Below are 1,036,229 nucleotides of genomic sequence, written 5' to 3' on the forward strand. Positions count from 1 at the left end.
AGGAAGCTTTTTCCAGAAATTGCTGCTGTGTGCTGATAAGTGGCACCATTGGATTCAGCGACATCGCCAGAAGTGACTGCATGGAGCTATATATAGGTGTCAACCCTGCATGTTGGAGTTAATTCATTTATTTGGTGCCGTTCTACATGTTACAGTGGAAGATATGGTCCCCACATAGGCAACCCCTGGATTCATCTCACAAGAACCCTGCCAGTCCATATCAGGTAACTCCCATTTAAGAGTAATCTGATAGTTTGACGTATCAAGGCCGCCGGAGACCCTTTCAAGTAGCAAGATAGGTTCGCCTGTATAGGACTTGGCCCTTTTTGGCTAAAGTTCCCTAAACCTTTGGCTTTCCCCCCTAGACCTTTTTTCTGACATGGTGTTACCAACTTAGATGCTTTGGGCCCTTTGCCACTGCTGATCAGTGTCAAAGTGCAAGTGCTCCCTGTATAAAGTATAATGGTAATTGGTTGTCCATGATTGGTATGGTTGCCTTACTAGTAAAGTCCCTAGTAAAGTGCACTATGTGTGCCAGGGCTGGTAATGCAAATGCTATTAGTGGGCCTGCAGCACTAATTGTGCCACCCACACCAGTAGCCTTAAAAAGGGAACTCACGCCTGCCATTGCAGTGCCTGCGCGCAGTTTGTTAAACTGCCATGTTGTTCTGACAAGTGCACCCACTTGCCAGACCTTACCCTTCCCTTTCTATCCACATCAGACACCACTATGGTAGGTCCAGGGTACCCCCTGGGCAGGGTGCATTGCATGTGAAAGGTAGGACATGTACTAAGGTGTGTACCATGTCCTGACAATGAAATAATCTCCATTTCGTTTTTCACTGTTAAAAAGGCCATCTTGCCCATAGGATAGAATGGGAAGGCTGTGTAATATGTTTGCCAACCTATCTTCCCAAAGGCTTAAGATGAAGAGGTGAAGTTTAGTGTGCCTGAACTCACCATGTAATAACACATCTTTTTATGAAGGTGGTTTTTGCATTGTGTGTTTAGAAGCCACTCTTTTAAAAGTGGCTGGATCTTTGTGCTCTAACATTTCTGTCCCTCTCTGCCAGGTTGTGGATTGACTGTCTGAATTTGAAAGCGATAGGATCTGGGGAATGTCTTGACCCAGGGGAGGAGGTGAGAAAGCAACAGGCTGACCTGCATCTGGAGTGTAGGGGGAGGAGTAGCCCTTAGAGATGAAGAGGCCTGGGTTGCTGCCATAAAACAATTGTCCCATCTCCTGCTGAGTGATTGGCAGGGAGGCACCCAGAACTGGTTTGAACAGGGGTCAGTGCCCTCTGAACACAAAGACTTCAAAAACATTTAGGGGTATAACTATGAGAGCTGAAGCCCCTGGACTTTGGAATGATTGCTTGATCAAGAGTGAACAAGACTGAAGCTACTAAGTGGTCAAGAGGAACCTTTGCCAAGGAAGAAACATCTGAAGAGACTGAAGGAAAGGACTGACCCTTGCTGTGTGTTCTGGGGCTAGCCTGCAGTTTGCTGTTTTGACCAAGGAAAGGCTGAAGGGACTTTGCGGTGTGCTGTGCCCCCCTGCTTGAAAGGACTTTGCTGTGCTTTGTCCTGAAGTAACTTATCCCCAAGGGCCCAAGGTGAGCTGGCTCCCTGTTGCGGAAACTCAGGAACACAAAAGTTTCCAGGAGAGTCTCAGCGATGCTGTGTGCTTATGCTTTTTGCAGCCTGAGACCCTGGTAAGAAGTGCCCTGAGAATCGTGGGCACCTGGCGTCCAAGCAAGGATCAGTGACGCTGTGTGATTGTGCTTTTAGCAGCCTGAACCCTTTGTAAGGATTGTCCTGTCATCATGTGCACCGGAATCCAAGTGAGTCTCAGCGACGCTGTGTGCATGTGCTTTGTGCAGCATGAGACCTTCGTGAGGATTGCCTTGTTATCATGCACCGGAATCCAGGTGAGTCTCAACGACGCTGTGTGCGTGTGCTTTGTGCAGAGTGAGACCTTCGTGAGGATTGCCTTATTATCGTGCACCGGAATCCAAGTAGGTCTCAGCGACGCTGTGTACATGTGCAGCCTGAGACTTTCGTGAGGATTGCCTTGTTATCGTGCACCTGGAGTTAACGTGAGTCTCAGCGATGCTGTGTGCGTGTGCTTTGTGCAGCCTGAGACCATCGTGAGGAGTGCCATGTGATCGTGCACCCGAAGTTAAGGAGAGTCTCAGCGACGCTGTGTGTGTGTGCCCTGTGGCCGCCTGAAATCTTCGTAGTGTCAGTGGCCCGGACCGGCAGCCCCGGAGGAGCTGAGTCGCCAGCCCGAGCCCGCCGTTGCCAAAGAGGGACCGCAAGCCAACCTTGTTGGGGGAGGGCCCAAGACCCACTGCCCAGAGTTCACGAAGATTTCATCTGAGGCTCAAGTCGCGGGAAGAGGAGAGGAGAGCGAGGTCGCACCCCCCAGGTAATGTGTGGACACCTGGGGCGGGTTGCAGGCTCGGAGGGAGACGCTCTCGGCCTCTCTCCTTCCTGAAGTGTGAGCCCCTGCTTCGGCTCGTATCGCGGCCCATTCTTGCCAGAGGTGTGGCAGTACCGGGGCCGGAGTGCAGAGCTGTACTCTTTGTTCACATCATACCCGTGTGGGGGGCAACTGTTGACAGAGGCTGACAGAGAGTAGTACGAGTAGCGGAGAGACCGCCTGAGGCACCGTGATCGGTGCTGGAGCGTATTATGAATTGCATTGTTTCGGCATAACGAACTACCTGATTAGCGTATTACGCATTGCATTGTTTCGGCATAACAAACTACCTGTTTAGCGTATTACGCATTCATTGTTTCTGCATAACGAACTACCTGATTAGCGTATTACTCATTGCATGGGTTCTGCATAACAAACTGCCTGATTAGCATATCCTGCATTGCATTATTTTTTCATTGCAAAGTGCCTGATTCTAGCGTTACGTATTGCATTATCTTTACATTGCAAAAACAACAGTTGATGGACGGAATGCAGAACAATGTCATACATTCACCTCAGTACAGCGATCTGGGCCTAAATCCATCGTTTTTTTGCTCACCATGCCGTTCCAGTTTGAACCCAGCCATATGCAAATCAGTCTTGACCCTGTGCCTCATGGGAACAGTCCAGCCCGAACTGCCAAGCCAGGTCCTCCCTGGAGTCGAAACAAGCATCCTAGGACTGGTTTTGGGGTTTCACCCCTCTTCAGCCAGGATAGCTTGATTCCAGTGGCATGGAGAGCACGGGACCCATTTCTGGGCATACCCTTCCCACTCGGGGTGACACATGCAAAAACAACAGTTGATGGACAGAATGCAGAACAATGTCATACACTCACCCCAGTACAGCGATCTGTGCCTAAATCCATCGTTTTTTTACTCACCATGCCGTTCCAGTTTGAACCCAGCCATATGCAAACCAGTCTTGATGCTGTGCCTCATGGGAACAGTCCAGCTGGACTGTTCCCATGAGGCACAGGGTCAGACTGATTTGCATATGGCCATGTCTGAACTGGGGTGGTGGAGTGAGCTAAAGAATGATTATGGATTAAACTCAGATCAGTTGACTGGGTGTGAGTGTTTGATTTGCTCAAGCGCTCCGTCCATCATCCCCTTTGGTATCGCTTTGTTCGCCCTAAGTTGGCAGGGTATGCCCAGACGTGGGTCCCTTGCTCACTTTGCCACTGGATTCAAGATAGCCTGGCTGATGAGGGTTATGAACCCGAAACTGGTCCCAGGATGCTTGTTTCCGGTCCAGGGAAGACATGGCTTGGCAGTTTGGTGCTGGACTGTTCCCATGAGGCACAGGGTCAGACTGATTTGAATATGGCCATGTCTGAACTGGGGTGGTGGAGTGAGCTAAAGAATGATGATGGATTAAACCCAGATCAGTTGACTGGGGGTGAGTGTTTGATTTGCTCAAGCACTGTGGGTCCCATGCTCACTTTGCCACTGGATTCAAGATAGCCTGGCTGATGAGGGTTATGAACCCGAAACCGGTCCCAGGATGCTTGTTTCCGGTCCAGATCAGTTGACTGGGGGTGAGTGTTTGATTTGCTCAAGCGCTCCGTCCATCATCCCCTTTGGTATCGCTTTATTATCTTTACATTGTAAAGTGCCTGATTCTAGCATTACGAGTTGCATTATTGTTACCTTGCAAAGTGCCTGATTCTAACATTATGAACTGCATAGTATTAGGACTGCGGTGGAACGTTTAGAAGTGCTCAGTAATATCGCCAGAACTGACAAGGGCTGGCTGGCCTAATAACTGGCCAGGAAGAATATTACAAATACGCATATGTTGGATTTATATTGTGTGGTCTTATCATATATCTTTTATATAAATTTATACTCGTTTTTATGAAACTCGTGTGGAGCCTATTTGTGGTGCCATGATTGGGTTGCTGTGAGCATGGTTGCAAATACTTTACACATTTGCCTTGAAAATAAGCCTGCCTGCTCGTGCCAATCTACCAAGGGGGTGAGCGGGGGCTATCTAAGAAGGTGTCCTTCCTTTCCCTGACGTGAAATCGCTGGTCCCTATTTGGCCTAAGGTACCTACCTCAGCCAACCAGGGATACCGGGTCTAACAGCCACCAACGCATTACTTGCCCCACGCAACAAAACATCCTGACATACTAGGGACCCACTTAAGTATTCTTGCAGTCTGAGCCACTGAGAATGACTTTAGTATCCTTATTCCGGCACCGGAATATGAAAGGAAGCACCCATTTTTCATGTCTGAACCCAACCCGTCACCTAACATTTCATATCTGCCCCCTTGATGGTGTTGTAGACCGTACTGAAAGTGGAAACTCGATATTGGTAGTGTAATGTACCTATGGATAGTATCTAGGCAATGTTAAAAGGTAATTTTTCAAGACTTTCGATGTGTAACATTGTGTATGTCGCTTCTATCCGTGCCATAGCTATCTGCTGTTCCGAAAGGTGGTATGGTGAAAACCGATTAGTGATGTTGATGTTGCCACAGCACATGACCAGAATATAATGTCTGTAATGTCCAGCTTAACAATAGAATTGACCTAAATTCAGACTGCCCATGTTGTAATTGAGATAAGTCCTGCTGAAGCACGTATATATAAATCCTAGATGGCAAGATAGTCATACCGTTGTCCACTACTGCACCGAGACAGTGTCGAAGTTTTGAGGCAATCAAGTCACAACTGTTTGCTGTAAATTCCTCGATGTTACCTAGGAATCTATCCTGACATTTGTTAGTGTCTAGTGTCCACATTAGCCATCCCCTCTAATTGAATTCTGAAGAGTTATGCCTACTCTTACGCTTCATAGTATCAATAATGTTTTAATCGTATGGTGTTAACCGCTGCCAGTTGTGAAATAGTGTAAGACTGGGAACTCTTGGTGTGTTCAAGTCTTTTATCTAGGCTAAGCCCAGACATGTTGTCTGTTGCACAGTTTTGTTCAGGAAAATCATCTTTTGTGGTATTAAGCAGGCTCTGAATGAAATCTGCCAATATTTAGTCCCCCAGATAGATTTTACATCTACTGTATTCCTCCAAAAGTCGAACCTTGTACAGAGAGTTGAGAAAGGAAAGACGCAGAGTAAATCAGCTTAGTATCACGTAACATATTTTTCTTTGCAGGTGACAGTGCAAGCCTATAATAAAATGAGGCCGGGTCTGATGTGTCATAACCAGAAAAATAGTCAAACTTCTGTGCACCTGCTCTTGAACTACCCCTTGGTGCTGTAGGGCAATGTTCTCAATGTGTAAAGTTAAATACGTCACGAGGTGTACTAGCCTTGTGTAGAAAATGAAGACCGTAATGTGAAAAACAGAACATCTCATCAAAACTAGCTGTACTATCATAAAACTTCTAGGAAGAAAATACAGTTCCATGTTCTAGATCTTCTAACATTTCATATACCATATCAATGTCCCAATCATCAGAAATAGTACTGAAGTTGAGAATTTCATTCAATGAAATTTTAAATTAATATGGAATTTGCAAGCGTTTAGTGGGACAATACACATCAAATGATACCCTGTCCCATACAGTCCCATCTGGAACTGGAACAGCTGAAATGTTCGCCAGGGACAAGTCTCTCTGCTCACCGTGTGATGATGCGTATGGTTTTAGAACCAAATTCATGGTGTGTACAGCAGAGTGTTCTGGAAAAAAGTGTCCATTTAGGGGAAGGAAGAACACAGTCACAAAACCAATCCAAAGTACAAGGAACAGTAATGCAATTGTAATCCAAAGATGTAAACATGGAGAAACAAAGTATGTTTTTTTCAGCCAACAATATAATACATGCACCTTTAGTTTGAAAGGCAGGGGCGGTGGGGCTGTGGAACCTTTGATGCATCGGAGGAGAAGTCATCAAAGTGGATGAAGTATCCAGATGCTGGGCAGCTCAGCCGGCTGGTTTGAATTGGATGAAGACTCCATCTGTGGTTCATTGACATAGACTTTTTTCTTCTAAAGATTCCGAATTGAAATCTGTGTTTCTGTACTTGTACACTGCACAGTTGTTGTTTTGAAACATGTAGAAGGCATACTTCATTGTTGTTCATCGTTGTCTTTTCTTGAAGAGAGCAGACTACATTTGTAATTAAAGCTTCTATCTGAACCTCCTGTATGGCAGCAAGAGGAGATTGGTATATACCCAGGAGTCCACTTGGCTTACTGTTGCGATTCGCACACATAGTGTGGTTTGGTCAGATCAATAGAGACAAACCTTTTGTCTCAGCGTCCAGCAAGGAGCGGGAGAAGTACCGTTTGTGTAACCACAACAGCCAGGAAAGGCACAGGCGCGATGTAAGATGGCCCAAACTCATTTTTGCCCACTATCTTTTCTCAGACCAGATCTTCTCCAGTGGTGGTGCGTTTTACTTGGACGTTGGTTTGTTCATCCCAGGAATTGTTCAATTCCTGTAAAACAGCCAAATATTCATTGGTGTCAAACAGTGTTTCTGCCGCCACTGTGCTGGTATTATCGAGGTCTGGAACCTACATCTTAACCTCAAACAGGATTTCATAAGGAGTCTGCCCACCCAGGGATTTACTTGGCATATTGTTCAAAGCCCTCTGGACCCCTTATAGGCAATGGACTCAACTGCGACCAGAGCCTAATACCCTTGCTGTTAAAGACTGCTTTACGTTCCATTTTTTCCTCTCCATGACCGTGTTTCCCTCTTGATGATATTGAGACGGGAATTGCAGGGTCACACCCAAATTTCCAATTGCCTCTTTGTAAGCCTGAGATCTAAACGCTAGATCATGATCAGAATATAGTGTGCGAACTGCGTTTGTCCCAATAAAGACTCGCAGGTCCTTTATAACAGTTTGGGCGTCAGCCGATCGCTGTGGCCATACCCACAAGAATCGAGAGCAGGAATCCACTGCCACCAAGATGTACTTGTAAGCCCCGTCAGATGATAAGGGACTGCAGTGGTCCAAATGCACACAAGCCAGAGGCTTGTTTGAAATCAAAAGAGGTGTCTGAAGTGGACGCGTCACAGTGGAACCCTTTATCTGCTAACAGATGTCACATTTCAGGACCAAGTACTTAGTCTGGTTGAAAGGACCTGGCTACTAATAGCGTTGCAGACCCTTGTGCAACCAGAATGAATCCTAGTTTGCGATCAATGTTTGGTATTGATCTGACCCCCACTCTTGGAATCTGAGCATATGGTGTGTTTTGTGCATCTAGCTTGTAGGAGAAGTGTGGGGAAACCAGCATCCGTACTCTGTAATGCCAGTATTAGAGCCTTCAGTTCTGCCAGCTGTGCCGTGCAATCACCTAGAGCCTGCGTGTAGGTTTTTTTAGGATGGAAGCTTACATTGTGCATAAGGCCTTTCACGACTGCATATGCGACTGAATATTGGTGTTGGTTCCTACAGCAAGCTGAGCAGAACCATCAGTGTATATGATATAGTAATAGTATTCTAGAGGCATTATTTCAATAGGAGGAGAATATTCTTGCTAGCAGAGAAATGCCTGTGTCTGTAATGTAGCGTCAAATCTATAGTCTACATCTGTTGCAGTGAAGGAGTTTCCCATTGTAGCCATCTTGGATGTAAAGTTTTACCGTCTGGAACACTTGCTCTGGTAACCACCTTTAAGGTCGGTACCTGGGTCACAACAAAGATGCATTTCCCTTGAGCCACGGCACTCTCTTTCACTACGACAGTCTGTACTGCTGTCAGTATTTTTTCAGTAGGTGCAAAACGCATTTCCACATTTGTATTAAGATGTGATTTATATGCAATCTGTACTGTTACCTTAATTGAACGCAACATGTGTACCCTGATGTACCCGCAATTACACAGATCACCCGGTTTGTAGTGTTTACATTTGTGTGTAAGTGTTTGGAAGCGATCATGACTGCTTGAATGGAACGTAAAATTTCTGTATGTTCTTATGTCCAATATGTACCTGAAAAATATGGACGAATAGGTCGTAGAATGGTTTTACCCATTCTGCGTAATCAGGAATGAATGTTCTGCCAAAATTTAGAAATCCTACAATGGATTCCCAAAAAATGCATTGCCAGGGTCTTGTCCTCACTTGATATCCCGTATCCTAGAAACAGAACACTGAAGTGGGCAATTTTGGATTTAAAATAAAAAAAAAAAAATCTTTTGCCTACATGAGCAAACCCCAAAATGATGCGGTCCACTCTGGTCAAGTATTCGATCAGGTCATCGTTCGTTAAGTATGTGTCATCGACATATGACAATTCCTGGTCATCAAAGTTTTCAAGTAATTCTGTGACTCTGGCTGAAAACAGCCCGGGGCTATGCTTATACCCCTGTGGCAAATGGCAACTTTTTGGGGGAGAACCTAGCTACGTTAAGGCTGTCAAATATCTGCTTCCAGGTGCTACATTTTTTTTAATCCATGTCTAGTGTTGTTTTGTACTCATTCTGCATGATGCTATTCATTAGTGCGGCGCTGTATGCATTTTGTACTGTAAATGTGACAGTAGCTGTGTTCAAATGTCTGTAATCTAGTACTAGGCAGTATGAGTGATCCAGTTTCATTACTGGAACAGAGGGTTATTCATTGAAGAGGTGCAAATTTCATTCGCACCGTGATATTTAAGCTGTTTTACGATTTCCCTAACTTGTTGTTTTGCTTAATTTTTGATTGGGTATTGTCTTTGAAGTTGTGGGGTTGTCCTGAATGGTATATCATGATAAGTTGAACCGTCATCCCACACCACATGGTTGTGGTATAACGTAGGAGCTAGCGCTAAAGCCTACTCACTGTTGTACTAGTGTTTAATTGATTCTGGAACAAGGTCGGAGAAGGCTGGTAAAATCACTGTGTCCCCATTTGAGCAATCCATTCTCAATTCAGGGGGCCAATTTTTTTTCGGCCAGCAAAATGTCTTAACCTGGAGTGAGTTCCTCCCAAAAGAGGACATTTATAAATTGTGGTACGTCCCTTTCAGTCATAGATGGACTTCGTATAAACAATGTGGAATGCTCACCCTGGTATCCGATGTTTCCACCGTGATATACTCACACCGCGCTACTCCCACCAGACAATCCATCAGATTCAGTCGAACTTTTGCTACTTCTGCCGCACCATCCAGCATCGTCAATGCCCATTTCCTGTTCAGAAGTAGAGTGCTCAAAATCCATGGCATGCCTGACCTTTAGTCCAGCTACCTTCTTCTTTTTGAATTGAGGTTTCGATATTTTAGGCTGGTCTTCCTGTTTTGCTATGTATTTAGAGCATCGAGTCTTTTCTTGATTTCACGTGCTCTCCTGATTTGTGCTCTGATCGGCCTCCTTTCTCTGAATGATTGAATCCTGAAAGGAACTAAAGGAACGTATATCAGTATCCTGATACCTAACAGGTGGTTTAACATTATCACGGTTACATAATTTGTAACGTTTTTCGGTAGATTCCTGTGTAGGAGACCCACCCCATGATTTTTTATTTTTTTAATTTTCTTATTGACCCACTTCTTCGTTGAAGAGTCGTGTGCTTGCTTAGAGTTATCCTTTTCAAAATTACTCCTCAATTGTGGTTTTCCTGGGCTGGATCCCAAATTATCTCTTCTCAGCATAGCATAGGTTTCTTTGATAATTTTAGGTAATTCACGCTCCTGCTGGGTAGGAGTCAAATCCCTTAGGCATTAGTGTATAGCTAACGCTGCTGCTCTCCCTTTGATGTTACTTAACATCATGGCGGATACTGCGGCAACGTTGCCCATTAGTTCTATCCCTAAGTCCAGGGCAGGTGCTGCCCCAATGCTCATTCTGTACCTGTTTTGATACCTCTGGTAGAACCGCCAACAAAGGGGTACCATGTATTCTGGTATATACTGCAGCAAAGGCTATGCCCCAAGTGGCACAATCCTCTATCGGGAAAGCCATCCCAATTGGCAAACAAATTGTCAGTATCCTGTGCTTCTCCTGTGGGCTCATATTGGGAAACACTGCTTCAAGGTGGTGTGTTTTTTGTGCAATCAAATCCGGACTTTCTTCCGTTTTGGTGGGAATTTTTCCCATTATTGCATTCACGGTTTGAGGACTAATGCCTGGTGTAGGTAATTGTGGTGCTACTGCTTGAACAGTCCATGCAGGAGCAAGTGTTAATTTTCACATCATGAATTGTGTAAGACTTCTGCATATTGTTACTAGACTATTGTATAGTCTCTGCAGCTGGCCTCCGGTTAAACGATCAACACCAGGATGCAATGTGTAACTGGCTAGGACTGGCCATGCCGCCCCTTCATTGCTGAGTGGCCCAGTCTTGCATCTTGCATATTATGAAGGAGGGCGCTTTTACTAGAGGCTATATTGCAAGGTGTATAGGAGGAGCGATAATTCAGACAGTATGTCATCAGGTACCAGTGGGCATGGCTATACTAGGAAAGCTGTCCAGTTGGAGGTTTTACGTAAGTGTTGATTGCTGACTGTAATGTGCTTGCATGATCTCAAATGTTAATAAACATATTTTACAACAAAAAAAAATGAAGGAGGGCGCTTTTAAACCAGTTAGTATGTCCTTGGTAGGTTGGAGGGATTTCTATCTCCTCATAAGGAGTGTATTTCTCCTGTATTTCGCCTACTTCAGCATTGTGAAAAACCTGTGTACCATCCGTGTAGCATCATCTGCAGCAGGGAACTTAACCCAACAGTAAAACGCCTCTGTTCTAAATGCCTTGTGTGCCTCCACTATGAAGGTAACCTCCCCACCATCTAGTGAGAGGCCATGTTGTAGTAGTTTTTGAGTGACTGCATGTCTGCTGTTCTCTGAAATATTCTGTGCTATGTTGTGTAAGAAATGAATTACAGAGTTCGGCTAACACAGCGGTAATATCCTTTAAAGCTTGAATTTACCAACAGCCAATTCATTGGGTATACCTCCTCAGCCAAGGAGGATATTCCCTACCATCACGAACGGCTCTGGTTTGAAAGGCGTGTAGGGAACTCTGCGGAACCACAATTGAACTACTCAGTTGATCCATACAAAATAAGATACCAGCCAACTTTGGCGGTGCCATGTCGTGTAGTTTCCAAAAATCAGTAGTGTAGGAAGCTGGCTCTGTATATACTATTCCAACATGAGGTGTAGTGTGCCTTGTTCTCCCTAGCAAGTGAGGGGGTGGTGGAAGTTATCCTCATCCCCTCCATCCTCTTCCCCATCTGAGAGGTCTTCACCTTTTTCAGAGGGATGATCCTTAGCACACCCTGCCAACAGCTTCTGGAGCTTTTGTTTGGAGGGATGGGACCCCATAGCAATGTATTTGAGTTTACATAGAGATCTTAACTCCATAAATTCTAAATGGAGGTAAGGGGTGAGGTTGACCTCCCCAACCATGCTCTCTGTCATTTGTTATGTTTTCACTAACAGTTGTGTTCTTGTTAAGAGACATTGTACAACAAGATTCTAACCCTCTTACCCCTAACTATGGTGAGTTTTAATTTTTCTAAGATTTTAAAGGGACTTAACCATGGCCCTAACAAGACTTTTAGTAATTTGGAAACATTTATCAATTCAAAAATTCAGAATTCTAAAGACAATTTAAGAGTTCTGCCGTGTGATCAGGTGTTGACCAAGTCAGTCCAACAAATGCAAAGTTGTGGACCCCACCGCTGTCCCACCAATGTAGGATGCTGGCTCTGTATATACTATACCAAACTGAGGCATAGTGTGCACAGAATCCAGTGGAACCCCAAAAGTAGGCAGAGGTAAAAGTAGGTAGCACCTTACTCTCTATTTGTGATTGTGTGGGCGAGCAATAAGGCTTTATCAGGGTAGTGTTAAGCATTTATTGTACACATTCAGGCAAGAAATGATGTCACACACACAAAGACTGAACTCAGACTAATTTTGTTTGTATAAAAATATTATTTAGTTATATTTATCTTCTAGAACCAAGCAAGCCTAGCACAGGTAAGTGTAAATGGTACTAATCAAGGCAGGTTGAACAATACAAGCAAGCGGAATGAAAATGACGTTGTTACAGGTTTGTAAATAGATCCATACAGTTTAAATTACTGTTAGATATGTCTAGATATCCCACTGGGATACATCCTAGAGAAAACGTAAGTAAATCAGTTTTTGTTTATTTGCAGTTTCTTGAGCATTCCATACAAACCAACTCCACACTTGAAACAATTTTCAAGGAAAAGCAATCAATGCAATCTTATGGGAGGAAACAGAGTTATTGGTTTACAGGTGAGTACTTGGTTGTGGGAGTTGGGTTTCTAGGGTTAGAACCAGGGTTCCCCCAGGGTCGAGGATACACTCTCAAAGTACCCTCAGAGGTACTAGGGTGGCTGAGGCCCGATTTTATCCAATGGGGGATAGGGGGCCTCCGGTTGGTGGCTGCTCATGAGTTGTGGGAGCAAAGCTCCTAGGGTTTAGCTCAGAGCTAAGGGGGATCCAAGTTAGCACACAAGGTGCACCCACAGCGGCACAGGGCAGCTGGGTGCAGAGTACTGATTTGGCGTCGGATGCCCTGTTATTTTCAATGGGAGTTGCCGGTTTGGGATTTTGGCAGCAGGTTCGGTCCAAGAAAACTTCTGGGAGGAACCAACAGCTGGGCAGGTAAGTTGGAGGGCTCGGGTTCTTTTCTCCACTACGTAGGGCAGCTGGATGCAATGGTATCTTTGAGGTCAGATTTCACCTTACCAGGCCACTCACAGTTGGGGGGGTGGTCTCTGTGCAGAGGCTGCAGGCGACGTCGAGGAGTCCTGAAGGTGTCAACCTGCAGTGGAGTCGGACTCTGGAGCGCTGGGGGACCTAGCTGGGACTGGTGGGCCACTCTGAGTGGCCGTAGGCATCGGGTGCAGTGGTGGTTCCAGGCGTCAGGTATCTTTGTCCTCAGCAGGCTGAAAGAGTCTCTCTTGGCTATTTCTTTCTAATAGAGCTGCTGTTCACAGGAGATCCAGTCTTTGTTGAAGACAGTCAGTCCTCCCAGGGTTTCTGGAGGTCGCTGGCTGCATGACAAGGTGACTTTTGGTGCAGGATCTCTGGAAACTGCAGATGGGCCGGTAGGGCTGTGGCCAAGTCAGTTCTTCTCTGCAGTCTCCTCTGCTGGGCGTCTTCATTCGTCCTCCTTTGTAGGTTGCGGGAATCTGTCTTCGTGGTTCAGGGCTGCCCCCTAAATACTGTATTTAGAGGGCGTTTTAGGAGTCTCAAGGTCAGTAGCCAATGGGCTACTAACCTGAGGGTGACTATACCCTTGGTGTGCTCACCCCAGATGGGGGAGTGGGCACAATCCCTAATCCTGATTGGGGAGTGCCTACCATCTGCAAGATGGCGGGCACTGAAGAGTGGGCTTCACCTCGCCTTCCCCACCTAAGGGGTGTGGTTGGCAGAGGTGGGCACACCTTTTGGGCTGGCTAGTTTTTCCCGACTGTCTTCCAGCTGAAAAGGAGGGGCCACAGGAAGAGGGCATGCTCCTGATAGCAGGAGAGGCTGGGGGTTCGCATTACAAAGGTGGGAAGGCTTTTGAAGCTCCCCTGCCACAGATGGCTCTTTCTGGCCTGGGGACGGCCAGGAAGAGCCTGAAAGTCTTTGTTTCTGGGCTCCGCATCTCCCACTACCCGTATACATGAAGAAGTAGAACAGGAAAGAGTAACAAACACTGCGAGGAACAAGTACCGAGTGGAATCAAAGAAAGATGCTTTGGAAAGAAAGCCCATTAAAGTTTCGGTGCATTAATGAAGAGATCAAGATGTCTGCATGAGGTTTCTACACAGGAGAGGGTGTCCATTTTAGTATTGAAGCTTTGTCCTGTACAGAAAAGATTGATCAATACATCTCAATGATAAAGACAGTTCTCAGATCTACAAAGGATACCAGTAAAAAACAGGGTGAGCACATCAAGGCTCAAGATGAAATTTTAAAAATCACCCATGATCTAGTGTCTGTTTGGCGTCATAAACAGCCAGAATCAAGGGTCGTGCATGCAGCCAAAAAAAGGACACTCTCAGGTGGCAGAGAAGGTTCATGCTGGGATGGAGCTGATGAGGGTGGTTGTGGGAGTAGCCATCACCGGGGAGTGCTCAGTTCCATGCCTCGCGTCGGAAGCGTGGAGGAGATGGATAATATACTCCAATATATTCCACAGTTACATGCAGGACACAAGAAATAATGCAAGAGTGCAAGACAATTTCTAATATGGGAATTTGATGACCCTTGGATAGTGCAGTCAGATCAACGCTGCGCTACTGATGAGACGTCACGTGTGGATGCTACTTTCTGGATTCAGCAGCATCGCCTTTTAAGGTGGATCATCTTTTTGATGAAATGCACAATGGACACTCATACAGCAAATCTATACAGTAAAAGCACCCGTACTATAGAAAATGACAGGCACACAAACGAGTGGTCAAGAACAAGCTTAGCAGTCATCCTATATTTTCCAGCACTCAATGTTCCATACATTTGTGTGCTGAAATGATTCCCCGTCGTCAGGATGGAATTCCTCTGAAGCCAATGTTAACGTAGTCTACGCATACACTCAGTAATATTGAAAACAGCCATAGACCGTATGTACTTTATCCTCCTCCTTATATGACTTTAACTCTGGCCAGTGAGATTCCCAGACACACCGGTGCACTTCTCCTCTCCATAAGTGCCTTTCGCTTCAGGCAATATATTGAAATATTAAATAAAATAACTGAATTGTTATTTTTGTAATCCATTATGTGCATAAATGAATACAATATATATAGTAAACATACATCATTGCCATTCAACTTTATAAATGAATTAAATAATAATAATGTTGTGCAATCCAAGTAGTCTTGTTGATTATTACACTCTTGATTGAATGATAGACACCTCCTTAATAATGGTAGGTACACTGACAAGGTAAAAATAAAACACATTTTACAACCTGGATAACAAGCAAGCCTTAAAACTAGGTTTCATCCTAAAGTGGTTTTTCATGAGAACCAGCAGCTCCTAGCATCTTTTTTTTCCAACTCACCAGCCCTCTTTGGCATTACAGGGACATTGCAACATGTGAAAATTAAGAGAAAATGCTTCATTTCATTAATTCATGATTCTGCATATACATATGAAAATTATTATACCTTAAATGGTTCTTTTCTAGATTTAATTTTCAAGAGCATATGTGAAATCACTGCTTCAGGGAGGGTTTCTTCTCTTTTTACCGAATCACAGCAGGAAATATAAAAAGGCATTTTTTTTTACAACCTAAATACCCAAAAAGTATTTCAAACTCGTGATATAAAATGCATATGTCCTTTAAAACACGACATCTTGAGAAATATTAAAAATCAACTGACTCTGAGCAAGAGCTTCATGAAGCCTAACTAATACCAATAAGTAAGTGACCCGGTTGGCATTGGGGTTTACAAGTATAGTTGAGTTGCAAAAGATACAAGAATAAAACATTACCAACTATTAAAGGGGTAACATTTCATATTGGGGAAGAATAGCGCCAAGAAGCCGACTGGTGTACGTGCGTTCTACAAATGCTAGTAACATAACATAGCAGTATCCCAAGAAGATCTGATTATCATGTTAGATAACTTGCTTCCCTCCCTCTTCGGTAAAAAGTCAACTCTTGGAGCACTCTTTTCTTGCTAATGTCACATAGCTCGTGTTTCTACATTTCTCTACCACTACTCCAGTTTTGGCTGGGACGAGAGAAGTAGCCGTTAAACTGAGCCGCTCTAAGATTAGTCAGAACCAATCCTTTTGCCATGAACTCCATAGTCCAGGCAGAAATATATCTAGATATGACAATTACAATTATTTCAAGGGGAGAGGCTTTCCAGTCAACTATCTGCACAGCTCAACCCTGGAAATGTTGATGGAATTCAGGTGTACTCACTGAATTGTACAACAACCTTCTCCGCAGTCGCAGGCCTCACTCACATTCTGGAAGTCCACGTTTCATCCAATTTTCCAATACACCTCGTGGGTCAGTGTGTCACCTCGTCAGTATGATGGTGGGAAGCAACTATGGCATGAAGGAGGCATTATCTGCAGTACTGGGCTGGCTGCTAACAATATCCTTTGTGGCGCTTCTCCAGTCCCGTCATCCTGATTTTGACTAATATGTTGTGTGGTGGTACGGTTTGGCACTTCCCAGCATGTCAAGTTTGTCAGTTAACTCTGCAGGGATTTAGAGCTGACACTTTGCAGCTTTCCTCAGATACTACAGTCACTCAGGAAGAAACAACAGCCTCATTCATCTGATGTAATGAATCACAAGTGGTCTCAGGGGCAGGTTGCATCAGGTCTTCCAGGGACTAATTCGAGCGGATGAAGGCTTTGGCCAACACCTTCTCAGCTTCGTTTTCATGTTGATGTTGAAGTATTTGAGTGACTGTAGTTTACTCTTTGGGTGCTTTGGAATAAACCAACTGCCTGCTCTTGGCCCATTCTCCAGCGGTGCCAGGACCAGTCTTCATGTTCTCCTTGCTTTTGCTGATGCAGAATCGGCCTAGCGGGCAGGGGAGCCGCTCTAAATATCATCTCCCTTTAGAGAATCTGCCATTCTTCCTCAGTCAGATTCATATTGTCTGAATTGGTTATCTCTTCTGATCCTGCTATGAACTCATACTTTAGTACAATTCTTCCAAAGTCGCTGTATCGTAACGGGGAATGGAGTGGGACGCGCATTCACCCGTGGTCATTTCAAGAGATATGTACAGTTTCTTTTTCAGCTTATACATGGTATACATTTGCTTATAAGACTTGAGCTCAGTATGACAAACCATAACATTTGTTTAGTGGTCCAATGTACAGATCACCTACGTTGCATATTTCTGTCAGACTGGCTAAATCATGATGCTGGAGACAACAAAGTCCACCAGGCACCCAGAAGAAGCCTTCATGGAGACGCGAAGGGGGTCCTCTGTCAACTCCCGCCTAGTCACCTACTGCCCTTGTCTGCTCTCACCCTTAGCCAGACGCAATTGCTTCAACCAGCACAGCAAACCCTATACTCCCTATGGGAGTTTCTTTACTTCTAGACTTTAAACACTTTCTTGAAGCTACATATATCAGCAAAATAATTTTTATTTTTGGGCCACTTTCAGTCACCATTGGTATATGACATGAAATTTGCAGGCCAGCCCTGTTTAAAGCCGATGGCCCCATGACTGTTAACCGCTAGGATCCAACAATATGGTATGGACCTGTTGAAGGGTTCATAGCGACAAAGGGCCATCTCTCTTCTTTTCATCTCCTCTTTTGTCTATGCTAATATGGTATGAATGGGCAGACCAGTTGCTCACCTACCTGTCCCTCGGTTGATTTTTGTGTCTGCTAGATCACCCACCCATTGTTTATGAAGCATCCCAAGACCCTGTCTGGTACAAACAGTGGGATGGAGTCAGTGTTGTGACTATGAATAAGTGTACCCCTCTAGAATTGTACTGTAGCCAAGACACACCTTTGTTTTTAATTTCTTGTTTCTCTATTTTGTTCTATTCCTTCTTATTCCATCTGTAGTGGCATGGAAGATTGTGGGCTTGTTCTACTCTTCCAGTCACACTGCTGAATTGTATTGCTTTTGTGATTGCCGATGATCAATAAAAAGAATTGCTGAGAAAGCTACGCATGTTCATAGAGGTTGCCCTAAAAAATGGGAGCAGGTGTGGGGTAAATGGAATACATATAGAGGAGGTATCTGTACTCCACCGACTATAGTTCCAGTTTCCGAAGATGATGATTAACAAAGAAACACTGTCTATTTATTAACAAGCCACAAGATGTACATACGACATATTGTTTAATTATGTTTTCAATATTGTATAAAGGAGAAATACTGTTGAATGGATCCCTCATATCGCAAGGTTACCACTGCAAGTCTCGTCTTTAATACAAATGTTTTTGAAAATAAAAAGAATTGCAACAAAATAAAATATTTGCAGAACACTGGAGACACTACACCCTCAAGATAGAAATACAAGTGACCAAAGCAGCCACAGCATTAAAACGTAGAAGAGAATACTGATTGATTTCTGTAATGAATGTCATTAACATCTGGGTGTTAAAAGCTGCACTGCATCGTGGGATATGGTGATGGAATACAATAAGTAGCCATCTTAGATCACCGTGCTTGGACCTTAAAAGGAAAGTGTAGAGTATTCATGCTTGGAATGTTTCCTGGCCTGTATGCCATTGGGATGCTCTCATGTTTGTTTGTTAATGTACCAAACTCCCGCAGCTGCTTTCCAAGAGAGGTGCTGATGGTGGCGTTTTCCACCGCGCCTAAAAACTCCACCTTTCTGTAGGTCCAGCTCTTGATGAGCTGTGAAAGAGATGCTTGTCAATGTCTAGAAGGGGGCACTGCTGCACAGGAGGGATCCTGCACAATGCAGGTTCAGGGACACCTTCAACTATAGGGATGAAAATAGGGTTGCCATATTTCCCAGATAATTATCCAGGCCATTTGTTGCTGTTTTAGGAGTCTGCGAAGATCAGGACTCAATTCTAAATCGCACTGCAAAGAAAATCGTATGTATTCATTTGTAACAAGACGTTTCTGTCTTTGTTTACCTTAATTATTATTCAGGGATGGAACACAGCTCCAGAACATGTTTAAATGTGTTTTCTGTTTATATTTGCTGTTTTGATTATTTATAGAGAAGGGCTAACAATAACAGCTTTAGGTGATTTGCTTATTTTTGTGACCGTCCAGGACATTAAACAAAACAGAACGGGACAGAAAACCAGCCAGGTGGCAACCCAAGATGTAAACAGCCTTCAATGAGGAATAAAACCCATTTTTTGCAGTTTTGAATCGAGCAAATGTGACCCTAAAGGTATTGGAGCGCTTTACATGAGATATAATGCAAAAGAAGAGGCCCCCTACTATTAAGATAAAGGTTCCTTAAGGTAGGGACAATTATCAGTCAATGTACAAATTTAAGGCGACCAACTTAGAATATGTGGGTGATAATAAGGTAGTAGTGGACAGAAAGAACATAGGCAACCAAAATATTTATCAAAAGTACAGAAAAATAATTTATTTACATTTTTTAACAAACAATGACTTAAAAAATCATACTCTCACATTTATATCCATCAATCTCACTCCCATTCAAGCATTAACGATGAAAAATGTGACAATTTATGTAATAATGGAATGACAAAATAATTTAAAAAAAGGTCAGATTAAAAACAATGTGGCATAAATTCGAATGACTGGTGATGTCTCTACGAGCGTTTCGGCACAGCAGAGTGCCTTCGTCAGGAAGAGAGCCACAGCAGGAACATATGTAGAATCTCCAATCGATTTATGTGGGATGACCAGAGATCTAGTTAAAACTTTGAAACAGTGAAATATCTGATATATAGTCCACGCTTAATTTTCTAGATTAGCGATAACAAATAAATCCGAATGCCGCAAAGAAAAGAATCGCTGTTTCAGATTTTGTATTCCTGTTCAAACGCTGGATTGTAGACTTTGTTGACGAAGTTAATATTTGTGTTCACTAGCTGTCGTGGCAATCTACGATATTGGTGGTCTTTTACGTGATGACTGAATTTTTCGTAGATACGAAAACCTCCGGATATGGGGTTCTGACTCACAGCTTTAGCGACCCAGGGAAAAAAACATTCAGTCATCACATAAAAGTCCAACAATATCGTCACAATCGTCACAAAATTGTCACATTTTTTCATCGTTCATGCTTGAATGAGAGTGAGATTGATGGATATAAAAGTGAGAGTATGATTTTTTAAGTGGTTGTTTGTTAAAAACATTTAAATAAATTATTTTTCTGTACTTTTGATAAATATTTTGGTTCCCTATGTTCTTTCTGTCCACTAGTGCTTTACATGAGAACCAGTTACATTACACAAGGACACATTCTTATTTCAGGCACAAGGAGATTAAGGGCCAGATGTACATAGCCTTCTTTTAAATTGCGAACATCCAGATTCTGTGAATAGGCAAAAAAGCATTCGCTTTATGTTCAAAAAGGCCTATTTTGCGATTCGGTAACCTATTCCCAAATTGCAAAACGGGTTTGCGATTCTGTATTAGGAAGGGCATTGTTAAGGGCATCCCTTAATATCGATTCTCTCGGTGGTATGTGTGGATGTTTTCTGCCTGAAATGCCTATGCAAAGCATTCACATTTTACTGCCTTCAAGTAGGTGGTAACCCATTCGCAAAAGGAAGGGTCCCTTTACCTTTTGTGAATGTTTCTAAAAACTTTTTTTAAGAGCAGGCAGCAGTCTCACAAACCACTGTCTGCTCTTAAAAAATGCAAAGAAATTGTTTCATTTTTAGGTCTCGCCTACGCAGCGCGTATGTTCTGCCCTAGGAGATGACCTTTAGAAATTGGTCAGCTCTTTTCAAGCACTTGTGCTTGTGCTGGCATCCACCTTGCGGGAGGGAGCAGCAGCGCGCGGGCTAATTGAAAACAGATGGTCCTCGCGCCGCTGCTCACTCCCGCAAGGTGGATGCCAGCACAAGCACGAGTGCTTGAAAAGAGCTGACGTGCAGCGGCGTGTTTTCAATTAGCTTCGGCGGTGCGTGCTTGCTCCTCCACTGCCTGTTTCACCCTCGCTCTCCCTTATTCTCTCTTGCATGTGTGATGCTTTTCCCCTCTGCTCCATTCCCATGTTGCCCCCCTCCCACCCGCTCCTTAGCAAACTACTTGCAGTCATGTAAAAAAAATGTATTATTAAAATTACTCTTTTTGTAGGGCCCTGCAGCCACTAATTGCAGCCGGGCTGTTACTCTGTGTGAATAGTGCTTTTGCTCCACTAACGTGATCTGTAGCAGCTCACCCCGTCTGCACTTTGCTTTAATCCCCCAAAATACTGATCTTTAATCGTCATTCCGCTCTAAAGTCTCTGCGTCATTGAAGTGTCAGACGGAGCGGAAAGCCTGCAGGAAAACACCCTTCAGCAGAACTACGGGCAGCAGAGCACGAGGTCCTCTGCAGCTCTGGTCCTCGGAAACATGCATGCCCCACCTCTCAATTTTGTGACAGTTCCCCAACAATACACTATCGCCGCTTAGCAGTGCCAGTACAGAAACCCCTAACAGCAGGGGAGAACCTCTCTGCAGCATGCCGACTGCCGTCCAGCTAGCAATAATATACATTGCTTTCTGTGCTTTTTAAACAACCGACCATGGGAAAGCTCAGGCTCCCACAACATGTTTCCTCCCCTCTCCCTGAGCTCCCCCTCCCCCAGCCCGCAAACTCGTGCTCTGAGGCCTCCAGACACCCCCCCCCCCCAAATCTCTCCTTCCCCCTCCACGCCTTGGGACCATTTTGCAGCAAGGTTGACATATTCGGCTACATCTCCCACAATTCACCAATATTTTTCCTAACTTAATTGTGCAAGTAAAATCAAGTTGAGCCGACAGCCAGATTTTGGGCTACAATCCACGCAGTGTACGTCCGATTCAGAGAATTGTGCCTCGCAGTCATATTGCAGCCTGGGGTTGCTTCGCCACGCCCCTCTTCCACTGTCTGCCTCTCCACAGTAACACCACAAACATACATTTTTTGCTACACGAGCAATTCCTTCCTATGAGGGTGTTGCTGTTCTTGCATTGACCTTTGGCCTGCCCCATAAACCTGAAGACCTGCCCCTTCGTTCCTTTGACCCAATTGTGATCAGATGCATACCTCACTGCTTGGGCATGCCAGCACTTGTAAAGCCCCGCACCAAACCTTTTTGCCCTTTATTGTTTCAGGCTCACCCCCCTACTTCCTTCTTTTTACCTGCCTGTAACTTCTGCAACCACCCTAATTAACAAAGGAGGCATCCTACCGCCTGGCGCCACATGTGTTGGAAATCAGATCTGCCCCCCAGTTGTCGGCAGTTTGTCGCTGACACAGCCCTATCTGATTCACAAACATTTGTTTGCCTCGGGCACTGGAGTTCGGCGGCGCCACCCCTAGCTACTTCAAAGGAAAGTAAGTTAAAGGGAGAGTGTCTTTCTGGTGTTTAACTTTCAGCACCACGGCAGCAGCGTGTGTAACAAAAGCTGCTCTTATGTGAGTTCAGTTAAAAGGTGCGAGAAAACTATTACTTCGCCTAGTAATGCTCAATAAGGTTTCTGCTAAGAAATATTTACAAAACCTATGTTACTTAGTAATACAATTCTGCTAATTACAATAAATACATGCAGTGCTCTGATGTGGTGTGAGGCCATCCCACCCATGTTTTACAAGTGGTGTACAAGAGGGCTACACCTCTGGCTCTGTTTCTGTAATTTTCTTGAATGTGTGAGTGTCATGTCCCACCTTAGAGGGCGCCAAAGAGCAAGACTATAGTGGTATAGGGCGTCTGCTGGCTGATACACTACATTGCCCATAAGGCAGTGGGCAGGAACACGGGGTATATAAGCCCCGCCTCTTGTTCTAAACGGGGCTTGTCACTCGAGTTTACTTCACGTTAAACCCCTTGATGCGAGCCTTCCTGGAATCGTCCATGCAGTGCAAACTTCTGCTAAACTACAGAGAGACTGCATCCGACGTGACCTTCATCTATTCTTCTGCTCGTTCCCGGCGTGTCTTCACTTCACGCACAGCGCGGGGATTGCCCTTGCGTCGCTTCCTTTGGAAGAGACTTCCCACGCCGAGGAAGACAGACATATCCTAGAGGTTACCGAGAGCGTCTCGTCATACGAGGCGGCTCGGGGGAATTCCACAGCACCAAGACCCTCCTTCCGGTGAGCTCAGTCCTACGATGTCAGAGGACCCAGCACACCAGCGGTGACGTCTTGTAACCCGGAATTAGGAGTCGAGACTCCAACGCGTTCTCTTCGAGCGAGCGGGAAGCTTGTTCGGAGCACTGATGCCTGAGAACAGTCCGTGAAGTAAGGGCTGAAAACGAAGGGCGCTTTTTCCGCGCTAGGCACGTTCCCTAGCACTTGGTCCGCCGTAACCTGCACTGCTCCTCATGATTCAGAGCCACTGAAGCCAGGAGTGAGTTTCCTGAACGTATTCTTTTGCACACCTCCAGAACCAGGGGAACACACAGAAGTTACAACAAAACGATAACTACATTTACTGCATATATTCAAGACTGCATAATCCTGCTGAATTCTCACACCTCATTTCACAGTGTACGGACTGCCTCTATTACTACATGCTTGAAATGCTCCTTTACATGTAAGTGTATCTAGACAGCCAGACTAGTGAGGGGGTTGAGAGGTACGTTCACTACTATATTGATGTATGTTTGTTGTCTCTCCTTTTACAGGGTCTGGGAGTGTTGAGAGTAGGAGAGGCGAGTCTTCACCACTCACGCCAGTCCTTTCCGTTGTCTGGAGGCAATCCTGTTTTTGTTTCCTTTGTCCCTTTTTACCCTTTCCCCGGTAGAGGTGCCTCCTGTGGCGTGTTATATCTCCACGCACAGGGGTTACCTCCTAGGTGGTAGGGCTAACCTAGCATCGTTCCCGCTGTACCCGGCTTCCAGGTTAGTGGCACTCTCTGTTACCTCCGAACCCGACAGAGTGACAAGCCCACGGTTATATACAGCCTGAACGATGGATACAAACACCGTCCTGACATCAGTGTTAGAAACCCTGACCCCCTAACGTATGGAAGTGGAAGCTGTCCGGGGAGATAATTTGGAGTTACGTAACGCCATGAGTAAGATGAGGCGTGAAGTAGCGGGGCTATCCCGTCCTAGTGCTAGTGAGCAAAGAGGAGCGCAATATATTAGGCACTGGACACTTCCTCCACCAAACACTAGTAGCACGAGTACAGGACAATCTACACCGGGGGAGGAGGCAGTATAGGTCCATCTACAATACAAGTCATCCAACCTGCTAACTTGCCTTTGGCCCCTCCTGAGAGATTCTTCGGGGATCCGAAGAAGTTTGGTATCTCCCTTGGGCAGTGTAAATTACACTTCATGTGCAAACCAGCTGTGTTTCCCGACGACCAAACGAAAACTGCCTTCGTAATGTCCTATCTGGGGGGTGATGCGGCAAGCTGGTCTTTTCCCCTCATTGAAAGAAATGACCCGGCATTGCGGGACTTCAACACCTTTTGCGAAGAAATGCGCAAATTATTCAACAGAAAAGCTCACTTACTATCCTTAGATCGTGAACTCATCACCCTAAAACAGGGAAATCAAGAGTTATTAACGTACATCACCACGTTCAATCGGTTGGTGTCAGAAACGGATTGGCCCGCAGAAAAACTTACTTCCTTGTACTACCAAGGTCTGAGAAGCGAGTTGAAGGATGTCCTTGCACAGGTGGTGCATCTTCCAACCTCCTGTGATGAACTCATCGACCTCACGGTCCAATTGGACCACCGCCTCCAAGAAAGAAGAGGAGACAAAACGAGGATAGAAAACCGATACACAACTCCACGTGTGCGCCCTGTGAGTACAGTACCACCGCCTGTAAGTGAAGGGGTTGAACCTATGCAAATCAGCGGAATTCGAGGCCCCTTAAATCAAGAAGAAAGGGAACGGAGAAGAAAACAACGATTGTGCATGTACTGCGGGAAGTCTGGGCATTTCATAAGAGAATGCAAGGCTAGAACCAAGGACCCGTATCGAGATCCTAAAGAAGCACAGAAGGTGAATGCCACGGAGTACCTGTCTGAGGCGTCGGAAAACTAGAGCGCCCAGACAAGGAACAGGCCCTTTGTTTGCGGCTTCAGGAGGAAGAGGTCTGTCCATCCATCATCAATACACTACAAAGTGCGGTAGCACATATTAACGTATGTGTCAGATTAGCGGTAGCTAACCTTGGAATTGTGTCAGTTCACGCGCTACTAGATTGCGGTGCGACCGGAAATTTCATGGATCATAAGTATGCCAAGGAAATCGGCATTCAGTGGGTCAAGAAGAACGTTCCAGAGATGGTGAAGGCGGTGGACGGCACTGAACTAACGTCGGTGGCATACCACACACAACTTGTACAGATGACTGTGGGGGACAACCATTGTGAATCCATCCAGTTTGATCTAATCGACGCCCCTCAATTCACCCTGATATTGGGAATGCCATGGTTGACACTACATGATCCGCACATACAGTGGGCAGCCAGAACAGTTACTTTAAATTCTCCGTATTGTTCAGAACACTGTACTCGTGACCGAGCGTCTGCACGAGCTAAGACGGATACTCCGTCAGGATTTCTGGCTAAAGGCGGTGGCCTCACGTCCGTTGGGTGTACTTCCACGTTGCCCCTAGAATATCAGCAATATTGTGATGTTTTCAATGAGCAGGAAGCAAATAAATTACCTCCGCATAGGGCATATGATTGTGTTATTGACTTAGAAACCCGGAGCGAGTATTCCCTGCAGTCGCATATATGCCCTCACCGAAGCAGAGACGACATACTTACAACAATACCTCAGCTCTCTCTTGGCAAACGGGTTTATACGGCATTCATCCTCTCCTGCGTCCTCTCCTCTATTTTTCATACCAAAACGTGAGGGAGGCTTGAGGGCTTGCATTGACTACAGAGCCCTGAACCGCATTACCAAAAAGAATCGGTATCCCCTCCCTCTTATTCCAGTTCTACTAGACCAATTGAAGGGAGCCAAAGTCTTCACGAAATTGGATCTCCGTGGTGCCTATCACCTGGTCAGAGTGCGGCGGGGGGATGAATGGAAGACGGCTGTTAGAACCAAGTTTGGCCTATATGAATACCAAGTCATGCCTTTTGGCCTTTGTAATGCCCCCGCCGCCTTCCAATACTTCATGGATGAGGTATTAAGGGGCCTGCTGGACGTCTCCTGCATCGTGTACATCGATGACATCCTGGTGTACTCTTCCTCCTTGAAAGAACACATTCACCATGTGACTGAAGTCTTGGAGCGGCTTCAGCGCTACGCCCTCTATGCCAAGCTGGAAAAATGCTTTTTTCACACGAGCGAGGTAGAATTCTTAGGATACGTCATTGGTCCAGAAGGGGTGTGTATGGACACCAAGAAAACACAGGCCATCCAAGAATGGAAAACGCCATCAAGCATTAAGGCTCTGCAGAGCTTCCTAGGCTTTGCCAACTTTTATAGAAGATTTATCAAAAACTTCTCTACCCTCATTCATCCATTAACCTACCTCTTGAAGAAAGGAGCTAAATTCCAATGGACAACAGACTCCGAGGAGGCCCTCTGCACCCTCAAGAAGTGCTTCACCACAGCTCCAATCCTCAGACACCCCGATGCATCTCTCCCATTTATGCTTGAGACAGATGCCTCCTACTACGCATTGGGAGGAATATTATCGCAGCGACACCCAGATACAGGACAACTCCACCCTGTTGCCTTCTCCTAGAAGAAACTAACCAACTGTGAAATAAACTATAGTACGACGGACAAAGAATTGTTGGCCATCAAGCGAGCCTGTGAAGAGTGGAGACATCATCTACTTGGGGCAAGACACACCATGGAGATATTTACAGACCATCGTAACCTTCTGTTCTTAAAGAGCGCTCGAGCTCTAACGCCTCGGCAGTTGCGATGGTCTCTGTTCTTCGCGGATTACGATTTCATTATTAAATACCGTCCAGGACCACAAAATGGAAAGGCAGACGCACTTTCTAGACCAGTACCATTGGGTCCTTCAGACTCCGAGAAGGAGGAGGAACCTCCTATCATTTTACAGAAGGCGACCTTTCCTACGAAAACGATGGCATTGGTATCGTCACAACTCTTTCTTGCTGAAGTGAAACAACAGACAGCTACCCTAGACACAAATACATGGATCCAGGAAGAACCCCAACAGAGAAAACTAGAAGACGGACTGTTATTCCATGCTAACAAACCCTATTTGCCTAATGAACTTTTGCAACAACAAGCCTTGCAGTGGACTCATGACACCCCCTTGGCAGGTCATTTAGGGAGTCGGAAAACCGAACTTGCCCTATCGCGATATTTCTGGTGGGAAACCCTCCGACAAGACGCCACAGTCTATGTGGCAGATTGCACCATCTGTACTCAGGCAAAGGCTACACATCAACGCCCTAGCGGGTTATTGAGGCCTATTCCTACACCTCCCGCTCCCTGGCACACCGTATCGCTGGACTTTATAGTGGAAATGCCGCCTAGTCGAGGGAACAACACTATTCTGGTCGTCATAGACCATCTATCCAAGATGGGCCATTTCATTGCGCTCCCTAAACTACCTACGTCCTCTGAAGTCGCACTGATCTTCTTGCAACAGGTGATTCGGCTACATGGAGTTCCGGCCGTTATTATCACAAATCGAGGGACCCAGTTCACCTCCAGATTCTGGACAGAACTTTGTGAGATCATGAGGGTAGATGCGAGGTTATCCTCCAGCTATCATCCACGGACAGACGGCAAGACAGAAAGACTTAATCAGACCTTAGAGCAATATCTCACATGTTTCACGCTCCTGCACACCAATGAATGGAGTACGCTATTGTGGACTGCAGAGTTTGCGTATAACAACGCTCACCATTCCTCCTTGGGGTCTTCTCCTTTTTTCTGTCTTAATGGGTTCCATCCGAACATGCTGCCATTTGAGCATCCAATTACTTCCAAACTCCCTTCCATTCAAGAACACCACACACACCTCAAATCTGTCTTAGACACGGCTAAAACACACCTAGGAGAGGCAAGAACAAGAGATAAGAAACAGGCAGACAAGAAGAGATCCCCCGAGCCAGGGTATTGTGTAGGAGACATGGTATGGTTGAGTACAAAACACCTAAAACTCAAGGTCAACAATAGACTACAGCCTAAATACATAGGGCCCTATCCAATAAACAAGATTATCAACCCTGTGGCCATGAAACTCTCGCTGCAAGCTAACTGGCATATCCACCCGGTATTTCATGTATCACTTCTCAATCTCTGTCGACCCAGCACACGCCTCCCTAACCGGCCCCCAGCAATAGACGTCGAAGGGGAGGAAGAATATGAGGTACATGCTATCCTAGATTCCAAAATAAGCAGAGGCAGAATTTACTATCTAGTAGATTGGAAAGGGTACGGGCCGGAAGATAGGTCATGGGAACCAAAAGGAAACCTGCATTGTCCAGACCTATTGAGACACTTCCATTCACTCCACCCTTCTAAACCCGGAGGTCCGCCGAGACGGCGACATTGAGAGGGGGTTCTGTCATGTCCCACCTTAGAGGGCGCCAAAGAGCAAGACTATACTGGTATAGGGCGTCTGCTGGCTGATACACTACATTGCCCATAAGGCAGTGGGCAGGAACACGAGGTATATAAGCCCCGCCTCTTGTTCTAAATGGGGCTTGTCACTCGAGTTTACTTCACGTTAAACCCCTTGATGCGAGCCTTCCTGGAATCGTCCATGCAGTGCAAACTTCTGCTAAACTACCGAGAGACTGCATCCGACGTGACCTTCATCTATTCTGCTGCTCGTTCCCGGCGTGTCTTCACTTCACGCACAGCGCGGGGATTGCCCTTGCGTCGCTACCTTTGGAAGAGACTTCCCACGCCGAGGAAGACAGACATATCCTAGAGGTTACCGAGCGCGTCTCATCATATGAGGCGGCTCGGGGGAATCCCACAGCACCAAGACCCTCCTTCCGGTGAGCTCAGTCCTACGATGTCAGAGGACCCGGCACACCAGCGGTGACGTCTTGTAACCCGGAATTGGGAGTCGAGACTCCAACGCGTTCTCTTCGAGCGAGCGGGAAGCTTGTTCGGAGCATTGATGCCTGAGAACAGTCCGTGAAGTACGGGCTGAAAACGAAGGGCGCTTTTTCCGCGCTAGGCACGTTCCCTAGCACTTGGTCCGCCGTAACCTGCACTGCTCCTCATGATTCAGAGCCTCTGAAGCCAGGAGCGAGTTTCCTGAACGTATTCTTTTGCATGCCTCCAGAACCAGGGGGAGTATATAATAAGAGGGGGGATTCAATGAGGTTTTCAGAGGCCAGAATCTGGGTAATATTTTTATAACAACAAATACCTCTGACACCATAGATCACAGTATTACTTTAGTCTCAGCAGATCTATTTATTGACTGCGAGTTGAATATAATTTCATGTATTTTGATAACTTAGTGAACACTTTCTCGGTGTGACAATCATAAATCTCCTAATTTCCACTTTTTCAACAATACAATGTGACAACAAAACACAAATATCACAAATATAAGTTTCTCAGTGTGGCAATGAACACATTTTCACTTTTCTAACATAACATATAACGACATACATAAATGTGAAAAATTAAAGCATGAATCAAAACAGTACTCAGATATCCTCTTTGTAAGATAGAGTGGCATATAAAGTCATTATTGCCTCCACGTTGTATGATTGATTTGGTCCTAAATGTGATTAGAGAAAAAATATATTTTTCCAAAGTGATGATAAAGAAGCTCTTTATCATCACTTTGGAAAAATATATTTTTTCTCTAATCACATTTAGGACCAAATCAATCATACAACGTGGAGGCAATAATGACTTTATATGCCACTCTATCTTACAAAGAGGATATCTGAGTACTGTTTTGATTCATGCTTTAATTTTTCACATTTATGTATGTCGTTATATGTTATGTTAGAAAAGTGAAAATTTGTTCATTGCCACACTGAGAAACTTATATTTGTGATATTTGTGTTTTGTTGTCACATTGTATTGTTGAAAAAGTGGAAATTAGGAGATTTATGATTGTCACACCGAGAAAGTGTTCACTAAGTTATCAAAATACATGAAATTATATTCAACTCGCAGTCAATAAATAGATCTGCTGAGACTAAAGTAATACTGTGATCCAGAACCAGGGGAACACACAGAAGTTACAACAAAACGATAACTACATTTACTGCATATATTCAAGACTGCATAATCCTGCTGAATTCTCACACCTCATTTCACAGTGTACGGACTGCCTCTATTACTACATGCTTGAAATGCTCCTTTACATGTAAGTGTATCTAGACAGCCAGACTAGTGAGGGGGTTGAGAGGTCCGTTCACTACTATATTGATGTATGTTTGTTGTCTCTCCTTTTACAGGGTCTGGGAGTGTTGAGAGTAGGAGAGGCGAGTCTTCACCACTCACGCCAGTCCTTTCCGTTGTCTGGAGGCAATCCTGTTTTTGTTTCCTTTGTCCCTTTTTACCCTTTCCCCGGTAGAGGTGCCTCCTGTGGCGTGTTATATCTCCACGCACAGGGGTTACCTCCTAGGAGGTAGGGCTAACCTAGCATTGTTCCCGCTGTACCCGGCTTCCAGGTTAGTGGCACTCTCTGTTACCTCCGAACCCGACAGTGAGAAGGAATTTGCCTGAGTGGTGGGGCACATTTAGTGGGGTCGCGGACGCTGTAAGTAAAACCATCACTGTGTCCTTGTGTAAATATGTAACTGCTGCTCATACATAGCGCTCCAATACCCTCTGGTTAACTTCCCGCTTTATACATATGTAAACATGCTTTCTCTCGTGCAGGCTGAACCAAGCACACAACCAAAACTTTCACCATAATACCAAATACAATGTCCTTGGAATCCCCAACATCTGTCCCCTATCTACCAAGCAACTCCACCACCTCTACAAACAGCATGCAGACAACAAAAATTCTCACCATCATCTATAAACTATAGGTATAGTCAGTACTCCTGAACAATTTTCTCGTTTATATCATATAGTATAACATTCTTCTTTTACAGTTGACAGCTTAACTCGATTAAACAAGTACCAATCATGTACGTTTGTTGATCTCCTTCCCTCAAACCCACCCTAATCTCCTATCTTTTACTCGCTTTCAACATTTCTTCCACCCTTCCTCCCTATATAATTTGTTCAGACCCACCCCTCCTTCCTTTATCTCTCTCTTCCTTATTCCCTTGTTCCTTTCTTCCTTATTGGCCTCCTTAATCCCTCTTACTTCTTTCCTTCCTTCCTTGTTTACCCTCCTTCGTTCCTAACTCTACTTCCTTTTCCCACTCTTTATTACTCCAACCATCTCTTGGCCCTTCCTCGATTCCTCCTTCCCCCAAACTCTTCCTTCCTATGTACTTCCACTGTCCCATCTGCCTATCTTCCTCTCTACCGCCCTATCTTTCTTCATTACCTCCTTTCCTCCTTCTTGCCCTTCTTAATCCCTCTCTTCACTTCTTAATACTATACCCTCACCTTATTTCCTAAACCCTAATTTCAACTTCACTTATTCCAGTCACTCATATCCTGCCTTTCCGCCTTTCACTAGGTCCTTCCGTTGTTCTTTTTGCTTTCTCTCCTATCCTTTTTTCCTCTTTCTCTCCCTCACTCCGTCCCTCTCTCCCTTCCTTAAATCCTCACCATTTTTCCTCCCTTCTCTTAATCCCTTCCCCCTTTCTTCCCATCCTTCCCTTATCTCTCTATCACATTGCTCCTTCACTCTTCACACTCACACAGTTCCATGCCACACAATTCAACTCCACACATTTCCATTCCACACCACATAATTCACCAACAAACCCCATAATTCAACTCAACACAATTACATAACACCACATACATCCAATCCAAACCACATAATTCCACATCATGCTACAAAATTCAACAGCACACCACATAATTAAACTCCACTACATACCACTCCACACCACTAAATACCATTGCACATAATTACACTCCATCACACCCAACCCCTCTCCACATAATTCCACATAATTCTTAACTAACAATTCCAATCCAACTCACAGAATTCCACTACACACAACATACATACACTCCATAACACATAGGTTAAAGACATCATCATTTACAACATCAATAGTTCTAACTCAAGCAAATGCGAAAGCTATTGCATTCTTTTTTGGATCATACAAGTAAACAAAAGGCGCATGCGTCATGCGTCTCTGGGGAGAGGATGTGGTCTCACGGCTAGACTGCTGACTTTGGAGACGATAAACCAAGGTTCGAGCCTCGGGGTCGACTCCACATCCTGTGATTCTAGGCAAATCACTTAATCTCCCCGTGCCTACCAAACAAAATGAATGTGTCCTTGTGTAACGTAACTGGTGCTCATGTAAAGCGCTCCAATACCTTCGGGTTGCGTTTGCACTATATAAATCTATAAAAAAATAAAAATACATTTCACATGGTAATGTATGCACGTGCCTGCACAATAATGTGGTCAGTCTTCTTTATTATAATTTTCAACATGATACACATCAGCCACACTTCTCTACGACATAGCTTAGAAACAATGGCAAAGCCAAAACCTCTGGCTAACCACTTATAAGGTCCCAAATACGAGACCTATTGGCTATGCCAATGCTTGTTTAATGCATCCTGTTTTCCTTTAGGAAAGCAGACTGCATTAAAAAAACAAGAGCATTGCTTCCTTTAAAAGCCATCACAGGCATGGTGGTCTGCTGACCCCCACAGGCCACCATCCCAGTAATTTTTGTGATTCCCAATGGGTAGCAAACCAAGACCTACCTCATGAATATTAATGAGGTAGGTCTGTTTGCGACCCACTGGGAATCGCTAAATGTGTGAAATACACATTTGTACATAGCTGTTTGCGATTACCTGTTAGCAAATTGCAAAAAATCAATATTAGGTAATCACAAACCCAAAGCTGTGTATATATCTAAATGATTTACCCAGAATCACAGGATCTTGAGCTGACGCCAAGACCTGAACCTGGTTCCCCAGTTACAAAGTTGGCATTTCTAGAAGTAATGCCACATCCTGGTTAGACAGAGGGTGGCAGGCAGAAGGAATATGAATGCTCAGTTCTTTATAGACTTGTGGTTCAAACTGGACCATGAGCTTAGCCAGAGCCAGAGAGTATGCCTTTAGTGGCCATTTCTCACATTACGCCTGTTTCAAAGTGCTGCCATATTGTCAGATAAGTGGACGAGGCACAGGGAGAGTGTTACTTGCCCAGGATCGTACAGTTTGTTAAATTAGTATACCCAGGATTGTAGTGCACTGCTAATTGCATAAAGGCTATATATTTACCATGGTCCTGCATTTAGGTGACTATTACATATGACTGGGAACTTCCCTTCTCTCAGGAAATATTCAGTAAATTTTTTTAAATCTCGGTGATTAGCAGTTTTTACATTGAATCAAAATACTTCCAAACAAGCCAAAAACAGGGAGCAGCACAGCAATAAGCAGAGCCACTGGAATTATGTGGCAGTGGAGGGTCAAATTATGCGGCAGGGATGAGTAAATTGTGTACCAAGATAAGGCATATTATGCAGCATACTTCGGCGCATTTCATGATAGTACTACTTCACTATATTGTCATTTTTACACTTATTAACACTGCCTGGGCATTTGTTGCACTTAATTAGTACCAGTTTAACATCCAAATTTACCAATAAGCAACAGAAAGGTAACCAGTCTAGCTGTGCAAAGGATCTTTCTTTGCGCAGTAACACATGTCATGATATTAGGAACGTTTGAACCATTTGAGATATAAACAAAATTTGTTAAAACCTGCAGATTATGCAGCAGATGATAAATTATGTGGCAAATTTGGCAAATCTATAATGATGCGAAAATATAGCAGCCGAGCAATCGCATAATTTTAGTGGCCATGGCAATAAATTCAGAAAAATCATTGCCCAAGAATACGCAATTTGGCTAAATGGGAGCCAGGTTTAAAATACACGTCTCCTGGTTCCATATCTCCAACTTGTCCACTAGAACGCAACTGGGGTGTCAGTGATTCTGATGGCAAGGTGAAGGGGCTGTCCCTCCCAGGGAATCGTCACTCTGTTATCGATCCTGCTCAGCTTTAGAACATGGTGATTCTTTCAATCATAAAACTGAGATTAGATGTCAAATATCCTGGTTCTATGGTTAAAACGTACCAGTTGGACCAGGTCCTGTGGCAGTGGCCACTTATTGGACAGTATGCATGGTAGATACTGATAACACTGATGTTGAACAGCTTAAGACTATTTCATTCTGTTTGAATACCAGAGTTAATTTTCTACACTTGTCACTTAAAAATTGCAATTTCGAGTAGTCAAGGCTTGCTCCAGGAAATGGTAAAGGGATTAGAACACACATATAGTATGAAGAGTAATCACACTTGATAAACTCAATCTCCAGCTAAGTTGTCTTTTAAAATGATCCATTTTAGGGGGGGGATTTAGAATGAAGCCCCAAAAATCTGCTATGTGACTCTTAGTTACCCAAAATGTGTCTCCACACATGCAGTGTTTCTCCAAAGGCATAAATTGTTTTGGGAAGCGATAATGGAAAATTTTCAACTCTACTTGGCGCTTGCAGAGATGACTAGGGCTCATGGATGTAAAGCCCAGGGAAGAGGACTCCCCTTCCCTGGGTCTTGGAGCACCGGACTATGAACGTGACGCCTAGAGCAGCAGGGCCACATTCAATGCACCTTGTAGCACTACCACATATGTGTGAGGCCAGAGGATGGGACAAAACTCCCATGGGCATCACAGCTGTGGATCATGGTGAGGTGGTCCCTGGAAGGGAACACCTTTCCCCTGAGCTTGCAGTGCTACATTATTGTTGTGAGGCCAATGCTTGGGGACTCCCCTATCCTGGGTCTCCTCTCCTGGGCCTCATAGCACTAAACTACGTTAGCGAGGCCAAGGCAAATGGAGGTCCCTACCGTATGCCTCATAGCCATAGTGGAGCATTGCCAGGCCATGGGGAGAGCCCCTCTCTCCTGAGCTTTGCAGCCGTACTTATGTGCTGGAAAGCCCATGGGTTAGTGGGTCCCTCCCCTAATCTTCCCAGTGCTACACCATGTTTAAGAAGCCCAGGATGTGGGGGCGAAGGCTCATGTGGACCCCTCCCCTGGGCCCAATTGACACTATCTCACAGGTCTGTACCATGGCACTGTGCATAGGTCAATGTCAAGGTATATGTCCTGTGATGTCATTTCCTATGATTTCACCTTGCATGCAAATGAAAGGGGCCTAATGCATTCCGTTTGTGCCTGAGCATAGTCATCAGTCAGGGGCATAGTCATCAGTAGTGCAGCAGGTGCAGTGGCACTAGGCCATGGGGTATTAAGGGCCCAATGTTCCCAAATTATGGATTTATTTTACTGTGCAGCTAGTAGACAAGAGTGAGGGGATGCTTTTACTTTGAACCAGTGCCCATTGCACTATTGCTGTGCTACTTGCCTCTCTTCCCTGGGCATTGCAGCCATGTTCCAAAGCTGTGAGGCCTAGGAGAGGCCATCCCTCCTCTGGGCATTGCAACCGGCCGTGGTTGAACACTGAAGGGAGGAGGTGCCAGTCCATGAGCTTAGCAGACCAGAGGTATGGCTGTGAGGCTCATTGGAGGCCTCCCTCAGTAGTTATATTATGTTAAATTATTTGTAGAGAGCATGGCTGCCTCAACAACGGGGTGTCCCAGCGATACAGTTGAACATAGAATGAGGAGTCATAAGGGAGTTAATAATTGCAGAAAAGCCAGGACTTCACCATCCTTCAATAGGTCCAGTGGTCAGGGGTGCTACAGTTAGGAAGGGGTAAGGAGTCCCACAGAGCGGGGGCCCGTGTGTGGAAAGAGCAGCCACCCGCTCTGGCCTTCCATATCCGAGGGACTCTGGCCAGTCGCAGCTCTGCAGAGCACGTGTGGGTACATAATGGGAGCATATTTCGCTCAAGATTCTAGGCCAATGTCCAAAGGGATCTTGTGAATGATACACAGGGCTTTGGAGTGTATTCTCTGTTCCAAAGGTAACCAGTGTAACCGATGGAGGAGGCTAGAGACATGGCAGTGCTTAGGGAGAGTAAACAGAGCGCAGGCAGCAGGGTCCTAGATGCGTTGAAGCCTATTAGTCACGGACTTGTTGGCTCCCAGGAGTAGCACATTGCTGTAATCCAGTCTAGCCATAATGGAAGATTAGATGATCAACTGCCAACTTTGAGAATCAAAGAGACCTAGTATTGATTCTAGGCCACGTAGTAGTCCAAAACATTTACCTGCCCCTGATTTGGCCTGGGCTTCAAAGGTGAGGTCCTTGTCCACCAGAAATTCCAAGTTCCTAACCACAGGATTGGCCTATGGGTACTCTAACAGCAAGAGGCCACCACTGTTTGCCCCACAGATGAGAGCCCTTCCCTACCAGAAGGATCTTGGATTTAGCCGAATTTAGCTGCAGGTAGTTGACTGCCATCCACTCTGAAATGGCCTTTAGATCAGCTTTAAATTTTGCAGAATCCTGGCTAGGATTGTTGGAAAAGGTAATCACAAACTGGGTGTCATCAGCGTATGACACCAGAGAGATGCCCCAGGTTTTAGCCATCAGAGCCAGTGGTCTGATGTAGATGTTAAATAACGTCGGGCTCAATGCTGACCCCTGGGGAACACCACAGCGTAATGGGAGAAAAAGGAGGGACAATTGCTTGGAAGGTCCGATCAGCAAGAAAGGACGAGAACCAAGAGAGGGCCTTGTCATCGAGATCGATCTCTGCCAGGCGATGTAGCAGAATCTCATGGGAGACCATGTCGATGGCCGCGCTCATATCTAGCAGAACTAATGCCGTAGTTCTGCCCGCATCCAGAGAGGACCGTAGCTATCCTATGACCGCCAGCAGAGCAGACTCGGTGCTAGGCCATGGCCTGAACCCATTTGAGATGTGTTCAGTATTTAAATCACTTCCAGATATTGAGTTAGAAGCGTGTTGACATATGAGTCCATGATTTTGGATAAGAACGGGAGGAGTGATATAGGTAGAACATTTTCAGGCTTGGACACATCTAGTGTTGGCTTTTTCAGCAAAGGGACCACCTTGGCATGTTTCCAAGACTTGGGGACCAACATCGAAGATAGGGACAGATTAATCAGCTCCGAGCACTCGGGCAGAAGACACTGTTGACATTTTTGAGGCAAGTCAGGTTTCAGGCATCATCTTGAGACCCTGTTTTACCTTAGCAAACAGTGTTTCCATAGCTTTAGGGGAGATGGGTGGGAACGAGGAGAGAGTGTGGGTCACAGAACTTAAGGACGTGTTCAAACCCATGCCGCAGGGGGTATCACCAGGGCAGAACCTGCTATAGATACGCTCAACCTTCTCGATGAAACTTTTAGCCAGTACTTCACATTACAGACTGGAAGATATGATACTATCGGGAGTGGAAGGGGACTTTAGTGTAGCTATCAGCAGTGCAGCAGGTGTAGTGGCACATGGGCTCATGGATGTTCTGGATCCAATGCGCCCAGATTAAAGCTGTGTTTTACTGTCTGGTATCATTGTCTTGCATCAGGGCCCATTGCTACATTACTTTGCCACTGATCCCTCTCTCATGCACCACACAACCATGATCCAGAGCTGCTAATGTCAGGAAAGGTCCATTCTACCCTAGGCCTACCAGCTATAGGCCAGTTCTAAGAAGGCCCAGGGGAGGAAGCCAGCTGTTCTGGGTCTTGCAGCACTGTCACACGGCTGCAAGACCCAGGGCAAAATGCCCTTTGAAGGGTATAGCTATCAATAGTGCTGAAAGTGCAGTGGGACCGTGGCCTGGGTCCAATGCACCCAAATTATGGCTGTATTTTACTGTCCACAAAAAAGTATACAGAAAGTGAACAGGTGTCTTCCTAGTTAGGGGTCATCAGCCAGGTATATGTTGGTTCCAGTGACAGTGTGCATGGGACTCACGTCTGGGCATTACCGTCCCACTTAGGGTGACTCACTAAAGTATACAAAAAATGAAGGATGGAATGCTTGAATTAATCTCAGCCACTGCTGAGGCTGATGCCCCCTATGATAAATTGAGGTCCACCAGGGGAGCCGTATCCCAATTTGAAGACCTCTGCTCACACCATTTATCTTTATATTTTGTGCACTTCCAATTTGAAAGATTTTACTTAGCTGATGAGGCACGAATATGTTGTTCTATATTGTTATATCCCTATCGGTTCTATTGAGATCTTCAGCTTTTTTGCTCTGTTTTAGACAAAAAATACTATCCATGTCAGTACAATACTGACCAGACACAACCCTAGAGTCCTGTCCCCTCTCCCATGGGCCTTGCAGGCATAGTCCAGCACTGTCAGGCCCAAGGAAATGGTCCAGTTAGTAGACCTGGCTCGTAGCATTATTTAAGAGCATTTAAACGTGTGCTTTCCAGGTTTTGTTCAAAATTTGGAGAAATCAAATGAGAGGAGATGTTAACTGAATCTGCATTATGCAAATTTAAAAAATTAAACCATGTACGTTTTTAATAATGATTAGTATCAGAACATTTAAAGGCTTCAGAGGACGTTTATACGGGAGTTTTAGCCATGGTTCATGGCACATGACATTGAATCCTATTAGGCTGCATATGATTGTATTCTGGTAGTTTCTGGTGTTTTTCAGTGACTAGGGTGATGCCTTCAATAGAAGTCAAGCTATTTTCAACTGTTTTATTTGCTTTCAGATCTTTATTGCAGATAAGCCTAAATTGCACTGGTTATCTGGGAAACCATCTCGGAATTTTAATCCACACTGCCTCCCCCCAAGAGTATTCCACGTGCTGCAGCTCAACTCACTAAGGCATGAAGAAATGTGACCACATCATAATACAGTGATGCGACTCCACAAGTCCTCCATACTGGCCCGCATCATCTTCAAGCTCAGCTGCATTATCTGCAAAGCTATCATAATGCAATAACAGTCCACAATCCAGCAACCTTTCCCACCACCCCTTGACTTTATGCTTGCCATTAACCTTGTACATTGCTCCGCTGCTTTTGGCTAGGTTTGCACTAAACGACTGACACCCCTGCCTTCTTGGATGACAAACTTGTCATCTCCAGTGGCTCTCCACACACCCGCAGCAAGGACACCAGAAGATGTTCTAAAAATAGATGAAAAAAACAAACAAGAAAAAGGCCTTTCCGATCTATGCACCAAGGATCTGGAATATTATTCCCATATCCATCCGGACAGCCCGAAGTCAGCTCCAATTTAGGGAATAGCGAATACTTAACTTAAAAACAAAAACTAAAGCATGATGCAATCACAATCCACAAACCATCTACTCCTCCTATCACATGCTGACTGTGTCTTTGAATCTGTACAGTTCTTAGCAGCCTTTCGGCTTTGTCTGTGCTACATAAATACTGCATGCACATATATGCACATATATGTATCTAATGCACTAATCTGGAAACAAATGGTTAACATTTGATTGAACTTGTACGTTTTGGAGAGACTTAGGCCAAACCTTTCTATCCTCTGTGACTAATATAATGTATTTCCAGTTAATTGAAATGTAACATATATGTGCTTAATTTATTAGTGTTATTATTTATGTTTTTGCTTTACTGATATCCGCACCAGGAAAGTTGCTTCTTGCAAAGTCGCTAAACAATATTTAATTAATGGCACTTCCTATGCGTGCAAATTAGGGGGGCCTCACACATTCCTTTTCTGCCCGGGACCCCAAAAGTTCTACGACCGGCCCTGATGTCACGTACCGTACCAGAGCAGAAAGTTGTAGTGACAAGGATAAATGCTCCATTTCAGGAGTGCCCTGCACTTACCCAGTGTTGCTGGAGTCCAGGATGGGCCATTGTAAGAGCCTCCCCAGAAGCTGGCTGCCAACACTTTAACCAGCGCTCCCCTCTGTGGGACTTAGATGGCCAGCGAGGTCGAGGAGCTGACAATCACTGTAGCCAAGCGGGGAAGTCCACAGCCGGCAGGAAAGGCTTGTCGACTGCTCTGTAGCTGAACTGGGATGTCATTGGCCGACAGGGGAGTTTGACGTCAACTCGGCCACCCTTCGGGGAAGCCTGTCACCGATCAGAGAATCACATAGGCAATTCCCAGCCACCAAGCATGGAAGTAGACACACCCACTCTAAGACGTAAGGCTGACACCAATGAAAGCCAAACGAGGATTGATTCATTAATGGGGATAACAATGAACCAGTCTTCGTGTTGAGGAACAATTATCAAGCAACGAGGATCTGAACTAGACAGCATTTATAACCCCATTAATCAACATGGCTGCAAGGGTACAGCTGAGGGACTTACCTGCTAGGTCAAAGAACTTTGGGATCTGGAGTTTCCTATCCCAGGTTAGTGCATAACCCAACACACATTCCTCATTTGTTCTCCTGTAACCTTGCTATAGCACATGGGCCTCACCAATGTGCCTCGGCTAGTGCACAGGATCATGACACTCGTACTGGCAGTAATTGAACTGGCCAGCAGAGGGGAATATCTGCTCATGCAGATATGTCCACACATGCAGTATAGTGCACCCTGCTCTAGGGCTGTAAGGATGAATTACATAAACTGCATGCAGTATATGCAGACATAGTATAGAGGGTTGTGTGCCATATTCGTGTTTTCACTTTTGTTTGCACCAAGACATGCAGCCTGCAGTGGCAGTCTGCATGAGTTAGGTGAGGGATCCCTTAGGGTGGCACAATACATGCAGCAGCCCTTAGGGACCCTCTTTGGTACCCATGCCCTGGGTACTTGAGGTACTGTTTTCTGGGGACTTACAGGAGTGCCAAAGGCATTGCCAATTGGGGGAATAATTGTACAGTTTTGAGAAAGAGATCTGGCACTGGGGACCTGGATAGCAGGAGCCCACCGCACTTCCAGTCAAAATAGCATAGACTAACAGGCAAAACGTGGGGGTGATCATGTCAAAGAGGGGCACTTTCCTACATTTTCCCAGTGAAGTGTTAAGTCCTACAGTCTTTACCATTTGCTTGATACTACATGCAACACAGGCATACTGAAGTGTGCATAAACAGGCAGCCATCATGCATACAGTTATAAAATTACAAATATGTACAGAATTACAGTTGGCATAGCAATACACAGCCTCTATAAATAGGGCCTAACAAGAACCTCCTCACAGTGAAAATCTACTTCCGTGGTTTGTCAGAGTGGGTGCCCAACACCAACACCCTTGCCTACTTTGGTCAATCTGTGAGGTTAGATGGAGCACAATATTGCAGCCTGTAACAGAGTGTGATAACAATTCACCGTTAGAGTCTTATTGGCTTTCACAACTGCTGTTCACACAAAAAAGGCCTACTGTCTTTGTCATCACGTTTCATAGTAAACAGACGAGACCTATGACTTTTTGCATATCTTTTCTCTGTCCAACAATCAGGCTTATAGCTGTTATAATTGACTTGTCACTATAACCAACTCAGGCCAACTGCAATGAGAGTGAGATTTCCCACAAGGCAACCATCAGGCATGACTCATTAAATTACAAATGTGTACACAATTACAGTTGGCAAAAAAACGCGATCTCTCCTAAGAGAGCCTAATAAGGATTATCATGGTGGATATCTTTTATCCCCATAGTTTGTGCAGATGGCTCACCATCACCAAAACCCTTGCCTACTATGGTGATCTATGAGATTCCATGTAACAAATTTCCATCATGCATAGTTATAAAATTACAAATGCACAGTAAGATACAGTTTTCAAAACAATGTACAGCCCCTCTCAATAGCGTTTACCAAAATCAGCATAGTGAAAACCCTGAGGGTTTGTCAGAGCGGGTGGCCAACGCCAAAACTCTTGCCTACTATGGTAACCTGTGACATTGCACGCAGCAATATGCCTGTCGAAAGTCTATAACAATGTGATGACAACCAACTGTTAAATGCCTACTAGCCTTCACAAATGCTTTTTACAATAAATAAACTAAGCCTACTACCTTTGTCGTAACTTTTCATAATGAGCAGATCACACTTATAGCATTAGACATAATGCTTCCCAATGCACCAATCGTGTCTAGAGCTTGTCACCATAACCAACTCAAGCCTACAGGTTTGAGTGTAAACATTTCCACAAGGCAACCATCAGCCACACAGTCGTACAATTCGAATGGCATACAAAATTACAGTTGGTTAAGCAAAACACAATTTATTCTAAAAATGCTTGACAATGATTCTGAAAGAGCAAATCCTTTATATCCACAGTGTCTTACAGGGGATAACCAACACAAAACCTCTTGCCTACAATGATACACTGCGAGATCTGATGCAACAAAATACCTATGTGTAGGCTTCAAGACAGAGAATGACAATCCACCCTTAAATGCCTATTGACTTTAACATTTGCTTTTCACCATAAATATGTCAGACCTACTGCCTTTTTTGTTGGAAAACTCTAGAGTCTGTAAAGGCAATATGTGAGGTTTGCCATTTCCACTGTAGTTTGTATGTCTATTCTGAGTGTCAAGTGCTGTCACAGTAAATTCACATGATGTACCTCTGTCCAGCGCTAGGTGAACACAATGTATTCTTGGTTTCCCAGATACTAGAAGGCCACCAAGTCAATAGTCAGCTGTGTCTGGTCAAAAAACAGTTATGTTGTACATATACTCATCCTCCTGAACTTCGGGCTATAAATATAATAACACAAAGTCGGCTGGTACACATGCTCCTTGCGGCCATTATCAATATCTCAGGCACGAAAAGAGCATAAAACAGAACAGACTCTAAGAATAAAATTGTGAAAACTTTTGCAGATTTGTTGCATTTCCATAAAGGGTTTCGCTGTCTCAACCACATATCCTGGAAATAGAGGCAAACTTACAAGGAGGTTGAGGAGAGCTAAAGGGTGTCCTTCACATGTATACAACATTTTTGTTTGTGCAAAATGGGAGAGAGCTTTAACATTTGCATTCTGTGGCAGTGAGGCTCTCAAGTCAAGTCAAGAATAGGTTTATTCGGTTAAAAATTTTAAAACCATCAAAGCATACGACGATATTTCATGTTGCAAATAATTACAATTACAGTAATCTGAAAAGTCCATTAATACAATACCAAATAAACACAATTAACAATGTCATAAATAGTAAATAATACAATATAATTGGCACATAATCACAATAAAAAGTATGTCATCCAAACGATTCTACAATTTTTACATATCCCATAAAACCAAAACTAATTCATTAATCCACGTTCTCCAACTATCAAACGAAACTAAAAATGAGGGAGGTTACCAGAGGACTGCACCCTATTTCTACACCTGATGGCCCCTGTGATGTAGCTGGCTACCCCGAAACATACCAGTGGTGACCCTAGCATTTGCAGATAAACCAATGCGGGCCTCACTTGCTCAAAATTACGGTTCTTAAAAATAGGAAAGATAAATTTCTTGCGCTGCAAAGTGTAAAATTTGCAAAAGAAAACCATATGCAGCGTGTTTTGTTCTGAGGTGTTTTCACAAGGACAGGGCCCCAGGGTTCCCTCTTTGAAAAAACCCTTAGGGCAAGCTAAAAGCCAGGGAAGCATGCCATGCTTGAACCTTATTAACAAAAACAGATGGAATGGTTTGCTTATATAGGTCAGGTATGGCTGAATCTCTCTGCCTATACTTAGCGTGACAAATCTCCTGACTGTCGGCTTACCCAGTTCCCCTCCTTCCCTCAGCAACATTGCTCTACTCAAGAACTGAGTCTTGAAGGCTTTTATTTCTGTTTTACTCAGCGCGCTTGGTTTATCAAATAGTTCGAGGTAGCCGAGTGACTCCAAGTTAGTTTTGATATATCGCAACCAAGGAATACACATGGCTTTATCAAGAGACAAACAGTCTTGAATAACAAGTTGATTTAGGTTCGGAGGATGCTGTGCCCAAACTCTCAACCAACCTAATAATGGAGCCACAGAAATTTGACCAGTAAGGTAACCTACCCCCAAGTCTTCATGAATATTAAAAATAGGAGCAGATGTGGGGAGTGACAGCAATTTCTGGAAAAAAGCATTTTCTACTGATTGGATCTCTGTCGAAGCCTTATAACCCCATACCTCGCTACCATATAGGGCCATAGGAACACACTTGGCGCTATACATCTTCATAAGAGCGGGCAGGGGTTTACAGCCCACACGTTTTGCAAAGCCCAACAGGGCTCCTGCTGCCCTAGCAAGAATATTCTTTTTCTGGGCGCATTGCATGACCCAAGTTCTCCTGTCATAAAAGACAATCCCCAAATATAGGAAGGTCTGCACTTTTGTGAGCTCCTGCCCATTGCAGTAGAATTTAGCCTTTTTCACCCCCCCACAACCAATTGACATGGAATGTGATTTTTTAAAATTTATTAGTAAATCTAAAGAGACCATAAAATCATTAAATCCATTTAAAAGGGCCTGTAGGCCTCTCGCGGTTCTTGCCAGCAGAACCATGTCGTCTGCATACAATAATTCGGGGATCAATTTTATGCCGGCTCTGGGGATATCCTTGCTGGTCGAAATTAAAGCATCACCCAGATTATTAATGTAAAGCGAGAAAAGCAGAGGAGCAAGAATGCACCCCTGTCTTACCCCTCGCTTCACCTGCCAAGCTTCTGACAGACTCCCGTCATCACTGTAGCGGACGACTGCGGTGGTGTCCTCGTGAATAAGCGCCAGGAAGGATATCAACACCGGGTCAAGCCCCAATACCACTAGGGAGGCCCATAGTTTTTGGCGATTTACAAGGTCGAAAGCAGTGGACAGATCCATGAAAGCTAGATGTAAGTCCCCCTGCTAAGCGACCGTGTACTTCCCAGTGATAAGATGTAAATTGAGGCATTGACCCACAGTGCCCTTTCCTTGTCTAAACCCATATTGTAGATCAGAAATTATAGATTTATCCTCCAGCCAATTTGTTAATCTAGCGAGAACTACTTTACCCATTATCTTCATGGCAGAATCCAAGAGAGTGATAGGCCGATAACATGCCGGATCCTCTCTTGAGCCTTTTTTGAATAATGGTACTATGACTGCTTTGCCCCATGAACTAGGAGCACCCGCCTTAGATACTGCATTAAAAACAGAAGTTAAAAGCTTCGCCCAATACCTTGAATCTGCCCTATAAAGGTCCGTGGGGACACCATACGGACCTGGTGCTTTGCCTTTTGCCATTGACTCAATGGCCTCCTGGACTTCGTCTTCCTTAAAATGAATTTTCGAAGCCTGGTTAATATCCCCATAGTTTACTGGGTTAAGTTGAAGAATTTCAGAATAGAGACCACTAAAGTGAGCCACCCATTTATCTGGTGGAATAAGACAGTCTTTATTTGTGTTCTCCAGCTCATTAAAAAGTGGGCTATTAATCACTTTCCAAAATTGGGTGCTATTTTTAAAACACTTGCTTCTGACAATTCCTCCCATGCCATATTCTTTAACTGAATTTTCCTTGCCTTTATTACTTTTTTGTAAGACCTTCTTGCCTCCACAATCTTACTTGCATCTTTCCCACCTTCTTTTAATGCTGACAAGAGTGCAGAATGCGCACTAGAGCATGCATGATCAAACCAGTTTTTAAATTTCTTAGGCCTTGGTCTCCCGTGGTGGGTTAGGTTGCCCACTACCTGTTTTGTTATTCTCTCGAAAGCACCAAGGATTTCCACTGGTTGTGACTCTGTTGACAAACATATACTTTAATCCACGATATTACTATTGTACAAATTCTCGAGGAAATCGGCCGGGGTGATGACGTCCCATCTCAAACGTCTTTCCTGATTTATAGAGACTAAGTTTAAGTTAGCAATCGTAGGCAGAGGGTTTATCCTAGACACAGCCTTAATATTAATTTCCATAGTGAGAGGATTGTGATCACTTAAGGCATTTTGAGTGACACAAAAAGAACCTATAAGGTCCTTCAAAAGACAAGAAACAAAAATATAATCAATAGTACTATAATGGCCCTGTCCAATGAGTGTAGGGACAGGAGATAAGGAATCTTGTACAGGAGCAAATAAATGAAGGGCAGATACAATACCCTCTAGGTACATCCCACCCTAAGAGTGTTCAAAGTGAGTTACCTCTTGAGGGCAATGATCATAATTAATATTTTCAAAACAATTGAGATGACATACATGAATATTAAAATCGCCAAAAAGTGAAAAAGAATAAGGTGTAACATTACTTGCATCAAACTCGTCCAAGAATGTAAACAGTGCTTTTAGGTGCTCCAGTTCATCAGACCTAGTAAATGAGTTATAAAAATTCACCACTAATAATGACGGGAGATTGGCACCTTCAAGTTTAACCGCCAGTATATTTGGAGAACTAGTCGCTAATAGTTCTATACTATACAGTAACTTGAGGCTAAATAATAACGAGAGACCCCCCCCGAGATCTCCCCATAGAGGAGGGCACAGCGTTTTTATTAAAGGACTGATACCCATCCAAATAATAGGGATCATTAGCCTCCCACGACTCATGAAGGGCAATTATATGGTGGGTAGAAAGGAAAGCCTTACAGTTTGTATCGCCTCTTTTAGTGCGCAGTCCGGCAATATTTCATGACAAAGTCATAACTTTATTTGTTGATGAGGTTACCCCCCCCCCCCCCACCCCCTCTCTCGTGGCACAAAATTCACCGGATTCAATGAACGGAGTTGAAAATCACCAACCTCACTATTTACAGGAACCGTGACAGTCACGTTACAAGTTATACCAGGAGGAACTATTTCACTCTCGTCTACTTGGACCACCTCGGAGGTTATCTGACTAGTTCCTTCACCATAAACTGCCTTTAGGGGTAACATTCTATCACCAGAGCCATTAAGGTCGATATTGTCTTCCGCGGTCAGCACCGAACCAGATTCTTCAGAAAAAACCAATCTAGGATCATTGTGGTGGGCCTGAATATTAACCGCACTGAGTCAATCATTGACATCTAAAGTGCTAAGGACCTCATATCTGTTACTAAGAGCCAATGTCCTACTCGCAGGGACGAAATGAGGGATATGTCCACTGTTTCCAGTGGACCCCAAAATATGAGGTGGATAAAAAAAAAAACAACGGGAGAACATTAACATAGTCCTGGTGTAATCTGATCGACCCTGCCTGTCTTAAGATGTTGACTACTAAATCGGGAGAGCTGAAGCTCACTACAACACAGTCACCCTTCAACGTCTTATTGGTCTTCCCCACCCAAGGAACCCTTCTAACCATCTTAAAACTTTCGAAAAGGTGGCTCCCAAGAACTGTCTTACCTGCCAAAAAGTGGAGGGCTTTATTTTTTAAGGAAGACCAATGCTCTTCCCTCCCATCGCTAGGTTTCGGAACATTTGCCAAAATTACAGTATACGGGCAGGCCTCCGGCGGCAAATGCAAAGGTCGTTCCCTTGATGGATGCGCAGGAAGAGGGCTTAATCTCCCTATCATGTCCCTAAGCCTCGAGCTAACACCACCATTGGTTCCTAAGGCAGCTGGAAGAGGATTAATGGGACCTCCAGCAGTGGTCGTCATAGACTCAACTAGATCAGAAACTCTGGTTGCTACTCCACTTACAGGGTGCATCTCGGGTGGATTTAGCCTTGGCATTGATACTTCCTGGCCCGTTATGTGACGTTCGAGGAGAGCGAGTCTGTCATCAATTTTATTAAGTCTGTCCATAACTGGCAGTATAATCGCTCTCAATCGCTCATCCATAAGCTGTAATAAATCGGCCGTCTTAACTCCCGTAGTAATTATTTCCCCCTGATCGGTATTCTCGTTACGCCCATGACTCTTGTCGACCGTGGCCTGGATGGCCACAGTACTTTCCTGAGAAACCAACCCATGAGCGGAATCTATGTTCCTGGGTTGTTTAGCTTGTTGACGACTTCCTTTAGGGGCTTTATTCGCTTTTCTTTTGCCCTTAACTATTTTAGTAGCAACAACAGGAAGGGCATGTGACTGCCTAGTACGTGTGGCTGGCGGTGAGAAAAGAGGACTAGAGGTATTCACAGAGACTGGAGGAATAACAGAGCTGGACTCTGACACAGACTCAACGAAAAAATGACATCCAGCCTGTATGACACCTGAACCTAAAATAGGATCACCAGATCGTTTCACAAAATTAGGCTGGGATAATGGCTCCAAAGATAGCTTCCTTTCCACCATTTCAATTTCCCTAGAAACAACAGTTTCAGCTTTTTTCAAAAAAGCGTCTAATGTCCCCGTACCCCCCATTGCAGAACACTTACTGTTACTTTTAGCCATGGAAAGAAATAAACAAAAACAATACTCAAAACTTACAGTTTTAACAACTGGCAAGAAGATGGGAACTCTCAAGGTACAAAACACCCCCAAATCGCACACAGCCTAAATAAGCTTAACGTTGAAATACCGGGACAAGGCCAACCTCTTCAGCCACGTGCAGATACGGGCGTGGCGATAAGCACCTCCCAGGCGCCTAACGTGCTACACCAACAAAAACTTAACTCAAAAAGTCCTGGGCAGCACAGTCCTCACTGGTCAGCAAAAAGTCAATGGCACCGATCAGAATGTCAAACCTCGGGCAATAAGGGGGGTGGCCCAGCCCAGCCTCTGTCTGCCCCTGACGGCCACAGATGGCCCGCCCTTTGCCCGGGCTTTGCCCGGCGCGACCCGCGCGCGATCCCGCGGTGTTTTATGTGCGCTCCGGGCGCGGGATTGGCGTCACGAGGAGCAGGGCAGGCTGGGGGATGTAGTCTCCCACCCTCCACTCGGCGGCCGCTGTGAGTCCAGTGGCGGCAGCGGGAGGGGAGACAGCAACGGCGACAGCACTCTGGGCAGGTCAGGTAAAGTTTCTGTGTCTATTGCCCCAAAAAACAAAGCGCCCGCTCCGCCGGGCTCTGCGGTGTTTTATGTGCGCTCCGGGCGCGGGATTGGCGTCACGAGGAGCAGGGCAGTCTGGGGGATGTAGTCTCCCATCCTCCACTCGGCGGCCGCTGTGAGTCCAGTTGCGGCAGCGGGAGGGGAGACAGCAACGGCGACACCACTCTGGGCAGGTCAGTTAAAGTTTCTGTGTCTATTGCCCCAAAAAACAAAGGCTCTCGTTAAACATGCTCTAGATACTTTGAGCCTCTGATCCCATAAAACAGTCACTCATTCAGTCAAGATGTATTATTTGTATCCTAATACTTACAATACTGAATTTTATACAATGGACTATGAGTACTAGATTTCAAATGTATACTCTGGACTGCACAAACTGCCAAGCCTGGCCCATCATCCTTTCATTTCTGTTGAAGCTGCAAAAGGTGATACTCCTGAAGAAAAAAACGTTGTTAGATGATAACTGATCTCTGAAAAGAGGCTGCGGGTAAAATGAAAAAAGTGGGCAGAGAGAGACGGCCCACTAGACTCACTGATCATACATTTAAGACACTAATACTAATAATGGATAACTTTGTTTTTCTGAAATTAAACTCAAACTCTTGCTAATATAGAAACTTTAGATCTCATACTCTACCTTGTTTCAGACTTTAATGCCAAGTGACCTGCATCACATGGATAAACTCGTATTTTAATCTTTCAATAGAATAATGCTTGAATGTTCTACTCACAGGCAAGACAACAACCTTCACTAGAATATTAAACTGTTGCTTTAGTACAACTGCTCCTGTTCAAGGTTGCACCTGTGTTTCTTAGCAAAGTTCCACACGATGTAACAATATTTTTTCTGATATAGGTGGTGTCCGTGAGATGCTCCATGTTGGAGAATGATGAAAGATTTTCCAAATGTAATTTCTTGCAAATGTTGCACCCTGTTTAACTGATTGGTCTAATGTGTGAGAACCATATAAAACTGTAGCGAACATATGAAATCTTTCGTTTAGAGCTTTATAAAAGTGTTGTGCTGTTTTTGGATGTGAGAGAGGCCGTTCCTTACTGACCCTTGTAAGAGAATCCATGCCGGATTTCTCTCCAATTGTACAGTTTGTATTTTGCAGACCCGAACTTTACGGAGTTCTTTGACTGACTCTGTATTTTAAGTAAGTTCTACACGTTTTAACTGAGCGCTACACTGATTCATTGATTCTGTATATTGATCAATTTCTATAAGACTTAGAATCAGAAAATAAACCTTTAAGGCTTAAATGTACTCTCTCATTTTTCTAGGTCAAAATGCATCCAAGCCAACTTTTTACAGCAGGCAAGTGAGAGATTTCAAAAAAAAGTTGGGAGAATGTATTTGCCCCATATACTTAGATTGAAGAAGAGGCAATCTGCCTAAATCGTGTCTATTGGCATGAATGGTGACAGACAATCAGCATTTCATTTTTGGCAGTTTAATAACATAGTGAAAACAAAAAACAGATTTCTAAACTCTGTTTATGTATGCGCTATGTCAACTACCATAAAAATAGAATGTTCAGGCCTGTCCCATGCACTACTCTCCCCCTCCAAGTATTAAATAGAAAGCATTAATCTTTGATGTCACAGGTAATTCTTGGAGGAGGGAAGGGATTGCATGTGACAGGCATCAGCATTTCACTTTTGCCTTGTTTCCAGCAGATCGTGATTCGGCAATCCGAATTGGATTTCTGCATGCAGGACTCGAAAGGCGGAAGACTAGCCTTGAAATCAGTAGTCTCCTGCCTGAATCGGGAGGATTGGCATGTATGCAAAATGGGTTCTACGTACTCAATTGAAATTGTCATTTAGAATGAAGTCGCCAGCGCAAGTCGGGTACATGGCACCCTCGGACAAGGTGTCAAAGGGACATTGGGGAGTCTCCATTAGTCCCCTCGGGGTCCAACCCTAAGTGCGCAATGGGTCTTTCTTGCAAAATATCCTGTTATACCCTGAAAATGCATCACAGGGCAATGAAGATACTCTAACAGGAGCAACCTAATAAAGTTATTTGCCGCTATCCCTAGCTTACAGACTACATCGCCTTCACAAAAGGGCTGAGTGATGAAAGTAATTTAAGAACAGAAGTCTGCTTCTTTGATAACAGCGAAGTTCGCCTGGTACACGCTTAAAAGAAGAGACTGGCTGAATCTGGCATAAGGATAGTCAAACAGGCTATAGCAAAATATCCCCCATTTTTGCCCTCAAGCAGCTTCAGCCTCACAGGAGCAATATTGCCTCAAATTCCTTTAATCTTACGCTCACATTCTTGAAAGGCACTCAAAATCGACAGCCCCCTCCTCCCTTAATAATGATGTAATCATGTATAAAAATCTAGAGTCAGGGAGTTGATTTTTGTCGCCTGTCGAACATGTTGAACTCCGTTGAAGCTAAGCTAATCAATGTGACCTCATATTTGCCATAAACACCTCCGGGTAAAGTGTCAACCTCCCTAACGATCATTCCTTGGAACATTAGGGGATATAACACCTTAACGTCTTCTCAAGCACATTTGGATTCTCTATGTACATTTAATCTAATCTGCTTGCAAGAAACATGGCAATTATCAGCAAACTCCTCGTGGGGTTATGCTGAATACCACTCTCCTGTACTCAGTTCCATCAAGTGGGGCCTAACATCTGGGGTGTCTCAATCCACGTATGCAATCAGTTGGGTTTTATCATCTCCATCCTGGCTAAACTAAATGGAGCGATAGTCATCATCAAATTCTTATCCTCTCCAGCATAGTGGAGCCAATCAAACTCATTAGTACTGGCAAATATCTATCTTAATCCGAATCATGAGGAAAAAAAGTACTACAATACAATATCTCATCGAAACACTGCAAGACTTACGACAGGATCACCTAAATTGTACCTGGCTATTAACTGGCGATTTCAATGTCGATCTGCTAAAACAGATGAATGCCCATGAGTGGCTAGATGTTGAGGACAAACTTTGGAACATTTCATCTCTAAATCCCTCCTCCTCCAAGAGAAGTTCAAAACTTGACATCGAGCTGTCCTCAAGTCTCCATACGATGGGCCTGCACTCCCTGAACGGCAAGAGTAGCACAGATTGTGATGCTGCTAACACGTACGCCTCTCGTGAAAGGCTGGAAACACTTGACTACCTATGGGTCACGATCCAAGACTTGCATCCGATCTCAGACTTTAAAATCTATCATAACCTAATAAGGGATCATGCAACACTGTCATGTTCTTTTCATTTGATGACTGCTACCTTACATAAGGAAACTCGGTTGGGAGAGCAAGCAGGGTTGGAACCAATCAAATGAATAAGGTTGCACGTACATCAAGAATCACCAACCATAAAATTCCTTGATTCATTTCTGTCACACACTTCAAATATGGCCTCCACTCTAATAGAAACCTGGCCAGAGTTCACCAACAGTTTACTAAATTCTTTGAAATAAGTGCAACCTCATCAAGGTCCGCTGCTCAAAACATGCCTCTGCCTGACGAATAGCTACCACCTAACATAACTGAAAAGAGACCTTAAAAGATGCATAATGGCTGCGTGCACGGATCCAATAAAGATGGCACAGAGAGAAAAGATCAAGTCAGTGTTCAAGAACTAGAGGCACTGCCCTTACATGAATAGACAGTGTGACTTGGATTCCCAGTGGTTAGCAGTCTTGCAGCAATAAATGCAAGAGATTGTAAAGAATTCTGGCTCATGGTCTATAAGGCGAGTGGGAAGCAAAAACAAGAGGAGTTGTTTAACATCCCCACGGCTAACTGGACATCATACATCTATGTTATTCATTGACCAATCTGCTGTCCAAGGGGCTATTTAACCGTTGCACTTGAATGGAATGTTTAGCCCTGCAGGCCGTCTTTCAACTCAAATCACGGACGAAAAGCCAGGGAAGCTTTAGCATCAATCCACACTGCAGGTGCTCCTGGTCCCAGCGGCCTTCCTACAAGCATTTCTAAGGTCACAATCAGTAAATGGACCACCTATTCGACTCCTTTGTTTAACTACTGCTTTCAGAATGCACTGGTGTAGTCCCAATATATTAGAAAGGTGCAAGGGACAAGCCTGAAAACGTTAGACTGATTGCTCCTTTGTTCGTGGAGGGGAAAATCCTACACAAGGAATTGGAGGCTTGGGCACAACATAATAAAATAATTCCCACCACACAGACTGGCATTCAAAAGGGTCAGGGTACGGAGATCAATCTACTATGTTTGTCTATCCTAATCAATAATGTGACTAAAAGGGAGGCTCAGCAGCTCGATAGTGTAATTATTGATTTTGCAACAGCATCCGACAAAGTAGATAGACAGCTGCTGTAGGCCAAACTGGATGCATGGGGGATTCCACCACGTTTATTGGACACAACAAGGAGTCTCCATACAAACACATGGGTCAAAGTACGAATATCCAGCAAATGGGCCTACTCACACAAGATTTATACCAACTTTTTATCTTGCATATCTGAATGACCATCTCAGCAGAGCGAACTACTTTCCACTGAAACTCCAAGGGAAGAGGGTGCTAGTGCAACAATACGCCGATGATACGAGGCTTCTTCACCAAACCACAATTGGTCTTCAAAGAGCCTTAACTTCTCTGGCTCACTACTGTGAGATAAACTCAGTATCAACACATCGAAAACTAAGATCTTAATCTTCGTTAACAAGCAAAAAAAAGGAGCTTGGTATAGAAATACCCAGAAGATTAAAAGAGCACCTGGCATCAAGAACCTAGAAGTTTGAAATAATAAAAATGGCTTTCCAACCCCTCATCTCGAGGTTTTGGCAACATCAGCCAAGGCCCTTATTTTTGCTTTCTGGGGCCGCCTTCAAAATCTCTCTGGCCCGGATCTCACAGCAATACGCTAAGTTATTGAAAGCAAATTGATGCCTACACTGGCATATGGAGCATTTGTTTATTTTTAATCGCATCACATGCTGGCTTGACTGGGCTCAATGCCAATGTTATAGGCTCTTTTTCAAATTACTGGCAGGTTCTACACAAGCACAGATCTGTTTGGAGTTAATCTAGTTCGTCATAACTATGCATGATATGCCAGCTTTTTATCTATGTGCTCCAAGCTTGCAATAGCTGAGCGGGGATCTCTAAAATAAATTTGTATGAGACATTACTCAGAATCCGAACTCTAACATCTATATGTTTAGCCAGGTTGTCACAGACCATCTGGTTGCTAGAGACCTCTTGAAGACTGCTCTGCCCCCAAAAAGTCTCTCAAAATTACTGATGAAGCTAGCAAGGCTCTTGTTAGCCCATGAGGACCTATGTTCCAACAATACCAAGAAGCACGCTGACCTAAATATTGTTATATATCACCCAGTGACCCGTCCTGTGTACTTATCACTTCCTATAAACTTTACAGTAAAGCCTTAACTAATGCACTTGAGATTTGGCTTAATATCACCCAAATCATATAAGTACAGTCGCTTGACTGCCACCCCAAACGTTTTGTGTAGAGGCTGTGTGTAGGAAAGTGCCCCTTTTTGCATGGTTACCCCCCACCTGTGGCCTGACATCTGATGCAACCTGACTTGATGTGCCCTGAGTCCTTGCCAATCAGGTTCCCAAGGCCTGTGTTCTTTCCTGAGACTGTACCTTTATACCCACAATTGTCACATCTCTGGCCACAGTTAAACCCCTTGTAAAAGGTACCATTGATACCAAGGGCACTGTGAACAGGCAAGGCCTCTATGGGCTGCAGCAACTATTGTGCTACCCTTAGCACCCATACCCTGCCATTGCAAGCTGCGTGCTCTGGTGCAGAGAAAAGTGAAGAGTTGACTCAGCACACATCCATGTGTGCCATGCCTGCAACCCATTACCTGTGGCCTTAGGTAAGTCACCCCTCTAGCAGGGTGCACTAGCCCTTAGGTGAGGGTACAGTGGCATGAGCCCTGTACCTATACAGTGTATAAGTCCATTCTTAGACAAGGAAAGTGTAGGAAAGCCATAAATAGTATATGGGCTGTGAGTTGGTCATTATGAATTCCCTGATCCATAATGGCTTTACTAAAATCTGGAAAGTTTGGTAGCAAACGTTAGCACATTAAATCCACACTGATACACTGATACTAGTGTGGAATTTAATATAAAATGTACTTGGAGGGCATCTTAGAGATGCCACTGAACAATGACCAGCCCTGGTGTGGTTCCTGAATGGCTACCTGCCATTTGCCACCACCAGACAGGTTTCTGGATCCCTGGGTAGAGAGCCTCTGCTCTCTGGGTCCAGAAACAAAGCCCATCCTGGGCAGAGGAGTCATGCCTCCTCTCCTACGATGGCCAGGGTCCACGAAGGGGAAGCTTTAAAGGCCTTCTGCCTTTGTAAGCTGTCCTTGTGTTTTGCTGCCCCCAGCAACTGGCCCCATCAGTTCTGCCCCCCACTTTGGGTGTGAGAATCAGTGGGAAAATCAAGCTAGGAGGAGAGGTGTCCCCACCTTTGCTAACCCCACCCCTCAGGTGGGGGAGGCGAGAGAAGCACACATCTCAGTCCCCTCCATCTTGAAGATGAGGGGACCCAGCCAACTAGGCAGAGGGTCATGCCCCACTCCCATTGGTGGGGGCTGGCGGTACTGCACTAGGCATCCTGCCCAAACCAGATCATACCTTTATTTGTATGTGTTAGGACACATCGGGTGGGCACAACAGGGAGTATTCCACTCCTCATCGGGCTGTTGCTCAGTTTCTCCACAGACTCGTACGAGTCTGTCTGCCTCGCTAATCCTGCCACTGCAGGCAGCGTGTGACAGCGCAGTTGGGGGCAGGCCTATGGCAGCAGCTGCGGTGTGGTGTTGGAAACAACCAGTCTCCTTTCTCGCCTTCTTTTGGTAGCGAAAGGGTTCACTCTCATCGTGGGGGTGAGGGGCTTACTTCCCCTGACAGGCTATGGTGCAGCATCTATGGAGCCATACACCCTCCTTCTTCAGGGCAGTTTAGGCGGCACAGAAGGTGGGGTCAGACCCCTCGTCGCCATTGTAAAGTTGTGGGCTCAAGACCCACATACTTAGTAAAGGAAGACACAGACACACGTTATTGAGGGTACTAAATTGTCCTCGAGCACGTGCACTCGTCTCTTTTATTTACAGGGTCACCTGACAGGTGACGGCTGTGTTGGATGGGTGTATGTTCAGCCTCGAGGGAGCGGCTGGTAACCTAGTGCCTGTTGAGACACTAGAAAGTGTCCAGCAGGATACTACAATTGCTGACATTCTGGACGAGAATATTATACGTTTACTTGGTGTGGTTAGAATGTATTTGCATGAAACACAATTTTTTTTTTGAAGATGGAAAAAAAAAAACTTTTAGTTGGCCCTCCACCCCGTTTACCGTTATTCAGGCCTTTGCAGTAGGGCACGTTTCTCCCTTTGATCAAAGTTGAAAGTTTGGCAGCAAATGTATAGCAACTTGTACGTTGTCAAGCCAGAAGTAATTACCAATATTTTATTTCAGTCAAAAAGTTGCAAGCATTTCTTGGCATTAAGCATTTTAAGTGTTGCAAATTAAATAATAGTTTTGATAATATTGAAAATAATTAGAGTTTTGTAAATTTCTGAAATAGGAGGTTAGTGTTTGAATATTTTATGAAATCACGCATTAAACCTCACATTCGAAAAGCGCCCCTTCAGTAATAGGCGTGTCAGCCCCACTCCCAAAGACACTCGAAGAGCAATCTAGATGACCTGGTCACAGGGCGTACCCCTTCCAAAAATTGTCGTAAACAGATTGGTCACAGAGGAACTGGAATTTGTTTTTCCAAAGCTGCAATGTCAAAGGGAAACAATACATTGTTGCAAAAAAGCTCTTACATTTCGTATTATTTTCTAATTACAAGCTATTCTCTTGGTAAGATTTTATTTTTTCAATTTGTGTAAAATATTTGCCCATTACTTTAAGCGTCTGTTTCGTTTCTGTCAAGGCTGTGGTACACATACACAGTAATGCAAGGTTTCACTGAAAACCGCGTTGCGTTTTCCTGCCGCCTAGTTCTCGTCTATGACTGCACTCGGAATCAGCTCCTCTTCAAGATGGCTGCAGCTCTGCCTCCAGGAGAGGTCCGGGATGGGGCTGCTGGCTCTTTGGAGGGCTCGGCAGCTCCTCCTTTCTGGCAGGCAAGCTTTGCACCGGGCGGCATGGGGCTTGGCTCTCCCCTGCAGCAGGGCCTGAAGGAGGCTTTGCTAGAAACCCTGAGTGGCATCCTGTCCGTTACCCACGAGGTGCGCGCCGCAGCGGAGGAGCAACTGAAGGTTCTGGAGGAGACCGAGGGTGAGTGCTGGGGTACCATAGGGCATGGGCGGCACATGTGATGAGTGCACAAGTCTGTCACACCTGTCATAGTTGCGTTAACCGTCTTTTATAACTGTATTGTAGGTCTGACTTGTATTACTTTCCCTAGAACTGCACTTTACTATCTTAATATGTGGGTAAAAAACGAGAGGTTACCCACTAAAGGAGGATTGCTTGAAAGCAATGGTATGTTTGAAGTAGGTTGACCACATGCAATGGGAGCAAATTCTGGACAGTGGGTGTTAAAATTCTGGACAGAGGGTCAAAATTCAGGACAAAGTTTAAGACAAATTGTCAATTTTATAGACATATGTCTAACACGAGTACAATTCAAAATAGGTTTATGGTATTGGTCTGTATAATACATTAACAGTATGCAACTGGACAAATTTGAAGATTCGAAACTAACACTCATGCACACTTGTTAAAATTTGACCACTGGTATAAGGAGCATTTTTTGGGGGATTCTCCTTCTTTAACATGAATGTTGGTACCAGACACAGCACTCTCTTTTGATTAACATAGACTCCTAGACAGTGCGTAAATATATGAAGTGGTCGTTAACCTTTTGACGTCTGTGGACCCCCCCCCACTTAATCATTACTGGAACTCGGGGACCCCCACTGAATCTTTATTGAATTTTGGGGACCCTCACTGAGTTATTACTGGTAGCTGGGCACCTCTGCCTAAGCATTTTTTTGATTACTTGACCTGGAAAATAATACACAGAAAATACAGAAACAAACGTTCATCAAATACACACCAACTATTATAATTAAAAGTAAATCCATTTTTATGCTATTGGGAAGGTTGGAGCTTTTCTAAATGCAAGTTGAGGCTGCTCATCATCCATACTATAGTCTGTTTGATGCACTTGCACTGCTCTCACAATTGAATCTGAGGCCACTAACTTAATTTATAGCCTCCAATTTCAAACTTCTTCACACATTTAAAGAATGTTTTAAAATGTTCAATTTTGTGTGTTAGAGATATATCTATCTATCTATATCTGTTTATTATATTTAATTTTCAAAGCAGTTGCGGACCCACGTCTCCCGACCACAGTTTAATAAACACTGCTCTAGGGTGGAAGTAAAATGTGAATAACAGACCAATGACTGACAGGTGCTGACTGAAAGGCTTGTTGAAGCATTATATACATCCTATATAGCGTTCTTCCCCTTTCCTCAGATCGATCTTGGCAGCAACAGTATAATAAGGAGCTTACGGTCTTGCCACACTGCATTGATGGACGTGTATTAAAAGTTATAGATTTTAAACATGAACTTAGAAACATTCCTGTTCCCATACCATAACAAAAAAGGCACTAATTAATTAGTCAGTTATGGATATCCTATGAGTAGACTAGCATCTCACAGGTGGAGCAACATGATAGTCTGTTATATCAAACACAATGTTTTTGGGCAGCAAATTTTCTGAATTTACATATTGTAATTGTTTTTAATCGCGCTTAATACCCATTTCGAGGTTTTGCAGTGATTTTTTTCTGGGAAGCACGCTGCTTCGGAACCCAAGGTTAGTGGTTAATTAGGTATTTTTGGGTTGGAGCAGTCTGACTTTCAGAGGAAAGAGAGGTTGTGTTTTTGAAAATGAGTTGTGGGCAATTTGCTGAAATACAATAGTAGAGATTAAGGCACACATCTATGTGACAGAAGCTTGTGCTCAGAGAGGAGAGGCATGCAGAGAATGAGAGGGTCATTTTAAAGAAAAATGGAGAGGGAAAATAGGGAAGTTTTAATTAAAAGTCAGTTTTTCATGTTGGATTTTGGGGATGCAGCTAGATGTTTGTGAGGTGGCATGCAGTTTGAGGATGCAAGACTGTAGCAAGAAACATTATCTGCAGGTGCAGATTGTGTAATGCTAGGTATTTCTATAAATATTAGTCAGGTAAACAGCCTTTCTGTTACTAGGCTAATGCTACTTCACCACTCCAGCCAGGTCAGGTGATCGGCTCAAGGTTTGGATGCGAAAAGAAATGTCTGGACACACATGGTACAAAATATCAAGAGCCTTAGGTTGCACTAAAAGGAAGCAATAACCTTGAGTTCATAGCACTGCAGACCTCGAAAAATCCACTCACCCTCTCGCTGTGGCAAGTCAGATTTTATCTGATAGAGCTATATTTAGGACTTACTCGCCCGTTCTGGCGAGTTGACAAAGAACTTGTTCTGTTCATTCAGAAAGTAAAGGAGTTATAAAGATGCCTTTAAATCTTGATTGTGTCACATTTGCTCTGTGTTCAGAGACAGAGGTCCGAAGTCAGTTTACAATTACTTTTTGTTCTTCGACTACAGAGTTCCAGGATTTTGTAAAGTGAACTGTCTGACCTACTGTACGAAATCTGAAAGGAAAGTATGTAGGGTATCAGGGTTTTCCTAAAACACATTTAAATAGCTAATAAATCAACTGTACAGTAGTTGTGAAAGCCCATTTTTGCACTTCTGTGCGATGATGAGAAATATATTTTAATAGGATGAAAATAAATCAGAGCACATTAATTGATGATGTGCAAATGATAAATGTTTTCTGAAAACCAATTTTCAAAGATTATTGTTAATACATTATATAGTTTATCAGTAAAGCTGCAAGGTGGTGGGAAGGTTTTTGACAATTTCTTCGTCATTTCCGGTCTGTAAATGACTGTGCGCTACCACATCATGCTTAGGTACTATATTTATTAAAAATGAGTGTTTAAACATGAACTAAGAAACATTCCTGCCTCTGCACTGATAGCAATGCTTTTAGTAAATTGAGAGGCAAGTCGGGGATCATGTGTACCCTATATGTGGGCTAGATTCTTATTGCACATGAAGCAAACATTTAGTCTACTTAACCCAAAAAAGAGTTTTGTTTTGTAAGGAAGGCTGAACTCTCATATTTAAAGGTGCACTCATATGAGAATGAAGAAAAAGGCAACTCTTTAAAATAAAATATTTGTCAATGATCACACAATTTGAGACCAGTTTACTGGTCAAGTTCATTACAGTTAGGTTGAGTAGTTTATTCAAGTTACTTGACCTGCAGGTCTAGTAACATTTTTTGATTTTTCGAGGCCTGCACTGTGAGAAAATACATGGGCAAGGAATGTACACATTGGAAAATAGGATTCTGCGAATGCTGGAGCCGATGTCTTCTGATGTTCATCCTCAAGTTTTTCTCACTGTATACATTACAAAGCAGAGCAGGATCTATTTGAATGCCTCTGGTTTGAATTATCACAGAATGGAGGACAATGGGGGATAAATATAGCCAATTTTTATGTGGTCATTGAAGGTCAGCAGTAAGAATTATATCCTTGGTTTTGCGATCAGTATATTTTGTGATACAGTGTCAGAAGTGTAACTGGCATTGTGTTTAAGAACAAAATGTATTCAAAGAAAGAAGGTACAATTCCAAGGAAGTAGTTACTTTCAATCTTAGCTGTCTTAAAATATACAACAAGTTAATTTATTTTCCTGTCACTATTTGAGCTACAACATTTAACTTTATCAGCCTGACTTAGTGAAAAAATATAGGCCTTTGCAAACTGTGAGGGCTAAGGTGCACAGGAGATCATCGGTCAACATTCAAGATGAGCTAGACCTATTCACCAAATGTATGATAATAAAAGGAAGGTGTAGGAAGCTGGGTTTCTGTTGCAGTAACCCCCCCCCCTTTTTGCCAGACGACTGATGCACTTTGACTTGATGTGCCCTGGGACCCTGCCAATCAGGTTTTCAGGGCCTGTGTTCTTTCCCAAAACTGTACGCGGTACCCCCAATTGACACCTCTCCGGCCACATGTCTGTCTCTTGTAGAAGATACCATGGGTAAAAAGGGCACTGTGGCCAGGGAAGGTCTCTAAGGGCTGCAGCACTTATTGTGTCACCCTTCGACACCCTGTACCTTTACACAAACACACACTGCCATTGCAGGCTGCGTGTTTTGGTGCAGAACAAAGTGTAGAGTCGACATGGCACACATACCTGTGTGCCGTGCTTTCAACACACTGCCCTGGCATAGGTCAGCCACCGCTCTAGCTGGGTGCACTATACCAGTGGTGAGGGTACAGGTGCATGAGCCTGTACCACTACAGTGTCTAAACCAATTCTTAGACATTGTAAGTGCAGTAATGCCATTAAGGGTATATGGTGCTGACTGTTTGTCATTACAAACTCCACAGCACCATAATGGCTTTAGTGAAAACTGAGAGGTTTCGTATCAAACTTCTCAGGACATTAAACCCACAATGATGCCAGTGTTGGATTTAATGAAGAGTGCACTCAGAGGGCATCTTAGAGATGCTCCCTGAAAAACGACCATCCTCCGGTGGGTTCCCTGACTGGTACACACCAGCCTGCCTCAACGAGATATGTTTCGGGACTTTCTTGGGCAGGGGTGGTCACACCTCCGCCAGGCCAGGAAGGGCCATCTGTGACAGGGGAGCTTCAAGGGCCTTGCCACCCTTGTAATGCGACCCCCCCCCCCAGCCTCTCCTGCTAGCAGGAGCTGGCCCCCTTCCTGTCTCCCCTCCTTTTCGGCGGGAAGGCAGGCGGGAAAAATCAGCACAAGCCAGGAGGTGTGCCCACCTCTGCAAACCCCTCCCCTCAGGTGGGGGAGGCTAGGTGAAGCTCTGCAGTATCCACAGATTCTGCGCCAAAAGTCGCCTTGTCTTTCAGCCAGTGACCTGACTGAGTGCCTTCAACAAAGACCGGATCTCCTGTGAACAGCAGCTCTGTTCGAAAGAAACTCCCAAGATGGACTCTGAGCCTGCTGAGGACAACAAAACCCGACGCCTGGAACCACCACTGTACGTGTTGCTTACAGCCCCAGTTCATGTGGCCCACCCGTCCCAGTGAGGTCCCCAGCACTCCAGAGTCCGAGTCCACTGTGAGTTGACTCTTCCAGGACTCCCCAACTTCACCTGCAGCCTCTGCACAGAGACCCCCCCCCAACTGCGAGTGGCCCTGTAAGGTGAAATCCGACCTCAAAAGACACCTAGCATTCAGCAACCCTGCTCCCTGGAGAAGAGAACCCGAAGTGCACCTACGTCCCCGAGCCCTCCAACTTACCTGCCCAGCCGTTGGTTTCTCCTGGAAGTCTTCCTGGACCGAGCCTGCAGCAAAAATCCAAAACCAGCAACTCCCATTGAAAACAGGGCACCCAGTGCCAAAAGAGCACCCTGTACCCAGCTGCCCCTGTGCTGCTGCGGGTGCACTTTGTGTGCTAACTCTGATTCCCCCCCTATGCCCTGAGCCTAACACCAGAACTTTGCTCCCACAACCTTGTGGCCTGCTCATGAGCTGCCACCAACCGGTGGCACCCTATCCTCCATTGGGCCTCAGCACTCTGCACCCGGCCTCCCTAGTGCTGCTGAGGTTGGTTTGAGAGTGCATCCTTGACCCTGGGGGAACCCTGGTCTAACCCCAGAAATCCAACTCCCACAACCAAGTACTTACCTGTTAACGATAACCACGTCTTCTCCATAGGAATACATTGACTGTTTTTCCTTGCAAATTGTTCTAAATGGTGTGTAGTTGGTTTTGTATGAGAACTTGAAAACTGCCAATAACCAAAAACGGCTTAACTTACCTTTTCTCTAGGAAATATCCCAGTTTGATATCTAGCCATTTCACACTGAGTATAAAAAGTAATTCATAAAGTAATCTGAAAAGTAATCCAATCATCAATTTCCACTGTATCGAAAAGATTTACAAACCTGTAACAGAGGCATTTTCATTCAGCTTGCTTGTATTGTTCAACCTACCTTAAAAAGTACCATTTACACTTACCTGTACCAGGCTTGCTTGGCTCTAAAAAAATAAATGAACTACATAATATTTTTGAAAGAAACAAATTGGTCTGAGTTCAGTCTTTGAGTTGTGACATCATTTGCTGCCTGAGTGTGTACAACAAATGCTTAACACTACCCTCTGATAAAGCCTTACTGCTTGCCCGCACTACCACAAATAGAGAGTGAGGTGCCATCTACTTTTACCTCTGCCTACCTTTGGGGTTCCACTGGACTCTGTGCACACTATACCTCATTTTGGTATAGTATATACAGAGCCAAATTCCTACAGAAGGCATCTTTGAAGTGGTTCTCGGGAGAGAATCCACCATAATAAGATGTTTGGTATAAATGTGCAATACACTTACTCTCTTAGGCTAAGCACTAGAGCTAGTAACAAATCAAATATTAATCCCCAAACCAAAAGAACACATTTAGCAGTTTCAGAAAGATAAGTTGCACCTCATTTGAGCAGCGTATGAGAGTGAACAACCTAATTGGCATCTTTCAGTCATCTAAACCCCCAAGCATTTCCTAATATTAAGGTAACTTTAATTCAATAACCCAATGCAAACCTCCGTTTAACTTTTTGTGACATACATGATGTGCTGATGAGACTCACAACAGTCAAGGGTGTCTAATATAAAAATGCAGTTTAAGTCTCCTAAGCACGTTTTTTTCCCCCCAGGAAATGCAACATTAGATTATAAATGTATCCCGGATGCACTGTGTAGAACAGTAGGACATCAATTTAGCAAACACAGAAATCCACATTGCCAGATAAAAATATGAACTCCATATGAACTCAGCCTTTGCTCTTTAATAGTGCATAAAACAAAAGCACTTTGGAAATCTTCTGTATTTTTTTTTTTTTTGCATGTTGTCTTGAAAAATGCAGTAAGAGTACTTTGAGGAATCCCGCCACTGTTCCCCACACACTAACAGCCTAAGTTAGGAAATAAACATTTAATGGACAGTTGTTAAAAGAAATGCTTGCACTAAGTACAGTTTACGTATTACTATAATCTGTACTTTGGAAGTACTATTTTATCTTGAACCTAATTCTTTGCATATTTTGTGGCAGCCTATGTTATATTGTTTCTAAATGCAAGTTTAAAATAATGAGTCTCACATTCAAAGTGATTTCTGTCTCCGGTAGGGTGACCGCCTCTCCTTTATTTACATGGACAATCCTTAATTTCGGACTGCTGTTCGTAATGGCTTCTTCAGCCGATGCAGTTTTTCCATAATTGTTGTGCAGGGTGACAGCCTATACTGTGACTGAGTTCAACATCCTGCATTGGACTTTTAATCTGCAGCATCTTAACAGTCAGAATTAACCTCTTTTTTTACCAGAATGTCTAAAATAAAGGGTAAATGCTGTCCATTAAAACATCAGTGATGGACATTGGAGTGAATTTACGGGCAGTCCTTTTAAATTGCAGACTGGTGGTCCCCTAGTTTGAATAACTATTATTATTTCTTATTTGAGCGCAGTACAGACCCCAAATTGGCATCTTGATGTTGAGACGAAACCCTCTTGACATTGGCTAGAAAGCATGTCCATAAAATAGACCACAATTCTTGCGGTCTTCTGACCATGAGGTCTTGGGAGATCAATATAACGGAGTAAGGAGCTTTCCAAACGTCTGCATACTTCAATCTGGTGCCAGAGGGGCTGCCGTTTATTGTGGCTGTGTGTTCTATTAGCTGCAACTGTTTGTCCTGATTGCAGAGCTGTTCCAGCCATTACCCGGTTCTCTAGTTATTGCATTTTGAAGTCACATTTGCATTGTAATCGTAAATACCAATTTCTACTGTTTGTGCTTTTCGTCATTGTACCACTATTGCTGTAACATAAAATATTTTGAAAAAACAAGAGGCATTTGGCAAAACAGGAACAGTTTGTTTAATTAAACAGAGTTGCCGGGAGAACAGTTGCAAGCACAGGGTCTGAGGGCTGTCTCAATTTATAATTGGTTTGTGTCCTCCTTTTATACAGTTCATTGTAGGTAATAAAGTATTTCCGGTGATCCGTGTATGGTGAGGAACGTATGTTGCTGCCTTTGGAGTCGTAAATTAGTTGTCTAATGGAACTTATAGGTGGGCCTCGACCTTGCATTGTCACAATGTGGCCAGTGAGTAATATGTCCAGATGTCCGGCAATGGGAGCGCGTGATCACTGCATATGCTGTGTCCTTATTGACTATATGTTTCTAACTCATGTGGCATCTAACTTTATGGTGTTTTGGGAGCGCGCATACCTCTCCGGCCATTTGTGCTTTGTTTGGACAACACTCCCTGACCATTGTAGTGTTGCTGCGCCTATCTGTGGGATTGATCTAAGGTTTTCTGTTCATGTGTTTGTCTGCTGGCTACCAGCCACCCCACCTGTGACCGATTGATCAGTGACTTTGGGCCTAGGTCTTAGTGTTATCCTGACTACTTATTTATGAATCGGGGTTGATGTGGAGTTCACAACGAACTAATTCGATAATAAAGACGCATATAACACAAGGGGGTATAGTGTAATGAAAGGGATACCGGTAACCTAATCCTTTTGTACTGAGCGACATTTTTTTTAGAGACAGGGAAATTTCACCCGCAATCCTGTGCTATGCTTCATTATAGGTGACCCTGTAGAAAATTTGCCGTTTCTGCAAGGTTTCCCATGATTTCTTTGCCCTTTGAACACCTAATATTTTTGCTGGCTGTAGGACTAGGTGGTGTTTACCCATGCTAACCATTAAGTGCATGTTCCCCCTTTCAATGTAACGAAAGCGGCATATTTAACTTACCTGTATATCCCTGGTATATGGTACAGAGGATATGCAGGGCCTGTAAGTTAAATATCAGTAGTGCACTGCAGCATCCATTGTGTCATCCACTGCAGTGACAGCGCAAACATGGCTGCAGGCCTGCCATTTCTATCCTGGCTGTTGCAGGTTTAAATTGTAAATTTGAATTGTCAAAAGAGCCCCTTTGACAGGTCAAAACCTTACTTTAAAATATCGATGTCACCCTAAGGCCTGTAAGGCAGGGTACATGGTAGGCCATGTAGGAATTTAATGTTAAAGTTGTTCTTGCAGTGAAAACTCCCGATAAGATATTTTCACTGTCAGTTGGGAAACACAATAAAACAACTATTTTTGATAGTTGCTAAAAATACAATTCAGTGGTGAAGTTGAATTTTCGATAAATATTAAGGAAACAGTACTTTAAAAAGTAACCTTTTCCCTGCCTAAAGCATCTAGAGGCCCATTTGCTCTTGCTCTCCCACTTCTGCCAGCCTATTAGCATTTGAAGAGGTCCAAGAGAAGAGAACCAAGGCCTGGGTGTGGAGGTGGTGGTGTTCTCGTGACAGGATGCACAGAAAAGTCAGTTTCCTTGATTCAAACATTCGGCATACTTTGTCCAACAGCATTAGAAAACATGAGTTGCATATTTTTCTTTTTCATTTTTTTATAAATCTTTTTATTAACTTTGCTCAGACCATCGAACAATACAGGACATTTAGCACGATACATGCAGTGAATTACCCATCCTCTGAACAATGACCGACCTTCAAGGACACAGATGAGACAAATAACAATAGCTGTTAGGGTCCCAGTCCTCCCCCCGGCTGCCTGTATTTCCGCCATGTCCCCCATATCTTATGCCATTTTTTGGTGCAACCTCTGCTTTTGTAGATAGTTTCTTCGGCCCTTTGGCACCAGTCCATATCCCGTACCCATTGGTCCCATTTGGGCGGGGTCCGCGAGCCCCAGTCCCTTGCGATATTCCTCTTCGCCAACCCCGCCGCTAGGGCCAGCCAAATCTCCTTGTGTCTAGTCCAGTCCGAGTCGCTCCTAATCATTAATAGCAGCCATCGGGGCTCCAGCGGGACCACTGAGCCCACCACTGCCGTCATTATGTCAACTACCTTGGTCCAAAACAGGATTATCTGGGGGCACTCCCATAGGATGTGATAGAAGGTGCCCTCCTCCCCACATCCCCGTACACAAAGGGCCGATCTGCTCCTCCCCCAAGCGTACAGATGGGTGCGGGGGTAATATACTCGGTGCAGGATCTTAAGCTGTACTAACCGGAACCCACACCGGATTGCAATCTCCCTTGGGCTCTGCAGGGCGTCCTGCCAGTCTTCGTTCTCCAGTTCCCCTATGTCCCCCACCCATCTCTCCCGCAATGTGACCAGGGGGTCCGTCATGTTATTGATGAGTTTGCGGTATATTGTGGAAGTGAGTTTTCCTGCTATTGGGTCCAGGAGTAGCCTATCCTCCAGAGGGGAGTACTCTGGGATGGACGTGCCGCACCTTATGTGCGTCCGCAGGGCGTGGGTGAGGCGTAGGTAGTGGTAGTGTTGGGATTCCTGTAGGTCATACTCTTTTTCAAGGTAAGAAAAAGACCGCGGAGCGTCTCCCTTCCAGACGTCCCCCAGGTATTCGATTCCTATGAGCTTCCAGCCCCGAAACCCTGTCAATCTAGTCACGTCCGACAGCAGGTCCCCGTGCCATAAAGGGGTTCGTCCCGTCAGGGAGTCCGACCACCCCAAGTATTCATTGGCCTCCCTCCAACATTGAATCACCACTCTGGTATGTGACGGCCAATCCCTACCCTGTTTACGGGCATACAACAGGGGCTCGCAATTACCGTGCGGCATTACCCATCGGTCCACTCTGTAGGCCGGTTCCGACCGATCCGCGTAGACCCAGCCATTTACCACCTGTAACTGGGAGGCCCAGTAATAGAGCCTGACGTCCGGAAGGGCCATCCCCCCATCAAAGACCCCCCTCGTCAGCTTGGGCAACAATATTCTGGGACTGCCACCATCCCAGAGCAGGACACGTAGTTCCTGCGCTATCTTCTTGAACACCCCCGCTGGTATCGGGTATGGCGTGTTCTGCAGGATGTAAGGCAGGCGCGCCAATGCGAGCATTTTAAACAGCGCCGCCCGACCCATCGGGGAGAGAGGCAGCGACCTCCAGTGGTGCACGTCAGTTTTAAGACGCGATAGTTGGGGTTCCAGGTTCCTGGCGAAGAACTCCGCCCTGTCCCGTGTAATGTAGAGTCCCAGATATTTGAATCTGTCCACAGCAATGGAAGCGGGACACCGAGTCGGGACTCTCGGTGGAGGGCCTGAGAGCAGGAAAATCACTGACTTTCCCCAATTGATTGTGTAGCCCGAATAGCTACCGAACAAATCAAAGAGGTGTAGCGCCTGTGCGATCGAGTGGTAGGGCCTGGCCATGTATAACACAATGTCATCTGCATATAGAGAAATACGCTCCTCCCACTCATCACTCAATGCCAGGCCCCAGAACGACCTATCCCTCCTAATCCAGTGTGCCAGCGGTTCCAGGGCTAATGCGAAAAGGAGGGGGGGGATAGAGGACACCCCTGCCTGGTGCCCCTTCGTAACGGAAAGGCTCTAGACACCGCCCCGTTCACTCTCACCCTCGGTTGTTCGTACAAGAGCCAAACCCAACTACAGAATACGGGACCGAATCCCAGTCTGCGGAGCACCATAAACAGATAGGGCCATTCGATACTATCAAAAGCCATTGAGGCGTCCAGCGCCATCAGTGCTGTCTGGGCGGCCCCCACCTCCTCTGTCATATAGAGCACTCCGAAGAGGCGGCGTAGATTGTGTCGGGTGCTCCTACAGGGCATGAACCCGGACTGTTCCACGTGCACCAAATCCGGCAGAACCGATAGCAGCCTATCTGCCAAGGCCTTAGCCAATACCTTGGGTTCGACATTTATGAGTGAGATCGGGCTGTAGGACGAGCAGAGATCGGCTGGTTTGCCCGCCTTGTGGATCACCACAATCGTGGCCTCTCTTTGGTCAGGCGGAAGCCTGCCCGCCTCCCACGCTTCTCGGTACATCCGGAGGAGCGGGTCCGTGATAATACTGGACTGTCGCTTGAAGAGCTCCACCGGGAGGCCATTGAGTCCCTGCGCCTTCCCAGACTGGAGGGAATTGAGGGCCTTTCCCATTTCTTCCACCGTGAAGTCTGCCTCCAGGCGGTCTGTTTATTCAGCCGACAAAGTGGGGAGCGCAAAGTCCTTCAAGAATTCTGTGCACTCCTGTTCAGTGCGGGTGCAAACCGAGGTATATACCCCTTCGTAATAGGATGCAAAGGCCTCTGCTATCTCTGCACTCTTGGTGACCAGTGAGCCCGCAGGGTTACGCACCTCGGCTACCCATGAGCGCTCCCTATCTCTTCGCTCGAGCCACGCCAGCAGCTTGAGAGCCTTATCCCCCACATCGTAAAGTCTGTGCTGGGTTGCGATAGAGTAGGCTCGCGCCTCACCCTCCGCTAGGGCACGAAGCTCCTTCTGTTTGAGAGCCAACTGGTGACTGGCATCCGGCGCCGGCGATACACCGGCCTCCCTCTCCATCTCCTCAATCTCCCCCTCCAGCCGGTTGGCCTGCAGGGACTCTTCTTTCTTTTTTGCCCCTATCAGGGCCTGGGCCTGTGCCCTTAGAACGGTTTTGAAGGCCTCCCAGAGCGTGATGCAAGACTCCACCGACCCCTTATTTTCCTCAAAATACCGCTGGGAGCCCTCGTGGAGCCGAGCACTAATAGTATCATCTCTGAGGCGCCACGGGTCCACCCTCGGGAAGGAGGCCCTGTTAATCAGTGGCCCTTTAATCATCACCCCCACCGGTGAATGGTCGGAAATTCCCCGGGCTAGGATGCGGGGCTCCTCAAAGTCGCCCAGCTGGGCAATATTCGTGAAAAAGTGGTCCAACCGGGAGAAGGACCCATGTCTAGCCGAAAAGAATGTGTATTGTCGCTGTGTGGGGTGATGCGTGCGCCATATGTCACTGAGCCCCAACGAAGAGATGAAGTCCCTCAACCCATACTCCCCCTCTACCCCCCCCCCCCCGGGACTCCGCCCCTCACTCGATAGGTCCATGTTAGCGTCCATTACAGCGTTGGTGTCCCCGCCCAGCAGGAGGGTACCCCATGGGAGGCCAGTCAGGAAAGAACCCAGTCGTGTGTATGTTGAGGAGTGAAGTCCAGGCGGGACATAGCAGGATCCCAGTACTATGGTTCGTCCCTCCCACCTGCCTGCCACTGCGACCAGACACCCCGTGTCGTCTACCTAGGTGCCCGATATTATTAGGGGCAGTGCGTTGCGGATTAAGATGCCCACACCTCTGGACCCCGACGTGAACCCCGAGTGGGCCACCATTTTATACCCAAACCTGTCGAGGGCCCTGCATCTGTTGCCTCGCAGGTGCGTCTCCTGAAGCAGGACGACATCCGGCGCGTGTCGTTTCAAATATTGGAGCACTAACGTCCACTTTATTTTGTTTCCCAGCCCATTGACGTTCCACGTTCAAACTGTAATGCGTGTCTGATTACCCATCGTCGACATCTGGTCTACCACTGGTTTGATCACCTATGTCCCCCAGTGACCCCTCTGGGCTAATTCGGCCTATGAAAGAACTGCATTGGTCTCGAGCATAACTCACCCCTGAAACAATAACTCCCCCCGCCCCCCCTCAGTAACTCCCCCCTCCCTGCCTCCCTGCGTGGTGGGTACCCAACCTCCCACCCTACAAACATGCAGAGTGTCTGTCGTCCCTTCTGCCCCATTTCAAACCTGAAAAGGAAACATGGGCTTGCAGCCAGCAAAGAAGGCTATACATAAGTGACAGACGTTACACCCTGCATGATAAACATTAACTAGCAGCTCCCGGTCAACCCCCCAGGTCCTCCCCCAGCCGGCCGGGGTAAGTGCATGTCCCAACCAGCTTGTCCAGTGCATGTCCCCGTTGGGCATCAACGCTCCCCTACCACCTCGAAGGCCCCAGGACCTTGATATAATGCCATGTCCCCATTATCTAGTCCCACTAGGGGCACTCTCGCTGTTCTCTATACCGTGGGTGTCCTTTGGCATCGCCTCCGGTCTCGGCGAGGTCTGTCCAGGTCCCCGCAGGCTCCCACTCCTGCCCACCGACCGCCATCCCTCCAGCCAGTCACTGGCCTCCTCAGGCGACTTGAAAAAATAGGACTTACTACCATCTAGGATCTTGAGACGAGCAGGATAGAGCATCATATACTTTACACCTTGCTCCCGGAGAGCTCTCTTCACACCTTCAAAGGACAGGCGGAGGCGCTGAACGTGGAGCGTAAAGTCAGGGAAGAAACGGATGGTGGCGTTGTCCAGCTGAAGATGCCCAGCCACCCTCGACGCCTGCAGAACAGCATCTCGGTCCTTATAGTTCAGGATCCGGGCGATGATCGTGCGCGGCGGGGCCCCTAGTTTAGGTTTACCTCCAAGTGCTCGATGGGCCCGTTCAACGGAGAAAAAGTTGGAGAGTTTCAGGTGATTAAGGATTAAGTCCTCAACGAACCAGTCCGTGGATTGCCCCTGCATTCCTTCCGGAACCCCAACTATGCGGATGTTGTTCCGCCGCGCTCAACCTTCCTGGTCCTCCAGCCGGGCCTGAATGGCAGACTGATTTCTCGTTAAAGCGGCCACTAGGTCTTCCAGTCTCTTCGTTTTAGATTGAAGACTGCCTATCCCGGTTTCCGCCGCCGTGACCTTTTCGGACATCTTGCGAAAGTCGGCCCGCAGGAGGTTGACCTCCTCCGTCACGGAGTCCAGTTTGGGTTCCAAGGTGCCCCGCAGGTCTCTGATCGCGCCCATGATGTCCCTGAGCGACGGGTCTGGGTCGCCGTCTTCTGGTTCCCTTTGAGGACTGCCACCGGGGGTTCCATGCGCCTTTCCCACGGCCACCGTGTATTTATCGATGTGCTTAGACTGGCCTTGCCCCGGCGGCCTTGTGCGACCCATACTGGAACGGTCCGCCGCTCCGGTGCGCGGTCGTGAGTGTCACACAAGCCCTTCTCAAACGCCCGAGAATGGGGCCCGAATCCTTCAGTGGCTGTGCGTTCCGGAAAATTCAATCACCGCAGGCCCACTCGGACCCACCCAAGGCCGTAGGGGGCCCCCGCCGCCTCGCACCTGTTGTCTTGTGTTCCTGTCCTGGGAAGTGCCCGGCTGGGGGGCTCCGCGGCCCTCTCACTGCTGTGTCCGACCCGTCTCGCCCGGGCCACTGCCCTCAGTCCATACCTCGGAGCCAGGGGACTCGGGGAAGCCGCCAGGTCCACCACTGCAGCCACCGCTCGCCGTCCGACCTGCTTTCACCGCCCTCGAGTGCAGATTCCCCAGGGATCTCGCCCCTAAGTAGCCTTCAGAGTTAGGCGCCCCCACTGCCACTGGGGGAGTCACTGGTGTCCGGTATGCAGGCTCCCTCTACCGCCGTCTTGCCTGGAAGATGCACATTAACCAGGGGGGGGGGGGGGCGGTCCCGCAACTCCGAGGCCGGCCGGGCGCCACCAAACAGCCCTCCGTCAGGACCACGTGTCCCCCGCTGTCCTCCGCCGCCGCTATGCGCCTCATTTTTTGTCGGTGAACTTGCTTTGTCTGAATGCTCTGAACTCGTCTTTAGGTTTCTGGCTAAATTCCACTTGCCGTTGTGGTTCCTGTTTGCTAGAGAAAGTATCTGAGCTGGATGCAGATGTCACCAGTTCTTGTTGTCCCTACCGTTGTTTTCTGATATGTTTTCCTGACATTGTTGAATTTTCTCGCCAAAGTTGGAGTCTGCCCCTCAGCAACTCCGAGGCCGGCCGGGCGCCACCAAACAGCCCTCCGCCAGGACCACGTGTCCCCCGCTGTCCTCCGCCGCGGCTATGCGCCCCGCGGGAAGCCCGGGGGACGCCTGCTGCACTGCCCGCTATTACCGGAGCCTTAACTGGCGGGCGCCATCTTGATGCGGCGCGCGGCCGACCGGGCCGCGACAGACAAGCGCCGAGGAGCCCCCAGGTGCCGCTTGGAAGCCGCAGCGGGTCCCGCCGCCTCCCGACGGCATCCGATGCCACTGGGACCCGCTTGCGGTCAGGATAATGTCGGATTGCAGGTGTTTACAGGCTGGCTGCTAGCGCAGCTCTGCTAGTGCGTGGCCATCTTCGGTGGTCGCAAGCCACGCCCCCCATGAGTTGCATATTTGATCGTTATATTTCATGGAGACTGCTGGAATTCCGGAGGGGGAAAACATGCTTCTCTAGGCATTAACTTCAGAGGCCTCCCGTCACAACAAATGTTGCTGACACATGGTCAGGGCCCTTCCTTTGTCCCCCCCCCCCAGCCAGGAAGGCTTCAATCACAGTGGGTCTCTTTTTGTAATTGGAGTGTTAAATCCTGCTTGACAGGTCTGCTGAGGTGTACATGCAACAGTGGGGGCGCACTTGAATGGAAGGGAAACGAGGATGGCAAAACATTTCTTGTGTATCCACTGAATGGTTGCTGGACAACCCTCCCTGAGTTTGTGGGTGCAGTGACAGATTGCAGTGTTACATGTGATAGACCACTAGGCTTCCCATAGTACACCAGGGCTCGAAAAATTATAACTTTTTTTACTAGGCCAGCAGGCGTAGTAACTTAAATAAACTATTCAACCTAACTGTAATGTACTTGACTCATGCACTGGTTTCATCTCCATTGTCACACAGTTCACTTTACAAAATCCTCTGACTCCAGTCACAGAAAAAAAGTAAATGTAGGAAGACAAGCTGACTTTTGACCTCTGTTTCTGAAAGGGGAGAAATGTGACAAGATAAGATTTAAAGGCTTCTTTATTGCTCATTCACTTTGTGAGCAAGCAGAACACCTATTGTTGGCTTGCCAGAATGGGCGAGTAGGAGCTAAAAATAGCCCGTCCTGAATAAATCTTGCTCACTATAGTGAGTAGATTTTTCGAGCCATGCAAGCCGTGCATAAAGTACCCAATTTGGCATTTTAACTTATTGTTTTCCATGTATGTCTATTACACCATGATTTCCTACTTTCTTGATAGGTTTCATGGAACCGGTCTACATCTTGATGCAAATTGCTGCTAATCGCTGTAGGGGATAATCATAAACGCATTCAAATGCATACAATGGAGCGGAGCGAATTATAGAAGTCCTTTCCACAAGCTCCGCCGCTTTCTAAAGATCATATGAGAGAACATTTTATTTTAGTTTTCATAAAGTTGGTGCAAGTTGGTAAAGGCACTTTGTCCTGCTGGCTCTGCTGCTAGTTATTTCACCTGGAAAGAAAAAAACAGAATATTCAAGTGCTCTGACTTTGAGCCTCATGACTTAAAGAAGCGTTAATTTTTTTGTAATTGTATCTCCAGAGCACTTACTACCCCTGACGAGGCGTTAACACGCTTTTCAGCAAGTAGCATGCTACCCAGGAACCCAAAAAGGATTAGTGGTGGATTAGTTTAGTGAAATTTGAGCGGAGGACATGTGAGTTTGTTAGTTTGATTGAAAAGGATAATTTGGGGGGGGGGGGGGGGGGGGGGGAGTTAGAAGAGGGATGTCTCTAGAAAGTGTTTATTGGGAGATCATAGTAGTAAGATGAGGTTTGGAATGAGTATAAGGAGAGATGGAGGAGGGAAGAATCTCTAGAAATGGATCAGGGAGATCCTAGTAGTAAAATTACTTTTCGTATGACTTTTTTAATAGAAAGGGTTTGGGATATGTCGGGAAGTTTGGCGCCCTGCTATGTTTGCGTGAAAGGTATTCGTACTGCCGTATGGCATGGTGCAGCCAGGATGGAGGAACACCCTAAACCCCTAATTGCGTGTGGGTGAGGACCCACACACTTAACAGAAAACCACGTAAGCTAGGTAAATTAGTTATTGTCACAAAAGGTCACATATATTTTCTCAATGTCTGATAATAAATGTCCACGCATTCGTTTCTTCAAGTATTTGATCTTTGATCTGTTTCGTCACATTTGGGAAGTATCCTGTGACTTCTTCAGGGCTGTATTAGGAGCGTCTGTACCAGTACAGAGGTGAACCAGTGCATGTCACCGTCTTGAAGCGCACCGCGGCAGGAATACACACTGCGAACTCACCGTACTCCGTTTGACTGGCGCTCTGATTGGGATCGCCAGCACCCTGGCGATCTGGCCCTAGAAGTGGATTTCTCAGGCAGGCTCCGCTTCAAAACACCTTAGGTCTCCGGCATTCCAGATTGGCCTTTCCTGACAACTCGCTACCCTGAGTATTCTTTTTCAATTATCTTCCGCTGACAGCTGAGCCGGGTTGGAATTATCACCGGCGAAGCGACACCACCCGATAACGAGGCTCCTAATATAGCGCTGAAGAATTCACGGGATACTTCCCAAATGTGACACAGGTGTTGGCTGGTTCGTTCATAAAGATCAAATACTTGAAGAAACTAATGCGTGGACATTTATTATCAGACATTGAGAAAATATGTGACATTTTGTGACATTTTGTGACAGTAAGTAATTTACCTAGCTTACGTGTGCCCGGGACTTTGGTTTTCTACTTTTTGGATGAGTCAAAAGATGGATAGGTGAAGGAAGACTTGAGAAGGGTTGTTTGGGAGATGATAGTATTAAAATAAGGTTTGAGGTGATTCAAGGAGGGATAGCGGAGGGGATACTCTAGAAAGGGTTATTTTGGAGATCATAGTAGTAGAATGACGTTTGGGTTGAGTCAGAGAGTGGGGGTAGAGTATATATTTAGAGGTATAGGGTGAAATATAGGGTAGCGCATTGTAGAGAGTCAATTTCTTTTATCAGGGTTAAAGTAATATCTAGATACATACCTACACATTATCATACATAGATATATTCAGAAATACACATATCTAGATACATATAATCAAATTAAATGTTTATATACACTGGGATATGCCTTCCATTTGTGTTTGAGCATGGTGGTTATATTGGAAAGAGCCAACTCTTGAGTAACCTTCTGAAGGAAAGATAGTTAACTGTGGATCTTATGTTTGGTGGTTAATGAATTCCATAGTTTCGCTGCTTGAACAGAAATATTTGTGCCACCCATGGTTTTTGTTTCTTGTATGGTGGGATCTTGAGGCGAGGGCCAATCTGGAGTCGAGGTTCCTATGTTGAATTTATTTGGTGATTTTATTCCTGATTAAAAAGCGGTTCTGTTTCATGTATAGGTTTGTGGGTGATGCAAAGCAGCTTGAATGTGGATCTTTTGGCAGCCCACAACCGATGTGGGGCCCTCAAGGCAGGGGAGACATGGGCTTGTGGCTTTACATGTAGGAGTCGTTTGGCAACAGAGTTCTGAATCCGTTGTAGTCTTTTCAAATTTGCTAAAGATGATCCATGGAAGAAGCCATTGGTGTAATCAAGTTTAGACAGTACAAGAGAGAGTGGCTTGGACTGTAACAAGGTGGCTGCAACATAAGATACTTGAGTCACAGGGTAGTTAAACGTGAAGTTTATTCCTTTTATACAAATAGTCCCATCCATCTTCAGTAACTGCTCTTCATTAACTCCTTTCCCCTCTCTCTCTCTCTCTCTCTCTCTCCTACTTTTATGTCTTCACCTGGTTCCATCACCATGGTTACCATCAAATGTTAGTTTGTACATACACCAGCATTTGAGATACCTTACACCTTCCTCCCTTAAATAACAACAAACAATGTATTACCTATATACAATGTTACATAAAATATTGGAAAGATTCAGAACTTGTAATACAAAAGGAAAATGGATCAGCCACATTATAAAATATTGGATAGATACAGAAATCCTAATAGACAAAGATGCACCAGGAACATACTTTATCCCACTCATTAGTCCTTCAAGTACAAAGGGACTTTACCTTCTGTGGTAGATTTTCTTAAGTGAAAGTTTGAAGTGGGTATCATCGCAGCACCTTCTCTAACAACATTCCCACTGACAACGACAATTCTATTGAGATTTCATATGCGGGAGTCTTCCGTCATAATAGCATTGGTCAAAACTTTGATAACTCTCAGGGACATATGGTACCCAGCCGAATCCACTCCAGCATGGTTTTCTAACCATGACCCAATCTCCAACCTTGACTTTTGTTGTTTTTACAGATTTCCTTGCATCAAAAATTTTCTCACGAGCCTCTTATTATCTTTATTTTCCTGGATTCCCAACTCCTATCACTTTTGATCAAATCTGACTTGATTCCATATAATTCACCCATAGGGTGCCACCAAAGTGTAGGGATGCCTTCCCTTGAACAATTCAAAAGGAGACTTCATGTGACTGCATGAGGAGAGAGACTGTATGGTTCAGCCTTTTTAGCAATCTCCTCTTTCCGATCCAATCTACTCTACTTATCCATAGCAATAGTCTTTTGTATTGCCCAGTTAAACCATTCCATCATGCCATTTGTTTCTGGGTGTTATAATAAACACTTCTTGTGTCTTATCCCATACTTTCCCCAAAATTCCTCCATTTCATGTGACACCAATTGTACGCCTGTTGTATCTATGTCTTTTGCTGCTTAGCCAGTCTGCTTGGGTATGTGTGTGGAATGATGGAATGCCTGATGACCATTGGAATGTTGGTGTGCCTGGCTGACTGGGAGGTATGACAGTTGGAGAGAGTGGGCTGAGCAGCAGAGATGCAGTTCCTGGTGGGACCATATATGGACTATACATCAACCATATATCAACCTGATCTAACTCATCTACCATGTAACTATCATCTTATAATCAACCAATAAACAACTACTTGGATCTACCACATTGATAACTTCTTTTGATTGCAACAACGCCATTATCTGTAAGCGTAACATTGGGTATACCTTCCCTTCCAAACAACTCTTTCAGGAAATGTATGATCTGTTTAGTTGCAGTTCCACTAGAGGCTTTCATCTCCGCCCCCCCCCCGGAGTACATGTCAATTAGTACTTTCACATATGATTCGCACCCACCCACATTGTTAAAATGTAAAAACCCCAACTTCTCGCATCGTGTTGACCTATGCGTCATCCATTTTCTCTGTCCTCTTTTCCAGCCCCTGCCCCACTCCCCCTGCACAATCGTGTGTAAAGAAACCAGATTGGGGTATTGTGAAATGTGTACACACAGAAGCGGCACAAAAGAACAGCTGGCGTCTGCTCGGAGTTTCCTATCTATAGTTAAACCATGAATAGAGTGTATATAGATGGTGTTTCTTGTTATGTAGCTCGAAGTTGCTTGAACACCAAGGCTGTTGGTGTTTGTATTACCTCATTGTGTGTGTATTTCTCAAGCTCTATATACACCATTGGGCGTCCCCTGTTTGTGACCTTTTCCTTTAAAAACCCATGTAATCATTGCTCGGTGTGCTTCCTCCTTGAGTGCCTCTTGGTGCTCGTCGGACAGAGCCCCCACTCATGAGTGTTAATAAATTGCCTGATTCTTACTTCACTCCAGTGTTGATTCTCCTTACTTGTTTGAACCCGTGGACGAAGGGTGATCCTGCACCAGTTTGTCTGGCAGAAGGCACACTTCCACAAGTTGGCACCCAAATGTGGGGCCCCATCAAAGGCCTGCAGTTGGACCAGGGAAGGAGATCGTGTCGGTGAGAAGAAACTTCACTCGGGAGCGCACCACCTGAGGAGACTAGTTCTCTTGTCCAAGGTAACTTTTTTGGCTTCCCGACTCTGGTCTTCCCGGGGGCTGCTGACCTTGACTTGGGCTTCCGAACGGCTATTTGGAATTGATCATTTGATCACGGAGGATCGACAGGTGGGAGTTGAAGAGTACGAATAGGTCGGATTGTATTGGACCAGTTTTTGTTTGTTTGGTATTTGTTTGATTAACATTTGCAAATGTTAAGATTATACAGGTAATGCGAGAATTTTCTCTGTTTGTAAGCTATTGTTTATACCTTATACAACATGCCTGTTTTTTAGTAAATTATGGAAGTTTTGTTATTGCTGCTGCGATAAGCAGCGCATTTTGGAAGAGTCAGCCAGCGCCCCAGAAGGTAGGCCGAATTTTGAAATGTATGCTAAAAATGGTATTTGTCCCATCATGTATAGTGCATTGTGGAACAAATATACAAAAGGGGAACCCTAATTTCAGTGGCCATTAGAGGGGACGATGGACCCTCATAAACTTGAGTACTTAGAAAAAGTATTGTTTGCTAGGAAAGTTGGACCAGCTATGTTTGACAGTTTGCGTATGTGGAGGAAGGAAGTGAAGAAGCGGCAGCTCAAGGAAGAGAAAGTGAGAAAGAAACAGGAAAGGAAGACAGTTTATCAAAAGTTTAAGGAATTAAAGGATAATGAAGGTCAGAAAAAAATAGAATGTTTAGGTCGAGAACATAGATTGACAACATCTAAAGAATGTCGTTAGGCCAACGGCGACGGCCCAGGCCCACCATGATGATGTTGACTCAGAAACTGACAGATTATTAATTGAACGACCCCCTCCCCCATACGCACCTTTGGCACACCCTCCTCCTGGACCACCAACCCCTTACTTTTCCACCTGTCCAGATTTGTCCCTTATCCCCCCCATCCCAAGTTGACGCACCTGGACCAGCAGCTGCTCCCATACCTATCCCAGCTCCCCGAATTCTCTGCTCTGCCATACCTCAACCACGCCAAGATGTAATAAAACAGATAGTATTGAGTTGGCTAAATGATCTGGAAATGGAGGCAGGAGAAATGATACACCAGATACAAGATTTCTCTGAAGGCGAGCTCCTTTGTCTCATAAACAAACTTTCTTACTAGTTTTTGGCCCAATGGGAGATGATTACAGGGGAAAACGGTCCAGACGATGTTGGAGGCATTAATCGGCAGTGACGGGTAGGGGCCTTCCCTGTAGGAAGGGTTAATACTGCCATAGCCACAATAATGCAGCATCGCAACAAACTTTTTGCCTCTCCCCGAATAAGACCTATGAGGTAAGCTGCACCCCAGGTTATGCCCGGGAGAAGAAACACAAACAATGATGATCCTAACAGCCCCGATGCTAGAGCCCATTTCTTGTATAATTGGATTTACATGCCCTGAAAACGGATGCATATTCTCACTCTTAAAGCCTCTTTACCGGATATTCGGAAGAACCCCAGAGGTTATTATGATGAAGTACAGGCAGCTATTGACTCTTGCGTTATGACGCTAGCTGATATTGATATGTTTTTCGGTGTGATCTTACCGCCGGATATGTGGTGACTCGCCCGGAAACAGGATCATGTTGCCGAGTTAGGAGGAGATTGGGCTGCAGTAATAGTGGCCGAAGCTGATAGGAAGGCTGGTAAAAAAACCAGCTCAGCTCATACTGGAACTCACTGGCAACATACTCCCTTAAATAAAGATGATAATTCCCCCACGGAAGATAGATTGGACGCTCCTTACTGCTTGTAAACAAAGAAAGGACGAGTCTGTCCCTGATTTCTTTACTCGCTTTGAGGACGTTTTTCACAATTTTAGTGGCCAAGACACATCTACACCCACGGGCTCCCATTTATTTGTAGACTGATTTGTTGGAAACTTACTTTCCGAAATATCTGTTCGTTTAAAGGGGTCTGAAAGTACATGGACCTCAGTCTCACCTAAGGCCATATTGGATATAGCTCAGTATTACCAGAATCAGGTGACAGATGAGCATGACAGGAAAGAAGGTAAAATAAAGGATTTAAAGACTAAGGTTATGATGGTTCAGGCTTATGGACCCCAGAGTCGAGGCCGTGGTCAAAATCATAGACAAATGCCCCCACCAGGCCCACCTTGTAGACAGACACCACTGGGACTGGATCAATGTGCCTATTGTAAAGAGGTAGGGCACTGGCGTTCTGAATGCCCCGTCTTAGCTTCTAGTGGGAAGGGCAGGGGACAAGCAAGTAATTATCTGGGAGATCAAGCCCCCAGACAGCCACAACAAAATTCAGGCAGAAATTTGTCAGATATTTATTTGATCAAAGGAATAATCAATATTCTTTGGATGTTTACAAACCGGATGATGCCAGGACCGGCTAGGACAGCGTAGGACAAGGAGGACCAGTTGAGATACCTGTAGATCAGTCAGGACCCTATTTAACAGCTCCCCTACTTGGGCAGGATCAGAAATTCCTAGTAGATACAGGGGCGACATGTAGCGCGATTTCTCAACAACTGGTCCCTGGGACACCCTTGTCTGGCCAGATAATAACATCAGTGGGGTTCGATGGAACCCTAACCCCAACCCTGTGTCCTGAAAAATACCCTTACAGGTTAACAATTTTAGTACTTCTGCACCCTTTTTGCTTCCCCCGCATGCTCCTCATAATTTGCTGGGACTTGACCTATTGAAACATTTTCATGCTACCATACATTGCTCCCCATCTGAGGTGAGTGTTATATTTGGAAGAAAGACCTCACCCAAACAATGTAATATTTCCCCATGCTCGGACCTCAATTCCGTTCCCCCATGTGTCTGGGCTACTACAGACACAAATGTTGGAAGAATGGACATTCCCCCAGTATATATACAGGTTTGGGAAGGTGCTCTTTTGCCACGTGTCCCGCAATACAAAATATCAAAATAAGGGGGAAGATGTGCCAACGCCGATGACGTGGCTATTATTTCATCTGACCCTGATCGTGCAATGTCTGCGGTTGAAAGTATTACTAAGAACTTTGAGACTCAATCAGATTTTTTATTGAATAAAGCTAAAACACAGATTGTGACAAATACATTTGTTACAGGTACGGATAACAGAATTGTAGAAAAAACGGTGGAAGATATAGTGGATTTAAATATCATCCCTATAATGGGGAAAATTAAGAACGATCTCCAGCGATGGGATAATCTTAAATTGTCAATAGTAGGGAGATGTATTCTCATTAAAATGATCCTGCCAAAACTTTTGTATATTTTCCGTGCAATTCCTTTGGAAATTCATAATTTTTGGTTTAAACAAATAGAGAAGGAGGTGGCTAGGTTTATCTGGTGCTACCAAAGTACCAGGAGAGCTAATGTATTCCTATCCCTTCCAAGGAATAGAGGAGGATGGGGTTCCCGCATTTTAAGCTATATTATTTAGCAGCTTCATTCCAATATTACCGGCCTCTCTTTGAAGTTAAGGAAAAGGATAGGGAGGGTCCCGGTCATGTGCCGACAGTATATGAGCTACTGATAGGCGCCCGGGCTAACGGTTGTTTCTTGAAATTCTATGAAGCAAGCTATTTCAAGAAAACTCAATTCAAGGTACTAATCGCTGCTTTTCGCAATTGGGCAGGCATAAGGAAGAAACTTGGGGTAGGTAGGTTCAACTGTTATTCTCCCATGATTGGGAATGACCAACTGCCAAGGGCATTACAAGATGCATGCCTGGCAGGGTGGGGAAAGGGTGGTTTATACAGGATAGGGGACCTGTTAGTTGGGGATCACATAACCTCATTCGTAGTGGTTAGGGAAATGTTTGGTGTGGGCCCCCGGGATTTTTTTAAATTTCTACAGCTGAGAGATTTCCTGCTTAAAAAGGCTGGTGGGGCGGCAGGTTTTGGACAAGTACCTTTGATGGAATTGTTAACCAGTAGTGCAGGATCCTCAATTACACAAATATATAGATGCCTGCTGGAAGGAGTACCAGATGATCTAGATCTAGATAAGCTGAGATGGTAGGATAGGCTGGGGGTTGAGGATTCTTGTTTTATGAGCTCATTAAGACCTTACTTGATCTATATATTACACCTGCGAAGATTGTTAAATGGGGTGGAACTGAGGGGACTTCTTGCTTTAGATGTGCAACCTTTGGTGTGGATTTAGTGCATATTTTTGCCACTTGTCCTTGTATAGAATCTTTAGGTCGTGAAATTTCAGGCTTTTTACAACAGGTCCTTAATGAAGATGTTCCTCTGACACCTCAGCAGATGTTATTAGGGGTAAATGATTTAGTCGGCAACAAAGGGGGTAGAACTCGCTTTCATAGCAATGGCAGTTCTCAGGCTCTGTCCCTTCTGCCTGGCTTGATTCACAACCTCCAACCTTCCAGCAGTGGAAGGGACGATTTTTACAAATATATAATTTTGAAAAGGCACTTTTATGAAAGGAGAGGCAGAAAAGGCAGGATCAAAGGAAATAGGATCTGGGGCTCCCTCTCCTCCTTGATTGCGTCTTTTTTTTTTATAAATTGAAATTTTTTATTTTAGTCCATTCTGAAAATTCTATTACATTATGTTAGTCTCTTGTTTATGATTTATTGATTATTATGCACATTGTATTACCTGATCTTTGCTTTTCAAATGAAATTACGGTTTTATGTTTGGATTATATGTACATGTAATTAACGCTGCAATTTCACAGTTTTTAGCAAAAAATAAAAATATAATAAAACCAAAAAAAACATAATTTACCCTGTCCTCCCTACACTTCCCACCCAGAAGAATCATGTCTTTCCCCATTCAATATTGCAAAACAACCACTGAAACAAAACATGTAAACATGGAGTTGCGCCTAGTTAGTCAACCATTATTGCCCTGATTCGTTGCTTGTTGGGATGCATCAATTCTCATCTGAGAGGATCCTCTGCTCTCTTCAGAGTCTCTTTAGAGTTGTGTTCTCTGGACTTGGTGTTATTGGTCCTGAGCAAGACCTATGGGCCCTGCCACAGGTGCCCTGGTGTCTGCGTGGGCTTGCACCCGCTAGGCGCCCATCCAGGTCTTTCCCCAGGGGACCATCGCTTATCAGGCATGGCTTGCCAGAGTTATTGCGAGGGGGTGCTCCTCCATCCAATCCGAAGCCCTGTCCAAGTGGTCAAAGAATATTGCTTTTCCCTGAAAACCGCTTTCAGTTTGGCTGGAAAAAGTAGCATATGCATCAGGCCCATGGCTCGCTTTTCTGCTTTACCTGATCGAACGATTTCTGTTGAGCCCTGACTGACCTTGTGTGATCCATAAAGATGAGGATTTTTGAGGACTCATAGGGGGTGTTGCCTTAAAAATGTTCCATTGCGCAGGGCCACGTCTCTGTCCTGGCAATTGTGGAGCTGGCTGATGATGGCCTGCAGCAGGCCCCCTGTGGTTGGCTGTCGGGAGAGCGCGTTTTGTAAGCGTGTTCAGTGATGAAGTAGGTGGAGATCTGGTCTGCCGGCAGGAAACTAAAGAGTGGTATTTCCAGGAATTTCTGCACGTTGGTGCTTTCAACACCCTCTAGGAAGTCAACAAATCTCTGTTTGTTTGGCAGGACGGGGGCCTCAGCATCTTCTATCTCTCCTGCCATTTCGGAGCATGTTACTTGTAGTTAGCTGACCATCTGTTGTAGTGTAATTTCTGGGTCTTCTAAGGCGGAGATATATCTCTCAGCATTTGTCACTTGGCCCCACGTGTTTTGTGGGTCCTGTTGGAGGAGTGAGACATCCTTGCTGACCTCACCAATTTTGGCCTCTAGGGTTAGTCTCTTGATTTTTTTAAAGATGTGTAAAGGGCTTTATTTATTTATTTATTTATTTTTTTTCTCTTTTTTTTGAAAACCTTTATTTCGAAATTCAGGACACAGCTATTCAGCCGACAGCCCGAAGGTTCGGCAGCATTGCAAGTTAGATACAGTAATGTGTCCCCGATACAGTACGATGAGTAATGCAAAGGTCCAATTTTAAATAAACACAGAAAAAACACACAACAAACCCCAGCAAGGCAGAACATTGAAATCCCATGGCGAAAGCCCCCTGGGGAGGCAGGACCCCACTCATCTATTAAGTATAAGACTGTGTGCGGAGGAAGAAGGGGGACAGCAGAGGCCCAGAACGGTTACCAAAACCAAACTGTGCTGGAAGGTAGGTCAGGGGGAAAGCTGTTCCTCGGGAGGTTCCAGGTCCGGGGCAAGACATATTCCCCCCCTGTATTGGTTCCACCGCCCCCAGATGGCATGCCACTTCCGGGGGCGACCTCTAGAGCAGTAGACCGTCTTCTCCCTAAACATGCTCCAATCCATGTTCTCCTTCCACGCGGTCAGTGTAGGGGGTCCCGAGGAGCCCCATAATCGCGCGATATCCCTTTTAGCTACCATGTTACCCAGAGTCACCCATTGGGTCTGCGCCTCATCGAGATCAGTGGGCCCCCAGACGTTCAGGAGGCAACACCGCGCCTCCGGCTGTACCACAATGCCCGTCACCTCCCCCATAACTGCATGGACTCTCCTCCAGAACTCCACAATGACACCACATTCCCAAATGATGTGCAGGAAAGTACCCACCATACCACATCCCCTTCTGCACAGGCCGTCCTCCGAGAATCCCATGTGGACCAGCCTTGGCCCCGTAACATACACCCGGTGCAGTATTTTAAGCTGCACCAGCCTCAGACGCGACGGGATCGCAACCTCCTTAGGCGAAGAAACCGCTGACTGCCAGTCCTCATTATCCAACTCGAGGCCATCCCTGGTCCACTGTTCTCTCAGCCCCAGTAGCAAGTCTGCCCGGACGTTTATCAACTTCTTATATATGAGCGAAATCGTGCTCTCGGGCATATGACCATCAAGGACTCGGTCCTCAAGGGGAGAGGACTCCGGCACCTTCTCACCCTCCACGAGGACTGATCGGAGGGCGTGACGCAGCTGGATATACCTAAAATACTCTGAAGGCCCTAGCTCAAACTCAGTCTGCAACTCCTCGAAGGACTTCACCCTCCCCTTATGCAGCACATCTCCCACCTTGGATATACCTATCAGGTCCCACTTATCAAAGCCCTTCGTGTGCCAGAGTCTTCCCAACATTTCCGATTCAAACAATGGGGTAGCGAGGGTTAGCCTATCCTTCCAGCCCAGCGAGTCGGTCACCATCTTCCATACGCGCACCGCCACACCTGTGGGCCCCGTGAGGGACGAGTCTAGGGACCGCGAATACAACGCCCTGTAGTAGTTGCCGCCGCGCAGCAGCCACCTATCCATGGCATACCCAGGGCTGAGGGCAGGGCCGTAAAACCCATGGTTGATCGCGCTCAGCTGCGTGGCCCAATAGTACCGTCGGATGTCTGGGAGCGCAATGCCCCCATCGTACCATGGGAGCGTCAACTTTGAAATAGCTATTCGCGGCCGCCCATCCCACAGCAACGTCCTTTGGAGGCCTTCGACCTCCCGAAAGTATTTGGCCGGTACCCAGTCCAAGGTGTTCTGGAGGGCGTAGAGGAAGCGGGGAAGAGACATCATTTTGAACAGGGCCGCACGCCCAACAAGGGAGAGCGGCAGCCTCCGCCAACCTTCAACATCTCGCCTCAAGCGTGCCAAGGGGGGGAGCAGGTTCCTCTCATAGCGCACAACAGGATCCATGGATATAAAAATCCCCAAATACACAAAACCTTGCTGGGCAACCTGTATCGAACATGTTCTAGGGATCGGTGGGACCTCGCCACTTAGAACGTACAAGTACGATTTGCCCCAATTAATCACAAGCCCCGAGTTCCTACCGAACGATGCGAGTACGTCACAGACCACTATAAGTGACTTCTTTGGTGAGGCAAGATACAGCAGGATATCATCGGCATAAAGCGAAATACGGTCCTCGTGATCAGGCGACCACCGAAGGCCCCGTATATCCGGGTGCCAACGTATCCACGCAGCCAACGGTTCAAGGGCGAGGGCGAACAACAGAGGCGACAGGGGGCAGCCCTGCCGAGTACCCCTACCAAGCTGAAACGGAGTAGATGCCCGACCATTCACCACAACATTCGCTAGTGGCCCCTCGTACAGCAACCGGACCCAACTCACAAACCCGCGACCGAAACCAAACTTGGCCAGCACGGCCCATAAATATGCCCACTCCACCGTGTCAAAGGCCATCGTGGCGTCAAGAGATGCCACAACAGCCGGTTCACGCAGCGTGCCCGCCCTGGCGATGACGCCATGAAGACGCCTAAGGTTCAATGCTGTGTTTCGGTGCGGGATAAAGCCAGATTGATCCGGGTGGACCAGATCGCCAAGTACCCTAAGCAGACGGGTAGCCAGGAGTTTGGCCAGAATTTTCGGCTCAGCGTTGAGGAGTGAAATGGGCCGATAGGAGGCGCATCTATCTCGGGGTTTACCCTCTTTGTGTATGACCACGATCGACGCCAGCCGCTGATCCAACGGAAGGATCCCATCTCCCCGCGCCTCCAAAAACATGGCGCGCAGGTGAGGGGCGACCCTATCCGGGAACAGTTTGTACAGATCGATCGGCAGTCCGTTCGGTCCAGAGGCCTTACCCGAATTCAACGCGCGAATCGCCCCCGCCACCTCGTCAACCGTGATGTCGCCATCCAAATCGTCCCTATCTATGTCAGAGAGGCAGGGCAACTCGATATCACGGAGGAGATCAGACGAGTCTTCGGGCGGCCTGTCCGACACAGAGGAATAAACCCTATGAAAATACTCCGCGAACTACTCCACAATCCCCTCAGGTTCCACAATCGCCTCTCCCCCCTCTCCAATCAACTCTGGCACCACTCTATTGACCCGTTCCTTCCTGTCCAGCCACGCCAGGAGTTTCCCTGCCTTATCTCCAACATCATACAGACGGCCCTGTTGTTCCCTGCTGAGGGTCTTGGCGGCGTCCGTCACCAGGTCCCTATACTCCGCCTGCTTCAAGCAAAGCTCATGCAATGAGGACTCTGTGACCTCCTCCTCCATATCCCCCTCAAGGGCCGCAATCTCCTCCTCCACTTGCCGCACTTCGCAATCCCTCCGATTCTTGGCAGTCACCACCAGGGAGAGGGCCTCCCCCCGAAGCACGGTCTTAAAAGCTTCCCACAGCGAGATCGCCGAGTCCACGGTTCCCAGATTGTCCTTAAAGTAATTATCTACCTTCTTTACCAGGGCGCTGCGCTGCTTGGGGTCTCGGAAATACCATGGGTTAATGGGGGCCATCCTCCCTCCCGACCGAGATCCAGCCGGATCCACACTGGCGAGTGATCAGAGATACCACGTGCCATGTGCCTCGCCTCGGATATCAACGAGGCATGTGCGGCCAGAGTGAGCAGGTAGTCAATCCTGGAGAGGCTACCATGCGCCCCGGAGTGAAACGTGTATTGACTCTGTGTGGGGTGCCGGAGCCTCCAGCAGTCTATCAGGCCAAACGTGTCCAGGAGGTCTGGAAGCCATTTCTGAGCCCCCCCTGTGTCCCTGGGCGGGTATCTATCCAGCAGTCCGGAACCCACAGCGTTGAAATCCCCTCCCACTACCAGCATGCCCCCCGGGAGAGTCAGCAAAGCCCTGCCCAATTCAGCAAATGTGGCGGCCTGCAGGGCCGGCGGGACATAAACCGAAACCAAAACCAAAGTCCTTCCTTCCCACCGCCCCGCCACCGCCACAAACCTCCCCCTATCGTCAACAATGGTGGAGTCCACCTCAAAAGGCAGCGATGCTCTAACGAGGATGCCCACACCCCTGGACCCAGAAGAGAATCCCGAGTGTGCAATGAATTTATACCCCTTCCTATTCAGGGCATAGCACGTACTGCCTATGAGATGCGTCTCCTGCAGCAGTACAACGTCTGGCATTGAGCGTTTCAGAAATTGCAAAACAATCCCCCTCTTAATGCGATCCCCCAAACCATTAACATTCCAGCTTATAACACTTAGGCCTCTACCCCCCATCCTCAAACGGAAAGAGGCCCACCCCACACCCGAGGCGCCACCATGGAACAGCCCTGAGGATAATCATCATGCCTTGCAGAAATAAACCCCCCAACAACAAACTCAAACTCCCCATAACTCCCCCCACCCTGCACCCCTGCTGCAGCTTAAAAAGCCCCCCCAACTTGCAGTGTGCCTGTCGCCCTACAAAAACAAAAATCTACAAAAAGTACCCTAAGGGAGGAAAAGAGCACCCCTCGTCCTCCCGCAACCCTCCACAGTTACTGCACTCTGTTCAAATCTCCAAATATGGTCAAATCAAGTCAGGCCGGCTTTGAGATATCAGCCCTGTCCATCCCGGCCACTATCTCCATGCTCAGCTGTGTCGTCCCCGGTCCGTCGCCGGGGCAAAGCGTCCAGCCATTCGTCGGCCATAACAGGAGAGTCAAAAAAGAATGTCTGATCTTCATGCACCACCCGTAGTCTGGCGGGGAAAAGCATGGCATATTTTAGGTCCCGTTCCCGAAGTCTTCGCTTCACCCCCAGGAAGCTCTGTCTCTGTCTCTGCACCTGCTGGGTGAAGTCCGGATAAAAATTCACCGACGCGTTCTGGAAGGGGACTGGGCCCGTCACCCTCGAAGCTTGCAGGATAGCGTCCCGATCCCGAAAATGAAAGAGCCGGGCGACAATCGGCCGCGGCGGGGCACCCGCCTTGGGCCGTCCGCCCGGCACCCTATGGGCCCTTTCCACCGCAAAAAACTTTCCAAGGCCCTTAGGCTTCAGATGATTGAGGACCAAATCTTCCACAAGCAGGTCCGCCGAAGCCTCATCCGAGGACTCCGGGACCCCGATGACGCGCACGTTGTTGCGCCTGGACCGGCTCTCGAAGTCCTCCAGCCGGCGGGCGGCGAGGTCACTCTCGGCCCTCAGCTTCCGGACCTCGTTCTGCAGATCCGCAACCTCATCAGTGAGGCCCGTGGTCTTGTGGTCCAGGTCCTTAACGCGTTCGTTTGTCTTGCCCAGGTCCGAGCGGATCAAGTTGACATCCACCAGGATGGCATCCACCTTATGCGCCAGGGCCTCGAATTGCCTCCCCATCGAGGTCTGCATCCCATCAAGCGCGCCCATGACATCCTGCAGGGAGAGCTCCGGTGTCCCAGGCGAGTCCTCCTTCTGGGCATCCGGCGCCTGGCTCGATCCACTCGGCGATGTCTTCAGGAGGGCGTAGCGGTCCATACTGTTGACTTGGGAATACGTTCCCCGCCTGGTGGACTTGGTCTTCAGCCGATCTCCTTCTGCCTTGCCCGACATAATGGACTCCAGGCAGTCCACTGCAGTGAAGACCGTCCCCTCTCAGAGAGAGGTATGAAGAGTGAGCAGGTCCGCCTTGTTCTGCCAAAGTAGCCCACCGAGCGTCCCTGGGGTTATAAAGCCACCCAGAGCACTACAGTGTCCGGGCAGACAAAGGGAACGAAACCGAAAGTGAAAGAGCGAGGGCCTCCGTCCGACAGTTCACACCTCACCAGGCCGTTGTTGATCAACTAGGAGTCGGGCATCCTGCCAACTCTAGCCCCTGGCATCTCCGGGAGTTAGGCCGCAATCTTTCTCCAGTCATAAGTCCGGTTCCCGATGGGCGATCCGACCGCGGGTAGCATCAATCGCCTCCCTGACAACTCAGCAACACGGTGCCATGCATACCATCAGGATTAGAGACAGGATAGTCGACGGAGGGCGCGAGGGTCTCGGGAGCTCTAAGCTCACACGGCCATCTTGGTCAAGCGCTAGGCTCCTCCCCGTAAAGGGCTTTATTAACGACTGATGCCGATTTTGTAGCCTCTATAGGTATCTATGGTCCTACGGGGTCTGTGTAGTCTACGATGTGCGGCAATGGCTTGATGTATTTATCCAGCTTGTTTTGCCTTGAAGATGGTTTATACTTTGCCATCTCCAGATATTTGTCTGCGCGGGCCCGCTAGAGACTCCCCACCACTGGTGTTAAATAACAATGCTTATACTGTGGCACTGGGCCCGCTAGGCCCTCTCAAGGAAGCGGCATGAGTTGCTCAGCACAGTTCCGGCTCCTCAAGGCAACTGGGGCTCCTGCAGGGGGTGGGGAGTGGCAGTATTTTGGCCTTCCAAAGCCACCTTATCATGAACGGATAGTCTATATTGCCCTCCTTGCGCTGATTGTGGCCTACTGGCCAGGGCCAGACTGGGAACCAAAACTGGCCCTGGCAAACTGCGAGGGGGTAGGGGGGGTGTGCCGCCGATCTGTTTGCTGGGGCCGGTTTCGGGCGATTTTGTTACAATGGGACAATTTTGCTGGCCCCCGGTAACAAAAATAGCCACCCAGGTGCCAAAACCAGCCCCCACCCTGGTGGCCCACTAGGGTGTGGAGCAGTGTTATGGTTTGCCACACAGTCCCTACCAATCCCCTGAGTTGGCTTTTTTGGTCAGTTTGATCTAAAGGTGGGTAGTAAAAGAAATTCCTTCAATAAGTGAACGAAATTCGAAATCCACTATTAAGTCCGCTGGTGGAATTTTGTGTCCTAAGCATAGTATGGTGGAGAACATTCTGCTGGTGTATGTAGCATTTCCTCCATCAATTGCAGGATTTTTCTTTTACCACCGAACACTATATAAGTTCTTCATTATAATTTAGTTGATATCCAGTATATTTTGTAGATAGCCATTTAAACATAAAAGAAACATTTGTAAGTAATTTATTTGGGACAATGCCCATAAAACATAAAAGGGTAATTAAAAACTACTGAATATAGCTATAAAACATGCTGAAAGGAGAGACCTTTAGGATATTTCAGATGTTTGACTTTTCCTAACTTTCCAGCATTTTAGTTAAATGTGGAATGGAAAATACCATAGTGCTCAAGGTGTCTCACGTTATCAGTTGTACAGTGGCTGCCATGTTACAAATACCCATATTCTTGAACTTGTGCTTTTAGCCATTTTGCTCTTTGGAATCGGTGTATTAGATGGAAGGCTAAAGAGTGGATTTCATGTGCAATGCACTCCCGATTTTTATAACAATGGGTTGTTTTACCATGACCATGCCTCTATTTAAATAAAATGGTTCAGGGTCAAGGTGCCAATTTTTAGCAAAATATACAAAGTTTTAGCCACTGATGGTTCAACTTTATCCAAGTATATCTCAAAACTAGGGGAGCACTTCCTATCAAGAGAGGCTTTAGTTTATGTGCCTATGATCCTGTCGGTTTATAGCATTACCATGCACTTATTTTTGTATGTAAGTCTGATCTTGCTTTCAACGTCCTGGGTATAGACTCTGGGTTGGTCCAAAGATCATGATTAGCAATCTGTCATTACACGGTTCGTTCATGTTTGAACCAGGCCAATGAGCCACTTCCAGTAAGGGACAATATTTCCTGCAGCACCTTCTTATATTGCTCTAGCTTGGGTGTGCCCCATTTCCCCGGCCCAGTAAAATACAGGTTGCAACTGGACTAACCTGAAAGTATCCAGCATCTCAATGTCTAGATGTAACAGGACTATTAAGGTGCTGGAGGGTAGATTTAATAGATGATAGAGATCAAAAAGCTTCATCAAAAGCTTGCTCTGAATAGCCCCAGAACTCTGCTCCTTACAGAACAGCATTCTGGGCAATAGCTTATACGCCTCAGCAGTGGGAGAAATCAAGTGCCTGTTCATCCCCCTTACAAAGCGCAAGATTTGTCCCGCAAGTTGTATTTGGAGAGTGCTACTTCTGTGTATGTCCTTTGTGCCATTTTGTTTTCTGTTATGTCAATTCCTGGGAAGGTACATTCTCTCACTAGCTCTGTGAGGGGTGTTTCAAGTGTAAAGTAGTTTTTGAAGCCCTTTGTGATGGCAAAACATCATTAGGTTTGTTTTTAATGCTTTGATAGCTTTCCCATTTTGTTTGTACAAACTCCAATACTAGGCATTCCTAGTCCTACTCTGTCTACTTCTAAGTGTGTTATGCCTACTGTTCTACTGCAGCCTTTGCCTTAGGGAATTTTTCTTAATTATTTTTATTTTATTAACTCTTTTCTTACTTCAGTCTCTTTTACTTCTTGAGTTTAACACCGTTATTCACTTGTCGTTGAAGATGCTTTCAGTCTTAAATTTGAATAATGTTAAAGTTCTCAATTGCATATTTATTTAAAATATTTTGTTTTAATCCACCCTGTTTGACAGTGTAGCATATCATGGAGGTTCAAACAACTCTGAGCTCAATTTATCTTGACTTTTAACCACTTCCCACATTTCTGGCATTGTAAGTCAATTTAGGTAATGAGTATCTTCAACAAGGTACTCTTGCTCTCTTGGATCTCCTTAGTGTGTGCAGATCCTCCTCTGTGTCACTTGTATCACTGGATACTGTTTTTTCGATTATTGTTGGCGGTATACGTTCGATAGACGCACTTGATCTTAATCGCCTCTTACCATTTGGCCATTCAAATCCTCATATTTATCTTTTTCTCACTCGTTCCTTCATTTGGGTTATTCAGTTGCTCTTGTGATACTCTAATTGTTTCTTCAGTGGGTATTTCCACACAACTTTGCGATATTTCACAAACTTGTACTGGTGAGTTCTTGCTGTTTTTCTCCCCTCTCTTGTTCTTCCCGATGTACTGTCAGAGGAGCTCTTTGACTTTGCTCAAAGAACACTGTATCTTCATGCGGTCGCTTTACTCTGAGTTTGTGGTGCATGCACCCAGTTAGGTATCCCAGCACATTTGACAGCAGTGTTTGTGATTTAAGATGACTTGGTAGGGGCCTTTCCACCTTGGTTCCAAACAGGACTTCCACAAATGCTTCTTCACCAAAGCCCAATCACCAGGACTAAGGTCATGGTACTGCTCCTGATGTGGATAGGCAGTGACCACTCCAACCTGGTGAGAAACAGAACGTACCACATCAGCCAGTCCTTTCCAGTAATTGAGTATCATGTCATCTGTGATCTTCACAAGTGCATTTGCAGGTACAGCAGGCAGTCTTATTGCACGTCCCATGAGGATTTTATTAGGTGATCATCCTGTTCTCCTGTCAGGAATACTTCAAAGACTCATCAGAACCAATGATAATGAGTAGTAGAAGTAGAGGCACAAAGTATGACCAATTATGACTTCAGGGCTCCATTTAATTGCTCCACTGTTTCTGAAGCCTTGGGATGATCACTACAGTGTTCCACTTGGAAAGGCACACACAGCATTCTAAGGAATTCAGTATTAAAATGAGTGCCTCTGTCTGTCTCCAAAGAAACCAGAAATCCATACCTTTGTATAAGTTCACGCAACAGCAGTTTAGCTGTCATTTTTCCGTGTTGGGTAGGCTTCCACCTATCGAGAGAAAATGCACACTATAACCAGGACATAGCTCAGCACGGTACATACAGGCATCTTGATAAAGTCCAACTGCATTCTATTTAAGGGTCCACATGACCTTCCTTTGTGACTCATAGCTACTGGTGTTCTTCCTGCATGCATCTGTTGACATTTTACACATGTGTGGCGCAACTCCTCTGCTAGGACTCTGAATCGGGGATTGAACCAATTTTGCGCAAACAACTTTACCAGTTGCATCCTTTCAGAGTCGCTTTTAAAATTCCATGTTTTAGCATGTTCTCAATCGCTGGTGTTATTACTGCTACTGTCTCTGGCATTATATTATAAGGTGGGGTTCTTGGGGAAAATTGCATTCGGCTTTACTGTAATTTTGACCGGTTCTGCACCTTTGATTAGTCCAATGTCTTTTCCTGAAAAGTCCCATACAGTAAATCCAGAGGTATCTTGCACATCGGGAGGTAAATCCTCCACTATCCTCACTGGATATAATCCTACAGCTGTTCTTTGTCGAGCCGTTTCAAATTCAACATTTTCATCACAGTCCGGTGTGCAGTAACTAATGCAATTTAACTTGTACAAAAGATCCCTCCCTAACAGATTTACACAATTTGAATGAGTGCAAATTGATGATTCTCCTCAAATGAACCTATTTTTAAATGCAAATTCTCTGAATCAGGATTGGTTATTTGTTTGTTCGTAACACCTACAACTTGGGTCTTTATTCCCGAGAGGGGTAGGTCTAGGACTTCCGCTGTTCAAACAGTGGATTGGATCGCTCCGGTGTCAATAAGAAATTACTCTTGGTGGCCATTATCGTTTCCTTCTACAGATGGGCCACTTTGATCTACCTCAAGAACAGCGCAAAGTTGGCAACCTCCCCCCCTCCCCCCCCCCCCCCCCCCCACCCTTTCAGGCACCTTAAATGTGAATTGTCAGTCAAAAATCTCGTTTTCCAACATGGGAACTTTTCCTTTCAAAAACGTAATCGCCTCATCATACTTATCACTGGTAAAAGTGCAGGAGTTTGCGCATATCTTGGAGGTTCAGAATATGGCCACTGTACAGCTATTTTGTACTTAGCCCACAAATCACTCTGTACTACAATGTCAAAATATTCAGATCTGTTCTCAGAACCTGCCAGCTTGTACAGGCCACTGTGCACGATTCTCTCTCAATTTCTGAAAATTGTTCTTAAGTGTTGCAATATCACCTGCAATCCGTGGTACATGCACATATTCTCCACCTGGCATCTCCCTACCAGGAAAAGTAAATGCTTTCTCTTCATCTGGGGCTGCTGGTGGTGGTTTAATATTTGCTTCTGCTGCATCTGATGGTTTCATTTCTTGTTTCTTTGTACACTTGCTTTCTAATCTGTCAAAATCATTCTATTTGCGTATGCATTTTACCAATTCCCCAATACATAACTTCATTCTTGAAGATCACATTGTCACATTAGCTTCATCTTTGTAATGGAACACTCCACTTCATATTTTCATGCTAATTCCGTTAATTTATCATGTGAAATAGCTGCATGTCTCATTATTTCTTTACTCAAATATATCAGTTCATTTTCCTAATAATTTTCAACATGGGGAATATCTAAACATCTCCTAATCCTTTCTTCTAATTCCACCTTTAATTTTGAAACACCTAATGGTCTTGCTCTTTTCTTTGCTAGTATAGGATCTCTCGGCACCTCAGTCTTTTTATTGTCTGTGGTTTCTTCAAACCCTGATGGAAAAATTCCACCCTCAAATGGTGAGGTCTCACTTTTGGCAACTGGTGTCGTAAAAACAATCCTTCCTTCCTTCTCTCAATGTTTGAACATTTTGCAGTGGTATCTATGCAACAGTATGTGAATTCTGCGATGTCTGCATGAACCCTGTCGCAGCTTCGCCTCCTACAGCACCTTGAGCTACGTTATTTGGGACAATATGGATCGGTGCAGTCGCAACTGCCACTACCAATGTCCATGTTGACACCACTTGTGACACTGGCGCAGGAACAGTCAAAATTGAGACAGTAAAACCTGGAATTATTACAGCATGAGCCACTTCAGCAGGTACATTTGCAATTTGAAGTGCTGGAAATGATCGCTTGTTCTGAATTACATTCGGGTCAACAGGGCCTGAAGCCCCTGTAGCACTAGAAGCTATATCACTATCAGTATTTGTTGTAGGTGCCACATGTGGTGGAACTGAAGCCAATAAAGCATCCAGAACATCATCCACGAATCGCTATCAGTGTCCATTTTCTTTGCAGCTTCTTCATCATTTGTTTCCAATTTCTTTTAGTCTTTTCTGTGGTCACGACAGGGTACATTCTAGCTTCCTCGATTATACATTTTCTCCACCTTTGCTATTCTTTGTCCTATTGAGCATCTGCATAATTTCGCTTACGTCTTTGTCCTGTTCTGATATTTTTCTTTATCACGTGCTGCTGTCTCCCAAGCATTACATGCTTCTTAATGTGAGGGTCTAGGAGGTGGTTTCATATTGTATAATTTCTCCTTTAAATGTTCAATAACCTCTAAATCAAATGTACCATTTTGTGGAAATATAAATGAACTCTAATTTTCAGTAATCTTGCACCATTGACAAAGCCACAAACCTGCATGAAACCGTACATTTGTCGTCATGTAACAAACTGGCCTACCTTCTGGTGACGAATATTCACTTTCTTGAACTATATCACCTCTAATCCAAAAGTTATGAAACATTTCATTTTTGCAATAATTCAACAAATGCTGTGCAATGATTAAGTTCAAATTTCGGGGTTTTGATTCTGGTTCTAATTCCGTATACTTCAATCTTTCTCCAATCATGTCACAGCTTAATATTTGAGTTCTCATCAACCAGTCTCAGCAAGGCACTTCACAACAGCTGTTTTATCCCAGCATGGCACTCTGTCGTCATTAACCAATAACAGCTCGACTCTAATGCCAGCTGACCAATCTCAGCATGGCACCCTATGACGTACTCCTGACTCCTTTCATCGGTTCACCTTCCTTTTCAACTTTCTCGTACACAAATTCTACAACTCTAAGCATAATAAACAACTAACTTTTGTCTGCTCCACTTAAGAAATTCCAAATCATTCATTTATACAAAAATTATCGGAAGTAAGGTTTTAACACCCTCCGACTTCCCTAATCTTACACATACGCACATGAAATCTTGACCAGCGGGAAATTACTCCAACTATGTAGTTTCTCCTTTTGGCAATAGGCTCCACTAACCCCAATCAATATTAGTACAATCACATCATTGTTATAGTCCCTATATCAATTGTGCAATTCGAAGATATCTTACAATTGTGCACCACAAATAACACCACAGTTTGAACTGCTTATCTATTCTGGGATCTTGTACTACTTCGAGTCCGATAACTACTTCAACTACTTAAACTGCTCAACAATTTACGCTTACACACTACTATTCCCAAGCACAACAAAACAACACGACCAAATCTCAACAAAGACCATAGCAACACATAAGCTTATTGATACTCCCACTACTGCAACCACCTTCGAAACCGCAACGCCGTCAATCTTAAAGCTTCGGCTTTGGTCTTAAGGACATGGGCATTTCTCAACTAGGACTAATTATTAAAGATCCTCTCTCGTGACATAAACTATACTCTGCTACCACTGTTGGACCACATGGTTTCACTGTCACTTACCAGTCATGAACCCTGCGTACAGGTTGATGGATCTTTGATGTCGACAGAAATGTGAGGAGGGGAAGTTAGTATAAAACAATATCAGTTATTTCTTTTAGTTCAGTCAAAAGAGTTACGTTGAGCTAAAGGGTTTCATTTTCAAATATTTTAGTTTCTCATTCTTTAAGATTTTATTTTCTAAATCTCATTATCAAAGATTAATATCAATCAATTATTTGGTAATAACGTAAATCAATATAGCAAATCAATAAGGAATTGATACAATAAAAATGCAACAAGTGTGTTCCATAAATAAACTTCCGTATTCTAAATAAATCGGTATTAATGCAAGAAGGATTAAAGGTGTCAGCTCAGATACCCATGAATGTTCCCGATAGAGAATCAAGCATAAAGCATTAGCATAATACGCTGGATAGTATCCTCAGCTCTAATAGCAAATCAGGAAGTGAGACTTCTCGTAAGGAGATGTCCAAGACAACCCAGTAAAGAGTATCCTCTTGAAGAGTCTGGGACAGGGGACTCTCTAGTCTAGGATCACACACTAATTAAATGCACATTTACTTTGTTGCAACAAATATATTCTTTCTTCTTCTTGTTGACTAATTGGATTTCAGCACACTCCTGGAAACAGGCTTACCTCATATTCTCACCAGAGTTTAATTGTCTTTTAAGCATGTGTATGTGAATCATCCTCCCTGTCGTCTACATCATTTGTAAAGAGAACTGTACTATCAGTCGTCTAATACAACAAATGTCTGATAATTAGTTTATAAACAGTAGCTTTCAAAATTACAACGTCTGCAGCAAAGAGAAGAAAAACATCTTGCACAACGGTTGTGAAGTCTGAAAAAACAAGCTTTTCGGTATTCATGTCTTATTTCATTCACAGGGTCTGTGGTTACGTCAAATTAATAAACTATACTTCATTTCTATGCAACATGCCAATAGTTTTGAAGTATTAATGACTACTACAATTTTTGCACTTAACACTTCATTTTTAAAGATAAAACTCTGCACATTATATTTTAATAAAGAATTTAACAAATAAGTAACTTCTCGTCAGCAACCGGGACCAACTTGGTTGATGTATCTGACCCACTTTCCATCACAGCCAGCCTGAAATTGTGCCTAGGTAACTGTCTACCGGCCCATAATATTATCGCTCTGTGCTTTTTGGTGTTAGTGTCCTTGAAATCTTTAAAAATTCATATCTCCGGTTCTCTTTATTGGGTTTTTGTCATTTTGGTGTCATTTTGTTTATTACACTTTACTCTATTTCTAATTCGGTTAGGGATTTTTATTCGGCATTTTGACTTTGTTACTATTTGCTGCTGCAGGAATACTTTTCACATTGCCCTAAGTTAGGCTGGTCTGCTCTGTGAAATAGCTACCGAGTGATTGAGCTCAGGTTAATTTAGTGATTATTCCTTGAGGTGGATAGTCAACTACCCCAAATACAATTTCTTACAGTACCTTTCCGCAATGTCGAGGTGTTGGGGAGATGGGCACGTGGACTAAATTCCTCTTCGACGTTGGCAGCCACCCAATCGTCACTTGAAGCCCTGGCCATGCATCCTGTCTGGCATCCCAAAGAGTTGAGTACTGATAAACTGGTCTTGCACTTATAATGTATTTTTTGTTGCATGTAAAAGGAGGTTCCCATGTTTGTCATTGCCTTTGCAAATAACGTCACACCCTTAAGTCGTGCACATAAGAATGAAGCTTTGTAGGGAGGGCTGCGGTTGCCTCAGGAAGAGAAAGAGTAACCCAACTAGTTGGAAAACAGATAAAGAACCCTTACCATGCTATGTTTCATCATTAATGCCTTTGGTTGCCGGATTTTAATATCGAGCCTTTAAGCATTCACATGCGTTTTCTTAGTGGTGCTTCTCTGTACATCCCTTTATACCACCCCCACCACCTGTGGGTCTGAGTGCGCTAACACATTTAATATGCTTTTTGGATTAATGTGCATCAAATTCACTCCTCTTAAAGCTGTACTGTAGGAAAGTAGGAGCTGCTTTTATGGATACCCCCATGTTTTGCCTGGTGCTAAGCTGTTTTGGCTAGTCTGACTGGGATCCTGCTAATCAGGACCCCAGTCTCTCTGCTTTCTCCCCTAAATTGTTCTGTTCAGTACTTGGGTACATCCCAGATTGGTTACTGAGGTACTCTTATTAGTCCCTAGTATATGGTACCAAGGTACCCATGGCATAGGTACCCCAGAGGTCCCCCATGGGCTGACGCATGTATTATGCCACCCATGGGAGACCATTCAAGCTGTAACTATAGGCCTGCCATTGCAGCCTGTGTAAGCTGATGCTAGCACCACTTACGAAAGATATAGGTTTCCTATATCTAGGGTCACTGCACTTAAAACCTATAAGTCACTCCTATAGCAGGCCTTTGCAATCCTAAAGGCAGGGTGCTTGGTTCGAAGTGTGAGGGTGCCCCTGCATGAGCAGGATACCCCTACAGCCTACGGAGTCCATTCTCCTGGGTTGTAAGTGAAACAGCCATATACCATACAAGGGGGCACCGCGTAATTACGCGACAACCCTCTTGAAACTGGCTGCAACGATTCCTATCATGTTTGGTATCAAACATGTTGGAATCATACCCCCACACCGTAAACGGTGTGAGGTATGATTCCAAGCACCAGAACACCTCTGTTAGGCTCTCAGTGCTCCCGGCACCAGTCTTCTAAACCCGGACAGCACAACATGGTTGCTTCCGACCAGAGACCCGATTCTGCCCTCCTGCTGCTGAGCCAGGCTCGAGCAGGCGAAAGGCAGAACAATAGGTATCCTGTCACAGGGAGTTGTGACCACTTCCCAGACAGGATTTAGTGTATTGGGGCCAGGTGGGTGTCCTTGCCAGCGCCACTCAGTCTGCATGACGGGCACATTTGGTGCCTCCTTGCATAGTCCAGTTAAAACCAGCTCTGGGAGCCGCTGGCTCCTGCTCTGGCGCGAAATCGGACAAAGGATATGGGAGTATCCTCCCCACTGTACACTTCCTCCCTTGGGAGGGAACCTTAAATCGTCCAAACCCTTTCCCTAGTGTACTTAAGGGCATAACTTTGGGTAGGTCACAAGATTCGTCATGGAACACGATTCAATTCAGACACCACTTCAACTTCTACCATCTGGGCACTCTGGACTTCGCTGGACTACGTTTGGGCTCGACTTTGTCCCCCTTTCAGTCTGCTGCATCGCCTGTGTACCATACAGGAACTTTCCAAGGCCTGTGGGCACCAAAGACACCTGAAGAAATCTCCCTTGGAGAGGAGGAGTCTCTTCCCTGCATCTGATTGTAACGCAACGAAGCTGACCAGTCTGCTGATCCTGAACTCCCAGGGACTCAGAAAGGCTCGGCAACACAGGTGGGGGTTCTCCACATCTCTCGAGGCCTGCTTGGCCCTCTCACCACCAAGTTTGAGGCCAGTATCCCCCAGAGGAGCTGCAGTAACCGAACCTCTGTGCACTGCGTCGACTTGCCGTTGCAAAGACTCGTTGGCTACCTTCCACCAAGATCTTCGGGCTCCAAGTAGCCCCAGCCTCGAGCATCTCCAGTGACGAGAATCTTCGTCTGCATTGTTTGTATCGTGGCCTGCATCTTTTGGTGGGACGCTTAAGGTCCTCTCTGGACACCAGTGCCTCCGTCCTGTGGGTCCATTTGAGGGTCATCTTTGTTTCTTTTGGGCTCATGATTGCTTGGGACCTGCCCTGACTCCCATGCTTGTGGTGAGTCCACTGAGCCTTGCTGATCCTGACATTGCACCTTCTTCGACATCCATGTTGTTTGCAGTTGCCAAGGCTTGTTGGTGCATCAGATGGACACCGACCCATCAGCTCTCGACATCCGACGTGGGACAGCTCGTGCACAGCTCCTAGTCTTCATCTGTGTCGCCTGGTCCTCACAGCTGCAGAGTCAAGGTCACTGTCGACTCTCCTGCAACACTCAACATTGGTGGGCATTCGTCTTCAGGTCTCCAGATCAATCTTGTGTGACATAGACACCGTCCCCTCTGCTTGCAGGTACCTAACAGCTAGAATTCACCTTCGGATTCCACTGGACACTTTCTCCTTCTCCAGCAGTGACACTTTCCTGAAGTCCTCCATTGGTTTCAACGGCGGTTTCTGACACTACTTAACACCTCTGCACCCAGCTTCCCTGGTGTAGGTAATGTGGGTGCTAGGGTATCCACAGGTGGGGTGTCGCTCCAACCTTCTGTCTTCCACTGGAAAGGTCCTTTTTCTTTAAAATTGCAACCACGACTTGCACGTTGATTTGTCCAGAGAATGCAGTCCTGTTCCCACACTGCACACTATCTCCGTGGGGTTCCTAGTCACTCACCTTTTGGTGGTTCCTTGAGGGCCTGGCACTTCTACATCCTCTAGACATTGTCTTGACACAAGTCGTGGTTCTTATACCACTTTCTTAATATATGGTTTGGTCTCTCCCTGGGGTTCACTGTGTATTTTGTGCTATTTATGTGATTTGTATGCAAAGTATTGTGTGCATTGTGCATATCTCTGGGTAGGAGATATCTAAACATGTTAGTGATTATTATATAATAAATATATATTTTTATAAATACCTTGTGTGGTTCTTTTTCATTTAATCGATACCTAGAAGATTGCATTCTGGTAAAACAAGCTGCTTTACACTTCTTCTGGACTATGCCTGAAGGCTGCTCTCCACAGCTACCACTTAGAGAGCTTTTTAAGGTTGTCTTAGACCTCCTAATTCACCATAAGGGTTTTCTGGACTTATGCAGTCTGTCAACTTACATAAGTGTATCATATACCAGGCTAGCCACTCACATGCACAGCTTACAATCTTCATTTCCATATATTTTCCAGTCTTTCAAGGGAGCAGGAGAGTTTTACTCTAAACCGTAACTCTTTCAGAACAGTTTGGTCAGTTGTTGTGGCAATGGTAAAATCAAAGGAGGCGAGGGAAGCCAGCATTTTGTGCATTTTAAGACTTTATCCCTGTACTCAATGTGTTGCTCTATATGACCATTGAGGTGCATCTTCGACACATGGCTCATGTAGCCAATACCAATTTATTGAAAGTTTCTTTTCAAGCTTCATGGAAACATTTGATAAGGGTAAATGGAATGTGCCAAATGTGTGGGTAGTGAAGGGCACCTACTTTTAGTGTGGGTATAGTCGATCTTGATGATACGCCAAAACCTCAGGTGATTGGACTGCATTCGCAGATGCACTGGAAGGCCGTCCAGAGGGATGTTTGAATTTAAAAGACCTGCTACCAGGTCAAAATTATTGCATTCTTTTCCGTCCTGTGATGCAGCAGTGTAGGGGTGGACGAGGCCTTGAATGTGTAGAGGGGTCCTTGTGAGTGGAGTAATGCTGTCCCCACTCTACTCTTTCACATGCAAAACTGTCATACAACTGATATATTCCCAGCCCACACAACCTTGCGATGTGATCCTGCCAAGTGACTGACTGCCAAGCCCTACAGTCTTTGTCATTCCTTTGACTTGTGACAGAATCTGAACGAGTCCTAGCCGCCTTTCAGAGGCATGTGACTGAGCCTTACCTAATACTACCGGTCTTTTACAGGCGATGCCAACATGTGACGAATGTTTCCTCAACCCTGCCTGCCACACCTGCTCCCACTGTACCTCTCTCTCTTAAGTGATACTTACCTGTGACTGCAGTGTTTGCCAATTGTCAGGAGACATTGTCAGTCTGGTATTTTTAGCTAGCAACGCCGTACCTTCTGCCGCTTGTATTTTTTTCAATTGAAAAAGTATACACCCAAGTCTCAAAATGCGAATTTGGCTAAAGGACTGGTTGCGGTTAGTACACTTCACATGGCACCACCTATCAAATTTGTCTGATAGGTGCTCTGCAGCCCCACCTTCAGATGCGGAATAGGAAGGGGCAGTCCTACATGCAATAACACAGATGGTAATACATGTCAGACAAACATTGCTGAAGTAATGAATGCATGGATTATTAGCATTACACACCAATGAGAACTTGAGCATTTCTGTCCACACTTTTATCCATTCACAGTACATAGGGTAGATCATTCGCTAGTACGCGAGAACGAGGTCAGGGATAGCTGGCTTTCAAAGCACTGATGCAGACCCCCCTCTCATGATTCGGCTCGCCACATTTGCATGACTTCCTTGGCCTCAGCTCTTCATTAGGTCTTGCAAAGGCCTTGTTCTTCTTAGGTGCAAGTTCCGACTAGCTGTTTTCCATCATGTTTCAAATCTTTGAGGCAAACAATAATGCATCGCCAATCGGCATGAACCCTGTACCTCAGAGCAAGCCACGTTGCCTCAGCTTTCTTTGTCAGTCGCCACTGTTCACATATAGTTTTCTCCAACTCACACGTCCAGACTTCAAAAAATATATATATTTCTCCCGTTCTGAACAGGATTCGGTAGACCCATTCACAGCCATTGTTTTAGTTTTATGAAACTTTGTCATGTTAAGCACAACAAAATGTTAATAGAGACACTTTGGTTTTGAAATCTTCACACTGTTGCTTTTCTTGGCTCCATCGTCTTTTTTTTTTTTTAAAGAATATTTAATTTTGTTTTCGGGTGGGTTTTAAAAAAAAGCAGTTACAATGGAAAATTACAGTATTGATGATGAATTCTCGGAAGGGAGCAGTACTTTAGTAATCTGACAATCCTAGAAAACTACATTGTGAACTTCATTTTGCACATAACCAGTAGCAGCTTTGAAGTCTGTGCGCGCTGCATACAGAAGGAATGTCTGATTCGCAAATCACTTTCACCATTTGTACAAAACTCTATTCACTTTGGCTTTTCTTTCTACTCCTGTTTGCAGAGTTCGGAGTTCATTTGGCGGAGTTGACTGTCGACCCACAGGGAGCACTTGCCATTCGACAAGTGAGTCCGAGTATTATTACATGTATATATTTACTTCACCTCCATCTGTGCGTGTTCATCACATCTCTAAATACAAATTACTCGTGGAGAGGTAATGTGCTCACGACCCAAGCTTTTACAGTACATCAGTGTAATGTCAATCAACAATTCAGGTGCATTAATGATGCGCTAATCTTACACCTTCCCGTACAAATTTGTTGCATAGCATCAACTACCCCCCCGCCCCCTTATCTAACATTTGCAAAACCCCCATCCAGCGATCATAGGGCAGCACATGATTATAGTATACAAATAGCATTACATTCCGTAGTATACGGGGTCATTAGGGTATACGATATGCAGACATCACAATTACTGCTTAAACTAGGAGGGTAGTTTAGCCTCCTACCACTATGGCAGGTACCCAAAAACTCACCCGTCCCACTATCCAGCATCACTTCTCATTTGCCACAATTTCACTGCAATTCGACAATGCCTCAGATTCTGCCTGTGAGGACCACGAGCGGGCTCTAGGACTGTTCTCCTTCCTGGTTCCCCACCCCCTCCCTGGCCCTCTCCCTGAACTGTCTCGTTCCCCAGGAGAAAGACAGTCAGGGGTCCCCAGATGTCTTTCGGCCGTGATTTTATGGGTAATATTTCGGCATAATAATACATGTGATCTTGCCACGTGAACATCGTATTTATCCATTCCTTGAACTTAGGAGCGCTCCCCCGTCCCCATTTGCATGCTACCTTACGTTTCGCTAGGAGCAAACCCATTGCCAAATATTTCCTATGCACTGTTTTTATGTCCTGAGTGAGCCCTAGAAGAGCCATGAGCGGGTTCGGGGATATTTGAGCACCTATCATTTTGGACATCCCGTCAAAAACCTGTGTCCAGTAGGCAGCCACCTGAGGGCAGCTCCACACTAAATGTATGAAATCTGCTCCTTCCCTTCCACATCTTGCACAGTTGTCATGTTCCCGCAGTAGCAGTTTGTGCAGTTTGACCGGAGTATGGTATAATCTATGCAGAAATTTTAAGTGTATGAGGCGTAGCCTACTATTGCCTGTGACCTCCTCCGTCTGCTTGCAACTAATTTCCCATAGCTCGTCTGTCAGTGGTATATCTAGGTCGTTGTCCCATTCCCGTCTGGTCCGTGGAGTTTGGGGAGGTGGCGCTTTCTGTATGTGTTTATACAAGAGTGATGTGACCTGTCGTGGGGCTTCCGCCTGTAATAAGTCATGTAGGGGTGCAAATATATCTGGCTCTTCGGGAAATGCAGGGGTTACTGCTTTTACGCTTTGCCTAAGTCGAATATACATAAAGGTGTCCATGGTTGTGGGCACGTGTGCCAAAGAATTGTGCCCTAGAGCGAAATTGTCCCCCGATATATAGATCCCCCCCCCAGGTGGTGTAATGCAGACCATCAAGCAGTTTGCGGCATATCCCCTCATTTGTGACTTGCAATAAGGGATTACGTAGCAGGAGCATCCTAGGGGAATACATCATGGGGGCTCCTAACCTGCGCGCAATCTGTCTCCACGCAGCGAGAGTACAGTCCACCGTGGAGGGGTCTCGCTCTCGCTCCTTCGCCCTAGTAAAGAGGTAGCCCTCTGAAGGCATCGGCGACATATAGCCGTCTTCCACCACCAGATGAGGCATGAAGGGAGGCGGGTGAACCCAGTAAACTGCAAAATGTGCCTGCGCACAATAGTAATAGTACTCAAAATTGGGAACATCGTATCCCCCCTGTTGGTACGGCAACATCAATGTGGTTAGGCTGAGCCGCGCCTGTTTCCCACCCCATATAAGTCTTATAAGTTGTGTCTTAAGTGTGTTAAAGAAGGACCTCCTGGGATGGTATGGGATGTTGATTAAGAGATACAGGCATTTAGGCATTTAGGTAGTAGAATAATCTTAATAAGGGATATCCTCCCTGCCATTGACAGTGGTAGTCGTATCCATTTGGTGATGTTGTCTTGTCAATATCTACGCCATAATTCGCACGCATCCCTGGTTTTATGTACCCCTAGGTATTTTAACTCCTCACTCTCCCAAACCAGGGGATAATTCAATTGTGTGGTAGGGTTTTGTGCGTGAGGGGGAATACTGCAGATTTAGTCCAATTTATTTGTATTCCAGAAATGGCGCTGAATTTGGTTATCTCCCTCAACACAGGATTAAGATTCTCTTGAGGCTATTTGATATACAGGGTCATATCGTCCGCATAGAGGGAGATAAGCAATTGTCTATCAGGATAAATCAGGGATCTCTCATTGTGATGCTGTCGTAGCTTTGCTGCCAAGGGCTCGATGGCCAAAGCAAATAAAATTGGGGATAGCGGACATCCCTGCTTCGTGCCTCTGGAAACGGTAAAGTGAGAAGAACGTGCACCATTCAGCAGGACTGTGGCTATCGGCCGCGTGTACAGCAGTTTAACCGAGTTCAAGAGGGTAAAGGGCATCCCCATGTAACTCAGATTTCCCATCAGGTAATCCCACTCCACTGAATGAAACGCCTTGGTGGCGTCAAAAACCGCCACCGCTGAGCAATTGGGATCTATGTCTTGCAGTACTGCTAAAAGTGTTCTAAGGTTGTGGGATGTGGCATGATTTGGGATGAATCCCGCCTGATCCGGCAACACCAATCTTTCCATCGAAAAACTGAGGCGGATCGCTAAAACCTTTGCTAGGATTTTAGTATCACAATTCAGTAAAGATAGGGGTCGGTATGATTCACAGTGTAGCGGGGATTTGCCGGGTTTTAGTAGCGTGGTTATTTGAGCCTCCCGCATGGTTCTCGGTAGGCTGTCCCCCTCTAACGCCGCATAGAACACTTCTTTCAAGATGGGTGCTAAAATTGGTGCGTAGGCTTTATAAAATTCTATTGGCAGGCCGTCTGAGCCCGGGGCTCGCCCTGATTTCATATGCATTATTGCCTCAGTAATCTCGTCCACCTCCAATTCCAAATTCAGAAATTTTTGTTGATTAGGTCCTAACCATGCCAATGCTCTGTCCTCTAAGTATTCTGGCAAATCGAGCGGGGTGCCAGTGTTTTATATTACTCCCTGAACGTATTGAGTTGATCAGAGAGGTTTCTATATATGGTCCCCTGTGCATCTTGTATCTCCGCGACAAAGTTTGAGAACTTGGGGGGGGGGGGGTGTCTAATCATGCGTGCTAAAACCTTCCCTGGACGATCACCTTCACCATAAACCCTGGCCAGGTATGGTTTCCCTCAGAAGTTACTTTCCCTGCTCGTCGTTTCCTCGTATTCTGTGAGTGTTTCCCGTATTTTAGCTCTATGTGCCCCATCATTCGGGTGTGCCTGAAGCTCTGTTTCTAGCGCTTTAAGTTCCCCTTCCAGGCTATGCAGGTCCCTGCGTAGAGTTTTGAGTATGCCCCCACCCTTTGAGATACACCATCCCCTGGCCGTGACCTTAAATGCCTCCCAGACAGCAGTGAGGCTGGAAACAGACAGCACATTCCGTTAAAAAAATTCCTTAATTTCCCGCTCAATTTCCGTCCTAAAAACTGTGTCTTGGCGATGCAGGGGATTGAGACGCTAACTGTTATACGGGGTGTGGCTTATCGGGGGCTGCAGCTCCATCACCACGGGGGAATGATCTGAATATGTGTGAGCCACATGGGTTAAGTGTACTAGCCAATGCGCCATCCCGACTGATAACATAAGTGGTACCTATCGTTTGGATTTTGCTCCATAGTAAAAGCAAAGTATGTGGATCGTCAGTATTAGGTCCTTAATAATTCGCGAATGTCACGTCATATGAGTTGAGCCTCCCCCATACCAGGCAGTACCTCCCGTTAGTATCAGCTTCTGACCCACTGGGCATGAACCTCACTCCTCGTTTGAAAATGGCCACTCCCCGAGAGTAACCGGAGTAAAATGCAAAATAACGATATGAGGCCCATTTCGCAGCGAATTGAGGTACGAGTTCCGCATTCAAGTGTGTTTCTTGCAGCAGTGCGACTGCGATGCCATGTCTTAGTAGCCTCGTACCTGCCTCTTTTTCCTAGGGTTATTCAGACCCCGTATATTCCATGATCATACATTTAGATTGTTAATATCCCGTGTGATGTCTGTCATGCCTTCGTCTATCGTGACTGCGACTGAATACTATATTGCCCCTGCTAACCAACTGGGTAGATAACAACATTGCATCAAACATAAAACACCCTCCCCCCACCCACTCCGGCATCCCCAACTCGCCGGGCATACGTACCCTCCCTACTGTTAAGAACCTTCAGTCCAACGAATACTGTCCCTCCTTGTAGGAGATTTGGGGGAACACCCTCGAGGGAGAGTCACTAGGGGCTCACGCCGTACCCACTCTCCTCCACTGTTGCACCTACCCGCTACACCGCTGCATCAGCGGGCAGCCATGGCAGGAGGGAGGTGAGAGTCCGGGCGGAACAGATAATAATGATATATAAACTTCAATACATCACCAATGTAGGCCAGTTCCTCGGATTCAGATCACCAATGCTGATCACGCGTGTTTCGGTAGCAGTTGCTAGTCTTAGTCTGGATTTGATAGGGGAGACTGGGATCTGGAGTGTTCTTGCCTGCCCGTTCCGGCAGATGCAGCTCGACGATTCCGTTTGAGGTAGTCCTCTGCTTGTTGTGGGTTTTGGAAGAAATGTTGCCTCCCCTGGAGTGTTACCTTTAGTTTGGCTGGGTACATCATAGCGTAGGGAATCAATTGCGCCTGTAGTTTATTCTTCACAGCAGTGAATTTGCGCCTTGCATCTTGCACGGTTTGCGTGAAGTCTGGAAAGAACGATAGTATGGTGTTTTCATAGTGGACTTGTTTCTTCTCTCGAGCAAGGCGAAACACCGTGTCTGTCACTGTAGTTTAAAAAACGTGCTATCACTGGGTGAGGTGGTACTCCAGGGGGTGGGCGGACAGCCAGGGATCTGTGCGCTCTCTCCACCGTGAGGTGGGCAGAGAAGGAGTCTGGACCGAACAGCTCCACGACCAATTTTACAATGAAGTCTTCCATGCAACCCGTATTGGTCGATTCCGCCAAGCCCAGGATGCGCACATTGTTTCCTCTGGATCGGGCTTCTAAATCCTCGTTCTTATCTGCAATTATTTTGAGCAATTTATCCATCTGCGAAACATGTTCTTTGTTTGCCGTGGCGCCATCCTCCAGGTCAGACACTCTATCTGCTTCTTTGAGACGTTGTTCATGGTGGTCTAGTTTATTAACAACTGAGTACATACGTGTATTCATGGTATCTATTTTCTCAGCGATGGTTGTGAGGCTTTGTTTCATGCCAAGTAGGAGCGCCTTCCCATCTTCCTCCTGAGTGTCCATGCTATCCTAGTCTGCGTGATCCGCCGAGCTGGACCTGGGTGTTTTGCGTGTTTCAAATGGCAATTTTGTCTGCTTGGTATTGGTACGCCCCATGCCGAGACTTAACGGGGCGCCCTCGGGCGTAGTGTCGGTATATACCGTCACTCCCTAGACGTCGAGATGTATCTGGAGGCTGCCCCAGTAAGTCCTTCCCAAGAGCGCCCAGGACGTAAGCCTGTCAGAGCGGCACAGGTGTTCGGCGTGTTGGGCCCACTGTTCCCTCCAACCCCCACAACTGTATTGCTGAGCTGTCCGTCCCCCTTACTATTCCGGGCATCGGCCCAACCTTCTCTTTGTGCCTGCTCCTCGCATGTGCTGGTGGTGCTATGAGGCGGTATGTCACAGTGTGAATCGTTGGCAATGCAGGAAGCCACCACTAGATGCGCCGGAGATAGTCGGGACTCGCAGCCTTAATCCGTGGCTGTCAGGAGTGCCGCACCGCCCCCCGCAGTCAGCCGGCAACGGTGCCAGAGGGACTCCGCACCTCACTCAAAATGGCCATCACGCAGCGTATTCTTTATGGGTATTTGCAGGATGCTGCACACGATCACAGAAGGGAGAGGCTCCGCTGGGTCCCCGCCGCACACAGTTATGCTTGGGTAGGTCACCCGCCAGCGTCTACTATTGCAATATCTTGTGCTGGTTCCCGTGGCGCCCGTCAGTCAAAATGGCGGCTGACTCCCCCCCCCCCCCTTCCCCCCGGGCTATGGCAGCTACACCTGATCAGGGGACGGTGAAGGTCTCCCGGGCCAGGCGCTATACTGCGCAGTGTCCTTAGGCAGGGGATCCGGCAGAGGCACCCGCCTGGGAGGAGCACAGTGCTATTACGGCATACAGTAGTATGACGGGCCGGCAAACCACACCCGCCCGCAGGGCCCACGCGACCCTGGGCTCGCCTAGCCGTCACAGCCGTCTTCCCACACAAGGCCGGAGGGGCAGCCGTCCGTAGGGACCGTCATCAGTCTGCCATTTCGTCGCGATCGGGCTCCTCGTCCAGAAACGGCACCGCCGTGATCAGTGGCGATTCCGGTCTTGTGTGATGTAGAAAACAGAGCTTAGTTTTAGCCAAGGATGGGGCTTAAGGATATTGTTCCGCTCGGCAGGAGCCTCACTGGTGTGCGGCCATCTTGGTCGCGCGCCACCTAGCGCCCCCCCCCCCCCCCCGATCCTATGAGAGTTAACCTGTCATTCTGAAGGCTGCGCAAGCCAACAAATACTCGGAGAGAGCCCACCAGAGCCGAGCAAAGGGTAACTTCTGGCTCTATGAGCCTGTGCATGAGATCAGCCTTAAAACTATTTGGCATGTAACAAAGCTTTCCAGAATATGATGAAGTGGGCATCCTGCGTCCTAAACCACCAGAGGCCTTGAAAGCCTGTTGATATCTTGGACAGTCGGGAAGGTTAAGGCTCTCTTTGGTCTTATTCATTTTCGAAGTATTCATGGAGATCCTCGCTTTCTTGTCATTGCGTAGGAATTCAGAGATGTGTTTGCCCACGGTTTTAAAAAAGGATGGGGGAAGGAACGTCTGGGAGCATACTGGAAAATAAATTAACCAGTGGAGCTGTTGTCATTTTGACAGTTTCGGCCCAACCCCACCAGGTAACAAGTTTGGGAGACCAAGCGTTCAACTTTATTTTTTTTATTTTGGTCAGTGTTTTATTGTCATTAATGGTGATTGAGTTTTTCACGTCTCTACCAAACCAGATACCTACATATTTAAGGGCTTCTGGCTGCCATTTCAAACTCAAATAGTCTATCACTGAGGAAGTACAGTGGATATTTAGTGGTAAGACCTCGGTTTTGTCCCTGTTAAGCGAGCAGCCTGACACGGAGTGCCTCTCTAGCTCCTGCATAATGCGGGGAATGACCCAATCAGCCTCCTCGGTAAATAACAGGAACGCCCTCAGCCTATGCACCTACCAATTGCCTGCAAGAGCTGAAGTTAATACTGTTAATATCGGGATTATACCCAAGTGTCGCTAGCAATGGCTCAGTAACCAGCAGAAAGAGAAGTGGGGAAAGTTGGCTTCCCTGGTGGGTACCTGCGACAGTTGGGAGAAAAAGTATTTCACATGGAAGCGTTTCACCCAAGTACATGAGGGTATACGACTGCATAGAGAAGTAATTATTAAAATGGAGTATTTTTTTATTACATTTTTTGAAAAATAACATTGGTACGTGATAAATCTCAGAGAGCGGTCAGATAAGCATTACATTAAATACACCATTGTGAATAGAAGAGTTGAATGATGAGCCCAGCGTCTGATAAGACACGGGTGGTGTAGAAGCTACAATTTTTTTTTAATGAAATTAGAAGCATTTGAATACACAAAATGTTGGACCCAATTGGCCTGTCAAAGACTAATATAGTGAAACACCTTTGGCTTGGTAAGTGAATTTACTTTTTGGTATAATATGGAATGTGGATCGGCGTACCTAGAGGGAGGCAATAATTCTTACTGGAAAGTGGCATATAAAGGGGATACACAGAGAATGGAAGTTAAGAGTTAAAGGGGGCTGTCTCTTCTAGATCTGGTTATTGTTTAAATAGTACCCCTCTTAAAAGTGACATGGGAGATCCTTGTGATATCTGTAAAATTCTTTAAGTGTTTGACATGGATCAATTTTGGCAGTTTATTTTTCTGTAGGTAGACATCAAGGGTGTAGTTTCCTAGAAGAATGCAGAGTGTGTTTTGTGGTAGGTTGTGTAATCTACACTTTGAATGATGCAAAGCCATGTCCACCAAGTATGGAATGTTAAATTTGTCAAGCATTTTTTATTTTTTTATTTTGTAACAATCTTTATTCATTTTGCATTTTTCACCCCACACATATCCCACCCACTCCGCCACCCCCTGCTAAGACAGGAGAAAAGTTTAATACGCCATATACATTCCAAAATTCATTACATTATTGCATGTAACGTGGTAAACTACTTCCATCTCCTATTTCTAATTACAATACTTCATTTATTACAAATAACAAAAATAACCCCAGAAAAGATATTGTCCTAAAGTGACTAGTGCAAATACGATAAAGTACATATTCTTACTTCATCTTCATTCCTTGCTTTGAGTTTGGACCCAGACACGTAGAGGGTTAAACATTTTCATACCTTTTCTACGCTGATTACTCCCTTTTCGCCTATATGGCTATTTCTAGACTATACATTGTTAGCAACCTGGCAAGCCATTTTTGAAAAGCTGGGGCATTGGAATCCAACCAGGCAGCCTCAAATAAACATTTGTAAAACCGCCATAGAAATAAAAATCAATTCATGCCCTGCCCTTAGCCGATTCGTCTCAAAAGTCCCTAGCAGGATTACATTCTCAGACAGTTATTTCCGTTTTTAAAACTTCCGATAGAAAATTCATAATGTCTTTAATACATTTTTGCAGAACATGACATGATGCAAAAATATGAACACTATCTGTATTATAAAATTCACAGTGAGGACAACATGTTCCCTTCCCTCCACCCCATTTTGCGATTTTTGTCAGGTGTATAACACAAAAAGCAAGTTTTATAAAACTGTGCCTGTAGCCTGGTAGACATTAAAACCCACTTCGATAACTCGTGGGCATACAAAAATGTCTCGTCTGACACTCCTACTTTCACCTGCCATTTTCTGGAGTACTTGTCCAGACATTTGGGAGGGCTGCGTTTATAAGTGTGTGTATCCCCCCAATAGATCTTACTTTATCTTGGTTTGATCTTTCAGTAATTTCAACTTTCTCAAATTTTGCCTGCCCCCTCCTTTCTGTACAAGAAAATATCTAATATGGATACATTTTAAAAAATGTCGCCAATCCAAAGTAAAATCTTCTTTCGGTTCTTTGAAGGATCAAAGACCAGTGGGGGGAAAAAGCACTACCAATCCGATTAATTTCCGCCCTCTTCCATTTTCCCACGCAAGCATCTCTAAAAACTTCAGCGAGTGCAAAATTATTATCTAAGGGTGTATAGAATGGTAATCTACCAATTCCACATACTCTCCGTATGGCACTCCATACTTTAAAAACACTAAAGAGGGTCTTGAACCAGACTTTTTTTTAGTAGCTGTCCTGCAGCTGGTGCCACAGACACCCACTGGTTTCTTTCCCTAATATACGTTCAAAGGCGGAGGGGATTTTATCTGTCCATTGTCCGATTGGGTCTGTAATAACTCTTGGCTATGTATTAGTGTAGTGGCCCAATAATATTTCTAATTCGGGAGAGCCAGCCCCCCTCTATCCCTAGGCAGAGTGAGAAACCTAAATGCCTGCCGTGGTCGTGCATATGCTCAGATAAATCGAGAGAATGTATGCTCTATTAACTTGAAGCACTGTGGTGTGAATTCCAAACATATTGCTCTAAAAAGATATAAGATTTATGGAAGGAAGGAAGAGCACTTTTATGACGTTGCATCTTCCTCCCATGGATAAATAAAGGTTGTTAAGCTTTTGGAGGTCCTTTTTCATACTGCGCACCACGGGTTCCAGATTTCTCCTTAACCATATTGTCTAACCTGGAGGTAACACTGATGCCTAGGTATATAGCCTTTTCTACCACCCGTTAGCCCGTCATCTTGATCTCATCATTGAGGACAAACTGGGTCTTTTCTCGATTCAATGCATACCCCAAGATTTGTCTGAAACATTCTGCCTCTTCAATTACCGTTAATGCAGAGTGCAAGTCTGCCATCACGAAAGCAATATAGTCTGCGTAGGCGAGGGTCTTGGTAGCCCAATTCTGAGACCATATTGCTGGTATTTGGCCATTGTTCTCTTATCTACGAATAAATGTATCAATATAGATCGCAAACAAAAGAGGGGAGCATAGGCAGCCCTGCCTGGTACCCCGAGAGATTGGAAACTCTTTCGAGAGTATACCGTTCACCATCACTGCGGCTGATGGTTCGACATATAGTTGTTTAATTGCTTGAATAAATCCCTCCCCTATCCCGATCCTAGACACGGCAATCCACAGATATTGCCAGGAGACCCTATGGAAGGCTTTTTCTGCATCTAATAAAACCAATGCCATAGGGTCTCCTGCAACAGTAGTGATATCAAACTGTGTGATAACTCTCAAGGTGTGGTTTATTGTGGACCTCCCAGGGACAAACCTTTGTCAGACGCTCTGAAATAACCTTGTATATTATGCGTTTTAATCTGCTCGCTAGTAATTTTGAGTACATTTTTGATTTGCAGTTTATTAATGTAATGGGGCGGTATGAACCCAATTGTGCCAGGGTTTTAAAAAAAAAATTATTTTAAGGACTCCACAATTTTTGCTCGTGACCATGATCCGGGGGTTGCCCTCCGTTAAATATATACGAACAGTTCATTAAGGATTTTTTTTTTTTAACTGGCTCGCGAAGATGACGTAAAACTCGGTTGGTATGCTTTCGGTCCCAGCCACTTCCCCTTTGCTAAGCTATTCAAGGTCACCCATAATTCTGATCAGCATGGTGGGCTATCTAAGCTTTCCTGTTCTTTTTCATATTTCTCATATGGTACGGCATTTAGGTACCCTTTAATATCCCCCTGATCCCTCTTGTCATCAGCCGTATAAAGAGAGCAATAAAACCTCCCAAATGCATCCCTTATGGAATCTGGAATGGTGGTCTGCCCTATCTCCGGATCGATAATTCCTCGAATTATATTGGGTTTCGTTTGCTGCCTGGTGCAAACTGCTAGTTGGTAGCCAACCTGTTCATTTAGTTCATAAACGATTTCCTTCAGTGCTACAACTTTGCTTACAGCTTTGTCCGTAAATACATTGATAATGGCTGCCTTTGCAATTGCTATCCGCCGTTGTGTTGACCCAAGATCCTGACCTTCCTTAACCGCCCTGAACAAATTCTCTTCTGCTACCACCAGGTTATCCTGTAATGTCTTTAGCGACTGCTTGTTAAGTTTCAGGGAATATCGCAATGTTTCCTCCCAAATTCCTGCTTTCATGGCATCCCATACCACCTCAGTTGTGGTACTCCCTATATTCTCTTCCAAAAATATTGGGATCCAGCTTTTTATATGGGTGCAATATTCAGTATCCGGGAGTTAAGCTCTGTCAAATGTCCAGGACCTAGAGTTAAAATTGGCTACCTCTATTTCCAGCTCTAGTACTAACGGATTATGGTCCAATAGTACTTGTGGTAGTTTCTCTATATGGCAAATTGAATTACATGAGTTAGAAATAAACATGTAATCTAATCTAGCATGGGGCATTTGTGGATTAGAAAAATAAGTGTTCCCTGGATTGTTTGATTTTAACAACTGCCAGCAGTCAACTAAGCCATGAGTCTGACACATATTCCTTAAGGCGTGAAATACTTTTCATCATCATCAAAGATCTTTATTCGGATATTAAAAACATCCATAAAAGTACATGTACATCACAACAATTCATCCAAATTAAAACAATCATTTAACAAAATGTTAAGAAAATATCACAGTTAATTTTATAAAGTAAACTTCCTGTCAAATACAGGTATCTTAACAATAACATTATTTTACAGTACTACGTGCATTATATTTCAGCCTGGCATATGCTACAGTTGAGACAATCCACAACTGATTAGCTATAACATGTGCAAAAGAGCTACCACTAATACAAATATACAATATGCAAACTGAGTAATCAGACCATGATCATTGATGCTCGAGAACGTATAGCAGATTGAAGAAAACAACTAACTCTGAAGATTACATCGTCCGAGCCTAGCATCAATAAATCTCTAAATGCCAGGTTAAAATCCATCAGTACATTCTCTCTAAAATACGGGATTAGGTAATGTGTAGTATATTTTACATAAAAACCACAGAAAAACATAAAATGTAAAAGGCTTTGTTTTCCACCTAAATTACAGGGACAGCTTACATTTTCCGAATTTTTGTGGAAGACTAATGGGAAGCAAAGTAGGTTTTTAATGCTCCCGTCCCTGAAACGAAACAGCAAACTCCTATTCCATCTGCCTAGTTTCTTTCGCAAGTAACCCTGGGGCAAATTATTAGACCTGTCACTTGTTTCCAAAACGGGAATGTACCTTTTAATAGCAGATTTTACAAGCTCGGTCCTTTCCCTCTCTTTTCGGTAAAGATCATACAAAGCCCTTTTTACTTGGTTCTTATGGGTGCAATCAATGGTTAGGGGTAATGAGAATAAATGCCCCTTCTCCACACTTACTAAGCTTTTTTCTACTTCCCTGAGCCAGGGTATGTAATTTGCCCGCTCACATTTTAGACAGTCCATGATAATTTCGCGGGTCAAAGAGGCAGCAGAGTTACGCCATATTTTCAGCCAAAACAGGGCGGGCCTAGATCTTATGAAGTCCTCTGTGTATGGGAGATTCAGTTCCCTGTGGCAAACATAAGTTGGAGCTGAGATGACCCCCCCCCAATACCTTCCTACAAAATCTATTCTCTTCGGTCTGTATGGCAGTACAATTCGAGTATCCCCGCACCTCTGCACCATATGTTCCTGTTGGTAAACATTGGGTTTTGTAGATTTGTAACAATGGTATTATTACCTCTGCGTGTTTGGGTTGGCGGAGGCTAGTTATGGAATTGATAGCTTTGCCCATTTTATTCCTCCCCCTGGCAACATGAGGCTGCCAAGATCCGGAATCGGAAAACAACAAGCCTAAGTAGGGGAAAGTACTAGTGCTTTTTAAAACATTATTGCCTGACATAATATGACAGATTTTATGCTTTTTAGGGCCACATGACATTATATAGGATTTATTAAAATTGGTGCATAGGCCAAGATCAGCCATATATAAAACAAAACCTGTTATTAGAATGCGTAATGCATTGGGTGTGCGGCCCATAAGGACCGCATCATCCGCGTAAAGAAGTGCGGGAAGTAATTTTCCATTAATATGCGGGACATCACTAGTCAATTTGCACAAAGAGTTACTTAATTCATTTATATACAAGATAAATAGCAGGGGGGCCAAGACACAGCCTTGTCTCACCCCTCTGCCAATTATAATGTCCCCTGAGACTTCACCATCATTATTTATTCGAACACGGGCTTTCAAGTCACTATGTAGGTGGGCCAAAAAATAAACAAGTGACTCATCTAACCCATAATTTAACAAAACTGACCATAAGCGGAAGCGGTTAACAAAACCAAAAGCGGAACTTAAGTCCATAAACCCCAAATACAATGGGGATTTTTTGGCAATGGTGTATTTGTTTTCGACAAAAGAGAGAGGGGCTCAATATTCCTCAAAAAGAAAATAGAGCACCAAATTACTGTAAAGTAAAAAGTTTTTTTTCTTTTTGAAACGGACTCTATTCAAGAGGCTCACTTGTTCAATTCAATCACAACACCCCCAAAGGGTTTTTATCCTGACTATTCACTCAGGCCGATGTAACACTTGCACGAAAAAAACATTTTTTATCACAACACCAATTTTTGTCAAACCAAGCTATTTATTAGCCTCATAAAATATATTCACAGCAACATTAAATTCAGGTTTAAACATTGCTCAATAGTCCCCACGTTGCTTCTAAAGCCTAGCTGGCACGGGTGTAAAATCATATTTTTCTCTGCCCAGGTCCTGATCTTATTGAAAATGACCCTTCCTAAGATCTTCAAGGTATTATGGGCCGATAGCAGCCAGGATCTAGTCTGTCGCCTTTCTTAAAAATTGGCACGATAATGCTATTTGACCAGGTTGCTGGGGCTGGGGTGTTAGATAAGTTATTAAAAATATTGCACAATAAAGGTGACCAAAAGTCAGGCTCTGATTTAATTTGGTCGATGGATAATCCATCGGGACCAGGTGCTTTATTGCTCGCGCTGTGAGAGATAGTATCTTCCACCTCCGTTATTGAGATATTAAGGGCCATAGAGGGGTAGGAGGATTCCGTTAATAGGTGCGGTGCAACATAAATGCTTGAAAAATGCTTCACCCACAAATCCCCTGATATATTGCAGTTTATGGGGGTAATGTTGGATCCAATTGATCTTAAATTCTTAACCTCGCCCCAGAAACCGGCAACATTTCTCAGTGCCGCCGTGCGTTCAAGGGATTCCCAATGATCCTTTAATATCACTTCTGTTCTTATTTTTACAGTGTGCTTATAGCTTGACCTCAGTCTCCTCACCAAGAACTGGTCCCGTGGTTCAGCTTTAAGGGCCGCCCGTAATTCACGGTTTGCTTTAGAGCACAAAGTGTCGAACCACCTGGGGTTTTTATTATTATTATTGGCCGAAGGTTTGGAAATCTCCTTTCTGATGGCCATACACAACCCTGTAAAAGCCTCGATAATGTCATGTCCAGAATTATCACTAGATAAACAGACAGACACTAACGAAGGGTGAATTTTAATTGTGCGGGCTAAGACCCCCTTGTTGTCTATCCCCTTCCAAACTACCCTAAGTTTGTCCGTTGACGCCACCAAATTTTTTGCCCCAATTTCTCTATGTTTCCCCGGTTTTTTGATGGATTTAAAACTGCACAGAATAGGGTTGTGGTCACCATATATAGTGCTAACAACCTCAGCCTCTAATAGACAATCCCCAAGCATGGAAGATATAAATACATAATCTATTGTAGTTGAACTCCCACGCCCAACATAAGTGGCCACAGGTCCTTTATTTGCGGTAATATTTACCTTCTCCATGATATTAACTAAGTCTTGTGTGGCTAAATGATTAAGCAATTCTTCCCCTCTTTTACAGGGAGGGGTTCGGGGATAAATGTGTGCGTTAAAATCACCTCCTACACAGATGCCATCAAGTTTATCATGCTTTTGTCCATCGACAATTCCATCAATAAAATCAAACAATCTTATAAAATTTGTGTTTGGATGTGTTGTGAAGTCATTATTATAAAAATTAATTAAGCATAATTTAAACCCGTTAGTGTAAATTAAGGCCTGAAAATTCATATCATTGGTCTTCAAGGGTTCAATTTTAGCTCCTGCAGTAATCTTAACCCAGATAGATAAACCCCCACTAGGTCGTCCCATAGCCAGAACGGGTACAATTTGATACCCCTCATGGAGCATAGAACTAGTACACCAAGTTCCTTGGAACATTAAAATATCAAAGTTAGTAACCCAATCTATGCAGTCCCTAAATTTCATTTTCGCATTTAAACCGGCAATGTTCCAACTCAAAATTGTTAATTTGTCAGACGATATAGGGGTGGCGGTGGCATGAGCAGTTATTTTAGGATCAAGTGACAGAATTACCTCAATTTCACCGTTAGACACCTCTATAGGGAGGCCAGTTATCAATTCTTCCACGGAGTCAGTTACATTCAAGTAATCACTGTCTGCTGTAGCTGGAGGGATAGCTGATGGTCAGTCCTGGGTCTCAAGCTCAGATAATACACTGTATCTATTATATAGTGGAAAAGATGGTAGAGCTGGGCTAAATAATCTCTGAGGGGGCCTATAGAAGTAACTCAACGGTAGTAGAGTTACAACAGTAGAGGGACTGGGGTAGATATTATTGCTATTGAGTATAAAATTTGCTGTTGAGGGGTGCCTGAAATTAATTACAATGCAGTCTCCATTAATATTCTTAAATAAGGGACCAACCCAACTCACTCGACGGACTGACAAGATTTCCCTCGAAATATTTGTCCCAACCCCTTTATGTTTAGTCAACCAGTCGATACACTTGTTGTTCAACTGGACCCAGGACTCACCTTGTCCCCCCTTAAGCAATGGTACACCTGCTAAGATCAAGACATAAGGGCAGGCATCAGGGGGCAAGTGAAGGGCTGGCCCTGGTTGTTTTGTAGACCTAGTATCAACGGATTTACCCTTGTCTGAACCCATATTAGTTTGTTTCCCCGACTTTATGGTGGCTGAACTAGGTCCCCCCTTTGATGTACCGGCAGCCGCACTAGCGGGGCACGGCGGTCCAGCTTCTACAGCTAGAGTATGCTGCGATGGTGTTGCAGGTCGGCTTTTTCCTGCTAAGGCATCCCTAGGTGCAGTGTTATTTACCAGTGTACTACTGTTAATGATTGGCCCGTCTCCCAAGATGACCTTACTAGCGGCCTCCATATCTTTCAGTAGTCGTTCTCCCCTCAGCAGATCTAGGCTAATCACCCCTTTCCTTTTTACATCTTCCTTTTTTACCAGGTTTTCCAATCTATCAAGTCTTTTAAACATTGTATTAAACTGTTGATCATTTGACTTTACATTTGTTTAAAAATTGTGTCGACTATAGTCTCAATAAAATTTCCGTTTAACTTTTTTTGAGTAACGCTTTCAATTATGGGCTCAGTCTGTGTACAGGCAGAGTTATGTCCTTCTTTATGGGGGATTATAACTGTATCCCCCTCAACCAGTTGCAAAGACTCATTACTATCCATTCCATCCATGCCACCCCTGATAATTGTTTCCCTCTGGTCCACATACTCTGAGGTGTGGGTTGATTCTTGTTGCGTAGGGGTTGTTTCCTTTTATTTATTGTTTGTTTCGAGGGACCCCTTTTCCTCTTATCTCCGACAGTCTTATTACTCGAGGTCGGGGGAGGGTTAACGGTTAGAATGACAGGATCTTGTTGTGAGTCAATGATAATAGTTGAACTGCTACCCCCAAATTGAGCTACCATGGGGTTAGCCGGTGGGTTAACCGACAAGGTAGATTTCGTGACTGTGACCGCAGGGTAAAGCGGCACAGCATTATTTGGGCAGTCTTGCTGGAGCTCTAAATGTGAAGTCATAAGACCCAATGACATCCTCCTCTAGGTATTGGCAATTTCAGTGCTAACCAAATTGAAAGCATTTTCCAGCATACTCTCAAAGGAGGGTGGGAGGACAGAAGGGCCCTCAGAGGCCTGTGTGATGGCACTGGTGTTTTGTTTCCCCAGAATGCTTTTTTGGGCTCACCTTAACAGCAGCTTAGAGGGGTGCCCGAGCTTAGCCCGGCTGGTCCCGCACGCGTCGCAGGAGAAACACCGGTGCCTTTCTGCGCCTCCGGTGATGTCGACGGTGGGCGGGACTTGCGGAGGATTGTGGGGGCTGTAGTCCCCCCGCACTGCGGCTGCGGCTCGAAACGCGGTGGCGGCAGGGACCTGGCAACCAAGCGACAGCACCCCCCAAAAGCAAGCTCCCGCCGGTCAATCCCCCAATGCGGCAAAGCAGAGCGAAGAGAGGCCTCTGACACAGGCCACAAAAGTAAGTAAATAAGTGGCAAAGTCCCCGCAGGGCAGACCTCTTTGTAGCAAGAAAAAGCTCCGTAGACCGCTCTGGGGAGCTCCGCTGGGTCAGGTGCCCCTCTCCTCCGGGCGCCCCTCTCCTCCGGACTCAGCTCGTCTCGTACTCAACGCCCCGCTCACCGCTCCGGTAGTGTCCACAACAATCCTTTGTTTGTTCCAATCTCCAGTCTCCCCACAGCTCTTAAACATCCGATTGACTCTATATTTTCCTTCCGACTACAACCAACTTAATTATGCGAATGCGAGGGGAGGTAGGCACTCAGAAGGTTTGGTTAAAAAAAAAAAACTTTTGGCTTCTGTCCCACATATCTCCTCCCTCAAGAGAACAATCGCTTGGTAGATTAATATTGTAGTCTCTACATACAATAAGTTTGAGTGGCTAGTGAGCAAGTTCGCTCGAGATAGTATTCAATACTGTAGGATCATCACCATTGCATCCAAATATTGTACTCGTTAGTTTCTTCCCCGCCCCATATTGGCATTCAGTGATTGCGCAATGACAACATTTATCTGAACATGATCGCTTAAACTGCAGCCCCCCTCCTTTGGCCAGGATCACCACACCCCGTACCTTGGCCCCCTGTGTCATCTCACTTACCACCCTAAATCTCAGTGTATTTAAAATCTGTAGTTGTGACCCATCTATATGTGTCTCCTGGATGCAAATGATATTAGCACCCAGCGACTGTAACCCAACCGCAACATTATGTCTTTTCTTCACATCATTTAGGCCACATATATTGATGGATGCCACTCTCAATACCCCCATACACTTTTATGGTGCTGGCCTATGACTGATACCCTATCCCCATTAAACCTTGCCACACTTCCAAAAATCTCTATCCTTTTACTACAAAGTACTGCACAAATGTCTGACATCTAAGAAACAATGCAAACTTAACTATGTTCCTCTCGTCCCCTAAGTATCGCCCCCTCTACCCCCCCCCCACACCAAAAATCAGGCAACCAGGCTTAAACATGAGCCCGTGTGAGCACGTCTGTGCCACCCATCCTCTCCCTTTACCTCCTCCCCCTTTGAATGTGGCTTGCCAGATACCCGTATCCCGAGGAACCACTGTTCATAAGCCTGAAATCCTTGCTTACAATAGATATTTTTACTATTTACCCCCAATATTCCCTGTTGCAATATCGTCCAAAAGTTTCTGTCATTGAACTTCAGAAGTGGAACTGAAATTCTGGCATTTGTATATCTCCTTCAACCTGGCTGGATTTTGTAAGAAAACCAAGGCCCCTGCAGATTGAAATGGGGTCATTAATTGCCTGAGCCGTAATCTCCTTTCGACCGTAGCATTTGCAAAGTCAGGCTTAGTAAAAAGGAAAAACCTTCAAACCTCCTTTTGACATTGGGTCCAGCTAGATCATACACGGCTTGACGAAGCAAAGTCGGCAAAATAAATCAATTTGGCACTTGGTAGAGATTTTCTCCGGAGGAATGCCCTGATGGTGAAATAGGGAATCTGTGAGCACATTAAACTTCCTTGTCCCTATCTCCTGTAGAAAGCTCTGGTAGGGGGCCTCTCAGCATATTTACTACGAACTTTCTTACATTGTTGCCCTCACAGTTCTCCGGGCCCCCTAACAGCCTTAGAGTATTGCGCCGCTGCTGGTTCTCATAGTCCTCGAGCTTCCACATCACATCCTTTTATAGTACTGTCCTGCAATGAGGCCTGCGCCTTCAACATTACCACTGTGCTTTCCAGCATTTCCAATGCGTGACTCCACCATATTCAGTCGCTCAGCAATGTCCGAGCAGATCTTTCAAACTTTCTGTACGGAGCCTTGGAGTTTTAGTGGCTAGCCGTGCCTGTCGATTGTCGGTTTTAACAGCATCCTGAAAGGCTCGCAGGGACTGCAAGATCAGAGCCAGTGAGGACTCGGCGGGGTTTACTCGCTTCATATGATCTGAGATCCCATTGGAATTCACCGCCATTTGCATCTCACCTTCATCTATCCCCTCGGGGGGGGAGCATTTGTGTTGCTAAATAGTCCCACCCTACTTCCTCCACCATCTTGTGCTCCCCTGGGATCTTCCGTTTTTTTTTCTTTTCTTTGTGGTTGTGGCTATCTCTGAAGGGCTGGTATTATCTGAGGAGAAGCCCCACACCATCCTCCTCACTACTGATAGATAGGCTAATGTCTGAAACCTCTGACTCTTCTGTCAGTGAGATTATTTTTTCCCCGGTACATCTGGGGTCAAACAGCCAACTTCCATATTTGGCCCTCACTTCCTCCAAGAGAGTGTAGCCCAGTCTTGCTAGCCACAGCTGTTACTCTGCTTTCCTGTTCGCTATTAGTTATGCCAGACATACCCGCATCCATCATCCGGGGTCGAGTGCCCTCCACTAAGACGTCTTCCCTCGGACTAATATGTACAGCATGTACATTTGCCTCTATGATGGTGTTCTCACAATTTTCCTGCCAGGGAGTCATGTTTCCCCCGTCCGGGACATCTGACCTTTTACTTTGTCCAGTGGGTGTTTGCACTGCAGATGTTATTGCTTGGTCAGTTTCTGATATATGGTCGCTTCAATCCCTGTCCATATCCTCATTGCCATTGTTAATGCTGGAATCCTTTTGCATCTCAATTTGGGTAACCCATTCCCCACCCAAAGCTTTGGGTGAGAAGATGTTTAAGATGGATGGTTGCGATTTCCCTACATCCGTAGGTGGTTTAGCTCGCCGTAGATTTGTTTTTCCTGGAAGTTCAATTTTGTGATGTTCGATTTTTCCCTGTTTGTCGCGTTTATTTAGCCGTAGCTCCCCCTTTTTGAGATCTATTTTCAAATCCGAGCCCTCACGCCGCAACTGTACGGCAGTAGTGGTCGTTCGCTGCTTTTACCCTTCCTTGAGCAGCCATTGCAACGGTCTTGGTGTTGGGCTCGTGCTCTGTTTCTAGCAGTGCTCCAGCCGATAGCGTGTTAGTTTCCTGGCAGCCACCGTAGGCGTGCCCGGAACCTGCTAACGCTGTTAGCAGAAGCCGCGTTAGGGCCTCCCAGTGCCCCCCGCAGAAGTTCCCTTGAGCCTCGCAGGCATGTCCTCGCTGTCAGACTTGATGGAATGTCGGAGAAATCCACCGAAGAACACCGTGACAGTCGTGGACTTCACTGCAGCTCCAGCGCATACTCGTAGCCACCAGCCGGGATATTTACACCGCCAAGGGGGAGAGAGGTAAGGTGGCTTCTACTCAGATGCCGTCTTGCTGCTGCTATTTTAAAGAGCACTCCACTTTTATTTGTCAAGCATTTTCATACTGATAGAATGAGTTTAGTTCACAGATCAGTAGAAGGCTGATCAAGAGAAGATCTGGTTTGTTTAAGGGGCGGAATAGTCTCCGCAGCAAAGATGCCTAGTATTACTGTAGTGACATCAATAGTGAAGTTTAATTCAAATATTTTTGTATAAAGTTTTGTATTTGAAGCCAAGCAAGAGTTTTTAAACATGGATTAACAAACATTCCTGATCCTTTTGGATGACGGTGCTTTTAGTGAACTAAGGTGCAAGTTAGAGGGGATGTGTACCCTATACGTGGGCTGAATTCTTTTTGTACATGGAGCAATATTCTAGTCTATTAAAGCAAGCAAAAGAAGTTTTTCTCCAGCATACGTTGTGAGTTCTTGTATTTGAAGGTTCTCTCATATGTGATAAGGAACAAAATGGAGGCTTAGTGAAATAAATTGTCTATGATCACGCAGTTTGGTCAAGCAGGGAAACTGGGATTCATTCCAAATTCTCCAGTTTCACACTGTGCAATTCTGTCTAGATAGACAATCTTTTTCTGGGATCAGAGGTTAATGCTTTTTCCTTAATTCTTGGAGGATTTGAGTAGAGTGTGCGTGATCTGCGGAATCCACATTTTATTTTTGATAGTTTTGCATAGGACCATCCTTGCCGAAGGATATGAGAGTGGGTATTGCCAGTTCCACATTTATAGCATGCACTGTTTTTGAGGTGGCATTCTGGCATGCGCTTTAAAGCAAGTCTTCCATTGCAAATTTTGGGGAACCCTAAGGTGGTTCATACTACTGAAATCAATAGGATCTGTGGAACTCCGTTAAGGGGGGGGGGGGCAGAGAGAAGGATGTGTGGGGGCAGGAGGGCTTATGTGCAAACTGCTTCTATAAATGTGTGTGATGTTAGTAACCATTCCTGTAACGTTGAGGTTTTTAGACTTTACACACATGGTTTATTTTCCTGTCTTTATTAAAACAATGCACTTTTCCCTCTGCCTGGTATCTGGTGTGGGTACTACATATCGTCATGAATGTAAACTGAACTTATCCGTTTGAGGGCCCATTGCTGGTTGGATTTCTCAGCTGCTTGTATCATTGCCTTCTCGTTAAGGACTGTGGTAAATTTTCAGGGCTCTATGTAACAAACTTTTACATTACCAAATTAAAGAAAAACGAAATACTGCATGTTTGAAGCTTAAATCTGATGATTGTCTTTCCAGCTTGCATCGGTTGTTCTGAAACAGTATGTGGAAACTCACTGGTGCTCCCAGTCGGAAAAATTTAGATCACCGGAGACCACTGAAAGGGTATGTATTTGGATTGCCATTAACCATTACACACTTCTTGGTGTACTAGGTTAGATCTTAAGGTTTCCCACTAGCTTAAATGTTAGGGTTTTCTGATAACGAGTATCTAACCTGTGTGCCTTGACTGACCTATGATAAAGGTAATTGTATATTTCTGGTTCTCCTATTTTCCTAACTCTGGGTGGACAAAATGGTATATTGTGAAACTGCTTGTGTGCCCTGCATCCTGCTTCTTGAACCAAACTCTCTGCCACCAACAAAGCATCCAAAAATAATTAGTTGCAGTGAGCATGCTGTTTTTAATTACTTGCATGCAGGGAATTACTGCCTTGTCTGAGAATGATCACAGCCCGGGGTTTGCAAGCATATTTGTAAGTTTGTGCTAGTAGAGTATGACCTTAAGTGTTGTAGTCGAAGAGTGTCTCAGGGGATGATCTAAATTTAAGTGACACAGTAACGAACTATGTAGGTCTTACTAAAGGTATGAGGTGTACAGATTCTCAGTTATGTTTACTGTTAAAAATTGGGTTTTAGTTTGGCAGAGGTATGCATCCTGTGCAAGCAGGTACCACAATCCTAAACAGGTTAAGTCAGATACACACCCTAAATTAACCTGTGCTCACCCTCTGGTAGCTTGGCACAGAGCTGTCAGGCTTCTCTTCAGAGACAGAGTGTAAAGTATTTGAGAAACCATTCAAACAGTGGAAACACATCACAAAAAGATACCACACATGGTTAGAAAACGATAGCTTAATTTAAAGAACAAAACAAGACCAAAAGGACAAAAGTGCAGCAAGTATAACCGCAGGTATGAATTTTCAAAGAATAAACTGAATTGCAGTGATTAAAAACATAAATCATGAAAAAGGGCTATCTGGTTGCGCTACACTGAGTCAAATCCAAAAGTTCAGGCCAACCACGATGGAGTGCTGGTCAGATACAGGGACCAGCCTTGGCCCGCTGTAATGTACCATGTTTGCGTCCACCATGAGGACCAGAGTACGCAGTGTGATACTTAGGATAAAGGCGGGTGATACGTCAGAACTAGGGTCGATGCACTGCGCAGTTGGGGCTGCGTTGCAGTGGGACCTCACAGTGGTGGTGATGCGTTGCGGTCAATCCTTGCAGTAGTGGGGATGCGTCATCGTCGAGGGAGATGCACCGGTTCTGAACCGCACACATCTTCGATGCATGCTTTTTTGCTGGAGCAGCAGTTTATACCTACTTCCAAGGGCCCAGGACTGGGTTGGCACCACTTGGGATCAATAATCACAATCTTTGGAAGGGTGATCCCTTAAAGTCCCTACATTTACCTGAGCTCAACCCCCAGGTAGCTATGATGCAGAGCAGTTTGAGAAAATGTGTATTTATTTAGTACTAAAGTAATAATTTGCAGTGGAAATGCAAATCAATGAAAATCCCAAATTGAATTGGAAAAACAGAGTAAAATGTCATCAACAGAATGGCACCAAATTGTCAAAAATCCTATTAGGGTAACCCAGATACCACACAGTAGTAGTAGTAATCAATGGTTGCAGTAGAACAGGACATGGGCGCAGTTTGACACTGACCGCGTTGAAGTGATTAGGTCATGCTGGTCAAACATTTTACCCTCTTACTCTAATCCTTTAAGTCCCAGTTCACCACAGAAGTACACTTCTAAAGGCCCACAGGACCTCAGGGGAGGCACTTAAAAATTCACAGAGTAGGCCAACAGGAGGGCCCAGTCCTGGTCGGCTTGCCACTGGTCAGGTCGGTGTTTGCAGGAAAAGGTCTCTTGTAGCTTTTTTAAATTGGTTTTTCCTGCAGCGATTACTTTATTCCATGTGCCCTAGTTCATCCTATTTTTTTAGGTATGCCTCAAACTGTACTGCTTTTGATCTTCCAGGCGAAAATGGTCATCAGGCAGCTGCTTCCCAACGGGCTGAGGGAGTCAATCAGCAAGGTGCGCTCCAGCGTGGCCTATGCGGTATCTGCGATAGCGCACTGGGACTGGCCTGAGGCCTGGCCTCAGCTTTTCAACTTGCTGATGGAGATGCTCGTCAGTGGAGACCTGAATGCAGTGCATGGAGCCATGAGGGTTTTGACTAGTGAGTCCCATGAGTGCCTAAGACCTAGCTGTACAGGCTTCTATAAAGCAATGGATGAAAGGGGGGGGGTGGCCTTATTGAGCCAGCCATATATTGTAGCCCTGGCACAGTAAATGGAAGCAAGCACTTACTGGCAAAAACTCTCTCTATCTCTATTAGAGATGTCTCTATCTCTATTAGAGATGTCTCTATCTCTATTAGAGATGTCTCTATCTCTTTTAGAGATGTCTCTATCTCTATTAGAGATGTCTCTATCTCCATTAGAGATATCTCTATCTCTATTAGAGATATCTCTATCTCTATTAGAGGTATCTCTATCTCTATTGGAGATATCTCTATTGGAGATATCTCTATCTCTATTGGAGATATCTCTATCTCTATTAGAGATATCTCTATCTCTATTAGAGATATCTCTATTAGAGATATCTCTATCTCTATCTCTATTAGGGATGTCTCTCTATCTCTATTAGAGATGTCTCTATCTCTATTAGAGATATCTCTATCTCTATTAGAGATATCTCTATCTCTATCTCTATTAGAGATGTCTATCTCTATTAGAGATATCTCTCTATTAGAGATGTCTCTATCTCTATTAGAGATATCTTTCTCTATCTCTATTAGAGATATCTCTATCTCTATCTCTATTAGGGATGTCTCTCTATCTCTATTAGAGATGTCTCTATCTCTATTAGAGATATCTCTATCTCTATTAGAGATATCTCTATCTCTATCTCTATTAGAGATGTCTATCTCTATTAGAGATATCTCTCTATTAGAGATGTCTCTATCTCTATTAGAGATATCTCTATCTCTATTAGAGATATCTCTATCTCTATCTCTATTAGAGATGTCTATCTCTATTAGAGATATCTCTCTATTAGAGGTGTCTCTATCTCTATTAGAGCTATCTCTATCTCTATCTCGATAAATATAGATAGATCTATCTCTATTAGAGATATCTCTATCTCTATTAGAGATATCTCTATCTCTACCTCGATAAATATAGATAGATCTATCTTTATCTCGATAAATATAGATAGATCTATCTCTATCTCTATCTCGATAAATATAGATAGATCTATCTCTCTATTAGAGATGTCTCTATCTCTATTAGAGATGTCTCTCTATCTCTATTAGAGATGTCTCTCTATCTCTATTAAAGATGTCTCTATCTCTATTAGAGATGTCTCTATCTCTATTAGAGATGTCTCTATCTCTATTAGAGATGTCTCTATCTCTATTAGAGATGTCTCTATCTCTATCTCTATTAGAGATGTCTATCTCTTACGGATGTCTCTATCTCTATCAGAGATGTCTCTATCTCTATCAGAGATGTCTCTATCTCTATCAGAGATGTCTCTATCTCTATCAGAGATGTCTCTATCTCTATCAGAGATGTCTCTATCTCTATTAGAGGTGTCTCTATCTCCATTAGAGGTCTCTCTATCTCCATTAGAGATATCTCTATCTCCATTAGAGATATCTCTATCTCCATTAGAGATATCTCTATCTCCATTAGAGATATCTCTATTAGAGATCTCTATCTCTATTAGAGATGTCTCTATCTCTATTAGAGATATCTCTCTATCTCTATTAGAGATATCTCTCTATCTCTATTGGAGATATCTCTATCGGAGATATCTCTATCTCTATTGGAGATGTCTCTATCTCTATCTCTATTGGAGATGTCTCTATCTCTATTAGAGATGTCTCTATCTCTATTAGAGATGTCTCTATGTCTATTAGAGATGTCTCTATGTCTATTAGGGATGTCTCTATCTCCATCTCTATTAGAGATATCTCTATCTCTATTAGAGATATCTCTATCTCTATTAGGGATATCTCTATCTCTATCTCGATAAATATAGATAGATCTATCTCGATAAATATAGATAGATCTATCTCTATCTCGATAAATATAGATAGATCTATCTCTATCTCTATCTCGATAAATATAGATAGATCTATCTCTATCTCTCTCTATTAGAGATGTCTCTATCTCTATTAGAGATGTCTCTATCTCTATTAGAGATGTCTCTATCTATCTCTATTAGAGATGTCTCTATCTCTATTAGAGATGTCTCTATCTCTTAGAGATGTCTCTATCTCTATTAGAGATGTCTCTATCTCTATTAGAGATATCTCTTAGAGATGTCTCTATCTCTATTAGAGATGTCTCTATCTCTATTAGAGATGTCTCTATCTCTATTAGAGATGTCTCTATCTCTATTAGAGATCTCTATCTCTATCTCTATTAGAGGATCTCTATCTCTATTAGAGATATCTCTTAGAGATATCTCTATCTCTATCTCTATTAGAGATGTCTCTATCTCTATTAGAGATGTCTCTATCTCTATTAGAGATGTCTCTATCTCTATTAGAGGTGTCTATCTCTATTAGAGATATCTCTATCTCTATCTCTATTAGAGGTGTCTCTATCTCTATTAGAGATGTCTCTCTATCTCTATTAGAGATGTCTCTATCTTTATTAGAGATATCTCTATCTCTATTAGAGATGTATCTATATTAGAGATATCTCCATGAGAGATGTCTATTTCTATCTCTATTAGAGATGTCTCTATCTCTATCTCTATTAGAGATGTCTCTATCTCCATTAGAGATATCTCTATCTCTATTAGAGATCTCTATTAGAGATATCTTTATCTCTATTAGAGATGTCTCTATCTCTATTAGAGATATCTCTATCTCTATTAGAGATATCTCTCTATCTTTATTAGAGATGTCTCTATCTCTATTAGAGATCTCTATTAGAGATATCTTTCTCTATCTCTATTAGAGATGTCTCTATCTCTATTAGAGACATTTCTATCTCTATTAGAGACATCTCTATCTCTATTAGAGATGTCTCTATCTCTATTAGAGATGTCTCTATCTCTATTAGAGATGTCTCTATCTCTATTAGAGATGTCTCTATCTCTATTAGAGATGTCTGTATCTCTATCTCTATTAAAGATGTCTATCTCTTAGAGATGTCTCTATCTCTATTAGAGATGTCTTTATCTCTATTAGAGATGTCTCTATCTCCATCTCTATTAGAGATATCTAGCTCTATCTCTATTAGAGATGTCTCTATCTCTATTAGAGATGTCTCTATCTCTATTAGAGATGTCTCTATCTCTATTAGAGATGTCTCTATCTCTATTAGAGATGTCTCTATCTCTATTAGAGATGTCTCTATCTCTATTAGAGATATCTCTATCTCTATTAGAGATATCTCTATTTCTATTAGAGATATCTCTATCTCTATTAGAGATGTCTTTATCTCTATTAGAGATGTCTCTATCTCTATCTCTATTAGAGATCTCTAGCTCTATCTCTATTAGAGATGTCTCTATCTCTATTAGAGATGTCTCTATCTCTATTAGAGATGTCTCTATCTCTATTAGAGATGTCTCTATCTCTATTAGAGATGTCTCTATCTCTATTAGAGATGTCTCTATTTCTATTAGAGATATCTCTATTTCTATTAGAGATATCTCTCTCTATTAGAGATGTATCTATCTCTATTAGAGATATCTATCTCTATTAGAGATATCTCTCTATCTCTATTAGAGATGTCTCTATCTCTATCTCTATTAGAGATATCTCTATTTCCATTAGAGATATCTCTATTAGAGATCTCTATTAGAGATATCTCTCTATCTCTATTGGAGATACCTCTATCTCTATTAGAGATATCTCTCTATCTCTATTAGAGATATCTCTCTATCTCTATTAGAGATATCTCTCTATCTCTATTAGAGATGTCTCTCTATCTCTATTAGAGATGTCTCTATCTCTATTAGAGATGTTTCTATCTCTATTAGTGATGTCTCTATCTCTATCTGTCTCTCTATTAGAGATATCTCTATCTCTATCTCTATTAGAGATGTCTCTATCTCTATCTCTATTAGAGATGTCTATCTCTATTAGAGATATCTCTTTCTCTATTGTAGATATCTATCTCTATTAGAGATATCTCTATCATCATCATGATCATCATAGGCTTTATTTCAATATAAAAAATATCTTAAAAAGCAGTACATTTAGCACAAAACAATGAGACAATAAAAATAGTCAGTACATTAACATACAATTCATTATACAAAAGACCCCAATAAATTAGATAAAATCATTTAAGAACGAATTAAACAAGATAAGAACGCCTAGATGATCTAATACGCCAGGCCCAACCCAGGAACTTGGCTATGCCGCAGGCATAAAGTGGGCGTGGATCATTTTTTAAGACACGCAAGGCCTCCTTAAAATGCCTTGTCCCAAGTTCTCTGCATAGTGGTTTTAACCATCAACTGCGGGGAAGGGCATAGGCCGAACATTCGAAAAACAGGTGCGGGATTGACTCAATCCTGTGTTCACAAAATGGGCACATAGAGGTGGTTTGGGTCGAGTGCTTCCACCTAGAGGTAAGTTCCCCAACGGGAAGAAGGCCTATCCTAAACTGAAAATACAATGCCCTATCACAGCGCTTAGTGACAATGTCCAAATACGGTTCACAAAGGGGCAAATCTTTTATTAATAGGAAGTCCAAGGAAGTTCTACACAATTTAGAATTACTGGATCTGCTATCAGCTACCCAATTCCAATATAATTTCTTTAGCACAGATATTGGGGGAGCAGTTCTATTAGCCCAGGCATTGCCAAGACCCATGTTGAGAAGAAGACGCTTGACTTCTCTCAACCAATGGATCTTGGACCAGCCCGGCGACTCCAGCACATCAGTTAAGCCGTCCGCGAAGCAAGACAACTCTGGAACTCTCCAGATTCTTGCCCATAGAAGTAGAGGGCGGGGCCTAACCTGGTCGCTAATTGATCTTAGCCCCATGTCTAATAACAGTGGGAGGGTTGGGGTGCTATAAGGAAGCCCCATTAAATCTTTCAAAAACTTGCTTTCCGAGCGAGACAACTGATCCACCTTGTGTGTCCCCCAAAGTTCGGCCCCATATAAAACTGCACTGACGCCCCTTGCCCTATAAATGTCAAGGATTGGTGCGATAGGTTTTAGGGTTGAGGCACGTTGTTCTTTAAGAAGGACAGCCAATACCCTTTTATGAGTCAGCAACATCTTGTGTAAGTGACATTCCCAACTCATCGAATCACAGAGGCGGATACCAAGATAGTCTAACTCAGTAACCCTCTCTAAAGAAACAGCATCTAAAATTGGCGGTTTAATTGTCTTTTTCGGAGGGTTAAGAACTAGATACTTCGTTTTCCCAGTGTTAATGACTAGCCCCTTTTCATCACAAAAAGATTTAAAACTAGATAGCAGGCTCTGCAGGCCTACCGGGGTTTTGGAGATCAGGAGGGTATCATCTGCAAATAGGAGAGTGGGTATTCTTCTGCCGGCCAGGGAAGGTGCATCTGATGGAACTTCCGATAGAAAGTCCACCACTCCATTCACATACAAAGAAAACAGAGTGGGGGCTACAACACACCCCTGGCGTACTCCTCTATTTACAGGTATTCGATTTGTTTTTTGGCCCTGGTTACCCCACCTGATCTGCGCAAAGTTGTCGGCATGCAACTTTACCAATAAGCTTAGAAGGTAGGGAGGAATACCCAGGTCATTCAGCACACCCCAAAGTTGGTTGCGCGGGACCAGGTCAAAGGCAGTCCGCAAATCAATAAAAGCGAGATACAGACTGCCCCTGCCCAGTACAACCACTTTCCAATAGAGCATCAAAAGCCGAAAGCATTGCTCTATCGTCCCCATACCTGATCTAAAACCGGCCTGAAAATCAGAAAGAATACTTTTTTCCTCAATCCATTGTAGTAGCCTGCCTAAAACCACTTTGCCTGCCACTTTCTGTGAGGAGTCTAAAAGGCTTATGGGGCGATAATTGGCGGGGTCGGACCGACTCCCTTTATTAAAGATGGGAACAACTTCAGCGCCCTTCCATGAGCCTGGGAGAGTTGCCCCACTGAAGCTAGCATTCAGTAGAGCAGCGATAAGTTTCGCCCACTCTCCTGGGTTGGTACGTAACAAATCCCCTGGCAAGCCATCCGGGCCTGCAGCTTTATTGGGGACAAGGCATGTGATAGCCCCCACCAGTTCCTTGACAGTGAACAAATGCTCCTCAGTGAATTCACAGGGTACTACAGAATAACTTTCAGTCGAACATGTCTCCGCACTCAGAGCCACATTATAGAGTTTGAAAATATGGTCAAACCACGCGTCCTCTGGTATATTGCATGTTATTAGTGAGTCCGCGGGCTTATCCCTTGCTCTTAGTAAATCCCAAAAACCCTTAGAGTCCTTCCTTGTGCTAGCGGCCTTTAAATCATGCCAAAACTGGTCCTCCCATGCTATTTTAGCCTCCTAATAATTCTCCTTTGGTTGCCTCTTGCAGCACTAATCAAGGCTCTGTTCTTAGATTTAACCACCTTAATTAGTTCCCTTTTAGCCTCTCGGCAGACAGGAGTGAACCACCCAACATTGCCCTTTGTGGCGCCTCTTGTATTAGATTTCTTCCCCACAGTGTGGACTAAAAATAGCTCACCTAGTGCATGCGTAGTTTGATCAAACAGTAATGAGATCTCCTGTGCACTAGGGAGGGGAGAATCTAGACGTTAAGGAACATTTGACATTATTAAGTTTGCCTCCTGTATCTTGCACTCCCTGGCAGCAAAGTTGTTCCATTTTAAACGCCTACCACAATTTGAAGGGCATACTTCATGTGTAACTCTCCACGTGTGAGGGAAGCTAAGTGGGGAGTGGCCCAACCAAGGGGGGCGCAGGGATAGAGACAATGGATTATGGTCGCTATCAGTAGACGGCAAGACCACCATATCCAACAAGTAGGGCCATAAACAGTAGTTCAGCAGAATGTAGTCAATCCGTGAGGAATGGCCCACTCTGTTGAACGTGTGGGCCCCCATTTGGTCTGAGTTGGATCTGCCATTGGTAGCTCTAAGATCATACTCCATACAGAGTGCATTGAAATCAATAACACCTTGATTCCATCTCCTGATTGGTGGGATTTGCAATGTTGGGATACCTCTCCTATTATCATCTTCTCTATTACCCAACACATCGTCCAGGGCAAGGGGTTCATACGTACAATTAAAATCCCCCGCTAACAAGATGAAGGCATCAGATTTGATATTTCTGAGTTCCTCATCAAGGCCAGTTGAGGATAACGTAGAAGAACCCCCCCCGTGCTCCTCTGACGTAAATGTTCAAAATTTCAAGTACTTTCCCACCACATGGGCCTCTGACTGTTAGCCTTTGTAGATCAGGAGACTTCGTAGTAATAAGTTTGATAGAGTAACGCAGGGAAATATTCACCCAGATTGTCAGCCCTCCCGAGGGACGGCCTTTCCCTCCCTTTGGGCGTATGGCGGGGACAGAATAGGTGGTATAGCCCATCTTATATTGAGGTTCCAGGGACCAAGTCTCCTGGAACAACCAGATCCCATATGATTCAATCATGGCATTCCAATCTGGCAAACCTAAATTCCGTCCGAGTCCTGCTATATTCCAACTAACAACCTTTAATGGGGCACTGGCCTCCTCCTCCCACCCCAACTCCAAATTACTGATGAGGGGGGCGCTAGCAGTAGTTGCAATTGCCTCAATTGTCGGTAACAACATGGTCACTTTAGGTGTAATTACCTCCTTCAAAGTAGCCTTAATTAGGGAGGACTGGGCAAGTGGTTTGGGACATGGCAAAATCGATTGCAATTGTTCCCTAGGGGGATTTATATTAGATGGAGTACAAAAGGGAGACCTCACCAAATCCACACTAATCGGTTGGCTAATGTTTGGCAACTCCTCTATTACCTCACAGTGTGTTTCCCATATTGGGCAGGTAGGATGTCAATACTGTTGTAAAAGCCAATCTCGTGGCTGGTATGGAGGCCTGTCAGAAAAACTAGGGTGGAGGAGGGGCCCACAGAACTGGCTGCCGTCACTCTCCTCCCACCCATAAAAACCAACTGTCTTCCCAGGCAAGTTAGGGGAATAGAAGTAGCTAAGGTCATGTATATCAATTTGACCCCCACAGGCAAGTGGGCTATACATCCTCTGGGGTCCACTGCATACATGCCTAGCCACCCTTGGGTCGTCAAAATTCACAATTATACAATCCCCATTTATCGTTTTTTGTTTAGAACCAATCCAACCAACTCTCCTAACATGTAAGATCCGTCCCTCCAAAGGTTTAGGCAATGGCCTATTTTCTTTGAACCAAAAAAGGGTCTTATTATACAAATCCTCAAAGGTCTCCCGCTTGCCCGGGCTAAGCACAGGCACCCCGGTCAGAACAGCTACGTAAGGCTGGCAGGCAGGGGGGAGATTGACGTTATTCACCCTTCCCTCTCCTAACCCCTCGCCTGTAGGATGAGAGCAGGCCTTTACAGGTTTGGATGCTTCAGGGTTTAGAATCATGGATAGGCTGGAAGCCGCAGGCTTAAGGGCAGGGGTAATGGGATTATCATTGGAAGCAATACCAGAAGCTGTGGGACAGGTCTTCTTACTGTTGGATAATTTAGTGGGCTTGGTTTTATTTGCGGTTTTAGTTACTAGCGGACCAGACTTCCTTCCCGACCCTACAGTTGTAGGGGTAGGCTGTGGGGCACAAACAGGGACCTCCGGTACTACTGTTGGGGTGCCTGTAGTAAGGGCTGGACTTTGAGGCACTATATATTACTCCCTATTGTCATCCCCTCTCCCTTGGCCAGCCTCCCTATTTCTCAACTGTAATTTGATAAATGATTTTAGCGAGAGAAAATTATCCAGGGTTTCCTGCTCCATTTTATCCACCCGCTGTAAGAGCCCCCCAATTTTGTCCAACACCGGGAGAAGTAAAGATTTCATCATTTTCTCTAAATGTGTTACAAGTAGGGAGTCCAGGTGTGGTTGTGTTAAAAGGCCTCCAAGCGGTACTCCACAACCAGTATTCGCTATCCCTCCTGGTAAACCCTCCTCTAAATCTCCCTGCGGCGGGCAAGAATCTCGCCCCACTTTCTTGTGAGGGCCACCCAACTTGGCACCTGCCTGCCTACGCCTCTTGTAATCTTTGGCCAGGTTACCTTTCTGCGGGGTAGGCAACCTTTTCCTTTTGTTAGGGACAGGGTGAGTTTCCACTTGAACCACTAAAGTTGGAACCGCAGTTGTTTTTACATGGTTAGGGGAACTTGCCAAGGGCGAAAGCATGGTGTCCGCCTCATTAATCACTAGATCCGTGGCCATATTATATTCCGCTTGAAGTACAGAATCTGTCAGTACTTCAAGGTCATCTATATTGCTCTCAGAGCTGCCACCCGGGGATGGTCCAGGGGAAAGGGGGCATGGGAAGGGGGCTCCTGGCTACGTTCAGGTGAAGGCACCAAAGCTAACGGTCCCAACGATGAGCGTCGAGTACCAAGGGGCCCTCGCGACAACCGGCGCTCAGCCATGCCAATTTCCTTGTCGATTACATTGGCCACGCGGGTAATAAAACGATCCATGGTGCCAATCATACTCCCCCCCCCCCCCCCCCCCCCCCCATCTCCCTCCCCACCCCCACCTCCCCCCCTCAAACTTTTGCCGGAGCGAGTTGACATTAAAAGCGGGAGCTCAGTCCAGATCTAACCCCAACACACTCAGCACAGTCCCCCAAAGGCAAGAGATTAATGGTAATGATAATATCTACTTATCTAGTGGGGCGTAGCTGGATGCAAGGAGTGTGGCCCAACCCGACCTTGTACGACCTCGGACGGCCTCAGATGGCCCGCCCTTTGCCCGGGCTTAGTCCGCGCGCGGTCCCGCGACGCGGGAGTCGCAGCGATCTATTATGCCCCTCCTGGCGGGAAAACAGCAACGCGGCTCCCCAGGCGCTTGGGATGATGGGGGATGTAGTCCCGTCCCCGCTCCGCGGCCGCTGATGGTGATAGCGGCGGCGGGGGACGGAGAGACAGCAGGGAAAGAGGGTCAGCGATGCAGGACAGCAAATCCTCCAGTTAGTCCACAAAAGTCACCAGCAGCCCGCTCTGCCTCAGTCGCAGCGATCTATTATGCCCCTCCTGGCGGGAAAACGGCAACGCGGCTCCCCAGGCGCTTGGGATGATGGGGGATGTAGTCCCGTCCCTGCTCCGGGGCCGCTGATGGTGATAGCGGTGGCGGGGTCGGAGAGACAGCAGGGAAAGAGGGTCAGCGATGCAGGACAGCAAATCCTCCAGTTAGTCCACAAAAGTCACCAGCAGCCCTCTATGTCTATCTCTATTAGAGATATCTCTATCTCTATCTCTATTAGATATATTTCTATCTCTATTAGAGATATCTCTATCTCTATTAGAGATGTCTCTATCTCTATTAGAGATATCTCTGTCTCTATCTCTATTAGAGATATCTCTATCTCTATTAGAGATAACTCTATCTCTATTAGAGATATCTCTATCTCTATTAGGGATGTCTCTATCTCTATTAGGGATATCTCTATCTCTATTAGAGATATCTCTATCTCTATTAGAGATATCTCTATCTCTATTCGAGATCTCTATCTCTATTCGAGATCTCTATCTCTATTAGAGATGTCTCTATCTCTATTAGAGATGCCTCTATCTCTATTAGAGATGCCTCTATCTCTATTAGAGATATCTCTATCGCTATTAGAGATATCTCTATCTCTATTAGAGATATCTCTATCTCTATTAGAGATATCTCTATTAGAGATATCTCTATCTCTATTAGAGATATCTCTATCTCTATTAGAGATATCTCTATCTCTATTAGAGATATCTCTATCTCTATATCTCTTTCTCTATCTCTATTAGAGATGTCTCTATCTCTATTAGAGATATCTCTATCTCTATTAGAGATATCTCTATCTCTATTAGAGATATCTCTATCTCTATTAGAGATAACTCTATCTCTATTAGAGATATCTCTATCTCTATTAGGGATGTCTCTATCTCTATTAGAGGTATCTCTATCTCTATTAGAGGTATCTCTATCTCTATTAGAGGTATCTCTATCTCTATTAGAGATATCTCTATCTCTATTAGGGATATCTCTATCTCTATTAGAGATATCTCTATCTCTATTAGGGATATCTCTATTAGAGATATCTCTATCTCTATTAGAGATATCTCTCTCTATTAGAGATATCTCTATCTCTATTAGAGATATCTCTATCTCTATTAGAGATATCTCTATCTCTATTAGAGACCTCTCTATCTCCATTAGAGCTGTCTCTATCTCTATCAGAGCTGTCTCTATCTCTATCGGAGATGTCTCTATCTCTATCGGAGATGTCTCTATCGGAGATGTCTCTATCTCTATCGGAGATGTCTCTATCTCTATCGGAGATGTCTCTATCTCTATTAGAGATATCTCTCTATCGGAGATGTCTCTATCTCTATTAGAGATGTCTATCTCTACTAGAGATCTCTATCTCTATTAGAGATGTCTCTATCTCCATCTCTATTAGAGATATCTCTATCTCTATTAGAGATGTCTCTATCTCTATTAGTGATATCTCTATTTCTATTAGAGATATCTATCTCTCTATTAGAGATATCTCTTTTTACAGACTCTCCTGTCCCCCCGCTCACTCTACTTAATTCTTCTTTGGCCTCTGGTTCTGTTCCTTTATCATTTAAATCCGCCGTCGTTCTCCCCATTCTAAAAAAACCTGGTCTGGATCCCTCCCTCCCTGCTCATTTCCGACCCATCTCCCTTCTCCCCTATTTAGCTAAGATCCTCGAGACCCATGTCACCTCTTGCCTCTCCTCGTATATCGAGGATAATGGCCTTCTCGCTTCCCATCAGGCGGGCTTTCGCTCAGGTCACTCAACGGAGGCAGTGGTTCTCGCGGTTCTGGATGAACTCAAGGGGAAGGCCGATTCCAACCTCCCCCAAGCCCTGGTCCTTCTCGATCTGTCCGCTGCGTTTGACACGGTTGACCATTCCATTCTTCTCGCCCGTGTCAACGCAGCGGGCATTCGGGGTGCGGCCCTCTCCTGGCTGGCATCCTTCCTTCGGGATAGGTACCAGGCGGTTCATCTCTCCGGTTTCTCTGCCCAGCCCCCCCCCCCCCCCCCCGTCCGGTCACCTGTGGTGTTCCCCAGGGTTCTTCTCTTTCCCCCCTTCTCTTTAATCTTTACATCTGTCCCCTTGTCACCTCTCTTCTTGAGCTGGGGGTCTCTGTGTATAACTACGCAGATGACCTCCAGCTCGTCTTTGATCTTTCCTCCTCTCCTGACTCTCTTCCTAAGTTCAGTTCCACCTTAATCTTCATTTCCGAGTGGATGAGCGCTAACCATCTTAAGCTCAACCCCGATAAGACGGAACTTGTTCTCACGGGTGGTTCATCTAACCCCTGGTCCCCAGCACACTGACCCCTTTCTTTTGGTCCCCCTCCTACGCCCTCTCCCTCTGTTCGCACCCTCGGCATCAAAGTTAGTTCTGACTTAACAATGCATAGTCAGATTAGCTCTGTTGTGTCTTCCTGCTTTCTTTCCCTCCGTCTCATCTGGAAAATCTCACGCTTTTTCACCACTGATGCACTCAAAACCATAGTCCTGGCTTTAGTCATCTCTCGCCTCGACTATGGGAATGGCCTGTACGTGGGCATTCCTGCCTACGAGTCTCGACGTTTACAGGCCATTCAAAATCAAGCTGCCCGCCTTATTTTCTCCCTTCCCAAATTCTCTCACATTACTCCTGTTCTTAAATCTCTTCACTGGCTCCCTATCCGTTTCAGATCTCTTTTCAAACTGCCCCTCCCTACATCACCTCCCTTATTTCATCCCACGTCACTAGTCGAACCCTCCGTTCTTCTTCTCTTTCTCTTCTGCACATCCTCCGTTTCCGCAAACTCAGAACTGGTGGCACTCGCCTCTCCGTTTTGGCCCCCCAGTTCTGGAACAGCCTTCCACTTCATATTCGCTCCATCCCCATTTACACCCACTTTCGAAAAGCCCTCAAAACTTTTCTTTTCATTCAGGCTTTTTCTTCATAGGTCCCTCGGATCCCTTCTGTGAGCTCTGACCAGGGCCCCTTGCGCCAGGAAGCCGCTTGGCCGCAGTGCGCTTTATTAAATATTTTTTCATTCATTCATTCATTCATTCAGATATCTCTATCTCTATTAGAGATGTCTATCTCTATCTCTATTAGAGATGTCTATCTCTATCTCTATTAGAGATGTCTATCTCTATTAGAGATGTCTCTATCTCTATTAGAGATGTCTATCTCTATTAGAGACATCTCTATCTCTATTAGAGACATCTCTATCTCTATTAGAGACATCTCTATCTCTATTAGAGACGTCTCTATCTCTATTAGAGATGTCTCTATCTCTATTAGAGATATCTCTATCTCTATTAGAGATATCTCTATCTCTATCAGAGATATCTCTATCTCTATTAGAGATATCTCTCTCTCTATTAGATATGTCTCTACCTTTATCTCTATCTCTATTAGAGATGTCTCTATCTCTATTAGAGATATCTCTATCTCTATTAGAGATATCTCTATCTCTATTAGAGATCTCTATCCCTATCTCTAGTAGAGATATATCTCTATCAGAGATGTCTCTATTTCTATTAAAGATGTCACTATCTCTATTAGAGATGTCTCGATCACTATCTCTATCTCGATAAATATAGATAGATCTATCTCTATCTCTATCTCGATAAATATAGATCGAGCTATCTCTATCTCTATCTCGATAAATATAGATAGATCTATCTCTATTAGAGTTCTCTATCTCGATAAATATAGATAGAGATATCTCTAATAGAGATAGAGATAGATCTATCTCTATTAGAGATATCTCTCTCTATTAGAGATATATCTATCTCTATTAGAGATATCTCTATTAGAGATGTCTCTATCTCTATCTCTATTAGAGATGTCTCTATCTCATCTCTATTAGAGATGTCTCTATCTCTATTAGAGATGTCTCTATCTCTATTAGAGATGTCTCTATCTCTATTAGAGATATCTCTATCTTTATTAGAGATATCTCTATCTCTATTAGATATCTCTATTTCTATTAGAGATATCTCTATTAGAGATGTATCTATCTCTATTAGAGATATCTATCTCTATCTCTATTAGAGATGTCTCTGTCTCTATCTCTATTTCCATTAGAGATATCTCTATCTCTATCAGAGATCTCTATTAGAGATATCTCTTTCTCTATCTGTATTAGAGATGTCTCTATCTCTATTAGATATCTCTCTATCTCTATTAGAGATGTCTCTATCTCTATTAGAGATGTCTCTATCTCTATTAGAGATATGTCTATCTCTATTAGAGATCTCTATTAGAGATGTCTCTATCTCTATTAGAGGTGTCTCTATCTCTATTAGAGGTGTCTCTATCTCTATTAGAGATGTCTCTCTATCTCTATTAGAGATGTCTCTCTATCTCTATTAGAGATGTCTCTCTATCTCTATTAGAGATATCTATCTCTATTAGAGATATCTCTATCTCTATTAGAGATGTCTCTATCTCTATCTCTGTTAGAGATGTCTCTATCTCTATTAGAGATGTCTCTATCTCTATTAGTGATGTCTCTATCTCTATCTGTCTCTCTATTAGAGATATCTCTATCTCTATCTCTATTAGAGATATCTCTATTAGAGATGTCTCTATCTCTATTAGAGATATCTCTATTAGAGATATCTCTATCTCTATTGTAGATATCTCTATCTCTATTAGAGATATCTCTATCATCTCCATGATCATCATAGGCTTTATTTCGATATGAAAAATATCTTAAAAAGCAGTACATTTAGCACAAAACAATGAGACAATAAAAATAGTCAGTACATTAACATACAATTCATTATACAAAAGACCCCAATAAATTATATAAAATCATTTAAGAACGAATTAAACAAGATAAGAACGCCTAGATGATCTAATACGCCAGGCCCAACCCAGGAACTTGGCTATGCCGCAGGCATAAAGTGGGCGTGGATCATTTTTTAAGACACGCAAGGCCTCCTTAAAATGCCTTGTCCCAAGTTCTCTGCATAGTGGTTTTAACCATCTACTGCGGGGAAGGGCATAGGCCGAACATTCGAAAAACAGGTGCGGGATTGACTCAATCCTGTGTTCACAAAATGGGCACATAGAGGTGGTTTGGGTCGAGTGCTTCCACCTAGAGGTAAGTTCCCCAACGGGAAGATGGCCTATCCTAAACTGAAAATACAATGCCCTATCACAGCGCTTAGTGACAATGTCCAAATACGGTTCACAAAGGGGCAAATCTTTTATTAATAGGAAGTCCAAGGAAGTTCTACACAATTTAGAATTACTGGATCTGCTATCAGCTACCCAATTCCAATATAATTTCTTTAGCACAGATATTGGGGGAGCAGTTCTATTAGCCCAGGCATTGCCAAGACCCATGTTGAGAAGAAGACGCTTGACTTCTCTCAACCAATGGATCTTGGACCAGCCCGGCGACTCCAGCACATCAGTTAAGCCGTCCGCGAAGCAAGACAACTCTGGAACTCTCCAGATTCTTGCCCATAGAAGTAGAGGGCGGGGCCTAACCTGGTCGCTAATTGATCTTAGCCCCATGTCTAATAACAGTGGGAGGGTTGGGGTGCTATAAGGAAGCCCCATTAAATCTTTCAAAAACTTGCTTTCCGAGCGAGATAACTGATCCACCTTGTGTGTCCCCCAAAGTTCGGCCCCATATAAAACTGCACTGACGCCCCTTGCCCTATAAATGTCAAGGATTGGTGCGATAGGTTTTAGGGTTGAGGCACGTTGTTCTTTAAGAAGGACAGCCAATACCCTTTTATGAGTCAGCAACATCTTGTGTAAGTGACATTCCCAACTCATCGAATCACAGAGGCGGATACCAAGATAGTCTAACTCAGTAACCCTCTCTAAAGAAACAGCATCTAAAATTGGCGGTTTAATTGTCTTTTTCGGAGGGTTAAGAACTAGATACTTCGTTTTCCCAGTGTTAATGACTAGCCCCTTTTCATCACAAAAAGATTTAAAACTAGATAGCAGGCTCTGCAGGCCTACCGGGGTTTTGGAGATCAGGAGGGCATCATCTGCAAATAGGAGAGTGGGTATTCTTCTGCCGGCCAGGGATGGTGCATCTGATGGAACTTCCGATAGAAAGTCCACCACTCCATTCACATACAAAGAAAACAGAGTGGGGGCTAGAACACACCCCTGGCGTACTCCTCTATTTACAGGTATTCGATTTGTTTTTTGGCCCTGGTTACCCCACCTGATCTGCGCAAAGTTGTCGGCATGCAACTTTACCAATAAGCTTAGAAGGTAGGGAGGAATACCCAGGTCATTCAGCACACCCCAAAGTTGGTTGCGCGGGACCAGGTCAAAGGCAGTCTGCAAATCAATAAAAGCGAGATACAGACTGCCCTTGCCCAGTACAACCACTTTCCAATAGAGCATCAAAAGCCGAAAGCATTGCTCTATCGTCCCCATACCTGATCTAAAACCGGCCTGAAAATCAGAAAGAATACTTTTTTCCTCAATCCATTGTAGTAGCCTGCCTAAAACCACTTTGCCTGCCACTTTCTGTGAGGAGTCTAAAAGGCTTATGGGGCGATAATTGGCGGGGTCGGACCGACTCCCTTTTTTAAAGATGGGAACAACTTCAGCGCCCTTCCATGAGCCTGGGAGAGTTGCCCCACTGAAGCTAGCATTCAGTAGAGCAGCGATAAGTTTCGCCCACTCTACTGGGTTGGTACGTAACAAATCCCCTGGCAAGCCATCCGGGCCTGCAGCTTTATTGGGGACAAGGCATGTGATAGCCCCCACCAGTTCCTTGACAGTGAACAAATGCTCCTCAGTGAATTCACAGGGTACTACAGAATAACTTTCAGTCGAACATGTCTCCGCACTCAGAGCCACATTATAGAGTTTGAAAAAATGGTCAAACCACGCGTCCTCTGGTATATTGCATGTTATTGGTGAGTCCGCGGGCTTATCCCTTGCTCTTAGTAAATCCCAAAAACCCTTAGAGTCCTTCCTTGTGCTAGCGGCCTTTAAATCATGCCAAAACTGGTCCTCCCATGCTATTTTAGCCTCCTAATAATTCTCCTTTGGTTGCCTCTTGCAGCACTAATCAAGGCTCTGTTCTTAGATTTAACCGCCTTAATTAGTTCCCTTTTAGCCTCTCGGCAGACAGGAGTGAACCACCCAACATTGCCCTTTGTGGCGCCTCTTGTATTAGATTTCTTCCCCACAGTGTGGACTAAAAATAGCTCACCTAGTGCATGCGTAGTTTGATCAAACAGTAATGAGATCTCCTGTGCACTAGGGAGGGGAGAATCTAGACGTTGAGGAACATTTGACATTATTAAGTTTGCCTCCTGTATCTTGCACTCCCTGGCAGCAAAGTTGTTCCATTTTAAACGCCTACCACAATTTGAAGGGCATACTTCATGTGTAACTCTCCACGTGTGAGGGAAGCGAAGTGGGGAGTGGCCCAACCAAGGGGGGCGCAGGGATAGAGACAATGGATTATGGTCGCTATCAGTAGACGGCAAGACCACCATATCCAACAAGTAGGGCCATAAACAGTAGTTCATCAGAATGTAGTCAATCCGTGAGGAATGGCCCACTCTGTTGAACGTGTGGGCCCCCATTTGGTCTGAGTTGGATCTGCCATTGGTAGCTCTAAGATCATACTCCATACAGAGTGCATTGAAATCAATAACACCTTGATTCCATCTCCTGATTGGTGGGATTTGCAATGTTGGGATACCTCTCCTATTATCATCTTCTCTATTACCCAACACATCGTCCAGGGCAAGGGGTTCATACGTACAATTAAAATCCCCCGCTTGTGGAAATATGGATTTTTATGGTCAGTTATGTCCCCTATCTTGGACCCCAACGGTTTCATGTATAAACCATAAGTACATGTATGTTTCCTCCAGTTCCAGTTATGAAGACGCAAACACTTGTGCGTCCACCGTCAACATGTCCTCTTTCAGATCCGCCATGAATGGGCCGGATATTCTATTCCTAAGTATGAAAGGCCACCGGCTTTATATGGTTCACTTATCCCATTTTACAGTTCAGACGAGTAGGCCCTGATTCTGCCATCAAGTCTTTTCTGCCTTCTGCCTCTGAAAGCTCCAGTCTGAGCCCGCATCTGTACCCATGAACTTTGTCCTACTCCCTGCGCGGCTAACGGTGCCTGACTCCAGCCTGTTGCCTGCCAAAAACCGTATTTCACCTTCAAGATTATCTGCTTTGCTCCGCTCCCTATCCAATACATTCCTGTCTAGTAGTTTAAGTAAACATTCTCCCAGCTACCGAGCAAAGGGCCCGGCTTCTCTGTCTTCATGCAAGTAATTAATAGCCCTATTACTATGGAAGATTTCTGCCCTCGCATCTAGTGTAGACACTTAGACGCTTGTACACGCACTAACGGACAGTATAGTCAGTATAGAATAAGATTCTATCCTAAGAGACCTTTCTTTCTGGATAACACAGTTCTTTAAACATAGGATATTAGATATGATTTGGGATTAGGTTGACATAACCCCAGACTTCTGTCTCCACATGTAGAGCTAAATGTCAAGTCCCCTTCATCCCCTAGTTACACGTCAATCACACGTCATGCTGCTGCGCGCGCATCTCTGCCAAGTATTTCTGCTGACATTGCGAAATTCTTTCATGGAACCACCCATTTAGGACATCATACCTGATGACGTTCTTTAGTTACACCCACTTTAATTACGCATGTATGTTCTTATCTTTATTATCAACTGTTACGCCTCCGGCATCCGTTTCACTGTAATGCCTATTGTATATAAATGATTACTTGTCAATAAAGTGGGGTTCCTTCACTTCCTGAACCTTCGTGGTGATGGAATATGGAGTCCTCAATTCGAATTGATTTTGGAATAAAGCCCGTTCCGAACCTCTAATACCACGGATTCTGCCTCTTATTTCACTGAGCTATTATTATAGATTTTCCGCATCAAATTAAGTCCCTGTAATTAAATTATTTACCACACGCTAACAAGAAGAAGGCATCAGATTTGATATTTCTGAGTTCCTCATCAAGGCTAGTTGAGGATAACGTAGAAGAACCCCCCCGTGCTCCTCTGACGTAAATGTTCAAAATTTCAAGTACTTTCCCACCACATGGGCCTCTGACTGTTAGCCTTTGTAGATCAGGAGACTTCGTAGTAATAAGTTTGATAGAGTAACGCAGGGAAATATTCACCCAGATTGTCAGCCCTCCCGAGGGACGGCCTTTCCCTCCCTTTGGGCGTATGGCGGGGACAGAATAGGTGGTATAGCCCATCTTATATTGAGGTTCCAGGGACCAAGTCTCCTGGAACAAACAGATCCCATATGATTCAATCATGGCATTCCAATCTGGCAAACCTAAATTCCGTCCGAGTCCTGCTATATTCCAACTAACAACCTTTAATGGGGCACTGGCCTCCTCCTCCCACCCCAACTCCAAATTACTGATGAGGGGGGCGCTAGCAGTAGTTGCAATTGCCTCAATTGTCGGTAACAACATGGTCACTTTAGGTGTAATTACCTCCTTCAAAGTAGCCTTAATTAGGGAGGACTGGGCAAGTGGTTTGGGACATGGCAAAATCGATTGCAATTGTTCCCTAGGGGGATTTATATTAGATGGAGTACAAAAGGGAGACCTCACCAAATCCACACTAATCGGTTGGCTAATGTTTGGCAACTCCTCTATTACCTCACAGTGTGTTTCCCATATTGGGCAGGTAGGATGTCAATACTGTTGTAAAAGCCAATCTCGTGGCTGGTATGGAGGCCTGTCAGAAAAACTAGGGTGGAGGAGGGGCCCACAGAACTGGCTGCCGTCCCTCTCCTCCCACCCATAAAAACCAACTGTCTTCCCAGGCAAGTTAGGGGAATAGAAGTAGCTAAGGTCATGTATATCAATTTGACCCCCACAGGCAAGTGGGCTATACATCCTCTGGGGTCCACTGCATACATGCCTAGCCACCCTTGGGTCGTCAAAATTCACAATTATACAATCCCCATTTATCGTTTTTTGTTTAGAACCAATCCAACCAACTCTCCTAACATTTAAGATCCGTCCCTCCAAAGGTTTAGGCAATGGCCTATTTTCTTTGAACCAAAAAAGGGTCTTATTATACAAATCCTCAAAGGTCTCCCGCTTGCCCGGGCTAAGCACAGGCACCCCGATCAGAACAGGTACGTAAGGCTGGCAGGCAGGGGGGAGATTGACGTTATTCACCCTTCCCTCTCCTAACCCCTCGCCTGTAGGATGAGAGCAGGCCTTTACAGGTTTGGATGCTTCAGGGTTTAGAATCATGGATAGGCTGGAAGCCGCAGGCTTAAGGGCAGGGGTAATGGGATTATCATTGGAAGCAATACCAGAAGCTGTGGGACAGGTCTTCTTACTGTTGGATAATTTAGTGGGCTTGGTTTTATTTGCGGTTTTAGTTACTAGCGGACCAGACTTCCTTCCCGACCCTACAGTTGTAGGGGTAGGCTGTGGGGCACAAACAGGGACCTCCGGTACTACTGTTGGGGTGCCTGTAGTAAGGGCTGGACTTTGAGACACTATATATGACTCCCTATTGTCATCCCCTCTCCCTTGGCCAGCCTCCCTATTTCTCAACTGTAATTTGATAAATGATTTTAGCGAGAAAAAATTATCCAGGGTTTCCTGCTCCATTTTATCCACCCGCTGTAAGAGCCTCCCAATTTTGTCCAACACCGGGAGAAGTAAAGATTTCATCATTTTCTCTAAATGTGTTACAAGTAGGGAGTCCAGGTGTGGTTGTGTTAAAAGGCCTCCAAGCGGTACTCCACAACCAGTATTCGCTATCCCTCCTGGTAAACCCTCCTCTAAATCTCCCTGCGGCGGGCAAGAATCTCGCCCCACTTTCTTGTGAGGGCCACCCAACTTGGCACCTGCCTGCCTACGCCTCTTGTAATCTTTGGCCAGGTTACCTTTCTGCGGGGTAGGCAACCTTTTCCTTTTGTTAGGGACAGGGTGAGTTTCCACTTGAACCACTAAAGTTGGAACCGCAGTTGTTTTTACATGGTTAGGGGAACTGGCCAAGGGCGAAAGCATGGTGTCCGCCTCATTAATCACTAGATCCGTGGCCATATTATATTCCGCTTGAAGTACAGAATCGGTCAGTACTTCAAGGTCATCTATATTGGCTCTCAGAGCTGCCACCCGGGGATGGTCCAGGGGAAAGGGGGCATGGGAAGGGGGCTCCTGGCTACGTTCAGGTGAAGGCACCAAAGCTAACGGTCCCAACGATGAGCGTCGAGTACCAAGGGGCCCTCGCGACAACCGGCGCTCAGCCATGCCAATTTCCTTGTCGATTACATTGGCCACGCGGGTAATAAAACGATCCATGGTGCCAATCATACTCCCCCATCTCCCTCCCCACCCCCACCTCCCCCCCTCAAACTTTTGCCGGAGCGAGTTGACATTAAAAGTGGGAGCTCAGTCCAGATCGAACCCCAACACACTCAGCACAGTCCCCCAAAGGCAAGAGATTAATGGTAATGATAATATCTACTTATCTAGTGGGGCGAAGCTGGATGCAAGGAGTGTGGCCCAACCCGACCTTGTACGACCTCGGACGGCCTCAGACGGCCCGCCCTTTGCCCAGGCTTAGCCCGCGCGCGGTCCCGCGACGCGGGAGTCGCAGCGATCTATTATGCCCCTCCTGGTGGGAAAACGGCAACGCGGCTCCCCAGGCGCTTGGGATGATGGGGGATGTAGTCCCGTCCCCGCTCCGCGGCCGCTGATGGTGATAGCGGCAGCGGGGGACGGAGAGACAGCAGGGAAAGAGGGTCAGCGATGCAGGACAGCAAATCCTCCAGTTAGTCCACAAAAGTCACCAGCAGCCCGCTCTCTCAGTCGCAGCGATCTATTATGCCCCTCCTGGCGGGAAAACGGCAACGCGGCTCCCCAGGCGCTTGGGATGATGGGGGATGTAGTCCCGTCCCCGCTCCGCGGCCGCTGATGGTGATAGCGGCGGCGGGGGACGGAGAGACAGCAGGGAAAGAGGGTCAGCGATGCAGGACAGCAAATCCTCCAGTTAGTCCACAAAAGTCACCAGCAGCACGCTCTGCCTCAGTCGCAGCGATCTATTATGCCCCTCCTGGCGGGAAAACGGCAACGCGGCTCCCCAGGCGCTTGGGATGATGGGGGATGTAGTCCCGTCCCCGCTCCGCGGCCGCTGATGGTGATAGCGGTGGCGGGGGACGGAGAGACAGCAGGGAAAGAGGGTCAGCGATGCAGGACAGCAAATCCTCCAGTTAGTCCACAAAAGTCACCAGCAGCCCTCTATCTCTATCTATCTCTATTAGAGATATCTCTATCTCTATTAGATATATTTCTATCTCTATCTCTATTAGAGATATCTCTATCCCTATTAGAGATATCTCTATCTCTATTAGAGATATCTCTATCTCTATTAGAGATATCTCTATCTCTATTCGAGATCTCTATCTCTATTCGAGATCTCTATCTCTATTAGAGATGTCTCTATCTCTATTAGAGATGCCGCTATCTCTATTAGAGCTATCTCTATCTCTATTAGAGCTATCTCTATCTCTATTAGAGCTATCTCTATCTCTATTAGAGATATCTCTATCTCTATTAGAGGTATCTCTATCTCTATTGTGGATATCTCTATCTCTATTAGAGATATCTCTATATCTCTTTCTCTATCTCTATTAGAGATGTCTCTATCTCTATTAGAGATGTCTCTATCTCTATTAGAGATGTCTCTATTAGAGATGTCTCTATCTCTATTAGAGATGTCTCTATTAGAGATGTCTCTATCTCTATTAGAGATGTCTCTATCTCTATTAGAGATGTCTCTATCTCTATTAGAGATGCCTCTATCTCTATTAGAGATGCCTCTATCTCTATTAGAGATGTCTCTATCTCTATTAGAGATGTCTCTATCTCTATTAGAGACGTCTCTATCTCTATTAGAGATGTCTCTATCTCCATTAGAGATATCTCTATTTCTATCTCTATCTCTATTAGATCTCTCTATCTCTATTAGAGATATCTCTCTATCTCCATTGGAGATATCTCTATTGGAGATGTCTCTATCTCCATCTCTATTAGAGATATCCCTATCTCTATTAGAGATATCTCTATCTCTTTCTCTATCTCGATAAATATAGCTAGATCTATCTCTATCTCGATAAATATAGATAGATCTATCTATATTAGAGATATCTCTATCTCTATTAGAGATATCTCTATCTCGATAAATATAGAGAGATCTATCTCTATCTCTATCTCGATAAATATAGATAGATCCATCTCTTTCTCTCTCTATTAGAGATGTCTCTATCTCTATTAGAGATGTCTCTATCTCTTTTAGAGATGTCTCTATCTCTATTGGAGATATCTCTGTTGGAGATATCTCTATCTCTATTAGAGATGTCTCTATCTCTATTGGAGATGTCTCTATCTCTATTAGAGATGTCTATCTCTACTAGAGATCTCTATCTCTATTAGAGATGTCTCTATCTCCATCTCTATTAGAGATATCTCTATCTCTATTAGAGATATCTCTATCTCTATTAGAGATGTCTCTATCTCTATTAGAGATGTCTCTATCTCTATTAGAGATGTCTCTATCTCTATTAGAGATGTCTCTATCTCTATTAGAGATGTCTCTATCTCTATCTCTATTAGAGACGTCTCTATCTCTATTAGAGATGTCTCTATCTCTATTAGAGATGTCTCTATCTCTATTAGAGATGTCTCTATCTCTATCTCTATTAGAGACGTCTCTATCTCTATTAGAGATGTCTCTATCTCCATTAGAGATATCTCTATTTCTATCTCTATCTCTATTAGAGACGTCTCTATCTCTATTAGAGATGTCTCTATCTCTATTAGGGATATCTCTATTTCTATCTCTATCTCTATTAGAGATGTCTCTATCTCTATTAGAGATGTCTCTATCTCTATTAGAGATATCTCTATTTCTATTAGAGATATCTATCTCTCTATTAGAGATATCTCTATCTCTATTAGAGATATCTCTATCTCTATTAGAGATATCTCTTTTTACTGACTCTCCTGTCCCCCCGCTCACTCTACTTAATTCTTCTTTGGCCTCTGGTTCTGTTCCTTTATCATTTAAATCCGCCGTCGTTCTCCCCATTCTAAAAAAACCTGGTCTGGATCCCTCCCTCCCTGCTCATTTCCGACCCATCTCCCTTCTCCCCTATTTAGCTAAGATCCTCGAGACCCATGTCACCTCTTGCCTCTCCTCGTATATCGAGGATAATGGCCTTCTCGCTTCCCATCAGGCGGGCTTTCGCTCAGGTCACTCAACGGAGGCAGTGGTTCTCGCGGTTCTGGATGAACTCAAGGGGAAGACCGATTCCAACCTCCTCCAAGCCCTGGTCCTTCTCGATCTGTCCGCTGCGTTTGACACGGTTGACCATTCCATTCTTCTCGCCCGTGTCAACGCAGCGGGCATTCGGGGTGCGGCCCTCTCCTGGCTGGCATCCTTCCTTCGGGATAGGTACCAGGCGGTTCATCTCTCCGGTTTCTCTGCCCCCCCCCCCCCCCCGTCCGGTCACCTGTGGTGTTCCCCAGGGTTCTTCTCTTTCCCCCCTTCTCTTTAATCTTTACATCTGTCCCCTTGTCACCTCTCTTCTTGAGCTGGGGGTCTCTGTGTATAACTACGCAGATGACCTCCAGCTCGTCTTTGATCTTTCCTCCTCTCCTGACTCTCTTCCTAAGTTCAGTTCCACCTTAATCTTCATTTCCGAGTGGATGAGCGCTAACCATCTTAAGCTCAACCCCGATAAGACGGAACTTGTTCTCACAGGTGGTTCATCTAACCCCTGGTCCCCAGCACACTGGCCCCTTTCTTTTGGTCCCCCTCCTACGCCCTCTCCTCGCACCCTCGGCATCAAAGTTAGTTCTGACTTAACAATGCATAGTCAGATTAGCTCTGTTGTGTCTTCCTGCTTTCTTTCCCTCCGTCTCATCTGGAAAATCTCACGCTTTTTCACCACTGATGCACTCAAAACCATAGTCCTGGCTTTAGTCATCTCTCGCCTCGACTATGGGAATGGCCTGTACGTGGGCATTCCTGCCTACGAGTCTCGACGTTTACAGGCCATTCAAAATCAAGCTGCCCGCCTTATTTTCTCCCTTCCCAAATTCTCTCACATTACTCCTGTTCTTAAATCTCTTCACTGGCTCCCTATCCGTTTCAGATCTCTTTTCAAACTAGCCTGCTTCGCTTTTCGAGCTCACTCCCGCTCTGCCCCTCCCTACATCACCTCCCTTATTTCATCCCACGTCACTAGTCGAACCCTCCGTTCTTCTTCTCTTTCTCTTCTGCACATCCCCCGTTTCCGCAAACTCAGAACTGGTGGCACTCGCCTCTCCGTTTTGGCCCCCCAGTTCTGGAACAGCCTTCCACTTCATATTCGCTCCATCCCCATTTACACCCACTTTCGAAAAGCCCTCAAAACTTTTCTTTTCATTCAGGCTTTTTCTTCATAGGTCCCCCGGATCCCTTCTGTGAGCTCTGACCAGGTCCCCAGCGCCAGGAAGCCGCTTGGCCGCAGTGCGCTTTATTAAATATTTTTTCATTCATTCATTCATTCAGATATCTCTATCTCTATTAGAGATGTCTATCTCTATCTCTATTAGAGATGTCTATCTCTATCTCTATTAGAGATGTCTATCTCTATCTCTATTAGAGATGTCTATCTCTATTAGAGATGTCTCTATCTCTATTAGAGACATCTCTCTCTATTAGAGACATCTCTATCTCTATTAGAGATATCTCTATCTCTATTAGAGATGTCTCTATTTCTATTAGAGATGTCACTATCTCTATTAGTGACATCTCTAATAGAGATAGTGACATCTCTAATAGTGATAGTGACATCTCTATTAGAGATGTCTCTATCTCTATTAGAGATGTCTCTTTCTCTATCTCTATTAGAGATATCTCGATCACTATCTCTATCTCGATAAATATAGATAGATCTATCTCTATCTCTATCTCGATAAATATAGATCGAGCTATCTCTATCTCTATCTCGATAAATATAGATAGATCTATCTCTATCTCTATTAGAGATATCTCTATCTCTATTAGAGATATCTCTATCTCTATTAGAGATATCTCTATCTCTATTAGAGATATCTCTATCTCTATTAGAGATATCTCTATCTCTATTAGAGATATCTCTATCTCTATTAGAGATGTCTCTATTAGAGATGTCTCTATCTCTATTAGAGATGTCTCTATCTCTATTAGAGATGTCTCTATCTCTATTAGAGATCTCTATCTTTATTAGAGATATCTCTATTAGATATCTCTATTTCTATTAGAGATGTATCTATCTCTATTAGAGATATCTATCTCTATCTCTATTAGAGATATCTCTATCTCTATTAGAGATCTCTATTAGAGATATCTCTCTATCTCTATTGGAGATATCTCTATTGGAGATATCTCTATCTCTATTAGAGACGTCTCTCTATCTCTATTAGAGATGTCTCTATCTCTATTAGAGATGTCTCTATCTCTATTAGAGATGTCTCTATCACTATTAGAGATATCTCTATCTTTATTAGAGATATCTCTATCTCTATTAGATATCTCTATTTCTATTAGAGATATCTCTATCTATATTAGAGATGTATCTATCTCTATTAGAGATATCTATCTCTATCTCTATTAGAGATGTCTCTGTCTCTATCTCTATTTCCATTAGAGATATATCTATCTCTATTAGAGATCTCTATTAGAGATGTCTCTATCTCTATTAGAGATATCTCTCTATCTCTATTGGAGATATCTCTATCTCTATTAGAGATATCTCTCTATCTCTATTAGAGATATCTCTCTATCTCTATTAGAGATATCTCTCTATCTCTATTAGAGATATCTCTCTATCTCTATTAGAGATATCTCTCTATCTCTATTAGAGATGTCTCTTTCTCTATCTCTATTAGAGATATCTCGATCACTATCTCTATCTCGATAAATATAGATAGATCTATCTCTATCTCTATCTCGATAAATATAGATCGAGCTATCTCTATCTCTATCTCGATAAATATAGATAGATCTATCTCTATCTCTATTAGAGATATCTCTATCTCTATTAGAGATATCTCTATCTCTATTAGAGATATCTCTATCTCTATTAGAGATATCTCTATCTCTATTAGAGATATATCTATCTCTATTAGAGATATCTCTATCTCTATTAGAGATATCTCTATTAGAGATGTCTCTCTATCTCTATTAGAGATGTCTCTCTATCTCTATTAGAGATGTCTCTCTATCTCTATTAGAGATGTCTCTCTATCTCTATTAGAGATGTCTCCCTATCTCTATTAGAGATGTCTCTCTATCTCTATTAGAGATGTCTCTCTATCTCTATTAGAGATGTCTCTATCTCTATTAGAGATGTCTCTATCTCTATTAGAGATGTCTCTATCTCTATTAGAGATGTCTCTATCTCTATTAGAGATGTCTCTATCTCTATTAGAGGTGTCTCTCTATCTCTATTAGAGATGTCTCTCTATCTCTATTAGAGATGTCTCTCTATCTCTATTAGAGATGTCTCTCTATCTCTATTAGAGATGTCTCTCTATCTCTATTAGAGATGTCTCTATCTCTATTAGAGATGTCTCTATCTCTATTAGAGATGTCTCTATCTCTATTAGAGATGTCTCTATCTCTATTAGAGATCTCTATCTTTATTAGAGATATCTCTATTAGATATCTCTATTTCTATTAGAGATGTATCTATCTCTATTAGAGATATCTATCTCTATCTCTATTAGAGATATCTCTATCTCTATTAGAGATCTCTATTAGAGATATCTCTCTATCTCTATTGGAGATATCTCTATTGGAGATATCTCTATCTCTATTAGAGACGTCTCTCTATCTCTATTAGAGATGTCTCTATCTCTATTAGAGATGTCTCTATCTCTATTAGAGATGTCTCTATCACTATTAGAGATATCTCTATCTTTATTAGAGATATCTCTATCTCTATTAGATATCTCTATTTCTATTAGAGATATCTCTATCTATATTAGAGATGTATCTATCTCTATTAGAGATATCTATCTCTATCTCTATTAGAGATGTCTCTGTCTCTATCTCTATTTCCATTAGAGATATATCTATCTCTATTAGAGATCTCTATTAGAGATGTCTCTATCTCTATTAGAGATATCTCTCTATCTCTATTGGAGATATCTCTATCTCTATTAGAGATATCTCTCTATCTCTATTAGAGATATCTCTCTATCTCTATTAGAGATATCTCTCTATCTCTATTAGAGATGTCTCTATCTCTATTAGAGATGTCTCTATCTCTATTAGAGATCTCTATTAGAGATGTCTCTATCTCTATTAGAGGTGTCTCTATCTCTATTAGAGATGTCTCTCTATCTCTATTAGAGATGTCTCTCTATCTCTATTAGAGATGTCTCTCTATCTCTATTAGAGATGTCTCTCTATCTCTATTAGAGATGTCTCTCTATCTCTATTAGAGATGTTTCTCTATCTCTATTAGAGATGTTTCTCTATCTCTATTAGAGATGTCTCTCTATCTCTATTAGAGATGTCTCTATCTCTATTAGAGATGTCTCTATCTCTATTAGAGATCTCTATTAGAGATGTCTCTATCTCTATTAGAGGTGTCTCTATCTCTATTAGAGATGTCTCTCTATCTCTATTAGAGATGTCTCTCTATCTCTATTAGAGATGTCTCTCTATCTCTATTAGAGATGTCTCTCTATCTCTATTAGAGATGTCTCTCTATCTCTATTAGAGATGTCTCTATCTCTATTAGAGATGTCTCTATCTCTATTAGAGATGTCTCTATCTCTATTAGAGATGTCTCTATCTCTATTAGAGATGTCTCTATCTCTATTAGAGGTGTCTCTCTATCTCTATTAGAGATGTCTCTCTATCTCTATTAGAGATGTCTCTCTATCTCTATTAGAGATGTCTCTCTATCTCTATTAGAGATGTCTCTCTATCTCTATTAGAGATGTCTCTATCTCTATTAGAGATGTCTCTCTATCTCTATTAGAGATGTCTCTCTATCTCTATTAGAGATGTCTGTATCACTATCTCTATTAGAGATAGATCTATCTATATTGATAGAGATAGAGATATCTCTATCTCTATCTCGATAAATATAGATAGATCTATCTCTATTAGAGATGTCTCTATCTCTATCTCTATTAGAGATGTCTCTATCTCTATTAGAGATGTCTCTATCTCTATTAGAGGTGTCTCTATCTCTATTAGAGGTGTCTCTATCTCTATTAGAGATGTCTCTCTATCTCTATTAGAGATGTCTCTCTATCTCTATTAGAGATGTCTCTCTATCTCTATTAGAGATGTCTCTCTATCTCTATTAGAGATGTCTCTCTATCTCTATTAGAGATGTTTCTCTATCTCTATTAGAGATGTTTCTCTATCTCTATTAGAGATATCTCTATCATCTCCATGATCATCATAGGCTTTATTTCGATATAAAAAATATCTTAAAAAGCAGTACATTTAGCACAAAACAATGAGACAATAAAAATAGTCAGTACATTAACATACAATTCATTATACAAAAGACCCCAATAAATTTATATAAAATCATTTAAGAACGAATTAAACAAGATAAGAACGCCTAGATGATCTAATACGCCAGGCCCAACCCAGGAACTTGGCTATGCCGCAGGCATAAAGTGGGCTTGGATCATTTTTTAAGACACGCAAGGCCTCCTTAAAATGCCTTGTCACAAGTTCTCTGCATAGTGGTTTTAACCATCTACTGCGGGGAAGGGCATAGGCCGAACATTCGAAAAACAGGTGCGGGATTGACTCAATCCTGTGTTCACAAAATGGGCACATAGAGGTGGTTTGGGTCGAGTGCTTCCACCTAGAGGTAAGTTCCCCAACGGGAAGATGGCCTATCCTAAACTGAAAATACAATGCCCTATCACAGCGCTTAGTGACAATGTCCAAATACGGTTCACAAAGGGGCAAATCTTTTATTAATAGGAAGTCCAAGGAAGTTCTACACAATTTAGAATTACTGGATCTGCTATCAGCTACCCAATTCCAATATAATTTCTTTAGCACAGATATTGGGGGAGCAGTTCTATTAGCCCAGGCATTGCCAAGACCCATGTTGAGAAGAAGACGCTTGACTTCTCTCAACCAATGGATCTTGGACCAGCCCGGCGACTCCAGCACATCAGTTAAGCCGTCCGCGAAGCAAGACAACTCTGGAACTCTCCAGATTCTTGCCCATAGAAGTAGAGGGCGGGGCCTAACCTGGTCGCTAATTGATCTTAGCCCCATGTCTAATAACAGTGGGAGGGTTGGGGTGCTATAAGGAAGCCCCATTAAATCTTTCAAAAACTTGCTTTCCGAGCGAGACAACTGATCCACCTTGTGTGTCCCCCAAAGTTCGGCCCCATATAAAACTGCACTGACGCCCCTTGCCCTATAAATGTCAAGGATTGGTGCGATAGGTTTTAGGGTTGAGGCACGTTGTTCTTTAAGAAGGACAGCCAATACCCTTTTATGAGTCAGCAACATCTTGTGTAAGTGACATTCCCAACTCATCGAATCACAGAGGCGGATACCAAGATAGTCTAACTCAGTAACCCTCTCTAAAGAAACAGCATCTAAAATTGGCGGTTTAATTGTCTTTTTCGGAGGGTTAAGAACTAGATACTTCGTTTTCCCAGTGTTAATGACTAGCCCCTTTTCATCACAAAAAGATTTAAAACTAGATAGCAGGCTCTGCAGGCCTACCGGGGTTTTGGAGATCAGGAGGGTATCATCTGCAAATAGGAGAGTGGGTATTCTTCTGCCGGCCAGGGATGGTGCATCTGATGGAACTTTCGATAGAAAGTCCACCACTCCATTCACATACAAAGAAAACAGAGTGGGGGCTAGAACACACCCCTGGCGTACTCCTCTATTTACAGGTATTCAATTTGTTTTTTGGCCCTGGTTACCCCACTTGATCTGCGCAAAGTTTTCGGCATGCAACTTTACCAATAAACTTAGAAGGTAGGGAGGAATACCCAGGTCATTCAGCACACCCCAAAGTTGGTTGCGCGGGACCAGGTCAAAGGCAGTCTGCAAATCAATAAAAGCGAGATACAGACTGCCCTTGCCCAGTACAACCACTTTCCAATAGAGCATCAAAAGCCGAAAGCATTGCTCTATCGTCCCCATACCTGATCTAAAACCGGCCTGAAAATCAGAAAGAATACTTTTTTCCTCAATCCATTGTAGTAGCCTGCCTAAAACCACTTTGCCTGCCACTTTCTGTGAGGAGTCTAAAAGGCTTATGGGGCGATAATTGGCGGGGTCGGACCGACTCCCTTTTTTAAAGATGGGAACAACTTCAGCGCCCTTCCATGAGCCTGGGAGAGTTGCCCCACTGAAGCTAGCATTCAGTAGAGCAGCGATAAGTTTCGCCCACTCTACTGGGTTGGTACGTAACAAATCCCCTGGCAAGCCATCCGGGCCTGCAGCTTTATTGGGGACAAGGCATGTGATAGCCCCCACCAGTTCCTTGACAGTGAACAAATGCTCCTCAGTGAATTCACAGGGTACTACAGAATAACTTTCAGTCGAACATGTCTCCGCACTGAGAGCCACATTATAGAGTTTGAAAAAATGGTCAAACCACGCGTCCTCTGGTATATTGCATGTTATTAGTGAGTCCGCGGGCTTATCCCTTGCTCTTAGTAAATCCCAAAAACCCTTAGAGTCCTTCCTTGTGCTAGCGGCCTTTAAATCATGCCAAAACTGGTCCTCCCATGCTATTTTAGCCTCCTAATAATTCTCCTTTGGTTGCCTCTTGCAGCACTAATCAAGGCTCTGTTCTTAGATTTAACCGCCTTAATTAGTTCCCTTTTAGCCTCTCGGCAGACAGGAGTGAACCACCCAACATTGCCCTTTGTGGCGCCTCTTGTATTAGATTTCTTCCCCACAGTGTGGACTAAAAATAGCTCACCTAGTGCATGCGTAGTTTGATCAAACAGTAATGAGATCTCCTGTGCACTAGGGAGGGGAGAATCTAGACGTTGAGGAACATTTGACATTATTAAGTTTGCCTCCTGTATCTTGCACTCCCTGGCAGCAAAGTTGTTCCATTTTAAACGCCTACCACAATTTGAAGGGCATACTTCATGTGTAACTCTCCACGTGTGAGGGAAGCGAAGTGGGGAGTGGCCCAACCAAGGGGGGCGCAGGGATAGAGACAATGGATTATGGTCGCTATCAGTAGACGGCAAGACCACCATATCCAACAAGTAGGGCCATAAACAGTAGTTCAGCAGAATGTAGTCAATCCGTGAGAAATGGCCCACTCTGTTGAACGTGTGGGCCCCCATTTGGTCTGAGTTGGATCTGCCATTGGTAGCTCTAAGATCATACTCCATACAGAGTGCATTGAAATCAATAACACCTTGATTCCATCTCCTGATTGGTGGGATTTGCAATGTTGGGATACCTCTCCTATTATCATCTTCTCTATTACCCAACACATTGTCCAGGGCAAGGGGTTCATACGTACAATTAAAATCCCCCGCTAACAAGATGAAGGCATCAGATTTGATATTTCTGAGTTCCTCATCAAGGCCAGTTGAGGATAACGTAGAAGAACCCCCCCGTGCTCCTCTGACGTAAATGTTCAAAATTTCAAGTACTTTCCCACCACATGGGCCTCTGACTGTTAGCCTTTGTAGATCAGGAGACTTCGTAGTAATAAGTTTGATAGAGTAACGCAGGGAAATATTCACCCAGATTGTCAGCCCTCCCGAGGGACGGCCTTTCCCTCCCTTTGGGCGTATGGCGGGGACAGAATAGGTGGTATAGCCCATCTTATATTGAGGTTCCAGGGACCAAGTCTCCTGGAACAAACAGATCCCATATGATTCAATCATGGCATTCCAATCTGGCAAACCTAAATTCCGTCCGAGTCCTGCTATATTCCAACTAACAACCTTTAATGGGGCACTGGCCTCCTCCTCCCACCCCAACTCCAAATTACTGATGAGGGGGGCGCTAGCAGTAGTTGCAATTGCCTCAATTGTCGGTAACAACATGGTCACTTTAGGTGTAATTACCTCCTTCAAAGTAGCCTTAATTAGGGAGGACTGGGCAAGTGGTTTGGGACATGGCAAAATCGATTGCAATTGTTCCCTAGGGGGATTTATATTAGATGGAGTACAAAAGGGAGACCTCACCAAATCCACACTAATCGGTTGGCTAATGTTTGGCAACTCCTCTATTACCTCACAGTGTGTTTCCCATATTGGGCAGGTAGGATGTCAATACTGTTGTAAAAGCCAATCTCGTGGCTGGTATGGAGGCCTGTCAGAAAAACTAGGGTGGAGGAGGGGCCCACAGAACTGGCTGCCGTCCCTCTCCTCCCACCCATAAAAACCAACTGTCTTCCCAGGCAAGTTAGGGGAATAGAAGTAGCTAAGGTCATGTATATCAATTTGACCCCCACAGGCAAGTGGGCTATACATCCTCTGGGGTCCACTGCATACATGCCTAGCCACCCTTGGGTCGTCAAAATTCACAATTATACAATCCCCATTTATCGTTTTTTGTTTAGAACCAATCCAACCAACTCTCCTAACATGTAAGATCCGTCCCTCCAAAGGTTTAGGCAATGGCCTATTTTCTTTGAACCAAAAAAGGGTCTTATTATACAAATCCTCAAAGGTCTCCCGCTTGCCCGGGCTAAGCACAGGCACCCCGGTCAGAACAGCTACGTAAGGCTGGCAGGCAGGGGGGAGATTGACGTTATTCACCCTTCCCTCTCCTAACCCCTCGCCTGTAGGATGAGAGCAGGCCTTTACAGGTTTGGATGCTTCAGGGTTTAGAATCATGGATAGGCTGGAAGCCGCAGGCTTAAGGGCAGGGGTAATGGGATTATCATTGGAAGCAATACCAGAAGCTGTGGGACAGGTCTTCTTACTGTTGGATAATTTAGTGGACTTGGTTTTATTTGCGGTTTTAGTTACTAGCGGACCAGACTTCCTTCCCGACCCTACAGTTGTAGGGGTAGGCTGTGGGGCACAAACAGGGACCTCCGGTACTACTGTTGGGGTGCCTGTAGTAAGGGCTGGACTTTGAGGCACTATATATGACTCCCTATTGTCATCCCCTCTCCCTTGGCCAGCCTCCCTATTTCTCAACTGTAATTTGATAAATGATTTTAGCGAGAAAAAATTATCCAGGGTTTCCTGCTCCATTTTATCCACCCGCTGTAAGAGCCCCCCAATTTTGTCCAACACCGGGAGAAGTAAAGATTTCATCATTTTCTCTAAATGTGTTACAGGTAGGGAGTCCAGGTGTGGTTGTGTTAAAAGGCCTCCAAGCGGTACTCCACAACCAGTATTCGCTATCCCTCCTGGTAAACCCTCCTCTAAATCTCCCTGCGGCGGGCAAGAATCTCGCCCCACTTTCTTGTGAGGGCCACCCAACTTGGCACCTGCCTGCCTACGCCTCTTGTAATCTTTGGCCAGGTTACCTTTCTGCGGGGTAGGCAACCTTTTCCTTTTGTTAGGGACAGGGTGAGTTTCCACTTGAACCACTAAAGTTGGAACCGCAGTTGTTTTTACATGGTTAGGGGAACTGGCCAAGGGCGAAAGCATGGTGTCCGCCTCATTAATCACTAGATCCGTGGCCATATTATATTCCGCTTGAAGTACAGAATCTGTCAGTACTTCAAGGTCATCTATATTGGCTCTCAGAGCTGCCACCCGGGGATGGTCCAGGGGAAAGGGGGCATGGGAAGGGGGCTCCTGGCTACGTTCAGGTGAAGGCACCAAAGCTATCGGTCCCAACGATGAGCGTCGAGTACCAAGGGGCCCTCGTGACAACCGGCGCTCAGCCATGCCTATTTCCTTGTCGATTACATTGGCCACGCGGGTAATAAAACGATCCATGGTGCCAATCATACTCCCCCCCCCCCCCCATCTCCCTCCCCACCCCCACCTCCCCCCCTCAAACTTTTGCCGGAGCGAGTTGACATTAAAAGCGGGAGCTCAGTCCAGATCGAACCCCAACACACTCAGCACAGTCCCCCAAAGGCAAGAGATTAATGGTAATGATAATATCTACTTATCTAGTGGGGCGTAGCTGGATGCAAGGAGTGTGGCCCAACCCGACCTTGTACGACCTCGGACGGCCTCAGGCGGCCCGCCCTTGCCCGGGCTTAGCCCGCGCGCGGTCCCGCGACGCGGGAGTCGCAGCGATCTATTATGCCCCTCCTGGCGGGAAAACGGCAACGCGGCTCCCCAGGCGCTTGGGATGATGGGGGATGTAGTCCCGTCCCCGCTCCGCGGCCGCTGATGGTGATAGCGGCGGCGGGGGACGGAGAGACAGCAGGGAAAGAGGGTCAGCGATGCAGGACAGCAAATCCTCCAGTTAGTCCACAAAAGTCACCAGCAGCCCTCTATCTCTATCTATATCTATTAGAGATATCTCTATCTCTATCTCTATTAGATATATTTCTATCTCTATCTCTATTAGAGATATCTCTATCTCTATTAGAGATATCTCTATTAGAGATATCTCTATCTCTATTAGAGATGTCTCTATCTCTATTAGAGATATCTGTCTCTATCTCTATTAGAGATATCTGTCTCTATCTCTATTAGAGATATCTCTATCTCTATTAAAGATAACTCTATCTCTATTAGAGATATCTCTATCTCTATTAGAGATATCTCTATCTCTATTAGAGATATCTCTATCTCTATTAGAGATATCTCTCTCTATTAGAGATATCTCTCTCTATTAGAGATATCTCTATCTCTATTAGAGATATCTCTATTAGGGATGTCTCTATCTCTATTAGAGGTATCTCTATCTCGATTAGAGGTATCTCTATCTCTATTAGAGGTATCTCTATTAGAGGTATCTCTATCTCTATTAGAGATGTCTCTATCTCTATTAGAGATGTCTCTATCTCTATTAGAGATGTCTCTCTCTCTATTAGAGATGTGTCTATCTCTATTAGAGATGTCTATCTCTATTAGAGATGTCTCTATCTCTATTAGAGATGTCTCTATCTCTATTAGAGACGTCTCTATCTCTATTAGAGATGTCTCTATCTCTATTAGAGATATCTCTATCTCTATTAGAGATATCTTTATCTCTATTAGAGATATCTCTCTCTATTAGAGATGCCTCTATCTCTATTAGAGATGCCTCTATCTCTATTAGAGATGCCTCTATCTCTATTAGAGATGCCTCTATCTCTATTAGAGATATCTCTATCTCTATTAGAGATATCTCTATCTCTATTAGAGATATCTCTATCTCTATATCTTTCTCTATCTCTATTAGAGATGTCTCTATCTCTATTAGAGATGTCTCTATCTCTATTAGAGATGTCTCTATCTCTATTAGAGATGTCTCTCTCTCTATTAGAGATGTGTCTATCTCTATTAGAGATGTGTCTATCTCTATTAGAGATGTCTCTATCTCTATTAGAGATGTCTCTATCTCTATTAGAGATGTCTCTATCTCTATTAGAGACGTCTCTATCTCTATTAGAGATGTCTCTATCTCCATTAGAGATGTCTCTATTTCTATCTCTATCTCTATTAGAGATGTCTCTATCTCCATTAGAGATGTCTCTATTTCTATCTCTATCTCTATTAGAGACGTCTCTATCTCTATTAGAGATGTCTCTATCTCTATCTCCATTAGAGATATCTCTATTTCTATCTCTATCTCTATTAGATGTCTCTATCTCTATTAGAGATATCTCTCTATCTCCATTGGAGATATCTCTATTGGAGATATCTCTATCTCTATTAGAGATATCCCTATCTCTATTAGAGATATCTCTATCTCTTTCTCTATCTCGATAAATATAGCTAGATCTATCTCTATCTCGATAAATATAGATAGATCTATCTATATTAGAGATATCTCTATCTCTATTAGAGATATCTCTATCTCGATAAATTTAGATAGATCTATCTCTATCTCGATAAATATAGAGAGATCTATCTCTATCTCTATCTCGATAAATATAGATAGATCTATCTCTCTCTATCTCGATATATTGGAGATATCTCTATCTCTAGTAGAGATATATCTCTATTAGAGAGATGTCTCTATCTCTATTAAAGAGGTCTATATCTCTATTAGAGAGGTCTCTATCTCTATTAGAGATGTCTCTATTAGAGATGTCTCTATTAGAGATGTCTATCTCTATTAGAGATGTCTCTATCTCTATTAGAGATGTCTCTATCTCTATTAGAGATGTCTCTATCTCTATTAGAGATATCTCTCTATCTCTATGGTTTATCTCTATATCTCTATTAAAGATGTCTCTATCTTTATTACAGATGTCTCTATCTCTATTAGAGATGTCTCTATCTCTATTAGAGATGTCTCTATCTCTATTAGAGATGTCTCTACCTCTATCTCTAATAGAGATCTCTCTGTCTCTATCTCTAAAGGAAAGGTGCCTGCATGCGCTATACTAGTCGCATTTAAGCGCGCTGCGCTTATTATTGATTTTAAAGCTCGTTTCTGACATTTTCACTATTTTTGTTTGGAGCCTCGTTTTAGTTGTATAACTGTTTCTGGCCTCATACCTGCATTTTAAATTGTGCCCCCACCGCGTTTTTTCGCGGAATTTCACCGGTTTTGTAGTTTCTTCGTGGCGCTTGGCCGCCATCTTGGGGTGGTCTCTGCCTCCTGTGCCACTTGCTGCAGCGCTCTAGCGCTTCATGTAGCCCAGGTGAGCTGGTACTTAAAGCTCACTCTGCTAACGCAGCGGTGACGCGCAGCGGTAGCGCCTGACTCGCGCCGGAGTCGAGCCAGAGTCTGCCCGTCTGCGCCCGTCCGCGCTAAGTACGCGCGGTACGCGGGGGATTTTATCGTTTATCTTTACTTTGTGTATATTTGTGTGCCCGTAGTTGTCGCCCTGTCAGGATGATTATGTATTCCGGTGCCTCGCTTCTTGCCATCAGAGATACTCTCCCACGCTGCTCTGCCACACCCCACCATCCGCTGTGTGGCCCGTTTCAGTGTGCTTGCAACAGATGGTCATTGGACCAGCCTGTAGGTATTCGCGAGCTCGCCACTTCTCCCGCCCCACGAGCTCCTCCTGGTCTCTCTCCGTTGCCTGGTAGCTTGGGATCTGGTCTACGATTTTTAAATCTGAACACCAGATCTCTAGTGAAACACCATCAGTCTGTGGCTGATCTCATTTTGGATAAGACACCAGATCTGTTGGCTGTAACTGAAACCTGGCTACAAGATACTGATGACGCCATAGTCAATCTTGCCTGTCCTCCAGGCTATTCATGCTTCAGATCTAACCGCCATTCTAGAGGTGGAGGGATCGCCTTATTTATCAGATCCGCTTTTACATGTACCTGGACGGTCTTGCAGATTGCTGGATGTGAGAGTGCGCTGTTTAAGGTTTCCATCAGCCCTCAGTTCTCGCTGTCAGGGATGGTTGTCTATCGCCCTCCAGACAGCGATGTAGCTTTTAGAGGTGCCTTTCCGGAGGCTGTGAGCCTATTGGCTAGCGGCTGTGCAAACTTTTCTATCTTGGGCGACCTAAATCTCCACTTTGATAGGTTAGAGTCTCTGGCCATCAGTGGTTTTTTGGCCGATTTAGAGGCTTTGCAGTTGACCCAGCTTATTTCTCAGCCTACACACGTGGCCGGCCACACCCTTGATCCGTTTTTTACCACTCTCTCTGATGTTCGGATTGTGGCGGTTGATCCTGTGATATGGTCTGACCACTATCTGGTGTCTGCTTGGCTTCCCCTCCCTGCCAATCCCACTATACCGCCTCCTTTGCGGATACCCCGGCGCCACTGGAACAAACTAAGGTTAGAGGACCTTCACCGCATCATGGGTGCTGAGCCATTATGTCCCCTGCTGAATGCCACCTCGGGCTATGACCGGTTCTGTAACTGGATTACCAGGGCGCTGGACGTCCTGGTACCTATCATTTCCAGCAAGTCCAGTCCCCGGCAGGCTAGCCCCTGGTATGACAGCGCGCTGCGTGCAATGAAGTCCTCTTGCAGACGGGCGGAAAGGGTGTGGCGTAAGTCGTACGATGCCGACAAGAAATCCATCTACCTGGCCTTAGTTAAGCTTTACCATCGAGCTATATGCAGGGCCCGGGCGGCGTTTTACGCAGCCGAATTTCGAAATAGCCTTAACCCGACTAAAACCATCTTTAAAACCATAAAAGACTTAATGGCAAAGAGAGTTCCCCCACAGTTGGACAGTTCCACCGCCCACTGTGAAGCCCTAGCCACCTTCTTTCTGGATAAAGTCAGGAAGATCTATCTGGCGTTTCCAAGCACACTGTCTCCTGTGATTCCCTGGAGCGGCTCTAGCAGCTGTCCATCGCTGCACTCCCTTCCTACCATCTCCAATGAGGAGTTCGCAAAGTGGGCCCTGCGAGTCAAGTCTGGATCGCCTGCAGACCCGGTAAGATCTGCTCTTTTCAGGGACGTTGCTTTTCAGGGACGCACAGCAGTGTGCTCCCTGATTAACCTCTCCCTAACCTCTGGCCTGGTCCCTGCCAAATGGAAGCAAGCGGTGGTTTCCCCGATCCTAAAAAAACCATCTTTGGATCCATCGAGGCCTGAAAACTACCGCCCTATATCTTTGCTCCCTTGGCCGGCCAAGGTTATGGAGGCCCATGTAAATCGGGCCCTCACGGAGCATATGACCCTTGTGAATGTCCTGGATCCCACGCAGAATGGGTTTCGTGCTGGCCACAGCACTGAGACGGCCCTTCTGGCAATGGTTGAGCATTTGCGAAGTGTGCTCGATGCAGGTCAAACGGCAGCGCTTATTTTACTAGACCTGAGCGCTGCCTTTGACACTGTCTCCCATCGCATCTTGCTACACCGCCTGCAGGACATTGGCATTTGTGGTTCAGCTCTGCAGTGGTTCCGCTCCTTCCTCAGTGATCGCTCCTTCTGCGTTGCCACCCCTCCTTTTCAGTCCAAGTACCATCCTTTGGACCTGGGGGTCCCTCAGGGCTCCTCGCTGAGTCCCACGCTTTTTAATCTGTACGTGCAGCCGCTGGCTGAGGCCGTCAGGCAATGGGGCCTTACCATGGTCTCCTATGCTGACGACACTCAGTTGGCGGTTACGATCAGCGGGGATGCCAAGCAGGATGCCTTCAGGTTCCGAAGTGGACTGAGAGAGGTGGCCAGCTGGATGAATAACAACTGTCTCCAGCTGAACGCGTCAAAAACAGAGGTGATGATCGTTGGAAGGGAAGCGGACCACTGGGGGGACGAATGGTGGCCTCCAGAGCTGGGATCAGTGCCGGCCCCTGTCCTGGAACTCAGGAATCTCGGAGTATGGCTTGACCACACGCTTAGCTTTGTGACTCATACAAAGAGAGTGGCGGCCTGCTGTTTTGGAGTACTACGCGGGCTAAGACCCCTGCTGCGATTCTTCGATGCTCCTACAAGACAGCTGGTCATTCAAGCAATGATCATCTCACGGTTGGATTACGCCAGTTCTCTCCTACTAGGAGCGAACCAAGCCGAGATTCTTCGCTTACAACGAGTCCAGAATGCGGCGGCTAGGGCGGTGGTTGGTCTGCCTCGAACCTGCCCTACCTCTAACACCCTGCGGTCCTTGCACTGGCTCCCGATATGCAAGCGTATCCAATTCAAGGCTCTCTGCCTGGTTTTTAAAATTCTGAGAGAGTTGGCACCCGGAATACTCAATACACTGATCTCTCCCTATGTCCCTACCCGCTCACTACGATCCCTTGGACAGTCCTTGGTGGTCGTCCCCCGTTTCAGACTTAGTCGGATGGGGGGTCGCTCCTTCCGCGTGAAAGCCGCAACCCTCTGGAATGCGCTCCCCTTGGAAATCCGCCTTTCGAATGACCTAATGTCTTTCCGCAGGGCCCTGAAAACCTTCCTGTTTTAATTGTTTCTAGCTTTTATTGTTTGCTTTTTGTTACTGGACCTAGTGTTGTGTTGTGTTTACCTTTCCCTGCGCCAGGACGCTCCTTCGCTGGAGCAGCTGTGCGCATTAAAATGCAACTAACATAACATAACATAACATAATAGAGATCTCTCTGTCTCTATCTCTAATAGAGATCTCTCTGTCTCTATCTCTAATAGAGATCTCTGTCTCTATCTCTAATAGAGATATCTATATCTATCTCTATTAGAGATCTTTCTCTATCTCTGTTCAAGATATCTCTATCTCTATTAGAGATATCTCTATCTCTATTAGAGATATCTCTATCTCTATTAGAGATATCTCTATCTCTATTAGAGATATCTCAATCTCTATTAGAGATATCTCTATCTCTATTAGAGATATCTCTATCTCTATTAGAGATATCTCTATCTCTATTAGATATATCTCTATTAGAGATATCTCTATCTCTATTAGAGATATCTCTATCTCTATTAGAGATATCTCTATCTCTATTAGAGATATCTCTATCTCTATTAGAGATATATCTATCTATTAGAGATGTCTCTCTATCTCTATTAGAGATATCTCTATCTCTATGAGATATCTCTATCTCTATTAGAGATCTCTATCTCTATTATAGATGTCTCTATCTCTATTAGAGATGTCTCTATCTCTATTAGAGATATCTCTATCTCTATTAGAGATATCTCTATCTCTATTAGAGATATCTCTATCTCTATTAGAGATATCTCTATCTCTATTAGAGATATCTCTATCTCTATTAGAGATATCTTGTATCTCTATTAGAGATATATCTCTCTCTGTTAGAGATATCTCTATCTCTTTTAGAGATATCTCTATCTCTTTTAGAGATCTCAATCTCTGTTAGAGATGTCTCTATCTCTATTAGAGGTGTCTCTATCTCTATTAGAGATATCTCTATCTCTATTAGAGATCTCTATCTCTATTAGAGATATCTCTATCTCTATTAGAGATATCTCAATCTCTATTAGAGATATCTCTATCTCTATTAGAGATATCTCTATCTCTATTAGATATATCTCTATTAGAGATATCTCTATCTCTATTAGAGATATCTCTATCTCTATTAGAGATATCTCTATCTCTATTAGAGATATATCTATCTATTAGAGATGTCTCTCTATCTCTATTAGAGATATCTCTATCTCTATGAGATATCTCTATCTCTATTAGAGATCTCTATCTCTATTATAGATGTCTCTATCTCTATTAGAGATGTCTCTATCTCTATTAGAGATATCTCTATTAGAGATATCTCTATCTCTATTAGAGATATCTCTATCTCTATTAGAGATATCTCTATCTCTATTAGAGATATCTCTATCTCTATTAGAGATGTCTCTATGTCTATTAGAGATATCTTGTATCTCTATTAGAGATATATCTCTCTCTGTTAGAGATATCTCTATCTCTTTTAGAGATATCTCTATCTCTTTTAGAGATCTCAATCTCTGTTAGAGATGTCTCTATCTCTATTAGAGGTGTCTCTATCTCTATTAGAGATATCTCTATCTCTATTAGAGATATCTCTATCTCTACCTCTATTAGAGATGTCTCTATCTCTAATAGAGATGTCTCTATCTCTAATAGAGATGTCTCTATCTCTAATAGAGATATCGATATCTCTAATAGAGATATCGATATCTCTAATAGAGATCTCTCTGTCTCTATCTCTAATAGAGATATCTATATCTATATCTCTATTAGAGATCTCTCTCTATCTCTGTTCAAGATATCTCTATCTCTATTAGAGATATCTCTATCTCTATTAGAGATCTCTATTAGAGATATCTCAATCTCTGTTAGAGATGTCTCTATCTCTATTAGAGGTGTATCTATCTCTATTAGAGATATCTCTATCTATCTCTATTAGAGATATCCCTATCTCTATTAGAGATCTATATCTCTATTAGAGATGTCTCTATCTCTATTAGAGATATCTATCTCTCTATTAGAGATATCTCTATCTCTATTAGAGATATCTATCTCTCTATTAGAGATATCTCTATCTCTATTAGAGATATCTCTATCTCTATTAGAGATGTCTCTATCTCTATTAGAGATGTCTCTATCTCTATTAGAGATGTCTCTATCTCTATTAGAGATGTCTCTATCTCTATTAGAGATGTCTCTATCTCTATTAGAGATGTCTCGATCTCTATTAGAGATATCTCGATCTCTATCAGATAGAGATATCTCTATCTCTATTAGAGATATCTCAATCTCTATCTCGATAAATATAGATAGATCTATCTCTATTAGAGATCTCTTTTTACTGACTCTCCTGTCCCCCCGCTCACTCTACTTAATTCTTCTTTGGCCTCTGGTTCTGTTCCTTTATCATTTAAATCCGCCGTCGTTCTCCCCATTCTAAAAAAAAACCTGGTCTGGATCCCTCCCTCCCTGCTCATTTCCGACCCATCTCCCTTCTCCCCTATTTAGCTAAGATCCTCGAGACCCATGTCACCTCTTGCCTCTCCTCGTATATCGAGGATAATGGCCTTCTCGCTTCCCATCAGGCGGGCTTTCGCTCAGGTCACTCAACGGAGGCAGTGGTTCTCGCGGTTCTGGATGAACTCAAGGGGAAGGCCGATTCCAACCTCCCCCAAGCCCTGGTCCTTCTCGATCTGTCCGCTGCGTTTGACACGGTTGACCATTCCATTCTTCTCGCCCGTGTCAACGCAGCGGGCATTCGGGGTGCGGCCCTCTCCTGGCTGGCATCCTTCCTTCGGGATAGGTACCAGGCGGTTCATCTCTCCGGTTTCTCTGACCCCCCCCCCCGTCCGGTCACCTGTGGTGTTCCCAAGGGTTCTTCTCTTTCCCCCCTTCTCTTTAATCTTTACATCTGTCCCCTTGTCACCTCTCTTCTTGAGCTGGGGGTCTCTGTGTATAACTACGCAGATGACCTCCAGCTCGTCTTTGATCTTTCCTCCTCTCCTGACTCTCTTCCTAAATTCAGTTCCACCTTAATCTTCATTTCCGAGTGGATGAGCGCTAACCATCTTAAGCTCAACCCCGATAAGACGGAACTTGTTCTCACGGGTGGTTCATCTAACCCCTGGTCCCCAGCACACTGACCCCTTTCTTTTGGTCCCCCTCCTACACCCTCTCCCTCTGTTCGCACCCTCGGCATCAAAGTTAGTTCTGACTTAACAATGCATAGTCAGATTAGCTCTGTTGTGTCTTCCTGCTTTCTTTCCCTCCGTCTCATCTGGAAAATCTCACGCTTTTTCACCACTGATGCACTCAAAACCATAGTCCTGGCTTTAGTCATCTCTCGCCTCGACTATGGGAATGGCCTGTACGTGGGCATTCCTGCCTACGAGTCTCGACGTTTACAGGCCATTCAAAATCAAGCTGCCCGCCTTATTTTCTCCCTTCCCAAATTCTCTCACATTACTCCTGTTCTTAAATCTCTTCACTGGCTCCCTATCCGTTTCAGATCTTTTTTCAAACTAGCCTGCTTCGCTTTTCGAGCTCACTCCCGCTCTGCCCCTCCCTACATCACCTCCCTTATTTCATCCCACGTCACTAGTCGAACCCTCCGTTCTTCTTCTCTTTCTCTTCTGCACATCCCCCGTTTCCGCAAACTCAGAACTGGTGGCACTCGCCTCTCCGTTTTGGCCCCCCAGTTCTGGAACAGCCTTCCACTTCATATTCGCTCCATCCCCATTTACACCCACTTTCGAAAAGCCCTCAAAACTTTTCTTTTCATTCAGGCTTTTTCTTCATAGGTCCCTCGGATCCCTTCTGTGAGCTCTGACCAGGTCCCCAGCGCCAGGAAGCCGCTTGGCCGCAGTGCGCTTTATTAAATATTTTTTCATTCATTCATTCATTCAGATATCTCTATCTCTATTAGAGATGTCTATCTCTATCTCTATTAGAGATGTCTATCTCTATCTCTATTAGAGATGTCTCTATCTCTATTAGAGACATTTCTATCTCTATTAGAGACATCTCTATCTCTATTAGAGATGTCTCTATCTCTATTAGAGATATCTCTATCTCTATTAGAGATGTCTCTATCTCTATTAGAGATGTCTCTATCTCTATCTCTATTAGAGATATCTATAGCTCTATCTCTATTAGAGATATCTCTATCTCTATTAGAGATATCTCTATTAGAGATATCTCTATTAGAGATATCTCTATCAGAGATATCTCTATCAGAGATATCTCTATTAGAGATATCTCTCTCTCTATTAGAGATATCTCTCTCTCTATTAGAGATGTCTCTACCTTTATCTCTATCTCTATTAGAGATGTCTCTATCTCTATTAGAGATATCTCTATCCCTCTCTATTAGAGATATCTCTATCTCTATTAGAGATCTCTATCCCTATCTCTATTAGAGATATCTCTATCAGAGATGTCTCTATCTCTATTAGAGATGTCTCTATCTCTATTAGAGATGTCTCTATTTCTATTAGAGATGTCACTATCTCTATTAGAGATGTCTCTATCTCTATTAGAGATGTCTCTTTCTCTATCTCTATTAGAGATATCTCGATCACTATCTCTATCTCGATAAATATAGATAGATCTATCTCTATCTCTATCTCGATAAATATAGATAGATCTATCTCTATTAGAGTTCTCTATCTCGATAAATATAGATAGATCTATCTCTATCTCTATCTCTCTTGATAAATATAGATAGATCTATCTCTATCTCTATTAGAGATATCTCTATCTCTATTAGAGATCTCTCTCTATCTCTATTAGAGATCTCTCTCTATCTCTATTAGAGATCTCTCTCTATCTCTATTAGAGATCTCTCTCTATCTCTATTAGAGATCTCTCTCTATCTCTATTAGAGATGTCTCTATCTCTATTAGAGATGTCTCTATCTCTATTAGAGATGTCTCTATCTCTATTAGAGATATCTCTATCTCTATTAGAGATCTCTCTCTATCTCTATTAGAGATCTCTCTCTATCTCTATTAGAGATCTCTCTCTATCTCTATTAGAGATCTCTCTCTATCTCTATTAGAGATCTCTCTCTATCTCTATTAGAGATGTCTCTATCTCTATTAGAGATGTCTCTATCTCTATTAGAGATGTCTCTATCTCTATTAGAGATGTCTCTATCTCTATTAGAGATGTCTCTATCTCTATTAGAGATATCTCTATTAGAGATCTCTATCAGAGATATCTCTATCTCTATTAGAGATGTCTCTACCTTTATCTCTATCTCTATTATAGATGTCTCTATCTCTATTAGAGATATCTCTATCTCTACTAGAGATCTCTATCCCTATCTCTATTAGAGATATATCTCTATCAGAGATGTCTCTATCTCTATTAGAGATGTCACTATATCTATTAGAGATGTCTCTATCTCTATTAGAGATGTCTCTTTCTCTATCTCTATTAGAGATATCTTGATCTCTATCTCTATCTCGATAAATATAGATAGATCTATCTCTATTAGAGTTCTCTATCTCGATAAATATAGATAGATCTATCTCTATCTCTATCTCTCTTGATAAATATAGATAGAGAGATATCTCTAATAGAGATAGAGACATCTCTAATAGATCTATCTCTATCTCTATTAGAGATATCTCTATCTCTATTAGAGATATCTCTATCTCTATTAGAGATATCTCTATCTCTATTAGAGATATCTCTATCTCTATTAGAGATATCTCTATCTCTATTAGAGATATCTCTATCTTTATTAGAGATATCTCGATCTCTATTAGAGATATCTCGATCTCTATTAGAGATATCTCTATCAGAGATATCTATATCTCTATCAGATAGAGATCTCTATCTCTATTAGAGATATCTCTATCTATCTCTATTAGAGATATCTCTATCTCTTAGAGATATCTCTATCTCTCTCTATTAGAGATATCCCTATCTCTATTAGAGATATCTCTATCTCTATTAGAGATATCTCTATCTCTATTAGAGATATCTCTATCTCTATTAGAGATATCTCGATCTCTATTAGAGATGTCTCTATCTCTATTAGAGATGTCTCTATCTCTATTAGAGATGTCTCTATCTCTATTAGTGATATCTCTAATAGAGAGATAGATATCTCTATCTCTATTAGAGATATCTCTATCTCTATTATAGATATCTCTTTTTACTGACTCTCCTGTCCCCCCGCTCACTCTACTTAATTCTTCTTTGGCCTCTGGTTCTGTTCCTTTATCATTTAAATCCGCCGTCGTTCTCCCCATTCTAAAAAAAAACCTGGTCTGGATCCCTCCCTCCCTGCTCATTTCCGACCCATCTCCCTTCTCCCCTATTTAGCTAAGATCCTCGAGACCCATGTCACCTCTTGCCTCTCCTCGTATATCGAGGATAATGGCCTTCTCGCTTCCCATCAGGCGGGCTTTCGCTCAGGTCACTCAACGGAGGCAGTGGTTCTCGCGGTTCTGGATGAACTCAAGGGGAAGGCCGATTCCAACCTCCCCCAAGCCCTGGTCCTTCTCGATCTGTCCGCTGCGTTTGACACGGTTGACCATTCCATTCTTCTCGCCCGTGTCAACGCAGCGGGCATTCGGGGTGCGGCCCTCTCCTGGCTGGCATCCTTCCTTCGGGATAGGTACCAGGCGGTTCATCTCTCCGGTTTCTCTGACCCCCCCCCCCCCCCCGTCCGGTCACCTGTGGTGTTCCCAAGGGTTCTTCTCTTTCCCCCCTTCTCTTTAATCTTTACATCTGTCCCCTTGTCACCTCTCTTCTTGAGCTGGGGGTCTCTGTGTATAACTACGCAGATGACCTCCAGCTCGTCTTTGATCTTTCCTCCTCTCCTGACTCTCTTCCTAAGTTCAGTTCCACCTTAATCTTCATTTCCGAGTGGATGAGCGCTAACCATCTTAAGCTCAACCCCGATAAGACGGAACTTGTTCTCACGGGTGGTTCATCTAACCCCTGGTCCCCAGCACACTGACCCCTTTCTTTTGGTCCCCCTCCTACACCCTCTCCCTCTGTTCGCACCCTCGGCATCAAAGTTAGTTCTGACTTAACAATGCATAGTCAGATTAGCTCTGTTGTGTCTTCCTGCTTTCTTTCCCTCCGTCTCATCTGGAAAATCTCACGCTTTTTCACCACTGATGCACTCAAAACCATAGTCCTGGCTTTAGTCATCTCTCGCCTCGACTATGGGAATGGCCTGTACGTGGGCATTCCTGCCTACGAGTCTCGACGTTTACAGGCCATTCAAAATCAAGCTGCCCGCCTTATTTTCTCCCTTCCCAAATTCTCTCACATTACTCCTGTTCTTAAATCTCTTCACTGGCTCCCTATCCGTTTCAGATCTCTTTTCAAACTAGCCTGCTTCGCTTTTAGAGCTCACTCCCGCTCTGCCCCTCCCTACATCACCTCCCTTATTTCATCCCACGTCACTAGTCGAACCCTCCGTTCTTCTTCTCTTTCTCTTCTGCACATCCCCCGTTTCCGCAAACTCAGAACTGGTGGCACTCGCCTCTCCGTTTTGGCCCCCCAGTTCTGGAACAGCCTTCCACTTCATATTCGCTCCATCCCCATTTACACCCACTTTCGAAAAGCCCTCAAAACTTTTCTTTTCATTCAGGCTTTTTCTTCATAGGTCCCTCGGATCCCTTCTGTGAGCTCTGACCAGGTCCCCAGCGCCAGGAAGCCGCTTGGCCGCAGTGCGCTTTATTAAATATTTTTTCATTCATTCATTCATTCAGATATCTCTATCTCTATTAGAGATGTCTATCTCTATCTCTATTAGAGATGTCTATCTCTATCTCTATTAGAGATGTCTCTATCTCTATTAGAGACATTTCTATCTCTATTAGAGACATCTCTATCTCTATTAGAGATGTCTCTATCTCTATTAGAGATATCTCTATCTCTATTAGAGATGTCTCTATCTCTATTAGAGATGTCTCTATCTCTATCTCTATTAGAGATATCTATAGCTCTATCTCTATTAGAGATATCTCTATCTCTATTAGAGATATCTCTATTAGAGATATCTCTATTAGAGATATCTCTATCAGAGATATCTCTATTAGAGATATCTCTATCTCTATTAGAGATATCTCTCTCTCTATTAGAGATGTCTCTACCTTTATCTCTATCTCTATTAGAGATGTCTCTATCTCTATTAGAGATATCTCTATCCCTCTCTATTAGAGATATCTCTATCTCTATTAGAGATCTCTATCCCTATCTCTATTAGAGATATCTCTATCAGAGATGTCTCTATCTCTATTAGAAATATCTCTATCTCTACCTCTATTAGAGATGTCTCTATCTCTAATAGAGATGTCTCTATCTCTAATAGAGATATCGATATCTCTAATAGAGATATCGATATCTCTAATAGAGATCTCTCTGTCTCTATCTCTAATAGAGATATCTATATCTATATCTCTATTAGAGATCTCTCTCTATCTCTGTTCAAGATATCTCTATCTCTATTAGAGATATCTCTATCTCTATTAGAGATCTCTATTAGAGATATCTCAATCTCTGTTAGAGATGTCTCTATCTCTATTAGAGGTGTATCTATCTCTATTAGAGATATCTCTATCTATCTCTATTAGAGATATCCCTATCTCTATTAGAGATCTATATCTCTATTAGAGATGTCTCTATCTCTATTAGAGATATCTATCTCTCTATTAGAGATATCTCTATCTCTATTAGAGATATCTCTATCTCTATTAGAGATGTCTCTATCTCTATTAGAGATGTCTCTATCTCTATTAGAGATGTCTCTATCTCTATTAGAGATGTCTCTATCTCTATTAGAGATGTCTCTATCTCTATTAGAGATGTCTCGATCTCTATTAGAGATATCTCGATCTCTATCAGATAGAGATATCTCTATCTCTATTAGAGATATCTCAATCTCTATCTCGATAAATATAGATAGATCTATCTCTATCTCGATAAATATAGATAGAGATATAGATCTATCTCCATCTCGATAAATATAGATAGATCTATCTCTATTAGAGATCTCTTTTTACTGACTCTCCTGTCCCCCCGCTCACTCTACTTAATTCTTCTTTGGCCTCTGGTTCTGTTCCTTTATCATTTAAATCCGCCGTCGTTCTCCCCATTCTAAAAAAAAACCTGGTCTGGATCCCTCCCTCCCTGCTCATTTCCGACCCATCTCCCTTCTCCCCTATTTAGCTAAGATCCTCGAGACCCATGTCACCTCTTGCCTCTCCTCGTATATCGAGGATAATGGCCTTCTCGCTTCCCATCAGGCGGGCTTTCGCTCAGGTCACTCAACGGAGGCAGTGGTTCTCGCGGTTCTGGATGAACTCAAGGGGAAGGCCGATTCCAACCTCCCCCAAGCCCTGGTCCTTCTCGATCTGTCCGCTGCGTTTGACACGGTTGACCATTCCATTCTTCTCGCCCGTGTCAACGCAGCGGGCATTCGGGGTGCGGCCCTCTCCTGGCTGGCATCCTTCCTTCGGGATAGGTACCAGGCGGTTCATCTCTCCGGTTTCTCTGACCCCCCCCCCCCGTCCGGTCACCTGTGGTGTTCCCAAGGGTTCTTCTCTTTCCCCCCTTCTCTTTAATCTTTACATCTGTCCCCTTGTCACCTCTCTTCTTGAGCTGGGGGTCTCTGTGTATAACTACGCAGATGACCTCCAGCTCGTCTTTGATCTTTCCTCCTCTCCTGACTCTCTTCCTAAATTCAGTTCCACCTTAATCTTCATTTCCGAGTGGATGAGCGCTAACCATCTTAAGCTCAACCCCGATAAGACGGAACTTGTTCTCACGGGTGGTTCATCTAACCCCTGGTCCCCAGCACACTGACCCCTTTCTTTTGGTCCCCCTCCTACACCCTCTCCCTCTGTTCGCACCCTCGGCATCAAAGTTAGTTCTGACTTAACAATGCATAGTCAGATTAGCTCTGTTGTGTCTTCCTGCTTTCTTTCCCTCCGTCTCATCTGGAAAATCTCACGCTTTTTCACCACTGATGCACTCAAAACCATAGTCCTGGCTTTAGTCATCTCTCGCCTCGACTATGGGAATGGCCTGTACGTGGGCATTCCTGCCTACGAGTCTCGACGTTTACAGGCCATTCAAAATCAAGCTGCCCGCCTTATTTTCTCCCTTCCCAAATTCTCTCACATTACTCCTGTTCTTAAATCTCTTCACTGGCTCCCTATCCGTTTCAGATCTTTTTTCAAACTAGCCTGCTTCGCTTTTCGAGCTCACTCCCGCTCTGCCCCTCCCTACATCACCTCCCTTATTTCATCCCACGTCACTAGTCGAACCCTCCGTTCTTCTTCTCTTTCTCTTCTGCACATCCCCCGTTTCCGCAAACTCAGAACTGGTGGCACTCGCCTCTCCGTTTTGGCCCCCCAGTTCTGGAACAGCCTTCCACTTCATATTCGCTCCATCCCCATTTACACCCACTTTCGAAAAGCCCTCAAAACTTTTCTTTTCATTCAGGCTTTTTCTTCATAGGTCCCTCGGATCCCTTCTGTGAGCTCTGACCAGGTCCCCAGCGCCAGGAAGCCGCTTGGCCGCAGTGCGCTTTATTAAATATTTTTTCATTCATTCATTCATTCAGATATCTCTATCTCTATTAGAGATGTCTATCTCTATCTCTATTAGAGATGTCTATCTCTATCTCTATTAGAGATGTCTCTATCTCTATTAGAGACATTTCTATCTCTATTAGAGACATCTCTATCTCTATTAGAGATGTCTCTATCTCTATTAGAGATATCTCTATCTCTATTAGAGATGTCTCTATCTCTATTAGAGATGTCTCTATCTCTATCTCTATTAGAGATATCTATAGCTCTATCTCTATTAGAGATATCTCTATCTCTATTAGAGATATCTCTATTAGAGATATCTCTATTAGAGATATCTCTATCAGAGATATCTCTATCAGAGATATCTCTATTAGAGATATCTCTCTCTCTATTAGAGATATCTCTCTCTCTATTAGAGATGTCTCTACCTTTATCTCTATCTCTATTAGAGATGTCTCTATCTCTATTAGAGATATCTCTATCCCTCTCTATTAGAGATATCTCTATCTCTATTAGAGATCTCTATCCCTATCTCTATTAGAGATATCTCTATCAGAGATGTCTCTATCTCTATTAGAGATGTCTCTATCTCTATTAGAGATGTCTCTATTTCTATTAGAGATGTCACTATCTCTATTAGAGATGTCTCTATCTCTATTAGAGATGTCTCTTTCTCTATCTCTATTAGAGATATCTCGATCACTATCTCTATCTCGATAAATATAGATAGATCTATCTCTATCTCTATCTCGATAAATATAGATAGATCTATCTCTATTAGAGTTCTCTATCTCGATAAATATAGATAGATCTATCTCTATCTCTATCTCTCTTGATAAATATAGATAGATCTATCTCTATCTCTATTAGAGATATCTCTATCTCTATTAGAGATCTCTCTCTATCTCTATTAGAGATCTCTCTCTATCTCTATTAGAGATCTCTCTCTATCTCTATTAGAGATCTCTCTCTATCTCTATTAGAGATCTCTCTCTATCTCTATTAGAGATGTCTCTATCTCTATTAGAGATGTCTCTATCTCTATTAGAGATGTCTCTATCTCTATTAGAGATATCTCTATCTCTATTAGAGATCTCTCTCTATCTCTATTAGAGATCTCTCTCTATCTCTATTAGAGATCTCTCTCTATCTCTATTAGAGATCTCTCTCTATCTCTATTAGAGATCTCTCTCTATCTCTATTAGAGATGTCTCTATCTCTATTAGAGATGTCTCTATCTCTATTAGAGATGTCTCTATCTCTATTAGAGATGTCTCTATCTCTATTAGAGATGTCTCTATCTCTATTAGAGATATCTCTATTAGAGATCTCTATCAGAGATATCTCTATCTCTATTAGAGATGTCTCTACCTTTATCTCTATCTCTATTATAGATGTCTCTATCTCTATTAGAGATATCTCTATCTCTACTAGAGATCTCTATCCCTATCTCTATTAGAGATATATCTCTATCAGAGATGTCTCTATCTCTATTAGAGATGTCACTATATCTATTAGAGATGTCTCTATCTCTATTAGAGATGTCTCTTTCTCTATCTCTATTAGAGATATCTTGATCTCTATCTCTATCTCGATAAATATAGATAGATCTATCTCTATTAGAGTTCTCTATCTCGATAAATATAGATAGATCTATCTCTATCTCTATCTCTCTTGATAAATATAGATAGAGAGATATCTCTAATAGAGATAGAGACATCTCTAATAGATCTATCTCTATCTCTATTAGAGATATCTCTATCTCTATTAGAGATATCTCTATCTCTATTAGAGATCTCTATCTCTATTAGAGATATCTCTATCTCTATTAGAGATATCTCTATCTCTATTAGAGATATCTCTATCTTTATTAGAGATATCTCGATCTCTATTAGAGATATCTCGATCTCTATTAGAGATATCTCTATCAGAGATATCTATATCTCTATCAGATAGAGATCTCTATCTCTATTAGAGATATCTCTATCTATCTCTATTAGAGATATCTCTATCTCTTAGAGATATCTCTATCTCTCTCTATTAGAGATATCCCTATCTCTATTAGAGATATCTCTATCTCTATTAGAGATATCTCTATCTCTATTAGAGATATCTCTATCTCTATTAGAGATATCTCTATCTCTATTAGAGATATCTCTATCTCTATTAGAGATATCTCGATCTCTATTAGAGATGTCTCTATCTCTATTAGAGATGTCTCTATCTCTATTAGTGATATCTCTATTTCTATTAGAGATATCTCTAATAGAGAGATAGATATCTCTATCTCTATTAGAGATATCTCTATCTCTATTATAGATATCTCTTTTTACTGACTCTCCTGTCCCCCCGCTCACTCTACTTAATTCTTCTTTGGCCTCTGGTTCTGTTCCTTTATCATTTAAATCCGCCGTCGTTCTCCCCATTCTAAAAAAAAACCTGGTCTGGATCCCTCCCTCCCTGCTCATTTCCGACCCATCTCCCTTCTCCCCTATTTAGCTAAGATCCTCGAGACCCATGTCACCTCTTGCCTCTCCTCGTATATCGAGGATAATGGCCTTCTCGCTTCCCATCAGGCGGGCTTTCGCTCAGGTCACTCAACGGAGGCAGTGGTTCTCGCGGTTCTGGATGAACTCAAGGGGAAGGCCGATTCCAACCTCCCCCAAGCCCTGGTCCTTCTCGATCTGTCCGCTGCGTTTGACACGGTTGACCATTCCATTCTTCTCGCCCGTGTCAACGCAGCGGGCATTCGGGGTGCGGCCCTCTCCTGGCTGGCATCCTTCCTTCGGGATAGGTACCAGGCGGTTCATCTCTCCGGTTTCTCTGACCCCCCCCCCCCCCCCCCCCGTCCGGTCACCTGTGGTGTTCCCAAGGGTTCTTCTCTTTCCCCCCTTCTCTTTAATCTTTACATCTGTCCCCTTGTCACCTCTCTTCTTGAGCTGGGGGTCTCTGTGTATAACTACGCAGATGACCTCCAGCTCGTCTTTGATCTTTCCTCCTCTCCTGACTCTCTTCCTAAGTTCAGTTCCACCTTAATCTTCATTTCCGAGTGGATGAGCGCTAACCATCTTAAGCTCAACCCCGATAAGACGGAACTTGTTCTCACGGGTGGTTCATCTAACCCCTGGTCCCCAGCACACTGACCCCTTTCTTTTGGTCCCCCTCCTACACCCTCTCCCTCTGTTCGCACCCTCGGCATCAAAGTTAGTTCTGACTTAACAATGCATAGTCAGATTAGCTCTGTTGTGTCTTCCTGCTTTCTTTCCCTCCGTCTCATCTGGAAAATCTCACGCTTTTTCACCACTGATGCACTCAAAACCATAGTCCTGGCTTTAGTCATCTCTCGCCTCGACTATGGGAATGGCCTGTACGTGGGCATTCCTGCCTACGAGTCTCGACGTTTACAGGCCATTCAAAATCAAGCTGCCCGCCTTATTTTCTCCCTTCCCAAATTCTCTCACATTACTCCTGTTCTTAAATCTCTTCACTGGCTCCCTATCCGTTTCAGATCTCTTTTCAAACTAGCCTGCTTCGCTTTTAGAGCTCACTCCCGCTCTGCCCCTCCCTACATCACCTCCCTTATTTCATCCCACGTCACTAGTCGAACCCTCCGTTCTTCTTCTCTTTCTCTTCTGCACATCCCCCGTTTCCGCAAACTCAGAACTGGTGGCACTCGCCTCTCCGTTTTGGCCCCCCAGTTCTGGAACAGCCTTCCACTTCATATTCGCTCCATCCCCATTTACACCCACTTTCGAAAAGCCCTCAAAACTTTTCTTTTCATTCAGGCTTTTTCTTCATAGGTCCCTCGGATCCCTTCTGTGAGCTCTGACCAGGTCCCCAGCGCCAGGAAGCCGCTTGGCCGCAGTGCGCTTTATTAAATATTTTTTCATTCATTCATTCATTCAGATATCTCTATCTCTATTAGAGATGTCTATCTCTATCTCTATTAGAGATGTCTATCTCTATCTCTATTAGAGATGTCTCTATCTCTATTAGAGACATTTCTATCTCTATTAGAGACATCTCTATCTCTATTAGAGATGTCTCTATCTCTATTAGAGATATCTCTATCTCTATTAGAGATGTCTCTATCTCTATTAGAGATGTCTCTATCTCTATCTCTATTAGAGATATCTATAGCTCTATCTCTATTAGAGATATCTCTATCTCTATTAGAGATATCTCTATTAGAGATATCTCTATTAGAGATATCTCTATCAGAGATATCTCTATTAGAGATATCTCTATCTCTATTAGAGATATCTCTCTCTCTATTAGAGATGTCTCTACCTTTATCTCTATCTCTATTAGAGATGTCTCTATCTCTATTAGAGATATCTCTATCCCTCTCTATTAGAGATATCTCTATCTCTATTAGAGATCTCTATCCCTATCTCTATTAGAGATATCTCTATCAGAGATGTCTCTATCTCTATTAGAGATGTCTCTATCTCTATTAGAGATATCTCTATTTCTATTAGAGATGTCACTATCTCTATTAGAGATGTCTCTATCTCTATTAGAGATGTCTCTTTCTCTATCTCTATTAGAGATATCTCGATCACTATCTCTATCTCGATAAATATAGATAGATCTATCTCTATCTCTATCTCGATAAATATAGATAGATCGATCTCTATTAGAGTTCTCTATCTCGATAAATATAGATAGATCTATCTCTATCTCTATCTCTCTTGATAAATATAGATAGATCTATCTCTATCTCTATTAGAGATATCTCTATCTCTATTAGAGATATCTCTATCTCTATTAGAGATCTCTCTCTATCTCTATTAGAGATCTCTCTCTATCTCTATTAGAGATCTCTCTCTATCTCTATTAGAGATCTCTCTCTATCTCTATTAGAGATGTCTCTATCTCTATTAGAGATGTCTCTATCTCTATTAGAGATGTCTCTATCTCTATTAGAGATGTCTCTATCTCTAATAGAGATATCTCTGTCTATCTCTATTAGAGATATCTCTATCTCTATCTCTATTAGAGATATATCTATCTCTATTAGAGATATCTCTATTAGAGATATCTCTATCTCTATTAGAGATATCTCTATTAGAGATATCTCTATTAGAGATCTCTATCTCGATAAATATAGATAGATCTATCTCTATCTCTATCTCGATATATTGGAGATATATCTATCTCTAGTAGAGATATATCTCTATTAGAGAGATGTCTCTATCTCTATTAGAGAGGTCTATATCTCTATTAGAGAGGTCTCCATCTCTATTAGAGATATGTCTCTATTAGAGATGTCTATCTCTATCTCTATTAGAGATGTCTATCTCTATCTCTATTAGAGATGTCTATCTCTATCTCTATTAGAGATGTCTCTATCTCTATTAGAGATGTCTCTATCTCTATTAGAGATGTCTCTATCTCTATTAGAGATGTCTCTATCTCTATTAGAGATGTCTCTATCTCTATTAGAGATGTATCTATCTCTATTAGAGATATCTCTATTAGAGATCTCTATCAGAGATATCTCTATCTCTATTAGAGATGTCTCTACCTTTATCTCTATCTCTATTATAGATGTCTCTATCTCTATTAGAGATATCTCTATCTCTACTAGAGATCTCTATCCCTATCTCTATTAGAGATATATCTCTATCAGAGATGTCTCTATCTCTATTAGAGATGTCACTATATCTATTAGAGATGTCTCTATCTCTATTAGAGATGTCTCTTTCTCTATCTCTATTAGAGATATCTTGATCTCTATCTCTATCTCGATAAATATAGATAGATCTATCTCTATTAGAGTTCTCTATCTCGATAAATATAGATAGATCTATCTCTATCTCTATCTCTCTTGATAAATATAGATAGAGAGATATCTCTAATAGAGATAGAGACATCTCTAATAGATCTATCTCTATCTCTATTAGAGATATCTCTATCTCTATTAGAGATATCTCTATCTCTATTAGAGATATCTCTATCTCTATTAGAGATATCTCTATCTCTATTAGAGATATCTCTATCTTTATTAGAGATATCTCGATCTCTATTAGAGATATCTCTATCAGAGATATCTATATCTCTATCAGATAGAGATCTCTATCTCTATTAGAGATATCTCTATCTATCTCTATTAGAGATATCTCTATCTCTTAGAGATATCTCTATCTCTCTCTATTAGAGATATCCCTATCTCTATTAGAGATATCTCTATCTCTATTAGAGATATCTCTATCTCTATTAGAGATATCTCTATCTCTATTAGAGATATCTCTATCTCTATTAGAGATATCTCTATCTCTATTAGAGATGTCTCTATCTCTATTAGAGATGTCTCTATCTCTATTAGAGATGTCTCTATCTCTATTAGTGATATCTCTATTTCTATTAGAGATATCTCTAATAGAGAGATAGATATCTCTATCTCTATTAGAGATATCTCTATCTCTATTATAGATATCTCTTTTTACTGACTCTCCTGTCCCCCCGCTCACTCTACTTAATTCTTCTTTGGCCTCTGGTTCTGTTCCTTTATCATTTAAATCCGCCGTCGTTCTCCCCATTCTAAAAAAAAACCTGGTCTGGATCCCTCCCTCCCTGCTCATTTCCGACCCATCTCCCTTCTCCCCTATTTAGCTAAGATCCTCGAGACCCATGTCACCTCTTGCCTCTCCTCGTATATCGAGGATAATGGCCTTCTCGCTTCCCATCAGGCGGGCTTTCGCTCAGGTCACTCAACGGAGGCAGTGGTTCTCGCGGTTCTGAATGAACTCAAGGGGAAGGCCGATTCCAACCTCCCCCAAGCCCTGGTCCTTCTCGATCTGTCCGCTGCGTTTGACACGGTTGACCATTCCATTCTTCTCGCCCGTGTCAACGCAGCGGGCATTCGGGGTGCGGCCCTCTCCTGGCTGGCATCCTTCCTTCGGGATAGGTACCAGGCGGTTCATCTCTCCGGTTTCTCTGACCCCCCCCCCCCCCCCGTCCGGTCACCTGTGGTGTTCCCAAGGGTTCTTCTCTTTCCCCCCTTCTCTTTAATCTTTACATCTGTCCCCTTGTCACCTCTCTTCTTGAGCTGGGGGTCTCTGTGTATAACTACGCAGATGACCTCCAGCTCGTCTTTGATCTTTCCTCCTCTCCTGACTCTCTTCCTAAATTCAGTTCCACCTTAATCTTCATTTCCGAGTGGATGAGCGCTAACCATCTTAAGCTCAACCCCGATAAGACGGAACTTGTTCTCACGGGTGGTTCATCTAACCCCTGGTCCCCAGCACACTGACCCCTTTCTTTTGGTCCCCCTCCTACACCCTCTCCCTCTGTTCGCACCCTCGGCATCAAAGTTAGTTCTGACTTAACAATGCATAGTCAGATTAGCTCTGTTGTGTCTTCCTGCTTTCTTTCCCTCCGTCTCATCTGGAAAATCTCACGCTTTTTCACCACTGATGCACTCAAAACCATAGTCCTGGCTTTAGTCATCTCTCGCCTCGACTATGGGAATGGCCTGTACGTGGGCATTCCTGCCTACGAGTCTCGACGTTTACAGGCCATTCAAAATCAAGCTGCCCGCCTTATTTTCTCCCTTCCCAAATTCTCTCACATTACTCCTGTTCTTAAATCTCTTCACTGGCTCCCTATCCGTTTCAGATCTCTTTTCAAACTAGCCTGCTTCGCTTTTCGAGCTCACTCCCGCTCTGCCCCTCCCTACATCACCTCCCTTATTTCATCCCACGTCACTAGTCGAACCCTCCGTTCTTCTTCTCTTTCTCTTCTGCACATCCCCCGTTTCCGCAAACTCAGAACTGGTGGCACTCGCCTCTCCGTTTTGGCCCCCCAGTTCTGGAACAGCCTTCCACTTCATATTCGCTCCATCCCCATTTACACCCACTTTCGAAAAGCCCTCAAAACTTTTCTTTTCATTCAGGCTTTTTCTTCATAGGTCCCTCGGATCCCATCTGTGAGCTCTGACCAGGTCCCCAGCGCCAGGAAGCCGCTTGGCCGCAGTGCGCTTTATTAAATATTTTTTCATTCATTCATTCATTCATTCAGATATCTCTATCTCTATTAGAGATGTCTATCTCTATCTCTATTAGAGATGTCTATCTCTATCTCTATTAGAGATGTCTATCTCTATCTCTATTAGAGATGTCTATCTCTATCTCTATTAGAGATGTCTCTATCTCTATTAGAGACATTTCTATCTCTATTAGAGACATCTCTATTAGAGATGTCTCTATCTCTATTAGAGATATCTCTATCTCTATTAGAGATGTCTCTATCTCTATTAGAGATGTCTCTATCTCTATCTCTATTAGAGATATCTATAGCTCTATCTCTATTAGAGATATCTCTCTCTCTATTAGAGATGTCTCTACCTTTATCTCTATCTCTATTAGAGATGTCTCTATCTCCATTAGAGATATCTCTATCCCTCTCTATTAGAGATATCTCTATCTCTATTAGAGATCTCTATCCCTATCTCTATTAGAGATATATCTCTATCAGAGATGTCTCTATCTCTATCAGAGATGTCTCTATCTCTATCAGAGATGTCTCTATCTCTATCAGAGATGTCTCTATCTCTATTAGAGATGTCTATCTCTATTAGAGATGTCACTATCTCTATTAGAGATGTCACTATCTCTATTAGAGATGTCACTATCTCTATTAGAGATGTCTCTTTCTCTATTAGAGATGTCTCTTTCTCTATCTCTATTAGAGATATCTCGATCACTATCTCTATCTCGATAAATATAGATAGATCTATCTCTATCTCTATCTCGATAAATATAGATAGATCTATCTCTATTAGAGTTCTCTATCTCGATAAATATAGATAGATCTATCTCTATCTCTATCTCTCTTGATAAATATAGATAGATCTATCTCTATCTCTATTAGAGATGTCTCTATCTCTATTAGAGATGTCTCTATCTCTATTAGAGATGTCTCTATCTCTATTAGAGATGTCTCTATCTCTATTAGAGATGTCTCTATCTCTAATAGATTTATCTCTGTCTATCTCTATTAGAGATATCTCTATCTCTATTAGAGATATCTCTATCTCTATTACAGATATCTCTATCTCTATTAGAGATATCTCTATCTCTATTAGAGATCTCTCTCTATCTCGATAAATATAGATAGATCTATCTCTATCTCTATCTCGATAAATATAGATAGATCTATCTCTATCTCTATCTCGATAAATATAGATAGATCTATCTCTATTAGAGTTCTCTATCTCGATAAATATAGATAGATCTATCTCTATCTCTAGTAGAGATATATCTCTATTAGAGATGTCTCTATCTCTATTAGAGAGGTCTATCTCTATTAGAGAGGTCTCTATCTCTAGTAGAGATATCTCTCTATCTCTATGGTTTATTTCTATATCTCTATGACAGATGTCTCTATCTCTATGACAGATGTCTCTATCTCTATTAGAGATGTCTCTATCTCTATTAGAGATGTCTCTACCTCTATTAGAGATGTCTCTATCTCTAATAGAGATATCTCTATCTTTCTCTATTAGAGATGTCTATCTTTATTAGAGATATCTCTCTATCTCTATGAGATATCTCTCTATATCTATTAGAGATGTCTCTACCTCTATTAGAGATGTCTCTATCTCTAATAGAGATATCGATGTCTCTATCTCTAATAGAGATCTCTCTGTCTCTATCTCTAATAGAGATCTCTCTGTCTCTATCTCTAATAGAGATATCTATATCTCTATCTCTATTAGAGATATCTCTATTAGAGATATCTCTATCTCTAACGCTATCTCTATTAGAGATATCTCTATCTCTATTAGAGATATCTCTGTCTATTAGAGATATCTTGTATCTCTATTAGAGATCTCTTCTATCTCTATTAGAGATGTCTCTATCTCTATTACAGATATCTCTCTTTGTTAGAGATATCTCTATCTCTTTTAGAGATATCTCAATCTCTGTTAGAGATGTCTCTATCTCTATTAGAGGGGTCTCTATCTCTATTAGAGATATCTCTATCTCTATTAGAGATGTCTCTATCTCTATCGGAGATATCTCTCTATCTCTGTTGGAGATATCTCTATCTCCATTAGAGATATATCTATCTATTAGAGATGTCTCTCTATCTCTATTAGAGATATCTCTATCTCTATTAGAGATATCTCTACTCTATTAGAGATATATCTATCTATTAGAGATGTCTCTCTATCTCTATTAGAGATATCTCTATCTCTATTAGAGATATCTCTATCTCTATTAGAGATATCTCTATCTCTATTAGAGATATCTCTATCTCCATTAGAGATATCTCTATCTCCATTAGAGATGTCTCTATCTCTATCGGAGATATCTCTCTATCTCTGTTGGAGATATCTCTATCTCTATTAGAGATATCTCTCTATCTCTATTAGAGATGTCTCTATCTCTATTGGAGATGTCTCTACCTCTATTAGAGATGTCTATCTCTATTGGAGATGTCTCTATCTCTATTAGAGATGTCTATCTCTACTAGAGATCTCTATCTCTATTAGAGATGTCTCTATCTCCATCTCTATTAGAGATATCTCTATCTCTATTAGAGATCTCTATCTCTATTAGAGATGTCTCTATCTCTAATAGAGATATCTCTATCTCTATTAGAGATATATCTATCTCTATTAGAGATATCTCTATCTCTATTAGAGATATCTATTAGAGATATATCTATCTCTATTAGAGATATCTCTATTAGAGATCTCTATCTCTATCTCTATCTCGATATATTGGAGATATCTCTATCTCTAGTAGAGATATATCTCTATTAGAGAGATGTCTCTATCTCTATTAGAGAGGTCTATATCTCTATTAGAGAGGTCTCTATCTCTATTAGAGATATGTCTCTATTAGAGATGTCTATCTCTATTCGAGATGTCTATCTCTATTAGAGATGTCTCTATCTCTATTAGAGATGTCTCTATCTCTATTAGAGATGTCTCTATCTCTATTAGAGATATCTCTTTCTCTATGGTTTATCTCTATATCTCTAATAAAGATGTCTCTATCTCTATTACAGATGTCTCTATCTCTATTAGAGATGTCTCTATCTCTATTAGAGATGTCTCTATCTCTAATAGAGATATCGATGTCTCTATCTCTATTAGAGATATCTCTATCTCTATTAGAGATATATCTATCTATTAGAGATATCTCTATCTCTATTAGAGATATCTCTATCTCTATTAGAGATATCTCTATTAGAGATCTCTATCTCTATCTCGATAAATATAGATATATCTATCTCTATCTCTATCTCGATATATTGGAGATATCTCTATCTCTAGTAGAGATATATCTCTATTAGAGAGATGTCTCTATCTCTATTAGAGAGGTCTATATCTCTATTAGAGAGGTCTCTATCTCTATTAGAGATATGTCTCTATTAGAGATGTCTATCTCTATTAGAGATGCCTATCTCTATTAGAGATGTCTCTATCTCTATTAGAGATGTCTCTATCTCTATTAGAGATATCTCTCTTTCTCTATGGTTTATCTCTATATCTCTATTAAAGATGTCTCTATCTCTATTAGAGATGTCTCTATCTCTATTAGAGATGTCTCTATCTCTATTAGAGATGTCTCTATCTCTATTAGAGATGTCTCTATCTCTAATAGAGATATCAATGTCTCTATCTCTAATAGAGATATCGATGTCTCTATCTCTAATAGAGATATCTATATCTCTATCTCTATTAGAGATATCTCCATCTCTATTAGAGATATCTCCATCTCTATTAGAGATATCTCTATCTCTCTCTTTCTCTATTAGAGATATCTCTATTAGAGATGTCTATCTTTATTAGAGATATCTCTCTATCTCTATGAGATATCTCTCTATATCTATTAGAGATGTCTCTATCTCTATTAGAGATGTCTCTACCTCTATTAGAGATGTCTCTATCTCTAATAGAGATCTCTCTGTCTCTATCTCTAATAGAGATCTCTCTGTCTCTATCTCTAATAGAGATATCTATATCTCTATCTCTATTAGAGATCTCTCTATCTCTGTTCAAGATATCTCTATCTCTATTAGAGATATCTCAATCTCTGTTAGAGATGTCTCTATCTCTATTAGAGGTGTCTCTATCTCTATTAGAGATATCTCTATCTCTATTAGAGGTGTCTCTATCTCTATTAGAGATATATCTATCTATTAGAGATGTCTCTCTATCTCTATTAGAGATATCTCTATCTCTATTAGAGATATCTCTATCTCTATTAGAGATATCTATCCTTCTATTAGAGATATCTCTATCTCTATGAGAGATATCTCTATCTCTATTAGAGATATCTCTATCTCTATTAGATATCTCTATCTCTATTAGAGATGTCTCTATCTCTATTAGAGATATCTCTATCTCTATTAGAGATATCTCTATCTCTATTAGAGATATCTCTATCTCTATTAGAGATGTCTCTATCTCTATTAGAGATATCTCTATCTTTATTAGAGATATCTCGATCTCTATCTCAATAAATATAGATAGATCTATCTCTATCTCGATAAATATAGATAGATCTATATCTCTATCTCCATCTCGATAAATATAGATAGATCTATCTCTATTAGAGATCTCTTTTTACTGACTCTCCTGTCCCCCGCTCACTCTACTTAATTCTTCTTTGGCCTCTGGTTCTGTTCCTTTATCATTTAAATCAGCCGTCGTTCTCCCCATTCTAAAAAAACCTGGTCTGGATCCCTCCCTCCCTGCTCATTTCCGACCCATCTCCCTTCTCCCCTATTTAGCTAAGATCCTCGAGACCCATGTCACCTCTTGCCTCTCCTCGTATATCGAGGATAATGGCCTTCTCGCTTCCCATCTGGCGGGCTTTCGCTCAGGTCACTCAACGGAGGCAGTGGTTCTCGCGGTTCTGGATGAACTCAAGGGGAAGGCCGATTCCAACCTCCCCCAAGCCCTGGTCCTTCTCGATCTGTCCGCTGCGTTTGACACGGTTGACCATTCCATTCTTCTCGCCCGTGTCAACGCAGCGGGCATTCGGGGTGCGGCCCTCTCCTGGCTGGCATCCTTCCTTCGGGATAGGTACCAGGCGGTTCATCTCTCCGGTTTCTCTGCCCCCCCCCCCCCCCGTCCGGTCACCTGTGGTGTTCCCCAGGGTTCTTCTCTTTCCCCCCTTCTCTTTAATCTTTACATCTGTCCCCTTGTCACCTCTCTTCTTGAGCTGGGGGTCTCTGTGTATAACTACGCAGATGACCTCCAGCTCGTCTTTGATCTTTCCTCCTCTCCTGACTCTCTTCCTAAATTCAGTTCCACCTTAATCTTCATTTCCGAGTGGATGCGCGCTAACCATTTTAAGCTCAACCCCGATAAGACGGAACTTGTTCTCACGGGTGGTTCATCTAACCCCTGGTCCCCAGCACACTGACCCCTTTCTTTTGGTCCCCCTCCTACACCCTCTCCCTCTGTTCGCACCCTCGGCATCAAAGTTAGTTCTGACTTAACAATGCATAGTCAGATTAGCTCTGTTGTGTCTTCCTGCTTTCTTTCCCTCCGTCTCATCTGGAAAATCTCACGCTTTTTCACCACTGATGCACTCAAAACCATAGTCCTGGCTTTAGTCATCTCTCGCCTCGACTATGGGAATGGCCTGTACGTGGGCATTCCTGCCTACGAGTCTCGACGTTTACAGGCCATTCAAAATCAAGCTGCCCGCCTTATTTTCTCCCTTCCCAAATTCTCTCACATTACTCCTGTTCTTAAATCTCTTCACTGGCTCCCTATCCGTTTCAGATCTCTTTTCAAACTAGCCTGCTTCGCTTTTCGAGCTCACTCCCGCTCTGCCCCTCCCTACATCACCTCCCTTATTTAATCCCACGTCACTAGTCGAACCCTCCGTTCTTCTTCTCTTTCTCTTCTGCACATCCCCCGTTTCCGCAAACTCAGAACTGGTGGCACTCGCCTCTCCGTTTTGGCCCCCCAGTTCTGGAACAGCCTTCCACTTCATATTCGCTCCATCCCCATTTACACCCACTTTCGAAAAGCCCTCAAAACTTTTCTTTTCATTCAGGCTTTTTCTTCATAGGTCCCTCGGATCCCTTCTGTGAGCTCTGACCAGGTCCCCAGCGCCAGGAAGCTGCTTGGCCGCAGTGCGCTTTATTAAATATTTTTTCATTCATTCATTCATTCAGATATCTCTATCTCTATTAGAGATGTCTATCTCTATCTCTATTAGAGATGTCTATCTCTATCTCTATTAGAGATGTCTATCTCTATCTCTATTAGAGATGTCTCTATCTCTATTAGAGACATTTCTATCTCTATTAGAGACATCTCTATCTCTATTAGAGATGTCTCTATCTCTATTAGAGATATCTCTATCTCTATTAGAGATGTCTCTATCTCTATTAGAGATGTCTCTATCTCTATCTCTATTAGAGATATCTATAGCTCTATCTCTATTAGAGATATCTCTATCTCTATTAGAGATATCTCTATTAGAGATATCTCTATTAGAGATATCTCTATCAGAGATATCTCTATTAGAGATATCTCTATCTCTATTAGAGATATCTCTCTCTCTATTAGAGATGTCTCTACCTTTATCTCTATCTCTATTAGAGATGTCTCTATCTCTATTAGAGATATCTCTATCCCTCTCTATTAGAGATATCTCTATCTCTATTAGAGATCTCTATCCCTATCTCTATTAGAGATATATCTCTATCAGAGATGTCTCTATCTCTATTAGAGATGTCTCTATCTCTATTAGAGATGTCTCTATCTCTATTAGAGATGTCTCTATCTCTATTAGAGATGTCTCTATTTCTATTAGAGATGTCACTATCTCTATTAGAGATGTCTCTATCTCTATTAGAGATGTCTCTTTCTCTATCTCTATTAGAGATATCTCGATCACTATCTCTATCTCGATAAATATAGATAGATCTATCTCTATCTCTATCTCGATAAATATAGATAGATCTATCTCTATTAGAGTTCTCTATCTCGATAAATATAGATAGATCTATCTCTATCTCTATCTCTCTTGATAAATATAGATAGATCTATCTCTATCTCTATTAGAGATATCTCTATCTCTATTAGAGATATCTCTATCTCTATTAGAGATCTCTCTCTATCTCTATTAGAGATCTCTCTCTATCTCTATTAGAGATATCTATTAGAGATGTCTCTATCTCTATTAGAGATGTCTCTATCTCTATTAGAGATGTCTCTATCTCTGATAGAGATATCTCTGTCTATCTCTATTAGAGATATCTCTATCTCTATTAGAGATATCTCTATCTCTATTAGAGATATCTCTATTAGAGATATCTCTATCTCTATTAGAGATATCTCTATTAGAGATATCTCTATTAGAGATATCTCTATTAGAGATATCTCTATTAGAGATCTCTATCTCGATAAATATAGATAAATCTATCTCTATCTCTATCTCGATATATTGGAGATATATCTATCTCTAGTAGAGATATATCTCTATTAGAGAGATGTCTCTATCTCTATTAGAGAGGTCTATATCTCTATTAGAGAGGTCTCCATCTCTATTAGAGATATGTCTCTATTAGAGATGTCTATCTCTATCTCTATTAGAGATGTCTATCTCTATCAGAGATGTCTATCTCTATCTCTATTAGAGATGTCTCTATCTCTATTAGAGATGTCTCTATCTCTATTAGAGATGTCTCTATCTCTATTAGAGATGTCTCTATCTCTATTAGAGATGTCTCTATCTCTATTAGAGATATCTCTATTAGAGATCTCTATCAGAGATATCTCTATCTCTATTAGAGATGTCTCTACCTTTATCTCTATCTCTATTATAGATGTCTCTATCTCTATTAGAGATGTCACTATATCTATTAGAGATGTCTCTATCTCTATTAGAGATGTCTCTTTCTCTATCTCTATTAGAGATATCTTGATCTCTATCTCTATCTCGATAAATATAGATAGATCTATCTCTATCTCTATCTCGATAAATATAGATCGAGCTATCTCTATCTCGATAAATATAGATAGATCTATCTCTATTAGAGTTCTCTATCTCGATAAATATAGATAGATCTATCTCTATCTCTATCTCTCTTGATAAATATAGATAGAGAGATATCTCTAATAGAGATAGAGACATCTCTAATAGATCTATCTGTATCTCTATTAGAGATGTCTCTATCTCTATTAGAGATCTCTCTATCTCTATTAGAGATCTATCTCTATTAGAGATGTCTCTATCTCTATTAGAGATGTCTCTATCTCTATTAGAGATCTCTATCTCTATTGGAGATATCTCTATCTCTATTAGAGAGATCTCTATCTCTATTAGAGATATCTCTATTAGAGATATATCTATCTCTATTAGAGATATATCTATCTCTATTAGAGATATCTCTATCTCTATTAGAGATATCTCTATCTCTATTAGAGATATCTCTATCTCTATTAGAGATATCTCTATTAGAGATCTCTATCTCTATCTCGATAAATATAGATAGATCTATCTCTAACTCGATATATTGGAGATATCTCTATCTCTAGTAGAGATATATCTCTATGAGAGAGATGTCTCTATCTCTATTAGAGAGGTCTATATCTCTATTAGAGAGGTCTCTATCTCTATTAGAGATATTTCTCTATTAGAGATGTCTATCTCTATTAGAGATGTCTCTATCTCTATTAGAGATGTCTCTATCTCTATTAGAGATGTCTCTATCTCTATTAGAGATATCTCTCTTTCTCTATGGTTTATCTCTATATCTCTATTAAAGATGTCTCTATCTCGATTACAGATGTCTCTATCTCTATTAGAGATGTCTCTATCTCTAATAGAGATATCGATGTCTCTATCTCTAATAGAGATATCTATATCTCTATCTCTATTAGAGATATCTCCATCTCTATTAGAGATATCTCCATCTCTATTAGAGATATCTCCATCTCTATTAGAGATATCTCCATCTCTATTAGAGATATCTCTATCTCTATTAGAGATATCTCTATCTCTCTCTTTCTCTATTAGAGATATCTCTATTAGAGATGTCTATCTTTATTAGAGATATCTCTCTATCTCTATGAGATATCTCTCTATATCTATTAGAGATGTCTCTACCTCTATTAGAGATGTCTCTACCTCTATTAGAGATCTCTCTGTCTCTATCTCTAATAGAGATCTCTCTGTCTCTATCTCTAATAGAGATATCTATATCTCTATTAGAGATCTCTCTATCTCTGTTCAAGATATCTCTATCTCTATTAGAGATCTCAATCTCTGTTAGAGATGTCTCTATCTCTATTAGAGGTGTCTCTATCTCTATTAGAGATATCTCTATCTCTATTAGAGGTGTCTCTATCTCTATTAGAGATATCTCTATCTCTATTAGAGATATATCTATCTATTAGAGATGTCTCTCTATCTCTATTAGAGATATCTCTATTAGAGATATCTCTATTAGAGATATCTCTATCTCTATTAGAGATATCTCTATCTCTATTAGAGATATCTATCCTTCTATTAGAGATATCTCTATCTCTATTAGAGATATCTCTATCTCTATTAGAGATATCTCTATCTCTATTAGAGATATCTCTATCTCTATTAGAGGTGTCTCTATCTCTATTAGAGATATCTCTATCTCTATTAGAGATATATCTATCTATTAGAGATATCTCTCTATCTCTATTAGAGATATCTCTATCTCTATTAGAGATATCTATCCTTCTATGAGAGATATCTCTATCTCTATTAGAGACATCTCTATCTCTATCTCTATTAGAGATATCTCTATCTCTATTAGAGATGTCTCTATCTCTATTAGAGATGTCTCTATCTCTATTAGAGATGTCTCTATCTCTATTAGAGATGTCTCTATCTCTATTAGAGATGTCTCTATCTCTATTAGAGATATCTCTATTAGAGATCTCTATCAGAGATATCTCTATCTCTATTAGAGATGTCTCTACCTTTATCTCTATCTCTATTATAGATGTCTCTATCTCTATTAGAGATATCTCTATCTCTACTAGAGATCTCTATCCCTATCTCTATTAGAGATATATCTCTATCAGAGATGTCTCTATCTCTATTAGAGATGTCACTATATCTATTAGAGATGTCTCTATCTCTATTAGAGATGTCTCTTTCTCTATCTCTATTAGAGATATCTTGATCTCTATCTCTATCTCGATAAATATAGATAGATCTATCTCTATCTCTATCTCGATAAATATAGATCGAGCTATCTCTATCTCGATAAATATAGATAGATCTATCTCTATTAGAGTTCTCTATCTCGATAAATATAGATAGATCTATCTCTATCTCTCTTGATAAATATAGATAGAGAGATATCTCTAATAGAGATAGAGACATCTCTAATAGATCTATCTGTATCTCTATTAGAGATGTCTCTATCTCTATTAGAGATCTCTCTATCTCTATTAGAGATCTATCTCTATTAGAGATGTCTCTATCTCTATTAGAGATCTCTCTATCTCTATTAGAGATCTATCTCTATTAGAGATGTCTCTATCTCTATTAGAGATGTCTCTATCTCTATTAGAGATCTCTATCTCTATTGGAGATATCTCTATCTCTATTAGAGATATCTCTATCTCTATTAGAGATATCTCTATCTCTATTAGAGATATCTCTATCTCTATTAGAGATATCTCTATCTCTATTAGAGATATCTCTATCTCTATTAGAGATATCTCTATTAGAGATCTCTATCTCTATCTCGATAAATATAGATAGATCTATCTCTAACTCGATATATTGGAGATATCTCTATCTCTAGTAGAGATATATCTCTATGAGAGAGATGTCTCTATCTCTATTAGAGAGGTCTATATCTCTATTAGAGAGGTCTCTATCTCTATTAGAGATATTTCTCTATTAGAGATGTCTATCTCTATTAGAGATGTCTCTATCTCTATTAGAGATGTCTCTATCTCTATTAGAGATGTCTCTATCTCTATTAGAGATATCTCTCTTTCTCTATGGTTTATCTCTATATCTCTATTAAAGATGTCTCTATCTCGATTACAGATGTCTCTATCTCTATTAGAGATGTCTCTATCTCTAATAGAGATATCGATGTCTCTATCTCTAATAGAGATATCGATGTCTCTATCTCTAATAGAGATATCTATATCTCTATCTCTATTAGAGATATCTCCATCTCTATTAGAGATATCTCCATCTCTATTAGAGATATCTCCATCTCTATTAGAGATATCTCTATCTCTATTAGAGATATCTCTATCTCTCTCTTTCTCTATTAGAGATATCTCTATTAGAGATGTCTATCTTTATTAGAGATATCTCTCTATCTCTATGAGATATCTCTCTATATCTATTAGAGATGTCTCTACCTCTATTAGAGATGTCTCTACCTCTATTAGAGATCTCTCTGTCTCTATCTCTAATAGAGATCTCTCTGTCTATCTCTAATAGAGATATCTATATCTCTATTAGAGATCTCTCGATCTCTGTTCAAGATATCTCTATCTCTATTAGAGATCTCAATCTCTGTTAGAGATGTCTCTATCTCTATTAGAGGTGTCTCTATCTCTATTAGAGATATCTCTATCTCTATTAGAGGTGTCTCTATCTCTATTAGAGATATCTCTATCTCTATTAGAGATATATCTATCTATTAGAGATGTCTCTATCTCTATTAGAGATCTCTCTATCTCTATTAGAGATCTATCTCTATTAGAGATGTCTCTATCTCTATTAGAGATGTCTCTATCTCTATTAGAGATCTCTATCTCTATTGGAGATATCTCTATCTCTATTAGAGAGATCTCTATCTCTATTAGAGATATCTCTATCTCTATTAGAGATATCTCTATCTCTATTAGAGATATCTCTATCTCTATTAGAGATATCTCTATTAGAGATATCTCTATCTCTATTAGAGATATCTCTATTAGAGGTATCTCTATTAGAGATATCTCTATCTCTATTAGAGATATCTCTATCTCTATTAGAGATATCTCTATCTCTATTAGAGATATCTCTATCTCTATTAGAGATATCTCTATCTCTATTAGAGATATCTCTATCTCTATTAGAGATATCTCTATCTCTATTAGAGATATCTCTATTAGAGATCTCTATCTCTATCTCGATAAATATAGATAGATCTATCTCTAACTCGATATATTGGAGATATCTCTATCTCTAGTAGAGATATATCTCTATGAGAGAGATGTCTCTATCTCTATTAGAGAGGTCTATATCTCTATTAGAGAGGTCTCTATCTCTATTAGAGATATTTCTCTATTAGAGATGTCTATCTCTATTAGAGATGTCTCTATCTCTATTAGAGATGTCTCTATCTCTATTAGAGATGTCTCTATCTCTATTAGAGATGTCTCTATCTCTATTAGAGATGTCTCTATCTCTATTAGAGATGTCTCTATCTCTATTAGAGATGTCTCTATCTCTATTAGAGATATCTCTCTTTCTCTATTAGAGATCTCTCTCTATCTCTATTAGAGATGTCTCTATCTCTATTAGAGATGTCTCTATCTCTATTAGAGATGTCTCTATCTCTATTAGAGATCTCTTTTTACTGACTCTCCTGTCCCCCCGCTCACTCTACTTAATTCTTCTTTGGCCTCTGGTTCTGTTCCTTTATCATTTAAATCAGCCGTCGTTCTCCCCATTCTAAAAAAACCTGGTCTGGATCCCTCCCTCCCTGCTCATTTCCGACCCATCTCCCTTCTCCCCTATTTAGCTAAGATCCTCGAGACCCATGTCACCTCTTGCCTCTCCTCGTATATCGAGGATAATGGCCTTCTCGCTTCCCATCAGGCGGGCTTTCGCTCAGGTCACTCAACGGAGGCAGTGGTTCTCGCGGTTCTGGATGAACTCAAGGGGAAGGCCGATTCCAACCTCCCCCAAGCCCTGGTCCTTCTCGATCTGTCCGCTGCGTTTGACACGGTTGACCATTCCATTCTTCTCGCCCGTGTCAACGCAGCGGGCATTCGGGGTGCGGCCCTCTCCTGGCTGGCATCCTTCCTTCGGGATAGGTACCAGGCGGTTCATCTCTCCGGTTTCTCTGCCCCCCCCCCCCGTCCGGTCACCTGTGGTGTTCCCCAGGGTTCTTCTCTTTCCCCCCTTCTCTTTAATCTTTACATCTGTCCCCTTGTCACCTCTCTTCTTGAGCTGGGGGTCTCTGTGTATAACTACGCAGATGACCTCCAGCTCGTCTTTGATCTTTCCTCCTCTCCTGACTCTCTTCCTAAGTTCAGTTCCACCTTAATCTTCATTTCCGAGTGGATGAGCGCTAACCATTTTAAGCTCAACCCCGATAAGACGGAACTTGTTCTCACGGGTGGTTCATCTAACCCCTGGTCCCCAGCACACTGACCCCTTTCTTTTGGTCCCCCTCCTACACCCTCTCCCTCTGTTCGCACCCTCGGCATCAAAGTTAGTTCTGACTTAACAATGCATAGTCAGATTAGCTCTGTTGTGTCTTCCTGCTTTCTTTCCCTCCGTCTCATCTGGAAAATCTCACGCTTTTTCACCACTGATGCACTCAAAACCATAGTCCTGGCTTTAGTCATCTCTCGCCTCGACTATGGGAATGGCCTGTACGTGGGCATTCCTGCCTACGAGTCTCGACGTTTACAGGCCATTCAAAATCAAGCTGCCCGCCTTATTTTCTCCCTTCCCAAATTCTCTCACATTACTCCTGTTCTTAAATCTCTTCACTGGCTCCCTATCCGTTTCAGATCTCTTTTCAAACTAGCCTGCTTCGCTTTTCGAGCTCACTCCCGCTCTGCCCCTCCCTACATCACCTCCCTTATTTCATCCCACGTCACTAGTCGAACCCTCCGTTCTTCTTCTCTTTCTCTTTTGCACATCCCCCGTTTCCGCAAACTCAGAACTGGTGGCACTCGCCTCTCCGTTTTGGCCCCCCAGTTCTGGAACAGCCTTCCACTTCATATTCGCTCCATCCCCATTTACACCCACTTTCGAAAAGCCCTCAAAACTTTTCTTTTCATTCAGGCTTTTTCTTCATAGGTCCCTCGGATCCCTTCTGTGAGCTCTGACCAGGTCCCCAGCGCCAGGAAGCCGCTTGGCCGCAGTGCGCTTTATTAAATATTTTTTCATTCATTCATTCATTCATTCATTCATTCATTCATTCATTCAGATATCTCTATTAGAGATGTCTATCTCTATCTCTATTAGAGATGTCTATCTCTATCTGTATTAGAGATGTCTATCTCTATCTCTATTAGAGATGTCTATCTCTATCTCTATTAGAGATGTCTCTATCTCTATTAGAGACATCTCTCTCTATTAGAGACATCTCTATCTCTATTAGAGATGTCTCTATCTCTATTAGAGATATCTCTATCTCTATTAGAGATATCTCTATCTCTATTAGAGATGTCTCTATCTCTATTAGAGATGTCTCTATCTCTATTAGAGATGTCTCTATCTCTATTAGAGATATCTCTATCTCTATTAGAGATCTCTATCCCTATCTCTATTAGAGATATATCTCTATTAGAGATGTCTCTATCTCTATTAGAGATGTCTCTATCTCTATTAGAGATATCTATAGCTCTATCTCTATTAGAGATATCTCTATCTCTATTAGAGATATCTCTATCAGAGATATCTGTATCTCTATTAGAGATATCTCTATCTCTATTAGAGATATCTCTCTCTCTATTAGAGATGTCTCTATCTTTATCTCTATCTCTATTAGAGATGTCTCTATCTCTATTAGAGATATCTCTATCCCTCTCTATTAGAGATATCTCTATTAGAGATCTCTATCCCTATCTCTATTAGAGATATATCTCTATCAGAGATGTCTCTATTAGAGATGTCTCTATCTCTATTAGAGATGTCTCTTTCTCTATCTCTATTAGAGATATCTCGATCACTATCTCTATCTCGATAAATATAGATAGATCTATCTCTATCTCTATCTCGATAAATATAGATAGATCTATCTCTATTAGAGTTCTCTATCTCGATAAATATAGATAGATCTATCTCTATCTCTATCTCTCTTGATAAATATAGATAGATCTATCTCTATCTCTATTAGAGATATTTCTATTAGAGATATCTCTATCTCTATTAGAGATATCTCTATCTCTATTAGAGATATCTCATCTCTATTAGAGATATCTCTATCTCTATTAGAGATATCTCTCTATCTCTATTAGAGATATCTCTCTATCTCTATTAGAGATATCTCTCTATCTCTATTAGAGATGTCTCTATCTCTATTAGAGATCTCTCTCTATCTCCATTAGAGATCTCTCTCTATCTCTATTAGAGATCTCTCTCTATCTCTATTAGAGATGTCTCTATCTCTATTAGAGATGTCTCTATCTCTATTAGAGATGTCTCTATCTCTATTAGAGATGTCTCTATCTCTATTAGAGATGTCTATCTCTAATAGAGATATCTCTGTCTATCTCTATTAGAGATGTCTCTATCTCTATTAGAGATGTCTCTATCCCTCTCTATTAGAGATATCTCTATCTCTATTAGAGATCTTTATCCCTATCTCTATTAGAGATATCTCTATCTCTATTAGAGATATCTCTATCTCTATTAGAGCTATCTCTATCTCTATTAGAGATATCTCTATTAGAGATCTCTCTCTATCTAGATAAATATAGATAGATCTATCTCTATCTCTATCTCGATAAATATAGATAGATCTATCTCTATCTCTATCTCGATAAATATAGATCTATCTCTATTAGAGTTCTCTATCTCGATAAATATAGATAGATCTATCTCTATCTCTAGTAGAGATATATCTCTATTAGAGAGATGTCTCTATCTCTATTAGAGAGGTCTATATCTCTATTAGAGAGGTCTCTATCTCTAGTAGAGATATCTCTCTATCTCTATCTCGATAAATATAGATATATTTATCTCTCTCTCTATCTCGATCTTGATAAATATCTCTATCTCTATCTCTATCTCGATAAATATAGATATATTTATCTCTATCTCTATCTCTATCTCGATAAATATAGATATCTCTATCTCTATCTCGATAAATATAGATAGATCTATCTCTATCTCGATAAATATAGATAGATCTATATCTATAAATATAGATAGATCTATCTCTATCTCGATAAATATAGATAGATCTATCTCTATCTCTATCTCGATAAATATAGATATCTCTATCTCTATCTCAATAAATATAGATAGATCTATCTCTATCTCTATCTCGATAAATATAGATCTCTATCTCGATAAATATAGATAGATCTATCTCTATCTCGATAAATTTAGATAGATCTATCTCTATCTCTATCTCGATAAATATAGATAGATCTATCTCTATCTCGATAAATATAGATAGATCTATCTCTATCTCTATTAGAGATAGATCTATCTCTATCTCTATCTCGATAAATATAGATCTATCTCTATCTCGATAAATATAGATTGATCTATCTCTATCTCTATCTTGATAAATATAGATATATTTATCTCTATCTCTATCTCGATAAATATAGATAGATCTATCTCTATCTCTATCTCGATAAATATAGATAGATCTATCTCTATCTCGATAAATATAGATAGATCTATCTCTATCTCGATAAATATAGATAGATCTATCTCTATCTCGATAAATATAGATAGATCTATCTATCTCTTAGAGATAGATCTATCTCTATCTGTATCTCGATAAATATAGATAGATCTATCTCTATCTCTATCTCGATAAATATAGATATATTTATCTCTATCTCTATCTCGATAAATATAGATATATTGTATCTCAATTTAGAGCGTTTTTAGGTCTCGCTGGCTATCGCTTAAGCGATCGCTCAGCGAGACTTTAGTAAGGGGCTCCCAAAAGTGCTCCCAAAAGCGGATTGCATGGCGAGCACGCGCACAATCACGTGCATCATGCCGCCATGCAATCCGTTTGGCAATCTAACTTCAAAGGGTCCGATCCCCCGCTTGGAATGCGCTCCCCCGCCAAGCGCGAGCGCCACGCTCCGCCGGGCTTGTCTTGTTTTTTTTGTTGCATATTTATATAGCGCCAACTCGACCCGAAGGTATTAGAGCGCTTTACATAGCACCGTATTTACATTACACATTCAGGAGGCGGCAACGCAGCCGACGGACCACATCCTCTCCCATTCTCTCCCTCCTGCCACGTATTCCATTACATGCATTGCCCTCTTCTTACTCTCGTTCCACTTTCTGTTTGTTTGTACCATTCGCTCTCCCCTGCCTCGTTCTCTGGCCTCTCTATCTCTCGCAGCTTTTTTTTCATATTTCCCTCCATTTCTTTCTCTCTCAATCTTTCTGTCTCCATCTCTGTTTCTCCCAACCACTGTCTATTAATTCAACTTCTTTTTTTTCTTTTACTCATTCTTTAAATTTCCTCCCCAGCTGTCTGTCTGCACATATTTCTTCTTCTGTGTATATTGTTCTTTCTTCTATGTGCTGTCTCTGTCTCGCTGTCCACCTCTCTCTCTCAGTCTTATTTAGCCCCCTCTTCTCCATTGTGTGTTTCCGCTTTATCCCGCACCCCCTGCTCTACCGGCCCCCCTCCCTCTATCTGTACAAGGGGGTATGGGATCAGATAAGCCCCTACAGACACTAAGGACGCGATAGGTCACCAGGGTCAAAGGGGAGCCAGCCTTTCCAGGGAAGAGAACAAGCGACTAAAATACAGATTCCAGGTTGCCTTCGAGATAGATAGCGCCTTGTTGCATGTTGCATCCTCACCAGGATATTTTCGATATCAGAAAGTATCGGAGCATCAGCAAGGCCCTGCAAGCCTCTTCGCCACTCAATATCACTTTCATATTTAGCCCCAAAGACAACATATAACTTAGTAACGAACAATGTTTAACTCTGCAAAACAACGTTGGTATAGGTGTAAACACAACAGCACAACATCTTGCAAACTCTTGAAAAGTTAACTTTTTAGTACTTTTATATAGCGCGAACTTGACCCGGTATCTGGTATCAGAGCGCTTTACATAGCACCAGTTGCGTTACATGAGGACACATTCATTTTTGTTTGGCACAGAGAGATTAAGTGATTTGCACAAAATCACAGGATGTTCAGCGTCATTGCCGAGACTCGAACTCGGTTCCCCGATTCGAGGTCGACCGCCCTAGCCGTTAGGCCAACTCCTCTCCCGTTTTAGAAAGATAAAGCAAGAGTGATACGCTACAATAAAAAACTACTTTGGAAAATGAGGACATATAGTTGGACTATTTCACCTAGAAGCAATATCTGCTTACAGACGAGCTGGTCCGGGTTTTAGACTCACCAGGATGTCTTCTGTTAGGGATAAGGGGGTAAATCCGTCAGCATCTTTTAGCCCTAAAACACTCCTAGATGTGGCTTGAGTTAGTTGTGAAATACGAAATCTACTTAAAACTCAGAGAAAGCTTAAAGAGTTTGCCTTCATCTTACCACACCTGTCACCCTGGGACCAAATTGTTGCTCTTTTAAAAATACAGACTATTTCTTATTTGATGGCTGTCTGAGAAAAAAGCAAAAACTGTATTTTGTTTCTCATAGAATGGCAAAACACACTGTGCAATGAAGTGAGTATTTTTTTTTCTAGAAATGGCATCAACGAAAGTACAATTGCAGGCTAAAAGAGAAAACAACTGTTCACTCTTATGATTGTTTTTTTATATCTGGCCTAAAGATAGCTTTAGCTGTCTTGCTGGTCTTTGCTTTTCCCAAAAAATAATGATGCTCCCTCCACACAGTACAAGATATTGTGTCGTCCAGACATTGGATACCTTCAATTTGAGAGACTGCATTTAGCTTTTCACAACACAGCCGCTGAAAAAGAAATCCCCCTTTGTTAAACAACTGCAGGGACTTGTATTCCCCAGTGGCTACTAGTATCTATGTATAGTAGGCTGTCATCACTCTAATAAAATATTTGTTTCTTAAATTGAAGCCTATGATATCGACTCACTATCTTAAACCAGCTGTGGCATATTTATATTGGATGGAAAACAAGTATAAATTAAGATTTAAAAAAACAAAAAACACGTATTGAGCCATGACATGCAGTCTTTTAATTTTGAGACATCATCAAACTTATCGCTGATCCTTTCTGCCGAACTTGAGTAAGTCTCTTCGCGCCCAACTTGCTCTTCTTTCTGTGGTTTTTATTTAAAAACATTTTTTTTTTGCATAGGCAAGGAGATGTGAACCGCTTGTTGAGCCTGGGGTTCTGCATTCTTTGTAGTTTTGCCGTGAACGGCATATGGGCATTCTCTTTGTGGCGAGGCGCATGCCTTTTGGTTTCAGCTTTACATAGTACCAGAGTGTTTGCGATTTTGTCTGTGTCGCTCTTCGGTAGTGTATACGTTTGTTTCCATCTGCGTTCATTTTTGAGTGGCACATCCATCCGCTTCAAATTACGGACTGCAGCAGAACCGCGCACGCTAAAATATATGGCTCTGATAAACCACACTGTATTCAGCTATGCTTGGGTTGGGTTGCATATCACACAAACCACATTTCTTTGTCTCTGCAGACAGCATACGTTATATCCCGGGCGTCCTGCAGCATCATTTGGTGGAGGCAGAATGTTTAAAATGTGTGCAGTAAACGTCACATTTTGTAACACGCATTTGCAATGCAATAGGTCTCGCAATTGCGAGATTTAGAGCTATTGGCATTGTAAATGACAAGGCCTTTTATTTATGTTTAAAAACCAAAACATAAATAAAAGTAATTGTCAATTACAATGCCAATAGCTCAAACTCGCGTGAATGCGAGACCTATTGCATTGCAAATGCTTGTTAATTAAAGGTGCGCATTGACTTGTTCATGTGTAGAGTAAAAGTGCACAATTTAGTATTGTGAGCAATAATCAATATCCATCTAAAAAATGTAGGTGCTTTCTACTGTGTTGCAGTTCTGCATGCTAAAAGAACAACGCTACAAAGTTGGCGGTATAACCCCAATCCCCCGTTACTGTTTGTAAATTTAAAGTATTTCAGAACCATTTAATGAAGGCATCCATCTAGTCAAAGCTGCCTGCAACAGCTCACAGGCCACTGAACTGAGTGAGTGTCATCAACCTGACAATTGTACAAGGAAACCACAGCAAGGAGAGTACTGCTCAAAATCACTACAGGTTATTCAAAACACGAATTATGTTTTCGGATGGTAGATCAAAGATTTTTTTTTTTTTTAAGTGAGCGGGTAACCAAATGCGATTAGTCATTGGTTTAACTTCTTAAAATTGGCAAGTGAAGAAAGCTGGTAACTTACTGAGTGTGTTTAAGAAAGGAATAACTTTGGTGAATTACAACACCTAACGTAACGCATCCAAGTATCCTGCTTTGAAACTCCTAATGCTTGAGTTGGGTCAGAGGCTAATGTGGAGCTCAGAACAAAGCTGCTGCCATGCCAGCAAAATAATTTCCCAGCAAAAGGTCTGAGAACACTGAAGGTTCATATCTAATGTTCCAAAAGGTCAAGATAAAAAGATAAAATAATGTATTAACTTCCACCAATGTATTACAGCATATGCCTTCCAGAACCCAAAGTCCAACTGACGTCAAAGGGATTTTTTGGTGGTGGCTGTAATTTTGTAGTTCTCTGGAGATTGACAGAACTATTTATCTCTCAAGCATACAGCAATGGAAGACCTTTTGCTGTAACTGATGTCAGCCGAGGTGGTGTGATGTTTGCTTGAATGAACCATGCCAGTTTTCCCAGCCTTTTAAGTTTCCGCCTATTATGCTACAGTGTTTCATTTTCTCAACCCCTTGCTTTAAAGAGTTTGAGAGACTGTTTTTAGGTACTTTTTTTTTCTTGTGACCATTACTATAGGGTACTTTTTTAGGTCTCACCTAGGCAGCGTTTGCGCTGTCTATTCGAGGACATGCTGTATTCAGGATATGTGCATAAAGCTCCGCCTACTTTCCGCCCATCTTTTTAATTGGCTCCTGTCCCTGTCCTTTGTAAATGGTGGCTTTTCATTGGTTATTAGGCTTTGTGGTCCCTCCTTAGTGCCTCCCTGTCTCTCTTTGTAACCTCCCATGAGGACATCCCCTATTACATGTGTTGTTACGCCCTAGGTTTTAATTACAACCTCAAGGCACTATATTCTTAGGGGCCTTCTGACAGGACACTGACTTGGTCCTTAACAAGGTTGGCAGTGGTTACTTTACTCGCTAGCACATCTTAGATTTATATTAGACCACCTATAAATTTCCCTTCATCAGCGCCACATTGAGTACAACCTAATCCCGAATTATTATAATTCTTCTGACACATTTCAAAGCTACTAATTGTATATATTGAATGTACTGTGGTGCTGTCTTGCATGCAATGCATTATGGGTAGGGTTAATTTACCTTATCTTCAAAGTTTATCATGCTCACTAGGGACATCTAGGCGCATCTTGCGGTACTGCAGCTACTCATCTATGTTAGACCTCCTATAAATTTCCCTTCATCACCTTAAGATAGAGTGCAATCTGAACCAGAATTACTATATTATTTTGTCACATTTCAAAGCTATTAATTGTATATATTGACATAGCTATTTGAATGTACTTGTGGTACTGTCTTGCTTGCAATGCATTAGGGGAGTACCATCTGTAACCAAAATTTTGATGCTCACTAGGAACCTCTAGGCGTCGCTTGCGGTACTGCACCTACACATCTATGTTAGACCTTCTATAATTTCCCTTCATCAGCTCCGCATAGAGTACAACCTAATCCGGAATTAATATAATTGTTTTGCCACATTTCAAAGCTATTAATTGTATATATTGACATAGCTATTTGAATGTACTCGTGGTACTGACTTGCATGCAATCCATTATGGGAGTACCATACCACTATGAGCAAAAGTTTGTGATGCTCACTAGGGACCTCTAGGAGCAGCTTGCCGTACTGGCAGTGCTGGTGCCTTGCTTACTAGGGACCTCTAGTAGCAGCTTGCGGTGCTGGCAGTCCTCACTAGGGACCTCTAGGAGCAGCTTGTCGTACTGGCAGTGCTGGTGCCTTGCTTACTAGGAGCAGCTTGCCGTACTGCACCTACCACATCTCACATTTATATTAGACCTTCTATAAATTTGCCTTCATCAGCTCCACATAGAGTACAACCTAACCTATTCCGGAATTAATATAATTCTTTTGTCACATTTCAAAGCTACTAATTGTATATATTGACATAGCTATTTTAATGTACTCGTGGTACTGTCTTGCATTCATTGCATTATGGGTAGGGTGGATTTACCATATCTTCAATGTTTATGATGCTCTCTAGGGACCTCTAGGATCAGCTTGCGGTGCTGCACTGAGACATACAATGCTGGTTTCTGGCTCACTGCAATCATTTGCAATGCACTAGGTCTCACATTACTGAAAGTATGAGCTATTGGCGTTGCATTATTTGCAACACCAATACCTCAAACTATCGGTAATGCGAGACCTATTGCAGTGCAAAAGCTTGTTTCTGCTCTTCTTGGCACTGCCTTGAACCGCCCTCTTGGGTTAGCGCTCTAGTGGCTAGGTTTGATGGAATCCTTGCTCTTCCTTTAAGGAAGGCCATTCCGTGGATGTGCTGACGGCGCGCCAAAGGCATGCCTGTCTGCACCTGTCCGTGTCTAGCAACAGCCATGCTGCTCATCTTGCCCTTGATCAGAGCAGCAGATATCCCAGAGAGGCTCTCCTTGCCTTGAATACGAACCCCTGCTTCTCTCTGAAGATGTTTTCTCCCCCTGGAATGGGAAAGCATGCTCACTCCTGTGAGGTATGTGGCTTAGTCTTAAATAACAGTTACTTCTGAACGAAGGCTTATTACTCGTGATCCGGGGTGTTTTCACTCCCACCTAACACAGTATCTGCTCTGTTGCAGATCGCAGTGGGTTATAAGGCCTGCCTTATTAACTGCAGGACCCTAGCCAAATATTAATCTGCTATTTTCCCCCTACTGGCTAACAACTCCTGGGACTTTTATTTTCCTTATGGAAACATGGCTGGAATGGCCGCTTTAACCCAGAACTACCCTTTGCAATTCCACTAGGCTATCGCATCTTGGCAAAAAACCGTGGCGGGAACAAGGTAGGAGGTGGGGTTGCTTTTATTTTCAAATACACTTTTGAAGCATTTACTACACCTATAAGCCAGTACGGAAACATTTAGGGTCTTGTTTTGCACATTACTCACTCCATCCTTCTCTGGCCTGTTGGTGTATAGACCTCCAGACTGCCTTAGCAGCTGCTTTCCTGCTGTATTCGACATCATTGAACAATACTCTCTACAATATGTCAATCTGACCATTTTTGACGAATTTAATGTCAATACTGGTGATCTCATCTCCACCATAGCCCCCAAGCTCATTCAAACATTGGCTGGTGTTAACCTTATCCAGCATGTCCAGGCACCTACCCGTACGGCTGATCATATGCTTGATCTGATCTTTACCATTAGCATGCAGTTCAGTGATCCGGAGCATCTGATCACTTCAGTATTCCACTTGTGTTTTAGGGCCCCTACCCACAGACTAGGATCGCCCCTCCCCCGGAAATGAAAAGGAGGTTGCAGAATCTGTGGGAAGAATCCCTGGCTCAGTACCTCAGTTACTCTCCTCTGATACTACAAGGAATAGTTGAATCTGACATTTTTCTGTTTGACAGTTGGATCTCTAATTTATTAGCCCACCTGTTCCTCTAAAAAGTATGTGGCAAAAAGATGGAGGCCTTCTGCACCTTAGTTTTCCTCAACCCAATGAACGGAGAAAAGCATGTGCAAATAATTATAGCACAATTAGCGGAAATTGTATGACTCCAATGCTAAGACTGTCTCTAAAACGGCACTTAGGAGCTTCTGCAAAACAAAACCTGCAATGCTATGAAAGAGTACTTTGCACATCATATCAAGATGGCAGCTAATTATTCCAACAAAGTGTTTAAAATAGTGAATTCCTTTGTCTCCCCTGGAGGGGCCAAAACTGCTATCCTCCCCTCAGCTGAACCCTGCAATGAGAAGATTCAAAATGCATACTCCACCTTTCCAGAGTCACCAAAGGAGGCTTTAGCTTTTGGTTCAGCTGCTGCGGGGAAGGCTGAAACTAGCCCCTGCGCTCCCTCCTGTCTCAAGGCATTTGTGTCTGATTTGCCCCTATTTCAGAAGAATGCTCTTTTTTTTTGGTGAATTTTTTTATTGATATTTGCAGTAAATCACAGCCGTTTACAATCAAATGTATCTTATGTCTTATCAGATCTAACGTTATCCACACCATTGCCACTCAGAACATCACATATGTACAGATTCATTCCTCCGCAATTCCCCACCCCATGAACAGTAAAGTACGTAAACAGAAGAATGCTCTTTGAAGGAGATACTAAAATGAAAGCCTGGCTCCCCGGATGATGTTTGCCCGCTGCATGTTTTCAGACTTAAGGCTGCAGACACAGATGTGTTTGGCAATTACAGGCCTCTATCTCTCCTCCCAGCTCCTGTAAATCTTTTTTAAGGTAAATTAGCTAATCAACAAATGAGCACTTTTGTGGACGCCAATTCCATCCTTCACGAATCTGTCAGACTTCCATGCAGGATATTGCCTGGAGACTGCTCTCCTGGAGGTGGAGGAGTTTGTCAGGGAAAATCTGGACAAGAAAACACCTGTTATTGTGCTGTTTCTTGATTTGTCTGTGGCCTTCATCACAGTATCACACTCCATCCTTTTGAACAGACTTGGCGACCTTGACATTCAGGGCAAGACTCTTTTATTGGTCAAAGCTTTTATGGAGGGCAGATCCCAAAGGGTGTATTAACACCCGCTTTTTTCATCACCTAAGCCACTGGTATGTAGTGTCCCGCATTTTAATCAGATTGGACCCCGACCGGCTTCCCTATGGTGGCCTGCTGAACCCAACGTTCCTCCAAATGCAACCTCTTCAACTGGAAATATTGGCATCATTTTCGATTCCACGCTCTCCTTTGCCTCTCAAATTAATCAAACCTCGTTGGTCTGCTTCATGAAGATTAAAATCTTAAAGATGTTTCTTCATCTGGTTCCTGAGGAAACTAGAAAAACTGTAGTTCATTCTTTAGTTGCCTCTCGCCTGGACTATTTTAACAATCTCTACCTTAGTCTCCCTGCGTATCTGATTCGTTAATCCAGAATGCAGCGGCCAGACTTGCTAGGAGAGTCCTTCACCGCTATCACATCTCTCCACATCTGAGACATCTGCACTGGCTCTTGGTGGAACAGAGCATTCAATTTAAAACTCTGACGCTGGATTTCAGAACTCTCCATTGATGCCCAATGCTACTTGTTGAACAGACTGGCCTCATATACTCCAGAGATGGTACTCTGATCCAACAATAGCTGCTTCCTACGGATCCCAAATTTCTTGAAGACACTCCATGGAGGTAGCTCCATTACTGTACTTGCGGCCAAATTATGGAACATCCATCCACCTAATCTGCTCTGGGCTGAGTCTCCAGTAACCTTTAAAAGGCAACTTAAAACCTGCCTATTTGACACTGTTTAGCTTTTATAATGCCACGGCTATCCTTGCATTGTCTGCTTGAGCGCTCGGATGCTTCTGTTTGAAGCAGCTGTGTGCTTTATCAAGTTATTGATTGAAATATATGGTTGAAAATTGACTAATGTAGCATTTCATTTAAAAATATTTTTCTTAGACTTTCTTTCTAAAAAAATGTATGCATTGTCATGCATTGTCCTGTTTCTCTCCTTCCATTCATGAGTAAAATGACGCAAGGATACATCAACACTAAGCTTATAGGATATCTTGAATCTCATGGCATCCTTGATCCGTCCCAGTCTGGATTCAGATTTAATCATTCTACTGAAACTACCCTTATAGGTGTTACAGACCACATTAAACTGACACTGGATAACAAGGCAGTGCTGCTAGTTTTGCTGGAATTAACAGCCACCTTTGATAATGTCTCTCACTAGAAGCTCATTCACAGACTAAGAGAGACTGGTATGCAGGGTCAGGCATTAAAGTGGCTTGCAAGCTTTCTGGCCCAGCGCACTCAAACGATCAACCTGGGTCCCTTTCGTTCACGCACCTTGAAGCTTACCAAGGGGTACCCCAGGGTTCTTGCCTCAGCCCCAACCTGTTTAATGTGTATGTGGCCCATCTTGCTAAAATCATTGGAGAACATGGATTCACTCCCTATTCGTATGCAGACCGTATCAACGTACTCCTATCTTTTGCTAATGACAAAGACTCAAATAAACATCTATTTGCCGAGGGCATGCAAGCAATATCTGGTTGGATGACAGAAAATTTCCTCCAGCTGAATGCTGCCAAAACTGAGATCTTGCTATTTGGCACTGCTCAAACGATTTGGTCCCCTGACTGGTGGCCTACTACGCTGGGTCCTGCCCCTGTCCCGCAGCTTATGGCTAAGAACCAGGGGGTCTGTCTGGACCACTCTCTATCTATGAGAGACCAAGTTATGGCCACCTCAGGCTCCTGCTATCACACTGTGAGCCTTCTCGGTAGGGTGTTCCAAATGTCTTCCCTTATTAGTTCGCAGGACCCTGATCCAGGCCCTGGTCATTAGCCGGCTAGAATATTGTAAAGCTCTCCTTACATCGGCCAATGAATCCCTTCTAAGTAGAATGCAGGTGATTCAGAACATTGCCGTGCATCTGGTTCTTAAAATGCCTCCTAGAACCTCTTCCCAACCATTGCTGAGGCAGCTTCACTGGCTTCTTATCCGCCAGAGAATTAAGTTTAAAATTTGCTGCCTAGCCCACAAGGCACTTCATGGTGGAAGTCCGAGCTACCTGGCGGAAAAACTTAAGTTCTACCTCCTGGGCAGATCGCATCGTTCACAGGGTAAAGGGCTCCTTGCCGTCCCCCGCTATAGAAAACTCCGAACAGAATTCATTGCCCGTGGAGCTACGCAAGTGCTCCAATCTCCTCCTCTTTAAGAAACTTGTTAAGACCTGTCGTACACCTTTTTTGCAGCGCAGAGATACTCCTTCAGGGGCGATTCCAGCGCTTTATAAATCCCATACAAATACAAAATGTATGACCTAACATGTAGATGACATATTACATAACCTGCTTCTGCGTTTTTTTTGTTGCAAAAACAATTTTTATTGCATAATTCAATTACAAGCTGCCAGATCTACCACTCACCTGTGAGTCACGCCATTGCCGACGCACTATCGCCGCCACCGCCTAGAGTCCAGAGGGCACCACACCAAGCACCATCTTCCGCGTCGCCGCCCCGGGACTGCAACTCCCGGCAGCCTCAGCGGCGGCGCGACCAGCTGACGCGGTGCAAGCGCCAGGAGGCGCCATAAATCGCAGAGAGACCGGCGGAGCGGGGGGAAGCTGCCAGATCTACCACTCACCTGTGAGTCACGCCATTGCCGACGCACTATCGCCGCCACCGCCTAGAGTCCAGAGGGCACCACACCAAGCACCATCTTCCACGTCGCCGCCCCGGGACTGCAACTCCCGGCAGCCTCAGCGGCGGCGCGACCAGCTGACGCGGTGCAAGCGCCAGGAGGCGCCATAAATCGCAGAGAGACCGGCGGAGCGGGGGGAAGCTGCCAGATCTACCACTCACCTGTGAGTCACGCCATTGCCGACGCACTATCGCCGCCACCGCCTAGAGTCCAGAGGGCACCACACCAAGCACCATCTTCCGCGTCGCCGCCCCGGGACTGCTACTCCCGGCAGCCTCAGCGGCGGCGCGACCAGCTGACGCGGTGCAAGCGCCAGGAGGCGCCATAAATCGCAGAGAGACCGGCGGAGCGGGGGGAAGCTGCCAGATCTACCACTCACCTGTGAGGCACGCCATTGCCGACGCACTATCGCCGCCACCGCCTAGAGTCCAGAGGGCACCACACCAAGCACCATCTTCCGCGTCGCCGCCCCGGGACTGCAACTCCCGGCAGCCTCAGCGGCGGCGCGACCAGCTGACGCGGTGCAAGCGCCAGGAGGCGCCATAAATCGCAGAGAGACCGGCGGAGCGGGGGGAAGCTGCCAGATCTACCACTCACCTGTGAGTCACGCCATTGCCGACGCACTATCGCCGCCACCGCCTAGAGTCCAGAGGGCACCACACCAAGCACCATCTTCCGCGTCGCCGCCCCGGGACTGCAACTCCCGGCAGCCTCAGCGGCGGCGCGACCAGCTGACGCGGTGCAAGCGCCAGGAGGCGCCATAAATCGCAGAGAGACCGGCGGAGCGGGGGGAAGCTGCCAGATCTACCACTCACCTGTGAGTCACGCCATTGCCGACGCACTATCGCCGCCACCGCCTAGAGTCCAGAGGGCACCACACCAAGCACCATCTTCCGCGTCGCCGCCCCGGGACTGCAACTCCCGGCAGCCTCAGCGGCGGCGCGACCAGCTGACGCGGTGCAAGCGCCAGGAGGCGCCATAAATCGCAGAGAGACCCGCTTCGCGGGACGCGCGCGGGACCTCGCCGGGCTAAGCCCGGGCAAAGGGCGGGCCGTCTGTGGCCGTCAGAGGCCAAAGGAGGCCGGGCAGGGCCACCTTCCTAACATTTGTCTTTTACTTATAGACATTCTTTGAGGAATCAATTCGGTTACTAGTCTATTCGAAGATGACCCTAAGATCTGGAAAAAAGAGGCAAGTCCAGGTCTCTACTTCTAATGGCACTTTTACGGGTACAATTGACCAGTTTTTTAAACGCTCTACTGCAATACTGGAGAAAGAAATTGCTATAGTAGAAAAACGCTTATCATTAGATATAATCACAGGTAAACGATCCTCTCTGGGGAAAATTAATGAGGCAGTTTCCCCTATATCGCTTTCCTTTGTTGATACTGTTAGCAATCCGAGACCCAAACTGTGGAGCTGCTGGGGGCGGGTCAAGTTAGCCCATTTATTACTGCTCAAGATAACATGCTAAACAGCGGAACTACCATCTTGTTAGATCAGTCTAGAGAGAAATCAGGTCTCTCGGACTCACCTAATTTAAATCTCAGTAAAGAGCAAGTGATTTCCCCCCCCATTTTACATCTTTCACCTTCACAGAACCCTGGGAAACGTAAAAGGCTAGATTTTCCCGACCTAGATGAATACAACGAGGGGGTGGGAAGCACTATTGACCCTTCTAATCGGTTGCCTATTACTGATACGGCGGGTCAATTTGAAGATCATAATACCTCCATTAGTATTGTAGAAGGCTTATTCCTGGCCAAGATAGAGTTATTAATGAAATCCTTGCTCTTACCACTATTAGAAAGGAGAAGACTTTTGAATGTAAAAATGGATTCCATGGATAGGTTGCTTAAAGAGAATATAGCATCTAAAAATAGAACGCTAGCTAGTTTAACCCCTAAAGGCGTGCCCCCCACTGCCCCACCACCATTGAAATCCAATCTGGTGAATAAAAAAGTAGGGGTGTCAAGCTTAAAAGCGGGACCCATTATGTCAAAAGCCCCGCAGCTAACATCTGTATCGGCCCCCAAGAAAACAGTTAGCTCTGGGGTCACACCTAGACAGAAGGCCGAAAAACAACTCCAGGCCAAGAAATCACCTAGCAGGTATGAACAAAATCCCCGACCATACTTTAAACCAATCCCGAGGAAACACTGTGTTAATCTTCCCCCGGAGTCACAGCCTTATACCATCATCTTAACTGGCGTGGCTCCTTTAGCTGAAGGTAAAAGAGAAACACATAAGGACCTCCATAATAAGGTAACATTCTGGCTTAACAAAAATCGCCCGCTCCCACCCAATACGTACTCTGAAATTCTTAATGTAAGAAGGGTGGACTGGATAGGTTATGGTAAAAAAGATCTTGAGGGAGACTGTGTGGTGATAAAATTTGCCACCCATGATTCTCTAAAGTTTATCAGTAGAGAACCTAGATTTGGAAGAGCTGGGGATGTGCAAACTTTATTGTTGAATTACTTCTATCCTGATTTATGTACAAGAGGTCCTCATACGCCATCCCTACACTCTAGAAGTGACAGGTCAAGAGGGAGATTCCTCATTGATACTCCAGCCTATCCTTTGTTTTATCCGCAACTCACAAACCGGTTTGCCCCGCTATCCGGCTTGGAAGGTGTGGATTGACTTGATAATTCAATGTCGACTCCAGGGCTGAGTGAAGTCGTACTGAGTTCTCCTAACCGTACTCCACCTCCCAGGGCTGAGTTTGTAACAGGGGTGAGTGATAATTTACAAGGGGAGGTAGATGGGGCAACACTTCCTAATCCCATATATAGTCCTCTGGTTCCAGTGGTGACTATGAATCCATCTAATAACTTGCAGAAAGATGCAAGTAATATTCTCACAGTCCTGTCATGGAATATAGCGGGATTAACAGGGAAAATGTCTGAAGATGACTGGGGCTCTTATGTGGATTCTTTTGACGTTATTATGTTTCAGGAAAGCTGGTCAACTGCTGCCACCTTTCGGGTTGGTTATCTTAACTATTACAAACCAGCCTGTAAAGGACCAAAAGGCCGTCCTTCAGGTGGTCTGGTTATTTGGATCAGGCAATCTCTAGCGTTTACAATTAAATATATTCCTACCCTAAGTAGTGATATTCTTGCTTTGAAACTGTCTGGTAAAAACAAAGAGGTTTTCTCACTGATTAATATATATGCAAGAGGGCAACCTGGTGGGAAGCCTATGAGAGCAGTCTGTGATTTAGACTGCTTATTAAATAATATCTCTAGCGATATCTGTACAATGGTGGCAGGTGACTTTAACTGTTCTTTTGAACCCTTTCCCAATCTTGACAATGAAGGATATGGGGAAACTGACCAAATCTGGAATATTCCACCATTATCCATCCCTCCTATTAAAAAGGTTACCGAGGCTGCAATGCAGTGGTTAGGCCTCTGTCTTGAATGGGATCTGCGTGCAGCTAACGGTAGAACCAAATCAGATCTGATGGGAAAGGTCACTTTTGACAATTCCAAGTACTCGAGTCGTATTGACTACTTCCTAATAAAGATAGAGTTTTGGAAACTCCTAAAGGATATGGAAGTAGTCCAAAGATCTGAAAGCGACCATAACCCTCTGGCAATTAAACTATTACTGAATGAGGGTTACAGAATGGACCTTGCATCCTCCACCATTACAGCCGAGGCCGTTCTATCGAATGACTGTAGAAGGGTACGCTGGACAAGGCTTATAGACAACCCTACTGTGTTAGAAAGGATTGCGGTGGAGGTCTCAGTAGCCACCAATTTGATGGTAACGATACTTAATGAAGACACCTCCCCGGAAGAAATAGGGTTGATCCACGAGTCCTTGTTCAACAAGATAAAAACTTTCTTTAATGAACCCACAAAAGGTAGGAATAATGGCCTAGAACCCACCAGGACTAAATGGTACGACAAATCTTGTCGTTTTGCCCATAGCACCTTAATAGCTGCTATTAAATCTAAGTCGGCCAATGATATTAGGTTAGCTAGGGTTAACTACAAGAAAGTACTTAAAGAGGCAAAATCCAACTGGGATGAACAGCGCTGGTTAGATTTATATCAAGCAAGCATTTCATCTAACCAACAAAAATTCTGGGAGGCTGTGAGATGGGGCGGGACTGGGGACTCGAAAGTACCTGTAAACCATGTGTCTGCAGAACAATGGGTCAAACATTACGCAACGCAGTTCAGTAACACGGTACGGATCTCCCACTTCTGGGAAGATGCCAGTGTTCAGACTGCGGTGCCATTACTTGACCGTATTGTTTTTACAGAATTAGAAACCCTAGCTGCTCTTAAACAAGTCCAGAACGGTAAGGCCCCCGGCATGGACTGTGTCCCTGCGGACCTTTTTAAGTATGATCAGGTGCATTGGGTTCCGTATATAACCACCCTAGCAAATGCGATAGCTAGAGGGATGCGGATCCCATACTCATGGAAAGGGGCAGAGATCCTGCCCGTGTTTAAAAAAGGGGACAAAACTAATGCAGGAAACTACCGTCCAATTAGTCTTATCGATGCCCTTCAAAAGGTAGTGGCTAGAATGCTCCTAGGAAAAATCGACACCTGGATGACCGATGTTGACATTATTTCCCCATTACAAGCTGGTTTTAGGGCTTACATTAGCACTGTAGACCAGATCCTAAGATTTGTCATGATCTATTGGAAAACTGTGTTCCTGAGAGGTGGAATGATATACGCTGCATTTGTGGACCTTAAATCAGCGTTTGATTTGGTCCCCAGAGGAAAGATGTGGGCAGCTTTGAGAAAGATGGGTGTTCCTTATGCGCTCCTAGAACTTACCATCAGGATGCATGAGGGAAACTTTGCTAGAGTTAGGTGGGGCCGTCAGGGCCAGGTCACAGAAACCTTCCCTGTGACTCGTGGGGTGAGACAGGGCTGCGTCCTGGCCCCTACCCTTTTTATACTTTTTATTAATCAAGTGGTTAAGTTTCTCTCAGAAATACCTACTGATGCCCCATCACTGGGTGGGAGAAAATTCCCCCTTTTAATATTTGCGGATGATACGCTCATATTGGCTAAAACACAGAAGGGTTTGCAGGTAGCTATGGATAAATTTGTGGATTTCTGCAAAGAGAACGATCTAGAAATTAACATTACCAAAACCAAGTTTATGGTCTTTACGAAGAAAAAGCCACAGAGGGGCAATGTCATGTTGAATGGGTCACGCGTGGAACAGGTTGAAGCTATGACCTACCTTGGTGTTACAATGGACTATAGATTCGTTGGCGCCACTTACCTCCTTCCGCCGCTCTCAGGTACCGGCCTCCGCTCGCTGCCTGCTTGTTTTTCTTCTTTTTCGCCGTTTCCGCCGCCACTGCCCCGGTCACTCTTTCCCCTCCTCCCGCTTCCCTGTTCCGGTCCCCGCAGTCCCGCCTCCCCTCACTGCCCATTGGCTACCCAGCCTCCCGCCTCCCTGCTGACCCTCCCTCCGGGCTCCTACTTATGACGCCCCTTCCGCGACCGCGCAGCGGACGCGCGCAGCGGGAGCGCCGATTGAGCGCCGAAGGTGCGCCAAAGGTAAGCCCGTCTGCGCCCGTCCGCGCCTGGACCGCGCCCAGCGCCAGACTCCCTGGTCCCCGCGCCCGCCAGCCCCCCCGCAGGATCTACGACTTCGCTACGCTCATCGCACTCAAAACCGCCCGAGCCCCCGGATGCTACCGAGCGTCCCCGCGACGCACCCATGGACCCTTCACCTGCCGATCCTGCAACTTCTCTTGCCTCCAAACAAGCACCACGCCCACCAAGACGGACAACAGCAACCACCTCAAGTGCATCCTGCTCAACACCCGCTCCGTCCACAGACACGCCGTGGAACTCTGGAACCTCCTCGACACCGCATCTCCGGACGTCGCCTTCCTCACGGAAACCTGGATGAACGACTCTTCAGCCCCCGACATCGCCATAGCCATCCCGGACGGCTACAAGATCATCAGGAAGGATCGCGTCAACCAGACCGGAGGAGGCATCGCCATCGTACACAAGAGCACCATTCGCATCTCGACTGACTCCATCGACGTATTCAACGCCGCCGAATACCTGCACTTCCAGATCCACACCGACCCCAAGACTACCCTCAGAGGCACCCTCATCTACAGACCCCCGGGACCACGCGCACAGTTCTGCGAAGACATCGCCGACTTCATCAGCCCTCACGCCCTCCCCTCCGCCGACTACATCCTCCTCGGGGACCTCAACTTCCACCTGGAGAACAACAATGACCACAACACCACCGCCCTGCTGGATAACCTCGCCAACCTCGGACTTCAGCAACTGGTCAACACCCCCACCCACTTCGCCGGCCACACGCTCGACCCACTCTTCTCGTCCAGCAAGCACGTCACCTTTAGCCACTCCACCGGACTTCACTGGACCGACCACAGCTGCGTCCATTTCAGCTTCAGAAAGAACACGGTCCACAATCACCCGAAGCAGGCTCCCCACAGAAACTGGAGCAAGATCACCGCCGACCAGCTCGCCACCTCCCTCAGCCAGAGCCCACCTGCCAGGACCACGGACCCTAACACAGCTGCCCTCGACCTCACGCAGTGGCTGACCTCCTGTGCCGACGACCTCGCCCCACTGAAGAACCCCCCCTCCAGACCCAGAAGCAAGAAGGCCCCCTGGTTCACCGACGAACTCAAGGACTCCAAGAAGGCCTGCCGCACCCTCGAGAAGGCCTGGCTCCTCAACAAGACCGCCGACAACAGAACAGCACTCAAACTCGCCACTCGCAGACATCACCAGCTCATCCGCACCACCAAGAAGAAATCTCTGCGGGAACGACTGGACAAGAACGCCCATGACAGCAAGGAGCTCTTCAACATCGTCAAGGAGTTCTCCAACCCCAGCACCGGCAACAACGACATCACTCCCTCACAGGACCTCTGCGACTCCCTCGCCTCGTACTTCCACCGCAAGATCGCCGACATCCACAACAGCTTCGACATTTCACCCCCGCACCCATCGGTTGTACCTTCGCGCCCCGCCGCCACCCTCCAGACATGGACCGAGGTGACCCCCGAAGACACGTCACGCATGATGAACACCATCCACTCCGGATCTCCGACCGACCCGTGCCCCCATCATGTCTTCAACAAGGCAGCCTCTACCATCGCACCCCACCTCCGAGACATCATCAACACCTCCTTCAACACAGCAACCTTCCCGGAGAGCTGGAAGCACGCCGAACTCAGCGCTCTGCTGAAGAAACCAACAGCGGACCCGACCGACCTCAAGAACTACCGCCCCATCTCGCTCCTTCCTTTCCCGGCCAAAGTCATCGAGAAGGTCGTCAACAAGCAACTGGCAGCCTTCCTCGAGACGAACGGATCCCTCGACCCATCACAGTCCGGATTCAGAGCCAACCACAGCACCGAGACAGCCCTCATCGCAGCCACCGACGACATCCGAGCCCTGCTCGACAACGGCGAAACAGCGGCACTCATCCTCCTAGACCTCTCCGCAGCATTTGACACTGTCTGCCACCGCACACTAGTCCAACGCCTCAACGACACCGGCATCCAAGGGAAGGCTCTGGAATGGATCATCTCATACCTCTCCGGCAGAACACAGAGAGTACGCCTCCCTCCGTTCCGCTCCGAGGCCACCGAAGTCATCTGCGGCGTCCCGCAAGGATCGTCGCTCAGCCCTACTCTCTTCAACATCTACATGAAACCCCTCGCTGCCATCGCACGCCAACACAACCTCAACATCATTTCCTACGCCGATGACACCCAGCTGATTCTCTCCCTCTCCAGAGACCCCGACACCGCCAAAGCCAGCCTGCACGAAGGGATGACAGACGTCGCTGAATGGATGAACATCAGCCGCCTGAAACTGAACACGGACAAGACAGAAGTCCTCATTCTGGGACCATCACCCTCCGCATGGGACGACTCCTGGTGGCCCCCGGCACTAGGCACCGCACCTGAACCGACGGACCACGCACGCAACTTGGGCGTCATACTGGATTCCTCCCTATCGATGACCAGACAAGTCAACGCCGTCTCCTCAGCTTGCTTCCACAACCTCCGCTTGCTCCGAAAGATCTTCCGATGGATCCCGACCGAGACCAGGAAGACGGTCACCCACGCTCTCGTCACCAGCAGACTAGACTACGGAAACACCCTCTACGCCGGTACTACAGCCAAGCTTCAGAAAAGACTTCAGCGTATCCAGAACGCCTCCGCCCGACTCATCCTGGACGTCCCCCGACGCAGCCACATCTCGTGCCACCTGAGAGACCTGCACTGGCTCCCTGTCAACAAGAGGATCACGTTCAGACTCCTCACCCACGCACACAAGTCCCTCCACGACCTAGGCCCAGGGTACCTCAACAGCCGCCTCACCTTCTACACGCCCACCCGCCGGCTACGTTCCGCTAACCTCGCCCTCGCCGTCGTCCCTCGCATCCAGAGAGCCACCGCTGGAGGAAGGTCATTCTCCTACCTGGCAGCTAAGACTTGGAACTCCCTACCCGTCCACCTGCGGATGACCCAGGACCACCTGGCCTTCAGGAAACAGCTCAAGACCTGGCTGTTCGAGCAGTAGCAGACCCCCTTCCCCAAGCGCCTTGAGACCCTTACGGGTGAGTAGTGCGCGATATAAGTTCCATGATTGATTGATTGATTGATTGGAGAGAGCAAATAGCAGCGCTTAGCTTGAAACTAACGCGCCTGTCCGGCTGTTTGGTGAAGGAGCAGCGGAGCTCTTTGACCAAAAGGGTTTTGCCCGCCCTTAAAATATACAGTGCAAAAATTAGTTCTGCTATATTATATGGGGCGGATATATGGGGTTGTGTGGACCTGGCTGTCCTTGATAGGATACAAAACAAATTCCTCCGAAATTTAGTTTGTCTTCCGCCTTCTACACCAGCTCTACCGCTTTTGATGGACATGGGGCTCCACTCATTTAAACACCAAGCCCAGTATAGGTTGGTGGCGTTATGGCGACGAATATGGTCTACGCCGGAACTTGCTATGTTCGCCCAAGAGCTTCAGGATGTTAGATCACAACAGGGGGCAGGCGAAATCCTTTGGTTTAAGTCAATTAGAAACACTCTTTTTGGAATGGGCCTCCCCCAGTTGTGGTCTGAGCCGAGCTCTCATATCTTTCCTTCTAAGAAAGATTATAAATCTCTCTTTTGGTCTATGGTCAAGGATGAACATGTTGCTCTCTCGGAGAAATCGAACCTGACTGGTTTGTTTCTGCAACATAAAATAGTCCCCCATACCGAGCGCTTTTGGGATATAATTGTGAAAACCATAGATAGGAAACTCTACTTTCAGTTCCGTCTAGGTACATTGCCATTACGGGCTTTTACCAGTGGCTGGCAGAAGCCGGTGACCCCATTTTGTCCATGTTGCAGCAATCATAAAGAAACAGTAGGTCATTTCTTGTTTGTTTGCAATGCTTATCACGAACCACGACATAAGTGGCTAAAACCCATATGCCATAGATTAAAGACCAGGTCCAGCAGGGAAGCCCTACTCATCTTAAGAACTAATACCTCTGAATGTCTTTCAATCGGATTGGCCAAATTCCTAGGATGGGCTTGGTTGTTAAGGTCTAAGATAGTTTATAACACACCGTCATGAACAACCTATTTGGTATATTATCTTTCTAGACTGTGTCTTTGACCAGTATTGTTACTGTGTCTTTGTATCTTTTTAAATGTATTTGTATAATAATAATCTTCCTCCATCGTCTTTATGAATACACTGAATTTAATTGAGGTTTTAATTGGTTTTAATTAATAATCAATTTTTTTAAATTGTATATAATGTTATTGACTATGTAATTTTGTTATTAATTGTATGTTTGTAAATATTTTGTCTTTTATGAAGAATATTCGAAATAAAGACGTTAAAAACTGAAACTGAATTACAATTGCCATCTGCAACGACCAGCATATCCTTGGTCTTCTCCCAGTAATAAACACCATTGCATAGTACAGTGTAGACCACTTCCAACTACCAATGCACTGCCCCCCAACACTCCCCAATGCAAATACTCCCTCCCCCCACCCACATGTCAGTGTGCCATAACCGCAGGTACCGGGATAAGTCTGTCTCGTAATTAGCCGTGTGAGCGGCCGCGGGCTACTCCCCACCCCCACGGTCAGGCGCCAAGCCGAAAGGAGAAGGGAAGCCCTCCCGCCCTCATGCGTGATCCGTCAGCTGCCTCTCCACCGCTACGCTGCTGCATGCTGCTCCAGTGCTCCAGTGCCCTCCTCCGCTTCTGTGCCCCACCCCCGGAGGTCAACCACTAGTGCTTCCCATGCATGTGCCATGGCTAACGCCTTTTCATCGTTTCCCCGCAGCGCTAGCTGCAACCTGAGCGTACTCCCGCTACCCGCCCATTTTGTGAAGGTAGCTCTCCACCTCGCAAAGCTGGGACCAGTTCTCGATTTCCAGTGTAGGGTAATCTCTCTTTTAGCCACCACCAGCCCTAAGTCGCAAAACTTGCTCGTGACTTTCGTGCGCGGATAACCTGCTTCTGCGTTAGTACCTTTTTTAAATCAGCTGTAAGAACTGGAAAATCCTTCGGGTGGTAATTATGCCTACTGTATGTTTTTGACTAACCATTGGCCTTGTTAATGTTTCGTTTTTTCAGAACAGTTTATATATTGGTTTACAAATGCTTATTAAAATTGTTATTTAGGCATATAGATACTTAACATATGACGTTTTAGACCATTTTTATTCCACTTCTAAAAGAGGTCCCCCTACACTAGGCATGTTAGCTTAGCCTTCACTCTTTTACTTCAGTTGTCAGACCACGAAATAGGTATGCATGTCTGATCTTTCTTAAAAATCGCTGTGAGCGCCTGTAGCACTATGCTCTCTTAATTCTGCTGCTCATTCTATGCACGTTTGTGAGTTTTTTTTATTGGAATGTTGCTCTAGGTATCTTTCGGCAGAATTGTTTATAGGGAGTGGTTTTCTCTGTTTTATCTAACAACTGCTAATATTGTTCTACTGCCATGATGTTATTGAATGATATGTATCTCAGTTTTACTTATTTATCATATGTTATTTTTTAATTGTGACATTTGCTGTGTAACTTTTATGTATGTATGTCACATCTGAATAAAGTCTTTGAAGTTTGTAATATAGCATTTTATTTCAAAATATTTTTTCTTAGTTCATTTTTAATAAACATTTATATGCATTTATATGTATTTGGTACAGTAACTCCAGAATAAAAACAACAAGTGCACAGGAGGTGTTTGTGGTATCCCATCGCTACTGTAGGTGATAGTTGAGCCAATTCTGTTTTTTTTACAGAGAGAAAGGACCCTGGGATAAACTGAAGGCTGTTTTCCTTACCTTCTTCCAGGGAGGTGCGAGGGTTTATTATGACTATTATGAATATTACCTTGAAAAAGTACTAGAAGCACAGCTAAGTGATTGCCAAGTAGAAAATCAAGTCCATCCTCAACAAGGTGGAAATTAATGCAAAGGGCAAAATGTTTTGAGGAGCTAACCAAAAAGATTATGCGCAGAGGCTTAGTCCACTTGAAATTTAGATCTGGAATCGATGTCAAGACAGAAATGTCATCTGAAAGTATGTATGGACCTCCAGTGGCTTCCATTCATAGGTCTGTAATTGACAGTGTGTCTTAATAATGCTATAGTAGCAGCTCTACACTTTGTTGAATGTGTTCTTGGCCTACCAGACAAGGACTTTTTGGCATTACTGTAACATAATAAGACACAGAAAACAATCCATTTAGAAATGGACTGCTTTGCATTGGCTAATCCATTTCTTGTACAGCTAAAATTAACAAATTGATGGTCAGTTTATCTGATGTCTTTAGTTTTGTCTAGACAGAGTTTTAGAACCCTTTTATTTCCAGGGGAATGTAAATCCCTTTCATCTGACGTAGAATGATTTTGGAAGAAAGTTGAAAAGGAACTAGTTTGTTACATGAAAATCAAACACTGCTTTTGGAAAGAAACCAGGGCGAGTCCTGCTACTTTGTCTTTATGGAAGGTGTTCTATTGTTCCTTACTGGAACATGCTATCCCTATGGGCTTAGGTTATGGCCACTAGAAAGGCTGTCTTCCGTCTGTAATCCAAAACTTGTATTGATCATTGCTGTTTGTTTTTAGGGCACTGAACATGTTCTCATGCAAATCTCGACTCATCTATTCTTTTCAACTCACTGTTATACAGTGACGATACAGTGACCATTTGCTGAAAACCTTCCTTTCGTTCTAGAGTTTACCCGTGAGGTGACAGACACCCAGATGCCCCATGTTGCTCCAGTTATTCTTCCTGAGATGTACAAGATCTTTACAATGGCTGAGGTACGTGTAAATTACTTCATTTCATTTATCTGTTATCAAGAACTTTCACCAAAGCAGCAATCAAATTGTAAGCTAATGGTGCAATAGTTGGGTAGAATATTTGTAACTGGCTAAAGAGATGCTGAGGGGAAAAAATGCGGCGAAAGCTAACATGTTCTGTGAGACGTCACAGCAAAAGGGCACATAAGGAGAGTGTAGGAAGCTGGCTCTGTTTATGCTATGACAAAGTAAGGTATAGTGTGCACAGAGTCCAGGGGGTTCCCCAGAGGTATAGCGGAGGCTAAATTAGGTAAGTACTAACAGCTCTATTTGTGGTAGTGTGGTCGAGCAGTTAGGCGTATCAGGAGGGTGTGTTAAGGGTTTATTGTATTCACTTAGGTAAATATAAAAAAAGGTATACTTATAATATATTTCTAGAACCAGGACTTAGAACAGGCAAGTAGAACATGCATTCAGATGCAAAACTTTACAAGAAAATGCAATGGTGGTTGAAATTGGAATCTTCATAGGTTTGTATTTGCTTTTAAAACAGTCAAACATACATTGGAAATTTGGCGTACTTTTGGATTTCCATTTAGTTACATCAACTACTCAGCGTGATATGCCTAGATATCACGCCATGGGTCCTACAATACAAAGGTAAGTAAGACAATTTTGGGGTCGAAGCAAAGTTACTTTGGTTTCAATACAAAAGGCAGTTCAACACGGAACATTTGTGGGAAAAAAATCTTAACGTGGGTTCCTATGGAAGAAAATGTTATCGGTTTGCAGGTAAGTAAACGTCCTGCACGAATAGCTTTTTGGGGTTATAACCAAGGTTCCCCAAGGTTCAAGAAGGCACACAAATCGCACCACCAGCGGCACTAGGGCTGCCGCGTGCAGGGTGCATGGGCCCAATGTTAGCCAATTGGGCTAGGGGGCACCCCAGTTGTGGGGGAGCTGCTCTCAAGCAGACCACTCTGTCTTGGGAGTCAAGCTCCTAGGGTTGTCAGAGCAAAGGGGGTCACAGGTTGGCACCGTGTCCACACCACCAGCAGCGCATGGGCTTCTGGGTGCAGCGGGCTTAGGTGTCGGGAGCCCAATGCAATCCCATGGAGGTTGCCTGTTTTGGATTTAGCCTGTAGGCTTGGTCCAGGAAGTCTTCCGGGAGGAACCAACAGTGAGGCAGGTAAGTTGGGGGGGCTTCAGGGTGCATTGGTGCCTTTTGAGGTCGGTTTTCACCTTACTGGGCCATTCGCGGTTTATGGGGAGGGAGGGGGGTCTCCGTGCAGAGCCTGCAAGCAATGTCAGGGGGTCCTGGAGGGGTCGACACATGGTGGATCCGGACTCTGGAGCGCTGGAGGATCTCACTGGGACCCGTGGGCCACTCGTACTGGAGCCGTAGGCAACTGGAGAAGTGGCAGTTCGAGGTGTCTGGTTTCTTTGTCCTCAGCAGGATTAGTCTTTCTTTGGAGCAGAGCTGCTGTTTGTGGAGTTCTGGTCTTTGTTGAAGGCAGTCAGTCCTCCCAGTGGTTTTGAAGGTGGCTGGCTGCAGGACAAGTCAACTTTTGGCGCAGGATCTCTGGAAACTGCAGAAGGTCCATTAGCGCTGGTGCCAAGTCATTTCTTCTTTAGTCTCCTCTGTTTTGCGTTTTCTTCCATCCTTCTTCGTAGGTTGCAGGAATCTACAGAGGCAAGGTTCAGGGTGCCCCTAAATACAACATTTAAGGGCGTTACAGTGGTGTGCAGGTTGTGACCAATGGGTCCCTTCCTTTGGGTGAGTACACCCCCTATTATGCTAGCCTCCGGGTGGAGGCGGGCATGAGCCTCTCGCCAATTGGCTGTGTTCCCTCATCTTCAAGATGCAGGGGACTGGGATGTGTGCTTCACCTTGTCTCCCCCCACCTGAGGGGTGGGGTTGGCAAAAGGTGGGCACACCTCTTCCTAACTGGTTTTCCCTGCTGATTCTCAGGCCCAAAGTGGCGGGTCAGAGCCGGTGGGAGCCAGTTTCTGGGGGCAGCAAAAGGCAGGGCCAGGTAACAAAGGTGGCGGTCCTTTGAAACTTTGAGCTTTGTGGACCCAGCCCATTCTTGTGGAGAAGGCATGACACCTCTTCCCAGGATGGACTTTGTTTCTGGAACCAGAGAGCGGAGGTCCTCTGCCCAGGGGTCCTGAAACCTGTCTGGTGGTGACAAATGGTGGGTAGCCATTCAGGAAACACCAGGGCTGGCCGTTTTTCTGGGGGCATCTCTAAGATGCCCTCTGAGAGCATCTCTAACATGCCCTCTGAGAGCATCTTACATTGAATCCCACACTGGCATCAGTGTGGGTGTAATCTGCGAAGAAGTTTGCTACCAAACTTATCCGGTTTCAGTAAAGCCATTATGGAGATGGTGAGTTTGTAATGACCAACTCCCAGACCACATACTCTTAATGGCTTCACTGCACTTACAAGGTCTAAGAATGGACTTAGACATTATAGTGGTACAGTGCTCATGCAAGTGTATTCTCACCTGTGGTCTAGTGCACCCTGCCTTACATAAACTAGAATGGTGTGGTGTCCAAAACAAACAATGGATTTAAGACAGATCTGTGACTGGGGGTGAAAGTTTGATTAATTCATCATTCCGTCCTTCATCCGTTCTTTTTGGATTTGTTGCTCTAGGTGAGAAGGGTATGCCCAGATGTTGGTCCTGTGCTCTCTACGCCACCAGATTCAGGCTAGCCTGGCTGAAGAGGGGTGTTACCCCCAAAACTGGTCCCAGGATGCTTGTTTCTAGTCGGGCGAAGACCTGGCCTGCCAGTTTGGGCTGGACTGTTCCCATGGGGGACAGGGTCAAGACTGATTTGCATATGGCTGGGTCTAAACTATAATGGTGTGCTGTGAGAAAGTGGCTCTGTATATACTGTTCCCAAATAGGAACAGGGTGTACAGAGTCCACAGTCCCCAGAGGTTTGGCAGAGGCTAAAGTTAGATATAACCTTACTCTTTAAAGTGGTAGCTTGGTCGAGCAGTAAGGCAGTATCAGAGGACAGTGTTGTTGCACACACTCAGTCAGCAAATGGTCTCACACACTCAATAACTGAACTCTAGGCCAATGGTTTATATATAAAAAAATATATTCTTGTTTTATTTTAGAACCAACAATAGGTATTAAAATATACTTTCTCAGAATGAGATGCTTTATATAAATACTTTTTCAATATGCAATTGGCTTTTGTAGAAAGTTACAAGTGGTTGCAATAGGCAACACAATTTTAAACACAATAATGCATTGAGTTCAATGGAAGTTTCAAGTTATTTGCAATAGATTACTTTTAGGATTACTTTTGTGATTCCAGGACTGGATCCTAGATTCAGTCCTGGGACGGTACTTAGAAATAAGTGATAAAAGTCGACTTAGTTACTGTTATGATTGTTGGACAATATTTTGCTAATTCAAAAGTTGACACTTTAGAAAATATTTCATAGAAAACAGTCAATGATTCCCTATGGAAGAAAATTCAAGTTGCAGGTATAGTATGTTCTCGTTACATTTGTAATCCAGTACTGGGTGCCTAGACTCAGTACTGGGACCTTTATCCAAAACAAGTAAGTAATTACGTTTTCACAATTTATACGATTTTTAAAGAATATTTCAAGCTTGCAGAAATCGACACTTAGAAGAAATTTCACAGAAAAACAGTCAATGGTTTCCTATGGAAGAAAATTGGGTTACTGGTAAGTACGGTTGTGAATATTTTTCAGAGTCAGTGCTGGGTACCAAGGTCCAGCACTGGGAGCTCACCTAATGGCAGGTGAGTATTTTCGTTTTAGTTACTCGGCTGATTTTTGGTGAATATTTTAAGTTTTGAAAAGTCCACACTTAAAAGAAATTTCAGGAAAAAACAGTCAATGTTACCCTACGGAGAAAATTGAGTTATCGGCTTTAAGGTAAGTACTCGACTGGCAGAGCTAGGGTTCTGGGCATAGACTCGGGTGCCCCAGGGTCAGGTAGGTACAGTTGTTGCACCCTCAGCGGCACAGTGGCAGCCGGGTGCAGAGAGAGTTAGGCCCAATGTTATCCTATGGGAGGCAGGGGGACCTTGGTTGGTGGCTGCTGACTAGCAGGCCATGCGGCTGTGGGAGCTGGGCTCCTGGTCACTTGCTCAGGGTAAATGGGGAAGTAGATAGGTGCAGAGGTTACACTGCCAGGGCCACTCGAGGGCTGGGTGCAGGGTGCTTTTGAACCTAAGGGCGCTCAATTGATTTCAATGGGAAAGCTCCGGTTTAGAAAAAAACTGTAAGCTCGGGGACGAAGATTCTTCAGGTGCCACCACCACTTCGAGAGGTAAGTTGGGTAGTTGGAGGATAGGTAGGTACCCCGGAGTTGGGCACAGGGGGCGCCGGGTGCAGGGGTGCCTTTTGGTGTCGGGAAATCTTACCCCCTGTTGATCGCGGTTGGGGGGGCACCTGGTTCTGAGGCTGCAGGCGTCGTCAGGCGCGTCGAGGGAAGTCCTTGGGTGCCGGACTCGGGGTCACAGTCGCTGTGGGATCGTCCTTGTGGTCTTTGTTCACTCCGGCTCAGGCCAGTCTTGGCGGGTGCAGTGTGTGAAGGGTTCGCGGTTCCGGGCTGATGCCAGGGATTAGAAGCAGATTTTGAGTAGAGCCTGTACTCATGGGAGTCCCAGGAGCTTAGAGCCAAAAGGTAGCCAGGTCCTCCGGGGTTTGTGAGGTTGCTGGCCACAAGAGATGCCGGGTTGGAGCAGGTTCGAGGGTCGACAGGCCAGTAGGGCTGGGGCCAAAGCAGTTGGTGTCTTCCTCTTCTTACCAACTGCAGGGCAGGCCTTCTTTCTTCTTTGTATTTCGGAATCTGGAATCTGGGGAAGGAAGGTTCAGGGTGCCCCTAAATACTAAATTTAGGGGCGTTACAGGTAGGTGAAGGGCAGGGACCAATGGTTCCTTGTCCTGGGGTGGGTACTCCCCCTATCCTGCCTCTCTCCTGTGGGAGGGGGGGCAGTAGCCTAGTCCTGATTGGGCAGGGCTCCCCATCTTCAAGATGGCGAGAGCCTGGAGATGTGCTTCTCCTCGCCTCCCCCACCTGAGGGGTGGGGTTGGCAGACTGGCACATCCCCTGTCCTTATTTGGGGTTTCCGGCCAAGCTGGGGAAGCTCACAGAGGCGGCATGCCTTTGAAGCTTCCCCCTACCCATCCTGTGGGAGGAGATCTAGCACCTCGCCCAGGATGTGCATTGTTGCAGGCCCAGGAGAGCAGGGGCTCTCCTACCCAGGGGTCCAGCAACATGTCTGCTGTGTGGCAGCCTAGGCAGCCTCTCAGACCAGACGTGGATTGTAGGTTAGGTTTCAGGGGGCATCTCTAAGATGCCCTCTGGGGTGCTTGGTACATTAAATCCCACACTGGCATCAGTGCGGGTTTAATGTGCTGAGAAGTTTGATACCAAACTTCTCAGTCTTCAGTGTTGCCATTATGGTGCTGTGGAGTTCGTGTTTGACGAGCACTCAGCACCATGTACTCTTAAATGGCAGCACTGCACTTACAGTGCCCAGGAATGGACCTCGGTACTGTAGGGGCACAGGGCTCCTGCTCCTGTGCCCACACACTGGCATAGGGCACCCAGCTAGAGGGGTGGCTGATGTATGCCATGGCAGTGTAGGTGGTGGGCATGGCACACAGGGATGTGTGCCATGTCGACTCTTTGTTTTGTCCTGTACTCAGACACTCAGCCTGCAAGGGCAGTGTGTGTATGTTAGGGTACAGGGCCTCTAAGGGTGGCACAATGAGTCCTGCAGCCCTTAGAGGCCTTCCCTGGTCACAAGGCCCTGGGTACCATTTACCAGAGGCTGACATGTGGCCAGGGTTTGCCAATTTGAGTTTTAGGTTTTTAGGGAAGGAACATAGGCCCTGGGCACCTGATTGGCACACTCAAAGTACATTCAGAAATTCAGCAAAAAGTGGAGGCATACCATGCAAGAAAGATGGCACTTTCTCACATGTGCCGTGCAAAAAAAGATGGATTTAACCCAGATCTGTGACTGGGGGTGAATGTTAATTCAGCATTCCGCCATTCATTTTCTGTTTTTTAGCATTTACCTAGGCCACAGGCAGTGGGTTGCAGGCATGGCACACAGGGATGTGGGCCACGTCGAATCTTCACTTTTCTCTGCACCATAACACACAGCCTGCAATGGCAATGTGTGGGTGTTAAGGTGCAAGGGCTCTAAGGGTGACACAGTAGGTGCTGCAGTCCTTAAAGGCCTTTGATGGTCTCAGTGCACTTGGTACCCATGGTACCTTTTACAAGGGGCTTACTTGTCGCCAGAGATGTGCCAATTGTAGGTACAAAGGTACAATTGTGGGGAAAGAACACAGTGTCTGGGTACCTGATTGGCAGGGACTTAGGGCACATCAAGTCAATGTACATCAGAAATCTGGCAAAAAGTGGGTGAGTTACTGCAACAAAAACCCACTTTCCTACAGAGAGTTTTCCAAAGCTTGGGAACATGTAGAGATTTAACTCAAATAAGAATGGCACAAGGAGGGCAAAGGTCAGATAAGGTGCTGTGTGAGTAAATTAAACTTCCGCCTGGGGCTGTGACTGTTACTAAGATTAGAAAGGTCAAGACCATGAAATGATTTGTAGGCAATATAGAAAAAACTATTTAAAAAGACCGCTAACTATTGGGAACCAAGGTATGTCGAAATATTAGTAGAAGCAGTAGAGAGTTTGAAAAAATAAGGTTACCAACTGATTTATAGATTGGTTGAGGTGTTGAAGGGCATGTACTTGGTGAGCACCGGTGTAGGAGAGTAGTATCTGCTTCACATGGGTACCCCCACTTTTTGCTGGTGTTTCACTGTTTTTCGACCTTAGTCTGGCCGTGGCCCTGCTAATCAGGACCCCAGCCTAGCTGCTTCCTCTCTAAAATGGTTTGCATGTACATTGGGTACATTCCTAATTGGATTCTGGAGTGCCTTATAAGCCCCTAGTATATGGTATACTATGTACCTAGGGCATAGGTACCTCAGAGGCCTACCAGGGGCTGAAACATGTATTATGCCACCCCTGGGAAGCACTCCATAATGACTCCACAGGTCTGCTACTGCAGCCTGGGTAAGGTAGTGCATGCACCCCTTACTGTGGCATAGGCTACCTATATCACTACCATTGCACACACACACAAAACCTATAAGTCACTCCTATGGCAGGCCTTAACAATCCTGAAGGCAGAGTGCTTGGTTTTTATGTGAGCGGGTGCCCCTGCATGAGCAGAGCCCATCTGCAGCGTTCGGAGTACCTCCTCTGATGCTGTTTGTGGTGCAGCCTGACCATATACTCTTAAGTGCATTATAACCTCGCGGTAAATGTTAACTTTGGACTGGCTGCACGGAAACATGTCGTGTTTGGTGTCAAACACTTTGGTATACTACCCCCCCCCCCCACCAGTTCTGGCAGCGGGGGAGCATTCCACCCTTCTAGAGGGAGAGACATGTTCACACTGGTCTACCCGGTAAAGACTTTCTAAAGCCCTGTCATCACAAAATGGATGCCACTGCCACAGACACGGGTCTGGCCTCCTGCTGCTGACCGAAACTCCGGCAGGGGAGGCCTGGACAATAGGATTCCTGTCCCAGGGAGGTGTAACCACCTCCCCAGACAGGCAGATGTAACCACCTTCCCAGACAGGCAGATGTGTATTGGGGCTGGGCGGGAGCACACTCTGGTGCTTTGAAGTCCTGCACTGGGGGCACACTTGGTGTCCCTGTGCAGAGTCCAGTTCATACCGTTTGCAGGGGCTAACTGCCCCTGCTCTGGCGCGAAACTGGACAAAGGAAATGGGTGTAACCACCCCTCTTTCCAAACCCTCCCGTAGGTGGGTCCGTAGAGTATGTCCAACCCCCAAACTTAGTATAAGTATGGAAACCCAGTCCTTGAGACTTTAGATTACCCAGGTCGAAACTCTGCAACATATATCCTGGACCTTCGACTTTCTATTTTCGCTAGAAGTCTGAAGAAATCTCCCTTGGGGTCAAGAAGTGACTCCCTTGCTTGGCAGGCACCAAACAAGCAACTGGCCGGTCTGCAACTCTGAAGCTCCCGCCGGACGCCGAAGTCTTTGCATCACCAGAGGTGTATTTCCAGACTTTCCAGAGGCTACCAGCAAAGCGGAGGCCTGTGGCTATCGTGGGTGACGTGGAACTGTGACCCCTGGACACCGTGATCTTTTGCCGATCCATCATCTTCCTGCTTTCCTCGAAGATGTGCTTTGGGCTCCGAGTAGCCCCAGCCTTGAGCACCTCCTGCACCGAAGATCTCTGGCCTCCACTCCACGAGTGACCCGTGGGCCAGTTTTAAGTGCGACCGCTCGAGGCTCCTTCGCGATCGCTGGCCCGTTGACTAGTGGGTCCCTACCAACGGCGACTCCTGTTCTGATTGGGCTTTCCTGGTTGCTCCAGACGTGCCCCGACTTACCCTCGCTGGGTGAATCCCCCAGACCTTGCTGGTCTACACCGACGTCCTTCTTCTATTTCCACCTGACTTGCCGTTGCCAAGGCTTGCTGGGTCCATCCTGGTCGCCGACACTGCAGCACTCAACAGACTTCGTGGGACAGCTCGAATCCAGCTCCTGGTCGCCGTCGACGCCTCCTGGACCTCGTGGCTGAAGAGTCAAGACACCTGTCAACTCACCTGAAGCACCCGACATCTGTGGGCATTGGACTATCGTGCCCCTGGTCACTGGTAAGTGATCCAGACTCTGTCCCCTCTGCTTTCAGGTTCCTTCCATCCTCGATCCAGGCTTGGATCTCTTCAGACACTTCTCTTCACGGCAGCAGCACTTCTTTGCCAGCTTCCATTGAAAACAGCGACGCGACCCGACACCAAAAGACACCTATGTACCCGGCTTCCCTGGGTGAGGTAACTCGAGTACTCTTGTGCTCCCGTGGGTGTTTGCCCTAGACACCTCTAAGTCCAAAAGGGTTCGCTTGTAGTCATCCTCCAAGTGTCCTTAAACTCTCAATTTCCAACCGCGATGTTCCCCATAGAAGTTAATGGCGATTTGCGGCTGTGTTCTCACACTGCCCGTGTCCCCTGTGGGTCCCCTGTGTCACTACCTTGGGTGGTTCTTTGTGGTCCAAGCACTTCTACAGGCCCTAGGCTTTGTGTCTAGTTCAGTCGTGGTTCTCATACCACTTTATTGGTCTATGGTTTGGTGCGCCCCTAGGGCCCAAACGTGTATTTGTGCTTTTACTGTTGAACACTGACTTGTAACTTAAGTACTTCGAACTCCAGCCTCATAAAGAGACTAGAGGGGTGTGTTTTATCTTAAATACATGTATTTTAAATATATACCTGGTGTGGTTGTCCTTTCATTTGGTCATTCAAGAGATTATAGACTGGTAAAACAAGCTGCTTTACGTTCCTTCAAGACTTAGCCTGAAGGCTGCTCTCCATAGCTACCACTAGGATAGCTTTCAATAAAGGTTGTCTTTAACCTATCACCATAAGGGGTTGTTTGGACTGATACAGGGTGCCCACTATAACTAGTGGACAGCATATATCAGGCCAACTTCTCACAACCGGCAAGAAAACAACTATAATCTTTACAGCAACAATATAGGAGCATGAGAATGTGTGATCTGACAGTGAGAATAGAACCAATCCTGCAAATATTGCAAAGAAATGTGTGTGCATTGGCACACATGTTGGGAGTGGAAATTAAAATGGGATGGCGAGTTAAGGAGACAGGAAAAAGGAAACAGAATGGAGGTTGGCGATGAGATTAGCAAAATGGTTAGATTTAGGTCAAAAAGTGAGGGCTAAAGAAATTGGTAGATGAAGAGTATCCGCAGCAGATATAAACAAAAAGAAAGGAAACTCGGAGCATTACCGTAGTTTATGCAAAATGTTTTGAAATTACTGTACATACAATAATGGGACTACAAGATTAATTGCCTATGGTTACCATTACTTTTTCCCCCCTTCAAATAAATCACATGGAACCATTCTGACTGGTTGTGTTTGGTTAGTGTACAATGTGAGAACTGAAGGGTCTAGATCAGGGTCTCCAAAGTCTTTCGTGGAGGGCCGGATCCATGCCATATTTTTAACATATCCCCATTTAGATAAATGTAGTGTTTGAGGCATATGAGCTGCAGATCACACACTAGGATAGTAGATCGCCATCTGGTGTTGAGCTCGGATGCTTGCAGGTTGTTGTTGTCTTCGGAAGAAGTCTTTGTGGTCACGAGATAGGTGACTCCTCCCTTGGATGACCGTGCGCATGGGCATCAACTTCATCGTTGGATTGCTTTTTTCTGCCATTGGGTTCGGATGCAACTTTTCCGATCCGGTTGGAAATTTCAATTCCAAGCTTTTCGAAGCACCTTCATTCACGACATCGATTTCATCGGCTCGATTCCGGACGTCGACGCGGGCAGCTGGGCCTATCCTCGCCTTGAGGCCTACGGCTCATGGAAAGGACGCCTTTCATAAAATGCCAGTGTGGAGCAAAATTTCCGTACAGTGACCACCACAAAGTCTGCAACCTGTGCCTATCACCTGAACATGACGAGTCCAGCGGTCCAGCCTGCGCATCCTTTCGATCCAAAAAGACCATCCGAGATCGAAGGGCTCGAAGACGCATCATGGCACAGAGACAAGCTCCGGAACCAGAGGACATCTTTGATGAAGGCCCCGATGTCCCAGAAGAAGATTCCGAAGATCTACAAATAATCTCCGAAGCAGACGACTCAGACAACCCCATCACTCCTAGGCAACATGTGAGTACTACTGCCCCTGCCCCTGCCCCAACCCCTCCAAAACCAAAGGCATTGGTCAAGACTTCGCCTGCTGACCCCAGTCGAGACCGAAAACATCCTTCAGAAGCCCCACCTCCGGGCTCGGCTCCGAAGAAACATAAGCCTTCCGGTAGCTCGGGACCGAGCAAACCGCATGTCATTGTTCAACCGGCACCTTCGGCACCGAAGACAAAAGACCACTCGGCACCGAAATCGGCTCCGGTGCCGTCAGCCCCGAAAACACCAAGGCCAATAGATAAACCGGCACAGAAGGTTCCCAAGCCTACAGATACAACTTCGGCTCCGAAACCAACGGCTAAGGACTCTCACACACCTCCTAAAGCCAAAAACTCCACCGATCAACCAAAACCTCTATCGGAACCGAAAAAATCGGCACCAAAGACTGTTCCTGAGGAGCAATACGTTTTTCATCCAGATCCCATCGACCCAAGGTAGAAAAAGATTTATATTAACCCAAAGACTGGACATGTCACCACGGTGCCATGTAAAAAACGGAAACTGGACACACCACCTGCCCCAGTTCCTATAAACAGGAAGGACTCTGCAACACCGCCTATGCCCCCTTCCTCTCCTATACTGCCTTCTAACCCACCCCCTCTGCCTACACCACCCTTACCTATACCCTCTCCATCACATACACCAACCTCCACAGGATGATGATGATGATGACCTAGGGGGTGGGGGTGACCCTAATGATCCGTTCACGGATCCAGATACCTCACCACTGGATGATTGGGCCTTCCCTCTACCAGACATGCCTGACCCTCAGCCATATCCCTCCAAACCATTGCCTCCAGACAATCACCTGGGCTTTGGCCAGTTATTAAATAGAGCGGCACTTTACCACGGCGTCACAATGCACTCCGACGCACCAGAAGAAGACTTCCTATTCAATACTTTTGAACAATCTCAAATGTCTGTACAAATTCTGCCCATGATTAAGGGAGTCATAAAACACGCCCGAGGTATTTAAAGACCTTGTCCGTGCCAGGGTTCTTAATCCAAGGATAGAAAAGAAATATAGACCTGCCCCTGAAGATCCTAATTACATCAAAGGGCAGCTCCCTTTGGATTCTTTGGTCGTTTCCAATGCCAGGAAACGCGCCAACGCCCAAACCACAGGAGATACACCTCCTCCTGACAAAGAATCCAAACTGTTAGAAGCCTCTGGCAAAAGAGTAGCATCACAAGCCGCTAATCATTGGTGTACTGCCAACACCCAAGCCCTACTAGCACGCTATGACAGGGCCCACTACGACCAGTTAGAGAATCTATTACATCTTCCAGAGCAATATAAAACCCAAGCAAATGACCCTATCCAGGAGGGAAAACTTATTTCAAATGCGGCAATTAAATGTGCGCTTGACGCCGCAGACACCGCCTCTAGAGCAATTAACACAAGTGTGCTCCTTAGACGACATGCCTGGCTACGCATTTCAGGCTTTAAGCCAGAGGTACAAACTACCATACTTACCCATTCAACCAGGAACAGCTATTTGGGCCAGCAGTAGACACTGCCCTTGAAAAAATGAAGAAGGACACAGAGACGGCTAAGTCCATGGGAGCATTACAGTCTCCACAACCACGTGGATCCTTTCGGCGCGCCTTCTACAGAGGAGCCTCCAAAAATATGGGAACGGACACCTCCTCTACATTCAAAGCCGCTACACAAACATCCCCCAGTAGAGGATATTTTAGAGGCGGATTCAGTGGAAACAACAAGGGTCGAGGTAATAACAATACTCGTACCTCCCCTGCCACAAAACAGTGACTTTCCTCCACTCCCCCCAGACCATTCCACTCCAGTTGGGGGAAGACTCAAACAGTTCCTACCTGTCTGGAACTCCATTATAACAGACAAGTGGGTAAGACAAATGATCCAGTATGGTTACTGCCTGGAACTCACAACTACCCCCCCCCCACACATACCACCCAAACAGCGTTCGATGTCACCAGACCATCTTACGCTCCTCAGACAAGAGGTTCTCTCATTGCATCAAAAACACGCAATAGAACCAGTTCCCTTAGAACATCAGGGTACAGGGGTATACTCACTCTACTTCCTAATCCCCAAAAAGGACGGGACTCTAAGACCAATACTCGACCTCAGACCCCTAAATCAGTATATAAACTCAGATCATTTCCATATGATCACTCTTCAACCAGTGCTCCCACTACTGCAACAAGGCTATTTCCTTGCCACACTAGATCTCAAGGACGCCTACTTCCACATTCCCATACATCCTACCCACAGGAAGTATCTAAGGTTTGTGGTGGACGGACAACACTACCAGTTTACAGTCCTTCCATTCGGGGTAACAACTGCACCCAGGGTATTCACAAAATGTCTGGCAGTAGTAGCAGCACATCTCAGAAGACAACAAATTCATGTCTTCCCGTATCTAGACGACTGGCTAATAAAAGCCAAGTCATTCAACAAATGTGTTCTATACACTCGCCAAACCATCCAAATATTACACAACTTGGGATTCACAATAAACTATCCCAAATCTCATCTCCAACCCTCTCACATACATCAGTATCTAGGAGCCACCATAAACACCTCCACAGCCCTAGCATATCCCAGCCCAGCCAGAATAGCCAATATACAAGCTCTTATCACGAAATTTCAAATCCAACACTCTCTTCCAGCAAGAGTGTTCATGCAACTCATAGGCATGATGGCGTCATGCATCTTCATTGTGCCTTATGCAAGACTTCAAATGCGTCCCTTGCAAGAATGTCTAGCACGTCAGTGGAACCAGGCTCACGGACAACTCTCAGATCTGGTGTTGGTGGACAGCCGCACACATCGCTCTCTAAAATGGTGGAACATAACAAACCTGTCCAAAGGGCGGCTGTTCCTAGAGCCTCTTCCACAGATTGTGCTGACAACGGATGCATCACTCACAGGATGGGGAGCCCATCTCCTCAGACACACCACTCAGGGCAAATGGACCACTCAACAGAAAGTGCTCCATATCAATTACCTGGAACTGCTAGCAGTGTTCCTAGCACTAAAATCATCTCCAGAACAAAACTGTCCTCATCCGCACAGACAACATGACAACCATGTATTACATACAAAAACAAGGATGCACGCATTCTCTCCAGCTGTCCCAGCTCGCACAGAACATTTGGAGATGGGCCATTCCTCAGAACATATACCTGCTTGCAGAACACCTTCCAGGGGTTCACAATCAAATTGCCGATCTGTTAAGCCGACAAACACAACAGATCCACGAATGGGAACTACATCCCCAGGTCCTTCTGCCCTTTTTCCAACAATGGGGCCAACCAGACCTAGATCTGTTCGTCACACACGAAAACGCAAAATGCCCAACCTTCGCCGCCAGGTTTCCCCACCCGGAGTCAAAGGGCAATGCGATATGGATGAACTGGTCAGGCAGATTTGCGTACCCTTTTCCGCCTCTTCCACTCATTCCGTTAGTGGTACGCAAGCTCAGGCAACAGTCTCTCAAACTGATCCTAGTAGCTCCCACATGGGCACGCCAGCCGTGGTTCCCAACACTACTGGAACTCTCGCTAGTTCCACACCAAAAACTGCGTCTCTCCCCGTCCTTATTAACACAGAACCATGGAGAAATCAGACACCCAGATCCAAGTCAACTGAATCTGGCGATCTGGCTCCTGAAGTCCTAGAGTTCGGTCACCTCAACCTGCCACCAGACTTGATGAATATTATAAAAGAGGCCAGAAGACCTACCACTAGGGCTTGCTATGCTGCAAAATGGAAAAGATTTGCCATTTACTGCACTAACAATCATTTAAATCCACTGGATGCATCCATCCAGGACATCATTTGCTACTTACTACACTTGCAAAGATGTAATTTGGCATACTCATCCATACGTCTCCACCTAGCAGCATTAGCAGCCTACTTACAAAATCGACAACACTTGTCACTCTTTAGAGTACCTGCGATCAAAGCCTTCATGGAAGGACTAAAAAGGATTATTCCTCCCAGATTACCACCCTCTCCAGTGTGGAATCTAAACATTGTTCTTACCAGGCTCATGGGACCCCCATTTGAACCTCTGCATAAATGCGAACTACAGTTCCTCACATGGAAAGTGGCTTTCCTTATCGCTATCACATCCCTCAGACAGGTAAGTGAAATCCAGGCTTTAACCATACAAGAACCATTCTTACAATTACACCGTAACAAAGTGGTTCTTAGGACAAATCCGAAATTCCTTCCAAAACTCATATCTCCATTCTATCCTTAACCAATCAGTAGAGTTACCAGTGTTCTTCCCAAATCCAGACTCGGTAGCTGAAAGAGCTCTTCATACCTTAGACGTTAAAAGAGCCCTTCTTTACTACATTGACAGAACCAAATCATTCCGCCAAAAAAAAACAGTTGTTTGTTGCTTTCTCTCCACCACATAAAGGCAACCCCATTTCCAAATCTGGGATAGCTAGGTGGATAGTTAAGTGTATCCAAATATGCTACCACAAGGCTAAACGCACACTAACGGTTCCCCCTAGAGTGCATTCCACACGCAAAATAGGGGCTTCCATGGCATTCTTAGGAAACATTCCCTTAGAAGATATTTGTAGGGCAGCCACATGGTCTACAACACACACCTTCACTAAACACTATTGTGTTGACGTGCAAGCAAAACAACAAGCTTCTGTGGGACAGGCTGTCCTTGAAACTTTATTTCAAACTGCTGCAACCGATACAGGTGACCACTGCTAGGGGAGATACTGCTATATAGTCTATCCTAATGTGTGATCTGTAGCTCATATGCCTCAAACGGAATATGCTACTTACCAGTATGCATCTGTTCTTGGCATGTAGAGCTGCAGAGCCACACACGCCAACCCACCTCCCCGGGACCTGTATCTGTTCCAGAATTGTCTTACTTAGACATCACACATGGATAACTCTCTCTTTTCTACAAACTCCATTTCCCATCATGGCGAAAAACAATCTAACGATGGAGTTGATGCCCATGCGCACTGTCATCCAAGGGAGGAGTCCCCTATCTCATGACCACAAAGACTTCTTCCGAAGACAACAACAAGCTGCAAGCATCCGAGCCCAACACCAGATGGCGATCTACTATCCTAGTGTGTGGCTCTGCAGCTCTACATGCCAAGAACAGATGCATACTGGTAAGTAGCATATTCCTTTCTTAAAAATCTGCCATGGATCCGACCCGCCAGGACTGACTTTGGAGAATCCTGGTCTAGGTTTTGGAACAATAGTTGATGATTAAAACATTAGAAAAACTGTCCCTTTGACAGGTGACTGAAAAGACTTGTCATTGAGTTGTCCTATAAAATTGAGTGAAAGCATGTTCAGGAGAGTTGATGGCTGATGACAGTAGTCTCTCCCTCCATAATACTTTTAATGGATGCTCGAAAATGCTAACAGCCTCGTCTTAGGAGTCTTGGATTTTAAACAGTAAACTATGTGGTAAGGAAAAGACTTGGCATCATTGTAAGTCAGGGGACACGAGCAAGGGACGTTTCTGGGCTATTCATGTTAACTCAAACCATTTGATTCCAGAAGCTAAAAATGTTTTAGGGATCTGCTTTTTTTGTGTCTGGCCTGCATTGAGTAAGCAGAGGTTTCAAAATTAGGCTGGCATTAAAGGCCACATTGCAGACGCTCTAAATAGCTGATCACAAAAGTGGTACTTAGTTACACCTCGCAGAAAACATCTAATCTAAGGAACAGCTCATAACTACTCTTACGTTTAGCTAAACGTTATTTCTTTTGAAATGGAAGACTCCAAAATAAACCCTTGTTTCCATTTGACCTACATTCCCAACCATATTCTCACCTGCACGAACAGAAGGTCATTACCATCTCGACTGGATGCATGTTTGAATGATGTTTAGACACTGGATTGGTAACTAAAGGCAGCTGGCTCTTCCTATACAAACAAGTATGCAATATGCATTTCATGTTTATAATAAGGATTACCAAGATTTCTTCAAAAATGAAAAGAAAAGGCACCTTGTATATGATAAAATACGGCATAAAAATGATTTTTATTACCTATATCCTTTAATGTGTTCCCCATGTCCAGAGAATCTGGAAACAGGGAAAACTGGAACCTGTAATTATGCTTTTTAAATTAAAATTAGACGCTCCGATGGTACAATATTTGTTTTTGGATTCTTCTAAAATAATGCTTGCACTGCAAGTTTGCTTGAGCGGCACTCAAAAGCTCGGAAGAAAAACAGGCGTACTAAGAAAAATTTGCAAAGTATATGGGTCTCAATGGTTTTCCTGATGTCATAGAACATTGCTTATTTTATGTGCGGGTGTAACTGATTGCAGCGATTAGTAATACTTAATGGAACAGGAGGACTTGAAGGGCGCAAACAAGAGTTATATAGGTCGACCTAGATTTTCGAAAGCATATGTGAAGTTATAGTTTTTTATTTTTTTTGAAAATATTTTTGAGTATCACATATGATTCACAATTACATAGTACTAGTAGTAAGCTTGTTGAAAGCCTTACCAAAAGGCCTTTGGAAGACATCATGTTCATTTATTGTACCCCAACAATCGAAGAGTACCAGCAGCTCACAAAGAATACAACATGTCTTATAGTAGAAATGAGCAAACTGCTAACCCAGGCAGCTAGGAACGATTCCAATAAATGCAATCTATTGCAATACCCATTTCTCCCCCCACCCACAATAACCCTCCCCCACCCTATCCCAACAAAACCACTAACCTAAGTGCCGCTTTATGGCAAACTCACCCCGCCGATGTATCAGCGTCCGGTGTGCGCCATGCCGAAGAACCCCAACAAGGGGCCTGTATGGGGGGGGGAGGAGGTGGGAGGGGGGGGGGGAACAAGGAGTAGAGTAAGAGGAAGAAAAGACAAGAGGGTATGAGGGAGGGGGAGAATATGAAACCCAGCCAGGGAGAGGGGAGTATTAGGAAGGCACCCAGGCAGGATACGGGCCAACATGAGTTCATTAGCTCCTACCCGTCTGCCCCACTCTCTCGCTCGCCAGATTGCGATACTGCGGGATCCAATTCCTCCATGGCCTTGAATTGTTCTACTAGATGTGCCCAGTCCAGCGAAAGCGGTCGTTTCCTCTGACCCCTATATTCTTCTTGGTATAAGGCCTCCCGTTCCGCCACCGCCCACCTGCCCACCTCCTCACGCCAGGCGACTACTCGCGGCGCTTGGGTATACTTCCAGCGTTTTGTTATCATGCGTTTTGCCAATATCAGAGCCAACCCTACAAATATGCGTATCAACTTTGCTTTTTATTGGGAGGGGGAATAGCCCTAATAGACAGGCCTCGATGGTGTCCCATGGGGTACGCCCCGTCAACTCCGCCAGCTCTCGAACAACCGCCGACCGAAACCCCCGCAGCCGTGGACAGCGCCATATCATATGAATGAAATCAGCGTCAGGTGTCTGACATCGCGGACACGCCGCGGATGCCGTGGGGTACATCTTGCGTATTGTCGCTGATGCAATGTATGGAGGATAAACAACTGGATCGCTTTTAAGCGGCAATTCCGTGAGACTCTTCGGGGATGCTCTATCATTTGTGTCCATTCCCTAGCATCCAAATTCCGCCCCAAGGTCAATTCTCATTGCTGCCTGAGATGTAGCAATGAAACATACAGATGCCATCTCAAGCCACGATAATGCCATCGCACCAGGTATAGGCCGTGCCCCATAATGTGTAAGGACCTCAACAGTTGGAAAGTTGGGGGTTCTACCCGATCCGTGTACCAGTGGGTGCGGATGAAATGCACTATGGTCGCATGCGTGAAGAATAACGTGTCAGGCACCGAATTAGCACGTGTGAAATCGTCGTGCTGCATCAGCTGGCCCCCGAGAAAGAAATCCCCAATTGTCTCTACCCCCTCCCGAGTCCATCCCTGCAGTTGATGCAGTGCTAATACACCACTCCTAGTCGGCAAACCACACAAGGGAACATTCGGGGCGTACGGCGATGGTAATTTAGCCATCCGTTTTGCCTGTGTCCAGTTCTTCAACGCAACTTGCAACAAGTAAGGAGGATCACGCAACTTCTGTGTACCTGGACATAATTGTGATTGAAGAAGCCCTTGTTTAAACAATTCCGGGGTGTACCCAATTTCGAATAAGTTCTTACCCGCCAACCAATATGCCAGCCACTGTAATTGTCCCGCTACGCAGTAGGACTTAAAATCCGGCGCCCCCATGCCTCCTACAGTGGTGGGCAGTTGTAATTTAGCCAGCGCCAATCGATGCCTGCCCGTCCCCCATACCAAGGACAATAATAACGTATTTACCAATTTAAAAATCCAGGCTGGCAGGACCACTGGTAGATTCACAAAGTAATAAAGGAAGCGGGGCAACATGACCATTTTCGACACTGCCACTCGGCCCGCCACGTCAATGGCAATGAAGTCCAAAAGGCTATCTGGAAGCGCAACGAGTTAATGGCACGAACTACGTTACCATCGATGGTATCAGCATCTGATCTATAAATTTGAATCCCCAGGTATTTAAAGGTAATAGGCTCAACTCTAAAATGCAAGTCACCAAATTGGAGTGTAGAGGTTGCCACAGTATTATAAAAGGCGAAGGCTACCGATTTTGTAGCGTTAAGGCCCAGACCCGATATGTCCCCAAATTTAGAAAAGGTAGCAGCTATTAAGTGTTTATCCACCCCCAAGTCACGAAAATATAATAGCATGTCATCCGCGTATAAAGATACGGAATGAACCTCCCCACGGAGCGGAATGCCATATGGGACCATAGTCTGTCGCAGATGCTGCACCAACGGCTCAAGAGCCAACACAAATAACATGGGGGATAAGGGGCAGCCCTGACGTGTGCCCCGGGATATTGAATACGAGGAAGAGATGACCTGTCCCGTCTTAGCACGTGCCGTGGGTTCAGTATATAACAATTTAATCCATGTACAATAGGATTGGGGCAGGCCAAATTTAGATAACACTGCCCAGATATACGACCAACTAAGGGTATCAAAAGCTTGGCGCACGTCCAATGACAAGTAGCCAGCTATTGGGGAAGAGACCGACACCGCGTGCATCAAAGCATGCAGTCGGCGGATATTCAAAGAGGTACTGCGTGGGGTATGAATCCACATTGGTCCGTGTGGATTAAACGGGACAGGTGTGGAAGGAGCCCCGATGCCAGGACCTTACTGAGTATCTTATATTCTGTGTTCAGAATAGAGAGGGGTCTGTAGGACAGAAGATCAGTCGGTTCCTTGTCCGGTTTCAACAATGACATAACGATCGCCTCTTTGGTTGTAGGAGGCAGCGCCCCATTCTCCAGGGAGGTAGTATAGAGTTGCAACACCCTCGGAGCCAATTTATCTGCAAAGGTGGAGTAAAACTCCACTGGAAGGCCATCCGAATCTGGCGTCTTATTACGGGCCAGTGCTTTTACCACCATTTGGATTTCCGCTGCTGTAAGCGAGCAGCCAGCTCTTCGGCCACTATATCTGAGACCGTAGGAAGCTGAACCTCCGACAGAAAGGCAAGGGTGGGACCCAAAACATCTACACCCGGGGCCGCATATAAACAAACCTAGTATTCTTGAAACGCCGCATTAATCTCCCCCTGGGATGTAACCAAAACATTATGAACCGTGTTCACTTCCAGTACCGGAGTAGGGCGCACTGTCGGTTGGATCAATCGTGCCAGTAAGGTGCCCGCCCTATCTGCCTTAGAGTGCGTGCGCTGTGTATAATCAGCTAAGTCCAACAGGCATAGGCGCTCTAACAACTCCGCATATTTAATCCTAGCCGACTGTAATGGTTCCGCACTGTCCTCGCCACCCTGGGCCGCTACCTCCAGAGCCTGCAGCTTCCCCTCCAGGTCAGTGATATCCCTGATCGTTTCCCTCCGAGACCCCGCCAGAGTCCCCATGGCAACCCCGCGTATCGTCACCTTGTAGGCCTCCCATTCAATAGCCCTGTACGAGGCCGAACCTTCATTTTCAACAAAAAATGTGTCCACAGCTGTAGACCAAGCCACCCGATAGACTTGAACTTCGAGTTGTAGAGGCTGCATCCTCCATACTGGAATAGGAGCCGGGCAAGGGCCCCAGGCCAGTCGCATTTCAAGCGGATTGTGATCGGATATTGTCTTGCCCAGAAAATGCGTTATAGCGGAGGCGAGCTCAGGAGAACAAAGAAAATTATCCAACCGTGTGTGTAATTTATGGGGGTAAGAATAAAAAGAATATTCCCTCATATTCGCATGTAGTGCCCTCCAGATGTCTAATAAACCCCAACCCCGCACCCAGCGGGTCAAGGCTGCCGCCTGCGCTCTCGCTGCTGTGTTAAGTAAAGGAGGATGGGAACGATCCAAGCCAATATCAAATACTGCATTTAAATCACCACCCAGGAGCCACGGAACATGGGACCAGCCAGCAAGCGCCCAGGACACCCGCGCAAAGAATACTTCTTGGGTCTATATTGGGTGCATAGAGGGACCCCAGCACAACCTGTCTTCCAATTCAATTCAATTCAAATAGACTTTATTCGGATTTCAACAAACCATCCATAAAAGCACAAAGACAAACATTTTAAAATACACATTAAATACTACAATTTTGGGCCGTTGCTTGTTACATATAAGAATATAATTTATAAAAAACAGCAATGAAAACACAAATAACCTACTGGCTGGGCTGTGCAAAAGAGGCCATCGTACAACAGTATATAAGATTATACATAGAAAATTAGCTCATAGATTTATGATGGTAAAACTAATATAATATATTGAATTTCAGCAAAACATGCTTTAAAGTGCAAAGTGAATGTCTAAGCAGAGCTAATCAATTTTCAACGACCTGCGTGAGCATACAATGGCTTTAAGAAAGCTACTAACTCTAAAAATTAATTCATCAGATCCTAGCATTAAAAAGTGTCTATAGGCAAGGTTATGGTTAGACAAGTCATATTTCTTACAATATGGTATTAGATAATGTCTTGTAAATTTCATATAAAAACCACAGCCGAAAATAAAATGGGGCATACTCTGGGTTCCACCGCGGTCACAAGGACAATGTAGTTTTTCCGGGTTTTTAATATAACCCAGTGGAAAGCAGATGAGGTTTATAATGCTCCTATCCCTGAATCTAAATAATAAGATTCTGGTCCATCTACCCAGTTTTTTACATAAATAGGGCTGGGGGGACATCAGGGATTCAATGTGAGATTCCTGGATTGGTAAATAATCAATTGTGGATTGTTTCACAGAAACTGCTCTTTCCCTTTCATTGTGAAAATGCTGATAGAGTGCTCTTCTCACCAAGTTTTTATGGGAGCCGTCAATCCTATCCGGGTATATGAAGAGGTGACCGTAGTTGACACTCACAAGGCTCCTTTCTACCGCATTAATCCATGGGATTAGAGCTACATTATCACTTTTCAAACAATCTAAAATAATCTCACGAGTCAGAGAAGCTGCCGGGTTTTGCCATATCCTTAGCCAAAATAATGCAGGTCTCGCTCTGATAAAATCCTCAACATATTGTAATTTTAATTCATTGTGACATACAAAGGTCGGTGCACTAATAACTCCCCCCAGGATTTTTCGACAGAATCTGTTCTCTTCGCTCTGTATTGCTTTACAGTTCGAAAACCCCCAAACTTCTGCACCATATGTGCCAGTTGGGAGACATTGGGTTCGGTAAATTTGTAGTAAGCTAAGAACCACATCAGCCTGGCGTGGTTGGCGTAGGGAGGTGATGGAATTAATCGATTTTGAAAGTTTATTTCTCCCCATCGCCACGTGTGGTTGCCACGAACCGCTATTAGAGAATAACAGACCCAGATAGGGGAAAGTGCAGGTGCTTTTTAGGATGTTTGGACCTATCACAATCTTGGGGATTTTATAATTTTTAGGGCCGCAAGTCATTATAAAGGATTTGTTGAAATTAGTGCACAACCCTAGATCGGACATATAATTAACAAATCCCGATATTAGAATACGCAGAGCATTCGGGGTGCGGCCCATAAGGACCGCGTCATCCGCGTAAAGTAGTGCCGGGATAGGTTTCTTAATGATAATTGGAACGTCCTTTGTCAAATTGCATAGGGAATGAGTTAATTCATTGATGTATAAAATAAAAAGCAAGGGGGCCAAGACACAGCCCTGTCTCACCCCCTTGCCGATTAAGATCTCATTTGAAACCTCACCATCATTATTTAGTCGAACTCGAGCTTTCAGGTTGCGGTGAAGATTGGCCAGAAAGTGGACTAGAGGTTCGTCTAAGCCATAATTTAAAAGAATGGACCACAAGCGGGAGCGATTAACGAAATCAAACGCTGAACTAAGGTCCATAAAGCCAAAATACAGAGGAGATCGTTTAGCTCTCGTGTATTTGGCCATTATGAGGTTAAGGTTTAAACATTGTTCCACCGTGCCAAGCTTGCTCCGAAAGCCAAGCTGACAACGGTGGATAATAGAGTTTTCGTCTGCCCAGGTACTTATTTTGTCGAATAAGACCCTGCCAAGGACCTTCAGGGTGTTGTCGATCAAAGATATTGGACGATAACACCCCGGGTCCAACCTATTTCCCTTTTTAAAGATGGGAACAATGGTACTACAAGACCATGTGGGAGGGATGGATTCCTTACTTAAGTTATTAAAAAGATTACAAAGTAGGGGGGCCCAAAATTAAAAAGATTACAAAGTAGGGGGGCCTGTCTTCCATCTAACGCACCCAGCAGAAGGACAAACTGGCCTTGTTCATCCACTTTACATTCAGTAAGAGAGAAGGGAACCCCCGCCCTAATCCAGATGGCAGCCTGTTGTATTCTCACATGAAGTAGACGCTGTTAGCCATGTAAGATCTTTTAGTACCTTTATTCCAGTTGTACAGCAAGATGGTTCACAGGTACATCAAACAGGTAGAACAGGTAACAAGATAAGGTGAGTAGGGTAGCCCAGTGGTCAGTCCTTGGTACTATGTCACAGCAAACCCCCCATAGATGTATCAAACCCCACCAGGAGCAGCCTACCTGCTGCTCAGCCCATCTGTAACTCATCTGTCACCCAGTCAGACTCCCAACGTTCTATGCATCACAGCATTCTCAACATTCTACTCCAAACACACGCTGTGGCTGAACAGCAGGAGAACTGGGAAACTGCAAGATATGAAAATACTATGCAGGGCATAACATATCCCCCTTCTTTTAAAATGAAAAACAAAAGAGACATTTGTACTATGGAAATGCAACAATGCAATATGAGCAAGCCATACACAAAAGAAAATACACCTGTAATAAAATGAATGCAATAGATTGAGACAATAAGTAGTGTATAGCAAAAGGGGAACAAACCCGCATAAAGCACATATTGCCAAATCTCAAACATAGCAAAATTACCCAAGAAAAGAATGAATCAAAACCAGGGATGTGCAAATAAGAACATCACGAGAGATAATGAACCATTCATAGTAGAGAACGGATAATATACAACAATTGTAAAAATTGAGTACAACAACCCATCCTCTCCCAAAAACAAAAATGAGAAAGTGTCATCGCGTTAGACAAAAGGTAACCACCTTGCCACTGTATTTGAGTCTAACTCCCATGCATGCACATCCTGAGTAGGAATGACCTTGAAAAGCATGGGACCCATCCGACACATACCAACTCTATAGTACAATCCCTAACGAAAGGGAACAAATGAAAACCACAGTTCCTAGCATAAGGAAACTCACCTACGTTGTGAAGATGACTAAAAGCAAACCTTCACTCCTCTTGTGAGGTACAAAAACTCGGGATTATGACCCTAAAAACCACCCTAATGAAAGGGTCTAAGACTATAACAATGAATATGGGACCACATAACTAAAAGATACACCCTGTGTAGGGGGACCGTACCCATAAATCTAAACCATCCCAGAGAGGGTACAATGTTACGTTAACTGGTGGAAACCAAGAAAACATGACCCGTGTCCGGGTTACCATAAGAAACTAATCTGTAAACCTTGAATGGGAACAATACCCATAAACTCACCTTACTAAAGGCTGCGTGTAACGCACTATGGAAAGGGGCTCGTACCCAGACCATGACCATCCCTATAAAATGGGAACTGTGAGTAGAAATCTCACTCACCAACTCGCCTCAATAAAAAGGCTGCGTGAACCGCTTAATGTGTAACAAGACCACATACCCACCCCAGAGCAGGGGTTCCAATAACTCTAAATGGGAAGGAACTAGAACCAAACCCATACCCATCCCTAAAATAAGGGAACGTGTAAACACAGCCCATTAAAGACACTAAGAGGGCAACCTGTGGAATTTGAACCACTGAGGACTAGACACCTCAACTTTACACTCACTAACAAAATCAGGCATACATGTAGCCTCTGCCCAATAACACTAATAGGGCATCCCTTGCCTAAGGGCACTATAGTGTGTGATGAGCACACACCAAACTCGATCCCTGTAACTGGGGAAAAACCTGTGATAACCACCCCGACAACAAATGTCCAACCCATATGTAGGGCAACGAAAACTGTGGCTGATCACTATCCTAAAACACATTACATAAAACTAGCAAATACTTTAATTGCAAAACATCTTATAACTGTAAGTCCCACCGGTGAGCGATCTCTCACCCGAAAACATTTCCACCAATAAAACGATTCACCGTTCGTGTTGTACACACCAACGCTCCAAAGAGTCACACCATGTTGGACCCCAATGTCCTGAAACAGGAACATTCTCTGAATACAGTTTTCCAAATGTCCACGTGAAGCGGGATATTCGCCAAACAGTATATCCAAGAAAAATGTTGCCACCGGATACCGTTAAGACTGATGGAACCAATAATTTCCACATACCGCCGGTGTGCCAAACATTCACCTGGTACATCAGCAGCGCGCTCACAAACCTTCTCAATCATCTTCCTGCTTCCTGTAACTTTATTAAAACATAGCGCACAAAAAAAAAACTGGTTGGCATATCTACGTTGTTCAGATAAGGTTCGCGTCTACAGCTGAACATTACATGGTTGGCAGATCAAATTTGCATTTCATAATGGCAGCACGCTTTTACACGCCATGTCGAATGGCTCACGGCACGTACTATGTGCCAAGCGTATAATAAGCAGCAAAGAAGACTTCGTTACACGTCATAGAAGACCCAAAAAGTCGCGAGCGTCTTCGTGAAGGTAAGCTTTCATGGGCCAAGCAGAGCTCGCGGTACGTTTGTTTTTAAAAACTGAATAGGCGGTTGAGACTCACCGCGACCGTAAGGCCTCAGAGCAGCTCCAAAAATCATAACAAACAAACATGCCGCTCCATAAAAAAAAATCGTACTTGTCCATGAATTGAGAGTAACACAGCCTAACACATACTCTCCTTCATGTGAACACTCCATGACTGTAGATCCAAGAGGCATGTACAAAACGATTTTCAGACACCTCTAAACTGCCTCCCATGTAAGACTTGACTTGCGCTGTATCCAAAGCAAACTGTGTATTAAAAGTCAGTCTTTATGCACCTCCAAAGTAGCGCCAACACCAGGCATCATCAAAATATGGCGCTAAACAACAGTCCTTGTTTGTCTTAATCTTTGCTGCGCCTAAGTACTTGTAGACATATACTTCCAAGCCATTAACTTTCCATTTAGGCGCAGAACTTGTGGGTGTACGCACAACCACACAGTACAGCACTCTGTTACTTGGGCTGTCCGATGTACAGGACACTGGTGGGGTTGCGAAGAGTGCTGTGCGACTTTCTTCTGTTGCTGGTGACATCTTGAGTTACTTCTTTAGTTGCGCTGTTAGAAATGTCTTCTTCTTTCTTCTTCTTGTTACTGTACCATCTCCCAGGGCAGTGAGTACGTTTCCAACTCTCGCTCGTCGCCAAAAATATGTTGTACTCTCACATGAAGTAGACGCTGTTAGCCATGTAAGATCTTTTAGTACCTTTATTCCAGTTGTACAGCAAGATGGTTCACAGGTACATCAAACAGGTAGAACAGGTAACAAGATAAGGTGAGTAGGGTAGCCCAGTGGTCAGTCCTTGGTACTATGTCACAGCAAACCCCCCATAGATGTATCAAACCCCACCAGGAGCAGCCTACCTGCTGCTCAGCCCATCTGTAACTCATCTGTCACCCAGTCAGACTCCCAACGTTCTATGCATCACAGCATTCTCAACATTCTACTCCAAACACACGCTGTGGCTGAACAGCAGGAGAACTGGGAAACTGCAAGATATGAAAATACTATGCAGGGCATAACACAGCCCCCGGGAAAAGGCTGAGTATGCTGTTGCGTAAAATTGACCACGCCATCGCCGGTGTAGCTTCGCGGTTTCAGTGGGGAGTAAATGCGTCTCTTGAAAACAAATGATGTGGGCTTTACAGCGATGCAATTGGGCAGCTATTCTATGACGCTTAGCCATGGAACCCATGCCTCGCACATTCCACGAAACCAGAGTATAAGAATTAACAGCAGGCATCATCGGATAAAATAAAGGACCCCCCAGGATCCCAGCCCCACCCACCCAATTCCACCCACACCCCCCGGATCTTCAGACCATGCGGCATAACTACAACAAATTTAACAAAATCCCAATACTGGGTCCAATGGCCAAACATCGTTCGACCAAACCATGCAAACAACATAAGTGCACTACACAGACAACCAATGCTACCGCCTTTGGGGGGAGGTCGCTAACACCTTTACCAGTTGCGTAATAGCAGTAAGGCACACATATGAGAGCCCAGTACGGGGCCCGGGCCAGGGACTTACTCATCTGTTCCCTCTTGTCATAACGGTGGTCACGGTCTCTGATGCGTTGCCCTACAGGCAGGGCATATGTATCGCACAATGACTCTTGTGTCCAGACTGGGAGACAACAATGGACTAAACATAGTATACAAGGTCTAAGACATGTAATTAAGAATCTGCTGAGGCTAGAGGATCATTGCTGAGCCGCGAGGCAGCAGAAGGAAACAATGCAATGCTGCCATCAGAGTCAGTGTCTGTATGCAAACCCTCAGACTGGCTAGTGCTGATGACAGGACGAGAAGTACGCAAAGAGGAGGCAGCACAGAGGGACCCCGCCTGCCTTCCAGTATCTGTTGGTGATCGTAGGCATCAGAGATCGAACTTTGTGTGAGAAGACCCTTCTTACGCCTGTGAGGTGGGCCTCGTGATTTGGGCAATGAGGAGTCCATGCGCCTCATGGGGTGTACATCGGGAAATGTCTTGTCTAGCCACTCCCACGTGCTGTCAGGGGTATCGAAAAACAAGGATCGCTGTTCTTATAGGATTTTCAGTTTGGCAGGAAACAATAACGCAAAGGACAGGCCCGCCGCTCGAGCCCTTACCTTCACTTCCATGAAGGTAAATCTTTTACGTTGAACTGCCAGAGTGTAATCCGGAAAGATTGAAACCTTGGTATTATCCCTATAATTTAAAATCCTGGCCAGGATAGGACGTGGGTTAGCTCTAGGTATTGGGCGACGAGCTGGGGGAGGAAACCCACAGCCGAGATTAACTCCGCGCTTACTCACAGCGCCGTCCACGATCTTCCCACTGTAGTGAAGGGGGGTGAGAGTGCAGCAACACAGCAGTCCCCCTCTCGCCCTCGATCTGCCACGGCCAGAAAGCGGCCCGAGATCCGGCAATGGACCCCTTCAGTTCTGCTGTGCTGTCCAATCACCCGGGGCCCCTTCAGAGGAACTCCTCCCCGCGTCAGTCGCCGCAGCTCCTGGTCGTACCTGTAGCACCCCTCGCAGCAGGTCGCAGCCAGGGCCCTCCGCTCTCCAGCACCCCCGGGCAGAGCGCCACTCACAAGGAATCCGCGTTGATGGCCATATCCAGGCCCAAAGCTGGGGTCTCGCGTGGGCGCCGCCCGGCCAAAGCAGCCCCCGCAGCTCCGCCTGGCCTCAGGAAAGTCCGCCGCTTCCCGGCTCCCAGTAGGTCCCGGGAGGGCCAGAAGAAGTCACAGGCAGAGGGGCCGTCCTCCGGGGAACCGAACCGCCAGAAAACTCCGACCAGGCTGCTCCGCCGACTCAGCATGCCAGCCGCTCCCAGTTCACCGCTGGACAAGGTGGGGATCGCCGGATAAAGTAATGGATAGATTGCCCCGGCCCGGAGCTCGTCGCTTATGCGACCACCATCTTGGGCTGCAGACCACGCCCCATCATATGTGAAGTTATAGTTAACAAAGTATGACATGATGTCCTACTGATGGGTCTGAGTTACAACCCTATCTACCCTATAATATAGTATTGTTAAAACAACAGAGGCAATGTGTAAAGTATTTAAGCAGAGCAAGCACAGTAGAAAGTCACACTTAAAGATAAAGGTATGAGTAAAATAAGACCAAAACAGTAAAAATGCAATAAGGGAAATGGGAGATATGAATTTTATGAGTTTTTAAAGGGCTAAGTGAAAACAATGCTAAAGACCACAAGACACCAATGATAGTCCATGGAAACAGATAGATAGAGTCCTGGTCAGATACAAGTGGATTGGTCCTGGTGTAAGTCAGGAAGCCAAAACGTTTTTAAGACCCAATGCAGATAGGCACTCACCCAGGTGTGACAGGGTAATGAGCAGTCCTCTCATCTGGAAAGTGGGAGTGGAGACCAAGCTGATGTCGGGTGTCTAACCCACTGATTCGCACCAGATCCTCAAACCAGGTGTCCTCAGAATCATCCAGTGGGTGGCGATATTAATCAGGATCACCACACCCCTCCCATTCGTCCCCTTTTCTGGGCCTGTCAAAGACGAAAGGCCCTGGCTCCAACCCGAAAGTCATGGTTCTAGAACACGCCGGTCCTGCTCCCTGTCGGAGTCAAGGATGATTGGGATGGCGTCCTTGTTGGGCACCTGGGGCGTCTGTATGGAAGAGGGCGCTGAATGTCTTGGTTTTGTGTGAGACAGACTGTAAGGCTGCTGGGCCTCACGCCTCCTGCATCCTGCTAGTAATGCATGTCCGCTGCGATATGTGGGCTTTGCGGTGAGACTTGAAGTTCCAGTGGGTGCAGCATCTGGGCAATCTCTCCAATGTGGTCCAGATTTCGGAGGGCAAAAGACCTGCAGTGGTGGCTGACGAACCGTGATTGTGTCAGTGGCAGACCCCTCTCCCTTCCCCAGCCAGAATTGACTGTAGTGACAGATGTGTCACTTCTGGAATGGGGCAGCCATCTGGGCAAGTGGAGATGAGAGGACTCTGGTGTCGATAGAAGTACGGACTCCACATAAACTTGTTAGAGCTTTAGAGGATTCACTTGGCATTTAAGGCCTTTCTACCCTCCATCAAGGGAAGGTTTGTACAGGTGTTTTCAAACCCATCGCCATATCGTGCTGCAACAAGCAGGGAGGAGTGGGTTGTATTCTTTGTCACAGCCAAGTTTCTAAGTCTTCTCTCGCTCAAAGATTCTTTTTTATTGAACTCCTGCTCCTGTATGTCTTCCTTCCAGTACCCCTCCTGCTTAGAGTTCACAAGGTGATGAGGAACGACCAAGCTCAAGTTATTCTTGTGGCTCTGGATTGTGCACAGAGAGTCTGGTATCCTGAGCTGTTAGGCATGAGCATTGGTTATCCGGTCAAGCTGCCTCTTCGGGAGCATCTTCTGTCTCAGCAACAGGGAAGGATTCTGTACCTTAACCTGCACGCCCACTGCCTTCATGCATGGACATTGAGCAGTGATAGTTGACCACCTTTAACCTTCCTCCTGAAGTCTGTAATGTTATTCTGGTAGCCAGTGTCCCTCCACCAAAATGATATAGGTCTGCCATTGGGACAAATTTGAAGCATGATGTGTATCGAAAAGCATTAATCCCCAATTTGATCCTCTTTCTCAGGTGTTATTTGTTTTCTTTGACCCAGCAGGGCTCTGCTCTAAGCAAAGTTAAGGGCTATCTTTCAGCCATTTATGCATTTGTGCGGTTCCAGAACCAACCTTCTTTGTCACCCTTTGTGTCAAGATTTCGCAAAAATGTCCTCCAAGTCCATTCGTCATGCCCAAATGGGATTTGAACTTGGTCCCTACTTTTGTTATGTGCGCACCCTTTGAGCCGTTGCACAACTGCCCTCTTTGGTTATTCACCATCAAGACCTCTTTACCGGTGGCCATTACATCGCCAGGAGGGTCAACGAGTTACAGGCTCTCACGGTGCACCCTCAATATAGTACTTTCTAACTGGTTCTCCAGACATGTGCCTCCTTCCTTCGGAAAGTAGTCACTGCTTTTCGCATAAGCCAGACCATCACCCTACCTACCTTTTTACCCTGACTCATCCTTATAAGGAAGAGGAGAGATTCCACCATCTGGATCCAAAAAGAGCGTTGTTGTTCTACCTTGACCTCATAAAAGAATTCTGGATGGACAACTAACTCCTCGTAGTGTACATTGAGGCCAGCAAAGGGAAGGTTGTGCAGATAGTGCTCTGCATAAAGATCTTCTGTGCATTGGCCAATCGTTCACTCATTCTACCAGAGCCACAGCTGCGAACACTGCGTTAGCTTGTGGAGTTTCAGTCCTGGATATCAGTCAAGCTGCAACGTGGGCTTCAATGCACAGATTCACTAAGCACTACTGCCTGGACAGTTAGGTCTGTCGGGATGGACATTTTGCCTGTTCGGTCCTGCCGGACTTTCTGGTCTAAGTTGGGATGGCAGACCCACCTCCTTTGAGGCATTGGTAGGGTATCTACTCTAAAGTAAGGAAACTGCTGCTAGAAGCCTTTATTAGATGAAGAAGTTACTTATCTTCTGTAATGCCTTATCTGATAGACTTTGTCTAGCCACAGATTCCTTACCAACACTTGCATCCTCCACGCTCCGATTAAAGGATGATATTTCCCCTTACTATGGACGCTAGAAACTCCCACCAATGGTCACTCTTCATCGCCAGCTCCACGCTCGTAGTGTGGAAAGTTGCAAAAATGAACTGACATCAGTGCCCCAAGGTGGGGCTTACACAGGTATAGCGTATGTCTGTCACTCCTGGTGCGGACGGCGCAGAGCCGGAAGATGCCACCTATCCGTGCGCAAAGGTACTGCTCTAAAATGTCCGTATCTGGATGACGCCTGGGTATAATTCTAAGGTAAGAAATCTGATGCTAGATATTCTGTCAGATAAGGAGGTACCGAAGGTAAGTAACTTGTTCATCTGTACTTCAACTCCAAATCTTAGATTTTGTATCCATGTTTCTGAACAGAAGACTCTAGGAAATGCCCTGTTTTTAGGTACCGCCTGAGCCAGCGCATGCGCTGCTCTGCGAGACATTTAGTAAGCGGTGTTTTCAAAGTGCTACCCCATGCTTTTGGTGGCCTCAATCTTGTGTGCACGCTAGCGTGCATGTGCGCACCCGCCAGCTTTCACCGTCCGAGGCGCCATCTGGACCGCGATCAGTTTCACTTTCGAGTTCCACTTTCCCGCGCGCGCACACAACTCCCGTTCCCGGCCGCACGTCTGCATTCCCGTTTTTTTTATCTCAAGGAGTGAAGCGGCATCGTAACAGTAGTCAATTTCAACCAACCCACTCTACCTCGGAACATGCTTCGCTGCCCCGCAGTTTACTCTTTCTCGAAATTCACAGCCCTACTGCATCAACTACAAAATAATTATCAGAAAGTGCATTCATGTTCTGTACAAGCAGATATCCTAACCATCTACCTTGAAGATGGAGACAGGAAGATCTGGAACCATATTAATTCTAACCACAGGAATTCACTAAAAAGTAACTCTTGGACATGGATTACAAGCTCTTTAAATGCCAACAGGCAGGGAAGAGGATCTAAAATACATTTTTAGCAAAATTATAGACATAGTTTCCTGGAATATGGCAAGGTTCGAATTTTCTAAATTATCTAATCTTAGATACTTCCCCAGCAATTGCCTGCCTTCAAGAGACTTGGGCCTCTAATAAGTTTGATAAAAAATACTACTTTGTCTTTGAAATAACATTAGAAAGCTTGAGATGCGGTCATGCAAAGAGAGATTTAGCTCTTCTGATATCAGAGAAATTAAGTGGGACTTTGAAATAATCCACTTACCCAGCAAAAATTTCCAGTGCATTAAGTTAAAAATCCCTAAGGAAAGTTCGACCTCTGCAGATACGTGATTTCTGTTTAATGTTTATGCTCCTCCTGGCTTGCAATTTAGCGCATTATTGGTAAATATCTTTGAGCTAGTAGAATCATTCACACACTCTGGAATCAATCCGTCATTCCTTCTTTTTTGGGACTTTAATGCGAAAATTCCCAACACCATGATAACAGCATCCAGAAGGAAAGACTTTGATGAGCTCTGTTCCCTACCAAATCCTATTTTTCCAGGGTCCATAGAAGGCAATATGCAAGGGAAACTGACTTCAGAGTCAGTTAACGGAATAATCTTGAACTGCAGAACAGAAGGCAATATTTCAGCATCATAGAAGAATGGGAGTCCCCGGTTTGTCAATATTAGATTACGTATTAGTAGTCACAACTTATTTCAGAAATCACAGTACTCATTTTACACAAAGCCGTGATCCTGCAATAATGAAATAAAAAATCTAACTAAAGCTTCTATCTCCCTCCTCTTGGTCCTTATCACAAATGAATGGAGATTCTTTAATAGCCCACAAACTGGGCAGACTAGTATAGAACACTCGCAGCTTGAATAAACTGAATACTATGAGCATCGCTCCGCAGCTGTTCCAATCTAATATGAAAATCAATCCAGTCCTAAATTTTGAACAGATCCTTACGGCAGATGTTAAAGCAATCCAGAAACTGGTTGCCCCGATAATTAATAAATCAAAACCATCAAGAAATATGAATAACCCTATAGATGGTATGTCAAGACACATAACTTACCAGCCGGGTCTGGTGGCTCAGTGGACTAATGCATCCACTGCAGGGGCCTGTGTTCGACCTCATGGTCACAGGTTCAAATCCCGGCGGGTCCACTCAGCCTTTCTTCCGTCTGAGGTCGATAAAATGAGTACCATTAAGTTAGATAACAATAAACATCTGTTGTTCAGCGCCAAGAAACCAATGGGTGAATGTTATAAATAGATTAATTTGACTGCAATTCTTCGGTTTCCCAGCCCCTAGGAAAAAAGAAATCTCCATCTTACAGAAAGAAAGTTAAAAACTGACCAGAAAAAGAGAAATTATGGCTAAAAACTGGGCTGACTTGAAGATGGCAGTTTCTCAAAAAAATAACCAGCAGTTCTGGCGCCTAATAACGAAAGCAACCGGAGCCCAAAAATCCCAAACAGCATCTCTGGTCTCCCAAAATGAATGGGAACGGTATCTACTGGAGTGCTACAAAACAAATCTGGTCAACCTTTGTCAAAGTGACCTTTCTAATAGCAAGCATATTCACGAAACAGATTGTCTGATAAGTGCCCCGACTGATGAACAAATTAAATCGTATATCAGGAGGGCGAAAGCCTCTGTTGCGATGGGATCTGATAAGATTCCTGTTACAATCCTTAAAAATAATCCTGAAGGATGGTGCAAGTTCTTGGCACCACTGTTCAGTCACAGCTATGAAACTGGTCGAATTCCAAAATCATGGACATTTTTATTCCACTCTTAAAGAAGGGCTCATGCCTTTCTCCCAGTTACTACAGAGAAATTGCTCTACCGGACTCAACTGGGAAAATCTTCGCTGCAAGTATCCTGGACCACCTGAAAGACTGTGCCTTTTCCAAGGGTGTGATTCCGATAGTCCAGGCAGGCATTCATCCTAAGCACTCAGTTATTGATAACATCGGACTTTTACAAACATTAATTGAACAATGAAATCCCAGATAGTCTATAGCTAATTTGTAGATTTCTCAACAGCTTTTAATAGGTTCGACAAACCCACCCTATGGAGGAAATTGGAGAAAATGGGGATCCCTGACAGCTTATTAAGGCTAATCGAGGCATTGCAAACAGCAACGTGGTGTAGAGTCCAGATGGGGAGTGAAAATGGTCTAACTCGCAAGATACTCACTTTGATCGGCCATAAGCAGGGCTGTCTGCTAGCCCCTATACTGTTATCCATATTTGTGAATGATTTACCTGAGTATTTAGTAGGAATAAAGTACTCCTTCTGCCCCACTGCCCCCCCAATAGCTTTTCACAAAATCCAGACCTTAATGTAGGCAGACGATGTGGTCCTATTTGACCGAACACCGATTGGCCTGCAACACAACTTAGACGCCCTTTTTTAGCTATACTGAAGAATATTTACTGAAAGTAAATATCTCAAATACAAAAGTGTTTGCCATTTAGGGGAAGGAAACATCATACCCACTTTAACTGGAAATTGGGAGAGGAAAGCAAAAAGAGTTTTTAGGGAGAATGTTCACACAGACGCTTGAAAATAATTCTCATCTTCGGCACTTAGAATTGAAGGCTACAGCCCATTCAAGTGCACTAAAGAGTTTTTACTCTTTCTCAGGAAAGAGGCACTTCTACCCACTCTTGGAAATGTATCGAGCCAAAATTCGACATATGCATTTGAATACGTCCCAATAGATAAATGGCATTTCATGCATAAGTGCGAAGGGAAACTACTACGGAAAATAACGAATACTAGTCAGACTACCCTGGTCCAAGCACTTCCAACTAAAACTTTCCCTGATTAGTGCCTATACAATCGCCTTGCCCAACACAATCAGATGGGCATATAATATGATACACGCAGGTAAAGATACCTTGCAAACTATACTAAAGCTCGCAACCTTTGAGGTTGGATAGAGCAATTTTACTTTTAACAAAAATCTTATAGTAGCTTTATCTCACTTTGAATGTAAAATACCCCTCTTACAGTCTTGGACGCTGGACCATCTAAAACTATTATTAAAAATAAAATATGACACCATATCTTAGCTTTGTCCTAGATTCTGCTCACTGTTCTCAACTATCCCACTATAGATCCTATTTAGTGTCTCTTGAGTATAAGACCTACCAGCAGTATCTGAGATTTACACTGGATCACAGGGTTCAATGCTGTATTATCAGGCTATACTTTAGAATCTTGCCTTTAGACTCTCATACTAAGCACTGGGATAAAACACGTGCTTAAACAAGACTATGTAAGCTCTGTAGTGGAGGGGAACAAGACCTATCCCATGTTCTGTCCAAATACATTGATAGTAGAAGTCTGGCATCGTTTTTTAAACCTCATTAACTTTAGACACAAGGTATTTACTGTTAACAATGTGATCGTTATAATTAATTCTCCTCCTAATGAATTTGTTTGTTACAATCTGAATACCTTTTTTAAGTATTTATTATCAATGTTTTAGACAAACTGTATTTATTATTAAGTCTCATTTTTGTGTGTTCTCTGTATTCAACTTTAATTGTTGGCCTTGTTAAAGGTCTAAATCAATTAATACAAACATACTTACTATAAAATGTTATTCACAAACTGCACTTCTAAAGTACTGCTGTGTTTTTTGCAGTAGTACTTCAGAAGTATCACAAAATGCTGCTTGTGAATAGCCCTCAGACCCTTCAATTCGGTGGAGACACTTTTGGTATAAATAGGGAATAGCTAAAAAATATTAAACTTACTCAAAAGTGTAAACAATTTTATATTTGTGAATCAGGCCCATAAACTGATAAGTTTAACAAAATAAATTAGTAAATGTGCACCCATAGAAGTACTCCTTGAATGGGTACAAATGTACTATTTTTGGGAATTCACAAACATTGGTAGTATATGACTTGGAAAGCTGTGACAATCTCAGGTTTCCAGGCATACTACTGCCAATCAAACACCTAAAAGCTGATGGGATGAATGCTTGCAAGTAGTCTAACCAGTAGCAATCCCTTGGGGTAGCATTCGAACTCCCTGCTTGTTGCCCAATGTGCCACTGTGGACGGAGGCACACCTTATGCAAATCAGTACTGACCCTCTTCCTCTTGGTTCTCTCACCCCTCCACCTCCATTCTTTCTTAGTTATGAAATGTAAGATTTATACCCACTGAAGATCACTGACTAAGTAACGCCCATGCTCTTACATTGTGATCTGGGTGCAGTCTCTGTAGTAGTGCAATCCAGTAGTAGAAATCCAGTTGCCTCTGTTGTACAGAGTATAGCTCAGTAGAATAATAGAACAACAACCTAAGTAATAACCTGTTGTATCAGGGTTGTCTCACTACATCTATTATTTGCTTATTGGGCCAACCTCTTTGGTCTTGGTAGATAAGCCAGGGCAAGATTCAACCAGCTCCTACCAGCTAAGAGATTACATATGCATTTTAATTATGACAACTCACTTTATTTTGTGTAATGTGTTGCAGTGGTGTAACATAGACCCCCCGCGGTGTAGGGGGAGCCCAGTTCCAGGGGGCCCCATCAGCACATACCCTGGCCTGAGACCTCTTGGCTGAGTCCGAGGGGGGCCCCCCTCAGGTTTTGTTACGCCACTGGTGTGTTGCTCCTCATATTGCTCATGTTTCTCCTTATCACTTTAAGTTTTTAGAATTATCTGATCTGAGGGGGCCAATTTGGGTTTCTATGCTGGCTCACCTTCCTGTGAGTTTTGCTCTAATGCTGTGTGTTGCTGCTATTCATGAGCTGCTTAACACTGCCTTAAAAGCCACCAAGTTGTTGTGACTTCTGATGCGGTTCTCTTGTTGGCATTAAACTCTGTCAACTTCTTCCCCCAAAGGAAGGGTCCTCCAGTGCTCTGCGTTGCAATCTTTTTTTTTTTTTTTTTTCCTTTTCATTTTAACTCTTTATTTTAGATTTTTCATGCAACAAGAAAGGAACCAACAAGCATTACACTTATTCGCAGTAGGAGATACATCAATATCACATTTTCACAGATTACATCACATTGGAGACAGTCATTGGATAGTGGCAGTATCTTCCTCCAAAGAGATATATATGAGCCCTGAAGACCCCACAGGACGGAATCCCACACGAGGAGGGCATCCATCCACCCTCCACGCCTCAAGCCAACATCCGACACTATCCCTCAGCTACACTAGGATGAGTCCCCTGGTCCCCATGGGCAGAGAGGTAGCTCGTCAGAGGGGCCCAAATGTCAGGGGGCCGTGACGCAGGTGGCAGCAAATCAGCATACAGCAGAACATTCTCCTGACAGGTAAGCATATCCCGCAGCCACTCCTTAAACTTAGGGCTTCTCCCCCGCCCCCACCAACATGCCACACGCCTCTTGGCTAGCAACAGCGCACAGGTAACAAAGCGACGATCCACCTTGGGTATATCCCGAGTGTATCCCAGCAGGGCCTGAAGTGGGGATGGATGCAGCGGGCCCCCGAGCATTTCACCTAGGGCAGCGTAGACTCGGTTCCAATAGTCGTCTATACTCTGGCAGGTCCAGGCCAGGTGTAAAAAGTCAGACCCCGGGGAGTGACACCTATCGTACCGATCGTTGTCACGAAGCTGAAACCTATGCATCTGGACTGGGGTACAATAGAGACGGTGTAGGAATTTGTAGTGAATGATGCGGAACCTACTGCTCGAAGAGATCATTTCGGTTTGCAGACAACAGTACTCCCACTGTGCATCCGTGAGCACTGTGCCGATCTCAGTCTCCCAGCCGGCCCAAGACCTCAGAATATCCCCCCGTTCGTGGGTGTAAAGGCGCCGATAAAGCGAGGAGACCATGTGCGATGGGGAGGTGGAGTCGAGAAGGTAATGGAACGGTTCCAAAACTGCAGGCTCTGCAGGATATGCCAGCAGTATTTTTTGTAGGCCACTGCGAAGACGAATAAACGCAAAAACCTCCAGGGGGGTTGGGACCGCCTCTCCGAATAGGAGCGGGAGGTCGCAAAACCTACCCTCGTGGAACAAGCCCCCCCAGCGCGTTACCCCAGTTTTAAGTTTGATTCGCTGGAACAGACCCTCCTCCAGAAGGGGAAGAGCCGGGTGGTAGACCAAGGGCATCAGCGGGGAATAAAGGAGCGGCGCGCCCATGAGTCTCGCCAAAACACTCCAAGCATGCGCCGTAGCCTGAACAGGATTGCGATCGGCCCGAGACGAGGGGACCTCCGCGAGGGCCATGCCTTCCAGCGGGATCGGATCCGCCAACCAGTGCTCTACAGCTATCTGTGGCATGTAAGGGGTGGGGCGATACCAATAATACGCGTAGTGTGCTTGGGCGCAGTTGTAGTAGAGCTCAAAATCCGGGATATCGAGGCCCCCCTGTACGTACGGGCGCGTAAGCACAGACCATTTGAGCCGCGGCCTCCTTCCCCCCCACACCAACCGGATGAGTTCAGTCCTCAGAGCCCTGAAGAAATAGCCCCCCGGATGAAACGGTATATTGAGGAATAAATAGAGTAGTTTGGGGAGTATAACCATTTTGATAAGTGAGACACGGCCAGCCATGGTCAGCGGCAAGGTCAGCCATCTAACTATACTTGTGCGTATATACTCCAGAGTCTTGCCATAGTTCATACGCATCACTTCCTGTCGATCCCTGGAGATCCACACCCCCAGATACTTCACATCAGTGTCGCGCCACTCCAACGGGAAGTCGAGTGGGAATCTGTCGACACCCTCCGTTAGGGGAAAGATCGCAGATTTGCCCCAATTGATGTGTATTCCCGAGCGGGTCAATAAAGGTTTTGTAGTAGTCGATAGGGAAGCCGTCTAGGCCCGGCGCCTTCCCCGATGACGTCTGCATTATGGCTTCCTTGATTTCAGCCAGGCCGATAGGGGCCGCTAAGAGTTCCCGCTGGGCATTGGATAACCAGCCGAGAGTGAGCTCCGAGAGATAGTCGGACATTTCCAACGGCGTTTCCCGTCTGGAGGTGTACAGGTCCGAATAGTGTGAGACAAAGGAAGAGAGTATAGAGGGCGTATCTCGGCATATGGAACCATCCGGGGCCCTGACCTCTAGTATGTGATTAGAGCCCTGTGGGGGGCGAATTACCCCCGCAAGGAACCTGCCGGGTCGCTCCCCTTCCCCATATGCCCGCGCCAAGAAGTGCTTCCCCCTAAAGTGAACTTCTCTCTCCGCAGTGCGCTTGTACTCCGAGAGCTTCGTGCGATATTCTAGCTGCGCTCCGGGGTCCTCCAGGAAATCTGTGGCAGTCTCCAGCGCCCTCAGATCCCGCTCCAGAGAAGTCAGAGTAGCGCGAAGATAGCGCAGTACCCCTGATCCTTTCGAGATGCACACCCCTCGCATAGTGACCTTGAAGGCCTCCCAAACCGTCGCAACGCTATCCACCGACCCTCTGTTGCGGTCTATGAAGTCCATGATCTCCTGGGACATTTCATGCTGGAAAAGTTCATCCCGGAGGATGTTAGGCTGCATGCGCCACGGGAGTGGTGCGCCTACCAGCCCAGTCCTGGCCAGAGTGATCAGTACCGGTGCGTGGTCTGAAAAGGTACGAGGCAAATGTCGCGCTGTAAGCAGTGAGGACCCCAAGCCCCTAGAAAGCAGTATGTAGTCCAGCCGAGCCCATGTGGAATGTGGTGCCGACCAGTGCGTGCCCTCACGCGCAGCCGGGTGTAACCAGCGCCAAGCGTCTATCAGTAAGTGGTGGGTCAGCAGGTCAGAGATATATGCCTGAGAGCGGGGATGGTGTGGGGTATCTGCACTGTAGCGGTCAAGAGAAGGATTCAAAGGAACATTGAAATCTCCACCCCAGAGCAAGTGAGTGGATCCTACCCCCAATATAACTTCCCATAGGGAGATAAAGTGTGCGGGCTCATCCAGGTTAGGACCATAGGAGGACACGATAGTTATCGTGGCGTTGCCCATGCGACCCCACGCAACACAGAAACGGCCCTCAGCATCATTTTTTTCCCCCAGGGGCACAAAGGGGGTGTGCTTTTTGACCAGGATGGCAGTTCCCCTTGAATAGGTGGAGTACGAGGAGAATAGGCTATAAGACGCCCAACGGGACGCAAATGAAGGTGTGCTACGTGGGTCCGTATGTGTTTCCTGTAGCAGCGCTATATGTATTTGATGGCGATCGAGATACCCCAGGACTTGGCGGCGCTTACGCGGGTCACCCAACCCCCGTATATTCCAGGCCAGGACATTCACTCTACTATGCGGGTCGCGCAGCGCAATATCCTCATCCTGCACCATCACACAGACTGGCGCCTATTGCCCACTTGCGGATCACCTCTCAGCCATGTCCAACCTCCCAGGTGCCCTCCCGCCTCTAGCCCAACTAGGCGGCTTACTGCCGACTCCAGGCACCACCACACGCAGCGCCAAACCATCAACTCCAATGTATATATGTGATTGGTCCAATAGATCAGTGTAATGCTGTATTCACGGTCCCTCCCCTCACCCGTTCCATCCGACTCAACCAACTCGTCAGAGGAAAACTTACCAACCAACAATCCCCACAACAACCCGCCCCCCCCGCACCCCTCCCCCTCCCACCACGACAGCCCAATCCTGCCGGGAACCATACCCCCCACGACCCTCCCATCAAACAAAGCCAACCTCATGGGGTACTCCCTCTTTGGGTAACACCAGTGAGCTGGACCTACCCTCCCCTATCCCGATATTTCACCCACCATATCGCCGCAGCTGAGAGCAGGGAGCGAGAGTGGGGTGGGAGCAGCCACAACAACCATGCCAGCACCTCCGGAAGAACAGTTGGCGACATGAGTGAGACCCTCAATCTCCATGCTCCCCCCCAACCTCCCCAGAGTAAGACGGAAGTCAATGGGCTGGAAAAGCGCTCTTGTGTAGTCCAACAGTCCAGCGCGTGAAGTCCACCAGACCACTCCCACAACCAGAAAGAAGCATAAGCAAAGTGGAAAAGGGGAGAGGCACGGGGGAGCAGCAAAGAGGGAGAAAGGGAGGAGTGAGAGGGACGCAGAGGAGAGAAGACAAAAATGAACATTATGGCATCATGACGTAATACTCATCAGTCCGGAGCCGACGTCGGGGACCGGGACCCAGACCTCGCCCTGGGACTGTGCCGTGGAGACGCGGAGGGCCCTCGGTCCTTGAGGAAGTCCTCCACTTGTTGCGGGTTGCCGAAGAAGTGGACTTTGCCGCGGTGGTTGACCTTGAGCTTAGCGGGGTAAAGCATTGAATATGGGATGTCCTGTTGTTGCAGCTTTTTCTTTACTCCCACAAACTTGCGACGGGCCTCCTGCACCAGCTGGGTGAAGTCCGAGTAGAACGAGAGCGTAGTGTTTTCGTGCTGGATAGGTTGCTGCTCACGCGCCAGGCGCAGCAGAGTGTCCCGGTCTCTATAGTTAAGGAACTTGATGATCACCGGGCGCGGCGGAGCTCCCGGGACCGGTCGGGGACCCAAGGATCTGTGGGCCCGCTCCACCACCAGCTGAGGCGAAAAAGCGTTGCGTCCAAATTTATCCATCAGTAGGCGCTCTATGAATTCTTCCATACGGCCACCGCCACTGGATTCCGCCAGGCCTACCAGGCGGACGTTATTCCTCCGGGAGCGCGCCTCCAAATCTTCGTTTTTCTCCGCTATGACTTTGAGTAGGCGATCCATCTGCGAGAGTTTAGTTGCGTTAGACCCGTCCCCATCTTCCAGCGCCGAGATCCGACCCTCCGCCTCTTTGAGTCGTTCACCATGCTGGTCCAACCGCTGCACCACCGCGTCCAGCCTGGTATTCATAGTGTCAATCTTCGCATCAATGGAGGACAAACTCCGCTGCATACCCACAAGCAAGGATTTCCAGTCCAGTTCCTCCTCGTCGCCGGGACCCATCTCCGCCCCCTCAGCATTTTGGGCACGTGTTTTTTTTCCCCCCCTTCGCGGGGTTGAAGTTTAGCGTAGTTTGTTTCGCGTCCGTCTTGCCCATAGCGGCAGCAGTCAATGGGGCCAGTACCCCCAGGGAGTGAGGTGAGCGATGCACGTTATTAGCTCCGAGGCCCGGGCAAGTCTTCAGATCGCACACACTCCACTCCGCGTCACTCTCCCACGACAGCCCTCCGGGACCAGTCGCTGTAGCCCATCAGGGGATCGCCGCCGAGTGATCTGTTCTGACCCACAGCTGATAGGGGTCGCAGCTTCTCCCGCGCCTCCCCAGTCACTCACAGTCAGCCACACACCTGTCAGTTCAGCTGCAGGGGCAGGAAAGCGCCTCCTCCGGGCAGGGTCGTGGTGCCTCACCCCGGCAAGGAGACCGACCACGAGTGCGTCCAGCTCGGGGCACCTCTCCAGGATCCGGCGCAGACACGGCTCCGCACCAGCAGAGGCAGGGGGGGGGGGGATCGCCGTCCGCCGCCGCAGTCCAATCCGGATAGACAGGGGGCCACCCAGCGCAGGCCGCAGTCCTCCAGCCGCAACAGAGCCACGCGGAGCCAGCGCGACCGCGACACTCAATGGCCGCACCGACTCGAACCACGGACACGCTCCCAGCAGCCTGTGAAGGTTGATCTCGCTGTCCACGAGGCACCGCCCCGCTCAGCACAGCACCGGACTGTCCGGCAATGTCGTCCCGCTCACCAGTGCGCACAGGACCGCAGCAGACTTGGCATACTGCCCCCGGTCAACGGCCCAGCAGGCCCCGAGGATCCCCGGCCCGTAGTGACGCCAGCATCCGCCACGACGCTCCGCCCCTATCCACGGGTCTGTCGCCGCGGGTCTGCAGGAGCCGATTTCTCTGCCTCCCGGCCGCCGTTTCTCCCGAAACTAGCACAGGGTGGGCTCAGGGGGTTCCCACACACGCCGAAGTGGTCATCACTGCAGCTGCTGGCCTGTAGGATGGACTTGCCGGATCGATATTTGCCTGGCCGGCTGGAGCCTCACAGAAGTGCGGCCATGTCGGTCCAGCGCCACCTAGCGCCCCGCTCTGTGTTGCAATCTTCACATTCAGATCATGGATTGGGGATGTCCCCGAAAAAAAAAAGAAAAAAAAAGTGGACAATCCGTGGTTTATGGTCAGCATGTCCTAACCCAGTATTCTGTGCTAGCTAACTAGGGAAGCAGGTCCTATCTGCGATATATTTTATCAAGTTTAACATGGACGTCGTAAATGGAGGAGAAGAAGGAATACTCTTTAAGATTGGTATGTTCCTTTGCCCAGACATCCGTTGGTGACCAGTATTTTCGCAAAGTTGACAAACCTTGGCTATCCTTATTGATGCTGCCATGGCCAGTGGAGATTGAGATTTATCCCTGTAAAAGTCCTTCACCCCATTACAGCCTCCACCCAGAAGCATGTGGGACCAAGTACACTGGGTTATTACTACTGATCGGGTGTCATAAAATTCTTCCTGACTAGTGTTTGTGGCGTATACATTAGTTAAAAGTACCTCTTCATCATCAAGATGATCCAACAGAAAGACACATCTGTCCTCGGTGTCCGCCATGGCAAAGGCTGAGTATCCTGTGCAAAATAACTTGTGTAAGGAGGTGACTTTCATAGCAGGGGGTACCACTTTGGCATTTTTGTGAGCCCCTGTCTTATTGTAAGCCACAGCGTGGAAAGGCTGAATGTCCGGTGTGCAAACCAGCATATGCATAGAACAGGCAAGCTTCAAAAGTGTCTTTACCTTGTTCTTGGGATGATTGTTTTTCACATTCGATTAAATAATACACTTTTTGAAGTGCCATACTTATTTTTCATAGATTCAGTTCTACCGTTATTTTTTCCTTTCACCAATTAGCTCCCACCTTTAATTCTGAGTTTGTCATACGTATCAATATTCTAATGTTGTTTTTAGATTAGAGCCTGATTCTATTGTTAGTAGTCAGCTGAGTTGTCCGGTTCGTCAGAATGTGGCAGTGGGCCTAAAAGGAAGCCATAGTATTGGAAGCAGTCAGGTCAAATCCATTACTAGCCCACCTTGAAGTCAGAGTACTCTAACTGAACTTGTTTCAGGGTAAACTGAGAGACTTGCATCCACAAGTCCACAACAACAGCTATGCTATTCAAATACCCATTTACCGAGCAGGGCAGGTTGGGTATTTAATGTGCAGTCAGACAGGATAAATCAAAAGGATAGTCCTAAAGGCAAACCAAACTGCTTGGTGTCTTTATTCCTGCTAGAATGGGAACTGGTTGAAAATTTCACATTGAGTGATTTAGAACAAACTGTGAGAATTTTTACACACACAAACCACTTTGCTGGACAACTAGGAAATTGATTGAGGCAGGCGAGCTCAAAGCACTTGGTCAAATGCTCATTCGGTATCTGAATAAGAAAGTACAGCAGCGTTCCTTGTTGGAAAGTCTACAGCGCTGCCTGAATTGTCGTTAGATTTTTAAGGAATTTACTGTAGACTTTGAACTTGTGAAAGAGTCCAAACTTGCAGCACTGGGTCTGAATTCCTATGCAGAAGTGCCAGCACTTTTTGATGGGGGGCATGGCTTGCTGCCCATTAAGATGGCCGCATCCTAGAGGCGCTCCGGAGGCAGAGTAGATTCCCCTAAAAATCCGGCACATAATCCGTACAATTATCCTACCTTGAAGACGACCATAGAAGACCGGAATCAGCGGTGCACCGATCGATCTGCCCTCCGGGCGTGTGAAGCTGGAGGGATCGGGTGAGGCGGTGCGGCCTGCACACGAGGCTGAGGCCGGGGACTGGCCTTAGACTCGGACCCAGCGGGCGACGCTCAACTGCCGGCTTTGTGAGCACGTCCATCAGAGCCGGCGGCCTGTACTGGGGGCTGTGCGGCGCGGTCAGGGACACCTGTGGCGCTTGCTCCTGCTCGACCTACAGCTTGACCTGCCCTGAGGTGCTTGGGGAGGAGGACGGTCATGCTGCCTGCTGCTGCTGGGACCTGCGGTGAGTCGGAGCCCATCGGGGGATGAGTCGGGCCCCGGCTCCAGGCGAGGACTGCTGACGGGGGGGAACGAGGTGCGGGACGGAGGCGGGAGCACCCACTTGGTGAAGAGTAGGGCCTGGAGAACGCAGCAGAGACCCGGCCCTTCACTATTCCTGAGCCCCATCTGTAAATGCTCATCTCCAGGGGACACAGCCCAATCTAACAAGGACCTCGTGGTGGAGGCCATTATTGAAGCCATAATCTCTGGAAGCGACCCCTGGGGCGTGCAGGGCGACCCGGGGCAGCATTAAGCCGCAACTACTAAGAGGGACACCGACCCCGGGGAGAGCCGGCTGAATTAACGCCCGGAGCCCATTGCAGACCTGGCCTACTGAACAGGTTTCTCCGGGGCATGGTCACTGATGCCTGCACTCGGACGGTCTATACGCCCGGAGTGGCTGACAGAGGTCACTTGGCCAGGTGGAGTGCCCCCCCCCCCTCCCCCGGGACCGCGTGTTTCTTGGTGGTGCGACCAATAATAGCGCTCTGTCCCGACACCTTTCAGGTAATTGCGCGGCGGGAAAACCGACAGGCCGCGCGTGAAGCGACAATCCCGCGGCTGTCGGCGGCGATTACTGGCCGGCGCAAAGATCCCCAGACAAGAAGGGGGCGGGGCAGGGGCCCACCCACAACCGCCCAGGGCAAACTGGACAAGTATGCATACGCAAAAGACTTCCCGGCTCTGCCGGACCGCAAAGAAATGCCGGACAAAGCCCCGGAAGGAGATGGAGCAAATAAAGTGACACTGGATGACATTATGGCCGCTCTCACTAATGTGCAGTCAACGGTGGGCACCATTTCTACGGATGTATCCTTCCTACGGGCTGACTTCCAGAAAATGAACGCAAGGGTCACGGAGGTGGAACAAGTAACGAAAACCCTGGCCGGGGACACAGCCACATTGCTTAAAAAAGTTAGCCACCTGGAGCCTGAAAACAAAATAATGGCGGCGAAGCTGGGTGACCAGGAGGGGCGCTCTCGCCGCAATAACGTCCGACTCACAGGCATTCCCGAGAGTGAAGGGGGCCCGGCCATGGACCTTTATGTTTAGGAACTTATAAAGGCAAGACCCCAACCAAGGGGGCTCTCCACCTTTTTCTTAGTAGAAAGGGCGTACAGGGTGCCAGGCGGTAAGCTTAAGTCTAGAGCACCTCCCAGTCCCGTCCTGACCCGAATTTTTTAATTTCCGTGACCGGGATGCAATACTGCCAACAGCAAGAGTGGCCCCGCCGATTCGCATCCAAAACTCTGTGGTATCCTTTTTCCCGGACTACACAGCTGCGGTTACACAGCTGCGGTTACCAAAAGTCGCAGGAGCTTCTTCGAGATTAACCCCTTCAGTGCCACGCCCTTTCCCCGCCCTGTGCCGGGCGTTACATTAGCGGGCGGGGTTCATGACGAGATAGTCTCGTCATGGGCACAGCGCAACCGTGCTCCATGACGAGACCATCTCGTCATGGGCACTGAAGCGGTTAAAAAGGAGCTTCGGCGAAAAGAATTTACTTACTCCATACTATTTCCGGCAAAGTTACGAGTAGTGGCGGATGGCAAAACTTGTTTTTTTGACACTCCCGAAGAGGCCCACGAGGGGTGGCGACGAGTGGACGGATCCAGACGGTCAGAGAGACGCCAACAACAGCGAGGGGTGGAGGGGGACGCCAAGGATCACAGTCGAGAGCAGGAAGACGACAGCGCACAAAGGTCGGAGGCTGAAGAATGAAAAAAGGGGACGGGGCACAAATGGACATCGCCGACCTTCAAGGACTTATTCAAGGGCTGCCAATAAAGAAGTAATGAACACGCCGCCGGATGATATCCAGTTAGTGTGACCGTCTTCATCAGACGGAAGGGCAAGCCAGGGTCCGCGGCTGTAGGACTAGCCGTGCGGCTAAGGCGGGATTCGAATGAATAATGATCTTCAAAGAGGGGTTAGACTACAGCGTTCCCCGGACTTCTCACCCCAGAAACGCAAGTACTGTTACAGGTATTGGGTATGAAGCGCTCTGCAATGTTGGGGTGGCGGGTAGTTTTAAATCCGTCTAGCAGGGAGGCAGGGAGGGGGATGGAGGGAGTGGGTACGTTGTTATGGTTATGTTTTTTCTTGTTAGCGCGCAACACACAGGCACTCGTATATGACACCTTTCCAGACCTGGGTTGGCAGTGGCCCTGTTCATGTGACTCCGTTATACCAACTACACACTCTAACAGTAGTGACAACACCAAATAAAGAAGTGCCAGCACTTTAACCTTTTTAGGTGTTGTAAAAACAAAAGTTGCCAGGAGGGTGAACATAGTGAGTTGCAGAAAATGAACATTGTGGGGTTAGAAGTTTGGTAATACTGCATTATGAAGGATTGTAATGCTGTTGAAATAAAATGCAATGATATATGAATTTATTTTCTGTGTCTGTGCATTCGGAAGGTGCTGAACAATTACTTTATAGTTATTGGTCGCTTTTTTCTGACAGGTGTATGGGATACGCACAAGGTCGCGTGCAGTGGAAATCTTCACCACCTGTGCACACATGGTTTGCAACATGGAGGAGCTTGAAAAGGTAGGAAAGCTTGATTTCTTTGCATGTGTCCTGTCCAGAGCAAATAGCAATACGAGTTTAAATAGTTTTTTTATTTCATTTCCCGCTTTGTGTTTTCATGACCCGCATGTGGATAGTTGGTACAGCTTCCTGTAATGACCATCTAAGATCAGAAATGTTCCTTATACAAGCAAGACCTCTACAATCTACACTGCTCTGCTGTTTCTGTACCTTTTCCACACACATAACTACTTATCTGCTTCTAACCATACAATGAAATGGTTCTAGCTGGAAGAACTTCATTGACACTTTGACTTTGATGTTAGTAATTGGTATATGCAGGTCATTAGCTGGCTGCAGCATTAGTTGTTAAGAAGTGAGTTTTAGTTTTCATTCCGTTTCTGAACTACGTGTGGTTTAATTTGGTTTCCAAACTACATGTCCTCAGATCTGATCTGCATGCTCAAATGAAACTTTGGTGCACATTGGTCAGGGGTTTTGTAGCTTGCCCTCTCGATGCATTGTAAATAGACTTGCAGAGCTTCGCCTCTTGCACTGCCTGGATTCCCTCCTAGGTTCCATTGCTTTTAGACTGCTTTTTAATAATTCTCCAGTACTTAATTTCATCATGCTCCATGTTTGTTCCATTTATATTGCTTGTCATTCAAAACCTTTTCAATAAGTATCTGTTTTGAATCAACATTGTAAGCTCGTTCTGCCCCCTCCCCCAAAACCTCACACCCCGCTCTTTCATGTTGGATACGTTTCTGCCTTTTGTGTGGGCATAGCCCTTTGTCATGTAATATAAGTAGTTGAAGCGTTTAAATGATTTCCTAATGAAGGAAGGAAAAAAGTATCATTGCTCGATAGGAACTTCTAAAACATAATTGGCTGTAATCAACCAGTTTTTAAGGATACTCCTTAGTGCTGACTATAGTTCATTACTTCTAATAGGCTCTCATTGCTGAGCGTTTCACATCTCTTTTTAGTTGCTGAACTTTAGTAGTGTCAAAAATTGCTGCACCATAACTTAGTTTCTTTTCCCTTGAAGGTTGTTCTGGATGTTTTATTCATGTCTGTGGTAAGGTGGTATCTCCCCCATATTCTTCCTCAGCAGTCTTTTTCAGCCTCCTGTTATAGTTCACAATACATTTGCGTGACTCCATTCTAGTCTTTTGCTTCCACTTACTTCAATTTAAGTGTCTTTGTCCATGAGTGTCTTTGGTTCCGCATAATCCCATGTTGACTTAAGCTTATGAACAGTTCACCAAAATGACATGACATTTCATTTGTGTTTTAGCCTTGTGTGTCTTGATCATTGCAATTTCTTTTGTATCTCCTCATGTTGAGGGTATCTGATTGGTGTAAATAAAACAAGCTGAATCCTTCTTCAGAGGCACAGAAGCAGTTTATTAGGCAATAACCCATTGACACCTAAAGGTCTGGCACCACAGCTGAAACTGAGGAAACATTTCCGGCAGTACCTCAAAAAAAAAAAAAAAAAAACTTATGTACGAGTGTACATTTGTGGTGGTGCCTGCACACTTATACATCACTCTGGGGCTGCAGTAACGGCATGACGAATATACACTTGTGATGACGATTGCACTCAGATACAACATTGTGATGATGATGAACAGCGTTGGCAAAAAGCATTTGGCGAAGTCCGTAGGTCTGCAGTGGCCAAGCCAAAAGGCGAACCTGATTTATTTATTAATTTTGAACAGCCTTTGGTTGCATGAAAGACTTCTTCATCAAAACTGCAAATCTTTAATGTGCCACCATTGGTTATTGGTAGAGGAGAATATAATACATCATAACAGACACAAGTGCTTGATATTGTGCAGAATAGATGCAAAATCTAATTCCACTTTTCATCACCTAACATACTATCAAGGGTTTGGAGACAAATTGCACTGGACTAGCAAGTACAGAAAGTACACTCTTGCATAAAATAATATGTTAGAGTTCGCTCTAAAACATCAACAAAACTAAGGTGTCTTTTCCAGCTTTAAAGGGGAATGTTGTCAAATTCTGGAAACAAATGTGTTGAGAAAGTCGGAATCTACAACATGGAGCCTACATGTGTTCTGTATATGTACAAGGCACCTACTGTTTTATCTTTGTATGAAAACACCACAGAAAGTTTCTTTGACTGAGAATAGGGAAGAACAACTGCTATCAGCTCAAGCGTTCTGCAAAGGCATGGCCATGTTAGCAAATGTTGCATTGCCACAAAGGCTTATTAATTTTTTCTTACATAGGCGACTGGTTGCTTAATACTGACTCCAGTCACAAGGTGCTTTAGAATCTGCAGATAACCACCTCACTACTTCAAGTCTTGGGTCTGTACATTTCTGGTTCTCACTGGTATCCCACACCGAAAATCAAGGGATGATAAGTTATTTTCCCTGGATTGGGAGTTACCACGTGGACCCGGGAATACCGGGTCCAAGTCCTGCATGTAGAAATAACTGACCAAAAACTGCACACATTTGCTACCTGTTTCATTCAGGTGGTAAATAGGTGCAGGAGATGTTCTGGCATGTAGTAAGGTATGAGGTGTTGGGGGAGAGCAAAGCTAATGATCGGGGACTGTTTGCTGTTCCTCATGTTGTCTCCAAAGAACATGCAAGGGTGTGGGAGAATCTTCGCACAAAGACTTGGGTCAGCAAACCCCAGAGTTTCTGGACCTGTTGATTCCAGAGCAGGATGTACTGGGAAAGATAAACAGTCCAGCATCAAGATTGCTCTGTGTCCCTGCCCTTGGCCACTCGTAATGAAAGCCATAGGCTTTTTTTGGTTAATGCTAAAAATAAAGAATCTGGTTCCTTCATAAGACAGTGTCCTCCATAGAGAGCAAGTGTTAATGTCATGTAACAACTACCAAACATTTGGCTGATTGACCTTTTGCATTTTTTTAATCCTTTAATGCAAGATTTCATAAGCAGCCACTTAAAGATTGCCTGGAAGACCTATAATCTTAGAAAACGGGGAACTGATGCGAACAAATCTTGAACTACTCCTCCTCCTCCTCCTAGTCAGTCCCAATTTCTGTCATGTAAGAACAACCAGCTTCATGGCATCCCAATTTATAAATCTCCAGCTCAGATCATTGAAAGGGATGTTTTGGTGGAAGAATGGGGAACCCATCTGAGTGGCCTATCGAGGGTAAGCAGTTCCCTTCAGGGCAAAAGGATCACACAAATAGGCTTGCCATTTCTTTCTTTCCAGAATTATTTTGTATTTTCACCTAAATCTCAGTCTGGCTTCTCGGCTTCTCGCCTTCTTCCCGGTTGCCATATCTCGGGCTGAGTGCTTTCTCCATACCCTTGATGCAAAAAGCGCTTTAAGATACTTAGAAAACAGAATTGCGTAAATCTCAACTGCTATTAGCCAATTAATACGGTCATTTGCACTGACTTGGCTTCACTAAGCAGACTGTAGTCGGAAATATTTTGTAGCAAAATTTAATCTGAATCAAAAAGCAAACCGATTTCTGGGGTTCAGGCATAGTGTATTTCAGTAGACTGCAAAATGAACTAAGGGGGCTACCACTGTGCTGCATGCAAACAATTTATTTTTGTTTCTCTGTTTTAAAAGGACCATGAGTCAGTACAGCTGATCATTGAGGACCTAGAAAGCAAGATTGCTGTGTGTTTTAAACTCCTTTTTAATATTCAGTGTGTTTTAGGAATAAAGGGGCAGATGTATCAAGCATTTTTGCGTTTGCAAATCGGCAGATTCGCAGAATCTGCCCGTTTGCAAACTCAAAAATTGCTTTTCCGATGCAGCAAACTTAATTTTGCGATTCAGTAACCTGTACCGAATCGCAAAATTGGTTTGCGATTCGGTATTAGGAAGGGCCGTGTTTAGGGCGTCATTTCCTAATACCGAATTGCATCTGTATGTATGAATGTTTTGTGACTGCAATTGGCGGTAGCAAAACATTCACATTTTGCCATCTACTGCAAGTAGGTGGTAACCCATTCTCAAATGGAAAGGGGTCCCCAAGGGACCCCTTCTCCTTCGTGAATGTTTGTAAAACCATTTTTAAGAGCAGGCAGTGGTCCCACGGACACTGACTGCTCTTAAATAATGTAAAGAAAACTTTTCTATTTGTTTTATATAGCATCTCGTTTTCCTTTAAGGAAAACTGGCTGCTTTACGAAAAAAAAAAGATTGCTTTATTTAAAAACAATCACGGACCTGGTGGGCTGCTGATTTCAGCAGGCCACCATCCCCGTGTTTTTTGCGATTCCTAGGAGGTTGCAAAGTGCGATCTACCTCATTAATATTCATGAGTTAGGTCATTTGCGACCCCCTAGGAATCACAAAAGGTGTACTATATACCTTCATACTTTGCATTTTGCGATTTCCTAATTGCGAATCATTGTGATTTGCATTTAGGGAATCGCACAATGCTATCTAAGTACATCTGGCCCATAGTTTATACATTTGTATTAGAAGATCAATAAAAAGAGAACTTAAAAATGGGCTTTACACAGGTATTATGAGTTTGCTTTATTTATAGAAATGGGTGTTTCTATTTTATAAATGTCCCTCGATTCTACATGTGGGTGTTTTTTGTTGTTTTCCAGGGTCCAATGATAGAAAAGTAAAAAATAAAAATTGTAAGGAAATGCCTCATTACGTGTCCACTCCCACAGTTTTGGATTGATGGTGCTGGTTTTTCGAATTGTGAGTGCACTGAGGCCTGCTTAGCAGACCTTAATGCCAGTGTTCTGACCCTCTACGAATTGCATTTCGAATTGGATACTCACAATTGGCAAGGACTGACTTATTTATACCTCCCTAGTATATGTTACCCAGCGCATTTAAGGCATTGTCCCCACCCAGGGTTGCATTACTATCTGTGCCATCCCATGTGACAAAGTACAAAATGGCTTCCAGCCTGTCACTGCAGACTGGAAGGGCAGTGTTTTACAATGCTAGCTCGACTTTGCCATTTGCACAATGGCAAGAGACACACACACACACAAGCCCTCCCCCCTCTGTTTTGACTCTGCCTGTGGCTCCTGGCTTGATCCCCAGCCTACAGCAATGACTCCAAGGATCAGTTGGCTGATCCCTCTCGAACCAGCACAAGCGACACAAGCTGAAGTGGCCCAAACTGACAAGTTGGTAGCCACTGCCGAATTTTTGCAGCTACCAGTTCCCGGGCCCCCAAAGAGGACAGACCTGAGATAGCCAAAGGTTGCACCTGAGCCTTCCTGGCCCAGGATTTTTATCCAAGTTCAGATTCCTAACAACCAAGGGACACTAGCCCCCACCCAAGGATGTGGCTTCAACCGTGGTACAGACTGACCGGTAGCCTAGCATTGGCTGTCTTGCTACTGCAACGTAGAGGACTTAGATAGACCCCGACCTATGTGGTGAAGATCACTCCCCTTCACCTGTGGACCGAGGAACCACCACAAAGACACCCCAATCGACCACACCACAACCAGATCATCTTTTCGCCTGCATCCCTAAGCATCAGGACCACTCCATTGTATTCTATGAAGGTTGTTCTCTAATGTTTGGATCTTGCCCTAAAACCTCTTTGGTAGCCAGGTAACTGTCCAAAGTCTCATCTCTGGCCCCCTAGACCTCTGTCATGTCAGATTTGGTCACCTAACCCAAGCCGGAGTAGCCTGTTACAAACTTTTCAAAAGTTTAAAACGTTTAAAAAATGCTTATTTGCAGTTGTATTTCAAAGTTATTATATTGTTTGAAATCTTCTGGAACTCTCTGGTGGATTTTTCTAATCAAGGTCTCTAAAAAATTAATTAAAATATCTATTTTTATAAATTGGTGTCCCCATTTTTTCGTGTGTTGTGACTTTATTATTTCGTTGTTTGGTGCTGTTAAATGCATTAAACATTGTTCCTTTGCTGAGCCTTAGTGCTTGCAGCCACAGCTACCCAGGGTTGAGGTTAAGTAAACAAGCCTAACTGGACCCAAGAGAGTACTGCATGATAAAACCCCACAGCCCTATCGTATAGTACACCCAAATCTTCACAAAAATGTTCAGTATGTATTAGTTCTTTAGAGACTATATGTATATTTGCCTGTGCTTTTTCGCAATTTTCTTCTGAGTTTTGTTGGGCGAGTAGTTGTTTGAGAGCTTTATAATGGATCAGACATCTGTTGAGGGCTACTTAAAACACTGGCAAGCACAATCCTGCCCCAGTGTAGCTGTCCAAACCCGTGTCTGTGGTCTACTGGAGGCACCATGGTTTAACCAAAGCTAGCTGGAAGGAAAAGGGGATTGCTCTCTGTTATTGTTATTGGACATTTGCAAGTTAAAAGCTTCACAATCCTATACAACTCTGTTCTGCGGAATGGCTTGTAACTTCAATAATTTCTTTTTCAACTTCGAATATGTTGGGACCATGGATGCATAATCTCATTTCATTGAAATTTTAACTTTAGAACCCTCCAAACATCTAAAGGGGGGAAGGGGGTAAGTAGGGAGCGGCAACTTCCCCCTTGGCTCACCCATCAAACAAACTGCAGAGTGTCCCTTAGTCACGCTTCATTCCAGGATCCATGTGGATCTATTCCAGCACATAGTGGGTTATTGCTGGTGCCAAGACGATGCAGCAGGGGCCTGGGGTGTCGTGGGTGTACCCCGACGGCATGGGGGTGCAGATCGACAGATCAATCCAGAGATCACTGCTCTCTACAACGTGCTGGGGAAAATGAAGCGACAAAATGCAGAGTACAAAAGGTGATAAGAGTCCCGCACAAGGTACAAGAGCTCCAAGATTTGCGGAGTGTACTATCAATGCAATACTAATTTACTCTGTTATACTGAAGTGTAGCTACGACTGCCCACAAATAGTAAGATGTCACAAAAGTAGCAGACGTGCTTTATGCAAGTCCCAAAACAATATCATAAAACTGCTTGTTTCAGTACTTTAGCTATTCTGTGTGTACTCTGGAAGCTTTGACTACTGCTACGTGTGTTCTATAGTATGTTCCCAATGTGTCAATAAAGATTGCAATGCTGCTACCTTTCTGTGTGAGAGTAGCTTTCGCTCCCACTACCAGTCAAAGTGGGAATGCAACTTGTCCTGCTATTTTACCTGTGTTGTATTTATCCTGTGTGTGAAGGAAGTGCGCACTGCTTCTTATTTCTAAGCTTACACTGCTACTACTTGTGCGTTTTGTCCCTTTTGTGAAGGAAGCTTGCATTGCATGTCCATGAGGAAAGCTTGTACTGCTTCTACTTGTACTGTAGCTACTTGTACTTTGCTGCCATACTTGTTAAAAATGAAAATGCACTGCTACTACCTGCCAAATTGCAAAGCATTTTGTAATGCTGATACCTGTGCAGTATCTGCCTTATGTGGGAAGGAAGCATGCCCTGCTGTTGTGTGCAACGTGGCTATGTTGTACATGTTACGCATTCAAATAAAAATGCACTGCTGCTGTATGTACTCAGCCTGTCTGGTGTGCTCCAGTAGCCTACACAGCTGATGCTTTTGGTGTACATGTTTTGTGTACAAGGGACCGTTGCAGTGTTGCCTATGCTATCCCAAAGCAAACACAAGATGATGATGGACAGAGCGCTGAAACTTTTCAGACACTTACCCCCAGTCACTATTAGATCTGGGTTGAATCCATCATTGTTCTTAAGCTCACTTCGCCACCCCAGTTCAGACCCAGCCATATGCAAGTTAGTCTTAACCTGTTCCTCATGGGGACAGTCCAGCCCGAACTGCCAAGCCAGGTCTTCCCTGGATCGGAAACAAGCATCCTGGGACCGCCTTGTGAAAAAAGCTTGCATTGCTACTGTCCCAACTTTATCTCTACATGAGGAAAATGCAGTACTATTTCCTGTATTGTATCTCTTGTGTGTGCATGCGTACATAGCTTCCACTGCTGCGTGTGTTTAATCAATTCCATGTTTAAAGGAAACTTGCACTGCTGATATGATGTGCTGTTAAGTATGCAAGCAAAGCTTGCTCTTGTATCTTCTGACCTCCATGTTCGCCCTAGAGAAAACTGCAAAATAAAAACAAATGTGAGTGAAAATTGCACTGCCACAGTTTGCCCTGTACAACATGTTTGGTATCTGAATGAAACCTATAGTATTGCTTTGCTGTACCTGATCTGTATGAGAGATGCTTCCAGTGCTGCTGTCTGTGCTGTACATGCTCAGTGTTTAAGGAAGCATGTGCTGTTATATTTGTTCTGCTTGTGTGGGAGGTCAGTTGTATCCATTTTCAGGGAGAAGGAAGCTTGTTCCGAGTCCCATGGCGTGCATGGTATATTTGTGGGAAACGTGCACTTTTTACTCCTGCGCCTGTTCTTTGTAGGAGGGAGGCTTGCAGTGTCAAAGTTGTATCTCTGCTGCTTCAGAGGAAGGCCTGTGCCTCTGCTGTCTGTGCGCTATCAGTTGTATTTATGGTGGATGCTGGCATTGTCCTTGGACGCTAGGGAAGCTTGCGGTGCAGGCTGTGCTGTATCTGTTGTGTGGAAGAAAAGCTTGCTCTGCTCCATTTGATGTCTCTGTTCTGTGTGCAAGTGAATCTTTACCAGCTTTTATTTGTGCTGTATCAGAAATATATGTAGTTGAGGGAAGCTTGCTCCTATTACCTTTGCTGTACCTTTATGTGGCGTGAAGGAGTGCCCGACTGCTGACCATGCTGTATTTACTTTGTGCTTAAGGCAACAAATGGAATGTTAGGATTTGAAGTGGCTGACAGCTGTCAGTAGGTTTACTGCTCTGCCTGTGCTCTTTTCTCTTAGCTTAAAATGAATCCACATTTACAGACTTCAACTTTCCTTTTTTTTTTTTTTTTTTTTTTTTTAATTAAACAGGCTGACAAGAAAGACATATATTAATACATACATTAATGAACATGGAGAAAAGAATATATCATGAAAGAAATTTGTATCGTTCATTCATCAGAGTCATGATAAAAAAAAAAAAAAGAATATTACACATTACTGGGAATACAATAGAAGCGCTTCATTCCATAAAAGTTCCCCAGTTATTTTCATGTATTCTCAGAGAGCATATCCCTCTTAAATTTGCTAGTGCTAACTCCATTGAATAAATTTCAGTTACCAATGCCCACCAGTCCCAAACCGTGGGCGGGTCGGGGCTGATCCAGGCTCTGGCCAGAGTTAACTTAGCACAAGACATAAGAATTGAGGCCAGAGGAGCCTGTGGGAAAGAAGTAGGATAAATGTCTAGCAAAACCGAGGCAGCAGTAAATGAAGGTAGCTGAATAAGCTTAATTTTGAGAACCTTCTGGATATCCCCCCAGAAAACCTTAAGAATAGGGCAGGAAAACAACATATGTGTCAGATCCGCGGCCTCAGCAGAACATTTTGGGCATTTGGTTCGATCACCATATAAATTATTAGCAGACCACTTAGAGATTATTTCAGGCGTATAATACAACATACAAGTCGTTCTAAACTGTTGAAGCCTTAAGCTGGAAGATCGAACCCGTTTATTAATATTTGACAGAGAGCACTTTATCTCTCTTACTGTAATATTTTGGCCTAATAGCCTGCCCCATTTATCAGCTAGTTTAGAGCAATCGTTTGATTTGAGGCTAGTCAGAATGCTATAGATGTCACTAATTGTTGATTTTGTTTTCCCAGAGTATATGCTAGTCCATATATCGCTATCTGAGACCTCCAAGAGCTGTTTTTTGTTAATCAGGTAGTCGTGTAACTGAAGATATTTATACCTTGTTGTTTCGGGAAGATCATATAACAATTTGAGAGTGTTGAAGTCTAGAAACCCGTGCAAGCCATATAGATCCCCTAAAACGCTAATGCCCATCCTAGACCAGCTGTGAGCAATGCTATCATTGAAAATTACCGGAAGGCCCGGGTTACCCCATAGCGGCAATTTCGAATGAAAAAACGTAATATTACAATAAGTTAAAATGTTGCCCCAAATCTTTGTTAAATCTCTGGCGGTCTTAACTTTGACTCTTTTAAAATAATTAGGATCATTAACTCGAAACAAAAACATGTTAGAGTCATCTTTCAGCATAAGAATGTGGAAGAAAAGTGCTCCTCCATTTTTTAGCAAAGAACGAATACGCGAAACAAAAGCAGACCAGAAATATAACTTAAAATCAGGAAAATTAAGCCCTCCCGTATTAGTATTATTTTTAAGAAGATTCATAGACCTTCTTGCTTTTTTATAGCCCCAGATAAATCTACTGAATGCACCGTCCAATTGTTTGAAAAATACATTATTTAGAGCAAATGGAATGGATCGAAAAAGATACAGAAATTTGGGTAATATCGTCATCTTTATTAAATTAATTCTTCCGATTATGTTCAAAGGTAATCTGTGCCATTTTTTTAATAGCGAGATAGTAGATTTAATTAGTGCATTATAATTAAGGTTATTAATTTCCTGTATTTTAGCCGTTAGTTTGACGCCTAGATATGTGGCATTTTGACATATCTCGGGAACAACCGAAGCAGGGGTATAATTAGCAATAACCTGAGTCTTTTGTAGGTTGAGTTTATATCCCGAGATATCCCCGAATTTCCCAGCCTCGTAAGCAATGCCTTGAAGAGCCTCCACAATATCTTGTGAATAGACAGCGATGTCATCAGCATATGCTGTTATTTTTAACGTTTGAGGACCAGAGCTAAAAGGTACGATTTGAGTTTGGGACTGAAGGGCAGACAGAAAAGGTTCTAGTGAGAGAGCAAACAAAAGGGGTGATAAGGGGCATCCCTGTCGTGTACCACGGAGTATTGGGAAGTCTGAGGAGGTCAGGCCCCCATAACAGGTATGGGCTGTTGGGTTATCATATAGGGCCTGGATACCCTGAAAAAATTGCCCTTCGAACCCCATTTTGGACAAGACACACCAAAGATAGTCCCACCCCACTCGGTCAAAAGCCTTCTCAGCGTCTAATAGTATCATACCGAGTGGGGTGGACTCTATCTCTGCTACGTCAAATGCCGTGATAGCCATGTTTACGTGCATTGTAGTATCTCTCCCGGTTATAAACCCATGTTGCTGAGGGTTTATAATTTTAGGCAAGATAGGGGATAATCTTAAAGCCAGAATTTTAGCAAATATTTTTGCATCGGTATTTATCAGAGAGATGGGTCGGTATGACCCTCTCTCCGCCTTTGGTTTGTCTTTCTTTAGGAAAAAGATTATTTTTGCCCTATTCCATGAGTTGGGTGCTTTACCGTTGAGCCCAGCAGACTGCAGTACCTTCAGGAAAAGAGATTCCAATTCGGCTAGGCAAACTTTATATATCTCCAACGGAAGTGAGTCTTCCCCTGCCGCTCTCCCTGCAGGAAGTAGAGCGATAGCTTGGTATAATTCTGCCATTGATATATTATCGGACAATGAGTCCGTTGCCGATATGACCTGGCAGTTTGTTGTATGTTGGTCCAAATAGTCCCGAATTGTATTTGGGTTGGGAATATTTTCAGGAGTATATAGTTTTCTATAATAGTCAGCAAATAATTCGACTATATCTGATGGCTGGCTATATAATATATTATCATCCCCCCGGATATTAGTAATCAGGGTTCGGGCTCTATCCTCAGCGGCTTTATAGGCCAAAATTTTACCAATTTTATCCCCACCCTCATATTGAGCTATTTTGAATTTGTGAATTTTAGCACTGCTCTTCTGAATGAGCTTTGTTTTAACTTCGTTTTTTAAAAGTCCAAGTTTAAGACCTATTTCTGTAGCCATTGGCATATCTGAACGAAGTGCGGAAGCCAACAGTTCTTCTTGAGTAGTTATTTTGGATATAAGCAAAGCGTTGGATTTTCTGTACTCCGCATTTTGCCTAATTGTATAAGCCTGGGTAAAACCCCTAATACTTGCTTTGCAAGCGTCCCAAACGATGTCACATACAGCCGAGTCCATATTAATATTTATAAATTCTGTAAGGTGTAATTTAAGCTGCGTCACATACTGTGGGTCAGAAATCAAGTGTCTAGGGAAAGAGAAGGGTCTGGGCGGGGTCCTATTTTGTGAAATAGTAATTGTAAGAATTATTGCATTATGGTCCGAGGAGATTCGAGGACATAATACCATGTTGCTAATCTTTAATAAATTGTCACTTATTAGTGCCATATCCAATCTTGAACACAATTTATGAGGTGCCGAATAATATGTGTAGCCCGGTACTTTTGGGTATAAGTGTCTCCAGGCATCCTTTATATCATGGATACGGCATAAATCTAAAATAGATAATCTAGTTCTACGCATCCTTTGAAAGCTACTGGTTCTAGTTGTATCTATTTTGTAATCCATGATACAGTTGAAATCCCCCATGATGATAAGTTCTCCCTCCCAATCCAATAGTCTGACATTCAGTTGATCAAAAACCTTCGGTTCATCAATGTTGGAGCCGTAAACTACACAAAAGATGTATTTATGATTCTCAATACAGAGCTGGGCAATCGCCCATCTGCCATCTTTGTCACAGAGGGTTTGTAAAATTTCAGTCCTAAAGCGCTTGTCCTTAAGGATAGCCACTCCTCTAATAGAGAGCCCTAGGCTCGAACAAATCACAATATCATAGCCCAATTGGTTGAGAAGTTTCTTATCTTTCCCGGCGATATGTGTCTCAGATAAAAGAGCAATATTGGGATTATGTAGTTTTAATTCTTCCGTAATCAAAGATCTTTTGTTTCTACTATTTAACCCCGCAACATTCCAAGCTAAACATTTTATTTCATACATTGTAAAAGGTAAAAACCTTGGATCCAATTCCAAATGCTCTAATATAATTCCTATACATATGCAGAAAAGTAAAAAAAAAATGATACCAATATGATCTTACAAAGTTTTTCAATGTCAGACTGTAAGCATTTTTATTATAATTAACACACCCCCCAGCCACCCCCCCAAACCCACCCCACATCACCCCCCTGGTTCTAGCCCCGAGCGGGGCAGAACCACCCTTAACTAACAGCTGCCGCTGAAAGGGGCAGCACTCAAAGTAGATCACCTAGGGAAACCCCCTAGAATCCCTCCCTCTGGTAAGAGGAAGAACAGAGAAGAAAAAAAAAAGAAGAGAAAAAACCTCTTGATACGTATATTCTCATAGTCTAAATGGACAAAGCAAGAAGACCCAAAAAGTTAGGCCTTGATACTATAAAGGTTGACTGCTATGTATGCTATTAGTACAGATTGCAATCCCCACATAGCCTAGCCAGACCTAATACATATGGGTGATATTAGTATTTAAACCTATCGGAGCTTAAGACTGTTTCTCCGTCTGGCTCTTGCTCGTGTTTGTACCAGAAATAAATGCTTCAGCTGCCTTAACATCATTAAAAAAATGGGTATGCCCATTTCTTATGACCTTAAGACATGCAGGTTCCTGTAAAAATGCCTGGCCCCCACTGGATTTGATGGGATCTATTAATTTACGTAGCATCCATCGTCTATTCATTGTTTCCTTGCTTAAGTCAGAACGGGCAAAAATAGAAAATTCCCCTATAGCTATAGGTGTATTAGGCCGTGCTCTCTGCCATACTGCCTGACGGAGTAAGAAGTTCCCAAAAAAGATCAAAAAGGGACGTGGAAATTGGTTTTCCCTATTCCTCCTAACCAAAGGTAAGCGGTGAGCACGCTGAATTTGTGAATCCCAGTCCCAATCTGCCAAGTCAGGGAAGGCTTTCTGGAGCAGCCCCACAAGGTAAGCCCTAGGGTCTGATCCCTCAGACCCTTCTGGTATCCCAAACAGCCTTAGATTGGAGCGTCTTTGTCTATTTTCCAAGTCCTCAACTTTTAATTGAAGTGCAGATAGTTGTGTATCGTGTTTGTCCAGTACAGCGGTATTTTGCGAGTTTGTCTCCTCGATCTCTACCACTCGTTGTTGAAGATCGTTGATATCCTGAGCTATCTCACCTAGTTTAGAAGTGAGATCTTGTAATGATGCTTGCATTTTACTATTGTCCTCCCTCAATTGGAGATAGTGCTCCTGAGTGGTAGCCCGTTGGTCATTCAAGATCCGAAGTATTAGGTCTGTTGAAGAGGAACTCATCATATCTTGCCCTTGTCCCTTACCGGCTGAGCAAGTTTGCTGCAATTGGGAGGCTAAAGGGGGTATTGCTGTAGCAATGGTACTCTCCAAAGGTGGAGAGGAAGTGTGGCAAGTCAGCGGGGAAGCCGTAGATGTAATAGACTGTGGATTTTTGCCTGCTCGTGTTATAGGATCGCTCATACATTCTTGAGTCAATAACACCTCTCGATCGTTCAGCCCATCTGATGAAGAGTTGAGTGAGGCGGTTAGAGTGCAGTTTTCCTGATTGGGAGGACTACTGGAGGAATAAGGTGTTTCTCTAACAGATAAAGATTCTGCCTGTTCTGCATATTCAGAGGTATCGATAAAGCTAGCTCCTGATAGTCTCATCGTCATATTTTTAACAAGGCCTTTTGCCTCTATCCATTTTCTTAAAGGACTTTTGTCTAGGTGGGTTTTCTTTAAGTTTTGAAAGTTATCTGTAATAGGCCGGATTGATATGGTGGTGGCCTTGCCTCCTTTTTTAACCCTAGGCTTGCCTTTAAGTTTACGTCCTCTGCCTGATCGCGGTTTAGGCTTATTATCTGTATAAAGACCTTTCACTCGTCTCTCCTCCAGTTCATCCTCTGTTCCAGTACCTGCTAACAATTCCTGAGATGAATCTTGTTCCGCGGGGTCATTAAATTCCATAAACTCACTTGCCTCAGTAGGCTCAGTAATAGTAATAGTTGTGTGATCCATTGATAGTCCTTTTCTCCCCAAAGTGCGCTCATCCGCCTTACTTGCCCCAGTTTCTTGCAGCAATAGTTGTGAACTCCCACCTGGCCCCTCAATTAGTGGTAGGCCCAAGCCCCCAGCACGTTCCCCCCCAGCTGGGTTCTGCACAACAGTGCGTAGACCGGGGGATAGAGCCTCGTCTATTCTAGCCGTTAAAACCATAGTCTGTTCTTCAGCTTGCGCCCGCTCCTTTAAGGGACCAAAAGAAGTCCCATCAGAAATCTACGTTGTGTAGCCCATACTTGGGATTGATTAATTAGCTCCCTGTATGTTAGATATAGTAGCCTTGCCAATATAAGTCTCCTTTAAAATGGGGGGGATTTTCGAAGCAGTTTTAGTAACATAAGTAAGACCTGCTGTATCACCCCCCGCTGAAGATTTGACCATCGGCTTAATTACAGTTCTACCTGAACTGCTAGGAAGTAAGTCTGCAGTAAGAGGTGGTTTCAATACCTGTTTGATGTTATTCCCTTTTTCCTGCAGTAGTGGTTCGGTGGGTTCGATGGGTGAAAGGAGCGGTGAAAGAGGCAGTGGCGTTAGTAGAGAAAGTGCTTCATTATTCGTCTCCCCGGTCTCCGTAGCTCTACTGCGTCCGTCCTTTCTTAGTTCAGGGATTCCATCAGCTCCGGCTCCAATCAGGGGCAGCACAGCTGAGATCGACCCTGCTGCTGCTCCCGGTACAGCCGCTCGCGCCGTTGCAGCCGCGGGGGCCGTGCCAGTATTTTGTTTGCTGTGCCTCGTCGCGCGTTGTGAGTTTTTTTTTTGAGGCATTCTCCACAGCCACCGGATTGGATTGGGGAAAGCCCGAAGATTGAGGCTGAGCCAACCGAGTCCGGAGCTTCTGCGTACACCCTGGATTGTCTGCCGAAGAAGAAAAACAGAGGCCGGCAGTATCGGCATCGATGTGAGCGTTTATTCAAATTTGGCGCTTGGGAAGGATCAGGCCGTCTTTCCGAGTTTCCAAGTTTCTCTTAGCTTAGTTCAAGCCTCTCCATAACGGTTCATTCTCTCCGAGTGAAGGAGGGAGGGAGGGTAGGAGGACCTCAGGTGAGCTGCCTAGCCGGACCCCTACTCCGCCATCTTGGTCCCGCCGACCGCCATCTTGGTCCCGCCGCTGCAGACTTCAACTTTCCTACGTGTTGTTTACTAGTGAATGAGACTTTTGAAAAAAAATTGCAATGCTGCTTGCTCTTTGAGGAACTTAACCTGCTTCTACCGTTATGGTATATATTCTGTGTGAGAGGGACGTTTTTTATGTTGCTGCTCGCACTGTATCAGGTGTGTGAACTACGCTTGCACTGCTACTCTTTGTTGTGTTACCCTGCTGACTCGTCTGTCTTTGAGAGAAGTATGCACTCTCTGCCTGTGCACATATAGTGTATGTAACTGACTGACATCTGCCCATTTCCTCATGTGATTGCAGCCTACACTGTTGAACATGCTGCGCTTGTTTGATGGAAGCTCCAACTGCTACTTGCTTGCACTGTTGTAGATGTTGCGCGTAGCTGATGTTTGCATAGCTCCTGCCCGTTCTGTACCTGTGGGGTTGGAGGGGTGAATGTTTGAGTGCTGATGCCATGCTGCTACATGCACAGTGAGAGAATTGTGCCATGCCTTTCTTCGGGGTGACCCATTGTCTGTGTTTCTTTTAAATTTCCCTAACCCTCCCACCCCTGTATGTTGCTTCTAACCCTCCCACTCCTGTCATGTGTTGCTTCTAACTTCATCAGAAGTTGCTTCTAGTTGTCAGTTTTGCCCATTATCTCCTTGTCCATGTTGCCCACCAGCCATTAGAAAAACAAGCATTGGCACAGCCAATAGGTATCGCCTTAGGGACCTACTGGCTTTGCCAATGATTTTGAACAGTCCGCCACAGCATCAGTTGGAAAAATTTCACTCAAATGTGGTGAATATGATTAATGATAATAGAATGCTGGGTATTGAGGGTTCTCACAGTGCCATCAATAAGCTCCTCCGGAGCTGCACCTAGAATGGCAAAAGCACTGATGATACATGTATTTTTTTTAACGCCGGGAAAGATGACCATAAGCCTGAAAAGAAGCCAGATATGGTTGCTCTCTGTTGCAGAACATCCAAGCCTGGGCTCAGAGCCTGAGAAGCCTCTTCTCAGTGTGAATGTTTTTTTTGAAAAGTAGTTCGGTCATGCCTCTGTACTTTATTTCAATATTTTTCCTCAATATACCTCTAAATTAATAAATCCACTAGCAATGCACCTTATTAGAAATGATTTCCAAATCACCCTCTATGCTTGTCGCCTTTCCCATTATCAGGTGTTTCAATATGGTCGCCACTCAGGCAGCATGGAGTGTGCTGGTCTTGCAGGGCGTGAAGTTAACTTTACAGCCCTCACGCCTCCTTCACAGCATGCTCTAGGTATTGTGGGGGGAGTCCTCCCCACACTCACTCGGATACGTTATATCTTACACTGCTCCTGGCCCGGGCCACGGCACCGGGAAGAGCCAGTAAAGCTGTACAAAGGCTGTAGGGTCGGGTCATGATGATGCTGATGACCGCTTCCAAAAGAGGCTTCAATTACACGCCCCCCTGTACATTCTAATGTTCTTCCATCCCAGACCACCCTTCTGTGGCCTTAGGTGCTAACACCTCATTTTACAGCTGACGTGAAGCTTCTGGTCGGCAGCTGCAGACATGAACACTTTTTAGTTGAAACCGCTTCTACCATTATGCGAGAGGGAGTTGGTAAGACAAGAAAATGAAGCCATTTGCTTATTTATATAACAAGGAAGGAGGGGGCAAGCAGTTATGAGTGAGAGGGTGGGAAGATGGGGTCCCTCACCTTGAAGTCAGAGAAAGATCAAGTGCCCGCAAGGAAACGGCGTCTGATCTCTGAATTACAGCCCTGTTTACAGAAAAGCTTGGAGCGAGATTAAAACACTAGCGTTAGTGTGAAGTGCATTTAGACAAAGAAAAAAGAAGTTCCTAAAGCAGTTGCTAAAATGGGACAAATGTAAGGCTACAAGTAATGGGGCGGTGCTTCGTGGTAGGGAACAACCCACGAAAAGGAGGGACTAATAGGAAAGATTACCCACTTGGAAGCAAGGCTTTTTAAAGGACTTGAAGAAACAAATGAATAGCAATTTGCAGGCTGTAAGCCTACAAAGTATATACAACATGTCTTGAAGAGACAACGCAAGCGCTGTCTAGGTGAGACCTAAAAAGAGCTGTGATGCGGTCGCATCTTGCTGCGTCAGACCTTCTTAAAAAAAAAAAAAAAAAATTAACTTCTCTTTTTTTTTTTTACTTTTAACCATCCTGCTCAGCAAAGGCGTTATCTGTTGGCTTTGCCAATGCTTGTTTGGTTTGGCAAAGTGCAGTATTCGGTGGTGCTGCATTTACTGTTGGAGAAGTGTGGATAGGGAGATAAGGTGGAGAAAGCCGAATAGGTAGCTGGAAAACCCAAAGGAGAAGTTTATATGACAGAGTTTACTGATAGTAATGTGAGCAAGTGTCGAGAAATAAGAATGAAACGCTGAAACCGAGCTCTGCGATATTGGGTAGGGAAGGTTGGCCACGTAGGAGGTAAGAGAGGCCTTGTGTTTTTTTAGTAACTAGCCAAGTGGTGGTTGGGGCCAATAAAAACATAACTAATTATGGACCACCGTTTGCCCTCGGTTATATTGCTTAGTGTTTTGGTTGTGATATGACCTGTTTTTAAATATTTTGTCTGTGCTATTAGTATTGGGCAAATAGTTTTTGTTTGTATTCTGATCTGAAATATTATGCTTTTAATGTAACTTTTTTTATTTTTCCGAATAAAGCTGATTGACTGAATAGTGCTTTGGTTGAGAAACCTTGTCCTCTTTGTATTTTCATTATTTTTTCCCTTGTTCACATGTTTCACAGTTCTGTTTCCTGCAAACTTCAAGAGAGCTTATTTCGTGGTGAATATACAACAACTTGCTGTTCTCAATATGAGATGCATTTTGAATTTCTATAGTTTGAACCTCGCGGAAAGGCAGCAGAACACTGTACTGCAGTATTTCCCAAACTCTGGTCGCGACAAACCGATAGTTGGTGGGTTGAGAAAGTCCAAGCAATAGATAAAGATGCCTTTTAAATTTTGTATTTGTGTTGCATTTGGTCAAATGCCAAGTTATGTACTCTGCCTTCTTGCTGCTTGTTGTTTTTTAAAATGGAAATTTGTGTTTACAAACTCCTCCTTGCAGTCAAAGAAAGTAAAATGAATTATGTGACTATCTTTTTGGGGCACGGGTTGAAAAGAGACTGTAAGATGCCATTTTTTGTATAACACAAAACAAATGTAAATAAGGAAACAAAAAAAATTAATGGGATCAAAACAAATCAACACAGTTTACTTGGTGATGGATGAATGATAACTATTCAGAGAAACCAGATTGTGGTTCTGTAAAGTTTGAGAAGCACTGCTATACAAGGTTTAAAACCAAGACACTGTAGCTGCATTGTGATGCTGTCTTCTTCAAAGACGTTAGTCTTCAAGTTTTTCAAAAATTGAAGAAGGGTTGTTGTAGTTCTTATGGATAACGGGATGTGGTTCCAGATCCTCCATGCACATATGGAAAAGACCAGTTGCTTTCTTTCTTGCACTTATTATTTATGTCCAATCTAATGATGTCCTGACTGCGAATGTGCCAAGAGCCACCGGAGATGCTAAGCTTGCCTGCCGTATATGTAGAGATGGTAATGGTAATAGCTTTGTTGATGATGTAGTTGGTTTTGAGGATGGTGTGGGCTAGCAAGGGCAGCCAGTGGAGTTCCATCAGGGTGCTGGTGATGTATCCCTACCTCCAAGGCCCAAACACCATGGGACCCCCAATGAATCTACAACAGCCTCCTTTTTTAGGGAGAGGCCAAAACACCCGGAGAGGCAGAAGAAAAGGTATAACCTGGAACGACCAAGAGAGACAAGTGCACACCCGGAGCATGACAAAAGAACAGCCAGGAACCAGCTCAATGAATCATTGGTAATTAACCTCACGGACACCACCTTAACAGCAGATCAAGAAAAAGTCCTCAACAAAGGACTTGGTTTTGTCCCAACACCGACAACAGATATTTTCAAATTGAAATGTGAACTATCTGAATTTTGCCGGAAGATCAAACTAAAGGCGTTCTTTCAAGACAAAGAGAATCACAGACAAGAAAGCGATACCAATCTCAGACCTAAATCGACCTTCTGTCCATCTTCCCAAATGGTCCCTGTAGAAATCTTAACGTTTGAACAAGCTATCATGAAAGAAATAGATGACATTAAACCAACCAGGAAACCTTTTGTGAACATCACTCGGCAAGAAAAGAAAGCAATCAAAGAACTGAGTCAGAACACCAACTTAGTTATAAAACCGGCTGACAAAGGAGGTGCCATTGTCCTCCTAAACAAACAAGGATATAACGACCAATGCTTGACACTACTTGCAGATACCAAATTTTACCAACGACTCACTGAAGATCCAACCAAAAGATTACAGAAAACGATTGAACTCATGGTAGTAGAGGCTGAGACCAATCAATGGATTTCTAAACATGAGGCCGAATACCTCAGAACTAAATCACCCAGAACACCATACTTTTATTCACTGCCAAAAATCCATAAAAACAAATCACCACCACCAGGACGCCCTATAGTCTCAGGGATTGGATCGGTTCTTGAACCACTATCACAATTTGCAGATCAATTCCTGAGACCAATAGTACAGAAAACGCCCACCTATCTGAAAGATACTAGAGATCTTCTCAACATGCTATTAAATCTAACATATAATGAAGAAACAATGCTCTTAGTGGGTCTCGACGTGGAGAGCCTTTATACGAGCCTACCACAACAGAAAACCCTAGAAACCCTAGAGGACATTCTCTTCACCCAAGACTGGCAATATCGAACACCGAGACATTTTGTCTTGGAGTGTTGTAAGATGGCCCTGACTGAGAATTTTTTTGAATATGAAGGGACCCTCTAGCCCAACGACACGGTACTTCCATGGGAAGCACATTTGCTCCTAGTGTAGCAGGGCTGTACGTCAGTACTTTCGAACAACAATGGGTACAAAACCCTACCAATCCCTTCCTAGACCGGATGAGGTTCTGGCGAAGGTATATTGACGACATCCTACTAATCTGGGAAGACACACAAGAAACGCTAGAGGACTTCATGACCTGGATCAATACAAGAGATGAGTGCCTAAAGTTCACTTATTCTTCAAACAACAAGAAAATAGACTTCCTGGATGTCACTATTTTCTCTGAGAACAATACCCTACAAACAAGAACTTTTTACAAACCAACAGCTAAAAACAGCATTCTGTCATACAACAGTTATCATCCTAGACCGCTGAGGGAAAACTTACCCTACAGTCAATTTTTACGATTGAAACGAAACTGTAGTTAATTAACAGATTACAAAATCCAAGCAACAGCTTTGGAACACAAATTAAAACTCAGAGACTACCCCTTGAAGATCATCAAAAAATGCCAAAAGAGGGCAAGGAATCAGCCTAGAGAGAGCCTACTTGAATCAGTTCAACGGGAAGATCCAGTAGATTTACTGACATGTGTGACCACTTATTGCACACTCACAAATACTGTGAAGAAAATAATCAACAAAAACTGGAGAATTTTAACATCTAACAACCTAGACTGGCCCAAACCACGTTTTGCCAACAGACGAACGCAGAATATCAAAGATATTCTTGTACATACAAGACCTATAACCATCAAACAGGAAGCAACTGTAAGTACTCTCTGGAATTACAAACCAGTAGTAGGACACTATCCATGCGGATCATGTTCAGTCTGTAAACTCACAAGAATAACGAAGACACTCCAACTCCTACCCAACCTTACTTGGACATTACGTCACCATACGAACTGCAACACGACACATGTAATTTACATGATCGTATGTCCCTGTGGTCTCAAATACATAGGGATGACCTGCCGAAAAGTAAAGGTCCGTATCTGCGAGCACAGGAGTAATGTAACTTGTAAACGCATCACCACGAAAATGAGCAATCATTACATCGAACAAAATCATGACCCTGATGACCTAAAATGGGTAGTCCTAGAGACTTTGACAACCAAACCCTACAACGCAGAGAAGATTCTTTATGAAAAAGAACAACGCTGGGTTCATCGTCTCCATACAGACACAGAAGGGATGAACGATAATGTCCCATGGCATACTCTTTCTTAAAAAGTTAGAATTCCTAAGCATATAAACCCCTTTGGAAATCTGTCTCCATGACCACTGAAGTCTGTCTTCCATGGGTATTAAAAAGGAATTCACTTGTATCCCTAAGTCAGTCAATTCCAATGAGAGAAAATTGGGCTCTCACCCGACAAAACAGCATAAAATATCAGACGATAATGAATCCAAAAACAGACTTTTGTGAGAGAACATCAATAATAATTCTTACAAGAATTATTGTGGACTTTGAAACCATCATGCAGGTATACACACCAAACTAACATAATGTATAGTCTCAGCCTAATAATTAACACTAATTAACGATTTTACTAACCCAATTGGCAAAACTACAAAAATGAGCAAGATTTAAGAACCATTAACATCACGCCAACCATTGATGCCAACCACTTATACAACAGTCCCTTGTCACTTTTCATCTTGACCGGGATGATAAACGAGCCGAGACCGGCACCCGCGTAACACGGAGCACCGTAGCTAGAGGCAGCACAAGCAGATTACGAAGTAGTAACGGGTGAGAACCGCGTACAAGCGGACCTTTCTGAAGACTCCACATGTCTCCAAGTAAGACGCCTTAATTTTTATTCTCTCCCCTAGAATGAACTTACATTCTAGAGCCTGCCGGTGACTCCATGAGGCGTATAGACCAAACGCTTAAGGTAAAGAGCATCACCAAACCGCATGACTGAATGAGAACGCTAAACGGCTCCGAAGCCTCGCAGAAGTCTGTTTTTTGTTTTTTGTTTTGTTTTTTGGTTTGTTTATTGTTCTGTCACCGTGAATGCTAATAATATCCCGTAGCACTTTTGACAATATTTCTTCACGTAACTAGAGAACAACCTAAACATGAACCACTCGACAGTTTGGGTGTACAAGATAGAAATGCTCCTATCCTCCGAGAATATGAGACAGGATTTTTGAGTTTTCAGTTTAACATGGATATCGGCTAGTCACTAGACACTAAGAGGTATGTGTATGATTGAAGAACATGTACATAACGACATAATGAATCTGAGATAATGACACCTGTAACTCTGTATTTTTAAACCGCACTACCATGTTAGCTTTCTTCTTTTCTCACTATTAATCACGCGCACAATAACGCGCGTCACTATCCCAATTTGGAAGTTCAAAAAAACGCTGTTTCAGCTATTCTCGAACTAAAACATTACATGGGGAAAAACCCCATGCTATACTGTAATGTCTTTCTTTTCCTCCTAGGTACAGATACTATTGATCTGACCTCTCATAATTGAGAGTGGTGAATTCACCATTCTGTGCAGAACAAAAAAGATTCTACACTCACAAACCGGTCCTGACGAAAGCCCCAAGACTTTACAGAGGGCTGAAACATGTTGACCAATGACCATACAGAAGTGCGTACGATAAGTTACTCATTCTAAACGCACGACCTCACTTTTTAACCTCCCAATCACTGCCTCCGAATAAATCATTGAGGTTGAAAGTGACTTAGGGATTTTATCATTTTTTCACGTCATCACGAGCACATATTCACTCTTATCTCTGACCACTACTGTTAATACCAACCAGGTCTTCCTCCAGGTGGAGGTCAGCCTTTTACAAAAAAATGACCCAATGATGATGCTGAAACAGTACACTAAAGGCGGAAAATGAAAATATACCGCCCTCGACCTGTGTAAATGTATGAGGGTCTTTTTATGACGGAAACAACCGACAAGACCTTGGTAACACAGGACAAGTGGTCCATTCTATTTTGATTCATAATGCTGGTGATGTAGCCATATTTCTTCAGCTTCTTGATGCGGTGTGCTGCTGCAGAGGGGAGGTGTTTTTAGTATGAGAGGCCCTCTAACAGGGTTTTGCTACCATTCTGCTGCAAGTGTAAATGGGCTTGTACTGCATTTCCTAAGTCGCTTTCGTGAAGAGATGGTTTAAGTTTCTTCAGTAGAGAGCTGGTAAACTGCTGTCATAGTATTCTTGGCAATGTGTTCCTGGAAGGTGGAATCTGTGCCCAGTGATTAAGAGAGACTTGGCATTGGGTGAAATATTTGGTTTGAAACTGTCCAAGTTAATCTCGTTGAGCCAGGTTTGAACTAGTTCTTGTTGCTTATTCTTGGCAAACTGCAGGATTTATTTGTATTTGGAAAAAATAAGTTTAATACATATATTTAGGCTATGCTGCTGAGAAGTGGCCCTGTGCAGACTACCACCCACTAAATCAGTAACCCTTCTGTTTGTAAATTAACACATGACGGATAATGTTCGGGTCTTTTTCACATGAGATCAGTAGTGAGGAAGGAGGGGACTCAGAACTATAACCTAATGACATTCTGGGTATTGCCTTCAAGATTTGTTATTCATATTATTATGCCCTGAAGAAGCGCTTGTGAGAAAGTGGCTCTGTATATACTGTTCCCAAATAGGTACAGAGTCCACAGTCCCTAGAGGTTTGACAGAGGCTAAAGTTAGATATAACCTTACTCTCTAAAGTGGTAGCTTGGTCGAGCAGTAAGGCAGTATCAGAGGACAGTGTAAAGCATTTGTTGTACACGCTCAGTCAGCAAATGGTCTCACACACTCAAGAACTGAACTCTAGGCCAATGGTTTTTGTAAAAAAATATAGTTTTACTTTAGAACCAACAATAGGTATTAAAATATACTTTCTCAGAATGAGATGCTTTAGGTAAATACTTTTGCAATATGCAATTGGCTTTTGTAGATATTTACAAGTTGTTGCAATAGGCAACACAATTTTAAACATAATAATGCATTGAGTTCAATGGAAGTTTCAGATTATTCTCAGGATTACTTTTATAATTCCAGGACTGGATCCTAGATTCAGTCCTGGGACAGTTCTTAGAAACAAGTGATAAAAGTCGACTTAGTTACTACTAGGATTTTTAAGTAATATTTTGCTATTTTAAAAGTTGACACTTAGAAGAAATTTCATAGAAAACAGTCAATGATTCCCTATGGAAGAAAATTCAAGTTGCAGTTATAGTATGTTCTCGTTACTTTTGTAATCCAGTACTTGGTGCCTAGACTCAGTATTGGGACCTTTATCCAAAACAGGTAAGTAATTACGTTTTCACAATTTATACGATTTTTAAAGAATATTTAAAGTTTGCAGAAATCGACACTTAAAAAAAAAAATGTATTGTTTATGATTGAAATAGAAAACAATACAGAGATCTCAGCGGTGTGCATTATAGACTTCAGTGTAATAGATACATTACGACAATTCCGTTCCATAGACCACAAAGAACATATAAGCAAAGCTCCGGGCATCAAGGTCCTAACAACCATCATAGCATTTCCACCCCTCCAACCCAGACAGGAATACCCCGGAACATGGACCCTCCATCCGCCCAGCAATGCCCCCCAGAACTTCAATCTTCATATTTGCAAAAGTCAAGCCCTGTGCAGCCCACGACTCCGGGCCCGAAGCGGATAGGCCCATAGCACTGCAACCATCTCATGGCCCATCTGAATATGCATCCCCGCTGGTGTCTAACCTATCCAACCCCTGTGGGCACTATCCCCGAGCTGGCGTGTGATTGAGAGGCGCTTGGTAGGTTCGCGATGTATGTTTTATACGGACCCCAGATATCTTTGGGACGGGCCACGGTGGGGAGGAGACTAGCGTAAATCTCGCTGTTCGTGTTGCAAAAAGCCATGGCCGTAAGCCACGCCGTGGCCGTGGGAGCTGCCCCACCACCCCAGTGTCGAGCAATTTCCCGCTTGGCTAGTAGAAAGCCCAGAGACGCAAGCCTCCGAACTGTCTTGGGGAAATTTGCAGTGTAGCCCAGCAATGCAACCCCAGGAGTGGGAACCAACGTAAGCCCTAACATCTCATCAAGGAGTTTGTGCACTTGCGTCCAGAATGAATGTAATAGCGGACATGTCCAGGTCATGCGTGCAAAATCAGCATGAGGTGCAGCGCATTTCCAGCAGGTGTGAGGCCGCGTGGGATCAATGGAGTGGAGCCTGTCCGGGGTCATATAGCTGCGGCGAAAAAACCTATAGTGCAGAAGTTTATGACGACTATTGAGCGATATCGTGCTAGCGACCTTGCAACAAGCGGACCATTGTTCGTCCGTAATAGGTCTACCCAAGTCCGCCTCCCAGGCCGCCCGCAACTGGTCATCCGCACAAGGAACCAGCGCGGCGCATGCCCTGTACAATTTAGAAATAATGTGTGCCCCTGTATCCGTATCAATGAGGAGAGTGAGGGGTTCAAAGGAAGCCGGCTCGAGGGGGAATCTCTTAATTTCTGGATGAATTTGTCCATGAAAGTGGCTTCGCGGAATCGTGCCTCTTCCGATACCGAAAATATGTGCCCCCCGTGTATAGATCCCCAATCTTGGTGAGGTTAAACTTCGTTAAAGTGCGTTGCACAAGTTTCTCGCCAGTGCTCGGCAACCAACCTGCATTGGGAAGCGGGAGAGATGAGGAATATAGAATGGGCTGGTCCAAATAGCGAGACAGTCTATTCCAGGCCTAGCTGGTGGTGGACACCGTTTGAATATCTACTGGACTCCGGGGGATACCCCTGGGCAACACTGCCGACAAGCGGGAGAACAAAATCCGCCTCAGGACGAAGAAATGGAATCCGAGCGTCAGGGTGGTACCAGGCAAAGGAGTGTGCACACTGAGCGACCAGATAGTACAAATACAAATCCGGTACTCCGAAGCCGCCCCTGTCATGCGGGAGCGTGAGAATCTTCCAACGGATCCGGGGGTGTTTTCCGCCCCAGACCAGTCTAATCAAATGGGACCGTAGGGTGGCGAAAAAGGATTGGGTGAGGGGAATGGGGATGTTATTAAAAAGATACAACAATTTAGGAAGCACTATCATTTTGATAATGGCGATTCTGGCCGCCATGGAGAGCGGAAGTCGCAGCCACCCGTCCACCTGCGCCTCAAGCTTCGCTACCGCGCAGCCATAGTTGAGGCGGATAATTTCGTCCACGCTCAGGTGTATATGTATGCCCAGATATCGTACCGAGTCGGAGCACCATTCCAGCGGAAACTCACACTGCCAAGGGGAGGTGCCGATAGTCAGTGGGAATATTATAGACTTATGCCAGTTGATGCCCAACCCCGAATGGCGGCCGAAGCGAAGGATTTCCTGTATCAGGGGGGCAAGGTTATTCTGTGGCTCCCTGACATATAATATAGTATCGTCCGCATAGAGGGAGACCAACAGGGGACCCGTCCGAAACTGTAGGCCCCTGTGGAGATGTCGTTCCTGAAAATGACTGATTAAAGGGTCCATGGCGAGTATGAACAATAGTGGCGAGAGCGGACAGCCCTGGCGAGTGCCGCGGGTGAGAGCGAATGTGCGGGACACGGTGCCGTTAATCCGCAAGCGTGCCGTGGGACGACTATAGAGGAGCCGCGTGGTGGCAATGAAGCCAGCTGGCATGCCCATACGCTGCATCACGGAAAGAAAAAAAGGCCATTCTAAGGAGTCGAAGGCTTTTTCAGTGTCGAGAAGAATCACCGCCGCGGGCGTGTCAGGGTTTATTCTATGTAATACTGTGAATAGCGTCCGCAAATTTAATGACGTTGAACGATGGGGTATGAAGCCTGATTGAGCGGGCGCTATGATGAATTCCATCAGTTGGGAAAGTCTATTGGCCACTATTTTAGCAAGAATCTTATAATCGATGTTTAATAGGGAGAGGGGCCTATAAGATCCACACAGCGCCGGGTCCTTGTCTGGCTTTGGGAGCAGAACTATGACTGCCTCACTAAGGGTGGGCGGGAGAATCTCCCGTTTCAAGGCCTCCGCATATACCTCAATTAGCTTGGGAGTCAGAAGGTCGGAAAAGGCCTTGTAAAAATCCCATCAAGGCCCGGGGCCGAGGAGCTTCGAAGTACCTTAATCGCCCCACGAACCTCAGTCACCGTTATGGGTTCTGCCATGAACTCCTGCATTCCCTTGTCAAGGAATACCAGCGCGATCTCCGATAAGTAGGCCTCACGCGAAGTCGGGGTTTTGCTCTGCTTGGTCTTGTATAAAGTCGAGAAGTAGGCCAGGAATTCGTCCCGAATCTCGGTGGGTGTAGTGCGGAGTGTACCGTCCTCGTCCCTAACCTCCGTTATAAAGGACTTATTATATGACGGTCTCAGAGCCTGTGCCAACGTGCGCCCCGGTCTGTCCCCCTCACCGTATCTGCGTGCGGTATGGTATTTTCCGAGATAGAGGATCTGTCTGCGGCCTCCCGGTAGTCGGACAGGAGGCGCAGTCTCCTAGTAAACACGTCTTCCGACGGAGCCCGCCTCGCCTCAGCGTCAACCGAGGCTAGTTGGACCTCCAACTGAGCGATTGTCGTGCGCAACGCTTTCAGGACCCCAGCATGTTTAGCTATACAAACCCCCCTAATGTATGCCTTGAACCCCTCCCAGAGCACTGCCCAAGATTCTACCGAGCCGGTGTTTATCGTAAAGTAATCCTCAATGGCCTCGGAAACCTCGTGGACGAAGAGGTCGTCCAACAGGGCTCTCCCAGGGAATCGCCACTGCCGCTCAAAACCTTTGGGCCGGGGAATGTCCAAACACAGTAGGACTGGAGAATGATCCGAGTATGTTCTAGGGAAAGTCTGCAGTGTACGGAACCAGGGCGACAGGCCCGGGGAAAGGAGCCATTAGTCAATCCTGGTCCAAGTGTTGTGTTGCCCAGAGAAGTGAGTGTAGTCAGTGGTACCCGGGTTGCGCCTGCGCCAAATGTCAGTCAGGGAAAATTGGTGGCAGAGGTCTAAGAGAGCGCGCCGTGCCCGGGGCTTAGAGTCAGTGGCATTAGAGGTGCTGTCCAACCCCACATTGAGCAACAAATTGAAATCGCCGCCAATCAGGAGACTGGCCGGTTCAAGGGAAGCGAGCTGGGCGGCAAGCGCGTGGAAAAAGTCCGGGGAATCAGTGTTAGGAGCATACACACACACAAGAATGACCACGTGGCCCATCAACACCCCTCTCACTATGCAGTAGCGCCCCTCCTTGTCCCCCAGAAACTGTTGGCAATGAAACGGGACTCTCTTATGAATCAACACTGCAGCCCCTCTAGCATAGTTACTAAAATTGGAGAAGTACCTGTGTGGACCCCAGGACCCCGCGAAGCGGGCATTGGTAGATGAGTGTAAGTGTGTCTCCTGAATGAAGGCAACGTCCACCCGGTGCCGATTCAAATAATGTAATACCTGCTTACATTTACGCAGGTTGTTCAGGCCCCTGACATTCCAGGACATTTAACGATAGGGTGGAGGGGTTTACATTCAAGCCTATTTGAGCCATCGAAACCACAGAGCAAACAATCGGAAACGGAAACTAGTCGTGTCATCATTTATCAGCAAGTTCACCGCACACCAAGCAATGTCAAGAAAATCAAAATAACCAACCCCCTACCCCCCTCCCCCCACCCAGCCAGATCACGAAAACGTGAGGCGAACCCCGACCTGCAAACAAAAAGCAAAGCTCCAAACAGCATCGTGTGTAACAACCAAACAGTAACAAGTGGAGCATCGTAATCAAAAGGAGTCCCAGCGGTATCCACCAAGGGGGGTGACAACGACCCGGCGTCAACCCAGCACAGTAGAACAATTTGTACGAAAAGTGTCACATAGTCCCCATGTAACAAGAGTTTAGAGAAAACGCAGCTTGGACGTAGGCGCTGTCTCACCCATCCCCAGTGTTCGCAAACAGGTCTTGGCTGGCCGCTGATCCACTGTGTGGGGGAGACTGCCCACCACCATCTCACCTGGGAGGGCTTTTTTGTGGTTTGTACGTTCGGCAGAATTCTTGCACTTCAGTTGGATTGTCAAAAAGCCGAACCCGGCCGCCGATCTCCACCCTCAGGCGGGCAGGGTAGAGCATGCCGTACTTTAAGCCGAGATTGCGGAGTGCGGCCTTCGCCCCCACATATTTCCGCCGGGCCTCTTGGACCATTGCAGTAAAATCCGGGTAGAACGAGAGTCTAGAGCCCTGCCAAGTTATATCTCCTTTCTCCCTAGCCAGACGCAGGGCTGTGTCCCGGCCCCGGAAGTTCATCATGCGGGCTATCAGAGGGCAAGGCGGGAGCCGCACAAATCGACACTTAGAAGAAATTTCACAGAAAAGCAATAAGTGATTTCCTAAGGAATAAAATTGGGTTGTTGGTAAGTACGGTTGTGAATATTTTTCAGGGTCAGTGCTGGGCACCAAGATCCAGCACTGGGAGCTCACCTAATAGCAGGTGAGTATTTTCGTTTTCGTTACTCGGCTGATTTTTGGTGAATATTTTAAGTATTGAAAACTCCACACTTAGAAGAAATTTAAGAAAAAACCAGTCAATGTTACCCTATGGAGAAAATTGAGTTATCGGCTTTAAGGTAAGTACTCGACTGGCACAGTTAAGGTTCTGGGCTCAGACTCAGGGGTCTCCCAGGGTCAGGTAGGTACAGTTGTTACACCCTCAGCGGCACAGGGGCAGCTGGGTGCAGAGTGAGTTAGGCCCAATGTTATCCTATGGGAGGCAGGGGGGCCTTGGTTGGTGGCTGCTGACTAGCAGGCCACGCGGCTGTGGGAGCTGGGCTTCTGGTCACTTGCTCAGGGCAAGTGGGGAAGTAGATAGGTGTAGAGGTTACGCTGCCAGGGCCACTTGGGCGGCTGGGTGCAGGGTGCTTTTGAACCTTCGGGCGCTCAATTGATTTCAATGGGAAAGCTCCGGTTTGGAAAAAGACTGCAAGCTCGGGGACGAAGATTCTTCAGGTGCCACCACCACTTCGAGAGGTAAGTTGGATAGTTGGAGGATAGGTAGGTACCCCGGAGTTGGGCACAGGGGGCCACCGGGTGCAGTGGTGCCTTTTGGTGTCGGGAAATCTTACCCTCTGTTGATCGCGGTTGGGGGGGTTCCTGGTTCTGAGGCTGCAGGTGTCGTCAGGAGCGTCGAGGGAAGTCCTTGGGTGCCGGACTAGGGGTCACAGTCGCCGTGGTGCTGTCCTCGTGGTCTTTGTTCACTCCGGCACCGGCCAGGCTTGGTGGGTGCAGAGTGTGCAGAGTTCGTGGTTCCGGGCTGATGCCAGGGATTAGAAGCTGATTTTGAATAGAACCTCTACTCATGGGAGTCCCAGGTGCTTAGAGCCAAAAGGTAGCCAGGTCCTCCGGAGTTTGTGAGGTTGCTGGCCACAAGAGGTGCCGGGTTGGAGCAGGTTCAAGGGTCGACAGGTCGGTAGGGCTGGGGCCAAAGCAGTTGGTGTCTTCCTCTTCTTAGCAGCTGCAGGGAAGCTCTTCTTTCTTCTTTGTATCTTGGAATCTGGGGAAGGAAGGTTCTTGGTGCCCCTAAATACTAGATTTAGGGGCGTTACAGGTAGGTGAGGGGCAGGGACCAATCGGTCCCTGTCCTGGGGTGGGTGCACCCCCTATTCTGCTACCCTCCTGTGGGAGGGGGGCAGTAGCCTAGTCCTGATTGGGTAGGACCTACCATCTTCAAGATGGCACGCGCCCGGAGATGTGCTTCACCTCTCCTCCCCCACCTGAGGGGTGGGGTTGGCAGGCTGGCACATCCCCTGTCCTTATTTGGGGTTTCCGGCCAAGTTTCCCACCAGAGTGGGGGTTGCAAGTGGCCTGGGGAAGCTCACAGAGGCGCCATGCCGTTGAAGCTTCCCTCTGCCCATCCTGGGGGAGGAGATCTAGCACCTCGCCCAGGATGTGCATTGTTGCAGACCCAGGAGAGCAGGGGCTCTCTTACCCCAGGGGTCCAGCAACATGTCTGCTGTGTGGCAGCCTAGGCAGCCTCTCAGACCAGACGTGGATTGTAGGTCAGGTTTCAGGGCGCCTCTCTAAGATGCCCTCTGTGGTGCATGGCATCAGTGTGGGTTTAATGTGCTGAGCAGTTTGATACCAAACTTCTCAGTCTTCAGTGTTGCCATTATGGTGCTGTGGAGTTCGTGTTTGACAAGCTCCCAGCACCATGTACTCTTAAATGGCAGCACTGCACTTACAGGGCCCAGGAATGGACCTGGGTACTGAAGGGGCACAGGGCTCATGCTCCTGTGCCAACACCACTGGCATAGGGCACCCAGCTAGAGTGGTGACTGATGTATGCTAGGGCAGTGTAGTTGGTGGGCATGGCAAACAGGGATGTGTGCCATGTCGACTCTCTGTTTTGTCCTGTACTCAGCCTGCAAGGGCAGTGTGTGTGTGTTAGGGTACAGGGCCTCTAAGGGTGTCACAATGAGTGCTGCAGCCCTTAGAGGCCTTCCCTGGTCACAAGGCCCTGGGTACCTAGGGTACCGTTTACCAGGGGCAGACATGTGGCCGGGGTTTGCCAATTTGGGTTGGAGATTTTGGTTTAGGGAAGGAACATAGGCCCAGGGCACCTGATTGGCAGGAGTCCAGAGCACACTCAGTCAAGGTACATTCAGCAATTCAGCAAAAAGTGGGGGCATACCATGCAAGAAAGATGGCACTTTCTCACAGCGTTCACCACTGCGAAACACGTGGTGACTGTATGGGTTTGCTGTGATGCTTTCTTTATATACAGTAAAGGCCATATGAGTTTTGGTGATACTTTTTCTTCATAAAGACCATCTGTAGGAAAGTAGGATCTGCTTTCATTGTAACCCCCACGTTTTGCTGGTGTCATTCTGTTTTCTGACTGGGATTCTGCTAATCAGTACCCCAGTCACTGTGCTCTCTCCCTAATTTGGACTGTGGTAATTCCTTTGGTACCTTCCCAGGTGGCTACTGGTGTACCCATGTAAGTCCCTAGTATGTGGTACTAAAGTACCCAGGGCTTAGATACACCAGGGGTCTCCCATGGGCTGCAGCGTGTATTATGCCACCTATGAGACAACTCAAACTGTGACTACAGGCCTGCCATTGCAGCCTGTGTAAGTTGGTGCTAGCACCACTTACAACAGATATAAGTTTCCTTATATCGGAGGTCCATTCACTTAAATGCTACAAGTCACCCCTATGGCAGGCTCTTCAGTCCTGAGGGCAGGGTGCTTGGTTACAAGTGGGTGAGTGCCCCTGCATGAGCAGGGCCCCTCTACAAACCCCAGAGTCGATTTTCCAGGTTTTGTAAGTGCGGTCAGCCATTTAATACATATAGTGGATATCAAGTAATTTCAAGTATACAAGAGGATGGTAAAAATTATTCAGAGCCTCAAGACATCCTTAGAGTCTTCAAAAACTTTTATCAAAAACTGTATGACTGTGAGGATCTCCCTAACGATCAGCAAGATCATCAAAGATGTGAGTCTGATAATGGAGGAAGAGTTCTTGATGGATCACTTAGGGAAAAACTGGATAGAGACATTACTGAAAGTGAAATTAAGGATGCCCTGCATGAGCTTGCTGTCGGGAAGGCTGCAGGCCCCGATGGAATTTCCCTAGAAGTCTATAAGAATATTGAATCTGAGATTGTTCCTATCTTGTTGGATTTGTTTAACGGTATCCTGTGCACAGGCATTATTCCCGATTCGTGGAAAGAGACAAATGTAATTATTTTCCACAAAAAAGGCAAACCTAAAGAAAACCCAGGCTCGTATAGGCCTATATCACTTATTAATGCAGACACTAAACTGTATTCCAAAATTTGGGCCAAAAGGTTTGGGGGGGTTATTGGCGGTCTTGTATCCCCCTGGCAGCATGGGTTTGTGCCTGGGCGGGGCACTACAGATCATATACGGAGAGCAATCGCTCTGTTTGACACTCACGCTGCCAGGGGGGGCGAGATGGCCATGATCCTCCTCGACGCAGAGAAGGCTTTTGATCGCGTAACCTGGGACTATCTTTGGGGTATTCTTGAAGATAGAGGATTTGGTATAAAAGCAGTTAACGCTATCAGAGCCATGTATAAAGATCCGGTAGCCAGGGTATCAGTAATGGGTGAGAGTTCCGAGAAAATTATGATTAGGAGAGGCACTCGTCAGGGCTGTCCCTGCTCCCCGATACTCTTTGCGCTATATATAGATCCTCTGATCTATAGAATCTTGAATTGTCCATTGATTTGCCCAGTGATTGTTAATGGGTATAGTAATAAGCTGCTGGCTTATGCCGATGATCTGGCGATTCTTACGACCCATCCACAGCAGGCGATGACGGCACTAGTAGAGTTGGCAAGAGAATTTGGTAAAAGATCCGGGTACTTGTTAAATGAGGGGAAGACCCAGATTATCGGCACTAAAAATATCATTAAGTCAGATGATAGATACGTTGATTCTGCAGTTTATTTAGGGGTGAGGATTAATGCAGCAGTAGACAAGATCAATACAGAAAATTACTGTCCGCTTATAGGCTTAATAGAAGCGGAGCTAAAAAGACTAGACGTTCTACACCTATCCTTGGTGGGGAGGGTGAATGTTCTCAAAATGGCAATGTTCCCCAAGATTCTTTATTTGTTTCGTGCTATCCCCCTCCTGTTGGAGGAAAAATTATTGAAGAAGTTGGACTCAGTTTTCAATAGGTTCATATGGCAATATGGGAAAACTAGACGATCCATGATGCTCATGTCACTCCCTCACGATAGAGGTGGAATGGCCCTCCCAAACGTTCGACTGTATCATTACTCTTCCCAGTTAGCTCAAATGTCAATTCTATTTCAATTAAATGATAATTTACCAGGGATTCAGGGAGACAGTCAGGACCCCCCAACTATATTCGAGCTTTTATTGGGGAAGAAGGCTGTAGGGCTACTTTTGAGGGAAGTCGACCGTAGATACTATACAAAGGTTAGGCTCAAGATTGTAAGCGGGATATGGGAGATGTGGAAAGCTATTCAAAAGCTGTTAGAGATTCCCAAAATCAATACATATCTGTCCTTATGGAATTCTAAACTGTTTCCACATCTGGATACAGGTATGCACTGTCAATTTTGGAAAGAGCATGGAATCGGGACCATCGGGGATGTGTGGGAAAGTGGAGCGGTTATTGGGTTTGATGTAATTCAGGTCAAATTTGGGGTACCACCAACTCACTGGCTTCTCTATAGTCAGCTATTTTGGTCGTTAAGGGCAATTAGACCGAAAATTACGGCAACTACACGCTGCCCGTTATTGGATTACGTAGGGAATGGGGGAAATAAAATTAAACATATCTATAATCATCTTATGGTGGGTATACAGGATGATATGGAAAAAATCGAACATGCATTATCCATTAAGTTAGACGACCCGGATGTGGATCTTGATTTAGCGCTTATATTAAACAAAAAATTGCTACGTTCATCTAATTTAAGGGCACAGCATTTTAAAACACTGTTTAATCTGTACTTTACTCCAGCCAAATTGTTTTCGTGGGGATTGGTGGAGAATGACAAGTGCCCTAGGTATCAGACTGGCCCAGCAGATTTATTACATATGTTTTTTGAATGTGATAAGCTATCCTCGATACTTAGAGAAATTTCAGAATTTTTGGCTGGATTGTTAAAATGCAGAATTGTTCTATCCTCTACACAGGTGGTGGTAGGTGTAGATAGCAAAGCTGAATTGTCTAACTCTGCTGAAGCACTGGTATTTGTTTCGGCTGCCGTGCTGCGCATCCTTATTTCAGGATGGAAAGACCCTTCCCCACCCACCTTTCAAATGTGGATGGCCAGGTTCCTAGCGATACATAATATTGAGTCTTGCCTATATGATCAAAAAGGGGAAAGGATAAGGGATATGGGCAGAAATATGTGGGCTCCTCTTGATAGCTGGAGAAGATCAAACTGATGATTTATGTAGGGGTTGTTTTCTGATTTTGTATTATGTAATTTTCTTAATTAGATTGGTCGTAGAAGAATGTGTATATTTCCTACCATTGGTTATTTGTATTGACTGATTGGATTTCCATGTACACCAGGAAAACTTTCAATAAAAAAAAATAAAAAATAAAAAAAAGTGGATATCAAGTCAAATCCGAGATGTCTAACTTTATATTGGCTCCACTGAAACCAGTCATATCTGATATACATCTAGCCTCCGTTTCCCTAACTTAGAATAATCCCCAGGTGTCCGACTGGATCCGGCAAACTTTCTGCAGGAGCACCTCTGCGCGCCGGAGGGTGGCGCTGCACGGCTCCGCCCTGACGTATACGGACGTGACGTCAGCAGAGCCATATAAGCCTCTCCCAGCACGGTGACGTCAGTTTTCTTTTCCGCGTCCCAACGCGGATCCTGGAAAACCAGCGGTTCCTTGGCCTGTTTTTCAGGCATTCTCGACATCTTCGGTGTCACGGAACAGTGTGCGATACCTTCGGGCTTTAAGGCGTGTGAGACCTGTATGGGGCAAATGTCTGTCACGGATCCGCACACAATATGTATGTGGTGCCTGGGAGCTCACCACGACTCCGAAGAGTGCGACGCCTGTCGGCAGATGAAGCCAAAGTCCCTAAGGGAGCATTGTATGAAGCTGCTGGCTGCCCGGATATCCGGCCCTGCGCCTTCATGCTGCCGTTCTCCCTCTCTGGATCGGGCCCGCTCATGGGGTCGTTCTCGCGGACGTCGTTCGGAGACAGGTAAGCAGAAGCATAAGTCACGGAGGTCGTCCTCCCGTAAACGTGATGTTGGGGCTTGCTGCTCTCGGTCTTTGCCAAGCACAGGCGCCCAGGAGTCATCTCCTCCATACCCAGCCTTCCAGGGTGTCAGAGCGACAAGGACCCAAATGGAGGCCTATTCAAAGGCTCTCCAGTCTTTCTTTGGGTCACCCCCTCTCCCTGGTTCGCCTTCAGAGGAGGAAGGCACTCATATCGGCTCTTCGCCGGCGGATTCGTCCTCGGCACCGGATGCGTGCAATACGATGTCGGGACACGGCCCGGAGGGGTATCCCAGTCGTCTCTTCAGCCCACCCGTGCAGTCACCGCATAGTGTGGCTTCCTGCGCTGACGTCGGCTGTGGCACCGAGTTAGATGCCCTGTTGACCTCTTTCCTCCCCGCAGGTGGAGGTCGAGTCACTGTCAAGCTGCGCCCGGATTGAGTACCCTCTGGAGGTTCTAGACGTCGAGGCGACGCCGGTGCCGGCACCTACGGCTCCTTTGTTACAGAAGGATGAGATCCCTCTCGGCTCACCGTGCCCAGGGTCGTTTCGGTGCCCCTTGGTGCAGGTGCCTAGCATTCCATGGCCTTCGGATCAACCTCAGGCTGCTCTACCTTTACTGTCTAGTGGACGGGTTAGCCTCCAACCATAACTGACCAATGATTTGTTGTCGCCCCCCAGAATGGTGACAGAGGCTAGTGCAGCTTACGCAAGGGCTGTTTGCAGGGCTGCCGATATTCTTCGCTTGCAGCCCTCTGTGGTTTCCCTGCCCTCTGATCCTTTACTGGATCTCCTCCACATGGAGCCTGTGGACATGGAGCCACTGCTGCCCCTTGGTGGGTCTTTGTTTGTTATTCTGCTCGGTACCTGGGCACGATCCTCCTCTGTTGATCGGACTATTGCTCGCCGGCATCGCCCAGCCCCAGACGATCCTGTCTGCTTGTTCCTTCACGCTAGAGCTCAGGGTCTGGTTGTCCAAGCGGCTTTCACCTTCCGCTCTGCTGATGCTACCTCCCACAAGGGAGTCTCGGTGGCTGGAGACATGTGGGCATCACATTTTTGCCTCAGCCAGTGCGGGCATCCGTGCCTTGAACACGTCTTGCGTGTTCGCGCGTGCTACCTTTGGCCTTTGGGATTTGGTTGAGCTCCTTCTTCCTTCTCTCCCAGAAGGGCCCCGGGCTGACTTGCATCGCCGCCTTCTTGATGGCCAGGGAATGGCACAATTTTCCATTTGATCGGCCCTGGACTCTACTGACACTGTGGGTAGGGCAATGGCCCTGTCGGTTGCTTCACGCCGTCATGCATGGCTGCGCGATAGTCGTTTTCCCGACAATGTTCAGGACGCTCTTCGGGATCTGCCATTCAATGGCGTGGACCTTTTTGACTGTCACGCTGATTCAGCAGTCTCCCTCCTCATGTCTGGTCTCCCGTGATTTTCTAGCCCTTGCGGCCTGGCTTTCTCGTCCTTGTGGCCTATCTTTTTCACGCGTTGTGTGACTTTGTGTTGCTTTTTCTTCATAGGCCGCATTGCCTTGTTTGTTTTTGACCCTGGGTTTATGATGTAATACCCAGATGGTCTAGGCGGCTACTCCGCCATGTTTGCCTTTGTTCAGTACAGCTGGTTCTTCCTTTATTTCAGTCCTCTGTGAGCTTGGCTCCAGAGGAAGCCCCCTTGCCGGGGTTAAGACTTACCTTTGTGAGGTACTTGCTGGCTACTGTGTTAGCTGCCTTTCTACAAGAAAGGCTTGGTATGCTCCTGTGGAGGAGCGACTGCGTACTGGAGTGTCTTGTGTTTCTGGTAATGCCGTCACTTTCTGGCCATGGGTCTGCATCCTGCCAATGCTGCCCCACGTATCTTAGCTGGTGCAGGTTCATCAGTGCTTTTTCCACTGTTGTGCATACTCAACCGGTATGCGCTGACTGTCATACCGTAGTGTCCTCCCTCTGGGTCTTGCTTCCTGTCGACACATCGGATCCTGTGGTTCTATCGGACCCTAGGCTCAGTTCATCTTCTTTTACAAAGCCATGAACTCTCACTTCTGCACCGACATTTCTGGCTCTGTGCTTTTTCTCTCAACCCGGTATACATACGGAGGTTTTCGTGCTGTTCTTTGACGGCTTGTGGTACCTTTGCCTCCCATTGTTTTCCACTCTTTTCAGAGCTTCGTGGTCTGGTGTTGACTGCGCTGGCATTGCGGTCCCCATTGTGTTTCGTCACATTTTTGTCCGCTAAGTCCACTCGGGAACTTGGTGGGGTTCGGTCACAGACCCGCCTCCTCTATGGGTATGGTTTTGGTATCTATTCTAAGTTAAGGAATCTGTGGCTAGATGTCTCTATCAGATGGAAGAGTTACTTACCTTTGGTAACGATGTATCTGGTAGAGACACAGTCTAGCCACAGATTCCTTAACGCCCGCCCATCCTCCCTGTTCTACGAGGACCTTTTCAGGTTTGGTTTCCCCGCATTCGCCTCCCTCCGGGTGGCTTTGTCTTTCTCCTGGGTGACCTCTTTCACTTCACTCCTAGACGGGATGCTTCATTCTGTTTTGCTTGCTCTGCTCCACCCATTCTCGTGATTGGGCGGCATGCTCATGTGTCATGTCCTTTACATCCCTACGCTCTGGGGCGTCCAGTGTGGGGTCTACTCGTGTTCACCCCCCCCTTTCTCAATCGCCTTGGGGTCTCTTACCTCCCCTGCAGTCCATTGGTTTGAAGTCTATTTTCTCTGCCTCAGTCTATGGGTCTCTTACAGGAGATACAACGTCCCTTTCTGGTGCCCACATGTGGTGGATTGTCATTGCTCATGTGTTCCGGACTTGTTGCCCTTCACAGTTATATATTGTGGTTGCAGACTTTGTCATCTGCCATGATGTTTTTTCACATCATCTTCTGCCTCCGGGGCGGGTTTAGCGTTTGCTTTTGTGGGGTTGCTTCTCAGAGCGGTGCTCTGCTCTTTCCCTTCACTATTTTTCAGTATACAGTGCCTGGCACTGTCCTTTATGTTGCTCTTTTTCACCATTCAATTTCTTTTTCTTTTTCATCTTTTTCGCACACTGTTCTCATATTCTCAGTTTTTGGTGGTGGCTCCGCGGTGTGGCGCAGAAAAGTTTCTCAGACGAAAACTGACATCATCGCGCCAGGAGGGGCTCATATGGCTCCACTGACGTCGCGTCTGTGGACGACGTCCGGACAGAGCCATGCGGCGCCACCCCCATCACGCAGAGGTGCGGCTGCGGAAAGTTTTCCAGATCCAGTCTGACACCTGCGGATATTCTAAGTTAAGGAATCTGCGGCTGGACTGTGTCTCTACCAGATACATCGTTACCTAAGGTAAGTAACTCGTCCGTTTGGTATCAAACATGTTGGAATCCTACCCCAACACCAATTCCTGTTTTGGATGTACGACCCCATGTACTGGGGGCTCCCCTAGGGTGCAACCCTGTATTCCCAGTACTAGCCTTTCAGGGTCTAACAGCAAGCTGGTGCTGCTGCTGACCACAGGCACGTTTCTGCCCTCCTGCTGCTGAGCTGAACTCGAGCAGGGGAAGGCAGAACAATAGGTTTCCTGCCACAGGGAGGTGTGATCACATCCCAGACAGGACTTAGTGTATTGGGCTGGGGTGGGGGCGCTTGTCAGCGCCACCAGACTGCTTTGAAGGAGATATTTGGTGCCCTCCTTGCATACTCCAGTTTGAGAAAGTTCAGGGAGCCATCGGCTCCCGCCCTGCATGAAAACTGGACAAAGGACATGGGAGTATCTTCCCGTCTGTCCTGCCCCTCCTCTGGAGGGATCCTCGAATTGTCCCAACCCTCTCCCTAGGGTACTTAAGGGATTACCTGTGGGTGGCTCTTCAGATTTATCGTGGGACAAGATTCAAACCCGAAACCACTTCAACCGTCCGGACACCTTGGACTTAGTTGGACTTAGCCTGGAACTGACACTACATCAAGGAAGACTCCTACTGCTCCTGGTCTTGTCATCTTGCCAGTCTTCTGCTTAGTCTGTGCCTGTGCTTCATCCAGGTTCATCTCCAGGCCAGTGGGCATCAGATACCCAAAGGAATCTCCCTTGAAGTGCAGGAGTCACTCCCCTGCATCTGCAAGTACTGCAACCAAGCTGACCAGTCTGCTGCTCCTCACGTCCTATGGACTCCGAAAGGCTCAGCAACACAGGTGGTGGTTATGCAACTCCCTCGAAGCCTGCACTGTCTTCTCAGCATGTTTGAGGCTATTATCTCTCTTTAGAACCGCTGTAACAGAACCTCTGTGCTACGTGTCGACTTGCCGTTGCCAAGACTTGTTGACTCTGTCCTTAAGAGATCTTCGGGCTACAAGAAGCTCCAGCCTCCAGCATCTCTTCTTGCCAAGATTTTTGTCCTCACCGCATCCTCTGCACCACGGGCCTGCATCTTTGGTGAGCTGCTTGAGGTGCTCTTGCGACTCTTGTGCCTTCAGCCTGTGGGTCCTCTTCAAGGTTTTCTTTGGCTTCAGTGGGCTCCCCGGCTTGCTCGGGGCATGCTCTGACTCTTGCATTTGTTGAGTCTGTTGGAACTTGCTGGTCACAACGCTGCACCTGTTTAGTTTACCACATCTGTTGCTGCTGAAAAGGGATATTGGTTCTCCCGCTGGAAAACGACCCCCTGGTTCTTGACTTCTGACATGGGACAGCTCGTGTAAAGCGCCTGGCCTTCCACAGCGTTGCCTGGTCCTCACAGCTGCAGCGACAAGGTCATCGTCATCACTCCTACATCTTCCGTCATCGGTGGTCATTGGTCTTCTGTGCCTCCTGGTCACTTCCGAGTGGCATAGACTCTGTCCCCTCTGCTTTCAGGTACTCCTCTTCAAGAGTCCATCCTTTGATTCCACAGGACTCCTTCGCCAGCGGCATCTTTTCTGAAGTTGTCCATGTGGTCTACGGCGGTTTCGGAAGGTCCTGGGGTATCCACGGGTGGGGTGACACTCTGACCTTCCATCTTCCACAGGGTTTCTTCAGGGTGCACTGGGAAGGGTTCTTCTTAAAAACTGTACAGATCGCTTCCACTGTTTTTACTCTATTTATTTATAGTTACCTTCTGATGAGTAAGTGTACTTGAATGCTCCAGACTTATAGGTGGAGAAATATCTAGTACACTAAAGGGGACTTTTTTCGGAGAAGTAGCATAGGGATACTGTTTGTCCTGACGAATGCCGGTTAAAGAATTGGAACCCGACAAACATGTTGACCTCCATGCAGAACGGAGGGGTGGTGAGTACATAATCCACTCACACCACCACCACCCGAGGGTATTTCATATATCCTTTTTTTATACATGACTAGGGAATCTAGGGATAAAACTATTATGATGATATTTCATAGTCCGTTTTAAATCACTGTCTGCACCTTTGTAGGATCCTCTTATTTTCTTCTCTTTGTTTGTATGGTCTACCCCTCCCTATTGCTCTGCCTCTAGCGTTGGCTTGCGCAGAGGCGTTTAGTAGCAGCCCTATGATGAAGCATGCCACAACTTGTTGTGGGTGAGGGCAGTTTTAATAGTGTTTGTGCTCCCTTTGCAACCACATATTATACTTGTAAAAATGTTGCGACTGACATTCGCCTTACCTCCTTTTGTGTAAATATTTGTGCTACTTACCTGTCTTACATTTAAATTATTGGGTGTATTGTGTTGATATATCCAGGTAGGAGATATACTAACGTGTTAGTGAGTGTGTATAATAAATATACTTATTTTTATAACTACACTGAGTGATTCTTAATCGTTTAACCTACACTGAATAGTTTTGGTAAAACAAGCTGTTTAACACTACTTCTGGACTAAGCATGAAGGCTGCTCTCCACAGCTACCACTTGGAGAGTTTTCTATTGGCTGCTTCACTTAAATAAGTGTGCACCACCACCAGTCTCCTTTTTGTCTCAAATTTGAGGATATGAAAAGATCTGGTATGCCAATGTGAATCAGATGTATATTAAGGATAGTTTCCTACATAAGGGTTTTTGTATTAATTGTTTTTATTCTAAATGTATGTATATTTAATACATTATTGAAGCAAGATTACATTAAATGTGAATAATAGCAAAGACGGTTTTTGCATTCTACGAATGTAGCATAAAATTGAGACATAAATTGACTCCCTACAAACATTATTACTCATAATTTTAATTTAACTGAAGCAGAATTACAAAGGTCTTATGGTGGTGATACTTTTTAGGTCTCGCCTTGCTATCGCGTAAGCGATCACGAAGCAAGACTATTGTAAGCGGGTTTGAAAAGTGCTCCGAAAAAGCGGATTGCATGGCTAGCACACGCACAATCACGCGCATCGTGCCGCCATGCAATCTGCTTTTTGGGACCTCTTCAAAGGGTCCGCTCCCCCGCCTGTAATGCGCTCTCCCGCCCCCAAGCGCGCGCTCGCCACGCTCCGCCGGGCTTGTCTTGTTAATTGTTGTTTTCCTCCCGTCGCAGACCTCCATCGGCACTTCCTCCCTGTCTGCACTCGACCCCTTAGTGTGTACGGCAAAGCGAGCAAAGTTGCTAGTTTCTCTGGGAGACCTCTCATTGATTGTTTGAATTTCTCCCACCCCGTTTAGGATCCTGTCCACATTCATGATGCAACCATGTAAGCGATGGTCTTGTATTCTGTCTATCGTGTACATGTCTATTTATAAAATGTTAACGCTCTCGGAGTTGCTCTGACTTATTTTCAACAGAGCTCTCTCTCTAAATCCCTCACCCTCCCTCCGTCAGTGACGCTCTGGGTTGCTGTTGGTTTCAGCTCTCACATTTAGAAGTGCATTTTGGGTAATTACTGTAAAATCTGTGTTATTGTTTCGCACCCGTCTCACATCGGTAATGGATGTGAACTTAAGAGACGGCAGCATCTGTTCCAGGCCGGATCCACCAACCATGCTCATTCTCTCCTGTCACTAACTTTGCAGAATGCGCTCACCATTTTCTCAGCCCACCCTCGTGAACCACGCGTACCTACCGTTTGTCACCACTTCCACGGACCGCACAGACTCGTAGCTGTCACTGAATACTTAAACCTGCTCCACAGAACATGCTCACCCAAACATCTAGTCATCTCCACAAATTGTTTTAACACACTGCGTCACAGACTCTTTCATACACAGCTCCAAGCACTGCACCTACACTAACCGCTTTTATCCACATAAAGGTGTTACAAGGGTAACACTGTGTATCGCCAAGTGGGCTGTGCGCTTCCAGCATCTTCTGAAACTCTGCGCATTTTTTGGGGAAGTAGCTGGACACCACAGCCCACACCATTTTGTAGAGAAAGGAGTAGAAGTGGGTCTGACCTACACAGCATTCTAGTACCACTGCAATACCAGTGATATGGTATTTAGCATGAAGCAACCCCGCCATGATAGAAGCTGCTCAGAGCCTGATGGCCGCTTTGGCAGTGCACACTACTAAACAGCCCTTTAAGAGGTATGAGCTGCATGCCTGCCATGGGAGCGAGGTCAGAATGGGCCACAAACTAACTAGGCCAGGGCTAATGACGGGGTTCTGAACTGTCCTAGCTGATCGGTCTCATGGTAGTTACTCAAGAAGCCACTTGCCTACAGCGTGACAGGAAACGTGACAGCTACGGTTTCTAAAATCCTCACTTGTTCGCTATTTAGTAAATGAATGTTAGCAGTGACGATGCATCGTCTTTAATCAATATTGTCTTAGAGGGTAACATTGCGTTTTGTGGAATGCAGCAGCCAAACTATATTAGACTTGGGAGTCTAAAAATAAAATGACCAGTATGTGGTATTTTTTCCTCTGGATATGTAATCCTTACAAAATGTTGAATAGAATTTTTTGAAGCTACGTTTAGCACAAGTAATTGTGTATGAAACAAGATAGTCAGTAACCAATGACTAACAACTCCAACAAGCATTTGCAATGCAATAGGTCTCGCATTTACAAGAGTTTAAGCTATTGGCATTGTAAATGACAATGCCTTTTATTTATGTTTTAAAAACTAAAACAAAAATAAGTCATTGTAATTTACAATGTCAATAGCTCAAACTCGCGTATATGCGAGACCTATTGCATTGCAAATGCTTGTTCTTTTGTGGAGCAAGACAGTAGGGCATGTCCAGGCATATGACTGAGAAAATCTCAATTTGTGCCTGGACCTGGTAATCCCAACCCAAACTGTCCTAAAACAGCTGCCCATGTTGCTGGTTAAGGTTCTCCTAGTCAGAAAAGCTGAATAAATGATTGCATTGTATTACCATATCACTCATATTTGTGTGCAACTACCCATTTGCTTAGCACATCAGATATTTTTTTCTTTTCTGTTAATGTTTGTATGTTGCAGGTGGTTAAAAAGTTTATTCTGTTTTACCTGCACTGTTAGTTGTAAGATATTAGTTTTATATGGAATGTGCCTTTAATAGTCCGTTTCTGTCGCTCCTAATCAGGGTGCAGCCAAGGCTCTCATCTTCCCTGTGGTGCAGCAGTTCACTGAAGCCTTTGTCCAGTGTCTCCGGATGCCTGACGGGCCCACTGCAGATAGTGGACTTAAAATGGAGGTTCTAAAGGTAACAGAGCATAATCTTGGAAGGTTCAAGCATCTTTTCCATGCAGCATTTTTGTTTTTGTATGTTCTGTCGGGTGCCTCATGACGATCCTGCAACTTTCAGAACATTAACTCCAATTACATGTAGAAAAAACATCATAGCGCACAACATTGACTGCAAGCAAAACCTTGAAAAAATGTGCTCAAACAACCCTTCCCAGATTGAACACATGCTTTGTTTTTTGTTGTACCCTTTAATAACTAACAACTATACATAATATGCACCACAACAGTAACATAACACTACTCAAGAAATACTGCTTATCTGGCTTCTGTGCAGCAAAGACGGGAAGTGCTGTTTTTTGAGGATGGTATTACTACTGACTGACTTTATTGATTGGCCATGATACTTATGTCCTTTTCTCTAAGAACCCATGGATGATGTAGTTCTTTATTGTGTTACCATGGTGATGGGCTTCAGTTTTAATAAACGAAAAAAGGAAATACATAATCCTGACATAGACTCAATAGCTCAAGTAAGCAATTCAGTTAAAAAGAACAAAGCATATTATATCTAAGCTAACTCCATAAAAAAAAAGACGAAACAATTTTAACATAATCAATGGTAGCAACGTGTGACATGTTATCATTCGGAAACAGCATGAAAAATGATTGTTAATTAGGGATCTTTTTTGAGGGCTTTGTTCATTTTTTGATTTGCATGCTCATGCAGCTGAATAGGGCTTGGAATTTTGCTTTGATGACCAAAGCTACTTTGGTAATTTTTACGAAGTCACAATTTTAACTGTTGAGGTAGCCACTAGTTTTGGTCCTAAGAGGGCTGCAGAAAGTGAGTCACGCTAATTGCCCCGGGAGTCTTTCCATATGACTACGAGGTTCTCTGCAGGCATTAGAAATCCCATGAATGGAAACATCAGAGGCCACATGTGTTTGCAATGTTTTTATTGCATCTCTAGTTAATATTGCTTTTCCAAGAATCCACTTAAAGCTCTATCCCTCTTCCTTGTTACACTCCTTATGTTAATGAGGGTGAGTTATGTGTAGACGGCTGCACTAGCACCTTCAATTTAGCAGCCCTTGGGACTGAAACTCAATATCTGACCTCTCATCCAGACATCCAGTTTCTCTATTTCCTTTAAGGCAGAGTCAGCGCTGGATGCTGCTCTTAATCCTGCTGATTTTCTTTGCCTTACATTTTGCAATTGTTTTTGATGCTAAGAGATTCTGTTTCTACAGTCCTAGTCTGGCTATATATTTAAATTGCTATAGTGTCTGCTGGGTGCTCTGCTGATGATGCATAATACTATACCTCTGAGCCATAGATATGTCTTCTGATATGTCTTCTATTTATAACTATCCCTACAGAACCTGTTTTGTTCTGTACCCTCTGATCAAAGTAATTGATCTTTCTGGCTTTAGATTCAAAACGGATTAGAGCTTTGCTGAATAGTTGCTGTTAGAGTGGTGATTGTACATCAGGCTAATCTTCTCATGACACCTTGAGTAGGTTTTATCCTTTTTTTAAAATGTTTTGCCTTGAGGGGGGAATGCCGTCAATGTTTTGATTTCCCTTGGTGCCTGGGGTCAGTAGTGGTAGGTTTGGCTCATTTTTACCAGAGATAGTTGTTTTTCTTATGAGCTTTGTATTTTTTTCCTGTTAAATTGCTCCTTAAAAATTCAAAAGGTAGATCAGTTGCTTGAGCGAATTCAACTGGAGACCTGCTTGTTCACACTGGTGTCCTAGATGGGATGACTCCCATGCTTATGTTGTGGATTGTATTTGCCTCATTGAATTTAGAAAAACTTCAGAGCACCGCTGCTCACAATGCTTTTCATGCTGTGAGAATCTGTTTTTATAAGTGCTCATACATTTTGCATACAGCCTTTTCATATAACTTTAGTGTCTTATGTTTTATGATGACTAAGTCTGAATCCCTCAGTAAAGTATTAATGCGATAGTACAAGTATAAATGGGACATGTGGTTCATGACTGAATGTCTTGTGTGGTTGTTTTGCTCTAACTTTCAGGCACTACTATTGAGACTAGTGTTTTTTTAAAAAACAATCTGACCGCAATAATGCTTTGTTATATCAAAGCTTTCGCCCTTGAAACGTCATCTTCCTTTTTCTCAATTTACGAGAATCAGGCGTATCACTTCAGATTTAGAGCTAGGCTTGCAGACCATTCAAGACTTTAAAAAGAAGTTTTTGAGTCGAGGTTATCCTCAACAGGTAGTAGATCAGAGTATTTTGCTACGATGGGATTTGCTTCAATCAGAACCTGACTTTAAAGGAATCTTTTCCAATCCTCCTTTATTCGCATACAAGAGGTCACGTAATTTGAAAGAAATTTTAAGCAAACCCGTAGTCAGTGTTCAAGTCCCCCACAAAGGGATGTCTAAATGTATGAACTGTTTGCACTGTAACAATGTAATCACAGGTAGATGCTTGTCACACCCTTGTTCAGGTAAAAAGATTTTTCTAAATTTTAATGCCAACTGCAACAGTCATCATGTTATCTACGTGATAAAATGTCTGTGTGATTTACATTATGTGGGTAAGACGGAGAGGGTCCTCCGTACCCGCATTACAGAACATAAAAGCAGAATTAGGACCAAGACTATCAGTTCCCCATTAGCGCAACGTTGGCTAGCTGAAAACCACACGATTGCTCAGTTAAGATTTTGTGTTCTTGAATTGGTTGAGACTCGTCCTGACAGACATGTCCAGAGTTTTATCCCAATGTGAGTCTCACTGGATTTGGTTTATGGAAACGATTTTCCTGAAAGGATTGAATGACAAATTTGAACTGTCTTGTTTTTTATGATATTGCTCTTCTGTGCTTGTTGATTTCTGCTTTTGTCATGAAATTAATGTCGAATTCATTGTTGCAATTCTATTCAATATTTCGTTCTTTGGAATATTAGATAGGTGTTTTATGTATTAGATTAGGTCCACCATTATTGATTTCTTTGATACTTTTGTTTTTACTCACTGTGTATTTTGGCATCTATTTGGCTATTCATTTGACATTTTGTTACTTTCGTGTTAATTTGGTTTTATATGTAACTTGATTCCATATGTGATTGATTTGTGATGTATAACCATTTATTATGTTTCACTTACCATATCACAGTATATAATTGTACCCGTTATTATTGCGCATATTTATTATGTTGAATCGTTCATTTTTGTTCAGGCAAACTTCTGCTTTTCTTTTCTTTTTTGCTAAATTGGGATCCTCACCCTAATTTTCATTCTCACATTTTTTATTTTAATTTTCACATTTCACCTCCACCTTAATTTTAATTGTTATGTTGATCTCACCAAGTTGGTTTCATACTTAAATCAATCAAAACGAGCTTTATTCGATTTTAAACATTAAAATCATAAAAGCAGGCATATAAAAAAACATTTCATTTTATATCTAAAATTCGTTAAAACACAGAGTAAATACAAGTTTCTAAAAATTCTTAAAAATTCATTTAAACAATTGATAGTTTCTATTACGTCCAGAGAGCTAAGTTTATATTACTATGCATAGTGTATCTCATCTCACAACCGAGTCCTTCTGATATGTTTTACATCTGACAATTAAGTTTCATACTTATTTCAGTCCCATTTCTATTGCCATCTAAAACCGTTCCGTATTTAGACGTAGATGACACGCGGGCTTACTTGATGTAGCCGGCATCCTCCTTGTGGTTGCGGTTGTTCACGTCTCCACTGTTTTTAGAGAGTCACCATTTGTATTATATGCCTGCACTTTATTGTGCTTCAAGATTATTCGTGTATCCCCATTCATACGAATTCCGTATATTACAGGTGTTTGTCATGCCTTTATGAATGTGCTTTAAACAACACATTCGATTTCGTCATAGGTAAGCATCGTAGCATGGATACACTTCACTCTCTCTCTCATCAATTCACTGTTAAGCCCACTCGTTCTCAGTTTTCGTTTTTTCTGCAGCCAATTCAGGTTTCTCGTCGGTTTTGCTTTTCGCTTCGAGTTCATTAACTCGAGCGTTAGAGGTATGCTGTGTACACTTCTGATCTTGATTCACTTAAACTCACTTTTAAGATTCACGGTCACTTTTGACTCATGCTTTTCACGTATTTCACGATTTTCACATTTAGTCCCCGCATTTTGTTAAGTCTTTTTCTTTCTGTTTTCAATCGGTTTCCAGTTATAGCACTAGTAGGCAAGATGCTGGTTTTGTTTCTTGCCACTGCATGTGGTGGATACTCTTAGCTTGCTTTTTTGTTTCTCTTTTTCTGCCTTCTATTGAGCTCTGTTTTTAAAGATCATTACAGTGTTTCTTGCCACCTTAACCTTTCACTAAAATAAGATTATTGATATATTCCAGATCCCCTGACGAAGGGCTCATTTCATAGCCCGAAATGCATTGGGATATGTGAAGCATTTTGTTTGTCATGCTGACTATAAGCTGATTTGTTTGCCTTTTTTGAACTACATTTCCATCTGTGACTATCAAGCATAAAGCAGATCACAATCAACTTCATTTTTTGAAGATTTCATTTGAAAACTCTGACTCATTGACAATTGTTTTGTTTACCGCTTTTCACAACGATAATATTGTGCATAATAAATGGTTTTGACAACTTTGTGTACACTAGACAGTGGCTTGTTAGTAGTGCACTGGGCATTCCTGGATACTTATCTAGGTTTATTCCATTTCATTTTGAATCAGGTGGCCCGCAGAGCCCCTCACCTGGTGCACACATGATTTTCTTTCAAAGTTTGTGGATTAGTTTCATATGTTTAAACTAGAATCATTGAGTGCATTCTAGCTGCAATTCACTTATTGTTTGTGTGGTCCTTTGGCATCTGTTTACCTACCTCTGCACTGGGACTCTGTTGCTGAGCAGGCCATTTCAAAGCTGTGGTTCTTGATGTTGTTATACAGGTGTCTGTCCCCTTTGGAATCCATTGTATCCAGAAGGAGATACGTTTGGTGTACGAAATTGCTTTGGTATATGTGAGGTAATTACTTTGAAAGACATTTTAGTTCTTGGAATTTGGAAGGTCTCAGGTCCCATAGTTTTAAACTTCCATATGGGGTCCTTCAGGGCTCATCCCTGAGCCCAACTCTCTTTAATATATATGTGGTTCCCCTGGCTAGACTGGTCAAATATCATGGCTTTGCCATGGTGTCATATGCAGACGACACCTAGATCATAGTTTCCATCTCAAACAACACTGGGGACACTGCTCACAACTTTCGTGCTCGCATGTGACAGATGAGCAGCTGGATGTCTGAGGACTGCCCCAAGTTGAACTCTAATAAGACCAAGGTTCTCCTTTTTGGCAGTGATCCATCCATCTGTCCTCGTATTGGTGGCTCTTGGAGCTGCCCCCCCCCATCCCCCGCCACTAAGGCAAAGAATCTGCGAGTCATTTCTGACACCACCCTGTCCTTCTCCCATCATGTGAAACCGATCACTTCATCCACCTGCTATACATTGAAGATTCTGAGGAAGATATATCCATACCCACCGTCAGAACTACAGAAAACGGTGGTTTCTACATTAGTCTTGTCAAGGCTTGACTACTGTAACTGGCTTCTGATCGGTATAAATAAAGCACTTCTTGGGAAATTGCAGCTTTTGCACAACTCTGCTGCCTGTTTGCTCTTTGGTATCCCAAAATATTCCTCGGCCATGTTGGCCCTTAAAGCTCTACATTGGCTTCCAGTGAAAAAGCGGATTAATTTTACGGCCCTCTGCATCGCCTTTAAGGCACTGCATAATCAGGGGCCTGCTTATTTGATTGACCACTTCTGCTGGTATACCCCGATCAGAAATTTGTGATCCTCCTCACACTTGCTAGTGGAGCTTGGGTGGTAAAAGCTTCTTAAACATCTCAACCACATTTTGGAATCGTCTGCCTTACAAACTTTTTTATTTTTTATTCTTTTTATTGAGAGTAGGTACAAATGTCATCAGGTTTACAAATCGGTGGGACCAATGATCACTTCACATTACAATGTAGCATCTATACATCGGTACATGCTGCTTTATACAATGTGGCACAGGTTTCATGCAGTTGGAATCAACATACAGTTCATGATTAGTCACGGTTATCCATTGATAGATCGTCGGTCGGTACTGCACAGATATTACCTCCAAAGACATTCCACTTTCCCAACACCCTTTCCAACTTCTTGGGGCATCCTCTTAGTAGGTATACTGCTCTCTCTGCCACCATCGCCATGTCCATGTCTTTACTCCAATCTCCAAGCTCCCCATTGTTTTGCAATATATCTTTTAGCTATGGTTATACCTAGTGTCGCTCATATTTGCGCTGCATTAATATCTGTGGCTTCCCAGATATGCAGTAAACACCTCCTGGGTTCCGTAGGAACTGAGGCGCCACTGACATTCGATATAGTGGACATCACTGTCTCCCAGTAAAGTACAATTTCGGGACAGTCCCACAATGTGGGGTCGAATGTACCTGATGCCCCACACTGTCGTAAGCAGAGCAGATAATCTGACCTTCCCATTTTATATAACGTCACCCTGGTGTAGTAGATTCGGTGTAGCACTTTGAGTTGAACTAAGCGTAATTTCGACGAGATTGCCACCTCTCTCGGGGATGCTAGTGCCTTCTGCCAGTCTGCTTCATCCATGTCACCCACTTCTCCCTGCCATCTCTCCCTTAGGGATTGTGTGGGGTCAGGGTGATTATTGACAATCTTTCCATATGTGAGGGATGTGGCTTTTTCATGCATGTGCTCAGTCGGCAGTCTGTCCTCCAAGGGGGAAGCCTCCGGGAGGACCGTGTCCGGTGGAATATCTGCCTCTAATGTGTGTCGAATCTGGTCGTAGCGGAACAGTTCAGTAGGTGCCATTTCGTGTTGGTCTTGTGTGAATTGAATTACCTTCCCTTTGGCCCAAAGATCGCCTACGCGCTATATTCCTGTCATCCCACCGTGCAAATGTTTTACTATTTCGCAGTGTACCCAGCATGGCTCTATCCCGCAGGGGTGTGGCTTGTGTGGCTTGTGTGATCTTTTTGTTCCAACCGAGCTTTCTGTGTACCGTGTGCCAGAGATGAACTGTATGTTTAGTGGACCCTATCAAGGCCCTCCGTCGGTTGGTGTTATCTAATGCTCGGTTGATTCCCTCAATCCCTAGCGTGAATCGGTCTAGATGGTAGGCCGGATTGGTGTGCGGTACGTGTATCCACTGGTTTATTACGGTCAGCTGGGTCGCCCAGTAGTACATTTGTATGTTGGGTAATGTTATGCTCCCATCATACCACGAACTAAATAATTTTGACATTGCTATTCGGGCCGGTTTCCCATTCCACAAAAGCTTAGACACCTTCGATTCGATGTCCCGGAAATAATCTGCAGGAACCAAGTAGGGGGTGTTCTGTAGGGCATACAGGAAGCGGGCAGTGCCATTATTTTGAAGAGTGCTGCCCGTCCTAACAGTGCCAGCGGCAGGACCTGCCAGTGCTTGGTGTCTCTGCGCAGTCTTTTTAGGGGTTCTAGAAGATTTAACGTAATGAAATCCTCAGTCGGGTGTGATATGGATCCCCAAATATTTAAAGCTGCTCTTTGCTATTTCCACCGCACAGCCTGTGGGGAATCGGGCCGTGCAATCCATACAGTATGGATTTACTCCTATTAATGGTATAACCTGATCGCTCTCCATAGGCCTTGCTGATATTTATGATACCATGTAGGGAATGGTAGGGGGACGCCAGATATAGGAGGATATCATCAGCATATATGGATATGTGATCTTCTCAACTCTCCGTCTGCAAACAATCTGGTCTTGTCGGATCCACGCCGCGAGCGGCTCTAAAATCAGTGCGAGGAGGAGCAGCGGCGACAGCGGGCACCCATGTCTTGTACCTCGCCCTAACGGGAATTCCTTGGAGATGTGTCCATTCGCCACTACGTGCGCAAGAGGGTTCGTATAGAGTAGCTTTATCCACGAGCAGAGCACAGGTCCGAAACCAAACTGCAAATAGGAATGGCCAGTCTACGGTATCGAATGCCATACGGGCATCGAGGGACAATATCACAGCTTCTTCCTGTATCGTGTGTTTACGGCCTAGTACACTCTGGAGTCGCCTCAAATTCAGGGCTGTTCTCTTGCCAGGCATAAGTCCCGACTGGTCAGGGTGAATTAAAGTCGCGAGGTGGGGTGTGAGTCTATTTGCTAAAACTTTGGCCAAAATCTTGTCTTCTACGTTGATCAGGGAGATGAGCCTGTAGGAAGCACAGTCCTGGGCTGGTTTCCCGGGTTTGTGTATGGCCACAATCGTTGCAGTTCTCTGATCTTTATGCAGCGCACCCCTGTCCAAGCTAGTGTTGTACATATCCAATAAGTAGGGTGTGAGATTAGTGGTGCCCTTCTTAAATAGTTCAATTGGAAAGCCATCTGGCCCCCGGGCCTTTCCTGACTGCACACTCCCTATTCCTAAAGTTAATTCCTCAATAGTGAGCTCTGACTCCAATATTTTGGAGTCATTTTCCGCCAGCGTAGGGAGACAGATGTCTTTAAGGAACAGATCTGCCTCTTCCTGGTCCATCTAAACTGCTGGGGAGTAAACCTCAGAGTAGTGGCACACTAGTGTATCCACTATAACCTGGGGGTCCGTCACCACCACTCCCGACGCGGTTTGGAGTTCCGCTATCCAGCGGCTCGCGCGTTCTCATCTGTCTAGCCACGCCAGTAGCCGGCCGGCTTTATGCCCTACCTCCTATATGGTATGGCGCGTGGCTGTCAGTCGGGTTTTAGCGCCTTCCCACAAATACTCCTTGTATTCCTTTTTTTAAGCTGGAGCAGGTGTGAATGTCGGAGCAGTCGTGAGTGTTTGCAACTCGTGTTCGAGAGTGGAGACTATGTGTGCCTTCTCCTTCTTGTGGTCCGCAATTAAGGAAATAGCTTGCCCCCGTAGGACCGCTTTGTATGCCTCCCAGAGAGTAAGGGGCGATGGGACCGACGACACATTTTTGTCGAAATAGTGTTTCGTGGCTGTGAGCAAGCCTTTACAAATTTTAGGATTTTTTTTAGATAGCCCGGGTAAATCGGGAAAACACAGCAGTGTGTGGAAGTGTTCCTCGTGAATTGGGCTGAGATGGGGGAGTGATCTGAAATCCCTTGCGGTATGTGTGTTATATCCAAAAAACGTCCTACTTTATCAGCTTAGGACAAGACATGATCTATTCTAGAAGGCTATTATGGGTGCCGGAATGATATGGAAATTGGCGTGCGTGTGGGATGTGAGTCTGCCAGATGTCCACCAGGCCTATTGTCTCAAGGAAGTCAGTGAGATTGGAATGGGAACGGTGTTGTGGGCGTGGGGGCGCGCGGTGAAGATAATCATTAAGGGTCGCGTTAAAGTCTCCTCCCAGTATTAGCTCTCCCTCAGGGAGACGAAGCAGAATGGCGTCAAGTGCCAGGAGCGCCACTGAGTGGAGTGCGGGAGGGATATAGACTGTAACCCTGTATACCCATCTGTCGTGGGCCTTACAGGTGGTGCCTACAAGGTGGGTTTCCTGCAGAAGTACTGCCGCGGGCTCGCTACGTTTAAGGAATTGGAGCACTAAGCCTCTTTTTACCATATCTCCGAGGCAATTCACGGTCCAGGATATGAATGGCAGGCTCTGGACTCGTGTGGTTTGGGGAATAATCGGGTTAGGGTGCGTGGTTACATGTGACATTAGAACTGTTGCATTCAAAGCATTGTACCTGACATACAAAGTGCAACATCCCCCGAAGATTGAATTGCTGTACCATGAACTTTAACGTTAAACAAAGAAGAAAAAACAAACGAAAACTCAAAGCGAAAAACAGTTGCCCCACCCCCCTCCCTGCATGACAGTTTAAAAACTACCCGCCTCCCCAACCTTGCAGAGTGTATCGTTCCCATTGTTCAATACCTTTGTGGGGGAGGAATCCACCCCAGTAATCCCTTCAACCCCCGTTTCTTATCTGTTATGGTGAGTCTTCCAGCCGTGCACTGATCACCAGCGGTGGACTCAAGTCTTGCAAGGTTCCAACATACCATCCGAAGGCAGCACAGCAAACAAAGTTAAGGGCTACGGACAGTTGAGGGACTAGACACAGCATTTGGTCCGGCGTTCCCATAGTGTCAGGGACACACACGCTGAGCAAGTGGGTATTGCCGTCACATAAATTGCCTCCCAAGAAACTATGCAGTTCAGGAACACTGACTGGGGCTCAGTCTTTAAGAGAGGTTCTGTGGAGTTTGTTGGTCACTTAACTTTAGTGGAGCCGTCACGTGTGGTTTCATCCTCTTGTTGCTGAGATTGAGGCATACTTGCTCCCTGTCGATCGTGATCTCTACCGGATTGTCCGCGATTGGTGACCTGACGCCACCCATCCAGCCAGTCTTGGGCATCCTCCGGGGACGTGAAGACCAAACCTTGCCATCAGCCACCACTCTCAACCTCAAGGGGAAGATCATGGAGTATTTGAGGTCACGAGAACGGAGTTCCTTCTTGACCGCCAAGAAAGTACACCTCTGTTTAGCTACTGCAGCTGTGTAGTCAGGAAAGAATGAGATTGTACTGTACCGGAGGATCTACTCTGGCGGTCTGTAGAATGAGGTCACTATCTCTGAAGTTGAAGATACGGGCCAGGATAGGTCTGGGCGGCACACCTGGTCTGGGCTGACCCCCCTGGGACTTGGTGGGCCCTCTCGACCGAAAAGTACTGTGAAAGGCCCCGGGGCTTCAAATGGTTTTTGATTGGGTCTTCCACAAGAAGGTCCACTGCCGGACCCCCGCTTCCCTCCGGCACGCCCAAAATGCGCACATTGTTCTGCCGGGAGCGGCCCTCAAAGTCGTCCAGTTTCGCCGCCATGGTTTTGTTTTTGGTTTCCAGGTGCAGCACCTATCTTTTGAGAGCAGCAGTGTCCACAGCGAGACTAGCTGTGGTTGTCTCTACATCCGACACTCTGGTGCTCAGTTTGCGGAAGTCTGCTCTTATTAGCGTGAGTTCTGTAGCGACGGTGTCGATCATTGACTCGAGGGAGGAGGGCACCTTATGGAGTGTTTGTAGGAGAGTAGGGTCTGCTTTCTATGTTCACCCCCACTTTTTGCTTTTACTTTACTGGTTTTCGACTTAGATGTGGCTGTGGGCCTGCTAATCAGACCCACAGCCCTGCTGCTCTCTCTCTAAATTGATACTATGTACTTTAGGTGCATAACCCATTTGGATAGGATCACCTTATTGGCCCCTGTACAGTGTACCTTAGGTACCCAGGGCATAGGTGTACCCTAGGCCTACCAGGGGCTGCAGCATGTATTATGCCACCCCTGGCCTGGCCTTCCATTATGACACAACTGGCTGATCACTCAGCTGGGGCAAGGTCGTGTAATCACTCCTTGCTTAGGTGTAGTATTCCTATACCTAACTTACATATAGACACGTGTACCTATCAGCCACTCCTATGGCAGGCCTTAACAATGCTGGAGGCAGAGTGCTTGGTAACAAGTGAGATGGGGCTCTAGCATGAGCTGAGCCTGTCTGCAGCTTTCGGAACCATGTCCTTATAGCTGTTCTATGATATAGCCTACCATATACTCTTAAAGTGCCTTATAATCTTAAACGGTTATGGTAACTATGGTTTGGCTTTATCAAAACATGTCGTGTAAGGTGTCTTAACACTTTGGAATAATACCCCCATCCCATATCTGGGGATGAGGATATTATCCCTCCCTTCTAGAGGGAGAAGACATGTTGTAACCTACTTACCCGGTTAAAGTTAACCAGAGCCCCAGCATCACAAAATAGATGCTGCTGCCACAGACACGAGTCTGACCTCCTGCTGCTGGGAGTGATCCCGGCAAGGGAGGCTTGGACAATAGGTTTCCTGCCTTGGGAGGTGCGAGCACCACCCCAGACAGGCCTTAGTGTATTGGGGCAGGGAGGGATGAAAAGAATGAGACATGCCTGGGGCACACAAGGTGTCCCGTGCATAGTCCAGTTCAAACCGGTGCTGGGGCACTCCAGCCCCAGTCCTGGCTCGAAACTGGACAAAGGGAAGGGGGTGTAACCACCCCCCTCCCAGGTCCCACCCATAAGGCGTGACCTATCAGGTAACCCAGCCCCCCAGATTTGGATAAGAGTGGTAGCTGGGCCCCAGGAGATTAGATTATCCTGAACCTGCAACTTGAACAGAAACTCTGGACCTTCGACATTCGACGAAAGAAGAAGACTGAAGAATCTCCCTTGTGGCCAAGGAGTGGCTACCCTGTGCAAACAGGCACCATCAAGAGACTACCCTTTGCTTTGCTAAAGTTCTACGAGGGACCGACTGCAGAGCCCGACCACAGCCTTGACTTCCAGACTTCTCCGACCCTGATCCACATCCACAGCCGAGCTGAGATCCGTGGAGGCGACGAGAGACGTGGGACCGGCTACCTGGGAAAAGTGGCTAGTATCTTCCAGCGCAGCTTCTGAGGCACCCTCGAAGTTGTGCACCGGGGATTGAGAAGCCCCAACCCCAATCACCATCTGCACCGAAGATCAGCCCCCCACACTCCACGAGTCCTGCGTGGGGCCCTTCTGCATTTTCCTGCTTGCCGCGTCTGTCCGGTTGCTTGCCCGTTGGCTAGTGGCCTTTGTGACGACGCTCCCTGAAATCTTCACTGCTGGTTTGGCTCCTCCAGACTGGTTCCCGCTTCCTTGCAAAAGAGAAGCACCCCAGACCTTCCTGGTCTGCACCAGAAGCAAGTCCTCCGTTCTTCGTGGGTTCCGCATGCCAAGGCTTGGTGAGTCCTAGTTCGACTTCGATGCCGCCGACAGCAAGAGCCTTCGTGGGACAGCTCGCCTCCTGGTCCTGGTCGTCCTCGACGCCTCCTGGTACCCGTGGCTGCAGCGACAAGCTTCACCTTTCACCTGCAATCTTCACGACATCGCCTGGTTCCTTCCTGGTTCCACGTGGTCACTGGCTAGTGACCTTGACTCTGTCCCTTCTGCTTGCAGGTATCCTCTCTTCTTGATCCCAGCCTTGGGATCCACCGGACACTCTTCACTGACTGCCTGTCAGCAACTTTCCTTCAGGCATCCATAGAAGTCCACGACGAAACCCGACGCAAGTTCACACCTATGCACCCGCAGTCTGTGGGCTAGGTAACTTGGGTACTCCGGTGCTCACAAGGGTAGTGACTATCCTAGGGTCTAGTTTCCGAGTCTCGACTCTCTAGCTGCTTCAGAAGTGTCCTTAAACTGTTAATTTCTAACTGCTAGTAATTCTATCAACTTTTACGCGTGAGTGTTTCCACTCTGCACCTGAATCCCGTGGCCCTCCCACTTCCTAACTGTTGCTAGTGTAGTGTAGCCCCAGCGATTCCCTAGGCCTAGGCCTATCCTTTTTCCGTGACAGTGGTCCTTATACCACTTCTTTAGTATATGGTTTGCGTGGCCCCTAGGGCCTAACTGTATTACTTACCTGTGTGACTTAATGTATGCATAAATAAGACTGTGTTGTACTTACCTCTAATCTCATAAAGAGTGCTGAGGGTTTGACTAGAATAAATACACTTTATTTTATATATATATATCTGTTGTGGTGTCCTTTCATTTGGTATTCAAGGGATTATATATGGTATCACAGCTGGCTTCACATGCCATTCAGAGTTTAGCCTAAGACTGCTCTTGTCCATGCTACCACTAGGATAGCTGGTCTATAAGGTTGACTTTACAACCAATCACCATAAGGGTTGTTTGGACTGATATAAGGTGTACACTAGAAGTAGTGACATCATACATCAGGCCAACTTCTCACAGTTTTGACATAATATCCTGTAAAGTGACTTCTTTGTTCGGTTTTCCAGTGTGTTCCTCAGTGGCAGTTGCTGCACGTTCCAGCTGTTCCTGGCTCGTCTTAGCACATGCATATTTGTCCAGTTTGGTCTGGTGCACAACACGCTTGCCCCTGCCTCCCATGGTTCCACACACTGATGGAGCGGTTAGCTTTGCGACAAGGTAGGTGGTAGTACTCACCGCCGCCTGCCAGTGTTTATGGGGAGCACACATGCCTGTCGGGTTTCCTACCCCCTAAATAGCACTTTGTTGTTCACCTGCCACTGGAACGCGACGGGGAGGGAAGGGTGGCGTCGAAAATTATTAGTTGGAATATGGAGGAATCCAGGAGGCAGTATCAAGCTGTCTTTCAGTCCGCCCAGGGAAGGCAATGTGCACAAGGCTTCAGTGAATGTGGTGGGCCACCGTGAACCCGGGAGATACAATTGCGGTATGGGTGCTGTGGGTATTCCTGGTTGCGCACGTCGAGACCTCTACAACAACTGCAGGTGGCAGGATATGAGGGCCACCCGGAGCACTGAGATTCACCTTTAGGAGTCTGGCGAACCGGGCACTCTCATTCTTGAGGCGAGTAGGTTGTGCGCCCAACGGCAGCCCCCGTCCTCCCCCGCCGCGCCAGGAGCAGTCTCCGCCAAGGATGGTGCATTCAACAGTCCTGGAGCCACTCGCGGCTCCGCAATATGAAGGCTCCCGCCGGGTCCGCAATAACATACGTAACGCCGTGTAAGTTGATGGGTGGTCGTTCTCCCTAGAGGTGCTGGTGCTACCAACGCATGCGCACAGAGGATGTATCAATCACTGGGGCTGGTTGGTGCTAGCCACGCACAGTCTTCAGTGAGGCCCGGGCAGATCTCCTCTCACCTTCCGCCCCTCCTCACGGGGGCCTGGATACAGCGATCTGACTCCGCCGTACACCGAGCTACCAGAGACGCTGGCAGTGCAGATGTTCCACACCCGGGCTCAGCAATGCGGCCCCGGCTCCAGGCCACTGCAGGCGCTCCCCACACGGAGAGATGCAGGACGGGCCGCCGACCGCCCAGGCCAGCAGATAAACAGAGGTCCTGGCTTGCACTCGGCGCATAGACCACAAGTACTGCAGACGGTCCATCTTTGTTGAAGGCAGAGCTGCGAGTACCGAAACGGGTCAAAACGGTGCTCGCTGTTTTCCGATCCCGCTGGCTTGTTTGTCGCTCACTGCTACAAATGAGTGAACAGATTAGTGGGAAAGTCTGCGGAGGTCCGGAGCTTCACTAGGCGGCGGGCATTTCGATCGGCTGCCGGCCACAGTCCTCCCCCGCCTTACAAACTTAAACTCGTCGGACTTGATGCGTTTTAAGAAGGGCTTCATGATCTGCTTACTTATTGCATAATTTCTGAATTTTCAGGCTCTAGCCTTTAATTTAATCTCTGGGATGGCCTGATGTTTGTTGAAAAGCGCCGAAACGCCCCAGGGTATTAGCCATGCGATACAAATAAATAAATAAAGCACCAGTCCCTGCAGTTAAACAGGGGAAATGTCTTAGCTAGTGAAGTTCCTTTCAAGTTTTCTTTGTGTCCAGGAGCAACAGCTTTGCCTTCTATATTATGAAGTTACCTCTGTGGATATTGGATACCTTGCAGGGATGAGGAAGAGTGGCGACTCCATCATATCACTTTTGCTGTACGGTTGAGCCTTTCTTCATAACCATTTCCATGTTTACATTTACGTTACAGGAGTTGGTGAATTTGTTCCATTTTCTGTTAGGTGCATGAAGCTCCTTTCTGCATTTCCAAGCACTATGTGCAAATATTACTATAACAAATGGTAGTAGTTCCAGGTTATAAGAACTCGCCTCCTAACACTCTGCCCTTTCATGCTTACCAGTGTTTCCTCTTCTTCGGGCATGTGTGGATACATGACCTTGTATATCTGTGGTAAGAGCGTTTATTTTAAGCCGGCTCTTGGATGTTGCTTGCACTCCTCTGGCTCCTGAGCCTCTTGTGCACTGGCAGTGCTTAGAATTTGGTGCTGCTGTGGTTATGCCTTCCCTTTTTATGATCTCAGTGCTTGGAGTGTTGCTGACTCGCTTTAATTTTTTCATGGCTGATGTGACAGTTACATGTCCATCATGTTCTGATGGTTCTTGTTGTGGTTGATGTTTATTGACCATCCTTCCCTTCTTTTTGGTTGTCGTTTTGTGAAAGAGTAGGGCTGTATTCTAAGTTCCCCATGGAGAGTTCAGGTTCTTCAGAGAATGTGGCAATTGTAAAGCTGATTTCACCAGCGGCCTGGAGTTTGTACCCTCAAAATGACAGGTTTCTTTGGGCAACTCAGTTCCAAAAAATTTCCACCTACTAAATTGCATCATCCTTTGTGAGGCAGCATAACACACATTGTATCAATTCATAACACAGTGGATCAATTATCCTTACTAATATTCCTTTAGGTTTAGACTGTGGTACCACATAGTACTGGATGAGTATTATCACTACGTTTTATGATGGACCCTTGGGTCACCCGACCCCTAATGCAGCCAGCCTCCTGTCCTTGTCCTGTGACCCCATTACACTTGCCCTAACAAGTAAATTGGGTAGAAATTATTGATGGGGAAGAGGTGGTATTTGCCCCTGATGTTTTGTTTAAAACAGGACCCGAACTACTCCTTCACAGGTTCTTCATTGTGTGTAGGATCAGTGCATTTGGGGTTTTGGCCTCTATCCAAAATAGTGCAAGGGAAGGAGATGAGGAGGATTGGGTTTAAACTTGAGCTTGCCAGCCATCAAGTCTGGGGTTAATAAAGTGTAATGTACTGTGAGAGTGTTGGTAATTTTTAAAATAAAGCAGTGAAAATAAATGTGGAATGACAGGGGTGGCTTTCAGAGTCTTCAAAAGCCTCCACATAGATTTTCCTGCAACAGCGTTTTGCAGTGAGTACATTGTTCCTATGGCTACCTGACAGGTGGGGTTCATCCCTGAACATGCAAAGAGCATTAGCGTGGTAGAAGTAGAGAAAAACGGGTGCACAAATAACAGGCGATTTGAATGACAACATCTGGGCCTGGAAACCACATCCATCCAAATAACCTGGGTGTAAACAAATGCAAAGAATGACTTTATGTAGAGAAGGAGGGGCTAAAGACTAGCAAGGATGATAAACCACAGTGGGTGAAATGCAGCAGAAGTGCAGAGTGGAGAAGAGGAGGTTGATCTATGTAAGTATCAGATCAGAAACCTTGCACATTTTGTAAACCCTAACTGGATTAGGTCTGCAAAGCACACCTTTTGAATAGGCCATGTGAGGAAACCTCTTTAAATAGGTTGGTGTTGGTCATAGCAGCTTCGATCTTCTATGGTTTTTGCTTGAAGCCTTCCACACAGTGAGGGAGTGAGCCTAATAATGTGAAGTTCTTGTCATAGTATTTCTTGTACTCCTAGCGATATGCCTTTCTCACTACTCACCTTCTCACACATGTATAATTTCATCTTGGTGGAGAATAAAGAAATTGCAGTAGTGAGTTCTGACTGTTAGAAAAGTCAGTTTTATTCTCCGTTTTTGTAGTGCTGGGCATATGCTCTTGTTCTGTCTCCTTGTGAATTGGTAATTTTTTTTATTTTTTTTTTTAAAGAAGGGAGACTGAGGTGAGACTTGTACTGTGTGTGGCCAAGTGAACAAGCTCCTCAAACGTCTTCCTGAGAGAGAATTCAGTGATGGTGTGTTGGTATCTGAAGGAGCATTTGGTTGTGATAGTGTTATCCACGCTTTACTTGTCCTTCTGTCTTGCAGGCTGTGACTGCTCTGGTGAAGAACTTCCCGAAGCATATGGTGTCTTCCATGCAGCAGATATTGGCGATTGTACGGAATACCGTGACAGAAAGTGCTGCCTTATACTACCCTTTAACAAAAAACAAAAAAAAAACTTCTCGTCTTTCTCCCATTTGATACCTGATCTTTTTCTTTTCTCCCTTGAGTCCTGTTCTCTGTATGTTTAGTGCTTTGTCAAGCCCTGTCCTGGTCAGTTGAGACCTCTGCCAGAGGTATCACTGTACCACATTGTCTATTCTGATTCTGTCGGTGAGTTACATCTGTGTAGGCACCAGTGTTTCGAGTTCACCTTTAAGAAACAGGGTGGGTGGGGAGAACATAGGGACCTATTTAGTAAGAGGGTGACTTTGACGAACTAAATGATGAAAGCTTAACATATTGCTCAATTAGTCGCCATTTATTGATGACTGTGGTCTCTGAGTCTTCTTGGACGAGTTGGAGAAGATAACTAGTATGTAGTAATTAAATGGAGTTCTTGGTACTTAATTAATATTTAGAGGGATGTATTTTGAATGTAATGTGATTAAAGCAGACTGCTCTGACACAAGTGTCTCAAAGACCAGCAGGAGTGCTTGAAATGTTGATACTAACATTTCTTTATGCTGTTTTAAGTACCTCGTAGAAAGGTCGTCTCATTTAGGGCGATCCAAAGGCAATGGCTAACCTAGGCTCAGCATTGTAGGACGACGCAGCTGACCCCGTAAGATTCTGAAAAGATTCTAAAAGATTAATTTCATTATGGACACTTTTTGGCAGTTGTGACAGACCGAATATGGTATTTCATTAGAGAATACCTGCTTTAGAAACCTATCTACATTCTTACATGAAGTAATTTGAGATTTCGTTTTAAACAAAGCATTAATTGAGGTCCTTTTAGGAAGGTCTAAGTCTGAATAAATCAGAGAGAAGTCTGCAACCATCCTTAGAAATGTCCTGGTTGCCAAAGTTTGTAGACCGCCTATAGCCTCTCCCTCGCCAGTCCAGCATTTTACCCTGATCTCTGCCTGGGCCCATCCACTCTGTTACCCACCCCTTATATACACACTGGCCCCGTATATGTTCTCACATTTCCATCCCCTCTCAGACCTGCCTCCTTTATTGAACACCAGTAATTGAGCCTATTTTGCTAGAAGTTTGAGCTTTCTATGAGTCCCCTTCTATTATAAAATGACCCCTTCTCTGCAGCTTTAGATCCGTTCTTCATTTTGAGTCATGTGAATTTGCTTCTCGTATAAGATGGTGCTTCTTGGGATTTTCTTATTTGACCAATCTATACTTCCAGGTAATTCCCTTCTGGCATGTGATTGGGCTTCTCTAAATCTCTCTTATGGTGTAAAAGAATGCCTCTTGGCTGGTCTCGCCTAAAAGCCGGTGCTCCTTGGGAGGTATACTATTAAAGAAGGCCCTGCCCTTTAAGAATAAACCTTGTGTTCTATAAAGTACACAGTTTATGTTAAGTTCTCATTTACCAAACAGAGCCTTGGTTCTTAAGAGCTAATATAAAACCATGAGACTAAAACCATCATTAAAACTGAGCTTTCTAGTATAACTCATATGTGCAGAATCTACACAAAGTAGCACTACCAGGTTTATGCTGCAGACACATTGTTCAGCCCAACTACTGACCTCGCACAATTTCCACAATTGTACTGGATAATAATTAAATTAAGACTGTTTTCTTTAACGGCTCGCACTTATGTGAGAACGGAAGTAAACTACACGGAAGAGGTGGAAGATCCTGTTGATTCTGATGGTGAGTCTTACTTATATTTATCTTTGCAATGTCTTTGCTTATGCCCAGCCCTGCACTTGAAGGTCCTAGTATACTGTATAAGTTAGTGCTCGTTTTTATGATATGTTTGTGTTCTTGCTTCTTTTCCCTCTTGGTGGTGGTTCTCTCCACAGCTTGGTAGTGTTTTAGAAAATGTTTGTTTACATTTAAAACTGAGTGTATAGACTTATAAATAGACTGTTTCATGTATATTTTAATATTACTCTGGGTTCTCCTAAAGTGCGTTCTCATCCTAAGGTGCTCTCTCCGGGTGTAGTGTGGTCGAGCAGCCTTCGGCTTATCAGAGAGCAGTGTTAAACATCTGCAGTACACAACACAGTCAATAAATGGTACACACGACTTAAGGAGATCCATGCCAATTTATAAAAATAAAATAAATCTTTATATACATTTAGGCAACCGAATCAATACGATCAGGTAAGTATGTTTCGAGATAGATATATTTGCAGGTTTCAAAAGTTGACACGTTGTGCAATTTTCAGAGGCGGCAATGTTATCCCATTGAGGAAAAGCAAATACTGCATACAAGTTCTTCATAGTGACTTAAGAGACCAATCTCCTGGACTTAAAGTGAAATGGAGCACGGTTCAAGGCAGCACCAGCAGGCCACCTCCACTGGCACTAAGGTACAGAGGTGCAATACCAGTCAGGTGCCCCGTTGAAGTCAATAGGTATCAATCCGGTCACAAAGAGGCTGCAGGTTTAGGTTTAGATTGGGGGGGGGGGGGCAGTCCTGCTTAACTAAAGGGGGGCTCAGGTCTCACAATGCTCAGGGATGTGGGGACACCTTTGGTTCTCTGCTCTTTGGGCCTTATGCAGAGGTGTTATGAGACAATGGGGTTTCTGTCACTGGCGACAGTTGCAGTAGAGGAGGGATCCTGCTTTAAGAGGCTGCAGGTGGCATTGGGAAATCCGCAGCTGGTAAACCGAAGGTGTGCTTGGCATCTGGGAACCCCACTGGTACCATTGGCCCACTTCAGCTCGGGCTAAGGGGCACGAGTGCTGTGGTGCTTTCCAGTGATGGGTGTCTGCCGTTCTGGAATCCTTGCAGCTCTACTGGGGTGCCTGCAGGATGCAGGGGAGCAGCTCCGCTACTTCACGGGAGTTCCTAGGTCTCAGTGGAAGGCTGGAAGTCTTCCCAGGCTTTTGGAGGCACTGGCAGCTGCAGGATGAGTCCTCTTTGGTGCAATTGTCGAGGACAGCAGGCTGGCCGGCAGGGTTGGCACCAAGTCAGTTGCTGGTCTTCTGGTTTTGCTTTTGCAATTCTTCATCGTCCGTCTTCTTTCAGGTCAACAGGATCTAATTTCCTGGTGCCAGAGGCTCCCCTAAATACTAAATTTAGTGGCATTAGGGGAGTGTAGGGTAGTAGCCAATGGGCTACTTTCCCCTGGGGTCACTACGCCCCCTATATGACCACTTCTTGTGGGAAGTGGGCATAACACTGTCCCAGTGCTCCTAATTATGCCATCACAAAGATGGCAGACTCTGAAATTTCGTGTCCTAATCAGGCGGCCCACCTAAGGGATGGAACTAGCCTGAGGGTGAACACACCTCTCTGACTACTAATTTTCCTGCCTGTCCACGTGTCAAATAGGCCTTGGTCAGAGGGGGTGGCATCCTTCTGAGGGAAACCAGATTCACATACCAAAGGAGGCTGGGTCTTTTAAGCCCCCTGCCTCGGAACGCACATTTACAGGTCATCCTGCTGGAAGGGGGTGTTAAACACCCTCTGCCAGAGCATGTTTTGTTCCTGACATCCTGAAAGTGCTGGCCCTCACCCCCGGGGGTCAGAAACTCGTGTGTGGTGGCAGACTGGTCACCACCAGTCAGCCAGCACACTAGTAGTTTGTAGGTTTTCAGGGGTTGCTGCTTTACTGCCCTTTGGGTGCCTGTATTAATAAACCCGTTACAACAAACAATTGATGGACGGAATGCTGACAATGCAGACATTCTCCCCCAGTCAAGAGATCTGGGTTAAATCCATCGTTCTTTTGCCCACTACACCACCCCAGTTTAGACATGGCCATATGCAAATCAGTCTTGACCCTGTGCCTCATGGGAACAGTCCAGCCCGAACTGCCAAGCCATCTCTTCACTGGACCGGAATCAAGCATCCTAGGACCGGTTTCTGGCTATCAGCCGTCATCAGCCAGGATAGCTTGACTCCAGTGGCGTAGTGAGCACGGGTCCCACGTCTGGGAATACCCATCCCACTTAGGGCGAAAAGCGTTACAACAAACAATTGATGGACGGAATGCTGACAATGCAGACATTCTCCCCCAGTCAAGAGATCTGGGTTAAATCCATCGTTCTTTTGCCCACTACACCACCCCAGTTTAGACATGGCCATATGCAAATCAGTCTTGACCCTGTGCCTCATGGGAACAGTCCAGCCCGAACTGCCAAGCCATCTCTTCACTGGACCGGAATCAAGCATCCTAGGACCGGTTTCTGGCTATCAGCCGTCATCAGCCAGGATAGCTTGACTCCAGTGGCGTAGTGAGCACGGGTCCCACGTCTGGGAATACCCATCCCACTTAGGGCGAAAAGCGTTACAACAAACAATTGATGGACGGAATGCTGACAATGCAGACATTCTCCCCCAGTCAAGAGATCTGGGTTAAATCCATCGTTCTTTTGCCCACTACACCACCCCAGTTTAGACATGGCCATATGCAAATCAGTCTTGACCCTGTGCCTCATGGGAACAGTCCAGCCCGAACTGCCAAGCCATCTCTTCACTGGACCGGAATCAAGCATCCTAGGACCGGTTTCTGGCTATCAGCCGTCATCAGCCAGGATAGCTTGACTCCTGTGGCGTAGTGAGCACGGGTCCCACGTCTGGGAATACCCATCCCACTTAGGGCGAAAAGCGTTACAACAAACAATTGATGGACGGAATGCTGACAATGCAGACATTCTCCCCCAGTCAAGAGATCTGGGTTAAATCCATCGTTCTTTTGCCCACTACACCACCCCAGTTTAGACATGGCCATATGCAAATCAGTCTTGACCCTGTGCCTCATGGGAACAGTCCAGCCCGAACTGCCAAGCCATCTCTTCACTGGACCGGAATCAAGCATCCTAGGACCGGTTTCTGGCTATCAGCCGTCATCAGCCAGGATAGCTTGACTCCAGTGGCGTAGTGAGCACGGGTCCCACGTCTGGGAATACCCATCCCACTTAGGGCGAAAAGCGTTACAACAAACAATTGATGGACGGAATGCTGACAATGCAGACATTCTCCCCCAGTCAAGAGATCTGGGTTAAATCCATCGTTCTTTTGCCCACTACACCACCCCAGTTTAGACATGGCCATATGCAAATCAGTCTTGACCCTGTGCCTCATGGGAACAGTCCAGCCCGAACTGCCAAGCCATGTCTTCCCTGGACCGGAATCAAGCATCCTAGGACCGGTTTCTGGCTATCAGCCGTCATCAGCCAGGATAGCTTGACTCCAGTGGCGTAGTGAGCACGGGACCCACGTCTGGGCATACCCATCCCACTTAGGGCGAAAAGCGTTACAACAAACAAATGATGGACGGAATGCTGACAATGCAGACATTCTCCCCCAGTCAAGAGATCTGGGTTAAATCCATCGTTCTTTTGCCCTCTACGCCACCCCAGTTCAGACATGGCCATATGCAAATCAGTCTTGACCCTGTGCCTCATGGGAACAGTCCAGCCCGAACTGCCAAGCCATGTCTTCCCTGGACCGGAATCAAGCATCCTAGGACCGGTTTCTGGCTATCAGCCGTCATCAGCCAGGATAGCTTGACTCCAGTGGCGTAGTGAGCACGGGACCCACGTCTGGGCATACCCATCCCACTTAGGGCGAAAAGCGTTACAACAAACAAATGATGGACGGAATGCTGACAATGCAGACATTCTCCCCCAGTCAGCTATCCTGGCTGATGACGGCTGATAGCCAGAAACCGGTCCTAGGATGCTTGATTCCGGTCCAGGGAAGACATGGCTTGGCAGTTCGGGCTGGACTGTTCCCATGAGGCACAGGGTCAAGACTGATTTGCATATGGCCATGTCTGAACTGGGGTGGCGTAGAGGGCAAAAGAACGATGGATTTAACCCAGATCTCTTGACTGGGGGAGAATGTCTGCATTGTCAGCATTCCGTCCATCATTTGTTTGTTGTAACGCTTTTCGCCCTAAGTGGGATGGGTATGCCCAGACGTGGGTCCCGTGCTCACTACGCCACTGGAGTCAAGCTATCCTGGCTGATGACGGCTGATAGCCAGAAACCGGTCCTAGGATGCTTGATTCCGGTCCAGGGAAGACATGGCTTGGCAGTTCGGGCTGGACTGTTCCCATGAGGCACAGGGTCAAGACTGATTTGCATATGGCCATGTCTGAACTGGGGTGGCGTAGAGGGCAAAAGAACGATGGATTTAACCCAGATCTCTTGACTGGGGGAGAATGTCTGCATTGTCAGCATTCCGTCCATCATTTGTTTGTTGTAACGCTTTTCGCCCTAAGTGGGATGGGTATGCCCAGACGTGGGTCCCGTGCTCACTACGCCACTGGAGTCAAGCTATCCTGGCTGATGACGGCTGATAGCCAGAAACCGGTCCTAGGATGCTTGATTCCGGTCCAGGGAAGACATGGCTTGGCAGTTCGGGCTGGACTGTTCCCATGAGGCACAGGGTCAAGACTGATTTGCATATGGCCATGTCTGAACTGGGGTGGCGTAGAGGGCAAAAGAACGATGGATTTAACCCAGATCTCTTGACTGGGGGAGAATGTCTGCATTGTCAGCATTCCGTCCATCATTTGTTTGTTGTAACGCTTTTCGCCCTAAGTGGGATGGGTATGCCCAGACGTGGGTCCCGTGCTCACTACGCCACTGGAGTCAAGCTATCCTGGCTGATGACGGCTGATAGCCAGAAACCGGTCCTAGGATGCTTGATTCCGGTCCAGGGAAGACATGGCTTGGCAGTTCGGGCTGGACTGTTCCCATGAGGCACAGGGTCAAGACTGATTTGCATATGGCCATGTCTGAACTGGGGTGGCGTAGAGGGCAAAAGAACGATGGATTTAACCCAGATCTCTTGACTGGGGGAGAATGTCTGCATTGTCAGCATTCCGTCCATCATTTGTTTGTTGTAACGCTTTTCGCCCTAAGTGGGATGGGTATGCCCAGACGTGGGTCCCGTGCTCACTACGCCACTGGAGTCAAGCTATCCTGGCTGATGACGGCTGATAGCCAGAAACCGGTCCTAGGATGCTTGATTCCGGTCCAGGGAAGACATGGCTTGGCAGTTCGGGCTGGACTGTTCCCATGAGGCACAGGGTCAAGACTGATTTGCATATGGCCATGTCTGAACTGGGGTGGCGTAGAGGGCAAAAGAACGATGGATTTAACCCAGATCTCTTGACTGGGGGAGAATGTCTGCATTGTCAGCATTCCGTCCATCATTTGTTTGTTGTAACGCTTTTCGCCCTAAGTGGGATGGGTATGCCCAGACGTGGGTCCCGTGCTCACTACGCCACTGGAGTCAAGCTATCCTGGCTGATGACGGCTGATAGCCAGAAACCGGTCCTAGGATGCTTGATTCCGGTCCAGGGAAGACATGGCTTGGCAGTTCGGGCTGGACTGTTCCCATGAGGCACAGGGTCAAGACTGATTTGCATATGGCCATGTCTGAACTGGGGTGGCGTAGAGGGCAAAAGAACGATGGATTTAACCCAGATCTCTTGACTGGGGGAGAATGTCTGCATTGTCAGCATTCCGTCCATCATTTGTTTGTTGTAACGCTTTTCGCCCTAAGTGGGATGGGTATGCCCAGACGTGGGTCCCGTGCTCACTACGCCACTGGAGTCAAGCTATCCTGGCTGATGACGGCTGATAGCCAGAAACCGGTCCTAGGATGCTTGATTCCGGTCCAGGGAAGACATGGCTTGGCAGTTCGGGCTGGACTGTTCCCATGAGGCACAGGGTCAAGACTGATTTGCATATGGCCATGTCTGAACTGGGGTGGCGTAGAGGGCAAAAGAACGATGGATTTAACCCAGATCTCTTGACTGGGGGAGAATGTCTGCATTGTCAGCATTCCGTCCATCATTTGTTTGTTGTAATGTATTAATAAACCCATCACTGGAATCCGTGTGGGTTCATTAATACAAGATGTTTGATACTAAACATCTTTGGTTTCAGTGAAGCCATTATGTAGCTGGGGGAACTCTTTTTCTCCAGTGTCCAGCACATGTGCTTAAAATGGCTTACCTGGTCGCTTGTACTGGCAATAATTGAAATGGCCAGCACAGGGGCAAATCTGCTCATGCATATATGTCCTCACATGAAGTATAGTGCACCCTGCCTTATTGCTGTTAGGCCTTCTGTAGGGGTGACTTGCATATACTGTATGCAGTGTCTGTAGACATGGCACACAAGACTTTTGTCTTCAACAAGACACGCAGTCTGCAATGGCAGTCTGCATGAGTTAGGTAAGTGGTCCCTTAGGCTGGCACAATACATGCCCATGACCCCTAGGTACCTGGGGTACCATTTACTAGGGACTTATAGGGGTGACAAAGGTATTGCCAATTGGGGAACAAATGTACAGTTTTGTGAAAGTTCTGGCACTGGGGACCTGGATAGCAGGAACCCAGTGCATATCCTATCAAAATTGCTTCAAATACTAGGCAAGAAGTGGGGGTGACCATGTCAAAAAGGGGCACTTTACTACACCCATTTACTAATTCTTGCATTCATAGGCATATTCCTTTGACCCATCCAGCTCCCTGGTAATGAATGCCTCATCTGAATAAATTGTGAAACAACTAATCTAGGTTAAGGAGCCTAGACGTATTCGAAACCTTACTGACCATGCTCTAGGGCTGCATATTCTTTTTGTATTTCGCTGTGCATAAAGTAATGGGGATGTTAGAGTTAAGTTACAAGTGTCACTACTGTGCTTCATCTTTACCTGTTAGTACCTAAAAGCGTCTCAATTTACAGCATGGGCTTGTGAGGATTTCTGGTCTTCTCTATGATTACCATACTATGATGTACTGAAGGAGAGATGGTGGAGAAATGCTAGATCTTGTTTGCATTAGCTGGGTAGGCGATGTGTACAGAAATCGAATAAAGAAATAATCCTAAAGGAACGCAATGCTTCAAGTTGCATAACCCCATCTGTTTAATAAGCCCTGCACAGGCGTTCCAAGAACAGCCTAGTCTTTAAAGGGGAGTGCAAGGTTCCTTCACAGGTAGTTATCTGCAAGGTATCTAGACTAGTGTCTGTCCAGAAGGACTATGGAAATGCATTTTTTTAACCCTTTCTGAAATGGAGTCTGTCAGCGCTGACGGCAATGTTGAATGCTAAACTGAGTATAGTCACTTATGCTTGCTGCTCCTCTCACATCAGTCCACCACAGTTAAAATAGGAGCATTTGCTGCCTTTGGACACATGTCTTGTCTTTACATTTCTGACCTTGTTCATAAGGTTGCCTGTGGAACAGGACAAGTTATCCCTTGCTGAGAAGAGGTTGTTCTCTGGTGGTCACCATGTTAAGACTCTCGGACATATTGAGGTCCAGCAGCTGCATATGGAAAATCGAGCTGAGCATTTAAAAAAAAAAAAAAATCTTTCAGATTGTTGGTGAGCTATGCATTTATAAAAGAATTGCACTGACTACGTTTGGAAATTAAGATGGTAATAGCAGTACAAAATACAGTAACTCACACATGTAGAATGTGGAAAGCAGCATTAAAAGTTCCTCCTGCTCAGAATAAGTGGAACTAGGTCAACAGTAAGCTGGGCTAATCTGACCGGGATGCAAAGCACACTCTCAGGCAGTTTGTATTATGGGTAAGAGCATTGCACACACCCTTGCAAACAGCACACGTACAGCATTGAAAGCGGCACTACCTCCACTGCCAGCCCAAATTTTACTAGATGTTCTGTATGACGAGCAATTGTACATGTTTGTCTTATAGACCGAATAGGTACAATATAGCTAGCAGAATTACAAATACAACGGGCACATCATGGGCAGCAGTGATACAAACTTCCCTCATTTGCACAGCCGACTTGCTTCCAACCCACATACTGCAACCTTCCTCTGACAGCTGCCCTAAAACCTTTATTCCCCACTGAACCTCAAACACTTTGCCGCTGATAGCCTCTCCACCTTGCATACAAAAGGCTCTTCGCAACCCACACCACTTCCAAGGGGAAGATTCCTTGTGAAGAAAGTTGCAAAATCCAACCTGCAGTAGAAATGGAGAAGAAAGATAGCTTTAGGAAGTGTGTAAAAAACATGGAGATGGATGTTTTTTCCCTGCTGCCCTAGTGAGAGTGGGAAAGTGGGGCAGATATGAATTTGCATGCAGGATATGCACAGTGCTGGATCCTCCTTCTGGAGAAAGCAAGCAAGACCTACATTTCTGTCTGTGGATCTGCTACATGAGTGAACACGCAGTTCTGTTTTTACCTACCCTAGGCATAATTATGCTCATCTTCCATCTGACCATAATGCCCAAATGGTGTCTTAGCATTAAAGCATGGACCACTGAATATCTGAAGAAAAATAAATGTTGGGGGGGCGCTAGAGGGTGCCGGACTGCAATGGCCGCACATCCGTGAGGCTCCCGCCAGCCGGGCAAGATTTAGCTTCATCAGCCCATCCTGCACCCTGGAAATCAACGTCTGACCAATGCCGAGTGTTGGGCTGGAGCTGCGGCGCACCTGTGGCGAGTCCTGGGCCGTTCTGCCAAGTTCACCCGGAGAAATAGCCGCCGTAACTTCCAGCGGGAGCAGCTGTGGACCCTTCGACGCGAGGCGGCCGGCGGAGGCGTGCACGCGAGGCCGCGGCTCACACGTGGGCGGAGGGCCGCGAGACGCTGCGTCTGCAGGAGAGGGCGAGATGTGATCGGAGCTCGAGACGGGACCTCCGGAAGCTGCGGCTGCCCTCCCAGAGTGCCGGTAAGGCGGAGAGGAGCTGGAGGGTCGTTGGGGTGGAGCTGCTTACGGCCCCTACTTACTAGAACTTGGCCTCTGGGGACGGGGGGGGGCTGCGTCTCCGGCCCGAATATCGCCCTGGAGATACGAGAAGATTGGGCTCCTTGCTGCCGGGGGCCCCCCCCTTATTTCCCCCCCCTCCTCCTCCCGATCCACAACGGAGAGTCACTCGCTGCCTGGGTTAAGCCGCGCCTGACCCGGGGGGGACCCTACTGCGGGTGCGATCCTTCCGACACCAGCTGGGCTCCTGAGGTTCGGTGGGGCCCACGGAGAGCGGCGCTGCTGGCCCTCTCCATTGCCGAAGCAAGTTAACGATATGCCCGGTGGACTGGGACCCTGACCCGGGTTGCTCCCACTTGCTGAACCGGATTGTGCCGTCCCCCCTGGACTCTTGGGGACTCTGTGGAGTGGGGCTGGTGGACCCGTGGCGGTGCGCTGGGCCCCCTCTTCGAGACAGAGCACTGCAGTCGACGCCTTGGATGGGGTGGCCCCCCCCCCTCTTGCCAATCTAGTGCCCTTTCATCCACTGACACCAAGTGGGACCGGGTGCGAACGCTGCACGCTATCGAACTACACGGCGTGGTCGTAGCAGCTCCGAAGAAGGTTTCCCATACCGACGCACCTAAAGGGCACTTCAGACCTGTTATCTTACTATAATGGGGAAGACAGATACTAAGCAGTCTCGGCTCCCCTTTGAAACTCCAAAGAAAAAATCCCGTGCCCCGCCGCCGTGAGACGGCGATTCCGATGGTAGGGATACTGAGGAAGTGGACTGGAAGGCGCTTCTACTTAACATGCAAACAAGCCTAACCTCCATAGACTCGAAAATTGACGGTATGTCCCGCCGCCTCGACTCAGTGGTGCATAGACTTGATCAACAGGAGGAGCGAGTCAAGGAGTCTGAACAGCGGATCTCTGGCCTGGAGGATGGGGCAACGGCCACCGAAGCCAAAGTATCGCAGATGGAGAGACTGCTTAAGGTGATCGCCGACAAGAATGAGGACCTAGAAGCGCGATCGCGCCGCAATAACGTGCGCCTTCTTGGGCTGGCGGAGTCTACCGCGGTAGGCAAAATGGAACTTTTCATTGACAAACTGCTTGCTGACCTGTTTGGCGCAGATGCCTTCTCACCACAGCTGGTGGTGGAGCGGGCGCATCGTACCTTGGGCCCTCGCCCTGTGCCGGGAGCCCCCCCACGGCCTATCCTTATCAGATTTCTGAACTACAGAGGTCGCTATACCCTACTTCGCCTCGCCCGGGAGAAGCAGCCTGTCCAGTTCGAAAACACCACCCTCTCCTTCTTTCCGGATTTCACGCAATCGGTGCAGGAGGCGCGCCGTAAATTTGGACCGGTCAAAAAACGACTCATGCAAAGCGGAATCCAATACTCCATGTTGTACCCGGCTCGGCTTAGGGTGTTCCATCAGGGCAAGCCCCACATTTTTCAGGACCCTTCTCAGGTGGAACTCTTTATGAAAGACCACAGGCGGGCCCGCGGAGCTGCTGGGTCCCCGTCGGAGAGGGCTGGCTCCCGTTCGCCCACTTCTGCTCTTGACTGATCGTGATCTTCGCACCTACTGCTCTGGTTCCTCATGTTGTTTAAGTTATGTTCTGCTCCCGCCTGGGGTTTAGGCCCGGGCGCTCGCTATATTTGCTGCTCTATGCTCTAGCCTGGACTTGATGGGCTACAAACAGTTGAGCCTTAATTATCTCATGGTTTCCTGGATGCGTACTACATCTGTTTTTGCCCTGGCACCTACCTCCCCCTCCCGCGTTTTCCGCAGGCTACTACTGCTAGCGGACAGCGGGTGCAATACCGGGAGAGTTGGAGGCAGGTCCGGAGCCCTTGTGTCCCCCAATTGGGTATTCCCCAGTAGGATATGATTCGATGTTGTGGGATTAAATGGGGTGGGGGAGATGCCCGACGGGTTGGGGTTGTCAGAGTGGGTGGGCGGGGAGGATTTCAAGGGGTTGTTCTTGTTTGGTTTGAAGTAAATACTGATACTGTTACTCGGCATAGTGTTGTTACGCCGTCCGACACCTTAACGGCACAGTGGCACCAAAGAGGGGACGGCACAGTGCGTCCCCTGACTTGTTCTTCACCTATCTGCAGACATGAGTCACGCCGCGAACCTTGATATCAAAGGGGGGGGACTGCTCTCCGTTATCACCTGGAATGTAAGGGGGCTGGGAGACTCTAGAAAGCGGAGACAAATTCTGGGAGCCCTTGACAGGCTGGAGGCCCAGGTCGCTTTCTTACAGGAGACCCATATGGATCCCCGACGCAGGGGTTCCTTTGCCACCAGGTGGGCAGCGCACTCTGCCTTTGCTTCCTACTCGTCCTATGCGAGAGGCACTGCAATCCTGATAAAAAGAAATGTCCCGTACATTCCCATGGGTGACGCTGTAGACCGGGAGGGACGGTATTGCATGGCTTGGGGTAGGATGGGAGTTGAAACTGTCACCTTTGCCTGCTCATATGGCCCTAATTGTGATGACCCGAGCAGCTTTATTGCTCTCTGGAACAAGATCAGGGAGGTGGGATCAACACATCTTATTTGGGGGGGAGATTTTAATGCTGTGCTTAATCCCGCTCTGGATAGGTCCAACCCCTCTGCCCAACACTACACCAACACACACAGATACCTACGTGACATTTGCGACGCTCAGGACATCGTAGATGCCTGGCGCCACTTACATCCGACTCAGAAGGAGGGCACACACTGGAATACCGCTCATGCCACGTGGGCCAGACTGGATTACATTTTAGTGTCTAGAGGTTTGGCACCCTCACTAGTCGCGGTCCAACACGTGGGTCGCACGTTTTCGGACCACTCCCCGGTGTTGGTTAAGCTCCGCTTACCAGATATAATGGGAGGGCCACCCTCCTGGCGACTCCAACCCAAAATTTTACTCGACGAACTATTCCGCTCTGAACTAGGTCAGGAGATTGCCGACTTCCTTACTCATAACAAGGGTTCGGTGGAGCGAGTTGCTACTCTGTGGGAGGCGCTGAAGGTCACAGTGCGGGGTATCTGCATCTCAAAGAGCTCCGGAGTGCTGAGAACTTTACGTGCCACATTGCACACATTGGAAACTACATTACACACGCTAGAAACCCGACCTGACTATGCCACCGACTCGGATACACAGGCACAATACCGGAAGGCTCTATCAGACTACACCTCCACCGCCGAGAGAGAGGTCAAATTCCGGGGCAAATACTTCAGGGCGAGGGCTTATGGGGAGGGAGAGCGGCCCGGGAAATTTCTGGCTGGAATAGTTCGGCCCCCACGAGGCTCAAATTTCGTTTTGGAGCTGGAGGGAGACGACGGGGTGCCTCTGCGAGACACGGACTCGCTCCTGGCTGCCTTCACTGCCCATTATTCGGCCCTTTACTCAACTACTAGAGTGGGTGCACTGGATATGGACGAATACTTGAGGGAGCTGACGCTGGGTTGGCTTTCAGATCGTCACCGGGAGTTCTTGGCTGAACCCGTAGGCCTGGACGAAATTAGGGACGCTATCAGTCAGATGACACCCGGGAAGGCCCCTGGCCTGGACGGCTTGCCTATGGACTTCTACAAGGCATACGTGGATCTACTTGCGCCGGTGCTTCGTGAGGTTTATATGGAGGCTCATGAATCCGGCACACTTCCCCCCTCTATGCAGGAAGCTCTAATTACCTCGCTTCTAAAACCCGGGAAACCGCCTCAATACTGCGACTCCTACCGTCCCCTTTCACTAATCAATTGTGATGCAAAAATTTTGGCCAAAGTGCTGGCCAATCGCTTGCAGCTGATACTGGGGGGCCTGGTACTGGCAGACCAAGCGGGATTTGTCCCCGGCAGAGCCACCTCCCACAACCTCCGGACCCTTTTCTCTATAGTGGATAATGTGGACCCTAACTTGCCTCTGGCGGCTGTCCTACTGGACGCCACCAAGGCGTTTGACTCCCTAGAGTGGGACTATCTCCAATGTATCCTGCGGAACATGGGGATGCCGATAGGATTCACGCAATGGATCGGTATCCTTTACCGAAGGCCAGTGGCTCGGGTGGGGGTGAACGGTCGGATTTCTGAGGCCTTTGCTGTATCGAGGGGGACTTGTCAAGGGTGCCCCCTCTCTCCATTACTGTTCGCCATAGCGATGGAACCGCTTGCTGCCCGTCTCACCGGGACAAGGCTCTGCGATGTCTTCAGAGGGAAGTGCTTATATCATTGTATGCGGACGACATCACGCTGTACATCCGCGACCCTGCTGCTAACCTTAACCCTATCTTGAGGGAATTCATTCAGTTTGCTGGCATGTCAGGTATACACATTAATTGGGGCAAATCCACTATATTCCCGCTCACCGCGGCCGCCCAGCCGTTTCAACTAGATTACCCTCTGAGATGGTGTGAGGATGAGGTCCGGTACCTGGGCATACTACTCTCTCGAGATCGGGCAGAATTGATGCGGATGAATTATGGCCGCACGTTTGACCATATCCAAACTTGCGTGACCAGATGGATCACGCTGCCTCTCTCTTTCGCAGGGCGGGCATCTCTCATTAAGATGGTGATCCTTCCCAAGCTACTTTACCTCTTCTTAAATATCCCATATTACCTGGGCAGGTCCTTCTTCCGCCTTCTGCGCTCCGAGCTCATCCGACTGGTGTGGGGAGGGAAGCGGCCGCGCCTGAGCTGGGACATCTTGACTCGTCCATTCGCGCAGGGGGGCTTTGATTTACCAGAGCTCGAACTTTACTACTACAGCGCTCAGGCCCACTATGTTCACCATTGGATCCACCCCACTCCCTTTATGCCACATATAGCGGTGGAACATTGGTTAGCAGATCCTATCCCATTGGAGGGGGCCATCTTTAGTGCGCCGGAGGCTAGAAATGCACACCACACCACAGTCTCCAGCTCAGCCCTCGCGTGGCGAAAGATAGCAAAAGAAGCCAGTATAACACTGCTGTATTCTCCTCTGTTGCCCCTGGCATATCATCCCCTGTTACCCATTCTGCAGGAACAACTATTTAAGAAATTTATGGCCAAACTCAACATTAAGACGTGGGGAGACCTATATCATAACGGACTATTTCGGTCTCAGACGCACATGCTAGCAGACCTCACACCCACTCCCATGGATACATTTCTTTACATTCGTCTGCGCGGCAGGGTGCGATCGCTGACTGAGGGATTTCCGGAAGAACCACCCACTTTAGAACCTTTACATCAGCTGCTTAAAGCTGCCACTCCGGCACACGCGGTCTCCAATCTATATCATTCTATACGCACGGTGTCCGACCCGGGAATCTGCAGGGCCCGTACTAAATGGGAGGCTGACTTAGGAATACCCATAGACGACGAACTTTGGAGTTATTGTTGTCTACAGACCGCACAGATCTCCTCCAGTAGTCGATTCAGGGTTATCCACTATAAGTTCCTGCATCGGCTTTATTGTACTCCAGCTCACATGTGTAGGGTGGGCCTCCGAGGGGACGATCTCTGTTGGCGCTGCCGCACACCAGCGGCAGATTTTTTGCACATGGCTTGGGGCTGCTGGGAAATAGCCGACTATTGGCGACAAATATATTCAGGTATTTCGCAAATGATAGGAGTCTCACTTACGCCATCTCCGGTGCAGGCACTTTTGGGTTACACGAAAACCATCAAGAAACCGGTTCGTCGGTTTGCCACCGTTGCTTTCCTCATTGCGAAGAGGCCTGCAGGTGGGGAAGGGGCAGGGCTCCTAAATACAAAGACTGGATCGAAAACATGGTGCACTGCCAAGATACACTGCTCTGCTATGCTGAGCTACTGCCCACAGCGTCCAGACCGGTAGATATTTGGAGTCCCCTTACGACATATCTATTATCACACCCGCAGACATAGCAAACCTTCACTTACCCGATTGCTCGGATTCTACGCTGCTGCTTCCACTGGGTCGCACCACTTGAGCAGTGGGAGGTAGAGACTCTGTTGGGTAGGGGAGGTCCTGGATCTCACTCTTGACCGGCAGGCCAGAGCTCCCGTTGATAACTGGTGGTCCCTCCGAGAGCTGGCATGCCCCACCTCGTTGATGCAGAAAGGCGACGGGGTTGTGGCCATCCCTCATGTCTCCATAGACAACTAAGCAGGTACCACTGTGACCATGATCTACTATATTCCTCAGGTATGGCATAAGAGGCAACTACACTATATGGATTCAACCTATGCACAAATTGTACTGGTTTATAAGGTTTAATGACAAATACACACCACATGACGTAAAGTATGTTGCAGCCCCATTGAATATCATACTGTTGCATTAATGTTTACTGTAACGCTGCTGGCCCCTGGAGGGGTTGTAGGCGGACAGCTGTGTACTTCACCATCATCCAGTTCGTATATCACGCTGCCGGCCAGTTGCTGGTTGTAGGCACAGGGGCTGTGTACTGCTTATTTCAGACTGAATAAAGGTTTTTGAAAAATAAAAAAAAATAAAAATAAAAAATGTTGGGTAGGACCGCTGTTAGAAATGAGGTTTCTGGTTCTGAGTATACACCCTGTACAAGCAGGAACCACCACTCTAGTCAGGTTGAGCTAGATGCATCCTAAAAAATAATGTGTGCTCACACTCTGGTAGCTTGGCACAGAGCAGTCGGGCTTATTTAAAGAGGCAATGTGTAAAGTATTTGTGCTGTTGCGAGTTCCCTTTAGGGCTCACTCAGTTCTCCCTTATTTTAGCCGGTTGCAGGGCGCTTTGCACACGTTGCACTCAGCACGTTTGTTTTTGTGCCACTATTATTTTAGTTTAGCAAAGCATTGCACATGTTTGTTTGTGGTTCTTCTCTCTAGGACTCTGTCTGAACATCTCATACAAGGTCAACCAACACTGTGTCTCTCTTCTATGCTCGGTTAGCAACATAGCTTTGTATTTAGACGCACCATACATTCACATCTGCTGTTTTCAAAAAGACACCTTTTATCATATACACCGAGAAGTGCCATTTGAAAACCTAACGGGGATTTCTTGCAGAGGAGAGGTCCTGAGACTAAAGCGCCAGCCATACGCTTTCTGTGATTCAGATTACCTAACAATAATACAGGTATGGGGTTTGGTTCTAATCCTAGAGATCCATGATATATCACTGTGCCCCATAGTAAGGATAGGCAGATATATCTTTAAACATGGTAGGGCTTCTCATTGCATGTAGTTAACTTGTGATGCTACTCGCTTTGCTGGCAGGCATGTTTTCTACTTGCAGCGTTTTATAATAGAACACAATAGTTTCAATAAACATTATAAACTGTTCTTGTGTCTTTGTTTTGTTTATTATGGACATGCATGAGTGAGAAAACAAAATGTGTCGGTCTGTTTCCACGGTTCCCTGAGGGGTCCTGTTCACTGTGGAAAGGTTTGGAGGGCAGGGAAGGCACTATGAGCTAGTTTGGATTGGGTTTCATAGGTTATAATTTGTTATTGTGACCCAGTCTCTACATACTGATGTTTTGTGATCCCAGGCATAGTTCTGATTTTACAGAATCCCTGTAACATGGTGCCTAACACTTGGTACTGTACTTATTGCACAGGTCTCCTGAGTAGTCCTTGTGTGTGTGTCTATAATAGCCCCTACACCTACCACTGGAGAAGTCTGTGGTTTTGGGGATTGATCCTCCACGCTGTTAAAGAAGCACCAAATTCTGTAGTTTTGCAAGATCAAAAGTGTGAAAGGATAACCCATTTTTGTGTTGAACTTTGCTTCCATTTCTTTTAATAATGGCTGCACCCGCTGTTGTCATTCCTGTTAATTACAGACCCGCTGTCCCTGCACATGTAATGCATCATGGACTTACTAATGGAGGTGGTGGTTTTTATCTTTGTGGTCGAATCAAATGATGCTTCTCATTTTGAAGTGTCTTATTCTTGGGTTGATTTTCCAGCTGCGGTTGCTAATTCAAACACATTTCATACATGCACTACTCCTGCACCACCAGGTCATTACAGAGCTTATGTGCACATGGAAATACCACTGTCTTACTGGCAACACAATACTTTGTTCCTTGGCGCCCTCCTTCGTGCACCAACACCTGTACTCCTGGGTCCCCTTAGTAATGATGGTGAGACTTGGCCAGCACTAGCTGGATATACTCCGTCCATTAATGTAGCTAATCTCAATCTTGTACGAACATGTGCATTATTTCTTGCATTGGTTACACTATATAGACGCTTGAATTGGTATGTTTCATGCACTTTGTTGGATGTGCCACGACGGCCTGGCCTGCTAGGACAAGCACAGTTGTCTGCAGTGCCTATAATAAGTACTGTAATTGTTCATTCAGTTATGAGAAAAATTAGGAAATGGCAATTAAGATTGCCCAAAAAGACCAACTTGAAGCTCTGTTTCCCCTTACAGGGATCACAAGACAAACACAGAATATTAATTATGTGCTTACCACATGGAATGGTTCCTGGATTAGGTGACGGCAAATCACGGGGTTCAGTCTTTGCCACTGTATATTCCATCAGTCATGGCACTCGGTTCATGTTAGTCTTTCTGCATGTGTTGAAACAAATGCAGAATGAGCACGGGAAGGTGCTGCCCTAGATTTGGGGATGAAACTAACGGGAAACTTTCCTGTTGTGTCTGCAATAATCTTGTCAACATTAATGGTGAAGCGGCATCTCTGGCTGTATGCCAGAGGCTTGTAGCGGTCGCACAAGCAGACTGTGAACATGAGCAACCTATAATTATTGGTGAGGAGTACACATCCATAGGACGCAATACTTTTGGAATCAGACCTATTAAAGTACCTCTTGGCAAGGCAAAGAAGCTAAGCAAAACCATGACTTTGTTAAAAAATCATAAGATAAATCTAAACAAATACAGAAAGGGACACCTCACCGTGGTTCTCCACCCCAGGAGCCCTCTAAGAGATGCAACTATTTTTGTGATTGCACTAAAATCAAGGCTCCAGACAGGTATCAGAGTTCGGAAACATGTTCTCCTCGTTCCTTGCAGCACACATCTGAAAAACAATACAAAGGAGGATGGTGCTCTGAGTGCAGAGAAGAAGAGTATGTGACGCCGAAAAGACTCGTCTGACGTAAAGATAAGGAGCAAAAATCTCCTCCCTTTAAACCCCAATTTCCGAAAAACAAAATTGTGGTAATCACCACAGAATAAGCCACAGACACTGAGAACCCTCCTCCTGAACAGGAGTTGGGCAGTGACTCTCCTTGACAGCGCGGCAGAAGTCACCATAGTGCACCCGAATCTCCAAGAGTTTCTGGCAGCGAAAGCAACTGATAGCTTCTTTACAGTTGAAACCCCAGATAGGTGCGAAGCTCCTCCAGATAGGTTACATGACTTGGATATACAAATTGAGGGTGACCTACAATGCACCATTAAAGTAATCTTCCGGGAGAATTTAACTTTCTTATGACATCCCCACTCTTTTGTCCAAAGATCCCCACAGGGTGAGGATGTCATGCTTCCTTCATTTTCTGCTCTTGTCTCTGATGAGGTCAAAAAAGCTTATGCTGCAGAATGGGCTCTTGCACAAGCCCTTGCTTTATACCGTGATCATGTTGGCTGGGATAAAGAGACTCATCATATCATACCCATAAGGTCCAGCCACCACAATATCCCAATGAAACTAGATGCTAAGGCACCTGTTAAAGAAATACTCTCGCAGTTGGAGTACCAGGGTGTCATTGAACCCTGTATCTCTCAGATGAATAATCCTCTGCTGTTGGGAAACCAGTTCATTCATATCGAATAGTTTGAGGCATGTGGGCTGCTGAATTCATATCTGTGCATAGATCGGATCGCCGCCTAGTGTTGGGTCCGGATGTTTGCACGTTGTTGTCCTGGAAGAGTCTTCGAAGTATCCTGAGATAGGTGACTCCTCCCCTGGACCACAGTGCGCATGGGCATCCTCTCCATCCTCAGATAGTTTTTTCCGCCATTGGGTTCGGATGTGCTTATCTTGACTCAAGTTAGGGAAAACTTTTTTCAGGCCAAAAGGCCTTTAGTTCGCGTCGGTACTGTTCCCGATCGGTATCGACAGTTACTTGTTAGTTTACTGACTTCAAAAACAACTTTTTCGCATCATATCCGACCATCGACCCCACATCGACGATGGAATCGAGGACACCATTCAAGCGGTGTCCTGTTTGCAATGCGAAATATCCCCATGTCGACGTCCACCCGGTGTGCAACAAATGCCTTTCACCGGATCACGACGAATCCACATGTATGGCCTGTGCCCGATTCCGATCCAAAAAGACTCTCCGGAATCGACGAGCAGCGAGACTTGAAGCGCAGCAAGCGGCACCGGCCCCGACCAACATCTTCAGCGCCGAGGACGAAGATGTGGAAGGCGTGGAGAACCTACCCTCCAGTCCCGCTTCCGAACACGATTCCGGATCGGAAGACATCGAAGAACAACTCTTTCACAGGGATGAAGCCGACACCGAGGTAGGAGACTACGATGAGGCCTTAGGGGCCGAAGAAAGTAGCTCCGGTGATGAGCAAGGCCTACCCGTACAGACAGAGGATATCCCAGTTCGTCAGTCTATGGCTCCGGTCGAGGGATCGCCTTCGGGCCTTACCCAAGACCTATCCCGCAGTTCTTCGGCCCCGCCCTCGGGCCCGGCCTCGGACATTCAGCGACAGCCATTAGTACCCAAAACGACTGGTTTCCCTACCTCAAAACCGAAACCAAAAGTCGTATCGGTTCCACAGAAACCGAAACTGAAAGTGACACTGGTCGGATCGAAGCCCACTACACCTTCGACGCCAGCCAAACCCGTTGGCACCGACCGCACCAAACGGGACTTCGGTGCCGAACTCGCAGCAGCCGACGTCGGCGCCGACACATGGAAAAAGGCCATCGGTACCGCCAAACCGCCTCGGCACCCGGCACCGAAACAATCGGCTCCGGCCACGAAGGTCAAAATGGCCGCTGCGTCACACACCACTTCGAAAGCAGCACCTAAGGCCCAATCATCGACGCCGTCGACGGCTACTACCTCTCCTCGACTCGATGACCCCGTGGCCCCGAAGAAGTCCACGCCTGCCTCTACAGAACCGCTCGGCGCCAAAGAACCGTCGGCGTTCCAGGTGCGACAAGTTGCAGCGTCCTTGCAACGCATCAAAGAAAAGGCAGCCCTCCAGGACACGTCGAGCTCCGAGACAAGAAAAGCTCAAAAAGCTTCTCCTGCAACACCCAACATCACTTTTGGCCTCCCGCCATCCACGGCGCCCAAAATGTTTGAAATCAGAACACGTGTCACCCAAACTCGGATCACACCTGCCGAACGCTCTCCTACGGAGACGTCACCGTCCCACATCATCGATGCCGACACCGGCAGAATTATGCTCCACAAGCGGAGAATATCTTCCGAGCGAGCTTTGGACTCCTACCGGATCCCGCTAAAGAAAAAGCTGCCAGCAGATTCGGAACCAGTTCTTTACGAACGTCTCCATACCTCCTACCTAGATCCACAGCCCTTCTCTCCGACACCCTCCGAAACCGACGTTTTGGAGGACTACATGGGTGAGGACGTCCCCTACCCCAAAGACATGGACCCTGAAGGCCAACAGGACCCTGACCAGGCTTGGGATGACCCTGTAGACCCGGGTGCACCTATGGATACACAGGACACGCAGCTATATGGCGCGAAAACGTCTCCCACAGAGGACACTGCCGCATTCAACGCCCTCATTGAACGTGCTGCGGCCAATCATGGTGTGCAACTCCACTCTGACACAATCGAGGACGATTTTCTAATGGATACTTTCGCATCCTCAGAAAGGAATATCAAAACTCTACCCATGTTGAAAGGTGTCCTCAAACCAGCAAAGGACATTTTCAAAGAACCCACCAGGGCAAGAGTAATAAACCCCAGGATCGACAAGAAATATAGGTCGGCGCCTGGGGACCCTACGTACATTAGAGGCCAGTTGCCTCTGGATTCCATCGTAGTCGCTAATGCTCGCAAACGGGCGCACTCACAGACAACTGGGGATGCTCCTCCCCCGGACAAAGAGTCCAAGGTGCTAGAGACCTCCGGCAAACGGGTTGCAGCCCAGGCAGCTAACATATGGCGTATTGCCAATACCCAGGCGCTCCTAGCTCGCTACGATCGCGCACACTATGACACATTAGAAACCCTACTCCAACATCTCCCTGACCAATACAAAGAGGGAGCAGAGATCCTCATCAGGGAGGGACAACTCCTCACGAATGCATCCATTAAGTGTGCACTGGATGCCGCAGATACAGCTGCCAGAGCAATAAACACCAGCGTCATGCTACGACGACACGCCTGGTTACGAATCTCCGGATTCAAACCTGAGGTTCAAAATAACATCCTCAATCAGCCGGTCAACCCCGACTACTTATTCGGACCAGAAGTTGACACCACACTAGAAAAAATAAAAAAGGACACAGACACTGCAAAGTCCATGGGGGCTCTCCAAACGCAGACTTTTCGGAGCGGCTCCTTTCGTCGCCCCGGAAATAGAGGAGCAGGTAGAGGACAGGGGTTACAGCAAACCTACAACAAGGGCAACACACAAAGTACCTACGATTAAAACACCCGGGGTGGTTATCGTGGCTCCAGCACAAAGGGCAGAGGACGCGGATACAGCAATACCAGGTCCTCCCCCAAGAACAAACAGTGACGCCCTCTCCCTTCCTCCCGACCACATAACACCTGTCGGGGGAAGGCTACAAAGGTTTCTGTCCACGTGGAACACCATCACCACGGACAGGTGGGTCAAAGATATTATCAAACACGGTTACTGCCTAGAATTAACCTCCACTCCACCCACAATACCGCCAAAACACCGTCCTATGTCCTCAGAGCACTTAGCGCTATTACAGCAGGAAGTGCTAAGTATGCTGGAAAAAGGCGCAATAGAGGTCGTACCCGTCCACAAGCAAGGTACGGGGGTGTACTCCCTGTACTTCTTAATACCAAAAAAGGACGGGTCACTCAGACCTATACTAGACCTGAGACCCCTCAACCGCTACATTCTCTAAGAGCATTTCCACATGCTCACCCTACAACAAGTCCTCCCGCTGCTCAAACAGGGAGACTTCCTGGCCACGCTAGACCTCAAAGATGCGTATTTCCACATACCCATTCACCCCTCACACAGAAAATATCTCAGGTTCACTATTCAAGGGCAGCACTACCAATTCAAGGTTCTTCCCTTCGGCGTGACAACAGCACCCAGAGTTTTCACAAAGTGCCTAGCTACTGTGGCTGCACATCTACGGAGGCAACACATTCACGTCTACCCTTACCTGGACGACTGGCTTGTTCAGGCAAAGTCAGCCCAGCAATGTGCCAGCCACATGTCCCGCACAATTCACCTTCTTCACAGTCTGGGGTTCTCACTAAATTATCCGAAATCACATCTCCAACCCGCACACATACAACAGTACCTAGGTGCGACCATAGACACTCTGGCAGCCACAGCTCAGCCAAATTTAGTGAGGATCAACAGCATGCAACTGCTGATTTCCAAGTTCAAACCCCAACACTCCCTTCCTGCGCGAGTGTTCATGCAGTTGATAGGCATGATGGCCTCCTGCATTTTCATAGTCCCACACGCGAGACTACATATGCGCCCGCTTCAGGAGTGCTTAGCACGTCAATGGAATCAGGCTCACGGGCAACTAAAAGACCTAGTGTTGGTGAGCGGTCGGGCATACCACTCTCTGCATTGGTGGAATCCACAAAACCTTTGCAAGGGCCGACCGTTCCAAGAGCCTGTTCCACAAATAATACTGACAGCGGACGCGTCTCTCCAGGGATGGGGAGCTCATGTACTCAACTACACAGTGCAGGGACTATGGCCAATACAACAAAAGAAGATGCACATCAACCTTCTAGAACTGATGGCAAGCTTCCTGGCAATGAAAGCATTCAAAGTACACTTGTGCAGCAAAGTCGTGTTGATCCGGACGGACAACATGACTGCCATGTACTACATACAGAAGCAGGGAGGAACACACTCTCCACAGTTGTCTCATCTGGCTCAGAGCATGTGGAAGTGGGCCATTCAGAGGAACATGTTCCTCATGGCGGAACACCTCCCCGGCAAGGACAACCAGATGGCGGATCTGCTCAGCAGACACAGCCACCAAATGCACGAGTGGGAGTTACACCCATCAGTACTCCAACCGTACTTCCAGCAGTGGGGTCATCCAGAGATAGACCTATTCGCCACAAGCGAAAATGCAAAATGCCAAAGCTTTGCCGCCAGGTTCCCACATCCGCAGTCGCAGGGCAATGCGATATGGATGAACTGGTCCGGCAGATTTGCGTACGCTTTTCCCCCAGCACCATTGATACCGCTGGTGGCACGCAAACTCAGACAACACTCACTAACACTCGTCCTGGTTGCTCCAACATGGGCACGCCAACCATGGTACACCACCTTTCTCGAACTTTCCGTGGTGCCGCATCAAAGGCTGCGGATCAAACCCGCGCATTTGACGCAGAACCATGGAGAGATTCAGCACCCAGATCCGCAACAGGTGAACCTGGCAATCTGGCTCCTGAAGTCCTAGAGTTTGGCTACCTAAACCTGCCTCCTGACTGTATGGACATCATTAAGGAAGCTAGAAGACCCACTACCAGAGCTTGCTATGCAGCCAAATGGAAAAGGTTTGTAATTTATTGCAATAACAATGACATTAACCCGCTAGACGCATCCATCCAAAACATAATTTGTTACCTCTTACACCTATACCGATGCAATCTGGCATACACCTCAATACGTGTCCATTTGACCGCAATATCAGCCTATCTCCAGAACAGGCAGCACCTCTCTTTATTCAGAGTGCCTGCCATCAAAGCATTCTTGGAAGGACTCAAACGAGTAATTCCTCCAAGCCACCCACCAGCTCCAATGTGGAACCTCAACTTGGTCCTCACACGCCTGATGGGTCCACCCTTCGAACCTCTACACTCATGCGAAATTCAATTCCTCACCTGGAAAGTAGCTTTCCTAGTAGCGATCACTTCTTTGAGGAGAGTTAGTGAACTCCAGGCACTAACCGTTCAAGAGCCATTCATACAGGTTCACGCCAACAGGGTCGTACTACGTACCAACCCCAAATTCATGCCCAAGGTGATATCGCAGTTCCACATGAATCAAACTATCGAACTGCCTGTTTTCTTTCAAAACCCACAAACTGTCGCGGAAAGAGCACTCCATACACTAGATGTAAAGAGAGCCCTCATGTACTATATAGACAGGACTAAAGTCTTTAGGAAAACAAAACAACTTTTCGTTGCCTTTGCCCCACAACACAAAGGTAACGCCATCTCCAAAGCAGGTATAGCCAGATGGATCGTTAAATGTATTCAAATTTGCTATCAAAAAGCTAAACGCACATTAACGATTCCCCCACGAGCCCACTCAACACGTAAGTTAGGGGCCTCCATGGCTTTCCTGGGAAACATTCCTTTGCATGATATATGTAGAGCAGCCACCTGGTCCACTACACATACATTTACCAAACACTATTGTGTAGATGTGCAATCAAAACAGCAGGCAGCTGTAGGACAGGCTGTTCTCAAAACTCTTTTTCAGACCGCTGCAGCTGGCACTGGTAGCCGCCGCTAATAGAGGGTACTGCTATATATTCTATGCACAGATATGAATTCAGCAGCCCACATGCCTCGAACTGAATATGCTACTTACCAGTATGCATCTGTTCTTGGCATGTAGGGCTGCTGACATTCATATCGCCCACCCTCCTCCCCGGCGCCTGTAGCAGCTGCAGCTCTCAGAATTACTGTAAGTATGGTCATCACTTTCTGTATCTACTCCATCACTGCCACAATGGCGAAAAACAATCTGAGGATGGAGAGGATGCCCATGCGCACTGTGGTCCAGGGGAGGAGTCACCTATCTCAGGATACTTCGAAGACTCTTCCAGGACAACAACGTGCAAACATCCGGACCCAACACTAGGCGGCGATCCGATCTATGCACAGATATGAATGTCAGCAGCCCTACATGCCAAGAACAGATGCATACTGGTAAGTAGCATATTCAGTCTTAAGCGACAGGCATTTAACCAGCCATTCGCGCACATTTGCAATACAAAATACACACAGTACGGTAATAATTAACCATACAGTTCGTAAAAAATACAAAACGACCTTGGATATTTCCAGCGCTTTTTTTCATTCACAATATAGCCCCTGAAAGAAGAGATTGGACACCCTTCTCTACGCTTGGCTTTCAAAGCAGATATGCAAGTCTCCCTAGGGCTTAAAAGATTGGCCCGGGATTATTTGCTGCCAGCATTGTCAAGTCTACTTGATATTGACCCGGATGCATTGTCTTATGTAGATGATCTCTACCTCACAGACGATGAATTAAACCCACTCTTGGCCAGAGTGGATTGCATAATTTTAGGATTCACTGCATATGGCTAGAAGTTAAACTATCAGAAATTGCATATCTCATTTCGAAGTGTCCTTTTCTTAGGAAATGAACTTGCACTTGAGTATAAGAGTATTGCCCCTCAGGTTATGGAGAAGTGTGCGCAATTGCAATCTCCAAATGCATTAAAGAAACTGCAATACTTATTAGGATTCCTTAACTTTGGCAGAATATACATTCCTGATTTTGTCCAATGCATTAATTCACTATATGAATTGATTCGGCCTGATTTTTCCTTAACACTTTGGACATCAGAACACAGATACACTCAGATCTTCACATTCTGACTTGCTTGTCTCATGTCACTTACATACACAAGTTAATACTGCGAACATAGTTATCTGTGCTTTACCGGGTGCAGTTGGTTTCACCTATATCACTTTTAATGAAGATGAGCCTTTGCCGATAGCATATAAATCGCATAATTTATATTCCAGTGCAGAAATATGCTACAGTGCAGATGGCTATTCTTAAGGAGCAGCCACTTGCACAAGGGAAATGCATTATTGACGTTACTTATGTGCTGGCCCTAGAGGCTGTGACAAAGGCTAGCGTTCTCAACGCTAAATTCCTCTATCCTAGATTAATGCATTGGGCAACATTCTTAACAGCTGTTGATGTGCCTTGACCCGTCTTTACAGACACCAGAATTCTTGCAGTATGAGTATGTTTAGCCCATGCCCAATTTGGTCTTACCTCTTGAACAGTATAAACAGATGGTTTATACTGATGGTTCAGCTCAACCTGCTATAGGCACTAAACTGCAGGATTCCGCTGCGTGCCACCGTTGCTGGTGTGATCCTGGGTGGAAATTTCAAACCACAAATAACTCTCACCCAGTTCTTAGGGTACAGCACTGCACAGTTGGCTGAACTAAAAGCTATGCTCCCTGAACTTGACCATACGGATCCTGAATTCCAGACACTTACTCTTGAGTGATTCGTATTACTATGTACAGTTCTTTAATGGCGTCAGAATGGATAAAAAAATTCTAACGGCAGCACAATCTAGCTAAAATTTCTTTGGGTTAAAGTGGCAGACTTCGAAGATAGGTTGCCATAGGATAATGTTATACATACATAGAGTCATCACCGTATGGTTGCACACATTGTAGGAACTTCTTTGGCTGATGAAGAGGCCAAATCTGCAGTTGCGACTGCCAGTGTTGATGCAATTACTCGTTCTAAAACAAGAATAGATTTGGATATTTTAGCTGCGGTTAGAGCTAATAAAAACTGCACCCCCTTGCCTAAGGGATTTCCATCTAAATATATCTACCACTTGAGTGAACAAAACATTCCATTTTGTAACTATTCCAGGAGTTGATTCCCAACCAAGACAGCAGACTAGCTTTAGTGATAGGTGCGCAGAAAGTTAATGCTTCTACACATGCAGTTGTGACTGCCATAATTTCGCTGCTACAGCAACGTTATTGATGTCATGGCTTTTATCAACAGCCCAAAAATGTCCTTTTTTGTGAGAAATCAAAGCTTCCTCCATGGCTCGTCCACCGCAGACACACCTATTAATTTCTAACAAACTTTTTGGCTGCATTCATTCGGACCACTGTGGTCCTTTCATTTCAGATACGGTGTTTAAATGTATCCTAGTTGCAGTTGATTATTGCTCCTTGGTTCCTCTGGGTTTGGCCACAGCATTCAACTGACACTTGCACTGTTATTAAAGACATGCAAGTCTTTATCGGGACACATGCGTGCAGTACATTCCACTTGGACCAAGGCCCGGCTTTCGCTTCTAAAGCTTACCAGGACACTATGGCATCCCTGGGTGTACAGGTGCAGTATTCTTCTCCATATAGGCCTGAGGGCAATTCTGTTGTGGAGAGGATGAAGCACTACACAGCTAGAGTATTAGGCACAGGGCGTAGTTGGATCCACCACTCCTATCGGTTTAGCAGGCTCTCAACAATCTACCAAAAAGATCTCTTGGTGGCCGGACCGCTTATGAGGTCCTCTTTGGCATCAAAATATTGTTTCCAGGCCTTGACGGTCCAGACATTCTGGCCGCTGCACGCCCTTTGATGTAAATAAATGTTGTACTGTCTAATAGGACTTACAAACGATCTGTGACAGCCAATCCAATGAGCAGTTGAAGACACCTTCCTCTGCAAGAATCAAGGAGAAACCATAACCTTCCAGCTGGATTCCGCAAGTTGGGGGATCTTGTGCGAGGGAACGTGGCAGTAAAGGAGGAGTTTGGCCTGTTACTAAGCACCGGTGTTTGTACTTGGCATTCAAGGTACAGGAACTGTAATCTTTACACTGCTTCCTTGTTCTAAAGGCAATAGTTTTGTCTCCATTGATAACATCAAGTTACATCATGTGGCTGATTCTCAACAGTAGGCCACGAGGAGTCCTTGGTAGTTCAATAACTCCTCTCGCTACCATACAGGAAATTCCTCTACAGCTAGTGAGCCCCACCGAGGCGGGTTCTCTCCTGCTGACGGAAGCAGAGAATTCACATCTATCCATACCTGCAACCGCTAAAACTGCCAGCAACTCGACTGAAGTGAGTACGGAACTTTCTACCGTACCTACCTCATTTCATTTCATCTGCAGCTGATGTCGTTAATACATATCACTCTTGGATTTTACAGATTCTTTAAATGTACCGGTGGCACCAGTTTTTCTGCAAACTGCTTCTGGGTATTTTGTGGGTTGAGATGATTTTTCATCAAATTCTTTTGATGATTCTTCCGTTTTAGACACTCCTGCTGCACGGATCTGTTTTATTTTCATGGCTGAAACTCCCTTATCTGGCCCCAACTTGGGTATTTGGATAACTCTTTCCTTGGTTTTTCTATTCCTGTGGATTGGATTTTGTGTTTTTGTCTTGCTGATTAATGGCCACGATCTTCCAGAACGCTCTGCTGCAGAACTGGGCGACAGTGTGTTGGCCCCCCCACCCTTCTTCTCATGAGCTAAGAAAAGACTTGTCCCTCGTGAACATTTATCTGTTCCAGCAAATGGTGGAGTTGTTTGGCATAAAGCTCTTTTTGACCTATTCGGTCCTACAGAGATCCTGCAGATTCCATATGTGTTTAGGTTTTCTATGGGAATGTGATGGTACCTGGGTTATATTGTGATGATTGGGATGTTAAAACAGTAAACGCCATGCTCTCATTGTTGGAATATGATATGGTTTTCTAATCAGAGGATGTGTGCATTAATTCTGCAAACTATTGTGAGATTTTCTGTTACCATCATTTTGAACATCATTATTTACGTAGAGTTATGGTTCGACACACAGTTTTTAATTATATGCAATGGGAACATTGACCAACTGTCAAACAAGGGAGTTCGAAAACATACAAAGAAAAATGTACATATTTTTCAGGTTATGACAAGTCCGATCCAACTGTCCTGCATTAAAGCATTCTGAGTTTATTTGCCTCCATCAGATATTTTTCTTTTCCCCATAGCACCACATTCCCTCCTTTGTCCTAGTGGTGCTATGGGGAAAAGAAAAATATCTGATGGAGGCAAATAAACAATTAAGCAACAAAAGTAACTATGTTAAAACTCAGAATGCTTTAATGCAGGACAGTTTTGATACTTCTAATACCCAGTTACTTGGATGGCATAGACAAGGCTTGATCAGTAAGGAGGAATATGCTTACCTAAAAATATCCAACCCTACCACACCGGTATTTTATTTAATACCTAAGGTACACAAAGATCTAGAAAACCCCCCTGGTCGCCCTATTATATCAGCTATAAACAGTGCTTTTGAACATACGTCCAAATTTGTTGACTCTTTTCTAAATCCATTAGTCACTAAGCTCCCTTCATATATTCAAGACACAGGAGATTTTCTGCGTAAAATATATGATGTACCATGGGAACCAGATCTCCTGTTAATGACAATAGATGTGACGACTTTATACACAAGCATACGTCACAAAGATGGGTTGAATGCGGTTAGATACTTCCTAGGGGAAAGATCTGCTAAATTTTGGCACCATACAGAAATGCTAGTTTCCATGACTACCACATGCTTGCAGAACAATTTCTTTCTTTTTGGTGAAGATCTATATCACCAAAAATGCGGTACAGCGATGGGCACCTGCTTCGCCCCCAGCTATGCTAATTTGCTTATGGGCTGGTGGGAGGAGCAGGTGATCCAATCGCAGTTTGCCCAAGAATGGCAGAACAATGTCAGCCAGTGGAGTCGGTTTATCGACGACCTCTTCGTCATATGGAAGGGGGATATCACCAGTGCAGAAAATTTTGTGAGGAGTTTACAATCGAATCAATTGAACTTAAAATTTACCAGTGTTATCAGCAGTGTAGAGGTACATTTTTTAGATTTGACTGTGTATATACACAAAGGCAAATTGCACACAAAATTATTCCGCAAACCCACTGATGGTAACACGTTACTACACGCCACAAGCTTTCACCCAGTTAATTTGGTAAGAAGCATTCCCTATGGTGAATGTCTTCGAGCCATGAGGAACTGCAGCATTAAAGATGATCTGGAGGCGGAAATTGAATGTCTTAAAAAGAGATTTTCTGCTAGAGGATACTCAGAGGAATGCATCACCTCATCTGTATATAGAGCCACAAAGCAATCAAGGGAAGAACTACTCTTTAAACCCAGCAAGAAAGAGAGCAGGAAGACAGGGCATTCCCTTTGTAGGATGATAACTACATTCAACAACCAACACAAGGAGTTACGCCATATTTTACAAAAACATTGGCATATTATCTGGAATGATCCAATTTTAAAAAAATGTGTTCAGAGAAAACCCCTCATCACCTTTAGAAGGGCTCGTTCGTTAAGACAAGCACTAGTCAGCAATATGTTACCTTCTGCTACACAGACTAAGACCAAAGGCACATGGTTAACCAGAAAAAATGGATTCATTAAGTGCACGAAATGTAAGGCCTGCACTTTTGGGAAGAATACCACCAGTTATGTTTCCGGCTTCACGAAGAGGGAGCAGAAAATCAAGGGACAGTTCTCTTGTAAGACAGAGTTTGCTGTCTACGTGCTTCAATGCCCTTGTGGCTTGAGGTACGTAGGCAGCACTATTTTGCAGGTGCATAAGCGGGTACTACAACACCTGCGGGCTATAAAGAATGCGGACCAATCTTATTCGGTTGCCCGTCACTTCAGTCAAGTGCACAATAAAGATGTGAGTGGTCTGACATATTTTGTCATAGATGCTGTACCAATCAATATTAGAGGGGGTGATCGGCAGAAAACCCTTCGAAGACTAGAATCTAGTTATATTATTAAACTTAATACAAAAACTCCTATGGGGTTAAACGTGGAAGAAGATTTACACACGTACTTATGAACACTCTTCACGATCCTACATTTCCCTTTTTTAAATCTGCAAAACATTTTAATTGGTTTAGGTTTTCACTTTTTCACAAATATGAAATAATGTGAAGATATGTCAATATGAGGCAATACATACATTGTGGCACACACTCAGGAACTGCTAGGATGTTGACAGACCTTTGTGCGCACTGGCGCGTTGATATCTTTCAGAAAAATAGTGCGACAACCCACTGGGCTAGTATCATATGCAATAAATGTTGAATATTTGTGACGCACTAACTAATGTAGAAGGACCAAAAATGTTTATTCTGCGGAACGAGCCGATTGATTAGTCTCACTAGAGACATTAAATGTCAACAATAATTATTGGTCTGGTCATAATATGAGCCACTTAGAACAGCATTTGAAAGTTTACGATGTCATTCTAAACATATACGCCAATAATCAATTTCACCAAAGAAATGTGACACGGAACTGATTCACGAGTGTATATGGTGGGAAAAAACTTTATTGGAGTTGTTGGTGAGCAAGCCTGCTGCGCAGGCGAAACGCGTCTGACTCTTTTCAACTGACATAAAATTATTTTCCAAACGACACGGCGTCGACATTCCATTTTTCTTGGAGTTTATATTACATTACTGGACCGGGCTTCGGAGGTCCATCAACGTCGACGCGCCTTGCGTTCAGGAGGTGGCGGGTTGCAGAAGCAAGCTTGAACCGAATATATATATATGCTGTGAGCTGTTCCAATAAAGAATAATTGGATAACTGTTCCCGTGAGTGCTGGTGCTTGTGTACCCGGAGCGTTGACTGAGTGCGGTGTCCGTCGCCGCAGAGAAAGCACCCGACCGCGAGTGAAGGGGCGTGACGGAAAGTTGAGCCGGATATATATATATATATATATATATATATATATATATTGGACGTAGTATCATTGTATACGAATATTAGAAATGACATCGGGCTAAAAGCCTGCGAATATTTCCTGCAAGATAGGAACATTCAATACGGAGATCATAACAGGATGTTGCTTCAAATGATCACTTTGTGTCTTGAACAAAATGTGTTTTTATTTGGAGAAGAAATATACCGTCAAGTCAAAGGAACAGCGATGGGCTTTTCATTTAGTCCAAGTTTTGCCTGCCTCACCATGGGATGGTGGGAAAACATTATTGCTTGGTCTGCAGACAATGAACGATATGTAAACAAGACCGTACTATGGTTACGTTTTATAGATGATTTGCTGCTAATTTGGGATGGCACAAATGAAGAATTTCAAGAATACTTTGAAATACTGAACAATACAGAGACAGGCCTCAAATTTACATATAACATCAGTAAAAGCAGAGTTGTATTTTTGGACACTAAAATCTATATTGACAATGAAACAGTTCAAACTACACTTCATCGAAAAAGTACAGCAACTAATGCTGTTCTTCATGCCGAAAGCTTTCACCAAACAAGCCTGATTAACAACATCCCATATGGAGAATTTTTCAGGATCAGGAGAATCTGTTCACAGGAGGAGGAATGGAAAGTGAACTGTCAGAAAGCAGGAGAAAGATTCAAAAAGAGAAAATATAACCCCAAAATTGTAGCATCAGCATTCGAAAGAACAACAAAAATACCTAGAATCGAACTTTTGAAAGAAAAAACCCCACAAATGTCAGAAAAGGATAAAAAAGATCAGGAGATCCGCCTAATAACAACGCACTCCACTGAAAACAAACAAATAACAAGGATAATGAGGAAAAACTGGCATATTTTACATCTTGATACAACAGTGGCAAGCATAATAGGAGACCATCCGAATATTACATATAGAAGGACGAAAAATCTTAAAGACCAGCTGACTCACAGCCACTTCTTACCAATGAAGAAGCAAGACTCATGGCTTAAACCACAAGGGTTCTTCAAATGTACAAACTGTAAAGTGTGCACCATAGCTAAAAACATGAAAGAAATCACAACAGCCGACAACAAAAAGTGGAAAATACAACAACTTATCAACTGTAAGAGTCAATATGTGATATACATTATTGAATGCCCCTGCCCACTAAAATATGTTGGAAGCACTAAATGTGAATTAAAAAAACGCATTTTAGAGCATGTGCGTGCAACAGTCAACAACGATAGAAGCAATGCAGTAGCAAAGCACATGGAACAAAAACATGGGGGAGACTGGAAGAAGCTATCTTTTTATGCAGAGGAAGCAGTAGATAAACATATAAGAGGTGGCAACAGAGAAAAGATTCTTCGACAGAAGGAATCACGACACATCCTTAATTTTCGAACTCTGACCCCGAATGGACTGAACCAGGACGAAGAGATGTATTCGCACCTGTAAAATCAGTGACTTGCTAGAACTTTTTGTGCCTCTAATGTAAATTTGTACATATTTGTCGTATGATTTTAACATAAGTAGATATATAGGTTGTTAGCATATAAAAAAAAAAAAAAAAATAATGATAGCAGGTTATAAGTAGCACGTTTGCACAAACATGAAAACAGAAAATTAAGAAGTACTTCTAACGTAATTTGCAAAGCTATGAAAGAAAAGTTATTAATAAGGCATTATGAAAAATTAAATAATAGAATTAAGTTGAAGTTATATACCCACTGGAGGGTAGGAAAGCTTATAAACTTCAAGGGTCAGTTGGAAAAGGAAATTAATCCAGTAAAATAGAACTAGACCTCAATATGAAGTTAAGGAGATTAACAACAGGAAAAGCGGCCCATACTAATAAAATAAATGGCTTTAGTAAATGAAATTGACAGACATAATATGTTAGGAGGAAGAAAAATGATTTGTTGATAACACGCACTAGGGTGATTATATATATCAAGCAAAATACAATTACTATAAATGATGGAACTACACTAACCAGAATGCAATGCAAATAAGAAGCAGGAAGTGATGTAACAAAATATGAGGAAATGGGTTTAAATGGGAAAAAAAAACATTTCACAAGTGTAATGATTGACCCTCGTGAACAAGATCTTTGTTAAGATTGAAACGCGTAGAGGAAACTTTACTGGAACGCCTGATTAAAATTGCAACTTTGCTAAAGAGAAAAATGGATTTGGCTGGGTTCATTTCTGTGTGCGAGCGAACTGTTCTCTAACTGGAGACGCATTTGTGGAATTACAAGCGTCTTGGCTCCGTCGCATCGCATACGCACCATCTAGAGCGCCCAAGTGTCAAGAAATTGGGCCGTAGGAGAAAGGATATATATATATATATATATAACCTAAGCATTTTAAATAACTAATATTTGCACCTTATCACAGATCATGTATTTGTACACCTCTATCAGGCTACATAATGACAAGCAAATCACAAGTATCTCTTCTATATCGTTCAACACCAATCATCACGTGACTTTAAAATGCTGTATAAAAGGATATTCAATATGGTTGTTACTTTATGTGATCAAGGCCACCTGGTGGCCGAAACGCGTAATGACATGCCTCGCCATTACTAACCTTGAATAAATCTTTATGAAGCACGTCTGGTGTCCGTGTGCTTTTCCTCCTCGCCCGCTGGGAAGTGGAAGGATGCGCTTGATATTCATATATATATATATTCACTGAAAAAACCATAGGTTTCACACATGTTATAGTTAGCTGGACATTTTACTGATAAAAAACCAATGAAATTCTCCCGTTATAGTTACTGTAGGCAACTATAACTCACGTGACCGTAATCCTCTGCTGATGCTAATACTGTATTTAGACACTTATTTGCCCATGTCTTCTTCCATTAAATTTTAGCTATACATATATTACAAATATTTTTTTTTCATAAAGACACATATGTCATCAGCAGAGGATTACGGTCGCGTGAGTTATAGTTGCCTACAGTAACTATAACGGGGGAATTTCATTGGTTTTTTATCAGTAAAATGTCCAGCTAACTATAACATGTGTGAAACCTATGGTTTTTTCAGTGAATTTGCAAGGTTTTTCAAATGCTAATTCCTAACTATAACGTGTGTGAAACCTAGCCTCTGCTTCTTCCCCAAAAAATTCGCTCCCCCTTTCCATCTAATGCAACTGTGAAATCACCAGAGCAAGACGCAATAAATCTCTGCCTATAATTCTTCTAAGCACACAGAGTCATGTTTTCACATTAGTCCCAAAACGAAATTTCTTTGCCAATTTGAAAGCACACTTACTGCTCTTTTTTTTTTCGGGGCAAGTGTAAATCACTTTTACACACTGTCACATTATGAAACCACCATGTGTAACTACAACAAAAACAATTCCCATTTCTATTATTCATTTCTTAAGTTACCACATACATCCCCTCTCAAACTCTAAACTCACCTTTAAAATTAGTTAGTTGTGAAAGAAATGTGACACTCAAACAGCAGATTATCAGAGCCAGGATCTCTGTTGTGTTCACCTCTCTCCTCTCAGCAGAACCAGATAATGGCAAACTTTCCCTCTATTTTTCCACACATATACATGTAAGTTTCAAATCTCAGTGCTTCCCCCTTTTTTTCAAATGTAATCACACATTTCTATTGGTTGAAAACCAACCCTTTTCCAAAAGTACCCTGCCCCCAACTTGACTTCTGCCTAGTACCCTTCCCCCAACTTGACTTCTGCCTGCTACCATAGCAACAGCTCATGGAACACTGCTGTGTGCAGTTAGGTCAGAAGTTTGACACACAATGTTTCAATTCCACAGAGCAAGAGTGCTTGACTTTTCAAACCTTACAGCAAATCCATAGTACTGTTCTTTGGTTACACATTTTTTTGTACCAATACAAAACATGCTTCTATTAATTTTCACATACAGCCTAGTTTTTATTCTAGAATGGTATGAAACAGCCAATCAGTTCTTTTTGTTTTAAAAAAATATGTATGCCTCCATTTCCAAACTGTCTTTCTTTTCATATTGCCATTCTACTGAAAGACACCTCCTGAGTGCATCCAGTTCTCCTTTGAAGATGTTCACAGTGTGGATTGTAGGGCACAGCTATGTCTTCTGGAGTGAAAAGTTTGCAGAGAAAACAGATATGGTGAGAGACCTTGCTTTGCCAAATGTAGACATTAAATGGATTGGTCAGAGAGGGTTAAAGTGGCACCAATTGATGCCATTGGTGAAATCCTTCATTCAAATCCAACACCCTGACCTCATAATAGTGCACTGTGGTGGCAATGACCTAGGCACTTTGACTGGGGTAGGTCTGGAAATGCTTATGAAGGACACCTTTGCACAACTGTTTACACTTTTCCCTAAAACTGCCTTTGTGTTTTCCAACATATGCCAAAGGCAAAAATGGAACTGGTCCAATCATTTCTGTCCACAGATTGACAAAGCAAGAAAGCACGTCAACAAATCTGTTTCTGCTTTCCTCCGTGACTATGGTATGGGTGCCATTTACCACAACAACTTGCGTTATGACATGCAAGACATTTATAGAGGAGATGGTGTGCACTTCAATGATGAAGGGAACAGAGTCTTCCTCTTGAACCTTAGACTCTGCATCGGTACTTACTTGTAGGTACCACTAAAAAAATGACTTCATAAACACAACAGCTCTTTTTAGAGCTCCCTAATTTCTAAACTCTTAAATCTGCTTTTCATTTATCTTTTTTTTTTTTTTTTTACCGTACGCTTACCGTAAGCTTACCGTACGCGTACCCCGTGATTTTTTTTTAAATCAATAAATGTTTTTTTTGTACTTTTCTGTCCTTCTTTGACCCCCTTACAAATGTTAGGGGGTCTGTAACTCTCCTCATTGCCCCCTTTCCTTGTTTTCACTCTTTTTTTTCAGAGTGAAATACACAAAATGGCGGCCGCCGCTTCCTGGTTTCGACCGATTCGAATGTTTACTAAGATCTAACAGCCAATCAGAATCGCGCTCGCGCACGCCGCCGTACGCTTACCGTAAGCGTACGGTAAGCGTACCGTAAGCGGGCTCAGATATATATATTGATTTAAAGGCTATTTTCTCAGAATCTACTGAACAGATTTACACCAAACCTACAAAAGGCACTTCCTTGACCTGAGGACTACCTCTCTGCCAAATTTCAAGTAATTCTGTTCAGCCGTTCGGGCTGTAGCTCGTTCTAAAGGTCCTATGGAAAAATGCATGGGAAAAACGCGTTTTGGGACCCCCCTTTTATCTCAGCCCCCGCTTGACGAATCCCCCCGAGACTTTCAGGGTAGGAGCGGAGCGTAGCGCCCCACCTATTTTGAGAAATTCGCGAGGATTCGTCGACCGGCGCCAAAGTTATTCAAAATAGAATGTTGAGGTTTTCCTATGGAAACGTGGTCCTAACTATAACTACCTACTGGCGACCGCCAGTAGGTAATATATATATATATATATATATATATATATATATATATATATATATATATATTACACGCACACTCAAAGTAAAATGCTTATAAAGAAGCTGATTTATTGCTCGTTGCGCGTTTCGACAAGAAAATGTCTTGATCACACGCCTTTTCTTGTCGAAACGCGTAACGAGCAATAAATCAGCTTCTTTATAAGCATTTTACTTCGAGTGTGCGTGTAATTTGGGGTCGAGCAATATTACATTACCGGTGAGGGTATACCGGCAAACGCACCACCTGACATCGGGCTCAATCCCGGAATGACCCGTTTCTTGAAGGAATATATATATATATATATCACTAAACCAATCCAGCACCACCTGACTAACAGCCAACAGGCGGGAAGAACGCTGGCTGGGACCTCTACAATGTGCTCACGTTTGTTAAACAAAGGCCGGAATCCAGAATCGGTGCAAGACTTCATTTATTCAAGCAAAGGCAAGTGTGAGTCCATTACAATCTTTGGACATAGTGTCCACCATGACGCGTTTCGCTCGCATCCGCGAGCTTGATCACAATATATATATATATATTATTATAAAGGTACAGGGCCTCTAAGGGTGGCACAATAGGTGCTGCAGCCTATAGAGGCCTTCCCTGGCCAGAGTACCTTTGGTACCATTGACCAGGGGGCTGACCTGTGGTCAGAGAGTGCCAATTGGGTTTTGTTTTCAATGCAGTTTTAGGGAAAGAACATAGGCCCTGGGTACCTGATTGGCCGTAGCCCAGGGCACACTCAAAGTGCATCAGCAGTTCAGCAAAAAGTGGGGTAACCATGCACAAAAGAGGGCACTTTCCAAACGAAAGAACATGAGAATAACCTTTCCCTAGAGAGTCTTGTGAGAAAGTGGCTCTGTATATACTGTTCCCAAATAGGTACAGGGTGTACAGAGTCCACAGTCCCCAGAGGTTTGGCATAGGCTAAAGTTACATATAACCTTACTCTCTAAAGTGGTAGCTTGGTCGAGCAGTAAGGCAGTATCAGAGGACAGTGTAAAGCATTTGTTGCACACACTCAGCCAGCAAATGGTTTCACACACTCAAGAACTGAACTCTAGGCCAATGGTTTATATATAAAAAATATATGCTTGTTTTATTTTAGAACCAACAATAGGTATTAAAATATACTTTCTCAGAATGAGATGCTTTATATAAATACTTTTGCAATATGCAATTGTCTGTTGTAGAAAGTTACAAGTGGTTGCAATAGGCAACACAATTCTAAACACAATAATGCATTGAGTTCAATGGAAGTTTCAAGTTATTTTCCACAGATTACTTTTAGGATTACTTTTGGAATTCCAGGCCTGGATACTAGATTCAGTCCTGGGACAGTACTTGGAAACAAGTGATAAAAGTCGACTCAATTACTGTGATGATTTTTAGGCAATATTTTGCTATTTTAAAAGTTGACACTTAGAAAATATTTCATAGAAAACAGTCAATGATTCCCTATGGCAGAAAATTCAAGTTGCAGGTATAGTATGTTCTTGTTACTTTTGTAATCCAGTACTGGGTGCCTAGACTCAGTACTGGGACCTTTATCCAAAACAGGTAAGTAATTAAGTTTTCAGAAATTATACGATTTTTAAAGAATATTTAAAGTTTGCAGAAATTGACAAAAGAAATTTCACAGAAAAACAGTCAATGATTTCCTATGGGAGAAAATTGGGTTACTGGTAAGTACAGTTGTAAGTATTTTTCTGAGTCAGTGCTGGGCACCAGGATCCAGCACTGGGAGCTCACCTAATAGCAGGTGAGTATTTTCGTTTTCGTTACTCTGCTGATTTTTGGTGAATTTTTTAAGTTTTGAAAAGTCCACACTTAGAAGAAATTTCAGGAAAAGCCAGTCTATGTTACCCTATGGAGAAAATTGAGTTATCTGTTTAAAGGTAAGTACTCGACTGGCAGAGCTAAGTTTCTGGACATAGACTCCGGGGTCTCCCAGGGTCAGGTAGGTACAGTTTGTTCACCCTCAGCGGCACAAGGGCGGCCGGGTGCAGAGAGAGTTAGGCCCAATGTTATCCTATGAGAGGTAGGGGGGGCCTTGGTTGGTGGCTGCTGACTAGCAGGCCAGATTAGCATGCCACGCGGCTGTGGGAGCTGGGCTCCTGGCCACTTACTCAGGGCAGGTGGGGAAGTAGATAGGTGTAGAGGTTACACTGCCAGGGCCACTCAGGCGGCTGGGTGCAGGGTGCTTTTGAGCCTTCGGGCGCTCGATTGATTTCAATGGGAAATCTCCGGTTTAGAAAAAGACTGCAAGCTCGGGGACGAAGATTCTTCTGGTGTGTCGAGGGAGGTCCTTGGGTGCCGGACTCGGGGTCACAGTCGCCGTGGGGTCGTCCTCGTGGTCTTTGTTCACTCCGGCACAGGCCAGGCTTGGCAGGTGCAGTGTGTGCTGGGTTCGCGGTTCCGGGCTGCTGCCAGGGATTAGAAGTAGATTTTGAGTAGAGCCTCTACTCATGGGAGTCCCAGTGGGCTTAGAATCAAAAGGTAGCCACGTCCTCCGGGGTTTGTGAGGTTGCTGGCCACAAGAGATGCCGCGTTGGAGCAGGAGCAGGTTCGAGGGTCGACAGGCCAGTAGGGCTGGGGCCAAAGCAGTTGATGTCTTCCTCTTCTTGGCAGCTGCAGGGCAGGTCTTCTTTCTTCTAGCTCTTCTTTGGATTTTGGAATCTGGGGAAGGAAGGTTCAGGGTGCCCCTAAATACTAGATTTAGGTGCGTTACAGGTAGGTGAAGGGCAGGCACCAATGGGTCCCTGTCCTGGGATGGGTACACCCCTTATCCTGCCTCTCTCCTGTGGGAGGGGGGCAGTAGCCTAATCCTGATTGAGCAGGGCCTCCCATCTTCAAGATGGCGAGAGCCCAGAGATGTGCTTCACCTCGCCTCCCCCACCTGAGGGTGGGGTTGGCAGGCTGGCACATCCCCTGTCCTAATTTGGGGTTTCCGGCCAAACTTCCCGCCAGAGTGGGGGGTTGCAGTGGCCTGGGGAAGCTCACAGAGGTGGCATGCCTTTGAAGCTTCCCCCTGCCCATCCTGGGGGAGGAGATTTAGCACCTCGCCCAGGATGTGCATTGTTGCAGGCCCAGGAGAGCAGGGGCTCTCCTACCCAGGGGTCCAGCAACATGTCTGCTGTGTGGCAGCCTAGGCAGCCTCAGAACAGACGTGGATTGAAGGTTAGGTTTTAGGGGGCATCTCTAAGATGCCCTCTGGGGTGCATGGTACATTAAATCCCACACTGGCATCAGTGCGGGTTTAATGTGCTGAGAAGTTTGATACCAAACTTCTCAGTCTTCAGTGTTGCCATTATGGTGCTGTGGAGTTCGTGTTTGACAAGCTCTCAGCGCCATGTACTCTTAAATGGCAGCACTGCACTTACAGTGCCCAGGAATGGACCTGGGTACTTTAGGGGCACAGGGCTCCTGCGCCCACACCACTGGCATAGGGCACCCAGCTAGAGGGGTGGCTGATGTATGCCATGGCAGTGTAGGTGGTGGGCATGACACACAGGGATGTGTGCCATGTCGACTCTTTGTTTTGTCTTGAACCCAGACACCCAGCCTGCAAGGGGGGTGTGTGTGTGTAAGTGTGTGTGTGTAAGTGTGTGTGTGTAAGGGTACAGGGCCTCTAAGGGTGGCACAATGAGTGCTGCAGCCTTTAGAGGCCTTCCCTGGGTACCTAGGGTACCATTTACCAGGGGCTGACATGTGGCCAGGGTTTGCCAAGTTGTGTTTTAGGGAAGGAACATAGGCCCTGGGCACCTGATTGGCAGGAGTCCAGGGCACACTTAGTCAAAGTACATTCAGCAAAAAGTGGGGCCATACCATGCAAGAAAGATGGCACTTTCTCACAGCCCTTCATTCTTGCCTGAGTAAAGCTTAGTCCAGCAGAGCGGGCAAGACCTCTCCTTCCCTATCAGGCTTGTAGGCGCCAGAGTTATCCCACAATCGGCTTTAACAGAGTATCTCAATGAGAGTAAAATGTCTCTATCATATGTGATGGGCTTACCGTTTTTGGGACAGTCCGCAATGGTTCCTGGCCCTTGGCCATGTCCGGATGCAGGCGGGCTTTTCTTAGATGCGCCTTTGGCGCGCCAGCGACGCATCCGGTGCACGTTCGAGCTGCGTGCACCATAAGTAGATTTTTGCTTAATTACTAGAGCGCTGACCTATCCCTCGCTCCCCATGAGGTTGGTGCCTCTCAGCTGTGCTCACAGGTCCTGCCCCGCCCAGCTCCCGTTTCACTGTTCGGCGTGAGTCAAGATTCCCCACAGTGAGTAAGCATTCAATTCAACCTTCAATTTGAAAAATATTTGATTCTAAAAGCGGAATATTACAGTGCAAATAGTCTTAAAAGCGTTCCGAGTGATTTTAAAAAGTGATAAGTTCAATCTTCTAAAATACTCTGGCTTTAAAAAAGACTGTGCAAATAAGCAAACAAGCAAGTCAGTACTCTCTGGTACCGTGTGTCTGACCTGTGTCAGTTTCTCTTAGCGCGTTCGCACTGCGTGCGCCATAAGTAGATTTTTGCTTAATTACTAGAGCGCTGGCCTATCTTTTAATGAAAGATGCACACAGAGGGCATCTTCGAGATGCCCCCTGAAAAACGACCTAACACTAGTGTCCAGACTGAGTGGCTGCCCCCCAGCTGCCACCACCAGACATGTTTCTGGACCCCCTGGGTCGAGAGCCTGCTGCTCTCGGGAGAGGGGGGCGGGTCTGGGACGAGGTGCCAAGCCTCCTCCCCCAGGATCAGCAGGGTCCACGGAGGGGAAGCTTCAAAGTCTTGCTGCATTTGTAAGCTTCCCCAGGCCTTTTGCTGCTTCCAGCAGCTGGTCCTCACCGGTTCTGACCCCCCACTTTGGACGGGTGAACCGGTGGGAAAGCCAAGTGAGGAACAGAGGTGTGCCCACCTTTGCCAACCCCACCCCTCAGGTGGGGGAGGTGAGGTGAAGCCCAACTCTCAGTCCCCGCCAACTTGCAGATGGAGAGACCCAGCCAACCAGAGTGAGGCATATGCCCCCTCCCACTGGAGGGTGGCATAATAGGGGGTGTACTCACCCCAAGGCAGGGACCCATTGGTTCCAACCTTTACTTACCTATAACACCCCTAAATCTAGTATTTAGGGGCGCCCCTGAACCTTGCCTCCTCAGACAAGAAATGATCAAGAAGAAAAGAAGAACCGAACAGCTGTGCTGAAGCTAAGAGGACGACGCCAGCAGGCTTGGCCTCAGCCCTACCGGGCTGTCCCCGCCTCCAACCTGCAGAAGTGAAACTCCCAACTCGGGACGCTGAGCATTATGCCTTAAACTTTATTATACAAGACATTTGGGATATCTACGAGCAAGACTGTGTGTTTCGTTGTGAGCTACAGTTTTTTCAGTAGTATTGAGCCTCAGATCATTATACGCATGACGCGTTTAGGTATTAGTTTTGAGCAAACCGAATTATCGGCAGCTTCTCTCTCACCCCTGAAGAAGTGATTGTTTATCCCGAAATGCATTGGGAACATCTTTTGAGAGAAGATGCATTTTGTCCATATATTGTTAATTGAAAGCATGAAGTGTTAACGTTGTATACGCAGTTATTTCAGTAAATCTATGTACAATAAATCATGATTATGCATTAGTGGAGAGGTATCCGCTGAGAATAAAAACATTATAATGGTATTTGACTTGTGAATGTATTTGCAAAGAGCACATATACGTTTACAACATTGGCTAAAATTGTATAATTTTGTTGGAATGTCCAATTTAAGCAGTGCGAGCAGGGTCAAGTGCATCGTTACACTTGCAATTTAGTCATTAGTTCATATGAGGCAGGCAACCTCATTCCTGACCTGCACGCTACACTTATAGCAGTACTGACAAGCACTTGATTACTACAAAACATTGATTAAAAATATAGGCGTGCGCAACAATCAATATTATGGTGTTAAAGTCCTTGCCATTTGGGTTACAGTTAGACTTTAACTTGTTTTTGGGGGAATAAGCACTGATGTCTGGTTAGCAAGCCTCAGTGTGATGTCAGAGTTGAAAACCAGCATCTGACAGTCAAAAAGGGGGTAAAAAGTGGGAGGACAACTGCAACAAAATTCCAGTTTCCTACATGTATCATCTTAAGATATGTTACGAGGAATTGCCTTAGTAGCGGCTTAGCCAAGGAATCCTGCATTCAACTCCAGACTCCCCCCTCATTAAGTTGTATAATTGTATGTTGGTTTCCTTGCTGGAGAAAACAGGTATTCATTTAGCAGTTTCAGAAAGATTACAAGTCACACAATGCTATGAACCAGCGAGCCCTTTTTTAGTGGTCTCCCCTTCTCTCTCCTTCTCCCCCAGAACATTTTGTGGAAAAATGTTCCAAACATTTCTTTATCAACATTGCACATATTTAGAACATTAATATAGAGCTAACACATTTAATCAATACACCCTCTGGTAGAGCCTACACCTGGCTGTCCTTCTGTGAGCACTTAAGGCATGTCACCCATACACAATAACAGAGTGTTTTTACTTACTCATTTTCGGCTTTGTCTTCAATTTGTATCCATTTTTCATGATGGCTGAGTAATTAAATTCCCTCTACCGTTTGCAGACCCACGAGTTGAAGATAGAGTATTAGATATTCTAGATCCGTGGGCAATAGAGTCACCAAATGAACAGGTCTGCTGATCAGTGCTTAAAATTATGCTGTCTTTTTGTTTGTATTTGACGAGGAAATAAGGCCACTTTTTTGGCTTTCATTGGATATGTTTTGCCTCAAGACATATGCAATGTGGCAAGTTGGTCATCGCTGCACACATTCCCTAAACATCACTGCATTAATGTTTGGGCACGAGGCCTCAGGGGTGATAATATTGAAAACAAGAGCTACTGTTGGCTCCTCACAATAACTGCCTCAAGGTGAGCAACACTGCTTTGAATGTACTTCATGTAAATCCAAAATACTTTTACAGCTGGAGTACCTTCTATATTTGCACAACACCCTCCCAAGTGAAGAGAAGTGATAGTTTGTTTTTTAAATATGTATTCTTAACCCTGAAACCTCACACATTGTACGAGTAAGACAAAAATACTGGCTAAAAACGTCACCTACACTGGTCGGTTAAAATGTAGCATGAGTCGTATTGACTGCCTAATTTCTAGGCATGGGTAGTAAATTCCGTTCCGCTCGCGAAATTTGCGTAATTTGGGTAATTTCGCGTTCCGCGGAGAACGCGGAATTGCCCAAAATTCTGCGTTTCGAGGAATTTTTTGCTTGTTCGCGTTCTCAAAATGTATGTTGGCGAGATATTACCCCCCGAGCACGCAAACTGCGTTCGCGAACAGGAAAAAAGCATCACGAACAAGCAATTCCGCGTGTTCGCGGAGATTTTTTATTGTTTGGCGGAGCTTTGCGTAGCACGACTACGCAAATTCCCGTCACCTTTACTAATTTCACACCCATGGTGAGGTGTTGCACAGCATATGAATCTAGTTTTGTCATGCTTCAGAAACTAAACATTATCTGCTATAACACATCAAGGAAGAGTACAAATATCAAACAGTGGAACCCATATGCAAGACAAGGGTTGGATCTAGATCGGCATTTTATAAGAAACTGTACTTAGTTTCTTTCATTGACTCGTGTGAACGTTGTAACTGAGTATTGTTGTTTGCTTATTGGAGCTTGTGGCCTTCTATTTGTATTTATTGTAATTTCGGAAAACTGTAGTGAGGAATATATTTGACTATGGGATTTATATCTTCAGGTTAATAAAAATGTAATCCATGTGGGCTGTGCAGTACTCAACATAATTAAATGTAAAAAAAAAAGTCTAATTGCAGTTTTTTTGCGCATATGATATATTTTCAGATTGGAGCAAGATAGATTTTGTATGCAAACGAAAGTGGTTTTTGTAATAAAGGTTCACAAACAGTATGATGTTTTTAAGCGGTATGCATCTTATTTGTTACAGGTATCAGTATACTGTTGATGACCTCTACCCAATGATGAATTCACTAAAGCTGCGAGCAGAGTCTTACAATCAATGGGCTTCAGTGGTGAAAGAAGCTTTGGAAGTGAAATGCGCCAATAAAAAAAGTGAGTTACTAAACTACACTTTTTATCGTATGCATCTTTATATTAGTACAATACACAATGAGAAACTGCAGAACTGAGCAAGAAAACATACTCTGTTTCAGTTGCACAAATATACGCTTGGGAGCAAACTAGCAGTAGTTAGTAATACCTAAGTTAATAATACTAGTGTCATATAAATCACTCCTTCCTGGGCAAGTCTAGGAATTTGGGGTGGGCGTGGCTTGGGGTGGGCGTGGCTTGGGGTGGAGGAGTGAAGCAATTCAACAGGGCAAATGCAAGCCTAAGGCAGCCCACATGGCCTTCCTCTGCACAGGGAAATTAAATAACACTGTTGGTAAAGCTCTGTAATATAAATAATAGTTTTTCAGCATTGTATCTTTCATAGATTCACATACTTTACTCATTGTTAAACTGGGAGTCCCAGATCGATGACTGGAAGGAATGAATTATGTGAAATCTATGAAAGATACTATAGGTGGAGAATTAACACTAATATTAAATAGCTATTTTCTTTTCCAGCATTGTCTTTCAAGATTCACATGCTTGAAAATTACTAGTCAGGCAGGGTATCCTTGTTGGACATTATTAGCAGTACCTAATAAAGCACTTTATTAACATTGAAATCAGCAGTAGATCACAAATAGCCTATCTGCTTTCTTTTACGATGCAAAGACTTAACAATCAGGTGTATAGGCTGTGAGCTCTACTCCTTCACAGTCAGACTACTAGATTTTCTACCACACCTTAGTGTGAGAAATCCTCAGGGCTCTGCCCCATTTTGTCTCCGATTCAGCGATTTCAAATTTGAATATTCCTTACATAATTTGAGCCTCCCTTTAAGGTGCTGAAAGAACTTGGGTTATTAGTTGCGACAGAGTCCTTCACAAGTAATCGTATTGCAGTTATCTTATTACTGGAAAAGAAGTACTCCATTGTAGCACTTGACGTTTTCAGGGTAGTGAAGCAGAGCAGTCCAAGACCTACTCAATGGAGTTAGTGTGCTTTAGCAGTCCCACTTCGCTGGCATGCAACAGCACTCAATACATTATTGTCCAGTCAGTGCCTTTTTTAAAAAGGAAAAGTGCTAATAAATGCTATACATTAAATTAAAAAACTGCACATTAGACAGATGGAATTAACTTTGGTGGCATCCTACTAACTCATTACACACCTAGTGGGCCCCTGAACCTCATCATCACAATACTCCCCACCTATACCACATGTAACATCACAGTATAAAAGGGGTGATATTTTAAATAAGACCAGCCTACTGGCTTTGTCAGGGGGTTGCCACATTATTAAAATCATTTCTCACAAAAGACAAGAGCGACCCATATCTCCTTGCGAACTGGGTATTGCCCGTAAGCAGAGACCATGTTCACAAGGAACTCATTTTTCATGGAAAACAATTAGTTATTGCAGCAATTAATGTATCCTGCTTGACTCAAACAGAACAGACAGGTAAAGAAGGAAACCTTAGCTCAATAAGGTATACCAATTATTTCACAAGGTAATACGTTAAAACGTTAAAGCTCACAGAGTCCTCACGTCAGCCGAAGTGAGTGTTATTTATTTTGCAAAACAATATTTAACATACAAAAAGGCATAACATTTTTTACTGTCTGTGTATTTACATCATATACATTTTTCACATTTGAAAGTGATATGTGAACCCCAGTGATGTGACCATAACCAGACTAGTGAAATATCAATGGTGATATTGGAGCACTTGTGGCGGTGGTTATTAGTAGATAAAAGAGGAGCCAATGCAATCAATTCTTCAGGGACAACTATGATTTGTTGGGGGCTCTCCCTTTTGAATAGTCGACGAAGTTTCGACCCCCTCGCGGTACGGGGTCTCTTCAGGACAGAGATTCTGGGGGCTAAAGATGGGACAAGGTTTTAGTGTTGATGAAGGGGACGTGGGAACGGTGGGCCAATGCTTGAACGTAAAACAGGTTTACCGAGCAGCACAATCAATGTGCCTGAAAGGCAGAAATCCTTCTTAATATATTCCAGGGTGCTTCTCAAAGCTGGTAATGACACTTAGTTCCTATCAATGACAAGGTGGAAGGAAATTTAACCACCGGCATAAATGCTTAAAGAGGTGCTTATATGAATAGGTGTAATAGTGCGCTATGGAATGGCTTACCCTTGAAATGAAAGCAGAGGCATGGCTTCACTGTAGCTCACAGTAACCGGGTTAGCTGTAGGTCCTACAGATAGGAAACTGAATTAGCCCAGTATCTAATTGCTGGTTATAAATGAGTGAATTTAAATCTACTTTGTACTCACCAAAATTTAGTGTGAATAGTGACCCAAATGAGGGCAGCACTTCGTAACCCACTTGAGGCCCGCTGTCCTTTATTAAACGGAACCATCAGGAAAGGTCAATTGTGAGGAGAAAATTCCTGTAATTAGAAGTAAAGGTTTTTTTAGAGCATTAAAGAAAGTATCATTGGATCGATGGAGAACTCACCTTACTAATTAGTTATTGGCATAGTAGCTGTTGTCCCGCTTCAATAATGTGAGGCAAGGAACGCGGTGCCGGATAGAACCGATGTCTGTCAGGGAAATGAAAGTAGTTATGAGGGTCACGGTTTAGAGGGGCAATATGCTGAAAATGCATAATCCATCAAAGTAACAGGGTGTGATGATTTACCTAATATGCAAGACGAAGGGTTGCTGGCAATGGTTGTAGCCAGACGAGGTCGGACGGCAGTCAATTATATATGACGCCGATGCGCGTGCACGAAAAGCCAATGGCAAGCGACGCACGCGCTGTGTGCTCACTGGCAAGTGTAGTCTGGACTTCTGTAATGGCGGCGGCCATTTCAGAGTAAATAATACGGGTTAAGAAGCGGTGAGAATGAACGCATAAAGAGTAATTAATGCTTCATTCTGATCAATAAGAATCATCTCAGGGGCTAACCCTATGCAATAACACAGGGATGAGTGTCAGGACTAATCACATAAAGAATTATATTAAAATCCGCGTAGCAAAAATGAGGGGTAAGGTTACAGTAGAGAATAATGGCATATAACATTGTCCTTTAGTATTCTAGTGTTTTTTACATTCAGAATAAATGTTGCTCAACCATTGAGCAGACGAGGGTTCTTGTACATCTGAAACTCCATGTATCAGAACACTTGAGATCTGATTGGAATCCAAATACATAGGACAGCATACTTTTTAGTTAACATATTCTAGAGATATTAACTTCAATGCATTGTTATAGGTGTAAGAAATAATACATATGTATTGCATATTCAGAATGAATAATGCTCAAACACTAAGCAAAGTGATTTCTCTCACCCCAGGGAGCTCACATTGGAGGCAGACCTTTTGGTGGATTCCAGAGGGTCTGAAGAGGCATTGGGGAGTGATCCCAAGAAGAGTGGTTCAGGTATCTTCAAACCCAGTGTGTTGGAAGTGGCTCAGAGTAGCCCAGCTAGGTCCTGTAATAGTGAGAGGGGTTAGGGCCTCACGTCCTGTCTTTAAGGGGAAGGAGTGAGAATGGGTTATGTCCCGGTAGTGCCCAACCTCCGTCTCAGAGCCTGGATGGTTCTTTAAAGGAACACCAGGTGGGGAGCCTAGTCTGTCCTGAGGGGCTGCCCATTGTGCGGGATCCCCTAGTGTCTGGTGAACTGGGAGGGTCTGTAAGCAGGCCTCCATCAGTTCTGGTGTCTGGCAGTGCCACTCCAGTTGGGAGGGTGCAGAAGTCCAGAGTGAGGGGTGAGAGGGGAAAAGAGTCCCCAGTGGAAGAACCAGTGGGTCAGGGGCCAGCCAGAAGGGCTGCGTCACCAGTGAATGACCATGGTGACATCACTTCTGTCCTGGTGGATCTTCGTGCACTGTCAGATGGACAGGGATCGGGAGATCTGCGCCAGGCAGACTGTCACACGACACATGAGTTATGTGTCACCCTCAGGGGGGGCATGCGTGCTCCCCGGGAAGTCCTGGTGCGCCAGGCGGGTGTTCAACCGCATAGTGTCATCGGTTTTGAGGGAAGTGTTTGGTAGTGGGAGTTGAGGTTCTGGGGGTAGACTCGGGGTCCCCCAGGGTCAACAAAGCACTCTTGTTTCACCCTTAGTGGCACTAGGGCGACCGGTTGCAGAGTGCTGAGGCCCAATGTTATCCAGTTGGTGGCTGCTGCAAGCAGGCCACTGGGTTGTGGGAGCAAAGCTCCCAGACTTTAGCTCAGGGCAAATGGGGAAACAAATTAGCACCAAAGGTGCACCCTCAGCGACACTAGGGCGGCCAGGTGCTGTTTCTATGTCGTACGCCCTGTTGTTTTCAATTAAGAACCTCCGGTTTGTAAAGAGACAGCAGGCTTTTGGACGAAGGTCTTCTGGGTGCGACCACCACTTCGAGAGTTAAGTTGGGAAGTTAGGGGTTGTGAGAAAGTGCCATCTTTCTTGCATGGTATGCCCCTACTTTTTGCTGAATTGCTGAATGTACTTTGACTGAGTGTGCCCTGGACTCCTGCCAATCAGGTGCCCAGGGCCTATGTTCCTTCCCTAAAAACCTAAAACCCAAATTGGCAAGCCCTGGCCACAAGTCAGCCCCTGGGAAATGGTACCTAGGGCCTTGTGACCAGGGACGGCCTCTAAGGGCAGCAGCACTCATTGTGCCACCCTTAGAGGCCCTGTAACCTAACACACACATACTGCCCTTGCAGGCTGAGTGTCTGGGTACAGGACAAAACAAAGAGTCGACATGGCACACATCCCTGTGTGCCATGCCCACCACCTACACTGCCCTGGCATACATCAGCCACCCCTCTAGCTGGGTGCCCTATGCCAGTGGTGTGGGCACAGGAGCAGGAGCCCTGTGCCCCTACAGTACCCAGGTCCATTCCTGGGCACTGTAAGTGCAGTGCTGCCATTTAAGAGTACATGGTGCTGAGAGCTCGTTAAACACAAACTCCACAGCACCAGAATGGCAACACTGAAGACTGAGAAGTTTGGTATCAAACTTCTCAGCACATTAAACTCGCACTGATGCTAGTGTGGGATTTAATGTACCAAGCACCCCAGAGGGCATCTTAGAGATGCCCCCTGAAAACTAACCTACAATCCACGTCTGGTCTGAGAGGCTGCCTAGGCTGCCACACAGCAGACATGTTGCTGGACCCCTGGGTAGGAGAACCCTGCTCTCCAGGGCCTGCAACAATGCACATCCTGGGCGAGGTGCTAGATCTCCTCCCCCAGGATGGGCAGGGGGAAGCTTCAAAGGCATGCTGCCTCTGTGAGCTTCCCCAGGCCACTGCAACCCCCCACTCTGGCAGGAAGCTTGGCCGGAAACCCCAAATATTGACAGGGGATGTGCCAGCCTGCCAACCCCACCCCTCAGGTGGGGGAGGAGAGGTGAAGCACATCTCCGGGCTCTCGCCATCTTGAAGATGGGGAGCCCTGCCCAATCAGGACTAGGCTACTGCCCCCCCTCCCACAGGAGAGAGGCAGGATAGGGGGTGTACCTACCCCAGGACAGGGACCCATTGGTCCCTGCCCTTCACCTACCTGTAATGCCCCTAAATCCAGTATTTAGGGGCACCCTGAACCTTCCTTCCCCAGATTCCAGATTCCGAAATACAAAGAAGAGCAAGAAGAAAGAAGACCTGCCCTGCAGCTGCTAAGAAGAGGAAGACACCAACTGCAATGGCCCCAGCCCTACCGGCCTGTCGACCCTCGAACCTGCTCCTGCTCCATCCCGGCATCTCTTGTGGCCAGCAACCTCACAAACCCCGGAGGACCTGGCTACCTTTTGGCTCTAAGCCCCTGGGACTCCCATGAGTAGAGGCTCTACTCAAAATCTGCTTCTAATCCCTGGCATCAGCCCGGAACTGCGAACCCTTCACACTCTGCACCCGCCAAGCCAGACCTGTGCCGGAGTGAACAAAGATCACGAGGACGACCCCACGGCGACTGTGACCCCGAGTCCGGCACCCAAGGACTTCCCTCGACGCTCCTGACGACGCCTGCAGCCTCAGAACCAGGTGCCCCCCCAACCGCGATCAGCAGATGGTAAGATTTCCCGACAGCAAAAGGCACCCCGGCGCCCCGCGGCCCCCTGTGCCCAACTCTGGGGTACCTACCTATCCTCCAACTATCCAACTTACCTCTCAAAGTGGTGGTGGCACCTGAAGAATCTTCGTCCCTGAGCTTGCAGTCTTTTTCTAAACCGGAGCTTTCCCATTGAAATCAATTGAGCGCCCGAAGGCTCAAAAGCACCCTGCACCCAGCCGCCCAAGTGGCCCTGGCAGTGTAACCTCTACACCTATCTACTTCCCCATTTGCCCTGAGCAAGTGACCAGGAGCCCAGCTCCCACAGCTCTGTGGCCTGCTAGTCAGTAGCCACCAACCAAGGCCCCCCTGCCTCCCATAGGATAACATTGGGCCTAACTCTCTCTGCACCCGGCTGCCACTGTGCCGCTGAGGGTGTAACAACTGTACCTACCTGACCCTGGGGGACCTCTGAGTCTATGCCCAGAACTTTAACTCTGCCAGTCGAGTACTTACCTTAAAGCCGATAACTCAATTTTCTCCTTAGGGTAACATTGACTGGTTTTTCCTAAAATTTCTTCTAAGTGTGGACTTTCCAAAACTTAAAATATTCTCCAAAAATCAGCCGAGTAACGAAAACGAAAATACTCACCTGCTATTAGGTGAGCTCCCAGTGCTGGATCTTGGTACCCAGCACTGACTCTGAAAAATATTCACAACCGTACTTACCAGTAACCCAATTTTCTTCCATAGGAAACCATTGACTGATTTTCTGTGAAATTTCTTCTGTCAATTTCTGCAAACTTTAAATATTCTTTAAAAATCGTATAAATTGTGAAAACGTAATTACTTACCTGTTTTAGATAAAGGTCCCAGTACTGAGTCTAGGCACCCAGTACTGGATTACAAAAGTAACAAGAACATACTATACCTGCAACTTGAATTTTCTTACATAGGGAATCATTGACTGTTTTTCTATGAAATTAAGTGTCAACTTTTAAAATAGCAAAATATTGTCTAAAAATCATAACAGTAAGTCGACTTTTATCACTTGTTTCTAAGTACTGTCCCAGGACTGAATCTAGGATCCAGTCCTGGAATCACAAAAGTAATCCTAAAAGTAATCTATTGCAAATAACTTGAAACTTCCATTGAACTCAATGCATTATTGTGTTTAAAATTGTGTTGCCTATTGCAACCACTTTGAACTTTCTACAAAAGCCAAGTGCATATTGAAAAAGTATGTTCGAGGCATATGAGCTGCAGATTACACACTTTTGCATAGATCGGCATCTGGTGTTGGGTCCGGATGTTTGCAGTTTGTTTTTCCTCTTGGAAACTCTTTGGAAGTTACGAGGTCGGTGACTCCTCCTTTGGATCGTATTGCGCATGGGCTTCGGCTCCATCCTCAGACTGTTTTTTACCGCCATCGGGCTCGGGTGTAATCTTTGCGCTCAGGTTCCGAACATTTCCAGTTCAACGATCGAAGCGGAATCCTCACCTCACATCGCGGTATTGTTTCGATCGCGATCTCCTCAATCAACGCACCTTCTCATCGACTAATCTTCGGTTCCAGTCGTCGACGGCGGCCTTCGGGCCTACGCAAGCTCCGGTCCCGGCTAAAGAACTCCATTCAAGAAGTGCCCTCGATGTGGGTCCAAATTCCCCCACACCGATCTTCATGAGGTATGCAACCTCTGCCTCTCCCCTGAACACGAGGCTCGAGACTGTCCGGCCTGTAAGTCTTTCAGACCGAAAAAGACTATTCGGGACCGAAGAGCCAGACGAAACATGGCACACTCCTCAACCTCCGTTCCAGTCGATATCTTCGGAGACGACATCGAAGATCCGGGACAGCAGCGCACCGAAGAGGACCTCGTCAGTGCTTCCGAGACCGACGACTCAGATGTGGAGGACATCACTCCGGCGCAGAGGGTCGTGAGTAATATACCCCCCCCCCACCCAAAAAGGCTTCCGTCACGCCTTCGCCTCCGGGCCTAGGCAAGACCAGAGACACTGCTTCACACACCTCACCTTCGGGCCCGGTGAAGAAGCCAAATAAGCCTTCCGGCGGCTCGGGCTTGAGCCAGCCTGTCAGCGGTGCCGAGAAACATACTTCGGCACCGAAAAAGAAACCGGCCTCTACCTCGACACCGAGCTCAGCACCGAAGCCCTCGAGGTCGAAACCCAGCACTTCCGTACCGACGCCAACTTCGGTACCGACCAAACCCCATAAGGCCCTCGGCACCGACACTTCCATGCCGAAGCCCACCTCGGCGCCGACCAAGAAATCGGAGGTTCCCAAGCCCATTGCTAAGCAAACTGGCACGGACAAGCCTAAAAAGTCATCGGCCCCGAAAACTTCAGCGCCGACGGACCAAACACTGTCACAGGAACTATTTACACCGGATCCCTTACAAAAAACTCTCACCAGGGATCCAAAAACTGGACAGTTGGCACGCTCTTCCAAAAAGAGACATTTGGACAAACCGGCTCCGCCTCCACCTCCAAAGAGGAAGGACTCTGCTACCTCCCCTTTCAAAATACCTTCCCCACCTCCTCCACCCTCTCCACCTCTGCCTTCTCCACCCCCACCTCATCGCTCTCCGACCCCGTCTCCAGACGATGATGATCAGGGGGACCCATATCACGATACAGGGGATGTGCCCCAAGACCCCACCCCTACAGGATCCCCAGACTCATGGGACGACTACAATAACCCAGATATTCCCGACGTCCCACAAGATGACCTTTACCCTTCCAGGCCATCTCCACCGGAAGACTCCTTAGGTTTCCACCACCTACTTCAAAGGGCGGCACACTATCACGGGGTAGAGTTGCACACTGACCCAGTGGAGGAGGATTTCCTCCTTGACACACTTGATACCACACATAGGTCTACCTCCACACTACCTATGCTCAAGGGGGTGGTAAAACATGCGCCAGAGGTTTTTAAGGACCCAGTCAGGGCCAGGGTCATTAACCCACGCATAGAGAAAAAATACAAAGCTGCCCCCACAGATCCTGCCTATATCAAAGGGCTGCGCCACTAGATTCCCTAGTGGTTTCCACTGCACGAAAAAGATCAAATTCCCAGGCGTCAGGCGAAGCACCACCACCTGACAAAGAGTCAAAGCTACTGGATGCATCAGGAAAGCGCACTGCGTCACAGGCAGCCAATATATGGCGTATCGCCAACACCCAAGCGCTATTGGCCAGATACGATAGGGCATATTATGATGAATTAGAAACTATAATTCACCACCTCCCTGAAAGATATAAAACTAGGGCCAATGAATTAATTCAAGAGGGCAAGACAATAACTAACACCTCTATACGCTGTGCCTTAGACGCAGCAGACACAGCCTCCAGGGCCATTAATACTAGCGTCCTCCGTCGCCATGCTTGTCTAAGAATATCAGGTACAAGCCTCCATCCTGAATCATCCCTTTGACCAAGAACACCTATTCGGCCCAAAGGTAGGTGAGGCCCTCGAAAAAATTAATGGGAGCCCTGCAGTCACACCCTCCTAGGCGCTCTTTTCGCCTCTCTTCCTTTCGGAGTACATCTAGAGGCTACACCTCAGATAACGCGTCCACTTCCTACAAATCCCGCACTCAGTCCACCTTCACAAGGGGTTATCAAAGAGGCGGCTAAAGGGGCAATAATAATAAAGGCAGAGGCAAAACAAATACCGCCCGCTCTGCCACACCGCCTACCCAATGACTTCCACCCGCTCCCTCCAGACCATCCCACTCCGGTCGGGGGCAGACTTCAAAATTTCCTTCATGTCTGGGAGACCATCACCTCAGACAAGTGGGTGACCCAAATTATTCGGTCAGGATACTGCCTGGAATTAACATCTACCCCCCCAAACATTCCACCCAGGCAACGCCCAATGTCACAAGAACATTCCACATTACTAAAACAGGAGGTAATCTCCCTCCTACATAAACATGCAATAGAACAAGTTTCCGTCAATCAGCAAAATTTAGGGGTCTACTCCCTATATTTTCTGATACCAAAAAGGGACAAGACCTATTCTAGATCCCCGGCCCCTAAACACATTCATACATTCGGACCATTTTCACATTGTAACGCTTCAGCAGGTGCTTCCGCTCCTCTCCCAGAACGACTTCCTCACCACACTGGACTTGAAAGACGCATACTTCCATGCTCACAGAAAGTACCTCAGATTTGTAGTGGGCGGGCAACACTACCATTTCAAGGTGCTCCCATTCGGAGTCACAACAGCACCACGGGTATTCACCAAGTGCCTAGCGGTAGTGGCGGCACACCTCAGAAGACAGCACATTCACGTCTTCCCATACTTGGACGACTGGCTGATAAAAGCCACGTCCTACAACCAATGTATACACCACACCGCCACTTCAATCCAACTCCTTCACCAACTAGGCTTCACGGTGAACCACCAAAAGTCCCAGCTAACACCATCCCACATAAAACAATACCTCGGTGCCACCTTAGACACCTCAAAAGCAATAGCCTACCCCAATCCGGCCAGGATTGCAAGCATTCAGGCTTTGCGACAAAGATTCATACTTCAACTCTACCTTCCAGCAAGAGTGTTTATGCAACTGTTAGGGATGATGGCCTCTTGCATTTTCATAGTGCCCCACGCAAGACTCCAGATGCGTCCACTCCAAGAGTGCTTAGCGCGCCAATGGAACCAGGCCCAGGGGCAACTGACAGATCTGGTGTTGGTAGACGGTCGCACCCATCGCTCTCTGCAGTGGTGGAACACCACAAACCTTTCCAAAGGTCGACCGTTCCTGGACCCGGTTCCACAAATAATACTAACAACAGACGCATCGCTCTCCGGCTGGGGAGCTCATCTATTACACCTCACAGTGCAGGGCACATGGACGCTGCAACAAAAGTTACTCCATATCAACCATCTGGAGTTACTAGCAATGTTTCTAGCCCTAAAATCTTTTCAGACACAGATTTCAGGCAAAGCAGTCCTCATTCGCACAGACAACATGACGGCCATGTATTACATTAAAAAACAAGGCGGCACACACTCTCCACAGCTCTCTCAACTAGCACAGAGCATATGGAGATGGGCAATTCCACACAAAATCTTTCTCCTAGCCCAACATGTCCCAGGAGTCCAAAACACCATGGCAGATCTGCTCAGCAGACAGACGCAACAGTTCCACGAGTGGGAACTTCACCCGCAGGTTCTTTGCCCGTTCTTTCAAATGTGGGGGCATCCACAAATAGACCTATTCGCCACCCACGAAAGCAAAAAATGCCCAAGCTTCGCCGCCAGATACCTACACCCATTGTCCAAAGGAAATGCGATATGGATGAACTGGTCAGGCAAATTTGCGTACGCTTTTCCACCTCTCCCACTAATTCCATTAGTGGTGCGAAAGCGACAACAGCATTCCCTCACGCTGATCCTAGTAGCTCCAACATGGACCAGACAACCGTGGTACACCACGCTGCTGGAACTCTCGGTAGTACCACACCAAAAGCTACACCTCTCACCATGCCTCCTAACCCAGAATCATGGAGAGATCAGGAGAGATCAGGCACCCGGACCCAGCTCAGCTCAGCTCAGCTCAACCTTGCGATCTGGCTCCTGAAATCCTAGGGTCAAGACTGATTTGTATATGACTGGGTCCAAACTGGAATGGCATGGTGAGCAAAACAACGATGGATTTAGGCCCAGATCTCTGTACTGGGGTGAATGTATGACATTGTTCTGCATTCTGTCCATCAACAGTTCTTTTTGCAGCTAGCAGTTGATGGCAGCCCCTGGTTTACACCCCCACTTTGGGCGGGAAAACCGGCAGGAAAAATTCTAAAGAATAGGTGTGCCCACCTCTGCCAACCCAACCCTTAAGATTGGGGAAGCGAGGTGAAGCACAACTATCAGTCCCCGCCATCTTGAAGATTAAGGACCCCTCCATTCAGGGCTAGGTCTATGTCCCCCTCCCATAGGAGGGTGGCATAATAGAGGATTTAGTCACCCCAAGTAAGGTGCCCATTGGCCCTTCAGGCCCCTGTAAGTATAGAAAATGGTACCTGGTTACCTAGGGCATTTGGACTGAAGAGGGACCCCTCACCTAGGCCATGCAGACTGCCACTGCAACATGCATGGACTGGTGCAAACAAAAAGAACACAGTTGACATGGCACTGCTATACCAACTTGCACTGCCTAAGGTATAGGTAAGTCACCCCTCTAGCAGGCCTTCCAGCCCAAAGGCAGGGTGCACTGTACCACAGGCATGAGCAGATATGCCCCTACACTATTTAAGGTCATTCTTAGATATTGTAAGTGCCATGGAAGCCATAGAGAGTCCATGGGCTGGAAACTCGACAACTCTAGTTCCCCAGCACCACGATTGCTTCTCTGAACACAGGAGTATTTGGTACCAGCCTGAAGGGCCAGTTGTGAAATCGTTTGTAGGAAAGAAACACTGGCTTAAGGGGACCTGGTTGGCAGGGACCCTGTGCACTACAATCAAAACCACATCAAATTCCAGGCAAAAAGTGGGGGCTAACCATGTCTGATGAGGCACTGTATTGCAGTTAGCACAGCTAGGGGGTCAGCATGTAATAGTGTACTCGCAAATTGGGCGACCATATCTTTCCACAGTGAAAACAGTGGGTTTGTGTGTTGTACTGTCAGGACATGCAGAGTAAATGTCCTGCCTGTGTCATATGTTGCACCCTCTCTTTAGGACTTGGCAGGCCGGCCAGAGGGGTGACTTACACAGATGTACAGGGGAAGTTGTGACTTTGCCTTTGCTTTCAGTGGCAAAGTTGGGCTAACAGGTACACAATTGCTCTACCAGTCTGCAGTGTGGGACCTGTTTTACTTGGGGATCTGTTTTAGTTGGGAGGTGGCCAAGGTGGCCCAACCATTGTTGCAAGCCCTTAGGTAACCACCCTTGTAACCTACATGTCCTGGGTACCTAGGTAACATTTACTAGGGACTTACAGGTAAGTTAGCCATTTCCAATTTGATACAGTCTATTCGAAATACAGTTTAGGGTCCGGGCACCGGCATTGAGTTCAGTCGAAAAACTAGCAGCATCAGTTAACTCAGAGGAGACCCTTAAAAAAGAGGCATTTTTCACATGTGAATCCCAAAAATATTCTTGCTGCAAAACAAAAAGGCATCTTAACAGTAGGGGTAGTTTTTTATTTTTAAGAATTTTATGGATTCACATACCATTTACATGCCTCCCCAGAAGGAGGTGAATTTGCAAAGAAGAGGCATAAAAAAAAGAACACAACAAAAGGGAAACCAAAAACTCAAAGTAGTCGCTAGAAAAAAATCTGAGGATGGCAACCTTTGAAGGGTTTCCGGGGCATACGTCTGATGTCATAGAAGGATGGAAATGACACCAAAGGGTGGACGATGCCTATGCAAAAAAAAAAAAGAGAGAGAAACAAGACTAAAATACAATTTCAGACCTGACCACTAGATGAAATAATGCACAGCATGTGAATCTAGGGAATTCTTTAAACTTCAAAAGTACTCCGACATGGGAAGTATCCTTTTCATTTATTTATTTATTTATTTGGCCAAAGGGTCCTTCCTTGTAAACATTGACTGACATGGAACTGCAAATCTTCCTCTGAGAGTAAGAAGTAAAGGGATTATTAGCTGCCTTAACTCAGTGTACTAAACACACATTTAGAAATGACATAATTGTTTTTTTTCTCCAACTAGATCTTTCTGCTTTCAAGGACTTAATAGAAGAATCGGAAATAAAGCATTTTCCTGACAACGACCTTTTACGCCGCCTGCGTTTAGTTACCCAGGATGCAGACAAATGTGCATCAGTGGCGCAACTGCTTCTAAAAGGCAAAAGGCAGACCAGGTAACATTCTTTTTCAGTTTGTTTCCCAGCCTAATGGTGAAATTGTTGAATTGTCTGACTGTTACGCAGCAGCTAATTTCATAGTTTAAAAAAAAATGTGATTGTTTTTGCTTCTTCCCTTGATGGTTTAATAATCGTTTGACCAGTGCAGACTTTTACAAGCTCCCAGTTTGTGATTGGCCTGCCGATGTTCTTGCTAAGTTTTTCCTTGTTCTTTTTAGGTATCGATCAGGTGGTGGTAAATCTCAAAGCCTTTTAACTCTGAATGAGCTGCGGAGTTTCGTGAAACAGCTTTATGCCCTCCCATGTGTCATCAGTCAGACACCATTGCTTAAGGTACTGTCATTTTAATTTGGAAATTGGGGTTGACTATTGACTCATTGTTTTTACTTTTAAGAGGTTCTTTTCCTCAATGCTCTTAACTTTCAAGACCACAAGGCCTCACAATCTATCATGCAAATTAAAGTCCTCCAGTGGTGGTTATAAAATACAAAACCTGGTTACCATGACAACAAATTAATTTAAAACACCGTTAACATAAGCCTTGCCTGTTGTCCTTGGCTTTTTTTATGTGCACATAGGTGTTACCAGAATCGCCCCATATTGTTGTTGCAGTTTTATAGAGTAAACCCAAAATCACTTCAAGCTTAACTGTTCCGAATACCACATGTGCGGTTGACACCAATGGAAGGTAAACGCCACCTTGTTTGCTAAAAGACTTGTGCAGCATGGAACATTTTGTAGATCCGTATAATGAGACCTTATTGTGCCATGTATAGTTCGGAAAAACATCTACACAAATCATTTTCTGTCCACCCTATGAGGAGTCTGCACAACTCACTGTGATGCCAATGCTAAGCCCTCAATGCTCCCAGTGTGATTCATTTGAAAATTATATGTTCGAGGCATATGAGCTGCAGATTACACACTTGTGCATAGATCGCCATCTGGTGTTGGGCCCGGATGTTTGCAGTTTGTTTTTCCTCTTGGAAAGTCTTTGGAAGTCACGAGGTCGGTGACTCCTCCTTTGGATCGTATTGCGCATGGGCTTCGGCTCCATCCTCAGATTGTTTTTTTTCCGCCATCTGGCTCGGATGTGATCTTCGCGCTCCGGCTCAGAACAGCTTCCAGTTCGACGGTCGACGCGCAATCCTCACCTTAAACCGCGGTATTGTGTCGATCGCAATCTCCCCCACTCGACGCGCCTTCTCATCGGCACGGACCTTCAGTTCCAGTCGTCGACGGTGGCCTTCGGCCTCTCCAAACTTCGGTCCTGGCAAATGGAAAGGACTCCATTTACAAAGTGCCCTCGATGTGGGTCCAAATTCCCCCACACCGATCTCCACGAGGTGTGCAATCTCTGCCTCTCCCCTGAACACGAGGCTCGAGACTGTCCGGCGTGTAAGTCCTTCCGGTCCAAAAAGTCTATTCGGGACCGAAGAGCCAGAAGAACTATGGCGCACTCCTTGACGACGATTCCGGACGACATCTTCGGAGAAGGCATCGACGCTCCAGAGCAGTACACAGAAGAGGGCCTCGTCAGCGCTTCCGAGGCCGACGACTCAGATGTGGAGGACATCACCCCGGCGCAGAGGGTCGTGAGTACTGATTTCCCCCCCCCCACCCCCCCCCCCCTCCTGGCGGCACCGAAAAAGGCTCCGGTCACACCTTTGCCTCCGGGCCTAGGTAAGACCAAGGACACTGCTTCCAACACCCCACCTTCGGGCCCGGTGAAGAAGCCAAGCAAGCCTTCCGGCGGCTCGGGCTCGAGCCAGCCTACTCCTGGTACCGATAAACACGCTTCGGTGCCGAAAAAGAAGCCAAACTCCATATCGACACCGAGCTCCGCACCGAAGCACTCGGGGTCGAAACTTAGTTCTTTGGCACCGACAACACCCTCGGTGCCGACCAAAGCACACAAGGCCACCAGCACCGACACTTCGAGGCCGAAATCCATCTCGGCGCCGACCAAGCGTCCGGAGGTTCCAAAACCAGGTTCCAAACAACAAACCGGCACGGAAAAGCCTAAAAAGCCAGCGGCACCGATTCCTTCGGCACCGACGGACAGACCAGCCTCACCGGACTTATTTACACCGGATCCCTTGCAAAAAACACTCACCAGGGATCCAAAAACTGGACATTTGACTCTTTCTTCCAAGAAGAGACATTTGGAGAAGCCTGCTCCACCTCCGCCTCCAAAGAGGAAGGACTCTGCTACCTCCCCATTCAGAATACCTTCCCCACCTCCTCCACCTCCTCCACCTTCTCCACCTCCTCCACCTTCTACACCTCCACCCCCTCCGCCTTCTCCACCCGAACCTCATCGGTCTCCCACCCCTTCTCCACAAGATGATGATCACGGGGACCCATATGATGATAGGGGATGTCCCACAGGACCTACCCACAGGGGACCCCACTCCTTCAGGATCCCCAGACCCATGGGACGACTACAATATGCCTGATATCCCCAACGTCCCACAAGATGACCTTTACCCCTCCAGGCCATCTCCACCAGAAGACTCATTGGGGTTCCACCACCTACTGCAAAGGGCAGCACACTATCACGGGGTAGATTTACATACCGACCCCGTGGAGGAAGACTTCCTCCTTGAGACGTTCGACACCACACATAGGTCTACCTCCATATTACCTATGCTTAAAGGAGTGGTAGAGGTTTTTAAGGACCCAGTTAGAGCCAGGGTCATTAACCCGCGCATCGAGAAAAAAATACAAAGCTGTCCCCACAGATCCCTCCTACATCAGAGGGCCAGCGCCACTAGACTCTCTAGTGGTATCCACTGCACGTAAAAGGGCAAATTCCCAGGCATCAGGTGAAGCACCACCACCTGACAAAGAGTCGAAGCTACTGGATGCATCAGGGAAATGCACTGCGTCACAAGCAGCCAATATGTGGCGTATCGCCAATACTCAAGCGCTATTGGCCAGATATGACAGGGCACATTTTGACGAGTTAGAGAGCATAATGCACCACCTCCCTGAGAAATATAAAGCTAGGGCCAACGAACTAATTCAAGAGGGTAAAACCATTACAAACACCTCTATACGCTGTGCCTTAGATGCAGCAGACACAGCTTCCAGGGCCATCAATACAAGCGTCCTCCTGCGTCGCCATGCTTGGCTGAGAATATCAGGGTTTAAACCGGAGGTACAAGCCTCCATCCTTAACCATCCCTTTGACCAGGAACATCTATTTGGCCCAAAGGTAGATGAGGCCCTAGAAAAAATGAAGAAGGATACAGATACGGCGAAGTCCATGGGAGCCCTACAGTCACACCCTCCTAGACGCTCCTTTTCGCCGCTCTTTCTTTCGCAGTACATCTAGAGGCTACTCTTCAGATACCGCGTCCACTTCGTACAAATCCCCCACTCAGTCCACCTTCACGAGGGGTTATCAAAGAGGCGGCTATAGGGGTAACAATAATAAAGGCAGAGGCAAAGCAAACCACTCCCGCTCTGCCACAACGCCTACCCAATGACTTCCCCTCCAAACCCCTCCACTCCGGTCGGGGGCAGACTCCAACATTTCCTTCCCGTCTGGGCTACCATCACCTCAGACAAATGGGTGACACAAATAATTCAATCATGCTACTGCCTAGAACTCATATCTACCCCCCCAAACATTCCACCCAGACAGCACCCAATGTCACAAGAACATTTGATACTCCTAAAGCAGGAGGTAGTCTCCCTCCTACAAAAACAAGCATTAGAACCCGTTCCTACCAACCAACAAAACATGGGAGTCTACTCCCTATATTTTCTCATACCAAAAAGGGACGAGACTCTACGGCCCATCCTAGATCTCTGGCCCCTAAACACATACATACACTCCGACCATTTCCATATGGTAACGCTTCAGCAGGTACTTCCGCTCCTCTCCCAAAACGACTTCTTGACCACCCTAGATCTAAAAGACACGTATTTTCACATTCCAGTGCACAAAGCTCACCGCAAGTACCTCAGATTTGTAGTGGACGGACAACACTTCCAATTCAAGGTGCTCCCGTTCTGGGTCACAACAGCGCCAAGGGTATTCACCAAGTGCCTAGCAGTGGTAGCAGCACATTTACGAAGACAACACATCCACGTCTTCCCATACTTGGACGACTGGCTGATAAAAGCCGGGTCGTTCAATCAGTGTGTTCAACACACATCTATCACCATTCAATTACTCCACCAGCTGGGCTTCACAGTAAACCACCAGAAGTCCCATCTCCAACCATCCCACATAAAACAATACCTCGGTGCCACCATAGACACCTCAAGAGCACTAGCTTACCCCAATCTGGCCAGGATTGCAAGCAGTCAAGCTCTACGTGCAAAATTCGCACTACAACACTCCCTTCCAGCTCGAGTGTTTATGCAACTAATAGGGATGATGGCCTCTTGCATTTTCATAGTGCCTCATGCAAGACTCCAGATGCGTCCTCTCCATGAGTGCTTAGCACGCCAATGGAACCAGGCCCAGGGTCAATTAACAGATCTGGTGTTGGTAGACGGTCGCACCCATCGCTCTCTGCAGTGGTGGAACACCACAAACATTTCCAAAGGTCGACCGTTCCTGGACCCGGTTCCTCAAATAGTACTGACAACGGACGCATCGCTCTCCGGCTGGGGAGCTCATCTACTACATCTCACCACACAGGGCAAGTGGACACCTCAACAAAAGTTACTCCATTTCAACCATCTGGAGTTACTAGCAATCTTCTTAGCCCTAAAATCTTTTCAAACTCAAATTTCAGGCAAGGCAGTCCTGATCCGGACAGACAACATGACAGCCATGTATTATATCCAAAAACAAGGCGGCACACACTCTCCACAGCTCTCTCACCTAGCACAGAGCATATGGAGATGGGCGATACCCCAGAAAATCTTTCTCCTAGCTCAGCATGTCCCAGGAGTCCAAAACACAGTGGCAGATCTGCTCAGCAGACAGACACAACAGATCCACGAGTGGGAGCTTCACCCGCAAGTTCTTCACCCATACTTTCAAATGTGGGGGCATCCACAGATTGACCTCTTCGCCACCCACGAAAACGCCAAATGCCCAACCTTCGCCGCCAGATACCCACACCCATTGTCCAAAGGGAATGCGATATGGATGAACTGGTCAGGCAAATTTGCGTACGCTTTTCCGCCTCTGCCACTCATTCCACTAGTGGTGCGCAAACTACAACAACACTCCCTCACACTAATCCTAGTAGCTCCAACGTGGGCCAAGCAACTGTGGTGTACCACACTGCTGGAACTATCTGTAGTGCCGCACTAAAAACTACACCTCTCTCCACACCTCTTAACCCAGAACCATGGCGAGATCAGGCACACGGACCCAGCGCAGCTTAACCTTGCGATCTGGCTCCTGAAATCTTAGAATTCGGGTACCTAAATCTTCCCCCTGACTGTATGAACGTCATCAGAGAAGCTAGGAGACCTACCACTAGAGCGTGCTACGCCGCCAAGTGGAAACGTTTTGTTGTTTATTGCCACAACAACACCATAATTCCATTGGACGTGTCCATTCAACACATAATAGGCTACGTACTCCACCTACAAAGGTGCAATCTAGCCTATACGTCCATTCGACTACACCTCGGAGCTATTGCAGCTTACTTACAAAACAGGCAACATCTTTCACTCTTCAGAGTACCTGCCATTAAAGCCTTCATGGAAGGCCTTAAAAGAATAATTCCCCCCAGAGTGCCACCCTCACCTGTGTGGAACTTAAATATCGTTCTCACAAGGCTAATGGGGCCTCCCTTCGAACCTCTCCATCAATTCGAATTACAGTTCCTAACATGGAAAACCGCCTTTCTTGTAGCCATCACTTCCCTTAGACGGGTCAGTGAGATACAAGCACTTACCATTCAAGAACCTTTTCTCCAAATGCACCATAACAAAGTTGTTCTCCGTACCAACCCAATATTCCTCCCTAAAGTCATTTCTCCCTTTCACCTAAACCAAACAGTAGAACTACCAGTATTTTTCTCGCAACCACAGACCGTTGCAGAAAGGGCTCTTCACACACTGGATGTGAAACGAGCCTTACTCTACTACATTCAGAGAACACAGCCTTTTCGTAAGACCAAACAACTGTTTGTTTCTTTCTCTCCACCACACAAAGGTAACCCCATCTCAAAATCGGGGATAGCTAGGTGGATTGTAAAATGCATTCAAATCTGCTACCATAAAGCAAAGCGAACGCTATCCATTCCCCCGAAAGCCCATTCTACACGAAAAATAGGGGCTTCCATGGCATTCTTAGGGAACATCCCATTAGATGATATCTGCAAAGCAGCTACATGGTCAACACCGCACACTTTCACCAAACACTATTGTGCAGATGTGCAAACTAAGCAACAAGCTAGTGTGGGCTAGGCTGTACTCAAAACATTATTTCAAACCACTGCAACAGATACGGGTGGTTGCCGCTAACGGTGGGTACTGCTATATAATGTATGCACAAGTGTGTAATCTGCAGCTCATATGCCTCGAACGGAATATGCTACTTACCAGTATGCATCTGTTCTTGGCATGTAGAGCTGCAGATCTACACACGCCCACCCGCCTCCCTGGCTACCTGTATCTGTCCCAGTTTATCTTATTTAGATAGCACACACATGGGTATCTTCACTGTTACTACTACGCTCCATCTTTCCCTGCTGGCGAAAAACAATCTGAGGATGGAGCCGAAGCCCATGCGCAATACGATCCAAAAGAGGAGTCATCAACCTCGTGACTTCCAAAGTCTTTCCAAGAGGAAAAACAAACTGCAAACATCCGGGCCCAACACCAGATGGCGATATATGCACAAGTGTGTAGATCTGCAGCTCTACATGCCAAGAACAGATGCATACTGGTAAGTAGCATATTCCTTTCTGCATTCTGGTTGAAAGGAAACTAACACAGAATCTAGTGAGCACCAAACCTATGGCAGAAACTTCAGCAGCTTAACACAGGCCTTATCCATTTGCAAGTTCTAGTCTCATTTAATGACTCTGAATGGACAGGTTGTTTTCTTTCTGACTGATTGTCCTTTCTATTAATGAACTGAACACCTTTTAGTTTCGGTCAATAACCAATGCATACTTACACAGAGTATATCATTTGTGTCTCCTGCATGGTTGCAAGGATACTGTATTCAAGAACTATACTGTTTTTCTGCTGATAACGTGGAAAACCAGTATAAATCATTGCAATTCGGAGAGGCACACATTTGAGCATAGAGTCTCAGTGTTCGAGGCATGTGGGCTGCTGAATTCATATCTGTGCATAGATCGCCGCCTAGTGTTGGGTCCGGATGATTGCACATTGTTGTCCTGCAAGAGTCTTCGAAGTATCACGAGATAGGTGGCTCCTCCCCTGGACTACAGTGCGCATGGGCATCCTCTCCATCCTCAGATTGTTTTTTCCGCCATTGGGTTCGGATGTGCTTATCTTAGCTCAAGTTAGGAAAACTTTATTTAAGGCCAAAAGCCTTTAGATATCATCGGTATTGTTTGCGTTCGGTATCGATAGATTATTATACTTGTTCTTGGACTCATTCACCCTTCTCGGACCGAGTTTCGGTCCGACCATCGATCAACGTTTGAAGATGGAATCGAGGACTCCCTTCAAGAGATGTCCTCTATGTCACGCAAAATATCCACACGTCGATGTCCATCCGGTGTGTAACAAATGTTTATCACCGGATCATGATGAGTCCAGGTGTATGGCCTGCGCCCGGTTCCGGTCGAAGAAGACCCTTCGGAAAAGACGGGCGGCTAGATTGGAGGCCAAACAATCGGCGCCTAACCCGGTTAACATATTCAGCACCGAGGATGAAGAAGTCGAGAGCGTCGAAGAGATAGAATCGAGCCATGCTTCGGAGCATGACTCCCAATATGACGACGATGATGAGGAGATCTTCGAGGACGAAGACGTCGTCGACGAGGTAGGAGACGACGAAGAGGCCCTTGGGGCCGAGGAGGATAGCTCAGGCGAGGAGCTAGGCCAATCCGTCGATGCGGAGGCCGAGGGAGATAGTCTTGATAAGGCTCAGGTCGAGGGATCGCCTGCGGGCCTTACCCAAGATCGGTCAGATCGTTCTACAGCCCCGCCTGAAGGCCCGGCTTCGAACATTTCAAAAGAGCCGGAAATATCGAAAAGGACTGGAGTCGATTCCGTGAAATCGAAACCAAAACCAGCACCGGTCAAATCGCAACCGAAAGTGCAACTGGCTCAGGTCGGATCGAAGGCATCGAAACCTTCCAATCCGTCGACACAGAAGAAGGACGTCGGAACCGACCAAAGAAAGAAGGACTTCGGTACCGAGAAACCAAAAAAGGACTTCGGCACCGAGAAACAGAAGAAGGCCCTCGGTCCCAGGAAGACGCAGCGGCCTATGGCACCGAAGGTTGGGGCACCAACAACCAAGGTCAAGGTGGTCGATCCGACTACATCAACACCGAAGAGTGCTGAGACTGCCAAAATACCGGATCAACAAGGCGTCGATCCCAAACTTCGGATCGAAGACCCGAAGACTCGAAAGAAACCGGAGACCGCGTCGAGTCCTGTCTCCAAAGAGCCTGTCGGTTCAAAAGCACCGTCAGCATTCACGTTGCAACAGGTGTCGGAGTCCCTGAAGCGCATCAGGGAACGGGCCACTCTCGAACCGAAAACGGGTCCCGAACCGCACAAGGTCGCCAAGGCTCACTCGGCGCCGGCACCGATCAAGTTTGGATTGCCACCGCCGGGGACACCGAAGATGTTCGAACTTAGGAAGAGTATCGAACAACCACGTACAGTGCCCACGGAAAGAACCAATGTCGAGGACTCACAAGACCAGTTTATCGACGCCGACACTGGTAGGCTGTTGTTCCGCAAGCGGAGAATTGTTCCAGAAAAGGCTTTGGACTCATACAAAATTCCACTAAAAAGGAAAATGGCGTCAGGTTCGACACCAGTGCTTGTAGAAACTTACCACACATATGATCAGGTACCACCATCCTTTTTTCCCACACACTCGGAGGCGGATGCTGGAGAGGGCTATACTGAGGATGATACCACTTATCCTGTGGATAAAGACCCTGATGAACAACAGCAAGACCAGGATCAAGCATGGGGAGACCCTAATGACCCAGGAGACCCACAAAATTCTCCTGACACTCATCTTTATAATATAAAACCATCTCCCACTGAAGATACTGCTGCTTTTAACGCCCTCATTGAAAGAGCGGCTGCCAATCACGGAGTGGAACTTCATTCTGACTCTGTGGAGGAGGATTTCTTGGTGGACACTGTTGGACCTGCGATGGGCAAGCCCAGCACAAAGGGGGGTAGCTTGGCTCGAGTGACAAGGCGGTAGAAGGCTGTTGTGTTAAGCCGGCTATGACCAAATAATAACTCCCTGCACACCACATAAAAAGAAGGACACCACACCACTGTTATAGAAAAATACGTTTCGTTTATATAAAAGTTCTCTGGGTTGGAAGAAGTTCAATTAGTTAATCACATTCACCTTTCTTACATGGGTTTGATTAGCTGTGTACTGGTTGCGTAGGAATAAATGGTTGGACTCTAATAAATAAATATACTGGATAAATATCAGGATTCAATACATTTGGAATAAATATCAGCAATGACTGGAATAAATATCAGCAAAACATCACAGTTGCATAGCAAGTTAGATACCGATCGTTTCACATAAATATCTCAGGGTCATACTGGTATCGCTGCCACCAATTAATCACTTTCAGGGTAAACACATTTAGATTGCCATTTAATGCGGAATGCGCGCTCTTACAGTTTTTGAAGTGTTCACGGGTTGGGGCTCTCTGGGCACAAGATACTCGTGATAATCCTTTAGTTGCACTTAAAGCATATTGCGTGTGTATCTGGAAGATAAAGACATACAATGACTACGGCAATTACACTCCGCAGCCAGCCGGTTTAATACTACTGCGGCCGGAGGAGTCTGTGCGCCTCTGTCAACGCAGGCGGGGTCTCCGAAGCCGGCTTCAGTTCACGAGTCCTCAGACCGTCGAACGGGCTGCCGGAGGGGTCAAACTACCTGCGCGCACAGTTCAAAATTGGAGCCGCACCTCAGTCCCGGAACAATGCGGCAACTTCAGGGGAAGAGACGGTCCCACCTCACTTTAGCTGCGCCAGTAAGCGCTCCAGTCAGTATGGCCCTTCTCCCAAGGGCGAAGGGGGGTTCCAGGGGCTCCGCGATCCTCCCTCCGATCTCACTCACGGGGGGGCTCCCGCCCACAACAACAGTCCCCAAGTCACTCGGGCAGGGCAGAGACGGTACTCTCGCCCAAATGAAGGCCAGCCTTTCCCCGCCCCAGCGCAGCACCTCACCTTCTGTCCACGATCAGCGCTTCGACGGCGGTGGGTTTGGAGACGTCCGAACGCCCGCCAGGAGGCACTTAAGTTGAAGGGGCCCTGTCAAGGGTCGCAGTCGTGATCTCACCACTGGGGGAGGAGGGGAGGCTCTAACTATGGCCAAAGTCTCTGAGGGGCAATTGGGCACTCGCTGGCCAGGCGCTGAAGGCGAGAGGTCACTACTCGCGCTTCTGACTGGAACGCCAGTCAGGGTCCACGCCAACAACCTCGGCTGTACTTCGGCCTGCGCTATCAGCTGCCTCGGGGGGGGGGGGGGGGAACAGGGCAGGTGTCAATCTGGTGTCAAGTCCTCTTCTATGTTTCTTCTCTTCTCCACTTTTTCTCATCATGGCCGCCAGGGACTGGGCCTTTTATAGCCAGTGCCCTGGGGTGCCAGCACAAGCCAGAAGGTTCTAGAACCTTCCCTGGCTGTGTCAATGACATGGCCCTTCCAAGGTGTCTTTTTGGTCATTAGGAGCCACCATACTGGGCTTCCTAAGGCAGCCATTTTGTGTACTTGTAACTTCTGAGGGGATTCCTGTCAGGTTTGCAGGTTACACAGAGTGCGCCAAAACCTCCAAAGGGTCAGAGGTCAGAAGGACTCCAATGGGAGTCACTCTCATAGGGGACAATGGTGTCCACCATTTTAGGGTTGACAACCTCAGTGTGTAATGCCACCGGTTCCGTCAGGCGCCTTGTACATAGGTGCCAGGAACTTGGTGAGCAACTGAGCGTCAAGGAGCATCTAGCCCCATGGGACAACACACAAAAAGGTCCTGGTAGACAAATAAAAAGCGACAAATTTTAGGAGGCACGGGGGAACAAAATAAATCATGGTGTGAGGGGACTCTCAGAAGCAGACAGGTCTAACACGCGTCCCCCCCCAGCTGAAAGTGGGGAGAGCTACCCAACCCCTTGGGAGTCCTCAACACTAAGGCGGAAATACCTGGAGAGACCGTCTGCATTGGCGTGGTCAGCTCCGGGCCGATGTTCCACCCGAAAGTCCATTCCCTGTAGGGAGATAGACCACCTCAACAGTTTTGGGTTTTCCCCCTTCATCTGCATGAGCCAACGAAGGGGTCGGTGGTCTGTCTGAACCAGGAAGTGCGAACCAAACAGGTATGGTCGCAGCTACTTCAGTGCCCAGACCACCGCAAAGGCTTCCCGCTCAATGGTACTCCATCTCTGTTCCCGGGGAAGTAATCTCCGTGACAGGAAGATCACGGGCTGATCCAGACCCTCTTCATTGAGTTGCGATAGCACCGCCCCAATGCCAATGTCGGATGCATCTGTCTGGACAATGAATTCCTTCGAGAAGTCTGGAGCCTTCAAAACTGGAGCGTTGCACAATGCCTGTTTCAGAGTGTCGAAGGCTCGTTGGCAAGCCTCGGTCCATATGACTCTCCTGGGTTGCTTCTTGGCCGTGAGTTCAGTAAGGGGAGCCACGATAGTGCCATACCCCTTCACAAACCGTCTGTAGTAACCTGTGAGGCCCAGGAAGGCTCGGACCTCAGTCTGGGTCTTGGGGGGTTCCCAGGCCACGATTGCCTCAATCTTTGCCTGAAGGGGTTGCACCGTTCCCCGGCCCACCAAGTGACCCAAGTACACCACCGACCCCTGCCCAATCTGACACTTGCTGGCCTTGATCGTCAGACCAGCTTGTTCCAGGGCCTGGAGAACGTCTTGCAGGTGCTGCAAGTGATCCTCCCAACTGCTACTGAAGACAGCAATGTCGTCAAGGTAAGCAGCAGAGAAGGATTCCTTCCCAGTGAGGATCATGTTCACCAGCCGCTGGAAGGTTGCAGGAGCGTTCTTGAGCCCAAAGGGTATCACACAGAACTGGTAGTGTCCATCAGGTGTGGAGAAGGCTGACCTTTCCCTCGCTCCACCAGTCATAGGAATCTGCCAGTACCCTGCTGTGAGGTCAATGGTACTCAGATATTGGGCAGCTCCCAACCGGTCAATTAGTTCATCTGCCCGAGGGATCGGATGAGCATCGGTCTTCGTGACCGAATTAAGTCCTCGATAGTCCACGCAGAATCGCAATTCTGGCGTGGTGCCAGGTGGTGCAGCTTTAGGAACTAAAACCACCGGGCTAGACCAAGGGCTATTTGAAGGTTCAATAACTCCGAGCTCCAGCATCTTAGCTACTTCACTTCGGATGCTGGCCTTCACCTTGTCCGACAGCCTGTAAGACTTAGACTTCACAGGTGGGCTGTCGCCGGTGTCCACGTCATGAACACACAGATGGGTCTTACCCGGGACAAGGGAGAACAGAGGAGAGAATGACCCCAGGACCTGGCGGCATTCCTCCTGCTGCTCCGGAGTTAGGGATGGTGAGAGTTTCACTCCCTCCAATGACCCATCCTTTTCTTGAGACGCCAACAGGTCGGGGAGAGGCTCAGTGTCCTCTTCCTCCGATCCATCAGTCACCAGGATCAACATGACTTCGGGCCTCTCATAGTGGGGCTTGAGGCGATTGGCATGCAGCACCCGACGTGGATGCCGTGGGGTCTTGACGTCCACCAGGTAGGTAGACTTGCCCATCTTTTCCAATACCTCATATGGGCCTGTCCAACGGTCCTGAAGAGCGCTTAGCTCTCCCGGTTCCATCACCCACACCTTCTGTCCAGGCTCCAGCTCCACTGGGTGAGCGTTGTGGTCATACCACACTTTCATCACTGCCTGGCTGGCTTCCAAGTTGTCAGAAGCTTGCTTCCACAACTTAGCCATTTGGCTCCGGAAGGCCAGCATATAGCTCACCACGTCCTGGGGAACTTTCCGGGGAGACTTTTCCCATGAGTCCCTCACCAGGCTGAGAGGTCCACGTACAGGGTGCCCATACAGAAGCTCGAAGGGGCTAAAGCCCACTCCCTTCTGTGGCACTTCCCTGTAGGAAAAAAGTAAGCAGGGTAGGAGGACGTCCCATTTCCTCCGCAGGCTTTCGGGTAGACTTCTGATCATACCCTTCAACGTCTTGTTGAACCTTTCCACAAGGCCATTGGCCTGTGGGTGATAAGGAGTGGTGAACCGGTAGGTCACTCCACACTCCTTCCACATTGCCCGCATGTATGCTGACATGAAGTTGGTCCCCCTATTAGACACAACTTCCTTGGGGAAACCCACTCGGGTAAAGATCCCCATCAGGGCCTTTGCCACCACCGGTGCAGTGATGGTTCTCAGAGGAATTGCCTCTGGATACCTTGTGGCATGATCCACCAGTACCAGGATAAACCTGTGACCGGATGTTGTCGGTGGATCTAAGGGCCCAGCAATGTCGATGCCCACCCTTTCAAAGGGGGTGCCAACGACGGGAAGTGGTTCCAGGAGAGCCTTCAGCTTCGTCCCTGTTTTCCCACTGGCTTGGCATGACACACACGACCGACAATATGCGTCGGACGCCACCCTCATTCGAGGCCAATAAAAGTGGGAGACAAGCCTGGCAAAGGTCTTGTCCTGACCCAAGTGTTCTGCCAAGGGAATCTCATGAGCCAACTCTAACAGGAAGGCTCGGTAACACTGTGGGACTACCAGGGCCCGTGACAATCCATGCACTGGCGCCCTGGGTTCACTGTAGAGGAGGCCATCCTCCCAGTAAATACAATAGTTCCCAGACTCGTTACCCGCTGCTTGGGCTTCAGCCTGTTGCCTCAGACCCTTGAGGGTGGGACATTCCCTTTGTCCCCTGCTCAGTTCCTCCCTGGACGGACCTCCCTCCACTCGCCAATCAGCGGGGATAGGTAAGTTCTCCAACGGAACCATGTCCTCCTCCGTGGACTCAGGGTCCACCTCCGTAGGTGGCCTATCCGTCTCACGGGGCACGGACGTCGAGGCAGGCTCCTCCTGTCCTCGGCATGCTCCCTCATCAGCCGCTACGGGGTGGGCCATTGTTCCAGACTCTGACCCCTGCGACTTCTCCTCCCGAGCAGTTGCCGACCTGGTACTCACACAGGCCCAATCAGGTGTACCCAGCATCTCCGAATGGGTCCGGTATTCCACCTCCTTCCAAGCATTGTGCTCCATATCATTGCCCAGCAAACAATCGACTGGCACGGCGGGGCTTACGGCGACTCGAAGTGGACCTGCAACCCCTCCCCACTCAAAGGGAACCTCGGCCACAGGATAGTGGCCCATTCTGCCGTCAGCCAGTGCGGCTGGATGAAGTACGCCCGGAACCACCTGCTCCGAGGACACCAGTTGACTCCTTACCATAGTCATACTGGCTCCTGTATCTCTCAGAGCTTCCCCTCTATGGCCATTGATGGTGACCCACTGCCCATACTTGGTAGTATTCGAGGGCACCTGGATCTTTGGAACTATCTCCCGATCACCCAGGGTCACTAAGGTGACTCCCGCCCACTCCCTTCCCTCACTTAAGGGCATCTCCTCCCCGAGCGCTACACTAGCGACTCCCGGGGCCTTTCCTCCAGCGGGAGGGGGTGGTCTCTTTGGGCATTTCGGGTCTCCTTTGTAATGTCCAATACCACCGCACTCAAAGCAATGGACAACCCTTGGCTGCTGACTCTGGCCAGGGTTAGGGTTCTTCTGCGGGTTAGCCTTAGAGTTGGAAAAGGTGTTTTTCCCCTTAAAGTTATTTTGGGGGCCTTTGGAGAACTCCTGTTTCTTGTTATCTCCCCCCTCTTTCCTTAGGGGAGAGCCCTGTCCGGACTTCTGAGAATCTCCTCCAGTCCCCTTCGTGGACACTCGGGTACTTGCCCAAATGTCCGCCTCCTCAGCAAGCTTACGGGGGCAAGTAAGTTTGCTGTCTACCAGGTGTTGCCTCAGCTCGGGAAGGCATTTCTCGAGTAGATGCTCCTTGAGGATTAAGTCATACAACCCTTGATAGTCCTCCACCTCACTACCTTGGACCCACCCTTCCAGGGCTTTCTTGGCAAAATCCAGGAAGTCAACCCAATTTTGTGAGCTCAGCTTGTGGCTACCCCTAAACCTTTGCCGGTATTTCTCCGGGGTCAACCCAAACTTCCTAATGAGCGCCACCTTCATGGCGGGGTAGTCTACCTGTTCCTCCCGGTCTAGGGCCAATAGGGCATCCCTTCCTGTCGGAGGCATGTACCGGTATAATCCACCACCCCAGTGCTTCTCATGGATCCCATGGGCTCTTAAGGAGACCTCATAGGCTGCCAGCCACTTGGCTATGTCGTCCCCAGCGGAATAACTGGCGACTGCGTCCTTTGGTAAATGGGGCCTGGGCTCCCTGGCAATTTCCTTGGACTCGACACCCCCCGGAGTATTGTTAATGGTCTTGAGGTCGAGTTCTCGTAACTTGAACTCATGTTCCATCCTCCTCCCTTCCATCTCCAGCTTGGCCAACTCCCACCTTAACTGTCTTTCCTCTCTCCTGTCGGCTAACTCGGTTTCTGATAACCCTCTTGATGACACACTACTGCCCTCCCGTGGGGCTACCTTGGGGCTGATAGACATCGCACCCACCCCCAGGGGACATTCTGTAATCATCTCCCTGACAGTTTCCCTGTCTGATTCCTCCTCCTCTACCATTCCCTCCGTGTGTGCTTCCACCCAGGCTCGCAGACTAGTACGGAGCTCCTCTCTCTTGGCTCCTCGCCTAACGAACACTCCCCTTTCCTGACAGAACTCCCTGAGCTGTGCCACAGTATAGGTCTCCAGCTCTGACATTTTGAATTCCATTTTTGTCAGTTGAAAGGGTGGACCACCACCCCGAAGAAGGTTATGAAGATAGGAACTTTCTCTGAGGATCACCTCCACCGACCTCCAGGAAAGAATTTAAAAAAACAAAATCACAGAATTAGAAGGCCGCTGGGAGAATACTCCGGGTGTGTACCTGTGATGCACACTGAATTATTATGAGGTTCACAACAGCACGGCTCGTAATCCCAACCGCTGCCACCAATTTTATGTTGGACCTGCGATGGGCAAGCCCAGCACAAAGGGGTGTAGCTTGGCTCGAGTGACAAGGCGGTAGAAGGCTGTTGTGTTAAGCCGGCTATGACCAAATAATAACTCCCTGCACACCACATAAAAAGAAGGACACCACACCACTGTTATAGAAAAATACGTTTCGTTTATATAAAAGTTCTCTGGGTTGGAAGAAGTTCAATTAGTTAATCACATTCACCTTTCTTACATGGGTTTGATTAGCTGTGTACTGGTTGCGTAGGAATAAATGGTTGGACTCTAATAAATAAATATACTGGATAAATATCAGGATTCAATACATTTGGAATAAATATCAGCAATGACTGGAATAAATATCAGCAAAACATCACAGTTGCATAGCAAGTTAGATACCGATCGTTTCACATAAATATCTCAGGGTCATACTGGTATCGCTGCCACCAATTAATCACTTTCAGGGTAAACACATTTAGATTGCCATTTAATGCGGAATGCGCGCTCTTACAGTTTTTGAAGTGTTCACGGGTTGGGGCTCTCTGGGCACAAGATACTCGTGATAATCCTTTAGTTGCACTTAAAGCATATTGCGCGTGTATCTGGAAGATAAAGACATACAATGACTACGGCAATTACACTCCGCGGCCAGCCGGTTTAATACTACTGCGGCCGGAGGAGTCTGTGCGCCTCTGTCAACGCAGGCGGGGTCTCCGAAGGCGGCTTCAGTTCACGAGTCCTCAGACCGTCGAATGGGCTGCCGGAGGGGTCAAACTACCTGCGCGCACAGTTCAAAATTGGAGCCGCACCTCAGTCCCGGAACAATGCGGCAACTTCAGGGGAAGAGACGGTCCCACCTCACTTTAGCTGCGCCAGTAAGCGCTCCAGTCAGTATGGCCCTTCTCCCAAGGGCGAAGGGGGGTTCCAGGGGCTCCGCGATCCTCCCTCCGATCTCACTCACGGGGGGGCTCCCGCCCACAACAACAGTCCCCAAGTCACTCGGGCAGGGCAGAGACGGTACTCTCGCCCAAATGAAGGCCAGCCTTTCCCCGCCCCAGCGCAGCACCTCACCTTCTGTCCACGATCAGCGCTTCGACGGCGGTGGGTTCGGAGACGTCCGAACGCCCGCCAGGAGGCACTTAAGTTGAAGGGGCCCTGTCAAGGGTCGCAGTCGCGATCTCACCACTGGGGGAGGCGGGGAGGCTCTAACTATGGCCAAAGTCTCTGAGGGGCAATTGGGCACTCGCTGGCCAGGCGCTGAAGGCGAGAGGTCACTGCTCGCGCTTCTGACTGGAACGCCAGTCAGGGTCCACGCCAACAACCTCGGCTGTACTTCGGCCTGCGCTATCAGCTACCTCGGGGGGGGGGAACAGGGCAGGTGTCAATCTGGTGTCAAGTCCTCTTCTATGTTTCTTCTCTTCTCCACTTTTTCTCATCATGGCCGCCAGGGACTGGGCCTTTTATAGCCAGTGCCCTGGGGTGCCAGCACGAGCCAGAAGGTTCTAGAACCTTCCCTGGCTGTGTCAATGACATGGCCCTTCCAAGGTGTCTTTTTGGTCATTAGGAGCCACCATACGGGCTTCCTAAGGCAGCCATTTTGTGTACTTGTAACTTCTGAGGGGATTCCTGTCAGGTTTGCAGGTTACACAGAGTGCGCCAAAACCTCCAAAGGGTCAGAGGTCAGAAGGACTCCAATGGGAGTCACTCTCATAGGGGACAATGGTGTCCACCATTTTAGGGTTGACAACCTCAGTGTGTAATGCCACCGGTCCCGCAGGCGCCTTGTACATAGGTGCCAGGAACTTGGTGAGCAACTGAGCGTCAAGGAGCATCTAGCCCCATGGGACAACACACAAAAAGGTCCTGGTAGACAAATAAAAAGCGACAAATTTTAGGAGGCACGGGGGAACAGAATAAATCATGGTGTGAGGGGACTCTCAGAAGCAGACAGGTCTAACAGACACGTTCTCCACATCAGAAAGAACGGTCAAGACTCTACCAATGTTAAAAGGGGTTATTAAACATGCTAAGGACATCTTTAAGGAGACAACCAGAGCACGGGTATTGAACCCGAGAATAGAGAAAAAATACAAACCAGCCCCAGGAGACCCCATGTACATTAAGGGTCAATTGCCTTTGGACTCCATGGTAGTCTCTAATGCTCGCAAGAGAGCTAACTTGCAGACTACCGGTGATGCTCCTCCTCCGGACAAGGAGTCCAAAGTGCTAGAAACATCAGGAAAAAGGATAGCAGCACAAGCAGCAAACATCTGGCGCATTGCCAACACTCAGGCACTCCTGGCCCGATACGACAGGTCACACTATGACACCCTAGAAACACTGCTAGGACACCTACCAGATGACTACAAAGATGGAGCGGAGCTCCTCATCAGAGAGGGACAACTCATTACAAATGCGTCCATCAAATGCGCACTAGATGCAGCTGACACTGCAGCAAGGGCAATCAACACTACTGTGATGTTGAGGAGGCACGCATGGCTGAGAATATCAGGTTTCAAACCAGAGATTCAAAATAATATCTTGAATCAACCAGTCAACCCAGACTTTTTATTTGGCCCCGAGGTTGACGCTATACTGGAAAAGATTAAAAAGGACACTGAAACTGCGAAATCTATGGGGGCTCTACAGTCGCAGCAGTTTCGGAGTGGCTCCTTTCGTCGCCCCGGGAATAGAGGAGCAGCTAGAGGTCAGGGGTCCCAGCAGCAGTACAGTAAAGGAGGTACCCAGAGTACCTATAATAAGAACAATAGGGGTGGATATTGTGGATCCAGCACCAAAGGCAGAGGACGAGGACACAACAACACCAGGTCCTCCGCCAATAACAAACAGTGACGTCTTGTCACTGCCCCCCGACCACATAACACCGGTTGGGGAGAGACTCCAACAGTTCCTGCCAGTCTGGAGATCCATCACCACAGACAGGTGGGTCAGAGAAATTGTCCAGTACGGTTATTGTCTGGAATTAACATCCAATCCACCCAACATACCACCAAGACACCGTCCTATGTCCGCAGAGCACTTAACATTATTGCAGCAGGAAGTACTAAGTATGCTGCAGAAAGGAGCCATAGAGCTCGTTCCTGTAGAACAACAAGGGTCAGGGGTGTACTCTCTGTACTTCTTGATCCCAAAAAAGGACGGGTCTCTCAGACCTATACTGGACCTCAGACCTCTCAACCAATACATTCTGTCAGAGCATTTTCATATGCTCACCCTCCAGCAGGTTCTGCCGTTACTCAGTCAGGGAGACTTCCTAGCAACACTGGATTTGAAGGATGCGTATTTCCACATACCCATACACCCAGCACACAGAAAATATCTCAGGTTCACTCTTCAGGATCAGCATTATCAGTTCAAAGTCCTCCCTTTCGGAGTAACAACGGCGCCCAGAGTCTTTACCAAGTGCCTAGCGACAGTGGCTGCACACTTAAGGAGACAGCACATTCACGTCTTCCCTTACCTGGACGACTGGCTTGTTCAGGCAAAGTCAGCCCAGCAGTGTGCCAGCAACATATCCCACACCATTCACCTTCTTCACAGTCTGGGATTCTCACTAAATTATCCAAAGTCACATCTTCAACCCGCCCACGTACGGCAGTACCTGGGCGCGACCATGGACACTCTGGCAGCCACAGCTCAGCCAAATTTAATGAGGATCAACAGCATGCAACTGCTGATAAAAAAGTTCCGACCTCAACACTCCCTTCCAGCGCGAGTGTTCATGCAGTTGATAGGCATGATGACCTCCTGCATCTTCATAGTCCCGCACGCGAGACTACATATGCGCCCGTTTCAGGAGTGCTTGGCACGTCAATGGAATCAGACTCAAGGACAGTTGAAAGACCTAGTATTGGTGAGCGGTCGGGCATACAACTCTCTGCATTGGTGGAATCCACAAAACCTTTGCAAGGGCCGACCGGTCCAAGAGCCTGTTCCACAAATAATCCTGACGGCGGACGCGTCTCTCCAGGGATGGGGAGCTCATGTACTCAATTACACAGTGCAGGGACTATGGATGACACAGCAACAGAATATGCACATCAACCTTCTGGAACTGATGGCAATCTTCCTGGCAATGAAGGCATTCAAAGTACACTTGTGCAACAAAGTCGTGTTGATCCGGACGGACAACATGACTGCCATGTACTACATACAGAAGCAGGGAGGAACACACACTCCACAGTTGTCTCATCTGGCTCAGAGCATGTAGAAGTGGGCCATTCAAAGGAACTTGTTCCTCATGGCAGAACACCTCCCGGGCAAGGACAACCAAATGGCGGATCTGCTCAGCAGATACAGCCACCAAATGCACGAGTGGGAGCTACATCCATCAGTACTCCAACCATACTTCCAGCAGTGGGGTCATCCAGAGATAGACCTATTCGCCACAAGGGAAAACGCAAAATGCCAAAGCTTTGCCGCCAGGTTCCCGCATCCACAGTCGCAGGGCAATGCGATATGGATGAACTGGCCAGGCAGATTTGCGTACGCTTTTCCCCCAGCGCCATTAATACCGTTAGTGGCATGCAAACTAAGGCAACACTCAATGACACTTATCCTGGTTGCTCCAATGTGGGCACGCCAGCCATGGTACACCACGTTACTAGAACTTTCCGTGGTGCCCCCTCAAAGACTGCGGCTAACACCCAAACTTTTAACACACAACCATGGCGAAATATAGCACCCAGATCCGCAACAGCTGAACCTGGCGATCTGGCTCCTGAAGTCTTAGAGTTTGGCTACCTGAACCTTCCTCCAGAATGTATGGATATCATCAAGGAGGCCAGGAGACCCACGACCAGAGCTTGCTATGCGGCTAAATGGAAAAGATTTGTCATTTACTGTAAAGACAATGACATTAATCCGCTGGATGCATCCGTTCAGAACATCATCTGTTACCTGTTACACTTATACCGATGCAATCTGGCATACAGCTCCATCCGTATACATCTAACCGCACTAGCGGCCTATCTTCAGAACAGGCGGCACCTCTCTTTATTCAGAGTGCCTGCCATCAAAGCCTTCTTAGAGGGACTCAAAAGAGTGATTCCTCCAACACACCCACCGGCACCGGTGTGGAACCTGAATGTGGTCCTCACCAGATTGATGGGTCCACCTTTTGAACCTCTACATTCATGTGAGATTCAATTCCTCACCTGGAAAGTAGCTTTCTTAGTGGCAATCACTTCATTGAGAAGAGCTGGTGAACTCCAGGCACTAACCATTCAAGGCTATTCATACAGGTTCACGCAAACAGAGTTGTACTACGTACCAACCCCAAATTCATGCCTAAAGTGATATCGCAGTTCCTCATGAATCAGACTATTGAACTGCCTGTTTTCTTTCCAAATCCAGAAAATGTCGCAGAGAGAATGCTCCATACACTAGATGTAAAGAGGGCCCTCATGTACTATATAGACAGAACAAAGGATTTTAGGAAAACAAAACAACTGTTCGTTGCCTTTTCTCCACAACACAAGGGCAACGCCATTTCCAAAGCAGGGATAGCCAGATGGATCGTTAAATGTATTCAAATTTGCTATGAAAAAGCTAAACGCACATTAACTATTCCTCCAAGAGCCCACTCAACACGCAAGTTAGGGGCGTCCATGGCTTTCCTTGGGAACATTCCTTTAGAGGAAATATGTAGAGCAGCCACATGGTCCACTATACATACATTTACTAAACACTACTGTGTAGATGTACATTCAAAACAGCAGGCAGCTGTAGGACAGGCTGTTCTCAAGACCCTTTTTCAGACTGCTGCAGCTGACACGGGCAGCCGCCGCTAATGGAGGGACTGCTATATAATCTATGCACAGATATGAATTCAGCAGCCCACATGCCTCGAACCGAATATGCTACTTACCAGTATGCATCTGTTCTTGGCATGTAGGGCTGCTGACATTCATATCGCCCACCCTCCTCCCCGGCGCCTGTAGCGGCCGCAGCACTCAGAATTACTGTATAGAATGGTCATCACTTACTGTATCTACTCCATCACTGCCACAATGGCGAAAAACAATCTGAGGATGGAGAGGATGCCCATGCACTCTGTAGTCCAGGGGAGGAGCCACCTATCTCGTGATACTTCGAAGACTCTTCCAGGACAACAATGTGCAATCCTCCGGACCCAACACTAGGCGGCGATCTATGCACAGATATGAATGTCAGCAGCCCTACATGCCAAGAACAGATGCATACTGGTAAGTAGCATATTCGATTGTGTTCAGAGCACCGTCGGTGATGACTCCGAAAGTGGCATGGGGGAACTATAGTGTAGTTCCTATTTGCCGTATAGGCTCTGCGCATTGGAATAATATACACTATAGTTTTTGGATAGGGCTAAGGTCAGTATGCTCCTATCGAGTACATTAAACTTATTACTTGTGTGTGCTAGCTAACTCAGAGGTCACCAGAAACTTCTCGAATGAAGAAGAAGGGATTAGTTTCTGACAACCGCATAAACATGACAACTTTGTTTCCCTTAGAATCGGAACGCCTCTCAGAATCGTGGAAACAATAGACTCGTCTGATGCTTCTAAATAGTTCTACCCCAGTGTACCTAACCTAAGTGTAGTACGAGGTAAGAAGTAGGTGCTACTTTCTTATAGTATGGTATATTCTAAGTTTAGTATGCCAAGAGTCCCTCTAGGTTCTAGTTGGCTCCATACCTTTAGAATGAGAGAGGTGGGTATCTCCTTCCGGGTCTCAAACTCTAAAACCCCGCGAAGGGAGTCAGAACACTGGAAGCTGGATTCTCTGCGAGCAGGGATGACAGCGTCTGGTCAGTGCGCCAGGCCGGGATATGGTCTCTTCCGAACTTGCCCATGCAGTCAAGTCGTGCTGAGTCGTGCCGTCGTTTGCCATGGTAAGGGAAGGTATATTTATACCTGGAAGGTGTTTAGGAATGCTAGCATTGACGTAAAGTTGGGCAGAGGAGGGCGTCCTGGATGAACCCCTAAGGAATAGTAGTTCATGCATAATAGATGAGTTCTTTGAGAAATCAATAATCCTAGCTGGGGAAAGTCCCGTCGGCTTAAGGGTCTGGTTACTAAGAAGTCGTTGGGACGTGGGATGGACGGATGTAGGTGACCATGCCTGTATTTGCATAGCATGGCTAATGCCTAAATAAGGACTGGGATTCCTATGCCTAAATAAGGGCAATACGAATTGTGCCTATATAAGGACATGATTCAGGGAAACCTATATACGGGTATCTAAATCAAAACACAACGCCCACTCCATTGACGAATGATCGATATTACTACAGCGCCGAGACACCTATGGGTAATTGTAGCGCTTTAAAAATCGCATAAATAAATAAATAAATAAAGGCTAAACTTGCTAAACACATAAAATTGAGTATCACATGTTTCACTAAAAACATTTGTAAAAGCATACTAAAAGAAGTCTTTGTTAAAAGGTTTGCTATACATGAAATGCAAAGGCACTGTACATATTGAAGCAATGTTTCATATATTTACAGTGAATGCTCAAGTGAATGACCACAAAAAATATATACACATACGGAATGAAATGGTCCAGTTACACAGAAAGGAAAAAGTTCAGAGCCATTTCATGCCATGATTACATAAATGTGAAAAAAGGTGACAACTCGTCTCTGGAAGTGTCTCAAAGAAGTGGGTTCTCTAAGAATAGTTCTACTGTAAGCAGAGCTTTTAGCCATAAAAAAAATCAATATCCACAAAATTGCGATTTTTCTTTTTTTTAAATTTATTTATTTATTTATTCTTCGTCATTTTTGTTTGGATAAATGAAGGCCGAATTCATAGATTACAAGGTACACTGTGAGCCAAATCAAAAGTTATTTGAAGATGCTGGGGAAAACATGAACTCCTGTAGACAAAAATTTGTCTACCGTTGTCGGTGACAGGACGATTATTTAGTTTAGAAGACTAACTGCACATAGATGTGATGCATCATCAGTAGCAGTGTTCGATGCCGATGTTACCTGTGTGCCTGTTGATCCATCTCGTACCTCAGCAGTAGCATGTTCATTCTGTGAGATCTTAGTGAATGCCGTTGTGAGAAAGTAATAAAGGAAAAGGACAACCAACTGATGGTTGACACTGCGCACAGTACTGAGGGTAACTATGACCCTAAGTTAATAGTCACATAGATAGAAAATAATGCTCAAATGCAATAGACGGTATCAAAAAGACATATATTGATTCATATATGTGATCTGTCAATACAACGTTTTGTCAATACATTGAAAAAAATGACATTTATGGACAGTCATTGGTCTGATGATTTTCTAACAAAACAAAGATCTAGTACATAATACACTTATATAATCACATGATGACATGTTGGTGAGCCCAATGCATTTCGGGACTAAGATGTCCCTTCATCAGGGGAAATCTGTAAAAGAAAATACATCAAAATCATCAAAGGTAGTAAACCCTGAGATTACATTCTGCGATACTCAGTAGTGAAACAACACTGTTTGTATAGTCAGCAACTGTGAATTTATCCCAGATAAGTCGTAAAAAAGCACCCTGACATTGCCAATCACGCTGTGTATAAGCGGTATGAAATGAGGTGCAAAGGTAAAGGTAATATCACCCAGGGGTGTGAGTGTACCATTAACAGGACGCCTTTAGACACTACAGTTCACGGCACGCTATTCCAATTTCATCAGTAAGCACTTTGACCTTTTGCAGTCTTACGTCTGCACTGTTACAACTTTTCACCGTGCCCTTAGGACCCTTCGTCTTCTTTACATCATGTTTCTTTGTTCACAGCACTTGCCTCTGCGTTTGCCTACACCAACTTGTTGGTAAGTAGGTATCCATCTCGACTATCAGTCACTCTAGTCGTACTTTACGCGTTTTTATGTGTTACTTATTTTGGTTTCTTGTCTTCTATATAGCAGTGTCATTGTCCGGTTATCTTGTTCATTCCCTTTTTTCGAAGTTCCAACAAGCATAATACATGAGGTGAGGCTCCCCAGCCATCACGTCCTATTATTCCCTTCTCTGACCTGACACTTTTTAACCAGTTTGCACGTGGTTTACCTACACCAAAATGGTACACTCACACCCCTGGGTGATACCTTTACCTTTGCACCTCATTTCATACCGCTTATACACAGCGTGATTGGCAATGTTGATGAATACAAGCCCCAGCTAGGCCCGCAAGAGACAAGGGTTCGCTCTTCTGTAACGAAATCTATAAGGAAGTTGGCACGGAAACTGCAAAGTACAAAACAACGTTTATTAACCCTTAAGGGTGGTCCTACAATCCACACAACACTCTTCAGTATTGCAAGGAGTAGCACAAAGAACTTGCGTACATTGTCCCCTTTTATACACAACAGAGGGGCTCATGAGTGGGTGGATACCACAGAGTTGAAGAACATTACCATTTAGGGTCATTCTCGATACCAAATCAATACATGGGCGGAGCTAACACACTCCTTGGGCCCGAGAAAACACATGGTCAAGCAAGGCTAATTATAACAGATGTGGTCAAGTCTGGGCATGCGCCAGGCGGACAAGAGGGAGCTATTTATAACTGTTGCTAGGCAGATTACAAGAGCAACTAACACAGAGGTCGGACTCTCCTCGTGGTGAACACGTGGCAGCATGTCAATACAAAAATGGAATCCGGACTTCGGCCAACATAATAAGGAAAACACGATAAAAGGGAAACACTAATGTTTTCAGTAAATGCTTAATCACATTCTGCCTTAATTTACAACAGACGACCCTTTCAGCATTTACTGAAGACATCTGGCTTCCAAGAATAATCATCATATATGTCAATTATCATCATTCCTTTAACCTCTTTAGCTAGACCCTTCTGGCGGGCAACATCGACAATAGCTTTCTTATCTGGAATGCAGAGTGAAATGCATACGGAACAGCACAATGGTCCACATTGAATACACATACAGAAAAGAAACAGAATTGCTACAATAATACAGAGACCAGTTAGAACCTTCCAACCCCAGGCAGTAACCAACGCCCAAAACCATCCAGAAAAGGACCAAGTGCCGTTTTCCGTGTGGATTTCAGCTGCTATTTTATGCAGCTTATTAATGGCGTTATAAACGGATGGCGTATGATCAGGGATGAACACACAGCAGCTACTTCCAATAATTTTACAGGCTCCTCCTCGATCAGCTAGCATTACATCCAATACCATACGGTTCTGCAATGCAACAATTCTGGTAATCTGTAATTCTTCCGTAAGATTCCCAAGAGCAGCAGCAGTCTGATTAGTCACAGCTTCTACCACTCTTGTTAATCTTCGGATCTTCCTACTATTCAGAGCGGCTCCAACAAAGAAAAACAGTCCTAAATTAAAATCAATATACTGTTGCAAGCTGGTATCTGTTTGATCCACCTCATCAATAGATAGAGTACGTTTATATCTATTTACAGTCACATTATTCAACAGTTTCAAATCCTTATGATATGACGCAGGTGCTAAGAATACAGGAGGTAATAGGAATGATACATAGCATACCCCAGACCACCCAGCCGGCAAACGGTAATAACCTTTATTTCCACATACAAAATAGGTATTATGGGATGCTAGGAAGGTGCTGTTATTTAACCCGTCAATATTTAACACAGTTATACAATCACTGACACCGACAGGGATAAAACCCACACTCTGGACGCACAGGTCCGCTTGGGCTTGTGCTACTTGGATTACAAATTTATCCTTCCCCACAGTGTCTCTGGTGTTCGTGAAGATATAGGGGATGGATTCATTGTCCGGTCGGTACTCTTCCCATTCCCAAATTGTCCCATTCGCTTGCGGATATCCATTCTTGTCCTGATGGCATTCTTTATTAAGTCTGAAAAGCAATCGTCCCACTGTCGGTTTTCGAGTGGCAAACAACAGAGTGTACCATGCTCTACAAGAGCCATTGTGAGAGAAAGGAAGTGGTATGAATGGCGTGCCTCCTTTCTTCTGATGGGCTGGCATCATCCCACATATCCAACAGTTCGTAGCATTTGTAGCAACGTGGGTGTGATGCAGCATCTGAATGAAAGTGTTATTCAAATAGGATTGTCGATGCTTCAACTCTTGATATGGCAATGTATAAAAGTAGTGCTCCGCAGGCACTGGAGTCGTCAACACAAGTGTCTTTCGAGCAGGAGTTGCCTCCTCCACAAACCATGTGGTTATACCAACGATAGCTACTGTTAGCATGAACCCCAACGCACAAAAAATTTTCTTCTTCTCCATGTCAAAGGAAACAATACCCTGATATCTTCCTGAAACTAAAAAGTCTGTCAGAACTCTTCCCCTTGGGCAGCGGTTGATTTCTTCACCAGCGGGCCAAGACGGGTGTCGCTACACTAATGCAGGGCTGATCCCCCCCCCTTGCCTCATTGGCTCTCCGTCTCACTAACCCAAGGGCCGTTCTGACAGTATGTCCCGGTACTGGAAACCTCACTTCCTTGGTCGCAGATGATATCGCCTTCCTCCAGAAGTCGTATGGTCCGGAAAGAGCTCCTCAGTGTCGTTTGGCTCCGCAGCACGGCCTGTCTCTGCTGCTAGGATGTCTCGTTGATCGGTCAGCACGGCAGACTCCACCAATCCGGGCGGTACCTTTCGACAGTGCAAGGAATGGATCCAATTCTTCCTGTTCGAGACTCGCACTGCCGTCCTCGTTGCAAGAAGGACTTGCTCAGGTCCGACCCATCTCGGCTCCAAACTGTTCGATCTGTCGAAAACCTTTATCATTACATGATCTCCAGGCCGGAGACCATGTCCTTCGCCAGTAGACCGATCAGGGAGCGCCTCTCGGACCTGTTGATGAATAGAAACCAAGTTATCCGTTAACTGTGCCAGATAATCACTCATCATCACACAAGGTACATCATACACAGCCTTAGGCCTTGGTGGACCCCAAATGTTCATTGGGCGTCCAAATACAATCTCATAGGGTGTAAGGCCGGTTCGAGAGTGTGGCACCGACCTAATTGACAATAACGCCAGTGGCAAAGCGTCTGGCCAAGTCAAAGACGTTGAAGCTTGAATTTTGGCGATCTTAAGCTTCAGTGTACCATTATATTTCTCGACTAGTCCTGCAGACTGAGGGTGGAACACGGCGTGGAACTTCTGGGTGATGCCTAGGCCCTTCAAGACATACTTTATAACATCTGCTACAAAGTGAGGGCCATTATCACTCCACAGAAGTCTACAGACGCCGTATCGGGGGAAAAACTCTTTCAGCAATAGCTTCGCTGTAGTTATTGCAGTATTGTCTTTCGCAGGGTACGCCTCGACCCATTTACTGAAGGCGCAAACCACTACTAGAACATACTTCAAATTGTTACAGCGCTCAAGCTGGATGTAATCCATCTGCAGAACCTCAAAGGGTGCAGTGGGTGTCGCAAATCCTCCTGCTGGAGTTCGTGTGCCTTTCCCCGGGTTATACTTCAGACAGATCATACAAGTCTGCACCACCCTCTTTGCTGTGCTAGCAATCTCTGGATGCTCCCAGACTTGGGTAAGCAATTTCACAATTGCGGAAGCTCCAACATGTGCTAGCCCATGTGCCATCTGGACCATAGGTTGTACAAAAGCCGTGGGTAATTTCCATCTATCCATCTGCTTATTTCTCCAGCAACCCTCGTCATCCAGCTCTCCTTCGCTAGCCCATTGTTCCCGCTCTTTGTCAGAAGCGGTCTTTTGTATTTCTCGCACTTCCTCCTTCGCATCATGCCATCTCTCCACCTGTGACTTCACTACATACATGGCAGTAGTACCGGGCTGCATCGCAGTCTCCCGTGCTACTCGATCCGCTAACGCATTCCCTTCTCCAACCTTATCAACTACTTTCCTGTGGGCACTACACTTAACAATGGCAATTTTCTTTGGGTATGTCAATGCAGTTAAAAGATTGTGGACTAACTCCCCATGCATTATCTGTACCCCATGTGACGTTAGAAACCCTCTCTCCTTCCAGAGTAGGCCGAAATCGTGCGCTACTCCGAAGGCATAGCGGCTGTCTGTGTAAACATTCACGCACAATCCTGTACTGAGCTCACACGCTCGTGTTAACGCTATCAGTTCCGCTGCTTGGGCTGATTTCTGTGGTATGCGTGCTGTCTCCACTACCGTCTGTAACGTGGTAATTGCATATGCTGCTGAAGTCGTACCATCTGGTAGCTTCAGGCATGATCCATCCACCCACAACTCTCCATCTACATCTGAAAAGGGCGTATCCTGGAGATCAATACGACCCTTTGTTTGTTCCTCAGTCACAAGAATACAATCATGCGCTTTCTGTGCCTCAGGCTGGGTCTCGGGGTATGGCAACAATGTGGCCGGGTTTAATGTCACGCACCTTTTTAACGTAATGTGAGGAGCTAAAAGCGTCAACTCATATCCCGTTAAACGGGCACTGGTCAAATGCTGCGTCTTTGTTTGATTAAGCAGGGCATCAACAGCGTGGGGAACTAACACCAACAGTTTATGGGACAATACAATTCCTTCACTCTGCCGTATTGACACAGCTGTCGCCGCAACCGAGCGAAAACACCCCGGCAATGCTCGGGCGACAGGATCAAGTACAGCCGAAAAGTACGCACAAGGGCGCTGCTTATCGCCGTGCATCTGCACTAAGACTGATAATGCACATCCATCTTTCTCATGCACATACAACGAAAAGGGTTTTGCATAATCAGGGGTCCCTAACACTGGTGCTGAACAAAGGGCCTGTCTCAATTGCTGAAAAGCAGCGTCACACTCATCTGACCAGGGGATCGGGATGGGCGTGTCTTTTGTCAAGAGAGCTAGTAATGGCTTAGCTATGTGTGAAAACCCCAATATCCACTGTCTACAAAAAGAAACAAGACCCAAAAATGCACGCACATCCTTCTGCGTGGATGGCCTTGGTGTGTCCAAAATTACTTGGATACGATCTGGTGTGAGTGCACGCCCCTCCTTAGACAAAAGGTGACCCAAATAAGTCACCTTTGGTCTACAGAATTGCAATTTCTTCCTAGAGACCTTGTGATTGTGGGATGCTAAAAAGGAAAGTAAGGCTATCGTGCTTTTCTCGCACAACTCCAGGGTGTCAGCCGCCAACAGGATGTCATCGACATATTGAATGAGGGCGACCCCCTCGAGTAAAACAAAGGAATCCAACTGTCGCTTCAAAGCCTGACTATAAATACTAGGGCTTTCTGTATAGCCTTGGGGAATTCTACAAAAACGATAAGATCTATTGTTTAATGTAAACCCAAAAAGAAATCGGCTATCAGGGTGAATGGGGATAGAAAAGAAGGCATTTTTCAAATCAATCACTGAGAACATGGTCGCCGTAGGCGGGACCAAGGTAAGCAACGTCGTGATATCGGAAACCACCGGGTACTGAGGTATCACGATCTTGTTTACCTCCCTCAAATCAATTATAAACCGATAGACTTTTGCATCCGTGTCCTTTTTCAAAATGGGGAGAATCGGACTGTTACAGATATTATAGGGAACTTCTTCCACTACTCCCACTGCGATCAGGTCTTGCACAATCTGTATGAGAGCCTCCTCGCCCTCCTGGGAAATACGATACTGCGGGAGGCGTGGTAGTACCGCCCCCTCCTGGACACTAATGTGGACCGGAGGAATCACCATTTGTCCGACATCTGTGTCCGAAGTCGCCCATAAAGCTTGGGGGAGGGTAACCAACAACGCATCCTCTGAGATCGTACACCTCCGCCCAGATCGGGGGTAGTTGTCATTTAAAATCACCCTCACACCCTCAGGGGAACAACGAATTGTAGCCCTAAAGTACTTTAACATATCAAGGCCCATAATGTTATCCGGTGTGTACGGAGCAAGCAGAAACGGACAAGGCGCGGAAAAACAATCAACTTTAAATGCAAGGGGCTGTGAAAGAGGGCTTCGGGAGAGTGTACCGTCAAACCCTACCGATGTAACTATTAAGCCGGATGGGGGAGCCCCCGGAACCAAGTACCTAGACAATGCACTACGTGTCGCTCCGGTATCCACTAGGAACTGATCAGTAGAACCTAAAACCTCAGCCGATACATAAGGACCCGTCTGATCGACCGGCACCTCAACTGATTCGGACCCCCATCCTACGCATTCCTATGCATGCTGAGAATCATGATATCCCGATCGATCGATGTCCGATACATGATACTGGTGCTGGCGATCGAAAACGTTTGAGCTATCTCGGTGCTGTCCAGCAGTATCGAAACGGACATTATCGTTGGAATTCCCTCTAAAGTTCGAGAAGCCCCCTCTACCTCTCGGGCCACCCGGAGTGTGCCCCTGACGCGAAGCACGCAACGCTGGGCAATCCCTGGCCCAATGGCCCAACTGCTTGCAATACGCACACTGGTTCCTATTCAAATCCGATCGGCCCGAAGGGGGACCATAAGATCCGCCCCTTCCCCTATGAGTATTACCCCGGCGGGGCGGGCCATATACTTGTGCTAACATCACTTTAGTTTTGAGATCTTTCGATTTCTTCTCCTCCTGGCCCTTCGCCTCGTGCTCCTGACGCTCATAATACTGAGCAATGGTCAGAAGGGCCGTCGGTGTCGCGGAGGACCAAGAACTCTCACTCGCTTTTAACCGGGCCGCAACTGCCGGCAGCAGATTAGCCACATATTTGTCCGCAAAAAGGTGGCGGCCCGTGTCGTCAGTAAGCGACTGGCCACTAAAATCATGAAACGTCTCCTCAAAACGCGTAAAGAAGTCCGCGACTGACTCGTCAACTTTCTGTTTACACGCAGCTAACATATTCCAATCAATCTTTTTAGGGGGGATAATCGTCTTCAACTTAGCCACAATAGCCGCAGGGAGATCTAAAATATTCTGGGGTGGTTTCTGTGCGGGCTTCCGTTCCCTATCCTCATCCTCAAGGTCAGACCACCGGGCCTTGAAGGCAACCGCATCATCTACCTTCCGAACAGAGCGCCACGTATCCGGCGGTAGGATAAGGCCAAAGAATAGGTCTATATCCGCTAAGGTCATAATGCAAGAATTCAAGGCCCCCTCGACTTCTTCATAGAAGGCCGCTGGATTCTTGCGGGGGTCGGGCAGCGCATTTTTTAATGCCATGACATCGGCCCTATGCCATGGAGTATAAACCCAATTATACACAAAATATCCCCTAGCATCGACAGAATTAATATCCGAGCTAGTCCCTGCTCCCTTGGGAGGAACATACAAAGGCGCCGCCTCTCGCATTGGTTTAGCATGCACTATGTCATCCTTATCTGACTGGGAGGCGGATGGATGGCCCCCTGCTGCAGACGAATCCGACTGCTTCTCCTCCTCCGTTTGTTGTCGTGCTTTCTCTCTAAGGGCCAGCACCTCGTCCCGTAAAGCGAACAGCCGCCGAGCCGCCTCAGGAGCCTTAGGGGGAGAAAAAACACCATTACGTAATGCTCCGGCATCCGAAGACACGTCGGCAGGCTCAAGGACACTAGAATATTTTCGGAAAGCAGCAATTACTTCATCCGCGAAATGAGACAGAAAATACACCCTCTCTCTATCTTGCCACGACCCCCAAGTATGGAACAACTCATCCTTAGATATCTTGCCCTTAAGTGCACGGAGGGAAAGTTTCCGAAGATCAGCCATATGCTCGGTCGATAATATGGACCGTGTGTCGACCTTACCCGAAGCCGGGCCAGAATCTTGCGGCCGCGGAGCAGATGCGCCAACATAAGGGGGCGGAGAGCGATCTAGTAAATAAAAATCGTCATCAGGATTATTAAGGACAGGATAAAGTGGCTGACGAACAACATATTGACCCGAAACTTGTAGCCTACGCTCTTTCTCTTGTCTGTCCGTTTGCTCTTTGTCCTCTCGACGCTTCGCTTCCTGCGCTCGCATATGATCATTCTTTCGTTGCTCCTTATCAAACAGCGCTTTCTCACGTTTCTCTCGCTCACGCACTTCCTTCACCCATAATCGCACACATTCAAACATATCCTGACGAGCACGTCGCTTACACATACACTGCTCCACATACTCAATCTTACGTATATCAAACGATCCATACAAAGGCCATCGCAACTCAGGATCCTTCCTAGTATATTTCCTCCATAACGTGCTGTACATTATGGAAGAAAGACCATGCTTCACGTACATATCCCTATTAGGAGTCCCCTCTGGGGGAGCTGGAGCAGATTCCTCGAGGTTCAACCGGTTCCCAAGACAGCAGCACCACTTACGAAGTGCGCTAAAAGCAGGCATGCTAGGAATAATGCAAAATATGCAGTATTATCAAGAAAAATGGCACTTAATCGTTGCGCCGTTCAAAGTTTACACAGCTCCGGAGAAATTTCTCCACATTACCTGCCTATATGTGTTGCAACGCATATATTTTCACAAAGACAAATTCAAAATATGACTAGTCACCATCAATCAAACTCAAATAGCCAGACCAGGCTTCAAAACTCGGAGCAAGTACCGTACAACGGTTCTTACCAATCAAGAGTCCAGGTTCCAACTGCCAAGCTCCACAATCGCCCAAACGGCTCTCACGGCAGGACCGACAGAAGAGGTCTCAGTCGATGACCGGCGCCACCCAGATGGTCAGCTCGGAAGGGAAGGAAGAAAAACCTCGGGATGCCAAGGCTAAGACGCCGCTGGCAGTGATCACGTCCCCGGCCAAACTCCTCACCTTCGTCGCGACCAGTCCTTCGGGCATCCGAGTCGCCGATGAGCCCCACGTGACGGGCGCCAATTGATGAATACAAGCCCCAGCTAGGCCCGCAAGAGACAAGGGTTCGCTCTTCTGTAACGAAATCTATAAGGAAGTTGGCACGGAAACTGCAAAGTACAAAACAACGTTTATTAACCCTTAAGGGTGGTCCTACAATCCACACAACACTCTTCAGTATTGCAAGGAGTAGCACAAAGAACTTGCGTACATTGTCCCCTTTTATACACAACAGAGGGGCTCATGAGTGGGTGGATACCACAGAGTTGAAGAACATTACCATTTAGGGTCATTCTCGATACCAAATCAATACATGGGCGGAGCTAACACACTCCTTGGGCCCGCGAAAACACATGGTCAAGCAAGGCTAATTATAACAGATGTGGTCAAGTCTGAGCATGCGCCAGGCGGACAAGAGGGAGCTATTTATAACTGTTGCTAGGCAGATTACAAGAGCAACTAACACAGAGGTCGGACTCTCCTCGTGGTGAACACGTGGCAGCATGTCAATACAAAAATGGAATCCGGACTTCGGCCAACATAATAAGGAAAACACGATAAAAGGGAAACACTAATGTTTTCAGTAAATGCTTAATCACATTCTGCCTTAATTTACAACAATGTCAGGGTGCTTTTTTACGACTTATCTGGGATAAATTCACAGTTGCTGACTATACAAACAGTGCCCCCACTTTTTGCTGAATTGCTGCATGGACTTTGACTGAGTGTACCCTGGACTCCTGCCAATCAGGTGCCCAGGGCCTATGTTCCTTCCCTAAAAACAAACCAGACCCAAATTGGCAAACCCTGGCCACATGTCAGCCCCTGGTAAATGGTACCCTAGGTACCCAGGGCCTTGTGACCAGGGAAGGCCTCTAAGAGCTGCAGCACTCCTTGTGCCACCTTTAGAGGCCCTGTACCCTTAAACACACACACACTGCCTTTGCAGGCTGAGTGTTTGGGTGCAAGACAAAAACAAAGTCAACTTGGCACACATCCCATGCCCATCACCTACACTTCCATGGCATACATCAGTCACCCCTCTAGCTGGGTGCCTTATGCCAATGGTGTGGGCACAGGAGCAGGAGCCCTGTGCCCCTACAGTGCCCAGGTCCATTCCTGGGCACTGTAAGTGCAGTGCTGCCATTTAAGAGTACATGGTGCTGAGAGCTCGTCAAACACGAGCTCCACAGCACCATAATGGCAACACTAAAGACTGAGAAGTTTGGTATCAAACTTCTCAGCACATTAAACCCACACTGTTGCCAGTGTGGGATTTAAGGTACACAGCACCCCAGAGGGCATCTTCGAGGTGCCCCCTTTAACCTAACCTCCAATCCACATCTGCTCTGAGGCTGCCTAGGCTGCCACCCAGCAGACATGTTGCTGGACCCCTGGGTAGGGGAGCCCCTGCTCTCCTGGGCCTTCCACAATGCACATCCTGGGCGAGGTGCTAAATCTCCTCCCCCAGGATGGGCAGGGGGAAGCTTCAAAGGCATGCCGCTTCTGTGAGCTTCCCCAGGCCCCTGCAACCCCCCACTCTGGCGGGAAGCTTTGGCCGGAAACCCCAAATAAGGACAGGGGATGTGCCAGCCTGCCAACCCCACCCCTCAGGTGGGGGAGGCGAGGTGAAGCACATCTCCGGGCTCTCGCCATCTTGAAGATGGGGAGCCCTATCAGGACTAGGCTACCGCCCCCCTCCCACAGGAGAGAGTCAGGATAGGGGGTGTACCCACCCTAGGACAGGGTCCCATTGGTCCCTGCCCTTCACCTACCTATAACGCCCCGAAATCTAGTATTTAGGGGCACCCTGAACCTTCCTTCCCCAGATTCCAGATTCAAAACTACGACGAGCAAGAAGAAAGAAGACCTGCCCTGCAGCTGCTGAAAAGAGGAAGACAACAACTGCTTTGACCCCAGCCCTACCGGCCTGTCGACCCTCGAACCTGCTCCTGCTACAACCCGGCATCTCTTGTTGCTAGCAACCTCACCAACCCCGGAGGACCTGGCTACCTTTTGGCTCTAAGCCCCTGGGACTCCCATGAGTAGAGGCTCTACTCGAAACCTATCTCTAACCCCTGGCAGCAGCCCGGAACCGCGAACCCAGCACACTCTGCACCAGCCGAGCATGGCCAGTGCCGGAGTGAACAAAGACCCTGAGGACGACCCCACGGCGACTGTGACCCCGAGTCCGGCACCCAAGGACCTCCCTCGACACTCCTGAAGAAGCCTGCAGCCTCAGAACAAGGTGCCCCCACAACCGCGATCAACGGAGGGTAAGATTTCCCGACACCAAAAGGCACCCCTGCACGCGGCGCCCCACGGCCCCCTGTGCCCAATCCCGAGGTACCTACCTATCCTCCAACTACCCAACTTACCTCTCGAAGTGGTGGTGGCGGCACCTGAAGAGTCCTCGTTCCCGAGCTTGCAGTCTTTTTCTAAACCAGAGATTTCCCATTGAAATCCATTGAGCGCCCGAAGGCTCAAAAGCCCTCTGCACCCAGCCGCCCGAGTGGCCCTGGCAGTGAAAACTCTACACCTACCTACTTCCCCACTTGCCCTGAGTAAGTGACCAGGAGCCCAGCTCCCACAGCCGCGTGGCGTGCCAGTCAGCAGCCACCAAACATGGCCCCCCATCCCTCATAGGATAACGTTGGGCCTAACTCTCTGTGCACCCGGCCACCCTAGAGCCGCTGAGGGTGAACCAACTGTACCTACCTGACCCTGGGAGACCCCTGAGTCTGTGCCCAGAACCTCAACTCTGCCAGTCGAGTACTTGCCCTTAAACCGCAAACTCTATTTTCCTCATAGGGTAACTTTGACTGGCTTTTTCCTGAAATTTCTTCTAAGTGTGGACTTTTCAAATCTTCAAATATTCACCAAAAATCAGCCGAGTGACAAACACGAATTTACTCACCTGCTCTTAGGTGAGCTCCCAGTGCTGGATCTTGGTGCCCAGCACTGACTCTGAAAAATATCTACAACTGTACTTACCCTTAACTCAATTTTCTTCCGTAGGAAACCATTGACTGTTTTTCTGTGAAATTTCATGTAAGTGTCGATTTCTGCAATCTTTAAATATTCTTCAAAAATCGTATAATATCTGAAAACGTAATTACTTACCTGTTTTGGATAAAGGTCCCAGTACTGAGTCTAGGCACCCAGTACTGGATTACAAAAGTAACGAGAACATACTGTACCTGTAACCTGCATTTTCTTCCATAGGGAATCATTGACTGTTTTCTCTGAAATATTTTCTAAGTGTCAACTTTTAAAATAGCTAAATATTAGTTAAAAATCATTACAGTAATAAAGTCGACTTTCATCACTTGATTCTGAAAACTGACCCAGGACTGAATCTAGGATCCAGTCCGGGAATTCCAAAAGTAATCTAAAAAGTAATCTGTTGCAAATAACTTGAATTTACCATTGAGCTCAACGTATTGTTGTGTTTAAAAATAGAGTTGCCTACTGCAACCACTTGTAACTGTTTACTAAAGTCTATTGCATATTGCAAAAGTATTTATATGAAGCATCTCCTGTTGAGAAAGTATATTTTAATACCTATTGTTGGTTCTAAAATAAAACAAGCATATATTTTTTATGTATAAACCATTGGCCTAGAGTTCAGTTATTGAGTGTGTGACACCATTTGCTGACTGAGTGTGTACAACAAATGCTTTACACTGTCCTCTGATACTGCCTTACTGCTCGACCAAGCTACCACTTTAGAGAGTAAGGTTATATCTAACTTTAACCTCTGTCAAACCCTGGGGGACTGTGGACTCTGTACACCCTGTACCTATTAAGGAACAGTATATACAGAGCCACTTTCCTACAGCCGTCATCAGGATCGGTAGCCTCTGGGGACAACACAGAGCATGGGCCGCTATCGGGTCCGACTAATGGGAGTGTTAGACAGATGTCCAGCACACATTCTTTACCGCAAAGCAGGCAGCGTAGAACAGGTAAGATGCAATCTTGCCAGATTGGTCTGAATGACAGAAACCATGTGGTATTTAGTTCTCATAGACGAGGTAAACCCAATAGTTGCACTATGCGCTCACGACACCTCCTTTCCAGGAGAGCATTCTCCAAGGTGCTGGGAGTGAACAGTTGTCTCACTATTATAGTTGGCAGTACCATGAGTCACATGCTGTTCACCCACCATGCGAGTTTCCACAGTTCTCCTCTAAGTAATATTAATTCCCCAGTATTGGGTTATCTTTCATAGATTCACATGCTTGAATCATTCCCCCTCGTCGAAGTGGGAGTCCCACGGTACATAAAAAGCAATAAGTAATCACTCGAACATTAAAGTTAATAGAGAAAAACCAAATATCTTGTCCTAGTCATTAGATATGGTCCACACTCCAGCCAATCAGGCGACAGCACCCTCTAGAACCCTCTCCACAGAGGCTCCAGGCTCTCAGATTTTCTACTGCACGTTGTGTGAAGGGAGTCTCCCTGAGCTCTGCTCAGTATTTCTACTTTATCTTTTGATTTCTTCAGATATTACTTCTGAACATGTCTTCTTCTAAAAGATCTCTCTTCCGGCATTGTGAATCTTGTGGGAAACGAAGACTTCACTCAGATTATCCCCACAACAAATGTATCTACTGTCTTCACCCAGACCACCAGGTGAGAGATTGCAAAATCTGTAGAATATTTTCTCAAAAGACCTTGGCCTCAAGAAAGTTGTTGTTAGTTCAGACCTTCCTGTAGAGTGTTTACTGGGCAATGATCTTGAAACTTCAGTTTGGTCTGAAGTGGAGTATAGGACCCATGCAGAAATGCTGGGGATAGATGCACATGTCCTTGCTGTGACCAGGTCACAGGCCAAAAAGTGCACCACTGAACAAGTGCTGGATCCTGAAACTATGGACCAGTCACAACCCAAGAGAAAGAGCAGTAGGGTTAAGGCTGTGCCTTCCCCCCTGCCTCAGGTGGTGGATCAGCCCTCCCAGGAGGATGATTCTGAGAGCCCTGAAGGAACTGTCCTAGAAGAGCTTGAACCTGATCAGGTTGAGTTTCTTGGGACAGGGGGACCTTCAAGGGCAGATCTGAGGCAGGCTCAATTAGACTGCCCCTCTCTTGAACCCCTCAGACAGCTGGCTGCTGCTGAGGCTGCAGGGAATGCTCAAGGTACCCATAGAGTGTATTGGGATGAAGGGCTACTGTATTCAGAGGCTAGAGACCCCAAGCCTGGTGCATCCAGGAGGTTGGTCATACCACTGAAGTTCAGAGGCTTCCTTCTTACTTTGGCCCATGATATTCCCCTTGCAGGACACTTAGGCCAGAACAAGACTTGGGACAGGCTTGTCCCTCACTTTCACTGGCCCCACATGTCAGAAGATACCAAGGAGTTTTGTCGCTCCTGTGTCACCTGCCAAGCCAGTGGCAAATCAGATGGCACCACAAAGGCCCCCCTCATACCACTACCTGTGGTGGGGGTTCCCTTTGAAAGAGTGGGCATAGATATTGTAGGACCAATGGACACACAAACAGCATCTGGGCACAGATTCATACTGGTGATAGTGGACCATGCCACCAGGTATCCAGAAGCTATTCCCCTTAGGACCACAACAGCTCCTGTTGTGGCAAGGGCCCTGCTTGGAGTATTCTCCAGAGTGGGCTTTCCAAAGGAGGTCATTTCTGACAGAGGTGCCAACTTCATGTCAGGATACTTGACTGCAATGTGGAAGGAGTGTGGTGTGAACTACAAGTTCACCACACCCTATCACCCACAGTGCAATGGGCTTGTTGAGAGATTCAACAAGACCCTAAAGGGAATGATAAAAGGTTTACCAGACAAGCTTAGGCGAAGATGGGACATCCTTTTACCCTGCCTTCTGTTTGCTTACAGAGAGGTCCCACAAAAGGGGGTTGGCTACAGCCCTTTTGAGCTTTTGTTTGGGCATCCTGTAAGAGGACCCCTATGTTTAGTGAGGGAAGGATGGGAGAGACCTCTCAGACAACCCAAACTTGACATAGTGGATTATGTACTTGGTCTCCGCTCCAGGATGGCAGAGTATATGAAGAAGGCTTCTAAAAACCTTGAGGCAAGCCAAGAACTCCAAAAGCTTGGCATGACCAAAAGGCTGTGCTGACTGTTTACCAGCCAGGGCAGAAAGTGTGGGTGTTGGAGCCAGTGGCCCCAGCAGCACTCCAAGACAAATGGTCTGGACCCCACACTATTGTTGAGAAAAAGGGAGAAGTCACCTATTTGGTGGACCTTGGGACTCCCAGAAGCCCCCACAGGGTGCTTCATGTCAACAGATCGAAGGCATATGTTGACAGGGCAGACATGGGCTCACTCATGGCTACAGATGAGGGGCAGGAGGAAGAGAGTGACCCTCTCCCAGACCTGTTGACTCAGAACCCTGATGATGGCTCAGTTGATGGTGTGGTCTTTTCTGACAGCCTCACTGTCCATCAGCAACAGGACTGCAGACAGGTTCTGCAACCCTCAGACATATGTTCTCTCTGACCCCAAGTCAGACAAACTGGTGCACCCATGAGGTGGACACTGGTGACAGTCTGCCTGTGAAGAGTAAAATCTACAGGCAACCTGACCATGTCAGGGACTGCATAAAAGTTGAGGTACAAAAGATGTTGGAGCTGGGAGTCATTGAACCTTCAGAGAGCCCTTGGGCTAGTCCTGTAGTCCTTGTGCCAAAACCTCACACCCAAGATGGTAAGAGAGAGATGAGGTTTTGCGTGGATTACAGAGGTCTCAATGCTGTCACTAGGACAGATGCCCACCCAATACCTAGGGCAGATGAGCTCATTGACAGACTGGCAGCTGCTAAGTTTTTGAGCACATTTGACCTGACAGCAGGCTACTGGCATATCAGACTAGCTGAGAATGCAAAGGCCAAAACTGCTTTCTCGACCCCAGGAGGACATTATCAATTTGTGGTAATGCCCTTTGGTTTGAAGAATGCACCTGCCACTTTCCAAAGGTTGGTGAATCAAGTCCTTACTGGGATGGATGATTATTGTGCAGCTTATCTTGATGATATTGCTGTCTTTAGCTCCACCTGGGAGGATCACCTGGTCCACCTGAGGAATGTTTTAGAGGCCCTGCAAAAGGCAGGCCTCACTATCAAGGCCACTAAGTGCCAGATAGGGCAGAGCAAGGTTGTATACCTGGGCCACCTAGTTGGTGGGGGTCAGGTTCAACCACTGGAGAGCAAGATCTAGACCATAAAGGACTGGACTCCTCCAACTACCCAGACTCAGGTCAGAGCTTTCTTGGGCCTGACTGGGTACTACAGAAAGTTTGTTAAGAACTATGGGTCCATTGTGACACCACTTAATGACTTGACCTCCAAGAAGATGCCAAAGAAAGTTCAGTGGACAGTAAGCTGTCAAAAAGCATTTGATGACCTGAAGCAGGCCATGTGCAGTGCACCTATTCTGAAAAGTCCAGACTACTCCAAAGAGTTAATTGTCCAGACAGATGCTTCTGAGTTAGGTGTGGGAGCTGTTCTTTCACAACTGAATGTAGATGGTCAAGACCAGCCCATTGCTTTTATAAGTAGAAGGCTGACCCCTAGAGAGAAACGTTGGTCAGCTATTGAGAGGGAGGCCTTTGCTGTGGTTTGGGCCCTGAAGAAGCTGAGGCCATACTTGTTTGGCACTCACTTCAAGATTCAGACAGACCATAAGCCCCTCTTGTGGCTAAATCAGATGAAGGGTGAAAATCCCAAACTTCTTAGGTGGTCCATTTCCCTACAGGGGATGGACTTCACAGTGGAACATAGACCTGGGACTGACCATGCCAATGCAGATGGACTCTCCAGATATTTCCACTTAGAACATGAAGACTCAACTGGTCAAGGTTAGTTTAATGTCCCTAAGTTTGGGGGGGGGGGGTTGTGTAGGAGAGTAGGGTCTGCTTTCTATGTTCACCCACACTTTTTGCTTTTGCTTTACTGGTTTTCGACTTAGATGTGGCTGTGGGCCTGCTGATCAGACCCACAGCCCTGCTGCTCTCTCTCTAAATTGATACTATGTACTTTAGGTGCATAACCCATTTGGATAGGGTCACCTTATTGGCCCCTGTACAGTGTACCTTAGGTACCCAGGGCATAGGTGTACCCTAGGCCTACCAGGGGCTGCAGCATGTATTATGCCACCCCTGGCCTGGCCTTCCATTATGACACAACTGGCTGATCACTCAGCTGGGGCAAGGCTGTGTAATCACTCCTTGCTTAGGTGTAGTATTCCTATACCTAACTTACATATAGACACATGTGTACCTATCAGCCACTCCTATGGCAGGCCTTAACAATCCTGGAGGCAGAGTGCTTGGTAACATGTGAGATGGTGCTCTAGCATGAGCTGAGCCTGTCTGCAGCTTTCGGAACCATGTCCTTATAGCTGTTCTATGATATAGCCTACCATATACTCTTAAAGTGCCTTATAATCTTAAACGGTTATGGTAACTATGGTTTGGCTTTATCAAAACATGTTGTGTAAGGTGTCTAACACTTTGGAATAATACCCCCATCCCATATCTGGGGATGAGGATATTATCCCTCCTTTCTAGAGGGAGAAGACATGTTGTAACCTACTTACCCGGTTAAAGTTAACCAGAGCCCCAGCATCACAAAATGGATGCTGCTGCCACAGACACGAGTCTGACCTCCTGCTGCTGGGAGTGATCCCGGCAAGGGAGGCTTGGACAATAGGTTTCCTGCCTTGGGAGGTGCGAGCACCACCCCAGACAGGCCTTAGTGTATTGGGGCAGGGAGGGATGAAAAGAATGAGACATGCCTGGGGCACACAAGGTGTCCCGTGCATAGTCCAGTTCAAACCGGTGCTGGGGCACTCCAGCCCCAGTCCTGGCGCGAAACTGGACAAAGGGAAGGGGGTCCCACCCATAAGGCGTGACCTAGCAGGTAACCCAGCCCCCCAGATTTGGATAAGAGTGGTAGCTGGGCCCCAGGAGATTAGATTATCCTGAACCTGCAACTTGAACAGAAACTCTGGACCTTCGACATTCGACGTCCGTGGAGGCGACGAGAGACGTGGGACCGGCTACCTGGGAAAAGTGGCTAGTATCTTCCAGTGCAGCTTCTGAGGCACCCTCGAAGTTGTGCACCGGGGATTGAGAAGCCCCAACCCCAAGCACCATCTGCACCGAAGATCAGCCCCCCACACTCCACGAGTCCTGCGTGGGGCCCTTCTGCATTTTCCTGCTTGCCGCGTCTGTCCGGTTGCTTGCCCGTTGGCTAGTGGCCTTTGTGACGACGCTCCCTGAAATCTTCACTGCTGGTTTGGCTCCTCCAGACTGGTTCCCGCTTCCTTGCAAAAGAGAAGCACCCCAGACCTTCCTGGTCTGCACCAGAAGCAAGTCCTCCGTTCTTCGTGGGTTCCACTTGCCAAGGCTTGGTGAGTCCTAGTTCGACTTTGACGCCGCCGACAGCAAGAGCCTTCGTGGGACAGCTCGCCTCCTGGTCCTGGTCGTCCGCGACGCCTCCTGGTACCCGTGGCTGCAGCGACAAGCTTCACCTTTCGCCTGCAATCTTCACGACATCGCCTAGTTCCTTCCTGGTTCCACGTGGTCACTGGCTAGTGACCTTGAATCTGTCCCTTCTGCTTGCAGGTATCCTCTCTTCTTGATCCCAGCCTTGGGATCCACCGGACACTCTTCACTGACCCAGCAACCTTCCTTCAGGCATCCATAGAAGTCCACGACGAAACCCGACGCAAGTTCACACCTATGCACCCGCAGTCCGTGAGCTAGGTAACTTGGGTAATCCGGTGCTCACAAGGGTAGTGACTATCTTAGGATCTAGTTTCCGAGTCTCGACTCTCTAGCTGCTTCAGAAGTGTCCTTAAACTGTTAATTTCTAACTGCTAGTAATTCTATCGACTTTTACGCATTACGCGTGAGTGTTTCCACTCTGCACCTGAATCCCGTGGGCCTCCCACTTCCTAACTGTTGCTAGTGTAGTGTAGCCCCAGCGATTCCCTAGGCCTAGGCCTATCCTATTTCCGTGACAGTGGTCCTTATACCACTTCTTTAGTATATGGTTTGCGTGGCCCCTAGGGCCTAACTGTATTACTTACCTGTGTGACTTTATGCATAAATAAGACTGTGTTGTACTTACCTCTAATCTCATAAAAAGTGCTGAGGGTTTGACTAGAATAAATGCACTTTATTTTATATATATATATCTGTTGTGGTGTCCTTTCATTTGGTATTCAAGGGATTATATATGGTATCACAGCTGGCTTCACATGCCATTCAGAGTTTAGCCTAAGACTGCTCTTGTCCATGCTACCACTAGGATAGCTGGTCTATAAGGTTGACTTTACAACCAATCACCATAAGGGTTGTTTGGACTGATATAAGGTGTACACTAGAACTAGTGACATCATACATCAGGCCAACTTCTCACACCGGCGAACAGACCGAAGCCTGGAAGATCGCGCTCCGGACGGAGAGGGAGATCGCGGAGCCGTGGGCGTTCGTCCTCAACATCGAGATGGCGCCACAGGAGGCGCAGATCCAGATCGCGCACTCTATCATCGGCCAGGGACTTGTCACCGACGCTGTCGGACTCACCCGGGACGAGGGTGTCGCCGGTTGACGATCTGGTCTCCTTCCAGGAGGTACTGCTGAGAGGTGCAGCCAAGTTGGGAATCACGGTGACCTTTACCGACACCTACGACGTCCGTGATATTCGAGACGCTGCACAAGAAGCACCTGTCTCGCCCCCTGCTGCCTCTCGTGCCGGGACTGGTGGAGCCAGCTATGGAGTTGTTCCTCACTCCGGCAGTGACGAAATCCGCCCCCTCCCGGCTTATGAAGAAGTATCGGGCTCCGGACTCGCACCCGACCTTTTTGAGGACGGACCCTAAGCCGGATTCAGTCATTCTGACGGCGGCGAGGAAGCAGCATGCTACCACCCCCTCATCGACAGTTCCGCCCGACAAGGAAAGCCGCTGGCTGGATTCGGCGGGCAGGAAGGTCTGTGGTACGGCTGCCACCACCATGAAGGCGGCAACTGCCGGGGCCCTGTTGGGGCGTTACGACCGGGCCCTGTGGGAGTCTCTCCAGCAGTATGCGGAGCTGCTGCCTTGTGACAAGAGGGAAGACTTCTTGGAGACTCTGCGCGAGGGGATGCTAGTCTCCAACCAGGTGATCAGTGCGGCAGCGGATGTGTCCCTGCTGGCGGCGCATGGGTACTGTCATGGAGTCCACCAACGGCGGCACGCGTGGCTTCGCCTTACCTCGCTCAAGCCGGAGGCTCAGCAGAGAGTGGCCAATATGCCTTTCTCGGGGGAAACCCTGTTCGGCCAGCATGCGGACGACGAGATGGCCCGCATGAAGACTGAGGCGGAGACCCTGACGGCTTTCGGTCTGGAGAAGCCAGAAAAGAAGAAACGCCCCTTCCAGAGACGGTTCGGATCTGCGGGCAGAGGGCGTGGGCAGGCCTCGGGACAGCAGCAGCACCAGCAGCAGCAGTTCCGTAAACCCTTCCAGAAACGCCAGAAGGGTAGAGGGGGCCAGCAGTCCGCTCCTGCTACCAAGGGCCCGGCCGGGTCGCGGCCCTGAGCATTTACTTCCCCTGCAACCGTTACCCACTCCAGTGGGGGGAAGCATTCAATTTTTTCCGGCAGAGTGGAGAAAAATTACTCAGGACAAGTGGGTGCTGAATATTGTTTGCAATGGATACAGTCTTCGATTCATCAGGCCGCCTCCAGCGATTCCGCCGGTAAGCTCGCGGTATCAACTGCGAGAGCTCCAGGCGGAGGCAGACATCCTGTTAAGGAAAAAGGCGGTGGAAGACGTACCTCTGTCTCAAAGGGGAAGAGGTCTGTACTCTTGTTTCTTCCTGGTTCGCAAGAAGGACAAGAACGAGTTCAGGCCCATTCTGGATTTGCGGCAAGCAAACAAATGGATTCACAGAGAGAAGTTTTGCATGCTGTCGTTGCATCAGATTTACCCTCAGCTGCAACAGGGAGACTGGCTCTGTGCCATAGACCTACAAGATGCGTACTTCCATGTGCCCATTGCACGGAAACACAGGAAGTTCCTGCGGTTCCAAGTCGGCGCCAATCATTATCAATACACAGTACTGCCATTCGGGCTAAAGTCTGCCCCAAGGACCTTCTCGAAGTGCATGGCAGTGGTAACGGCGCACCTACGAAGGAACAAGGTGTTTGTCTACCCGTACCTGGACGACTGGTTCATCAAGGCCTCATCTTTTTCGGAAGCACCGGCGCACTTCCGGAGGACGTGCGTTCTCTTGAACAAGCTGGGGTTACACGTCAACATGTCTAAATCTGTCCCGACCCCGGTCCAGTGCATACAGTACTTGGGGGCCTCCATCGATACACGGTCAGCAAGCGTGTCTCCTTCGGAGGAGAGACGGTTATCGCTCCTTCGGAAGGCTCAGGACCTCATGCCAAAACTGCATCAGATCTCTGATAAATTAACAGCTTGGGGGCTCTTGTTTATTTGAATCACCGTTTTTAATGCTTAGAAACTACTTTTAAAACGGAAAGCTTTATTGAATGTTGTATACTCGATTTGCCAAACTTTAAATTATAGCATAACATTTTAGAAATGGAAAGAAAACCTTTTTACTATTGAACTGTATTGCTTTTAAATGAAACGCACTACTGCACCTTAAGCTTATGACTTTGGGAAACTTGAATTATTTACCTTAGGAACGGTCCGGCGTTTCTGTTAGCGGGCCGCCATCTTGGATTGGGGTTGGCACTCTAGTTTGCTGGGCTGCCTGTTTGACGCCACCATAAAAGACATGCTCTCGCGACCGCGCAGCGGACGCGCCTAAGGCGCGCCTAAGGCGCGCCAAAGGCAAGCCCGTCTGCGCCCGTCCGCGGCCGACCTGCACCATGTGCCACCCCCCCTGGCCAAAATGCTTGTATCACATATGACTCTGCAACGCTACTGGAAATGCGGTATAGCGCCATAAATGTGAAATGCTGTCCTATCTATCCTTTTAATGGACTCCAGATCGTTAGCTGTCCAGTATGCCATTTTACCCTGAAAAATGGACATCACATCACCCATCTGCAGAAAGAGGTGGATCACTCTCGGTCCGGCAAATATCTAGGTAATGAGCGTACCTTGATGGCTGTCCTTCTGAATGTTAGATCCCTGCCTAAACATAGTCACAAATTAGCAGATTTCCTAGATGTTCATAGGCCAGATATAATGTTTCTTACTGAGACCTGGACCCATAGCGCGTCGGAACCGGATTTAAATGTAGCAATACCCCAGGGATACAACATTTTTAGAATTGACAGAATAGGTAAAAGAGGGGGAGGGGTGGCTATTGTATATCGTTCTCATCTTAAAGCTACCTTCTCAGCTATACCTCAATTTGAAGAGGAGGCTATTCTTTTCTGTCTTAAGGCCTCCAATACGGATGTCTTCAATGGACTTTTAATTTACAGGCCACCAGGGCCAAGAAACACTTTCATTGGGGCCATTATGAGGATAATGGAATCATGTATGGGACAATCTAACTTTTCGGTGCTGGGCGATTTTAACTTCCACCTAGAGGCATCAGAAAACCTAGATACCAAGGAGCTATTGGATTGTTTCTCTAGTCTAGGCCTGAAGCAAATCGTCACCTGCTACACGCACATGGTGAAGCACACCCTAGACGGCTTTTTTACAAACCATAGCCAGATAAAACTGACTAAAACTCTTGCGCTACCCTGGACCAATCACAGTGCTGTCTTTTTTGAGGTCCCCATTAAAGGACCCCAAGACAGAACTGTAGGGTCAAAGAAAACAGGCTTTGAGTATGCCTGGAATCAAATAAATGGCCCAGTTTTTGAAGCCAGTTTGCTCTCACAGAAACCCAAAATGCTCTTTGGAACTGACACTAATATAGATAGAGAAGTAACTCTCTATCATACATGGATCAAACAAGCGATCCAAAACCTAGGCTTGGAAACTCGGACGCGGACCAACATTAAACAGATCTCAGCTCCCTGGTATAATCCCGAATTAAAAAATCTAAAGAGAATATGTCGAGCCAAAGAACGACTCTGGAGAAGGGAATACTTAGAAACAGATAAAACATATTATAGAGAAGCGCTGACAACATACACGGAGGCCATTTTCGAGGCTAAATCCAAATATTTTGCTGAGAAAATTATGGCTGCTAAAAATATCTCCGGTGAGCTGTTTAAGACAGTTACTAAATTGGCCACTTTTGGAAATGCTAAGGCAGTAAAGACAACAAAGCAATTTTGCGACAAACTTGCTAATTTCTTCCACGAAAAAGTGACCAAAGTCTATGATGAATTCTCTATAGGTGGAGAGGATATCAGGCAAGCCATGTCCATGATGGAGGAATCGGACAATAAAGTTTCTTTAAGAAACTTTTCCTCCTTTACACAGGATAGAGTTGAGAAAGCTATTCTTGAGATTAAATCAGGCTCTTCTCTGGATCCTTGTCCCGTAAAGATTCTTCACATGGTCCCAAACATAATAGCACAAATTTTAACGCCTCTTTTGAATAATATCCTCATATCTGGGTATTTTCCAGTAGAGTGGAAAAACTCTCTGATTAGGCCCATTATTAAAAAACCCACCCTTGACCCTCTTGAAGTGGCCAACTATCGTCCTATTGCCAGCCTACAATTTCCTTCAAAAGTATTTGAAAAAGTGCTAAATGAGGAACTTCGGTCCTTTGTAGAAGACAACAATAAACTAGATATTGCTCAACACGGTTTCAGGCCACACCACAGCACTGAGTCTGCATTAATTGCTGCGACCGAAAGCTTACGACTACACCTAGATAAAGGTGGAAAGGCTATATTGGTAATGCTTGATCTATCCGCCGCGTTTGATACGGTGGATCACCATATTCTCCTTCAGCGTCTGGCGGAGATAGGGATAAGGGACAAAGCAGCAGATGTTCTTTATTCCCATCTGAAAAATAGAAAGCAAGCTGTGGTATTGGATGAGCATTCATCCTCTCACTTTGTAATGCCATGTGGGGTACCTCAGGGATCGGCACTTTCACCCACCCTGTTCAACATATACGTTTCTCCTCTGGCTAAAGTAGTTCGTTCACATGGCTTTGAGGCCGTTTGCTATGCTGATGACACACAGATCATTATCTCTTTAGCCACAAATCCAGAGACGGTGGCTGAGCGTTTTAAGTCCTGTATGAGTCAGATCATTTGCTGGATGCAAAATAACTGCCTGAAATTGAATACCGGGAAGACGGAGGTAGTTATGTTTGGAGGAGACAAGTCTCTTTGGAATTCAAATTGGTGGCCGGAAGCAGCAGGACTCTGCCCCCAGCCAATAAAGAAGGTAAAAAACCTTGGAATTCTCATTGACGACCAACTCTCCCTTATTGACCAGGTAAATAGTATAACCTCCTCCTGCTTTTACACAATTAAAATCCTTAGAAAAGTTCTTCCATTTATCCCCATGACATTGAGGAAAATGGTTGTAACAGCACTGATCCTGTCAAAAATGGACTATTGCAACTCACTCTACATTGGAGCCAAGAAAAATGTAATCCAAAAGCTCCAGACTCTGCAGAATGTTGCTGCTAGACTGTTACTGGATCTACCTAAATTCAGCCCTATTAGTCAAATTACTCGCGAACAGCTACATTGGCTGCCCATAACCGCGAGGATTCAGTTTAAATCAATGTGCATGATACATAAGAGCCTGCACAGGCAAGGACCATCACAGATAGGTCAATACTGTAAACGGTATGTCCCTTTGAGACGTCTACGATCTGCGTCAGCCCACCTGCTTGTGGTGCCAAAAGTAAGGACTCTGAAGTGGGGGGGCAGAAGTTTTCGCCACCTGGCTCCTAAAGTTTGGAATACCATGCCGTTTCATCTTAGAATGCAAAACGATTTACTACAATTTAGAAAGGGACTAAAAACATGGCTTTTTACAGGCATCCCTACAAAATCGTAAGTTTATTTGAATCTAGATGTAATGGCAGTAAGCGCTAAGACGCCAAGGCAAACACGCGCTATATAAAAAACAATTTTCATTTCATTTCATTTCATGGCCGCTCCATCGGTGACAGTGAGGAAGGTGTCTTCGCTGCTGGGGTCGATGGCCTCCTGTATCTTCCTCACGCCGCACGCACGGCTGCACATGCGACCACTGCAGGAGTGCTTGGAGGATCAATGGGATCAGAGAACAGGTTCTTGGGACGACAAGATCCGGCTGTCTCTACATGCTCTTCAGTCTCTGAAATGGTGGTGTTCGGCGGAGAATCTCCTCAGGGGGGTTCCCTTCCACAAGGACATTCCCGAGACGACTATCGTGACGGATGTGTCTCTCCAAGGTTGGGGAGCGCACTCCGGAGACTTACAGATACAAGGAAAGTGGTCCCCGTTGGAGTCGACGTACCACATCAATTTCCTGGAACTCAGAGCCGTGTACCTGGCGTTGAAGGCCTTTCATCCGTCCTTCCAGACCACCTCGTTGCTGATACAGACGGACAATACAACCAGGATGTATTACCTCAACAAGCAAGGGGGGTCGCGATCGCGCACTCTGTCGCAGGAGGCGCAGGCGATCTGGCGCTGGCTTCTGGCCCACGGATTGATGATCACGGCCACGCATCTGCCAGGTGTGCAGAATGTTCAGGCGGACGCGCTGAGCAGGCTGCTTCAGGAGAACCACGAATGGGTCATAAACGACGAGGTACTAGGAGAAGTCTTCGCAAGGTGGGGGACTCCAGACGTAGATCTGTTCGCCACGGCTGAAAACAGCAAATGCCGAGACTTCGCATCCAGGTACTACCAGAAGGGGACGCTGGGGAATGCGCTATGGATCGACTGGTCGAACAGCTTTCTCTACGCTTTTCCACCCATTCCCCTGATTCCGGCAGTGCTCATCAAACTGTCCAAGACCAGGGCACGGATGATCCTGATTGCCCCGGAATGGCCCAGACAGTGGTGGTTCACGGATCTGCTTCACCGGTCTCTCCATCCTCATATGCGGCTGCCGTGCAGGCCGGACCTTCTCACGAAGTTCGGGGGGCGGATGGTGCATCCCAACCTCTCGTCTTTGAGTTTGGCGGCATGGCTCCTGAGATAGTGCAATATGGCCATTTGAATCTACCAGAAGATTGTATGGGCATACTGAAGGAGGCTAAACGTCCTTCCACTAGGACTTCCTATGCTTACAAGTGGAAGAGATTCTGCATTTGGTGCAAATCCAAGAACTTTGACCCGACAACATGTAAGGAAGATGTCATCCTTCCATATCTTTTACATTTGGCACAGTCTGGCCTTAATTTCCACTCCATTAAGGTTCATCTCGCTGCTTTGACTGCTTACAGGAAATGCCCTTCACAGACTTCCTTCTTTCAGATCCCTGTGGTCAAGGATTTTTTGGAAGGCTTGAAGAAGGTGTTCCCTCTGGTCAGACTTCCTTCGCCTTCCTGGGAATTGAATGTGGTGCTGTCCATATTGATGAAGGAGCCTTTTAAACTTATTCACAAGGCTTCGTTGCAGCACCTGTCCTGGAAGGCGGTATTCCTAGTGGCCATTACATCGGCCCTCAGGGTGAGTGAACTTCAGGCGTTGTGTTGCCGAGAACCTTATACTGTATTTCATGCTGCTAAGGTTGTTATGCGTACTCACCCTAAATTTCTTCCTAAGGTTATATCTGATTTTCATGTCAACCAGACCATAACTTTACCTACGTTTTTTCAGAATCCTTCTTCTCCAGCGGAAAGGTCTCTACATTCCCTGGACGTGAGGAGAGTGTTGAAGTTTTATCTTGATAAGACCAAAGATAGTCGTAGGTCAGACCAATTGTTTATCAATTATGGATCAGTCAGGACCGGTCTTGCTACCTCCAAACAGTCCATCTCTCGGTGGATTGTGTCCTGTATACAGTTGTGTTACCAAAAGGCTAATAAGACCTTAGGGGGTAAACCTAAGGCTCATTCCACCAGGGGCAAAGCTGCCACGACTGCTTTGCTGCGTAATGTTCCGATTGCAGAAATCTGCAAGGCGGCCACTTGGAAGTCGGTCCATACCTTTGCTGCGCATTACTGTCTGGACGCGGATGCCAGGGCAGATGCTCAGGTTGGGCAGGCTTCGCTGCGAAATTTGTTCGCACAGTAGTGGTATTATTTTGTAATCTTCTCCACCGCCGTTTTTGTGTGGGGATGGGCTTGCCATTCTATTCACTAGATTATGACTATACACCGAGATCCCCTACTACAGAAGGAGTAGTTTCTTTTCTGTAACTCCAGTTCTGTAGTAGGGGTATCTCTGTTATAGTCATAAGCGCCCGCCCTCCTCCCCAGTGGAGAGATGCATGTTAATATAAGGAATGCTACAGGTCTGGCGTGCTACGCCTTCAAAAAGATCTGAAAGTAAAAGGGACCTGCTGTGCATTCTGGGATACTGGAAAAGTTCTGGAAAGTTTTCTTAAAGGCACAGTATCCTGTTCTGAGCCACATAATGACAGCCTATGGGTTTATTTTTTCTTTCTTCCCGTTATTTCCTTTAGATATTCTCCGGCTTTAATTTCGGAAATAAACATCCGGGTTGATCCCTCAAAAATAACTTTCAGTTTTGCCGGGTTCATCAGAAAGGCTTGAGCACCTTGCGCTTGAAAAGGAGATATTAATTGACGCAAACGCCATCTTCGCTCCACTGTTATGTGCCCAAAATCTGGCTTGGCAAAAAATTTAACTCCATCAGCTTCTCTCTGGGAGTTTGGCCTAGCCTGATCATGAATTAATTGCCTTAAAAGGAAATTGCCAAAAAAAAACAAAAAGACTCTGGGTCTTTCTTTTTCATGATTATTGCTAACCCGGTTTGCATTTAGATTAAAGGGGAAGCGGTGAGCCCTTTGTATTTCCTGATCCCAGTTCCAACTAGTCTGTAGTGGAAAGGCGGACCGAAGAAGTTTTACAATGTATCCTCTGGGGTCGTCTCCCTCCACGCCTTCCGGTATCCCTAGTAGTCTTAAGTTGTTCTTCTGTAGTCTGTTTTCCTGCTCCTCGAGCTTGGTCATCTTATCGGTAAGACTAGCTTCATGGGATGTTCCTTGTTCCTTAAGTAGGGAGACCTCAGCTTCCAGGGACTCTGTACGAGTTTCAACCATAGAGACCCGGTCACCGATATCAGTACAGATTTTTGCAGCTCAGGACTTTTGGTTTTTTTGGTACAAATAATATCTAAAAACCCTAATCAGTGTGGGGTGTTAGTTTAAAAAAAAAAGTGGGGGGGGGGGGGTAGGGTAGGGAGAAGGGAAAAAAAAAAAAGCAAATCATTTCTTCAAACTTCTCTCTCTGGGTAACCGGTAGGCTATGCAGATTGGACTGTTTTTATGTCTCTTTTTCAGCAACTGGGGTCTCACATGTGCTCCCATCATTCAGGGAGATCCTGACTGTTCTTTTTTATTTTGGGGGGGGGGGTGGGACTGGGGGTGGGGGTGGGGGTCCAGGTTTTCATTGAATGCTTTGGGGCTAAAAGTCAATTTGTTAGTATTTTTTCTAAAAAACAGTTAATGTTATTCTTGGGGATTTACTTATACTGGCAATCCAAGAGAGCAGGAAATTGGTTTGGCTGGAGAGATCACATAGTCAGGGGTGTGGAGGGGGAGAATGGTAAGAAGTGGGTTGTGGGACATGGGTTTGTGGGAGATTCGAATAATATAAGACTACTTGTAGAGTATCAGCCTTGATATTATTAGCATTTAAAAAGATAAGAGAAAAATATGAACGCATTAAATAAACTTAGAATAGTCTCATTAAATATTTGCGGCTTGAACAACTTATTGAAAAGGCAGAAAGCTGCGCAGGTACTACGACAGATGGGCACAGACATGGTATGCCTCCAAGAGACTCATATTGAAGGCTCCCAGAGATCTTTGTTGAACACTCTCGGGTTTAAACTTATTGGGTCAACCTCGCAGGGGGCTCGGATAAAGGGAGTAGGGATCTTGATACGAAAATCATTACCAATAGTAGTGAATCAGGTTAAATCCGATGCATTAGGGAGATGGGTCATAGTACAATGCTCTTTATCTTTTAATCCTGTGTTTACGATCTGTTCGGTATATGCTAGCAATTTAGATGACCCTGGGGTTATAAATCATGTCAATCAAGAATTAGTACATTGGCCACTTCCGATAATTTTATGTGGAGACTTAAACCTAAATCTTCCTAGCACATGGGACTCCCATAAATCTTGGTATTATGAGGGAAGAAAACCTAAAGTCTTTCGGGCTCTGACAAACTTAATAAATACACATGGCTTAATAGATGCCTGGGCTCACCTCAAACCTGATCAGAATGGCTTTACTTTTTTTTCTGCCCCTCATCGGTCTTTAGCTAGATTGGACTACTTTTTCGTATCCTCTGCCTTCATCCATGGCTGTTCCATTGATATCTCCCCCCAATTTTTGTCGGATCATAATCCTCTTATTTTAAATTTAGAAGGCTGGGGTACTCAGAGACCTGGATCAACTTGGACGTTTGAAAAGGCTTTGTTATATGACCATAACTATCGAGAATACATGGTCGGCTGGTTACAGGAATTTCAGGATATGAATATTGGGACTGCATCTGTTATGGTGGTCTGGGGCACGCTTAAGGCAGGCATCAGGGGGGAAACACTACGCTTTTCAATCCGAAAGAACAAACAGGAAAAAATGCAAACTGAAAAATTACATCTACAGATGATAGAAGCGGAAAAAAGACTAACTCAGGCGGTTCTGACGGGCGTAGGACTAGATGAGGCACAGACTTTGGTAGCAGTCTCTAAATCAGAAATGGGGGCTGTTGTAGCGGAAAAAATAGCTATCAAATGGGCTGCATCTAGAGAAAAATGCTACGAGTGGAGTGAGCGTATTGGACATCAGCTCGCTATCTCTACAAGACAAAGGACAACAGCAAACACCATTATTTCTATTAATACTGAGACAGACGTGCTTATCACAGACCCGGAAAAAATAGAGGAAGCTTTCAGGCAGTTTTATGAAAAGCTATACTCAGAAGAAGCCAATGGTGCATCTGAAGACTTAGAAACGAAAATAGGAGAATATCTTGAGGGAAATTTGACTGATAAAATGAACGATGCTACACGTGACTCATTGTAAAATATTCCTATTTGGGATGAGGTAGCATTAGCACTGGCTAGCCTTCCGGATGGTAAAGCCTCAGGGATGGACAATATACCAGTCGAATTCTATAAAATCTTTTCGGATCAAATTAAAGACCTTTTTACTAGCGTAGTAAGGTCTATCTTTGAGGGGGCCGCTCCACCGAATTCCTGGTCCCTAGCCAAAATTGCGATATTTCTCCCCCCCAAAAAAATCACCCCTCGAGATGGCGTCCTATAGACCGATAACATTAATTTACACCGGCTCGAAAATCTTCTCAAAAATTATCGCCACAAGAATAGCTATAAATGTTGAGCCACTAGTATCTAAACGGCAACATGGATTTATTCCAAAAAAAGGTACTACTGAACATGTACGTCGGACTATCACTCTATTTGACGCCGCTGAGGTGACAGGAGACCCGATCTCGTTAATACTTCTTGATGCTGAAAAGGCATTTGATCGGGTCTCCTGGCAATTCCTCTGGGTCATCATGCGGCATCTTGGATTTGGACCAAAAATTATTCAGGCTATACAGGCATTATATAAGAATCCAACGGCCAAAATATCTATCAATGGCCAATTGACTAAAACAATACAAATAACCAGAGGAACGAGGCAGGGGTGTCCTTGTTCACGCCTACTTTTCGCCCTTTATATCGACCCTTTAATAAGAAGAATTGAAATCAATCCTTTAATTCCCCCGGTTTCGAGGTTCGGCATAGACACAAAGATTATGGCTTACGCCGACGACATCGCTATAATTACTCCGGCACCCGCGCTTGCTATTAGGACTCTGGAGCAAGAAGCTCAAAAATTTGGAATGATCTCTGGTTACGCCCTTAACAGAACAAAGACACAGATAGTTGTTAATAAAATGATAACCTGGGTAGATGAAAGAATCACAAGGAAAGCAAAATATCTTGGGGTTGATATTGTTGCAGACTTGGACTCTTTGGTAAATGAAAATTTGACTCCTTTGGCCACTAATATGAGAAAATCACTCAGGAAAATTGATAACTTACATCTAACTATATTGGGAAGATGCAACGTTTTAAAAATGACATACTTTCCAAAGCTGCTTTATTTTTTTCGTACAATTCAGCTTATTTTTAATAGACATATACTTGCAGTTTTTGAACACATTTTTTCTCAATTTATCTGGTCATACACGAGTCCGAGAAGGGCTTTTAACCTTCTCTCTTTACCTAGTGAGAGGGGAGGCTTGGCTCTTCCTAACTTAAAATTATATTACTGGGCTGCTTCCTTACAACACTGCTGCGAATTGATGCATGAGGAATTTCCTTTCTCTCCCTCAGGCCTGCCCTCTCCCTATGTTTTGTTGTTGGGGGAAAAAGTAAAGGGGTGTCTCTGGCGCCAGCTGGAATATAGCTACTACAAACGAGTGAAATTCAAGACAATGATCTGTGCCTATCAGGTCTTCCGTAATGTCCGTAAAATATATGGAATTAATAGGCTAAGCTACTACACTCCGATCAGAAATAATGATAACCTGCCACTAATATTTAAAAGCACATATTTGCGACAATGATATCACGCTGGGATTGGTAGGCTGGGAGATCTATGTAGGGCGGGTCGCTTTCTGTCATTTGAGGAATTGCAAATTGGCTCTAATCTAAGTAATGACCAGATATTTCAGTATCATGCGATTATGAACTATCTAGTAAAGAATATTGAGGGGTCTGCTGGGTTTGTAGCACTAGTTTTTATAGAGAAACTTCTTGGCCCTAAAACACCCGGGATTGGAGATATCTACTGCACTTTGAATGAACAAAGACCAGACGATCTAAGCAAAGTAGATTCTAAATGGCAGTTGAAACTGAATCTCTTCTAATGTTTTCTGCTCTGCATTAAGCCTAGCACGAACATACCTGCTATCTCCCAAATTACAAGTACAATTTCATAAGACCGGATTCTTTATGTACATAACTCCGAATAAGGTTTCAAAATGGACAATTGGGCCTGGAACCACTTGTCCTCGTTGTACTGAGTATGGTGCGGACTCTGTGCATATGTTCGCTACATGTCCAAAACTCGCGCCACTTCTGAAAGAAACTCAATTGTTCTTGAATAGAATTTTTTCATTAGATATTCAACTTATGCCAATTGCCATTATGCTGGGGGTTATATGAGTCACTTAATGCTAAAGAAGGTGGAGCTTTGCTGTTCGTTGCTATGACTATCTTGCGGATATGCATTGCTATGCAGTGGAAAAATCTGAATCCTCCTTCTTTTAGCCAATAGCAAGCTAGATTTCTTGCTACGTATAGGCTGGAGAATGCCGTCTATGCTAAAAAGGGAAGAAGAGCAAGGGAGAGGGGCCTAGTGGTTTGGGATCCTTTGACTAGATGGCTCGATACTCTGAATGCCCATGAGGAATAATGTAAATACAGAGCACTTTTTCTTTATATTTGCGATTTTATTTATCCCTCCCTTTTTCTCTCCATTGTCTCTTGCTCCTATTCGGACTTATTTTTCTTTGTTTTTTTTAATACTTTTTCTTCTCCTAAAGGTTGCTTTTTTCTTTTCTCTCTTATGTGGCGTACACAGCCATTTGGTGTTTTTGTATATATTTGCAATGACTGGGCTTAAGATTCGATAATCGTATATTGCCCCTTTTGTGTCTATTTTTCCACTTTTTTTTCTTTTTTTTTCTTGTATTTCGTATTCTTTATCCTTTGTTACTTCTTGGACCTGGGGTGGGAGGGTGGGAATGAGCGATGTTGTTAAAAATGATTTAATTTGTCTTGTAAATGTTGGTAAAGAACAATAAAAATAAAATAAAAAAATGACAGCCTATGGGGCTTGTCTGTCCATTCCTTCCTCTCTATCATTCCAGAGGCTTTTGCTGGAAGAGGCAGGTTTCTTTCTCTATGGAAAAAGCTGGACAGGCAGTGCTGTTAGTGGTTGCTGGTGGAATTCTTTCTAGTTGAAGTACTGGACAGTGTAGCCTGTGGATATAGGCTGCATTATCTGTCTTTGAAATTCTCTCTTAAGTGTGGATGCAGGTCTGCATGACTTGACAACTTAAGAGATTATTTTTATTGCTCCGGGGTCCGCGCACATGGGCGGGACTATTCATTAGATTATGACTATAACAGAGATACCCCTACTACAGAACTGGAGTTACAGAAAAGAAACTACTCCTTCACCCTCAGAGACTCTAGGGCGGCCGGGTGCAGAGAGAGTTAGGCCCAATGTTATCCTATGAGGGATAGGGGGGCCTTGTTTGGTGGCTGCTGTCTGGCAAGCCACGTGGCTGTGGGAGCTGGGCTCCTGGTCACTTACTCAGGGCAAGTGGGGAAGTAGGAAGGTGTAGAGTTTTCACTGCCAGGGCCACTCGGGCGGCTGGGTGCAGAGGGCTTTTGACCCTTCGGGCGCTCAATGGATTTCAATGGGAAATCTCCGGTTTCGAAAAAGACTGCAGGCTCGGGGACGAAAACTCTTCAGGTGCCACCACCACTTCGAGACGTAAGTTGGGTAGTTGGAGGATAGGTAGGTACCCCGGGATTGGACACAGAGGGCTGTGGGGCGCCGGGTGCAGGGGTGCCTTTTGGTGTCGGAAAATCTTACCCTCTGTTGATCGCGGTTGGGGTGGCACACTGTTCTGAGGCTGGAGGCTTCTTCAGGATCGTCGAGGGGGGTCCTTGGGTGCCGGACTCGGGGTCACAGTCGCCGTGGGGTTGTCCTCGTGGGTTTAGTTCACTCCGGCACCGGCCAGGCTTGGCTGGTGCAGAGTGGGCTGGGATCGCGGTTCCGGGCTGCTGCCAGGGGTGAAAGGTAGTTTCTGAGTAGAGCCTCTACTCATCGGAGTCCCAGGGGATCAGAGTTCAAAGGTAGCCAGGTCCTCCGGGGTTGGTGAGGTTGCTAGCCACAAGAGATGCCGGGCTGGAGCAGGAGCAGGTTCGAGGGTCGACAGGCCGGTAGGGCTGGGGCCAAAGCAGTTGGTGTCTTCTTCTTTTCAGCAGCTGCAGGGCAGGTCTCCTTTCTTCTTGCTCTTTGTAGTTTGGAATCTGGGGAAGGAAGGTTTAGGGTGCCCCTAAATACTAGATTTAGGGGCGTTACAGGTAGGTGAAGGGCAGGGACCAATGGGTCCCCGTCCTGGGGTGGGTACAACCCCTATCCTGCCTCTCTCCTGTGGGAGGGGGGCAGTAGCCTAGTCCTGTTAGGGTAGGGCTCCCCATCTTCAAGATGGCGAGAGCCCGGAGATGTGCTTCACCTCGCCTCCCCCACCTGAGGGGTGGGGTTGGCAGGCTGGCACATCCCCTGTCCTTATTTGGGGTTTCCGGCCAAAGCTTCCCGCCAGAGTGGGGGGTTGCAGGGGCCTGGGGAAGCTCACAGAGGCGGCATGCCTTTGAAGCTTCCCCCTGCCCATCCTGGGGGAGGAGATTTAGCACCTCGTCCAGGATGTGCATTGTTGCAGGACCAGGAGAGCAGGGGCTCTCCTACCCAGGGGTCCAGCAACATGCCTGCTGGGTGGCAGCCTAGGCAGCCTCAAAGCAGACATGGGTTTGTAGGTTAGGTTCGAGGGGGCACCTCTAAGATGCCCTCTGGGGCGCTGGGTACATTAAAACCCACACTGGCATCAGTGCGGGTTTAATGTGCTGAGAAGTTTGATACCAAACTTCTCAGTCTTTAGTGTTGCCATTATGGTGCTGTGGAGCTCGTGTTTGACGAGTTCTCAGCACCATGTACTCTTAAATGGCAGCACTGCACTTACAGGGCTCAGGAATGGACCTGGGCACTGTAGGGGCACAGGGCTCCTGCGCCCACACCATTGGCATAAGGCACCCAGCTAGAGGGGTGACTGATGTATGCCATGGCAGTGTATGTTATGGGCATGGCACACAGGGATGTGTGCCATGTCGACTTTGTTTTTGTCTTGCCCCCAAACACTCAGCCTGCAAAGGCAGTGTATGTGTGTAAGGGTACAGGGCCTCTAAGAGTGGCACAAGGAGTGCTGCAGCTCTTAGAGGCCTTCCTTGGTCACAAAGCCCTGGGTACTTAGGGTACCATTTACCAGGGGCTGACATGTGGCCAGGGTTTGCCAATTTGGGTTTGTTTTGTTTTAGGGAAGGAACATAGGCCCTGTGCACCTGATTGGCAGGAGTCCAGGGCACACTCAGTCAAAGTACATTCAGCAATTCAGCAAAAAGTGGGGGCATACCATGCAAGAAAGATGGCACTTTCTCACAATTACACTTTAGTTTCTTGTGACATAGAATAGCGACACATTTTTTTTATTGGTAGATGGAGAGAATAAAACCGTACCCACCCAGCCTCTCTTCAACTTAAGCGACTCAGCCTTCGTAAGGTGAGTTTCTTGTAAAAGGACTAAATCTGGGTTATAAGAAGCTAGGTGGGAAAGGACTCTGTCGTTTAATAGGGCTAATAAAACCTTACGTTCCAGGAAATAACTTTGAATTTAAAAACAACAAGAATGTAAAAGAAACAGAAATTACAATGACAAAAGGAAAGAGAAGAATACCAATAGGTAAAAGAGGGAAAAAGATGAGCAAAAAGACAAAGTTTAGAGAAAGAAATAGAGAAGAAAAGAGTAAAAAGAGCATACTTAGAGAAGGAAAGAACAAGTAGGGATAACAAAAAAAGAAAGAAAATGCAACCAAAAAGTAACAGAAAAAGAGAAGGGAAAAAGGGGAAGGAAAAGGAAAAAAGAGAAAGTGCAAGGAAAGACAGTACATATCCAAAAAGGATGACTGAGGGCAACATACCCGAGGGGGAGAAAAACGACGTAAACAACGGGGCAATGGCGACACTCAACAAGATGAGCCTCCCATGAATGGGAGTCCACACCGCACCAGGACGAAAGAACGCAGAAGGGGAGCCATAAGAATTGGAGAACAATAAACCAACCAATCTATATGGGTAAACAAAGGTAACAATTAACATCAGGAAAATATAAAGGAGAGAAATAACCAGCTAGCATGCAACAAGAAAGAAGATAGATCTTAAGAACAATAATATCTAAATAACAAACAAAAAAGGAAATAGACATGAAGAAAGAGCTTCACTAAAAACTGCCTAAAAAACATCAGTGATACAAAACCGCAGTACAACAAGAAACCATACGTGAGAGTATAGGAACACAAAACCTGTAAGGAAAAAAGAAGATTACATTTTCAACCGTTAGAGGAGACAGAAGTATCCATGCCCGTGGAAGTTTGAATATGGATAAAGTTTTTAAGTTCCGCAGGATTTTGGAAAGTCCATGTTTGGTTCTGATAAGTGACTTTGAAAATACATGGGTGAAACAAGCACCAAGAGTTCGCAGAGGAGCACGAAGGTTCCGGAATTCTTTTCTTCTAGTCGCAGTAGCATTCGAGACATCCTGTGAGAGATAGACTTTCTGACCCAACCAGGAAAGTTGACGTTTAGATCTAGCTGCAGAAAGAACGGACAGAAGGTCAGTACATTTCAGGAACAGAATGATGACACCTGCGTGGTTTGGTTGAAGTAGATGTGCGAGGACCAAGCCTGTGGGCTCTTTGAATACTGAGAGAAGTGGTAGATGGCATATCTAAGAGTTTCGGAAGAAAGGAGGTGAAAAAGAGACAGGGTCGTCCCCTTCCAGGGATTCCGGCAGACCATAAACGCGTAGATTATTCCTTCTGTTTCTATTTTCTAAATCCTCAGTATGTTGCTGTAGGGCAAGAACCGATTGTTCCAAGGAGGAGTTTAGTTTTGAATGGATTGGAATCTCTGATGCCTGCTGCTCCACCGACAATACTCTGCTATCCATAGTAGACCACTTCTCCTCAAGAAATTGCATCTTGCTGTTGGTTTCCTCTACAAACGGCCGCAAAGCGCGTATCTCCTCCAGAAGAAGTTCCATAGAGATGGGAGACGGAACCTTATCAGGGGAAGGAGGGTCCTGTTTCAGGCGCTTGGAGGACGCGGCAGGTGAGGATGATTTATTTACAGAGGGCTGCGTCGAAGAAGAACGAGTAGGTGCAACTTCAGCCATTTGGCCTATGTGAGAAGATGTCTCCAAAGGAACGGACTTAGAAGGAACGAAAACAAATTTTGGATTACGCAGCTTTCCCATATATAGCTAACATTCAGGGCGCACAGGGCCTAAAAATTCCAGTGAAATTAGTTGATGGAGATGTGCACTGATGGAAGAATGGCAGACGAGGGAATAAACCACTTACAGGGAATACCGGAGCTCCTATGAAGGGTATGTGAGCCAGGAAAGCAAATGTCCAGCAGGCAGTGTTCATATAGTTCTTTTCAATAAAATGTAAAAAAAAAAAAATAAATAAGGTCAACTGAGGTACAAAGAATAAAAGGCAGCAGACCTTTCTAAATGCTTAGACTCACATACAAAATGGCAGGCAGCGTGAGGAGACAGTTGCAGTAGTGAGGCAGCATAGCAACAAATGAAAAGTAGTCAATCCTCATGTAGAAATGTATATTAAACTGTTCATAGAGGTAAAATAAAAAGAAAAAATAGCAAATTGTTGGAAATATCAGTCATTGAACAGTAAAGAATCGGCAGCGTCGGTGGTCTCTGACAGAGCTATATGAAACAACAGAAACGCGCAATTCAAATCTACTTAGCCTCTTGCGCTTTGGAGCAGATAATCGTTCCAGCAAGACTTGCCTAATGTCCCTAGGGATTCTCCATCCTGTTGCCCCCCGCAGACGCGCAAGTACCTCCCTCCAGTAAGAGAGCAATTACGGGCAGGACCAGAACATGTCAAGGAAATCCGCTGCACTTGCATTACATCTTGGGCTTTCATCTTTGCGGGATGGGTATATTATATGTAAAGTGCGTGGGGTGAGGTATATCTGATGAACTAAGTTATATTGGAGGAGCTTGAACCGTGCGTTGGTGCTAACCTTCTGTACCCCTTCGTGAACTCTCCTCCATTCACCCTCGGTCAGGGGTGCATCTACAAGCGCATCACATTTTGGCTGGATCATCAGCATTTCGCCTGGTAGATCATCTCTTAATGCTCTATAGAGATGGGATACAACCCCCTGCCCTGCGCCATGCAACATTACTTTCAGTGTATTGGTGGTAGGGGGTTCCTCATGGGAACATAGATCAGATCTCTCGAACTACACTTGAGATCTTTTCATATTGTAGAAATTGGCCCGATTGAAGGCGACCCTTACTTCCTCGTAATACATTTTCCGTCTATGTAGAGATTCCCCAATGTCTGACGTATTCCCCCCCTTCTATCGGCGCACCAAGATAGTCCGCAATACTGGCGAAAGGAAGCAAGGGCGCAGCGCCAACAGGGGCATGTCTGGCGCATATGGGGCATGTTGCACCACCCGGCATACCACGTTTCCCCACTTTGTGACTAGGTGCCTCAAAATGTATGGGGTCTCCCGGGGGGCATCGCACCCAAGCATCAAGAGCTCAGTCAGTGGACGGTCTCCATACCTTCCCGTCAAGAGATGTCTCTCCTAAATACCTTCACTGTCCAGCCAGTGGACCGCATGTTGCAGCTGGGAGGCCAAGTAATACAATTCCAAATAGGGGACTTCTAGCCCTCCGCCAGCCCATGTTCTTTGTCAGACGCGCCCTTCTGCACTTTTTTCTCCATAGGGGGTCTGCCGTTAGACCATCTAATGTCTGGAAGTAATGTCGCGGAATCATATAAAGGGAGTGTTGCATTGCGTAGAGACAACGAGGTAGGATAATCGTTTTTGCAATTGCAAAGCGCCCCATTAGTGACAATGGCAGATCTCTCCAGAAACGTATGGACCACTGCAGTCCCTCAATCACCCTTACAATATTAAGATCCAAGTAGATAGAGGCTGTATTTGCCAGACGAATCCCCAGATATTGCGTCCCTTCGCCCACCCATAGCAACTCCACCCGTGGCAGTTCAGACGTTCGTACTTCGGCCAGCTTGCCAGTGGGAATCAACTTGGACTTCCCGGGTTTGATATGAAGACCCAAGATTTCACCAAAGTTCCTCAACTCCATAAGAAGAAGAGGCACCGAGCACGCCGGACGCGAGAGGTAGACCAGTGTGTCATACGCGTATAGGGAAACCGGTTAGTCGCCCCCAGCTTAATCCCCAGGGTCCCAACTCAACCCACAGGGTAGAGGCTCCATAGCCACCGCGAATAGCAGAGGAGAGGGTGGGCACCCCTGGCGGGTGCCCCAACAGAGTAAGCAGTTTAGACACCAATCTTTCCAATCCTGATTCTGGCTGCAGGGGCTGTGTAGAGCAGTTGCACCCATTTGAGGAACCTCTCTTGACATATAAGGCCAGTCTGCTGAATCGAAGGCCTGTTTGATATCCAGCATTGCTATAGCATAGTCATCCTTTATTAAACCTGGAGCATGCCAGACATATGCCAAGTGTCGCAGGTTATGGGTTGTACTCTGTCTTGGTATGAACTCTGCTTGGTCTGGGTGGCTAAGATGGGGCATCCTCGGGAGGAGAAGTTCCGCCAGAATCCCGCGTAGTATTTTCACATCAATATTTAATAGCGAGATGGGCCTATAGGAATTGGGTAAGAGTGGGTCCCTATCGTTTTTGAGTATCATGGCAACCAGCACCTCTCACATGGAGGGTGGTAGAGATTGTCTCCAGCGCATCATTACAGACTTCTAACAATCTATCTGCCAGTAAGGGGGTGAACTATCGATAAAACTCCGCTGGGAGCCCATCAGAGCCAGGACTCTTGGCCTGTTTAAGCCAGCATATAACAATAATAATTTCCCTCCTTTGTGATCGGGGCGTTCTGTGCCTCAGCCTCATCGGGCTCCAGTTGGGGAATTTTGATAGTGTTCAGAAAGGCAAGGATTGACTCCTTATGGGGGAGGGGAGGCCGATGTGCATACACAGCCCCTAAATGATTTGCCTGCGCCTCCGAAATTGCCCTTTGTGTATAGACCATTTTCCCGGTGCGATTGTGGAGCTGTAGTATAGGGGTGATAGGGGTTTCCTGTTTAACTAGTCATGCCAGCAAGACTCCAGTTCTATCTCCCTCCCTGTGTAATCTTTGTCAATAGGCTGTGTCTATGTGCTTTTGTAATCTGCGGAGGTCCGTCAGCAGGGCCTTCTTGGCCGCACACCATTCCGTCAATCTATGAGGAGCTTGGGGATCTCTGTTTCTAGTCTACCCAGATTTGCCTCCTATGTGGCTACAACCCTTCCAATTGTCGGCGAACCCCGTAGGATGTTTTAATACATACTACCCTAATGACCACCTTCATGGCCTCCCATTCAAGCACATGGCTTAAGTGCGACCTCCAGTTTTCCTCAAAGTAATGACGTAGCTCCTTCAAAAGCGTGGCCACAAATGGAGGGTCCGTCAAGGCCTCAGTACTTAGCCGCCAAAGGGGTATCTCGGATCGATCTCTGCGCACTCCAAGTTCTAGAACTTCCTTTTCATGGCCGGTGGCCGTCGACATACCTTTGGTCACCATCTTCAGATTCTTTTTTTCCGCTGTTGCGTCTGGATCGATACGGAAGGAGCTCCAAGGATTTGGTGAAAAAAATAGACAAAAATTGAGAAAAACAACAAGAAAACAACTTTATCAACGTACCGGACTTCGAGTCAGGGAACCAGGACACAGCGAAGAGGAAAAAGACCAAAACTTCGACATCCTACGGAGAATGCGTATACAGGGGGCTCCCTGTGCGCGGTGATGGACAAGACACCATTCAAGTTCTGCAACAATTGTCACCACAAGTACGCACAGAAGGATCAGCATCCGGTCAGTAACCTTTGGCTGCAGCTAGACCACCGAAGCGAAGATTGCAACGCGTGCTCGGCGTTCACCCCGAAAACTTTAATGGTGAGCGAGAGGCAAAGAGGAGCAAATTATAACAAGCAGGGTCAAGGACCACCTCCGTCGCTTCGAGACTTGGGCCTCTCCAGCGAAGAGGAGGACAACATTGCCGAAGGTCCTGAAGGCAAAGAAGACACGCACGTCCCAGTCGTCGAGGTCGAAAAGAAAACTCCGAAGGAGGTAAGAGAAGCATCGACCCCCCCCCAAACCGCCAGCCGACCCACATAAGAGTGACTGTAAGTCCTTGAAAGGAGCCTTGGCGTCGAAACATTCGACAACCCAAGTGCGTCCAAAGACAGTCCGTTGGTTCCTTTGACAAGGAGTAACAGAAGGTGAAAACCCTAGAAAACACAGTCGTCGAAGAGCACTCATGAAAAGGACTCTTCGAAGTCTAAAAAAGAAAGGGTTAAACAAGCTTTGACGTCTACAAGCTTCAAGAGAAAGGCAGAAAATCTCGATGCCGAAACACAAGCGCCGGATTTGAAAAAGAAGCGGCTCGAAGCCGAAATGGCGAGTATCTTGCAACGCAAGAAAGATTACGGCGAGAAAATGAAACAGTTCAAAATTCCGCTGAAAATTTCAACCAAAACTGAAAAGGATGTCGAAGAACTAGAGCTGCCGACAATGCCAGAACCGGTCGAGGAAGAGGAGGAAGAAGATTACTACTTCAAAGCCGAAGGAGAGGAGGAGGACCAAACCTACCACGGTTCGGCAACCTCGGAGCCGCAAGACATGCAGTGGCAAGATCTCGACGCCAAATCACCAGAAGAAGGGGTATACTCATACCCCTCGAGGCCCTCCCCACCAGATGACATTGGAATGTATAATCAGGTGATAAAGAAGGTTGCAGACACTTATAGAGTGAAGTTAGAGGAGGAAAAACCGCAATCCTGTTTTCTCCTAGAGACATTATTGCAGACACAAACAAGGAGTCAATTCCGTCCCATGCTACCCAGCTTGCTGGACCAGGGTAAGGAAGCCTTTGAAGAACCTGCTACATGCAAGGCTGTAACACCAAGGGGTGAGAAAAAATACAAACATTCCTCCAAGGATCCTAGGTATATCAGGGGTTCGGTGCCAGCTCATTCCATGATAACTTTCACTGCTAGGAAGAGAGCTAATGTACCCACTAATATGGGGCCACCACCAGACAAAGAAAGTAAGAGAATGGATCTCATTGGAAGAAAGGTGGAACGAAGTGCGGCAATTCAGTGGCTCATCGCAAATTCAAATGCATTAATCAATAGGCATGCATATCAACACTGGGAGGAAGTAGGTGAACGACTAAAACATCTGCCAGAACAATACCAAAGAAGGGCAAGCCACTTAGTGGAAGAAGGGAAGAACATGGCGAACACATGTTTAAAATCAGCCCTAGATGCAGCAGAAACATCTAGCAAACAGATGAGGATTGGATTCACTGAAAGAAGGCACGCCTCGCCAAGAAATTCAGGTTTCAAACTAGACGTACAAAATAACATATTAAACACCCCGTTCAATGGTGAACAACTATTCGGAACAGCTGTGGACGAGAAATTAAATCAATTAAAAAAGGAGAATGAGACTGCAAGGTCCATGTGGGCACTACAATTCAGAGGCATGCGTAGGGGGAACACCATCACGGAGACCAGCAGGCAGTGGTAACCACCAGCTGGTAACCTCACACCAAGCTTTTCAGCAAGGTTACCAAGGAGGAAGCCAGGGCCAGCAACAGGGCCAACAACAACAGAGTTGGCAATACCAACACGGAAGACAATTCTTTCGAGGGCGCCCTCGAGGAAGAGACCAAGCGCAAAGAGGGGGACAGCTGCCCACCTGCAAGTGACTTCAATGCAAGGCTTATGCACACTCAAACAAAATCGCAGAGGGTGCAACAACAGACAAGCATAACAAAAGAACATGTCCCAAAGAAAAAACAATTCCTCCAACATATAACACCAGTGGAAGGCAGGATAAGAAACTTCTTCCAGGAGTGGAAGAAGATTACATCCGACAAATGGATATTAAACATAATAAAATACGAATACTGCATAGAACTTGCCAAACAACTTCCGAGCAAAAGACCAAACAACAAGGTTCATTCAACAAAAGAACGATCTCATTTGCTCGAAGAAGCACAAGAGCTTCTGAACAAAAATGCCATAGAGAAAGGTACCTTACAAGGAAAGGAACAAGGGCGAGTATTCCACGTATTTCCTCATACCAAAGGTGGATGGAACACTACGACCGATACTAGACTTAAGGTTCCTAAAAAAATTCATAAAAGCACATAAATTCAAAATGACAACCTTACAAGAAGTAATACCTCAGATACAGGAAGGGGACTACATGGCAACTATAGACTTAAAGGACGCTTACTTGCACATCCCCATGAACAGCAGACACAAAGGCCTTCTGAGATTTGTGATCAACAAAACACACTACCAATTCACAGTGCTAGCTTTCGGACTAAAATCAGCACCAAGAGTCTTCACAAAATGCCTAGCAGCAGTAGCGGCCCACCTAAGAAGGCAAGGGATTCATGTTTATCCATACCTAGATGACTGGCTAGTAAGAGCAATCTCATACAGTCTTTGCAAAAAACACATATAGAAAGTCATAGACACATTGGTCCAACTCGGTTTCTCAATACACTGGGAAAAATCATCAATAGAACCAGAACAAGTGAAGATATTCTTTGGGGCAGAAATCAATACAATACTAGGAAAGGTATTTCCAAGAACAAAGAACATTAGCGATACTGAAGGAGACACAGCTATACCACAAGGGGCAAGCTCTGACAGTGAGGACAGTGGGCAAACTACTAGGGATGATGGCGACAGGCATTCATCTAGTCCCAAACATTCGGCTACCCATGAGACCATTCCAGGAATGGATTCAACAGCAATGGTCACAGGCAACAGGGAGTTAGGAGGATCTAGTGGTTGTCACGCAAACACTTCATCAAGAGATGGCGTGGTGGAACAGAAAGAACATAGCACAGGGGAGACTTATCACACAACCAACTCCAACAGTGACCATTACAACAGATGTCACAGTTATGCATATTATCATTCATATTACATGTCTGTGCAATCACAATGTCATAGCAGTACATTATACCTTACAATATCCGAAATATTACAGATTCACTTGATACACAGAAAAGGAGGGTCTACTTAAGAGAGCCGTTACCCAGTATACTGGGGTATAGAAGAGGATCTTGTGCTTTGCAATTTCATACCAATTTCCGGACCATAATCAAACCTCAGTGTGCATGGATTCTAGAAATTGTACAAGTGGTTCCCAGAAATTCCTTGGACGAGAAGTTTGTGGTAGCTCCTCTGCATATGTTTCCAAACTGTGTTTTACAGTATGTCAGATCTGCAATCCAGTGTTTGCATTTTGGCGTAGCCTTACTACCCCATTTCATTGCTAAACGCCGCTTTGCTAGTTGAAGTGCTTTTGGGAGTAATTTACGTCTACAAGCTAATTTGATCCTGTACATGCCTAGTAGACATGTTTGGGGTGTATTAGGTATCAGTTCTGCCAACATGGTAGTGAGTGTAGTGGTTACCACTGCCAAGTAGGAATGAAGTCGCGGGCACGACCAGGCCACATGCAAGAAATCCGCTGTTGAAGCTCCGCACCTGCGGCATTTGTCATCTTCCCTTAGACCATATTTATGGAGTTGTGCAGGTGTGTAATACACTTGATGGAGAAACTTAAAGTGTATTATTTTCAGATTGCAGTTGGAAGTCAGCATTTGCAGTTGTGGGCAGCTGTAGTCCCATTGCTCAGTAGTGATACTTACACCTAATGTGTCTTCCCACCTTGTTTTGGGTCTATCCTGAGCATTGAATTGTTCCCGTTGGGCTGTATTATACAGTTTCGTAACTAGGCCCTTCTGCGTCGGGGACATCAGCAGGATCTGTAGCGTATTGTGTGTCAGCGGTTCATCTGGAAATGTAGGATATAAAGCTGTTAAGTGCTGCGCGCAGTCTCATGTATGCAAAGGTTTTCAGTGGGGTATGATGTGTGCACAATTATATCATTTTGTGATACAAATGTCCCTTGTGGAAAAGCATCCCCCATTTTACGAAAACCCATCACATTTAGTAAGCGTAGCATTTTAGTTAGCATATGCCATGCTTTGGAGCTGCAACTCGCCGGGTATATCCCTGTGGGCGGAATGTGTCATCGTGGCGATGAGAAGTGTAATAAGCGGGGTAGGAAACATGCTTTCATGTTCCACCGCTATATGTGGTATATGTCCATGTGAGTAGCCAATAGTGGGCATAGTGCGCCTGTGCGCAGTACTAGTTGAGTTGAAGGTCCGGAGCCCCAAAACCTCCCCGCATGTATGGCTTAGTGAGTTTTTTCCAGCCTACACGTGCATGCTTTCCCGCCCATGTTAGTCTGAGCAAGGCTGTACGGAGTTTGGCAAAGAGCACCTGCGGAATCCATATAGGTATATTCATAAATAAATAAAGAAACCTCGGTAACGCCACCATTTTTAGGTCTCGTTACCTAAGCAGCGCATGCGCTGCTCTCGTCTTACGAGGCTTCTTGGAATCAATACGATTCCAAGAAGCCTCGTCCCAGCTCTGCCTTCAATTCTCATGTTGTGCGTGTCTTTTGGCATCACAAATTATGCGAAAGGCAGTGCAATGATTGCACCTAAGGCATGCCAATCGCTGCTTGTTGCCCCCCTGTCTCCTTTTAGTCATGCCCAGCGGGATTGGATCTTTTACCCACGGCGTGACACAGTAGGTTTATTATTTGCTTGCCGCACTTTATTACTTGTATTCGGAGCGCGGTGCCTGCTTCAGGGACACCGCGCTCCGTTTATTTATTTATTTTTAAATTGCTTTGTTTCGGAGCGTGGTGCCCGCTTGAGGGACACTGTGCTCCATTTATTTACTTTAAACAAAAGAAATGCCAAGACTTCACAGCGGCCCGCCAGAATAATGTTTACAGCTCCGTGCTCGGGCTCAAGTTGTTAAGGGACATAGGCAGCAGAGAACTGGGCGGCAGGGACCATGGCAGACACGCATGCGGTATCCCACATGGAATTCTTTCTTTTTCTTTACTGTGCTATGGTTGCATCTTTCTCACTTATGAGACCTTGAGTGAATTACTTTTGATGAGGAAAAGTATAGGATTTTGCAAGCGGCTGAGGAGTTTACCGGTTATTTCGGGATCAATCTCCCACGATCTGCTCGGATTAGTAATGTCGGGGTAGCCGAGATTTACGCCAGTCCTTTTCACTACTGCTTCGCACACCCCTTTCCGTATTACTTTTTCTGCTCTCCACCTGCGCCATACCTTCTGTCTCTCCTCTGCTCATTTCTTCTCCCTCTCTGAATGTCTTTGCCTCTCCCTGCTTATCCACTTCCCTCCTGCTCTCTCGCCCGCTATCTCTTTTTCTAATCCCGTCTCTCCCTCCTCATGCTGTTCTCCGCCCTCCCTTCTTCTGCTGGTGCAGGGGGGTAGGAGTGGAGTTGTGGGGGGGTGGGGGGTCGTGGATTCTTTGTTAAAAGGGGTGAAACATACTCAGAGTGGACTTGTCAGTCTTCAGGGAATCTTTCTTTTCAACCGTGGAACAGGCTTCAGAATAGATAAGATTTTCAACATTACACAGTGAAAAGGAAAGCAGATTTCCAGAGAAAAAAATCTATTTCCAGATGGGTACAATCGTATGAGACTCAGCTGGACAGCATCACAAACCGATCCGCCTCGGGCTGCTCCAGGGCTTCCAGGTTTTTAAAATATAAACTTCTTAATACTGTCAATCAGCCTGCTCTTAGAGATCAGAATTTTGTTAGCTCAGGAAAGTGAAAAATATAAAAATCGAAACGAATCTGTGCACGTACGCCTGTTGTGGCCGGCACTGTAGTAAAGGACCGACCGCATACTAATGAACCATCATGGCCTGCCTCCGAGAGGAGCAGCCTGGCCCGAACCTCTGTCTTCATAGGGGGAACAAGAACCCTGGGCGTGTTTTGACTTTCTTGGACCTCACCAGTGAAGAGAGCTTGAGTTCTCATAGCACAGCGAGCTACGGTGCCCACTTCCTGGCACATGGCCTAGGCTGGCTCTCTGAGAGGGAGAGAATGCTTGAATTATATTGAATCACTGGTAGCTTTCATCTGTGTGCCCATCCATATCAATATTCAACCATTTGAAAACGTATCCATCATCTATCCATCCATCCATCAATCCACTCATCCAGCCCTCCATCCACCCTTTCACTCACTTATCCATCCCGCCATTCATCCTTTCACCTTATCCATCTGTACACTCATTCATCTACTCTTCTCCTCATCATCCATTCACTCATCCATCCAGCCATCTACCCTTTCACCCATCCAGCCATCCTTCCACTTACTCCTTCATCTACCCGGTCACATATCCTTCAACCCATTCACCCTTTCAGTCATCAATCCATCTTCCCTTTCTCTCTCCATCCCCCTTTTATTTAGCCATCCATCCTTCCATCCACCTACTCATTCATTGAGCATATCACTCATCGTTCCTTTGACTCATCCATCTATCCTTTCTCACTCATCCATCCACCCTTTCACTCCTTCACTCATCTATCCACCCTTCTGTCCATCCACCCGTGAGGAGGAAGACCAGGGCACCTAGCACCAGAACCTGTCTCACACACGAAAGATCTGCGGCAGATGACCGTTCAAAGAATGATCCTATTCTGCTGTATTTTAGGTGCTTCGGTGACTATCGTACTGGGTACATTGTATGTGTGTTCTCTGCTTTTGTTCATCCATTTCCACCTCACGACGTTTGCTTTGTTTTCGGTTAGTCTTACAATTGCATTCTCTTCGGCCTTGCGGTTTAAATTGCTGACCATAAGAGTTTTAATCTTAACTTCTCCTCTGATAAAATGTTGAGATCCTGGGCAAATCCCTTCACCTCCAAATGCCAGTGGGCATTATTTCATGCAGCCACTGAAATATAAGGCACTTAGAAGCTGCAAGATCATTTCAGAGGAGATGTAAATTGGGCAAATCTGCAAATGCATCTTTCTGCTCCCCCGACCCCGGTGCAAGTTAGTGAGAAGCATAAAAGATACAAGGGCGGCACAATATGACCAAGGGCAAGCAGTGCGGCTGATTCCCAATGATCTGGGAGTTCTTGGCCAGTCCCTAAGCCACCACAAACATTGTAAATCGGAGGGAGCTCGGGGGCTACTGTTCCGGGTAAAGGGTCACACGTAAAATGGCCCAGTCTCCCCTCATGTGTTCTTACTGATGGGGACCTGCGTTGCTGGATGTCTCAAGGTGAGAGTATGTACACTTGAACAACTCACCCGTTTCCGGGTTAACTGCCTCTACGCACAAGCTGTGTGGTACAATGAAGACCTTTAGATTTGTTAGCTCCTACCAGTGCTCTTGTTCAGGTGATGAATCTAAAGAAGACACCCCAATACTTAGGGCTTAAATCACATATGCCTCTTTCGGAATATAAAAACAAGCATTGAAAATGCAATAGGTCTCGCCTTGGATTAAGTTAAAGCCATTTGCTTTGCTAATGCTTTTGTATAGCAAAACAAAGGGCTTTAACTTAATGAAAGGCGAGACCTATTGCATTTTTAATGCTTGTTTGTATAGCTATTCTATCAGCGAGTGATAGTGTGAGGTGAATCCATCTGTTAATCTGGTCCTCTAGTTTAGTTATCGCTTTCCCATAATTCTCTCTCAGAACCAAGTCTGGGTCTCGGTGTATCCAGACCCCCAAGTATTTCACTGGGTCCGTGTACCATTGTAACGGATAATCAATCGTTGGTTGGGTTGTCCCCGGGCTAAGCGGGATCACCATTGCTTTGTCCCAATTTATAATAAAGCCGGAGAAATATTCAAATCCGATATATTCTCGGATGAGTTTGTTGAGATTTACATCTGGGTTTTTGGTGTAGAGGACCATATCATCTGCATAAAAAGAGATTGTTATGGTCTGTAGATGAAACTGTAAAGCTGTATCGACATGCTTTTGATGAATCTTACACGCAAGGGGTTCTAGCGCGAGGGTAAATAAGAGCGGGAACAACCGCCACCCCTGTCGCATGCCCCGGCATATGTTAAAAGGAGCAGAGGTGTTACCGTTTATACGTATTCTGGCGCGAGGTTGTGTATATAGTAGAGCTACCCATTTCAAAAATGGTTCTGAGAATCCCATTCGTCTCAGGACTTGAAACATGTAAGGCCATTCCACAGAATCAAATGCCTTAGCGGCGTCTAATAGAGTCGCAGAGGCCGGTAGGTCCGGGTGTAAGTGATGGAACATTGCAAATATAGTCCGTATATTTTGTGTAGTGGAGCGTGGCGGAATGAATCCAGCCTGATCCGGGAGTATCAGGTTGTTCTTCAACGGTTGGAGCCAGAGGGCAATGATTTTTGCCAGTATTTTGGCATCTGTGTTGATTAACAATAGAGGGCGGTAGGAGTCGTATCGGGTCGGATCTTTGTCAGGTTTGAGAAGCGTGATCAAGGGTGCCTCATGTAGCGAGGGGGTAGTATGCCCTCTTCATAAGCTTCCTCGTACATAGCTGCTAGGTGAGGATATAACACATCTTTATATTCTTAATAGAACTCTCCCGGTAAGCCATCTCTACCTGGTGCTTTATTTGGTAGCAAATTTATAGCTTCCCTCATCTCATCTTCCGTTATGTGGTGACTAAAATATTCCTGATGCGCGTCAGATAGCCACGCCAGGGCAATATCATCCAAGTATTTATTTATCTCAGTTGGGGTTACCGCCGGCCAGGCAGTGTATAAATGAGTATAGTGGTCCTCGAAACAATGTATGATAGAGGGGGTGTCATATTGAAATGTATTATGGCTATCTACAATTTGAGTTATGTACGATGCAGTGTGTGTGGGCCGCAATCTACTGGAAAGTGTTCTACCTGGCCTACCACCTTTTCCATATGCTCTGGCTGTGTTTTACGGGAAAGGTATTTAATTTCGTCATCTGCAAACTCGTGATATTTATCCATTTGACTACGAATTTCAGCTAATAGTTTAGGATTCGTGTGGACATGTATGCGTTCTCCAGTTTCGTAATGTCTGCTTCAATTTTGGACAACTGTGTTTGAATGTCCTTGAGTGGGAGCAAGATGAAGTCACCGTGAGCGCTCGCGCTGCTCGGCTGCTCACGCTAGACGCGTGGATGATCGGCTAGCCGCCCTGCGTCCCGCGATGCGATGCCAGCTCTCAGAGCACAGAGAACGCTGAGGCTGCCACCGAGAGGTTGTGAATCACGGCATCTACAGCGCGGTCTTGGTATTACTAACGAGGGAAGAATCAAGGCCACTTTTTTCATATTTACCTGCATATCGGATTCCCTGCCTCTGCCTCTGCCTCTGCTAAATCGGTGCCTTAGTGCGGCCGTGATCTGGACCTTGCCGCTCACAGCACCTCTGGCTTCAGCTTTCAGCAAAATCTACAACTTCGACATGAGCGCCCGGGGGGCCAGGAAAGGCGGCAAAACCAAGACAGCAGAGGTTAGTGGCAACAAAAAACTGTTGGGCAGAGCGGGGGGGGGGGGGCGGGCCGCCTAAAGATGTAAAGGATGTAAAAGATACAAAAGATACAAAAGACTTAACATCTATGCAGCCCCCCCTAGCTAAATTGTTTTTGGGAACCAGAACTCAATCCACAGGCGCTATTGCTAATGTTAAGACCCTTGCGCCCCCCACCGAGAGTGTCACCACGGCCTCACCAACCATGCTGAATGCACTAGCACCTGTACCTGGTCCGCTACAAGAGGCTTGTTTAGCGGTTAACCTAGAGACAGTCCTGACAGAAACCAAATCTAGGGAAATGCCATGCAATGACGCCGGCACCGGCACTGGCACCTATGGCACCCTTGCGGAGCTCCCAGATCCGGCTATAAACTTAGGTATCTCTCTCTGTTTACCTCCTATCAATCCCCCGAAAGGGGCAACCATACAACAAACCCCACCAACTCCGGCCTTCATAGCCCAGGAGCTTAGCAGTGGTCTTAATGCTGTGAGTCCTGGTACCCATTCCACAGCGCCTGAAATTCAGACTTCTTTATTTCTTTCGTACCGTACCCCTGGAATTCAGTAAAGCCAATCTGCAGAAATTCCAGCAAATTTTCACGCAGTTTATCTGGGGCTACTCACAACCCAGGAGGGCTTTAAGGCTATTATCCCTTCCTAGAGAGCGGGGTGGGTGGGCCTTCCCTAACATTATGCTTTACTACTGGGCCGCAGTTATGCAATATAGCTCTGAGCTGGTGAGGGAACCCCCCCTCGCACCCACACTTGGCCCTTCCTCGCCATTTCAACTTCTACTCGGTGAAGACCACTGGGGCTGCCTCCTCCGAGAGACCTCTTTCGGATATTACAAACGTGTGAGATTCAAGACCCTAATGAACTCATATAAGGTCTTTCGTAATATCCGTAGAATATTCGGGTTGGGAAGATTCAACTATTACTCTCCCATCATGACAAATTGTAATCTTCCCGCTATTTTTGGTAGGTCCTACTTCTCAGATTGGCATAGGGCTGGCATCACGAAATTGGGGGATCTCATTACTAGCGAGGGTGTCCAATCATTTGCAAACCTACAACTTAAATACAGTCTGGAAAATCAAGACTTTTTTAAATATCTATCTATATCCAACTTTCTTTCCAGAAAGGTTGGGGGCAATGCTGGATTCACGGAAGTAGAACTTCTCAACAAACTACGTGACACCACGGCCCCTCGGATAGGTTTTTTGTACAACATATTAAATAGACAAACCCCAGACGACTTACAAAAGGTAGCCGAAAAATGGCACACCAAACTCGAATCTTCACCTAGTATATTTTTTAATTCAATAGCATTGTCTCAAAATATTTTGCTTTCAGCCAAACTACAGGCACACCATTTTAAAACTATTTTTTCTTTGTATATTACCCCCAATAAGATCGCCAAGTGGGGAGCTGGCAAAGGGACATTATGCCCCCGGTGTTCTGAGTTTGGGGCAGACCCAATCCACATCTTTGCAACCTGTCCTAAACTCGCCTCCACCCTCCTCAAGGTACAGGAATTTTTAGGGGAAGTCACCACCCAGACTATTGTGCTAACCCCCACAATCATCCTGTTGGGGACTCAATCTGAAACTATTAAGATCAAAAGTGGGGGACTAATATTCATCGCAATGGCAGTCTGGAGGATCTGCGTTGCTTCCGCATGGCTGGATGCTGATCCTCCACCATTCTCTCAGTGGCTGGCCAGACTAGTCGCTACATACCATCTAGAAAAAGCTGTTTATGCTAGGAAAGGGCTCAAAAGTCGGAAGAAGGGCCTGGATGTGTGGGGAAAGCTAACATCTTGGCTAGAGCATCCGGGTTAACCCGACCTATGCCTTCTACCTTGTCTGTTTTCTCTTTCCCTACGTTGGTATACTCTTTCTTCTGTTTTCTGTTTGTTTTTTTCACTCTTCTATTTCTGATGCCCGGACTATCTCTTAGTTTTTTCTTTTTCTTTATCATTTCTTCCTCTTTTTTCTCTTCTTCTCTTCTGACTCTTACAGCGTCATATAACTATGTTTACTCTTCTTTTAATGCCATTGATTCCGTTGTTCACAGAGTGGGGGGTGGGGTGAGGGCTGGGCGTCTTGAATGTCTTACCTCTGTACTATATCTTTCATAAACTAATAAACTAAAAAAAAAAAAAAAAAAAAAAAAAAAAGAATGTCCTTGAGTATACCGGCATGTTTACCTATAGAGAAGCCCCTAATGGTTACCTTAAAAGCCTCCCAAAATACTTAAGCACCACTCACTGAATCAACGTTGTGTGTAAAGTATTTTGTAATAGCCTGCCGTAGCTCTACTCTATATACTTGATCTTGTAGTGCGCTAGGATTTAGGCGCCATGTAAATTGACCTGGAGTGTGGGTGGGGATGGCCAATTCTAAGCTAACCAGAGCGTGATCAGAAAGAGTTTTGGGCAAGTGCGTGATGGCGGTCGTACAGGCGTTTATATCAGCCGTGGCTAACCAGAAATCAATTTGTGACCAGGTGTTGTGTGGTAGATGGGGTGGCGCAACCTCCATAAATCGTACATAGTGTGGTCGTCCATACCTTCCTTAAGTACCTTGGTGGAGTGTTTTCCATATCGATCATTACAAGTGGACTTGTCCATAACGGGGTCTATGCAAGTATTAAAATCTCCACCCCATAATATCGCAGAGGGTGGGAATGAGTGTAATTTGGCCCATATGTCAGTGAAAAAAGAGGGATCTTCTACGTTTGGTCCATATACATTTACTATGGTCTTGACAGTTCCTCCAAAATTATCTTGCACAATCACATATCTCCCTTGATCATCGTGTATTGAGTGGAGCAGATTAAAGGGGACATTTTTCTTACTGAGTAACGGACTCCTCTAGCATAAGTGGAGTAGGATGACGCAATCCTGTAAGCGGCACATCTAGCCCCCACCCGACCTTCTGTTACGTTAGTAAGATGTCTCTTGCAGACTAGCAATATCTACCATGTGACGATCTAAATAAGCAAAGATCTTATGTATTTTCTGTGGATTGTGTAGGCCCCTAACATTCCATATCATAAATGTGATCTTCCTCGTGGTTAATGGCCCGCTATCCACTGCTGCCTGCGATAATTATAGAAATAGGATAACTGCGTCTAGACCTGCATAACATAAAGACAATTCTCTCCGTGCTGACCAATTTTTCAGTTTTTTCTCCCTTCCCTCACCCACTTCGCCATCCCAATTACGGCAAAGACAAGGCCCCTAATCTGATAAGCATATCCGTTCCCCTCAAAAATTGCTTACTAAACAAGAAAACAAGGTTGTGGTGTACACAACGGTGGTGGGAGTGGCCAGCCTAATACCCCGAAGAATAATATCCACGGGGGGTCATGTTACGCTCAGCAAGTGGTATAGTGAACACACTCAATGACAACAACTTGGAAAAAACAGGCTAATACAGTCCATAGGAAATAATGGTATACATATCCCGGGTAGTTCCATGTTAAGTAGTATCAGCGTTATACAATATTTAAGCCAGCTAGTGCACCGATAATTAAATACAACTGTCACATGTCTGAGTCCATGGTGCACCAGTACGGAGCGCCATCTGTGGCCTCCACTTCAGAAGAGTCCCAGGTAAACTTAATTCTTGCAGACAGCATTACTCAACATCTGAAATAGTCCCCAGTTCATCTTGTGCGCCTCTAGGGGACGGTTTCGTTTTCAAGTATTTAAGTACTTCATTGGGTGTGTAGTAGACTCTATTACTTTCATCTGTGATCCTCAGACGTGCCGGGTATACCATTGCATAAGGAATGTTCATGTCTCGCAGTTTCTTCTTTACGTCCAGGAATTTTTTCCGGGCTTCTTGGACCTGGCCAGTGAAATCCAGGTAGATAGAGACAGCCATTTCGTCATGAGTGAGAGTACCCAGTTCCCGACCCTTACGGAGCGCCGCATCGCGGTCCGTGTAGTTGAGTAGTTTGACTATAATGGGGCGCGGTCTTGCCCCCGGCGGCGGAGGCGGTGCCAGCGATCTGTGTGCTCTCCCCACAATGAAGACTTCCGAGAAGGTTTCTCTGCCCATTAGTGTGGTCAGCAGAGTTTCAATATATCGTTCCATGTTTCCTGTGTTGGCTGTCTCCGCAATACCCATGACGCGCAGATTGTTGCGGCGTGACCTCGCCTCCAAACCTTCGGTCTTTGCCAGTACCACTGCTAGGGTTTTATCCATTGTTGTTTCGTTTCCAGTTGTCCTCCGCGTCTGATATGCGGCGCTCCACCATATCAATTTTTTCGATATGCCTATCCAACCGTTCAGACATTCTATCAACACGTTATGTTAAGGAGTCTATTTACCATCAATATTTGACAGTGTCGATTGGATCGTCAGGAACATAGCTTGAAAATCCACTGCTGTGCCCGCGGTTCCTGGCAGTGTCTGTGTCTGGCCCCCCGAGGCATCATCTGCTGAACTCTGTCGTTTTTTTGGACTGTTCAATGTGCAGTTTGGGTTGATTTTTGTCCGGTTTACCCATGTTCACTGCTCGCCTTATAACTCTCAGTGCGCAAGGAAGTAAATGGTGGGCTGTGTCTTCCTAGCCTGTAGGACTATAGTTCAGTCGTGCGATTCAGCCACACTCAGGGTTTCACACTAATCGACTTAGGCATAGCAAAGCGCCAGGTCTCAAGACTCCCAGTACATCTTGGGCCAGGAGACCAGTGCGTACAATTTAGGCTGTGAGAACGTAAGACAGCAGTTCCACGCCGTTATGAGCTGTGCCGTCACACACGTGGTGCATATGCACCAGGTGCAGTCTGCGCTCTGGCCTTGGTCGGTAGATACAGTAGGTCACTCACCGTGCGTGTCTAGCACAGTTTAATAAATAACTGTCCCGGTTGTTGAAATCCTGTTCACTAATTCGTAGGATTGGTAGCAGTATTCCTTAGATCAAACCAACACGTGGAGGCCTGCATGCACCAGTATCCCAGACAGTCGGGTGAATGGGGCAGCGGGGGGGCGGGGGTAGTAGTAAACTTGTGTCCAGTGTATATATATATACGCCCAGCTGTATGTCTCTTAGGGCCTGGCAGATTGTAGTAATGAGCGCCGGTGCTGCAATATCAGCAAGGACTGCAGCTGCGTCACACAGTTTCCCTTGACTGCCCGCACCATGAAGAGCAGAGTTACTTTGCCGTGTGGGGGGTATCCAGCCGTTACAGCCTTGTGGCAACATGCGGGGGTCCACAGTGCGGCGCTGGATCAGAGCGCGCACGTCATCGCCGTTGTTCCCAGCCTCTGCATCGCCCCTGCCCCTTCCCCACCTTCAGCGGTGGTCAGCGGTGTCTGCACGGGTGCCGGAGGTCCGAGGGCGAAGAACTGGAGGGTGAAGAACTAGAGGGCAGTCCCCCCGGTCTCACTGCAGTAGCTTGTCCTTGTCAGGGAGGGCCCGCCTCGCAGTAGTCGCGCGTCTCACTCACCGGACCTCACGCAATCGGCACGCCGCCCGTGCGCCTCACCTCAGTATAGGCCGCGCCCAGGCTCAGATTCTTCACGACCAGAGGAGCTCGCTCACATAGCGGCCATTTCCAGACGTGGCTAGCTCTGCCCCCAACACTATCAACCTTAGCCCAAGAACTATGGAGATGGGCAATCCCAAGTAAAATAGACTTACTAGCAATACATCTTCGAGGGAAGGACAATATAGAAGCAGACAGGCTGAGCAGGCAAGCATCAGCATCCCACAAATGGGAAATGAATCAATCAGAAATCCTAAAGATATTCAAGAAATGGGGAACTCCACAAATCGACCTTTTTGCAACACCCCAAAATGCAAAATGCCAAAACTTCGCATCCAGGCAACCGTGCAGACAATCCCTAGGGAATACGCTATGGAAAGACTGGTCAGGGACATTTGCTTAAGCTTTTCCCCCGATACCACTGCTACACAGGGTACTCAACAAGTACAGGATCAGCCACATGACATTAATACTCATAGCACCTCAGTGACCCAGACAAACCTGGTTCTCACATATAATGGAGATGACTCAAGGGGCAATGCACAAATTACCCAACAGAAAGGACCTCTTAACAATGCAAAACGGAAAGGTTCTACACCCAGAACCAGAGAGCCTAAGCCTGGCAGCATAGCTCCTGAGGGCATAGAATTTACTCACCTCAACCTCCCAAAGAGCACAATGGCAGTACTCAGAGAAGCAAGAAGACCTACGACTGTGAGAAAGTGCCATCTTTCTTGCATGGTATGCCCCCACTTTTTGCTGAATTGCTGAATGTACTTTGACTGAGTATGCCCTGGACTCCTGCCAATCAGGTGCCCAGGGCCTATGTTCCCTAAACAAACCAAACCCAAATTGGCAAACCCTGGCCACATGTCAGCTCCTGGTAAATGGTACCCTAGGTACCCAGGGCCTTGTGACCAGGGAAGGCCTCTAAGGGCTGCAGCACTCCTTGTGCCACCCTTAGAGGCCCTATACCCTTACACACACACACTGCCTTTGCAGGCTGAGTGTTTGGGTGCAAGACAAAAACAAAGTCGGCATGACACACATCCCTGTGTGCCATGCCCATCACCTACACTGCCATGGCATACATCAGTCACCCCTCTAGCTGGGTGCCTTATGCCAATGGTGTGGGCACAGGAGCAAGAGCCCTGTGCCCCTACAGTGCCCAGGTCCATTCCTGAGCACTGTAAGTGCAGTGCTGTCATTTAAGAGCACATGGTGCTGAGAGATCGTCAAACACGAGCTCCACAGCACCATAATGGCAACACTAAAGACTGAGAAGTTTGGTATCAAACTTCTCAGCACATTAAACCCACACTGATGCCATTGTGGGATTTAATGTACACAGCACCCCAGAGGGCATCTTAGAGGTGCCCCCTTAAGCCTAACCTACAATCCACGTCTGCTCTGAGGCTGCCTAGGCTGCCACCCAGCAGACATGTTGCTGGACCCCTGGGTAGGAGAGCCCCTGCTCTCCTGGGCCTGCAACAATGCACATCCTGGACGAGGTGCTAAATCTCCTCCCCCAGGATGGGCAGGTGGAAGCTTCAAAGGCATGCCGCCTCTGTGAGCTTCCCCAGGCCCCTGCAACCCCCCACTCTTGCGGGAAGCTTTGGTCGGAAACCCCAAATAAGGACAGGGGATGTGCCAGCCTGCCAACCCCACCCCTCAGGTGGGGGAGGCGAGGTGAAGCACATCTCCGGGCTCTCGCCATCTTGAAAATGGGGAGCCCTACCCTATTAGGACTAGGCTACTGCCCCCCTCCCACAGGAGAGGGGCAGGATAGGGGGTGTACCCACCCCAGGACAGGGACCCATTGGTCCCTGCCCTTCACCTACCTGTAACACCCCTAAATCTAGTATTTAGGGGCACCCTGAACCTTCCTTCCCCAGATTCAAAACTACAAAGAGCAAGAAGAAAGAAGACCTGCCCCGCAGCTGCTAAAAAGAGGAAGACACCAACTGCTTTGGCCCCAGCCCTACCGGCCTGTCGACCTCGAACCTGCTCCTGCTCCAACCCGGCATCTCTTGTGGTCAGCAACCTCACCAACCCCGGAGGACCTGGCTACCTTTTGGCTCTAAGATCCTGGGACTCCCATGAGTAGAGGCTCTACTCAAAACCTACCTCTAATCCCTGGCAGCAGCCCGGAACCGCGAACCCAGCGCACACTGCACCAGCCAAGTCTGGCCAGTGCCGGAGTGAACAAAGACCCCGAGGACGAGCCCACGGCGACTGTGACCCCGAGTCCGGCACCCAAGGACCTCCCTTGACACTCCTGAAGAAGCCTGCAGCCTCAGAACCAGGTGCCCCCCCTACCGCGATCAACAGAGGGTAAGATTTCCCGACACCAAAAGGCACCCCTGCACGCGGCGCCCCGCGGCCCCCTGTGCCCAATCCCGGGGTACCTACCTATCCTCCAACTACCCAACTTACCTCTCGAAGTGGTGGTGGCACCTGAAGAGTCCTCGTCCCCGAGCTTGCAGTCTTTTTCTAAACCGGAGATTTCCCATTGAAATCAATTGAGCGCCCAAAGGCTCAAAAGCACTCTGCACCCAGCCGCCCGAGTGGCCTTGGCAGTGAAAACTCTACACCTACCTACTTCCCCACTTGCCCTAAGTAAGTGACCAGGAGCCCAGCTCCCACAGCCGCGTGGCTTGCCAGTCAGCAGCCACCAACCAAGGCCCCCCTATCCCTCATAGGATAACATTGGGCCCAACTCTCTCTGCACCCGGCCGCCCTAGAGCCGCTGAGGGTGAACCAACTGTACCTACCTGACCCTGAGGGACCCCTGAGTCTATGCCCAGAACCTCAACTCTGCCAGTCGAGTACTTACCCTTAAACCGCTAACTCTATTTTCCTCATAGGGTAACATTGACTGGCTTTTTCCTGAAATTTCTTCCAAGTGTGGACTTTTCAAATCTTAAAATATTCACCAAAAATCAGCCGAGTAACGAAAACGAAATTACTCACCTGCTCTTAGGTGAGCTCCCAGTGCTGGATCTTGGTGCCCAGCACTGACTCTGAAAAATACTTACAACTGCACTTACCCGTAACCCAATTTTCTTCAGTAGGAAACCATTGACTGTTTTTCTGTGAAATTTCTTCTAAGTGTCGATTTCTGCAATCTTTAAATATTCTTCAAAAATCGTATAAATTGTGAAAACGTAATTACTTACCTGTTTTGGATAAAGGTCCCAGTACTGAGTCTAGGCACCCAGTACTGGATTACAAAAGTAACGAGAACATACTGTACCTGCAACTTGAATTTTCTTCTATAGGGAATCATTGACTGTTTTCTTTTAAATATTTTCTAAGTGTCAACTTTTAAAATAGCTAAATATTGTTTAAAAATCATTACAGTAATTAAGTCGACTTTCATCACTTGATTCTGAGTACTGACCCAGGACTGAATCTAGGATCCAGTCCTGGAATTCCAAAAGTAATCTAAAAAGTAATCTGTTGCAAATAACTTTAATTTACCATTGAGCTCAATGCATTGTTGTGTTTAAAAATAGAGTTGCCTACTGCAACCACTTGTAACTGTTTACAAAAGTCAATTGCATTTTGCAAAAGTATTTATATGAAACATATCATTCTGAGAAAGTGTATTTTAAATCCAAGTGTTGGTTCTAAAATAAAACAAGCATATATTTTTTATATATAAACCATTGGACTAGAGTTCAGTTATTGAGTGTGTGAGACCATTTACTGACTGAGTGTGTACAACAAATGCTTTACACTGTCCTCTGATACTGCCTTACTGCTCGACCAAGCTACCACTTTAGAGAGTAAGGTTATATCGAACTTTAACCTCTGTCAAACCCTGGGGGACTGTGGACTCTGTACACCCGGTACCTATTAAGGAACAGTATATACAGAGCCACTTTCTCACAACGACAAGTAAGTGTTACACAGCAAAATGGAAAAGATTCTCTAATTGGTGCCTTATAGAAAAACTGTCAAGAATTACCACAAGAGCATCAACAGTACTAAAATACTTAAAATATTTGCTACAAAATAAATTGAGCTTCACATCTATAAGGGTACACTTAGCAGCAATGGTAACGTTCACAAGGGGAGAAACAGGGGAAAGTTTCTTCATATCCCAAGTGGTAAAAAGATTCCTAGAAGGAGTAAAGAGATTAGCACCTCCAAGAAAGGTGCCACCACCGACATGGAATCTCAATGTAGTACTAGCTCAAATGATGAAGGCACCATTCGAACCACTCCACAAAGCAACACTACAAATGCTCACGCTAAAAACTGCGTTTTTAGTTGCTATTACATCACTACATAGAATAAGTGAATTGCAAGCTCTAAAACTGCAAGAGCCCTACTTCCAAATACATAATGACAGATTCATCATGAGAACTGATCCACAATTTATGCCAAAGGTGGTATCGAATTTCCACGTAAACCAAACTATACAAATACCACGGTTTTTTCCAAAAACCAAAGACACAAGCAGAAAGGGCATTACACACCCTGGACGCCAGAAGGGCAGTCATGTACTACATAGAAAGAACCAAAGAATATAGGAAAACAAAACCATTCTTTATATCATTTACCAACCGTTTTCTTAGACGACCAGTCACAAAGAATACCATTGCAAGATGGATTGGACAAGCCATACAGTTCTGCCACAAACGGGCAGGTCAGACATTACAAGGAGCACCGCACACTCACTCAACAAGGAAGAAAGGACCAACAGTAGCTTTTCTAGCAAGTACGCCTATTCAAGCGGACTGCCAAGCAGCAACATGGTCTTCAGTGCACACGTTCACAAAGCACTATTGCATGGATATTCAAATGAATGAAGAAGCACAAGTAGGACAAAAGGTCTTGCAGCATATTTTCACAAACCAACGCTCATCTTCCACCCAACCACCACAAGACTAGCAAACCGCTCCAAAGTCTATGCACAGCATAGTGAATCCAGAAAAGATTCACACTGCAAAACGTATAGTTTCTTACCTGTCGGTGTAGTATTGCAGCTTGAAGAATTTTCTGGATTCACTAGTGAACCCACCCTCCTCCGCCAGAAAGATGAGACAAGAGGAAGAAATAAATGAAACCAGAAAAAAAAAAAGAATCCAAATATGGCGACCAAAGGTGGGAGCTTCCGGAGAAAGCACTTCATCTTCACAGAAAGATTCCAAATGGTGGTATGTCGACGCTCTCCGGCCATGGGAAAGAAAAAAAAAAGAAATACTACAATTCCAGATCCAACCACTAGATGGCGAAATAATGCACAGCATAGTGAATCCAGTAAATTCTTCAAACTGCAAAACTACACCGACAGGTAAACTATGCGATATCCCTCTTACGCTCCACCCAAGGTCGTGGATATAAACCAGTAATCCAGTCTGCTAAAGGTTCTAGTGGCAGGAGTGTGGCAGGAAAACTGTCGAGTGGTTGGGTGGCGTTCTCGCCATATATCGATCAAGTGAATGCCCTCTAGAATGTCTCGTAGTGTGCCAGTCATACGAGGCTTAGTGTGGGGTCGTGGGGGCTCACGGTCGACTGAACCGTCAAGGATGCAATTAACGTCTCCGGCTAACAATATTGATGCCCCCAGATACGGTGATGCTGCATCCGTTAGGGCGGGGGGAAAAAGAGGAGCAGCTGTCGTCGGGGGCATTTACGTTAATAATGCACAATTCCCTACCATCAGACTTCCCATACAGGATAACATATCTCCCTTCTGGGTCAGTAACATGATGCAGATGCTGAAAGGGAACCCCTGGAGCCACCCAAATGAGAGCCCCTCTAGCAAATCCAGAATATGAGGTAGCATATAATTGCCCTCTCCAGCATTTTCATAAAAACGATATAGTATCCCCCCAGATATTTGTCTCTTAACAGACATGCCACAGCTATTTTTTACCTTTTCAGGTAGGCAAATACTCTAGAACGTTTTTCTAAGGCAACTATGCCTCAGACATTTCATGTAATCAACTTAGTTATGGTGGCTGCCATGAAGCATACAGGTCATGCATGCTACCGCCTCACGGCCATTCCGCCTCAAGCCATTCATGCAACCTTAAACATGTAACCATCTGTGAAAAGCTGGGTTTCTGTTGCAGTTACCCCCCACTCTTGCCAGAACTACTGATGAACTTTGACTTGATGTGCCCTGGGTCCCTTCCAATCAGGTTCCCAGGGCTCTTTCCCAAACCTGTACCAAATCCAATTGGCACCCTATCCACAGGTCAGCCCCTGGTAAATCTTACCCCAAGTACCCAGGGCACTGTGACCAGGGAAGGCCTCTAATGGCTGCAGCACTTATTGTGCCACCCTTATGGGCCCTTTACCTTTACACTCACACTCTGCCTTTGCAGGCTGCGTGTTTTGGTGCAGAACAAAGTGAAGAGTCAACATGGCACACATCCCTGTGTGCCATGCCTACAACCCACTGCCCTGGCATAGATCAGCCACCCCTCTAGCTGGGTGCACTATACCAGAAGTGAGGGTACAGGTGCATGAGCCCTGTACCTCCACAGGGTCGAAGTCCATTCTTAGACATTGTAAGTGCAGTGCTGCCATTAAGAGTATATGGTGCTGGGAGGTTGTTGTGAGAAAGTGGCTCTGTATATACTGTTCCCAAATAGGTACAGTGTGTACAGAGTCCACAGTCCCCAGAGGTTTGGCAGAGGTTAAAGTTAGATATAACCTTACTCTCTAAAGTGGTAGCTTGGTCGAGCAGTAAGGCAGTATCAGAGGACAGTGTAAAGCATTTGTTGTACACACTCAGTCAGCAAATGGTCTCACACACTCAAGAACTGAACTCTAGGCCAATGGTTTATATAAAAAATATATGGTTGTTTTATTTTAGAACCAACAATAGGTATCAAAATATACTTTCTCAGAATGAGATGCTTTAGTTAAATACTTTGCAATAGGCAATTGACTTTTGCAGATAATAGTTAGATTTGTTGCAATAGGCAACACAATTTCAAACGCAATAATACATTGAGCTCAATGTGATTTTTAAGTTATTTCCAAGTGATTACTTTCAGGATTACTTTTCTAACTCCAGGACTGTATCCTAGATTCAGTCCTGGGACAGTTCTTGGAAACAAGTGAGTAAATTCGTTTTAGTTACTGTTGTTATTTTTAAGCAATATTTTGCTATTTTAAAAGTTGACACTTAGAAACTTTTGCTAATCAAATTACCAATGTTATCTTATGGAAGGAAATTCACTTAGCAGGTAAGTGGGGTTATGGTTACTTTTTCTAGGTCAGTGTTGGATCCTAGATCCAGCACTAGTGTAACACCTGTAAGCATTTGAGAAACTACGTTTAAGTTACACAGGCGATTTTTAAGGAATATTTATAAGTTTGCAAAATCGACACTTAAAAGAAATTTCATAGAAAAACAGTCAATGGTTCCCTATGGAAGAAAATTCAAGTTACGGGTAAAGTATATTCTCGTTACTTTTGTAATCCAGGGCTGGGCTCCTAGGCTCAGTACTGGGACCTCTATATAAAACAGGTAAGTAATTACGTTTTCACATTTGGTACGATTTTTAAAGAATATTTGTAGTTTGCAAAAATCGACACTTAGAAGAAATTTCACAGAAAAACAGTCAATGGTTTCCTATGGGAGAAAATTGAGTTAGTGGTAAGTACGGTCGTGAGTACTTTTCAGGGTCAGTGCTGGGCACCAGGATCCAGCACTGTAATCTCTCCTAATAGCAGGTGAGTATTTCCGTTTCCGGTTGATTTTAGGTGAATATTTTAAGTTTTAGAAACACCACACTTAAAAGAAATTTCAGAAGAAACCAGTCAATGTTACCCTATGGAAGAAAAGTGAGTTATCGGCTTTTGGGTAAGTACTCGACTGGCAGAGTTAAGGTTCTGGGTACAGACTCAGGGGTCTCCAAGGGTCAGGTTGGTACAGTTGTTAGACCCTCAGCGGCACTGGGGCGGCCGGGTGCAGAGTGAGTTAGGCCCAATGGTATCCTATGGGAGGCAGGGGGGCCTTGGTTGGTGGCTGCTGACTAGCAGGCCAGGCGGCTGTGGGAGCTGGGCTCCTGGTCACTTGCTCAGGGCAAAAGGGGAAGTAGGTAGGAGTAGAAGTTGCACTGCCAGGGCCACTCGGGCGGCTGGGTGCAGGGTGCTTTTGAGCCTTCGGGCGCTCAATGGATTTCAATGGGAAAGCTCAAGGACGAACAGAGACTGCAAGCTTGGGGACGAAGATTCTTCGGGTGCCAACACCACTTCGAGAGGTAAGTTGGGTAGTTGGAGGATAGGTAGGTACCCAGAGTCGGGCACAGGGGGCCGCAGGGTGCCGGGTGCAGGGGGTTCCTTTTGATGTCGGGAAATCTTACCCTCTGTTGATCGCAGTTGGGGGAGGTCCCTGGTTCTGAGGCTGCAGGCGTCATCGGGAGCATCGAGGTGGGTCCTTGGGTGTCGGATTCGGGGTCACAGTCGCCGGGGGGACGTCCTCAGGGTCTTTGTCCAGTCCGGCACAGGCCAGGCTTGGCGGGTGCAGAGTGCGCAGGAGTCGCGGTTCCTGGCTGGTGCCAGGGGTCTGTTACCTGCTTAGAGCAGAACCACTGCTCGTGGGAGTCCCAGTCTTTTACAGTCACAAGGCAGTCAGGTCCTCTGGTTTTTTTGAGGTTGCTGACCACTGGAGATGCTGCGGTTTAGCAGGAGCAGGTTCGAGGGTCGACAGGTCTGTGGGGCTGGGGCCAAATCAGTTGGTGCCTTCCTCTTGTTAGCAGCTGCATGGCTGGTCTTTTTGTTTCTTGTTCTTCTTGCTTGTTTCGGAATCGGGATCTGAGGAAGGAAGGTTCAGAGTGTCCCTAAATACTAAATTTAGGGGCGTTAGAGGTAGGTAAAGGGCAGGGACCAATGGGTCCCTGTGAGGCAGTGGCTCTGTATATACTGTTCCCAAATAGGTACAGTGTGTACAGAGTCCACAGTCCCCAGAGGTTTGGCAGAGGCTAAAGTTAGATATTACCTTACTCTCTAAAGTGGTAGCTTGGTCGAGCAGTAAGGCATTATCAGAGGACAGTGTAAAGCATTTGTTGCACACACTCAGGAAATGGTCTCACGCACTCAAGAACTGAACTTTAAGCCAATGGTTTGTATAAAAAATATATGGTTATTTTGTTTTAGAACCAACAATAGGTATTAAAATATACTTTCTCAGAATGAGATGCTTCAGGTAAATACTTTTGCAATATGCAATTGACTTTTGTAAATACTGGTTACAGGTTTTTGCAATAGGCAACACAATTTCAAACACAATAATGCATTGAGCTCAATTGAAGTTTTAAGTTATTTGCAATAGATTACTTTCAGTATTACTTTTGTAACTCCAGGACTGGATCCTAGATTCAGTCCTGAGACAGTTCTTAGAACAAGTGATAAAATTCCTCTTAGTTACTGTTGTGATTTTTAGGCAATATTTTGCTATTTTAAAAGTTGACACTTCGAAGAAATTTCATAGAAAAATAGTCCATGATTCCCTATGGGAGAAAATTCAAGTTGCAGGTTAAGTATGTTCTCGTTACTTTTGTAATCCAGTACTGGGACCTCTATCTAAAACAGGTAAGTAATTACGTTTACACAGTTGGTACGATTTGTAAAGAATATTTGTAGTTTGCAAAAATTGACACTTAGAAGAAATTTCACAGAAAAACAGTCAATGATTTCCTATGGAAGAAAATTGGGTTAATTGTAAGTACGGTTGTGAATATTTTTCAGGGTCAGTACTGGGCACCAAGATCCAGCACTGGGATCTCTCCTAATAGCAGGTGAGTATTTTCGTTTTCATTACTCGGTTGATTTTAGGTGAATATTTTTTTAGAAACTCCACACTTAGAAGAAATTTCAGAAGAAACCAGTCAATGTTACCCTATGAAGGAAAATTGGGTTATCGTCTTTTGGGTAAGTACTCGACTGGCAGAGTTAAGGTTCTGGGCACAGACTCAGTAGTCTCCCAGGGTCAGGTAGGTACAGTTGTTACACCCTCAGTGGCACAGGGGCTGCCGGGTGCAGAGTGAGTTAGGCCCAATGTTATCCTATGGGAGGCAGGGGGGGCCTTGGTTGGTGGTTGCTGACTTGTAGGCCACGCGGCTGTGGGAGCTGGGCTCCTGGTCACTTGCTCAGGGCAAATGGGGAAGTAGATAGGTGTAGAGGTTACACTGCCAGGGCCACTCGGGCGGCTGGGTGCAGGGTGCTTTTGAGACTTCGGGCGCTCAATGGATTTCAATGGGAAAGCTCCTGGTTGAACAAAGGCAGCAAGCTTGGGGACGAAGTTTCTTCAGGTGCCACCACCACTTCGAGAGGTAAGTTGGGAAGCTGTAGGTTAGGTAGGCACCCAGGGCTGGGCACAAGGGGCCGCAGGGCGCCGGGTGCAGGGGTGCCTTTTGGTGTCGGGAAATCTTACTCTCTGTTGATCGCGGTTGGCGGAGTCCCTGGTTCTGAGGCTGCATTCGTCGTCAGGAACGTCGAGGTGAATCCTTGTGTGCCGGATTCGGGGTCACAGTCACCGGGGGGACATCCTCGGGGGCTTTGTTCACTCCGGCACAGGCCAGGCTTGGCGGGTGCAGAGTGTGCAGGGTTCGCGGTTCCCGGGATGATGCCAGGGGTTAGGAGCTGGTTTTGAGCAGAGCCTCTGCTCATGGGAGTCCTAGGTGCTTGGAGCCAAAAGGTAGCCAGGTCCTCCGGGATTTGTGAGGTTGCTGGCCACAAGAGGTGCCGGGAGGTAGCAGGAGCAGGTTCGAGGGTGGACAGGCCGGTAGTGCTGGGGCCAAAGCAGTTGGTGTCTTCCTCTTCTTAGCAGCTGCACGGCATGTCTTCTTTCTTCTTGCTCTTCTTAGTTTTTCATAATCTGGAATCTGAGGAAGGAAGGTTCAGGATGCCCTTAAATACTAGATTTAGGGGCGTTACATGTAGGTAAAGGGCAGGGACCAATGGGTCCCTGCCATGGGGTGGGTACACCCCCTATCCTGCCACTCTCCTGTGGGAGGGGGGCAGTAGCCTAGTCCTGATTGGGCAGGGCCTCCCATCTTTAAGATGGCGAGTGCCCGGAGATGTGCTTCACCTCGCCTCCCCCACCCGAGGGGTGAGGTTGGCAGGCTGGCACATCCGCTGTCCTTATTTGGGGTTTCCGGCCAGTCTTCCTGCCAGAGTGGGGGTGAAAACCGGTGGGGGCCAGTTTGCTGGGTACAGCAAGTGGCCTGGGGAAGCTCACAGAGGCGGCATGCCTTTGAAGCTTCCCCCTGTCCATCCTGGGGGATTAGACCTAGCACCTCGCCCAGGATGTGCATTGTTGCAGGCCAAGGAGAGCGGGGGCTCTCCTACCCAGGGGTCCAGCAACCTATCTGCTGTGTGGCAGCCTAGGCAGCCTCCCAGACCAGACGTGGATTGTAGGTTAGGTTTCAGGGGCATCTCTAAGATGCCCTCTGTGGTGTTTTGTGCATTAAATCCCACACTGGCATCAGTGCGGGTTTAATGTGCTGAGAGGTTTGATACCAAACTTCTCAGTCTTCAGTGTTGCCATTATGGTGCTGGGGAGTTCGTGTTTGACGAGCTCTCAGCACCATGTACTCTTAAATGGCAGCACTGCACTTACAGTGCCCAGGAATGGACCTGGGTACTGTAGAGGCACAGGGCTCATGCTCCTGTGCCCACACCACTGGCATAGGGCACCCAGCTAGAGGAGTGGCGGATGTATGCCAGAGCAGTGTAGGTGGTGGGCATGGCACACAGGAATGTGTGCCATGTCGAATTTTTGTCTCGTCTTGTACCCAGACACTCAGCCTGCAAGGGCAGTGTGTGTGTGTGTGTTTGTGTGTGTGTGTGTGTGTGTGTGTTAGGGTACAGGGTCTCTAAGGGTGGCACAATGAGTGCTGCAGCCCTTAGAGGCCTTCCCTGGTCACAAGATCCTGGGTACCTAGGGTACCCTTTACCAGGGGCTGACATGTGGCGAGGGTTTGCCAATTTGGGTTTGAGGTTTTTAGGGAAGGAACATAGGCCCTGGGCACCTGATTGGCAGGAGTCCAGGGCACACTCAGTCAAAGTACATTCAGCAATTCAGCAAAACGTGGGGGCATACCATGCAAGAAAGATGGCACTTTCTCACAGTCCCTTCCCTGGGTTGGGTACACCCCCTATCCTGCCACTCTCCTGTGGGAGGGGTGCAGTAGCCTAGTCCTGATTGGGCAGGGCTCCCCATCTTCAAGATGGTGAGAGCCCGGAGATATGCTTCACCTCGCCTCCCCCACCTGAGGCGTGGGGTTGACAGAGGCTCACCCCCTTTCCTCCATTGGGGTTTCCCACCAGTCTTCCCGCCACGGTGGGGGTCGGAACCGGTGGGGGCCAGTTGCGGGGTACAGCAAGTGGCCTGGAGAAGCTCACAAAGGCGGCATGCCTTTGAAGCTTCCCCTGCCCATCCTGGGGGAGGAGACCTCGCCCATGAGGTGCATTGTTGTAGGCCCAGGAGAGAGGATGGCTCTCTACCCTGGGGTCCAGCAACATGTCTGCTGAGTGGCAGCCTATGCAGCCTCTCAGAAAGGACGTGGATTGTAGGTTAGGTTCAGGGGCAACTCTGCCCCCTGAACCTAACTGTTGTGCATCTTACATTAAATCCCACACTGGCATCAGTGGGGGTTTAATGTGCTGAGAAGTTTGATACCAAACTTCTCAGTCTTCAGTGTAGACATCATGGTGCTGTGGAGTTCGTGTTGACGACCTCCCAGCACCATATACTCTTAAATGGCAGCACTGCACTTACAGTGCCCAGGAATGGACCTGGGTACTGTAGGGGTACAGGGTGTGTGCACCTGTTCCCACACCACTGGCATAGGGCACCCAGCTAGAGGGGTGACTGAGGTATGCCAGGGCAGTGTGTGTTGTGAGCATGGCACACAGGGATGTGTGCCATGTCGACTCTCTGTTTTGTTCTGCACCAAGACACTCAGCCTGCAAAGGCAGTGTGTGTGTGTGTGTGTCAGGGTACAGGGCCTCTAAGGGTGGCACAATAAGTGCTGCAGCCCTTAGGGGCCTTCTCTGGTCACAAGGCCCTGGGTAGCATTTACCAGGGGCTGACATGTGGCCAGAGACCCTATTGGGTTTAGGCTTCATGCAGTTTTAGGGAAGGAACACAGGCCCTGGGTACCTGATTAGCAGGAGCCCAGGGCACACTCAGTCAATGTACATCAGCAATTCAGCAAACAGTGGGGGCATACCATGCAAGAAAGTTGGCACTTTCTCACACAATGAAGAAGTAGAGGGAGGATATGAGGATAACTACCAACCTCCCCTAGTTCATAGGGAGAGAAGGGCCCCAGTGGCCCTGACTCCAAAAATAAACCCCTCAGCACCTAGAGCCCACAGAGGTGGATCAGGTGCTGCTGAGGACTTTGAGGACAGCCTCAATGAGGACAACCTTTTAGCAAGGTTGACCAAAAGAGTGGATCTAGAGACCAGACTCCTGGCTCTAGAGAAAGAGAGAGCCGAGATGGGCTTAGCTCCCATCAATGATGGCAGCAATTTACTAAATAAGGATGAAGAGCAATCTTATGATAGTAAAATCCCCAAAGAGATTGTCCCTAAATATGAAGAGAGTGATGATATCACAAAATGGTTCACAGCTTTTGAGAGGACCTGTGAAATGAGAAAAGTGAAGAAGTCACACGGGGGGGGCACTCCTTTGAGAACTGTTTTCTAGTAACAGCAGTGACAGTGTCCTGACCCTTACAGGGGCAGTTGCTGGGTCTTATGACCTCATGAAGAGAACGCTGATTGAGGGCTTTGGACTCACAACTGAGGAATACAGAACTAGATTCAGAGGGACCCACACACCCCACAACCAATCCTGGATTGACTTTGTTGACTACTCAGTTAAAAGACTAGGTGGTTAGTTAACTGGACATAATGTGCATGATTTCAATGGACTTTACAATTTGTTTATGAAAGAACAAATTTTAAGTAATTGTACTAAGCAAAAGTTACATAAGCTTTTGGTAGACCTAGGTCTAATTTCTCCCCAAGAATTGCGAAAGAAGGCAGACCACTAGGTCAAGACAAGGGTGCCAAAAACAGCCACTGGGGGTGACCAAAAGAAAGGGGTTACAAAACCTCCCCAGGGGAAAGGTGGTGAGAATCCCCCAGATACAAATCCTGAGTCTTCAAAAGGGCCCCAAAAATCTGTACAGGGGAGTGGGACCTAAATCTCTTCCAAGTCCAACAATAGGTACAGGGGAAAGAACTTTGATCCCTTAAAGACCTGGTGTAACAACTGTAAGAAGTTAGGACACTTAACTGGAGATGCTACTTGTCCTAACAAGACACCCCCTACTCCACCTACAGCTACTGCTGGTGTAGCCATTCTCCAGATGGGATCAGCAGTGTGCCTCGATCAAATCTGTTTGCACACTGAAGCAGTTCTAGTCACAGAGGGGGAAGTTGAGTGTGACACTTTAGCTGTATGGCCACCCAACTTAAAGAATGATTTGCAATGCCCTTGGATCAATGGGAATAGAATAGAAGCACTGGGGGATACAGGTGCCAGTGTCACTATGGTGAGAGATATACTGGTTTCCCCAGAGCAATACCTGAATGGGAAACTTAGCTAGTCACCAATGCTGACAGTGTTATTGCTAACCATGCCGTGGCTATGGTGACATTAGACTGGAGGCTGGTTACTGGCCCGAAACAGGTAGTGGTCTCTCCAAAGCTTCTAGCTGCATGTCTGCTTGGTAATGACCTGGAAACCTCAGCATGGGCTGAGGTAGAACTTAAAACCCATGCAGCAGTGCTGGACATCACTGAGATTGTGTGTCAAGACTAGAGAGCACAGAGCCGAAAGCAGGGTGAAAAAAGTGTTGGACCCTGAAAGTATGGCCCAACCTTCCAAGAGGAAAGGTAAGAAGACCTGTCCTCTATGATCAGTCACAATTGATCCTTTTCTGCAGGTCCAGAATGGCTCTACATAAATGGACGTCATAGCTCATAAATATTGTGCATACAGCACATCACTTGCCTGGAGAGGGAAATTCTTGCAGACACACTAATCAAACAGACATGCCTCGCGAGCGTTAGTTAAAGCAAACATTACTTACAGGTGTCTTCAGTCCATCAGGTGCACATTATTCCACCATCCAGTGGCTGTGTTTGGAGTTGTTCGCTATTCTCATTTTCTTTTCTTTTGAGTGTCAACCAGTGGTGTGCAGAGCCAGCCCCCTAACATGTCGAAGGTAAGCCCAAAATTTTCCCCAATGCATAAATGCCAACTTCAGATTTGTTTTTCCACTTTTGCTTTCATGAGCAAGGTTCAGAGCTCAACATTTTTTATTTCAAAATGCTGGTTTATGTTCCAGGATCGCACTCTGGCATGCCTATTCACAGGTCAATAAAAATGTTCTATTTTGAAACTTAAAATTGCAAGTGACATTTATTCTATGGCTTATTTTGCTGTTGCATATAAACATTGCTGCAGACATAATCTACTGCACCCTACAGATCTGCAGCATATCACTCTTTTGTTGATTGAATGTGATTCTCCTGGGATATGAAAATTGTCTATATTTTATAGACTTGAAGTAATCACATCTCCCATAATGCAAGTTTGTATGATATCCAGTGCCATTGGCCTTGTGGTGCTGGTGACTCCCAGGGTTCTCAAAAAAAGTTAATTGTTCAATTGTATCAAGGAAAACTGTAATGCTTTGACTGATTAATTTCTACACTGAAACTTAATTTTTGCAGAAAAGCAACCTTTTGTTTTAAAAGATAAAAAAATATAAGATTCATAATCAGTCCATTATTTCCTTTGTAGTATTTTTTTTCTTGATCCTATGAATGTACACCGTATCTGCACTTACTAAATTCATTTCTTGATTTTAGGAACATCTGACCAGAGTTGAAGATTTCCTACAACAGAGCCAAAGACTCCTCTATGAGGAGAAGCCCAATGTCTCTGAGCTACAAGAACTACTGGATGTCAGCTTTGAGTTTGATATAGAACTTCCGCAGATCGGGGAGTTGCGCGAGAGGCTCGAGCAGGTTCGATGGTTACAAAATGTAAATCAGGCATGCAGCAATTCGAACACCCTGACCTTGGATGATATGAGACGACTCATAGACTTAGGAGTTGGTTTGGCTCCTCATGTTACAGTGGAGAAAGCAATGGCGAGGTTGCAAGAACTGCTGACAGTATCTGAACACTGGGATGATAAGGCCCGAAGCCTCATCAAGGCCAGGTAAACAATTCTGACTGCTGTCAGTGTCAATATATATAGTACCCAATGCTCTCAAATGTTGAATGTGACTGTGCTAATAGTGGGAGAAATATTGTATCACCCCATATTCTGACCTTGTCTGCATCGCCATGGTCTCTCGTGCTCAAAATGAATTTCTGATAAGCCTAAGCACTGGGTATGGGCCTCTAATCTGCATTAGCCCCTGCAAGTTTTCTTAAATGCACCTCTCCACAGAAAACAGTTTGTACCCTCTTTTTGTACACTGGAACAACATGTTCATGTGGTGGGGGCTTGGTTTTGAGCTGGTTATGTGCGTAGTTTGATCATCTTTACCACTGAAAAGATGTTGTTATGTTTCAAGATGTAATTGGAATTTTGCAAAAGCCAGGAAATTTCTTTTAAATTGGAGACAAAATGACCTCTAAGTTTCTCTAACTAAAACATCGGCATTGTAGGATTCATTCTCACTGATAAACATTAAAGTAGAATAGTCCTGCTTATGTGTGGGGACACCTGAAAATAAACTTACACACACACACTCCCTGCATGTATCGCTGTGGATGCACATGCTTACCGTACCTTTGCCATCTATTGTGTGGCTCGTACGTTTGCAAGTTACTTTCTCTCAAGTCACAAGGTGTGGTGTGACTCCTCCTCTTCGAGTAACATGAGCACTGACTCGATGTTGGGTAGTTTTTCCGACTTCGGGTGGCAGTAGGAGTGGCTCCCCACTGGCTAGTAGCCAACTCAGTTGCAATTCTCGCCCTCTATCATAGGACACAATGGGAGGAGAAAGGAGGCATCCTCAAAAACCTCCTGAAGCAAGTTTGAAAAAGATGGTGAAGAGCCAGTGTAGGAAAGTGGCCCTTTTGGCACGGTTAACCCGCGCTTTTCCCTGACTGATGCATATTTGACTGAATGTGCACTGGGTTCCTGCTAAGCAGGTTCCCAGTGCTGTGTTCTTTCCCAAAACTGTACCATTGTTTCCACGATTGTTGCACCTCTGGCCCACATAAGTCCCTTGTAAAAGGTACCTGTGGTACCAAGGGCATTGTGACCAATGAGGGTCTCTAAGGGCTGCAGCATGTATTGTGCCATCCTAAGAGACCCCTCACAAAACACAAGCATACTGCCACTGCAGCCTGCGTGTTTTGGTGCAGATAAAGTTAAGAGTCGACCCGGCACACATCTGTGTGTCAGGCCTACCTTCACTGCAACAGGCATACGTAAGTCACCCCTACAGCATGCCTTACAGCCCTAAGGGAGGGTGCACTATAATTCATGTGAGGGCAACGGCATGAGCAGATACTCCCCCCTACAGTGTCTTAAGTCCATTCTTAGACCTAATAGCACAGTGAAGCCATCCTGAGTACATGGGCTAGGAGCTTGTCACTACGAATGCCACAGCTCCATGATGACTTCACCGAATTCCAGGATGTTTGGTAACAAACATTACAGATTAATGAGCCTACACTGATGCCAGTGTTGGATTCATTGATAAATGCACTCAGAGGGCACCTCAGAGGTGCTTTCTTAAAGACTGCCAAACCACTAGTGTGTGTCTGACTGGTCTGCACCAGCCTTCCATCTTGTAGGAAGCTGACTCTCAATATACTATACCAGTAGGAGGTATAGTGTGCACAGAGTTCAGGGAGTCCCAAAAGGTGTGTGTGATAATCATAATCAGAAGTCCGTTAGCTGAGGTGTATATTCTATAGATGGTTTATTTAAGCTTAGTTACAAGGTATGTTCCAGGTAAGTCGATAATAGCCCCACCAGGAGCAGCCTCCTTGCTGCTCAGCCTGCACACTCCAACTGGCACTCAGCACATCACCAGGCCCCCATGCATTTTATGACCTCACCAAGCATTCAGCACTCATCCTGGGTGAGCAGTAGGGAAGGTGTAGCTAAGGAAAAGGAATGCAATCGTTAACTCACAACATATCCCCTTTCCTTAGGGAAACCATTGACAGAATTAATGTAAATAAATGGAAAACATGCATATGACCCAAAAGGAAGAAAATGGAAGATAGAACTACATTGTCAAATCAATAAATACATTAAATTCACAAATAATTGATTAAACATTCTTAATGTATACATGTATGGAACATTCTTAATGTATAACTGTAGGAAAGTGGCTCTGTATATACTGTTCCCAAATAGGTACAGTGTGTACAGAGTCCACAGCCCCCAGAGGTTTGGCAGAGGCTAAAGTTCGATATAACCTTACTCTCTAAAGTGGTAGCTTGGTCGAGCAGTAAGGCAGTATCAGAGGACAGTGTAAAGCATTTGTTGTACACACTCAGTCAGTAAATGGTCTTACACACTCAAGAACTGAACTCTAGGCCAATGGTTTGTATATAAAAATATACGGTTTTATTTTAGAACCAACAATAGGTATCAAAATATACTTTCTCAGAATGAGATGCTTTAGTTAAATACTTTGCAAGAGGCAATTGACTTTTGAATGCAATAGTTAGTTTGTTGCAAAAGGCAACACAATTTCAAACACAATAATACATTGAGCTCAATGTGAATTTTAAGTTATTTGCAATAGATTCATTTCAGGATTACTTTTCTAACTCCAGGACTGGATCCTAGATTCAGTCCTGGGACAGGTCTTGGAAACAAGTGAGTAAATTCGTTTTAGTTACTGTTGTGATTTTTAGGCAATATTTTGCTATTTTGAAAGTTGAAACTTAGAAGAAATTTCATAGAAAAAGTCAATGATTCCCTATGGGAGAAAATTCAAGTTACAGGTAAAGTATGTTCTTGCTACTTTTGTAATCCAGGGCTGGGCTCCTAGGCTCAGTACTGGGACCTCTATCTAAAACAGGTAAGTAATTACGTTTTGACAGTGGGTACGATTTTTAAAGAGCATTTGTAGTTTGCAAAAATCGACACTTGGAAGAAATTTCACAGAAAAACAGTCAGTGATTTCCTATGGAAGAAAATTGGGTTAGTGGTAAGTACGGTTGTGAGTACTTTTCAGGGTCAGTGCTCGACACCAAGATCCAGCACTGGGATCTCTCCTAATAGCAGGTGAGTATTTCTGTTTTCGTTACTCGGGTGATTTTAGGGGAATATTTTAAGTTTTAGAAACTCCACACAGAAGAAATTTCAGAAGAAACCAGTCAATGTTACCCTATGGAAGAAATTTGGGTTATCGGCTTTTGGGTAAGTACTCGACTGGCAGAGTTAAGGTTCTGGACACAGACTCAGGGGTCTCCTAGGGTCAGGTTGGTACAGTTGTTACACCCTCAGCGGCACTGGGGCGGCCGGGTGCAGAGTGAGATAGGCCCAATGTTATCCTATTGGAGGCAGGGGAGACTTGGTTGGTGGCTGTGGGAGCTGGGCTCCTGGTCACTTGCTCAGGGCAAATGGGGAAGTAGGTAGGTGTAGAAGTTACACGGCCAGGGCCACTCGGGCGGCTGGGTGCAGGGTGCTTTTGAGCCTTCGGGCGCTCAATGGATTTCAATGGGAAAGCTCCAGGACGAACAAAGGCTGCAAGCTCTGGGACGAAGATTCTTCAGGTGCCACCACCACTTCGAGAGGTAAGTTGAGTAGTTGGAGGATAGGTAAGTACCCAGGAGTCGGGCACAAGGGGCCGCAGGGTGCAGGGGTGCCTTTTGGTGTCGGGAAATCTTACCCTCTGTTGATCGCGGTTGGGGGGGTCCCTGGTTCTGAGACTGCAGTCGTCGTCAGGAGCATCGAGGTGAGTGCTTGGGTGCCAGATTCAGGGTCACAGTCGCTGGGGGGACGCGGTTCGGAGCTGATGCCAGGGGTTAGAAACTTGCTTTGAGCAGAGCCACTGCTCATGGGAGTCCCAGTTGCTCACAGTTACAAGTTAGCCAGGTCCTCCGGGGTTTGTGAGGTTGCTGGCCACAAGAGGTGCCGGGATTTAGCAGGTTCGAGGGTCGACAGGCCGGTAGGGCTGGGGCCAAAGCAGTTGGTGTCTTCCTCTTCTTAGCAGCTGCACGGCAGGTCTTCTTTCTTCTTGCTCTTCTTTGCTTTTTCGGAATCTGGAATCTGGAGAAGGAAGGTTCAGGTTGCCTCTAAATAATAGATTTAGGGGCATTACAGGTAGGTAAAGGTCAGGGACCAGTGGATCCCTGCCCTGGGGTGGGTACACCCCCTATCCTGCCACTCTCCTGTAGGAGGGGGGCAGTAGCCTAGTCCTGATTGGGCAGGGCCTCCAATCTTCAAGATGGCGAGCGCCCGGAGATCTGCTTCACCTCGCCTCCCCCACCTGAAGGGTGGGGTTGGCAGGTTGGCACATCCCCTGTCCTTACTTGGGGTTTCCGGCCAGTCTTCCCGCCAGAGTGGGGGTCAGAACCGATGGGGGCCAGTTTGCTGGGTACAGCAAGTGGCCTGGAGAAGCTCACAGAGGCAGCATGCCTTTGAAGCTTCCCCCTGCCCATCCTGGGGGAGGAGACCTAGCACCTTACCCAGAATGTGCATTGTTGCAGGCCCAGGAGAGCGGGGGGCTGTGTGGCAGCCTAGGCAGCCTCCCAGACCGGATTGTAGGTTAGGTCTCAGAGGGCATCTCTATGTAGTGCTTTGTACATTAAATCCCACACTGGCATCAGTGCAGGTTTAATGTGCTGAGAAGTTTGATACCAAACTTCAGTCTTCAGTGTTACCATTATGGTGCTGTGAAGCTCTCAGCACCATATACTCTTAAATGGCAGCACTGCACTTACAGTGCCCAGGAATGGACCTGGGTACTGTAGGGGCACAGGACTCATGCTCCTGTGCCCACACCACTGGCATAGGGCACCCAGCTAGAGTGGTGGCTGATGTATGCCAGGGCAGTGTAGGTTGTGGGCATGGCACACACAGGGATGTGTGCCATGTTGACTCTTTGTTTTGCCTTGTACCCAGACACTCAGCCTGCGAGGGCAGTGTGGTTGTGTTAGGGTACAGGGTCTCTAAGGGTGGCAGAATAAGTGCTGCAGCCCTTAGGGGCCTTCCCTGGTCACAAGGCCCTGGGTACCTAGGGTACCATTTACCAGGGTGTGATAAGTGGCCAGGGTTTGCCAAATTGGGTTTTAGGTTTCAGCATAGATTTTAGGGAAGGGACATAGGCCCTGGGCACCTGATTGGCAGGAGCCCAGGGCACACTCAGTCAAAGTACATACAGCAATTCAGCAAAAAGCGGGGGAATACCATGCAAGAAAGATGGCACTTTCTCACAACTACTGATGCACTTTGACTTGATATGCACTGGGTCCCTGCCAATCAGGTTCCCAGGGCCTGTGTTCTTTCCCCAAACCTAACCCAACTGGCAGCTCTGGCCACAGGTCAGCCCCTGGTAAATGGTAGCACAGGTACCCAGAGCACTGTGACCAGGGAAGGCCTCTAAGGGATGCAGCACTTTATGTGCCACCCTTAGAGGCCCGGTACCTTTCCACATACACACTGCTTTTGCAGGCTGCGTGTTTTAGTGCAGAGCAAAGCGCAGCTGCTAAGAAGAGGAAGACACCAACTGCTTTGGCCCCAGCCCTACCGGCCTGTCGACCCTCGAACCTGCTAAATCCCGGCACCTCTTGTGGCCAGCAACCTCACAAACCCCGGAGGACCTGGCTAACTTGTAACTGTGAGCAACTGGGACTCCCATGAGCAGTGGCTCTGCTCAAAGCAAGTTTCTAACCCCTGGCATCAGCTCCGAACCGCGTCCCCCCAGCGACTGTGACCCTGAATCTGGCACCCAAGCACTCACCTCGATGCTCCTGACGACGACTGCAGTCTCAGAACCAGGGACCCCCCCAACCGCGATCAACAGAGGGTAAGATTTCCCGACACCAAAAGGCACCCCTGCACCCTGCGGCCCCTTGTGCCCGACTCCTGGGTACTTACCTATCCTCCAACTACTCAACTTACCTCTCGAAGTGGTGGTGGCACCTGAAGAATCTTCGTCCCAGAGCTTGCAGCCTTTGTTCGTCCTGGAGCTTTCCCATTGAAATCCATTGAGCGCCCGAAGGCTCAAAAGCACCCTGCACCCAGCCGCCCGAGTGGCCCTGGCCGTGTAACTTCTACACCTACCTACTTCCCCATTTGCCCTGAGCAAGTGACCAGGAGCCCAGCTCCCACAGCCACCAACCAAGTCTCCCCTGCCTCCAATAGGATAACATTGGGCCTATCTCACTCTGCACCCGGCCGCCCCAGTGCCGCTGAGGGTGTAACAACTGTACCAACCTGACCCTAGGAGACCCTGTTTTAGTGCAGAGCAAAGCGCAGAGTCGACATGGCACACAGCCATGTGTGCCATGCCTACAACCCACTGCCCTGGCATAGATAAGTCCCCCCTCTAGCTTGGTGCCCTGTACCAGTGGTGAGGGTACAGGTGCATGAGCCCTGTACCCCTACAGTGTCTAGGTCCATTCTTAGACATTGTAAGTGCAGTGCTGCCATTAAGAGTATATGGTGCTGGAAGCTTGTCATTACGAACTCCGCAGCACCACAATGGCTACACTGAAAACTGAGAAGTTTGGTATCCAACTTCTCAGCACATTAAACCCACACTGATGCCAGTGTGGGATTTAATGAAAAATGCACACAGAGGACATCTTAGAGATGCCCCCTGAAAAACATCCTGTCTCTGGTGGGTTCCCTGACTAGTACACACCAGCCTGCCACCACGAGACATGTTTCTTGACCCCTAGGGTGGGAGCCTTCGCTCCCTGAGTCCAGAAACAAAGCCTGTCCTGGACGGAGGTGTTCACACCTTTCCCAGTCCAGGAAGAGCCATCTGTGGCAGGGGAGCTTCAAAGGCCTGGCAGCCTTTGTAATGCGACCCCCAGCCTCTCCTGCTAGCAGGAGCAGGCCCCCTTCCTGTCTCCCCTCCTTTTCGGCGGGAAGACAGGTGGTAAAAACTAGCCAGCCCAGAAGGTGTGCCCACCTCTGCCAACTCCATCCAACAGGTGGGGGAGGCGAGGTGAAGCACAACTCTCAGTCCCCGCCATCTTGCAGATGGGGGGACCCAGCCAACCAGGGAAATGCTTATGCCCCCCTCCCACTGGAGGTTGGCACAATCCCCACCCCAGGGAAGGGACCCATTGGTCCCTGCCCTTTACCTACCTGTAATGCCCCTAAATCTAGTGTTTAGGGGCACCCCTGAAACTTGCTTCCTCAGACAAGAACCTGCAAAAAGAAAAAGAGCAGGACCGAACAGCCGTTGCGAACAAGAGGAGGCCGCCCACTGACTTGGCCCCAGCCCTACCGGCCTGTCCACACCTCAAACCTGCTCCAGCGAAATACCGGTGTGTCCTGCAGCCAGCAATCTCTAGAAACCCGGAGGACCTGCCTGCCTTCAATTCCAAAGATTCTGTCTCCCGTGAACACCGGATTTGTTCAAACACCAGTCTCCAGCTCCGCAAGCATCTGCGAGTGTGCACCACTCTGCACCCTACACCCACGACCCGAGTTAGAGTGGCCCAACACCAAGAGGAGGTCTCCCTGGCGATCCTGACACCTGCAGCCTCAAACCGGAAGGTCCCCCCAACCGCGACCAGCAGCTGGTAAGAAGATCCGACCCTAAAAGGCACCCCTGCACCCGATGCCCCACGGTTTTGGGTGGCCCAACCGACGGTACCTAACCAACCCCCAAGATCCCAACTTACCTCTCCAAGTGGTGGTCGCACCCAGAAGAACTCGTCCCCGAGCCTGCAGTGCTTTTGCAAACTGGAGACCCTCCATTGAAAGCTAGAGGGCACCCGACGCCAAAACAGCACTCTGCACCCGGCTGCCCCTGTGCCCCTGAGGGTGCATTTTTTGTGCTGGCCTAAACCCCCATTTATCCTGAGCTTAAGTCAAGGAGCTTTACTCCCACAACCTAGTGGCCTGCTCGTCAGCAGCCACCAATCGGAGGCCCTTTATCCCCCATTGGATAACAGTGGGCCTCAGCAGTCTGCACCCGGCCACTCTAGTGCCGCTGAGGGTGTAACAAGAGTGCATCCTTGACCCTGGGGGATCCCTGAGGTTAAACCCAGAGCACCAACCACCACAACAAAGTACTGACCTTTAAACCGATAACACTATTTTCCTCCTTAGGATAACATTGACTTTTTTTCTATGAACGTTTCTAAGTGTGGAGTTGGAAAACCTAAAGAAACTCTTTTAAATTGTACTAACTAACCAAAAGGATTTTACTTACCTGTTTACAGGAAATGTCCCAGTGTAGTATCCAGGTATACTACACTGTGTAAGAATATGTCTCTGATAAAGCCTTACTGCTCGACCACACTACCACAAATAGAGTGAGGTGCTATCTACTTCTGCCTACCTTTTGGGTTCCACTGGACGCTATGCACACTATACCTAACTTTGGTTTAGTATATAGAGAGCCAGCTTCCTACAAAAGGGTGCTTAAGGTAAAATTGTCAAACCTTCTAACTCAAGCTAAATGGTTTGCGGATCTCATATCTGATCAAGACATCTAGCCGCAGATTCCTTCTCTTCTAATTCTCCCCAGGCGCCAGACTGGTTCTGGTAATTTTTACAGTAGTACCGCTGTGCGTCAGTAGCGGGTGTCTAGCGACTGCGTTCCCTGGATGTGACGTCGACTGACTCGATATAAGCCCTTCCCTGACGTCAGTTTTTTCTTTTCCGCGCTTAAAACGCGGATCCGATCAGTGGTTCCTCAGGTCTTTTTTTGGCCTACCTAGACTGTTTCTTCAAACTAAACAGTGTGCCTTTAAACAACTTTTCATGTCCTCGGGGTTCAGGCCTTGTAGCACAGATATCTGCCACGGATCCTCACTTTGTATATGGTTCCTGGGGGAGTACTCTGACTCAGAGGAGTGCGACTCTTGTCGTCAACTTCATCCAAAGGCACTAAGGGAACATCGAGGGAAGCTCCTAGCGGTGTGAATGTCAGTCTTCCAAGATTTCCCCTCGACCTCTGTCCCCCTCGCGCTCCACAAACCGCCTGCGGGTCCGATCCAGAAGCCGTTCCTGTGGGCGTCCTTATCCATCGGCGTCCCAAGGTAAATCTCGACGCAGGCGTTTGAAGTTGCAGAGGTTCCTGACTTCGCCACATAAAGCCTTTTGGGTCTTCACCTTCCCTTGGAGCGTCCTTGGACCCTAAGGTGATGCACAATGCTGTGCCTTTGTACACACCGGCGCGTTCGTCGTCTGCTTCAGTTCAGATTCCAAATCGGCTTATACGCCTGTGCACAACCCTTGGGGGTTACCACCTTCGTGGCCTGGCTCAGACGACGGTGTCAGGTTCTGATCTACTGATGACAGCGCCCTTACTGCTCCACCACTACCCCTCTCCGACTCAGACGCATTTGCTCTTCGGCGCCAGACTGTGTCTGATGCGGCGCCGGTGGAGCCACCTGTGTCACTCTTTTCCTCGGCTCTCTGTAGTCCTCCCTCCTGTTTTTCCTTCTGAGGAACACAGTTATGGAGAGGGTTTAGAGTTTCACCATCCCATCTCTGACACGGTTCAACCTCTTATGGAGTCTAGCTGGTGGTTTGGGTTGGGTTGGGTGAAGCTAACGGCTTGGAGTCTTCTCCTCTCTGGGGGATATGCTCAGACGAGTTCTGTCATTTTGGATGTGGCGCTTCCTTCTGTGGAATTGACGACAGATCCATTACTTGGCGTCCTGCATCAAGGCCAATCGGGAGTAGAGCTGATGCTTCCTCATAGTGAGGCTCTTTTTGATATTCTGTTGAGGGCTTGGGCTGAAACAGGGACCCTTGTGGATCGCTTTATTTCCCACAGACACTGTCCGGCCCCTGGTGACCCGACATGTCTCCTCGGACATCCACCTCCTCATAGTTTTGGGGTACAGCCTGCTTTGGCTGCCCAAAATGTTGATATTTGTTTACCCCCTGCTGTCCCACTAGAAAGTGGCCAGAAGTCTAGACACTTGTGGCAGGCATATTTTCTCCTTCACCAGTTCTGCACTGCGGACCCTCAATACTACTTGTGTCCACGGACTCTTCTCCCATATATTGTGGGACTCATTGGAACGCCTGCTGCCCTTCCTTCTAGAAGAGACCCAGAACAATCTTCTTCAGTTAGTACGGGATGGGCAACAAGCCGCTAAACTGATCATTTGCTGTGGTATGGATACCACTGATTCTGGAGGTTGAGCTATGAACTCTTCAGGAGATCTACGTCGGAATACCTTGTTGCACACACCTGGGTTTTCGGAGGCGGTTCAAGCCACCTTAATTTATTTACCTGTTGATGTGCATGTGTATTTGGTGCACATGCCGACTCTGCTATGCAGTTATTTTGAGATAGTCCGGTTGGAGCAGATTCTTAACTCTGCTGTCTGTTATCCTAGTACTCTTGTGGTGCGTTAGTTTGGGGAAAGATCCCTTTTTCTTTCACATATGAGCAATCACAGGACGGAGCTCATTGACTTTGCTTTTCAAACCTCTCCGCCCTCCTTTTCCAGGGTGACACCCGGTGAGGTGTTCCTCCTTGCTGCAGGCACTTTTATTCTTCTTATACTGTCGGTGACAGTTGAAGTGTCCAGTTATCTCAGGTGGATGTTATTTTGTGACCTTTTGTGCGCCTGTTCTTAAAGGTTCTTTCTGAAGGTAGTTTTTCTACCTGAGTACTTGTTCTACAGAGGGTATTTTGCTTGCGTTGTGCAGATGCGCTCGTTCCCTGTTCTACGGGGGCCATCCTCGGTATGCCTTATAGGCATTTTGGGATCTACTTCTGATGCTTAGTATCCCTTATAGGGACTTCAGTTTATCTGTCTCTGAACAAGAAGTGCATGTGAGTTCCAGTGTACACTAGGGGTAGCTCCTATATCCATGGGGCATTTCTTCCATTTAGTTGCATCCTTCTTCCCATATAAGAGGTAATGGAACGAGTGACAAGATCCTTGGACTGGATAGATTTTTAGTTCTGGCCTAAGACCTTTATTAGTGCATTGGCACTTCTTGTTCTGTGTTTACTAGGCATTGGCAAGGTTTTCTGCCAATGTTCTTTCAAGTTCTGTGTTAGGCTATAACTCTATTGCATTGGTTCATATTCCGCCACTGCCCCCAGGGTTACCTTGGTCCTGTGCCATCGACCTTGCTGCCTTTTTTCTGCTTCATCCCTGGAGTGGATGTTACTCGTAGCATTCTGGTGTGCCTTGTACCCTTTTTAGGTCGAGCCTAGCGTTTCAGCGCATGCGCTGCTCGCTCTGCGAGGCATGCCGTAGTAGGGTATGTTTCAGAAGTGGAGTGGAAGCCCCGCCCATATTTTTAATTTGCTGGTGGCATTGTCTTTGGCAAACGCTGGCTTCCCTTTTGTTATTATGCTTGTTAGTCCCTCCCGAGTACCACCCTGTCTCCTGTTGTTACCTCCCATGAGGACTGGCTCTTTTACTAGTGCCCTAACTCTGGAGCTTTCATTAGCAATCCAGAGAACTACTTACTTTATTATTGTACACAGCACTTACAGGACAGCAATGGCTGCTGCTTCGTAAGACACTTTGCACTCGTATTTCTCCGAGAAGGAACTTCAGCGCTACTGATGGCTGCTTGCATTTCTCCGAGATGCTGTTTATTTATTTTTAATAAAGAGAACTGAGCAGGAGATAATAATTACTGCCTACATCAAGGCTCGAACCCTGTTCTCCTGCTCCAAAGTCAGCAGCCTTGGATGGTAAACCACCTCCTCAGTTAAAGGAATTATTTTGTTTTTTTTAGGCGGTTTATCGTGGTGTTCGAGGCATATGAGCTGTAGATAGTATACTTGCTCATAGATCGCCATCTGGTGTTGGGCTCGGATGTTTGCAGTTTGTGTTTGTCTTGGAAGAAGTCTTTGTAGTCACGAGGTACGTGACTCCTCCTTAGGACAATAGTGCGCATGGGCATCGACTCCATCTCCAGAATGTTTTTTTCTGCCAAAGGATTGGGATGTAACTTAATGCGCTCCGGGTCGGTTTCGAACCCCCATTTGACGCGCAATCCCTCTCCACTCGACAGTATTGTCTCGATCACATTTCCTTTTCGACGCGCATCTTTAAAAACAAACACCTCGATCTTGAACACGGGCCGTTGGGCCTATCCGCGCCAACCATGCCTGCTGTCAATGGAAAGGACTCCTTTAAAAAAATGCCCCGGGTGTGGTGCTAAGTTTCCACACACGGACTTGCATGAGGTTTGTAATCTCTGCCTCTCTCCGGAGCACGAAGACAAACTGCGAGGCCTGTGCATCGTTCAGGTCGAAGAAAACCATCCGTGATCGTCGGGCTCGATGTCACGAAATGTCTTGTGGAAGAAGCTTGATTCCAGACATCTTCGGAGCAGATCCCAATGTCCAGCTGGAGCAACAAGGTAATGAAAAAGACGTCTCCAAGGCCGATGTCGAAGAGGAGACCATCACCCCGGCTTAGCGGTCCATAAGTACCGAAACCCCTCTCCCAAAACCCAAACCTAAGGCTCCAGTAACACCCTCGCCCTCTGGTAGACACCGGCAACATGGCTCAGAAGTCCCGCCCTCGGGCCCGGCTATGAAACCTAAAGATAAGCCTTCCGGCTCGGGCTCGAGCCAGCCCCCTTCCAGTGCCGAAAAGTCACCTTCGGCACCGAAGCACAAGACCAAAGATGTGCCACGCCCGTCTTAGTCGGCACCGAAGACAGCCTCGATGCCGAAGTCCTCGGCATCGAAACAGACCAAGGACAAACAGTCGGAACTGAAAAAATCTTCGGACCCAAAAAAGTTGTCGGCACTGAAAACTCTCTGAGCCACAAACTCCTATAACAAAACATAAGGAGTCCAAGCCCCACAGAAGACCTCAGACACTCGGTCCAAAGAACATTCGGACCCAAAATCTTCGGCACCAAAAAAATACATTTTACCCACAGTCTGTACCAGAGTTTTCAGATCCAAACCCAAAACTCTTTTTATTGATCCACAGACAGGCAAAGTAGTTGCCAAGCCTCCAAAAAAGAGGCAACTGGACCCTTCTGAAGAACCTGAAATACCCTTAAAACGAAAGGAGATCAGTACTAACACTTCTCCAGCTGATCCAAATCTCTTAATTTCTCCACCACACTCCCCACAACATACTGTTCGAGGCATATGAGCTGCAGATTATACACTGTGCAAGATCGCCATCTGGTGTTGGGCCCGGATGTTTGCAGTTTGTTTTTCCTCTTGGAAAGTCTTTGGAAGTCACAAGGTTGGTGACTCCTCCTTTGGTTCGTATTGCGCATGGGCTTCGGCTCCATCCTCAGATTGTTTTTTTCCGCCATCGGGCTCGGATGTAATACTTCGCGCTCCGGTTCCGAACTTTTCCAGTTCAACGATCGACGCAAAAATCCTTGCTCATCGAGATTCTTCAGATAATAAATCCTCTTAATCACCTTCTCTTCGGCACTTCTTCGATTCCGGTCGTCGACGGCGGCCTTCGGGCCTATTCCGGCTCCGGTCTCGGCTGATGGAAAGAACTCCCTTCAAGAAGTGCCCTCGATGTGGGTCCAAGTTTCCCCACACCGATCTTCATGAGGTGTGCAACCTCTGCCTCTCCCCTGAACACGAGGCCCGAGACTGTCCCGCCTGCAAGTCTTTTCGCTCTAAAAAGACTATTCGAGATCGACGGGCTAGACGCAACATGGCGCACTCCTCGACCTCCGCTCCAGTCGACATCTTCGGGGGGGACGTCGAAGCTCCGGGACAGCAGAACATCGGAGAAGAGGACGACAACCTCGTCAGTGCTTCCGAGGCCGACGACTCAGATGTGGAGGACATCACCCCGGCGCAGAGGGCCGTGAGTACAATACCCCCTCCCACACCCATGCCGATACCCAAAAAGGTTTCGGTCACACCTTCGCCTTCGGGCCTAGGCAAGACCAAGGATACTGTTTCTCACACCCCATCTTCGGGCCCGGTAAAGAAGCCTATTAAGCCTTCCGGCAGCTCGGGCTCGAGCCAGCCGACCAGCGGTACCGAAAAACACCCTTCGGCACCAAAGAAAAGATCGGCCTCCACCTCCACACCAAACCCAGCACCAAAGCCTTCGGTGTCGAAACCTGCCCTTCCGGTGCCGACCAAACATCACAAGGCCCTCGGCACCGACACTCCCGTGCCGAAGCCCTCTTCGGCACCGACCAAAAAATCGGAGGTCCCAAAGAAGCACGGCTTAGACAAACCTAAAAAGCTGTTGGCCCCGAAAACTTAGGCGCCGACCGAACAACCAGTGTCGCAAGAACTTTTTACACCGGACTCTCTGCAAAAGACACTCACCAAGGATCCAAAAACTGGACATTTGAGATTGTCTTCAAAAAAGAGACACTTGGACAAACCAGCTCCACCTCCAAAGAGGAAAGACACTGCTACCTCCCCGTTCAGAGTGCCTTCCCCACCTCCTCCACCCTCCCCACCTCCACCCTCTCCACCCATGCCTCATCGTTCCCCAACCTTGTCTCCTGTCCCAGATGATTTAGGAGACCCTTATTATGATCCAGCAGATGTGCCACAAGACCCCACCCCTACTGGATCTCCAGACCCATGGGACGACTATAACAATCCGGACATCCCAGATGTCCCACAGGATGACCTTTACCCATCTAGGCCATCCCCACCTGAAGATTCGTTAGGCTTTCACCACCTACTACAAAGGGCGGCACACTACCACGGGGTGGAGTTACATACTGACCCAGTGGAGGAAGATTTTCTCCTAGACACCTTCGATAATGCACATAGGTCTACTGCCATTCTACCCATGTTAAAGGGAGTAATCAAACATGCACCAGAGGTTTTCAAAGACCCAGTCAGGGCCAGGGTCCTAAACCCCCGTATAGAGAAAAAATACAAAGCCGCCCCCACAGACCCTTCATACATCAAAGGCCCTGCACCATTGGATTCCCTAGTGGTATCTACAGCTAGGAAGCGCTCAAATTCTCAGGCGTCAGGCGAAGCACCACCACCTGACAAAGAGTCCAAGCTCCTAGACGCGTCAGGGAAGCGCACTGCGTCACAAGCCGCCAATATATGGCGTATCGCCAACTCGCAAGCGCTATTGGCCAGATACGACAGGGCGCATTATGATGAGTTAGAGACCATCATGCACCATCTCCCTGAAAAATACAGGAATAGGGCTAATGAATTGATCCAAGAGGGAAAAACAATAACTAATACCTCTATACGCTGTGCCCTAGATGCAGCAGATACAGCCTCCAGGGCCATAAACACCAGTGTCCTTCTCCATCGCCATGCCTGGCTCAGAGTTTCAGGTTTTAAACCTGAGGTACAAGCCTCTATATTGAACCACCCATTCGACCAACATCATCTATTTGGCCCAAAAGTTGATGAAGCCCTCGAAAAGATGAAAAAAGATACTGACACGGCGAAATCCATGGGAGCCCTACAGTCACACACTCCTAGGCGCTCTTTTCGCCGCTCTTCCTTTCGGGGCACGGGCAGGGGCTACTCCTCGGATAGTGCATCCACGTCATACAAATCCCCTCCTCAATCTACCTTCACAAAAGGTTATCAAAGAGGCGGATACAGAGGCAATAATAATAAGGGCAGAGGCAAGACAAATACCGCCCGCTCTGCCACACCGCCTACCCAATGACTTTCCCACGCTCCCTCCAGACCATTCCACTCTGGTCGGGGCAGAATACAACATTTCCTTTACGTCTTGGAGACAATCACCTCAGACAGATGGGTGACCCAAATTATTCATTCAGGGTATTGCCTAGAATTAACATCTACCCCCCAAACATTCCACCCAGGCAACGCCCTATATCTCAAGAACATGCTACGTTATTAAAACAGGAGGTAATCTCCCTCCTGCAAAAACAAGCCATAGAGCAGGTCCCCATCAATCAACAAAATTTAGGGGTCTACTCCCTGTACTTTCTGATTCCAAAGAGAGACGAGACTCTACGACCTATCCTAGATCTCAGACCTCTAAATACATACATACATTCAGACCATTTTCACATGGTTACCCTTCAACAGGTTCGTCCACTCCTCTCCCAGAACGACTTTCTCACCACTCTGGACTTGAAAGACGCGTACTTTCACATCCCAGTGCACCATGCTCACAGAAAGTACCTCAGATTTGTAGTGGATGGGCAACACTACCAGTTCAAGGTGCTCCCATTCGGAGTCACAACAGCACCACGGGTATTCACCAAGTGCCTAGCAGTATTGGCGGCACACCTCAGAAGACAGCACATTCACGTCTTCCCATATTTGGACGACTAGCTAATAAAAGCCACATCCTACGAACAATGTGTGCAACACACCGCCGCTACAATCCAACTACTTCACCAGCTAGGCTTCACAGTGAACCACCAAAAGTCCCACCTGGTACCATCCCACACAAAACAATACCTCGGTGCTACCATAGACACCTCAAAAGCCATAGCCTATCCCAATCCTGCCAGGATTGCAAACATACAGGCTCTGCGTCAGAAATTCATTTTTCAACACTCTCTCCCAGCAAGAGTGTTTATGCAACTGATGGGGATGATGGCCTCTTGCATTCTCATAGTGCCCCATGCAAGACTCCAGATGTGTCCACTCCAAGAGTGTTTAGCACGCCAGTGGAACCAGGCCCCGGGGCAACTGATAGATCTGGTGTTGGTAGACTGTCGCACCCATCGCTCTCTGCAGTGGTGGAACACCACAAACCTTTCCAGAGGTCGACCGTTCCTGGACCCGGTTCCACAAATAATCCTAACAATAGACGCATCGCTCTCCGGCTGGGGAGCTCATCTGGTACATCTCACAGTACAGGGCACATGGATGCTGCAACAGAAGTTACTCCACATCAACCATTTGGAGTTACTGGCAATCTTCCTAGCCCTAAAATCCTTCCAGACGCAGATTTCAGGCAAGGCAGTCCTCATTCGCACAGACAACATGACTGCCATGTACTACATTCAAAAACAGGGGGGGCACACACTCTCCACAGCTCTCTCAATTAGCACAGAGCATATGGAGATGGGCAATTCCACAGAAAATCTTTCTCCTGGCCCAACATGTCCCAGGAGTCCAAAACACCGTGGCAGATCTACTCAGCAGACAAGCGCAACAGATTCATGAATGGGAACTTCACCCACAGGTTCTTCATCCATTCTTTCAGAAGTGGGGGCATCCACACATAGACCTATTCGCCACCCACGAAAACAAAAAATGCCCAAGCTTCGCCGCCAGATATCCACACCCATTGTCCAAAGGCAATGCGATATGGATGAACTGGTCAAACAAATTTGCATACGCTTTTCCACCTCTCCCACTAATTCCATTAGTGGTGCGAAAGCTACAACAGCATTCCCTAACACTGATACTAGTAGCTCCAACATGGGCCAGACAACCGTGGTACACCACACTGCTGGATCTCTCGGTAGTACCACACCAAAAGCTACACCTCTCACCATGCCTCCCAACCCAGAACCATGGAGAGATCAGGCACCCAGACCCAACTCAGCTCAACCTTGCGATCTGGCTCCTGAGGTCCTAGAATTCGGATACCTTAACCTTCCCCCTGATTGCATGAATATTATCAGGGAAGCTAGACGCCCTACTACTAGGGCATACTATGCTGCAAAGTGGAAAAGATTTGTTGTTTACTGCCACAACAACACAATCAACCCTCTAAATGTGTCCATACAGCAGATCATATGTTACTTGCTCCATCTACAAAGGTGTAACCTAGCATATACATCCATTCGGTTACACCTCGCAGCAATTGCTGCTTACTTACCGAACAGGCAGCACCTATCACTTTTCAGGGTGCCTGCCATCAAGGCCTTTATGGAAGGCCTCAAAAGAGTAATTCCACCCAGAGTACCACCCTCACCTGTCTGGAACTTAAATATAGTTCTCACAAGGCTAATGGGACCCCCTTTCGAACCATTACATAAATGTGAGCTGCAATTTCTCACATGGAAAACAGCATACCTAGTGGCCATCACTTCCCTTAGAAGGGCTATTGAAATACAAGCACTCACCATACAGGAACCTTTTCTTCAAATGCATCAGAACAAGGTGGTACTCCGCACCAACCCAAAATTTCTACCCAAAGTCATTTCTCCCTTCCATCTAAACCAGTCGGTAGAATTACCAGTCTTTTTCTCACAACCTCAAACCGTTGCGGAAAGGGCTTTACACACACTGGATGTTAAAAGGGACTTACTTTACTACATCCAAAGAACACAACCTTTCAGAAAAACCAAACAGCTATTTGTCTCTTTCTCTCCACCACATAAAGGCAACCCTATTTCTAAATCAGGGATAGCTAGGTGGATTGTTAAATGCGTACGGATTTGCTACCACAAAGCAAAACGAATGCTATCTGTTCCCCCTAAAGCCCACTCTACAAGGATGATAGGGGCTTCTATGGCTTTTCTAGGAAACATACCACTAGATGACATCTGCAAAGCAGCGCCATGGTCAACACCGCACACTTTCACAAAACATTACTGTGTAGATGTGCAAACCAAGCAACAAGCTAGTGTGGTCCAGGCTGTACTAAAAACACTGTTCCAAACCACTGCAACGGATGCCGGTGGTCGCCGCTAGGGTTGGGTACTGCTATATAGTCTATGCACAGTGTATAATCTGCAGCTCATATGCCTCGAACGGAATATGCTACTTACCAGTATGCATCTGTTCTTGGCATGTAGAGCTGCAGATCTATACACGCCCACCCGGCTACCTGTATCCGTTCCAGTCTATCTTATTTAGCTACAACACACATGGGTTTCTTTACTGTTATTACTACGCTCCATCTTTCCCTGCTGACGAAAAACAATCTGAGGATAGAGCCGAAGCCCATGCGCAATACGAACCAAAGGAGGAGTCCCCAACCTCGTGACTTCCAAAGACTTTCCAAGAGGAAAAACAAACTGCAAACATCCGGGCCCAACACCAGATGGCGATCTATGCACAGTGTATAGATCTGCAGCTCTACATGCCAAGAACAAATGCATACTGGTAAGTAGTATATTCCTTTTCATTGATGATGATGATCATACTGATGGTGGTGGGAATATAGATCCAGATGGGGATGATGATGATGCACATACCATCCCACACAACGTAGACACTTGGGATGACTACAACACAGATCGCGACCCACATAATGACCCGGACCTTTATCCATCTAGGTCATCACCGCCAGATTACAATATTGGGTTTGCGCAACTAATCAATAGGGTGCCCTTAATATCACGGGGTACAATTACATTCTGATCCCTTAGACGAAGATTTCTTGCTTGAAACCTTTGCACCCTCGCAGAAATCCACGCACATCCTGCCAATGTTAAAAGGCATGCTTAAACATGCCCCAGATGTTTTTAGGGACCCTGTCAGAACCAGGATTCTCAATACAAGGGTAGACAAAAAGTATAAGGCAGCTCCCAATGACCCAGTTCACATTAAAGGTCAGGTCCCTTCGGATTCTCTTGTGGTGTCTAATGCACGACGCAAACTCACAGAGTACAGGCGACACCCCTCCTCCTGATAAGGAGTCCAAGTTAATAGATGCATCGGGTAAACTTATTGCGTCACAGGCCGCAAATCATTGGCGCATTGCCAATGCCCAAGCTTTATTGGCCAGGTACGACAGGGCTCATTATGACAAACTTGAACAGCTCATGCAACACCTTCCTGACCAGTACAAACAGAAAGCCAATGACCTTATACAAGAGGGAAAATTGATCACAAACACCTCAATTAAATGTGCGCTTGACGCGGTTGATACCGCATCTTGTGCCATTAACACCAGCATTGCGTTGCGCAGGCACGCTTGGCTCTGAATCTCCGGATTCAAGCAGGAGGTTCAATCTGCAATTCTTAATCAGCCCTTTGATCAAGAGCATCTTTTCGGACCCTCAGTCAAGACATCTTTAGAAAAGATGAAAAAAGATACGGACACTGCTAAGTCCATGGGGGCCTTACAATTGCCTTCCCCTAGAGATTCTTTTTGCTGCTCCTTCTAAAGGGCTGGCTCCAAAACCATTGTCTCAGAACATCCCTGTTCTTCCTACAAAAGCCCCACTCAAACGTCCTCCAAAGGGTACTTTCGCGGAGGCTACAGAGGCAACAATGGTAAGGGGCGAGGTTGCGGCAATAATTACCGCAACTCCCCTACCACCAAACAGTGACTGCTCTGCACTTCCCCCGGATCATTCCACTCCTGTCAGGGGACTTCTCTCAACGTTCCTACCTGTCTGGAATTCAATCACAACAGACAAGTGGGTAAGACAAATTATCCAGTATGGTTATTGCCTTGAAGGGACCTCTACTCCCCCAAAATTTGCCTCCCAGACAATGTCCAATGTCCTCAGAACATCTAACACTTCTCAAACATTAGGTTCTCTCTCTATTACAAAAACATGCAATATAACCAGTCCCCTTGCCTCATCAAGGCACAGGGGTTTACTTCCTCTATTTCCTAATACCAAAAAAGGACTGCTTTCTCAGGCCCATATTGGACCTCAGACCGCTAAACATCTACATTCAATCGGATCACTTCCACACGGTCACTCTTCTACAGGTGCTCCCACTACTTCAACAAGGCGTCTTTCTCTCCACTCTAAATTTAAAGGATACCTACTTTAACATTCCCATTCACCCCGCTCACAGTAAATATCTTAGGTTCGTGGTAGACGGTCAACACTACCAATTCAAAGTCCTCCCATTTGGGGTGACTACAGCACCCAGAGTCTTCACCCAGTGCCTCGCAGTAGCTGCCGCCCACTTACGAAGACAGCACATTCATGTCTTCCCTTATCTGGACGACTGGCTCATAAAAGCCAACTCACACAGCAGCTGTGTGCAACACACACACAATACAATCCAACTGCTTCACGGCTTCGGATTCACAGTAAACCTTACCAAATCCCACCTCCAACTGCCCAGCATACAACAATATCTAGGGGCTACCATAGACACTTCAAAAGCTCTAGCATACCCCAACCTAATCAGGGTAAACACCATACAAGCTCTAATAACAAACTTTCAGCCTCAACACGCCTCCTGCATTCTCATCGTCCCTTATGCAAGACTTCAAATGTGTCCCTTACAGGAGTGTTTGGCACGTCAGTGGAACCAGGCTCAAGGTCAACTAACAGATCTGGTGTTGGTAGACGACCGCACCCATCGCTCTCTGCGGTGGTGGAACACACACAACATTTCCAAAGGGTAGCCGTTCCTCGACCCGATTCCACAGATAGTGATAACAGCAGACGCATTGCTCACCTGCTGGGGAGCTCATCTTCAAACCCATACCATTCAGGGCACGTGGACCCCTCAACAAAAACAATTCCACATAAATTACCTGGAATTGTTGGCAATCATCCTAGCGTTAAAATCTTTTCAGCTCCACCTCCTAGGCAAGGCTGCTCCGGTCCGTACAGGCAACAAGACAGCAATGTATTACATACAAAAACAGGGGGGGGGACACACACTCTGCAGCTTTCACACCTAGCTCAAAGCATATGGAAATGGGCCATTCCTCAAAATATATATCTCCTTGCAGAATACCTTCCAGGAGTACACAATCGGATTGCAGATATGCTCAGTCGTCAGAGACAGCAGATCCACGAATCGGAACTTCATCCTCAAGTTCTGCTTCCATTCTTTCAAATGTGGGGCCACCCAGAAATAGACCTGTTCGCCACACACCAAAACGAAAAATGCCAAATCTTCGCATCCAGGTATCCACACCCGTTGTCTAAAGGCAATGCGCAATTTATGAACTGGTTAGGCAATTTTGCTTATGCTTTTCCGCCTCTCCCGCTCATTCCACTAGTGGTTCGGAAGCTCAAACAGCATTCCCTCACAATGATCCTTGTTGCTCCAACATGGGCCCGACAGCCATGGTTCACAACCCTCTTGGAATTATCAGTAGTTCCTCATCAAAAGCTAACGCCTCTCACCCAAACGTCTCACTCAGAACCATAGAGAGATAAGACATCCAGATCCCAGTCAACTCAACCTTGCGATCTGGCACCTGAAAGTTTTGCTAACTCATTCTCCCGCCAGACTGCATGAACATCATTAAAGAGGCTAGACGTCCTACCACTAGAGCTTGTTATGCAGCAAAGTGAAAAAGATTTGTAATTTACTGTACAAATAACTACATCAACCCACTAGATGCTTCTATTCAAAACATCATCTGCTACCTTTTGCATCTACAACAATGTAACCTAGCGTATACATCCATTAGACTGCACCTCGCTGCAATAGCAGCCTATCTTCAAAACTTCAGTGAACTCCAGGCATTAACCATACAAGAACCATTTCTGCTAATTCATCATAACATAGTGGTTCTTAGGACTAACCCACTGCCACTGATTCACTCTTACCTGGGCTCGTGCTGTTGAACAACGGAGGCTCTCCTGAGGACATTGACGAGGATGCTGTGGCCGCTGTGCCGAGAGGGGGTGATTTTATCCTTGTATAGCTCAGTCCGGGACTGCGAGGACCAGGCTGCTTGGCGGTGTTAGCAGCTGCCTCCTCTTCCCGGCCCCTCCCCCCGCAGGCACTTAACGCCTCGCGGCCCCCGCTTCGCGGGAGCCGCTCGCAGGCTTGCCACTGATTCACTCTTACCTGGGCTCGTGCTGTTGAACAACGGAGGCTCTCCTGAGGACATTGACGAGGACGCTGTGGCCGCTGTGCCGAGAGGGGGTGATTTTATCCTTGTATAGGTCAGTCCGGGACTGCGAGGACCAGGCTGCTTGGCGGTGTTAGCAGCTGCCTCCTCTTCCTGGCCCCTCCCCCTCAACACCTATCAGCCATAAAGTAGTATTCCCTATTCACGCGCAAGCGGGACGCGCGCGGGGCGTAGCCCGGGGCTAAGCCTGGGCAAAGGGTGGGCCCTCTTAGGCCCTCAGAGGCCGAGTGAGGCCGGGCTGGGCTCGGTTATTGACCTGTTGATACCTGTAGCGCCTGCACACGCGTGCGCTTAATGCTGAATAACCAATATGTCTAACACTTCTATTAACGCCGTAGTGGAGAAGACGGGAGCTACGACAGCGGGCCCATTGGACACTTACTTTAAAAAGGTCCATCATGAGGAGGAAAAGGACAATAACATGGACAAACGGAGGACTGAGCGTCGACGCTCTATAGAAAGCTTGAAGCTTAGGACTCCTGATAACTCTAATTTGCAGGTCCCTTCCCGGATAGCCGATAGCTGTGGTGCCATAGTAGACCCTCTTGTATCGCCGTGTGATTCTCGCTTATTAAGGGACCCTGCTCCTACCCCATCTGCTTCTAAAGAGCAGGTTATCCAAGAGAACCTTGATAGTGGACATTCTGGTCCTCCTTTAGTTATAAATAAATGTACGCCATTACTTGGTAAACAGGATAAGAAGTTTACTAAGCCGTTTAAAGCAGTTAAGATTCATGGGCCTCCCCCGACTAAGAGAAGATGTAAGAAAGGGGGAGTCTCAGTCAAATCTAAGTATAATCATTCTGAATTTGGGAAACATGCACTGAAAGCCTTAAACCTAACTAAAGGGATAGCAGTTGAAGCAACTATTACTCCTAAACTACCTCTTCCAATGTCATCAGTTGCCCCTGAACTTGAATCGCCCCCTATAACATCAGGCTTCCTTCCTGTCGACCCTTCGTCATCACCTTCCCTTTCGGTTGCCTGCCAGGATGTTTTGGGCCAGGTGTTTAAGACCCTCATTTCACCACTTATTGAAGGCTTACTAAGAGTCGAGAAAAGACTTGCGGACTTAGAAGCCACAATAAGTAAGAAAATCGAACTGACAACAGGGCAGGGGAAACAGGGTGTTGGTAGTGGCATAGATTCCACAGCAGTGGTACCTAACCGCCATCCTCATTTTTCCCAGGCTACAGTTGAGCCGTCTAATCAGCTAGCTGTGACTCAGTTTGTGTCTGTGCCATCGTCGACTGGGGGCACCCAGAGAGCGCCCATTCAGGATGACATAGAGGGAGGGGGGATTAACCTTGACACAACCACTTTGCGGGACAATAGGGAAAGTTCCAGTACTGATAAGCCTGTAACAAATTACACGCCACAAGTTGATCTGCCCCCCGAAGCTGTGCCCTTGGTGGTTGTTTTGACGGGGGTCCCACCTCTAACGGTTAACAAAAGAGAAGGGTATACCGAGCTAAAAAATAAAACCATGTTCTGGCTTAGTAGTTATAGACCTATTGAGGAGAACATTAACGGTGAGATTTTACATGTGAGACGTCTCCCATGGTTGGGTGGTAAGACGAAAAACATCGTGGGAGACATCGTGGTGGTAAATTTTAGAGACCCACGTGTAGTTAAGTATATTCTGGACTGGCCTCCTGAAATAGGTAGCAATGGCATTATTCCACGTGCGTTAACTTACTTTTACCCCAGATCATCGGTGTTCTCCCCCTCTGGTATAACTAAGCAAGCTTCACTGTTTTCCATTCCACCAGGTACATTTATACCCAACCATTTGCCACGCACCTCACACACCACCTATGCTGCTGACCCTTTAAGGTGGAACTATATTCCTCCTAGATTTACTAGGAACTACAACAGAGGATGTGGCAATGTGAAGCCTTCCACTCCTTTAGTGACAACGAATCGGTTCGAAGCCCTCTCTAGCCTGGCTGACTTGTATTGAAGGTTAAAGTCTCCCCAGGGCCGAGGGGGGCGATTAGGTTCACTTAGCCCCAAGGATGCTACTCGGGAGAGGTGTTTGGAAGACCCCGGAGCTGCTCCTGTAACATCAGGACTACCTACTATAATCGGTGCTGCTAGTGGCGGGATTGTATCCACCCTCCTTTCCGTTCCTCTGAACCATAGTGCTGTAGATTACAGGATGACAGACCCCCCAGTCCAACTAGAACCTATAGGTGCCCAAATCATGTTGGATTTGGATATGCACGTGGGGACTCCCTCCGATCTGCATTTAATAGATAATAAAATCTTACACCTAGTTTCATGGAATGTGGCGGGTCTGCAAAGAAAGTTGGACTTACCTGAATGGAATCTCTTCATCGACCAATTCGATGTATGTTTATTCCAAGAAACATGGAGCGTTTCCCCATTATATAAATCAGGATACACCACTTTTTCCATATCAGCTCAGAGTAATGGTAGGGGTAGACCAGCAGGGGGTCTGCATGTATGGATCAAGACAGCCCTGAACTGGAAAGTAACCACTTACGACTCCGGGTGTTGTGACATCCAACATATTTCATTTGAGGGGGTAAACAGCAGGATAGATCTATTTAATGTTTACGCAAGAGGGATTACAGGGGATTTAAATTCAAGTACTATATCTATTTTAGATCAGGCATTGGCTATCTGCCCCCCCTCCTCTAAAATTATAGTGGGAGGGGATTTTAACTGTACTTTCGAACCTCTAGAAGGTGATGATCCCCTGGGTATAGAGGAGGTGGACTCTAGATGGTCAATTCCGACCTTGTCTTTGGCCCCAATCAAAAGATGGTCATCTAAGGTTATACAGATTAATTCCCTTACTGTGGAATATAACCTTAGAGCTCTTAATGGTAGGACTCTTTCTGACCCTGACGGTGCGATGACCTTTAATAGGTTAAGCAGCCCGTCAAGAATCGATTACATCTTATTAGATGTGACACTGTGGTGTGATTTAGTAGATATGGAGGTGACTCCTTCACAGGACAGTGATCACAACCCTTTATGCATGTCGATAAGATTGGGGCAGCGGAATAACACCCGGAGGTTATCACACCTGAGGTCCACTAAGGAGGTGACACCCTTTCAGGGAAACCGTAGACTGAAATGGGAGAAGGGCCAATCACAGGCTCACAACTTGACTAAGATCAGGGCGCATGTTGAAGACCTGAGTACAGAATTGATGGTGCTTGATCTGGATATAGCATCTGTACAGGGTACGCTTTTTGCTCAGGCGTATAATAACTTAACAGAGAAAGTTGGGGAATTTTTCCTTTTAAAAGGAAACAATAAGGGCAAGAGAGGTGGTAGGGATAATAACACAGCTATAGCAAGCAACCCTTGGTACACGGCCCACTGTAAGGATATAAGAAATGAGATCAGAATTGCCTTGCGTCAAAAGAACCAATCCCGGGTTAGTGTAGCCAGGAAAAAATACGCAAGGGCTCTGGAGCAAGCAAAACGTGAGTGGGAAGAACAACGCTGGCAAGACCTCAAGACAGCTTCTAAAGGAAAGAATTCTTCGCTGTTTTGGGATCTGATTAACAAAGCCAGGTTGACTAGCTCTCGACCTTTAGATAGTCACATAACAGGCCAGCAATGGCAATCCCATTTTTCCTCCATTTATGGTGGGTCAGAAACGCCCCTCTCTCCTTCTGTTTATGCCCTCAGCGTCCCTCCCATGCGCCCGGTCAGGGAACCCTTTTTGCCCTCTGAGGTGGTACTAGCCATCAGTCACCTCACCCCAAAGAAAGCAGCAGGCCCAGACGGGATCCCTGGAGACCTCCTTATGGAGGCCCCAGAGCTATGGGCCAAACTTATTGCAAAAATAATGAACCTCATCTCTCACGGATACCCTGTTCCAGATTCGTGGAAGGGAGCGGAGGTAATCACGGTCTTTAAGAAGGGTGCCAGAGACGACCCTGCCAACTATAGACCAATCAGTTTGATTGATGTGCTACAGAAGGTGGTTGGCAGGGTAATTATATCAAGGGTTGGCACCTGGATGGAAGAGATGCATGTGTTGTCCCATTTGCAAGCGGGGTTCCGCCAAAAGGTGGGCACGATGGACCAGGTCTTTCGCTTCTTTGCGATCTATTGGAAGTCGGTCACCATCAACAAAGGAAGCTTATACCTGGCTTTCATAGATCTCAGGATGGCCTTCGACCTGGTCCCACGTGAGAGGCTTTGGGAAGTTTTGGAGAACATGGGGTTCCCTGGTCCCCTCTTGAGTTTAATTGTGCATCTCCATGAGGGGAACTATGCCAGGATCAGGTGGGGTACTCAAGGTGAATTAACTGAGAAGATTCCCGTGAAGTGGGGGGTACGCCAGGGATGTGTTATGGCTCCAACGCTGTTCTCTCTTTTTGTGAACGGAGTGGTGGATTACTTGAGAGACGAACCAATCTGATGCTCCATCCCTGGCAGGTGAAAAAATCCCCACACTCCTCTTCGCGGACGACACTATTTTGATCTTTAAGTCCCCGTCTGGCCTACAAAAGCTCTTGAATCGCTTTAGCGCATTTTGCACTGATAGAGGTCTTACCATCAACACTCTAAAAACTAAGCTCATGGCATTAGCTCCATCACCCAGATTTAGAAATAATCTTTTACTTAATGGAGAGCCCTTGGAGTTGGTAGACTCCTATGATTATTTGGGCATTAGGGTCAATAATCGCATGAGCTGGAAGGATCACTTGGCTAAAATGATGTTAAATTATAAAAGAACTTCTGGGGCGGTTAGGAGAGAACACCGGAAATCTAAGAGCAAGCCCATTTTACCGCTCCTAACTATCTATGAAGGCCAAGTTCTTCCATCTGCCCTATATGGCTCAGAATTATGGGGGTTTGAAAATACTGTAGAGCTGGACAGAGCTGAAAATAAGTTTTTGAGAGATGCGGTAGCCCTTCCAGTCTCTACCCCCTTAATTCCTCTTCGGGCTGACATGGGTAGGCGCCCTCTTAAGGACCTAGTGCGCTTACGCCCGTTACTTTTTTGGGTTCGTATGCGTAGGACAAGGGAGCTTCAGGATTATGCCGCCGCCCTAGACGAATTAATTCAGCTTAATTCCAATAATAAGATTAAGTGGCTGAGCAACCTGAAGCGGTTGGTAGTTCTCTTGGGTTTGAGTGACTCCTGGGAAAGCCAATCACCCCCACCCAAGATGGTGATTAAACAGCTATATTGGGATCTAGTCCAGCAGGAGACACTCTCTAGTAGTTCTGTGGGCTCCCTTACTGAGCGATTCTTGTCCTTCAAATGGATTAGGAGCTTTGAACCATTCTTGGACTACATCGAGCTGCCTTTGGATAGAGCTCTTTACTTGAAGGTTAGGTTCGGGATCCTCCCAGTAAATGATTTTACCTCGGGGTGGAAAAAGCATGTTGGTAAAGTGAATCCATGTCCGGGCTGTGCAGCCCCTACAGAGTCCTTGGCACATTTCTTCTTTGCTTGCCCAGCTTATAGGGTTGCCAGGAGGATCTGGTTAAAGCCGTTATGTAGGAGTTTGGGCCTTAGATGTCATAAAATGGCCCTGCGGATACTCAGCACTGATACTTCTTCGATTGCTATGGTCTGTGGTGTTGCAAAATTTTTGGGCAGTGCTTGGCGATCCCGCATGAGGCGTTGTAAAACCTACCCTGGTCCACCTACTAGCTAAATGTACTTGGTTAGGATTTCCACTATGTTGATATGTGACTTGTGTTCATCTTTTAGTGGTGTATTGGTCAATTGTTGCTTTTATTTAATTTTATACTTGGTATTTTATATTGTATTGTGTTGCTATATTGCTCTTTTATGATGAAATTTCATCGAATAAAGAATATTTGAATTTGAATTTGACTAACCCAAAATTTCTACCTAGATTCGTGTCTGCTTTCCACCTTAACCAGTCTGTAGAACTCCCAGTGTTTTTGCCTCTACCAGACTCCGTAGCAGAAGGAGCTCTTCACATGCTAGATGCGTGAAAAGAGTGATACATTACTACATTGAAAGAACAAAATCCTTGAGAAAGATTAAATAACTTTGTGTGGCTTTCTCCCCACCTCATAAAGGCAATCCTATCTCAAAAACAGGGATTGCAAGGTGGATTGTTAAATGCATCCAAATATGCTATGCTAAAGCTAAACGCACATTAACCATTCCCCCAGAGCTCACTCCACATGTAGACTAGGGGTGTCTATGGCATTCTTAGAGAACATTCCCCCAGATGACCTCTGCAAAGCAGCAACTTGGTCTACACCCCACACCTTCACAAAACACTATTGTGTAGATGTTCAGGCAAAATAACAAGCTAGTGTGGACCAGGCTGTATTAAGAACACTTTTTCAAACCACTGCAACAGATACAGGTAGCCACCGCTAAGAGGTAACTGCTGTATAGTTGATGCATAAGTATTCGATCTACAGCTCATATGCCTCGAACGGAAAATGCTACGTACCAGTATGCATCTGTTCTTGGCATGTAGAGCTGTAGATTCGTATATGCCCACCCACCTCCCCAGATACCTCTATCTGTTCCAGTATTATCTTACTTAGATACATTACAGATGGACATCCTTTTCTATTTCTTACTAACTCCATCATAACCCTCCTTGGCAAAACAATCTGGAGATGGAGTCGATGCCCATGCGCACTATCGTCCTAAGGAGGAGTCACCTACCTTGTGACTACAAAGACTTCTTCCAAGACAAAAACAAACTGCAAACATCCGAGCCCAACACCAGATGGCGATCTGTGCATAAGTATACGAATCTACAGCTCTACATGCCAAGAACAGATGCATACTGGTAAGTACCATTTTCCTTCCCTCACCAAGTCACAGGGGCAGATACTCGCTTTGGGAACTGGGGCTCCACCCCGCCAATGTTTGTGCTCTATGTGCAATACATATTAATAATTAAATAATCACATTGCACATTGTGTAATATGATTATTTAATTATCACTGAGGATGGCACCTAAAGCATGAAAAAACGTTGAAGATTCAACTTCGTATTACAAGCGCCTGTCCTTTGTTAGCTTCATACTCTGACTCGCGTTATGCGAGGGTCAGGCAGCCAGGCAGGCACTTTCACTAGCACATGGTGCGCGTGTGCCAGTCATTGTCGAGACCAAAGTGCTTCATTCATTTCAGCCCTGGACTTGCTTTGTCTGGGCACTTTGTGCTTCACCCCAAATGACGCACAGGAGTGTTCGATTTTGAAGCAGCCCCGGGCAGCATGATTTTCAGCTCTCTAACTGCCTGGAGCTGCATGCTAATTTCCCTCCCTTTCCGATGTTGTCACAGGGTGGGGGAGTGTTCCGTAAGAATCACAGATCAGACTTCACCCCACCATATGACGTTTTGGGAAAGGGTGGGTACATAGAAGCAGCATGCTGTAATGTAAATGGAGGTGATCAGGTTTAGTTAATCTGCTCTTGTTAGATCCCCCCAGCAGGCGCCAGAATCAGCCCCCTCCGGCAGACCCAGCTAACCTCTTCTCCGCAGGATTCTTGCAGTCCCTGCTCCTCGTTCTGTGACAGGAGGCTGTAAATGCCGTGTCCTCCCACACACAAATCCCGCTGTGCTTGAGTGGGATTCCGGTCTTCCCCTATCATTGCTGTGTGTCTGTAAAGGCAGATCGCAGAGACTGTGCCACCAACAGATGCCTCCTGGCATCGCACTTCTCCAGCAAGCCCTTTCCAACTGCCGAGAAAGACGAGGGTCAGTCCAAAGATGGCAGCTTTAAAACTGGTGACACTGGTTCGAATTTCGGCATCTGCTGAACATTCTGTGATTCTGGGCAGATCAGTTAATTAAATAAAAAAAATATTTAAATCTGATCTTGTGCAACATAACAGGCGCTCGGGTAAAGCACGCCAACATTCGCGGGCCAAGTGTGTACGATATAACTGCAAAAACGGAAATAAACAGGAGAATATTCAGGTTTTAAAAAAGAAGTAGGCCTGGGCGAAAATTTCGTTCCGTTCGCGGAAATTGCGATAATTTGATATTTGCGCGTTCCGCGGAAAGTGCGAAAATGTCAAAATTTCCGCATTCCGCAGCTTAGCGATAATTTGGTTCTTGCTCGCGCTGTAAAATAATACATTCTCGCGCGATCGCCTTACCTGAATCCCTGCGTTCGCCGACAAGTTTTCTTGATCCGGTCGCGTTCTCCATGAGCAGTTGTATTGTTTTTAGCCATTTGCGCTGTCTCGCGACAGTTCGCGCCCACAGTGACGTCATGCGTCGCGCGATCACGTCTTTCTTCTCGCGATCATGCACCGCGAGACAACTGAAAACAAGATGGCCGCGCCCGCGAGCAACCACATGGGTAAGTTGGCGAGCCGCAACCATGCAGACAATCTCGCAAACATGCGGGAAAAAAACTTCTGCATCTTCGCGATATTTCCACGTGTTTGTGATAATTTTTAACATTTTCGTGATAATTTGCGAAAGTGGATTTCGAAAATTCCGCCCACCCCTAAAAAGAAGTTGTATGTGAAAGCTACTTTAGCATATCGCTTGCAAAGATATTCATCAGCTGCAGAGCGGTCGCAAAAGCTTAGTTCTAAACTTTAATGTTACAAATGAATGCAATAGCTACTGTGTTTAAGGAGGTCCGTGTCGAGCCCATTGTCAGGGTTGCAAGGTAGCAAGAGAGACAGGAGGGGGGCAGAAGACATACAGGAAGAGTTGTCTCAAGACATGGCTATATGTTTAAAAGAGTGAGGATCCGTGCCATACAGCGGGCACCCAGCTGTGCAGTTTGCACTGTTTAGTACGAATTGAAGACCAGCAAAAGACAGCCCTCAGTGCTATTGCTTGACTGGCCCAGGCCCTGTCTCTCCTGAAATTTAAGCTCCTGCTCCTAACTGAAAACAAGCATTTGCAATGCAATAGGTCTCGCAATTACGTGAGTTTAATCTATTGGCATTGTAAATGACAATGCCTTTTATTTATGTTTTAAAACGTAAATGTGAGACCTATTGCATGGCAAATGCTTGTTACCTATAGGTGTCATTTACCAATTTAGGTCACAGCCGTGGCATTTGCTTACTACGTTGATGGTTCTTCAGATGTCACCATCTCACCCCTTTTGTCGGTTTTGTAGCTAATTTTCATCTTCAGTTTTCCTTCTGGAACATAGGTCCCTTAGACATTATGGTTCCAACTCTTGAGGACTGATTTCCAAGGAGGCTGGGGTCTCCCTTAGTGTCCTTTTTCTGGAGGTTTTCTTCCTCATTATTGGAGGTGATAAGTATTCTACACCTCAAAAGTCTGTTAATGCCACTTCCACCTCATTTGGTGAATTTATTTTGCTTGAAGGAGTTGTTTCTTGTTTTCTTCCTCTCTTCCTTTGGAAGAAGTTGGTCTTTTTCTCTTTTTTTAGTTGCAGTATAGTAGAGGTCTTGCTCTGTATATATCTTGTCTCCTGTTAAGATCTTTCTTACTGGCCTCGATCCTTGCAAAGCTTGTGTGCACTGCCATTCAATATTTTGGTTTTTTTTCCCACTTCATACTCCATCTTTTATCAGAGCTTCAGTCAGGACTTGCTGCCTGATTTCTCGGTCTATTGGATGGAAATTAGGGGTTTGTCGAGGCCTTCAGTTTGTTAACCTTAATTTCGAGTGTACCATTTGATGGATCCCAGTTGTGGCCTTCATTCCCTTTATGTGAGAAAGTGGCTCTGAATATACTGTTCCCAAATAGGTACAGTGTGCACAGAGTCCACAATCCCCAGAGGTTCGGCAGAGGCTAAAGTTACATATAACCTTACTCTCTAAAGTGGTAGCTTGGTCGAGCAGAAAGGCAGTATCAGAGGACAGTGTAAAGCATTTGTTGTACACACTCAGTCAGTAAATGGTCTTACACACTCAAGAACTGAACTGTAGGCCAATGGTTTATATTGAAAAGATATGCTTGTTTTATTTTAGAACCAACAATAGGTATTAAAATATACTTTCTCAGAATGAGATGCTTTAGGTAAATACTTTTGCAATATGCAATTGACTTATGTAAATACTGGTTACAGGTTGTTGCAATAGGCAACACAATTTCAAACACAATAATGCATTGAGCTCAATGGAAGTTTTAAGTTATTTGTAATAGATTACTTTCAGGATTACTTTTGTAACTCCAGGACTAGATCCTAGATTCAGTCCTGGGACAGTTCTTAGAAACAAGGGATAAAAGTCGACTTAGTTACTGTTGTGATTTTTAGGCAATATTTTTCTATTTTAATAGAAAAACAGTCAATGATTCCCAATGAGAGAAACTTCAAGTTGCAGGTAAGTATGTTCTCGTTACTTTTGTAATCCAGTACTGGGTTACTAGACTCAGTACTGGGACCTCTATCTAAAACAGGTAAGTAATTAGGTTTTCACAGTTGGTACGATTTTTAAAGAATATTTGAAGTTTGCAAAAATCGACAGAAGAAATTTCACAGAAAAACAGTCAATGATTTCCTATGCAAGAAAATTGGGTTACTGGTAAGTACGGTTGTGAATATTTTTCAGGGTCAGTGCTGGGCACCAAGATCCAGCACTGGGATCTCTCCTAATAGCAGGTGAGTATTTTCGTTTTCGTTACTCGGTTGATTTTTGGTGAATATTTTAAGTGTTAGAAACTCCACACTTAAAAGAAATTTCAGAAGAAACCAGTCAATGTTACCCTATGGAGGAAAATTGGGTTATCGGCTTTTGGGTAAGTACTCGACTTAAGGTTCTGGGCACAGACTCAGGGGTCTCCCAGGGTCAGGTAGGTATAGTTGTTACACCCTCAGCGGCACAGGGGCAGCCGGGTGCAGAGTGAGTTAGGCCCAATGATATCCTATGGGAGGCAGGGGGACCTTGGTTGGTGGCTGCTGACTAGCAGGCCATGTGGCTGTGGGACCTGGGCTCCTGGTCACTTGCTCAGGGCAAATGGGGAAATGGATAGGTTTAGAGGTTACACTGCCAGGCCCACTCGGGCGGCTGGGTGCAGGGTGCTTTTGAGCCTTCGGGCGCTCAATGGGTTTCAATGGGAAAGCTCCTGGTTGAACAAAGGCTGCAAGCTCGGGGACGGAGATTCTTCAGGTGCCACCACCACTTCAAGAGGTAAGTTGGGTAGTTGGAGGATAGGTAGGTGTGAGAAAGTGGCTCTGTATATACTGTTCCCTAATAGGTACAGGGTGTACAGAGTCCACAGTCCCCAAGGGTTTGGCAGAGGCTAAAGTTACATATAACCTTACTCTCTAAAGAGGTAGCTTGGTCGAACAGTAAGGCAGTATCAGAGGACAGTGTAAAGCATTTGTTGTACACACTCAGTCAGCAAATGGTCTCACACACTCAATAACTGAACTCTAGGCCAATGGTTTATATATAAAAAATATATGCTTGTTTTATTTTAGAACCAACAATTGGCATTAAAATATACTTTCTCAGAATGAGATGCTTTATATAAATACTTTTGCAATATGCAATTGACTTTTGTAAACAGTTACAAGTGGTTGCAATAGGCAACACTATTTTAAACACAACAATGCTTTGAGCTCAATGGAAATTTCAAGTTATTTGCAACAGATTACTTTTTGGATTACTTTTGGAATTCCAGGACTGGATCCTAGATTCAGTCCTGGGTCAGTACTTAGAATCATGTGATTAAAGTCGACTTAATTACTGTGATGATTTTTAAACAATATTTTTCTATTTTAAAAGTTGACACTTAGAAGAAATTTCATAGAAAAACAGTCTATGATTCCCTATGGGAGAAACTTCAAGTTGCAGGTAAGTATGTTCTCGGTACTTTTGTAATCCAGTACTGGGTTACTAGACTCAGTACTGGGACCTCTATCTAAAACAGGTAAGTAATTAGGTTTTCACAGTTGGTACGATTTTTAAAGAATATTTGAAGTTTGCAAAAATCGACAGAAGAAATTTCACAGAAAAACAGTCAATGATTTCCTATGCAAGAAAATTGGGTTACTGGTAAGTACGGTTGTGAATATTTTTCAGGGTCAGTGCTGGGCACCAAGATCCAGCACTGGGATCTCTCCTAATAGCAGGTGAGTATTTTCGTTTTCGTTACTCGGTTGATTTTTGGTGAATATTTTAAGTGTTAGAAACTCCACACTTAAAAGAAATTTCAGAAGAAACCAGTCAATGTTACCCTATGGAGGAAAATTGGGTTATCGGCTTTTGGGTAAGTACTCAACTTAAGGTTCTGGGCACAGACTCAGGGGTCTCCTAGGGTCAGGTAGGTATAGTTGTTACACCTTCAGCGGCACAGGGGCAGCCGGGTGCAGAGTGAGTTAGGCCCAATGATATCCTATGGGAGGCAGGGGGACCTTGGTTGGTGGCTGCTGACTAGCAGGCCATGTGGCTGTGGGACCTGGGCTCCTGGTAACTTGCTCAGGGCAAATGGGGAAATGGATAGGTGTAGAGGTTACAATGCCAGGCCCACTCGGGCGGCTGGGTGCAGGGTGCTTTTGAGCCTTCGGGCGCTCAATGGGTTTCAATGGGAAAACTCCTGGTTGAACAAAGGCTGCAAGCTCGGGGTCGGAGATTCTTCAGGTGCCACCACCACTTCAAGAGGTAAGTTGGGTAGTTGGAGGATAGGTAGGTGTGAGAAAGTGGCTCTGTATATACTGTTCCCTAATAGGTACAGGGTGTACAGAGTCCACAGTCCCCAAGGGTTTGGCAGAGGCTAAAGTTACATATAATCTTACTCTCTAAAGTGGTAGCTTGGTCGAACAGTAAGGCAGTATCAGAGGACAGTGTAAAGCATTTGTTGTACACACTCAGTCAGCAAATGGTCTCACACACTCAATAACTGAACTCTAGGCCAATGGTTTATATATGAAAAATATATGCTTGTTTTATTTTAGAACCAACAATTGGCATTAAAATATACTTTCTCGGAAGAGGAGCCTAGCGCGCATCCAAGATGGTCGCGTGAGCACAGGGCTCCCCGGACCCTCTCTGCTCCTCGGAATCTATCCTGAGAATATCCTGACGTGGCTTATGGAATCTGGGAGATAAAGACCAGCTGAGCATATATCTCTTTTCAAAACTCAAATCGGACCTGGGAATCCTGAGTTGTCGCCGTCGGAACTTTTGGGACCCACCCGACGGAGGTGACCGGGGTGAAGGTGACCCGAGGGGCCGGGCTGCAATTGAACAACAGCGGCTTCAGCGCGGTGCCAGTTGCCGATCCACCACTTTCGGTTTCGGTTTTGCACTTCAGGAGACCGGCAGGGGGGTGCGCTCGGGGTGGCGAGGTGCTTCCTGGGCCTCTGAATGAGGTTTCTTTCACCTGCTACTAGAGTGCCTATCGCCTCGGACCCCCTCTACCGACATTTTGTGGTCTTCTTGCTGGTGCCCTTACACCTCTTGATTGGGTGTCCCCTTGAGTGACCGTGTTCACATGGGGGGGCAAAGGGGGTCCCGAGGGCCGCAAGACCAAGGCTTCCCTCCGCGGGGGAGCAGTCCAGAGCAATAACATGGACCGATACACCCAGGGCAGGGGGCCCTCTGGCGCTGCTGGCCCCCCCTCGGATACTGCGGAGGGAGGCGCAACCGTCTCTACGGAACTATCCCTGCAGGACATTATGGGCGCCATTGAGGGCATTAGGGAAACCATCGCGACGCAATATGAGGCCCTGGCCCGTAAGATTGACACTGTCGCGATTGATGTCACCCTGATCCGGGCCGACCTCTCCAAAACTAACGAGAGGGTCCAGGCTCTCGACACACGGACCTCCACCCTCGGTGCGGAGGTGTCGGATCTGCGGGCTGCGCTTGGAGACATCAGGGTGGTCAACGATCATATGGCCCGACGGCTTGAGGACTTCGAGGGACGGGCCCGACGCAACAACATCCGCGTCATAGGTGTACCGGAGTCCTCTGACGGCCGCCCGGTTGACCTCGTGGTCGAGGATCTTATCCTGAAACAGTTGTCCCCGGCTGGCCTAAGTAAGTTCTTTGCCGTGGAGCGGGCCCATCGAGTTCCGGGCGGTCGGCCACGGCCGGGGGCCCCCCCGAGGCCTATCGTGGCCAAACTGTTCCACTACAGGGACCGCGACGCTATTCTGCAGGCCTCACGGACCCACGGCCCGGTTCGTCATGAGAACTCGACCATCAATTTTTATCCGGACTTCACGCAACTGGTCCAGAAACAACGGATGGGATTCCAAGGGGTGAAGCGTCGTCTCCGCGAGCTGGGCCTAAAGTATTCGATGCTCTACCCTGCAAAACTCCGAGTGGAACATGGGGATCGGACAGCCTTTTTTGACTCTCCCGTGGCTGCAAGTGACTGGCTGGACTCTCTGCCGGACGGAGGTGGCCGTCCCGGACCCTCTGCGGGCACCGCGGGTGACGGGTCCCCTTTAGAATGACTTTTGGTCCTTGATTTTGCCGTTTTGCACTGTACAGTCGGGTCTTATTTCACTTGCATATTGTGTTTAACCAGGACCAGTGAGGGGGGCGGGCGGGGACGGGTCCCTTACCTCCTCTGGGGTCTTTTCGTAGAATGGGGTTAGAGGGGCGACAGGCACACTGCAAGTTGGGGGGGTTTTTTGGCCCGCAGGGGTGCAGGGTGGGGGGAGTTGGTCCTGGGGTGGGGTTGGGGGGGAGGTGGGGTTGTTTTGCTGTGTGTTTTTTGTTTACAGGGCGAGGTACTGATTTTTGTCCACATTTGGGAACTGTGCTGCAGGCTGGGGGACCCTTGATCTATTGGGGGGGATGGGGGGGGACGGGTTGAGGCTTATGTCATGGAACGTCAATGGGTTGGGGGACCGTATCAAGCGGGGTGTAGTACTGCAATATTTGCGTCGTTTGACTCCTGATGTGGTGTTTCTCCAGGAGACGCATCTGGTTGGTAATGTTTGTCATGCAATGAACAGGGGGGGATACCGCCTCGTGGCCCATTCTGGCTTCACAACTGGTTCCAGGGGGGTGGGCATTCTCCTGCGAACCTCACTTCCGGTGGAGATCACTAAGATAGTCTCGGATGACAGAGGGCGCTATGTGTGCTTGATTGGGAGGTGGGAGGGGCAGCCCCTTGCCCTGGTTTCAGTTTACGTCCCCCCGGGCCTCCAGAACTCCACCTTCACTGACTTGGGTCGAATGCTGCTTGACCTTCCGGACAGCCTCCTGCTCATGGGCGGGGACTTTAATTCTGTGGTTTCGGGTGAACTGGATCGTCACCCACCAAGGACCCTCCCCGCTGCCCAGGCATGGCTGGGTGGGATGCTGGATACCTTCGGCCTGGTGGATAGTTGGAGATTAATGCATCCGACCCAATGTCAATTCACTTTTCACTCGGGGGCGCATGGGAGTCTCTCTAGGTTAGACTACTTCCTTATGCCCGCGGCGCAGACTGGTCGGATTCGTGAGGTCAGGCACCTGGCGCGGGGTATTTCCGACCATTCTCCGCTGTGGCTTCTTTTCGACACCGGGCCGCGGTCTGCAGGGCGGATCGCTCCCATTAACCCATGGTACCTGCGAGACCCTACGACTCGTGACAGCCTGGTCAAGGCTATGGACCAATACTTCCTGGATAACGAGGGGTCGGTGTCGTCTGCAATGTCCCTGTGGGAAGCCTTTAAAACCGTGATCCGCGGACACGCCCTTTCCCAGATAGTGGTGGCTAAGAGGGTCAAGAGTGAGGCAGTGGTGAGGCTGGAGACCGACATAGTGGGGCTGGAGTCGGCCTTGGAGGCGAATGTCACTCCGGACGGGCTCCATGCCCTCAGCCTGAAACAGTTTGAGTATAGGTCCCTGGTCACTGACGCGGCCAAAACTATGTATAGGGAGCAGCTGGGTCGACTGTACGATGCCGGGGACAAGGCGGGAAAGTTGATCGCGTGGCTGGACAGGAAGGAGAGAGTGAATCGTGTGGTCCCGGAGTTGCGTGCTGCGGATGGTGTGTGTGTGACGGAGCCTGACGAGATTGTGGAATGTTTTGCCGACCACCTCCGGGCTGTGTACTCCCCAGTGACTGACAGGGATGAGGACGACTCTTGCCTTCTTTTGAGGGATATCGCCTTGCCCGGCCTGTCCGTTGAAGACCGTGAGCGGCTGGACGCCCCCTTGTCGGCGGATGAAATAGCGACCGCGATCCGCTCCCTTCGCTCGGGCAAGGCTATGGGTCCCAACGGTCTGCCCATTGAGCTATATAAATTGCGCCCTGACAAGCTTGCGCCCTTCCTCAGTCGCATGTTCCATGAGTCTCTGGCGGCGGGTTCCCTCCCGGCCGACCAGCGTTTGGCCACGATAGTCGTTATCCCCAAGGAGGACAAGCCGCGAGACCGCTGTACTTCTTACCGGCCTATTTCACTGCTAAATGCGGAGCCTAAGGTCCTGGCGAAAGTCCTTGCCAATCGTCTGTTGAGCGTCGTGTGCGATCTTATTCATCCGGACCAATGCGGATTCATCCCGCATCGTAACACCGCTCTTAACTTGCGGCGTCTTCACGGCGCCCTTGCCAGGGCGGAGCTCCTCTCCGAACCGGCCGTGCTGGTTTCTTTGGATGCCACGATGGCTTTTGACACCATCGAGTGGCCATTCCTCTGGGCTGTCTTGGCTAAGTTTGGCTTTGGGGAAGGATTTATTGGCTGGGTGAAGCTTCTTTACACGGGACCCATGGCTCAGGTGGTGGTGAATGGGCGGGTCTCTCGGCCCTTTGCCCTCGGCAGGGGCACGAGGCAGGGATGCCCTTTGTCCCCTTTGCTCTTTGCTCTCGCCCTGGAGCCACTCGCGGCTTGGCTCCGCTGGGAGCCCTCGCTTAGAGGGATCCGGTGGGCCCCGGGCTTTGAGGATCGGGTTTCGCTGTATGCGGACGATATTCTCCTATATCTCACCTCACCGCGGCAGTCGCTCAACGTCCTCTTTGACGTTTTGACTTCCTTTGGGAATAATTCGGGCCTCACGATCAATTGGTCTAAATCCTGCGTCTATCCGATCTCCGGTGGTCCTCCTCTCCTGCCGCCTCGGCTTCCGATCCAGGTATCTCTGAGCGGCTTTAAGTACCTGGGGATATACGTTTCGCTGGACCCGGTGGCTCGCTATGAGCAGAATCTCCTGCGTCCGCTTCGGCGATTGCGAGAGGACACGGCCCGGTGGTGCAGGCTGCCCCTGTCCCCGCTGGGTCGGGCCGCGCTGTTCAAAATGATGTCCCTTCCCAGGTTCCTCTATGCACTCCAGAATTCCTTCGACGTCATCCCAGTGGCCTACTTTCGGGAGGTGGAGAGCCTGCAGAGGAGATTGGTGTGGGACGGGCGGGCGCGTATTGCTCTTGCTAAGCTTACTCTCCCCTGGTACGACGGGGGCATCGCGCTTCCCGACATTCGCAGGTATTATTGGGCCGCGCAGCTTTCGGCCATCAACCATGCCACGTATGCGCCTGGCCTGAATCCGGCGTATGAGATGGACAAGTTCCTGCTTCCCGGCGGGGACTATAACAGGGCGCTTTACTCCCGCTCGGCTGGCCGGACCCTTACGGGTCCTACTAAGATTGCGGTGCGGACCTGGAGGGCTGCCACTACGGCCACGGGCTGGAGTGAGCGACTGACATGTGCTACTCCTTTGTTTGCCTCCGATCGCCTGGGGAGCCTCTGGACTACGAAGGGGTTTGACCAGTGGGATACGATTGGTATCAGCAAAGTGGGAGACCTGTGGCATAAGGGCGCGGTTAAGACTTTCGCGGCTCTTCAGGCCGAATATGAGCTTACGGACAGGGAGTTCTTCCGCTATGCCCAAGTTCGACACGCCCTGCTTTCAGTCTTTGGAGAGGGGACCAAGATCCCGGTTTCTTCGCCCCTCGAGGACCGCATACTTGACGGACATGTCCCTGACAGTACTATTTCTTTAATTTATAAGAAATTGATTAATCATCGGGCTGACCTCTTGGTGCGCCTTCGGGAGGCTTGGACGGGGGATGGGGTGGAATTGGACGACGAGGACTGGCAGTCTGCACTGTCGTCCCCCAAGGAGGTCGCCATTCCGGCCCGTCTCCGGTTGGTACAGCTTAAGATTCTTCACCGGGTGTATGTGACGGGTCCTCGCTTAGTCTCGATGGGATATTCCGATGATGGACTCTGTAAGCGGGGTTGTGGGCTCAGCGCCACCTTTCTCCATATCCTGTGGGAGTGCCGCGAGGTGGCGGACTACTGGCGCCGGGTACATACGGTTATGGGACAGGTCACTGGGGTTGTGCTGCTGCCGGAGGTGCGTCGCTGTGTCCTGAATGTGTGGGAGCCCAATGATTATAGCGCAGCTCAGACTCGGTGGGCGGCCCTGGGGAACATGATTGCCAAGAGAGATATAGCACAGCTTTGGGGTGCCCAGCGGCCGCCCACCGTGTCAGTATGGAAGGAGAATATGGACTGGTGTATGTTCAGGGAGAAGACTGTGTATGTTGCCCGTGGTAAGCCGGGGGCATGGGGCAGAATCTGGGGGCAATGGAATGCATATCGCGGGGGTATCTGTACGCCCCCCCCTGGTGGACACCGATATCGCCATGTCCCCCTGACCCTTGACGGTTCCGGGCACCTTTTGGAATGACTACATATGGACGTTCGTTTCCCTTGGCCCCCCCCCCCCGTCCCCAGCCTCCCGGTACTCCTTCCTTTCGCGTGCTGCTTAATGGTCTGAACTGGAGTTCCCCGGAGGAAGCCTGACCTGCACTGTTTGTCTTTATGCCTCGCCTTTTGTTTTTCTTTTAGTTTTTTGTGTTTGTTGGACTTAAGTCTCCTGTTCCTTTAGAACTATCCGGAGTCACTACGGGGCCGAGCCCCGGGAACCGACTGCAGCTTTGATAAATGTATATTTTATTCTGTACTTAGCGGCCGGCCCTGGTGGTTGTAGGCCCGTGCTTGTAATCGAATTATTGTTCAATAAAAACTTAAAAAAAAAAAAAAAAAAAAAAAAATATATACTTTCTCAGAATGAGATGCTTTATATAAATACTTTTGCAATATGCAATTGACTTTTGTAAACAGTTACAAGTGGTTGCAATAGGCAACACTATTTTAAACACAACAATGCTTTGAGCTCAATGGAAATTTCAAGTTATTTGCAACAGATTACTTTTTGGATTACTTTTGGAATTCCAGGACTGGATCCTAGATTCAGTCCTGGGTCAGTACTTAGAATCATGTGATTAAAGTCGACTTAATTACTGTGATGATTTTTAAACAATATTTAGCTATTTTAAAAGTTGACACTTAAAAAATATTTCATAGAAAACAGTCAATGATTCCCTATGGAAGAAAATTCAAGTTGCATGTACAGTATGTTCTCGTTACTTTTGTAATCCAGTACTGGGTACCTAGACTCAGTACTGGGACCTTTATCCAACACAGGTAAGTAATTACGTTTTCAGATAATTTACGATTTTTAAAGAATATTTAAAGATTGCAGAAATTGACACTTAGAAGAAATTTCACAGAAAAACAGTCAATGATTTCCTACGGGAGAAAATTGGGTTACTGGTAAGTACAGTTGTAAGTATTTTTCAGTCAGTGCTGGGCACCAAGATCCAGCACTGGGAGCTCACCTAAGAGCAGGTGAGTATTTTCGTTTTCGTTACTCGGCTGATTTTTGGAGAATATTTTAAGTTTTGGAAAGTCCACACTTAAGAAGAAATTTCAGGAAAAAGCCAGTCAATGTTACCCTATGAAGAAAATAGAGTTATCGGTTTAAAGGTAAGTACTCGACTGGCAGAGTTGAGGTTTTGTGCATAGACTCAGGGGTCCCCCAGGGTCAGGTAGGTACAGTTGGTTCACCCTCAGCGACTCTAGGGCGGCCGGGTGCAGAGAGAGTTAGGCCCAATGTTATCCTATGAGGGATAGGGGGGCCTTGGTTGGTGGCTGCTGACTAGCAAGCCATGCGGCTGTGGGAGCTGGGCTCCTGGTCACTTACTCGGGGCAAGTGGGGAAGTAGGTAGGTGTAGAGGTTGCACTGCCAGGGCCACTCGGGCGGCTGGGTGCAGGGTGCTTTTGAGCCTTCGGGCTCTCAATTGATTTCAATCGGAAATCTCCGGTTTAGAAAAAGACTGCAAGCTCGGGGACGAGGATTCTTCAGGTGCCACCACCACTTCGAGAGGTAAGTTGGGTAGTTGGAGGATAGGTAGGTACCCCGGGATTGGGCACAGTGGGCCACGGGGCGCCGCGTGCAGCGGTGTCTTTTAGTGTCGGGAAATCTTACCCTCTGTTGATCGTGGTAGGGGGGGCACCTTGTTCTGATGATGCAGGCTTTTTCAGGAGTGTCGAGGGAGGTCCTTGGGTGCAGGACTCGGGTTCACAGTCACCGTGGGGTCGTCCTCGTGGTCTTTGTTCACTCTGGCACTGGCCAGGCTTGTCTGGTGCAGCGTGTGCTGGGTTCGCTGTTCCGGGTTGCTGCCAGGGCTTAGAAGTAGGTTTTGAGTAGAGCCTCTACTCATGGGAGTCCCAGGGGCCTAGAGCCACAAGGTAGCCAGGTCCTCCGGGGTTTGTGAGGTTGCTGGCCACAAGAGATGCCGGGTTGGAGCAGGTTCGAGGGTCGACAGGCCGGTAGGGCTGGGGCCAAAGCAGTTGGTGTCTTCCTCTTCTTAGCAGCTGCAGGGCAGGTCTTATTTCTTCTTGCTCTTCTTTGTATTTTGGAATCTGGGGAAGGAAGGTTCAAGGTGCCCCTAAATACTAGATTTAGGGGTGTTACAGGTAGGTGAAGGGCAAGGACCAATGGGTCCCTGTCCTGGGGTGGGTACACCCCCTATCCTGCCTCTCTCCTGTGGGAGGGGGGCAGTAGCCTAGTCCTGATAGGGCAGGGCTTCTCATCTTCAAGATGGCGAGAGCCCGGAGATGTGCTTCACCTCGCCTCCACCACCTGAGGGGTGGGGTTGGCAGGCTGGCACATCCCCTGTCCTTATTTGGGGTTTCCGGCCAAGCTTCCCGCCAGAGTGGGGGGTTGCAGTGGCCTGGGGAAGCTCACAGAGGCGGCATGCCTTTTGAAGCTTCCCCCTGCCCATCCTGGGAGAGGAGATTTATCACCTCACCCAAGATGTGCATTGTTGCAGGCCCAGGAGAGCAAGGGCTCTCCCACCCAGGGGTCCAGCAACCTGTCTGCTGTGTGGCAGCCTAGGCAGCCTCAGAGCAGACGTGGATTGTAGGTTAGGTTTCAGGGGGCACCTCTAAGATGCCCTCTGGGGTGCTGGGTACATGAAATCCCACACTTGCATCAGTGTGGGTTTAATGTGCTGAGAAGTTTGATACCAAACTTCCCAGTCTTCAGTGTTGCCATTATGGTGCTGTGGAGTTCGTGTTTGACTAGCTCTCAGCACCATGTACTCTTAAATGGCAGCACTGCACTTACAGTGCCCAGGAATGGACCTGGGTACTGTAGGGGCACAGGGCTCCTGCTCCTGTGCCCACACCATTGGCATAGGGCACCCAGCTAGAGGGGTGGCTGATATATGCTATGGCAGTGTAGGTGATGGGCATGGCACACAGGGATGTGTGCCATGTCGACTCTTTGTTTTGTTCTGCACCCAGACACTCAGCCTGCAAAGGCAGTGGGTGTGTGTCAGGGTACAGGGCCTCTAAGGGTGGCTCAATAAGTGCTGCTGCCCTTAGGGACCTTCTCTGGTCACAAGGCCCTGGGCACCTAGGGTACCATTTACCAGGGGCTGACAGGTGACCAGAGATGCCAATTGGGTTTTGGCTGTTAGACAGTTTTTAGGGAAGGAACACAGGCCCTGGGCACCTGATTGGCAGGAGCCCAGGGCACAACAAGGGAAAGTGCATAAGTTATCAGGCAAAAAAGGGGGGGTACTGCAACAGAAACCCACTTTCTTACACTTCATAGCAGAGTTTTTACACCTGGTGTTTTCTTTTGCTTTCCTGTTAACCGCCTGATGGTAGCCTCTTCAATTTGTTGCGTTGGTTCATGGGCAGTTGCCATTATTTTTCTGGGGTGTGTGATGCTCTCCACTCTCTCTCTTCTCTTATACAGTATTTTGTTGCTGGTTTTACAGCTTAGTGCTAATATCTGTATGTCTATCATTTTCACTCCATTGTGATCACAACTTTGGTCTCTTACCAATGTATGTTTGTATTTATATCTATCTTTCGATGAAAGCCTCTATTCTATGAGTGTTCAGTGTAGGAACGAGGATCAGTGTCCCCTGTTGCTGATGGAGGCTGTGGTTTGCTTCAACGATGGGAAGAATAATACTTTTGGTGTATTTTGATAGACGTGTGTATGCGTATATATATCTATATTTGTAGATATATATATATATATATATTCAGTGAAAAAACCATAGGTTTCACACACGTTATAGTTAGCTGGACATTTCACTCGTAAAAAACCAATGAAATTTCCCCGTTATAGTTAGTTAAGCTAACTATAACTCGCGCGCCCGCAATGCACTGCTGATGACGTCACATATTACATCACTCATGACATGGTCAGTGACATCACTCATGACATCACTGATGACATCTCAAATGACATCACTGATGACATCACCGATGACATCATCCAGTGAATGTGTGTTTTTCTGAAAATTAAATATGTTTTATATATCTCAAGGTCGATGGAAGAATAAATGAGTATATAAGTGTCTAAATGGATGATTTGTTTTTGAAAAATTGATTGTATTACTGACTGATTAAGTGTATCTTATTGAATACATGGCTAAGTGAGTAATGTTTAAATGTGTAAATACCTGTATCAGTCTCTCACTTTGTGTATAAGTAGCTGCATGGGTTGGTGAGCAGCAACATGAGTGTCTATATAGGTTATTAGTTGGTTTTTTGAGTATCAGTATGAGTGTCTGAGTGTCTGTATGGTTCAGTGGGGGGTATTACGTAGTGCATAAGTGCATGAATGAGTGACTCACTGTTTGTATGTGTTGAAGACAGCATATGTGCAGGACTGTATGGGTGGAAGAGTGTGTGTATGGGTGTGTTAGTGAGTGAATGGCTGTCTCAATAGTGTCTTTATGAGTAACTACATATGTTTTAAACTAGTATATGTGACTATTGGTGTATATAAGTGAGTGTATGTGAGAGTGAGAGATTGAAAGAGTTCCTGTATGAATAAGTATGTGTTTCTATAAGTGATTGTTTAAAAGACTAAGTATGTGTAAGTTTCCGTAGAAGTAAGTGTGGTGGTGTGTGTATAACTGTATATGCAAATAAATGTATGTTTGATTCTTTATTAGCATGAGTAACTATGTGTGTGAGTAACTCTATGGATGAGAGGCATTGTGTTACAGGATGTATAGGTGTATGAGTACATATGATGTGTGAGTACACGAATGAGTGACTGTACAGGACTGTTGGTGAATAAGTGGATGTTTATGTGGATCTTAGAATTATTGAAGAGGTTGTTGTAATTGGTATTGGTATGTCCATTTTTTTGAAAATGTCAGTCTCTATTTTTGAATGTGTGTATCAAAGGTTATATTAGGGTGAGAGGAGGTCTGCCACTCTATCACATGGATGATGTCATCAGTGATGTCATCAGTGATGTCATTTGAGATGTCATCAGTGATGTCATGAGTGATGTCACTGACCATGTCATGAGTGATGTAATATGTGACGTCATCAGCAGTGCATTGCGGGCGCGCGAGTTATAGTTAGCTTAACTAACTATAACGGGGAAATTTCATTGGTTTTTTACGAGTGAAATGTCCAGCTAACTATAACGTGTGTGAAACCTATGGTTTTTTCACTGAATTTGCAAGGTTTTTTAAATGCTAATTCCTAACTATAACGTGTGTGAAACCTATGGTTTTTTCACTGAATTTGCAAGGTTTTTTAAATGCTAATTCCTAACTATAACATGTGTGAAACCTATGGTTTTTTCAGTGAATTTGCAAGGTTTTTTAAATGCTAATTTCTAACTATAACGTGTGTGAAACCCATGGTTTTTTCAGTGAATTTGTATGGTTTTTTAAATGCTAATTCTTAGCTATAACATATGTGATTCCCATATTTTTTTTTATTGATTTTTTATGATTTGTTTATTATAAATTCTTATATTAAATGTTTTTTTTTTTTTTAAAACAAGTTTTTTAAAACTTTTTATTCTCTTAAAACACTATGTTTTTTTTCTAAAAAATCTGCAATATTTCAAGTTTTCTCTTTTTTTTTTTTACCAAACAGGTAAGATATATTAGTATAACTTTGAAAATATATATATTTTTTTTTAGTGCGCGTACGGTAAGCGTACGGTAAGCGTACGGTTTACGCAATGTCCGTAATTTATCTACTCTGCGTATAGTTACGCAATTTGCGTAGCTGCGCGTACTGCGCGTGGGGCGCGTAGGCGTGTACGCTACACGCGCACGTTACGCGGAAGTGTTGGGGAGTGACTGTTATGCGCATGCGCGCGAGCGCGTGTCTTTTTTACGCGCATGCGTACTTTTGCCGTAAGCGCACCGTAAGCGTAACGTACGCGCACGGTGGGTCATGTGATCATGAAACACAACTTTTGATTGGTTGAAACTACTTTCAGTTCTAGAACTCTCCTACACCACACCCATTCCCCTCATTTCTGCTTGTGATCCCTTAGGAGAAGGAGCTGGGTTGTCTTTGTGATACGATGGCAGAACAGCAGAGCTCTTCTGAGAGTGAGGCTAGCAGCACTAACTTGAGGCAGAGAAGGAGGAAACAAAAGACCTCTTTCATATGGGAGTATTTTACTTTTCCAGAGGACAAGAAAAAGGTAAATGCACCCTTAGTGACTTGTAAGCTGTGTGGCCGTGTACTTTCAAGAGGGAATCCCAACAAGAAGTATTCCTTCGGGAATCACACCATGTTGAGACACCTTAAAGATGTACACAGAAGGACACATGCTCGACATACTGAAGGTAACCCTTCAGTAAGTCAACCAAGCACATCCACAGCAGCTCAGCCTGGTCCATCATCTGCAGGGCCGAGTCCATCTTCGGCAGGTCAGGTGAGCCCTTCATCTGTGGTGGGAGCATCTCCTTTTTCTACTCCTCTGGAAACAAACCATCGGTTTGTGAGGGTTGAAATACGGTGCGCCACTTGTCATGATCTAATTTGTCATAGGGAGACCAGTGTTTCCCTAGTGAACAATAAAATAGATCAGCACATTTGTCGTACCGACTAATATTCCCATTCTTTCTTTCCTCTGTCCCTGCATGAACACAACGGCTCTTGTAAGAGCCAACCTTACCTTTCAACTATTTTTTATATAAGTTTTTTAAACTTTTTTTAGATTTTTTTTTTACCGTACGCGTACGGTACGCGTAATTATTATTTTTTTTTTTTAAAAAAACACTAAAAATCAATTATCACATTACAAGGTCCTTGAGAGACTACAATGAAAAACTGAAAATGTGATTGTGGAGAAGTGGAAAAAAGGGACCATGAAATTTTTGACCTACCATACCCACTCAAAAAAATATTTATTAATTTAAATTTAATTTTAATTGCTTTAAAAATGGTTCTAGTTTTCGAAAATTTTCTATCTCAATCTGAAAAAAAAGAAAAAAGTATTAATATTTAATAAAAACATTTTATAATACAGTACACATATTTACATTTTTTTCAAAAAAAATGTTTGCCTTTTTTTTGCTGTTTTCAGAATATATTGCATTTCACTATAAATTGTGAAAGCAATTGCATTCATCATTTAACAGCGGGCAAAAAAAAAATTAACAATCTCAAAGATTGTTTTAAAAAAGCCCACAATCTCTTTTTGCATAAACATAACTTTATAGAAATGCATAATATTCTTAAAAAATATCATCTAATATCAATACGTATTTCTTTAAAATACCGTCTGACATTTTTGTTTCAGAAGTATAATCACAAAAATATATCTCAAATAACTCCACAATACATCTGGTTCCATTTCCTTTAGGCCAAATAGTAATTTTAAAATTCTTTTTTGATTAAATTTCCAATGGTAATCCAATAAAAATCTAAAGTTTAAATTGTACAGATCTCACCGATTGTCTGTAACATTTTGGTTTCCGAAAGATTAATTAATAATTAAATAAGTCCACAATAGAATTGTTTACCTTTCCGCATGGCCAAATAGTAATTTTAAAAATCTTTTTTGAATAAATTTCCAATGGCAATCCAATAACATTGCAAAATTTAAATTGTGCAGATGTTACCGATTTTGTCTAAATTTTTGGTTTTCCAAAGTTTCATTAAAAATTGAAAAAGTCCACATTACAATTGGTTACCTTTCCATTAGGCCAAATGATAATTTGTAAAATCATTTTTTTGGAAAATTCCAATGGTAATCCAATAAAATGGTAAAATTGTTTTGTACAGATGTTGCCAAATCTCTCTAAAATTTAGGTTTCAGGAAGATTAGATAGGAATTTGCTAAATCAAAAGGCAAACGTTGCTTAAAAATCAATTGGGAATCATTACACAGTGTCCAGCCTTTTTCACATTTAAGATAAACTGTGTAATGTCCAGAAGTTACAGTAGGTCCTTCATGGAAAATTATTGCAACTGTTACAAAAGTTTTTCCTGAAATTGATAATTGCTGTCCTGTAAACTTCTTTATTAAAGTATCTAATTTTGAACCATCAGCTTTACAGCGTTGCATCATTAAAATTACATATTGTCCGTATTCCTTTAAAATTAACGTTGAAAACATATCAGATTGACACTCACTGCATTCCATGCTATGATTAGCATCTTTAACTAATTTAGCAAAAGTGACTGTTTTACTTTCTGGCAATGTTAAATAAATAAACCTTTCAGAATCAACATTAGAGCCACATATATTGTAACAGTTTTCACAACTATGTTCCCATTTATAAGAGAGACCAAATACATTTTCAATGGGAACCCCTTCTTCTTCCAGTACCTGAAGAAAAAACATCAAGAATTCCTGTGCGTCTTGCTGTACATTTTGAGAAAACTGTGTTCGTCCTGAACATACATCTAAAAGTTTTCTAATTTCAGTAGCACTTTCTATTTGAGTTTTATCATTACTCAGCTTTTGAAAAAGGAGACTCAACTCAGAACAGAATCTTTTTCCCTGATTTACTATTATCTGCTCTTGCACACTTTCCAGATAAAATGCAACATTCAGCACTACATTAGCGTAGCAGTTGACACCAGAGCTATTTTCAAAATGACATCCTACAACCTGTTCTTCATTTTCCTTTTTCTTTTTGCTTGCAATTACATCACTCCTCTTTTTTTTCCTCCTCTCTACATCTTCATTACAGATATTCTCATTTCTCCTTTTACGAGAAACTACACGTTTCTCCAACACAGGATACTGACCTAAATGAGGAGCATAGCTTCTTCTTAATCTATTATACTCCTTTACACAATTTGTATCAGCACTAACTTTTGAGTCATCAAAGTCTATCATGAATAAACCTGATAATGTTTTCACTCGTGACAAAGCAACATATGCCATACCTTCTTTGAACACAGTTGAACCAATGTTCACAAATGCACAATCTACAGTCAATCCTTGAGACTTGTGAATAGTTACAGCATATGCTAGAGAAAACGGAAACTGCTTCCTACGTACATATAAGTCTTTCACAAGCATGAAACGAACTGAACAACGACAAATGTCTTTAACTTCTTCTATCTGATCAAATTTTATTTTTAAACATTCAATTCCATCTTTTTTCTGATAATTAATAAAACCCACAACTCTTCCCATAGCTCCATTAACTAAACCTTTTTCAACATCCAAATTTCTCCTTAAAAATACTCTACAGTTCATGCAAACATATAGATTTTTTTCGAATCCAGCTGTTTTGGAAATGTTCTTCTCTAGTGAATCCAATTTATTTTTCAGTGTGCCTGTTAATGTGATAGTAATTCTTCCATCCTCAATTTTGTCCACTGCTTCCAATTTCCTGATATCTTCCTTTTCCAATTTCAAAAGCTCCTCATTGAATATTGAGCATTCACGTAGAGTTGGCATTAAGCAGATGACACTTTTCTTTTCTGCAATGTTCTTGTATATCTTCTCTGCAACTATTTCTTCCTTTGGAAATAAATTATGTAGCAACCGACTCTGTAATGCTTTTGTGCCTGCTTCAGTGAGTAGTCCAATCCTGATATCTTTCAGAATACTTCCATATTCTTCATCGTTTGCTTGCCTCATATTAGTAGTAAGTTCCTTGTACTCAAAGAAGGACCAAATATTTGCATTACCAATGCTTCCCAATGACTTCTTTGTGTCTTCATGTGTCACAGTATTAAACACTGGTTGTCCTTTAACTGGAGTAAGCTGTAGAAGATCCCCAAAAACTATGACATGTTTTCCACCAAATAACACGTCATAGTTTGTCCTTAGAATTTGCTGCATTCTTAAATGCACAAAGGCAAGCATTAAGTTTGATACCATGCTCACTTCATCAATAATGAGAACTTGCATCTTCTTCAATACTCTTGAAACTTCCAAGCATGCTTCTCCAGTTAGCTTGTTGTATTGTATTTTGTTCTCATGCTCCACTGGTAACATTAGCAAACGATGTAAAGTGATTCCTTTTATGTTATAGGCTGCTAACCCAGTTGGAGCAGTAACCACACAAGACAAAGTAGAATCCGTTTTTTGCTGTAGGTAGCTTCTGATGACTTTTATTAAGAAACTTTTTCCAGTTCCAGCTTGTCCACTTACATACATCCTGATTGGATGAAATGATGTGCATGAGCACTCTTTTTTTTCATGTTGAAATCCGTGATCAATTTTGCTTCTGATCTCTTCATAAATTTGTTGCTGCTCTTCATTCAGTTGTCTTTACGAATTTTGTAAGTCTATAAATTCTTCTTGAGCTTGATTCATAGCCGTTTCCACTTCATTCATGGCTATTGATGCTTCATTTTCAACGATTGGTTGTCCTAGGGGATCTTGACTGAGTGTTCCTGAACTTTGGCTGTCCTGAGAACTGTCTCTAGCTACTTCTGCTGCAATTGTAGTTTCCTGTTCAATTTCTTCATTTAACATTTGCAGATAAGTTGAGAATGTACTGCATTGTATGCTGTCTTTGCAAGCATTAAAAGAATCTTCATAGCTTTGAAATTCTCCCAGTAGTTCATCCTCTGTACGCCATGGTTTAAACAGCTGTAAAAGAGCCAAGTAGTAAAATTCCTTTTTGTCAGTAGTGTCGCAACTCAGCTTCCTGTGATTTATCAAACTTCCTTTTGTTTGCTTCACCAAACATCCTTCCTCACCAATGACTTTATATTTTCCATTGTTGATGTCTTCTGCGGCTTTCCGTGAATAAATGTAGTTCTGCAGCACTTCATAGAGACACATGTTCTCCAGATGATGACTTCTCTTGGGATAATATGTGTCCAACATGTTTGATTTCAAAATATCTGTACTTTCTGGGTCATTCTCGGCCAAATATTCAATTTCTCCAACAGATTTCAGTACCCGATTTCTCATTGCTGCAAGGCCTAAACTTGCCCAAATTATTCTTCTTGATTTCGAGTAGAGACTTGCAGAAGATAACCTATCTGAACATTCGTAGGATCCAATTTCTCGATGCGATAACATCTTTAAACTGAAACTGTACAGCTTCTTACTGACAGTCTTCTCGTGAGAAATCTCTTCCCACATTTCTTTCAATTCAGTTTTTTCTGATTTAGTAATGTAAGACGTTACATATCGAGCAACAGCAATGGAATTGTCAGCTACATACTGTATATCCATGTTAGCATTCCACATGGATAAAATGACTGGGTTGTAGTCATTTATATTTTTTGATTCTTCTTTTCTTTTAAGGTTGTAGGTATTCTTAGGTGATTTTCTTGTGATAGTATGTCTCACAGATGACATAAAACTGTTTACTCTTCCATTTGAAAGAACAGGTCTAGGAAATCCAAATCGACATTTAGTGTAGTATTTATCTTTGCTCTTGTATTTCCGTCGACAGTATTTTCCACACCGATGACTTTGGAAACGTAAAACTTGCTCCTTTAACTTTTTCTCTTCTGTGCTTTTTGGTATAGCACATGTTGCATATTCTTCAATGTAAGATAACACTGCTTCATCAGCATCTGTTCCAAACTTTGGGGCATCCTTGATCCACAACAGCATATGAATATGAGGAGCACCTCTTGCCTGGGACTCTTTTCTCCAAAAGAAATCCACTACTTCTCCTAGAGGTGGATTTTTTTTATTGCAGATGAAGGACATCATAGCCTCAAATCTATGATTGAAATATCTGCAAACATTAACCGGATCCAATGAGCACAGTTCTCCTGCTGTCTTGTATTCGATGTTTTTAATGTTTGAATTTGCCTCTCGTAGAAAATCCAGTAAATCATCCCAAGCGTACTCAGCACAGCTTAGGGTAAGGAACCATGTTGGTGTTCCTAAATTCCGTAACATGCATTTTAATTCACCATGGCGTCGGTACCAATATTCATTTGTCCCACGCTGACAAGCCATCAGATTGATCAGTTGTGTTTCCAAATGATCATCTCGGTGCTGCACTTTCTCCATAAAATCCTTAGCAGACACATTTTGTAAATGTACTCCACTTTTTAAAATGTGATTTACTGCATAAGACAGTGCAGACAAGTCGCTTTCAAATAAAAGATGGAACAAATAAGGAATACTTTGTCGAAATCTGGGATCTTCAGCATATAGTCTTGTAGTCCGATACTCAGAAGCTGGAATCTGTTCTGGACGTTCATCGTATCGTCCTCCTTTTCCTTTAGGAAACAGCTGGGGAAAACATCGAGCTTCCAAGCTCTCCTCCCATACACTCACGGGAGTTCCTTTTGCTTTCTTCATCTGAAACAGATCAATATTGTCTCCCATAACTTCTTTTGAATGAAGAGAATGTATGCTAAAATGTTCATAAATTTCTTCTTCCTTTGACTTGTCCACTTTTTCAATTTGTCCAGTTGGTGTTTCTGTGTCTTCTTGTAAATCTTCTTCTTCTTCTTCTTCTATATAAATTGATTCATACCATTTGTTATTCCTTTTCAAATACAAATTTGCTCTTTGTACTTTCCGTACATCTACCAGCTCCTGCCAAATCTTCTTATTCTTTGTAGGTACACCATTAACCAGAATAACTAATGGTTCAGTTTCCAAAGTATCTGTATCAATAGTTTCCATATTTTTTTTCAAATCCAAGGGCAAATACACCACTCTACCTTTTAAACCTCTCAGTAAATCTGAAGGAGGTAATTTACCAGTTTTGGGCTCCATACGTACTATGGTCTGGAATGGATGAACACATTGAATAAGTATAGACTCATAAGTATTTAATTCAGAAAGTTCGGCAGGAATAACATCCAATTCTAAATTATTATGTACAGCTCTGGTCGGCATTCTATTTTCTTCTAATTTGTTGTAACAGTATTTACAAATACGCTGAACTTCACCCAATTCAAAACAATTTTCAAGAAATATATATGTGGCAAAATCCTTCCACTTATAATTATCTTCATTTTCACTTTTTCTATAGAGATCAACATACCTGGTTTGTTTTCTATAATGAGTTCTGCGGCAACAAATACAAGTAATATTTGGTCTTTCATTAGAGATTTTTTCAAATTTTGTTATGTGATCATTAAATGTCTTACTTACAAATGGTTCTACATTCTCTTCCACTTCTTCCTCATTTACTGTGTCCTTTTCTGCACTGTTTTGTTCAGGACCAAAGTAACAAAACTGAATTTCATCAACAACCTTCTCTACATTTGATACTGACCCACGGAACAGAGCCCTATTCAATTCATCTAACTTTAGTGCTGGACTTTTAGCAAAATACAACCGTCTCACAAACTTTCTCATTTCAGTATGATGAACAGCCAGCATCCTAAAATGATGGAAAACACTATTACACACTTTTCTAGATAGACAAGCCAGAGAATGACCCTGCAAACCAGTATTCTCTCTCACTCTGCATGGATCTAGACTTTGAAGCACCTTAATCTTCTGTTTTACACTTTTTTTACTATATTCTCTTAGAAACTCACGAAATTTATCAATAGATTCCTGACGCACAGTGCAAATACTACTACAATTCCAAGTGTACACTGGGGCTTTAGGACGTCTCCCCATAGCCTCATCCGCCATCACTTGTACCTCATCTCTTGGAACCATTATCTCCTTCTCCATTATGCAACCATTTTTCACTTCGTAAGCACGACCTCTGGTGTCAACTGCATGCAGCAAACTATTACTTTGAAAATAGCTCTCTTCATTAAAAAAAGGTTCACTACTTGAACTATGCATCCATTTTCCTAAAAACATTTTACAAAAGTTTGTTCTGTTCACTACTCTTTTCCTTTTGCTTTGTGATTTCAGTACATTAACCATTTTATCTAATGTACGCATCCTATTCAAAATTAAAATGAATAGTTTTCTTTTTAATTCTAATGCCTTTGCTGCAATGGCTTCAATTTCTTTTTTCTCTTGTAAAATTTTGCCTTTTGCTTATATTTCTTCACATCCTTTATCAAATTGGACATAACTCTTCTCTTTAAACGCTGTTTTTCTGTTTAAGTTAATCTTTATAGTTACAGAAGGTATATTTGCATTAACTAAATTCTCAATTTTTTCCTGTCCTTTTCTATTGAAAACATTCTTTCCAGTACAGACATTTTGTACATTTTTCCTTTTTTTGAATATGTTCTTTAAAAAATCTTTTGTCTGCTTACCAGAAGATTTTTTCTTTTTCCCAACATGAGCATCTCCAACTAACTTAGGTCCTCCAGGTTTCTTCAAATATAGGTTTTTTTTGTGGTCTTTCTTTAGTCTGGATTTTGTAGGCATCTTAAATTTTGTTCACTGCTCTTCAGCAATACCTGAAAAAAACTAAAAAAAATTCCTTTATTTTATTTAAATATATTACTACATTGTTTATGTTCTTTAGAAATCTTAAAATACTATAAACCCCTTTCCTATAAATGAAAATCACAATAACACCTTCACAAATTAAATATCTAAAAATAATTCCTGTGTGCACACAAAGTCATGCTTTGAAATTAGACAGAAAACGAAATTTCTTTGCCAGTTGCAAAGCATACTTTCTACTCTTTTTTTTGGCAAGTGATAAGTACTTTTACAGACTGACACATTTTGAATCCACTTTTCAGATTCTTAAAAAAGCACATGTCCAAACTGCTTTTTCAGACCAGCACAAAAAAAATGGCTCACCCTTTCCATCTAATGCAAATGTGAAATCTCCAGAGCAATACGCAATAAATCTCTGCCTGTAATTCCTCTTTGCACACAGAGTCATGTTTTCATATTAGTCACAAAACGAAATTTCTTTGCCAATTTGAAAGCACACTTACTTTTCTTTTTTTTTGGCAAGTGATAAGTACTTTTACAGACTGACACATTTTGAATCCACTTTTCAGATTCTTAAAAAAGCACATGTCCAAACTGCTTTTTCAGACCAGCACCATGTGTAACCTGGGTGACTCACTACACTCCAGCAAGGGCAACCAGCCTTAGTGATGCTGAATGTATTTGCATTACTGACTGAAACCTCAAACCCCACTCGGTTGTGAATACTGTGCATGATTCCACAGGATAAGCAGCTGGGTGTGTGGTAAGAGTCTGCTTCTGCACAAAAAAATGGCTCCCCCTTTCCATCTAATGCAACTGTGAAATCACCAGAGCAATACGCAATAAATCTCTGCCTGTAATTCCTCTTTGCACACAGAGTCGTGTTTTCATATTAGTCACAAAACGAAATTTCTTTGCCAATTTGAAAGCACACTTACTACTCTTTTTTTTGGCAAGTGATAAACACTTTTACAGACTGACACATTTTGAATCCACTTTTCAGATTCTTAAAAAAGCACATGTCCAAACTGCTTTTTCAGACCAGCACCATGTGTAACCTGGGTGACTGACTACACTCCAGCAAGGGCAACCAGCCTTAGTGATGCTGAATGTATTTGCATTACTGACTGAAACCTCAAACCCCACTCGGTTGTGAATACTGTGCATGATTCCACAGGATAAGCAGCTGGGTGTGTGCTAAGAGTCTGCTTCTGCACAAAAAAATGGCTCCCCCTTTCCATCTAATGCAACTGTGAAATCACCAGAGCAATACGCAATAAATCTCTGCCTGTAATTCCTCTTTGCACACAGAGTCGTGTTTTCATATTAGTCACAAAACGAAATTTCTTTGCCAATTTGAAAGCACACTTACTACTCTTTTTTTGGCAAGTGATAAACACTTTTACAGACTGACACATTTTGAATCCACTTTTTAGATTCTTAAAAAAGCACATGTCCAAACTGCTTTTTCAGACCAGCACCATGTGTAACCTGGGTGACTGACTACACTCCAGCAAGGGCAACCAGCCTTAGTGATGCTGAATGTATTTGCATTACTGACTGAAACCTCAAACCCCACTCGGTTGTGAATACTATGCATGATTCCAGAGGATAAGCAGCTGGGTGTGTGCTAAGAGTCTGCTTCTACACAAAAAAAATGGCTCACCCTTTCCATCTAATGCAAATGTGAAATCTCCAGAGCAATACGCAATAAATCTCTGCCTGTAATTCCTCTTTGCACACAGTCATGTTTTCATATTAGTCACAAAACGAAATTTCTTTGCCAATTTGAAAGCACACTTACTTTTCTTTTTTTTTGGCAAGTGATAAGTACTTTTACAGACTGACACATTTTGAATCCACTTTTCAGATTCTTAAAAAAGCACATGTCCAAACTGCTTTTTCAGACCAGCACCATGTGTAACCTGGGTGACTCACTACACTCCAGCAAGGGCAACCAGCCTTAGTGATGCTGAATGTATTTGCATTACTGACTGAAACCGAAAACCCCACTCGGTTGTGAATACTCTGCATGATTCCACCGGATAAGCAGCTGGGTGTGTGGTAAGAGTCTGCTTCTGCACAAAAAAATGGCTCCCCCTTTCCATCTAATGCAACTGTGAAATCACCAGAGCAATACGCAATAAATCTCTGCCTGTAATTCCTCTTTGCACACAGAGTCGTGTTTTCATATTAGTCACAAAACGAAATTTCTTTGCCAATTTGAAAGCACACTTACTACTCTTTTTTTTGGCAAGTGATAAACACTTTTACAGACTGACACATTTTGAATCCACTTTTCAGATTCTTAAAAAAGCACATGTCCAAACTGCTTTTTCAGACCAGCACCATGTGTAACCTGGGTGACTGACTACACTCCAGCAAGGGCAACCAGCCTTAGTGATGCTGAATGTATTTGCATTACTGACTGAAACCTCAAACCCCACTCGGTTGTGAATACTGTGCATGATTCCACAGGATAAGCAGCTGGGTGTGTGCTAAGAGTCTGCTTCTGCACAAAAAAATGGCTCCCCCTTTCCATCTAATGCAACTGTGAAATCACCAGAGCAATACGCAATAAATCTCTGCCTGTAATTCCTCTTTGCACACAGAGTCATGTTTTCACATTAGTCACAAAACGAAATTTCTTTGCCAATTTGAAAGCACACTTACTAGTCTTTTTTTTGGCAAGTGATAAGTACTTTTACAGACTGACACATTTTGAATCCACTTTTCAGATTCTTAAAAAAGCACATGTCCAAACTGCTTTTTCAGACCAGCACCATATGTAACCTGGGTGACTCACTACACTCCAGCAAGGGCAACCAGCCTTAGTGATGCTGAATGTATTTGCATTACTGACTGAAACCTCAAACCCCACTCGGTTGTGAATACTGTGCATGATTCCACAGGATAAGCAGCTGGGTGTGTGCTAAGAGTCTGCTTCTGCACAAAAAAATGGCTCCCCCTTTCCATCTAATGCAACTGTGAAATCACCAGAGCAATACGCAATACATCTCTGCCTGTAATTCCTCTTTGCACACAGAGTCATGTTTTCATATTAGTCACAAAACGAAATTTCTTTGCCAATTTGAAAGCACACTTACTACTCTTTTTTTTGGCAAGTGATAAACACTTTTACAGACTGACACATTTTGAATCCACTTTTTAGATTCTTAAAAAAGCACATGTCCAAACTGCTTTTTCAGACCAGCACCATGTGTAACCTGGGTGACTGACTACACTCCAGCAAGGGCAACCAGCCTTAGTGATGCTAAATGTATTTGCATTACTGACTGAAACCTCAAACCCCACTCGGTTGTGAATACTGTGCATGATTCCAGAGGATAAGCAGCTGGGTGTGTGCTAAGAGTCTGCTTCCTCACAAAAAAATGGCTCACCCTTTCCATCTAATGCAACTGTGAAATCACCAGAGCAATACGCAATAAATCTCTGCCTGTAATTCCTCTTTGCACACAGAGTCATGTTTTCACATTAGTCACAAAACGAAATTTCTTTGCCAATTTGAAAGCACACTTACTTTTCTTTTTTTTGGAAAGTGATAAACACTTTTACAGACTGACACATCTTGAATCCACTTTTCAGATTCTGAAAACAGCACATGTCCAAACTGCTTTTTCAAACCAGCACCATTTGTAACCTGGGTGACTGCCTACACTCCAGCAAGGGCAACCAGCCTTACTGATGCTGTATGTATTTGCATTACTGAGTGCAACCTCAAACCCTTAAAGTATTCCTTATTTTTACCAGTACACCCTAATTTATCGTGAAAACATAGTCCATATTATTTTACATGTTCCTCACATTTAAATTTCTCCCAAAACAGAAAATGATAAACACAACTTAACAAAAGGAATTCCATTTCTATTATTCATTTCTTAATTTACCATATACATCCCCTCTCAAACTCTAAACTCACCTTTAAAATTAGTTAGTTGTGAAAGAAATGTGGCACTCAAACAGCAGATTATCAGAGCCAGGATCTCTGTTCTTTACACCTCTCTCCTCTCAGCAGAACCAGATAATGGCAAACTTTCCCTCTCTTTTTCCACACATATACATGTTAATTTCAAATCTCAGTGCTTCCCCCTTTTTTTCAAATGTAATCACACATTTCTATTGGTTGAAAACCAACCCTTTTCCAAAAGTACCCTTCCCCCAACTTGACTTCTGCCTAGTACCCTTCCCCCAACTTGACTTCTGCCTGCTACCATAGCAACAGCTCATGGAACACTGCTGTGTGGAGTTAGGTCAGAAGTTCACCAAACAATGTTTCAATTCCACAGAGCAAGAGTGCTTGACTTTTCAAACCTAACAGCAAATCCATAGTACTGTTCTTTGGTAACACATTTTTCTGTACCAATACAAAACATGCTTCTATTAATTTACACATACAGCCTAGTTTTTATTCTAGAATGGTATGAAACAGCCAATCAGTTCTTTTTTTTATAAAAAAAATATGTATGCCTCCATTTCCAAACTGTCTTTCATTTCTTTTTACCATTCTACTGAATTTCACCTCCTGAGTGCATCCAGTTCTCCTTTGAAGATGTTCACAGTGTGGATTGTAGGGCACAGCTATGTCTTCTGGAGTGAAAAGTATGCAGAGAGAACAGATATGGTGAGAGACCTTGCTTTGCCAAATGTAGACATTAAATGGATTGGTCAGAGAGGGTTAAAGTGGCACCAATTGATGCCATTGGTGAAATCCTTCATGCAAATCCAACACCCTGACCTCATAATAGTGCACTGTGGTGGCAATGACCTAGGCACTTTGACTGGGGTAGGTCTGGAAATGCTTATGAAGGACACCTTTGCACAACTGTTTTCACTTTTCCCTAAAACTGCCTTTGTCTTTTCTAACATATGCCAAAGGCAAAAATGGAACTGGTCCAATCATTTTTGTCCGCAGATTGACAAAGCAAGAAAGCACGTCAACAAATCTGTTTCTGCTTTCCTCAGAGACTATGGTATGGGTTCCATTTACCACAACAACTTGCGTTACGACATGCAAGACATTTATAGAGGAGATGGTGTGCACTTCAATGATGAAGGGAACAGAGTCTTCCTCTTGAACCTTAGACTCTGCATCGGTACTTACTTGTAGGTACCACTAAAAAATCAAATCACTTCATAAACACAACGGCTCTTTTTAGAGCCCCCTAATATCTAAACTCTTAAATCTGAATTTCATTTCTTTTTTTAAATTTTTTTTTCTACCGTACGCGTACGTTGAGCTTACCGTACGCGTACCCCGCGATTTTTTTTAAAATCAATAAATGTTTTCTTTGTACTTTTCTGTCCTTCTTTGACCCCTTTACAAATGTTAGGGGGTCTGTAACTCTCTCCCTTGCCCCCTTTTCAAGATATCACCCTTTTTTTTCTGAGTGAAACACACGAAATGGCGGCCGCCGCTTCCTGGTTTCGACCGATTCGAATGTTTACTAAGATCTAAGGGCCAATCAGAATCGCGCTCGCGCACGCCACCGTACGCGTACGGTAAGCGCACCGTAAGCGCACCGTAAGCTGGCTCAGATATATATATTGATTTAAAGGCTATTTTCTCAGAATCTACTGAACAGATTTACACCAAACCTACAAAAGGCACTTCCTTGACCTGAGGACTACCCCTCTGCCAAATTTCAAGTAATTCTGTTCAGCCGTTCGGGCTGTAGCTGTGTCTAAAGGTCCTATGGAAAAATGCATGGGAAAAACGTGTTTTGGGACCCCCCTTTTATCTCAGCCCCCGCTTGACGAATCCCCCGGAGACTTTCAGGGTAGGAGCGGAGCGTAGCGCCCCACCTATTTTGAAAAATTCGCGAGGATTCGTCAACCGCCGCCAAAGTTATTCAAAATAGAATGTTGCGGATTTCCTATGGAAACGTGGTCCTAACTATAACTACCTACTGGCGACCGCCAGTAGGTAATATATGGGTGGAATATCAACCATGAGTAAAACGCACTAAGCGAGAATAAGCAACTATACATCTTAACAATGGTGTATCCACAGAGCGGATTGGAGGAATGAAAGCGTGTATTGTCAATAAAGTTTGATTCTTTACTCAAATGCAAAATGCCCAAACAAAAATAATATCACCATATCCACGAGTGATAAATACATCACTCTACAGAGGAATAAATGAACTTAAGTGCCGGAAAACGGTATAAAGAACTAAGAACTACATCCCCCATAATTCCTCCTAATTGGTTTCAATGGGAATAACTATAAATAAAGACACAAAAACGGATTCACATACCGTGAGCAATACCTATTGTTGGTTGAAACGCGTTGGTGGTGGTTAGTGGTTATTATTTGCACGACAGTATAAATTTCAATTAATTGACGATTTCCTTGGAGTGCGGTTGTTTCCTTCTTCAAAGGAACTTTGGTGAAAAATTAATTGGGAGGACTGGCCCGTCCCCGAGACCAGCACCCACTATGGAATAGAGCACTCTCCTTGGGGCTGTTTGGTGAATATATATGTTCGAGGCATATGAGCTGCAGGTTACACACTGTGCATAGATCATCATCTGGCGTTGGGCCCGGATGTTTACAGTTGTTTTTCCTCTTGGAAAGTCTTTGGAAGTCATGAGGTATGTGACTCCTCCTTCGGATCGTATTGCGCATGGGCTTTGGCTCCATCCTCAGATTGTTTTTTTCCGCCATCGGGCTCGGATGTGTTCTTCGTGCTCCGGTTCCGAACAGTTTCCAGTTCTCCTGATCAGCGCGCAATCCTCCCCTTTTCGCGGTATTGTTTTCGATCGCGATCTCGACGCAACTCTCATCGTCCGAAGTCTTCGATTCCGGTTGTCGACGAAGGCCTTCGGGCCTACCTAAGCTCCGGTCCTGGCTGATGGAAAGGACTCCATTCAAGAAGTGTCCTCGATGTGGGTCCAAATTTCCCCACACCGATCTCCATGAGGTGTGCAACCTCTGCCTCTCCTCTGAACACGAGGCTCGAGACTGTCCGGCGTGCAAATACTTCCGGTCCAAGAAGACCATTCGAGAGCGAAGGGCGAGGAGAACCATGGCACACTCGTCGACAGGGATCCCCGACGCCATCTTCAGAGAAGGCGTCGTTGTCCCCTGAAGAGCAGCACACCGAAGAGGGCCTCGTCAGCGCCTTCGAAGCCGACGAATCAGATGTCGAAGACATCACTCTGGCACAGAGGGGCATGAGTACTAACATCGACCCCCCACCCTCGACGGCACCAAAAAAGGCTTCGGTCACGCCTTTGCCCTCGGGCCTAGGCACGACCAAAGACACTGCTTCCCATACCTCGCTTTCGGGCCCGGTTAAGAAGCCCACCAAGCCTTCTGGCGGCTCGGGCTCGAGCCAGCCTGCCGTCGGTGCCGAGAAACACTCCTCCGCACCGGCGCTGAAAAAGTAAATGGCCTCCTCCTCCGCGCCGAGCTCCACCTCGAAGCACTCTGCGCCGAGAACTGGCACTAGCTCCTCGGTACCGGCACCATCCCCGGAGCCGAGCAAAAAGCTAAAGGCCCTCGAAACACACACCTCGAAGCCGAAAGTCATCCCGGAGCCGAGAAAACATCCGGACATTTCTAAGCCGCACAGTTCAAAACAAACAAACCGATGCCGGCTACAAGGCTAAAAAAACATACGGCTCCGACACCTTCGGCGCCGAAGGATCGGCCACTCACAGACGGAACTATTTCAGCCCGATCCACTACAAAAGACGCTGGTCAAGGACCCTAAAACTGGACATTTGATGCTCAGCATCAAAAAGAGACCGCTGGACAAGCCTGCCCCAGCTCCACCTCCAAAGAGAAGAGACTTTGCTACCTCCTCTTTGAGAATACCTTCACCCCCTCCTCCACCTCCTCCTCTGTCTCCTCCTCCACCTCCTCCCTCTCCTCCACCTCCCCCACCTCATTATTCCCCCACACCCTTTCCTGATGAGGATGATGACGATGTCTACGATGACACAGGGGACGGGCCCCATGACCAGCCCACAGGGGACCTCACTCCTATAGGCTCCCCAGACCCATGGGACGTCTACAACATTCCTAACGTGCCGCAGGACGACCTTTACCCTTCAAGACCATCCTCCCCTGAAGACACAATGGGGTTTAACCAATTACTCCATAGGGCGGCACACTACCACGGAGTTGATCTCCATACAGATCCCGTGGAGGAGGACTTCCTCCTCGATACCTTTGATACTACACGCAAGACCACTTCCGCCCTGCCCATGCTAAAAGGGGTTATCAAGCACGTGCCTGAAGTCTTTAAAGACCCAGTCAGGGCCAGAGTCATCAACCCTCGCATCGAGAGGAAGTATAAGGCAGCCCCCACAGACCCCACTTACATCAGAGGGCCCGCACCACTAGACACCCTGGTAGTCTCCACTGCAAGGAAGAGTCCAAACTCCTAGACGCCTCTGGCAAGCGCACTGCAACCCAGGTGGCCAACATATGGCGCATCGCAAACGCACAAGCGCTTTTGGCAAGATATGACAGGGCACATTATGACGAACTAGAAGCCATAATGCAACACCTCCCTGACAAGTACAAGAATAGAGCCAACGAATTAATCCAGGAGGGTAAAACCATTACCAACACCTCCATTCGCTGCACCCTAGATGTAGCTGACACCGCCTCTAGGGCAATTAACACCAGCGTCCTCCTCCATAGGCATGCCTGGCTACGTATTTCAGGTTTCAAACCTGAGGTGCAGGCTTCCATCCTGAACCACCCCTTTGACCAGGAACATCTGTTTGGGCCACACGTTGACGTTGCCCTGGAAAAAATGAAAAAGGACACCGATACGGTAAAGTCTATGGGAGCCTTACAGTCACACACTCCCAGGCGCTCCTTTCGCCGCTCTTCCTTTCGAAGCACCTCCAAAGGCTACTTCAGACAGCGCCTCCACTTCCTATAAAACCCCTACCCAATCCACCTTCACTAGGGGTTACTAGAGAGGCGGCTACAGGGGAAACCACAATAAAGGCAGAGGCAAACCTAACACCTCCCGCTCTGCCTCCACCCCTGCCCAATGACTTACCTCCACTCCCCCCAGACCATTCCACTCCAGTCGGGGGCAGACTCCACAATTTCCTCCCTGTCTGGACTACTATCACAAATGGGTAACACAGATAATTTGGTTTGGCTACTGCCTCAAACTAACATCTACCCCCCCCCAATCTTTCCACCCAAACAACGTCCGATGTCACAGGAACATTTGTCACTTCTACAGCAGGAGGTAATCTCCCTCCTACAAAAGAGTGCGATAGAACTAGTTCCTGCCCACCAACAAAATATGGGAGTTTACTCCCTATATTTTCTCATACCAAAAAGAGACGACACTCTACGGCCCATCCTAGACCTCAGACCCCTAAATCACTATATACACTCAGACCATTTCCACATGGTCACACTCGAGCAAGTACTTCCCCTGCTCTCCCAAAACGACTTCCTTGCCACCCTAGACCTCTAGGACGCCTATTTCCACATTCCTGTTCACACAGCTCACAGAAAGATTCTCTGGTTTGTAGTGGACGGTCAACATTATCAATTCAAGGTGCTCCCATTCGGAGTCAGCACCGCGAGTGTTTACCAAGTGCCTAGCGGTAGTGGCAGCACACCTGTGAAGACAACACATCCACGTCTTCCCATATCTAGACGACTGGCTAATAAAAGCCAGCTCATACAACCAGTGTGTACAACACACTCAAGCCACTATCCAGCTACTTCACGAACTGGGCTTCACAGTAAACCACACAAAGCCCCATCTGCAACAGTCCCACGTAAAACAATACCTCGGTGCCACTATAGACACCTCAAAAGCGCTAGCCTACCCCAGTCCGGCCAGGATAGCGAGCATTCAGGCTCTGCGCGCCAAATTTCAGCCGGAACACTCTCTTCCAGCTCGAGTGTTCATGCAACTAATAGGAATGATGGCCTCTTGCATATTCATAGTACCCCACGCAAGACTCCAAATGCGTCCTCTCCAAGAGTGCTTAGCACGCCAATGGAACCAGGCCCAGGGTCAATTAACAGATCTGGTGTTGGTAGACGGTCGTGCCCATCGCTCTCTGCAGTGGTGGACCACCAAAAACCTTTCCAAAGGGCGACTGTTCCTGGACCTGGTTCCTCAGATAGTACTGACAGCGGACGCATCGCTCTCCGGCTGGGTAGCTCACCTACTACATCACACCATGCAGGGCAGGTGGACACCTCAACAAAAGTTACTCCACATCAACCATCTGGAGTTACTAGCTATATTCTTAGCCCTAAAATCCTTTCAAACACATATATCAGGCAAGGCAGTCCTAGTCCGCACAGACAACATCACAGCCATGTACTATATACAAAAACAAGGGGGCACACACTCTCCGCAGCTCTCTCAGCTAGCACAGAGCATATGGAGAAGGGCCATACCCCAAAAAAATCTTTCTCCTAGCCCAACATGTCCCAGGAGTCCAGAACACTATGGCCGATCTGCTGAGCAGACAAACACAACAGATCCACGAGTGGGAACTCCATCCGCGAATTCTTCACCCGTACTTTCAACTGTGGGGGCAGCCACAGATAGACCTCTTCGCCACCTACGAAAACGCCAAATGCCCAAGCTTCACCGCCAGGTATCCACACCCATTGTCCAAAGGCAATGCGATATGGATGAACTGGTCAGGCAAATTTGCGTACGCTTTTCCGCCTCTCCCTCTCATTCCATTAGTGGTGCGCAAACTACAGCAACACTCCCTAACTCTCATCCTAGTTGCTCCCACTTGTGCAAGACAACCATGGTACACCACATTGCTGGAACTATCAGTAGTACCGCACCAAATGTTACACCTCTCTCCACGCCTCTTAACTCAGAACCATGGAGAGATCAGACACCCGGTCCCAGCTCGGCTCAACCTTGCGATCTGGCTCCTGAAATCCTAGAATTCGGTTATCTAAATCTTCCCCCATACTGTATGAACGTCTTTAGAGTAGCTAGACAACCTACCACTAGGGCTTGCTACGCAGCCAAGTGGAAACGTTTTGTGGTCTATTGTCACAATAATAACTTCAATCCCCTAGATGTGTCCATTCAACACATCATAGGCTATTTACTATACCTACAAAGATGCAATCTGGCCTACACGTCTATTAGACTGCACCTTGCAGCCATAGCAGCTTATCTACAAAACAGGCAACATCTATCACTCAGTCAGTCAAATATCTTTATTCGGTTTAAGTACAAACCATAAAAGCATACTACAAAACACAATATATAAAAACAGTTGTAGGTACGTGACTCAATTAACACAATCATGGCTCATAAAAACGTATAAAAGCATTCAATAAAACCACGTAAAAACAATTTCATTTTTAACACAATTAAAAAAGGATGTTCATGATATAATGTTAAGTTCATTTCCTCAACATTCTTATGGCTGCTGATAAAAAATTGGCAACGTTAAAAGTTTCCCAAACGTCAGTTAACATTTGCAAGTAGAGAAGGGCAGGTCTCACTTGCACAAAACCTTTGTTTTTTAAAATAGGGGGAATAAAACGTTTCCTAATGACAATAAGGTGTTCACAGAAAAAGAGGAAATGTGTGATGTCTTGTTGCGAAAAATTATCACAAGTACAAGGGCCAAGATCCTCTACCCTCTTCCATCCTTTCTGTTCTCCAATAAGAAGATGCAGTTGATTAAATCTAAATCTAGTCAGTAAGAAGCGATGATTGTTATTTGTGACATAGCCTAAATATGGTTCCATGGATAGTGTTTTTACATAGCTGGTGGGCCCTTATTGTCACCTTTACCAGCTCTCTCTCTTCCCTATCCATGGTGGCTATGTGCAAGAACATTTCCTTACACCATTTTATATCTCCCTTCACTAGAGCTTCTGGAGAATGATATAATTCTGGACGACCCAGCTTTGCTGCCAACCTCTGAATATATTTACGCCAGGGTATACACAACCCATAGTCAAGTGACATACAGTCTTTCATAATAATATGATTAAGCATTAAGTCAGGGTTTAACCAAGTAGCTATCCATTTCAATAGTGGTGCCACGGCAATAGCATCTTCAACAAAGCCGATTCCAAGCTCTTGATGTGTATTGTAGTTGGCTGTTGTTTTAGGGACAGATAGGAGGTTCTTTAGGAACCTATCTTCAACAATCTGTATGTTCTTTACATTTTTTATTCCCCATAGCTCGGCCCCATACATGGCTAGTGAAATGCACTTGGCTCTGTATATTTGAATGAGGGCCTTCATTGGCCTGGCTCTTAACTTTCTGGCAAAACCCAGTACGGCCAGGGTTGCTCTTATCAGTACAATTTTTTTCGCTGTGATTTGAGTTACCCAGGATCCTTGGTCGTCGAAAAGTACACCCAAGTATGGAAACGACGACACCCTGGTTAATATATGGCCCTCACAATAAAAGGTTTTAGCCTTTGGGGATTTCTGTCCAATAGCCATTACATATGATTTTGAGAAATTTACGCTTAAATCTAATGACTTCATGAAGCCAGAAAAGGAATCTAACAATAATTGAAGTCCCACAGCCATTCTTGCTAAGAGGGCGGCATCATCCGCATATAAAAGTGCGGGAATCGAGCGTTTCCCTGCACAGGGAATATCTTTACAGGAGGCAATTAAGGCAGTATCTAGGTTATTGATATATAATGTAAAGAGCAGGGGCGCCAAAATGCACCCCTGTCTAACTCCATTTGATATGGGTATACCTTCCGTACAATTACCCTGTTGATCATACCTCACCGTTGCAGATAAATCCCTATACAGGTCGGCTAAGAAATAGACGATGTTTTTGTCTACTCCACAGATTAGGAGCAAAGACCACAGCTTTGACCTGTTTACTTGATCAAAGGCCGAGGACAGGTCCATAAAAGCTACTAATAGTGTTCCATTCTTTGCCACCGTATATTTACCTATTAGTAGTTGCAAGTTCAGGCATTGGTCCGTGGTGCCCATCCCTTTTCTGAAGCCATACTGGGCCATAGAGAGTGTTCCAGATTCCTCGAGCCAGCCAATCAGTTGGCCAAGGACCACCCTACCCAAAACTTTCACAGAAGAGTCAATTAGGGATATCGGGCGATAACCGATCGGATCACCTCTGTTACCCTTCTTATAAATGGGTATAATAACAGATCGTGCCCATGACGGGGGTAGACCCAATTGACAGGCGTTAACAAAGACATTATATAAAATCTTTGACCAGGTTTTTACATCTGATTTAAAAAGGTCTGCCGGGACTCCATCGGGTCCCGGAGCCTTATTACTTGTCATCTGCATAATGGCATGTGTTACTTCTAGTTCAGTGAAGGTCAAAGAATATTTCTCCATGTTTAAGACTGGGCCATCCAACATCCCATTTCCATCATAAACCTGTTTGAAATGAGTGTGCCATTTATCTTCCTGTATACCACAATCAAGCTCGCTGTTATTTTTATCCTGGAAAAAAGGCATATTTATCACAGTCCAAAACTTAGCACTATTTTTAATTACATCTATTGATAAAAGCTCGTTCCAGGCTTCCTGCCTAATTTCATTTTTTCGCTTTCTTTGTGCTTTTTTAGGTCTCGTGAGCCAAAGGCTCGAAGAGACATTTTATATCTGGGCTTTTTAAAAGTGCTGCCGTGGCCTAAAGCTACAGTGCACGTGAACGTGCACGCGCGCAGCGCCATGTGTCTTTCCTCTGTAGCGATCGTAATCACGATCACTTTCACTTTCGCGGCCGCGTTTCCAAAGCTTGTTTTCCTTATCTTGGAGCATTTCTCGGCAAGTCACCAGGACATAAATGGCAGAGCTACAGAATAACTTCACTCTTCCATCGAAAGTAATCTCATTCTAAACAAGAGACTGTTTTCTTGTTTGCAGCCATTTCTACTCTCTAATTATGAGTCGCTTCATAAGGATGGATGAGGGCGCTTTTAGAAGTATGAAAACAGACGACTGAAATTACCAAAAATGCCACTGGCTTTTATTTTTTCATTAACTTGCTGCTAACCTTTTCACTTTTCAAAGTGACAATTCTCAGCTTTATCCTAGAAGTGCACTTGCTGTTAATGATAACCCGGTTAACAACAAATAAAGTGGAGCAGACTTACACATCACAGTCTTACACCTACGATTTGTCTAGATCTGTTTTTTAAGAATGCTCAAATTCCGAGGGGTGCGTTAGAAATGTAGGAAGATCATTTTCCAGGCCCCGAATCGTACCCCTGCAGCTTGTGTACCGTGTCAAGAACCCACACGGTCAGTGCAGGAGTTATTTTTCACGGTTTGATATTTTTCCACCTGGTTAACAATTTTGCGCGGGGAGAATTCTCTCTCCTGAAGCCGCATAAAAATAAGTCGTATGTATAAAATATTTTCTCTCATTCTTACACCAATGTTTTTCGTAACTGAAGTGTGCATTTACGGAAGGAAAAGCCATTAAGATGGTCTGTGAATACGCACACACTTGCATTTTGAATGGGTGCCATAGATTTTCAGGGGTCACCCCTCAGATCTCCAGGGGACTCCTATCCTCCCACCCACACATTACATTTACGGCTGCGGAAAAAACAACCCACCCGGTGGAGTTTTCACAGCTGTGCGCGCTGAGGGGTGCAGGTATCCACCACGAACCCCGCTTCTCTTACCTGAAAGCTCTCCTTTTCAGGGAGACACTTTGCGCCCTCCTAATTTCCCTTTGGTGGTGACACTGTTTTGTGAATCCGGCCCACAGGGAAGGAGCAGGTGAAGTACAGGTAGGAAGCATCTTTCGCTCCCACTTCCCATCACACTCGAGCTCGGCATCTGGCACACCCGCTGCTTCAGACAACAGTACCAGGCGTCAGCTGGCACACACATTCTGCAATGGGACTGGACAGCGCTGTGCTCAGTAACACCCACAGGTAAGCATCAAACTGTACAGCTAAAGAGGCGCGAGGCAAGAGATGAACAATAAATGTGTTACTTGCTGTCATTTCATTTCCCATGGCATTGCTGGGCTGTGCCTTTTTGAACTCTGCTTGCACTGTGCTATCACAGCTCTTGTGTTATTCATGATTCAACGGCTCATCCTGCGCAGGTAAACATTTGTGGGGCTGGGCTTGTCCTCATGGGTCTATGGGTCATGGATGGATCGTACATTGCACATGAGTCATGACCCCAGGGCTAGTCGTTCGTGCGAGGGTCCCTGGCAGTAAGAAGCATTCGGCCTCTGTGCAGTGAGGTGGCACCAGCACCTCTGCAGAAGGCGGCACTGCCACATGCTGATCCACGTCTGTGCCTCCCAGGGGTGCTGGAACAATGTCAGAGTGGGGGGTGGGGGCTGCCATCGGCGTTACATCACTGAAGCCGTAAAGATTGTGAACATTCCAGGCGTCACACAGTGAACACGTGCGGCCCTTGTGTTTAGCGGTACAGTGGTCAGGGGGTAGTAAGTAGGTGCTGGCGCTCCTTCGAGAACACTCTCACAGATATCTCACTAAAGCATGGCAGCGCCACGTCATTACAGAGGACACATCTTCTATTGAACTGGCCACTACATTTGCGCAGTCACACCGTTTTTTTACTGATAAAGAGGTCACAATCTATAATGTATGGAAATTGGGTTTAGGAAATAAGTATGCCTTCATTTCTATTGATTGTATCAACATCTTTGTTTTCATTACACTTCAGAATTGCACGAAAGATGCATCATTTGAGCTCACCGCACTGCTGTGAAAGTCTGAAGCATTTATGTTTTAGTATGTGATAGAAAAATGACAAACACACACATGCATTTACACACACATATGAACATATACAAACACACACAGACATGCATAAACATATGCATATACATGCACACCAACACACCAACCCCACATACACATATAAACAAGCACGCACACCAACATACTCAAACACATATACATACACACAAACATGCATACACAGACATAGGTATACACACAAACATGTGTACACATCCATGAAGACAAATGAACACAATGACACACCCATACTTGCACACCAACACACACATGCATACACAAACATATACACATACAAACACACACACATGCATACACACAGATATATACATATAGACACACACACTATGCACACACACGCATCTCCCATACTGTCTCAGGGGAAGAGTTGGTGTCAGCTGTCTCCTAGAGGGAGATCTCGCATGAGACAGTAAGACTCAGAGACATGTGGCGGTGGGGAGAGACAGACATGCCTCCCTTTCATTGTGTTGTTGCAAGATGGGGACTATCTTCTGCCACTGGTGCATTCAGATAAGCGGCAGGAAGTTCGTCGGACACATGCACTGGTTTCAATTTCGAGAAAGTGGGGTGAACGTTTCACAGATCGGGAGTGTGTGTCAACACGTGTTTCTCCTTCACGGCAAGGCCAATCAGTACATTTTGTTTAACCGTGTGGTCATGAATCCTTTAATTGCATAAGTGAGCGGGTATGGATGTAAACAAAAATTTAACACTAATACCACATTTTCGGTCACTCTTGTGAACAGGTTTGCTGTGAATGTATGAATGAGAATGGCGTTTTAGAATACATTGCATGGAAAAGGGTCAACATGGTGTATACGTGTTTTTGGGTGTTTTTTTTATTTTATTTATTTTTTATAACATGGTTAACGTCATGATATACCGGATTCGGATGCTTCATTGCAGATCAGTTGTTTGGCCCGTGGTTATTTACAAGTTTGGAAAATACTTTTGTATTGTTTCGATTCTTTTTGTATCTGCCCTATCTATTGGCTGCGTCCTTACTCTCTCCCATCTTCTCTCTCCACCTCTTTGCTACATGTTCTCTCGTAATGTTTTCATTTTCCCCAACTCTCCTCTTTACTCTCTCTAATTCTTTTTTTGCTCCTTTTCTGTCTCTGTCCCTTCTCTCCTCTTTCTCTCCCCACCTGTCCCTTCTCTAACCCCACTCCTCTTCCTCTGCCCGCCCCCCCATCCCTCTCTCTCGCAGTACTGCAGCATAGGCAGCACCAGGTCTCTGATGCCTTCTCAGTGTTGGCCCTGGGGGTGGATGAGGTAAGTCAGCCCCCCAAGTGAATCCCATTATCAACAGATAGTGAACCTCTATTTACATACAAGTACGGAGCGGTCTCGGGTGACGGCTGATGCGAACAGTGATCTGCTCTCTGTCCCGGCAGGGCCTGTGGGGTGGGGGCGTTACCTTACACTAGGAGAGGAAGTAAAAGTGATATCCTCCCCTCCCCCCCAGTCCACCACTGTCTCTCCTCATCCTCCACCCCTCTCTCTCTCCTCCACTTCTGAATCCCTTTCATCTCAGTCTCTCCTTACCCTCCACCTCGGTCTCTCCTTACCCTCCACCTCGGTCTCTCCTTACCCTCCACCACGGTCTCTCCTCACTCTCCACATTGGTCTCTCCTCACCCTCCATGTGTCTCTCCTCACCCTCCACACGTCTCTCCTCACCCTCCACACGTGTCTCCTCACCCTCCACGTGTCTCTCCTCACCCTCCACACGTGTCTCTCCTCACCCTCCACACGTGTCTCTCCTCACCCTCCACACGTGTCTCTGCTCACCCTCCACACGTGTCTCTGCTCACCCTCCACATGTGTCTCTGCTCACCCTCCACACGTGTCTCTGCTCACCCTCCACGTGTCTCTCCTCACCCTCCACACGTCTCTCCTCACCCTCCACATGTCTCTCCTCACCCTCCACACGTCTCTACTCACCCTCCACACGTCTCTCTCCTCACCCTCCGGGTCGCTCCTCACCCTCCACGTCTCTCCTCACCCTCCACGTCTTTCCTCACCCTCCACGTCTCTCCTCACCCTCCACGTGTCTCTCCTCACCCTCCACGTGTCTCTCCTCACACTCCACGTGTCTCTCCTCACACTCCACGTGTCTCTCCTCACCCTCCACGTGTCTCTCCTCACCCTCCACACGTGTCTCGCCTCACCCTCCACACGTGTCTCTCCTCACCCTCCACACATCTCTCCTCACCCTCCACACGTGTCTCTCCTCACCCTCTGCTGCACGCCGCTGCATGTCACAGTGCTGCATGCCTCACACTGCTGCACGCCGCACACTGCCGCACGCCGCACACTGCTGCACGCCGCACACTGCTGCATGCCGCACACTGCTGCACGCGGCACACTGCTGCACTCCACACACTGCTTTTATGCGAGTTTATGCTACTGACATTGTAAATGACAATGCCTTTTATTTGTTTTAAAACCAAAACATAAATAAAAGGCATTGTAATTTTACAAGGCCAATAGCTCAAACTCTTATAAACGCGAGACCTATTGCATTGCAAATGCTTGTTCTAATTGTTCCTAAGGGCGGCAATTTCCGCTTTGTCGGGCAAATCAGCTTTCAAAGCTACCTTCAACTTCCGTTGGGCTATTGAACAGTTATGGTCAAACCATTTTTCCCCGTCCCTGGGTTGCCCCTTAACTACTTTTTTAAGGTCACTATCGACCTGGGTACAGATTCTGCCATAGGCTACTAGGACCTCATCCCCTATGACACCGTCTTTCAGACAAGTGGTCATGTGGTCCCCAACCTTTCCCAGCAAATTTTTCTTGAAGTCCATTGGCACCACGCGGCACCATTTCAGGCGTCGCGCTTGATCGGTGGGCCTTATGTCATGGATTCCAGCAGTCAGGTTGTGTTTCACTTTTTTCCTTAGATCATCTGTCAGAGTCACCTTTACTGGGTTATGATCTCCATAGGGGGACCAACTAACATTATACTGACTAACCCTACCTGCAAGGTTTGCGCTCACAAAAATATAATCAATAGTTGACCCAGAGCCTCTTCCTTTAAAGGTTGGGATATCTCCTATAAATTTGGCGGGGTAGATCAGATCATTACCTACCACCAAATCTTCTAAATACAATCCCGACGGGGTGTGTTCAAAGTGAATATTATCTTGGTTTGCTGGACCTAAACTGTCCCAAACAAAACAGTTACCTTTACAACAATGAACATTAAAATCTCCAAGCATAATAACCGAATAATGATTCGTACTATTTTGTACGAGTGAAATGTCCAGCTAACTATAACACCCCTGAAACCTATGTTTTTTCAGTGAATTTCTAAGGTTTTTTAAATATTAATTCCTAACTATAACATGTCTGAAACCTATGTTTTTTTCAGTGAATATATATATATATATGTGTGTGTTCAAGTATATATGGGTATATAGTGCAAGTATGGTTGTGCTGAACTTCTTCCATAGAGCGTAAATATCTGCTTTTGTAACTACTCCTTTCTTGGTGCTCTAATTCGACCTTCACTTGGTAGTTGCTTATGCACTTATTTTTCCTTTCCCCTCTGGGCTTCTACATTGCATAGTCCCGAGAGTTACCTTCCCTCTAGGAGGGTTTTTTTCTGACTGAGAGTGGTCTTTACCAAACGTTGTTGTTCATACAATGCATTTTTTTCAGCAATGATGAAACACTGAAAAGAGAATCTCTGAGCACACATATGTATATACATATGTGATGTGATCCGAGATTCTCTTTTCGGTGTTTCACAGGGTAGGATTAGTCCACACACTAGTTTCCACCACAAGGGGAGCTCTAATCCAGTGGTATGGGCTGTTGTCCTTGGTCCTTGAGCCTTGTCCAGTCTTGGGTTGAATACATTCGTCAGGGCTACATAGTATAATTGTTTCTATAATGGGGTTTTCTCTAACACTCTCTTATCACCCCCACTACTGTGAGCAGTGTTTTCCACATGCTTCTCACAGTTTTACAGACTTTAGCTCCCAACGGGCTTCCTACAGTCCTTCTGGTGGAGCATTTTCCTTGCTTCACCTATAATTCTTAAGACAGCCTGGTCACTTTATCTCATTATGGACCGGCTAGTCCTATTCAGGGATCTTTAGTGAGTTTAGTTCCTAGAACCTCCTCCAGGGATGGTGTTGCTTGGATATCTAATTCTAAGATAAAGAATCTGTGGCTAGATGTCTCTTATCAGATGAATAAGTTACTTACCTTCTGTAACGCCTTATTTGGTAGAGACAGGATCTAGCCGCAGATTCCTTAACGACCCACCCATCCTCCCCGCTCTGCAAACTGCTGGTCATGTTACCTACAAGATCCCTTTCTTCGCATTCTGATGCCTTGCTTTAGGACATTTGACACAAAGAGGTCTCTTTATTGGCACACTGTTAACATATATATATATAGAAAAACAATGAGAGAGCAAGGGAAATGCGGGGTGTGTCCGGATCCCCAATGTAATGATAGACTAAACAATGTGGACCAACCCACTATGTCGGTATGGTACAATCACTATTCTTGTAAGTACATGGACCCATTAGGTGTGTTTAAAAGACCCCTCACACACCAACCTGGTTGGTGTCATGCTAGTGAGTGGCAAAGGTGGAAGGCGCCACGTGAAAAAGTGAAGTACCTACACACGCGCTAAGGTGAGCTGTGGTCTCCCGTCGTCTTGGCTGGACCAGCCAAGACGACGGGAGACCACATCAGGTTTAAAGACGGGCTACTCACCGAGACCAAATTGGCACACCGGATGAGTCCTCTCCCGACCCTCGATCAACTGCCCTAACCTTAATATAGTGTTTTTTACAAGTGTCTGTAAGTACGCCAACACTTAGACCACACACCTTAGTGCATGTGTTGGTACTTCACTTCTTTTTCACGTGGCGCCTTCCACCTTTGCCACTCACTAGCCTCACTAACCGGTCCTGAAGAAAGTCCCTCCCACACACCTTTTTGCGGGCTGAAACATAGTCAACTAAGGATAATAATCTCCTAGTAGTTGCACCACACATTTTTAACTATATCCTGAGCCACCATTAATAAACTTTACAGGCAAGGATCCTCAGAGATATTTTTAATAAAAACTCACGACACATCACACATTTACACCACACTAGCTCTGCTGTAATCAGGCATCGTAGCACAACCGGGGGGCATTCGGCCACCCGGTTGGGATCCCAATGAAGAAGCATGACACCATCCAGGTTGGTGTGTGAGGGGTCTTTTAAACACACCTAATGGGTCCATGTACTTACCACAATAGTGATTGTACCATACCGACATAGTGGGTTCGTCCATATTGTTTAGTCTATCATTACACTGTTAACATAAGTAATTTCTATAGGTGGCTCTGCGTTGTTGGCTCGAAAAGTAGTTACAGAAGAAACTGATGTCAGCGGATCAGGAGAGGGCTTAAGTGGACTCCATTTACGTCCGGAGGATGATGTCGCTACAGAGTCGACACCCTCTACTGACATGCAGAGGTACTGCTGCAAAAATATCCGGATCTAGTCGGGCACCTGGGGAGAATTCTAAGATAAGGAATCTGTGACTAGATCCCATCTCTACCAGATGAGGCGTTACCGAAGGTAAGTAACTTATTCATTAAGCCACGATGACTAGAAAATAAATCCTTGCTTATTTTTTCCCACAGGCCACACAGTTCAATTAGCGTTCTTGCGGCAGCATTGGCGGAAGTCGAGAATGTTCCTGCATATCTTCCAAATGGCTTGGCTTTGAAAGATGCTTTACAGAAAGCCAAAGAATGGATGCAGGAAGTGGATACCATGCAGGTGGGATAAAGTTGTTTGTCTACAGTTCCTATTGTTTCTTGTAACATTTTTCCTTTCATTGTCTCACATGCAAGACAACAGTTTGTCGCCACTGAAAAAACAGTGTTTCTCACAGAAATTCTAAATGCCAAAAGAATTACCACTGGAACTTCATTGATTCAACCCTAATAAAGTCATTGGTGCTGTGCTAAACATTTGGTCCTTAAATTAAGTGGTGACCTGTGGTCCTTTAACCAGTGTCCAGTCAGAACACTTTTTAAAGAACAGAGTGGCAATTTATTTCAATGCAGGTCTGAACCCATTCAGAGGTGCCTAAGCTCCACAAGATGGCCACTTCAGCCACCCTGCATAATGAGCTGAGCCTTTCTCCTTCAAGAAAGAAGGAAGATTTTACTTAACCCTGTAAGCATCGGTTTGTAGCGTGCTGTGCTGTAGATTTCCAGGCTCAGAACACTTCTGCACCTCCATCGTACCCAAACTCTGCCGCATCATCAACTGCTCCATCGAGTCCACCACCTTCCCTGAAGCCTGGAAATATGCAGAGGTCAACCCACTGCTGAAGAAACCCTCTGCTGACCTTGACGAATCTCAATAACTACAGACCCATCTCTCTGCTCCCCTTCCCAGCCAGAGTCATTGAGAAAGTCATCAACGCCTAACTTTGAGTTCATTGAAATGAACCACAACCTGGACCTCTCCCAATCGGGCTTCAGAAGCAATCACAGCATCGAGACCACTCTCCTCGCCGCTACAGACATCTGCACCCCCCTCGACTGAGGCAAGGCTGCTGCCCTCATCCTCCTGGATCTCTCCGCCGCCTTCGACACATCTCCCACCGCACCCTCTGCGCAAGACTTCACAATGCCGGTATCCGCAGCAAAACCCTAGAATGAATCCGCTTTTCCTCACCAGCCAAACAGTCAGACTCCCATCGTTAAACTCATAACCCACAGAGATCAGCTGCGGAGTGCCTTAGTAATCCTCCCTGAGCCCCACCCTCTTCAACATCTACATGCCCCCGCTTGCAGCCATTGTCAGAAGCCACGGACTCAGCATTGTCTCCTATGCCGAGGACACCCAGCTGATTCTCTCCCTCCCAAACGAACCTACAGCTGCCAAAAGCAACTTACACAACGGAATGAAGGCAGTCACCACTTGGATGATGGACAGCTTTCTCAAGCTCAACTCAGACAAGACCAGAGTCCTCAACTTGGGCTCCACCCCCTTCACCTGGGACAACTCCTGGTGGCCCACAGCACTCTGAACCCCCCTCACACCCACCCACATACGAAACCTCTGCATCACCCTGGACTCCTCGCTCCATGCAGTCTCATCCACCTGCTTCCACACTCTCCGCCTTGCTTCGTAAGATCTTCAAATGGATCCCCACTGAGTCCAGGAAACAGTCACCCATGCGCTCGTCAAAAGCAGACTCTACTACCGCAACGCACTCTACGCCGGCATCACCCAGAAACACCTAAAGAAACTGCAGAACATCCAGAACGCCTGTGCCAGACTCATCCTGAACATCCCACGTCACAGTCACATCACTGGCCACCTGAGACCTTCACTGGCTTCATATTAACAAAAGAATTACTTTCAAGCTCCTCACGCACGCCTACAAAGCCCTCCGCAACGCTGGACCTGCATACCTCAACCACCACCTCTCCTTTTACACTCCCACCAGACATCTTTGCTCTACCCAACTAGCCCTGGCCACCATCCCACAGATCCCCAAGACCACAGCTGGAGGAAGTTCCTTCTACCTTGCTGCGAAGATCAGGAACTCCTTGCCTCTGCACCTCAGGCAATCGCCATCGCAATTCAAGAAGGCCCACAAGACCTGGCTGTTCGACTGGACAGCAGGACCCCCATCCTCACTGCCCCCCTCACCCTCCCCAACCACCCCACCCCCCCAACCACCCAGCACCTTGAGACCCTAGCAGGTAAATAGTCGCGCTTTACAAGAAACTTGATTGATTGCCATCTAGAGTTGGGCTCCGATGTTTACGTGTTATTTTTCTTTGAAGAACACCTTCTTTGGCAATGAGCATTGTTAATTTAGTAATTTATTGGTCACTTCACTCTGAGGGTTGAATGGACGTTTAACCAAGGCATCCTACAATGGAAGTCTTGAATGTGCTTGGTGAGGGGTCCCTTATGTTAGCACAATTTGAGCTGAAGTCCTTAGGGGCCCTCTTTAGTACCTCAGGCCCTAGTTACCAGAATACCATTTACTAGGGACTTACAGAGGGTGCTATAGATTTTGCCAATTGGGGGTACAATTGTGTTGTTTTGGGAAAGGGCTCTGGCACTGGGTACCTGGTTCGCAGAACCCAGTGCACTTTGTCGATCACATCATGTACCAGGCAAAAAGTGGGTGTGACCATGCCATTCCTACATTCAGGCACACAGTGAGGGTGCTGTCGTGCTTTCACTCATGGTTTGCACCATGACACGCAGGCTGCATGCAGTTTGTATGTACTTTCCTTAGGGTGGCATAATACATGCTACTGCCATGAGGGACCTTCTTTAGTACCCATGTCCTGAGGTACCAGGGGTACTACTTACACAGGACATATAGAAGTGCTGAAGTGTGTGCCAATTGTATTACAATTAGGCCATTTTACCTTGTGTTTAGGAAAAGAGCACTGGTCCAATATTCTACCCTGCAAAAACACTCTCTCCCCAGAACATCAGACACTTCTCAGGGAGGAGGATCAGGTGCTCCTCCTCAAAGGGGCCATAGAACCTCATCAACAGGGCACGGGAGTATACTCTCTACTTCCGGATCCCCAAAAAGGATGGCTCCCTCAGGCCCCTAAACTAATACATCTTGTTAGAACACTTTCTCATTGTCACAATTCAGGATGTCATCCTGCTTCTGCAGCAAGGTAACTTCATGGCCCTCTTGACCCGAAGAACGCCTATTTTCACATACCAATGCAACTAGCCCATCGCGGTTTGTGATCAGCAGAAGGCATTACTAGTTCAAGGTGCTAACTTTCGGGGTGACCACTGCACCTCGGGTGTTTACCAAATGCATTGCGGTGGTGGCTGCTCACTTGTGCAGGCAGGGGTGAACGACTTTGTCCTACCTGGACAACTGGCTGATCAAAAGGGCCACCTGCCAACAATGCTGCGAGAGCACACAGGTCATGATAAACCTCCTAGACTAGCTGGGGTTTACCATCAACGCCATGAAATCTCACCTCCAAACCCTCCAGATCCAACACTACCGAGGAGCAATACTCCGCTCAGAAGTTGGCTAGACTTAGCCAAACCAAACCCAGGTACAGTCCTTCCAGGCACTGATTCCTCAATTCCAACCAGATGAGTCGGGACAGTCATGTCCCTTCTAGGAATGATGACCTCCTGCATTGCCATAGTTACGCACGTCAGATTGCTTATGATTCCATTACAGGAATGCCTAGTGGAGCAATGCTCTTAAGCGAAGGGTCATTGAGATGATCTAGTGTTGATCGGCCACCACACTTATCATTCTTTGCAGTGGTGAATCACCAACAACCTGTTGCAGGGGTGCCCTTTTCTCGACGCAGTTCGGCAGGTGACCATCACAACGGACAGGGTGTGGTGCGCACTTGCAGTACATGACTGTCCAGGCCAATGGGAACCCACCCAGACACCAGGGCCTCCACATCAGTTTCCTGGAGTGGTTTACCGTTCATCTGGCATAGAAGGCTTTCCTACCTAATCTGAACCGTAAAGTTGTTCTCGCCTTGATAGACATGATGGCCATTAACTACCTTAATAAACGGCACTCTGTCACCCCAGCTCTGTTAGCCGAGAGCCTTTAGTGGTGGACTCTCCGCTGCAAGATTCACCTCCTGGTGGAGTATCTCCCAGGAATAGATAATTACTTCGCTGCCTTCAGCAGAATGCTGAAACAAGTCCACGAGTGGGAGCTCCACTCTAGAGTTCTCCTCCCTTAATTCCAGCAGTGGTGGTACCCTCATGTAGACCTCTTCATTGCTGTCAAATGCCCAAACTTTGCCTCCAGGTTCCCACAGTCCATGAGCAAAGCACTATGGATGAATTGGCCACGGATATTTGCCTATGCTTTTCTGCCTCTTCCCCTACTTCCGTTTGTGGTTCAGAGGCTACTGTCGACACCCCTTGGCCTCATCCCGGTGGCCCCCACTTGGGCCCTCCAGCCCTTGTTCACCACCCTACTGGAATGTAATATTCTCTCGTAAGAGGCTCCACAAAGGCAAGACCTTCTCACGCAGAACCATGTGGAAATCAGGCACCAAGGTTGCTCAGTCTTGTGATCTGGCTCCTGAGGTCTTGGAGTTTGGATGCCTTAACCTTCCACCTGAATGCATGAGCTTCCTTAAAGAAGCACACAGGCCTACCACGCGCACCAGTTACGCTCTCAAATTGAATCAGTTTGTCCATTGCCACTCTAAGCAAATCGATCCTTTGACCCCTTAGGGGCCAGTACATCGTCTGCTACCTACTCCACTTGCAGGTGTGTGGTCTGGCCTTCACTTCCATTCGCTTTCACCTGGCTGCAGTAGCTGCCTATCTTCAGAACAGACAATACATCTCCCTCCTCCATATACCAGTCACCAGGGCTTTCATGGAGGGCCTCACGAGTATTCCCTCCTTGGGTCTCCCCGGGCCCTACGTGGAACCTCAACATTGTCCTCACAAGACTGAGTACCCCCCTTTGAGCAGCTCCACCCCTGCCCCGTTCAATTCCTTTCTTAGAAGGTGCCATTTCTCGTTGCCATTACTTCACGAAAGCGTGTGAGTTCCAGCCATTAACCCTAAAGAAACCTGTATTTGAGTGACACAGGAACAGGGTTGTCCTCTGCACCAATCTTAATGTCCTCCCAAAGGTTGTCCCCCCGTTTCACCTAAATCAGTCCAGTGAACTTCTTTTGTTCTTCCCACAACCTGACTCTGTTGCAGAACGGGCTCTCCACACCTTAGATGAGAGGTCTTCAAACTTTTGTAGGTTGAGCCCCCCCAGCTGTATTGTTTTAGATGTCGGGGGCCCCCCCACCACCTGACAAATTTCTGGAATCTGGCACACTAAATAATCAACCGCCACCCGCATATCCCAGGCATATTCTGCAAATAATGTTCAACACAATAAGTGTGTTTAGTAAACTGCAGGTTTGTGAGTGGGTGTGGTTAAATGGCAGAGGCTTATTACTCAGCTCAAATAAAATGTGCACAAATTATTTTTACTAGGATGCTTTGTTTTACACATGACATATAAGGATAATAACACCACCAACACTAATGTGATGAGTGTGCCTGTTTTTCGCCACATACAGAAATTCTAAAAGTGTTTGCATCTAATATTCATAGATGGTGATGTGTGTTTTCACTGTTGTAACACCGCAGCAGCCCACTAATTTGACAGCGCATAATATCTGTGACATCCTCCAATTTCTCATGTCTGATCTAACATAAACTTTTTTATGGTTGTTGCATCAAACAAACACATTTCTCTGCAAATAGTAATAGACTCTCTCACATCAATCACATTAAAAAGAAATGAAAAAAACTGTATTTACAAGAATCTGTTTAGGAATTATTCCAGGCCATCAGGGCAAAAACAGAGCTGTCACTATCAAGGGGCCCCCTGAAAGGCTGGATTGCAGTGCATGTAAATGTGTACTTTTGTAATTTAGGACGAAAACCTTGATGGGGCGCAAGATGCCCATACTTTGTAAGGGGTGGTGCAACTAGACCTGAAATTTGGTGGCGGGGCTAACACACCCAGCCATGGCTGGCCCTAGGACTGGTCGCACACAGTGCAACAGTTTTTTTTGGTGCCCCCTCCCCCATTTCCTCCTTCTCCATGAATTCCCTCACTACCACTCACCAACAATGCACCTCATCTCTCTATAGCTACCTTTCTGACAAACGTTGCATTTTTTTTATAACGCATCTCATAGTTTGCTCACACTCAGTTCTTCTTTGTAGCAGGCACATTAACCTTCTGCGCTGTATGAGTTGCAGCAGTACCCATGTGAGTGCACGGTAAGGGATGCGACAGTGTGAGAGTACTTGCAAACGCAACGCCTCCCAGAAGCCAGCACCCGGTGCGGTGGCACGGGTCGCACCACCCTAAAGCCAGGCCCTGGCTGTAGCAGCCCGGGCTGAGACACAATGAGGTGGGGGGCTAAAGCCCTTTTATCCCTATAGGCGTTGCGCGCCTGATGGTATCCTACTGCTCCAAGAGACAGCACAGGTCGAAGGGTGGGGGTCACTGAGACAGAAACGCAGACATCACACATGTAGAACATCACCTTCTAATGTGCAATGAATTGTGGGAATGGCACGTAAACCAATATTTAGGGCACATTTTACAACAAGAGGCCATGGGTGTTGCTGCCCCTCTGTCCTATACTGAAGGAAGATGTGCAGTAACTGAAAGCAAGACATAAACCAACTGTGTCACTTTTACGCTCCTCCCCTTTTCTCCCAGTATTTCTCAGGTGCAGGCCTTCGATGCTGGTAATTACACCTGCATTGCCTCCTGCCAGGCGTCTGTAGCCGACAGGACATTCATCCTTCTGGTCCAGAGTAGGTGCCCGTCGCACTTTATTGGATGACATACTTAAGTATGAAAGTCGTACGGGTAGAATAAATAGAAAAGGTTATAGAAACCTCAGCCAGAAGCAGTGGAAAGGAAAGGGATCTCTGTGATTGTCTAATTATTCCTGTAGAGAAGGCAATTGATTTAACGTTATGATAAATATTGAAACCCCTGGGTTTCGGGTGGCGCAGGTGTAGCACAGTAGATGCCTCCGCAGATGTTATCTCCCTATTTACGTATTGTATTTCAGTGATGGTATCTTGTCACATTTTGGCACTTCAAAGCAAATCAAGATAATGCTACAATACCAAAAAATGCAAACTGAGATGGAACTACGGAAATATAGACATTCATAGCAGGCAAACAGTGCATGGCATGTCGAAGGTGGAAGCAGAGGACATGCATTACAGTATAATCAGTGGAACTCCAGGGTGTGGTTTATGTAAAGTGCCCTGCTGGAATTTAAGTGGTTAAAATCTAAGGTCCAAGCTCTCTTAGCGCAGAATTCGACATTCTAAATTGGGCACAAACACTGTTTTCTGCAGATTCTGAAGTTACTGCAGCCCTGGAATGAGGCTATATGCAGGGGCATTGATACCACAGGAGATGTTTGTGTAATTTTAAGAGAAATGTTCTCTCCGTTCTGGGAAGAGCTAAGAGCTAACCGTCCCAGGACAGGGTTAATTCCTAGAGCTGAAATGTTGGTTGCTTTCGGTTTTATAACAGAGGAGACTCTTTGAATTCTACTGCAGCTGAAGCACTTCAGCTCTAGGAATTAACACCTTCTTGGGAGGATTAGCTTTTCAAAATAGACAAAAGCATGGGCACCTCGGGCCCCACCGATTTCCCCTCCCTCCCCCCTACAGCCCTCTGTTACCGCCGAAGCCCCGGTCTGATTATCTGCTGCTCTTGAGGGACAGTGGAAAACAAAGGTGAGTTTAGGGTGGAGTCCGCGCCCCCCCTGAGAGGGTGTCGCGCACCCCTAGGGGGGCGCGCCCCACAGATTGAAGAACTCTGCCTTAGATGTAAAGTGAGCCCTTGTGTACTATGTCGATAGAACAAAATCTTTCAGGAAGATGCATCAACTCTTTGTTGCATTCTCTAAGTCACATAAATGAAAGGCCCTGTCCAAATCAGGCATAGCGAGAGGGATAGTCAAATAGATCCAAACATGCCACGTGAAAGCCAAAAGGGTTTTCCTAATCCTCCTAGAGCCCACTCTACAAGGAAAAATGGGGCCTCTATGGCCTTACTAGGCAATATTCCTATAGCTGGCTTCTGTAAAGCAGCTACATGGTCCACACTACACACCTTCCCGAAACACTACTGTGTGGATGTGATTGCCCCCCCCCCCTCCCTCCCCACAAGCTAACATTGGTCAGGCAGTACTCCATGTACTGTTTCAGTCCTCTGCAACTCCCACTGGCTAGCCACTGCTTTCTAGGAGGGACTGCTTTACAGTCTATGCACAGCATGTGTATCTACAGCCACACATGCCTTGAACGGAAAATGTCACCATGTACATGTAGTGTAGAGTACTGCAAAACCGGGTAAGAAAAGGGTCTAAGGGACGTTTTAAAGACCTGCGCGGATTAATCCCCACTCTATAAAGGACAAAACACTAAATCCTTGGGTCTCATTAAGAGCACAGACAGTGCACTAAGCACAACCTTTCACTTCACACACTGCATATCGCATTTTCACTCACATTGTTTTCATGCTCCATTGATCTTAGGAGATCTAGCCACTGGATCGCACCAAAACATCCGCGAGCTCCTCCTAAAACGTGCAAGGAGTTGTAGCTCCTCGGTTGCACCAGGCTTTCAGCCAAGAGGAGATCCCAGATGATGAAGCATGCCACTTCGGTGGGTGATGAGATTCCGTACTCTTAAATAGGACTTCCTTAGCTTGTCCCTTTTTTTTTCTCCCATTTTTTTCCCTTTTGTTGTGCTTAGTGCACTGTCTGTGCTCTTAATGAGACACTCAGATTTTGTGTTTTGTCATGTAGTGTAGAGTCACATGCGTCCTCCCAGGATGCCGTTGCAGTAATCACACTTTCATATTTCTGTCTTTTTTTGAACGGGCATCTCTTGCCATACATCGCTTCACTCCACTTCATCCTCACCCGCCGTGTGGGAAAACAATCTAACAATGTAGTTGATGCCCATGCGCATTACAAGCGAAAGAAGGAGTGCCAATACCTTGTGACATGAAAGTCTTTTTCGAAGAAAAACAATTTGAACACATCCAGGCCCAACACTAGATGGCAGGAGTATGCACAGCATGTGAATCTACAGCACTACATGCCATGAACAGATGCTTACATGGTAAGTAACATTTTCCTTTTTTTCAGGGTTCCTGTTTACCAATGTCCTGCACTGAATTAAATTATTTTTGCCAGTTAGGAGACCCTCTCCTAGGGACCTCAATCTAGTCCTTTCAAAACTCATGGGCCCCCCATTTAAAACCTAGACCTTAACCTTATTTGAAACAATTTCTATCCTACCAGGAATCCTCTACAGCACGGGTACTCATAGTACGGCCCGCGGGCCGCCAGCGGCCCGGCAAGCCTTCCTTGGCGGCCCACGGACCTTGCAGGCAACATACCTCTGTTTTTTTATATCGCCGGTTGCAGCAGCACGGAGCTATGGGGGCCGGGCGATTCTTTTAAAAACCATTCACTTGTTAATAAGGCTTTGTTGTATTACACCTCTTCTTAGCGCCCCTGCATCTCCACTCTGATTGAGTGGAGATGCAGGGGCGCTTTTGAGTGGAGATGCAGGGGCGCTAAGAAGAGGTGAAATTTAACAAAGCCTCATTAACAAGTGAATGGTCTTTAAAAGACCTTTTCAGTACTTGGGTGCGGCGGCTGTGTGTGTTCCAGGGAAGCTGTCTCAGCGCGGGGTGAGGTGACAGGGACAGCAGGGTGAGGTGAAGGGGGGGGGGGCAGCAGCTAGTGAGAGCAGCGGGTGAGTTTACAGCAGAAGGAAGACAGTGTGACAGAGGGAGGGAGAGAAGGAGGGGGAAGACAGAGCGGGAGACAGAGAGGGAGAGACAGAGAGAGAGGGAGACAGACAAGGAGACAGAGGGAGGGAGACAGAGGGAGAGGGAGGGAGGGAGACAGAGGGGGAGACAGAGGGAGTGAGACAGAGGGAGGGAGACGGGGAGAGAGAGGGAGGGAGACAGAGAGGGAGAGAGAGAGCGAGAGAGAGAGGGAGGGAGACAGAGGGAGAGAGATAGGAGGGAGAGAGAGAGGGAGAGGGACGGAAACAGGGAGGGAGAGAGAGGGAGAGAAAGAGATAGGAGGGAGGGAGAGAGGGAGAGGGAGGGAGAGGGAGAGGGAGGGAGACAGAGGGAGGGAGAGGGAGAGGGAGGGAGACAGAGGGAGGGAGACAAACACTGAGTGAGACAGAGGGAGAGAGAGTTAGAGGGAGGGAGAGAGAGAGGGAGGGAGATGGGGAGAGAGAGGGAGAGAGACTGAGAGAGGGAGACAAACAGTGAATGAGACAGAGGGAGGGAGACAGAGGGAGGGAGACGAGAGGGAGGGAGACGAGAGGGAGGGAGACGAGAGGGAGGGAGACGAGAGGGAGGGAGACGAGCGAGGGAGACAGGAGGGAGACAGGAGGGAGACAGGTGGGAGACAGGAGGGAGGGAGACAGGAGGGAGGGAGGGAGGGAGACGGAGGGAGGGAGACGGAGGGAGGTAGGGAGACGGAGGGAGACGGAGGGAGGGAGGGAGACAGCGAGAGAGGGAGGCAGACAGAGGGGAAAGAGGGAGACACAGAGGGAGGGAGACACAGAGGGAGGGAGACACAGAGGGAGACAGAGGGAGGGAGGGAGGGAGAGGGAGGGAGGGAGACAGGGAGAGGGAGGGAGGGAGAGGGAGGGAGAGGGAGGGAGAGGGAGGGAGACAGGGAGAGGGAGGGAGGGAGAGAGAGAGGGAGACAGAGACAGAGAGAGGGAAGGAAACAGAGGGAGGGAGGCAGAGGGAGGGAGGCGGAGGGAGAAAGGCAGAAGGAGGGAGGAAGGCAGAGGGAGGGAGGAAGGCAGAGGGAGGGAGGCGGAGGGAGACAGGAGGGAGAGGGAGAGGGAGACAGGAGGGAGAGGGAGACAGGAGGGAGAGGGAGACAGGAGGGAGACAGAGGGAGAGGGAGACAGAGACAGAGGGAGAGGGAGACAAAGGGAGAGGGAGACCGAGGGAGAGGGAGGGAGAGGGAGGGAGAGGGAGAGGGAGACAGACAGAGGGAGACAGACCGAGGGAGACAGACAGAGGGAGACAGACAGAGGGAGACAGACAGAGGGAGACAGAGGGAGGGAGACAGAGGGAGGGAGACAGAGGGAGGGAGACAGACAGAGGGAGGGAGACAGACAGAGGGAGGGAGGGAGACAAGAGGGAGGGAGACAAGAGGGAGGGAGACATACGGAGGGAGGGACTGAGACAGAGTGAGGGAGGGACTGAGACAGAGTGAGGGAGGGAGACACAGAGTGAGGGAGACACAGGGAGAGACAGAGGGAGAGACAGAGGGAGAGACAGAGGGAGTGACAGAAGGAGTGACAGAGGGAGAGAGAGAGGGAGAGTGATAGACAGAGGGAGAGAGAGAGGGAGAGTGATAGACAGAGGGAGAGAGAGAGGGAGAGTGATAGACAGAGGGAGGGAGAGTGATAGAGAGAGTGATAGAGAGAGAGAGAGAGTGATAGAGGGAGACAGAGCGAGAGAGATAGATAGAGATGTGTGAAAGTCGGGTCTGGTGGCTCAGTGGACGAAGGCGTCCGCTGCAGGGGCCTGTGTTCAACCTCATGATGGTCACAGTTTTTTTTTTTTGCTCTAGCCCCGCCCCCTCCCCCACTGCCCCTGCCCCCACCGGTGCGGCCATCGGCCACAAACCACACTGTAAATTTGGCCCCCGAGAGAAAGTTTGTGAGTACCCATGCTCGACAGTGTTCCAAAAGAATAGGACAATTGAGATCTCATCCAGGATTTCTACCTAAAGTGGCATGATTTTCATATTAATCAGTCAGTTTCACTTCCATCATTCTTTTGGAATCCTTTGTTTCCAGAAGCACGATCTTTACATACACTAGGCATGAGGAGAGTACTGAAACCTTACCTACAAAAATACATTTATTGACACAAATATTTGTATTTGCAACTTGTACTGCTTTAGATCACATTCTGTGTATGCTCCTAGGTTCAAAGTATCACAGCTTGTTTTTCTTTGAAGAAGTGCTTTCAGTTTCCAGGTGAGTGATACCTTCATGAAACCCACATCGCACTAGGAGCCAGATTCCACCTCAGATTGCTTTTTGTTTTCTGTCATTTGGTTTGGGCATGTTCTCCAAAGAGTAGATTTTTCATAGATTCACATGTGTAAATATTCCCGATTCGGCTGGTAATCCTTGGTTGGCAATTTTATGAAGCAGTCCCTTATAAAGCACTTCAATAACGTAGGAAACATACATATACTACATGCAGCCTATCCTCCTTTAATCACCCGAAATCTGACCAGTTAGGTGGATAGGCGGAGAGCTCTGTCAGCTATGCCCCTCACAGAGGCACGAGCTGGCAGATTTTCTGCAGATGTTGGTTGGAAGTAATCATCAGGGGCCCTTCTCCAGTTTTTTTTAAATTTTTTATAAATTAAAACAGTCTTAAGTTTTCAGTACTAAATTCATCAGAGAAGAGGTTGTGCTTGTTTTACTTTTTGCGAAGTGTACTGCATGTTGAAAAGAAATGCCTACATGGAACATGAGCATTCAAAGTGCAGCACCATGACCACAATTTCAGAAAATAGTACCTTTGTTTCACATGCTTGAAGAAAATGCTTAAGTATATAGATGTAAGGCTAACTTTGGTGTATATGGAGGCAGGATAAAAACGTAGCTAGCTAGCCCTACACCTGAGAAGTTGAAAATAAAGTTGCCATTTAAATTTAGTAAAAGAGAATCCCGTCAGACTCCTGAGGTGACTAAGAGATCCACTGAGCCTATCGCTAAGGTCATCAAGTGTATCACTGGTGCATGCATCTGAAACAGCTGTGCTGAGTAATTGTGCTTTTAAAACCAGCAGCTTCAACCCCTTACATCATAATTTTCCTCTCAAGACATCGAATTGTATTCGTAGCATGTGTTGGCCGTAGATACATATGCATAACGTTATCCTGCCATCTAGTGTTGGGCTTGGGCGATTACAAGTTGTTTTTCTTCTAAAAGGTCTTTTTGAGTCACGAGGTATAGACTCCTCGTCCAGTGTGTGTTGTGCATGTTCCTTGGCTCCTTTGTTAGATGGCTTTTTAGGTCTCGCCTGAGACAGCGCTTTAGCGCTGCTCTGGCGAGACTTATAGTAAGCGAGTTTTGGAAGTGCAAACAGTGGCTTTTCAGGCCTCCAAATACAGTGCATGTGCGTCGGCCGGGCGCGCGCACCATTTGGAGGCCTGAAAGCACTTGTTTGCTTTCACTTTCGCGGGCCGCGCGGCCGCTTTGATGTGATCGCGATTACTTTCACACACGCACATCTTATCTGCCCCATCCCTTTTGCTTCTTATGTCTCAACCTCGTACCCCTATCTGTTTTTTCTCCCGTCTCCCCCACCCCACTTCTTTATGTTTAAGCACTTCAATAGTGCTTCCTACTTTGGTTATGTTCCTATTACAATACCACCAAATGCAACTGACTGTATTCTATGTTGCTTTCCTCAACCCCCCCATACCCTCCTTCTCAATTGCGGCGGTTGGTTTCGCTTCGCACTTGTATATTGTTTTTGTCTAACCGCAGACGTCTCGCGAGGGCTTCCAAGCTGATAACGGATCGCCTTCCTGTCAGGGTGAAATATGGATTCCTATCCCAGCCTGCCTGCTTGGTGTGCCTCCCACTGTTCAGACGGTGCACGCAGCCGAATCCCGGGGACCCCAGGCCTCGCCTTCGAATCACTCACTCCATCAGAGCGCCCCTCCTCACCCCCTCCGTGCCACCATTCCTCACGGGCCAGTCTGAGGATAGGCGCAAGTGTGGGAGAATACTGCAAGTGTGTCCTAGTTAAAAGATTTCGGGGATTTTGTAGTTAAATTATTTACACATGACAACTAGGCTTACACAAATGGCTTTGCAAATGGGGTCCTGTGTGTGCAACACCCATCCTACATCGTAGGAGAAGGGGTTACCTTCAGACCAGGAAGAGACAGCAGACCCTATCTGTTAACAAGCATTTGCAATGCAATAGGTCTCGCATTTACGCGAGTTTGAGCTATTGACATTGCAAATGATAATGCCTTTTATTTATTAATTTTTTTTAAAACATAAATAAAAGGCATTGTTATTTACAATGCCAATAGCTGAAACTCTCGTAACTGCGAGACCTATTGCATTGCAAATGCTTGTTAGGCTTTCGGTATTGTTTCCGAGCCGATAAATCACAGATCCGAAAGACAGAAACTGGTAATACCTCTATATTCATAGTTCCCGCCTGGGGGCGGCGTTACTCCACTACTTCAACTTCATTATACAGAAATATGTCCACGAAGAATGGAAAATACGCCCTTCAGTTTTTGACCTAACTGCCACGCTAAATATTCCAGATAGGATTTACATAAAGTATGTAATCTAGGTTTATCTCCAGAACACAAAAAAAATCCTGTAAGGCGTGCTTAGTGTTCAGATTTAAAAAGACGCGTCAAATGAAGAGAGCGTCGTTAGGCTCATACAGCCATGCAGTGACGCACAGAAGATGCTCTATATATCTTCCGGGATCTGTCGCCAGACCCCAGTCAAGAGCAACAAGAAACGGAAGCACAGTCAGCGCCAACAAATGTACAGATAATACTGGCAACCAGTAGAGGCAGTTCATACTCCGAGCCCGACTCCATACAAGGGTACGTAGTATGAATCGGGCTCTGTATATACCATATCAAAAAGAGATATAGTGTGCAGAGTCCAGTAAGTCCCCAAACACATAGCAGAGGATAAAGTAGATACTACCTTACTCTCAATTTAGTGGTAGCTGGGCTGAGCAGTCAGGCTTATCAGAGGGTAGTGTGAATGCATTTTTTGTGTACACTCATACAAGGCAGCAAACACACTCAATGACTAACTCCAGGCCAATGTTTATAAAAATATTACTTTAGTTACTTTAATGTTAGGAACCAAGTGGAACTTAGTTACAGGCAAGTAGACTTTTTCAGTTATGCAGTACTTTCAATATACAGATGGCAAATGTTTGTATAAGCATTTGAAATACTTTACAGGTGCATGAAATACTTTTCAATATCAATAAGATACTCTACAGTTCTCAGTATAAACACTTAGTGCAATATAGAGAGAAATCAATGCAATCCTATGGGAGGAAAGACAGGTAAGTCAATTTCAGGTAAGCACTCGATTTACAAATTCAGTCTTTGGCGGTTTTGACCAACACTTGGCAACGGTCGGACCAAGGTAGGTACTGCACCACCAGTGGCACTGGAGCAGCTTGGTGCAGAGGTCACTGCGCTCAATGTTAGCCTATATAAGCTGGGGGTACCGCGAAGCAGGTAAGTACACGCGGTTCAGGGACACAGGCCCTGGAGGTTGAGGTCAGCACTGTAGGGGCCACCAACAAGCACCAAAGCTGCACCACCAGTGACAAAGGGGCGTCCCGGGTGCAAATGGGGCGTCGGCTGTCCTATAGAAACCAATGGAGATCCTCGGTTGGAGATGAAGGCTGCAGGCTCGGTCCAGAAGACTGCCTGAAGGAATCCAACGACTGGAGAATTGGGTTGGATAGTTGGGGGATGCCGGGACACCGTCAGTTGGGCACTCCAAAGCCTGAGAGCTGCGGGTTGAGTGGTGTCTTTAGAAGTTGGGTTTCTCTCACCAGATCTGGTTTCGGTCGGGGGGACCCTTCAAGATGAGGCTTCAGGCATCGTGGGAAAATTCAGAAGAGGTCCTCAAACGCTGGATTGCAGATCAGGATGTCACTGGATCGTTCGACCACCTGGACTTGGGCCGAGGGTGACTGGTGCAGAGTGGTGAGGACTCGTAGTTCTAGGAGGCACAGGAGTTCTTGTTGAAGGTTGCTTTTGCTGGCCATATCCGGTGTCCACAGGAGAAAGTCTTTATTGAAGGCAGCTCAGGTCTCTGCAGTTGCTGGCCACCGGACACCAATTTCTTTGAGCAGGGTCGCTGGTGGAGGAGACAGGCCTGTAGGGCTGGGGGCCAAGTCAGTTGTTGTCTTCTCCACTGCTGCACGACTCTTCGGTCCTTCTTCTTTGTAGGTCGTCTAATCTGAGGAACAAGGTTCAGGGAAGCCCTTTAATGCTAAATTTAAGGATGTTACTGAGGGACCAGAGAGGGTCCTTAAAGACTGCAGCATGTATAAGAGTGCTAAGGGGCCCAACGCCAAACACATACACACTGCCATTGCAGGCTATGTGTTGTAGTGTGACTAAACTAAGAGTCGACATGGTACACCAACCTGGGTGCCATGCCTTCACACCTCTGCCTGTGGCATAGGTGTGTCACCCCTCTGGCAGGCCTTACAGCTCTAAGGCAGAGTGCACTATTGTAAGAAACTGGCTCTATATATACTGCACCAAAGTGAGGTACAGTGTATATAAGAGTCCCCAAAGGTAGGTAGAGGTTAAAGTTAGATATAACTTTACTCTCTAAAGTGGTAGCTTGGTCGAGCAGTAAGGCAGTATCAGAGGACAGTGTTAAGCATTTGATGTACACACTCAGTCAGCAAATTAATTCACACACCCAAGGACTGAACTCTAGGCCAATTGTTTTTGTATAAAAATATATTGTATATATTTAGAACCAAGCAAGCCTGGTACAGGTAAGCATTAAATACTCTTCAGTAATAAGTTACTGGATATAGAACAGTTGAAAAATGCAATAAGAAATGTACTTTGTTTGATTTACAGGGGAGCAGTAGTATGAAGCACTTAGCAAATGCAGTACATTGAAATGAATAGGCTTTTTCAACAAATTGCAGGTAAGTTACTTTTTCTAACTCCGTGCTGGATGCCTAGATTCAGCACTGGGACATTTCCTGAAAATAGTTGAGAAAATGCGTTTTGGTTATTGTTTCGATTTTTAAGGAATATTTCAAGTTTCAACTTCACACTCGTTCTATGGAAGGAAAACAGGTTATCGGATTGCAGGCAAGTAACCGACTGTGGGAGTTAAGGTTCTGGGGTTAGACTCAGGGGTCCCCCAGGGTCAGTGATGCACTGAGATTGCACCCTCAGCGGCACTAGGGCGGCTGGGTGCAGAGTGTTGAGGCCCAATGTTATCCTATGGAGGATAGGGGGCTTCCGGTTGGTGGCTGCTGGCTAGCAGGCCACACGGCTGTGTGAGCAAAGCTCCTAGGGTTTCGCTCAGGGCAAGTTGGGGACCAAAGTAGCAATAAAGGTGCACCCTCAGCGGCACTAGGGCGGCCGGGTGCTGTTTTGAGGTTGTGTGCCCTGTTGTTTCCAATGGAGAACCTCCGGGGCAAAGAAACACTGCAGGCTCGGGACGAGTATCTTCTGGGTGCGACCACCACTTCGAGGGGTAAGTTGGGATGTCGTGGGTTGGTTAGGCACCGTTGGTTTGGGCACACAAGGCCGTGGGGCGTCGGGTGCAGGGGTACCTTGGGACGTCAGATTTTCTTACCTGCTCTGGTCACGGTAGGATGGGGTCCTCTGGATTGAGGCTGCAGGCGTCGTCTGGAGGCTTGAGGCAGGTCTGGGGTTGCCGGATCTCTGGTCAGGATCACCGGGGGGACCTCCTTGTGGTGTTGGTTCACTCGAGCTCGGGCTGGGGTCGGCACGTGCAGAGTGCGCTGGATTTGCGGTCTCTGGCTGGAACCAGAAGCCGCAGTTTAAACACGTCCAGTGTTCTCGGGAGATAGTCCTTGAAGTGAAGGCAGGCAGGTCTTCCGGGGTTTGTGAGGTTGCTGGCTGCAGAACATGCCGGGATGTCGCAGAAGCAGGTTCGAGGGGAGACAGGCCTGTAGGGCTGGGGCCAAGTCAGTGGGCGTCGTCCTCTTGTTAGCTCTGCACCGCTCTTCGGTCCTTCTTCTTATCTTCTTTTCTTGTGGTTTCTAATTATTATTATTATTATTATTATTATTAAAAAATTTTATAGAGCGCGTAGTCACCCTGAGGTATCCCAGCGCTAAAGATCCCTACCTCAGTGGGTTCGGCGGCTAAGAGGGGGACAGCAGGTTTCAGAAGGAGGAGAGTTAAAAAGATTAAGGGAACAAGTGGGCTTTGAGCTGTTTCCTGAAACGTAAGAAGTTGGGTTCTTTCCTAAGGTCTCGGGGGAGCGCGTTCTAGAGGCGTGCGGTGTGGACCGAGAAGCGTCTTCCACCCGAGCGAGCTTTCCTGAATCTGGGCATGATGATAAGGGACTCCTTGTCCGATCGAAGGGACCTTGGGGCTTTGTAAGGTTTTATGAATTTTCTAAGAATCGGAGGGCCTTGATTCTGCAGAAGCTTATGCGCCAGGCATAAGGCTTTGAAGATCACTCGTTCCCTCACTGGGAGCCAGTGAAGGAGCTTCAGAGCAGGTTTGGCTGAAGCTCTGGCCGGGGTGTTAGTGAGGATCCGGGCCGCCGCATTTTGGATTTTCTGAAGTTTGTTTAGAGTTGCTTCGGGTGCGCCCAAGTAGATTGCGTTGCTATAATCGAGCCTGGAAAGTATGAGGCCTTGGATGAGAAGTCTTTGCGATGTGGGTGGAAGTAGGGGCAGGATCTTTCTCGTAGATTTCAGTAGTCCGAAGCAAGTACCGGCTACTTTTTTGGCCTGTGTGGTAAATGAGAGATCGGCTTCGATCCATACTCCCAGGCTTTTTACTTTCTGTTTTGGGTCTGGGGGGGGGCCCAGACAGGGTGGCCAGATGTCCAAGGGAAAAGTGAGACCTTTTGGACCCAGAAGGAGGATGTCCGTCTTTGATCCATTCAGCTTTAAAGCTGAGTTATTCATCCACTCTTGTATCTGCGTCAAGCAGTTGAGTAAGTCCGCAGGTTGTTGACTGGGGTGGGATAGGGAGACGACTAATTGTGTGTCGTCTTCATAACTGACGATGCTCACTCCGAACGGGGTGACAACCTCCTCCAATGGGGCCATGTATATGTTAAACAAAGTGGGGCTCAAGGAAGAGCCCTGAGGCACCCCACATTGGAGGGGTGTTTCGGAGGAGCAGGTGTTATTCTCCCAGATCTGAAAGGACCGTTGGGCCAGAAAGGAGGAAAGCCAGGATAGAGCAGTGCCTTCTACTCCTACCTTCTTGAGCCGTTTAATCAAAAGTTGGTGGTTGACGGTGTCGAAGGCCGCACTCAGGTCGAGGAGGATCACTGCCACTGATCCTCCTTCGTCTAAGAGTGCTCTGGCCTCCTCCACCGCCGCCAGGAGGGCGATGTCAGTGCCCTGTCCTGGGCGAAAACCTGTCTGCGAGTTTTTTAGCAGATTATTAGATTCAAGAAACTGGGAAAGTTTCTTGTTCACCAGTTTCTCGTCGATCTTGCTAGTCCCAGGGAGGAGGGATATTGGTCTATAATTAGCCAATTCCGCTGGATCCAAGGAGGGTATCTTTAAAAGCGCTTTAACAACTGCCGCTTTCCAATTAAGGGGAACGATTCCCTGTTGAAAAGACGCGTTAATCAGATGGGTGAGGGGGGGGATGATGATGGGAGCTACTTCCTTGAGGGTCCGTAGTGGTGCGGGGTCCCTAGGAGATCCGCTTTTGATAGTTTTTAGCGTGTTCTCGACTTCTTCGGTGGTTATTTGCCCCCAAGAAGTTAAGTTAGGGGAAATCGGAGTGTCTAGGGGATCGCTAATGATGGTCGGAATGGAAGGAGGGATGGAATTAAGGATTTTTTGAATTTTTTCTTGGAAAAAGCTGGCTAGCTGATGGCATTTTTCCTGGTCAGCTTTGGGGTCTGGGGGGTTTCTCAGGACGGGATCGGGAACCTTGATAAGTTCTTTCAGGATGTTATAGGTTTCTTTACTGGAGCAGGCGGCTTTTTCAATTCTTTCCTGAAAGAACAAACTTTTTATCTTACCAATAGCAGATTTGTATACTGATAAGGAAATGAGATAGGCATCCTTATTGGTGTTGGATTTCTCCATCCTCCAGGAGCGTTCAGCTCTTTTACAGTCCTGCCGAAGCGACTTGAGCTCTGGAGTGTACCACGGGGCCGAGGGTATTCGTTTGGTGTGTCTGAGGGTGGTGTTTTTAGGGAGGAGTATGTCCAACGAGGATGTGATCCAGGAGCTAAACTGTTTATCGGCCGTAATAGCATCAGAAGAAAACGATGGCATAGAGTTGGAGAGAACGGAGGACCATTCGGATGGTACAAGTTTGTGCCACCGTCTATCAGTGACTTTGATTTTCGCGGACTGGGTGGTAGCAGTGGGGGACTACCAGGAAATGGGGATTAAAAAATGATCGGTCCATGGCAGTGGCAAAGAAGGACTCGTGGTAATATTGGCATCATTAGTGAGGACGGGATCTAAGAGGTGTCCCTTGTCATGGGTCGGCTCGTTATTCACCAATCGAATGTTGAGTGACAGAAGGTCCACTAGTAGATCAGAGGCAGATCGGTCAGCAGGATCAGTAAAATGGAGGTTAAGATCACCTACAATAAGAAAGTTAGAAACAGAGGCGGCGAATTGAGAGGTCGTTTCGGTGACTGCGTTAAGGAATTTCCTGAGGGTACCCGGGGGCCGGTAGATGAGCAGTCCCGAAAGGGAGTGCGTCGGGGAGGTTTGAAGGGAAAAGTGGCAGCTTTCAGCGTCTTCAATGTTGGCGTCATTGATTCTACAGCTGAGGTGATCGCGGTAGATTATGGCCAACCCGCCTCCTCTTCCTCTGGGTCTATGGCGGGTTTGGATGAGGTAGCCTGGGGGAAGGGCGGTAACAATATCCGCATTCGTGCTGTCAGAAAGCCAGGTTTCTGTTAAAAACAATGTGTCTAAGCCTTGGTCTTGAATCAGCCCATTAATTTCGAGTGCGTGCTTGGGGAGGGAGCGACAGTTAAGAAGACCAAGCTGTAGCCTGAAATTGGCTGGGGTCAGAGTGGCTGTATGGCAGCGTGTGCAGCTTGTAAAGGGTTTACCTGCTTCGTGAGTGTAACGACAACCTTGGTTTTTTCAGGTCGGAGGTCGCGAAGCATGTCTGCTGAGTACATCAGGCGCCTGGGAGATGGATCTGGCAGCATCCCTGGGCCTGGGTCCGTCTGGGCCCAGACGGGCTTGCCTTATGCGCGCCTTCGGCGCGCAAACGGCGCTCCCGCTGCGCTCGACCACTGCGCTTGCGTGGGAGGCACATTTAATAGGCGGGGGGTGGGCGTGGCCTGTCAGGTGGGCGTGGCCTCACGTCTGCTGCGATGGCGGCCGTGAACAACAATGTGCCAAAACAGCTCTAGTTCCGCTGTAATGTGTTGAGCCTGCTTGGCGCTTTCACCCAAAGAAGAGCTCAGGTAAAGATAGAAGTTTTAAAATATGTAAATACAGAGAAGAACAATTTTTTTAAAATAGCGAGTATCTCCTCCGGCTTCCGCCTCAGAGGAAGCAAGGTGCAGGGTGCCCCCTAAATACTAAATGTAGGGGCGTTACAGGTAGATAAAGGGCAGGGATCAATGGGTCCCTTCCGTGGGGTGGGAACACCCCCTATTCTGCCACTCTCCTGTGGGAGGTGGGCCTGAGCCTGTCCCTGGTTGGCTCGGTCCCCCCATCCTCAAGATGGCAGGGGCTCGAGGTTGTGTTTCACCTCGCCTCCCCCACCTGAGGGATGGAGTTGGCAGAGGTGGGCACACCACCTTTCCTCACTTGGGAAAACCAGTGGGGACCAGTTGCTGAAAGCAGCAATTGGTCTGGAGAAGCTCACAAAGGCGGCATGCCGTTTGAAGCTTCTCCTTCGTGAACCCTGCCCATCCTGGGGGAGGAGGCTTGGCACCTCGTCCCAGGAGGTGCATCGTTTCAGGACCCCGAGAGCGGCAATCTCTCGACCCAGTGGTCCAGAAACATGTCTGGTGGTGGCAGCCTAAGCAGCCACTCAGTCAGGTAACTAGGAGTTGGTCGAGTTTCAGGGGGCATCTCTAAGATGCCCTTTGTGGTACATTTTACATTAAATCTCACACTGGCATCAGTGCGGGTTTAATGTGCTGAGAAGTTTGATACCAAACTTCCCAGTCTTCAGTGTAGCCATTATTTTGCTGTGGAGTTCGTAATGACAAACTCCCAGCACCATATACTCTTAATGGCAGCACTGCACTTACAGTGCCCAGGAATGGACTTGGGCACTGTAGGGGTACAGGGCTCATGCTCCTGTACCCTCACCACTGGCATAGGGCACCCAGCTAGAGGGGTGACTGATGTATGCCAGGGCAGTGGTTTGTGGGCATGGCGCACAGGGATGTGTGCCATGTCGACTCTTCACTTTGTTCTGCACCAAGACACTCAGTTTGCAAAGGCAGTGTATGAGTGTCAGGGTACAGGGTCTCTGAGGTTGGCACAATAATTGCTGCAGCCCTTCGAGGACTTCTCTGGTCACAGTGCCCTGGGTACCTGTGTTATCATTTACCAGGGGCTGACATGTGGCCAGAGATGCCAATTGGGTTTAGGCTTCAATGCAGTTTTAGGGAAAGAACATAGGCCCTGGGTACCTGATTAGCAGAAGCCCAGGGCACACTCAAAGAACATCGGCAATTCAGCAAAAAGTGGGGGCATATCATGCAAGAAGGAGGGCACTTTCTCACAACTATACCACAGGTGAGGGCATAGCTGCATGAGCAGTATGCCCTTACAGCGTCTGAGTCCATTCTTGCATGAGTCTGAGTCAAGAGCAGTGAAGCCATTTTGAGTACATGGGCTAGGAGTTTGTCATTACGAACGCCACAGCTCCAAGATGGCTTTATTGAAGATTAAGAAGTTTTGTATCAAACGTCTCAGCATTATGAACCCAGACTGATGCCAGTGTTGGATTTATTATAAAATACACTCACAGGGCATCTTGGAGATACCCCTGAAAAACGAATGACTTCTAGTGTATTGGCTGACTGGTCCCTGCCAGCCATCCGCCACCAGACTGGTTTCTGACCTCATGGGGTGAGAGCCTCTGTGCTCTCGGAGGCCAGAAACAAAGCCTACTCTTGGTGGAGGTGCTTCTCACTTCCCCCTAGCAGGCATAGCAACATATGGCGGTGAGCCTCAAAGGCTCTCACCTTGTGTTATGTTGATTTGGGCTGCTCCAACTAGTGGGGATGCTCAAATCCCGCACTCCTGCCCCCCCCCCCCTCAGGCCGCCCCACTTTTGGTAGCAGACCATGTGAGAAAATTAGTAAACAGAGTACTAGTGTCCACCTTGGCTTGCCATATCCCAAGAGTTACCTGGAGCTGAGGTGAACACCTCTCTTAAAAATTCTCCATCTTGAATTGGAGAATTAGGCCAAATAGAAACAGGGATGTGCCCCTCTCCCTAAAGGGAGGGGGCACTTGAAGGGTGTAGTCACCCTAAGGTGTAGTCACCCTAAGGGACAGTAGCCATTGGCTACTGACCTCCAACCCCAGTAAAGCCCTTAAATTCAATATTTACTCCAGTATTGGAGCTTTCATAGATTCACATGCCTGAATCATTCCCCGTCGTCGAGACGGGAGTCTCCGGTATATAAAAAAGCAATGCTTAGTTGTGAGAAAGTGCCATCTTTCTTGCATGGTATGCCCCCACTTTTTGCTGAATTGCTGAATGTACTTTGACTGAGTGTGCCCTGGATCCCTGCCAATCAGGTGCCCAGGGCCTATGTTCCTTCCCTAAAACACAAATTGGCAAACCCTGGCCACATGTCAGCCCCTAGTAAATGGTACCCTAGGTACCCAGGACCTTGTGACCAGGGAAGGCCTCTAAGGGCTGCAGCACTCATTGTGCCACCCTTAGAGGCCCTGTACCCTTTGACACACACACACACACACACACACACACACACACACACACACACACACGCCCGCCCGCCCGCCCGCCCCTACAGTACCGAGGTCCATTCCTGGGCACTGTAAGTGCAGTGCTGCCATTTAAGAGCACATGGTGATGAAAGCTCGTCCAACACGAACTCCACCGCACCATAATGGCAACACTGAAGACTGAGAAGTTTGGTATCAAACTTCTCAGCACATTAAACCCGCACTGATGCCAGTGTGGGATTTAATGTACCAAGCACCCCAGAGGGCATCTTAGAGATGCCCCCTAAAACCTAACCTTCAATCCACGTCTGTTCTGAGGCTGCCTAGGCTGCCACACAGCAGACATGTTGCTGGACCCCTGGGTAGGAGAGCCCCTGCTCTCCTGGGCCTGCAATAATGCACATCCCGGGCGAGGTGCTAAATCTCCTCCCCCAGGATGGGAAGGGGGAAGCTTCAAAGGCATGCCGCCTCTGTGAGCTTCCCCAGGTCACTGCAACCCCCCACTCTGGCAGGAAGCTTGGTCGGAAACCCCAAATAAGGACGGGGGATGTGCCAGCCTGCCAACCCCACCCCTCTGAGCTCTCGCCATCTTGAAGATGGGAAGCCCTTTGTTGTGCTCTTACATGAAGACACTGGTAGCCATGTTGTAGGTTTCTAAATCTTCTTTATTAGTTCCAGTTCAAGGTAACATCAGACTTGGTTCTGCCATATACCAGCTCCTACACCAGCTCCTACTTGGCCTATTACAGCCCCCATTACAGCCCCACCAGGAGCAGCCTGCCTAGCTGCTCAGCCCATCTCCAACTGTCATCACTCATCCACACAGGCACCCAGGCATTCCATTCATCACAGTCACACCAACATTCCGCTACCATCTCTCACTCTGGCTGAGCAGCTAGGAAGACCTAGGCTAATTACAATTAATGTAAAACTCAGGGTATAACATTATCCCTTTCCTTTTAAAATGAAAACAAAGATTACAATACCAAAGTAGAAAACTATACACAAAATAAGAAGTAATGTTCATACCTAAAGAATACAACTAAAAGTAAAACATCACTACAGTGAGAACAATGCAAATAAAGAAAAGATGGGCAAAATACGACATATAAAATACATGCACTGCGTACTTTTGGGAAGGAGTATAAATTATGAAACAACCTAAAATACATACTACTAGTAACACCATCCTTCCCCCTGAACATTTTAACACCATGTAGTGAAAAGTGAACACACCACACGACAAACACCCGTGGCCGGACACAAACAACAAGGGTGAACCAACACTACAAATACACGTGTACCACACTATGGACCACATAGAGGGTACACACAGTGAGGCGCAGGGCGACTTACACACAATCCACAACTGAAGCGCGGGGCGATTAACACAGGACAACACGTGATGCACAAGGCGACTTACACACAACATCTGAAGCGCAGAGCGACTTACACAGGACAACATGTGACGCGCAGGGCGACTTACACACAACAACTGAAGCGCAGGGCGACTTACACAGGACATCATGTGAGGCGCAGGGCGACTTACACAGGACAACATGTGAGGCGCAGGGCGACTTACACACATACAACATCTGAAGCGCAGGACGACTTACACACATACTACATCTGTAGCGCAGGGCGACTTACACAGGAGAACATGTGAAGCGCAGGACGACTTACACACAACACAAAAGTGGGGAAACCACCCACCAAGACCAGAACCACCCTCAAGTAAGAGATTACCAGTGATGTCCACCCACCATGAGACAAGTACATCCCAACCAATTAAAGAGCCTAAAACTGTGGCATCATGTAATATGAAAACATTGCAAGGTGAATACAAGCACAAATTCAATAACCGTAGAACACTACCAAACTGTGTCCTACACGGTGAGTGATTTCTCACCTGAGTTGTGCCAGAACAAGCAGTGAGCTCCAGAGCGATGACTAACTACATAACCTATCAGAGAAATAACACTCACAAAGCAAAAAGTAACCAAAGGAGCAGGTGAGACCTTACAATATGAGTACCAGAAAACGGGTCTTCACCAAAATGAAACGTTGCCCACACAGCATATTGTCACACATGGTCCTTTTTGGCTCCGGTGTAACATTACCTCCAACATACATGAAATGGAGATTCTTACCCAAAGAATGCCTCAACGACGATGGTTCCACAAATACTCACAGTCAAATCACAATGCATTGTGGTTTGAACGGATCCCATCTAAAAGATAAAACTTTATTGAGACAAGCGTGAAGCAGCATAGATAGCAATAACGAGGGCACACAGTAGTTCGCCTGTAAACCCAAGATGGCGGCACGTTTTGTTACGTGCGCGGGGTGGCTCATGGCGCGTGCATGCGCCAAAAACAACCATGCAGCAAGAACCATCGGAGATCCTCGTGAAGGTAAGAGCGCGCGCTAAGCAAGACACGCACCTACAATTTCGAACCACACATAGCGGTTAAACTGCCAATCTGAAAGGCTGACAGGGACAATTAAAAAACTATAATGTCTCACAACAAATATTTGCCCCAATACGCCAACATTTGGAAATGGCTGCAAGTGTCACAGGCAGAAAAATCACCGGCATCAAATACTCATAAATCACTTCTATGCCAGATAACCACCGCTACGCACTCCATGGAAAAACTCCTCAGGTGGAAGTCATAGGATCCTTTATATCCACAACAGTCCCAGCGCCAGTTTTTTCAAACTCCCAACACTAAGATCGCCTCAAGTCCAAAAACCGAGCATATATTTAGACGAGGCAAAAACTCCTTTTGTAGTGCACTAATATCAAATCAACGTTTTAGATGACAAAAGCAATATGCAGGCCCCTCTTAAATAGCGCTCACCACTGGCAGTAGACAGATTAACTGCAGAACAACTTTCCATGTGAAACATGACGTCTGCTGTATCCATGCTGTGTACACTCAATGTGGAAAAACATTTCAAAGGAGTAGACTTCCCAGTTTGAAGCAAAACTTGTGGGTATAAACTAATTGTAGGAATATTGTCCAGAAATTTATAACATGTTGCTTTGTATAGCAACTTCCAGGCACGTTATTTCCACCTTGTTCACTCACGCTGCTTGTACTTTCTAAGTGCCATACAAGTACCAATCTTAGCAGAACCACACCGCTCCTGTGTGGCACCTGTGAATTTACTTCACTGAGTTGGACCACACCTCACATCTTGAACAGCCACATTCCTTTGCGCAGTAGATACATCCATACAGAAGATTCAAAAGGAAGTGGTAGGGTGAAAGCCAGTCAATCCATACCCTAACATACAGACCATAACTGTGGTCAAGTCCATGGAGCAAGATCAGGCAGGACACAGGTTGGGGCCGTCCGATGACAGGACACTGGTGGGGCTGGCTTGCCTTTTACTCCATTCTGTTTCATGTATTTTTCTTTCTTTTTTCTTCGTAGTTGCGCTGGTATTTTTCTTTCTTTTTTCTTTGTAGTTGCGCTGGTTTCTTTGTAGTTCCTGGGTTACTGTTCAGTGCTTGAGTACGCTTGGGTCCAGGTCCGCTCGTCGCCAAAAATTATGTTGTGCTCTTACATGAATGTGGTTGTAGGTTTCTAAATCTTCTTTATTAGTTCCAGTTCCAGGTAACATCAGACTTGGTTCTGCCATATACTAGCTCCTACACCAGCTCCTACTTGGCCTATTACAGCCCCCATTACAGCCCCACCAGGAGCAGCCTGCCTAGCTGCTCAGCCCATCTCCAACTGTCATCACTCATCCACACAGGCACCCAGGCATTCCATTCATCACAGTCACACCAACATTCCGTTACCATCTCTCACTCTGGCTGAGCAGCTAGGAAGACCTAGGCTAATTACAATTAATGTAAAACTCAGGGTATAACACCCTTCCCAATCAGGATTAGGCTACTGCCCCCCCCCACAGGAGAGAGGCAGGATAGGGGGTGTTCCCACCCCAGGACAGGGACCCATTGGTCCCTGCCCTTCACCTACCTGTAACGACCCTAAATCTAGTATTTAGGGGCACCCTGAACCCTCCTTCCCCAGATTCCGAAATCCGAAGAAGAGTTAGAAGAAAGAAGGCCTGCCCTGCAGCTGCTAAGAGGAGGAAGACATCAACTGCTTTGGCCCTAGTCCTACCGGCCTGTCAACCCTCGAACCTGCTACTGCTCCAACCCGGCATCTCTTGTGGCCAGCAACCTCACAAACCCCGGAGGACCTGGCTACCTTTTGACTCTAAGCCCACTGGGACTCCCATGAGTAGAGGCTCTACTCAAAATCTACTTCTAATCCCTGGCAGCAGCCCAGAACCGCGAACCCAGCCCACTCTGCACCCGCCAGGCCTGGCCTGTGCCGGAGTGAACAAAGACCACGAGGACGACCCCACGGTGACTGTGACCCTGAGTCCGGCACCCAAGGACCCCCCTCGACACTCCTGAAGAAGCCTGCAGCCTCAGAACCAGGTGCCCCCCACCAACCGCGATCAACAGAGGGTAAGATTTCCCGACACCAAAAGGCGCCCCGCGGCCCCCTGTGCCCAATCCCGGGGTACCTACCTATCCTCCAACTACCCAACTTACCTTTCAAAGTGGTGGTGGCACCTGAAGAATCTTCGTCCCCGAGCTTGCAGTCTTTTTCTAAACCGGAGATTTCCCATTGAAATCAATTGAGTGCCCGTAGGCTCAAAAGCACCCTGTACCCAGCCGCCTGAGTGGCCCTGGCAGTGTAACCTCGACACCTATCTACTTCCCTACTTGCCCTGAGTAAGTGACCAGGAGCCCAGCTCCCACAGCTCTGTGGCCTGCTAGTCAGCAGCCACCAACCAAGGCCCCCCTACCTCTCATAGGATAACATTGGGCCTAACTCTTTCTGCACCCGGCTGCCCTTGTGCTGCTGAGGGTGAACCAACTGTACCTACCTGACCCTGGGAGACCCCTGAGTCTATGCCCAGAACCTTAACTCTGCCAGTCGAGTACTTACCTTTAAACCGATAAATCAATTTTCTCCATAGGGTAACATTGACTGGCTTTTCCTGAAATTTCTTCTAAGTGTGGACTTTTCAAAACTTAAAATATTCACGAAAATACTCACCTGCTCTTAGGTGAGCTCCCAGTGCTGGATCTTGGTGCCCAGCACTGACTCTGAAAAATACTTACCAGTAACCGAATTTTCTCCTAAGTGTCAATTTCTGCAAACTTTAAATATTCTTTAAAAATTGTATAATATCTGAAAACGTAATTACTTAACTGTTTTGAATAAAGGTCCCAGTACTGAGTCTAGGCACCTAGTACTGGATTACAAAAGTAACAAGATCATACTATACCTGCAACTTGAATTTTCTGCCATAGGGAATCATTGACTGTTTTCTAGGAAATATTTTCTAAGTGTCAACTTTTAAAATAGCAAAATATTGTCTAAAAATCATCACAGTAATTATGTCGACTTTTATCACTTGATTCCAAGTATTGACCCAGGGCTGAATCTAGGATCCAGTCCTGGAATTACAAGAGTAATCCTAAAAGTAATCTGTGGCAAATAACTTGAAACTTCCATTGAACTCAACGCATTATTGTGTTTAGAATTGTGTTGCCTATTGCAACCACTTGTAACTTTCTACAAAAGTCAATTGCATATTGCAAAAGTATTTATATAAAGCATCTCATTCTGAGAAAGTATATTTTAATACCTATTGTTGTTTCTAAAATAAAACAAGCATATTTTTTTTTATAAATAAACTATTAGCCTAGTGTTCAGTTATTGAATGTGTGAGACCATTTGCTGGCTGAGTGTGTGCAACAAATGCTTTACACTGTCATCTGATACTGCCTTACTGCTCGACCAAGCTACCACTTTAGAGAGTAAGGTTATATCTAACTTTAGCCTCTACCAAACTTCTGGGGACTGTGGACTCTGTACACCCTGTACCTATTTGGGAACAGTATATACAGAGCCACTTTCTCACACACGTTAGTTAGATTCCTTACCTTAGAATATCCCCAGGCGTCAGGCTGGATCCGGAAAGATTTTTCGTCGGCAATACCCTTGTGCGTCGCTAGGCATCGTCTGCGGCTCCGCGTCTGTCGTCGTGATCACCGGGATGACGTCGCCGGAGTACTTCGATGCTGCCCTCGCGCGCTGACGTCAGTTCTTCTTTTTTCTGCGCCAGTAAGCGCAGATCCGGGAAGAGCATACCCTTTAGTCACTTGTTGACTAAACGTTTTGAACTTCTTTGGTTCATTTTTCGAATCGACCTCGACTCCTGGTGCCGGTAGGGATGCCCGGTTTAAAGCCGTGCGACGCCTGTCACCGACTGATCTCGGTTACGGATCACCACCCTCGGTGTCTCTACTGCCTTGGTGCTGACCATTATGTTGAGTCGTGCCCCGACTGCCGGGCCTTGACCTTGAAGGCTAGGCGGGAGCGGTCCCGCAAGCTCCTCGAGGTCGAGGGGCCGGTCGCAGACCGCAGCCATCACCGCTCGTCGGGGTCGAAGTCCTCGCTTTCCGGTAAGTCGAGGCACAGTAAGAAGTCGTCGAAGAAGCGACATTGCTCTTCTGACTCCCCTTGCCGGTTGCACGACTTGGCTGAGGGTTCGGGTGGCACCACCCACGCGGCTCCGTCGGATCCACAGGAGTCGCATCCGGCCCCATACCCTCCGGTCCCTGGACCTAATGCGACTCCGGGCGAGATTCAGAACTTCCTCGTGGCCATGAGGAGTCTCGCTCCGCCGTCGAGGCCTGCCGACGCTTTCGGGCCCTGCAGGTCCGACTGGGAGTCCTAGTGAGCCGGCGGCTCCGGCCCCGGCGCAGTCGTCGACTTCGGTCCCGTCGCTGCAGGCCCCCGTGGGATCTAGGCCTGGGTCCCGGTCGACGCCGGTTGACCTTACGGCCCTGGCGCCGACCCCTATGGTGCCACCCCTGGTGCCGTCTTCGGACGACGTCGTCCCCAGTTTTAGCCCCGGTCCGGGCCCGATAGCGGAGCAGCGCCGCCCGGCACCGTCTTCGGCACCGATGGATGAGTAATTCATCTACCGCCCGGCTCAGTCCTTTCAACCTGTCTACCAGGAGTCGGATGACGGGGACGACTGGAAGGAGTCTGAGGACCCTCTGGCACAGCAGTGCCAGTTTGATCAGGACTGGGCAGAAGAGCTGGGGGATGCCAGTGGTCTTGACACCTCCCCTGACACTGGCTTCGTCCCTCCTCTCTCCGTGGCTACGGAGGAGGGTGCAACCTATTCTGTGGTGCTGCGCAGGGCTGCTGAAGCCCTTCATCTGGAGCTCCCTGCAGTGGCCGTGAGGACTAACCTCACTGAAGTGCTTCAACCGCCAGTAAGCTCTTCAGAGCCTCTACTGCAGTTCAATGAAGCACTGACTGACGTTCTGATGGGCACCTGGTCCAACCCCTCCACAGTCACTCCTGTGGACTGGAACGTGGCCCGGCGCCACCGCCCTGCACCGGGCGACCCCAGCTTTCTGTCCGTGCACCCCACCCCTGAGAGCCTGGTTATCCAGGCCTCTACGTCCCAGACCGCCTTCCCGTCCGCTCCTCCGGATCGGGAATCCAAAAGGTTGGAACAGTTTGGGAAGAAGCTTTTCCTCCCTCAGTTTGGGGTTGCGATCTATCAACACCGCGTGCCTTTTGGACCGTTACACCCACTCCCAGTGGGATACGGTGGCGGATGTGCTGCCCCAGTGTCCGGAGGAGGCCCGGACACAGCTCGCCCAGGCTCTTGCTGAGGGGCGGGATGCAGCACGGTACTCAATTCGATGTGGGCTTGACACCACGGACTCGCTAGGTAAGGCGATTGTGACGGCGGTGGCGGTTCGTCGCCACGCCTGGCTGAGATCCACGAATTTCTCTGGGGAGGCCCAGAGCACATTCATGGACATGCCCTTTGATGGCCGTCGCCTCTTTGGCGACAAAGCGGATAGTGCGCTGGAGCGCTTTAAGGACTCCAGGGCTACGGCCAAGTCCTTGGGCCTCTCGGCCCCGCGCCCACAAACTTCCGCTTTTTGACCCTTTCGTGGCCAAGAAAGGGCCGCTCCCACACGTCCGTCTAGCCACAGGCCGCTGAACCAGTCTCAACGCGGTCGCGGACGTGGGTTCCGCCGAGGCGGAACAGGGGGACAGCGAGCCGGTCAGCTCACATCTGCCCCCGCAGCATCTGCCTCAAAGCCTTCCTAGTCCGACTTTTCAGGCCCATTCCACGCCAGTGGGAGGCAGAGTTCGCCATCACCTGCTCCACTGGCGTACCATCACGTCGGACAGGTGGGTGCTGCAAATCGTCCGAAAGGGCTACTCCCTCCCCTCCGAGGCGACCCCTGCAGCCATGCCACCGCAGTATCACAGCATGTCGGGGGATCACTTGTTACTTCTACAAGAGGAAGTTACAGCCCTCTTGGCCAAGGGGGCCATCCAGCGCGTTCCTGGGACAGATGTAGGACGGGGTTGCTACTCCCACTACTTTCTGGTTCCCAAGAAGGGCAAAAGGGGGCCTGCGCCCTATCTTGGACCTCAGGAGCGTCAACGCCTTCCTTCGGAAGGAGAAGTTCAAGATGCTCACCTTAGCTCAGGTTCTGGCTGCCCTAGACCCTGGAGACTGGATGGTAGCGTTGGACTTGTAGGACGCTTATTTCCACATCCCCGTCCTGCCGGCCCACTGGCGTTACCTGCGCTTCACGGTTGGCCACGAGTACTTTCAATTTACCGTGCTCCCCTTCGGCCTCACCAGTGCCCCTCGGGTGTTCACGAAAGTGATGGCGGTGGTCGCAGCTCATCTGCTTAGATTAGGGGTTCCGGTCTTCCCCTATCTCGACGACTGGTTGTTGAAGGCCGGCTCGCCCCAGGTAGTCGTCTCCCACCTCCAGACTACTGCCGACCTCCTACATTTGTTGGGGTTCTCCATCAACGTGCCGAAGTCGCATCGGAGTCCCTCCCAGAAGCTTCTTTTCATTGGAGCGGTTCTGGACTCTGTTTCGGGTCTATCCTCCAGAACAGCGGGTTCGGGATATTAAGGCTCTGATTCCGATCTTTCAGCCTTAATCCTGAGTTTCGGTCAGGATGGTCCTGTGGCTGCTGGGTCTAATGGCCTCCTGCATCCTGCTGGTACATCACGCCGGGTGGCGGATGCGGGCTCTGCAGTGGGACCTGACGTTCCAGTGGGCCCAACATGGGGGCAACCTGTCCGACCACGTCCGGATTTCGGAGGGCACTGCAAGACAGTTGCAGTGGTGGCACACGGACCACGATTGGGTCAGTGGCAGATCCCTCTCCCTACCCCAACCAGAGCATGTGGTGGTGACGGATGCGTCCCTCCTGGGATGGGGGGGCCACATGGGAGAGGCGGAGATCAGAGGCCTCTGTTCTCTGGCGGAGTCCCGGCTTCATATCAATCTATTGGAGCTACGGGCGATCCAGCTTGCACTGAAGGCATTCATTCCCTCTGTATGGGGAAGTGTAGTGCAGGTGTTCACAGACAACACCACCGCCATGTGGTATTGCAACAAACAGGGCGGGGTGGGGTCGTAGACCCTTTGTCAGGAGGCTCTGCGCCTCTGGACATGGCTGGAACATCAGGGCATCACCCTGGTGGTTCAACACCTGGCAGGTTCTCTGAACGTCTGGGCGGACGAACTCAGCCGCCGGTGCATGATGGATCACGAATGGCGTATGAACTAGGACGTGGCGCAAGGCCTCTTTCGGCAGTGTGGAGAGCCTTGGTTAGATCTATTCGCCACCTAAGAGAACGCGCAATGTCATCAGTTCTGCACGTTGGCATTTCCAAGTCGGCTCTCGCTCGGAGACGCTTTTCATCGCGAGTGGAGTTGCGGTCTATTGTACGCCTTTCAGTCAAGATCAGGCGCGACCGGGCCCAAGTCATCCTTGTGGCTCCGGATAGGGCATGAAGGTACTGGTATCCCGAGCTACTCAGTATGTCAATCGATCCCCTAATTCGACTGCCTCTTCAGGAGGACCTTCTGTCGCAGCAGCAGGGGACGGTCCTCCACCCGAACCCGTCCAGCCTCCACCTCCATGCGTGGATATTGAGTGGCGACAGTTGATGCCATTTGACTTGCCTCCTGAAGTCTGTGATGTCATTCTGGCAGCCAGGCGTCCCTCCACTAAAACGGTATACGCCTGCAGGTGGAACAAATTTGTGGCATGGTGCACAGCAAAGGCTGTGGATCCCCTTTCCGCCCCTCTTTCTGAAGTTCTCCTTTTTCTTCTTTCCCTGGCCCAGCAGGGTTCTGCTCTGGGCACCCTCAAGGGATATCTTTCAGCTCATTCTGCCGTCTTGCGGCTTCCTGGTCAGCCTTCTCTTTTCACGTCCCCTGTTGTTGCTAGATTCTTTAAGGGCATTATTCACATGTTTCCTCCTGTCCCTTTCGTAATGCCTCAGTGGGACTTGAACCTGGTGTTAACCTATCTGATATGCGCTCCTTTTGAGCCACTTCATAATTGTCCTCTTCGTCTTCTGACTCTTAAGACTGCTTTCCTGGTTGCCATCACCTCTGCCAGACGAGTGAGTGAGTTCCAGGCTCTTTCTTCTAAACCTCCTTTCCTCTCTGTATATCCGGACAAGGTTGTTCTCAGGACTCGTCCTTCCTTTCTCCTTAAGGTGGTAGCTGCCTTTCACATGGGCCAGTCTTTTACATTGCCCACCTTATTTCCGCCTCCGCATCCTTCGAGAAAGAGGAAGAGAGGCTCCACCGCCTGGACCCAAAACATTCGCTTTCCTTCTATCTGGACCGCACAAAACCGTTCCGGGTGGAAGACCAACTCTTTGTTGGCTACGTGGGCGCCAAGAAGGGGCGGGCAGTGCACAAGCAGACCATCTCTCGGTGGGTCGTTTTGTGCATTAAGGCCTGTTATTCCTTGGCTAAGAAGGAACCTCCTGTAGGGCTGAGGGTCTATTCCACTCGGGCCACTGCGGCTACTACTGCCCTGGGACGGGGAGTCCCTCTGCAGGACATTTGTCAGGCAGCAAAGTGGGCCTCGCTGCACACGTTTGCCAAGCATTATTGCCTGGACAGCCAAGTCCGGAGAGACGGCTTCTTTGGCCGTTCCGTTCTCCAGGACTTCCTGGTGTGATCTTGGTCCGCAGACCCACCACCGGGGTTGATATTGCTGGGGTATCTATTCTAAGGTAAGGAATCTAACTAACATGTTTCTTTCAGATGAACAAGTTACTTACCTTCGGTAACGATATATCTGTAAGAAACATTAGTTAGTTAGATTGCTTACCGCCCCACCCATGCTTCCCGTTCTGCGAACTGATATCTAGGGTTAAGGTAATCCCTTTCAGGGCCCTAGTTTCATGGCACCAGTGTTGGTTTCTTGCATGGCTTTGCGTTCCTGGCGCTGAATCTATGTACAGAACTGACGTCAGCGCGCGAGGGTGGCGTCTAAGTACTCCGACGTCATCCCGGCAATCACGACGCCGATGACGGACGCGGAGCCGCAGACGCCGCCGAGCGACGCGCAAGTGTATTGCGGACGAAAAATCTTTACGGATCCAGCCTGACGCCTGGGGATCTTCTAAGGTAAGGAATCTAACTAACTAATGTTTCTTACAGATATATCGTTACCGAAGGTAAGTAACTTGTTCATCCTTCCCACAGACGGTATCTTCGGTTTGCAGTAGCCGGAGACCATTACCAGTTCAAAGTACTACCATTTGGCCTCAAATCAGCCCGAGAATTTTTACAAAGTGTCTGGCGCCAGTGGCAGCTTTTCTCAGAAAGCTAAGACACCAGGTGTTTCCATACCTGGACGACTGGTTGATAAAAGCGGCATCAGAAACTTCAGCCCAGGTGTCAACTACGGCATGCTTACAATTATTTGCCGAACTGGGACTGATTTTGAATATAGAGAAATTATCCCTTCAACCTTCAAGGAAGATCACGTTCCTGGGAGCGATTCTGGACACCTCTGTAAACTAGGCATTTCCCTCCACAGAGAGGCAACTGGGTCTCATGACGCTTGCCAAGAATTCGACAAGAAAAAAGTGTCTTTCAGTACTCGCGTACAAGTCGCTACTAGGGACAATGTCCTCTTGCATACTTCTGATTCCTTTATGCCGACTAAAGATGCATCCATTACAGGAGGAACTGGATCGGCAATGGCACCAGGCAGAGGGATCCTTCGACGACAAGGTGAAGATCATGCCGGCTATGGGGCAAGCACTAGCATGGTGGACCCACAAAAGGAACATTTCGGTGGGCCTTTCCTTCCTGACCGAACCAGCTCCATTGGTAATTACCACCGATGCATCACTGGAAGGATAGGGGGCGTTCCTTCAGGAGCTACAAGTCAGCGGTCGGTGGGGATTGCAGGAACAGCAGCTCCACATCAATTTGCTGGAGCTCAAAGCCATAGGCTTGGCATTGCTGGCTTTCCTACCAAGAATTCAGGGAGCATCTGTTCTGATAAGAACAGACACTATCTCAACAAGCAGGGAGGTACAAGATCACTCTCCCTGTCGCAGGAAGCACAAAAGATATGGAAGTGGGCTGTTCAACACGAGGTGTCTCTAAAAGCGGAACATCTTCCAGGAGGTCAGAATGTCAAAGCGGACACTCTCATCAGACTGAAGTCCACATGCCACGAGTGGGAAATCAACCAGGAAATTTTACAAAGCATCTTCTTCAAATGGGGAGTTCCGACAGTGGATCGGTTTGCGACAGCTCAGAACAAAAAATGCCGGTTCTTCACAAGTTGGCATCACCAAAGGGGATCATGGGGAGAATGCGTTTTTGATGGCATGGTCAGGCGTCTATGCCTACGCCTTTCCTCCGATTCCCCTCCTGCCACGCGTTCTCACAAAGATAAAGAAAGAACCATGCAAAGTGATACTGATAGCTCCGTGGTGACCCAGGCAACACTGGTTCACAGAGTTACTCTTGCTGTTGGAGGATCATCCGATTCATCTGCAACCAATACCATCACTCTTGACAATGTCCCGGGGACAAGTGCTTCATCCAGACCCGAAATCGCTACGCTTAGCGGCCTGGCTCCTGAACACTGCGAATTTCAACACCTAGATATTTCATCAGAATGCAGAGATATACTAGCAAATGCCAGAGCGGAAAGTACAAACAAGACATATAGGATGAAATGGAAGAGATTCTGTTTGTGGTGCCAAGAACGTAATATTCATCCTCTAAGCTCAGCGGCACATGAAATTATTCCATATATTTTAACGTTGGCAAAATCTGGTTTAGCCCATGCTTCTATTAAAGTGCATCTTGCTGCGATTTCTCGATTTAGAAGAACTTCCTCAGGTCCATCACTGTGGTCTGAAAGGATTATCAAACAGTTCATGAAAGGATTATCTGAAAGAGACACGTTAGTGATAGATTCCTTACCTTAGAATATCCCCAGGTGTCAGACTGGATCCGGAAAGTTTTTTGTAGCAGTACCCCTGCGCGTCAGTAGGTGGCGTTGTGCGGCTCCGTCGCTGGCGTCGTAAACGCCGAGATGACGTCACGGAGACTACTTAGGCGCCACCCATGTGCGCTGATGTCAGTTCATTCTTTTTCCGCGCCAGCAAGTGCAGATCCAGATAGAGCACGTACCTTAGTCACTTTTTGACTACTCTTTTGAGACTTTTTGTCTCTTTTTTTCTCCTGGTGCACATAGGGATGCCTGGCTTTGTCTTGTGAGGCCTGCCGTCGCAACATGTCGGTGGCAGACCCCCTTGATGTTTGCCTCTACTGCCCGGCGACCGAACATGACTCCCGGTCCTGCCGGGACTGCCGAGCCATGGCCCGAAGAACTTAAGGGAGCTGTGCCGGAAACTGCTGGAGGCCGGGCACTCGTCCCAATGCCGCTCCAGGTCCAGGGACCATTCCCGGGACAGCTTGCGGGGCCGCAGTCGTCGCTCCTCGGGCTCCAAGTCTTTGCCCTCGGATTCCGGTAAGCGACGACATAAAAAGAAGTCAAAGAAGCGTGTTCGCTCTCCGACGTTCCCCCGTCGGTCCTCGGATGCGACGAGGGGTACAGGGGCTCTGCTCCTGCGGCTCCCTTGGAGCCTGGGAGTCCCGTGGCCTACCGGCCTTACCCGGGTCCGTCGGCGACTCCCGAACAGGTGCAAGATTTTCTTGCCACCATGGACCGCCTTTTTAGTCCTCGGGCTCCCACCGGCGCGCCTTCAGGCCCCGTGGTCCCGTGTCTAGATCCTGTCGGCTCTGCCGGTGGATCCAACTTTGGTGCCACAGGATCCTACGCCGTTGGCTCCGGCCCCGCCCTCAGCTCCGCCGCCGCAGTGGGTGCCGTTCGTTCCACCCTTGCCCTGGTTCCAGGACCATTGCGTTCCTGCCTGGGATCCGCATTGGGAGATTGCGCCGGCCCGACCGCGGCTGGTGCCGTTCACGGCGCCTTTTCCGATGCTGTTTGTCCCTTCCCTCTGCCACCGCGGCTGGTTCCTCCTGCAAAGGAGATGGGGGATGACTGGGAGGGGTTCGAGGACCCTCAGGCCCGTCAATGTGACTCCGAGCAGGACTGGGTGGACGATCTGGAGGACGCCGGCGACCTCGATGTCTCTTTTGAACCGGGGTTTGCCTCTCCCCTGCCTACGATGGAGGTCCTCAACCTTGATTTTCCTACGGTGGCTCTCAAAACTAACCTCCTTACTGAGGTGCTCCAGACTGCGTCGACTTCGTTGGAGCCACTGCTTCCCTTCAACGACACCCTCACAGACGTCCGGTTGGGCACTTGGTCGTAGCCGGCCACAGGGGACCCTGTGGATAAGAATGTCGGCAGGCATCACCACCCGGCGCCTGGTGACCCCGCGTTTTGGACCACTCATCCTACGCCTGAGAGTCTGGTCATCCAGGCCTCGACGTCGCAGAGTGCCTTTCCCACGGCTCCACCGGATAAGAACTCTTCAGAAGTTGGAACAGTTTGGTAAGCGGTTGTTCTCCTCGGCCAGCTTGGGGCTGCAGTCGGTGAACACTGCCTGCTTATTGGGCTGCTATTCCCACGCGGTGTGGGATACGGTTGCTCAGGTGTTGCTTCAGTGTCCTGAGGAGGTCCATGCTGTGCTTTCCCAGGCGGTTGCTGAGGGTAAGGATGCAGCTAAGTTCGCCATTCGGTGTGGGGGGCAGTCCACCTCCGCCCCTGCTGCTTCTGCCTCCAAACCTTCCTATTCGGAGCATTGGGGACAACCCCACGCCAGTGGGTGGCAGGATTTGCCATCACCTCCCCCACTGGCGCGCCATCACATCGGACAAGTAGGTGTTGCAGATCATGCGCAAGGGTTACTCCCTTCCCTTTCAGTCCACCCCTCCAGCCATGCCACCTCGGTCCCACCGCATGTCGGGGGAACACTTAGCGACTCTCCAGCAGGAAGTTGCGGCCCTCTTGGCCAAGGGGGCCATCGAGTGCGTTCCTGGGCCAGAAGTAGGGAGTGGTTGTTATTCCCACTACTTTCTGGTCCCCAAGAAGGACAAAGCGGGTCTGCGTCCTATCTTGGACCTCCGGGACGTCAATCACTTCCTCCGGAAGGAGAAGTTCAAGATGCTGACTCTGGCTCAGGTCTTAGCTGCCCTCGACCCTGGAGACTGGATGGTAGCATTGGACTTGCAGGACACATATTTTCACATCCCCGTCCTGCTGGCCCACCGGCGTTACCTGCGGTTCACGGTAGGCCAGGAGCATTTTCAGTTTGCCGTGCTCCCCTTCGGCCTTAACAGCACCCCTCGGGTGTTCACGTTCAAGTGATGGCGGTGGTTGCAGCTTATCTGCGCAGGTCGGGGGTGTCAGTCTTCCCCTACCTCGACGACTGGTTGTTGAAGGTGGGCTCGCCCCAGGCAGTCATCACCCCCCCTTCTGACTACGTCCGACCTCCTGCATTTGCTGGGGTTCTCCATCAACGTGCCGAAGTCGCAACTGAGTCCCCCTCATAAGCTCCCCTTCATCATGGCGGTTCTGGATTCGACGCTGTTTCGGGTTTATCCTCACGAGCAGCGAGTCCAGGATATTCAGGCTATGATTCCGACCTGTCCCGGGTTTCAGTCAGGGTGACCCTCCGGCTCCTGGGCCTGATGGCCTCCTGCATCCTGCTAGTGCCACATACCAGATGGCATATGCGGGCTCTGCAGTCGGACCTGAAGTTCCAGTGGGAGCAGCATCAGGGCAACCTGTCCGATCATGTCCAGATCTCGGAGGGCACTGCACGACAATTGCAGTGGTGGCTCACGCATCGCGATTGGGTCAATGGCAGATCCCGCTCCCTTCCCCAACCGGAGCACACAGTGGTGACGGATGCGTCCCTCCTGGGATGGGGAGGCCACTTGGGAGAGGCAGAGATCAGAGGACTCTGGTCTCCGGCAGAGTCCCGGCTCCATATCAACTTGTCGGAGCAGTGGGCGATCCGACTGGCATTGAAGGCATTCCTTCCCTCTGTCTGGGGAGTGTGGTGCAGGTGTTCATGGACAACACCACCGCCATGTGGTGTTGCAACAAACCGGGCGTGGTGGGGTCATGGACCCTATGTCAGGAGGCTCTGCGCCTCTGGACATGGCTGGAACATCAAGGCATTACCTTGGTGGTTCAACACCTGGCAGGTTCTCTGAACGCCAGGGTGGACGAACTCAGCCGCCGGTGCTGGATCGATCACGAATGGCGTCTGCACTCGGACGTGGCGCAAGGTCTCTTTCAGCAGTGGGGAGAGCCTTGGTTAGATCTATTCGCCACCGAAGAGAATGCGCAATGACATCAGTTCTGCGCGTTGGAATTTCAAAGGCGGCACTTGCTCTGCGACGCTTTTCGTCGCGAGTGGAGTTGCGGTCAGTTGTACGCTTTTCCGCCTATACCACGTCTGCCCAGAGTGCTGAAGATCTGGCACGACCGGGCCCAAGTCATCCTTGTGGCTACGGATTGGGCACGAAGATATTGGTATCCCGAGCTACTCAGCATGGCGATCCATCCCCCGATCCGTCTGCCTCTTCGGGAGGATCTTGTGTCGCAGCAGCAGGGAATGGTCCTCCACCCGAACCTGTCCAGCCTCCACCTCCATGCATGGAGATTGAGCGGCGACAGTTGACAGCTTTCGATCTTCCTCCCGAAGTCCGTGATGTCATCTTGGGAGCCAGGTGTCCCTCCACTAAAACGGTGTACGCCTGTCGGTGGAGCAAATTTGTGGCATGGTGCACAGCGAATGCTGTGGGTCCCCTTTCTGCCCCTCTTTCGGAAGTTCTTGTTTTCCTGGTTTCCTTGACCCGGCAGGGCTCTGCTCTGGGCACTCTCAAAGGTTATCTTTCTGCCATCTCTGCCTTTCTCCAGCATCCTGATCAGCCTTCTCTTTTTAAGTCTCCGGTTGTTAACCATTTCCTTAAGGCATTACGCACACGTTTCCTCCCGTGCAGTTCATGATGCCTCAATGGGACTTGAATCTCGTTTTGACCTATCTGATGTGCGCTCCTTTCGAGCCCCTTCATACCTGTCCTTTGCGTCTTCTCACTCTCAAGACGGATTTCCTGGTAGCTATCACCTCTGCCAGAAGAGTGAGTGAGCTCCGGGCTCTTTCTTCCAAACCTCCTTTCCTTTCTGTTCATCCGGAAAAGGTGGTTTTAAGCACTGTCCCTCTTTCTTGCCAAAGGTTGTCACACCCTTCCACATCGGGCAGACCATCACTTTGCCCACATTCTTTCCGCCTCCGCATCCTTCAAGGGAGGAGGAGAGGCTCCATCGTCTAGACTTAAAATGTGCGCTTGCGTTCTATCTGCAGCGTACACAGCAGTTCCGGGTGGATGACCAGCTCTTTGTTGGCTACGTGGGCGCCAAAAAAGGTTGGGCCGTGCACAAACGAACCATCTCGCGGTGTGTCGTTTTGTGCATCAAAGCATGCTACTCCTTGGCTAAGAAGGAGCCTCCTGTGGGGCTGCGTGCCCATTCTACCAGGGCAACTGCAGCCACTACTGCCTTGGGACGCGGCGTTCCCTTGCAGGACATTTGTCAGGCAGCTACGTGGGCCTCGCTGCACACGTTTACCAAGCATTACTACCTTGACAGTCAAGTCCGGAGAGACGGCTTCTTTGGCCATTCTGTTCTCCGTGACTTTCTGGTGTAATTTGTTCGCAGACCCACCACCGGGGTTGGTATTGCTGGGGTATCTATTCTAAGGTAAGGAATCTATCACTAACGTGTCTCTTTCAGATGCACAAGTTATTACTTGTGTAACGATATATCTGTGTGGGAGGGCGGGCCGGATAAACAGACGCGGAGGCTGGATGTAATGAGCCAGTGGGTAGGTTTTATTGATAAAGCAGTAGGTATGGTAGGGGAGTCAGGTTTCAAGGATTGTTGGCGGTGTTTCACGACTTCTTCGTCTTCTTCGTCTTCCGATTTCGATCGGTCTTCGTCTCTGAATGATGACTCGGGGATAGTGGAGGTGGTTTCCTCAGGAAGGCTCATGCGAGGGACAAAAAGAGATAAACAAGAGGCCGTCAGGGATTTTGTCCTATTTATGCTCTAAGGAATCATAGCAAAAACCGTCACCTCACCCGTGTATTGATAGGGGACAGCAGGGTTCGTGTGCTGGACAGAGGGTCCAAATAGTAGCAGGGAGGCAGAAGACCCGGTTATTTAGGGAGGTCAGGATATTCGGGGTGTGCCCCTGTGGTCAGGTGAAGTAAGAAAGAGAGACGTTTCACTCTGCAGCACCACACACAGTAACACCCTACGACGCAACACCCTGTGACCCTATAACCCGGTATCCACCCTCCTCCCTTCTACCACCCGCTTCCCGATCCCGTTACCCGTGGTTTTAGCCACTCACCGGCCCCGCCCCAACACTTCCTGGTTGCGGCCGCTCTCCAGCCTCCTCCTGTGGGTTCCACCAGTCTTCGTACCACGTCTCGTCCGGGGCTTCCTCCGCTTCTGGACTCCACCTCGTCGCGCTGTCTCCTCGCTGCGCCGGTCTCGTCCTCCTCAGCTCCGGTTCTTCCTCGGTACGCTGCTCCTTGTCCTCTGCTTCGTTTCTCTCTACCTCCTGCTCCACCTTCGATGCTTCTCCTTTCTCCCTTCTCTCTCCGGCATGAGTGCATTCGTTCTCAGTTGCGATCCCTCTTTTCGCCTGAAGGAGAGAAGCACATCCGGGGTTAATCCCTCCTCCTTCCGGGTCCTTTCTGTTAGCGCCAGGACCTGTCCCGGCCTGCGGGTCAGGGGGCGGGGTCAGCGTCCTTACTGGTTGAGGCGTATAGGGGGATAGTTCGAGGACGGACTTCCTGTTTAAGGTCCGCGGGTAGGAGCGGGGATGAGGTATGTCCACTGTAATGTCCGAGGATTTCTCACAATCTGTAAGAGACATTAGTTAGTGATAGATTCCTTACCGCCCCACCTATCCTCCCCATTCTGCGAACTGGTTACTAGCGTTAAGGTCATCCCTTTTAGGGCCCTAGTTTTCTGCACCAATGGTCAGTATCTTACATGGCTCTGCGTTCCTGGCGTGGAAAGTCGTGTACAGAACTGACGTCAGCACGCATGGGTGGCGTCTAAGTACTCTCCGTGGCGTCATCTCAGCGCTTATGACGCCAGTGACTGACGCGGAGCCATACGATGCCACCTACTGACGCGCAGGGGTACTGCTAAGCGAAACTTTCCGGATCCAGTCTGACGCCTGGGGATATTCTAAGGTAAGGAATCCATCACTAACTAATGTCTCTTACAGATATATCGTTACACAAGCAAGAGTGGGTCAATCTATACTAAAAACATTATATCAAACAAGCGATTCAACCATTAGCTAGCCACTGCTTTACACCCAATGCTAAAAATATATATGTCTACGGCCAATACATGCCACAAATGGAATAGGTTATTTACCCAACACGCATTTATTCGTAGCGTGTAACACTTTAGATTCATATGCACCCACCCATCTTCCCGGAAGCTTCTGGTTGAATTACTTTGAAATATTTAGGATACATTTAACACACTAAACATTTTATATGCATGTTCTTTATATTCTATCACTTTATTGCTCCTACCTTTCTAACGCTCACCCAATGAGCTAAAAAGAATCTAACAAAGGAGCCAAGGAACATGCGCAGTACACACTGGAGGAGGGGTCACTATACCTAGTGACTCGAAGACTAATTTGAAGAAAAACAACTTGTAATCGACCGGGCCCAGCACTAGATGGGAGGATGATGCTAAGCATGTCAATCTACGACACTACACACTATCAATAGATGCCTAATGGGTAAGTAACATTTTCCTTCTTCCACATGCTATGGGATTTAGAGCGCATGGCGTCCCGGAGGCATCCCAGTGCAAAGAGAGGAAGCACAGTGATTCTAGTGTGGTAAATAATTTTCCTTTACCTGGACTGAATTTGATACAGAAACATAATTAAATAGCTCAGTAAAATGAGAGGCAGAATCCGTGGTATTAGAGGTTCGGAATGGGCTTTATTCCAATGAACGATTATAATCGGTTGCTCCAAGTTCCATCACCACGGAGGTTCAGGAAGTGAAGTACATACATTATTGACATGAAATGACTTTTATAGATCATACATTACAATGAGGCGAATGCAGTAGGCGTAACAATTGATAAGGAAAATGACGATATATCTGCGTAACCAAAAATGGGTGTAATAAGGAGTAAAAAGGAACGTAATTGGTTATGATGTCATATATAGGTGGATCCATAAGATAATACTTGGCATAGATGCGCGCGCAGCAGCATGACGTATGATTGACGTGTAACTAGGGGGTGAAGGGGACTTGACATTTAGCTCTACATGTGGAGACGAAAAGTCTGAGGGGTCAAGTCAACCTAATCCCAAATCATATCTAACATCCTATGTTTAAAGAACTATGTTATCCATAACGAAGGACTCTCGAACAGAATCTATTCTATACTGACTGTGCGTGCGTGTACAAGCGTCTAAGTGTCTACACTAAATGCGAGGGCAGGAATATTCCATAGTAACAGGACTATGAATTACTTGCATAAGGGCAGAGAAGCCGGGCCTTTTGCTCGGTGGCTGGAAGAATGTTTACTTAAACTACTAGGCAGGAATGCATCGGCTGAGGGGGAAGCAGATAACTCGAAGGTGAAATACAGTTCTTGGCAGAGAATAGGCTGATGTCAGGCTTCGTGAGCCGCGCAGAGAATGAGACAAAGTTCATGGTCACAGATGCAGGCTCGAACTGGAGTTTTCAGAGGCAGAAGGCAAGAAGAGTTTGACGACAGAATCAGGGCCTACTTGCCTGGACTGAAAAATGGCATAAGTGAACCATATAAAGGCGGTGGCCTTTCGTACTTAGGAATGGAATATCCGGCCTATTCATGGCGGATCTGACAGAGGACATGTTGACGGTGGACGCACATGTATTTGCGTCTTCATAACTGGAACTGGAGGGAACATACATGTACTTGTGACATGCACATAGAACCGTTGGGGTCCAAGATCGGGAAAATCCATATTTCCACATTCCCTCCTTGTCCCCTACTTGCCCGTTAAGAGATATCAATCTTCATCAATCCATTGATCTGTTAATATAACATCATTTGTTCTTCTTTCTTCTTCCGGGACGAACGAAATCTTGGTGGTGGAATACACGATGTGGTACACAGACCACAAATCGCTGGTCCACATTGCAGACATAAACAGCAACTGAATAGTATGAGAAGGCCAATACCTAGGAAGGATAGAACTCTCCATCCCCAGGCCGATATCACACTCCAAAACCAACTGGACCAAGTCCAAGTGCCTGGGTTCTGGTGTATCTGGTTTACAATCTTATGAAGGCGAGTGATGGCTTTATATACAGATGGCGAATTTTCTGGTATGAATACGCAGCAGCTTGATCCGATGACCCTACAAGCTCCGCCCCTATCAGCCAGGATGACGTCAAGGACAAGACGATTTTGAAGCACAACAATCCGCATAGCAGACTGCTCTTCTGTTAAATTGCCTAGGGCGGAAATAGTTTCATTCACTACTGCTTCAAGGGTTCTAGTTAATCTACGTATCAGTTTACTATTAGTAACAGTACCTATATAGGGAAAGATGCCTTTATTGAAATCTGTGTATTTTTCCCATGCTGTTTCAGTGTAATCGACAATTGGGAGATCTCTCCGCTCTCTGTTGTGTACTAAATGAATATTTCTATAATAATCAGGAGGAGCTAGGAAAACAGGTGGCAAAAGGAATGCAATGTAGCAGGTACCATCCCAATCTAGAGGTAGACGCATATATGCAGTCTGACCACATATAAAGTAGGAGTGGCGATAAGCTCTGAATGAGGATTTGCCTTGATCACTGAATTCTACTGTAGTAGTGCATTTACTATGGCCCATATGTATGGAACCAACCTTTCTTACACACAATTCACCCTTCGCTGGGAATATTGACATGGTGGGTAAGACTAGTTCAACTTCGGATACGACATTTAGAATCATGAGATTAGGTGTAAAATTACCTAATCCATATACTTCATTTTCTAGATCAGTTCCTGTTCTTTTGGGGCGACCCTCCTTGTCAGGGTAGCAGACCTTGAGTAAAACTAGGTTCAGGTTTCCCCATACCCACTGATCTTGGTAAACTGCTGTGTCTGAGTCTATGGAATTGATTAAACTAAACCATGCTCCACAGGAGCCATTATGTGTAAATGGGTGCGGAAAGAATGGCAGGACTCCTTCATAATTCTGATAGGGAGGGAGCCGACCACACACCCAACAATTAGTGGCATTACTAGTCTGATGGGAATGATGTAACATACTAATGAAAGTGTTATTGCGCAGCGCAAGTCTATAAGACAATTCATGCGGAGGTAAGTCACTAAAAGAATGTTCAGCAGTAACATTATAAACATGTCTAGAAATAGGGTAATATAGGTGCAACAATATGCTTGCAGTAATTATTAAAAGACTCAAGAAAAACAAGATTATTAATGTCACTATGCAATGGCTACGCAGTGATTTACAATACGCCTGTCGTTTCATCATTTTTCGCGACTGTCCATAATTCAGGTCTAGAGGATACATGTCAGAGACAGATTCAACCGCTTCACCTAGGAGAGGACTTAAACAATCAAATCGTCTGACGTTCTAGGCCTCAATTTAACCTTCGAGAGTTCAGTTTCAGTCTTTTCAACCAAAGGAAGTTTTGAATCAGTCTGTGAGGGAGTGCAGGGCACAATGTCTATATCCGAGTATTGTCCATGAAATTTCTTGATATGACTTGAATGAATCCAGCCCTTGCGGCCCTCGATCTTCACGGCTGTTCTTGTGGTCAGCAGAACCAACTTGGGTGTCTTCCACCTGGGCTCCAGCTGAGTCTTTCGGTCGAAATTTTTCACAAACACGAAATCACCCGGAACTACGTCATGGGGTTTCACCTCAGTGTTGTCGGGAAATGCTGCAGCAACCTGTGAACGACAAGATTGTAGTGCAGACATCAAGGAAGCCAAGTAATCTGTCAGCATATTACAGTCAATATCAGTTATTTTGCGTGGTATAGGCGTCCCCCACATATTTGGTGGTCTGCCGAAGATCACCTCATACGGGGATAGCCCTGTTCGAGAGTGTGCTACCATTCTCATGTAAAAGAGTGCAACTGGTAATGCTACTATCCAGTCGACACCTTTCTCTCTGCATATTTTTGACAGTCTGATTTTCAGTATCTGATTATGTCTTTCTACGAGACCTGCTGCCTCGGGGTGTCGAACACAGTGGAATTTCCACTGATATCCTAGCAGAAGTGAAACATGTTTCATTAATTCGGATGAGAACGGCTGGCCGTTATCTGAGTAGACAACACGTGGTAAACCGTATCGTGGGAAGAATTCTCGAACTAACTGTTTGGCAGTAGTCGGGGCAGTGTAATCTGAAACCGGGTATGCCTCCGTCCAACGGGACAGAGCGCAGACAACTACGAGAACATATTTGAATCCTCGACATCGTTCCATCTGGATATAATCCATCTGGAGGGCTTCAAAAGGGTGATCAGGAGGATGAAATCCACCCTGTTCTACGGGAACGCTTTTTCCTGGGTTGAACTGGCAACAGATCATACAGGTACGGACTTTTTGTTTGGCTGCTGCTCGTAAATGTTTATTGAACCAAATGTGTTGAATGCTGTCTAGCATAGCTTTTTCTCCTAGATGTGCTGGACTATGTATAGTGTTAACTATAACTTGGACCATCGAATCAGGAAGGAACCATACAGACTTTTCTTTCATCATCCATCCTTGGTCCGTTTGGATCCCTCCTAATTCAGTCCATTTCTTTATTTCGTCTGGTGTAGCATGTGTCTGTATGTCAATTACGTCAAGAGTAGGATCTTTAACTGTCATACAATGTGTCGGCATCGGGACTATTGTCTTTGTCATGTCGGGGGTTTGAGTTTGAGCAGTCTGTTTAGCTGTTCTGTCGGCTAAATCATTGCCTTGGGAAATGATATCAGTAACCTTCGTATGAGCCTTACATTTCATAATTGATATTGCAGTAGGTAGATGTATTGCATCTAATAAGGCATGAATGAGGGGTCCGTGCTGAATGTGGGCACCGTGGGAAGTTAAATAACCTCTCTCTCGCCACAGCACGCCGAAGTCATGTACGACTCCGAATGCATAACGTGAATCAGTGTATATGTTGACTTTCTTACTTGTGGCTTGAATACAGGCTTGTGTCAGAGCGATGAGCTCTGCGGCTTGAGCTGACAAAGTATTAATACGATTAGTTTCAATGATTTCTGTATCTGTTGTGACTGCGTAAGCAGCCACTAACTCTCCTGTACTTGTTCTCATACATGAACCATCTACATACAATGTCAGGTCTGGATCTGACAATGGGACATCTGTCAAGTCTTGTCTGGGTTTTGTCGTTATAGTAATAACTTTAATACAGTCATGAGCTAGTGGGTCTGTTCCGGTTACTGGCAAAAGTGTGGCAGGATTCAATGTGTTACAGCGTCTGATTTCTATATGTGGCTGAAACAATGTAAGTTCATACCCTGTAAGTCGCGCTATAGTCAAGTGTTGTGTTTGCGTTCTATTTACAAGGACTTCTACTGTGTGTGGTACTTGAACTGTCAATGGATGTCCTAACACTATGGCATCGCTTTGTCTGATTGCTAATGCTGTCGCTGCTACTGATTTCAGGCATGCAGGCAAAGCCTGAGCTACGGGATCTAATGTACTAGAAAAATAAGCACATGGTTTGTGTGCTCCTGCTTGTTCCTGTGTGAGTACTGACAAGGCAGTGCCTTCGCGTTCTGTAACAAAGAGTGTAAACTGTTTTCTGTAACATGGCGTTGCTAAAACAGGTGCTTGACATAAAGCTTTCTTTAGGCTTTCAAAAGCTTGTGTATGTTCCTGAGTCCAAGGGAGAACAGTCGATGTGGCTGCCTCCTGGGTTGTCAACTGAATGAGTGGTTTTGCTAGAAATGCATATTGCGGGATCCATTGTCTACAGTATGAAGTGAGGCCTATGAAAGCCCGCACCTCCTTTTGTGTCTTGGGTATTGGCATGTTAGCTATTAACTGAATGCGGTCTGGTGTAAGCTGCCTTCCCTCCTTGGACAGCGAGTGTCCAAGATAAATAACTCGCTGGACACAGAATTGCAGCTTAGAAGGGGACACCTTGTGCCCCTTTTCGGCTAGAAATTGTAAAACTGTCAGTGATGCTTTTTCACATTCGGGTTCGCTTCGGGCGGTGATCAGCAGATCATCGACGTATTGAAGCAGAGCAGTGTTAACTGGCATGTGGATACTGTCAAGTTCTCGTTTCAGTGCTTGGCTATAGATGCTGGGGCTTTCTGTAAATCCTTGAGGTGCGCGTGAGAATTTAAAGCTACGTCCATTTAAACTAAATCCGAATAAATATTGGCTTTCCGGATCTATTGGGACGCTGAAAAAGGCATTCTTGAGATCGATTACAGTAAAGAATGTCGCTTCGGAATCAATAGCTGTCAGTAATGACGAGATATCTGGGACCACAGGGAATTGTGGCACAATGCATTTGTTTAACTCGCGCAGATCAATAACCAATCGATAGACTGGCGGGGCCTTTGGATCTGTTCGTTTAAGAATCGGAATTATTGGTGAATTACATACATTGGAGTCTGTTTCTACAACTACTCCTTGGGTAATGAGCTCGTCAATGATTTGTAGTAAAGCCACTACAGCATCTGGTGGTAACTTGTATTGTCGCATTCGTGGTAGCACCACTCCTGCCTTTAGTGTAACTCGATATGGTGTAATATTCATGCAACCAACATCAGTAGGGCCTTGTGCCCATAGACGTGTAGGTAAAGTCTGCAGTCGGGGATCCATGTCTCTAGATACATAGTGACCTTTAAAATCACGTAAAAACAATCTTACTCCTTCCGGAGAACAACATATTATAGCTCCTAGAGCTTTTAATGTTTTTATTCCTAACAGGTTTTCTGGACATGATTTAGTAAGCAATAAATCTGTAGTTCGGGTCAGAGGTCCTATCGTAAGTGGCAGAGGTTGTGACACTTCATTAACAATAGGTTTTCCTGAAAAACCAAGGGAAATATTTTGTGAGCCTGAGAGGGGTGCCCCTGGAACTTCACTACGTTTTATAGTTGTTCGACTTGCCCCTGTATCGAGTACAAATTTTCTATCTTGACCTAATAATTCACTGTGTACATAAGGTCCTTCTTGATCTACAGGTATCTCGATAAGGGGTAAGTCAACTTCCCTCTCTAGGCTAGTTCATGCGTAACGCTGATACTCAGGATATTCATACTGTGCGGTCTGATACATTTGTCGCGTTGTTGTCTGTGTGGCAGCAACAGGCAACGGTGGTGCAGCTGGCACAAACTGTATTGGCTGTTGTGCGGCTGGCATGGCCTGGGCATGCTGCAGAGCTCCTTGTTCATTCTGCTCTTGTCTAAATGGCCGTGATCTTTCTTGTGTTTTACCTATGGCGATATTATGTTTTAAAACTGGACAATCGTGTACATAATGACCTGGCTTTTTACAATAATTGCATGTCCCTTTTACAGGTCCTGCTGAATCGGAATGTGTCATACCCTTTTTATGTCCTTCAGCTGGAACTGTCTGGGAAACTAACATTTTCATTTTCGTGTCTTTCATGCGTCTGTGTTCATGTTCTTGTTCCTCTCTAATTCTATTATGATGGTACTGTAACATTTGTAACATTTGTGATGGAGTGTTACCTTGCCAGGTACTCTCGAATTTTAATACTCTATTCTTTACTGGTGGCAGGGCTTTTTCTACTAATTTTGTTACAAACAGATGTGGGTATGATTCGCTACTTGCTTTTATGCCACTATTTATACCAAAACATTTTTCAAATCGGGCATAGTAATCACTAGTGTCTTCATCTTGCTTCTGTTTACAGGCTGAAATTGTACCCCAATCTTCCTTTTTCGTAGTTAATAAACGTGGCAGTACCTGTACTAATAAACCTGGCAGTGCTTTAGTTTTATCCCCAAGTCCTGCTCCTGCAGTTCGGGCCTTTTCTTCCGCTTCTAACACTGACCATTCTATCTTTTGGTCTCCTACCTCCCACTCTTTTTCCTTGAGTTTCTCATAAATGCCAGCAGGCATCAATACCTTTAGTATTGTCATAATGTCGGGATAGGTATACTCTCCCATGAGTAACATGTCTTTAATTTCTCGGTGAAAACCCGCTGGGTCTTTGTCATGACTGGGTACCACTTTCTTCATTTGTAACAGTTCTATTTTCGATATGGGCGTATATACAAATACGCGTTTAAACTCATTGTCCTCGCCCTTTATTGGGTGCACTTCTCGTAGGGGATTCTGTCTATCCATGTGATACGTGGTTCTTTCCTTGACGGGCAATGAGACATGTTCTGAACATACAAAAAGAATATACTGCTTTCTTGATTCTAGAATTTCTTTAATTAATTTAGTACCTGCACCTCTCCATTTATTCATAAGCAATTCCGTCAGTATGTCAGGTAAGGGACCAGGGTCCGAATGCTTACTTCGATATAGTATAATGAGTTGTTGAATCATATAAATCCCAGCTAACCTCTGTTCATCTGGGGTAAGATTCAAGAATGTGCGTACTACTGTATCATCACTATATTTTCCGGGACTGTCCACCCAATGGACAGCTGCCCTGGCTAAATCTTGTTCATCCATAGAGTCGAGGAAATGATAACCCCTTCGTTCTCGGAGTAATTTGTCAGCTGTTTGGAAGGAATGCTCGTTAGACCTTATATGGACTATGGGTGTTGGGAAACCCCTGTTATTGTCTGGACATATCGGGCGTATCGGGTCCATAAGACATCTATTATTATTACAAGATCTTCTTTTACCTACATAGGCTATGGTGCCTGACGGTCCTGTGGGCAGTCCTGACCCTTCTTCCTCGCTTTGTTCGAACTCGTCTACCTCTAATCTCTCTTCGTGTAGGCGTTCTATTTCTTTACGGATCTTTCGGCACATGGCTATTATACAATTTTGTTTATCATGTCTCCCTTCTGATATATTCTGGCTCCATCTGGTAAGAATTTGCATTGCTTCCGGGTCCACCCCCGGTCGGTCTTGATTTCTGATCACACAGTTTATGAGGAAACGTAACAGTTCCCCCTGTATCTCTACTTTCTGGTATTCCATAGCTCTGTTAATACATTCTGGATCTCGCCCTGTTTGGACAAAATGGTATATATTATCTAGATGCGCAGTCATTCCTGGTAACTTCCCTAAATACACTGCGGCTCGTCTGATACGCAATGATGCCAGGGTCATCTCGTCCTCTTTACCGGGCACAGGGTCATATCTGCAATCTATAAGAAGTTCCTTCAGCGTACGGGCACTTATGAGTTTGGGTGTACGTGAATGTGCTGACTCTTGAAAAGTAAGTTTATTTATTCTGGGTGGCGTAGAAAAGATATTGGTAGCACCTCCCGTGGCCCCATCTGGGGTGTCGGGTGTGAAAGGATTCGTCGAACGTGACACCGCAACTACAGGTGTGGACACAGCTATAGAAGTAGCTGTAGGAGCGGATGCAGAAACAGATGTGCTTGCCAGAACTTGTGACTCGATTTGTTGCTGTAGGGATACGGGTGCTGGATCTTGGCGTTGGATCTCCCTGGTATGCGGTCTATGTGGGGCGGAATTAGCATATTCGGGAGCTGCGTCATCTAAATATGAGGAAAGAAAAACGTCTTCTGCGGTTCTAGGATGCCCCTTAGGATGTACCTTTATTGGGAACAATGGGGGTGGCAAGTCTTTCGGTATTTCTGGGGTAGCCTTAGGTAATCCTTCGGCCAGAAGGGGATACATACCATTCATAAGGGCATTTCTTTGTCTGTCTACTTGTTCTGATTTCACTCGGATACCTTCCTCAATCAATAGATTTTCTTGAACTTTATTGGAATTCTCTTTACTCTTCTCTTCCTGTCTACGTGCTTTTTCTGTTCGTCTATGTGATTCTTTACGCCATAATTCAATGGCATCTTTCTGTGACTGTCTGACTTTCCTTTTCCATAACTCTTCTTCTACATTCATGATGCACTCTGCATCCCAGGTTCCCGCTGTGGGCCACCTCTGACTTTCTGGTAATTCCTTGGTGTAGTCTACCCATAAATCAAGAAATAATATGGCGTCTAGGCCATGTTTATGATACATGAAGTACCCTGGAGTGTCCCTAGGAGGAATGGGAACGGCTTCCTCGAGTACCCCTTTTCTTGTAGTGATCTGTCTTAGTTTCGAAAAGAACGGCATATTGAGAACTGACCTTATACTTGATTTTGACCAACTGACCTGATACTTGATTTTTGAACAGACTTAATACAATAAACACGATAATGAACAGTCATTCATACCACAATATACAGAACGTACTTAAACACATTAAACATTAAATATTAAACCTTTAACTGAAACAACAATGATGATCGTCTGCATAACTAATCACCAAGCTTAATTCTTGACAATAACTAGATACTTCGGAATACTTGATATACTGCTAAACAGTACAGATACACTGCTAAAACAGTGCAGACCGGATTTGTGTACCCAAACCCGTCTTGACCGGCACAACCTATGTGCACGTCAGAAATGCCTCCCCAGCAATGGTACTCACCGGGTAGCTTCGGAAACGGAAGGCCTCGGTAACTTGAACTTGAACCGGACTGGACTCGACTCGACTCGTCGGACACTGGGCTTGACTTCGAACTGGTGGGTCTCTGTATACCTCGGATCTTGCTCTCTCAGCTAGGCTCTGGTCGGGATACTTCGCACTTCTCACCGCCTCGTCTGGGTGTTGATCGCAGTCTCAGTCGCCCCCGCTTGACCGGAGGGAGATACAGGAAATCCTGCTGGTACGCGTTATTGTCCGTCCAGCTGTGGCAGGAGACCGGGCCTGCAACTCACCGCCGGCGCGTGAGATGAGAAAGTGTCCCTGTTCGGGCGCCATTCATGTGGTAAATAATTTTCCTTTACCTGGACTGAATTTGATACAGAAACATAATTAAATAGCTCAGTAAAATGAGAGGCAGAATCCGTGGTATTAGAGGTTCGGAATGGGCTTTATTCCAATGAACGATTATAATCGGTTGCTCCAAGTTCCATCACCACGGAGGTTCAGGAAGTGAAGTACATACATTATTGACATGAAATGACTTTTATAGATCATACATTACAATGAGGCGAATGCAGTAGGCGTAACAATTGATAAGGAAAATGACGATATATCTGCGTAACCAAAAATGGGTGTAATAAGGAGTAAAAAGGAACGTAATTGGTTATGATGTCATATATAGGTGGATCCATAAGATAATACTTGGCATAGATGCGCGCGCAGCAGCATGACGTATGATTGACGTGTAACTAGGGGGTGAAGGGGACTTGACATTTAGCTCTACATGTGGAGACGAAAAGTCTGAGGGGTCAAGTCAACCTAATCCCAAATCATATCTAACATCCTATGTTTAAAGAACTATGTTATCCATAACGAAGGACTCTCGAACAGAATCTATTCTATACTGACTGTGCGTGCGTGTACAAGCGTCTAAGTGTCTACACTAAATGCGAGGGCAGGAATATTCCATAGTAACAGGACTATGAATTACTTGCATAAGGGCAGAGAAGCCGGGCCTTTTGCTCGGTGGCTGGAAGAATGTTTACTTAAACTACTAGGCAGGAATGCATCGGCTGAGGGGGAAGCAGATAACTCGAAGGTGAAATACAGTTCTTGGCAGAGAATAGGCTGATGTCAGGCTTCGTGAGCCGCGCAGAGAATGAGACAAAGTTCATGGTCACAGATGCAGGCTCGAACTGGAGTTTTCAGAGGCAGAAGGCAAGAAGAGTTTGACGACAGAATCAGGGCCTACTTGCCTGGACTGAAAAATGGCATAAGTGAACCATATAAAGGCGGTGGCCTTTCGTACTTAGGAATGGAATATCCGGCCTATTCATGGCGGATCTGACAGAGGACATGTTGACGGTGGACGCACATGTATTTGCGTCTTCATAACTGGAACTGGAGGGAACATACATGTACTTGTGACATGCACATAGAACCGTTGGGGTCCAAGATAGGGGACATAACTGATCGGGAAAATCCATATTTCCACACTAGGATCGAACGTAGGTAATCATAAAAAGATCACCCTGGAAAGAGGCAGGTTTTAATTGCTTTGCGAAAACACAGCTCATTGTCCAGACACCTAATGTCCAAGAGGAGAAATTTCCAGAGCTTAGCGGTATTATATTGAAAGGAGCGCCCTCCCATTGTAGCTCTTTTAACTCCAGGAACGGTGACCAAATGTTGGTTCGATGAGCGAAGGGCCCTATTCGGGACATAGTGACAATCTGTTGAAGGATGGGTGGGCCTATTCCAGGAAGAATTCTATGGGCAATGCACAAGGACTTGAATTCAATTCTTTGAGGCGTTGAAAGCTGGTGCAAAGCCATCTACCCCATTGAAACCTGGGACTACCCAGTAACACACGAGCAGCCACATTTTGTACTGTAAAAGTGCCCTTTTTTGCATGGATGCCCAAACTTTTTGCCACACTGCTGATGTACTATGACTGAGTGTGCCCAGGGTTCCTCCCAAATGGGTACCCAGGGCCTATGTTCTTTCCCTAAAACTGCATTAAGACAAAACCCAGTTGGCACTCTCTGGCCACATGTCAGTCCCTTGTAAATGGTACCATAGGTACCAAGGGCACTGTGGCCAGGGAAGGCCTCTAAGGGCTGCAGCACTTATTGTGCCACCCTTAGGGTACCTTTATGCACACACACACACACACACACACACACCCACACACACACACACACACACACACACACACACTACCATTGCAGGCTGCGTGTTTTGGTGCAGCACAAACTGGCATAGGTCAGCCTCCCCTCTAGCTGGGTGCACTACACCAGTGGTGAGGGTACAGATGCAGAAGCCCTGTACCCATACAGTACCTAAGCCAATTCTTAGTGTAAGTGCAGTAATGTCATTGAGTATATGATGCTGGGAGTTTGTCATTACGAACTCCACAGCACCATAATGGCTTTCCTAAAAAATGGGAAGTTTGGCATCAAACTTCTTAGCATATTAAACCAACACTGATGCCAGTGTGGTATTTAATGAAAAATGCGCTCCGAGGGCATCTTAGTGATGCCCCGTGAAAAACGATCCTAAGTCTATTGTCCTGGCTGAGTGGCTACTCGCCAGCTGTCACTACCAGACATTTTTCTGGACCCCTAGGTCGAGAGCCTGCCATGCATGCCTCCTCCCCCAGGATAGGGAGGGTCCACGAAGGGGGAGCTTCAAAGGCTTGCCGCCTTTGTGAGCTACCCCAGCCATTTGCTGCTTCCAGCAACTGGCCCCCACTGGTTCTGACCCCCACTTTGGGCGGGAGAATCGGTGGGAAAACCGAGGGAGGCAGGGAGGTGTGCCCACCTTTGCCAACCCCACCCCTCAGGTGGGAGAGGCAAGGTGAAGCACAACTCTCAGTCCCCGCCATCTTGCAGATGGGGGGGACCCAATCCAACCAACCAGAGAGAGGCATATGTCCACTTCCCACTGGAGGGTGGCATAATAGGGGGTGTACCCACCGCAAGTGAAGGACCCATTGGTCCCAACCTTTACTTACCTGTAACGCCCCATATCTAGTATTTAGGGGCAACTCTGACCCTTGCCTCCTCGGGCAAGAACCGACCAGAAGAAGAGATTATGAAGGACCGCGGAAGCCGTGCTGAACTAAGAGGAGGTGGACGCCTAATGACTTGGCCTCAGCCCCACCGGCCTGTCTGCATCTCAAACCTGCTCCAGCGACATCCCAGTGTGTCCTGCAGCCATCAGCCCTGGCCAAATCCGCGAGCCTGCACCATTCTGCACCCGACGCCCACAGCCTGAGTTTGAGTAGCCCAACACCATGAGGAGGTCTCCCCGGTGATCCTGACCTGATATCGGGTGATCTCTGACCTGCCTCGAATTTCCAATCAACGCCTGTAGCCTCTTTCTGAAGGACGCAAATACAGCACACTGCACCCAGTCGCCCCTGCGCTGTTGTGGGTACACTTTGGGTGCGAACTCAGATCACCATTTGCCCTGAGCCTAACACCAGGAGCTTTGCTCCCACAACCTTGAAGTCTGCTCGTGAGCAGACACCAACCAGAGGCCCCCTATCCTCCAGTCAGTCAGCGGGAGCCAGTCTGGAGGAGCCAAACCAGCGCAGAAGATTTCAGGGTGCGTCGTCACAAAGGCCACTAGCCAGCGGGCAAGCAACCGGACAGACGCGGCAAGCAGGAAAATGCAGAAGGGCCCCACGCAGGACTCGTGGAGTGTGGGGGGCTGATCTTCGGTGCAGATGGTGCTTGGGGTTGGGGCTTCTTAATCCCCGGTGCACAACTTCGAGGGTGCCTCAGAAGCTGCGCTGGAAGATACTCGCCACTTTTCCCAGGTAGCCGGTCCCACGTCTCTCGTCGCCTCCACGGATCTCAGCTCGGCTGTGGATGTGGATCAGGGTCGGAGAAGTCTGGAAGTCAAGGCTCTGGTCGGGCTCTGCAGTCGGTCCCTCGTAGAACTTCAGCAGAGCAAAGGGTAGTCTCTTGATGGTGCCTGTTTGCACAGGGTAGCCATTCCTTGGCCACAAGGGAGATTCTTCAGTCTTCTTCTTTCGTCGAATGTCGAAGGTCCAGAGTTTCTGTTCAAGTTGCAGGTTCAGGATAATCTAATCTCCTGGGGCCCAGCTACCACTCTTATACTAATCTGGGGGGCTGGGTTGCCTGCTAGGTCACGCCTTATGGGTGGGACCTGGGAGGGGGGTGGTTACACCCCCTTCCCTCTGTCCAGTTTTGCGCCAGGACTGTGGCTGGAGTGCCCCAGCACCGGTTTGAACTGGACTATGCATGGGACACCTTGTGTGCCCCAGGCATGTCTCATTCCTTTCAGCCCTCCCTGCCCCAATACACTAAAGTCTGTCTGGGGAGGTGCTAGCACCTCCCCAAGCAGGAAACCTATTGTCCAAGCCTCCCTTGCCGGGATCACTCCCAGCAGCAGGAGGTCAGTCTCGTGTCTGTGGCAGCAGCATCCATTTTGTGATGCTGAGGCTTTGGTTAGAGTTAAATAGCAAAGTAGGATTTTAACATGTCTCTCCCTCTAGAAGGGAGGAATAATATCCTCATCACCAGAAATGGTATGGGGGTATTATTCCAAAGTGTTAGACACCTTACACGACATGTTTTGATAAAGCCAAACCATAGTTAGCATAACCGTTTAAGATTATAAGGCACTTTAAGAGTATATGGTAGGCTATATCATAGAACAGCTATAAGGACATGGTTCCGAAAGCTGCAGACAGGCTCAGCTGATGCTAGAGCACCATCTCACATGTTACCAAGCACACTGCCTCTAGGATTGTTAAGGCCTGCCATAGGAGTGGCTGATAGGTACACATGTGTCTATATTAAGGGTAGATATAGGTATACTATATCTAAGCAAGGGGTGATTACACGACCTTGCCCCAGCTGAGTGATCAGCCAGTTGTGTCTGATTGGAAGGCCAGACCAGGGGTGGCATAATACATGCTGCAGCCCCTGGGAGGCCTAGGGTACACCTATGCCCTGGGTCCCTAGGGTACACTGTACAGGGTCCAATAAGGTGATCCTTACCAATTGGTTATGTACCTAGGGTACATGGAGTCCATTTTAAAGAGAGAGCAGACAGCCTGAGACCCTGAATGGCAGGATCTCAGGCCAACTAAGTCGAAAAACCAGCTAGACACTAGGCAAAAAGTTGGGGGTAACCATAGTCAGATATCCACCTTCCTACACAACCCCCCCCCCCCCCCCCAAACGAAAGGAGATAAGGCTGGCCTTGACAAGGTAAGCCTCTATTGTCTAAGTGGCCATATAAGGAAGAACCAGCACTGGCATGGTTACCCCCTGTCTCATGGTCCACTAAGCAATCCCTCACCCTAAAGGTATCATAGGGTCTCCACCATAGGGAATCTCTACCTTTGGTGTGTCTTTGCAAAGTAAAAGGCTGGTGTTGAGATGGAGTACTGAAGTGAGTGACCTCAAAGTGAGGCCTCAGCTTCCTCCAATCATCCTCCACCATGGATGCCTTTCTTTCTTTCACTGAGTTGCACTGTGCTCTCAGGGTCAGCCTCTGGCTACCTAAAGCTGGAGGCTGGGTCCCTTTTGTGGGCTTACTGGAGGGACAGGTCAGGTTTGGGGCCCTAAGGTCCCATGTTTGCCTGTGCCCAACAGAATCCCTCTGGGGGAGGTCCCTAACTACCTGTAAAGGAGATCCCTCAGGAATGTTTTTAACCATCACCTGGCTAGGGCTACTAGCCAGGCAATCCTCATTCTTTTGATGGGGGGGTTCTTGTGGACAGGGGCCCTCTTGGGGTCCACTGGCCTCCCTGACCTCTGCAGCCCTGGGCTGACTGAGGCAGGGTAGAGCGAGGCAGGCTACCTGCACCAGACTGGGTCCCACCTTGGAAGGGGCCACTGACATCAGAGGCTCTGCCAGGCCAGGCCTGGCTACCTCTGGTGCAGTTCCTTCACAAGGGGTGAGGTCAGATCCCTGAGGAGGCTGACCTTTTCCTAATGTCTGGGGAGAGGGAGACTTTTCTTCCTCCCCACTACTCTCTGTTTGTGTGGATTGATCCATAGTTTCAGGCTTCACTACACCTATGTCAGTCTGAGTATGGGCTGAGACCATTACAGCCTTGCCAACCTTTTCAGGGAGGCACTCAGTTTGGGTTTGAGCTGTGACTGTCACAGCTCTGCCAATCTCTACAGGGAAGTCTGTCTTTGCCTGGGCTGTGGCTACCACTGCCCTTCCAACCTTTTCAGGGAGGAAATCTACTTGGACAGGGGTTGTGGCTGGCACAACCCCACTACCCTTTTGCGAAAGGCCTACCATTTTAGAATGGGTGTCTTGTTCAACTTCAGCCCAAGCTGAGAGTTCTAAGTCATTCCCCAGTAAGCAGTCCACAGGCAAGGTTGGAGACACTGCCACCCTTTTAGGGCCAGTGACACCTCCCCAGCTGAGACATACCTCTGCCATAGGATGACTGTTCTGTTTGCCATCAATGTTAGTTACCTGGTATGAGAAACCAGGCAAAAGCTGCTCAGAGGGAACTAGCCTATGGGCCACCATAGTGATGCTAGCTCCAGTGTCTCTGTAGGCTTCAGCTTTTCTACCATTGATGTAGGGCTCCTGTCTGTACCTACCCAAAGTGTTGGGACAGGCAGTGAAGTTGGCAAACCCCATGCCACCATCACAGACCAGAGTAGCTGCTGTAGGGGAATTGGCTAAGCCAGGGTCCCCCTGTGTTCCCCAAGAAAATCCAACCAAATTTTTGGGGGCACTCCCACCAGCTGGGGGATTACTGCTGACAGTAATAGGTGGTGTGACAGGAGTAGTTGGAGGAACAGTTTTGTTCTTAGCCTTTGGGCAACTGCTGTCAGTTTTCCAATGCCCAGGAGTTTTACACTCATGGCAGTAAGGCTTTTTAACTGTGGTAGAGGAGGGAGCTTGGGACCCACCACCCTGTGTGGAGTTTTGGGGCCCTGAGGAAGATTTCTCTTTTGTTGTATTACCACCCTTCTCTTGAGGCTTGGTGGTATCTTTCTTTTGGTCACCACCCTGATTTTTAGGCCTAATCCTGGTCCTGACCCATTTATCTGCCCTCTTTCCCAATTCTTGGGGAGAGGTCAAATCTGAGTCTACCAGGTGTTGATGGAGAAGCTGGTTCTGACAATTACTAAGGATCTGCTCCCTCATAATCAAGTTGTACAATCCTGTATAGTCCTGCACCTTGCTGCCAGTTAACGAACCTTCCAAAGCCTTAGTGGCATAATCCACAAAATCAGACCAGTCCTGTGTCTGTGTCTTCTGGGTGTCTCTGAACAACAACCTATATTGCTCAGTGGTTAAGCCAAACCCATCTATCAGAGCACTCTTCAGGACTTTGTAATTGTTAGCATCCTCATCACTGACTGTGAGGAGCTTGTCTCTACCTTTGTCAGAAAAGGAGAGCCACAAGATAGCTGCCCACTGACTCTGGGGTACCTGCTGTACTTTGCAGGCCTTCTCCAAAGCAATCATCCACTTGTGGATGTCATCCCCATTCTGATATGGGGGGACTATCTTGCTTAGGTTTCTATGGTCATAAGACCTATCCCTATCTCTAGGAATGTTGCTGCCACCAGTGGGTTCTGACCCACACAATTTTTGCTCTCTGGCCAGAGCAAGCTTCTCTTTGGCAAGGGCAAGTTCTTCCCTTTCAATCCTCAGTTTGGCTTCCTTCATTCTGGCCTCATGCTCTCTCCTTTGGGGGGAAGTCATCCCCCTGTGGGATGAAGCATTGGAGCTTCTTGAGTGATAGGAGTGGAGAGAGTCCCCTGAGGGAGATCTACCCCTCCTATCTCTCTTTTTAAGATTACTTGGGGGCCTGTAAGGGAAGCTCCCATGCAAGCTCCCATGCAAGCTTAAGTTAGCCTGACTAAGTCTTCTGACTGGGGTCTTGCTACCTCCCTCTTCTTCTGAGGTCTCTTCTAACTCATCTGTATCAGTTAAGTCAGGGGTCTCTTCTGTGGAGGGGAGGCCCTTATCTACAGCTATGGCACCATACTTGGCAGCTCTTTCAGCATCATAGGCCTCCAGAAGCTCCACTAGCTGTCTAAGGGTAGGGTTGGAACCCTGTTTTAATCACCTGGAGGTACACAGTTGTCTCATCTCCTGGAAAGTGAATGCATCATATCTAGAGGGAATCTGTGTAGGATTCTCCTCTCCTGAGGGAGTATCAGTGTGATCTCCATTCGGGGACATGATTCTAGTGAGGGTGTGGTGTGTGCACCTACCTACACTAGTTGTTTCTACTAAACCTCTCTAGTAGTTGTAGTCAGGGTGTGTTACTCCCTTCAACCTACAACAACTAAGTCCAGTAGGACTTAAGTATTATAATCTATGTTATATGTACCTAAACAATATCTGTGTGATCTTTCAATTTAGTATCTCAAGATTACAATGGTCTTACAACAGCAAGCTCAGATCCCAACCGCTGCTCACCAATGTGAGAAGTTGGCCTGATGTATGATGTCACTAGTTCTAGTGTACACCTTATATCAGTCCAAACAACCCTTATGGTGATTGGTTGTAAAGTCAACCTTATAGACCAGCTATCCTAGTGGTAGCATGGACAAGAGCAGTCTTAGGCTAAACTCTGAATGGCATGTGAAGCCAGCTGTGATACCATATATAATCCCTTAAATACCAAATGAAAGGACACCACAACAGATATATATATAAAATAAAGTGTATTTATTCTAGTCAAACCCTTAGCACTCTTTATGAGATTAGAGGTAAGTACAACACAGTCTTATTCAAGCATACATTAAGTCACACAGGTAAGTAATACAGTTAGGCCCTAGGGGCCACGCAAACCATATACTAAAGAAGTGGTATAAGGACCACTGTCACGGAAATAGGATAGGCCTAGGCCTAGGGAATCGCTGGGGCTACACTACGCTAGCAACAGTTAGGAAGTGGGAGGCCCATGGGATTCAGGTGCAGAGTGGAAACACTCACGCGTAATGCGTAAAAGTCGATAGAATTACTAGCAGTTAGAAATTAACAGTTTAAGGACACTTCTGAAGCAGCTAGAGAGTCGAGACTCGGAAACTAGACCCTAGGATAGTCACTACCCTTGTGAGCACCGAAGTACCCAAGTTACCTAGCCCACGGGCTGCGGGTGCATAGGTGTGAACTTGCGTCGGGTTTCGTCGTGGACTTCTATGGATGCCTGAAGGAAAGTTCCTGACAGGCAGTCAGTGAAGAGTGTCCGGTGGATCCCAAGGCTGGGATCAGGAAGAGAGGATACCTGCAAGCAGAAGGGACAGAGGCAAGGTCATTATCCAGTGACCACGTGGAACCAGGAAGGAACCAGGCGATGTCGTGAAGATTGCAGGTGAAAGGTGAAGCTTGTCGCTGCAGCCACGGGTACCAGGAGACGTCGAGGACAACCAGGACCAGGAGGCGAGCTGTCCCACGAAGGCTCTTGCTGTCGGCGGCGTCGAAGTCGAACTAGGACTCACCAAGCCTTGGCAAGCGGAACCCACAAAGAACGGAGGACTTGCTTCTGGTGCAGACCAGGAAGGTCTGGGGTGCTTCTCTTTTGCAAAGAAGCGGGAGCCAGTCTGGAGGAGCCAAACTAGCAGTGAAGATTTCAAGGTGTGTCGTCACAAAGGCCGCTAGCCAACGGGCAAGCAACCGGACAGACGCGGCAAGCAGGAAAATGCAGAAGGGCCCCACGCAGGACTCGTGGAGTGTGGGGGGCTGATCTTCGGTGTAGATGGTGCTTGGGGTTGGGGCTTCTCAATCCCCGGTGCACAACTTCGAGGGTGCCTCCGAAGCTGCGCTGGAAGATACTCGCCACTTTTCCCAGGTAGCCGGTCCCACGTCTCTCGTCGCCTCCACGGATCTCAGCTCGGCTGTGGATGTGGATCAGGGTCGGAGAAGTCTGGAAGTCAAGGCTCTGGTCGGGCTCTGCAGTCGGTCCCTCGTAGAACTTCAGCAAAGCAAAGGGTAGTCTCTTGATGGTGGTCTGGGGAGGTGCTAGCACCTCCCCAAGCAGGAAACCTATTGTCCAAGCCTCCCTTGCCGGGATCACTCCCAGCAGCAGGAGGTCATACTTGTGTCTGTGGCAGCAGCATCCATTTTGGGATGCTGAGGCTTTGGTTAGAGTTGAACAGCAAAGTAGGATTTTAACATGTGTCTCCCTCTAGAAGGGAGGAATAATATCCTCATTGCCAGAAATGGCATGGGGGTATTATTCCAAAGTGTTAGACACCTTACACAACATGTTTTGATAAAGCCAAACCATAGTTACCATAACCGTTTAAGATTATAAGGCACTTTAAGAGTATATGGTAGGCTATATCATAGAACAGCTATAAGGACATGGTTCCGAAAGCTGCAGACAGGCTCAGCTCATGCTAGAGCACCATCTCACATGTTACCAAGCACTCTACCTCCAGGATTGTTAAGGCCTGCCATAGGAGTGGCTGATAGATACACATGTGTCTATATTAAGGGTAGATATAGGTATTCTATATCTAAGCAAGGGGTGATTACACGACCTTGCCCCAGCTGAGTGATCAGCCAGTTGTGTCTGATTGGAAGGCCAGACCAGGGGTGGCATAATACATGCTGCAGCCCCTGGGAGGCCTAGGGTACACCTATGCCCTGGGTACCTAGGGTACACTGTACAGGGTCCAATAAGGTGATCCTTACCAATTGGTTATGTACCTAGGGTACATGGAGTCCATTTTAAAGAGAGAGAAGACAGCCTGAGACCCTGAATGGCAGGATCTCATGCCAACTAAGTCGAAAAACCAGCTAGACACTAGGCAAAAAGTTGGGGGTAACCATAGTCAGATATCCACCTTCCTACAGCCATCATCAATGAATCATCAAACCACATGCCCAAACTTTTTATAGTTGGCTTATTAGCCAGGGAGACCCAAGCAAGCTGGCCACTTCAGATCGTATTGGACGGGGGATTTATTGCTAAGTATCATTAATTCAGTTTTGGCTACATTGAGCTTAAGACTGGATTGATTCATCCAGCTGGCTATTTGTTCCCAGCATGCCGGTTCTGGTGGCTCAAGTGGACTAATGCATGGTCCTGTGTTCGACCTCATAGTCACAAGTTAAAATCTCGGCGGGTCCACTCAGCCTTTCATCCATCTTAGCTCGATAAAATGAATGCCTTTAAGTTGGGTAACAATAATCATCTGTTATTCAGCGCCAAGATGTCTACGAGTGAACGTGCGCTTTACAAAATGCATACGTTATGTTCCCAAATTAACTGGGGGCGAGTCGTAACCAGGTGTAAGTGAAAGCACCAGTTGGGTGTTCATCCGCGTAGGAGACTATGGACATCCCAATAGGAGCTGCAGTATCCGCCAGTGGCTGAAGATAGATGTTGGGCTGAGGTTGGACCCCTGCGGGACGCCACAAGTGACAGGCAAGATATTCAAGGTGCAGCCCTGGTCAAAGACTTGTAATGTTATCTTATTTAGAAAATAACCAACCCAGTCCAAGACTTTCCCTGTAACACTAGCTTTACCAACCCTGTGCAATAGTATAGAATGGTCAACCGTGTCAAAGGACTCACTAAGGCCCAAAAGGACGATGGAGACCATGCCCCAGATTCTAATCTCGTTTTAGCCTCTTCCACCACCAGTAAAAGGGCAGTCTCAGTACTATGTCTTCGGCAGAAGCCAGTCTGTGTTTGATACAAGCAAGAGTTGGCCTCCAGAAAGTCAGAGAGACACGTGTTGATATGTTTTTCAGCCACCTTACGTAAAAGCGAAAGTTTTCCAGGCAGGCAGGGTCAAGGTTAGGTTTTTTCAGGGAGGCTTTAACCATCGCACATTTCCAAGACTTGGGAACAGACCCAGTTTCCAGCGACAGGTTGGTTCAGTTTGAGCAAAATAGGGAGGATAGTTTCCTGTTCTTGAGCAATGATCCTGGGGGAAGCCTGATCAAGGGGAGAGCCTGATTCTAACTTACTGAAAAGAGCCGTCTGCTCTTCCAGTGTAATGGGAGGGAATTGGGACAGGATGGAGGAACAACTATTTCCTCTATTAATGTTAGGAATCGAGATAGTGCTTCTACAGTCCTTTTCAAAAGATTGGAAAATAACCAACATTTTTTAATTAAAGAAGGAAGCAAAGACAATGCATCTTTCAGTTGATCGTTCAGAAAGAGGTGTGCTGGAAGAAGGGTCTAGCAACATTTTAGTAATTTTAAATATTTCTCATGGGGTATTGCTAGCCTTATTAATCCCTATTTCAAAATAAAACGCCTGGGCAGTGCGGATTTCAGAGTGATGAACTAACTTTCTCCATATATATACCTTTTCTTGGTTCTGCAAAATCTTTCCTCCATTCCTGTCTGCCACAATTTTTTTTTTCAAGTTTTGAGGTGGGGGAATACCACGGTGCAGACTTATTGTTAGATTTTTCATTTCTTATCTGCTTGGTGATATTTTGGGCGGTACAAAAGGGGGTGGTGATGGACTGAGCATCAGAACCAATCAAACACTCACACCCAGTCAACAGATCTGGGTTTGATCCGTCACCGTTCTTTAGCCCACTCTGCCACCCCAGTTCAGACATGGCCACATGCAAATCAGTCTGACCCTGTGTCTCATGGGAACAGTCCAGCCCAAACTGCCAAGCCATGCCTTCCCTGGACCGGAAACAAGCTTCCTAGGACCGGTTTCTGGCATTTCAGCCGTCTTCAGCCAGGCTTGCTTGAATCCAGTGGCAAAGTGAGCAAGGGACTCGCGTCTGAGCATACCCTGCCAAGTTATGACGAACAAAGCGGTACAAAAGGGGGTGGTGATGGACGGAGCATCAGAACCAATCAAACACTCACACCCAGTCAACAGATCTGGGTTTGATCCATCCCCGTTCTTTAGCCCACTCTGCCACCCCAGTTCAGACATGGCCACATGCAAATCAGTCTGACCCTGTGCCTCATGGGAACAGTCCAGCCCAAACTGCCAAGCCATGCCTTCCCTGGACCGGAAACAAGCTTGGCTTGGAAGTTCGGGCTGGACTGTTCCCATGAGGCACAGGGTTATACTGATTTGCATATGGCCATGTCTGAACTGGAGTGGTGGAGTGAGCTAAAGAATGATGAAAAATTAAACCCAGATCAGTTGACTGGGGGTGAGTGTTTGATTTGCTCTAACGCTCCATCCATCATCCCCTTTGGTATCGCTTTGTTCGCCCTAAGTTGACTTCCCCCAGACGGCTGGAATAGTTCCGCCATCTTGGATAGGGGGGAAGTCGGCGGTACAGCTGCCTGGCCGGACCCTCCCATTCGCCCATAAATGAACCCACAGCCGCGTCCGCGCAGCGGGCGCGCCGCGCCATAGGCGCGCCAGAGGCAAGCCCGTCTGCGCCCGTCCGCGCCGGGACGGCGCTGGCATTATGGACGGCGGGAGGTCTGACCCTATCATGTATTCACGAGAAAAACTCTTGGCCTTGGCGCGCCCTTCTTGCCCATCCTCCCCATGGTCCCCCCTTGAGTTTCCCTCTCACTGTAAGTCCTGCCCGTTTGAATTATCCCCAGCACAACCGACTTCCTGCTCTTCTGGGTTTGTTATTTAAAATTCTCAGTCTCAACTGCCGCTCGCTGATAAAACATCACGCTGAGATCCTGGACCTTCTAACTGATGAATCTCCTGACGCTCTCTTTCTCACGGAAACCTGGCTTCACCAGGACGCCACCGCAATACCATGGCTGGCTCTCCCGCCTGGCTACACACTCAAATCTGTTAACAGAGAATTGGGAAGAGGTGGTGGGGTGGCAATGATAGCTAAGGAATCATATAAAACCAATTTAGTGAGTGAACCCATAGTAGGTTGCGAGTGCGCATCAATCAAAATTGGGCTAACTGATAATATCTCTTTAGCCGGTCTTTTGATTTATAGGCCCCCCGGGTCAGCGACCAGTTTCAAAAAGGATCTTCTTGATAAAGTGGGGCATCTTGCTAGCAAGTCTGCCAATTTCACCATTTTGGGTGATCTCAATCTCCACCTTGAATGCACTGAACAGGTGGAGATTGGCAGTTTCTTGGCTGATCTGGAAGCCTTTCAATTAAAGCAGTGTGTGCTTGAAGCTACCCACATAGCCGGCCATGTTTTGGATCCAGTCATTTCTAACCTCCCCCAAATCATTATGCGTTCCCCAGTTCCTCTGGTCTGGACAGACCATTTTTTGGTCACCTTCTCCCTACAATTTCCGATCAAAATTGACCTTAGTCACCCCATGAAGATCCTAAAGCGTGCCTGGCATAAGCTTAATCCCGAGATTCTTTCTGCTTGGCTTTCTAGCCACCAACCGCAACTACCCGCCTGCGCGGACGAAGCAAACCAGTGTTATTAGGACTGGCTGACGGCTGGTCTGCACACCCATATACCTGCAAAATGGGGTAAGATTGGGCGTGGGCCATCTAACCCATGGTTCAACGAGGCCCTTTCCTTGACCAAAAAGGGCTGTAAGAAGTTGGAGCGCGCTTGGAGGCGCTCCTACGATGCGACTGCTAAACTTGAATATCAAGCAGCCCTTAAGTCTTACCATAAAGAGATTCGCAGAGCGCGGGCCGACTTTGTGGCAAATAAAATTATGGCGAGCTCCAACCCTACAAAAACAATCTTTTCCTTACTGGGCAATATGAAGAAATCCGGTGGTAATGAGGGTCATCCAATCACCTCGAATAACCAGTGTAGTGCGTTAGCTACATATTTTATTAATAAAGTGGAACTAATCTACCAGGGACTCCCACAAACTTTTTCCCTGTCTGAAGAGCTGGCCCCCTCAGGGGGTGAGTCTTTGAATGCTCAGAGCTTAGGGGAATTCCCTCCCATTACGGCTCTGGAGTTTCCGTCTCTCAGTTCCAAAATCAAGTCCGGCTCCCCGGCGGACCCAGTGACTCCCACCTGTTTCCGTCTTCTTTATCCCTCCATCTCCGAACTATGCCTTGAAGTGGTCAATCGGTCACTACTCACGGCATCAGTCCCCCGAGCTTGGAAGCATGCCAAAGTCATCCCCCTTTTGAAAAAACCCTCCTTGGCTGCATCCGACCCGAGTAATTACCGTCCCATCTCGCAACTGCCTTTTTTGGCCAAAGTAACGGAGGCACACGTGAACTCTATCCTGGCAGGCTTTGTCGAGCAACATGCTTTATTTGACCCTACCCAACATGGCTTTCGCCCTCGCCATAGTACTGAATCTGCGCTCCTGGTGGTATCTGAAACCATTAAAAGTCATCTCGATGCAGGCGACTCCGCGGCTTTGATCCTATTGGATTTGAGTGCCGCATTTGACACTGTATCGCACAAAATACTTCTGAGACGCCTGCAGGACATTGGGGTAAGGGACTCGGCCTTGGCCTGGATTACTTCCTTCCTGTCAGAGAGATCCTTTCAGGTCCTGGCTCCCCCCTTTTCCTCACAAAAGTGCGCATTGCACCAGGGAGTACCTCAGGGCTCTATACTAAGCCCACTCCTATTTAACCTGTATGTCAGCCCATTGGCAACACTGGCCAAGAGTAGTGGGCTTTCACTGGTCTCATACGCCGACGATACCCAATTAATGATCAGCTTCTCTAAAAAAAGTTCCGCCAACCTAAACAATTTCACGGCTGATCTATTGGCTATCTCCGACTGGATGGCAGCAAACTGCCTTCAGCTGAACTCCGGGAAATCCGAAATTCTGCTTTTCGGTAAGGATAGGGAGTTATGGACTGACCTTCTCTGGCCAGAACGTCTCAAGCCTGCCCCAGTCCCTAAGGACTCTGTAAAGAACCTTGGCTTTTGGTTTGACCGCGGTCTAACTTTCGAGAAACAAACTAAGACTGTTGCGGGGGTCTGTTTCGGTCTCCTGCGGAGCCTCAGACCACTGCTTGGGTTCTTTCCTCCATCGGTGCGGCAGTCCATCATCCAATCGTCTGTTCTTGCCAGATTGGACTATAGGAACTGCCTTTACTTGGGAGCAACAAGGGCTAGTATAAACCGCCTCCAGAGGATCCAGAATGCTGCAGCCAGGGTTCTGGTGTCTCTACCCAAGCATTGTTCGGTTGCCCAGGTGCTTCCGAAACTTCACTGGTTGCCAGTGTGTAAACGCATTCAATTTAAAGCACTATGTATTTCACACAAAATTCTTGCAAAGCAGGCCCCGTCAGGCCTCCTGGAACTATTGGAGCCTTACGTTCCTACGCGTTCCTTGCGCTCCGCAAACCATGCTCTGGTCTGCGTCCCTCAGGTGCGGAGGGCCAGGGCAGGGGGGCGCTCTTTCCGACACCTAGCAGCTAAATTGTGGAATTCTGTCCCGATTTCAGTTAGAACTATTCCTAGCCATTTGACCTTTCGCAAGGCCCTGAAGACGTGGCTCTTCCCCCTTTCATCATGTAACCCTCAGTGATCTGCTCCGGTGCTCGCTCCCTGATTCTCGCTGCTGCGCTGGGACGCCTCGTTGCTGAGGCAGCCATGCGCATTATAAAATTAATTAATAATAATAATAATAATAATAATAATAATAATGCCCAGACGTGGGTCCCTTGCTCACTTTGCCACTGGATTCAAGATAGCCTGGCTGACGAGGGTTATGAGCCCGAAACCGGTCCCAGGATGCTTGTTTCCGGTCCAGGGAAGACATGGCTTGGCAGTTCGGGCTGGACTGTTCCCATGAGGCACAGGGTCATACTGATTTGCATATGGCCATGTCTGAACTGGAGTGGTGGAGTGAGCTAAAGAATGATGATAGATTAAACCCAGATCAGTTGACTGGGGGTGAGTGTTTGATTTGCTCTAACGCTCCGTCCATCATCCCCTTTGGTATCGTGGTGATATTTTGGGTCAGCCAGTTTGTGATCTTATGATTATCCAGTGGACCAAGGCCCACCCAGGGTAAGGATTGATTCAGTGAACACTTCCAGCTTTCCCAGTTTAACTCGGACCATTGTCTATCAAACATGGCTGTACTCTTAATGGGAGCAAACAGCCGGGAATTGTTGGTAAATACCAGATCCAACAAATGACCCCCTATGTGGGTGGAGCACTGAACTCTTTGCTGTAATTGTAGGGCAGCTAGATCGTGCATAAAGCAGGAAGTTTGGGGGTCTTTAGAATCATTCAAGTGTGGATTTAAATCTCCCATGCCCGTTAAGGAAGTATATTTTATGACCAAACTCGCTAGAACATCGGGGTTGATTGAATAAATGACTGGCCTGGCCTGGGAGGGGATATACTAAGCTTCCGACATTGTGGTAGCATGGAAAAAAGATAAAGAAAACGCAACACTTTCACAATAGGAGAGTGAGGGGATCAATTCTACAGTTGAATGAATTTTTGTCTGGGGGTCAGCCTGAACTACATCCGGTCCGGATTCCTCATGAAGCCATGTTTCCGTGAGGAAAACTACATCCAGTTTGTAATCTTCTAGGAGAGAACGGATGTCCAGCTTATGACCTGGAAGGACCATGCAGTTGAGGAGAAGCACATTTTGTCGAGATTTAGGTGCGTGGAGTTCCCTACTTGTAGGATCAAAAGGAAACCTATAGGAGCAATAATTTAGAGTGCTGTTTGAACTAGACACATTTATTGAGTGGCTACAGTTAGCACGTGTTGTCCCTCTAGCTTTAAGTAGGAAGGCCCTGGAATATATTTGCTGGTGAGAGGTTAGAGTTGCAGGTTCCCTGGCCCCGGTCGGGCGTGGATTGGTTTGCCTTAGACGCACCTTCAGCACGCCAGCAGTGCCTCCATTGCATGCTCAAAGAAAACATAAAAATCACTGCCTCATAGGTGCAACTGATCAGCAAACCCTCACAGTGCTGCTGCTTCTCTGATGCGCGCCTGCTGCCCTGCCGTTTTTATGCCAGGCCGGGACTCCAACCACTAGAGCACCAACCAGAAACTGTCTGCTCTATGGTTGGTTTGAAAAGTAAAATGCACAGTGCTTCAATTCCCCTCAGTGCTACCATTACTCTGTTCTTTCCCTCGCCGCCCCCAATTGCGAATTCCCACATCCTAGATGGTTACGAATAGCTATCTTGTGCTCGTTCGTATCTTCACTGTTGGCTGCATCATCATGGTTGGCACAATTCGGTCCATCCACTATTCCTACAAAGACATCTAGATATGCTGTGTCATCTTTACATTCAAGAGTTGCAGCCCTTACCATCATTGGTTGCAAACAAGCTAAAGCAACAGTCTGCATCGTAGATTTGCGTTGTCAGAGAAGACCCTGTTGACTACAGAACTGTCTGCTGCTGCATCGTTGACAGATGTCATGTCACCTACAACATGGTCTGCTGGATACTGTCATTTGAAATGCATGTTGCCTGCTGCATCATAAGTTAAGATGTCCTCTTCACAGCAGACATAGATGAATTTTGAGTCTCATTTATTCATTGTCTCTTGTAGAGAAGAATTAACAGTCAACCACAAACAAGAATATTTTTATATTATAAGTTCTCTGGGATAGTTGGCAGGACTATCCAGTGCTTATGAGTTCAATGGAGATGCCCTTGAAGAAGATCTAGGATTACAGGTAAGAAACCTTTCCTTCTCCAACATGGGTAAGAAACCTTTCCTTCTCCAACATAGATTTTTTCATAGATTCACATGCTTGAACCTTCTCACATCATCCAAGTGGGTGCCTCCAATACATACTGAGCAGTATGAAATAACAATTTCTCATAGAAACAGCCACAAAATAGTGTGTTTTGAGCTTTTCAGACTCATTTTAAAAGACACAAACTTCGTCTAATGAGATTTAAAGTCCATGAACCTAACTTAATTGTACAAAGGGTGCCCAAAGCCTGGAGGTTGGAGACCGAGGTGTGCCCATAGGTCTGACCCCGCCCCCCCCCCCCCCACACACACGCACATTGTCGAGCCCTCCATCAGATCTAGCCGGCAGCCTGCCCCGCCAACGAACGAGTTCCTTTAAAGGTAACCGTTCCAGCAGGCCAAACCTGGTGCCCATAGCTGACCCGCACTCCATCGCTGTCGACCATAGCTTTTCACTTTGGCCTGTTCTAGCACGACCAATAACCTTTGGTTCCCGCTTTGCACTTTTTGGTGCTAGACAACTCCTAAAAATTATATTTCTCTTTCCCCAATCCGATTTTTGCTTTTGGTGTCTATTTGCTCATTAAATTGCTAATTATATTCCTATTTTTATAAACTGGAGTGGACTATTTATTGTGTTGTGTTTTCGACTTAACTGTTTTTGTACTAATGAATGCTGTACCCTTGTTCCTTTGAGTTTAGCCTGACTGCTCTGTGCCATGGTTACCCAGGACTGAGGAAGGATTTAATTTTAAGAAACCTAACTGGACTTGATACAGAATAGTGACATTATTACTTGGTGACGTCTCACAACCACCCCAACTGATAATCCACATTCTCACAGAGGCACGGGTGAATAGGCCTCAGCCTGATTAGAATACATGCCGTCACTTCTCAGTCCCACACAGCCTGGTAGGGCGGTCAGTAACCACTCTTGCCAAACAACTGCCTCAGACTTGATGTTAACTCTGGCACTGCTACACCAAAAGTTGGAAAGTCTGGTGCCTAAAAAGCAGAAGTGGGAATTTGTGTGTCTTACACCTGGTTAGCTTGCCATAAGCAGACAGTCTTTTCTCAGAGAAGGTACATGTACAGTATCAACAGGTGAGCCAAATTCAGCATTAAATGAAAGATATGTGAAAGCTGGGTATGATCTAGCACAAACTGATATGCGAGAGCCAGCCTTATGGTTTAAACGAAATGCTATTGCAGGGATTTGCAAGCATGATTGCCTGGTATTTGTTATTTGGAATTCAGTAATTGTGTTAAATATTTTTTAGACCTGCTGTACTCGTACTCTTACAAAGTGTCTGAAGTTGTGAAGGAACCTAGGAAACAATATGGTGTAGGGTGTAACAGATTGAAGTAAATTTTTCCGATTATAATGGAACAACATATTGGAATACGTTTTCTAGTTTATAATGGAAGTCCTTAAAATGTAGATTTTCATTTTTGTACAAATATTTTTAGATTTCCATTTTGTCACTTTAAATTTATGACCTAAATGAAGATTATTTAAATTGACAACTTAAATGTAGATCCGTAGTAGTGCTGAAATATTCTTGACCATTGACTTGTGCCCGCATGTAGTGAACCTAGTTTTGATTCTTTGAGTCTGGATTAGTGACTGATACTTTTGTGTCTAGGCTAGCGGGCGTGTGCCAGTGCTTGACAACCTGGTGGAACTAGTGTCAAGAGGTCATAGTATCCCAGTGCATTTGGATTCATTACCACGACTGGAGTCCCTGGTGTCAGAGGTCCAAGCTTGGAAAGAGAGTGCATCCAGTACATTCCTGACTCCGGACTTAAACTTCTCTTTACTGGAGGTGAGTGATTTAAATCTTTCTATGTATTAGTTGTTTGAAAGTACTCCATTTTGACATGGACACCCCCACTTTCGCCTGGTACATGTGATTTTGACTAGAAGTGCACTGTGTTCCTGTTAACCAGGTCACCAGTGCCAAATCTCTTTCCCAAAACAGGACAATGGTTCTCCCGATTGGCAATGCCTTTAGCACCCTCTAGAAGTCCCTATTAAATAGCACCCCTGGTGCCTAAGACCTTGGGTACAAACGAGTGTCCCCCAAGTGCTGTAGCACAGTGTCACTCTCAGGGACCCGTCACCAAACTCATACAGGGCTGCTATCGTAGGCTGCATGTTTTGATGCAGACAAATTGAAAACATGACCTGACACACATTCCCGTGTGCCAGGTCCCCTGACACTGAATGTATTACTTCAAATCAAATTTTATTGCTATAGACCTCGTCAGATATCCACAATATAAAAAAATATAATGTATACAGGAAGTGTTGTTCATGGATTAAACCGCTCTAAAATAGTGGTGAACAAGTTTTTAAAAATTTAAATACTTTATAACATAAAAATTCATCTGGGGGGCTCTTAATAATTCAATCAGATCCATAATTCTAGAGATATTCTATTTAATACAAATAGGTTTTATAAAACAGCTATGTGCTTCAACCAGGAGTTTGTTAGGGCAAACAAACCGTACATGTACCAAATCTTGAATACCTCCTCCTCCTCATAGATCACAGAGGCCAGCTTTATCCAGTGTGCCACCCCAGTTTTCAGTTAATTCTTTTAGTGGTAGTGTCCTCAATCACAACATCAAAATACGACGGCTAACCTTATGATCTAATGAAAATCTCAGATATTTTGAACTCACTTTATATTGTACTCTAGCTAAAAATGTCTTATAGTGGGATAGCTGTATACAGTAAGCCTCATCAGTATCAAAGCTCAATCTTGGGGTGGATTTTTTTAGGAAAAGCATCAAGAGTATTGGGGACCAAGATTGCAGGAGTTTAATAGAACATTGGAAATATTCCAAAGCATTCTCTAGGTTTTCTTTAAAAGTATTTTCCCTGGACCAGCCTTAAAAGTATCCTGACGTAAGAGCGCGCTCAATGAGTGTGAGAAAGTGGCTCTGTTCCCAAATAGGTTCAGTGTGTACAGAGTCCACAGTCCCCAGAGGTTTGGCAGAGGCTAAAGTTAGATAAAACCTTACTCTCTAAAGTGGTAGTTTGGTCGAGTAGTAAGGCAGTATCAGAGGACCATGTTAAGCATTTGATGTACACACTCAGTCAGCAAATGAATTCACACACTCAAGAACTGAACTCTAGGCCAATTGTTTTGTATAAAAAAATATACTGTTGTTTTATCTCTAGAACCAAGCAAGCCTGGCACAGGTAAGCATGTAAATACTTTTCAGCTACAAGATGCTGTTGTTGAATACTTTCAAAAGATAGTAGGACTTTGTACCAATTCGAGTTTACAGGGGTTGCAATGCAATGCACAAACTTAGTAGACTCAGAACATAGAATCAATAGGCTTTTTGAGTAAAAATGCAGTTAATTACTTTTCGGATTACTTTTTCTAACACAGTGCTGGATCCTAGATTCAGCACTCGGGCATTTCCTGAAAACGGTTGAGTAAATACGTTTTGGTTAGAGGTACGATTTTTAAAGAATATTATTGTATTTCAAAAGTTGACACTTCGAAACTTTTTTGCATAGAATCACCAATGTTATCCTATGGGAGGAAATTAACTTTGCAGGTAAGTTACTTTGACGTTACTTTTCTTTCTCAGTGCTGGATACCTAGATTCAGCACTGGGACATTTCCTGAAAGCAGTTGAGAAAATGCGTTTTGGTTAATCGGGTGATTTTTTTTTTTAGGAATATTCTCAGTTTTCAAAAGTCGACACTTGGAAACTTTTTGGGAGAAAAAGTGCCAATGTTATTCTATGAGGAAAAAGAGGTTACCGGTTTCCAGGTAGGTAATCGGTCTTTTGAGTTAGGGTTCTGGGGTAAAACTCAGAGGTCCTCCAGGGTCAGTGATGCACTGCTGTTGCACCCCCGGTGGCACTAGGGTGGCCGGGTGCAGAGTGTTGAGGCCCAATGTTATCCTATGGAGGATAGGGGGGCTCCGGTTGGTGGCTGCTGGCAAGCAGGCCACGGGGTTGTGGGAGCAAAGCTCCTAGGGTTAAGCTCAGGGCAAGTTGGGGACTAAAGTAGCACCAAAGGTGCACCCTCAGCGACACTACGGCGGCCGGGTGCAGGGTGCTGTTTTGAGGTCGGGTGCCCTGTTGATTTCAATGGCGATTCTTTGGGACAAAGAAACAGTTCAGGCTCGGGGACGAGGATCTTCCAGGAGCGACCACCACTTCGAGGGGTAAGTTGGGATGTTGAGGGTTAGTTAGGCACTGTTGGTTTGGGCACACAAGGCCGTGGGGCGTCGGGTGCAGGGGTGTCTTGCGACGTCCTGGTAGGGGGGGGGTCCTCTGGATTGAGGCTGCAGGCGTCAGGAGGCTTGAGGCAGGTCAGGGATCGCTGGATCTCGGGTCAGTATCTCCAGGGGGACCTCCTCGTGGTGTATTTTCACTCGATCTCGGGCCGGGTTCGGCAGGTGCAGATGGGGGCTGGATTCGTGGTTCCTGGCTGGCACTAGGAGCTGCAGTTTAAACACGTCCGGTGTTCACGGGAGAAACAGTCTGGAAAGTGAAGGCAGGCAGGTCCTCTGGGGTTTGTGAGGTTGCTGTCTGCTGGACACGCTGGGATTTTGCAGGTTGAAGGGGAGACAGCCTTGTAGGGCTGGGGCCAAGTCAGTGGGCGTCGTCCTCTTGTTAGCTCTGCACGGCTCTTCGTCCTTCTTCTTATCTTCTTTTTTTGTTGCTGGTTCTGAGGAAGGAAGGTTCAGGGTGCCCCTAAATACTAAATTTAGGTGTGTTACAAGTAGGTAAAGGACAGGGACAAATGGGTTCCTTCCCTGGGGTGGGTACACCCCCTATTCTGCCACTCTTCTCTCTCCAGTGGAAGGGGGGTAGGAGCCTGTCCCTGGTTGGCTGGGTCCCCCCTCCCCCCCTCATCTTCAAGATGGCGGGGACTCTAGGTTATGCTTTACCTCGCCTCCCCCACCTTAGGGGTGGAGTTGGCAGAGGTGGGCACACCTCTCTTCCTCACTTGTTTTTCCCGCAGCTTCTCCCGCCCAAAGTGGGGGGGTAGAACCAGTGGGGACCAGTTGCTAAAAAGCAGCAAATGGTCTGGAGAGGCTCACAAAGGCGGCATGCCTTTGAAGCTTCTCCTTCGTGAACCCTGGCCATCCTGGGGGAGGAGGCTTGGCACCTCGTTCCAGGATGTGCATTGTTTCAGGCCTCCGAGAGCAGCAAGCTATCGACCCAGAGGTCCAGAAACATGTCTGGGGTGGCAGCCTAAGCAGCCACTCAGTCAGGTCACTGGAAGTTGCTCGAGTTTCAGGGGGCATCTCCAAGATGCCCTCTGTCGTGCATTTTACATTAAATCCCACACTGGCATCAGTGGGGGTTTAATGTGCTGAGAAGTTTGATGCCAATCTTCCCAGTCTTCAGTGTAGCCATTATGGTGCTGTGGAGTTCGTAATGACAAACTCCCAGCACCATATACTCTTAATGGCAGCACTGCACTCATGCTCCTGTACCCTCACCACTGGCATAGGGCACCCAGCTAGAGTGGTGACTGATGTAGGCCAGGGCAGTGGTTTGTGGGCATGGCACACAGGGATGTGTGCCATGTCGTCTCTGTTTTGTTCTGCACCCAGACACTCAGTCTGCAAAGGCAGTGTGTGAGTGTCATGGTACAGGGCCTCTGAGGGTGGCACAATAAGTGCTGCAGCCCTTAGAGGCCTTCTCTGGTCACAGGACCCTGGGTACCTGTGGTACCATTTACCAGGGGCTGACATGTGGCCAGAGATGCCAATTGGGGTTAGGCTTCAATGCAGTTTTAGGGAAGGAACACAGGCCCTGGGCACACTCAGTCAAAGCACATCAGCAATTCAACAAAAAGTGGGGGCATACCATGCAAGAAAGAGGGCACTTTCTCACAAGGGCCCTCCCTTGCTGCCGTCGCTGCTGCGGGCGGCGGCTCCGTTCGTTCCGCCACCGCCTTTGCCAGGTTTTCCGGACAATTTTGCCCCTAGTTGGGACCTTAATTGTGACACGGAGATGGACCACTGGGAAGGGTGTGAGGACCCTCTCGCACAGCAGCGCGGGTCGGACCAGAAATGGACGGAAGAGCTAGAGGATGTCGGTTGCCTTGACCTCTCCTCTGACCCTGTTTTTTTTCTCTCCTCCTGCTGTGGCTATGGAGGGGGTCTCTACATACACTGTGGTGCTCCGTAGAGCAGCTGAGGCCCTTGACCTTGACCTGCCTACAGTGACCCTCAAGACTAATCTCCTCACTGAAGTACTTCAGCCGACGGCAAGCTCTTTGGAGCCCTGCTGGCGTTCAATGAGGCCCTAACTGACGTCTTGATGGGCACCTGGTCTAGACCAGCCACGGGGGTTCCCGCGGATAAGAATGTGGCCAGGCGCCATCGCCCAGCCCCGGGTGAACCTGCTTTTCTGTGTGCCCACCCAACCCCAGAGATCCTGGTCATCCAGGCTTCCACTTCCCAAAGCGCATTCCCTACCGCTCCCCCGGATAAGGAATCCAAGAAGCTGGAACAGTTCGGTAAGAAACTGTTTTCATCTGCCAGCTCAGGGCTGCGGTCGGTGAACACTGCATGCCTCTTGGGCCGCTCTTCCCCCTCTGTGTGGGACATGGTTGCGCAGGTTTTGGCTCAGTGTCCGGAGGAGGTGTCGGATAGTGCTTTCCCAAGCTGTTGCCAAGGGGAAAGATGCGGCAAAGTTCGCCGTCAGGTGTGGACTGGACACCGCGGACTCACTGGGTAGGGCGATTTCCACAACAGTGGCCCTCCGTCGTCACACCTGGTTGCAGTCCACTGGTTTTTCAGGGGATGTTCAAAGTTCTCTTATGGACATGCCCTTTGATGGTACTCGCCTGTTTGGCGATAAGGCAGATAGTGCGCTGGAGCGTTTTAAGGACTCCCGGGCTACGGCCAAGGCCTCTTCACCTCGCGCCCGGCCACGTCTGCTTTTCGTTCCTTTCGTGGCCTCGGAAGGGGCGCCCAACACGTTTGTTCAGCCAGAATCCTGCGCAGTATCAACCTCAGCGCGGACGTGGTGCCCGCCGCGGCAGGGTCAGGGGGCCAGCGTGCGGGTCAGTCCACCTCAGCTCCCATAGCATCCACCTCAAAGCCTTCCTAGTCCGAGCTTTGTGGCACACCCCACGCTGGTGGACGGCAGGTGCCGCCATCACCTTCCTCACTGGCGTTCCGTTACCTCACGCAGGTGGGTGCTGCAAATCGTCCGAAGGGGCTACTCCCTCCCCTTCGAGACTGCCCCTCCAGCCATGCCACTTCAGTTCCACCGCATGTCGGGGGACCATTTCGCGCTTCTCTAGCAGGAAGTCAAGGCCCTCTTGGCCAAGGGGCCCATCGAGCGCGTTCCTGGGCCAGAAGTAGGACGTGGTTGTTGTTCCCACTACTTTCTGGTCCTCAAGAAGGAAAAAAGGGGCCTGCGTCCCATCTTGGACCTCAAGAACGTCAACTGCTTCCTCCGGAAGGAGAAGTTCAAGATGTTGACTCTGGCTCAGGTCTTGGCTGCCCTCAACCCTGGAGACTGGATGGTAGCGTTGGACTTGCAGGACGTATATTTTCATATCCCCGTCCTGCCGGTCCACCGGCGTTACCTGCAGTTCACGGTATGCCTAGTGCACTTTCAGTTTGCCGTGCTCCCCTTCGGCCTTACCAGTGCCCCTCGGGTGTTCACAAAAGTGATGGTGGTGGTCGCAGCTCATCTGCGCAGATCAGGAGTTCCAGTCTTCCCCTATCTCGGCGACTGGTTGTTGAAGGCGGGCTCGCCCCAGGCAGTCGTCTCCCACCTCCAGACTGTGGCCGACCTCCTGCATTTGCTGGGGTTCTCCATCAACGTGGCGAAGTCGCACCTGAGTCCCTCTCAGAAGCTCCCCTTCATCGGAGCGGTTCTGGATTCGACGCAGTTTCGGGTTTATCCTCCCGAGCAGCGAGCAGCGAGTCTGGGTTATTCAGGCTATGATTCCGATCTTTCAGCCTCTATCCCGGGTTACAGTCAGGATGACTCTCCGGCTCCCTGGCCTAATGGCCTCCTGCATCCTGCTAGAGCAACATGCCAGATGGCATATGCGGGCTTGGCAGTGGGACCTGAAGGTCCAGTGGACACAGCATCGGGGCAACCTGTGCGATCATGTCCAGATCTCGGAGGGCGCTGCACGACAATTGCAGTGGTGGCTCACGAATCATGATTGGGTCAATGGCAGATCCCTCTCCCTTCTCCAACCGGAGCACACAATGGTGACAGATGCGTCCCTCCTGGGATGGAGGGGCCACATGGGAGAGGCGGAGATCAGAGGCTTCTGTTCTCTGGCGGAGTCCCGGCTTCATATCAACCTATTGGAGCTGCGGGTGATCCAGCTTGCACTGAAGGCATTCCTTCCCTCTGTACAGGGAAGTGTAGTGCAGGTGTTCACGGACAACACCACCGCCATGTGGTACTGCAACAAACAGGGCGGGGTGGGGTCGTGGACCCTATGTCAGGAGGCTCTCCGCCTCTGCACATGGCTGGAACATCAAGGCATTACCTTGGTGGTTCAACACCTGGCAGGTTCTCTGAATGCCAGGGCAGACGAACTCAGCCACCGGTGCATGATGGATCACGAATGACGTCTGAACTCGGACATGGCACAAGGTCTCTTTCTGCAGTGGGGAGAGCCTTGGTTAGATCTAGTCGCCACCGAAGAGAACGCGCAATGTCATCAGTTCTGCGCATTGGAATTTCCAAGGCGGCACTCGCTAGGCGACGCTTTTCTTCACGAGTGGAGCTGCGGTCTGTTGTACGCCTTTCCGCCTATACCACTTCTGCCCAGAGTGCTGAAGAAGATTTGGCGCGACCGGGCCCAAGTCATCCTTGTGGCTCCAGATTGGGCACGAAGATAGTGGTATGCCGAGCTACTCAGCATGGCTATCGATCCCCCGATCCGACTGCCTCTTCGGGAGGATCTTGTGTAGCAGCAGCAGGGGACGGTCCTCCACCCGAACCTGTCCAGCCTCCACGCGTGGAGATTGAGCGGCGACATTTGACAGCTTTCGACCTTCCTGTCTGTGATATTATTCTGGCAGCCAGGAGTCCCTCCACTAAGACAGTATACGCCTGCAGGTGGAACAAATTTGTGGCATGGTGCACAGCAAAGGCTGGGGATCCCCTTTCTGCCCCTCTTTCCGAGGTCCTTCTGTTCCTTCTCTCTTTGGCCCAGCAGGGCTCTGCTCTGGGCACTATCAAGGGTTATCTCTCAGCCATTTCTGCCTTTCTAAGGCTTCCAGATCAGCCTTCTCTTTTTAATTCTCCGGTTGTTAAACGCTCCCCCCCCCCCCCCCCCCGTGCCTTTCATAATGCCTCAATGGGGCTTAAATATTGTCTTGACCTATCTGATGTGCGCTCCCTTTGAGCCACTTCATAACTGTCCCTTACGTCTTCTCACTCTAAAGACTGCTTTCCTGGTAGCTATCACTTCTGCCAGAAGAGTGAGTGAGCTCCAGGTTCCTTCTTCTGAACCCCCTTTTCTCTCTGTTCATCCGGACAAAGTGGTTTTAAGGACTCGTCATTCTTTCTTGCCAAAGGTTGTCACGCCCTTCCACATCGGGCAGACCATCACTTTACCCACCTTCTTTCCGCCGCCGCATCCTTCAAAAGAGGAAGAGAGACTCCACCGTCTGGACCCAAAACGTGTGCTCTCGTTCTATCTGAAGTGCACACAACAGTTCCGGGTGGATGACCAACTTTTTGTTGGCTACTTGGGTGCCAAAAAGGGTCGGGTCGTGCACAAACGGACCATCTCTCGGTGGGTCGTTCTGTGCATCAAAGCATGTTACTTGTTGGCTAAGATGGAGCCTCCTGTGGGGCTGCGTGCCCATTCTACCCGGGCAGCGGCAGCCACTTCTGCTTTGGGACACGGTGTTCCCTTGCAGGACATCTGTCAGGCTGCTACGTGGGCCTCGCTGCACACTTTTACCAAGCATTATTGCTTTGACAGGCAAGTCCGGAGAGACGTCTCTTTTGGCCATTCTGTTCTCCGTGACTTTCTGGTGTGATCTTGTTCGCAGACCCACCACCGGGGTTGGTATTGCTTGGGTATCTATTCTAAGGTAAGGAATCTATCATTAACGTGTCTTTCAGATGCACAAGTTACTTACTTGTGTAACGATATATCTGTAAGAGACATTAGTTAGTGATAGATTCTTTACCGCCCCACCCATCCTCCCCGTTCTGTGAACTGATTTCTAGGGTTAAGGTCATCCCTTTCAGGGCTCTAGTTTCATGGCACCAGTGGTCAGTTTCATGTATGACTCTGCGTTCCTGGCGCAGAAAGTCGTGCACAGAACTGACGTCCGCGCGCATGGTTGGCGCCTAAGTAGTCTCCGTGACGTCATCTCGGCGCCTACGACGCCAGCGACCGGTGCGGAGCCGCATGATGCCACCTTTCGACGCGCAGGGGTACTGCTGATGAAAACTTTCTGGATCCAGTCTGATGCCTGGGGATATTCTACGGTAAGGAATTTATCACTAACTAATGTCTCTTACAGATATATCGTTACACAAGTAAGTAAATTGTGCATTACACCAAAAGTCGATTTTTCCTGCAGTAACTGAGTCCCCAAAGCTCGGGAGATCTGCCAGCTCTTCACCCAGGAACCAAGACCTTCAGAGAAGTAGCGTACCTTCTTCCCTGCAACCTGCAGGCACCCAAAGACTCATGTGGGACTTTGTGACAGCAGAAACCAGACTGGTGAAGACACCACTGCACCCCTTGCTCCAAACCCAAGTTGAAGTGGGCCAACGGTGTCATTGTGGTCCCCCAGCCCTGCAGAGACAGAGTACACTGTGTTTTCGCCCCAGTGAATTCACCAAGGCCTGCAGCCTCTCTGGGCAGGCCCTCCCCTACTGTGACTGCTCCCTGCAAGGAAAACCCGCAGCCTAAAGACACCTCTGTACCTGTCGCTCCTGGGCCTTGGAGTAGAGGACTGTGAGAAAGTGCCCTCTTTCTGCATGGTATGCCCCCACTTTTTGCTGAATTGCTGATTTTCTTTGACTGAGTGTGCCCTGGGCTCCTCCTAATCAGCTGCCCAGGGCCTATCTTCCTTCCCTAAAATTGCATTGAAGCCCAAACCCAATTGGCATCCCTGGCCACAGGTAGGCCCCTGGTAAATGATACCACAGGTACCAAGGGCACTGTGACCAGGGAAGGCCCCTAAGGGCTGCAGCACTTATTGTGCGACCCTTAAAGGCCCTGCACCTTTTGTGAGAAAGCGCCATCTTTATTGCATGGTATGCCCCCACTAATTGCTGAATGTACTTTTACTGAGTGTGCCCTGGACTCCTGCCAATCAGGTGCCCAGGGCCTGTGTTCATTCCCTAAAACACAAAACACAAATTGGCAAACCCTGGCCACATGTCAGCACCTGGTGAATGATACCCTAGGTACCCAGGGCCTTGAGACCCGGGAAGGCCTCTAAGGGCTGCAACACTCATTGTGCCACCCTTAGAGGCCCTGTACCCTTACACACACACACTGCCCTTGCAGGCTGGGTGTCTGGGTACAAGACAAAACAAAGAGTCGACATGGCACACATCCCTGTGTGCCATGCCCACCACCTACACTGCCATGGCATACATCAGCCACCCATCTAGCTGGGTGCCCTATGCCAGTGGTGTGGGCACAGGAGCATGAGCCCTGTGCCCCTACAGTACCCAGGTCCATTCCTGGGCCCTGTAAGTGCAGTGCTGCCATTTAAGAGCACATGGTGCTGAGAGCTCGTCAAACACGAACTCCACAGCACCATAATGGCATCACTGAAGACTGAGAAGTTTGGTATCAAACTTCTCAGCACATTAAATCCGCAGAGATGCAAGTGTGGGATTTAATGTACCAAGCACCCAATAGGGCATCTTAGAGATGCCCCCTAAAACCTAACCTTCAATCCTCGTCTGTTCTGAGTCTGCCTAGGCTGCCACACAGCAGACATGTTGCTGGACCCCTGGGTAGGAGAGCCCCTGCTCTCCTGGGCCTGCAACAATGCACATCCTGGGCGAGGTGCTAAATCTCCTCACCCAGGATGGGCAGGGAGAAGCTTCAAAGGCATGCTGCCTCCGTGAGCTTCCCCAGGCCACTGCAACCCCCCACTCTGGTGGGAAGCTTGGCCGGAAACCCCAAATAAGGATAGGGGATGTGCCTGCCTGCCAACCCCACCCCTCAGGTGGGGGAGGCGAGGTGAAGCACATCTCCGGGCTCTCGCCATCTTGAAGATGGGAAGCCCTGCCCAATCAGGATTATGCTACTGCCCGCCTCCCACAGGAGAGAGGCAGGATAGGGGGTGTACCCACCCTAGAACAGGGACCCATTGGTCCCTGCCCTTCACCTACCTGTAACACCCCTAAATCTAGTATTTAGGGGCACCCTGAACCTTCCTATTCCAGATTCCAAAATCCGAAGAAGAGCTAGAAGAAAGAAGACCTCCCTCCAGCTGCTAAGAAGAGGAAGACATCAACTGCTTTGGCCCCAGCCCTACCGGCCTGTCGACCCTCGAACCTGCTCCTGCTCCAACCCGGCATCTCTTGTGGCCAGCAACCTCACAAACCCCGCAGGACCTGGCTACCTCTTGACTCTAAGCCCACTGGGACTCCCATGAGTAGTGGCTCTACTCAAAATCTACTTCTAATCCTTGGCAGCAGCCCGGAACCGCGAACCCAGCCCACTCTGCACCCGCCAAGCCTGGCCTGTGCCAGAGTGAACAAAGACCACGAGGACGACCCCACGGCACCCAAGGACCTCCCTCGACACTCCTGAAGAAGCCTGCAGCCTCAGAGCCAGGTGCCCCCCCAACCGCGATCAACAGAGGGTAAGATTTCCCGACACCAAAAGGCACCCCTGCACCTGGCGCCCCGCGGCCCCCTCTGCCTAATCCCGGGGTACCTACCTATCCTCCAACTACCCAACTTACCTCTCGAAGTGGTGGTGGCACATGAAGAATCTTCGTCCCCGAGCTTGCAGTCTTTTTCTAAACCGGAGATTTCCCATTGAAATCAATTCAGTGCCCGAAGGCTCAAAAGCACCCTGCACCCAGCCGCCCGAGTGGCCCTGGCAGTGTAACCTCTACACCTATCTACTTCCCCACTTGCCCTGAGTAAGTGACCAGGAGCCCATCTCCCACAGTCGCGTGGCCTGCTAGTCAGCAGCCACCAACCAAGGCCCCCCTACCTCTCATAGGATAACATTGGGCCTAACTCTCTCTGCACCCGGCCACCCTTGTGCCGCTGAGGGTGAACCAACTGTTCCTACCTGACCCTGGGAGACCCCTGAGTCTATGCCCAGAACCTTAACTCTGTCAGTTGAGTACTTACCTTTAAACCGATAACTCAATTTTCTCCATAGTGTAACATCGACTGGCTTTTCCTGAAATTTCTTCTGTGTGGACTTTTCAAAACTTAAAATATTCACCAAAAATCAGCAGAGTAACGAAAACGAAAATACTCACCTGCTCTTAGGTGAGCTCCCAGTGCTGGATCTTGGTGCCCAGCACTGACTCTGAAAAATACTTACAACTGTACTTACCAGTAACCCAATTTTCTCCCATAGGAAATCATTGACAGTTTTTCTTTGAAATTTCTTCTAAGTGTCAATTTCTGCAAAGTTTAAATATTCTTTAAAAATCGTATAATATCTGAAAACGTAATTACTTACCTGTTTTGGATAAAGGTCCCAGTACTGAGTCTAGGCACCCAGTACTGGATTACCTGCAACTTGAATTTTCTGCCATAGGGAATCATTGACTGTTTTCTATGAAATATTTTCTAAGTGTCAACTTTTAAAATGGCAAAATATTGTCTAAAAATCATCACAGTAATTAAGTCGACTTTTATCACTTGATTCCAAGTATTGACCCAGGGCTGAATCTAGGATCCAGTCCTGGAGTTCCAAAAATAATCCTAAAAGTAATCTGTGGCAAATAACTTGAAACTTCCATTGAACTCGGTGCATTATTGTGTTTAGCATTGTGTTGCCTATTGCAACCACTTGTAACTTTATACAAAAGTCAATTGCATATTGCAAAAGTATTTATATAAAGCATCTCATTCTGAGAAAGTATATTTTAATACCTATTGTTGGTTGTAAAATAACACAAGCATATATTTTTTATATATAAACCATTGGCCTAGAGTTCAGTTATTGAGTGTGTGAGACCATTTGCTGGCTGAGTGTGTGCAACAAATGCTTTACACTGTCCTCTGATACTGCCTTACTGCTCGACCAAGCTACCACTTTAGAGAGTAAGGTTATATCTAACTTTAGCCTCTGCCAAACCTCTGGGGACTGTGGACTCTTTACACCCTGTACCTATTTGGGAACAGTATATACAGAGCCACTTTCTCACACCTTTTCACTCACACACTGCCTTTGCAGGCTGCGTGTCTTGGTGCAGAACAAAAGTGAAGAGTCGACATGGCACACATCTCTGTGTGCCATGCCCACAACCCACTGCCCAGATCAGCCACCCCTCCAGCTGGGTGCACTATGCCAGTGGTGAGGGTACAGGTGCATGAGCCCTGTACCACTACAGTACCTAGGTCCATTCTTAGGCATTGTAAGTGCAGTGCTGCCATTAAGAGTATATGGTGCTGGAAGTTTGTTATCACGATCTCCACAGCACCATAATGGCTACACTGAAAACTGGGAAGTTTGCTATCAAACTTCTCAGCACATTAAACCCACACTGATGCCAGTGTGGGATTTAATGTAAAATGCACCACAGAGGGTATCTTAGAGATGCCCCCTGAAACTCGACCAACTTCTAGTGTCCCGACTAAGGGGCTGCTTAGGCGGCCATCAACAGACATGTTTCTGGACCCCTGGGTCAAGAGCCTGCTGCTCTCGGGCCTGAAACAATGCACATCCTGGGACGAAGTACCAAGCCTCCTCCCCCTGGATGTGCAGGGTTCACGAAGGGGAAGCTTCAAAGGCATGCCACCTTTGTGAGATTCCCCAGGCCTCTTGCTGCTTTTAGCAACGGGTCCCCACTGGTTCTGCCCCCCACTTTGGGCGGGAGAACCGGCGGGAAAAACAAGTGAGGGAGAGAGTTGTGCCCACCTCCGCAAACTCCACCCCTCAGGTGGGGGAGGCGAGGTGAAGCACAACTCCGAGTCCCCGCCATCTTGAGAATGGGGTGGACCAAACCAACCAGGGACAGGCTCATGCCCCCCTCCCACTAGAGGGTGGTACAATGGGGGTGTACCCACCCCTGGGAAGGGAGCCATTGGTCCCTGCCCTCTACCTACCTGTAACGCCCCTAAATCTAGTATTTTGGGGGCACCCTGAACCTTGCTTCCTCAGATCCGGAAACGACAAGAAAGAAGATAACAAGGACCAAAGAACCGTGCAGAGCTAACAAGAGGACAACGCCTACTGACTTGTTCCCAGCCCTACAGGCCTGTCTCCCCTCGAACCTGCTCCTGCGAAATCCCGGTGTGTCCTGCAGCCAGCAACCTCAAAAACCCCAGAGGACCTGCCTGCCTTCACTTCCCAAGACTGCTTCTCCCGTGAACATTGGATTTGTTCAACTGCAACCTCTGGCTCCGGCCGGACACTGCAAATCCAGCCCACTCTGCACCCGTCGAACCCGGTCCGAGCTCGAGTGGAAAAACACGACGACGAGGTCTCCTTGCTGATTGTGACCCAAGAACCGGAGATCCCAGACCAGCCTCAAGACTCCAGCTGACGCCTGCAGCCTCAATCCAGAGGATCCCCCCTACCGCGACCAAGAGCGGGTAAGACTTTCCGAAGCCAAAGGGCACCTCTGCACCCGACGCCCAACGGCCTTGTGTGCCCCAACCAACGGTGCCTAGCCAACCCAAGACATCCCAACTTACCCCTCAAAGTGGTGGTCGCACACAGAAGATCTTCGTCCCCGAGCCTGCATTGTTCCTTTTGACCGGAGTGTCTCCATAGCAAACGGGGTGCCCGGCGCCAAAACAGCCCACTGCACCCGGCCGCCCCAGTGCCGCTGAGGGTGCACCTTTTGTGCTGACCTGCAACCTCAATTGCCCTGAGCTAAACCCTAGGAGCTTTGCTCCCACAGCCGTGTGGACTGCTTGCCAGCAGCCACCAACCGGAGACCCCCTATCCTCCTTAGGATAACATTCGGCCTCAACACCCTGCACCCAGCCGCCCTAGTGCCGCTGAGGGTGTTACAAGAGTGCATCACTGACCCTGGGGGACCCCTGAGTCTAACCCCAGAACCTTAACTCACACAGTCGATAACTTACCTTTGAACCAATAACCTGTTTTCCTCAATAGGATAACATTGACAATTGTTCTCACAAAAAGTTTTTAAGTGTAGCGTTTTGAAATCTAAAAATATTCTTTAAAATTTGGACGAATAACCAAAACGCATTTACTTACCTGTTTGCAGGAAATGTCCCAGTGCTGAATCTAGGTATCCAGCACTGAGTTAGTAAAGTAAAAAGTAACTTACCTGTAATTTACTGAAAAAGACTATTCATTTCAATGTACTGTATTTGCTAAGTATTGCAACCTACTGCATCCCCTATAAATCAAACAAAGTACAATTCCTATTGCATTTTCAAACTGTTCTACATTCAGCAACTTATTACTGTAAAGTATTTAATGCTTACCTGTGCCAAGCTTGCTTGGTTCTAAAAAATAAAACAAAAGTATATTTTTTTATACAAAACAAATTCGCCTAGAGTTCAGTTCTTGAGTGTGTGAATTCATTTGCTGACTGAGGGTGTACATCAAATGCTTAACACTGTCCTCTGATACTGCCTTACTACTCGACCACTCTACCACAAATAGAGAGTAAGGTTCTATCTAACTTTAACCTCTGCCTACCTCTGGGGTCACCTGGACTCTCTACACACTATACCTCATTTTGGTGTAGGGTGTATGTGTATATATATATATATATATATATATATATATATATATATATATTCTCAAAAAAAGGTTGCCCACAGGTGAAGACGCACTCAGAGTAGGTTATTTATTCGGCAAACCGGCATCTGCAGCAGGGTCATTTTCACCAGCCCTACGCGTTTCGGAGATCCATTCCCCTTGTTCACGGGCATGAAATGGGCGGAAGCAGGAACACAACAAGTCTCTAATGGCCCTTATATCGCCCTCTGGTGGGCGTAATTAGTCTTAGGCTTGTTGGGACTTGTAGTCCTGCTGAAATATTACCGTGATCGGTTCCGCCTCATAACGTGTATTAGTTCAGAGCTCTGAAATGAGCCCCCCAGTTGCAGTGCAAGTCTGATTTCAGCCAACCTCCAATCTGCTTGACGACACAGTGTATCCGTGTCAGCAGTCCGCTTGTCATCATGCGGCGGTGCATCCTCCCGACCTGGACTGGCCGGAATATTTTCAAAAAAAGGTTGCCCACAGGTGAAGACGTACTCAGAGTAGGTTATTTATTCGGCAAACCGGCATCTGCAGCAGGGTCATTTTCACCAGCCCTACGCGTTTCGGAGATCCATTCCCCTTGTTCACGGGCATGAAATGGGCGGAAGCAGGAACACAACAAGTCACTAATGGCCCTTATATCGCCCTCTGGTGGGCGTAATTAGTCTTAGGCTTGTTGGGACTTGTAGTCCTGCTGAAATATTACCGTGATCGGTTCCGCCTCATAACGTGTATTAGTTCAGAGCTCTGAAATGAGCCCCCCAGTTGCAGTGCAAGTCTGATTTCAGCCAACCTCCAATCTGCTTGACGACACAGTGTATCCGTGTCAGCAGTCCGCTTGTCATCATGTGGCGGTGCATCCTCCCGACCTGGACTGGCCGGAATATTTTCAAAAAAAGGTTGCCCACAGGTGAAGACGCACTCAGAGTAGGTTATTTATTCGGCAAACCGGCATCTGCAGCAGGGTCATTTTCACCAGCCCTACGCGTTTCGGAGATCCATTCCCCTTGTTCACGGGCATGAAATGGGCGGAAGCAGGAACACAACAAGTCTCTAATGGCCCTTATATCGCCCTCTGGTGGGCGTAATTAGTCTTAGGCTTGTTGGGACTTGTAGTCCTGCTGAAATATTACCGTGATCGGTTCCGCCTCATAACGTGTATTAGTTCAGAGCTCTGAAATGAGCCCCCCAGTTGCAGTGCAAGTCTGATTTCAGCCAACCTCCAATCTGCTTGACGACACAGTGTATCCGTGTCAGCAGTCCGCTTGTCATCATGCGGCGGTGCATCCTCCCGACCTGGACTGGCCGGAATATTTTCAAAAAAAGGTTGCCCACAGGTGAAGACGCACTCAGAGTAGGTTATTTATTCGGCAAACCGGCATCTGCAGCAGGGTCATTTTCACCAGCCCTAGCGTTTCGGAGATCCATTCCCCTTGTTCACGTGCATGAAATGGGCGGAAGCAGGAACACAACAAGTCTCTAATGGCCCTTATATCGCCCTCTGGTGGGCGTAATTAGTCTTAGGCTTGTTGGGACTTGTAGTCCTGCTGAAATATTACCGTGATCGGTTCCGCCTCATAACGTGTATTAGTTCAGAGCTCTGAAATGAGCCCCCCAGTTGCAGTGCAAGTCTGATTTCAGCCAACCTCCAATCTGCTTGACGACACAGTGTATCCGTGTCAGCAGTCCGCTTGTCATCATGCGGCGGTGCATCCTCCCGACCTGGACTGGCCGGAATATTTTCAAAAAAAGGTTGCCCACAGGTGAAGACGCACTCAGAGTAGGTTATTTATTCGGCAAACCGGCATCTGCAGCAGGGTCATTTTCACCAGCCCTACGCGTTTCGGAGATCCATTCCCCTTGTTCACGGGCATGAAATGGGCGGAAGCAGGAACACAACAAGTCTCTAATGGCCCTTATATCGCCCTCTGGTGGGTGTAATTAGTCTTATGCTTGTTGGGACTTGTAGTCCTGCTGAAATATTACCGTGATCGGTTCCGCCTCATAACGTGTATTAGTTCAGAGCTCTGAAATGAGCCCCCCAGTTGCAGTGCAAGTCTGATTTCAGCCAACCTCCAATCTGCTTGACGACACAGTGTATCCGTGTCAGCAGTCCGCTTGTCATCATGCGGCGGTGCATCCTCCCGACCTGGACTGGCCGGAATATTTTCAAAAAAAGGTTGCCCACAGGTGAAGACGCACTCAGAGTAGGTTATTTATTCGGCAAACCGGCATCTGCAGCAGGGTCATTTTCACCAGCCCTACGCGTTTCGGAGATCCATTCCCCTTCTTCACGGGCATGAAATGGGCGGAAGCAGGAACACAACAAGTCTCTAATGGCCCTTATATCGCCCTCTGGTGGGCGTAATTAGTCTTAGGCTTGTTGGGACTTGTAGTCCTGCTGAAATATTACCGTGATCGGTTCCGCCTCATAACGTGTATTAGTTCAGACTGAAATGAGCCCCCCAGTTGCAGTGCAAGTCTGATTTCAGCCAACCTCCAATCTGCTTGACGACACAGTGTATCCGTGTCAGCAGTCCGCTTGTCATCATGCGGCGGTGCATCCTCCCGACCTGGACTGGCCGGAATATTTTCAAAAAAAGGTTGCCCACAGGTGAAGACGCACTCAGAGTAGGTTATTTATTCGGCAAACCGGCATCTGCAGCAGGGTCATTTTCACCAGCCCTACGCGTTTCGGAGATCCATTCCCCTTGTTCACGGGCATGAAATGGGCGGAAGCAGGAACACAACAAGTCTCTAATGGCCCTTATATCGCCCTCTGGTGGGCGTAATTAGTCTTAGGCTTGTTGGGACTTGTAGTCCTGCTGAAATATTACCGTGATCGGTTCCGCCTCATAACGTGTATTAGTTCAGAGCTCTGAAATGAGCCCCCCAGTTGCAGTGCAAGTCTGATTTCAGCCAACCTCCAATCTGCTTGACGACACAGTGTATCCGTGTCAGCAGTCCGCTTGTCATCATGCGGCGGTGCATCCTCCCGACCTGGACTGGCCGGAATATTTTCAAAAAAAGGTTGCCCGCAGGTGAAGACGCACTCAGAGTAGGTTATTTATTCGGCAAACCGGCATCTGCAGCAGGGTCATTTTCACCAGCCCTACGCGTTTCGGAGATCCATTCCCCTTGTTCACGGGCATGAAATGGGCGGAAGCAGGAACACAACAAGTCTCTAATGGCCCTTATATCGCCCTCTGGTGGGCGTAATTAGTCTTAGGCTTGTTGGGACTTGTAGTCCTGCTGAAATATTACCGTGATCGGTTCCGCCTCATAACGTGTATTAGTTCAGAGCTCTGAAATGAGCCCCCCAGTTGCAGTGCAAGTCTGATTTCAGCCAACCTCCAATCTGCTTGACGACACAGTGTATCCGTGTCAGCAGTCCGCTTGTCATCATGCGGCGGTGCATCCTCCTGACCTGGACTGGCCGGAATATTTTCAAAAAAAGGTTGCCCACAGGTGAAGACGCACTCAGAGTAGGTTATTTATTCGGCAAACCGGCATCTGCAGCAGGGTCATTTTCACCAGCCCTACGCGTTTCGGAGATCCATTCCCCTTGTTCACGGGCATGAACTGGGCGGAAGCAGGAACACAACAAGTCTCTAATGGCCCTTATATCGCCCTCTGGTGGGCGTAATTAGTCTTAGGCTTGTTGGGACTTGTAGTCCTGCTGAAATATTACCGTGATCGGTTCCGCCTCATAACGTGTATTAGTTCAGAGCTCTGAAATGAGCCCCCCAGTTGCAGTGCAAGTCTGATTTCAGCCAACCTCCAATCTGCTTGACGACACAGTGTATCCGTGTCAGCAGTCCGCTTGTCATCATGCGGCGGTGCATCCTCCCGACCTGGACTGGCCGGAATATTTTCAAAAAAAGGTTGCCCACAGGTGAAGACGCACTCAGAGTAGGTTATTTATTCGGCAAACCGGCATCTGCAGCAGGGTCATTTTCACCAGCCCTACGCGTTTTCACCTGTGGGCAACCTTTTTTTGAAAATATTCCGGCCAGTCCAGGTCGGGAGGATGCACCGCCGCATGATGACAAGCGGACTGCTGACACGGATACACTGTGTCGTCAAGCAGATTGGAGGTTGGCTGAAATCAGACTTGCACTGCAACTGGGGGGACTCATTCCAGAGCTCTGAACTAATACACGTTATGAGGCGGAACCGATCACGGTAATATTTCAGCAGGACTACAAGTCCCAACAAGCCTAAGACTAATTACGCCCACCAGAGGGCGATATAAGGGCCATTAGAGACTTGTTGTGTTCCTGCTTCCGCCCATTTCATGCCCGTGAACAAGGGGAATGGATCTCCGAAACGCGTAGGGCTGGTGAAAATGACCCTGCTGCAGATGCCGGTTTGCCGAATAAATAACCTACTCTGAGTGCGTCTTCACCTGTGGGGAACCTTTTTTTGAAAATATTCCGGCCAGTCCAGGTCGGGAGGATGCACCGCCGCATGATGACAAGCGGACTGCTGACACGGATACACTGTGTCGTCAAGCAGATTGGAGGTTGGCTGAAATCAGACTTGCACTGCAACTGGGGGGCTCATTCCAGAGCTCTGAACTAATACACGTTATGAGGCGGAACCGATCACGGTAATATTTCAGCAGGACTACAAGTCCCAACAAGCCTAAGACTAATTACGCCCACCAGAGGGCGATATAAGGGCCATTAGAGACTTGTTGTGTTCCTGCTTCCGCCCATTTCATGCCCGTGAACAAGGGGAAGGGATCTCCGAAACGCGTAGGGCTGGTGAAAATGACCCTGCTGCAGATGCCGGTTTGCCGAATAAATAACCTACTCTGAGTGCGTCTTCACCTGTGGGCAACCTTTTTTTGAAAATATATATATATATATATATATATATATATATATATAGATATATATATAGATATATATATATATATATATTGTGAGAAGTTGGCCTGATGTATGATGTCACTAGTTATAGTGTACACCTTATATCAGTCCAAATACCCTTATGGTGATTGGTTGTAAAGTGAACCTTATAGACCAGCTATCCTAGTGGTAGCATGGACAAGAGCAGTCTTAGGCTAAACTCTGAATGGCATGTGAAGCCAGCTGTGATACCATATATAATCCCTTGAATACCAAATGAAAGGACACCACAACAGATATATATATAAAATAAAGTGTATTTATTCTAAGCAAACCCTCAGCACTCTTTATGAGATTAGAGGTAAGTACAACACAGTCTTATTAATGCATACAGTAAGTCACACAGGTAAGTAATACAGTTAGGCCCTAGGGGCCACGCAAACCATATACTAAGTAAGTGGTATAAGAACCACTGTCACGGAAATAGAATAGGCCTAGGCCTAGGGAATCGCTGGGGCTACACTACACTAGCGTTAGTTAGGAAGTGGGAGGCCCACGGGATTCGTGTGCAGAGTGGAAACACTCACGCGTAATGCGTAAAAGTCAATAGCAATAGTACAGTTTAGAAAACGGTAGATTTAGGACACTTCCGGAATAGCTAGGAAGTTGAGACTTGAAAACTAGACACTAGGATAGTCACTATCCTGATGAGCACCGGAGTACCCAAGTTACCTAGCCCACAGGCTGCGGGTGCATAGGGGTGAAGATGCGTCGTTTTCGTCGTCGACTCCTATGGATGCCTGAAGAAAGATGCTGACAGGCGGTCAGTGAAGAGTGTCCGGTGGATCCCAAGGCTGGGATCAAGAAGAGAAGAAACCTGCAAGCAGAAGGGACAGAGTCAAGGTCACTAGCCAGTGACCACGTGGAACCAGGAAGGAACCAGGCGATGTTGTGAAGAGTTGCAGGTGAAGGTGAAGCTTGTCGCTGCAGCCAGGAGGACCAGGAAGCGTCGAGGACGACCAGGACCAGGAGGCGAGCTGTCCCACGAAGGCTCTTGCTGTCGGCGGCGTCGAAGTCGGACTAGGACTCACCAAGCCTTGGCAAGCGGAACCCATGAAGAACGAAGGACTTGCTTCTGGTGCAGACCAGGAAGGTCTGGGGTGCTTCTTCTTTGCAGAGAAGCGGGAGCCAGTCTGGAGGAGCCAAACCAGCGCAGAAGATTTCAGGGTACGTCGTCACAGAGGCCACTAGCCAGCGGGCAAGCAACCGGACAGACGCGGCAAGCAGGAAAATGCTGAAGGGCCCCACGCAGGACTCGTGGAGTGTGGGGGGCTGATCTTCGGTGCAGATGGTGCTTGGGGTTGGGGCTTCTCAATCCCCGGTGCACAACTTCGAGGGTACCTCAGAAGCTGCGCTGTAAGTTACTAGCCACTTTTCCCAGGTAGCCGGTCCCACGTCGCTCGTCGCCTCCACGGATCTCAGCTCTGCTGCAGATGTGGATGAGGGTCGGAGAAGTCTGGAAGTCAAGGCTCTGGTCGGGCTCTGCAGTCGGTTCCTCGTAGAACGGTCGCAAAGCAAAGGGTAGTCTCTTGATGGTGCCTGTTTGCACAGGGTAGCCACTCCTTGGCTACAAGGGAGATTCTTCAGTCTTCTTCTTTCGTCGAATGTCGAAGGTCCAGAGTTTCTGTTCAGTTTTGCAGGTTCAGGATAATCTAAAGTCTTGAGGCCCAACTCCCACTCTTATACTAATCTGGGGGGCTGGGATACCTGCTAGGTCACGCCTTATGGGTGGGACCTGGGAGGGGGTGGTTACACCCACTTCCCTTTGTCCAGTTTCGCGCCAGAGCTGGGGCTGGAGTGCCCCAGCGCCGGTTTGAACTGGACTATGCAAGGAACACCTTGTGTGCCCCAGGCATGTCTCATTCCTTTCAGCCCACCCTGCCCCAATACACTAAAGGCTGTCTGGGGAGGTGCTAGCACCTCCCCAAGCAGGAAACCTATTGTCCAGGCCTCCCTGGCTGGGATCACTCCCAGCTGCAGGAGGTCAGACTTGTGTCGTGGCAGCAGCATCCATTTTGTGATGCTGAGGCTTTGGTCAGAGGCTAACAGTTGAAGTATGATTTTAACATGTCTTTCCCTCTAGAAGGGGGGAATAATATTCTCATGTCCAGAAATGGCATGGGGGTATTATTCCCTAGTGTTAGACACCTTACACGACATGTTTTGATAAAGCCAAACCATAGTTACCATAACCGTCTAAGATTATAAGGCACTTTAAGAGTATATGGTAGGCTATATCATAGAACAGCTATAAGGACAAGGTTCCGAAAGCTGCAGACAGGCTCAGCTCATGCTAGAGCACCATCTCACATGTTACCAAGCACTCTGCCTCCAGGATTGTCAAGGCCTGCCATAGGAGTGACTAATAGGTACACATGTGTCTATATGTAAGTTAGGTATAGGAATACTACACCTAAGCAAGGGGTGGTTACACGACCTTGCCCCAGCTGAGTGATCAGCCAGTTGTGTCAAAATGGAAGGCCAGGCCAGGGGTGGCATAATACATGCTGCAGCCCCTGGTAGGCCTAGGGTACACCTATGCCCTGGGTGCCTAGGGTACACTGTACAGGGGCCAATAAGGTGATCCTATCCAAATGGGTTATGCACCTAAAGTACATAGTATTAATTTAGAGAGAGAACAGCAGGGCTGTGGGTCTGATTAGCAGGCCCACAGCCACATCTAAGTCGAAAACCAGTAAAGCAAAAGCAAAAAGTGGGGGTGAACATAGAAAGCAGACCCTACTCTCCTACACAACCCCCCCCCCCAAACTTAGGGACATTAAACTAACCTTGACCAGTTGAGTCTTCATGTTCTAAGTGGAAATATCTGGAGAGTCCATCTGCATTGGCATGGTCAGTCCCAGGTCTATGTTCCACTGTGAAGTCCATCCCCTGTAGGGAAATGGACCACCTAAGAAGTTTGGGATTTTCACCCTTCATCTGATTTAGCCACAAGAGGGGCTTATGGTCTGTCTGAATCTTGAAGTGAGTGCCAAACAAGTATGGCCTCAGCTTCTTCAGGGCCCAAACCACAGCAAAGGCCTCCCTCTCAATAGCTGACCAACGTTTCTCTCTAGGGGTCAGCCTTCTACTTATAAAAGCAATGGGCTGGTCTTGACCATCTACATTCAGTTGTGAAAGAACAGCTCCCACACCTAACTCAGAAGCATCTGTCTGGACAATTAACTCTTTGGAGTAGTCTGGACTTTTCAGAATAGGTGCACTGCACATGGCCTGCTTCAGGTCATCAAATGCTTTTTGACAGCTTACTGTCCACTGAACTTTCTTTGGCATCTTCTTGGAGGTCAAGTCATTAAGTGGTGTCACTATGGACCCATAGTTCTTAACAAACTTTCTGTAGTACCCAGTCAGGCCCAAGAAAGCTCTGACCTGAGTCTGGGTAGTTGGAGGAGCCCAGTCCTTTATGGTCTGGATCTTGCTCTCCAGTGGTTGAACCTGACCCCCACCAACTAGGTGGCCCAGGTATACAACCTTGCTCTGCCCTATCTGGCACTTAGTGGCCTTGATAGTGAGGCCTGCCTTTTGCAGGGCCTCTAAAACATTCCTCAGGTGGACCAGGTGATCCTCCCAGGTGGAGCTAAAGACAGCAATATCATCAAGATAAGCTGCACAATAATCATCCAACCCAGTAAGGACTTGATTCACCAGCCTTTGGAAAGTGGCAGGTGCATTCTTCAAACCAAAGGGCATTACCACAAATTGATAATGTCCTCCTGGGGTCGAGAAAGCAGTTTTGGCCTTTGCACTCTCAGCTAGTCTGATTTGCCAGTAGCCTGCTGTTAGGTCAAATGTGCTCAAAAACTTAGCAGCTGCCAGTCTGTCAATGAGCTCATCTGCCCTAGGTATTGGGTGGGCATCTGTCCTAGTGACAGCATTGAGACCTCTGTAATCCACGCAAAACCTCATCTCTCTCTTACCATCTTGGGTGTGAGGTTTTGGCACAAGGACTACAGGACTAGCCCAAGGGCTCTCTGAAGGTTCAATGACTCCCAGCTCCAACATCTTTTGTACCTCAACTTTTATGCAGTCCCTGACATGGTCAGGTTGCCTGTAGATTTTACTCTTCACAGGCAGACTGTCACCAGTGTCCACCTCATGGGTGCACCAGTTTGTCTGACTTGGGGTCAGAGAGAACATATGTCTGTAGGCTTGCAGAACTTGTCTGCAGTCCTGTTGCTGATGGACAGTGAGGCTGTCAGAAAAGACCACACCATCAACTGAGCCATCATCAGGGTTCTGAGTCAACAGGTCTGGGAGAGGGTCACTCTCTTCCTCCTGCCCCTCATCTGTAGCCATGAGTAGCCCCATGTCTGCCCTGTCAACATATGCCTTCAATCTGTTGACATGAAGCACCCTGTGGGGGCTTCTGGGAGACCCAAGGTCCACCAAGTAGGTGACTTCTCCCTTTTTCTCAACAATAGTGTGGGGTCCAGACCATTTGTCTTGGAGTGCTGCTGGGGCCACTGGCTCCAACACCCACACTTTCTGTCCTGGCTGGTAAACAGTCAGTACAGCCTTTTGGTCATGCCAAGCTTTTTGGAGTTCTTGGCTTGCCTCAAGGTTTTTAGAAGCCTTCTTCATATACTCTGCCATCCTGGAGCGGAGACCAAGTACATAATCCACTATGTCCAGTTTGGGTTGTCTGAGAGGTCTCTCCCATCCTTCCTTCACCAAACACAGGGGTCCTCTTACAGGGTGCCCAAACAAAAGCTCAAAAGGGCTGTAGCCAACCCCCTTTTGTGGGACCTCTCTGTAAGCAAACAGAAGGCAGGGTAAAAGGATGTCCCATCTTCGCCTAAGCGTGACTGGTAATCCTTTTATCATTCCCTTTAGGGTCTTGTTGAATCTCTCAACAAGCCCATTGCACTGTGGGTGATAGGGTGTGGTGAACTTATAGTTGACACCACACTCCTTCCACATTGCAGTCAAGTATCCTGACATAAAGTTGGTACCTCTGTCAGAAATGACCTCCTTTGGAAAGCCCACTCTGGAGAATACTCCAAGCAGGGCCCTTCCCACAACAGGAGCTGTTGTGGTCCTCAGGGGAATTGCTTCTGGGTACCTGGTGGCATGGTCCACTATCACCAGTATGAATCTGTGCCCAGATGCTGTTGGTGGGTCCATTGGTCCTACAATATCTATGCCCACTCTTTCAAAGGGGACCCCCACCACAGGTAGTGGTATGAGGGGGGCCTTTGTGGTGCCACCTGATTTGCCACTGGCTTGGCAGGTGACACAGGAGCGACAAAACTCCTTAGTATCTTCTGACATATGGGGCCAGTGAAAGTGAGGGACAAGCCTGTCCCAAGTCTTGTTCTGGCCTAAATGTCCTGCAAGGGGAATATCATGGGCCAAGGTTAGAAGGAAGCCTCTGAACTTCAGTGGTATGACCAACCTCCTGGATGCACCAGGCTTGGGGTTTCTAGCCTCTGAGTACAGTAGCCCTTCATCCCAATACACTCTATGGGTACCTTGAGCATTCCCTGCAGCCTCAGCAGCAGCCAGCTGTCTGAGGGGTTCAAGAGAGGGGCAGTCTAATTGAGCCTGCCTCAGATCTGCCCTGGAAGGTCCCCCTGTCCCAAGAAACTCAACCTGATCAGGTTCAAGTTCTTCTAGGACAGTTCCTTCAGGGCTCTCAGAATCATCCTCCTGGGAGGGCTGATCCACCACCTGAGGCAGGGGGGAAGGCACAGCCTTAACCCTACTGCTCTTTCTCTTGGGTTGTGACTGGTCCATAGTTTCAGGATCCAGCACTTGTTCAGTGTTGCACTTTTTGGCCTGTGACCTGGTCACAGCAAGGACATGTGCATCTATCCCCAGCATTTCTGCATGGGTCCTATACTCCACTTCAGACCAAACTGAAGTTTCAAGATCATTGCCCAGTAAACACTCTACAGGTAGGTCTGAACTAACAACAACTTTCTTGAGGCCAGTTACCCCTCCCCAGGAGAAGTTAACAATAGCCACACTATGGGAGGTAGTGGCATTGCTAGCGTTGGTCACTAGGTAATTCTCACCTAGTATAATCTGTCCAGGGTCCACAAAAGCAGGTGTCACCATTGTGACACTAGCTCCAGTGTCCCTGTAGGCCTGAGCCATTCTTTGGTTGATAAAAGGTGTCTGTCTGTACTTGCCCAGGTTACTGGGGCCTACAGTAGAGGACAAAGCTAAGTCCCCATCACAGATCAGAACAGCCTGAGTAGGTATTCTGACTAGGCCAGAATCCTCCTCAGTTCCCAGGGTTAACCCTACTACACCCTTTTGCTGGGAACCACCACTTACAGCTGAACTAGGGGGTACAGTTGCCTTAGGGGCAATGGTGGCTGGGGGCTTATCCTTTTTGGTGCACTCACTAAACCAATGTGAGTTGGACTTACAATAGTTGCACCATGGTTTCTTTTGGCCATCTTTCTTCTTATCCTTTTTGGAACCACCCTCCCCCTGAGCCTTTTGGGGGCCTGGTGAAGACTTCTGGTCTTTTTGTTTCTGCTCATTACCCTTCTGGTCTGCCTTTTTCTGATCACCGCCCTGGTTCTGGTTTTTCTGCTTAACTCTAGTCCTGACCCATCTATCTGCCTTCTTTCCCAATTCTTGGGGAGAAGTCAGATCAGAATCAATCAGGTGTTGATGCAATTGCTGGTTTTGACAGTTGTTAAGTATTTGCTCTCTCATGATCAAATTATACAATCCTGTATAGTCCTTAACCTTACTTCCCATTAGCCAGCCTTCCAGAGCCTTGGTGGCACAATCTACAAAGTCAGTCCAGTCCTGAGTCTGTGTCTTCTGGGTATCCCTGAACAACAACCTGTATTGTTCAGTGGTTAGGCCAAACCCATCAATCAGAGCACTCTTCAGGACAGTGTAATTATCTGCATCCTCATCACTAACTGTGAGGAGCTTGTCTCTTCCTTTCTCAGAGAAGGAGAGCCACAAGATAGCTGCCCACTGACTTTGGGGTACCTGCTGTACTTTGCAAGCTCTCTCCAAAGCAGTTATCCATTTGTGGATGTCATCCCCACACTTGTAGGGAGGGACAATCTTGCTCAGGTTTCTATTGTCATAGTGCCTGTCTCTATCTCTAGGAATGTTGCTGCCACCAGTGGGTTCTAACCCACTTAACTTTTGCTCTCTAGCCAGAGCAAGCTTCTCTTTGGCAAGGGCAAGTTCTTCCCTCTGAATCCTCAGATTAGCCTCCCTCATTCTGGCTGCATGCTCCTTTCTCTCAGGTGAAGTCATTCCCCTGTGAGAGGAAGCATTAGAGATGCTAGAGACATGGGAGTGGATGGATTCCCTTGAAGGGGATCTGTCCCTCCTGCTTCTCTGTGAAAGCCTACTTGGGGGTCTGTATGGGGGGACCCCATGCAAACTCCCATGTAAACTTAGGTTAGCCTGGCTAAGTCTCCTTACTTGGCTCTGGCTGTCTACCTCCCCATCTGAAGCCCCATCTGACTCCTCTGTGGTGGGTAGACCCTCCTCTGTGCCTAGGGCACCTGCCTGAGATGCCCTATGAGCATCATACTCCTCTAGGAGTTGTCTTAACTGAAGGAGGGTAGGGTTTGCACCCTGTTTTATTCCTCTGGAGGTACACAAGTGTCTCATCTCCTGGAATGTTAAGGTATCATATCTAGAGGGGATCTTTTGCAGACCTGATCCTCCTGAGAGAGCATCTACTTGATCTACTCTCAGAGACATGATCTAGTGAGGGTGTGGTGTGTGCACCTACCTACACTAGTTGTATCTACTAAACCTCTCCAGTAGTTGTAGTCAGGGTGTGTTACTCCCTTCAACCTACAACTACAAAGTCCAGTAGGACTTAAGTATAATAATCTATGTTATATGTACCTAGACAATATCTGTGTGATCTTTCAATTTAGTATCTCAAGATTACAATGGTATTACAACAGCAAGCTCAGATCCCAACCGCTGCTCACCAATGTGAGAAGTTGGCCTGATGTATGATGTCACTAGTTATAGTGTACACCTTATATCAGTCCAAATACCCTTATGGTGATTGGTTGTAAAGTCAACCTTATAGACCAGCTATCCTAGTGGTAGCATGGACAAGAGCAGTCTTAGGCTAAACTCTGAATGGCATGTGAAGCCAGCTGTGATACCATATATAATCCCTTGAATACCAAATGAAAGGACACCACAACAGATATATATATAAAATAAAGTGTATTTATTCTAAGCAAACCCTCAGCACTCTTTATGAGATTAGAGGTAAGTACAACACAGTCTTATTAATGCATACAGTAAGTCACACAGGTAAGTAATACAGTTAGGCCCTAGGGGCCACGCAAACCATATACTAAGTAAGTGGTATAAGAACCACTGTCACGGAAATAGAATAGGCCTAGGCCTAGGGAATCGCTGGGGCTACACTACACTAGCGTTAGTTAGGAAGTGGGAGGCCCACGGGATTCGTGTGCAGAGTGGAAACACTCACACGTAATGCGTAAAAGTCAATAGCAATAGTACAGTTTAGAAAACGGTAGATTTAGGACACTTCCGGAATAGCTAGGAAGTTGAGACTTGAAAACTAGACACTAGGATAGTCACTATCCTGATGAGCACCGGAGTACCCAAGTTACCTAGCCCACAGGCTGCGGGTGCATAGGGGTGAAGATGCGTCGTTTTCGTCGTCGACTCCTATGGATGCCTGAAGAAAGATGCTGACAGGCGGTCAGTGAAGAGTGTCCGGTGGATCCCAAGGCTGGGATCAAGAAGAGAAGAAACCTGCAAGCAGAAGGGACAGAGTCAAGGTCACTAGCCAGTGACCACGTGGAACCAGGAAGGAACCAGGCGATGTCGTGAAGAGTTGCAGGTGAAGGTGAAGCTTGTCGCTGCAGCCAGGAGGACCAGGAAGCGTCGAGGACGACCAGGACCAGGAGGCGAGCTGTCCCACGAAGGCTCTTGCTGTCGGCGGCGTCGAAGTCGGACTAGGACTCACCAAGCCTTGGCAAGCGGAACCCACGAAGAACGAAGGACTTGGAAGGTCTGGGGTGCTTCTTCTTTGCAGAGAAGCGGGAGCCAGTCTGGAGGAGCCAAACCAGCGCAGAAGATTTCAGGGTGCGTCGTCACAGAGGCCACTAGCCAGCGGGCAAGCAACCGGACAGACGCGGCAAGCAGGAAAATGCTGAAGGGCCCCACGCAGGACTCGTGGAGTGTGGGGGGCTGATCTTCGGTGCAGATGGTGCTTGGGGTTGGGGCTTCTCAATCCCCGGTGCACAACTTCGAGGGTACCTCAGAAGCTGCGCTGTAAGTTACTAGCCACTTTTCCCAGGTAGCCGGTCCCACGTCGCTCGTCGCCTCCACGGATCTCAGCTCTGCTGCAGATGTGGATGAGGGTCGGAGAAGTCTGGAAGTCAAGGCTCTGGTCGGGCTCTGCAGTCGGTTCCTCGTAGAACGGTCGCAAAGCAAAGGGTAGTCTCTTGATGGTGCCTGTTTGCACAGGGTAGCCACTCCTTGGCTACAAGGGAGATTCTTCAGTCTTCTTCTTTCGTCGAATGTCGAAGGTCCAGAGTTTCTGTTCAGTTTTGCAGGTTCAGGATAATCTAAAGTCTTGAGGCCCAACTCCCACTCTTATACTAATCTGGGGGGCTGGGATACCTGCTAGGTCACGCCTTATGGGTGGGACCTGGGAGGGGGTGGTTACACCCACTTCCCTTTGTCCAGTTTCGCGCCAGAGCTGGGGCTGGAGTGCCCCAGCGCCGGTTTGAACTGGACTATGCAAGGAACACCTTGTGTGCCCCAGGCATGTCTCATTCCTTTCAGCCCACCCTGCCCCAATACACTAAAGGCTGTCTGGGGAGGTGCTAGCACCTCCCCAAGCAGGAAACCTATTGTCCAGGCCTCCCTGGCTGGGATCACTCCCAGCTGCAGGAGGTCAGACTTGTGTCGTGGCAGCAGCATCCATTTTGTGATGCTGAGGCTTTGGTCAGAGGCTAACAGTTGAAGTATGATTTTAACATGTCTTTCCCTCTAGAAGGGGGGAATAATATTCTCATGTCCAGAAATGGCATGGGGGTATTATTCCCTAGTGTTAGACACCTTACACGACATGTTTTGATAAAGCCAAACCATAGTTACCATAACCGTCTAAGATTATAAGGCACTTTAAGAGTATATGGTAGGCTATATCATAGAACAGCTATAAGGACAAGGTTCCGAAAGCTGCAGACAGGCTCAGCTCATGCTAGAGCACCATCTCACATGTTACCAAGCACTCTGCCTCCAGGATTGTCAAGGCCTGCCATAGGAGTGACTAATAGGTACACATGTGTCTATATGTAAGTTAGGTATAGGAATACTACACCTAAGCAAGGGGTGGTTACACGACCTTGCCCCAGCTGAGTGATCAGCCAGTTGTGTCAAAATGGAAGGCCAGGCCAGGGGTGGCATAATACATGCTGCAGCCCCTGGTAGGCCTAGGGTACACCTATGCCCTGGGTACCTAGGGTACACTGTACAGGGGCCAATAAGGTGATCCTATCCAAATGGGTTATGCACCTAAAGTACATAGTATTAATTTAGAGAGAGAACAGCAGGGCTGTGGGTCTGATTAGCAGGCCCACAGCCACATCTAAGTCGAAAACCAGTAAAGCAAAAGCAAAAAGTGGGGGTGAACATAGAAAGCAGACCCTACTCTCCTACATATATATATATAGATATATTCCTACAAGGACCAAAGGTGTCTCTGAGCATTGTGAGGCCTGAGCCCCCCCCTTGTTGGTCCAGCCCAACTGCCCTCCAAGCCTGCAGCTTCTTTTCGTTAAGACCGATCCCCATAGAGTAACATTGGGCACCAACACTGTTTTGCACCTCTGCACCCGGGTGCTGCTGTGGTGTTCTGCTGGTGCTGCCTTGGACCTTACCCACCACTTACCTTAACTCCTGGAGATTGGTCCCGTACGTTGCTGTACTACACCTGAATGCCGCATTGACTTTTCCTCCCATAGGATAACATTGCAGCTTTTAAAAATTGCACTGTTGACTATTTAAACTGAAAAGAATTCCGATTTAAAAATATACTTACCTGAAGGAATTGCTTTTGGTGCCTAAATAGATATATAGATATAGATACATGTTATATTCGAGGCATATGAGCTGCAGATTTCCCACTATACATAGATCGCCATCTGGTGTTGGGCCCGGATGTTTGCACTTGTTTTTGTCCTGGAAAGTCTTTGGAAGTCACGAGATAGGTGACTCCTCCTTAGGATCATAGTGCGCATGGGCATCGGCTCCATCCTCAGATGTTTTTTTTCCGCCATCGGGCTCGGATGTGTTTCTCGCGCTCCAGTTCGGAACCGTTACCGATTCCTGTTTCAACGCGCAATCCTTCACCCTTTCGACTGTATTGTCTAGATCGCGAACCCTAATCGGCGCGCATCTCTACAAATCTTCGATTCCAGTCATCCAAGAAGACCTTCGGGCTGACCTGAGCTTTGGCATCTGGCTCATGGAAAGGACGCCTTTCAAAAAGTGTCCTCAATGTGGGTCGAAGTTTCCCCACACCGATCTGCATGAGGTGTGTAACCACTGCCTCTCTCCGGAGCACGAGGCCAGAGACTGTCTAGCTTGAGCCTCTTTCCGCTCGAAGAAGACCATCCGGGATCGAAGAGCTCGAAGGACCATGGCTCGCTCATCGAGTTCGATCCCCGACGACATCTTCCAAGAGGGCGTCGATGTGCCAGAGGAGCGGGTCGAACAAGGCCTCAGCGGTGCCTCCGAAGCCGATGACTCCGACGTCAAAGAAGTGACTCTGGTTCAACGGGTCGTAAGTAGAGACGTCGACCCCGACCCACTCTCTACAACAACAAAGGCTTCGATCACACCTTCACTTTCGGGCTCAGGTGCACACCGACACACTGCTTCCCATGCCCCTCCCTCGGGCCCGGCAAAGAAGCCTACCAAGCCTTCCAGTGACTCTGGCTCGAGTCTGCCTGCCACCGGTGCTGAAGCCCAATCTTCGGCACCAAAAAATAAGTTGCACCCATCCTCCGTGCCGACCGGTAGTTCCCCCCCCGAAGCCCTCGGCACCGAAGACACCAAGCAGTGACTCCCCGGCACCAAAAAAACACTCGGAGCCGATGAAGAAGCCACTCCCCAAATGTTCGGACTTGCACTCTTCGGAGCTGAAAAAACCATCGACACCGAAAAAGCACACAGAGACTGGTAAACCACACTGCTCCAAGCCCAAAACCAATCCGGAGCCGGCGCCGGCGCCGAAAAAGCCCTCGATACCGACACAGTCGACACCGAACACCCAATCTTCTTCAGAGCTTTTTCTCCCAGACCCTCAACAAAAAACTCTAAAGACCCTAAAACTGGTCAATTGACTCTGAGTTCCAGGAAAAGACCACTGGACATGCCTGCACCAGCTCCACCACCTAAAAAGAGGGACATAGCCACATCACCTCTTAGAGTCCCTTCTCCACCTCCACCTCCTCTACCTCCTCCTCCACCACCACCTCGTTCTCCTACGCCATCCCCTACACCAGTAGACGATGACGACACATATGATGACACAGGGGACGGTGCGGACGACCTGCCACTAGGGGATCCCACCAGCTTCCCCTGGGATGACTATAATATGCCTGATGTCCCGCAAGATGACATCTACCCCTCTAGGCCTTACACACCAGAAGACACCATGGGTTTTAATCAGCTGATACACCGGGTGTGAGAAAGTGGCTCTGTATATACTGTTCCCAAATAGGTACAGGGTGTACAGAGTCCACAGTCCCCAGAGGTTTGGCTGAGGCTAAAGTTGGATATAACCTTACTCTCTAAAGTTGTAGCTTGGTCGAGCAGTAAGGCAGTATCAGAGGACAGTGTTAAGCATTTGTTGCACACACTCAGTCAGCAAATGGTCTCACACGCTCAATAACTGAACTCTAGGCCAATGGTTTATATATAAAAAATATATGCTTGTTTTATTTTAGAACCAACAATAGGTATTTAAAAATACTTTCTCAGAATGAGATGCTTTATATAAATACTTTTGCAATATGCAATTGGCTTTCGTAGAAAGTTACAAGTGGTTGCAATAGGCAACACAATTTCAAACACAATAATGCATTGAGTTCAATGGAAGTTTCAAGTTATTTGCAATAGATTACTTTTAGGATTCCAGGACTGGATCCTAGATTCAGTCCTGGGTCAGTACTTAGAAACAAGTAATAAAAGTCGACTTAGTAACTGTTATGATTTTTAGACAATATTTTGCTATTTTAAAAGTTGACACTTAGAAAATATTTCATAGAAAACAGTCAATGATTCCCTACGGAAGAAAATTCAAGTTGCAGGTATAGTATGTTCTCGTTACTTTTGTAATCCAGTACTGGGTGCCAAGACTCAGTACTGGGACCTTTATCCAAAACAGGTAAGTAATTACGTTTTCACAATTTATACGATTTTTAAAGAATATTTCAAGTTTGCAGAAATCGACACTTAGAAGAAATTTCACAGAAAAACTGTCAATGGTTTCTAATGGAAGAAAATTGGGTTACTGGTAAGTACGGCTGTAAATATTTTTCAGAGTCAGTACTGGGTACCAAGGTCCAGCACTGGGAGTTCACCTAATAGCAGGTGAGTATTTTCGTTTTCGTTACTCGGCTGATTTTTGGTGAATATTTTAAGTTTTGCAAAGTTTACACTTAAAAGAAATTTCAGGAAAAACAAGGCAATGTTACCCTATGGAGAAAATTGAATTATCGGCTTTCAGGTAAGTACTCGACTGGCAAAGTTAAGGTTCTGGGCACAGACTCAGGGGTCTCCCAGGGTCAGGTAGGTACAGTTGTTACACCCTCAGCGGCACAGGGGCAGCCGGGTGCAGAGTGAGTTAGGCCCAATGTTATCCTATGGGAGGCAGGGGGGCCTTGGTTGGTGGCTGCTGACTAGCAGGCCACGCGGCTGTCGGAGCTGGGCTCCTGGTCACTTGCTCAGGGCAAATGGGGAAGTAGATAGGTGCAAAGGTTACACTGCCAGGGCCACTCGGGCGACTGGGTGCAGGGTGCTTTTGAACCTTCGGGCGCTCAATTGATTTCAATGGGAAAGCTCCGGTTTAGAAAAAGACTGCAAGCTCGGGGAGGAAGATTCTTCAGGGGCCACCACCACTTCGAGAGGTAAGTTGGGTAGTTGGAGGATTGGTATGTAACCAGGAGTTGGGCACAGGGGGCCACGGGGTGCCGGGTGCAGGGGTGCCTTTTCGTGTCGGGAAATCTTACCCTCTGTTGATCGCGGTTGGAGGGGTACCTGGTTCTGAGGCTGCAGGCGTCAGAAGCATCGAGGGAAGTCCTTGGGTGCCGGACGCGGGGTCACAGTCGCCGTGGGGTCGTCCTCGTGGTCTTTGTTCACTCCGGCACAGGCCAGGCTTGGAGGGTGCAGAGTGTGTAGGGTTCGCGGTTCCGGGCTGATGCCAGAGATTAGAAGCTGATTTTGAGTAGAGCCTCTACTCATGGGAGTCCCAGGTGCTTAGAGCCAAAAGGTAGCCAGGTCCTCCGGGGTTTGTGAGGTTGCTAGCCACAAGAGATGCCGAGTTGGAGCAGGAGCAGGAGCAGGTTCGAGGGTCGACAGGCCGGTAGGGCTGGGGCCAAAGCATTTGGTGTCTTACTCTTCTTAGCAGCTGCAGGGCAGGTCTTTTTCTTCTTGCTCTTCTTTGTATTTTGTAATCTGGGGAAGGAAGGTTCAGGGTGCCCCTAAATACTAGATTTAGGGGCGTTACAGGTCGGTGAAGGGCAGGGACCAATGGGTCCCCGTCCTGGGGTGGGTACACTCCCTATCCTGCCTCTCTCCTGTGGGAAGGGGGCAGTAGCCTAGTCCTCATTGGGCAGGGCTTCCCATCTTCAAGATGGCGAGAGCCCGGTGATGTGCTTCACCTCGCCTCCCCGACCTGAGGGGTGGGGTTGGCAGGCTGGCACATCCCCTGTCCTTATTTGGGGTTTCCGGCCAGGCTTCCTGCCAGAGTGGGGGCTGCCAGTGGCCTGGGGAAGCTCACAGAGGTGGCATGCCTTTGAAGCTTCCCCCTGCCCATCCTGGGGGAGGAGATCTAGCACCTCGCCCAGGATGTGCATTGTTGCAGGCCCAGGGGAGCAGGGGCTCTCCTACCCAGGGGTCCAGCAACATGTCTGCTGTGTGGCAGCCTAGGCAGCCTCTCCGACCAGACGTGTATTGTAGGTTAGGTTTCAGGGGGCATCTCTAAGATGCCCTCTGGGGTGCTTGGTACATTAAATCCCACACTGGCATCAGTGCGGGTTTAATGTGCTGAGAAGTTTGATACCAAACTTCTCAGTCTTCAGTGCTGCCATTATGGTGCTGTGGAGTTCGTGTTTGACGAGCTCTCAGCACCATGTACTCTTAAATGACAGCACTACACTTACAGTGCCCAGGAAAGGACCTGGGTACTGTAGGGGCACAGGGCTCATGCTCCTGTGCCCACACCACTGGCATAGGGCACCCAGCTAGAGGGGTGGCTGATGTATGCCAGGGCAGTGTAGGTGGTGGGCATGGCACACAGGGATGTGTGACATGTCGACTCTTTGTTTTGTCTTGTACCCAGACACTCAGCCTGCAAGGGCAGTGTGTGTGTGTTAGGGTACAGGGCCTCTAAGGGTGGAACAATGAGTGCTGCAGCCCTTAGAGGCCTTCCCTGGTCACAAGACCCTGGGTACCTAGGGTACCATTTACCAGGGGCTGACATGTGGCCAGGGTTGGCCAATTTGGGTTTTAGGTTTTTAGGGAAGTAACATAGGCCCTGGCCACCTGATTGGCAGGAGTCCAGGGCACACTCAGTCAAAGTACATTCAGCTATTCAGCAAAAAGTGGGGGCTTACCATGCAAGAAAGATGGCACTTTCTCACACCGGACTGCCCAGTACCACGGGGTCGACCCAAATACAGAGCCGGTCGAAGAGGATTTTTTAATGGACACTTTTGACACTACCCAAAGGTCCACATCCACTTTACCCATGCTCAAAGGGGTTATTAAACACGCTACAGAGGTATTTAAGGTCCCTGTTAGGGCTAGAGTCATCAATCCTAGAATTGAGAGAAAATACAAAGCTGCCCATACAGACCCAGCTTACATTAAGGGCCCTGTTCTGTTAGACTCCATGGTGGTCTCAAATGCTAGAAAGAGGGCTAACTCGCAAACATCAGGTGATGCAGCTCCGCCCGACAAAGAGTCTAAACTCCTGGATGCCTCTGGCAAAAGAACAGCATCACAGGCAACTAACATTTGGCGCATCGCAAACACTCAGGCCCTGTTAGCCAGATACAATAGGGCGCACTATGATGAGTTGGAGTCCCTACTACAACACCTCCCGGACAAATACAAAAATAAGGCTAACAACCTCATACAGGAGGGTAAAATTATCACCAACACCTCCATCCGGTGCGCTCTCGATGTGGCAGATACAGTATCCAGAGCAGTAAACACAAATGTCCTTCTCCGCAGGCACGCGTGGCTACGCATTTCCGGTTTTAAACCTGATGTGTAAAGCTCTATCTTCAACCAACCTTTCGACCAACAACACCTTTTTGGCCCTAATGTTGATGCATCCCTTGAAAAGATGAAAAAGGACACAGACACAGCCAAATCAATGGGAGCCTTGCAATCGCAAGCTCCCAGACATACTTTTTATCCAGTATTAGGGGTGTCTTTCATAGATTCACATGCCTGAATCATTCCCCGTCGTCGAGACGGGAGCCTCCGGTACATAAAAAAGTAATGTTCTATAGACATACATAGAGAAAAATAGGCCTAAGGGCCTCCCCTTAGCAGCCTATCCTAGTCCTTATGTAAAAAGGACCAAACTCTTAGAGTCAGCCAATCAGCTATCACCTCCCTCTAGAACCTTCCTGGCAGGAGCCTCAGTCCCTCAGATTTTCTACCGCACGTTGTGCTAGGGAGTCTCCAGCCTGAGTTCTCCTCAGGATTTCTTTCAAACCAGATTGTTCACTTTTTTGGGACTTTCTACTTCAAGGATTGAACGCAGACCACTTCAGGCCTCTGCAGTGAGTGTTTATTTCTTCTACAACTCCTGGCATGTCTGAATCCCACAAGAAAGCCCTTTTCAGGGCTTGCTCTTCATGTGGGAAGAAGAGGCTTCATGTGGACGACAAGCATGACCTCTGCTTGTATTGCCTGTATCCGGACCACGTCCCTAAGGACTGTAAAATATGTAGGTCTTTCCCTCACAAGACCTTGAGAGACAGAGAGGGTCGTCTCCTTATCTGGCTGGACAGGCTCAAGGACAGGGAGAGTGTGGTGTCCTCAGAGGCAAGCTTTTCTGGAGCCTCTGAAGTCTCCCTGAAGAGGCCGAGAGTGACGTCTCCTGGCCCCTCAGACGCTCCTCCTATGAAGACACACAAGAAGTCTTCAGAGGCAAGATCTGCAAAGTCTTCAGTGTCTGGCAAGGACTCTCTGACTTTTAAGAAGCCTACCCTGTCGGCCAGCCAAATTGCGACGCCTTCTTCAGCGCAAAAAAGGGCGCCAGGTCATGTCTCCACAGCGACGACGACCGTGTCCACAACGACAGCGTCGTCAGTCCTCTCGTCGACGACAACCACCCCTTCATCGTCATCAGCAGGTACTCCTATTTCGTCTATTATACTGTTAAAACCGTCGGCGGCGGCTAAGTCATCGTCGACGACGAAGATTGTCCCGTCGACGAAGACATCGTCGATGAGGAGTCCACCGTCGACGGAAGAGTCGACGACGAAGACGTCGACGACGAGGGCGTCGACGACGAAGGCATCGACGACGAAGGCATCGTCTACGAAGATGTCGACGTCGAAGGCATCGACGACGAAGGCGTCGACGACGAAGGCGTCGACGACGAATGAATCGTTGACGAATGAATCGTCGACGAGCGCATCGTCGACGAAGACCTCGTCGACGAGGAGAGTATCGTCGACGGAGCCGCCATCAGCGAAGACCATGCCGTCGACGACGGTATCGTCGACGGGAAAGTCGTCGTCGTCCATGGGGAAATCCGAACTGGTAGGAATGTCAGCAAGGAAGACAGCAGGGGTTCCTGTAGAGGCATCGCCATCTGGCAAACTGTCCAGACCGCAGATTACACCTGAAACGACATCTCCAAGTAAGGTGCAAACCAATTTGCCTATGGAGATTCTTCAGAGTGAGGAGTCGGAAGAAGAGCTCTTTGATCAGGCTACTTCCCCGTCTGAGCTGTACGTCAAATGTCAAAGCACGGACCAGGAACAGGAGGAGATGAGCGGGCAGGAACGCCCCGTCCAGGAACAGGTTCGCACGGAGGTCACCCCGATGGTATGTCTTCCCCTGTCGATAGTTAATGACCTCAAATTCCTTATCCGGGACTACAAGCAACGTTTCCCGGAGTCGCCAGCACTGGACACAGGGGGCCCAGTGCCTACTACAATTCCATCAACGACAGCCCCAAAGCAATCACGACCAGCGACTCAGGTCTGCCACGAGAAACCGCCACCTCAGGTGATAGTCATCGGATGAGGAGGCTGAGGAGATGGAAGAGGGAGAGGTCCAGGAAGACCGGACGGACCAGGATGAGGAGGAGGAGTATGTGGCATCCTCCCCACCTTCCCCACAACCGCGCCAAGCTGATTCACCGCCAGTGGATATTGGCGGTTTTCATAAGATAGTTGAACGAGCAGCGACGCGGTTTCATATGGTCATGGAATCAACGGAGACTGAGTGCTTCTTGCATGACTTTAAGGAGCAGACGAAGAAGTCGACGAAGTCAATCCCTATCATTGACTTTCTCTGGGACCAGGGAAAGAAATTAATGCTGACGCCGGCTTCCGTACCTGCGGTTGTTCCACGCCTGGACAAGAAGTACAAAGCTCCATCCACGGCACCGGCTTGCCTTAATGGGCACCCGAAACCGGATTCGGTTGTGACCCAGGCGGCCCAGAAAAATTCTCGTAATCCTTCCTCCCCTTTGTCAGCCCCACCGGACAAGGAAGGCAGGAAATTGGACACAATTGGCAAGAGGTTTTCAACCACTTCGGCAATGACCATTAAGGTGGCCAACTCCATAGCCCTGTTAGGGCGTTATAACCGCCAACTTTGGGAGGATATAGCCCCATATTTAGCAGAACTACCAAGCGCAGTTCAGGAGGAAGTCAAGGCACTACTTTCGGAGGGTCAAACCTCGGCGGCCGAAATCATTGACTGTGCCATAGACGTGGCCATGACAGGCTTTCGTCAACTGGCTGGGGCTGCAGTCCTGCGCCGACAGGGATGGCTGAAGGCAACATCGTTCAGGCAGGAAGTGCAGACGAAGGTACTGGACATGCCCTTCGACGGACAACATCTTTTCGGAGAAAAAATTGATGAGGCGCTCCAAGCTATCAAGAAGGACACTGACACTGCTCGAGCGCTTGGAACCTTGCAGGCGAGGAATCAGTCCTTTCGGGGCAACACATCTAGAGGCCAGTCCTCCTACAGAGGGTCCTACCAAAATAGGTCTTCATATTCCTTCCAGAATAAGACCCAGTACCAGCAGAAGCAGCAACAAGGTCGACAGTCTTCGTATGGACGGTCTAACTTCAGGGGTAAGAACCAGAAGAAGGGCACCGGCGGACGCCAGTGACCAGTTATTCCAGCCAGTCCACATACCATCTCCCTCATTAAAAATTGGAGGAAAATGGACCCATTTCCTGGAAAATTGGCGCCTCATCTCCACGGATCGCTGGGTACTCCAACTCCTAAGATTCGGCCATTCCCTAGAATTTACCACCATCCCACCTGCAACCCCTCCCCGCAGGTTCCCACACAGACATCTGCGACTGCTACTCCGGGAAATATCGGAGATGTTGAAGAAAGGAGCGATCGAGCGAGTTCCATCGGCTCAGAGGGAGAAAGGATTCTATTCCCGCTTCTTTCTGATACGCAAGAAAGAAAAGAAGTGGAGGCCCATTCTAGATCTCAGGGCACTCAACTCTTTCCTGAAGAGTCAGTCGTTCAGGATGGTGACGCTCCAAGAAATTCTAGGCATTCTAGAAAAAGGAGATTTCATGACATCTTTGGATCTGCAAGATGCCTACTATCACATCCCGATTCTCAAGGGGCACAGGAAGTTTCTACGTTTCGAGGTGGCAGGACAGCACTACCAATTCAAGGTCCTGCCATTTGGCCTCAAATCCGCTCCGCGGATTTTCACCAAGTGCCTTTCTCCTGTGGCAGCTTTCCTGCGTCAAATGGGTCACCAAGTCTTCCCCTACCTAGACGACTGGCTGGTAAAGGCACCCACAGCTGCAGGCGCAACCAAATCCTCCAACGCCTGTACCAATCTTTTCCAACATCTAGGATTGACTCTCAATCTCCAGAAATCCTATATGTCCCCAACAAGAAGCATCACCTTCCTTGGGGCAACCTTGAATACGGAATGCGCGAGGGCATTCCCTTCGGAAGAACGAAAAAACAAGATAATATCGCTGGCCACGGCGGTGGCATCAAGGAAGTCCCTAAGGGTTCGCACCTTCAAATCACTCCTGGGAATGATGTCTTCCTGTATTCTCCTCATCCCTCACTGCAGGCTTCGGATGCGTCCATTGCAAGAAGCCCTCACGAACCAGTGGACTCAGAGTACGGGTTCGTTTGAAGACATTGTGAGGATAACACCGCGAATATCCAAAAGCCTCGAATGGTGGAAAGATTACAGGAATCTGTCTACGGGACTGCCGTTCCTGCTTCCAGCAGAGCCACTTGTGATCACCACCGATGCATCTCTGGCGGGCTGGGGAGCTGTCCTTCAGGACCTCAGAGTGAGTGGCAAATGGTCAGATCAGGAGCAACACCTCCATATCAATCTTCTGGAGTTGAGGGCTGTGTATCTAGCGCTGCAAGCCTTCTTACCGCGCATCCAGAACTCCCAGGTGCTCGTCAGAACGGACAACACCACGACAATGCACTACCTGAACAAACAGGGAGGAACGCGTTCGCTTACTCTATCACGCGAATCGCAAAAGATCTGGAATTGGCTGGTTCTCCATGGGATTACTCTCAGAGCGGACTATGTCCCGGGCAAGGACAACACCATTGCAGACGCCCTAAGCAGGCAGAAATCACTCTCCCACGAATGGGAGCTCGACGAGAATTCGCTAACACACGTATTCTCAGAATGGGGAGTCCCAGGAATCGACCTGTTTGCCACCAGGGAGAACGCCAAATGCCCAAGCTACGCAAGCTGGCATCCCCAACCAGGGTCGCTCGGAAATGCCTTTTCCATAGGCTGGTGCAGCGTATTTGCGTACGCTTTTCCGCCGTTCCCGATGATTTCCAGGGTCCTCAGGAAGATGAAGGCGGAGCCTTGTACCCTGATCCTAATTGCCCCGTTCTGGCCGAGGCAGCACTGGTTCTCGGACCTTCATCGCCTCTCCATCAGGACACCGATTCGTCTCAAACAACACCCGAACCTGCTGTCGATGTCCAACGGGCAGGTGCAATTCCCGAACCTGCAATCGCTCAGGTTATCGGCCTGGCTCCTGAGCACAGAGAGTTCTGCCATTTAAACATCCCGCAGGAATGCAGGGACGTGCTAGCTAAAGCGAGGGCGGACAGTACCAACAAAACCTACTCTCTCAAATGGAAGCGCTTCTGCGTCTGGTGTTTAGAGAAAGGCCTGAGACCACTCCATATCACACCTGAACAGATATTGCCATATCTACTACACTTGGCACAGTCGGGATTGGCGCATGCATCCATAAAGGTGCATCTGGCGGCAATTTCACGTTTTACCAGGACTTACAAGGGTCCGTCTCTCTGGTCCAGTAGGCTTATCAAACAGTTCCTCAAGGGGCAATATAGGTCCTTCCCAAGACCTCGACGGGTCCCACCGACGTGGCACCTCAACTTGGTCCTCAACCAACTCATGAAGCACCCTTTTGAGCCCATTCATCGAGCTTCCATCATGTACATCTCATGGAAAACGGCTCTGTTGCTCGCTCTAACATCTGCCAGGAGGGTCAGCGAGCTGCAAGCTCTCTCCATTCAGGAACCCTTCATGCAGTTCAAACAGGACAGGGTGGTGCTGAGGACGAATCCTAAGTTCATACCGAAAGCGCCTTCAGACTTTCACCTCAACGAGCCGGTGGTTCTACGGTCCTTCTTTGCAAACCCTGCCACGGCAGCAGAAAGGACACTCCAATCTCTGGATCTCAAAAGGTGTCTTAAGTTTTACATGGACAAAACAAAGAGCTTCAGGAAGTCATCACAACTATTTGTGGCCTACAGTAGGCCAAGGTTGGGTATGCCTCTAACAAAACAGAGCATTTCAAGGTGGATCCCTTCGGCAATAGCATTCTGCCATGACGGGGCCGGACGGCCTTTGACAGACAGGGTGGAAGCGCACTCCACCAGAGCGATGTCCACATCAGCAGCGCTGTTCGCTGGAATGCCGATTTTGGACATCTGCAGAGCGGCGACGTGGAAGTCACCGCACACCTTCTCCAGACACTACTGCCTTGATGCCGAACTTACGAAGGATGCGGCAGTGGGCCAGGCGGTGCTTCGCCATCTATTCCAGTGAGGTGAGCCTTCCAACATCCCGCCATCCTGGTATGCACATTCTTTACTGAGTTACTGTTTTGACGTATGCCAATGTTTCAAACTGATATGATAATAGTTGTATTATCTCAAATATCTTTATGGCATGTTACTTCAGAAATGTGCATAATGTATTGCTAACTACTCTGATTGAGGCATGTGAATCTATGAAAGACACCCCTAATACTGGATAAGAAACGCGTTACTTACCTGTAACAGCAGTTATCCAGTATTGGTGTCTTTCATAGATTCACATGCAACCCTCCCGCCTCCCCTGGAAGGACTCACATCTCTCTCTAACTATATTACGCCTACCTAGCTTGGTGCGTACGAAAATCTGAGGGACTGAGGCTCCTGCCAGGAAGGTTCTAGAGGGAGGTGATAGCTGATTGGCTGACTCTAAGAGTTTGGTCCTTTTTACATAAGGACTAGGATAGGCTGCTAAGGGGAGGCCCTTAGGCCTATTTTTCTCTATGTATGTCTATAGGACATTACTTTTTTATGTACCGGAGGCTCCCGTCTCGACGACGGGGAATGATTCAGGCATGTGAATCTATGAAAGACACCAATACTGGATAACTGCTGTTACAGGTAAGTAACGCGTTTCTTGTCGCTCATCCTACAAGGGCAACTCCAGGGGCTATTCGTCTGATAGCCAATCCACCTCTTACAAGGCTCCCACCCAATCCACCTTCACCAGAGGTTATCAGAGAGGAGGATACAGAGGCAACAATAACAAGAGCAGAGGCAAGACTAACAACACCTGCTCTGCCTCCACCCCTGCCCAATGACTTCCCTCCGCTTCCCCCGGACCATTCTACTCCGGTCGGGGGAAGACTACAACAGTCCCTTCCTGTCTGGACCAACATCACACAGACAGGTGGGTGCGACAAATAGTGCAGTCAGGTTACTGTCTCGAACTTACCTCTACCCCCCCCAAACATTCCACCCAAACAGTGTCCAATATCAACAGAACATTTGTCACTCCTGAAACAAGAGGTAATTTCCTTACTACAAAAAAGTGCAATAGAACTGGTTCCCCTGCATCAACAAAACACGGGAGTTTACTCCCTGTATTTTCTCATACCAAAGAAAGACTGCTCTCTGAGACCTATGCTATACCTCAGGCCAATAAACCTATGCATACAATCAGACCATTTCCACATGGTCACACTTCAGCAGGTCCTCCCTCTACTTTCACCGGGCGAATTCCTGGATACCTTAGATCTCAAGGGCGCCTATTTCCATATTCCCATTCACGCAGCTCACAGAAAATATCTGAGGTTTGTAGTGGACGGGCAGCACTATCAATTCAAAGTACTCCCTTTCGGAGTCACAACAGCACCACGGGTATTCACAAAGTGCCTAGCGGTAGTCGCAGCCCATCTAAGAAGACAACACATTCACGTCTTCCCATACTTCGACGACCGGCTCATAAAAGCCAGCTCGTACAACCAGTGTGTTCATCACACTCACGCTACTATCCAATTACTCCACGACATGGGGTTCACAATAATCCACACCAAGTCTCATCTGCAACCCTCTCACACGCAACAGTACCTCGGCGCCACAATAGACGCCTCAAAAGCGCTAGCCTATCCCAGTCCAGCCAGGATAGCAAGCATTCTCGCTCTCCTCACCAAATTTCAGCCGCATCACTCTCTTCCAGCTCGACTGTTCATGCAGTTCATAGGGATGATAGCCTCTTGCATATTCATAGTGCCTCACGCAAGACTCCAGATGCGTCCCATACAAGAGTTCTTAGCACGCCAATGGAACCAGGCTCAAGGTCAGCTAACAGATTTGGTGTTGGTAGATGGCCGCACTTATCGCTCTCTGCAGTGGTGGAACACCAAAAACCTTTCCAAAGGGCGACCGTTCCTAGAGCCAGTTCCTCAAATTGTCATGACAGCGGACGCATCGCTCTCCGGCTGGGGAGCTCATTTATTACATCACACCATGCAGGGCAGGTGGACACCTCAACAAAAGTTATTCCACATCAACCACCTGGAGTTACTAGCCATATTCCTCGCCTTAAAAGCATTCCAATATCAGGCAAGACTTTCCTAGTCCGCATGGACAACATGACAGCCATCTACTACATACAGAAACAAGGTGGGATACACACTCTGCAGCTCTCTCAGCTAGCACAGAACATATGGAGATGGGCTATACCTCAGAACATTTTTCTCCTAGCCCAACATGTCCCAGGAGTCCAAAACACCATAGCCGATCTGTTAAGTCGTCAAACACAACAGATCCACGAGTGGGAACTTCATCCACAAGTTCTTCAACCATTCTTCAAATGTGGGGGCAACCACAGATAGACCTCTTCCCCACCCACGAAAACGCCAAATGCCCAAGCTTTGCCGCCAGATACCCACACCCATTGGCCAAAGGCAAAGCGATATGGATGAACTGGTCAAGCAGATTTGCGTACGCCTTTCCGCCTCTCCCACTCATACCACTGGTGGTGCGCAAACTATGGCAACACTCACTGACTCTCATTCTAGTTGCTCCAACTTGGGCCAGACAACCGTGGTACATCACATTACTGGAACTGTCCGTAGTTCTGCACCAAAGAGTACACCTCTTACCACGCCTCTTAACCCAGAACCTTGGAGAGATCAGACACCCGGACCCAGCTCAGCTCAACCTTGCGATCTGGCTCCTGAAATCTTACAATTCGGTTACCTTAACCTTCCTCCTGACTGTATGAACGTCATTAAGGAAGCTAGACATCCTACCACTAGAGCCTGCTATGCAGCCAAGTGGAAACGATTTGTGATATATTGTCATAACAATAACATCAATCCCCTAGATGTGTCTATCCAACACATCATAGGCTACCTACTACACCTACAAAGGTGCAACTTAGCCTATACGTCTATTAGGCTACACCCTGCTGCCATAGCAGCATATCTACAAAATAGACAACATTTACCACTATTCAGGGTACCTGCCATCAAAGCCTATATGGAAGGACTCAAAAGGATAATTCCTCCCAGAGTTCCACCCTCACCTGTGTGGAATTTAAACATCGTTGTCACAAGACTAATGGGACCTCCCTTTGAACCTCTACATAAATGTGAGCTACAATTCTTAACATGGAAGGTTGCTTTCCTAGTGGCCATTACTTCTCTAAGAAGAGTTAGTGAGCTACAGGCACTAACTATTCAGGAACCTTTCTTACAAATCCATCACAATAAGATTGTTCTCCGAACTAATCCTAAATTCCTCCCTAAAGTCATTTCTCCATTCCACCTCAATCAATCTGTGGAGTTGCCCGTATTCTTCTCGCAACCACACACAGCTTTTTGTTTCGTTCTCACCACCACACAAAGGCAATCTCATATCAAAGTCCAGGATAGCCAGATGGATTGTTAAATGCATACAAATTTGCTACCACAAAGCAAAACATACTTTAACTGTTCCTCCTAGAGCCCACTCTACAAGAAAAATAGGAGCTTCTATGGCATTTTTAGGGAACATTCCCTTAGATGACATCTGCAGAGCAGCTATATGGTCTACACCGCACACGTTCACAAAACACTATTGTGTAGATGTGCAATCAAAACATCAAGCTAGTGTGGGCCAAGCTGTACTCAAAACACTATTTCAGACTACTGCAACAGATACTGGTGGCCGCAGATAAGAAGGGGGACTGCTATACAATCAATGCATAGTGTTTAATCTGCAGCTCATATGCCTTGAACGGGAAATGCTACTTAGCAGTATGCATCTGTTCTTGGCATGTACAGCTGCAGATCTACACACGCCCACCCGCCTCCCCGACTTCCTCTATCTGTTCCAGTATTATCTTATTTAGATACAGCATACAAGTGGCATCTTCCTGTTTCTTACAAAGCTCCATCATTTCCCTGCTGGCGAAAAACAATCTGAGGATGGAGCCGATGCCCATGCGCACTATGATCCTAAGGAGGAGTCACCTATCTTCTGACTTCCAAAGACTTTCCAGGACAAAAACAAGTGCAAACATCCGGGCCCAACACCAGATGGTGATCTATGCATAGTGTGTAGATCTGCAGCTCTACATGGCAAGAACAGATGCATACTGGTAAGTAGCATGTCCCTTTTATTAGTTGGTGTGGATCTTCTTATTGAGTCGTGTCTCATTTATTGACCAGTGTGTGTTTTTTCAGATGTCTTGCACTCCTCTGATGAGCCTAAGGCTGCTCGACCGCAATAACCCCTAGAAGAGGACCTTGGGATTGCCATAGCAAGCCATTGTCCACTTACAAGGGCTCCCCTGGACTCTTTACACAATATCTCATTTTGATATATCATCTAAAGAGCCAGCTTCCTAAGTGAAAATATTGGTCAGTAATGTAGTTATTTTATCTGCACGTTTGACCATGTTTCTAATGGGAAAATCTTATACATTCACCCTAACCACACCTCTTAGGCCTACAAACTGTACAAAAAGGTTCAGGCTTTCACAGATTTGATTGCCAGCTATGCAGGCATTGATAATGGACTTAAACTGGGGATCAAGCCTGACCATAGTGACACCCCCTTCTCCTAAAACTCCTCCCCTCCGTCTCTGCTAACCCTTTGTTGGAAGGCGGGCCTCGGGGGTCGGAGAGACCACCCAGAGGGGCCCCCCACACTGCACGAAGTAGCCGAGCGCTGCTGAGAAGCCTCCGGGGAGAGGTCCTTCTCCTATAACGTACTAGCACAGTAACACCACCACACAGGACTCAAGGGGATTCAGCAAGACGAGCAGTTCTTTATCAGTACTTATGAAGTTACAATTATCAATATTTACAAGGGGGGGATCGAGGGATCCACAAGAGTCTCAAAGTCTTTGGTAGGGACGGGGTAGCGGGACAGTCTTTAGCAGCAGCTTGGTACGAGGGTACCTGGGGCCCAGTTCTTATCCCCACGCTGGAGGGCCTCCGGATCTCGGAGGGGTCGAGCCGCGACGGCGTCAGCAGGGCTCTGGTGTTCAGTCCGTGGAGTTCGAGCCGCGACCAGGTCAGCAGGGTTCTTACGGTGTCTTGGTTCAGCTCGAGCCGCAACGACGTCAGCAGTGCTCCGAGGGAGGTTTCAGCGAGGTTGGACCGCGACAGCGTCAGCAGGGCTCCGATGTTCCGTGAGGCTTCGTGACCTCAATAAGGGGGAGCCGCGACGCAGTCAGCAGGGCTCGTGGTAGAGTTTCAAGCAAGAGTTCTTCTCCGTTGGGTCGGCCGCGATTCAATCAGCAGGGCTCTCGACTCCGGGATACAACTGCGGTCCTGTTGCAGGGTCGCCCCAGATATAGGTCTGGAGCCCTTTGATGTCCGGACCCTTGCGCCCGGGGGGGCGGAGAGGCCGGGCTGGGAGAGGCCAGACGCCCAGCGGGAGAGGCACCAGGCCCAGGAGAGCTGGGGGGCAATCGCACCTGGGTGTGGGAGGACGGTTGGGGGTCCCATCGATACTGCCCTCCGCCGGGAGTGGGAAAGTGTCCACGTGGTACCCCCTGGCCAGTTGTTGGTGCCTGGATGTCGGGGCTGGCTGGGGCCGAGGCCGGGTTGAGCGGGGTCACGTAGGCTGGCGCGCAGAGTTACGTACAATCCAAAATGGAGGAGCCCCGAGGTGCAGGGGACCTCGTGCGGCTTGGCGAGGGGGAACAGGACCACACCACGAGGCCGGCTCCAACAAGCGTCCCCCCCCAGCTGAAGGCAGGGAGAGTCACCCATCTTCTTGGGGATTCTCCTCGTCGAGGCGGAAGAAGCGGGATAGGCCGTCGGCGTTGGCGTGGTCATTGCCGGGCCGGTGTTCGACGGAAAAGTCCATCCCTTGTAGCGAGATGGACCACCGCAGCAGCTTGGGGTTCTCGCCTCTCATCTGCATTAACCACCGCAAGGGCCGGTGGTCGGTTTGAACCCGGAAGTGGGTGCCGAAGAGATAGGGCCGGAGCTTCTTGAGGGCCCACACGACAGCAAAGGCCTCTCGCTCGATGGTGCTCCACCGCTGTTCCCGGGGCAATAGCCGTCGGCTGAGGAAGGCCACGGGTCTGTCGTGTCCCTCCGTGTCTGCCTGGGACAGGACGGCCCCAATTCCATATTCGGAGGCGTCCGTTTGCACAACGAACTCCTTGCTGTAGTCGGGGGCCTGTAGCACGGGGGCAGTGCACATCGCCGTCTTGAGAGTCTCGAAGGCCGACTGGCAGCGGGGTGTCCAGTGCACCTTCTTGGGCTGCTTCTTGGTCGTGATCTCTGTGAGGGGGCCAACAATGCTCCCATAGTCTTTGATGAATCGCCGGTAGTACCCGGTGAGGCCCAGGAAGGCCCGGACAGCTGTCTGGGTGGTGGGGGGTTCCCAGGCCTGGATGGCATCAACTTTTGGTTGGAGGGGAGCCACCTGACCGCTCCCCACCTGATGGCCCAGATAAGTCACCGATCCTTGACCTATCTGGCACTTGCTGGCCTTGATCGTGAGCCCGGCCCTTTGGAGGGCGGCCAGGACTGCCTTGAGGTGCCCCAGGTGCTCAGCCCAGTGGTTGCTGTACACGGCAATGTCATCCAAGTAAGCCGCGCTGAAGGCCTCTAGCCCGGCCAGAACCTTGTTCACCAGTCTCTGGAAGGTGGCCGGGGCGTTCTTCATGCCGAAGGGCATCACCCGAAAGTGGTAGTGCCCATCAGGCGTGGAGAAAGCGGATCTCTCTCGGGCACCGGGGGTGAGCTGGATCTGCCAGTACCCGGCAGTGAGGTCAAAAGTACTCAGGTAGCAGGCTGCTCCTAAACGGTCGATGAGCTCGTCGGCCCGGGGAAGGGGATGGGCATCGGTCTTGGTAACAGCATTCAGACCCCGGTAGTCCACACAAAATCGTAGCTCCGGGGGATTGCCTGGGGCGGCGGCCTTCTGCACCAGGACGGGCTGTCGGAGGGCTCGATGACCCCGAGGGCCAGCATCTTTGCCACCTCGCCCTGGATGCAGGCCCGCACCCGGTCGGGCACTCTGTAGGCTAGGTGTCGCACGGGGGGACTGTCCCCAGTGTCGACGTCGTGGACGCACCATGGGGTCACCCCCGGAGTGAGGGAGAAGAGGGCTGCAAAGGGCTGCAACAGCTGCTGACAGTCGTGGCGCTGTTCCGGGGTCAGGGAGGAGGCGAGTTGAACGCCTTCGATGGACCCATCGTGGTCGCTGATCCGCAGGAGGTCGGGTAGGGGCTCGGAGTCGTCTTCGCCCCCATCGTCGGTTGCCAGTAGCAGGCTCAGTTCGGTCCGGGCAAAGTGGGGTTTGAGCCGGTTAGCATGTAGGACCCGGAGCGGGTTCCGGGGGGACTCTAGGTCAATTAGGTAGGTGACGGGGCTCTTCTTCTCCACCACCTTGAAGGGCCCAGTCCATTTGTCCTGGAGGGCGCAGGGGTCAACCGGTGCCATGACCCAGACTTGCTGGCCTGGCTCAAACTCAATGGTAGAGGCGTTCCGATCATACCATCGCTTCATGTCCTCCTGGCTGGCCTCGAGGTTGGCTTCGGCCAGGGCTCGGAACCTGCGGGTCTGGTTTCGTAGGGTCAGGAGGTATCGGTAGACGTCGGGAGGGGCATCTTGGGGCTTCGTCTCCCAGCCCTCCTTGACCAGGCTGATGGGTCCGCGGACCGGATGCCCATACAACAGTTTGAAAGGGCTGAACCCCAGGGACTTCTGCGGGACCTCCCGATAGGCAAACAGGAGGCACGGCAGCAGGACATCCCATCTCCGCCTTAGGGACTCTTCCAGGCCCTGGATCATTCCCTTTAAGGTTCTGTTGAACCGCTCGACCAGTCCGTTCCCCTGAGGGTGGTATGGGGTGGTGAATTTGTACGTGACCCCGCACTGCTGCCACAGGGACCGCATGTATTTAGAGATGAAGTTCGTACCCCGGTCGCTCACCACTTCTCGGGGGAATCCCACTCTCGAAAAGATCCCCATTAGGGCCCGGCCCACCACAGGGGCCATCACAATCCGAAGCGGGATAGCCTCAGGGTACCTGGTTGCGTGGTCCACGAGGACCAGGATGAAGCGGTGACCCAGGGCGGTCCGGGGGTCCAGGGGCCCAGGGGCCCTACAATGTCTATCCCGACCCGTTCGAACGGGGTGTTGACTGTTGGAAAGGGCTGGAGGGGGGCTTTGACCCGTCCCCCCGCCTTCCCGCTGGCTTGGCAGGTCTGACAGGACCGGCAGTGGTTGTCCACGTCTCTCCGCATCCGGGGCCAGTAGAAGTGGGTCACCAGGCGGCTGTAGGTTTTGTCCTGCCCCAGGTGCCCGGCGAGGGGCACATCATGCGCTAGGTTAAGGAGGAACTCCCGGAATCGGAGGGGGACCACCAGCACGCGACTGGCCCCCAGTTCCGCAATCTTCTGTTCGCTGTACAGCAGGCCCTCCGCCCAATAGACCCAGTGTGTTCCGGTCTGGTCACCGTTGGCCTGCGAGGACGCCTGCTGTCGGACCCCTTCGAGGGAGGGGCAGGTCTTCTGTTCCTGCTGGAACTGCTCTCGGGTGGGACCCCCGTCGTGGCGCCATTGGGCAAGCTCTGGGAGCGCTTCGAGAGAGGCGATTTCGTCTGGGGAGGGTTCGGTGGATCCGGTATCAGCGTCCGCTTCTCCCTCGCTGGAGGCGGGTGGTGGCGCGGGCCCCTCGGGCCTGGTGGGGTCGGATGCTACGGGCGAGCGTGGGGCCTGGGTGGCCATGGACCGGGTAGTGGCGCAGGCCCATTCTGGTAGCCCCAACATTCGGAGGTGCTCTCGCCACTCCACCTGAGCCCAGGGAGAACTCTCTAGGTCATTCCCCATACACCTTTAGTATGCCCGTCACCCCTCCCCATTCGAAGGGGACCTGGGCCATCTGGCACATGCTTTCGCTGTTGTCGGCCGTCCGGACGGGACATAGTACATTGGGCAGGATCTGTTCACCAGGTGGCAGCGGACAGCGGTGACACTGGCTCCGGTGTCACGGAGGGCCTCGGCCCGTCGTCCATTGATAGTGACCCACTGTTGGTACTTCTGGGTGTTGCTCGGGATGGGTGTTCGGGGCACCATTTCTCGGCTGCCCAGGCAGACCAGGGACATGGCCGCCGGCTCCCACTGAGTGGTTCCTCTGTTGAGGGGTTCTTCCTCTTCCTCCTCTTCCTACAGGGCGGCAGCCGCCAGCTCGCGGGGCGGGGGCCCGCCGGCCCCACTTCTTCGGTTTATGGGGCAGGCCGGGTCGCTGGCATAGTGTCCGGTTTGTTGGCAGACGTAGCAGGTTATCGAGGGCCGGGGTCCGGTCCGTGCTGGGGCCGTCCCTCTTCGGGCCAGGCTCGGGGAGAGGTGTTGCTGAGGCGGCCCTCGAGGCGGACTTCGGGGTGGCCCGGCGGGGATGTCCCGATTCCGGTTCTACCATCCTCCTCCGCCGCGCTGGCTCGGAGGTCCGGTGGTGTTTCTCTGGTACTCCCCCATCGAGTTCCGGGGGACTCGGGTGTTGACCCATCGATCGGCCTCAGCGGCGAGCTTCCGCGGTTCGGTCAGCTTGCTGTCGAGGAGGTGTTGTCTTAGCTCCACGAAGCAGTTGTTGGAGAGGTGTTCCCAAATAATGAGGTCGACCAGCTGCCCATAGGTGGTGACCTTGCTACCCTTGATCCATCCTTCTAGGGCCCTGCTGAAGAAGTCCACATATTCTACCCACGTGGTACCGGGGATTTTTTTGCAGTCTCTGAAACGCTGGCGGTACATTTCCGCGGTTAGTCCGTAGCGGGCGAGCAGGGCCTCCTTCATATGGTCGTAGGAGGTCACCACCTCTTCTGGTAGCTGGAGCAGGGTGTCTCGGCCCTCACTAAGGAACCGCCCCCACAGGCCAGCACCCCAATCCTTCCGGGGCACCCGATGGGAGGTCATGGCCACCTCGTACGCCTTGAACCACTGCTGGATGTCGTCGTTTTTATAGTATTCTTTGACGACATCTTTGGGGATATGCACCTTGGCTTCGGTGGAGGGTGGAGCATCTCTATGACTGGGGGTGCCGGTCTCCCCCTTCTGGGCCTTGAGTTCGAGTTCTTTGAGGCCCCGCTCGTGTTCAAGGGTCAACCTTTTTTCTTCCAATTCTCGATGCCGCTTTTTCTCCTCTATCTCTTCCTGCAGCCGTAGCTGTTCTATGGCCATTTTCTTTTCGGCCAGCCGGAGTTCGCCGTCCAGCCGAAGTCGTGCAAGCTCTAGTTCGTGGGTCCGGACCTTCTCCCGCGCTTGTTTTTCCTCCACGGAGAGGCCGGTTCCCAGGCTGTTTCTCCCTTCGTTCGCCGGGGTCGGTGCGGGTGGTGTGGCTGCATTTAGGGGCAGGGGCCCTTCGTTCTGGGAGGGGTCCGCCTCGGACTCTATCCAGGTTCTCAGGGCTTTCTGCATCTCTTCCTTGGTACCTAGGCCGGTGGTTGCAATGCCCTTGTCTTTGCAGAACTGTTTTAACTCTTTGTGAGTATACTCTTCCAACCGTTCTGGTTGGAACTCCATGGTCGCGGTGGTTTCCTGGTTGCTCATGGTCTCTGTTCGTCTGGATGGATAGCGAGTGGGTTACTTGCTTGTACGAACTGCGTTCGGCTCGGATCCCGTCGCTGGCCACCAAATGTTGGAAGGCGGGCCTCGAGGGGTCGGAGAGACCACCCAGAGGGGCCCCCCACACTGCACGAAGTAGCCGAGCGCTGCTGAGAAGCCTCCGGGGAGAGGTCCTTCTCCTATAACGTACTAGCACAGTAACACCACCACACAGGACTCAAGGGGATTCAGCAAGACGAGCAGTTCTTTATCAGTACTTATGAAGTTACGATTATCAATATTTACAAGGGAGGGGATTGAGGGATCCACAAGAGTCTCAAAGTCTTTGGTAGGGACGGGGTAGCGGGACAGTCTTTAGCAGCAGCTTGGTACGAGGGTACCTGGGGCCCAGTTCTTATCCCCAAGCTGGAGGGCCTCCGGATCTCGGAGGGGTCGAGCCGCGATGGCGTCAGCAGGGCTCTGGTGTTCAGTCCGTGGAGTTCGAGCCGCGACCAGGTCAGCAGGGCTCTTACGGTGTCTTGGTTCAGCTCGAGCCGCGACGACGTCAGCAGGGCTCCGAGGGAGGTTTCAGCGAGGTTGGGCCGCGACAGGCTTCGTGACCTCAATAAGGGGGAGCCGCGACGCAGTCAGCAGGGCTCGTGGTAGATTTTCAAGCAAGAGTTCTTCTCCGTTGGGTCGGCCGTGATTCAATCAGCAGGGCTCTCGACTCCGGGATACAACTGCGGTCCTGTTGCAGGGTCGCCCCAGATATAGGTCTGGAGCCCTTTGATGTCCGGACCCTTGCGCCCGGGGGGCGGAGAGGCCGGGCTGGGAGAGGCCAGACGCCCAGCGGGAGAGGCACCAGGCCCAGGAGAGCTGGGGGCGATCGCACCTGGGTGTGGGAGGACGGTTGGGGGTCCCATCGATACTGCCCTCCGCCGGGAGTGGGGAAGTGTCCACGTGGTACCCCCTGGCCAGTTGTTGGTGCCTGGATGTCGGGGCTGGCTGGGGCCGAGGCCGGGTTGAGCGGGGTCACGTAGGCTGGCGCGCAGAGTTACGTACAATCCAAAATGGAGGAGCCCCGAGGTGCAGGGGACCTCGTGCGGCTTGGCGAGGGGGAACAGGACCACGCCACGAGGCCGGCTCCAACACCCTTTTAATGGTTTGAGGTTTACTGTATCCTCTCTATATACTCCAAAACTGAATGCCTTGTGAGGAAGGGTCGCCACACAAAGTTGACCCCAGTGAATCTTGAAGACAACCAAAGTCAACTAGAGTGCAGTCCTATGGGCTAACATTAGCCCAGGTCTGATTTTATAAAGAATAGTGTAGGCCTGAACACAAAATATGCTTGGGGTTGTATATCTAGCCCAGAAGGTCTAAAAAAGCTTCCACGTGATGTATCTTAATTCTAACGGATTTATATACCTAGATGTAATTAAATGTCTGTCTTCCTAAAAGCAGTGGCACTTGACTGCCCATTGTTAATGAGTCATTTACTGTCATTCATCTTCAGTATTTGATTATCCAACCCCAGCCTCCTCCAGAGCTTGCTGCTCTCGGGGGCCTGAAACAATGCACATCCTGGGACGAGGTGCCAAGCCTCCTCACTCAGGATGGGCAGGGTCCACGAATGGGAAGCTTCAAAGGCTTGCCGCCTTTGTGAGCTTCCCCAGGCCACTTGCTGCTTTCAGCAACTGGTCCCCACTGGTTCTGACCCCGCCTTGCTTGGGAGAACCGGCGGGAAAAACAAGTGAGTTAGAGAGGTGTGCTCACCTCTGCCAACTCCACCCCTAAGGTGGGGTAGGTGAGGTAAATCACAAATTTCAGTCCCTGCCATCTTGCAGATGGGGAAACCAGCCAACCAGAGTGAGGCATATTCCCCCCTTCAACTGGAGGGTGGCATAATAAGGGGTGTACCCACCCCAAGGAAGAGACCCATTGGTCCCAACCTTTACTTGTAACACCCCTAAATCTAGTATTTTGGGGGCACCCCAAACCTTGCTTCCTCAGACAAGAAACCAGAAGAAGGACCGAACAGCCGTGCCGAAGCTAACAAGAAGAGGACGCCCACTGACTTGTCCCCAGCCCTTCTGGTCTGTCCCCACCTCGAACCTACAGAAGTGAAACCCCGGTGTGTCCAGCAGCCTCAAGAACCCCGAGGACCTTCCCAGCCTTCAAAAGAAAAGACTCTGTCTCCTGTGAACAACTGATTTGTTCACCAACAGACTCCAGCTCCGGCAGGATCTGCGAGTCTGCACCACCCTGCACCCGACTCCCACGGCCCAGGTTCGAGTGGCCCAACACCAAGAGCAGGTCTCCCATGCGATCCTAACCCAAGATCTGGTGACCCCTGACCTGCCTCAAACCAACACCTGCAGCCTCAATCCAGAAGGCCTCCCCAACCGCGACAAGGAGCTGGTAAGAAGATCCGACCCTAAAAGACACTCCTGCACCCAACGCCCCACGGCCTTGGGTGGCCCAACCAACGGTGTCTAGCCAACACCCAGCATCCCAACTTACCTCTCCAAGTGGTGGTTGCACCCAGAAGACCTTTGTCCCCGAGTCAGCAGTTCTTTTGCAAACCGTAGACTCCCCATTGAAAGCTCTGCACCCGGCCGCCCCAGTACAGCTGAGGGTTCATCTTTTGTGCTAGCCTAAACCCACATTTGCCCTGAGCTTAAGTTCAGGAGCTTGACCCTCGGGGACCCACGAGTCTACCCCCAGAATACCAACTCCCACAACCGAATACTTACCTTTGAACCAATAACCCTATTTTCCTCCATAGGATTACATTGACTGTTTTTGTGTGAAAAGTTTCTAAGTGTGAAGTTGGAAAATCTAAGAAACCGTTTAAACCTGTAACTGAATAACAAACACTTTTACTTACCTGTTTACAGGAAATGTCCCAGTGCATTATCCAGGTATACTGCACTGTCTAAGAAAAGTAATCTGTGAAGTAATCTACTTGACATTCTACTAAAAAGCCAATACAAAGTATCTGTACAATCTATCAAAGCATTGCATTACTAGTAGTTCTACTGTAATCAAATCAAAAGTATATATACCTGAAGGAACTGAATATCAACAAACAGTGCGGACATTATGTATATGTTAATAACATCAGAGGACCGATAAGTTGTTGGAAATGTCTGGTACAGATACCTTTTGACGACCCTTCCTAAACAAGGGAGCTTGTAAAAGAAGCCTGTCATCAGGCGCTCATTAGGGGGGGCTTAATTAATGCGCGTTCCTTAGTCAGACATGCTTTAGATATTAAAGAACTGAGCATGGATAATGAATTAGACTTTTTATGCATTACGGAAACTTGGTTAAAGGAGGACTGTAATCCGGATATTGCGGTCGCCTTGCCCCCCAACTTCACTATGTGTAGGAAAGACAGAGAGGATGGCAGGGGAGGGGGAGTAGCCATTATACACAGAGAGACCTTGCTATGGAAGACCTTTATCCTACAAGGGCTAAAAGGAGCAGAAAACATGAGCTTCTGCTGTACTATAAAAAAATTGCTTTTTTTTAATCATTTTATTTTTCAAAATAAAATTTACAACAAAGAAAAACAAAGCATAGACACAGTTCAACCACACACAGCCTTCTGCAGCATATCCAATAGGGACATACCAAGCATATGCTGTAGGAGAATTCAAGGAATAATCAGTAAATGAGTGTATTATGCAAACAGTAAAGCAATCATATCGACAAAACATGCCATAGCGCCCTATCCTGCGCATCGTCGTGTGCAATAGGGAGAGGTAGAGGGGAGGGTAGGGGGGACAAGGGCAGACCGTACCCAGCAGAGATAGCACAGTACCGCTAGCTCTCAAGAGGTGGGGGTGACCCCCTACGGGGACGTTGCCCCTCCCTGCCCCGCAAGCGCAGGTGTCGATCTCTGGGCTAAGTACAGGGCCCAGAAATTTTTAGGTCTATTGCGGGGCGGCAATAATTCACTGTAAATTTCGGTTTGTGTACAACAGTAAAGCATGTCTCTAGTCCACTGAGTCAGAGTCGCGTCGGGCCGCGTAGCCAACAAACCGCTACACATCTCCTTGCCAGCAGCAGCGCCATATCCACAAGACGCCTATGTGTCTTGGGCAGTGGTAGGGAATAGCCTAGTAGGGCGAGAAGCGGGTCAGGGGACAGGGACAAGTCTGTTACGCGGTTGACCTCCAAGAATACGTCACCCCAGAAGTGGGCAATCCCCGGGCAGGTCCAAGCCACATGGAAAAAATCAGCTGTAGGCTCCCCGCATCTATCACATTGGGGGCTGTCACATAGGCCAAAGCGGTGCAACCTCTCCGGTGTATGGTAGACCCGGTTGAGAAATTTAAAGTGAACCAGTCTATGGCGCCCATTAAGTGAGATTCGTTTAGTACTCAGGCAACAATAACTCCACTTATCATCGGTCAAATCGACCTGCAAATCTCGTTGCCAGGCCAGCCGAGGCTTCATGGATGCGCTGTCTCTAGCAGTTAACGTGGAGTGGTAAATTCTGGAGACCAACTTAGCCGGTGACTGAGCTTTGATGATGGAGGTCAAGATCGGGATCTCTGGGGGTTCCGCCATATCGTCCCCCAGTAGGTCCCGAAGAGCGTGTCTGACTCTGTGAAATTTAAAAAGCGCGAGGGGGGTGACGACTGTATCCCCCTCCGCAACATCCTTCAGGGAACGCGCAGTACCGTTCTCAAACAGGTCCCCCATGGTATATAAATGAAGAGACTGCAGTGCAAGGAGGACACCTCTGTCCCTACAGGGCGCCAGCCAGCTGCACCAGTCCAAGCGGGCTAATGGAGCATACAGAATGTTACCGGCGTGGGCTGCCAGTATATAGTGCCAGGCGTGTACAACCTAGATGAGGGAGTCCATTATGCCCGTACGCCTGTCGCAAGGCGAAAACAGCAAGGCCGGCAGAGGCCTGGGATCGGCAACGATAGACTCAATTAGCAAGTGTGGTATGTCCGAGGGACCATGTATCCAGTAATGTGCATGTGTGGCTTGGGCAGCTCTATAGTACAATTCCAAGTCGGGGGCACTAAGGCCTCCCATCGCATATGGGAGCGTCAGAATCCTCCAGGCAACGCGCGGTTCTGCTGTACTATAAATAATTCCTTATCTGGGGCTTTGTTATATCGCTGTCCAGGTAACAGTAATTTCTTCCTGGATTCACTAGGGTATGCTCTCAGTGAAGCATTACTTAGATATTCAAATTTTTCATTGCTTGGAGATGTTAACTTGCATTTTGAATGTAATAACAGCCCAGGAGTTTAATCTTTCCTGGAAATGGTCACCCTACTTGGCATGAACAAAGTTGTTCAGGGACCAACACATAGAGCAAGACATACGTTGGATGCCATTTGCACCAACCTCCCGTCACTTCAGATAGAAAATCCAATCCCACAGGTGTGGTCTGATCACTGCTTTATTCCTTTTGCCTTTTTAATCCCTTAGAAGGACTGTGCCGTCATGAACAATAACACGGGTGCACCGAGGCGGAAATGGCATTTATTAGCCGCTAATCCTTCCTTATTAGCAACAGCCCAAGATACGGTTCCAACACTTACGGGGGAACCGGGAGAGGATTCGCATAGGTTCCATAATTGGATAACATCTATAGATAAGAAACTAGATCCCCTTAAGTGCTCTGCTCGCATACTAAAAGAAAAATCCACAATGATCCTTGGCTTTCAAAAGAGCTGGCGGAACTTCATCTGCATTGCAAACAACTTGAACGCAAATTGAGAAGGGGATATGAAGTAACCAATTTGCAAACCTTCAAAATGTTTAGAAAACAATATCACTTGGCTATTAAAATGGCTGAAAAAGAATATTTCCATAATTGAATAACTATGGCAAAGCACAACCAAAAAGAAATATTCAAAAGCTTTGCATTCTGAGATCCCCCTCGTCCCTTATGCTATGTAATGAAATCGTACTTTACTTTGAAAACAAGATTAAGGAATTTTGAGATCCATAGCCCCCCAGACTTAACCGAGGGAAAGGTGCTAGACCATAGAACGGACAGCTCTGTCCTTCAAGCCTTCCAAACTGCCTCACTAGCTCAGACTAAAGAGGCGATATTAGCCTGTAAATCAGGCTCTCTATTGGACGCATGCCCCCCGACTTTTTTACATCATATTATCGATGTTGTGAATCCTGTGATCAACATCGTGAATTCCTCCCTAGCTACCGGCATAGTACCGGATGAATGGAAATTTGCCGTTGTGAAGCCACTTAAAAAAACCAGAATGTAGACTCATCTAATTTATCCAATTATAGCCCTATATCCCTGTTACCAATTTTAGGTAAGATCACAGAGAGAATAGTTTATAAAGAACTCTCTAGTTTTTCGGAGTCCACTCTGATCTTTCATCCCCGTCAATCTGGATTCCGCTCAAAACATTCGATAGAATCAGCGTTACTCGAGATATCGGACACCCTGAAATTAATAACGGACAGTGGCAGGAAGGCAGTCTTGATTCTTTTAGATCTGTCTGCCACATTTGATACCATTTCGCATAATATCCTGCTAGCAAGACTGAGATCTTATGGCATTTCTGACTTCGCATTGGCATAGATTACATCTTTTCTGTCAAATAGAAAGCAGGTTGGTTTTTAGGATCCTTTCTAACGTCGGAACATACCGTTACTACAGGTGTCCCACAGGGGGCTTCTCTTAGTCCTCTTTTATTTAACATATATATAGCCCCACTCATTAAGTTGATCTCGACTTTTGGGATCGAAATTACATCTTATGCTGATGATACCCAGCTGATTCTGTCATTGGAAGAGAAATCCACGAGAGCTGAAGAAAATTTCAAAGCTTGTTTTACGGCAGTTATCAAATGGATGAAAAATAACCATCTCTGCTGTAATACTGATAAGACCGAAATCCTTCCGATCGGAAAAAACAACTCTTTCCAACCAAAGGATTGGTGGCCAGATGATACTGCAGCCCCCCATCAACGGTGGAGGTTGCAAAAAATCTGGGAGTATGGTTTGATTCTTCCCTTTCTTTTAAACCGCATGTCCTAAAGGTAACAGGGACCTGTTTTGGTCTCATCAAAACTTTGAAAAAATTATTTAATTTGATCCCGCTTGTCGTGAGGAAAACAGTAGCAGTGGCTCTTATATTATCACGGCTGGACTACTGTAATAGCCTCCTGGCAGGGATTAATAAAGCTACCCCGAGGAGACTACAAGTGGTACAGCACGCAGCAGCCAGATTGGTCCTAGGGCTTCCTCGTAGTGCATCTGCCTCTGCCGCCCTGAAGACCCTTCACTGGCTCCCGATTCATAAAAGAATTTTGTTTAAATTACTATTGACAACGTTCAGAGCATTTTGCCGCTTGGGTCCTGTATACCTCTCTACAAGAGTCAAACCATATATCACAACGAGGACACTTAGATCTAGCTCTGCAAATCTACTTAAGGTTTCTGGCTTCAAATTGTCAACCAAAGGAGGAAAATCGGCAACGGTATTGGGGGTAAAGGCCTGGACTTGCATGCCAAAGGAACTTAGAGCGACAGAACAGGAAGAGCAGTTTAGAAATGTTCTAAAGACTTGGATTTTTGGAAAAGCAGACACCAGCTGTCTGGCCCTGATTTAGCTTTCAAACTGATACAGCTGACTTTAGTTATCTACAGCGCCAGGAGACTCCGTTAGGATTGACAGTTGCGCTATATAAGCTATACTTTTCATTTCATTTCATATATACAACTGCAATACAAACTGTTGGCAAACTGATTATTACTGCAAAGTACTTATCACTTACCTGTGCCAGGCTTGCTTGGTTCTAGGAAATAAAATAACTAAAATAATATTTTTATACAAACAACATTGGTCTGAGTTCAGTCTTTGAGTGTGTGACAATCATTTGCTAATTGAGTGTGTCCAACAAATGCTTAACACTATCCTCCGATACAGCCTTACTGCCCGACCACACTACCACAAAGAGAGTAAGGTGCTATCTACTTTTACCTCTGCATACCTTTAGGGTTCAACTGGACTCTGTGCACACTATCACTTTGGTATAGTATATTCAGAGCCAGCTTCCTACAATTGTGCTTCACACAAGCACATGTATCCTTTTTGGTTGAAGAATTGGCATGCCTGGTTCTTTTGCTATATAGTATTTGTGTATATCAACCAATACTGCAGTTATCCAGTAGTAGGGTATCTTTCCTAGTTTCACATGCCTTAATCATTCCCGCCGTCGGGATGGGAGTCCCTGGTACATAAATAAAGTAATGTCCCATTAGACATATATAGTAATAGGCCAATGGCCTCACATTAGTAACAACTCCATGTCCTTTTGTAAAAAGGACCAAACTCTAGAGAAGAGCCAATCGGCTATCACCAACCTCTGGAACCCACCTGGAGGGGAGCTCTAGTCCCTCAGATTTTCTACCACATGTCGTGCTAAGGGAGTCTCCCCTGAGCTCTGCTCAGTTTTCCTTCATTTCTGGATTTCCACTGATGTTTTCTTCAGGACTCTCTTCATGGCAGAAACTCCTAAGAAAGGCCTTTTTAAGCCCTGCGCTTCCTGTGGTAAAAAGAGTCTTCATTTTGATGACCAACACAAAAACTGCCTCTATTGTCTTTACCCGGACCACTCCTCAAAGGACTGTAAGGTATGTCATACCTTTTCTTCAAAGACCCTTAAAGATCGGGAGGGACGCTTTCTAATTTGGCTGTAGAGGTTTAAGGATAAAGACCAAGTCCTGTCTTCTGAGGAGAGTGAAGGCTGCTCTACATCTTCAAAATCCTCTCAGAAAAGGCCCAGAGTTGCTTCTCCAGGACCTTCGTCGCAGCCCCCTCAAAAGAAGACGCACAAAAACTCTTCTGAGGCTCCCCTTAAGGCTTTCCCATCAATGGTTTCTCCACAGGAGGTCCCTCATACCTTTAAAAAGCCTGGTTCCACCTCGTCGACGACGACTTCGTCGACGGTGAAAAAATCCCCATCTACACCTGTGGGGATAACTTCGTCGACGACGACGACGTCTCCACCTCTTTTGCATCTTCTGCCTCGTCGACGGCTACTAAACCAGTGTTGTCGAAGATAAAAATTAAAAAGTCATCGTCGATCGCTACTCAATGTAGACGAAGAGTGTTTCCTCGAAGTCTATCCCGTCGACGACGACCCCGTCGATGACTGCTCCGTGGACGACACTGTTGACGAGGGCTCCGTCGACGAGAACACCGCCGACGACACCGTCGACGAGGGCTTCGTCGACGGGACCTTTGTCGACGTTCCCTTCAATGGTGCCAGTTGGTGCTTCACTGTCAACGACTACACAGACGACGGAGTCGTCGACGACGCCAGAGTCCAAAGTGGAGAGTGCGTATGTCCATTTCAAAATCACAAAACGCACATTGACACCTGCCCTGACTTCTCCTAGCAGGGTCCAGAAGTTACCTCCGACTCACCTTTTGGAAGAGGAGGAAGATTCAGACGATGGTGGTATGTTCGGAGCTGCCACAAGTCCTTCCGAACTCCACGTCAAGTACCAAGAGAGTTCGGACTATGACGAACAAGAACCAGAAGACCAGCCATATTATCCTGATGACAGCCATCCTCCCCAATTTCCCATGGTTTGTCCGCCCGCGTCTTTTGTTTCTGACCTCCAATTTCTGATTTCTGACTACAAACAGAGATTTCCTACTTCTGCTACGTCGCCTGTTCCGGTAGTCTCTCCGCCGTCAAGGCTGCAGCCTACACATCTTCCTCCACTGTCTGTGCTGGTCATGCCACCGCCTCCAACTTCCACAGATGATGAGGATGACGAGCAACAAGAGGAGGGAGAACTTCATGATTCTCAATCGACTCATGATGAGTGGGATGATTATGAAATCCCTTGTCCAGCGTCTCCGGTGCCTACTCAAGCTGATTCGCCTCCGGAGGATATCGGGGGTTTTCATAATGTCTTGGAAAGAGCCGCACAGCGTTTCCAGATCCCTATGCCTTCTCACCAACAAGATTGTTTCCTTTACGACTTCAAAGAACCTTTCAAAAAGTCTGTACAATCAGTCCTTATTATTGACTACATCTGGGATCAGGGTGTAAAAATAATGCACAATCCATCTTCGATTCCTCCAGTGTTGCCTCAGCTGGACAAAAAATACAGAGCTCCGGACACTGCTCCAGCCTGCCTTACCGGACATCCAAAGCTCACTCAGGCTGCTCAGAAAAAAATCTAGAAACCCTGCTGCCCCACTGTCTGCTCCTCCTGACAAAGAAGGCAGACTACTTGATAATATTGGAAAACGTTTTTCTTCGATGTCTGCATTGACAGTACGTGCGTCAAATTCTTTAGCGTTATTAGGGCGCTATAACAGGCAGATGTGGGCGGACATTGCTCCATACTTGGGAGCCTTGCCGGATGACTCGAGGAAAGAAGCAAAGAAGATCTTGCTGGAGGGCGAACGTTCGGCTTCCGAGATCGATTGTGCGATGGATATCGCCTCTACTGGTTTTCGTCAACTAGCTGGCGCTGCTGTACTACGACGCCAAGGTTGGCTTAGGGCAACTTCATTCCGGCGGAAGTCCAGACAAAGATTCTGGACATGCCCTACGATGGTCAGCTTCTCTTTGGCCCGCATATTGATGAGGCTCTTCAGGGTATAAAAAAGGATACTGACACAGCTAGGGCTTTGGGTAACCTTCAATTTAAAAAAAAAAAAACCTTTTCATGGCTCAAGGGGTAGAGGTCAATCTTCCACCAGAGGAAGTTACCAACAATATCGGCCTTCCTATTCCTCCTCCAACCAACAATATCGGCCACAGTACCAACAACAGCAATCATCTTACCTTAAAACCTCCTTTCGAGGAAAAGGAGGGCGACAGAAGGACGCTGCTCGGCGGCAATGACTTTCCTCTACCGTCGATCCCCATCTCCTCTCCACCCTTCAAAGTTGGAGGAAGGGTTACCCACTTCCTAAACAATTGGAAACAAATAACAACGGATCGCTAGGTTCTTCAAATGATACAGTTTGGACATTCACTAGAGTTTATTCACACTCCTCCCCAGACCCCTCCTCACCCTATGCTTCACAAAAATCTCCACCCGTTGCTCCTGGAACTTTCACTCATGCTCCAGAAGGGAGCTATAGAAAGTGTTCCTCTTCGTCAGCGGGGTAAAGGGTTTTACTCCCGTTTTTTCCTGGTGTGCAAAAAGGAGGAGAAATGGAGACCAATCCTGGACTTGAGAAGTCTCAACAAATTTTTAAAGAAACAGTAGTTTCACATGGTTACCATCCAAGAAGTGCTGCACCTTCTCAAAGCAAACGAATACATGGTGTCTTTGGATCTTCAGGATGCCTATTTCCATATCCATATCCACAGAAACCACAAAAAATTCCTGAGGTTCGCCGTGGCAGGCAGACATTACCAGTTCCGAGTCCTGCCGTTTGGACTCAAGTCGGCTCCACGCATTTTTACGAAATGCCTCTCTCCAGTGGTAGCATATCTCAGACAGCAACACCATCAGGTCTTTCCCTATCTCGACGACTGGCTCGTCAAGGTTCCTTCTCTGGACGGCACGACCAGGCCTTCCGACGCCTGTCTGCAGCTTTTCAGTCGCCTAGGACTCCCTCTGAATCAGGATAAGTCCGTTCTCCAGCCTTCTCAGCAGATAACCTTTCTGGGTGCTACTCTCGACACAACCCAGAATTAAGGCTTTCCCATCACAAGAGCGACAGAACAAACTTCTTCATTTGGCAAGTCACATAAAATCCATGAAGTCTCTCTCGGTACGCATCTTCAAATCCCTTCTCGGAATGATGTCATCCTGTATTCTGCTTGTTCCTTACTGTCGCCTCCACAAGCGCCCTCTCCAGGAAGCACTGTCGGCTCAATGGATTCAATCCGAAGGATCCTTTGACGATGTCATTCAAGTGACCCCTCAGATGGTCACTGCTCTGTAGTGGTGGACTCGTCCACGGAATCTTTCGCAAGGTCTGCCTTTCTTGCTCCAGGCTTCTCCACAGGTCATCACAACAGATGCGTCCCTGGAGGGTTGGGGACCTTTCCTCCAGAAACTTCAAATCAGCGGGAAGTGGTCTCCTGCTGAACGAAAGCTTCACATAAACCTCCTCGAGCTACAAGCTGTCTATCTGGCTCTCCTGGCGTTCCTTCCCAGGATCAAAGGTTCTCTAGTGCCTGTCCGGACGGACAATACTACGACGATGCACTACCTGACCAAGCAGGGAGGGACTAGTTCCCTGACACTATCTCACTAATCTCAAAAGATCTGGAACTGGTTACTCCATCACAACATTTCCCTTCGAGCGGAATATGTTCCAGGTACAGACAACGTACTGGCTGATTCTCTAAGCAGGCAAAAAACAACATGCCACGAATGGGAGTTGAACCAGCGGACTCTCGACCGCATATTCTCCCAATGGGGTACTCCTCTCCTGGACCTATTTGCTACCAAACAGAACGCCAAATGCCAAAATTACGCAAGCTGGCATCCCCAACGAGGATCTCTAGGGAATGCATTTTCGATTGCGTGATTCAACGTCTTTGCATACGCTTTTCCACCGATTACCCTGATTCCCAGGGTCCTCAGGAAAATGAAGACAGAACCCTGCACGCTAATCCTAATAGGTCCGGCGTGGCCGCGTCAGCATTGGTTCACGGAGCTCCATCTTCTCTCTCTGGAGCCGCCGATCTCTTTGAAATCGTTTCCCACTCTCCTCACAATGAACCGGGAGCAAGTCCTACATCCGGATCCAGCATCTCTCAAGTTATCGGCTTGGCTCCTGAGTTGCAAGAGTATCTTTCTTGGAAGACAGCACTCCTTCTAGCCCTTACCTCTGCCAGGTGTGTAAGTGAGCTCCATGCATTCTCAGTTCAAGATCCTTTTCTTCAGTTCAAACTTGACAGGGTCATACTGCGGACTAATCCTAAATTCGTGCCCAAAGTCCTGTCAGACTTTCACCTCAATGAACCTATAGTCTTATGGACTTTTTTTCCGAATCCTCAAACGGCGGCAGAAAGAACTCTACACTCTCTAGACCTTAAACGCTGCCTTAAATTCTATCTTCACAGGACAAAATCGTTCCGCAAATCCAACCAACTCTTTGTGGCTTACAGTCGACCTAGGAAATGTCTTCCACTGACTAAACAAAGTATCTCTCGTTGGATCTCTGGAGCTATTACTTTTTGTCATCAGCAAGCGGGCCACCCCTTGCGTTACACGGTTCGAGCCCATTCCACTAGAGCGATGTCTACTTCCATGGTACTCTTTGCGGGTGTCCCTATTACAGACATTTGCAGAGCGGCAAAATGGAAGACGCCGCATACATTTACCAAGCATTACTGCTTGGATACGGAACTCATGAAGGATGCTGCGGTGGTACAGGCGGTGTTGCGACATCTATTTCGCTAGAGGTGAGCCCTTTTTTCATCTCACCATCCTTTCTTTTATACGCACATTTCTATATTGTGTTCCATAATGGTTTCTTTGATTGACCTTTGGTACTTTCTATGTTTTACATTGATATGTTATTATCTGATGAATTTTTATATGCTGTACCATCCGAAATGTGCTTATCATTGCTTACTACTCTGATTCAGGCATGTGAATCTATGAAAGATACCCTAATACTGGATAAGAAATGCGTTACTTACCTGTAACTGCAGTTATCCAGTATTGGTATCTTTCATAGATTCACATGCAACTCACCCGCCTCCCCTGGAAGGGCTCACCTAGTTCTCTCAGTGATACACCTTCTTAGCACTGTGCTTCCGAAAATCTGAGGGACTAGAGCTCTTTCCAGGTGGGTTCCAGAGGGTGCTGATAGCTGATTGGCTCTTCTCTAGAGTTTGGTCCTTTTTACAAAAGGACATGGAGTTGTTACTAATGTGAGACCCTTGGCCTATTACTATATATGTCTAATGGGACATTACTTTATTTATGTATTGGGGACTCCCATCCCGACGACGGGGAATGATTCAGGCATGTGAATCTATGAAAGATACCAATACTGGATAACTGCAGTTACAGGTAAGTAACGCACTCTTTCTCCATCACCTAGGTGAAAACTAATCTACAGCTCTCCTTGAGATGTGCAGTTAACTTTGGAACTACATATTAACCAGCCTAGGCAAAGGATTCTGAGGGCAGTTGAGACCTGCCCGGTTATCATAGAGACCATCTTCCATGTACAGGTCCCCAGGAGACGTTTATGATTAGTGGTTCCAGAGTATGCTGGATTTGATGCTCACTTGTCTTTACAGTTTTTGTCGTTTAACTCATTATAAGCAGATGGAGCTTCGTAATCATTTGGATAACGATCCGATACGAGTTCAAAAGATGTGTGGCTTATTATTCATTGCTTGTGTTTTTCTCAAGGGGTTTGCTCACAGTTTCTTTTAACACAGTAATAATTAACTCCATTCATCTGAGCTACCTGGTTTCTTCTAGGAAACCAATAAATAAACTTTCAAATGACATTCCACACTTCTAAAAAGATAGTTTCAGACACATGGAAAAATTAACCTTAACCAGTGGATGGCATTATAACAGTATTTTGTTCTTGTATTCTGTATTTTATTATATTGTATTATATAATACAAACTAAATATAATTTTGAGCTGTACCTTCACTGAAGAACTTTTTGTTATTTGCTTTGTCACGTAGGTGCTTTGCCCCAGATGTGATGTTGGCGTTGTGGCACTTAAAAGGAAACAGAAGAAACTGAAGGAACCACCATGACTGAGTGGAAAGAAAGTATTTGCCAACTTGGAGAGCCTGGCTGATTTAGAAAGTGCGCTATCTGAAAGCAAGGACACTGCAGCAGCTGTATGTATTCTATTCTGCGCTGTAACATACATTTTTTTTTTTTTTGGAAGCCCCCTAGTCTTGCAAGCCTTAGGCGAGCCCATTGGCAAATATTTCCAGAAGACTTTTAATAAAGTTTGTTACTGCTTTGTTTTGGAAAAGAAACTTGTAGGATAATCAATTGTGAAAGTATGGGGCTGAGATTCTTTAGTCTTGTTTGCTATGGCTGAGCTCCCAATTTCTAAAATGAAGTTACTGCTTAAAAATAAGGCTTTCAAATCTTACCCTTTGTAGCTTGGCACAAGCAGCATGACTTTCCTCAGAGAAAGCGCATATGGTGTATGAACACAAGTACTAAAAAACATTCACGCAGTACAATTTCCAAACTAATTTCCATGAAAGAAAGACAATCCTAGATTATTATAACCCAAAACTAAATTAATGTATTGCATTTTTGGAGAAAAGGATTTACGGCATTAGTGCCCTGGTTGTGTGTTTTAAAACATAGCCCCTAGTATTTAATAATTAATTCATCTTTGGCGTCTTTGAAACAGACAATGGGCCCTAGTCAAGTGGTTTAAAAAAATTGTTCTTGCTGGCCTTTTAAACCCCCATCTCTGGAGTTTGAAATATCTTTAAGCTTCAGGGACCATTCCTTTGTTTGGACAGAAGGCCACAGGTGTGGAACAATACTTGCCCCAATTTCTTTTAGGACCACAGTCAAAAGATGAGTGTCGGGTGGAGTTGCCTGGCTTTCTCATGACGTCACACTGATTCTATTTCTGGGACTTTACTTTTCCCCATCTCTATGAAATGTTATCTTCACAGCAAGAGGAATTCCTAGATGAGATTTAATGCTTTAGGAAGAAACTGGTGCAGATCGGAGCTTCCGAATCCCCTCTACTTCCACGGACGGAGTGATCTCACAGTCACACACGCACACACACATCACACGCTGGTGGGGCCCATTACACTAACATTCATCCTACCACTCTTATCCGTGCCATGTATAAGGGGAAACACTTTCAATATACCTAACCAATCTGCATGTACTTTGAGGTCAATGCGACCAACTAGTTGCTTATAAATCTAGCGAAAAACATTTCAAAGAATATACAAATAAATTCAATAAACATGACAAGAAATAACCACCCGACTCAGAGATTCAAACAGAAATATTTGTTTATCTAAAATTGTAAGAAAAGCCAATTAAATGCAAATTAATTTCTCTCATATTTACCTATTCTGTCTAAATGTCAGATCCTAAGTCAGAACCGGTCCTCAGTAGGTGAAACAGAGTCTCTTGCCGTCATGTAGAGTCACCGTCCTCTCCGTCAGCATAGGGACCTCGGATCATCAGTTCGGGAAGAAGTGGCGCTAGACCTCTCTAGTCTACTAATATTTATACTAAATTTACATTCTGTAAAGTTACATTTTACTATTCAGAACGGATGAAATGGCGGAAATAATGTCCTCTTGGTACATTTGCGATACAGTGCGAGATTTTCTCACACTTAGATTGTCCCAAATAATTAATAGAAAAATTGAATGTCCATGACTAATTCGATACTTCTACGGATGTCTATTTAAGATAATTTGTATCCCAGTGGTGGGATCATCAGTTCATAAGTTCAGCATTCTTATTCGCAACAAATTTCATGTTCAGGGGATCTTGGCATCCGTCCTGGATTTGTCGTCATGATCATGGCTTTTCAGTTTTGTCGAGTGGGCAAGGTCACAGGCAGCGCGAAGCCTCTTTGCAAAATTTCCATCTACTCGAATGCAGGCTGCGGGTGGTAGCCATTTTCTGGTAGGCCACATTAGTCAACTTAAGTGAAAATAGACATAAAACAGAATTACTGCACGGAAATGATTATACAGTGTTATTCCCCAGCTAATACCCTTATGTGTATGTATTTATCTAGCCATTTGCGACATCAGAAGCCATTAATGCATATTAATTATAAGCGCAAACACAATAACATTACATAAGCAACATCGATTTCTGTCAGTTTGCTCACCAACTTAGTTCACTTATTATTGAAGCCATGCAATAGCATTCCCACGTGTAATTCTGTTGTTAATAAGGTTGGTTAGGCAAGACTGTAACATCTCTTTAGTAATTAATGATTAATCAGTAGTACTTTTAATTATAACATGCGAAAATGAAACAGGTATTCAATTTTAAAGAAAAACCCTGCTCCATCAATACTACTTTCCCAAGATTCAAATGAAGGCAGGTCGAGACAAGAGCGGGGTTCTTTAACTGCAGTCTTTGTCTTTGTGTCGTCTTAAATTCTATCAACTGTCTGACATGTGAGTGAGCACTTTACTTAATATTGGCAACTCGATAATGATTGTAAGTGGTCCCTCACAACCGCTGTTTCCAACACTGAATGGCTGATTCAACTCAGTGTACTGAGTCCTATCTTTTCGAGAGTGTTCCAGAGAGGTTTGGCTATGCTCTTTCTCCTTGGGCTCCATGGGTCTACCCTAAAGTCTGCCATTTATAATTTTGGCCAGACCTCTTATGATTAAAGCGAAACCCACCCCTCTTTCACACCTTTGCTATCTCAGAGAATGAAATGTAGGAAAGTCTGTTGGAGTAACTTCTTCATCTGAAAGAGACACGTTAGTGATAGATTCCTTACCTTAGACTACCCCAGGCGTCAAACTGGATCCGGAAAGTTTTTTCGTTAGTAGTACCCCTGCGCGTCAGTAGGTGGCGTTGTGCGGCTCCGCGTCAGTTGCTGGCGTCGTATGCGCCGAGATGACGTCACGGAGACTACTTAGGTGCCACCCATGTGCGCTGATGTCAGTTCTTCCTTTTTCCGCACCAGTAAGCGCAGATCCAGTTAGAGAACGTACCTTAGTCGCTTTTTGACTATCTTTCTGACACTTTTTGTCTCCTGTAAGTTTGAGTTGGCGTCATAGGGATGCCTGGTTTAAAGTCTTGTAGGGCCTGCCGGTGCAATATGTCTGTGGCGGACCCCCGCAATGTCTCTCTACTGCCTGGAGAGCGACTACGACTCCCAGGCCCGCATGGACTGTTTGGCCATGGCCCGGAAGGCCTTGAGGGAGCGGCGCCGGAAGCTGTTTGAAGTCCGGCACTCGTCCCCACGCCGTTCGCGGTCTAGGGGCCGCTCCAGGGAACGCTCGCGGGGCCACCATCATCACTCCTCGGGCTGCAAGTCTTCACCCTCGGATTCGGGTAAGAGACCACACAAACAGAAGTCGAAGAAGCGTTGTCGCTCTCCGATGTCCCCCTGTTGATCCCCGTATGTGGACGAGGGGGACAGGGGGTTCTGCCCCTGTGTCTCCTTCGGAGCCTGGGAGTCCCGCGGCCTACCCACCTTACCCTGGTCCGTCAGCGACTCCCGCTCAGGTGCAAGAATTTATTGCCACCTTGGACCGCCTGTTTAGGCCTCGGGCTCCCGCCGGCGCGCCCTCGGGCAAGCAGGTCCTCGGACCCCTCCCAGTCATCCTCCGCCGCAGGAGGAGGGACACACTGTGGCGGCAGGGACTGGGGAAGGAACAAACGGCGCTGGGAACGGCGCCGGACAGGCCGAACTGGCGCCGTGTCCCAGTGTGGATCCCAAGTAGGGACAAAAGTGTCCGAGAACCTGGGCAGGGGCGGGACAAATGGTACCTGTGAGAAAGTGGCTCTGTATATACTGTTCCTTAATAGGTACAGGGTGTACAGAGTCCACAGTCCCCAAGGGTTTGACAGAGGCTAAAGTTAGATATAACCTTACTCTCTAAAGTGGTAGCTTGGTCGAGCAGTAAGGCAGTATCAGAGGACAGTGTAAAGCATTTGTTGTACACACTCAGTCAGCAAATGGTCTCACACACTCAATAACTGAACTCTAGGCCAATGGTTTATATATAAAAAATATATGCTTGTTTTATTTTAGAACCAACAATTGGAATTAAAATATACTTTCTCAGAATGAGATGCTTTATATAAATACTTTTGCAAGATGTAATTGACTTTTGTAAACAGTTACAAGCGGTTGCAATAGGCAACACTATTTTAAACACAATAATACATTGAGTTCAATGGAAGTTTCATGTTATTTGCCACAGATTACTTTTAGGATTACTTTTGGAATTCCATAACTGAATCCTGGGTTCAGTCCTGGGTCAGTACTCAGAATCAAGTGATGAAAGTCGACTTAATTACTGTAATGATTTTTAAACAATATTTAGCGATTTTAAAAGTTGACAGAAAATATTTCAAAGAAAACCGTCAATGATTCCCTATGGAAGAAAACTCAGGTTGCAGGTACTGTATGTTCTCGTTACTTTTGTATTCCAGTACTGGGTGCCTAGACTCAGTACTGGGACCTTTATCCAAAACAGGTAAGTAATTACGTTTTCAGATATTATACGATTTTTGAGGAATATTTCAAGATTGCAGAAATCGACACTTAGAAGAAAATTCACAGAAAAACAGTCAGTGGTTTCCTATGGAAGAAAATTGAGTTAAGGGTAAGTACAGTTGTAAGTCTTTTTCAGAGTCAGTGCTGGGCACCAAGATCCAGCTCTGGGAGCTCACCTAAGAGCAGGTGAGTAATTTCGTTTTCGTTACTCGGCTGATTTTTGGTGAATTTTTTAAGATTTGAAAAGTCCACACTTAGAAGAAATTTCAGGAAAGCCAGTCAATGTTACCCTATGAGTTAAATAGAGTTTGCGGTTTAAGGGTAAGTACTCGACTGGCAGAGTTGAGGTTCTGGGCATAGACTCAGGGGTCCCGCAGGGTCAGGTAGGTACAGTTGGTTCACCCTCAGCGGCTCTAGGGCGGCCGGGTGCAGAGAGAGTTAGGCCCAATGTTATCCTATGAGGGATAGGGGGGCCTTGGTTGGTGGCTGCTGACGGGCAAGCCACGCGGCTGTGGGAGCTGGGCTCCTGGTCACTTACTCAGGGCAAGTGGGGAAGTAGGTAGGTGTAGAGTTTTCACTGCCAGGGCCACTCTGGGTGCAGAGTACTTTTGAGCCTTCGGGCGCTCTATTGATTTCAATGGGAAATCTCCAGTTTAGAAAAAGACTGCAAGCTCGGGGACGAGGACTCTTCAGGTGCCACCACCACTTCGAGAGGTTAGTTGGAGGATAGGTAGGTACCCCGGGATTGGGCACACGGGCCGTGGGGCGCCGCGTGCAGGGGTGCCTTTTGGTGTCGGGAAATCTTACCCTCTGTTGATTGCGGTTGGGGGGGCACCTTGTTCTGAGGCTGCAGGCTACTTCAGGAGTGTCGAGGGACGTCCTTGGGTGCCGGACTCGGGGTCACAGTCGCTGTGGGGTCGTCCTCAGGGTCTTTGTTCACTCCGGCACTGGCCAGGCTTGGCTGGTGCAGAGTGTGCTGGGTTTGCGGTGCCGGGCTGCTGCCAGGGATTAGAGATAGGTTTTGAGTAGAGCCTCTACTCATGGGAGTCCAAGGGGCTTAGAGCCAAGAGGTAGCCAGGTCCTCCGGGGTTTGTGAGGTTGCTGGCCGCAAGAGATGCCGGGTTGGAGCAGGAGCAGGTTCGAGGGTCGACAGGCCGGTAGGGCTGGGGCCAAAGCAGTTGGTGTCTTCCTCTTTTTAGCAGCTGCAGGGCAGGTCTTCTTTCTTCTTGCTCTTCTTTGTAGTTTGGAATCTGGAATCTGGGGAAGGAAGGTTCAGGGTGCCCCTAAATACTAGATTTAGGGGCGTTACAGGTAGGTGAAGGGCAGGGGCCAATGGGTCCCTGTCCTGGGGTGGGTACACCCCCTATCCTGCCTCTCTCCTGTGGGAGGGGGGCAGGAGCCTAGTCCTGATTGCGCAGAGCTTCCCATCTTCAAGATGGCGAGAGCCCGGAGATGTGCTTCACCTCGCATCCCCCACCTGAGGGGTGGGGTTGGCAGGCTGGCACATCCCCTGTCCTTATATGAGGTTTCCGGCCAAGCTTCCCGCCAGAGTGGGGGGTTGCAGGGCCTGGGGAAGCTCACAGAGGCGGCATGCCTTTGAAGCTTCCCCCTGCCTATCCTGGGGAGGAGATTTAGCACCTTGCCCAGGATGTTCATTGTTGCAGACCTAGGAGAGCAGGGGCTCTCCTACCCAGGGGTCCAGAAACATGTCTGCTGTGTGGCAGCCTAGGCAGCCTCAGAACAGACGTGGATTGTAAGTTTAGGTTTCAGGGGGCCTCTCTAAGATGCCCTCTGTGGTGTTTTGTACATTAAATCACACACTGGCATCAGTGTGGATTTAATGTGCTGAGCAGTTTGATACCAAACTTCTCAGTCTTCAGTGCTGCCATTATGGTGCTGTGGAGTTCATGTTTGACAAGCTCCCAGCACCATATACTCTTAGCTGGCAGCACTGCACTTACAGGACCCAGGAATGGACCTGGGTACTGTAGGGGGACAGGGCTCCTGCCTCTGTGCCCACACCACTGGCATAGGGCACCGAGCTAGAGGGGTGGCTGATGTATGCCAGGGCAGTGTAGGTTGTGAGCATGGCACACAGGGATGTGTGCCATGTCGACTCTCTGTTTTGTCTTGTATCCAGACACTCAGCCTGCAAGAGCAGTGTGTGTGTGTTAGGGTACAGGGCCTCTAAGGGTGGGACAATGAGTGCTGCAGCCCTTAGAGGCCTTCCCTGGTCACAAGGCCCTGGGTACCTAGGGTACCATTTACAAGGGGCTGACATGTGGCCAGGGTTTGCCAATTTGGGTTTTGGCTGTTAGACAGTTTTTTAGGGAAGGAACACAGGCCCTGGGCACCTGATAGGCGGGAGCCCAGGGCACAACAAGGAAAAGTGCTTCAGCTATTAGGCAAAAAAGGGGGGGGGTTACTGCAACAGAAACCCACTTTCTTACAGTGTTGCAGGTCATCTGCAAGGGTTACTCCCTTCCCTTTCAGTCCAACCCTCCAGCCATGCCACCTCAGTCCCACCGCATGTCAGGGGAACACTTGGCGACTCCCCAGCCTTGGCGACGTTGTTGTTCCCACTACTTTCTGGTCCCCAAGAAGGACAAAGGGGGCCTGCGCCCCATCTTGGACCTCAGGAACGTCAATCGCTTCCTCCGGAAGGAGAAGTTCAAGATGTTGCCTCTGGCTCAGGTCTTGGCTGCCCTCGACCCTGGAGACTGGATGATAGCGTTGGACTTGCAGGATGCCTATTTTCACATACCCGTCCTGCCAGCCCACCGGCGTTACCTGCGGTTCACGGTAGGCCACGAGCATTTTCAATTTGCTGTGCTCCCCTTCGGCCTTACCAGCACCCCTCGGGTGTTCACCAAAGTGATGGCGGTGGTCGCAGCTCATCTGCGCAGGTCAGGAGTGTCAGTCTTCCCCTACCTCGACGACTGGTTGTTGAAGGCCGGTTCGCCCCAGACAGTCGTCTCCCACCTCCAGACTACGGCCGACCTCCTGCATTCGCTGGGGTTCTCCATCAACGTGCCAAAGTCACACCTGAGTCCCTCTCAGAAGCTCCCCTTCATCGGAGAAGTTCTGCATTCGACGCAGTTTCGGGTTTATCCTCCCGAACAACGAGTCCGGGATATTCAGGCTCTGATTCCGATCTTTCAGCCTCTATCCCGGGTTTCAGTCAGGATGACCCTCCGCCTCCTGGGCCTGATGGCCTCCTGCATCCTACTGGTGCAACATGCCAGATGGCATATGCGGGCTCTGTGAGAAAGTGGCTCTGTATATACTGTTCCCAAATAGGTACAGTGTGTACAGAGTCCACAGTCTCCAGAGGTTTGGCAGAGGTTAAAGTTAGATATAACCGTACTCTCTAAAGTGGTAGCTTGGTCAAGCAGTAAGGCAGTATCAGAGGACAGTGTAAAGCATTTGTTGTACACACTCAGCCAGCAAATGGTCTCTCACACTCAATAACTGAACTCTAGGCCAATGGTTTATATGAAAAAGAAATGGTTGTTTTTATTTTAGAACCAACAATAGGTATCAAAATATACTTTCTCAGAATGAGATGCTTTAGTTAAATTCTTTGCAATAGGCACTTGAATTTTGCAGATTATAGTTAGTTTGGTTGCAATAGGCAACACAATTTCAAACACAATAATACATTGAGCTCAATGTGAATTTTAAGTTATTTGCAATTGATTACTTTCAGGATTACTTTTCTAACTCCAGGACTGGATCCTAGATTCAGCCCTGGGACAGTTCTTGGAAACAAGTGAGTAAATTCGTTTTAGTTACTGTTGTAATTTTTAAGCAATATTTTGCTATTTTAAAAGTTGACACTTAAAAACTTTTGCTAATCAAATTACCAATGTTATCCTATGGAAGGATATTCACTTAGCAGGTAAGTGGGGTTATGGTTACTTTTTCTAGGTCAGTTTTGGATCCTAGATCCAGCACTAGTGTATCACCTGTAAGCAGTTGAGAAACTGCGTTTAAGTTACACAGGCGATTTTTAAGGAATATTTATAAGTTTGCAAAATCGACACTTAGAAGAAATTTCATAGAAAAACAGTCAATGGTTCCCTATGGAAGAAAATTCAAGTTACGGGTAAAGTATGTTCTCGTTACTTTTGTAATCCAGGGCTGGGCTCCTAGGCTCAGTACTGGGACCTCTATCTAAAACAGGTAAGTAATTACGTTTTCACAGTTGGTATTTTTAAAGAATATTTGTAGTTTGCAAAAATCGACTCTTAGAAGAAATTTCACAGAAAAACAGTCAATGATTTCCTATGGAAGAAAATTGGGTTAGTGGTAAGTACGATTGTGAGTACTTTTCATGGTCAGTGCTGGGCACCAAGATCCAGCACTGGGATCTCTCCTAATAGCAGGTGAGTATTTCCGTTTTTGTTACTCATTTGATTTTAGGTGAAGTTTTTAAGTTTTAGAAACTCCACACACAGAAGAAATTTCAGAAGAAACTAGTCAATGTTACCCTATTGAAGAAAAGTGAGTTATCGGCTTATGGGTAAGTACTCGACTGGCAGAGTTAAGGTTCTGGGCACAGACTCGGGGGTCTCCCAGGGTCAGGTTGGTACAGTTGTTACACCCTCAGCGGCACTGGGGCGGCTGGGTGCAGAGTGAGTTAGGCCCAATGGTATCCTATAGGAGGCAGGGGGGGCCTTGGTTGGTGGCTGCTGACGAGCAGGCCACGCGGCTGTGGGAGCTGGGCTCCTGGTCACTTGCTCAGGGCAAATGGGGAAGTAGGTAGGAGTAGAAGTTGCACTGCCAGGGCCACTCGGGCGGCTGGGTGCAGGGTGCTTTTGAGCCTTTGGGCATTAAATGGATTTCAATGAGAAAGCTCAAGGACGAACAAAGGCTGCAAGCTCGGGGACAAAGAGTCTTTGGGTGCCACCACCGCTTTGAGAGGTAAGTTGGGTAGTTGGAAGATAGGTAGGTACCCAGGAGTCGGGCACAGGGGGCTCGCAGGGGCTGGGTGCAGGGGTGCCATTTGATGTCAGGAAATCTTACCCTCTGTTGATGGTGGTTGGGTGGGGTCCCTGGTTCTGAGGCTGCAGGCGTCGTCAGGAGCGTCACAGTCGCCGGGGGGGATGTCCTCGGGGTCTTTGTCCTCTCCGGCACAGGCCAGGCTTGGTGGGTGCAGAGTGTGCAGGTTTTGCGGTTCCGGGCTGATGCCAGGGGTTAGAAACTTGATTTGAGCAGAGCCACTGCTAATGGGAGTCCCAGATGCTCAGAGTCACAAGGTAGCCAGGTTCCTCCGGGGTTTGTGAGGTTGCTGGCCACAGGAGGTGCTGGGATTTAGCAGGAGCAGGTTCGAGGGTTGACAGGCCAGTAGGGCTGGGGCCAAAGTTGGTGTCTTCCTCTTCTTAGCATCTGCACGGCAGGTCTTCTTTCTTCTTGTTCTTCTTTGCTTTTTTGGAATCTGGAATCTAAGGAAGGAAGGTTCAGGGTGCCCCTAAATACTAGATTTAGGGGTGTTACAGGTAAGTAAAGGGCAGGGACCAATGGGTCCCTGCCCTGGGGTGGGTACACCCCCTATCCTGTGGGAGGGGGGCAGTAGCCTAGTCCTGATTGGGCAGGGCTTCCCATCTTCAAGATGGAGAGAGCCCGGAGATGTGCTTCACCTCGCCTCCCCCACCTGAGGGGTGGGGTTGGCAGAGGCTGGCACATCCCCTGTGCTTACTTGGGGTTTCCGGCCAGTCTTCCCGCCAGAGTGGGGGTCAGAACCGGTGGGGGCCAGTTACTGAGTAAAGCAAGTGGCCTGGAGAAGCTTATAAAGGTGGAATGCCTTTGAAGCATCCCCCTTGCCCATCCTGGGGGAGGAGACCTAGCACCTCGCCCAGGATGTGCATTGTTGCAGGCCCAGGAGAGCGGGAGCTCTCCACCCAGGGGTCCAGCAACATGTCTGCTGTGTGGCAACCTAGGCAGCCTCTCAGACAAGACGTGGATTGCAGGTTAGGTTTCAGGGGGCATCTCTAAGATGCCCTCTGTAGTGCTTTGTGCATTAAATCTCACACTGGCATCAGTGCGGGTTTAATGTGCTGAGAAGTTTGATACCAAACTTCTCAGTCTCCAGTGTTGCCATCATGGTGCTGTGGAGTTCGTGTTTGACGAGCTCTCAGCACTGTATACTCTTAAATGGCAGCACTGCACTTACAGTGCCCAGGAATGGACCTGGGTACTGTAGTGGCACAGGGCTCATGCTCCTGTGCCCACACCACTGGCATAGGGCACCCAGCTAGAGGGTTGGCTGATGTATGCCAGGGCAGTGTAGGTTGTGGGCAACGCACAGGGATGTGTGCCATGTCGAATCGCTGTTTTGTCTTGTACCCAGACACTCAGCCTACAAGGGCAGTGTGTTTGTGTTAGAGTACAGGGCCTCTAAGGGTAGCACAATAAGTGCTGCAGCCCTTAGAGGCCTTCCCTGGTCGCAAGGCCCTGGGTACCTACAGTACCATTTACCAGGGGCTGACATGTGGCCAGTGTTTGCCGTTTTAGGGAAGGAACATAGGCCCTGGGCACCTGATTGGCAGGAGTCCAGGGCACACTCTGTCAAAGTACATTCAGCAATTCAGCAAAAAGTGGGGGCACACCATGCAAGAAAGATGGCACTTTCTCACAACAGGCAGATACTGTATCCACCAGAAAAAGCGTTACCGAAGGCAAGTAGCTTGTTCGTTTGGTCATATAACAGTTTTAAACTACAGCAGTCACAGAGGCTACGGTCCACTAAATCCTGCCTAATGACTCGAAGAAACGCCTGCATAGTAGAGTCTGAGATAAAACTGGATCCACACACACTTGCAAAATAGATATTTGCATCTTTAAGCAATTGAATTTCATGAGAAGACACCAAAGTGGGTGGCTATTGTTTATGCTTCACGGTGCAAAGTTCCAATTTTGTTGCATTGCCCTAGTGAGTTGACACTAGAATGCTTATGTGTGCTGCGTGCATGCTCCTCAGTTTGTGCTAGAGGGATCTTTATTGTGTTGTCTAATTGCAGAGACTTAGACTTGTGGTGCCCTCATAGGAAGCAGACAAGTAGACACTTTATACTTTTTGCATTTGATTTACATTTTCTATAGCGGATTTACATGTTGCATGTGCAAGTTTACTATTTAATGCATTGTTTTTTCTAATTCTCAGATGGCCACCTTGGGAGAAGCTCGTCTCAGGGAGATGGAAGGCTTACATGCTCTAAGAACACTAAATGAACAGAAGTTGCTGTCCAGTGAGGAGGACTTGGATTGGCGAGTGTGCAATTGTCAAGAAGCTCCAGCTTCTCCTTTGATACAATGTGAACTCTGCAGGGGCTCATTCCACACGCATTGTGTTACCTTGCCCAGTTTGCAGCAGGGACAGAGAGTATGGCTGTGTCCGCAGTGTCATAGATCGCAGAAGCCAACTTTAGAAAAGATTCTGCCTTTGCTCGCTTCCCTGCAGCGCATCCGTGTACGACTCCCTGAGGGGGATGCTCTGCGCTTCATGATCGAGCGCACTGTGAACTGGCAGCACAGAGCACAACACATGCTGACTTCAGGGAACATTGCACTGTCACTGGACAGATGTGGCACAGTACAGTTGTACAACAGATGGCAAGCTACAGCAAGGCAGCTCCCAGAGACGAACAAGGTAAGAACAGTCCTTGTTTGCATTTTAATCAGTGTCACCTGTCCAGTTTCTTTAGTTGCTATAGCTCCTATGGTAAGTAGCAGTAATCGGATCTAAGTGTGCACTAAAGCCCACTTGCATGTTCTATTGCATTTGTATATAACTTACTACACCAGGCAAGTCGTTAAAGGGCTTTTGGCAGATGGCATTCTACTTCGAAACCCAAAGTTCTCCTCCATGGGATCTTCATCATTAGTTAAATGAACAGAATAGTATGCCCCCCACATGGTAAAAAAGTTATACAAATGTATCATTAGCTTTTATTTTAAAATGTAAAACTGCATGTAAAAGGCTATATTGGCCAATTACTTTAAAAAAAGAAAACAATTTTAAATGCAGAAAAATAGTCACTAGAAATAACAGCCACTAGAAAGTGGTTTAAAAAAAAAAGAAATGTGCTACAAGATAGCAATAGCTGACGCCTGAAAGGCTTGGAAAACTACTGCTGCATTGATAAGGAAAAGCATACCACCAGTTTCCTATCATGCCCTTTAGATGGCAGATAAGCCAGTTCATTTTAATACATTTTTTGCCGTCTTTTCAGCTGCTGCTGACTGGATTCTTGAGCATGGAGCGTGAACTATTTAGGTGTTTTTCCCTCTTTTAAAACCGCTTAGCTCGACGTCTTTAGAGACATGCAGCACATTTTGTTTGAGGCATGTGTGGCTGTAGATACACATGCTGTGTGTAAGTCTGCACTCTAGTTTTGGGCTCGGATGATTCCAAGTTATTCTTCGGAGAATGATTTTGAGTCACGAGGATGTTCGACTCCGCCTCTCGGTGAGACTACGCATGTACATCGACTCCCGATGTATTCTCTCGTGCTCCGGTTCGAGATAATCTTGGGTTCCCTTTGGTTCATCGTTAGTTCATCTAAACGACAATATTGTCTCGATCATGTAGATTTTCTTCCATCTTGAGCTCTGAAACAATCCCTTGTGTCGAATTTATCTTTGCCTTAGAGGCCTCTGGGCAACATCGAATTGGGTCTCTTTCCGAACATTCTGTTCTGCCCAAAAATGAGATGTTGATGGAACATACTGTGTTCTATTTTTGTCTGAATTACCACTCAAAATACCCCCATATCTACCAACACTCAGTCTGTCATTTATTCCTCTCACCTGACCATCAAGAAGACAACTTTGAGGTCAGCTACTCTTTGGACAACCCGCCGGAGGTCCCTTGAGTTGGGTGAAAGAAGCTTGAGAGAGACCCCTCGTACATCCCAAGCAAGACAAAGTGGACTATGTACCTGGCCTTTGGTCCAGAATGACATGAGTACATGAACAAGGCAGACAAAAACTTGGAGACCAACCCGGAGCTTGTGAATCACTTGTGTGACCAAAAGTACTCAATGGTAGAATACCAGCAAGGGCAGTTGATGTGGTTCTTAGAGCCTGTACCACCCAGAGCATCTAAAAACAAGTGATCTGAGAGAGACATGGCGCCGCTGTAGGAAGCTGGCTCTGTATATACTATACCAAAGTGAGGTATAGTGTGCACAGAGTCCTGTGGAACCCCAAAGGTAGGCAGAGGTAAAGTTAGATAGCACCTCACTCTCTATTTGTGGGAGTGTGGTCGAGCAGTAAGGCAGTATCAGAGGACAGTGTTAAGCATTTGTTGTACACACCTAGTCTGCAAATGAATTTCACACATTCAGACTGAACTTCAGACCAATTGTTTTTGTATAAAAATATTCTTTTAGTTATTTTATTTTCTAGAACCAAGCAAGCCTGGCACAGGTAAGCAATACATACTTTACAGTAGTAATGCAATTGAAATACAGTTTGAATGATAATTGTATATGCACTTTGGTTTGATTTACAGTATGGATGCAGAGAAATGCAATACTTTGTAAATGCAATACATAGACTTGAATCGGCTTTTTAGTAAAATAGCAGGTAAGTAACTTTTGAGATTACTAGGCTTACACAGAGTAGTATGCCTAGATACTACTCTGGGAGATTTCCTGAAAACAGGTAAGAAAAATAGTTTTTGTTGAACAGTACAATTTTTAGAGAATTCCTTTAGTTTGTCAAACTCCACACTTAAAAACGTTCACAAAAAACAGTCAATGTTATCCTATGAAGGAAAAGAGTGTTATCGGTTTTGAGGTAAGTATTTGGTAGTGGGAGTCGAGGTTCTGGGGTAGACTCAGGGGTCCCCCAGGGTCAAGGATGCACTCTCATTACACCCTCAGTGGCACTAAGGTGGCCGAGTGCAGGGTCCCAATGTTATCCAATGGAAGATAAGGGGCCTCCGGTTGGTGGCTGCTGGCAAGCAGGCCTCTTAGTTGTGGCAACAAAGCTCCTAGACTTTAGCTCAGGGCAAATGGGGAAACAAAGTAGCAGCAAAGGTGCACCCTCAGCGGCACTAGGGCGGCCGGGTGCAGGGTGCTGTTTTGACGTCTGGCACCCTGTTTTCAATGGGGAACCTCCGGTTTGCAAAGACACTGCAGGCTTGGGGACGAAGGTCTTCTGGGTGTGACCAACACTTCGAGAGGTAAGTTGGAAAGTTAGGGGTTGGTTAGGCACTGTTGGTTTGAGCACACAAGACCGTGGGGCGTCGGGTTCAGGGGTACGTTTTGAGGTTGGATCTTCTTACCAGCTTCTGTCGCAGTTGGGATTTAGGCTGCAGGCGTCGGCTGGAGGCTTGAGGCAGGTCAGTGGTCGCCGAATCTCGGGTCAGGATCGCCGGGGGACCTCCTCGTGGTGTTTGCCCACTTGAGCTCGGCCTGTGGACGGCGGGTGCAGAGTGGTGCGGATTCGCGGTTTCCAGCCAAGGCCAGATGTTGCAGATGAATAAATCCAGTGTTCACTGGCAATAAAGTCTTTGAGGTAGAAGGCATGCAGGTCCTCTGGGGTTTTCGAGGTTGCTGGCTGCAAGTCACACCGGGATTTCGCAGGAGCATGTTTGAGGTGGAGCCAGGCCAGTAGGGCTGGGGCCAAATCAGTGGGTGTCTTCCTCTTGTTCGCTGCTGCACGGCTGTTAGGTCCTTCTTCTAGTTTCTTCTTGTATGAGGAAGCAAGGTTCTCGGGTGCCCCTAAATACTAGATTATGTGGCATTACAGGTAGGTAAAAGGTAGGACCATTGGGTCCCTTCCCTGGAGTGGGTACACCCCCTAGTATGCCACCCACCAGTGGGAGGGGGGCATGAGCCTGTCCCTGGTTGGCGGAGTCCTCTCATCTTCAAGATGGCTTGGACTGAGAGTTCTACTTTACCTCGCTTCCCCCTCCTGAGGGGTGGAGTTGGCAGAGGTGGGCTCACCTCTCTTCCTTACTTGTTTTTCCCGCCGGTTCTCCTGCCCAAAGTGGGGGTCAGAACCAGTGGGGAGCGGTTGCTGAGAGCAGCAAGTGGCCTCAGAAAGCTCACAAAGGCGGCAAGCCTTTGAAGCTTCCTGCTACGTGAACCCTGCCCATCCTAGGGGAGGAGGCTTGGCACCTCGTCCCAGGATGTGCATTGTTTCAGGCCCCAGAGAGCAGCAGGCTCTCAACCCAGGGGTCCAGAAACATGTCTGGTGGTGGCAGGTGAAAGCAGCCACGCAGCCTGGGCACTAGTGGTAGGTTAGTTTTCAGGGGGCATCTCTAAGATGCCCTTTGTGTGCATTTTTCATTAAATCCCACTCTGGCATCAGTGTGGGTTTAATGTACTGAGAAGTTTGATACCAAACGTCTCAGTTTTCAGTGTAGCCATTAGTGCTGTGGAGTTCGTAATGACAAATTACCAGCACCATATACTCTTGATGGCAACACTGCACTTACAATGTCTAAGAATGGACTTAGACACTGTAGGGGTACAGGGCTCATGCACCTGTACCCTCACCATTGGTATAGTGCATCCAGCTAGAGGGATGACTGACCTATGCCAGGGCAGTGGGTTGTAGGCATGGTACACAGATGTGTGTGGCATGTCAACTCTAGACTTTGTTCTGCACCAAAACAATCAGCCTGCAAAGGTAGTGTGTGAGTGTAATGGTACAGGTCCTCTCAGGGTGGCACAATGAGTGCTGCAGCCCTTAGAGGCCTTCTCTGGTCTCAGTGCCCTGGGTACCTGTAGTACCATTTACCAGGGGATGACCTGTGGCCAGAGATGCCAATTGGGTTTAGGCTTCAATGCAGTTTTTGGGAAAAAACATAGGCCCTGGGTACCTGATTAGCAGGAGCCCAGGGCACACTCAGTCAAAGCACATCAGCAATTCCGCAAAAAGTGGTGGCAACCATGCAGAAAGAGGGCACTTTCTCACAGTCAGTTTGTAGTTCGGAAGCTCAGACAATCATCCCTCATACTCATAGCTCCCACATAGGCACGTCAACCTTGGTTCTCCACCCTGCTAGAGATCTCAGTAGTTCCACACCAAAAGCTGCATCTTAACTCCAGTCTCCTCACTCAGAGCCATGGAGAAATCATGCATCCAAATCCCAAGGAACACAACCTAGCGATTTGTCTACTGAAATCATAGAGTTTGGTTATTTACAATTACCACCAGACTGTATGGATATCCAAAGGATGCTAGGGGACCTACTACTAGGGCATGTTATGTAGCAAAGTGGAAACAATTTGTTATATACTTTAACAATAACAATATTAATCCACTTGATGCTTAAGTGCAAAACCTCATCTGTTATCTCTTACACTTACAGCAATCTGAATTAGCCTAAACATCCATTCGATTGCATTTAGCAGCAGTAGCTGCATACTTACAAAACAGACAACACTTATCTCTGTTCAGAGTACCAGTGATTAAAGCCTTTATGAAATGACTAAAAAGAGTACTAGCACCAAGAGCTCCACATGCACCAGTATGGAATTTAAGCATAGTCCTTACGAGGCTAATGGGTCCACTTTTAAACCAATGCACAAGTGTTAACTACAATTTCTCTTATGGAAAGATGCCTTTCTTATTGCAATCACTTCCTTAAGGAGAGTTGGCGAACTCCAGGCACTAACTATACAAGAGCCTTTCTTTCAACTTCACAAAGACCAATCCCAAATTTCTTCCTAAAGTAGTTTCTACTTTTCACATCAATCAGTTGAATTACCCTTGTTCTTTCCTCAACCTTATTCTGTAGCAGAATGAGCGATAGACACATTAGATGTTAGAAGAGCTCTACTATATTATGTGGAAAGAACAAAAGATTTTCGTGAGACAAAACAGCTCTTAGTTGCTTTTTCGCCACCACACAAAGCCAATCCCATTTCTAAATCAGGCATTCCAAGATGGATCATGAAATGTATCCAAATATGTTATCTGAAAGCGAAAAGAACCTTGACACTACCCCCCTAGAGCGCATTCCACCTGCAAAATAGGGGCTACTATGGCTTTCTTAGGAAATATTCCTCTAGCTGACATCTGTAAGGTGTGAGAAAGTGGCTCTGTATATACTGTTCCTTAATAGGTACAGGGTGTACAGAGTCCACAGTCCCCAGAGGTTTGGCAGAGGCTAAAGTTAGATATAACCTTACTCTCAAGTTGTAGCTTGGTCGAGCAGTAAGGCAGTATCAGAGGACAGTGTAAAGCATTTGTTGCGCACACTCAGCCAGCAAATGGTCTCACACACTCAATACCTGAACTCTAGGCCAATGGATTATAAATAAAAAATATATGCTTGTTTTATTTTAGAACCAACAATAGGCATAAAAATATACTGTTCGAGGCATATGAGCTGCAGATTATACACTTTTGCATAGATCGCCATCTGGTGTTGGGCCCGGATGTTTGCAGTTTGTTTTTCTTCTTGGACAGTCTTTGGAAGTCACGAGTTCGGTGACTCCTCCTTCGGTCCGTACTGCGCATGGGCTTCGGCTCCATCCTCAGATTGTTTTTCTCCGCCATCGGGCTCGGATGTAATACTTCGTGCTCCGGCTTCGAACCTCCCCAGTTCGACCTTCGACGAAAAATCCTCATCCATCGAGATTCTTTAGACGGAATCGACTTCTTCATCTCTCTCTTCGGCACTTCTTCGATTCCAGACATCGGCAGCGGCCTTCGGGCCTATCTCGACTCCGGTCTCGGCCGATGGAAAGGACTCCCTTCAAGAAGTGCCCAAAATGTGGGTCTAAATTTCCCCACACCGACCCCCATCAGGTGTGCAACCTCTGCCTCTCTCCCGAATACGAGGCCCGAGACTGCCCCGCCTGCAAGTCTTTTCGATAGAAAAAGACTATTCGGGATCGACGAGCTCGACGCACCATGGCGCACTCATCGACCTCGGCTCCACCTGACATCTTCGGAGAAAACACCGGAGCTTCGGGACAGCAGCACACCGAACGGGAGGAAGATGTCGTCAGCGCTTCCGAGGCCGACGACTCCGACGTGGAGGAGATCACACCGGCGCAGAGGGTCGTGAGTACTCTACCCCCTCCCCCTCCCGCGCCCATACCGAAAGAGACTCCGGTTACCCCTTCGCCTCCGGGCCTAGGGAAAACCAAGCATACTGCTTCCATCACCCCACCTTCGGGCCCGGTGAAAAAGCATCACAAGTCTCCTGGCGGCTCGGGCTCGAGCCAGCCTCCTAGCGGCACCGACAAACATTCTTCGGCGCCGAAGAAAACAAGTTCCGTCCGAAGCCATCGGTGTCGAAACCTGGCCTCTCGGTGCCGACCAAACACAAATCCCTCGGCACCGACGCTTCCGTGTCGAAGCCTGCCTCGGCGCCGACCAAAAAATCGGACACTCCGAGAAAGCACGGCGCGGATAAACCGACAAAGCCTTCGGTTCCGAAAACATCGGCACCGATGGAGGAATCGGTGCCGGAGGAGCTTTTCACACCGGATCCTCTTCAAAAGACTTTAACTAAGGATCCCAGGACTGGACATTTAATTTTGTCTTCCAAGAAAAGACTTTTGGACAAGCCAGCTCCTCCTCCACCACCAAAACGGAAGGACTCTGCCACATCCCCGTTCAGAGTACCCTCCCCACCACCTCCACCTCCTCCTCTTCCTCCTCCACCTCCTCCACCCCCTCCATCTCCGCCCCCACCTTCTCCACCCTTGCTTCATCGGTCTCCAACCCCATCTCCAGACCCTGATGACCACGGAGATCCATTCTATGATTCCACAGATGCCCCGCAGGACCCCACTCCTCCGGGAACACCTGACCCATGGGAGGATTATCACAATCCCGATGTCCCAGATGTGCCTCAGGATGATCTCTATCCATCCAGGCCGTCTCCACCAGAGGACTCCCTGGGGTTCCACCACCTCTTACAACGGGCGGCACATTACCATGGGGTGGAATTACACAGTGATCCAGTTGAGGAAGACTTCCTACTTGACACATTTGACATAACAGATAAATCCACCGCTATATTACCCATGCTTAAAGGGGTGACCAAGCATGCCACAGAGGTTTTCAAAGACCCCGTTAGAGCTAGGGTCTTAAACCCCAGAATAGAAAAGAAGTACAAGGCAGCCCCCACGGATCCTGTATATATTAAAGGACCTGCGCCCCTAGACTCACTAGTGGTTTCCACAGCTAGGAAGCGCTCCAACTCTCAGTCATCTGGTGAGGCTCCACCAACTGATAAGGAGTCCAAGCTCTTAGATGCGTCAGGCAAACGCACTGCCTCGCAAGCTGCCAATATGTGGCGCATCGCCAACACGCAGGCGCTGCTAGCAAGGTACGATAGAGCGCACTATGATGAGCTGGAGGCTCTCATGCAGCATCTCCCAGACAAATATAAGAATAAAGCTCATGAGCTCATACAAGAGGGAAAGATTATTACCAACACCTCTATTAAATGTGCACTTGACGCAGCAGACACGGCGTCCAGGGCTATAAAAACACCAGTGTCCTCCTTCGCCGTCACGCCTGGCTCAGAATTTCAGGCTTTAATCCAGAGGTCCAAGCATCTATCTTAAACCACCCTTTTGACCAACAATACTTATTTGGCCCAAAAGTAGACGAAGCCCTGGAAAAGATGAAGAAGGACACAGATACGGCGAAGTCTATGGGAGCCCTGCAATGACAAACCCCTAGACGCTCCTTTCGCCGTTCCTCCTTTCGAGGCTCTGGCAGAGGTTACTCTTCCGATAACGCCTCCACTTCCTACAAGTCCCCTCCTCAAAATACCTTCTCAAAGGGCTACCAAAGAGGTGGATATCGGGGAAACAATAATAAAGGCAGGGGCAAAACCAACACCGCCCGTTCTGCCACACCGCCCACACAATGACTTTCCCCCGCTCCCCCCAGACCATTCCACTCCGGTCGGGGGCAGACTGCAACACTTCCTTCAAAACTGGCAGGCCATAACATCAGACAAATGGGTAACCCAAATTATTCGGTCAGGATACTGTCTCGAACTAACCTCTACCCCCCCAAATATTCCACCCAGACACCGTGCGATGTCACAAGAACATACCACACTTCTGAAACAAGAGGTACTCTCCCTCCTGCAAAAACACGCGATAGAGCAGGTACCCGTCGATCAGCTAAATCTAGGGGTCTACTCTCTGTACTTTCTCATACCGAAGAAAGACGAGACCCTATGGCCCATTCTAGACCTCCGGCCTCTAAATGCATACATCCATTCAGACCATTTTCATATGGTAACTCTTCAGCAAGTCCTCCCTCTCCTCCGTCAGGGCGACTTTCTCACTACACTGGACCTGAAAGACGCATACTTTCATATCCCAATACACCCTGCTCACAGAAAGTACCTCCGATTTGTGGTGGACGGCAAACATTATCAGTTCAAGGTTCTCCCCTTCGGGGTCACAACCGCACCACGGGTGTTTACCAAATGCCTGGCAGTAGTGGCAGCACACCACCGAAGACAAAACATTCACGTCATCCCCTACCTGGACGACTGGCTCATAAAAGCTGCGTCCTACCACCAGTGTGTACAAAATACAAACACTACCATACAACTACTTCACCAGCTAGGCTTTACGGTGAATCACCAAAAGTCCCACTTGATACCGTCTCACACAAAGCAATACCTCGGTGCCACTTTCGACACCTCAAAAGCTATAGCCTATCCCAACTCAGCCAGGATCGCAAGCATGCAAGCCCTGCGCCAAAAGTTCCTTCTACAGCACTCTCTCCCAGCAAGAGTGTTCATGAAACTAATAGGGATGATGGCGTCTTGCATTTTCATAGTGCCACATGCAAGACTTCACATGCGTCCACTCCAAGAGTGCCTAGCACGCCAGTGGAACCAGGCCCAGGGTCAGCTGACGGATCTGGTGTTGGTGGACGGCCGCACTCATCGATCTCTGCAGTGGTGGAACACCACAAACCTTTCCAAAGGGCGACCGTTCCTGGACCCGGTTCCTCAGGTGATTCTAACAACGGACGCATCGCTCTCCGGCTGGGGAGCGCATCTATTACACCTCACAGTGCAAGGTCTATGGACGCCACAACAGAGGTTACTCCACATCAACCATCTGGAGTTATTGGCGATCTTTCTAGCCCTGAAATCGTTTCAGAAACCAATTTCAACCAAAGCAGTCCTAATTCGCACAGACAATATGACTGCAATGTACTATATTCAAAAACAGGGGGGGACACACTCTCCCCAGCTCTCCCGCTTAGCACAGAGCATATGGAGATGGGCAATTCCACAAAAAATCTTTCTCCTGGCACAACACGTCCCAGGCATACAAAACACCATGGCAGATCTGCTCAGCAGACAAACGCAGCAAATGCACAAATGGGAACTGCATCCACAAGTTCTTCACCCATTCTTCCACAAGTGGGGGCATCCTCAGATAGACCTCTTCGCCACCCACGAAAACAAAAAATGCCCAAGCTTCGCCGCCAGATACCCACACCCATTGTCCAAAGGCAATGCGATCTGGATGAACTGGTCAGGCAAATTTGCATACGCCTTTCCACCTCTCCTGCTAATTCCATTAGTGGTAAGGAAGCTACAACAGCACTCCCTCACACTCATTCTGGTAGCTCCAACATGAGCCAGGCAGCCGTGGTACACCACACTACTACAGCTCTCAGTGGTACCACACCAAAAGCTGCACCTGTCCCCATGCCTCCTAACCCAGAACCATGGAGAAATCAGGCACCCGGACCCAGCTCAGCTCAACCTAGCGATCTGGCTCCTGAAATCTTAGAATTTGGATACCTTAACCTTCCCCCTGATTGCATGAACATTATCAGGGAAGCCAGACGTCCTACCACTCGAGCATGCTATGCCGCAAAGTGGAAGAGATTTGTTGTTTACTGCCGTAACAATACAATTGACCCCTTAGATGCATCCATACAGCACATCATATGCTATCTGCTCCATCTTCAAAGGTGTAACCTGGCATATTCATCTATACGCTTACACCTAGCAGCAATTGCTGCTTATCTACAAAACAGACAGCATTTATCACTGTTCAGAGTGCCTGCTATTAAAGCCTTTATGGAAGGTCTTAAAAGAGTAATTCCACCCAGGGCTCCACCTTCCCCTGTATTGAATCTAAATGTAGTTCTTACAAGGCTAATGGGTCCGCCTTTCGAACCAATGCATAAATGTGAGCTACAGTTCCTCACTTGGAAAACAGCTTTCCTCATAGCTATCACTTCCCTTAGAAGGGTTAGTGAGATACAAGCGTTCACTATACAGGAACCCTTTTTACAGATACATCACAGCAAGGTGATACTTCGCACAAATCCAAAATTTCTGCCCAAGGTCATTTCCCCCTTCCATCTTAATCAATCGGTGGAATTACCGGTTTTTTTCTCGCAACCCCAATCTGTTGCGGAAAGGGCTCTACATACGCTCGATGTTAAAAGGGCTTTACTGTACTACATACAAAGAACGCAATCTTTCAGAAAGACTAAACAGTTGTTTGTCTCCTTCTCTCCACCGCATAAAGGCAACCCCATCTCTAAATCAGGGATAGCTAGGTGGATTGTAAAGTGCATACAAATTTGCTATCAAAAAGCAAAAAGAACATTATCTGTTCCACCTAAAGCCCACTCTACAAGAAAGATAGGGGCTTCTATGGCTTTTCTAGGGAACATACCCTTAGATGACATCTGCAAAGCAGCCACATGGTCAACACTGCACACCTTCACAAAACATTACTGTGTAGACGTGCACTCTAAACAACAAGCTAGTGTGGGCCAGGCTGTACTAAAGACACTATTTCAAACCACTGCAACGGATACCGGTGGTCGCCGCTAAGGTTGGGTACTGCTATATAATCTATGCAAAAGTGTATAATCTGCAGCTCATATGCCTCGAACGGAATATGCTATTTACCAGTATGCATCTGTTCTTGGCATGTAGAGCTGCAGATCTATACATGCCCACCCGCCTCCCCGGCTACCTGTATCCGTTCCAGGCTATCTTATTTAGATACAACACACATGGGTTTCTTCACTATTATCCCTACGCTCCATCTTTTCCCTGCTGGCGAAAAACAATCTGAGGATGGAGCCGAAGCCCATGCGCAGTACGGACCAAAGGAGGAGTCACCGAACTCGTGACTTCCAAAGACTATCCAAGAAGAAAAACTGCAAACATCCGGGCCCAACACCAGATGGCGATCTATGCAAAAGTGTATAGATCTGCAGCTCTACATGCCAAGAACAGATGCATACTGGTAAGTAGCATATTCCTTCTCAGAATGAGATGTTTTATCTAAATACTTTTGCAATATGCAATTGACTTTTGTAGAAAGTTACAAGTGGTTGCAATAGGCAACACAATTCTAAACACAATAATGCATTGAGTTCAATGGAAGTTTCAAGTTATTTGCCACAGATTACTTTTAGGATTACTTTTGGAATTCCAGGACTGGATCCTAGATTCAGCCCTGGGTCAATACTTGGAATCAAGTGATAAAAGTCGACTTAATTTCTGTGATGATTTTTAGACAATATTTTGCTATTTTAAAAGTTGACACTTAGAAAATATTTCCTAGAAAACAGTCAATGATTCCCTTTGGCAGAAAATTCAAGTTGTAGGTATAGTCTGTTCTCGTTACTTTTGTAATCCAGTACTGGGTGCCTAGACTCAGTACTGGGACCTTTATCCAAAACAGGTAAGTAATTACGTTTTCAGATATTATACGATTTTTAAGGAATATTTAAAGTTTGCAGAAATTGACACTTAAAAGAAATTTCACAGAAAAACAGTCAATGATTTCCTATGGGAGAAAATTGGGTTACTGGTAAGTACAGTTGTAAGTATTTTTCAGAGTCAGTGCTGGGCACCAAGATCCAGCACAGGGAGCTCACCTAAGAGCAGGTGAGTGTTTTCGTTACTCAGCTGATTTTTAGGTCTCGGCTCGAAGGCTGCGCTTGCGCAGTCTCGCTCCGAGATTTAATGACTTGGAGAAGAGGGGCTTGAACCCGCCCCTCTTCTCCATTGGCTGGCCTCTTGAATGCTGGCCAGCCATTGGAGAAGAGGTTCGTCTCTCCGAACAGGCCCCGTCCTTTTCGGATTCGGGGGCGTGTTTTTTGCTACTTTTCTAATTATCTCCTCCAGCCAATGGCAAGAGGAGAACAAGCCCCCGAATCCGAAAGCGCCGCTGCCTTTCTCCGAGGCATTTCTGCTTCGCCTCGGAGAAAGGCAGTGGTGTGCTTGTTTTTAAAGGGCTGCTGAAGTCCAAATGTTTACAGGAAAAGTCTTGTAGAGAACGGCAGACCGTTGCGACCTCCGGGTAGTAATCTTCATAGCCACCATAATTACGTTTGTGAGAAAAACGTTGTAGCATTACACGTACCGAGACATGGCCATTCCAAATTTATATAGGAGCCACGCAGAGCACTATTTTTTTTTTAACTACAACACAAGCTAAACTGATGAGCAAATCTACGCCAATCTCCTAAACTGCGGGTATTTCCCCTGCAACCCGCACCTTTGTATGGCACAACCCCCAATGCAATGAATGACCTCACAGCGCCGCGTGACGCTCTATTAAATAAATAGGCGCATATAGAGGTCGACAGCAGCAGCTGCCTTTGTACAAATAAGCTGCATTCAGCCGGGAGGGCAAGCGACCCGACCCCACCAATGCCGCGCTGAAACATTGAACTAACCATCGCGTAGGGAACAGCAAGTCGCCACCGGAGTGCGGCCCCCAATTAGAACGGGCACAGGTAGCAATTACGCCACCAAGCGGGCAAGAAATGACCCTCAAAATACACGTTTTCGAAAGTTGTTAGTGGGAGGCTCTTAGGTGATTGGAGCACATCATGGCAGCACTGCAAGAACCACCATGGTTGCAGTAATTGTTAAATGATGATGACCGTCACCCTACCACAAATTGCAGAGGGAGTGACGCTGCCGAGGCCAGGACCGGACTGGGAAGGCGGCCGCTGCACCAGCGCGGTACACCCACTGCAGTGGCTCGGGGACTCGCCAAGTGTATACAGTGTGTTAATTTGGTAATGCGAAGATCTATTGGGCTCCCGAATGCGAGTGTGAATGACAGTAGTTCTGAAGCGCCTTTGCTTTTTTAAATGATTCTTATGCTGCGTGTGTCCTAGGGAAATACCTACTGCGTGCAGACTGGCCTGTACGTAAACCCGCAGATAGAGAGAGACAGAACTGTGCTTGTGAAAGACCAGTAGAGACCTTTTATTCACGTCCACTGCTTCCGGACTCCTCCCTCCGCCCACACTGGCACTGGCTGCCCCGGTCTCTGTCGGGCAGACTCTTGCTCTGGAAGCACTTGGTGTGCGGAGTGCTCTGCCACATGCCTCCGGTGGCTCGCTGCCCGTCAGGAGAACTGCCTGTGAATGGCTCGGTGGCAGCTGATGGATGAGCGGTGAACCTGGCTCGGCCTGGTCACATTCCATCTCTTATACTGCTGCCCACACTAACACCCTCTTCTGCCACTGCTCCTACCCCAGCCCTCAGTACATTTTCCAAGCCATTGACAAAGGTGCCCACTCCTTTATCCTGACCCGACCCGCCCTTGCTCGATACTTTCAGCCCCTCAGTATGTCAGAATGTAATTACAATCTAGTGGACAATAATTTCGTCTTAAGTTGCATAATGTGCTAGACAGATAACAACATGCCTACAATGGATCTTACAAAAACTATAAATATGTAAGTGCGTTTCTAGGCCAGTTTGTGAGCTACAGTTCATCTTGCCTCTTGGATTCTTGAAGTGTACTTTCATCCTCTTCTCTTTTGGTGCTAGCTTTCCAGTTTCATGTTTCTTCCCAGTTGTGGAGAAGTAATTGCCGCAAACATACTTGTAAATGTAGTGGTGCAGGAGAAAGCACGTGGCGGCCTCGGTTTCTGGTGCTTTGAAGCAGTTGTAAGATCGTATTAGTGTTTTTTTGTTCCTCAAATTGGTGTTGATTTTTGATTGTTCTTGAATGTCACTCATAATTACAGTGAAATTATGAAAATGTCACACATTAGCAATTTGAAACCTTGGCAGCTATGGACAGGGGTATGGTAAACTCCAAGGTATGGCGTCGCGGTGCGGGTCCCAGAGGACAGACACGCCATGTGGAGAATGTTCGAGATTTGCTTCCTGGGTGCCCGCTGGTCCCACCCGCGTTCCCATGGCTATGAAAAGCAGATATACAACCTCCTCATACTCGCTTCCGATAAGCGAGGGTGGGGGACTGCGTAACTTCTCAACTCTAGCATTTTGATATTCTTTTAACCTCTGATGAGATACAAGAGCTAATTTCATTTTGATGCATGTTGCCGTTGGAACCGAATATTTTCCATTTTCTTAGGTCGCTTTTTCAATACATCAACATGGCAACCAAGACGCCTTGAGTCCCATTCATGGTGCTTTTTATAGCAAGAGGGCCGATTGATGGATAGGAGCTATGTATGAGTTTTTAAAGACCAGGGCCTTTAACATAAAAGCATGTAAACCCAGAGAAGCCACACTGGTACATTCGTAGGAGACAAGGTTCGAAGTGCAAATCATGACTGTCAATTTAAAATGTAATAAGTCACTACAGAAGGTAAAATATAACATTTAGTCAATCAATTAATAATACTCAAAAGGCAAATACATGTAAATCGGCATTTACAGTGGAAACGGAGTCCTTAACTCGTAAATTGTCAGAACCGAACATGGTTTCGTCCAAAGCAATAGGAGTCAAAGATCATACAGTCTTATGGACTGGACAAATTAGCAGGCGAGAAAGAATAGGAAAATATTGAGGGTGCAAAACAATAAAAGGCTTTACATGAAGTCTGTCTCTATAGTAAGAACTTGGCTCCTTTCCCAAATCTTGAGTTTTTCTACACTTTGACAGAAAAATCGTAGCGTCACTGTGGTTCGGCAAAAAAGTTGCTTATTTCTATCCAATAGTGAAACAGAAAACAGATCTCATGGAAAAATGCCTTTTTCTACATCTATTGAATAATCTGGTATTATGCCCTACAACAAAAGCACATTCCAAATATAAACAACACCTTGGCTCAGCCGATGGAAAGGCCTTTAATTGTATACAATTGAAATCCTATATCCTTTCCTCAGGAACAACATGAATACAAAATAATGCATTTAAAAATGTTATCTTGTGCAATTAATCAAATAATTAAGGCCACATTAGAGATTTCCCGGTGCACAGCAGAGTAAGAGAAGACAAGGCAGTCACTGCAAGGTGGCACTTGCCACGTGCAATTGAAAACAAGACTAGGCTTACCCATCGCCGGCTCTAGCGCTGGTGGCACCCGATGCGACAATCAGTTTTGGCGCCCCCACACCCAATGACCGCCTCCTCTGATTCTCTCACTTCCACAGGGCACAAGTGCCCCTCATCTCTTCAATCATAAGTTATTGTTAAACACAGTGCCCCCCTGAGGTCAGCACCCTCTCCACAGGCTAGCGCCCAGTGCGGCCGCACCAGTCGCACTGCCCTAAAGCCGGTCCTGGGCCTACCCATGTCAACCATAAAACTTTGTTATATTAAACACAGTACAAACCATTACATTCAAGTGTCTCTATTGTTAATTAAAATAATAAAATTATTAAATATAAAACCTGCTTGCCCATCATCTTGGCACGTTTACCTACCTAAGTTTGAGACATATGAACGGTCAGTGTGAGTAGCGTCTAGTATAGCCATATGCAGTCTAAGATGTTCCTGGCTGAGAGTATGAGGTAGCTTTGGTTACATGGATCCCAACGTGTTGAAGGGCTTGAGGATTATGTACGATGTGGAGTAGCGATGAACTGCTGGACAGAGTGGGAGGGATCTCGGCTCCTTGACCTTAATGAGGTCTCGGGAGTCACAGACAGACTGTGTGAGGGGCCTGGGCCACATGGAGAGATCATGAAGGGTATGTTTTGGCACTTGGATAGACAGTGTGATGAGACTGGGCCTTGGAACTGTGCAAGGTAGCTTAGAACCCATGGGCAGGCAGTGTATGGCCAATGAACAGACCGCATGAGTGGCACTGTCTAACAAGCTTGTGGAGAACGTAAGGAGCCAACACCGCAACTGGTAACTGGTACAGGAGTTTTAAAAGTAGTACAAAACTGGAAACCTTGTAAAGTACGGATTAGTCAAGCTTGCATGCAAGCTTTACACAAATCCATACAATTTCTCGTCATGACGTCTAAAGCATAGAACAGCAGGGAGAGTGAGGTGAAGTAGGAAGAAGGAGGAGGAGGAAGCTGCATATCTAAATATGCACTCAAGAATATCCATTTGCTCATGCAACATATAGACGTATATTACAGATTATAAATGATGCAGTCACGGAATCGCCTATAACCACTGGCCCTCGACACTGGCAATTGTTTTTTAATGATTTATTCAAGAAAAGAAAGCATAGCCTTAATATTCTAATACCGATCTGTGACCACTGTTTAGTGCAGTTTGAGGAAATCTGCCTTTTCAATCTAACTGATGCAAAACAAGCACTTAACACATAAAATACATAATGGGTGCCGTGTATAAGATGGTCCTATATTGCCATCTCAGAGTTCTCGTGACACTTATAAACTACACAGCCTTAGGCTTCGTGGATTATGATATGACCAGAGCCTGTCCTACTGAAACATTTGTGTAAGTGAGGGATGCTATCCACTTACCCCAGTGCCGAGTAACACACTTAATGTCAGATATTCGTGCAGCATGGCCAAACTAGGTGATCCGTGAAAAAAAGTAGTCACTAGATTCAGGAAATGCCCACCATGTGGCAGATCAGTAGGAAGCAAGAATAAGGGACCAGCAGAGGACATGTATAACATCACACGCTGGTTTTTTACACCTCCAACAAGAATCACTTGGGCACAGGCCACTATGCAGCTTATATGGCGTAAAATACCACTGAAGTACACATTTATAATAACGGAACCTAAGTCTAGTCCATCTCAGGACCCGGATGTACAACTTCAAGTGAGTTGATCATTTTTCCTTGGTTAGTTCGCAAGACAGCTGGGTTTGCCAGAAGAAACATGAGTCATGCTCCATGGGCTTCCAGAGCAGAACATAAACAAGCATTTGCAATGCAATAGGTCTCGCCTTTGCATAAGTTTGAGCTATTGGCATTGTAAATGACAATGCCTTTCATTTATGTGTTTTGAAAACCTGCAAGCGTGCGTAAACACACACTTTGCACTTATAGTCTTTGCTTACGAGAAGCAAGGCTGGCAATAAAAGAGGCGCAGTTACTGCCAGCCTTGCTTCTCGTAAGCAACGACTATAAGTACAAAGTGCGTGTTTACGCACCGCTTGCAGGTTTTCAAAACACATAAATAAAAGGCATTGTCATTTACAATGCCAATAGCTCAAACTTATGCAAAGGCGAGACCTATTGCATTGCAAATGCTTGTTGGTGAATATTTTAAGTTTTGAAAAGTCCACACTTAGAAGAAATTTCAGGAAAAGCCAGTCAATGTTACCCTATGGAGAAAATTGAGTTATCGGTTTAAAGGTAAGTACTCGACTGGCAGAGTTAAGGTTCTGGGCATAGCCTCAGGGGTCTCCCAGGGTCAGGTAGGTACAGTTGGTTCACCCTCAGCGGCACAAGGGCGGCCGGGTGCAGAGAGAGTTAGCCCAATGTTATCCTATGAGAGGTAGGGGGGGCCTTGGTTGGTGGCTGCTGACTAGCAGGCCACACGGCTGTGGGAGCTGGGCTCCTGGTCACTTACTCAGGGCAAGTGGGGAGGTAGATGGGTGTAGAGGTTACACTGCCAGGGCCACTCGGGCGGCTGGGTGCAGGGTGCTGGGTGCTTTTGAACCTTCGGGCGCTCAATTGATTTCAATGGGAAATCTCCGGTTTAGAAAAAGACTGCAAGCTGGTGCTGTGGAGTTCGTGTTTGACGAACTCTCAGCACCATGTACTCTTAAATGGCAGCACTGCACTTACAGTGCCCAGGAATGGACCTGGGTACTGTAGGGGCACAGGGCTCCTGCGCCCACACCACTGGCATAGGGCACCCAGCTAGAGGGGTGGCTGATGTATGCCAGGGCAGTGTAGGTGGTGGGCATGGCACACAGGAATGTGTGCCATGTCGACTGTTTGTTTTCTCTTGTACCCAGACACTCAGCCTGCAAGGGCAGTGTGTGTGTGTTAGGGTACAGGGCCTCTAAGGGTGGCACAATGAGTGCTGCAGCCCTTAGAGGCCTTCCCTGGTCACAAGGCCCTGGGTACCTAGGGTACCATTTGCCAGGGACTGACATGTGGCCAGGGTTTGCCAATTTGGGTTTTAGGTTTTTAGTGAAGGAACATAGGCCCTGGGCACCTGATTGGCAGGAGTCCAGGGCACACTCAGTCAAAGTAAATTCAGCAAAAAGTGGGGGCATACCATGCAAGAAAGATGGCACTTTCTCTCACATATAGACCCCACACAAGAAGAGGAAGCTGGACACACCAGACACTCCTGCAGTGCCTGTAAAGAAAAAAGACTGTGCCACTTCACCTATAAGATTCTTTTCTCCTGTTCTGCCTTCTAAACCTGTCTCGCCTCTACAACTTCCACCACATTCACCACCACAGGATGATGATAATGATGATTTAAGGGGTGGGGAAGGCAACAATGACCCTTTCCCTGACCCTGATGATGACACAGACACACCACAGGACGATTGGGATGATCATGATGACCCAATAGATCCCACAGACCTCCCTGAACCACAGCCATATCCAACAAAACCATCTCCCCCAGATGACAACATTGGTTTTGGTCAGCTGGTTAATAGAGCTTCTGTCTACCATGGTGTTCACATGCATTCAGACCCTGCAGACGAGGATTTCCTTCTAGACACCTTCGAACAGTCACAGAAGACTGTCCAAATACTACCAGTGCCAAAAGGGGTCATTAAACATGCCCCTGACATATTCAAAGACCCAGTGAGAGCTAGAATTCTCAATCCCAGGATTGACAAAAAATATAAACCTGCCCCCGATGATCCCATCTACATCAAAGGGAAGCTACCCTTAGACTCACTAGTGGTAACTAACGCTAGGAAACGCGACAACTCTCAAACCTCCGGTGACGCACCACCTCCGGATAAGGAATCTAAGTTGTTAAATGCCTCTGACAAGAGAGTTGCTTCCCAAGCAGCCAATCACTGGCTCATAGCCAACACCCAAGCATTACTTGCTAGGTATGATAAGGCTCACTGTGACAGACTAGAAACCCTATTACAACACTTACCTGATCAGTACAAAACCCAGGCAAATGACTTAATTCAAGAGGGCAAATTAATAACCAACGCCTCAATCAAGTGTCCCCTTGATGCAGCTGACACAGCCTCTAGGTCCATTAACACTAGTGTGCTACTCAGACGATATGCCTGGCTACGTATTTCAATCAGCCATTCAATCAGGAACAACTTTTTGGACCGGCTGTAGACACCACTCTAGAGAAGATAAAAAAGACACGGAGACTGCTAAATCCATGGGGGCATTACAGTCTCCACCCACACTTGGTTCCTTTTGTCGCTCCTTTTATAGAGGAGCATCCAAAAACATTGGAACAGAGACCACCTCCTCTTCCTACAAAAAAACCACGCAAACATCCCCCAACAGAGGATATTTTAGAGGCGGATACAGGGGAAATAACAAAGGGAGAGGCGGAGGTAACAACAACACACGTGCCTCCCCCACTAATAAACAGTGACTTCCCTCCACTCCATTCCACTCCGGTCGGGAGAAGACTTTCACAGTTCCTACCTGTCTGGGACTCCATCACAAAAGACAAGTGGGTAAGACAAATTATCCAGTATGGTTACTGCCTGGAACTTACAGCAACCCCACCCACCATACCACCCAAACAACGTCCAATGTCCACGGAATACCTTACACTCTTAAAACAAGAGGTTCTTTCACTGCTTCAAAAGCACACAATAGAGCCAGTTCCCTTACAGCACCAAGAAACAGGGGTTTACTCACTAGATTTCCTAATCCCCAAGAAGGATGGGACTCTTAAGACCAATACTCGACCTCAGACCCCTCAATCTTTATATACAGTCAGATCATTGCCATATGATCACTCTTCAACAAGTGCTCCCACTACTGAAACAAGGCGATTTCCTTGCCACACTAGATCTCAAGGACGCCTACTTCCACATTCCCATACATCCTGCCCACAGTAAGTATCTAAGGTTTGTGGTGGACGGACAACACTACCAGTTTACAGTCCTTCCATTCGGGGTAACGACCGCACCCAGAGTATTCACGGAATGTCTGGCAGTAGTAGCAGCACATCTCAGAAGACAACAAATTCATGTCTTCCCATATCTAGACGACTGGCTAATAAAAGCCAAGTCATTCAACAAATGTGTTCTACACACTCACCAAACCATCCAAATCTTACACAACTTGGGATTCACAATAAACTATCCCAAATCTCATCTCCAACCCTCTCACATACATCAGTATCTAGGAGCCACCATAAACACTTCCACAGCCCTAGCATATCCCAGCCCAGCCAGGATAACCAATATACAAGCTCTTATCACGAAATTTCAAGTCCAACACTCCCTTCCAGCAAGACTGTTCATGCAACTCATAGGCATGATGGCGTTCTGAATCTTCATTGTGCCTTATGCAAGACTTCAAATGCGTCCCTTGCAAGAATGTCTAGCACGTCAGTGGAACCAGGCTCACGGACAACTTACAGATCTGGTGTTGGTAGACAGCCGCACACATCGCTCTCTGAAATGGTGGAACATAACAAACCTGTCCAAAGGGCGGCCGTTCCTAGAGCCTCTTCCACACATAGTGCTGACAATGGACGCATCGCTCACAGGATGGGGAGCCCATCTCCTCGGCAACACCACTCAGGGCAAATGGACCACTCAACAGAAAGTGCTCCATATCAATTACCTGGAACTGCTAGCAGTGTTCCTAGCACTAAAATCATTCCAACTACATCTCCAGAACAAAACTGTCCTCATACGGACAGACAACATGACAGCCATGTAATACATACAAAAACCAGGAGGCACACATTCTCTCCAGCTGTCCAAGCTCGCTCAGAACATTTGGAGATGGGCCATTCCCCAGAACATATACCTACTTGCAGAACACCTTCCAGGGGTTCACAATCAAATTGCCGATCTGTTAAGTCGACAAACTCAACAGATCCACAAATGATAACTACATCCCCAAGTCCTCCTGCCCTTTTTCCAACAATGGGGCCAACCAGACATAAATCTGTTCGCCACACACGAAAACGCAAAATGCCCAACCTTCGACGCCAGGTTTCCCCACCCGGAGTCATAGGGCAATGCAATATGGATGAACTGGTCAGGCAGATTTGCGTAAGCTTTTCCGCCTCTCCCACTCATTCAATCAGTGGTACGCAAGCTCATGCAACAGTCTCTCAAACTGATCCTAGTAGCTCCCACATGGGCATGCCAGCCCTGGTTCCTAACACTACTGGAACTCTCGCTAGTTCCACACCAAAAACTGCGTCTCTCCCCGTCCTTATTAACCCAGAACCATGGAGAAATCAGACACCCAGATCCAAGTCAACTGAATCTGGCGATCTGGCTCCTGAAGTCCTAGAGTTCGGTTACCTCAACCTGCCCCCAGACTGCATGAATATTATGAAAGAGGCCAGAAGACCTACCACTAGAGCCTGCTATGCAGCAAAATGGAAAAGATTTGCCATTTATTGCTCTCACAATCATAAACCCACTGGATGCATCCATCCAGGACATCATTTGCTGCTTACTGCACTTGCAAAGATATAATTTGACATACTCATCCATACGTCTCCACCTAGCAGTATTAGCAGCCTACTTACAAAATCGACAACACTTGTCACTCTTTAGAGTACCTGCGATCAAAGCCTTCATGGAAGGACTAAAAAGGATTATTCCTCCCACATTACTACCCTCTCCAGTGTGGAATCTAAACATTGTTCTTACTAGGCTCATGAATCCCCCATTTGAACCTCTCCATAAATGCGAACTACAGTTCCTCTCATGGAAAGTGGCTTTCCTTATCGCTATCACATTCCTCAGAAGGGTAAGTGAAATCCAGGCTTTAACCATACAAGAACCATTCTTACAATTACACCATAACAAAGTGGTACTTACAACAAATCCGAAATTCCTTCCAAAAGTCATATCTCCGTTCCATCTTAACGAATCAATAGAGTTACCAGTGTTCTTCCCAAATCCAGACTCAGTAGCTGAAAGAGCTATTCATACCCTAGACGTATAAAGAGCCCTTCTTTACTACATTGACAGAACCAAATCATTCCGCAAAACAAAAACATTTTTGTTGCTTTCTCTCCACCACATAAAAGCAACCCCATTTCCAAATCTGGGATAGCTAGGTGTATAGTTAAATGTATCCAAATATGCTATCACAAGGCTAAACGCACACTAACGGTTCCCCCTAGAGCGCATTCCACACGCAAAATAGGGGCTTCCATGGCCTTCTTAGGAAACATTCCCTTGGAAGCTATTTGTAAGTGTGAGAAAGTGACATCTTTCTTGCATGGTATGCCCCCACTTTTAGCTGAATTGCTGAATGTACTTTGACTGAGTGTGCCCTGGACTCCTGCCAATCAGGTGCCCAGGGCCTATGTTCCTTCCCTAAAACAAACCAAACCCAAATTGGCATACCCTGGCCACATGCCAGCCCCTAGTAAATGGTACTCTAAGTACCCAGGGCTTTGTGACCAAGGAAGGCCTCTAAGAGCTGCAGCACACCTTGTGCCACCCTTAGAGGCCCTGTACCTTTACACACACACACTGCCTTTGCAGGCTGAGTGTTTGGGTGCAAGACCAAAACAAAGTCGACATGGCACACATCCCTGTGTGCCATGCCCATCACCTACACTGCCATGGCATACATCCGTCACCCCTCTAGCTGGGTGCCTTATGCCAATGGTGTGGGCACAGGAGCAGGAGCCCTGTGCCCCGACAGTGCCCAGGTCAATTCCTGAGCCCTGTAAGTGCAGTGCTGCCATTTAAGAGTACATGGTGCTGAGAGCTCGTCAAACACGATCTCCACAGCACCATAGTGGCAACACTAAAGACTGGGAAGTTTAGTATCAAACTTCTCAGCACATTAAACCCACACTGATGCCAGTGTGGGATTTAATGTACCCAGCACGCCAGAGGGCATCTTAGAGGTGCCCCCTGAAACCTAACCTACGAATCCACGTCTGCTCTGAGGCTGCCTAGGCTGCCACCCAGCAGACATGTTGCTGGACCCCTGGGTGGGAGAGCCCCTGCTCTCCTGGTCCTGCAACAATGCACATCCTGGGCAAGGTGCTAAATCTCCTCCCCCAGGATGGGCAGGGGGAAGCTTCAAAGGCATGCCGCCTCTGTGAGCTTCCCCAGGCCCCTGCAACCCCCCACTCTGGCGGGAAGCTTTGGCCGAAAACCCCAAATAAGGACAGGGGATGTGCCAGCCTGCCAACCCCACTCCTCAGGTGGGGGAGGCGAGGTGAATCACATCTCCGGGCTACCGCCATCTTGAAGATGGGGAGCCCTACCCTATCAGGACTAGGCTACTGCCCCCCTCCCACAGGAGAGAGGCAGGATAGGGGGTGTACCCACCCCAGGACGGGGACCCATTGGTCTCTGCCCTTCACCTACCTGTAACGCCCCTAAATCTAGAATTTAGGGGCACCCTGAACCTTCCTTCCCCAGATTCCAGATTCTGAAATTACAAGAAGAGCAAGAAGAAAAGAAGACCTGCCCTGCAGCTGCGAAGGAGAGGGAGACACCAACTGCTTTGGCCCCAGCCCTACCGGCCTGTCGACCTCGAACCTGCTCCTGCTCCAAACCCGGCATCTCTTGTGGCCAGCAACCTCAGAAACCCCGGAGGACCTGACTACCTTTGAACTCTGATCCCCTGGGACTCCCATGAGTAGAGGCTCTACTCAAAAACTACCTTTCACCCCTGGCAGCAGCCCGGAACCGCGATCCCAGCCCACTCTGCACCAGCCAAGCCTGGCCTGTGCCGGAGTGAACTAAACCCACGAGGACGACCCCACGGCGACTGTGACCCTGAGTCCGGCACCCAAGGAACCCCCTCGACAATCCTGAAGAAGCCTGCAGCCTCAGAACAGTGTGCCACCCCAACCGCGATCAACAGAGGGTAAGATTTTCCGACACCAAAAGGCACCCCGGCGCCCCACGGCCCTCTGTGTCCAATCCCGGGGTACCTACCTATCCTCCAATTACCCAACTTACCTCTCGAAGTGGTGGTGGCACCTGAAGAGTCCTCGTCCCCGAGCTTGCAGTCTTTTTCCAAACCGGAGATTTCCCATTGAAATCCATTGAGCGCCCGAAGGCTCAAAAGCCCTCTGCACCCAGCCGCCCGAGTGGCCCTGGCAGTGAAAACTCGACGCCTACTTACTTCCCCACTTGCCCTGAGTAAGTGACCAGGAGCCCAGCTCCCACAGCCGCGTGGCTTGCCAGACAGCAGCCACCAAACAAGGCCCCCCCATCCCTCATAGGATAACATTGGGCCTAACTCTCTCTGCACCCGGCCGCCCTAGAGCCGCTGAGGGTGAACCAACTGTACCTACCTGACCCTGGGAGACCCCTGAGTCTGTGCCCAGAACCTCACCTCTGCCAGTCGAGTACTTACCCTTAAAACGCAAACTCTATTTTCCTCTTAGGGTAACATTGACTGGCTTTTTCCTGAAATTTCTTCTAAGTGTGGACTTTTCAAATCTTCAAATATTCACCAAAAATCAGCCGAGTGACAAAAACGAATTTACTCACCTGCTCTTAGGTGAGCTCCCAGTGCTGGATCTTGGGGCCCAGCACAGACTCTGAAAAATACCCACAACTGTACTTACCCTTAACTCAATTTTCTTCTATAGGAAACCATTGACTGTTTTTCTGTGAAATTTCTTCTAAGTGTCGATTTCTGCAATCTTTAAATATTCTTCAAAAATCGTATAATATCTGAAAACGTAATTACTTACCTGTTTTGGATAAAGGTTCCAGTACTGAGTCTAGGCACCCAGTACTGGATTACAAAAGTAACGAGAACATACTGTACCTATAACCTGAATTTTCTTCCATAGGGAATCATTGATTGTTTTCTCTGAAATATTTTCTGTGTCAACTTTTAAAATAGCTAAATATTGTTTAAAAATCATTACAGTACTTAAGTCGACTTTCATCACTTGATTCTGAGAACTGACCCAGGACTGAATCTAGGATCCAGTCCTGGAATTACAAAAGTAATCTAAAAAGTAATCTGTTGCAAATAACTTGAATTTATCATTGAGCTCAATGTATTGTTGTGTTTAGAAATAGAGTTGCCTACTGCAACTACTTGTAACTGTTTACTAAAGTCTATTGCATATACAAAAGTATTTATATGAAACATCTCCTGTCGTGAAAGTATATTTTAATTCCAAGTGTTGGTTCTAAAATAAAACAATCAGTTGTGGTACCGGTGTTTTTTCAAAACCCAGACTCCGTAGCAGAGAGAGCTCTTCACACACTAGACTGCAAAAGAGCACTAATTTATTACATTGACAGGACTAAACCCATTCGAAAAACAAAACAGCTGTTTGTAGCCTTCTCCCCACCTCATAAAGGTAACCCCATCTCCAAAGCTGGGATCACGAGGTGGATAGTAAAATGCATTCAAATATGCTACCAAAAGGCTAAACGCACTTTAAGAATTTCCCCTAGAGCGTATTCAACACACAAACTAGGGGCTTCCACGGCATTCTTAGGGAACATTCCCTTAGATGATATATGTAAAGCAGCAACATGGTCTACACCACACACCTTCACCAAACACTATTGTGTTGACGTGCAGGCTAAGCAACAGGCTTCTGTAGGCCAAGCCGTTCTTAAAACACTTTTTCAAACTACTGCAACGGATACAGGTGACCACCGGTAAGGGAGACACTGCTGTACAGTCTATGCACAGTGTACGATTTGCAGCTCGTATGTCTCGAACGGAAAATGCTACTTACCAGTACGCATCTGTTCTTGGCATGTAGAGCTGCAGATCCGTACACTCCCACCCACCTCCCCGTAACCTGTATCTGTTCCAGTATTATCTTAATTAGATACATTCACATGGACATCTCTTCTATTTCTTACTGACTCCATCATTTCTCATCATGGCGAAAAACAATCTGAGGATGGAGTCGATGCCCATGAGCACTATCGTCCAAGGGAGGAGTCACCTATCACATGACTACAAAAGACTTCTCCCAAGACAACAAGGTGCAAGCATCCGAGCCCAACACCAGATGGTGATCTGTGCACAGTGTACGGATCTGCAGCGCTACATGCCAAGAACAGATGCATACTGGTAAGTAGCATTTTCCTTTACATTTCTGTACAGTGTACACTATACTCCAAAGTCCCAACATAAATTAGGGCTGCGAGCAGAGCAGATGCAAAATGCACCGATGTGGAATAATGGGTGCTGAGTTTTTTAGTTTAGCATGGCACGGCCAGTGGTTGAAAAGAACAAGAAAAAAATCTGGTCGGAAACACTACAGGAACTTTCCAACATAACTAACTGTAGCATTCAATTTTCTCCTTTGGTGACTCTGCTAGGGCTATGTGAAAGACCCACTCCCCACAGGAAACTGTGCACTCTTTGCTACTAGTGAAATTAAGAATTGCGATTCAATCACGGCTAAAGCACATTTGGGCCCTTTGAAGGATTTGACAGCAAGGATAAGACTTTATGGACACTCCAGACAATACTTCTGGATCTTTGCTAAATACTCCCAGATACAGTCTAGATGCATACATTCAATCTCCTTTTTCACCAGGACGTAACTGCATTCCTCTCCATGGTTTGTATTTAACTTCAATTCTATGAAATGTATTCCTTATGTACATAATTGGTGAGAGTGGTTGCCTTATGGCAGTGGTTTATGCTTTTGTGTGACTGGTTTTCTGGTCTGTTCAGCATACACGTGTATGGTATCTTGCTGAGAAACTCTGCATGGGCACCAGGATAGCTTCCTAATTTATCCCCTGTTCAAATCAAAAGCCTCTTCTACTCTCATTATTCTTTTTGAGTACATAAGTTTACCACTGACAAACAAGGGCCACCTTATTGTACTCCAAATTGTTATTGAAGATTCTCCCTTTAACGTTTTAATTTCCTCTAGATAGAGCGGATGAGCAGTCAAGACTTGGTGCTTCATGTGTAAGGGGGAAAGGTGCAGGGGCCAAAGCTTTTCTTGAGAGCCTGTCGGCGCTGTAGAAGCACGGGTCGCTGAACACTAAGTCTGGTTCATCTTGATTCGACTTAATGCCTGTTTCAACCACATCCCTACTCTCTCTCTTGCAGGTTCGTTTCCCATCCCTGCTTTCTCCCTTATCACTGTTTTATATCTTTCTCTAACTCGTACCTTCGCCCGTTGTCTCTTGCTATTGATCAAAGACGGAGGATAAAAAATAGGTCTTGGTCACCAGAAATCAGCGCAGGTACCGCACCTACAACTCTTTGTGGGGGAGGAGATAGAAAGCACTAAGGGCCATATGTAGGAAGCCCAATACCGGTCGGTAACGGCCGATTTTCAGTAAATATCCCGTTACCGACCGGTATTCAGGCTTTTGGTATGTAGGGGGCACATTTCAGGATTCGGTAATTTACCAAATCGGTAAAATTACCGAATCGGTAATTTTACCGATTCGATAAATACCGAATCCTGAAATGATATGTAGGGGGAGTGTGTGGTTGTTGTGGGGATTCGTTATTTACCACAAACTAAAAGTTGGTGGTAAATGACGAATAGCTGGAAAAAAGCATTTTTTGGCACTTTGAAGTGTGCAATGTGGCAGACATACATGCCCTTAGGGCATGTATGTGTGCCACATGTGCACACATGCAGGAATCAGGGGTGCAACAGGGTGTCACTGTGACACCCTGCCACCCTTGATTGTGCTCCCCCCATTACCGAATCAGTATTTACCGATTCGGTAATAGTAACTGGCTTCCCATTGATTCCTATGGGCTTCCTGGCCCATAGGAATCAATGGGAAGCCAGTTACCATTACCGAATCGGTAAATACCGATTCTAAATTTCCGACCCATTCCGAATTGGTAAATATTACCGATGGATTACCTACATATCATTTACCACTTCATAAATACCGAATCGGTAAAATTCGGTATTTATGAAGTGGTAAATGTTAGGCTACCTACATATGGCCCTATATATTTAAACAAGCATTCGCAAAGCCAATAGGTCTTTTATTGGCTGCCAGCATTTTGGTGTTGTGCTTTTGTCATTTGTCTAACTTTAGTGTTTGCGGAGCTGCGTGATACACTCCAATATCCAAATAAAAAATGGTAAAAATATGTTTTGGTCTTAGAAAGGACACGTTCTCACTGTAGTCCCTGGAACTAAAGGGCACTTTTTTGAGGGTGAACATGTTCCCTGTGAAAGAGCAAGATATGGTCACTCATATTGTAGTTAGCGCCAGTGGCTGAAGTAGACTGATCCATGCTGTAGTGGGCGGAACTAAAATGTGTCTACCACAACAGACCAATGGATGAAGAGAGCTGGTGGAATGCCCTTGTAAGTACACCATACATATAATTTGATTAAAATCAAAAGGACTTTGCTAACACCAGACCTAGAATAGATGGCTTTTACACATGGGTTAGTAAATATAGCAGATAACAATGTGATGTGCATTTAAAAGTAGCTGGTGCGAGTAAGGAGCCCAAACGTTTTAATACGTTTGAGCGCCCTTTGCTTTGTTATGGTGGTACAGTTAGGGTTAGGTACGCTTGATAAGAGCTATGAGACTTCATTTTAGTACTACAGTCCATGGAGCCAGAGGCACCAGGCAAAAACAATACAGTTGAATTACCTTTCTATGAATTGTCTGGTCCTCTGTGTCAGTGGTCTCCTTTCCTGATTCACCGCTGGGATCTAGCAGACATTTCAATTCCAAATAGTAAGCATCCCCTTCATCACAACTGTACCAACCAAATAACAGGCATGCCACCCCATCTGTCATTGTTGAATATTTTGTTGACATGCCAATGTCTTCACATCCAGCCTAGCATTCGCCTCTTTTAAAGCCTCTCCACATTCCAGTCATAAGCGGTTAGCAATCCAAATCCAACCCCCTGTGATTTCCTCTTCACCTCCAAAATGTTTACATTTTGTACCATGGAATATGGGCAGAACAAACATCTCTGTTTTTGATCTTCCTCAAGATTAACCAATCATTAAACTTTGCAGTGTAAACTTTTAATTCTGTTAACTGCCTCCTTAACTCTTTAGACTCCTCTGTCTTTCCGACTTTTACAACTCAGTTCTAGACTTGGTTCAAAATAAAATGGCCACATTGTCAACAGCACTGTTTGACTGATATACCCGAGGTGAGCCAAATACTTTATATGTGATCCACTTGCACATCTTTCCTTTACGTCTTGTATTTATGGTGACATCAGGTTATGGTGGAACTTTTCTGTTCGAGGCATATGAGCTGCAGATAACACACTTAGGATAGTAGATCGCCATCTGGTGTTGGGCTCGGATGCTTGCAGGTTGTTGTTGTCTTCGGAAGAAGTCTTTGGTCACGAGATAGGTGACTCCACCCTTGGACTATAGTGCGCATGGGCATCAACTCCATCGTTAGATTGTTTTTTCCGCCATTGGGTTCGGATGCAACTTTTCCGCTCCGGTTGGAAATATCAATTCCAAGCTTTTCGAAGCGCAAAACTTCACACAAAACATCAAAGCACCTTCATTCTCGACATCGATTTCATCGGCTCGATTCGGGACGTCGACGCGGGCCGCTGGGCCTATCCACACCGTGAGGCCTACGGCTCATGGAAAGGACGCCTTTCAAAAAATGCCCCCAGTGTGGAGCAAAATTTCCGCACAGTGACCACCACAAAGTCTGCAACCTCTGCCTATCACCTGAACACGACGAGTCCAGCGGTCCAGCCTGCGCATCCTTTCGATCCAAGAAGACCATCCGAGATCGAAGGGCTCGATGACACATCATGGCACAGAGAACAGCTCCGGAACCAGAGGACATCTTTGATGAAGGTCCCGATGTCCCGGAAGAAGAGTCCGAAGATTTGCAAATAATTTCTGAAGCAGACGACTCAGACGACCCCATCACTCCTGGGCAACGTGTGAGTACTACTGCCCCTGCCCCAACCCCAGCAAAACCAAAGGCATTGGTCAAGACTTTGCCTGCTGGCCCCAGTCGAGACCGAAAAACACCCTTCAGAAGCCCGCCTCCAGGCTCCGCTCCGAAGAAACATAAGCCTTCCGGTAGCTCGGGAATGAGCACACCGCATGTCATTGTCCAACCGGCACCGAAGACAAAAGACCACTCGGCACCGAAATCGGCTCCCAACGCCTTCGCCCCCGAAAACACCAAGGCCAATAGATAAACCGCCACCGAAGCTTCACAAGCCCACAGATACACCTTCGGCTCCGAGACCGACATCGGCACCAAAACCCTCGTCTGTACCGAAACCAACGGCTAAGGACTCTCATACGCCTCCTAAAGCCAAACAATCCACCGATCAACCAAAACCTCGATCGGAACCAAAAAAATCGGTACCGAAGACTGTTTCTGAAGAACAAGAACTTTTTCATCCAGATCCCATCGACCCAAGGCAGAAAAAGATTTACATCAACCCCAAGACTGGACATGTCACCGCGGTGTCCTGTAAAAAACGGAAACTGGACACGCCACCTGCCCCGGTTCCTGTAAACAGGAAGGACTCTGCAACATCCCCTATGCCTCCTTCCTCTCCTATACTGCCTCCTATCCCACCCCCTCTGCCTACGCCACCCTTACCTATACCCTCTCCATCACATACACCACCTCCACAGGATGATGATGATGACCTAGGGGGTGGGAGTGACCCTAATGATCCGTTCACGGATCCAGACACCTCACCACTGGATGATTAGGCATTCCCTCTACCAGACATGCCTGACCCTCAGCCATATCCCTCAAAACCATCGCCTCCTGACGATCACCTGGGGTTTGGCCAATTATTAAATAGAGCGGCACTTTACCACGGTGTCACAATGCACTCAGACGCACCAGAGGAAGACTTCCTATTAAACACTTTCGAACAATCTCAAAAGTCTGTACAAATTCTACCCATGATTAAAGGAGTCATAAAACACAGCCCGAAGTGTTTAAAGACCCCGTTTATGCCAGGGTTCTCAACCCAAGGATAGAAAAGAAATATAGGCCTGCCCCTGAAGACCCTAATTACATCAAAGGGCAACTCCCTTTGGATTCTTTGGTCGTTTCCAATGCTAGGAAACACGGCAACTCCCAAACCACAAGAGATACACCACCCCCAGACAAAGAATCCAAACTGTTAGAAGCCTCTGGCAAAAGAGTAGCAGCACAAGCCGCTAATCATTGGCATGTTGCCAACACCCAAGCCCTACTAGCACGCTATGACAGGGCCCACTACGATCAATTAGAGACTCTCTTACATCATCTGCCAGACCAATATAAGACCCAGGCAAATGACCTTATCCAGGAGGGAAAACTTATTTAAAATGCAGCAATTAAATGTGCGCTTGACGCCGCAGACACCGCCTCTAGAGCAATTAACACAAGTGTGCTCCTTCGACGACATGCGTGGCTGCGCATTTCAGGCTTTAAGCCAGAGGTACAAACTACAATACTTAGTCAGCCATTCTTTTTTTTCTTTTCTTTTTTCTTTTTCTTTTCATTTTTCACCACCCCCTCCCCTCCCCTCCCGGAAACTAAACAGAAGACCAACAAACAGCCATTCAATCAGGAACAGCTCTTTGGGCCAGCAAACACTGCCCTTGAAAAAATGAAGAAGGACACAGACGGCTAAGTCCATGGGAGCATTACAGTCTCCCCAACCACGTGGCTCCTTTCGGCGCTCTTTCTATAGAGGAGCCTCCAAAAGTATGGGAGTGGACACCTCCTCTACATACAAACCCGCTACACAAACATCCCCCAGTAGAGGATATTTTAGAGGCGGATGCAGAGGAAACAACAACAAGGGGCGAGGTCGCGGTAATAACAACACTCGTACCTTCCCTGCCACAAGACAGTGACTTTCCTCCACTCCCCCCAGACCATTCCACTCCGGTCCGGGGAAGACTAAAACAGTTCCTACCTGTCTGGAACTCCATCACAACAGACAAGTGGGTAAGACAAATTATCCAGTATGGTTACTGCCTGGAACTCACAACTACCCCCCCACACATACCGCCCAAGCAGCGTTCCATGTCATCAGACCATCTTACGCTCCTCAAACAAGAGGTTCTCTCATTGCTTCAAAAACACGCAATAGAACCAGTTCCCTTAGAACATCAGGGTACAGGGGTATACTCACTCTGCTTCCTAATCCCCAAGAAGGACCGGACTCTAAGACCAATACTCGACCTCAGACCCCTATATCTGTATATCAACTCAGATCATTTCCATATGATCACTCTTCAACGAGTGCTCCCACTACTGCAACAAGGCGAATTCCTTGCCACACTAGATCTCAAGGACGCCTACTTCCACATTCCCATACATCCTGCCCACAGGAAGTATCTAAGGTTTGTGGTGGACGGACAACACTACCAGTTTACAGTCCTTCCATTCGGGGTAACAACCGCACCCAAAGTATTCACGAAATGTCTGTCAGTAGTAGCAGCACATCTCAGAAGACAACAAATTCATGTCTTCCCGTATCTAGACGACTGGCTAATAAAACCCAAGTCATTCAACAAATGTGTTCTACACACTCACCAAACCATCCAAATCTTACAGAACTTGGGATTCACAATAAACTATCCCAAATCTCATCTCCAACCCTCCCACATACATCAGTATCTAGGAGCCACCATAAACACTTCCACAGCCCTAGCTTATCCCAGCCTAGCCAGGATAACCAATATACAAGCTCTTATCACGAAATTTCAAGTCCAACACTCCCTTCCAGCAAGAGTGTTCCTGCAACTCATAGGCATGATGGCGTCATGCATCTTCATTGTGCCTTATGCAAGACTTCAAATGCGTCCCTTGCAAGAATGTCTAGCACGTCAGTGGAACCTGGTTCACGGACAACTTACAGATCTGGTGTTGGTAGACAGCCGCACACATCGCTCTCTGAAATGGTGGAACATAACAAACCTGTCCAAAGGGCGGCCATTCCTAGAGCCTCTTCCACACATAGTGCTGACAACGGACGCATCGCTCACAGGATGGTGAGCCCATCTCCTCGGCCACATCACTCAGGGCAGATGGACCACTCAACAGAAAGTGCTCCATATCAATTACCTGGAACTGCTAGCAGTGTTCCTAGCACTAAAATCATTCCAACTACATCTCCAGAACAAAACTGTCCTTATACGGACAGACAACATGACAGCCATGTATTACATACAAAAACAAGGAGGCACACATTCTCTCCAGCTGTCCCAGCTCGCACAGAACATTTGGAGATGGGCCATTCCCCAGAACATATACCTACTTGCAGAACACCTTCCAGGGGTTCACAATCAAATTGCCGATCTGTTAAGTCGACAAACTCAACAGATCCACAAATGGGAACTACATCCCCAAGTCCTCCTGCCCTTTTTCCAACAATGGGGCCAACCAGACATAGATCTGTTCGCCACACACAAACGCAAAATGCCCAACCTTCGCCACCAGGTTTCCCCACCCGGAGTCAAAGGGCAATGCGATATGGATGAACTGGTCACGCAGATTTGCGTACGCTTTTCCGCCTCTCCCGCCTCTCCCACTCATTCCATTAGTGGTACGCAAGCTCAGGCAACCGTCTCTCAAACTGATCCTAGTAGCTCCTACATGGGCACACCAGCCCTGGTTCCCAACACTACTGGAACTCTCGCTAGTTCCACACCAAAAACTGCGTCTCTCCCCGTCCTTATTAACCCAGAACCATGGAGAAATCAGACACCCAGATCCAAGTCAACTCAATCTGGCGATCTGGCTCCTGAAGTCCTAGAGTTCGGTTACCTCAACCTGCCCCCAGACTGCATGAATTATATAAAAGAGGCCAGAAGACCTACCACTAGAGCCTGCTATGCTGCAAAATGGAAAAGATTTGCCATTTATTGCTCTAACAATCATATAAACCCACTGGATGCATCCATCTAGGACATTATTTGCTACTTACTGCACTTGCAAAGATGTAATTTGGCATACTCATCCATACGTCTCCACCTAACAGCATTAGCAGCCTACTTACAAAATAGACAACACTTGTCACTCTTTAGAGTACCTGCGATCAAAGCCTTCATGGAAGGACTAAAAAGGATTATTCCTCCCACATTACCACCCTCTCCAGTGTGGAATCTAAACATTGTTCTTACTAGGCTCATGGGATCCCCATTTGAACCTCTCCATAAATGCGAACTACAGTTCCTCACATGGAAAGTGGCTTTCCTTATCGCTATCACCTCCCTCAGAAGGGTAAGTGAAGTCCAGGCTTTAACCATACAAGAACCATTCTTACAATTACACCGTAACAAAGTGGTTCTTAGAACAAATCCGAAATTCCTTCCAAAAGTCATATCTCCGTTCCATCTTAACCAATCAGTAGAGTTACCAGTGTTCTTCCCAAATCCAGACTCTGTAGCTGAAAGAGCTCTTCATACCCTAGACGTTAAAAGAGCCCTTCTTTACTACATTGACAGAACCAAATCATTCCGCAAAACAAAACAGTTGCTTGTTGCTTTCTCTCCTCCACATAAAAGCAACCCCATTTCCAAATCTGGGATAGCTAGGTGGATAGTTAAGTGTATCCAAATAAGCTACCACAAGGCTAAACGCACACTAACGGTTCCCCCTAGAGCGTATTCCAACGCAAAAAATAGGGGCTTCCATGGAATTCTTAGGAAACATTCCCTTAGAAGATATTTGTAAGGCAGCCACATGGTCTACAACACACACCTTCACTAAACACTATTGTGTTGACGTGCAAGCAAAGCAGCAAGCTTCTTTGGGTCAAGCTGTCCTTAAAACTTTATTTCAAACTGCTGCAACCGATACAGGTGACCTCCGCTAGGGGAGATACTGCTATATAGTCTATCCTAAGTGTGTGATCTGCAGCTCCTATGCCTCGAGCGGAATATGCTACTTACCAGTATGCATCTGTTCTTTGCATGTAGAGCTGCAGAGCCACACATGCCCACCCACCTCCCCGGGACCTGTATCTGTTCCAGCATTGTCTTACTTAGACATCACACATGGGCATCTCTCTCTTTTCTACAAACTCCATCGTGTCCCATCAGGGCGAAAAACAATCTAACGATGGAGTTGATGCCCATGCGCACTGTCGTCCAAGGAAGGAGTCACCTATCTCGTGACCAAAGACTTCTTCCGAAGACAACAACAACCTGCAAGCATCCGAGCCCAATACCAGATGGCGATCTACTATCCTAAGTGTGTGGCTCTGCAGCTCTACATGCCACAAACAGATGCATACTGGTAAGTAGCATATTCCTTTAACGCCATTCCCGCCAACTATTTTAGACCAGGTCAAGCGCACCAAACATGATTACAGTTCATCTTGCGCTTGTTTGATTAGTAGATAGCCCTATCTTTGTGCCAACTTTATTTCTTTTATCGTGAACATGCACCTTTGAGGAGGGATAGCTTCTTCCTCTAAAGCCTCTTTTGGATTGGTTTACAATAGATTAATCATCATGACTAAGTTTTGGATAAACATAATTTTGTAGCGTGAACTTAGTGTAGGTAAACATGCTGTGCATTATTTCGCCATCTAGTGGTTGGGTTGGGAAGCATGCTCTGTTTTCAAAATTTCACTTGGGTATCGATAAGGGCTGAATCGCCCTGACTATCTATGATGTCAACTGTAAGCGCACAAGACAGTGTTAAAACAGCCAGAGATTTGGATGGCATCAAGGAAACTAGTGTCCTTCAGATAGGCCGAATAATGTATTTTGGGTGAGTATTACTTTTGAGACTCCTAGATGCCATTTTACACTATGACCGCATTAAGACCTGTCTGAACTGCAGCAGAAAGACAAGTCTGCGAACATATGTTCTGTCTTCCAAGCAACCAGAAGTCCGAAAAATGCAATGCGTGTTCACAAACTAATATGTGAGCAGTGCTCCCAGGGAATCATTCGCACGAAAAATGTAAAGGTTAAGCTGCAATATATATGGCGATATACAAATATATGTGTCTTTACATAAATGCATCATTATGTAATCCATTCTAATTGCAAGCAATAATTGCAGTAGATCTAATTTGCACCAAGTATCCGAAGAGAAGCAAACTACATGAAGTGTGTGTGAATATGTTTTTTGCTCTTGACTGTGAACATTTCAACTCTTATTGACACAAAATCCTTTGGTCTCTTCATGACGGGGCATGTCAAACTAATACAGGTCTGGTCTGCAAGGCAGATCCGGGTGGAAAATTCTGAAGTAACACATGCTCGGTTGAATATTCCATACATTGGATGCCAATACACTGCACATACAAAAGGCAGGATACGTTGCGCTGTCCATTAAAGTACGCAATTATAATTGTTGCACTCTGCTCAAACATGGTGGGGCAATCCATTCCCAACGGAGCATGAAGTTGCTAGCTACCGCGCTGCACCTTCACTACTGTTGATGAATTATTGTAGATAAGTATGTTGTATACACACCTGTGTGTAATTCACAAAGTTTTCTGTTTTCGGTGTTTAGTCCTCTTATGATACTTTTGATAATTTATGTAAATTAGATATACTGCATTGGTAAGTTGTAGGCATAATTGATTGCATACAGATGCAAGTATGCAAGGAGATATATAAATGTGAACAATACAATGCGTTCTCTTCACAGTGGCTGCAGACTGTAAAGTAGTTACGTCAAGGGTAGCATAGAAAAGCACAGAACTCTCTTCTCTTGAGCAAATGAGACAGCAGGAGTAATGTCATTTCTTAAAATAAGAAGTCCCTTTAAAGGGATTTCTGTTGCCAGGAGAGTTAAAGTAAGGCTGAACTGTGACAGATAAATTACAGAAAGTACTTTTCAAGCACAAGTACAGCGGCTACATTCAGCACCCAATAACACATACTTTTCAGGGGAAAGTTAAGCAAGAGGTCAAGTCAACAGGCTGAACCAAAAGCGACAATTGACTTTTCCCTCCCCAATCCTATCCCCTGTTGAGAGCAGATAACACCTGTAGTGACAGAATAGAATATTACTCATCAAAATGACAGTCCTAAATGCCAGACAATTGGGTGTTAAATGTGAATAAACACAGTTTTCTATTTACTAAAAACCCAACCCACAATAAAAACCTGTCTCAGTACTGCAAAACAGGTCAGTTTAAAACAATATAACGTGGAAGTAAAGGAACTTTTTCTTTTATCCAGTATTGAGGTATCTTTCATAGATTCACATGCCTGAACCATTCCCCGTCGTCGAGATGGGAGTCCCACTGTAACATAATCAAGCAGTATTTAAAGAATGCCTAAGGCTATAATGGCCCTGAGCCATGTTTTATATAGCCTATCTATGTCCTGGACTAAATGTTAAAGGCAGCCACTCAGCTGCTAGCACCCTCTAGAACCTATCCAGCAGAGGCAGTTTCCATCAGATTTTCACCACATGTCGTGTGTGAGGGGAATCTCCCGGAGTTCTACTCAGTTTTCTTCTACAAACTTCAGGATTTTATTCCTGGAATATTTCTTAATTATGTCTGATAAAAAAGCCTCTTCCATGCCTGCAAGACCTGTGGCAAGAAGAGGGTTCATGTTGATGATCCTCACAAGGACTGCATTTATTGCCTCCATCCAGCACATGAGGTAAGGCAGTGCAAAATCTGTCACACTTTCTCTTCTAAAACTCTAAGAGATGGTGGGGGGGGGCTGCTTTTGTGGCTGCAGTCCACTAAGCACCAGAAATCATCTGAAGAGGACAGTGATGGATCATCCAGTCCTCACGAGAGCCAGATCTTGTGCAGAAGACTCTGGAGAGGGCAGGAAACACCTCAAACCCTCCCCAGAGAGCAAGTGCTCAAAAAAGTAGAAACATCCAAAAGTCTCCTCAGAGCCTTCATCTTCAGTCTCTTATACTCCTGTGAGGAAAGAAAAGAAACATCATAGAGACTCCTCCCCAGATTCTAGGAAGCTCATAGCCGACAAATGGTCTTTGACGACGACGTCACCGTAAAATCGTCGTCGTCGTCCATGTCGCCATCGATGGCAACCCCTAGATCGTCGACAACAAGTAACACAGTGACATCGACGGCAGGGACGACGGCAGCGGTCATCTCCGGGCCCATACTGTCGATGAGAACCTAATTGACGCCATCATCGTCGAGGTCCACTCCATCGACGTTAATGCTGTCGACAAAGCCACCGTCGACGACCTCGCTGACGACCCCACCGACATCGCCGATGACAACAGTCTACGACTGCACCATCGACGGCAACATTGGCTGCAACAGCACCTTCGGCAACTGGCATCCCATCTTCGTTGGTCGTGATAACATCGACGCCACCGTTGAGGATGATAAAGGTGTCGGACGTTTTTCCATCCAGAAATGCGGACGTTTAGCAAGAGCTCCCCTGTGCCTCTTTCACACCTTTTAGACCTTCAGGAGTCTGATGAAGAGGATGATGATGAGGATGCATTATACGGAGTTGCGCATAGTCCATCTGAGTTACATGTAAAGTGCCAGGAAGAGGACGAGGATTATGACGACTAGCAGCAATACTATCAGTCATATTTGGCGCCACCACATCATTACCAACATTATGGCTATCATCCCGAATCACGCCCTAGAGAGATGGCACATCTTCCACCGTCTTTGATTCAAGACCTTCAGGCTATGTTGGCGGACTATAAACAAAAGTTTCCATCACAAAATATTCAAAAAGAGCCACCACCAGTTCAACCCCAGTTCCTTGAAACACCGGTTTTGCCAGTGACACCAACAGTATTGCGCCCACCTATACAGGAGCCCAATCCGGAAACCCTTTCTCTTTGGATGAGGAGAAAAGAGGGTGAGATTCCAGAGCTTACACCTGCAGATCCGTGGGAAGATTACAGTTCGAGGCATGTGTGCTGTGGATACACATGCTTTGCATACTCCTGCCATTTAGTGTTGGGTCCGGATGTTTGCAAGTTGTCTTTCTTCAAAGAAGTCTTCCAGTCATGAGATATGGCGACTCCTCCTTTCGGTGCGCATGGGCATAGACGCCATTGTTTTTTTTCCGCCATCTGGTTCGGACGTGTATTGCTGCACTCCAGTTCGAAACTGTTCTTCGGGTTTCCCTCGGTGCGCAATCCACTCTCCCCTCGACGGTATTGTTCTCTAGCGTGTTTCCCTGTTCTCCGGTTATTGAATCGATTGGGAAACTCTCTATCTTCCGTCGGAAACATCGGAGCGGCCCTCTGGCCTAGCGCTTCAGTCCACCCTTCTGCCGATGGAACCAACTACATTCCAATTCTGTCCTCGGTGCCGCGACAAGTACCCTCGCACAGACCTACATCAAGTTTGTAACTTGTGCCTATCACCAGAGAACAAGGAAGAAGCCTGCGATGCCTGTAAGTCATTCCGGTCGAAGAAAACACTACGTGATCGTCTGGCTCGACGACGTGAAAAGCAACACCAAAAGACTAAGCAGCGGCGAAGATTCCGAGCATGAAGACATTGAAGCGTCTGCGGCAGAAGAGGCCATCTCCATCCCATAATCGGATTCTGAACTCTAGATCGACTTGGAGTACGAAGGCGTGCCTCCGGGACAGGGTGCCATGAGTACCGACGACCCCTTTGCCCCAAAACCTCTTCCAAAAAACAAAAGGATAGGGCAGCGCCTCTGCCTTCTGGCCAAAGTCGGCACAAGACCATGTTTCTGACGCCCCGCCTTCTGGCTTGGCACCGAAACAAATAGTCAAGCCTTCCGGCTCAAGACCGAGCCGGACAAAATAATCTTCGGATCCTTAACCCTCCGGTTTGAAGGACAGATCTGGTTCAGAATCGAAACCCTCTTCTCCGAAATAAAAACATGCTTCGGAGCCAAAACCTTCTGCTCCCAAAAGCAAATCTATTTTGGCATTGAAATCCAAGGGCAGCCTCTCCGAGCCTCTGGAGCCAATTTAAGACATTCTCAAGGCTAAATTGGACCCTTAACAGAAAAATTATTATATTCATCATGATACAGGACATATTTCTGCCAAAACACCAGCCGAACGTAAACTTGGCGACCAGCCCTGCTTATCCTGCCCCACAATCCCATCCACCATTTTCTCTACATTTACCAATTCAAGATCCCTTGCACATAACACCACAGGGATCTCCACATACACAGCCTGAAGGGGATGATGTTGATGAAGACACTCTTTTGCTTGTAGACCCATGGAATTATTACACCATTGACCCTCCATTGGATATTGAACCAGACCTTTACCCTGCAAAGCCACACCACCAAACGATAATATGACTTATCAGGAACTTCTTGCTAGAGCAGAAAAGTACCATGGGGTGGCCTTACATAAAGAGTCCTTAGAGGAAAACTTTATATTTGAAACTCTTGGGTCCACACACAGGTCAAGTCAAACACTGTGAGAAAGTGGCTCTGTATATACTGTTCCTTAATAGGTACAGGGTGTACAGAGTCCACAGACCCCAAGGGTTTAACAGAGGTTAAAGTTAGATATAACCTTACTCTCCAAAGTGGTAGCCTGGTCGAGCAGTAAGGCAGTATCAGAGGACAGTGTACAGCATTTGTTGTACACACTCAGTCAGCAAATAGCTCCACACACTCAATAACTGAACTCTAGGCCAATGGTTTTTATATAAAAAATATATGCTTGTTTTATTTTAGAACCAACACTTGGAATTAAAATATACTTTCTCGACAGGAGATGTTTCATAAAAATACTTTTGAATATGCAATAGACTTTTTAGTAAACAGTTACAAGTAGTTGCAGTAGGCAACTCTATTTCTAAACACAATACATTGAGCTCAATGATAAATTCAAGTTATATGCAACAGATTACTTTTTAGATTACTTTTGTAATTCCAGGCCTGGATCCTAGATCCAGTCCTGGGTCAGTTCTCAGAATCCGCTGTTGAAAGTCGACTTTGGTACTGTAATGATTTTTAACTAACATTTAGCTATTTCAAAAGTTAGCACTTAGAACATATTTCAGAGCAAACAATCAATGATTCCCTATGGAAGAAAATGTAGGTTACAGGTACAGTAGGTTATCGTTACTTTTGTAATCCAGTACTGAGTGCCTAGACTCAGTACTGGGACTTTTATCCAAAACAGGTAAGTAATTACGTTTTCAGATGTTATACGATTTTTGACGAATATTGCAGAAATCAACACTTAGAAGAAATTTCACAGAAAAATAGTCAATGCTTTCCTATGGAAGAAAAATGAGTTAAAGGTAAGTATAGTTGTGGGTACTTTTCAGAGTCAGTGCTGGGCACCAAGATCCAGCACTGGGAGCTCACCTAAGAGCAGGTGAGTAAATTTGTTTTTGTCACTCGGCTGATTTTGGTGATTATTTGAAGATTTGAAAAGTCCACACTTAGAAGAAATTTCAGGAAAAAGCCAGTCAATCAAAAGTATCTTTATTCGGATATTAAAACATCCATAAAAGAACAATGTTTTACACATTTCACATATAGTAATCTGAACAATTCATCTTAAAATATTAAAAAAGAAAACATATCTGATGGACCATTCCAGGATATCCATTGGGCTCAGGATTTAAACTAAATTTCATGTTAAAAGTTATAAAGTGCAGTGCGATGACATCTGTACAGGTAGGGAATACCAAACTTATAACAGTGAATAAAATACAGGATCGTAGTTCATATAAGATCAATCACGTTAAAAATAAGCCGTAGCCTAATTAAAACAAACATCTTATAGCATCCCAGGTACTGTAAACATTACAGTTCATCCTTTGTGTGAACTCCATGAATCCTCTCCTGTTCTGTGTACAATGTAAGACTATCGAACGGGGGGCCTTTTGATCCGGATGCCTACAGCGCCCGGCAATTAAACTCACTTACATCTCCCCTCTAGATTTCCTCAATTTCACGGCTAGTCTTAAAGAATTTACAGTACAGAACAGTGTGAAGGGTTCCACAGCCAGTTTTAAGTATAAAAGGGCCACTCTAACCTGGGTAAATTTATTCGCCCTTAGGACGCTTTTTAAAAATAGAGCCCGCGGATATTCATAAAAAGGGCAAAAGAATACAAAATGTAAGGTATCCTGTGGAGATCCTAGATCGCAGCCACAGGGACCCTTTGTACCAATTTCTTTCGTGTACCCCGCGGGAACTGCTAAAATATGATGTAAAAGATCCAGTCTAAATCTGGTCATTAAAAATCTATCATTTTTGTTATAGATTAGTGCCAGGTAGGGTTCGAGACCTACAACAGATTTAGTTAATATATGAGATCTCACTGACCCTTTCAGAATTTCGCTATCTTCCCTGGCACAGGCTATCCGCCTCATGTATTCTACCTTTAAAATGCCCTTTAGCTGAGGTGTTAGTGTCGATGGTTCCCTAAAGTATTTTGCACATCCCAGCCACTCCAGTTTATCCTGAACATATTTAAGCCATGGAATTTTATGACCTTTATCCCTGTTAATGCAGTCTGTTATTATTTCTCTGCTTAGGCTTGCTTCGGGGTTGGTCCAAATTTTGATCCAGCACAGTAACGGCCTAAAGCTTAATCTGTCAGAGATATACGGGATCCCTAGCTCCTCGTGAATGATATGGGCCGGTGTACTTTGGGGAACCTGCAAGATCCTCCTAAGGAACTTGTTTTCCTCTAGTTGTATGGAGTCCACATTTCTGAATCCCCAGACCTCACTCCCATACATAATTTTAGAACAACAAATTGAGTTATATAAGTTCAATATTTCCAGCACTGACCATCTACCTAATCTCGTGGCACGATTCATGATTGAGCCCATGATGCTCGCGTGCTGTTTGCATTTATCAGTCGCTAGTGCTCTAAAATTAAGATGTTTGTCGAAGGTAATCCCTAAATAATTGAAAACCTCGACCTTCTCTAGTTTGTGTCCCCCAATTTTACAAATAAAATTCTTAGTTGGTCTTTTTCCTACTTCCATAATGTAGGATTTTGTGAGGTTAGGGGATAGATCTAGGTTTGCCATAAACTCGCAGAAGCCATCAATAAGAGATTGCAGACCCCTCCCTGTACGTGAGAGGAGTACTGCATCATCTGCGTACAATAAGACCGGGATACTTCTACTTGCGACTCTCGGGCAGTCCACTCCCAGTGTGCACAAGGCCTTATCCAAACCGTTTATGTATAATGTAAACAAGAAAGGCGCCAAGATGCAGCCTTGTCTCACACCCCCTGTACATGAAAAGTGGTCCGTTAGGTTCCCCTCGTTACTATACCGGACCTGAGCTGTGGTACTAAAGTGCAATGATTTTAAAATAAATAACAAGCTCGAATCTACCCCTAGCAACTCTAGAATCTCCCATAATTTCCCTCGATTAACCCGGTCGAAGGCTGCTGTTAAGTCCATAAAAGCTAAAAAGACTGTACCTTCGCCAGCCACCGTGTATTTAGCGACCAGATTATATAAATTGAGGCATTGGTCAGTAGTTGAGCGGCCCATTCTGAAGCCATACTGGGTGTCTGTGACAATATCTTTTTCCTCTGCCCAGTCCATGAGACGATTTAATATCACCTTCCCTAAAACTTTTGCAGACACATCAATTAAGGAGATCGGTCTATAACATTGTGGGTTACTCTTATTTCCCTTTTTAAAAATGGGGACGATATGGGCAGTTGACCAGGACCTTGGCAGTCCCTCTTCCACGGCTGTATTAAAAATTCTTACTAATATAGGTGCCCACAGCTCTACCTGTGATAAAAATAGATCTGGAGGAATCCCGTCAGGCCCCGGGGCCTTGTTTCTTGTCAGGGCACAAATTCCATTTTTGACTTCCTCCACTGTAAACTCTACCCATGAATTTGGCAGAGTCCCCACATCTGTGGCTGATTGGGTTGGATCACTGACATGATTGTATAGCTTGCTAAAATGGGAGACCCATTCATCTGGGAGGATATTACAGACCATCTTCTCACTATTTGATGTCTGAAAAATTGGGTCATTTATCACCTTCCAGAATTTAGACATGTCTCTCAGCTCCGCTGCCTCCTTCAGATTCCCCCAAGCCTCAGATTGGATAGTTTGTTTCCTCCTTTTTATGGCCAGCTTATAATGGGCCCTACATTCCGAGATCCTGCTCTTATCTTTCGGTACTTTTTTAAGTGCCCGTTTTAATTCTTTTTGGGCACTAGAGCAAGCTTTGTCAAACCATTTCGGTTGACTGTTGGCCGTCGATGGTGCTTTAGCCCTGAGTAACTTATCGATTTCCTTTGCCATATATATGAAGGCGTTTATCAATTTTTTGCCTTTCACATCCGGGTCTAGACACATCCAAATCCCACTATCGGGGGTTGCAATAAGATTTTTGTAAAATACTTCCCCATCTATATTCGACCAACGTATGCGCCTGCCTTGATCGATTGCTTCTAGTTTGCCCCTCGTCATACTGGCCTTTGCCTTAGCGGGTCCATCCTCAACCCTTAATAACAGCACCAGGGGGTTATGGTCACTAAAAATACTAATCTGTATACTAAAATCTACAATCCTGTGTTTAAGATCATTTGAAATAAAAATAAAATCTATGATGGTGTCCCTCCCTCTGCCTTTAAACGTTGGATTAATCACATTAAAGTGAGTAGGCTTAATTAACTCCATCGTAGGGATCAGATCATATGAGCCCAGGATGTTACCAAGTTTGCTACCTTCTAGTGTATGTTCTAGGTGCCAGTCCTTGGTAGAGGGGCAACAATCCCATTTATCCCCTTCCCATTTTAAGTGTGGGCATTGGTGACAATTAAAGTCGCCCGCCAGAATCAGGGTTGGGGGGTTGTTTCCTCCAGCGTGTAAATCTGATAATCTATCCTCGAGCTCATTCAACCTATGCGTTGGCTGGACTGCGTTATAAAAATTTATTATGACAAAACCCAGGCCCTTCCTGCGGTAAGAAATACCCTGTAGATGATCCGAACTCCAGCCCATGACCTCCCAGGATCCTTGTAGTTTGAGAGACACATAAATCATTAGTCCACCTTTCGCTCTTCCCATATTAGATTTCCGGGCTGGTACGAAAAACATTTTGTATCCCTCTAGATGTACGGTACTACTATCTGTCTCCCATGTCTCTTGCAAACAGATGATATGGAATTTCTGGCTGAAATCCAACCACTCCTTATTTTTTAACTTGGAAGATAATCCTGCGATGTTCCAAGAAACCACCCTAAGCTCCTCCTCCTCGTGATTTGTTGGCCTCCTTACCAGGGTGGGCTGATTTAGGTCGAGGGGCCCTGCAAAACAAGTCTCTCCCATAACCACACTGGTAACTAAGGGAGTTGGTGAGGTTTCAATTCGCCTGAGGGATAGTTCTAGAGTGTTTCCCGTACTATCCAAACATTCCCTGTACTCTAAATTGACTATGGGAGAAAGGGGCTCTAAAAGCTCTTCATGGGCCAGTCAGTCCAATTCATCCATCACTGCTCTCTCACATAAAGGGGTGAACCGATTGGGGCCAGACCACGGGCTATTATTTCTTGTGGTGAGCTTTTCCCTTCTTCTCCAGTTCATTTGTCTTTGCTCAGCTTGGTAGTCCCTATAGAAAAAATTAAGTGGGAGCATTTTAATTGTCGACCCACCATCAAAGAACCCGCAACTAAAAGCCAGTAGTTCTTTTACCATTTGCGGGTCTCTGAAGTTGACAACAACGCAATCTCCAGGAAATTTTTTCTCTGATGGTCCTACCCAAGCTACCCTTCTAGCCATCAGAATATGAGTGTTCCTTGTATTAACTCCCCTAACGTTATTCAATAACCAGTGATTAGTTTTATTTATTAGGGAGCTTGTCGATTCTTCTCTGTCGGGGTTTTGGGCTGGAACTCCCGCCAGGACTATTGTGTATGGGCAGGAGGCTGGGGGCAAGTCCAATGTCTGAAGACCCGAGGTACTTTTGGCCTGTGCATCAGGAGGACTGTGAGCTGTTACCGTCCCACTATTCTTACCCTCCTGCTGTGATCTAGAGGTTGCCGTGATGGGAGGTGTAACTCTGTCCTTATTCACTATAGTGGCAGCTCTCGTATTGCTCCCTGCCAGCCTACTTTTATTTAAGTCAGCGCTGTCTGGACACAGGTCCTTCCTCGGCCCTTCCTGACTTGCATTATTTCGGGCCACCGGCTGTTCCCTATTTTGAGCGTCCAATAATCTAATTACTTTCCCCTCTATTTTGTTAATATGATCTACTAGGGGGGCCAAGTGTTTGACAAGAAGGGCTTCTATATTGGACTCTATTGCTTTCATTGCTTCCGTTAACCATTCCTTTCTAACTACCGTTGAACAAGATTCACATTGTGAGCAAGTAAATTGGGATCTTGTGTCTTCAGTGGCTATGGGCTCATTCCTAGGTATACCTTTTTTGGTTTTATTAACGTTTCTGGCTTTTTCGGTACCTTTACGATGTACATTTGGCAGGGACTTGGTATTCGTAATAGGACCAGAGACTGGGGTGGGGACTGTCCCTAGTAATGTTATTTTCGATCGGGTAATCACTTCACTTTCTCTTCCTAGTGGGATATCAGGATCTCTCTCTACCCCCGTGGCGTTCCCGTCTTGAAGTTCGGCTCTATTTTCCCTGAAGCCCGGGGCTGGTGACACCACATTATTTGAACTCGAGGGAGAAGTATGATGTTTACTTGGGGAGGTTATAGACCCTTCCAAAATTATTACCTCTTGTTCCCCCTCGACTACCGTTGGAGTATGAACTAGCGCTGTAGTCACATGCTGGGTATTACTATTGCTATTGGCTAAGGTGTTCTGACCTTCAAGGATGCCCCCCCCGGGTGTGACACATTCAGCGATTGCTCCCAGTGACGATCGTTTGTGGGCCAGGAGGGCATCAAGAGATAGCCTCCGCTCGGTCAATAATATTTCGTGTGAGAGTAAGGATTCTGCCCGTGTTATAAATGCGTCAAGGGTTCCCCTTGCTCCTCCCACTGGTCTACTCTGGGGTTTTTTCGGTTTAACCATAGTCCAATTTTATCAGAAACAGTAGGTGTTGTCCGCCAAAAATGTGTAGCCACAAAATTGCCCCCTGCAACTTATCTCCCCTGTCCTCTTGAGGGTATGACAGTATTTTGGAAATGGCTCAGGAACCAAGAGTTGTGGCCCGGCCCGGCCTCCTCCGGCCCCGGACGGCCACAGACGGTCCCGCCCTTGTCCCGGGCTTCTCCCGGCGTCGCCCGCGCGCGTCCCGCGACGCGGAGGGAGCCTCAGCAATTTATGCGCCTCCGTGCGCGCAGCTCGTTGCCACCCGGAAGTGGTACCGGGAACTCTGGGAGCTGTAGTCTCCCCCCACAGCGGCCAGCGCTAACGGTGGCGGCGGGAGAGACCAACAGCGTGAGCAGCCCAGGAGAAATGCAGCAAGAAGTGACCGGTGTCGGCTTCGTCAGGTGAGTACAATTTCAGGCCCCCACTCCACCGAGGGAGCCTCAGCAATTTATGCGCCTCCGTGCGCGCAGCTCGTTGCCACCCGGAAGTGGTACCGGGAACTCTGGGAGCTGTAGTCTCCCCCCACAGCGGCCAGCGCTAACGGTGGCGGCGGGAGAGACCAACAGCGTGAGCAGCCCAGGAGAAATGCAGCAAGAAGTGACCGGTGTCGGCGTCGTCAGGTGAGTACAATTTCAGGCCCCCACTCCACCGAGGGAGCCTCAGCAATTTATGCGCCTCCGTGCGCGCAGCTCGTTGCCACCCGGAAGTGGTACCGGGAACTCTGGGAGCTGTAGTCTCCCCCCACAGCGGCCAGCGCTAACGGTGGCGGCGGGAGAGACCAACAGCGTGAGCAGCCCAGGAGAAATGCAGCAAGAAGTGACCGGTGTCGGCGTCGTCAGGTGAGTACAATTTCAGGCCCCCACTCCACCGAGGGAGCCTCAGCAATTTATGCGCCTCCGTGCGCGCAGCTCGTTGCCACCCGGAAGTGGTACCGGGAACTCTGGGAGCTGTAGTCTCCCCCCACAGCGGCCAGCGCTAACGGTGGCGGCGGGAGAGACCAACAGCGTGAGCAGCCCAGGAGAAATGCAGCAAGAAGTGACCGGTGTCGGCGTCGTCAGGTGAGTACAATTTCAGGCCCCCACTCCACCGAGGGAGCCTCAGCAATTTATGCGCCTCCGTGCGCGCAGCTCGTTGCCACCCGGAAGTGGTACCGGGAACTCTGGGAGCTGTAGTCTCCCCCCACAGCGGCCAGCGCTAACGGTGGCGGCGGGAGAGACCAACAGCGTGAGCAGCCCAGGAGAAATGCAGCAAGAAGTGACCGGTGTCGGCGTCGTCAGGTGAGTACAATTTCAGGCCCCAGTCAATGTTACCCTATGAGGAAAATAGAGTTTGCGGTCTAAGGGTAAGTACTCAACTGGCGATGTTGAGGTTCTGGGCACAGACTCAGGGGTCTCCCAGGGTCAGGTAGGTATAGTTGTTTCACCCTCAGCGGCTCTAGAGCGGCCGGGTGCAGAGAGAGTTAGGCCCAATGTTATCCTACGAGGGATAGGGGGGCCTGGGTTGGTGGCTGCTGTCGGGCAAGCCACGCGGCTGTGGGAGCTGGGCTCCTGGTCACTTACTCAGGGCAAGTGGGGAAGTAGGTTAGAGTAGAGTTTTCACTGCCAGGGCCACTCGGGCGGCTGGGTGCAGGGTGCTTTTGAGCTGTCGGGCGCTCAATTGATTTCTATGGGAAATCTCCGGTTTGGAAAAAGACTGCAGGCTCGGGACGAGGACTCTTCAGGTGCCACCACCACTTCGAGGGGTAAGTTGGGTAGTTGGAGGATAGGTAGGTACCCCGGGATTGGGCACAGAGGGCCGTGGGGCGCCGGGTGCAGGGGTGCCTTTTGATGTCGGAAATCTTACCCTCTGTTGATCGCGGTTGGGGTGGCACTCTGTTCTGAGGCTGCAGGCTTCTTCAGGATAGTCGAGGGGGGTCCTTGGGTGCCGGACTCGGGGTCACAGTCGCCGTGGGGCCGTCCTCGTGGGTTTAGTTCACTCTGGCACCAGCCAGGCTTGGCGGGTGCAGAGTGGTCTGGGAAAGCGGTTCCGGGTTGCTGCCAGGGGCGAAAGGTAGGTTCTGAGTAGAGCCTCTACTCATGGGAGTCCCAGGGGATCAGAGTTCAAAGGTAGCCAGGTCCTACGGGGTTTCTGAGGTTGCTGGCCACAAGAGATGCCGGGTTTGGAGCAGGGGCAAGTCCGAGGTCGACAGGCCGGTAGGGCTGGGGCCAAAGCAGTTGGTGTCTCCCTCTCCTTCGCAGCTGCAGGGCAGGTCTTCTTTTTCGGAATCTGGAATCTGGGGAAGGAAGGTTCAGGGTGCCCCTAAATACTAGATTTAGGGGCGTTACAGGTAGGTGAAGGCCAGGGACCAATGGGTCCTTGTCCTGGGGTGGGTACACCCCCTATCCTGCCTCTCTCCTGTGGGAGGGGGACAGTAGCCTAATCCTGATAGGGTAGGGCCTCCCATCTTCAAGATGGCGAGAGCCCGGAGATGTGCTTCACCTCGCCTCCCCCACCTGAGGGGTGAGGTGGGCAGGCTGCCACATCCCCTGTCCTTGTATGGGGTTTCCGGCCATGCTTCCCGCCAGAGTGGGGGGTTGCAGTGGCCCAGGGAAACTCCTAGAGGCGGCAGGCCTTTGAAGCTTCCCTTTGCTCATCCTGGGGGAGGAGATCTATCACCTCACCCAGGATGTGCATTGTTGCAGGCCCGGGAGAGCAGGAGCTCTCCCACCCAGGGGTCCAGCAACGTGTCTGCTGTGTGGCAGCCTGGTCAGCATCAGACAGACGTGGATTGTAGGTTAGTTGTAAGGGGGCATCTCTAAGATGCCCTCTGGGGTGCTTGGTACATTAAATCCCACACTGGCATCAGTGTGGGTTTAATGTGCTGGGAAGTTTGATACCAAACTTCCCAGTCTTTAGTGTTGCCATTATGGTGCTGTGGAGCTCGTGTTTGACGAGCTCTCAGCACCATGTACTCTTAAATGGCAGCACTGCACTTACAGTGCCCGGAAATGGACCTGGGTACTGTAGGGGCACAGGGCTCCTGCTCCTGTGCCCACACCATGGGCATAAGGCACCCAGCCAGAGGGGTGACTGACATATGCCTTGGCAGTGTAGGTGTTGGGCATGGCACACAGATGTGGGCCATGTCGACTCTTCATTTTGTCCTGCACCCAGACACTCAGCCTGCAAAGGCAGTGTGTGTGTGTGTAAGGGTACAGTGCCCCTAAGGGTGGCACAATAAGTGCTGCAGCCCTTAGGGGTCTTCCCTGGTCACAAGGCCCTGGGTACCTAGGGTACCATTTACCAGGGGCTGACATGTGGCCAGGGTTTGCCAATTTGGAGTTTGTGTGTTTTAAGGAAGGAACATAGGCCCTGGGCACCTGATTGGCAGGAGCCCAGGGTACACTCAGTCAAAGTACATTCAGCAATTTAGCAAAAAGTGGCGGCATACCATGCAAGAAAGAGGGCACTTTCTCACAAACACTCCCTATGTTAAAGTGCATGATGAGGCATTCAGATATCATTTTCAAAGACCCTGTGCGAGCACGCATTTTAACTCCCAGAGTCGATAAAAAATATAAACCTTGTCCATCTCATCCTGTGTTCATCAAAAGACAATTACCTCTTGTGAGAAAGTGGCTCTGTATATACTGTTCCCAAATAGGTACAGGGTGTACAGAGTCCACAGTCCCCAGAGGTTTGGCAGAGGCTAAAGTTCGATATAACCTTACTCTCTAAAGTGGTAGCTTGGTCGAGCAGTAAGGCAGTATCAGAGGACAGTGTAAAGCATTTGTTGCACACACTCAGCCAGCAAATGGTCTCACACACTCAAGAACTGAACTCTAGGCCAATGGTTCAGGACACAGGAGAGTGCAACTCGTCCCGGACTCGATGGGAGGGGGAGTTGGGAAACGACCTAACGGATGAACAATGGCTATACTGTTGTCGCCAGACGGCACAAATATCGGCTAGCAGTAGGTTTCGGGTCATACATTTCAAATTTTTGCACCAGATTTACTATACACCGGTCAAGACGCTACGTTTTGGGCTGGCTGACGATGATCGCTGTGGGAGATGTGGTCAGGCGGGAGCAGGCTTTCTGCATCTGGCTTGGAGCTGCGCTGCGGTGCGGGGCTATTGGGAGCAGGTGTTCACGGCGCTTGGTAGTATGCTCGGAATTCGGCTGGACGGAGACCCGTTGCTTGCACTCTTGGGACACACAGCTCATATTCCCCCAGCCCATAAAAAATATGTTGCCATCGCAATGCTCCTGGCGAAGCGCAGAGTGGCCTGCAGATGGGGTAGAGGCCGGGCTCCGAAATTCAAGGAGTGGCTGGCAGACATGACGTTTTGTCAGGAGCAGAGCACCACTTACGCTGAGTTATTGCCACGGGCCTCACGGCCCAGAGATATGTGGGGGCCATTGGTGGGGTACCTCCTGGCGCAGGATCCCGTGCTGGATACGGCGGGAACTACCGCTGGGGACTGAGCGGTGCGGCTGCCCTTGCCGGTAATGTGACTGTACACCCCTGCCTGAGGGGGTTCGGGAGGGCTCCTTGGAAGTTTGGTGGGACGAGGGGCTTAGTACATGGAGTGGTACTACATGTATTGAATGGATGGAATGCCTGTTTTCTTTTGCTGAATCTGCTTACTCATTGGTTTATCTCCTTCCCGCTGATGCTCCTGCCTGAATTGTTTCGTGGGTCCCGCAAAGGCATAGGTTGAGTTCATTACATGATTGAACTTTGGGCTGTGTACCTCCTATGGTCATTACTCCTCAGTTATTGCTGGTACTGTAACTTGGTTTGTCTCATAACTGTTAAAAAAAAACTACAAATAAAGTTTAAAAAAAAAAAACTCTAGGCCAATGGTTTATATAAAAAAAAAATAGATGCTTGTTTTATTTTAGAACCAACAATAGGTATTAAAATACACTTTCTCAGAATGAGCTGCTTTATATAAATACTTTTGCAATAGGCAAATGACTTTTGTAGAAAGTTACAAGTAGTTTCAATAGGCAACACAATTTTAAACACAATCATGCATTGAGTTCAATGGAAGTTTCAAGTTATTTGCAACAGATTACTTTTAGGATTACTTTTGGGATTCCAGGACTGGATCTTAGATTCAGTCCTGGGTCAGTACTTAGAATCAAGTGATAAAAGTCGACTTAGTTACTGTTATGATTTATAGATAATATTTTGCTATTTTAAAAGTTGATATTTCATAGAAAACAGACAATGATTCCCTATGGAAGAAAATTCAAGTTGCAGGGATATGTTATGTTATGGGGAATTCATTAAGCGCGCAGCTACTCCTAGGAGTGTCCCGGCGCTGATTTGACCCCAACACAGAAAGCAGAATTAGCATATATTACCACTCTAGTATTGAAAAAGCCAAGTTTTCACGCCCTTACGAAATTTTAAGAGGTCGCATTCCTGTCGCAGCTTGAGAGGGAGGCTATTCCATAGTTTTGCTGCGCCCACCTGAAAGGAGCGACCACCCTTACGAGAAAGGAAAAATTTGGGCACATTTACTAGTTGTTGTGAGGCTGAACGTAATGTTCTGAGGGGTTATAGAGCTGAATCTTATTTCTAAGATAAGGTGCTCCAATTCTATTAATGGCTTTAAACGTTAAGACCACGTATTTAAAACATATCCTTTGTCTTACTGGCAGCCAATGTAAGGTGCTCATGTGAGAAGACATATGGTCTCTCGGCCCAGCTGTCAGAACTGCCCTGGCTGCGGCATTTTGAACTATCTGCAAACAATTCAATAGGTAGTTTGGAAGACCTAGATACAATACGTTTACATAGTCCAGTCTGGACATAATCAAAGCCTGGACCACAGTTTTCTTGTGTGCAATTGGGAGAAGAGGGAGGACATTTCTCACAGTTTTTAGCAGTCCAAAGCATGTGCCAACCATAGATTGGACCTGAGTTTTCATAGTCAGATCGGAATCAATTTTTATTCCTAAATTCTTTACTGTGCATGCCGGCTTCGCAGGGGGGGGCGCAATTTATTGGCCACCATTGGCGCCATTCATTATCTGGGGTGTGTCCAAAGACGATGATTTCAGATTTATCTGAATTACAAAGTAACTGGTTTTGGCTAAATCAGTTAAACAACTCAGTCAGGCAGATGTTAATTTTATTTCCATCGAACGTCTCCTTCTTTCCACACGTAAATGCAATTGTGTGTTGTCAGCAATACAATATAATTTTTGCCCCATATTTTTCAGCCAGTGGGCCTAAGGGGGCCATATATATATATATATATTGAAAAGGGTGGGGCTCAACACCGAACCCTGTGGAACCCCTACATTTCGGGCTTGAATAGGACTAGAGAAAGGCGGGGCCCAAATTGTCTGCTGACGATCACTTAAGAAGATGGTGAACCATCTGAGAACCGTGCCCCCGATATTACTCTCCTTCAACCTAAGAAGGAGCCTATCATGGGGCACGGTATCGAAGGCTGCTGATAAATCCAGTAATATTAGTACTGCTTTGCCTCCGATATCAAGTACATTTTTGATGGTTTCAACAACTTCTAACAGGGCAGTTTCAGTACTGAAATTCGTCCTGAAGCCTGATTGACTCGGGTGAAGCATCTTATTTTCTTCGATAAAATCAGTCAGGGTTGCGTTGACATACTTCTCTACCACTTTAGAAAAAAACGGTAGTAGAGATATCGGCCTGTAGTTGCTGACTACTAGCGGATCTGCAGTAGGCTTTTTTAAAAGAGGGAGAATTTTTCCATGTTTCCAAATTTCAGGCAGCCTTCCCTCGTACAACGACAAATTTAATATTTTATTCACAGCAGGATTTATGACTTCGGCAATTGTTGCCAGTATTTTTTCTGGAATAGGGTCAGTGGGTGATCCCGACTTTAAGGCTGACATGATCTTTAAGGAGGTTTCCTTAGTCATAGGAACAAACTCCAACAGAGTATTCCCACTAGAAACATTTATAGGAGAAGAGTTAGGCAAGCTACTAATCACATTCTGTCCGGAACTCCCAAACGAGTCTTGGATGTTTTGGATTTTATTATAAAAGAATTGGGCCATTTCCTTAGCCCACATGGCCGTGGGAGAAAAAGGGCTTTTTGAGGCAAGGGGAACCGTGAAATCTTTTACAATCTTAAACAATTCCTTCGCACAGTTCTCGGCTTGTTCAATTTTTCTGGCTAGGAATTGTTTTTTTCCATCACGGATCTTAGCATAGTGGACCTTCAACGCACCTTTATATATTAGTTTTTCCTCTGGATCGAAGTTCCTTCTCCATCGCCGTTCTAGGATCTTACATGCACTTTTACTCTTTCTCAGAGACTCAGTAAACCATGGTGCCGAGTTCCGGCCTTGCTTGGCTACTCGTAGTTTGATAGGGGGCCAATTCCATGCTGTACTCCCGGAGCCAATTTTCCAGCGCATAAACATCGTGCTCCAGATTGTTTTTGACCACCAGGGGAAATTTATTAAGCATATAAGCAGTTGATTCAGGGGTTATTTGATTAAAAGACCTGAAAGTCTCTGAACGGGGATTACAATATCTCAAAGGTTTGGTTAAAATCTTAGCTATTGTAAAATTGACCAAAAAATGGTCACACCAGATAATATGCTCAGGGACCTCTACTTCCAACTTCGTAGTGGAAAAGATCTGGTCTAAAGTATGGCCTTTTTCATGCGTATAGTATGTTCTCGTTACTTTTGTAATCCAGTACTGGGTGCCTAGACTCAGTACTGGGACCTTTATCCAAAACAGGTAAGTAATGACGTTTTCACAATTTATACGAGTTTTAAAGAATATTTAAAGTTTGCAGAAATTGACAGAAGAAATTTCACAGAAAAACAGTCAATTGTTTCCTATGGAAGAAAATTGGGTTACTGGTAAGAACGGTTGTGAATGTTTTTCAGAGACAGTGCTGGGTACCAAGATCCAGCACTGGGAGCTCACCTAATAGCAGGTGAGTATTTTCGTTTTCGTTACTCGGCTGATTTTTGGTGAATATTTTAAGTTTTTAAAAGTCCACACTTAGAAGATATTTCAGGAAAAGCCAGTCGATGTTACACTATGGAGAAAATTGAGTTATCGGCTTTAAGGTAAGTACTCGACTGGCAGAGTTAAGGTTCTGGGCATAGACTTAGGGGTCAGGTAGGTACAGTTGTTACACCCTCAGCGGCACAGGGGCAGCCGGGGTGCAGAGAGAGTTAGGCCCAATGTTATCCTATGGGAGGAAGGGGGCCTTGGTTGGTGGCTGCTGACTAGCAGGCCACACGGCTGTGGGAGCTGGGCTCCTGGTCACTTGCTCAGGGCAATTGGGGAAGTAGATAGGTGTAGAGGTTACACTGCCAGGGCCACTTGGGCGGCTGGGTGCAGGGTGCTTTTGAGCCTTCAGGCGCTCAATTGATTTCAATGGGAAAGCTCCGGTTTAGAAAAGGACTGCAAGCTCGGGGACGAAGATTCTTCAGGTGCCACCACCACTTCGAGAGGTAAGTTGGGTAGTTGGAGGATAGGTAGGTACCCCGGAGTTGGGCACAGGGGGCCGCGGGGCGCCGGGTGCAGGGGTGCCTTTTGGTGTCGGGGAATCTTACCCTCTGTTGATCGCGGTTGGGGGGGGAACCTGGTTTTGAGGCTGCAGGCTTCTTCAGGAGTGTCGAGGGAGGTCCTTGGGTGCCGGACTCGGGGTCACAGTCGCCGTGGGGTCATCCTCGTGGTCTTTGTCCACTCCGGCACAGACCAGGCTTGGCGGGTGCAGAGTGTGAAGTGTTCGCAGTTCTGGGCTGATGCCAGGGATTAGAAGGAGATTTTGAGTAGAGCCTCTACTCATGAGTGTCCCAGGTGCTTAGAGCCAAAAGGTAGCCAGGTCCTCCGGGGTTTGTGAGGTTGCTGGCCACAAGAGGTGCCGGGTTGTAGCAGGAGCAGGTTCGAGGGTCGACAGGCCGGTAGGGCTGGGGCCAAAGCAGTTGGTGTCTTCCTCTTCTTAGCAGCTGCAGGGCAGGTCTTCTTTCTTTTTGCTCTTCTTTGTATTTCGGAATCTGGAATCTGGGGAAGGAAGGTTCAGGGTGCCCCTAAATACTAGATTTAGGGGTGTTACAGGTAGGTAAAGGGCAGGGACCATTGGCTCCCTGTCCTGGGGTGAGTACACCTCCTATTCTGCCCTCTCCTGTGGGAGGGGGGCAGTAGCCTAGTCCTGATTGAGCAGGGTCTCCCATCTTCAAGATGACGAGCGCCCGGAGATGTGTTTCACCTCGCCTCCCCCACCTGAGGGGTGGGGTTGGCAGACTGGCACATCCCCTGTCCTTATTTGGGGTTTCCGGCCAAGCTTCCCGCCAGAGTGGGGGTTGCAAGTGGCCTGGGGAAGCTCACAGAGGCGACATGCCTTTGAAGCTTTCCCCTGCCCATCCTGGAGGAGGAGATCTAGCACCTCGCCCAGGATGTGCATTGTTGCAGGCCCAGAAGAGCAGGGGCTCTCCTACCCAGGGGTCCAGCAACATGTCTGCTGTGTGGCAGCCTAGGCAGCCTCTCAGACCAGACGTGGATTGTAGGTTAGGTTTCAGGGGGCATCTCTAAGATGCCCTCTGTGGTGCTTGGTACATTAAATCCCACACTGGTATCAGTGTGGGTTTAATGTGCTGACCAGTTTGATACCAAACTTCTCAGTCTTCAATGTTGCCATTATGGTGCTGTGGAGTTCGTATTTGACAAGCTCCCAGCACCATGTACTCTTATATGGCAGCACTGCACTTACAGTGCCCAGGAATGAACCTGGGTACTGTAGGGGCACAGGGCTCATGCTCCTGTGCCCACACCACTGACATAGGGCACCCAGCTAGAGGGGTGGCTGATGTATGCCAGGGCAGTGTAGGTTGTGGGCATGGCAAACAGGGATGTGTGCCATGTCGACTCTCTGTTTTGTCCTGTATCCATACACTCAGCCTGCAAGGGCAGTGTGTGTGTGTGTGTGTTAGGGTACAGGGCCTCTAAGGGTGGCACAATGTGTGCTGCAGCCCTTATAGGCCTTCCCTGGTCACAAGGCCCTGGGTACCTAGGGTACCATTTACCAGGGGCTGACATGTGGCCAGAGTTTGCCAATTTGGGTTGGAGGTTTTGGTTTAGGGAAGGAACATAGGCCCTGGGCACCTGATTGACCCAGTGTGCCCTGGGCTCCTGCCAAAGTACATTCAGCAATTCAGCAAAAAGTGGGGGCATACCATGCAAGAAAGATGGCACTTTCTCATACCTCTTGATTCCGTAGTGGTGTCAAACGCTTGCAAAAGGGCTAACTCACAAACATCTGGTGATGCACCTCCCTCAGACAAGGAATCTAAACTAATAGATGCTGCGTGGAAATGAGTGGCTGCTCAAGCCACTAACCACTGGCACAACAGGGCCTACTAGCTAGGTACGACAGGGCACACTAGGACGAAATGGAGCAACTGCTCCAGTTCGAGGCATGTGGGCTGCTGAATTCATATCTGTGCATAGATCGCCGCCTAGTGTTGGGTCCGGATGATTGCACATTGTTGTCCTGGAAGAGTCTTCGAAGTATCACGAGATAGGTGACTCCTCCCCTGGACCACAGTGCGCATGGGCATCCTCTTCATCCTTAGATTGTTTTTTTCCGCTATTGGGTTCGGATGTGCTTATCTTAGCTCAAGTTAGGAAAATTCAGTTTAAGGCCAAAAGGCCTTTTGTTATCGTCGGTACTGTTCCCGTTCGGTATCGACTAGTTTCTTTAGTGCTTTAGCACCTTCTTCCAGCTCTTCGGATCCGTTTGGTCCGAACATCGAACTTCGATCGACGATGGAATCGAGGACTCCATTCAAAAGGTGTCCTTTAAACCACGCGAAATACCCACACATCGACGTCCACCCGGTATGCAACAAATGTCTCTCACCGGATCACGATGAGTCGAAATGTATGGCCTGCACCCGGTTCCGATCGAAGAAGACTCTCCGGAATCGACGGGCAGCGAGATTGGAGGCGCAGCAATCAGCGCCTGCCCCGGCCAACATCTTTAGCACTGAAGACGAGGACGCCGAGAGCGTGGAAGACGTAGACTCCAGCCCCGCTTCCGAACACGACTCCCGATCGGAAGACGACGACGAGGTGATCTTTCAGAGAGAAGAAGTCGTCGAAGAGGTAGGAGACTACGATGAGGCCTTTGGGGCCGAGGAAGATAGCTCCAGCGAGGAGCTAGGCCAACCCGTCGATATGGAGGCCGAAAACATACGTCGTCATGAGGCTCAGGTCGAGGGATCGCCTTCGGGCCTTACCCAAGATCAATCTCACGGTTCTTCGGCCCCGCCTTCAGGCCCGGCCTCGAACACTTCGCAAGAGCCATTATTATCGAAGACGACTGGATTCCCTTCGGCGAAACCGAAACCATCCATCGCTCCAGTTCCATCGAAACCGAAAATGAAACTGGTTGTGATCAGCTCGAAGGCCTCGAAGCCCTCCACTCCTTCGACGCCGGCAAAGGTCATCGGCTCCGACCGCGCAAAAAGGGATTTCGGTGACGAGCTCACCGCAGCGGATACGGTTGCCGAGCCAAAGAAGAAGGCCCTCGGTCCCCACAAGGCGCCTCGGCCTCTGGCACCGAAGACATCGGCCCCAACCACCAAAGTCAAGGTGGCCACCCCGTCTGCGTCGACGTCGAAGACGGCGGCGCCTGCCAAGTCATCGACTCCAACGAGCGTCGATACCTCCCTTCGGATCGATGACCCCATGGCTGCAAAGAAGTCGGGTGCCGCTTCGACGCCTACCTCCATAGTGCCGACCGGCTCCAAAGAGCCATCTGCGTTCACCGTGCAACAGGTCTCAGCATCGTTGCAACGTATCAGAGAACGGGCAGCCCTCCACTCTACGTCGGGTCCCGACACGCACAAGGCTTCGAAAGCACCCTCGGCGCCGACCAACATCACGTTTGGGTTGCTGCCGCCCACGGCGCCGAAACTGTTCGAGATTCGGACACGTGTCCGCCAGACACAGTCCCCATCCACTGGACAAACAGATTTCGAGCCTTCACAGCCACAATTTATCGACGCCAACACTGGTAGGTTGATGCTCCGCAAGCGGAAAATCACGCCAGAGAGGGGATTGGACTCCTACAAAATTCCTCTCAAACACAAATTGCCGGCAGGGTCAGAGCCAGTGATTCATGAACACTTTCAACCCTTCCATCAGGATCCACCGTCCTTTTCTCCTACGCCTTCAGAGGCAGACGCAGTAGAGGACTATGTAGGGGATGATACCACCTACCCTGGGGATGTCGATCCTGATGATCACCTGCAAGACCCAGATCAGGCATGGGATGACCCCACAGACCAGGGTACCGCACCAGATACCCATGACTCGCAGCTTTATAACATAAAGACATCTCCCACAGAGGACACTGCTGCCTTTAATGCCCTCATAGAACGGGCTGCTGCCAATCATGGAGTAGAACTCCATTCTGACACTGTCGAAGAAGACTTCTTGGTGGACACTTTCGCCTCTTCCGAAAGAACTGTCAAAACTCTGCCCATGTTAAAAGGAGTTCTCAAACCTGCAAAAGACATTTTTAAAGAAACAACCAGGGCACGGGTGCTAAACTCCAGGATTGAAAAAAAATACAAGCCTGCACCCGGAGACCCTATGTACATTAGGGGTCAGTTACCTTTGGACTCCATGGTGGTTGCTAATGCTCGCAAAAGAGCCCACTCACAAACAGGTGATGCTCCTCCCCCAGACAAGGAGTCCAAAGTGCTGGAGACATCAGGCAAACGGATTGCAGCGCAAGCAGCAAACATCTGGCGCATTGCCAACACACAGGCACTCCTGGCCCGTTATGATAGGTCCCACTACGACACACTAGAATCACTACTCCAACATTTGCCAGATGAATATAAAGAGGCTGCGGAGCTCCTCATCAGAGAGGGACAACTCCTTACCAATGCATCCATCAAGTGCGCACTGGATGCAGCCGACACAGCGGCGAGGGCAATCAACACAAGCGTCATGTTGAGAAGGCATGCATGGTTAAGAATCTCAGGCTTCAAGCCGGAGATTCAGAACAATATCTTAAATCAACCGGTCAACCCAGACTATTTATTTGGCCCTGAAGTTGACACTACCCTCGAGAAAATTAAAAAAGACACTGACACTGCGAAATCAATGGGGGCTCTGCAGACGCAGCAGTTTCGTAGTGGCTCCTTTCGTCGCCCCGGAAATAGAGGAGCAGCTAGAGGTCAGGGGTCACAGCAGCAGTACACTAAAGGGGGCACACAAAGTACCTATGATAAAACCAACAGAGGTGGATATCGTGGCTCCAGCACCAAGGGCAGAGGACGTGGTTACGGCAACACCAGGTCCTCCCCCAAAAACAAACAGTGACGCCCTCTCCCTTCCCCCCGACCACATAACACCTGTCGGGGGGAGACTCCAACGGTTCCTGTCAGCATGGAAAACCATCACCACAGACAGGTGGGTCAGGGACATCATCCAGCATGGTTACTGTCTCGAATTAACGTCCACTCCACCCAACATACCGCCAAAGCACCGTCCTATGTCCGTAGAGCACTTGGCATTATTGCAGCAGGAAGTGCTAAGTATGCTGCAAAAAGGTGCAATAGAGGTCGTGCCCATCAACCAGCAGGGGACAGGGGTGTACTCTCTGTACTTCTTAATCCCAAAAAAGGACGGGTCGCTCAGACCTATACTAGACCTGAGACCCCTCAACCAATACATTCTCTCAGAGCATTTCCATATGCTCACCCTACAGCAGGTTCTCCCGCTACTCAGTCAGGGAGACTTCCTAGCCACACTGGACTTAAAAGATGCGTATTTCCACATACCCATACACCCATCACACAGGAAATATCTCAGGTTCACTATTCAGGGACATCACTATCAATTCAAAGTTCTCCCCTTCGGAGTAACAACAGCACCCAGGGTCTTTACCAAGTGCCTAGCAACAGTGGCTGCACATCTACGGAGACAACACATTCACGTCTTCCCTTACCTGGACGACTGGCTTGTTCAGGCAAAGTCAGCCCAGCAATGTGCCAGCCACATGTCCCTCACCATTCACCTTCTTCACAGTCTGGGATTCTCACTAAATTACCCAAAATCACATCTCCAACCCGCACACGTACGACAGTACCTGGGCGCGACCATAAACACTCTGGCAGCCACAGCTCAGCCAAATTTAGTGAGGATCAACAGCATGCAACTGCTGATCTCAAAGTTCAAACCTCAACACCCCCTTCCTGCGTGAGTGTTCATGCAGTTGATAGGCATGATGGCCTCCTGCATTTTCATAGTCCCGCACGCGAGACTACATATGCGCCCGCTTCAGGAGTGCTTGGCACGTCAATGGAATCAGGCTCACGGGCAATTAAAAGACCTAGTGTTGGTGAGCGGTCGGGCATACAACTCTCTGCATTGGTGGAATCCACAAAACCTTTGCAAGGGCCGACCGTTCCAAGAGCCTGTTCCACAAATAATACTGACAGCGGACGACTCTCTCCAGGGTTGGGGAGCTCATGTACTCACTTACACAGTGCAGGGACTATGGACAAAGCAGGTATAGCCAGATGGATCGTTAAATGTATTCAAATTTGCTATCAAAAAGCTAAACACACATTAACGATTCCACCACGAGCCCACTCAACACGAAAGTTAGGGGCGTCCATGGCTTTCCTAGGAAACATTCCTTTACAGGAAATATGTAGAGCAGCCACATGGTCCACTATACATACATTTACCAAACACTACTGTGTAGATGTACACTCAAAACAGCAGGCAGCTGTAGGACAGGCTGTTCTCAAAACTCTTTTTCAGACTGCTGCAGCTGGCACGGGTAGCCGCCGCTAATGGAGGTACTGCTATGTATTCTATGCACAGATATGAATTCAGCAGCCCACATGCCTCGAACTGAATATGCTACTTACCAGTATGCATCTGTTCTTGGCATGTAGGGCTGCTGACATTCATATCGCCCACCCTCCTCCCCGGCGCCTGTAGCGGCTGCAGCACTCAGAATTACTGTATGGCATGGTCATCACTTACTGTATCTACTCCATCACTGCCACAATGGCGAAAAACAATCTAAGGATGGAGAGGATGCCCATGCGCACTGTGGTCCAGGGGAGGAGTCACCTATCTCGTGATACTTCGAAGACTCTTCCAGGACAAGAATGTGCAATCATCCGGACCCAACACTAGGCGGCGATCTATGCACAGATATGAATGTCAGCAGCCCTACATGCCAAGAACAGATGCATACTGGTAAGTAGCATATTCAATATCTCCCAGATGAACACAAAATCAAGGCACAAGAGTTAGTTCACGAGGGTAAACTAATTTCTAACTCGCCTCTCAGATGTGCTCCAGATGCCGCTGACACTGCGGCTAGGGAGATAAATACCAGCATTATCCTCAGAAGACTTGCATGGCTTAGGATTTCAGGGTTTAAACCTGAGGTTCAGCAATCCATTTTAAACACTCCTTTTGACAGACAGCACCTGTATGGTGATGAGGTCGATCAGGCTTTATAAAAAATTAAAAAGGACACAGATGTAGCAAAGTTTAAGGGAGCACTCCAGTCTCCATCAAAATGAGGTTCCTTTTGCTGCTCCTTTTACAGAGGAGGGTCGAAAACCACATCTTCAGACCCGAATGTTTCCTCGTATAAAGGCAACACTCAATCCCCTCCCTCCAGCGGTTTTTACAGAGGAGGATATAGAGGAAACTATTCCAAAGGTAGGGTAGAGGTGCCACAGCTTGTACCTCCCCTTCTCCCAACAAACAGTGACTTGCCAACATTCCCCCCAATTATTTAACACCTGGGGGGGGGGGGAAACTTCAACAGTTTCTCCCCATTTGGCAGTCCATAACTTCCGACAAATGAGGGATCGATCTTATCCAACATGGTTATTGCCTGGAGCTTACCACCAAACCTCCAAATATTCCACCTCGCACTCACAAACTGTCATCATACCACTTACAGGACCAGTTTTATTACAGTACCAAGGTTCAGGAGTGGACTCTCTCTACTTTCTAATCACCAAAAAGGACGGCTCCTTAAGAAAAATGTTGGATCTCGGTGTTAATCCTGTACATACTGTCAGAACACTTCCATATGGTAATGCTCCAACAGGTGCTTCCACTTCTACAGCATAGCAATTTTATGTCCACACTAGACTTAAGCCCCATACTTTCACATTTCGGTCCATCCAGCTCATCGCAAATATCTCAGATTTCTGATAGCAGGGAAACACTATTAGTTCAAAATACTGCCTTGCGGAGTAACTCCTGCTCCCAGAGTGTTTACCAAATGTCTAACAGTAGTGGCAGCTCATCTCAGAACACAACAAATTCACGTCTTCCCGTACTTAGACAACTGGCTCATCAAAACCATCACACACCAGAAGTGTGTAAACCAACTCAGACCACGCTAAACTTGCACCACCGATTGGCTTCATAGTCAACGTGCAAAAGTCTCATCTACAGCCTTTATAAATACAATCTTATCTGGGAGCGATTCTCAAAACTCATACAGCTCTAGCCTCTCCCAGTACAGCCAGAATTCGCAATATTTAAACTCTGCTTTACAGTTTCAAGTCAATCAAACCTTAACAGCCAAAACCTTTATGCAACCGTTAGGAAGGATGGCATCATGCATTATATTAGTGCCTCATTCACGACACATGCGTCCTCTACAGGAATGCTTAGCACGTCAGTGGAATCAGTCACAGGGTCAATTAACAGATCTAGTGTTGGAGTTATTTCCTAGAACCAAGCAAGCCTGGCACAGGTAAGTGATAAATACTTTGCAGTAGATATACAGTTTGGATTGTAATTGTATATGCACTTTGTTTTGACTTACAGTATTGTTAATGAGAATGGAATGCTTTGTAAATACAGTACATATACTTCGAATAGGACTTTTAGTAAAATTACAGTTAAGTTACTTTTAAGATTACTTTTCTTACACAGTGCAGTGTTGGTGTTCTGGGGTTAGACTCAGGGGTCCCCCAGGGTCAAGAATGCACTCTAGTTACACCATCAGCAGCACTAGGGCGGCCGGGAGCAGAGTGTTGTGGCCCAATGTTATGAAATTGGGATAGGGGCCCTCCGGTTGGTGGCTGCTGGAGAGCAAGCCACCAGGTTGTGGGAGCCAAGCTCCTGGTGTTTGTCTCAGGGCAAAGGGGATCCGGTTTTGCACAAAAAGTGCACCCGCAACGGCGCAGGGGCAGCTGGGTACAGGGTGCTGTTTTGGCGTTGGGTGCCCTGTTGTTTTCAATGGGGATTTTCAGTTTTGGTTTTTAGCTGCAGGCTCAGTCCAGGAAGACGTCCGGGAGGAACCAACAGCTGGGCAGGTAAGTTGTAGGGCTCGGTGACATAGGTGCACCTCGGGTTCTTTTCTCCAGGGCGGCTGGATGCAGGGGTGTCTTTTGAGGTCGGATTTCACCTTACCGGGCCACTCGCGGTTGGGGGGAGGGAGTGGGGGGCGGGGGGGGGGATCACTGTGCAGAGGCAGCAGGCCTGGAGGGGTCAACACATGGTGGACTCGGACTCTGGGGCACTGGGGGACCTCGCTGGGACCGGTGGGCCACTCGAACTCTGGCTGTAGGCGACAGGTACATTGGTGGTTCCAGGTGTCTGGTTTCTTTTTCCTCATCTGGAGCACATCTGAGAGGCGAGTCTTTCTTTGGTGTTTCTTCTGAACAGAGCTGCTGTTCACAGGGGATCTAGTCTTTGTTGAAAGCAGTCAGTCCTCCCATGGGTTCTGGAGGTCGCTGGCTGCAGGACAAGACGATTTTTGGCGCAGGATCTCTGGAAACTGCAGACGGGCTATTCGAGCTGGAGCCAATTCAGTTGTTCTCTGCAGTCTCCTCTGCTGGGCGTCTTCTTTCGTCCTTTTTCTTCTTAGGTTGCGGGAATCTGAGTTCTTGGTTCAGGGCTGCCCCCTAAATACTGTATTTAGGGGGCGTTTTAGGGGTCCCGAGGTTAGTACCCAATGGGCTACTGACCTTAGGGTGACTACACCCTTGGTGTGCTCACCCCATGTGGGGGAGTGACCACAATCCCTAATCCTGATTGGGGAGTGCCTGCCATCTGTAAGATGCCAACCCCACCCCTCAGGTGGGGGAGGCGAGGTGAAGCCCACTCTTCAGTCTTCTCATTAGTGAACCCTGCCCATCCTGGGGGAAGTAGCTTGGCACCTCGTCCCAGGATGTGCATTGTTTCAGGCCTCCGAGAGCAGCAGGCTCTCGACCCAGGGATCCAGAAACATGTCTGGTGGTGGCAGGCTGCGCAGCCACTCAGTCAGGTCACTGGTAGTTGGTCGTTTTTCAGGGGGCATCTCTAAGATGCCCTCTGTGGTGCATTTTACATTAAATCCCACACTGGCATCAGTGTGGGTTTAATTTGCTGAGAAGTTTGATACCAAACTTCTCAGTCTTCAGTGAAGCCATTATGGTGCTGTGGAGTTCGTAATGACCAACCTCCCAGCACCATATACTCTTGATGGCAGCACTGCACTTACAGGGCCCAGGACTGGCCCTGGGCACTGTAGGGGTACAGGGCTCATGCACCTGTACCCTCACCACTGGCATAGGGCACCCAGATAGAGGGGTGACTGATGTATGCCAGGGCAGTGGTTTGTGGGCATGGCACACAGGGATGTGTGCCATGTGACTTTGTTTTGTTCTGCACCCAGACACTCAGCCTGCAAAGGCAGTGTGTGTGTGTGTCAGGGTACAGGGCCTATAAGGGTGGCACAATAAGTGCTGCAGTCCTTAGGGGCCTTCTCTGGTCACAGTGCCCTGGGTACCTATGGTACCATTTACCAAGGGCTGACATGTTGCCAATTGGGTTTTGTTTTGGGGAAAGAACACAGGCCCTGGGGTCCTGATTGGGAGGGCCCCAGAGCACATCACATCAAATAGCAGCTGTAGTCTGGCAAAATAAATAGGGGGGGGGGGGGTTACTGCAACAGAAGCCCACTTTTCTCACACCCTCCCACTGGAGAGTGGCAGAATAGGGGGTATATCCCCCCCCCCCAGGGAAGGGACACATTGGTCCCTGCCCTTTACCGACCTGTAATGCCCTTAAATTTAGTATTTAGCGGGCACCCTGAACCTTGCTTCCTCAGATCCAGAAACGACAAGAAGAGAAGATAAGAAGAAAGTCCGAAGAGCCGTGCAGAGCTAACAAGAGGAGGACGCCCACTGACTTGGCCCCAGCTCTACAGGCCTGTCTCCCCTCGAATCTGCTCCTGCGAAATCCCGGTGTGTCCTGCAGCCAGCAACCTCAAAAACCCCTAAGATTACCCTCTGTCGTGCATTTTACATTTAATCCCACACTGGCATCAGTGTGGGTTTAATGTGCTGAGAAGTTTGATAACAAACTGTCCTCTAATACTGCCTTACTGCTCGACCGCTCTACCTCAAAAAGAGTAAGGTTCTGTCTAACTTTAACCTCTGCCTACCTCTGGGTACACTTGGACTCTATAAACACTATACCTCATTTTGGTGTAGTATATATAGAGCCAGTTTCTTACAGTTTGATACCAAACTTCTCAGTTTTCAGTGTAGCCATTATGGTGCTGTGGAGTTTCTAATGAGAAACTCCCAGCACCATATACTCTTAAATAGCAGCACTGCACTTACAATGTCTAATAATGGACTTAGACACTGTAGGGGTACAGGGCTTATGCACCTGTACCCTCACCACTGGTATACGGCATTCAGTTAGAGGGTTGACTGATCTATGTCAGGGCAGTGGTTTGTAGGCAAGGCCCACAGGGTTGTGTGCCATGTCGACTCTTCACTTTGTACTGCACCAAGGCACGCAGCCTTCAAAGGGGGGATGGTGTGGTGTGTGTGTGTGCGTGTAGGTGTGTGTGTGCGTGTAGGTGTGTGTGTGTGTGTGTGTGGGTGTGGGTGTGGGTGTGTGTAGGTACAGGGCCCCTAAGGGTGGCACAATAAGTGCTGCAGCCCTTAGAGGTCTTCCCTGGGTACCTGTTGTACCATTTACCAGGGGCAGACCTGTGGCCAGAGATGCCAATTGGGTTTGGTTTTTAATGCAGGTTTAGGGAAAGAACATAGGCCCTGGGCACACTCAGTCAAAGCACATCAGCAGTTCAGCAAAAAGTGGGGGCAACCATGCAGAAACAGAGCACTTTCTCATAGCACCTTAGAGATCCCCCCTAAAAACCTACTACTCCTCTAGTGTGCTGGCTGACGTGCATCGTTCCGTTCATCCTGCCACAATAGACAAGTTTCTGACCCCCTGTAGGTGAGTCCCTGTGCACTCAGAGGCCAGAAACAATGCCTTCTCTGGAGGAAGATGTTCACTCCTTCTCTAGCAATTTGGCTATTGAGTTAGCATATCTGAAAGAAACACGTTAGTTAGATTCCTCACCTTAGAATATCCCCAGGCGTCAGGCTGGATCCGGAAAGATTTTTCGTCAGCAATACTCCTTGCGCGTCGCTAGATGTCGTCTGCGGCTCCGCGTCCGTCGTCGGCGTCGTGCGCCGGTATGACGTCGTCGGAGTACTTAGACGCCGCCTTCGCGCGCTGACGTCCGTTCTTCTTTTTTCCGCGCCAGACAGTGCCGATCCGGGAAGAGCTTACCTCTTTAGTCACTTTTTGATTAAACTTTTTGGACTCTTTTGTCTACTCGATTCGAACTGGTGCCGGTAGGATGCCCGGGTTTAAAGCCTGTGACTCCTGTCATCGACAGATGTCGGTGACGGACCACCACCGCCGGTGCCTTTACTGCCTGGGGGCCGACCACGATGCGGAGTCGTGCATCGACTGCCAGGCCTTGACCTTGAAGGCAAGGCGGGAGCGGTCCCGTAAGCTTCTCGAGCTCTGACACTCGTCTCCGCTGTTCCCGGTCCAGTAGGAGGTTGAAGGACCGGTCGCGGAGCCGTAGCCACCACCACCGCTCGTCGGGGTCGAAGCATGCTAAGAAGTCCAAGAGGCGACATCGCTTTTCGGACTCCCCTCGCCGGTCGCGCGACTCGGTCGAGGATCCGGGTGGTACCACCCCCGTGGCTCCGTCGGAGCCGCGTCCGTCCCCATACCCACCGGTCCCTGGGACTAGCGCGACTCCGGCGGAGATCAGTGCCTTCCTCTCGGCCATGAGGGGCCTGGCTCCGCCGTCGACACCTGCTGGCGCGCCTTCAGGCCCCGCGGGCTAGACTGGGCGACCTAGCGAGCCGGCGGCTCCGGCGTCGACTTCTGTCCCGACACCGCAGGTCCCCGTGGGATCCGGGCCTGGATCTCAGTCGGTGCCGGTCGACCTAATGACGCCTCCTCCGCCAGCACCGACACCGGTTGCACCCCCGGCGCCGTCTCCGGAAACGCTGTTCCCCGGTTCAGTCTGGGCCCGGCGCCGCAGCCGATGCCGATGGATGACAATTTCATCTACCGTCCGGCTCCGATTATTCCCCCTGTTTATCAGGAATCGGATGACGGGGCGACTGGGAGGGGTCCGAGGACCCTCTGGCCATGCAGGCCAACTTATCTCAGGACTGGGCAGATGAGCTGGGGGATGCCAGTGGTCTGGACACCTCCCCGGACACTGGTTTCATCTCTCCTTCGACTGTGGCTTCGGAGGAAGGTGCTGCATTTTCAGTGGTGCTGCGCAAGGCGGGCGAAGCCCTTGGGCTGGAGCTGCCTGCTGTGGCCGTGAGGACTAATCTCCTCACTGAAGTGCTTCAACCGTCAGCAAGCTCCTCGGAGCCTTTGCTGTAATTCAATGAGGCACTTGTGGACGTTCTGAAGCGCACCTGGTCCAAGCCCTCCACAGTCCCTCCTGTGGATCGGAACGTGGCCCGGCGCCACCGCCCTGCTCCGGGCGACCTCAGTTTTCTGTCCCAACACCCCACGCCCGAGAGCCTGTTTATCCAGGCCTCTACTTCCCAATCCTCCTTCCCGTCCGCTCTCCCGGATCGGGAATCCAAGAGGCTAGAGCAGTTTGGTAAGAAGCTGTTCTCTTCCCTTAGTTTGGGACTGCGGTCCTTGAATACCGCTTGCCTCTTGGACCGTTATTCCTACTATCTGCGGGATACGGTGGAGGCCCGGACGTGGCTCGACCAGGCTCTTGCCGACGGGCGGGATGCAGCACGACATGCTATTAGATGTGGACTAGAGACTACGGACTCGCTGGGTAGGGCGACGTCAACCACAATGGCGCTCCGCCGCCAGGCCTGGCTGCGGTCCACGTCTTTCTCAGGGGATGTCCAGCGCACCCTCATGGATATGCCCTTTGATGGCACTCGCCTTTTCGGTGAGAAGGTGGATAGTGCGCTGGTGCGCTTCAAGGTCTCCCGGGCTACGGCCAAGTCCTTGGGCCGCGACCGCAAACTTCCGCCTTTCGTCCCTATCGTGGCCAAGGAAGGGGCGCCCCCTCACGTCCACCTAGCCACCGGCCGCAGACCCAACCTTCACGCGGTCGCAGATGTGGATTCCGCCAAGGCGGTACCGGGGATCAACGTGCCGGTCAGTCCACATCCACCCCGGCAGCATCCGCCTCAAAGCCCTCCTAGTTCGTGCTTTCAGGCCCATTCCACGCCAGTGGGAGGCAGAGTTCGCCATCACCTGCTCCACTGGCGTTCCATCACGTCGGACAAGTGGGTGCTGCAAATCGTCCAAAGGGGCTACTCCCTCTCCTTCGAGACGACCCCTTCAGCCATGCCACGGCATGTCGGGGGATCACTTGAATCTTCTACGGAAGGAAGTTGCAGCCCTCTTGGCCAAGGGGGCCGTCGAGCGCGTTCCTGGTCCAGAAGTAGGTCGTGGTTGCTATTCCCACTACTTTCTGGTTCCCAAGAAGGGCAAAGGGGGCCTACGCCCTATCTTGGACCTCAGGAGCATCAACGCCTTCCTCCGGAAGGAGAGGTTCAAGATGCTTATCTTAGCTCAGGTTCTGGCTGCGCTGGATCCAGGAGACTGGATGGTAGCGTTGGACTTGCAGGACGCTTATTTTCACATTCCCGTCCTGCTGGCCCACCGGCGCTACCTGCGGTTCACGGTGGGTCAGGAGCATTTCCAGTTCACAGTGCTCCCCTTCGGCCTCACCAGTGCCCCTCGGGTGTTCACGAAAGTGATGGCGGTGGTCGCAGCTCATCTGCGCAGATCAGGGGTGCCAGTCTTCCCCTATCTCGACAACTGGCTGTTGAAGGCAGGCTCGCCCCAGCAGGTTGTCTCCCACCTCCAGACTACGGCCGACCTCCTGCATTTGCTGGGGTTCTCCATCAACATGCCGAAGTCACATCTGAGTCCCTCCCAGAAGCTCCTTTTCATCGGGGCGGTTCTGAACTCGGCGCAGTTCCGAGCTTATCCTCCGGAGCAGCGGGTCCGGGATATTCAGGCTCTGATTCCCCCTCTTTCAGCCTCTATCCCGGGTTTCGGTCAGGTTGGTGCTGCGGCTTCTGGGTCTGATGGCCTCCTGCATCCTGTTAGTGCATCACGCCAGGTGGCGAATGCGGGCTCTGCAGTGGGACCTGAAGTTTCAGTGGGCCCAGCATCAGGGCAACCTGTCCGACCATGTCTTGATCTCGGAGGGCACTGCAAACCAGTTGCAGTGGTGGCTCACGAACCACGATTGGGTCAGCGGCAGATCCCTCTCCCTACCCCACCCGGAGCATGTAGTAGTGACGGATGCGTCCCTCCTGGGATGGGGGGGGGCCACATGGGGGAGGCGGAGATCAGGGGACTCTGGTCTCCGGCGGAGTTTCGGCTCCATATCAACCTTTTGGAACTGAGAGCGATCCGACTTGCACTGAAGGCATTCCTTCCCGTTGTCCGGGGAAGTGTGGTGCAGGTGTTCACGGACAACACCACCGCCATATGGTATTGCAACAAACAGGGCGGGGTGGGGTCGTGGACCCTTTGTCAGGAGGCTCTGCGCCTCTGGACATGGCTGGAACATCAGGGCATCACCCTGGTGGTTCAACATCTGGCGGGCTCTCTGAAAATCCAGAGCAGACTAACTCAGTCGCCGGTGCATGATGGATCACGAATTGCGTCTCAACTCTGACGTGGCACAAGGCCTCTTTCGGCAGTGGGGAGAGCCTTGGTTAGATCTATTCTCCACCGAAGAGAACGGGCAATGTCAGCAGTTCTGCGCGTTGTGGTTTCCAAGGCGGCAATTTGTGGCATGGTGCACAGCAAAGGGTGTGGATCCCCTTTCCGCCCCTCTTTCTGAGGTTCTCCTCTTCCTTCTTCCTTTGGCCCAGCAGGGCTCTGCTCTGGGCACTCTTAAAGGTTATCTTTCTGCTGTCTCTGCCTTCCTTCGGCTTCCTGATCAGCCTTCTCTCTTCAAATCCCCTGTTGTTTCTCGGTTCCTTAAGGGCATTACTCACATGTTTCCTCCTGTCCCTTTCATAATGCCTCAGTGGGATTTGAATCTTGTTTTGACATATCTGATGTGCGCTCGCTTTGAGCCACTTCATAATTGTCCTCTTCGTCTCTTGACGCTTAAGACTGCTTTCCTGGTAGCCATCACCTCTGCTAGAAGGGTGAGTGAGCTCCAGGCTCTCTCTTCTAAGCCTCCTTTCCTTTCTATTCATCCGGACAAGGTTGTGCTCCGCACTTGCCCTTCCTTCCTTCCTAAGGTTGTGACTGCCTTTCACATCGGGCAGTCTGTTACGCTGTCCACCTTCTTTCTGCCTCCGCATCCCTCGAAAGAGGAAGAGCGGCTCCAGCATCTGGACCCAAAACGTGCGCTCTCCTTCTATCTGGACCGCACAAAACAGTTCCGGGTGGACGACCAACTCTTCGTTGACTACGTGGGCGCTAAGAAGGGGCGGGCAGTGCACATGCGAATCATCTCTCGGTGGGTCGTTTTGTGCATCAAAGCTTGTTACTCCTTAGCTAAAAAGGAACCTCCTGTTGGGTTGAGGGCCCATTCCACTCGGGCCAAGGCGACGACGACTGTCTTGGGTCGGGGAGTCCCCTTGCAGGACATCTGTCAGGCAGCAACGTGGGCCTCGCTGCACACGTTTGCCAAGCATTATTGCCTGGACAGCCAAGTCCAGAGAGACGGCTTCTTTGGCCGTTCTGTTCTCCAGGACTTTCTGGTGTGATCTTGGTTCGCAGACCCACCACCGGGGTTGGTATTGCTGGGGTATCTATTCTAAGGTGAGGAATCTAACTAACGTGTTTCTTTCAGATGAACAAGTTACTTACCTTCGGTAACGATGTATCTGTAAGACACATTAGTTAGTTAGATTCCTCACCGACCCACCCATCCTCCCCGTTCTGCGAACCGACATCTAGGGTTAAGGTTATCCCTTTCAGGCCCTAGACTTTTTTGGCACCAGTGTCGTTCTCTTGCATGGCTCTGCGTTCCTGGCGCGGAAAGCTATGTACAAGAACTGACGTCAGTGCCAAGGGCGGCGTCTCAGTACTCCGACGTCATTCCGGCGCCGGACCACGGACGCGGAGCCGCAGACGACACCTAGCGACGCGCAAGGGGTATTGCTGACTAAAAATCTTTCCGGATCCAGCCTGACGCCTGGGGATATTCTAAGGTGAGGAATCTAACTAACTAATGTTTCTTACAGATACATCGTTACCGAAGGTAAGTAACTTGTTCATCAAGGCCAGAGGCCTCAAAGCCTCTGCTGCCTTTGATATGCGACCCTGGCTCTCCCCCCCCCCTCTCCCTCTCCCCCCCCAGGCCTGGGGAATGCCAGCCCGTACCCTGAGGCCCATTTGGCACCAGTGCAGGTGGCAAAAATTAGATCGTCATTAGGTGTGGTGCACTTTCGGACTAGGCACACCCCTAAGGTGGGCCACCTGAAGTGGCAGCCGAGAAAGGGTTTCACCATTTTGAATTTGGTGAACCTAGGAACTATGGGTCAGGATTAGGCCCACTCTACACAGGAAGGGGTCATATAAGGGGTGTAGTCACCCCAAGGGTAAGTAGCCTATTGGCTACTGCACTACACTCCCCTAAATGCCCCTAAATTCAGTATTTAGGGGTCACCTCACACCAGGAACTCTGATTTGTACAAAGTAGACCTGAAGTCGTGAGAACAGCAGTCATGCAGCGAGATTGGCACCAAACCCTGACTGCTTGCACTGCGACAATCGCAAATACTAGTCTAGAAGCTGAACTGCTTCCAGAAGCTGAACTGCTTCCTTAAACCCTTGGAGGAATTTTCTCCCCTTCAACAACCAAGCAGTAGCTCCATTGGGGTGGAGGGGCCATCCTCCTGCATCCAGATGCACTGAACTGGTACTTCATGTTGCTGGCAATTGGGCCCACTGTGGGCCAACTTGCCAGGAAGAAGTTGTCATGAAACCAAGAGGTGAGCCCCATCGCTTTCAACAATTCTCGAGATACTGACCCATCTAGGAGCCTCTCAGCAACAATACCCTGGGTAACGGAGCCCTGGAATCTACCAAGGCTTGTTGCGCGTTCAGTCCGTAGACCACCAACACCGTCCTGCCGTTGAGGGACTTCAGGATTCATGAGACCTTCATCAAGAGTGACCCTGGTGCCCTGTTTCTTTCCCTCGCCAGGTCACCAAAGCCAAGTGAGAGCATCTAACAGTGACCCCGCAGTCAAAACACCTCTACATGAACCCGGGCTGAGGGGCTCAGGTGGAAATAGATTTTGGCCCAGTGCTCCAGAGGCCCTGCCCGGTTTGTCTCCACTTGCAGCCTTTCTTTTTCATCTACTTCTTCCATAGACTTTAACGCGCAGCGTTCAAGTCTACCATCACGACCAGCACCTCTCAACCCGGATACACCAGGCAGATAATATCGAACTGCTGGTAGTTTCTCGGACCTTGGCCCCTAAGCACTTTAAGTCCTAAAAGGCATCCTCCAGAATATTTTGCAAGTAAAGCTATGCAGTGTATGTTTCTCCCATAAGATAACATTACTGCATTTAAGGCTCACATCTCAAAGCCCTCATCGGACAGTACTGTCTATTTCTAAAAAAAAAATATACCTGATTCCGATTATCTTGGTGTATAAAAATATACAAATGTCTGTGTTGTTTTTCTGAATTGGTCTCGGATTTCTTTTTGAGTGTCTCTCTCATTTATTGCACTACCCTCTGATAAGCCTAAGAGGCTCCACCACACTACTACAAATGGAACACTTGAGATTATTAATTTAAGCCCTGTAAACCAATAAGGGTCACCTTTACTTTTTTACATGGTGTGCCCTTACATTAGGACTACCACATAAAAAGCCAGCTTCCTACACCAGGTGCAGACTGGATCTGTAAACTTTTGATCTGAACCTCTGCGCACCGGTAGGTGGCACGATGCAACTTAGCACTGACACTGTTCTGCTCTGGAAATTACGTGCAGGGCCTGTATTGGCGCTACAACATGGTGCTGTCAGTTCTTGTTTTTCTGTGCAAAGTACTCCGACACAAGATGAGGATCCAAAGCTATCTCCCGCCTCTGAGACCGTTTTTTCAACCAAAAATGTTCAGTTTGCTAGGAAAATGTCACCTCCCAAGAATACACGATTCAAACCCTGTAAACGACTCAGGCAAACAAAATGTCTGTGATAGATCCTCATCAGGTTTGCCTGGGGTTGACCCACGACTCTAAAGCTTGCAGCTACTCTGCGTTGATAAACTGAAAACCTCAAGGTGAAACTTTGTCACCAAGCTCTGGAAGGTGTCGTATTCCTTTGGTTTGTCAACTTCGCGGTCCAAATCTTCGGGCAAGTAGAAGAAAAATTACAAAAGGAACCCACAAAAATAAAAGCATGACTCTGCCACTTTCCCCCCCCCCCCCCCCCCCCCCCCCCCCAGTTATTTACTGTTGAGAAGATGCTGGTACATCACACTGCCTCTCTATCCTGCTCCCAAAGTCGATCGACCTAAGAGCCTGTGGGGCCAGAGTTATGCCCTCTTGAAGTTCTGCATATTTAAACATGCCCAAAACCAGGAACGGGCGCATAGTGCTCACCTACCATTTCCTTTGATACCCCAGGGGTGGGCGAACGCCCGGGGTGGCTCAAGCGTTATTTATTAATGCTTCTGAGGGGGCATGCCTTGGACTCTCTCCCCAGAGCTCTGCAAGGCTCCATCCCCTAGGCCAACAAATGCTAGGAAGGAGCCCAGGACCCCATTCCCAGACCCCAATGAGGAAGGCAGATTGGGTATTGTTGTTGTGCACCCCACAATATGTGGCCGTATCTTGGAGCAGCGGGGTAGCCACATGGAGCCAGCAAGGAAAATCCAAATGCCAGCTCCCGTATTGGCAGACAACAGAGCTGGCTTTGTAGGGAGCTGGCTTCCCACACGACCCCAACAAAAATGGATAATGGGATTGTCCAGGGAGGGACCAGGCACCCCACAACAAAGGTAAAAGAAAAATAAGACATGACTGATGCTGCTCATTAAGTATGCACGTGCCACAGAGAGCGCACTGTGAGAAAGTGCCATCTTTTCTGCATGGTATGCCCCCACTTTTTGTTGAATTGCTGAATGTACTTTAACTGAGTGTGCCCTGGACTCCTGCCAATCAGATGCCCAGGGCCTATGTTCCTTCCCTAAAACCTAAACTCCCAAATTGGCAAACCCTGGCCACATGTCAGCCCCTGGTAAATGGTACCCTAGGTACCCAGGGCCTTGTGACCAGGTAAGGCCTCTAAGGGCTGCAGCACTTATTGTGCCACCCTTAGAGACCCTGTACCCTAACACAACCACACTGCCCTTGCAGGCGAGTGTCTGGGTACAAGGCAAAACCAAGAGTCGACATGGCACACATCCCTGTGTGCCATGGCCACAACCTACACTGCCCTGGCATACATCAGACACCCCTCTAGCTGGGTGCCCTATTCCAGTGGTGTGGGCACAGGAGCATGAGCCCTGTGCCCCTACAGTACCCAGGTCCATTCCTGGGCACTGTAAGTGCAGTGCTGCCATTTAAGAGTATATGGTACTGAGAGCTTGTCAAACACGAACTGCACAGCACCATAATGGCAACACTGAAGACTGAGAAGTTTGGTATCAAACTTCTCAGCACATTAAATCCCACACTGGCATCAGTGCGGGTTTAATGTACAAAGCACTACAGAGGGCATCTTAGAGATGCCCCCTGAAACCTAACCTACAATCCACGTCTGGTCTGAGAGGCTGCCTAGGCTGCCACACAGCAGACATGTTTCTGGACCCCTGGGTAGGAGAGCCCCTGCTCTCCTGGGCCTGCAACAATGCACATCCTGGCGAGATGCTAAGTCTCCTCCCCCAGGATGGACAGGGGGAAGCTTCAAAGGCATGCCGCCTTTGTGAGCTTCTCCAACCACTTGCTCTACCCAGCAAACTGACCCCCACCGGTTCTGACCCCCACTCTGGCGGGAAGACTGGCCGAAAACCCCAAGTAAGGGAATGTGCCAGCCTGCCAACCCCAGCCCTCAGGTGGGGAGGCGAGGTGAAGCACATCTCCGGGCGCTCGCCATCTTGAAGATGGGAAGCCCTGCCCAATCAGGACTAGGCTACTGCCCCCTCCCACAGGAGAGTGGCAGGATAGGGGGTGTACCCACCCCAGGGCAGGGACCCATTGGTCCCTGCCCTTTACCTACCTGTAACACCCCTAAATCTAGTATTTAGGGGCACCCTGAACCTTCCTTCTTTCGATTCCAGATTTCGAAAAAGCAAAAAAGAGCAAGAAGAAAGAATACCTGTTGTGCAGCTGCTAAGAAGAGGAAGACACCAACTGCTTTGGCCCTAGCCCTACCGGCCTGTCGACCCTCGAACCTGCTAAATCCCAGTACCTCTTGTCGCCAGCAACCTCACAAACCCCGGAGAACCTGGCTACCTTGTGACTCCGAGCATCTGGGACTCCCATGAGCAGTGGCTCTGCTCAAAGCAAGTTTCTAACCCCTGACACCCCCCTGAACCGCGAACCCTGCACACTCTGCACCTGCCAAGCCTGGCCTGTGCCGGAGTGAACAAAGACCCCGAGGACGTCCCCCCAGCAACTGTGACCCCGAATTCGGTACCCAAGGACTCACCTCGACGCTCCTGACGACGCCTGTAGCCTCAAAACCAGGAACCCCCCCAACCGCGATCAACAAAGGGTAAGATTTCCCAACACCAAAAGGCACCCCGGCGCCCTGCGGCCCCCTGTGCCCGACTCCTGGGTATCCTCCAACTACCCAACTTACCTCTCGAAGTGGTGGTGGCACCTGAAGAATCTTCGTCCCCGAGCTTGCAGCCTTTGTTCATCCATGAGCTTTCCCATTGAAATCCATTGAGCGCCCGAAGGCTCAAAAGCACCCTGCACCCAGCCGCCCGAGTGGCCCTGGCAGTGTAACCTCTACACCTATCTACTTCCCCATTTGCCCTGAGCAAGTGACCAGGAGCCCAGCTCCCACAGCTGCGTGGCCTGCTAGTCAGCAGCCAGCAACCAAGGCCCCCGTGCCTCCCATAGGATAACATTGGGCCTAACTCACTCTGCACCCGGCTGCCCCAGTGCCGCTGAGGGTGTAACAACTGTACCAACCTGACCCTCAGAGACCTCTGAGTCTGTGCCCAGAACCTTAACTCTGCCAGTCGAGTACTTACCCAAAAGCCGATAACCTAATTTTCTTCCATAGGGTAACATTGATTGGTTTCTAAAACTTTAAATATTCACCTAAAATCAACCGATTAACGAAAACGGAAATACTCACCTGCTATTAGGCGAGATCCCAGTGCTGGATCTTGGTGCCCAGCACTGACCCTGAAGAGTACTCACAACCGTACTTACCACTAACCCAATTTTCTTCCATAGGAAATCATTGACTGTTTTTCTGTGAAATTTCTTCTGTGTCGATTTTTGCAAACTACAAATATTCTTTAAAAATCGTACCAACTGTGAAGATGTAATTACTTACCTGTTTTAGATAGAGGTCCCAGTACTGAGCCAGGTCACTGAGGAGGAGGAGGAGGAGGAGGATGATGATGAAGCTCCGCAAGGAACGTCTGTGAGAAAGTGGCTCTGTATATACTGTTCCCAAATAGGTGCAGTGTGTACAGGTGCAGTGTGTACAGAGTCCACAGTCCCCAGAGGTTTGGCAGAGGTTAACGTTAGATATAACTTTACTCTCTAAAGTGGCAGCTTGGTTGAGCAGTAAGGCAGTGTCAGAGGACAGTGTAAAGCATTTGTTGTACACACTCAGTCAGCAAATGGTCTCACACACTCAAGAACTGAACTCTAGGCCAATGGTTTATATAAAAAATATATGGTTGTTTTATTTTAGAACCAACAATAGGTATCAAAATATACTTTCTCAGAATGAGATGCTTTAGTTAAATACTTTGCAGTAGGCAATTGACTTTTGAAGATGATAGTTACAGTTTTGTTGCAATAGGCAACACAATTTCAAACACAATAATACATTGAGCTCAATGTGAGTTTTAAGTTATATGCAATTGATTACTTTCAGGATTACTTCTCTAGCTCCAGGACTGGATCCTAGATTCAGTCCTGGGACAGTTATAGGAAACAAGTGAGTAAATACGTTTTAGTTACTGTTGTGATTTTTAAGCAATATTTTGCTATTTTAAAAGTGGACAGAAACTTTTTCTGATCAAATTACCAATGTTATCCTATGGAAGGAAATTCACTTAGCAGGTAAGTGGGGTTATGGTTATTTTTTCTAGGTCAGTGTTGGGTCCTGGATCCAGCACTAGTGTACCACATGTAAGCAGTTGAGAAACTGCGTTTAAGTTATACAGGTGATTTTTAAGCAATATTTATAAGTTTGCAAAATCGACACTTAAAAGGAATTTCACAGAAAAACAGTCAATGGTTTCCTATGGAAGAAAATTCGAGTTACGGGTAAAGTATGTTCTCGTTACTTTTGTAATCCAGTGCTGGGCTCCTAGGCTCAGTACTGGGACATCTATCTAAAACAGATAAGTAATTACGCTTTCACAGTTGGTACGATTTTTAAAGAATATTTGTAGTTTGCAGAAATCGAAACTTTAGAGAAATTTCACAGAAAAACAGTCAATGGTTTCCTATGGGAGAAAATTGAGTTAGTGGTAAGTACGGTCGTAAGTACTTTTCAGGGTCAGTGCTGGGCACCAAGATCCAGCACTGGGATCTCTCCTAATAGCAGGTGAGTATTTCCGTTTTCGTTACTCGGTTGATTTTAGGTGAATATTTTAAAGTTTAGAAACTCAACACTTAGAAGAAATTTGAAGAGAAACCATTCAATGTTACCCTATGGAAGAAAAGTGAGTTATCAGCTTTTGGGTAAGTACTTGACTGGCAGAGTTAAGGTTCTGGGCATAGACTCAGGGGTCTCCCAGGGTCAGGTAAGTACAGTTGTTACACCCTCAGCGGCACAGGGGCAGCCGGGTGCAGAGTGAGTTAGGCCCAATGTTATCCTATGGGAGGCAGGGGGCCCTTGGTTGGTGGCTGCTGACTAGCAGGCCGCGCAGCTGTGGGAGCTGGACTCCTGGTCACTTGCTCAGGGCAAATGGAGAAGTAGGTAGGAGTAGAAGTTGCACTGCCAGGGCCACTCGGGCGGCTGGGTGCAGGGTGCTTTTGAGCCTTCGGGCGCTCAATGGATTGCAGTGGAAAAGCTCAAGGACGAACAAAGGCTGCAAGCTCGGGGACGAAGATTATTCAGGTGTGCCCACCACTTCGAGAGGTAAGTTGGGTAGTTGGAGGATAGGTAGGTACCCAGGAGTTGGGCACAGGGGGGCGCCGGGTGCAGGGGTGCCTTTTGGTGTCGGGAAATCTTACCCTCTGTTGATCGCGATAGGGGGGGTCCCTGGTTCTGAGGCTGCAGGCATCATCGGGAGCGTCGAGGTGGGTCCTTGGGTGCCGAATTCGGGGGTCACAGTCGCCGGGGGGACGTCCTCGGGGTCTTAGTCCACTCCAGCACAGGCCAGGCTTGGCGGGTGCAGAGTGTGCAGGGTTCGTGGTTCCGGGCTGGGGCCAGGGGTTAGATACTTGCTTTGAGCAGAGCCACTGTTCGTGGGAGTCCCAGGTGCTCAGAGTCGCACGGTAGTAAGGTCCTCCAGGGTTTGTGAGGTTGCTGGCTACAGGAGGTGCCGGGATGTAGCAGGAGCAGGTTCGAAGGTCGACAGGCCGGTAGGGCTGGGGCCAAAGCAGTTGGTGACTTCCTCTTGTTAGCAGCTGCACGGCATGTCTTCTTTCTTTTTGATCTTCTTTGCTGTTTTAGAATCTGGAATCTAAGAAAGGAAGGTTCCGGGTGCCCCTAAATACTAAATTTAGGGGCGTTACAGGTAGGTAAAGGGCAGGGACCACTGGGTCCCTGTCCTGGGGTGGGTACACCCCCTATCCTGCCACTCTCCGGTGGGAGGGAGGCAGTGGCCTAGTCCTGATTGGGTAGGGCTCCCCATCTTTAAGAGGGCGAGGGCCCGGAGATGTGCTTCACCTCGCCTCCCTCACCTGAGGGGTGGGGTTGGCAGGGCTGGCACATCCCCTGTCCTTATTTGGAGTTTTCAGCCAGTCTTCTCGCCAGAGTGGGGGGTTAGAACCGGTAGGGGCCAGTTGCTGAGTACAGCAAGTGGCCTGGAGAAGCTCACAAAGGCGGCATACCTTTGAAGCTTCCCCTGCCCATCCTGGGGGAGGAGACATAGCACCTCGCCCAGGATGTGCATTGTTGCAGGCCCAGGAGAGCGGATGGCTCTCTACCCAGGGGTCCAGCAACATGTCTGCTGTGTGGCAGCCTAGGCAGCCCCTCAGACAAGACGTGGATTGTAGGTTAGGTTCAGGGGGCATCTCTAAGATTCCCTCTGTCGTACAATGTACATTAAATCCCACACTGGCATCAGTGCTGGTTTAATGTGCTGAGAAATTTGATACCAAACTTCTCAGTCTTCAGTGTTGCCATCATGGTGCTGTGGAGTTCGTGTTTCACGAGCTCCCAGCACCATATACTCTTAAATGGCAGCACTGCACTTACAGTGCCCAGGAATGGACCTGGGTATTGTAGGGGCACGGGGCTCATGCTCCTGTGCCCACACCAGTGGCATAGGGCACCCAGCTAGAGGGGTGGCTGATGTATGCCAGGGCCGTGTAGGTTGTGGGCATGGCACACAGGGATGTGTGCCATGTCGACTCTCTGTTTTGTCTTGTACCCAGACACTCAGCCTGCAAGGGCAGTGTGTGTGTGTTAGGGTACAGGGCCTCTAAGGGTGGCACAATAAGTGCTGCAGCCCTTAGAGGCCTTCCCTGGTCACAAGGCCCTGGGTACCTAGGGTACCATTTACCAGGAGCTGACATGTGGCCAGGGTTTGCCAATTTGGGTTTTAGGTTTTTGGGAAGGAATATAGGCCCTGGGCACCTGATTGGCAGGAGTCCAGGGCACACTCAGTCAAAGTACATTCAGCAATTCAGCAAAGAAGTGGGGCATACCATGCAAGAAAGATGGCACTTTCTCACAAAAGTGCAATACAAAAGCTCCGTAGCATGATTTAACACTTTATGGCATTTCTGAAAATTGCACCATTTGTCAATTTTTTTTAAATTTTTTTTTTAAAGCCCCGTAGGTTGTTCAGGCTCGCTCACGACACTCGCCCGCCAAAGTGGAGTATGACAATCCTTTTACGCCGCACCACTTTCAAATTTCACCAGCCGCCACTGTGCTAGAGGCACAGGAACTGCTCAACAGGTAGTCAATAGAGATAGTACCCTACAAGGAAAGAAACAAGGGGGTTTATTCCAACTACTTCCTCGTACCAAAAGTGGACGAAACGCTGAGGCCTATTCTGGATCTAAGGTTCTTAAACAAGTTCATAAGGACACAAAGATTCAAAATGACATCTCTGCAAGAAGTAATACCCCAGGTACAGGAAGGAGCTTACATGGAAACTAAAGACCTAAAGGACGCATACTTACACATCCACATCAACAAGAAACACAAACACCTACTGAGATTTGTGATCAACAAGAGTCACTACCAGTTCACAGTGCTCGTATTCGGACTCAAATCCGCTCCAAGGGTGTTTACAAAGTGTATAGCAGCGGTAGCAGCACACCTAAGGAGGCAAGGAATACATGTAAACCCCTACCTCGACGACTGGCTCGTAAAAGCAGGCTCCTACAGCCAGTGCAAACAGCACATCCAGCAGGTGATACAAACACTAATCCAACTGGGGTTTTCGATCCATTGGTGAAAGTCTTCAATAGAACTGGAACAGGTGAAGATATTCTTAGGGGCAGAGATCAACACCATACAGGGCAAGGTGTTCCCCAGCACAAAGAGAACTTTGGCAATACTGAAGGAGACACGTCTCTACCGCAAGGGGCAAGCTCTGACAGCGAGGACAGTGAGCAAGCTAATGGGAATGATGGCGTTGTGCATACACCTGGTCCCAAATATTCGCCTACACCTGAGACCTTTCCAGGAATGGATACTACAGCAATGGTCACAAGCAACAGGGAGTTGGGAAGATCTTGTGGTTGTCACACGCAATGCATGAGGAAATAGCGTGGTGGAACAAGGAAAACATATCACAGGGGAAACCATTCACACAGCCAACTACAACAGTAACCATTACAACAGACTCCTCCCAGCTGGGGTGGGGCGCGCACATGAACAAACTCAAGGTGAGGGGGTTATGGTCGCAGCTGGATGCGGTCAAACACATCAACTACCTGGAGCTAAAAACAGTGTTCCTAGCCTTAAAAGCCTTTCAAAGGGAGCTATACGGAAACAGGGTGTTGATTCAAACAGACAACACCACAACCATGTTCTACATCAAACAAGGAGGAACACAATCAGTAGCACTATCAGGGCTAGCACAGGAAATATGGACATGGGCCATTCAACTAATAATAGACCTGCTGGCAATACATCTCCCAGGGAAGGACAATACGGAAGCAGACAGACTCAGCAGACAAACGTCAGCATCCCACGAATGGCAGCTCAACCAACAGGAAATAGAGGAACTATTCCACAAATAGACCTATTTGCAACACACAAAATGCAAAATGCCAACACTTTGCATCCAGACAACCAGACCATCGGTCCCAAGGGAATGCACTATGAATAAATTGGTCAAAGACATTTGCATATGCTTTTCCCCCGATACCACTGATACACAGGGTACTCAACAAATGCAGGATGAGCAACATGATGCTAATACTAATAGCACCTCAGTGGGCCAGACAGTCCTGATTCTCACAAATAGTAGAAATGGCGCAAGCACCAGCACACAGATTCCCAAAGAGAAGGGACCTGTTATCAATGCAGAACGGAAGGGTGCTACATCCAGAGCTAGAGAGCCTCAGCCTAGCAGCATGGCTCCTGAAGAGCTAGAATTTGCACACGGCAAACTACCAGCAAGCACAATGGCGGTGCTCAGGGAGGCAAGGAGACCTATTGCAAGAAAGTGCTACATAGCAAAGTGGAAAAGATTCTCCGAATGGTGCATTAGGGAGAAACTACAAAGGAAAATTACAAAGGAATCAACAGTACTAAAATACCTAACGCATCTACTACAAAGTAAACTAAGATACACATCCCTAAGTGTGCACTTAGCGGCAATAGTGGCTTACACAAGAGGAGAAACAGGAAAGAGTTTCTTCACCTCCCAAGTAGTAAAGAGATTTCTAGAAGGGGCAAAGAGAATCGCACCTCCAAACAGAATGCCAGCACCAGCGTGGACCTCAACGTAGTGCTAACTCAATTGATGAAGGCACCATTTGAGCCTATTCACAAAGTTACACTGCACATGCTCACACTAAAAACAACCTTCTTAGTGGCTATCACATCACTACGAAGGGTGAGTGAATTACAAGCGCTAACTGTAAGAAAGTGACTCTGTATATACTGCACCAAAGTAAGGTTTAGTGTGTACAGAGTCCACAGTCCCCAGAGGTTTGGCAGAGGTTAAAGTTAGATATAACCTTACTCTCTAAAGTGGTAGCTTGGTCGAGCAGTAAGGCAGTATCGGAGATCAGTGTAAAGCATTTGTTGTACACACTCAGTCAGCAAATGGTCTCACTCACTCAAGAACTGAACTCTAGGCCAATTGTTTTGTATATAAAAATATATTGTTGTTTTATTTTATAACCACAAGTAGGTATAAAAATACTTTCTCAGAATGAGATGCTCTAGTTGAATACTTTCAAGTAGCAATAGACTTTTGAATGCAGTAGTTACAGTTGTTGCAATAGGCAACACAAGTTAAACACAATGATAACATTGAGCTCAATGGGAATTTTTAAGTAAACGCAATATCAATTACTTTGCATAGGTTTATCTTACTCAGGGCTGGATCCTGGATTCAGCCCTGGTGCATCTCCTGTAAACAGTTGAAAGAAATCGTTTTTGTTACACAGGCGATTTTTAAGGAATATTTGTATGTTTCAAAAATCGACACTTTCTGGCACAAACCAGGCAATGTTATCCTACGGAGGAAAGTTTGGTTATCGGAAAATCACAGTTGTAGTTGCTTTATAGGGTCAGTGCTGGGCACAAAGATCCAGCACTGGGATCTCTCCTGGTAACTGGTGAGTAATTTTGTTTTCGTTGATCGGGTGATTTTTAGTGAATATTTCAAAGTTTCAAAACTCGACACTTAGAAGAAATTCCAAGTGAAAACCAGTCAATGTTACCCTATGGAGAAAATGTAGGTTATCGGCTTTCAGGTAAGTACTGGACTGGCAGAGTTGAGGTTCTGGGGATAAACTCAGGGGTCTCCCAGGGTCAGGTAGGTACAGTTGTTACACCCTCAGCGGCACAGGGGCAGCTGGGTGCAGAGAGAGTAGGCCCAATGTTAGCCTATGGCGGGCAGGGGGCCTTTGGTTGGTGGCTGCTAGCAGGCAGACCACACGGCTGTGGGAGCTGAGCTCCTGGTCATTTACACAGGGCAAGTGGGGAAGTAGAATAGAACAGATGCTGCACTTCCAGGAGCACTTGGGTGGCTGGGTGCAGGGTGCTTTTGTGCCCTCGGCCTTCAATGTATTTCAACGGGAAAGCTGTGTGACGAACAAAGGCTGCGGGCTCAGGGACGGAGATTCTTCAGGTGCGACCACCACTTCGAGAGGTAAGTTGGGGAGCTGTAGGTTAGGTAGGCACACAGGAGTTGGGCACAGGGGGCCGCAGGGCGCCGGGTGCAGGGGTGTCTTTTGGCGTCGGGAAATCTTACCCTCTGTTGATCGCGGTAGGGGGGTCCCTGGAGTTGAGGCTGCAGGCGTCGTCCGGAGCGTCGAGGTGGGTCCTTGGGTGCTGGATTCTTGGTCACAGTTGCCGGGGGGACGTCCTCGTGGTCTTTGTTCACTCAGGCACAGGCCGGGCTCGGCGGGTGCAGAGTGTGCTGGATTTGCGGTTCCTGGCTGGCACCAGGGGTTGTTGCTTGTTTGTGCAGAACCAATGCTCGTGGGAGTCCCAGTCTTTAGATGAGCAAGGCAGTCAGGTCCTCCGGGGTTTTCGAGGTTGCTGACCCCTGGAGATGCCGGGATTTAGCAGGAGCAGGTTCGAGGGTCGACAGGCCTGTAGGGCTGGGGCCAAATCAGTTGGTGTCGTCCTCTTGTTAGCAGCTGCACGGCAGGTCTTCTTTCTTATTGTTGTTCTTGTTTCGGAATCGGGATCTGAGGAAGGAAAGTTTAGGGTGCCCATAAATACTAAATTTAGGGGCGTTGCAGGTAGGGAAAGGTCAGGGACCAATGGGTCCCTTCCCTGGGGTGGGTACACCCCCTATCCCGCCACTCTCCAGTGGTAGAGGGGCAGGAACCTAGTCTTGATTGGGTAGGGCTTCCCATCCTCAAGATGGTGAGAGCCCGGAGTTGTGCTTCACCTCGCCTCCCCCACCTGAGGGGTGGGGTTGGTAGAGGCAGGCAAACCCCCTTTCCTCCCTTGGATTTTCCCGCTAGTCTTCCCGCCAGAGTGGGGGTCAGAACTGATGGGGACCACTTGCTGAGTACAGCAAGTGGTCTGGGGAGGCTCATAAAGGCGACATGCCTTTGAAGCTTTCCCTGCCCATCCTGGGGGAGGAGGCTTGGCACCTCGCCCCAGGATGTGCATTGTTGCAGGCCCACGAGAGCGGAGGGCTCTCTACCCAGGGGGGCAGCAACCTGTCTGCTGGGTGGCAGACTAGGCAACCTCTGTCAGGACACGGGTTGTGGGTTAGGTTTAGGGGGCAACTCTAAGTTGCCCTCTGTCGTGCATTTTACATTAAATCCCACACTGACATCATTGTGGGTTTAATGTGCTCAGAAGTTTGATACCAAACTTCTCAGTCTTCAGTGTAGCCATTATGGTGCTGGGGAGTTCGTAATGACGACCTCCCAGCACCATATACTCTTAATGGCAGCACTGCACTTACAGTGCCCTAGAATGGACCTGGGTACTGTAGGGGTACAGGGCTCATGCACCTGTACCCACACCACTGGCATAGTGCACCCAGCTAGAGGGGTGACTGAGGTATGCCAGGGCAGTGTGTTTGTGAGCATGGCACACAGGGATGTGTGCCATGTCGACTCTCTGTTTTGTTCAGCATCAAGACACTCAGCCTGCAAAGGCAGTGTGTGTGTCAGGGTACAGGGCCTCTAAGGAAAGATGATGAGACTAACCTTGCCCTGTGGAGTCTTCATTGTCCAAGTGGAAGAACCTGGAAAGTCCATCTGCATTGGCATGGGCAGTCCCAGGTCTGTGTTCCACTTCAAAGTCCATTCCCTGTAGGAAGATGGACCACCTTAGTAGTTTTGGATTTTCCCCTTTCATTTGCATTAGCCATCTGAGAGGTCTGTGGTCCTTTTGAACCAGGAAGTGAGTACCAAACAAGTAGGGCCTCAACTTCTTCAGGGACCAAACCACAGCAAAGGCCTCCCTCTCAATGGCACTCCAACGCTGCTTGTTGGGGAGAAGCCTTCTGCTTATAAAAGCAACAGGTTGGTCTTGGCCTTCATCATTGGTCTAGGATAGGACCACACCTATCCCTAGCTCAGAGGCATCAGTCTGCACTATGAACTGCTTGGCATAATCTGGTGCTTTTAGAATTGGTGCTGAGCACATTGCTTCTATCAGGGTGTCAAAACCCTTTTGGCAACTGTCCAGTTGATTTTCTTGGGCATTTTGTTTGGAGGTGAGTTCTGTGAGGGGAGTCACAATGGACCTATATCCCTTCACAAACCTCCTGTAGTACCCAGTCAAGCCAAGGAATGCCCTGATTTGGGTCTGGGTTGTTGGAGCTGCCCAGTCCAGGATGGCCTAGATCGTGGGCTGTAAGGGCTGTACCTGGCCTCCACCAACAAGGTGGCCCAAGTACACCACAGTGTCCTGCCCTATCTGGCATTTTGGATGCCTCGATAGTTAGGTCTGCAGTTTGCAGGGCTTTTAAAGCCTTCCCAAGGTGGATCAGGTGATCCTGCTAGGTGGAACTAAAGACAGCAATAGCATCAAGATAAGCTGCTATAAAGGACTCCAACCCAGCCAGGACTTGATTCACCAACCTCTGGAAGGTGGCAGGGGCATTCTTTAAACCAAAGGGCATCACAGTGAACTGAAAGTGCCCATCAGGTGTGGAGAATGCTGTTTTCTCTTTTGCTCCTGGGGCCATGCCAATCTGCCAGTACCCTGCAGTAAAGTCAAAGGTACTGAGAAATTTGGCTGCCCCCAATTTGTCTATCAATTCATCTGCTCTTGGGATAGAGTGAGCATCTGTCTTGGTGACAGAGTTGAGCCCTCTATAGTCCACACAAAACCTAATTTCTCTCTTTGCACCCTGTGGATGAGGCTTGGGGACCAGAACCACTGGGCTAGCCCAGGGGCTCTCAGAGGGTTCAATAACCCCTAACTCCAGCATCCTGCTGACTTCAGCTTTGATGCTTTCCTTGACATGGTCTGACTGTCAATAGATTTTGTTTTTGACAGGTGCACTGTCACCAGTGTCCACATCATGGGTACACCAGTTTGTCAGACCAGGGGTCAGGGAAAAGAGGCTAGCATACTGTTGCAAGACTTGCTTGCTGTCAGTCTGCTGTTGGGCAGAGAGGGTGTCTGAAAACACCACACCATCTACTGACCCATCTTTTGGGCTGTAGGAGAGGAGATAAGGGAGAGGTTCACTATCCGCTTCCTGTTCCTCATCAGTCACCATGAGCATGGTGATGTCTGTAGAGCTTAAGGCGGTTCACATGGATAACCCTTTTGGGTGTCCTGCTTGTGCCCAGGCCAACTAAGTAAGTGTGAGAAGTTGGCCTGGTATATGCTGTCCACTAGTTACAGTGGGCACCCTGTACCAGTCCAAACAACCCCTTATTGGTTATAGGTTAAAGACAACCTTTATTGAAAGCTATCCTAGTGGTAGCTATGGAGAGCAGCCTTCAGGCTAAGTCTTGAAGGATTGTAAAGCAGCTTGTTTCACCAGTCTATAATCTCTTGAGTTCCTAAATGAAAGATATCCACACCAGGTATATATATAAAATATATGTATTTATTACTAAACACACCCTCCTAGTCTCTTTATGAGACTAGAGGTCAAAACACATAAGTTACTCTTCAATAATCACAGTAAAATAGCACAAATAAACGTCGGGCCCTACGGGCGAGCCAAACCATATGCTAAAATAGTGGTATAAGTACCATGACTTAACTAGACACAAGGCCTAGAGCCTGTAGAATCGCTAGGACCCCAAGGAACCACCCAAGGTAGTGACACAGGGGACCTACGGGGGCCGTGCGCAGTGTGTGAACACAGCCACGAGCTCCCGTTAGCTTCTATGGGGAAAGTCACAGTTAGATTTTTAAAGCTTAGGGACACTTAGAATTGAGTCAGGACCAAACCCTTTTGGACTTGGGAAGTTCTAGGGCTAGCACCCACGGGAGCACCGGAGTACTCCTATTACCTCACCCAGGGAAGCCGGGTGCATAGGTGTCTTTTGGTGTCGGGTTGCGTTGTCGATTTCAGTGGGAGCTGGCGAAGAAGTCCTGCTGCCGGGAAGATGCGAAGTGTCCGAAGAGATCCAAGCCTGGATCGAAGATGAGAAGAACCTGAAAGCAGAGGGGACAGAGTCTGGGTCACTAGCCAGTGACCAGGAAGGCGATGGGCAGATGCCCACCGATGTCGGGTGATTTCAGGTGAAGAAGGTGAAACTGGACTCTTCAGCCACGAGGACCAGGAGGCGTCGAGGACGACCAGGAGCTGGATTCGAGCTGTCCCACGAAGGATGTCGAGTGCTGCAGTGTCGGTGCCCGGATTGGACACAACAAGCCTTGGTAACAGCAACCCACGCAGAAACGAGAAAGGTGCTTCGGTGCAGACAAGCAAGGTCTGTGGGACTCACCACTTGGTTGGGAGTCAGGGCACATCTGGAGCAACCAGGGAAGCCCAAGGAAATACAAAGTTACCCCCTCAGGGATCCACCAGTCAACGGACCAGGGATCGCGAAGGGACCTCAAGAAGAAACACAAAATAGCGGCCCACGGGTCACTCAGAATGACCAGGTTGACAATCTTTGGTGGATTTAGTGCTCGAGGTGGGGGCTACAAGTGAGCCCAAGTACGACTTCAAGAGACGCCGAGAAGTCAATGCACTTGCAGAAATGCAAGGTGACCAGGAGTTCCGGTTCCACGCTACTCACAAGGGCTGAGGGTCTCATCTTTGCTGGGGACTCTGGTCGGCCTGTGAGATGTCTGGAAATCCTCTTCCTGGGCTGCAAATACCTCAGAGTCCGGCGGGAGCTTCGGAAATGCAGACCGGCAAATTGCTTCGTTGGTGCCTGCCAAGCAGGGAGTCACTCCTTGACCCCAAGGGAGATTTCTTCAGTCCTCTAGTCTTGAGTAGAGCATCAAAGTTCCAGGATTCAGCTTCAGAGTTTCGTCCAGGGATATCTAAAGTTCTGGTTACAGAGGTTCCTTACTTATACCTAAGGAAGGGGTTGGACTAGCTCTGGGGACCACCTATGGGAGGGTTTGGAAAGAGGAGTGGCTACACCCATTTCCTTTTTCCAGTTTCGTGCCAGAGCAGGGGCTGGAAGCCCCTGGACCGGTTTGAGCTGGACTGTGCACAGGGACACCAAATGTGCCCCCAGTGCAAGACTTCAAAGCACTCAGAGAGTGCTCCCACCCAGCCCCAATACACCTAAGCCTGTCTGGGAGGTGGTTACACCTACCTGTGACAGGAAACCTATTGTCCAGGCCTCCCCTGCCGGAGTTTCGGTCAGCAGCAGGAGGCCAGACCCGTGTCTGTGGCTGCAGCATCCATTTTGTGATGCCAGGGCTCTGTTAAGTTTCTACCGGTTAACCCAGTACTGTCATGTCTCTCCCTCTAGAAGGGTGGAATTCTACCCGGCCGCCAGAACTGGCGGGGGGGGGGGGGTAGGATTCCAAAGCGTTTGACACCAAACACGACATGTTTCTGTGCAGCCATCCCAAAGTTAGCATTTACCGCAAGGTTATAATGCACATACGAGTATGTGGTCAGGCTGCTTTACAAACTGCATCAGAGAAGGGTCTCCGAACCCTGCAGAGGTGCTCTGCTCATGCAGGGGCACCCCCTCACATAAGAACCAAGCACTCTGCCTTCAGGATTGATAAGGCCTGCCATAGGAGTGACTTATAGGTTTATATATATGTGTGTGTATATATAGTGATATAGGTAACCTATATCACCGTAAGGGATGCATGCACCACCTTACCCAGGCTACAGTAGAAGACCTGTGGTGTCATTTTGGTTGGCTTTCCAGGGGTGACATAATACACGCTTCAGCCCCTGGTAGGCCTCTGGGGTACCTGTGCCCTGGGTACATAGTGTACCATATACTAGGGAGTCACAAGGGTACCTCAGGATCCAATCTGTGGTGTACCTAAAGTACATGCAATCAATTTAGAGAGGAAGCAGCTAGGCTGGGGCCCTGAATAGCAGGGTCCCAGCCAGACTAAAGTCGAAAAACAGTGAATCACCAGCAAAAAGTGGGGGTGAAGCAGATCCTACAGTAAGTGACCTCACTCTTTTTCTCTAGGATAGAGTAAGGGCCACTCCATCTATCTTGGAGTGCCCTTGGTGCCACTGGCTCCAAAAGCCACATGTGGTGCCCAGGTTGCAATTCAACCAGTGCAGCTTTTTGGTCATACCAATGCTTCTGAAGCTCCTGGCTGGCCTCGAGATTCTTGGATGCCTCTTCCATGTACTCAGCCATTCTAGACCTAAGGCCAAGCACATAGTCCACAATGTCTAGCTTCGGTTCTTGGAGAGGCCTCTCCCAACCCTCTTTCATAAGACAGAGTGGTCCCCTCACAGGATGACCAAACAAAAGTTCAAAGGGGGAAAACCCTACTCCCTTCTGTGGCACTTCTCTGTAAGCGAAAAGCAGGCATGGCAACAGGACATCCCATCTCCTATTGAGTTTTTCAGGGAGTCCTATGATCATGCCTTTCAATGTCTTGTTGAACCTTTCAACAAGTCCATTGGTTTGTGGATGGTATGGTGTAGTAAACTTGTACTACACTCCACACTCCTTTCACATGTGTTTTAGGTAAGCAGGCATGAAGTTGGAACCTCTGTCTGAAACCACCTCCTTAGGAAACCCTACCCTGGTGAAGACACCCAGGAGGGCCTTGGCTACTGCAGGAGCTGTAGTAGTCCTAAGTGAAATTGCTTCAGGGTCCCTAGTAGCATGATCCACTACTACTAGAATTAACTTGCTCCCTGAGGCTGTGGGATGTTCAAGTGGACCCACAATGTCCACACCTACCCTTTCAAAGGGAACCCCCCCCCCCACCACCACTGACAGTGGTATCAGGGGGGCCTTTGGGTGGCCACCTGTCTTGCCACTGGCCTGACAGGTAACACCGGAGCTTACAAACTCCTTCACCTTTTGGTGCATCTGGGGCCAGTAAAAGTGACTAACTAACCTTTCCCAAGTTTTGGTTTGCCACAGATGTCCAGCTAGGGGATGTCATGAGCCAAAGTTAGGAGGAACTCCCTTTACTTCTGTGGCACTACCACCCTCCTGGTGGCTCCAGGAGTGGGGTTTCCTACCTCACTGTACAGTAAACCCTCTTCCCAATAGACTCTGTTGATACCACTGACCTCTCCTTTTGTTTCTAAAACAGCTTGCTGCCTCAGGCTTTCAAGAGTGGGACAGTTTTGCTGACCCTGGCACAGCTCTTCCCTAGAGGGTCCCCCTGGACCCAAGAGTTCAACCTGGTAAGGGTCAAGCTCCATAGGCTCCATTCCCTCTGGGGTGTCCAAGTCCTCTTCCTGTGGAGAGGGGTCATGAGTAGTTTGCTGTACAGAAGCTGGTCCCCCAGTCTTCTTACCTTTTCTCTTGGTGGGGTGGGCTGTAATCCTACTTTTTCACCCTTCCTCTTGCTCTGTGCTCTTGTTTGCACACAGGGATACCCAGCATGGCTGCATGGGTTTTCAACTCCACCTCAGCCCAAGCTGAGGTTTCTAGGTCATTGCCAAGCAGACATGCAGCTGGTAGCTTTTGAGAGACCACTACCTGTTTCAGGCAAGTAACCCTCCCCCCCAGCCTAATGTCACCATAGCCATTGGATGATTAGTGGTAACACTGTCAGCATTGGTGACTGGGTAAGTTTTCCCAATCAAGTATTGCTCCGGGGAAACCAGTGTGTCTCTCACCATAGTGACACGGGCACCTGTATCCCTCAGAGCTTCTACCCTAGTTCCATTAACCCAGGGGTATTGTAAGTACTTCTTTAAGTTGGGTGGCCACACAGCTACAGTGGCAAACTCAACTTCCCCTTCTGAAACTAGAACTGATTCAGTGTGCATCCTGATTTGCTCTGGGCACACTGTTGATTCCATCTGTAGACTTGCCACCCCAGGTGTGGCTGTACTGGTTGCCTTAGGGGCCTTGTTGTGGGGGCAAGAGGTATCTACAGTTAAGTGTCCCAACTTCTTACCGTTGTTACACCAGGCCTTTGTGGGATCAAAGTTCTTCCCCCTATAAGGTTGAGGCACATAGGGAGTAGTTTGGGACCCACCCCCCTGTACAGGTTTTTGGGGCCCTTTGGAAGACTCAGACTTTTTATCTTGAGGATTCTCACCACCTTTTACCTGGGGAGGTTTTGTAACCACCTTCTTCTGGTCACCCCCAGTGGTTGTACTTGTCACCCTAGTCTTGACCCAGTGGTCTGCCTTCTTTCCCAATTCTTGGGGAGAAATTAGACCTAGGTCTACCAAATGCTGATACAACTTTTAATTTGTGCAATTACTTAGTATATGTTCCTTCATAAACAAATTGTAAAGTCCAGTAAAATCATGCACATTGTGTCCAGTTAACCAACCATCCAGTGTCTTTACTGAGTAGGCTACAAAATCAATCCAGGACTGGGTCTGGGTTTTGTGAGCCCCCCTGAATCTAATTCTATATTCCTCAGTGGTGAGCCCAAATCCCTCAATCAGAGTCTTCTTCATGAGGTCATAGGACCCTGCATCTGACCCAGTGAGGGTCAGAAGCCTGTCTCTGCAGTTACCAGAGGACAATTCCCACAGGAGTGCCCCCAGAGAGGTTTCTTTACTTTTCTCATGTCACAAGCCCTCTCAAAGGCTGTGAACCATTTGGTGATGTCATCACCTTCTTCAAATTTAGGGGTAATCCCTTTGGGGATTTTTGGATCATAAGACTGCTCTTTATCCTTATTATTTGTATTGCTGCCACCATTGATGGGTGCTAAACCCATCTCCTTCCTTTCTTTCTCTAGAGCCAGGAGTCTGGACTCTAGTTCTAATCGCTTGGCCAGCTTTGCTAAAAAGCTGTCCTCTTCACTGGGGAGTTCCCCAGTGTTTCCTCTGGGACCTGGTCCACCTATGTGGTTGATTCTTGGAGTTAAGGGTATGGGGTCCCTTTCCTCTCTAGGGATTATTGGAGGGGGGGGGGTCACTATCCCCCTCATCCTCCTCCCTTTCCTCATCTGACTGGTCATCACCATGTTCAGAGGGGTGGTCCTTTGCATACTTAGCCAGGAGCTCCTGGAGCTCTTGTTTGGTTGGATGCAGGCCCATTGTTATACCTTTTAGTTTGCATAAGGACCTCAATTCCTTGAAAGACAAGTGTAATTAAGGTGTGAGGTTGAGCTCCTCAACCAGGTCCTGCATGATATTACCTTCACTAATAGCTGGATTCTTTTGAGACATTCTAACCAGACCAGACAGTTGGAACCCTCTACGCTTGACTACAGTGACTTTTATTTTTCTAAAATTCTAAGGGGACTTTAATCAAGGCCCTGACAAGACTTTTAGTATTTTGGAAAGTCCAATTTAGAAAAATCTGAATTCTAAAGGCAATTTAAGAGTTCTGTTGTGTGATCAGATGGTAACCAAGTAGTCCAACAAATGCAAGTTTGTATCCCACCACTGATCCACCAATTTAAGAAAGTGACTCTGTATATACTGCACCAAAGTAAGGTTCAGTGTGTATAGAATCCACAGTCCCCAGAGGTTTGGCAGAGGTTAAAGTTAAATATAACCTTACTCTCTAAAGTGGTAGCTTGGTCGAGCATTAAGGCAGTATCAGAGGACAGTGTAAAGCATTTGTTGTACACACTCAGTCAGCAAATGGTCTCACACACTCAAGAACTGAACTCTAGGCCAATTGTTTTGTATATAAAAAATATATTGTTTTATTTTAGAACCACAAGTAGGTATAAACATACTAATCTAGTTGAATACTTTCAAGTAGCAATAGACTTTTGAAGGCAGTAGTTACAGTCGTTGCAATAGGCAACACAAGTTAAACACAATTATAACATTGAGCTCAATGGGAATTACTTTGCATAGGTTTTTCTTACTCAGGGTTGGGTCCTGGATTCAGCCCTGGTGCATCTCCTGTAAACAGTTGAAAGAAAACGTTTTTGTTACACAGGCGATTTTTAAGGAATATTTGTATGTTTCAAAAATCGACACTTTCTGGCAAAAACCAGGCAATGTTATCCTATGGAGGAAAGTTTGGTTATCGCAAAATCACAGTTGTAATTGCTTTGTAGGGTCAGTGCTGGGCACAAAGATCCAGCACTGGGATCTCTCCTGGTAACAGGTGAGTAATTTCGTTTTCGTTGATCGGGTGATTTTTAGTGTATATTTCACTAACACTTCAAGAGCCTTACCTGCAAATACACAACGATAGGATTGTAATGAGAACAGATCAACACTTCATGCCAAAGGTGGTGTCACGGTTCCACATCAACCAGACAATTCAAATACCAAGTTTTTTCCAAAAACCTACCATAAGCACAGAAAGGGCGTTACACACACTGGATGCCAGGAGGGCAGTAATGCATTATATGGAATGGACAAAGGAGTGCAGAAAGACAAAGCAGTTCTTTGTATCCTTTGCCAGCAGATTTTTGGGGCGACCAGTTACCAAAAATACCATTGCACTAACCATACAACTCTGCCACAAACCAGCAGGACAACAGTTACAAGGAGCAGCTCATGCTCACTCAACAAGGAAGAAAGGAGCAACAATTGCGTTTCTAGCAAACACACCTATTCAAGACATTTGCCAAGCCGCAACATGGTCTGCAGTGCACACGTTCACTGAGCACTATTGTGTAGATATTCAAATGAACAAGGAAGAGCAAGTAGGACAGAAGGGCTTGCTACACATATTCAATAATCAGAGCTCATCTTCCACCCAGCCACCACAATAACGACAAACCGCTACAAAGTCTATGCACAGGATTGTGAATCCAGAAAGATTCACGCTGCAAAACATATAGTTTCTTACCTGTCGGTGTAGTTTTGCAGCTTGAAGACTTTCTGGATTCACTAGCGATCCCACCCTCCTCCACCCGAAAGATGAGACAGGAGGAAGAGGATTAAAACAGGAATAAGACTTTAAGAGTTAAAAGAAGAGAAAAGTAACACACGACAAGAAAAAAGAATCCGACGATAACGACCAAAGGTGGGAGCCTCCGGAGGAAGCGCGTCAACGTCACGAAGGACAGCAAATGGTGGTATGTCGACACGCACCTGGGCCACGGGGAAAATAAAAAAAAGAGAAAAAAGACTACAATTCCGGACCCAACCACAGGATGGCTGAACAATGCACAGCATAGTGAATCCAGAAAGTCTTCAAGCTGCAAAACTACACCGACGGGTAAGAAAATATACATTTGTCATTATGAACTCCACAGCACCATAATGGCTTTACCGAAAACTGGGGAGTTTGGTATCAAACTTCTCAGCACATTAAACCCACATTGATGCCAGTGTGGGATTTAATGAAAAATGCACTCAGAGAACATCTTAGCGATGCCCCCTGAAAAACGACCAGCCTCTAGTGGGTTCCCTGACAAGCCTGCAACCACGAGACATGTTACTGGACCCATGGGGGTGGGAGCATTCACTTCCTGGGCCCAGAAACAAAGCCTTTCCTGGGTGGAGCTGGTCACACCTTCCCCAGGCCAGGAAGAGCCATCTACGGCAGGGGAGCTTCAAAGACCTTGCCGCCTTTGTAATGCATCCCCCTCCCTCTTCTGCTATCAGGAGCGGGCCCCCTTCCTGTCTCTCCTTTTCGGCGGGAAGATAGGCAAGAAACATTAGCCAGCCTGGAAGGTGTACCCACCTCTGCCAACCCCACCACTCTGGTGGGAGAGGCGAGGTGAAGCCCACTCTTCAGTGCCCACCATCTTGCAGATGGCAGGCACTCTCCAATCAGGATTGGGGATTATGCCCACTCCCCCACGTGGGGTGAGCACACCAAGGGCATAGTCGCCCTAAGGTTAGTAGCCCATTGGCTACTGACCTCAAGACCCATAAAACGCCCCCTAAATACAGTATTTAGGGGGCAGCCCTGAACTAAAAAGAGAGATTCTCGCAACCTATGAAGGACGAAAGAAGACGCCCAGCAGAGGAGACTGCAGAGAAGAACTGACTTGGCCCCAGTCCTACCGGCCCCTTTGCAGTTTTCAGATATCCTGCGCCAAAAGTCACCTTACCCTTCAAACAGCGACCTCCAGAACCCTTGGAATGACTGACTACCTTCAAAAAAGATAGGATAGGACCCTTATTTGCGAGGAACGTTACCAGGACGCCGCCACTTGCCGACTAAGTGAACTGGGAAACCGCCAACTCATCTTGTAGCCTCCCCGTGTCCCTGGAGGGATTGACCGCCATATCGCCGTTTAACAACTTGCAGCACCCGCTTCGCGGGTGCCGCTGCGCAGCATTTGGCGTGGGGTCGAGGCTGCAGGAGCGCCGGAGAGCACCCGGAAGGAGGAGGGAACAACAGCGTGAGGTAACTGAGGGCGCGTGCTGCAGGGACTCTCTAGACCAGGAGTCCCTGCGCTGCACAGGTGTGCAGGGCCGCGCCCCCAGCAAGACACACCCCCGGCCGCAACGCCTCCTTTAAGAACAGCGCTCTTCCGCTCAGCGGGACGCGAGCGGGACGCCGAGCGAAGCCCGGGCAAAGGGCGGGCCCTCTGTGGCCCTCAGAGGCCAGAAGAGGCTGGACTGGGCCACAAACCCTGGTCGGTTACACTTAGCTCCGTTTTGCTACTACTGCTAGGAAATACGGGTTATGAACTGTCGCGAAACTAGAAGTATGGCCGCTGTAGGAGCTAAAAAACTCACCGGAACTCTGGACGATTTTATCACCCGCACTCATGCGTTAATCGACGAGGGAATAATACTAATGGATAGGAGAGTGTCCCAAGACTTGGCCATGGCCAAGCGATCCTCCCTGGGCCTTATTGCACCGGCACAGACTCCTAACATTGACTCTCGGACAGATATACAGGCCCTAGTACATAGCACTGGAGAGACTGGGGATCTTGATGCTTCAAACACTTTACAGGATCTGGAGGCTTCTCCTAACCTTTATCTCCTAACAGAGAGTGGAGCGCAACAAAGTGAGTCAAACACCTCTAACACCATATCCGCTACAAAAGAAAGGGGCCGGATAGAAGGGGCAATCCCCAAGCAAAATCGAAAGGCCAAGAAACCATCCATTCCTAAAGGAAAGAAGGTTCAAATTCCCCCTAACCTCCCTAACATGGATGAATTGCCAGTAGTTTTACCTAGTCCCACAGGGGGACCGCATTCTATTAAGAGTGGTTTACCCTTGAGCCTTCCAGACGACACTATCATCGACCAAAGTCTGGAGGAAATTCTGGAGCTGAGTGGGGAAGTTGGTAATTTAGCAAAATCACCATCACAGGAGGGGAATGGTTCAAGCATAAATAACACCACTATTTTTAATATGTTAAAAGTATTGCTGGAACCCATAGAGGCTAGATTACGCTGCCTGGAAATTGTCCTAAAAAACATACATAAGGATATAAGTGCCCCTAGTTTTACTTTGAACAACAAAACCGCCCAGGTCACCATCCCACCTAAAACGGCCAACAAGCCTTCGGTGGCTGTTAACAGAACGTTGGAGACCAAAAATGTGGCCCCCAAGAAACCTAGTAACACTCCAAACCAGGTTGGCACCAAAACAAAGCCCTCTGTAATTGACCAAACTCAGAAAACAGATCAAACCCAGAAAACAATTAAAATTAATCCAACCCCTCAGGCTACATCAAGTGATTGCTTATCACAGCCTCTAAATCTTGATGCACCCGACAGAGCCAAGGGCATGGCCCGCAGAAATATTCACCTTCCCCCTGATGCCTGTCCCTACGTGATCATTCTCACTGGTGTTACTGAAATCCCTCCATCAGAAGTAGAATCGTACCAGGCTCTTAAAAACAAAGTATGTCACTGGCTATCCAAAAATTATCCCCTCCCGCCAAACATACCAAGCAATATTCTAATGATAGAGAGAGTTCCGTGGGTGGGAGGCAACAGAAAAAACCTACAAGGGGACTGCGTAGTGGTCACCTTTGAGAATACGGAGGTTGTAGATTTTATTTGTAGTAGTGGATCCCCTAGATATCAGGCGAGCACGGTGACTGCTAGACCTCTTTCCTACTTTTATCTACCACAAAATCAAGCTGATAATCGATGGAGCTGGTTAAAAGGACCACATGACCGTAAATCCAGACAGAGACTTAATCCCCCCTGGGAAATACAATCCCTTGGGTGGGAGGAGGGGTGCGATGCGGGATGGAACCTGGCAAGGAGCAGAAGAGGTAGACCACGCCAAGGCGGTCCTCTTGTTGGTCCACATCACATCCAACCTTATTATTACCACCAGCTTACAAATGGTCTAGACAATCCCTTGCACTTTCCAATAGCCAATCGCTTTGAATGCCTGTCAACCACAGACTGGGTTGACTGACAAACACAGGGCTCGTCAATTGGACGGAGTTATCAGATTATTCCTATTCAACCATGTAAGGATGTTGCTACGGAGGACTTGATTAAATTAAACTTATCTCCTACGCCTGACAAAGGCCCGGCGGAGGGCGAGTGCCGGGGAGCGCTTACCCCTCCTAACGTAGATTCACTATATTGTAAATTTCTCACCTGGAATGTGGCGGGTTTAAATGTAAAGGCTCTAGATCCCATATGGCAAGGGTTCGTAAAACAATACGACATCCTGGCAATCCAAGAAACATGGGACACCACCACAAGTTTTTCATTGGATGGTTTCCGCAGTTTTTCTACTCCAGCAGTTCCAGGAGCAAGAGGGAGAGCAAAGGGTGGCCTACTCACACTGTGTTCTCTGGACTTGGTGGGGGTTTTTAAAAAACTAGATTCCGCACCCATGAACATGTTAGTTGTGGAGTGGACTCTACCTGATTCAAAAAAAATTTTGCTTATTAATTTCTATAATTCCAAGGAGGTTTCCTACGCGAATGAGCATTTGACCTCCCTGTTAGACTTCCTGTCAGTCTATAGACAAGATTGTATTTCCGTCCCAGAGATGGTAATCCTGGGTGATTTTAACATTCACCCTTGTGAGGGAGATTGCTATAACGATAGATATGGGGGTTTACCGACCGAGGGCATTCCCCATTTCGAACACACGAACGAGGGTGAGTGTCTTGAGACTTTCCTTGCGAACTTAAACCTATTTGAATTTGATCAGGGCAAAAATGAACCCAGAGCCCCAACCTTTATTGGGAGAGACGCCGACACCGTCATAGACTATATTTTTGTATCAACCGGGGTCCTGTTAAAGGCATGTGAGTATAGGGTTGTTACTGCTAGTTTCAGTGATCATCATCCTGTCCTCCTAATGCTGGACCTAGACTGTTTCCGGATCAGTAGATTGACAGGCGTGGCAGCTTCAAAAGACTTGACGACTAAGGACCAGGGAAGGCGTCTAAAATGGGGGATGATTGTCCCTGATCAATTCTTCCAAACATTAGCCCAAGAGTCGGAGGCTAATATGGCAGTGTGCTTAGATCCAACCGCCCTGGGCTCCGATGTAGTGGCTGCATATGAGGAGATATGTGTAAGGATCTCTAAGAACCTGGAGCCAAGGCCAGGCGCACAAAGGAATAAGAAGATTTACAAATGGTTTAACAAGGAATGCTCGCTAAAACACAGTGCCCTGCTGAAAGCACTAAAATATAAACCCAGAGACAGGCCCTTAGTGGCTAACCTAAGGAAGGAATACAAAATTGCAGTTATTAATCGCAAAACCCAAATTAAGGAGGAAGCTTGGGATAGTTTACTATCCATTGATGTATTGAGAGACAGCAAAAAGTTTTGGGCCACTGTGAACCAGCCTTTTTTTTCCGAGGATGGGAAAACTGATATGGACTGTGTGATCGAAGACGATAGATGGCTAGGCCACTTCAAACAGATTTATGAATCCACAGCATTAACTTCACCAGTCAGTGCCCATGCTTCATCCCACCTGGTTATGGAGTTTAACACCACCGAGGTTGAAAGGGCGATTAAAGACACAAGTAAACACAAGGCCCCGGGACCTGATGGGGTCCCCGCAGATCTCTACATCCAGTATCCGCAATTTTGGTCAAAAATATTAACCAATGTTTTCAATGCGATACCTGCAGCTGGTTTTCCTTCCTCCTGGTCTACCTCTATTATTGTGCCCATCTTCAAGAAAGGGAACAGGGGGGACCCTGCCTGCTACAGGCTAATCTCCCTGTTGGACTCTGCCGTTAAGATCCTGGGCAGAGTCATTCTGCAAAGACTGGGGGATTGGCTTGTGGAGAGCGGGATCCTTTCGGAACTACAGTATGGTTTCAGAGCACATAGAGGGACCATGGACCAATGTTTAAACCTTCACCTCATTATTAGCAAATACACCGTGGTGAAGGGGGGGCTTCTTTATTTGGGATTTATGGACTTATCTTCTGCTTTTGATTTGGTTAACCGTTCAAAATTGTGGATTATTTTGCGTGACTTGGGTTTGGACACTACTTTGGTAAATTTTTTGCACGACCTCCATCAAAACTTGTCCGCCTCTGTTAGGGTAACAAGGGAAGGAAGATGCACGGCGAAGTTTAGGTCAGGGAGAGGGGTCAGACAAGGCTGCATCCTGGCCCCTCTCCTCTTCACACTGTATATTAACTCCTTGGGGAAATCCCTGAACTCAGCTACCTTGGACATGCCGCGTATGGGGGAGCTACCTATTCCGGTCCTCCTATACGCGGACGACGCTGTCCTTATAGCTCGGACTGGTACGGGCCTGCAAAGACTATTAGATCACTTTGGTGGTTTTATGGAAGCCTTGGACCTAAAGATTAACACTGCTAAATCTCATGTTATGGTTACAGGTTCACGGAAGAAAAATATGAAGGTTAGGTCCTTCAGCTGTAACAGTTCTCCAATTTCGAGGGTACCCTTCTTTTGCTATTTGGGAGTCACCTTTGACGAGAAAGGAACTTGGGGTGCCCAACTGAAACTAAAGGAGAATGGAGTTAGCAGATCCACCACAGCTCTTATGCATTTCTCCAAAAGATTGGGTTCGAGACCCATGGAAGCCATGACTCGTATTTATAGAGCCAAATGTGTGGCAATTGCATCCTATGGGGCTGATATTTGGGGCTACGTTTCAGCCCCAGGCATCCAAATTGCAGAAAACAATTTTATACGAGCCTTGTTATCACTCCCGAAATCATCTCCTACATGTTCAATCCATAACGAAATAGGCTTGGGACATGTCACTGATCTCTTAAAAATGTCCCCACTGTTATGTTGGATTAAAACCTGGACAAATGAGGAGATCACATTGAATCATTGCATTCTCAAAGATTGTATGACTCTGGATAAAGCAGACAGCATACCGTGGCTGGCGTATGTTAGAGCGGCATGCGCTAGGCTAGGGCGCCCGGATATGTACTCTTTTCCACAGAATCTTAAGAAAGAGGATGTAAGGTGGGTCAAGCAGCACTTTCGAAATATGTTGGAGGCTGAGAGGGAAACGGTTGAGCTTTGTAAACCAATGGTAAGATCATTTTACCAACTTTCGTCGTCCATGGCTATGGAACCTTATTTAAAATATGTAACCAAACCATATCATCGTTTCCTACTTATAAGGTTCAGGTTCAACCTGATACATCTTGTGCTTGGCTCGTACACAAAGTGGGGTACTCCAGAAGATTCCCCACCCTGCACCTGCGATTTTTTTTCCACACAGGACACTCTGCACCTAGTTATGCTTTGTGAACATTATTTGGTGGCCCGTAAAAAATTTCTTTTCCCTATCTTGAAAGACTTAAACTTTGCGCAGGTACGGCCGGCTCTATTATACCTACAGATGTTGAACTCGGTACAGGTCACATATGGTGTAGCTTGTTTTTTGGTAGCAGCCGTTAGACAAAATAAAACAAGACTTGTCCCAAAAATCAACCACCAAACCTGACACTTGCAAAAAAATAAAAAAAATAAAAAATTTTGGTGGGAATGTTTAAAATATACTGAAATGGGTACTCCCTATATCTATTTTTTAAACTTGTTCTTGTAAATCCTTTTTTAACATGTTTTTTATCCAGGATTGGCAATCTCCTTTAAATTTTTTTAATTGTATTTTAACCTTGTTTTATGTACTATGTATTGCTTTTATGGTTTTAATTAACCGAATAAAGTTCTTTGACTGACTGATAGGATATCCTGTGAACAGCAGCTGTGTTCAAAAGAAACTCCCAAGACAGACTCTGAGCCTGCTGAGGATAAAGAAACCCGACGCCTGGAACCACCACTGCACCCGATGCCTACGGCCTGAATCCAGGTGGCCCACCAGTCCCAGCGAGGTCCCCCAGCGCTGCAAAGTCTGAGTCTACCGTGGGTTGGCCCCTCCAGGACTCAATGATGTTGCCTGAAGCCTCTGCACGGAGGCCCCCCTCCCACCATGAGTGGCCTGGTAAAAATCCAACCTCAAAAGACACCCCTGCATCAAGCCGCCCTGCGCCCTGGAGAAGAGAACCCGAGGTGCACCTATGTTCCTAAGCCCTCCAACTTACTTGCCCAGCTGTTGGTTCCTCCCAGAAGTCTTCCTGGACCGAGCATGCAGCCAAAATCCAATACCGGCAACTCCTATTGAAAACAACAGGGCACCCGACGCCAAAACAGCACCCTGCACCCAGCCGTCCCTGCACGGCTGTGGGTGTACTTTGGGTGCTATCTCGGATCCCCCTTTGCCCTGAGCCTTTCACAAGGAGCTTTGCTCCCACAACCTGGAGGCCCCCTCTTCCCCATTGGATAACATTGGGCCTCAGCACTCTGCACCCGACCACACTAGTGCCGCTGAGGGTGCTTTGAGAGTGCATCCTTGACCCTGGGGGAACCCTGGTTCTAACCCCAGAATACCAGCTCCCACAACCAAGTACTTACCTGTTAACCAATAACCATATTTTCCCCATAGGAATAAATTTACTTTTTTTCCTTAAATTGTTCTGTGTGGATTTGGTTTTGTAAGAGAACTTGAAAAACTGGAAATAATTGAAAACTACTTTACGTACCTTTTCTCTAGGAAATGTCCCAGTGTGATATCTAGGCGTATCACACTGAGTAGAAAAAGTTATCTGCAAAGTAATCAAAAGTAATCTAGCAGTAATTTCAACTATATTAAAAGTATTTACACATCTGTAACAGTCATTTTCATTCAGCTTGCGTTTATTGTTCAACTTGCCTTGAAAAGTACCATTTACACTTACCCGTGCCATGATTGCTTGGTTCTAGAAAATAAATGCAACCAAATAATATTTTTATACAAATCAAATTGGTCTGAGTTCAGTCTTTGAGTGTGTGACATCATTTGCAGATTGAGTATGTACAACACATGCTTAACACTACCCTCTGATAAAGCCTTACTGCTCGCCCACACTACCACAAATGGAGAATAAGGTGCTATCTACTTTTACCTCTGCATACCTTTGGAGTTCCACTGCACTCTGTGCACTCTATACCTCATTTTGGTATGGTATATACAGATCCAGCTTCCTATACTTCTTCGATCCTTCTGTATTTAAAGTGGGCAAGAGCATTCTCAAATATTCTTAAGTCACTGTCCATCTGGGTACAGTCTCCAGATTTAGGAGGATGGATACATCCACGTCTACTCTGTTTTCCCAAAGGGTAATTAAACAGTTTATTAAAGGGCTCTTCAGACCTTTTCCACGTCTCCGGCATCCTCCAGTTCCATGAGAGCTTAACACTGTCTTCGGCCAACTTATCTTACCTCCTTTTGATCCTATACATAGAGCCAACTTAAAATTTGTCTCTTGGAAGATAGTACTACTCCTGGCTCTGACATCCACTAGAAGAGTGAGAGTTATTTAGGCATTTACCATCGGGGAACCTTTTTGCAGATTCATTATGGATGAGTCCTAAATTCATTCCTTGGGTGCCTACTGACCTCCATTTAAATGAGCCTGCCATTCTTGCATCTTTCATTCCCAATCCACCTTCAACAGCAGAAAGATCATTACATTCTCTAGACTTGCATATATGTCTCAAATTCTTTATAGACAAAACAAAGGACATGCACATATAAGACCAGATATTTGTATAATTTGGTCAACCATGCAAAGGCAAAGCCGTGTCCAAACAGGGGATAACTTGTTTGCCCTCAGTCTGTAGTGCTTTCAGTCACGCCAGAGCCAAGCGTCGTCTCCAGGGGAAAGTGTGTGTGCGTTCCACCAGGGGCATGGTTTCAACTGCAGCACTCCATGCTGCGGTGTCTTTAAAAGACATCTACCATACAGCCACCTGGAGGAGCAGGCATACATTGATGAAGCATTACTGCCTAGACATGACCGCAGAAGCTGATGCAACAGTAGGACAGGCAGTGCTGAGAAATCGTTTCCATTAATGGTAATTCTGCTTCCTGCATGTATTTTATAATTTGTACTCCTTGCTATTCTGATTAAAGAATGTGAATATATCAAAGAGCCAATGTTGGTGAAGAAATTAGTTACTTACCTGTAACTCCAGTTCCTCAACATTGATATATTTTATATATTCACATGCAACCCTCCCTCCTTCCCAGTCAGTGGGTCATCATATTTATTCTTACATGTGTGTTTGAAATCTGAGCTATTATGGCCTCTAGGGGGAGTAGGAGAGCTTAAGCTTACATCTCATTGGCCGAAGTTTGGGTTCTTTCAAATGAGGTGGATGTGTTACTAAACATACCATGTTTCAGACCAGTGGGCATTTTAATTTGTATGCTGTTTATTTTACACTGTATACTGCTACTTTAATGCACCGGGGATTCCCAGCCTGACAACGGGGAAGAATTCAAGCATGTGTTTGTATAAAAGATTCCAATGTTGGGGAACTGGAGTTAGAGGTAAGTAACTATTTTCATACCTCTTCTGATGTGCAGACGATTGCTGAAATACTGAATGTTTTATCTAGGTGGTTTTGTTGTAACCTATGTTGAAGGCATGTACCATGTTAAATGATAGAACTGTTTAGCATCTGGTGTTTTCATTATTTTAATATATCAGGAGAATTATAACCATATAGTAATGCACAAACTGTCTCATATGATCTGTCATTACCAGAGTCTTAAATGATATCATTGTAGGTCTAAGTGCAGAACTAGAAGAAGTGCTTATGGAAGCCCAGTCACTGCAGGTCTCTCTACCAGAAATACAGGAGCTCTACCATATGTTATTCATGCAACAGCAGCAATTCGCTGAGCAAACAAAGCACAATTCTTCCTTGTGGATCACCAGTGAGAAGAACACAGTTGCAGAGTGCATAGAGGAACATGCTCCACAAAAAGAAGAGGTACCAACTAGTGTTTTTCTTTATTTCATTGAGTGCTTGGGAAATATGTATTTACCCTTTACTGTTGACCTTTTATGTTGGAGACACAATGGCAAAGCACTGAATAATGTATTTCCTGAACCACCCACCCAACCAAACATTGTCTGATTATCTCCGAGTGCATGTCAGAAAAATGTGTGACTTGTCTCAGACAGTTTTAAAGACATGATAAATGTGTGTTTTAGGCATGTGTGCTGTAGATACACATGCTTTGCATACTCCTGCCATCTAGTGTTGTGTCCGGATGTTTGCAAGTTGTTGTCTTCGAAGAAGTATTTTCCAGTCACAAGGTAAGGTGACTCCTCCTTTCAGTGATAGTGCACATGGGCATCGACTCCACTGTTAGATTGATTTCTTTCCGCCATCGGGTTCGGACGTGAGTTGCAGCGCTCTGGTTAGACACCGTCCTTCGGGATCCTCTCGGTGCGCAACACACTGTATTGTCTGTATTGTTTTGTATGCGTTTCACCATTCTCAGTGCGTCTCAAAAACTAGAAAAACACTCTTGTTTGCGGCATATGAGCTGCAGATCACACGTTGTGCATAGATCACCATCTGGTGTTGGGCCCGGATGTTTGCACTTTGTTGTTGTATTGGACTAAGTCTTTGGAAGTCACAAGATAGATGACTCCTCCTTTGGACAATAGTGCGCGTGGGCATCGACTCCATCTTCAGATTGTCTTTTTCTGCCATCAGGCTCGGATGTGTTCGTCACGCTCCAGTTCGGTGTCGTTACCGTTCTACCTTTCGACGCGCAATCCTTCACCCATTCTTCGGTATTGTTTCAATCTCATTTCCCTATTGAAGTGCATCTCTACAAACTTGAATTCTTCTATTCCGGTTGTCGACACAGGCCTTCGGGCCTAGCCACGCCATTAGGCCTTTGGCTCATGGAAAGAACTCCTTTCAAAAAGTGTCCTCAATGTGGATCCAAGTTTCCACACGCTGATCTTCACGAGGTGTGTAACCTCTGCCTTTAACTTGAGCACGAGGCCAAAGACTGTCCAGCTTGTGCCTCTTTCCGCTCCAAGAAAACAATACGGGATCGTCGGGCTCGAAGAAGCATGGCTCGATCATCAACATAGATACCGGTCAATATCTTCCAAGAAGCAATCAATGTACCGGAGCAGGAGCAGATCGAAGAGGGCAACATTAGCGCCTCCGAAGCCGACGACTCCGACGTCAAAGACATCACTCCAGGGCAGCGGGTCGTAAGTACTGACTTTGACCCCTCCCACCCACCCACTCATAAAAAGGCTTCAGTAACACCTTCACCTTCGGGCCTAGGTGCACACCGTAAAGCCTATATATTTCAATGTACTGTATTTCCTAAGTGTTGCAACTTACTGCATCCCCTGTAAATCAAACAAAGTACAATTTCTATTGTCTTTTCAAACTGTTCTATGTAAGAAACTGGCTCTATATATACTACACCAAAATGAGGTATAGTGTGTATAGAGTCCAAGTGACCCCAAAGGTAGGCAGAGGTTAAAGTTAGGTAGAACCTTATTCTCTAATTGTGGTAGAGTGGTCGAGCAGTAAGGCAGTATCAGAGGACAGTGTTAAGCATTTGATGTAAACAGTCAGCAAATGATTTCAAACCCTCAATAACTGAACTCTAGGCCAATTGTGTTGTTTTATTTTTAGAAACAAGCAAGCCTGGCACAGGTAAGCATTAAATACTTTTCAGTAATAAGTTACTGGATATAGGACAGTTTGAAAATGCAATAGCAATTGTACTTTGTTTGATTTACAGGGGATGCAGTAGGTTGCAACACTTGGCAAATACAGTACATTGAAATGAATAGGCTTTTTCAGTAAATTACAGGTAAGTTACTTTTTACGTTACTGCTCTAACTCGGTGCTGGATACCTAGATTCAGCACTGGGACATTTCCTGGAAACAGGTAAGTAATTACGTTTTGGTTATTCGCATGATTTTTAAAGAATATTTTTAGATTTCAAAACTCCACACTTAAAACTTTTTGGAGACAAATAGTTAATGTTATCCTATGGAGTAAAAACAAGTTAACGGTTCACAGGTAAGTAATTGTCTGTGGGCGTTAAGGTTCTGGGGTTAGATTCAGGGGTCCCCCAGGGTCAGTGATGCACTGTTGTTGCACCCTCAGCGGCACTAGGGCAGCCGGGTGCAGAGTGTTGCGGCCCAATGTTATCCATTGGGGGATAGGGGACCTCCTGTTGGTGGCTGCTGATAAGCAAGCCACTGGGTTGTGGGAGCAAAGCTCCTAGGGTCAAGGTCAGGGCAAATGGGGAAACAAAGTAACACAAAAGGTGCACCCTCAGCGTCACTGGGGCGGTCGGGTGCAGAGTGCTATTTCGACGTTGTACGCCCTGTTGTTTTCTATGGAGAACCTCCGGTTTGCAAAAGCACTACAGGCAGGGAAACAAAGGACTTCTGGGTGCGACCACTACTTGGAGAGGTAAGTTGGGAAGGTAAGGGTTGGTTAGGCACCGTCGGTTTGGTCACACAAGGCTGCGGGGCATCGGGTGCAGGGGTGCCTTTTGGGGTCGGATCTTCTTACCAGCTCCTGGTCGCGGTCAGGGGGGCCTTCTTGATTTAGGCTGCAGGCGTCAGCTGGAGGCAGGTCAGGGGTCGCGGGATCTCGTGTCAGGATTGCCGGGGTGACCTCCTCATGGTGTTTTTCCACTTGAGCTCGGGCGGGGTTCGGCGGGTGCAGAGTGAGCTGGATTCGCGGTCTCTGGCTGGTGCCAGAAGCTGCAGTTTGAACAAATCCTGTGTTCACGGGAGATGCAGTCTTTAGAAGTGAAGGCAGACAGGTCCCCCGGGTTTCTTGAGGTTGCTGGCTGCAGCACACATCGGGATTTCGCAGGAGCAGGTTCGAGGGGAAGACAGGCCAGTAGGGCTGGGGCCAATTCAGTGGGCGTCGTCCTCTTGTTAGCTCTGCACGGCTCTTCAGTCCTTCTTCTTATCTTCTTTCTTGTCTGGATCTCAGGAAGCAAGGTTCAGGGTGCCCCCTAAATACTTAATTTACGTGCGTTACAGGTAGGTAAAGGGCAGGGACCAATGGCTCCCTTTCGTGGGGTGGGTACACCCCCTATTGTACCACCCTCCAGTGGGAGGGGGCATGAGCTTGTCCCTGGTTGGTTGGGTCCACCCCATCCTTCAGATGGCGGGGATTCGGAGTTGTGCTTCACCTCACCTCCCCCACCTGAGGGGTGGAGTTGGCAGAGGTGGGCACACCTCTCTTCCTCACTTGTTTTTCCCGCCGGTTCTCCCGCCCAAAGTGGGGGTCAGAACCAGTGGGGACCAGTTGCTGAGAGCAAGTGGCCTGGGGAAGCTCACAAAGGTGGCAGGCCTTTGAAGCTTCCCCTTCGTGAACCCTGCCCATCCTGGGGTAGGAGGCTTGGCACCTCGTCCCAGGATGTGCATTGTTTCAGGCCCCAGAGAGCAGCAGGCTCCCGACCCAGGGGTCCAGAAACATGTCTGTTGGTGGCAGCCTAACCCGCCACTCAGTCAGGTCACTAGAAGTTGGACGAGTTTCAGGGGACATCTCTAAGATGCAATTTACATTAAATCCCACACTGGCGTCAGTGTGGGTTTAATGTGCTGAGAAGTTGGATACCAAACTTCTCAGTCTTCAGTGTAGCCATTATGGTGTTGTGGAGTTCGTAATGACAAACTCCCAGCACCATATACTCTTAATGGTAGCACTGCCCAGGACCGAACTTGGGCACTGTAGAGGTACAGGGCTCATGCACCTGTACCCTCACCACTGGCATAGGGCACCCAGCTAGAGGGGTGACTGATGTATGCAAGGGCAGTGGTTTGTGGCATGGCACACTGGGATGTGTGCCATGTCGACTCTTCACTTTGTTCTGCACCATGACACGCAGCGTGCAAAGGCAGTGTCTGAGTGCACTGGTACAGGACCTCTAAGGGTGGCACAATAAGTGCTGCAGCCCTTAGAGGCTTTCTCTGGTCACAGTGCCCTGGGAACCTGTGGTACCATTTACCTGGGGCTGACCTGTGGCCAGAGATGCCAATTTGGTTTAGGCTTCAATGCAGTTTTTGGGAAAGAACATAGGCCCTGGGTACCTGATTAGCAGGAGCGCAGGGCACACTCAGTCAAAGTACAACAGCAATTCAGCAAAAAGTGGGGGCAACCATGCAGAAAGAGGGCACTTTCTCACACCTACCATTTGCTGTTCAGGGCAACTAGTAGTCGTGGGTGGAGCGGACTCACTCTGCAGCACTCCACCGATGTCACTTTCTAAATTCTGCTCCTCGTCGCTCACCCGCCTCGAACTCAAGCACTCGCGTCAGTGCCACAATTGCCCACCTCAGGTCAGTCTTCATAATAAAGATGGGACCTGGGGGTTTGGGAGAAATAAAAATGTAAGTGCTGGGGTGGGGATATGCTGTTTACCACAGTGCATTCTTTGCGCAATCAAATGGTACATTTCTTTGTCCACTGCAGCGTGGTTTTACGTTTCTCGAAGAAAAAACAATCGAAGCCACTAATCCTTTTGCAGGCACAACTCTAGAGAGAAGTGTAGATTTGGAGACCTCTTGTAAGACCCTTTATGCAAGCAAGAGCCATAAAACTTTACATCTCGTCTGCCCCAGAGCTGGATTTACATTTCCTCATCTTATCCCAAATCTGAGCTTTCGCTTAGTTGTCCAACTGGCTCCCCGCACTCTAAGACATCCTTTGAACGGTGCAAAACAATTTCTGCCAGCAGACTGATACAAAAAGCGGTTCATTTTCAAAATTGCAGATAAGATTTCAACCTGCTAAAGGCTTCCTTTGCTATCATAGTCCTCTTTTTGTTTCTTGCTTAGGCATTCCTCGAACTGGGTTCCCCAATCATCATGTGATTTCTCCAAGGATCTGGTGAATACCGATTAATTGAAAGAGGTTTTCACTTGTTAGGTGCAGGGAGCTTGTTGAAGAAATATACTTTTATTTGATTTCATAAAAACCTTAAAAGGGTGGGGAATACCACCATAAATAAAACTTTCAAGAATGTACATTGTGATTGGTAATATAAAAAGTATAAAAAATTAGCATTTGAACAAGAATTTCGAATGATTTTGAAACCAGTTAGTCTAATACAGCGTAAGTTAGTTAGCAGATTCTGTATTGGCCAAATCTTTTGCTGCATTTTTTAGGAAGTTTATGACTCTGCAGGACAGTGGGATGGATGAGCCCGTAAGACAGTGAATCACTGCTGCTCTACAAGTTCTTATTTGTTCCGTCCTAAAGATCTCCCGGAGGTCCTTTTTGCGCTTTTCTGCCAGGGCAGGGCAGATGCATAGTAGATGCAGTAACGACTCATCCCAAGCTCCACACAGGCGACATTCCATTGATTGCCATGCTTGTTTCCATTTTGGGGTCAGGTCCTTTGAGGGGTATGACCCTAGCCTTAGTAAAGTGAGAAAATGTTTTTTCTCGGCAGAGAAGTGATCCTGCAAGTAGGGTTGGGGTTGCAGCCTCTGATATGACTGAATCACGGCCCAGGCATGTTTGTTTTTTGCTAAGGCAATTTTATCTAGTGATATGGAAAGCCGTTTTGTGGCTTTATTGACCAATAGTTTGAAGCAGGAGTAGGTGGAGGCTGTAAGCCATGCCTCCTCCAACTTCAGAGCTTAGAGGGAAGCCTTCAGAACTTTGAAAATTGAATTTGTGAAGCTTGCTTGCTTTTCAATTTCCGCCCAACAGTAATGTGCGAGTGTGTTTTCCTCTGCGTCGCGCATCCTCCAGTAATACTTGACTAGGGTGCCTTGTTTGTCAGGGATCTGATTTTTTAAACCATACTCGAGGCGAATTTGAGCTTGCGGGATGTGTCGGGGAATTCCGAACAGCTTCTTAAAGAGGATTGACTGTTCCAACTTCAAGCCTATAGCATCCTTGCCATTCAAGATTTCTGTGCCATATGAGATGGAGGGCAGAAATTTTGCTGCTATAACCTTTAAGAAGTGCCCAGTGGAGCCCCCTGCAAGTTTGTTTTTTAAGGTTTTGAAAGCGAACTGCAGCTGTTTAGATTTCGTATGACCTTGAGACATGTGGGTCTTAAAAGTGAGTCTGCGATCAATTTGGAAGCTGAGATATTTGTATGAATCTACCTCAGTCAGAGGTCGTTTGTCCAAAATCCAGGTAAATTTTCGGTTAGCGTTATGATGTTTATTAAAGCTCATCACCTTAGTTTTTTTGTGGTTGATGGTCAGATGGACCAAGGTGGTATAGGCTCCGAGTTCAATAATTAATCGTTGCAAACCAATTGGTGTTTGCGCCAGTAAAACGATGTCATCCGCATATTGAAGGCTGGATATAGGTGTTGTACCAAGTTTTGGAGGATCACATTGGATTGACCGAAGATGCTCGTCCAAATCAGCGGTATAGATGTTAAAAAGGCATGGTGCCAACACGCACCCTTGTTTTAGCCCGTTAAGTGTGTGAATTTTCTTGGTGATGCTGAGTCCATCTCCTGTCCTAATCTGGACCCACGTTTCGGAGTACAGGTTGATTATGGCCTCCAGCAACTTTGCTGGGACGCCCCAGTTACGCATTTTTGTCCATAGCCTGACTCTTGAGACCTTGTCAAAGGCCACTTTGAGGTCGATGAAACAAGCGTAGAGTGGCCTTGAGGTGCTAAGGGCTTGATAGGCCATGAGGGTTACTGCGGAAATGTTTGTCAAGGTGCCCATCCCGGCCCTGAAACCGGTTTGTGTTGGGGGAATAAGGCTTGTTCGCGCCACCCAGTCCTCTAGATCTACCAGCAGGTTTGATGCGTAAATTTTAGCCTCCACATCAATTAGCGCAATCAGTCTATAGTTTGCAGGATCGGAGCGAGAACCCGATTTGTGTATTGGGTTCAGAATGCTTCCCCTCCAGGATTCAGGGATCATATTAGAGGTTAGAATGTCCGAAAAGAGGGGGGACAGATGATCTGCCCAGAATGATGGATTGTGCCGGAACAAGGCATTCGGTAGGCCATTGGGCCCAGGGGCACCCTCAGATTTTTTTATTGTTTTCAGTACTTGTTCTTTAGGGATCCGCAAAGGAAAATCGGAATCAGAGGGGAAGTTGTTTTTCATTGAGTCTCTTGTAGTGACTCTGTTGCTGAGTTGGGAGCCGCTGTCAGTGGAGCCTGGGGAGAAGATTTCATTGTATAGTGATTCAATGTGGGCTCTCCATGTATCCTCCATGATGTCCGAATTGTGATGGCGATGCCTGCCATTAGTTAGCTGGTTGATGTTTTTCCAAAAAAGCTTGGAGTCTCTTTGTTTGCAAGAGTAGTGGAGTTTCGCCCAAAGATTTTCCTGAAATGCTTTCTTGGCCGCCTTGATATCTTTTTTAAGATCTTTTTTAGAGTTAGAGATTAAAAGCAGTTGATCTTTAGTCGGAGGTGAGCCCTGTGTTCTTAATTTTCGTAGGTTTTTATTCAGTTGTTGTTTTTGGATTCTCAGGCTTTTGGTGAACCATGCTGCCCCCAACGATTTAATTGTTTTTTTGCCAATAGCCAATTTGGACCAATTTTGATTTAGTTCAATGGTGAATGTCTCCCAGGCCCGGATGCTGGATGGTTCAAGATTGTGTTTCTCAAAGATGCTCATGCATGTAGCCATAAAGTCACTGATATTGTCCTTTTTCCAGATGAGGCGTTTGAGGTTGTAGCATTGGAGTTCTTGAGACTTTGCGTTAGTGGGAGTTGGATTAATGTTATTACTTAGAAGTGTGAAGGATTGCGGTTGATGGTCACTCTCTGCTCTGTCCAAAATTTGGAAATTATTTATCTGAGAAACAAGATTGTGGTCTATGAAGGAGTAGTCGATGATTTAAGCTGACTTTTGAGTGACCCTTGTGTATGCCGCTGGGATGTCAAATGGACCGTGCCCTTTAAGCATACTCAGAGAAAGGTCGTACAAGTGAGCTGCGCATTGTTTGCCGAGGGTGTCATGTCGAGATTTAGCTAGAGTATGCCGCCTAGTGGCATATGTTTCTTGCAATAAAGACATGTTAAAATCACCTGACAAAATGATATTTGCGTCGCGGTAAGCAAGTTTTAAGGTGGCAAGTGAAGCTAATAAATGATCGATGCTTGCCCGTTTTTGTTTCGATGCAGGGTGAATGTAAATGTTTATGATCAATAAGCTATTGAAAGAAGGAGTGTAAAGTTTGACGCATAACAGCCAGGGGGAATCAAGGTCTATGGACACGGCGGATCCGGAAATCTCAGTTGAAATAAAGGTGGAAAGGCCCCCTTTTGCTATCCCTCGATTGGTCCCCTTTGAGGCCGGATTCTGGAATTCCTTGTATCCTACTAGGGGAGTGGATTTTGTTAACCAGGTTTCCTGGAAGAGGAGTATTTTGTATTGTAGAATAAACTCCACAAAGTCAGGTTCTTCTAGTTTCGTCCCAAGGCCGAACACGTTCCAGGAGCAAATTTGGTAGCCATTGGATGAATTTGTGGCGGCTTTAGGATTTTTTCATGCCCTGGTTTGGAGAATTCCAGGCTTGTTGAATTGCCGGAGTCCAATGGGCTGACTGACTTCAGGGTGAACAAAGGTGATTGTTATTGACCTTACCGTGGAGTCTATGCCTGGAAAAAGACTTTGGTTGTCCGGGCCTTTGGCGCCTTTTAACAGGCCCGCTGGTTGTTTGGGCGTGTGTAAAGGACTGGGATAACGTGGGGGGTCGATCTTTTTTAACTCAATGCCCCATTTTCCAAATGAAGCCCTCTGCCGCCAGATTTGCTCAGTGACGAGGGAGTCAGTGAACGTGGCGGTGGTTGATTCTTGGAGTTCCACTGAATGCTGATTCTGGTAGAACCCTATGCTTTTGATGTCCCTAGAGTTAATGTGATTCAGGGTAGGTAAAGCCCTGAATAACTTCAACAGGACACTTCTGTTAAGGAAGTCATGGTTGCCCCTTGAGACGTAGTGGGAGATGAAATCCAGTTTTTTATTATCTGCGAAGATCTCAGACTGCAGCACACGTTCGGGGCTGTGTTCCATCTTGGGAGCTCCCTCGATGGACCCTAAAGGCATCAAAGGCAGAGGCGGGGAGGCATTAGTGTTGTCTAGTATTGGAGTTTTGTTAATCTTTGTATTAGTGATGACGATGCGTCCCGGACTCGGTTTGTCCTTTTTATTTCCAGTTTTCCCTGAGTTGCTACAGTCTTTCCGGTCGTTGTCTACAGGCATGTTTTCCGCGCTAGTGCTCGTTGTAGTTGGATGGTGCAATTCAGTCCTGGGCATAAATTTGGAGTTGACTGTTGGTTTTGGCAAAGTATCAAGGGGGTGCTTCTCTTTCTTAGGGGGTAGTTTGAATAAACTGTATAAGTTGTCTGGCAGCGTTTGCTGGGTTTTAGTATAATTTGGGCTGCTTGGTGTAATGACAGACTCAAGTTGGGCAATTGGGGAATCCTTGTTGCATATTGCTGCCGGAGTGTGTGGAACCTCATCGCTGGTGATTTGTTTCCTTCCCTCTGCAGGTAGGGCAGAAATTACATTGATTGAATGATTTAATTGTTTACTTTTTCTTGCTTTTCTAAGGCGCTTTTTCTCCCGCTTGGTTAATGGCTTAGTTGGTTTAATCGGCGTTCCAGGAGAATGGTGATGATTATTGGAAGATTGGGAGGCCGAGGTGTTGGAGTTATCATGAACGGGTGAGGCCAGAAGTGCTGGTGTATTTTCTAAAGTTGGCAGCGAAGATTGGCCCATGCTGCCGATTAGTTGGCCTTCCTTGAGCCTAGGATGTACCGTATCCTTTACCAGCAGGTCCTCTTCAGCTTGCCCTGCCTTGGGAGAATTGTTCAAGAGGGCCTTCTTGGTGGTGTCCAAAAGGTCTGTTAGTAGGATTGGGACCGCAGCAAGTTTGTCGATAATTTGAGTACAGTGGCAGTGGCGCAATTGGTAGGTAGTCTCTTGGTCTCTCTGAACCTTCATGATCATCTCGTTAAAGCTGTGTATTTTTTGTTCTATCCCCTGGACGTGAATGGCTAAAATATTTAAAAGATCTACTTGGGTATCAAGTTTGTTGGCATGGAGGGTCATGGCCTTGCTTATAGTATCTAGGGTGTTGAGCAGGAGTGGCCAGACAGAAGATGTTGGGGAACAGCTGGTTTCTTCGTTGAAAACCTGATCATGGTGATCCGTGTTACTGGAGGGGGCTGGAAGCCAATTGCTCTGACACTGACTTCTGGGTGGCGTGCAGGATTGGCCCCTTGTGCTTAAGCCCTTAGATTGAGGAAGTAACGGGGCAGGGGTGGATCTGTTAGTGTTGGGCTGAAAAAAAGACTTCTCCAGTATTTCGAATTGGCTGGGATATTGGAATTTGTTATGTGCAACTTCCAGCTGATGTAATGATTGTACGGGCCTGTCTCTGTTATGAGTGTTATGATTATTAGGCTCATTAACTACAAGGTGACAACTGCCAATATTTGAACGCGCTGAGCCCATAGCAGTCATTCCTGATGTTTGACGAGAGTTAATGGTTGATTTTGAATACACAAAGGTTGTGCAGATCACTGCTTTTTATTGGTAGCTCGGAGTGGAGGCGGCATGCACGTATAAGTTCTGAGCCATGAGGTGGTGTACGATAAGATTTGGCTCTACAGCTGAACTATTGTATAAAACATTGAGATGCTGAGTGCACTAAGAAAGGGTGGTTTGCTTTGATCAAGCACAGCGATCAGGGTTGAGCCACTATCTGGTATTAATATTAGAATGTCCCTTATAAGATATAAACAGCCAGCAAGTCTACTATTACCAAGGTTGAACTGGAGTAATATTCTTCAACTTGGAATACATACGTGGAGAGACATGTAAAAGAAAGTATGAGAATGGGAGTATGGGCAAGGGCTGTCAGCTACGGTAGCTATGATGGACGGCTCTCGCCCATGAGTTACATTTTCATATAATAATACTGTGATCCCTACTACATACCATGGGATAAGTATGGACAGTATTTTATGAGCAATTTGAAGTATGTTTTTTAATCAGACCTGTGTTCCTATGTCAGCCTGTGTGCACGTTGCTCCTGCTATATAATAGATGAATAGAGATATAGTGAAAAGCAGGGTATCATGAACATGTTTTGTTCTTTCCCCACGTTTTTTTTTTCCGCAGAATGGTACCTCCTTTTTCCTGAGCCGCGGCCAGGCGAGGTGAAGTCTTATCCTTGTGTAAAACGGGTAAGCTTGCATTTCATGCATTGAAGAAATGACACAATTAGAGACCATGATCTAATGTATCTGAAAGAAACACGTTAGTTAGATTCCTCACCTTAGAATATCCCCAGGCGTCAGACTGGATCCGGAAAAAAGAATCTAACTAACTAATGTTTCTTACAGATACATCGTTACCGAAGGTAAGTAACTTGTTCGTCAGCATATACAGCACTTTGTTTTTGAATCCTTGAGTCCTTTTTGATATTGTACCAACCTTTACATTGTAGATCGTTGTACTTTACTCTTTTCCAGAAACTATCATCAGTCCGCTATTTACAGAGGAATTGTTAAACAGCCCTGATTACAGGTGATATGGTTGTATTGGTTCCAACCTTTCATTCATTTATTTAATTCATTTATCACTTTGTGCAGTAGCAACATTTCTGTGGTCCTGAAGAAGGCATAGGATAAAATGTGTCCGCTTATTCTGAAACATGTTGACCCTTCACATTTAGACAGTTATTTGTTGAAAACTGTCGTTGTGCACTGTTTTTAGGTTTGACCTCTGAGAGAGATTAATAAGATTTTTTTTTTCTCAGCGGTCAGTTTTAATTCCCTATTTCACAGCATCTTCGCACTGCACCTAACATTCCCACACAAATCGATCATTCACTTCTGTAGGTCTAAATATAGCTTGTTTTATCGCTATAATTTATATAGCCCCACAAAAAACATCTGTGAGCTCCCCTTTTCTTTCGAAAGGGTTGCAGCCCTTAGTGCCACTAGAGTGACACTAGGAGGAGACCCAGATGATGAAGCATGTCACCATTGGTGAGTGATGGGAGTCCGACCTTTTATGGGATTTTTCCTTCTGTAGCCTGCTGGAAGTATATAGGTTTATGGTCACTGTCTTTAGGTCTTTTGTGGTTCTAACAGTCTGTTTAGACCCGTGTATACTGTTTTGTGTATTTAGCTTGTAACTGGAGAGTGTATCCACGCCAGGTCTTTAAATATTCCCTTAGACCCTGCATACGCCGTAGTGTTTACTCATACCTGTGTGCCATGTCTACAACCCACTATGTATGGTATAGGTAAGACACCCCTCTACCTGGGCGCACTATACCACTGGTGAGGGTACAGGTGCATGAGCCCTGTGCCCCTACAATTTCGAAGTCCATTGTTAGACATTGTAAGTGCAGTAAAGCCATAAAGAGTATATGGTCTGGGAGTTTGTCATTACCAACTCCACAGCAATATAATGGCTTTACCGAATTCTGGGAAGTTTGGTAGCAAACTTCTCAGCATAATAAACCCACACTGATGCCAGTGTGGGATTTAATGAAAAATGCACTCAGAGGGTATCTTAGAGATGCTCCCTGAAAAACGACCAGTCTCTGGTGGGTTCCCTGACTGGTACATCACAGCCTGCCACCACGGGACATGTTTCTGAACCCCTGAGGCGGGAGCCAGCTCTCCCTGAGCCCAGAAACAAAACCTTCTCAGTGCAGAGGTGGTCACACCTTCCCCAGGCCAGGAAGAGCCATCTCTAGCAGGGGAGCTTCAAAGGGCATGCTGCCTTTGTAAGGTGACCCCCAGCCTCTCCTGCTATCAGGAGCAGGCCCCCTTCCAGTCTCCCCTCCTTTTCGGCTGGAAGACAGGCGGGAAAAATTAGCACCGCCGAGGTGGTGTGCCCACCTCTGCCAACCCTACCCCTCAGGTGGGGGAGGCGAGGTGAAGTCCACTCTTCAGTGCCCACCATCTTGCAGATGGCAGGCACTCTCCAATCAGGATTAGGGATTGTGCCCACTCCCTCAGGTAGGGTGAGCACACCAAGGGTGTATTTACCCTAAGGTCAGTAGCCCATTGGCTACTGACTTGGAGACCCCTAAAAAGTCCCCTAAATACAGTATTTAGGGGACAGCTCTGAACCATGAAGACAGATTCCCTCAACCTATGAAGAAGAATGAAAGAAGACACCCAGCAGAGGAGACTTGTAGGAAGCTGGCTCTGGTTATACTATACCAAAAAGAGGTCTAGTGTGCACAGAGTCCAGTGGAACCCCAAAGGTAGGCAGAGGTAAACGTGTATCACACTTTACTCTCTATTTGTGGTAGTGTGGGCGAGCAGTAAGGCTTTATCAGAGGGTAGTGTTAAGCATTTGCTGTACACACTAAGGCAGCAAATGATGTCACACACTCAAAGACTGAACTCTGACCAATTTGTTTGTATAAAAAAATATCATTTAGTTATTATATTTCTTAGAACCAAGCAAAGCCTGGTCCAGGTAAGTGAAATAAATTATTTGCAAAAATCTTATGCAATGTTTTACAATTGAATGCAGGTTCAAATGTAGTTGATTACATTACAGGTAAGTCAATGTTACTAAATTACTTTTCAGATTACGTTTGCTAATCCATGTGATATGCCTAGATATCACACTGAGACATCTCCTAGACAAAAGGTAAGTAATTCACTTTTAGTACATAGGCAATTTTTCAATGTTCCATACAAACCAACTCCACAGTTAAAACAATTTTCTATAGAGAAAAATGAAGTTAACGGTTTGCAGGTAAGTACTGGTTTGTGGGAGTTGGTATTCTAGGGTTCCCCCAGGGTCAAGGATGCACTCTTGAAACACCCTCAGCGGCACTAGGGCGGCCGGGTGCAGAGTGCTGAGGCCCAATGTTATCCAATGGGGGATAGGAGGCCTCCAGTTGGTGGCTGCTCACGAGCAGACCACAAGGTTGTGGGAGCAAAGCTCCTGGTGCTAGGCTCAGGGCAAAGGGGGATCCAAGTTAGCACCCAGAGTACACCCGCAGCGGTGCAGGGGCGGGTGGGTGCAGGTGCTGTTTTGGTGTCGGGTACCCTGTTGTTTTCAATGGAGATTCTCCGGTTGCAACAAAGACTGGAGGCTCTGGGACGAAGATCTTCTGGCGGTGACCACCGGTGGAAAGGTAAGTTGGGATGCTGGGACACCGTCGGTTGGGCCACCCAAGTCCATGGGCTGTCAGGTCCAAGAATGTCTTTAGGTGTCAGGTTTTTCTTACCATCTCCGGTCGGGGGTTCCTCCAGAAAGGGGCTGCAGGCTTTGCTTGGAGAGTTAAGGCAGGTCAGAGATCACCAGATCTCGGGTCAGTATCGCCGGGGAAACCTTCTTGTGGTGTTGGGCCACTTGAACTCGGGCCGTGGGTGTCCTGTGCAGAGTGTTACAGACTCGTGCTTTTGGCTGGAGCCCGAGTCTGTGGTTGAGCGCATCCGATACTCACGGGAGGCAAAGTTTTGGCTTGGAAGGCAGGGCAGGTCCTTCGGGTTCTTGAGGCTGCAGGATACACTGGGATTTTGCTGGAGCAGGTTTGAGGTGGGGACAGGCCGGTAGGGCTGGGGCCAAGTCGGTGGGCGTCGTCCTCCTCTCAGTTTCAGCACGGCTTCTCCGGTCCTTCTGCTCTTCTTCTTGTCTGAGGAGACAAGATTCAGGGTTGCTCCTAAATACTAGATTTAGGGGCGTTACAGGTAAGTTAAGGTTGGGACCAATGGGTCCCTTCCTTGGGGTTCTTACTCCCCCTTTTATGCCACCCCACAGTGCCAGGGGGGCATATGCCTCCCTCTTTTCGACTGGGTCCCCCCCATCTGCAAGATGGCAGGGACTGAGAATTGTGCTTCACCTCGCCTCCCCCGCCTGAGAGGTGGGGTTGGCAAAGGTGATTACACCTCCCTCCCTCCCTCGGTTTTCCCGCCGATTCTACCGTCCAAAGTGGGGGTCAGAACCGGTGGGAGCCAGTTGCTGGAAGCAGCAAAGGGCTGGGGTAGCTCACAAAGGCAGTAGGCATTTGAAGCTTCCCCTTCGTTGATCCAGCCCATCCTAGGAGAGGAGGCTTGGCACCTCATCCCAGGATGTGCTTTGGTTCAGGACCCAGAGAGCGGCAGAGTTTCAACCCAGGTGTCGAGAAACATGTCTGGTGGTGGAAGTTGGCTTTCAGCCACTCAGCCAGGCAACTTGTTAGGTTGTTTTTCAGGGGAATTTCTAAGATGCACTCTGATTGCATTTTTCATTAAATCCCACACTGGCAACAGTTTGGGTTTAATGTGCTGAGAAGTTTGATATCAAACTTCCCAGTTTTCAGTAAAGCCATTCTGGAGCTGTGGAGTTCTGAATGACAAAACTCCCAGACCATATACTCTTTATGGCATAACTGCACTTATAATGTCTAAGAATGGACTTAGATACTGTAGTGGTACAGGGCTCATGCACCTGTACCCTCACCACTGGTATATTGCAGCTAGCTAGAGGGGTGGGTTACCTATGCCAGGGCAGTGGTTTGTAGGCATGGCACACAGGGATGTGTGCCATGTTGACTCTTCACTTTGTTCTGCACCAAAACACGCAGCCTTCAACTTCAGCGTGTGTGTGTATAGCTACAGGGCCTCTAAGGGTGGCACAATAAGTGCTGCAGCCCTTAGTGGCCTTCCCTGGTCACACTGCCCTTGGTACCTATGGTACCTTTTACTTACATGTAGCCAGTGAGTTGACAATTGGGTTTTGCAACAGTGCAGTTTAGGGAAAGAACATAGGTCCTGGGTACCTGGTTGTAAGGAACCCAGGGCACACTCAGTCTAAGTACATCAACATTAGGCAAAAAGTGGGGGCAACCATTCAAAAAGGGCACTTTCCTACAATAAGCATAGAACCTGAGTGAAGTCTAGCATCTGGACAAGGAGTGTATTAGCACTGGAGTCTGCTTTGACTAGAATTGTGTTTTGGCTCAATGTTGACATTAAAAAGAACACCTTAGCTGTCTTAAGCAGCGAGCAGGAAGCTGCTGTTTTGGACTGCTAAAGCACATTACGATGAGTATGGCAATGAAGTCTTCCCATATGAAGTCTTTTGGTGTAGGAGGTTGGAAACCAGTAGCAGGAGTACCCTCTCTTGCACACTTTTTCTGCACTTTGTGCTTGACCTCCTCCCTTTCACTTGGAAGCCGTGTTCATTTGGGCATGTCCTTGCAACATGTGTGCTCCTTGTGAAGAAGGTAAAAAGACCATATAGATTATGTAAGGGTCATTCGCTGCCTTCTTTCTCCCGTCGGATGTGGTTCTACACATTGAATGAAGGTGTTTTTCCTGGAAAGAGTTACAGAAGATCTCTAGAATGTAGGAAAAAATATATATTTTCCCATACACCGAAGACGTTGAGTAAAAGCTTAAAAATAGAAAGTTGAGAGAAGTCCCTCACAAAGCGTTGTTTTATGGTCTTAAGTGTTCAGAAATAACAAGCACATAAGCCACAAAAGAACAGACTCTGAGTGAACTGCCAGTACAAGGCACGCTGCGATTAGGAAGATGCTGGATTCTTAAAGGAGCACTATACTATTTTTAATCACCTTGACATTGCTGCCTATTATGCCGTGTTTGCCATTAATTTCTTCAGGTTTTAAAGCTTCGGCATTAGTGCTATCCTGTGTAGTGTTTATTTATGTGAAGCTTCTGTCTTCTGAAAAACACAGTATTTTATAATGTCATATGTACACTTAGGATTGTATTTGTATACAATTACACTGGTCCGATATTCCCGCATGCAGGTGACAATCATTCTAACATGACTTCATTAAAGGTATCTAAGATGCAAACTTTGAATGTAAGTAACTGTCGCTTCTTCCTATTTTGTCACCTGGAGATGGCGCCAGGAGCACTGTCTTCAATGGCAGAAACACCATCACAGTCCAGGATTCGTAAGGGAGCCTTATTCCAAAGACACCCCCTCCCCCTCACACACATGAACTGCATTTTATGTCTCCATAAAACTGGGCATGATCCCAATAACTGTATTTGCAGCACCTTTGGTTGTTTAATCCTCCGTCACAAGGAGGGTCCCCTTATGCCTTGAAGCCTGTTTACCCTGGCCAGGGATCAGTGAGGGGTGTTACAATTCTTTCTTCTGCAAGGACAAGGAAACACAAACTTGAAATTAAAAGGGGTGGGAACACACTGCCTCATATCCCAGCATTCAGTTTGCCCCAATGCATCATGGTAAATGCGATGCATGATAACACTTACTTCAGTAGTAGTCTTTAATTTTTCACCCCTGTTGGTGCAGCCTATGTTGTGTATCTTTAGACACGTGTTCCTTGATTCATTCCTTCATCCGAGAACAACAGGTCATGATGCATTAGGGCAAATTGAGTGCTGGGATGTGAAGCAGTTTGTTCTCACCCTCCTCCTGTTACAAATTAGAATTTGTGTGTACTAAGAAATGGCTGGTAGGCTTCCCATAGGAGACTCTGATCATCCCCACCAAATAACTGTGCCTGCTACTCAGATGCAGACACTTGATTGATTCTGAGGGTACTTTGTTTTAGAGAATCAAAAGCATTGAGACAGTCTGTTAATTTGGAGTGGTTTCCCTTCTCCTCAGATCCAGTTTCTATGTTGACTAAGGCCTCATCTATAGGGGATTTGCACATGTTTACTGCAACCTCAATAATTAAAAGAAACCAACCACTTCAGTCAGCAATGGCTAAGAGCGTCCAGTGGATGGTTAAATCTGTCCTGTTGATGCAGTCTATCCTGTTGACCACTTTTTGTCAGTGATCACTTAGACTACCCCTTCACGACAGCTCTTAACGTAGCTGTACCTCAAAGCCTTATGTCAGCAACTGTTCTATTGTTGTCAATTGTTTCATCAATTAAAATCACTCCGAAGTCCCCACCACAAAGTGGTCTGCCTAGTAAGATGGTGATGGCAACGTTCCTGTATATTTCAACAGCACACAATCTGACTAGTTCCTAAGCATGACCTCATGACTTGACCTGATGGTCAATATACATTCCAAAACCCTTTCCCTTATGGCAGTCCACGCTCTATAATAAGCCACTAAGCCACCCACATAGGGTGCAAGTAACCATGGAATTATTGGACTTCATTAAGCAGCTAATGCTTGATTTTCATAGCAGTCTATCTATTTCACCGCAATCGACTTTACTGCTTCTGATGTCTCCTTAAGCTATTCCTTCTCAGCCAATTCAACCTAGATCAATACTTCTTGTGGACCAGTCTACATTGCCTTTTGTAATTGCACTCACTGAAAACCAGCTAAAGCAGCTAGTACCAATACCTGATGCACAAGAAATTAGGTAGGACACAGCCTCTAATGACTAATTAGAGCCGACATCAGGAGGATGATCCTGGAGGGAAATACGATGTGCATCAGTACCCTGAGTAGATGACGTCCTAGCTGAAGATCCTGGTCTAGAACCTGCACCTTTTGACACTCTGCCAGATGACCCAAATCACTCTCATAGCTTGGTTAACAAAGCTTCTCTTCCAGGGGATCCTCATCAATAGTCATAAGCACATGAATATTCCCGCCGATGCGCAGGACCCCGGAAACCTATATAAACATATATGTGGAAACCATATATGTAGCTCTATATATATATCCATATATATATATATATATATTTTTTTTTTCACCAAAGGCCCAAGCATTTGAGGACGCACTCGACAGGTAATGTAAAACCATCCGGTTTATTTAGAAAGGAAAATCCAGCATCTTTGTTCCAGTCTTTCAAGTCTTCGTGCCTGACGCGTTTCAAGGCTTCCAGCCTCTTATTCATAGGCGGCTTGTAACGTGAGTGTTGGCAGAAAGCTCTAATTAGCAAGCTAATTGCATGCAGCTATTTTGTACTGGCCCCCAGTGGGCCTGGCTGAGTGCATTTTTTTCACATTTTTTCTTCGTGCATGCTAGGATTTGTAGTCCATTTAGAGCATTTATTATCTTTAGTAAGTTCTGTTAACATTCACTCTTTGCAGCTATATATTTATCCTTTAGTAGGGAGCCGGATAAAGCGCTGGTTATTATTTACCACATTAGCTGTGCTGCATTTCGGGCGTGGAATAGTTCCCACCACGCAGCCTCTCACTTGTAATCTTGAGATGTTGCAGTCCTCCACGGCAGGGCTGCCGTGTCTGTTTATTTTTCACCACTGTTTATTTTTCACCACACACAATGCAGCCCTCCATATACCACAACACTGAGCAATGTTGTAAGAATTTCCCTTGCTTATAACCATAATCCTGCAAAGAGGAATGAAAAAAAAAACATTGCCAGCACATAGGCTGCATTGCAGAAACATCAGTGTAGCAAGCTGAAAAACTAACCAACAGAAACACACAGAATAAACTGGCACTGTGCCTTTAAGGCAGCCATGACCCCTAGCTTCCCATCATGCCTCAGGGGTGACAGTTAGGTCAGTTGTTCTTTCCGGCTCCTTCTGTCAGGACCCTGGTAACTTCAGCTCTCACTTTTTTCTGATTTCTGTCAGAAATAACTTCTAATTTTTTGTCAAAATCATTTTACTTCAACGTCTTTTTGTTGTTGAAGTACTTCTTTTCTATTTTTAAGAGAGTTCGGCATTATTTTCCAATCAAAAATGCCTTCTCTTTTTGACTCTTGCCCTTCCTGTGGCAAGAAGAAGGCTAAGACAGACTCCCACCCTGTCTGTATTCTCTGCCTTCCTTCTGTTCATGCTCCCAAGACCTGTCAGCATTGCCAGTTGCTGTCCAAAAGACCTCTGAAGGACAGGGAGAGGATTCGCCTCTATGGGCTGGCTGAGAAGGGCAAAGCACCTTCAAGAGGCAGGTCTCCGATGAAGAAGAGGAAAGAGAGAGCCACCACTCCATCTAGAAGTAAGGTTCCAGTCTGCTCTCCATCGGCGTCAGGCTCGGCACCACAAATACCTTCATCGGCAACGAAAACGTCGACGAGAAGACCATCGACGGCGGGCTCGCCATCGAGAGAACACCGATCGTTGTTGAAGACCAAAGGTATGTCGGATCCTCCGCCGCCGCCTGGCGACGATTGGCGTCGAGGAGTCGCTCTCCGTTGGTGCGGGCTCGCCCAACGTCGAGAAATAGATCGTCGTCGCCGTCAAGTCTGCGTTCGACGTCGAGACATGCTCCGCCGTCGTAAGGTCACCGGCTATTGGCGTCGAAGTGGGCGTCTCCGTTAACCAGGCGGCGGTCAACGTTGAGACACGCCTCGTCACCAGAGGCAAGGCACTGAATGCCTCCGTTGTCGTCCAAGCAACGCTCAACGTCGAGAGCTTGATCTTCGCCGACGACGAAGAAAGATTAGTCATCGAGACCCAGAGTGAAATACACCAGGTGTCGTTCGACGTCGCGACAGCGTTCTCCATCGACGACGAGAAGTGCCCCGATCTCAACTCCACTGACTTCCAGTAGATGTTCAGCATCGAGAGAGAGATCTGACAGGCATCAAGAAACGATGTCGAGAAGGATTTCTCCGTCGATCCGTACTTGGGGTATCCTGCACGCTCAACGTCGAGGGCGAAGTCTGTTGGCTCCAGGTGTTCGACGTCCCATCATGCAACGTCAAAGCACACGGAGAGATCGACGTCGAGGAGAAGATCATGCTCTAGGGATTCACCAGTGATGGTGATGCAGAGCCGATTGACGTCGAAGCACTCTCCATCGACGTCACATCGTTCATCAAGACTCTGATCACGCTCCAGAAGTCGCAGAGAGTCCTCTCATTCTTTTAGGAGCTCACCCCAGACGATTGCGATGTCACGCAGCTCTTCTGCTCACTCGCCTGAGCCTCCAAGATCACCTCCAAGAGGCTCTCCAAGGAGACAGCGATCTCCTTCAATCCACCTTTCACCCAGATGGCTCCAACCTCTCCATCATTGGCAGAAAGAACGCTCTGATCATGCCCAGCGGCCTACAGACTATTCCAGTCCACTGCACAGATCCCTGTTACAACGTCTCGTGCAGGAAGTGGACAGGTCCCCCACTACTCGGACCAGAGAACACAGATCTCCTGAGCGCAGGTCGATTCAGGGTCATCACAAGAGACGGCGAACACCATCTTGGTCCGCGTCTTCGACACACTCCTCCAAAAGTGACTACTCGCCTACCCTTACTGATAGTCCACCTTCTAGGGTGTCACCCATCGATGATGTGAATACCTTTCACGATGTTCTCTCCAGAGGAGCGCAAAAGCTGGGCATAGCCATGTCAGCTCCTCACACCACTGCTGGAGCAGAGTTTTCAGTTTGAAAATTCTGGGGCTTTTGAAGCTCTGGCATGTCTATTCGTTGTACTAATTTATTAATAATTAATAATTAATTATTTGTCTTGTGCAAGTGCGTTTATATTAATCAATCCGTTTGTCCTAACAAGAGAGAGTTACACGTGAGTGTGCATAAATGTGCTGTTTTCAAAAATAACGTGCGTGTTTTCATGTTTAAACGTTGCTATGTGCTGTTTATTTTTGAGCACAAAACGCTTTCTGAATTAATGCTTTTCTATGTTGCAAGTGCTAGATAAATGCATACACATAAGGGTATTAGTGGGGTTAACACTGTTTAATCACTATGCTGTAGTAACGTTGTTTTTGTCTCTTTTAATTAAGATGGTCTATTAAGGCCTATGTTGGCCTAAGAAAAGATGGCCGAATTGTGAGCCTGGCTGTGATTTATAATATGAAAACTGTGACGAGGGAGACCCCTGCTGGAAATGGTCCTGAAGCTAACTGACCATGGTCCTTGTTGAAAAACTTTCCATGAGGACAGCAGCAGTTTTTGGGAAGTCTCCAAGAGAAGTGAAAGTGTCCTTGGCAGCCTTGGGAAACAAAGGAGCCTTAGAGAGAAGCTCTGAACTGTGGCTCGATGGCCGAGGAGAAGCAGGATTATTGTGATACATGTTTTATTTTCTTGGTTCCTGTTCCGTAGTTTTCGTTATGTGTACTTTTCCTGAGCGGAGATTCTCAAATGTAGCGATGTTACATTCCTTCCTTCTCGCTCTGCTCAGCAAGTCCGGCGGACATTATAGTTTTTTCTATGTTCCAAATGTATCTTTCTATTGTTTAGAAACTATAAGAGATGTTAGTCTAGAGAGGCCATTTGCCACTTGCCATTTTGCCTTTGCCACGTACCGAATCTGCGTTGCTGAGGATTGATGCTGAAGGGACTTCGTCTTGAGAGACATTTACCGAGAGACTTGTCCTGACCCGTTCTGACATTTAGCTAGAATAGGTAACTATGAGAAATGATTTACTCTGATTGTTTCCCTTTGACTAATTTTAGATAAAGCAATATAATTTTAAACATGGTGTTGGATATTCTTTCTTGTCAATTATTGGGTTTGCATAATTGATTATTTTTGTATATATTGTATAGGTTATGCTTAGGGACAGTCACAAAAACCAGGTCTTATCGACCTCGGTATAGATGCAGGGTGTTAGGAGTGTTTTCTTTCCACAGGTTTATTGGTGGTAGAGTATTTGAGCGTATGTTAGTGAAATGGGCCCTAGCGTATGATGTATGCATGTGCGTGTAACTGTGAGATTACTCTATCCGTGGTAGTGGGAATATTGTACACACCCTGATCTCTATCAATTTCCTGGTAGCAGAGGATGGTTTCGATTCATCGTCAGGGCCAATTGGGGCATTGGAGATCGGAGTGTCCTAATCCACCATTAGTGAGTAATGAAAATAAAAATTTAAATCAACAGGTGCAGAACTAAGGAAATAATCAACAGCAGCAACAACAGAAAGTTGTGAGACAGCAGAGTCAAGAGCCAAAACCGCCCTTGCCGCAGAATAGAGGGTTACAAAAGTATAATCAGGATTCAGGATTCTACAATGATGAGCAGGTAAACAAACCAAGACGTTCTAACAAAGTACAGCAGTACTTGTTAAAGAGTGAAGGGAGTGAGTCTGAGGGTGATTATTGACAGTGCCGAGGAGAGGAAGAAGAGTGCATACTTGGTGCAACTCTAGAAATAGACCAGGCAGGACCATTTGTGGATGGGAAAATAAATGAGGAGAGTGTTACTTTTTTGGTAGACACAGGTGCGACAAGATCAACTGTCAGGTCAACAGATGTTAGAAATCTTCCTCTCTCGGATGAAGCAATACAAGTAGTTGGTGTGGCCAATACACAAATCAAAACACGTCTTACTGAACCTGTAAGAGTACAGATAGGGAAATTTTCAGACATGCATAGATTCATTGTCTGTGACACGAGTCCAGTGAACCTATTGGGTAGGGACTTGTTGTGCAAGATGAACTGCACAATTTTTTGTACACCGGATGGAATAGCCTTTGAGACACCAGATGAAGATGTTTTGTACCGAGTGACTCTAGAAAATAGTGAAAGTGAGTTAATTGGTGCATTTGCTGTGTTTAATCCGGAGGATTTGCCTCAAGAGCTGAGAGACACAGTGAAAAGGACAGTTTGGGATTTTACTGGAGAGGATGTGGGATTGATGAATAATGTAGATCCAGTGAAAATTGCAGTAAAAGAGGGAATCACATATCCTAACATTCCTCAGTACAAAATGACACCAGAAATAATTGAAGGGATAACTCCTATAATTGAGAAAATGATTCAGCAAGGAGTCCTGAGAGAACTACTGAGTAGTCCGTGTAATTCACCGATAATGGGACTAAAAAAGCCCAATGGGAAATTTAGGATCGTACAGGATTTGAGAAAAGTTAATCAAATTGTGGTGGCATGTTGTCCTATTGTGCCAAATCCATCAGTGATCCTGTATCAAATTCCACATGATGCTGAGTGGTATACAGTGATTGATTTGTGTCATACGTTCTTTTCAATTCCATTGCATCATGATAGCCAGCCGATTTTTGCATTTAGGTTTGGCCAGCGTATCTTAGCATGGTGTCGAATCCCACAGGGGTATACGGAGAGTCCTTCGATATTCAATCAGTTATTGAAAAAATCGTTGGAAAGTTTGATCATGCCCGAGAGTTCAGTGCTAGTGCAGTACATTGATGACCTACTGGTGGCATCAAAAACACGTGAAGCTTGTGAAGTAGATACCATAGCTTTACTGAATCATCTGGCAGATGGAGGGTTAAAGGTATCTCCAGCCAAATTACAGTTTTGCAAGAAAGAGGTGCATTATCTTGGACACAATATTGAAAAGGGTCTGAGAAAAGTGACTACTGACAGGATCAGAATTATCAGAGAAATGAAAGCTCCAAAAACCCAGAGAGAAGTGAGAATGTTCCTGGGTATGGTGGGTTATTGTCGTCAGTGGATAATTAATTTTTCATTGATAGCAAAGCCACTGATTAAACTGACAAAAAGTGAAATGACAGATCCATTGGATCTAGATGCAGAACAAATAGCATCATTTGAAGAGCTCAAAAGTAAGATGTGTGAGGCTCCAGCTTTGGGTATGCCTGACTATGAGAAAGAATTTGAGCTATACTGCAGTGAAAGGAATGGATGTGCACTTTCAGTGTTAATTCAGAAACATGGATTACTGAGAAGGCCTATTGCGTACTTCTCATCGACACTTGACCCTGTAGCTGTGGGTTTACCAGGTTGTCTGAAATCTGTGGCTGCAACATGCAGGAGCCTGGAACAGAGTGAAGGAATCATAATGGGATATCCTGTAAGGGTATTCGTACCTCACAATGTGGCAATTCTTTTGACAAGAAGCAGAACTCAGTACATGTCACATAGTCGATTGACTAAATATGAAAAAGTGATACTGGGAGCATCAAATGTGACTCTCGAGAGATGTGTGAATGTGAATCCAGCGACGCTTTTGCCAGACATTGAAAATGTGGGTGTGAAGATGGAAGATGATCATGACTGTTTGGATGTGCTTGAGTACTGTACAAAACCAAGACCAGACATAAGAGATCTACCCTTGAATGAGAGTGATCATGTGTTGTTTGTGGATGGATCATGCCTGAGAAATGATGATGGTGTGCTATGTGCAGCATATGCGGTATGCAAAGTTTCAGAGGTCATGGAAGCATCACCATTGAAAGGGGTGAAATCTGCGCAAGTTGCTGAATTGATAGCATTGACAAAAGCTTGCGAAATTGGGAAAGATTTGAGGACGACTGTGTTGACTGATAGTCAGTATGGATTTGGAGTGGTGCATGATTTTGGCCAACTTTGGCTGCAAAGAGGTTTCTTGACATCGAGTGGAACTCCAATAAAGAATGCTGAAATGATTGGTAAATTGCTTGAGGCGATACAGCTGCCTAAGGAGTTAGCAGTTGTAAAATGTGCTGCCCATGGACTAGGGGAGGATTTTATAACGGTCGGAAACCGTTATGCTAACGATGTTGCACAATATTGTGCAAAAACAAATCAGTCCATCAACAGGGACAGAGAAGGGGAAATGTCTTTACTCTCTGTGATGTTTACTAATGTCTTAGAGACCTGGGATGAAGTGAAACAGTTGCAAGATGAGGCAGGAGAGGAAGAGAAAAAAGATTGGATTAAGGCAGGATGTGCTCCAAGAGAAACAGACCATGTTTGGGTCTACAGAGATGGCAGACCAGTGATGCCCAACTCCATCTTGTCGTCAATGGCAAGGATGTATCATGGCCAGGGACATTTGGGGAGGGACGCGATGGTTAGGTCGTTCAAGCAGACCTGGTACAATGCAAAGTTCAGGACAATTGCAGAAAGCATCTGTCAGAGGTGTTTAGTTTGTCAGCAATTTAACACTGGGAAAAAGACAGTGGTGAGTCTGGGAACAATAGGCAGAGAAGGAGATCCTTTAACAAGAATGCAGATTGATTTCATTGAGATGCCCCAAGTAAACAGACTGAGGTATGTTCTAGTGGTAGTCTGTTTGTTTTCAAGGTGGGTGGAAGCTTACCCGACTAGAAGAAATGATGGATTAACAGTGGCAAAATTACTGTTAAGGGAGTTGATTCCTAGGTACGGGTTTCCAGTAACAGTTGAGTCTGATAGAGGTGGACATTTTCAAAATGAGCTCATGGCTTTGATTTGTGAAGCATTGAAAATACAGCAGAAGCTACATTGTGCATACCGACCAGAGGCTTCTGGTGTGGTTGAGCAGATTAATGGCACAATCAAGAATAGAATTGGAAAAATGTGCTTAGCCACTGGCATGAAATGGCCAGATGTTTTGCCTCTAGTTCTGATGACTATGAGATCTACTCCAGATAGAACTACTGGTTTGAGTCCGCACGAGATAATCATGGGACGTGCTATGCGCCATGCATTCGTGCCTGTCAATAAATTGGTGACAATAACTGATGACATGATTTTGGATTACTGTAAAGGCCTGGCTGACGCAGTTCATTCTGTGTTTCACCAGGTTGGAGAAGAAGCTACCACACTTGAGAAGAAGCAAGCCCATGATCTGAGTCCAGGAGACTGGGTGAGGATAAAAGTTCACAGAAGAAGAAATTGCTTGATTCCAAGGTGGGGAAGGCCAAGACAAGTTATTCTGACTACGACGACTGCAGTAAAGTGTGCTGGAGTGAAGCACTGGGTACATGCAAGTCATACTCTGAGAGTTCCAAACCCGAAAGAAGGGACTGGTAAAGAGTATTTTGAAGAGTCAGATTCCAGCGATGATGAAGATACAGAATCAGTGGGGAAAGAAGTAGGAAGAGCTTTGAATGAACCACTGCGAGTATCAGAGAAGAGATCAAATTCTGTAAAAGAGGCTGAAGTTTCAAACAGCAGTGAAGGAAAAAGAAAAGAAAAGAGAAATCACACAGAAACTACTCCTGAATCAGAAGAGGAGGAGATTGAAGAACCACTTGAGATTATACTTGAAGAAGTAGGGTCAGAAGAAGATAGAGAGGGACAGATTGCGGAAGACCCCCGAGGAGGTGTAGGGAACATTCTTGATGAGCCAGGTGAAGGGACAAGTAGACAGCAAGAAGATTGCGTGTCGGAGACCCGAGGAGGGACAGGAGTAGGGAGGTCTCAAACAGTGGTGAAAAAATCTGTGGAAAAAAAGAAAGCTGCTGGAAAACGGAAACAAGAGGCACTTGAAACAGATGATGAGGATGAACAAACAGAGGGTCGAGTTCTGAGAAAGAGAACTTGGATCAGAGAAAGAAGTAATAAAGAAATAAAGCCGAAAAAGGTGTTAAGAGGAGACCGTTGGCCTAACAACAGAGTTAAGAGGCTGAGATACAAAATAATAAGAGCAAATACATCGAAAGCTGAACAAGTGAATGAAGTTTCGAGTCAAAGTTCAAAAGCTGAAGGAGAAGAATCAAAGGAGTCAAACGAACCAGTGGAAATAAAAAGAGTAAGAAAACCCAACCAAAAGTACAGATCACCGGAATGGTCTTATGTGGCACTGTCTGAAGGAGGAAAAGAAGAAGCAGTGACTCGAGATAATCCGGAAGAGATCTTGAGAGAAGTGGTTGAGGAAGATACTGGTGAAATTCTGAAAGTACTCTTGACTGACATTGGAGAAGAGTCGAGTACTGAAGATTTTGATGTTGGAGATCTAATACAATTTGATGTTGAAGAAATTGAAGTGAAGAATGACAAGTATCCAAACTGAGTAAAAGAAGGATTCACTTGGATTAAGTGAACAAAGAGATCATTTGGATAAACTGAAAGCTGAAGAATTGCTGAAGAATTGAAATTGAAAAAGTTCAAACAGTAGTGGAGTAGTAGAGGCTAAACTAAAATGGCTAACATAGAGGATAATAGAAATAGATGTGCCTTCTTTAAGAGGTGGTGTAGGATGTGCTGCTGCTGTACTGGATTATTAATGCTTCTATGGGGTGTTTTAGTTTTATTAGTTACTTTTAAAGTAGAGTTTGAGATGCATACAGAGAATGTGACAAATGTAGAGAAGAATTCACAAAAAGTAGTTCCAATTAGAATTAGTAATACTTACATACACAAAGATAGGTCAATTAATAATTTTTCTAGTAATGTTTTTTCGAAATTGTTGTATGAATATGTGAAGACAATGGAAGTAAGGGATTGCTACGTCTGTATGCAATTACCTGCATCCGTTTCAGAGGGTGTTACTTATCATCATTTACCAGCTACATATGGTATTTCCTGTAGTATTTTAAGTAGTGTTTTTTATTTGTTAGGGAAAGTAGATTATAAGATGTCTAACAGAGATAGTATTTTTGGGCACTTGCCAATGAACAAAGAGCTGAATCCAGCTAAAGAAGCTAACACTTTTGGTGAGATTTTTATTGAAGAAAAAGGATTAACATTAGATTACATTTTTAAGAATAATTTAACTTGCAGTTTGAAAGGAGAGGAGAAAGCTTTCCTGGATATGGTAGAAGAAAGGAGATTGAACATGCATGAGAAAGCAGGAAAAGTGAGTGAGACAATTTGGGACATTGAGATGGGAAAAGAGTTGAAGAATGGGGCTAGTCCAACTTTAGCTCTAGATGCACCACAGAAGGGTAAACTTTGTATTACAAGAAGGAAATCCCAATATGATACATATTTTGTCGGGACTAGTGAGTGCCATGATACATACTTCATTGCAACAGGTTGAGGTTTCAGAGGTGGAGAAGATACAATTTTTCCAGGAGTATATTATGTTTGTGGGAATAAGGCTTATTACAAGTTGCCTGACCATTGGTATGGCACATGTTATGTGGGCCTAGTTTTTCCAAAGATTTTTCATATAGATAAAATAACAGATGTAGAACATATTAATTTACTAATGCGTTTTAAGAGAGAAACTTGGTCTGAAATAGTGGGTGATATTTTTGGGGTTTTGATTCCAGCAGTGGGAATTTCTTTGAATGCTTATGGAATTCGGAAACTGTCCACAGTGGTTGATCGCTTATCGACAAATACCGCTGGAGGGTTTCTTTTGGTAAATACGGAATTAAGTGCCGTACGTGCCATGTCTATGCAAAATCGACTTGCCCTTGATATTCTATTGGCCAAGGAAGGTGGAGGTTGTGGAATGCTGAAAGTTCAACATTGTTGCACTTACATTCCAGACGAAAGCAAAGACCTGAAGGTCTATATCAAAAATATTACTGATTTGCATGAAGAATTGGTACCACTTGAAGCTGAGAGTTTATGGACTAAAATAGCTAATAAAATGATAGCTGTTAAGGATTTTATTGCAAAGATAGGTAGTACTATTATAGGTAGAATTTTGTTTCCCTTAACTTGTATAATTGTTGCTTTATTAATAATAAGATTGGTGTGTGTGTGTTGTAAAAACAGGGGAGGGAGGAAGAAATTGAATAATGAAAAGAAAAACAAGAAGTTGAAAAGAGAACCTCAAGAAATTGAACTAGAAGAATTGAGGGAGAGTGTTTATTTAGAGACAAAAAGGGATGATGAAAGAGTGACTGGTGTTTAATGTTGTGTAAAGGGGAAAAGACATTTCCAATTTCTCCTAAAATGGGACTAAATTTTCACTAATTTTTTTTTGGGTTTATTTGGTGCTAAAATCACCAAAGGGGGGATTGCTGGAGCAGAGTTTTCAGTTTGAAAATTCTGGGGCTTTTGAAGCTCTGGCATGTCTATTCGTTGTACTAATTTATTAATAATTAATAATTAATTATTTGTCTTGTGCAAGTGCGTTTATATTAATCAATCCGTTTGTCCTAACAAGAGAGAGTTACACGTGAGTGTGCATAAATGTGCTGTTTTAAAAAATAACGTGCGTGTTTTCATGTTTAAACGTTGCTATGTGCTGTTTATTTTTGAGCACAAAACGCTTTCTGAATTAATGCTTTTCTATGTTGCAAGTGCTAGATAAATGCATACACATAAGGGTATTAGTGGGGTTAACACTGTTTAATCACTATGCTGTAGTAACGTTGTTTTTGTCTCTTTTAATTAAGATGGTCTATTAAGGCCTATGTTGGCCTAAGAAAAGATGGCCGAATTGTGAGCCTGGCTGTGATTTATAATATGAAAACTGTGACGAGGGAGACCCCTGCTGGAAATGGTCCTGAAGCTAACTGACCATGGTCCTTGTTGAAAAACTTTCCATGAGGACAGCAGCAGTTTTTGGGAAGTCTCCAAGAGAAGTGAAAGTGTCCTTGGCAGCCTTGGGAAACAAAGGAGCCTTAGAGAGAAGCTCTGAACTGTGGCTCGATGGCCGAGGAGAAGCAGGATTATTGTGATACATGTTTTATTTTCTTGGTTCCTGTTCCGTAGTTTTCGTTATGTGTACTTTTCCTGAGCGGAGATTCTCAAATGTAGCGATGTTACATCCTTTCCTTCTCGCTCTGATCAGCAAGTCCGGCGGACATTATAGTTTTTTCTATGTTCCAAATGTATCTTTCTATTGTTTAGAAACTATAAGAGATGTTAGTCTAGAGAGGCCATTTGCCACTTGCCATTTTGCCTTTGCCGCGTACCGAATCTGCGTTGCTGAGGATTGATGCTGAAGGGACTTCGTCTTGAGAGACATTTACCGAGAGACTTGTCCTGACCCGTTCTGACATTTAGCTAGAATAGGTAACTATGAGAAATGATTTACTCTGATTGTTTCCCTTTGACTAATTTTAGATAAAGCAATATAATTTTAAACATGGTGTTGGATATTCTTTCTTGTCAATTATTGGGTTTGCATTATTGATTATTGTTGTATATATTGTATAGGTTATGCTTAGGGACAGTCACAAAAACCAGGTCTTATCGACCTCGGTATAGATGCAGGGTGTTAGGAGTGTTTTCTTTCCACAGGTTTATTGGTGGTAGAGTATTTGAGCGTATGTTAGTGAAATGGGCCCTAGCGTATGATGTATGCATGTGCGTGTAACTGTGAGATTACTCTATCCGTGGTAGTGGGAATATTGTACACACCCTGATCTCTATCACCACCACCTCCATCATTTTCGAGACTCCATCAGAGATCTGCGACGAGGCCATTGCTTCCTTTGGTTTCTGGTATCATTGAGCCGGTAATGGACATCTTCCTCACTCCATCATCGGCTAAAGCAGCTCCGGCTCGGATCCTGAAAAAATATAAACCTGCTACATCAGATCCTCTTTTTCTGAAATCTGATCCACCACCGGATTCTGTCATTATTGCAGCAACAAAGAAGACACCCGCAGTGACTTCTTCCTCCTCAGCTCCTCCAGATAAAGAAAGTAGAGCGCAGGATTCTTGGGATAGGAAGGCCTGCGGCTCTGCAGCGTCTTCTCTTCAGGTGTCTAACGCTGCGGCTCTGCTGGGCTGTTATGACAGGTCCTTATGGGATTCGCTGGAGTGTTTTAAAGACAAACTTCCAAAGGAGGATCAACAGGACTTCTCCGAGATTCTCCAGGAAGGGGCGCTGGTGGCCAACCAGGTAATCAGCACTGCAGCGGATGGGGTGTCTTTGGCGGCTTACTCGTATGCACATGGCATATGTGCACGGAGATCTTCCTGGTTGCGCCTGACAGCGTTTAAACCGGTAGAGCAGGAACGCATTTTGAATCTTCCGTTTTCTGGAAAATCCCTATTTGGATCACACACCGATGAGGAAATGGCCAGAATGAAAGCCGAGTTAGACACGTTAAAGGCTGTGGGCCTGGAGAAGAAAAAGAAGTTTAAACGACGCTACAGGCCCTACAATCATAAAAATTACTGATAGAGGGTTCAAACCCCTCAATGCTCTCAAAACCAGCAGAACAAGTCCGAGTTTCAAGGCCGTCGTTCCTCGAGAGGAAGAGGAGGACACCAACAACAGTCCTCTTCCACAGCAAAAGCTCAAGGGGAGCAATGATTTTCTGCTTCCTCTAGCACCGTTGCACACTCCAGTGGGAGGAAGTATCTTAAACTACATACAAGAGTGGCGCAACATCACAAAGACCAGCGGGTGCTGAATGTACTGAACAATGGGTACGCACTACATTTTTGCGTGTCCCCAAGAGACATTCCTCCGGTAAAGTCACGTCATCTACACCTAGATCTGCTGCGTCAGGAAGTGTCGACCCTTTCTCAAGAAACTAGCCATAGAAGAGGTCCCTCCTGCACAGAGAGGAAAGGGAGTTTACTCCAGATACTTCCTTGTACCGAAAAAAGGCCAACGGAACAAATTCAGACCTATTCTAGATCTACGTTCTCTGAACAAGTTCATCAGAAAAGAAAAGTTTTGAATGTTGGCGCTCCATCAAATATTTCCACATCTGAGGAAAGGAGATTGGATGCGTTCAGTGGATCTCCAAGATGCGTACTTTCACATTCCAATTACACCATGGCATCGCAAGGTCCTGCGGTTCATTGTGGGCAAGAAGCCTTACCAGTTCAAGGTATTACCCTTCGGCCTGAAATATGCCTGAGGGTATTCACAAAATGCATGGCAGTAGTAGCGGCAGCATTACATTGCCACGGCCTGTTCGTGTATCCATACCTGGATGACTGGCTGTTGAAGGGATCATCCCCCCACATTGATCATCCCCCCACATTGTGCAGGAGCACCTCCACATTTGCCTGGATCTCCTTCAACGCTTAGGTCTACATGTGAACGTGGAAAAATCAGTTCTTCAACTTACTCAATCACTTCACTATCTGGGCGCCACCCTGGTCTCCAACCTCGGAAAAGTGTTTCCTTCGGAGGAGAGATTGTTATCAATGAGAAACAAATGCAACATCATCCTTCAAGTACATCAACCATCAGTAAGGCAAGTAGCTACTCTGCTGGGGTCGATGGCCTCTTGCATTTTTCTCATACCCAACTCCAGATTGAGAATGAGACTGTTGCAGCAGGATCTGTTGGACAAATGGAAGCAATCCTCGGATCATTGGAACGACCGAATTCTTCACTCTCAAACAGCAAAGAAGTCCATTCTCTGGTGGCTGCAGCCAAAGAATCTTCTGGTGGGAGTCCCATTCCATCAACCTCTGTCAAAACAATCTCTGATCACGGATGCATCTGTTCAGGGATGGGGAGCGCATCTGGGTCAACTACAAACTCAGGGCAGATGGACCAGCAAAGACCAGACCTAACATATCAGCATGCTGGAACTACGGGCGGTTCATTTACCCCTCAGGGCATTCCAGCCGTCGATTCAGTCCGAATCGATCCTGATACAAACAGACAATACAACCACCATATATTACTTGAACAAACCAGGTGGAACACGCTCTCGCCCTCTGTCTCTAGAATCCCAGGCGATTTGGCACTGGCTGTTATTCAGGAACCTCTCGATCACGGCAGTGCAACTGCCAGGAGAACAGAACGTGCGAGCAGACGCCCTCAGTCGACACTTCGAAGAACAAGAAGACTGGGTGCTCAACAACGAAGTGGTGGCAGACATTTTTCATCAATGGGGTCATCCATCCATCGACCTCTTTGCAGACGATCGAAACAGAAAATGCCACGCCTTCGCGTCCAGATTTTACCGACCAGGAACGAGGGGGAATGCTCTTTTGATAGACTGGTCCAGGACGTTTGCATACGCTTTTCCGCCCCTCCCTCTCATTCCGAAGGTGGTAACCAAGCTAATCCGATCCAGGATGATGATAATCCTCATAGCACAGGATTGGCCTCGCCAATGGTGGTATCCAGACCTGTTGCTACTCTCGTTCTGTCCGCATCGGAGACTCCCGTGCAGGCAGGACCTTCTGACCAAAATGGGAGGGAAGATTCTGCACCCCAGCCTTCCCTCACTGTGCTTGGCAGCATGGCTTCTGAAATCCTGCAGTACGGACATTTGAACCTCCCTCAGGACTGCATGGACATTTTGAGGGAGTCAAAGAAGACCATCCACAAGAGCCTCTTACTCTTTTAAATGGAAAAGGTTTTACTTGTGGTGTATTCGTAATAGTTGGAGTCTAATTAGCGTGCAAGAAGAGGTAATCTTGCCGTATCTGATCTACTTGGCCAAATCTGGTTTGAAATGCACGTCCATAAAAGTGCATTTGGCTGCCATCACGGCATATAGAAAATCACCTAACCAGCCTTCTTTCTTTCAACTTCAGATGGTCAAGGAATTCCTACAGGGGTTGAAGGTTTATCCTCCTGTCCGACCTCCTTCTCCGCCTTGGGAGTTGAATCTAGTTTTGTCAAAATTGATGGGTCCTCCCTTCAAACCCATTCATAAGGCCACATTACAACACATTACATGGACGGTAGCTTGTCTGGTGGCTATTACATCAGCACGTAGAGTGAGTGAAATCCAAGCACTCTCTTCTAAGGAACCGTATACGGTTTTCCATCATAATTGGGTGGTTATGAGAACTCACCGTTCCTTCCCACCCAAAGCAGTGTCTGACTTCCAAATAAATTAGACAATTTCTCTCCCCTCTTTCTTTCCAAATCATGCTACACCTGTAGAAACGTCTCTTCATTCATTAGACCTCAAGAGGGTTCTCAAGTTCTATTTGGAGGGAACAAAATCCATTAGAAAGGCTGATCAATTGTTTGTAAATTACGGCTCTGTTAGGACAGGATTTCCAGCCTCCAAAAGATCCATTTCAAGATGGATAGTGTCTTGTATTAAGTTGGCCTACCAAACAGCGAGCAAGCCTCTGTTAGCCGCCCCTAAAGCTCACTCTACTAGGGGCAAGGCTGCTACAGTAGCATTCTTACACAATGTACCGATGGCCGAGATTTGCAAGGCTGCAACTTGGAAATCGGTCCATATGTTTACCAGGCATTACTTTCTGGATTCTGACTCCAGAGCGGATACCCAAGTAGGCCAGGCCTCCTTGAGGAATCTGTTCCAATGCTAGCTTGATTAGAGTCTTTATAATGGTCTATTCTTACTATGTATCTTTATTGTACTCTGGTTACTTACCCGCAGGTTGAGGGGATGGGCTTGCTATTCTATTCATGTGCTTATGACTATTGATGAGGATCCCCTGGAAGAGAAGGATAAGTTACTTACCTGTAACCCTAGTTCTCTTCCAGGGGTATCCTCATCAAAGTCATAAGCAACCCACCCGCCTCCCCGGGCAAGTGATGAAGATACAGTTAATCTCTTTGTGCCATGGCCTTCGGGTCTCCACAAAGAACAACTGACTTTACTGTCACCCCGAGGCATGATGGGAAGCTAGGGGTCATGGCTGCCTTAAAGGCACGGTGCCAGTTTGTTCTGTGTGTTTCTGTGGGTTAGCTTTTTAGCTTTCTACACTGATGTTTCTGCAATGCAGTCTATGTGCTGGCAATGGTTTTTTTCATTCCTCATTGCAGGAATATGATTTCTGCTGTGCATTAAAGCAGTTTTCAAATGCGTTTCTTTCTCCCTGCTTTATTGAAATGGTATTTATGTGCAAGGGAAATTCTTACAACATTGCTCAGCATTGTGGTATATGGAAGACTGCATTGTGTGTTTATTGTAATAAAGATATAGATATAGAGCTACATATATGGTTTCCACATATGTTTTTATATGTTTCCGGGGTCCCGCACATGGGCGGAACTATTCATGTGCTTATGACTTTGATGAGGATATCCCTGGAAGAGAACTAGGATTTCAGGTAAGAAACTTATCCATCTCAAATTTACTTTTCTTATAGCATTCATAAAGAAGACCTCCATTCTTTTAAATTTCAACTTTTTAAGTTAAAACGATCCATAAAGTCTATTTCTGTTCCATACTATCTTTGGGGAGGAAGGATTGTGTATGCAAAACCCAGAAGTAGGATCCTCCTCTATCGCTCTACTAGTGAAGCATAAGGCTGCTTATTCAGCACCTGCATGCTTTCTGAATCAAATTAAGATGGATTTGGTAATGTCTGTTATGGCTCAAGGACCTTCCTGCAATTTAGCAACACTGTAGTTCCAGCAGACAGTAAAGGCAGATGCCTTTAGGGAAGAGAAACTATGTTTTCGCAGCAATATCTGTTAGGATAGCTAACAAGAGTACTCAATTGCCATGAAACAATAGGCCGTTGTGGCTCAACATTATTCCCCCTTTGGAAATACTGCCAGATGATTGTCAGGAGCAGGCCAAATATATTCTCAAAGTGGAAGAGTATACATTTTGATATCTCATACTGATATTTACCACATAGTCACAGGGCCTGCTCAACATAAGTATGGCTGGCTCCGAAGTGCATTCTTCTTTCTGGAGTCCAGTTGAGCGCTAGAAATGCCTTTTGAGGTCTAACATGTATTTGGAAAGCATGTGGATGATGCAGGCAATCAAAACATACAGATGCTGACATCATCTGATCGTTGGAGAGGTGATACTTAATGATAGATGCAAATTTGCTGATTAAAATCATCATTTTTTGGTATGCAGGACCAAAGAGAGCTGTTGATCAGAAACCCAAGAGGTTTTAGAGTCCTCAAGAATCATGGTAAGAAACGGTGCTCTTTTAGTATAGCAATTAAGATTGGGTTGATTATTTAGTTTTTCTGTTTTGTTTTTCTGCAAACGTGGTTTCAAACAGCTGTAATCTGGTTAAGTAGGTTCTCTATGCCTCTCTGAGTGATATCTGGTATGGAAGAAAGGTTTAAGTTGCAAATTATCTGCATATTTGTGTTAAATGCCCACATTTTCTAGAAACCAGCCTAGTAGTTACATGTACAGTTAGAAAAGCACTGGAGATAGTACGGAGCCTTGTGGGACGTTCTGTTGGGTTATTATAGTTGCCTAATTTAACTAAATGGCAACATCTAGTAAGTAACAATCTGAACTAATTCTGTCGCAGGAGTATGGCTTGACTAAGAAATGCATGAATCCTTGCATGGTGTTGACGAGTAGACATTTGGAACTAGTTATAGGGAAGCTTGGTGGAATCCACTTATCTAGAAGCCATCTTAGTGTCCGGGGCTAACCTATTCCTAGAGTTTATTAGAAGAAAGTAATACATCTTTAGTAACAGTGTTAACTCTGCTTAGTACTGTGTTCCCACTTAAAGTTCTTTTATTGCTTGCCCGCCTCCTCTCATATCATCATGGATCGTTTAAAGCGTTCTTGACTGGAAAAGTCTGGGAACTGAAGGGTGGCACCATTTATTTTCCTGTGTGATATGTGAATGTCTATGCACATTGTGTCTAGTTTTAAGCATACCAAATTCAAACCTGTTTCGTTTGCAAGTGTCTGGCTGGCTGGAAACGGCCTTTTAGAGAACCACTGCAGGAAATTTAAAAGGGAATTGATGCATTAATTGACCTTAAACTTAGTAGATTGACCTTCTTTCCTAGATTGCTTAAACTCCGAGCTTCCTCCCTCCTCACCTGTCCATGAGTTCTATTTTTACAGTGTTGTAATGTCATCTGGACAAAGAAAGGGCTTTCTCACCAACTTTCGTGGAATGTGATTTAATGTTATGTATATTTATAAAGCATACTATCACCCTGGAAGGTACACTAGCACTGAGTAGGTATGTGTGCCTAGCCCCGCATCTGGTTGGTTTATTGAAGAGCCAGGTCTTCAGCTTCTTGCGGAATTCAAGGAGAGAGTAGGAGGCTCTGATGGGGAGAGGAAGGTCTTCAGGTAGGTTGGGTCTGAGTTGTGGAGGGCCTTGAATGTGAATTTGTGTCCATATACAGCAAATAAATCTTGGCAACAAGTGACGAGCAACATGATTGATTGATTGATAGGGAATTTATAATGCGCTACTTTGCCCGAAGGCGTCAAGGCGCAACTGATGGAAAGCAATCAGCCAGATCCAAGATAAGGAGAGGAAGAAGCATTAAGGGTAAGCTTCAGAGAAAAGCAAAGTTTTAAGGCCTCTGCGAAACAGAGTAAGAGATTCCTGATTCCTGAGATCAAGGGGAAGCTCGTTCCAAAGTCCGGGGGCAAGAGCGAAGAAGGCCCTGCCTCCCCACCTTGCTTTCGCAACGCGTGGGACGATGAGCAACTTCTGACTGGCGGATCGCACGGCCCTACCTGGGGTGTAGTGCGACAGCAGAGACCTAATGCCCTCGGCCCCTGCGTCATGAAGAGCCCAGTGGATGATAATCAGGGTTTTAAATTTTATTCTGGCATGCATCGGGAGCCAATGAAGATGTTTCCTGATCGCGGTTCCTGAGGAGCGTCTAGGGGCATTAACGACAAACCTTGCTGCCGCATTCTGGACCACTTGCAGCCGATGACCAGTTTGTTGCTCATCCCAAGATAAAGGGCGTTGCAGTAGTCCAAGCGCGAAGATAGGAGGGCAACCAAGACTAGTTTCCGGGCGTCAGGGGTGAGGTAATGGGTGAGCTTTCTCAGCACCCTTAGGACCCCACAGCAGGTGGAAACGGTCCTATTCACTTGCTTATCAAAGGCAAGTGAGGTGTCAAATAGGACTCCCAGATTTCGGGCAACGGGGGATGGCTGGGGGCATACTCCCAGAGTCGATGGCCACCAATCGGCTGACCAAACCTCCTTGTTTCCCCCAAACACAAGGATCTCAGTCTTCTCCCCATTGAACTTTAGGAAGTTTGACGTCATCCAACCTGCCACGGCCCCCATACAGTTCCTAAAGTTTGGACCCAACAGATTGTGACAGGGAGACCATGATTTGGGTGTCATCGGCGTACGAGAGTACTTCCAGTCCAAAGGACCTGACAAGCCTAGCGAGTGGGGCCACATAAACGTTGGAAAGTGTAGGGCTCAAAGAAGAGCCCTGAGGGACCCCGCACTGCAAAGGCTTGGCGGTGGAGAGGAAGTCACCCAATTTAACCCTTTTGTAGGAAGGTGGATATCTGACTATGGTTACCCCCAAATTTTTGCCTAGTGTCTAGCTGGTTTTTCGACTTAGTTGGCCTGAGATCCTGCTATTCAGGATCTCAGCCTGGCTGTTCCCTCTTTAAAATGGACTCCATGTACCCTAGGTACATACCCAATTGGTTGGATCACCCTGTCAGCCCCTGTACCAGTGTACCCAAGGCCTGCCAAGGGCTGAAGCATGTATTATGCCACCCCAGGCTTGGCCTAACAATTTGACACAACTGGCTGATCACTCAGCTGGGGTAAGTTGGTGTAATCACCTCTTACTTAGGTGTAGTATACCTATACCTAACCTTAAATGGGACACCTGGTAACCTATAAGTCACTCCTATGGCAGGCCTTAACAATCCTGAAGGCAGAGTGCTTGGTTCCATGTGAGATGGTGCTCTGGCATGAGCTGAGCCTGTCTGCAGTGGTCGGAACAACTTCCTTCTACTGTTTCCAGATATCGTCATACCATATACTCTTAAGTGCATTATGAACCTCGCGGTTAAATGCTATCTTTGGTTTGGCTTTATCAAAACATGTCGAGTAAGGTGTCATACGAATTGGAATACTAACCCCTCGCCAATTCTGGCGACGGGGTTAGCATTCCACCCTTCTAGAGGGACACGACATGTACAGTACCTGAAACCCGGGTAAAATCAGACATAGCCTCAGCTCCACAAAATGGATGCTGCCACCACAGACACAAGTCTGCCCTCCTGCTGCTGGGAGTCCTTCCAGCTTGGGAGGTGTGGACAAAGGGTTTCCTGCCAAGGGAGGTGCGTGCACCACCCCAGACAGGATTTTGTGTATTGGTCAGGTAGGGCTTGAAAGAAACCAGACATGCCTGTGGCTCACAAGGAGCCTCGGTGCATATGCCAGTTCAAACCGGTCCTGGGGCACACCAGTCCCGGGCCTGGGGCGAGCTGGACAAAGGATTGGGGGTGTAACCACCCCCCTTCCTGGTCCCACCCATAGGGAGGGACCTAGCAGGTAGTCCGGCCCCTAGAATCCGCTTAAAGGTAGGAGCTGTGTCCTAAGACTTCAGACATCCTGGAATCAACTTAACACTAAGAAGAAGACGGGAACTTCGACGCTCTGCTGCACAGAGGACTGAAGGAAATCTCCCCGGTGGTCAGGGAGTGACCACCTTGCTAACGCAAGCACCATCCAGCGAATCAACGTCTGCTTTGCCGCCGCCTCCCGCCGGAGCCCGAGCCCAGAGACTGACAAGACCTGGACCTCCAGACCTCTCACCGCCCGATCCACAGTCCCTGAAAAGAAGAGACCCGTGGAGGCACCGAGACACGTGGAGCCAGCCATCTTGGAACGACTACGACAAGCTGACAAGCGCGACAACCGAGGCTCCCTCCAAGTTGTGCTTTGGGATCTGAGAAGCCCAACACCCGAGCAGCATCTGCACCAAAGGTGAGCCCTCCAGCATCTCCACGATCTGCGTGGGGCCCTTCTGCATTTTGCCACTCGACGCGCCTAACCGGTTGCTGGCCCGCTGGCTAGTAGCCATCTTGGCGACGAACTCTACGAAATACACCGCTGGTCTGGTTGCTCCAGACTGGCCCTTGCTCCCCTCCAAAGGAGCAGTCCCTCTGACCTTGCTGGTCAGAACAATCAGCTTATCTTGTTCTCCACAACAATTGCTTTTGCCAAGGCTTGTTTGCTTCGATCAAGTCGCCGACACCGCCGACAGCGAGAGCCTGTGTGGGACAGCTCGTGAACCGACTCCTGGACGTCGTCGACCTCCAGGGACCACGTGGCTGCAGAGACAAGCTACACCTTTCTTCCTGTTTGCACCCGACATTGCCTGGTACCCACCTGGTGCCACGCTGGTCACTGGCTAGTGACTGTGAACACTGTCCCCTCTGCTTACAGGTCTTCAACATCTCCGATCCACTCTTGGATCCACTGCATCTCTCCCGGACCGACCGCCTGCAGCATCTTTGTCTTCAAGCTCCACGGAACAGATAGAAGAAACCCGACGCACTTCGAGGCCTATGCACCCGCTTCCTGTGGGTGAGGTAAAGCTGGCACACCTGTGCCCAAGTGTAGTATTACATCTCTAGTGCCTGTGTTCCAAATCTTGAGTTCCTAGTCCATCCGGAAGATCCTCTTTGCAGTAACTTTGTACTTTTTACGCACCCATTGAAACCTATGGGAGCACGCGTGTGACTATTTGCTCTGCACACGCCACCCGTGGACCTCCTGGTCACTAACTGACGTTAGCTCCTTGTAGGCCCAGCGATTCTAGAGGCCCTAGGCCTTTTCCCTTTTCTGTTCGTGGTACTTATACCACTATTTTAGTATATGGTTCGAGTGGCCACCAGGGCCTATCCATATAAAGTGCAACTTCTGTGTATTCTGTGATAATCTTGTTTGACGATTTGTGCTCCTGTGCTCATAAAGAGACTAGGGGTTACTTTGAGAAATAAATACATATATATTTTGAATATATATCTGTGTGGTGTCCTTTCATTGGTATAAAAGGGGGTTGCATTTGGTAAAACAGCTGGCTTAACACGCTTCACGAGTTTAGCCTCAAAGACTGCTTAGCCTACGCTACCACTAGGGCAGCTAGTCCGAAAAGGTTGACTTACAACCACACCATAAGGGTTGCTTGGCATGGTACAAGGTGATCACTTTAACTAGTGAGCATCATATACCAGGCCAACTTCTCACACCTTTGCTCCCTGTTGTTAAGAAAGGAGGTAAGGAGACTAAGAGCCAGACCCTCCACCCCCATCTCACTGAGACGAGAAGCCAAGATAGTGGGGTACAGGGTGTCAAACGCGGCTGTAAGGTCGAGCAGGATCAGAAGGGTGGTCTGACCCTGTCGACCTTAGCGCGGATATTATTGACCACCACTGTAAGAGCTGACTCAGTACTAACATCAGTAGCCGTGGTTCCATACTTCATCTGAAATGGAGATGACTTGTTTTGAGCTTATAGGAATACTAAATAAATAGACCACCAGGGCTATAAAGAGTATAAAATGTATCAGGAGAGGCAGGAGGACTTAAGAATGCTAAGGAAGTCAGACGCGATGGCTTCATATGGAGGCAGTGGCGGCTGGTGACATTTGAAAGTGATGAGGCGTAAAATTATTGTCGTACTGCACCGTGAGCGAGCGCGGCGAGCGAGCTGGAACAACCTACAGGGGGTTTGGGGGGATTCTGCCTCCGAGAACATTTTGAAAAAAGAGTTGACAAATGGTGCATTTTCAAGCAAATTTGAGAAAGCAGGAAGGTTAATAAAGCAATTGTGAACGTGCAGTTATTACATTAATAAAGAGATGTCATATAACATAGGTAGTTGCTTATTCAGTATAACCACAGAGCTTCATAACACACTTCAAGATGCAATGCATTGCTGCTGACGATTTTAGCTTTCCCAGACCAAGTAACTAGTTATGCGACGGTTGTATTTATGTACCAGATGTTGTGAACACTGAAACCAATGTAATTACCAGACTCTTCCACTGACATGCACCCCTTCAACTTAATCCTCAATCCCCTCTAAGTATTCACAATACATGAAGGGTTAATCCACATGCAGTAGAAATCTAGGCACAACTTGTATCGTCTATTGCTGACTAAAGCACTACAATTAGTCACCAAGCGAAGCACTATAGCGAGTGTCACGGAGTGAAGGACAACAGCATTTGAGTGAATTATGGCAGTGTCATTGAGTGAAGTGCTGGAGTGTCTGTCACTGAGAAAAGAGCAAGAATACATATCAGAGGAGTATATACTGAATTTTCTTTAGTGTGTCCCTGATTGCCAAAATGTCTGTCTCGGTTTGGAGGGCTGTAGTATTTGTTTCTGGGCGGGCACCCCCCTCAATGAGATGGGATGGAAAAGCCTAATATGTGACAAGTCTGAAGGTGAGAAGAGCCCACTCTGTAACACAGGGGTGCATTTATCATCTTGTAATATAGGCCTGTTAGCAGGGGAAAGCACATATAAAACAATTGGAAGTAATAGGCCCCCTTGCCGGACTCAAGTCGTAATCTTGCCCCAGAGGTACAATTAAAGTGAGATGAAATGTGGGCCGTTAATATCTGTGAGTTGAGCAACTAGGCTGCATTTCTAGACACCCACGAGTTTGGGAATGTTCTATATTCACCAGGCACCCAGCTTCTATCCAAATATCTCCTTCCTGCACCGAGGCGCGTTTCTGTGACCCTGAAGCTTTAAAACAAATTACTATTATTTATTCTTTTATTAGTATGATTAGTATGTTTGCATGTTGATGATTCTTTAGAGCAGTCTATTGATAGAATATAGTGGCCTTTCAGAGGCGTACTTTGCGTTAGTAAGCTGAAATGCAAAAGCACTTGCTTGAACCGCTTTGCTTTCAATAATGAGATAACATAATTGTGTTTGCTGCACATTAGCTCCACCTCGCTTTGGCTAACTGATGAAGCTGCGTCAGTAATTGATTTTCTGATGCAGCACGCGCAGGCACACCGTGAGCGGAGTTCACGAAAGGCAATACTGGATTTCACCGCATGCACGCACCGTCATTAAAAAGGCGCATGTTTTAATTATGTTTATTTAGGGCTGCGAGTGAAGACAGTCCTGCCGGTGCTGGCCCTTTGATTTATGGCTGGGGGCATTCCCAGTACTGGCAGAATTTTCATGTGGAAAGAGTGTTATTTAGGACTTGACTGAATAAGAAACCCTTTGGTTATTAAGACTGTGAGTTGCTTTGTGTCATAACTTGCAGAATAGAGAAAAAAGGAGAGGGACCCCTTAAAGCTCTCAAGGGAAATGAGGTACTTATAACCAAAATAAAAGGAATTCCCTTGACCCAACAATTCCAATTTCCATATATAATAGCTAACAATACAATAAAATATTGAATACTATATCCAATGCATATATTACAAAAACATTTTATTGAAAGAAATGTGTCCGTATTATTCCAAAACAATTAAAATCACATATAATATCACAATAATCCACAATAAAAAAGTATTATTTAAAAAAAAAAATTAAAAAGACATACAGTACATGTTAATCAGGAGGGAATTGATTAACAACAAATTACAATTATGAGCAGCATAATAGAGACAAACACATATGTAAGACACAGCTTTTGTTCTTTACAGATGCACATCACATTGGACTCAAAAACACAGCTCGTAATACATTGATTCAAACAGTATTTGACCCGTCTGTGTTAGTCCTTGGATTGTGCCTTCCAACAGCGTCGACGCGTTTCGATGGTTTCAAATTAAGCACTTACTAAGGATGATTTTGCAAAGAACTATGACCTTGGTTTATTTTCAATTCACAGTTATGCCTGTTTATATCATGTTTCAACACGAGGTTCTGTTGATTTTTTGAGGACGTGCGGGGAGATGAGGTTGTTTGCACTATTCTTTTCGGGATTAATGAGGAGGGAGAGATGCTTAGGATAATGTGGGTTTCTTAGCACTGATTGAGGGTATTCGGGGTTAAGTGCACTTTAAGTAGAAACGAGAGGCGTAGAGAGCACGTGATAGCCTTGGAACACAGGTGGGAGTACGAGGTTTAAAAACCGTTACGTTAGAAGCAGAACAAACAGAAAGCCTGGAGGAGGAAGACAAGGAGGTTACGTGGGTTTAAAAATTCAGGACGTTTTTCAGCAGGTATGCACGAGGATTTAAAGTTTGTTTAGGACGGGTGAAGTTTTAATTCAGAGGTTTTTTGAGGAGCAGGGGTTAACATTTATACTGGATATAGCAATAGTCACTATCGAGTTTAGCACTGATTTAGAAAGGATACTGAGTGCGTTGTTCACCAGAGGGTCACATTGTTTGATGCGTTATGAGAACTAGGGTACTGGGAAGGGTAACAAATGTAGCATGGGGTTGTGAACATTACGTTCAAGAGTCACTTAAATTAAATTTTTGATGGGCACTTAGGGGTGTAGGGGTCAATGTCTTTAGGGTAAAATCAACATGTATATGAACTGTTAGTGGGCAGACTCATTGAAATACATTTTTTTAACATCACAGATACCCCCGAAGAAGGTCGTGAGGACCGAAATGCATTGGGTAGAAACAAATGACTGGAGATGATGAAGTTTCAGAATTTGCCTGTGAATAAGCCTGGATTGGCGATCTCAGTGCACAAACATGCATAAAACATAGAAACTTTATGTCTCTGACGTGATGGTTTAAAAACTGACTTAACTTTGAAATAAAACTGCATAAAATCTGGACAAATTTGGTTAAATCGTGGTATACTTGTGAATACTCGTTCACAGATGTGCATACTGCTGTGCAACTCCTCAGTGACACGGATTTTCCGTGCCACTCTTTGAACTCATGAAATTGTCGGCGCTTGTTTGGGACGGAGCGCATTGGAGTGCTGCACGCTAAATAAGGAAAAAACGAGAGATAAAGTTGGAGAACCTTCAAAAAAGAATGATGGGTGTGCTTCAGGTTATACTCATTCAAATTAATCATACCATCTTTGTCAAGACACAATAATTGTGTCTCTCTCTTATGACAATCCTATTTCCTTTTTCCTCAATTTATAACAAAAATCCATGCGTGCTCATGGCTCTGATTTATCACTTTAAAGCAGAATCTCTGTAACAATTCGTGGGTTCGATGTCCTTGTTTTTATAAGGTACTCTGCCCCTCATGGATCTTTTTCCGTTTTTGAAGGTACTTCCCGTATTAGATTTCTGGGAGTTGTTTATAAATGTCGCTGCACCGCGAGGCTTTTATTCCTCTTCTTTAGCGTGCAGCCATAGTTCAACGGTGTTTCCTCGAAAATACGAGTGTCGGGTTCAATGTTGTATAATTCCTTTTATTTTGGTCATAACTTGCAGACACAGGGCAGGACAAAGCACCGCTTTCGAATACGTGAGTATCAATAATAAACCATGCTGAGTTATCATTTGGTGGCTTTTGGAAACGCACTGTTGTTTCCCTTGTGTTTGTGCGCGCGCGTGTTTGGGGAGGGGGTGATAACGGTTCTGTTTGCCAGATGTTGACCTGCTTCTACAAATGCGACCACCAACATACCAACGAAACAGAAGGTGTGTACAACTTGAATACATGTAATGCTAAACAAGCCACAGAACTGGGCCTGTTACTCGCGAAATACGGTCACATTTCCGGGGTGTCCCTGACGAGTATGTATGAGGTAAATTACATGTAATAATAGCTGCCAGTTGAGGTTATGCACGTGTGTCACAGAAAAGAACAGCAATTAATGGCTGCGGTTTGAACGGTTGCTGTTGGCATTTGGCTGCAAACTACATGTCGCAGGTTCGAATCCCGAGAAAGGTCACGATTTTATCAGTGCAGATAAAATGAGTATCACCAAGCTGGACATCTTTCACCAGGTCCAATAGACTGGAGCGCTAACTGATAGTCCTAGTATGTTAGTGTCCACTGCTACCTCGGGCAGCAGTTCCCAGGAAGGACCTTAGGTGCCAAATTAATTTTCAATACGGTTATCTAGTATTTGTTGATTTTTTTTCTCCTTTCCTCCACTGCATATTACAGGACAGATTTTACAACATAAATATCGCTTCCTTTACTATTTTGGGGAAAGTTGCACTTCCCCCAAATAATAAAGGACTGAACTAGGAATATTGTATTAGTTTTCTCTGCATCGCAGCCACTTTGCTGTACTGACGGCGCTAAGGCCGCGCAGGGGCTCTGTATTTACATGTTCTCTCCGCTTCCGGGGGGAGACTGGAAAGGACCGAAGCAACCGGGACAACGGCTTCAGGTGGCGAAAGAAAGAGCTGGCATCTGTACGTTGGATTTGCAACTAAGACAGCCAAAGAGGATAACCTGTAATGTTCATAATTCGCATTACACAACAATCTTAATTTGAAAAAACATGCTTTTACACTATTTTATTTAAAGACGCAAACGGAAGGTTTTTGTCGCAACGGCCCACTTGGCCATAGCTCAAACAAAATATTTTAAAGTAAAAATAAAGCTAGCTTTGTAGTTAGATGAGCTGTCGAACTCTTTAGCATGTTTTTTTTTTAATGAAAAACGTTTGTAGGAAATTGGCGTTCAAGAGTTTGGTTAAACTTCAGCGACTCACACCAGCGTCCTACTTTTGACAATGGGTACTGCAGCGGCGGCCGGCATGATCGCGGGAGGAGGGGGGGGTTGTGGGTGGGGGATAAAAAAATAAAAATAAAACGTACCTGAGAGCCGGGTACCGTGCCGCCTCCGCTCCTGGCCGGTTACGCTGTAATGATGCAGCGGCAGCCAGGTCTGCATGTTCCTGCTGCAGAATCGGGAAGCAGGCAGCAGGCAGCTTCCCTCCCCTACCCAAGCCAATCACAACACTGCAATGGCAGCGTTGTGATTGGTTTGGCGCAGCGGAGAGCGCCTCAGCCAGGCCATTTTCTCTATGTAGGCTGCATGCAGCAGCCTACATAGAGAAAAAGGGAGTGTGCATAACTGCTTTGTTCGGCCCTGGGGCCGACCAAACAGTACAAACAACAGTGGGTAAGCCACTAACCCCCCCGCCCCCCTGCCCTCGAGCAGGACCGCCCACCCACCAGCCCCCAACCAGGCGCAGTGGGGCGACGCCCCCACACCCCAATGGGGGAGCCGCCACTGTATGGAGTTACTTTTTTAGGTCGAGCCTAGCTCAGCGCGCATGCGCTGCTCTAGGAGAGGGCCTCTTGGAATCACTCCAGAATTTCTGAAAGCTTGTGCATGTGGTTGTCACATTCTATTGGCCTTTGCGTGTGGCTTTCAAAAATGAAAGCATGCAATTGGCCAAAGGCGGGTGCATGTCTCACCTTTTCACGGCATCCACCTTGTGAGCAGCGGCGCGCAATGTGCCATCTGTTGTGGATCATGTTTCTATTTAGTGCGGTCGCTTTCACTTTCACGGCCGTGCTTGCTGCATTTGTCACCCGCTACTTATCTGTATAGCCTGTCTTTCTGTGTGTCTGCCAGCGGCATGAAAACATGTCGCACTGCATATGCTGACAGTGAATTTATTGTATGTACTTTTGAACAGTTCGTCATGTATACCCTTATTCGTGTTGGCTTGTTTTGTATTCCCTCCCGTGCCCTCACCACTGCCCTGCCTCCACCGCGTTCTTCCCACGTGTCTCCCACCCTTCTAGCCTAGTGCTTTGCTCTGCCCCGGGACAGCATAGCATATGCCCCTGGAGCCTGTGGCGCTGCAGCCTGAGAGTAGGGATACCGGAGGCTGCCGGAAGACACAAACCCTGTTCCGGTACCCGAGCCCCCCAAGGACTTAGTCGCCTGGTCCCTCTTCAACGCCATCTTTATCAACTGCTTCTGCTGTTTGGGCTCCATGGCCCTAGTCTTCTCGATCAAGTTAAAAGCATTAAATGGCCCCTCCGAACAAAATACAACCGCAGCACATCCCTGAGTACATATAAAGTTACTTGTAGAGTCCAGGTCAACTGGAGCACCATGTTCCATCCCGGGATTTAATTTAACAAAACACTGCACTCTGGAAGTTGTAGACCTGATTCATCATAGAGGACAAAAATTAAATGAAGAATTGATTGAACAACAACTGATCTGGGTGTTTGTGATAGTTGAGTTGCAAGCACCTCGGGTTTGTTGACAGATTGGCTGTGGGGTGTGCTGCAAAGGTCAGTGGTGTGTACTCGTGGTACCCACGCCATGATATGCTCACTCCCATGGGGTCGTGCGGTTGCCTTCTAGATGGAACGTGTTTAACTCGTTGCAAAGTCGCGCTGTAAAACTCCTCGGTGGAAATGCTGGCAGCGACCGACAGAAGACATATTTTGTTTGTGACAAAGCAGGGTAGCACCCACAGCTGGGTGGCGTTCTTGTGTGTACTCTTTGTATTTTACCACCTGCATGTCCGCTTACAGGGTGCTCACTTGTAAAGTTGTGGAATGTGTGTGCGCTCATTGCACAGACATGTAGCCCCAGTACTGCTGCACACATGTTTGCAGTGCACCCTGCCATAGTTCGGGGGACGGGTGGAGCAGCAACACAGGTGTGTTTCACTCACTATCGCAATACCGTGCTTCCTGTCCTAGTTCAGGGGATGGGAGGAGCAGCAACACAGGTGTGTTTCACTCATTATTACACCGCAGGTGCTCACACTATTGCAATCATTGTGTTCTCGGTGCTACAATTGTAACACATGCATTAGTACATTCGTGGTGCATGTTAGAATAATGATGGTATAGCTTACGAGCCAAATTCACAAATTATCACAGCTCTAGTCAGTGGTGGAAGCGGGAGAGATCTGAGGGGCACACTTTAGGAAAACAATCCCCCTGCTTTTTGTCAAAAGTCAACCGTTCCGGACTATTCATTTCTACAGCTGAAGTGCTTCGACTGAAGTATAAGGCAGGGTGTGTCTTATGCTGCGAAACCAAGGGAGGGGCAGACAGCTAAAATAGCCTTCTTGCCTGGGTATTGCTGACTGAAAAAAATGTAAATGTGCACAACTGGTCAATCTGCATATGTGAAATTGATGGAATAACTTGAAGCTGCCTGGTGACACACATGTATTCTTTTTGAGAGGTATTGTAAGGGACCTAGCTACCTGCTAAGCTGTGATATGTGCTTTTAAAAGAGGGTTAAATAAATAAACCACTGCACTACATACAGCCTGCAAAATACCTATATCGTGGAAGCATTTTTGTAATCGTAATTTTTATCTTAAACATTTTTGCACATTTTGTATCTATACTGTGTGTAATGCAAATGTAAAATAATCGTCTTCATGTTTACAGTGCTTTCTGTCACAGAATGGGGCCTTGTAGCACTAAATATACACAAGTCACTATTCTCCACTGCACCAACCGAGATTTGGTGCGGTGCCTTAACTAATAGAGGTTTCATAACGTACAAATAGTGCATTTCCCACTGATTCACTATGAATTTTCATTTAAGCTGTGTTATTTGATATGTAGTTACTGGAAAGTGAAAGACACAGATGGGTGGAGGGAAGTTAGGCTGTATGTATTTCTGTATTATAGTCTAAATGCTTATAAGGTCCCAAAGGCGAGATCTATTGCTATGCCAATGCTTGGTTTACTTTAATGCTTGTACACCTTGGAAAAATGTAGGTAACAGTGGGCAAGCAGACTCAATATTGCATTTGAGTAGAATGTCCATCAGAAGAACTGGATTGTCCTCCTAAAATTATTTTAGAATTTTTATTCAGGGCCTTTACAAACGTTTGCTGCCTAACTAATATGTAAGAATCTTTGTGTATTACACACATTAAATCCTCTTGGAGGTTTTGCTTTTCGGCAGTCTTTGTAGATTTCAGGTGTTCCTTTTAAGTAACCTTCGAAGAAACCTAGAAAGGTTATTGAAAATGGAAATCTGGAAAACAAATAGTGTAGAACAATTCTAACATGGATAGCAGATTTAACTTGAACGTTAAGGTTTATTCTTATGTGGCCAATTATTGTATTTTTATTCTATTAGCCTATAGGGTCATGTTTCCTGGGTCTCTGTGAAAATGGTAAAAATACTTGATTGTGGACTGTAATCCTCCCATTTGTTAATTTACGTCATTTACACTATCTTTTACAGAATGAGTGTGGAACTAAAGATGTTCTCACTAGTGTGGAAAGAAAACTAAAACGACAACATGAACGACGGCACTTCTTTGGCAGGAAACACAGAGTGAAGAAGATGCTTGCTCCCAAAAAAATGAAATTAAATCAGTCAAAAGATTTGAACATGAGCAGACAGGATACTCCTCGGGAACAGCTCTAGGAGGTGCCAATGCTCAGCGAATCACGGTCCAGTTCAGGGGAATTGTCATGTTCAGATGGTGAAGATTCTGATGACGAGGATGCTGTTTGTCCTGCTCCAGACTGCCAGCAGCCTGAAGGAGAAGAGGTCAGTGACGCATAGACTCTCAAGTTGTTTTCTGCCTCTAAGGCTTAAAGTCAGGAGAACATTATCGTGCTGGCAAATAGGGAATGGACACATTTGTATTATGTTAAAGCACATTGATGGTGATAAACCTAGGTAATACATTTTATCTGCTAAAGCTAGACCAGTGGATTCACACGCCAGATATTCGTTCAACTCCTCTAGTTTTGTATTTGTGCCAGTTTTCAATTTACGATGGGTAGAATTCGAAAAGGGCTTTTATTTTAAAATGCTTAAAATCTGTGTGAAGTAATATAGGGAAATTGTTAAAACATAAGGTTTATCATGTGCATGGTCATTCGTGTAAATAAAATAGTCTGAGGTATCTTCTGTACCATTGATAAACAAAATAAATGTTATCACGTTAACTTCTAAAGACAAGACCCATCATAAACCATGTGTTTGTAGATATTATGTAGTTATTCAGTATTGAATCTTTCATGATTCATATGCGTGAATCATCCCCGTAATTGAGGTTAGACCCCACGGCAATTAAACAAGAAGTGCAAAGAAAGCATAGTTAAAACAAGTGACATGGTAACCAATTCACATTGTTTTAATAAGGACCACACTTAAGCAAATCAGGAAGCAGCTTCTGAAGCGCTTGCCCTCAAGGGCAACCGTACCTCAGATTTCTTACTTCATGTCCTGTGAAAGGGAGTCTCCCTGAGCTCTGCTCAGTTCTTCACTATTCCAGTTGATATCTTTCAACTTTTGACCTCATACTGAATTTTATCTTGGATGCTTAGTTCTGATAAGAAAACAAATTGTCCGAGATCTAAGAAAGGCCTTTTTAGCCCATCTAGAGCTTGTATAAGCCTAAAGACTGCATATATTGTCCCATGTCTTAGGCTACAACATTGAAGGATAGAGAAGCCAGATGTCTTCTATACTTGCAGAACAAGAAGGCTACGGAAAACCCATCTGGGTATGAAAGAGAGGGAACATCATCTCCTCCAAAGAAACGGGCAGACATGCGGGGGAAAAACTCCTATAAGGAGCCCTCTAAGAACAAGCTAAAGACTAAGCACCGAGAGAAGACCTTGGAAATTGAAATATCTAGGTAGGAAGCTGGCTCTGTATATACTATACCAAAGTGAGGTGTACTGTGAACAAAGTCCAGTGGAACCCCAAAGATAAGCAGAGGTAAAAATAGATAGCACCTTACTCTTTATTTGTGGTAGTGTGGGCGAGCAGTAAGGCTTTATCAGAGGGTAGTGCTAAGCATTTATTGTACACACTCAGGCAAGAAATGATGTCACACACTCAAAGACTGAACTCAGACCAATTTGTTTATATCAAAAATATTATTTAGTTATATTTGTTTTCTAGAACCAAGCAACCCTGGCACAGGTAAGTTTAAATGGTATATTTGAAGCCAGGTTGAACAATACAAGCAAGCTGAATGAAAATTACTTTGTTAAAGGTCTGTAAATACTTTGAATTCAGTTGAAATTACGGTTAAATTACTTTGATTACTTTTTGGAGTACTTTTTAGATTACTTTTTCTACTGTGTGATATGCCTAGCTATCACACTGGGACATTTCCTAGAGAAAAAGTAAGTAAAACAGTTTTTGTATATTTGTAGTTTCTTAGAGTTTCATTCAAAACAACTACACATTTTTTCAAAGAAAAGCAGTTAATGCAATCCTATGGGAGGAAATAGAGTTATCGGATTACAGGTAAGTACTTGGTGTGGAAATTGGATTTTTGGGGTTAGAACCAGGGTTCCCCCATGGTCAGTATGCACTCAAAGCACATTCAGCGGCACTAGGGCGGCTTGATGCAGAGTGCTGAGGCCCAATGTTATCCAATAGGGGAAAGGGGGCCTCCAGTTGGTGGCAGCTCACGAGCAGGCCACAAGGTTGTGGGAGCAAAGCTCCTGGTGTCAAGCTCAGTACAAAGGGGGAACCGAGTTTTGCACACAAAGTGCAGCCGCTGGGGCGGCTGGGTGCAGGTTGCTGTTTTTGGCATTGATTTCAATGGGGATTCTACGGTTGCAACAAACACTGCAGGCTCGGGGACGAAGATCTTCTGGAGGTGGACATCATTTGGAGAGGTAAGTTGGAATGCCTGGGGATGCTGGGACACAGTCGGTTGGGCCACCCAAGGCCGTGGGACATCTGGTGCAGGAGTGTCTTAAGGCGTCGGGTTTTTCTCCGGTCGCAGTCGGGGGGATCCTCCGGAAAGGAGCTGAAGGCGTTGATTGGAGATTCAAGGCAGGTCAGAGATCACCAGATCTCAGGACAGTATCGCCGGGGAGACCTCTTTGTGGTGTTGGGCCACTCGAACTAGGGCCATGGGCGTCGGTGCAGAGTGGTGCAGACTCGCAGATTGGCCAATTGTGAGAAAGTGGCTCTGTATATACTGTTCCTTAATAGGTACAGGGTGTACAGAGTCCACAGACCCCAAGGGTTTAACAGAGGTTAAAGTTAGATATAACCTTACTCTCCAAAGTGTAGCCTGGTCGAGCAGTAAGGCAGTATCAGAGGACGTGTAAAGCATTTGTTGTACACAGTCAGTCTGCAAATAGTTCCACACACTCAATGACTGAACTCTAGGCCAATGGTTTGTATATAAAAAATATATGCTTGTTTTATTTTAGAACCAACACTTGGAATTAAAATATACTTTCTCGACAGGAGATGTTTCATAAAAATACTTTTGTATGTGCAATTGACTTTTTAGTAAACAGTTACAAATAGTTGCAGTAGGCAACTCTATTTCTAAACACAATGTATTGAGCTCAATGATAAATTCAGATTATATGCAACAGATTACTTTGTAGATTATTTTTGTAATTCCAGGCTTGGATCCTAGATCCAGTCCTGGGTCAGTTCTCAGAATCAGCTGTTAAAAGTCGACTTTGGTACTGTAATGATTTTTAACTAATATGTAGCTATTTCAAAAGTGAGCACTTAGAAAATATTTCAGAGCAAACAATCAATGATTCCCTATGGAAGGAAATGTAGGTTACAGGTACAGTAGGTTATCGTTACGTTTGTAATCCAGTACTGGGTGTCTGGACTCAGTACTGGGACATTTATCCAAAACAGGTAAGTAATTACGTTTTCAGATGTTATACGATTTTTGAGGAATATTTAGAAATTACAGAAATCAACACTTAGAAGAAATTTCACAGAAAAGCATTCAATGGTTTCCTATGGAAGAAAAATGAGTTAAAGGTAAGTATAGTTGTGAGTACTTTTCAGAGTCAGTGCTGGGCACCAAGATCCAGCACTGGGAGCTCACCTAAGAGCAGGTGAGGAAATTCGTTTTTGGTACTCGGCTGATTTTTGGTGAATATTTTGAGTTTTGAAAAGTTCACACTTTGAAGAATTTCCAAGAAGAAGCCAGTCAATGTTACCCTATGAGGAAAATGAAGTTAGCGGTTTAAGGGTAAGTACTCGACTGGCAGAGTTGAAGTTCTGGGCATAGACTCAGGGGTCCCCCAGTGTCGGGTAGGTACAGTCAGTTCACCCTCAGCGGTTTCAGGACGGCCGGGTGCAGAGAGAGTTAGGCCCAATGTTATCCTACGAGGGATATGGGGGCCTGGGTTGGTGGCTGCTGTCGGGCAAGCCACGCGGCTGTGGGAGCTGGGCTCCTGGTCACTTACTCAGGGCAAGTGGGGAAGTGGGTTAGAGTAGAGTTTTCACTGCCAGGGCCACTCGGGCGGCTGGCTGCAGGGTGCTTTTGAGCCGTCGGGCGCTCAATTGATTTCTATGGGAAATCTCCGGTTTGGAAAAAGACTGCAGGCTCGGGGACGAGGATTCTTCGAGTGCCACCACCACTTCGAGGGGTAAGTTGGATAGTTGGAGGATAGGTAGGTACCCCGGGATTGGGCACAGAGGGCCGTGGGGCGCCGGGTGCAGGGGTGCCTTTTGATGTCGGAAATCTTACCCTCTTGTTGATCGCGGTTGGGGTGGCACTCTGTTCTGAGGCTGTAAGCTTCTTCAGGATAGTCGAGGGGGGGTCCTTGGGTGCCGGACTCGGGGTCACAGTCGCCGTGGGGTCGTCCTCGTGGGTTTAGTTCACTCCGGAACCGACCAGGCTTGGCGGGTGCAGAGTGGGCTGGGATCGCGGTTCCGGGCTGCTGCCAGGGGTGAAAGGTAGGTTCTGAGTAGAGCCTCTACTCATGGGAGTCCCAGGGGATTAGAGTTCAAAGGTAGCCAGGTCCTCCGGGGTTTCTGAGGTTGCTGGCCACAAGAGAGGCCGGGTTTGGAGCAGGAGCAAGTCCGAGGTCGACAGGCCGGTAGGGCTGGGGCCAAAGCAGTTGGTGTCTCCCTCTCCTTTGCAGCTGTAGGGCAGGTCTTCCTTTCTTCTCGCTCTTCTTGTAGTTTCGGAATCTGGAATCTGGGGAAGGAAGGTTCAGGGTGCCCCTAAATACTAGATATAGGGGCGTTACAGCTAGGTGAAGGCCAGGGACCAATGGGTCCTTGTCCTGGGGTGGGTACACCCCCTATCCTGCCCCTCTCCTGTGGGAGGGGGGCAGTAGCCTAATCCTGATAGGGTAGGGCCTCCCATCTTCAAGATGGCGAGAGCCCGGAGATGTGCTTCACCTCGCCTCCCCCACCTGAGGGGTGGGGTTGGCAGGCTGGCACATCCCCTGTCCTTGTATGGGGTTTCCGGCCAAGCTTCCCGCCAGAGTGGGGGGTTGCAGTGGCCTGGGGAAACTCCTAGAGGCGGCAGGCCTTTGAAGCTTCCCTTTGCTCATCCTGGGGGAGGAGATCTATCACCTCACCCAGGATGTGCATTGTTGCAGGCCCGGGAGAGCAGGGGCTCTCCCACCCAGGGGTCCAGCAACGTGTCTGCTGTGTGGCAGCCTGGGCAGCCTCAGAGCAGACGTGGATTGTAGGTTAGTGAAAAGAGGACGAGGACGCAGGTATGGTGAAACCTCTTTATTCACGTCCAGCTCAGCAGTCCCCTCGGCAGCAACTGCCGTCCAAGTCCGTTCCACGTTCTCTGCACGGAACCTTCATTCCAGGTTCCGCGCAAGGAACGTGGTTAGCACACCCAACGCACCCCCCTCCCTACACAAAAAAAACAACAACCCTCATTAAATACAACAATCACAACCCCTCCTAATCAAAATCTAACCTAGTCCTGTAATTTGACGGGGAATGATCTAGTTCTGGCAGGGAGAAATTTAGTCCTCACAAGACCTTGTTGAGGAGCAAGAATGTTCCTAGATGTGCAACCCCTAGAAACATCAATGCCAGGAACTGGAGTTGCACCACGAGTGTTGATACCAAATTTGTTTTTCACAAACTCAACTTTTGGCTTAGGCACAACTGAAACAGCAGACTTATTCCAAACCTTCCCATTTTCCAGAACAACCACATGTTCTCTCACCTTACTGACCTTAACAGGGGCAGAAAACCGGGAAAAACCTTTACGAACGAGCACTGGTTTCTTGATCCTTACCCAGTCTCCTTGACACACTGAAGACTGCTTGGGACAATTAGATCCATACCTGGCTTGAGTAGCAGCTCTGACATCAGCTACCATCCCTAGTCTTTGTGAATCTATCACCTTCCTTAACATCCAATCTTTGTTAAGTTTGGAACCGGCAACTCTACCTCTCAACAAGGAAAACGGAGACATTCCAGTACTGTAGTGTGGAGTAGTTCTTATCGCCCATAGCATGTCTGAAATCACTAACCTCCAATCAAGACCATTTATGGAGGCCAACTGTAACTGCTCTTTGATAACACGATTGAAACGCTCAACTAACCCATTACTACGCGGATGGTAAAGAGAGGTGAGTATATGTTTGATGCCATGCTTCTTCAGAAAATCTTGCATTTCAGCAGACACCAACTGGGTACCGTTGTCAGTTACTAACTCCTCCGGAAATCCCTCACGAAGAAAAACCTCCATAAAAAATGTGATAATGATACCAGAGTTGATTCCGTCCACAAACTTGACTTCTGGCCACTTGGACATGTAATCAATTAAAACTAGCACATACTTGGGAGAACTCCCTAAACCACTGAATGGACCAGCCACATCAAAAGCCAATTTGCACCAAGGTGATTCTTTGACAGGAATAGGACTGACAGAAGATGGGCAGGTTACCTGAGTTTTGTCACTCAATACACACGCACCACAATCTCTAACACAATGTTCGATGGACCTGTCAACACCCGGCCACCAAAAATCTTCCCTCACTCTCCGCTTCATCGCCCGAATACCCAAATGACCTTCATGGGCTAACTCTAAAACCTTATTTCGTAATGACAAGGGAAGAACCAGTAACCCACCCCTGCGCAAAATTCCATCAACCAGAGACAACTCGTCACTAACTCTCAAATAAGGAATTAATTCCGAAGGAATAGTAGTACTATTAGGCCAACCCAGGGTTACATAGTCTATCACCCTACTGAGCTCAACGTCCTCAGAAATGGCCAGTTTCCAATCAACTTCAGACAAAGCAGCTCCCGTATCAGCTATAGCGCTGACCGCACACACCATTTCCAAATGATCATTTTCAGATTCTACAACATTTCCAGAAAGAGGCAACCTTGACAAACAATCAGCCACGCAATTCTTTACCCCAGCAACATATTCCAAACGATAATTGAACTCGTTGAGTCTGTACTGCCATTTAGCAATACGAGGTGTTGCTCTGCCCCCCGCCTTTGGTGGTAAAAAGGTCCACCAAAGGTTTGTGGTCGGTCCTGAGAACAAAATCATTGCCCCACAGGAAATTTCGAAAATACTGTGCACCCCACCATAGCGCCAAAGCTTCCTTTTCAATGGTAGAATAGGTTCCTTCGGCACCACGGAGTGTTCTGGAAGCAAAAGCAATTATTTCTTCCCTATTGTCCGATCTTTTTTGCATTAAAACGACACCAAGTCCAACATTACTGGCGTCAGTGGCGACAATGCATTGATCATTGATGTTAAATAGTTTAAGTGGCTGTGCTTGTACAATTGCTTCTTTCAGCAACTTGAAATCAGACGCACATTGATCAGACCACACATATTTCACATTTTTCTTAAGGAGACCACGCAGACATACAGTCTTATCAGAAAAATTAGCTACAAATTTTGCGTAGTACTCCACTAGCCCCAGAAAAGAACGTAGTTGATCCCTGTTCTTAGGTTCAGGAGCATTTTGAATAGCATCTAGTAATTTCATTTTGGGTTCAACTCCTCTAGCAGAGATATGGTGACCAAGGTAATCTACCCCTTCTTGTAGAAATCTGCATTTGTCTTTTCTTAATGTCAACCCACTAGACTTAACAATTTCTAGTACGTGCTTAACTCTGGCATTGTGCTCCTGAGTGGTCTTCCCGTGAGTAAGAATGTCGTCTTGAAAGAACACCACCCCCGCAGTGCTCTTGAATAGGTTTCCCATGAGACGTTGGAACACTGCGGAAGCTGATGCCAAATCAAACGGCATACGCAAATAGCGGAAAGCTCCATCAGGAGTCACAAATGACGTGAGATGTCTCGAGTCTTTGCACAGTTCAATTTGGTGGTAAGCAGAAGATATGTCAAGGGAAGAAAAATACCTAGCACCCTCTAAAGTTGACAACATCTCATTAATGTTCGGTAGGGGTTGACGATCCACCAATATACAAGCATTCAGATCACTCAAGTCCACACACATCCTAAGAGACTTATCAGCTTTGCGCGCTAAAACAATAGGTGACAACCATTCAGACCCCTCTATGGGTTCAATCACTGCGCATACTAAGGGGTACCTTTCGCACTTTGTGCGTTACAGCCCTAGCACCTTCTTTAAGAACAATACGGTGTTGAAATCCTTTAAGTTAGCACAACTTTCCATTAAAAACTTCAGGGTAATTTTGAATCCACTCATTCTCAACACGCAAATCAGTCGTGATATTCTGCACAGGAGCAACATCAGAAAGACCAGCATAGTATTGTTTAGCTTCCCGTTTGGATAAACCATGTCCGCATGATTGGGATCAAGGATGATTCCTAGCTCACCTTGTTCATGCCATCCTAACAAATTTGCACCTTCTTCCACAATGAATACAGTACCATAAAAACAATCACCCGTGAATTCTAAGTTCCCCTTAAATTTGCCTACTACTTCAACTCTTTTGCCACCATAAGCAAACATCCTTATACTTGAGTGAGCTAAAGGAATGTCGCCCAAACTTTTGAAATCCTTGACATTGATGAGAGTAAAAGGGGAACCAGAATCGGCAAGAAATTTAACGCCCTTTCCGTTCACACTTATGGTGCACACAGGGTTTTTCCTTCTTTGACCCTCTGCAATGGAAGCTATTTCTACAACACCCTCTTCATGTATAGATGACGAAGATAGCATTAATAATTCATAACTTTCACCATCTTCATACTGGTGTACACAGTCCTCTTCTATGGCCCTTACAGTACGTGGGGGTACCTTGTGGGCTAGAGTTCCTTTGCACATGCGTGCCAAATGTCCCTTCTTCCCACATTTGAAGCAAGTCTGGTTTACAGCAAAACAAAACTTGAAATTTCCCAGATGAGAGGTGCTGCCGCAACGATAACATGAAGGATGTTGTCCTTCGGCTCTCATTTTCGGACAATTAGGCACAGATGGTACACGGGAAACAGTATTGGTGCCCCTGATTGATTTGATGGGAGCTTTTGTAGTAACCAGCTTGACTTCAGATAAAGATGCGGTATCAGATGTTGATACAGGTGTATTTAACTCCTTCATACAGAGTTGAGAATGCTCAACACTCTTCGCTAAGATAAGAGCAGTCTCTAAATCAGGATCATCTGAGGATAAAAGTTTCTGTTGAACCTTCTTGTCACATGTGCGTTCAATCAGCTGATCGCGAATTATTTCATCACGAAATTCCCTATAGTTACACTTGACAGCCAAAATTCTGAGAGCAGCAACAAAGTCATCTATAGATTCACCAGGCATCTGTGCGCGCTGCAAAAATGTATGTCGCTCCAGAACTACGTTGCGCTTAGAATTAAATCTTTTGTCAAGAGTTTTTATTAGCGAAGCATAATCATCAACGACTAGTGAATCGCCATCCTCCCCTCCACTGGTGCACATCCAAACTGACTCCAGAGGTAGAGTTTGCAAAATCGACCTGGCCTCAGCACCTACATTGTACATGAGTAACGCTTTCTTTTTTTTAGAAGTGAAAGTATCGCCATTGATTGCCTCAAGATAAGCTTCGAATGTGTCCTTCCGTTGTTGCCATAGCATAGGAGGAGGACCAGGTGACTGTAAAAATGGAGGTGGAGCGACAATGTTATCCATTGGTAATCTTGCGTGGGTGAGTTGCTGCCACTTAAGATAACCACTGTTCAACAAATGTCAGTTTCCAATAATTATTGTTCAACACACATTGCTTTCTTCCTCCAATTCAAGCTGAAATAAATAATAATCAGTAGCGCTTGAAATGACTATGCAGTGAAATCCATGTACAATCTTCGATTGAAACGCATGCTTAGAACGCGCAACAGTTGCCAGGGTAACAGTAAACAATGAAGCGGACTAGAGACGAACACGCGGTGGCGCTCGCCATGACGCCGCGCGTCGGTATACGCGCCGAAGCAACAACCGGAACTCAAGTGTCACAGCAGGAAATACACAAACAGACGTCTCACCAAGTGAAGATCGGTATGAGAAGCAACGACAGGAAAGGATCCGGGTCCACCGACTTCTGGGCTTATCGAAGCTCACTCAATTCTCATGCGCCATGAATACCGCTCCAAGCAGGAAGGACGGCAGAGTCGCAGGACCCGCAGGAAGGGAGACTGGACGCTGGACCAGCCCGTCGCCAGTGAAAAGAGGACGAGGACGCAGGTATGGTGAAACCTCTTTATTCACGTCCAGCTCAGCAGCCCCCCGGCAGCAACTGCCGTCCAAGTCCGTTCCACACGTTCTCTGCACGGAACCTTCATTCCAGGTTCCGCACAAGGAACGTGGTTAGCACACCCTACAGTTAGTTGTAGGAGGGCATCTCTAAGATGCCCTCTGGGGTGCTTGGTACATTAAATCTCACACTGGCATCAGTGTGGGTTTAATGTGCTGAGAAGTTTGATACCAAACTTCCCAGTCTTTAGTGTTGCCATTATGGTGCTGTGGAGCTCGTGTTTGACGAGCTCTCAGCACCATGTACTCTTAAATGGCAGCACTGCACTTACAGTGCCCGGGAATGGACCTGGGTACTGTAGGGGCACAGGGCTCCTGCTCCTGTGCCCACACCATGGGCATAAGGCACCCAGCCAGAGGGGTGACTGACATATGTCTTGGCAGTGTGGGTGTTGGGCATGGCACACAGGGATGTGTGCCATGTCGACTCTTCATTTTGTCCTGCACCCAGACACTCAGCCTGCAAAGGCAGTGTGTGTGTGTAAGGGTACAGGGCCCCTAAGGGTGGCACAATGAGTGCTGCAGCCCATAGGGGCCTTCCCTGGTCACAAGGGCCTGGGTACCTAGGGTACCATTTACTAGGGACTGACATGTGGCCAGGGTTTGCCAATTCGGAGTTTGTGTGTTTAAGGAAGGAACATAGGCCCTGGGCACCTGATTGGCAGGAGTCCAGGGTACACTCAGTCCAAAGTACAGTCAGCAATTTAGCAATAAGTGGGAGCATACCATGCAAGAAAGAGGGCACCTTCTCACACAACCCCCCCTCACCCCAAACGAAAGGTGATGAGACTAACCTTGTCCTATGGAGTCTTCATTGTCTAAGTGGAAGAACCTGGAAAGTCCATCTGCATTGGCATGGGCAATCCCTGGTCTATGTTCCACTTCAAAGTCCATTCCCTGTAGGGAGATGGACCACCTTAATAGCTTTGGATTTTCCCCTTTCATCTGCATTAGCCATCTGAGAGGTCTGTGGTCAGTTTGAACCAGGAAGTGAGTACCAAACAGGTATGGCCTCAACTTCTTCAAGGACTAAACCACAGCAAAGGCCTCCCTCTCAATGGCACTCCAACGCTGCTCTCTGGGGAGTAGCCCCCTGCTTAAAAAAGCAACAGGTTGGTCTTGGCCTTCATCATTGGTCTGGGATAGGACCGCTCCTATCCCTAGCTCAGAGGCATCAGTCTGCACTATGAACTGCTTGGCATAATCTGGAGCTTTTAGAATTGGTGCTGAGCACATTGCTTCTTTCAGGGTGTCAAAAGCCTTTTGGCAACTAACTGTCCAGTTCACTTTCTTGGGCATTTTCTTGGAGGTGAGATCTGTGAGGGGGGTCACAATGGACCCATACCCCTTCACAAACCTCCTGTAGTATCCAGTCAAGCCAAGGAATGCCCTGACTTGGGTCTGGGTTGTTGGAGCTATCCAGTCCATGATGGCCTGGATCTTAGGTTGTAAGGGCTGTACCTGGCCTCCACCTACAAGGTGGCCCAAGTACACCACAGTGCCCTGCCCTATCTGGCATTTGGATGCCTTGATAGTGAGGCCTGCATTGTGCAGGGCCTCTAAAACTTTTCCAAGGTGGATCAGGTGATCCTGCCAGGTGGAGCTAAAGACAGCAATATCATCAAGATAAGCTGCACTAAAGGACTCCAGCCCAGCCAGGACATGGTTCACCAGCCTCTGGAAAGTGGCAGGGGCATTCTTTAACCCAAAGGGCATCACAGTAAACTGATAATGTCCATCAGGGGTGGAGAATGCTGTTTTCTCTTTTGCTCCTGGGGCCATGCCAATCTGCCAATACCCTGCAGTTAAGTCAAAGGTACTGAGGAATTGGCAGCCCCTAATTTATCTATCAGTTCATCTGCTCTTGGGATAGGGTGAGCATCTGTCTTGGTGACAGAGTTGAGCCCTCTATAGTCCACACAGAACCTCATCTCTCTCTTTCCACCCTGTTGATGAGGTTTGGGGACTAGAACCACTGGGCTGGCCCAGGGGCTCTCAGAGGTTTCAATGACCCCTAACTCCAGCATCTTGCTGACCTCAGCTTTGATGCTCTCCTTGACCTGGTCTGACTGTCGATAGATATTGTTTTTTACAGGTGCATTGTCACCAGTGTCCACATCATGGGTACACCAGTTGGTCAGACCAGGGGTCAGGGAGAAGAGGCTAGCATACTGCTGCAAGACTTGCTTGCAGTCAGTTTGCTGTTGGGCAGAGAGGGTGTCTGATAAGATCACACCATCCACTGACCCATCCTTTGGGCTGTAAGAGAGGAGGTCAGGGAGAGGTTCACTCTCTGCTTCCTGTTCCTCATCAGTCACCATCAGCATGGTGATGTCAGCCCTGTCATTGTAGAGCTTGAGGCGGTTCACATGGATGACCCTCTTGGGTGTCCTGCTAGTGCCCAGGTCAACTAGATAGGTGACCTCACTCTTTCTTTCTAGGATAGGGTAAGGGCCACTCCATTTATCTTGGAGAGCCCTTGGTGCCACTGGCTCCAAATCCCACACCTGTTGCCCAGGTTGAAATTCAACCAGTGCAGCTTTTCGGTCATACCAGTGCTTCTGGAGCTCCTGGCTGGCCTCAAGGTTCTTGGATGCTTTTTCCATGTACTCAGCCATTCTGGACCTTAGGCCAAGCACATAGTCCACTATGTCTTGTTTGGGTTCTTGAAGAGGCCTCTCCCAGTCCTCTTTTACAAGACAAAGTGGTCCCCTTACAGGATGACCAAACAGAAGTTCAAAGGGTGAGAAACCTACACCCTTCTGTGGCACGTAACAGGACATCCCATCTCCTTTTGAGTTTTTCAGGGAGCCCCATGATCATACCTTTCAATGTCTTGTTGAATCTCTCAACAATGCCATTGGTTTGTGGGTGGTAGGGGGTAGTAAACTTATACTGCACCCCACACTCCTTCCACATGTGTGTTAGGTAAGCAGACATGAAGTTGGAACCTCTGTCTGAAACCACCTCCTTAGGAAAACCCACCCTGGTGAAGACACCCAGGAGGGCCTTGGCTACTGCAGGAGCTGTAGTAGTCCTAAGGGGAATTGCTTCAGGGTACCTAGTGGCATGATCCACTACCACTAGAATAAATGTGTTCCCTGAGGCTGTGAGTGGCTCAAGTGGACCCACAATGTCCACTCCTACCCTTTCAAGGGGGACCCCCACCACTGGTAGTGGAATGAGGGGGGCCTTTGGGTGGCCACCTGTCTTGCCACTGGCTTGACAGGTGACACAGGAGCTGACAAACTCCTTCACCTTTTGGTGCATCTGGGGCCAGTAGAAGTGACTCACTAGCCTTTCCCAAGTTTTGGATTGCCCCAGATGTCCAGCTAGGGGGATGTCATGAGCCAAAGTTAGGAGGAACTCCCTGTACTTCTGTGGCACTACCACCCTCCTGGTGGCTCCAGGAGTGGGTTTTTGCCTCAGCATACAGTAATCCCTCTTCCCAATAAGCTCTGTGGGTACCACTGACATCTCCCCTGGCTTCTGAAACAGCTTGCTGCCTTAGGCTTTCAAGAGTGGGACAGTCTCGCTGACCCTGGCACAGCTCTTCCCTAGAGGGTCCCCCTGGGCCCAAGAGTTCAACCTGGTAAGGGTCAAGCTCCATGGACTCAGTTCCCTCAGGGGTATCCAAATCCTCTCCCTGGGGAGAGGGGTCCTGGATGGTTTGCTGTGTAGAAGCTGGTTCCCCAGTCTTCTTTCCTTTTCTCTTGGTTGGCTGGGCCGATATTCCAGGCTCCAGACATACTTTTTCACCCTTCCTCTTGCTCTGTGCTCTGGTTTGCACACACACCAATTCAGGGATGCCCAGCATGGCTGCATGGGCCTTCAGTTCAACCTCAGCCCAGGCTGAGGTTTCCAGATCATTTCCAAGCAGACAGGCAGCTGGCAACTTTGGAGAGACCACTACCTGTTTCATGCCAGTAACCCACCCCCCAGCCTAATGTTACCATGGCCATTGGATGACTAGTGGTGACACTGTCCGCGTTGGTGACTGGGTAAGACTTCCCAATCAAGTATTGCTCAGGGGAAACCAGTGTGTCTTTCACCATAGTGACACTGGCACCTGTATCCCTCAGAACTTCTACCCTAGTTCCATTCACCCAGGGGTACTGCAAGTATTTCTTTAAGTTGGGTGGCCACACAGCTACAGTGGCAAACTCTACTTCTCCCAAGGAGACTAGACTGGCTTCAGCGTGTTCCCAGATTTGCTCAGGGTACACCTCTGATCCCATTTGTATACTTGCTGCCCCAGGAGTAGCTGTACTGGGTGCCTTAGGGGCTTTGTTGTGGGGGCAAGCTACAGTTAAGTGTCCTTGCTTCTTGCAGGTATTACACCAGGCCTTTAAGGGATCAAAGTTCTTCCCCCTATATGGTTGGGGCACATAGGGAGTAGTTTGGGTCCCACCCACCTGAACAGGTTTTTGGGGCCCTTTGGAAGACTCAAACTTTTTATCTTGGGGATTCTCACCACCTTTCCCCTGGGGAGGTTTTGGGACCACTTTCTTTTGGTCACCCCCAGTGGTTGTCTTAGTCACCCTAGTCTTGACCCAGTGGTCTGCCTTCTTTCCCAATTCTTGATTAGAAATTAGACCTAGGTCTACCAAATGCTGATGCAACTTTTCATTTGTGCAGTTACTCAAAATATGTTCCTTCATGAATAAATTGTACAATCCATTAAAATCCTGCACACCATGTCCAGCTAACCAACCATCCAGTGTCTTCACTGAGAAATCTACAAAATCAATCCAGGACTGGGTCTGGGTTTTGTGAGCCCCCCTGAATCTAATTCTATACTCCTCAGTGGTGAATCCAAATCCCTCAATCAGAGCTTTCTTCATGAGGTCATAGGATCCTGCCTCTGGCCCAGAAAGGGTCAGAAGCCTGTCTCTGCAGTTACCAGAGAACAGTTCCCACAGGAGTGCCCCCCAGAGAGGTTTCTTCACTTTTCTGATATCACAAGCCCTCTCAAAGGCTTTGAACCATTTTGCGATATCATCACCTTCCTCAAATTTAGGGACAATCCCTTTGGGGATTTTAAGGTCAGAAGTTTCCTCCCTATCCTTATTTTTTATTATTGCTGCCACCATTGATGGGTGCTAAACCCATCTCTCTCCTTTCTTTTTCTAGAGCCAGGAGCCTGAACTCTAGCTCTAATCTTTTGGCCAGCCTCACAAGGCTGTCCTCTTCACTGGGGGGTCCCCCAGTGTTCTCTCTGGGACCACAGCCACCTGTGTAGTCTCTAGGTTCCCAGATGCTAATCCTTGGATTGGAGGGTATGGGTGCCCTCTCCTCCCTAGGGAATAGCATGGGGGGGTTGTTGTCAACCTCCTCTGCTTCCCTTTCCTCATCTGACTGGCCATCACCATGTTCAGATGGGTGGTCCTTAGCATACTCAGCCAAGAGCTCCTGGAGCCCTAGTTTGGTTGGATGCAGGCCCATTTGTACATTTTTAAGTTTGCATAAGGACCTCAATTCCTTGAAAGACAAGTGTAAGTAAGGTGTGAGGTCGAGCTCCTCCACCAGGTCCATGTCATTATTATCACTAATAGCTGGGTTTGTTTGAGACATTCTAACCTGACAGTTCTAACCCTCTACCCTGACTATAGTGACTTTTATTTTTCTAAAATTCTAATGGGACTTAAGCAAGGCCCTAGCAAGACTTTTAGTAATTTTGGAAAGACCAATCAGAATTCTAAAGGCAATTTTTAGGAGTTCTGTCGTGTGGTCAGATGGTAACCAGGTAGTCCAACAAATGCAAGTTTGTATCCCACCGCTGATCCAACAATGTGAGAAAGTGGCTCTGTATATACTGTTCCTTAATAGGTACAGGGTGTACAGAGTCCACAGACCCCAAGGGTTTAACAGAGGTTAAAGTTAGATATAACCTTACTCTCCAAAGTGGTAGCCTGGTCGAGCAGTAAGGCAATATCAGAGGACGTGTAAAGCATTTGTTGTACACACTCAGTCAGCAAATAGTTCCACACACTCAATGACTGAACTCTAGGCCAATGGTTTGTATGTAAAAAATATATGCTTGTTTTATTTTAGAACCAACACTTGGAATTAAAATATACTTTCTCGACAGGAGATGTTTCATAAAAATACTTTTGTATGTGCAATTGACTTTTTAGTAAACAGTTACAAATAGTTGCAGTAGGCAACTCTATTTCTAAACACAATACATTGAGCTCCATGATAAATTCAGATTATAAGCAACAGATTACTTTGTAGATTACTTTTGTAATTCCAGTCCTGGGTCAGTTCTCAGAATCAGCTGTTAAAAGTCGACTTTGGTACTGTAATGATTTTTAACTGATATGTAGCTATTTCAAAAGTGAGCACTTAGAAAATATTTCAGAGCAAACAATCAATGATTCCCTATGGAAGGAAATGTAGGTTACAGGTACAGTAGGTTATCGTTACGTTTGTAATCCAGTACTGGGTGTCTGGACTCAGTACTGGGACATTTATCCAAAACAGGTAAGTAATTACGTTTTCAGATGTTATACGATTTTTGAGGAATATTTAGAAATTACAGAAATCAACACTTAGAAGAAATTTCACAGAAAAGCATTCAATGGTTTCCTATGGAAGAAAAATGAGTTAAAGGTAAGTATAGTTGTGGGTACTTTTCAGAGTCAGTGCTGGGCACCAAGATCCAGCACTGGGAGCTCACCTAAGAGCAGGTGAGTAAATTCGTTTTTGGTACTCGGCTGATTTTTGGTGAATATTTTGAGTTTTGAAAAGTTCACACTTAGAAGAATTTCCAAGAAGAAGCCAGTCAATGTTACCCTATGAGGAAAATGAAGTTAGCGGTTTAAGGGTAAGTACTCGACTGGCAGAGTTGAAGTTCTGGGCATAGACTCAGGGGTCCCCCAGTGTCGGGTAGGTACAGTCAGTTCACCCTCAGCGGTTTCAGGACGGCCGGGTGCAGAGAGTTAGGCCCAATGTTATCCTACGAGGCATAGGGGGGCCTGGGTTGGTGGCTGCTGTCGGGCAAGCCACGCGGCTGTGGGAGCTGGGCTCCTGGTCACTTACTCAGGGCAAGTGGGGAAGTGGGTTAGAGTAGAGTTTTCACTGCCAGGGCCACTCGGGCGGCTGGCTGCAGGGTGCTTTTGAGCCGTCGGGTGCTCAATTGATTTCTATGGGCAATCTCCGGTTTGGAAAAAGACTGCAGGCTCAGGGACGAGGACTCTTCGGGTGCCACCACCACTTCGAGGGGTAAGTTGGATAGTTGGAGGATAGGTAGGTACCCCGGGATTGGGCACAGAGGGCCGTGGGGCGCCGGGTGCAGGGGTGCCTTTTGATGTCGGAAATCTTACCCTCTTGTTGATCGCGGTTGGGGTGGCACTCTGTTCTGAGGCTGCAAGCTTCTTCAGGATAGTCGAGGGGGGGTCCTTGGGTGCCGGACTCGGGGTCACAGTTGCCGTGGGGTCGTCCTCGTGGGTTTAGTTCACTCTGGCACCGGCCAGGCTTGGCGGGTGCAGAGTGGGCTGGGATCGCGGTTCCGGGCTGCTGCCAGGGGTGAAAGGTAGGTTCTGAGTAGAGCCTCTACTCATGGGAGTCCCAGGGGATTAGAGTTCAAAGGTAGCCAGGTCCTCCGGGGTTTCTGAGGTTGCTGGCCACAAGAGAGGCCGGGTTTGGAGTAGGAGCAAGTCTAAGGTCGACAGGCCGGTAGGGCTGGGGCCAAAGCAGTTCGTGTCTCCCTCTCCTTTGCAGCTGCAGGGCAGGTCTTCCTTTCTTCTCGCTCTTCTTGTAATTTCAGAATCTGGAATCTGGGGAAGGAAGGTTCAGGGTGCCCCTAAATACTAGATTTAGGGGTGTTACAGGTAGGTGAAGGCCAGGGACCAATGGGTCCTTGTCCTGGGGTGGGTACACCCCCTATCCTGCCCCTCTCCTGTGGGAGGGGGGCAGTAGCCTAATCCTGATAGGGTAGGGCCTCCCATCTTCAAGATGGCGAGAGCCCGGAGATGTGCTTCACCTCGCCCCCCCCCCCACCTGAGGGGTGGAGTTGGCAGGCTGGCACATCCCCTGTCCTTGTATGGGTTTCAGGCCAAGCTTCCCGCCAGAGTGGGGGGTTGCAGTGGCCTGGGGAAACTCCTAGAGGCGGCAGGCCTTTGAAGCTTCCCTTTGCTCATCCTGGGGGAGGAGATCTATCACCTCACCCAGGATGTGCATTGTTGCAGGCCCGGGAGAGCAGGGGCTCTCCCACCCAGGGGTCCAGCAACGTGTCTGCTGTGTGGCAGCCTGGGCAGCCTCAGAGCAGACGTGGATTGTAGGTTAGTTGTAGGAGGGCATCTCTAAGATGCCCTCTGGGGTGCTTGGTACATTAAATCTCACACTGGCATCAGTGTGGGTTTAATGTGCTGAGAAGTTTGATACCAAACTTCCCAGTCTTTAGTGTTGCCATTATGGTGCTGTGGAGCTCGTGTTTGACGAGCTCTCAGCAACATGTACACTTAAATGGCAGCACTGCACTTACAGTGCCCGGGAATGGACCTGGGTACTGTAGGGGCACAGGGCTCCTGCTCCTGTGCCCACACCATGGGCATAAGGCACCCAGCCAGAGGGGTGACTGACATATGTCTTGGCAGTGTGGGTGTTGGGCATGGCACACAGGGATGTGTGCCATGTCGACTCTTCATTTTGTCCTGCACCCAGACACTCAGCCTGCAAATGCAGTGTGTGTGTGTAAGGGTACAGGGCCCCTAAGGGTGGCACAATGAGTGCTGCAGCCCTTAGGGGCCTTCCCTGGTCACAAGGCCCTGGGTACCTAGGGTACCATTTACTAGGGACTGACATGTGGCCAGGGTTTGCCAATTTGGAGTTTGTGTGTTTAAGGAAGGAACATAGGCCCTGGGCACCTGATTGGCAGGAGTCCAGGGTACACTCAGTCAAAGTACAGTCAGCAATTTAGCAAAAAGTGGGGGCATACCATGCAAGAAAGAGGGCACTTTCTCACACCAATGTCTGAGCAAATCCAGTGCTCCAGAGACAAAGTCTTGGTTTGGGAAGGCAGGGCAGGTCCTCCGGGTTCTTGGGGGCTGCTGGCTGCAGGACTCCGGAATTTTGCTGGAGCAGGTTCGAGGTGGAGACAGGCCTGTAGAGCTGGGGCCAAGTCAGTGGGCCTTGTTCTCTTCTTAGTTCAGCGCGGCTTCTTAAGTCCTCCTTTTTCTGGTCAGTTCTTGTTTGAGGAGGCAAGGGTCAGGGTTGCCCCTAAATACTAAATTTATGGGTGTTACAGGTAGGTACAGGTCTTGTCCAATTGGTCCTTTCCTTGGGGTGGGTACACCCCCTAATATGCCACCCTCCAGTGAGAGGGGGGCATATGCCTCTCTGGTTGGCTGGGTCCCCCATCTGCAAGATGGCGAGGACTGAAAGTTGTGCTTCACTTCGCCTCCCCCACCTGAGGGGTGGAGTTGGCAAAGGTGGGCCCATCTACCTTCCTCACTTGGATTTCCCGCCGATTCTCCCACTCAAAGTGGGCGTCAGAACCGGTGGGGGCCAGTCTGCTGAAAGCAGCAAATGGCTGGTGTACCTCACACAGGCGGCATGCCTTTGAAGCTTCCCCTTCGTGGACCCTGCCCATCCTGGGGGAGGAGGCTTGGCACCTTGTCCCAAGATGTACATTGTTTCAGACCCCCGAGAGCAGCAGGCTCTCGATCCAGGGGTCCAGAAACATGTTTGGTGGTGGCAGCTGGCAAGCAGCCACTCAGCCAGGACACTAGAGTTAGGTCGGTTTTCACGGGGCATCTCTAAGATGCCCTCTGAGTGTCATTTTTCATTAAATCTCACACTGGCATCAGTGTGGGTTAAATGTGCTGAGAAGTTTGATACCAAACTTCCCAGTTTTTAGTAAAGCCATTATGGTACTGTGGAGTTCGTACTCACAAACTCCCAGAACCATATCCTCTTAATGGCATTTACTGCACATACAATGTCTAAAAATTGACTTGCGTATAAGCAACAGGAGTAAACCCATAGACCTAGTTGAGATCTGGGTGAACTAGTGTATACGAACAACAATATCTCAACCGGTATTATTTACAAGACTGGTAAATCGGCATGTACAAGACATTGCAAGAAAAGAAAGTAGGGAGACTCTTTGTTCTGTTAAATGTGCCAATGGCATCCTGTATTGAGAAAATACAAGGCAAAACTTACATTCGTGAAAACTGACAAATTGGGAACAGTTGTAACAGCACTCTAGGCAATAAATACGTAAATAACCGGAAGAACTTTGTGTACACAAGTGGTCGTGACATTCAAGGTGGACGACGCAGGTGACAAGTGGAACAGCGATAGGCGGCGCAAGGTGAGAATGTCACAATGATACAGAACTACTTATGGTTCACAGGTAAGTATTCACATAAACTTGTATGAAATTAGGCATTTTGGTGAACCAGCGTATAGGGCGCCACAAGTTGTGCTGGGATGACGTTTCGATCCATTAGGATTAGGATCATCATCAGGACCGGGTTACAGATAGATGAGTGCTGAGCACAATGGTACGTGGTGTTGTAGATGGAGGGAGGGTAATAGTGTCCGGTGTGTAAGCGGAGCTAGATCGCACCGACAGGCCGCCCTAGGTCAAAGGCAATGAATGGGGCGTAGAGAGGGATCCTATGCCAGTACGGTGGGTTGTAGGGATGTGTGCCATGTCGACTCTTCACTTTGTTCTGCACCAAAATACACAGCCTGCAATGGCAGTGTGTGTGTTAAGGTACAGGGCCTCTAAGGGTGGCACAATAAGTTCTGCAGCCCTTAGAGGCCCTTCCTGGCCACAGCGCCCTTGGTACCTGTGGTACCATTTACAAGGGACTGACCTGTGGCCAAAGAGTGTCAGTTGGGTTTTGTTTTTAATGCAGTTTAGGAAAAGAACATAGGCCCTGGGTACCTGTTTGTCAGGAACCCAAGCAAAAGACACACAATTGATGGACGGAATGCAGAACAAATCAAAACATTCACCCTCAGTCAAGAGATCTGGGTTAAATCCAGCATTCTTTTGCTCACCATGCCACCCCAGTTTAGACGTGGCCATATGCAAATCAGTCTTGACCCTGTGCCTCATGGGAACAGTCCAGCCCGAACTGCCAAACCAGGTCCTCCCTGGACCGGAAACAAGCATCCTAGGACCGGTTTCGGGGTTTCACCCCTCTTCAACCAGGAAGAAACCCCGAAACCGGTCCTAGGATGCTTGTTTCCCGTCCAGGGAGGACCTGGCTTAGCAGTTCGGGCTGGACTGTTCCCATGAGGCACAGTGTCAATACTGATTTGCATATGGCCAGGTCTAAACTGGGGTGGCACGGTGAACAAAAGAATGATGGATTTAGCCCAGATCTCTTGACTGGGGGTGAATGTTTTGATTTGTTCTTCATTCCATCCATCAATTGTGTCTCTTTTGCTTTCTCGCCCTATGTGCGCCAGATTCCCAGACGTGGGTCCTGGGCTCACTGTGCCACTGGAATCAAGCTATCCTGGCTGAAGAGGGGTGAAACCCCGAAAACGGTCCTAGGATGCTTGTTTCTGGTCCAGGGAGGACCTGGCTTGGCAGTTCGGGCTGGACTGTTCCCATGAGACACAGGGTCAAGACTGATTTGCATATGGCCAGGTCTAAACTGGGGTGGCATGGTGAGCAAAAAATGATGGATTTAACCCAGATCTCTTGACTGGGGGTGAATGTTTTGATTTGTACTGCATTCCGTCCATCAATTGTGTGTCTTTTGCTGTCAGGAACAGAAGGCACACTCAAAGTACATAAGCAGTTTGGCAAAAAGTGGGGGCAACCATGCAAAAAGAGGGCGCTTTCTTACACTGCGGGGTGCCATCACCACCTGAGGCTGGCTTGGTAATATGCAATAGAACAGCCTCTCACATACCCTTTCCCTTCCAGGTGTATCGAGCTGTGGGGATGCCATCACCACCCGAGGCTGTACTGCTCTGTACTCTCTGGGTTCCCAGGAAGGACACCAGTCTTTGTCCAATCCTAGACCTCATGATCTTGAATCTTTACTTGTGTAAGGAAACTTTAAGGGTGCTGTCCAAGAACCTCTGGTTGTCGAAGCACAAGACAAGGTCGTGTCCCTTGACTTACAGGATTTGTATTTCCGAATACTGATCATGCAGTTCCACACACTACCTACCAGTTCACGGTCCAGCCATTTGGAATAACATTTGCACCTGGATTCTTCACCAAGGTGATGGTAGTGGATGTCCCATATCTAATAAGGTTGGGGATCTCCGTATTCCAGAACCTAGACGATTGGTTGCTCAAAGCCAACTCACCACAGATGGAGTTTGACCACCTGCAGGCAAAGTATCCCTGTTGTTCAATTTGGGCTATTTCATCACCATCACAAAGTCTCATGAAAAGCCCTCTTAGCACCTGCAGTTCATAGTGGCAGTACTGGACGCAACATTTTTGAGAGCCTTCCTTTCTCAGATGATCTATGACATTCTGGAAAGGATTCCAGTGGTTCGGGAGGGGGCTTGAGTTTCAGTTCTCATGGTTTTTCTCCTGCTAGGTCTGCTGGCTTGCTGCATTCTTCTCGCCACATATGTAAACTGGCATATGGGTGCTGTCTAGTGGCAGTTCCGTCAGTAGTTGTTAAGACACTGGAAGATTTGTCAGACTCAGTCGCTACATCTTGGGACACTGCGATGGACTTAAGCTGGGGAGAGTATGTAGTCTAACGGCTAGGGCGATCGGTCTCAAATCTGGGGAACTGGGTTCGAGTCTTGGCAATGACGCTCAACATCCTGTGATTCTGGGCAAATCACTTAATCTTCCCATGCTTAACAAAAATGAATGTGTCCTTGTGTAACACAACTGGTGCTCATGTAAAGTGCTCTGATACCTTCGGGTCAAGTTCACGCTATATACAACCTGAAAAGAAAGGGAAAAGTTCTAGTGGTTGGTTGAGGAGCTCCTGTCACAAGGGGGATATAATTTTATTCTCCTTCAGCAGTGACTACAGTAGTGATAGATGCAGCCACCCCCCTAGTGGGGTTTGCATCTGGAGCAACTGGAGATCAGGGGCCTGTTATCTCCTTAAGAGTAGGTTCATCATAATCATTAATTGTCTCAAGAAGAAGGCTATTTTCCTGGCCCTTAAAGCTTTTCTCCCTTCGAGGCCAGTCTGTCCAGATCATGACCGATAATATGATATGGTATGCTAATAGGCAGGGAGGAGTTTGGTCTCACCTTCTGTCAGTAAGCACCACAGCTCTTGGCTTGGGAGTGCAAACACACTCTGGTTGGTCACCAGCCATCTGCCTCCAGGACAGACAGTCCTCATCTTGACTGAGTAGCCTCTCCATGAGGAGGTGGTCCAGACCATCTTTGCTCTGTGAGGCACCCACCTACGTGAAAGAACTTGCACTGGCTACATTTCTCTTCCAGGGGATCCTCATCAATAGTCATAAGCACTGAATTTTCCATGCGTAGGGACCCCGGAAATAATAAAAAAATATATATGAAACATATATACACAGCTCTACATATATACATATATCATCTTTTCACACATCAATGCAGCCCCTATAAAAGGCTAATCAATGTAATAAAAACTGTGTTTGCAACCACATACTATAGAAGATAGACAACAGGAAGGCAAGCATTACTTGAACACTTTTTAATGAGTAGAATAAAAACCAATCTGCAAAAGAGCAAGCATTGTTAGCCTATAGATGCATTGAAAACCAATAGCATAGAAAATTAAAGCAATTGCAAACACATAAACTGGCACTGTGCCTTTAAGGCAGCCATGACACCCAGCTTCCCATCATGCCCCAGGGGTGAGAGTTAGGTCAGTTGTTCTTTCCGGCTCCTTCAGTCAGGACCCTGGAATTCTCAGCTCTGACTTTTTTGTCAAATAATCCAACCTTTAATTGTGGTTTTTTACTTTAAACTTAACGTCTTAAGTCCTAGAGTGAGGTACTACCATTTTTTGTGACATAAATTGGTTATTTTTCTCTCACAATCCCATCTCTTTTTGATCCTTGCCCCTCCTGTGGCAAGAAGAAGGCCAAATCTGACATACATTCTCTGTGTATTCTCTGCCTTCCTGACTCTCATTCCTCAGAGACTTGCCAGCATTGCAAAAAGCTGTCTGGGCGTACTCTCAAAGAGAGAGAAAGGATACGTCTCTATGGACTTTCTGAAAGGAAGAAATCTACATCCAGAGGAAGGTTTCCAGTGAGACAGAAGAAAAAGAGGTCCAGATCGACGTTGAGAAGTAAGATCCCGATTTGTTCTCCATCGGCGTTGAATATACCTCCAGCGACGAAGAAAGAGATGTCGTTGTCTAGACTTCCACAGTCGACGGTGCCGGTGCACCACACGACGCAGAGATTGAAGACGGCAATTTCGACGTCGAGTCATCAGGTAACAGATCAACACCCTCCGTTGGCGTCAACCCGGCTACGCTCAATGTCGAGGAGTAGGTCTCGGTCGGTGTTGGCTCAACTTTCGACGTCGAGACATAAGACTTCGTGTAAGAAACTGGCTCTATATATACTGCACCAAAGTGAGGTACAGTGTGTATAGAGTCAAAGGGTCTCTAGAGGTTTGGCAGAGGTTAAAGTTAGATAGAACCTTGCTCACCAAAGTGGTAGCTTGGTCGAGCAGTAAGGCAGTATCACAGGACAGTGTTAAGCATTTGATGTACACACTCAGTCAGCAAATGAATTCACACACTCAAGAACTGAACTCTAGGCCAATTGTTTTGTATAAAAAATATACTGTTGTTTTATTTCTAGAACCAAGCAAGCCTTGTACAGGTAAGCATATAAATACTTTGCAGTAGTAAATTACTTGATTGAACACAGTTCAAGATTGAAGTATAACTGGTACTGATTTTGGTTACAGTTTAAGTAAGCAGTTTGCAACACATTACAGGTATAGTACATTCGAATAAATGGGCTTTTTAAGTAAAATGCAGTTAATTACTTTTCAGATTACTTTTAGTAACACAGGGCTGGATCCTAGATTCAGCCTTGAGACACTTCCTGAAAACAGGTGAGTAAATGCGTTTTAGTTAGAAGTACGATTTTTAAAGAATATTATTGCATTTCAAAAGTTGACACTTAGAAACTTTTTCACATAGAATCACCAATGTTATCCTACGGGAGGAAATTCACTTAGCAGGTAAGTTATGTTAAAGATACTTTTTCTTACTGCTGGATACCTAGATTCAGCACTGGGACATTTCCTGAAAACAGTTGAGAAAATGCGTTTTGGTTATTCGGCTGATTTTTAAGGAATATTTGTAATTTTCAAAAGTCGACACTTAGAAACTTTTTGGGAGAAAAAGTGTCCATGTTATTCTATGAGGAAAAAGAGGTTATCGGTTTCCAGGTAGGTAATCGGTCTTTTGAGTTAGGGTTCTGGGGTAAGACTCGGGGGTCTCCCAGGGTCAGTGATGCACTGTTGTTGCACCCTCAGTGGCACTCGGGCAGCCAGGTGCAGTGTGTTGAAGCCCAATGTTATTCTATGGAGGATAGGAGGACTCCGATTGGTGGCTGCTGGCAAGCAGACCAATGGGTTGTGGGAGCAAAGCTCCTAGGGTTAAGCTCAGGGCAAGTTGGGGACCAAGTTAGCACCAAAGGGGCACCCTCAGCGGCACTAGGGCGGCCGGGTGCAGGGTGCTGTTTTGAGGTTGGGTGCCCTGTTGATTTCAATGGAGATTCTCCGGGACAAAGAAACACTGCAGGCTCGGGGACGAGAATCTTCGAGGAGTGACCACCACTTCGAGGGATAAGTTGGGATGTAGAGGGTTGGTTAGGCACCTCTGGGTTGGGTATTCAAGGCCGTGGGGCGTCCGGTGCAGGGGTGCCTTGGGACGTTGGATTTTCTTACCACCTCTGGTCGTGGTAGGGGGGGTCCTCTGGATTGAGGCTGCAGGCATTGTCAGGAGGCTTGAGGCAGGTCAGGGGTCACCGGATCTCGGGTCCGGATCGCCGGAGGGACCTCCTCGTGGTATTTGTCCACTCGAGCACGGGCCGGATTCGGCGGGTGCAGAGTGTGCAAGATTCGCGGTTCCTGGCTGGCACCAGAATCTGCAGTTCACACGTCCAGTGTTCACGGGAGAAACAGCTTGGAAAGTGAAGGCAGGCAGATCCTCTCGGGTTTTTGAGGTTGCTGTCCGTTGAACACGCCGGGGTTTTGCAGGAGCAGGTTCGAGGGCAGACAGGCCAGTAGGGCTGGGGCCAAGTCAATGGGCGTCGTCCTCTTGTTAGCTCTGCACGGCTTCTCATCCTTCTTCTCTTCTTTTTCTTGTGGTTGCTGAATCTGAGTAAGGAAGGTTCAGGGTGCCCCTAAATACTAAATTTAGGTGTGTTACAGGTAGGTAAAGCGAAATCAGCAAAAATCAGCCATCGAGGAAGTTCCTATATCGCGTCGAGGTGTATACTCAAGGTACTTCATAGTGAGGAGGAAAGGTCGGAAGTCAGAATTCAGACCTATCCTGGATCTTCACGCCCTCAACAAATCCATCCGGAAGGAGAAGTTTTGCATGTTGGCTCTCAATCAAATATATCCCCATCTCCAACAAGGGGACTGGATGTGTTTGTTAGATCTGCATATTTCCACATCCCAGTCAGCCCACATCACCGAAAGTTACTGCGTTTTCTGGTGGGATCGACCCATTATCAGTTCAAAGTCCTGCCCTTCGGGTTGAAGTCAGCTCGCAGAGTATTTACAAAATGCATGGCAGTAGTAGCAGCTGTTATATGGCGCAAGGGAATGTTTGTTTACCCTTACCTCGACGACTGGCTTCTGAAGGACCCTTCTCCCCAGAATGTGAGGGTCCACTATCAACGATGTCTAGCTCTTTACCAACAACTGGGCCTTCAGGTCAACTTCGAGAAATCGACTCAGCATCCCACGCAAAGAATCCACTATCTGCTAGATGATAGACTCCGCAGTAGGAAAAGTGTTTCCTTCGGAGGAGAGACTGTCATCCATCACTCTGAAATGCAAGCAGATTCTGCGCAGCAATTTCCCTTCAGGCCGTCAGGTTGCCTCTTTTTTAGGGTCGATGGCTTCCTGCACTTTTCTTGTCCCCAACGCCAGGCTGAGGATGCGTCCTTTACAGCAGGATCTGGAGGGCAAGTAGGACCAATGAACGGCTCGATGGGACGACAGGATACATCTGTCAAAAGCAGCCAGAGCATCGATTGCATGGTGGATGCAACAGGAAAATCTTCTGGTAGGGGTTCCGTTCCATCAGTCCCCTCCCTCTCAATCATCAATCATTAATCACAGATGCTTCCCTCCAGGGTTGGGGTGCGCACATGGGGTCTCTCCAGACTCAAGGTCGATGGTTGTCAAAAGAGCGATTATATCACATCAACATGCTGGAGCTATGAGCTATGAGCTTTGCATCTAGCCGTCAAGGCCTTCTTCCCATCTATTCAGACCAGTTCCATCTTAGTCCAGACGGCCAATATGACCACCATGTACTATCTGAACAAGCAGGGAGGGACTCAATTGCATCCCTGTCCCTGGAGGCCCAAGCTCTCTGGCATTGGCTCCTTGCAAGCAATCTGACTATTACAGCAATACACCTACCAGGGGAGCAGAATTCACAAGCAGGCGCTCTCAGTTGTCACCTTGAGGACCAGCAGGACTGGGTTCTAAACGACGAAGTCGTTCAAGAAACTTTCCGGTAATGGGGTCGTCCAAGCATCGATCTCTTTGCGGACGATACAAACAAAAAATGCTGCGACTTTGCCTCAAGATTCTACTGACCAGGATCGAGAGGGAATGCCCTTTTGATCAATGGTCAAGAGGCTTTGTATCCGCTTTTCCTCCCCTTCCTCTCATCCCTAAGGTCATAACCAAACTCTCCCACTCCGAGACAAGGATGATTCTGATCTCTCCGGACTGGCCATGGCAGTGGTGGTACCCGGACCTTCTGCACCTATCAGAATGCCCACACAAGAGATTGCCATGCAGACCGGACCTGCTGTCCAAGATGAACGTGAGCATTCATCTCCCCACCTAATCACACCCCAAAGATAGAGCAGTGGATGAAACACCTATCCGTCTTTGAATGTGCTCCCCTCGTCATCCATTCCGTAAAATCCCTGGGAGTCACCATAGACAAACACCTGGATATGAAGTCGCACATCAGCAAGGCCACCAAGGGAGCCAATCACCAGATGAGTTTACTAAGGAAACTTAAACCCTTCCTCCCGCAGAGCGACTTAAAAATGGCAGTTCAAGCCTTGGTGTTATCAAGACTAGTCTATGAAAGCACCACTCTCTGTGGCCACCCCAGATACAAGCTTGCCCCGTTGAGGGCTTCACTTAACGCTGCTGCAAGATTGGTATCAGGAGCTAAAAGAAATAGCCACATTTCCCCGACCCTGAAAACGCTGAACTGGCTGCCATATGAGGCAAGAGTTCATCTAAAAATTGCCTGCATGACCCATAAAGCACTACACAACAACACACCCAGCTACCTAGCTCAAAAACTAGAACGATCCGGAGGATGCAGACAATTACGAAGCGCGAGTTCTCTACTTCTGAAACCACAAACCTTTCATAAAAAGAGAATTGGTTGCAGAGCCTTCTCAGGGATCACCCCAAAGATATGGAATTCCCTACCTCCATTGGTTCGGGGAATCTCTTCCCTTACAGCCTTCAAAAAAGAGGTAAAAATCCTCCTAATGAACAAACTTACGTCCTAAGTCCTGACCCTATACTGGCTTCGAGTCACCGATACGATCCGCATATTACTGGATACCCTGTGTGGATGGAAAGAGAACACTATTGGTCTGTTTTTATCCCAATGCAGACCTAAGGCCCAATAACCTTATTGTCTGCAATATGACGTTGCCCTCTGGGATCATGTTCTCGTCCACTGGTCTACTATGTCATCTTATACCTATGTTATCTTATACCTTTTGCCTCTACTGTAAGTAATGACGAATATCTAATGCGTGTATATTACATTATGTTTTATGTCTCTTTAACTATATACATTCTGTAAAGCGCTCTGATACCCTCGTGGGTCACGTTCGCGCTATATAAAACCTTATAAATAAATTCATCACCCCAACCTTTCCTCACTGAACTTGGCAGCATGGCTCCTGAGGTCCTCCAATATGGTCATTTAGGACTCCCTCAGTACTGCATGAGTATCTTGAAAGAAGCAATAAGACCTTCCACAAGACACTCTTATGCTCGTAAATGGAAGCGTTTCTATTTGTGGTGTGTGCAAAATGGTTGCCATCCTACCAAGGGGCAAGAGTAAGTGCTTTTACCTTATCTCCTCCACTTAGCTAAGGCACGTCTCAAATTCTCTTCCATAAAAGTACACCTGGCTGCCATTACGGCATGCAGGCGGTCTCCTTCTCACCCTTCTTTCTTTCAGATGCAGGTATTGAAGGACTTTTTACAAGGGTTAAAGAAGGTTTACCCTCCTATCCGACCTCCTTCGCCTCCCTGGGAGCTGAATCTGGTTCTGTCTAAACTGATGGGTCCTCCGTTTGAACCTGTCCACAAGCAACCCTCCAACACCTAACGTGGAAGGTAGCCTTTTTGGTAGCAATCACCTCAGCTCGCACGGTGAGCGAGATTCAAGCTCTCTGTTCTAAGGAACCATACACGGTTTTTCATCTCAATAGGTTCGTTCTGAGGACTCGCCCCTCTTTCCTTCCGAAGGTGGTGTCGGACTTCCATGTCAATCAATCCATCTCGCTGCCTACCTTTTTTCCTAATCCCTTTACACCAGCTGAGAGGGCCCTTCATTCTTTAGGCCTGAAAAGGGTTTTGAAATTCTACTTGGACAGGTCTAAAGCGATAAGGAAATCTGATCAACTGTTTATTAATTACGGCTCAATCAAAACAGGTTTTCCAGCCTCCAAGCGTTCCATCCCCAGGTGGATAGTGTCATGTATCAAACTGGCTTATCAGTTAGCACAGAAGCCTCTTTGATCTATGCCCAAGGCTCATTCCACTAGAGGAAAGGCAGCTACAATGGCTTTTCCTAACAATGTACCAGGACAGACTACCTCGCTCAATTGGATGGTCAGATTCCAAACCCAACTTCCTGAGGCTCACCTTCATGCATGGAGAGTGAGCAGTGACACTTCCAACTGCCATGAGAGGCAACCCCTTGACGAAATCATTTTACTCTGGGAGGTAAACACGTTTTGTCACTGTGTGCAGAGCAGAAGGTTGATCCACTGAAGACATGTCTTTTGTAGGTCCTATGTTTTGCTCTATCACCGGCCAGATTGTACAGTGGGCACTGTCCGGGACTATTTTCCAGGCCTGTGAGCATTTGTCTGCCAGCCCACCCTTCCCTGTTCAAATCCCTAGTTGTGATTATATTTTTTGGAAGGGATTCCTGTTCCTTTCTACATCCAGTGGGAACCGAATGTTGTTTTTGACAGGGGACCGTTTTGCTCACTTCACAGCTGTCTGTTCCATTTACTGTTGTTTAAGACTGAGTCCATTTTTCTTGTAGCGATTACTTTGGCAAGACTTGTCAACGAGCTGCAGGTGCCATCTTTCATATGCTTCTGCCCAGACAAATTGGTCCAGAATACAAAAGTGGATTTCTCGCCCAAGGCGGTGACCCCTTTCCATCCGGGTCAACTAGTTATTAACCTACCCGCCCGCCCCTTTTCCTGCCACCCCTCCCTACTGAGGAAGAGGAGCGATTACAATGTCTGGACACCTGTTACGCAGTCACTTAATATGCAGACCAGACAAGGGAGGTATGATCTGACTACCAACATGACTTAAGCACGCACCAGAAAGGACAAGGTGGTCCAGAAAAGACCTTACACTGGATCATTTTGTGTATCAAAATGTGTTGCCAAAATAAACCACAGTAGGAAAGTGGGTATCTGAAAGAAACACGTTAGTTAGATTCCTCACCTTAGAATATCCCCAGGCGTCAGGCTGGATCCGGAAAGGTTTTTGTAGCAATACCCCTTGCGCGTCGCTTTTTGACCTCTTTTGGTTACTCAACTCGATATCTGGTGCCGGTAGAATGCCTGGATTTAAGCATTGTGACGCCTGTCACCGACTGATGTCGGTAACGGATCACCATTGCCGGTGCGCGTACTGCCTGGGGGCCGACCATGACGCGGAGTCGTGCCTCGACTGTCAGGCCTTGACGTCGAAGGCTAGGCGGGAGCGGTCCCGTAAGCTACTCGAGCTTCGACACTCTGCTCCACGTCGCTCTCGGTCCCGGTCCAGGAGGAGGTCCAAGGACCGTTCGCGGAGCCGCAGCCATCGACATCGCTCGTCGGGATCTTCGGGTAAGTCCCGTCACTCCAAACATTCTAAGAAGTCCAAGCGGCGTCCTCGCTCTTTGGACTCCCCTCGCCGGTCGCGCGACCCGGCCGAGTGTCCGGGTGGTTCCACCCCCGCGGCTCCGTCGGAGCCGCAGGAGCCGTGCTCGTCCCCATACCCTCCGGTCCCTGGGTTTGACGCGACTCCGGCGGAGGTCGGTGCCTTCCTCTCGCCCATGAGGAATCTGGCTCCGCCGTCGACGCCTGCCGGCGCACCTTCGGGCCCCGCAGGGTAGACTGGGCACCTCGCGTGCCGGCGGCTCCGGCCCCGGTGCCGTCGAGGGCACCGGGCCGGACGCCGCAGGTCCCCGAGGGATCCAGGCCTGGATCTCTGCCGGCGCCGGTCGACCTCACGACACCTCCTCCGCCGACACCGGTTCCGCCCCCGACGCCGTCCCCGCACGGCGTCGGGCCTCAGTTTAGCCCTATTCCGGACCCGGCGCCGTCCGACGCCGTTTCCGGCGCCGATGGGTGACCGCTTCATCCACCGTCCGGCTCCGATCATTCCTCCTGTCTACCAGGAATCGGATGATGAGGGCGACTGGGAGGAGTCTCAGGACCCTCTGGCTTAACAGGCCCAATTGTCTCAGGACTGGGCAGAGGAATTGGGGGACGCCAGCGGTTTGGATACCTCTCCAGACGCTGGATTCATCTCTCCTCCGACTGTGGCCTCGGAGGAAGGTGCAGCCTTTTCTGTGGTGCTGCGCAAGGCGGCCGAAGCCCTGGGGCTCGAGTTGTCTGCTGTGGCTGTGAGGACTAACGTCCTCACCGAGGTCCTTCAACCGACAGCAAGCTCCACTGAGCCTCTGCTGCAGTTTAATGAGGCCCTCATTGACGTTCTCCAGGGCACTTGGTCCAAGCCCTCCACAGTCCCTCCTGTGGACAGGAACGTTGCCCGGCGCCACCGCCCTGCTCCGGGCGAACCCACATTCCTCTCCCACCACCCCACCCCAAAGAGCCTGGTTATCCAGGCCTCTACCTCCCAATCCTCCTTCCCATTCGCTCCTCCGGATAGGGAATCCAAGAGGTTGGAGCAGTTTGGCAAGAAACTGTTCTCGTCCCTGAGTTTGGGACTGCGGTCTTTAAATACCGCTTGCCTTTTGGACCATTACGCCCACTCGCTGTGGGATGCGGTGGAGGACGTGCTGCCCTTGTGCCCGGAGGAGGCCCGGGAGCGACTCACCCAAGCACTTGCTAACGGGCGAGATGCAGCGCGGCACGCCATTAGATGTGGACTAGACACCACGGACTCGCTGGGTCGGGCAATTTCCACCACGGTGGCGCTTCGGTGTCACGCCTGGCTGAGGTCCACGTCGTTTTCAGGGGATGTCCAAAGCTCCCTCATGGACATGCCCTTCGATGGCACTCGCCTGTCTGGCGAGAAGACGGACAGTGCGCTGGCCCGGTTCAAGGACTCCCTGGCCACGTCCTTGGGTCTTGCGGCCGCGGGGCCGCAAACTTCCGCCTTTCGCCCCTTTCGTGGCCAAGGAAGGGGCGCCTCCTCACGTCCGCCCAGCCACCGGCCGCAGAACCAGCCTGCACGCGGTCGCGGACGTGGTTTCCGCCGAGGCGGTTCTGGAGGACATCGTGCCGGTCAGTCCACATCCACCCGGCAGCATCCGCCTCAAAGCCCTCCTAGTCCGAGCTTTCAGGCCCATTCAACGCCAGTGGGGGGCAGAGTTCGCCATCACCTGCACCACTGGCGCTCCATCACTTCGGACAGGTGGGTGCTGCAAATCGTCCGAAGGGGCTACTCCCTCTACTTCGAGACGACCCCTCCAGCCATGCCACCGCAGAACCACCGTATGTCGGGGGGTCATTTGCATCTTCTCCGGGAGGAGGTTTCGGCCCTCTTGGCTAAGGAGGCCGTCGAGCGCGTTCCTGTTCCAGAAGTAGGTCGTGATTGCTATTCCCACTACTTTCTGGTTCCCAAGAAGGGCAAAGGGGGCCTACGCCCGATCTTGAATCTCAGAAGCGTGAACGCCTTCCTCCGGAAGGAACTGTTCAAGATGCTCACTTTGGCTCAGGTTCTTGCTGCCCTAGACCCTGGAGACTGGATGGTAGCGTTGGACTTGCAGGACGCTTATTTCCACAACCCCGTCCTGCCGGCCCACCGGCGTTACCTGCGGTTCACGGTGGGTCAGGAGCACTTTCAGTTCACCGTGCTCCCCTTCGGCCTCACCAGTGCCCCTCGGGTGTTCACGAAAGTGATGGCGGTGGTCGCAGCTCATCTGCGCAGATCAGGGGTCCCAGTCTTCCCCTATCTCGACGACTGGCTGTTGAAGGCGGGCTCGCCCCAGCAAGTCGTCTCCCACCTCCAGACTACGGTAGACCTCCTGCATTCGCCGGGGTTCTCCATCAATGTGTCGAAGTCGCACCTGAGTCCCTCCCAAAAGCTCCTTTTCATAGGGGCGGTTCTCGATTCGGCGCAGTTCCGGGTCTATCTGCCGGAACAGCGGGTCCTGGACATTCGAGCCCTGATTCCCATCTTCCGGCCTCTGTCCTGGATTTCGGTCAGGTTGGTGCTGCGGCTTCTGGGGCTGATGGCCTCCTGCATCCTGTTAGTACCTCACGCCAGATGGCGGATGCGGGCTCTGCAGTGAGACCTGAAGTTTCAGTGGGCCCAGCATGGAGGCAACCTGTCCAACCACGTCTTGATCTCGGAGGGCACTGCGAAACAGCTGCAGTGGTGGCTCACGAATCGCGATTGGGTCAGCGGCAGATCCCTCTCCCTTCCCCAACCGGAGCACGTGGTAGTGACGGATGCGTCCCTCCTGGGATGGGGGGGCCATATGGGAGAGGCGGAGATCAGAGAACTCTGGTCTCCGGCGGAGACTCGGCTCCATATCAATCTTTTGGAGCTGCGGGCGATCCGACTTGCACTGAAAGCCTTCGTTCCCTCTGTCCGGGGAAGTGTCGTGCAGGTGTTCACAGACAACACCACCGCCATGTGGTATTGCAACAAACAGGGTGGGGTGGGGTCGTGGACCCTTTGTCAGGAGGCCCTGCGCCTCTGGACATGGCTGGAACACCAGGGCATCACCCTAGTGGTTCAACATCTGGCGGGCTCTCTGAACGCCAGAGCGGACGAACTCAACTGCCGGTGCATGATGGATCACGAATGGCGTCTGAACTCGGACGTGGCGCAAGGTCTCTTTCTGCAGTGGGGAGAGCCTTGGTTAGATCTATTCACCACCGAAGAGAACGCGCAATGTCAGCAGTTCTGCGCGTTGGAGTTTCCAAGGCGGCACTCGCTCAGACGCCTTTCGTCGCGAGTCGAGTTGCGGTCTGTTGTACGCCTTTCCGCCTTTACCACTTCTGCCCAGAGTGCTGAAGAAGATCAGGCGCGACCGGGCCCAAGTCATCTTGGTGGCTCCGGATTGGGCACGAAGGTACTGCTATCCCGAGCTACTCAGTATGTCCATCGATCCCCCGATACGACTGCCTCTTCAGGAGGATCTTCTGTCGCAGCAGCAGGGGACGGTCCTCCACCCGAACCTGTCCAGCCTCCACCTACATGCGTGGAGATTGAGCGGCGGCAGTTGATGCCATTTGACTTGCCTCCTGCAGTCTGTGATTTCATTCTGGCAGCCAGGCGTCCCTCCACAAAGACGGTATACGCCTGCCGGTGGAACAAATTTGTGGCATGGTGCACAGCAAAGGCTGTGGATCCCCTTTCTGCCCCTCTTTCTGAGGTTCTCCTCTTTCTTCTTTCTTTGGCCCAGCAGGGCTCTGCTCTGGGCACCTTGAAAGGTTATCTTGCTGCTATCTCTGCCTTCCATCGGCTTCCTGATCAGCCTTCTCTTTTCAAGTCCCCTGGTGTTTCACGCTTTCTCAAGGGCATTACTCATATGTACCCTCCTGTTCCTTTCGTAATGCCTCATTGGGACTTGAACCTTGTTCTCACTTTTCTGATGTGCGCTCCCTTTGAGCCCCTTTATAACTGTCCCATCCGTCATTTGACTTTGAAAACTGCCTTCTTGGTTGCAATCACCTCCGCTAGGCGGGTGGGTGAGCTCCAGGCTTTGTCATCCAAGCCTCCCTTCCTTTCCGTTCATGTCCTTCTTTCCTGCCTAAAGTCGTGACTCCCTTTCACATCGGGCAATCTGTCACGCTGCCCACCTTCTTTCCTCCTCCGCATCCTTCAAAAGATGAAGAGAGGCTCCACCGTCTGGACCCAAAATGTGCGCTATCCTTTTATTTGGACCGCACAAGACAGTTCCGGGTGGACCACCAACTTTTTGTTGGATACGTAAGGGCTAAGAAGGGTAAAGCTGTGCACAAGCGGACCATCTCTCGGTTGGTCGTGTTGTGTATTAAGACCTGCTATTCTTTGGCGAAAAAGGTTCCTCCTGTTGGGCTACGGGCCCATTCTACTCGGGCCACAGCGGCCACGACTGCACTGGGACGGGGAGTCCCCTTGCAAGACATCTGTCAGGCGGCGACGTGGGCTTCGCTGCACACGTTTGCGAGACATTACTGCCTGGACAGCCAAGTCCAGAGGGATGGCCACTTTGGCCGTTCTGTTCTCCAGGACTTTCTGGTGTGAACTCGGTTCGCAGACCCACCACCGGGGTTGGTATTGCTGGGGTATCTATTCTAAGGTGAGGAATCTAACTAACGTGTTTCTTTCAGATGAACAAGTTACTTACCTTCGGTAATGATGTATCTGTAAGAAACATTAGTTAGTTAGATTCCTCACCGACCCACCCAGCCTCCCCGTTCTGCGAACCGACATCTAGGGTTAAGGTTCTCCCTTTCAGGGCCCTAGATTTTTGGGCACCAGTGTCGGTCTCTTGCATGGCTCAGCGTCCCTGGCGCGGAAAGCTATGTACAAGAACTGACGTCAGCGCGCGAGGGCGGCGTATAAGTACTCCGACGTCATTCCGGCGCACGACGCCAACGACGGACGCGGAGCCGCAGACGACGCCTAGCGACGCGCAGGGGTATTGCTACAAAAATCTTTCCGGATCCAGCCTGATGCCTGGGGATATTCTAAGGTGAGGAATCTAACTAACTAATGTTTCTTACAGATACATCGTTACCGAAGGTAAGTAACTTGTTGTTCTGTTGCCGTAACCCCCCCACTTTTTGCCAGACTACTGATGCACTTTCACTTGATGTGCCCTGGGTCCCTGACAATCAGGTTCCCAGGGCCTGTGTTCTTTCCTCAAAACTAACCCAATTGGCATCTCTGGCCACAGGTCAGCCCCTGGTAAATGGTACCACAGGTACCCAGGGCACTGTTACCAGGGAAGACCTCTAAGGGCTGCAGCTCTTATTGTGCCACCCTTAGAGGCCCTGTACCTTCACACACACACTGCCTTTGCAGACTGCATGTTTTGGTGCAGAACAAAGTGAAGAGTCGACATGGCACACATTCCTGTGTGCCATGCCTACAACCCACTGCCCTGGCATAGATCAGTCACCCCTCTAGCTGGGTGCCCTATGCCAGTGGTGAGGGTACAGGTGCATGAGCCCTGTACCCCTACAGTGTCTAAGTCCATTCTTAGACATTTTAAGTGCAGTGCTGCCATTAAGAGTATATGGTGCTGGGAGCTTGTCATTACAAACTCCACAGCACCATAATGGCTACATTGAAAACTGGGAAGTTTGGTATCAAACTTCTCAGCACATTAAAGGCACACTGATGCGAGTGTGAGATTTAATGAAAAATGCACACCGAGGGCATCTTAGAGATGCCCTCTGAAAAACGACCAGCCTCTGGTGGGTTCCCTGACTGGTACACACCAGCCTGCCACCACGAGACATGTTTCTGGACCCCTAGGGTGGGAGCCTTCGCTCCCTGAGCCCAGAAACGAAGCCTTTCCTGGGCGGAGTTGTTCACACCTCCCCTAGGAAGAGCCATCTGCAGCAGGGGAGTTTCAAAGGCCTGGCAGCCTTTGTAATGCGACCCCCAGCCTCTCCTGCTATCAGGAGCAGGCCCCCTTCCTGTCTCCCCTCCTTTTCGGCGGGAAGACAGGCGGGAAAAACTAGCCAGCCCAGAAGGTGTGCCCACCTCTGCCAACTCCACCCCTCAGGTGGGGGGTGGCGAGGTGAAGTCCCCTGCCCTCTTGCAGACGGCAGTCACTCCCCAATCTGGATTAGGGATTGTGCTCACTCCCCACGTGGGGTAAGCACACCAAGGGTGTAGTCGCCCTAAGGTCAGTAGCCCATTGGCTACTGACCCAGAGACCCCTTAAAACGCCCCGTAAATACTATATTTAGGGGGCAGCCCTGAACCAAGAAAGCAGATTTCCGCAACCTAAGAAGAAAAAGGACGAAAGAAGACGCCCAGCAGAGGAGACTGCAGAGAACAACTGACTTGGCCCCAGCCCTATCAGCCAGGTTCCGGAGATCCTGCGCCCAAAAATTGTCTTGACCTGCAGCCAGCAACCTCCAGAACCCCTGGGAGGACTGACTGCCTTCAACAAAGACTGGATCTCCTGTGAACAGCAGCCCTGTTCAAAAGAAACTCTGAAAGCAGGCTCAGAGACTGCTGAGGACAAAGAAACCCGATGCCTGGAACTACCACTGCACCCGTTGCCTATGGCCCGATTTCGAGTGGCCCACTAGTTCCAGCGAGGTCCTCCAGCACTCCAGATTCCGAGTCCACCGTGGGTTGACCAATCCAGGACTTCCTGACGTCACCTGCAGCCTCTGCACGGAGACCCCCCACAACCGCGAGTGGCCTGTAAGGTGAAATCCGACCTCAAAAGACACCCCTGCATCCAGCCGCCCTGCGCCCTGAAGAAAAGAACCTGAGGTACACCTATGTCCCCGATCCCTCCAACTTACCTGCCCAGCTGTTAGTTCCTCTCAGAAGTCTTCCTGGACCGACCATGCAGCTAAAAAACAAAAATCCCCATTGAAAACAACAGGGCACCCGACCGCCCCAGCGCAGAGGAGGGTGCACCTTTTGTGCTGGCTTGTTTTCCCCATTTGCCCTGAGCTAAAGTCCAGGAGCTTTGCTCCCACAGCCAAGTGGCCTGGTCGTCGGCGGCCACCAACCGGAGGCCCCCTATCCCCCATTGGATAAAATTGGGCCTCAACACTCTGCCGCCTTAGTGCTGCTGAGGGTGTAACGAGAGTGCATCACTGACCCGGGGGGACCCGTGAGTCTACCTCCAGAACCTCAACTCCCACTGCCAAATACTTGCCTCAAAACCATAACACTATTTTCATCCATAGGCTAACATTGACTGTTTTTCTTGGAAAAGTTTCCAAGTGTGGAGTTTGAAAACCTAAAGAAATTCCTTAAAATTAAACTGTTTTAACAAAAACGATTTTACTTACTTGTTTGCAGGAAATGTCCCAGAGTAGTATCCAGGCATACTACTCTGAGTAAAAAATGTAATCCAAAAAGTAACTAACCTGGTATTTTACTGAAAATCCCATTCATGTCTATGTACTGTGTTTACAAATCATTGCAATTCTCTGAAACAATACTGTAAGTCAAATCAAAGTACATTTACTATTGCAATCCAAACTGTTTACAAACTGCATTACTATTGTAAAGTATTTATTGCGTACCTGTGCCATGCTTGTTTGGTTCTAGAAAATAAAATAACTAAAAGAATATTCTTATACAAAGACAATTGGTCTGAAGTTCAGTATTTGAGTGTGTGAATTCATTTGCTGACTGTTTACAACAAATTCTTAACACTGTCCTCTGATACTGCCTTACTGCTCGACCACACTACCACAAATCGAGAGTAAGGTTCTATCTAACTTTACCTCTGTCTGCTTTTGGGGGTCCACTGGACTGAGCGCACACTATACCTCACTTTGGTATAGTATATACAGAGCCAGCTTCATACAGCCACCCATTGGAATCTGGGCTCATTCTACCAGAGGGAAGTCTTTCCCCTCTGCACATGCCAGAGGAATCCCAGTCGCTGATTTTGCCGTGTTATGACATTGGCGTCCCTCCAGAATATATGACGTTACAACGCATGCTTTTACAACTCAGTCTTTACATCGCAACTTTCGCCAACTGTTATCACATGGACTCTGAAGCAAGGAGGCATGGCAATTTGGCATTAGCTATGCTTCAGGATTCTCTTCCCTGACCACTCTGTCCTACCCACCTCATGTAAGGGGGTACTGCTTGTGAGAAAGTGGCTCTGTATATACTGTTCCCAAATAGGTACAGGGTGTACAGAGTCCACAGTCCCCAGAGGCTTGGCAGGGGCTAAAGTTAGATATAACCTTACATTCTAAAGTGGTAGCTTGGTCAAGCAGTAAGGCAGTATCAGAGGATAGTGTAAAGCATTTGTTGTACACACTCAGTCAGCAAATGGTCTCTCACACTCAAGAACTGAACTCTAGGCCAATGGTTTATATATAAAAAATATATGCTTGTTTTATTTTAGAACCAACAATTGGATTTAAAATATACTTTCTCAGAATGAGATGCTTTATATAAATACTTTTGCAATATGCAATTGACTTGTGTAAACAGTTACAAGTGGTTGCAATAGGCAACACTATTTTAAACACAATAATGCATTGAGTTCAATGGAAGTTTCATGTTATTTGCTACAGATTAGTTTTAGGATTACTTTTGGAATTCCAGGACTGGATCCTAGATTCAGTCCTGGGTCAGTACTTGGAACCAAGTGAGAAAAGTCGACTTAATTCCTGTGATGATTTTTAGACAATATTTAGCTATTTTAAAAGTTGACAGAAAATATTTCATAGAAAACAGTCAATGATTCCCTATGGCAGAAAATTCAAGTTACAGGTATAGTATGTTCTCATTACTTTTGTAATCCAGTACTGGGTGCCTAGACTCAGTACTGGGACCTTTATCCAAAAGTAATTACGTTTCCAGATATTATACGATTTTTTAAGAATATTTAAAGATTGCAGAAATTGACTCTTAGAAGAAATTTCACAGAAAAATAGTCAATGATTTCCTATGGAAGAAAATTGGGTTACTGGTAAGTACAGTTGTAAGTAGTTTTCAGAGTCAGTGCTGGGCACCAAGATCCAGCACTGGGAGCTCACCTTAGAGCAGGTAAGTATTTTCGTTTTCGTTACTCGGCTGATTTTTGGTGAATATTTTTAGTTTTGAAAAGTCCACACTTAGAAGAAATTTCAGGAAAAAGCCAGTCAATGTTACCCTATGAAGAAAATTGAGTTATTGGTTTAAAGGTAAGTACTCGGCTGGCAGAGTTGAGGTTTTGGGCTTAGACTCCGGGGTCCCCCAGGGTCAGGTAGGTACAGTTCGTTCACTCCCAGCGGCACTAGGGCGGCCGGGTGCAGAGAGAGTTAGGCCCAATGTTATCCTATGAGGGATGGGGGGCCTTGGTTGGTGGCTGCTGACTAGCAAGCCACGCGGCTGTGGGAGCTGGGCTCCTGGTCACTTACTCAGGGCAAGTGGGGAAGTAGATAGGTGTAGAGGTTGCACTGCCAGGGCCACTCGGGCGGCTGGGTGCAGAGTGCTTTTGAGCCTTCGGGCGCTCAATTGATTTCAATGGGAAATCTCCGGTTTAGAAAAAGACTGCAAGCTCGTGGACGAGGTTTCCTCAGGTGCCACCACCACTTCGAGAGGTAAGTTGGGTAGTTGGAGGATAGGTAGGTACCCCGGGATTGGGCACAGGGGGCCACGGGACGCAGATTTGATAAAGTGAACCTGTTATAACTACCAATATCAGTTTACATCAACAAGACTTTGGCAGTGTGAAGGGTTGTCTGCCTAGAACACTACCTATTTCAAGCTATGTCGCATGTTGGAACTATGATAGTGGCACACATACAAGACGTTCGCTTATGATGCGTTGGCACCAAACATGACTCATGCAGCAAATGTCCTTTGCTCACTCGAAGCCCCTCGGAGACAGTGAGGCACAGCTCTGTTTTGCAAGACACAACAAGAAGCAGGGTCGGTCTCTGTCAAAATAGCTGCTATTGGGTACGTCTAGGGCAAAGTCGAAAGATGAGGACAAGTAGGGGGCAAAAAACAGGAAGCACAACCATAGCTCCTCGACATCCAGAGGCTTCCACTCCAGCAGTAGATTGCGCGTTTGGTGGTCGTGACACCTAACTCTAACCTCTGTCCACCTCTCATCCTATAACATTTTAGTAGAAGATGCTTCCTGCGCCATAATCTACTCTGCAGCAGCACGTTGTTTCAAGCACACCAAGCTGCAGTTAATGTTCGTTCCGCCTCCCTCTGGTGTGCCATTAACCCAATGAGGCCTCCAGGTCACTCTCTCTCCTATGGTGCTGACTGACTACAGTCGAAGTCATCCTACTCCGCTAACAGCTGTGCCAAGTGCTTGTGCGCCTATGTGAGCCTGTCGGATGTAGAGGTATTCAATTACCAAAACTATTGCTAAAGGTGATGAACTATATATTGTAGTTTAATACCCTCAATAATGGTAGTTGAAGTGGATGGAGGACATTTTGGGGTCAAAATCAACCATCATTCAAGGCCTCCAACATGTTCTGCATGATGAAAAGGGAGATCATTTGCTTCCATCTTGTTAAATTGATGCCTATATCTTGATTTGCAGAATGTCAGTAGCTTAGACACCGCTCTGAACTCTGCCCTGGATTAGTCTTTATGGTGTCTACTTTGCAGTTGTGTTTCAGAGTGCTGCACAAGTCCTTAAATTGCCGCTCCCCACTGACATGAAGGCTGACCTCTTAAACAAATATATATATATGTATGCATGCACTCTTTGTAGCACAAACCTAGCCAAAAGTCAGCTGAACATTGTACAGTGTCCAATATGAACATAAAGTCAACAAGTGATAGAGGTTGCTGGTTTGTCGATTGTCTATTCATTGTGATGTAGTGTTGTTTAAAGAGGTGCATCTTCTGCTCGTTCCTAAATTAATGCAGTGTTCAGGTAGTCAGGATGGATACAGGGATGCTGGTCCCGATCTTCGATATATAGATGTAAAAAGCCTGCTGTCTTTTTTTAGTTTTTTGCACTTCTTGGTTTTCAGTCTGATGGTGTTCTGGCCACAGGTACACCATGTGCCACCAGGGGAGTCAGTGAAGCTCTAGCAGGACAGGGCGCGTAAAATGCAATTACGGAGTGCTCCTGTAGGTGTTAACCACCATCCAGACTCAAAGGTATGAGGTTTGAACAGCAGTTCGGAAGTCTGGAAGAAATAGTTTCATTTTCATACACAAGTGAGCTGCTACCAGGCCATGTGTGTTTTTGCAGTGTGTTTCTTGAGGGTGATGTCAATGTCCAGGGTGAATCCAAGTGACTTGGCATGCGATTAAAATTAGGGTTCGAAACTGTCAAGGTTCAGGTTAGTGAGCCAAATCTATACTATTCATTACTCGTCGTTTTTGGCAAATAACTGAAATTCTCCCTTAGTTGAGCTTTAGGTAGGTGCTGGATATCCTGATCTGGATAAAGTGGAGGCAGTGTTGTAGGTGTTTGATGTCTGAAGCAGAGGCGACTTTCAAGTAGAGTGGGGCGTGACACAGCCCCCTGCAGCCTAAGCACTGCAGTGGGGACCTCCAATCATTCAGGGGCCCGCAACCATTTCAACGGTGCCCCATTCTGCCCAAGGCCAATGGATATTTGTGAGGTTTGGGATACTCTGGGGCCCATCCTTTTGCATTCACATTTTATGGGGGGCATCATTTTTACATTGCACCATTTATGTGGAGTTATGTATCATCAGCATATTGGTGAGCCTTGATGCTGTCATCTGCAAGTGGAACCCCAGGGTGCTCTAGATATAGGTTGAAGATCACTGGGGACCATATGGAACCCAGAGGGACTCTGGAAGTGATGGGCATATATTGGGACCTGGAGGTGGCCTGGTGAACATACTGATGCTTGGCAGAAAGAGCGGAGGAAAACCATTGAAGGAGATTGCCAGTGAATCCCTTGGAAGGTGGTGGACTGGTCGACTGTGTCAAAGGTAGCTGAGGGGTCTAACAACATCAGGAAGCTTCAACTGCTTAAGATTGGGACCTCTAGTCTTAAATATTTGCCAGGCAGCCACATGGGTATCTTTCCATACTTTCACCAGGCACAACTACATTAATGCACAACTAAGCAGAGGATCATTTTGCCAGCTTGCTCCTGCAAGACTTCCTTGTGTAATGTCTGCTCCCTGAACAATTCTCATTGCAGGGAGCTTTGCTTTTGTATTGGCTCCGAATGTGAGGCATCTGTAGTTAGACGTATCCATCAGAAGGGTACTACCCTTCAATTACACTCTTTTCAGTGAATACTGACCACAGGTTCCTCACCAACCGCCCAGTTTTTCCTGTTATGTAGTGGACTTTTATGTTCTAATCAGGTCCCAAGTTAGCTGGCTTGCACTGCCAATGAAAGATAATGTTCGAGGCATGTGAGCTGTAGATCACATGCTTTACATAGCCTGCCATCTAGAGTTGGGTCTGGATGTTTGCACTTTGTTTTTGTTCGAAGAAGTCTTTTCTAGTCACAAGGTAGGTGGTGACTCCTTTGGGTGATAGTGCTCATGGGCATCGACTCCATTGTTAGATTTTTTTTTTCCGCCTTTGGGTTCAGATGCGAATTGCTGCCCTCCGGTTCGGCACCGTTTATTGGGTTCACCAGGCATCAGTGTGCTTCGGTGGCTCCTTTATACAGCTGCATGTCGTCCCGTTTGGAGACAGGGCGAAGTCACAGCAGAGGTCTGTGACCCAACCTGTTAACGTGCAGGAGCTATTGCAAAAGTTTTTAGATTGTCTAGCATCTGCGAAGATGTACAAGGTAAGGAATATGTGGTTAGAGTATCAATAAGATAGACCGTTAACAAAGGTAAGTAACTTATTCTTTTGTGTACTTCAAATTAAACAACGTGTTGACAGATATGGCTGCTAATTTCCAATAGAGCAGTCAAAATAATATTTCTGCAATAATTCTCAGGTTATTTGTTTTTCTCTTTAACTTTAGGTAGATTGGGTCCAGTGTGACGGCAGTTGCAACCAATGGTTTCATCAGATCTGTGTTGGAGTTACCTCGGAAATGGCAGAAAAGGAAGATTATGTCTGCATTCGGTGCACAGCCAACAATGTTATGAATCGAAAATAGAACTTATTTTGCAAAACATTCAGGACTTTAGTAATTGTTTCCTTCCCTCTTACCTGCTCACTCCTGACCTCCCACCCCTCCTTCTATCCCTTTGCAACAGCCACAGGACTAGGTTCTACTGCAAGACTGCAATTGGTGCTATTTCTACCCTCTCGGGAACATTTTTCAGAACTCTTTACAAAATACAGACTTTTTTGGACAATTTTGTATATTTTTCTTACAAGCAGTTTGTGGTGGTGTTGGCAGTAAAGGCGGGGTCTGTTATGCTGTTTCTCCAGCCAGGGTTTTCAGTGATTTGGAGTCTTTGATACATGCACCTTTTAATGTACAGAGTTACCACTCATACCTCAGCATGGGATTCACCAAGCCACTCCTCTCAAGTCTCTGGTGCTGGAAAGGGAAGAACAAAGCAGGTCCACAAATTCTATTAATTCCTCCCTGGAATTGCTGCTCTCCTTACAGCATCCTCAAAAACAAACCTGTTACCCTTTTTGTTTCTTCCCACACCACCCAATATCCCTCCCACACCTTTACCCTTTTTTTTTTTTTTTGTAGACTAGTTTTATTTATCTGAGCAATAACCGGTATGTCTGGTTTCAGTGGATGGAATTGAATTCTAAACAGCGTGTTGGTGCTTTTAGCATTGATTGGTATACAGAACGGAGATGTTTAGGGTTTAGTGTAACTGACAAATTTGGGGTGTAGCAGACAGGAGATCTGTGAAGTTAAAACCACACCTGTACTTTGGCTTTCCCTTTTTAGAGGGTAGCTTGTATCAAATGTTGCAGTTTATATTGTGAAATAAACCCTTGGTTACCTTGTAAAATCAGCTTTGTTGTGTTCTTTACCAAGTATTGCCTTGCATTCCTTTGTGTCCTTGTGTGAAATGCGGGGTGCTGACATGGGGTGTCTATAGTGTCTTGTTAATATGAATAGCAGGACCCTTCTGGTCCCTGATGGACTCCTTAGAAGAATGATGTTATTGTTTGGGTGTGTCTGGGTGTGGTTAATAAAGTTCATGATGCAGTGCGTACAGGTAGTTAAAGGTTGCACTGTGAAGAATAAGCACGTGCACTTTAGAGCTTCGTGTGTGGCGTGGTAATTTGCAAGCTATCATGCTGGGGTGGACGCTACAACAACCAACGAATTAGCGGATCTGCAAACCAAAGCAACAAGAGTGCTTTCCCTGAGAGTTTGCCGAGGTGCATCAAACTGATCATGTGCGCCTCAGTCGTAGTGAAACAGTCGAAGGTTGGCGTATGTGGAGCAAAGTGCCACTCCAGACAGTGCAAGACTTTCGAAGAAGGCAAAGGCCCTACGGAAAGTTGTCACAGCCCGTAACATGCTGGTATGACTGAAACAGGTCTGTGCCGCAACACAACAGAGGCAGCATACATACAGTACGACAGCTCTAAAGGCAGCAACAACCAGATACAGAGAAGCACAAACGTCTGCGAAAGCCAGATGTAGAGAAGCGCACCAAAAGCAGAATCATCCAGGTGCCACGAAACGCTAATAGTGGTGAAAACCAGGTACGATGTAGAAGGTTGAGAGCGGTGACAACCATGTACAGGAGACCAAACAGTTACTCACAGCCAAAGATGAAAAAGAGGCCACACATCATCAGATCTGCAGCAACAACACTGATGCAAGCATGCGGCTGGGGCTCAGATGGTATGAATGGAGCAGGTCCAAGCGGGCAACCGATGGCACCAGAGCAAGCCCTGCCCTCAACAGCAGGAAATTCCACAGGTGGTTATGATGCCACCATGTTCTTCAAGCCACCACTTCCATCCAATACCGGCAAAAACAGAATATTGGCACGTCATGGTGTCATGGCCTAGGAAAGCATAAGACCGTGAAAGTGCAACTCCATATCAATGAGGACATTTGCCCTGTTGCTCAACGGCATCATCAAATTTCTTTTCACTTGCAGGAAGCTGTTGATAAAGAACTGGAAATGCTGTTAAAACCAGGTATAATTGAACACTCTACTGGTCTGACACAATGGTTTTCACCCATAGTGGTAGTGCCCAAAAAGGACAGTGGAGGTGACGTGCACATCTGTGTTGACATGTGTTAAACTAAGAAGGCAATTGAGAGAGAACAACATCATGGTCTGCACATTGCAGATATGATCCCACAGCTGAATGATGCCAAAGTCTTTTCTCATCTCTGTCTGAACAAGAGGTATCATCAACTCGAACTAGAGGAAAACTGTAGGTACATTACGACCTTTTTGACCCGTAATGTTTTATTAAGCTATTAAAGACTATGTTTTGGGGGTGTCATCAGCTGCAGAACATTTTCAGGATGTCATTAGCGGTATAGTACAGCCTATTGCACAAGCGCTTAATTATAGTGATGATATGCTTCTATTTGGGGCACACTCGAAAGGAACATGACCAAGGCCTTACCCAAGTATGCAATTTGGTGATGCAGGTCGGACTTTGAAAGGAGTAATTTGTGAGTTTCAAAGAATAAAATTCAAATTACTTAGGCATATTTTCTTCGAAAAGGGGCTGATACCAGATCTGGCTAAATTACAAGCCTTATCCACTACTCCGCTACAAAACGTGACCATGCTGCGATCCTTCCTTGGCATGGCCAATTACTGTTCCAGGTATATTTATGATTTTGTCACAGTTAGTGCCCCGTTGATAAAATTGACAAAAAGGAACGCTGTGTTCCATGGGTCACCTGAATGTGTCCAAAGCTTCAAGAAAATCACACATGCAATTGAGAATGCTACTGAAATGGCCTATTTTGATCCAAAACGTTATACTGAGATTGTAGTAGACACCAGTCCAGTGGAGTTGTGTGCGATCCTTGCCTAGCACAGTGGACACAATTCCCAAAGGCACATTGTGGCTTATGCAAGCCAGAGTCTGTCGCAGACCAAACTTGCTATTCCCAACATGAAAAAGAAAGTCTAGCCTGTGGTGTGGGCTTGTGAACACTTCCATGTTTTTCTGTATGAAAACACCACCCTTATCACTGACCACCAAGCTTTTCTTACTATTTTTGGGAATCCTAAAGCCAAGATGCCCTCTCGTACCGAGGGGGGGGTTGCAATTGCAAGAGTATGATTACACTATTGTGCATAGGTCAGAGAAAAATAAAAATTCCGCTGACTACTTTTCACAAGTGCCAGTACAGTGTCACAGTACAACTGCTAAAGTGGGTGACGGGGCGTGGCCAATATGGCAGCTGGATGAGACATGACTTCAAGTCTTTCCGGCGCCGCCGACATCCAGCATCATGATTGCTCCCCGGTGCCAGGCGTTATGACAAGGGGGACGCAGTACAAATATCCTTGGAGTAGGAGTGGGTGCAAAAATGGCAAGTAACACCGGATGGGGATGGATTGAGAAAACTGGGCCAAACAGCGTGGTGCTTGAGCTCGTGGAATTGGATGGTGGCCGACCGGCAGATAGATGTAGGAAAGTGGGTGTCTGTTGCAGTAACCCCCCCCCCCCCCCCCGCACACACACACACACACTTTTGCCAGACTACTGATGCATTTTGATTTGATGTGCACTGGGTCCCTGCCAATCAGGTTGCCAGGGCCTGTGTTATTTCCCCAAAACTAACCCAATTGGCATCTCTAGCCACTGGTCAGCCCCTGGTAAATGGTACCACAGGTACCCGGGGCACTGTGACCAGGGAAGACCTCTAAGGGCTGCAGCACTTATTGTGCCACCCTTAGAGGCCCTGTACCTTTACACACACACACTGCCTTTGCAGGCTTCGTGTTTTGGTGCAGAACAAAGTGAAGAGTTGACATGGCACACATCTCTGTGTGCCATGCCTACAACCCACTGCCCTGGCATAGGTCAGTCATCCCTCTAGATGGGTGCACTATACCAGTGGTGAGGGTACAGGTGTATGAGCCCTTCGCCCCTACAGTGTCTAAGTTCATTCTTAGACATTGTAAGTGCAGTGCTGCCATTAAGAGTATATGGTGCTGTGAGTTTGTCATTACGAACTCCACAGCACCATAATGGGTACACTGAAAACTGAGAAGTTTGGTATCAAGCTTCTCAGCACATTAAACCCACTCTGATGCCAGTTTGGGATTTAATGAAAAATGCACGCAGAGGGCATCTTAGAGATTACCCCTGAAAGACTAACCTGCCACTAGTGTCCAGGCTGAGTGGCTGCTTTCAGCTACCACCACCAGACATGTTTCTGGACCCCTGGGTCGAGAGCCTGCTGCTTTCTGGGGCATGAAACATCCTGGGACGAGGTGCCAAGCCTCCTCCCCCAGGATAGGCAGGGTTCACGAAGGGGAAGCTTCAAAGGCTTGCCACCTTTGTGAGCTTCCCCAGGCCACTTGCTCCTCTCAGCAGCTGGTCCCCACTGGTTCTGACCCCCACTTTGGGCGGGAGAACCGGCAGGAAAAACAAGTGAGGCCTGCTCCTGTGAAATCCCGATGTGTCCTGCAGCTAGCAACCTCAAACCCCGGGGGACCTGCCTGCCTTCAACTACCAAGACTGTCTCCCGTGAACACCGGATTTGTTCATCTGCAACCTCTGGCCTTGGCCGGAAACTGCAAATATGCACCACTCTGCACCGGCTGTCCACGGCCAAAGCTCGAGTGGGCAAACACCACGAGGAGGTCACCCTGGCGATCCTGACCCAAGATCCGGCGACACCTGACCTGCCTCCAGCCGACACCTGCAGTCTAAATCCAGAAGGCCCCCCTAACCGCAACCAGGAGCTGGTAGAAAGATCCGACCCCAAAAGGCACACCTGCACCCAACGCCCCACAGCCTTGTGTGCCCAAACCGACTGTGCCTAACCAACCCCTAACTTCCCAACTTACCTCTCGAAAGGGTGGTCACACCCAGAAGACCTTTATCCTCCAGCTTGCAGTGCTTTTGCAAATCGGAGGTTCTCCATTTGAAAACAGGGCACTCAATGTCAAAACAACACCCTGCACCCGGCCGCCCTAGTGCCGCTGAGGGTGCACCTTTGGTGCTACTTCGTTTCCCCCTTTGCCCTGAGCTAAAGTCCAGGAGCTTTGCTCCCACAACCCAGTGGCCTGCTTGCCAGCAGCCACCAACCGGAGGCCCCCTATCCCCCATTGGATAAAATTGTGCCTCAGCACTCTGCACCCGGCCGCCCTAGTGCCGCTGATGGTGTAACAAGAGTGCATCCTTGACCCTGGGGGACCCCTGAGTCTACCCCCAGAACCTCAACTCCCACTACCAAATACTTACCTCAAAACCGATAACACTGAGGGGATGCCCCAAAAAATGGGATAAGAAATGGTCACGATGGAATAAATACAGAGGAGAGCCCTGTGTGTCGCCCACAGTTGAACTGGAAATGAATAGACGTGCTGCATAAGAATGTTCTACTGAATTGTACCGTACATCTGGGGCTACCCAGCTGAATAGTGGTATATCCTGAACATGTTGTCCATGTTTGCCTTTGTGGCTGTAAAGAAAAACCAATAAACAAAGTTTAAAAAAAAAAAAACGATAACACTGTTCGGGGCATATGAGCTTCAGATCACACACTAGCATAGTAGATCGCCATCTGGTGTTCGGTTCGGATGCCTGCACCTTGTTGTTATCTTGCAAGAAGTCTTTGTAGTCACGAGATAGGTGACTCCTCCCTTGGACGATAGTGTGCATGGGCATCCTTAGATTTTTTTTTCCGCCATTGGGTTCGGATGCAACTTTTCCGCTCCGGTTCGAAATCTCAATTTCAAACTTTTTCGAAGCGCAAAACTTCCAAAACATCATCGGATTCACTTTCATCTTCGACCCTACTTCATCGGCTCGATTCCGGTCGTCGACGCGGGCCGCTTGGCCTATCCACGCCGTAAGGCCTACGGGTCATGGAAAGGACGCCATTCAAAAAATGCCCCCAGTGTGGAGCAAAGTTTCCGCACAGTGACCATCACAAGGTCTGCAATCTGTGCCTATCACCTGAACACGACGAGTCCAGCTGTCCAGCCTGCGCTTCCTTTCGATCAAATAAGACTATTCGAGATCGAAGGGCTCGACGACACATCATGGCGCAGATTCCAGCTCCTGAACCAGAGGACATCTTTGATGAAGGCCCCGATGTCCCGGAAGAAGATTCCGAAGATCTCAAAATCGTGTCAGAGGCAGAAGACTCAGACGACCCCATCACTCCTGGGCAACGAGTGAGTACTACTGCCCCTACCCCAAACCCTCCAAATCCAAAGGCAGTGGTCAAGACTTCGCCTGTTGGGCCCAGTTGAGACCGAAAACATCCTTCAGAAGCCCCGCCTCCGGGCTCGGCTCCGAAGAAAAGGGACAAGCCTTCCAGTAGCTCGGGACCGAGGAAACCTCATGTAATTGTCCCACCGGCGCCTTCGGCACCGAAACCAAAGGAACACTCGGCTCCAAAATCAGCTCTGACGCCTTCCACCTCCACAATGGCCCCCGAAAACCCCGAGGCCCGTCGATAAGCTGGCTTCGAATATTTCCAAGCCTAAAGATCCGGCTTTGGCTCCGAAACAACATCCTCGGCACCGAAACAGAAGCCTAAGGACTCTAATACGCCTCCGAAGGCCAAAGACCATAAGGATCAACCGCAGTCTTGCCCGGAACCGAAAAAATCGGCACCGAAAGCGGTTCCCCAGGAACAAGAACTTTTTCACCCAGATCCTATCGATCCAAGGCAGAAAAAGATTTATATGAACCCAAAAACAGGACATGTCACGGCTGTGCCATGTAAAAAGAGGAAACCGGACACACCACCTGCTCCAGTTCCTGCACAGAAGAATGACTCTACCACATCACCTATGCCTCCTTCTTCTCCTATACTGCCTCCTTACCCACCTCCTCTGCCTAAACCACCCTTACCTCTAACTTCTCCACCACATACACCACCTCCAGATGAGGATGATGTCTGGGGGGGGGGGGCGATCCGAATGACCCGTTCACGGATCCAGATACCTCACCACTAGATGATTGGGCATATCCTATCCCAACAGATCTACCAGACCTCCCAGACCCACAGTCATATCCCTCAAAACCATCTCCCCCAGATGATCACCTTGGGTTTGGACAGTTATTAAATAGGGCTGCACTTTATCATGGCGTCACAATGCACTCAGATGCACCAGAGGAAGACTTCCTCTTAGATACATTTGAACAATCCCAAAAGTCAGTGCAAATCTTACCAATGATCAAAGGAGTCATTAAGCATGCCCCAGAAGTATTTAGAGATCCTGTATGTGCCAGGATTCTTAACCCTAGAATAGATAAAAAATATAGGCCTGCCCCTGAAGATCCTATTTACATCAAAGGACAGTTGCCTTTGGATTCTCTAGTCGTTTCTAATGCTAGAAAGCGCGCCAACTCCCAGACCTCGTGGGATGCGCCACCCCCTGATAAGGAATCCAAATTGCTAGAAGCTTCTGGCAAAAGGGTAGCAGCACAGGTAGCCAATCACTGGCGTATTGCCAACACACAAGCACTGCTGGCACGATATGACAGGGCACATTATGACCAGCTGGAAAACCTATTGCAGCATCTGCCTGACCAGTATAAAACCCAGGCAAATGACCTTATCCAAGAGTGCAAGCTAATTTCAAATGCGTCAATTAAATGTGCACTTGACGCAGCAGACACTGCCTCTAGATAAATCAACACCAGTGTGCTCCTTAGACAACATGCCTGGCTACGCATTTCAGGCTTTAAGCAGGAGGTCCAAACTACCATACTCAGTCAGCCGTTCAACCAAGAACATCTTTTTGGCCCGGGTGTGAACACTGCACTTGAAAAAATGAAAAAGGACACCGAGACTGCTAAGTCCATGAGAGCGTTACAGTCTCCACAAACACGTGGCTCCTTTCGTCACTCCTTCTATAGAGGAGCCTCCAAAAACATGGGCGCAGACACCTCATCTTCATTTGAAGCCACTACACATACATTCCCCAGTAGAGGATACTTTAGAGGCGGATACAGAGGAAACAACAATAAAGGAAGAGGTCGAGGTAATAACAACATTCACACCTCCCCTACCACAAAACAGTGACTTTCCTCCGCTCCCCCCAGACCATTCCACTCCGGTCGGGTGCAGATTAACACAGTTCCTACCTGTCTGGAATTCCATCACAACAGACAGTTGGGTAAGACAAATTATCCAGTATGGTTACTGCCTGGAACTTACAACTACCCCACCACTCATACCACCCAAACAGCGTCCAATGTCCGCAGACCATCTTGCGCTCCTCAAATAAGAGGTTCTCTCACTGCTTCAAAAGCACGCAATAGAACCAGTTCCTTTAGAGCATCAAGGAACAGGGATCTACTCACTGTACTTACTAATACCCAAAAAGGACGGGACTCTGAGACCAATACTCGACCTCAGACCCCTAAATCTGTATATACACTCAGATCATTTCCATATGATCACTCTTCAACAAGTGCTCCCGCTGCTGCAACAAGGCAATTTCCTTGCCACACTAGTTCTCAAGGACGCCTACTTCCACATTCCCATATATCCTGCTCACAGGAAGTACCTAAGGTTTGTAGTGGACGGACAACACTACCAGTTCAGAGTCCTTCCATTCGGAGTGACCACTGCACCCAGATTATTCACGAAATGTCTTGCGGTAGTAGCAGCACATCTCAGAAGACAACAAATTCATGTCTTCCCATATCTAGATGACTGGCTAATAAAAGCCTAGTCATTCCAACAATGTGTTCTATACACTTACCAAACCACCCAAATGTTACACAACTTGGGGTTCACGATCAACTACACCAAGTCGCATCTCCAGCCCTCTCATATACACCAATATCTAGGAGCCACAATAAACACCTCCACAGCGCTAGCATATCCCAATCCAGCTAGGATAGCCAGTATACGAACTCTTATCACAAAATTTCAAGACCAACACTCTCTTCCAGCCAGAGTGTTCATGCAACTCATAGGCATGATGGCATCTTGCGTCTTCTTTGTGCCATATGCGAGACTCCAAATGCGTCCCTTACAGGAATGTCTAGCACGTCAGTGGAACCAGGCTCAAGGACAACTTACAGATCTGGTGTTGGTGGACAGCCGCACACATCGCTCTCTACAGTGGTGGAACATAACAAACTTCTCCAAAGGGCGGCCATTCCTCGAACCTCTTCCACAGATAGTGCTGACGACAGACGCATCACGCACAGGATGGGGAGCAAATCTCCTCGGACACACAACTTAGGGCAAATGGACCACTCAACAAAAAGTGCTCCATATCAATCACCTAGAACTGCTGGCAGTATTCCTAGCACTAAAATCCTTCCAACTACATGTACAGAATAAGGCTGTCCTCATCCGGGCGGACAACCTAACAGCCATGTATTACATACAAAAACAAGGAGGCACACATTCTCTGCAGCTGTCCCAGTTCGCACAGAACATTTGGAGATGGGCCATTCCTCAGAACATATACCTACTTGCAGAACACCTTCCAGGAGTTCACAATCAGATTGCGGATCTGTTAAGTCGACAGATGCAACAGATTCTCGAGTGGGAACTACATCCCCAAGTTCTATTACCCTTTTTCCAAATGTGGGGCCAACCAGACATAGATCTGTTTGCCACACACGAAAACGTAAAATGCCCAAACTTCGCCGCCAGGTTTCCACATCCGCAGTCGAAAGGCAATGCGACATGGATGAACTGGTCAGGCAGATTTGCGTACGCTTTTCCGCCACTCCCACTGATTCCACTAGTGGTACGCAAGCTCAGGCAGCAATCTCTCAAACTGATCCTCGTAGCTCCCACATGGGCACGCCAACCGTGGTACACAACACTATTGGAACTCTCACTAGTTCCACACCAAAAACTACGTCTCTCCCCTTCCTTAATAACACAGAACCATGGAGAGATCAGACATCCAGATCCAGGTCAACTGAAGCTGCGATCTGGCTCCTGAAGTCCTAGAGTTCGGTTACCTTAACCTTCCACCGGACTGCATGAACATTATCAAAGAAGCCAGAAGACCTACTACTAGAGCTTGCTATGCTGCAAAATGGAAAAGATCTGCCATTTACTGCACTAACAATCATATACATCCACTGGATGCCTCCATCCAGGATATCATTTGCTACTTATTGCATTTGCAAAGATGTAACTTAGCATACTCATTCATACGTCTGCATCTAGCAGCACTTGCAGCTTACTTATAAAACCGACAACAATTGTCACTTTTTAGAGTACCTGCAAGCCTTCATGGAAGGACTTAAAAGAATTATTCCTCCCAGATTACCACCCTCTTCAGTGTGGAATCTAAACATTGTTCTTACTAGGCTCATGGGAACCCCATTTGAACCTCTACATAAATGCGAACTGCAGTTCCTTACATGGAAAGTAGCTTTCCTTATTGCAATCACATCTCTCAGAAGAGTAAGTGAAATCCAGGCTTTAACCATATAAGAACCATTCTTACAATTACATCGTAACAAAGTGGTTCTCAGGACAAATCCAAAATTCTTTCCAAAAGTCATATCTCCTTTTCATCTTAACCAGTCAGTGGAGTTACCAGTGTTTTTCCAAACCCTGACTCCGTAGCAGAGAGGGCTCTTCACACCTTAGATGTTAAAAGAGCCCTTCTTTATTACATTGACAGAACTAAATCTTTTCGCAAAACAAAACAATTGTTTGTAGCTTTCTCTCCACCACATAAGGGTAACCCCATCTCCAAATCTGGGATTGCAAGGTGGATAGTTAAATGTAGCCAAATATGCTACCAAAAAGCTAAACGCCCATTAACAGTTCCCCCTAGAGTGCATTCCACATGCAAACTAGGGGCTTCCATGGCATTCTTAGGGAACATTCCCTTAGAAGACATCTGTAAGGCAGCCACATGGTCTACAACACACACCTTCACTAAACACTATTGTGTTGACATGCACGCGAAGCAACAAGCTTTTGTGGGCCAAGCTGTCCTTAAAACTTTATTTCAAACTGCTTCACCCGATACAGGTGACCACCGCTAGGGGAGATACTGCTGTATAGTCTATGCTAGTGTGTGATCTGCAGCTCATATGCCTCGAACGGGAAATGCTACATGCCAAGAACAGATGCATACTGGTAAGTAGCATTTCCCTTTCCTCCATAGAATAACATTGACTGTTTTTCTGTGTAAAGTTTCTAAGTGTGGAGTCTGAGAAACTAATGAAATTCTTTAAAATTGCATAATCTGCCAATTTTTTTTTCTTGTTTTCAGGAAATGTTCCAGAGCAGTATCTAGTTATACTACTCTGTTAAGCCTAGTAATCTCAAAAGTTACTTACCTGCTATTTCACAAAAAACCCTATCCAAGTCTATGTACTGCATTCAGTAAGTATTGCATTTCTCTGCATCCATACTGTAAATCAAACCAAAGTGCATATACAATTATCATCCAAACTGTATTTAAATTGTATTACTACTGTAAAGTACTTATTGCTTACCTGGGCCAGGCTTGCTTGGTTCTAGAAAATAAAATAACTAAAAGAATATTTTTATTACAAAAACAATTGGTGTGAAGTTCAGTCTTTGAGTGTGTGAATTCATTTGCTGACTGTGTGTACAACAAATGCTTAACACTGGCCTCTGAGACTGCCTTACTGCTCGCCCACACTACCACAAATAGAGAGTAAGGTTCTATCTAACTTTAACTCTGCCTACCTTTGGGATTCCACTGGACTTTGTGCACACTATACTTCACTTTCGTATAGTATATACAGAGCCAGCTTCCTACAATAGAAATCTGAGAGAGCCCTCCCCACCTGGGTAGGCAGACCTCCGGAGGAGCGCCAGCAAACGCGCCTGTGACAGTGCAGTGGACTTGGCTGGAAACGGTATGGGCGGAGCTGCTACAGCTGCGGAGAGCAGTCCCCGGCTGGCACTCGAGGTCCTGCGGAGCCCAGCGGGTGCCTGGCCAAGGTGCGGAAAGGTAGGAGAGGTCCCTGGGGAGGAAGATTGTCCCCAGGGGGACATGGGGCTGTGCGCCGCAGACCAAGACCCCAGCTGGCCGGTGAGGTGGCCCAGCCCTCCGTACTGCTCCGTGACACCATCTACGTAGCGAGGTCCTTGAGAAGAAGACTGCACTGCGGTGCCCCTGGCCAAGCCCGGTGAGTGCAGATGATAGCACGGATCTGCTAGGGAGGAGGGCGTCTCCGGGGCTATTCCCGACCAGAGAACTCAGCCCGCTGCTGCCCCCCTGGGATCTAGACGGCACAAGGTGATCTATGTGAGAGCCATTATAAAATAATGGGGTAACCCACTTAATGTCCGCGGACCTGGATATCCAGTAGTACAGAAAACAGTTGGTCCTGAACTTATTTATAAAAGTCTAGGAGTAATCGCGATTTGAGATCAAATTTATGCATGCATGTAGTCAGCAAAGAGTATCAAATACAGACAAAGTCCTTAACTGTGCGCCAGGTATAATAAACGACATTGGCACCTATTGACTTTCTAAGAACATTTCTGTTTTTATTCACAGATACATTTTCAAACTGGTAGATACACTACCATCCTCAGTAATAGTTTGGAGGTTGCTGCAAAAAAGTTGTGGCCATGCGTGCAATAGATAAAGAGAAAAAAGGAATCAGAGTGAGGGTAATTTAAAATACAAAATTATTACAATCATTCCAAAAGATAACTGGTTATACATAACAACAAAACCAGTTGGGCATGGCCTGTCCATCATTGGTCATTTTTTATAAGCATTTTTGGTGATTTCCATGGACTGAGAGATCTGTAGGTTGGGCGAAATAATGGTGATACGTGGTACAGTCCCACTTTGGGACAAGTGTCGACCCTTCGACCCGACTTAGAAGTATAGAGGGTAACTACGTCCTCAGCTGGCGGGTCTTCCTCAGGACAGAGGAATAAGGAGACAACCTATTCAAAGGTGCCCGTTGATGAATAGTTGATAACATCCCCCGGGTATGGGATGTCCGCCCTTCCATTGTGGTCTATAACCAATATTTAAAGGTTCCAAAGTGCAGGCAACTTGAACTGACGAGCGAGGTGTCTTCTTCTGCCCGGGCGAGTTACTTTTTTCAGATGGCGATTAATTCACCATTCTGATAGAGACTACTAGCTGCAGATTCCTTAACGTAGAATTATCCCCAGGCGTGAGACTGGATCTGGAATTTTTTTTGCCACAGCATCTCTGCATGCCGGGGGGGGACACCACATGACTCCGCCCTGACGTTGTCCGCGGACCTGACGTCAGCGAGGTCACATAAGTCCCACCCCGGCGCGCTGACGTCAGTTTCCTTCTTTTCTGCATGCAACGCTGATCCGGAGTGAGTCCCCTTGACCTGTTTTCACCTTTGCGTTGGGAACAGTGTGCAATGCCTTCGGGTTTCAAGACGTGTGGATCTTGTACACATCAGATGTTGGCGACGGACCCTCACCCTATTTGTATGTGGTGTTTGGGCGAGCACCATGATTCTACGGACTGCGACACTTGTCAGTATCTCGGCAGATGGTGGAGCGCCAGATGAAATTGCTTTCGGCCCGCTTGTCCAGATCGGTCTCGTCACAGCATCCGTCCCCTACCTTGGAAGGGTCCAGAAGCCGCTGATTCTGGCTGCGGCATCGTCCTTCACCGAGGCCCCATGGGCGGCGCTCGCCCACCGGTAAGTCCTGCAGCTTGCCACCGAGGCCCTATCCTCATTCTGCAGAGGGCGTGGGTTCCTCGTCATGCGCGGGGCCTTCTGCGGACTCGCCAGCGGCTTCACCCCTGGCGACGACGGGTTCGGCTTCAGGTTTTGGAGGTGTGGTGTCGTCTAGGTGCAGCCCTACGGGGTTCCCCTCTTCGACCCACGGCGTCCCTGCTTCGCCGCAAAACCCGCGGGGTTCCCTGTGGTGTCGCAGGAGGTCGACGGGACTCGCGGCTCATCCCCGAGTCCCCCTCGGTCCTCTGGGCAGGCGGCTGTCTTACCGGAGGCCGAGCCGACGCCTTTCCGGCGCTGACAGCTTTCCTCCCCGGCCCTGGCGGCACCGCGGGTGGGGGCTGGGACCCCGGGCGCCTCCCCGGGTCCCTCTCGGTCCTCTGCGCCGGCGGCTGCCTCGTCAGAGGTTGAGCCGGTGCCTTTTCGTGGCTGTTCATTGACTGCTTCGACTCTGACCCCGCCCCTTTCTCCTGTGAGGCAGGTGGTGGTGAAGGTCGACTCGGCACCCCTGGTGGACACTTCGGCACCGATCAAGGACACACTGGTGCCCATAGCAGACTTCCCGGCCCCGTCCCGACGTCGGATCGTCGACTCTTCTCCGGATGTCCCTTCCTCTCCGGAGGTTTGTCGTCGCCTCTTCACCGGAGACTGGACGCCACATCGTTGCCTTTTCCCCGGCGGCTTCCAGAGAGGCTTCTACTCCGTCTCCGCGTCCACGGCCCCCGGACCCGCTCTCCGCACCTTGCAGTTGGTTGCCCCGCTGGCTTCCCCGCCTTCTCCGGAGACCCCTCAGGCCCCTCACTCCTCCACGGGTCTTCCGTCCTACAGGGGCTGGCCGTTTCTTTCTCCAGCAGGGCACGGGGACGGGCGCTTAGTTTGCAGCCTTCGCCCACGGAAGAGTTGCTCTCTCCCCCACGACGCCCTACGGAGGCGAGTGTAGCCTTTGTCCGGGCCATCTCCACGGCCACCGGCATTTTGCAAATGGGCAACTCGGTCGATCCACTCCCCATGGACCACTTGTTGGAGGTTCTCCACCAGGGCTCTGGTGGAGGGGAGCCATTTCTTCCATTTGAAGCTTCGCTCCACAACTCTCTTCCGGGGGTCTGGGGGCGTCCTGCTACGGGGGATCTGGTGTCTCAGCCGCTCCTCCACCGCCACCATCCTGCCCCGCACGATCCAGTCAATCAATCAATCATAGCATTTATAAAGCACGCTACATACCCGTGAGGGTCTCAAGGCGCTAGGCGGGGGGGATGCTGCTACTGTTTCGAAGAGCCAGGTCTTGAGTCTCCTGAAGGCTAGGAGCTCTTCGGTGTGCCGCAGGCGGATGGGGAGGGTGTTCCATGTCTTGGCGGCGAGGTGGGAGAATGATCTGCCGCCGGTGGTCACTCTTCGGATGCGGGGGATGGTGGAGAGGGCGCAGTCTGCAGAGCGGAGCTGGCAGGTGGGGTTGTAGAGGCTGAGTCGGCTGTTGAGGTATGCTGGTCCGGTGTCGTGGAGTGCCTTGTGTGCGTGGGTGAGGAGCTTGCAGGTTATCCTCTTGTTGATGGGGAGCCAGTGCAGGTCTCTCAGTTGGGATGAGATGTGGCTGCGGCGAGGGATGTCGAGGATCAGGCGTGCGGAGGCGTTCTGGATGCGTTGGAGCCATTTCAGGAGTTTGGCCGGGGCTCCTGTGTAGTGTGTTTCCGTAGTCCAGTCTACTGCTGACGAGGGCCTGGGTGACCGTCCTTCTAGTTTCGGTGGGGATCCACTTGAAGATCCTGCGAAGCATGCGGAAGGTGTTGAAGCAGGAGGAGGAGATGGCATTGACCTGCTTCGTCATGGAGAGGGTGGAGTCGAGGATGACCCCTAGGTTGCATGCGTGGTCGGTAGGTGTAGGGGGTGCTCCTAGTGCAGTCGGCCACCAGGAGTCGTCCCAGGCCGAGGGGGTAGATCCGAGGATGAGGACCTCCGTCTTGTCTGAGTTCAGCTTCAGTCGGCTGTTTCTCATCCAGTCGGCGACGTCCTTCATTCCTTCGTGGAGGTTGGTTTTAGCGGTGTGGGGGTCTTTGGTGAGGGAGAGGATTAGCTGGATGTCGTCGGCGTAAGAGATGATGTTGAGGTCGTGCCGTCGTGCGACGTGAGCGAGCGGTGCCATGTAGGCATTGAACAGCGTTGGGCTGCCTTTTTCCCACCCATGTTCCCGGGGCACTGTCCTGCAGACTGCTTTTCCTTACTTACCTTCAGTGTTGCTCCCTCCTTCACGGGAGGCTCGGTGGTTGGACTCATGGGGGCATAACATTTGCACTTCCACTAGTGCTGCTCTGCACTCGCTCAACACACTTTGTGTGTTGGCCAGGGCTACCTCCGACCTATGGGACTCCGCGGAGTCCCTTCTGTCTCGCACCGCCCACGAAGGTGCCCGTGCTGATCTGTGACACCATGTGCTGGATGGTCGGGAATTAGCTGCATTTATTCTCCGTTCGGCCTTGGATGTCTCTGATTCTCTCGCCCGCGCTATGGCGAGTTCTGTGGCCCTCCGCCGCCATGCTTGGTTGCGGGATAGCGTCTTTCCAGAGAATATTCAGGAGCGTCTTGTTGACCTGCCTTTTGATGGGATTCTTCTATTTAACACCCACGCGGACTCCACTATTCAACGACTCCTTGCGGGGCTCCGTCCTCCTCCCCCCTCCGTAAGCTTCGGCTTGTCGGTCCTCAGGTGTCTTATGGGAGGTGTTTATCCCAACTCTCTCTTTGGGCCTAGTGTTTAGGTTGGCCCGTCTGTGTGCTGTGTGTGGCTTGGAATGCCTTTAGGGTCCTTACGTTGCCCCCTCTGTACTTTTGGCTGCTGGTACAGCCCTTCAACTTTTGTGGTGTGTGATTTTTGGCGGCCTCAGATTGGTCGATCTTTGTATTCTTTTTTGACTGATTGGTAAGCCGCCTGTGGTGAAACCCTAGGGTTTTTTCTGTTCTTGACCTCTGCTGCGGGTTTCTCGAAGAGGTGCTCCCCTGTTTTGTTTTGGGGCGTGTCATGCCCTAGGTGGGGTACTTGTAGGCTATTGTATAGCTCTGTCCTAAGCTGGGCGGGTGTCGATACCTTCTCGGGTTCCTTGCGTTTCCTGGTGTCACTGTATACCGCTTAGTGCGGTTTCTTTTGTTCTTCCGCCTTAGCGCAGCTTGCGCTGCTCCAGGTTCTGTCCCGCTCAGTATCCGTTGGTGTTTCTATCCTTCTTCAACAGGGCTTGCCTGTCGTACATTTTGCCCTTTGTTCCTGCGGGATATCTGCTTCTGTGAGTTTTGCCTTCCCACTTTTGTCATGCTGTCTACAGCGTCGCGTCTAGGTGTTTCCACCTTATTATTCAACGTTTCGGCCTGTTCGTCTGCCTTGTGTTACGGGGGGGCTAGGTTATTCCTGGTGTTCTCCTGTGTTCTGGTTGACGGCTTTAGGTCTGTCCTACATATTTCTCACTACCCGGGGGGTCGCTTCGTTCCCCCCCATCCTCCCCCGCTGCTTCTTGGGGGGGTTCTTCTCTTTATCTTCTGGCCGGTCCCACTTCTCTTCGTGGGCCGGGTTGTGCCTCTAGGACGGTCCTTCTCTGGGGCTTGTTCTGGGGTTCTCTTGCCTCTGTCTTCGTCTTGCGCTCGGCTTGTTCTGGGCACGCTGCATCATAGTATTTACCAGCTGCCTACTGCACACACCTGGTAGTTATGGTCCACCTCCATGGGCCTCGGCGTGTACCTGTGTGCTCCTGTCCCTGCTTTGCTGGAGCTTTCCACGACTGTCTTCCTTCTCACGTATGCGCTTATCGTCTGTGGGGCTGTTCCTGCCTTGTTCCCTGCCTCGGGGCTGACACCCGTTCAGCTGTCCCCTTCGCTGTGTGTGTTCTCCTGAGGCGGGCTCTGCCTCCGTTCCACCTCTTCTCCTTGGATTTGCGGGTGGTTCTTTTCTTCCTTTGGTACTCGCTTGGTGCCGTCTGCCCCTCAGGGTTTTCTGGCGGACGCCCTTTGCCCCCCGGGTAGGCTTGTAGTATGCTGGCCTTCCCTTCTCCTTGTTCTTTCTTACTTCTGCTTGGTGGGGTCTGGGCCGTCCTTCCTGTCCCCATGACACATCCCCTGTTGGGGCCCTGTGTTCTTCCAAGCTGGTGAGGTTCTCTTGCATGCCCTCCTTCCCTTTGGGTATGGCTAGGGTATCTATTCTACGTTAAGGAATCTGCGGCTAGTAGTCTCTATCAGATTTACAAGTTACTTACCTTCGGTAACGATCTATCTGGTAGAGACGATTCTAGCCGCAGATTCCTTCATGGCCCGCCCTTCCTCCCCGTTCTGCGAGGACCCTTCTGCTTGGTCTTCTGCACTCGCCTCCCTCCTGGTGGCTTTGTCTTCTGCGGGTGCCCTCTTTCACTTCCTCCCTGGCAGGATGCTTTGTTCTGTTTATTTGTTCGACTCCTTCTTTTCCGGTAATTGGACGGTAGGTTCATGTGTACTTCTGCATACCTGCACCCTGGTTATTCCAGTGTGGGGCTTACTCATAATCTTTTTTTCATTGCTTGAGGTTTCTGACTCCTCTGCAGTCCTCTGGGTTGGGGTCTCTTGGCTGTGCCTCAGCCCTTAGCTCTTTACAGGGGATACGACAGTCCTTGATGGTGTTGTCTGGGGGTGATTTGTCATTACTCATCTGTTCCAGACTTGTTGCCCTTCACTGTTCTAGATTGTGGTGGCAGACTTTGTCATCTGCCATGACATTTTTCACATGTTTTCTGCCTCCAAGGAGGATATCGCCTTCGCTTTGCAGGGTTGATTCTCAGAGGGGTGCTCTGCTCTTTCCTTTCCATGGCTTTCAGTAACACAGTGCTTGGCACTGTCTCTAATGGTGCTGTTCCTCACCATTCGCTTCTCTTTCTGTTTCACTGATTTTTTTGCACACTGTTCCCATACTCTCACAGTTTTGTTTGTGATGGCTCCGCGTTGTGGCGCAGAAAAGTTCTCCGAAGAAAACTGACGTCAGCGCGCCGGGGTGGGACTTATGTGACCTCGCTGACGTCACGTCCATGGACAACGTCAGGGTGGAGTCATGTGGTGCCGCCCCCCCCCCCCAGCACGCAGAGATGCTGTGGCAAACAAATGTCCGGATCCAGTCTCATGCCTGGGGATAATTCTACGTTAAGTAATCTGCGGCTAGAATCTCCTCTACCAGATACAGCGTTACCGAAGGTAAGTAACTTGTACATTACATAGATTAATTCACGCAACATGTAATTATCATGAGTGGACTTTGAGTTGCCCGCACTTTGGAACCTTTGAAATGAGCTCCCACAAACAACGCCTTTCAATACCTCCAAATACGCCACTGGGTTACATTGCCAGCATACCAGGCGGCGGCCTCGAGGAGACTGACGGCATTTGAGAAATGGTTGGTCCATATACAGGATGACAAGCACCTCATATCAGGGCTGTATGCGATGCTGATGAAAGATACGGAGGGGGAATGTTTCAAGGGACTGTGGCGGTGGGAGGAGGAACTAGGGTGCGCTCTCTCTGACAGAGTGGGAGGATATATACTTTAGGGCTCACCACACAGCAATAAGCACCGCAGGGACAGAATCGGCCTATAACGTCCTATCATATTGGTACTTCACCCCCTTGCGTATCCATTGCTGGGACAAGAATCGATCCGAAAGATGCTGGAGAGGATGCAGGCAGACAGGCTCACTGGTCCACTTGCTATGGCATTGCCCCAAATTGACGTGCCTCTGGGACACTGTCCTGGATGACATAGAGCATTTAATTCCAGCGTACACTCTCCTGGGGCTGATGAACCCCTCAACATTTCCCCTGCGCTCTCTAAGGGGTCGTCCGATGGCTCTGACGCTGTTGGCAGCACAAAAAAACAAAAAGGGGGAGTGAAGAGGTTCTGCTCACATGAGCAATGGAGGTGGATACGTCCTCCTCAAGTCAGTAGATACAAAACATAAAGATCCACCCTCAGATAGATGTAAAAGCCGTGTCCTCCCAGACTACTTGTGTTTCCTACAATGGTGGAGAAACACAGTTTATTTAAATACCCCTCACACACCAAAAGGGCCCTTGGTGTCATGCTTCATCATAGGGGTCTTCCCGCCCTGCTGCGGGACGGGGCGTGCTGCAACCGACGACTACGTGGGGGCACTGTTATTGTAGAAAGACTATGTGTTGTGTGTGAGTGAAAGGGTCAGGAGTGAATGAAATTAAAATTACAAAAATACCTTGCTCGTTTGACTAAAAGACTTTAATATTCCTTTGAGCTGGTATTCTTAAAAGTGGGGAAGGAGGTGTGTTGCCTCAATGAGCAGTGCCTCATATATCTGTCAACATGTTTCGAAGCCCTCCCCTGGCTTCTTCTTCAGGACCAAAAGGATCCCTTCTACACTCACTTTCTAATAAGGAGCGATATTTATAAGGTATCTAAGATTAGTGTATGTACATGTAGTAACTATGTGAAGGGCATGCCAAATAACCATGCACAGTATACAATACCTAAATAGGTATACTATACTACTTTGTGATCTGGAAGAAAAATGACATAGCATTAAGAGGCAAGACATTATCATCATCCATCGTGATAGGTGGTGACCTGCAAAGAAAGTGGTACGTGATAATGTATTCCTTATCCGTAATCAGTGTGACAAAATGATGTGTCCTGCTGTTAGAAAGAAAATACCATTTACAGACACAAACACACATTGAACAAAAAGCACACACACTATATCAAGGGACTAGTTCTAGTGAGTCCAAAAAACGGTACGTGCATCCTTAGAAACACAAGGTATTGCCACATATCCAATTAAATAAAGTGCTATGAGAGAGATATGCGTGGTATCAGGGTTGTCAACCTACTTGATTCCTAAGGAGATAATGCCCCATGAGCCTTATACAGGTGGGAGGGGTGCCTATAGTCGCACTCTGGAAATACAAAAACATGAAGAAACAGTTTACTTTGCGTAATCCTGTCGATCAGAGTTCTAGTCCTTATGTAACCTGCTGGTGCTTGTTGGCTATGCCGTACTTACTACTCCAAGGACACTGCCCCGCCGTATCCAGCCTCCCTGCGGCTCCGTTGAACAATGGAAATGCGTGGGGTGTGCCCTTAAGTAGTCATACTAACTGATGTTGCCGCCGTCAATTAAGGGTTCAATCTTTTTCATCTGTGGCAATCGCTCCGGAAGTGGATTGAGAAGCCCCCTGCCTGTGGCAGAGTGTAGGGGCTGGTGCGTCAACCTCACTCGTGTTACGAAATAAAAGACTTCCCTTGCTCACAGTGCCTTCGTCACATTAGTATCCCAGCGCGTCTACCCGTTAAGATTCACCCGGCAGTAGTTTCAAGGTAGTGTTTCCTGGCGTTAGGTTTAAGCGATGTCTCTCAAAACTGGACTGCCAACCTTAGCGTAACATCGAGAGCGGCGGCCATTCACAGTTCCGGTCATGCTAGTTCCTACCGGGAACAAAGCTCCCTCAATCCTGGGAAGAAGTGTTATTACATTATCAGTATTTGTTATTTCACAAGTAAATAGGTAAATGGGTATCATTCGTGGTGATGAACATGTTATTTCACAAGTGGGATAAAAACGATCTGGAGTTCCTCCAGGTGGCCATAATTTGAAAGGTTCACAAGTTGTTTAGAGTACATAAGTATTAAAGGAGGAATACGTATTGTGTGAGAATGAGTATGTTGAATGTGCTTTCTCCTTTTTGAACCGACACTCCTCATACACGATGGAAAGCGATCAGAGTGCTCTGTTGGGCTATCATTTTTAAGGGTTCTGAGCAGACTTTAGTACAAAAAAATGTATGATTAATAGTGAGATTGGGATCCCTGTTGGGTTCCTATGCCCTGTAAAAAAATATAGTGTGCGACACTATCATCGAAACATAACACGGTGGGGCGGAAATAGGTCCCTTTTTCCCATAAAGGCACTTCAGACAAAGAAATTTTTGGAACTTGGGCCCAGATTGTGTAGGTCATGATTACAGTGGGTCTTCCTTAGGAAAGGTAAATAGGTGAAGTGTAAGTGGGACCCTGGATCACCCTTTTCAGTGATCATCAGGTTGTTGTCCAGATAATATGACGGTACCCGTCGACCTGCTGGTTATTCGTGGAGGTTTTTAGGAAAACTGACTCCAGGGTATGTCGTCAGTAAGGCCGTCAGTGTGGTTCCCCCCCCCCCATACAGAAATACCACCGCTGTTCCTTTTCAAATAGGCCATTCTCGCCATTCAGTTGTTCAATGGCGGTCCATTTCAAATCCTCCACACTGTATTGAGGGGTTAGGTAGTGTGTTGACATTTGGGTTGTGCTTTTTCTGCAGCAAATGTTGCTTCTGTGTTCCCCAATGTGAACCTTGATAGATCTGGTCGTCATGCCTATGTACTCCAGGCCGCATGGTCAGGTGACCATATACACAACATTCTTGCTGTTGCAATTTGTAAAGCTCCTTTGTTCCCACTCTGTACCATTTCTGAATTTAATGCGCCTACTCCTGCAGGTTAAGTGGCATGTACTACAATTACCACAGGGGTGGTGACCCTGCACTCGTGGTAGTAGTAGACCCTCCGGTCCTATTGGTAGTCCTGTTCGCGGCCTGGTGTGGACAAGCATGTCCTTCAAATTTCTTCCTCTTTTATGTGCGAACATAGGTTACGGGAGATTGAGTTTACAGCAATTCAGGAGTCTCCAGTGTTTTTTTACTATTTTCGATACCTGGTTTGAATGGGTGTTAAACGTGGTCACACAGATGGGTCTTTCTTCACATGCCACAGGTACCTTGCCCTCCAACAGGGCATCTCTGTTGTTGTTTCTTACTCTCTTCATTGCTTTATTGATGATTCTCGTGGGGTAATTGTGTTTCATAAGCTTGGTTTGTAGGTCGGATGCCTGAGTCTTGTAATCTTTCAACTCTGTTCAATTCCTCCAAAGGCTGAGGAATTGTTCATAGGGGAGATTCTCCTGGAGGTGTCGAGGGTGAAAACTGTTGTACAGAAGTAAACAGTTCTTACCCGTTACTTTGAAATGTGTTGTCGTTTTCAGGGTCCCTTCGTCTGGGTATATGTTGAGATCCAGAAAGACCAGGTTGTCCCGTGAAGTTGTGTTTGTGAATTTGAGAAAGTTGTTCTGTTGGTTGAGCCAGATCATAAAGGATTCTGTAGATGTAATGTCCCATTCCCATACCATCAGGACGTCATCGATGTACCGTTTCCAAATCTTTGTGTTGAAGAAAGGGTTGCTGGGGTGCAAGATTGTTCTTGTTTCTAGATGGTGCAAGTAGAGACCAGCTAAGCTGGGAGCAAAGGTGCTCCCCATACTGGTCCCGTGCTTCTGTACATAGTGTCCTCATACATGAAGAAATTCTTAATGAGTGCTAATGACGCACATTCCATCACCACGTTGCATGGGGTCTGATACTCCCATGCAGTGGAGAAAAGAACTTAACTTTAGTTTGCGGATGAACTACTTCATCTCTGCACATAGTTTAAATTTGACTATCCTGTTGGTCGGTACAAATCCAAGTCCTCTTTCCAGGACAGGCTCTTGTGCCTGTGTCAGATGGCAATCTGTCAAGTTCACCACTAAATTCCTCTCCTGCTGGTCGATGGTTGGGTGTTCGTTGCGCTGGTCATGCTCCTTGTTGAGACACATGGTGTTTCGTCCTCTGGGGTGGACCAGTGGACATTGTTGCCCCTCCGGTTCCTGCCTCTCCGTGGTCCTTGGCATGCCCCTAAAAAAGGCGGTGGGCCATAGTAGTTGTAATCGTATTCCTGCGGTGGAGGTATCCAGTGTTGGTATGGTCCCCCATCTGTGGTGGCCCGTAAGGATACGGTGGGAAAGACAGTGGTCCTTGGTAATTACCCCATCCTCTCCATCTCGGGTTGAATGGTCGTTGATGTTGGCCTCCCCCTCTATGGTATTGGGCCGCTTCTCTCTGCTGGATTTGGAGTTATCAGATCCTGTATCTGTCTCATCATCCACCAGCCCCCCAGTTGGGCTCACCGAATGTCCCTGACCACGTAGCATGGCTTCATAAGCTATAATTACCACTGGCAATGGAGTGCATGTCAATGGTTGCAGAACACAAGGAGGAGACCTATGCTGACTTATGGTCCCTGTTCATCCATATATTATCGACTGAATTACGAGAGATCACATGGCTTCAATACCTACGAATACTGCGGTGACTCCCTCCTTGAGAGGGAGAGCACTGGGCTTTCCCCCTGGTTGAGATCTGAGGATCAACTCCTGTAGGGAGGGGAGGGGAGGGTGTTTACTTCCAATGTTACTCTGAGTTCTGTTGATCCCTTTCAAGTGATCCTTTAAACGCTGCCGGTACCAGGGTTATAGGTGTACAGCTGTGTATATTTATATTCTCTGAGGACGCTGCCGGCCTAAGGGTTGTAGGCAATCAGCTGTTTACAAGACGTGGATCTTTTCAATAAACAGAATGGTTTCATAAAGCGGCCGAGGCCTGTAACTTTTCTAGTCAAGTCGAGCATACCTGCAGCTCTTTCAGTGGAGCAAATTCTTGCTGCTACAACTACATATCGAGATCTGTGTGTTTGCAAAGACATTACTGCCCAGCAATCCTGGAAGAACCAAACTCTAACTCTCACAAATGCCTTTGAATAACAAAGGTTCTAAAATGTGAACAAGGAACTCTGTTACACAAGAAAGCATTAAATGACAAGGTTCTAGAATTGTCATTCAGAATGTCTGCAACAAGTCATTGATCTAGCCCTTGAGGGTCATTGCCACCAAGTGTTGTAAGGGAGTTAAAAGAATGTCATGTGTGCAACTGCTTGTCTCCCAAAACAACGCAACATCCATTTGTTATGTCTGTTCTCTCGAAGCAGGTGTGGGAGAGGACTGCCGTTTATTTTGTTTGGATCCCTTAACAATCGACATCAACTAATGGTAGTTGCTGAGCACTCATGATTTCCCTAGGTGGAAGACCTGTAGTCATCCACACATGATAGTCATTGAAACATTAAATGACATTTTTGCAACATGGGGTGTCCCCTGTATTCTTAAGTCCGACAATGGTCCACCATTCAACAGCTGAGAGTTTAAACAGTTTCTGACTAACATGAATGTCAAACATCAGAAAAGTACCCTCTCTCTGGCCACAGGTATTGTCGAACACTTCATGGGAACACTAAAGAGAATAGTGTGCTGCGCTGCGCTAGAAGGAAGTGATCTTATGTTCAGCCCTTAATGCCTACAGATCAACTCCAATTCTTCTACAGGTGAAAGCCCTGCCACCTTGATGTTTGAGAGAGCCATGGGAACCGAATTGCTGCAATGGACCATGTGAGAAGTTGGCCTGATGTATGATGTCACTAGTTCTAGTGTACACCTTATATCAGTCCAAATACCCTTATGGTGATTGGTTGTAAAGTCAACCTTATAGACCAGCTATCCTAGTGGTAGCATGGACAAGAGCAGTCTTAGGCTAAACTCTGAATGGCATGTGAAGCCAGCTGTGATACCATATATAATCCCTTGAATACCAAATGAAAGGACACCACAACAGATATATATAAAATAAAGTGTATTTATTCTAAGCAAACCCTCAGCACTCTTTATGAGATTAGAGGTAAGTACAACACAGTCTTATTTAAGCATACATTAAGTCACACAGGTAAGTAATACAGTTAGGCCCTAGGGGCCACGCAAACCATATACTAAGTAAGTGGTATAAGAACCACTGTCACGGAAATAGAATAGGCCTAGGCCTAGGGAATCGCTGGGGCTACACTACACTAGCGTTAGTTAGGAAGTGGGAGGCCCACGGGATTCGTGTGCAGAGTGGAAACACTCACGCGTAATGCGTAAAAGTCAATAGCAATAGTACAGTTTAGAAAACGGTAGATTTAGGACACTTCCGGAGTAGCTAGGAAGTTGAGACTTGAAAACTAGACACTAGGATAGTCACTATCCTGATGAGCACCGGAGTACCCAAGTTACCTAGCCCACAGGCTGCGGGTGCATAGGGGTGAAGATGCGTCGTTTTCGTCGTCGACTCCTATGGATGCCTGAAGAAAGATGCTGACAGGCAGTCAGTGAAGAGTGTCCGGTGGATCCCAAGGCTGGGATCAAGAAGAGAAGAAACCTGCAAGCAGAAGGGACAGAGTCAAGGTCACTAGCCAGTGACCACGTGGAACCAGGAAGGAACCAGGCGATGTCGTGAAGATTGCAGGTGAAGGTGAAGCTTGTCGCTGCAGCCAGGAGGACCAGGAAGCGTCGAGGACGATCAGGACCAGGAGGCGAGCTGTCCCACAAAGGCTCTTGCTGTCGGAGGCGTCGAAGTTGGACTAGGACTCACCAAGCCTTGGCAAGCGGAACCCACGAAGAACGAAGGACTTGCTTCTGGTGCAGACCAGGAAGGTCTGGGGTGCTTCTTCTTTGCAGAGAAGCGGGAGCCAGTCTGGAGGAGCCAAACCAGCGCAGAAGATTTCAGGGTGCGTCGTCACAAAGGCCACTAGCCAGCGGGCAAGCAACCGGACAGACGCGGCAAGCAGAAAAATGCTGAAGGGCCCCACGCAGGACTCGTGGAGTGTGGGGGGCTGATCTTCGGTGCAGATGGTGCTTGGGGTTGGGGCTTCTCAATCCCCGGTGCACAACTTCGAGGGTACCTCAGAAGCTGCGCTTTAAGTTACTAGCCACTTTTTCCAGGTAGCCGGTCCCACGTCGCTCGTCGCCTCCACGGATCTCAGCTCTGCTGTAGACGTGGATCAGGGTCGGAGAAGTCTGGAAGTCAAGGCTCTGGTCAGGCTCTGCAGTCGGTTCCTCGTAGAACGTGGGCAAAGCAAAGGGTAGTCTCTTGATGGTGCCTGTTTGCACAGGGTAGCCACTCCTTGGCTACAAGGGAGATTCTTCAGTCTTCTTCTTTCGTCGAATGTCGAAGGTCCAGAGTTTCTGTTCAGTTTTGCAGGTTCAGGATAATCTAAAGTCTTGAGGCCCAACTCCCACTCTTATACTAATCTGGGGGGCTGGGATACCTGCTAGGTCACGCCTTATGGGTGGGACCTGGGAGGGGGTGGTTACACCCACTTCCCTTTGTCCAGTTTCGCGCCAGAGCTGGGGCTGGAGTGCCCCAGCGCCGGTTTGAACTGGACTATGCAAGGAACACCTTGTGTGCCCCAGGCATGTCTCATTCCTTTCAGCCCACCCTGCCCCAATACACTAAAGGCTGTCTGGGGAGGTGCTAGCAACTCCCCAAGCAGGAAACCTATTGTCCAGGCCTCCCTGGCTGGGATCACTCCCAGTTGCAGGAGGTCAGACTTGTGTCTGTGGCAGCAGCATCCATTTTGTGATGCTGAGGCTTTGGTTAGAGATAAACAGAAAAGTAGGATTTTAACATGTCTCTCCCTCTAGAAGGGAGGAATAATATCCTCATCACCAGAAATGGTATGGGGGTATTATTCCAAAGTGTTAGACACCTTACACGACATGTTTTGATAAAGCCAAACCATAGTTACCATAACCGTTTAAGATTATAAGGCACTTTAAGAGTATATGGTAGGCTATATCATAGAACAGCTATAAGGACATGGTTCCGAAAGCTGCAGACAGGCTCAGCTCATGCTAGAGCACCATCTCACATGTTACCAAGCACTCTGCCTCCAGGATTGTTAAGGCCTGCCATAGGAGTGACTGATAGGTACACATGTGTCTATATATAAGGGTAGATATAGGCATACTATATCTAAGCAAGGGGTGATTACACGACCTTGCCCCAGCTGAGTGATCAGCCAGTTGTGTCTGATTGGAAGGCCAGACCAGGGGTGGCATAATACATGCTGCAGCCCCTGGGAGGCCTAGGGTACACCTATGCCCTGGGTACCTAGGGTACACTGTACAGGGTCCAATAAGGTGATCCTTACCAATTGGTTATGTACCTAGGGTACATGGAGTCCATTTTAAAGAGAGAGCAGACAGCCTGAGACCCTGAATGGCAGGATCTCAGGCCAACTAAGTCGAAAAACCAGCTAGACACTAGGCAAAAAGTTGGGGGTAACCATAGTCAGATATCCACCTTCCTACAGACCACTCCTAGGTCGACAGATGCGGATGAGTTCTATACGACGGATTCCTTTCCCAAGCCCCGAACAAAGACCTATGCTGATAAGCACAGGTATGCTCGGGACACGGTTTTCATAGAGGGAAACGAGGTCCTGGTCTAGCAAAAACAAATGCAAGTCTGATGCTGAACCCCTGAGGGTCATGACAAGCAAAGGACATATGGTGACCACTCACCCTCCTATCACAAGAGATTCGGCACACTTCAAGCATCTACTTCGATGTTAGTAGTCTCCAGATGACAGAAGTGAGACCTGCCCACCTGAAAGTCCAGAGAGCTTACCTTCTACGCTTACCACTGCATCCCTGGTGCCTCAGGCAAACCCCGCTCCTCCGCTTAATCAACCTCCCATGACTAGGTATGGAAGACTGGTTCAAGCACCTCAACTACTAATTGAGGAGCTGTGATGTATATGTATAATATTTGTACTTTTTTTAACAGAGGCGGAGATGTAGTGTCTTGTAAATATGAGTTTGAGGCATGTGTGCTGTAGATGCATGTTTTGCATACTCCTGCCATCTAGTGTTGCGTCTGAATGTTTGCAAGTTGTTTTTCCTCCAAGAAGTCTTTCCCATTCACGAGGTAAGGTGACTCCTCCTTTTGGTGATAGTGCGCATGGGCATCAACTCCATTGTTAAATAGCTTTTTCCGCCATCGGGTTCAGACGTGTATTGCTGCGCTCCGATTCTAAACTGTCAATCGTGATCCCTTCGGTTCGCAATTCACTCTACCCTAGTCGGTATTGTTTTGATCGTGTTACTATCTTCTGAATGTCGCAGAACTTCGGAAACCTTTCATTATCCATAAAAACTCTAACCGTGGCCTACGGGCCTAGATCTTCTCCGATTTCCACTTGAAGATCCTGGATTAAGTCTTCCGATGATGGAACGGACGCCATTCCTATTCTGTCCTAGGTGCCATTCTAAATACCCGCACACCGAACTTCATAAGGTCTGTAACCTTTGTCTCTTCCTGGAGCATAAAAAAGACGACTGCGACGCGTGTCGGTCGTTCGGTTTGAAAAAACTCTGAGACCGTCGTGCTTGACGCAAAGACATGCAGCAACAGTCTATCAAAGTAACTCCTGATATCTTCGGAAAGGAGGCCGAGCAGGAAGAGATGGAGGCGTCTGCGGCAAATGAGGAAGAGGCCTTTTCCATTCAGGACTCTTATTCAGAGTTAGAGATGACCTCTGGTCACACGATGTTCCATCTGGACAGGGTGTTGTGAGTAACAAATCCCCTTTGCCCACGAAACCCACTCCAACCAAACCAAAGGCTTGCCGTCAGGCCATGGTAGGCACCGAGACAGATTCCAACGCCACGCCTTCTGGCTCGGCATCTAAACAAAGTCAAGCCTTCCGGTTTGGGGTCCAACTGAGATGATACCCCCTCGATGCCGAAACATTTGGCATCAAAAGACAAAAAGGACAAATCCAGCTCAAAGTTGCTCCTTTGAAGCCACTCGAGCCGATTCTGGGAAAAAAGCAACACAAGCTGGATCACACACAGAAGGCAACCAGGTTAACCCTCAACCTGGATATATTACCACTACACCAGTGATACCACCTCCCAAGAGGAATACTGAGTATAGAATACCTCTGAAGAAGAAGGATATAACTACTAGTCCTATTCATTTTCCAACCACTCCACCCTCTCCGACATTACTGGTCATACCACCATCAGGGCCATTACATATTACACCTGCAGGGTCTCCACCGTCATGTACACCACCCGCTAATAACAAACAGTGACTTTATATCAGTTCTCCCCGAACATTCATCACTACATCAGTTTCTACCGGTTTGGCAGTCAGTAACAATAGACAAATGGGTGTTGGATATTATCCAACATGGTTACTTCCTGGAACTCACTATCAACCCTCCCAACATCCCCCCTCGTGTTCACATACTGTCTTTAGAACACAAACATCTACTCCAACAAGAAGTACAAGCACTTCTAACAAAAGGAGCTATAGAACTCGTCCCATTACAACAAGTATCAGGAGTATATTCAATATACTTTCTAATTCCCAAAAAAGACGGTTCGTTGAGACCAATATAGGATCTCGGACCACTAAACCTTTAGTTAGACATATTGTCAGACCTGAAAGAGACAATTAGTTATAGATTCCTTACCTAAGAATAGATACCTTAGAACATGGTTACTCATAGTACGGCCCGCGGGCCACCAGCGGACCTTGCAGACATCCTACCTGTGTTTTTTAATAATAAAAAAAAATAGTGTTAGCAAACACTGCCGGGTGCAGCATCCCGGACTCTGAGACTCTGCTCTGTGGGGGCCGGGGGATTTCAGTGATTGTCAAAGTGGAGATGCAGGGGCCTAAGAGGTGAAATACAACAAAGCTTTATTAACATGTAAATGGTCTTGTAAATACCTGTGAAGTACTCGGGTGAGGCTGTGGGTGCGCGCTGGGAAGCTGTCTCAGTGCGGCTGTATGTGCGCGCTGGGAAGCGGTCTCAGCCCGGGCTGAGGGCTGACACACACACAGGGTGAGATGACAGAGGGTGAGGGAGGGAGAGGGAGACAGAGGTTGACAGAAGATGACAGAGAGAGGGAGACAGAGAGGCGCAATCTCGGAGAGACAGAGGGAGGGAGACAGAGAGATAGAGGGAGGGAGACGGAGGGAGGGAGACGGAGGGAGGGAGACGGAGGGAGACAGTGGGAGACTGAGGGTGACAGAGGGAGGGAGGGAGACAGAGGGAGAGAGACAGAGGGAGAGAGACAGAGGGAGAGATAGAGGGAGGGAGACAGGGAGATGGATTGAGGGGAGGGAGACGGAGGGAGAGGTAGGGAAGGAGACGGAGGGAGACCGAGGGAGGGAGGGAGACCGAGGGAGGGAGGGAGACGGAAGGAGGGAGGGAGACAGAGGGAGGGAGGGAGAGGGAGGGAGACGGAGGGAGGGAGACAGAGGGAGGGAGAGGGAGGGAGAGGGAGAGAGACGGAGGGAGGGAGAGGGAGGGAGAGAGACAGAGGGAGGGAGAGAGACAGGGAGGGAGACAGAGAGAGGGATACGGAGGAACGGAGACAGGGAGAGAGAGAGAGAGGGAGGGGGAGAGAGGGAGGGGGAGAGAGGGAGGGGGAGAGAGGGAGGGGGAGAGAGAAGGAGAGGGAGAGAGAGAGAGAGAGAGAGAGAGAGAGATGTGTGTATGCCGGGTCTGGTGGCTGAGTGGACGAAGGCGTCTGCTGCAGGGGCCTGTGTTCAACCTCATGGTCACAATCATTTTTTGCTTTAGCCCTGCCCCTCCCCCTCTGACCCCGCCCCCACCGGTGCGGCCCTCGGCCACAAACCACACTGTAAATTTGGCCCCCGAGAGAAAGTTTGTGAGTACCCATGCCTTAGAATTACCCCAAGGTGTCAGACAGGATCCAGAAAGTTTTTCGTCAGCAGTACCCCTGCGTGTCGAAAGGTGGCGTCGGTCGGATCCGCGTTCGTCGTTGGCGTCGTGGTCGCTGGCATGATGTTGCGGTAGCTACTTAGACGCCTCTGTCGCGCGCTGATGTCAGTTCTTTCTTTTACCGCGCCAGCCAGCACAGATCCAGAGAGAGGGGTACCTCCAGTCAATTTTGACTGACTTTTTGGTGACTTTTGTCGACACCGTTTTTGAGTCTTCGACTCCTGGTGCACGTCAGGGATGCCCGGTTTCAAGGCTTGCGGCTCCTGCAGCCGACTGATGTTGGTGACAGATCCGCACTGCGTGTGCCTGTTTTGCCTGGAGTCGTGTTCCGACTGCCTGACCATGAATCTGAAGTCTTTGCGGGGGCGGTCCCGAAAGCTTCTCGAGACCCGGCAGTCTGCTCCGTGCGGTTCGAGGTCCTGTTCGCGTGGGAGGTCGAGGGACCGGTCACAGAGCCACCACCACCAGTCTTCTTCAAAGTCTTCGCACTCCGCAGGTAAGTCGAAGCACAAGAAGAAGTCAAAGAAGCATCGTCGCTCTTTTATTTCTCCCCGTCGGTCGGCCAACGAGGGATACGGGTGGTGCCCCTCCCGCGGCTCCGCGTGCAGACCCTGAAGGGTCGACTCAGAGTTCCCCGGAGCGACCCCTGCCCAGCTTTGCATATTTTACGAAGCAATGCATGCCATCTTTGGGCAACCCGACTCTGCCGGCACACCTTCAGACCCGCAGACTCAGCTGGGGGCCCTGGGCCTTTGACGCTGGTGGCTCCGGCACCGCAGAGTCCCCTTGGATCCAGGCCTCAATCCGGATCTGCGCCGGTCGATCTGATTACACCCCCTGGTGCTGATTCCACTGGCACCACGTCTGCAGCCGACACCGGTTGTGTCCCTAGCCGGCGCCGACCCCGACCCCAGCCTCTGCCCTGTACTGGACACGGAGCCGGACCGGCATCAACCGACGCCGGATCCAGTGCAGATGGGTAACTTTGTGCCCTTGTTCTACCCTGGTGCTCCAATCAGGACAGATTGGGAGCCAGAGGAGGGTGAGGACTGGGAGTGGTCTGGAGACACTCTAACTGACCAGCTGGAGTATGACCCGGACTGGAGAGAGAAACTGGGGGAAGCCAGTGGTCTGGATACTTCCCCAGACCTTGGCATGTTGTCTCCTCCTACCGTAGCTACGGAGGAGGGAGCGTCTTACCCAGTGGTGTTACATAGGGCGGCCGAGGCTCTTAACCTTGAGCTACCTACGGTGGCAGTCACGATTAACGTCCTGACAAAGGTGTTTCAGCCGGCAGCGAGCTCTTCGGAGCCCCTGCTGTTGTTCAACAAAGCCCTCACTGAGGTCCTTTTGGCCACCTGGTCCGGGCCCAGTGGATAGGATGTTTGCCAGACGCCACCACTCGGCGCCAGGCAACCACATTTTCCTCTTCCACCACCCACCCCTGAGAGCTTGGTAGTCCAAGCCTCCACGTTCAAAGGAAGCGCCTTCCCTACTGCCCCACCTGATAGGGAATCCAAAAAGCTGGACCATCTTGGGAAGAAGATGTTTTCTTTCTCCAGCTTGGGACTGCGCTCTGTAAACACCGCATGTCTGTTTAGCCGTTACACCCACTCCATGTGGGATATGGTGGCGCAGGTGCTGCCTCAGTGCCCGGAGGAGGCCCGGGCAGTGCTCTCGCCAAAGGGAGAGATGCAGCCAATTTACGATTCGTTGTGTCCTGGACACTGCCAACTCACCAGGCAAAACAATTTCAACGTTGGTAGCCCTTAGACGCTACACCTGGCTGAGGTCGACTGGTTTCTCTGGGGATGTCCAAAATACCCTGATGGACATGCCCTTTGATGGCCGTCGCCTGTTTGGCGACAAGGCAGACAGTGCACTAGAGTGTTTCAAGGACTCGGGCTACGGCCAAGTCCTTGGGCCTCTCCACCACCCGTCCTGCACAGTCTGCCTTTTCGGTGCTACGGAAGGGGTGCCCCGCCACATTCCTCCCAGAACCACAAGCCGGCGCAAGCTCTTCAGCCCCTGCGTGGCCGGGGACGTGGGACCCGCTGCCGTGGGTCTGGGGGCCAGCAAGCGGGCCAGTCCACCACCGCACCCTCTGCAGCAGCCTTCAAACCCTCCCAGTCTGAACTTTCAGGGCCGCCAATCACCAGTGGGTGGCAGGATTAGCCATCACCTCCCCCACTGGAACACCATCAAGTCGGACAGGTGGGTTTTGCAAATAGTCCGAAGGGGCTACTCCCTCCCCTTCGAGACTACCCCTCCATCCATGCCACCTCTGTACCATTGTATGTCGGAGGATCATCTGGCCCTTCAACAGGAAGTTACGGCTCTCTTGGCCAAGGGACCCATCGAGCGAGAAGTAGGTCGTGGTTGCTATTCCCACTACTTTCTGGTGCCCAAGAAGGACAAAGGCCTGCGTTTTATCTTGGATCTCAGGAACGTCAACCGGGGGTAGCTAGAGGGCGCATGGCAAGATGGCGGTGCCGTAGTGCTGCTCTGCCCGGCTGATCCCTAAGCCGCCAAATCGCTGCATCCATGTCCGCAGGGGAACTGCCCTGCCTGCTGACACATTCAGTAATGGAGTGGCGGTGCTGATTATCACCGGAGCCACCGCTGTGGGCGATTCATCGGCCGAGGCTCCCTCTACATCTTTGCAACATGGCGCCGCCATTACGTAGCGGCTTATGCTGCCTGCTATACTCCTGGGGGGCGAGACTGGTCTGGTTGTGACGACAACTGGGCGCTGGGCCGCTTCCCCTGGAGTCCAGAGGCTGCCCGTGCCTGCATCGGACCCCTGGCATCGGCGGAGGGCTGCGGTGGAGACTTTGCGTCACGCATTATCGACGGCCTCATGTGGCGTAGTGTGGAGGGGTGCCGGCGTGCAGAGACTGCCTAGAGGCGCCCCGTAAAACATCCTCCTTGCTGCCACCGGAAAGAAGACATCGTGCTGCGTCTGAGTTGCGGTGAGTGGGGGCACGGCCTGGCTCTGGCCTGCGGCAGCAGGCATGGGCCTGGGCGGGGCCGCAGCCTGCGAGCCTTAGCTCTGGTGATCACGCGCGCTGGGGGACAGCGGCCTGGGAGTGATGGGACCCTCCCTGCATACCGGCGGTTCCTGGTGCTGATGCCTCGCCTCACAATAGGGAGCTGGGATCTGCTTGCCTCATCGGGCAATTCGAGAAGCAGACTGCGGGCCCGGCGTACCTGCGCCATTGTCAAGCACAGCAAGCACGTGTGGGGAGCAGCGAGGTGGAGACTGGACATTGCAGCCCCTTTCCTATATCAGTCTGCGGCTCTGCATGGGAAAGGAAAATAGCGTTGGCTGGGTCTCCTGCACCTGAAGGAAGTCCTGCTGGTTGAACTGCTCATTTAACACCACATTCTGCTGTGGCTTTACCTTACCCCTTAAAGTGCAGGCTCCAGGTCATATAGCCTGTGGAAAGCATCTGGTGGTGCTTGGTGAGCCCTGAACATTATAACACTGTGTGGAATCTGGCCCCCCCATGCTGGTACCTGTGTGACGGGCGGTCTGTGACAATGATATTGGAGTGCAGCGATTTGTCTCTGGGTTGCCTTGGTGAGGGATAGCGAAGCTGCTTCCTGCCCCAGCCTTTCTTACGAGCCCCAATACCGTGGGTGGCCTCCCAGGACTCACGGTTTATGATGGGGAAGATTGACAAATCACAGCCTCGCCTCACTTTTGAGGCACGTGAAGCGCACCAGAAGGCGGCTTCAGACTCAGAGGCAGATCTGCAGGGGGTTGGTCCATCCACGCTGAAGACCACATTGCTGGCAATGCAGCGCAGTCTTCAAACCATTGAGAGAACCATGGCAGCTGTGAACCATCGCCTGGACCATATGTCATCGCAGCTGGAGAACCAAAACACAAGGATGGGGGAGGTGGAACAACAGGTCTCTGCTGCCGAGGATGGTCTCAGTGAGGTCTCTGGAAAAACGCTAAATATGGAGAAGGTCTTAGCGCTGATACAGGCCAAGAACGAGGACCTAGAGGCCCGGTCGCGGCGTAATAACATTAGAATTACTGGGCTGCTTGAATCCACCAATGTGGGCAAGATGGAGACCGTTATTGAAAATCTGATTAGAGATATTTTTGGTGCGGAGCACTTGTCCCCCCATGTTCACCATTGAACTACAGGGACCGGGACGCCATCATAAGGATGGCAAAAGATAAAGGCACCATTGAGCATCAGGGCAACCCCTTGGCATTTTTCCTGACTTCACGGTCACTGTGCAGGCGGCGAGGCGGGAGTTTGGGTCGGTGAAGAAGTTTCTGCAGTCTGAGGGTATTTCACATGGTATGTTGTACCCTGCCCACCTCCGAAGTGGCTTTGGAACATGCTAAGCAGCTGAAGCGTTGGAAACGAGCATCCACAGCGGAGCGTGACGATGAGAAGCAGTAGGGTGGCGGCATGGATTGGTCTGATCCCGGGCCTGGTACCTCCCTGTGGGCTACATTATTGTGTCTTTCTTTTTTGCAATTGTCCCTTTGCATAAGTGCAGAATGGCCCTGTAGGGTTGCTCCATATAAGGTGATGCCCTGGGTTAGGGTGTTGGCTGTGCAGTACATGTCTAGTGCTTTTGTATTTTTCTGATTTGGTGCAGTGATTTACCTGATCAGCCACCTTCAGTAAGGAGGCTAGTAGTTCTCTGGCGCTCCCCAGATGGGAGTACCCCATGCATATTTCGTTTTTTTGTACTTGTTGGGGTTGTTTTAGACAGGGAAGGGATGGCTTTAGCATGTTGGGCTCGCTGGGTGGGGGATTGGCGGGGAGGGGTGGGATTGGGATGTGTGGCACTATTCCTGTGTATGACGACTGTCTCCCTCCGGCATTATGTTACTGTTGGCGCACTTGCATGTTGTAGTATATGGCTGTACGGTCTGAATGAGTTGTAAAGTGAGGTTCCTGACTTGGAATGTGCGTGGTTTAAACACCACCTAGAAAATCTGGTCTGTAATGGCATACCTGGACCGGTTGGATGTCCAAATTGCCTTTTTGCAGGAGACTCATCTCACCAATGCCTCTGAGAAGAATGTGGGTGCGCGCTGGGCAGGTGTCAGGGTAGCTTCCTCTTACTCCACTTACTCACGGGGGTGATGATCCTAGTCAAGAAGTGGGTTCCATTCTCTGTTATTCGCTCTGAAACGGATGAGCAGGGTCGGGTCGGGTTGGTCCAGGGTAAGCTGGGCAGAGTGAATGTGTTACTAGCTGATGTATACGTACCAAATATTGATGATCCGTCCTTCTTTGTGGATGTTTGGCATCGCATCTCAGTTTCCCCCCCGTTGAAATCATCTGGGGTGGGGACTTTAATACTTGCTTGGATGTGGCTGTGGATAGGCTGGGAAGTGGGACAGCATGACAGGCAGGCTACGGAGGTCCTCCTGGGTCTAGTTGAGGCAGGGAACACACATGACATCTGGTGCCTGCAACATCCTGGGGAACAGGAAAGCACCTTTATATCCTCTGTACATGGGACATGGTCCTGCTCAGATTATTGGCTCGTCTCTGAGGTCGTCTGCACGTGGGTAGTCAATGTTCGCCACTTGGTGAAAACGCTCTCTGACCACTCCCCAGTTGTTCTCGAGCTCCAGGTTCCTGCATGTGAACGGCCACCTTTCATGTGGCGCCTGCAACCGGCATCCTTAACTGACCCGGTTTTTAAGCACACTATCAGCGAGGCAATTCACAACTACTTCAGGGAAAATGAGGGCACGGTGGAGAGCGCAGGGGTCTTGTGGGAGGCCTTTAAGGTAACGATTAGAGGTGTCTGCATAGGTGCCAGGCCGGCGTCCTGCCAGACTTGCGGCATAGGATCCGTAAATTGGCCACGGAGATATCAACTCTGGAGCGGGAGTATGAGAGGAACCCATCTCCTGAGACACTTTCTGCAATGCGGGAGCTTGTGTCCGAACATAATGCCACAGTGGATCAGGAGATGGTGCATCGGTCCGGATGTAGTACTGCCCGGTACTATGGTGAGGGGGGTAGGCCTAGTCGTTCGTTAGCACAAAAGTTAACAGCGCCCAGGTGTCAGGAGTATATTATGGAGATGCTGGACAAGGAGGGAATGGCGCATTATACCACGCCCGAGATTAGTGAGGTGGTCCAACACTTTTATACGGGATTGTATGCGGATAGGTCTACGGTGCAGCCAGCGGATATACATTCCTATCTCGACGATATTGCACCTGGGTGGCTGTCTTTGGCACAGAGGATATATCTCACTCAGCCCTTCGAAGTTGAAGATGTTAAGCTTGCTATGATGTCACTTCCCACTTGCAAGGCCTCGAGGGGCTCCCGAGTGAATTTTATAAAGCTTTTGCGGATGTGTTGGCCCCTAGACCTCTAGCTGTATATGCGGAGGCATATGAGATGGGGCACCTCCCTCCCACTCTCAAGGAGGCCCACCTGGTGATGCTACTGAAGCCTGACAAGGCTGCCAATCGGTGCGACTCCTATAGGCCTCTTTCGATTATTAACATTAATGCCAAAATTCTTGCGAAAATGATTGCCGCTAGGCTTCAGCCGCTTGTCCCTCTGCTGGTTCTCCCTGATCAGTCAGGCTTTGTGCAGTGGCAGTGCTGCTTGAAAAGCGTTCAACTCCCTGCAATGGGAATACATGTTTACAGTGTTATCGAGAATGGGCTTGCCCCCGTTTTTTCTTCGCTGGATTAAGGTAGTGTATACTGAGCCCGTGGCCCGGGTTCGGGTTAACGGCTGGGTGTCCCCGGAGTTCCCTATTAGAAGGGGTACGCGGCAGGGGTGCCCCTTGTCGCCGATGCTCTTCTCATTAGCGTTGGAGCCTCTGACTTGTAAACTGCGCCAGCGGCATGCATTGGCTGCGTTGCGGTTTCGGCAGAAACCAATTGTGGTCTCACTGTATGCGATGATATGTTGCTGTATGTCCGTGAGCCTGCCATCTATCTGACGGAATTGCTCCGTGAATATGTTAAATTTAAAAGATTCTCCGGCCTCTAGATCAACTGGGCAAAGCCGATGGTGTTCCCGCTGACGGCTGGCACGGATGAGGTGGAGTTGGACGCTGACGTGGACGCAGGACCCAGTGCGATACTTGGGGATATGGTTGCATAGGGATCCCAATCAGGTTCTCTCTGTAAATTATGGTCGAATTATAATACAGCTCACTGACCAGGCGACGCTTTGGGCCCGGCTGCCTCTCTCTTGCAGACCGGATCGCGATGACAAAAATGTCTATATTGTCCAAACTTCTCTACTCGTTTATTTTTTATTTTTTTTTGTGGGTAAAAAAGCTTTATTGTGCAGAGAAAAAGGGTACAAGCACGGGCCTACAACCTCCTGGGCCGGCCGCTAGTATTCAGAGATGTTCAAGCAGTTCAAAAAACAATGACTGGCCCACAGGGGCTCCGCTAAATTACAGGAGATCAGACTGCACATAAGAGACGTCAGGATACACCCTTTTAAAAACAAAAAAACAAAAAAAAATTAAATAAAAAACCAAAAAGCAAGGCGAGAAACATTGAAAGGGCGTCTAACCACAGCAGAGGAACTCCACACCTGACCACCATAGGGTGGTCAATAAAAAGGGGGTCTGAGAGGGAGGGGGGGGCCACGGGAAAACCAAACCTATACACAGATGAACAAATTAAGCAAGGAACCCTCAAGGATCAGGGGGACAAGGCAACCTCAGACGCATCCACCAGGGGGGGAGAACAGATAGTCCCTCGATACACATTCCACTGACCCCAGATTCTACCCCATGCCCCCGGTTTACCACGAGCCACATACACCGTCTTCTCCCTGAACATGCACCAGTCCATGTTCTCCTTCCATACGGACACGGTGGGAGGCCGTTGGGAACCCCAAAGCTGCGCAATATCTCTCTTTGCAATCATGTTCCCAAGGGCCGCCCACCGAGCCTGGGCCGCATTATAGTCATTGGGCTCCCACACATCCAGAACACATCGGCGCACCTCCGGCAGCAGAGCGACCCCAGTGACTCGTTTCATAACATCATGCACCTGGCGCCAATATTCCGCCACCTCGCGGCACTCCCAGAGGATGTGGAGAAAGGTGGCACTGAGCCCGCAGCCACGCTTACAGAGCCCGTCGTCAGAAAACCCCATCGAGACCAAACGGGGACCCGTCACATAGACACGATGGAGAATCTTAAGCTGGACCAGACGGAGACGGGCCGGGATGGCAACCTCCTTAGGGGATGACAGCACAGACTGCCAGTCCTCGTCATCCAACTCAACCCCATCCCCCGTCCACGCCTCCCGAAGACGCACCAAGAGATCAGCCCGATTATTTATTAGTTTTTTATAAATCAAAGAGATAGTACTGTCGGGCACGTGTCCGTCGAGTATACGGTCCTCGAGAGGCGAAGCAACAGGGACCGTGGTCCCCTCCCCAAAGACAGAGAGTAGGGCGTGCCGAACCTGGGCATAGCGGAAGAACTCCCTTTCACTAAGCTCGTACTCGCTCTGAAGCGCCGCGAAGGATTTAACCGCGCCTTTAACCCATAGGTCCCCCACTCTGCTAATGCCGATCGTATCCCAGTGCTCAAAGCCTTTCGTTGTCCAGAGGCTTCCCAAGCGCTCTGAGGCGAACAAAGGAGTAGCACACGTTAAACGCTCACTCCAGCCCACAGCTACATTAGCCGCCTTCCACACACGTACCGCAATCCTAGTAGGGCCCGTGAGGGTCCTCCCGGCAGATCGAGAGTAAAGCGCTCTGTTATAGTTACCGCCGGGAAGCAGGAATTTATCCATCTCATATGCCGGGTTCGAACCAGGAGCGTACGTAGCATGGTTAATGGCAGACAGCTGGGAGGCCCAATAGTACCTTCTAATGTCAGGAAGCGCGATGCCCCCGTCATACCAGGGAAGAGTCAGCTTTGCCAAAGCGATACGCGCCCGACCGTCCCAAACCAGTCTCCTCTGCAAACTCTCCACTTCCCTAAAGTAGGCCGCCGGAATGATATCGAAGGAGTTCTGGAGTGCGTAAAGAAATCTGGGGAGGGACATCATTTTAAACAGTGCTGCGCGACCAAGTGGAGACAAGGGCAACTTACACCACCGAGCCGTATCCACCCTCAAACGCCGGAGGGGAGACAGGAGATTCTGCTCGTAGCGGACCGCCGGATCCAACGAAACGTACAACCCCAAGTATTTAAAGCCGGATTGAGATGTTTGAATCGGAAGCCGAGGCGGTAAGAGAGGAAGGCCACCGGAGATAGGATACACGCAAGATTTGGACCAGTTAATTATCAACCCCGAATTCCTCCCGAAGGAAGTAAGGACATCAAAAAGCACATTGAGCGACTTCCGCGGCGAGGTGAGGCACAAAAGAATGTCGTCCGCGTACAACGAGACCCGATCCTCGAAGCCCGGGGCCCACCGGATCCCTCTGATCGAGGGCTCCCAGCGGAGCCAGGCAGCGAGCGGTTCCAAGGCGAGAGCAAACAGCAGAGGGGACAACGGACACCCCTGCCTAGTACCCCTCTCGAGAGCGAAGGGCCGAGAAACCCGCCCATTGACAGCAACCTGAGCCATTGGTCCAGCATAGAGGAGCTTAACCCAACTAATAAATCCCTCCCCAAAGCCAAACTTCGCCAAGACGGCCCAAAGGAATGGCCACTCGATGGTATCAAAGGCCATCGTGGCGTCTAAGGAAACCAATATGGCCGGTTCAGAGAGGTACTCCGCCCTAGCGAGGACGCCGTGTAGACGCCGCAAGTTGAGAGCGGTATTCCGATGAGGGATAAAGCCGCATTGATCCGGATGTATCAAATCACATATAACTCTCAGCAAGCGATTAGCGAGGACCTTGTCGAGGATTTTCGGTTCGGCATTTAGTAGGGAAATAGGCCTATATGAGGCACAGAGGTCTCGTGGCTTACCGTCCTTGGGAATCACAACTATAGTAGCCAGACGCTGGTCGTCGGGGAGGGAACCCCGCTCGAGCGACTCCAGAAACATACGACGGAGGAAGGGCGCGATTTTATCCGGGCGTAGTTTATACAGTTCAATCGGCAGTCCGTTGGGGCCCATAGCCTTGCCCGAGCGAAGGGAACGAATCGCGGTAGCAATCTCGTCGACAGACAGTGAGGCCTCCATCTGCTCACGGTCCTCGACGGATAAGCCGGGCAAGGCAATATCCCGCAGCAAGAGACGAGAGTCATCCTCATCTCTATCAGACACCGGGGAGTACACCGCCCGGAGGTGGTCCGCAAAACACTCCACAATCTCACCAGGGTCAGTCACACACACTCCATCCAAACTCCGAAGCTCCGGGACCACACGATTCACTCTCTCCTTCTTATCCAACCAAGCAATCAGTTTACCCGCCTTGTCCCCGGCATCATACAACCTACCCTGCTGCTCCCTATACATGGTCTTGGCAGCGTCCATAACAAGAGACTTATATTCAAACTGCTTCAAGCTGAGGGCATGAAGCCCATCCTGAGTGACACCCGTCTCCAAAGCTGCCTCCAGCCCCGATATTTCGATCTCCAGCTTCACCACCGCCTCATTCTTGACCTTCTTAGCCTCCACTATCTGGGATAGGGCATGCCCGCGGAGCACTGCTTTGAAGGCTTCCCACAGGGACACTGAGGACAACACCGACCCCTCATTCTCGAGAAAATACTGATCAATCGACTTAACCAGGCTATCACGAATCTTGGGGTCTCGTAAGTACCAAGGGTTAATAGGGGCGATCCGCCCAGCGGACCGCGTCCCGGTGTCGAAAAGCAACCACAGTGGGGAATGATCAGAGATACCCCGGGCCAGGTGCTTAACCTCTCGAATCCGGGCAGTCTGGGCCGCGGGCATAAGAAAATAATCCAATCTGGAGAGACTCCCATGGGCCCCAGAGTGAAATGTGTACTGACACTGTGTCGGATGCATTAACCTCCAACAATCCACCAGACCGCAGGTATCCAAGAGCCCGCCGAGCCACGCCTGGGCAGCAGGGAGGGCCCTGGGCGGGTGGCGATCCAGATCACCCGAAACAACCGAATTAAAATCCCCACCCATAAGCAAAAGACTGTCAGGAAGCTCAAGCAGCATACGACCCAAGTCTGAGAAAGTGGAGTTCTGGAGGCCCGGGGGAACATAAACCGAAACCAAGGAAAGGGACTGTCCCTCCCACCTCCCAGTCAGGGCCGCATAGCGCCCTCTATCGTCTAGGACAACCCTGGTGATCTCTAGCGGAAGTGAAGATCGTAGGAGAATGCCCACCCCTCTAGAGCCGGTGGTGAAACCGGAATGGGCCACAAGTCGGTAGCCCCCCCTGTTCATGGCATGACAAACATTACCAACCAAATGCGTCTCCTGTAAGAATACCACATCAGGAGTCAAATGACGCAAATATTGCAGCACAACCCCCCGTTTGATACGATCCCCCAATTCGTTGACGTTCAAAGACATCAATCTCAACCCGTCCCCCCCCATCCCCCCCAGTAGATCAAGGGTCCCCCAGCAAATAGCGCGACACCTGAAACTGAAACAGAGCCAATACCTCGCCTTGAAAACAAAAAACACAAATTCAAACAACCCCTCCCACCCACCAACCCCCCCCCCAAATTCAACTCCCCCCACCCTGCACCCCTGCGGTCCAAAAAACCACCCCAACTTGCAGTGTGCCTGTCGCCCTACAAACCCCATTCTACGAAAAGACCCCGGAGGAGGAGAGGGACCTGTCCCTGCCCGCCCCCAACACAGATCATAATTAAACAAAATGTACAAAAGAAGTAGAACCCCGCCGAACAAAACAAAATGTCAAAGTCAAGGACCAAAAGTCACTCCAAAGGAGGCCCGCCACCCTCGGTACCACCAGAAGGCCCAGGCCGGTCACCCCGGTCCGGCAGAGAATCCAACCAGTCACTCACAGTCGCAGGACAGTCAAAAAAGGTAGTCCGGTCTTCGTATTCCACTCGGAGCCTAGCAGGAAAAAGCATGGAGTACTTAAAACTCAGGTCCCGGAGACGGCGCTTCACCCCCTGGAAGCCCATCCGCTGTTTCTGGACAAGTTGGGTGAAGTCCGGGAAAAAGTTAACGGATGAGTTCTCATATCGGACCGGGCCATGTACCCGTGAGGCCTGCAGAATCGCATCTCGGTCTCTGTAGTGAAAAAGTTTTGCAACAATAGGCCTCGGGGGAGCTCCCGGTCGCGGCCGACCGTCTGGGACTCGATGGGCCCGCTCCACGGCAAAGAACTTACTCAGGCCAGCGGGGGCAAGCTGGTTGAGGATGAGATCTTCAACCATAAGATCAACCGGGCGATTGTCGAAGGTCTCTGGAACACCTATGACGCGGATGTTATTGCGCCGAGCCAGTCCCTCGAAGTCCTCCAGCCGCCGGGCCATCAGGTCGTTGGCCGACTTGAGGTCGCCAAGAGCAGTCTGCAGGTCCGACACATCCGTACCAAGGGTGGACGTCCGCAAATCCAGCGATTGAACCCTCTCATTGGTCTTAGAGAGATCCGCCTGAATTAACGTAACATCAATGGCCACCGTGTCGATTTTACGGGCCAAGGCCTCGTACTGCTTAGCGATGGTCTCCTTGATGCCGTTAATGGCGCCCATGATGTCCTGCAATGACAAATCCGGAGGGACGGACGGAACACCACCAGCGTCATCCGTGAGAACACTGGCCGTCCCAGGGGACCCTTTACCCTGAGTGTAGCGGTCCATGTTGTTAGTCTGGACCGGTCCCCCACGTAGGGATGTCTTGGTCTTACGCCTCTCGGGATCCCCCTTGCCACCCATGTTGAACCACGCTCACCGAAGGGGACCACCGAGCGAGCGTCGAAGGGGCACAGGCGAAGCAGACACGAGCCGTACCAGAGACCGCAATGTGGCGGTGCGAGAGGATCAAAGTCAATGGGCACACTGGTATCAGACGGAGGCAAAGGCACCAAGCGAAGGCCGATTGAAAACCCAGCCGCACAATGCAACTCCACAGTCCAGCCACTCAGAGATCCAAAAGTGAAACCGAAAGTGATGGGACGGCCGCTGGCACAGCCCCGATGCCGTTGTTGTTCAACTATGCCCCGGCTCCACAGTTCACCTTCGCACCGGGCACAGCCATCAGTTGGGCCTCAAAAGTTCAAACCACCATAGATCAGGTCTCCCAGGTCCGATTTGGTTTCTGAAAAGAGTTTAGGGTTCAGCCAACCTTCATCTTCCAGAATCCGTCAACCAAGTCAGGATAAAGTCAGGATAAGTTCCGAGGAGCAGCGAGGGTCCGGGGAGCCCTGTGCTCACGCGACCATCATGGATGCGCGCTGCTCTTCTCGTTTATTAATATTCCTATTTGGTTGAACCCCTCGCTGTTTAATACGCTTCAGTCTGCCTTGCTATCGTTTGTTTGGGGTGGTAAGAAACCCAGATGTAGCTGGGATGTCCTCGTCCAGCCACTTGCCCGTGGGGGCTTCGAAGCACCCGACATGCGGTTGTCCTGTGTGTGCGTGCATGCGCAGTTTGCGCATTATTGGTTCTTCCCGCAGAGGTTCGTGCCGCATACCGCAATCGAGGCAGATGCCGTACTGCCAATGTCTTTGGTAGCGGCGGCGTTGTCGGTTGGAGGGGGAGGCCCGAGGACTGAAATCAATCCCTTGCAGTGCACCGCGTGGGCCTGGAAGGCACTTGCCAAACATGCACAGCTGGACTACCTCTATGCTCCGTCTCTGCCGCTGGCCGCGCATCCGGAGATCTCTGCAGCTCAGGAGCAGGCCGCTCGACTCGGGCTGAAGTCGGTGGATATCACACGGATGGGGGGTCCTGTATGACGGGTCAATTTCGCTCGCTACTAGATGTGCAGAGGGGTTCGGACTGTGGCATGATGTTGGGTTTCACGTATGTGAGAGTGCTGCAGGCAATTAGAGCCATTTATCCTGATTATCCAGATGAACCTAGAACATTGCTAGGACTGCAGGCGGTGCTGGAGGGGGCAAAACGTAGTGGCCAGATCACTAAGTTGTATAATGTGTCACCGTGGGAGAGAGAGCCAGGGGAGCAGCCCTTATACCTCAAATGGAACCCAGCGCTGGGGTCCACAATATCGCTTAAGCAATGGAAGTTTTGGTGTAAGCTGATGGGACACTTGACGGTGAACTGTAATCTCCACATAATCCATTTTAAGTACCTGCATCAATTACATTATACACCAATGCAGCACGGAGGTTCGGTTTGCGGGAGCATGCCTGTTGTGTGAGGTGTGGGCAGGACGATGCGGATTTTCTGCACCTGGACTGGTATTGTGCAAGAATATTTGCACTTTGGAATCAAGTGGTACGTGTGCTTTCGGAAGTGGATTTGGAAAAAGTGGTGTGTGTGCCTGAGGTCTCCCTGCTGGGATGGGTGAAGAAACTTAAGCCGTGCAATCGGCGTTAAGTTGCCGTCTCAACCTTGTTAGCTAAACGGGCGGTTGCGAAATGCTGGGGAGCCAAGACTAACCCCCCTGTCAAGAGTTGGGTTTGCAATTTGATCTATTGTAGGGAACAGCTGGAGACCTATGCGGAGGAGCTTCCCGAGGCCTCGCGGCCTAAAGACTTTTGGGCCTCACTCACTATGTATCTACTAAGTCATCCTGACTTGCAATGATTCTGTTGTAACATCGTGTGTATAGTCCGGGGAAGCCAGAACTGGGATTCTTACTAGGAACGCCACACATGTTGTTATGGGAGGCTGCAGGTTCAAACATGCATACCTACAGTGCCAGGTTAGGCCGGGGGGGATTATTTTGTTGTGGGTTTGTTCTATGTTCTGTTTTTTTTTTTTTTGAGGTACAACATGCAAAAAACATTGCTTGTATTATCATTTGCTACAGTGATAGTGTATGTCCCCGATTCCGGGGCTCTATGCACTCTTGCTACAAGCTACTTAATAATTATTTTTTTTTAAAGGAACGTCAACTGCTTCCTCCGGAAGGAGAAGTTCAAAATGTTGATGCTAGCTCAGGTCCTGTCTGCTCTCGACCCTGGAAACTGGATGGTAGTGTTGGACTTGCAGGACGCTTATTTTCACATCCCCGTCCTCCCGGCCCATAGGCGTTACCTGCGGTTCATGGTAGGCCACAAGCACTTTCAGTTTACCATTGCTCCCCTTTGGCCTTACCAGCGACCCTCGGGTGTTCACGAAAGTGATGGTGGTGGTCGCAGCTCATCTGCACAGATCAGGGGTTCCAGTCTTCCAGTATCTCGACGACCGGCTGTTGAATGCGGGCTCGCCCCAGGCAGTCGTCTCCCACCTCCAGACTATGGCCAACCTCCTGCATTCGCTGGGGTTCTCCATCAACGTGCCGAAGTCGCACCTGACTCCCTCTCAGAAGCTCCTCTTCATCGGAGCTGTCTGGACACGACGCAGTTTGGGGTCTATCCTCCTGAACAGCGAGTCTGGGATATTCGGGCTATGATTCTGATCTTTCAGCCTCTATCCTGGGTTTTGGTCAGGATGACACTTCGGCTACTGGACCTGATGGCCTCCTGCATCCTGCTGGTTGACCATGCCAGATGGCATATGCGGGCTCTGCAGTGGGACCTGAAGTTCAAGCGGGCACAACATCAGGGGAACCTGTCCGATTGCATCCAGATCTCGGAGGGCACTGTACACCAGTTGCAGTGGTGGCTAACAAACAAGGATTGGGTTGATGGCAGATCCCTCTCCCTTCCCCCAACAGTGGTGACAGATGCATTACTTCTGGGATGGGGCGGCCGCATGGGGGAGGTGGAGATCAGAGGCCTCTGGTCTCCAGCGGATTCCGGGCTCCACATCAACCTTCTGGAGCTTCGGGATATTCGTCTTGCACTCAAAGCATCCCTTCCCTCTGTCCGGGGAAAAGTAGTGCAGGTGTTCACTGTCAACACCACTGCCATGTGGTACTGCAACAAACAATGCGGGGTGGAGTCGTGGACCCTTATCTCAAGAGGCCCTCCGCCTCTGGACATGGCTGTAACGTCAGGGCATATCCCTGGTGGTTCAACACCTGGCAGGTTCGCTGAAAGCCAGGGCGGACAAACCCAGCCGCAGGTGCATGATGGATCACGAATGGCACCTTCACTTGGAGGTGGTGCAAGGTCACTTTCAACAGTGGAAGAGGCTTGGTTAGATCTGTTCGCCACCCAAGAGAACTCTCAATGTCAGCAATTCTGCATGTTGGAATTTCCAAGGCGGCACTCGCTCTGCGACACTTTTTGTTGCGAGTGGAGTTGCGGCCTACTATACGCCTTAACATCTATACCTATACCTCTTCTGCCCAGAGTACTGAAGAAGATCAGGCGCGACTGGGCCCAAGTCATTCTTGTGGCTCCGGATCGGGCACATAGAGTCTGGTATCCCGAGCTATTACACATGGCCATCGATCCTCCGATCCCACTGCCTCTTCGAGAGGATCTTCTCTGACAGCAGCAGGGGACGGTCCTCCACCCGAACCTGTCCAGCCTCCACCTCCTTGCGAGGAGATTGAGCGGTGACAGTTTTCAACCTTCCTCCCAAATTCTGTGTTGTCATCTTGGCAGCCAGGCGTCCCTCCACTAAGACGGTATACGACTGCGGATGGAACACATTTTTGGCATGGTGCACAGCAAAGGCTGTGGATCCTTTCCGCCCCTCTTTCTGAGGTTCTCTTGTTCCTCCTTTCTTTCGCCCAGCAGGGCTCTGCTCTGGGCACTCTAAATGGCTACCTCTTGGCGATTTCAGCCTTTCTTAGGCTTCCTGATCAGCCTTCTCTTTTCAAGTCCCCATTTGTAAATAGCTTCCTTAAGGGCATTAGGGCATTACTCATCTTTTTCCTCCTGTTCCCTTCGTAATGCCCCAGTGGCACTTGAACTTGGTTCTTACATGTATTATGTGTGCTCCCTTAGAAGCCTGAGAGGACAGTTATGTAGCGGCTCAGACCTTAAAAACTGCCTTTCAGGTGGCCATCACCTCTGCGCGCAGGGTGAGTGAGCTCCAAGCACTTTCTTCTAAGCCTCCTTTTCTGGCTGTTCATCCGGACAAGGTTGTCCTTTGTACTCGTCCATCCTTCCTTCCCAAAATGGTTACTTCTTTCCACATTGGACAGACCATCACTTTGCTCACCTTCTTTCCGCCTCCACATCTTTCCTAAGAAGAGAGGTTCCACCGTCTGGATCCGAAACGTGCGCTTTCATTTTATTTGGATCGCACAAAGCAATTCCGGGTGGATGACCAGCTCTTTGTTGGCTACGTGGGTGCTAAAAAAGGTCGGGCCGTGCACAAACGGACCATCTCTAGATGGGTCGTTTTGTGCATCAAAGCTTGCTATTCCTTGGCAAAGAAGGAGCCTCCTGTAGGGCTACGCGCCCATTCCACCAGGGTGACGGCAACTACCACTGCTTTGGGACGAGGATTCCCCCTCAATGACAACTGTCAGGCAGCTACGTGGGCATCGCTGCACACATTTACAGAACACTACTGCCTTGCAGCCAAGTCCGGAGAGCCTGCATCTTTGGCCATTCTGCTCTCCAGGACTTTCTTCTGTGAACTTGGTTTGCAGACCCACATCTGGGGTTGGTATTGCTGGGGTATCTATTCTAAGGTAAGGAATCTAGAACTAATTGTCTCTTTCAGATGAACAAGTTACTTACATTCGGTAACAATATTTCTGTAAGAAACATAGATTAGTTATAGATTCCTTACCGCCCCATCCATCCTCCCCGTTCTGCGAACTGATTTCTGGGGTTAAGGACTTCCTTTCAGGGCCCTAGTTTTGTGCACCAGTGGTCAGTGTCTTGCATGGGACTGTGCTTCTGGCGTGGAAAGTCGTGTACAGAACTGACGTTATAGCGCGAGGGTGGCGTCTAAGTAGCTACCGCGACGTCTAGCTACCGCGACATCACCGCGGTGGCCACGACGCCAACGACGAATGCCACCTTTTGACGCGCAGGGGTACTGCTGACAAAAAACTTACCGGATCCAGTCTGACGCCGGGGTACTTCTAAGGTATCTATTCTAAGGTATGGAATCTATAACTAATCTATGTCTCTAACAGATATGTTACCGAAGGTAAGTAACTTATCCAACACTTCCACATGTTCACTCTGCAACAAGTACTTCCACTTCTGCAACAAGGCGACCTTATGTCAACGCTAGACCTAAAGGATGCACACTTTCATATACCCATTCATCCAGCACATCGCAAATACCTCCGATTTATGATAGGGAAAAATCTGTATGAGGTCAAAGTGCTTCCGTTTAGAGTAACAACTGCACCCAGGGTGTTCAAGTGCCTAGCAGTAGTAGCGGCACATCTGAGATGACAACAAATACATGTCTTCCCATACTTAGACAATTGGCTCATAAAAGCCAACTCGCATCTCAAGTGTGTGCATCACACTCAAATTACCTTAAACGTTCTACATCAGGTGGGGTTCACAGTCAATATACAAAAATCCCATCTTCAACCCAATCAGACACAACCATATCTAAGAGCCATTCTAAACACTCACATAGCTCTAGCATATCCCAATACAGCCAGGATTTAGAATTTATAGACACTGTTACAACAGTTTCAAGTCAACCAGTATCTCTCGGCCAGAACATTCATGCAGTTATTAGGGATGATGGCATAATGCATTGCGATAGTGCCTCATGCAAGATTAAACATGCGCCCTCTACACAAATTCTTAGCACGTCAGTGGAATCAATCACAGGGTCAGCTGACAGATATAGTGTTGGTAGACAGCCGCACTCCTCTCTCTCTGCACTGGTGAAATACCCACAATTTGTCAAAAGGGCGCCGTTCGTCGACCCTATTCCACAAGTTGTGTTCACAATAAACGCATCTCACAGGGCAGGGAGCACACTTGCAACAGTTGACAGTTCAGCTTCTTTGGAATTCCAAGCAGCAGAACGATCACATCAACTTCCTAGAGCTGCAAGCAGTTCAACTAGCGTTAAAAGCATTTCTACCTCACCTGCTAAAGAAAGTTGTCTTCATCCGGACGGACAATAAGACAACGATGCACTATATACAAAAACAGGGGGGGGGATGCTCTCTACAACTGTCACCCCTCTCTCAGACCATTTGACGTTGCCAATTCATCACAAAATCGATCTACTAGCAGAGCAGCTTCCAGGCACAGACAAAATTTTTTGCGGATCTCCTCAGCAGAAAGACACAACAAATACACGAATGGGAACTTCACCCACAAGTTCTCCTTCCGTACTTTCAGAAATGGGGATTTCCACTAATAGACCTCTTTGCCACAGCACAGAACTCAAAATGCCCAGACTTCACCTCCAGGTTCCCACACCCTTTATCCAAAGGCGATGCCCTATAGATGAACTGGTCAGGGATATTTGCTTATGCTTTTACACCTCTCCCTCTCCTTCCATTTCTAGTTTGGAAACTCAGGCAGCCATCTCTCACAATGATTCTCGTAGCTCCCACATGGTCTCGTCAGCTTTGGTTCACCACACTGTTGGAACTGTCAGTGGTTCCACATCAGAAGCTTCACATAACGTTACATTTTCTCACACAGAACCATGGAGCAATCGGACATCCAAATCGCCAAAGATCTCAACCTTGCGATTTCGCTTCTGAAATCATAGAGTTTGGTTATCTAAACCGGTCACCAAAGTGTATGACAATTATTAAAGAAGCAAGAATGTCTACCACTAGAGCATATTATGCAGCAAAGTGGAAAAGATTTGTCATATTGTAATAATAATTCAATTGACCCACTAGATGTATGTACACAAAACATTATTTGTTATTGTTTGCATCACCAACGGGCAGGTTTAGCTTACACATTTATTCGACTACACCTTGCAGCAGTGGCTGCATATCTACAGAACAGGCAACATTTATTTTTATTTAAAGTGCCTATGATTAAGGCATTTATGGAAGATCTTAAAAGAATAATACCATCCAGAGTACCACCTGCACCGGTCTGGAACCTTAACATTGTTCTTACAAGACTTATGAGCCGACCGTTTGAACCGTTATTCAATTGTTCCTTACAATTTCTTTCATGGAAAGCTGCCTTCTTATTAGCTATTCACTAATACGAGTTAGTGAGTTACAAGCATTAACCTTAGAAGATCCCTTCTTTCAACTGCATAAATATAGGATTGTTCTTCGTACAAACCCAAAATTTCTTCCAAAAGTTGTCTCTGCTTTTCACATTAACCATTCAGTTGAGTTACCTGTATTGTTTCCTCAACGTGATTTTGTAGCAGAAAGGGCTCTACGCACACTTGATGTCAAAAGAGCATTATTGTACTACATTGATAGGACAAAAATGTTATGCAAAACAAAACAATTTTTGTTGCTTTCGCTCCACCTCATAAAAGGAAACCCATCTAAAAATCCAGCATTTTGAGATGGATTGTCAAATATATTAATACTTTCTATGTTAAAGCTTTAAAAGAACTTTAACAGTACCTCCTAGAGCACACTCTGCTCGCAAAGTAGGAGCATCTATGGCCTTTTAAGGTAACATTCCCATAGCTGACATATGTCAGTCAGTCAAAAAACTTTTATTTCGGCATGATACCATAAAAAGACATAAATACATATCTAGAATAAAATTAATAAAAGATGAACATATACATGTAATTTAATCCATCAAGAATTAAAACATATTTTAAAAGTTAAATGAGCATTTAGGACACAATTAAATACATTATTAAAAAGGACAGGGTTATATCAATGAGGATGTAATCAAATAGAACAGCATCCCATCCCTAGACAATCTCATACCAAAAGCGCTTTCGCTACAATGCTAAGTTCACCTCAGTAAGAACAGATTATGGTCTGTCAATTTTTAATTTTGTACACCTTGAATACCACATGGAAAGGAGAAATCTAGCCATCGCAAACACTATCATGGGGGTAGTATCATATTTGAGAATTCTAAATACCTCCTGATAGTCCCTGAGACCCCTAGACTTGCAGAGTTGAATAATCCACTTTCCTCTAGCCTTGAGGTAAAGAGGGCAAAAGAGCACAACATGCAACTCTGTCTCGCAGATATCAGCACACTCTGGACAAAAACTCGTTGGACAGAGCGCGCTGGACCACCTATGGGTTAGAGCCCTCAGAGGGAGAGAACCATGTCTGAACTGCATATATAATTTCTTAGCCAGTGGAGGCTGGATAACATCCAGAAAGTTTTCAAACGGGACTGATCTTAATATCCAAAAAGGTGTTAGTAAGCCTACCCAGGGAAGAATTTAGTAATATTTCCATTTGATAATGCTGAAGAGCCGCGCTAAATGACTTCTTGGTCTGTAAAGCACAGGACTCCTCTGGTGACGTCCACAGGTCCCCCTTACCTAAGGCAAAGCAAAGGTTCTTAATGTGCATTAGCCATGGGATTTTCCCCATACTCCCCCTAGACAAAAGATAACCAAGATCCTGCCTATAGCTCACAAGCTCAGGTGTTGACCAGAGACATCTCCAATACAGGAGTGGACGATTTGGGGCAATCTCTTCAATGGGAACCAGACCTAGATCCCATCTCAGGGGGGTTAAGGGGGTACTCATGGGTAGTTTCAAAAGCCGTCTAATAAAACTGTTCTCAGTTAGGATTAAAGGGGCAATGCTACAATGGCCCCAAAGCTCTGCACCATATAGCGCACCCCCTCTTGCTTGCGATTTATAAATTTCCATGGGGGGGCCCATAGATTTAGATGGAGTGTTATTAAAAACCTTCAAGATACCCCCCACCGATTGTGTCAACTTCAAGTTGGCCTTCGCCAAATGAGACCTCCATTTCATTTTGTCATTAAGAGTTACTCCAAATAATCAAATGTAGATACTCGCTCTAACACTATACCTTCCATCTGGGGATGAGGACAGTTAGCTGGGCTAGAGCTGAAGACCATAAATTTAGTTTTGGGTAGGTTCAGTTCCAGATTCCTTAATTCACAGAAGGGGCAGAATGCCTCTAATGTACGCTGTGTGCCCATAAAAGATTTTGACAATAAAAGCGTGTCATCCGCGAACATTAGGGCAGGTATTTTACGCCCCGCTAACCTTGGGGAATCCAGATTACTAGCACACAGTAAGTGATCAATCAGCCCATTAATAAAAAGAGAAAATAATGTTGGAGCCAAAACATACCCCTGCCTCACACCCTTTTCGACCGGGAATGGACCCGAGATTTCCCCGCTTCTCCCGTATCTCACCCTTGCATATGGTCCATCATGCATTCGCTTAAATAGATGGCACAAATAAGGGGGAGCGCCCATCTCCAATAGTAGCGCCCAGAGCTTCTCCCTTTGGACCATGTCAAACGCGGACCGAAGGTCCACGAAAATCAAGTATAGATTGCCAGCTCCAATAGAAACCGTCTTCCAATAGACCAACTGTAATCTAAACAGTTGGTCAATAGTGGAAACTTTTGCTCGAAAGCCCACTTGAAGAGAAGTTAGGATATGGTATTCCTGTTAAAAGCATGCAGGCAAACAGTTTCTGTAGAACGTCTATCAGGCTTATGGGGCGATAGTTAGCCGGGTCCAAAGGGGAAGATTTTTCGTGGATGGGTATAATTTCAGCTCCTAACCAAGTCTCGGGAATCTCGAGGCCCTGCAAAATGGCATTGAAATAGACCCAAATGTACGGAGCCCAGATTTTTTGTTCACTTCGATATAAGTCACCTGGGATCCTATCGAGGCCCGGGGCTTTCCCCAATGATAAACTGCTGAGAGCCAGCTCGATTTCCAAAAGGGTGCAGGTTCTGCTCTCAGAATCCACATGTTCCGGATAAGCCATAACAATAGCGTTTGTTTGGGTTACTAGGTCTGTTCCACAATCGAAATTACTAAGCGAATAGAGGGGCTTAAAGTGCTCTAGCCACACCTCTTCGCTAAGATTGGGAATAATTGCAGATGGACTTTTTCGAACCAACTCGAACAAGATTCCAGAAAACCCTGAAGTCTCTGGCTTCTAGGGCTAGCTTGATGCTTGACCACCTCGAGTCCTCCCACTCAGATTTTGCCTCCTTCATCAAATTTTTATAATTATACCTTGCAGATCTAATGCTTGACTGGGTGCCCAACTTTACTTCCCTAATCAAAGCACTCTTAGCCAACCTACAACTTTTATTATACCAATGATCGTTCTTAGTTGTCTTTGGCCTCCGTGTGGTAGTACTATTAAAATAACCGGCCGTGGAACTAAGGAGATTATTGTGAATAGACTGCAGGCCCAGGAGATAATGCTGGGAAAAATCTCCATTAAGCCTCAAGAGGTAGTAATCCTCTGCTAGAGAACAGGCAACATGGCGGTATAATTCCGCTAGCTTAGCCTCTTCTGTCACAATTTTTGCCCACCTAATGCGTCTGCCACCTGCCGCTAAAACCAAATTTGCACTACTTGTTGTGACTGAACCCCTAGAAACACTACAACCCCCAATATTATTTACTAATTCTAGTGTCAGTAAATTATGATCACTGTCAACCCTAGGGATGACAGAGAAGGCTCCCAGATAGCCCCAGAATTCCACATTCACCAAAATATAATCAATTGTTGAACAATTCCTTAGTCTATTAAAAGTATGTGAACCGGGGACGTCAGGAAGAAGTCTGCCATTACAGGCCCTAAGAGAATGTAAAATAACTAACTTGTTAATCTCAAGGGCCAAAGGCAGTAAGCGTTTTTCCGGGTACATAATGCAGTCTGGGATTTTACAATTTTCATTCTCGTCCGAGGTCACTGAGGGGATCCCAAGAAGGGGTTTAAAATGACAATTAAGGTCAGCACCTATAATTTTGTGGGACGTGAGGGGAAGAGAGTGTAAAAGAGCGTCTAAGGCACCCAAAATTGATAAACCCAACTGAAGGGGATAGGGACGTAAGTAGACAATAAGTACTACCAACGAATAGCCAGCACTAAACATAAAATATCTGGGCACTGAGTATCTATGGTCTTAACTGAACAACCAAGATGAAAGGCAACCCAGATAGCTAACCCCCCCCCCCCCGAGGGTCTTCCCCTAGCTCCTTGAACCGCTGGTGCATGGAAGGACGCATAACCTACCCTCACTGGGATGGACCGTAGCCAAGTTTTCTGAAACAAACATATATCGTGACTGTCCATAAGCTCTCCCCACTCTGGATTGGGGAGTTTAGACCCCCGTCCAGCCACGTTCCAAGACCCTACTAGGGATCTACGTGTCACTGCTTGAGAAGGACAGTCCTCAGAAAATTCACAGGCAACAGAAAAGGGAGATGCTACTGGATCTAGAGTACCTGTCTCTATTATCCCTCGTGCTGGGCTGTTACTTTGGGGGGATAGGGGGATAACTGTTGCTCCTAACCTTGTTCCATGTACCAAATTATGAAGGCCCGCCTCCGTACTACAGCCATCCAATACCTGATCCCCTTTCATATTCATGGCCCTTCCTTCAACGTTCCTCACTGGTGGTGGTCAATCCACAGAACTAAGTACATTGAATGGATTGGCGACCGGAATATTATAATCGTATTCCTGACTATCTTGATGGAAATAGGATGGTTCCGAGGGCCTTAGAATACGAGAGTGCATATAAAAGTACCCCAAGTGACAGGTGTTAATAGAACCGACTTTGGTCGCCCCTCCATAATCCAGTATATGACCAACTGCTCTCGGATACCTGAAGTTAATTATAACACAGTCCCCGCAAATATCTTTAGGTCTGGTCCCCAACCAGCAAACTCTCCGCACAAACAGAATCTCCCCCAGACCTACTCCATTCAGAGGTCTATGGTTGCTTAGCCAATAGATAACTTTATTTTTTAATTCATAGTAGCATTCCCCCCTATCACTAGGCAATGAAGGTACTCCCGTAACCACCACCACGTATGATGAAGCTTCAGGGAGTAACTGCGGATAGGAAGGAGATTTAGTCAAGCCCTTTTTACCAAAATTCACAAGCGAGTTAGGTTGAGGCCTACCCTCCCCCAGACTCCGTGTTCCAAGAGCCTTTGGGATAGGAGGTTGTTCACAGGGGGCCAAACCAGTAGCAGCTTGAGGCAGGTTTAAACAAGTAGATGGACCAGGAGCATTTGGGGGTTGGGTTAGCATCATCGTAGGCAGCTGGACTGGGTCTTGTATTATAAATTGTTGAGAAGTACAAGAAACCCGTGGGGTGACTTTACTGGTCATATCAGATGTTCCCAAAACCCCAAGCTACCAGGATCTCGCAGAGCAGAATTTGGCTGGGTTTTCCCTACACCTTTATTATTAATCAGTGTTACTAATCTGTCGATCCTAGTCAACAGAGTTTTAAAGTGAGCATTTAAGATCTGCTCTATGTGTGCCTGTAAATCAATTATTAAGTGGGTAGCCCACACTGGCGGACCCGAGGTTGCTGAATTGGGAACAGTATCTAGATGACCAGGAATAGATAAAGATGGCGTTGTAGTTTTAACCGTTTTTTTAGCAAGCTTCTTTTTCTTTGGCCGTGCTCGGGGTTTAAGTGCCACTGAAGATACCATGGAGGATGTGAGCAAAGCAGCCTCTACTGGCGCATTCTCACCGAGTGGAATCTGAGCACATGGTAAATGTTTAAAGGAAGGCAACATAAACGACATAGCTTCCGCATCATCCTGATTTACTATGTCTACAGAACAGTCGTCTAAGGGCGGTGCAGGGGGAATAGCAGGGGTGATTGACAACCGCCTTTCAGTGTTTTCAATTGCTGATGCCACCACCCCAATAGTTTTCTGGAGCATTTTGTCAATGGCTGTGAGGCTCGGGAGCGGCGGGTTTGAAGACACTAATCGCCTAGTCATTGGGCGAGCGGTGGTGGACTTACAATGCTTCCCCATGTTTTATTCGCAAGGAGCATAAACACAAAATCTCCCTTGTGAGTATTACAACTATTTACCACTAAAACAAATACTTAAACTTAAACAACTACGTCAAGAAAAAGGATTTGACTAAATATATCAGAGACAGTAAAACACATATTTAACACATAAGCGAATAGTGCAAAGTCCAACTAACCCCCGGACACTGTTTAAGGAGGTGGCCCAGCCCAGCCTCCTCCTGCCTCGGACAGCCACAGACAGCCCACCATTTGCCCGGGCTTCGCCCGGCGCGACCCGCGCGCGATCCCGCGACGCAGAGCCTGTCAGTGTTTTATAGCGCCTCCGGGCGTGGGAACAGCAGTGCGGGGAAGCAGGGCTGGCTGGGAGGTGTAGTCTCCCTCCACTCGGCGGCCGCTGGATGGTCTGCTGCGGCGGCGGGAGGGGAACAATAATGACAGCAACACAGAGGTAAGTTTTTCCCAAAGAAAGCACAACGTCCGCTCCACCGAGCCTGTCAGTGTTTTATAGCGCCTCCGGGCGCGGGAACAGCGGTGCGGGGAAGCAGGGCAGGCTGGGAGGTGTAGTCTCCCTCCACTCGGCGGCCGCTGGATGGTCTGCTGCGGTGGCGGGAGGGGAACAATAATGACAGCATCACAGGGGTAAGTTTTTCCCAAAGAAAGCTGACATATGTAAGGCAGCTACATGGTCTACACCACACACATTTACAAAACATTGTGTAGATGTGTTAGCACGTCAGCTGGCTGTCGGACATTCAGTCCTAAAGTCTTTCAAACGACTGCAACACCCACTGGTTAGCCACCGCTTTCAGAGGTTACTGCTATACAGTCTATGCAAAGCATGTATACACATGCCTCAAACGTATTATGTTACTCACCCTGTAAGCATCTGTTCTTGACATGTAGAGCTGTAGATTCACATGCGCCCTCCCTCCTTCCCGGATACCTGTGGCTGTTGCAGTTTTTTCACATTATATACTCATGGACATCTCTTTACTACACTCACTCACTTCATTCTCCCCTTCTTACGGGAAAACAATCTTAACAATGGAGTCGATGCCCATGTGCACTATCACCGAAAGGAGGAGTCACTTTACCACGTGACTGGAAAGACTTCTTCGAAGAAAAACAACTTGCAAGCATCCGGACCCAACACTAGATGGCAGGCGTGTGCAAAGCATGTGAATCTACAGCACTACATGCCAAGAACAGATGCTTACAGGGTAAGTAACATAATCCATAGCAGGAACCTTCTGGCCCATGATGGACTCCTTAGAAGAACGATGTATTGGTTTGGGTGTGGTTAATAAAGTTCATGACACAATGCGTACAGTTAATGGTTGTATTCTGAAGAATAAAGAGCTCCAAATGTGGTATGGTCATGTGCATGCTACCAGGCTAAGGAGGACGCTAGTGTCATATGTCTCCGTTTCACCTGGATATGATGCGGAGGAGTCATGTAGGTACCACCTCGGTGTGGGACAGTTCTTTGTTTTCACACCTTTCAACGTGGAGCTGGTGCCCTGCTCCCACATTTGACAATCTTCCAACAGTTTCAAAATTCTCAAAAGCCAATGTGCTAGGGAATGATGTCCCCATCAAAAATGATCAGGTTTGTCATACCCACGACTGCCTTAAGCAAATTTCGATCACAGACCTCTACGAGGTTTCTCTTAAATGGCTGGTCTCCGCTCAAGACTCAAAGTTGTGTGACTAATGTGCCCAAATGCAATCAAAGTCAATCTGAGATTGGGAGACAAAGCGTTTAATTGCCAAGCGTCACACTTTGAATAGTTCCTGATTGAATTCACAGGCCTGCTCCTAGTCAAGTCCATCCTGCGACCCCCCCCCTCCATTTCCCATTCAAAGTCTTCAAGTAACTCAAAGTCTAAGCACCAGACTCAACTCTATCCCACCACTCTGGTTCCAAAGAGAAGGTGCAGGGGCATCGGTATCTAAGCCTAGCCTTTGACATCTGTGGCTACCAAACCAATATCTCAACTGGCCCTGGCACGCCCTAGTTTCCTGGACCATTGTTGACACTGCAGCAGATCAAAGCCATCAAGGAGGCCATGCTGCAAATATTAGTGCCTTGCATTTGGGTCCCAAAGACCCACTGGGGCCTTCAGTTTGTTTACTGCTAGTGGGTGGTCCTCTGGCACAGTCTACCCTATTGGACCCCTATACTGGGCTTGAACAGACTTCCATGCTGGCCCCTACATCCATGCCTGTTTCTGCTGCACCAACATAGATACTGGCTCCACTGGTACTAAGTGACTCGGTGTCAGCGTCTGCTCAAACTCAGATGTGTTTCTGCTGTGAAATAACTAAAGGACTACCAGTGGTTCTGCTGATGGTTGCACTGAGGTAGAGGTGTTGGGTTAGAATCAAGCGGCATAAATTCCATTCTCTTTGGCTCTGACTGATCCTTTAACCTGAACTGAGAGCACTCTAGGATAATGATGATGGGAGGCAGGGTGGCATGCTTTCCCCATCATTGTATTGATGCTGCATTATACCTTGACAAAATGCCAGTGGGCTTAGCACTTCAACTGAAACAGAGCTTGCCTCTGTCCATGGGCCGCCAATGGAGGAAAGTGCTTCTTTTCCCATTGTAGTTCGGTTGGTAACTGAGCTCCTTAAATTGCCCTCCTTTGAAACTTACCGATGTTGTGATGGAGATTCTCCAGCCTGGGTCAGTGACATCGGAGCCCCTACTAACATTCAATGATTCCCTCATGGATTCCTTAATGGCTACATGATCGAAACAATATTCTTGCCTCTTAACTTACAAGTAGCCAGGCAACACAGGCCTGCGCCCAGTGTGGTCAGAATTTCCTTACCAGACACCCGGCCTCAGAAAATTGTAGTGTGCAGAAGTTGATCAGTATGGTTAATCCTAAATTATTTCTGACCAATCTGCCTGATTGAGTATCCGAACAAATTTGGAGCTTTTAGCAAATGCATGTTGTCTTCTTCCAGCATGGTGCTGCAGTCCATAGAGACAGTTTGGTGGTTGGGCTTATAAACTCACACATTAAGGGAAATACCCAGTGAGGTCTTGCCATCTGTCCCAGAACAAAATAGTGCGGCAAAATGATTTATCCATGCAGGCCTATACACCAAAGACTGCATTTCAGAGCAGGTGGTACCAGTGTCATTCTTCAAAGGCATGCCTCGATGAGGTTGACCGCATTTTTGAGTGGTGTGCAAGCTTCGCTGATGAACATGCATTTGACTGGTATAGGCACCCAACCCCCCAATTATTACAGTCTTTCTGCCCCCCACTGGGTGGCAGATGGGGCATTGGCCCCTAATCTGCCCCTTCGGGGGGGGGGGCAGAAAGCCCACTAAACACCAGGGATTTTTTTGGTGCAATTGTTTTTAGGGTGTGGGCTGCCCGAAACGGGCACGCCAATGCCCCCACTCTCCCCCCCACAAAAATGTCAGTCTTTCTGCCCCCCAGGAGGCAGATGGGAGCTGTAGCCCCCAATCTGCCCCCCCTGGGGGCGCAGAATGCCGACTAGAAACCATGGATTTTTTTGTTTTATTAGTGTAGCGGTAGGGGCTCCCCAAAATGGGCATGACAATACCCCACCCCACCCCCAGAGAAATTCCAGTCTTTCTGCCCCCCCGGGAGGGCAGATGGTGGCAGTGGCCCCTGATCTGCCCCCTGGGGGGGGGCAGAAAGCCCAGTAGGCGCCAGCGAGTATGCAGGCTTTTTTTATGTGTGGGGGTGGGGGCTACCCAAAATGGTCATACCAATGCCCCCACCCCCACAAAAAATAGCCACAGTCTTTCTGCCCCTTTACGGGCATATCAGGATGAAACCCCTTTCCCCGATTCCCCCCCAGGGCAGCAGAAAGCCCACTGGACTCCGATTTTTTTTTTTAGCAATGTGCATACCTGTGGATTTTGGGCCCTAGCGCAGTTGGCACGTAGGCAAACCTAGCAAAACTGTACATTCTTTAAAACTAGAGACCGAGGGGAATCCAGGATGGGGTGACTTCACTGGCTCTCACCAGGTTCTGTTACCCAGAATCCGTTGCAAACCTAAAAATGTGTTCAAAATAACACTTTTTCCTACCACCCAGGGTTCCCCCGGGTCTCCTGATAAAAACGGTGCCTCACTCGTGTGGGAGGCCCAAGTACCCGCGACAGGCAAGGGCCCAAAACGTAGTGAGGCGCACTACGTTTAGGACCCTTGCCTGTTGATGTGCACTACGTTTTGGGGCCTTGCCTGTCACGGGTACTTGGGCCTCCCACACGAGTGAGGCCCCATTTTTATCGGGAGACCCGGGGGAACGCTGGGTGGTAGGAAATTTGTGTCAGCCCGGTGATGCCTCAACTTTCCCACACAAAAATGTGTGAAAAAGGTGATTTTTTCAGCTAAATTTGAGGTTTGCAGGGCATTCTGGGTAAGGAAACGTGGGGGGATCCACGCAAGCCATACCTCCCTGAAATCCCCCGGGTGTCTAGTTTTCAGAAATGTGTGGGTTTGGTAGGTTCCCCTAGGTGGCCGCTGGGCACCGGGCCAAAAACCGAGGTGACCCCCCTTGCAAAACCAGGTCGTTTTGAGGTAGGCAATTTTCATGTTGCATCAATAAGTTTTGGGCCCTTGCCTGTCGCGGGTACTTGGGCCTCCCACACGAGTGAGGCACCGTTTTTATCGGGAGACCCGGGGGAACGCTGGGTGGTAGGAAATTTGTGTCAGCCCATTGATGCCACAACTTTCCCACACAAAAATGTGTGAAAAAGGTGATTTTTTCAGCTAAATTTGAGGTTTGCAGGTCATTCTGGGTAAGGATACGTTGGGGGATCCACGCAAGCCATACCTCCCTGGAATCCCCCGGGTGTCTAGTTTTCAGAAATGTGTGGGTTTGGTAGGTTCCCCTAGGTGGCCGCCGAGCACCGGGCCAAAAACCCAGGTGACCCCCCTTGCGAAACCAGGTCGTTTTGAGGTAGGCAATTTTCATGTCGCCTCAATACGTTTTGGGGCCTTTCCAGTCGCGGGTACTTGGGTCTCCCACACGAGTGATGCACCGTTTTTATCGGGAGACCCGGGGGGACGCTGGGTGGTAGGAAATTTGTGTCAGCCCGGTGATGCCTCAACTTTCCCACACAAAAATGTGTGAAAAATGTGATTTTTTCAGCTAAAATTGAGGTTTGCAGGGGATTCTGGGCAAGGAAACGTTGGGGGATCCACACAAGCCATGCCTCCCTGGAAGCACACGGGTGTCTAGTTGTCAAAAATGTATAGGTTTGCTAGGTTTCCCAAGGTGCCCGCAGAGCTAGGGTTCAAAAACTACAGCTAGACATTTTGCCAAAAAAGGGTCATTTTTCACTGCGAGATTGAGGTGTGACCACGTTGCGTTTTGCACCGTTTCGTGTCGCGGGCACTAGGCCGACCCACACAAGTGAGGTACCGTTTTTCTCGTAAGACTTTGGGGAACGCGGGGTGGGTGGAAATTTGTGGATCCACGCAGATTCCGGAACTTTCCACCACAGAAATGTGTGGAAAATTTGTTTTTTTTTGTCAATTTTTTAGGTTTGCAAGGGATTCTGGGTAACAGACCCTGGTGGGAGGCAGTCAAGTCACCCCATCCTGGATTCCCCTGGGTGTCTAGTTTTCAAAAATGTATAGGTTTGCTAGGTTTCCCAAGGTGCCCGCAGAGCTAGGGTTCAAAAACTACAGCTAGACATTTTGCCAAAAAAGGGTAATTTTTCACTGCGAAATTGAGGTGTGACCACGTTGCGTTTTGCGCCGTTTCCTGTCGCGGGCACTAGGCCGACCCACACAAGTGAGGTACCGTTTTTCTCGTAAGACTTTGGGTAATTCAGTTTTGTAAAGGAACTGTTATTATCTTTTGACTTTCGATGCATTTCTGCCTTCCAAATGAAAGATATTGTGTAAAAAATAAGTCATTCTAAAAAATGACTGATAATTCTCATGCTAGTATGAGTATCCCCAATTTCAGAAATGTGCAAATATCTACTGTTTCTAAACTCTATATTTTGTTCCCATTTCAGAAATACATAGGTGTCTTTCATACCGATTTTTCCATGTACACATTTTTACAGAATAATTACTATATACCCGGTACATAATAAAAAACCATTGCAAGTTGCTGCTCAGTTTTTGGCTCTGGGTTCATCGGGTTCTTGGTGAACCTACAAGTCCTATATATCCCCACAACCAGTAATGTCCAGCGGATGTAATGGTATATTGCTTTCAAAGAACTGTCATAATTAGAAGAAGTTACAGGTGAAAACGTTGACACAAAAGGCTTTTTTTTTTTCAACTAATTTTTAATTTATCCTATATTTAACTGTTAGTTTCTATAAAAAAGCCTTGATGGATCTACACAAATGACCCCTTGCTGAATTCAGAATTTTGTCTTCTTCTCGAAAATGTATAGCTTTCCAGGATCCATTATTGCTTTTGTACCCATTTCTGCCATTAACTGGAAGGAGGTCAAAAGCACAAAAAATAGCAAAATTAGGCTATGTCCCAGAAAAATGCCAAAACTGTGTAAAAAATGTTGGGTTTCTGACAAAAGTCTGGTATCCCCAAAAAGCTGGGAAAATGGTGATTCCAATCCCACAAACCCTTTTTTGATAACATTTGCAGGGAAAAACCCAGATGCTTTCATTTGCAGCCCGTTTTTCCAATGTTTCCGAAAAACCCCAAAGTTTTGCTGTATTTTGGCTAATTTCTGTGACCCCTCTGGGAAAATCCACAAACTCTGAGTACCTTTAGAATCCCCATGATGTTGGAAGAAAAGGACGCAATTTTGGCGTGGATACCTTATGTGGTCAAAAAGTTACAGGGGTCTAAGCGCGCACTACCCCAAATAGCCAAAATAGGGCGTGGCACAGGAGGGGAAAAGGCCTAGCAGCGAAGGGGTTAAGAGATTTAATGGCGGATAGAATTTCTTCTGTTTTTGGTTAATTGAGGAACCTTAGGCAAACCGCATTTAGATAAAAAAATCAAATTTAGGTTTATTATATAGGGCAGCATAATAATTTAAGAATTCATTAACAATATCTTTTTGTGATAATGCAATTTTCTCATTGGGGCTATGAATTGAATTTATTTGCGTTTTATCTTTTTTAATACGTAAATAGTTGGCCAAAAGCCGGCCAGATCTGTTAACATTAAAACAGACCTTTGCTTTAGACTTACAGAGTTGTATACCCGCTCTTTGGCTTAAGATTGAATTGCACTCATATCGGAGTTTTTGTAATTTCAGCCTATATTGAGGGTCATTGGAGGTGATAAAAAGTCTCTCAAATTTTGCAATGTGTTTATCTAATTCCTTAATTTTGTCATTGAAAATTTTGTTTTCAAGTGCCATAAGAGAAATGGATGCCCCCGATATGATCGATTTACCATAGATGTAGAGCCTTCTGGGTTGATTTGGAAGTAATCTTGAAATGCATTTAAAACTTTTGGTGTATATTGTCCATTGAGGACAATGCTAGAATTCTTGCGCCATCTGGATTGAATTTAAAAATTTGAGTTAAGTGGTAGAACCATGGAAAGCAAAGCATGATCCGAAATATCAATATTGCAAATAGTAGGAGTAACAACTGAATTAATTGTCGAGAAGTTAAAAAATGATCTAGTCTTGAGTATTAGTTATGTGGGTTAGAGAAAAAGGTAAACATTTTTTCCGTAGGAAAATGTAATCGCCAGATATCCACCAATTTTGTAGTTTTAAAAAAAGATTTGAGAGTAAAAAATGCTTTAAGTGGCCGAAATTTTGTGAGAGAAGATCTATCTAATAAAGAATCAAATATGAGGTTGAAATCCTCTCCAACTATAAGAGGGACGTTGCCCAACTCGAGAACTGCAGTAGTTAAATTGGACCAGAAATTATGATCATCAACTGTTGGACCATACACATTAAGTAAATACATAACTGTATCATGAATTTTAACTTTTGCTATGACATATCTACCTTCTGAATCCGAAGATTTACTAAACATTTGACAATGTAACCCACAGCAGGAGAAGATATAATAGAATCAACCCACTTTTTTTCATAAAATTCAAAACTTTGGGGTCTATTAGGATGGCAGTCAGAAAATCACCTCGACCGCCATGGTAGCGGGAAAAGACCGCCCGCCAGGACCGCGGCATAACCTCCGATCCAATTAGTATGCTCCGCAGTCGAAATCCGACAGCGGCGATACACTCGCGCCCTTTAACATTGCGGCGGTTGCTGCTGCCAGCAGCACCGCCACGGTGTCAAAAGGAGCATGTCCTGCATATCCCTGCACTGTGTAGCAGGCACTGCACAGTGCTTGCCACCTGGTACAGGGACAAGCCCAGTGCACCCACACACCCCAAACACATTGCAAGAGACATTCTCTGCATGCCTTTCCATGGTGGTTCCACAGCAGCGGAAAGTCTGGCTACCGCCGGCTGAGCCTGGCCCTGCACCGGCCCCATTTTAGCAGTCCAGCTCCGCTCACCAGGCATGCATGCGGACTGCTACCGGAGGAAAAGTGGCAGGCGGAATTTCTCACCGCCGCGGTAATCACTGCCATGCTAATATGACCAGCGGTTTGCCGAGTTGCGATCACGGACAGATGTCCGTTCGCCATCCTAATAGACCCCTAAGTCTTCATAATGTGTGTCTTGTATAAAACAAATATCCGCCTTACAATTACCTGAATAATCTAGACTTTTTGTACGCTTTATAGGGTGTCGTAAACCTTTGACATTCAAGGAGACTATTTTAACGTTGTGAACATTAGCCAGAGCAAAGTAGAAAAGATACAACTAAGAAGAAGAGGAAAAGTTGGAGAAGAAAAACAAAGAAAATAGTAGCTCTAGAAAAGGGTAGTAGGGAAAAATAGGGAAAAAAGAAGAAACAAACAAACATAGAGAAAACGACAACAATTAAACATTAATATTAAATTTAAAACTCACACACGCTTTGTAAGCATGACCGAACCATTGGAGCCCTGTGAGGAAATAAACAGTTAAATTAGACAGAAAAACATATTAATGTTCAAGTAGCAGAATCATGTGTATCCATAGAGTGCTGTGAATGTTGATCCAGAAATATTCGTAAATCTTCAGAAGGACTTCGAAAAATTATCTTTCCAAATTCGCATTGTTGAAGGATCAAAAAGACCATACTTAAATCCAAGACTTCTTAACCATGGACGAATGTCAGTGAATTCCTTGTGAGTCTTAACAGTATCTTTAGCAAAGTCTTGGTGGATAAAAGTTATTACCATTGACCATTAAAGAAGGAATTACACGTGCTGCTTTCCTTATCAAGACTAAATGATGGTGACATAAAACCTTGAAAATCATTTGTCTCGGTTTTGTGTGGTGAGGATTACGATGAGAAGGAATCCTATGAGCTTTATCTACTTCAAATTTCTCAGGAAATTTGATGCGCAAAAGACCAGGTATCAAATTCTCCAAATATAATCTACAATCAGAACCTTCTACGTTTTCTGGTAAATTAAAAATGCGTAGGTTGTACTGGCTGTTATGATTTTCCAAATCCAGAAGAAGAGCAGACAATAGGCATATTTTTGCTACAAGCGGTGAAAAGGCATACATTTTAACTTTATTGTCTTGGATTTTCATGGCATTGACAGAAATCTTCATTGACATACTAGCCATATCTTTGCGCACAATTTTAATCTCTGATGCTATAGTATCAGTGCTAGAGCGAATTGCCTGAATCTCATCAAGTATTAAAGTTTTGGAAGGTTTACTAGATTCCACCACTTTAGATTTAACAGGAGGAGGAGAAATAGTTTGTTTCCTCTTGTTATGTGGAGTTTGTACATTTTTATTCTCCATCTGTCCAAAAATAAAAATTAAGCAGGCAAATATAATCAATGTGTAAGAAGAAGAAATTAATGAAGAGAAAATGCTTCAACAGAGGCTGGTCCAGTATCTAAAACTCACTGTGGGAGTGGCTAGGCAAAATCCAGGCCCTTTCCTGAATGAAACTCCACACCCCTGACAGGAATTCTGGGCAGCACCTTGGTGGAGAGGTCGATGTAGAACCAGGAGGGAAGAGGAACAGCCTCTGATGCCGCGCAGAGCAGGAAAATCACCACAGCGGTTATTAAATTCTTTAAAACACTGCTGCCATCAATTAAAAAAGGATTCTGGATATTTTACGCCTGAAAATCGGCAAATACGGGCTAGTGCGATAAGGAGCTCACTGGGGGCAGTCATCTTCTTTTGCGTGCTTGCACGTTCTCAATGTGCAGTGGTGTCTAAACCTTAGAAACCGCTGCATATCACTTGCCACCTGCCCCTTACATACTCTGCAGTAATTAAAACTTGCAATCACTGTAGAGTAGCAAGAGCGCCAGCAAGTGGGACATGCAGTGGTTTCTAAAGTTCAGAAACCACTGGATATAACACTCAGTGCCCTTACAACAATCTGCAGTGATTCAAAGTTCATTACTGCAGAGCATTCAAGGGCGCAGAGAAGTGTGCAGTGGTTTTCAAACTTTAAAAACCACTGGCATACTGTTATTCCACCGGTAGAGTGACAGAATGTAATTAATCAAGTCATTACAAGAATAACGCGGAATTACTAAAATTCTGCGGACTCCGCTGGCGGAAATAAAACCTCCGCCCAGTCTGAATACACAGGTCATAGGGTTCTGGCTGAGTTTTTCTTCTGGTCACAGACAGGGCACTTCACCAACAGTGAAGGTCTTCTGACCGGAAAATAAAAAGATTTGTCAGAAAAAAGAAAACAAATGCTCCTGGTCCTAAAGGATGTCGTTTTCAGCAGTGAAAAAGTACAAAAAGATTGAGCTTAGTGCTCCAGTATCCTGTTGCCAGGAGGAGGAAAAAATAACTGACCTGGCACCTGTGGGGCATGATGGGACACAGAAAGAAGAGTGAAGATTTTAAAGGCACAGAGCTGGGTTTTGTTGCCTTTCATGGTGTAGCCTAACTGCTAACTTTGTCTCACATTTTCCTCCTTTTCCTTTCGCATAGGCAGTAAAAAATATACTAACGACTCACCTTTCATAATGTAGTGACTATTAACTTTAAAATGGAGGGCTTTTGCAAATGAAAAACAAATTAAATGTAACCATTTTTGTTTTTAATAGGCTGAAATATTTTTTCAATTAAGTGCAATTTACTACTGAAAAGATTTGCGCTGGTTAACATAAGTACATTTTTTTAAAATATAGTTTTAGCAAAGTGATAGGGGAATCCAGAATGTGGGCCAGAGAATTCAGTGTTTAGGATTATTGATAAAGAAATAATGGAAGAGAAGCTTAGAACTGACCTCTGCGGCTTTAATAAAATCAAAACTTTTCACAACAGTTATGAAAAATCGGCATTTTGAGACATTAAGGGCATAGATTACCATTACCATTATTGACTTTATTTTCAATCTCAGAGATTCAAAAAAGTACATCACAGCACAGGTTCCATAAGAAATACATAAAATCCTTAAAAGTTCATTAAAATGTTACACTACACAAGATACAGCAATTCATTTTCCTATTGATACAGAGTCATACATAAAAAGAAATATCTAAAAAAGTTCATTGCATTAACTTTCCCCGCCTGATGCACAGAACATAGAAAAAGCGAGAAATACCAAAAACTATTAATCTGCGGGTATCTGTAGACAATATCAAACGACAAGGAATCCGTGGGTCTAGAGAAATAATGCTAAATGCTAATACCTGCAAATCTGAATGCTTAAAGAAAACGAAAAACAGTCCTCATGGAGAGGACGAAGTCCCATCCCCCACCGAGGTGGCATGCTTCATCATCTGGGGCCTCCTCTTAACCACACCTGGTGTGTTAAGGAGCTACAACTCCTGCGTAGATGAGAGAGGAGGAGCTTGCGGATGTTTTCTTAAACTTAACACCCTAGATGGACCATTCTATACAGAAACTAAAGCTGCCTAACGTGTGGTGGAACAGCGTGAAAAGTGCAGTGTGAATGAATAGTGTATTAAAATTGACTATCTAAAGAAAATTATATTTATTCAGTATCCTTAGATGTCAAGAGATAAAAACATATGCAACAAAGAACAGAACAGGGTGAGAAAAATCTCAACCTAGGAATAAATTGGAACGATACCACCAACAGAATTACCTACTCATCTAGTAGTAAGTGGAACTGCAGGGGTTCTTATGAGTCACCCGTATTAAATCGGGGATAGTCGCCTCCACTCCTGGTGACAACTCAGGGCGTGAGGCAGCCCTCTGGCCGTCGCTACCCCGGGCGGTCTTCCTGGTTGTTCCAATTTAGTCTAGGTTGAGATTTTTCTCACCCTGTTCTGTTCTTTGTTGCAGTAGTAACAGTTGGTCCTGAAGAAAGCCATGATCACAGAGCATGATCGTTAATGGCTGAAACATGTTGACCATGTTTTTATCTCTTGACATTTAAGGATACTGAATAAATATAATTTTCTAGACCCACGGATTCCTTGTCGTTTGATATACAGCTATTAGGGGATTATTTCCGTGCAGGTCTTTAAATTTCCCCTTGACCCTCGTTTTTCCTACCGTTTTTTTGCGATCTGTAGACAATAGCCTCAAAATTTCAAGGTAATGAACCGGACCAACAGCTCTGCATAAAGGTATTATCCATTTCTTTCTCAGTAAGGTATAATAGGGACAGAAAAAGAGTAAATGAACAATAGATTCTGCTCAAGCTTTACACGCAGGGCATAGATCAGCTACTGGGGGACACATGCACCACCTGGAGCAGAAAAGATTCGTGGGTAGCGTCTTGTATCTAAACTGTAGAAAAAGCTTGCATGCCAGTCAAGGGGTAATTTCCTCTATTGATGTTTCAAACCGTGGAACACTTTAAAAAAATCTTTTGTTAGACCTTAGAAATGTTCTGTCAATTCCATTTGGAGTATTTTTTCCCAGTGCATTTTTTTCAACTTCTCCTTCGAGATGCTACTCATAGTTTCTGGGCTAGACCAGAAGCTTTCCAACCCTAGTCTCCCCAATAGATCACGCAGGCAAGAAAACCACCTTATTGATTCTGCCTGGGGGAGTCTTAAGAGATCCTTCAGGGCATCACAGTAGGGATCCAACTCTTCTATCGTCCACAGCCTAAACCAAAATGATAACATTTTATAATTTACTTTATGCTTTAGTTGTTTGTGAGCAATATCGAAGTAGAAGGGCATCAGGGGGTAACTGACAGGAAGGTCAACCAATGATCTAAGAAAACGATTTTCTACTGTAGTTAAGGAAACTTTGGTACTCAAGCCCCAGAGCTCAGTGCCATACAGTACCCCGCCCAAACCCTTAGTGTTATAAATTTCGAGTGCGCGAGCGATTTGCCTAGATACAGTCCTCCTATGAATTTTACTTATGTGTGCACATTGTTGTATTAATTGTAGTTTTGATTTTTCCACCTGTGGGCACCAGTTAATAGATGGCGTGAGTTGGATACCCAAGTAGTCAAAAGCTTCGACCTGCTCCAAATTGGTACTACCGGCCCACATTGGCCTAGTCTTTGCTGCACTTCTACCCTTGTTAAAAATCATGAATTTAGTCTTTGTTTCATTTAGACTGAGCCCTCTTTCTTTACAAAACTTTAAAAAATCATTTAAAAGTTGCTGCAACCCTTATGGAGATTTTGAGATTAAGAGGGTATCATCAGCAAACAGTAGTGCCGGAACTCTTCCGAACCCTATTTTTGGAGCATCACAGCCATCTCTATCTAAAAACTCAACAACCCCATTAATAAAAAGAGTAAAAAGGGTCGGTGCCAACACGCATCCTTGTCTCACTCCACGTTTGACTGGAAAGGTTTCAGTTACTTGACTGTTGGCAGCCCACCTAACCTGTGCTGAATTTTCTGAGAGTAATCAAATAAAAAATTTTAAAATATTGATTGGGAGGCCCATCTCAAGTAGCACCCTCCAAAGTTGTTTGCGTGGGACTAAATCGAATGCCGTACGCAAATCGACAAAGGCCATATAGAGTTTTCCACTTTTTACAGCTACTTCCTTCCAATAAATACAGATCAACTGAAACACATGGTCCAATGTGCTGATTTTGGAACGAAAGCCCGCCTGAAAGTCACTCAAAATGTTTGCTTCCTTTATCCAATTCTGAACCCTTCCTAAAACCTGCTTGCAAAAGATTTTCTGAAGGGAATCAAGAAGGCTAATGGGCCTATAGTTCATAGGGGAAGATCTATCCCCCTTTTTTTTTTTTTTAAATGGGCACTATTTCAGCTATCTGCCGGGAGGGTGGAATAGGGGCACCTGTCAAAATCAAGTTGGTAATTAGATTTATAATTAAACCCCACAGCATTTTGGGCATACAAAAAGACAGAGGACATTTGTGTAATGGCCCGAAAGGGGAGCACATAAAAAAATAATGACTAAATTAAGCCACCTGAAAGCGTTTAGGAGAAAACATGTGGACTAAACCTTGGAGAACTCCAATCACAACAGGTGATTAGAACAAGGACGGGTGGTCCAGTAAATTCAAAAAGGCTGAAAGGGCCGACAGATAACTTTTTTTTTCATGACACATTTTATTGGACTTTTATTGGCTTGTAACATGGTGGCCAACATGGCCAATAAAAACATTATAGTGCAGTAACACCCCATCACCCTCCCTCCACAAAACAGATGTATAATTAGCAGGTATACCGTTCCTACCATCGCAAAACAATAATCAACTTGGCACCATTCCAGGAGTACAACCGTGAGTTTGTGTATGTTAGGGGACTGGGGCGGGGGGGTCATGATCATTCATTGAATTGTCAAATCTCTGTGTCAATAAGGAAATCCACTGATGGTGTTGGTGCCAAAACAATACCACTGTAGTGTGCCCATATCTGCTAGATCTTTGCATGTTTATGTGGACACCCCTGAGCTCGGAACCCCGCTACCTCCATTCACATGCAATGGTCCATTCCCAGCTACAGTGCCGGGGACACATCTTGCCACAGACTTGCTGTATCCCGTCTGGCCAGGGTTAGGCCCAGGAAGAGTAAGTGCATTTTATATCTATTATCTCCAATGCCATCTGTGCTGTGAAGAAGTATAGTCTTTAAGTGGGAGGGAATCTCCCATTACAGCACCCTCTCCAAACAGGTCACTACCCCTCTCCAAAAGCTCATCAAGGACGCATACTCCCAGACTGTATGTATAAAGGTGCTGTCTGCTAATTCACACCTCAGACACTGCCGTGAGGCAATGTGCCATAAGTGACATCTAGTGAAGTAGACACTATGAAGAAATTTCAATTGAATAAGGCGTAACCTTGTCCGATATCGCCTCTTCACGAGAGGCCATCAAAGCCTTGGTTCAATCGTCACTATCCAGTGGGGGTAGGTCCTCCAGCCAAGTCTGTCTCAATGCCGGGGGTGTGGAGGTACTATGTGTCACTAGTGTCGGATATACTTGCCTTATTTTATGATTGCCCAGGGGTCCCGTCAGTAATCTGCCCTCCAGTGGGTTGAATTCTGCCAGGTCCTGAAAGCCCTGTATGTAGGGAGTTATGGCAGGTTGTATTTAAAAATATCTATACAATTGTTGGTGGGTCAATTGAAAATCATTCTGCAATTCCTGAAAGGATTTAGGGATTGGGCCATGTGTGATATTCCCTAGGGTTGAGATGCCGATGGAATCCCACTGCGGGAATCCTGAAAGGGAAGCCACCTGAGTCATAAAGGTGTCATAGAGGAGTCATCTGGGTTAGTCTGGCCCACCACCCCATCCATTTCAATGTTTGCTTCTACAGTCGGAATACCGTTTGGGTTGCCCGAGGGATGTGCCTGCCTACCTAGCCACCATATAAGAAGTGTATAAGTGAGGCATCGCCAGCGTTCTGTCATGTAGGCTGGGTCGGCCCATGGTACATACCACTATTCACTGATAAGGAGAAGGTGCGATAATGCGTAGTAGGAGTAAATGTGTGGGGCAGCAATGTTAAGAAATTGGGCACGTGGTATTGGGTATAGGTATTTTGGCGCCACTGAAAAGATTCACACATTAAATCTCCTATCGTCCAATTATTATGGCGGTGCTGTAAGGTGTGGAGAACCACAAACACCACAAAAGAAAGCGTCAGCTAGCATATATTCAACTTATTCCCCAGCACACTCAAATTAATTTTTTTACGGTGTTCGCGTTTGTTAAAACAAATCACAACAAGCAACATGTAACAATGAATTGTAAATCCAATCTTCTCTCTTTTTCTTTTTATTCAAATAGGCCTTCACAATAGCTCCCAACAGCCAACACGTGTTTCGTCGCGTAAGGAATGTAGTCCCACGACTTTCTCAAGGCTGTACTGGTAAAAACATACAAAAGGCCGATGTATATAGTCAAAATTTAAAATAAAATACATTTAAGTCGTTTTAAGTTTAACACCATAGTAAATACTGTATGTTATGATAGAAAGGTGGACTGATCTTTATATAGAGTATTTCAAAGTTAAAAAACTCACGATATTGAGGGTGACTGTTGATAATAGCGATAATACAGTTGATTAATGCTATAACCCCAATATAGATGGAGAGAACAAAAGGTTTAGCCTACTTAGATCAAACACCTTCGCCGTTAATATTAAACCTGCTAGTGAAACTTCTATTAAGTGCGCCACACCAAAGTGCATCTTAAGTCTTAACACGCATTCCGTGACGTGTGTCAGTTTTTTAGAAGTGCCTAATGTTTAGCTTGTAATTAAAGCATCCATAAAATCACACCATAACACCCTTTCAAGTACTAAAAAATACCTAATTCCTCCGTGTCTGTAAACTCCTAGAAGTAAAAGGAAAGAATGAGGAGGGGGTAGAACAAAAAACGTGTGTCAGTACGAACTAAATCCTCTGGTTATATCAGAAACTGCAATCATAACTCATATAAAGACCCCGGTACCTACTCAATCTGTGGTGATAATTCCAGACCACAAAGGGTTTCTGTGTAGACGGTGTCAATGCGAGTATCTCACTTTGTGCTTCTCAAGAACACGCCACTTTCAAGTATGCTGTAAAAGTTATATATACATATATACGTTTCTGAAATGTGTACAAAACCGACCGTAATAATACGAATATCCTATGGGTAGAGTATTTAATCTATAAAAGGCTAATCCTATCTTATCACTGTGATCGTGCTAAAAAGTATTAACATAAACGTAGAAGATCGCTACTCAATATTATTGTTTAAGACTATAGAAGTAGTCCCATGTGCAAGCCATTCGATATAATAGGTATCCATATCACAGACTCCTCCGTGACAATGCTGCAATTTAGCTCCACTAACATTATGTCAAGCCGTTAATGCCACTTTCTTACCTCTGGGGTTTTTCGTTAAACTTTGGACACCGCCATACGATCGTGAAAAACAATGCTAACCGAGTGCAGCAGCATGAATCGTATCCAACATCCGGCTACCTATAAACCGGAAGAAACACTTGCGACGACGTCAGGCGTCCGGCGTCATCTATATTTCACAAACATAGAAACAGGACTAGAATTGTACTGTTTCTCTCGATACTCGTATAGTGGGAACATTGCCTTAATTCGAAGAAACGTTTCTCTTATCAAATACATAGACATCAACACTGATCACTATTATCCCAGGTGCCATTCATTTCACTATTCCCATTCATTGAAATAATTATCAGTCATTATGATTCTCTCATACTGATTCGTTCCAATCTAAGTGTCGTGATTCATGTCCTCATAATACACCGCTCTAAAAACGGAAATGTGGGTTATTGTTGTTCACTTCACACGTGTTTTTTCTATTTTAAATGATGTCCTCACGTCTCTCCATCCATTGAGGTCAGTACAGTAGTATAATTAAAATTGCAATTATTTTTGTAACATAACAATTACATATGGTTGAATCACAAAGCATATCGCGTAAGGCTGTGTATAAGATACAAAAAGACATATTGCATTCTTTTACTTATTATGTTCATCTTTGTCAACATGTGGTTCTAAAGGCAATAATATAGCTAGAACATTTTTGGTATTGTAAGCTATATAACGCAATGGCATGCTATGGTCAGATGGTAGATCATTTATTGTAATGTCAATACATGTTACTATAGTTTGTGAATCATATTTTCATCTATTCCAACAACCATCCTATCTGCCTAGGAAGTAGTGTAGTTCCTGATCGATGTTCAAACCACACTCTGTGCTCCTCAATTTTAAAATCCAAAAAGCTTCCTTTCTTCGTAGTGTCAGTCCTCTATTACCACCCCTAGGGTGTCTGGGTATATGGTCTATTCCATAAAAGTCAAAATGTTTGTTAGTAGCCTGTTCCGAACATATCGATATGTGAGCAGCTAAAGGGTATCTCATATCCCCATGTCTTACTGCCTGTATGTGTTCCCCAATTCTCTCCCGTAGTGTTCTGATGGTACTGTCAATGTATCTCTTGCTGCATCTACATTCAATGGCATAGACAACAAATTTTGTGAGACAATTGATATTCGTTCTAATCTCATATATTCTGCCTCCTGGTCCTTGGAATTCTGTTTGCGCGGCATGCAAGTGGGCCTATCCCAAGAAATGTCCACAGCCAAAGAAACCACGAGTGTGTTGGGTTAACCAGTTTTCCCTATTCTTAGATGTAGGGTAACTCGGGCTTAAAATGTTCTTAAGTGAGAGGCCTCGTCTGTAGGAGATGTTTGGTTTGTCTGTGATGACATCACTAAGGGATCCATCAGCCTTTAGTAAATGCCAATGTTTGTTCATGCTGCGTTTGAGCACCCCTGACCAGTTGTTGTATCCCGTGACCATTCTTATCTTAGCCTCATCCTGTGTTGTCACTGTCCTATCTTTCAATGTGTCGTTTCTTTTGATTCGATCAATTCTTTGTTCCGCTTTTCTCAATGTCTTCCTGTCATATCCCCTGTTCTTGAATCTCGTAAGGAGTCCCTTTTTACATGTCTCAAAGTCTGTGTCCACACTGCAGTTACGCCTAACCCTAACTAGTTCTCCGTAAGGGATAGACCGTATTTGGTGCGGTGGTTGCGAACTAGAAGCGTGAAGTAAAGAGTTGCAGGATGTTTCTTTTCTAAAAAGTCTGCTCTGTATACAGTTGTCCCTCACATAGAATTCTACATCCAAGAAAGAGATTTTGCACTTACTCTGTTCGGATGTAAAGTGAATGTTATATTAATTTGTGTTGAGATGTTCAATAAACTCAGTCAGTTTAGCTTGAGACCCCGTCCACATCATGAAACAATCGTCTATATATCTTCCCCAGTAGAGTATGGAGTCATTCCAGTTTGTAACCAATGGGCGCCAGATCCTCATCGCCTCGAACCAACCCATGAAAAGATGCGCATACGAGGGAGAAAATCTGGAGCCCATTGCTACACCTTGTTTCTGCCTATACCATCTCTCTTGAAACAAGAATACATTATTATCCAGTATTAGTTCCACCATCTCCATTAGCATTTCTGTGTGATTCCAAGCGCTAGCAGATCTGCTATTCAACATCTTTCTGATGGCCACTAATCCCACTTCTCTCTTGATTCTAGTGTATAGTGCTGTTACATCCAGGGTCACCATGATCATATTCTCATCCCAATTAAAATCTGACAGTATGCTCAGAATATGTTTAGTGTCTCTGATGTACGATGGTAGGTTTGTCACCATTGGCTTTAAAAATATGTCCACATACTCGGATATCCTTTCAGTCGGGCCCCCAATACCCGATATAATGGGTCTACCTGGGGGAAAGGGTAACGCCTTGTGAATCTTAGGTTATGTGTAAATACACGGAAATCTAGGCCTATCCACTCTTAGGAATGTAAGTTCATTGTCATCAATAAGACCCTGCCCATGCCACCGTCTCAGTTGTATGTTAATGGGGTCAGTAAGAGCCCAGATCGGGTTGGTGTGTAGTGGTTCATAACAATCTAGATTGCCTAGTTGAGTGAGGATCTCATTGTTATAATCTAAACATTACAGTGCAGTAACACCCCATCACCCTCCCTCCACAATACAGATGTACAATTAGCAGGTATACCGTCCCTACCATCGCAAAACAATCACCTCGGCACCATTCAAAGAGTAAAACTGTGAGTTAGTGTATGTTAGGGGACATGTGGGGGGGGGGAAGGGGGGGAGGGTCATGATCATTCATTGAATTGTCGAATCTCTGTGTCAATAAGGAAATCCACTGATGGTGTTGGTGCCAAAACAATACCACTATAGCGTGCCCATATCTGCTAGATCTTTGCATGTTTATGTGGACACCCCTGTGCTCGGAACACCGCTACCTCCATTCACATGCAATGGTCCATTCCCAGCTACAGTGCCGGGGACACATCTTGCCACAGACTTGCTGTATCCCGTCTGGCCAGGGTTAGGCCCAGGAAGAGTAAGTGCATTTTATATCTATTATCTCCAATGCCATCTGTGCTGTGAAGAAGTATAGTCTTTAAGTGGGAGGGAATCTCCCATTACAGCACCCTCTCCAAACAGGTCACTACCCCTCTCCAAAAGCTCATCAAGGACGCATACTCCCAGACTCTATGTATAAAGGTGCTGTCTGCTAATTCACACCTCAGACACCGCCGTGAGGCAATGTGCCATAAGTGACATCTAGTGAAGTAGACACTATGAAGAAATTTCAATTGAATAAGGCGCAACCTGGCCGATATCGCCTCTTCACGAGAGGCCATCAAAGCCTTGGTCCAATCGTCTCTATCCAGTGGGGGTAGGTCCTCCAGCCAAGTCTGTCTCAAGGCCGGGTGTGAGGAGGTACTATGTGTCACTAGTGTCGGATATACTTGCCTTATTTTATGATTGCCCAGGGCTCCCATCACTAATCTGCCCTCAAGTGGGTTGAATTCTGCCAGGTCCTGAAAGCCCTGTATGTAGGGAGTTATGGCAGGTTGTATTTAAAAATATCTATACAATTGTTGGTGGGTCAATTGAACATCATTCTGCATTTCCTGAAAGGATTTGAGGATTGGGCCATGTGTGATATTCCCTAGGGTTGAGACGCCGATGGTATCCCACTGCGGGAATCCTGAAAGGGAAGCCACCTGAGTCATAAAGGTGTCATGAAGTCATAGAGGAGTCATCTGGGTTAGTCTGGCCCACCACCCCATCCATTTCAATGTTTGCTTCTACAGTCGGAATACCGTTTGGGTTGCCCGAGGGATGTGCCTGTCTACCTTGCCACCATATAGGAAGTGTATAAGTGAGGCATCGCCCAGCATTCTGTCATGTAGGCTGGGTCGGCCCATGGTACATACCACTATTCACTGATAAGGAGAAGGTGCGATAATGCGTAGTAGGAGTAAATGTCTGGGGCAGCAATGCCCCAGTTAAAAGTGGACTGGACACATGTCCGTAGTGCGAGCCGTACTGCCCCCCAATCCCATAAGAATTGTGTAAGGGCCGAATTAGCCTGCTTGAACCATCTGGGGGAGGGGGGCTACGGGTAATTCTGCAGTATCGGAATATACACCATTTTGTAGATCATGGCCCAAGAGGGAAAGAGGCAATGGGGACCAAATATTGATGATATCCTGCACTTGGGGTAATAGAGGGGCGATATTACGGTCCCATGCCAGGGTTGAGTTTGGAGCGATACATATACGCCCAAACATTTGAAACCCTTTATTGCGATATTGAGATCAGAAGCCCAAACCCCTGTCTCTCTCAGATTCGCTCATGAAAAACACTGCAGATTTCCCCACGTTCATACGCAGACTCGACGTCTCTCCAAAGATACGTAGGATCTGTAATAGACGCAGGCAAGAGGAGCGTGGATTTGTGATGAAGAACAATGCGTCATTGACATTGAGAGCCACTTAGTCTGAGTGTTCCTGTGACCAATCAAATCCCACCAACAGGGGGTCCGAATGGACCCAGTGTGCAAGGGGTTCTATTGTGAGGGCAAATACAGGCAGGGAGAGTGGGCATCCCTGCCGAGTGTCTCTACCCACCATGAAGGGGGTCAAGGATGTCCCATCGACTGAGGCTGTCAAATTGGTATAGAAGAGTTTCACATACCTGAGAAAGCATGGGCCTAGGTTAATGTTCTGCACCAGAGCGAATAGGTACTGCCAGCTAACAGAGTTGAATGCTTTGTCCATGTCTGCTAAGAGAACTGCTATGGGGCAAGCCAAGCAATCAACCATAGCCAGGGCATTGTAGACGTGTCTAATGTTGTGTCATGTAGACTGCTGTGGCATAAAGCACACTTGGTCCCAACAGACCAGATCTGGCATGTGTCTCAGTAATGTATTAGCATGTTTTCAGCCAGCAGCTCACCACAAAATTAGGAGAAATTGGCCGTTAGAAAGAATGCAGATCTGACACTGTGCGTTCACTGAGGTGGCAAAGAGATCAAGTCACAGTCCTTCCCATTAATGGCACCTCCAGTTGGAGCTGCCATTCGTGATCTGCATTGCTGGCTGAGTTAATTCACCCGGTCATTTAATGATCCCAGCAGGTGGTGTACCGTCAGAAAAATGTCCTGCGGATTCAGCCTGTTAAAGAGACACAGGGCCTCCTGGCACAGAGCCTAGGACCCCACGCCACATTTTACAATACTACATGCAGTGAACTAGCATCTCTTTGACAGACGGCAAGAAGGTGTTCAACACCAAGCTAATGGCTCGCAACTCAGCAGGTTGATGTGGAGCTGGGTCTCTGCCAGAGACCAGGGTCCTCAGGTTTCCACCTCTCCCAGACGACCTTCCCAACCCAGCAGTGACACGTCTGTCACTACCATCAGCTTTGGGTGTGGTTGAGAAGAGGGGTTTGTAACTGGTCCAATTGAGATCAAGCAGCCATCACTGCTGATCTTTTGCAGTCTCCCGCGAGACCTGGAAGGAATTTGACAGGTTCCCTTAGTGCGGAGAACACAGACTTCTGACCCGACTGCAGAGCCTGCATTTGCCATCTGGCATGGTTGATAAGCAGAATGCAGAAGGACAGCAGGCTAAAAGGCCTCAGAGCCATCCTCACTAACTTCGGGATAGAGGCTGAAACATTAGTCAGTGTGTCCTGGACTTGGTGATCTGGAGGAAAAGCCTAAAAGTGCACCATTTGCCAGATGACTCAGATGGAAAGGGAACCTCTGTGAATGAGTCAGTTGAGTCTTTGGCACTATGACCATGAACCCCAGATATAAGTAAGTTTGCCGTCATCTGGCAGTGGTCCATGACTGACTAGGGCGAGCCTGCCTTTGACAGCCAGTTATCAGACAGGGGAAGACTGGTAGACAATAACTCTAAAGGTATGTTGCAAACCACTACCATAATTTTGGTCAACACCAGAGAACGGCACTCGTGAGGCCGAAAGGCAGCACAGAAAGCTGAAAATGCTCATGGTTGTGTCTGCGGGCTTGAACAGAAACATGGAAATAAGCATCCTTCTGGATCCAGGGCAGATAGAACATAGGCCAGCGTGAGCATCTCCAACTTGTCCTTGAAACGGGTGGGTCAAAGATTTTAGGTAGGACTGAGACATTACCTTTTTTTGGTATACAGAAATAATGGGAATAGCATCCAGGTGCGAACTCTGAGACAGATTTCTCTATTGCTCCTTTGTCCAAAGAAGCCTGAACTTCCTGCAACATAACTGACCAATGGTCCTGCAAAAGGTGCTATGATGAGAGTGGAAGAGGCAGTGGGACGGAAAGGCAATAGCAAGGCGTTGCCTTTCCGGACAATCTGCAGGACCCACTTGTCTAATGCTGTGGCTTGCCACCCATGGAGAAAATGACTGATTGATCTTTGCATGCGGTCTTCATATGCTGCTAGGGCAAACTAGAGCAGCTTGGAGGCTGCTGCCGGAGGGGTGGAGGACTAGGAGATTCGCTATCCCTGTGGACCTAAGTATTGTTTTTAGATCCCCTTGACAGCTCTGTGGTCCCTGTTGCTGGGCCTTGACACTGCCTGTAGGAAAATCAGTGGTGATCCTCTAAAGGAGTGAAATTGTTGTGGATACTGCATTGCGGGTGTGGATAGACCGAGGGAGAGCGCAGTAGTTCTACTATCCTTGAAGGGCTCAAGGGTGAAGTCTGACTTAGCACCAAAAAACGAGACCAGTTAAAAGGCAAATTCACGAGTGACACTTGAACATCACCCGAATAGCCTATGAATCTCATTCATAAGTGGCACCTGAGCACTTCCTTTGTGACAATCGATATGGTTAACCACAAAACACTCCTGGCTAGACTTGCCTCGATTGGAGTCTGTGGTACTGTATTGAACTGGATACGCTCCTATTTATCGGAGAAATGTCAGGTGGTTGCTCTTCCCCCCTACCACCCTGACTTTAGGACTTTTAAACATGGAGTTCCACAAGGTTCGGCACTTAGCCCAATCCTTTTCAACATATATATGATGTCATTAATCAAACTCATTAAAACCCATAATATTAGACTAGTCAACTGTGTTGAAGATACACAACTGATGTTGTCATTCAACAGCAACCAGCAGGCTGCTGTCAATGCTTTCCATAACTGTATGAATTACATCATCAACTGGCTGAATTCCAACTCCCTCAAATTCAACTGGGACAAAACAGAGTTTTTGTGCTGCTCAGAAAATAAAGTCCATGTCATACTCCATTTAAATTTTTGTACATTGCCAACTAGTGAGTTGCTGATTCAATCCAAATCGGTCTGCAACTTGGGGGTCATATTTGACAAAAAGTTGTCCATGGAGCGTCACGTCAAAGTTGCGGGCACGAGCTTCTCGCTACTCCAGGGCCTTTGGAAGCTCCTTCCTTTGCTGCCTGCCACCGCCAAAACTCTAACTGTACCCAGTGCTATTTTAAATAGGTTTGACTACTGTAACGCCCTCCTGCTAGGAGCATCGGAATTATAGTTAAACAGACTACTCAGAACACAAGCTTCTGCTGCCAAATTGGCATTGAACAGACCCAGGAGATGGTTAGCATCTAATGCGATGAAGGAACTTCATTGGTTACTACTGAAATAGAGAACAGCCTTTAAATCACTATCTGTAGTCTTAAAAGCACTTCAGAGCAATGGCCCAGTGCCCTTGCATAACAGACTAAAAAGATACTCCTCAGAAAGATGTCTCCTTTCCACAACAGCAAATCTTATCTGCATTGCTAAATTTCGGAAGACAAGACAGGGTGGGCGAGCTTCTATAGTCAGAGCAGCCCAACTTTAGAATACATTTCTGATTTGTTAGGTAGTTGGTATGGGCCTCTGTTCCCCCTTTATGCTCTGTATGTGCCCCATTATGACCCAAGTATGCTTTACTTTTATATCTGGTTACACTTTGACTGCCCACACGTAGGAAGCTGGCTCTTTATATACTATACCAAAGTAAGGTATGGTGGGCACAGAGTCCAGTGGAACCCTAAAGGTAGGCAGTGGAAAAGAAGTTAATACCTTACTCTCTATTAGTGGTAGTGTGGGCGAGCAGTAAGGCTTCTCAGAGGGTAGTGTTAAGCATTTACTGTACACACTCAGGCAAGAACTGATGTCACACACACAAAGGCGGAGCTCAGACAACTTTGTTTCTATAAGTGTATTATTTAGTTGTATTTTATTTTCAAGAACCAAGCCAGGCCTAGTACAGGTAAGTGTAATTGTATTTAACTGCATTATTCTTGCAAAGTACAATTTGAATGCAGTTGAATGCAATTGGACTGGTTACAGGTACGTCACTTGTTCATAAAACAATTGGAATTACTTTTCAGTTACTGTTGAGATTATTTTGTACATTACTTTTCAGATTACTTTTTTAAGTTACTTTTTACACTCAGTGTGATATGTCTAGATATCACGCTGGGACATTTCTTAGAAAAAAGGTAGGTAAATCAGTTTTTGTACATATGCAGTTTCTTAAGGTTTCATACAAACCAACTCCAAACAGAACAATTTTCACAAAAAAGCAATCCATGCAGTCCTAAGGGAGAAAACTGGGTTATCTGTTTAACTTAGGTTTGGGAGTTGGTTTTCTGGGGTTAGAACAAGAGTTACCTCAGGGTCAAGGATGCACTCTCAAAGCACCCTCAGCGGCACTAGGGTGGCCGGGTGCAGAGTGCCGAGACCCAATGTTATCAAATTGAGGATAGGGGGCCTCCGGTTGGTGGCTCCTCATGAGTAGACCACAAGGTTGTGGGAGCAAAGCTCCTGGGGTTAGGCTCAGGGCAAAGGGGGATCTGAGTTAGCACCCAAAGTACAGCCGTCGCGCGCAGGGGCGGCTGGGTGCAGGGTGCTGTTTTGGCTCTGTTCTGTTGTTTTCAATTGAGATTGTCCGGTTGCAACAAAGACTGCAGGCTCGGGGAGAAAGATCTTCTGGAGGTGACCACAGGTTGGAGATGTAAGTTGGAATGCTTGGGGATGCTGGGACACCATTGGTTGGGCCATCCAAGGCCATGGGATGTCGGGTGCAGGGATGTCTTTAGGTGTTGGATGTTCTTACCAGGTCCGGTCGCGGTCGTGGGGGGGTCCTCCAGAAAGAGACTACAGGCGTCATTTAGAGAGTGAAGTCAGGTCAGAGATCACAAGATCTCAGGTCTGGATCGCCGGGTAGACCTCCTCATGGTTTTGGTCCACTCAAACTCGGGCAGTGGGCGTAGGGTGCAGAGTGGTGCAGACTCGTGGTTTTGGCTGGGGCCTGAGTCTGTGTGCAGGCAAATCCGGTGCTCACGGGAGACAAAGTCTTTGGCTTGGAAGGCAGAGCAGGTCCTTCAGGCTCTTGAGGCTCTTGAGGCTGCTGGCTGCAGGACACACCGGGATTTCGCTGGAGCAGGTTTGAGGTGGGGATAGGTCGGTAGGGCTGGAGCCAAGTCAGTGGGCATTATCCTCTTCTTAGTTTCAGCACAGTTTCGATGGTCCTTCTCTGTTCTTGTCTGAGGAGGCAAGGTTCAGGGTTGCCCCTAAATATTAGATTTAGGGGCTTTACACGTAAGTAAAGGTTGGGACCAATGGGTCCCTTTCTTCGGGTGGGTACACCCCGGATTATGCCACCCTCGAGTGGGAGTGTAGCAAATGCCTCAATTTGGTTGGCTGGGTCCCCCCAGCTGCAAGATGGCGGGACTGAGTTGTGCTTCAACTTGCCTTCCCCACCTATGGTTTGGTGTTGGCAAAGGTGGGCACACCTCCCTTCCTCACTTGGTTTTCTTGTCGATTCTCCCCCCCCAAAGTGGGGGACAGAAAGGGTTGGAGCCAGTTGCTGGAAGCAGCAAAGGCCTGGGGTAGCTCACAAAGGTGGCAAGCATTTGAAGGTTCCCCTTCATGGACCCTGCCCATCCTGGGGGGCTTGGCACTGTAGGGGTACAGGGCTCATGCACCTGTACCCTCACCACAGGTATAGTGCATCCATCTAGAGGGGTGGCTGACCTATGTCAGGGTAGTGGGTTGTGGGCATGACACACAGGGATGTGGGCCATGTCGACTCTTCACTTTGTTCTGCAACAAAACACGCAGCCTGCAAAGGCAGTGTGTGTGTGTAAAGGTACAGAGCCCATTAGGGTGTCACAATAATTGCTGCAGCCCTTAGAGGCCTTCCGTGGCCACAGTGCCCTTGTTACCTATGGTACTATTTACAAGGGACTGACCTGTGGCAAAGAGTGCCAACTGTTTTATTTTTATGCGGTTTAGGGAAAGAACATAGGCCCTGGATACCTGTTTAGCAGGCACCCAAGGCACACTCAAAGAACACCAGCAGTTTGGCAAAAAGTGAGGGCAACCACGCAAAAAGAGGGTACTTTCTTACATAACCCCCCACCCCCAAATGAAAGAGGATGAGACTAATCTTTCCCTAGTGAGTCTTCATTGTCTAAGTGGAAGAACCTGGAAAGTCCATCTGCATTGTCATGGGCAGTGCCAGGTCTGTGTTCCACTATAAAGTCCATTCCTTGTAGGGAGATGGACCACCTCAAAAGTTTAGGATTTTCACTTTTCATTTGCATTAGCCTTTTTGAGAGGTCTGTGGTCAGTTTGAACTAGGAAGTGAGTACTAAACAAGTATTGTTTCAGCTTCTTCAGTGACCAAACCACAGGAGAGGCCTCCCTTTCAATGGCACTCCAACGCTGCTCTCTGGGGAGTAACCTCCTACTTATGAAAGCAACAGGTTGGCCTTGGCCCTTCATCATTGGTCTGGGATAGGACCGCTCCTATCCCTAGCTCAGAGGCATCAGTCTACACTATGAACTGTGTGGTATAGTGTGGAGCTTTGAGAATTGGTGCCAAGCACATTGCCTCTTTCAGGGTGTCAAAAGCCTTTTGACAGCTAACTGTCCAGTTTACCTTTTTGGGCATCTTCTTGGAGGTGAGTTCTGTGAGGGGAGTCACAATGGACCCATATCCCTTCACAAACCTCCTGTAGTACTCAGTCAAGCCAAGGAATGCCCTGACTTGCGTCTGGGTTGTTGGAGCTACCCAGTCCAGGATGGCCTGGATCTTGGGCTGTAAGGGTTGCACTTGGCCTCCACCAACAAGGTTGCCCACGTATACCACTGTAACCTGCCCTATCTGGCATTTGGATGCCTTGATAGTTAGGCCTGCAGTCTGCAGGGCTTTTAAAACCTTTCCCAGGTGGATCAGGTGATCCTGCCAGGTGCAGCTAAAGACAGCACTATAATCTAGATAATCTGCACTAAAGGCTTCCAATCCAGCAAGGACTTGATTCATCAACCTTTGGAAGGTGGCAGTGGCATTCTATAAAGCAAAAGGCATACCAGTAAACTGATAATGCCCATCAGGTGTGGAAAATGCGGTCTATTCTTTTGCTCCTGGTGCCATGCCAATATGCCAGTACCCTGCAGTTAAGTCAAAGGTACACAGAAATTTGGCTGGAACTAATTTATTTATCAATTCATCAGCTCTTGGGATAGGGTGAGCATCTCTCTTGGTGACAGAGTTGAGTCCTCTCCACACAGAACCTCATTTCTCTCTTTCTACCCTGTGGATGGGGTTTGGGGACTAGAACCACTGGGCTGGCCAAGGGGTTCTCAGGGGGTTCAATAACCCCTACCTCCAGTATCTTGCTAACTTCAGCTCTGATGCTTTCTTTGACTTGACCAGACTGTCAATAGATTTTGTTCTTGACAGGTAGACTGTCCTCAGAGTCATGAGTACACCAGTTTGTCTGACCATGGGTCAAGGAAAAGAGCTTAGCATACTGTTGCAAGACTTGCTTGCAATCATCCTGCTGTTGGGCAGGGAGGGTGTCTGAGTAGACAACTCCATCCACTGATCTGTTTTTGGGGCTATAAGAGAGGTGGTCCGGGAGAGGTTCACTCTCTGTCTCCTGATCCTCATCAGTCACCATCAACATGGTGATGTCAGCCCTGTCATGGAAAAGCTTAAGTCATTTCACATGGATCACCCTTTTGGGTGTCCTGCTTGTGACCAGGTCAACCAAGGTCAACCAAGTAGATGAACTCACTTTTCTTTACTAAGATGGGGTAAGGGCCACTCCAATTGTCCTGGAGAGCCCTTGGTGCCACAGGCTCCAAAACCCACAGCGTATGCCCTGGTTAGAACTCCACCAGTGCAGCTTTTTGGTCATGCCAGTGCTTCTGGAGGTTCTGCCAGGCCTCAAGATTTTTAAAAAACTTCTTCCATGTACTCTGCCATTCTGGAGCTTAGGCCTAGTACATAGTCTACAATGTCTTGTCTGGGTTCATGGAGAGGCTTCTCTCAACCCTCTTTTACAAGACAGAGTGGTTTCCTAACAGGATTGCCAAACAGAAGTTCAAAGGGGGGAAACCCTACTCCCTTCTGAGGCACACTTCTGTTGGTGAAAATCAAGCATGGTAAGAGGACATCCCATCTCCTTTGGAGTTTTTCAGGGAGCCCCATACTCATGCCTTTGAATGTCTTGCTAAACCTCTCAACAAGACCATTGGTTTGTGGGTGATAGGGTGTAGTAAACTTGTTCTGCACTCCACACTCTTTCCACATATGTTTTAGGTAAGCAGACATGAAGTTTGCCTCTCTCTCTGAAACCACCTCCTTAGGAAACCCTACCCTGGTGAAGACACCAATGAGGGCCTTGGCTACTGCAGGAGCTGTAGTACTCCTAAGGGGAATTGCCTCAGGATACCTGGTGGCATGATCCACTACTACCAGTATAAATATGTTTCCCCGATGCAGTGTGAAGTTCAAGTGGACCCACTAGGTCCACACCTACCCTTTCAAAGGGAACCCAACCACTGGTAGTGGAATTAAGGGGGCCTTTGGTTGTCCACCTGTTTTCCCACTGGCTTGACAGGTGACACAGGAGCTGACAAACTCCTTGACCTTGTGAGACATCTGGGGCCAGTCAAAGTGGCTAACTAGCCTTTCCCAAGTTTTGGTTTGGCCCAGATGTCCTGCTAGGGGGATGTCATGAGCTAAAGTGAGTACGACCTCCCTCTACCTCTGAGGCACTACCACTCTCCTAGTGGATCCAGGGTTGGGGTCTCTGGCCTCAGTGTACAGCAGCCACTCCTGGGTCCCACTGACATCTCCCTTTTTCTGTGCAGCAGCTTGCTGCCTCAGGCTCTCAAGAGTTGGACAGGTCTGCTGTCCAAGGCACAGCTCTTCCCTAGTGGGCCCCCCTGGGCCTAAGAGCTCAACCTGGTAAGGGTCAATTTCCATAGGCTCAGTTCCTTCTGGGGCTTCCAAGTAATCTCCCTGCGGAGAGGGGTCCTGATTCTTTGGCTGTTCGGAAGCTTGTTTCCAAGACTTCTTATCTTTCCTCTTGGAAGGTTGGGACATTCTTTCAGGCTCCAACACTTTTTCACCTTGCTTTCGGCTCTGTACTCTAGTCTTGACACACACAATCTCAGTGATGTCCAGCATTGCTGAATGGGTTTTTAATTCTACCTCAGCCCATGCCGAGGTTTCCAGGTCATTACCAAGCAGACGGGCAACTGGAAGCTTTGAAGACACCACTACCTGTTTCAGGCCAGTAACCCCTCCCCCCCCCCAGTCTAATGTCACCATAGACTTGGCATGGTTAGTAGGAACACTGTCAGCGTTGGTGACTGGGTAAGTTTTCCCAATCAGGTATTGGACCGGCGGAGAGAAGGAGCTCCGTGAGGCTTTGGGTGATTGGCATTACGGTTGAATGCTGCACAACCACGAGGACTCACACAAGGAGCCTTAGGGTGACCTCATTGAATGAGCCGGTACGCGAGGCCATGGCTCCACAAGGTCCCCGAATGAGACTCTAAGAAGTGTCCCTGACGTGTGCCAAGCGACTGTAGTTGCCCTGACGAAATCGCCACAAAGACACCTGGCGATGAAACATGTTGGCACATAGGAATGGTATGCATACTTAGCAACCTTTTTAAGCATTGAATTAGGTGCACTCCTAAGGAGGAATAAAGTTTGAACCTATAGAGGGTGTACCTTTTTCACTTTTTATTCTTCACTATTCAGTCGCATCACTTACCTAAGAATTTTTCGTTGGGTTTATTTTGTGGACACTTTGTTTATTACTTTTGAGCGTGATGGCTACCGATGATGATAAGAGTGGGCAGAGCTGACGAGTACCAGCCAGCAGGCTCAATTGGGGTTGCGCACGTGAGGTGCCATCACGTCTTATTCACATTTTTTCACATTTTCTCTTCACGTTTCTCTCATGAAGCAATTGAATTGAGAAACATTTGGTGTACTATACATGAGTTTTGACACCGGGAGGATCATTGGGGAGACTGCCTGAAGCAAAATCTTTTATTAATCTAAAAAGTGAAGGTGGCAAACTTGTTGGTGACTACCTAAAAATTTCGAATTAAGGGGAGTACAAAATACTTAAAGGGTTTTGAACCAATTTTTTATGGCCAATATACCTTCGTAAACCTAGGTCTTCGTAGTAATAGATTGTTTGAGTGGAGGGCGACCTAAGGTTTTTTTTTCCCTCTATAGCTCCTTACTGTGTACACATTGCTCTGGTGAAACCAGTGTATCTCTCACCATAGTGACACTGGCGCCTGTATCCCTGAGGGCCTTTATTCAAGTCCCATAGATCCAGGAGTATTGCAAATACTTCTTTAAGTTGGGTGGCCACACAGCTAAAGTGGCAAACTCAACTTCACCCTCAGTGACTAGAACTGCTACAGCGTGAACCCTGATTTGCTCTGGGCACACTGTTGATCCCATCTGGAGACTGACTACACCTGTAGTAGCTGTAGGACGACTAGAGGGCTTCCTGCTAGGACAAGTAGCATCTCCAGTTAAGTGTTCCAACTTCTTACAGTTGAAACATCAGGCCTTTAGGGGATAAATGTTCTTCCCTTTGCATCTATTACTGTACTGGGAAGAGTTTTGAGACCACACCGCCTTGAGCAGGTGTTTGGGGCCATTTAGAAGACTCAGACTTTTTGTCTTTGGGGTTCTCACCCCCTTTCTCCTGGGGAGGTTTTGTAGCCCCTTTCTTTTGGTCACCCCGTGGCTGTTTTTTTACCCTAATCTTTACCCAGTGGTCTGCCTTCTTTCCAAATTCTTGGGGAGAAATTAAACCTATGTAACTTTTCATTAGTGCAATTGCTCAAAATATGTTCCTTCATAAACAAATTGCAAAGTCCATTGAAATCATGCACATTATTTCCAGTTAACCATCCATCTAGTGTCTTAACTAAGTAGTCAACAAAGTCAATCCAGGACTGATTTTGGGTTTTGTGAGCCCCCCTGAATCTAATTCTATATTCCTTAGTTGTGAGCCCAAAGCCCTCAATCAGAGTATACTTCATGAGGCCATAAGACCCAGCATCAGCCCTGTAAAAGTCAGGAGTCTGTCCCTGCAGTTACTAGTGAACAGTTCTCAAAGGAATGCCCCCCAGTGTGACTTCTTCACCTTTCATTTCACAGGCCCTCTCAAAGGCTGTGAACCATTTGCGATATCATCACTCTCTTCATAATTAGGGACAATCCCTTTGGGGATTTTAGGATCATAATATTGCTCTCTATACTGGCTTAGTAAATTGCTGCCACAATTGATGGGAGCTAAGCCCATCTCCGCTCTCTCTTTTTCCAGAGCCAGGAGTCTGGTTTCTAGATCTAATCTTTTTGTCAACCTTACTAAAATGTTGGTTTCCTCATTGAGGCTGTCCTCTATGTCCTCAGAAGTACCTGACACACCGGTGTGGGATCTAGGTGCTGTGAGTTGTAGTCTTGGATTGAGGGCCACTGGAGCTCTTCTCTCCCAGTGAAGTGGGGGGGGGGGGGGAGGGGGGTGGTAGTTATTCTCATCCCCACCCTCTTCATCTAAAACGTCTTTACCATTCTCAGAAGAATGGTCCTTAGCATTCCCTGTGAACAGCCCCGGAGCTTTTGCTTGGAGTGATGGGGCCCCATGGTAATATTTTTAAGTTTGCATAGAGACCTTAACTCCCTAAATTCTAAGTGGAGAAAAGGGATGAGGTTGAGCTCCTCAACCTGGTTCTCTATGGCATTGTTGTTCTCTTCACTAACAGCTGGGTTCTTGTTAAGAGACATTGTAAAAGAAAAACTTCTAAGCCCGCTTACCTCTAATTAAAGTGAGCTTTTATTTTTCTAAAATTCTAAATGGACTTAACCAAGGCCCTAACAAGACTTTTAGTAATTTGGAAAAATGTGTCGAATTCCAAAATCAGCATTCTAAAGAATTTAAGACTTCTGTTGTGTGATCAGGTGTTGAACAAGTCAGTCCAACAAATGGAGAGTTGAATATCCCACCACTGATCTATCAATGTAGGAAGCTGACTCTGTATATACTATACCAAAATGAGGTATAGTGTGCATAGAGTCCAGAGAAGATATATACAACAGACCCTGTGTGTACCCAATTAGTGCCATGGAAACGTAAGCCTAAACAATATGACAAAGATACTTGTTGGGTGGAACTCATTGGGCCTGCCGAACAACAACATATGTTAATACAGTAGTGAGCCTTGTTAGGGAGGTGGGGGGGATAGGGCAGTTATAATATTATGGGTGGCAGGTGGGTGCCATGTGTTATATGTCCTTTTGTTTGCATTGAATTACTATGACAACAGAGATATGTCTATTATATGTTCAGTTGCCTGTTTGGACTTCTGGCCCGAAGTGTTCATATATCTATTGCTAAAGACCTTTTACCAAAGTATAACTGTGATAACACTGGCCACTTATTAGTGATTCTGACACTGATAATGGATATGCTTCTTGTGTTATGATTTATTGTTGGCGAAAATCAATAAAATATGTTTTTTTAAAAAGTGTGCACAGAGTCCAGTGGAACCCCAGAGGTAGGCAGAGGTAAAAGTAGATAGCACCTTACTTTCGATTTGTGGCAGTGTTGCGCGAGCAGCAAGGCTTTATCAGAGGGTAGTGTTAAGCATTTGCTGTGCACACAGGCAGCAAATGTCACACACTCAAAGACCGAACTCACACCAATTTGTTAGTATCCAAAATATGATTACGTTATTTTAATTCTAGAACCAAGCCAAGCCTAGTGCAAGCAAGTGAAACAAATGCTTTGCAAAATCTTATGCAGTGTTTTACAGTTTAATGCAGGTTCAAATTCAGTTGGTTGAATTACAGGTAATTCAATATTTCAAAATTACTTTTCAGTTACTTTGCAGATTACAATGCACTTTACTTTTTAGATTACTGTTCAGACTACTTTTATTAATCAGTGTGATATGCCTAGATATCACACTGAGACATCTTCTAGACAAAAGGTAAGCAATTTGCTTTTAGTGCATAGGCAGTTTTTCAATGTTCCATACAAATCAACTCCACACTTAAAACAATTTTCAACGAAAACCAGTCAGTGTATTCCTATGGTGAAAAATGAAGTTAACGGGTTGCAAGTAAGTACTTGTTTGTGGGAGTTGGTATTCTGGGGTTAGAACCAAGGTCAAGGATGCACTCTTGAAACACCCTCAGCGGCACTAGGGCGGCCTGGTACAGAGTGCTGAAGTCCAATGTTATCCAATAGGGGATAAGGGGCCTCCAGTCGGTGGCTACTCACGAGCAGGCCACAAGGTTGTGGAAGAAAAGCTCCTGGTGTTAAGCTCAGGGCAAAGGGGGATCCGAGTTAGCACCCAAATTATACCCGCAATAGCGCAGGGGATTCTGGGTGCAGGGTTCAGTTTTGGCATCGGGTGCCCTGTTGTTTTCAATGGGGATTCTCCGGTTGCAACAAAGACTGCAGGCTCGGGACGAAGATCTTCTGGAGGTGACCACCGGTTGGAGAAAGGTAAGTTGGGATGCCTGGGGATGCTGGGATACCTTTGGTTGGGCCATTCAAGGCCATGGGATGTCGGGTGCAGGGGTGTCTTTAGGTGTCAGGTTTTCTTACCAGCTCCGGTCGTGGTCGTCGTCCAGAAATAGACTGCAGGTGTCATTTGGAGAGTCGAGGCAGGTCAGAGATCACCAGCTCTCTGGTCAGGATCGCCAGGGAGACCTCCTTGTGGTGTTGAGCCACTTGAACTCGGGCCGTGGGCATAGAGTGCAGAGGGGTGCAGACTTGTGGTTTTGGCTGTGGCCCGAGTCTCTGGGCGAGCAAATTCGGGGCTTACGGGAGACAAAGTCTTTGGCTTGGAAAGCAGGGCAGGTCCTTCAGGTTCTTGAGGCTGCTGCCAGCAGGACACACCAGGATTTTGCTGGAGCAGGTTCGAGGTGGGGACAGGCCGGTAGGGCTGGGGCTGTCAGGATGTGTCAGCAGCTCAAGAAATAAAGCTTAAAGCCGCTAACCTCGAAGATCGGCCAGCAGGGACGACAGCAGGTTGAGGAACCTCCCTACTCCCCTGGGCGCAACCCCCCACAGAGCAATAAACACTACTATGGAAGGGAGCACTCTGGGGAAATGGGAAGGGGACAAAATAACAAGTACTGCTGCGGTGATGGCTTCTTGTCTCCCTGAGTCTGGTCTGGGGTTTTGGACGTCTCAACTGATCACTTCATGCAAAATTACTGCATAGAAAGGAAGAGAGAAGGTTATGAGAGGCCATACAGGAAAGGGTATACAGACACACGTGACTGGTTAAGTAACGGTTCATTCACTCATTTGTGCCAAATGCACTGTACACATCTCTCATGGATTAGAACTCCCATCATATAGACACCATGTCATTCAGAGAACCATCACCAACGACCAGGACCCAGTAAGTTCCACGATCAAGTATCTCTAGCACGTAGTTCAGAGATTGGGATCCCTTGACTGGTAGATAATGAGGGCAAATATGATTCCACCAAGGCAAAGCCCCCAACCGCTGTTTAACTCACAGCATGGTAACAACCGGTGTAAGGAAAGTAACAACCTTTTAGAAGGCAGTGCACCCCACCACTGTTTTGGATCACAGCGAGAGTGCGCGTAGATCGCGTCTGTATACACAGGATGTCGTTGTTACAAACGCACCAGCCGCTGTTGTGAATCACAGCGCGAGTGCTTTCCAAAAAACGCACCCTTCCGCGGTTCAACAACACCGCGGAGGTGCTTGCTGTTAGTAGGTGCTAAATGTCACAAAACCCCAGCGCTCGGGGAAAACAAATGTGTCACGGTAAGTGGGGGGAGTGTTCCGACATTTCACCCCCAACCGAGACTATGGTACCTGGGAACTCCCCGAGCCAGGAGTTGGAAACAAAGGAGTGCTGACAGCAAAGAGTAACGCCGTGCTCATCGACGTCTCCTCTTCTACGGCTAAACCTCAAACAAGCCACAAAGTGTTCCAGGAATCCAGCGGGAATACCTTCCGCTTACTTCGTTAGAAATCCAGGCAAGATTGTCAAGCACCTCCCCCCAGAAGAGGAGGTGCTTTATAGGGGTAGTTTTCACAAGGAATTCTAATCCGGTTTTCCCTGATGTGTCCAAAAGGCTTCTGGGAGATGTAGGGTTTCGGGCGCCTAATTCAAACAGACCGGTGTACTTTCCCACATGGGAGGGAAACACTGCGCGTGGGTGTATTACCTGCCCTTCCTCCCTGTCCTTGTAGCGTGCTCGTGACAGGGCCAAGACAGTGGGCGTCCTCCTCTTAGTTTCAGCACAGCTTCTTTGGTCTTCTTCTTGTTGGTTCTTGTCTGAAGAGGCAAGGTTCAGGGTTGCCCCTAAATACTAGATTTAGTTGCGTTACAAGTAAAGGCTGGGACCATAGGGTCCCTTCCTTGGGGTGGGTACACCCCCTATTATGCCACCCTGCAGTGGGAGGGGGGCATATGCCTCACTCTGGCTGGCTGGGTCCCCCCATCTACACGATGGTGGGGACTGAGAGTTGTGCTTCACCTCGCCTCCCACACCTGAGGGGTGGGGTTGGCAAAGGTGGGCACACCTCCCTTCCTCACTTGGTTTTACCGCCGATTCTCCCACCCAAAGTGGGGGTCAGAACCGGTGGGGGTCAGTTGCTGGAAGCAGCAAAGGCCTGAGGTAGCTCACAAAGGCGGCAAGCCTTTGAAGCTTCCCCTTCGTGGACCCTGCCCGTCCTGGGGGAGGAGGCTTGGCACCTCGTCCCAGGATGTGCATTGTTTCAGACCCCCAATAGCAGCAGGCTCTCGACCCAGGAGTCCAGAAACATGTCTGGTGGTGGCAGCTGGCGAGCAGCCACTCAGCCTGGACACTAGTGTTAGGTCGTTTTTCAGAGGGCATCGCTAAGATGCCCTCTGAGTGCATTAAACCCACACTGGCATCAGTGTGGGTTTAATGTACTGAGAAGTTTGATACCAAACTTCCCAGTTTTCAGTAAAGTCCTTATGGTGCAGTGGAGTTCATAATGAAAAAATCCCAGCACCATATATTCTTTATGGCATTACTGAACTTACAATGTCTAAGAATTGGCTTAGACACGGTAGGGGTACAGGGCTCATGCACCTGTACCCCTACCATTGATATAGTTCACCCAGTTAGAGGGGTGGCTGTCCTATGTCAGGGCAGTGGGTAGTAGGCATGGCACACAGGGATGTGTGCCATGTTGACTCTTCACTTTATTCTGCACCAAAACACGCAGCCTGCAAGGGCAGTGTGTGTGTAAAGGTACAAGGCTTCTAAGGGTGGCACAATAAGTGCTGCAGCCTATAGGGGGCTTCTCGTGCCACAGTGCCGTTGGTACCTATGGTACCATTTACATGGGACTGACCTGTGGCCAAAGAGTGCCAACTGGGTTTTGTTTTTAATGCAGTTTGGTGAAAGAACATAGGCCCTGGGTACCTGTTTAGCAGGAACCGAGGGCTCACTGAGTCAAAGTACATCAGCAGTTTGGCAAAAAGTGGGGGCATCCATGCAAAAAGAGGGCACTTTCTTACAACAGAGGAACAAAAGTACCCTCCGGCATCGGCTCAGACGTTGGTCCAGCTCCAACTTGGGATTGAGGATGGGGACGGCGTAAGTCGAGGGCTCGACTTGCGCCGGGGGCATCGTCATCGGGAACGGCGCCGGAAAAGGTTGGGTGAGATCGACTGGCGACGATCTGGATCCAGGCCTTAAGCCGCGGTGTCTGCCGGGGCCGGAGCCGCTGGCATCAAAGGCCCAGAACCCCTGAACCACCCAGTGGGGCCCGAAGGCGGGCTGCCCAAAGACGAGGTGTAAGGCCTCGTAAAACTGTCAAAGCTGGGCAGGGGACGCTCTCGCTCCCGGGAATGGGGGATGGCGCAGAGTCGTCTGTGAATCAGACACCGGAGACGGAGCATTGTGTCAGATGACTGACGGGGAGAAGGTGAAGAGCGCTTGTGCTTCTTCGCCTTCTTCTTGTGTTTGGAGTCACCCGATGAACTCAACGACTTGGAGTGTGACGAGGAGTGGGGGCTCCACAAACGGCCTCGAGATCTTCCTCTCGAACAAGACCTGGAACAATGCGAAGCTGACTGCCGGGCCTCCAACAACTTTCAGGATGGCTCCCGCAAAGTCTTCGGATGCTAGGCAAGGCAGTCGGAGCATGACTTCGGGTCGTGGTTGCGCTCAAACAACCACAAGTACACGAGGTGCGGGTCTGTCACCGACAACATCTTGTGACAGGACCTGCAAGACTTGAAACCCAATAGCTAGGGGTAGCTCTCTCCAGATCTGCCCTAGACTGGTGCGGGAAAAGAAAGAACTGACGTCAGCGCTCAGAGGCGGTGCCTAAGTAGGCACCGCGAGGTCATCCCGGTGACAATGGCGCCAACGACAGATGTGGAGTCGACCAACGCGCAGTGCTACTGGCTAAAACAAATCTCCGGATGCAGTCGTATGCCTGCGGGAAATTCTATGGTAAGGAATCTATAACTGCACTTCTATAAAACGCTTGCATCTGAAAGAGAGTTAGTCAGCTCATCCGACCCAGGGGATTTATGCGGCTTTAACGCCGCAATTACTTGCCGTACCTCTTAGTCATTGATTGGGGCATTTATACGCTCATTCTGAGCGGGAGAGACCTGAGGCAGATTGATTGAGTCAAGATATGTTAGCTGGGCATTTACCTCTGTAGTTGTTGCCTGGTATAACTCTTTATAGAAGGCCCCGAATATGGTAGCTTTACCCACATCTGAATGTTCAATGTGCCCTTCTCCATCGTAGATTCCCCTTATATCTTCCTTTTCTCTGAGCTGCCTTGCCAGATGAGCTCCAACTTTGTTCCCATGGTCATGCGGCACAGGCGCAGAAGTGTATATTCTGCTTGGTTAGTGTAAATCGCATTGATTTTCTCCTTTAAGGCACTTATCTTATGTTGAAGGGTCCGAGTAGGTGCCAGTTTATGTTCCTTTTCCACTTCTCCTAGTTTTACCTCAAGGGCCGCACGCTCTCTTGTCCTTTGCTTGTTCAGGGCTGCTTTGTTTTCAGTCCATTCACCCCTCAGCACCGCCTTGAAGGAATCTCAGTTATTCGAGGGTATAGTGTCTTGTGGCAAGTTCAGTTGGAAATATTCTTTAATTGCAGCCCACAGTTCATCGCGAAGCAGCCTGTCCCATGTTAAGGAGACGGGGAAAAATTATTTTGGCGGACCCGGTGCCCTTGTACCCTAGTTCAGACAGGCAGAGACAAGGCTGTGATCTGAGATGGTAATAGGGTGGATCTTTGCATCTTGTAAGGAACCTAGCAGTCCTTGACTTAGGAATACATAATCTAGGTGGAAATATGTCCGTTGCACATGTGAGAAGCTGGTATAGTCCCTTATAGTATCCCCAAGTCCCATATTCTGAATAGCTTGTTTGGCGCTCTTGGAGAAACTGCCCGTAGGGGTACTTTGCGGATGTGTACTATCCAGTTCTGAGTGCCATGTGAGATTGAAATCCCCCATGAGGACTACCAGGCCTTCTGTGAATCCTCCCACCATACTTAACAGAGTCGTAATAAAGGCCAGTTGACCCGTGTTAGGTGCGTATGCTGAAATAAATGTACAGTCTCCCCCTCAGTCTGCCCTTCACCATAATCACTCTTCCCTCTCGATCAGCTTTTATTCCTTCCGGTTGGAATTTCGTGGCACTGTGAAACAATAATGCAACCCCTTTCTGTTATGTACCCGCAGACGATCTATATATTAGGGGATAGCTTTTATGTCTTAACCTAAGTTCGTCGGGTCTCTTAAGAGGCATCTCTTGTAGCGCCACAATATCAAATTGGTGGTCTACCATGTATTTCCAGATTTTTTGGTGTTTAAGAGGAGAGCTCAGGCCTTTCACCTTCCAAGACGCTACAGTAATCATATTACACTATATCCCATCCCTGTGGGCCCCGCCCTGTGTGATGAGTTGCCATAGCCCCTCCCCACCAACAAGCCAACACTACCCCACCTACCCCTGTGGCATGCCTACACCTGTTGCTGGTCTGTCGTATTGCCCGTCTACTCCCATTGTATCCTAACGACCCTCTGTGATCCCGAACCCCCCCCCTAAATTCTCTGAAACTAATAACATAACTAAACAACAGCTGTGGAGTCCGCAGACCCCCAGAAATGTTACCAACAAAGGAAAAGGGAATGTCAGCAGGTGTCTTGGTCTAGGCCCGCTGCCCCGGCTGTCTGTTAGTAATAAACAATAAATTGTAGCACTTCCTCTCTTTGCTTCCAAAATTGTTGTCGTACAGATCTGTCCATCTTCGTGGGACTATAGTTAGTCCCGTATGACTTCATCGGTCGTTTTTCCGGCCCTTCTAGTCTCTTCCAAGGCCTTCAATTGTCCATGTGGCCAGTCTCTCCCCGGCCTCTTCAGTCTGACCCAAGACAGTAGGTGGGAGGTCACATCTTTTCTACCTCAATTCTTTGACTTCCGACATCTAAGCTGGGCCCGCCATTGAAAGGACTTGTTGCGCTCCGTATCTTTCCCTTTCGTGGATGTCTGGATGTTCGCCTCTTCCGGGGGCAGAAATCCCAGAACTTCCAGGCCTTCCCCCAGTTCTGTGATGTATCGTGCCTTATTGTGGAGTTCAAAAGCCAGCCCAAACTGAGAGGTCCAGCGATATTTGATGCAGTCCTCTCAGCTTTTTAGTTATTGGTCAGAATTGTTGTCATCGTTGCAGGGTGGACTGCACCAAGTCTTGAAACAACGTGCATGTGAAGCCCTGAAAGGATACAGAATCCTTCTTCCTGGCAATATGGCCTACTTTACCTTAAATTAGTGGAGCTTGACCATAATGTCGCTGGTGCGTCTTTGTTCTCCGGGTGTCTGACGTCCGACTTGATGGGCTCTCTCTATTTTGATTTTCGGCTGATGTGACCCCAGTGTCTCCGCAAATAAGCCCTCGATGAAAGCCTCCAGGTCAGGCCCCTCCCCTCTTTCCTACAGGTCTCTCCTAATGTTTTCTCTCCTCAATCTATTTCCCAGGTCCTCATTTTTCAGTAGGACCTGTTGCAGTTGCACATGGAGGTCTTGCACCTTGTCGTGGGTATCAGTTACTCGCTTGTCGAGGTCCTGGGATTGAGCTTCTACCTCTAGTCTCTTGTACCTATGGAGTCTACATCTTGTTGGAGAGAGGTCATGCGCACCGTTAGGTCAGCTTTGAGTTGCTCCAGAGATGCCTTCATGTCCATCTTGAGCTCCATGCGCAGTTGGGCCTTGAACTCCCTCAGAGAGGCCATCAAATCTTCTTTGGTGAGCGCCATGCCTGTTTTAGTGTCTTCTTGTTCCTGTGTGAGCCTCTTTTCAGCGGGAGCAAAATAACTAGAAACTCTGTTGGTGGATTTTTTTGGTGCCATAGGTGCAATCAGTTGACCCCCCCCTGCATTTGTGGGCGGGGGTACACCCCCGGTCCGCAGGGGGACACTGTCCACTCAGTGTGGTACTTTGCGATCTCCAGTTAGCGCGTGCAGTCAGTTGCTCGAAAGGAGTAGTTGTCCCCTGCTGGAGAGGAGCCACCAGTCTTCCATTTTACAAGTGGCTCAAGTGATTGTCACCATCTTAGGGTCAGGAAAAGTAAATTGGCCGGGCATTATGGCTCTGTGCTGAATATGAACCCCACTCCTATAGCGCCTTGCTCCCCGCAGCCCTTCTGCTCAGCCGCGGTGCGTCCATTGGGGCGTAGGGGCGTAGCCCCACCAGCCAGCCCTACTTGGACCCGCGGCTGCCCACTTCTCTAATCTCTTCTTCCCTTTAACCTCTTCGAGCCAGAAACGCCCGGGTGAGGGAAGTAAGGAAGACTTGGCAGCCCGCCCCCGCCCCCTCAGCACCTGGGGACTGAACAGAACAACTGACAATTATGTCAGTCAACGTGACGTCACCCGTGGGCGGTCCGGCGTCATGTTGACTGACATGCAGTCAGACCGTCACCAGGGGCATGGAGCAGCACAATGCACAAGTGCGCATGAGTGGGGACGGAGGACGAATTTTCGCACCGTGCCCAGTCACGCGCACTTGTGTTTGCAGTTCTGGCGCATGCCCATTAGGAGAGCGAGGGTTGAGCAAAGGCTCAAACCTCGGTCTCCTAATGGGCAGGCGGGCGGAGTGTAAAACGTGCCCCAGCCAATCCTGGCGCTGCCAGCAGCGCCAGGATTGGCTGAGAGGGTTTTGCACGCCCACTTGCAAGCAGTCAGTGATGTGTGCGTAGTGCGTGGCTGTTCCCGAGTGTAGGCGCCATTGTGCCAACGGACCCCAGGCAGCGGACCGACCTGCTCAGGTAGGATTTTTTAATTTTATTTCAAAACTCCCCACCCCCCCACCTCCGCGATACTTCCCCCCCCCACCCCCCACGAGCCGCAACTGCTTTCCATAGATCCATTTTCATGTAGGACACTGTTCCGAATCCTTCTTGTGAATGTTGAACCCCCCATCCTCTCTCAGGTCGCACCTCTTGAGATTTACAGTAGGCGACTCCGAAGCTTTCCATGAACAGTCAGACATTCCATGTTTAGGAAGGAAAGATACTTTGCTGTTTGGTGCATATGAGAGGCTACGTCGTTGAGGGAAAGGGCGGGCAAACTAGACAGCTGATGCTCTGCAAATGTGTGCGTTTGAAACATCCTGCTCAAAGTACCCAGAAGTGGCTGTTTTGGGGAAGATCAATACCATTAAAGCCAACATCAGATATAGCTATAACTATGGGAGGTAACCTTGGCCTGTGGTCGTCACATTAATTGTAAAAATGCATCGAATGATTGTAAAGTGGAGGGAAAAGCGACGTGGTAAGTACACACTCTCTCTCTGTCTCTCTCACCCCTCCTCTCTCACTGACCTACATACATTTCTGTGCAAATGTTAAATTGATGGGACAGAGAAGTGGAGACTGAGGTGATTGCTATGGCACATTTATCCCTAAAGGTGTCTGGGGTACACGCTTCCCTCAGATGAACAAAAGCTTTAGATTAAAAGATGCTTCAGCTTTTGAGATGCTCAGTGGCTGCCCAAACACATCTCCCTCTTCCTTTCTGGATGGGATTCACCTGTTGCAGGCGGCTGGTGATTCTGGATGACGTGGATAGCAGACAGCAGCTTCATGCTTGCTGTTCGTTTGTGAGAGGCTGTCCCAGTTAGGCCCATTTGACCTTCATTCTGCCTTGATATCACGGTCTGCTGTTAGCAATGCTTAATTTGTAAAAGTATAGTTACAGGGATGCAAGATTTTGCTCAGAAGTCCACTGGCGGTGATTTCTAATGTCTAGGCCTAACCATAGTGTGCTCTGGAAGCAGGGCTGTCTGAAGCAGATGCAGGCTTGAATACACGCCTATGAAAAGGCCTGTGCCAACCTTGGGGTGGCAGTGCTCACTTTGCCTGTGCATGGTCTTTGCTATGCATAGTGGAACTGTGATTTTTTTTTATTTTATCTTTTTTCTGGATTTTTCTGGATGTCCCCTTTCGCTGCTACTATTTGCTCTGGCTATTGTTGAACCCATGGCGGTGTGGGCCATGGGGGATCTCATGCAATGGGGAATACGGGTGGGGACTGGTGCTTACCTGGTATCGCTATACTCGAATGATGCGCTGTTTTATGTTGCGTCTCCCCGTGTAGCGATCTCCAAACTCCTCCGGCTCTTGGCTAGCTATTCAGGGTTACACCTCAATAGGAATAACTCCTTAATCTTCCCGTTGGCAGGAATGGCAGCACAAAATAATGAAGACCTGCCGAGGCTTGGCTTCCGGTGGGAGACCGGTCACTTCCGTTACCTAGGCATACAGGTGGCCTATGGGGATGCACAAGTGTTACGCTTAAACATAAATAGGGTACTTGATTCCCTGAAGCGCTCTGTGGCCTTTTGGAACACTCTGTCGCTATCCCTCATGGGCAGGATTTCTGTGGCCAAAATAGTGGTGATTCCTCGGTGTCTCTACATGCTGCAACACTCGTTGTGTAATAAACTATTGACAGTCTTCAGACAACTGAATTAAGTGTTGGTATCTCTATACTGGGCAGGCAAGCACAGTAGGGTGGCATTGCAGGTTCTGTCAAGGGGATATGAAGATGGGCACCCAGACTAGACCTATATTATTATGCGGCACAGCTGCAACATGCAGCTCGGTGGCTGGATGACGGGTATAGTTGGGAGAAACATCTACTCAGTGGACGACTGCAGCCAGACCACTTACCGGAAATCCTGATGCAGGTGGCAGGTGTGCCCATAGACTTACCATACACTGTTAAACAGACAGCATATCTCTGGCAAAAGTTTGTAGAGCGAACCTCCAACATGCACCATTTCACCGGGAACTAAGCATTTGGATCATAGCCCCAATAGAAAAAATGGTTGAAAATGTGAAATGTCAGGCTTGGAGAGCACGCGGCTGTCAGGTGTTGGCAGATCTGTATTCCAACGACACCTTTGTCACATTTGAATGGGCATGCAAGGAGTTTGGTTTGGGGCAGGGGCAATATCTTCAGTACGCCGGCCTTACAGAACTGGTCAGAACAAAAAGGCCAACGTATCCAAACACACTAGAAACAACTGAAATACCGGCTGTATTGCTTACATGTGGAGGTGGGCGGTGATTGGTGTCATTATATATCACTCACGACATACTCTATAGCATCACTGATTATATCACTGCAACATTTACAATGATATCATTGAAGACAAAACTGTGCATGGCAGGGTTACCTTGGTTAATGAGTTATAGTTGCTAAAGAAAACTATAACCGGTGAGTTTCAGTGTTTTTTTTAAAGTTTATAATGTTACGTTTTCACTGAAATTTTCACCTAACTATAATGTCACTATAAACTTTGTTTTTTTCAGTGAATATTTTTATATATAGAATTGAAACTCAAAGGCGGACAAATGTGATTGACAGTTTTGCAGTATAATGTCTTGTCTATACAGGTTGCAGCTTTATATTTCCACTTCGAAAAAAATAATATGGATAAATAGTGATAAAATTACAAATAGTGCGGATAAATGAAGTCTCACTTGGAAAAAATAAAAAAAGCATACAACTAAGCACTGTAATTAGGAGAGGAAATTGTTGATGCGCGTGATACAAATAGGAGTTATACGCCTGGGTATCAGTTGGAAGAAGATTCTTTGTATGAGTTCTGAAAATTGTAGCAGCAAATGCTGTATGGTATGTTTGTAGAAATTCAATGAGTTTGTTATGAATCTGAGCTCTAAGTCACTGAAGCATGAATCTAGGGATTTAGGGATCAGAGGTAGGCTAATTCATGTACAGGGTTTGAGTGAATTGTCACATGATTCTAGTAATAATTATTCACGGTCATCAGGACAAGGCTCTCTGCAGAACAGAGTTGGCTCTATCAGTGGTCCCCTGAAAGTCTGGCGCCCTGGGCAGCTACCTATGTTATGCCAACTATTAATGTAATAACTGCACTTTCACAATTGCTTTATTAACCTTCCTGCTTTCTCAAATTTGCTTGAAAATGCACGATTTTTCTTCTTTTTTTTGAAAATTTTCTTGGGGGGGTAATCCCCCCAAACCCCCCTTTTGGGGTTCGGCCTCGCTCGCTGCGCTCGCTCGCTACGGTGCTGTATGCTAATTCGTTTGCGCCCCACCACTTTAAAATCTCACCCACCGCCCCTGCTTCTGCTTGCTCGTGACTCAATACAGGGTCTTTACAGGGCATCTCCCCCTTCTATGATAGTTGTTTCGCCTTGCCACCTCCAGTCCTGCCAAGTACCACGCATCAGGCGTTTGACGCATTTCAGTGTGGTGATCCGCATCACCACACTGAAATGCATTGTCACGCATTTGCAGAGTAGTACCTCAGCCTTCCTGGCGCTGCCTAAACTATATCATGGAGCGAAAGTGTGGCAACTGGCAGCGCGCCCTACCTGGCGTGCGTGCGCTGCTCCCGCTGAAGGTTTGGGTCTTGCAGCACAGTTGATGCTGCTGTTAGGCTCGCTGCACAATGCCACAATGTTTCATTTTGATTTTCGCAGCGCGGCTCTCACATAGCCTGATCTCACGGTAGTGCCCAGGCCAGTCTGATACATCTATTAATTAGTCTGGCGCCGTGGGGGTATGTCACGTCCTTCTTGCAAAGGCGGGGAATTTGTTATGGGAAGCAGCGGCTTGGGCAGTGGGTATGCGGGCGCCGCCGCAATCTTGGCGCTCGCAGCGCTGCCTGCTGCTTCCACCTGCCCAGGCCGCCATTGCCTGCTGTCCAACGGTGAATTCCATTTTGATCACCGAGTTCAGCCTCCGTCATGGAGTCTGTGATCGGCGTTTGCAGCGGCCACCCAGGACAGCCTGACACTGACTGGATAATAGCAGACAAACTTGAGGACAGCCTGCCCCTGGACTAAGGAGGCAGGCGGTAAACCTGAAACTCTGCCACGGTGACTCGCAGACTGCTTGCCCCGCGGAGTCGCTGCCTGCAAAAGGGTCAAAGTAATGACAAGCCACCCGAGTGTGTGTGCTTATTCTACCGTGTGAAAACAGTACGTGCTGAATATGTGACTAAACCCATTTGTTCACAAGCAAGCCAAAATAAGTGACAATGGTGATTTAAAACATTGCAAAAACATTGTTGCAAACATTAACAAATGCCATAAGTCTACCTTTTTGTTTAGATATGTTTTTTAGGTCTCACTTAGCGTTGCTGCGCACATGCGCAGTTCGCTCGGCGAGATTTATTGTTGATGAGTACTTTTAGAAGAGGGCTTTAAGCCCCGCCCCTTATTTCCATTGGCTGGCGTCACCGTTTATGGTAACTGGTTGTCTGCCATTGGAAATTAGGGTTTTTGGTGGCCGCCCTTTGACCTCCGATCCGGACTCGGTGGCCTGCTTTGCGTCTGTCACAAAGCAGTTTCTTATCTTTATGGGGCCATGTGTTAGAAACACATGGCCTCATAAAGACAAGAGATCGATGCTTGTTGGGACTGGCAGCGGCAGGTTGGAAACTGAGCTCCACGCCACGAGTCCAGAGCCAGGAGGGAGATCAGTCTATGGGCCTGGGCCACCACTGCACAGGCGTGCACATGGGTGGATCCCATTGTGAGCCCTCCATTGTGAAGGTTTGTTATACGAGGCAGCAGGCACCGTGGGGTTTGTGACCATGCCTTGCTTCCTGGCTGTGTCATCAGCAGCAGCAGGCCTTGTTCTTCTCATCTCCACCTCGCACATCACCTCTTCCCGGCGGTACCACGTTGGTGCGACACGTGTATCTCGGGAATGCAATGTAAATCGTAACGAAGCAAATTTTACACATTGAACCGAGGTGTTAGGTGGGATAGGGTCAAAGCCTCCTCTAGCGTGGGCGAGTTGGGCCTTTGCCCAGAGCGCCAGCCTTCGGAGGGGCGCACACAACTGTCTGCGTTAAGATAAGGCAGATGTTTTAAACCCCACCAGCCCTCTTCTGAACTGCAGGGAGCTGTGGGGCTGTGCTCACTGCACTGAGGGGAGCTGTGGGGCTGTGCTCACCGCACTGAGGGGAGCTGTGGGGCCACCGCACTGAGGGGAGCTGTGGGGCTGTGCTCACCACACTGAGGGGAGCTGTGGGGCTGTGCTCACCGCACTGCAGGGTGCTGTGAGGCTGTGCTCACCGCACTGAGGGGAGCTGTGGTGACCTGGCTGAGGGAGCATGTGTCTGAGAGGGAAGGGGGCGCTGTGGCCTTACCGAGGGGAGCTGTGCTCGCAGCACTGAAGGGAGCTGTGCTCGCCCCACTATGGGGAGCTGTAGGGCTGTGCTCACCGAAGGGAGCTGTGGGGCTGTGCTCACAGCACTGAGTGTGGCTGTGGTGAGCTGGCAGGGGGCGCTGTGATCTCATGGGGGGTGGGGGGTGACTGTGGGGTTGTGATTGAACAGGGAGTAGAGCTGTGGTGAGCCGGCTGAGGGAGCCCGAGTGTCTGTGTGGGGAGGGATCACTTGTGATCTCACTGAGAGGTGAGCTGTGGGGACCACCGCACTGAACATAGAAAGCAAAGCTGTGGAGAGGTGGCGGCATAGTGAGGATGGCGGCTTCTACCTCTGGTAGTTTCACTGCGGTAGTTGGAGCACGTGGTGGTGAGCTCACCAATACACGCTCTGGTGAGCTCACATGGGGAGTTGGATTCATGGATGGAAGCTGTGCTGGGCTCAAGGAGGGAGTCATGAGAAGACATAATACAAAGGGACCTCCAGAGCTGCAGCTCACTGAGGCCCGTGAACAGTGCGCCTGCCTCTCACACTTCTGTCTCCCTCACACTGCGAAGCACCGTGTTCCGGAGCACGATGACCGCACCTCCGTCCTTCCAACCACACCCTTCATAGCGCAGCTTGCTGCCCATGTAGGCAAGTGTTTCAGCGCCTCGTCTAGGGATAGTAAGCACTATACAAAGGTTGCAGTATAATGCAGCACATCACACGTTGTGAAGCTGCTCTGGCTGAGGGTGTGCTCCCGCGTGTGTGGGGGGGCAGGTGGGGATGCTTGTGACTGCTGAGCCCACAGAGAGAGGCTGCTAGGCGCTGTTGAGGTCACAAGGTGTGGGGCTGCTCTGGGCGGGCTCCCTTTTCTTTTTCCTTGCTTCTCCTCGCTCCCACACTATCAGCCTCTCTCACCTTCTGTCTCTCTCTCCTAGATCTCTGTCACCCCCTCTCGTTCCCTACTCTATTTTTGCTTTTTTAATCTCTGCTCTGTCTTCTACTGTTCTCACTTGTTTTTTTAGGTCTCGCTTAGCGAATGCAGCGCATGCGCTGCTTCGCCTTGGTAAGACTATTGTTGTCGGTTTGGTGCACGAAGGGAGACAAACCATGTGCGCGCACTGACAGGCAATATAAACGCGCATGGCGTCTCCTCTCTGCCTCACACGCTCCCACCGCGCGCTCCCACCGCCCGCTTGTTTTTAAAGGGTTGGCTTGCGCCACACTGACATTCAATTTACTAACTCTACCATTAGTTTTGCCTTGTCATTTATTTAATAGTAAGTCCTTTTAAAGATTTTCGTTTCCCGTGACTTGCTTGCCAGTAAGAAGGGTAATTTGCTCCAATGCCGTTATTACTGCTGCGCGCACTCCACTGCAGACAGTGGTGAAGCCCTCAGACCCTTCACAGGCTGGAAACTTCGGTCCGAGGGCTGGGACAACGAAGCCTTTCGAATCCATGATCTTGCACAAACTTGGATCGAGCTAATGATTTGGCAGTTGACGGGGCGTTCGAGGCTTGTGAGTGTCTGCTTTCAAATGGAACGTGTTCTTCTCCGCTGTGAAGCTTCCTCGCGCAGTATTCTTTGAAGCAGTGTGGCGCATGTACAAAGGCATTCCTTGCATTGTTTGTTTGCAGAGGGGAGAGGAGGCTGCACAAAACAATGTCCAGATTCTTATCCAGTTACATTTCATGTTGCCCCGGCCAGGAAGGAAGCTGATCTTGTTCAAAAGTTACAAAGAAAACCTAGCTGGATTATAGCGCTGGGCTGGTTTTCGGTTGATTTCTGCAGAAAGGCCCTTTGTAAGCCTCTCTCTGAGGTAAAACCTACTGCTCTCAGAACAGTGTCTATACTTGTGTTTAATACTTAGTTTGACCATATTGCGCGTTCTGAGCGTTAATAGTAATGTGTTCTCGAAAGATATCTTGCAAAATTATGCTTCAGGCAATTTTTTTCCCCAAATTCTAAGCAACACATCTGTTTACAACTGGTGATTCTCTTTTCCCCCTTTTAAGTTGACTTGATTGAGTCCTATTTCTGTTTTGTCCAAGTCTCCCAGGCTCCCACATCTCCCGTTTGGCATATTTTAAGAAGGATTTACAGAAAGTGATTTGTGCGTTTTGTCTGTGTGAACATCCATTGATTCTAAAAGGGTGGCCACCTTTCTTTGCAGGTCATGTCGTGCACGCAGCCGAATTTGACTCAGTACGAGTCTCTTGGGGCCTTTTCAGACCTTCGTTCTGTAACATGCTCCTTCTAAATCAAACGCGTAGTTATGTCCTCTGCAACAAAATGCTCATAACCATATAGGAATTTCAATTCCAATAGCGTCATTTTACAGGAATATTATTTTTTAGAGTTCTGATCTCTGCTCTTTTGAAAGTCCTATTCCGAGCGTGAGCGTGATCCCTACAGTTGTTCAACCATATTGTATCTTCGTCCATGATCTGCTTTTGTAAAAT

At 46.9% G+C, this 1,036,229-nt stretch overlaps 1 protein-coding gene, 1 long non-coding RNA gene and 1 pseudogene across 3 annotated transcripts; 2 read left to right on the forward strand and 1 right to left on the reverse strand.

The window, feature by feature from the left end:
- Positions 1 to 56,766: 56,766 nt before the first annotated feature.
- Positions 56,767 to 340,219, forward strand: LOC146866928 (importin-9-like). The gene is made up of 8 exons (XM_085603249.1): positions 56,767 to 57,155; positions 104,201 to 104,262; positions 126,276 to 126,362; positions 128,251 to 128,452; positions 227,652 to 227,740; positions 275,725 to 275,811; positions 320,708 to 320,827; positions 338,430 to 340,219. Exons 1-8 carry the CDS (start codon positions 56,831 to 56,833, stop codon positions 338,583 to 338,585), a joined length of 1,128 nt encoding a protein of 375 aa, XP_085459375.1. The 5' UTR covers positions 56,767 to 56,830; the 3' UTR covers positions 338,586 to 340,219.
- A 43,709-nt stretch (positions 340,220 to 383,928) lies between these two features.
- On the forward strand, positions 383,929 to 929,289 carry LOC146866929 (lysine-specific demethylase 5B-like; annotated as a pseudogene). Its single transcript, XR_014966708.1, has 14 exons — positions 383,929 to 383,936; positions 385,328 to 385,452; positions 399,174 to 399,324; positions 399,546 to 399,660; positions 496,137 to 496,492; positions 573,271 to 573,409; positions 647,151 to 647,330; positions 715,046 to 715,207; positions 726,734 to 727,219; positions 740,704 to 740,783; positions 754,347 to 754,411; positions 833,546 to 833,751; positions 883,886 to 884,197; positions 928,326 to 929,289. The product of XR_014966708.1 is annotated as a lysine-specific demethylase 5B-like (transcript).
- A 67,418-nt stretch (positions 929,290 to 996,707) lies between these two features.
- Positions 996,708 to 1,002,835, reverse strand: LOC146866930 (uncharacterized). The gene is made up of 4 exons (XR_014960817.1): positions 1,002,726 to 1,002,835; positions 1,002,311 to 1,002,415; positions 1,002,165 to 1,002,189; positions 996,708 to 1,001,719 (listed from the first exon to the last, which is right to left on the reverse strand). It is a non-coding gene; the product is annotated as an uncharacterized LOC146866930 (long non-coding RNA).
- Positions 1,002,836 to 1,036,229: the final 33,394 nt, after the last annotated feature.

This window comes from Triturus cristatus, chromosome 1_2 (genome assembly GCF_964204655.1).
Source record: "Triturus cristatus chromosome 1_2, aTriCri1.1, whole genome shotgun sequence".
NCBI classification, from domain to species: Eukaryota; Metazoa; Chordata; class Amphibia; order Caudata; family Salamandridae; genus Triturus; species Triturus cristatus.

What these genes read in the sequence shown, in the direction of transcription:
- LOC146866928 (XM_085603249.1), top strand. Translation starts at nt 56,831, where the DNA reads ATGCAAGGTTTCACTGAAAACCGCGTTGCGTTTTCCTGCCGCCTAGTT. An exon ending in GAGCACTTGCCATTCGACAA is followed by an intron (nt 104,263 to 126,275) that starts GTGAGTCCGAGT and finishes TTGTCTTTCCAG; the next exon opens with CTTGCATCGGTTGTTCTGAA. An exon ending in TTAAAATGGAGGTTCTAAAG is followed by an intron (nt 320,828 to 338,429) that starts GTAACAGAGCAT and finishes TCTGTCTTGCAG; the next exon opens with GCTGTGACTGCTCTGGTGAA.